Consider the following 977,795-nt stretch of genomic DNA (forward strand, 5'->3'; position numbering starts at 1 on the left):
AGAGTTTAAGGTTATCTCTCTTATTCCCTTAACAATTGCTGTTATCCTGTTCTTTTTTCAAGGTGCCCAGATTTCATGTTGCTCAAACACACATGCTGTACAATTTGTGCAGTTAATGCAATTATCACATGGTCCTGAGGTGACATACATCCTCCTCAGCTGATAGGATTAAGAGATTAAAGTAAAGACAGGCATAGGAAATCACAAGCGTATTGATTGGGGAAGTGATAAGTGTCCATGAAATCTTCACAGTTTATGTTTAGAGATTGCAATAAAGACAGGCATAAGAAATTATAAAAGTATTAATTTGGGGAACTAATAAATGTCCATGAAATCTTCACAATCCATGTTCTTCTGCCATGGCTTCAGCCGGTCCCTCTGTTTGGGGTCTCTGACTTCCCGCAACACTTTCTCTTGCCTGATTGCTCTGGCTGGGACTTCCAGTACTAAGTTGAATAGAAGAGATGAAAGTGGACATCCTTGTCTTGTTCCAGTTCTCAGAAGGAATGCTTTTAACTTTTCCCCAGTCAGTATAATGTTGGCTGTGGGTCTGTCACTAATGGCTTTTATTACCTTGAAGTATGTCCTTTCTATTTCAATTTTGCTGAAGGTTTTAGTCATAAAGTGATGTTGGATTTTGTCAAATGCTTTTTCTGCATCTATTGAGATAACCATATAGTTTTTGTTTTTAATTCTGTTTATGTGTCACATTTATTGACTTGCATATATTAAACTATCCCTGGTTTAACATATGGTGGATTATCTTTTTGATATGCTGTTAGATTTGGTTAGGTATTTTGTTGAGGATTTTTGCATCTATGCTCATCAGGGATATTGGTTTGTGGTTTTCATTTTTTGTTATGTCTTTTCTTGATTTTGGTATTAAGGTGATACTGGCTTCAGCCTCTTTCTCTATCTTTTGCAATAGTTTCAGGAAGATTGGTACCAATTCTTCTGTGAATGTCTGAAATAATTCAGCTGTTAATCCATCTGGTCCTCGACTTCTTTGTTGGCAATTATTAAATTACTGTTTTAACCTTGTTACTTGTTTTTGGTCTGTTCAGAGTTTCTATTTCTTCCTGACTTAATCTAAGAAGGTTGTGTATTTCCAGTAATTTATCCATCTTCTCTAGATTTTCTAGTTTGTGTGAACAAAGGTGTTCATGGTAGCCTTGAATGATCTTTTGTATTTCTGTGGTTTTGGTTGTAATATCTCCCATTTCATTTCTAATTGAGCTTATTTGGGCCTTCTTTCTTCTTTTTTTGGTCTATTAATTTGGTTTATCAATTTGGTTTATCTTTTCAAAGAACCAGCTTTTTGTTTAATTTATCTTTTGTATTTTTTGTTTCAATTTCATTTAGTCCTGCTCTGATCTTTGTTATTTCTTTTCTTCTGCTGGGTTTGGGTTTGGTTTGTTCTTGTTTCTCTAGCTCCTTGAGATGTGACCTTAGATTGTCTATTTGTGCTCTTTCAGACTTTTTGATGTAGGCATTAAATACTATGAACTTTCCTTTTAGCACCACTTTTGCTGTTTCCAAGAGGTTTTGATAAGTTGTGTCACTATTATTGTTCAAATAATTTTTAAATTTCCATCTTGATTTCATTGATGACTCAAAGATCATTCAGGAGAGGATTATTTAATTTCCATGTATTTATATAGTTGTGAGGGTTCCTTTTGGAGTTATTTTCCAATTTTATTCTACTGTGGTCTGAGAGGGTACCTGATATAATTTCAGTTTTCTTAAATTTATTGAGACTTGTTTTGTGGCCTATTATATGTTCTGTCATAGAGAGTGTTCCATGTGCTGATGAGAAGAATGGATATTCTACAGTTGTTGGGTAGAATGTTCTGTATATACCTGTTAAGTTCATTTGTTCTAGGGTATAGTTTAAGTCCATTGTTTCTTTACTGATGTTCTGTCTTGATGACCTGTCTAGTGCTGTCAGCGGAGTATTGAAGTCCCCCACTATTATTGTGTTGCCATCTATCTCATTTGTTATATCTAGTAATAATTGTTTAATAAATTTCAGACCTTCCATGTCAGGTGCATATATATTTAGGATTGTGATATTTTCCTGTTGGACTACTCCTTTTATCATTATGTAATATCTCTCTTTGTCTTTTTTACCTGTTGTTGAATTAAAGTCTGTTTTGTCTGATATAAGAATAGCAACTCCTGCTCACTTTTGGTTTTCATTTGCATGCAATATCTTTTTCCACCCCTTTACCTTATATTTAAATGAGTCCTTATACATTAGATGAGTATCTTGAAGACAATAGATAAGGTACTTGGTTGGTGGATTTTTATCCATTCTGCTAGTCTGTATCTTTCAAGTGGAGCATTTAGGCCATTTACATTCAATGATAGTATTGAGATGTGAGGTATTATTTTATACATCATTCTCGTTGTTGGCTAAATATCTTTTTTTTCATTGTGTTATTGTTTTATAGGTCCTGTGAGATTTATGCTTTAAAGAGGTTCTAGTTTGGTGTATTTCAAGGTTTTGAGTTCAGAATTTTTTGTAGTGCTGACTTGGTAGTGGCAAATTGTCTCAGCATTTGTTTTTCTGAAAAAGACTTTATCTGTCCTTAATTTATGAAGCTTAGTTTTTCTGGATACAAAATTCTTGGCTGGCAATTATTTTGTTTGAGGAAGCTAAGGATAGGGCCCCAATCCCTTGTGGCTTGTAGAGTTTCTGTTGAGGAATCTGCTATTAATCTGATAGGTTTTCCTTTATACGTTACCTGATGCTTTTGCCTCACAGCTCTTAAGATTCTTTCCTTTGTCTTTACTTTAGATAACCTGATGACAATGTGCCTGGGTGATGATCTTTTTGTGATGAATTTCCTAGGTGTTCTTTGAACTTTTTTTATTTGAATGTCTAGCTCTCTAGTGAGGCCAGAGAAGTTTTCCTCAATTATTCCCTCAAATATGTTTTCCAAAGTTTTAGATTTCTCTTCTGCCTCAGGAACACTCATTGTTCTTAGGTTTGTCCATTTAACATAATCCAAAATTTCTTGGAGGCTTTGTTCATTTTTTTAAATTCTTTTTTCTTTGTCTGTGTCTGATTGGGTTAATTCAAAAGCCTTGTCTTAGGGCTCTGAAGTTCTTTCTTCTACTGGTTCGATTCTATTGTTGAAATTTTCCAGTGTATTTTGTATTTCTCAAAATGTGTCTTTCATTTCCAGAAGTTGTGATTGTTTTTTATTTATGATATCTATTTATCTGGAACATCTTTTGTCCATATCCTGTATTGTTTTCTAAGTTTATTTAAGTTGGTTTTCACCTTTCTCTGCTATCTTGAGTAGCTTAATAATCAACCTTCTGAATTCTTTATCTGGCAATTCTGAGATTTCTTCTTGCTTTGGATTCATTGCTGGGGAGCTAATTAGTCTTTTGGGAGTGCTACAGAACCTTGTTATCAGAGTTGCTTTACAGATTTCTCCTCATTTGGGTAGACTAGTTCAGTGGAAAACCTGGAACTCAAGAGCCGCTGTTCAGATTTTTTTTTGTCCCATGGGGTGATCCCTTAATGTGGTGCACTCCCCTTTCCCCTAGGGATGGGGCTTCCTGGGAGCAAGACTGCAGTGATTGTTATTGTTCTTCTGGGTCTAGCCACCCAGTGTGGCTACCAGGCCCTGCCTGGTGCTGGCAAATGTCTGTAAAGAGTCCTGTGCTGCGATCCATCTTCAGGTCTGTCAGCCTGAAGAGGTCTGACAGCCATCTTCAGGTCTGTCAGCAGGTCTGCACCTGCTCTGGTGGAGGTGGCAGGGGAGTGAAGTAGACTCTGTGAAAGTTGTTGGTTGTAGATATGTTTTGTGTGCTGTCTTTCTAAAATGCTGGTTATGCTAGAAGTGAAGTTGCCACGTGGAAAGATGCAGGACCACTGGTTAGCCAAGATGTTGCAGGCAGTGTAATTAGCTGCCATTTTCTCTTTCCTTGGAGGAGGGTTATTCTGTCATGAGTTGCTATAATGTCTTAAGTTGATTGGCCTCCAGCCAGGAGGTGGCACTTCAGAGAGAGCACCAGCTGCAATAGTAGAAGGGAGATATAAGCTTGCTCTAAGTTGGCCAGGATAAGTATTTGGGTTTCTCAGGGTGATGAGTGGGTTCATAAAGCTCCCAAGAGTTTATGTCTTTTGTGATAGGCTACCAGGGGAGGTAGAGAAATACCATCAGACAGGGGCAGGTTTAGGCGGGTCTGAGCTCAGACTCTCTTTGGGTGGGGCTTGCCTTGGCCACTGTTGGGGATGGAGGGGTGGCTCTTAGGCCAATGGGGTTATGTTCTAGAGGGAATTATGGCTGCCTCTGTTGCCAGGGAAGTAGGGGGAAGCCAATACCAATAGGTCTCGCCGAGCTCTCACAGAGTTTATGTGACCAGTCTCACTCCTGCAGTGCCTTGCTAACAGCACCAAGTTTATCTCCAGGCAGCCTGCAGGGAGAGACTCAGACCTAGCCCCAGCCTATATGTTTCCCTGCTGACAGGCCATGCCCATCCCTGTCTGCCCACACTGTTGGCTGCATCTCCTGCTTTCCTTTCTGCCGCTTTTCCTGTTCATTCCCAAATTTTGCTCAAGAGAGTTTGTGCCCAGTCTAAATTATTGCAAAGTTCCATTGGAAGCTTCATTCACCATGTGACTCCCTCCAAAATTCCACCACCTGCCTTCCCTGAGAGCCCCTGTGAGATACAGTCAGGGATAATGTCTTTGGGCTCAAGCTGGAGAATAGGAGTGCCTACAAGTCTCTTCCCACTACTGCTTCTACTTTTGTATTTCATGCCTGATTTGTTCCAACTCTAGGTAAGGTTAAATCCGTCTCCCATAATCTGTACTTTCAGGTTCTGCAGTGGGGTTGTGTGTTCAGAGGCAGGTTTTCCTCCTCTCACACTTTGGGAACTCAATTTTTCACCTGTCTCAGCAGCTTGCTGCTTCTTTCAAAGGATCTGTGATTTCTTTCAGTTTTCCTGGTATGCTCCTGCAGTGGTTCCTGAAGCAAAAGTCTGTGGTGTGAGTCTCCACATATCGTTCTGTTCATCCACGTGAGAGCTGCATGTTAGCCCTGTCTTCTATCTGCCATCTTCCCTCCATTTTGTGTTTTGATGTCACATTTACATCTTTTTATATTGTGTATCACTAACAAATTATTGCAGCTATTATTAGTTTTGTCTTTTAACCTTTTTACCAAAGATGTAAATGATTTACATACCACCATTACGGTATTAGAGTATTCTGAATTTGACTGTGTTCTTACATTTATCAGTGAGTTTTATACTTCCATATATTTTTGTGTTACTAATTAGCATCATTATCTTTCAGCTTGAAGAACTCTCTTTAGCATTTCTTGTAAGATAAGATTGGTGATAATAAACTCCCTCAACCTTTGTCTGAGAAAGTATCTTGCCTTCATTTCTGAGGGATAACTTAGGCAGGTATAGTATTCTTGGTAGGTAATTTTTTTCTTTTAACTCTTTGAATATATTATTCCACTCTCTCCTGACTGTCAGGTTTCTGCTGAGAAATCCACTGCTAGCCTTACTGGAACTTCCTTATGTGTTACTTACTTCTTTTGCTGCTACCAGGTTCCTCTCTTTATCTTTGATTTTTGACAGTTTGATTACATGTCTTAGAGTAGTCTTATTTGAATTGATTCCAGTTGAAGACTTCTGATCTTCCTTTAACTGGATATTTATGTCTTTCCTTATATTTGGAAAGTTTTCTGCAATTATTTTTTAAAATAGGCTTTCTGGACCTTGGACTTTCTCTTCTCCTTAAACACGTATAATTCAAATATTTGTTCTTTTGGTGCTGTCTCATAAATCCCATGAGCTTTATTTCTTTTTTCTCCTCTGACTGTGTACTTTCAAATAACTTTTTTTTGAGTTCACATATTTTTTTCTTTGCTCAATCAATTCTGCTGTTGATGTTTTTCTATTGCATTTTTTATTTCATTCATTGTCTTTTTAAGCTCTGTAATTTGGTTTTTAAATAATTTTATTCTTTCTGTTAAATTTTTCTTTTTGGTCATTTATGATTTTCCTTATTATGTTGGGTTGCTTCTCTGTATTTTCTTGATGTTTGCTGAGCTACCTTAAAAACAATTATTTTGAATTCCTTGTCAGGCAGTTCATAAACCTCCATTTCTTAAGGGTCAGTTACTGGAGTTTTATTTTGTTCCTTTGGTGGTATCATATTTCCCTGATTATTCTTGAACCCTGTGGCTGTATGTTGGTGTCTGTGCATTTGAAGAGTGGTGGCTTATTCCAGTTTTTGCAAACTGGATTTTTCTGGGAAAGACCTTCAGTAGTTAGCCCATCTAGAGATTCTGGGTAGGCCACCTGGCATGGTCTCTGGGCAGGCTTGCTTAGTGTCTGGGTCAGCAGGTGCACAGACCTATCTCTCAGATCCACAAGATTGAGCCTGCAGCCTGTGTCCATGGGGTTGGCCTGTGATATATGCCCCTGTACTGGGGTAGGCCTAGAGCCTGAGTTCATAGGGGTGGGTGTGGGTCCACAGGGGCTGCCCTGGAGTCTGTGTCTGCAGGGGTGGTCCTGGAGCCTGAGTTCATGGAGGTGGGTCTGCCATGGAGTCTATATCTGCAAGGGTGTTCCTGGAGCCACAGTCCATAGGGGCCAGTCTGGCACTGGAATCTATTGGAGTGGGTCCGTATCTTGTGCCTTCTGGAGCCTTGATCGACAAGGACCAGCCTGGAGACTGAAAGTGGTGTAGTGCTAGGTCAGACATGGAGCCTGGGTCCAACAGGGCCATCTTGAACCTAGGATCCCAGGTGCTGGTCTGGAGCATGGGCTTGAGGGGGCCAGCTTGGAGGATGGGAATGCAGGTTCTGGCCTAAAGCTAGTTCTTCAAGACTGGCCTGAGTCCTGGGACCATGGGGGCTTACATGAAACCTGAGTTCAGAGGGGTGGTCCTGGAGCCTTGATCCATGGGCACTGGCTCAGCACTGTGGTCTACTGGGATGGGTCTGCTGGACCCCAGGTCTGTTGGAGTGTGGGGGCACAGGTGCTAGCCTAGAGAGTAGGGCTACAGGGAACAATCTGACACTAGGCAGACCTGGATCTTGAGGCCAGGGGTGCTAAACTGGCAGTGGGGAAGATGAAGTTTAGGGATGCGAGGGCCAGTTCACTGCTGGAGGCTATTGGGAACCAGGGGCCACCAGGGTTAGCCTCTTGTTCGTGTGTGCCTAGAAACTGAGTCTGCCAGGCAAGCCTGGAGCCTGGGGCTAGAGGATCTACCCTGGTGCTGGGCAGGTCTGGAGGCTCAGCTCATGGATACTAGCCTAGAGTCTAAAGTCATGGGGACTCGCCCAACATTGGGTTTTACTGGATCTGTCCCAGGGTTGGGGCCCAAGGCAAAGGCTGATGCTCACATTCCTCTCCTTTCCCCACACAGAGGGTACCTCTCTCCAAGCTGTGATGCCTGGGGTTGGGGGAGGAGTGATGCAGGTGATATAAAACTATCTTTCCTACCTTCTTGGATGCATCTTTTCTTATTTCTGTGCTATTCCCAGGTGCTGTAATCTCTCACCTGGTTTCCTTAGCTCTTGTGAAAATAGTGTTATGCATAGATAGTTGTTTAAATTGATGTTTCTGTGAGGGCACAAGTGTTAGAAAGTCATATTCTGTCACCTTGTTCACATCCAGATGGAGAATGGATCTAAATATTTCTGTATACAATCCTTTCTGCATAGAATACTTTCTGCATAGAAAAAAATCATCTGTCTAGTCTAGTAGGTTACCAGGAGGTTTTTTTGGCTCATAAATTGATACCCTTTATTCAACTGTATCCATTTAGCAGATCCAAGCTATGACATTGAGAAAGGAATCTGTAAAGAGGTCACAGAGCAAAATCTTAGAGTCCAACTAAAGTCTTGTCTGTGAAATTTCCACCCTGACAATGTCATCATGCTGTGTACAGCTCTATATCCTCTCCACCAGATCTTTTCCCAAACACTAATATAATTACCAGAGGAAGAAATGAGCACAGGAGACATCTGGAGAAACTCAGAAACCTGAAGGTGAGAGACTGCTTGTTACACCTCCTCCTACATGATGTATTCTAGACTGAAGTTTTAGAGTGTCTCTTACAGCAAAAGTGTTATTTAATCAAATTACCCCTTCACCAATTCAGTTTCAAAATAACTGAATATTTAATTAATTCTCCAGAGGGATCTAAAATATGCAGTTTCTGAATTGATTAGTGAGTAAAAATTTTATGTTTTTTCTGTAATTCTAACCTCATTGAACTCAAACTAAATGCCCCTAAATGCTATCAATCTAAAGGATATTCGAATGTTAGAGCTGAATATTAAGAACATCTATAGGACCATGGGCTTCTAATAGCACCCACCCTGTTTTCACAATTAAGCTGTACCTGAAGTTAAAGGAGAGGGAACTATTCATAATGTGTAATTTTATAAAAATATTTAATTAAGCATTTGTAAATGCTAGGTCACAGTCAAATTTTTAAAAGCTATTTCGTGGGTATATTTAATGGTTATGCTGTGGTTTGAATGTCCCTTCAAAAGTCATGTTGAAACTTAATCCCCAATGTGACATTATTGAGAGGTGGGGCCTTTAAAAGGTGGTTGAATCATGAGGACAGACCCATTAACCCATGCTCTATTGGTCTGTCCTTGTGATTCAACCACCTTTTAAAGGCCCCACCTCTCTATAATGTCACATTGGGGAATAAGTTTATAATCCCCCTAATTATAAAGCCACCATAATGTCACATTATGGATTAATATGTTAATGAATTAATAAGCTATTGTGGGTGGGGACCAGTGGTTTTATAGAAAGAGAAAGAGAGACCTGAACAAACATGTTCAGTCCTTACCATATGTTTCCCCACACCACTTCGGGACTCTTCAGAGTCTCCACCAGCAAGAAGGCTCTCACCAGATGAAGCCCCTCAACCTGGGGCTCCTCAGCCTCCAGAACTGTAAGAAATAAAAGCATTTTTTAAAATAAATTACCCAGTTTCAGGTATTCTGTTATAAGCAAGAAAAAATGGACTAAGGCAAGGTACTTGCTTAATTCCACATGATAAAAATTCTGCAGCAGAAAAAAAAATAATATGTAGGTTCCACCTAACTGCAACTAAGCAATTAGAAAAACAAATCTCTTGTAGTTCTAAACACCCGAGAGGGGAAAAAAAGAAAGAAAGAAAAGGGAAAAAAACCAAATGTCTTAGTTAAAATACTGTGCAGCTCAAGGCTGATTACTTGTCTAACTAGAATGACAACAAACAAGGCATTTCAGGACAATCTTGAGAACAATTCGTGTATCAAAAAAGCCACCAATCGGGTATAAGGTTCTCCTTATTACGAGAAGTTACAAAACAACCTCTGCTTTGACAGATACCCTTATGGCAATGGAAATGACAATGTGAGTGGCAAAGTCGACATAAGAATATACTCAGTAGCAAAATATGGGAAACAGTCTTTATTTCCTTAATCAAAACAGGAGTGGTTAAAGAGAGTCACAGATTATAACCAGGGCAAGGAGCACTAAAAAATGGGTCATAGGTGAGGTCACCTCGATGGACCTTCAACATCGAAGTGGTCAGACAATTTTTCAACTCATTAAAATTTAAGCACATCACCCATCTACTTAAATAACAACAACAACAACAAACCTTCCTAAAAATTAACATTTTCATACAAACGTTTGAATATGCACGTTCTTATTTGCAATATAGGACTCACCAGCTCTAAAAATAAAATCATGACAGCTCACAGTCTTTCATTGTACAGTGAACATCCTAGATTTACTCACACTCAAAACTCATTCGTCCTAAATTGTCAACCACCAAGAAAATTGTGTTTTGTTTAAAAATTTTCTTGAAAGATAAATAAAACTAATCTGGCCTGGCATTTCTCTGAGTCCTCTAGGTTTAGGGGACTGGGTGGAACCCAGTTGAGGCAGCAGTCAGTAGCATCTATACAAAAAGTAGTTCCAGCCAGTGAGGCAATTAATTACCCAGCACAGATGAAAGCAGCATAAACAAAAGAGAGAGAGACTCTCTTAAATAAGGAATCCAAGTTGTTAGCAAAAGAATAACCAAAGCAGGTATGTCAAATGCAAGGGCCGAAAGGGAGATTTCTTAAAAGGGAAATGAACCAGGAATTATGAGCAGAAGCAGGTGGTAAAGCACAATTTAAAACTAGCCAAGGTGAATTTTCACAACATAGGTGTGGTGCTGAGTGCTGTATACAGGGTAAAGATACAAGGCTGGACTGGGTGATGTAAAAACTCATTAAATAAATTGTCTGACTGGTATTTGTGAGAGAGTTTATATGCTGCAAAAATACCTAGTCATTTTGTTTACTCTCAAAATGCCACTTAGGAATTCAAGGTCAGGTTTAAATTTGCACTTTTCTTCCCTAAAGCAGATGGATGGGCAAGGTCTTCAGCACCAGTCTGGAATGCAGCTTATTCAGAAGCCCTGCTGTCATGCTTAAGGCAGCCCATTTTTTAAGGGGTGGCCAGCTGAGTAGGCATTTGTCAAGCAGAGAGCAGAAACAGAACAAGATGCATGGAGGGAACATTAAGCACAAAATCAGGCCATGTGGCAATAAGCATGCCCTGCTGTGAAGCAATCTCAGCACCTGGGAGAAAGTGAGTCATTGTGAATGCAGGGAGAAAAGACACAGAGCAGCAGATTTTGCAAACAGTGACCACAACCACCAAGCCCAGACTATGTTACAAATGGACTCTGAAAAGGACTGCATCAAACACACACACACACACACACACACACACAGCACACACATGCAGCGTGCACACACACACACACGGGGTTTAACGCTCTTGCTGTAAGCACCTCTAACATATATCACTAACAGAAAAGGAATGAAAGAGAAAAAACACTTTTTAATAATTATGTTTAATAGTCATATTGTCAAAGAAATTATCTCTACTTTAATGCTATTTTCTCTCTTTGGGTGTTCTGGATTTCTCCAAAAGCTGAAAAAAATATTTTTAAGTATAAATCAGCTATTATCAGGAAATTAGAATGATTTTCAGATGACGATTCTTTCTTTTTTCCTTCCTTTCTTTTTTTTTTTTTTTTTTTTTGAGACAGGGTATTGTAATCTTGGAGACAGGGTATTGTAATCTTGCTATGTTGTCCAGGTTGGTCTCCAACTTTTGGGCTCAAGTGATCCTCCCACCTCAGTCTCCCAAGTAGCTGGGATTACAGGCATGTGCCACCATGCCTGGCTTCCATTCCAGATTTCTAAGACTACTAGTTAGACAGGTAGATAATAAACTCTTTCATTAATTCACTCATTTATTTGTTCACTCAACCATTATTTATCAAGCACCCAGCCTAAGACAACACTGTACAGACCTCTGGAGTCACAATGGTGAGCCTTACAGGTACAGTTTCTGCCTTATCGGAGTTGACATTCTGGTAGAAAAGTCAGATATTAATTAAACAGTCTCATGAATTTGGAAGCATAGAGTGGAGGACTTGGCATAGTCCCACAGATACAAGAAAAGTTTTCTTGAGGAAATGACATTTAACCTGAGCTCCAAAGGATGAGGAGAAGTGTTTTAGGACCTGCCAATTTAGGCATGATCCCCTCTCTTAGGCCTTGTTTTGTTTTGTTTCCTTTTGCTTTTTAAATATATAATGTGATTAAAGTATCAAGGCACCAAGAAAGAGACCAGCCAAAAGTGCAGGCATTTGCAGTGACATCCAGCATCTTAAAGGTGTTCTGTCACTCAGGCTGCAGTGCAGTGGTGCCATCTCGGCTCACTGCAACCTCCCCCTCTCAGGTTTAAGCGATTCTCCCACCTCAGCCTCCCGAGTAGCTAGGACTACAGGCACCCGCCACCACACCCGACTAATTTTCGTACTTTTAGTAGAGACGGGGTTTTGCCATGTTGGCTAGGTTGGTCTCAAACTCCTGACCTCAGGTGAACTGCCCGCCTCAGCCTCCCAAAGTGCTGGGATTACAGGCATGAGCTATTGCATCCGGCCAGGTTATGTATTTATATATGATATCAGGAATTGGGTGAGAGAATCACTATTAGACCAGCATAAAGTTCATTAATAAATAAGTGAGGAGTAAAAGGACAGTCATAAAAACTGGAAGGAAGAAAGGCCAAAAGGCACATGCCTCAATGAAGCACAATTTTCAACAAGACTGTGGAAGCTACCCAAAAACAGCATTGAAGAGCAAGGAGAACCCCAACCCTCTCTCTATTCTCAGAGGCATATGTGGTATGCAAAAATGCACAACTATCCCCAAGGCAACCTCAAAATCTATGCTTCCATTTCTCCAGACCATCTGCCCTTGCTCTTCCAAGTCTATCCTTTTTACTCTGTGAAAAGTTTATGGAATGATACCATCATTTCTTTTAAATTATAAACACTATTGGGTATTTGAAAGATCACATTTTTGGTTTAGCTAGCTCAACCCTAAGATAGTTAAAGCTGCTATTATAGGCCTATCAGATAGTCTCAGAAGCACCAAAAAAGTGGAATGTTTGGATAACATTCCACTTTTTTTTTTTTTTGAGATGGAGTTTCACTCTTGTTGCCCATGCTGGAGTGCAATGGCATGATCTCGGCTCACTGCAACCTCTGCCTCCCAGGTTCAAGCGATTCTCCTGTTTCAGCCTCCCAAGTAGCTGGTATTACAGGCACGCACCACCACACCTGGCTAATTTTTTGTATTTTTAGTGGAAACAGGGTTTCACCATGTTAGCCAGACTGGTCTCAAACTCCTGACCTCAGGTCATCTGCCCACCTCGGCCTCCCAAAGTGCTGGGATTACAGGCGGAGTTTAACTTTTAAAGTAAGACCTTCAAGGAATATTAATCAGGGATGCACATTCACAATCTATTCAGTTGGTATATTTGGATTTTATACTCAATATATCTATAATAGCATACTTTCACACTTCTGCATCTCCACAGTTACAAGGTCTTAATCATAGTGACTCATACTGAACTCTTCTTTAGTAAGTGGGATTAACATTCCCACATGAACTCAAGACACTAAATTATTAATAGCCTCCCAAGGCTTTTGGTTTTTACTGTAATGCCTGTAATGCTTTCATAAAAGTTTAACAGCATTTAAGTAAAATATAGGCTCAAAGTATAACAGTTTTTAAAGCTATTTTTCCTACTATGATTTCAACATTCTTCAGGATAGGAAAAAACTAACAAAAAAGGCCACTGTAAGCTTCTCATCAGGTAAATATTAAGTGAGGTGATGATCTTTGTAATTATTTTTAAATGTTATTACATCACACTGAAGAGTTTTGTTTTTACTATGTAGCATTTATGGCTCATCATCATGACTTTCTTGACCATCTGTGTTGGCATGAAACCAGTAGTAGTCAATGAAAAGTGAAAAACTGAGACAACTGTGATATGGCTCCCAAAAGACGTGGTTTTAATGGGTTTTGTCTATTAATTTTCATGACGGTAACTGGGGAAGACAATACTAGAAAACATTCAGGAGAAATGCTAATCACAAAGAGGAAATCCCTTTGCAAAATGCTGAAGAATTTATCATTAAAAAAGCAAGGAGGGCTGGTCGCAGTGGCTCATGCCTGTAATCCCAGCACTTTGGGAGGCCAAGGTAAGATCACTTGAGCCCAGGAGTTTGAGACCAGCCTGGGCAACATAGCAAGACTCTGTCTCTATTAAAAAAATTATTTTTTTAATAGGTAAGGAGGAAGGGAGATGAAGGAAATTAGTCACAGCAATGTTACCTTCAAGGGTGGGAATTAAAATAAAAAGGGTCCAAAAACAAAGGAAAATAGACCCTAAGAAGGGGTTTCCAGAAAAGACGTAGATTACAGTTGACCCTTGAATAATGAAGGAGTTAGGAGCACTGACCTTACTCGCAGTCAAAAGTATATGTATAACTTTTGACTCCTCCCAAATCCTAGCACTCCCAAAGTGCTAGGATTACAGGTGTGAGCCACTGAGTCTGGCCACATTGACAGACTTTTAATGGACTTCAGGTTGTGATAGGGTGAAAGGAAACAATCATCATATTTACCAAAGAAAGTGATCAAGAGTATATTTGTTTCAAAAGGTTTGCCATTGTTAGAAGAATGACACGGAGTGAGAACATTCAGATAAGCTGCAGAGAAAAAAAACAAAGAAAATAAGAATTCTGGATCTGCAGTTCATGGAACTCACCTACAGGAGAAAGGAATAGCAAAGGGTACAAATTATATAATGGAAATTAGAATATGAGATGAAATTGAAAGGAGAACCTGAAGAGTCAAAGTAAGAAAGAAGGGGGAGTTTACAGGGAACCTAGAAGTGGTGACACCATCATACAATCGTGAAGAAAGCAAAACTTTTAGAAGAGAAAAGCAAAATAAATAGCACATACATGTAAACAGGTAGTAAGAGAAGACTACAAAGCTCAAGATACACTTTTCAAACTAATTTTTTCAAAATTATAGACAATGAAAAGACAAAGTGTGAAGCGACTAGCATCAGGGCTCCTCTCAGTGGTAGTATTAGCTTGCTAAGGCTGTCATAATAAAATAACACAAACTCAGTGGCTTAAACATTCTGGAGGGTAGGAGTCTGAAATCAAGGAATCAGCAGGGTTGGTTCCTTCTAGGGCTGTTCAGAGAAGGATCTGTTCCAGGCTTCTGGACTTGGCCATAGACGAAGATCTTCTGTGTCCCTTCACATGACATTCTTCTGTGCATATCTGTGTCCAAACTTCTCAATTTTTTTTATACTTTAAGTTCCGGGATATATGTGCAGAATGTGCAGGTTTGTTACATAGGTATACACATGCCATGGTGGTTTGCTGCACCCATCAACCCATCATCTACATTAGGTATTTCTTCTAATGCTATCACTCCTCTTGCCTCCCACTTCCCGACAGGCCCTGGTGTGTGATGTTCCCCTCCCTGTGCCCATATGTTCTCATTGTTCAACTCCCACTTATGAATGAGAACATGTGGTGTTTAGTTCTCTATTCCTGTGCTGAGAATGATGGTTTCCAGCTTCATCCATGTCCCTGCAAAGGACATGAACTCATCCTTTTTTATGGCTACATAGTATTCCATGGTGTATATGTGCCACATTTTCTTTATCCAGTCTATCATTGATGGGCATTTGGGTTAGTTCCAAGTCCTTTCTATTGTAAATAGCGCTGCAATAAACATATATGTGTGCATGTGTCTTTATAGTAGAATAATTTCTAATCCTTTGAGTATATACCTAGTAATGGGATTGCTGGGTCAAATGGTATTTCTGGTTCTAGATCCTTGAGGAATCGCCACACTGTCTTCCACAATGGTTGAACTAATTTACACTCCCACCAACAGTGTAAAAGTGTTCTGATTTCTCCACATCCTCTCCAGCATCTGTTGTTTCCTGACTTTTTAATGATTGCCATTCTAACTGACGTGAAATGGTATCTCATTGTGGTTATAATTTGCATTTCTCTAATGACCAGTGATGATGAGCTTTTTTTCATATGTTTGTTGGCTGCATAAATGTCTTCTTTTGAGAAGTGTCTTTTCATATCCTTTGCCCACTTTTTGATGGGGTTAGTTTTTTCTTGTAATTTGTTTAAGTTCCTTGTAGATTCTGGATATCAGCCCTTTGTCAGATGGATAGATTGCAAAAATGTTCTCCCATTCTGTAGGTTGCCTGTTTACTCTGATGATAGTTTCTTTTGCTGTGCAGAAGCTCTTTAGTTTAATTAGATCTCATTTGTCAATTCTGGCTTTTGTTGCCATTGCTTTTGGTGTTTGGTCATGAAGTCTTTGCCCATGCCTATGCCCTGAATGGTATTGCTTAGGTTTTCTTCAAAGGTTTTTATGGTTTTAGGTCTTATGTTCACATTTTTAATCCATCTTGAGTTAATTTTTGTATAAGGTGGAAGGAAAGGGTCCAGTTTCAGTTTTTTGCATATGGCTAGCCAGTTTTCCCAACACCATTTATTAAATAGGGAATCGTTTCCCCATTGCTTGTTTTTCTCAAATTTGTCAAAGATCAGATGGTTGTAGATGTGCAATGTTATGTCTGAGGCCTCTATTCTGTTCCATCGGTCTGTATATCTGTTTTGGTACCAGTACCATGCTGTTTTGGTTACTGTAGCCTTGTAGTATGGTTTGAAGTCAGGTAGCATGAGGCCTCCAGCTTTGTTCTTTTTGCCTTAGGACTGTCTTGGCTATACAGGCTCTTTTTTGGTTCCATGTGAAATTTAAAGTAGTTTTTTCTAATTCTGTGAAGAAAGCCAATGGTAGCTTAATGGGTATAGCACTGAATCTATAAAGTACTTTGGGCAGTATGGCCATTTCCATGATACTGATTCTTCCTATCCATGAGCATGGCATGTTTTTCCATTTGTTTGTGTCCTCTCTTCTTTCCTTGAGCAGTGGTTTGTACTTCTCCTTGAAGAGGTCCTTCACATTCCTTTAAGTTATATTCCTAGGTATTTTATTCTCTTTGTAGTAGTTGTGAATGGAAGTTTACTTATGATTTGGCTCTCTGTTTGTCTATTATTGGTGTATAGGAATGCTTGTGATTTTTGCACATTGATTTTGTATCCTGAGACTTTGCTGAAGTTGCTTATCAGCTTAAGGAGTTTTGGGTTGAGACAATGGGGTTTTCTAAATATACAATCATGTCATCTGCAAACAGAGATAATTTGACTTCCTGTCTTCCTATTTAAATACCCTTTATTTCTTTCTCTTGCCTGACTGCCCTGGCCAGAACGTCCAATACTATGTTGAATAGGAGTGGTGAGAGAGGGCATCCTTGTCTTGTGCTGGTTTTCAAAGGGAATGCTTCCAGCTTTTGCCCATTCAGTATGATATTGGTTGTGGGTTTGTCCTAAATAGCTCTTATTATTTTGAGATACATTCCGACAATACCTAGTTTATTGAGTGTTTTTAGCACGAACGTTGTTGAATTTTATCAAAGAGCTTTTCTGCGTCTATTGAGATAATCATGTGGTTTTTGTCATTGGTTCTGTTTATGTGATGGGTTACATTTATTGATTTGCGTTTGTTGACCCAGTCTTGCATTACAGGGATGAAGCCAACTTCATCACAGTGGATAAGCTTTTTAATGTGCTGCTGGATTAGGTTTGCCAGTATTTTATTGAGAATTTTTACATAGATGTTCATCAGGGATATTGGCCTGAAATGTTCTTTTTTTGTTGTGTCTCTACCAGGTTTTGGTATCAGGATGATGCTGGCCTCCTAAAATGAGTTAGGGAGGAGTCCCTCTTTATCTATTGTTTGGATAGTTTCAGAAGGAATGATACCAGCTCCTCTTTGTACCTGTGGTAGAATTCAGCTATGAATCCACCTGGTCCTGGGTTGTTTTTTTTTTTTTTTTTTTTGGCTGGTTGGTAGGCTATTAATCACTGCCTCAATTTCAGAAGCTGTTATTGATTTATTCAGGGATTCAGCTTTTTGGGAGCTGAAGGGGGTTTAGTCTTGGGAGGGTGTATGTGTCCAGGAATTTATCCATTTCTTCTAGATTTTCTTGTTTACTTGCCTAGGGGTGTTTATAGTATTCTCTGATGGTAGTTTGTATTTCTGTGGGATCAGTGGTGATATCCCCTTTATCATTTTTTTATTGTGTCTATTTGATTCTTCTCTCTTTTCTTCTTTATTAGTGTGGCTAGTGGCCTCTCTATTTTGTTAATCTTTTCAAAAAACAGTTCCTGGATTCATTGACTTTTTGATGGGTGTTTCGTGTCTCTATCTCCTTCAGTTCTGCTCTGATCTTAGTTATTTTTTGTCTTCTGCTAGCTTTTGAATTTGTTTGCTCTTGCTTCTCTAGTTCTTTTAATTGTGGTGTTAGGTTGTCAATTTTAGATCTTTCCCACTTTTTCATGTGGGCATTTAGTGCTATAAATTTCCCTCTAAACACTGAGTTAGTTTTGTCCCAGAGATTCTGGTACATTGTGTCTTTGTTCTCATTGGTTTCAAAGAACTTATTTATTTCTGCCTTAATTTCATTATTTACCCTGTAGTCATTCAGGAGAAGGTTGTTCAGTTTCCATGTAGTTGTATGGTTTTGACTGAGTTTCTTAATCCTGAGTTCTAATTTGATTGCACTGTGGCCTGAGAGACTCTTTGTTATGATTTCTTTTCTTTTGCATTTGCTAAGGAGTGTTTTACTTCCAATTATGTAGTCGATTTTAGAATAAGTGTGATGTGGTGCTGAGAAGAATGTATATTCTGTTGATTTGGGGTGGAGAGTTCTGTAGATGTCTATTAGATCTGCTTGGTCCAGAGCTGAGTTCAAGTCCTGTATATCCTTGCTAATTTTCTGTCTCATTGATGTGTCTAACATTGACAGTAGGGTGTGAAAGTCTCCCACTATTATTGTGTGGGGGTTTCAGTCTCTTTGTAGGTCTCTAAGAACTTGCTTTATGAATCTGGGTGCTCCTGTATTGGGTGCATATATATTTAGGATAGTCAGCTCTTCTTGTTGCATTTATCCCTTTACCATTGTGTAAAGCCCTTCTTTGTCTTTTTTGATCTTTGTTGGTTTAAAGTCTATTTTATCAGAGACTAGAATCGTAACCTCTACTCTTTTTTTTGCTTTCCATTTGCTTGGTAAATCTTCCTCCATTCCTTTATTTTGAGCTTATGTGTGTCTTTGCACATGAGATGGGTCTTCTGAATACAGCACACTGATGGGTCTTGACTCTTTATCCAATTTGGCAGTCTGTGTCTTTTAATTGGGGCATTTAGCCTGTTTACATTTAAGGTTAATATTGTTATGTGTGAATTTGATCCTGTCATTATGATGCCAGCTGTTTGTTTTGCCCATTAGTTGATGCAGTTTCTTCATAGTGTCAATGGTCTTTACATTTTGGTGTATTTTTGCAGTGGCTGGTACCAGTTTTTCCTTTCCATATTTAGTGATTCCTTCAGGGCCTCTTGTAAGGCAGGCCTGTTGGTGACAAAATCCCTCAGCATTTGCTTGTCTGTAAAGGATTTTATTTCTCCTTCATTTATGAAGCTTAGTTTGACTGGATATGAAATTCTGGGTTGAAAATTCTTTTCTTTAAGAATGTTGAATACTGGCCCCCACTCACTTCTGGCTTGTAGAATTTCTGCCGAGAGATCCATTGTTGGGCTTCCCTTTGTGCACAACCCGATCTTTCTCTCTGGCTACCCTTAATATTTTTTCCATCATTTCAACCTTGGTGAATCTGAAAATTATGTGTCTTGGGGTTGCTCTTCTCAGTCTGACCCTTATCAGAGCTTTCCTGAATTTGAATGTTGGCTTGTCTTGCTAGGTTAGGGAAGTTCTCCTGGATAATTTCCTGAAGGGTGTTTTCCAACTTGGTTCCATTCTCCCTGTCACTTTCATGTACATCAATCAAACGTAGGTTTGGTCTTTTCACATAGTCCCATATTCCTTGGAAGCTTTGTTCATTCCTTTTCATTCTTTTTTCTCTAATCTTGTCTTCATGCTTTATTTCATTAAGTTGATCTTCAATCTCTGATATCCTTTCTTCTGCTTGATAGATTTGGCTATTGATACTTGTGTATGATTCACGAAGTTCTCATGCTCTGTTTTTCAGCTCCATCAGGTCATTAATGTTCTTCTCTAAACTGGTTATTCTAGTTAGCTGTTCCTGTAACCTTTTATCAAGGTTCTTAGCTTCCTTGCATTGGGTTAGAACATGCTCCTTTAGCTCAGAGGAGTTTTTTATTACCCACCTTCTGAAGCCTACTTCTATCTATTCATCAAACTCATTCTCTATCCAGTTTTGTTCCCTTGCTGGCAAGGAGTTGTGATCCTTTGTAGGAGAAGAGGCATTCTTGTTTTTGGAATTTTCAGCCTTTTTGCACTGGCTTTTCCTCATCTTCGGGGATTTACCTACTTTTCGTCTTTGATGTTGGCAACCTTCAGATGGGGTTTTTGCAGGGTTATCCTTTTTGTTGATGTTGATGCTATCTTTCTGTTCGTTTTCTTTCTAACAGCCAGGCCCCTCTTCTGCAGGTCTGCTGGAGTTTGCTAGGGGTCCACTCCAGAACCTGTTTGCCTGGGTATCACCAGCAGAGGCTGCAGAGCAGCAAAGATTGCTGCCTGCTCCTTCCTCTGGAAGCTTCATTCCAGAGGGGCACTTGCCAGATGCCAGCCGGAGCCCTCCTGTATGAGATGTCTGTCAACCCCTGCTGGGAGGTGTCTCCCCATCAGGAGGCACAGGGATCAGGGACCCACTTGAGGGGGCAGTCTGACCCTTATCAGAGCTTGAATGCTGTGCTTGGAGATCTACTGCTCTCTTCAGGGCTGACAGGCAGGAACGTTTAAGTCTGCTGAAGCTGTGCCTTCCCCCAGGTGCTCTGTCTCAGAGAGATGAGAGTTTTATGTATAAGCCCCTGACTGGGGCTGCTACCTTTCTTTCAGAGATGCCCTGCCCAGAGAGGAGGAATCTAGAGAGGCAGTCTGGCTACAGCGGCTTTGCCACACTGTAGTGGGTTCTGACCAGTTCGAATCTCCCAGCAGCTTTGTTTACACTGTGAGGGAAAACCACCTACTAAGGCCTCAGTAATGGTGGATGCCCCTTCCCCCACCAAGCTCGAGCATCCCACGTTGACTTCAGACTGCTGTGCTGGCAGCAAGAATTTCAAGCCAGTGGATCTTAGCTTGTTGGGCTCCACAGGGGTGGGATCTGCTGCGCAAGACAACTCAGCTCCCTGGCCTCAGCCCCCTTTCCAGGGGAGTGAACAATTCTGCCTTGCTGGCGTTCCAGGAGCCATTCAATTGGAAATGCAGAAATCACCCACCTTCTGCGTTGGTCTTGCTGGGAGCTACAGACCAGAGCTGTTCCTATTCGGCCACCTTGCCTGGGAATCCCCCACTTTTTTTTTTTTTTTTAAGACAGGGTCTTGCTCTGTCACCCAGGCTGGAGTGCAGTGGTGCCATTTTGGCTCACTGCAACCTCTGCCTCCCAGGCTCAAGCAATTCTCATGCCTCAGCCTCCCAAGTAGCTGGAATTACAGGCATGTGCCACCATGTCCAGCTGATTTTTGCATTTTTAGTAGAGACAGGGTTTCGTTATGTTGGCCAGGCTGGTCTTGAACTCCTGGCCTCAAGTGATCCACCCACCTCGGCCTCCCAAAGTGCTAGGATTACACACATTTCCCCTTCTTATAAGAATACTAGTCACAGTGGATTAGAGGACCACCCTATTCCAGGATGACTTCATGCCAACTTAATCAATTTTATCAGCAACAATTCTCAGTCCAAATAAGGTCACATTCTAGGGTACTGGGGTTAGGGTTTAACATACGAATTTTAGGAGGACGTCATTCAATCCATAACAGTAGTCAACAGGGTTGCCAGCAGAATGCCAAGCAGGAGAGGGATTTTTATGTAACCCAGCTATCATCTGAGGTCTCCTGCTCCTTGAAATTTAAATACAATCATACTGAACCCCTATCCACACCCAGTGGATATTCACGCCCTCCCCAATACTTCAGTGGTTTCCCTGGGTATTATCAAGGCAAACTCCCATTTCTGGTTCCTGCTCCCATGTGCTCTCTATCTTGCTGCAATGACCCACGAGAGCAATATGTGTCTTCCTTCCTTGGTATCCACCAAACCAATGAAAAACAAGTTAGGGTCCTACTCATTCTAAGGACTCATGAGGGTAATGCATGTTGCTAAAGATACAAAGGCCATTTGGGAAAATGAGGTGTGGGAGATGAGGTATGTGTGTGTAGGCAGCACACAGTGAGCCACTAAACCTTTCTGTCATGAAGTGTCTTGCAGGCCAGTTTGCCACCAGGCTTCCACGCCAAGGTTGCTCCTTCCTGATGCCTGGCATATCTTCAAGCAAACCTTTGTGCTGCCAAATCAACCCTGTGTTTCCTGTAGTCTTCTGTGAACTGGAGTGAATTCCCTGAAGAAAAGGAGAGAGGCCCTGTCCCATCCCCACTGGGTCACATGTGTCACATTGGCACTGGAGCAGGGCCACTTGTGTGTTGCAGTGGGCCTCTTGCGGTTACAGCCCTCTCAGCTTCCCTTTGAGCCTCTGTCTTGAGACTCATCCGAGGGTGGGATCCTATATGAAAGATACAAACTGTGTGGCCTCCTTCATTCCTTTCCTCCCTTTTCCCAGGGTGTAGGGCAAAATGCCTTTACCTCGCTTCATGCAGATAAACTTCTTATAGCACCATCTATGAATCTAGGCTTGTCTGCATCCCATAATATACTCAAATAGGAACTTTTGTTTCATTTACTCATTAAGCTTTCTGAAATGGGAGCTTTGGCAATGAAACACAAGAAAATTCCCATCACAACTGAAAGAAACTGAAAAATGTAAGAGAAATGATCTAAGGGAGTGGGGATCTGTTCTTTCAATGTGTCAGAAAAGAGGAAACATATTACAATACATAGAAACTCTCAATGGAAAGCACAAACCCAAAGATTTTTAAAGAGCAAAGTAAACATTCCCAACTGCGAGCATATTCATCAAGCACGTGCTAGAAAAAACAAAGGTAAAATACCAGAGTGAGATATCAAAAGACAACATCTGAGAGACAGTTCCGTCAACAGAGTCAAAACTGATAAGGGAAGAAGAGAAATCAAGCAAGATTAAAGACATCTCCTACAGATATTTTAAGTATACAAGGAGAGACTAAAGAACGGTAGTGGGCTTAGGAACTAGAAATAGATTGAAGTTTAGCCAGAGGAAAAGAAAATAAAAAAGATCTTTAAAAGGAGCACTGCACAGAACTGTTTCCAAAACAAAGCGTAGAAGGGACCAATTCTCAGGAAGGTGGGGTGGACACTATGATATGCTGCCCAGACCCCTGCAAGCAGAGAAGGACCCTTTACCTCAACTCCTGGAGGTGCTGGGTACCTTCAGTTGGTAGCCCCTTCAGGGACTGCCTCAGTTGGCAGAAGAGCCCTGCTCAAGGTCATGTCCCTTCTCAGGAAAGCCCACATTCAGTCACTCTTCAATTCAAGGACCTAAAGGTCTGGCCACTTTGACCCAACTCAGGACATCTCTGAAGGGCCATTCTAGCTCCAGAGTTCCCGGTGGGGTTGGTTAACACTGTCGATGGGTCTGCATAACACTTTGTCTTCTCCATCTACCCTCTTCTGCTTCCTCCCCTCCCTTTCTTATGCATTGATATCAAAAGCATTCCTTAATTACTATACTGACGACTAAACTTCATCTCAGAGTTTTCCCTTGCTTTCCTGGGAACCAAGTTTGTGAAGGAAGGTGAACCACCTTACATAAACAAATGAATTTATGCATCCCTACAAGTGAGTGATATGAATAAGATGCTAAGCAGAGGGAAAGCTCCTGTGTTTATAACATCACTGCTTTGTTCTTAAAACTTCGAGGATGGTCTGAGAAAACTTGGTTTTCAATGTCATATGCAGGAAAAGTCAGCATTCACAATTTAAAGAAACAAGTATATTATCAATATAGTGTTAAAGAGAGAGAGGAAAGGCAGTTTTCACTTGATGGTATTACCACCATGCAAACTTCTTTTAGAAAAATTATTACGGATATATAATAGTTGCACATATTTATGGAGTAGATGTGATACTTTGATACAAACATACAATGTGTAATGATCAAATTGGGATAACTGAGGTATCCATCATTTCAAACATTTATCATTTCTTTGTGTTTGGAATGTTCCAATTGCTCTCTTTCGGTTATTTTGAAATATAAGATAAATTATTGTCAATTATAGCCATCCTTTTGTGCAACCAAACATTATATCGTATTCCTTCTATCTAACTGTATGTATGCATTAACCAACCCCTTTTTATCCCCCACCTCCCCACTACCCTTACTGACTCTGGTATCTATCATTCTACTCCCTACATTCAGAAGATCAACTTTTTTTAGCCCCATATATATGAGTGAGAATATGCAATATTTATCTTTCTGTGCCTGGCTTGTTTCACTTAACATAATGTCATCCAGTTCCATCCACGTTGTTGCAAACAACCGGATTTCATTCTTTTTTATGGCTGAACAGATTTCCATTGTGTATATGTACCACACTTTGTTTATCCATTCTTCTGTTGATGAACACTTAGGCTGATTCCATGTCTTGGTTATTGTGAGCAGTGCTGCAATAAACATGGAAGTGAAGATTCCTCTTCAGTATACTGATTTCCTTTCTTTTACATATATACACCACAGTGAGATTGCAAGGTCATATGGGAGTTCTATTTTTAGTTTTTTGAGGAACCTCCATACTGTTCTCCATAGTGGCTATACTAATTTACATTCCCACCCAGTGTGTGAGGGTTCCCCTTTCTGAACATCCTTGCCAGCATCCATTATTGCTTGACTTTTTTACAAAAGCCATTTTAACTGGGATGAGATGATATCTCATTGTAGTTCTATTTGCATTTCTCTGAAGATTAGTGATGTTGGGCATTTTTCTTGTACCTGTTTGCCATTTGTATGTCTGTTTGTTTGTTTGTTTTGAGACAGAGTCTCGCTCTGTCACCCAGGCTGGAGCGCAGTGACATGATTTCAGCTCACTGCAACCTCTGCCTTCCTGGTTAAAACGGTTTTCGAGCCTCAGCCCCCCGAGTAGCTGGGATTACAGGCATGCGCCACCATGCCCGGCTAATTTTTGTATCTTAAGTAGAGATGGGGTTTCATTACATTGGCTAGGCTGGTGTGGAACTCCTGTCCTCAAGTGATCCACCTGCCTTGGCCTCCCAAAGTGCTGGGATTACAGGCGTGAGCCACCACACCCGGCCCATTTTCATGTCTTCTTTTGAGAAATGTCTATTCAGATCTTTTGCTCATTTTTAATTAGATTACTTGTTCTTTTGTTATTGAGTTGCTTGAGCTCCTTATATATTCTCATTATCAATTCCTTGTCAGATGGGTGACAAATTTCTTGTATGAATCTTATTGTAAAGTCACGTATGCACAGTAGAAAGATGATGGACAAGACACAATGTTGTGCCAAAAAGAAGGGAAGTATAGCTGCATAGTGGTTAGGAGAACTAAAGAAGCAAGCTAGGGAAGGGCATATGTTATATTATGTTATATACTAGGAGGAAATCTGAAACAAACGAGCTGTAGGCAGCCATGTTCCAGGATAAGGAGCAAAGATGAGAAGTAAAGGGAAAATCCTGTGGATATTCAGGTCCCGCTTTTAGTTTATTCTTAAACCCTGTGAAGAAAAAGGATCTCTATCCTATGTTAGCCTGAGGGAAATACAAGGCTTTGTAGAAGAGCCTTTGGTTTGAAGATCATCTTCAAGAAAGGGCAAGTAATCTATAAAGAGAAAGCAAGTTAAGCCTAAAGAAGCAAATTCTGGGGCCAACTTTCTCTTCCATTGTAGTTCTTACTACCATTAAAAAGTGTGCCGTTTCAATGGCAAATTAAAACCAGACATTCAAAGCATGCTATAGCTCTATATGAATTCATAGGAAAAGGAGTCAATGACATAGTGTCCAATGAAAGAAGACTTTAAAGCAGTATTTAATGACCTCATTAAGGTAAAATATCTTATTTCTACATATGGATGTATGTACCCAGTTATCTCTGGATAGTGGGATTTTCAAGGTTGTTTTTGTATACTTTTACACTGGTTGAATTTTCTACAATATCATAGAGAACCCATATAAATTTTAATATTGAGTAAATAATGAAATCAGGCCCGGCACAGTGACTCACACCTGTAATCTTACCTCTTTGGGAGGCCGAGATGGGAGGATCACTTGAGGCCAGGAGTTTGAGACCAGCCTGGGCAACATATTGAGAACCCATCTCTACCAAAAAAAAAAAAAGCCAGTCATGGTGGTGCATATCTGTAGTCCTAGCTTCTTGGGAGGCTGAGGGAGGAGGATCACTTGATCCCAGGAGTTTGAGGCTACAGTGAGCTATGATCACGCCACTGCACTCCAGTCTGGATGACAGAGCAAATGCTTATCTCAAAATAATGATAATAACAATAACAAAATCAAATAAGTCTTTGGGTGAAGACTTTTCTATATAATAGAAATATGAAAGCCTACAGTGTGAAAAGAAGACAACAATTTTTCAAAAATCGTAAAACATAAAAGGATAGTAGAAATAAACAAAATTAAAGCCTTTTTGAAAAAAACTAAATTAAATTTTTGAGAAATTGAAGCTGTTGGGGGACAATTCTTCATGGATATCTTTCATTTCTGCATGGCTCAGGCCTTCTGAATGAAGAACACTTTTTAAGAACAGCCTTGGGAGCTAGAGATAGTGTAATCCTCTGCAGAGATTAAGTGATAGAGACATGCCTCGCCAGAGACATTCTATGTTAATAAAGATATGAACCTCTTCTCCACCTAGAATCATTTACTTACATTCCAGGATAATGAGGAATCTCTCTCTCTAGAGGGGAGGAGATGGGAAGATGCTCCAGGAGCCCAATTTAGCTAAGAGTCTCCGAATTGGGGGATTCCTCTCCTGTGATGTACCCTGCTGCATACACAGGTAACATCTGGTCCTCATCACATCACTATGCAGTGATTGGGATGTGGGAACCAGTACATGATGCTCTTTGGCTGCGGTTTTTGCAGGGAGTAATAAATGATCTGTTTTGCAGGCTCAGGGATCTTGTGCTCTTATGTCAGTATATGTAGATAAAGCTGGGGCAGTTTAACTTGTTATCTTTCAATAAGAGTAAAATCTTGGAGCCTTTGCAGTTTTATACTTAGCAGAGACAATGTGTAAATTTTATTGTTTCATTTGGTGTTGGAAAAAGAAACATAAATATTTTGAATTTATCATCTCCATGATAACCAAATATAAGTTATTAGGCCAGGCACGGTGGCTCACGCCTGTAATCCCAGCACTTTGGGAGGCTGAGGCAGGCGGATCACCTGAGGTCAGGAGTTCAAGACCAGCCTGGCCAATATGGTGAAACTCCGTCTCTACTAATAGCACAAAAATTACCTGGGCATGGTGGTGGGCGCCTGTAATCCCAGCTACTCAGGAGGCTGAGGCAGGAGAATTGCTTGAGCCCAGGAGGGGAGGTTGCAGTGAGCTGAGATTGCACCATGGCACTCCAGCCTGGGCGATACAGTGAGACTCCATCTCAAAAGAAAAAAACAAAGTCATTAAAATTCAAAAACCTATGCAAATATAAGGAGACGGGTCCAGTAACTCATAGTGATAATCTTAAACTCAAATAGAATGGACATTGGTGGCACTGTAACCTTCAGATGTGGAACGTGCTTTACTGCATTTCTGTTCGATAAATACTTGTCACATTTGATGTTTACATGCAGAAATACAAGTTGCATATGTATATGTCTATATTCATATTTTTGATCACCTTTTTCTTCAGCCTTCCTGTCTTCTTTCACCAGATCCAATTACTTTATTTTGCCCCCACCCTTTCTGCCCAGTGCCTGCCCACTCTCCATCGCTTCACTGGGCCTGTGACTTTTGCCTTAACAGATTTTGGCACCTTGCCTGCAGCTGTGGGTGTTGGGATGCTCAGTGTGCTTTATTGTTCTATGATGTGTTTTTTTCAGCTCTTGAAGTTTATCAGTTTTGTCCTGTTTCTCAGAAGGGTGAATAACAGCCACCAGCCACCATTGACTGATGAGAGAAGGGATTGTCTGCCCTCTCTATCATCCAGGGACCCCTTGTCAGTCTTCTACAGTGACCTTATTCCAAAGACTATCTGAGCCTTCAGGGTTTCTCCCAAGTAAACCAAGAGACAGACACATGTTGGGGACCTGAATTAAAATTCAAGAATAGCTCCCTTGACAGTGCTCTTAGTGTGTTTCAGATACTCTGGCAGTGAAAGCAAGCCATTGGAATTTTTTTACCTTCTTCATATTTGGTCAAGCTGCTCCCTCTCAATTGCTAGTTTCTTTCAAGTGGCAGTTTTATTATCCATTGTCATAACAAACATTTCTGATTGCTTTATTCAAAAGGTCCACTCAAAATATGCTATAAAGATGTTTCCTGGAAAATTGACTGTTGTTGCTTAAATGCACATTTGTCAGAGAGCTCTAAAGAACTAGCAAGTTTCTACATTTACATAAGATTAATTTGCATCACAACGGTTGCTATTTCAATGCCTTTAGTTTTTCTTCTTTACCATTAGCTTCTTAACCTCTTGTCTTCACTGCGTTGTTTTAACACAGCACTCTCTGCTTGTCAGTGATAACACTGAGGTGGAGTCTTCAATAGATAATATTGCATTGTTTCTAGGACTAGGTTGAGGTGCCCTTGCCTAGCTTAGATCTCTTCTACTACTGGCTCTCATCCTACCCACACCAAATATTCTAAAATAAAATGTCCCTTTCCCTGTATTGCTATTTAGTTTAACTCTCTCTGCTGCTCAGTAGAGTGGGAAAAGAGCTGGAGAATGGAGGTGAGTCACTGACTGAAAAGTACAGGAGGTTTGGAAGAGATATTACCTAGATCAGGGTAACCACAGGAACCTTCTTTGAAATCGCTATTAAATGTGGCTGAGACAGGTTTGTTCTCGGCACAACTTCAGTGACCCAACCACTATAATTCCTTCTGATCTGAAGTATTACATAGAGGAGAAGTGGAGGAAAGCAGATATGTCAGGAGTTGTATTCCAGGGCTGGGAATGGTAAACACTGGACAGGTGAGTGTGAATGTCAGTCCATCAAATCCTAGTCAGAGTTAAATGGGAACTTGAAGCTCAGCTGGATTTGGGTTTAGGGATCAACAAAAGACAGGAAATGGTGGAGGGTAATGACAAAATTCAAAGTGCTTTTGTGAAGCCCACGTTGTGATAAGATCAGTTTGGGTCTTAAGATGAGATGCCTGTAGCATATACAGGTGGGGATAACCAGGGTGGGAATGAAGAAGAGAGACTGGCTAACCAGAAGTCTTTATCCTGCTTTGTTGATGTTGCTATTCCTCTAATTATTTCTTCCCCTCTAGCTTTTCCACTTGTATATATTCCTTCATTAAAGAATTACAAAGCAAGGAGGATGTATGGGACAGTGTACCAGGAGACATGCAAATTAGATAAGACAGTGTTCCTATCTTTGGAATAACCCTATTACAGGAGATGATGGTCTAGGCCTGTATTTTCTAAACTACATGTGAAGAGTCATTACTGTCCCCATAAGCTCTAAAATGTTTTCTGATGTTTTATTTCTATAGTCAAAGAAGTTTGGGAAATGCTGTATAATACATCGCTCTTAGATGATCACTATGTATATTAGCACAGGAAAGGTACTGACATACCCTGCAATGCAGAAATTGTTTAACTCATTATATCATCAATGTATTTGACCATAGAACTCTGTTTTTTCTCATAATAATTTACAATATCCTAAATGAAGGAATTCTTGGAATATGCTTATAATGGAGGGCTTAAAGTGTTTGTCTAGTAACTCCAACATCTGGACTTCCACAAAGACAATTTCTATCGACTGCTTTGTATCCTGTTTGTGAGCTATATTGTCTTGCAAATAGGAATCATCACACAGTCAAAGCTTTGAGTCAGGTCACATAGACCTGACTCTGAGAATAGAACTTTTCCATGAGCTTCCAGACAAGCCAAGTAATGACAGTTCTCTGGGCATGGGACTTTGGTGTAGCTCCAAACTGTTCTGTTCCATCCAGTGGGTGCTAAGCTTCTGGTTTTCACAGCTACCATTGTTATGAATCTGTTGGTTTTCAAGGCTATGACAGAACTTAGGGAGAATTATAGAATTAGGGCAAGTTAAAATGCTACAAGACTTGCTACTTTTTCTGAGATTCTGCAATTTTTCTTGATCATATACTCCATGAACTGTTGTAAGCCTTTAGTTAATTTCTAGAGCTCTGATAAAGTTGATTTTTATTTATTTATTTATTTATTCATTTTTGCCAGTGTTCTCATTGCTTTTATGATAAGCAGATTTGGGGAGTTCCTACTCCATCCTTCCCTCCATGCATTTTTTTTATGTCTCTTTGTCTGCATTTTTGTTATTTCCCATGCTAGGAATGTCCACATTCTCTGTCTATTCTGCTTGGAAAATTACCAGTCATGCATCAAATGTCTCACTTTTCAATGTAGCCTTCACCAATTGCCTTTGGTTCTTTCCTTCCCATGTAGAACTAATTGTGCTTCATATGACTTTGTTTATATATTTTATAGTACTAATCATATTGCTGTGCTTAGTCATTTCAGGGCTCCACATTTGGTATAAATTCGTGTACTGCACACCCCAGAGCATACTGCCCAGAGTAATCTTGAATGTGTCCCCTGTAGTTATGTAAAGAACCATCTGAGTGGTCATACCTGGGTATCCTGTGACTATTCCACCAGTTAACATGAAATACTTCAGAGAGAAACAAGTTCTGATTCAAATGTGCTTGCCCAAGACTTTTTTCCAGACCAGAACTTCTCCACAGCACATATTCAATTATTTTTTAAATGAATAAATGAAATATATTCTTCTTACCTTTGTTAACACACGGCAGGATCTTCCTCAGAAAGACTTACAATGTAGAATGTGAACAAGAAATCAAAATAACTGAACCTATAGAGACCTATAACTGCCATAGATTAAGAATAAAATTCTCATTATTTCCACAGTGAGGGAGAATGATTAGCAAATTCATGAATCAACCTTATGTTTATTGTGGAATTTTTACTTAATTCATACTTTAGGCTTTGATTTACATGTTTCCATATGTCTTACTAAGGAATCAGGTTGCAAAACAACAGAAGTTGCTTAGAGACAGCTGAAGCAAAAAGGAATTTTTGTTAAAAATCAGAGATATTTCATAGAAACCAAGTACAGAACTTGAATGGGGACTCTTAAGAGACTGGAAGTCAGCACTTCAGAGTTCACAGCCAAGGTCCCTCCTCCAGTCTCTCTTAGGCTACTCTCATGGATTAGCATCTCTTCCTCTCTTCACACATTTGCATATCTACTTTATTCTTTTTCTTCTCCCCAAAAATATTCATGCACATGGTTCCACAGCCCAGGCTTCAAATACTTTCTCTTTTAAGGCATCTCACAGAAACTAACTAGAATTTCTAAGTCCCTGCTTTAAATTCCCCCTAGAGTGAATCTGTTGGACAAACTTAGATCAAGTGTGAACAGCTGGGATAAATGGCTGTTCTCAGGTCGCAAGATTACATTGCTTCCTTGCTACTCACTTAGCCAGATCTATGGGAGCTCACTCTCTAGAAGGAAGTAGGCAATGAGGATGGGGCTGTAGGTGATAGGGCGTTTAACTGGATAGCCAACTATATTACTCTGCTCAAACTGCTGTAGCAGAATATCAGAGACTAGGTGGCTTAAACAACAACTTTATTTCTCACAGTTCTGGAGACTCAAAGTCCAAGATCAAGGTGCCAGCATGGTTGGTTTCTGATGATAGGTCTCTTCCTGACTTGCAGATGGCTGCCTTCTTGCTGTATCCTCATAGGGCCTTTCCTCTGTACCCACTCTGAAAGAGAGAGTGATTTCTGATCTCTCTTCCTCTTCTTATAGGGACACCAGTCTTATTGAATTAGGGCCCTACCCTTATGACCTCATTTAACCTTAACTGCCTCTTTAAAGACCCAATCTCCAAATGTGTTCACACTGGGGGTTAGAGCTTCAACATATAAATTTAGGGGAGTGGGAGGCACAATTCAGTCCATAACAGCATCCCCAAAAGTATCCACAATACCATATAAAATGATGCCTGAGTGTAATTTCTGAGCACAATGGACGCTGTTTTTACTTACTTATTAATGGTCACTTATGTTCTGGAATCGTTTAAGATGGGAAAGAATAATTCATGACTTAGTTTTACTTTTTCATGACAGATATTCTTTTTCTCTTTCACACACACAGAGTATATACGGTCATGTATAATCAAATTTTAATGTATAATCTATGCTAGTGAAGCTGTAGAGTGGGTATTCAGATTACCTAGGAATCACAAGTATTGTTGTAACTGTTCTATTCTAGCAATCAAGTGTTCTGCAGGAAGAAGCAGTACAATTCAGATGATACAGGCCAAAACTTTGCCATGCCTTTATATGTAGACATACAAACTTTAAACTTAGTAGGAAAAGGTTGTCTATTAGAGTCATGTAGATATCTTCATCCTATCTCATTTGGTAAGGGAGAGGACTGCAGGGCAAGGAATCATGAAACTGGACCTCAAAGCAACAGAAGCAAGTAGATGTAATAGCAAAGCTAAGGGAACTCTATAATATGCAGAAGTCAAATTAAATACATCATCTTTATCCTACTACGCAGGAGATTGTAACAATTTAATGGGGACTGGAAGAATTCCCCTTTAAACAAATGCTTCTCACTCTGTCACTGAAATTCATTCACTCAAAGCCAATGACTTGCTATTCAAATACTACTTGGGTTCCACTCTGAAAGCAAAAATCCTAATATCTCAGGAGCTTAGGTATATTGTTCTATTGCAAGCAAATACTTCTGAACATTTTGGTTTTCAGAGAGCTAGTAATATGAAAATATTTTCAAACTTTGAGCAAATCAAAGACTGCCCAAAGAATGCTACCCTAACTCTGCCATGCCCAGTATAGCTACCAATGAGAGGAAAGGAAACTGACACTGACTAAGCACCTACTATGTAGTAGTACATACATTATCTTATCTATCCAGAATGTTTTTATTTCTTGTAAAACTACTAATAATCAGACACCTCCTTCAAATATAGAAGAAATAAATGAAAATCTACCATATTTGTCAATAAATTAATATTTGTAATTTTTGTTATATAGCTATAAAGCATATGCAGTGTAACATAGTGTTTAGGGATAAGAACTCTAGAGTCAGAATGTCAAGTTTTAAACTCCACCTCTTATTACCTATGTGACCCTAAGCAAATTACTTAAGCTCTCTGTGCTTCAGTTCCCTCATTATTAAAATGGATATAATAATAATGCTTACTTCATTGGGTTGTTGGAAGGATTAAATGAATTTATAAATGTAAATTCTTAGAGAAATGCCTGGCACAGAATTAGTACTATGTTAGTTTTTGCTATAATTACAACTTCTATTATTTCCATGTTAACTACTGTGGTAGGCTCACTCTAAAATGGTCCCCACTTCCTGGTATTCATACCCTTGTATAATCCCTTCCCTTGAAATATAGGTGAAATTTTTGAGTTGCTTCTAACCAGTAGAATACAGCAGAGGTGATAAGAGGTCACTAAAATGATTAGGCTAAACAAAACTAAGATGTCTGTCTTAGACTCTATTGACTTGCATATTTTGATGAAGCAAGCATCCAGATTAGAAAGATGGCCTGTGTGGGCCAGCTGCAGTGGCTGATGCCTATAATCCCAGCACTTTGGGAAGCCAAGGCAGGTGGATCACCTGAGATCAGGAGTTTGAGACCAGCCTGACTAACACGGAAAAACCCTGTCTCTATTAAAAATACAAAATTAGCCAGGCATGGTGTTGCATGCCTATAATCCTAGCTACTTAGGAAGCTGAGGTAGGAGAATTGCCTGAACCCGGGAGGCGGAGGTTGCGGTGAGCCGAGATCGTGCCATTGCACTACAGCTTGGGAAACAAGAGTGAAACTCCATCTCAAAAAAAAGAAAAAAAGAAAAAAAAGAAAGGTGGCCTGTGTGGAAAAAAATTGAGGGAACTTCCAGCCAAGAACCATCTGGGAACTGAAGTTGCAGTCCAACAACTTTCAAGGGATTGAATTCTTCCAACAACTATGTGAGCTTGAAAGTGAATACTTTCCTAGCTGAGCCTTCAGATGAGGCTGCCTCCCTGGCCTACATCTTGACTGCAGCCTATGAAAGACCCTGAAACAGATGACCCATTTAAGACGTGCCATGACTGCTGATTCATAAAAGTTGTGATATAATAAATGTGTGTTTGGTATGGTTTGAAATGTGTGCCCCAAAAGTTCATGTGTTAGAACTTAATCCCCAGTGCAACAGTGCTGGGAGATAGGGCCTAATAAGAAGTGGTTGGGTCATGAGGGTGGTGCCGTCATGAATGGATTAATATAAGTATCTTGGAAACAGGTTAGTTATTGCAAGTCTGGGTTGTTTTAAAGTGAGTCTGGCCCCTCGTGTCTCTCTCTCTGTCTCATGGTCTCATTTCCATTTTCCACATGGGATGACTTTTGCCAGATGATGGCATTATACTCTTGGACTTCCCAGCCTCCAGAACTGTTTTCTTTTCTTTTCATTTCATTTCTTTTCTTTATAATTTATCCAGTCTGTGGCATTCTCTTACAGCAGTGTTGTTTTAAGATGCTAAGTTTTGTGGTACTTTGGTTGCAGCACTAGATACCTAATATCCCTATATAGTGCTTAACACAAAGTGATTGCTCAGATAAATATTAATTTTCTCTCCATCCTCAGTTATATTTATTTTTTAATGTGATTTTTGCCCAAAGGCAATTCTTTGAAGCATTGTTTATTATAACACACACGGGATTGGCTCACACTTGGCTTATGTCTCCTTTGGTCATCATTATTCTGTTGTTTTGGTTCAGTTTCTTCAACAATACTAAACACTGCTTATGAAGTCCCTACATGCAGCAAGCAGAGTATGTACCAAGCACCTTATCCATATTATCACATCTAATCTTCATAAAATCCCTGAAAGGTGACTGTTATTTCCTTCATTTTAAGGGAGGAGACCACCACTCATATTGTCTTATGCCTAATTTCTGCCTCCAAAGAAAGAAAAAGTAAAAACTAAAAGGCAGAAATGACATCCACAAGCAGACAGCCCAGCACCACACCCTGGGCCAGTAGTTAAAGATCGACCCCTGACCTAATCAGTTATGTTATCTATAGATTACAGACATTGTATAGAAAAGCACTGTGAAGATCCCTATCCTGTTTTGTTCCGATCTAATTACCGGTGCATGCAGCCCCCAGTCATGTACCCCCTGCTTGCTCAATTGATCATGACCCTCTCATGCGCACCCCCTTAGAGTTGTGAGCCCTTAAAACGGACAGGAATTGCTCACTCGGGGAGCTCAGCTCTTGATACAGGAGTCTTGCTGATGTCCCTGGCCGAATAAACCCCTTCCTTCTTTAACTTGGTGTCTGAGGAGTTTTGTTCCTGCTACATTTCTTGGTTCCCTGACCGGGAAGCGAGATGATTGGCGGATGGTCGAGGCAGCTCCTAAGGCGGCTTAAGCCTGCCCTGTGGAACATCCCTGCGGGGCTGGAACATCCCTCGGGGAACAGCCCGAGCGACACAGATCCTGAGAGCGCTCCCGGGTAGGCATTTGCCCTGGTGGGATACCTTGCCAGAGCAGTGTGTGGCCCCTGTGGAGGATCAACGCAGTGGCTGAACACCAGGAAGGAACGGGCACTTGGAGTTCAGACATCTAAAACTTGGTAAGACTAGTCTTTGGAATTTGCCCACTCCATTTGAGTGGAAGCGTGGCCTGATCACCCATGGCATGCCTTTATCAGCACTTTGGTTTTGGTTTTGGTTTTGACTTGGTTTGAATTGCTTGACAGGACTGGTCTTGGGAACTTGCCTACTCCATCTGAGTGGAAGTGTGGCCTGATCACCCACGGTCTGCCTGTACCGGCACTTTGGTTTTTGTTTTTGACTTGACTTGGATTGCTTGATACTTTGGTTTTTGTTTTGACCTGGCTTGGATTTCTGGATACTCTGATTTTGGTTTTGATTTTGGTTTGGTGCAATCTGCAAAAGTGTGTGTGTGCTCTTTTTACCCGTTCTTTGTTTTGCGGTGTGCGTGTGGAGTAAGCATGGTGTTTTGTCTTGAAGAAGCACAGGTCAGGCACAAATAAGCCCACCCTACTAGGAACTATGTTGAAAAATTTCAAAAAAGAATTTAAGGGAGACTATGGAGTACTATGATACCAGGAAAACTTAAAACTTTGTGTAAGATAGACTGGCCAGCATTAGAGGTAGGTTGGCCATTAGAAGGAAGCCTGGACAGGTCCCTTGTTTCAAAGGTATGGCACAAGGTAACCTGTAAGCCAGGGAACCCAGATCAGTTCCCATACATAGACACTTGCGGTCACAGCTGGTTTTAGACCCCCTGCCCCCAACACACAGTGGTTGAGAGAAAAGCAGCATAAGCGGCTGGCAGAGGCAAGGGAAGACCAGCAGAGAGAGAGAAAGGAAAGAGACAGAGAGGAAAAGAGGCAAAGAGAGAGAGGAAGAGATAGAGAGGAAGAGACAGACAAAGAGGGAGTCAAGGAGAGAGAGAGAGAAAGAAAGAGAGAGGCAGAGAGAGAGAGAGGAAGAGACAGAGGCAAAAGGAAAGTCAAAGAGAGAGAGAAAAAGTCAAAGAGAGAAAGAAAGAGAGATATACAAGTAGTTAACAAAAAAAAGCGTACCCTATTCCTTTAAAAGCCAAGGTAAATTTAAAACCTATAATTGATAATTGAAGGTATTCTCTGTAACCCTATAACACTCCAATACCACTTTGTTTTCAGTGTAAACAAGGGCATATCCCGAAAGCACTGAGGCCTTCCTATCAAAAATCCTTAACCCAGTAACCTGCAGATGGCCCAAATGCATTCAATCTGTATGGGAACTGCTTTGCTAACAACAACAACAAAAAAAAGTAAAAAAAATAACTTTTAGAGGAAACCTCATTGTGAGCACACCTCACCAGTTCAGAAGTATCCTAAGGGAAAAAAAAGGAAAAAGGGGGTGGGGGGGCGGAAATTTATACAAAAAGAGTATTATATGGTAAATTCTTGCCCTGAAATAAATTAACTGCTTATTTAAAGAAAGAAATATTTGTAATAAGTCAGAAAGTTGAGGCATGTCGAAGAATTGTCTGCGAAAGTCATGAAAGAGAAAAATGTTATAAAAAATAACTTATGCAAAAAATGTTGTATAACTTAAAAGTAACTAGGCCTTCTGAATGTAAAACTATTAAAAAAAAACAGTTGATATGCAAGGTGTATAAGAAAAGTAAAATATACCTTTGGTAAAACGATTATAAGGAGGCATAAGAATGTACATTTTTACCTATGTTAAAAAGTTAAGAAAATTATTGTTTTGAAAGTTTAAGCAAGTTTTAAAACATTAATTGTAAAGAAAATTCTGTGTGTAAACATATTAGCTAAAGTTAAAGAAGTATCATCCAGTTTTCCGTGAACAGGACATTAAAGTAAAAGCATAACAGGTTTTTCTTAAAGCACCAACCTGCTCTTTAGCAAAAATTATAAAAGGTTAAAAAGAGTCTATAAAATCTTACCTTATGGGTAAACATTAAAAATTAGATAAATATGTCTACAAGGTTTTATTAAAATTAGGTTTAACATTAATAACACACTAATATAAAGATAAAATTTAGTTTATCTGGTATAAAAATCATACGAGAAGCACTGTTAAATGTAAAATGGTATTTGGCTTTCTTTGGTTTAAAAACTAATAAAAATAGGTGCTAAAGGAAATTTCTCAGTAAAAAGGCACTAAGGACAATAAAGTCCACTGCCGAGGTCCCCACATTTAAAACAAAAGGTCAATTTCTTAAAAATTGTATACTTGGTTTATCTTCCACTTTCCTTTCTCTCAAAACTAAAAGTCTTTTAGCACATGTACCACCCCTAGAATTTCCGGTAAACCAGCACCAGCCTGAAGATCGTGTTCCCATCAAAAGGTGGAAAGAAGAAAAACTCGAGCCAGCCTGGGAAGGACCCTACCTTGCGCTGCTAACCACCAAGACTGCTGTTCATACAGCAAAAAAAACAATCAAACAAACAAACAAAAGGATGGACTCATCACACCCGAGTCAAGAAAGCGCCACCCCATCCAGAGTCGTGGGCCATAGTCCCAGGGGAAAACCCTATCAAACTAAAGCTAAGAAAAATTTAATTCTTTTCATCTATTCTATTACTCTTTCTTCTTTACTCGTTCTATTGCTGACCATCTAGTTATTAACATAACCAAGTCAATTTTGCCTCAAACTATTGCATTTCTTGCTTGCCTTGTTAAACCCTGTGAGGACTTGCTAAGTCAAAGACAGCTTTCTACTTCAGAAAATTACTTCTGTCCCTCCTGACTCTCCTCAGACTGGGCATTAGTAAACTAGGACCATTTAATCCGGGGAGATTTCGATAAAGACCCCAGTGCCAACCAGGAGTCTTGCCCCCCGATGTAGAGCTTTCATGCCATAGTTGGTCCAACGTTCTGTGGACCACTAAAGAGCAAGGATGGAAAGCCCCAACCGGTTTTTGTAATTTCCTAAAACCATACGTTCATTTTACTAAAGAATCATAGAAGTTAAAGACTTAAAACAAACTTTAGCAATTAAGACAGGATATCAAGATGCAAATGCCTGGTTAAAATGGATCAAATATTCCATCTGCACATTAAACAAAAGCAATTGTTATGCTTGTGCACATGACAGGCCAGAGGCCCAGATTGTCCCCTTTCCACTAAGGTGGTCCTCCAGTCGACCAGGCATGGGCTGCATGGTAGCTCTTTTCCAGGATTCTACAGCCTGGAGTAATAAGTCATTCCAAGCTCTCTCTGCTATATCCCAAATTCTGGCACCCTGCGGGTCAGCCCCTGAGGGCCATCCAGCCTCCGTCTCCCAACACTAAGTTCACTTCGTGTCTCTCATGACAGGGAGGAAACTTAAAGTTCCTTGGAGACCTGAAAGGATGCAGTGAGCTTAAGAATTTTCAAGAGCTTATCAATCAGTCAGCCCTTGTTCATCCCTGAGCGGATGTGTGGTGGTATTGTGGTGGACCTTTACTGGGCACTCTGCTGAATAACTGGAGTGGCACTTGTACTTTAGTCCAATTGGCTATCCCTTTCACCCTGGCATTTCATCAACCAGAAGGAAAAAAAAAAGACATCATAAAGCGAGAGAAGCCCCTTATGGGTCTTTCAACTCTCATGTCTATTTAGACGCAATTGGAGTCCCACAAGCAATACCAGATCAATTTAAAGCTTGAAATCAAACAGCTGCAGGATTTCAGTCAATATTTTGGTAGGTGACAGTTAATAAAAATGTAGATTAGATAAACTACATCTATTACAACCAACAGCAACGAGATTTCCAAGAGTTAAAAGAAAAACTCATGTCGGCCTCAGCCCTGAGGCTACCTGACCTGACAAAACTCTTTACACTCTATGTGTCAGAGAAAAAATGGCAGTTGGAGTTTTAACCCAGACTGTGGGGCCCTGGCCAAGGCCAGTGGCCTATCTCTCAAAACAATTAGACAGGGTTTCCAAAGCCTGGCCCCCAGGTCTAAGGGCCCTAGCAGCAACGGCCTTGTTAGCACAAGAAGCAGATAAACTAACCCTTAGGCAAAACCTGAATATAAAGGCCCCCCATGCTGTGGTAACTTTAATGACTACCAAAGGACATCATTGGTAAACAAATACTAGCTTAACCAAGTACCAAAGCTTGCTATGTGAAAATCCCCACATAACCATTGAAGTTTGCAACACCCTAAACCCTACCACCTTGCTCCTGGTATCAGAGAGCCCAGTTGAACATAACTGTGTAGAGGTGTTGGACTCAGTTTATTTTAGCAGGCCCAAACTCCGAGACCACCCTTAAACATCAGTAGACTGTCAGTGGTACGTGGACGGGAGCAGCTTTGCCAACCCCTGCAAAGTGACTCTGAAGAAGACGACAAGCCCTGCTCCAGTCACACCCAGAAGCTGACTGGTCCATGCATGGCCAAAGCATGAGAAAACTCATCGTGGGACTCATTTTCCTTAAAATTTGGCCTTTTACAGTAAGGACTTCAACTGACCTTCCTCAGACTGAGGACTGTTCCCAGTGTATACATCAAGTCAGTGAGGTAGGACAAAAGGTTGCTACGGTCCTATTATTTTATGGTTATTATAAGTGTACTGGAACTCTAAAAAGAATTTGTTTGTATAATGTTAATCTATACAAGGTTTGTAGCCCAGGAAATGACCAACCTGATGTGTGTTATGATCTATCTGAGCCTCCCATGACCACAGTTTTAAAAATAAGATTAAGGACTGAGGACTGGTGGGGGCTCATAAACGATATGAGTAAAGTGTTAGCCAAAACAGAAGAAAAAGGGGTGCCCAAACAAGTCACCTTAAAATTTGATGCCTGTACTGTCATTAATAGTAATAAGTTAGGAATAAGGTGTGGTTCTCTTAACTAGAAAAGAGGCTATATGGCAGAAAATAAATACAACTGTCAGAAATTAGCACTGTGTGGAAATAAATGTAAACACTGGTCTTGTGTCATTTAGGCCACTTGGATTAAAAAAAAATGAAAAGGATCCAGTCCACCTTCAGAAAGGAAAAAATGGCCCTTCCTGTACTAAGGGACAATGTAACCCCTTAGATCTAGTAATAACCAATCCCCTTAATCCTCGCTGGAAAAAACAGAAGCGTGTGACCTTAGGAATCGATGGGGCCAGACTGGATCCTCGAGTAAATATCTTAGTTCGAGAAGTTTACAAACGCTCTCCTGAGCCAGTGTTTCAAACTTTCTATGATGAACTAAATGTGCCAGTACCAGAAATTCCAGGAAAAACAAGAAATTTGTTTTTGCAATTAGCCGAGCATGTAGCCCAGTCTCTCAATGTCACTTCATGTTATGCATGTGGAGGAAATGTAATAGGAGATCAATGGCCATGGGAAGCCCGAGAATTAGTACCTACAGACCCAGTTCCTGATGAATTCCTGGCTCAAAAGAATCACCCTGATAATTTCTAAGTCCTAAAAGCCTCAATTATTGGACAATATTGCATAGCTAGAGAAGGAAAAGAATTCACTCACCCCATAGGACAACTTAGTTGTCTGAGACAGAAACTGTATAATGGTACCACAAAAACAGTCACTTGGTGGAGTTCAAATCACACAGAGAATTTAGTAAATTCCCAAAGTTGCAAACCATGTAGACCCACCCGGAGTCCCACTGGGACTGGACAGCCCCCACTGGATTATACTGGATATGTAGGCATAGAGCTTACGCCAAATTACCTGACCAGCAGGCAGGTAGTTGTGTTATTGGCACTATCAAACCATCTTTCTTCCTACTGCCCATAAAAACAGGTGAACTCCTGGGCTTCCCTATCTATGCTTCCTGCGAAAAGAGAAGCATAGCTATAAGAAATTGAAAAAATGATAAATGGCCCCCTGAGAGAATCATACAATATTATAGGCCTGCTACTTAGGCACAAGACGGCTCGTGGGGATACCAGACCCCAATTTACATGATCAACCGAATCATACAGTTACAAGCTGTCTTAAAAATAATCACTAATAAAACCGGCAGAGCCTTGACTATTCTGGCCCGGCAAGAAACTCAGATGAGAAATGCTATCTATCAAAATAGATTAGCTCTCGACTACTTGCTAGCAGCTGAAGGAGAGGTCTGTAGGAAATTTAACCTTACTAATTGCTGCCTACACATAGATAATCAAGGGCAAGTAGTTGAAGATATAGTTAGAGATATGACAAAACTGGCACATGTGCCCATGCAAGTGTGGCATGGATTTGATCCTGGGGCCATGTTTGGAAAATGGTTCCCAGTGCTAGGAGGATTTTAAACTCTTATAATAAGAGTTATAATAGTAATAGGAACCCGCTTACTGCTCCCTCGTTTGCTACCTGTACTTCTTCAAATGATAAAAAGCTTCATCGCTACCTTAGTTCACCAAAAAGTGTACTACATGAATCGCTATCGATCTGTCTTGCAAGAAGACATAGGTAGTAAAAATGAAAGCGAGAACTCCCACTATTGAGTGAGAGTCTCAAAGTGGGGGAATAAGGGAGGAGATGACCCCTCACATTGTTTTATGCCCAATTTCTGCCTCCAAAGAAAAAGTAAAAACTAAAAGGCAGAAATGAAATCCACAAGCAGACAGCCCAGCACCACATCTTGGGCCTGGTAGTTAAAGATCGACCCCTGACCTAATCGGTTATGTTATCTATAGATTACAGACAGTGCATAGAAAAGCACTGTGAAAATCCCTGTCCTGTTTTGTTCCGATCTAATTACCGGTGCATGCAGCCCCCAGTCATATACCCCCTGCTTGCTTAATCGATCACAACCTTCTCACGCTCACTCCCTTAGAATTGTGAGCCCTTAAAAGGGACAGGAATTGCTCACTCGGGAGCTCGGCTCTTGAGACAGGAGTCTTGCCGATGGCCCCTGCCGAATAAACCCCTTCCTTCTTTAAGTCCTTGTCTGAGGAGTTTTGTCTGCGGCTTGTCCTGCTACAATTTCACAGGTGAGGACACTGCTGTTCTGACAGATTGAACCTCTTTTCCAGGGCCACAGCTAGGTGCTCTAAACTCTCAAAATACAACGGAAAGCCACTTCCAATTATGCTCAAAGCTTTTCCCAAGATAAATACTATCTTTATACAAATAGTATATAAAGACTTCCAAGAGGTTATTTCTCTTCTTTCTCCATTTCTTTTCCCTAGAAAATTCTAGAACATCAAATACCATTCAATCTGTCCTTCTCTGTGTATTGATACTGCAATCTAAGCAATGCCCATGCTGAAGGGCAGTGAGATCAAGTTGGCATCCTATATGAGGAGATACCTTCATACCCAGCTGTATCTGAAAAAACCTAGACAGCAACTACAATGGACCAGAGTCAGGCCAAATGCTATTGTTACAATATGCAAATAAGCCTCTAAAACATTTTTCCTCCTAAGTTAAAGGCTTAGGCAGAAACAGGGCTGAGATTTATGCCCACAAACATCAGGTTCAAAATTATGGTTCCCATGACAGTCATAACTTACCCCCAAGCATATAGATAGTATTTTTAGTTGTTAGGTTGTAGCAGGAATGTTGCAGCCTAAAATATATATATGATATGTTCAGATTACAGCTAATACAGGACTGGTTTATTTAGATTTCCTTTACTCTAAGGTTGTTTATATTTATACGTAAGCTGATTCACTTGAGTGTGATTTTTGCACTTAAAGAAATGTGTGCATTTCAAATTCAAGAGGTAATAATTATTTGCAAATTTAAATTAAAGTACTTAGAGCTTAACATAGCCAGTGTTTGAGCTCAGCACTCGATGACAGGTAGTGGGAATAAGGTAATCTCAAAGCACATTCAAATATTTAAGTTTAGGAGACTCAGGAAGAAGAAGGGCTGTCTTGTTTATAAGGTAGGAGAGAAGTCTCATGGTTAAAATAAACTATCTAAGCTAATAAATGTGTTTCTTGTAGTATTTTATGTCCTAATGATCCTATACACGCATATAAGTAATTCCTGTAAATGCATTCATGCATGTAAAGTCATTCTCAAAAACATAGTATAAAGCAGATATGAACATTTAATCTTGAAAACTAGTACATAATCATGTGCCTGGGCCTGAAAATGAATTCTGAAGAAGGAAGGAGAAACAGGATATGAGACTAAAGGAAGCAATATATATTTAGCTTCCCTCATCTGTTTGGATTCCTTAGGTACTAGCGGCTACTTTGGGAAAATCGTGAGTGGATTGGCTTCAGGAGATGATTAAATTATCTGAGTCAGTCTCAGACAACGCTGTAGAAATGTACCTGACACATAGCACTTTTTAAAAACTACTGTAGAAGTATAAGTTTCTGAAATAATGTTTATATATCTAAATTATTCTTTGTCTATAAAGCCACATATTTAAATATATGAAGATACTAAATGTTCTTACACACACTGATTTTTTTTTCTTCATTCAAAATTTGAATTATGTGAAAACATTGAGTTCCAGAAGACAATAGGGGCTATGAGGAGTGAAATATTTGGAATAATTTTAAATGGGTAAGAAACATGGAGAAGGATATTTATAACTTGAAAGTAACATTGTATTTGGTTTTCCTCTGAGCTTTGACTACTCATTATAAAAATCTTGGATTTTTAAAAATAAAATTTGTTAAAATGATTCAAACTTATGAGACTGAATCAATATGGAAAACCAATCACATGTGCAGAGTTGTCTTTCCAAAGGTCCATTAAGTAACAGATATGACTTTTTAAAGTGACACTCAAAGTGTGGTTCCCCAGGCCAGCAGCATCAGCATCATCTGGAAACACAAAAATGTAAATTTCTTCAGCCTCTCCCCACATCTGCTGAAACATTGTGGGTAGGTTTTAACAAGATCTCCAGGTGATCCTGATGCAGGCTAAAGTTTGAGAATACCTAGTTTAAAAAAATAAATCCAAAGAAGCCCAGAAACCTAGAGTACCATCATCAGAAAAAGTTTTTCAAGCCATTTCTGGAAATAGAAAGCAAACCAAATCCAATTCTCCAAGTAACTATACAAGAAAAAACCTACAAATCTTATTATGTGTAAGAGAAAACATCATTAAGGTAGACGCAGTTCATGCAAAGGATTATCTTACCAAGAAAAGTGGTCAGGTGTGTTGGGGAACTTAGTGGCCAGTGGACAGGGTGGGAGGTGTTTAAGAAGCTCTTGGTGATTAATTAGGCAGCTGTGTTGAATGGCTGACTACTCTCCTCATTTTCTGTGCCCCTCTTCTACCCCACTAATGGTTGCAATATAACTGCTAAAGCTCCAGACCACAAAGTAAAAAGTAGAAGACATAAAAATGACAGTATCAACAAACTCGGCTAGAATTATAAATGTGACTATAAATTCCAACACCTAGGACAGAGACAGGCAAAGTTGTGAACCTACAGAGGATCTACCACATAAGCATAATTATTGTATTCAGAGATTTAAGAATATATTGCATTGGTGAAAACTTTTAAATGTAATTGACAAACTAAAAACTCAATTGATGGACTTAATTGCAGAATGGACATAACTGAGGAGTAGATTAGTGAGTTAGGAAATCAAACTAAGCATTGTTAGAAAATTTCCCAGAGCCAATGTCTTCATGAATTTCTAGTAGGATTTGAAATACATTGATGGAGGAATTTCAGAACACCAAAGACAAAATTTAAAAATCCAAAGAGCTTCCAAACACACAAAACAGGTTACCTATTTATATTAGCTGAGAATAAGCCCTGTCTGTGGTCTGTCCCTCCACTCTGCAATCACTGAGCAGGTAATGCTAAACTCTGAATTTAGGATCATTACGGTTGATTAAAGATTTTCGTCTTCAGGCAGAGAGCTGTAATAATGTGTTAGTGGACTATGTCTCAGCATATTAGTCTGCTCTGGCTGCTACAATACACTGTTTTAAAGGCTGGAAGTCCAAGATCAGGGTGCCTTCCATTTACGTTCCCCAGTGAGGACTCTTTCAGCTTGCAGACAGCCACCTTCTTGCTGTGTCCTCACATGGTGAAGAGAAAGAAAGCTCTGGTCTCTCTTCCTCTTCTTCTAAGGATACAGATCCCATCATGGGAGCCCCATCCTCATGACCTCATCTAAATCTAATTACCTCCCAAAGGCCTCGTCCCAAAAGCCATCACTTCAGGTACTGGAGCTCCAACATATGAATTTTGGGAGAACACAATTTAGTCCAGAGAACCTAGATATTATTTGAGCGTTGCATAAAATATAAAATAATGAGTAGGTGGGCTTTTGACTGATCTCTATTATTTCATATTTCTCTTATTGCAATAAGACAAATAAAATTATGATATGAGCCAGGCAGCTATAGTGTAGGCAGACCTTAAAGCAAACAAAATTACAAAAACAGGTGAAAAATAAAGAGATATAAAAAGAATGTAACAGACTAATTTTGGCAAAAAGAAAGGAAGTATTGCAATATAATATTAGGCAAAACAGAATTTAAATAAAAAAGCATTTATTAGTTTTTAAAAGGCATATTTTACATTTATAAAAGATATAAGCCACAAAATAGCGTAACAGTAGTAAACTTTTATGCACCTGTGAGCACAGCTGAGAAACCTATGAAGCAAAAGCTAATAGAAAAACCAATAAGAAATTGAAACTTTTATAATTATGTGAGAATGTGATACATCTCTTGTAGAAATAGGGAGACCAAATAGATCCAAAAAAGGTAGTAAGTTTGTTCTAGTTTATATTAGTTCTCTCTTTCTCTCTCCCCTCACCCTTCTTTCTCTTAATATAAATAAAAGCTAATACTTTGGAAGACCAATAAAATAAAGTTTTGACAAGAAAATAAGAGAAAACACAAACACACACACAACCACAAACAGCATTAAAAATTAGAATGGAGTATGCCTCAGGTAAAAACAAAAATGTTTTTTAATTATAAGAGAAGATAAAAAATAATTTTGCTCCAGTAAATCTAAAAAGCTAGATAATATATATTATTTCCAAGGGAAAAAACTGACTCAAAAACTGGTAAAAACAAAACAAAATAAAACAAAACAGGCTGGGTGCAGTGGCTCACATCTGTAATCCCAGCACTTAGGCCGAGGCAGGCGGATCACCTGAGGTCAGGAGTTCAAGACCAGCCTGGTCAACATGTCGAAACCTGTCTTTACTAAAAATACAAAAATTAGCTGTGCATGGTGGCGGGCACCTGTAATCCCCTACTTGGGAGGCTGAGGCAGGGAGATTTGCTTAAACCCAGGAGGCAGAGGTTGCAGTGAGCCAAGATCACACCACTGCACTCCAGCCTAGGCGACAGAGCAAGACTCTGTCTCAAAAAAATAAAAATGAAAATAAAAGCTTAATGTATCAGTAACTACAAAATAATTTTTACAGACAAAACAAATGACACCCCTAAAAGTACACCCGGATGTTTTAAGGCAAGCCTACCAAATAAAGAACAGATCATTTTGTGCCATATAAATAAATCCAGAACATAAATAATATTTTAAACTTGGCATATAATTTTGATACCAAAGCTGAAAACATAATACAAATAAAAAGGTAGGCCTATATCACTTGTAAACATATATATACATCATAAATATGGTATTAGCATATAAAATCCATCATTCTATGCCTAAGTAGGGCTTATGCAAGGAATACAAAGATTCACTATACAAAAGGAAAATTTGAGAAAAATAATCATTAAACTTGGAAACAGAGGACCTGTATTGTAGTTCTAAATCATGCAGATCACTTACCCTGTCTGAGGGGTGATAGTGTTTATTTTTAAAAATCTCTTCAAACTTTAAAAACAAATTATTAAAAATAATATTTCAGAGAATGGGGAGAACTTTTTCACAATGCTCTTGTCAAGGATTATTAAGTTAAATGTCTTAAACACATATTTCTGTAAACATGAAAGTGTTTCCTGAGTCATAGCTATATGGCCACTCCTAGCCATTTAATGAAACACCAGATCTCTGAAGTGAAAGAAGAATGAGGATTAAATAGTACTTACATTATGCTGATTACTCAAAAAGTAGTTACAGAAGGTAAATAACTAGGGTGGACCTGTAAATTAATAAGAGCCACTCAAGCACATTTAATTGTCAAGAGTGAATCTACAAAAAAGCCAAAAAAACCTGAGAACCATTAAATCAAACAATTTAGGTGAAACATTATATTTTCTAGGCACAGACTGAATTAACTTTAGATTATTCCTCTGCAGTTAACCTACATGAGACATTAATAATGAAGTGTTGTTATGCAACTTTATGAAGCATCATGACATAATGCAATATCCATGGATGGAATATTATGCAACCAATAAAAATAAAGTTTATTAAGGATAAAAATATAACTTTAGAGAGAATATCTCTAAAATAATGGTAATTTTTAAAAGCAGAACATAAAAATTTTGAACATAGTGTGATATTAGTGTATTTCAAATAAACACATTTTATATATACATGAAATGCATAATATATATAAGCTTTAGGTCCTCAATATCTACAGGCATTTGGATTCACTCTTTCCTTCAAAGTCAATGTTATGCCTTCTTCAATTTTTCTAAACTTTCCAGCCTTTCCTTGCTTATCTACCTCTGCACGTAGTTCCATTTCTGGCACCAACTTCTTTAAGGTGGACACTCCCAATCCCATTATTCCTGAGAGGACCACTAACACAAGGCTATTGGTGTGAAGACCTTTACTAAAAATTGGGGATCACAGAGGGAAATTCCTATAACACATACAGGAAACTACCTAAAACAAGCTAGAATAAGGGCAGATTTCCTGACTGAGTGTTAAATCTATTGTAAAGTTACAAAATTTAAGCACTGTGGTACTGCATCCAGAATAAATGGATTGAATAAATGCTATATCCAAAAATTAAATCCAATATATGTATATAAATTTAGAATATAATTTTTTAAGTGTTCCAAAACAGTAGGAAAAGAACAGACCCTTCAGTAGTCAACAAGAAAACTGGAAAACCACTTTTCTAAATTAAGTTAGATTTCCCATCTGATGTTATATTCCACAATGAACTTAAGATGGGTTAAAGATTTATACATACAAAATGAAAACATTCAAATTAGACATTAATAAAAGTGAACATTGATAAAATAATCTTGCAGTAGGGGAAGGAATTTCTGAAACATAAGAGAAAAACCAGAAGTTTTAGAAAGGAACTAGCAAGTATACTTCCAAAAAGTGGTCCAAAGGAAATACCTAGGTAAGAAGACAAAGGTATAATTAAAATGGTGCTTGAGGGAGTGTTGTTTATACAGTCTAAATGTCTGAACTAATTTAAACACCTACCAAGAGAATTGAGTGAAATAAATTATAATACTTCTATGCAGTTAGATATTATATTGCAATTGAAAATAATATATGTTTATATTTATTGACACAAAAAGATGTCCAAAAAACTTAATCAGTGGGATAGAGAAGAAGAAGTTACAAAACAATATGTAGTGTTTGCTTTTTGTTTTAAAACAGCCTGGCTTCCTAGGCTGGAGTGAAGTAGCAATAATCATTGTTTACTACAGCTTTGAAGTGCTGGGCTCAAGCAACCACCCCGAGTAGCCGGGGTGGGACTACAGGAATGAGATGCCACAACCAGCTAATTACTTATTTATTTATTTTTGTTTTATTTATTTATTTTTGAGACAGAGTGTCGCTCTGTCTCAAAACAGAGAGCCTGTTGCCCAGGCTGGAGTGCAGTAGTGTGATCTCAGCTCACTGAAACCTCCATCTCCTCGGTGTGGCCACACTGCTTCTTAAAGTGGGTCCCCAGTCCTGTTCCTCCTCACTGGGCAGGACCTCCCAAATGGGGCCTCCAGCCACCCCCACCGATGTTTTCTGGCTGCTAGAGATTTGAAAATTTCCTGGGACAGACCTCCCAGAGGGAGGGGTGGGCTGCCATCTTTACTGTTTGGGCAACTTAGCCATTCCAGCCTCCAGGCTTTCGAGAGCCCAAGCCAGTCATGGGTGGAAGCAGTACCCCAGCACAGCATGGCTGCTCTATGAAAGTGGCCAGACTGCTTCTTTAAGCAAGTCTCTAATCCTATTCTTCCCAGCTGGGTGATACCTCCCAACTGGGGTCTCCAGTCACCTCCTACAGGTGTGTTTGGGCCAGCAACTGGTCTGTACCGCCCTGGGACAGAGCTCCCAGAGGAAGGGTCAGGCTAGCATCTTTGCTGTTTTGCAGTCTTCACTGGTGATACCTATAGGGTACTAGAAGATCTGAGGTGACTAGGTACTGGAGTGAATCCCCAGCAAACTGCAGCAGCCCTACAGTAAAGTGGCCAGACTGTTAAAAAAAAAAAAAACCCAAATGTCAAAAGGTCAGCAACCTCAAAGATTGAAGGTAGATAAGTCCACAAAATGAGACAGTATCAGCACAAGAACACTGAAAATTCAAAAAGCCAGAGAGCCTTCTTTCCTCCAAATGACTGCAAGGGTTCAGAGCTGGGTTCATAACTGGGCTGAGGTTGAGATGGCTAAAATGACAGAAGTAGAATTCAGAATATGGATTACAAACAAACTTCACTGAGCTAAAGAATCACATTGTAACCCAATGCAAGGAAGCTAAAAATCATGATAAAACATTGCAGGAGCTGACAGATAAAACAGCCAGTACGGAGAAGAATGTAATCAACCTGATAGAGCTGAAAAACATGATATAAGAATTTCATAATGCAATCACGAGTACTAACGGCAGAATAGACCAAGCAGAGGAAAGAATCTCAGAGCTTGAAGACTGCCTTTCTGAAATAAGAAAGGCAGACAAGAATAGAGAAAAAAGAATGCAAAGGAATGAACAAAGCATCCAAGAAATATGGGATTATGTAAAGAAACTAAATCTATGGCTGATTGGTGTACTTGAAAGAGATGGGGAGAATGAAACCAATTTGGAAAGCATATTTCAGGATATTATCCACGAGAACTTAAACTAGCTAGACAGGTCACCATTCAAATTCAGGAAATGCAGAGAAGCTCAGTGACATACTCCACAAGAAGACCACCCCCAAGACACATAATAATCAGGTTCTCCAAGGTCAAAAGAAAGAAAAAATGTTAAGGACAGCTACAGAGAAAGGCCAGGTCATCTATAAAGAAAAGCCCATCAGATTAATAGTGCACCCCTCAACAGAAACTCTACAAGCCAGAAGAAACTGGGGGCCAATATTCAACACTCTTAAAGAAAAGAATTTCCAACCCAGAATTTCATATCCAGCCAAACTAAGCTTCATAAGTGAAGGAGAAATAAAATTCTTTTCAGACAAGCAAATGCTGAGGGAATTCATTACCACCAGATCTGCCTTACAAGAGCTCCTGAAGGAAGGACTAAATATGGAAAGGAAAGACCATTACCAGCCACTACAAAAATACCATGAAGTACACAGACCAGTGACACTAGAAAGCAACCACATAAAAAGTCTGCAAAATAACCAGCTAACTTCATGATGACAAGATCAAATCCACACAAAGCAATACAAACCTTAAATGTAAATGGGCTAAATACCCCAATTAAAAGATACAGAGGGCTGGGCGTGGTGGCTCACGCCTGTAATCCCAACGCTTTGGGAGGCCAAGGCAGGCAGATTACCTGAGGTCAGGAGTTCAAGGCCAGCCTGGTCAACATGGCAAAACCCCATCACTACTAAAAATACAAAAATTAGCTGGGGCAGTGGTACATACCTGTAATCCTAGCTACTTGGGAGGCTGAGGCAGGAGGATTGTTTGAGCCTGGGAGGCAGAGGTTGTGGTGAGCTGAGATCACGCCACTGCACTCAAGCAAGACTTCGTCTTTAAAAAAAAAAAAAGACACAGAGTGGCAAGCTGGATAAAGAACCAAGACCCAATGGCATGCTGTCCTCAAGAGGCCCATCTCACATGCAGTGACACACATAGGCTCAAAATACAGGGATGGAGGAAAATCTACCAAGCAAATGGAAAGACAGAAAAAAGCAGGTGTTACAATCCTAGTTTCTGAGAAAACAGACTTTAAACCAATAAAGATTAAAAACAAAAAGACAAAGAAGAGCATTACATAATGATAAAGGATTCAATTCACCAAGAGGAGCTAACTATTCTAAATACATGTGCCCCAATATAGGATCACCCAGATTCATAAAGCAAGTTCTTAGAGACCTACAAAGAGACTTAGACTCCCACATAATAATAGTGGGAGACTTTAAACCACACTGACAATATTAGACAGATCATCGAGACAGAAAATTAACAAAGATATTCAGGAGCTGAACTCAGCCCTAGATCAAATGGACTTGATAGATATCTACAGATCTCTCTACCCTAAAACAACAGTATATACATTCTTCTCAGTGCCACATGGCACTTAATCTAAAATTGATCACATAATTGGAGGTAAAATATTCCTGCACAATTGCAAAAGAATTGAAATCATAACAGTCTGTTGAACCACAGAACAATCAAATTAGAACTCAAGACTAAGAAATTCTCTCAAAACCATGCAATTAAGTAGAAATTGAATAAGCTGCTCCTGAAGGACTTTTGGGTAAGTAATGAAATTAAGGCAGAAATAAAAAAGTTCTTTGAACTAATGAGAACAAAGATACAACATACCAGAATCTTGGGGACATAGCTATGGCGGTGTTAAGAGGGAAATATATAGCACTAAATGCCCACATAAAAAATTAGAAAGATCTCAAGTTAACAACCTAACATCACAACTAAAAGAACTAGGGAACCAAGAGCAAACAAAGCCTAAGGCTAGCAGAAGACAAGAAATAATGAAAATCAGAGCTAAGCTGAAGGAGATAGAGACACAAAAAACCGTTCAAAAGATCAACAAATCTAGGAGCTGGTTTCTTGAAAAATTAATAAAATAGACTGCTAGCTAGACTAATAAAGAAGAAAAGAGAGAAAATTCAAATAAACACAATCAGAAATTATAAGGGGATATTACCACTCAAACCACAGAAATACAAACAACCATCAGAGAATATTATAAATACCTCCATGCACATAAACTAGAAAATCTAGAAGAAATGGATAAATTCCTGGACACATACACCCTCTCAAGACTGAACCAGGAAGACATTAAATCCCTGAAGTTCTGAAATCGAGGCAGTAATAAATAGCTTACCAACCAAAAAAAAAGCTTGGGACCACATGAATTCACAGCTGAATTCTACCAGCTATACAAAGAAGAACTGTTATCATACCAACTGAACTTATTCCAAAAAATTGAAATAAAACTAACTCATCCTATGAGGCCAGCATCGTCCTGATACCAAAACCTGGCAGAGATACAACAAAAAAAGAAAACTTCAGGCCAATATCCTTGATGAACAGCAAAGCAAAAATCCTCAACAAAATGCTGGCAAACCAAATCCAGCAGCACATCAAAAACCTTATTCACCACAATCAAATAGGTTTCACCCCCGGGATGCAAGGTTGGTTCAACATACACTACTCAATAATCAATAAATGTGATTCATCACATAAACAGACCTAAAGACAAAATCCACATGATTATTTCAATAGATGCAGAAAAGGCTTTAGATAAAATTCAACATCGCTTCATGTTAAAAACTCTCAATAAATTAGGTATTGAAGGAACATACTTCAAAATAATAAGAGCTGTATATGACAAACCCACAGCCAACATCATACTGAATGGCCAAAAGCTGGAAGCATTCCCCTTGAAAACCGGCACGAGACAAGGATGTCCTCTCTCACCACTATTCAGCATTGTATTGAAAGTTCTAGCCAAGTCAATCAGCCAAGAGAACGAAATAAAGGGCATTCAAATAAGGAGAGAGGAAGTCAACCTGTCCCTGTTTGCAGACGACATAATCCTATATATAGAAAACCCCAGTCTCGGCCCAAAAGCTTCTTAAGCTGATAAGCAACTTCAGCAAAGTCTCAAGATATAAAATTAATGTGCAAAAATTGCTAGCAATTCTATACACCAACAGCAGTCAAACTGACAGCCAAATCATAAACAAACTCCCATTCACAATTGCCACAAAAAGAATAAAATACAGCTAACAAGAGAGGTGAAAGATCTCTACAAGGAGAACTACACTCCACTGCTCAAATAAATCAGAAATGACACAAACAAATGGAAAAACGTTCCATGCTCATAGATAGGAAGAATCAATATCATTAAAATGGTCATACTGCTCAAAGCAATTTGTAGATTCAATGCTGATACGGTTTGGCTGTGTCCTCACCTAAATCTCATCTTGAATTGTAGCTCCCATAATTCCCACGTGTCATGGGAAGGACACAGTGGGAGGTAATTGAATCATGGGGGTGGGACTTTCCCATGCTGTTCTTGTGATAGTGAAAAGTTTCACAAGATCTGATGATTTTATTAAGGGGAGTTCCCCTACACAAGCTCTCTTGTCTGCTGCCATGTAACACGTGCCTTTACTTCTCCTTTGCCTTCCACCATGATTGTGGTGCTGAACTCCCCAGCCATGCTGAACTGTGAGTCCATTAAACCTCTTTCCTTTATAAATTACCTAGTCTCAGGTATGTCTTTATTAGCAGTGTGAGAATAGACTAATGCAAATGCTATTCCTATTAAACTACCATTGACATCCTTCACAGAACTAGAAAAAACTATTTTAAAATTCATATGGAACCAAAAAGAGCCTGAAAAACCAAGGCAATCCTAAGGAAAAAAAAAACAAAGTTGGAGGCATTACACTACCTGACTTCAAACTATACTACAGGGCTACAGCAACCAAAACAGGTACAAGAACAGACACATCGACCAGTGGAACAGAATAGAGGATCTAGAAATAAGGCCGCACACCTACAACCATCTGATCTTTGACAAAACCAACAGAAACAAGCAATGGGGAAAGGATTCCCTGTCAATAAATGGTGTGGGGATTACTGGCTAGCCACATGCAGAAGATTAAAACTGGACCCCTCTTCACGCCATATACAAAAATTAATTCAAGATGGATTAAAAACTTAAAAGTAAAACCCAAAATTATGAAAATCCTGGAAGACAACCTAGGCATACCATTCAGGACATAGTCACAGGCAAAGATTTCATGAAGATGCAAAAAGCAATTGCAACAAAAGCAAAAATTGACAAATGGGATCTAATTAAACAAAAGAGCTTCCGCACAGCAAAAGAAACTATCAACAGAGTAGATAGACATCCTACACAATAGAAGAAAATATTTGCAAACTTTGCATCTGACAAAGGTCTAATATCCAGCATCTATAAGAAACTTAAATTTACAAGAAAAAACAACAACCCAATTAACAAGTAGGCAAAGGACATGAACAGACACTTCTCAAAAGAAGACATACATGCAGTCAACAATCATATGGAGAAAAGCTCTGATCATTAGAGAAATGCAAATCAAAACCATGATGAGATACATCTCACACCAGTCAGAATGGCTATTATTAAAAAGTCAAAAACAATAGATGCTGGCAAGGTTGCTGAGGAAAAGGAATGCTTATACACTGTTGTTGGGAGCGTAAATTAGTTCAACCATTGTGGAAGACAGTGTGGCAATTCCTCAAAGACCTAAAGACAGAAATACCATTCAGCCCAGCAATCCCATTACTGGGTATATACCCAAGGGAATATAAATCGTTCTATTATGAAGACACATGCATGTGTATGTTCACTGCAGCACTATTCACAATGCCAAAGACATGGAATCAACCTAAATGCCCATCGATGATAGACTGGATAAAGAAAATGTGATACATATACACCATGGAATACTATGCAGCCATAAAAAAGAATGATATTATGTCCTTTGCAGGGACATGGATGGAGCTGGAGGCCATCATCCTTAGCAAACTAGCACAGGGACAGAAAACCAAATACCACATGTTTTCACTTACAAGTGGGAGATAAAATGATGAGGATACATGGACACATAGAGGGGAACCACACACACAGGCCTATTGGAGAGTGGAGGGTGGGAGGAGGGAGAGGATCAGGAAAAATAACTAATGAGTACCAGGCTTAATACCTGGGCAATGAAATAATCTGCACAACAAACCCCCATGACACTTGTTTACCTATGTAACAAACCTGCACATGGATCCCTGAATTTAAAAGTTAAAAAAAAATACTCAGCAAAGTACTTAATAATTCTATCCCCAAGACAATCTCTATTAAAAATTTAATACATATACTGACATCACGGGGGTGGTTTCTAATGGTTTAGTACCATCCCCCTAGTGCTGCTTGTTTAAAAATGTGTTAGCACCTCCTCCCCCAACCCCACCCCTTGCCATTCACGTGAAGATGTGCCTGCTTCCCCTTCACCTTCTGCCATGATTGTAAGTTTCCTGAGGCCTCCTCAGAAGCAGAAGCCTGTATCGTCCATAGAACCATGAGATGATTAAACCTCTTTTCTTTATAAATTACCCAGTATATCTTTATAGTAGTGTGAGAACGGACTAATACACAATTTGTTTTATGTATATGTGATTTTATGTATATATGATTTTACCCTTACACAATTTGTTTTATGTATATATGATTTTGTTTCAAAAATGGCATCATATCAAAATTTTTTTCAGATTAGCAGATTCCTCTCCTTAACCTTCTGATTAAAAAAATGCAGAGTATCAGTTTTCTTCAAGATTCTTCCTGCTTCTTTCACAGATTAGACCAGGCATTTATTTGCTTTTCATTTCATTCAACTCCACCCATAAATCCTCAATTTTTCAGGTCCTTTTATTATAAGGAGGCAATAATTCATGTTCACTTGGCTTGTCTGTCCAGACTTGCGTGTCTGTCTGACTCATGCCTTTCACCCAGTCTTGGTTGGGCTGACTTTGAGCCTTCTCATTACTGGGCTTATATGGTCCTAATTACACGTTACTGGGGTACACACAGAAATCACCAATTAGTTTTTGACTTTAAACAGATCACTTACCTCTCTGGGGTAAGTGATTCATGCAATTGTTTTCCAATCGACTTTTTAGCATCTTTTGCACACCTAACCAAATGTTGGGAATTCTACAATTAATATGACCCAGCCCTGCCTTCCAGGAATAATAGGGAAAAGCAGAGAGGCAAATAACCACAGATAGGTAAAAGTCCATGTAAATGAAGAGAAAAAGACAGCCTTGAAAGAGTATGACCACAGGTTTGCCAAATCCCTTTTAAACTCTAAAAATATACCACTCCAATGGAAAGAAAGTAATTTTTTCATGATCTGAGGTACTGTATTTAGATTTCCTCCTCAAAAACACTGAAAAATAGGGATGGAACTTGGAAATATGTAATGTGGGTTGACTCGTATATTCCCCAAAATACAAGCCTCCCAAGGTGGTCTGGAATTGCCACCAACATTTGGACAGCAGGGGTGGGGATGTTCCTGTCAGTGTCTGCCACATGGGAGAGTTTCATGAATATTTGGTGAATTAACTAGTAAATAATTAGCAGACATAACAGACCAAAGTAGAGGAAACTGTATAGCTTTTTTTTGTTGGTATGGATTTGGCAAAGGCTAAGACATGGGAAATGTGACTCTGGGGACAACAGTGGAGCATGAATTCCTTGGGACATGAACTTGGGCCGTTATTCATCCTGCTGTGTTTCCAAAGCTGATTTTCCAGCAAAACAATAATAATAATAATAATAATAATAATAATAATAATAATAATAATGACAACAACTTAGCAAGCTTGGAGATAAGTTACCAGAACTCATAGAGTTACAGATTAATGCTTCGGCCTACAACAAAGTGAAACATTTTTCAAACATAGAATATGCATTTACCATTAAGCAGGCCTACCACAATTCTATGTAGACATTTAAATTTTGGCAAATCATTTACGATGTCTGTAAGTTTCAGACATGTGTAAGAAGGAGCAATGACAGACTTCTCTGTGGTATGCATTGCCTGCTTCAGTCAGTCCAGTGACATTCTGGGCTTCCAGGTGTGGCAATCAAGCAGGAAGTGTGCTGGGAGGGTCACAGCATAAGGCAGCTGCCCGGGGAGCAGATTCAAAGCACAGCTGTTTGGCTCAGAGAACAGCAGATAGGAAGAACACTTCTGCCTGCTACAGAAATCAGCTGGGATATCTGCTATTCTTGCAAATTGGTCTATATTAAATACGTAATTCAGAAACTAAAATTAAAACTAAAACGAAGCCACAATTTCTGGAGCAATCTTCAAACATTCCAGTCATAGCAGCACTTCTTTTAATACAGCCAGCTATCTTTTGAGGCTAAAAAGGAATTTCCTCTAAGCAGAAAAGTCTGAAGAGAGTTCTTCAAAGATCCTTGAGGGGAGCTCATCTGATAGCAGGAAAGGAAAGTTCAAGATGCCTCAGAGACTACATGTATGGAAAAATACTTTACACTGTCAAGGGGAGAGGAGGTCATCTTAGATGATACATGAGAATGCAGTATCTAGGTAGAAATCCTGCTCAAAACTAAAAGAAGAGTATGTAAAGCTATAACCTTGTAAAATAAGGACTCAAGAATGTGTGTGTGTGTGTATGTAATACATTATATATATGATTGCACATATATTAAAGGCAGGGGTGATGTCCAAAATATTTAACAACTGCTGTAACAATATACAGTGATCAATGGCCTTAGTTTGTCTGGAACTAAGGGCTTTTCTGGGACATGGGAATCTCAGTGTTAAAACTGGGACACTCCTGGGCAAATTGGGATGGTTGCTCACCCCAGGCACTAATCAACTGCAATACATGCTAGCAATACACAACCAATGTGGCCTTAATAACAACACACCTGATCTCTCATCCTTAATACCTGAGGATGTTTGTACAGGATAAGCCCTGGGAACCATGCAGTCTTGCATTTCTCCAAATTGCTCATGCATTTGCCTGCCTCTGTGCCTTTGCACACACTGTTCCCTCCACCTAGAAAATCCTTTCCTGACTTGGCCAACCCCTGTCACTTCCTGCAAGAAGACTTCCTGGCCCTTCAAAAACTATATTAGGCACCTCCCTGAAGGTCATCCCTAGGACTCTGTATTTACTCCTATATTTAGAATTTTGGAGGAAAAGATAAAGCGGAAACATAAATCCAAAGAAGCAAGACTATGAATCCCAATTCATTTATGAATGAGGATGAGTGGGAGAGCAACTCCCCAAATTCGGAATCAAAGTAATTCAGTGACAGTTGGTAATGTTCTCCAGGAGGCCACTAAAGCTACTACGGTCTTTTGTTCATGCTGCCAGACCCTCCAGGCAGAGTAGAAAAGAATCTGAACCTGATGATTTTAGGCACAATAATGAAGACGAGATTTTCTGCAGGTGTTAACCAGAGTTCTGCTAATTAAAGAATTTCCTCTCCTCAAGTGATCCGCCTGCCTCGGCCTCCCAAAGTGCTGGGATTATAGGCGTGAGCCACCATGCCGGGCTCACAGTCAACTTGAGTTTGGCCATGAGCCAGATGAGGCATGGGTGTGAACTCAGGTGGAACCAGGTCAGGAATGGGGGAACACCCAAGGGACTGCATCAGTTAGGGCTTCGGCAGGAAATAAGTGGCATGCTCGTAACAGGAAAATTGAAGGAAATTTTAATAAAAACGAGAGATCACAAGGGGTTAGTGAAATATCTGGGGCTGGTAGAGCAGGTGTTACCACCCCAAGGCCTGAAGTGGAGTAAGGGAGGGAGTGGTTACCAGAACCCAACAACAGGAAGGGCTGCCTGGGAAGGGCCATATGACAAGAGCTTGACACTATGGGGGCAGGACTCAGCCAGCAGGCCGTGACATGCAGAGGCAGTCTGTGTGTTAGTTAATGGTATACAGTAGGTGCTCAATAAGTGTTTGTATTAATGTTCCTGTTATCATTATTACTGCTTTTTGATACACATTATATATTCCATGACATCTGATGTTTTCCCATTGAAGAGGCTGAAGTGTCAAGGGAATAAGGGAAAAGTAAAGGAAGGAGGCTTCTTCATTACATTCTCTCCAGCACCAAGAGAAGACAGTCCCTGGAGATGTTAAGAAACAGAGGCTACTGTGGCAGCCAAGAAACCCAGAATGCCAGAGACAGCAGAGGGATATCTGCAGGAGAGATGGTAAGGCCAAACTTCTGGATTGCCTCATGTTGTTTAAAACATCCGCCCCTAGGAAAGGGTTGGGAGGCTCACAAATTCCTGTTATACTTAAAAGAGGAAATAGACCAGAAAGGTGAAATTGAGTTTATGTAAAACAATGTATGTATTACACAGAGAAATGAAAACTCTTCAGTAATTCATTGGCGATCTTAGCACATGTCTCAGAAAGCAGAGAAAACTGGTTACCTCCAACAACTGCAAAAAGTCATGGTCTGCATAAACTTTGTCCTGTATAATTGGCCACAACATAAGAGCATTTGCAGAAATTGATGCTGTTCAAGTGTCCCCTATATTTGGGAAGCCAGGATTTTGTCCTCTCTACCCCCAATAAGTATAATCTTTTATAATAAAAATTTATATTTTGACAACCTGACATAGCTATGTTTAAAATCAAAAATTAGTAATGGCAAGTTAATAGAATTCTGTGGATCCATGAGTCACAAAGTTCAGCATCAAATAAGAACACAGAAACAGAGAATGCAGAACACAATTTCTGCCAGGGGAGTAGGAATGAGTTGAGGGCAAACAAGGGACTAACACCAAGAACACGTAAGATAGAATCCCTCGGCTTAACATTTCAGTCTTAGATTACCTTGACTGTTTTGATTCAAGAAACTTGAATAGATATTGATAGGTTGTGGAATCCTTTTTTTCTGTCACTTAGTTTTAGATTTGTTTTTTTTTAAACAGTTTTATTGAAATACAACTCACACATCACATAATTTTCCCATCTAAAGTGTACAATTAAGTGAATATTAGTATATTCACAGATACATGCAACAATAACCACAGTCAACTTTATTATTTTTATTTATTTATGTTTTATTTTTTAGACAGAGTCTTGTTCTGTGGCCCAGGCTGGAGCGCAGTGGCACAATCTGGGCTCACTGCAACCTCCACCTCCCAGATTCATGCAATTGTCCTGCCTCAGCTTCCTGAGTACCTGGGAGTACAGGTGCGCGCCACCATGCCTGGCTAATTTTTTGTATTTTTAGTAGAGACAGTGTTTCACCAAGTTGGCAAGACTGGTCTTGAACTCCTGACCTCAAGTGATCTGCCTGCCTCAGCCTCCCAAAGTGCTGGGATTATAGGCATGAGCCACCATGCCGGACCCACAGTCAACTTTAGAACATTTTTATCACCTCAGAAAGAAACCCTGTGCTCTTTAGATATTGCCTATCTGTCCCCCATCTTCCCCTGCCACCTCCCATTCCAAGCAACTACTAATCTATCTTCTGTCTCCAGGGGTTTATCTATTCAGGCCATTTCATATAAATGAAATGATATAATGTGAGATCTTTTGTGACTATCTCCTTTTACTTAGCATGATGTTTTCAAGGTTAATCTACGTTGTCACCTGTTATCACTGCTTCATTCCTTTTTATGGCAGAATAACATTCCACTGTGTAAATACACCACGTTGTATTACTGCTCATCAGTTGATGACAATTGAGTTGTTTCTATCTATTCTAAGATGCGTTAATGTTGCTATAAACATGCGTGCATGCATTTTTGTATGGATATATGTTTTCATTTCTCTTGGATAGATACCTAGGGGTGGAATTGATGGGTCATGTAGTAACTCCATGCTTAACTATTTCAGGAACTCCCAGACTGTTTTCCAAAGTAGCTGCACCATTCTCCATTCCCATGACTCCATTTTTCTTACTTCCCTTAGGACTGTTAAAAAGTTAGTCAACTTAATATCCAAGTGAAAGCACAAAATACTGGGGTGGTCTATACACAGTCACAACCACGAATAATTCTCAGAATAATTCCGCTTTCACTTTCCTATCCATTCCCAAAAGTATACTGACCTTCTACAGCAAGTCACAGCAAATCTTGAGCAGATTCACGTAAGAACTCTGTAGTCCTTTGTAGTAGCTCTGTGAAATGCAAACACCTTATGTATTTTATCTTCAAAAAGGAAGTGAGATAGATAGGAAGGGCATGACTGTCTCCATGAAGCAGATGGAAAAACAAAAACACAGGCAAATTAACTTCACTTGCCTTAAGACACATCTAAGTGGTGATGTCAGAGAGAGTATCACATATTTCAATCTCTTCCCTCAAGGAAGTTATAATTGAGTAGGAATTATAAGGTCTTACTAAGATCATACATGATAACAGTACAAGCTGCATGTGCTATGAGTCAAATGAATGACAAGCCAAAATGTAATAAGAGCACGGTAAAATGTGAGAGCAGCGGGATAAGCGTGTACTGGGGAGGATGAAGGAAGATATAAGGAAGATCTCCTGAAGGAGAAGAAAAGGTGGCACCAGAACTGAGCTTCAGAGGATGCATAGGAGTTTGAGAGTTTGACTCAGACTAAGTTGAGAGAAGACACTCCTGGCCTACAGAGCAACAAAACCAATGACTTCGAAAATGCAAGCAGAGCCAAGGAACAATGGGTAGTCCAATCTGAGTGGAAAATATTCCCTTAAATTTAGCTGAGTAGTAACAGGTTGTGAGATTGGTTATAGATGACAGATTAAAGAATCTGGTCTTGGCCAGGCATAGTGGCTCATGCCTGTAATTCTAGCACTTTCGGAGGCCAAAGCAGGCAGATCAACTGATGTCAGGGGTTCAAGACCAGCCTGGCCAACATGGTGAAACCCCATCTCTACTAAAAATACAAAGACTAGCTGGGTGTGGTGGCTCATGCCCGTAATCCCAGCTACTCAGAAGGCTGAGGCAGGAGAATCAATTGAACCCAGGAAGCAGAGGTTGCAGTAAGCCAAGATTGCACCACTGTACTCCAGCCTGGGTGAAGGGGTGAGACTCTGAAGGGGTGAGACTGTCTCATTAAAAAAAAAAAAAAAAAAAAAGAATCTGGTCTTTATTCAGTAGGCAGTAGAGAAACACTGGCAGAAATTTTAGCGAAGGATTTTCATAAACAATGTGGTGTTTTAATGATACTATTTTGGCAATGCTGTATAAAAAAAAGGTAAAAGGATAGGTAATGAAAGTGGAAACAGTAGATATAAGACTAGCAAAGTAGGCCAGATGCAGTGGCTCACACCTGTAATCCCAGCACTTTGGGAGGCCGAGATGGGTGAATCACTCGGGGCCAGGAGTTTGAGACCAGCCTGGCCAACATGGCAAAACCCCATCTCTGCTAAAAATAGAGAAATTAGCTGGGCATAGTGGTACATGCCTGTAATCCCCGCTACTCAGGAGGCTGAGACAGGAGAATCACTTGAGCCTGGAAGGAAGAAATTGCAGTAAACCGAGATTGTGCCACTCAAACTCCTATGCATTTTCTAAAGCCCAGCTTTGGTGCCACATTTTCTTTTCCTGTAGTGAACAGACATCCCTTTGAGACAGGGGACTCTGTCTCAAAAATAAAATAAAATAAAATAAAATAATAAAATTTAAAAGACTAGCAAAGTAGTCCAAGTGTAAAATAACAAATGTCTAAATCAGAGATTCTAAACCAGGGGATTATTTTGCCCCCATAAGACATTTCCAATGTCTGGAGACATTTTAGGCTGTCATACCAGGGAGAGTGCTTCTGGCATCCATGAAGTAGAGACATCCTACAAAGCACAGGAGAATACCCTACCAAAAAGAGTCACCTGACCCACAATGTAAATAGTGCCCAGGTTGAGAAAACCTGGTCTAAATCAAGGTGGTGGCAAGGGAAAATAAAAGCAAATGACAGATATGAGAATTACTTTCAAGGAAAAGGTGATAGGATTTGATGACTGATTGGGTTTGGGGGCAAAAATTGGGGAGTAGATAGTTTATAACTTGCGTGGTTGACAAAATTATGACAGCGAAAACAATTTTTTTTGAGACAGGGCCTTGTTCTGTCACTTAGGTTGGAGTGCAGTGGCACCATCACAGCTCACTGCAGCCTTGAATTTCCAGGCTCAAGCAATCCTTCCACCTCAGTGGATCTACAGGCATGCACCACCATGCCCAGCTAATTTTTTTTCCTTCCTTCCTTCCTTCTCTTTCTTTCTTTCCCTTTTTTCTCTTCCTTTCTCTCCCTTTCCCTTTCCCTTTCCCTGGCTGATCTCAAACTCCCGGGCTCAAGTGATCCTCCTACCTTGGCCTCCCAAATTGCTGCGATTATAGGCATGAGCCAGTATGCCTGGCCAAAAACCAAAACTTTTTTAAAGAAATTGGTAGTAGGAGGAAGGAAGAGTGTAGTGAATATATATTTTTTAATCCTCTCAGTATCCCAATTTTTGGAAACAACCTCTTTCCCAAAATGTAATGTGATTTGGGTGAGGAAGGTAACACCCGCAACCCCACCCCAAATGGTACTTTCCTTACCTAGGTCTGGCCAATCAGAATCCACTGTATACTTGGCCTCAGGGAATGGTTCTCTAGGTGGGCATGCGATCCTGCAGGAATTCTACGCATATCACGCATGAAGCTAGCCTGTCTGAGAGCAAAATTAAACAAAGGCAGGCAGAGGAGAGTGAGTGAACAAGAGAGAGAGAATGAATTTAAATAATATCGTTTAAGCTCCTGGATTCTGCTATGCCTGAAATACAAGATTTAGATTTAGATTTCCCAGTTAGATTAAGCCTATATGTTTCCTACTTTGCTTATGCTAGTTTGAGTTGGATTTCTATCACTTTTAAATGAAAAAGTCTCAGCTAATTACAAAAGGATGAGATTAGTTTTAGATATGTTAGTAGATGGAAAATATATTGAATAGGTGTAATTTGGGGAGTGGCTACAATTTAGGAGATTGGATTAAATTAGAAAATACATTTTGGAAATCATTTCTTTATATGTTACATTTGGATGCGAGAATAGTTGCAATCCTTTGAAACAGGCCAAGGATAGACAGAAATACTTTGTATTTTATAATTTATAATAAAATAAAAGGGATTATAAATTATTTAAGAAGTCTAAATTATTAACTTGTGATCATTCAGAAATAGTAATTCCAGGAAAGATGTTGGAAACAAGTTACTTATGAGCTATTGAATTATTTGTAGTTTCCACCACATGTAGAATAGCTTTGAATGTGTTCAATTCTGCTCTATCAACATGTTAATCATTTGCCCATTTACTCTTAGATTTCTTTTTTCTGCTTCCCCTGTTCTGCTCTGTATCACAGAGGGTTGATTTCTGAAAAACACATTACCAGTGCTTCTTTGCTAGCTGGCTTCTGTTTAGTTTGGTTAGTAAGCATCACTGGCAGGAGTCTGGAACGTAGGCGGGGAGAAGCCAGTGAATGCTCCTCCATTCCTCGCTTTGGCCAGTACTTCTGATATTGCTTGTGTCTCCTCCGTGGTCCCAGCTTCCCTGGGGAAGCCTTACCCTTGGTGGTCGCAGCACCCACTGAGCAGCCCCAGCTCCTAAACTGTGGTGAAACCACCTCCTCTAGAAAGGTGATGGTAACTTCCTACTTTTGCAAAGACCTGCCTTCACCATTTGCTGTTTGCCTTTTTAGCACTTCCCACTTCTTAAGTTCCCCATGTTAAATTCTCTCAGTGAAACCACTTGGTCTGGGTTCTTTTTTCCTGACTGTACTCTGACTGATTCATTTCGCTTGTAGTCTCCAATTCAAACCACCAGAAATGGGATGATGAACAGGGGAACCAAAGGAGCACATTGACCATTTCTGCCCCTTCAATTAAATTATATAAGATGTATAAAACTATTGTGTTGCTAGTGGTAGACATAGACATAGAAAATATAGTTCATAAGGATCATATAATGTAAAGCCACATATAAACAAAATAAAAATATAAAATAGTATAGCTGTAAGTTTTAGAGTTCAGAGGAAGGAGAGGTTGGTGTTAATAGTAGGTAATGGAGGAGATAAGACCAGAGCTGAACTCTAAAGGATGAAAAACCAAGTGGTGAAAAAGAACAGCCAGCAAGATGTGGGGGAGAAGGGTGGGGCACAAGGAAGGAACAGGATCGGGCCCGGTGTGTTCACGGATGGAAGATGGACTGAAGTGAAGGCATGGCAGGGAGGGTGTGTAAATTGTTTCAGATAGTCAAGGAAAAGTCACACCACAGAGGTTCTTCAGTAACAGGAAGAAAACCATGAGGTCTCTATTCAGAAAAGCTGAATGGAGAGACTGTCCTTAGACGATGAGGGCTGTAGCCCCTTCTTCATCTGGTTATGAAACACAGAACAAGGAGTCTGAAAGCCAGATTTTCTTCCCATTAACCACTTTGTAATCTTAAAATCCTTAGGGTCTCGGTTGCCTAATTGCAGAGTAGTTTATAATAAGTAAGAGTCACCTAAAAAAAGTTCTTTGTTGCTGTTTTTCAAGTTGCTAAGTATTTTAAAGATATTTACTACACACCTAATCTTATACTCTAAGATTAAGAGGTTAGTTTTATTTTTGCCAATGCCCAATGTACTTTCATAATAAAGATGACTCTAGGTTGCATAAGAGTAACCAGAAAGAAGGGTATTTTTCCTAGTACCTAGTTCTAGAACATGCTGAATTGAGTGTAACTCTAACCTCAAAAAACTAGAGTAGATAAAATGAAGTAATACTTTTCACACAGTATATTAATTGCTATTAAAAAGTGAAAGCATACATAACCCCTAGAAAGGGCACGTCATTTGAAACTTGATGAATTTTTTGATAATGAAAATGAAAAGCAACATTAATGCAAAGGTTAAAAACAACGTTAGAGTTTCTAAGTGAGTTAGTTTGACAAGTGGCTGATGAAATAAAATTCTACATCCCACTTTATATTAAAGTGAATTTGTTTTGTCAGGTGTATTATAATTCACATTAGAAAAGCTAGTAATCATTTTACTGTTACTTCCACCTTTATTGTGGGAAGAACTTGGAGAAGCAATAGCTTAGCTCTTATCCAATGCCAGGAATGAATTGCAGTCGGAACAAACAAAAGACTTAATTTTAACCTTTAAGTGAAAGCAGGAATAGCACACATGTAACTGACATCTTATCCAAGACAGATTTTTTAAAAAGAACAAGAAAGAGAATAAGAGAAGTGATGCTAACCGGAACTTTAGCATCTGGAAGAAGAAATCAAACTTAACTTCTACCATTGTATAAATTAATATTGGTAAAAATTAGGTTTACATTTTGAGTCTTTGAAAGGATTTTCAACTGTCTTTGAGTCTGTTTTAACTTCCACCAAAACTGTCAGAATTTCAGTACTGATAATAAAAAGAATTACAGTAGATATGGTCTATATAATGTTATGAAATGAAGACATATGTGACTCGAGCATAGTTTGCAAAACATGTAATTTCATCTATGGCTTAAGCTGGGGGTAAGGGGCCTTTAATAGAAAGTAGGTAAAAATAAACCTCTTAACAGAAGGCGAATCAAAACTTACCAGGGTCCCATAACCACGTCATTCAATAAAATGAGCAGGCTGGGAAATGAAGAAAAATTAATCCAAAGGGCGTTTTCAGTTCTGAATAACAACATAGCAAAGCAAGAGCTTAATTGTTGCACTTCCACAAGATGATGATGATGCTGAGCAGTCTCCTGAGTTTGACAAGAATTTCAGTGAACCCTTAATTGTTAAGTCATTATAACAACTACTGATGTGTCATCCCTACTATAATTGCTTTAGGCTCTTTCCAGCACCTGTTTTGCATTTAGTGTTAGCATTAAGAGACTTAACACACATGTAAAATAAGACTATTACTCTGTCAGCTGCATGTATACATTTGTTATAAAGCTTTTTTAAAAACACACACACAGCCGGGCGTGGTGGCTCACGCCTGTAATCCCCAGCACTTTGGGAGGCAGAGGCGGGTGGATCACCAGAAGTCAGGAGGTGGAGACCAGCCTGGCCAACATGATGAAACCCCATCTCTACTAAAAATACAAAAATTAGCTAGGCGTGGTGGCGCATGCCTGTAACTCCAGCTACTTCGGTGGCTGAAGCAGGAGAATCACTTGAACCCAGGAGGCGGAGGTTGCATTGAGCTGAGATTGGGCCATTGCACTCCAGCCTGGGCGACAGGGTGAGACTCTGCCTCAAAAACAAAACAAAACAAAAAAACACACACACAACACAATGGAATAACCTGCATCTTTTAGTGTTGTGCAAATGAGATCGCCTCTTTGAGCTCTGAAGGTCAAAAATTATAAAAGGAAACACAACAACAAAATTCATGCAATCAATCCAAGAGCAATTTTACAAAAACCTTGAAAAAAGAGAAAAGCCGTAATTTTCACATAGCCAGTATTCTGAGAAAAGAGGATTTATTTACCTTGGTAGCCACTACATCCTCCACACCTCCTAAAATGCCTGTGCCCCAACATCATTTACGTGGCCAAAGCTGCTTTCAGCTCAACCTCCTGGCCCATGAAAAGGCTGAGAAGTCATAGAAAATGGAGTCACTGGAAACAGAAGTGAGCCATGACCCCACCCAGTCTGCTCTTCTCATAGCACCCTTCTGTAACGAGCGGGCAATTTGTAAAAAGAAAGCCCTTGAAAATCACCTGTTTACGTTCCAGTTCTTTCTCTAAAAACAACCGTGGTCCTTATCTGAATAGATTGACACTGAATTTATGCAGATAATTTACATGAATATTTCAATCTCCATTGATGGAAGTAGAGGTTTATGGGATCTAACCTCAGAGCCTCATTTGTCAAAACAAAAACAGCCATTATTGGGAGCCTCAGAGTAATTTATTCCCATCACAGTATTAAAAATATATGTATCAGGATGCAGCTGTGAGATCAAGGTACCTTCAGGTCCCCTCTCTTGTCAGTCTCTGGAAGGATAAGAAAATGTCCCCACTCTGATCACTGAGTCAGTGTAGAACCACAGTCCCCCGGGTGGGTTCTGTGGGATGGTACTTCTGTGAGAATAACTTAAGTTACACTTTAGCAGGAGCGGCCTGTCCGACCTGCAGCGTTCCGTCAATGGCACACTGGGCAGCAGCTTCATGTTGATGCCCCAGGGTGGGTATATAACTCATCCTCCACAAGGGAGAGGTTTTGAAATACTTCTGATATCAAAACTACCCAGTAGCAGGCTGGCCTCCTCAGCCCCAGAGCTGTTTATCTTGTTTTAGAGATGATGTTTCCATTCTTTCTTTAACATGAAAGCACAGTGGATAGATGGAAGTTTTGAAAACCTGTACCAGAAAGATTTATCAACTAGTCCATTTTATCATCACTTGAGAAGAGTTCAGAAAGTATGCCTTCCAACATGAACAATCTAGAAAAGAAGAGAGTTAAAATAAACTGCTCTCTAGAGGTACTACACTAAAGAAAAACATAAAGACCTATAGTGGCTATTCAGGACCTACTATTTTTGGTTTTGGTGACAAAAAATAATTTGGAATAATATCAGTAGCTAAAATAGTGGATATGCAGAGACTGCAAAATGAAACCACAACACAGATACAATCTGAAAGTAAATGAGCTGTGACTCTTAAAAAATTAAAAATTCTCATACCCAAAAAATGCAATGCTAAGAGAGTTCTCAAATTTTTTTTCTATTCCTACTGTAGTAGATAAAAGGCCGTGTATATTTTACAGAAAGAGAAATCCAACTCACAGGACACCCAGAGAGTAAGAGAGTTGTCAAAGATTACATAGCAAGGTCACTCTTGATTTTCAGACTCTAAACACACTGCTCTGGCCACATTACTGCACTGTTGTTTCAGAGGTCATTTTACATGAAAGCATGTTCTCTTTCATTGCCAAAGAAAAAGAAGTAAAAGATTTCACTAGATATATTGGACCAGGTTTAGGTATTAGAGGAAAAACAAAATCACTGGTTTGTTGTGGTTGACTTAATGCCTTACAGCCTCATTTTCTTAACACTACAAGCCAATAAAATGTTTTACTTTGCACTTTCTTGGAAGCCAGTTGAAAGTCGGCAGATGGTTTCCCAATGGCCTATCAAGGCACTTTTTCTGATCTCCAACTTTGTGATGGATGTGATATAGTTTTAAACCCAAAAATTTTAGGGCAAACTGTGAGGTTAGAAGAAAGAAACAGGTGTTGAGTGATACAGAGATACATAGGATCAAGTTACTTGAAACACCATTTTCATTTTCAATTTTTTTTTTTTTTTACTTGAAAGCCAAGGAAGGGGTTTACTCCCTACAGCGAGGATATTTTGAAGATGAAAATTCAAAGTTGGGGATTTTGGACTAAAGTTGTCTCTCCATCATAGAAAAAGCATGAGTTTTATGGCTTTTGAAGAAGATTAAGCGAGAGATGGGTCTCTGAGAAAGGCCTGTTAGGGATATGAATTGTTAGGATAGAATAGTGCAAGTGTAGCAAATTTCTTTACTCTCTGTGAATGGCATGGAAGGAGATATACAATTGTTTTTGTGGAATTAAAGGCATTCTAAAGATTTATGACTTTTTACATTCATTTTAAGGCATTCTGAAGATTTATGTCTTTTTACATTCATTTTAAGGCATTCTAAAGATTTAGAACTGAAACTGTAAAATATGAGTCAGGCAATGTCTGCTTTTTGCAGCTACTGCAGGGTTTGATTTGCAAATGCATTTGATTTGGAGAAATGGCACTTTGTAATTTATCCACTGGCATAATAGATGATCCAACATTCATTTAGTCCCTTTCCCCATGCTGCTAACAAAATGCATTATGATTTAGTAAAATTACCTGGTATTTGGGGCAGGAAAGGGCCTCGGGAGATTAAAGGTGAGAAGGGGTTATATTGCAGAATGATGTCTTCTAGGAACTAATCTTGCCCTAGGGCAATACAAAATGAGCAACTGGTGAAGGCAGTTACAGAATAGCTCATATTTGCTTTTTTCAGCTGAGTCCAGTAATACTTGATGGTTAGCATTACCAGTACATACACACAACTATATTGCATTTCCCTTGGTTTTGCTTTCATCTTATTTAATATTCCTTCATAACTTTTTACTTAAAACACAGCGTAGAGATGTAGGAAGAAAATCATGTGGGTACATAAATAATTCATGTGCACCTGAAGGCACAAAAATCATGCTAGACAAAAACAAGTAGTAAGAAAGGTGAACAAGAAGTTAAATCTAAATGTTGTTAGACGGGAAAAAACACCCCAGTGTAAATCTAACTGAAGGAGTCTGAAATTTAATAAAAAGTGACATGGCTCTCTCAATGAGAATGTATGTAACCTTAATCTTTGGCCCACATCAGGGCAATTAAACTAATTCATCAGGGATTGTCTTGAGTTTGAATAATTTTAGTGTCTAGAAGATTGTTAATCTTAAGATACAGAACTATCAGCTCAATATAAAGATTTCCAACTCCATTTACAGAGTGTTCTTCTTTGCCTTCTAAGATAATTTTCTGAACTATGCCCACGCTTCTTAGGAGCATGCCAATCCACTTGCAGACTTCAGTGGCAGTAGCAGTATGTCTCCAGACTTTAGAATTAGAGGTTCCAGCACTGACTAAAAGATAGTAACTACTTTTTAAAGATAATATGTGTATTTAAAACGTAAAACATACTTTCAGGGAAAACAATTTTAATAGCCTTAGGTTTGATGAGGCTTTACAAAGCATTTAACCATGTTGTATATACTTTAGAGGGATATTTAATAGATTAATATTCATTAGTTTATTTTCTCAATGTATTGAAGCAAGTACACCAACAGAAAAACAATGCACAGTAACCTAAAATCTCAAAGAAATGTAAGTGCACAGGTATAAAAGGCAGCAAAGCTACCTTTTTACATATTAGTGTTATACTTCCTTAGGTATGTATTTCCTTTAATTCTATATACTGATAAACTAATGATACTAATAATGGTTAACATTTAATACTATGTCAGGCACTATGCTGAGTATTTTACAAGATCTATCCCATTTTCCCATTTAATCCCCCCAACAACCCTATCAGTTACCACCAATGTATAGGTGAGGGAATGTAGTACAGATGAGGGAATCTGGATAAGAAACTTGCACAATAATTAATGCCACTAATGACAGAATTATCTGCAATCCAGATCCACTAAAATTTCTCTCTGACTTCAATCATTCTTCTTTATAATGAAAGATACTTGCAGCCAAGGAAAAGGAGATCATTTGCAAGTGACTGAAAGGCCACATCCCTATCTAGAATTTTCTTCTCTGTAACGGTTAAGATTCTCTCTCTCTCTCTCTCTCTTTCTGTCTCAAGAGATGGTGACTCACTCTGCTGCCCAGGCTGGAGTGCAGTGGTATGATCCTAGCTCACTATAGCCTGGAACTCTTGGGCTCAAGTGATCCTCCCACCTCTGCCTCCCAAGTAGCTGAGACAACAGGCACAGACCACTATGCCTGGCTATTTTTTTTTTTTTTTGGTAGAGATGGGATCTCACTATGTTGTCCAGGCTGGTCTTGATCCTGGACTCAAGCAATCCTCCTGCCTCGACCTCCCAAAGTGCTGGGATTATAGGCGTGAGCCACCATGCCTGGCCTAGGTTTGTCTCATAATTATCCTTGGTTTGGGGAATAAAGAATAAAGGAAACAGTCACTGCAAGTCCAGAATCATTTCAGACTCCTCACAGGACTGGAGGTTGAATGGGGCACCAATTGCTTGGCTGGAAGGAAGTAAAGAGGAGAAAGGGAGAGATGGGGCAAAGGCAGAGAAGACAGTGGTGGAGACAGCAGCAGTGATGTTACCTGGCTCTACGATTTCTCTTTACTGATCAGTAGCCAGCCCTTTATTTAATTTTCCTGTGCTCTGTCCAGGACAAAAGTGTGCTTCCTAGAAAACCCTTGATTTATTAGAGGAGATGTATTCTAAAACAAAAATTGAAAGGGTGTCTATGAAAGAGATTGTGGGAAGATGAAAAGGGCATTTCCTCCCCCAAAATGTAGTAAAACACAGGAGGAAATTTGAAAATAAATATAATATTTATCTTACACACACAACAGAATCACATTAAAATTGCCTTAAACCATTGTCTATAGTAGGGTAATCTAATGATTCTAAGATTTCTTGTTAATTGATGTCCATTCACTTTGAGAAGGATTGAGGAAAGTAATAGAGCCTCTTTATTATACTGCAACCTTGCTGATGATGGAGGTTTGGGATTGTATTTTGATTTTTGAGAATGTATGCATTTCTGACCAGGTCTTGGAAGCTCCAAAATAATAGGGCAGTCTTCAAAGAAAGGCACTTGTAAACTCTTTGGAGAACTATTGAGCCTTTTATCTTGGAAGTCAGCTCTTTATCCACATGCAATTAGTCTAAAATACAAATCCTTCCTGAGAAAGTTCATGTAAAAGAAACAGTATTTCTAACAGATTTGTCTCATGCTTTTTACTTACTATAACATCATACTGGAAGTTGGAAGCAAAGTCAGGGGTCATCCAAATAGGAGTTTCTTCTAAAACTCCCTAAGAAGTAGTCATGTGCTAAACACCATCTGTGGTAGAGAATTCTACCTTCATAAGATAGTCATTTCTTCATTATTCTGAAATAGAGTCTGTCCCCCTTCATTATTCCACTCATAGGTAAGAGATCAACTTCTTGGAGCATCAGAAATTTCTAATCTCTCTGCCACCTAGCAGTCCTTTTACATTTGAAGACAGGTGTACATATAGAAGCCCTTTCTGTCTTGCTATTTTGCAGAGAAAATAACATGGGATTTGGGGTCAGTCCTAGATTCAAAATCCAGCTCACCATAAAGCACTTACACAAACCTAGATACAATATTAAATGTCTCTAAGTCTCTGTTTCCTTAATGAGAAAGCAGAGAAAATAACACCATCCCATTTTATTGATAAATGGATTAATGAGTTCATATATGCAAAGTGCCTTACATTAGAGGTGCTGGATTAATTGTGGCCTGTATAATGACTAATTCTGTGGCTTCTGTTTCCCTCGCCCATCCCAGCTGGTTTTCTACTGACACAATAGACTACAGCTTCTCAAACTGGGTGTTACAAGTGTGCCAACATATTATTTTCTGTGAGTGTCATGGCATTGGGGTGTGCATGAGAGAAAGCATTATAATCATTTTATGTTGTTTCCTGAGTATTACAGATTTTTTAGAATAAAAAAGTCTCTCTCCTTTGTCATAAAAATATTCTCTCATTATCAACATTTAAAGAGCAACTAAGAGAAATTTGTTAGTTCTTGACAGCGTCTTAGTCCCCCAGCCCTGAGATAAGCAAAGCCTTTTTTACCCATTTGTATCTTACAAATATTACCATTTTCTGGGGTCACCAGGATGGAAAAAGAAAGTTAGAAACACTGCACTAAAATGTATTAATATCAGTCTTTCCTGCTGTGTGGTACTATATTTAACTAAGTGTTATACTCCAAAAAACTAAGAGTAGAATGAATTATGTTCTTCATTTATCCTGGATCTGACACCTCCATTATTGCAGCCTAAAATGGCATTTGGGTTTTAGGAGAGCCACATCAGACTGTTAATTCACATTGACCTTGCAGTTAATGAGTACTTTTAGCAGAAATGCAGATTCATTCATTTAAAAAAATATGTATTTTTGAGGTACTTATAATGTGCACTATTCTAAGCAGTAAGGATGTAGTTTCTAACAATATCAACAAGATTTCTTCCTTTATAAAAATAAAAATAAAAATGCAATTTTAAATAAAGTCAAAGGAATCTACAGTATCATTTGAATGTCTTTTTAAAAAGGAATAAAAGGACTCCCAAGTTGCTGCCTTGGCTAATTTCTGATCAGGAGAATAAATACCAGAGCCCAAATGGGATAGGAATAACTGCTTTAAAAAAATAAACTAGGCTAGGCACGGTGGCTCACCCCTATAATCCCAGCACCTTGGAAGGCTGAGGCGGGCGGATCACCTGAGGTCAGGAGTTGAAGACCAGCCTGGCCAGCATGGTGAAACCCCGTCTCTACCAAAAATACAAAAAATTAGCTGGATGTGGTGGCGGGCGCCTGTAATCCCAGCTACTCGAGAGGCTGAGGCAGGAGAATCACTTGAACCCAGGAGGTGGAGGTTGCAGTGAGCCAGGATCGTGCCATTGCACTCCAGCCTGGGCAACAAGAGTGAAACTCCGTCTCTAAATAAATAAATAAATAAATAAACTAATATGTTTCCTGTTCATTTAGTATAAATAAATGCAGAAGGACGCACAATAGGCTGCCTGACATTCTTTCAGCCAGTGTGTATTGTAATATGCAACATCTGTCCTACTTGAGCAGGCACGATTTTGTAGTATTCAAATTAATTGACACAATTTGGGATAGCTTTCTCATAGCAACTACTAGTGGTTCTTTCGATAAAGCAAAGCAGAATTGAGACAGAGAACCTGTCTTTATTTCACTCTTGATTATGACGTCTAAAAATCAGATAGATGCTTGCATACTTTTGCACATGGCATTGTGACAGGACACACTAGGTTGTGACACAGTGACAAACCCCAAAATCTCAGCAGCCCAAAACACAAATTTTAACTATTTCTTGCTATGCTGTATTTCTTTTGCAAGTCGGAAGCAGGACTTTGCCTTTGGTAATTGTTCAGGGATCTTGGCTGGCCAAGCAACTGCCATCTTAAATGTTATTCATCACAAAGCCAGAGGGAAAAACAGATGCAGTGAAGCAGATGCTGTCTCTTAAAGCTTTCACTGTCTCTAGACAGAGAAATTAATTGCCACACCTAATTCCAAGTGCACAGCAAAGTACAATCCTCCCATGTGTTGAGAAAGAGAGACAGTCTGGGATTTGTAAACCACCATATGATGACCAGAGGAGCACAAATTGTATTCTTTCCTCCCAAATTACTATCAGAATTAGAATGCTAATTGGATTCTTCCCTCCCAAAGTAATACTACTTTAGGGTCTTCTGAATCTTACTTTGACAATTATTCTAATATGACTATTGGTGCAATTTTAATAGTGCATTAAATTTAGGAAGTTCTTATATTATCTGTCAGTTGCCATCATAAATCTGGAGTGTATGTATTCTCTAATTAGATATTTCACTTTTTTAATGTCAAAGAAGTAAATCATTTTATCCTTTTGGAATAGAGTAATATTGATGTAAAGTACTGACTTAGGTCTCTGAGAGGTATAAATAAATCTGGAATGATGTGGGGGCATTTATGGTTTTTTAATAAATTAGGATTTAGGAATTTATCAACTGTGGGTGGTTTTGGTTGGCCTGAATGGTGACACTGGCAGAATATTTTTGTGAACTGTTCTGCTTTAGTGTTGGATATGGTACTACTGGAGTCCTTATAAAGTGAAACACTGTCTGGAACTCAGTTTGAAAGAAGTATCTGGCTAATAGTCTGTTTGGGCATGTCTTTATTTTATAAAAATTCTGTTGCAAATAAAATTGTATTTTTTTAATACTGTTCACCTCTAAAGAGTGTGGCTTTGATCTTCCTTTCCTGAATTCCTACAGGCTTTGTGGCTAGTGCCTGTTTTGTTTGTTGATGCTCTATTGCTCACACATTGGATAGAAGTGAATATTTTTCTCTTATTCTTTGTTTAATACAGAAGGCTGCACTGCGCACTCTCATCTGTTACTTGAATGCATCTCAAACAGTCTTTCAGAACTCCCACATGAGGATGACAATGAAAGTAGTCAGTAATTGTTGATGAAAGCTTTGTAACTTCTGCATCATGTAACAATATTGAATTGTTAAGAACAAAAGCTAGTCCCTTGACCTCCTTTGCATTCTGAGACGGTTTACAGGAAATTCAGGTATGGCCAAGGTTTTGTTATTCTTCCAACTTAGCAAATGCAATATAAGACAGAACTTGATAAAAAATTAACAAGATAATCTGACAAACTGAATATGTATATGACCAGTAAATATTCTCTCTTACTGATAGGTTTGGTGTTATGTCCCTGAGATATTCTAGAACTGAACTTGTTGAAGAAGATTTACTCATCTTTGCATTTATTATTGCAGTAAAGTCTCCATAAATTATCCATTGTTTATTATAAAATGTTTATTTTTTGGAAGGCCTGAGTTATAAACACTTATTTCTTGGGAGCATAAACTGAATCTAATGGTTTGTTCAGATTATTTATTACCTAGCCCATCCATTTTGATACAACTCACAAAAATACTACAGTGCAAAAAAAGAGAACAATAATTGAGAAAATTCAGGATATAAGGAAAACATTAATGAGAAAAATGCAGCTATGACAGCCATTAAAACTGAGAATCAAAAATTGATACTGCAGCCACATCTCTGATGCTTTGCATTACTAAGATTGCACCAAAACTTCAAAAATCACGAAGCTTATTAAATCACATTGCTCTTCCTTTAATTTTAACAAGAATTAAAAATTCTTATTAATAATATATTTAAGAGCAAACATGTTTTTGTTCTTGAATAAATAATGTAAAATAATTATTATATCTTTATTATAGTCTTTTAAATATTTTAATTATGAGTAATATGGTATCAAGGTAGTACCTGTGTATAATAAATACCTCTGGAGGCTACTGATAGCAGAGAGCACAACTCTAGGGAAAGCCTGACTATTAACTTTTGTTCTAAATAGTGAGGGTAGGGGCATGAATAGATTTATATTTTGGTGACTGTGAGGAAGATGAATCCAAGGGGTAAGACCAGTTAGACAGTGACAGTAATACCCCAGATTAGAAATAATAAGGACATGGGGCAAAGAACAAATACAAAAGGAAAGTGGGGGCAAGTTCAAGAAATATTTAAGGGGGAAATCAATGATTTAATAGATATAACAATTGTCTTCATTTTGCAAATTGTATCCAGGCCAACTTCCCAACGTGTAGACTCCATACACATTTCTAAAATATTTTGTCATGAGATACATCACACATGCAAAGGGTTTAGAGTATATATATGCACAACTTAAAGAATAACAATAACACGAACAACCTTGCTTTTCTACCTTGCTTCAACTTAAGACAGGGAATATTATGAGAAACTTAGAAGCCCCTGGCGGCCCCTCACCAGTCAGAGCTGCCTTTCTTCTTCTAGAGCTAACCACTATGCTGAAACTTGTATTAAGCATTCTTTTGCTTTCCTTAGGATTTTACCATTTGTATTATATATAAAAAAGGTATCTCTAAACAACATATCGCTTAATTTTGCCTGCTTTTATGTATCTATTAATATACAAAATTGATATACAAATACAACCATGTTTTGATATACCAATTAATGATATACCAGCACAACTATATTTTGTGTATTACTGTGATACATTTCTTTTGTTTTGCCTTAGGTTTGTGAGCCATCTGTGTTGACATATGTGATTGTAGTGGAATAATATTTGTTACTTAATACCTTCCAGTGTATGATTATACAACAGATTATATATCCATCCTCCTGTTGATGAGTGCTTCTAACTTTCTGCTATTAAGCATAACACCCTATCTACCAGTTAAGACTGGTTGTAACAAAATAAAGAAGAATGCTGCCACATGCTGTGGTGCATGCCTGTAGTCCCAGCTACTGGGAGGCTGAGGCAGGAAGATCTCTTAAGCCCAGGAGTTCTGCACTGTAGTGCGCTATGCCAATCAGGTGTTTGCACCAAGTTCAGCATCAGTATGGTGACCTCCAGGGAGTGGAGGACCACCAGGTTGCCTAAGGCGGAGTGAACCAGCCCAGGTCGGAAACAGAGCACGTCAAAACTTCCGTGCTGATCCGTACTGGGATCACGCCTGTGAACAGCCACTGCACTCCAGCCTGGGTGATATGGTTTGGCTGTGTCCCCACCCAAATCTCATTTTAAATTGTGGTTCCCACAATCCCCATGTGTCATGGAGGGACCCCATGGGAGGTAACTGAATCACGGTGGAGGTTACCTTCATGCTGTTCTCATGATAGTGAGTTCTCACCAGATCTGATGGTTTTATAAGAAGCTTTCTCCTTATTTGCTCAGCACTTCTCCTTGCTGCTGCAATGTGAAGAAGGCTGTGTTTGCTTCCCCTTCTGCCATGATTGTAAGTTTCCTGAGGCCTCCCTAACCATGCTGAACTCTGAGTCAATTAAACCTCTTTCCTTTAAAATTACCCAGTCCCACGTATGTCTTTACTAGCAGCGTGAGAACAGACTAATTCACTGGACAATATAGTGAGCCTTGTCTCTAAAAAAAATTCTTGGGAAGCTGAGGCAGGCAGATCACTTGAGGCCAGGGCTTTGAGATCAGCCTGGCCAACATGGCAAAATCCTGTCTCTACTGAAAATACAAAAATTAGCCAGGTGTGTTGGCACGGGTTTGTAATCCCAGCTACTCAGGAGGCTGAGATATGAGAATCACTTGAACCTGGGAGGTATAGGTTGTAGTGAGCTGAGATCATGCCACTGCACTCCAGCCTGGGTGACAGAGCAAGACTCTGTCTTAAAAAAAAAAAAAAAAAAAAAAAAGCCCTATTAACATTCTTCAACATGTCTCCTATTCAATTTGTGCAAGATACAGTACACCTAAATGTGAAATTATTGTGTCACGGGTTATGCATATATACTACTTTACTAGGCAATGCAAAATTTCTCTACAAAGGGAATGTACTAGCTTCCACCTCTGTCAGTAATGACAGTTCCCCTTGCTTAATATCCTCAATAACACTTAGTGTTATAAGAGTTTTCTAGGCTGGGCGCGGTGGCTCACGTCTGTAATCTCAGCACTTTGGGAGGCCAAGATGGGTGGACTGCCTGAGGTTGGGAGTTCAAGACCAGCCTGGCCAACATCGTGAAACCCCGTCTCTACTAAAAATACAAAAATTAGCTGGGCATGGTGGCGGGCGCCTGTAATCCCAATTACTCGGGAGGCTGAGGCAGGAGAATTGCTTGAACCTGGGAGGCAGAGGTTGCAGTAAGCCGAAGTCACGCCACTGCACTCCAGCCTGGGAGACAGAGCGAGAATCTGTCTCAAAAAAAAGACTTTTCCTTGTTTTTTGTTGACATAATTATTATATCATTGTCTTTTATTTGCATCTCGTTGATTACTGTGTGGCTCAGCACTTTTTCCAAGGTTTATGGCCATTTGTATTACTTCTCCGAAATGTCTTTTCATATCTTTTGTCCATTTTTTTTTTTACTGGGTTACATGTATTTGTGAGAATTCTTTCTATTCTAGATAGTAATCCATTGTCAGTTATATGCATTACAAATGTCTATTTCTAGTTTATCTTTTCACATTCATTAAGCTGTATTTTGTTTACTTCATAACGTAATCAAATTTTCTAATATTTTTCTTTTCATCCGTTTCACACAAGAAATAACCCAAATCAACTCCTTCAGTTTTACTTGATGATATTTCTATTTGTTCATTCACATATAAATATTAATGTATGTATAATATGGAAAATAGCCTTTACATGTTAAGAGGGAAAAAAATGACATACTATCTTACCCTTCACAATAACCATGCTATTATACTGACCACTCATTACATAATTTACCAGAAAATTATGCAGAAGTAGCATAAGTCTTTCCAACATTAATGCAAAGACATTATCACTGATTTTGATTTTGAGATGTGGTCTCAGGTAAAGTGATAATTGTATTAAAACTAATCTTTTTTTCAAATGCATTCCAAGATCTCAATTTTCTCCCTCAAATATTACCATAAAAACTGATGTCTTAGCCCACACAATCCTTTCTATCAAATTCCTCACAACCAGGCTTTGGATAGAGGGAATTTCTAAGCCCTGCTGTGGCCGTCTCCACCTGCTCTTCCACGCCATTCCTCCTTCTTCCATGCGCACACTTATATCTCTAAGAACCTATCTCACGAATCAATATTCTACCTCTGTTAGCTCAACTCTCCGAGTCATTCTAGTTGAGGAAAAAAGAGTGGGAAAGTAAAATTACCACTGTGGTCAAGATTAAGACAACTTAAACCAGAAGCTGAATTCCAACCTCTGTGAAGCATGAAGAACACCGAGAAACACAGGCTGCTAGGAATTACTGCCTTGACTCTACCTTGAGATTTCAGCCTTTCCAGTTCCCTTATATCTAGTAAAGCATCATTAATTTGGGGCTTCACTAATTCAAAAATTGTTAAGAGTTCACACAGGTACTCTGTTGAAGTTTAATTTTACACTAAGAATAATGACAGATTGCAAACAATACTAGTAGCATTAGGAGGATATTCACTATAAAAAACCTTATCTTCACAATACATATAAAGAGGATAGTCACAAAAAATGTATCTTCATAATATATAAGGGGGATAGTCACAAAAAAAGATCTTCAAGTACTGCAAAAGAACTTGTTTGTTTACAATATTATGCTTAAAATATATGTTACAGTCCCTCTCAGGAAATTCTAAGCAGTCATTACATTATTACACATTGCTAGAAGGAAATGATAGTTTTCAGACTAATTTGAAGTAGCTTTTCTCCCAAAGATTTCCAAAATATTTTTTAATAAACACAAACACATTGCAATACTGTTTAGTGCATTTAATAAAATGGAAAATAGTACACTAGTACTGTGATTATACTTTAGTTTCAAGAGATAATTGTTAATATACATGTATATATTTTAGATAGGGTCTCACTCTGTTGCTCAGGCTGGATTGAGATGGTATGATTTTGACTCACTGCAGCCTGGCCTCCCAGGCTCAATTGATCCTCCCACCTCAGCTTCCCAAGTAGCTGGGACTACAGGCACACACGACCATGCCTGGCTAATTTTTGTATTTTTTGTAGAGACAGGGTTTTGTCATGTTGCCCAGGTTGGCCTCAAACTCCTGAGTTAAAGCAATCCAACCGCCTTGGCCTCCCAAACTGATTATTAATTTTAAAATGTCCGTTGGTAACCACTCTTAACATATTTTACCCGTAGAGAATTTTTCTGAAGAAAAATAATTAACATAGAAACAGAAATGTCAAAATTTGTCTAATTATCTAATTTACTCATTACTGACCCATACTGGTTTTATTGATTTTATTTATATGCTATGTGTTTTAATTATCTATTGTATAATAAATTACCCCAAAACTTAGCAGCTTAAAACAACAAACATGTATTATCTTACATGGTTTCTGAGAGTTAGTTCTCTGGGGGTGGCTAAGCTGGGTGGCGCTGGCTTGGCTGTCATTGCAGCTGTTGTCTCGACTGAAGGCTGAGGGAGGATCCACTTCCAGGCTTTCTCCATGGTTGTTGGCAGGCCTCAGTTACTTGCCTGAGTTCTCAGGCTGGAGTCCTCAGTTCCTTAGCAAATGAGACTCCAGAGGCTGTTTGAGTGTCCTCTCATATGACAGTTTGCTTCCCCACAGCAAATGATCCAAGAGAGAAAGAGTGTGACTGCCTACGATGGAAGCCATGGTCTTGATGACCTAACAACATACCATATGACATATCATCACTTCTGCTCAGTTCTACTGCTCGCATAGACCAACCCTGGCACAAAGTGGGAAGGGACTTCACAAGCATGTGGATACCAAGACACAGGGTGTGAATACCAGGAGGCGGAGATCACTGGGATCCATTTTGGGGCTTTGCTAACACACTATGATTTTTTAAAAGAAGAATACAAAAAAAAGGGAAGAAAACACAATATGGGGGAAGGAAATGTTCACTCAGAAGGTCCAGAAACACATTCAAATATATATAAAAATACTGTATACTAAAGAATGGTCTCTATATATTTGAGTATGTTTCTGGGCTTTATTTTTATTTTATTTATTTATTTATTTATTTTTGAGACGGAGTCTCACTCTGTCGCCCAGGCTGGAGTGCAATGGCACGATCTCGGCTCACTGCAACCTCCGCCTCTGGGTTCAAGCAATTCCCCTGCCTCAGCCTCCCGAGCAGCTGGGATTACAGGCGAACACAACCACACCTGGCTAATTTTTTGTATTTTAGTAGAGAGGGGTTTCACCGTGTTGCCCAGGCTGGTCTTGAACTCCTGAGCTCAGGCAATCCACCCACCTTGGACTCCCAAAATGCTAGGATTACAGGCGTGAGCCACTGTGCCCAGGCTTTATTTTTATTTTTTGAGATAGGGTCTCACTCTATCACACAGGCTGGAGTGCAATGGTGCAGTCACAGATCACTATAGCCTTGACCTCCCATGCTCAAGTAACCCTCCCACCTCAGCCTCCTGAGTAGCTGGCACTACAGACAATGTGCCACCTCACCTGGTGAATTTTTTGAGACAGTCTCCCTCTGTCACCTAGGCTGGAGTGCAATGGTGCGATCTCGGCTCACTGCAACCTCCACCTCCCTAATTCAAGCAATTCTCTTGCCTCAGCCTCCCAAGTACCTGGGACTACAGGCGTGCACCACCGCGCCCAGCTAATTTTTGTGTTTTTAGTAGAGATGGGATTTCACCATGTTGGCCAGGCTGGTCTCAAACTCCTGACCTTGTGATTCACCCCCTTGGCCTTACAGGCGTGAGCCACTGCACCGGGCCATCTGGTGAATTTTTTAAATCTTTTGTAGAGACAAGGTCTCTCTATGTTGCCCAGGCTGGCCTTGAGCAATCCATGTGCTCAGGTGATCAAGTGATCTCACTATGTTGCCCAACTCCTGGTCTCAAGTGATCTGCCTTGGTCTCAAAGTGCTGGGATTACAGGTATAAGCCACCATGCCCAACTCATTTCTGGGCTATTTCAGTCCATTGATCTGGCTATTACAGCATCACCATTATACTGGTTTTGATTATTATATTATTAAAACGTAGTATCTGGTAGAAGAAAAAGAGAAGAAAATTTTAATTTTTAACAATAACAAAAGTGTAATTTAAAAAAAAAACTTTGCAACAGCTTTTTTTGTTTGTTTGTTTGAGATGGAGTCTTGCTCTGTTGCCCAGGCTGGAGTGCAGTGGTGTGATCTCGGCTCACTGCAACCCCTACCTCCCAGGTTCAAGCGATTCTCCTGCCTCAGCCTCCCAAGTAGCTGGGATACAGGCATGCACCACCATGCCTGGCTAATTTTTGTATTTTTAGTAGAGATGGGGTTTTACCATGTTGCCAGGCTGGTCTCGAACTCCTGACCTCAAGTGATCCGCCTGCCTCGGCCTCCCAAAGTGCTGGGGTTACAGGCATGAGCCACTGCACCCGGCCTTTATAACAGTTTTATGCTCAAATAATCAATTCTGTTCTCCTCTTTTTGCCAAATTCATTAATTTCAAAAAAGTGGTTATCAACAATTTCTGAAAAAAATCATTTATTAAATTTGGAAATGGAATGCAGGATAATAATGCTCAATAATCAAGGGGAAAATGTTGTGAATGGAATAAATGAACTATTGGATCCCAGGGGCCAGTCGAGAAATATGTCAGGGGAAATGTGATACAGATATACAGAATTTGCTTGAAGAAAAAAATGGATGGTAGCGAGGTACTCAACCACGTTGGATCCCTGATATATTGGTTTGGTAACTTTTTGTTTATGTCTGGCACTTCTATCATAGGGTATTACTATTACCATATTCACCTCCACAGGGAGTTATATGGAATTAGTGGCAAACTATAAAGCGAAGATATCTGCTTTCTCATTCTCCTACCCACCATCTTCCTTTACCAACTGTATCATTTATCACGTATTAACTGCAATGATAAAAACTAAAGCATCTGGGTATAATGCAAAATAGGTTAATTTCTTGCTCAAGTCACAGTCCAATGCAAGTTTAGTGGGAGGAAGAGAGGTAAAACTATTCTGCACACGCCCTCAGCATGCCTTTCCCATCCCCCTAGACCTCAGCCTTTCCCTGAATTCTGTGCATAGTATGGGCAGATAAGACAGAACTTGGCTGGGCATGGTGACTCATGCCTGTAATCCCAGCACTTTGGGAGGCCAAGGCGGGTGGATCACCTGAGGTCAGGACCAGCCTGGCCAACATGGTGAGACCCTATCTGTACTAAAAATATAAAAACTAGCTGGGCGTGGTGATGGGCGCCTGTAATCCCAGCTACTTGGGAGGCTGAGGCAGGAGAATTGCTTGAACCCAGGAGATGGAGGTTGCAGTGAGCCGACACGGTGCCACTGCCCGGCAGCCTCGGTGACAGAGTGAGACTCCATCTCAAAAAAAAAAAAAAAAAAAATGACAGAACTTTGTGGACTATGCAAGATGAATTTTAGGGACCAGGCCTGCAAGTGTTGCACATCATTTCCATTAGTTAGAACTCAGTGACGGGACCCCACCAAGGGCATTTGGGAAATGTACTAAAGCTGTGTGTCCAGAAAAAAAAAAAGATGGGAGTTTGGTGAACATGCAGTATCTCTATATATTGCCCCATTAGTCTACCTGGAGGATGAGTGTGGGCTCTGATGAGAATGTTAAATCCCAATAACTAGTCCTTCAATGTATACTTTTCTTGTATTTTATGCTTTGAAACAGTTATCCTTCAAATTTATAGAAATAAGAGACTTCACTGAATCTTAAAGCTACCTAATAAGCTCTGAGCTTGGTGGTAGACAATAGGCTCAGAATGAAGGGAAAGGACTCGTTTGGAGCTTCTGTGAGTTATTGAGAGAGGTTGTGCTATTATTAAAATCACTTGTGCTCACATTCTGAGTGTTCAATAAATGCAAGTTTATGGCAACTCTAAATGGCAAAGTTCCTCTTTTGATGTTCTGATCCAAAAGTATGAGAATGTATATTTAAAATGATGTAGAGTTTTTTTTTAATTGTCTACTTGCCCTAGGCAGGTGTGAATTCTTATTCATAGCACCTTCTCTGTGCAATTGACATTTTTAAAACCTATCAAGTAAATCTTCACTTTAAAATTTACATATGTAATTCTATGAATTCAACAGTCACTTGAGACTATTTGAAGAAAAGAGAAATGTAATGAAAAATTCTGATTTCTAATGCTGAGATTTAAAAATTAAAGAAGCAAAATAAGTCTCAAGCCTCAAAACCAACAGATTAGAACTGCTATTTTCCCTAACCCTTGATTGATTTACTTTGGTTATTAAGCATTAAATGACTTATGAAATCAGACATCACTTATTTCTTTGCAATCATTTATCTAATTGACCTATTTCTAGGCAAGAGACATAATTCTAGTCACTTGGTAGGCTTTATATGGGCAATTGGTGGCTGAAATTTTATTTCTGGCTCAATTAAGGAATTTAAATACACTATTTCCTCTTGATAACGTATCTAATTTAGGATCTTCTCAATCATTAGGTTATGTCATAGGATTTTATTTAGATTGCATTAACTATTAACCTTCTGTTTTCCCAAACTTGGTTAAAAATAATTCTGATTTGTTGTACAATTCTACCTATATTTCACTTTGCCTTATCTCTGTGCTCCCAAATTGCTGCTTCCCAAATTTTCCTTCTTTTATTATACATGTACCATAAAAAGCTTCAGAGGTAGCTATGTTAATCCTTCCTTCCTCCCTTCCTTCCTTCCTTCCTTTCCTTCCTTCCATCTTTTTTTTTTTAAACAGAAAAATTCACCACAGTGAATCATGGCAGTAATCTTCCTTGATAAGTTCATAATGTGAGCCATTGTAGCATCAAATTAAAGATACCTAGAAAAGCAGTGTTTTTAGGCAATTCTAATCAAAGAGAGTATTTGAAAATACTAATAAAGTATGACCTTCAATTTTTTGTTAAAAGTATTAGTGAGAAGAATGGTTAAGAAAAAGAAACACCTTCTGTAACTATTCATTATGCCATCAGATTCTCCAAGCTCTAAGTGCTCTAAGGGCAGGATTCTGTATCCTCACAGTCTGATACAACTAGTCACTCAATACTTACTGAATACATTTATCAATAAAATCTTATGTGAATGGTAACAGTTATGACTCATTTGCATATTTTGAATAAAAGCGGAAACCTTTCCATGTTGATATATGAAAAATTGTGTATAGCATTTAAGAAGCAAGCTATACAAATGCTTTTAATACTATGAATGAAGTCTGTTTTTTGAAAAAAGCAATGGACATTCTTAGAAAGTTTTCTGGGATCTAGTCTATTGGTTGATTTTCTTTAACCTGTGCTGACAGAAAACTGCCTAATCACACTGAAAATGTCTCCTTCTGATTAAAAGTTTCATTTTTGGAATGCAATTTGCTACCTGTTCCTTTTCTGATTACCAAAAGACTAATTCTCCAAACAAGAAATGGTTCATGACTCTTATAACTTTATTAGACAAATAAATGTTCTATTTAGAACATTTCAGAAGAAAACAGAAATGTGTTGGATTTCAAGCATTTTATTTAAAATTGTGTCAATAAAAATGCAGGAAATGGGCTGGGTGCAGTGGCTCACACCTGTAATCCCAGCACTTTGGGAGGCCAAGGCAGGTGGATCACCTGAGGTCAGGAGTTCGAGTCCAGGCTAGCCAACATGGCGAAACCCCGTCTCTACTAAAAATAACAAAAATTAGCTGGGCATGGTGGTGGGCGCCTGTAATCCCAGCGACTCAGGAGGCTGAGGCAGGAGAATCGCTTGAACCCAGGAGGCAGAGGTTGCAGTGAGCCAACATCGCACCATAGCACTCCAGCCTGGGCAACAAGAGCGGAACTCTGTCTCAAAAAAAAAAAAAAAAAAAAAAAAAAAAAAAGCAGGAAATGCATTATTCTCATTTTTGCAGTATGATGGAATGGAATAAATTAAACAGGTTTACAAAGTTGCCCACATTACTTTAACATCTTCTAACATTTTTATAGCACATCCCACCGTAATATATTTATTGTTATAGTTCCCACTTGTTTGCAAGCTTCTCAGAGGCAAGGAACAATGTCCTCAATTTGTATCACTGGTACAACGCCTAGCACATAATATGCACTTATATTTTTGAGCAAAAATTAATTTGGTACCTGTACTATAAAACCGAAATTAGTTCTAAGTCTTTAAAAAATAACATTAAAAACCAAAAATTCTCTTATTGTTGGATATAACCCTGAGATCAACTTGGTTGTTTATTAAAACATTAAGCAGTGTGCATAATACCTGTTTGTAGACAGGCCTAGTTGCTTATTTTGTTGTGTCCTACTTTCAGCGAGATTACTGTAAACGAGGCCCACAACTTCATTTATAATCACCACAACTCTAAGTGTGTAACAGGCAAGCACTCAATAAATATTAACTTGTACGTTGAATGTTCAACAGTGCTTAGCACAATGTGGTACATGCCCTTGAATATACCAGATATTCAGTAAACATACATTAAATAAATCGAAGAATAGCATCCAGTAAGAGAGCACTGGCTTCTCTTTCCCCAGTCTACTTTTAGGAAAACAGATATATGTGCATTCTTAACAGTATCAGATAGGATGAGGCAAGGGACTCTAAACTGAACTCTGTATATTCTGGTGTGTTAAGCTAATCCTGGTGCTCTCTGTAGCTCTCCACACATAGTCACCTGATAGTCTGTTTTTCTCCCCTGCCCACTGTCTTTAGGATTGCCTCGAAAACCCTGGGTTTAGCTACTGCCTACCCTGGAATACTCACTCCAGCCATCCGGATTTCTTCCTATCACTGTAACTCATCTCAGGCATTCTGCACATTCTCCTTTCCACTCTATCCCCTTGCTTGGGTAATATCTGTGCATCTGCCAGTGTCCTCTTGAATGGCTCTTGTTCCAGGAAGCCTTTCTGGATCCACTAGAGTAGATTAGATATCACTAGGTGCCTCCAGCATCCAGTGCTGAATCATAAATATCTCTTATCATAGCATTCATCATATAATTTAATGTCTGCCTTCCCTATGGACCTATAAACTTTGTGGAAAGCAGAGAATTCTTCTATCTTGTCTATCATCATATCTCTAGCACCCATGTTCAATTTATAGTTAATGAAATCCAACAAACTAATCATGTCTTCAACTTGAAATAGGAGGCTCAGTAGAGTAAAGGGAACTCTAGAGTGGGAGTCTGCAGAAATGGGTTTAAATCCTATTACTACTACGGTGTGGCCATTTGCTTTGACTCTAGTCCCTTTCTTCCCCTACAAAGCAAGTTAAATAGCATAATTTAGTTTGCTCATATCACAGTTTGTGAAGCTAAGAAATACAAACACTATTGTAAATTGAAGAGGGACACTTTGGTACCCTAGAGAAAAACTGCTGTCCGCACAATGGGGCTGAAAAGGCCAACAGTTGAACAACAGCCTTTTCCATGGAGCCTGTCCCTGGCTGTGCAGTTGGAACTGCTTGCAGTGTAGTTGGCTGGGTCTGCCTCTTTGCCTCGCTCGGATGCACCAACCTGGTGATTCCTCCAGCCTGCTCACCAAAGGGGGCCGAGGGACACATCGCCTATTGTCTCCCTGGCAGTTTATGCAAGACAGAATCATTTATATAATTTTATTTATGAACTCCAGGCATTATACCTTGGCGTCAAAACAATGGAAATGTACATTTGTAGGTCTCAATGATTCCCATTTAAAGTCCAACGAGCTCAGTCAAAACAGGCTAAATTCACGATCTTTTATTTATAACTTATATCCAACGTCATAAAAGATGAGGCTGTGTAGGGTAATATACACATGAAACCAGCTGTTTAGATAATATATGAAGACACTGTTGGAGAGGGAGAACGGCATGCCAGGACATGTGATCACTGCAGCTCTGTAAGGTAGAGGTTGGGGCTCCGGCATGGGGGCGAACGGAACATTTATTATGGGCCTAAAGACAGAGTGTCTCATTCCTCTATTTTCTTGTTCTTTCTCTTTATCTTGTGGATGTGCAAATATTTGTATTTCATAAAAGGGGAAAAATCAATTCATAGTTCCTCACTAACAGGACAATACAGAAGATGGACATTTTTTCTTAGGTATCCTTTCTAATTATTCATTTTTTTTGTTCAATAATTAAAATACACCCATAAATTGAATCGCATGATGGAATGACTAGGTATAATAGAAAGTCAGTCACACCTCATTCGTAATAGTAATAAATAGCTCAGCCCATGTGTTCATAGCCATCAGTATGTAGGGAAGGGCTTATTCCAAAAGTCTGTGCTCCACAAGAATGCTAATGTTCGTTTATCAGCTGTTGTTTTACAAGATTCTGCATGGACTTTGCAGGTGGGGTTTGTGCTGAAGGTTTTTATTTGTCTTAAAAACACAGGAAAAATAAAATTATATAGATTTTCCACGTTAACCTATCTAGTGTAACTTATTAATTCATTTGGTTTAATAACTACTTGGGTATGAATCACAATTATTAGATTGCTGACTTCACCCAGTCTTGCCTTGCTCCCAATCATTTCTTAATACTTAGCATTAAGAAAATGAGACACTTAATCATAATAACCACAAAGTCAGAAATAACCTAGAAACAACATCCATATTTTCAGACATCCCATAAATCCCAAACAGGTCTCTATTGTAAGGATTTCCCCCGATCAATTCTATAAGTTCCTTTGTATTTTTTAAGTGTCTTAAAACCTAAAGTTTGCCTATTCTTTATCATCTAAAAAAAAAAACCTTCATTCAAAGTGTAAAATTAATGATTAATCTTCTTTTAGTTACTTATCTTCTCTGAGAAGAGGATTATGATCTCAAGAAACGGTAGTTACCTCTCTATTTTACTCACTTGAGCAAGGTACACACCAAAGCAATCTACTTTTAAAATGTTCCCTAATTAACCAACTTATTAAGTTTTGCCATAGAAACATTTTATGTCACATCAGTGAACTTCCACTAAAAATGGGGTGGTGGGAGAGAGATAGAGTATTAATTGTTAAAAAAAAAAAAAAAGCAAACTGGCATGCTTAAGAAAAAATCAGCCCATACAGCACCTGTTAAAGCATTCACTTTTTGGTGAATATGCACATATATATGCGCATATATAAACATGAATGCACATATATAAACATGAATGCGCACATATAAACATATGCGTGTATATATACACTATATATGCACATATATAAACATAAATATGCACATATATAATGCACACATATAAACATAAACGATTAAACTAGATCATAAATCATAAAAACTAGATGCCAGCTGGGCAAAACATATGATGTTCATGGTCCCCAAACACATACAAGTTTGAACCTAAAACATTAAGTAGGGAAGTACAATATATTATAAGTCAGTTAATCCTAAAGTGTGGTAAACCGGGGGTAAAAAGATGATTAAGTAGGCTGGGTGAGGCGGCTCACACCTATAATCCCAGCACTTTGGAGGGCTGAGGGAGGTGGATCACCTGAGGTCAGGAGTTCGAGACCAGCCTGACCAACATGGTGAAACCCCGTCTCTACTAAAAATACAAAACTTAGCTGGGCATGGTGGTGGGCGCATATAGTCCCAGCTACTTGGGAGGCTAAAGCAGGAGTATCGCTTGAACTCAGGAGACGGAGCTTGCAGTGAGCCAAGATCACACCACTCACTCCAGCCTGAGTGACAGAGCGAGACTCCATCTCAAAAAAAAAAAAAAAAAGATGATTAAGTAGATAGAACACAAACATTTAAAATTTTGATAATTACACATTTATATTTTAATATGTGTAGAAAAAATACACTGCTGTGATGTTATTGGTATTGCTGTTTAATACAATGCTAAATTTAGGTTTATAAAAAGTAAGTAATTTTAATGAAAAATATGAAAGCAATAGGATATTGCTAGTTTAGGTAGGACTGAAAATAGTATACATAGTACCAATATGAATAAAGTTCGGGAATCATTAACACAGGTAACTCACTAGTATTAATGCCACACTTATGGTATAATTTAAGTGTTACAAAACTGAAATCAAGGTAATCATATGAAGAAGAAAGTATGATAATTTGGTTCATCGGTTATCACATTTTATATGGTGTCACTAGGGAAATAACTTTCCTAACACTTTGTTCTTAGGCTATTTACACTTAATTACCCTATTCAATGGTACAATGATTCAATCAGTGAATATTTATTAAGCGTCTACTAGGAGGACAAGGTCCTCTAATAGGTAATTTTAGGGAATAGAGAAATATTTTTAAAAACACACCATTGTCTTTAAAAATTTTTTTGGTAATGCTCATTTTGAAAAGTAATAATTTCACTGTTAATAATGTAGGTACAGAAAAACATTAGGAATATTACCAGCAATCCTACTATTCAGATATAGATCAAAATGTTAATGGGTTATTTTTTTAAAGTTGTTTGAAAAATGAAAATATACAGATTTCTTTTATTAACAGAATTAGAACCAGAGTGTGTTTAGCTTTGTATCATGTTTTCTTCTCCACTTAATGGCCTATTGTTTCCTTTACTAAATATTTTTTAAAACATAAAGGAACAGATATACTGTTTAATGATTCATCTACCAATAGGCATGTGGCTGAGTTCTGGCGCATACAATTTGGGCAGAAGGCACATTTCCTGCCTCTAGGACTGACTCTTTAAACACTTCCTAGGCCGGGCGCGGTGGCTCATGCCTGTAATCCCAGCACTTTGGGAGGCCAAGGGGGGCGGATTGCCTGAGCCCAGGAGTTCAAGAACAGCCTGGGCAACATGGTGAAGCCCCGTCTCCACTAAAATACAAAAAATTAGCCGGGCATGGCAGTGGGCGCCTGTAGTCCCAGCTACTTTGGAGGCTGAGGCAGGAGAATTGCTTGAACCCGAGGGGTGGAGGTTGCAGTGAGCTGAGATTGCGCCACTGCACTCCAGCCTGGATGACAGAGCGAAACTCCGTCTCAAAATAATGATAATAATAATAATAATAATAATAATAATAATAATAATAATAACACTTCCTAGTGATCCTGCAAGTGCTCTTTTTCACCTTCCACTGCCAGCTAGTTGCAAAGCATCAGTGAAGGCCTTTGACATCCCAGGAGATAGCAGATCTACCAAATGGAGAGAGTCCCTTCCCCACCCCTCAGCAAACCCACAGAGAGAAATGGGCTGTGCTGTGATGAATTTTTATTGCATTAAGCCCCTGAAATTTTGGAGTCATCACAGCAACTATTCATTTATGTTCTTCTTCCAAGTCTTAAAAACTTCCAATCCTCTGTTCCCTTGTTTTGCAGCACTTTTTCTATGGGCCTGATTTTGATTTTTTTTTTCTTTTAATCTCAAATGAAGACGTCTATCTAGTGGTCTCCCCGCTGAGTGAATATACTTGATTTCACTTACTACCACTTCTCAAATCCAAGGTAGGAGAGTAGGTTGCCATGTACATCACCTAAGACAATTTTTAATGAAACATTTATCTAATATGATCCTACAGAATGTCCTCTTTCTCTGCCATCTATCTAGTTTTCTAACATTTGGTATCAAAAAGTCCATGAAAAGCTATAATCTTCTTGATGTTCTCCAACCAGGACACTGACGCTGTACTTTAGTGCTTTATTTGAGATGATACTTTTCAGGATGCAATGAATGACTACCTCTACGGGTGAACCACTAAAGGCTTTTGCTCCAAGAGTGATATGATTGAACTTATATTTTAGAAAAATAATTCTGGTAGTGCTAGAAATTATGGTTTTAAGAAACAGGATCCTAGAAGGTGGGAAAATGATGAAGGAAACAGCAAGGGACCCTGAATCACAGCAGTGAGAATAGATGCAAAAGTAAATACCAATGATAGAATGGTCTTGACTTGATAACAACTAAATCTGGGAGGGAAAAGTGGAGGAAACTATGGAAGATGTCAGAAATTTCTTGTTCAAGTGTCAATGGCTAAATCAGGAACCTACAAAGAACAGGTGACTCGGTGGGGAAATAAACAAATTCCATTCTGGAAATGCTGACTTCGAAGTGCTAATGGAACATCCACTGAGAAATGTCCTGTAGGTTTAATGCTCAGAAAACAACCCGTGCCAAAAGTTTAGGTGTGGGGATTATTAACATAAGTTGAAGCCTTGTGAATGGGTTAGTCCAGGAAGAGATTAAAAATTGAGGAAAAGAAAAAGAACTAGAACGGACTGAATTCTAAATGATGCCTTGTTTTTAGAGATAGTAGAATTAGGGAAAGAGACAGAAAGAATGGATAGAAAGAGAAAGAACCTGGAGCCCAGAAATCAAGAGATGAGACAATTTCAATGATAATTCCAATATGCAATTTAACCCATTTAGTAATTAAAAATTTTTTTAATTTTATTTTTTATTTCTGGAAATTAGGTCTTTTCTCAATTTTACTCATATTTTCAGGCCTCTTTTTTCACTTCTTGAAATGTATTAAACATACTTATTTTACGTTCTATGTCTGATAACTGCAACTGCTAATTTTTTATGCATCATATTTCACAGTTTATGGATTTTGCTGGCTCTCCCTTATGGCATCTTGAGTGTTCAGTGATTGTCAACCGTGAGTAACTCATTGTTTTAGAGACCACATGAACAAAACATTTTTCAAAGCATGAGGTGAAGGGGTTCTTGCAAAAAGGATTTGTATTTGCTTTTCAGACGCCTGTGCCATTATTGGCCTGGAACCACTTTAAACTTATTGTACGTTTTAAAATAACTAAGAGTATAATTGAAATGTTTATAACACAAAGAAATGATAAATACTTGAGGTGATGGATACCCCATTTACCCTGATATGATTATTACAACACTGTACTCATGTATCAAAATATCTCATGTACCATATATATATGTGTGGTATATATATATGTGGTATATATATATATATGTGGTGTATATATATGTGGTGTATATATATGTGGTGTATACACACACACACGCACACACACACACACACATACCTACTATGTACCTGTATACATAAAAAATTAAAAATAAAAGAATAGGCTGGGTACAGTGGCTCATGCCTGTAATCCCAGCACTTTGGGAGGCCGAGGCAGGGAAACACCTGAGCTCATGAGTTCAAGACCAGCTTGGGCAACATGGCAAAACCTCATCTCTCCAAAATATACAAAAATTAGCCAGGTGTGGTGGTGAATGCCTATAGTCCCAGCTACTTGGGAGGCTGAGGTGGGAGGATCACCTGAGACAGGGAGATCCAGGCTGCAGTGAGCTGTAATCGCACCATCGCACTCCAGGCTGGGTAACAGAGTGAGAACCCATCTCAAAAAAAAAATTAAAAAATAAAATGATAGAAAAAGAAACAAACAACCATCTCCCCCCAAAATTATTGCTTTAAAGTTCTTCTAGCCATCCAGATAGCATGAATTCCTGACATGTGGGCCAATTTATGATTATGAATTTCTTAGATGATGGAGTGAATACGTGTAGAGGGAGATTTCTCTTCAAAAGTTGAGGGAATGAGTTAATTTTAGTTCTCTCTCACCTTGGGGATACAGCCCTTTTGGAATCCTGGTTTTGGCAGACCTATCTGCTTTTCCATTTTGGGGAGGGCCCTCAATTTGTTTTTTGTTCCCAAACTCACAAACTGAGAATATATATGATACTCAGGTTCCTCAGTTCTGGCCAAAGCCCTTAAACTAAAAGCCAGCTTCAGTGCTCAGCTTCCCTGCCTTATCAGTCTTTGACCTTAGCATTCTTTATTTTCTTGTTACCAATGGATGCATTTAATTTTTTTTTTGAGACAGAGTCTCGCTCTGCTCTGCCACCCAGGCTGGAGTGCAGGGGCGTGATCTCGGCTCACTGCCACCTCTGCGTCCTGGATTCAAGCAATTCTCCTGCCTCAGCCTCCCAAGTAGCTGGGATTACAAGTGCACGCCACCGTGCCCAGCTTATGTTTGTATTTTTAGTAGAGATGGGTTTCACCATGTTGGCCAGGCTGGTCTTGAACTCCTGACCTTGTGATCCACCTGCCTCGGCCTCCCAAAGTGTTGGGATTACAGGTGTAAGCCACCGCGCCCAGCCTATATTTTCAAAGGCAACAACCTGTATTTAGAAATTAAATCTCCTATGCAACACTGGCAGTTTAGGGGCCAGGACAACTGATCTCACAAAAACAACTAAAAATGCCAGGTAAAATATTTTTAAATCTTTTTAAGGCCGGGTGCAATGGCTCATGCCTGTAATCCCAGCATTTTGGGAGGCCGAGGTGGGCAGATCATGAGGTCAGGAGTTCGAGACCAGCCTGGCCAAAATGGTGAAACCCCGCCTCTACTAAAAATACAAAATTAGCCGGGCATGATGGAGCATGCCTGTAATCCCAGCTACTTGGGAGGCTGAGGCAGGAGAATCACTTGAACCCGGAAGGCAGAGGTTGCAGTGAGCTGAGATCGCGCCATTGCACTCCAGCCTGGGTGACAATAGTGAAATTCCATCTCAAAAAAAAAAAAAGGAAAAGAAAATATTATATTATTTGATACATGAAAATCTAAACAAAGATGTTTAACAAAATGCCAACTAATCGCTTGCACAGTTTATTTAAATAATGTGTGATGCCAGAGCATTTCGAGTTTGCTTTACATGTTATTAATTTAACTACTTATAGAGAGCCAGGAACCAAAACAACAAGCCTAATTAGTTGGAATCATAATAGCTGAAGAATAATCAAAATATATCCCCATTCTGACATATTCTACCCACCTCTACTGTTACAAACCTACTCTATGCTATCACAATGGCCTCCTAACTGATACTTGCTTTTATCTTTTTCTTTTCCAAACCAAACCCAGAAGCCAGAGGCTGTGATCCTATTTAGATGTAAGTTAGATGACACCACCTCTGCACCAAACTCTCCGATGGCTTCCCCTGTCACTCTAAATAAGTGCCACAGTCTTTACTATGATCTAATGCTCTCCCTTCACTTTCTTAGCTACAGCTGTCCTTATGTCCTTGCTTTTCCTCAAACAAGCAGGAACATTCTTGCCTCAAGGCCTCACATTTGCTGCTCCTTGTGCTTGGAGCCATCTCCCTTCAGATACCCATTTGGCTGTGCCCTCATCTCCAGGTCTTGTTCACATATTATCTTCTCAGACTGTGTAAAATGGAATCCTCCCCTCACCCCTCTCCAGCATTCCACATTCCATTTCCCTGGCTTATTTCTCTCCATTGCATTTATCTTCTAACATGCTATCTAAATGAATGAGTTAATCTTTGTATACTCTTAGAATAAGGCTTGGCACATGGTGATACAGCAGTTTATTCAATAACAGTATGTAATAATATACATATTTGGCTTATTGTCTGACTCTATGGGGACAAGGATTTTGGCTTTTAGTTTACTGCTGTATTTCCAGCATCTAGAACAATGAATAGCACGTGACACAAGCTCAAAAAATGTTGAATAGAAATATCTAAAAATATACAAGAAAAGATTATACAAAAGGATGCCATTTGTTAAAAATAATTTTATATGGTTTGAAAAAAGAAGTTATCCCACAAAACCAAGTCCTCAAAGATCACTCTCCAAAAAAGAAATGTAATTAAAATTCAAATTTCATAACTCTTTGCAGTATGATAAAAGGTACATTTACCTAAATGGCAGTATTTTGAGCTCCCCTGAAGATCAGCACTCTTAGCTCACAACTCTGTTGTGGCTCTCCAAATAGTCATTTAATACAGAGCCACATGTTCAAATAAAAGAGAAAATGTACTTGTCATTGTTCAGTTGTTACAAACTAAAGAAAGGATGAAATTTCTGGACATTAGCAAGATGGCATAGTTGGGAAGTAAAAGGTTTGGAATTAACAGATCTCTAGTCCCTGTCCAGCCTCTTAATTCCTGGATCATTTGGGAGAATCTCTCGCATCATCTCTCTGTAGTCTGAACCTCAGTTCCTTTATTTGTGTGTAACTGTTTATGTCTCAAATGCCTAAAAAGGCTTGAAGACATACTCCATTACTAAAATAACCCAATTTTATACAAATTAATCAAAAAACGTTCAGAAGATAGTCAAGCACAGGAATGTCCCCTCCTCTCCGACTTTTTTCTCCTGTCCACACATCTTCACACACCTCCAGGGATCCTGCTTATCCAGCTATGCCCAATGTGGTTTAGCCAAACCTCTCATTTTACATATGGCAGCATGGGTTATCTGGCCTTTTCACTGACATAGTTTCTTTCTATTCCACCCCTGTTGTGTCTAAGTTATGCTCTAAGAGATAATCAGTATTAACAAGAGAGAGGCTAGTTTGTCTTATAGGTTCCCACAATAAAGAATGTCAGGTTCTAGGCATAGCTAGATAATCAGGATCTCTGGAAGGATGTGATAACAGATTGATAACTGTCTGAAACTAGTCTGCTTGCTGGTGGAGAGGTTTATGTGCACAGACTGTAAGACGACTTACAGTAATACCTTGATAAATACCAGTTTTGAAGACTTTCAGGTCATTTAACTAACCACACTGCTGAGAACCTGAGTCTTTCTTCAGTGCATTTCATACCCTAGTTTTAAGAAATTTGAGCATTTTAAAGGAAATTAGAAATTTGAGTCTAGCCAAATCTCTTAATCTGCATATAGCAGGGCAGGTTCTCTAGCCCTTTCACTGACAGAGTTCCTTTCCATTCCACCCATTATTTAGAAGTTATGCTCTAAGAGATTATCAATAGTAACAGAGAGAGGCCAGTTTGTCTTATAGGTACTGGGTTCCCACATGAAAGATATGAGGTTGTGGGCAATGCATTTTCCCTTCAGTGAGCCAACAGGCAGTTTCAAATAGCTATCAGTTTATTATCTAGGAATTACAGTACTCTTTTTGGTCAGGTAAAATGTAGAATACTGTACCCTTCTTCCCCAACACCCAAATAAAGGCAAAACCATCTACCTATAAAATGCTTCTGCAAATCATTTAGATATTATCATATTTTAAGAGCTATTAAAGAATGCTTCTTAAATAAGAAGACTACCGAATTATAGAAGTCCAAAAACAGTACCAAATTATGAAGAGGTGGTGTTCCACACTGTGAAATCTGAGGGCTTTTAAATTAGTATTTTTACTTATGCAACTCCTTTTTCCCCACGCTTAACAGTGAACACAGGAAATATATTTTCACTTGTTCAGTCTCTTAATACTGAGCATCTCTTCTGTGCCAAGCATGGTCAACATCTAGAGACACAATGCCAAATTCGAACATGGTCCTTGCCCTTAAGGAACTTGGTCTAGGCCAGGCGCGGTGGCTCATGCCTGTAATCCCAGCACTTTGGGAGGCCAAGGCGGGCGGATCATGAGTTCAAGAGATTGAGACCATCCTGGCCAACACGGTGAAACACCATCTCCACTGAAAATACAAAAATTAGATGGGTGGTGGCGCATGCCTATAGTCCCAGCTACTCGGGAGGCTGAGGCAGGAGAATCGCTTGAACCCGGGAGGTAGAGGTTGCAGTGAGCTGAGATGGGGCCACTGCACTCCAGCCTGGCAACAGAGCAAGACTACGTCTAAAAAAAAAAAAGAAAAGAAAAGAAAAGAAAAGAAAAGAAAAGAAACTTGGTCTATATGCTCTGAGGGAGAACTTACAGGGTGCTTTGAGAGCATGAAGGAGGGTCTTCTAACCTAGCAGTGGGATCGGGGACTGAAGACAATTAGAGGTTTCTGAAAGAACTGATGTATAAATTGAAATCTGAAGGATTATCAGGGAGTTCATGGGAGAGGGGTTGGTGTAAGAACCACAGAGTGTTCTAAGCGAGAGAATAACACACACAAGGTCTAGAAGTGAGAGGGAAGTTAGCCTATTTCAGAAATGGAGAGAAAATCAACATGGCTATAGTTTAAGTTGCAAAAGAGGGGATAACTGACCAGCCATGGGGCTGCAGAGGTAAGCAGAGGCAAGCTCACAAAGGCTTTGTAATAAATGGAGGAATTTGGGCTTAAATATAAGAGCAATGGGAAGCTGTTGAAGAGGTTTTAAACAAGAGTGGTAAGAGACAAAATCCGTTTCAATCACCTCTTAAATAAATGGTTAGATCAGAAGAGCACTTCTGAATTATGGGAGTCCAAAAACAGTACCAAATTATGAAGAGGTAGTGTTCTACGATGTGAAATCTGAGGGCTTTTACATAAATATTTTTGCTTTCCAAACACTGTAGGAGACCCTTAACCTCATTAAATGGAAGCCCTTGACAACAGTCCTTTATTCCAGATGAGCACAACTCAGGAATTATCCATCTCAAGCTTATGATAGAAATAGTACCCCATGTCAGAAAAAAAGTACAAAGGCAGGATTTTACCTCATAGTATTCCACATGAAAGCACAAATTAGTCTCAATCACACATCGGCATCATAGGAAAATCTCAGAATTTCAGTATTGGAAAGAATGTTAAAGATCATTTGGTCCAACACCTTCATTTTACAGATGAAGGCAGTATACAGATTATTTCTTATACAAGACTGTGGATTCTGCCTTGGGCTCTCTCTCCCTCAGATCTTTCATGAAGGGGGGAAGTCAGCTTGGCATGTCATGAGTAGCCCTGTGGAGAAGCCCAGGTGACAAGGAACTGAAGCCTCCCACCGCCTGCCAGTGAGGAACTGAGGCCTGCCTGCTGGCCATGTGGGTGAACTTGACAGCAAATTCTCCAGGCCCAGTTGGTTATGATAGTGGTCCCAGCTGATAGTTTGGTAAGAACCTCATGAGAGACCCTGAGCCAGACCACCTTGTTAAGCCACTCTTAGATTCCTGACTTCAGGAACTGTGTGAAGTAAATGTTTGTTGTTTGAAAGTGCTAAACTTTGGAGTCATTTGTTAAGCAGTAAGAGGTAACTAATGAACAGTACACAAAATTAATAAATTCTTAACAAACTTACACTATGCTTCCCTTGATATCTAAATAGTAGTTATTTTCTAAACAATAAAATGTATCTTCCTTTAAAGATACTACCAATTGTGCTCTTCTTCTTTGAAAAGAGGTGATTAAATGGCTTATAGAATAGGTGATAGGATATTTAGTCATTTAGAGGTCACTGACTCTAATTTAACCTGAGTTCTTGGCAACCACACATAGATAATACTGAAATTTGTTTGCAAATAATTCCCTATGGCTACATATTCCCATTTTAATGTAGCTGTTTTTTTTAAATCTCCGTACATACAAAAATATGAACTTAAATTAAAATTACCCTTTCTTCTTAGTTCTAAGCAGCCTTAGTAGGATGCTGAGTAAGGGGGAAACAACAGCCTATCAATTGATGATGATGACCATATGTAAAATAATCACTTTTCTAATTTAATAAAACCTCCAAAGTTTTGTCCTTGGAAGAAAAACCTCCCAGTGAGGAGGAATAGCAATTGAAGTAAACCTGGCCCCTCTTCTAAGTTTTGTCTGCCTTTTATATTTTCAATCCCATTATTCATTCAGCATTCCATCAAGAAATACTCACTGAGCCCTTTCCACATACCAGACACGGATAACAATAACGAACTAGATAGACAAGGCTCCACCTTCATACACATTTTTATCTGGGTATAGGAAAAAGAAATTAAGCAATTACAATATAGTGGTAATCATTAGGGAAGAAAAGTAGAGGGTGCAGTGGAAGTACCTAGCAGGATACCTACCCTAGTACATTGGTGGGAAGAGATATAGGGGTGTGGAGTGGGACATGTGAGAGAGTCTAGAAAAAGCTTTTTTGTAACTGACATCTAAGCGTAATGTTAAGATGTCAGAAGGTATTTCAGGCAAAAAGAACTCCCCGTACAAAGGCCTGAAGGTAAGTGAGTTACATTTAGAAACTTAGAAGTTCAGCTTGGCTGCAGCATAGCATTGGGGTAGTGTAGCCCCAAAATGGATACAATTCCCTCTGCTGGGCTTCCCTGTAACAGAGTTGACATGGTGGAGAAATTAAAAAATAACAAAGCTTTAGGCTCTGACCTCTTGCACATTATGCTGCCTGAAAACATTTATGTTCCAGATGCAGAAGGCTAATCAGTCTGGCAAGAATTCTGAGGTTGGAAAAACCTGCTTTGAATCCCAGCTTGAGACCAGTAATACCCACAACAGGTTGTGTAGAGGTTAGGTGAAATAATAAATGTGAAGCATCTTACACACACTAGGTGCTCAAATAATTCTCTCCCTTCAGTTACCTTGCTTCTGAGCCCCCAGCTGGACTCTGAGCTGAGGACACCATGTCACCATCCACCACACATGACCCCATGACTTGGCAGAGGACGATGCTTTTCTTGGCCATCTCTATGTCCATCTCATTCAGTTCTAGTCTCTACCCTCTTCTTTAGAGGAACTGCAGCATTCATAAAACAAGAATTATAGCCACACGCACCTGAGACTTGTTCCATTACACTAATTGTACTTTATATTTGTATATGTACTTGATCTCAATTATTCCTTTTGAGAACATCATAAGGTTGAGTATTGTAATCACTATTTGGCAGATAAAAGCCCTAGGTTCAGAGAGGTACGTGATTTATCTTGACTGAAGCTTTGAATGTAGCTCCTCATTTTCTAAACGAGTTCTGTCAACCCTACAAAGGCTGCCTCCCAGCAAATACTGCAATGGGCATATGTTTTAAGGTATATTTGCACTTTTTTTAAACTTTTAAGTTCAGGGGTACATGTGCAGGTTTGGTACATAGGTAAACTTGTGTTATGGGGGTTTGTACAGATTATTTCATCACCCAGGTATTAAGCCTAGTACCCACATTAGTTATTTTTCCTGATCCTCTCCCTCCTCCCACCCTCCACCCTCCAATAGGCCCCAGTGTGTGTTGTTCCCCTCTATGTGTCCATGTGTTCTCATCATTTAGCTCCCACTTATAAGTGAGAACATGCAATATTTCGTTTTCTGTTCCTGTGTTAGTTTACTTGCAGTTTCTTTTAAAAGTTATTAAGACTCAGAGAAACATAAACTTTTACAACTATATACCTATTCATCAATATACAACTGTATAACTATATACTCTTTCACACATATTTTAAGTTCTCTGTGTAAAACTAAAGTTGGGGGGTGGTAGTGGTGGCAGGATGTTCTCAGAATACTAGGGCCTTCAAAGGACCATCCTCAATACTTTGATGATAGGTATCACTTTCCATTTGCATACTTGCCCAGCTATGCTCATAACAGTAAAAATAAAGCTTCCTACCTTCTTAAGAATAAAAAACTGTCTCCCCTGTGAAAATAACACAAGTGAAAGACTTAATTATTCAGGTGGACTTCAGCTGCTGATTTCAAATGGAATTATTCTCTTATGATCACAGGATGCCTTGTAAGTTACCTGTTTCAAGCCCAGTCTCTGCCTAGGGAACTGTCTCCTATGAAAAGGAGTCCGGGTGGACCATGGTGGCTCATGCCTGTAATACCAGCATCTTGGGAGGCCAAAAAGGGAGGATCGCTGGAGGCCAGGAGTTTGAGACCAGCCTTGACAACAGGACCAGATAATAGACCCCGTCTCTACAAAAAATAAAAAAAAAATTAGCTGGGCATGATGACTCACACATGTGGTCCTAGCTACTCGGGAGGTTGAGGTGGGAAGATCACTTGAGCCCAGGAGTTCCAGGCTGCAGTGAGCTATGGATGTGCCACTGCACTCCAGCCTGGGTGACAGAGCAAGACCTCAACTCAAAAAAAAAATAAATAAAAAAGAAAAGGAGTCCACCTCACTTCTGAACAGTTCAAGTTGAGTCCATAAATGAGCCTATTTCTGTCTTCCAAAGATATCCATATAAGACTTTTCCCAACCACCCCCCGCAACCTTGCTTCCTTTCAGTGTTTCTCCAAAGGTGGTGCCCAGATTACCTGGATCAAAATCACCAGGGTACTGATTAACAGGAGATTCCTGGGTCCCAACGCTGACCTGAATCATCACCAAGAAATGGTGCATTCGCTTTTCATATCACATTACCCAGCAGATTCATACTTCGTGAATTACACACTCTAGATCTCTGTCACACAAAAAAAATGGTCTTAGGCAAAATCTCTCATCTTCTACTTAAAACAACTGGTTTTAACCTAAGGGGCTGATATAAATGCTAAGTCAAGCAGTGATTTGTGTTTAACACTTGACAGTCCCTCTTCCAGGTACTCTATATAGTGGACTTTTATACAATATGATGTACAGTCCTTCAGCCAACCAATAATACACCTAACTACAATCCATTCTACATTTCCGGAACCATGCTGTTCATGAGGATATCACTTCAGATATTTTGTGGAAATTTTGAAATTATGGCATCTACAGAACTCCCTGATATACTAGCTATTGTAAGCCAAGCCAAAAAGCACATGAAGGTAGTTTGGTATAATTCTTTATCTATCTTGATAATTGAAATTGTTTCACTGTAAAACTTTACATAACTGAGCTTTGTTTTAAAGCAAAAAACTTGCAGATGTGAGACAGTACGAGAAAAAAGAATCAGCTGTTACCATCTTAAAACTTAGGATAGCCTAGGTGTGGTGGCTCACAGCTGTAATCCTAGCACTTTGGGAGTACGAGGCAGATTGCCTGAGCTCAGGAGTTCGAGACCAGCCTGGGCAACACCGTGAAACCTCGTCTCTACTAAAATACAAAAAAAAAAAAAATTAGCTGGGCGTGGCGGTGTGCACTTGTAGTCCCAGCTACGGGGGAGGCTGAGGCAGGAGAATTGCTTGAACCCGAGAGGTGGAGGTTGAGGTGAGCCAAGATCGCACCACTGCACTCTACTCCAGCCTGGGTGACAGAGTGAGAGACTCCGTCTCAAAAAAAAAAAAAAAAAAAAAAAAAAAAAAAAAAAAAAAAGAAAAGAAAAAAAACCCCAAAAAACTTAGGATAAAATCTTAAAACGTTTTGTTCGACTTAAATTTAAATTAGCAGTTTAGGATATAGTACACTGATAATGTAATTACATACATTCTGCTATAAAGGCATAGACATCTTTATTGGGAGATATGGGCAGAAAAATTATTTCCTCAGGGTGGGGCATTTGGCTAAACACTTGCCAATATCCTTTACTGTGTAATTTAGGTAACACAGGCAGAAAAGGCGTTTGAAAAGCAGAAATCAAGTGGCAAATATCAGATCTGAGGGACGCAATGAGGGTGGAGTTGAAATCCGTGGTCCTTGGATTTGAAACTTACCAGCCCGTGAACAAGGTTGGTATTGCTTTTGGCATAAGACGACAGCCTTTCTTTTCATTAGCTCAGGAGGAATACTGGCTTTCCAAGTGAGCTCCTCCAATCCAGTGATATTTGCACATCTCACCTGGGCCTTTCGGTTACAAATTCACCACCTTAAGGAGCCGTGTGAAAAAGCAAGAACAATCAATAAGAAGGAAAAAAAAAAACCCTTCAGCTATAAATCAGCCACGTGGAGCTGCTGCAGCAGCAGCGGTAGTCCCACTTCCTGGTTGGCTTCCTGAAAGCCTCTCGACAAGGGGCTCAGGGAAGTGGGTCTAAGGGAGAGGTGCAGACGAGAGCGACTCCAGGTCCAACGGAGGGGGCGGCGGGCCACGGGATCCCGGAGGGCACAGGCGTTAAGGACGGAGTTATTGTCCATAATTACAATAAAAGTTTGGGGATCTGAAAGCTTTAAGGAGCTGAGCTGCAGGGCAAAGGCTAAGAACCGGACTCGGGAAAAGTGCAAGTTAGTTACAAGGTAGCAGGGACTGTGAAGGGGGCTCGCGTGGAGAGCAGGGGACTGCGGATCTGGAAGGGGGCAGGTAGAGAGGAAGGCAGCCTGGCAGAGCGAGGCACACGGGTCAGTCGGAGCTCTGCGGTGGCCGCCAGAGGGGAGGGGGCCACGGGGAGGAGCGGAGGGAAGAGCCCGGGGAAAGGTGTAGCCGAGGGGAGTTCCGGATCTGGAGCTGGAAAGGGCAGGCAGCGGAGAGGGCGGCAGCCGTAGCGGTAGGGGTGGGGGAAAGAGGGGGAGGAGAGCCGGAGGAGGGGGAAGGAGGGAGGGGAGAGCGGTGGCGGCGGCTGCGCCGGGCTGTGAGTCTCTCGCCGCCGGAGGAAGATGAGGCTGAAGATTGGGTTCATCTTACGCAGTTTGCTGGTGGTGGGAAGCTTCCTGGGGCTAGTGGTCCTCTGGTCTTCCCTGACCCCGCGGCCGGACGACCCAAGCCCGCTGAGCAGGATGAGGGTGAGTGACCCGCCCGGCCCCCTCCGGCGGCAGCGACCGGCAACTTGTTTTGTTTGCCCGCGTGTGGAGGGAGCAGGGGCGGCGGGGTCGCGGCACGGCGTGGGCACCGCAGCTCCGCAGGTGGTGCTGGCGCAGCGCGGGCCGAGGGGGTGCCGAGCCCCGCGCACTCCGACCTCCCTGGCCGCCGCCGGCCCGCCCCCTCGCCGCCCCTTCCTCCGCTCTTCCCCGCCCCGGGCTCCGTCGCCGACACCCGCGCTGCCGCGGCAGCGGCTCGGGCGGCCGCTCTCCGCGCCGGGACTGCGGGCGGAGCGGGCGGAGAGCCGGGTCCGGGGGGCTGCGGCCGCCCGGCGTCCCGCTCTGGGGGGCCGGGACCGCAGCGCTCACGGCCCGGGGACGCGGGGTTGGTCCAGGCTGCGGCCTGTGGCGCGTGCAGGCCTGAAGGAGGCGAGATGCCGATGCCGCCACCGCTGGTCCGGTGGACCAGGCCCCTTGGTCCAGCCTCCCCTCCCGCAGCCGCCCGTCTGGGGGTGTTCGCAGCCCCGGGCTCCCCCGGCCCGCCCGCCGGGGAGTGGGAGGGCGATGGCGCCCCGCCTCCGGCTCTTACGGAGAGCGCGCCTCCCCCTCAACTCCGGCGGCGGGGAGCCGGGGTGCGATGCGCGGCCGAGGCCTCGCCCGGACCGCCGGTCCCCCTCGCGTCCCTGGGCGAGGGAGGGGCGGTTGGCCGGAGATGGCGGAGGGGCGTCCCCGCCCCGCCTGCCCGCCGCCCCCAGCCCTCAGCGCCTGGGGAAGCCCCTGCTGTGGCAGTGCTCGGGCGCTATCCGGGGGAAGAGGAGCAGTTCCTCTTCCTTGGCTGCGGCAGGGCTGCTTGGGCCGGAAAACTAACTTGTGTCGGCGCCCGGCCGCCCCGCGCCGGCTGCCGGCTAGCTCAGGCCGACGCCGAGGGGAGCGGCGGCGCGGAGCTCGCGGCGGCTCCGCTGGGACGCATTTGTCTGCCGCCCAGGGCGCGAGTGTTAGCGCTGACATTCCTTGGATTTGGAGGGTTTAGTCAGGCGCCTCGGAACATTAGTTACCCGGAGCCGCGCCGCGCGGGGAAGGGACCGCGGGCACTGCGGCTTCCCTGACCCGGCAGCGGGCGGCGCGCACCGGCCTCGCCCCCGACCCTGACCTGCTTCCCCCCGGATGAACCGTTGCACCACCTGCTTCCTCCTCCCCGCTGGGACAGCCAACTGGGCCGGCTGCCAGTGGGGGTAGGAGAGGGTATGAGGGGCTCACGACCGCCGAGGCGGCGGGGCTGCAGGAGGAGTCGAGTCGCTCTCTCTGTTGTAAAGTGCTTTTTGCAAGTGTGATGAGCATCGCTTCTATGTCATGTTTATTTAACTTTCCTTCTGGAAAGTTAGCATCAAGAAGTTGGGCAAAAAGGCTTGTGGCGTCCTTTCAAGAGTAAGAATCCTAGGAGGAGATCCCATTATCAGCTCTTCGCCTATATCATGAGATTAGATGTAATCTGGAAGTTTTAGTATTTGAAGTCTCTACAGCAGTGGAATCCCTTTGTAATATCTGGGATAGATTCCCATCTAAGTCATCTAAATTGATGGTAATAAAAAGTATCAGTTTTCCTTTTCAGTACATTTGCGGTTTTAAGCTTCTCAGCTCATGGAGTGATGGTGATCTTTTTATAATTTTGCTCTCAATATGACTTATTGACAAAGGATAACTGAATATTGCAATTGAGGATATTTGTTTTAAGTCATCAAATGGCTTTTTACATGTAGCTAGAAATGTTTAACCCCCTATTTTCTGGTAGAGAAACTGACGAAAAACTGACAAAACTAGCTAGGTTCAGAATGTCCCGCCCTTCTGATGATCTTTTAAAGAGGTGGCGGAACATCAGCATCACTTGCCAACTCGTGGAATATTTTATTAGTGCAAACAAAGGATGGGCCATAATGCCCATTTCAGTACTATATGGTGATGATAAAGAAGGTGATGATATCTTGATTTTTTGTTTGTTTCAGTGTACTTGATAAAGTTTCTCAGTGGATCCAGTGTAATTTCTGTCATTTGTCAAAAACAAAAGGTAGATTTTAAAGACTTAACATAATTAACATTAAGAGGAATGCTTAGGTATCAGAAGAGCAAGAAAGACCCTTTTATTGGCTTCCCAGGTAAATAGTAATACAAGCAATTTAAAGTGTAGCTTATAAATAATAAGAGCATAAATAAGGGATTATTGCCTTCCTTTAATAAAGACTAACCTAGGAGCTTTTAAGGTACAGTGCTAGAAGGACAAATCCTGTAGGGAGGATTCTGACTCCTGAGTTTCTCCTCCCCCTTGTGGTTCTTTTACTTCGATGACTATTGCATATATTCCACCCATGGTGAGATCTCTGCTTCTCTTTAATGCTGATCTACACATGGACTTTTTTGGATCCCTTTAAATAGCCTGAACGATCCAGTTTACCAGGTATGGGTTCTGCCTCTACTCCAGCAAGCTTGTACCTGTGGCTCCATTCACCCTGTGCCACTTTTTGTCTTGAACTATGAATATGTCATACACTAAATTCTGTTACAGCCTTGACAACTTGGGATGGTCCTTTCTCATCTGCACTATTTCCTTGTTTTAGGTCTGTCCACCTGTGGAGTCAAGACAAAAGAAACATGTTTCTTATTTCCTTCCCATCTCTGGGCCTCTTGCCCTTTCTCTGAAGTGAATGATGTGAAAAATGACCTTACATTTCCGATCATATTCTGTTGTGTGATTTTAAATATTGATTTATTTGAACATTTTTGAGTGCCAATTATATACCAGGCATGGTACTAGTTGTTAAGGAAATACTCCTTGTCCTTAATCTCATGGATCTTGTAAAAACCACACAGCAATCAAACCTCGATAAATATATAAATAAAAATTGTGCTACTGCTTTCATAGTGAAAACCATAGGGGGCAAGAAAATGGAGGAATTTGGTCATAAAAGCCTTACTTGAAGAAATGACTATTAGCAGTAGCAAATCCACACAGGTCTGAAGCAACTCGATTCTTACCTCCTGTGGGAAAGAATTTATTGGAGGGGCATAAGGCAGAGTGAGAGACCGAGGCAAATTTTTGAGCAGGAGTGAGAGTATTAAAAAGCTTTAGAGCAGGAACGGAAGGAAGTACACTTTGAAGAAGGCCATGTGGGCTACTTGAGAAATCCAAGTACCTCGTCTGACCCTGGACTTGGGGTTTTATACATTGGCATGATTCCAGGGTTTGCGTTTCTTCTCCCGTGATTCTTCCCTTGGGGTGGGCTGTCTGCATGCGCAGTGGCCTGCCAGCAGCGGGGAGGGGCTGCCTGCAGTGTGTTTACTGAAGTTTTACTCATGCTCACTTGAGGCATTTTTCCCTTACAATTTGAGCCTTCCTAGAGGAAGGGCATATACTAGTTAAAAGCTGCCATTTTGCCTATTAGTGCACATGCTGGAGCCCACTTGCCCAACTCCTGAGATCTTAGTGGGAACCTGCTGATAACCAGCTTTAGGTGTTTTCTATCTAATGGGAGACTGCCTTTCCATGGTGTTGGCGCGACCAATTATTATTTCAGAGAGACAGTTTAACAACGGCCTGACCATCACCTGATGGCCGCCTGACATTCCTGGTGGTGGGGGGCCTTTCCTGCCCTGCTCATGTCTGCCTAGCTGCCTACTCTGACTTTTGAGGCGAAATCTGAACATTTCAAGAAAAGTAGTTAATCTGGAAGTGGGTGGCAGCATTCTTGAGAAGGAGCATTTGGGCAAAGGTCCTGAGGCAGGAGGTAGCATGAGTGAAATAGTGAGAAACTAGGAGATAAATATTGTTGGAACGTGGAGAATGACAAGTAGAATGATGCCACACAGGAAAGCATGGGTCTCGTAGTCCATGCTAAGGAGGAGATCTTAAGTGCGGTGAGAAGCCGTTGAAAGATTTTAAGTAGGGAAGAGTGGATTTGTGTTTTGAAAAGATCACTCTGGCTGCCTACAGAAAGTATGTATTTGTCTATAGAACAGGTAGCAGGAGTCCTGGTGGGGGTCATCATTATTCAGGTGGGACATAATCCTTGCTTAGATTGGCAGGGCGGTGGTAGAGATAGAAAAAAATAAATTGATTCAAGAGCTCCTAAAGATGCAAAGGCATCAGGATTTGGCTATTGGATATGGTAGTGAAGGTGTCAGGAGGCCTAGGATGATAGATTATTTGTTTCATTATGGAAAGTTCTCAAAGCAAAATGTATACCTTCTTGTATTGTATTTTATGATTATGGGAAGCTTTTTTTTTTTTAGTCTTTGCCCTCTGGATATTTTAAGGTCAGCATTTATTAAGATTATCTGCTTGGACTTGCAAAGCACAGAAAGTTCCTTTAATTAAATAAATTATGTCCCAGACTAACACCATTTATCCCAGGTTTTAGCCCTGAGTGACTGTCTACAGTTGACCCATAAGCCTCTGAAAATAAAGGTTTTTAAAGGAAATGTTGACAGATCCATTAAAACAGCAGTCCCCCACCTTTTTAGCACCAGGGACTGGTTTTGTCAAAGACAATTATTCCACAGACTGGGGGAGTTGGGTTGGGTGGGGGATGGTTTGGGGATGAAACTGTTCCGCCTCAGATCATTAGGTATTAGATTCTCATAAGGAGTGTGCAACCCGGATCCCTTGCATGCAGTTCACAATAGGGTTTATGCTCCATGACCCAGGGTTGGGGACCCCTGCATTAAAACATTCAGTACTGGTGAGAAGCTGTGTGTAAACTAATGACTCTCTGGATATGCAAATGCAACTTTAGTCAAGTCATTAATGCCACTTAGGTTCAGGGTGTATATAATAGGACTAATTCAGGAACTAGTAGGCCAAGAGGTTTTATGTGATAGGCAAGCTAACAGGTTTGAAAGGAATATAGCTTAAATGAGGATTAGTGGCTGAACTGATTACCCTGGCAGTCAAGTTCCACCTTACCAAAGCCATTTTATCTCAGTGATGATCAGTTGTAACCTGAAAAATTCTGCCCTTGAACATGAGATTGTACTTCAAATGGAAGCTCTGTTTATACTATTAGGGATGGAGCTATCACTTAGTGAAAGTGTAGTGTCTTAAGTGGTCACTGTTCTCTCAGTTTCCCAGGCTATACACCTTAGGATTGGTTTTTGTTTCCTTTGCTGTTTTCAGTGTCCCATCCCCCTTCTCCCCCCACACATAATAATGATTAAAAATATCACATCACCAAGTCTGAGAAGTCTGGGGTTTATAGACTTCCTGAAATTAATGCAGAACTTTTGCATACATCTACATTTTTTTCTAGGTTGATAATCAGAAGCTTTCATGTTTCCTAAAGTGTCCTCTAAACCAAACAAGGCTTCCAGCCACTGACCATGTGCCCTTTGAAGGCAGGGTTCATGTTTCCTGTTTGTTGAGTATTTCCTCCATCTTTCCTGGTGCTAATTTTATGGAAGGCACATATTAAATATTTTTCAAAGAAACTAAGGTACATCCATTTATGTCTCCCACATAGGTCTGAACATTTCGGAAATGTTTGGCGAATTCCTAAGAATTGTTGTATTTATCACTTCTGTGGAAAAGTTTTCCATCCAGTGGTCTATGTGAGGTCAGGCATCAGCCCTGTTACCACCTGCTTGCCCCTCCCCCATCCCCATCCTCCCCTCCCTAAGACCTCATGAAGAATACTGATAACACCTGAAGTGGGAGTTCCTGCTCTCACAATCTAGTTGGGGGTGGGGAGAGCTATTGCTTAATCCAGTAGCAATGTAAAGAAATAATACAAGAACTGTCACAAGGATATGTTTCATCAGTAGTCAAACCAGTAGGTGGAGAAGGCTTAAAATGGCCTTTGGGGAATGCACAGTTACTAGTAAAGAGAGAATGAAAACTTTTGAACAGCAGTCTATTTTGTGACTTAGGCTGGTTGCATGGGATGGGAGATAACGTGTGAGATACGATTTGGGTTCCTGTATAAACTGTTAGACAATAGTAAATTGGAGAAAGAGGAAGAGAGAAAATAATTCACGAATGAAAAGCAAAATTCTGAGCTTGAGCCATCTGTAAACAGAATATGTGGAAATTCTAACTTGAGTTATTAAAAAAGTTGGTCAGCAAGATTTGAGTAGCTATTGAATGAAGGAAAATGACTGTGATTATTCAGCTCCTAACTAGATAATTGTCTTTGTTCATATTTTGAATTTCGATTCTCATTCCTGAAGAATGAATGTACAATCTGAAAAGTAACTAAATTAAAGATTTCAGTAATAACAGCAACAATAATAGTTTACATATATTGAATCCTTACTTTGGGCCTAATACATATTCTACATGTATTTGGTTGTTTATTTGTAACAACCACCCTCTATTGCAAGTCCGATGGAATCCCAACTTTATAGATGAGACTGTTGTGGTATAGAGAGGTGAACTCTTTGTCCAAGTTTATTCACTTAATTAATTGTAGAGCCAGGATTCAATCTCAGGTGTTCTAACTTCAGAGCTGTGCTCTCTGATCTTGCACTACAGTTTTTAACAACACAGACAAGTACACATGGGCTACATTAAAAGGTGGATATGTAGACGCTAGCTGGGTAATTTCAGATAAACACTGAAGACAATATAGATGGTCCCTGACTTACCATGATTCAGCTTACGATTTTTGACTTTTCAATGGGTTTATCGGTGTGTAACCCTGTCATAAGTCTGAGCACATCTGGACTTAAGATGTCTTATGATTCTTCAAGTTTACAGTGGGTTTGTTGCAGGGTGTAACCCCTTGTAAGTCGAGGAACATCTGTACATGGTAATATGAAAGAGAATGGGAGGCTGGTGCGGTGGTTCATGCTTGTAATCCCAGCGCTTTGGGAGGCCTAGGCAGGCGAATCACTTGAGGTCCGGAGTTTGAGACCAGCCTGGCCAACATGGTGAAACCCTGTCTCTACTAAAAATACAAAAATTAGCCAGGCATGGTAGCACACCCCTGTAATCCCAGCTACTCAGGAGGCTGAGGCAGGATAATTGCTTGAAGCCAGGAGGCGGAGGTTGCAGTAAGTGGAGCTCGCGCCACTACACTCAAGCCTGGGCAACAAAACGAGACTCCATCTCAAAAAAAAAAAATTAAAAACAAAAAGAAAGAGAATGGGTTGGAAGGGACCACTCAGGGAATGTCAGGGAAGGTGATGGCCAGAGCAGAGTCTTCAGGAGTAAGTGTAAGACTATCATGCAAATCTGGCGGAAAAGCATTCCAGGCAGAGGGAACAGAAGTGCAAAATTCCTGAGGTTGGAATGAGGCTGGAGTATTTGAAGCCAGTATGGCCGGAGTTTGTTGAGTTTGGAGGTAGTACAGTACGGGATGAGCTTGAAGATGTAGTCAGGACTCAGATGATGGGGGTGTGTGGCTCTTGTGGTCTGTTATTAGGGTGATTATTTGTTTTAGTTTACATTTGCTGCCCATTAGCCATTATTATCCTTTCACTCTCAGAAGTGTCCTGGGTTGGATGGTAAATTATATGGATGTCTTGCTTAAAGTGTATTTTCCTAGATAAATAAAATGAGTAATAACCCTTTTTGGCCACAGTTTGTGGGCCAGATGCACAAGTAAACAATTGTGCTGGGTAAGACAAAAACTGTATTAGTTAAGTCCACTGAGTCCTGTGGGAGCACAGAGAAAGGAGCATCTAGTGTATGGGACTGGATGCTGTCAGAGAGCTTGTCTTATAAAAAGAGATGCTGGAGAGATGAGGACAGAGGAGACTGTGCAACAGCATAAATAACTGTGACCAATCCTGGGGACTACATGGCTGAAAATTGGGTTGGAGAGGGGTGGAATGGAAGAGAGGACTCTAGAAAGATAAATAGAATCTGAGCCATGAAAGACTTTGAATGGTCAGAGCTGGGCTATAAGGAATAATCTGGAAACAGTGCAAGCTAGATTTTAGTGAGGAGAGAATTATGTCCGAAGGATATAATGAAGCTTAAACTAAGGAGAAGGACCTAGAAACTGAATACAGAGGAAGAGATTATGGAAGTATAATAGAATTGCCCAGTGGGAGGAGGAATCATTCTTGATGGTAAAGGAAAGGATGTTGATGCCTTTAGAAGGAATACAGCTGTCCAAAGCACTGGCTCTCAAACTTCTTTAGGCTTCGGAGTCACCTAGAGGGTGTGAGAAAACGGATTACTTGGCCCCATCCCCCGAATTTCTGATTGAGTAGATTTAGGGTAGAGCAGATAATTTGCATTTCTAACTAGTTCCCCGGGGATGCTGATGCTGCTGGTCCAGGGATCATGCTTTGAGGAGTGCCAGTCTAGAGGTTATATAGATTTGGGGGCTGCAAAATGAAAATGAAAAATTTGGTTTGGTTTGGCATATAGTATTTTATAGAACACAGGTCAGTCAAGTGAAGGTGTCTTAACCAGGTCGATGGAGCTCAGAATGGAATCAGAAGTGGATGCATTTCATTGGCCAGAGGGTGGTGTCTGAAGCACAGGGAGTGGGTTGGTAAGTTAAAGGAGCCTGTGTGGATGGAGGAGAAAAATGTGTGTATTAAGAAGAAACATGGAAAATGCCTTCTTTTAGGCTCTAGGAGGTTGGTGGGGAGAGATGAAAGAAGGCATAGACAGAAGTAAAATGACTTAGACGATATTGCCTAACCGTGAGCAAAAATAATTTCTTTAAGGACAGGGCCATCAACAAATTCAGATGTTAAAATGTTTGAGAACTGATTAGAATGAAAGCTGAAACGAGTGGCTGTGGAAGCATTACCTGCCTGCTAACCTAACCAGTAGTACTTTGGTCTAGAGAGGGACTACAGCAGCATCATCATTAGCATCTCAGTAAATATTGTGGCCCAGAAAAACTGGTTCAGATGATAAAGAAGTTCAGGTCGTGAAGAGTCATCTTCACTATGGGAAAAATACAAATAGAGAAAAAGTTTTATTAGAGAACTGTAACTATCAAAGAGGAACTTAACCCATTTTTGGTTATATCTGGGCTACCATAACTTTATGTGCCTTTCCACCTCTCCCTATCCGCAAGTCTGTGTGTGTGTGTGTGTGTGTGTGTGTGTGTGTGTGTGTGTGTGTGCGCGCACGCGCGTGCGCACAGACACCTATGTATATATATTTTAGTTGTGATCATATATAATACTATATAAGATAGATATTGCAACACATATTAGTCTTTTTTTACTCATGTCTGAAATCTGGTGATTTGAAAAGCTGTGACTAGAAAACCAATTTAATATTTAAAGTTGGAAAATAAATTTTATTCTGAGAACATGAGGCAATTTTTAGTTTTTAGTACATTAATTTGACTGAAGGATATTAAAAAAACAATAGCAAAACTATGCTATTCTCAGCGTAGAGAAAATGTATGCTCAGCATTTCAATACTCTTAGTTTTTAAAAATGAGGTTTATCATTAAATTATAGTTCAGCCCTGTGATCCTGAAAGCAACACTGAGACAACATGAACTGCAGTCACCTAGGGCCTATGTCTTTTTGGAAAGGGAAGAGCTAACTTTCAGTTGCTTAATTTGCTAAGAATCCTGAATATTTCCAAATGAGAAATGTTCTCATTTCTGCACCATTATAAATTCCCTTCTGGGCTTCCCAGCCTTGGAAGCATTTTCAGGCATCACTCCCAAGAAGCATTTAAACATGCCGACAGGGAGACCTGATTCACTTCACTGAATACAAGAACTGGTACACTGAAACTTGAGGAAAAATTTAACTTTACATTATCTAATTAGGTTTATAGAATTGGTGCAGAGCAGCCTGGTTTCCCAAATCTAGAAGGTACGATTAACTATAGTATTATATCAATACCAACTAGTCTGCGAATAGGCTTCTAAGCAATAGGAATCTGTTATTACAAAGAATATTTTAAACTGGATGAGTTAAAATTAAGTCACATACTATCGGAAACCATTTTGTATGAGAATAGAGTAGATGACCTAGTCATTTTTTAATTTTAATTTTTACCAATTCCCTGGGTTTAGGAATACATCTGAGCCTCAAGAGGTATGCTACTGTCTTCAGTAGTAAACTTAACATGCTCAGTGATTATCTGGCTTAAGTGTAATTTTGGCATTTGTAGTTACCTTTATGAAATTATTTTTTATGCATAGCTGTTTACTATGAAAACTATGTATTCACTGGTAAAGCTATGCTTCCTATGAAAACTGTGTATTCGCTGGTATCTTATAAAAAGAAATGGTATTATTTATTATGTAAGTATATCTTAAATAGGCAGTAACTGAGAAATTGCCAAAACTTTTTTGGAGCGAGTTCACTCTTATCAGAAGTTGGGTATGTCAGCATTTTTATTTATTAAACTGTTTGTATTAATAATTCTCCTTTAACTTTTAGTTTTCCTTTTAATAGAAACATCAGCCAGGTGTGGTGGCTCATGCTTATAATTCTAGCATTTTGGGAGCCTGAGCCTGGAGGATTGCTTGAGGCTAGAAGCCTGGGCAATATAGCAAGACCTTGTCGCTTATAAAACAAACAAACCAAACCTGATAAGATATTCTTTAATGTGAGCAAGGTTTGCAAGTAGCTTTTTCAACTGTGCAAATGCCCAACTCCTTCTACAAGTGGAACCCTTGATTTAAAACCAACCCATTGATTCTAGTTATTAAAGTAAAACAATAGTTTCAATTCCTAATGTAGTATGAAGAGACCCCTTTGAACCATTTCACAGAATTTTAAGAATTAATACTTGTAGAGAAGTGATATCATGACAACATCAATGTAGTATCTTTATGCATCTGTGAGAATTTGGTTTTTAAAAAATATATTCCTTAGAAAGCCTAAATAGAAAACAAAACAAAACAAAAGAACAGTAAGGTACAGTTGTACATTGCAAAAAAGAAGTCCTTAAGTCATGATGCGTGAAGTTCTCTAGAAGTTCTTGTCAGTACTTACTGCTGTACTTCAAATTTTTTATTCTGTAGATATGAAGTAAATATTTTATATACTTTTTATTAACATTTATTATCGCAAAAATAGTTCCCTTACAACCCTAGCATAAATTAAAACTATCAGTATACTTAAGTGAGTCATGCAAGTGTCATTTTGCCAGGATATATAAAAGATATCTGAGTAATGATATTTAGAAATGGAAAATGTGAAAATAGCATCATTATAGGAAGATTCCAAATCTGTTTAGATTTATAGGTTATGGTCATTTATATAAACATTTTAAAAATGACAGGAACAGTCTAATTACGTTAAGTCAATTAAGTTTTTTTTTTGCTTGATTGTTTAATGCTCTTATGAAAAACACATATTTGTAAAAGAAATTATTTGCCTAGAAAAATTTACCATGCAATATATTTCATCATATTGGAGTTCCTTTTTTTTTTTTTTTTTTGAGATGGAGTTACACTGTTGTCATGCAGGCCGGAGTGCAATGGCACAATCTCGACTCACTGCAACCTCTGCTTCCCAGGTTCAAGCAATTCTCCTGCCTCAGCCTCCTGAGTAGCTGGGATTACAGGCGCCCACAACCATGCCCAGCTAATTTTTGTATTTTTAGTAGAGATGGGGTTTCACCATGTTGGCCAGACTGGTCTCGAACTTCTGACCTCAGGTGATCCGCCTGCCTTGGTTTCCCAAAGTGCTGGGATTACAGGCGTGAGCCACTGCACCTGCCCAGTTCTTTGTTAATGAAAGCCTGTGTACCTGGAAGTCAAAGGTATACTTTGCATAGCCATTTCAAAACTTGTCTTAGGTATTTTCTAAAATGTTTGTCTCATTGGATATAGGTTTTGATTGTGCTTACTTGAGAAGACTTAAATCTTTACCCTTCTCCTGGTAGTTTTCTTCTGGCAGTTCAGTATTTTGCCATGCAATTTTTATTAGACAATTTGATCATTGTGTTTCTTATTGCCTAATCCAACAGATTTAATCTTTTAATCTCAAATACAGCAAGGTGTGCTGTGCCTTTACAGTCTGTTTGCAGAGTTTTACATCTTCGTTTGAAAGGAAGTGTTTAAACACCCCTGTTCAAAAATCTGCTAGTTCTTGCCAGGATGATTTAAAATGAATTTTAAAAATCCATTAGATTTTTGGCAAATAAGCTCTCAATTATGGTACAGAATAAATGACTACAAAGTGCTTTTTAGAGTAATGGAATAGAAATGACTGAAATTTTATTACTTTACACATGCAGATTTTTCTACTGTGGTAGATGTTCTTAAACTAAAAGATTACTGTCAAGATTGGAAATTTTTATCACTTAAAATATATAATTATATTTGAACATTTAAGCAGAAGATTGCTGGAATGGGGATATACAGGCCTGCAGTTTCGTTAACTGTTGCTCCCTGTGTGATGGCCTCAGAGGAAATTCTAAGTCCAGTGTTCGTCAAAGAGGCTGGAGAATGTTTCCCTTTTAGTGATCAGTGAAAATAAATTTGCTTACAGTCCAGGGAGATCATGGTAGTAGAGAAAAAAATACTTTAGTAAATAATTTTCTAAAATTCTCTATTCTAAAAATATACTAAGAAAGGATGATTTTTAAATACCTTGGTATTTTAAAGAAATACATTTTCTGTATGAAATTAAGATAACTCTATTCCTCTTCTTATAGCTAACATTTAGACTCTAAATCATGGCACATGTAACACTTCTATTTTAAAATAAATGTAGGGTACGTGAAAGCACAGTTGTTAACTTTGAAAATTTTGAAGAGTGGAATCACCTACAGACATAATAAAGCTGAAAATACCATGGCTTTTCCCAGGTCCTGCTGTTTGCTTAGCCTGAGAAAGGAACTGCCGGTATCATCCAAGTATTGGTCAAAATACATATATACTGTATGGTCATTCTCATATTATTTTTCCCAGTGTCCTATTTGAAAATCTGAGGAAGGTTTTAATGAATGCGGCTTCGTCTTACTTTCCATTAATTATGACTGCAAGAAGAGTACAGCCACTCTTGTTTGATCAGCCTATACACTATGACTAAATGGAAAGTGAATCACAGCCAGAGAGTCTAATAGTTTCACAGTGGTAAAATCATGTTTTGTAAGAAGCAGTTATCATCCTTGACCACCGCTCTGTTAACTGGTAACAGTAAGATAAAAGTAAATGTTAAAATCTTTCTTATATGTTGGCAAAAATCACTTCCTAAAGATAAATGAATGGCTTGAAACATTTATTCTTATTTGCAACTACTTCTTTAGCTTAAGTGACAGGTACTTATGTTTAAAAATAACATGTCTTGTGTAATGATTTATGATTCTGCATTTATAAATGCAGAAAGAATAACTAAAAGGAAGTTGTAAGTGTCAGTTAAGGAATAGATGCTTTTTTAAATATAGAAAATTAGAAAACTTAAGGTAAGAGCAAAAGTAATATACATTTGTTCAGTATTTTTGTTTTCTGGTGAATTGAGATACTTTTCCTACTATTCCTTTAATTCTTTTTAAAAATAACTACAATCTATTTTTTTCTCCCTTGGAACAGTGGATTCCTTTCTCTGATTATGAGGCCTGGAATTTGAGTGATTCATTGGTCAGTTTCTTTTGGGTTCCAGTGGGTGCTAAAAGTAAGAATGATTATTTTAAGGATAAAAAATGTCAGTTGTATATTTTATTGACTGCAGGTAGCTAGAAAAAGTAAACTTGCCATGTGGGCACACAGCGTGTTGCCTCTGAATGATGAGGCAAGCAGGTTACTCATAATACACACACACACACACACACACACACACACACACAGCGTGTTGCCCCGAATGATGAGGCTAGCAGGTTACTCTTAATACACACACACACACACACACACACACAGACACAACAGCGTGTTGCCTCTGAATGATGAGGCTAGTAGGTTACTCATAATACACACACACACACACACACACACACAGCTTTTTCTCTATGTACCTGATTCTTTTAAATTAAAGATAACCAAACCTTTGAATGATGAGGCTAGCAGGTTACTCATAATACACACACACACACACACACACTCTGCTTTTTCTCTATGTACCTGATACTTTTAAATTAAAGATAACCAAACCTTTGAATGGTGAGGCTAGCAGGTTACTCATAATCCACACACATAAACACACACACACACACACACACACACACACACACACACACACACACACTGCTTTTTCTCTGTGTACCTGATACTTTTTAATTAAAGGTAAAAGGTAACCGAACCTTTAACTCTTGAGCCAGTGATAATGAGAAAATAAAATTTCATTTCTAAAATTAGAGATAATGGAACTTAAAAAAAATGTGTTCTCTGTGTCATCTCTGTGCACCCCCTCCCACTATTCCTCTCACACGCTGCACTTTTTTTTTTTTTTTAAAGCTGCATTAATAGGCTGTTATATCCTTTGAAATACCACAGGTCTTGAGAGGGATGAATGATGAAATGTAAAGATCAGTGATTGAGCAGGAATGGGAGAAAGATTAGGGATTGGGTTTTCTGGCACAAGGCTCCTTTCTGTCAAAGGACTGCAAATTTTCCTGGGTTGACGTGGGCTTAATTTTTTTTTTTTCCCCAAGGCAGAAGAATTTTTCTTAGTACAGAACAAAATGGAGTCTCCTATGTCTACTTCTTTCTACACAGACACAGTAACAATCTGATCTCTCTTTCTTTTCCCCACATTTCCCCCTTTTCTATTCGACAAAACCGCCATCGTCATCATGGCCCGTTCTCAATGAGCTGTTGGGTACACCTCCCAGACGGGGCGGCCGGGCAGAAGCGCCCCCCCACCTCCCAGACGGGGCGGCGGCCGGGCGGGGTCTGCCCCCCACCTCCCGGACGGGGCGGCTGGCCTGGCAGGGACTGCCCCCCACCTCCCTGACGGCGCGGCTGGCCGGGCGGGGACTGTCCCCCACCTCCCAGACGGGGCGGCTGCCGGGCGGAGACGCTCATCACTTCCCAGACGGGGCGGCTGCCGGGTGGAGGGGCTCCTCACTTCTCAGACGGGGCGGCCAGGCAGAGACGCTCCTCACCTCCCAGACGGGGTCGCGGCCGGGCAGAGGCGCTCTTCACATCTCAGACGGGTCGGTGGGGCAGAGGCGCTCCCCACATTCCAGACGATGGGCGGCCGGGCAGAGACGCTCCTCACTTCCTAGACAGGATGAGGGTCGGGAAGAGGCTCTCCTCACTTCCCAGACTGGGCGGCGGGGCAGAGGGGCTCCTCACATCCCAGACGATGGGCGGCCAGGCAGAGACGCTCCTCACTTCCTAGACGGGGTGGCGGCCGGGCAGAGGCTGCAATCTCGGCACTTTGGGAGGCCAAGGCAGGCGGCTGGGAGGTGGAGGTTGTAGCGAGCCGAGATCACGCCACTGCACTCCAGCCTGGGCAACATTGAGCACTGAGTGAGCGAGACTCCGTCTGCAATCCCTGCACCTAGGGAGGCTGAGGCTGGCAGATCACTCGCGGTCAGGAGCTGGAGACCAGCCCGACCAACACGGCGAAACCCCGTCTCCACCAAGAAATATGAAAACCAGTCAGGCATGGTGGCGCCCGCCTGCAATCCCAGGCACTCGGCAGGCTGAGGCAGGAGAATCAGGCAGGGAGATTGCAGTGGGTCGAGATGGCGGCAGTACAGTCCAGCCTCGGCTCGGCATCAGAGGGAGACCAGGGAGAGGGAGCTCGGCATCAGAGGGAGACCAGGGAGAGGGAGAGGGAGGGGGAGGGGGAGGGGGAGAAGTGGGCTTAATTTAAAATTGCCTTATATATGCAGTGATGAAAATCAAATCAAATTTAAATTACTATATGGAACAACTTCCTGATAATGTAAAAAAAAAACTGATTTAGGAGAGGGTTTTCGGTACTTTGAAATATTAATATTATGAAAGTTGAACACTGATGTTTCAATCTGCTTCACTCCATCCCCATTACTTCTTGTCAGCTGTCTATGAGCATTGGGCCACTTGCCACAGTTTTACATGATAACCATATTTAAGTGGTAAAAAAGATCAGAACATATACAGTGCCTTCTTAAGTCAGGTTCCTGATTTATTTCTGGTACTATCCATTTAGATACATATTAATTTACCTAATTTCTTAAATCCATGGACCAGTACTGATATTCCTGTTTGTCTTTATTTAGGATTTTACATGTGTACGTTAAAAAATACATTGGTAACAGCTGACTGACAACCAAAAAAGTAAAAAAGCAAAACAAAAATCACCGTGCTTTGACAGGTTTGTCATGAAGCAAAATGCATGAGAAATTTGATCTGTTTCAGTTTGCTTGTTATCAGTCAGAAATCACCTTTGCTTTGCCCAGAGAAGACTCAGGTTCACTGAATTCTCTTCACCACTCCGTGAAAGTGTGTAGCAGCATGGACAGCCCATGTTATGTACAGAGTAAATGGTGCACTGGGTGGCATGTGGAATCTTGAAAGGACAGTGTCTCTTAGATGCTTAACTTACTACTGGGAGTGAAGAAGATCAATGAATCTCAAAAAAAAAAAAAAGTGGAAAAATTCCTTTTGGGGAAAAGAAGCTAGTATAATTTAGGGTTTTAATTACTATCATACTTGATTGAGAGAAATCCCTTACTCTTAAAATAATACAGGTACTGCATTTCTTATTTTATAATACTGCTTAAATGCTTCCTGTCCTAGGCAGTATAATGAATTAAAATGTAGTAGATATTTAGCACAAGCAAAAAGGACTTACAGTTTAGGAATACTAAATTCAGAACTCTGTATTGTAACAAGTTACCAGGAAGTAGTGGGGGTTAAATCTGTGCTGCTGGGAAAGTGTGTTTTGTTTTGTTTTTTTAATTTCCTTGTATACATCTTAGAGTCTGCAGTTTGTATGAACCGTGTGCTAGTCAAGAAAGAGATAAATAAGCATTATTTAGGTTCAAGAGATTTAGCAATCTTATGGTTTTGGGATAAGCTGCTATCCTAGTGATGTTTTCTTGTCACTGTCTCACTGAGATTTTGAAAAACTCAAACACATCCTTAATCAATTTGAAAGATTCCTAGGGAAATTACATTCAACTTGATTATGGTATTCCTTATGAGAGCTTGGGCATAGGGCAAGGAGAGTGAACTTTAAGGTGTAGGAAGAAGATAAGTATGTGCCACATAAAAGGAGGAGGGGCCTGCTATATAGTACAAGGTCATGGCTTAAGCCAATCATTTGTCATGGGGTTGGGGAGTCTGAAGGATGAGTGGGTCTATTTTAAAAAAAAATTGCGTTGATAACCATGAACATTAATCCTTATGAATACTAAATGTTCTAGAGAAATTATATTGATGTGTAATTTTCCTTATTGTGAAACATATAGCTCCCCAAGGACAAGGTGGCAGCTGGCGGATTAAAAATAAAAGCTGACATCATTATATAGTAAAAGTACACATGGACTCTGACATGGGTTAAAATGCTGGTGCAATCACTGTTAATAGCGTTAGTGAGTTTCGCTGAGTGATTTACTTTCTGAGAGCTTCCTTTTCCTCATCTGTAAAGTAGACATAAAATCAACTTCATAGCAATGTTCTTGTGCTTCCTTTAGATACGTTTATCAGAGCTTCTATGGCTGGGTTTAACTTGCACTTTTATACATACTGTTTTTCCTTCCTTCTGTTCCTTCTTCTTGGATGAGCACCATAATTTGTACATAGTTTCAAGAGTGCTTTAAAAATGAAAATACTTAAGTTCTGCAAACTTATTATGAATTCATTATTTTGAATTGTAAGTGAAGGAGGGCTGAATATTGTCTTTTCTCCTGGACTTTTAGACTTTTGCCTTAAAAGTTATATCCTTAAATGAACAGTGTTCTCAAATGGGGAAAGAGGAAAATATTATTGTTTACTTACTTTTTTTTTTTTGAGATGGAGTCTTGCTCTGTCACCAGGCTGGAGTGCTGTGGTGCAATCTTGGCTCACTGCAACCTCCAACTCCCTGGGTCTCCTGCCTTACTCTCACGAGTAGCTGGCATTACAGGTGCATACCACCATGCCCAGCTAATTTTTTAATATTTTTAGTAGAGACGGATGTTGGCCAGGATGGTCTCGATCTCCTGACCTCGTGATCCACCCGCCTCGGCCGCCCAAAGTGCTGGAATTACAGGTGTGAGCCACCGCACCCGGCCTACTTACTTTTAAAATACATTTACATTAAGAAAAAAAGAATGTATGTTCATTGTAGAAAATATTACAAAGTTAAAGCAAGTAAGAAACAAAATTATCTACAACCCATCCTATCCAAAGATAATTATCATTAGCTATTGGTGTATTTCTTGCCTAAATATATGTACTATACATAGACATAGTCCACAGTATAAATAAACTCTGTGGATTGCTTTTTTAATTTCACTGTAGAAATATTTTAATTGTTGTTAGGATATGTATAGATTTGTAATTTTTTTTAACCATCTGGTCATTTTAGTATTGAGATGGTTTGAGGAAAGAGGACATTAGAAAAAAAAAAAAAACCTGTGTACTGGGAATTACAGATCTGAAATTGTCATATACACCACATTTGCAAAATTTTTTCACCTGCCCTTGAAAAAAACCAAGGCATGATTTTGAATTTTATAAGATGGTCTATTAAGATTGCTGAAACTTGGAGTGCTTTCTGGCAAAACCAGCAATTAAATGAAGAGAAACAGAAGCCATCACTAGAAGAGCAACTATTTTGTGGCAGTTACTTGTTTCACTATCTCTTCCCTGTTCTTTACCCCAACATAGTTCATAACTTAAAGTTGTGGACTTTAAAGCACTCTAAGGCTTTTAAACTTCTGCCTAGTGAGTTAGTATTAAGAAATTTAAGTCAGTGCCATGGGGTTAAATATGAGGTTTAATAAAAATATTGGTTTCTTAATTTTGTTTATTAGTCTTACTCCTATAGTCTGTGTGTCGTGAAGCATAATTTCTCTTTTCTTTCTCCTGATGCAACTCAGCCACTCCAGGATTTTCTCATTTTCCTTCATATTATGAATATGTAAAAATTAAAACAAATACCTTTTCTTTTAGTCATTGCATAGTTGGACTACACTTATTTCACTCTGAGGTGATAGGGCTCTTCTTTTCTATGTCTTTGCATCTTAAATACATACAGACATTATGCATTTATTTATACTTATATACTAATACAACAGGTCAGCACAGTCACTCCTCACCCATGTGGGGAGCCAAAATTCTAGTCTGAAAATTGAGCATCAAATACTAATAAGTAACTTATACTGAACTCTTAGGTATGTTTACATTCTTAATTTAATCTTCTGACATTTTACAGTTGAGGAAATTTGTGGCTTAGAGAAGTTAAATTACCTTGCCCAAGGTCACTTGGTCTTCTAGGTAACAACTAGAGTTCAAACCTAGGCTGACTGCAGAGCCTACCTTTTCAGGTGGGATTCAGTACCACCAAGTAGCACTTTCTGAACTGTGTTCTATGAACCAAGGTGTATTATCAGGCATTACTTTAAACAGGGGTTTTGGGCCAGTAAGGTTGATAAGTGTTGCATATTGTATCACCCCCTCAGAGATTTCACGGCATACATTGGTACGTTAAAAGCTTTGAAAAGTACTATAGAAAAGAAACTTCAGCATTTTAGCATATCTTTCACAAACTGACCTGGTCACTGATCCAGTTTTTAAAGAACATCCAGTTTTCTTTAAAGAACTTTAGTGTCCTGAGAGAAGAGAAAGCGCTGTGGACAGATGGACCTGTCTTCAGGGGAGGAATCTGGCTGCCTCTGCTCGCTGAATTCTGCCTTGAGGCCTTCCTTTCATGTTCATGTGCAGCATGGTATCATCCAGCTGTGTAAATCTTACCATCCTTCAAGATCAGTTCAGGATCTACCTGTTCTCTGAAGATTTTCCTGACCACTTGAGTCCATACCGATATATCTGACCTCAGCAAAGTTCCTGATTATGATTGATGGTAATGCTCTTTAGCACGTGGCTGTTTCCCCAGTTGGTTCCTAAACTCCTCAAAAGCAGACACACCCTACTTTATATTATTCCCCTGTCCGCTGCTGAGTAGCCCCTGGCCTTACTGCCCTCGAGGGAGAGGTTAAAGTGTTCCAGTGGTTTTTGTTTGGTTTACAAATACTCTTCGTCTCCCTGGTCTTGAACCCCGGTTGAGACCTGCAGTTCATTCTCAATCCTCAAACTTGAGGTGCTCATGTGATCATCTTACACTCATATCAGCACTTATGCTCCCCATATTGTTTTCCATCTGAACACCTCTCACTGATCTTGCGGTTATTTATCAAAAAAGATTTCTGTTTACAGTGTATTTCACAATTAAAAATTCTACTGATAGTTAAAATAGGTTTCCTAGAACAACCCCTGCTTGGCAGTCACCTCCATCTTGCTACATTGCCACAGAGCCTGATGAATCTGCTAAGTATTTATGTTTAGGAATTTCTTTTATGCAGGAAACCCCAACGTTAAGTGGTTCCTTGACTCCAGTTATGAGTCAAATGGTTTTAAGTATAACCCATATTAGATTTCTATTCATACAGAAATAGATGTCCAGTGTATGAATTATGTTTCAGTTATCGGAAACTCATTTCATATCATGGAAATATCAAAATAGTTCCTCCAAATCAAATATACTTCCAAGAACATTTTGCAAGCACTAGAGCCATATTGTGTCTATTAGTTGGATAAATTTTTCTGCATAGGCAAGATTGAATGAAGTGCTTTAAAATTAAATTAGTCTAATAAAAGTATGCACCGAAAACACCACCTTTTCTTTTGGCAACTCCCTGCAGTAGTCATGGATATTCTTCCCTTGCTCCGAGGGAATTCTGTGTACAAAATTAACATTATCTATCTTCAACATTTTTACTCCATATTCAGTGTTCATGAATGGCTCTGGAAGTCTTTGAATGGTACCTGCTGGGAAACATTATTTCTACCACTATCCCAATCTTATGGAAATACATGAAGGCTGAACAATAGATTCAACTCTCAGTTGATTCTGTTGACTCTGTGTGAACTTTAAGGGATAGTAAATATTTGAAGTTTATGTTAATTAAAATATAGATTTGGCTACTATAACAGCAATCCAAAATGTTAGTTTTTTTTTTTTTCTCTTACATAAATACCCAAACTGATAATGGCAAAATAGACTTCATAGTCTTTTATGGTACTGTTAGGGATCCATGCCCCTTCTCTCTTGTTACTCTGTCATTCCTGGAGAGTTGCTTTAGACTTCATAGTCTTTTATGGTACTGTTAGGGATCCATGCCCTTCTCTCTTGTTACTCTGTCATTCCTGGAGAGTTGCTTTCATCTACGTGGTCTGAGATTTTACTACCATGTCCACATTGCAGCAGTAGGAAGGAAGGAAACAGAAGGGATTTGCTTCTTCACCTGTACGTGTCACTTTCAGTATCTTTATTCTAGGTAGCCATGTGCATAGCTAAAAATGGTTTTAGTGAGTGGGTAACTAATGAGATAGAAAGGGAGAAAGGATATTGGGAGGAATCGTAGTCTTTGCTACAAGGTAATACCGTATAATTTTTTAAATGATAAAGTTGTATAAGTAAGGGTCAAAAGTCACTTGTAGCTAACTTTCATTAGTTCCACCTTTTCCTTGCCTAGCACAGTTAGCATGGTCTTGGTATCTAGTGTAAATCTGATCTTATCCAAACATGAATTTGTTACTTTTTATATTACTTGGTTAACTGTTGATTTCAAGTCTCTTTTCAGACTTGTCTCCCAAGTTCACATGAATAGGGCCAGGCTTTAAGTTTTTTTTAATGCGTTCATTATTACCAAGCAGTGCTTTTTAACACTAGTGTTCAGTAAGTTTATTGAACATTGGGTTATGATGATTTATTGAAATTCTACATTTATTGCTTTGCTTGGTTGTTAATAGAGTCAATGTCTCTTGTCTTTTTTCTGCCAACTGGAATAATCCCTACTCCACGTATGTGAGCTATATCCTGTATCAGAAATGTAGAGGAGGCGTGGAATTGGCAAAGATTTGTTACCAAAAATCACTATCAGACCCCATTGCTGTTGGCAGTCAGGGAACCATGGAAAAGATTATGGGTCATGGAAGGTTATAAGCAAAAGTCTGTGGATTTGCATAGCAGCATTGAGAGGTAGGTCTTACAATGGGCAGGTTGTATTGGAGGACTGAAAAAAAAAAAATGGAAATATTAAGGAAACACACAGATAGTGATTCCAAGAAGAACTAGCACCAATAGGGCTAAGGCAATAAAAGGAAGAGGTTGGGATTATCAAAATTTGGAAGCTCACAAAAGCGCCTGGCAAGTTGGGGTTCAGATCTCTGGGGATGGGATGGGGGGGGTACTTGGCTGGCTGGCTGCCTGTTGTGTCTCTAGAAAATAATGGGGCTGGTTTGGGGAGTAGGAGTAGGCTTGAATAAATGCTGAGACCACTCCAATTACTATGGTGAGTTGCCTTTAAGCAGCGAGCAAAAGGATGTAAGTCTCTTCCGCCAGCCCTTCTGCTTCTGTCTAGTGTCCCCTGTTTGGTAAATCCTAATGGGAAGGCTGTTGGCAAGAAATTTTTGCTAAGTTCTAGAGCCAGATTCACAAAGCAAAATATAGAAAGGTGGGTTTGGAACTGAAAGATAATAATCACTGGCACAGTAGTGGATATAAAGTCTTCCTTTGGCAAGTTCAGCTGGAAGATATTGTGCCAAACAGTACTGTGACAGAAATTAGAGATGGATCTGGGCCAGATGGTATGTACAAGATTGAGTAGAAGAGTGGTCTGCTCAGTCTTGAGGAGTGTCTTGCACATATACCAAAGTCACTTTTACGTGAGAAAGCATGCTTTCTATTGCAGTCTAGAGTTTCCTTTCTTTCCTTAGAAATCCGTTGTGAATCTATTATTCATGAGTTTCCATGACCCTTTGTTGAATTTGTTTGTTTTTAGTTTCTGTGACTCATCGAAAAACTACTTAGTGGATTTTTTTAGGTGTCTTTTGTTATACTGGACTTTGAGGAGAGAAAGGTAACTAAGATATAATCTCTGTTCTCAGGTAAGCCACACCCTGGTTTGTGGTAGAAGGTGAATGTGAAGACACTAACATTGTATGTTAAATATTAAAATAAAATGAATCATACCTGGGAAGTGGAAAAGGGCAAGTCTGGAGAATTAACTTCGTGCTTGTCTTTCAAAGTAGGACTTTGTCAGGCTGAGGGAGAAGTGTGTGGAGAAGTGTGTGGTGGGTGAGGACAGCAAGTAGAAAACACATATTTAAAGGGCATGGAGAAATAATTGTTAAGATGACATGTGCTGTATATTTACCAGTTACTATATAAAGAAGCGTTATTCCTTTGCCCTGAAATCTTTCTTTTTTTGGCTTCAAGGGGTCCTCCTTGTTTCAGAATTTTGTATTTGATATATACCCTCCCCCTGTCCATTATGATTTTTCTGTACTTCAGCCATATTGCTGAGATATTCAACTTTATAAGCAACAAGTTCCTTTAAAAAAAAATACCTTTGTCTTCAAACTGAAAGCCGTCTCATCCCTGTTTTTATATAAGTTGCCCTTTGCAGAACAATTTGTAGTTTCTGTATGTGGATCCTCCCTACTTCTGAAAGGTTGTCTGGAGAGGTATCAGAATCACCAAACAATGAAAGATGCCCAAGCTGCCATGCCACCAGAAGGGGGCATGTCTCATTCATATGTACACTCGAGTTCTTGAATTATCATCGTTGCCTTGAAAGGCTGTAGAAGTAAATTATTGGGAAACCATCAGAATGCACCTGCCTGAGCCTTTCTCCCTCAGTCTTCCTGTTTGTGTTCAGTGGTTAATATTATCCTCTCCACGTATAAAATTTGAATTCAGCAGGACCTTGTAAGACACATGCGTTTCATTTTAAGCTACATCCCATTCTCAGTTCTCTGTCCCTATCCATGGGTGGGAAGGTTCAACCCTGTTCCATGGACATAGCTGATGGGACAGGAGTATCCAAGCTAGGTCAACTGTATTCTCTCTCCTGGGATTTTTGAATCATGTGGTGTTGTCCACTAAAGACGGCACAGAGTTGGTTGGTAGGCATAGTACCAGGGTCAGCTCCTTATGCATCAGTCACATACCAGGCAAAGTTATGGGGGAGGAAAACCTAAAAGGTTTGCCAAGGAAGCCAGTCTATAGAGAAAGGAGTGAAGTAGATTTTCACTTTCTTTCCAGAAAAAGAGATAAAAGAAAGATGATATGGACAGGGACAAACAGACAAAAAGGCTCGGCCTCTGCCTCTGCCTAAGGACCTTCTAATATTACCATGAGACGTGCCTGTTCTTCCTGCTGATTAGGTTGTGATATAGGCCTGAATCCTTATAACAAACACTATTTTATTTAAGCTAGCTTAAATTGGTTTTGGTAACTTGTACATAAATCATTCTAGAGTAACATACACTCCTTACAGAAATAATCTCCTGCTTTACCCTAAAGGAATTTACTATTATGGAAAATTCACATGGAAGCCAGGAAGGGAGATTTTTGAGCAGGACCCTCAAATCACATACATGAAGTTTCTGCCTAGCCCTTGTGTCTCATCTGTCTTTTCTCTCCCCTCACCCCAACTTTATTTTTTTTAAAGGCGTTACATTCACAGAAGACAAAGCATGTTTTTGTATAACCGTAAAATTATTTTTCTATAATTTTTTAAAGTGATACTTAGCTTTTTGTTGATCTTTTTTGACAATAAAATAATCATCAACTGTGATATATAGTATGAAATTTGAAGAAATTTCTGTGTAAATAAGTGATAAAGCAGAAGGCAGCAAACAAGAAAAAGGCATTTACCAACCTCCCAAATAATGAGTAGTGTGTTAGCTTTGATTACAATCCCAAAACTAGTTTTTTTGGGTGGTTAAGGTTTTCATTTTTAATATCCTTTCTAAAGAATATGAAATTAATGAATTTGAAATAAATCTGTTATTAGGGAGGCATCCGAGTGGCTTATAAAATAGATGATTTTACCAAAAACTATTGTTTTTTTTAAAAGGAGGCTAAATATATTCGGTTGTTGACAATACTAATTATTGCTTTACTTATGATGTAGTTACTGTAAATTTTATTCATATGCTATGTAGTTATAGTGAAAGCAATTAGACTTTAGTTTTCAATTTTCCTATTTGTAAATGGATTTAAAGTCTTTTTGATAGTCTAGGAACCAATTAAATATTTCTTTAATGGCTCAACTAATTGCTTTATAACTATTACTTATTTTAAAGTGTTTGCTTAGGGTACAGAGAGTTAAAAGCATTAAGAGATAATAGTAGGCTTAGGAGACTAAGGATGTAAACTAATTGGGGTTCTTATTGTCAGATTTAATATAACATGTTAACATACAGCATTTATACAGAGGCATTCTTTGTACATGCCTTAGGTTGTTTAAAAGGGCAATTTAAATTTAAAGAAGGCAATTTACTTATCATCTCGGAAATTCTGTCTTGTTGCCCTAGGGCTAGTATGCACCATATTGCATTTAAAAAAATGTTTGGAAAGCTGTTGGAAACTTTTTGTCAACACGTCCACATTTGCAGTAATATTCTGTGGCTTTGAATGTAAATTTAGGAATTTATCATGTTCACAAATAAAGGAGAGATGAAGTTTACTAATAATAAAATGAAACTGATAATCAGTTTTGAATCTAAGCAGTTGTTTCAGAGGCGGTTTCATGTGAGTCTTTGATTAGGATTTTGCCTTATAGGAGATAAATTTATTTATTTATTAGTTTTTTTTATGTTATATTTTGAGTTCTAGGGTACATGTGCACAACGTGCAGGTTTGTTACATATGTATGCATGTGCCATGTTGGTGTGCTGCACCCATTAACTCGTCATTTACATTAGGTATATCTCCTAATGCTTTCCCTCCCCGCTTCCCCCACCCCACAACAGGCCCCGGTGTGTGATGTTCCCCTTCCTAGGAGATAAATTTAATCTGGTTTTCAGCCATAGTAGCATTCAGACTGAATCCTGAAAATGTCCTCTCCACTTTTTGCTGCTGTTGAAGAGATCAGTGAAGGGTTTTGTAAACCTGAAAACTCTGGCTTAGATTTTCTTAGCTAAATTTCTACTTAGAATCAGTGAGTAAGTGACATATGTTAATTTTCAGTGCTAGTTTAATAATAACTTTTTCATAAGATTTGGTTTCACACACACATAAAGTCTTTATAAAGCCATTTGTTTCCTTTAATTTCAAGACCCAAAATATTAATTTGGAATTAATATTGAGTGTTTTGCTCCTGATGAAGTGTCCTTAAACAAGTCTGTCATATTGTTTGAACTTTTATTTCTACTTCCTCATCTTCAAGTATTTGTGACTATTTCTCATGTTGCTAAATTTAGTTATTTCTGAAAAAGTACCAAATGACCTATAAACGCAGGAAGAACAGTCTTCCAAAGCCTGAAGGGGGCTCTGAGTGACTGACTGGCTCTGGGCCTAGGCTACTTTGAAGTGCAATTCACGTTTGAAACAGTTCTCGGAGTCTAATGCCCTTCCATTCAGAAGACCTGTAAATGCTTGAGTTGTTTCTCCATCTTCTCTAAAGAAAACCTGACTGTGTAATTTCTCTAGGATCTTAGGGTCATGCTGCAAAGGAACAAAGGTGACATTAAAAAACACTGTACTTCCTAGTTGCCAATAATACCTGAGTATAACCCCAAAACATATTTCTTCTCTAGGAACACTAGATCCTGAAGGTAATCTCTCAAAGTAGGAGCAGAGTTGTCCTTACCTGGCTAATCTTCTTGGACAATCTGTGATTACTGTCAAGAACTTCTGTTCCATTCCATGCTTACAGTGAAATCAGATAAGATGATGACTTCCATGAGACAGGTAAAGGAATTTACACTTGGTTTACTCAGATGCATAGTCTCTTAGTTAAGACAGTAGATCTGGCATTTGGGATTTAATAGTGAGGACAAAGAGAGTGCACACACATATCACTATGTGGTTTCTATTAACAATTTAAAACCTAAAACTAAAACATGCCTCTTATTAATGTTGTACAGTCAAAAGAATAGCTGCCTTCAAGTTAACATGGACATGACTAATAACTTCAGCTGCTTACTTTACTTGCTTTCAGATGTGGAAGAGATACTTACTCGCAAATTCCTAATTAATAGGGGAAAAAAATCTAACAGTTGGACAATACAAAATTACATAACAATTTTCTAGTTCATATTTTAATACAGAAGGGAGTTTTAAGTTGGAATTTTTTTTTTTTTTTGAGACAGAGTCTCGCTCTGTCGCCCAGGCTGGAGTGCAATGGCACAATCTTGGCTCACTGCAACCTCCACCTCCTAGGTTCAAGTCATTCTCTTGCCTCAGCCTCCCAAGTAGCTGGGATTACAGGCGCCTGCCACCATGCCTGGCTAATTTTTGTATTTTTAATAGAGACGGGGTTTCGCTATGTTGGCCAGGCTGGTCTCAAACTCCTGACCTCAGGTGATCTACCCGCCTCAGCATCCCAAAGTGCTGGGATTACAGGTGTGAGCCACCAAGCCCGGCCCAGAATGTATTTTAAGCTGTTTAAAATGGAAGCATTTTATATATTCTATAAGACCTTCTAAAAAGAACTTGGAATTTGGAGCAGGGATAAGGCACTGTTATTTGGTAACGTGAAGTTTTTTTTCTTCAACTTTTAAGTTCCGGGTTGCATGTGCAGGATGTACAGGTTTGTTATATAGGTAAACGTGTGCCATGGTGGTTTGCTGCACATATCAACCCATCACCTAGGTATTAAGCCCAGCATTCATTAGCTATTCTTCCTGATGCTTTCCCTGTCCCCACAGACAGGCCCCAGTGTGCGTTGTTACCCACCATGCGTCCATGTGTTCTCATCATTCAGCTCCCACTTATAAATGACAACATGTGATGTTTGGTTTTCTGGGTAACATGAAGATGTTGTTGTCATGAAAACAGGTTTGATGACTATAGTGTAATAGTGTAATAAGGGCCTAACCTCAGAGACACTTTCACATTTGGATTTTTCTTTGCTTCCTAGATGTTATCTTTATTCCTGTTGCTTAAAGAACCAGTTTAATGCATATAGAATTTGGGTTCTTTGCCCAGACACCCAGAGGTACATTTGATAGGTACCTGATTCAGAGAAGGTGAAAATTTTAGATTCTCTATCTCTCTCTCTCCCTTTTTTTTTTTTTTTTTTTTGACAGGTAAACAGAAGTAACTATCATTTGGGGTTGTCAAGATATGGGTAGTAGATACCTAATTCCATGAATGCCTTCTCTGTGCAAGTGCTGGAAAGTAACCTCAGACTTCCAGACTCATCACTGAGATTCTTTTTCTTAAGCAAAATAGTGACGCTCTGCAGGATTTCTATAACTGAAGTTCTCTAAAAGATAAATTTATATTGCATTAAGAGGGTAGAGGGTAGTATTTAGAGCTATGCTCTCTTAAAAAGAGTAAAGAAATTTCATGTATATGAAGGAACAGAAAGCATGGGGATAAGTTTTATACACCCTAGAGTGGACTTTTATGATAAAAAGTAATTTACTTGTTAATCAATTTAATTCAGCAATGGGAAAAGATCTTTCTCTTCTTTCTGAAATCTTACACAGTGAAGGGATGAAAATGGTTATACTATTGGTAATCAGAGATGTTCCTATTTTGTTTTGATGTGTAGATTCCGTAGTACCTAGTGTTGTTGGATATTAAGAAAAATTCTAATCCCTGTTCTTGTGGGAATTGCACAAGGAGCAATGTAAACACAGGTAGTGGAGGTAGAGATGTGCTGTCGTCTACTTCTGCTCTAACTTGAGCAGCCACATCTCACTCAGGGTCATCCCATAGGATGTCCAGGCTGTGGTTGGAGAGAAGTGGGGGGATGAAGACGTGGGGTGCAATAATGGGAGGAGGATGGGCTTTGGGACCAGAAGGTTGTGAATTTGAGTTCTGGTCCATCTTCTTGGCAGCTGGGTCGATTAGGGTGGTGAATTAGCTGGCTGAATTACTTCACACATCAGAGCCTCACTTTCCTGGTTTGTAAAATGCAGATTGTGCCCCTCTCCCAGGGCTGCCATGAGGGTTAGGGAGGCCAGGAATTAAAACATGTAAACCATGCATTACACTGCATTTCAACCCCTGCAAGGGTGATGCAGCTAGCTTTACCTGATTTTACTTGGATTGTTTCTTTTTTTTTTTTGAGACGGAGTCTCGCTCTGTCACCCAGGCTGGAGTGCAGTGGTGTGATCTCGGTTCACTGCAAGCTCCACCTTCCGGGTTCACGCCATTCTCCCGCCTCAGCCTCCCAAGTAGCTGGGACTACAGGTGCCCGCCACCATGCCTGGCTAATTTTTTTTTTTTTTTGTATTTTTAGTAGAGACGGAGTTTCACCGTGTTAGCCAGGATAGTCTCGATCTCCTGACCTCATGATCCGCCTGCCTCGGTCTCCCAAGGTGCTGGGATTACAGGCGTGAGCCACCGCGCCCGGCCTGGATTGTTTCTTTAGTGAAGAAAAGACTGGGGAGAAGGGCACTTCTTAAAGCAATGTCAACAGCCTCTCATATAGTTAATACATCTCTATGTGGCCCTTCCCAGAGTGTCCTTCTGTGAGGAGATCCATTACAAATACAAAAAATTCATGTGGCCAGATAAGTTCTATGACCAGATAAGTCTGGCAAAAGCTGTTTATTATACCTGCCTCTTAAAGATTCACAAGGCTGAAAAGTCCTGAAGGAATGTAACTTTCTCTAACCCAGAATTTCACAAACTTATATGAAAACAAAATCTTTATTTAGTATGATAACCTATTGGCATCAATTCATATATTATTTCAGTAAATGTTGGAGACTTTCTGTGTGCCACAGACACCTTCACAGGCTGCTTCAGCGAGGACTGGGGGAGGGAGAGAGAGATGAGTAAAAAGATTGAAATGATGATTCCAGATCATGAGGGATACGTTGAATATAATAAATCAGTGTGGGTATTCTGGGTGAGAAGTGAGAGCTATTTCAGATCAGATGGTCATAAAAGGCCTCTTGAAGAGGTGATATTTGAGCTGGAATCTGAATAATTCAAGTTAACTGGCCTTGCAAAAATCTTGGAGGGTAGAACCTTCTAGGCAGAGATAAAAGCAAAGGAATTAGTGTTCTTGAGAGCACACTTTGAGGAAAGCTGTTGCAATAAGAGCAAAGAGCATGTATAAGAAGTATTTCAATCAAATTTTTATATACAAAATATGTAGTAAATCTTTTTCGAGCATTATGTGCTAGATACTATGTGCCACAGACACAGAGATGACAGTTACATTTAAAGAGTAGAGTAGTTCGGAGAAGAAAGACTCAACATCTAGGGGATTGAGTGATAAGTTGCATGGTGGAGGTAGCATGTTGTAGTGGCTGAGGTTAGAGCCAGACTGCCCAAGTTCAGGTCCTAGATCCGCCACTTACTTGATAACCTTGGGCAAGCTACTGACATCTGCATGCGAACACTGGGGACATTCCTAGTGCCTCTCAGTGGATTGTTAGTATATGCAAAGTTGTTAGGACAGTGCCTGGAACATAAGGACCACATGCTAAAATTGAAGATGATGATGTTAGAGATATTCCCGTCATAACCATCATCGTTACAGTTGTCATCACTGTAATCTTTTAGTGCCATGGTCCAGCTCAGATGCCTGAGTCTTCATGCCCTCCTAATGGGCCCCAGGTTTGCCCATCAGAGTCTTACACATGATCACCCACACCATGTAGGCACTATTCTTACCCAGCAAAGAGATTAAAACTTGCTTCATCTGTTTTCTACCCAATTTAACTTTGTTAACCACCCTCTTAAAAAGAAGTTTCTTGAGGATTTATCTCTGGTTGTCTTCCAGTTTGGGCGGCGGGTGGTGGGTGGTGATAGTTGGTAATAGGGTTGAGGTAGGATGGAATAAATCAGAATCTGCAATGAACCACTTGCTGGATAATTAGGGTAGATGAGAACCACAGGACTGTAATAAAAATGGATTATCATAACGATGACCCTACGGTGCTAAATGATGCACCATGTTCCTTTTGAATCAACAAAAGTTAAAGTCTTCCTGGAATAGTTTTAGTACATTATTGATCTCTAATTCTTAGAAAATTGGCAATCCATGTATAGAATAAGAAAGTCTCTATTGCTGCAAATATTCATAACCTGAAGAACCCATTCCCTAACCATTTTAGATAAATAAGATTTTTATAAAATTAAAGCAATTATTAAAATTCTATTTGTGCATGGAAGAAGCCATTTAGCTAACCAATTATATATCTAACTTCTGTAACAGCACTTCGGAATTAATCTAATTGCATCCTATTGAAAGTCAGTCACCTTTTGCAACATGACAATTTTATGCCAAGAGAATGAAAATGTCAGGTATTTCCATTACAGAGAGTCACATTTTCCCTTGATTGTTTCAGGCAGAAAGAAAGCGACTCAGATTAATCTGTTTAGAACTATTTTCAGTTATCTGTATATGTCATACATGCTGTCATGTTCTAAGACCACTTTGTTCTTGGATACTGCTTTCCAAAATCTATGGGATTCTACTCTTAAAAAAAAAAAAGAATATCTCGCTTTACATATCATTTTATTCTGGGGAAGCCTAATTAGCACATTAATATCAGAGAGCTGACAACCTCCTACATGTTATTTTAGGATTCCATGTGCAAGACCATATTATTCTAGTTATTTGAATGGCACGTATTCTCCACAGCTTGCTAACAGTAGTTTTGTCTTTTAAAATTTATGTGTTTCCAGTGTTTAGGGTCTGCTAAGGAGTGGGAGGTGAATGTGTCATCATAAAGAATGTTGCAGCAAATATATTTTGCAGGATACAGCCATTTCCATTTTTTGTAGTACAAAGATCCTATCATCCTGAAATCTTACATTGTAGATTGTGTTATGTGCTGCTTTTTATTTCAGTGAGATGAAAGTAATATTCTGAATGAGAAAAGAATTAGAGTAGCATTTCTCAAATGCCAGTTTTGAACCTAAGTTTAAAATAGAGAGATTTATCACTGAAAAGATTAAGAGAAAAGAAAGAACATTTATGGAATAGGGATTACACTAGGTATTTTCATAGAGGTATTTAATTCTTGCAGTCAACCTTCAAGATCTGTGAGATTTATCCATCACAAATAAATGTGTTCAGATTAAGTATGTGGCCTAGCAATTTTGTAAATTACTGTTTTTTACTTTGCATTTAACATTTATGTAATTCCAAGCCAATATTTTGAACCTACTTTTAACAGTTACATAAGACCTTTTAGAATGAATTTTGTATTTATCTTTTTTCTCCTGATTTTCTGGCCTTCATTTTTCTGCCAAATATTTTAAAAAATAGTGTTTTACTGTATGTTTTTAGATAAGCCACCTCATGCCATTCTTGATATAAGTTGTGGTTATTAAATTAATTTAATAAATTAACTAATTATAAACTTGGCCAAAGTCACACAGGTAAGAAATGGTAGGTCCAAATATATAAACCTAAATATGATAAATTTCCAAGTACTTGCTGTTCTCTTTGCACCTTGCTGCCTTATGGAATCAAGGTAAAAATAAAGAAAAAAATGTAAGTGCTTTGAAAGGGTTCACAGCTATTTGTATAACTAGAATATAATCTATTTTGAGCAAAGAGAATTGGGTTATATATCTTATTTCTAGATTGGGCCAAACCAGTAAGTCATTTTCGGTTTACAGGATTCAAATCAACATTGTATTAACATTAATGAAAATGCCAACTCCCATTCAGAGCAGATGAGCAACAGGTGATATCAGAGAGGACCTCTTAGAAAAAGCACCTTTTTTTTCTAGTAACTGCTGATTGTGTCCTACAACCTTCTGTGTTAATTAGCTTGAAGTGCCTCAATAATGCATCGGCCAGGTTGCCCAGAACCCTGCAAACATCTTTTCATCATCCCTCATGTTGTGGGCTTTCCTTAATAGGAAGGCAGATAACTTCAGATCTTTATGTCTCTTAGATTTTATAGTTTTGAAAAAGTGACAAGTCTTTTTGTCAATAGATGCCTGGGTCTTCTTATACTTCTGAAGAGAGGAAAATCAATCCAAAAGAAAACACAATAGATTCTAATTTTATGGACTGTTCATTAGGAAGTCTGGTTTTGCTTAAGACAACTGTGCTGGTCTAGAAGTTCATAGTATTTATTGATTTTTCTTCTTTCTGATGATCATTATTGCTATTTTGTAGCAATATTGATATTGTATAATATAAATTCTTTTTATTTTGCTAAAGGGAAGTGCTTCTGTATTCTTGAAAACTGAGAATCAAACAGTATTTAAAGTACTTTTTCTGGTTTATCCCCAGTGTCTGTCATAGGGCATAGCTCTAAAGAAGTTCACTCAGATATCAAGGGTGAATGAAAATTCTCTGAAAGAGAAGTACAAATTATTGTGGGTCCAACTCTTTACCATACATTATAGAAGGCAGAGAAACCATGACCACCTAAACTTGTAGGACACTGTGGGGAGAAGAGCCTATGAAGTTGATTCCTAATGTAGGTCTGCAGTGGCCATGGAGCTGAGAAATCACCGAAATGGGGAGGAGGAGGAGGGATCTGTCTGCCTAACTTCAGTAATATTATTGCCTTTTCTTAGATAACCCTCTTCACTCTTTTCTGTCTCCTCAATCCTTATCTAGCTGTCAAAGTCTCGTTCAAATCCTGCCTCCTCCAGGAAATCTTATCTGCTCACTACAACTCAAACTGATTTGTTGACCTGGCCATTTACAGCATTTGTTTGACCATACCACCTGGCCCTTAAGGCTGCCTGGCGTTTTCTAATAAAAGCTATCATTTTTCTGAATACAGACTATTTGCTTGCTTTTATTTCTTAGCAGCTCCATGAGATACATACTATCATTGTCCCAAATTTATATTGTCTGTCTCTCCCTTCACATCTATTAATATTTGCTTTATGTATTTAGGTGTGCTAATGTTAAGTGCATATATATTTATAATTATTCTCTTGATGAACTGTATCCTATACTACTATATAATGACCTTCTTTATCTCATTTTACAGTACTTAAAGTATATTTTATCTGATACAAATATAGCTACCCTGAAAGTATAGCTCTCTTTTGATTTCAATTTTCATGGATTTTTTTTTTTTTCATTTCTTTACTTTCCGTCTATGTGTCCTTACAGGTGAAGCGAATCTGTTATGGACAGCAATAGTTAGGTCTTGTTTTTTTTTTGAGACGGAGTCTCGCTCTGTCACCCAAGCTGGAGTGCAGTGGCGCAATCTAGGCTCTGCAAGCTCCGCCTCCTGGGTTGACACCATTCTCCCACCTCAGCCTCCTAAGTAGCTGGGACTACAGGCGCCCGCCACCACGCCCAGCTAATTTTTTGTGTTTTTAGTAGAGACGGAGTTTCACCGTTAGCCAGAATGGTCTCGATCTCCTGACTTTGTGATCCTCCCGCCTCGGCCTCCCAAAGTGCCGGGATTACAGGCGTGAGCCACCGTGCCCAGCCAGGTCTTGTTTTTTTATCCATTCAACCACTGTGTATTTTTTGAGTGGAGAATTTAATCCATTTACATTCAAAGTAATTATTGACAGGTAAGGACTTATTATTGCCATTATGTTCACTACTTCCTGGTTGCTTTATAAATCCTTCATTCTGCTCTTCTCTCTTGCTATCTTTTTTATGATTAGGTGATTTTCTCTGCTGCTATGCCTTGATTCCTTATGATTTAAATTTTGAGTATCCTCCTTAGGTTTTCTTTGTGGTTACCGTTAGGTTTATATACAACATCATCTAGTTATAACAGGCTATTTTAAGTTGATAACAACTCAGATTGCATTAAAAAACTACACTTTTGCTCTACTTCCTCCCACATTTTACGCTTTTGATGCCACAATTTATATTTTTATATTGTGTATCAACAAATTACATTGTAGCTATTATTTAAATAATTTATATTTTAACCTTCATACTAAAGTATAAGTGATGTATACACCACTATCACAGTATTATTCTGAATTTGACTGTGTACTTTTACCAGTAAGTTTTATGCTTTCATATGTTTTCATATTACTAATTAGCATCCTTTTCTTTCAGCTTGAAGAACTCCCTTTACTATTTCTTATAAGACAAGACTAGTGGTGATTAACTCCCTCAGCTTTTGTTTGTCTGGGCAAGTCTTTTATCTCTCCTTAATTCTGAAGCACAGCTTAGCCAGGTACAGTATTCTTGGTTGGTGATTTTTTTCTCTTTCAGCACTCTGAATGTATCATCTCACTCTCTCCTGGCCTGTAAGGTTTCTGCTGAGAAGTCTACTGCCAGTCTTTCTGGAACTCCCTTATATGTTATTTGCTTCTTTTCTCCTGCTTTCATGATCCTCTTTTTGTCTTTGATTTTTGACAGTTTGATTATAGTATGTCTTGGTGTAGTCTTGTTTGGATTGAATCTGAGTGTAGATTGTTGGCCTTCCTGTACCTGGATATTTATATCTTTCCCTAGATTTGGAAAGTTTTCTGCTTTTACTTCTTTAAATAAGCTTACTGAGCCTTTGACTCTCTTCTTCAATTCAGTTCAAATATTTGCTGTTTTGATGCTGTCCCATAAATCCCAGAAACTTCCTTTGTTCCTTTTCTTTTTTCTCCTCTGTATATTTTCAAATAACCTGCCTTTAATGTTACAGATTTTTACTTCTGCTTGAGCAGTTCTGCTGCTGATGCTCTCTATTGCATTTTTCATTTAACTCATTGTATATTTCAGCTTCAGAATATTTGTTTGAATTTTAAAAGATACTTTCATTTTTTCTGTTGTTTCTCATTTTGATCATTTATTGTTTTCTTGACTTTATTGAATTATTTCTCTGCATTTAAGTTTCCTTAAAACAATTATTTTGAATTCTGTGTCAGACAGTTCATATATCTCCATTTTGGCAGGGGGCAGCTCCTAGGAGATCTTTTGTGTTCTTTTGGTGGTATTATGTCTCTTTGTTTTTCATGTTTTTTGTTGCTTTATGTTAATAATCTGTGCATTTGAAGAAGTAAGGACTTATTCCAGACTTTGCATACTGGGATTTTCTGGGGAAGCCTTTCACCAGTCAGCTCATCCAGAGATCCAGAGATTCTGAGCAGGTCATCTGGTGTGGTCCTCTGGCAGACTTACTACTGGAGCCCTTGGACTTTGTGCCTGGATCAGCAGGTGGGTGGGCCTGGTACCTGGGTCTCTGGGTCTGTCGGGTTGGACCTGGAGCCTTGGATCCCCTGTTCATTGGATCTGTAAGGGTAGGTCTGGAGCCCGTATCCTCAGAGGTTGATCTGAAGCCTGGGGGGCTGACCTGGTCCTGGGGTAGGTCTTGAGTGTGACCTTGAGAGGCTGACCACGTACTGGGATGGGCCTGGTACCCAAGTCTGCAGGGTTGGTCCTGGGGTAGGTCTTGAGTGTGAGTCTACAGAGGCTGACCACGTACTGGGATGGGCCTGGTACCTAAGTCTGCAGGGTTGGTCCTGGAGCCTTGGTTCATGGGTCCAGCTTGTCAGCAGGGTCTGCTGGGCTGGGCCTGGACCCTGGGTCTGCTGGAGCATGGGGCTGCAGGGACTTTATTCTGTTCTTCTCTCTTGCTGTCTTTTTTTTATGATTAGGTGGTTTTCTCTAGTGGTATGCTTTGATTTCTTACTGCAGGGACCAGATTGGCACTGGGAAATCTTGAAGCCTATGTCCAGAGTTGCCAGCCTGGTGCCTCAGACCCAGTCCAATGACAGGTTAGCCAGCTGAATGACAGACCCATCCCCTGTCACTGGGCTGGGTCTGAAGTCTGGGGCTGTGGTCTGAAGTCTGGGGCTGTGTAGGGCAATCTGGCCCTGGGATGGTCTGAAACCCGGGGTGGAACCTGGGGTCATAGAGGCTGGCCTGGTGCTGGGTGGCATGGAGCCTATACCTGCAGAGGCTGGCCTCATGACTAGGGCTGCAGGGCCAGCTTGGTAGCTTGGGTGGGCATGAAGTCTGGGGCTAATGGGGCTGTTGGGGTTGGCCTGGTGGTGGGGCAGGTCCAGAGACAGCCTGCCAGGCTAGCCTAGAGCCTGGGGCTGCAGGATCCTGCCTGGTGCTGGGAAAGACTCGGAGGCTCAGTCCACAGATAGTTACCATCCTGGAACCTGGAACCTGGAACCTCAGGGGCTGGCCTGGCACTGGGTGGGCCTGGAGCCTGTATCTGCAGTCAGGAAGCAGGGTCTGCAGGTGCAAGCCTGATGACAGGCTGCAGGGGATAGCCTGGTGCTGGCTTTTATTGAGGCAAGCTTCATTTTGCCGGCAGATCCAAAGCAAAGTCTAGTGCTTATTTCTCTCTCCTTCCCCCATACTGAGGATACCTTGCTTTAAGCTGTGCTGCCTGGGGTTGGGAGTGGGGTGATGCAAGTGATGTCAAACTGTCCTTCCTACCTTCTTCAATGCTACATCCAGGTGCTGTAATCTCTCACTTGGTTTCCTTAGTTCTTGTGAAAGGTGTTTTTCTATGTGGATGGTAGTTCAGATTGATATTTCTCTTGGGTGGGGGTGATGTGTACTGGAAAGTCCTATTCCTCCATTTCTTTATATCTGTCTCAAATTGTCCCAGATTTACAGATGAAGAAACTAAAGTTCAGCAAACTTGAATATCTTGCCAATGACACAAAACTATTTAGTAGAGCCAAGGTTCAAACTTCAGTCTTTGTGAATTCAGAGGTTGCTTGCTTCCACTGTGCAGATGTGGAATATCAAACTAGTCTTTAGATTCTGCGAGATTTTTCTTTCTCTCTTATGTTCTAAGAAATGGGAGGTAGAAAAGAACAGTGATGGGTGAGGGAGAACTGTCCTTGAGTCTGCACCCTCCACAGGAATTTTGTTGCTGGGGAAGGTTGGGGAGGGGCTGTGGAGAGAGGGTCCTTAGTGCCCAGCTGAAAGTATTTTTCCCACTGGAGTGGTTCCAGATTTACCAAACTGCCATGAAACTTGCAACCAAGGTGTGACACTACCCCTGGCTACAATTGTCTACCGTTGCCAGGCCTTTGGAAACTGCTGCTTTTGCCACCAGGGCCTTTGTGCAAAAGGGCACTTTGCTTTCTGTCCCTGTGGCCATCACCAGCTTCCCATTGATAGCTCCTGTCTATAACTGTTGGGGTTTACCATCCAACAAGCGGACTCTATATCAGCTCTCTTCACCTGTGTTGTCTTGTATGTTGCTGTGTGTCTAAGGTGTGATAATTTGCCCTTTCTTCACTTGTTTTTCATAGCTGTCTAATTTATATTGTTTTGAGTACCAGGACTGTGCAGTGGGCTCCAGAACTTTCTCCAAAGGGAATCTGTTGCCATTTAACTGGGGCTGTTCTAGTGTGTGCTACCCAAGAATGCCCCTTTATATGCTTTTTAAAAATCTTAATTCAAAAATACATTTTTTGTGAAAAATACAAAAAAGAATAAAATAATTACCACCCAAAGACAACTTGCTAAATTTAGTATATATTATTCCAACATTTTCTACATTTATGTATATATATTACATAAAGAAAACATACTTTTTAAGTAAAATGGCTTGTTTTGTACCTATAGCTTAGTGTCCTGACTTTCTCTCGAAACCATCTTTCATACCATTAAATATTTTCCATATCGTTTAGTAGTAAAATTGTTCAGCTAATCCTCTATTAAGGTTGTTTCTCACCTCTCTGATGTTGTAAACAGTTCTGTGGTAAGAGTTGATGTAGCTAATTCTTTGTGCACCTTCTTAAATATTGTACTTTTCTCCCCTTTCTGGTTTATTTTTTAAGTAATATGTATAAATGAGGGAAGTAACTAAGTTGCTCTCCCTACTGATCCACAGGGTCATGATTTCTTTAGGGTACATTTCTAGTATTTTAATTGTTGGATCAAAAAGTATGCAAAATTTTAAGTCATTTGCATTTTAGAAAGGTTATGTAAGTTTACTCTTTTACCAATAACTGAACACCTTTGTGGACAATGGATATTTTCATTTCAGATTTTGTCAACTTCATAGGTGAAAAACGAATCTCATTTTTTTAACTTATATTTTTAAATTGCTAGTGAAGTTGAACGTCTTTTTTATTTACAAATTGGTCATTTGGATGTTTCTTATTTTGTAAATTGCCTGTTTGTTTTTTCCTGTTTTTTACCATTGATGTGTTTATGTGTTCCTATTGATTTGTAAGAGTTCTCTAGGGGAGGGGACTTGGATTTAAGAATATTAACAATTTGGGTGTCATAAATATTAGTTACTCCCCCCAGTTGTTTTGTTTTTATTTTATTTGTGATATTTTAAAATATTATTCAAGGTTACAAAAGATGTAATAGTTAAAAATGAAAAGTATAATCATGCTGTTTTCTTATTTTCTACCTAACAGCATTAGAAAATATACAATTCTTTATATTTTTGTTTTAGCAATAGAAAATTTCTATGCACTTCTTGATAGAAAAGATGTGAATTTGACTTACCCTTTCCCATTTGCCTCTTATCCTATTAATATTTGATATTTTAAAAATTCTGGTTATTTATCCTTATGACTTGAAGTAACTCACCTAATTCTATTTTGTACTCCATTATCATTCAGCGGCATCTCTTGACTGTCTACTTTATAAAATGAGAATATTAGCACCTTTATCCCTTCTTACCCCCTCCTCCGCACCCGCAGACTGAGCCCAGAGCATTTCCAGGAGTTTCTTCTTCCTCCATAATCTACACAGGACAGGCTTTCATCTCCACTGCAGCTCTTTCGCTGGTTCATCTCCCAGCTGGCTCTCATCTGCTTCCTGTCGTTCCAGCCCGTCTCTTCCCTGTTACAAGTTATCCTCCTTGTACCTCCGTCTTTTTATTTAAATGGTTCTCTAAAGATGAAAGGCAAATGTGCCTAGCTTGCCATCTTGAGCTGAACATTGCAGTGCTTTGTATATATAGAAATTTTAAAATTTTTATGTGGTGAAACCTGCAAGTGATTCCTTTTGGTTTCCACCTTTGCCGCCATGTTTAGAAAGTCTTTCTCCAATTTAAGATTATGTTTTCTTTAGTACTTTTGTGAATTACTTCTTACTTTGAAATCTTTGTTCATTTCTAGAATTTATTTTGGTGGGTAGAATAGTTTAGAGATTCATCTTTTGTTCAAATGGTTAGCCAACTACTCAGTATCATTTATTAAATAATACAAAGTTTTGAAGTACTGAATTCTTACATATATTTGTGCCCGTTGCTGAGCTTTGCTTCTTTAACCTGTCTCTGATGCACACTGGTGCCAAACTTTTAATTATTGCCATTTCAGAATTTTAATATCTGGAGGGCAGGTCTTCACCACCATCCCCCGACATCATTGTTCTTTATCAAAATGTTTTTAGCTGATGTTGTATTCTCTCTTCCCTGCTGCAAAAGGAGTTTACTGTAGTATACACGTTTGAATGAGGCTGCCTTGGTCAGCCCACGTCTTAGCTCTTCGTCAGTATTTCTTTCTAGCTAGGCAGAAAGAGTAAAACTTCTGTGTAATACTAGTTCCCTGTTCCACCCAGGTTTTGTATTCACTTGCTTTTAGGTCTAGGACTGGAGAATGCAGTACATGCCAATAATTCTAGTCTTCTCTGATCTGTGAACATATACCTTCACTGACATTTGTGTAGTTACTTGGAGCCAAAAGGAAAATTGTCACTTAGCCAGATTTCACTCTCAACATTTCACGTCTCCTTCCACTACCTGACACCTGCTAGTACCTCCCAGTCACCCAATCTGATCTCCTAATCTCTGGCATCTGACCCAGCCTCCATCACTGCCTCCCTCAGGAATGTGTAGATGGCCTTCAGGCCATTTCGTCAGGCTCCCTCTTTCCCACCCTACCTGCCAGTCTATCCTTCGCCTGCCTGCCTTCCTTTCCGGGTGCCAGCACAAAGTTTGTGACCTCAGGTGCCTTTGTGCTCAGGCAGAATTAGGCACCTAGCAATTTACGAAACACTCATGGCTGGGTGCAGTGGCTGACGCCTGTAATTGCAACACTTTGGGAGGCCGAGGCAGGTGGATCACGAGGTCAGGAGTTCCAGACCAGCCTGAGCAACATGGTGAAACCCCGTCTCTACTAAAAATACAAAAATTAGCTGGGGGTAGAGGTGCGTGCCTATACTCCCAGCTACTCAGGAAGCCGAGGCAGGAGAAATCGCTTGAACCCGGGAGGCCGAGGTTGCAGTGACCTGAGATCGTGCCACTGCACTCCAGCCTGGGCAACAGAGCGAGACTCCGTCTCAAAAAAAGAAAAAAAAAAAAAGAAATACTTATTTAATTATGCTTACCTAGAAACATTGCAGCATCAACATAACTGGCTCCAGCCAGAAGAATGAGTACTTGTTTCCTGGCGGGAAGGATGCCAAGAAACCTATGCTTCGGAGTCTCTGTGGGCACAGAGCCTGTGTTTGAGGCAGATGGAATTTCATCCGTCGGAAATTTACCGTCATTGACTCTTTCCTAAACATACTTAGAGCTAACTGAAAAATGGTCACCTTTGCACTTTTGCACAAATCTCTATCAAAAGCCAGGGAGAACAGAAAATCTCTTTTACTACTTTTTTATTTTCCTTTTTTTTTGGAAACAGGGTCTTGCTCTGTCGCCCAGGCTGAAGTGAGATGGCGCCATTTTGGCTCACTGCAGCTGCCGCCTCCCGAGTCCTAGCGATCCACCTGCCTCGGCCTCCCAAGCAGCTGGGACTACAGGCTAAATTTTTTTTTTTGTAGACACGGGGTTTCACCACGTTGCCCAAGCTGGTCTGGAACTCTGGGCTCAAGCGATCCGCCCACCTCGGCCTCGCAGCGTACTAGGATTGCAGGGGTGAGCCACCATGCCTGGCCTACTTTTTCCTTTTACGTTTGCTGATTTTTGTCCCATCCTTCTTTTTGATTCTGCAACAAAAAAATTAAAATGTTAAATATTAAATATCTTTTGTAGAAGATACTTTATTAAAATTCTATTTCAGTGCTATCAAGTGGAAAAATAAATGCAAGTCACATTTATAATTGTAAATTTTCTAGTAGCCATATTAAAAATAGCTTTAAAAACCCAGGTGAAATTAATTTTAACATTTAAGCTAGTGTATTCAAAAGAATGTATCAGCGTGTAATCAATCTTAAAAAATATTGAGATGCCTTACATTCTTTTTTTTTTCCATTTGATATCTGATGTGTATTTTATACTTCCAGTACATCTCAATTTGGGCCAGCCACATCTCAAGTACTCAATAGCTACATATGAAATCACTTTACCTCCAAATTCTGAGTGATTTTACTAGTGACTTTATATTGGAAATAACCACATCTAGAAGTTCTTATCTAGGGATGCATGTTCAGAATCACCTGGAAGCTTTTTCTAAATATGCATTCCTGCCTGTACCCTCACTAGATCTGTTAAGGTAAAAATCTCTGCTCTGTGTGAGCCTGGGCATGTGTGTCTTGAGAAAGGTACATAGGTGATATTGACAAGTACATTTAATTAAAAACCACTAAGATGATCCAGCTTCTTCAGTCTACCTATGACTAAACACGTCCTGTGTGATCAAACAGCTTTCCCACAGAGAGTAATGATACAGACCTCAGTCTTCCATTCACAAATCTGGTGTCCTTTTTGCCTCATCATTTCTAACATATAGGATAAGAATGTAGACTAATATTATACACAGATTTGTTCAATAACAAGAGTCAGCAACAAAAGGGAGTTTCAAGTTACTCTTTAGATTATCAGGAAATTTAATGTAAAATATCCTACCTGCACATGTGTGCACGAGCACGTGTGCACACACACACACATTGTCTAAATAGTCTTGTTAATTGAAGTTTCATTGTGATGGGCATGACCGTGTAGATTTTATATGCATTTCCATGTTCTTGATACCTTTTAGACTCACCTCATAGATTATACTTTTCTGAAACTGCTTTTAAAAATCTATATCAAAATAGATACCAAGGGCTATTATAATTATTTTAGTATATCTCTGGACATCATAACCAAATACAAAAGTTCTTCAGCCTGTCAGTTTTCAAAGTGTCAGCTCTGGATTTTTCAGGTTAAAATTTCATATCTTTAATAACAAGGCTGCCAGATATCAGCAGGCAGTGTGGTTGACTACTCTGTAATTTAATGGGAGTTCTTCATAGGTGAGTCACAGTGGCTTTCTTCTCTTTCTTTCACATGGTGCTGACAAGGACAGCACACGTGCTATACTGAAAGATAGTAAGTCTCAGAAAGGTCATCCAAAGGTAATTTGTGGATTATTTTTGATGAGTTGGAGATATGGAGAAAAATGTTTGCTCTTTAACACTTAATTTTGTATGAAGTGACCAAACTTAGATTATCTAGTTTTATTTCATGCAAGTGAATTTAACAATTAAATATTTTCATAGTTCTTTAATCCGTATGCTTATTAAAAATCAACTTAAGTCTACAAAAGTCACAAGTAATTAACAAGCCTGTTAAATAAAATAATGATATCCATAATAGCCTACAAATAACTACTAGAATTTTTAAAAAGCATTTTAAAGGTCCAAAACGTTTAAACAGGTTATTTAGCAGTAATCAGGATGGTTATATGACACTCACTTGAAAGAGGCTTCAGTTTAGATTATCTAGACTAACTGTCTTTTTACAAATGGAAAATTCAGAGAGATCCAAAGAGATGAAGGGATTAACTCCACTCACATAGAGATTCCCTTCCAGTGCTAGTTTGCCACTGTCTTCTGACTCACTTCAGTTGGCTTTTTTTTTTTTTATCAGCTATGATGACTTTCTTTTGCTAGAATGTAATATCATGTTAAGGTATAGTGATTTGCTTATAATAAAATGATTTAAAATATTTTGACACATGTCTATTGGACATATCAATACAACAGAACAAAGACAATAGCCCCATGACTTCAGTGCTTCAGAGTTCCATGTGTGTTTCCTTCCGTGTGTCTAACATAGGACATTAAAGAGCATGATCATTTCTTCAAAAATAGGTTCCTTCAAGCTGAGTACAAGATCCAAATTTTAAAAATACCTTTTGTGGAAAATACTAAAACTTGGAACCACAACCTTGTTTCTCTCTTTTAACGTAATTGCTCACTTCATGAAAAAAAAATCCCCTTTGGACAAATGGATGTAATTGTATATGTAATGCACTGGGAAGTATGAGTTACTATTGATTAACTTGTATTAAATATCTGAGAAAAAGGTATGTATTTTATTTGTAATTTTAAGTTGACGAGATGATAAATAGAAAACCCCTTATTTGGAGTTCCCTGATGTATTCTTAGTGGTCAAGACCCTTAAAACAAAAAATGTGATTTCTCGTTTTACATTCTCCTCCTTTCTAGTTTTTTTTTCCTTCTTATGCAGAACAGAGATTTTATTGTAGAATTAAAACTGATAAACCTGATCCCTCAGCTCTGTGCTATTTTGTTTACCCCATGAGGAGTTGCTCCCCATAAACCTGAGAGTTTGTTAGAAGGTACCTTGTTCAGAAGATTATCAGGTTTAAGCAATTGCCATTCAAGAGAGTAAAGAAGAACTAGTCTGGAAGCTGGCAAGAAAAAAAAAGTTGTTATTTCTAAGTCAATGTTTGTAGAACAATTGCCTGGTTAGGCAATGAGACAGTAGTGTTTAATACAATTGAGCTGTGGTGTATAATATGAGTAGTCATACACTCTTTTGTAAGAGTCTTGGATTGATATTTTTGTTATACTTTGCAATCAAATAAAGGAGGCTGTTTGCACATATCCTGAAAACGATTTGATAACTATATAGTGATTATTTCTCGGTAATTTTTGAAGGTCTACTAACCAAAAAATTCTAATAAAATTCACTCTTATGAAATTAAAGATTAAGTCACAAAAATACAACTGTTTAGATAAATATTCAAGCACTGACAGGCATATAGCACCTCAGTTCTGTTTGTTTGCTGGCCATTATGTTTTTACCAGCTTTTGTTTTAAAAGTCTCATCTTTCTCCTTGATTAAATTAAATGAACATCCTTTCCTGTTACTCCAAAGGATTCCTTATAATTTTTTTATAGCACCTTTGATTTTAGACTGAGGGCTTTTAGATAGACTTAAATAGATTCTTCTACTGTATGTTTCTGAAATATTGGCCCCTGTACTTTACCAACATACATTTCACTTTATAAAGTTAATGTAAGGGCTTTTCAGTGACTCCAGGCAAACCTCAAACAATCTCTGATTTGCAAAAAGATCAAGATGCCTCTGGAAATAACACACAACCCAGTGTTGTTATTATTATTTTTTTGCAAGACCTAACTAGAGAAGTGATCATTATACTGTATATTCTTTAATCTTGATGTTTTTAAAGAAGTTTAAGTGTTGTATCCTTTAAGCAATTAAGTTCAGTTCAAAAGACAGAATAAATACAAAGCTCTTTAAAAAAAAAAAAAACCCTTAAGAGACCACATTGTGGTAAGTATTTCAGCCTCTGGATTTTGATAAACTAGAAAGCTTTATTTTGAGGAGTCATTAACTTGCAATTTGGCCCAGATCACTCTGTAAGGTCATGGTAGCTTCAGACCCCTTATCTCTAACTAGCCTGCCCGCTGGGACAGAAAGTGTGTTCCAAGAGAAAGAGCAAGATCTCTATGATTAGATTGAGTCTACAGGGGACTGAGAGCCCTAAGAAAACTTCAGATTTTAAGAAATCTTCAAAGAGAAAAGAGACTTAACAGATCCAGATGAGCCATGGGAACAGTGAAGTGCTTGGTGCATGTATATATAAGTTCTCAATAGAGCTGTTTCAACCACTAGTCCAAATTCAACTTCTCAAGCCTGGTAGAGTCAAATTTCTGGCACTTGGCAGCAGAGAGTTTATAGAATGCCTTGATGGAATCAAGTAGTAACCTGTCTTCCTTGTCTTCCTTTTGCTTCCAAACTTATGACTTGGATTTTTTTTTTTTTTTAATGCTCTTTCCAGCCCTAGTAGTGACAGCATTTTCCAAAATGTTACTCAAAACCTCTCAAATAGCAGAGGCAGTACCAACACATCCTGGCATCTAGCCTACGGTCGTGCTTCAGGAATACACTGACTGCCTTGGTGATGGCCAAATGCCAGTTCTTATAGTTAAGTTGTGGCTTGGACATGTGGACCCATTCCTTTCTGTAATCCTATCATGATCCCCTGCTTTCTTTCTTCCCTACCAGAATCTAAGCTCCTGGAAAGCAAATGCTATGACTTTTATCTCTTGTATTCCCACAGCCATGTTGGCTAGAAATATGGTGGATACACAAAGAAAGTTAGTTGAAAGAACAAATCCAACTATCCAAGAGGTTCTGAATACCCACTGGCCCCACCACCAACCTCTGCTCTTCTTCTTCTTTTTTTTTTTTTTTTGATATGGAGTCTTGTTCTGTCGCCCAGGCTGGAGAGCAGTGGTGTGATCTCGGCTCACTGCAATATCCGTCTCCTGGATTCAAGCGATTCTCCTGCCTCTACCTTCCAAGTAGCAGTGATTACAGGCGTGTGCCACCATGCCTGGCTACTTTTTGTATTTTTAGTAGAGACGGGGGTTCACCATGTTGCCCAGGCTGGTCTTGAACTCCTGACCTCAGGTGATCCGCTGCCTCGGCCTTTCGAAGTGCTGGGATTGCAGGTGTCAGCCACCATACCCGGCCTGCTGTTCTCCTTTTAATGCACCCAAGTCCTGGGGAACCCGACTGGGGATCAGAGCTGTGAGCTGGGGGAGGGCCCGTTGTTTTGACCCTAAGACCTAGCCTGACTTGAGAAGTTTCAGGATGTGGAATTTCATCAGGCTCAAGGAATCCTTTCAAGGAGCATTCTGACAATAGAACCATATAAAATCCACTCTTCTTTTTGTCAATTATTTTGAAACTGTTCCAGTAATTAAGATTGAGCTAGAAAATATGAACTACATTTTTACAAATACTCAGACCTTCAAAACAGGCTTTAAAAGGCCGGGTGCAGTGGTTCACGCCCGTAATCCCAGCACTTTGGGAGGCCAAGGCGGCAGATTGCTTGAGCCCAGGAGTTCGAGACCAGCCTGGGCAACATGGTGAAACCCCTTCTCTCTCTAAAAATAAAAAAATAAAAATAAAGAAATCAGCCGGGCATGGCAGCATGGGCCTGTAGTCCCAGCTACTTGGGAGGCTGAGGTGGGAGGATGGCTTGAGCCTGAAAAGCAGATGTTGCAGTGAGCTGCGATCACACACTCCAGCCTGGGTGACAGAGCAAGACTCTGTCTAAAAAAAAGCCCACAAGCTGGCTTTAAAGTGAACTAATAATGATGTCTATGTTATGATTCTATATGATATTTGAATATGTTCACCCTTTTCTCTTTTAATATTGTTTCAACTACTGATTTACTTTAGCAAACACTTTCTTCATTAAAAGTGCAAAGGTAAACTTAAACCATCCAAATAATCAGCCAAATCAGTCGAATCTACATGAAATATACAACAATCTAAATGCTTAAAATAGATAAGTACAATAGTGGAGGGCGTAATGTGTTACTGGGCTTTTGACATCAAGGACGTCTGTGTTCGAATCCTGACTTTGTCAGTTGTTAGTACCAGTTGTATTGACTTAGATAAATCATTTCACCTTTCCAAGTCTCAGTGTTTTCTTTTATAAAAACTATGGTTGTCAGGAGGATTTTGTGAGATAATTATATATGAAAGAACCTACTAGGATGTATTCTTTAGTAAACATTCAGTATTTGGCTCTCTATTTGGCAACTGAGTGGTGGTTGTGTTCCCCAGGTGTGAGGGTTCCTGGGCTGGGCTGGGGCTACTGTCTTGTAGTTTCAGTAATTTGGTTTCTTGTGTACTATTCATATATATATATATATATATATTTTTTTTTTTTTTTTTTTGGAGACGGAGTCTCACTCTTGTCCCCCAGGCTGGAGTGCAATGGCGCAATCTCGGCTCACTGCAACCTCTGCCTCCCAGCTTCAAGTGATTCTCCTGTCTCAGCCTCCCGAGTAGCTGGGACTACAGGTACCTGCCACCACGCCTGGCTAATTTTTGTATTTTTAGTAGAGACGAGGTTTCACCATGTTGGCCAGGCTGATCTTGAACTCCTGACCTCGGGTGATCCGCCTGCCTCGGCCTCCCAAAGTGCTGGGATTACAGGTGTGAGCCACCATGCCTGGCCCTTATTATATATTTTTATATACTTTAGAAAATTTGATCTGCGGAAAATCTGGTTCTTGTTTTTTGGCCACATTATCAGATCAGTCACTCATCTACTGTAAGTACATTAAAAAGAATACATGGTCACTTTGCCCAGTTAACCAGAGAATGGTGCCATTAAGTTAAAAAATGCATATACATGTATAGGCATGATCCTCATATAGATTAGTTTTGTTAGCTGCACAGTCACAGATCAAATCCTGAGTTATTACCCTTCTTACAGAAGGGTGTGTCGCTTGTTCATGGTGGGGACAAGGTTGTCAGTGAGGATAGCTTGATAGTAATAAACTATTACTACCATTGGAAGAACATTTCAAAATACAATATTATGCATCCTACTTAGGTTATTTTCACTTCATATGGTAATAGTCCATTAATTTACCCTAATAATATTTAGTAGATTTTGACATCTACTAGAACATAAGGTTGAAGTGAAAAGCATGTTTTAGTTTGTGCATTTTAAAACAATTTTCTACGAAAGAAAACCAAAATTACCTTCCATAGCTTTCTTATTTAAATTGGACTTAATATTTCTATTGTTTTTAAGATTCAACTCTTGGAATCTTCTACATTTCTTTGCCTAAGTAATAGGGGATGGTTTATGTTTTTTGCCATTCATAATTTTTCTTAAACCTTCATACCCACATTTAGCCATATGCGCTTTAAGACACACAGTGAAGATGAAATTTAATACACATCAAACTTCTGTGCAGACTTGGTGAGAAACAGATATTTTGCAGCCTGCTTTCACTCTGTGAGTCATTAAGGAGTGGGTTGATAAACTTGCATTGCAACCTTGCTTATAGAAGATTGTGCCTATTGTAAGATACTCCCTATAAAGCCAAAAGATAAAAAAATGCTAAGGGTACTGACAATTGTTTATAAAATACAGTCATAAAGACATCCCGCTCCAGAGAGTTCTCTGATTAAACTTCACAATAACTGTAATTTCTCTGCCTGAATCACTTTGTTAAATTTTGTCTTGGCTTCTGGAGACAGGGTAGGGAGACAGATTAAATTTCAATACCTTATGCTATTCATTGGGCTTGGGAGAGTTTCTTCAGCATAAATGATAATAAAGATAGATTAGTGATTCTGGTTTATCCTCTAATCTTAGCATAGACATTTTCTGTAGATTAGAAGTCATTTCATTTATGAACCAAATAAGGCTTCTGATATAAAAAGAAAAATGAATCTTACTCAGTTCCCTAAGGCTTAGAAAAGATTGCTGGAATTTAGGAGTTGGGTAAATGGTTTTACTTTAGCTACTAATCCAATTGAAAAAACGTGAGACGATTTTCTGAAAAGCTAAAAAGCTCTTATAGTAAATTTGAGAGGATTTTTAAATTATGGAGAACAAGATAGTATTGCCCTTACCTAAAATTCTCCCTCAATATTTTGTTTCCTTTGCTTTGGAAACAGCATCCAAGCAGGGCCACTGAGAAGGGTGTGTGGGGGTGGGTGTTTTATTGACAGTTGTTTGAAGGAAATTATGCACAGGTACCTAAAAAGAGCAACTCAGGCAAGTTTCCCAGCCACTTAGATTTCCTGTTTCTTTAAGTTAAGCATTGCTATTCACATTGTGTTGACTGTAGAAGGATTGATAGTGTCCAGTACAAATAATAATAGTAAAATAGAATTTCTGCTTAGAGTTTGTGGTAAATATCAAAATATCTTAGTGATAAGCACATGTATTCTTTTAAATTTTGTCAGTTGCCCAGTGCTTCCATTCATTCATCACTTGTTTATTTTATTCAACCAGCATTTATTGACCCCCTGCTGGTTCTGGGTTTCCTCTCATACTGTGCTAGATGCCTGGTATGCAAAGATAAATGAGTCATGGTCTCTCCCCTCAAGCAGTCACCAACTACTAAATTCTTGGTCATTTTAGTTGTTTTCTTTTTTCTTAAAAAAATTTTTTTTTTCAACAGGTTTTTGGGTACAAGTGGTGTTTGTTTACATGAATAAGTTCTTTAGTGGTGATTTCCAAGATTTTGGTGCACCTATCATCTGAGCAATGTCACTGTAGCCAATGTGTAGTCTTTTATCCCTCTCCTCCCTCCCAGTCTTTCCCGAGTCCCCAAAGTCCATTATATCATTCTTATGCTTTTGTGTCCTCTTAGCTTAGCTCTCACTTATGAGTGAGAGCATATGATGTTTGGCTTTCCATTCCTGAGTTACTTCACTTACTTACCCTCCAGTTGCATCCAGGTTGCTGCAAATGCCATTATTTCATTCCTTTTTATGTCTGAGTAGTGTTCCATGGTGTGTGTGTGTGTGTGTATACATACACATACATACCACGGTTTCTTTATCCACTCGTTGATTGATGGGCATTTGGGCTGGTTCCATGTTTTTGCAATTGCGAATTGTGCTGCTATAAATATGTGTGCAGGTATCTTTTTCTATAATGACTTCTTTTCCTCTGGGTACATACCCAGGTGTGGGATTGCTGGATCAAATGGTAGTTCTACTTTTAGTTCTTTAAGGAATCTCCACACTGTTTTCCACAGTGGTTGTACTAGTTTACATTCCCACCAACAGAGTAAAAGTGTTCCCTTTTCACCACATCCATGCCAATATCTATTATTGTTTGATTTTTTTGATTACGGTAATTCTTGCAGGAATAAGGTGGTATCACATTGTGGTTTTGATTTGCATTTCCCTCATAATTAGTGATATCGAGCATTTTTTCATTTTTTTTGGCCATTTGTGTATCTTCTTTTGAGAATTGTCTGTTCGTTTCCTTAGCCTACTTTTTAATGGGATTGTTTGTTTTTTTCTTGCTGATTTGTGTGAGTTCCTTGTAGATTCTGGATATTAGTCCTTTGTTGGATGTATAGATTGTGAAGATTTTCTCCCACTCTGTGGGTTGTCTGTTTACTCTGCTAATTATTTCTTTTGCTGTGCAGAAGCTTTTTAGTTCAATTAAGTCCTGTGTATTTATCTTTGTTTTTGTTGCATTTGCTTTTGGGTCCTTAGTCATGAAGTCTTTGCCTAACAAAGCTATTGTCTAGAAAGTTTTCCCAGGGTTATCTTCTAGAATTTTTGTGGTTTTGGATCTTAGATTTAAGTCTTTGATCTATCTTGAGTTGATTTTTGTATAAGGTGAGAGATGAGGAACCAGCTTCATTCTTTTACATGTGATTTGCCATTTAGCACCATTTGTTGAATACAGTGTCCTTTCCCCACTTTATGTTTTTGTTTGCTTTGTTGAAGATCAGTTGACTGTAAGTATTTGGCTTTATTTCTGGGTTTTCTATTCTGTTCTGTTGTTCTATATGCCTATTTTTATACCAGTATCATTGCTGTTTTGGTGACTGTGATCTCATGGTATAGTTTGAAGTTGGGAAATGTAATACCTCCAGATTTGTTCTTTTGCTTAGTCTTGCATTGGCTATGCGAGCTCTTTTTTGGTTTTATTTCTTTTTTTAAAAAAATTATTATTATACTTTAAGTTTTAGGGTACATGTGCACAATGTGCAGGTTAGTTACATACGTATACATGTGACATGCTGGTGCGCTGCACCCATTAACTCGTCATCTAGCATTAGGTATATCTTCCAGTGCTATCCCTCCCCCCTCCCCCCACCCCACAACAGTCCCCAGAGTGTGATGTTCCCCTTCCTGTGTCCACGTGTTCTCATTGTTCAGTTCCCACCTATGAGTGAGAATATGCGGTGTTTGGTTTCTTGTTCTTGCGATGGTTTACTGAGAATGATAATTTCCAACTTCATCCATGTCCCTACAAAGGACGTGAACTCATCATTTTTTATGGCTGCATAGTACTCCATGGTGTATATGTGCTACATTTTCTTAATCCAGTCTATCATTGTTGGACATTTGGGTTGGTTCCAAGTCTTTGCTATTGTGGATAGTGCCGCAATAAACATACGTGTGCATGTGTCTTTATAGCAGCATGATTTATAGTCCTTTGGGTATATACCCAGTAATGGGATGGCTGGGTCAAATGGTATTTCTAGTTCTAGATCCCTGAGGAATCGCCACACTGACTTCCACAATGGTTGAACTAGTTTACAGTCCCACCAACAGTGTAAAAGTGTTCCTATTTCTCCACATCCTCTCCAGCACCTGTTGTTTCCTGACTTTTTAATGATCGCCATTCTAACTGGTGTGAGATGATATCTCATTGTGGTTTTGATTTGCATTTCTCTGATGGCCAGTGATGGTGAGCATTTTTTCATTTGTTTCTTGGCTGCATAAATGTCTTCTATTATTTCAGGAGATCTACTAGATGCTGGAGTTACAGCAGAAGAAAGACAGGAAGAGTTTCTTCCCTTATGGAGTTATTCTCTAGCCTAGGAATAAAAGTCAACATGAATAAAATGGAGAAGCAATCAATGCTGAGCTGAATTTTTCAAATAGAGTAGAGCTATTAATCATATTAGGTCAGAGATGTAATTCTTTGGTGAGAGACTAATAAATGAAATAAAATTATAGGTCTTTTTGAGACTAATTGAAATTATGGAACAACCGATAGAATAAAACTACATTCTAAAATTGTAGTTTCCAGATTCAGACTTAGAACATTCCTTAATTAACTTAGCATTTGATTTATAGAGAACTTTAATATTTCAATAGTATTATCTATCAAATAGTTAATGAACTATTTTAACTTTCTTTGAGAAAGTTAAAAGGCAGATATCTCCAGTTTTAACATTCGGCTCTGACTCAAATTTTGGTTAAGTTTTGCTGTCACATCTAGACTTTATTACATAAACAAAGATTTAAATTAATTACAGTTACTTCAATGGGATATATAATTCAGATTTATTCAACTTTCCCCATTCTTTAATTACTACTGGTCAGAGATTGTTCTTGTGAGAGATACACTATTTTAGCATGACTCAGAAACCTTAGTAACAAAGTGAACATTTTAAAAGCATACAAAATACAAGCCCGAATTCGATTCAGAAGGCATAAAATTAAGCTATTGGATGCTGTAGTTTCTCAGTGCTGGTGTGACTCTCTGCCCCTGCCTCATGATAGAACTAGGAACCATAACAGTTCACTGAGTCATGCTAGGCCATGGTATCAGCGCGTGCTTGGCAGACCCTCAGTAAACCTTTGTGTGAGTGGGGGCATTTGTTGCACAGTGATGATCTCAACATTACTTTAATAATCTATACCACATATTTATGCTTGGTATTGGTTTGTTTTAAAATGCAATTTTTAATTTAATTTTATTATTATTATTTTTTGAGATGGAGTCTCGCTCTGACCCCCAGGCTGGAGTGCAATGACGTGATGTCGGCTCACTGCAACCTCTACCTCTTGGGTTCTAGGATTCTCCTGCCTCAGTCTCCTGAGTAGCTAGGATTACAGGTGTCCACCACCATGTCCGACTAATTGTTGTATTTTTAGTAGAGGCAGGGTTTTGCCATGTTGGCCAGGCTGGTCTTGAACTCCAAAATCAGCTATTCTTTAAAAATTATGCATTTGAAACAATGAAGATTTAGCCATTCTAAACACTTCTTTAGAAACTTTATGCCTGCCCTTCCTTAATCGATTACATTTAGATGGAACTTTTGTATAAAGTGTTCTCCTACACATGATCTCATTTGATCTTCTTGACAGTTCTGTGACTGATATTGGACACTTATTATTATCCCCATTTTATCAATGAGTTAATTGCTATTTACCTGCGATTATATAGCTAATTAATGGAAGGCATTGGCTGTACAATGGGATTTGTGACTCCCACTTTACAGCTGAGCTCAATTCTTTCTACCATTGACCTGCAACGATGTTTTAAATAAAATGACTACTAAGGTTAGATGTTTTAAATAAAATGACTATTAAGGTTAGATGTTTTAAATAAAATGACTACTAAGGTTAGACTGCTAAGGTTAGAGGTTAGACTGCTAGTTTCTGCCAATGGATCATTTTTGCCAATAATAGGATAATTTTTTTTCACAATAAGAATCCTAAAAAAAAATTTCATCCTAGCCTCAGCACTTCTCTACATTAATTCTAGGAAACACTTGTACTTAGATGGAGCTTCCTAAGGACCAGCAATCTTTTTAACAAAAGATGAGCCCTTCAAAAGCTGCCTGATAAGTGAGTGCAAGAATTATAACCATTGATACACACTGTAGTCATCAAAAAGTCAGATCACACAGTCTATTCTGCATAGGACTCCATTCATTGCCTTTTAAATGCAATAAACTTCCCCTCCCTTTTTCACACCATATCCTGCCTTTTTCTAACCTATATTAATGATTCAATACATATGGTGAATAAATTAAGTGATAGAGTTTTTTTAATTAGCAAGATTTTTATATAGCAAGATATAACCTGAGTTATACCTGTATTTCACTTTGATCTAAGAGAAGCAAATCATACTAGCTCTTATATAAAAACTCTGTAATGGTAGCATAACTATTCAGTAATGTTACTAAATGAAAAAGAACTGCACAATGCATTTTGTTATGCATATTTTCTTTAGGAATTCCTTCACTCTTGGAATAAACTTAACTCTTTTCCATAAATGAGACCCCCACCCCCCGCAGTCCAAAATTTGTCAAGCTGAATGATCACTAAAATCACCTAAAGAACATTTTTAATGTTATTTTTCTCAAGCTTTTTATAACTAAAATTTTCTTCCCATATACAAAAAGCTGAAAGACTAGTACAATGAACATTCATACAAGTACCTCCTAAATTCAATAGCTGTTAATATTTTAACAAATTTGGTTTCTCTCTCTGCCTTTCTCTCCCTCTGTGTGTATATACATAGACCTATCTGTATAAGTCTTGGCTTGATTTGAGTTTAGGTAAAACATTATTGATAAAAATACTTCTTCATTGATGTGTGTACTTCATATTGCATTACATCAGGTGGCAAATGACGTCAGGTTGTTTCATCGCTGGTAATTGTATTTAATCATTTGTTCATGGTGGTAAGTAGCAGATCTCTTTTTTTTTGTAAATAACAAACGTGTCTGGATGGTAGTTTGGTACTATGTGAATATCCTGTTGCTAACATTTCACCTAAAGGAAACCATCCTTTTGTCCCTACCAGAATCTATTGTTCCATCAGACTCTGTTGTTACATCTACATTGATTAGCTGGCCTTCTTCTGTAAAGGTGAGCATTTCTTTATCAACTGTGGGTCGACTACAGTTTCTTCTAAAAAGTTAGGGTAATTTGTAATCCTTCCCCTTTACCACGTTTCGAGTAGATCTCACCATATCGAATTTTTCCCATTATTTTTTCAGGGCTACTTTTCTTTCTGACACAACTAAATTTGCTCACCTTCCAATTTCCTGCCTCAGACCCCAAATCAACCATTTCTTCAAGGAACCTCAGTTCTTTTTAGTGAAGGATGGTATGTATAAATCAAGCTCTAAGTGTTAGGCATACCTATTGTACTTGTATCTTTGCTTCTTGACCTTTTCAGTGGACAGTGCAAGGAAATATGTGTATTTCTCTTAATCATGAGTTCATGTTAGTATTTGTAATTTAAATTTAACATTAATTTTAAAAATTATATTTGTATATCACACTTAAAACTTGCAATATATTTATTTGATTCATATATACATATATAGTTTTGAATTACAATAAAATTCTGAACGAAGTTTAAGATTTCTTTGCAATTCTTTCTGTCCCTGGGGAGTTTTTAAAAATGCAAATATTGGCCGGGCGCGGTGGCTCACGCCTGTAATCCCAGCACTTTGGGAGGCCGAGGCGGGCGGATCACGAGGTCAGGAGATCCAGACCATCCTGGCTAACACGGTGAAACCCCGTCTCTACTAAAAATTAAAAAAAAAATTAGCCAGGCGTGGTGGCGCGCGCCTGTAGTCCCAGCTACTCGGGAGGCTGAGGCAGGAGAATGGTGTGAACCCGGGAGGCGGAGCTTGCAGTGAGCCGAAATTGTGCCACTGCACTCTAGCCTGGACGACAGAGCGAGACTCTGTCTCAAAAAATAATAATAATAATAATAATAATAATAATAATTATAATTATATCTGTGCCCACTTCCCCAAGATCTTCTGAATTAGAATCCTGGAGATAGAATTTTGTCAGATTGTAGGTTTGTATTTTTAAAATAACCAATCCATGATCTCCTGCCCTAGTCAGCCTCAGGACTGCTGGAATATGTGAAATCTGTTTTACTTTGGGTCATATCTCTCAATCCTCCCTCCCCTCTTTTTTCCTTCTTAGACATTTTTATAATTTTGTTATAATGTAATTACAGAATTACTGGGCACAGGGAGAAATGTTTAAGGAAATGGGAAAAGGGTTGACTGGGAAGTAAAAAGAAAAATCAAGAATTTGCAGGAAGATGGTATAGGGAGCTTAGAAGCTACTGGCATGAACAGTAACTTTTCATAGGCTATCATTATCCTCAATATCTTCCTTACAGTTCTTCAGAAGATTTTAAACAGTAATCCTGTTTTTTAAAACAGGATTTAAAACATTATTTAATAATGGCCTAGCATTTATTGCATATTTAGCATTGCCAGGCACTCAAAGTATTTTATGTAGTGCCTCATTTAATCCTTGCAGGAACCTTATTGTGCTCATATATTAATATTCCAATTTTGTAAATGAGGAAACTGACTTAAATATATGTACTCTGCTTAATGAGCTACTTTCTAAGGAAAACACAAGTTTTATCTTTGCCACAGGTTGGGTTACCCAGGAAGCGCACTCTGAGATTGAGATTTGGATGCCTTATGTTGTTAGAGATACCTGACAGATCTAACAGAATTGATCTCTGGGGATCAATACCTTTGGAAGGGAGGAGATGCAACCACAACCACTCAGTGAAGCTGAGCTATGAAGTGGTTCTCTACCAAGTCCTGAACCAACCCCACAGAGAGCTCTGGAGCTAGGGTAGTTGTTCAAAGTCCTTCCAATTTGGAGCAAGAGGACTGGCCTTTTTACCTCTGCATTGACCCATCGCTGTGTGCAGACTGCCCCTGGAAGGAGGCTTGATCTTGGATGGGGACCCTCTTCTGCTGGCACTCTCTGCAGCCAGGGGAATAAGTTTTTTAATCCTGAAAGGGCTTCTGGGGTAGAACTGATCGCTGATCACAGTGTCCACCACATCTCCAGTAAATTTGCTATAATTTCTTCAAAACAAATTTTCTTGATAAAGACTTTTTCCCTATTGGCTATTCTTTTCTTATTTTTCCCATTGAAGAATATATATATTTAGAGGCATTTGCTCTTATGTCATTCACCATAAACTCAAAGTCTTTTTTAACCCAGTTGTACCAGCTTTTAACTCCGTGCCTTATATTACATCGGATAAACCAAAATATTTTTATGCAGTAACTTGCTGTTTTTTTTAAACATCAGGCGTTTAGCATCTCCAGTCCTCAACATTTTACTCTGCTTGTCTTTACAGCCATTCTTGAGAAGGTTCTCAAAGAGGTCAATGCAAGAGAAAGTCTTCATATTAATCCATGCTTAGGATCTCCTCAATTTCAACCCCTTCTTTGTTAAAGCGTCCTCTTTGACACTCAGCATACATCCTTCATCCCGTGATTTTCTGGTGGAGAAAATTACTCACTCTCAGCTTGCTGGCTGACTGTCCCAACTGTCTGTCTTCTGTGTGAACTTGGAGGCAGAAGGGCTGTGTGTGCTATCACTCCCTGGTGTAGAGAAACACGTCCACCTCCTCCTGCCTCTGGTGTACCTGGTCCCTTGTATATGGGATTATGTGCTCTCAGCATAAGAAATGCCTGATTTTTCCATTTAAATGAGGTGAGGCTATGTTACAAATGCACTATTTGTTCTCTTCTTCCTTTGGGAGTATTTCTGGTCTTCATTTTTATTGGAAGACCTCGAAATACTTTAAATATGTTTGTTCTATAGTTTTTAAAAAATAAATCATTTCTGAGTATGTTGAAACTCAGTACCCAGCAACATAATTTTCTTTGGTTAATAATTTTTCTAAACTGGAAATGAAATGCCTTAAAATTATGCATTTGTCAAATATGCTTTAATATGTGGTTAAAAGCCAATCTAATAAGGAAAAATAACCTAAAAATTAGTCCAACCATTCCTTTTAATTCCTTGCTTCCAATTTACCATGTATATCTACCACTTTGGAGAGAAAAACTGTTAATTTAACCTTAATTTTTAATTTAATTTAAAAATTTTAAAATGTAACTCCATTTAAAGAAGTATCTTGAGGAAGATTGAACCTGGGAGCAGGTAAGTAGGAGAGATCACTAAAGAGCAAAGTGTAAGGTAGAGCATTTGTTTCCTTCTTTTTTGTTTGTTTGTTTTTGTTTTTGTTTTGAGACAGTGTCTCGCTCTGTCGCCCAGGCTGGAGTGCAGTGACTCGATCTTGGCTCACTGCAAGCTCCGCCTCCCAGGTTCACGCCATTCTCCTGCCTCAGCCTCCCCAGTAGCTGGGACTACAGGCACCCACGACCACACCTGGCTAATTTTTTTTATTTTTAGTAGAGACGGGGTTTCACCGTGTTAGCCAAGATGGTCTCGATCTCCTGACCTCATGATCCACCCACTTCGGCCTCCCAAAGTGTTGGGATTACAGGCCTGAGCCAACACTCCTGGCCTCCTTCTTTTTTATAAGGATGTGTGCCTCTTCACATAGAGTGCTGTGTAGGACTTGAACTTCTATCTCATGAATGTCTCATGTTGGCGGAGGTCATGCAGCATGATTCTCATTGCTTTTAAGTGATGGATAATTGAGTGATTAATAATTGATTTCACTGCATTCTGTGTTTTTTGCACCTTTTAAAAAAAATCGCTTAAGCTAGGGTTTTTGTTTCTGTTTTTTAAATGCTACCCCAAGTTTGGTTGTGTTCTCAAGTGAAAAACATTGCTAGCTATGCCGTGTGTGAACTTTCAGCCTAGTCATTTTGTGGCCATAAATATTGTTTCTATGAGCCTCTTTTCAGCTGTGCTAGTCATGTGTTTTCTGTTTGTTCCTTAAATTATGTAAAATGACCCCTTTGGCAGCCAACAAATTTTATAGCTTACTATGATAAAGAGCTTCCTTATGGAAAAAATATTCAAGTTATATAAAATGTTTTCTAGCAGGTCAATTTTTTTCTGAATAAATAGTTTTAAAAACAAATTTAACAGGAAGCTTAACAATTTTTTGAAAATTTGTACAAGCAGTGCTCAATGTAGGGAATAAGGAAAACCAAGAGATGAGAAAAATTAACACCCAAAAGCTCATCACCAGAGAAAACTGCTTTTACTCTCTCTTCTTCTAGTCATTTCTATGCCCCATTATTATTTTTGCATATTTGAGGTGATGTGGTGTAAACAGTATGTATATTCAATGTGTATATTCTACTTCTTCAAACTAATATTATATATAAAGATTTTCTACAAAAATTATTTTTTGAACGTTTTATAATTATATACTATTCAGTTGTGTTAAGTTCAGTTAGCATAATTTTTCTAACTGTTCTCATTAAGGGCATTTTGTTTGTTTCTAGTAGATTGGCTAGTATACAGGCTGCAGTGAGCATTTCTGCATAATGTCTCTTCTGTAATTAGAATTGTGTCCCTAGAATATATTCACAGGTCTGAAATTTTGCAGTCAGGAGGAATGAATGCTTTTAAAGATTTTGATACTCACAGCCAGATGGCTTTACAAAAAAAACTCTACCAACATTAAATTGTTTTTACTTTTTTTCCCCGCCTAGGAGGGTCTAAGATCTTTGTGACCCTAAAAAGGTTAAGAGCCACTGGTATGTTTATGAAAAACAGATTTTATGCTTCTTGAGGTCATCACTGCCTTTTAACTTCCAGGAACCCTACCAGTAAGCATACCCTGAAGTAGATGTGCAAGAAATTTGTTGAAAATAATGATCTTAGTGAGATCTGCATGTGACCAAAATTGAGGATGCCTTTCAGGAATACTAACATGCCTTAGGCAGTGGAAAGGGTGGCCAACTCCTCTTTGGTGTCAATTTGAAAACCTTATTTTATTTACTTCATATTGTCAGTGGCAGACAACAGATTTTTGAAGACCATTTTGTGTTTTTGCAAAATCACAATAGCAAGCACGGTAGCTCAGTTTAATGGTCCTATGTGCCAAAGTGACTAGCTGAAAATAAAGTATTTCATTTTTATCTGTAGCAGTCAAGTCACATGAGATGAGTATATCATTTCCTGCATATTACAATTTATTACATCTTAATATTCACCTACCCTAGTGGGCGTCATAGTAAGTTTTTACTTCTATTACAGTAGCCTTTCCTGAGCTGCTTTATTATGAATTCTAGTTAGTAGTATTTTATTGGTTTGAAAATAAAGGAAATTTTTATTGAAATAAATGTATTGAAATTAACAGTGATTCTAAGGAATATATTTGTTTTAGCATTTAAATAGTCTACAAAGATAACTATCAATTTATTTAGCTAGAAGTTCCCTAGAAATTCTAGTTAAGGATATGAAAAGCATGGATGCCTCCCTCGACCTAGAGAGAGTATAATAGTTAAGAACATGGAATCTGTAGCCAGAGACCTTGGATTTGAATCCTACCTTTACTGCCTCCTTGGAGCACGGCTTTTATCAAGTTACTTAAACTCTGTGCCTCTGATTTCTTAACTGTAAAATGGGGTAATAGTGGTATCTAGCTCAAAGAGTTGTTGCAGGAATTAAAAGAGATACGTATGATGCAGGCAGAATCATGCTTGTTTCATTGTATGGGTTCTTCTACCTTCTCCTCATCGTATTATCGTAGTCTTTGTAGTCGTCTTCATGATGGAAGTCAGTATTCAATGAAATACTTTCTCTGATAAATTGATTTACTACTTTTTTTTTCATTTTTATCTCCATTTTTCTTGGTAAGCCTTTGGAGGTTCTGTTCCAACTTTGACAATGCTTTGACTGACACATTGGCAGGCTGTCTTAAGTGTGTGCTATAGTAACAACATGCTTCCTTTTTCATTTATTTGTAGATACCAGGATAAATGTGCTGCTTACCTTCATTATACCAGGTAAAAGAAGGGAACCTTTTCAATAGAAAACAAAAAACCTGTATGACTTAGGGTCATCAGAAGAGTATGGCAAAATAAAACTGAGATATTCAGTGAGACTTGCCAGTGTAGTCTTCCAATAAATTATTGCATATTATTTGCCAGAGCTTCACCTTTTGTTGCAAACAGATAGCAAATTTCAGTTGCACCACTTCAGCAGCTTATGTTCATCAACTGAGGTTGGTTGGAATGTGTCAGACCAGCTAAATTTAAGCATATGTTATATATTCTTTCAGTTAATGGGTAGAGTTGCTTCCTGTTGCTTAACTACTGCTATGTTTCCTTCTCTCAAAGTGCCAAAAAGTTTTTGAAATAAAATGATTATTTTAATGGTTTGGTATTGTGAACATGGTTATGGTAAAATTAGAATATTGCTTCTTTCATCTAAAAGGTGGTAGGTAGCAAGATGAAGAAATGGAAATAGAAAGTAAGGGAAAGTTAAAGTTAACTATCATATTTTTAATGTTTTAATATGAGTATAATCTGTTTACTATATAAATCAGAAATTAAATTAGGAAAACATTCCATATTATTCTGTATGAAAGTAGTGTTTTGATATGTCACTCCTAATCCTCACTTGGGTTTCATAGTGAACATTTTCATGTGTCCTAGAAAACAGACTGTTGGTTGTATTTCTGGATAAGTACTCTGTGAGGGGTTTTCTCCCTTTCTCTCACTGATACCTCTTACATTATGGGAGGGGAGAAAAATGGAACTCTGGTCTTATATATAATATAGTTAGCATGTCCTGGGAAATATAGTAAATTATTCTGTGATAGTGTAATTATCTTCTGCTGTCTTTATGGAACCAGGCATTTGATAAATTTTTGGTTAGAGTAGAATATCAGCAAAGCTATAGGAATAGGCTCAATTGTGAATAATTTAGTTTTCCTCCATAGCCACAGCACTACTTTTGCTCACAAAAAGGCAAGAGTATTCATGAGCGATAGTTTGAACATCTAAAAATTCACAGTAGTACCTCAGTTGGAACAGTCTGCTTAACATAGGTTGAAAAGCACTTTAGTCCTTACTTATGGGACAGACTGATTTAATTCTTTGTATCAAATTTTTAAAAATGTTTTTCCCTTTATTTCACAAGCTGTCAGGGGAAATCATGACCTAACACATTGAAGGAACAAAACACCTTTGACAGGCAGATCTCATTGTGCAGTGTAAGAATTGGCTTCTTTGGTGTAACTGGTTGCCAAAGATAGCCTTATAACATGATTTTAAAAAGCAGAATAAAGAGACATTAAAGTATATATTAATCGCATGTTTTAAAGGCCCCTCGAGTTAATTGTTTTTGTAAATTTCTGGGTTTCTACAAAGTAGAAGTCATTATCAAGCAGTCTTCTTGAAGTTGTTTAGCATTGTGGCCACCAGCACAGGATCAGGAGTCACAGGCCAGGGTTCAAACCTACATCAGTGGCTTACTGATTGTGTGACTTAATGATGTATGATCTCCTCTCTAATCTTTGGCTTCCTGAACTATAAAATGTGAGAGTAAAATTACAGGTCCTGTCTCACTGGATAGTTGCGAGGATTGGAGTATGTAACATACTTAACGGTGTCTAGTAGTTTTATTTTTTAAAATCAAAAATTGCACTGCTGTTGCCCCAAAAATCCATCTAAAAAACATAAGGCAGGCCCTCCTTTAAATATATGGAGGCCAGGAAACATGTTTCCTGTTGAATAACTGTTATTATTTTTGTATATGGGAGTAGAAATAAGGAAACTAGAAATGGCACAGAATTTAGGAGAAAGGAAGACACATAACAGAAGCTCTTCCTGTGCAAAAGGAGCAAAATACTAAGACTCTCCTCAATTAGAGCTTTTTAGTCTGGTTGGGGAAGAAAAACTAACATATAGGACAGTTAGAGAATTATAAAAATATTGAGTAGAAATTCATAAGAGGAAAAATATCACTGGAACTAGAGCAGATGGTGGGGGCTGAGTCTTTATAAATGGAATTGGAACTGAACTTAGAAGGAAGAGAGGAGGAAAGCAGGGCAGTGCTGTAGGCTAAGGCTGGTAAGTGAGCAAACCCTAGAGGCAGGACTGAAAATAATTTTTTAAAATCATCTCCTGAAGGGACGTGACTGACTAATGAGTACAGGGACACCTTGAGTGAGTACATAGTGGGTAACACTGAAGCCAGGCAAAGAGTTTGAGCCTGGTTAGGGAGACTTTCAGTCTCTTAAAAAAAAAAAATCCCTGACATATACTAGAAAGCAGTGGTTTTTATAAATTTTTGATTGATACATATGAATTGTACATATTTATGGAGGGCATGGTATATTTTGATACATGCATACAGTGTGTAATGATCAAATCAGGGTAATTAGGATATCTGTTACCTTGAACTTTTTTTTTTTTTAGAGACAGCGTCTTGCTCTGTTGCCCGGGCTGGAGGGCAGTGGCACGACCATAGTTCACTGCAGCCTCGAACTCCTGGCCTCAAGCAATCCTCCCACCTCAGCCTTCCAAGTAACTGGGACTACAGACACACACCACCATGCCCTGCTGATTTAAAAAAAATTTTTGTAAAGATGGGGGTCTCTCTATGCTGCCGAGGCATGTCTCAAACTCCTACCCTCAAGAGATCCTCCTGCCTCAGCCTCCCAGAGTGCTGGGATTACAGGTGTGAGCTTGTAACATTCCTTTTCTTTGTGTCGGGAATGCCTCAGATCTTTTCTTCTAGCTATTTTGAAATGTACAATAAATTGTTGTTCCCTATGGTCACCCTACTGTGGTACTGAACACTAGAACTTATTCCTTCTATCTAAGTGTATGTTTGTACCCATTAACCAATCTCTCTTTACCCCTTTCCCCTTCCCAGCCACTGTTAGCCATCATTCTACTCTACCTCGGTGAGATCCACTTTTTTAGCTCTCGCGTATGAGTGAGAACACGTGGTATTTGTCTTTCCGTGCCTGGCTTATTTCACATAGCATGATGACCTTCACTTCCATCCATGTTGCTGCAAATGACAGGATTTCTTTCTGTGGCTGAATAGTACTCCATTGTGTGTATACATACCACATTTTCTTTATCCATTCATCCACTGATGGACACTTAGGTTGATTCTGTATCTTGGCTATTGTGAATAGTGCTTCAGTCAACATGACAGTGCAGGTATCCTTTGATATATTAATTTCCTTTCCTTTGGATAAATACCCAGTAGTGGGATGGGTGGGTTGTATGGTAGTTCTATTTTTAGGTTTCTGAGAAACCTCCATACTGTTTTCCATAATGGCTGTTGTAACTTACATTCTCACCAACAGTGTATAAGAGTTCCCTTACTCTGCATGTTTGCCAGCATTGTTATTTTTTGTCTTTTTGATAAGAACCTTTCTGACTCAGATGAGATGATACTTCATTGCGGTTTTGATTTGGATTTCCCTGATGATTAGTGATGTTGAGTATTTTTTCATATATCTGCAGTATTTAACAGAGCTAAGTCTAAATGCAATATATAGAATAGATTAAATGGGAGACACTGTTGGATTAATTCAGACTGCAGTGGTTGAGGATTTGGATCCCAAAGAAGAGAACAATGCCAGTATCTGCACCAATTCCATCTTTCCTATTACATCAGAGGGGTTGTCCGCCTCCCAGCCAGGCCAGTCCCCATGACTGCTTTGGCTCCCATCCCTTCTTCATTCTCAAGAACTTTGTGCACTTGATTACCCCTTCTCTCACATGCTTTTTAATGTCTCACCCTTGCCTTTGCTTTTAAAAATCTTCAAGCTTTTCCTATTAAAAACAAACTAAATTTTCTCATTCCACTTCATATTTCTTCCAGCTGCCTCTTCATCTCTATTCATCCCTTAACAGGCAAATCAAATTTTTCAAAAAATGTTGTCTATTCTTGTTTGTATCGTTTCCACATCTCCCAACTCCACACTTCCACTCACTCCAGTTGGGCTCTTGACACCATTACCCTGCCAAAACAGCTGTCACTGAAGTTATCAGTCAGCTTCAACTTCACGTTACCAAATGCAATCCTCATCTTGCTTGGCTTCTCGACATAGTTCACCGTGCCCTGTGTCTTGAACACACTGTTTTGGTTTTTGGTTTTCTTTCCACATATTGGGCTAGTCATCTGTCTCTTCTATAGTCTCACCCTCTTCCATCCATCATGTAAGGGGTGAATTCCTCAAGGCGGGATCCAAGATCCTCTCCTTTTCTCACTTTATAATCTCTCCATCACTCGTCTTATTGGCTCTTGAGTCAATTATTATCTGCATAAAGATTTGTGCCAAATTATATTCTCCAGTCCAGACCTCTTCACTGAGCTATAAATTCTGTTTCTGTCTCCTCTTGAATGTTTCAGAAGCACTTGAAATTCAGCATATCTAAAAGGGAACTCATCATCTTCAATTCTGGTCTATTTCAGTGTTTCCTCTCTCAGTGAATAGTATCCAGTTGTATAAGTTACAAATCTTAAAGTCATTCTTCATACCTCCCTCTCCTTCATCACACATATCCAATCCATCATGATTGGATAGCAAAAGAAAACAGTTGCTCATTTTACTTCGTAATTACTATAATTTGAATGTCTGTCCCCTCAAACCTCATGTTGTAATTTGAGTCCCAATTTTGGAGGTGAGGCCTAATGGGAAGTGATTGGGTCATGGAGGCAGATCCCTCATGTATTGTTTCAGTGCCATCTTCACTGTAATAAGTGAGTTCTCATTCTGTTAGTTACCAAAAGCACTGGTTATAAAACAAAACAAAAGAAAACAAAAAAAAACTGGCACCTCCTTCTCTCTGTATCTTGCTCCCTGTCTCGCCATGTGATCTCTGCACACACCTGCTTCCCTTCCCTACTGCCATGCATGGAAGCAGCCTGAGGCCCTATCAGAAGGAGATGCTGGTACCATGCTTCTTATACAGCCTGCAGAACTGTGAGCCAAATAAACCTCTTTTCTTTATAAATTACGCAGCTTCTGGTATTTCTTTATAGCAATACAAATGGGCGAAGACACTAATTAACCCTTGAATCTGTCCACTTTCCACTTTTTTTCTTCCACCACCAAGATTCTTATCCAGACTACTGCTGTCTATTCTGGAATCTATCCTCAGTCACTCTGGCCTGTTTCCAGGTCTGTTCTCTTACTACTCAGCCAGGGGATTGTTTTCAAAATGCTTCTGTCCCTTCCAAGGTACATTAAAGCTATTAACTCACTTTTTACTGCTCTCAGATGAAGTCCAGATGCATTACCATGGACACCAGGCCTGGCTTGATCTAGCTACTACCTAATCTTCAGCCTCACCTTGCCCCAGGCACGCCTCACTCTGTACTCCAGCCATATCTAGTCCTTCTTGCTTGGCATAGGCCTTCCTTCTACAGGCACTTTGCACAACACGTTCTCTACCTGGGATACTCTTCCCTCCTGTCTTCACCTAAGTAACTTCTGTTCTTTCAGATCTTTGCTCAGTGATGTACTCATTCTCAAGAAAGCCTTTTCTTTTCTTTTCTTTTTTTTTTTTTTCTTGAGACAGAGTCTTGCTCTGTTGTCCAGGCTGGAGTGCAGTGGCACAATCTCTGCTCACTGCATGCTCCACCGCCCAGGTTCACACCATTCTCCTGCCTCAGCCTCCCAAGTAGCTGGGACTACAGGCACCCACCACCACGCCCAGCTAATTTTTGTATTTTTAGAAGAGATGGAGTTTCACTGTGTTAGCCAGGATGGTGTCGATCTCCTGACCTCGTGATCTGTCTGCCTTGGCCTCCCAAAGTGCTGGGATTACAGGCGTGAGCCACCACGCCCGGCCACAAGAAAGCCTTTTCTAACTTCCTAAATTGGATCAATTCTCCTTGAAGTTTCTTACAGCACCATGTTTATATGATTATTTGTTTATCTGTCTGCCCCACTGGACAGAAAGAGCCACAAAAGCAGGGATGTATTTGCTTACCTTTGTATCTCTGTAACCTGGTACATAGTAGGTACTCAGTACATATTTGTTAAACCATCAGTTAGGCATTTGAAAGGAATGTCTAGGGCACAGCAACAAGGGGATCACAAAAATGCTTTGTGTGCTCTAGAAGGTAGAAAGCAGTATGACAGATCCATCCTCTAGCTGGGTAGGAGAGAACCGTGAGGAGTCCAGAGGCCTTTCTAGTTCCATGCTCCTGGGGCCTCCACCGTTGTCTATCAGAGAGCTGGCGAGCGAGCCCCACTGCAGCACTGCCATTACCATACTTCCCTGGCCTATACCTTCAGACTTTGTCATTCTTGTTACTTCAACATCATGACTGCAGTTTTTAGCCCTGTTGACCACTCCTGCCTTGAAATTCTCTCCTACTTTGCCTTCTGTAGTATTTTATTTTTAAGTTTTTTCTTATCTCTCTGACAACATCTTGGCTTCTCTTCCCACTCATTTGCTCTATCCGAGTACTCATTCCAAAATTCAGCTTTGATCTCATGGCTCCCATGTAAGAGGATAAAGTCTGAACCTCTCAGCAGTTCTTAAGAGACCCTCTGAGGAACTTGCCAGTATCTCAAGTTTCATCTCCTGCCCTTCTGTTATAGCAAATGATTTGGCATTCTCTAAGCACTCCGTGTTTTTATGATTTTGTGCCTTTTCCTCATGCCCCACCTTACATCCCCACCGCCTATGTACTGGGGAGCCTCTACTATTTTCAAAACGCAGATCAGGTCACTTAGGCCTGCTCAGGCATTCCCTTCCTCCAGGCTGTGACTCCCTTAGAGGCAAGGCCTTTTTCTATAACATGGCACTTTTATATAGAGTACCTGGCATATAGTAGACCTGTAATAAATATTCGGATAACAGAAAGGACAGTTCTTTTATCTTTTAATGATGCATATAAATAGTAACCTGAATGACAAATAACACTCATGATAAACCAGAGTATCACTGAATAAGCATTCCTTCTTGAGAACAGACCTCTTGATAGTTAAAAAGTAAAATGTCAAAAAGTTTATTACATAAATAACCTTGATCTACTCTGACTGTATTTTTCTGTCTCACATAATTCTGTTACATTGTCACACCCTCCTAAAATGGATTTCTAGTCGTGCCATGGTAATAAAATGTTGTTCTAGGCTTTAAAATGATACATCTGCCCTGAAAGCTTTGAGGTATTTTTTTCCCTGGGGTGGTTATTTTTTCAGATTGCCAAGAGAAGGTTATCATATACCAATCATAATGTATGTGTTGTAAAGCCACACATTGCAATACTTTTTTTATGAGCTGTTATGTAAGCCATGCTTCAGGGCAAAGCAGGGATGCAGTGGAGGAAGAGCCGTTTTATGCATTTCCAGCTGCACAAAGTAGTAACATTTCATGTGGCAGTGCTATATTCATTTTCGAGTTTCTCCCCTAGAGGGATAATAGGACATTGCTTTTTTGCCTTTCAAAAGGGTATAACAAACATTCTCTCCCAACACAAATGCCACATTTGACCTCATTCTGCTCTCAGTCAGTAAAATGTTTTTCTTAGTGTCATAAGAATTATTTTCTGTTGGTGACTTTAATTTCCTATAAGGTTTTTAGGAAGGTTTGGAAATCATTATATGGTTTCACTGGGTTTGCCAGATGTGAAGGAGGATTAAGAATTAAACTGTTTGCTTGGCTTTGGCTGGTATTAGATTATAAAATGCACTTTTATTGGAAACAAGAATCAAAGGATAGGCCTAAATAAGTACTTCCCTGGATTAAAAAAAAAAAAAAAGTGTTAACAGTGTGGTCTCCAGGGATTGATATTCGGAATGCTATTTTAAAATATTTTAAAGAGCATCGAGAAAAGAGAGAGTCTTAGCTCTTCTAGGTACTAAAGTAGGGTTGATTGGCACAAGCTGAAAGTTCACTCCAAAACATTATGTGAGTGGGCAGAAGAGGAGCAGATGTGACCTCATTTTCAATCAGTTCAGCTTTTAAGCCATTCCCCTTTCTCCACCTGATGAAATGCTGTGGTTATTCTTTTGAAGGGTCTGTTTAGCAGGGTTAATTTCTTATTATCCTACTAAGCCATTTGGTTTTTAAATGTATATTTCCTCTCTCCATGTGCATACATAATATATATGCATACATAAATTATTCATATGTTTAAAATTTCTCACAGATTTTATTTTACAATCTTTCTTTCATTACTTTGCTTTCATTTTTTTTCTCTTCACTTTCCCAATACCTTTCTTATTTTTAGACAGATCATTTTGTAGGAATAATGTGGTAAGATATTTCTTGTAAAATATTGACTTCTATTAAAATATTTTGTGTAATTTATGATATCTCATCTTTAGAATAAAAATGCTACTTAGGAGCTTTCTTTTTAAAATTCAGGAATTGCTTAGTTCCTAAACATGAAGAGTTAAAATCTACTAGAGCCTTTTATTATTTCTAAAAAGTATAATTATCAGCCTTTTAGTAGCTATGAGAGATGGACTGTTCAGTGGCATTCATATGCCTTGTGTTTATAGGCCTGTCTTGTCATACGTGCTCTTACCACTGAAATGATGGCATAAACTTTGACAAATGCAGTTTTATCACCTTTTGAAATATACTACAAAACGATGTATTAACTGTTTAATATTTATGTGTGATTTTTTTCAAGTTCAGTTCAAATCAGCTAAAGAGTTAATGTTAAATATTCACAATAAAAAATATTTTTTAAAACCTGTAATGCATATTTATGATTCAGTTGATGAGCCAAAGCATGAATTTTTATAAGGTCTCTGAAAGATAGAACTTACATAGATTTTATAAATATTTTCAAATTTCATGTGTTACATAGACTTCTTAATTAGTTGTCTATGATAACTTTGATCTGCTCCAATTAAACAGTCTTAAGAATAAAAGTTTTTTTGTAAAACAATAATCAATTTGTTGTTTATTTTTCTGTTGCAAAAATTAACCTGTATTTTGGTCCTTTAATTACTTGCTTGTTTTTAAAATTTATTCCCACTTGAGTATTAACTCATGTTTTTCTGACCTGATTTAGCAGGGAACTGTTTGCAAGATAAATTGGCCAAGAGAACTAAGACTAACATCAGCAGATTTCCTTTTTCATGTTTAAATAAAGTACTCATTTTCCTTGAAGTGCCAACATGATTTATCCAAATCTGAGGAAGAGAAGAAACTAAAAAAAGGATTATTCAAATTTTAGATTTGTAGGGAAATAATGTTTTCACTTATCTCATTTGGATTCCCAAAATGCTAGCTTAAACCAAGCCAAGCAGTGGCATAAGATAATAGACCCAAAATCAGTTTATATTCCAGCAGGATAATAGATGAGCCACAGCTGGATGTTCTCCATTTACTCATCCATGAACAAACATGCACTGAGTACCTGCTGTCTACTAGGTACTCGGGACACACAGATAAATAATACACAGTATCTGTCCTCAAAGAGCCCTCACTTTGACTGGGGAGAAACATACAGATACTAAGGCAATACAGAAGTGCAATGTTAGAAATATTCACACGTACGAAAGCCGAAAGTGCATCTGTGTAAACAAAACAAAACAAACAAACAAAACAGGACCCAGGACCATGGGAGGAGGGCAGAGTTTCCCAGGAGCTGGTTCCTGAGTTTAAATGTGCTGGTTTGAACTATTGTGTAGTTAATGGTAAGTTCACATTTACAAAATAGAACATTAGACATTACAGTGTTAACACAAAGAAGGGTTTTGTATGAAATCTCCCTTTTTCCAGTAATAATTTTAACTTATATGTTGAGAATCGGAAGTTTTTATTTTGTAATTTACCATGATGCCTTTAAAATATGCCGTGCATTGTTATGGTTCTTTAAAAGTAAATTTAGCATAACTTTAGTAAATTTGATCACCTACTTTAGTTTGGATGAACTAAATTTTGTTCAAAATTGTACTATATACTTCTGAGTAAATATAACGGATTTGTTACCCATATTTACTAATATCACTGCCAAAACCACTTTTAAACTATACCTAATCACTGGAATAATCTAGAGTTCCAAAAGATCAAACTTGTGACTTAGAAGATTTTGTATTTCTGAAGTTTTTCTTCTTAATATAGCCTCTTATCTCTGAAACACTTTAAATAAATGTATATCATCTAAAGAAAGTTATACTTGTCCATTAAGATTGGGTTCTGGTAAAATAAAGGTAATATTTCTTGTCAGTTGAAGAGCAATTTTCCTAAAGCCTGAGTGAAGAGGTGCCTCCCCACCAGAAAGTATATTCACTCACAATGTCCAATGATCTGAGATTAAATGTCAAATACTTACTAATGTATCTACTTGAAATAGAGATGGCAATGGAAAGTGGACACTGGCTAATTTTTTTTTTTTTTTTTTTTTTTTTTTTTGAGACAGAGCTTCGCTTTTGTGCCCAGGCTGGAGTGCAATGGCACAATCTCAGCTCACTGCAACCTCTGCCTCCCGAGTTCAAGAGGTTCTCCTGCCTAGGCCTCCCGAGTAGCTGGGATTACAGGCATGTGTCACCACGCCTGGCTAATTTTTGTATTTTTAGTAGAGGTGGGGTTTCTCCATGTTGGTTAGGCTGGTCTCGAACTCCAGACCTCAGGTGATCTGCCCACCTTGGCCTCCCAAAGTGCTGAGATTATAGGCATGAGCCACCGTGCCCAGCCGAAACTAAGACTGGGGATACCATCAGTGCATAATTATTGTCCAAAGACAGAACATATGGGACTAATATGTCAGTGTTTTTTATATACTAAATTGAAATAAATCTGGTGGGAACAAACCTGTTTAACCCTTGTTTGGCTTCTTCAATGATTTTAAATTCTTAGAATGGTTCAAAGTTTTTCACATTGAGATCCAGCTCCCCATCTTTCACCTGGAGGAAGAAGCTCTGTGGGGGGTTAGAAACAGGGGGATGGCTGTGCATGCTTTGCTTCTGTTTAAAAAGGGAATTCAGTCTCCAGAAGGGAGGGGATTGCACTGGATGCTTGGAGCAGGCATCAGAACATGTAGATGGTTTTGGATAATCTTCATATGAGGTTATCTTCAATAACTCAAAGAGTTGATTGACAAAAAATAGTTGATTAGCCAGGCACAGTAGTTCATCCCCTGTAATCCTAGCATTTTGGGAGGCCGAGGTAGCAAGATTGCTTGATCCCAGTAGTTCAAGACCAGCCTGGGCAACAAAGTGAGACCCCATCTCTATTTAAAAAAAAAAAAAAAAGAAAGAAAGAAAAGAAATAGTTGATATTTTTCTAATGAGCATGTAGTATTTTTGGTACATTTAATTTTCCTGTTAAGTCAGGCAAATCACGAAATTATACTAATGATGTGGGAGAAATTGCATTAAAACTGGGGGAAAAGAGCCCAAGACTTAAAACTTACCTCATCTAGATATTCTGTAGTTGATCATAATTACTGTACAGAATGCAGAGATCTTTAGAAAATTATTGTGTTGATACAGATGGGGACTTCTTTTAAGAATTCCAAATGGTAATGCATAAAAATCCTAAGATTGGTTAACAAGTTGCAAAATTGTGAGATTTATTGAGAGGCTCTTATATAATGGAAATCTTCCTTTTATTCAGATGACTAGGTGATCAAAAATGTGATATAGACAACTTTTTAAGAAGATACCTTTGTTTTTGAAACAGGGTCATGCTCTGGTCCCCAGGCTGGAGTGCAGTGGCACAATCATGGATCCCTGCAGCCTAGGAAGATACTTATTTATTTCAGTATTCTTCATTATAGTACAGGATAGATCTGTATTATATACTGTATTATATATTTTGCTTGTTTGGTTAAAGGGGGGTGGCATTTAATTGGCTCAAAATGCCCCCTTAGAAACCCGATAAAATCTTCCCAGTAGGTGGCTAAAACTGCTTCACAGACTTGCCCACTTGTAACTGCAGTTACCATAGTATATTAGAAGTCTTGAGATAAAAATAAAAGATATAACTATTAGCTATTCCATAATAGGCATCACTCCATTGTCAAGAGTCCCAGTGTTTCAATCTGTAAAGTAACTTTGGGACGAACTGGTTTACTGTGTAGTACTCAGCCTGGTTACCCTGCTTAAGTTTAATATACAGTATTAGAGTTGCTGACCTTGATTTCTTTTAGTGGAGCATTATGATGTCAACTCTACTATTTTCTCTATTTTGTTACCCTTTGGTTTATATCTTGGCCTGATACTTAAAGAAAGGGAAAAAAAAGATAAAGAAGAATAGCAATTCCTCTAAGCGGGTCTATTTCTTTGAGCAGATAATTCTTACCAGAATATCATACTTTAAGCCACACCTAGAGCTTATATAGAATTTTTATATTTCCATAGTTACCTGAAAGCATGCTTCATCCATTTTCAGTTCTGCCCTAGTTGCTAACAGAGGCATTGCCATTGGAAAGTGGCCTTCAATCTCTTTCTAGTTTAGGGATATTAAAATATACTTGGAAATGGGTCCTTTCCTGTATGGATGACATTCTAGATATTTAAGGACTGGTAAGGTCTCTGTTTAATCTTGGGCTTATCCATTTTAAGCCCTGATTAAGCACAAATTCCTTGACCATGCCCAGCAGGGCTGCAGCTCCCAATGCAGTCATCGCTCAGTGCTCTGAAAGGAGCAAGACATGGAGCTCTTCAGTCAGCCGGAAATGTCTAGTCCATCCAGCTGTAACTAAGCAGAGAGAAAGAAGGGTACTGAGGCTGGTGCACTCCACATTCCCACCCACATCCTGCCACATGTTGGTGAGAGTCTGGGGAGCCCCAGCCTACTGGCACGCCTTGTTCCCTCTGAATTTCTGGAGCTTATTTATTTTTACCACCTCCCTCTCTGCTTTCTGTGTCCATTCCTTCTGCTCCTTTTAGGTAACTGCAGCCAGAGAAAGGATGCTGATAGGATTTTTCTGAAGAAAGGTGTTTTTGATCAAGAGAGTTAAAATCACAGAATGAAGTTTGGCTTGTTATACCTTTAAATTCTGTGGCTCATGAAGCATGATAACCAAGTAGTGTGCATGTTGTTCAAGCAGTGGCCCTTTCCTAAAGCTAAGTCATCATTTCTCAAGAGATCATGTGACTGCATAAGCTCATCATTAAAAGCTTAGTTTTCTAGGCTTCACCTGTGATTTCAAATTCAAACAAGCCTATGTTACTGTCATTTGCTCTAAAGACCATTTTTCTAAATCCCTTTGGATTTATATTATCTCTACCAAGGCATGGCCATCTTGGAAAAATATTACATATAAGCAGGATTTGGGGGTAAGAAGGGGCACTTTGTAAGTTGTAAGGTGGATGGTTACTAGCCTGACCTTACTTCTGGTAATCCATATTACCATCCAGTGATAAGTGGTTATATTTTTCAGTCCATTTCCACCTTTATGAACATACTGATCTTGGAAAATTATCTACTCATCCTCTTTTCCATTTCTGTTTAACAGTGATTCATTAGTTTGGGCTGTAGAGTGGATCAGCTGGTGTTTACGAAGGTATCATTGTACCAGTGAGTCACAGAGGCATCTACTGATTCTCATTCACTCTCAGAAAGGAGGAGTATGTAGCTTTCCTCCTCAGGGGAGTAAAGTATTACACCACTTTATAGCCGTTGTTTGAATCATATAATTAAGATTTGATGTGATTATTCTTAGTTGACTTGGGGTTAGACAGACAATTCTTGTATTTGGTTTTGCCTTCCGATTTAATGACATGCAGCCTCTGAGAAGTGAGCAAATTCAATTTTTCTGGTGCTATTATATGGCATTATTAAAAGTACAGTGCCGTGTAGGGAATATAGAGTTATGTTCTTGGTGAATTCATAAGGTATTGCCAGTACGGGTCTATCTGATTTAAGCCCTGCTCTCCCATTTTGTATTTTCCATTCTTTATCTCCCCTTTTCTTTTCGGAGTCTATCTTACCACCAAAGCAGAAATTTTAGGATTCATTCATTTATTCAGTGAGTATTTATTGAGGAATTATGTGCCAGGATAAGCACTGGGCATGCAGTGGTGCGTACGATGGACATAGCCTCTGCACTTTCACAGAACTTACAGTCTAGTGCAGGGACTAGGGAACCAAATCCAGCCCAACACCTGTCTCTGTAAATACATGGTTACTGGAACACAGCCATACCCATTCATTTACATATTGTCTATGGCTGCTCCCACACTGCAGAGGCAGACTTGAATAATTACCACAGGGACCCTGTGGTCTGCAAAGCCAAACATGTTTACTACTTAACCCTTTGAAGAAAAAGTTTGCTGACCCCTCTCTCATGGATAGTGCTGAAGACATTTCATAAATGCAGTCTAGAACTGGAAAAGCCTTGCCAACCCCCTTGAGGAGTGTGTATTCTCCAGAGGGCAGTGGGCTACTGCTGGAATATGGTAAGCAGGGAAAGAAACATGTTGATGTATGAATTTTAGAAAAGTCCCTGTGGCTGCTGTGTAGGAAGTATGTGTCAGGGCGAGAAGCACTAGGTCATAGTAGTTAAGAGTGTAGATCCTGAGCCAGACTATTTGGATTGAAATTTTGACTCTACTACATACTGATTCTAATCTTAGGTAACTTCCCTGTCAGATGTCCCATCTATAAAATAGACATGGCAATCATAGTACCTAACTCATGGGATTGAATAAGTTAATGTATGTGAAGCACTTAGGACACAGTGTTTACCATCATCACTATTATTCCTATTGTAATCTTGTTCAGAGGTGAGGGTGCCTGAATTAAGGCAGTAGCAGTGAGGATGATAGAAAGAAGTGGCCAGATGGAGGCTCTACACAGGTGATAGAATTGACAGGAATTTATGATTAATTGGATGTCAGAAGGGTAGATAAAAGAGAATAAAAAGTTGAGGGTGATTGCAGGTTTTGGATTTCATCAGTTGAGTGAATGGTGGTTTCAGTCCCTGAAGTAAGGAGACAGTCAGTGAAACAGGCTTGTGATGTGAGGTGAATGATAGGTTCAGTTTTTGGTATGTTAAATTTAGGTACTAGAGAGATATGAATAGAAATGTTCAGGAAGAAGTTGCCTGTAAGGTTTTGAGTTCAGAAAGGTGATACGGGCTGGGGAAATGGATGTAGCAGTGATCACTATAAAACTGGTCACTGAGCTTGGAAGAGAATGAAATAACCTAGAATGAGGATGGAATGACAAATAGACTAATAACAGAACCCTGAAGAACACTAACAGTTTAAGATTAGACAAAGAACCATTAAGTCAAAAAAAAAAAAAAAAAACAACTTTTGGAGGAAAATAAACATGAATTTTTAATCCATTAAAATTTCTGTCATTGAAATAGTTGAATTTGAAAAATATTTAAATTTGCAATTTTGGTATTAGCATAGGTCAACCTAAACTATGGCGTGTATTTCACAATTTGATTTCATGTACTATCATATTCTATATTCTTCTAATATTCAATTTCTTCTCTATGGAACATTAGGTAACTTAGTGGATGCTATGGCTATGGATGCTGACATCATATGAGCTGTTCCAACTACTCTTCTATATTTAATAACATTTCCTTACCTCCCTGTTTACCAATTCACTTGAGCCTGTGAAAGGAAAAACTGAAGTGGAGGAGAATGTCTTTCTCCTTTTTGTGTTATACTTGTTTCAGCATCAACAACTGGGAACCAGTTTGTTACAACATTTTATAATGATATCTCTATATTAATTTACTTACAACACTAACATAAGTAAGTATAATTTTGGAAGGAGCCAGGAGATAAATTGGAGAAACGAACACTTTTTCCATCATCAGAATCACCCCTTACCTCTCTCTTACAGTCATGCGTGCCTTACACTTTACTTAGTTAATTCCCAAGAGAATCTTCAGTTCTTCCTGAATATGATTTCCAAAAAAACAGCCTTCTACTCACTTACTCTGACCCTTAGTATGGCTCACAGGTTAGGCTCAAGCTAAGTCTCTGAGGTGGGACAATCAGAAGGCTGATCTAGAGGCTTTCTCAACCCTGTACCACACATGCCTGAAGAAAGGCATCACATTTATACAATCAGGCTGTGTTGCCTTTTCTATTTAGGGGGGAACTTGTGAAAAACTTTGAAATGCTCCCAAAAGATGTCTGTCTAACTCAACTTTCCAGCTTATCTCACCCTTTCCTATTTTACAATCCTGGAAATTACAGAAAACTGAGAGTGATGCAAAGGACTCTTGCCCATTGAAATGGAAATAGTTCTGGTGGAATGCAATTGATTATTGCCCTATGCAGAGTGACCAATTTAACCAGATTTGCATCTATTTGTAAATTCTTTGCAATATTCTTGATGTTTATGTTTGTCCTTTGGATTTATTTTTGAACCAGTTGTAATATCTTACAGGTTCCTTTTTTAATGAGTTAGTTAAAATTTATGTCCCATCTTCAAAAAAAATTATCTTGTTATATATACACATGTATGTTTATACATGCATATCACATCTGTAGAAAAATTCACAAGAAGTTGGTAGCTGTAATTACCCCTGCAGAAGGAAAGGCAGGAAAGCTTGCTTTTCACTACATGCCCTTTTGGATGTTTTGAATTTTGTGTTGTATGCCTATGTTACCTAAACAAATAGAAAATTTTTAAAAATTTCTTTTTGAACTCTTGAAAATCAAGACTTAGCGATCCCTTGACTACTAATTTCACGTCTGAAATAACTGACTTTCTATAAAGGTTTTTGCCTCTAAATAAACTACTAATAGAGAGCAGCCTACACATCAACATCATACTTAGAGACTTACTTTTGTATTTTTTAAGGCAAACTAGTAAACTTTACTTTTCAAGGTAGCTCTAACCCTGTAGAAAGATTTTGGTCGGGTGGTGCTAATTCTATGACTACTCTGTTGGGGAATCACACAGTTTTAGTGTAGAGGGAAGTGGCAGACCCATCAGCCTATTTTGCATTTATTCTGTATGCACCTTGCCTCTTCACCAGCTGTGTCCTCTATAATCCCCTTGTCTAATTATAACGAGCAGCCCTCCCATTAAGCCAGTGATTCTCAGGCTTAGATGTATATTAAATCACCAGGAGTGCTTTTAAAAATCGAAATGCTTAGACCAATTGAATCACAATGTCTGAGGGTAAGACACAGACATTGGCATTTTTTAAAGTGATCAAGGTGATGCCAATGTTGAGAAACAGTGTCTTGTGCGAAGAATGGTACTGGCTTAGGAAAAAACTTAACAAATAATACCTCAGAAGCAAAAGCACTCAGGATATCTGACTGGAAGATCTGCATAGGTGATGAAGACGGCCCAAACAGAAAAGAGAGGCACCCTTTACTGTGAATGAATATCCTTGTACAAAGAATCTGTTTTGACCCATGCTGCTTCTGGAATGGGGCAAACTAGATATGGGGGAGTGGTTTAAAAGCCCGAGCTGACTTAGTTACAGATATTAGCTTTTTTTATACTTCTGATTTCAGATAAACTCTCAGTGAGTAAAAAATACCAAATCGGGACTCTGCATATCCCCGCCTTGTTCCTCTGCCATTTGGGGCACTGAGCCAGCCTGCTGACAGTGACATCCATCTAATACCACTGCCACCATATGGTTGTGCTACCGACAAAAGGTTATATTTATCACACACGGTACAACTGGGAAAACCACATACTGTACAAACATGACCTATTAAGCATCTGTTTTAATCAAAGATTCTAGAACTTCTTTGCTCTAACCCTTAAAAATATGCTTTATTAAGAGGTCTTTGATAGAGAAGTAGATTTGTAAAGGGAGAAGTAAAAATGCATCCTTTCATTAATTTTGAAATAGTAAGGCGAGGAGATAGCCTATTTCTTGGTATTTCTTCTCTACCCTGAAAGATATCTCCTAATGGGAAGTCCTGATTAATGGCCCGCTTGTATTCCAAACTGTTTTATTGTTGCCTCAGCCTTTTTCAAAACCTGAAAATTGGTCTCATGAGCTCTACTGTGGTGGTTTGCCTTCATGTACTCATTGTATATCCCCTCCCTTTTGTATAGGAAGACAGAGATGTCAATGACCCCATGCCCAACCGAGGCGGCAATGGACTAGCTCCTGGGGAGGACAGATTCAAACCTGTGGTACCATGGCCTCATGTTGAAGGAGTAGAAGTGGACTTAGAGTCTATTAGAAGAATAAACAAGGCCAAAAATGAACAAGAGCACCATGCTGGAGGAGATTCCCAGAAAGATATCATGCAGAGGCAGTATCTCACATTTAAGCCTCAGACATTCACCTACCATGATCCTGTGCTTCGCCCAGGGATCCTCGGTAACTTTGAACCCAAAGAACCTGAGCCTCCTGGAGTGGTTGGTGGCCCTGGAGAGAAAGCCAAGCCATTGGTTTTGGGACCAGAATTCAAACAAGCAATTCAAGCCAGCATTAAAGAGTTTGGATTTAACATGGTGGCAAGTGACATGATCTCACTGGACCGCAGCGTCAATGACTTACGCCAAGAAGAGTAAGCACACATCCTCTTCTTTCTAAAAATGGGGCAACTGTTGTTTTCATAGGTTTTTAGGTTTAGTTAGATTGTTAGAATGAAGAAATAATTATTGATGCCTTTATTTCAAGGAAATAAGAGGATCTTTGAACAGCAAAATGGTCAGAAGGAGGCAGTCCCTCCATTTATGCCATTGTATTGAAGGTGGGCTGTATAAAATTCTGGGGCCCTCTACGTCAGTGCTATTCAAAATATGGTCCCCAGACTGGCACTGGTCAATGAATTTTTTGTTACCAGTCCACAGTGAGAAAATGAGCTTGCACCAGGATGTAAGTCAACTACACTATTAAATATTTTGTTTAGTTTAAGTGACAACTTTTTAATAGCAAAACTTCCTTGATTTGTTGATTTTCATTCTGGAGCAAGTGCCTTATCTTGTTGTGGAACAATAGCAAACAGTAACAGTGTTCTGGGTGTCTCACATCATTAACTAGATTTATGTTTCCTTTAATTTTTTTCCCTCAGTACTGAAACTGGAAATTGAAACACTTTACTATATGCAAAAGTAACACTCAGATAGATAAAACTGTGACCTAAGATTTCCAATTCTTTTCATGTAGTATGATTTTTAAATGAAGGATTTTCAGCTCTTAACTTTTGATGGATAGTGATTACTGAATGAACTCAAAGCTTTTCTCTTTCAGTTTATTCAATAACTGGTTCTACTACTATAGGATCTACATAGCTTTCATTAATGTAGTTGGAAATTTAATTCACTGCTACTAGAAAACACTCAAAATGTATTCCTGATGATGTATTGTTAGCATAATCTTCATTTTTAAAAGGTTAATACAGCAGGTGCTCACACTCCCATACCTGTTCACATACACGTATGCATGTACACACACACACTCACACCTATTCACCAGCATTCTTTATGACCGCTAAGTAAAATCCTGTGTCCAATATAATGCCATTTAATAGACTTTGAGCATTCCTGTACATTTACTGGTAAAAGTGAGAAGAGATGAGTGAAATGTGCAAAGAAGGTAGGAGTGGAAGTGCAGCAGTGTGATGGTGAGTGATACAACCTCTTATACAGAGAACAGTCAGAGCATCTCCCAGGGCTGTGAAGGAAGAATCTTAGAGTAATTTATTCCCAGTAGAGACTTGCCTAGTCATAGATAGCATTGCCAGATTTAGCAAATAAAAATACAAGATGCCCAATTAAATTTGAATTTCAGATAAATGGTTAAAAAATTTAGTATATGTTCCAAATATTGCATGGGACATACTTAAAAATTTTTTTAAATTGGATTTCCCTGAAATCCAATTTTAACTCGGTGTTCTGTGTTTTATCTGGCAGTCTTAGTCAGGAGATAAAGATGGTTGTTAAAGAGTTACAGCTGCCATGTGAGGACCCTTTAGGACCCCTAACAGGATCTCGAGTCCCTCGTCTAGAACGTGTCTCAGTTATCCTCAGTGCAGCACTCAGTCAGATCCCTCATCTCTGTTACAGAGGTGCTTTGCGAAATGACTGGTGGCATTTCATCACTGTAATGAGGGAGAAGGGAAGGGACTTTCTGCTGCAGGCTGGGACTTAGTATAAAGTTATTGAATTCTCACAACCAAACTGTGAGAGAGCTCTTACCTGTGTGTGTGAAGTCTGAGGCTCAGACAGAGTTGTGACTTCTTTGCATTTACCTAGAAGAATGGCAAAACTGTGAGTCGCCCCTAGGTGATTTGGTGTGAAAGCCCCTTTGTCTCCATCACTGCACACCTGAGGTATATATCTCTCTCTCTGAGTAGTGTACCTCAGTGCAGATGTTACAATCAGAGGGTGAGCTTAACAGTGTGGAAACAAGAAATTTTAGCACATAAACTGTTTATTTAAAAATATGTCACTTAAAACACCAATATAAATATAGCTAACTTTTCAATATAAGAAATAAGAAAATTAAATGATGTACAAGGCTTAAAGCAGGGCACAGGATTTAGAGACATCCTCTGTGCCTTCCTCCCCTTCACCCCTCACATCCAGTCCATCAGCAAGGCCCCTTGGTTCTGCCACCAAAATGTAGCCCAGATCACTTCTGAGGTCCGCTTCTTTCCTCTCCTCTACCTCCACCTGAGGCCATGCAACCATCATCTCTCCTGGAATCCTGCAGAAGTCTCGTTACTGGTCTTTCCATTTCTACTCTTGCCTCTTACTGTCTTTTTTTTCAGACAGAAATCAGTGTGGTCTTTTAGAAACCCAAATCTAAAACCATTCTGTGCCTTCCCATTGCACTTAAAACCCAAACTCCTAACGTGCAGCAGCCCCCACGCTGTGGCCCTTACCCACCTTGCAGACCTCTTCTTGCTACTATACTTCTTGCCCACATAGTCCAGCTGTGCTGGCCTGTCTCAGGTCTTCTGCATATGCTCTTCCCTCCTCCATGAATGCTTGTTCCTTTCTTCCCATGACGGGCTGGCTCCTTCCCATCCTTTAGGCCTCTCTTGCACTTCTCTAACCATGCTGTCTAATTTGCTAAGGCCCCACTTTATTCTCTATTACTTCTCTTTAGCCATTTTCTTCATGGTATCTATCAAATTTTATAATTAGATATTGGTTTATTAAGTTGTTTATTGGCTGCCTTTCTCATTAGATAAGTTCCTAAGAGCAAGAACTATGCCTATTTGTAAGCCTAGTAACTGACAAGTAGGAACTCAGTAGTAGTACCCAGTTGGTAAATATCTGTCGAGAATGAATGAACGTGTGAATGAAATCAGCCAGGGTTCAAACCTTGATGCCATCACTAGATGTGAGATCTTTGACCAGTTACTTGTCCTCTCTAACCCTCAGTTACCTAAACGTTAAGACAGATCTAACCATACCAATCTCTCAGGATTAGCATTAGAATTAAAATGACATAATTGACTACAAAAAGTCTTTTATTAGCCTGTTGGTTAGAAACCTGAGTATTATTAGCTGTTTTTACTGCTATGGTATTTTCTTCCTTACCTTGTTGTCAACATTCGAATGTTTTCAGTTACTATTTAGCTTTGATAGGCTCTGTTGCTTTTTGGAAAACATAAATGTCACACATTGCCTTGTCTACATCCTCTTGCTTCTACTAGTACCTTCCATGATGCTAAAGCCTTCATTTCCTTTGAAAATTTCAGACACACTGATTTCCATGGGAACCTCGCATCTCTGAGTCCTCCTTGCACCCCGCAGTTTCCTTCCTGTCTCCTTTCTTTCCTTCTTCCATGCCTTGCATAGCCAGTTCTGTCCCGTGTTCTTTCCTCTGGCACAACTGGAGCAGTGCCTAGAAATAGGACATTGCATGTTTTTGTGTATTATTTCTGTAAATATTGTGTCTCCAGTAAAATTAAAAGGCCCAAATCTATTTTAGTAAATGCTCCTAAGCCTCTCTTTGAAATCCTATACTAGTGATAAAAGTCATTTTTTAATATTTCAAAATGCCCAAATATAATAAATCCCAGAAACTTTTTTAAACTGAATCCAAATTATTTTTTAAACTGGATTCTTTCTCCCACTTAAAAAAAATGAGATAGGCTTCATTCCTTTTTGAACACTTACAATTCAGTGTAGAGTATAACATACTTTTCTAAGTAAAATTATTTATACTTTAGAATGTGGACAATCTTTGGAATTTTTCTCTAAAATAATAACCAACCATGAATAAAAATCGCCTAAGTGTTGCATATTACCTAATATGCATATTAGCACTTGTCTGCTTTTACTAGCAACATATTGAAAACATATCGCACATCCATATTGTGCACATGAGGATGCACCCTTCCTCATCCTCATCCCTCATGGGGAATGTGCTTGGAGCCCCTCAGAAGCTGGCTTGCTGTGGCTGGCTTTTTGCCGCTTCAGAACACAGGCCCTAACAGCCTTGTTCTCCTGCCTCTGTCTGTCATAGAAATGAGGCACCTGCATAGCTTAGAGACCAGGCTTGGGCTGTTTGTCCAGCTGTGACATCTGACACTGTGGTTAGCTTGTTCGTTCTTGCGGCTGTTGTGTAGTCTTTGTAGATGAATGTTCTCTTCCCTAGAAGCAGGAGAGAACTGTCCAGCTGCTGGCATGACTCACACTTCTGTATGTGATAGCTTTGAATTACATTCACTGACTGAGTAATTTATTGGCTGTTGATTGCGTGTTAAAAGGGTGAGTAACAGTATTTTGAGTGAACTGGAGGCCTGCTTCTTTTTTAAAGACTTGAGCCAAGAATGACTTCACCTGCCTTCACACTTTTTTCTATAAAATACAAATATGATTTTCTTCACAGTTCAACAGATATTGAGTATCTCTAATATGTAATGCACTGTCCCTGCCTTCAAGGGGCTCACCATCTACCACTAGGGAGAAAGGAAAGAATGCCATAATGTAAGGCAGAATGTAAGAACCATTAGAAAGGTATTTTAATAATGTGGTTCAGAGGAGTGAGAGGTCAAGTTACAGGGGAGTCAGAAAAGGATACTTTGCCAGGCATGGTGGCTCATGCCTGTAATCCCAGCACTTTCAGAGGCTGAGGTGGGCTGATCGCATGAGTCCAGGAGTTCGAGACCAGCCTGGGCAACATGGTAAAACCCCATCTCTACCAAAAATACAAAAAAATCAGCTGGGCGTGTTGGCGCATCCCTCTGGTCTCTTCTACTTGGGAGGCTGAGGTGAGAGGATCCCTTGAGCCTAGGAGGCAGAGGTTGCAGTGAGCCGAGATCACACCACTGCACTCCAGCCTGAGTGATAGAGTGAGAGCCCATCTCAAAGAAAAGTAAAAGATAGTTTTCTTTTCTGAGGGGGATACTAGGGAAGACCCTGAAGGATGAGTAGGGTGCCTTCAGGAAGAGGGCACTTGAACATGTAGTAGAAGACATGAGCATGTAGTGCGGTTTACTTGGATCTGGAGGTATGTGGAGGGAAATACAGCTGGGAAGATAGTAGGGCATTGGAAGACTACATGCCATTCACAGAGTCTACATTGAATCTGGTATTTGGGAAGACCCACTGAAGGTTTATAAAGAGAACTTTGGGGATTTCAAACTAGTAGAGGTGTTAGAGTAGATTAGGGGGTGGAGGCCTGTTAGAGGGTTAGTGGCATTTGAGTGGGAACTCCAGTGGAGGTTATAGAACCAGAAAAAGGAGATTCAGTGTAAGAGAACAAAAGAGTTAGAAGCAGTAGGCCTTGGGAGGTGATGGAGTGGAAGGGGAAATCAAAGATAAATCCAAGGCTTTGAAGCTCAGTAACACAAAGAGGAGTGGTGCCATTAACAGAAAGAGGCTGGTTAGGATAGAACAGTCCACTCTGCCCAAAGCTCGTTTACCTGAACTGGTCTGCTGCCCGGTTTAGATGAATTCATGCAGAGCCAGTCAGGATAAGGAGCCTGTTTATGGGAAGAAGTAGAAAATTCTGTTTGTGGATAGGTTAGATTTTCTTCTGATAAAGTTTGGGATTTTATTTCCTTTTACTGTGAACTGCTGATGCAAACACTTGGAAATATTCTTACCCTTTTTTTCTGCCCAACAAAGCAGACAATCGGAGGTATTCTGATTCAAACAAATGAATTAAATATTTTGACTTATTGAATGAATTCATTTGCTTCTAATATTTAACCTTTTCTCCCACTTACACACCTTTTGCATTTCTGTTTTGTAGAAAAGCTATCTTAGTTGCAATTACAAAGTGAGATGATAGATGTAAAAGTGCTTTGAAAATTCTAAGAGCTATGCACATGTTAGTAAGATCGTTAATATCTTTCTTAAGCTTGTCTATGGGAAATATTTTTTAAAAAGATATTTTACATTTACACTCATGCCTTATATGCCAGATAATTCTCCTCTTACCTGAGTCCAAAATAAATATTAATTCTTATACTGTAATTTTATCTAAGGTGAATTGTGTTTGTGAGGTTTTCTTATTCTCTATCCATATTAAAGGTTCTCTTTGATATCTACCAAGCTATTTAGAATGTATTGCTATAATTTATAAAATGGTTGCTATTTTTAAAACATTGATTTAATTGGAATGCTATAGCTTTCCTTTTAGTTTTGTTTTATGTATCTTGATCCATAGATTTCAGCTAGAGCTAAAACCTTAAACTACTCATAAAACATTAAGACAAATATTTAGAATATATAGAAATCATACATACACATACATATATGAATCATGTATATGCAGAGGTATTTGTACTTTGCCCTAGTTTCTGTTTTTGGAATATGTGGTGGTTCTATGTGACCATCCAAACTAATTGATGACAATTTTTCACACACAATCCCTTTTTTACATAGATTGCCCAAAACATATTTTATTTTTCAGACTACAGTTTGGCAATTTTAGGTCTAATGTTCAGAAAACACATTTGAAAGTGGTTTCACATGACCCAAGATGGACATGTTGCTTACTGACCTGAAAATTTTTACTCTTGGAAACTAGACTACTTTGTGAATTCAGGGGTTTTCCAGATTTACTTTAAAATAAGTCCTTGTGTTCTGATGTCTACTTTTCTTCTTCACACACATATAAACACAAAAACATATACACATTGCATGTTAGAATTTTCTCAAGTTGATTTTTGTTTAAGGTTCTGGCTAACAACAGATGCATTTAGACAAACTGAAATTATTTTAAAAAACAGGAGTTAACTTACGTTACCCCCATTTCTACAGCAGTTTAGGGAGGTACCATATTTATTTCAGTGAGGCTACAAAAACTGGAAATCAAGGTAACTTGTTTCTCTAAACTTCCATTAGCAGAGTAGCAGCAATCTTGAATCCCTCTCTCCCTGAAGTGCCTTCTTACCCTTGATAGGTTCTAGATGGCTCCCTTCCCTTGGTGGAAACGTCCTTCTGCTGCCCAGACCTCATTTGGTTGATGAGAGCCTTCCCACTCTCTGGTTATTGTCCAAGTTGCTCTATTGACAGAGGATTTATCTTCATTTCCCCTCTCTTCATCCCTCTAGCTCTGCCACCAATGTTACAATTCACAAAGTATGCCTGATAAAAAGTTATAAACTCACGTTGCATTTATTGTATTTTCACAGACCTCTACCCCCAACTACGAATTTAGAAAAAGTTTCCTGGAGACTAGTTTGAAAAATATTTACGGTGGCACCACTAGATATCCCATAACAACCCACCCCAGTGACAGACAATTTCAGGAAAACCTTGACTCTTTTTTTCTCTCCGAATAAGTCTTTTGCCCATGGGAAACACCAACACAGAGATTAAGGGATGTTTTTTGTACCCTTTCCTCCTAGAGCATCTCAGTGTTTGAGCTAACAGTCTTTTCAAAGTATTTAGTCATTGTTCTCTGCCAAAAGGTGATCAGTTCCTTCCGAAAGACAGCCTGTGCCAATAGACCCAGACATGCTAGAGTGCAGTGTGCATGGCGGAACACACGCCCCTTTCCCTCAGTGGGTCAGCATGGTCACCTTTGGTAATTTAGCTCAGACTATTCCAGAACCATTAGATACAGGCTGTCTACTACAATATATGTTTCTTTGATGCATATTGGCTCCTGTGTGTTTGGTAAATAGGGAAATTATATCAATTCAGTGTGTAAGTTTTTGTGGTTCATAGATTTCCTCTTGCATATTAATGTTTGGAAGTGATCAGGAATAAGGTTTCTCACAGCTAAAGAGACAGCCATAAAAAATTATTTATGAAGACCTTAAGGGGAAAAAATTCTCTTCTGCAGAAGTGTTTTTATTTAGTGAAAGAAATGGGGAGTTTACCGGCTTTAAGACTCACTCACTGTAGTTGCCGCTATATTTAGCTGTCTGAAGAAGCTGCACGTGCATCCAAAGAAACTGAGAAGGAAACTGATTGATGAAGAAGGCCATCCTTGGATCATACTTTTAATTTTGGTGAAATTGCTCTGTTATTAGAAATGAATGTCTCCAAAGACCTACAAAAAGGAAAACACAAGCCTATGGGTTTTAAGTTTGCAAAGGATGGACTGTCATACGAAATGCAAAAATTAGTTGCAATTTTAACTGTGCTGATTGGTTTTGGTTTCTTTAGGGCTCTGGTCCCAAAGTTCCTAAAGTTTGTGTGGTCTGGTCATTGTCCCTATTTTTTTTTTAAGTCCTATTGCCCTCCCTCTCTCCCTCCCTCCCTCCCTTCCTTCCTTCCCGTATTTTTTTTCTGAAGTCTTTCTTTCTTTCTTTGTTACTTTCTTTGTTTCTTTCTTTCGCATACCCTTGCAAAACAGAGATTGCTAGGACTACATATACGAGGCAGAAATGCCTATAATTGCACCTAAAAGGTAGGCATAGCCAGACTGCTGGGCTTAGGGCTATGCTATGACTGCTTTGCATAATATAGCCATAATATAAAAGGAAGAATGGGAGATATTTTCTATATTTTAGATTAATAATTTACATGACACTGTCTAGCTGGTAAACCAAGCATAAACCAACACTTATATAGAAGGAATATCCCCTACCTCTCCATTTATTGTAGAAGCAGAGCATCTATTCTGAAAAATAGACGACTCTCAATAGACAGCAAGGATTACATATGGCCACAATGGGGAGAAACTTGGCCCAGTTTAGAGCCAGGACTCAATTTTGCCATAGTCGGCTATAAAACTCCAGATGACTTCACTCTTTACATTTACACATGTAGATCTTTACCTCTGGAATATCTGGTAAAAGGACCTGCGTTGGAGAGAAGGCAATCTTTAAAAGTAGTTGAACCAGGCTAGAGGCAGTTAGGGGAGGCTTCCTTCCTCTCATTCTGAGTTTAAAATTGACTTCAACTCCTTGATCTATAGGAATCATTTGTGACAGTTTCCCCATGGTTAAGGCAAGTCATTGGAGAGAGCTGTAAAGCAAGATCATAAGCACCAATTTTTTTTTCTTCAGAAAGGATTGTAGAAGTAGTAATATGAATAATGGTTGAATAATTGTTATATAACTTCTTGAATGCACTTATAAATAAGTTAATTATCTTTGCTCATTTTAAGCTGAATATGTAAAAGGTACACTTGGTATATCATAAATAGATTTAGTCTTTCATCATTTTTGCAAGATACAAGTTGAAAGTGCTAAGAAGGAAAAAGGGCTTAGCACCAAAGCCAAGCTAATTACATGAGTTAAAATTATATAAATAATATAGTTTAATTACATTCAGTAAACTTTTAGTCTGTCCCTGGGAAATGACCTGTAGCTTTGCTTCCCTCTTCACTGAATCCTAGGGGAGATTCCACTCTTCAAAATGTAGCTATTGTATAGGAGGTAAATCACATTTTTAATAGCCTGGTGACTTATTTTAGAATGAACCCTGCCATTTTAATCAAATGGAAAATATTCGTGCATTCTCCAGAGTAGAAAGGCCCAGTGAGCGAACTAAAACCATGATAAGGGCTCTAGAGAAAGATTTGAGAATCTAAACTCCACATTCTTAAGACCCTGGAGATTCACAAGTGTCACTTTAAAGGAAAGTGTTGTAGTCTTCAGTAGAAGGATGTACTTCAACTTTTGTGAGGCAGGAGCTCCCTCCAGAGTCCACACGTGGTAAGCTGCAGGCCTGCTGGAGTGGGTCCCCATCCAAGGAAGATATTTAAGGCTGATTTCTTCTCCCAGTGAGATTGAGTTGGGGAAGGGGTATTAAAGGAGGACAGAGAAACTCTCTTGAAAGCTTCTATTGAAGTCTGTGTAAACACAACTACTTAAGAAAGCAGCCTTGGGTATTCTTATTTAAATCAAATACAAAGAAGAATCTATCTATCTTCTGGGCAGACAATAATGTAACCTAGACTAGAGTTTGGTTGGTTCTTGACCTCATATCTTCTGTCATTGTGGTACTAGTCTCTGGCTCCAGGGTCATATGCCAGATGTTGAGGCTGATGAGTGGAAGGGCTGGAATTAACAGTGTGCTAAGGGTGTGCACCAGTAGACATAGAGTGGCCCAGAAAGGGTTCAGCCCTAGTGTACTTATTTACACTTGTTTATATGGTTTTCAGGAATACTTCTCGATCACTTCAAATGAGGTCTAAGCTGTGTCTTCCACTTCCACATAATTAACTCTGTTGCTGTGACTGCTGCTTTTCTTATCTCTCTGTTGCAGCAGCTGATGGAGATGGGGGGGCCTCAGTCAGTGACAGTAAGGATCAGCAGCATCACTGTCCCTGTGTTACACCTATATGCCTAGCAGTATGCTGGGTTTTTAAATGTACTATCTCCTGTGCTTATAACCATACTGAGATAGTATATTTTCAATTTCACTATATTTTTGGATGATGAAAGTGAGGCTCAGAGAACTAGAAAACTTGCAGGTCACGTAACTCGAAGATGGAGATCCTGGGACTCAAATTCTGGCATATACACCCATTGCCTTGTTAGGGATGCTAACAGCCAAGAGGTTGTGTTCCAGTTTGCTACAGGACATTAACTTCTTTTTACAGGGAAAGTTAGAAAAAGGTAAAAGGCAAAGGTTTAGTGTGTCATTATTGCAGAATTTTTTCTTGCCTCCTAAGACAGGGTTTCACAATCTCGGCACTTGACATTTGGGCCAGATAATTCTTTGTTGACAGTTCTTTGTCCTGTACATTGTAGGATGTTTAGCAGCATCTGTGGCATCTACCCACTAGATGTCAGGAACACACACATCCGCTTCCACCTCCCTAGTTGTGACAACCAGTTCTCCAGATGTTGCCACATGCCCCCTGGGGGGCAAAATCACCCCTGATTAAAAATCACTGCTGTAAGGGGTTAATTGAGGTAATGTTATGGGAGGAGGGTGTGACACAATGAAAATAACAGAGATGGATTTATAGGATTAAGGGGAAGAATTGGAACAGATTGATGAAATGGGACAAATAGATAGGAAGACTTTGTCCTAAGATGAAGATAGTTGTTAGATTAGTGGAGGGGGTTACATGCAGGTTCACAGGCTCCATCATGGCAGATCTGAATATTGTTGGTGGTAGTACAGTAATCATTCATGGATGCATTTATAACTCTTTCTCTCTTCTCCCTCCTCCCGCTTTTTTTTTTTTTAATAACAAATACCGGGAGTGGAGAAAAAAGATCCAATCCTGCTATTTCTCTAGTTCTACCTTTTGGCCAGTTGGTGGCCACTGAGGGCGTTTCAGAATTTGGTGTATATTTGTCCAAACTTTATTCTGAGTTATATTAAACTCATTCTCCTCTTGAATTATCCTCCTTATTTCTTATTTCCATTACTTGGTTTTGTTTTTTGTTTTGTTTTTGAGAGAGAGCGTCTCCCTCTGTCGCCCAGGCTGGAATGCAGTGGCACGATCTCAGCTCACTGCAACCTCTGCCTCCTGGGTTCAAGTGATTTTACCACCTCATCCTCTCCAGTAGCTGGGATCCCAGGTGCCCGCCACCACGCCCAGCTAGTTTTTGTATTTTTAGCAGAGACGGGGTTTTGCCTTGTTGGCCAGGCTGGTCTCGAACTCTTGACCTCAGGTGATCCACCCACCTCAGCCTCCCAAAGTACTGGGATTACAGGCGTGAGCCACCATGCCCGGCCCATTTCTTGTATTTTTAATTAGAAGAATTGCTAATACCTGTGGGGGGAAATTATTTGAAGTAACAAGAAAAATATCAATCATGCTTATTTTATTAACCTTCAAAGACAATTTTACAGTATACTTATCAGGACTATTATAAGAAATTCACTTATAAATATTGTAGTTACATACCATCGAATGCCAGAATGAATTATACAAAGGTAAAGTACGTAACAATACTATGAGTCCTTGCTCAGTGTCTTCAATAGGTTCAGGAAGAAGATGTACAATGAAGCTAATTTTACCATAGGCAAATTGATATTGTTGACTGAAGGAAAAAAATTTAAGCTTTTAAATAATTAAAGTTAGTTCTATTTGGAAGTCTTACTGAGGACTATAGACTGAGGCTTATAACCCAGAAGCAATTCTGTCAGGCTGTTTTAAGGCAGTATTTTAGTTTATGGTTTACATGTAGGTGGTGAAGATTTAATATGTGTAAAATTATATCTAAGTTTCAGTGTAAGAGTATATTTGGTGATAGGTTATAGAAGTATAATCATTAATTTTGTCAAATGTTATTTTATGTATAGGAAAAGACAAGGACTAGGATCATTGATCTTTTAAGAAATGTAGTGACTGAGGCAAGAGTTGTGGTGGGGCCATGTGTTTTATTTTGTTTTGTCTTTAAAGTATTTTTTACAGAGCTGTATGTCATCACTGAATCAAGAGCTTTGTGAAATTATGTTGGCAAGTAGAAATGAGCATGCCTTTTTATGTTTGTTATTGTGCCTTACAACATAAACAAGAGTCAAGTTCCTATGGCATGTTTCTGGTCACAAAAATATCACCAAACTTCTAAGTAAGGACCAAAATACTTCTAATATTAAATATTGAAATAAATGTGAAGTATGCATACATTTAATAAATATTAATAAAAACAAGTAAGATGATGATTTACTCAATTTTTGGTGAACCCATGAGTGATGGTACTCATAGTGGTGGTGAATTTAATCAACGAGTAAACGTTTACGAAGCGAAAATTGTCAGGAGTACCTTCCACCACCATGCAGTTCAAAAACAAGCAATAACAAATGTGGGGAGCTTGCTGAGCGCTTCTGTCCCACATCATTTATTGTCCTGCATCTGTATAATTGTCGTCTACATTACACATTTTTATTTCACAGTAATTTGTATTTATTCATATAATTTGCAATCCACTCATTCCAGTTTAGGGTGGTGTGCAGCCAGAACAAATTCTGGCTGCTGAAAACACAAGATGGGCACCCTCCCTGGCCAGGACGCCATCCTATCACAGGTGTACTCAGACACACCCATACTCATTCACCCTAGGCTATGTAGACACAGCATTTCACCTAATGGGCACAGCTTGGGGATGTATATCCAGAGAAAACCCATGCAGACAAGGGAAGGGTGTGCAAACTCTACCCAGACAGTGGCATCAGTTTTTTTTTGTTTTTTTTTTTCTCATCAGCATTAAAACAAAACAAGGTTGAATGAGGCAATGTTATTCAAGGACCTGCACTACACTTATTTAATAACTTGGCTTGTCAGAGCTTACAGAGCACCCTTTAACGTGCTTAAAAAATAGATAGCTACAGCTGGGCATGGCAGCTCACGCCTGTAATCCCAGCACTTTGGGAGGCCAAGGCGGGTGGATCACCTGAGGCCAGGAGTTCGAGACCAGCCTGGCCAACATGGTGAAACCTCATCTCTACTAAAAATAAAAAAAAATTAGCCAGGTGTGGTGGCACGCACCTGTAATCCCAGCTTCTCAGGAGGCTGAGGCAGCAGAATTGCTTGAACCCGGAAGGTGGAGGCTGCAGTGAACTGAGACTGTGCCACTGTACTTCAGCCTGGGGGACAGAGCCAGACTCAGTCTCAAAAAAAATTTAAAAAATAAAAAATAATAGATAGCTGCAAATAATTAGGCTTTTATTTATGTCAGTTAACTATCAAAATATACAACATTGAAATTAAAATAAAATTTTAATCGTTAATTCATTTAAGAATAATAATTTCATTACATATTACATATTTTATGAAAATAATTTTTTTAAAATTAAAAGAAACGAGTATCATTGTCTTAGATTTTTACCAACTTCTGTAATGTCTGGCTTATAGAAGATAACTGAATTCCAACACCTACCTCTGCATTCAGTCTATGCCCCTGGGTTGTTTTAGTTGAAATATATGAAGAAAATCTGGCCTCACTCAGATATGTAATTGCAAAAGGGGGGAGCATTTTAATAGCTTTTTTCAAGTAATTGTGGATACTCCTTTTTGATACTGTACTAAAAACTAGTGGTAGTTTTTTAAAAAAGTAGCTGCAATATAGAATCTGAAAGCATAAAAAAGAACCTTTAGTACTGTTTCTAGTCTGTCTTGCACTTTAACAGGACATTTTACCATTGTATGATGCTGTAATATCAGGAGTTGGTCATTTGGAAAATATTGGTTTCCCAAGTAATGCAGATCTTTTAAATATTGACAATTTCATTATATAATGATAAGAACAATACATTTGTTAACATCATCATCAGTCTCATTGGAAAGGCCTTAACTCCTGAGAAACTGTCATATTTCCAAATTTCTTAGTTTCGCCTGAGAGCTCAAGTTTTGTCATTGGCAACAAGTGATGTCAGTTGTTTTTGTTGAAGTGACAGGCTCCCTTCATTCATGTTCAAAAAACTTCCAGATAACCAATCTCAGTGACCATAGTTTGTCCTTTGTTTCTTTCAAGTGAAAATGGCATTCTATTAAAAAATAAATCATAAAAACTTATTCAGCATACAGATCAGTCTCAGACGCTTTTCCTTGACACACCCATCATAGTTGAATATCTAATAGAAGTCTTTCATGCATACTTCCCATTTCGTCTCACAGAATATTAAAAAGGCATACACTCAAGGGATTTAATAAAATTAATAAATCTTCATCAAGGAAGACTTACTGCTTCATCAAGGTCATTCAGTGTAAGTGGTATGTGTTTTATATTTAGGGTATATTTATGAAGGTATATTAAGTATATTAGGGTATATTATTATGAAGAATAACTTAAATATGGGTACCATTTGGTGTCATTGCCTTGATTTATGCTAAGGCACCAGCAGTTTTACCCACTTTGCTTTGGTACCATCAGAGTAAATATCCACACAGTGAAAAAGATAGTATCTTCATATGATCAGCAAAATAATTTTGACCTCACCAAACTTCAGAAAGGGCCTTGGGGACCCCACAAATCTGTGGATCATACTTTGAAAAAGCCGCTGCTATAGATTTTAGAATGAAGAAGGTGAATAATAAGTTTCCTCAGAAAAAGTTTGTCATCAGCAGTCTTCCAGTTTGATTATTGACAAATACAGCATTATTTTATAAAGTAAAATTTAATCTCTTATACTTGATTTACTGGTAATTTCAGAGATTCTGTGCTTAGTGATGATTTAGATAATTAAGATGCTCACTTACTCAAAATTGTATTGAGCTCTATTTTAATTAACTGATACAGAAGAAAAACTTGATTTTATATTGCAGAAGTGCAGTCAACATCTGCACAAACATAGATGGCCGGATAGTATGAAATCCTATCTCTACACTAATTACTTAGGATTGATGGATAAAATAATAGCAAATCGGCCAGCTTTAATATTCCTGGGACTAAAATGGTTTTAAATGGTATAGGGCAACCAGCCTCCAAACTGGAAGGAGTAATTTATTTTACCATCATCCTATTAATTAAAATTAAAGGAACTCATGGGAACAAAACCCAAGGGTTCAAGGTTCATCAATTTATTAGTTGGGTATTTTATTATAATATCAGTATTTTGTAATGATTGCTTTTGGAATGCCAAGAATTCATTGAACAGGGTTCCCAAAAGTTGTCCATATTTTTTAAAGTCTAGAGATAGTGCTAAGATAAATATAAACACATCATAAAATAAGATCAATGGTATTTACATGATGAATACCTGTGGTCAGACATTAGTCTGATTACCTAGGTTCTAAACTGCTAGCTCATTGGTTTGGAACATCTGCAAAGCTATTCCACGCAAAGCCTTCCCCCTTTAGCAAGTTACTTTTATCAATAAGTAGTGATATACATAGACAAAATAATTGTTTTAAAGTTAGTCTTAGGACCAAATTTTCAGTAGGAAAATAATATACCAACCTGAGGGCATATTTCGATTTTTCCACCCCCTCCACCCTTCCCTTTTCAAAAGAAAAATATCTGCTATATGATACCTGAGTAAGCAGTAACTTACTGTTTGTATTCTAATGATTGTAAAACGTTAAGCAGATATATAATGGAATCAGAAGAATTCACCCAAAGCCAGAGTAACTAAGATATGAGTGGTTATGATACCAGGCAAAATGTTATAAGACAAAGCCAACCTTGCAAGATGATAAATTGTCTTATTTTTCCCATCAGTGTCCATTATAAGGTATAATGTGTGAGTCTACACACTGTGGTGTTGATTCTTGTATCTCTGTCCCAATACGGTGTGAGTTCTCTGAGCACACAGTAGGGTTAGATGGGTATTGCTCTTCCGTATTATCCTCTGAGTCTCAATTTTCTTATCTGAAAAAGAGGGAGTCGTCAATTTTTCTAACTTGTTTTAACCACAAGAAGCCCCAGAATCCTTTTTCAAGTGACTTCCTAGGCAACTCTATGCTTTTGTTCTTGGCACCTTCTTTAAATCCGTGGGCTCCTCCAACAAGTTTGGAAACCTGAGACCTAGATGTTTTCCCAGGTCTCTCTCATTTTAAAATTAAGTTTTTCTGTGTTTCTACATTCTCCCCTGGGTGTTCCACAATTGTTTCTCTAGATAAAAAAGCTGAATAGAACCAGCCAGCAAGCAGCTGGTGTGCAGCTGTTATCACTCGAGCCTGAACTTTGTGGCATGCTTTCTTTTGTGGTATTGCCTCTTCCTGCATCCTGGAGGGGGGAGTGGCTTCACAGCCCTTGGGCCACTGCCAGGTGCGACAGCTCTTTTTGGAAAATAATGATAGATGTGGCATCTATTTACTTGGCTACCTAGTATTGGTGCAGAAGCAAATGCTGCTTTGATCCCAGCACTTTAGCAACTTGCACTGTTTGGCAAAACTTGCGCTTCATGTACAAGCCACTCAACACTGTGCCCATCCTGGCAAGGAGAGCATCAGACGCAGCCAGGATACCAGGCTTGCCCTTCTTCGGTTTCCCCAGGAGCAGGCAGGGGACCAGATGGATTAGCTGGAGGACAGTCAGCCATTTTATATTGCCAAGCTCAACCATGCTAGCATTTCCAGGATATAATCCTGTTATGAGAATGTCTTCCTCTATTAGCCTTTGTTTGTGCCAGCTCCAGGGGTGGAGGAAACCCATTTTGCCTGACATACTAAGAAGTGACCTTTCCAGAGCCAGCTACTGTTTGGTGAATAGTTGTCATGGTCTTTCCCCATATCTCTGTATATACATTCATGACTTTTAGAACATAGAAAACTTATTTTTTGTTCTAAAAGCTTATCATCCCGTATATTTCCTTATCCTTTACCCTTACCAGCCTTCTCTACATGACCTCAGGTTTGTGACATGTTTAGCTCACCACCTAGCACATGGTAAGCAGCAAGTACATGCTAGCTGTTTTACTAGCAGTGATGGTGGCGTAAGCATCTCTCTCTCTCTCTCTCTCTCTCTCTCTCTCTGTCTCTGTCTCTCCACCCCCAAGACCCCCTCATTCCCCCCAATCTCCCTCCCTCCCCCACCCCCCACCCTGTCTCTCTCCCTTCTTCCTTCTCTGAAGCAATATGGGATTGTCTTGAATTTCTTCCACATGTCTTTTCAGAGTTTTTACCTTTTTCATTTCTTTTTTCTGAGTCTAGCGCTTTGCTTTCATCTCAGTCTTCAAATGGCCCAGATAAACTGCTTATCAGAATGGATGGGAGCCCAGTGCATAAGATTGCACTTTGGGAGTCACATGGTAGCTTTTAAAGGGAATGGCTTGGACGCTTCAAGAACCTTGCTCATAATATATTAAATGTGTCATAGAATTTTAGAACTGGCCAGGCTCAATGGCTCATGCCTGTAATCCCAGCACCTTGGAAGGATGAAGCAAATGGATCACTTGAGGCCAGGATTTCGAGACCAGCCTGGCCAACATGGCGAAACCCTGTCTCTACTACAAATACAAAAAAATTAGCTGGGCCTAGTGGCGTGCGGCCATGATCCCAGCTACTTAGGAGGCTGAGGCACAAGAATTGTTTGAACCCGAGAGGCGGACGTTGCAGTGAGCTGAGATAGCACCACTGTACTCCAGCCTGGGCAACAAAGCAAGACTCTGTCTCAAAAAGGAAAAAGAAAAAGAAAAGAAAAGAATTTTAGAACTGAAGGGGGCCAGAGGGGTTCCTTGGTACTGTGAGAGATCCCTCACTTTGTGGATAAGGAATCCCAAGTATAAACAGTATGTGATCATCCAGGATTAAATTAAGTGGCTGAGAAGAATGAATCCAGGTCTTCTAGGACCGACCTTTCACTATACCAGACAAAAGAGCACGAAAGTGTGTTGATCAGAGCAGTAGTTTTAATTGTAGTATTTTTGATACATTTGTGAAACATTTTATAGTAATAAAAATTTTTACTTAGGAGCAAAAGAAGTATGTTATCAATCCCAAGGTAACTCTTTTTAAATGTGGACATATAAAATTCCAATTATATGTAGAAGGGCCTCTGCTTAAATCTAAGTTGTAAGAAGTTATACTATTAATAAGAGAACAGATATAAAAATAATAAAATCCTGCCATTTTCGGCAACATGGATGAGCATGGGGGACATTATGTTAAAAATAAGCCAGGCACCGAAAGACAAGTATTGCATGTTCTCACTCACGTGGAAGCTAAAAAATTTGATCTCATGGAGGTAGAGAGTATAATGACGGCTACCTGAGGCTGGGAAGGGTGTGTGTGTGTGTGTGTGTGTGTGTGTGTGTGTGTGTGTGTGTGTGTGTGTGTGTGTGGAGGGCTGGGATGTGGGATAAAGAGGGGTTGGCTAATGGCTATAAACATACAGTTAGCTGGAAGGAATAAGTTCTAATGGTCAATAGGACAGCAGGTGACCATAGTTAACAACAATGTATTGTGTATTTCAAAAGGGCTAGAAAAGAATATTTGGGATGTTCCCAACACAAAGAAATGATAAATGTTTGAGGTGGTGCATATCCTAAATACCCTGCTTTGATCATTACCCATTATATGCATGTATCCATATATCACATGTATCCCATAAATAGGTACTATTATCATATATTAATTTTTAAAAGCCACCTTAGTATGGCCTAGAAGTAGAGGATCAGTGTTGAGGGTATGGGCAAAATTTACCATTGTACCATGCCTGTCACTTAGATCACCCTCCAGCCTGGCCCCTGAAACGCGTACCTGAATGCTAGGGAGATACACTGAAAGAGCATTCCATTAAAATGCCTGTCAAACTGAAGGATGGCAAATTTCTGTACTTGAGGGTTTGTGGACACCCATAGGCAGATTACCAGCCAGTGGCTTCTGCAGCGCCAGGAAACCATGCCTGGGCACAGACCAGCAAATGTCATCAGCAATGGCCATTCCTTAGAATAGGCACAGCAGGGGGACCAGCTTCACAGGACCAGGGGCCCCTTTGCAGCAGAGTCTTCACCTCAGCAAGCAGAGCTCACAGAAAATGAGGGGTGCTGCATGGTATCCGAGAGTGCCAAGTTCATAAATACACATGAGGTTCACTTTGGGAATCCCATACAGAGCTGAAAGAGTGATGAGCATGATATTGAGCATTTAGGGAGCTTTGGTTTCCTCTTCTAGCAATTGTGGATAATAATACTTGGCTTGTAAAGTTATTGTGGGTAACAAATGTGCTAAAGGACATAAAAGGCATATCACACATGAGCTCCACCGGTTGGAGGTCACAGTTGTTGGAGGCCACCTTCATCCCTTGTGTGGCATAGAGAAGCTTCAGAAGCTCTTTTTTCTGTATAGGCCTCTCATCATGCCAGGTGTGTGGTATTCAGCCTTATCTTTAAAATATGGTACCCTCTTCATTGTATTTCATCCTGCCGTCTTACTACAAAAGAGGAGGAGTCCTAAAGGAAGTTAGTAAATACAAAGAAGTTCTTAAGGTCAACCTAAGATAAAGAAATGCTTGCTTGTAAGTGCTGGGTGATTGAATCTATAATTTGCGTCAAGAGAAGTGAAGAAAAATGTTAGGGTGGTGCAAAAGTGATCGTGGTTTTTGCAATTTTTTAATGACAAAAACCACAATTACTTTTGCACCAACCTAACCTTGTTTTAGGCATGTATCTATTTAAAGACACTTTATTTTACCTATAACGTTGATGGGTTTACATTGAACTCAGGGCCAATAGCACTGTAACTCGCACCCAAACAAAGCTTGTCTCACGTGGATTTTCTGCACAGGACACAGCACAGCATCTTTGTGCTTAGGATACCAGGTAGCACACTGACATTATTCTCGGGAGGCTGTTTTAAACAGCAAAATTACCAACTAAAAGCACAAAAATGAGAAAATCTGTGGCACCAAACAAACTGCAAATAGGACACTTGTTTTCTCTCTCGTTTTTTTTTTTTTTTTTTTTTTTTTTTGAGATGGAGTCTCGCTCTGTAGCCCAGGCGTGGCGCCATCTTGGCTCACAGCAAGCTCTGCCTCCCAGGTTCACGCCATTCTCCTGCCTCAGCCTCCCGAGTAGCTGGGACTACAGGCGTCCACCACCACGCCCAGCTAATTTTTTTTTTTTTTTGTATTTTTAGTAGAGATGGGGTTTCACCGTGTTAGCCAGGATGGTCTCAATCTCCTGACCTCTTGATCCGCCCTTCTTGGCCTCCCAAAGTGCTGGGATTACAGGCGTGAGCCACCGCACCCGGACACTTGTTTACTCTATGAGCAGAAACAAGAAACAGAACATCCTCGTGTGCATGCCCATCAGGCATCTCCAATTGCAATCCACATTTGTGGACGTAGAATCCACAAATAATAAGGAGCCACTGAATTTTTGTATATTTAGTATGGGGCTCAGGTTAATCACAGAAATATTTACTATATAGTTAGTGGGCAAAATGCCCAGTACCCCATTATAATAAACCCAAATCTCAGTAACAGTGAAGATGTTTCTCAGAGGGGCATGGCTCCTCTGATGTTTGTCAGATAAGCATGTCTTATTATAGGGGCACTCAGACAACAGAGGCACAGAACAAAACAAAATATTTTTTGTCTGTTAATTTATTTCAAAAATGAAATCTGATAATGGCTTTTAGAAATGTGAAGACCAAAAAGCATCAAATTTTGTTTTTCCATTTAAGGAATAGAAATAAAGTGGCCGAGTTATTATTATATGTTCCGCCCATAATTCATCTTTCCTTGCTCCTTCCCACCCCTCCCCACTTTATCTTCCACCTCCTTTTATAGATACCTAACTGCTAAAATGGGCTTGGGAAGGCAGCTGGAATCATGCCAAGGTGTACCCAACAGAAGCTGCTGCAGTTAGTGACATGAGCTATGGAACACAGGAGGTCTTTTGCACTGATTGGAATATTTATTAGATTTAGTGCTGAAATAGTCTCTGCTGATAAGCAGACCTAATCTGAATTTCAAAGGTCCTTATGACCACGTAAATGTGATAGTATCATATCCTCAGGCCCCAAGTGCATCACCTTTCCTAAATGGTTGGATGCTGTATTGAATCTATTTAATATCCTGGTAACTAGCTTTGACTTTTTTCAGGAATACTTAATAATTTTAGATTTAATCTTCCCTCCTCCTCCTCCTCCTCAACAGAAGTAATTTAAATTCTTTCCAAGTAGTCATTGCACCTGTTTCTTACTTCAATCTTGGTCTCAAAGAAATATACAACAAACTCCGATAGACCACGGCCATAAAGTCCAATTTTATAATCATGCAGGAAAAGGAATGCTTCTTGAGGATCAAAAGTTGCAGTCATGATGCTAGGATGTTTCATATCCAGTAAAACTAGAGACACCCCACCTCATCAGCTGATTGTGGGAGAAGTCGTTTACAAAAGTCCTGTGAAGAAAGAACTAGATGATATAAATGTATGCATATTTCTAGAACCTGAAAAATATAAAAAGATAATCAAGTGTACTTGGACCCATAGCCACTGGTTTTAACCATTCTGCAGAAGTATAGCGCAATTATTATTGGCAATATGTGAAGATATGGATGATTTCATGGGGAAATCTTTGAAATTAAAGTGGGATAATTTGGAGGTACAGGGGAAATGTTTTTCCCTTTAAACTGTGGCAATAACCCTTGTAATTGCATGTGCTCTCCAGAATAAAGATATAGCAGATTGACATCAGCTTCAGAAAATGAGACATTAGGTACCTGAGGGATTCAGTCAAATTGCTCCTATGAAATCTTGAGTTTTGAAGATTGAAAAAAAAATGCTTGTTTTTGTGACAAGTGTTTTGGGGAATATTTTAGGGGATAATTGATGTTCTGCATTCCAATACCTTAGGTAATGAGGAAGCTGTGGAAACAGCCTCCTTTCTTTTATGAAGGCTTTCGTATTCAAGATCACCATAGAGGTCAGTGCTGTGAAGCTAATCTTGGACGCCTATCTCAATTGCTTCAGAGTATTTAGGATTTCTAAGGTTTTTGATGGATTTTTTTCATCAAAAGATATAATTTTTCCTCCACATGAAATGCTTTAAAGTGGTGATAATTAAACATATTTACTCAGTAATATTTGGAACATTATACTGGAATTCAGAAGCTCTGGCTTTCCTCTTTGGATTTATAAACCACCAAAAGTTGGCAACTGGCCCTTGTAAAAGATTTCTTCCAGCAGAGCTCTTGTATCTTTGTTTGTGTTTTCCTTTCCCGCTTAAGCACATTTATCTTTGCTTTTAGCTGCTGCAGCCCTCTGAGAAACAGCAGTCTTCTTGGCAGCTGCATTCTGTGCAGGCTCCTGCTCTATCAGTATGACAGCTATCTAGAAGGACTATATATTAGATGGAATAACCAGCTGATATCAGAAGGGAAAAAACTGGCAGCAACGAAGCACAAAGTTCCCCTCAGTATAATTTGCAAATCTTTCAATTAACCTATTGAATCAAAATGAGAATGGGTATAAATAGTAATGATTTTTAAAATATGCCCTTGCTTTTTAGAATAGATGCATTTTCAGCAAAGCCATCTGCAAAGTGAATACGAAAATTTGGTCTAATTCTGTTAGTAAGTTGACATTGTTGTTCTGGGGAAAGCTTTAATGTATTATTTTTTATGAGAATAAAGGTATCAGGCTAGATTTTTTGCCCAGGGGTTTGCTGATTATGAAGCTGCCAGAGTAATGTTCCATTCACTTGTAGTTGTCTTAAGTAGCAACTTTAAATATTTTGAAAAAAGGAAAGAAGTATTTATGTTTAGTAGAATATTTAAAGGAAGAAAGTAAAAACAATCACCTGTAATCCTACCAGCCAAGTAATACATATATTTATGTTAAACTGTTTGTTTGTTTGTTTATTTATTTATTTATTTATTGAGACAGAGTCTTGCTCTGTTGCCCAGGCTGGAGTGCAGTGGTGGGATCTCAGCTCACTGAAACTTCCTCTGCCTCCTGGGTTCAAGTGATTCTCCTGCCTCAGACTCCCGAGTAGGTGGGATTTCAGGTGTGCACCATCAGGCGTGGCTAATTTTTGTATTTTTCGTATAGATGGGGTTTCACCACATTGGCCAGGCTAGTCTCGAACTCCTAACCTCAGGTGATCCACCCACCTCAACCTCCCAAAATGCTAGGATTATAGATGTGAGCCACTGTGCCTGGCCCCAAGTAGTATATTTTAAAAATATGAGGTCATTTTAAAAGATGAGGTTAGATGTTATATATTATTTCTAAAATTTTATTAAAATTGTTTTTACACATTTTTATGTATCTTTAAATATTTTTTGTGCAACACCATTTTGCTAGCTATATGATCTGCTGCATGGATGACCACAATTTATTTCATCCATCCTTTATTTTGGGACATTTGGATTATTTTCAGGTTTTCACTATTGTAAACAATGCTGTGAGGAACCCGCTTATGGCTCAGTCTTTGTGCCCATCATTGATTATTTCAAGAGGACAAATTCCTAGTGGAATCACTAAATCAAAGGATTAATAACTGGTTCCTTTTACTTGGTAGTGTTTTGTCAACTCTGGAGTCTCTCCTCTGCTCTCCATCCCTGTCCCTCACTGCTTCCACTTCATACAGAATATATTTGTTTTGCCCTTTTCCATTTTTCTCTTTTTTTGTCTCCTTTGGTAATGGTCTCCCCCTGTATATGGACTATCTGTAGACCATTAGAAATTGAGGGACTCTCAAGAGAGAATGCAACAAACTGATACTATTTCAAGATGACAGTTGACCATAGCTTACATGCAGTGTTCACATGAGTTAAGTCATTGGGTTCCCTGCCAGATTTTAAGTGAACTAAAATGTTTTCTAAAATTTTGGTTTGAGATTTTCTGGCATCTGCCTCTTTCAGAGTGAGAATTAACATACCATCTCAGTTGTTATAATTCCATCCCATCTTTGAGCCATAAACTATTTGATAACTAACTTCAACTCACTCTTCGTGACTCACTCGCCTCAGAAAGATTTGATTTTCTGGAAAATTACAATGAAGCAGAGATGTAAAAAGATAAGTAAAGATAACTCAATTGATTCCGGAAATGAGGTAGACTACCGCAATAATTTTTTGAAATAGTATTACCAAATTTTCTCCTTTACAACGTTTTTAAACATCTCATATGTATCAATTATATGCTAATGAACTACTTGTTTCCTAATATCTTTAACAAGATAAATTACTAAGTGTAGCCAACATATATTCTTACTAACCCCAGAAAATGTCTGTTCTGTGAGTTAATAAATGTTAACTGTTGTATATTACATACTCTTTTCCATATTTGTTTTACAGTGGAGAGGGTCTTCAAAAAACGATCTAGTACATCTCTTCATTTTGCTATAGGGCCATTACTATCAATGTTTAAGACTTCTGTAAGTAAATATTACAACCTGTCTTGCAACCAATCCTGTAATATCTAACAATTCTCTTTTGAGAAATTATTTACTAACTCCAGCCTAAAGTTATCATGCTGCTACTGTAAGACTGTACCTCTTCAGTCATTAACAGTGTTGAAATTTGCTTTTGGAAATGTAAGTCCTCCATATGGTTGATGTCATTTCCTCATTGTAATTAGAGTACATCGAGAAGGCATATAATCACTCACTGAGTGATGAAACATGGATTGGGAGAGATGACTCAATAAACATTTTAAGGAATGTTTGTAAAGTGTGATTTTCAAATCTGTGTTGAACTTAAATTCCCAACTTGTTCTCTGCACAACTGTTTTTTACTGACTTGCACCTTGGTACAATGCCATTGGTCTCCATTGAAGTCTTTATGGAAAACAGCACAGTGAAACTCTTTACTGTGTTTACCATAAGGAGGCCCCTGTTGTTGTTGTTTAAAAACAACAACAAAAAATCCCATCCGATCTTCACGCCATGAATATTGTACTTCTTCTGAACAACTGGTTTGTTAAACACAGACCTCACCAGGTTTTCTTGCTAGAAAATTCAAGCCAATATTGTGATTTACCCATAAGAAGTATTTGGTATACCCAACCCACCATGCTACTCACTTGGGGTGGTGCGTTCATAGTGTGCTCATTGTCAGTCGTACCCCAGAACTGTGCACACAGGAGCCCTTGACCCTCTGGTATATACTTCTAAAACCTCATTCTTGATTCCTCCTTCTTTTTCCTCTCATTCTTTCTTTATCCATCTTTTTCCCTCCTTCTATTTTTAACTTTTGTAATACTGTTTTATTCTGTGTGTCTTTGTAAGCTGCTCAAAGTCCTTGTGGAATAAGGTGTAGCATAAGTTAATAACTAAGTCAAAAATGCAGACCTTTATTTGCTCAGACTGTTAAGTTATCTATACATCCATGCATGGTGCCCAATGTTGATCCTTACTCCTGTTGTTTCAGCTCAAATATATTGGTGTTTGATAAGCTGGTACTTCTGTAACACAGAATATGGCATGTAAGCTCATATTTGAAATGAGAGTCCAATATAGCTATAAACATATGGCTTACACTGTGAAATGTTCTTTTTTTCCTTTCCCAGGGAGTTTTGAAGAAATATACAAGAACATATGTCCAGTCCTAGGAATCCCTGCCAGATTTTTTTTCTCTAAATTGTGGTTTGAGATTTCAAATCATTAACTGGATACATCTGTCTGAGTATGTTTTCCTTTTCAAAAAAAGAAAATTTGAAAATAGCTACCCAAAAGACATAGTTCAGTATTCTTAATTTTCCATAACATAGTTAGTATCCTCAACCTTTAAAATTAAACTGACATTCTCTGAGCTGTGTGCAGTCATTTTGTTGGTGGCCATGTATTTCCTGGGTATTGGGTGAAAATAAGGAATTTATTTTCCTGTATGTTGTTTAAGCATATATTTGTGTGTAATTCTTAGTAAACTTGTAGGTTTAAGGAAAGAGCCTTCAAATTAGAGTCAAAGGATTCATTTTTAAATCTTGCTGCTGTCACTAACTGTGTGACTTTAAGCAAATCATATAACCTAACAGAGCCTCAGTTTCTTTATATATAAAATGAATAATAATAATAATGCCTGCCCTTTCTATTTCACAGGGTTACTGTGAAACTCACATGAGATAACATGTATTAAAGTGCTTTGAAACTAATAGCAGAGCTATTAGAACTGCATTGCCTCAGTCTGGGATAAAAGGAGATCACAATAACTAATAGCAAAATCACCATTTATTTGGCTTAAATACTATCTACTCTGCTAGAATTTTAACTCCCTCAAATTCACAACTAGTTCTGGGAGTCAGCCGGGGATGTTGAACATATGCTTGGGAATGGATCCTGTTGGATTCCTCATGGATGCTCATGTGCCTTCTCTGTGGCTCACTGCTGTCGTCTCCTCTGCTGCTCTTGCAGCCAGTGCTTAGTGACTCCACGGTCATAGGACCTGACGCCTCTAATGTCCTCACCAAAAGGAAATACAGTCATCCCCATGCAGCCACTCTTAACAACTGTCAGCTGTGAAGTTCTCACCTACATCTTCTCTCATGGTATCTCAACATGGGGAGCATAACTTTCTCATTTTTGGGGGCTCATTAGGACACTAAGTGAGGAGGAGCATCAGGGGATGGCTGAGACTGAGGTGTTCTCTAAAACTGTATTCGAACGTTTCTGTCCCAGAGTTTATACACATTATTTAAGGTTATAGTAGAGACTGCAAGCTGAATGGTCCAATGACGATGTGACCTTTAAGAAGCCTCTGGCTTCCTTCGTGAATTCTAACCGTACCGTTACTGTGTTTGAGGATCACTGGCAGCCGAGCTCTGAGTGGGGAACTGAGATAAGAAAGGTGTTGTCATGATAACACCTGGACAGCTGCATCCCACAGACTATGGGAGTGCCAGGAAACTGGCTACCTCACAGCAGAGTAGAGAAAATGGAAATAAACACAAATATAAGCTTTTCAGTGAGCTGTGGGTCAGAGAAGGCCACAAGTGGTCTGGCAGATCATGGTGCAGCTCTTTGTTTCATGAGCTACGTGCAGCAGTAGTTTTTATGAGCTCTTTTTGTAGCTTTCCAGCCCTAGGATTCAGCCATGGTAAGGTGGAAAGTTTCTGGTACTAGCCCTGCTGTTCTGCTAACAATGGTCCACTTTCCTCCAAACCCATTGATTATTTAGACATGAAATAAATCTATGCATCTCAACTCTCTGCCTCAGAAAATGAAATCTGTCCCAGGAAAAGTTCAGATGCAGTAACCTGCTAGGAACTAGGGATGCTTGTCTTAAAACCCTACACACATGGCAAACACTGTTTTATTTAGATTGAGCTGATTGGGAGGGGTGGACCTGATAGGGATATGGGCATGATGAGCTAAAGCCACCAACTGGCGCTACCTTCAAAAATGGGTCCTACCTTCCAACTATGGCACCATACAGTACACTCCAAAGCAAGGATTGTAGTTAACAGCCATACTTTCTTAATTATCTAGTTTCATCCTGAAAGGCAGACCCATCCATTAATTCCATGAGCATTGATTTTGACTTTCAGCCTTAAATAGAGCAACAAGTAAACATTTTTTATTCCCCTTTTCATTAATATTTAATTCATTAATGAGGACAGTGGGTAATGTTCTGTGATATAGTACTCGTGTGACAAAGGAGTAGTCCCAGGAAAATTTTTGGAATCAAATCAACAAGTATGTATTGAGTTTTGACATAATACATGAAAATGCTGTTTTGGCTAAGAGCAGAACTTCTGATGATTAGTTTTGCTGACATTTTAATCTTGGAGATGATAAGGTAGAATTATAGGCTTAATTTTGACCTTCACAGGGATTGATTGATAATAACATTGGAAAAAGGTAACTAGGTTATCTTAGAGTCTCTATTAGCCAAGGAAAAGAAGAGAAAGTCTTCAAGGAATTGAGGCATTGTTTGAGAAAATGATTAAATAAAAAACTATAACCACAGTTTTATTTTGTCTAGTTAAAATAAAGAATATATAGTATTATCAAGAAAAGAATAGTCTACATGGGGGTTAGAATAAGGGAACCTAAGAAAAGATGTGATTATTGTACCACTAGCTATCCATCAGAGAGGGAGCTTGAGTCAGTCAGTATAAATTTAGTCTGTTCAGCACACCCTATTGTGGAGGAGGAAGCAGGGAGCTTCAAAACTGTAAGGCATCAGCCATTAAAACAGATTCTGTGTTTGCCAAGCAACCTTCTCATTGTGACCAGAGTTTGCAGGCAGAGTTTCCAGTGATGACTAGGTTGCATGAAAATTTTTTTTTTCTCATTTCAAACAGTATTTTATGTATCAGCTTCTTGTTTGGTGAGCATGTGTAATTCTCTTAAGTTTAATTAATTTTGCATATTTATAACAATTTTTAGGACCTTCCAAGTAGTACCATCTCTGTCTCTAGCTTACCTTCCTGTAACTTCAACAATGACCATAGAGGAAGATCTCCAATAATCTCAAATTTAAAGAGACGATAGATAGATTGATTGATAGATTGATTGATTAAAACTTAGTGAAAAGCTCTCAGTTTAACTCTTAGTTCATTAATATATAATAAACTAAAATTTACAAAAATATCAAGTGTAGCGTTTAGACATGGATTATTTGCCCATAAACAAATCTGTTTAACTAGTTTAACCTTAAACAAAAAAATGTGGAGCGGGGTGGTGCGAGCTACTAGTTGAAAGGATATATGAGTATCTCATAGAACCCAAGGTCAGGAAGTACACATGGTGGCTGTGGGAGACTCGGAAGTACAAACTGAAAAGTTGAGAACTAAAGTCACATGCTCTGTCTTTCTCAGAGTTCATGAATTCTCATCTCTACTTCTTTCTCTCTGCTTCTGCATGAAAATAGCTGTCCAGTCCTTGCCTGACAATGCAAGAGCCTAGTAGAAACCAACAAGAGTTCCAGAAGCTCAGAGTTTGCAGAGAAGGACTCTGATTGGCACTTCTCAAACAGGTGTGCACTCTGAGTCCATTTTGATGGCCTAGGGATGACGTCACATGGTTGCTTTTTCTTGGGAACTGCTGTTTAAGGAGATTCTTAGAGAAGGGGACCTCAGTAGGGCCAAGTGATGGAACAGCTTTCAGAAAAACAGGAGACATTCTAGATATGTATTCCAAGTGTTGTCTGCAACGATTAAAAAATTGCTTTAAATTCTGTTCAGAGTAAAATAATGAAAAAGCAAAGAGTAGGCAGATTATTAGGGCAAATTATATGATTTTAACGTATGAGAAGAAAGACAGATGTGCAATACTTTTTTGTTTCCTTCTTAGTTATCTGCAGGAGTGATTTCCATATTGAAAGTATTATAACTGACATCTTAAGAGTGCACTAGATTTGTTAAAGCCTTTAAAGCCTCTTACAGCACCAGCTATTGAGGAACTTGCCAGATGAGTTTGAGAGGAAGTACTGTCAGTAATCCTCAGGTACTGGAGAGAAGAGGAGAAATTTTAGGAAACTGGAGGTGGGAAAATACTACCTTATATTTTTCAAAGGGGAGAGAGAAAACTTGTTCTTGGAAACTTGTCACTGATACACAGTATTTAAGGGAGATCATTTAAACATATTTAAAAAGTAGCCATCACTAGGTACCAGCATGGGGCTATGAAAAAGAGTCAGACCAAAGTCACAGCTACACCTAAAAGAAGACATGTGTTTACCTTAGTAGACCAGGAGACTGTGTGATAGATACCTCCTGCAGTGTGAGTTAGCAAGATATTTGAGTAAAGTGTTCAGATCCCCGTGGAGAAGAGAAATAAATATAGTTTGAATGATAGTGCAATTAGGTGAAATTGATAAATGGAGTGATATCAACCTCTCAGGGAAAACACATAGCTTTAAAACAGTATTTGACCTCATATTCCTCCATATAAACAGTAGATAAAGTGGAATCATATTAGTCCAATTTTCAACATAGAAAACTGGGAGGGATGGTTATACACAACAAATGACAAAAACCAAAGAGGGCAGAACCTGCTGGAACATGCACCTAAACCAACAATATAAAATGCAATAAATGTAAACATGGTATTTTATACTAAGTTCAACTGCTGAAATATAAAATGGGAAACATTGGACTTAACAGTAATTTGGGGAGAAAAATTTTAGGGAATTGTGAGATAGCAATATGATATAGTTGCAAAAATACAGTGCCAATATAATTTTAGATTATACTTTTAAAGGAATTATATCCAGACTAAGAGTTGTAGCGTTGATCTCATATATTGTCCAGTCCACATCTGAATTATTGTAGCAGTCCTTTTTGGGAAAGATGTTGACAAAATGGGGCATTTCCAGAGAGGGATAATGAGGAATTTTAATCTATAAATTTCTTTCGAAGCTTAGATTTTTTATTTTGCTATGTGTAATGCACTGTATGGAATAAAATCTACCATACTGTGTTCCCAAGGAGCATACTTTGTGTCATTCCAACCAGTGTCCATAGAAACTGAACACTTGGGTAAAATTCACTCCCCTCAGTCTATTGATTCTGATAACTGGGTTTAACAGTGACGTATTAGGCCATTCTTGCATTGCTGTAAAGGAATAACAGAGACCGGGTAATTTATGAAGAAAAGAGGTTTAATTGGCTCATGGTTCTGCAGGCTGTACAAGCATGGCACTGACATATGCCTGGCTTTGGGGGAGGCCTCAGGAAGCTTACAATCATGGCAGAAGGCAAAGGGGGAGCAGGTCTCACATGGTGAGACTGAGAGCAAGAGAGAGTGGAGGGTAAGCTACACATTTTTAAACAACCAAATCTCACCAGAACTCACTGTTGTGAGGAGAGCACCAAGAGGATGGTTCTAAACATGAGAAATCCGCCCCCACGATCAAATCACCTCCCACCAGGCCCCACCTCCAACACTGGGGACTACATTTTAACATGAGATTTGTGGGGGGCAAACATCCAAACTATATCAAGTGATAAACTGTCTTTTCACTGAAAATGTATATTGATTTCTGAATGCTAAATTAAACTTTGTATTCTACATTAGTAACATATTCAAGTGTCAGCACTGTTTCTTATAAATTGTAAGCATTTTTCCACTTCCTTTTATGATGAAAATGAGCAAAAGAGGTTTTAGATGAAAGCAGGAAAGGTCCTCAATTTATTATAAAATAAAAATGGAGGCCGGGCATGGTGGCTCACGACTGTAATCCCAGCACTTTGGGAGGCTGAGGCAGATGGATCACCTGAGGTCAGGAGTTCGAGACCAGCCTGACCAACATAGCCAAACCTTGTCTCTACTAAAAATACAAAAAAGTTAGCCAGGTGTGGTGGCGCGTACCTGTAGTCCCAGCTCTTCGGGGGGCTGAGGCACAAGAATCACTTGAACCCGGGTGGCAGAGGTTGCAGTGAGGCAAGACCATGCCACTGCACTCCAGCTGGGTGATAGAGCGAGACTCTGTCTCAATAAAAAGGAAAAAAAAAAGGATAGTTAAAAAAAATCAGTGTTTCTCAAATTGAGGATTTGTTTCCTATGCCTAAAGAATCTTCCTGGTTATATTTACTTCAGAATTAAGGGGAGAGAATCAAAAATGACTCTTTGTCTTGAGACTCCTAGTGAATGGTCTAAAAGTAAGAAACAACCTTTAAGAGGAGCGAGAGATGAGTAACTTCCACACACCAAATACACAAAAGCATGCACACACACATTATTGTAGATTAATGATAGTGTATATTGAGTGCAGGGACTCGCAGCCTCAAAATGTTACGTTTTTCATAGTCTGCTGAATTAGATATTATTTATTGATGAAGTCTAAATATAACAAGGTTTTATATTAAACTACAGATGTTAAAAACATAGCTGATACAGAGAAAATGCAAGTGAGACATTTCATTTTTATTTTTGAAATCTATTTTTTAAGTTATTGGAAAATCACTATGGAAATTCATTATTCTCATATTTTCTGCTAATGCCAAGCACCTGACCCAGATAGCTACCCTGAAAATATTCTGTAAAATTACTCTAAGAATAACTCTAATCATTGCAAGCCTGTAATCTGAATGTGAGTATATGTGATCAGAGCAGTTCTACAATGTAGCTGAACCAGTACTGTCCTTGGTGTTAGAGGATTTTAAAGCTTTCTTGGGAAATGAGATACCAAAGAGGAGAAATTAGTCAAAAATATATATCAGGGCCCATCCATTTAAATGTTGTCCTTCTTATTAGAACTTATTACAAATTCTACACCAGTAAAGTGAGAGGAATGATGCAGAATAGGGGGTTTTACCTCAATACAATGGGCATTTCTTTCTTACTAAATCTTAATAGCAAGGCTTTGTGTATTATAAATACTACTTCTGTGTGCTCTACCCAGTGGCTTCATCTCACAGTGACAAACCAGAAAAGAGCTAAACTTTAAGATCCTGCCTTCAGGTTGACGGTGGCAAATGAAAGCTTGTAATTGAAGGTAGCTCAATTTGTGTTGGGCTGAAGCTTTCATTTGGGATAAGTGTCCAATCCAGTCGGCCCAAAATTCAGACTCCCTCTCTGGGCTGTTTCTGTGCTCCAGAGGGTCTCTTTTCCTCTCTTCCTTTTCTCTCTAGCATCCTGGTGACAGGAGGATTGTGCACCCTTGAGGAACATGTTTTAGATGGTTCTGGCCTGCTTACCTCTGTCTCTGCTGCCTCCTCCTGGTTCTGGGTAGGTGTGCCTGTCTTCCCGGGTATACTGGCACCCTTTCATCTGCTGCTGAAGGAACCCCTGCTGCAGTAACTTCTATTCAGTTCTCTTGCTGCCTTTGGGACCAACGGTCCTTTCCTCACCAGACCCACTATGGGGACTTATCTCCATTTTGGCCCTCACTGGTACTGTGGATCCTCTGAAGCCCGCTTGTCTACAAGAGCCTGTCGTGTCTTAAGCCTTCCATCCCATAGAGTTGCCACATGTCATCCTATTCCTTATTACTGTGACCCCTGGCAGGCCACTGGCTCTCAACTCTTAGCTACCATCCATGTTCCCCACTGGAAGCATGTGGAAACGTCTGGGCTCCCTGGCTGCACCCTACAGCCAAGGGAGACTGCACAGCAGATGTGGAAAGGGAAGTTGTCTCTAGGTCTCCTGCCCAAGTACACTTCAGCATGGTTTCTCTTTCACATGGCAACCACCTTCTATTGGATAGTCTCCTCCAAAGCTGGGAAATGGAGGCTGCGCACAAATCCGTTCCTTCATCTGCTTTTGTTACCTTCTATCCCCTTGTTCCCTCCAGATTTCCTACCTCTCCCTAGTAGAAGAGCTTCTACTTCCCTTTTCTGTGGAAGAGGAACATGTCCTCCTCCACAGAATGTGGAGCCATGTGGACTTAACTTGTTCTGTTGCAGTTTTGCCAGTGCACCTTAAAGTAGCGGTTTCTCGTTGTCTGAACAAGTACCCGGGGTTCTTTGTCCTGCATCCAAAAAAATTAAGGAGCATGGACACAAGGGTGGGGGTGGAGTGAAAGTTTAATAAGCGAAAGAAAGCACTTCGCAGCGGAGAGGGGAGTCCGAGTGGATTGCCGAGTTACAGCTGACTCCAGAAGCTTTTATAAGAAACTCTTCTCATCTCTGTAGCAGTTTGAGTAACTTCTCCTATCAGTAAAGCTGTCTGTGCAACTCCCCTTATCTTATGCAGCTGTGGGTATGTCTCTAGGCAAGCACAAAGCGCCACTTCTCTTTTCTGTATAACTGTGGGTTTGTTTTAGGTAAGCCCCCGTCTTCCCTGTGCAAGTTTCTGTGGAGCCCACCATGTATATGCCTCAAAAGGGGAGGAAACTTTTTCCTGGGAGCTTGCTAATTATACGAAGAACAAACGGCTTCTTTTCTGGACGCTGTCTGCTTCTCTGTGTGCAGGTGCAGCCTGAGTTTTTGTCCCAGATTGTTTTGTTTTTGCCCATTGCTGTGACTTTTCAGGCAGACCGCTTCTACACTGTAAGTTTGCCCCAACTGATTTTTTCTTTTCCCTCACCCTCATTCCCCACTTCAGAAGTGGGAACTCTAACTGCTGTTAGGGAGATTGGGCATTGATCTTTCTGGCTATTTCTTGCTGGAGAGGAGCATTGTGTGAGGAACAGCAGCTAGGATTCCTCCCGAGGCTGGTTTAAGGGTCCTCAGAAAAAAGGTGCGTTTAATGTGTGGTTCCATTTACTTTACCATTTGGAGCTTGATGGCCTCTAGATGAAAAAAACAATTTGGGTTATTAGACAACATGTATTAAAATGAGACAAGGAAGGAGGTAAGGATAGCTTAAAAATCATGAGGCTGCTGACATGCCCTGATAACTGGTGGCTATAGTTAACGTCTGTTAAGATTGGGTGTATGGGGCTTGGCTTTGGTTAGCTTCCTTGGTTTGACCTTCCCCAAAAAGGAAACCTCCAGGTTATGGGGGCACTTTATTTACTCTTATTACCTGGCAGAATTTGTAGGATAATTGCCCAGAACTAGAATATTGTTCCAGATTTTGACATTACCCATCCCTTTCTGTCTCTCTGAGCTGCAGCCAGAGATGGCTGGTTGGTTTACAGGAATAAGCAGGGTTAGTCTAAAATGTAGGCAAGAACTTAAAAATCACTAATGAGACTAGAAATTAATGACCACTGTATGATAAGTTTTGAAACATAATTTCCCTCTCTCCAGTCCTCCTTTTTGTTAAAAACAAATCATGATAGGACTGAGTTGTTTGCAAAATAGACTTTAGTTTTAAACTTGGTCTGATTATTTACATAAGTGCAGCAAGAATCCTTATTTTTACATAGGCCTTTTAGATTGGCTTTGATGGAACTTTGTTCCACAAGGAATCTTAGATAGGACTTTCTAAAGCCGATCTAGACGTGGTCATGCCTCTAATCCCAGCACTTTGGGAGCCCAAGACAGGCAGATCACCTGAGGTCAGGAGTTCAAGACCAGCCAGACCAACATGGCAAAACCCCATCTCTATGGAAAATACAAGAATTAGCTGGGCGTGGTGGCAGGCACCCATAATCCCGGCTACTTGGGAGGCTGAAGCAGGAGAATCCCTTGAGCCTGGGAGGTGGAGGTTGTGAGCCAAGATCATGCCACTGCACTCGGCCTGGGCGACAGAGCGAAACTCTGTCTGAAAAAAAAAAAAAAAAAAGAAAGTGACATTCTTTACTCACCACAGGTTAGGAACCCTGTACAGGGGCTGTGTAGACAAGGTATGAGGCCGGTTTTCCAGGAGGCTTTTACTGGCTCTGCAAGTCGAACTTGACTCTTTAAAGGGAAACACACCCTTTCAGTCAAAGCCTTGGTAAAACAACGAGTTTTTCCAATTGTGTTTTGTTGCAAAATAAAGTAGATTCTTATTGCGCTGATGCAAACAACTATATTGTTATAAGTCAAGAATACTTACAACCAGTTTCTGAATTCTAGAGAAACCAGGCAGAGAGAAACAAACATGTTCCAAATTTTGTTCACAGGAGTATACCTTACTTAGTTGTTAAAAGCTCTAGCTAATTTGAAAGAAAGTTTCCTTGACTCTGAAAAACAAAACAAGAATTAGCAGTGTTCAAAGCAAAAATCAAAAAGATTCGTTTAGTTTTCTATTAGGTTAGTCCATTCCATTAACTCTTGTTCTGCTTAATATTTGTAAACATTTCAGCTTTTCATGAGTCCTTTACATTTTTCTATTATCAGAAACCTGCATTCAAGAGTACCTATTAAAGTTCCACAGTGATTATAAACCATTTTTTGAAGAAGATTAAAATAAGACAACAATTGTCTGTAAATGACAAAATGTCCAGGGTGGTTACAGTCAAGAACATGATTGACAAATTTGGTTATTTCTGTGGCATACAATAACCCAACATAACAACCTTAATTGTGATTGATAGCAAATATTCAGACATTAGAACCTTAGACATCCCATACAATTTTGGACATATGTTAATATTTTTCCCTAAAACATAACCTGAAGAATATTAGACCTCATTTTGGCAATCCCATGTACCTAAACATGTTAAATAATCCTGTTTACCTCTCTTCAGCATGCTCCAGGGACCCTTTGTAGCACCCAAAAGCAAGGGGCCAGGAAAGACAACCTTGAGACTGAAGTTTAATTTTGGGAAGCCTGTGAAATATGTTAGAGGCTTAAAACACTGGATATTATGAAATAAAATTTTACCATAAGTCATTTGTTTTGCCAAAACAATGACTCAAAAATTTGAAAAAAAAAACAACAACAAAAAAAACCTTTTCATTAGCCCTTATTACTACATGAATAGAGAGCCAAATTTACCCTTGCATTAGTCTACTATTAATGTTAACCCCAGTTTTTAATGAAGCCTTATAGACAATCCTATTCAATCTTAACCAGTTTGACCATGAGGTGAGATTTTTACATACATTTTTTTGTATGGTTATTTTATAACCCTTTACAAGTTTTGCTGAAGAGTAGGTCAGCATCGTAAGAAAACCTTGTTGTGCTTTTATTTCAAAGTTTAATTTACAGAAAAAAATATATAATACCCTTTTGAATTTAGTCAATATGTTCACACACATAGTTTCCTTTGCAAGATTAATATTTACAGTCTTTTCACAATTTGCTTAAACCTTCTGCTTTATTTTATCTAATTTAAGACAATCCTTTATCTCTAGGCAAAATGGACATTTCCATGCCTTCTTATAATCTTTTAACTAAAAACACATTTTGCTGTTTTTACACACCTTGCATGCAAATCCATGTTCAGTAGTCTCAATTACATGTCATAATGGTAACTCTTAGCGATTTTTAACTTTAATGTAAAGCCTGGTAAGTTGTTTTAATTATGTGCTAGATGCAGATAAAGTCTGATTCCTTTCAGCGTAGTTAGGAGCATGGTCACTTCTATTTGTTCCCAGACCATACTAATTGTGAAGCAGGCAAGTTGACAGTTTTTAAAAGGCCAAAGAAGCAGTTTGCAACCTTAAAACATTTAGCAAAGCTAGTATCTGACCTGCATAATAAATTAGACCACATTTTTACACCTTGAAGACGTTTGTATTTTACCAATAATTCTTGTCTGTTTTTATTTTAAATATTAAAGTCATATGAACTGAAAGGTACCACAGCTTTTACTTTTACTGCAAAATATTTTATTTCAGTGCTTATTATTCTTAGGCCAATTAATTGGCCTTTTTATAGACTTCACATATATATCACATGTATGACTACACAGACAGACAGAAGAAGATCCAGCAGCTCAGGGTGGAGCCCTTTTACGAACAGGGGTATGAATATAGTTTTCAGGGCTTAATAAACAAGCACAGCCAGAAGACAAAGACAGATGTTGAGAGGGGCTTATCCACCTCTAATTCCAGGGGTTCCATGAGGAAAACAGGGATTTCTCCAAAATGGGATTTGTGGCACCTTAATCTATTTCCCAGGGAGTCCCAGGCCACCAGAAGTCATTCTAGGGTCTTTCACGTATGCATCAAGAATGATAAGACACAGTGGAAAAAAGTAATTCAGTTGACTGAAAAAAAACAACAACAACAAAAAACCTTTTCCAGAAAAACAAGATCTATGAAGAGAAAAACATAAAGGCCTTTTACATATACCCATAGCTCGGATATCCACTTTGAGGTAAGCTGAGCATTCTTTAAGAAAATCCTTTCTCATTAATTAAAATTTTACAGAGAATGTAAACAGTGATCTTCATCATTCCTTTTACTGGTTTGCACCACTACCTTTTCACAATCATGTTCAAGTTCTCCAGTTTCCTTTGGGAGAAAATGGCTCGGCTCTAGCAAGGGCAGGTTTTCCTCTGGACCACAGATCCCTCCAGTAGCAAAGCTTGATAGTTAAGGAGGCGATTGTCTGTTAGCCAGGGACTTTCCTTAGAGGGCAGCACTCCTGCTATATTGTATGGGTTGTAAACAGTTGTTTCCCATGGGTAACCCAGTGGCCTCTGGCACCAACAAAGCTGCCATTGTAACTGCTTAGAGGCAGGCTAACCAGCCTTTAGCCACCAAGTTAAGTTCCTCACTTAGGTAACCCACTGGCTGTTGAGCTGGACCTCAAGCTTCAGCCAGAATTCCCAGGGCCATTTCCTTCTTTTCTGAAGCATAGAGACTGAATGCTTTTCCTTTGGGAAGACTGGGGGTTGATGCTTTAAGTAAGGCTTGCTTTAGTTGGTTAAAGGCAGGTTCCCAAGTTAGTGAGTGAGTTTTAACTGCTTGAGTTTCGTTATGAGGTGGTATAAAGGGCAAGCTATTTCACGGTATCCAGGTACACACAGTCTGCAAAATCCACTAATGCCTAAGAATCCCCTCAACTGTTAAAGGAAATGGGCATCCTTTCTTCACCTGATGCTCTAGTCCCTTCTGATAAGACTAGACCTAGGTACTTTACTGAAGTCTGACAGAGCCAAGCTTTAGATTTTCAGACCCTATATCCCCTTTCAGCTAAGAAACTGAAGAGAGCCTCAGTGCCTCCCTGAGACTTCCTTGGTTGGGGGACAGAGGAGAGTGTTATTTATGTACTGCAAAGTTTCAACTCGAGGGTGAGAAAAATTAGATCTTTGGACAGGGCCTGTTTCAGCAACTTTCTTCCCATATTAAGGGCTGTCTGAGTAATAAACCTGTTCTTTATTGAATAAAAAGGTTTAAAGATTTTTATTTAGCTTTTGGACTATCATGGAAAGCTTGGAAGAGTTAATAGGTTTGGCTCTAATCCCCTGCAAGTTCTCCAATATACACATTTGAAAGAGTTTCCTTCCCCATTTTCTGATGCTATCATCATGGTCCCATTTATGGTCCTCCAAGGGCACTGGTATTTTCCCCACTTGCTTCTCCATCCCTGGAACATCCAGGAGAGTTTAAATACTTGGGTTAAATCTTGGAAGGCCTCTATACGGCAGTGAAGTTGGGGCTTGCCCCGAGTGAACTTTAGGGTCTGAGGACTAAAGGAGATCCAGGCTGCACTCAGGGGTAGTGCAGACTTGAAGATGGGGTGTTATCCATGTAGAAAAGAGGCAAGAGAAGAGGCATCCCTCAGTCTCCTTCTCTTCAGAGTGACCCAAGATGGAGGGAAAGGCTGGAGGGGCATCCCCCTTCACCCCCTTCCTCCCGTCCTTTGGGTCCCAGTGACCATCCTTCATAGGTGCCGCCCCATGTTTGCAAGTATGACCTTCATTTATGGTCCTGGAGAAGCTAGTCAGCATAACTAGTCATGCTCATCTGCTTATGGCCTTGGCCCTTCACCCTTGCTGGTTTCCTAGACCTACTTTGCCCATAAGGTTCCCAGGGTACCCTAAGGGTCCAGGAGAGATTGTATTTGGGCAAGACACCTTAATGGAATGGAGGAAGTCTTTTAATATTATCTCTGGCTTCCCTTGCTATGGCCCTAGTGAAACATTGAAATCCCAGAGAATGGGACCAATTGACTTCCAAATATAAAATCCCCTTTTTGTTTAAATGCCAATGTAGTTGGATGTAGAACAGGTGCCTCAGAAAAGAACATATGAGGCCGGGCGCGGTGGCTCACGCCTGTAATCCCAGCACTTTGGGAGGCCGAGGCGGGCGGATCACGAGGTCAGGAGATCGAGACCATCCTGGCTAACACGGTGAAACCCCGTCTCTACTAAAAATACAAAAAATTAGCCAGGCCTGGTAGCGGGCGCCTGTAGTCCCAGCTACTCGGGAGGCTGAGGCAGGAGAATGGCGTGAACCCGGGAGGCGGAGCTTGCAGTGAGCCGAGATCGCGCCACTGCACTCCAGCCTGGGCGACAGAGCGAGACTCCATCTCAAAAAAAAAAAAAAAAAAAAAAAGAAAAGAACATATGAATTGAATGGCTGTCCTCTTGACTGTTAAAGATGGAGCTTTGATATTTACAGATGGGTCATGGAGCCTGGTCCCTAATAGAGGGACATAGGAGGGAGGGGAATTGAGGAACTAGAGGTTTTCGACAAACAGCCAGCAAGACTCCCCATGGAGAAAAAAATCCCATCCCACTAGGTGGCGCTGTAGGATCTGAGATGTTAGGTAAAAACTCTGACTCCATCTATCCAGGCAGAAGTTAGAGAGGTTTGGGGTTTAATAGGCTGTCCCCAGCGGAATAAAATTAACTTGTCTCATAAAGAAACTGTTTAAATTCATTGGGCAGTGCTGAGCTTTCACGTGGAGGGAAGAAATAACCCAAAAGGAGAAGGAAACAATCCAAATGGAGAGGGAAGAGGATATTCACTTGGGGTGAAATATCCCCTTATATAGTGCCATCAGTGTCTATCATTGAGGACAAAAAGCCCTTACTAGGTGAAAATTTAAACTGATCTTGAATTTACCCTGTCTCCAGGAAATCACAAACACAACAACTCTTTGTCTTAGTAATCAGGAATGTAACTCAAAGAGTTGTTGTGTTTGTCAGTTGGTGTCTTAGTAATCAGGACTGACTCTACCCAGCAAGACTCTGTCTCTAGGATGCAAAAACACCTGTAACATTGCATAGAAAGAAGGGATAAGAGGCATGATAGCCCTGAAAAGAAAGAAGGAAAATGCAGTAGGAAAAGACTGGAGGTCCTTGTGCCAGCACCCTGACGGCTGTCGGGGACTGGAGATAATACTGAGGGGTAGCCCCAGCCAGAAACCTTCAGTTGCCCTAGGACCTCCTTCCAATCCCATGCAATGTCTGGGCCCTTTGTGAAAGGAAACTGGATTGGAATAGACAAGAAACCTCAGAAATGAAAGTAAAAGGGTAGAGGTCCGCTCTTACTCACCCTTCTGATGATCCCTTCTTCCTGCACCTAAATATGTTGTAGTTTTGCCAATGCACCATAATGTAGCAGTTTCTTGTTCTCTGAACTAGTACCTGGCTTCTTTGTCCTGCGTCCAAGAAAATTGAGCATGGACACAAGGGTGGGGGTGGAGCAAAAGTTTAATAAGAGAGAGAAGAAATGCTCCACAGCAGAGAGGGGAGTCCGAGTGGATTGCCGAGTTACAGCTAAATCCAAAAGCTTTTGTAAGAAACTCTTCTCATCTCTGTAGCAGTTTGAGCAACTTCTCTTATCAGTAAAGCTGTCTGTGCAATTCCCCTTATCTTATGCAGCTGTGGGTATGCCTCTAGGCACGCACAAAGTGCTGCTTCTCTTGTTTAACTGTGGGTTTGTTTTAGGTAAGCCCCCATCCTCTCTGTGCCAGTTTCCATGGAGCCCACCATGTATATGCCTGAAAAGGGGAGGAAACTTTTTCCTGAGAGCTCACTAATTATGGAAAGAACAAAGGGCTTCTGTACTGGACCATGTCTGCTTATCTGTGTGTAGGTGTAGCCTGAGTTTTTTTTTTCCCCAGGTTGTTTTAATTTTACCTGTTGCTGTGACTTTTCAGGCAGACCATTTCTGCAGTCTGAGTTTGCCCCAACTGATTTTTCCTTTCCTTCTGCCTCAGTTCTAGAGGGTATCTCAAAGTAGAAAGATTGTGGGGTGAAGAATAGACATTACTGAGAACAAAATATAAGAGGCATTTCAAAAATATTATCCCCAAAGCAATTCAGGAAAGAACTATGGAGCCGCTGTTATGTGTTATATGCTGGGAATATGGTAGTGAGCAAAATAGCTGAGGCTCCTGTCTTTAATGAGCTTACAGTCTTGAAAATTTTGTAGGGAAGATTTCTATGCAAGGGCATAGAGGTATATACAAAAGGATGATTATTGAAACATTATTATGAAATCAACAGAAATGCCCATCAATAAGGAAGTAATTCAGTAGACTATGGAACAGCCATACTATGGAACAGCCATACTATGGAATATTCAATAATGTATTGAAACATTATTATAATGTTTTCATTCTTATTAAAAGAATTATGTAAGTCTTATACATGCTCACATGGGAGAAAAGTCTATACGTACTCATCTGAACATGTATTCTATATACATACCAGACATGTCTACATGAGTAGACAAAATATTAAAAACTATATACAGCCAACTATTAACAATGATTTCCTCTAGGAGATGAGATTTGACATCTATTAGGGGATATCTCTCCTCCTCAGAAAAGGGAAGTAGAAGCTCTTTTAGGGAGAGGTGGAAAATCTGGAGGGAACAAGAGGATTGAATGTGACAAAACCTGCTGAAGAGAGGCAGGGAGGGAACTTTCACCTTTATGTCGTAAACTTCTATGTTGTTTGAATTTTGTACAACAAACTATGCATTACTTTGTAATTCTTAAGACAAAGAATATAAGTAAGAAAAACACATACCAATAGAGTTATTCTGGCACACAACCTGGTTTACATTTTTTGAATTATTATTTCTAAACTATACATTGGTGAAAGGAGATGGAAACATTATACAACACACAACACAAAATTATGCTCTATTCCAGCTCTGTTGTCCCCTGTCCTCTGTAAGAACGCAAGGCCTGCAGATGTTCCCCAAATGGAGGTCCCTAGGACAGCAAAGGTGCCCCTCACCACCTTCTGTCACCTTCACCCCACCCTTTTCCTCCCTCCTTCAGCCCCTTGATGTTTCTAATTCCGTCCTGTCTCCCATTCAAAGTTTCTATCTTGCCCTTTTCCCCAAGTTGCTATCTTCTGCCTTAGAAGCAAGTCCCAAATTTCCTTTCATGTTTTACGTATTTTCACCAATTCTGGTGTCCGTTGTAAATCAAAATTGCTGTCTTTCTCACCCAGTTCTGCTGTTTTAAGCCCAGTAGTTAGGGTCAGAAGAAGAAAAATGTTGCCTGAGTCCCCATCTGGGTTATAGTTTGTTTGGGGGGATTATTATCCTCACCCATCTAAAATTAGGCATACCTTGCTCTGCCTGCTTCAGTTTCTCTCCAGAAACATTACATCTTCCTACAAGATCTGCTTTTCCCTACTACTGTGTTTTTGAACTTATCCTGAAAGAGTGTTTGGTCCCTCCCAACTTTGGGTTACACTGCAAAGTACTCTTTCAGAATCAAAATGAGTCTTTACCAGTCCCTGTTTGGGGTTTCTTCTATTTAGGAAGAGGCTTCTGGAAACTGTACTCCTGCTACAGTTGTTTCAAATAGTTGTGTAGAACAACTAAGCTCTTTAGCTAATTTAAAAGCTCTAAACAATATTATCACTTTGTTCATTCCACAGTAAATTTCTGAATGCTTGCTATATGCCTCAGGTCAACCTGTTTAATATCTTTCTGAATATTTTAGTAAAACATAGCAATATAGTGTGTTTAGCTTTCAAACGCAGTAATATAATGGTTTATTTAGCAAGTGAAATAAATCTCTTGTGCCAAAAGCTCATTTCAAAAAGGAAAATAACTAAGGTCCAGGTCATGAAAAAAAAAAAAAAAAGCCAACCACCTGATAGCTGTAAATACTATCTTAAGTGTCCTCAGCATAAATTCACAAATTAAGTCTTTTTATTACAGAATAAGTATTGGTTATGCAGTAGCTTTACCTAGGAGTAACTTTATCTCATAACAGCTTCTCTCTTTTATCTTGCATTTCTGTTAAATTTTGAAGGCTATATTTCATTCACTTACCGTAGTTAAGTCGATAGTATGTAATCCAATCAGCAAATATAGTCAGCTTGGAGCCAAGCAGTATAGATTACCTGTAAATAAATATGATGAAATTTTCTCTTTACAGATGCAAGTATTGGCATTATGATGAAAACTTGCTCACTTCGAGCGTTGTCATTGTCTTCCATAATGAAGGATGGTCAACCCTCATGAGAACAGTCCACAGTGTAATTAAAAGGACTCCAAGGAAATATTTAGCAGAAATTGTGTTAATTGACGATTTCAGTAATAAAGGTAATGGCTGTGAAACTCACATTTTGTCTATAAAATAAGTTAAGCATGAATAATTGCAAAAAGGTGATTTCAAAATAATTAGCTTTAAAAAATTAATAGCATCTATTGATAGCATCTGTTATCAACAAGTTGACACTGTGCCAAGCATTGTATGTGAGTTATTTTGTTTAATACTAACAGTAATCCTTTCAGTGGATATCATTATGTCCATTTTACACGCTCAGAGATGTACAAGTAGTACACAAAAATTTGGTTGTACACAAAAATTCAGTAAAGTATACCACTGATTATAATGTTAGAAGCGAAGATAAACATAGGTAGCATGAAAATATCGTTCAAAATGGCTTTATAAAAAAGCTTCCTCCAAAATTTAATTGAGAATTCTTGCAGTCTGGATAAACCTTTGCTGGTTTTGCAAGGACATGATTAGAATCTTGAAACTGTACACATATGTTAGCACGAATAAATAGAAATATGGCCTATTTTTCCTTTCATCTCTGTGCAGCTGATCCTTTTATTAACTAATCATTTTTAAGTATCCTAGAGAATGTATAGCTTTAAAATTTTTAGCCATATCAAATGCCTTTAGAGTAGAGGCTTTAAGATACTTTAAAACTTTTCTTCAGTTCTCATGTTAATGTCAAATCTAAAAGCTTTTAGGCACAACATTTTATGTATGTCCATTTTGTTTATGTCCATCTTTGTTGTGAATTTCTATAACAATAATGTTTTCATTAAAATACTATTTCTATCTCAAGACAAATGATACTGTTGGTACAATAATAATTGAGATGAACAAAAATCTAAATGTATAAAATAACTTTTCAAAATCGCCCAATTTTACTAATTTTAAGAACCTCTATATTATTAATACCAGTAAAAGTTTATCATATCCTAAAAAAAGTGAAGATACACCAAAAGGTATTTAGCATCCTAAAATAACTGCTTTGCCAAAGAAAAGAACACAATTTTGGACCTCAGAGTATTCTGTATTTTTTTACTGTTGTCTTTTTTTTTTATCTTTACTTCTTTTACAAATCTCTAATGAAGACAATCATGCAGGTCCCTTGAGTTTAGAGTAGGCAGAGAAGTTTGGGCTACCCTTGAATGAAAGTACAGCTTTAATTAGTTTTTTCAATTTCAAAACAACCTGAAAATCTCAGTCCTATCCTTAGTAAAATTATATACTGTTTGGTTAATCAGACTTGAGTGATAATTTGGTGTGTACTTTCCCTAATATATTCAGAAAGTAAAACTTTAAAGATTTTTCTTTTAAAGACTAAATGCATATAAAAGGAGCTAACTCGTAATAGCACTTGGGTTTCTGGGCATCACAGTATCCTCTATAAAGGTTTGGAGCTTTTAACTGGAACAAATTCCTCACATACGTGTGCATCAGCTAACTGCGACTGAGTTGGGCCGAAGTAAAAGCAAACCCACACTCTCAGTGGCTCGCACAACAAAGGGTTAGCTTTTGCTCAAACTACACGGTCCTTGTGGGTCAGCCTAGCTCTGCACCCCATCCTCACCACAGGACCCAGGCGTGCAGAGCAGCCTCAGCTCAGACACTGCCTGCAGAGGGGCAGTGGGAAAGAAGACACACACAACCAGCCTCTTAATGCTTCTATGCGTGTGACTGATGTCATTTCCACCCACATCTTGTTGACCAAGGCAAGTCACACATGTCCTAGCCTGCAGTCAGTGGGTTAGGGAGGATAATTTTCATCCGAGGAAGGGCAGTGAATATTTTGAGCCCTTAACACAGTGTACCACAGTGTGAAATACAAGGAAGCCAGAAGGTATTGGATGCACCATTTCCCCCTTTGGTCCATGGTAACCAAGAATCAAAACTTGAAACATAGGCCATCAATTCATTTCTGTCCATAAAAACTTAAGATGTGTTTAACTTGTATATGCAAAAAATCCTCCTAATGGAATTCAAAAAGGCTTTAAAAAAATAATTTAGGACTGCACTGGACTTTAAAAAAGAGGATAAAGGCTTTTTTTTTTTTTAAGTTGAAGGGAAAATTACTCAGGTTTTCTGAGGGGAAAAAACATGATTAAGCACGAGAATTTTATTTATAATACTTATTAAAACTGGGTACCAAAATAGAAAGTTTTTTTTCTCAATTCCAGATACCCACGTGTATCTTACTAATAATAAATGCCCTAAAATGAGTAAAATATTAAGTATACAGTCTGATTTGCCCATTTAGCCACTAACTCATCTCTAAATACAGCAATTTTCCTGTGATTGCATATTCATGGGCCAAATTTTTAAACAATTTTAAAACAATTGAGGACAATGCTTGTGTCCTCAAGAAGCATCTTTTAAATGATCTGCAGCTCATTCTGACCGTGGTGAGCTAATTTCATGGGCTCATAGTGATACAAACAAAAGCTGTTCTCTTGTAATGGGAAGCCAAAGATGGAAATTTTGCCAAATGTGTCTGGTTTTTATAACACAAAACTTCCTCTACTAAATTACAAACACATATATACATATATGTATGTATAATTAGAATTATATTTATAATGTATAATTATACACTTGATGCTTAAGATAAAGAGAAAATGAGATTTTTTTCTTATTTGCCAACTTGGTGGGAACCATATTCATCATACCAAGGTTACAGCTTTCAACACTGATTGTGGTTGGGGAAAGATGTCCCAGAAAAAAATGTTAAATAACCTATACCCTGTGTGGATTCCAGTGCAATTGTATAGTATTGTTAGTAGGCAGTGCATCTTCAGAAACCCTAACCATTGCTTCTGTCAACAGCAAACAAAATGTTGTTCCTGAAAGCGTTCAGATTTGACATTAACATGTGAACAGGAACAAAAATTTTAATATGTCTTAAAACCTTAACTGTCAATTCGAATAATCATTGTTTAGAAGGGTGTTTGATAATTCTCAGACTAACCAGTTCTCTGTAGGCATAGTAAACTCAAAATTAACTTAAATAATATACTTCGCCTTCCTTCTTGATAAAACGTGCAATCTGGTCCATGTAAAATTACTGTCTACCCAATGCACCTGTATTCTTGTTTCCTGAGAAAAATAATAACTAATTGGTTTCTATTCGTCTAATTTATAATATCGATTGATTTTTCTTAACAGAACACTTAAAAGAAAAACTGGATGAATATATTAAGCTGTGGAATGGCCTAGTGAAGGTATTTCGAAATGAAAGAAGGGAAGGTTTAATTCAAGCACGAAGTATTGGTGCTCAGAAGGCTAAACTTGGACAGGTAGGAAGCATTTGATATCTACAATGTCAACATTTTGGGTTTGGTAACTAAATCATACACATTTTTAATCATTCTTCAGTTTTTTTAATTGAAATGAGAATGCTGGCTTAAACAGATAACTTATGTGTCAGAATTGACTATAATGCTAATTTTTATTAGCATCTAATTTTAAATTGTGTGTAATATATGATGTAACGTATATGAGGAGTATTCTTTCACCTGCCTCTTTTTTTTAAGGTTTTGATATACCTTGATGCCCACTGTGAGGTGGCAGTTAACTGGTATGCACCACTTGTAGCTCCCATATCTAAGGACAGGTAACATTACCTTGCTTTTTTTCTTTCCTGGTTGAAAGTAAACCTTGTCCTAGAAGGGCAAATAATATTTTCATCCTTTGATTCCAGCTCCATTCAGTGCATCGAGTGTGCTTTAGTGTTATCCCTCATCTATTTGTTTCCTTGGGTGGAGCTAGACTGATACTGTGGACTGATTTAAATGTAGGCAGTCTGGCATTTGGGAGAAACCTAGGGTTCCTCACTCAAGAATCATTTTGTGGTTGGGTTATTAAGACCCCTCTATCTCCAGGCACTTTCTCTAAGAGTTATATGAATTGCTCCCTCTAAACTGGGGTGAGAGTTCTAAACACTTGAGGAACCATGCTTTGATATTATACCTGTTGATTTTTGTGCCTTTTAAATTAGTACTTTCAATAGTAAAGACCAGGTGTTACTTGTGTCAAGGTTTTGGGTTCCTATAGAAACTTTAAAGTTTAGAAATAGACAACTATTCCATGGAATTGTGACAATCACCATTAAATTTCCAGAAATGTCTAAAACAACATAAGGCACCATCAGTTTTCTATCTCCAAAAGCCTTCCTTGCTTCTAGTCCATAATTAGGAAAATAAAACACGTCCATGTGGCAAATGGCAAATGGCATGAATCAAAGGCAGAACTTTGGAGGATTTAATCATGAGAGGATTTAATGTGAAGGCCGAACATGAACATTTTTCACATGCTGTCTGATTTAATCCTCACAGCAACCCTGCAAGATAGAGATTATTAGCCCCATTTGACTGAAGAGGATACTGAGGCTTAGAGAAATTAAGTAATTTTCCCCAAATCAGAGAGCTAATAAACTGTCAGACCAAGGCCTCCCTGGGAAAGTTTACACTGCACCATGTATTTAGGAATGTGAAAATCATAAGTGAGGACAGTTAACTGACCAAGTGTCAGGTAACTTTCTCTAGGTGAATACCAGCAGGCTTCTGGGCAGTGAGGAAGTGGTTTTCCAGATTCCAGTGGCAGATTCCACAAATCTGACAATGACCCTCCAGTTCACACTCTGGAGAGAAGGAAGCATCTTTCTGGACTTTACTTCCTCCATATTAAAGTTCTAAGCACTGTAGGTTTTCCCTTTTCCTTGGTTTTTAAACTTCTGAAAAGCAGCTTGACCTGGATATAAAAAGCTGTCATTTTCATTTTAGGAAAATAGATTTTAAAATCCTTTCTGACGAGATGAACATTGTAACAAGCAGGGTACCAGATAATCTTTGTAATGTCACTTTGACATCTAATTGGTTATAGAGTACTAGCATTTTCGTGAAGCCCAAATATAAGAGATTTTTTGATCCAAATTCTCAGACCACTTCTGAAGTTCTTCAGCAAGTTTTGAGGGATTTTTTTTGCTTTTTTTTTTTAAAGCAACAATACCTTTTTTTTTTGTTTGTTTTGCAATAAAAGCTGTTTTCTGCAGTTAGAGGAGTGAGGAAGATCAAGTAAAAGTACAGAAACACATTTTCATAACTGTTCCCAAGAAATAGCAACAAAGGGTTGAGAGAACCGCTAAGAATGTGGCAAGTACTATCTGTGACCCCACACACACGCACACGCATGCACACGCACACGTGAGCTTTTTCATGGGTGATAGGGAAAATAACAGGCAAGAAAATCTTATAAATAAGGTAAAATTACCAAAAGAAAGTTGCCTTTAGGACCAAAGCGAAAAGGAGAAAACTCTATTAAGCTCAGTGATATAGTTCTTTGTCCCTGACATTTGTCTGTAAGCCTAGGGGGAAGTCTCCTCTCTCCTGCCCTTACGTAAACAGGCTTTTCGGCTTTTATGGGACATTCATTTACTCTATTTCCCATTAGATATTAAAGTCCCCTAGTGCACAAACAAATCAACAACAAAAAGAGATAACGTAGTTAGGCATGCTGAACTAGTCTTGGGTTCTTAAATGCTTTTTCATTTTCTGTAAATGTTTCAGAACTACATGTACTGTGCCTCTAATAGATTACATAGATGGGAATGATTATTCCATTGAACCACAGCAAGGTGGGGATGAAGATGGTTTTGCCAGAGGGGCCTGGGACTGGAGTTTACTATGGAAACGTATTCCTCTAAGCCACAAGGAAAAGGCCAAAAGAAAACATAAAACTGAACCTTATCGGTAAAGACTATTACTTTATTTTCTTATGTTGAATGTTTATCTAAGTTCTTTTTTTTTTCTTCCCCATGAACTCGTATAAATGTGTGGGTCCATACATACGCTTCCATTTGATCTTTGCTGCCATCAACACAATACAGAACCATTTGCACTGTGCCGCTTATAGATGTCATAAATGGCAACACATATGAAATTATACCCCAAGGGGGTGGTGATGAAGATGGGTATGCCCGAGGAGCATGGGATTGGAGTATGCTCTGGAAACGGGTGCCTCTGACCCCTCAAGAGAAGAGACTGAGAAAGACAAAAACTGAACCGTATCGGTAATCACTAAATCACTTACATATTTTTCTTTTCTCCAGTTGCTGCTAACCTATTAACCTCTTGCCAAGCTAAAGATTCGTTATTAAAACTGTAGATGTTGTCTCAGATTCTGAAAGAACATCTTTCCTTACACTGTTTCAGAGCTTTCAATCTGCTCCATTTGCTCCATTGTAATTGCTTTTACCCTAAATGTGATGTCCACTACTGAGACGTACACACTTTCATTGGGGAAAGAAAAATAATGTAACATGGCATTTGTTCCACGTACAAGTGAAAAAAAGATAAAATCTTAGTTATCCTGTCCTACTGGATTAGACATCAAATTTTATTCTTTTGATGACAGTGTCATTCTATAAATTTAAAATACATAAATTACTTTAATCCAACCAAGACTTTTATTTCCACGTTCATGCCGTGGGTATAATGTTAACAATGAAGGGCACTAGCAAGAGATTTCTGGGTTTTTCTCCCCTTTTGCTGTTATGTTAACTCTCAAATACTAATTTTGTACTAGTTAAATCTGATGAATCACAATACATGACTTTAAAAAATGTTACATAGAATCCTTTATTGCTTCATTCTCAGAAAAGTGATTGATTAAAAGAAAACTCTATTCAAAAATCAGCTTTTGTCCCTTCTTGTGGTTCTTTCAGTAGAACAACTTATGCTACTCTCTTCTTTTGATCTTGTAATTAGAACATTTTACTGTCTCTGTAAAAAGTGACCCCAAATGAAATGTTTGCTCAAGTGTTAGTATAGCCTTCTCCTGAATGTGTCTAATCTTATTTTTCTGATCCTATGGTTCTGCTTTTGGTCTCTCTCTCCCTGTTACACTGCTGGTGATGTTAGAACTCTGTTTTGGGAAGGTGCTTCCAATGTTATGGAAACGCTGTGGGATTTGGGCATGTCATGATATCAAGATACTGAATGGCAAACATAAAGAAGTTATAGCACTTAATTAATCATAGTAGCTTAATTGGACATTTACCAAATTTTTTTTGGTAAATTTCTTATTCAGAATAGTCCAGGAATCAACTGCTTACGTGCTTAACTTAACAAATAACTGTGGGAGAAAAAAAATAAAGGGTGCTGAGCAAATTTATATTTCTGTTAATTCCATAGGCCAGTAAAGAAAATTTTTAAAGTGACCTAGAAAAATTAAAGGGAGGTTATCTGTTGATTAACTCACTGGTGACCATGTTAAGATGCATTTTCAAGTATATACTGAGATGAATGGGAACATATTTGAAGAAAAATAAACCCAGCTGCCGGGCAAGGTGGCTCACACCTGTAATCCCAGCACTTTGGGAGGCCGAGGCAGGCGGATCACCAGAGGTCAGGAGTTCGAGATCAACCTTGCTAACATGGTGAAACCCCATTTCTACTAAATATACAAAATTAGCTGGGCGTGGTGGTGTGTGCCTGTAATCCCAGCTACTTGGGAGGCTGAGGCAGGAGAATCGCTTGAACCTGGGAGGTGGAGGTTACAGTGAGTCAGGATCACGCCATTGCACTCCAGCCTGGGCAACAGAGTAAGACTTGGTCTCAAAAACAAAAAAAAAAAGACACAGCTATAACGGAATAATCTTAAATGACAGTTAAATAAAGGTGACATGAAAATATCACCTAAAATGTAATAGTGTTGTTACTGTGTTAGGCAGCATATTTTAAGAAGAAAAAGCATGAGAGAACAACTTTTTTCTGATGCTATTTTCTTCTAGTATTGAAAATATTTCTTGATTCATTATCCACTCAACAAACGTTTATTGAATGCTTACTGTATGCCAAGCACTGTTTTCTGGGGATACATTTTTAAAGATATGTTTCCTCATTGAATTTAAAATACAGTGAATCAGACAGAAATTAAACAGATAACTGCATAAATAACCCTAAAATTAGCCTGGTGTGGTGGCACGTGCCTGTAGTCCCAGCAACTCAGGAGACTGAGGCAGAGGGATTGCTTGAGCCCAGGAGTTCAAGGCTTCAGTGAACAATGATTGTGCCACTGTACTGCAGCCTGGGCAACAGAGTGAGACCCTGTCTCACAAAACAAACAAAACTCTGGAACAGCAGCTGTGATAAGTAGTATGAAGAAAAATCACAGAGTACATGAGTTTATGGAAAGATGAACCTAATCCAGCTTGGGAGATCAGGAAAGGCCCTTCTGACAAAGTGTCATTTAGGCTGAGACCTGAAGGATGAGGGACCAATTCTGTGGAAAAGGAGAAGGAACATTTCAGGATCGTGAATAACATGAATGAAGGCCTTAAGACAGAAAGGAGGCTGGCACGTTCCCGGTGGGAGCAGAGCCGTGAAGGACTCAACGGGAAGAGAGTCCATGGTGAGCCCAGAGAGCCGGGAGAGGCTGGTATCATGCAGGCGCATGTGGAGGAGTCTGCTCTGGCCCCTGTGTGATTAGCCTTGAGCAGGGGGCAGAAGACAATAAAGGACACAAGCTCGGGAGATATTGGAAAGTCCAAGCAGTGTTGGCCTGGTCTAGGCTGGTGGCAGTGAAGTTGGAAATAAGTCAGCAGATTCAAGATGTATTTTCAAGGCTGGGTGCAGTGGCTCATGCCTATAATCCTAGCACTTAGGGAGGCCTAGGCAGGTGGAACTTTTGAGCCCAGGAGTTCTAGACCAGTCTGAGCAACATGGCGAAACCCCATCTCTACAAAATACATAAAAAGGTAGCTGGATGTGTTGGTGTGCGCTTGTAGTCCCAGCTACTCAGGAGGCTGAGGTGGGAGGACTGCTTGAGCCCAGAAGGTCAAGACTGCAGTGAGCCGCAATCATGCCACTGTACTCCAGGCTGGGCCATAGAGTGAGACTATGTCTCAAAAAAAAAAGATTTTTTTTTCAAGGTAGAATCAATGGAACCTTGAAATAGGTTCCATTGAACCTATTTGAGTAGATTGAATATTATGTATGATGATGAAGTTACCCTAATAATACTGAGTACCCTAAAATTTAAGAATCATGATGGATTAGTAATTAATTGTTCAGGGGAGGGGAGCAGGGAGCAAGATAAATTCTGCTGTAATTTCTCCCAATGGTGGGAGTGACTTGTCCCTAAGAAGCTACCAAATCTTTTTTCTCTTGGACCTAAAAAGTGTCCAATTTAAGATCCATTCAAGAAGCCCCACAGATACACAGGTCACCCTTTTGCATTCCTACCTCCTGGCACAGTAAATATCTATATCTAATTCTCCTGTGTCATTTCTGTGCTACATTTGCAAACTCTGAATGAACTGTGGTTGTTCTACAATGATTTACACTGTTATTTGGCGAGCCCCTGAGCTATAAAATTAAAAAATGACAGACTACTTCCATGGTGTATGGTTTTGTTCACCCAAGAATGACTCATAAATCAATGCAGGAGCAGTTAGCAGACCACGGCTGTATGGCTCAGTGTTTTTAAGAGTGAAAGAGAAAATTCTATTTTAACTAAAACTAAGGCTTAATTTTTAAATCCACAGAGGTACCAAGGCGCCCTCTAATGGTGAACTCAAACAATGCTCTATTTTGTAATGAGCTACAGTTTCAGTTAGAAATTGTGGTAAATTCGTTAGGGAATTATGAACAGATTTTTTTCTTTTTTTGTAAAGGCTTTATAATTTCTTAATGTTTGGCCATCAGTTTTGTCTCTTCTATGCATTTTCAGGCTGTATTCTACAAGGCTTCTTGCCTATTGGTGAAGGGTTATTGGGGGTTTGTCTGTAATGGTTATTGCAGTGTTTCTTTTTCTTAGGTCCCCAGCCATGGCTGGGGGATTATTTGCCATTGAACGAGAGTTCTTCTTTGAATTGGGTCTCTATGATCCAGGTCTCCAGATTTGGGGTGGTGAAAACTTTGAGATCTCATACAAGGTAACATTTTATTTCAACAGATGGAATTCTCCAAGTCGTTACTAACTTCTGTGGCTTTCAGATAAAGCTAGTTTTTTGTGGGGGAAAAAAGCCCACAATTATATCATGCATTTCTCCAAATTGTATAGAATGATTTAATGAAAATGGATGCCTTTGAGGAAAAAATAAGGCAAAATGCAAGCTCCAAACTTACCATATATTTACAGGGCTCAGCTCAAAATTGTGGCTAGCAAGCTTTAGAAATGAAAATATCTACCCCCACACCCCAACTTTCTATATATTGGAGCTTTTTATTATAGAAGCCCTTGGAAGAATCTGCATGCGTTAGGGCCACAATTGACCACCCACTGACACAGTCACCCTTTACCACTGTAGGACATGATTCAAGACAGAAGCAGAGCCCCACAATGACTGTATCCTCAGGCTGACTTTGGCGCTGTCTTCCTGCAGCATCCACCCTGTTGTTGAAGCAGTCTGGGAGCAATACTATCTTCCATGCTCCAGCCCCCACCTCAACCCCTATTCCTACCCCCATTTTCCAAAAGAAAGAGAGAGAGAACTATATCAGAGTGTGAGTTAAACAGGTATTCATTACCTCTTGTCTTAAATGTCCTGTGCGTAGCACTGTGAGGGATAGAAGAGGAGTAAACCAGTTGTTGCTCTCAAGGAACTTGATAAGAAGATATTAGAATTATACTTAAATTCATAATACAAGAAGGCAGAATGGCATTCAGTTGGTGTGCTTAAAAAACCGTCGGCCAGGCGCTCATGCCTATAAACCCATCACTTTGGGAGGCCAACATGGGCGGATCATGAGGTCAAGAGATCGAGACCATCCTAGCCAACATGGTGAAACCCCATCTCTACTAAAATACAAAAAATTAGCCGGGTGTGGTGGTACACACCTGTAGTCCCAGATACTCGGGAGGCTGAGGCAGGGGAATTGCTTGAATCTGGGAGGCGGAGATTGTAGTGAGCCGAGATCGCACCACTGCACTCCAGCCTGGGGGACAGAGCGAGACTCCGTCTCAAAAAAAAAAAAAGAAAGAGCGAGCGTTATGCTAGATGCAGAATTTGCGGCAGAAGTAGGAAGATGGGTATGATGTTAGTAAGCACAGATAAGGGATGGGAGGGGGACTTCTAAGCAAGTAGCATGGGGAAAAGTACAAAGAAGAGAACACAAGGAACATTCAGAGAACAGCAAGGAGCAAACTTTGGCAGAATCAAGCAACATGAATAAGGAAGACATCTAAGAAGATAAAATGGGAAGGTGTATTAGGGCCATATTGAAGAGAGCCTTTAAAGCTGAGTTAAGAGATTTTTATTTAATTTGATAAGCAGTGGAGAACGATCAAAGATATTAAGCAAGGGAATAACATGACCCAAAGCTGCCCTTCACCTATAATAATCTCTTGCTATAAATAAGGATAGTTGAGTAGAGAGAAGCCGAAGGTGAAGAAGCCAGTTAGGAGTTTATTATAATAATCACCCAAGTAGGAAATATATTAGCAATGGAAATGATTAATGAGTTAGGAATAAAGAATCCACATGACTTTGCAAGGTTATATTGGGAGAAAGTTGCTAGGGGCTATGAGTACACAGTAAGAGGCCCCTTAGTAGCAGTTTATTATTAATACTGTATTCCCTGTTGCCTTCTTGGTTGTTACATGAGCTTTTAAAAGCAAATTATTTTAGGATTTGTTTAGTTTAAGAATTCTGTGTGGACACTGTATATAATTTAGATTTTAGATTTACACTTACAAGATAAATTTTCAGTTATGGTTTATGTTTGTATTTGAAACAACTTTCACAACGTGTTTTTCCTTCATAGATATGGCAGTGTGGTGGCAAATTATTATTTGTTCCTTGTTCTCGTGTTGGACATATCTACCGTCTTGAGGGCTGGCAAGGAAATCCTCCGCCCATTTATGTTGGGTCTTCTCCAACTCTGAAGGTGAGTTTTTTGGATAAAAGGGGAGGACAGGGAACTAACATTTATGTACCACATGCTATAGTAGTTACTTAACAATTGTCAGCTTATTGAGTGGGCTCTTCAGCAGTCATGTTGATTCTCACCTTTAACTTAGCTAGACTTATTCACGAAATATCTTATTGTTCTTTAAGATTATTCAGCTGAAGCAGGAGGATTCCTTGAGCCCAGGAGTTCAAGGCTGCAGTGAGCTATGATTGCACCACTGCACTCCCCGCTGGATGACAGAACGAGACCCCATCTCTTAAAAAAAAAAAAGATTGCACCCTATTTTTTTAATTGACAAGTAAATATTGTATGTATCTTGTACAATATGATGTTTTGATATATGTATACATTGTGGGGATGGCTAAATCTGGCTATTTGGACATGTATTACGTCACCTACTTGTTTTTGTGCTGAGAACACTTAAAATTTGTTCTCAGCAATTTTCATATATGTAATATATTATAAATTGTAGTCACCATGTTGTATAATAGATCTCTTAAAACTATTGTTCCTAACAGAAGTTTTGTGTCCTTTGACCAAAATCAGCCCACTCCCCCCAATCCTCACCTTCTGGTAACCACCATTTTACTATCTGTTTACTTGTTTACACTCCACATGTAAGTAATATCATGCAGTGTTTGTCTTTCTGTGCCTGGCTTATTTCATTTAACATAATATTCTCCATGTTGTTGCAAGTGACAGGATTTTTTTATTATTTAAGGGTGCATAGTATTAATACCATCATGTATATATACCATATTTTCTTTACCCATTCATCTGTTGATGGACACTTAGCTTGATTCCATATCTTGACTATCGTGAATACTGCTGCAATGAACAGGAGTGTAGATACCTCTTCGATATACAGATTTTATGTCCTTTGGATATATACCTAGTAATGAGATTGCTAGATCAGATGATAGTTCTATTTTTAATATTCTGAGGAACCTCTGTACTGTTTTCCCATAATGGCTGCACCATTTTGCATTCCCACCAACAGGTGGGAAGGGTATCTTGTGGTTTAATTTGCATTTCTCTGATAATTAATGATGTTGAGCATTTCTTCATATAACTGTTGGCTAGTTGTATGTCTTCTTTTGAGAAATATCTATTCAGGTCCTTTGCCCAATTTAATCAGGTTGTTTCCTTACTATTGATTTGTTTGAGTTCCTTCTATGTTACGGATATTAGCCCTTACCAGATGTATGGTTTGCAGATGTAGCCTCCCATTCCATAGATTGTCTACTTTGTTAATTGTTTCCTTTGCTTACAGAAGCTTCTTAGTTTGATATAATTCCATTAGTCTATTTTTATTTTTGTTGCCTGTTCTTTTGGGGTTGTTACATCCAAAACCAATATCATGGAATTTTTTCTTTTAGAAGTGTTACAGTTTTAGGACTTCACGTAAGTTTTTAATCCATTTTGAGTTGATTTTTATATATGGTGTGAGATGAAGGTCTAGTTTCATTCTTTTGCATATGGATATCTAGTTTTCCATTTATTGAAGAGACTGTGTTTTCCCTCATGTGTTCTCAGCATCTACCTTGAAAATCAATTGACCATAAATGCGTGGATTATTTCTGGCCTCTCTGTTCTGTTCTTTTGGTCTATGTGTCTGTTTTTATGTGAGTACCATACTGTTTTGATTACTATAGCTTAGTAGTAGATTTTGAAATCAGGTAGTGTGATGCCTCCAGCTTCGTTCTTTTTGCTCAAGATTGCTTTAGCTATTCAGGGTTTTTTGTGGATCCATATGAATTTTAGGATGGATTTTTTTATTTCTGGGAAAAATGTCCTTGGAATTTAGATAGAGATTATATTGAATCTGTAGTTTGCTTTTATAATATGGATATTTTAATAATATTAGTTCTTTGAATCCATGATCACAGGGTATCTTTCCATTTATTTTGTGTATTCTTCAATTTATTTCATCAGTGTTTTATAGTTTTCAGCATGTAGATTTTTTCACCTCCTAAATATTTTATTGTTTTGCTTAGCTATTGTAAATCGGATTGTTTTCTTAGTTTGTTTTACAGATAGACCACCGTTAGCATATAGAAACACTACTGATTTTTCTATGTTGATTTTCCTGCAACTTTATTAGATTTGTTTATTAGTTCTAACAGCTTTTTAATAGAGTCTCTTTAGGGTTTTGAATATATAAGATTATGTCATCTGCAGAGACAGTTTACTTCTTTTCTGATTTGGATGTCTTTTCTTTCTCTTGTCTAGTTGCTCTGGCTAAAACTTCCAGTAGTATGTTGAATAGAAGTGGGGAGAGTGGGCATCCTTGTCTTGTTCTTAATTGTAGAGGAAGAGCTTTCAACTTTTCATCATTGAGTATAATGTTTGCTGTGGACTTGTCATGTATGGCCTTTATTGTGTTGAGGTACAATCCTCATGTAATTTGTTGAAGCTTTTTACATTGAATTTTGTCAAATGCCTTTTTCACATCTATTGAGATGATTATATGGTTTTTGTCCTTCATTCTGTTAATGTGGAGTATCACATTTACTGATTTGTGTATGTTGAATCATCCTTGCATCCCAGGGATAAAGCCCACTTGGTCATTGTAAATGTTATTTCAATTATTTCTCTGTGTTTGATTGAAGGTAACTGAGCTTCTGTAAAACAATTATTTAGAATTATTTATCCAGGTCTACTACTGGGAGATTATTGTGATCTTCTAGTGGTATTATGTCCTCTTCATTTTTCAGTTTCTTATTGACTTACATTAATGCCTGTGCATTTTGTGGACCAGTCACCTCTTGCGGACTTTACAGGCTGGTTTCAGCTTCCTCTATGGGGGAAGGAAGGTGTGAGGGTACTTGCTTGGTGGGATATAGCAGTTCTGGGACTACTGAGGATACCAGGTATATATTCCCTGTGCAGATCAGCCCACCAAGGTCAGTGTTGGCAAAGATTCTAGTGCTCCTCAGTGGCTAATGCTGTAGATATCTATAGTGGCAGTGAGGCATGTTGGGGTCTTTGGGTATGGCTGCCAAGGTCATCCTGATTTTTCTCTCATTGCAGAAGTTGAATGCCCCTTGGCACTGGTTCTGACTCATAGGCTCACTTGCAGCGGCAGTGGCCCTTGTAGAGTGGCTGGGGAGCTGAGGACTGAAGCACAAGCATGAGTGGAGAGACTATGGCTACAGGATCTTGGACAGTTTAAAAACCCCAGGACTTAGGGCACAGATATTTCGCTACTGTATTGATAACAGAATGCGAGGTACCAGATGTTTGTGAGACAGCTGAAGTAGCCAAGAATGGGAGCACAGATGTGCTCAGAGTTAATCCAGCTCTAGGGACAGAGTGGTGCCTAGGTCTCTATGGCAGCTGAGCTGGTGCTTGGGACATAGGTACCTCTGCTGCCATGTTGGTAGCAGTATGTGAGGCCCAGATGCTTGTGAAGTAGCTTTTAGAGCCAAGGAAAGGAGCAGAAGCATGCGTAGAGTTAGAGCAGCTCCTGAGTTGGGGTGGGTTCTAGCTCTCTGTTGCAGCTGATCCAGGGCCTGGAGATGGGGCATGCACAATAAAGGCGTGGCTCTGAGGCCTGGAGCATGAACGAACTATAGCAATGGTTCTAGTGTCGGGGCAGGCCCAGTGCAGCCACAGAGCCTGGGGCTGCAATGTGGACACTAGCAGAACAACTGTGGCTTCAGGATCAGGGCTCACTGGGCCATGGGAGAATTGGCAGAGCTTTGCCCAAAGTAATTCAAGAGTAGCTGCTGCTTGGATGGTGGTGAATGTTCAGATGCATCTCCCTCTCTGGGGTTCCCCAGCAGAAGGGCTGTCGTTTACCTCAGTGGCAAGTGATGCCAGTGTCCTCTAGGGAGCAGGCCTCTGGAAACTATGGTAGTTCCTGCTGCATGGCCGATACCAATAGCATCTGCCTTTCTTCTTTGTTCCTAGCTATCTCCTTGTGCCTCAGGTATGTAGACCTCACAGGTGATCCTGTCCTATGTAGATATTCTTCGTTTCTTTTCCTCCATTGTGTTGCTGCAGATTCTTCAATGGGCCCTGGAGCTCTCTCTGGGCTATTTGGGTTTGTGAATAGGTGTCTGTATTTGTTTTTTAGTTGTGGGGGAATAAAGGCTGGTGTCTCCTACTTTGCCATCTTGGTGACCTCACCTCCCATTATATCCCATTCTGATTAAGATTCCTATATTGAATGTTCTCCATGAATACATTTCAAATAAACTCAAAAAAGTCTGACACTGTGTAGGGAAATAGTTGAAGGGAAAAATACTAGCTTCTGTTATTCACACATGAGTAAAATATGGTTTGGTTTTTTTTTTAATTTAGATAATCATGTTAGGAGTTTGCATAATAAGCAAAATCGAATTTTTGAACAGTGCTTACAAAAGATTAATATCTCTTGTCCCTCAAAGATTGAAAAGTTAATGTGAATATCCTTTGTCCTGTTGTATTCTGCCTCCATATTCTCTATCTCTGTCACATAAAATAGAGGAAAATTGGCCAGGCACAGTGGCTCACACCTGTAATCCCAGCACTCGGGGAGGCCGAGGTGGGAGGATCACGAGGTCAGGAGTTCGAGACCAGCCTGACCAACATAGTGAAACCCAGTCTGTACTAAAAATACAAAAATTAGCTGGGTGTGGTGGTGGGCACCTGCAATCCCAGCTACTCAAGAGGCTGAGGCAGGAGAATCGCTTGAACCCTGGAGGCAGAGTTTGCAGTGAGCCGAGATCTCGCTGCTGCACTCCAGCCTGGGCAACAGAGGGAGACTTCGTCTCAAAAAAACAAAAAAATAGAGGAAAATCCCACTGACTCTTTTCATTGTGACATCCAAATTGTTCTATTGTAATAAATATTTTGCTGTGATTATTTAATAAAAATCTCATCTCCTATGCCATAAATATAGAACTAGGATTGATAATCTATATTTTACCAAAACTCATGAACCTGCAGAAAAACAAAACATTGGTTTTTAAAACATTTTGGAAATGTTAAAAAATATTTTTTGAATAAATAAAATGTATTTAACTTAAACTGAACGGGACTGTTTTAGTAGGATGAGCATCCTCCCGGGCTTCTTTCCCAGTCACACGTTTATTAGGAAATAAATCACAGTTCTAGTTCCTTCTATTGATTCTCCCCATTCCAGGGAGTGTACGTGCTCTCTCTCAGCTTCCTCAAATGAGATATGTCATAGTCGCCGTCTTCCAAGAGAATGACAGTTTCTAGCTGGGGAGGACAGAATTAGAAGTAGTGTAGTGGTGAATGATGACCTGGTGATTATCCAGCCATGTTGGGGTCTCCCAGTTCTTTGACATTTCATCCCAGACTAGTGACACTTAGGGGTGGCATTTATTTATGAAACAAACCAAGGAAGCTTCATGCAGACATCCAGATGTCCCACTGCTTGGAGGACAAAGACCTCTATCCCTGGCAAAACAACTTTGAGGTTTATTTGGTTGGGCTGCTTTCATAAGTTCTAAGAGGCATGCAACTCTGATGCCCCTCATTTTCTGGAACGCTTAACCAAGTCAAGTTTATTGTTGGCTGTAGACACAACTTGGGACAGTTCATAAAATGGGAATAGGTAATAAGCAGACAGCTAAGCTTTCAGAGCCAGAACATCCTTCTCATTGGCCAAATGAAGCCCCAGCTACAACAGGGGATGAGATTTAAATGTCTGTGATAAAACAAAAATAGCACCAAATTAACACCAGGCATGATTGACATTGCAGGAAATTCCCCTTGGAGTTGGACTCAACAATCACGAAGAATTGATGAAAAGCCAAATTGACTCAAAAAAAGTCTATTCTGAAAGAAAAACTAAAAGAGCTGAGAGGTGGCTATTTATCCTCTCTAAAAATTAGCTATATATACCATACAAACTACCCAGTAAGTGTGAATTTAGCATACACTTAGTGAGTACCCAGCATGTGCCAGGCACTTTCTTTTCTCCAGTTTTGACAGCATCTACTTGAGCCATCAGGGGGCCAGTGGCCAGGTCTGTTTCTCCAGCTCATTTGTCTCCTCTGAGCCTCAAACCTTCTAGAGTTATCCTCTTTGATGTCCTTTAGATCTTCCACTCAACAGAAGTCAAAACTGACCTTTAACTTTTCCTCAAAAGTGATTCCTTCCACTGTGTTCTCTATTTGCCCGTGAATGAAACTTAGGGAGGCATGTAGAGTTGTTCCCTGTCCCTCCCCCTTACCAAGTGCTGGTGATTCTGCCTCACATATAGCTCTTCAATCCATCCCTTTCTATACTTAGTGCAGCCCCTCAAATCTCTCCCATGAATAGTAAATAGCCTCCTACTTGGCTCTTTGCCATCAAGTTCAACCCCCTTCAGTCTACCCTCCACTCACTACCGGTGTCATTGATCTGAAAATTAAATCTGATGTCACTTACCTGCTTAAAACGTTTTTATGGTTGTCATCTCAAGGGTAAAATTCAAAGTTCTTTTAAAAATAATAATATTAATAATAGCTAACATATGGTAAGTACTTACAGTGTACCAGGCATAAATCTAAATCCTTTATATAGATTAACTTCTTAATTTTCACAACACACTATGAGGTAAGGACTATATCCTCATCTAATTTTTTTATGTTGTTGTTGTTGTTGTTGTTTTGAGACGGAGTTTCACTCTTGTTGCCCAGGCTAGAGTGCAATGGTGCAGTCTCAGCTCACTGCAACCTCTGCCTCCCAGATTCAAGAGATTCTCTTGCCTCAGCATTCCAAGTAGCTGGGATTATAGGTGCGCACCACCACACCTGGCTAATTTTTGTATTTTTAGTAGAGACAGGGTTTCACCATGTTGGCCAGGCTGGTCTCGAACTCTGCCTCCCAAAGTGCTGGGATCAGAGGTGTGAGCCACCACGCCCAGCCTATATCCTCATCTTAAAATGAAGAAACTGAAGCAAGTTTTCTCCCAGTGAATACTGCATTCCAGTTTTTGTAAACTACTTGCTATACTGCAATACACCATGATTTGTCATACTGCATTTGCTTTTCTCTTTGCCCTGAATACCATTCCCACCTAATTAACCACTCCTTCGAGATGGGGCAACACAGTGCCACTCTGGCCCTGTCCATCTGAGAAAACTAATTGCTCCTTCTTTTTGTTGCCATAATCTTACATGTGTATACATAACTCTTCAGGTTTGTTCATGTCTAGAGTACATGTACTGTGTCTAATTTCGTATGGATTTGCAAAGATTCAGAATGTTTAGTGGTATATTAGTCTGTTTTCACACTGCTATAAAGATATACTTGAGACTCGGTAATTTATAAAGAAAAGAGGTTTAATTGGCTCACAGTTCTGCAGGCTGTACAGGAAGCTTGGCAGCTTCCGCTTCTAAGAAAGCTCAGGAAGCTTCCAATTATAGTGGAATGCAAAGGGGGAGCAAGGCGTCTCACCTGGTGGGAGCAGGAGCAAGAGAGAGAAGCAGGAAGGTGCTACACACTTTTCACCAACCAGATGTCACAAGAACTCAGAGTCACAAGGACAGTGTGGGCATGGGGGTGGGGGGTGGACTGGTGGTAAATCATTCATGGAGGATCCACCCCATGAACCAGTCACCATCCACCAGGCCCCGCCTCCAACATTGGGGATTATAATTGGTCCTGAAATTTGGGTAGGGACACAGATCCAAACCATATCAAGTGGTAATATCGTATGTTCTTTTATCATGCTGCTTATAACAGCTTTTTTTAAACCCATGGGCTTTTGTGACAACAATGCATCTAGGGGCATGTTCACCCTTTGATAGTTATCTTGTTGCCTAGAAAACATTTAATCTGAACACTAGGTATTTCTTTTTTGAATGTAAAACATGGGTCGGCCACATGGCTGACAGGCCAAATCCAACCCTTTTTAGTAAATCAAGTTGTATTAGAAGATAGCCACACTCATTTGTTTGTGTATTATCTACGGTTACTTTCTCACTACAATAGCAGAGTCAAATAGTTGCCACAGAGACTGTATAGCCCAAAAAGCCCAAGATACTTACTATCTGGCCCTTTATAGAGAATATTTGCTGATGCATGATGTACAAGATTAAGGGATTGAGTATTATTTTAGTTCATTTAGTGTTGCTACAACAGAACACCTGAGGCTGGGTAATTTATCAAGAAAAGAGGTTTATTTATTCACGATTCTGGTGGTTTGAAAATTCAGGCTTGGGCAGCTACATCTGGTGAGGGCCTTATGCTGCTTCAGCTCATGATGGGAAGCAGAAGGGGAATGCACATGTGCAAAGAGATCATCACATGGCGAGAGAGGAAGCAAGAGAGAGACCAAGGAAGCCAGACTCTTTAACAAACTACTCTTGTGGGAACGAATCCACTTCTGTGAGAGCAAGAACTCACCCCCTCACCTCCATAGGAGGCCATTAATGTATTAACAACCCAAACTCCTCCCAGCAGGCCCTGCCTCCCAGCATTGCCACATTGGGCATCACATTTCAACATGAATGTTGGCAGAGACAAATCACATGCAAATTATCACTCAAGTGTGTACCAATTTGGTCACATATATTCATGCAACCATTCATTCATCAATTAAAGCTTTAAAAGCTAGATATTTGTCAGCTATCACAGTGTCAGCATATTTTATTGCTCTATAGCTGCTTTTTCTTAAAGTGAACCAACTGGGGTCGGGGGCAATGGCTCACGCCTATAATATCAACACTTTGGGAAGCCAAGGCAGGCAGATTGCTTGAGGTCAAGAGTTCAAGACCAGTCTGGCCAACATGGTGAAACCCCATCCCTACTAAAAGTACAGAAATTAGCCAGGTGTGGTGGCGGGCACCTGTAATACCAGCTACTCAGGAGGCTGAGGCAGGAGAATCGCTTGAACCTGGGAGGCAGAGGTTGCAGTGAGCCGAGATTGCGTCACTGCACTCCATCCTTGGTGACAGAGTGAGACTCCATCTCAAAAATATATATTTTTTTTAAATTAAAGAAAGGAACCAACTGGGGAAAATACCCAGTCCATTTGGGGTTATAGTAAAATAGTTCTATTATAGTTATAACAGGATCAATAAAATCACCTGCAAAAATGTGTTTTATTAAACAGAGCTTTTGTTTCTCATGATGGTTTCTGAAATGATATTTTTTTCCCTACACTTATCAACAGAACGATTCTAATAGAAAGAGATTGTAGGCCAGGCACAGTGGCTCACACATGTAATTCCAACACTTTGGGAGGCTGAGGTGGGAGGATCTCTTGAGGCCAGGAGTTTGAGACCAGCCTGGGCAACAGAATGAGACTCCATCTACACAAAAAAATAACAAAAATTAGCCAGGTATAGTGGCATGTACCTATAGTCCTAGCTACTCGGGAAGCTGAGGTGAGAGGATCACTTAAACCCAGGAAGTTGAAGCTGCAATGAGCCAAGATTGCACCACTGCACCCTAGCCTGAATGACAGAGCAAGACCCCATCACAAAAAAAAAAAAAAAAGAAAAGAAAAGAAAGAGATTATTATAGGGAAAGAAGTACAGTGTCCAGCCAAGCTCTCATAAACTCTCTCTGAGATTCAATTTATTCTTCTGTTAGCAGAATAGAATACATTATCTCAGCATATATGATCTTCCAGCTCAGGGATATCAGGTTTTGTACAATACTTTTTACTTAAATACACATGATATTTTAATCCTTGGCAGATGACATATTAGAGTCATTAACTTGCATTTGTTGTTTAATTAAATGCCAGGTCCTGTTGAAATGAATTTGTTATGTGTAGGCCATTTTCATGTGTCTAATATAGGCTGTTTATGATATGACATTTGTATTTTTATAACGATATATATATATATATTTTTTTTTTACAGAATTATGTTAGAGTTGTGGAGGTTTGGTGGGATGAATATAAAGACTACTTCTATGCTAGTCGTCCTGAATCGCAGGCATTACCATATGGGGATATATCGGAGCTGAAAAAATTTCGAGAAGATCACAACTGCAAAAGTTTTAAGTGGTTCATGGAAGAAATAGCTTATGATATCACCTCACACTACCCTTTGCCACCCAAAAATGTTGACTGGGGAGAAGTAAGTAGTCACATCTCAAAATGTATGTGTTTGTAGACTGAGTTTGGGAGAAGGCAGAGAGAGGTGGAAATATGTAAGAGGGAAGTATTCTTGGGGAAAAGTTGGGGTAAAAACTGTCTGATAGGATCTACCACCTTTCCACTAAACAGCTATAGCTGCCAGACCAGCTGGCCACCATGCTGTCTCCTGGCAGCCTTTGCTCATTGGCCCCCTAGCCTGCAAGACATCCACTCTTCACTCCAGCTCCTGGCGCCTCCATGCCTCTTACTCCAACTCCCTTCCTTAACTAATTTCAATTTATCTTACTGCTCTCAACTTAGAGATCACCAATACTGAAAAGCCCTTCTTACTATTCCCCACTTCATCAAAAAGATGCAGTTCTATGTTCTTTCCAGGGGTTCTCACAACACCCAAAATCACCTATCTCCCAACCAGTCTGAGTGCTTCAGGACCTTGATCACTTGTGTCCAGGTGGACTGATGCAGGGACCCATATACAGTAGATACTCCAACAATGCTTTTCAAATGAATTAAAAATAATTAAAATCAGACAAAAGCACTTTGACAATCAGACATTGTCATTTCTTTGTTTATTCAAACTTGTCTTCAGACTCACTTCTGATTGCTCCCTGCAGCCCCGCTGTATGCCTCACAGGTACACTAAACCTGCCATGAACGTTCAAGTCTACATCCCTCTGCTTAATTATGTTCAGCAAATATTGGTTGAGGGCCTACTATGTGCCAGTCACTCTTCTAGACAGAAAACCAGAGAAGCAAAGTCGTTTTTCTCAGGGAACTGGCATGCTACCTGGGGAGAGAGACCAAAAAAGTCTGAGAAAACAAAAATGATAATGACAGATGGTGATAAATGATAATGACACATAATACTGTCAAGAGGACTTAAGGGCAGGGTAAGGAAAGCCTCTCTGAGGAGGTGACATTCGCTCTCAGATCTGAATGATAAAGAGTCAGCCAATCAGAGAGTGGAGATGAAGGGAAGCTGACCAACTGCGGAAGCATAGTTCATCTGGGAGTGGATTCCTTATGGGTTGGTGTGTGAAGGGATAAGGGCCAGAATGACATCGAGGTTGTTTTGAGTAGCTGATTAGGTGGCTGCTGAGATTGGGAAGATAGTAGGGGAGTGAATGGAGGGGGCAAGGCTTCTGTTGGTGTTCTGGGCATGTGAAGTACCTGCTAGGCGTCCAGGTAGAGCCATTAAGGCCTACTGATCATAGATTGTAGGTTGTATGATGCCAAAGTCCAGAAGAGAGGCCACTCTGGAGATGTGCATTTGGGGCCATCAGCAGGTAGGTCGTTTCATGGGACTGAATGAGGTCCCCGAGGGAGAAAACACAGATAGAGAAGAGAAGACTAGACCCATCCGTCAGAAACGCCAGCATTTAGAGTTCAGGAATAGAAGGAAAAACCAACAGAGGACACTCATGCTGCTCTCTCTGTACTTCTTGCTTTAATATACTTTTTCCCTATACTCTTATTTTACCTGTCCTATTACAGCAAATTATGTTTAACTCCAACTAGACCATAAGCCTTTCAACACACAGATCTCTCTCTGAGGGCCCAGACAAGTATATCCAACTGTATGCTTAACATCAGGACTTGAATGTGTAACAGGCATTTCAAACTCGACATAGCCTAAATTGAACTTCCTATCTCCTCCCCCCAACCCATCTTTGCTGATTTCTTGGTCAAAAACTTTGGAGTCTTCCATGAATCCTGTCTTTGTCTCGCACTTCATATCTAGTTCCAGAATCTGATCCCTTGTTGCCTGGTCTAAGCCACCATCATCTCTCACTGAGACTAACTTGTTGACTCTCCTACAGCCTATTTCAAATACAGCAGTCAGAGTGACTGTTTTAAAATAAAGGCAAATCATGTCCTTCTTCTGCTAGAAACCCTGCACCTTCACCTATGAGTGAAGACAAAGTCCTTTCTGGTAGTCTCCAAGATCCACAACATCTGTCCCCATTCCTCTCTGGCCTCACCTGCTACTGCTCTCCCCACTCCACTCCAGCCCCATGTCCTTACTGGTCCTCAGACTCCCTCCAGGCATGTGCCTGCCTGTGCTGTTCCCTCTGCCAGGAATGCTTCCTTGCAGATACACGCATGCATGGCCAGCTCTCACACCTCCTTCAAGTCTGCTGACCTACCACTTCTCAGTGAGGTCCACCTTGTTACTTCCCAACGCCCTAGCTCCCACCCTAACTTCCTCTTCTTTTCCTTTTTTTCACCACACTTATCACCTTTTGCCATAACAGACAAATTGTCTACTATGTTTTTTAACTTATATTCTGTCTTTTTTCCCTTACATTCCCAGAGTGAATGGAGGCAGGGGCCCACATTCACTGTGGCATGCCCATTACTGGGGTAGGTGTCTTTATTTTGTTCACTAGTGTTTCAGAGCCTACAACATGCCTGGCACACATCAGGTACTTAATATTTGATGATTGAATAAATACATGAATGAATAAATGGAATTTTCTGTCCTCCTTTTACTGTCTCACTCCCAAGTATATCTTCAGTTTAACCTCTTCCCATTCTGACATCTGCACTTTATACTTCATTTCTCGGCATTTCCTTAACATTCCAGGGTAAACCCCTACCTGTTTTAAAGGTGTCTCTTGGGGCAGTCTTTGGAGCTCCTCCAGGCAGGGTGAGCAGCTCTTCCTCTGTACATTCACACCTCTGTCCTGACTGGTCCACTACCCCTCTGTCTCTCTACAGGCGGTGAGGACCATGACTTGCACCTCTTCATATCCTCAAAACCTGTTATCATTATAGGTGCACAGTCCATATTTGCTGACTGAATGCAAGAATAAAACATTTTATCCAAATAGTATAGCGATTTATAATTCAGAGAAATAAATGGCTTTTCCAAAAATAGTTCTTTTCATACAAAATGTACATTCCAAAGATGGAAACCTGTGTTTGCTTTTCATCTACGTTTATAGAGAAAAGCCTCACTGCCTGGTCATGTGCCATGCATGGCCTATGCACCCTAGACCCCTACAGGCAGCTACCAAAAGTGCTGCATAGCCATTTGGGAGAGGTCCCTTACAAATCCAGTCTGTTCTAGATATCTAGGGCCAGGCCAGTGTTTATTACCACTGTGGTTAGGTTCTCTATTTGCTTCTCATTCACATGAATTACTGTGATTCTGAAATTGCAATTAATGGTAACTTTTTTTTTCTCTGTGGTATTTTACGGAAATGTATAGTCCTTTGCTCTTAGAGAAAGAACCCATTCCAGTGTTGACTTCAAGACCATAAGTTATTTCAAAACTATGTAAAGATTGACAATCCAGTAATAACCTGTCACTACACATACCCAGATTTTCCCTGTAAACTGTAATATTTAACATGAAATGTTAAATTCTGATGCCAGAGTTCATCAAAAACTAAACTGTTGCCTGCTTTTTGCGTCTTTATTCATTTTTTTAGATCAGAGGCTTCGAAACTGCTTACTGCATTGATAGCATGGGAAAAACAAATGGAGGCTTTGTTGAACTAGGACCCTGCCACAGGATGGGAGGGAATCAGGTAAACCACCTTACTTTTGTGTTTAAGTTGTTCCGTATTGAGGGCCATCAGGTTTATTGATCACAGAGTGATCTTTGTACTTTGGTTTTCGATTTGGTAATTTTGTTTGTTTTGATAAAGTAAAACATTCTGTAAAAAAATTGACAGTGTTAAAACATTCACTTAAATGATGGGAATAATAGCAGTATTGGTTTTCACATAAGCAGTCAGAATCTAGAATTAATGTCTAATATAAGGGATTAAAATATATTCCTGTGGGAGTATATATTTGTCACTACCGTAACTATGTAAGCCTAGCTCCCTAACAATTTTTTGCAAGTATTGCTCACTAATCCTCATCTTTTTGCAAATAGAGTGTTACTGCCAGTAATGTATATTTCACTAATATATATTCTCTTACTTATGTGGGTATGTTTTTGCTTTTTCATTTTTTCACATTGTTGGTACTTAATAAATTTGTGTTAGTGACCCATTTGGTATCTTAGAGACTAAAGAACTTAATGATTTCAGTGTTAATAAGGATCTTCACTAACATCAAAATAAATATAATTTGTCTGTGGACTTACAGTTCTAAACAAAATTATGGAAAAATAAGTTAGTCATTCAATTTAATTATAGGAGTTAAGTTTCTTTCTTTTCAAATGCACATCAGCAGGGAAGGTGCCTCTGTTACTTAATTCTCTCTTTTCCTTTTACAGCTTTTCAGAATCAATGAAGCAAATCAACTCATGCAGTATGACCAGTGTTTGACAAAGGGAGCTGATGGATCAAAAGTTATGATTACACACTGTAATCTAAATGAATTTAAGGAATGGCAGTACTTCAAGGTATTCTGCATTTTAACTTCTGAAATATTATATGCTTTTCATTTTCAGTAACATCTAGCATGTGGAATTTAGATAAATAAATCTTAAAACCTGCATTCAAATTCACTTGCATTTTCCTCTCATTTAGTCCCTTGCATAGGTTTTCCTGAGCACTGGATGACTCATTGTTCTATAATGAGGCATCACTTTTGTTCTCTCTTACAATATTGTCATGTAATGAGGCCACGATGATGTCTATAAAGAGCACTGCTAATTTTAGTAATACAAGAAAGTCAGTGTTCTGTGAGGCAGTCATCACCATTGCTCTCATCAAAATCTGATTTTTGAAATGTAAATGAATCATTCATTAAAGTAAAATATATTTAAATATATTTATACTATTAAAAATTTGGTTAATATTTGATATTGTCCAGCAGGTGGAGATAGAGACAAACAAATAAAACTTGAAATCTAGGCTTTCATAACGTCTTTATCATTGTTGTGTGCTAAATACAGTGGGATAAATGTAGCTAGTTGCTTACTTTAATGGTCAAATTTAGTTATTCACGTGACACTGCTGGGGTAGCTTTGTGTTTCAGCTGTGAGTATTTAAAGCTCTGTGGCAAGTTGAGGATTACAACATATTAATAGATTTATGTATAGTTTTCAAATTCTAGATTTGGCTAACATAAATCAATTTATTATTAAACAAAAAGTGGGGAAAGCTGCCTCACACTAAAAAAATCTGTCAACCCTCCATTTTATTTACTCACCCAGTATTTGTTATCATATCCCATCTGTCATGCAAGCAAGGACTTGTTTGCTATGTAATAATGATATGACCTAGCTTAACATTCCCTGTTACTGTCATTTACAGATAATTTCCAGGAAGTGATAAGCACGTATCAATTGATGATTTTGTTTCTTATAACAAGTTAGGAAGGAGAAGAATAGCATAAACCTTAAAGAGTGGAGCATTTATTTTCACAAAAAAAAAGGATATATAATAGCAATAAATAGTAGGGGTCAGTGAGAACAATATTAGCAAAATAGTAAAAGAGGGCTAACACACCAGAAACTACATCAAGAAGTAATTGAACAAAAAATGACACATAACATGTTTTAGGTATTTTAAAGACGCAGCACTGAATATACATTTGTGTGTTAGATATTACTGAACATTCACTTGGGGACCAATAATATGTTAGACTGTAGGGGAGTTCAAAAATATAGCTAAAGCACGCTATTATATAATGGCAGAGAAGAAAGAAATGCAAAAATAGAGATAAGCAAAATGCCATAGGACAGAAAAGAGTGATTCATGGGAGGAATTACTGCTGAGGAGTTTCATAGAGGAAGTGTCATTGCACAAGTCCTGAAGTGTAAAAAGGCTTTCCATGGAAAGTAAATAAGAAAGCCTGGATGAGCAAAGATGTGGCATGAAAACATGTAGAAAATTCAAAGAATTGTATTTCATTTGGTATCCCTCAATTGTGCTTTGGAGGAAAGAGCACCGAACTTCATTTTTTAAGTTTTGGAGAGGGATAGACCTTATTTGAGGAAGGTAGTGATGGAAAACAATGGCTACTTTTAGGAAAATAATTCTGGAAACGTGAGGTATGGACTGATGAAGCAACGAGATCAGCTTGAGCAGCAGTTCTCAAACTTTCTGTCCTCTGGATTCCCTTTACACTCTTAAAAATTTTTGAGCTCCCCCACCCCCAAATTGCTTTTGTTTATATAGGTTATCACTAGCAATATTTCCAGAACTGGAAAGTGTCTGAGAAATTTGTAAAGTTTTTATATATTAATTCATCTAAAAGTAATAATAATATACTTATTAAACATTAATGTAAATGACATTTTTAATGAAAAATAACTATGTTTACCCACAAAAAATAGTGAGAAGAATGGAATTCTGTATTTTTGCAAATCTCTTTAATGTCTGGTTTAATAGAAGAAGACAGCTGGATTCTCATACTCCTGCTTCATTTGGTCTGATCTGAAATGTTGTTTTCGTTCAAGTATATGAGGGAAACCCAGCCCCACACAAGCATACAGTTTGTAAAGGGAGCGAGTACTTTAATAGCCGTTCATATAATTGTGGCTGTTTTTTTATTGTACACCACAACTTAATAATTAAGTGGTAGTTTCTTAAAAGTTATTTCCAGTGTAGACTGATATCCTTGAGCATTGTACCTCATTATATGGAAGTACTTGATACGTACTTCCCACTTCATCTCATAGAATTTTTTTTAAGTATACTGAGGGGTCAAGACTGAATAAAACGAATGTTTTGCTCCTTCATCAGTGACATCCTTAAGTGAAACCGGCATTTACTTTTCAACTGTGTGTGGCCATGAGCAATACAACTATAGGTACTAGCATAGTTTGATTCATGCTAAGGCACCATCAGTTTTACTCACCATTGCTTTTGCACTATCGGTATAAATGTTGCTAAAGTGAAAAGGCAATGGTGTCTTCGTATTATGATGAAAATAGTTTCGGCCTTACAGACCCAATCCTGGATAGTCTGAGGACCAGACTTTGAGAAGCTCTGAGCTATATTGAAGAAACCTACAGCATATGGTGAGGGCCAAACCAGGGCATCTGCAGTGGCGATGGGAAGGAATATAAACCAGAGACATTGCACATATCCATCCTTAGTGACTGGTATGTGAGTGAATGAGGAAAAGTGCAGTATTTCCTAAGGACTAGAGAGCTGGGAATGTCATTAGCCAGGATAGGAACAAGAGACATAGATTTGGAGGGGCAGATAATGAATTTAGGTTTGTATACATTGAGTGTGAGATACCAGCAGTATATTGTGACTTAACAATGAAAGATCTTAGGACTTAGAAAACTGACAATCAAGAGAAATCCAGAAAACTGACAATCAAGAGAAATCCAAAGTCTGAGGTGTGGTTGAGAAGCTTTTCCATTTCCTTAAACTGTCTCCTCATGAAAGTCAAGTGATGATTTCTGATGTCAGTGATATCAAGGGTCCAAATTTGAAACTTTTTTCTTACTGTGTTTTCCAGAACCTGCACAGATTTACTCATATTCCTTCAGGAAAGTGTTTAGATCGCTCAGAGGTCCTGCATCAAGTATTCATCTCCAATTGTGACTCCAGTAAAACGACTCAAAAATGGGAAATGAATAACATCCATAGTGTTTAGAGAGAAAAAAATAAACCAATAACCTACCTACTGACAAGTAAATTTATACAGGACTGAAAACCGCCTGAAACCTGCTGCAACTATTGTTATTAACTCTGTATAGCTCCAAACCTGGAACCTCCTGATCAGTTTGAAGGACATTGATAAACTGTGATTTTACAATAACATTATCATCTGCAGTTACTGTTTACAAGACTGCTTTTACCTTAAACTTTGTAGATGTTTACATCTTTTTGTTGTGTTTTAAGATGATGTTGGTAATTTGTGCCTTTAGCTCTGTTTTATTAGACAGAGTTAAAGCATGTTGTCTTCTTTGGGATTACACTCAGGGGTCTGAAAGGCAGTTTGATTTTTATTTTTAACACACTTGAAAAAAGGTTGGAGTAGCCAGACTTTCATATATAACTTGGTGATTATCAACCTGTTGTGTCTTTATTTAATTTTACATCTTTTTGAAGCACTGCCACAGGTTATTAGCCAAGGTGGCCTTCCTTCACAGTCATGCTGCTTTTTTGAAAGGTGAATTTCAACACATTTAGTGCCTCTTTCATTTCTCAGTATATATTTCAAGAGCTTGTGATGAAATCTATAGGATGGTAATGATGGACTTGTCACCTGTATGGGGAATACTTTTACTACTCAGAAATGAATTTATGTGCTGCCATTTGCTATAAAGTTGAACTTTGTATGGCTTGAAAAAGAAATGACAATATGGAACATCCCAAGGCTGTCCCATAGGGTTGGAAGTTGTGTAGCATTCACTCCCTTACCTACTGGCATTCCCAGTGCCCTCTGTCCATACCTACTTCTAGGATTGCAAAGGAGTCTTCCAACTAGAGAAAAATTGTCCACTGACATTTGGGATTTACTTTTCTCCAATACCTGCCAATACAGAAAACTATTATCAGTTGTTATTGTTATCCCTTGAAAGCGAGGGTGACAAAAACAACAAAACACCGTTATAAACACATCAAAGGTTCATTCTGACTGAGGTAAGACTTTCCAAGCCCTTGTTAGATTAGGCCTTATAAAACTTGTGTGCATTATAACCTAAGCTGTGCAACCTGTGAAGCCAAGAGTGAACTGATGTTTCATTTATATTTTCATCCAAATGACATTATCTGCACGTTTTTAAAATTTAAAAACAAAGGACTATTTAAAAATACAGTTTATTAACAAACGTGAACTACTTTCTGTTACATTAGGTGTTCCCTAGTGTTTCTTAATTTCTTTTTAGAAAGTGTATTTTTATTAGTATTTTTCCGGTGAACAGAAGATTTGTTTGGATTTAAACATTTACTAAGACAGTACCTATTAGGAAAACCAAATATTGCAAATGGTCAATTCGATTTTAATTTCTCAAAAGATACTCTGTTATCCAGAAGATTAAAATGCCTACATTGAGTGCTTAAAAAAAAAAAAACAACTGTGATGATGTGAGCAGAATGGCAAGTAAGTTAAGCATTTTTGATCCTGTAATCATGGTATCATTACAATGAAAGGAATTCACAAACTACTGCCAGAGGAAGTTTGTTTTTTAATTTAAGAGGGAAATATAACCTATAAATTTGTTTCTTCCAAGCTTAGCTCTTAAATTTGGAGACTCAAAGTTAAACATCCTCAACAGAGTTTTATTTATAATTTTGAATTGTCAATTTGTATTTTGCTACTGATCTGTGATCAACCATTTTAACTTTCATCTCTAGGGATGTTTAACATTTATAATTGCAAAATAAACCAACTATAAAAAAAGAAACTAAGAGAGAATTGGTACTTTAATTACTTGTGTGTTTGCAAATAGGCTCCATTTTCCATGTTGAGTAGATTATAACCTTATTAACTATGCATAGGCCTAAGAAAGGTGGCAATGAACTGTGCATGTAAATTTTAAATGGGTACTTTGTGCAATTCGTTAAAAGAAGATACTCTATGAATATGATTCTATATATTGAAATCAGAAAACCTACCAAACAAAAACATCAGAAGCTGCTGCCATAATGACTATTTTCTACTGTAGGCTGCTTTGGAAATAATTCCCATATCCTTGCTTTGTAAGTTGGTAATATCACTATGCATTTCTACACATTTTATAAATTTGATTTATGCAGATTTTGATACACTGTATGTTTCTGTAGAAATTGTATAAATATTCAAAATTTTATTAGGATAAATTTGAGAAACTTACGTATATCTTAATTCTGGGTTGCTTGTTTTTTAGGTGACAAAAATAAAATATTGTATTTTAATTCATGGGTTTTTTTGGTGCTTGTAATCATTTCAAATCTAAACACTGCACATTTGAAAGAATTACTTGATTTTACTATTTACAAGACACACAATACCTAAAATATTATAGACCATAGTTATTAGTTGAGTATGTGCTTGACTGTTGCTTAGCATTCTGTTACACATGCTTAGAATACTCAGAGCTTATGTATCTGTTGGAAGGAAACAAAGGTTTATTTTTACCTGTTTGCCTATGTATACCAATTTTTTAAGTTTATACTTTTTTTAATTATAAAAAATTACCCCAGCAACATATATCCTTCTTGGCTGTATATAGAATTGCCTTCTTGGCTGTACTATAGAATTGCCTATTAGAAGCAAACATGCCTTCAAATCAAATTTGTTTACAACCTGACAGATCAGGTTAAGTGGAGAAAAATGAAGAGAAGGGAAGCCTACCACAATGAAATTAGAAATAGTCCATAGCACCTTGTACAAAACACATCTCAAGAGAAGATACGGTTGCTAACAGATTCAAGTAAGTGGCTGTATTGATTTGGGAAACTTTCTCTCAACTGACCTGTCTATTGTCATATCTCCCAATTCTTAGCTGCTGTAGAAGTAGGCTAAGAAATTTGAAAAAGTGACAGCACCAGACTAGAATAAATGGGAGTTTCTTTATTTCTTAAGTTTCTCATAGGGATCTTGGAATATATTTCATTTCTGGACATAATTGGGAAAAAAATCCATATATAATTCAATGGAAAACATGACAAGTACCTCACCAGAAAGCCAGATACCTAATAGGCCAATAGTTTAGGTACGTGAAAATTATTCCATGTGAAAGCACTTTAAGAAGTGTTGAGCATTATGAAACTGTGATGTGATAAGTGCATCTTGAAGAATATCTAAGATATTGTATCCTTCAAATTACCTTTAAATGAAATTTCTCTTGGGCTTTTGGTTTGAGCAAATAAACCACAGCTGTATTAAGAATTAACTAACCGAAACAAAACTAAATATTTGAATAGAAAATAGGGATGAATAGACTTCCACTTCCGGCTATAATTTTAAGTGGACTTATCTTGCTACCCCAAACAACAGTTAATGCTGGACAAAATATATGAAGCAACTGTTTTCAGGAATTGGATACTAGTCAAAGCAGACTGATATCTAAAAGAAAGGAAATACACAAGGTGAATCCCAGGTTCACCATGTCTGTCTCCATGGGAGGACATTCCCAACCATGGTGCAAGGAATGCGGCTCAGAATGGTGGTATTGCTGAACTGAGGAGGCGGAGTGGAGGTTTCCGGCTGCTGAAACAGCTAGAATCTACAATCCAGGTTATTGGAGGGGAAGTACGCTTGAGTGTCAGGAGAGCTATACAGGAATTTTTATACCACAGCCATTTGCAATAGCGAAAACCCTGGAAGCAACCTAAATGCCCATTGACAGGAGAAAGGATGAATTGTGATATAATCACACAATGGAATATTACAGAGATGAATATGAATAAACTAGTTGTTATAAACAAGTTTTAGGTGTACAGGATTGAATGAAAAAGGCACTTCCCAAAACACTTTATTCAGCACTTTTTATCAATCTCAAAAGTGACTAAAAGTAAACATACAGTATGTTAATACATTTATACATGATAGGTTAAATAACTTGTCCAAGTTCACAAATTTAGTACTGGGGTCAAGGACATAATCAAGTCCAGTACTCAATATCCCTCTAACTCTGTGGGATGAATATTTATTTGGTGCCAGGAAAAACTCTCCTAAAGAATGTATGTTTTCCACATAACTTCTTTAATTTTCCTCTCTACCTAGACTATCAAGAACCTCAGGGCTGGAACAGTGGCTCACACCTGTAATCGCAGCACTTTGGGAGGCCAAGGGGAGAGGACTGCTTGAGTCCAGGAGTTTAAGACCTGCCTGGGCAACATAGCCATGTGTGGTGGCACACATCTGTGGTCCCAGCTGCTTGAGAGGCTGAGGCAGAAGAATCGCTTGAGTCTGGAAGGTGAAGGCTGCAGTGAGCTAGAACTTTATCTAATACTCCATCGTAGTATCTGTATTAACCCATGTATATCGGCATATATACTTTTAGCTAATATTTATCGAGCATTTACTATTTCTTGCCACCAGGATAAGTGTCTTAAATGTATTACTTTACTTAATCCTCAAAAACATTCAAATTTTACAGATGAGGAAACCGAAATGTTACATGAGTTGTCTGATGTTACAAAACCAGTAAGAAAAACAGAGCCCTATTCAAATCCGTGATTCACTACCTTGCTTTTAATTTCTTTCATAACCTTGTTTTTTTCTTTGTATATTTTGTTCTTGTTTTTCTTTGTATAAGCCATTAATATTTTTTGGAAAAAATTTGGAGAATCAAAGAATTACACAAATATGAATGGATTATGGTATTTTACTATCTCTTATCTGCCCGAGGACAATGTCCAAGTTGATTGTCCTGCTTTTCTAATGAAAGACTAGATGATATAAAGGCCATTTCCAGTTCCAAAATTTAGTGCTACATAATGCTGAAAAGTTATTTTTCTTTCCTTTTAATGCGACAGTCTATTGCACTCCTGAGTTACTATTCTATAGATGTGGTAACACCTAGGATGAGGATCACCAGAAGTCTGCACTGTTAACTCTTGAAGAATAAAGGCCCAGGAGCACAATGAAGTTCAATTGAAACATTTTTATTTACCTTTGCTGCAGGGTAAGTTGAGTTTCCAATCAGGGCAAGAAGGGTTTCTGACCTATAAAAACAATGGTTAGCTGTAAGGCATATATAAACTTTTATTAACCTTGGACCTGACTCAAGTAAAAATTATTACACTTATATTTACTATTTAATTTATAGAAGTGGCAAACTGGTGACCTTTGGGCAGAATCTTACCTATAGACATGTTTTGACCCCAAAATTGGAATTCATTGCCAATACTGTATTTAAAATTCAGAATTCACGAGTTCTAGTTCCACTTGAAAATTTGAGAGATCTGGGAATCCTATATTCACATTTCCATCTAGCAACAGGACTGAGCTAAACAGTGGCTATCCCCTTTAACCTGGGTATTTGTATATTTACAAACATGCTTAGAACACTGTTTCTTGCATTAGAGACAAAGCAGTATACAAAAGTGAAAATTTTACTGCCCTCACAGAGCTTACTTTCAAAATGTTCTTCACTTCACCACATCCAGTCCTTTTCCCTGGCTAGTCTCTATAGGTCTTGGCATTTCCTAATGTCAATAAATACTCTGCCTTTCTCTAAAACTGTCAGTCTCCAACAGGAATCTCATGAAGAACTAATCCAAACATGGTGAGGTATGAAATTTCATTTTTAAAGGACTAGATCTTACACAGTGGCATAGCAGCTCCTTTAGCTTTCTTGATTTTATTCCCCAAGAAATAAAATCATTACTGCTTTGTAAAGCATTTTTAGTGATATATTTAGTAATAAAAAGCCAGGTTTAAGATAATGCTATTTTTCTACTATGTAAGACAACCTTATGATTTACAGTAAGTGAAACTGGTAAAAGGTAAAATACAAAAAAAGCATACTTTCCTCTATTGATCAAGTTTGCAGTGAGTGCTTTGTTTGATATATAAGAGAATTTAGGAAATTCTAACCCAGTGCCCTGCTTTTATAGATTAAAAGACCAAAAGTAGTGGCTGACATCGGGAAGGAAACGTGAGCCCCTACCTCAGTCCTTGCACCAAAATTAATTCCAGAAGGATCAAAGATGTAATCAAAAATTTAAAAAAAGAAACCAAAGGATAATTATTTTTATAGTCTTTTATGATCTTTGAGTGGGAAGGACCTCACTAGAAAAGTTTTAGTGAAAGAATTGCTAAATTTGCCTACATAAAGAAATCTCTGCATGAAAAAAGCATCATAAAGTCAAAAGGGTCATTTTCCTTAATATATAGTATTCCCAAAAACTATTAATAAAAAGACCAGTGAGAAAAGACCACAGGAAAGAATACAAATGGCTTTTTTTTTTTTTTTTTTTTTTTTGAGACAGAGTCTTGCTCTTGTCACCCAGGCTGGAGTGTAGTGGCGTGATCTCTACTCACTGCAAACCTCTGCCTCCCGGGTTCAAGCGATTCTCCTGCCTCAGCCTCCCAAGTGGCTGGGATTACAGGTGCCCATCACCACACCCGGCTAATGTTTTTGTATTTTTAGTAGAGACAGGGTTTCACCATGTTGGCCAGGCTGGTTTTGAACTCCTGACCTCAAGTGATCCGCCTGCTTCGGCCTCCTAAAGTGCTGGGATTACAGGCATGAGCCACTGCACTCAGCCCCACAAATGGCTGTTAAACATAAAAAAAAAATGAAACTCATAATAGAAAACATTTTATCTATATCAGAATAACAAAGACTAAGAAGTTTGAGAACTATTATGTTGCTGAGATGAGGAAACAGGCACTCCAAAACATTTCATTGCTATGGAGTGTCCACTCCATAGCGTAGTACAACTTCTATTGTTGAGAAGCAGTTTTGTTTAGCAGGCTCCATTAACAGCACCAGAGCAGTTTCTGGCATATATTAAGCACAGGTTTTAGCTAGTATAGTTAGCACATTTTTAAATGTGCATGTCTTTTGGCCCACCTACTTCACTTGTAGGTCTTTTTTCACATGTGACATCAAATGGTTTCGTTTTTTTCAGACCAAGTCTTGGTCTGTTGCCCAGGCTGGAGTGCGATGGCATGATCACAGCTCATTATAGCCTAGACATCCCAGGCTCAAGTGATCCACCTCAGCCTCCTAAATAGCCAGGACCACAGGCATGCACCACCATGCCCGGCTAATTTTTGTATTTTTGGTAGAAACAAGGTCTATGTTGACTAGACTAGTCTCAAACTCCTGGGCTCAAGTGAGCCTCCCACCTCACACTCCCAAAGTGCTGGGATTATAGGCGTGAGCCACCATACCCAGCAAGTGTTCTCTAACTAAAAATAGAAAAAATTAGCCAGGCTTGGTGGTGGGCGCCTGTAGTCCCAGATACTTGGGAGGCTGTAGCAGGAGAATGGCGTGAACCCGGGAGGCGGAGCTTGCAGTGAGCCGAGATGTGCCACTGCACTCCAGCCTGGGTGACAGAGCGAAACTCCGTCTGAAAAAAAAAAGAAAATATGTATATAAAACAAAAACAAAACAAAACCCATAATTATCCTATTATCCTTAGGGAACTGGTTAAATTATGATCTATTCAATGGGATACCATACAGATAGCTATTTAAAGGAAAATGGCAGCTCTGTTGCTCTGGGGTACTGAAAACAATCTCCAAAATAATGAGATGAATACACTTGTATATAGGAAGCTTCTATGTAACACTGTAACATATACACACATATATATTTTTTACACCTATGTCTTTCTTAAAGGATAGATTATTGCATTGTTGGTGTTGCCTCCTGGGACAGGGTAGCAGAATCAAGAAAGAGTATAAACTATTACATATCCTTTTACATTCTGAACTATTAAGATATGATCTATTTTTAAAAAGAAAACAGGTTTCACAAACACACTTCCAAGTAGTGGCTGGTGTGAGATCTAATTCTTGCCCTCATTTTAGTTCTTTCCAATATGTTCACTCCTTGAAGTCACCTGGTCTTGATTATTGAGAATTTGGGGAATTTTGATCCACACTTACAAGAATATCAAACATGAGCCAGGAAGGATCCATCTCAAATCCTGAGTTCATTCTGGAGGAACTCTTGATTAAAAGAATAGTTCTTAGCTTAGAAACTTAAAAGTATATTTTATGGAAAAGATAATGAAAGAAGTCACAGACTCCCAAAAAGAAAGGTGACAAGGAACCCAACAGGTCTGCCTCTTGGATCTAATTTATTTAGAAATTCTTAAATAAACAAACTTACTTACTCTATTTCAGTTTTAGAAACTCTTATTCGATATCCTTTATGCAGTAGTTACTACTTTAAAATAACACTTCGACCATTAAAACACTGTGAAGTAGGTAAAGTTCATACTGCTAGCATTTGGTAGAGGTAGGGAACTGGGTCTCAGACATAGGTAGTATCTAAAATAGATTACCCCAAATGTTTTAGCATATTAAGTCATCTACCACCAGGAAACACTGAAAATTAGTTTTCATCTTATGATAAGTGAAAGCCCCAAGTCTGAATGTAAGATTTCTTATTTTTATGTAGGCCAATTTATCAATTCTTTCATGGCTTTGGGAGGTCTCTCCCACTCAGAATATAATTAATAGAGGGCAATCATAAAGATGATTGAAGATTTTACTTAAGTCCATTTGTTCTAATACCCCACTATTTAACAGAGAATTATCTTACCGAATATGAGACAACCAAAGCTCCCATGGTTGGGTAACAGAAATCCTGACTTCTATTTTAAAGTTTGGTAGGTAACCAAGATTGTCAAATTTAACTCTAAAATTGTCAACAAATAGCTTACTTCTATAATTCTATAAGCACATAGCCAACCAGATGGCCAACCTTCACTAATAATCTCTAATGAAAGTTATCTTAATTCAAATACAGCAACTGCTTCCTTAAACAAGCATTTTTAAAATAACTGCCTTCCCCGTAAATAATACAATTCCCAGGTAAGTTTAGTCATGGAATATAACCATCTCAAACGGCTTCTTAGTTACCCATAATTCTAAAGCTTAAGACCAAAATGAAGATATACAGTAATCCTCCCTTACCATGGCTTCACTTTCCCACAGTACAGTATTTTCAGACCACATTCACAAAACTTACTAGTTATAAATGTTCTCATTATTGCTGTTAATCTTACTGTGCCTAATTTATAAATTAAACTTTATCACAGTTGCGTATGTATAGGAAAAAACAAGGCTTCAATACTCTTGGCTCTTTCAGGCATCCACTGTAGGTCTTACACCCCACAGATAAGGAGGGACTACTGTAACTCAAAACCTAATCCGGTATTCTATCTTGAAACAGCTCAACTTAATAGCAGAAAACTTAATCTTGTTATTGAATTTTGTTTCAGTTTGTCCTTTTAGATATGAATTCACATTCTAGCCCCTCTTCTTCCCATTAAAGAGAATTTTTCACCCAAAATAAACTTGTTAAACAATATACTGGGACAGGCGTGGTGGCTCACACCTGTTAATCCCAACACTTTGGGAGGCTGAGGTGGGCAGATCATTTGAGGTCAGTTCCAGACCAGCCTCACCAACATGGTGAAACCCTGTCTCTACTAAAAATATAAATTAGCTGGGCTTGGTGGCACATGGCTGTAGCCCCAGCTACCAGGGAGGCTGAGGCAGAAGAATCGCTTGAACCCGGGAGGCGGAGGTTGCAGTGAGCTGGGATCGTGCCACTGCACTCCAGCCTGGGCAACAGAGTGAGACTCCATATACATATATATGTATATATACGTATATATGTGTATATATATACATATATATATATATATATATGTATATATATATACACACACCTGAGGAACAATTTAGCTAATAAACAGAAACGTCAAGTACAAAACTTAACGTTCTGTAAAACTGCATAAATTCTTATAAAGTTCACTGAGTTCAACATGTAACTTTTAAAGAACATTTTGCAAATATGAGCATGTTTGGTTTTAATTCTCAAACATTTTACTAGGTCAACTGTGTCTAAGAACTACTAGGCAGAAATACCGAAAAAAATCAACATAGCTCTGGTCTTCAAATGGCTTTTTTAAAGTGAAAATTAACTTAGCATATTAAGACAAAGACAATAGAAATAATATACATAATTTTATTACAAAATTTTTTTTAAAAAAACGAAATGCAACATCCTAAAAAACCCAAAATTTACTATTGATACTAATTCCTACAAGTTTGCTGTGCTACCATACACAAGAAATTAAAAAAACCATTAAATATTTAGGAACATTCAACATCAGAAGCTGTAAAATCTAACTGTATGAGTAGCCCATCAAAAAGCTACAACCTGCATTTTTTAAAAGTATTTTCTCTACAGAGAATCTTATCAGCTATACAAAAATCTGTACAGTTTTTATACTGAAGCTAGTATTGAGCTGCACTTGAATTCACATTCTTAGCAAAATAATTGCCTGAGCACACACACACATTCCACACGCATCATTAAAGGATAGCCATTTATTCTTCATCTTCATCCTCTTCCTCCTCATCTTCATCTTCTTCTTCCTCCTCCTCCTCCTCATCTTCTGGTTCGTTCTTCTTCTTTGAGCCTGTTGGCCTGCCAGGGCCCTTCTTTCCTGCTTCACTTTTGCCCTTGGCACGATATGCAGCAATATCCTGAAATATTGTCAAAAAAATAAAGCATCCGGTATCATTACTCAACTGTGAAAAACCACTTAGTTGTAAACAATCTAAGATGATTGACCAATAACCCTAATAACTGTCTAAAAAGGTAACCAGTCTAAGTTTTTAGAGCACTTATCCCACTAGGCTTTAACAAGTTAATGACGTAAAATGACAAGGGTTGCGATACAGCAGTATCAGTACTTTCACTACCAATACCCTTTTACATCACACACAGTGCCATAGTCCCTCCTGTACCTTCACATTTTATATATATCTACATAAAACAATTTCTTTGACTCTCTGCTTAAAAAAAAAAATAACAGACTATACAGACTATACAATAACTACAAGTAACTACAAGTCTGTCTGCAGGAATATACTAGTGCTACAAACACTGGTTTCAGTCAAAAGGAAGGTTTCAATTACCTTGTGTTGAAGTGTACAATTTTCATTAGGCCTTTTCAAAACATAGCTGACAACCATTAATACAAGATTAACTAAATTTCCCAGGTTTTCTACAGTTATTACCTATACCTAGTCTTATCCACGGCTTTAAAAAAGATGACACTGTACCTTTTCATATTTCTCCTTTAGCTTAGCTGCTTTCTGTTCATATGGTTGTTTATCTTTGGCTGACTGCTCAGACCACATTTCACCCAATTTCTTTGCAGTATCCCCAATGGATAGGCCAGGGTGTTCACTTTTGATCTTTGGGCGATGTTCAGAGCAAAACAGGAAGAAGGCAGATCTGAAAGGAAGCAACAGAGTTTAATAAACTGAAGGAAAAATCCAAGGAGCAATTTGGGTTATTTTAAACTTACGGTGGCCTTTTAGGAGCATTGGGGTCCTTTTTCTTCCCCTTCTTATCACCTTTGGGAGGAACGTAATTTTTCATCTCCCTGTCATAGCGAGCTTTGTCACTTTTTGCCATATCTTCAAACTTCGACTTCTCCTTTGCAGACATGGTCTGTGGACATAAAATAAGAGCCAAAAATACAGCAAAATTGTTACCTATAAACATCCAAAGACGACAAGATCATCTTTAAGGACCACATTTTCCTTAACAGCATTTTGCTTTCGAAGTCTTATATAAGTAAAAACCTAAAATCGTCTGCCTGGAACTCTTAAGATATTCAGGTGAGTCACTGGGGTGGCAAAGTTGAAGCTCATGAGTTGCCTACTACCTGCCTAAGGCCCTCCTAGCCGAAAACCACACCTGCACCCCCTGAGCTCCGTCCCTCTCCTGCCTCACCTTCCATCTCTCCGAACACTTCTTGGAGAATTCCGCGAAATTGACGGAAGAGTCCGGGTGTTTCTTCTTGTGCTCTTCCCGGCAGGTCTGCACGAAGAAGGCGTACGAGGACATTTTGCCCCGCGGCTTGTTGGGGTCTCCTTTACCCATGTTGACAGATCCGCGTCCACCTGACGGGGCCGAGGGGGGAGAGGGGAAGCCGGAGGGTCGGCGCGGAGCCCGCAGCTGCCAGGGCGGGCGCTGGCGGGGCTCCGCTTCCCGCCCAAATCCGCTCCCGCCCTGCCCGCGCCCCCCTCCTCCCGAGGGCGTCCTCCCAAGGGCGGCCGCCCGCGCCCCCGCCCGCGCCCCGGCGCACACCCTCCTCCTCCTCCTCCTCCCGGCCCGAGCGGCCGCGGCTCAGCCCAGCAAGTGGCTCCCGGGGCCCGAGACGCCGCCGCCCGCCCTTCACCGAGTCCGGTGACTCCGCAAGCGCCCTCAAAACGCCTTTCCTGACAGAAATGTCCCCCAGCTCCCACGTCGCGAGCCTCACTTAACCGCTAAGCACCTCGTGACCGACATTGAAAACTCCCAGAACCGGGCCCGGTCAGGGGCAGTTTCCGCCTCCTCCGACTGCCCGCCGGCCCTCCACAGACCCAGCCCTCGCCGGCCCGCACCCCAAATGCCGCTCGCCGGGTCAGACCCCGAGAGCCACTGCGCCGAGACCGAGTAGAGGCTCTGAGGGAATGGGGAAAGGCAGGTCCACGAACCCGAGGGTATTGGAGGGTATTCTTGCCTGGTGCGAGCTTTTCCTCAGAGTCCCGCAGAGCGGCCGGACCCAACGGAGACGCTTCCCTCACGGGGCTCCGGCGTGAACTGGTTTATCTCTAACGCAATCCTCAGCCTCTTGTTTTGCAGAGTTCTCCGCGCCACGGCAACTTGACGAGCTAGGCCACGGGCCACATCCCCACTAATCTGATTGGTTCTGACGATTATTCAAACCCAGATAGTCCCCGCCCCCTTGCCACGGAGGCTAACGATTGGTCAGTGTCTTACCAGACCCGCCCTCCACGCCCCAGCCTAGCAGGTTCGGTGGGTCGCCCAGGTCGTTAACTCCCAGACCCGTTAGAACCGGTCAGGAGAGGAATGTACTGCTCGATCCTGATTGGCGGCGGGAAGAGGGTTTGAAAAATGGCGGGCCTCACGCTGACTGGTTGGGGCTGTAAACGGTGGGAGTGGTTGGCTCGGGAAGGAAAGCCCCGCCAGATTTAAAAATACTTAGTCGGGAGACTGGGGGTTGGTCTCCTGGCTTGGCGACGGCGGCGGCTCGGTTTGCTGGCGCTAAGGTAACAGAAGAGGTCTGCCTTGCCCTTCCTCCGACCACCATTTAGGTCCTGTCTGTCCCCCGCGTCGGCTCAGCCCTGCAGCGTTGGCTCCTGGGAGCTGTAGTCGCTCTGCTCTGTTGCCCTGCAGGGTCTCCCGTGCGCCGCCCAGAGAATAATAAATGAGGAGAGCCTGGAGTTTGCCCTGCAAAACCGATTGCCCAGCTCCTCCCGCTGTCGCTGAGGTTGTCGTAGAACTCGGGGAAGTCAAGGCAGGGAACCTCGGAAAGGGCGCGGGGGGCCGGGAGGGAACCGTTCCCGCGTCCCGTAGGGTGTTAAAAAACGTTCTGAAAGTAAGATGCTTCCCGCCGAGGGAGTTTCCCTCAGAAGGCTCCTCCTTCCTTCCCTCTTTGTCTCGGGTGACAAATACTGGGAGGTAAACAAGGGCACCCTCCGGGTCCCGAAGGGGCGGAGGCGGCGCCTTCTCCCCCGGCCCCGCCCCCTCCTACCGGGTCCGGAATTCCAAGCCCCGAGTGTCTCGGCCCCCACGCCGCACCCTGCAGCGGTGCGCCGGGAGCTCGGAGCCGGCGGCTGCCCTGTCTTTGGCTGGCCTGGCCTTCGCCTGGGCATTCACTGTCTCGTCCTACTAGTGTGATAGTTTTTAAAAATTGAGAATCGCATAAAAGCAATGCATGCTCCCTATCCCACTCCCAATTGCGTATATTCTCCAAACGGCATACAGCCACGTTACAGGCTCCTCCAAGCTTGGGTTAAGAACCTCCGTGTTAGTATAGGGAGAGCGCGCCAAAGCTACCTTACCTTACTGCTTACCAGCGTCACAAGCTGCTTTTCCCAAGGTAGAGGACTTTAATTGACATCCTGGTGTGCTATTTCTGTGGTATTTAGTTTTGAGGGATTCCCCCCATTATTGGAATATAGGTTGCGTGACTGTTTCAAGAAATTTAAATATTTTGTCTTAATTTTTCAGTAAGTTCGTTGGCACATGTTAAGACTATGCTCTTTGGTTTGTATATGGTTGTCATAATAGTATTTGAAAACCAGCAGTTGTTTATCTAGGTTTACTAATAAAAAAGATCTTAAAAAAAATGTATTTTCCTAGGAAATGGATAATGGTTGTCCAACATTGTGAATGTACTTAATGCCAGTGAATTGTACACTTAGGAATGGGTAAAATGGTAACTTTTATGTTATGTATGTTTTACCACAAAAAAATAAAGTGGCAGTTTTTCAAACAGAAAAAAATGTATTTCCTTTTATTTAAGGGTCCCAGAATTTTGTTAATCAAAAACCTTAGTTTATAACATTCTCTTTTCTGCCTTAAGTTGTAATACCTACAAAATTAGTTACAAGGGTGTTATAAAAGCACCCAAAAATCCAAATTAACCAAGTAATTCATAGTACTTTATTCAAATAGCAATTAGCAGTGAGATCACTAATGCATTACACTTTTAAAACGTATTTTTAAGTTTCTGTTTAGATTTTTTTAAATTATGGCATAAAGTAAGCTGTGCTTATATAAAAACTGGGCCTTTATTCAAGAACTGTGTATTGAATATGCCAAGCATTGAGCTTGGCAGTCGAGATACAAAGATGAAAAGTCATAGCCTGTGACCTCAAAAATTTAGAGGGACAAAAATAGGAAACAGTACAACATTAGTTAAAATTGTTCATTAATGAGAGCATAAGACAGTCACCTAAAGACTGTGTAGGGAAGTAGGAAAACTCTTCTATGAAAGTAGCATTTGAGTAGAGGTGGATTGGAGAACGTCAAGCAGGGGGAAACAAAAAACAGAAAGGCCTTTGAGAGAGCTTTGCTTGTTTGGGGATCAACTAGTAGTAGTTCTGTATTACAGGAACTTAATGATGATGATACTCAACCTGCAGCTTATAGAGGAATTTAGTCTTTATCTCCCCAGTGGAAAACCGGGGAAAATGAAATAATTAGGTTTCCACATTAGATAGCAGTGTTGATGGCGTGGTATAAATGAGGTAAAGTTAGAAATCAATTCACTGTGTTCATTCTTTTCTATGAGTCCGAAACTAGTCAGAGGGGCAATGGTAATAGATGTGAGTCACTTATTTACATTAATAATCTCTCACTACAAGTTAATCAACTTTTTAATGTTCACTAAAGTTTTACTTCACTTGAGGAATTTTGCATTATTTGTATAATTTAATAAGATGGTTTCACAACCTGCTTTTTTTAATGTCACTGTAATGCAAATAGTGAATTTATTCACATCCAAAATCAGAGCCACTAACTGAATTTTACATTCTATTCTAGCACATCTGTTTTCTAAGAATGATTCTTAGATCTCTTTTCTTTCTATTCCATCACTTAAACTAGCAATTGATTGGATTTGGGGTACTATTTTTCATAAAGGTTTTTTTTTTTTTTGGAGTGTAGTGGCTCAACCTCGGCTCACTGCAACCTCTGCCTCCAGGGTTCAAGTGATTCTCCTACCTCAGCCTCCTGAGTAGCTGGGATCACAGGCACGTGCCACCATGCCCAGCTAATTTTTGTATTTTTAGTAGAGATGGGGTTTCACCACGTTGGCCAGGCTGGTCTCAAACTCCTGACCTCAGGTGATCCGCCTGCCTCAGCCTCCCAAAGTGCTGGGATTATAGGTATGAGCCACGGTGCTTGACCCAGAAAGGTGTTTTGATCACTTCCCAGTAGTTGATGCCTAGAAGAGGCAAAGGACCACAGGGTAAGCTAAGAGTAGATGCTTGGCTCACCTAAGGATTATATGTTGAATTGTGTTCCTCCCACCAACTTTCTATGTTGAAGTCCTGACTAACATCCTGTATCTCGGAAGATGATCTTACTTGGGAATATAGTCATTGCAGAAATAACTAGTTAAGATGAGCTCACACTGCAATAGGGTGAGCCCCTAATCCAGTATGACTGATGTCCTTATCAAAAGGTGAAATTTGGACAGAGACAGCCATAGAAGTAAGATGATGTGAAAAAGACATAGGAAGAAGATGGCTATGAACAAGCCAAGGAGAGAGGCGTGGAACTGATCCTTTCCTTACAGCCTCCAAGGAAGCAGGGAAAGAACCACCCCTGCTAATACCAGTTACCATTCTCTTCTCCATGACAGCAGAGAAAAGGAAAACATTTCTATATTTAACCTACTTTTACCATCACTGCCCAGACTTTACTCCTATAACACACTTCCTGCCTTAAAAGTACCATTAAGAGGCACAGTAAAGTAGTAAAAGAAATAAGGCTTAGCTGAGATCGTATTATACAGTTTTTGGTTACAGAACAACCCCATTTTTTGTGTGAAAAATATATACAGACTCTGGTAGCACAAAAAATCTAGTCCTAAATTTAATTCTCAAAAGAGGGATTAAATACACACACTCAAAACATAAGGCCAGTTCACTATACTATGAATTATTTGCCACACTATTATGACTTTATCAGAAAACTAAAATGTCCCTTAAAGAGTTAATACTAAACATCTTTCTCATTGTTTTAATCCTGTTGTGGTCCTAAATGTGAAATAAGATTGTATTTCTAAAACAGTTTTAAAGCCATTTTTTCAAGAACATATCAATTGTATATATTCTAAAAAGTCCACAAATTTATTTCTATTAAAATGATACATATTTCTAAAACATGTATCAAGATGAAACATGTATCAAGATGATATAGAGGAAAATATTTGTGTTTTTCATTTTTTAAAAAATGCATAAATTAGAACCCAGCCAGGGCTTGTGGTTTTGAATGGTTCAATTAGCATTTCTAGGCCTTTTGAAATGGAGTTTCACTCTTATTTCCCAGGCTGGAGTGCAATGGCACGATCTTGGCTCACTGCAACCTCTGCCTCCCAGGTTCAAGCGATTCTCCTGCCTCAGGCTCGAAAGTAGCTGGGATTACAGGCGTGCGCCACCATGTCCGGCGAATTTTGTATTTTTAGTAGAGACAGGTTGGTCAGGTTAGTCTCGAACCCCTGACCTCAGGTGATCCACCTGCCTAGGCTTCCCAAAGTGCTGGGATTATAGGCATGAGCCACCGTGCCTGGTCTTTTCTAGGCCTCAGACTGATAGACTATAAATTGAAGTTTACGGGATAATCTCCAAGGTAGAATTCAGCTCTTAAATCATGTGATTCTATAATTCTGTGAATATGTGATCATAGTGTGGGAAAATATATATTACATTTTAACTTACGCAATTGGGCAGTCAGGAAATTATAATTACATTTTAAAGAATAAATAACTTGGGTCATATGAAATCCCTTGACTATAAGAGTGCCAATTAAGCCAGGCACAGTAGCTCACGACTGTAATACCAGCACTTTGGGAAGCTGAGGCGAATGGACCACCTGAGGTTAGAGTTCGAGACCAGCCTGGCCAACATGGAGAAACCCCGTCTCTACTAAAAATACAGAAATTAGACAGGCATGGTGGCACGCGCCTGTAATCCCAGCTACTTGGGAGGCTGAGGCAGGAGAATTGCTTGAGCCAGGGAGGCGGAGGTTGCAGTGAGCCAAGATCGCACCATGGCACTCCAGCCTGGGTGACAGAGCAAGACTCTGAGCTCAGGAGTTTGAGACCAACCTGGGCAACATGGCGAAACCCCATCTCTACCAAAAATACAAAAATTAGCCAGGCATGGTGGCATGCGCTGGTCGTCCCGGCTACTCAGGAGGCAGAGGTGGGAGGATCGCTGGAGTCCAGGAAGTTGAGACTGTAGTGAACCGTGATCACACCACTGCACTCCAGCCTAGGTGACAGAGCGAGACTGTGTCCCAAATGATAAAAATAAATTTTAAAATCAAAACAGCATTAGGATAGAGTTGATAGCCCAAATATAATAAACTATGTAGACTAAACTTTAGATTACATAATATTGCTCAGTCATCCTATTCTTTCATTAAAATGACCTTACCAGCTTTTTTCCCCGCCAGATGATATCAGTATATTACTTTACCTGCCAAACTTTGTCTGAGTTCAGCATCTCATGAATTGTAAAATATAAACATTAGGCAATAAACTAATTATGAGTTAGTGAAGCTGTTTCCAAAGTAGTCCTCTAACACCTCTAAATAGCTATTCTGTTGATAAACTGGAATTTATCTAAAGCAGTGTAATCTGACAGGAATGATCTGTGTTAATGCCAGTTATTGAAATTCCTAGCACTTATTTAGTTTTCCTAAAAATTGGACTTTTCATAATCTGTGGTCATCAAACCAGACTGGAAAATACTGATGGAAAGAGAATATACACTTTTTTTGTTAAGCCCTTCTTCTGCAAAGCAAGAAAAAGGTCTTGATAATTCTTATTTATTGACTAACTCATAGCCAACATTAAATATACTTTATATAAAGTTAGTTGCATATAAAATAATTGCTTTCTTGAGTTGCACAATGTAAAAAACCGAAAACCATTACTCTGCACACAATTTCTCAAAGATAAATCTTACATTGGAGCTTAATATTTTCAAGTTGTTTTAAAGGCTATGAGAGGGAAAGGATCAGTATACTGAAGTATTATCAAACAGGCACATCCACTAGTGGGTAGATCACCAATTCTGAAGCCTAACTGTATACTCACCCCAAAAACTCAATTTACTGAAATAATTTAACACTCTATCTTTGAAGAAGTGAAGCACAGGTTAGGAAGAAATGAAAACCTCTCATTCTGCTGCTAACATTTTCAATGCGAAACAATTAAATAGTCAAAGATATTTTGTTTTCCTATTTAAACAATATTTTTGTAAGTCATGGTAAACTGGCCAGGTGCAATAGTTCACACCTGTAATCTCAGCATTTTGGGAGGCCAAGACAGGAAGATTGCTTGAGCTAAAGAGTTCCAGACCGGCCTGGGCAACATAGTGAGACTTCCTTTCTACTGAAAAAAAAAAAAAAAATTTAGCCAGGCTTGGTGATGCGTGCCTGCAGTCTGTACTACTGAGGCTGAGGGCAGGAGGATTGCTTGAGCACAGGAGACAGGGGCTGCAGTGAGCTATGACTGAGCCACTGCACTCCAGCCTGGGCTACAGAGTGAGACTCTGTCTCAAAAATAATAATTAGAAGAAGCAGCAGCAAAATGTCCACAAGAAAGTTACTTAGTTCTAAAAGCCTCTACTACAATTAGAAAAAAAAATGACAAGTTGTAAAAATCATGTTTTAAAATACATTGGAGATCTGTTGAAGCAATCAAAAAATAACTCAAATTAAAATTCCAGACCGGAAAGAGACCTTCCTAGGTATGCTGATGAGTTTTGAAAACATTCTGTAGATTTTAGGCATGGAACTGAAGTCAGTCTAACTTGGCTTAGGCTTCTAGAAGGACTTTGACTAAATGAAAGAGACTCCAGCAAGCATTTGTCAGTTGTATTGGTGGGGGTTAGCACAATCAGTTGGAAACTAAAGGACTCTGAAATATCCGTACTGGCCTATTTTCCACAGATTAGCTGAATGCCGAGGTGGTATGGGAGACTAGAGAGTTGTGCCAGAAGCTTCTAAAAGACAAAGCTAAATGTCCCAGGGTTTCACAGTGTTTAGTGGACAAAAGTCTAGCTGGAGGGAGGGGTCTGCCACAAACTCATCATTGTCTTTTCCTGAAGACATTTGACATTTTTTGAAACTGTTTAGGCAGGAATGTAGAGACACAAGTTCAAACCCTCCAAAGAGCAGAAATGAATTTTTCATAGTCTTTCAGGGCTAAGGAGACAGAGACTGTCAATCCCTTAATCAAAAGACTGTGTGATAATGTCTTAATGTATGAGCAAAAGAAATAAGCCACAGATGGAAGGGTCTTACTAAAACTTTGCAGCCTAGCCTGGACACAGCTCAATCTCTAATTGGATTGAGATAATCAATCCTTTAACTTTCTCCCTGTTAGCAATAGGTAGAATATTGCAAAGGTCAAACCATCTCTAATAGAAGATATCATCTGGACCACAGCATAATAAAAAGTATTGAAAACTAACAACAGAAAATCTTAAAAGGAACCAGAGGAAAAAGGAAAAATAAATTCAAAACAGCAACAGTTAAGTCTAAATGCTGATTCTTCAACAGAACTAGGGAAACCAGAATCCTATTGAATGACATCTTTAGATCGCTGAAGGAAAAAAAAAAAATTGCTAACCTCAAGTTCCATATCCAGGGAAAAAGCTTTCAAGAATTACAGCAAAATAAAGATGTTTCTTGACAAACAGAAGTTGAGAGAATTCCCTGCCAGGAATCCTACTTAAGGAAAATAATCTCAAATCCTTAGAAGGAGGAAAAAAGCATAATCAAGGGTAATTATGTAAATTTTAAAAGAGTATTACCTTCTTAAAACAGCAATAATAATGTCTTGTGGATTTTTATAAACTGGACAAGTAGAATCTATGACAACGATGGCAAAAAAGGTAGGAAGAATAAGTAGATTTAAATTGACACCATAAGAGTCTCTGCAGTTCTTTTTTTTTTTTTCTTTGAGACAGAGTCTCATTCTGTCACCCAGGATGTGCAGTGGCGCAATCTTGGCTCACTGTAACCTCTGTCTCCCAGGTTCAAGCAATTCTCCTGCCTCAGCCTCCCAAGTAGCTGGGACTTCAGGCACGTGCCACTGCGCCCTGCTAATTTTTGTATTTTTAGTACAGACGGGGTTTCACCATGTTGGCCAGGATGGTCTCGATCTCTTGACCTCATGATCCACTTGCCTCAGTCTCCCAAAGTGCTGGGATTACAGGTGTGAGCCACCGCGCCCAGCCTGTAGTTCTTGAATTGTAATAGAAATGTTCATTTGGCCCATATTCAGATGAATATCTGTCACTTTCATATTAGGAAATCATCCTTTTGTAAATTTTTGAGACTGACTCTCACTTTGTTGCCCAGGCTGGAGTGCAGTGGCACAATCTCAGCTCACTGCAGCCTCCGCCTCCCAGGTTCAAGTGATTCTCCTTCCTCAGCCTCCCAAGCAGCTGGGATTACAGGCATGCGCCACAATGCCCGGCTGATTTTTGTATTTTTGGTAAAGTGGGGTTTCACCATGTTGGCCAGGCTGACCTCAAGTGATTCACCTGCCTTGGCCTCCCAAAGTGCTAGGATTACGAGTGTGAGCCATCATGCCCTGCTGAAAATAACTTTTTATCTGCTTTTGTGTAGGTGATATATTAATACTATATTGACCTTATATCAACTCAATGATTGATAACGACTTAAAACTGCAAATTCTTGTGTAAATACTCTTATAAATATAAAGGTGGCATATTTACAACTTTGTCCTCTAAATCGTGTTGTTACTGTGCTTAGTATTTTGACTGTATTTAAAAATATATTCACAAACTATGAAATTTTCAGATATACTTTTCAAAATATACATCTAATTTTAAAGCCTGGAATTCTAATTAGACTGAAAAAATGCACTTACGCATAATTGAGGATTATGCATCCTTCACCCTATTCGGGCCACTCCTGGAGTCAGGGTAGTAGAGCACAGCATTGCAGAGGCCGGAGCCAGAAGAAAAGCAAAAATGCCTTCCATCCTCTTGGCCTTGAATCTCCCATTAACAGAACTGAACCGGAAAGAAATTGGCAAGTGAATCTGGGAAATGATATTTAGAATTCCAGTACTCTGTAATATAGAGAGAGTAAAAGAATGAGAATGGAACTGACAGACAACAGAAATATAACCAGCACAGTCAAACAACTGGCAAGTGGCAGAGTTTATATCTCAAGCAGTCTAGCTCCTGAGTCCATGCACTTAACTACTACAGTATGCAGTGACACTATGATATGCTATAGCAACATTATTTCATACATTTTAAAATTAATGGCTGATGATGAATGCAAGTTGGCAGGAAAGAAATTGTAGGAATTGGATTCATTAAATATTCCAGAAAGATTAAGTTTCTACGTTGTGCCGGACACTACTCGAAATAGAATGATGCAAAACCAAAATGAAACAAGGATGAAGGAAGAGAGTTCCTTTCTCAGTATTTCAGACTGGACAAAATTTCCCTGTGAAGGATTCCAACTGGCTTGATTTGAATCGTGTGCCCCCCTCATTAAGCCAGGCACTTTCAGGGCAGGTATTAGGGGAAATAACCTAGTGGAAATGCTCAATAGAAACCTGAGACAAGGATTTTGTTGCAAATAGTTTATCTAAGAGATGCAGGAAACACCAGTAGGAGGTGGGGAAGCGAGACAAAGAAGGGAAAACAGTCAATAAAGGGTGCGGTATCAAGCCAGATACCACTTATAATGACTGGAGCATAATCCCATGAGAAAACTCTGGGAAAACACAGGCCTCAAAGTTATCCCATCTGAAGGCCAAGTGAGCTGGGGTATCTATATAACAAATCTTTCCAGTCACTTGGTGAAGGCTGCTAGAGTGGGAGTTTGTTAATTCCCAGGCATTTCCAAATTGCCCTGATCACATAGGGACAGAGCTGCCTTCCACAGCTTTGGAGAAAGCCCTCAGGTCAAGAAATCAATGTTGAAGTGGTAATGGCCAGAGAGACAAGAGCAGGGTCTGTCTCAACTTCTTCATCAGGTAAAAATTTTATCTGCCTAATGCATGGAGTTATAAATTTCAAAAGAAAGAACGCCTATGAGAGAGTGTTATAAAATATAAAATGTAATACCAAAAATTATTGTTTAGGAGTTTCTTGAAGGCAGGAGGTGCATATCATGTTTTTACATCTCTCCTAAGGCCTAGTACAGTGCTATGCATATGCATAGGCTCAAATATTTATTGGATGAATTTTTCAATGTAATGATTATTAAATATTCATTAAATATTTTCTAGGTTAATAGGTGTTTTTAAACTTATAATTCATATCAATAACTCATTACTGTTAACTTCTAAAAACCTTTATGTTTGAAAACTATAAAGTAGCATGGTCTTGTTCTATACCTTTGTCTAAAATTCTTAAATCTAGGTTGTTGTTCAGAACTCTGTTAATTACCCAAAACCCATTTTCTCCTTTCTTCTTACTTTAAAAAATATCTTGATTATAAAAAAGGTAATGATAAATTATTGCGGGTTCAAACCAATCATGAGAAAGCTATTCTCAGTAGCATAAGAGAAAGGCAAGAAAATTGTAGACATCAACCCGGACATTATTGAACTACTGAACCATTACCAGTAACCATCTTCTCTCAGTCTTCTTATATGTCAGAAAAATAAACTCATAATAATACTGTTAGATAGATATTCTATTATATGCAGCCATTGGCTAATAACTTTTTTAATAGCATTTTTTTCTTCTTTTGCGTAGCAAGCCCAAGACAAGTCATTTATTTCTGGACTAGATTATTTCATTATAGTAACTCATCAGAAAACTGAGATAAGCAGTAAGTATTTGGCCATTCACATTTTAACTATTTTGGATTCCCCTCTAACTAAAGAAAGATCACGGTTTTTTCCTACAGCTCTCTACCTGTGCTGGCTCCATCAATATTCAGTTTGACATTTTGACACATATCTAAAGAAGCTCAAGAGGGCTCTATCACCAAGAAAGCTGTAGTGAGATGATAGTCTTTCAGATACAAGTTAAAGTCGCTTGTCCAGTTATGTATGTGATCTTCTGCAGAGCCACTTTGCTTACTCAAAAAAACACATCTCCTGTTCTCTCACCAGAATATATTTTGAAACCATCCACTTATCTCCATCTCTACTATCATCACACAAGCTCAAGCCACAATAGACTCTGAACTGGTCTACCTGATTCCAGGGACTTTTGACTTTAACATTGGATCCTCCACAGAATAGCCAGAGTGATCTCAAAACATGAAACAGGTTAATCCACTTTCCAGCATAAAATCTTTCAATGGCCTCCAATTCCACATAAAATGTAATACATTATCATTGCATACAATGCCCTGCATAGCCTGCCCTCTTCCTATCTCTTTGACTGCATCCCCTACCACTTTCACTCTCACTCCCTATACTATAGCTATATAGAACTATTTTTTAGTTTGTCAAACACCAAAATATTTTTTGCCTCAAGACTTTGGCACATACTATTGCTTCTGTGTTTAATGCTCTTATCTTCTCTCTCATCGTGGCTGGCTCTTTCACTTCAGGTTTAAGCTTAAATATAAAGTTACTATCCAACTTCCTCTTTTATCACCGGTTATAACATTCATCACTATCTGTAATTATATATATATTTGTTAGCCTATTAGTTTAGTATCTGTAACCTTGCCTAGACCTCCAGAGGGTAGAGACATGCTCCTTTTCTTCTCCCTTAATAAAGCATTTGGTACATAAATCCCTGTAAGTTTGAATCAGAATGAATGAACGAATTAATGAAAGGCAGTGATTTTATTTGAAAGCAGTCTTCAGATTCCAAGCTGGCCTTTTTTCTTTTTTTCTGTCTTTCCATGTAACAGAGTGATGTATGATTGCAGCTTTCATCACTTTGGTGACCTAGATACTCAGATATTTTTATGATCCCCTCAAAATTAGTTCTAAATAGATTTTTACTGCATTCCTAGGATGACAGAAAATGGGAAAAATATCTAAGGAATTTTCCTTGACACCAAAATAAGTCAGAGGGTGGGGGCGGAGGATGAGGATTGGTAGGGATACCAATCATCAGCTAGACTCAGGCATGGTAATTTGAGTGGTAAGTAAACCTGGGAAGCAAATTAGCCATGAAAACAAATGCCCAAAGCAGAAGTTTGAATTGTAATCTTTACCTATAGGCCCACAAAAAGGAAAGGAAACCAAACTGGATACTACATTAAGCTGGGACTCCTTAAAGAAACTAAAATGGTAGCATACTTTGTCTCTTGGCAGAAACAGATGGAAATCCTTACTGAGGGAAAGCATCTTACTTTAGAAATATCACAGATTGATGGAATAAATATAAGTACAAAATTAGAGATGACCAGGCACGTGAAGAAGCAAGCCACCATTGAACACCCAAGGAATTCAGATATTTACAATTGTTAGATTCAGAATACAAACATTTTTAATAAGAAAAAGGATGAAATTAGAAAGATGAGGAAGCAACAGGTATCTATCAGGAATGACAAAAAAGTTCTGAAAACAACCAAATGGATCTTTGAGAAAGAAAAAAACATAGTTGTTGAAATTTTAATGAATGAGCTACACAGATGAGATAAAGCTAAAAATAAAATTAACATATTTTGCTGAAGAAATTAGACTGAATCACAGAAGAATGAGATGAACAATATTTTAAAAATAAAACAGAAACATTGGAAATAGAATAATGTTTATCAATATTGCAATATGTTTAATTAGTCCTAGAAAAAGGAAATAGAGAAAAGCACAAAGTGGCACTATTTTAGTATTTTTGATGCATTTTTTTCACAGTGAATGATATGAATTCAAATTTAGGAAGCATAAAGTAACCCAAGTAGCTTAATAAAAAGAAATCCACAATAACTTCAAGGTGAACTTGCAGATGTCAAATATATATGTGTGTATGTATATATATATATATATATATATATATATATATGTTTTTTTTCTTGAGAAAAAGTCTTGCTCTGTCGCCCAGACGGTAATGCAGTGGCACCATCTTGGCTCACTGCAACCTCTCCCTCCTGAGCTCAAGTGATTTCTTGTGCCTCAGCCTCCAGAGTAGCTGGGGTTACAGGTGTGCACCACCACACCCAACTAATTTTTGTATTTTTAGTAGAGATGGGGTTTCACCATGTTGGCCAGGCTGGTCTCAAACTCCTGACCTCAGGTGATCTGCCCGCTTAGGCCTCCCAAAGTGCTGGGATTGCAGGTGTGAGCCACCATGCCCAGCCCAAAAAATAATTTTAAAAGAGCCACAATGCCCAGCCCAAAAAATAATTTTAAAAGAAGCAAGAGAGAAAAGAAAGCTCACCTACAAAGGAAAACAGTTATACTGATGGCAGACTTCTCAGCAGCAACAGTGGAAGCTGGAAAACAGTGGAAAAATACCTATAATATAAAGTGCTGAGAGAAAATAACTGCCATTCTTGAACTGCAAGACTATGAGCAGGCCAGGTGTGGTGGCTCAGGTCTGTAATCCCAGCAATCTGGGAGGCTGAGGTGGGAGGACTGCTTGAGGCCAGGGGTTCAAGACCAGCCTGGGAAACATAATGGGGCACTCATCTCTACAAAAAATACAAATGTCAGCTGGGCATGATGGAAGGCACCTGTAGTCTCATCTACTCATGACACTGAGGCAGAAGGGTCATTTGAGCCCAGGAGATTGAGGCTGCAGTGAGCTACGATCTCATCCCACTGCACTCCAGCCTGAGCAATAGAGCAAGACCTTGTCTCAGAAAAGCTATGTGGGCAAATAAAAATTTTAAGGAAAATTGAGAGACTATCAACATACTAGCCCTAAAGGGACTACTAAATTATGTACTTCAGGAAGAAGGAAAATAATCCTAGAAAGACAGTATGAATAAAAGGAAGAGTGAGCATTATTTTTTAAAAAGGTAAACAGAGCTGCTGGTATAAGAAAAGGAAGGTAGATAAGTAGAAAACAGAAGCACAGAGAAATGGGAAAGTGCAAACTACAAAAAAGACCATCAGAAATAAATGCAACAGTGTGATTTCTTACATTCATGTAACTCCAGTCATAGAAAGTAAAGAGAGAAAATAGGGGAAAGGTATATTTGAAGATATAATAGCCAAGATTTATCTACAACTGATAAAAGACAGTTATTGTAATAAAGAAGTGTATAAACTAAACCTAAGTCTCACACCTTACACAAAAATTAACTCAAAATAGATAATAGTCTTAAATGTAAAATGTAAAACTACAAGACTTTTAGACAAAACATAGGAGAAAATCTTTGGGATACAAGCATAAAGAAAGAGTTCTTAGACTTAACATACGGCAATAGCATGATCTATGTAAGGAAAAACTGAACTTTATCTAAACTAATACATTTTCCTCTGTGAAAAGCATTAGGAGTAGTAAAAGGCAAATTACAGACTAGAAGAAAATACTTGCAAACCACATATCTGACAAGGAACTAATATCTGTAATATATAAAGAACTCTCAAAACTCAATAAAAGTCCAATTAGAAAATAAAAAAAAGACATGAACAAAAACTTACCATAGATGGTTTACAGATGGCACATAAGCAAATGAGATATTCAACATCATTAGCAATTAGGAAAATGCAAATTAAAACACAATGCCATATCACCATACACCTATCAGATTGGATAAAATAAAAATAGTGACAACACCAAATACTGGCAAGGATGCAGAGAAGCTGGATCACTCATGCATTGCTGCTGGGAATGTAGAATGATACAGCCACTGTGGAAAATAGTTTGCAATTTCTTAAAAACCTAAACATGAAACTGCCCCACAGCCCAGCAATTGTACTCTTGGAAATTTACCTCAGAAAAATGAAGGACTTTCTCCAAAGGTAAGTAGGGAGAAAAAAAGAAAGAAAAATACAGACTTACATTTTCACAAAAACCTATACATTAATGTTTATAGCAGCTTTATTCATAATATCCCCAAACTAGAAACAACCCAGATGTCCTTCACTGGGTGAATGGCTAAACAAACTGTTCTAAATCCATACCATACTACTCAGCAATAAAAAGGAACAAATTACTGATACATGCAACAGCCTGGATGAATCTTCAGGGAGTTACATTGAGTGGGGGAAAAAAAAATTCCAGGCCAGGCACAGTGGCTTATGCCTGTAACCCAACACTTTGGGAGGCTGAGGCGGGCAAATCATGAGGTCAGGAGATCAAGACCATCCTGGCCAACATGGTGAGACCCCATCTCTACTAAAAATACAAAAATTAGCTGGGTGTGGTGGTGCACATCTGTAGTCCCAGCTACTCTGGAGGCTGAGGCAGGATAATTGCTTCAACACGGGAGGTGGAGACTGCAGTGACCTGAGATCGCACCACTGCACTCGAGCCTGGCGACAGAGCGAGACTCCGTCTCAAAAAAGAAAAAAAATTCCAAAGGTTACATACTATATAAGCCCATGCCTTTTTGTATATTTTGTCTTGAAATGACAAAATTATAGAAATAAAGAACAGCTTAGTGGTTGCCAGGTGTTCAGAAGGCAGTGGGGACGGGAGGGAGTGGGTGAGGCAATAAAAGGGCAATTTGAGGGATCCTTGTGGTGATGGAAATGTTCTGTATCTTGACTGTATCAATGTCAATTCCTGGTTATGATACTGTACTACAGTTTTGCAAAATATTGTCATTGGAGAAAATGGGGTAAAGACACAGTGTCTCTCTGTAATGCTTCTTACAACTGTATGACAATATGCAATTAAGAGTAAAAGTTTAATTTTAAAAACTATAATAACAAGCTACTGGAGGGGGGCATTGAAAGATAAAAATAATTTGTTAAAGTGGGAAAGAAGAAAATGAAATAGGACAAATAGAACAAATATAAAATAAATGTAATGTGGTAGTTTTAACTTCGAATATATTGAGTAAGTATACCAAGACCAAGATTGTCAGACTGGTTACAAAATCAAAAACCCAATCATATGCTGTTTAAAGAGATATGCCATAAAAATGGCACAGAGGTGAAAGAAAAAGGATGGAAAAAAGTTTATCATAAAAACACTAACCAGAGACAGCTGATATGACTTCTCTAATAGCAGACAAAGTCAAATTTGTTTCGATAATACTACTAAAAACAAAAAGAATATTTCATAAAAGACTCAACAAATCAAGATAACTAGAAATCCTACCACCTATTGGGAAGCTGAAATGGGAGGATTGGTTGAGTCTAGGAGTTTTTAACCAGCCTGAGCAACATAGTAAGATCCCCTCATCAAAAATGAACAAACAAAAAAAGAGAAATATCATAGTCAATCCAATTGAAAATTCAGATGAAACAGACAAATTTCTTGAAAACACATTCTGTATTAGTTCGTTCTTGCATTGCTATAAAGAAATACCTAAGACTGGGATATTTATAAAGAGAAGAGGTTTAGTTGGCTCATGGTTCTGCAGGCTGTACAGGAAGCGTAGTGGCTTCTACTTCTGGGGAGGCCTCAGGAAGCTTCCAATCATAGTGGAAGGAAAAGCCGGAGCAGTTGTCTTATGTGGCAGGAACAGAAGCGAGAGAGAGAGGGAAAGGGGAAGCGTTACACACTTTTAAACAACCAGATCTTGTGAGAAGTCACTGTCATGAGAACAGCCAGGGGACGGTGCTAAACCATTCATAAGAAACTGCCCTTATGATCCAGTCACCTCCCACCAGGCCCCACCTCCAACAATGGGGATTACAATTCAACATGGGAATTGGGGAGGGACACAGATCCAAACCATATCAACATCTTAATGAAACTGACAGATAAAGAAATAGAAAACCTGAATGTTCCTCTGTCTATTAGCAAATTGAGTTTGTATGTAGCCTTCCCACAAATAAAATTCTCAGCATGTTTTGCTTCACTTACAAGTTCTATCAAATGAGCTGAGCATGTTGGCTCACATCTGTAAATCCCAGCACTTTGGGAGGCCAAGGCGGGTGGATCACTTGAGGTCAGGAGCTCGAGACCAGCCTGGCCAACATGGCAAAACCCCATCTCTACTGTTAATAAAAATACAAAAATTAGCCAGGCGTGCTGGTGTATACCTGTAATCCCGCCTACTCTGGAGGCTGGGGTAGAAGGATTGCTGGAACCAAGAGGTGGAGGTTGCAGTGAGCCAAGATGGTGCCACTGCTCTCCAGCCTGGGAGACAGAGCAAGATTTTGTCTGAAAAAAAAAAATAAATTCTATCACATATTTGGAAAGTTCACAAACTCTTCAATACAAAATAGGAAATACAAAAGAGGAAATATTTGAACTTGTTTTATGAAGTAAGCAAAACCTTGGTAACTAGAGTTGCCCAGTTAAATTCGAACTTCAGATAAATAATGAATAATTGTTAGTATAAAATATTTCACAAGATATAGTAAAAATTATTCATTATTTATCTTTAAATTCAAATTTAACTGGGTTTCCCATATTGTTATTTGCTAAATCTAACAACTGTGTTGGCAACAATACTTGACAAATACTTTACAAGAAAAGTAAATTACAGGCAGGTCTCTGTTACGAATATACATACAACAATCTTGAACAAATTATTGATAAATTAAATCCAGCAAGTTTCAAAAACGATGATATTATGGCCCATTTGGCATTCTTCCAGAAATGCAAGATTAACATTCAAAAATTAATAAAAAGGCCAGGCATGGTGGCTCACACCTGTAATCCCAGCACTTTGAGAGGCCGAGATAGGTGGATCATTTGAGATCAGAAGTTTGAAACCAGCCTGGCCAACATGGTGAAACCACGTCTCTAGTAAAAATAAAAAAATTAGCCTGGCATGGTGGGATGTGCCTGTAGTCCCAGCTACTTGGGAAACTGAGGCAGGAGAATTGCTTTAACCAGGGAGGCAGAGTTTGCAGTGAGCTTAAATCATGCCACTGCACTCCAGCCTGGGTGACAGAGGGAGACTCCATCTCAAAAAAATAATAAAATAAAATAAAATAAAAAATAAATATCAACGTTATTTTCTGTATTAATGGAATGAAAAAAAAAATCATCCAATCATCCCAAGATGCAGAAACATTTGATAAAGTTAAACCCCTATTTATAATTTTTAAAACTTTTAGCAAAGTAGTAAAAGGGACCATCAATAATTTGATAAAAGATATATGCAAAAGCCCTACAGCAAACATTGTATTTAAAGTGAAATGTGGAAGTAAGTTTTCTCCTGAGATTGGGATTAGGACAAGGAGATTCACCATCACATTCCTATTCAAACTTGTATTGATGTATTGATGGTTCCCTCCAGTGTAATAAAGCCCTTCTTTCCCCCCAAAGTATAAAAATCAGAAAGAAAAAAAATGTAATATGTAAAATAATGGCATATGTAAAATATAAAGTAAAATAAAAAACATTGTTTAAAAACTCCAAATTGCTGGGTAGATTGGATGCAATCCTAACATAATTTTCAGCAGGTTTTTAAGGAATGTGGCTGATTCTAAAATTTGTGTATAAATGCACTGGGCCAAGAAAAGCCAATAATCTTGAAGAGCAACTAAGTTGGAAGACCAGACATCAAATGTTGGATATCAAGATTATCATAAAATGGCAACAGTTAAGCTGTGTGATATTGGTGAGACAACAGGCATACAGACCAAGGGAACAGAAAAGACACACATAGAAAGTCACCGGATTTATGACAAAAGTCTTAGTACAGTATAGTTGGGAAAGGATGATATTTTTAAATAAATGGTGCTAGGTTAATTGGAAATCCACACAGAAAAATTTGAATTGAATGGCTACTTCACAACATATACAAATAACAGTTCTAGGTAGATGCTAGTCCTAAATGTAAAAGACAAACACTGAAGTTTCTAGAGGATAACAGAGGAGAATATCTTCAGTATCTTTCCAGGAGATAAAATTTTCTTAAACAGGACACAGAAAGCACTAAGCAAAAGGAAAAATGTTGACGAATTAGACTTTATTAAAACTAAGACCTTCTGTTCATCAAAGGACATGATTATGGATGTGCAGAGGCCAACCCCAGGGTGGGTGAAGATATTTGCAATACATCTATCCAATAAAGATCTCATACCCAGAAAACATGAGGACTTCCTACAAATCAGTAAGAAAAAGACATCGTTTGTATAAAATGGTCAAAAAGACTTGCGCAGGCATTTTACAAAAAGGATATACAAATGGCCAATAAACATAAAAATGTGTTTAATAACAATAATCAAAGAAATATAAATTAAAGCTATAATGAGATACCTTTTCACACCACTAGGATGGATAAAACTTTAAAAACTAATATAAAAGTTTTGGCAAGGATCGAGCGTCTAACTGTCATACACTGCTGGTGAAAGTCTAAATTGTTACAACCACTTTGGAAAATCATTTGCACCTACTGAAGCTGGTCATAGACATATTTGTGTCCCAGCAATTCTACTCCTAGGTCTATACTCACAGAAATGTTTATGTATATAAATATAATTCAGTAAACATACTGGAGTGTTTATAGCAGCAATTTTTGTAACAGCTCACAAGGGAGTTGGAGTGAATGATCAAGTAACGAGTTCGGGAAAATAAATTGGATATATATAGTCCAGCCATTTTTTTTTCCCTTTTCTCTTAGGAGCAAGCTGCCTTCAGGAATCACACATTCTGTTCCCTTCATCCATGCGTTATTTTTCAAAGTTCAGTGTGAGTATGGCCTTTGGTTGAAAGATTAATTTCTCTAATCCTGGGGTTTAGTATTAGGAAGTTCACTTGCCTGCTGAATAAGTCAATTCTCTATTATTTATTTCATCAGTAATAGAGGGGATGTTTATTCTCTATATGTGATGTCTTTGGTCTTATTTCTCAATTGCTTCATATTATTTAATGAGCTTCTGTATGGTCATAACATCTGGTGCATTAGCCAAAATCATCAAGAAATAAGACAACAAAAAGGAGGTGGATGGGAGATCAAACACACAGAGGGACTGAGACTTTTAGAGTCAGCTGTATAAGTAGCTTTAAATTTTTATGGTGCTTTTGTGAGCACAAACCATGTGAATTCTTGACCTTGGTCTTTGAGGCTTCTATTCTGCAACCTGACAGATTTTTTACAGTTACACAGTTTGCTGCTGTGCTGTGCTGTCTGTGAGTGTCTTTAAATCTTAGGTCTTATGAATTCATTCACTTTGGTGGACTACTAAAATTTATAATAATAGACAAATAGCTGTTTTTAAAGGGCCCTGCTAGCCCTAAGCAAACATGCATGAATCTCAGCAAACAGCCTCTAAAAAGCAGATGAGGCTGGGCGTAGTGGCACACACCTGTAGTCCCAGCACTTTGGGAGGCTGAGGTGGGAGGATAACTTGAGCCCAGGAGTTTGAGACCAGCCTGGCAACACAGTAAGACTCCATCACTATAAAACATTTTTTTAAAAAATTAGCCAGGTATGGTGGTTTGCTCCTGTAGTCCCAATTACTTGGGAGGCTGAGGTGGGAGAATCATTTGAGCCTAGGAGGCTGCAGCGAGCTGTGGTCATGCCACTGCACTCTAGCCTGGGCAACAGAGCGAGACCTTGTCTAAAAAAAAAAAATGCTGGAAAATACAGATGGGCCTTACTGACTGGCCTAAGTAAGCAAAACCCCTGCTTCATAGATCAGACTAGGCTCCACAAACCTACAAAGACGTCAGAGACCTTAGTAAATAGAAGGCAAGGAGGACCTTAGCAGACACAATCCTCAGAGAGCAGACAGCAGCACCTTAGCTCACTCGTGTGGAGCCCCTACAAAACCAACAGATTTCTGTAGCATGTGCGAGCCCTAATTTTAAAAAGATACGATCATAGGCAAAAGAGACATGAGAGGCAGATCAATTATTTGCTGCTTATACTACATTTTTCAACTAGGTCTACAGGGCAAGACTCATCCTATACCCAAGTTTCATGTATGTTACAAAGCACTAATATTTTAGCTTTAAATTGTTACTGCTAGGCCTAGTTGGACAGTGTGGATAAGCCAAATCCTATCCATTTGTATACTGTTTTTGTCTACCTATAGGACCAAAGGAGGAAACTATGTAAGTACTGTACAAACCTCTTGGATTCATGTGGATTGCTCACAAGCTCTTGAGGGTCACTCCCTATCAGGTTGATTTTAATTTGTTAATCTCATATGTTCTGACCATGGCTTTATCTGTCATGTTATACTCAAATAGTAGCTTCATTCATAGAAGGGTAATGTATTTTTATTATCAAATAATGGGAATTCTTATTATAAAGGCTACACCCTCTTTTGGGGTTGGAATAGAGAAACAGCTTGATGAAATTACTGCAATTTAAATTTAAAGCAATTTAAAATATTGTGCTCTGAAAATTGGCTTTAGGAATCAAGTGTGTTCAAGAAATCAAGGATGCCATACCCCGGTCACAGCAAGACCCCATTTCCCCCTGACCCCCCCAAAAAAAAAAAAAAAAAAAAAAAAATATATATATATATATATATATATATATATATATGTATGTATTAGCCAGGTGTGTTGGTGCACACCTGTAGTCTCAGCTACTCAGGAAGCTGAAGAGAGAGGATTGCTTGAGCCCAGGAGTTCAAGGCTACAGTGAGCTATTATCACCACTGTACTCCAGCTTAGGTGACAGAGCAAGACCTTGTCTCTAGGCTGGGCACAGTGGCTCACGCCTGTAATCCTAACACTTTGGGAGGCTGAGGTGGGCAGATCACAAGGTCATGAGTTCAAGACCAGCCTGGCCAATATGGTGAAACCCCATCTCTACTAAAAATACAAAAATTAGCCAGGCGTGGTGGTGAGCGCCTGTAGTCCCAGCTACTCGGGAGGCTGAGGCAGGAGAATTGCTTGAACCCGGGAGGCAGAGATGCAGTGAGCTGAGATCGCGCCAGTGCACTCCAGCCTGGGTGACAGAGCGAGAGTCCATCTCAAAAAAAAAAAAAAAAAAAGACCACGTCTCTAAAAAAATAAGATAAAATAAAAAAGAAATAATATAGAAGCTAGGGTGGCTTGAAAAGTGTGCTTCAGTCTTTTTTTCAGAACAGGAATAACAGAATAAAAACAAAATAAAGGTTGGCAGGCTGGTTGCACTTGAGGAAGAAAAAGGTTTTCTTAAGAGAACATCTACCTTTTGGGAAGAGAGCTTTTGGAAGGAAAGACAAGAAAGATGTGAAATGGAAATAAGATCTTAAAGTCCAAGATGGACACATATAAAAGAGAAATGGAGATGCACCTGTGTCTAAATGTCCTCAAAGAACGCACTAGAACATGGGAAAATGTCTTTACGGTTATTACATCAGAAAAATGATTGAGGCCCAAATAAATCTAACAGAAGAAGAGAGACAAGATTTCAAGGGGCAGATTAGAACAGCTCCTCAAAAGGAATCAGGATCTGGGAAACCACTGAGAGTTTCTCAGGGCATAGATTGATTTTGTAAGGGCAGTTAGGGGAGCTGCCTCTTAAAAGATCGGGGCTTGATTGCAGGGGATTTAACTGTTGCACTTTAATTTTTCCTTAGGAATTTGACAATGGGAGGTGGTTTGTATTTAAATGTGATAGATCTGTGTATTGTTAGTATTTTGTCATTGAAATGATTTTATACATTTTATTCTCAGAATATCTTTATGTTTTAATTTGAAGTCATTAAAGACTCTCTGCTTACTATGGTGTACAACATGACTAGATATAACTTGAAGTAGGAAATAGAATAATTTTCAGCCTTGAGCATCAAGTGTCCTTGAAATTGATCCAAGTAATGTCTTGTTTTGATCCATTTCAGAGCCTTCCGGGGAACAGAGCTACACCATATACTTTGTTCACAAAAGAGTGGAGATTAGGATTGAGGAAGGAGCTGACTTCTGAAAGTGGGAGCAAAATTATCTTGGTCAACTGCTGAGCTCCCAAAGAGGATAACCACATTCTGGGAGGACTCTAGGCTTAGTATTTAAGCATAGTGGGCTTATAGAAGAAAATCTTCAGAATGGCAAGTAGAGGTGGGGAAATTCTTCTTTGTCTTACTCAGTTTCCCTACCCACTCCTGCCCTAAAGAAGTAGGATTATTGATTGGTGAATTTGGAAAGAAAACTGGCATTCCTCTTCCAGTCTCCTCCTCTCTCCTTGGGGAGTTAGCCTGCCCTCCCATACTGCACATGTTCTGCTTACTTTTGTGCCACAGCACAAAAGAGAGGTGGCCTGTGGCTTTCCAGCTCTCCCTATGATTTAGTGGTAGTCTGCCTATTTTCAAGGTTCATTATTATTGCATAAAGAGGGGAGCTGCATTCCCCAGCATCAGCTTTATTAGCAATAAAGGAAATGAGATGGTTCTCCACCTGCCATACTCTTTGGTCTTACATAAAAATTGGTTCGAAACTCAGATGAGGAGTGCTAGTACTATTTATATGTTTCCCTCAAATTTCTAAGAGGGTGCTTTCAGAAGAAAAGGTGATCCCAGATTAGGGTTTGAAGGACAAATAGAGTGTGTATGGTGTAAGTGAAAAACATGATTGCGGAAGGAGGAAAGAGCATGTGCAAAAGCAGAGATACTTTAAAGAGTGTTGTGTGATCTGGATGGCTCAGTGATGTATAAGTAAAATGCAAGGTGAGGAGTGGTAGCAAAGAGGCTAGAGACTATAGAGCTAGTACAAGGCCAATTTATAAAGGGCTCAGACTTTATCCTGTAGATGATGGTAAGCAATGCAGGAAGGGAGAGGATGGAAGAAGAGTCTTAAGCGTGGGAAGTAATTCAAGGTAAACAAGTGAAAATAGGTATAGATTAGCCTTCTAAGCAGCTTGACTATTAAGGGAATCCAAGGGCTTATGTAAATATCTAGAGTGCCTCTTAGAGTTAAGGGAGGGTAATGGCTTACACACGGGGTTTGTTTTAATATGGGAGAAACTTGAGCAATGTGTAGCTTGCAGGAAGAGACTGAAAATATAGGAGAATGGGAGAATAATTAATGGAACAAAAAACCTAGAGAGATGAGAGGTAATGAAATCCAGAAAACAAATAAAAGGATTCCTCCCTCTTCCACTGAAGAGGCAAAGATCTGTGAGAATGCAGACCATTTTGTTGGTAGGCATGAGGCCACCAAGGAATTGCGGACTGTTAGCTTCAATTTTCTTTGTTTAATAGCAGGTTGGTCTTTGGTGAAAATGAGGGGATGGTTGGTGGAATGGGAGGTCAGAGAAAGTATTGAGGATTCAAAACTAGCTAGGGATGGGGAGAAGGACCTGCATGAAGCACTGGAGGAGGGGGCAGTCAACTAAGATTGGATTGAACTGGGGTAAGTTTCACCAGGCAGATGGGAAGGAAGGGCAGTGGGGTTTAATGGAAGAGAAGACATCGAGAGTGGCTGAAGTGACTAAACATAAGATAGGAAGAGAAAAATAATTAAAGAAAATTAATTTCTCATTACATCTATATCCTAAAGTCACTGTTGCAGAGCATAAGGGTGACATTTCTTTTAGTCAGACTAAATTGTAAATTTTAGGTACCAATGGCAAAAATGGACATAATTATTTTGTCTTTTTACTTATTAGAACAATGTCTTTAATACACATTCATTCTTAAAAAAAACCACACACAGGGAAAACAGGTCTTTTCATGGATCAAATGTATCTTCCATATTAAAGATAACATGGCATTAAAATAAATGTAGCAAGGATTATTGGTTTTACAAGAAAAATTATCAGAAACACACAAATAGTAGTCCACATATCTACTCAATGGGGTCTGTTGTGTACAAACCCAAAATATACCTTATAAACAAGCAATACTTATAAAATCTGATTACATATTTTGTAGCAAAACTTCAAAAGTTTCCTTCAAAGTTAGGGGAGCAATCCACAAGAGATCACCTTCACTTCTGACCCCAACTTAAGAGTTCAGGGTTCCCAGTGAGAGGTGAATCTGTCTGGGCTTCTGGGTCAGGTGGGGACTTGGAGAACTTTTCTGCCTAGCTAAAGGGTTGTAAATGCACAAATCAGCGCTCTGTGTCTAGCTAAAGGTTTGTAAACGCACCAATCAGCACTTTGTAAAAAACACACCAATCAACGTCTGTGTTTAGCTAAAGGTTTTGTAAGTGCACCAATCAGCACTCTGTAAAAACGCACCAATCAGCGGGACGTGGGCAGGGCCACATAAGGGAATAAAAGCTGGCCACCTGAGCCAGCAGCGGCAACCTGCTTAGGTCCCCTTCCATGGAAGCTTTGTTCTTTCGCTCTTGACAATAAATCTTGCTGCTGCTCACTCTTTGGGTCCACACCACCTTTATGAGCTGTAACACTCACTGCGAGTGTCTGTGGCTTCATTCCTGAAGTCAGTGAGACCACGAACCCACCAGGAGGAACGAACAACTCTGGACGTACCACCTTTAAGAGCTGTAACACTCACTGCAAAGGTCTGTGGCTTCACTCCTTAAGTCAGCGAGACCACAAGCCCACCGGAAGGAAGAAACTCTGGACACATCTGAACATCTGAAGGAACAAACTCCGGACACACCATCTTTAAGAACTGTAACACTCACCACGAGGGTCTGCAGCTTCATTCTTGAAGTCAGTGAGACCAAGAACCCACCAGAAGGAATAAATTCTGGACACACCAGGACTACCCTTAAGTCTGGTAATTTACTTGAAGGACCGAGAGAACTCACTGATAACTATTATATTCACAGTTATGGTTTATTACAACAAAAGCATACTGGCTGGACACAGTGGCTCACATCTGTAATTCCAGCACTTTGGGAGGCCAAGGCAGGAGGATCACTTGAGGCCAGCAGTTCAAGACCAGCCTGGGCAACATGGACTCCATCTTTTTAAAATTTGTGTGTGCGTGTGTGTGTGTGTGTGTGTGTGTGTGTGTGTAAAAGGGGGAAAAAAGGATGCTGATTCCAAGGGAATTGGTGCATAGAGCAGAGTCCAGGAAATTTTAGTCTGCAGCCCCTCTGGAGGTAGACTGGCTATCTCATGGCCCAAAGACCACATCATAAATCACATTCTTACACCATCCAGTGTAGCTAAAGGCTCCCAGGTAAACAAAGCCACTCTTCCTAGAGATCACCTCCTAGGATACAAGGACAAAGGCCAGACTTCTTTTTGGGTAAGGTTAATTCTTTGCTACGCACTTCTAAAATACCAAAATAATCAATTCTCTGAATATATTCCTATAAAAGTAGGTATTAATAACCTATTGTCTGACTCCCTGCTGAGTCAAATATATTACTTTTCATGATTTTACTTCATACCTGTGATTGCTTCCTTAAGTTTTTCAAATTCACGTTGGAATGTTGAGTTATAAATTTCATTTGTTTTATGACAACCATTTTCTGGTAAATTTTCATCTTCTGCAGGAAAATCGTGCTACTCCGTTTCACAGTTTTTTTATTATAATTTTGAATAGATGTTCTGCATATGACTTTCATAATCTTTGAATTTAAATTAGTGAAATTTTCCTGGACTACTAACAGGAGGTGAAAAGAAAGATTAGGATAGCATTATAAAATTCATCTCTCGAGGGCTCCCTCTTCTGTTGCTATAGAAGACGACTCTTTTCTTAAACTCTGTGAACACCTACTCTGCCTCTCAGAACTGAACCTGGTTCCAAAGAGCTTCTACACACAGTCCTGGGCTTCCTGATTTATTCACAGGCTGCAGGGACACAGATATTGCCTTCTAAGATGATGATACTGCTTTTAGAAGTTATTTTACTGGTGCTTTCTAAGGTCTGCAATCTCTGATTGGGCAGCTTCTGTCCTTCTCTCTCTCCCTTCCCAATGTTTGGAGCCTATTCAGTCGCAGCCTTGTTTTTAGGGTACAGCCACCACTAAACTCCTTCCCCACTTCCAGTACTTTCCCATATTGTCTTGATTTCCTATGTGGGCTTGCTGTCCTCAGTTGCCTATTGCAGCATTCACATTTAATTTTGGAGTTTTGGAGTTTTCTTAGCTATTTGCTGAAAGTTCAGTTTCTATGAATTTATTTTCATTTTCTTGGTTGCTCTGGATAGATTTCAGGAGAAGAAATGAAAACTTTCAAAACTAAGCAGACCTCATATTCTTTTAGAATGCTAATATAATTCATTTCTGTTCCATGTTTTCAAAAAATATGAAGAAATTCTAGGGAAGTACTCTGATTATTGGCTTCAGATAATGAAGAAGAATGTTATAGTTGTCAGTAGCCCACTTAGAGTCAGTTATGTAGATGTTCCCATCTGCAATGACACCAAGGCTATAACTATAGAAGGTAATATCCCAAAGCAGTTTTTATATAAAGTCATTTGCAGCATATAGTGTAGATTTTTTTCTTTAATTAAAATGAAAGCACCTCAGTGAGGTGCTTTCAACGTTTTATTCTGGTATACTAAAAAGAAGATTGTTAGTCAAAATGTTTCTCCTGAACCCAAGTAACTGGAACACTGTACAGAAGTGTTTGAGAACGTATTCCAATCTAGGTGGATTATGGGTGAGAGAATGCTATAATAATTCTCATTTTAGTTCTGGAGATTTTAATCTACGTTCAGTTTCTTTTTAAAAATTACTAACATTCTATTTTGCTAGTCAGTCACAAATAATTTTGTACCCAGAGCAAGTTCCAGCATTACCTGGGAACTACATCTCCATCTTTTTTATGCCTCACTCTCTCATGAGAACAAAATCAAGGTAAAAGCCACAGAGATATGCTGAGCAAAATGTTAAGACTATGAATAGTATCAGAATGCAGATGTTATTTTACTATATACTGTACTAGTTATAACCAAGTGACTTAAAATAGGAAGTAAGAGGAAGAGCTGAGCGTGTGGCAGTCACTTTGATGTAGGGTTGGAATCCAGTATACCTTGATGGTGGTAACCCTAGTGAAACACCTCCTACTCTGGGATAGAACCCTGGGAAGCCTAGGCCAAAAGTGGGGAGAGGGACTAGAATGATCTGGTTGGCTCAGAAATCCTCAAGCATTGATTCAGGACTACTGGCACCCTTTAGCACCCAATGGAAGGAAAAGAAGCGCCTCTCTATAGGAACATTACATCATCCAGTGCTTCAAATTGTTTATATTAAATCAGTTTTTCCAATTAAATGAACTGCAAACAATCAAAATTAATGGATGCAGGAAGAGTAAGCATGAGACAGCCACCAGGAGAAACAATAGACAAAAGAAACAGACTTAATAACAAAGTCTAAAAACTACTATGCTTACTATGTTCATGAAAGAAAAAGTCAAGCATATAAATTTTGTCCAGGAACTAGAAATCATAAAAAAGTGACATTCAAGGTTTTAAAAAGAACCAGATAGGAATTATAAAACTAAAAAATGTAATAACTAAAAGTACAAAGACTACGGGTGAATTTTAGAGCAGGTTAGGGACACCTAAAGAGATAATGAGTGACTGGAAGATAAGTTAAAAGAAACCCTCAATAAATTTTAAAGGATTTAAATCATACAGAGTTCTAAAGTGACAATTTATATGTGTTCGAAATCAATAAGAAAAGGATAATCACATTATTTGCATATGTTTGGAAATAAGAAACCTACTTCTAGGCTGGGTGCCATGGTTCACACCTGTAATGCCAACACTTTGGGAGGCTGGCAGATGGCTTGGGTCCAGGAGTTGGAGACCAGCCCGAGCAACATGGAGAAACCTTGTCTCTATAAAAAACACACAAAAAACAAATTAGCTGAGCATGGTAGTCTGCACTTGTAGTCCCAGCTATTTGGGAGGCTGAGGTGGGAGAATCACCTGAGCCTGGGGAGGTTGACGCTGTCATGAGTAGTGATAGAGCCACTGCACTCTTGCCTGGGCAACAGAGTGAGACTCTATTTCAAAAAAAAAAAAAAGAAAAAAGAAAAAAAAAGAAACATACTTCTAAATCTATGCATCAAAAAAATGATAGGAAAATTAGATGATGTTTTAAATTCAATGGTAATAATACATATCAAGACTTGTGTGATGCAGTTAAAACAATATTGATGGAGAAATCTGTAGCTTTTAATGTACATATTTGTAAAGAAGTTAGTAAAAGAACAGCAAAATAGAAAGTAGAAAGAAATAATAAAGAAAATAGAATAATTGAAATAGAAAAAAATACAATAAAAACTATGTACAAAATTCAGGTCCTCTGAAAAGCCTAATAAAATTGATAGAACACTGGTGAGACTGATTAACAAAAGAGAGAAGGCACTAATAATTGATGATGAAGATAGGGACACTGGGTCAGATCTTGCACACCTTAAAAACATGAGGTTGTTATGAACATATAAATGGTATAAAAATTTAGATGAAAAACAAAAAAATCTGTATCAGACATGATACATAATAGCGAAACATGAAAAGCCTTTCTTTTGAAACTGGAAATGAGACATTTTTGCCTGCTAACACCTCTTTTATAATGTTGTTCTAGAGTCCTGAACCTGTAGTAGCACAAGAAAAAAGGGAATAAAAAATGAAGGAAAACTCAACGATTTGAAAATGGTATGATTGAATGCATTGAAACCCAAACACAAATACATTTATATTTTTATTGGATAAGAAATTTTAGCAGGGTTGCTGGATATAAAAATTAGTTTGGAAAATTAGCTTATTTTATATATATTTAAGCAACAAAAAAGGAAAATGAAATATTAAAAAGATACTATTTACAATAGTGTCAGAAATATCAAATATATATAGAGATATAATAAAAGATCAGTGAAACTTCTGCATAGCAACAAATACAATTATATTAAGAAACATTACAGAAGACCTAAATGAATTGAAAATCATGATTGGAAGGCTCAATGTTGAAGAAGTCGCTCGTCTCTCAGGTTAATGTATGGATTTGATGCAATATCATCCAAAATCCCAAAAGGCCTTTTTTGTTGTTGTTGTTGTTGTCTTATTGTTCATTTGGTTGGTTTTTCTTTTTTCTGGAACTTAAGCTGATTCTAAAATGTATAAGGAAATACAAAGGGTCAAGAATAACCAAGTCTGTGTTTTGACGAAAAAAAAATAAGGTAGAAGATCTATACTTCTAGGTTATCAAAATTTTTCTGAACGACTTTTATAATTAAGACTGTGGAATTGGCAAAGTACAATGGAAAGACTAGGCTTCAGAAACAGACCTACATACATACAACTTGATTTATGACAAAGGTGACACTGTAAAAGAATGGAATATGGATAGATTTTCCAGTGAATGGTACTTGGTCAAATGGGTAGCATATACAAAATAAAATTGTACCTCAACCACTGTGCACAAAAATCAATCATAATCTTAAATGAGAAAGGCAATACAATGAAGCTGTTAGAAGATAATGTAGAAAAATATCTTCATGATTTGGGGATAAGGAACTTACTTAAGTCACAAAAATCATCAGTCAGAAAAGAAAAGATAGATATATTTTTTCCTCATTAAAAGACTTTAAACAAAAGTTGCCACTGCAGAGTCAAAAGGCAAATTATGAAGTAGGCAAAGATGTGTGCAATATGTAAAATTGTGAAAAGGCTGTTATTCAGAAAACATGAATAACTACTACAAATCAACAGAAAAAGACACAATCCCAATAGAAAAATAGGCAAAAGACCTAACTAGGAACTTCCAAACGAGAAATCCAAAAGACCAATTAATATATAATCTCATTAGTAACTAAGAATGTTCAAATTAAAATCACAATTAGATACCATACATACCTACTTGATCTTTTTTAGAAAGTACAATATCAAATGGTAGGCAAAGATACAGAACTCTCATATATTGCTTAAGGAAGTGTAAAAGTTTGGAAATATCTAGTAAAGTTGAATCTACGCCTACCTTAAAACTCAGCAATTCTGTTTACATATGTAAGCAAGGAGCTGGAAGTTCTCACTCCAACTTAACAACATATATATCTTACTGACCTGCAGTCACGTATGTATCAGGATACATGTACAAGAATAAGAATGTTCATGGCAACATTCTTTTAATAGCCCTAAACGGGAAACAATCCATATGTCTATCAACAATAGAATGGATATATTGTAGTTTATTCATACCATAATGAAGAGAAAGAATTAAACTACATAAAAGTAGACCTTTGAAAAACAGAGTAAATGAACCCAAAGAAAACAGAATATAAAGTATATGAGTCCACTTATATAAAGTTCAAAAACAGCAAAACTGAAAAAAAAAGTTGAAGAACTATGTGGCAAAACTGTAATGAAAAACGAGGTAACAAATACCATAAAAGTCAAGATAGCTACTCCTGCTAGCTGGGAGATGGGATTTATGATGAAGAAGTGGCAGGTGATGGCTTTCTGGCATGTTGTCAATCAGGGCCATCTACATAATTTGTGGTGTCCAGAACAAACATCTTTTTTCTCTCCCTCCCTCTCTTTCTCCTCACATGGTGTTTTCTTATTTGCTATTTAATGTGGCACTCCCTTGGGCACAGGTGGAAAACTGACCCAAAGGAGCTAGGGGCCTGACTCCTGGTTCAGAGGAAATGGGGAGGATCCTGCACCTCAGCCAGACACTTCCTGCACCGTACCTCCTGCTCAGCCTCTGCCAGAGCAGAGGGTGGGGTGGGGTGGAGTGGAGAGAGTGAGCAGCCAGAACTCATTCTGGGGAGGAAGGGAGGTGGCAGGAGGCCCATGTTGCCTGAATCAATGCATTGTCCCATTGATACTTCACTGATAAAACACAAATTCAAAGATAAAATTATTGAGAATTACATGATGGTGATTGCAGGGCATTAAATGTCAAGCAGGAAGGAGGAGGAGAGTGGAGCATGTTGGCTTCTGAGCTTGGGGTCCTGTGCCACTGCAAGTCCCTGAAGCTGGCCCTTTCAGCAATGTTCTCTTTCCTGACCTGGGTAGCAGTTATACGGATGTGCATTTTACCATAACTGCTTGTCTCCGTTCATTTGTGCCGCCATAACAAAATAGTTGAGACTCAGTAATTTATAAAAACCAGAAATTTATTTTCTCAAGGTTCTGGAGGCTGAGAAGTTCAAGATCAAGATTTGATCTTGGTGTCTGGTGGAGGCTGCTCTGTGCTTCCAAGATGGTGCCTCTTGCTGCATCCTCACATGGTGGAAGAGATGGAAGGGGTAAACTCGCCCCCTCTATCCCTTTCATAAGGCGCTAATCACATTCATGAGGGTGGCCTCACCACCTCCTAAAAGCCCCACCTCTTAGTACTGTTGCATTGGGGATTGAGTTTCACAATGAATTTGGGAGGGGACACACACAAACACTGAAACCACAGCACTGCTTAAACTGGACATTCATGCTTTATACAATTTTCTGTATGATGGCTGAGTTTAAAACTAGATAAAGGAAAGGTGGTGTAAAACGGAATGAACTTTTGCTGTAAAATATAGAATTATTCACATATAGAGATGTATATACTAGTAAATGCATACTTTTTTCTAGAAGGAAACAATAATCTGTTAACACTGGTTGCTTCAAGGGACAGGGATTTGAGGAGATGAGGTAAAACAGGCTTTTGTTTTTCATATGAACCTTTTTGTATTATTTGAATTTTCTACTGTGGTCATGTTGGGATTATTGGCCAATTTATATGTTTTTGTAAATTAAATAAAATTATTTAGTTGCTTATTTTAAAGTAAAGCCAGAAAAATGCAATCATGTTAAAAGCCTATAGGGAAGACAGGCACGGATACATACTTTTTTAAGAATCATATTTTGAACCATTTTAGAAAGCAAAGAGCATTTTTGTTGATATGAACAACCCCCCTATAATTAAGGTTTCATAGATCTATATTTTTTACCTAGTCTACTCTGAGGTAGATTTACTGTGAAGCTAAAGGATTCAAACTTCAGAGTCCCTCACTTGGATAGACCCTTATGAAGTCCTGTACCTAATTTTAATTTTGCATTCATAATTTTACATACTTCTTTAAAAAGACCTTTCAGATTATATAATCTTGAAGCCCCCCTAAAACCTGATTCCAACCTTGACTGTGAGTTACACTCAAATCAAAGAGTTCTTATACCTGCCCTAAATATGAAGATTTGTAGAAATAAGTAACAAAACATGGTTGTAAAAATGTATCTAAACAAATAGATTCACTCAAGATACACTTTAAATCTGGCAGTGAGAATTAACATGTCCCCTACTCCAGCAATCTTTTCAACTTGCCAGAAATGAATCATTTCCTCCTATGTGCTATGCCTGTACTTTCTCTCTATTGTTATTGAGGTTTGTATTATGTGCTTGTTAAGCTACCTGTCTGCCCTACTAGACAAGAAGCTCCCAAATAGCTAGGACCCTCTCAATTATTTTTGTGCCTCCAGGGCCTAGAAAAAGATTCTAGCATGCAACAAGTGACTGTTTAATAGGATCTTTTTACAACCATTGTATTGTGTGTAAAGGAGCCATAGCTACAGTTCTTTACTTGAGTAAGCTTCATATGAAACTGATAACTATACATATACATACATGCACAGCTTAAGGAGATTCACAAAGTACTTATCAGTAAGCATCTTTCTTTTTCCTACTGAATTTACATGATTTGGTCACATTTTGCAGAAGATATAAGCTTTTTTAAGCACAAGAACCAAACAATATGAATTTCATGAACTATTTTAAAAACACATAAATGTACAAAGAAAAATATGAAAATTCAACATCCCACTGTCATGTTTCAGATATTTTTAATAAATAAAAACTTTAAAATTCAGAAGAAACCATCTTTAAGCCATTCCCAGTGTGAAAATTGATCATACAATCTGGATCATTCTTGTCATACCCAACTAAATCAGAATCGAGGGACCAGGGGAGAAAGCAATCAGGGCACACAGCTCTAGCATTAAGAATTAAGTTTTTTACAACCCAGCTGCTGAAACGGCCTGCAGTAACTCTAAGACCAGTTTTACCGAGTAGTTGCTGAAACAATCTCCTATGACTAAGACTGGTTTTATCTACCACTCTCACTCACCAATCAGAGCTTGCCAGCTTCCCAAAACTTTACTATAGTGCCAATGAACCTTCTTTCAAAACAGTAGCAACATTTCTCTTTCTAATAAAACTCTCGACCTTCTCTTTGTTCTTCTGACATACTAAAGACCACTCAGTCTGTGTGTATGTCCTGAACTGCAATTCTTGCTTCCCCAAAAAACCATTAAATTTAGAAATTCATCTCTTTATATTTTATGTTTACTCTGACACCATATACAAATTCCTTGGCCTCCTTCGTTGGAGATGAGCATCACCCTGAAGTTGGGATGTATCATCCCATCCATATATTCTCATTTTTACCACTTAAGAAAATGTATCCATAAATATATAACATGTATCCATAAATATATAATTATTCTGTGTTGTAATTTTTTTTTTTTTTTGAGACAGGGTCTCGCTCTGTTGCTCAGGCTGGAGTGCAGTGGTGCAATCTCAGGTCACTGCAACCTCTGCCTCCTGGGTTCAAGCAATTCTCCTCCCTCAGCCTCCCAAGTAGCTGGAACCCCAGGCTTGTGTCACCATGCCTGCCTAATTTTTGTATTTTTAATAGAGACGGAGTTTCACCATGTTGGCCAGGCTGGTCTCGAACTCCTGACTTCAGATGATCCACCCTCCTCGGCCTCCCAAAGTGCTGGGATTACAGGCGTGAGCCACCACGCCCTACTGTGTTGTAATACTTTAAGCCAGTGTTATCTAATGCAACAGGTACAATTTATTGTAATATTTTGTTTAACCCATTACATCCAAAACATTTAAACATATATAAAAATTTTTAATGTGCACTTCAATATTCTTTTTGAAAATTTCTTGTAGTAAGTCCAGAAATAAAAAAAAAGTCCAGCTGATATATACTTACAGCACATCTCAATTCATATGCTAAAGTTAGAGTTCATAAAATTTAAGTTGGAAAAACAGATTCATATATCTGAGTTGTTGCAAACACACTTAAAAGTATTCCAACAATTGAATCGAGCATCAGGTTTTTGGTTTTTGTTTAATTCAAATTCAATTAACGATTCAGTTTTTCCGTCTCAACCACATTTCAAGTGCTGAGTAGCCACATATGGCTAGAGGACAGCCTACTGGACAGCACAGCTTAAGGAGGTACACAATGTACTTATCAGTCATCATCTTTCTTTTTCCTACTGAATTTACGTAATATTTAAATTGTTTTTCTTTGTCATATCCTAGAACTCAAACGCACAGATACAATGGATACCTTTGATTTTCTGCGTCGATGGCATTTTGCATTTAAAAAGATCATCTGGGTGGGGTGGCGCGCGTCTGTAATCCCAGCTACTCGGGAGGCTGAGGCAGGAGAATCGCTTGAACTCGAGAGGCGGAGGTTGCAGGATCGCGCCACTGCACTGCACTCCATCCTGGGCGACAGAGCAAACTGTCTCAAAAGAAAAAAAAATCATTTATCACTAAATTTACTCACCAAAAGAACTTGCAAAAAAAAAACCCAAAACCCTACTGCCTAAAATATATTTTAAAACGTATTTGTGTTTAAGCAGCATATATCTTTTGATAAATAATGACGCATGGTAGCTAACTAGTAAAGATGCAGCTTTCATATTAGCCACGCCCATCCCTCTCTCCGCCCTCCACAAGCACGTCCCCGCAAGCGCGCAGGAACATACACGCGTACGCGCGCACACACACGTACACACGCGCGCGCCCGCGAACACATACATACAAGCAGGCGCGCCCAAACGCCGGCAGCACACAGGCGCGCACGCGCTTTTCAGGACTCAGGAAATGCGCTTTCTGCTCCCCGCGCCCGGTAGAGCTAATGCAGGGAAGTTTCTGGGAACATTCGACCAGCGTTTGTATTGGTGAGGTTCCAAGTTTCCTTTAAAATGATATGACTCCGCCCTTCTCCAAAACCGTTTGAGGAGAAATGGAAAAGGTTGGGCGTGGAGGTGAAAAGGAGCCCTGTTGTCAACTGGTCCGTACTCCACCTCAGGAGGCGGCCAACTTGGTGCGCCCAAGAATAAAAACATTTCCCTTGTAAGAACATGCAAGTGTTTAGAAACGCCCCCCCACCCCCCCGCAAGGCGTTTGTGAGGGGGACCTGTCACAGTTGAGAAGTCAGGATGGGCGTTTTCCTCCCAGGAGGTGCCCTATTAATTTGCGGCCTCGATAGTTGGTCAAGCCGGGATGTTAGCTGCGGAACCTCCAGGACCGAAGAGCGCCAATTCTCCTGAGTTCTCCTTGGTTTGGGTTTCCCACAAAAGAGTGGTCACACCAAAAACTCTGTCTCCACAAATGCGAAACGGGCTCGAAACTTTTTTTTCCCCACACGATCACTTCCCACACCACTCCCATCCCTTTATGTTTCGCCTCAGGAGTCGAGGAACTTCTCTGAAAACCAATTCTACGATATTCCAGCAGCTAAACACAGCCCGAATTCCCTAGAAACAGAGAGAGCGAGAGAAAACACTGTAAACCCCAATCACACGCTCCTGTTTTCCCGGTACTGAAAAAAAAAAAAAAAAAAAAAAGTGGGTCCGTGGCCGCGCTATGCATGCTAGGATTAGTAGTTCCTCCGTCCCTCATGGCGCGGGGTCAGGGCGGAGCTCAGGTTGACTCTGCAGCAGAGAACTACAATTCCCATGGGGCCGCGCGGCAGAAAGAAAGGGGCGGGACGGGAGGGGGCGCGTCGCGCTTGCGCAGGTCCCGGGGCCGGAGGGAGGCGGAGGCGTAGCGGTCCAACTGCTGAAGTCCCCATGTGACAGTGAGCGGGGTCCCCGCTCCAGGAGACGCTCGAGTCTGCGTCCCGGCCCTCAGCACTGTCCACTGTTTCGGTGCCAGCAGAGACCAGCAGGCCCGGGACAGTTGGTGTTTGGCCGTGCCGCTGTCTAACTTGGTGTGCAGAGTGAATTGCCGCTGCCGGAGCGGAGAGAGGCGGAGCGGCCAGGAGAGAGGGGATTTCTGTCAGCGCCGGCCTCGGGAGCTCGGAGACATGAACGGCTTCACGCCTGACGAGATGAGCCGCGGCGGGGATGCGGCCGCCGCAGTGGCCGCAGTGGTCGCTGCCGCGGCCGCCGCCGCCTCGGCGGGGAACGGGACCGGCGCGGGCACCGGGGCTGAGGTGCCGGGCGCGGGGGCGGTCTCAGCGGCTGGGCCCCCGGGGGCGGCCGGGCCGGGCCCCGGGCAACTGTGCTGCCTGCGGGAGGATGGTGAGCGGTGCGGCCGGGCGGCAGGCAACGCCAGCTTCAGCAAGAGGATCCAGAAGAGCATCTCCCAGAAGAAGGTGAAGATCGAGCTGGATAAGAGCGTAAGTAAACCGCGGGACCGCCCTGCCCTCCCGCCCCTCGGTGGGGCCCCAGGAGCCGGGCAAAGGCACGGGTTGTCGGCGGGGTCCCCCAGACAACCGCACTGGCTGCAGTGCGGTCTCGTGGAGTCTGTGTTTGGAAGCAAATAACAAAGTCGCTGCAACTCCTACCGCCACCCCAACACACACACCACACACAGGCTGTCGTTCCCCTCTTCTTTCCCACCCTGGCCCCCAACCTCCCGCTGCCTGCGTCTCTCCCGCGCAGTCTTCCCTCTTCCTTCTCCTCTGCGACCGGGACACGAAACAAAGGGGACCGGCGCACTGAGGGCCCAGAGTAGTTTTCTTGCAGCCCGGCAGCTCTTCTGGAATGGAGGCGCCTTTGTTTTGCTGCCCAAGCTGGTGTTTGGCCCCAGGCGGTACTAAATCCCGTCGTCTAGGAGAAAGCGGAGGACCTTCACGAACAAGGAAGATCCTGTTCTTTTCTGTGTTCCGTCTCCTCCGGAGCGGAGTGAGAGGGAAGCCGAGCTCACCCGCCGCCTGGCAGTGAGCCGGGGTTGTAAACGGCGTTTGCGCTGTCAGCTCCGAGGGCAGCTACTCCGATGGTGGGGAGCACGTAGCCTCTGCGGTTTTGCCATCCCCTTGGCAGCCATCAGGATTTTTTGCACGTCTTTTCGTTTGACCATCTATGAGGTTTTTAGAAACAGCCGTTGCTACTTTTGGGAGATCTGGCTAGCGGTAAATGAATAACATGGTATCGAGAACCTACCACAAGTCCTGCATATTTTTATCTTGCGCTTGGCTTAGAAGTAAATGTAAAAGCCTGTTAGCTCAGTCCGTGTTTGTTTCAAATGCTAGTCTACAGCTCGCAGGAGTATATGTAATTAAAGTTTTTGAAAAGTTTATTTGTGACACTTTTTGCCCGTTTAAACAGTTTTCAGTGTTATCCATGAGAAACTCTTCAGGTGAACTTGCATAATTTCAGATTGTTTTGGAAAAATGTGTTATAGATAAATACATTGATTTAATATTCAGAAAAATGTATAACTGAAATTTAAATATAGTTTTGAAGTCGATGGCTCATTTGTGAAAACGAATGGTTTTGTATCTGGACTATAATTTGGGTATTCAGTTAGAAAGACTGGAAAGCATACATTATATTACTAAAATATGCTGTTCTTTTAAGTAGAGAAAGTACTGTCAAGTAGCAAAACTGTGAGCAACATCATCTTTCCCCTCATCAGTTAAAAATTCAACATGAACTAATTCAGGTCATCCTTACTGCTATCTGTTTGTTTATTTATTTAAGACAAAGTCTCACTCTGTTGCCCAGGCTGGAGTGCAGTGGCGCGATCTCGGCTCACTGCAACCTCCAACCACCAGGTTCAAGTGATTCTCCTGCCATAGCCTCCTGAGTAGCTGGGATTACAGGCTACTGCCACCATGCCCGCCTAATTTTTTGTATTTTTAGTAGAGACGGGATTTCACTATGTTGGCCAGGCTTGTGTGGAACTCCTGAGCTCAAGTGATCCACCCGCCTTGGCCTCCCAAAGTGCTGGGATTACAGGCGTGAACCACCGCGCCCAGCCCCTCACTGCAATTTGATGACAAAACCCAGAGGGTTGGAATTTCTCATTCTCCTCTCCCTCCCTCCCTTACCCCCTTCCCCAGATGGAACCAACCCCTCCTTCCCCATCCACCATCCTTTTAACAGTATTCCAGACATCTTATGTTTTAGCGTATAGGATTTAAACGTATAAATATTCCATTATCTTAACAATGGCCCATCTTGGCTGTCTTTATTTTTAAGAACTCACTGTGGCATATGTGTTTTACTAATACATAGACACATTTTACTGTAATCATAAGCAGTGTGTAAAACTTTTCTGTTTCAGGCAAGGCATCTTTACATATGTGATTATCATAAAAACTTAATTCAGAGTGTTCGAAACAGAAGAAAGAGAAAAGGGAGTGATGATGATGGAGGTGATTCACCTGTTCAAGATATTGATACCCCAGAGGTAGATGGAAGTTTTTTATGCTTAATGTAAATCCTAAGTAGTGCATTCTGAAGCCTTTATAAAAAGATATGAACAATCTTTTAAGTGTTTAAAACATTTGAGAAATCTGAAAATGAAAGCAAAATTAAATATAGCCAGTTGACATGCATTTACACAGTTTGAATTGTTACATTTTAGATTGACAATTTTTGCAGCTCTGTTGTCACATAACTTACTCTTTTTTTGACCTCAGTTTATATTATTTATCCCCAAAAGATTAAATTCTTTAATAATTTATGTTGGATTATATAAATTTTTTAAATTTTTTTTGATTTTGGAAGTAAATTTTATTGTGCTGAAGTTAAAATGTTTGTTATTATACATATCAATGATAAATTTTCAACAAATTGTATGAACTCATTTATACATGTTAATTTTTTCTAGGTTGATTTATACCAATTACAAGTAAATACACTTAGGAGATACAAAAGACACTTCAAGCTACCAACCAGACCAGGACTTAATAAAGCACAACTTGTTGAGGTATATATGAGTTTTAAACTATTTGAACTATCTGCACAACCGAGAGGTTATTAAGTGCTAATGGAAGTTTTAATGTAGTGTATGTAACAGTACATTTTAATTAGAAAGAACAAAGTTAAAAAATCTGTTGTGGAAGAATCTAGTTGTGTAGAAATGTTTGTCTGCCACTTAGGAAATTCCTTTTTGTAATGACTGCTTAGTAGATTGTGTACAGCACCTTCTGATACTGGCTTTCAAAATGTGTTGATTGTTTTTTGAGACAGAATCTCACTCTGTCACCCAGGCTGGAGTGCAGTGGCATGATCTTGGCTCATTGAAACCTCTACCTACCAGGTTCAAGCAATTCTCCAGCCTCAGCCTCCCAAGTACCTGGGACTTCAGGTGTGCACCACCACACCAGGCTAATTTTTGTATAATATTTTTAGTAGAGATAGGGTTTCACCATGTTGGCCAGACTTGTTTCAAACTCCTGACTTCAAGTGATCTGCCCACCTCAGCCTACCAGAGTGCTGGGATTACCAGTGTGAGCCACCGTGCCTGGCCCTCAAAATGTTGAATGAGAGTTTTTTTAATCCTCACTTTAGAAATCTATTAATTTTAAAACTCCGTTTAACCAGTAAACATTTGAGCACCTAATTGAGGCATAATAAAATTAATTAACAAGCTTTAATGTCCTTATTAGAATTTATATTTTAAAGTGGTGGAATAGGCCTACAAATCAGACCCTAAACAGTATTTTTATAATTTGCTGACTTAACTATTTCAAAATTTGTCCTTGTTGATGTTTGTTTTATTAGAGACATCCATGTTTTTTTCACATCTAGAAGAGGCAAAAGCTTTTCTTTTACCCAAGCTTTTACTTGTAGTTTGCTTTGATAGAGGACTTCTAGTCAGTCACTGAGTTGTGAAAAGTTAACGGAGCATGCATATGTTTTCAGGATATAATAGAACCAAGAAATCTGTGCATCTTATTAAGATGTTTATAGATTTATATATATATATTTTAATCATATTTAAAATAAAAATTTTTACTTGCAGCTACTGAGGAGGATTGATTAAGCCTAGGAGTTTGAGTCACCATGGGCAACATAGCAACACTCCATCTCTAAAAAAAGAAAATTTGGCCTACTAGACAAAATAGAAGTGTAGAAATATAAATCAGTTTTCTCATATTCTTTGCATGGATTTAGTAGTTACCCAACATTTTCTAAAATGTGCCTATTGAATAAAATGAAATATGAATAGAAGTTACATTTATTTGGCAGAATGCTTTTTAACATTGTTAAAATCTAATATATTAACTATTTAGCTAAAATTTTTTATCCTTGGTTGGGCAACACAGATCTAATTAATTTTTCTTTAATTTTGATTTAAAAGATCAAGTTCTTTTGGGGTTGTACAATACATTAATGTAACATAAATATAGTTATTGCCCACCATGATGAAATATTTCAATAGGTACTAATGGAGTGAAGGCACCCCTGTTTTGGGACAAATGAGAACCAAAGAACTGATTATTTTAAATGTTATATTTAGGTATAAATTAAACCTGTAATTTTTGATAAACTGACCTTCTAAGAACAGTTATATTATTTCCAGAGCTATTTTCTTTTTTATACATAAGAGATAGCCATGAGTGTTATATTTTACTTAATCAGAAATGCAGATATTAGCAAGTTAAGGAATGTGCAGATGTAGTACATATATTTTAAGAGAGGGGTCCCCAACCCCAGGGCCATGGACTGGTACTGGTTGGTGGCCTGTTAGGAACGGGTCCGCAGAGCAGGAGGTGAGCACCAGCTAGCAAGCATTACTGCCTGAGCTCCGCCTCCTGTCAGATCAGCCACAGAATTAGATTCTCAGAGGAGTCCAAACCCTCTTGTGAAGTGCACATGTGAGGGATCTAGATTGTATGCTTGTTATAAGAATCTAATGCCTGATGATCTGAGGTGGAACAATTTCATACCAAAACCAACTCCGCCACCCTCAATCTGTGCAAAAATTGCCTTCCGTGAAATCTATCTCTGGTGCCAAAAAGGTTGGGGACCACTGTTTTAAGGGAATCCAGGGTTGTATGACTAAGTCTTAAGTCTCTTAATTATTGTGTGGATGAACTTTTTTCTTAAGAAATTTTATTTTCTGGAATCTAAATATGCATGTCAGCACCCCAGGTAAGTCTATTATTCTTCTATTAGTAATTGTAGTATGCATGTTATGTTAGCACAATGAAAAAGCAAGGAAGCAGGTAAACATCCTTCATTGAACATCCCTCTTTCTCCTCTCATTTCCATTCATAATTTTTATTCAGAAAAATTTTCAAGGAACCTTAACCAAAGAATGCTACCAAGGTGTGAATGAATGAATATAATTTGCAGCAAACAATTTATATGTTATTGTTGGTTTCTCTACTAGCAAAAGTTTTCAACTTCATACTTCTTTTTCTATCAGTAGAGTCTAAACCATTGCAGGTTTAATGATGCATGTGATCTCTTACGTCTGTTTTATCTCATTTAAAGTTTAAAAGTAAAATCATTTATTCCCTATTCTAGATTCTAATTATAAAATTTATTATTTTTATTTTATTTATTTATCTTTTTTTGAGACAGAGTCTTGCTCTGTTGCCCAGGCTGAAGTCCAGTGGCATGATCTCAGCTCACTGCAACCTCCACCTTCTGGGTTCAAGCAATCCTCCTGTCTAAGCCTTCTGAGTAGCTAGGATTACAGGTGTACACCACCAGGCCTATCTAATTTTTGTATTTTTTTTGGTAGAGATGGGGTTTCGTCATGTTGCTCAGGCTGGTCTCAAACTCCTGGGCTCAAGTGATCCACCCACCTCTGCCTCCCAAAGTGCTGGGATTACAGGCATGAGCCACCACGCCTGGCCCAATTATAAAATTTAAAATAAATAAAAGGAAAATATATTTTCTAATCAATGTATATTAAATTGAGTGGGTCAAAGGGTCCTTTGAAATCACACTATCTCTTGTTCGTAACATTTTATTCTTGAATGCTTTCTGTCTTGTTGATATTTTGTTAAATATAATTTTTAAAGGAAATAGCCCTTATCACATAGCACTTTTTCTTTTGATGAAACCGTATTTTTTACGTAGTTTATGAAACCTGTTATATCTAAAATTTAATTTCCTTAATTTTTCTTTTCTTTGTAGATAGTTGGTTGCCACTTTAGGTCTATTCCAGTGAATGAAAAAGACACCTTAACATATTTCATCTACTCAGTGAAGAATGACAAGAACAAATCAGATCTCAAGGTTGATAGTGGTGTTCACTAGGAGACGTGGAATTGAGACTAATAACTTGGATGTTAACACTGTTTACTGTTTTTTCACATGTAGAAATGTTCTTTGTGTATTTTTTCTACAGAGGATTTTCTCTGATTTTATTTTCTTTGTTTCTGACTCTAATAATTAGTTGGAAACTCATATAAAATGAGCTTTCCTAAATTAAATCTATTTTAAATAAAGGTTATTACTATTATAGTTGCTTCAGTGTATTTATTTTGTGAAACTTGATTTTTCTTTTAAACTGACTAAGAGATCAGTATTGAGATTTTAATGTAAAGTCCTTCATTTTGTAATCCTTTTTTTTTTTTTTTTTTAAACTTCCAAGAAATTAACAGGGTAAGGAGAAGTAACAAATGTAGCACATTTGCATTCTCTGGGACAATCTGACTTGGAAGTGAAGATAATCTAAATAGCATTATTTTTTAAAGTGCTTTATAGGGCTAGCAAATTTGAAAAATAAACTTCTCTTGGAATGCAACTTCTTTTTTATTTCCTTTTTTTTGTTATTATTACTTGATGAAGTACTAGGAAGAACAAATGGTTTAATTTATATACCCACCTCCTTCCAAAGAAGACTTAATGTGCCAGCAAAGATAAACACAATGCTGAAAGTTGAAATAAGAGTATAAAATTAAATAGCTGTTTTTCAAAATTTTGTCTTCGAGAAAAGATATTTATGTGGCATGAATATAGAAAGTACCTCTGCTATGCCCCTTAATTTTTAGTGATGTCCTGTACTGTTTACATTGCAAATTGTAACTAATAAGTTGGAGAGGTCTAGATATCTATCCAGATCTTCATTTAAATTTTGGTTATATATGGCTCTGACTTGATTTATATCTCCTTTTTATGTTTCATTCTCTGTCAGTTTTCTATCAAACATTCTAAATCTCTGCTTTTCTTGAGATTATATTGTTTAGCTAAATTCTTATAATTACAAATCAAATTTATAGCTTGTGACATAAAAAAACGAGCTTCAGCAAACTGTTCTGAGATAAAGCTGCAGATTTTAGGCTGGAAATGGATGAGACCATTAATGTAGCTCATGATTTCTCAAAGTTGACATTTGGACTTGTTAATTCTTTTTTTGTGTGAGGCCGTTCAGTCTATTGGAGGATTAGCAACATCCCTAAGTCCACTCAGTAGGTGCCAGTAGCTCCCCCAAGGTGTGACAACCAAAAGTTCCTCTAGACACTGCCAAACATACTTTGAGGGTCAAAAATCACAGCTAGTTGAGAACCACTGATGCAACTAAAGTACTACATCTAAAGTACTAGTTCATTAGTAGGTGACTGTGCATATTTTCAAGTGTTCTTAATGTATTGACAGCTAGAAAATATAATGAAAAATAAAGCAACTGGTCGTTGGTTTTGCTATGACCATTTAAAGATTTACTTGCTACTTTATTGACAAGCAGAGTCTGTGATAATTGCTATTATAGAAACTTCTCATTTCCGACATTCTGGAAATCTGTGAGAAGATTTCTTATAGAAACACATTTTGAGGCCGGGTACAGTGGCTCACACCTGTAATCCCAGCACTTTAGGAGACCAAGGTGGGCAGATCGCTTGAGCCCAGGCATTCAAGGCCACTGTTGGCAGAATGGCGAAACCCTATCTCCACAAAAAAATACAAAAATTAGATAGGCGTGGTGGCATGCATCTATAGTCCCAGCTACTTGGGAGGCTGAGGTGGGAAAATCACTTGAGCCTGGGAGACGGGCTGCAGTGAGCCACGATTGCAGCACCGCACTCCAGCCTGGGCGTTGGAGTGAGACCCTGACTCAAAAAACAAAAGCAAAAACAAAACAGAAAACAAAACAAGACCCATATTCTGTTCTTGTGAAAAAAAAAAACAACTTGAAATTATTTGCTGACATAAAAGTATGAACATAACCTTTGACTGGCAATGTTTATTTCATATAATTATTTGTATAATAAAATGTAGTTTTATAAAATATGAATGAAGAGTTCTGGATGGTAGTTATTAAATGAAATCAAATCCTTGTTAAAACAATTTAAAATATGAAAAATCAGTTCTTGTAAGTTGAGAACTTCCAGAACCTCACCAAAGCTGAGTAACTCAAGAAGCTGCAATGTAAAAGTCAGTTTTATGTGAAAATTTCAGTTACCATTGGATTTTTTAAATGATGGATTCATTAGAAACTATTTTTACTTATCTATATCTGAACAAAAAATGAATGGAAACTCATTTCTGTAAGGGTATAGGTTACTTTTGATGTTAGAGCATTAAGAGAAGAATCTAAATTTAAATGCCACTAGAAGTAGGAGAAAAAGCATACTGAATGGATAGCAGGGGCTCAAAAAATAAGTTAGTTATTTGATTACTAGCTTCAAAAGAATAATTTTGGGAAAGGCCTAAAAATTAATGCCTGAAATACATGTCTTTACAAAAAATAAATTCTATGTTTTTCTACATGAAGTCTTAAAATTAAGAAACATAATAAAATATACAATTAATCATTTTAAAGTATACAATATGGTGGTATTCAATGTATTTGCAATACTGTATAACCAGCAGCTCTAATTTCAAAACTTTCTTGTCACCCAACAAAAACAGCCATACATAGTCACTCCGCCTTCTTCCCTCTCCCTATTCCCTGGTAACCTCCATTCTGCTTTTTATCTCTATGGATTTGCCTATTCTGGATATATTATAAGGGAATCATACAATGAAGTACTGCAAATTGGATGAACCTTGAAAACATGCCAAAAAGCATAATGCTAAAAAAGCATGTTTTCAAGGTTCATCCAAGTTGCAGTACTTCCTTTTTCAGGCTGAATAGTATTCCATTGTATCTATTGAACACAGTTTATTTATCCATTTATTTGTTGATGAACATTGGGTTTCTACCTTTGGCTATTATGAATAATGCTGCTGTAAACATTCATGTACGAGTTTTTCTGTGAACATATGTTTTCATTTCTCTTGGGTGTATACCTAGCAGTAGAACTGCTGGTACGTAAATAATTCTGTACTTAACTTTTTGAGGAACTTCCAATCTTTTCCAAGTTGCTATACTCTTTTACATTTCTACCAGCAATGTATAAAGGCTTCTATTCAATTCACTAACACTTGTATTTCATTAAAAAAAAAATTAAAGCCATCCTACTGGGTGTGAAGTGGTATCTCATTGTGGATTTTATTTATATTTCCTTAATGATCAATTTTGTTGAATATCTTTTCATGTGCTCTTGGCCACTTATATATCTTCTTTGGAGAAGTGTTTATTCAAGTCCTTTTTATTCTTTTTTTTTAGTTGGGTTGTTTTTTGTTGTTGAAATGTAGGACTGTTTATTTATTGTGAGTATTAAACCCTTATAAGATACATGATTTGTAAATATTTTCTCTCATTCTGTAAGTTGCCTTTTCACAGTACTGATAATGTCCTTTGATGCACAAAAGTTTAAATTTTTACATAGTCCAATTTATCTATTTTTTCCTTTGTTGCTCATATTTTTGGTGTCAAAAGAATCCATTGCCAAAACCAACATCATAAACATTAATGTATATGTTTTCTAGGAGTTCTACAGTTTTAACTCCTAAATTTAGATTGTTGAACTGTTGTGAATCAATTTTTATACATGAATGAGGTAGGGGTCCAACTTCATTCTTTTGCATGTGATTAGCCACTTGTCCAGTGTGATTTGTTGAAGAAACTATTTTTTCCCAACTGAATAGTCTTGACCCTCTTGAAATCAGTTGGCCATAGATGTTTATTTCTGCACTCTCAATTCTATTCCATGATCTATGTATTTATTCTTATGCCAATACTATACTCTTGACTACTGTAGACTTGTAATAAGTTTTGAAATCAGGAAGTAGGAGTCCTTCTACTTTGTTTTTCTTTTTCAGTATTGTTTTGGCTGTTCAGAGCCCCTTGCTGTTCCATATGAATTTGAAGATTGGTTTTTTTCATTTTTTGCCCAAAAGGCTATTAGAATTTTGGTGGAGATTGCATTGAATCTATGGACCATTTTCAGATTGCCAGCTTAACAATATTAAGCATTCCAATCCATGATTGTGGGATATCTTTCCATTTTTTTAGGTCTTCTTTAATTTCTGCAGTGTTTTATAGTTTCCAGTGTACAAGTCTTTCACCTCTTGGTTAAATTTATGTTTATGTATTTTCTTCTTTTTGACACTATTATAATTGTTTTCTTAAATTCTTTTTTGAATCATTCATTAGAGGTGTGTGCTGATGCTGCCACTGTGCTGAATTGATCAGCTCTAGTAATTTTTTTTGTGTGTGTGTGGATTCCATGGGATTTTTCTATATATAGAATCATGTTATCTGCAAACAAAAATGGTTTTACTTCTTCCTTCCCAATTTGGATGCCTTTTATTTCTTTTCCTTGCCAAATTGCCCTGGCTACGATTTCCAGTACAATGTTAAACAGTAGTGGTGAAAGCAGGAATTGTTGTCTTGTTCCTTTTCTCAGGAGGAAAACTTTCAGTCTGACCATTCAGTGTGATGTTAGCTGTGGGTTTTCATAAATGTTCTTTGTCATGTTAAGGAAGTCCTCTTCTGTTGCTAATTTGCTAAATGTTTTTTTATCATGAAAGGGTGTTGAATTTAGTCAAATACTTTTAGTATTGAGATGATTTTTTTTTCCTTAGTAGTATTGAGATGACTTTTTTTTTTTTTAGTGTATATTACATTGACCTTCTTATGTTGAACCACCCTCGCATTTCTGGGATAAATCCCACTTGGTCATAGTGCATAATTTTTTTAATGTTCTGTGGGATTTGGCTTGTTAATATTTTGTTGACGGTGTTTGCATCTATACTCATAAGGGATATTGGTCTATATTTTTCTTATGGTATCTTTATCTGACTTTGGTATCAGGATAATGCTGGCCTCATAGAACGTGTTAGGAAGTATTCTTTCCTCTTCTATTTTTGGAGATTTTTGAGTAAGAATGATATTAATTCATCTTTAAATGTTTGACAGAACTTATGGGTGAACCTATATGGTCTAGGCTATTTCTTCGATGGAAGAGTTTTGACGGATTTAATCTTTTTACTTATATAGGTCTTTTTGTTATATATAGGTCTGTTGAGACTTTGTGTTTCTTTTAAGTTATTTTTGGTAAGTCATGGAATTTGTCTATTTCACCTAGATTATCTAACTTGTTGTCATACGAATTGTTCCTATAATTCTCTTATAATACTTTTAATTTCTGTAAGGTCAGCAGTAATATCCCTACCTTTATTTCTGATTCTACTTATTTATGTCTTCTCTCTTTTTTCTTAGTAGTCTAGCTAAGGATTTATCAATTTTGTTGGTATTTTCTTTGATCTCATGGATTATATTTTTTTCTCTATTTCATTTTTCTCTTTTCGGATCTTCATTATCTTCTGCTGGCTTTGGATTTAGTTTGCTCTTCTTTGTCTGTTTTCTTAATGTGTAAATTTAGGTTGATTTGATATTTTTCTTTTTTAATGCAGGCATTTACAGCTGTAAATTTTTCTCTGAATACAGTTTTTCCTGCATTTTGTAAGTTTTGGAATGTTTGTTTTTGTTTTCAGTCATCTTAAATTATTATCTAATTTCTCTAGTGATTTATTCTTTAAACCACTAAAGAAAATTCACAAATACCTGGAACTAAGCAATATACTTGTTGTGAAGCAATATACTTTTTGTGAACAAGTATATTGCTTAGTTCCAGGTGTTTGTGAATTTTCTAGTTTTCCTTCTGTATTGATTACTCATTTTATTGTGGTTCAAAAAGATAGTATGTATCACCTTAGTCTTTTTAAGCTTATAGATAATTGTTTTATGGAAGAACATATAGTCTATCCTGAAGAATGTCCCATGTGTACTTGAGAAGACTGTATTCTGCTATTGTTGAGTGGAATGTTCTGTACGTGTCTCTGGGGTCTAGTTGGTTTTGTAGTATTGTTCAAGCCTCCTACTTCCTTATTGGTTTTCTTTCTACTTGTCTATCAATTGTGGAAAGTGAGGCATTAAGGTCTCCAACTATTATTGTAGAACTGTATATTTCTCCCTTCAGTTTTCTAAAGGTTTGTTTTATATATTTTCTGGCTGTCATATGGTGCATATATGTTTATAATTGTTATATCTTTTTGATAAATTGAAACTTAACAACATAAAATGTCCATCTTTGCTCTTGTAACATGTTTTTACTTAACATCTAATTTGTCTGTTATTAGTATAGCCATCCCAGCTTTTTTTTGTTTATAATTTGCACATATTTACATAACGTTTTAATAGTAAAATGCAGATTATGATATCTAAGCAAGTGATGGTGGTTCAAAATAAATTTTTGTCATGTTATTGTTTATTCATTTAGTGGAGTTATTTTTAAAATGTCAAGCAAGGTTTTTCTTATAAGCTAAAATAATAGATGCAGGAAAGCTAATATTCAGAGGAAAATTTGCTGTTTTTATACTTATATGTATATTTTTAAGGGTTAATATTGCTTACTATAGAATTTATTCCTTTGTGATTATGAATTCCTTGCATTTCTTTCTAGCTAAGAGTTGATGCTTGCTGTACACTTGAGTTTATTGTGTGTATCTTGTCCTAGTTGCATTAATAGTCTACACAGTCAACTATAGTTCTCAAATAATAGTCATATTAATTGCTACCAGATTATTACATATATGAATATATATTTTATATATAGTATATATATGTATTTATGTATATATACTTTAATGATACTAAATGTAGATATCAAGTCAGCTTTTTATACATTATATCCAATGGACTTTTCATTTGACTTCTTAACCTCTGAAAATGTAGATCACATAAACTCTTGAAAATATACTATGGCTTTTAAAGTTCTTAGAATATATCAGGTAAGTATATTCTACACATTTTTCTCTAGATATACCACCATACAAAGATGAGCATTTTATGGTGATACCATTGCATAGAAGTAAATTTAGTATCAATTTACTTTAGTTTTCTAATATCAGTTTCTCTTCAAATTTTTGAGAGAAAAGTTTAGGCTTAGACTGTCAATGCAAGATTGATTTAGAAATACATGAATTTGATTTTTTTCCTTTTGGGAAAATTATTTTGAAGCCTGTAGTGCTTTACTTATAGAGAGTTTTATATTTTAAAAACACCTGCTATAATATTTTACAAAAAATGATTTATTATGGAAATAACTTACATGTACCTTTTGATAATTATAAGGACATTAAAGTCGCAAAGTGATCTGTGAATGTTCCTACCTTGTCTTTTTTTTCCCCCAATAGTTGTTGCTCATTGTTTTGGTTCTCCATCTTCCTTCCAATTCTCTAATAATCCTTTAGGATCAGTACCTAATCCCAGCAAACAAAAATATTCAACAAGTCTCTGCGAATTACGATGAAGAAAAGATGAATTTTAATTAAAAAGAGGTGAGCTATTAATATGTATTACTGTCAACTTTGTGCTCAGTAACGTGGGATTCACAGTAAGAACAATGATATAGAAAGTCAAAGATAACAATACAGAAATACTTGTTCAGTAAGCTTTTAGCATATATGAGCTATCTGAAATGTACAATTGTGTGTCCTATCCATGTAAAAGTTTGCCTTTCTGTAAAGGAAATAATGCATTAGGTAATGCTGTTAAACAACATAGTGGTTAAGACTCTAGATGCTAGTGTAAGACTGGCCATATTCAAAATCTGGCTCAATTGCTCACTGATAATGTAAACTTAGACAAACTACTTAATATCTTTAAACCTTAGCTTTTTTGTCCATAGAACAAGGATAATATCAGTACCTATCTCATTCAGTTGCTGCAAGATGGTGTTTAGAAGAATAATAAAATTTTAATAAAAGCTTAGTTGTCTTATAACTAAAATCTATTGGAAAAACTCATGCCTGTAATCCTAACACTTTGGGAGGCCAAGGCAGGCAGATCATTTGAGGCCAGGAGTTGGAGACCAGCCTGTCCAACATGGCAAAACCTCATTTCTACTAAAAAATACAAAAATTAGCTGAGCATGGTGACAAGTGCCTGTAGTCCCAGCTACTCAGGAGGTTGAAGCACAAGTATCACTTGAACCTGGGAGGCAGAGGTTGCAGTGAGTCAAGATTGTGCCACTGTACTCTGGCCTGGGTGACAGAGTGAGACTCAGTTTCAAAAAAAAAAAAAAATCTATTGTTTTTAAAAATGCATTGACCAAGTTAGAGAAATAGTTATATAAGGTAAGTTGTGTGAATGTATGTTTTTACATTTATTTTGTAATATAAAGAAGGCTGTGTACTTGTATAATGCATTCATTTCTAAAAGAAATAACTGAATTTCATATTTTCAGAAAGACATTATGATGAATAATTTATAAAATTTTATTTATTAAATATTTAGCTTTGTTAGATACAATTTTTCTTACCAGGCTTTGATTGCAGTAGTAAGGGAACGTTTACTAAAAAGCCGTTGTTGTCTCACATATGTCCTTATGCTGATGTGTCATTTGTAAATGGAGACACTGGATCTTTAATGCTTTTTCCCCCTCAAGGAGAGTTCCTACCAAGTAGAAAATAAAACTGGTTTGCTGATAGTTTTTTTAAATTTACCTATTCTATGCATTGTTCCAGAATGGATATGAAACTTTCATTATTGAGTTAGGCTGATTTCATTACCAGTCAATTCAGTGAAGAAAGAAAGGCCAATCAAATCACATGCTATCTTGATAAAACAACTAATATTATCCATCTACCTACCTATCTATATTATTTTACAATTTCACTTCATGTATTTTATAGGAGCTTACACTGTTCGAAAACATGTTCTGACTTGTGTTTATATACACTTTTTTTTTGGGGGGACGGAGTCTCACTCTGTCGCCCAGGCTGGAGTGCAGTGGCACGATCTCAGCTCACTGCAAGCTCCACCTCCTGGGTTCACGCCATTCTCCTGCCTCAGCCTCCCAAATAGCTGGGACTAGAGGCGCCTGCCACCACGCCCAGCTAATTTTTTTTTTTTTTTTTTTTGTATTTTTAGTAGAGACGAGGTTTCACCGTATTAGCCAGGATGGTCTTGATCTCCTGACCTCGTGATAAGCCCGCCTCCGCCTCCCAAAGTGCTGGGATTACAGGCGTGAGCCACCGCACCCAGCCGTGTTTATATACACTTTAAGACACTGAATTGTGACTACCTCAAAATTGTTTGGTCCAGCCCAGTAACACTTATTTACACAGATTAGATACCAGACACTGTTTTGGGTGTGGTCTTTCAGCCCAGTAACACTTACTAAACACAGATTAGATACCAGATACTGTTCTGGGTGTGGTCTCCAGAAACAGATCAGGGACCTCCAAGGATATATTTTAATGAAATAATGTCACTTTTATTCATAAAATGATATCTCCCAGATTGCCTGTGTGGTATGGTGTCTCTCAAACATTTCCCCACAATACTTTGTATGGCACCCTATACTTCTCTGTAGCAGGCTTCACATTTATAAATAATTACTTGTTTATAGCAATCACACCTTTGTTAGAGCACAAGTTCCAAGAAGATAAGTCCATTTTATTCATTACTGTATGCCCAGATCTTAATAATGGCTGGCACTTAGCAGGCTTTGAATACATTTTTATAACATGAAAGACTTTCTGACATTACCTCTGATGGCAATATGAGTCACATACCTCTTAAGTTATGGGGCATAATCCAAAGCTGTCTCCTCTAACAATCAGAAAATACCTTTGAAGTTCCCTGTTTTATTTACTTTTAAAATGTATGATACTTTTAAATTCTCATCCATTATGTTTCTTTTAATGTGTGTTTTGTTATTCTTAAAAATGGATACTTTAGGAAATGTATCATGGTTTTAAGGATACATCTGTGTGTGGCATATGGGCTTTGGAATTGGAACTCTTGAAAATCTGCCTTGATTTTTAGCAAATATCTTAAACTTGAGTTAGCAGCTGAAAAATGGGGCTGAGAATATTTACCTTGAAGGCTTTTGTTGTTGTTTTTTAAGAGAGTAAAATGAAATGTGCTTAAAGTTCTTGGTTTTTGTTTGTTTGTTTGAGACAGAGTCTCACTCTGTGGTTCCATGGTGGAGTTCAGTGGCATCATCTTAGCTCACTGCAGCCTTGAATTTCTGGGCTCGAGTGATCCTCCTACCTCAGCCTCCCAAATAGCTGGGACTACAGGTGCATGCCGCCATGCAGCTAATTTTTAAATTTTTTTTGTAAAGACAGGATCTCACTATGTTGCCCAGGCTGGTCTCAAACTCCTGGACTCAAGTGATCTTCCCGCCTTGGCCTCCCAAAATGCTAGGATTACAGGCATTAGTCACCAGTCCCAGCCTGAAATGTACTTAAAGTTATTAGCATACATAATATACCCTCAAATATTGTTCCCTTTTCCTTTTTTTTTTTTTTTTTTTTTTTTCGAGACAGGGTCTTGCTCTGTCACCCAGGCTAGAGTGCAGTAGTGCAATCATAGCTCACTGCAGACTCGAAATTCTAGATTCAAATGACCCTCTTGAGTAACTAGAACTACAGATGTGGGCACCCACAACCTGCTAATTTTTTAATTTTTTTGTAAAGAGGGGGTCTCACTATGTTGCCCAGGCTGGTCCCTTTTTCCTTCTTACTAGAAAATTTCTAGCTCCCTTCCAAGAATCTCAGCTTATACCTGGTTCTTTCAATATGTGGTTAATAACTGTCAACTAAGGACTGAAAGTATTTTCAATCCTTGAGCCATGCCTATGGCTCTTCATCTGGGGGACAGAACTCTTTAACTGAGTATAATGAACACCTCATAGATTACATTTTCTAGGCAAAATTTTTAACCAATGCCAACAATGTCCACAGAGAAAAATTAGATTGAATTAACTTTTATTACTACTTGTTTAACACAGATTTACTTGTCTTAGACAAGTAAGAATTTATAGAATCTATGCTCTATTGCACTATATAGAAACTAGAAATGCAGTTATACTGATGTAGTGCAGTTTGTGGGAAATCAGGAATGGTGTTCTCCAGAATACATGAAGATTCTCATTGATTGTTGCAAGGAATCACGAAAGAGATCTTTGGTCCAAAGAAAACGTCTCTGAAAGAAAATAGAGCATCAATTAAATTCACCTTAAGGCTAAGATATTAGTTAGTCTATTCTAGGTTAAAAATAGACAGTGATTTCCAGGATTTCAGTTATGATTATTCTTTTTAGGTGACTAAAATGTAAAGAGATGAGTGGGAGGACTTGCCACAGAAGCAACAAAGACCGAGAAGGTAATCGATTTGTCTACTTTCCCCGCATTTGCCATTGATATCATGCTGTCATTTACGAAGAAAAAGAAATATTAGGTAATTTCAAAACTTTATGGTCATGTATACAATTTCATGTCTCTTATATGAGGATAGGCCATGAAGTTTAAATCTGCAGTTAGGAAACAGAAGATTCAACATTTCTTGTTTATTAAATAAATTTCTAGGTTTTATGGGGAAAGGAGAAATGTTACAAAGCTACTTAACTTTCCCTGGTTGAAAAGATCACATAAAGTAATATATAAAAATGCATGGAATAATACAAAATTATATACAAATGCAAGGTGATATTATAATTATGGCTTATTAGAAATATACTTAGCAGTATTTCTCTTTGATTTTCCCAAAATCAAGTATACCCACACTGCTGTTCTCATCCCTTAACAGACATAATCACAAAATTATATCATAATATAAATGTAAGTCCATTTCAGTAAACTGTTTTCAAGTCATACAAAAAAAAAGCAAACATGGCATTTTAATATTAGTTGGCATTTCATTTATGTAGTACAGGAAAAACTGTCACTTCATGAGATTAATTAACTCAAGTTCTTGGCATCATTGTTTAGTACAGTGATTCTTAAACTTTACTATGCATTAGAATCACCTGGCAGGTTTGTTAAAACATAATTGCTGGGTCCCGGCCGGGCGCAGTGGTTCACGCCTGTAATCCCAGCACTTTGGGAGGCCAAGGCGGGCAGATCACGAGGTCAGGATATCGAGACCATCCTGACCAACACGGTGAAACCCCTTCTCTACTAAAAATACAAAAAGAATTAGCCGGGCGAGGTGGCGGGCGCCTGTAGTCCCAGCTACTCGAGAGGCTGAGGGAGGAGAATGGCGTGAACCAGGGAGGAAGAGCTTCCAGTGAGACGAGATCGTGCCACTGCACTCCAGCCTGGGCAACAGAGCAAGATTCCGTCTCAAAACAAACAAACAAACAAACAAACAAACAAACAAACAACCATAATTGCTGGGTCCTACCTCCAGAGTTTCTGATTCAGTAGGTCTGGGGAGGAGTCCAAGGATGGATATGCAATTTTAAAAACTCAGGTGATGCTGAAGCTGCTGTTCTGGGAACCACACTTTGAGAACCAGCTGGCTTGGTAGAAGAAAAATCTGTTCTTAATCAGAACACGTGGGTTCTAATCCCAGTGTTGATATTAGCTAGTTATGTGGGATAGTACTGGTCACTTCAACTCTGCACCTTTCCTTGGTAAGATGGTTATATCTACCTTTTCTATTTCACAGATTTCTTAGAAGGATGAAAATATGATGACATCTGTTGAAAGTAATTTGAAAAAGCTAATTTCAATATGAAATATCCAAGACCATGGGATTTGAAAGATTCCTCAATAACCAGGGGGAAATGATTTTAAAATCAAGAACTAAAAATATTTATGAATTTATCTACCATCATTTTATACCTTTTTTTGTTTGTTTGTTTTTTTGAGATTAAGTCTTGCTTTGTCGCCCAGGCTGGAGTGCAATGGCACGATCTAGGCTCACTGCAACCTCCTCCTCCTGGGTTCAAGTGATTCTCCTGTCTCAGCCTCCCAAGTAGCTGGGATTACAGGCATGTGCCACCATGCCTGGCTAATTTTTTTTGTATTTTTGTAGAGACAGAGTTTCACCACGTATACTTGTATTTTAAGTACAAAACGATAGTAGATAAATCAATAAATATTTAAGCTTAAAATATAAATAGAAAACAATGGTAGATAAATTGTCTTGAACTTCTATCTAGTTCATTTCTGGTTAACTTATACATAGAGCTAGAAATTTATTTTTGACCGTTACTAAACTTTTCTGTTCAGTTAATTACTTGATCCATTCACTGAGTTTTTTGTTGTTGTTGTTCGTTTTTTTTTTTTTTTTTGAGATGGAGTTTCACTCTTGTCACCCAGGCTGGAGTGCAATGGTGCGATCTCGGCTCACTGCAACCTCAGCCTCTCAGGTTCAAGCAATTCTCCTGCCTCAGCTTCCTGAGTAGCTGGGATTACAGGCACATGCCACCACGCCCAGCTAATTTTGTATTTTTTTTGTATTTTGTATTTTGCATAGAACGGGGTTTCACCATGTTGGCCAAGTTGATCTCGAACTCCTGACCTCAGGTGATCTGCCCAACTCAGCCTCCCAAAGTGCTGGGATTACAGGCGTGAGCCACCGGGCCCAGCCTCACTGGGATCTTTTATCTAAAACCTTTTACTGGTTTTCAAGTTGGTTTAAGAGTTCAACCTTGAGATTGACTTCTGCTACTGGTAGATTTTTATTTTTGGGGGGGTAAAAATCAGATGGTGAGTTTAGAATTTAATAGATTGAAGTATTATTTTCTGGATTTAATTTACTTTTATTAAACTCAGCTAAATTCCATTTGAACTTTCATTTAAATGAAAACATTTAGTTCTTTACACAATAGTGATTATTCTAGAAAAGAGCTGGGATTGGAACAGGATTTTACTAAAAGGGTTATTAATTTCAGCAAACCTATTATGAAGATGTAGCTAAAAGTTGTTCTGCATACATTTCCAGGCAATACACTTTGTGATACCATTTCCTTACTTTGGGCAGCAGAGCAATTCGCTGAAGTTGCAGTAACAGATCATCTCACATCCCTTCCCATCCCAGAAATGATCCTGGACATTGACATCAATCTGTGTCAGGTCAGCTACTCCTTCCGGAAGGTTGTGACAGTTGTGATCTTTTAGTATCTTTCTGTAGCAAGAGAGGCGATTTGCAGGCATGGCTTGAACTCCTAGCAGCAAAGTTAGCCCAATGGTGAAAACAAGTACCATCAGTTTCATTTTGGCTTTTGGCCCTGAAATAGAAGAAAGACCAAAATGTGTCAATGTTTGTTTTTTAAAGATAGAATTCATCTGAATGAAGTTCTGTAGCATGCTTATAAACCCTTGGATAGAAAGAATGGGAGTTGGGCTTTTCTACAATCCTGTTTGTGTTTCTCAAAGTGTAGTTTTATGACCATCTATGATAAAAAACCATTTGGAATATTTGTTAAAAATCAAATGCGCAGGCTTCTGGGCCAGGCACAGTGGCTCATGCCTGTAATCTCAGCATGGGAGGCCTATGTACAAGGATTGCTTGAACCCAGAAGTTTGAGACCAGTCTAAGCAACATAGTAAGACCCTGTATCTACAAAAAATTAAAAAATTAGCCAGGCATGCTGGCATGTGCCTGTAGTCCCAGCTACTCAGGACCACTTGAGCCCAGGAGTTTGAGGCTGCAGTGAACCATGATTGTGCCACTGCTCTACTGGGGGTGGCAGAGTGAGACCTTGACACACACACACACACAGTCACGCACAGGCTGTAGGCAGGGAGGAAGTGTTGGTGGGGGCTGCAATCTGCATTTAAGAAGTACCCAAAGCTATATATCTTTTGAACATTCAGTAGAGAACAACTGTTTTTTAAGGTGGTATAAACTCAGGCAAATTTCTAGAACAAATAACATAATTGAATACAGTGGTTCTTTACCTTACATTATCTTACATCCTAACAACATTGTCAAAGTACCTGGGTCCCATCCTGACAGAAACAAAAAACCCATTTATGTTGATAGTGACAGATGATAGTGTATAGATATATTTATAGTTTGATTGTTTTTTAACTTCCAGAAGTAGTTTAGTACACATTATGGTTGCAAATTTTTAGCAATGCTTGGATTTTTATCCCACATAGACTACTTCCTCTTAGCTGCAGTTGAAAATGAAGGCTTGAATTCCTGCGTTATAATCATCTAGCCTTCCATGAACTCCTACCATGATGGGGAACTCATTATTAACTAAGTCAACATATCCCATTGATACAGTTCTAACATTTCCCTTATTGTAAAATACTTTTCTGTGGCTTCCACCCACTAATCCTAGTTTGAACCCTGAAGTCATACCAACAATTCTAATTTCTCTTCCAGGAGATAATTTTTCAAGTACAGGATTTGCATAGAAGTATAGAATATTAAATATCTATCTAATTAGACTTCTCTGGTTTCTACATTAGATGTGAAGAAAATGGAGACTATTGTAGTAAAGGAAGAATAGCAAAATAGTGGAGGAACCAGGATTAGAATCCAGAGCCATTCAGATTTTATCTTGTTAACAGGTGCCAAAGTATCTTTCCTTCCTTGGAAAGAGGGAAAACAGATGGAGGACATTGTACTTGGAAAGAAAACAATATTGTGGAATAGCCAGACGTGGTGGCTCACACCTGTAATCCCAGCACTTTGGGAGGCCAAACCCGGCAGATCACCTGAGGTCAGGAGTTTGAAACCAGCCTGCCCAACATGGCAAAACCCTGTCTCTACTAAAAATACAAAAAGTAGCCAGGCATGGTGGCATGCGCCTGTAATCCCAGCTACTTGGGAGGCTGAGGCATGACAATGGCTTGAACCTGGGAGACAGAGGTTGCAGTGAGCAGAGATCAAGCCACTGCACTCCACCCTGCATGACAGAGCGAGACTCCGTCTCGAAAAAAAAAAAAAAGAAAGCAATATTGTGCAATGGACATTTTTGGTATAAAGTTTTTAGTGATTAGGTATCTTTTAAAGGTAAGTCATTTTAGATAAGATAATGGATTTTTAAATAAATACATTTATTGCTTTTTTCCCTTTAGATTAGAAACAAAGTATTTCTTCATACTCCTAAGAGTTTCAGAGTTTCTTTGTCTCACATTCTAATTTGAGTTAGCCATTTTTGGCTTTGGCTATATATTTCCTTAGAATTATCAATATCCAATTTAATTCCTACCTCCAAACATTAGTGAAAGAAAAGACTAAAATGAGATCTACCTCATTTTATATATTTTCAGATTTAATGGACTAAGACATTGCAGTGTTACAGTGCATCACAATCCAGCATATATAAATGATATCTTCCAATGGGCTTTTTGTAGGTCATGGTTTAAGTGACCTAATATGTGATCTATCATGGAGAATTTTCTGTATGTACTTGAGAAGAATGTATATTCTTCTGCTGTTTAACTGAACATTCTGTATATGTCTGTTAGGTCCATTTGGTCTACACTGGTGTTGAAGTCCACTCTTTCTTTGTTGATTTTCTGTCTGGTTATTCTAACCATTACTAAAAGTGGAGTATTGCAGTTTCCTACTATTATTGTGTTGCTATTTCTCATTTTAGTTCTGTCAATATTTGTTTTATATATATATATGTGCTCTGATATTGAGTGTGTATATATTTATAATTGTTATAGCTTCCTGGTGGGTTGACCCTTTCATCATTATACTTTCTTCTTTGTCTCTTGTGACAGTTTTCTACTTATAGTCTATTTTGTCAGATATGAAATAGTCCACTCTGCTTTCTTTTAGTTACCATATGCATGGAGTATCTTTTTTCATTTCTTTACTTTCAGCTTGTGTGTGTCCTTAAATGTTAAGTAAGTCATTTGTAGAAATCATATAGTTATATATTGTTTTTTTTTCTTTCTGCTACCCTAAGTCTTTTGATTGGAGAGTTTAATCCATTTACATGTAAAGTAATTATTGATAGGGAAGAATTTACTATTGCCGTTTAGCTTATTGTTTCTAGTTGTCTTGTAATTAGTTCTTTGGTGCTTTTCCCCCCTGCCTTGTCTTCCTTTGTGTTTTGTTGGTTGTGTTTTTCTTTTTCTTCTTCTTCTTCTTTTTTTTTCCGATATGCTTTGATTCCTTTCTCTTTTGTGTAAACTGCTATAGGTATTTCCATTGTGGTTACCATGAGGCTTACATAAAATATTTTATAATTGGCCAGGCGCAGTGGCTCACACCTGTAATCCCAGCACTTTGGGAGGCCGAGGCAGGCAGATCACGAGGTCAGGAGATCGAGACCATCCTGGCTAACACGGTGAAACCCTGTCTCTACTAAAAATACAAAAAATTAGCCGGGCGTGGTGGCGAGCGCCTGTAGTCCCAGCTACTTGGGAGGATGAGGCAGGAGAATCACTTGAACCCAGGAGGCAGAGATTGTAGTGAGCCGAGATCTGTGCCACTGCACCTGAGTCTGGGTGACAGAGAGAGACTCCGTCTCAAAAAAAAAATTATAATTATAAGTCTGTTTTGAGGTAATAACAACTTAACTTCAATCACATACAAAAACTCTACACTTTTAATTCTCTCTCACCACACTATGTTATTTGATGTCACAATTTACATCTATTTATATTGTGTATCCATAAACATATTTTAAATTATAGTTATTTTAATACTTTTGTCTTTCAACTTTTATGCTAGAATCAAATGGAATTCAACCACCACCATTTTAGTAATATAGTAGTCAGTATTTGTATATACACTTATCTTTATCAATGAGTTTCATATTTTCTTATGCTATTTTGTTGCATTTAACAATAAAGATGTATAGAGTATTTCCTTATAATTAAAAAGAAATCTTTTTCTTCCATTATGGTCTTTCTATATGTTGCTCTCTCTACCAGGAATGTTCTTTTTTGGGCTAGTTTTTTGAGTTTTAGGTCTCAGTTTAAATGTCATTCCTTCAATGGCCTTTCAGTCTAAGGTAGTTTCAACTTTGTTCTTTCATAGCGCCCTTTCTTTTCCTTAATGATATTTATCACAATTTAAATGATATATTTGTGAATTTACTCATTTTATGTCTGTCATTCTCATTAGACCGAAGGCTCCATGACAACAATTTATTTTGTTCACTACCATACACCAGTGGCTAATACAATGCTTGGCCCATATTTGAAAATGAATGATTTTCCAAAAACACATTTTTTATTCTAGGCAAGAGCCTATAGAGGTCTTATGTTGTCTAAAAGAATATATGGACTTCTTGGGCTAACCTAAGGCCTTCCTTTCACTTTGTCTCCATGCCTATCATTTATTCCTGTTCAGCTAGCCGGGCAGTCAAGCCAGTCATCTCTTTAATCCTATGTATGTGTCTCTGCCTTGTTGTTCCTTCTCACCCCTTCCCTTGATATTAATTTCTGACCAAAGCATCCATGAAGGACAAACCTCACACTCATATCTTCTAAGAATCCTTCCCTGATTTCAGACAATACTACTCTCATAGCTCCCTTGCTCTATGTTCCCAAAGCACTTATATATAATCTGGCCTACAAGAACTGTGAATTTGAGTAAATAATGCCTTGTCATTGTCAGCATTTTTATAAGCTGGTTAACCATTTGGAGAATATGACTACAATTGGATATGGGGAGTGGGAAATTCATAGAGCTGATTAATTATTTAGTGAATTGGTTATTATGTGAATTTACCTACAGCCAAGAAGGAAGATTGGGAACAATCATAAAGGGCCTAGAAGATATGATAAAGAGTTTAGATTTTATTGAGTATATTAAGAAGCCATTGGAAGATTTTGACAGAACAGTAGCATGATCTGATTTATGCCTTTTTAAAAAAATCCCTGGCTGGCCTGTGAAGATGTATTGTGGTGGGACAAGATTGGAAATAGAAGAAAACAGGCTTTTGGTGAGAACTGATGGGATATATGAAGCAAGAGGGAAAGAATCAAGGATGACTCTTGGGCTTTTGGCTTGAATGGTGTTGTCATTTGTTGAACTGAGGAAGAATTGGAAGGAGCCAATTTTGGGGGGAATCCAGAAATGAGTTTTTAGACAAGTTAGGTTTGAGATGCCTGTTAGATATTAAAGTGAAGATGTTGAGTAGGCAGTTGAATGTGAGTCTAAAGATCAGGGGTGAAAATACAAATTTGAGAGTAATCAGGATATTTATTGATAGTATCTATAGCTATGGGTCTGGCAGGGCAGTAAAGGTAGATCCAGAAGAGATGAGGCAAAGGGCTGAGGCCCAGGGCAATTCAATATTCAGAGGACTAGAAGAGGAGATGCCAGCATCAAGGCAGCAAGGACTGTAACTTCTACTTCTTTTGTATTGAAGCAGAGTGCCTGCTTCAATGCTGAGCTCACAGTAAGTGTTGAAAAAATTTCCTTCAGTGAAATGAACAAATAAATTGCTGGTAAAATAAGTAAGTAAATTGCCATACCACATACCTCTTCTGTGTTCATGCCAGAGCATAAGATCATTTTTTTGCCACAGTCTAAGTCGCATACTACAATGGAAAGTTCCACACCTAGCAAGTACCTACTGGTAGTTTTGTGTGTGTGTGTGTGTGTGTGTGTGTGTGTGTGTGTATGCATTATAAATTACATGTTTTGGCCCAGCACAGTGGCTCACACCTGTAATCCCAGCACTCTGGGAGGCCGAGGCGGGCAGATCACGAGGTCAAGAGATTGAGACCATGTTGGCCAACATGGTGAAACCCCATCTCTACTAAAAATACAAAAATTAGCTGAGAGTGGTGTCATGTGACTGTAGTCCCAGCTACTCAGGAGGCTGAGGCAGGAGAATCACTTGAACCGCGGAGGCAGAGGTTGCAGTGAGCCGAGATTGCACCACTGCACTCCAGCCTGCGCGATGGAGCCAGACTCCGTCTCAAAAAAATGAAATAAAATAAAACAAAATAAAATAAAATAAATTACATGTCTTAAATGCAGACTTCTCTTCTTCCTTTACTTAAGTACAGATAAATAGCTTTAACTATTATTTAGCAAATGGAAAAATTTCTGACCCAGTGTGTTCCTGGGATACATTGGTTGTTGTTTCATTAAAGGATACCAAACTTAATCCTTGGCAATCCATCAAAACCATATATGTTCAAGTGCCAACAAGAGTGAAATGATTTTGGCCAATTTGAAGAAAATTGGTCTTTTTTTTTTCTTTTTCAGTTGAGGTACATGTACTTAAAATCCCTCCTGGAATACACCCAAATTACAAAAGAAAACAAAGTTACCTACTAAAAATTAGAAGGAGTGAGCAAGAGAAGCTTAGGTAGTTATCCATTTTTTTAATTCGATTTTATGTAATTAACATTGTTCCAAATGTTGTATGATACCATTTATATCCTAATAGTGTTGTAAGTTTTAATAGATCATTGCAGAGGATACAGGATTATGAGCAAGACATTTCCAACTAAACAATAAATCATTGCTACCATCCTTTGGTAGGGAGTTGCAAATTTTGATTCTGTCTGAGGGCATTTAGCACAAGCAAGCTTTTGAATGGCTGGAGCTAAATGGAGACTTAAAAAGAAAAATTATCCCATTTAATTGCCAAAACTAACAGGACCATGCAGTTTAAGTGTTCAGACATTTATGGTGCAAATGCTCATACAGGCAGCTGATGTCAGTTCTGGGAACTGGTATTAAGAGCAGTGGCATGAAACAGAGTTGATGAATTAGACAGAAAAGACAGTCCATTTTCGGATTGCTTTCAAAAAAGCAGCAAGAGAGAAGCAAAGCTGCAAAAGCAAATGAAAACTCCAGCCCAGAACTTGACATTTGAAATATCAAAATTATAGTTGGGAGAGATTAAAATTGCTGCCCAGTCTGTGATGTTTTCCACTCATCTCTCTTGGAGGATGAAAATCACTGTTTTTTTAAAGTTCTCTTTTTTTCTTATTAGCTGCCTTAGAAGACGTTTTTGTTAGAATGACTGAGTCCTTAGAAAATGTTTTTGTTAGAATGACTGAGTCCCAAAGTGAAATTTCCCAAAGTATGTGTTAAAGAACAGAAGCAGTATTAAAAAGTGAATAAGCTGCTTAAAGATCCTTAAAACAGACATATCATCTTAAATATCTAAGATACCTTCATCCATAGAAAAACAAAATCCACATCCTCCCTAAAAGTGATCAGGCTTTTAGAGCATGCCAGAAGATGATATTAATATTCAGTCTTGCATCATTCTCCTTCTTTTCCTGGACACAGTAAATCATCATCACTGGAGAAAAGGACCAGCATTTGGGAGAGCTTTTCATAGCCTGTGTAATTAAGTTAAGGAATTTTAAAGAGGAATTTTTCTAAGTCTCAGAGGGAAAAAGTGTTCTCTTTATATTAGCAGTACAGACACTGTTGTGTTCCAAGAATGGACACCAAGGATGAATTCAATGAATTCCCTCTTTGTATCACACATTTGTACCAGGTTCTTTTCAGAAATCAGGATTTTTAAAAGCAAAAAACATTTTCTTTCTTAGATGTTGCAGTTAACTTCATGTAGTGTAGGTAATATAGCTGCTGCATTTAAAACAATCCTATATACTTTATCATCCTCACATAGTTCTGAGGACTGGGATAAGTCCTGTTGTGTGGGACAACATTCAGAGTAAATTTGGGCATTAAATAAATGATAGTGAAGAATCTGCCTCTTTTTAAACCTGTAATGAAATGACTTTCCTAGTCAAGAAATATACATTTTCTGTTCTTTTTTAATCTGATTATTTGCCTTTCTACTAGGAAGCATCATATTTTTCAAAGTGCCTGCATCATCTCCTCAGAGGATCTCTGTCTTTCTCTTCTGACTCAACACATACATACATTTCTGCTCTAATCTACAGTAATACTTTGGAGTAGAACAACTGACATAAGATGTTTTTTATAGAGAAAAAATTACATACCTTTTTCTTCTTTCCTTTTGGTCTTGGCAGAGGATGCTTCTTAAATGCTCACACTCACTGGGTGAGTTTGGGCAAAAGGAGAAGAGAGGAGGTGCTGGAAGGAGCTTCTTTACAAATGAACCTTTGTCTGCCTTGTCTCTGGCCTGGGATCGACAGACTCGCTGCTCCAGCCAGGACTGTGGGGAGGAGGGGAGTGGAAGGAGACAAGGCTGCAAGGACTGCCTCCTTTGGAAGTGTTCAGTTTGTTCCAAACCAGGCGAGAACGAATAGAACAGCTTCTTTACAGAGGGAAATAACTAGTCTATACAAGAACCTCAGGGAGGCAGACTCTGGTAGCAATAAAACATAAAACCTGAGGGATTTTAAAAGAACACAGAGTGATTTTTCCCTTAAGAAAAGTGTGTGTGTGTGTGTGTGTGTGTGTTTGTGTGTCTGTGTGTGAGAGAGAGAGAGAGAGAGAAGAGGAAAGTGGGGAATGGCTAGCTGCGCACCTCTTCCCCTTTCACAGTTTTCCTAGCCATCTAGATCTGTTACAAAATCCTGGTAGAAGATACGTTCCAATTCACCTTCCATTTCTCACCCAAAGACTCATTAGTAGTCAATGGAAAGCTAAAATGATGACTAAAAAGAAATGTATTCTGTGCCTTAGAAATAAAAGCACAAAAGAAATTTTATTCTGTTTTCAGCAAACTATACTGGAATTCTAGCATCTGTTAACTGTTGTTTAGGTTTTTAAAAAATTCGATTAGGAGTAGTGTTTTGGGAATTAGAGATATTATATTGTAATGGAGTTGGAATTATCTAGACAGACAATTGAGGCAAGGGCATTCCAGGTTGAATTACAAAGGCATGAAGGTGAAAAAGAGGGTGACAACTTCGGAGATTATAGGTGGTTTCATTTGGCTAAAACCAAAGGTGGTAGGAGATGAAATTTGAGAGACAAGAAGCAGCAAATTGATGAATTACCTCATATGCCATGCTAAAAAAATTGTTTTTATCGTGAAGATGAATGGAAAGATGATGAAAACATATTAAAAAGGATGAAAAGCCTGACTGCAGTGTGAAAGAAGGATGGTTTCCTGGGAGGAAAGGAGACTAAAGACAGAAAATACCGGCTTTTGCTGTAGTCCAGAAGGGAAGATAGGAAGGAAAACTGAAAAGACCTGATGACCACTTAAGTGTTTATGTTTAGCATAGAGATAGGAAATTTTATTAACTTTCAAAGGCTTGGGCCTTTGGACGATGATACTGTTAATCATCTAGAAAAAGGATATAAAAGGAATAACTGTTATTCATCTAGGAAAAAGAATACAAAAGTTTTGGCTGGAGGAGGAGTGGGAAAATAGAAATGAGTTAGTTGGTGAACGTTGAGTTTAAGGAACCCTAAATACAGTTGAGAATGTTTAGTAGGCAGTTGGTTAAATAGACCTAGAGCTTAGGAAAAAGCCTGGTCTAGAGAATTAGTTCATCAACCAATCAACTCAATATCAAATAATCTCAACTAAATAACTAATGCAGGTATTCAACTAAATGATAGCCGAAGTCATGGTTGTACCACTAAGAAGTTACTGTGCTCTTACTGTGTGCCAGGCATTTCATACGTCTGAACTCGTTCACTCTCCTTCCAACCCTATGAAGTAGGTACTATTATTAGTCCCATTTTATAAACGAGGGGAACATCAGAGATGTCAGGTAACCTGCCCCAAATCACACACACAGCCAGAAAATGGCGAGACCCTGGCAGTGTGTTTCTAGTGTCTTTGTTTCCCACCATTATGCTGTACTGCCCCTTAGAATAGATTATAAAGTTCATGATACGACTGAGAGCAGAATTATTCAAGGAATGGGCAGAGAACTGGGAAGGAAACTGAGAAGAGGTAGCCAAAGAAGTAGGGGAAAATTAGGAGAGTGTCATCATGGAAGTTAAAGGAAGAGTATTTCAAGAGAATGGAGGTGAATGGAAGGCTGCTAATGACAGCAGTGCTGGGAGAACAACACGTGCACACCCTGATATGAAGGTAGGCAGAGCAAAGAGAAGGTCAATACAACCAGAAGCAGTTCCAGCCCTGACAGAGATCAAATCTCTGCTTGGTCTCCATTTCGCTGAAACTGGAGCAAGTGGCATGGACCTCAGGAAGGGAGATGAGAGGTGTGTGCGCAATGGACTGCACATTTCCTTTGCATATTTATAAACAAGTCTGCTGTGATTCTTACTAAATAAAGATGATGCCATACACAGATGGAGTTAATTTGTTTGCATGATTTAAATGTATATAAATATGTGAATATGAGGAGGAAAATGGAAACTAGCCTTTATTCCACTTTAAGAGCTATCCGTCCTGTTTACCTCAGGTAGATCTAAACAGAGGTATGGTGCCAAGGCAAATCAACATTCCCTGTAGATGGATCCTCTCTTTACTCTGTTTTACTCTTATTTCCCTGTGTGTCTAATTCTGTCTAAATTTCCCTTATTGTGTTGCTTATTTTGTCTCCTTGTGTCTGAATTCATAGCTGCTCAAAATAGTTGATTCATTTTTATATTCAGCAACACTGAAATCCATACAATATGCTTGGCATTGTGCTTATGAATGCTGCCTGTAAGTGGTACACAGCAGCTCTTGGTAATGATCTAATCATCTCTGGATCATGTTCTGAGCCACTTAGGAAAGTTTTCCCCTAAGAAGCACATTTGGACCCTGGCCTCCAAATCCCTTGTGTTTTCAAACATGTGTTTATTACTAGCTGGACTTCCTATCATTTCTAGGAAGAATCATTAAACAATATCAAACTTATAATTGCTTGTCATTCATCCTGATGTCCATTACATGGGGATGTCCTTTTGAGAAGGAGTTCAATTCCAAACCAAGGCCTGCAATCACAGAGTCTGCCTTTGTGGTTTTTAATTTGTGGCTCAAATCTGAAACCACTCTTTGTTTTCCTGTAAATGGAGCCTTAAGGCCTTTTAGTTTTCTTTCCTGATGGGCTGTTACTCAGACCTCTTATCGAACCCGCTTTATGTTGCTCTGAAGACCACCTGTTTCTTTGAGACGGCCTCAGGAGCCTCCCAAAGTGAATCTTTTATGTGACATAGAGCTTCTATTTTAAGTAAAACCATCCAAATGTAATGTACAGATTTCCAGAAAATATGTCCAGCTATGTATTTTTATGTGATGATGATGACGATGGTGATGATGATGTGTGTGTTTATTTCTATAGGTATATGTTATCACTCTTAGGTGCAGTCAGGTTTGTTAGAAATAGAAAATCCTCACAAATTAGTGATAAGACCAATTCGTGAGTAGAGAAACATTTTATACAGAATTTAAGCAATTACATTCAAAGTACTGAAATTAAATTTGTAAAGAGACCTAATTAGTATTTCTTTTTAAAAAAAAAAAAACCTCCCAAAATTGAAAAATTGAGAAAAACACCAAAAAACAGCAAAATCCTTCCAATCAGGTGAAGTCTGAAGAGATGTCTCAGATATAAATAATTTCAGATATCAGACATCTTAAGCTTGTGAGAGAAAAAAAATGGAACATGCATTAGTTCTTCCTCTGATGTCCACCTGGGAGCTCATGCATTCACCCTAATTTAGAATCTGCTGCTCCTCTGTTCCATGATTGACCCCTTTCTCTCATTTCCCTCAGGCTTGACTCCTTCTGGGCTCACCAAGGCTGGCAGTATGGGGAGAAGCAGCAGCTGGTTTCGGCCTTCACAGCTCACATCTTCCCAGGAGAGAGGTAGGACTTTTTTTATGTGAGTATCCTTGACAAAAGGAGCCTCAAAATAATTGCACTTATTGAAAACTAACTCACAATATGCTTGTTGAAATGGTGATGAACTGCGACAAAATCACCTCTTAAAACTACCTTTAAAATCTTTCATCAGTTAAAAAGAAACAAGCTATTTTACTAACTTATTTTTGAACTCAGTAAAAGAGTTTCCTCTTTGATTACAACTATATAAAGTTTCCCTTAAGATATCCACTGAACCTTGGACATTTATGCTTAGAATTGTTTTTGAAAGTGGGTTGAACAACATAACCTCTATTACCCAAACTTAGCTTTATGTTGCTGAAGTGAGACTCAGGAAAACAGGTTCTACTGAGGAATCGTCAGTAAGGCCCTTGAAGAGACAGCAGAATCACCAAGTAGCTGTTGTGTAAGAGGGTGAACTGATGCCACCTCCCCTGCAGGGAGAGAAATGCTTCCATGAGGTATTCATATTGGAATGCAATTTCGATGGTATGATGTACTTGGGAATGGCTAGGATTCCCAGATGGGCAACCCTGGCTATAATGGGGATAGCCAGGAGAGTCTTCTTGATCAAATGCTTTTAGTCAGAATATCAAACACAAGCTCTCTTTTCCCTGGGCATAGAGAGTAAGGCACCCACCTTCGTCTGCGCCGCCCCGGGAATGCTGGGCTTTTTAACAGAATTGATACATAGAGACTGTAAGGTTACTCATGTAACCATGAGTAACATGATTTTCAATGCTGCAGAAATAAAGTCAGAAAAATGAACATCAGGAGAGACCTGTGTCCAAGAAAACTATCCACTTTTAGGAGCCCATGGAATAGTTAGAATGAATGGTAATGTTAATATGAAAATAAACTTTGGCAAGAAAAGAGGCCAAGAAGGAAAGGAACATGAAAATAACCTTTTTAGTTTCCTGGCAGTCTCTAAGGGGCATTGGACTGGTCCATGGAATCACAGCCCAGAGCCTAGCAATAATTTTATGATTTATTGGAGACAACCTACTCACTTACCAAACCTAGAAAGATGGAAAGATTGACTAAGTGTGTCAACGTGTATTCTTTCGTAGGTCCTGAGTTATTGCCCTAATCTTCTCAAAGCTGTTTCACAGACACAAGCATCTGGTGAGTTGATAATGTTAATGATAATAGCAATGATACTAGTAATAATAATGCTATTAACTGCATTGCCAAGTGTGCTAAACATTTTGCAAATGTTGTCTTATTTAGTACACGCAACTTACTTACATGAGGTAGTTTCCAGATGGGGGAACTGGGGTTCAAAAAAATTAAGCACTTGGCCAAGATCACACAGCTGATAAGTAGTGGAGCACAAACTGGAAACCAAGACAAAACTGTGCTCTTAGCCTGCTGCCACAATAAATAGCAAAAGAAATAGAATGAGAAATTGGAGAACCTAAAACAACAGTACCTTTTTAAAAAATTGTAGCCCATAATTTGAATGTGCATGAATCACACCTGCTCTCTGTGAGCCACAGAGTCGTCTCTCTTTTACTGTGTTTCCTCCGTCCATCTTCTGTTCATATTTGGCTTGAAACAGTTCTTAACTGGACAGTCAGAAACTTAAAGCAGCTGAATGGTGTTTTCTACAAAGTCAGATATGGACAGTTGCCAAAATATCAGTCCTTGGGACAGAGTTTTTAAGTGATTATAATTCTAGGAGTAAAACCAGTCACTCAGTAAATATTTGTTAAATGAATGAATGAGTTAATGAATAAATGAGTGAGGGGATTAGATTCTTGGGTACAGGAGAGGTTCTTGGGAAGTAATCATTCATAATTATTTATTGTGTGTCTGCTGTGTACCATGAATGATATTGCAGTGTCGCTGAAGGCAAAGTTCAGCAACTGATCACTATTTCTTCAAGGTCCTCTCCAAAGCACAAGCTACTTGGCCAGCCTGGCTGCTGAGTCCTAATGTAAACCCTCAGTCTTCTCCCTTGTAAAATAAGGGGTTTAATTGATTGTTTTTATTGCTCTTCTACTTCCCATTTTTCTATGAGTATATGATTCTAAATATCATTTTTAAACAAACATTTTTATTTTAAAATAGTTTTTCATTTACAGAAAAACTGTTAGCTTAGTACAGAGACTTCCTATATACCCTATATCCAGTTTCCTCTATTATTTAACTCTTACATTAGTGTGGTCCATTTTTTATAATTAATAAATCTACATTAATACATTATTATTAACTAAAGTTCATACTTTATTTATTTGTACTTAGTTTTTACCTTTTCTGTTGCGGGATCCCCTGCCCAGAACACCACATTACATTTAGTTGTAGTGTCTCTTCAGGCTCCTCAGTGTCTCCGACTTTGCCTGTTTTTGATGACTTTGACCGTTTTGAGGAATACTGGTCAAGTATTTTGTAGAATGCCTCTCAACTTAGATCTGTCTAATATTGGTCTTATGGTTAAACTTGGGTTATGTGTTTGTAGAAAGAGGACCACAGAGTTAAAGTGCCATTTCCATCATGTCATATCACACATGAACATACAGGTCAGGAACGTGACTTATCACTATTGATTTAACTTCAATCACCTGGCTCAAGTCGTTTTCGTTATGTGGCTCCACTGCACATTTACTCTTTTTCTCCCCCTTTCCATAGTACACTCTGTGGAAGGAAGTCCCTATGCATGGTCCATATGTAAGGAGTGGGAAGTTATGCTCTACCTCTTTGAGGGCGGAGTAACTACATAAATTTTGGAGAATTTTTCTTCACATGAAATTTGTCCATCATTGCTTATTTATTTACTTGTATTAGGATGAACTCATGTATATTTATTCTATACTTTGGATTATTTTATACTTTGGATTAAAATATTCCTTGCTCAAACTGTCCCAGCTTTTGCCTTTAGGGGCTCCTTTAGTTGCCTCTTGTGTCTCTATGGCATGCCCCATCAAGGTCGTGGTTTTTGGTTTTGTTTTGTTTTTGTGCACTTTCTTCCTTTCTGGCACTAAAAGATTGCTCCAAGCTCATCTTGTGTATTTCCTGTCCCAGTACTAGAATCAGCCATTTCTCCAAGGAGCCCTGGTTCCTTTCATTGAAGAATAAATTAGAAACCAAGATCTGGGAGCTAGGTGTGCTCACTAGTACTGGTGTGTCATAGCTTCTCATTCCTCTCAGCTGACAGAGCAAGGAAATATACTGTGTATACCAACCTGTGTAAATACACATATCTATGAATATTGCTATGCATAACTGTCTGTATCTACAACAACCTAAACATGAGTTTATTCTGATGCCTCCAACTCTAATCCATTACTACGTGAATCATTTGAGCTTCCTCCTCTTGCTCATCTGTAACCTCCTGCTCCAGCAGTGGGAACCTAACTCCTACTATCAGCCACTTATTTAATTGTTCATTTCCAGTATACATGTATAGCAGCATCGGAATTGTTGGCACATACCTCATGGTAAACAATTTTATCAGCTGGAGTACAGTGTTTATATACGGTGTCTTTTACCTTTAGTTTGACAGACTCTACTCATTTCCAAAGTTACATAGGTCTGCAACTTCCCCCTCACTACGCCTTTCAGTGAGGTTGTTTCATACATGAGTAATAAAGTTAGATTGTTTTGTCACATTCTGTTTTTATCCTGGGATTGTCCAACCTCCTAAATAATTGTTAGTAATTTGCATGTATTAAGGTTCAGTCTTTGTGCTGAAAAGGTCTGTGGGTTTTGACAAGCACATAGTGTCTTGTACATACCATTACATTATGATACAGAATAGTCTCTCTGCCCTAAAATATCTCCTGTGGTTTACCTATTCAACCCTCCCCTCCCTCCTACCCTGAACTCCTGGCAGCCATTGATCTTTTTACCATCTCTATAGTTTTACCCCTTCTAGAATGTCATATAATTGGAATCATGTAGTATGTAGCCATTACATACTGGCTTTTTTCACTTAGCAATATACATTTAAGATTCATCTATGTATTTTCATGGCTTGATAATTTCTTTTTATCACTGAATAATATTCCATTGTATAGATATACCAGTTTGTTTATACTTTCACTTGTTGGAGGACATCTTGGTTGCGTACAGTTTTGGAAATTAAGAACAGAGGTGCGCGCTGGGCATGGTGGCTCACGCCTGTAATCTCAGCACTTTGGGGGGCCGAGATGGGTGGATCATCTGAGGTCAGGAGTTTGAGACCAGCCTGGCCAACATGGTGAAACCCTGTCTCTACTAAAAATACAAAAAATTAGCCAGGCATGGGGGCACATGCCTGTGATCCTAGCTGCTCAGGAGGCTGAGACAGGAGAATTGTTTGAACCTGGGAGGCAGAAGTTGCAGTGAGCTGAGATCATGCCACTGTATTCCAGCCTGGGCGACAGAGCGAGATCCATCTCAAAAAAAAAAAAAAATAGAGGTGCTGGGGCTGGATGCGGTGGCTCACGCTTGTAATCCCAGCACTTTAGGAGGCCGAGGTGGGCAGGTCACCTGAGGTCAGGAGTTTGAGACCAGCCTGACCAACATGGTGAAACTCCATCTGTACTAAAAATACAAAAATACATTAAAAAAAAAAATTAGCCGCACATGGTGGCCAGCGCCCTGTAGTCCCAGCTACTGGAGAGGCTGAGGCAGAAGAATCACTTGAACTTGGGAGGTGGAAGTTGCAGTGAGCCGAGATAGCGCCACTGTACTCCAGCCTGGGCAACAGAGTGAGACTTCATTTAAAAACGAAAAAAAGAGAGTAGAGGTGCTATAAATATTTGTATGCACGTTTTGTGTGGACATAGTTTTCAATATCTTTTTAACATTTATTTTTCAGGTCAATTAAAATCATTATTTGTAATAATCTAGCCTTTATGCAGCTTCTCAAATATAGCTATTTTAAAAATAATAAACACATTCATATAATAAATCCATTCAGAATCAGACACCATTTTGTATAAAAGTGTAAACAATGAACCTGCAATTATTTTATGGAATAAGATAACTTTAGGGCAGTTTAGCAGTATTTCATTTAACATTCTTTGAAATTTGAGCAGACCTGTGGTCTATGGAAGCTGTTTCTTTTACACTGCAAACAGGGAAATTTATAGGTGTTAAATTTGCTATAAAATTGTTCCTTTATTGCTCCTTTACTAATAAAACATTAAAAATTACATATTTGGAAATCTAAATAAAAGCATTTTCAAACTGAAATAATAAATACAACACAGTATTAGATAACTAAAACTTGCTCCCTTTATGTGTATACATATCAGATAGGACACATGAAATGCCAGGAAATAGGCAATGATGATATTTTCTCTGGATATTTAATCTCTAAACACATGAAATATATTACATACAGTATAATCCTGATGAAATATAACTTGTTATTCCAGAGGATTGGGTATGTGTTAGAGAGTCACCTATGTCCACTGAAAGTTTAAAGCATAGCAACAATTCTACGAAAAAAACCCACACCTTTCTATAACACTGTCTTCTATCAAATGACAATTTGATCAAATTAATCTTTGCCTTTAATACTAATATTCTAAATAAGCCTCCTTCTTTGGGGGTGAATTAACAAAAATTGCCCCTGGATTGTTACTACCTTACAGAATTTTTACTATGCTTCCACACTCTATGTTAGTGACTCGTGTTGATTGGTCCAGTATGGCTCAAGTGTAAATATCTTGACATTAGAAAGATTTAACAATTTTAAGTGATTTATTATGTGTCTTAAGCTATCTTATGTCTATGGTTTATTTTATGTCTTAAGTTACTTTATGTAAAATATTTGAGAAAATAGAGAAGGATAAGTATCTGAGAATGAAGGGTTTAAGAATATCACACAAGTTCAATGTCTTTCCCCTCCCCATAGAAATTTTGACCATTTTAGTGTCAGAAAATTAATGAGTCTGCTAGGCGCCGTGGCTCACGCTTGTAATCCCAGCATTTTGGGAGCCTGAGGCAGGCGGATCATGAAGTCAGGAGATTGAGACCATCCTGGCTAACACGGTGAAACCCCGTCTCTACTAAAAATACAAAAAATTAGCCGGATGTGGTGGCGGGCGCCTGTGGTCCCAGCTACTCCGGAGGCTGAGGCAGGAGAATGGCGTGAACCCGGAGGCAGAGCTTGCAGTGAGCCGAGATGGCGCCGCCGCACTCCGGCCTGGGCGAAAGAGCAAGACTCAGTCTCAAAAAAAAAAAAAAAAAAAAAAAGAAAAGAAAAGAAAAAGAAAATTAATGAGTCTAAAGCTATCTCAGCAAATAATGGGATTTTCTTTCCTGACCTAAAAGGTTCTGAGATTTCTCCATTAGAAGCCTGCCTCACTGAGAGGTGAGGACTTTTTAACCAATAAGCCTGGAGGTTTTAGGGCTTTAGTTTAGCATAAGGAATTCAGGAGAGAATCCCTGGGAATGTGATTCTCCCTGAAGCAAGTCACATGTTATGATACATTAGATGGGAGCTTCTGTGGTAGACCATGTCCCTCTTAACATTATAACAGGGGAAATCTTCCTTCTACCTCTTTTTTCATACCCCTTACCTGTGTGACAGAGGGCCCTTCAGATGCTTAGCTGCCTCTCCTATTCTAGGATCTCTTTCTGTCCTTTGATTTTCATCTTTATCTCTCTTTCTCCATGTCTCTTCCTATCCTTTTGCTCCCATGAAACTATTTGTGCTATGCTCTGTATCCTTCCAGGTTGTGACTCATGTCCCATTTGAAGCTGGAGAAGCAGCAAGATAGACTAAGATATGAATTCCCTGGATCTGCGTTGGTAGTTCCCTGCATACTTTTTTTTTTTTTTTTTTGAGACAGAGTCTCGCTCTGTTGCCCATGCTGGAGTGCAATAGCGCAATCTCAGCTCACTGCAACCTCTGCCTCCCAGGCTCAAGTGATTCTCCTGCCTCAGCCTCCTAAGTACCTGCGATTACAGTCACACACCACTGCACCCAGCTAATTTTTGTATTTTTAGTAGAGACAGGGTTTCACCATGTTGCCCAGGCTGGTCTTAAACTCCTGACCTCAAGTGATCCGTCCGCCTCGGCCTCCCAAAGTTCTGGGATTACAGGTGTGAGCCACTGCATCCAGCCTCCCTGCATACTCTTAAGTATGCCAATATTAGGTGAGTGGATATACATGTCACTGGAAAAAGAACATTTTGTGGCCTTACAATGGATGTTCTTTTCAGTATCCCCCTGACATGGCAAAACAAACTTACCGAGTGCTAAAGATCCTCCAGGAGGAAAGGGATGAAGACCTGGGGAAGGGATCTCCGTCCCATTTGAGATTCAACCTAAGTAAAACTTTCTGAAGGGCTAAGATAGCTCTGACTGAGGTCTCCCAAGAAGAGAGAGTCTGGCTCAGTGACAGGTTCAACACCAGAGCGTAGAGGTTTGTGGGGACAGCTTGTTCTAGATCCTGTGTGTAGCTGTGGTTAGAAGCCCAATTATACCCAGCCACTTTGGCAAAGCTGTCATGTTTAGGGAACAGTGGCTGATTGTGTGAGTGTAAACCCAATAAGCTGTTGTCTTGGGCGTCCATATGCACAGTGCTACCCTGCTGCCTGTGCAGTGTTCCATAGCAGCAAGGCCATTCCTACAGCAAGACAAGGACTCACTGAAGCCTGATGGAATCAGTTTTCAACAGTGACATTGTACAGAAGTTATGTTTAAAACCAGAACCTGTTAATGGACTGGTCACATGGACCACTGAAACAAGACTACTACCTTTGGACTAAGTTAATTCTCAGGTTTCTGTACAACAGAGAGAATGAAGGTTCCTTAAGAAAGAGAAACCAAATTACCTACTATATGGAGGAATGGAGGCTTAAGCAAGCAATTGGAAAAATAAAGAGAGATCCCCAAATTTTTCGTCCTAAACTGATCGAGATCCCTACAGATTATATTTAATATGCTAACTCATTGTGAATCTCTAAGAGCTGAAGGGTTTGCTAAATTTGTTTGACTACTGGACTTTTTAAAAAAAACTATATATCTCAAGAGACTGGACTCTAAGGAACACTTGTTATAATAGAAAATGCTTCTTCGGTGACAGAATTTTAGATATTAGGTCATGACAAAGGAGCAGCACATTGGGAGCAGAGGCCCTTTCCTGGCACCCACCCATATAGTTGTTTGACTGTCTCAGAGTAGACTAGTTCTGGGGTTCTGTGCTGTTAATCATGTTGCTCTAGTGACTCTAACCCAAGAAGGGCAGAGTGTGCAGTGAGACAGTGCTGAGATGGGATTCCAACTTCCTCCTTAGCTCCATCTATCATTATTAGCCTTTGAATAATGCCCACCACCTGCAATTGCTCGTTGGCTACATGAGAGTAGAGATTTCCCGTTTTATTGTTTTATGCATCCTCAGTGTCTAGAACTGTGCCAGGCACCGTTTAAGTACTCAATAACTATTTATCAAATGAATGAACTTCTGATCTAACACTGTCCTGGCAAAGACACTAAAAGCCTAACTTAGCAATTTCTTTTGTACAGTTTGTACCTTGTGGCTACAAAGATTCAGGAAGTATGAGAACAGTGATGACTTGGAACTACTAACTAGGTTTGGTGGGCCCAGTCCTCAGCAGCAAACAGTAAATAATGTTTTATTTGTAAATCAAGTGAAACCTATCTTTTCCCAGGTTGGACCAACCCAGAATGGGGGTCGGGGTTACAACCATCTCAAACCACATCAGCTGAATCACCATCCCCCTAGTTCCACATTGCTCAATCTGAGGATAAATTGCAACATATTTAGCAACCTGTATGGTGGCATATTTTAATAAATAAATGTATTTCTATAAATCAGTATATAAATAAAAATTAAAAATATTTCCTTTCTAGTCTTTAAACTATGTATCATGAAACTGTTTACAGTGTAATGTAGCTTACAAGGCAACATTTTCATCAAATCATTCTAATAATTTCTAAATCATTATTGATTTTTAGAAATTAATGGTATGGTCTTATGTTTGGTAAGCTCTCACTAAACTAAATGCTGCTTGTCTCTAAGCTACAGTTTTATGGAGGAAACTGTACTAAATGCTTCCAATGGCTTCTCCTTGTGTCGATGGTTATTAGGTGTGGTCCCAGGCATGTGCCTCAGCAGGAGAGTGATTGGGTGGGGTGCCCACTGTGTTTAGAATGCTAGCGTTTTTCACCTCATCTGTGTACCCAGAGTACTTTTGCTTCTGCCCCATCTACAACCCTGTCACTAGCCCAGCTTGTTCTGCTACTCCTGCCAACCCTGGACCCCTCCTGAGCAGCAAGTAGGCACTGTGTCTGTCTCAGCTTCCACCTTGGTCTTCTTATATCATGCTGCCCTGTCCAGATGCACCAGTCCCAAGTCCCAAAACCACTCATGCAGTGGCCACTGCATGATGTCATTTGGTGGCATGTGGTCTAACTTAAGCTACTTACCAACCATCAGGGCAGAATTTCCAGTTTCTACCTGCAGTAACATCATGCCTGTGTGTATTGGCTGAATATAAGCCATGGCCCCGTCTCTTCTGAGTAGTTCCGCAAATCTCAAGGCCATCTCTCACATTTATGTTAGAACAAGGCCATGAATGCTGTTTTCTTCTATCTCATGATCCCTACCATTTCTTCTTCTGTTTCTCACCTCAATAAAATGGCTCCCATGTTGATGCCTTGATTCCCGGAAGGAGCTACTGTTTTGCTTTGCCTCTTAACATCGCTCAGGTGATGCTGCCCTTGCTGATACTCTGTCTCTGAGCTGAAGCAGGAGAAAATCCCCTCTGTTGGCCTGAGTGGCCCATGGTCACCAGCCCAAGGCTGCCTCATGCTCTTCGTGACTTACTGCTTGCTATAATCCTGAGTCTGTGGATGATCACATCAGAAAACGCCCTCAGTTTACTGTTGCGTCCCACTGCTTCCCATCTTCTGAATTAAGACTGCACATTCTGGCTCTTTGCCTTGGGTAATCTTTTCCCCCAATAACTTGGGAGCTTTGATTCCAAGTGGCTTAGGAGAGTTGTTCTCCACACAGCTGGGTACCAGAAGCAGCCAGCTGAATGGGACCAAGGCATGAAGACTGAAAACCTCGCAGGTGACTTGGATCTTCATCCCAGGTTGAGAATCTCTAGCTTAGGAGTCTCTTTTGAGTCCTAAAGGAAATACTCAATTTCCCCCATCTGTCAGGTCCCTGCCACATCTACCGACATGTGCAATGGGATTAATTCTTAAGAAATTCATATACAGCTTAGACTGTTGCTCAGAGACTCCTGCCACTCTGTGAACCACCCCTATGGACACTGATGCACAATTTCCTTTGGGTTGATCTCATAAGTTGCATTTCCAAAAAAAAAAAAGAAAGAAAATAATAAGACCTTGACATCATAAGGAAACCACTTTTAGTTGCTCCATTTCCTGGAGCCTACAGCTGGCAAAATGCCTGGGACAAGATGTATTCAATTCAAGGCAAAGCAGAGTTGTTAGGAGAAGCAGATGGCCCACCTAAGGTGAAAAAATTACTTTCTTGTGAGGATAGGCAGGGCAGTTTATTCACCTCTTCCTCTAGGAAGGTGAGAACGTGTGGAGACAAAATAAATAAAACACATTACAAGCTCATTCCACAGATGAACAGAACAATTGGTGCTGAACAAGTCTACAGGAGGCATCTTCCAGCCTCCAGGAAAGCTGTAGGAGCTTGTCATGCATGCATTAAAGTGCCCCCAGAACTCGAAAACCATTCCATCAGAGGAGCTAATAAGAACCAACGAGTCATTGACAACAGCAACCATCAGTAACCCTCTCTGAGAGCTGGTAATGAACAGCAACAAATATTGGGGATAGTTAAGATGAGCCAGGTAAAGGTTCAGGAAAATGACTGAATAGATTACAGGCAGCAGGAACTGTGATCCATCTGAAGAAAAAGGGGAATCATGTGAGTGGATGTGTGGCAGCTAGAAAATCTGCACATATTGAGGTAAGAGGAGGCCAGGCAGTGAGAATTTGTTGTGATTATCTAACTTTCCAGAGGAGAGAGACATGTTTCTTGGTAGCTACTCATGTTCAGATTATCTAGAAAGTACATTTCATTCAGAAGTCTTCTCCAATATCTGGATGCTGCACCCCTTAAGGTTATGCAATGCTTTTGCTCTGAATCCTTGTTCACAAGCAACAACCTGATTATGAATTTGGTCTCCCAGGTACCTTGATAATGGGCAGAATGTGTCCAAGATTGAGGGAACAAGTTTGGAGATCCTTGGAAAGGCTTATTGTGTACCTGTTACAAATAAATAAATGTGGGTTTTGTTTGAGAGTTTGGTTAGCACGGGTCAGTTTCAACCTAATCACCCAGCAACACAGACAAAATCCTCTCTTGGGACCTGCATGGCTGAGGGTCAGACCCCGGAACACTTTGGCCACTCCTCTGTATTGCCATCCTGTGAGGCTCCACTGGAGCAGCCTGGGCCTTCCTCCCTGACATCTGTGCCTGTTTAAATTTAACACAATCAGCCCAGAAAGTCATCTCCTCACCAGTTTCTTTAAAATCAACAGAGGATAATTCCAAGTAATGTTTTCTGTAATGCATTCTGGAGTCTCATAGCCCTGAACCTTAGGAAACAAGTTGCATCTCACACTCTGTGAGCATCTACCCAAGTAGCAAACTCAGCTTCCTGCAGTGGTCCCTGCTGTCTTCTTCACCCTGATGGGGTGAGTCTTGGTGAGGCCACATGGTGACGTACAGGGGATCCTTAAGCAAGGAGTTGGAAAGGAAAGGTTACGCTGCCAAGCACAGCTCCAACCCAGAGCCCTCATGCCCTCTTGATCATGTCGTTTGAATGGGGGATGGCTTAGGTTAAATGAAGAAAGGGGTGGGTGTTCTCATCTACAAGAGCAGAACTAGAAGGGTGCTTCTTGTCAGCTGTGTTCACAGCAGCTGTGGCTGGGTGCACAGCTTTCCCCATTTTTCCACTGTTGAAAAGAGTGTGTGCTTCTGTGGCTGGTGCTGGCATTCTCATCCCTGACTCTTGTAAAGGTGCAACATCATCACTTCAAGCACTCTCTCTTAGTTTTCTCCTCCCTAGGGTGTGAATAGTTGACATCGTGCACTCCTTGGTGGGCACTGCGTGCTTGCTTGCTATAGGACACTTGTTCACTGGTATTTTGGTAACCAGTAGTTTTTGCCTGTCTCCAGAATAAGAGGGAAGCAGCAGTGACCCAACTCTGGAAATTATCTACCAGGCTCACATCCCATATATTGCCCTATATCCCTTGAAAACAGCAAATTTATATGCACAATAAAAGCGTTAATATTGCATGTTAATTTCTTCTTCCCCCAAATTGGAGAGTTGGCAGAAGGACTAATAAAGATGACTAGTGTGAATAGTCTCTCAAAATAGTCATTTCATAAATTAAATAGGAGATGCATTCACTGCAGCTGAGATTTATGAAAGTTCTGTGAGGTGGCAAAACAGGGTTTGCAATTCAGGATTTTATTGCCCTTAGGGGCTGTGGCTAATCTGTTGTGAAGTGAGGTTTCAGTTGGGTAAAGATTGAGTAACTAGAACAGAGATGCATTGTGTAACCCCCGTTTCCTTTTTATTTCTTGCGGACCAGTGAATATCCTAAGTCCCAAACTGTACGCCAGCTTAGTAGATTTAATTTTTGAGTGTTTTGTATCATGACAGCTCAGCATTTCTTGCAAAAAGTGGCCCCAGATAACCATGGCCATTATATCAGTCTCTGTGCTGATGCTGAATTTGTCTGACAGACTCACACAGGGGCCTCCAAATAGCCTTTTCTTTAAAGGGAAAGAGAACTGGCATTTACCAATTACTTAGTCTGTCTCCAAACGACCTTTATTTCTCATGGCAAATCTGTGACATTGGTATTACAGGTATTTCACCTTTGTTCTGGATAGGATTGAGGCTCAGAGAAACCAAATAGCGTGCCCAAGTTACTTAATTAAGAACCTTAGAAGCCTAAAACAAACATGATCTCTTCTGGTCAGTTTTATACAGGAGAAGTGAGGTTTCAGGATTTAAACCAGGCCTATCTGCCTCCAAATCCATTGCTCCTTCCACTGTGCTGTGTGGCTGCATGAACACACCAAGAGCTGGAGAAATGACATAGGGTCTTAAAGCACCACCAATAAAATCATGCGAAAGAAAACATATTTTGAAAAAAAGGCTGATTGTCATATTGAAGCGCCCCACTGGCAAGTCTCTAGGAGGCCCTGGTAAGACCAGCATGTGCGCCTCGGGGTGTTTTGAGTACCTGGGAGGGCAGGGGCCGTGCAGTCTCCTCTCCCGCAGTGTAGATGAGCCAGGGAGGGACAGCAGCAATACTGCCGCCCCAAAGTCATCTGCCCACTTCCAGTCAGAGGCCCTAACGTTTTCCTAGTTATCTGAGTGTCATCTCTTACGATGACTTATCCTGCTCAAAGCCTCTTTATTTAAACATTTGCCAAGTGGGAGGGATTCTGTCCCGACAACGGCCTCCTCATTTCCATGCTCACTCCCAACGCACGGCTCAGACGCCTGTGCGCAGATCCTGTCTGCCATAAGAACCTCCCAAACGATGCTCCCCGCTGCCAGCCACTCCTTGTGCCCATCTTGTGGCTGCTAGATATATCGTCCTACAGCACAGCTCCGATGATCTCATACCTCTGCTCAAAAGGAAGGAAGTTTCCAAATTTCAAACTCCAGTGCCAGGCGCGGTGGCGCGCCTGTGGTCCGGGTGACTGAGGAGACTGAGGTGGGAGGATCGCTTAAGCCCAGGAGTTGCAGGCTGCAGGGAGCTATGATTGCATCACTGCACTCCAGCCTGGGCAACAGAGTGGGACCCCGTCTCTTAAAAATAATAAAAATAAATTATTTTAATTGTAAAAGTTTGAAACCAAATTTCAAAGTCAAACCTAGAAAGCGTCTGGGGCTATCCCCCGGCTCCTGGGGCCCTCTCCCTTCGTGTGACGGCCTCTAGGACTAGCGTGCTTGGTTTGTTTTTGGAAGCCATTTCCTCAGAGTGATGGTTTCTGAGGAACCATCAGCTGCAAGAGTTCTGCTTTATAAGAATATACACATAAGAAGAAAATAGAAATAGCCTAGAACTCTCCGGATTTCATCACATCATCACACACACACCCAAACACACACACACACACACACACACACACACACACACACACACAGTCACATCATCACACACACCACACACACACCCCACACACAATCACATCTTCACACACACCCCACACACAATCACATCTTCACACACACCCCACACACAATCACATCTTCACACACAACACAAACACAATCACATCATCACACACAACACACACACACACAGACACACACAGACAGAGAGACACACACAGACAGACAGACACACACACACAGAGCCTTTGTCTTTTTACATTTAGTTGTTATTTAGCGCCACCTGGTGTTAAAACTAAACAGCACCTCTGGAGAAAAAACAAGCATCTACAGGCATGTTTTACCCCAAATTGAGGATCTTTAGCACTGGAAGGAACCTTAGAGATCATTTAGACAGATGCCTCATTTTATAGATTAGGAATGTATGCAGATTTAGAAACAGAATTGAATCCATAGTTCTTGAATTCTAGACTCCTCAATTTTCCAGCATGCCCCAGTTGCCCCCTAAGCCTCCAAAGGAATTGGGCTAGAGGGATGCCACCTTTGGAAAAAGACAAAAAAAGAATACTAGCATTTACTGATCCTTTATTATAAGCCAGTTATTGTGCTAAATGCATTTACAGACATGACCTCATGATCTCATTTCTTCTTCATAACTAGTCTCCCTCCCTCCCTCCCTCCTTCCTTCCTTCCTTCCTCCCTTCCTTCATTCCTTCTTTTTTTTCAGAGAGGAGGTCTTGCTCTGTCATCCAGGCTGGAGTGCTGTGGTGTGATCAGAGCTCACTGCAGCCTTGAACTCCTGGGCTCAAGCGATCCTCCCACCACCTCAGCCCCACAAGTAGCTGGCACTACAGGTGTGAGCCACTGCAGTAGGGTGATCTTATTCTTGTTCCGCAGATGAACAAAGTAAAATTCAGAGACCTGCAACACACCTTGGACCTGCAAGTAATTTTATGTCTGTGTTTCTATAAGGACCTGTTCATTCCAGTTGTCTCAGTGGTCAGTGTGGATTGCCACATGAATAATTTGGTGGTGGCTTAAAAAACAAATATTTACTTCTTGCTCATGTTTCATGATAAATGCAGGTTGACTGTGGGTCAGCTATAACTCTGATGGGCTCAGCTTGGCTGGATGAATAATTTGGTGGTGGCAATTGGCATAGATCCCAAAAAATAAAAGATAATGAGGAGCTCAGTAAGGTCATATTGTATTATTTGTTCACAATTACTCATTCCTTCCTTGCCTTTTCCATACTTCTGTGCAGGCAGAATACATTGCCCTCCCTGCATTGACCTTGGACTTGGCCACTTTCTTTTGGTTAATAAAATGTGTGTGAACTTGATATTTGCTGCCAGAGCAGAAGCTTTCAGTGGTGTGGTTTGGTGAGACCTGCTTCAGCCTTGACCTCCCCCGTGAGAACAGCACACCTTAGAGAGTTGCTCTTCCTTCAGTCCTGGCTCCTGGAAGGAGATGATAATTGTGGCTGAGCCAAATCCAGCACAGCTGAGCCCATCAGAGTCACAGCTGACCCACAGTCAACCTGCAGCCCTCATGAAACATAAGCAAGAAATAAATAGTTTTTAAAACCATTGAGAATTTGGTGTTGTTTGTTGCTGCACCAAAAGCTGACCAGTACGGAGTTTGAACACGAGTCTGGTTGACTCCAAAACCATTTTAGAAACTCTCTGTGAAAATGGACACTACTTCCAGGATGATGTCTAATATGGTTTGGGTCTGTATACCCACCCAAATCTCATGTCAAATTGTAATTCTCAGTGTTGCAGGAGGGGCCAGGTGGGAAGTGATTGGATCACCGGTGGGGCGGACTTCCCCTTTGCTGTTCTCATGATAGTGAGTTCTCATGAGATCTGTTTGTTTAAAAGTGTGTAACACTTCCCCCTTCACTCTCTTTCTTCTTCTCTGGCCATATAAGACATGCCTGCTTCCCCTTCACCTTCTGCCATGGTTGTAAGTTTCCTGAAGCCTCCCAGTCATGCTTCCTGTATAGCCTGCAGAACTGTGACTCAATCAAACCTCTTTTCTTAATAAATTTCCCAGTCCTAGGTAGTTCCTTGTAGCGATTTGAGAACATACTAATACAATGTCTAATTTAACTAATTTGAGAACCTACTAGTGTTAGTAGTGGCTGAGGCTCTCACCTCCTTCAAGGCTTTGCTGAATTCCACTCTATCACTGACACTTATCCTGAGCACCTAATTTAATTCTGCAGTGTACTTCTCCAGCTCTACCTCTTCCATCTTTTTTTTCTGTTCATAAGTTTATTGTCTTTATCTGAAAAATCCTCATAGAAAATTGTTTGGTTTAGCTCTCGGCAGCCCGCTCCTGAGCTCTGAGGGAGCTTGCCTTCTCTTGAGCTACCCAATCTTTCTTCTGAGCAAGGGATATTTTGGGACAGTTCTACCTCTTCTTTTTAATTTCTTTCTTGGGCTTCTTTTCATAGACTGGATTCTCTCGTACAGCAGCATGAGCTTTCTTATACATCTCCTCCATCAAGTCTGGAGTTACGCTGTTCTTTGTGTATTGAGAGAACTGTTTTTTGGAAGCATTTTCATCTTCTTCTATTAAGTAGCGCAGGTCATCTGCAAACTTCTGGCCCATGATGTGCTTCCGGTGTACTTCTGCATTAAATTCCTTGTTTTCAGAATCATAACCAAGGATTCATTTGGTACTGTGAGGGATAGACAAACCAAGGAATCGTTTGCTACTGTGAGGGTTAGACAAACCTCCATCCACAGCTCCCTTCGGGGCACCAAACACTTTATTGCCAGTGGTAGTTCTGGCAAGGTCTGCGACCAAATAGCAGGTAAAGGCACCTGGCTGACCATCAATGCTTTCCACATTGTATTCATTGCCAGTCACCTCCACTTGGCCTTCATAGATCTTGTCCATGCCTAACCTATTGAGAAGCCTGCGGGCCAGCAGCAGGCCAGTACAATACGCTGCAGCATAATTTGTCAGGCCGGCCTTCACACCATATTTTGTGCAGACTATCATAGCCCCCTCTATACGGGCATAAGCAACCTGACAAATGATATCTCTATCATCCTGTATTTGGGTGTGTTGTATTTATTTTTATACTGTATCACCAAGCATTTCTGAGCATAGTAATCAGTTTTACCCTTTCATCATCTTCTAAATTTCACTTGGTAACTCTTAAAGTAGGCCTTATTCTTAACAATTTTAACAAACCCCATCCTGCAGAACAGAGACCCACATCCGTGGCTCAACAGAGACCTTCAGGCCCGGCCCTAGTGGGGGAAAAGGGCCCTTTTCTGTACTTTTGATTCCCTTTACCTTGATCTACTTTTTTCTCTTTTTGAAAACACCTATTGCCTTCTAAAATACTCTACAATGAACTTACTTATAATGTTTATAGTTTGAATGTCTCCCTTGCTGAATTTAAGAGGGAAAGGGTCTTGTGTGTTTTGTTTACTGCAATCTTTTAAACAATGCTTGGCACATAGTAGGTGCTGAGAAATATATTTTTAATAAATGAAAACACTTCTGAAAGAATGGTAGCTGTTGTATTTTGGTAACATGACCAGTAGAGGTCATAGATGAGTTCTTTAATTATCTTGGAGCTACAACTATTGTGTCTGTTTATACAAGGATCTATTCATTCTAGATGTCTTGGTGATCAGTGTGGATTACCGCACAAACAATTTGGCGGTAGTGATTAGCGTCGATCATGAAAACTGCACATTAATGATGCCTCAGATTGGCTTCCCCTTCATATATGACCTAGTCTTGGGAGCCAAGCTGAAAAAAAAAAAAAGAAAAGCAAATAGAAAACAGGATGCAAGTTAGGGCAGAAAGTGTTGGCTTCAAGGCTATGTCTGTCTCTATAAATTGCTTGTAAATGAAAGTTAAATTTAAATAACCAGAGAAGATAGTAGAATGCTTATTGTCAATTGCAAGCTATTTGTTTAGATTAATAATACCTCCTCCCCAAAGTCTGTGTGAGTGTGTGAGGTGGGGCAGGGGAGGAGTATATACTGATAAAGCCTGTTAATACCAGGACACTTGACTGGCTTTTTCCTCTTCCCTTTTACCACAAAAAACAGCAGACCACAAATCATAAGCCATGATTCTGCCTGAGTGTGGTTTATTCTCTCTGGCTTGATAGCTCGTGCCTAAATATCACGGTATGTAACCACAGATATGGAGGTATAAAGGAATGATGACTTTGGATCAGAAGTGAATACTTTTCTTTTGATTGCATATGGATTTTGATAGATTGATTAGTTCAAGGATAAACATTTGAGAAGGAAGAAAATGTACTTTATTGATTGCCCCCCACACATCAGGCACTGTGATAGCTACTCTTCCATGTTATCTCACTCCTTGAAGTGAACAATGTCAAAGATAGCATCTAGAACTTAGTAGAAGCTCAATAAATTGTCGAATGAGTCAGTGAACAGTAAATGACTCTTAGGAAAAAGCATCTGTTTCTCTGTTTTGGTTTAGTTTGTTGGGGGGGGGTTGATTTGTTGCATTTTTTTATGTTTATGTTCAGTGTTTTATATTCATTACAGGCATCCATCTCCTGGGTCTGAAAAGTAAATAGAATGTGGTCCCTGTCACAAGACACTGAAAGGTGGGCCTGGATGGAGAGCTAGGACGAGGGGATGTTAATTCTGGTCCTGCTCTGAAAATTAGCCATTCCCTTTGATTATATATGATAAATCATTACATAATTCCTACCTTTTCTACTTCACAACATGTCATGAGATAAATGTAAGATGCCATATTTGAAAGGATAAATGCAGGGGTAGATTCTCTTACGGGATGATGTAGAAAGAGAATATGCCAGCTTTTCAAAAATATCTTTAGTATGGGGCAGGTAGGGTGGGAGGATGGGGAAGATCACTGTTGGAAGACTTTCCTCTAAAAGATTATGGAAGTTCATTCTCACACTAACAGAAGTAAAATAGGATTTCTTTCTTCCTCTCCTTTTTGTTTTCTTCCTCGATAGCACTTAGAGCTTTAGTTGGCTGTCAGACACATAATATATAAATTGCAAGCATGATCATCACACAGAATGTAAAGATGCCAAGTGTGCATGAACAAATTAGAGGTTTCTTAGTCAAATCCAAGCAAATATGTACCTGATAATGGCTTTGGCTGAAACATATTTTTATATTTTATAGCATGTTCACATTTGCCAGTGGTTAGCAAAGATTAAGCTTGCCAAACTTTAATGTGGTACAAATGCCATGTTCAAGGCAAAGTAAGTGGACTGTTACAGGATCTGGCAAATCAAAAACATTATCAACAGCTGTGGTTTCCAAAGGTTTTGTGAGACTGGAATAATAAAGTTGTGTGCATTTTAAGTGGTTATTAATTTTCCCATTGTTTTTAAAAATATAACTTATGATCATGAGTAGCTTCACATGGTGTTATAGTTATAATCAACTTTTGATTAGATGTGATAATGGCCAGAAGGCAAAAATTAATTAGGTCCCTAATTATTTAATTAAGGATTTATAGAGTGACTTCTATATTCAGGGTCATGTATTTGTTACTAATTGTAGCCACTCACTTCACATCCCTTCCCATCCTTACTTTTGCCAGAATTGTAATAAGTGTTCATTTGAATTTCACCTATTTCCATTGATCATTACTAGCGGACACATCTTTAGATGTGAAAAAGTCAAAAGGAAGGATAATGAAGAAAAACAGTGATTCTAAATTGTTAAACAAGAGACCTTTGTATAGTGGAATTTAGTATTATGATTCTATCTGATGTTAAAAACCATTTGAAAAGGGACAGGAGATTAACATTTTGTCTAATCTAGCAACTTGAATTGAAAAAGTTTTATCATGACTATGACCATATATGATACCAATCATTATCAGTATCTTGGCTTTTCATTTTATATTTTAATTGCTATAATTATAACGCTGGACAATTAAAAATTACCTTTTCAATAAAGCTGGAAACAAAAGGAAAAAATTGTCTATCAGAGATGATCTAAATTCACATTTTCTCTGTAGAGTCTTGGAATTTACTGTTTTATAAAAAGCAGTCTCCAAGGATTATGTTTTCTCTTTGGATGGGTGTTGGTTTCAGCTAACCTCAAGGAGACTTCGGTGATTCACGATTCACCTGGTTTTCTCCATAAAATAATTGGGAAGAAACTGCTATGAACCTCATGACATTAAATTGGTTAAGAAAAAAATCTTAACTATTAATATACTAAGTGTACATTTTCTTAAAAAAGTGACTTTGTTAGTTTCAAATATTTTTAATAACACACTTAATGCTTATAGAGTTGATTTATCACCAATAGTGTTGCTTAGTAAATGTCTTTTGAAGATGTTTTTAATGCAAAGATAAGGATTCATCTAAGATACACAAATCTAAGTTCATACATGGACTAACTCTTCAAGTCATTATTGTTTTTCTAGAGGCCAAAAAACTTAGTTGGACCTATAGATATTTTTATTGAAATGAAACAGTGTTACCAAGAAAAATTGCTTTACCATTTCAGTACTTTATCCAGTCTTCCCTAATCAGTTTAGCACATTCACTTGCATGGTTGATAAAGACAGCGTTTGCTAAAAAAGTTAAAATGAAGGTAATCTGGAGAAATTATTCTAAATTTGAAATTTATTTTAAACTATTAATAATAAAAAAACCTTTTATTTGTATCCTTATTGTGAATACAATACTTTCATATACTATAATTCTCTTTTTTTGGTCTTTTATCTCTTTTTTTTTAATTTTTTTTTTATTTTTTCCTTATAGCATTTTGTTGTGACTGTAATACCTCTGATGGAACCTGTCTTAGTCCATTTTCTGGTGCTACAACAGAGTATTACAGACTGGGTAGTTTATAAAGAAAAGATGTTTATTTGGCTTATGGTTCTGGAGTCAGGGAAGTCCAAAGGCATAGTACTAGTGTCTGCTCAGCCATTGATGAGGGCCTCCTTGTTGTGTCATCCCATGGCAGAAAGCAGAAAGGCAAGTGACAAATGCAAGAGAAAGAGAAAGAATAGAAAATAACTTACCCTTTCATCAGGAGCACACTCCCATTATAACTAACCCACTCCCCCAACAACAGCATAAATTTATTCATGAAGGCAGAGCCTTCAGGACCTAATTGTCTCTTAAAGGTCCCACTTGTCAATACTCTTATAATGGCAATTAAATTTCAACATGATTTTGGAGGGGACAGTCAAACCATATCAGAACCTTAATATACAGCTCATATTGAGGGAAGTTTTTAGGGAAAAACTTGAGCAGACCACAAAAACTTCAGATACATAAGGACAACATAAATGGCTTATTTAGCCATGCTCTGTGGTGCTTCATACTATTAGCATTTAGCTATTTGGTTTACTCTAATTTCTTAAAAAAATAGAAATTGTATTTATTCTCAAAATGGCAAAACTATGATATAAAAATTTACAAGGCAACAATTCAGCCTGTTACAAATAATTAATACCATTGTGTGTCAACATGTCACTTAGAAATAAAAAATATTATTAGCTGTTTCTTCTAACCCACAGTAGCCTTATTAAAAGCAGATGATATAAACCTTGGATACATGAGGCCAGGATGCATTTGACTGGCACAGATCATTGCTCTAAAGAGCAACTGATGCAGGACTACCTTCTGGACCATACTATATGCAAGGCCATTTTCTACTATACTGTGCTTAAGAAATGTATGAAGCTAGGCTGGGCGCGGTGGCTCACGCTTGTATCCCAGAACTTTGGGAGGCCAAGGTTGGTGGATCTCCTGAGGTCAGGAGTTAGAGATCAGCCTGGCCAACATGGTGAAACTCTGTCTCTACTAAAAATACAAGAATTAGCTGGGCATAGTGGCATGGGCCTGTAATCCCAGCTACTCGGGAGGCTGAGACAGGATAATTACTTGAACCTGGGAGACAGAGGTTGTGGCAAGCCGAGATCGCACCAGCTTGGGTGACAGAGTGAGACTCCATCTTAAAATAAAATAAAATAAAATAAAATAAAACAAAACAAAATAAATGTGTGAAGCCCATATAATGTTGAATGACTTTGTAAACCCAAGCACAATAAGATGCTATGTAGAAATTGTCAGTCATCATTTATTTCTGCCAACTTTCCAAGTTCCTATGCCAATCATTGGGAAGAAGATTACATATACACTTTATGACTTCTTAGCTGACAGGAATATGCTGGTGTGGAAATACTTTCATGGTTCTGTAACATCATTGGAAAAACTTAAGGCTGAGTAATCCATAAGTAAAAGTGCATTTTCACAGGGCAAAAAAGGCAGAGTTACCAGTAAGTTGTCAATTTCATGACCACCGTTTTGCCTTTTTAATTTGGGTTTAGGACATTCTTTTCATTTTCCAAAAGACTTCACATGACTAATTAGGAGGATTTTGCCATAAACTCAGAAGGCAAAGCTGTTCAAAAAGATCACTGTATGCTTTTCTTGACTTTGAGTCAACAGCAAGGAATTTTCTGGTCCTTTTAATTGGTAGCTGGCTTTCCAGTAGTTTTCCAATGCAGTAAACCTAATTCACCCCACTTATTTTAAAAGATATCCACTCTGTGTCTCTCACACATATACTGGATCTCTTCCTGTGTTCCCTAGGGGGCAGGTATGATGGACTACTGTATTTCCAGGCCTATAGTTCTTTGTGCTGTTAGAGCTCTGTATTCTTTTAGTCCACTGGCCCAGGGCCCAATGAGACTCTCTGATCAGCATGAGGGCTGGATTCTGAACATTCGTTCCTGACACCAGAATGCCTCATCAATCTTTTATCCAATAGGAGCCTTGCCAGTGCCAATTCACTCATGGAAAAATATTAGCTCATTTCTTCTATTCTTGTCTACTGCATTCTTCTCCCTCCCCTGCTCCCATATCTCCAGGGACCTAAGAGGGTGTTCCACTGATTGCTATAATGATAGTAATAGGCAATATTTATTGAGCACTTACAATGGGCCAGACAATCCAAGAACTCCACACATTGAGCAAGAATGCTTCCTTAGGCCTAGCTGTCAACACTCCCACTGCCACTTCTGTGCCATCATGCCCATGCCATGGGGGGCTGAGGCCCCAAGCTAACAGTTCTCCTGGGGTAAGTTTGCCAGATTTCACAAATATAAATATAGGAAGCCCAGTTACATTTGAATTTCAGAGAAACAGTGGAAAAAATGTATGTCCCAAATATTGAATGGGACATACTTATAATACAAATCATTTATGTTTACTTGAAATACAAATTTAATTGGGCTTCCTGTTGTTTACCTTGCAGCCCTGTTTGGTACTGTCTGTACTACATCTGTAGAAGTGAGCCACAAACCCCAATGTGCCCAGGTTTCTCCTCATTCATCCGGATGTTTGAGGTTGGGTCCCAGGAAATGAAGCAGAGAAAAAAAACACTGGTGTCTGATTTCCTCTTCTCCTCCCCTCCCCGACTTCTTGTACTTTCAACTCCATCCACCACATATCTGTGTCCCTACTCCAGGTGTAAGTAGATGCCCAGTATACATAAAATCTGTGATCTAGTCAGCCAGTCCTATTTATTTTTATTTTATTGAGACAGGGTCTTTCTCTGTTGCCCAGGCTGGAGTGCAGTGGCACGATCATGGCTCAATGCAGCCTCAACTAGGCTCAAGCGATCCTCCCATCTCAGCCTGTCTAGTAGCTGGAAGTACATGTGTGCTCCTCCACACCCAGCTAACTTTTAAAAAATTAGTACTTGTGGAGACAAGTTCTCACTGTGTTTCCCATGCTGGTCTTGAACTCCTGGGCTCAAGCAGTCCTTCTGCCTTGGCCTCCTAAAGTGCTGGGATTACAGATGTGAGGCACCTTACCTGGCATCAAGAATTATTTTCTTGCTGTTGATTTGGAAAGCTTATTTGGATGCCAGAAACTAAATATTAACTCTTTTGCATTCCTATTGCTTTACTTTGATCTCTCCCTGGTACCCTTGCAGATCAATGGCTCTCTGGCTAATAAGATACCAAGAAATGCAAAAGAGAAATGCATACTGATGTATTTGTGAGGAGGAGGATTTTGCAAATTAAATTATATGCATGTTTTAGCATTGTCTGTCTTCCCCTTTTTTACCACCCTAATCTAGAATTTAATCTTCATGAGCATATAGACCCTAACCTGGGAATGCTAAAACAGGGCCAGGCACTGCCTAGTAAAAATGTGTTGAGTGACTTTTCCAGTGAGGAAAATGAGACTTAGGAGGTTAGTTTGCCCCATTTGCACCCCAGAGCTGGGCTTCACATGTTGATCTGACTAATTCGTGAGCCCTGGCACATCACTGGTATGTATTTCTGCCTATCTGCTGTCTAGCAGTTCATACAGTTTGTGTGTGGTATGTTTTTCCTCTTGAAGTTTGGTTTCAGTGTGGAAAAAGCAAAAACAAGAAATACATTTCTTCTTTAGCTCAACAAAAGGGATTTTTCAACACTAGCAACAAAAGGTAAAGGAAAAACTGAAGAAAAACAAAAAGAATCTCAAAAGCACAGAACCATCATGTTTATAAAATACTGCTTTCTAATTGTACAATGACCAAAGATCTTTTTATTCTGCATCTTGTCTGAGAGTCCAATGCGAATGCCGTGATCTTGAGATAATAATTTCTTGCATAGGGCCACACATAGCCTATGGGAAGAGGCACCTTTTGCTGGTCAGACATGGTGCAGCTCCATGGCACACAGCCTGGTAGGAGGAGCGCAGACTGAATCTTAGCTGCACTTGCTGCTCTGGCCAGGCACCCTCATGGACTGGACAGCCCACACCTCTATAAGTAATGGCCTTTTCTTGGCATATCTGGCCCTCCTTCTCTGAGGTAGTGGGAGTTAGGACTCTAACATATGTTTTTGCTGGGGACACAATTCAACTTATAGCAGGTTGCTAAAAGAGTTAAGTATGGTAACTTATATGAAGCACCAAACAGAAATCCTGGAATATAAGAACTACTTAATACTTAGCAGATATTATAGTTATTAATGATTTGTCCTCTGCTCTTTTGGAATGGTTACTTTGGGATTAAATGGACATATGTATAGACGACCTATGCATATGTATAAATAAAAGTGTGTAAATATCAGAAAATGTTAGACACAAGAATCAATTATTGAAGATCAAAGAGAGACTTTATGCATATGTTTGGGGTGGAGGGGTGGAACAGAGCAGGGATACAGGATAGATGGTGAATACATGTGATAGAATGTGTCCGGATTGACTGATTTTGGGTTAACACTCCATTTAACTTCACTTTGGAAACAGGTCAAAGGGAGACAGAAAGGGAATCACAATTTACCCCTTAACAATATAATTCATGTCAGAAATAGTCAGAACTTTTTTCTTTGATTTTGATGACAGAAAAACTCAAACTATAATTATTCAACAAACAGCATTGCTGGGGAAACGTTTACTGGAGTAACAGTTTGAAGCCTCTGTGGGGTTTAAAATGGTACACTTTCTGTGGCACCTTAGGCTTCCATGTGTTATTTGAAGAGAAATTCTCACTGTTAATGTAACCAGAAAGAAGAAAATTATATTTGTTAGGTTATGAAGAGAGACATATTATTTGATCTTGAACTCTCCCCTTCAGGACATCCTTCATGGAGGCTGTACACCTAAGACAATGAAATGGAATGCATGAAAAAGAGGGGAGCCTTCAATAACAGGAGGGTTGTTTGTAAGAATCTGATCTCCATTAAGAATAGGGCCAGAGGAAATACATTTGAATTGCAGAAGGAAGAATTTAGGCTAGATCCAAATGCTCTCTGACTGCATGGGTAACCAGTGAAATAGGTGCCCACCATCTATTATGTGGTGGATGTAACCAGTACATTAGTTGTAAAATAGAGGCTAAACAATACCTTTTTAAGGGAGATCTGTAAAATTTTGATAGAAATAGCATTGCTAAAATTCAAAAATCATAAGGCCTTCTGAATATTCTAACCAACATGTAAATTTGCATTCCCTTACTCACTTTTCCAAGATCACTCTTAATTTTTTTCTAAATAATCCCTCTAATTATTATTACTCAATTCAGTAATATAGTATACTTTTAAAAAATGTATTGTTGGGTTTGACTAAATTGATCAAATTGAAAGTTAATTTTGGTGTTGTAAAGACATGATCTTGTAATGTTCCCACTCAAAGATGTCTATTAAAGTCATACCAAAGAAAAATAGAAAATGGAAAGAAGAATTCCAAATATTAGAATTAAGATCTAAATCCTGATTTCCCCAGGGACAGCTGGATTTCTTTGAGAATGAGTTGTTCCATTCTTTTTATTTTTGCAAAACTGATTTCAAGGAACCTTTCTAGTAAGAAACCATTCTTGTTTTGTTTTGGAAGGTATGAGAAAAAAAATTTTTTTTTTGAGACAAAGTCTTGTTCTGTCACCCAGGTTGGAGTGCAGTGGTGCCATCATAGCTTACCATAGCTTCAAACTTTCAAACTCTTGGGCTCAAGCAATCCTCTCACTTTAGCCTCCTAAGTAGTTGGGATGATAGGTCCATACCACCATGCCTGGCTAATTTTATTTTATTTTTTATGTAGAGACAGGGTCTTGCTATGTTGCGCAGCCTGGTCTCAAACTCCTGGCATCAAGTGATCTTCCTACCTTAGCTTCCCAAAGCTTGTGATTATAGGAATGAGCCACTGAACCCATCCTGAGAAAATTTTGAACCTTGTTCGTGAGGGGTGAGCAGAAGGAGGAGCTGCTCTCTCCATATGGATTGTATTGTCGATTGAGACAGGCACATAATTGCACAAATTTTCTTTTCACTTTGCCTAAGAAGACATTTTCAATGTAAGTCTATAAGGAATCAAACGTGGTTATCAAACCAGTCCACTTCCAGAAGGGACTCCATATCCAAAGGAATCCTGACATATAATAAGAACAAAAATGTTCAAAGTATAACATTAGCCTTGATTTCTAGCAATGTTGCCAAGTTCATCTGAAAGCTCTGTTACTATAAATCACTTAGATAAGCTAAAATATAATAAGCATGCTTTTAAATGCTACAAAGAAAGTAAGGAAAATACCCTGCAAACTGATCTTTTGATGGCTATGGGTTTTTTTTTTTGTCAGTATAATTAACAATGGGTTTGGATTTTAATGGCCATGAAAGTACAAGAGACAAATCTTTGGGCCCATGAAAGGCAGAAATTTAGGCCTAAGACCCTTAAATAAAGAACTTTTGAATTACTGTAGATCTGTGAAGCGGGGGAACTGAAAATGTTTATCTTCTCCCAGTAGGAGACAAACTTTTGTGCTTGGCCTGATCTACTAGGAAAAGAGGAAGCAAAGGAAAATCCTGAGGATATTAGAAAACCTGAACCCTAGGCTGCTCTCACTCAGGTTTAGGGTTTGAGTTTTTACTATCTGGATGACACCTAGGTTCTCCACAAAATAATGTAAAAAGCATTCTCAGGTTGATAACAATACTGGTGCCCCCTAATATGAGTGACTAAAAGCCTTCTCTAGGAAGACCTATTTTCAACCTAGGTTGCACAGGAGTCCTATAGGTAATGTGCCACCCAACATGAACTCACAATTCTAAATTACAAAATACAGGAAAGGCAGGGCATGCTGGCATATGCCTGTAATCCCAGCACTTTAGGAGGCCCAGGCAGGAGGATCACTTGAGCCCAGGAGTTTGAGACCTGCCTGGGCAACATACTGAAACATGTAGAGACAGCAACATGCTGTCTCCACAAAAAATACAAAAATTAGCCAGGTATGGTGGCATGCACCTGTAGTCCCAGCTACTTGGGAGGCTGAAGTGAGAGAATCACCTAAGCCTGGGAGGTAGATGCTATGGTAAGCCATGATCATGCCACTGTACTCCAGCCTGGGTGACAGAGTGAGACCCTGTCTCAAAAAAAAAAAAAAAAAAAAAAAAAGAGAGAGAGAGAGGAGAGAAAATACAGGGAAAAACAATCTATAGTCATCAGAAAAAACAGCCACTATAATTAGATCCTCATTTAGAAAGAGACTAGAAAATAGTATGTTTACAAAGGTGAAAATAATAGACAGTGGGGACTCCAAAAGGGCAAGATTTGAAAAACTTCCTAAACTACCTAGTGGGTACAATGTTCATGATTTGGATCATGGGTTCAGTAGAAGCCCAAACCCCAGCATGATGCAGTACCACCATGTGACAAACTTGCACGGGTACCACTGGAATCTAAAATAATTTTTAAAAAGAAAAGAAGTATGTTTAAAATTGTTAAAGAGAAAAGGCAAACAGAGTTCTGCTGATGGGCAAAGGGGTACTGCATGTTATTTGGGGGACCACTTCCTGTGGCATAGGCTGGGGTTCAAGCAGGGGAACTGAGCATGGGAGTGGGCAGGGCTCCTGGCCTTTGACTGTGGACCAGCGGGCAAAGGGAAGTTTCAGTCTGTACTCCAGCTGAAAGTGAGTTTGGAAAGCAGACTGATTAATTCCAAAAGGGTAGAAACAGCAAGAACCCAATGAAAGTGAAGCATGACAAACCCAATGAATTTAGAAGGTGGAAGATGTGGTGTGTACTCTAAGGCAAAAATACACAAATATAAGTACCTGTTTATAAGTCACCTTTAGAGAAGTCTGTGATTGGAAGCTTGCTGGGGCAATAGTCAGAGGTATTGCTTTGCCTGTAAAGTGAAGCCAGATCCAATAAAAGAGACTATGCTGGGGCATTAATAGCAAATTTCAATGCCTTGAACCATAGATATTTAACTAGAGTTGGTTTCTCTCATCCCTGCCCCAGGAATGTCTGCCCTTTGTTATGTGAGTATAAGAGGCAAAACTTCCAGGGTCTTCTGTCTGATCATCTTCCCAATGAATGGGACAGAAAGTTTCTTAGCACTAGAATTGGGCCTTGATGTTTTATCATAGTATGAATTAGTGTCATGCCAGGTCTGTAGGTAATACATCACCATGCAAGGAGGTGTGTTGAAGACATGTGATGGTTACTTTCATCTACATTCAACTGTTTGGAACTTTTTGGTACCTGTTTTTTGATAAGGAATGGAATAGTCAATTAAATAAATAAAATCAATTCAAACTGTTTGCTTAAGAAACTTCCAGATTTCCAGATAGGAATCACTTGTCTTCACGGACAAAATCCAACTTAGAGGTAAAAGCCAGATTAGCATAACTTGATGAGGATCCATATAGTGGTTGCACATTGTGATGTTGTCAAATGAAGCATTCTAGTTGAGTAGGAAGAATTTAGAGCCAGTATCATGGGATCTGGAAAATCAGCCAGCAGTAATTTTTCCCTCCCTCCCTCCCTCTTTCTATCTACTTTACAGGTCCTTCTTTCCTTTCTTCCTTCTTTCCTTCCTTCCTTATTCCCTTTCTTTCTTCCTTCCTTCCTTCCTCCCCCCCTCCCTCCCTCCTTCCCTTCCTTCCTTCCTTCCTTCCTCTTTCATGTTTCCTGACATCTATAAAAGGGAGATTCCTCTTCCTCTTCCTCCCCTTACTCCTCCTTCTCCTCCCTCTCCTCCCTTCCTTCTCCTCCTTCTTCCTCCTCTCCTGTCTCTCCCCACTCCCTCCATCCCGGTCATTCCTTTTCTCTCAGTATCTGTCTTTGTGGATAACTCTTTCTACCCACTTTCTACCCATTCGCCGGTATCTGCTGAATGCTGGCCTCAGCCCATGTGTCTACATGACCTTCCAGCCCAGCTCCCCAGAGTTTACCGTGTGCCACACTCTAGGTTTCGGTTCTGTCAGGTGCCTCCTCCTGTCTGAGGCAGGCATGGAGGGAGTGGAAACTAGTCATAGTCCTAAAATGTATAGAAAGGGAGAGAGTAGAGTTTCTTTTTACCTTCTTGAGTAGAAATACAGCCACTCTTTGCTCTGCAGGATAATTTTCAAGCTACCCTATATGTTTAAGGCAGCTGGGCATCTCAGAGTGCTGTGTGATTTATTTGTACAGATTCACGTAACACTACCCTGTTCTCTTAGATTTGGTTGAAGCTGGTGGTCTTTGTTATAGCTTGTGGTTCATGATTTATCTGAGGATTACATGAGGAATTTTTTCTCTAATGGTGTGGTAAAGGGCAGAGGAGGATCTCCCTTTTACAGATATCAGAAAGCATGAAAAAAATAGAATTGGATTTAATGCTTTGCAGATATTCTGTTTTTCTTCCCAATTATTTGATTTCACCTATATACATATTCTTTTCTCTTTTTCCTAGCTTTAGAAGCAAACCAACAAAAGCAGTTTGGACTTTAGTAACTTTTTTTTACAGCAGCATTTAGAACAGTTTGCATGTTCTGAGGAATATTATATGTGTGTTGGGGGGAAAGGAATTCACACTGAATAAATTTTAGAAATAATTAAACAAAATAAAGCAAGTTCCTTTACTGCAAGACTTCTCTGATCCTTTAATATACTAATAGACTTTGTGATACTCCAAATTGTAAAGATAGTTCTCCCAAACTTATTTGACCTTCCAAAAAACATAGTCATGAAAACAGAAGCTTTTAAGCTTGTTGTGTTTACCAATGCAAGTTCTGCTGCTCTTCTGACCCAAGAGATTGTCTGATCCTGTGCTGGATTAATCTCAGTGACATAGCCCGCCCTGTACACTCTGCTGTGTGATGCAGGGGCCAAGACTCTGAAAAGTGCATTTCGCTCTGGTCTGTGAGCTTCCTCTTAGGATGCCCTATAGGGACTCTGGACTGCAGGAGGAGGGATGGGGATTTCCCTTCTTTCTGTTTGCTTGCTGTTTCTAGGTGTCACCCTATCAGTGGCCTTTCTCTGGGCAGCACTAGTCATCTTCTGTCTTCAGCTTCTTTCCTTGCTCTTAGAACCTCACTGCAATCTGTCTGAAGGAGCAGTGGACTCCAGCTAGTGCCTCTGTCGGAGGTCAGAGCCCCAGATCCAGGAAACCTGTCCTACAAGCTCCTGATGTATCAGGAATGACTTGGCAGTGGCCCCACCTCAAGACATGGGTCCCTACTCTATGAGGCTCTCATCTAACTTACAGTTCTGGAAACTCCAACCTCTTCCCTAAGAGTGGTAGTTGCTTCTTACTTATCTCTGTTATCTTAGTGCCTCTTTGCTTTTTAGCCTTTCAACATCTGTAATAAACTTCCCATATCAAATTCCCTCTGTTAAAATACCTAGTGTGGTGTCCATTTTCTCGACCGGACCTCGATGGAAAAGAATGCAGTCCTCCAAGGGAGTGGCTCTGAGATGGGGCCAGGGTGGGAAGGTGGGTAGAGGAGACAGTGGAGGAGAAGCCTTGAATTCTTTCCTTGAATCTAAAGCAGTGTTTTTCAAATGTTAGAAATTTAAGGAACTCAGAGGAATTTCATTTCAAAAATTTTACAATATCCCTTGAGATAATAGGATATGATCTGGGGGGTGGTAAAAAGTAGAATTATTAATTTCTTTTTGATTTAAGGTGTTATGTTATTGCACAAGTTTAGTAAAAAGGGAACTAAAGGAATCCTTTCTCAGGCCTCTATTTGCCACAACTGTAAACCACATATTTGAAGAAAGGGGAAGGAGATCGTGTGACTTGGTAAAGTATTGGAATCAGGAGTGAAGTGCAAGCAATACGTTCTAAATGGAATTTCCAAAGATACATTTTAAAATATTTGGTTTAATAAATAACTAAATTGCCGGGCGTGGTGGCTCACGCCTGTAATCCTAGCACTTTGGGAGGCCTAGGCGGGTGGATTATCTGAGGTCAGGAGTTCGATACCATCCTGGCCAACATGATGAAACCCTGTATCTACTAAAAATACAAACAATTAGCCGGGTGTCGTGGTGACGCCTGTAATTCCAGCTACTTGGGGGGCTGAGGCAGGAGAATTGCTCGAACCTGGGAGGCGGAGGTTGCAGTGAGCCAAGATCGTGCCACGGCACTCTAGCCTGGGCAACAGAGTGAGACTCCGTCTCTAAATAAATAAATAAATATAAAAAATAACTAAATTAAGTCTCAGGTTCGTAAATATTAGTGATCATTAGGATCATCTGGGGAGCACTAAAACTCCACATTGCTGAGTTTGATCCCAGGCCCAGGGGTTCAGGCTGGGGTCTTAGTTGAGATGCTAGGATTGGGATCCTAGGAATTGATATTTTTTGAAAAACCACCTTATGCGATCAAAGAAATCCAATGATTAACAGATTTAGGATTCACTATTATATAGAATAAAAATCTTTTAATTATAAATGCATATATATCTATGTGTGTGTGTGTGTGTGTGTGTGTGTGTGTGTGTGTTTAAAGAACTTAGATTCAACTTCCCCTCCACCACCACTTAAAGTATGAGGAGCTAGGAGCAATACAGTGTTGACAGTCCCTATCCTGGCAGGGGGCAGTTGGGAAAACACTGGATTAGAAAAGATGAAAGACAATGGAGCTTCCCTAGGAGACTGATTTTTGAAGGGCTTTTGATCATCCTCCACCCAGTGTCAAAGCCAGTCATGAATCCTCAGAACCAAGGAGGTCCTGGCAAGTTCTGTTGTGGTTACCCGTCGGACATCCCTGTCTGGTCACCGGGGCTCCGAGGGGTGCCCTGCTCTCAGGATGCTGGGATATGAGTGTCTAAAGTGGGCCTTTCACTCATCAGTGATTTTCCCAGGCTGTTACCTGTGTGTGAGTCTGAGATACAGTGACCAGGCAGGTGACTTCAAAACTGTCCACAGAGACTGCCAGGGGCTTGTCAGGTGAATGGAAAATGAAATAAATATAAGAACATCGCCAAGGTAGGCAGCAAGAAAGAGTAGAATTTAAACTTAGTCAGAGTCCATTTTTTTTGCTTTGTGACTTTGAAATGAAATACAGAGCAAAGGAGAGTCTTGAGGTTTTTTAAACACTCTTGTGAAAGGGGAAAAGGGTGTTTCCCTGGCACTGCTGGTGCAGACCTGTCTTGTCGCCATGCCTCTCAAAATTAAGAAAATCAAGGACTTTCTGCTCACAGACAAAAGGATGCCAAATAACTCAGGATCAAGAAATATAAGAATAATGTGAATTTACAAGTTCAGTGCAACAGATACCTTTATAACTTGGTCATCACAAAGAGAAGGCAGAGAAACTGAAGCAGCCCCTGCCCCCAGTTTTGGCAGTGAAACAGCTGGAATACACTGGCACAATGATTTAACTATATTAAAATTCTTTTTAACTCAAACAACAAAATTAATTATTTCAATTAAAAGGATGAAAAAAACTCCTCGTTTTCTAATTGATTCAGTCAGCCAATCGCCTGGTGGAGTCTGGTTTGGGTTATATCATTGGGTTAGTTCGTGTTACTTAGTGTTCTGGATTTGATCAGGAAATCCACCAGGCGTGTGGCTTTTCAGTAGTGGAATCTTGTTGGCAGGAAAAGTCCTCAGCACACTGGGTGATTCAAGTGCACTTTCATAATTTGCTCTTGCTTTACCCTCTTTGTTATGTCCACATTCCACACGAATCCATCACTTCTCTCTGAGTTATGTGCTGCTCAGGACTGATGCTCTTACCACCCACCCAGTCAGAGCAGCCTCTGCTTCTCAAACTCGCAGAACCTGTTGTTCTGTCCCTCTCTTACCTAGTGCTGTCACTGTAGCCTTTTACCTCCAGCCGGGGGCAGGGAAATGACTCCCCAGAGAGCCATTTCTCATGGTCATAAATGTTCTATTTTACTAAGTTCCATCAACATTCACCAAACACTGAAGCAAAACAATCGTTCTCTATGGGTTCTTTTTTTTTGGTATAAACATATATACTGCCCATTAAAGTGCATAAGCTATTTGTGTATGTGGGATGGGTAAATTGGAAGCCATGTCAGCATCTGTACACAAATCATTTGTGTGTGTTGTAGGGTACGTTTACCTGTTTTTCAGTAAGGGAGTAAGACACCTTCATGCCTGGCTGAACCACCAACTTCGCAGGCTTCGTGTAGACACTACAACTGTTTATGTGTTTGGATTTTCACTAATTACTCCTCTCCAGTTTTTTCCCCTGGTGTCCCAGGTGTGTTGATTTTAATTGCTTCACTCATTTAAGCATCTCCCCAGACTGTAATAGATTAGTTAGCCGTCCAAGCCTGCTGCTGGCTTTCCCCTCTCCCCTTCTCATTTGCTTCCATACCCAAAATAACCAGAAACATTCATTGCTCAGTAATGAGGCTGCAATTCTTCTCTGCGGAATCCAGGAAGACATAAAAGGCAGTCTCTATGTTAACATCAACTCCTGCTTTCCTCGTCTTTGTTCTATTATACGCTCTCTGCTGACTAACTTTAGAGAAGAAGCAAATGTTACCCCACCTTACCAGAGCATGAAGTTGTGTTACTGAGCAATCTTAGGGCAATTTACTATGTAAGACACTCAAAACAAACCAAAATAGACACATACACACACACACACGCACAGAGTAGGTCAAAACAAAACAGTGTGGGCATCCTTTCTAATTTTTCAAACCTCACCTGCTGAATAGCATATTTAATAAAGCACATACCACTTATTTGATCTGGCAGTACTTAACGCAATAACTTACACACAAAGAAAGGCCCAAACATTTAGCCACAGGATGTCATCAAATAAGGGAAGAAGGTTTGTAATAATGGTTTGTAATTAATGTTTAGGTTTTAAGAGATGCCTTAAGAAAAACAAAAGGTCTTATTAACTCATTTGCCCTCCTAAATAACTCTATTTTTCAATTGACTGAGCAAACACCCAATTAGAGTGGTAATTTATTAGGGTCATACATTAGCTGAAAAGAAAACAGAAAAAAAGAAAAGCTGTATCAGAAGCTAGAATTACCAAAGGCTGATCTTGTTTGAGTTCATATATGGTATCTTTTAAGCAGGCTGATGACAATCTTTCCTTTATATATTAAAGATAAACAATTTAGACATAGTCCCCGCCTGGCTACCTTAATCTTAATTGCAGGAAAAGACAGTATAGAAACACGGATTTAAAAACAGCAGCAACAATAAAATGAAAAAACATAGGCAGTGCCAAGATGCACAAAGAGAGAACGGTTTCAAATATCACACTGAACTTAGCTTTCCTTCAGTTGATCCATAAGGCCTGCTATACCACATCATTCCAAGAAACACCAAGACTTTGTAGCTTTGCTATGGACACTATCAGAAAGGTCAGTTGGTTTGATCAAAATTGTGGTTGTGTAGCTTCAGCCATTCTCATAGCAAAAATTGGTAACCTAAGGTTGACAACTAAGTTTTTTATTTTTTAATTAATTAATTTATTTATTTTGGAGACAGGGTCTCACGCGTGTTGCACAGGCTGGAGTGCAGTGGCATGATCTGGGCTCACTGCAGTATTGACTTTCTGGGCTCAGGTGATTCTCCTACTTCAGCTTCCAGAGTAACTGGGACTACAGGCCTCTGCTACCATGCCCAGCTAATTTTTTTTTTTGTATTTTTTTGTAGAGATGGGCTTTCTCCATGTTGCTCAGGCTGGTCTCGAAATCCCGGGCTCAAGCTATCTGCCCACCTCAGCCTCCCAAATTGCTGGGATAACAGGCGTAAGCCACTCTGTCTGACCAACTAAGCTTTTTATAAGGGAGCCTGCAGTTTCAACTAAATCTCAATTAAAATTGCTGTCATCTGTTATATTTATATTATTTTAAATTTTAAACTTTGATTGGAAATGAGATTTTTTGATAAAATAATGAACTCTGAGCAACATATTGATCAATCAATGACTAATATATTAATCATGAGTTTCTTAATAACAAACATTGAGAAGAAAGTTAGAAAAATACCATCGAAATGTTTGATGGGATTCTAAATATTTGCAGGCCCTGTTTTTATCAAAGTTCACATTTTTCAATAAATCTTTTTTTTAATTCAGTTTTTTTTTTCTTTCAACTATTGCTTTTGGGACTTAATAGATTTACCTAATTCTTGCAAAGCTTGATCATGATATTTCACTTCTTTCTATTTAAGACTTCATAAAAAATTGAGATGTTGTAGTGGACAATAATTATCGTAGATAATAAAACAGAGACCGTGTTGGCTGTTCACCAAACTGGGTTCCTCTTCTTCCTGGACACCTACATGGTTTCCAAGGAACGGTTCCAATTAGAAGTGGCCATGAGACTGAGTCCTGGTGCATGGAATGTGTGCAGATGTGATGTATACACTTCTGGGGCTGTCCTCTTATGAGCCTCCCAGGAGTGATTATCCACGTGCTTTCTTTCCTCTTCTTCCAGTTTAATGCAAATAAGTTCAGGCCCCTTGGAAACAGTTGAAAATGGCAGAGTCACAAGATGGAAGGAACCTGGGTCCCAAAACATTACTGCTTGAAAGAACACTTCCAACGAGTCAGGAATACCCATTTAAATGATCCAAGAATAAACTTTTTTGTGTGTTAAAGATTTTTGGGCCTATAATCCCAGCACTTTGGGATGCCGCTGTGGAAGGATCAGTTGAGTCCAGGGGTTTGAGATGAGCCTGGCCATCATAGGCAGACTCTGTCTCTACAAATTTTAAAAAACTAGTCAATTACAGTGGAGGACACCTGTGGTCCCAGCTACTTGGGAGGAGATCACTTGGGCCTGAGAGGTCAAGGCTGCAGTGAGCCTTGATTGTACCACTGCACTCCAGCCTGGGCAACAGAGAGAGACCCTGTTTAAAAAAAAAAAAGATTTTTTAATATACATGCATTATACACATATATGTATCATATACAATACAAATATATAAAAATATACATTATTATATAATTTCAAAAATTATTATAAATATGTAATTGCAAAAATACAGAAAACTATATTTAGATATATAAAAGTTTTCTTATTTGGGGCAAATACATGGAGACATGTCCTCCCCTCTTACCACGATAGGTAAAGGTGGATAGATAATTCTTGTCCCTTCTCTCTGGCAAAAGCACGGGCATGTGGCCTGACTCAACCAATTAGATGTTCCTGCCAGATACTTGAGGGACTTGAGGGAATGATGTGCTTAATGATTCTTCCTTCTTTGTTTTGAACAAGGACACGTCACACTGTCTTCATGGAAATTATTTTCCTCTTAGGTTGTAATAGGGGTATTTCTTTTGCAGCTCTAAATCCAACTAGTCAACTTGTGAACATCTCTAGGTGAAGCTTCAGAGAAGTCTTTCTGACATGTCAGCTGTATTTCTGCAAAAATATGGTGATATTTCTGTCAAAATTAGTTTTATGGTGTATTTAAGCAAACTCAGTTTCTCTCTATTTTCACTGCCTGGCAAATGAGAAGCGCTACAGGTTTCTTTTTGTTTGTTTTTCACACACAACTGCTTAGGGGAGTGGTTAGCAGTATGTTTACCGTAAAGAATTTCATTTCTAACTTTTGCTCTCTACAGAATCTGTGTGGATTGAAAGGTTTTTCATTTACTAAAGGCTTTACAAAGTAGTAATAAATTTGCTTTTCCATATTTTGTTACTTCTCTCCTACTCCTCACCATGGAATATGTAGGCTAATTCTAGGGGAATGGGCACGGCTTTGACATGGGTTAGTGGGAATTTGAAATTTTGGCAGGCATGGCAAATTTGAATTTTGTTGGACATTTGGAATTGCCAGTCCTGGCTTGATTGGTTTACTTTAATAACATTTATTTTGACAGATAGTGTGTTAGGTGCTGAGGACACAGAAATTAGTAAGCTATGCTTTTCTCTCCAAGAAGTCATAATCTGGGAACGGAGACATATACACGAAAAGACATATCCAATATGGTGTGGCAGTGTTGGGCATAGGTGGATGTAAGAGGAGAGGGCTCTCTACTCATTTCCTAGGGCTGCTGTATCACATCACTACAAACCAAGTAGCAGAAATGTATGCTCTCATAGTTCTGGAGACTGGAAGTTCAAAATCAAGGTGTCAACAGGGCCACCTTTCCCCTGAAATCTCTAAGGAAGCATCCTTCCTCCATCTTCTAGCCTCTGGTAGCTGCTGAGAATCTCTGGCATTCTTTGGCCTGTAGATGCATCACTCCAATCTCTACCTTCATCTTCATATGGCTTTCTCTTCTGTGTGTGTCCAAATTTCCCCTTCCTTAGAAGGACACCAGTCGTACTGAATTTGGTACCCACCCTAATCCAGTATGATCTAATCTTAACTTGATTCGGTCTGAAAGTACTCATTTCCAAATAAGGTCACCTCCACAGTTTCCCGGTAGACATTAATTTGGGGGTGGGTGGGGGGACTATTCAAAGCAGTATAGGGCATTGAGTTCAGATGAGGGCAAGTCAGAAAGATGATCAAAGGATGTTTCCTAGAAAAGAAGCTGAGCTGTATCCTGAAGGGTAAATGAAAGTTAAAAGAGAAATAAGATGGTTCATCACCCAAACATGTGTGATACATGTAAAGGAGGCTAAAAACACCTTCTACACACAAAATTTTATTGTGTCACTTATTTTAGTTAACAGTAGGTTCAGTCTCAAACATTTACTTTGTCTTTTTCCTGTGGCAAAGTCTCCGTCACGGCTCTAATCCAGGCGATCCTACTGTAGTCTCAGCTGTGAAATATTTAGAATCCATGTGCTAAATATATATCGCATTAACACTTCCTGGTGCCAAAGTCTCTCTGTAATCCCACCCCCTCTGTCCTGATTCTAACTGTGAACATGGAACACCTGTAGACCTCTTATTTTTCTCTAATTTTGGGTCTGGGACTACTTTTGCTCATAAAAAGTATAAAGGATCACTGTATTAGGATCAGAACTAACTTCATTTATTCAGTCAAGTCATTCATTAATTCCATAAACTTTGTTGAGTATTAACTATGTGTAAACCACTGTGCTAGATGTGAGGCAATTAAGAAGATGAATACAATATAAGTCTTGTCCTCAAAAAGTCTGTAGTCTAGGCTGGGTGCAGTGGCTCACACCTGTGATCCCAATGCTTTGGAAGGCTGAAGCAGGAGGATCACTTGAGCCCAACCAGGAGTTCAAGGCTGCAGTGAGCTATGATCATGCCACTGCACTCCAGCCTGAGCAATACAGCAAGACCCTGTCTCTCAATTTAAAAAATAAAGTCTGCGGTCTAATAAGGGAAAGCAAAACAAGTAATATACATGATAGACCGTAAAATCCATAGCAAAGGAGACGATGTTGACCTTGTTTATGGCTCTATCCCACACAAAGTTCAACTTTTGGCTCACAATAATTACTCAAGAAATAGTTACTGAATTGAATAAAAAGGTTTAAACATTATCGGGCAGGAAGAAATATTTCGGATCTTAAATTCCCTGACAGCTGCACTCTGGGAACTTGCCTGCCTAGATCTCTAAAATGTACTTATTTTTCAGGCCTTTGATTCATTCTCAGCTTTGAAATTTAATATTTAATCTTGTTGGGATCTCTGCTGCCTTGCCTTATTTCTGCTAGAAAGAAGATCCTCATCTATATTTTAGGTTTAGAGTGAAGACGTGCAACTTCCTAGGAGCAACCATGTCTCTGATGTGCCTCTTAGAGCTTCCTGCTAATGGCTTGAGTGAGAGTCACTGCTGGGGCAAATACATTCGGGATCATGTGACGGAACAGATGATGCAGGACCTTTCTCTTTTCTTCAAACGACTTCAGCTGCTCCCTGTCTAGTTCTCATCTCATGGAACTCACGAGATATCTGGAGTCATCACCTAACGTTCAAACTTAGTGTTCTGAGGAGTCCTGTAGAGCAGATGGGATAGGAATTTGAAGAGCATGTCTCCATGTTTTTCTATCCATTTGTCTTAGTCTGTTTTCTGATGCTATAATAGAACACCACAGACTGAGTAATTTGTAAAGAACAGAAGTTTACTTGGCTCGCAGTTCTAGAGGCTGGAAAATCCAATATCAAAGGGCCGCATCTGGTGAGGGCCTTCTTGCTGTGTCATATCATCGTGGAAGGGCAAGTGAGGACGTGGGACAAAGAGAAATGGGGTCTGAACTTTATCCTTTGATCAGGAGCCCACCCCTGAGGTAATTAACACACTGGCATTAATCTACTCATGAGGTCAGGGTCCTCACAACCTAATCACCTCTTAAGGGCCCCATCTCCCAATCCATTACACAGGCAATTAAATTTCAACATGAGTTTTAGAGGGGACATTCAAAGCATAGCCCCATTCAGTACTTATCTTTCAGTGCAATGCTTGGGGGCATAATAGTGCACATTTGAAGTATGAGGTTAGGAAAGTACCTAAAAGTGGTAGTTTTGAGGATAACAAGTAGACACAGATTCCTTTCTAGTTAACTCGAGGATTTTCTATTCTCTTTAATGCATATCCTCCTGACTGGAGTGAGGCTTCTAGTTTTACCTTCTACCATGAATGCTTTTCAGATCTTATGAGATCCATGTAAGACATTCTAATAGGTGGAAAGGAGAGAAAAATATCACAGAATAGAAAGGAAATGATGAGAGACTTGTATCAACAAAGCTGGACAACAAAGATAAAATTTGTACATTTTTATCTAGAATGAGCCCTTGTATTATGCAATGATTAAGGTTAAAGAAGACATAAGAAAGCCTGGGGGAAAACAGGGCCTGTAATACTGTAATAGTGTCCATGAACAGAAAGATGCCAAACAACCCCTTGGCATGTTGCTCACCTGCCTGTCAATAGAAAACACTAAAACACAAGGAAGCTAAGTCAAAACAGACCAGCATTCTGTATAGGTGTCTCATGAAACATTTTGGGGGAGAATTTGTATACTTTGAAAATATTATCGCTTTGCCTTTATTGATCACTTTTCTTTGGAATTTTTTTCTTTAAGAGAAGGGGTCTTGCTATGTTGTCCAGGCTGGTCTTGAACTGAAAATATTTTTGCCTTGCCTTTATTGATCACTTTCTGTTCTGAATTCTTTTCTTTTTAAGAGAAGGGGTCTTGTTATGTTTCTCGGTTGCTCTTGAACTCCTGAGCTCAAACAGTCCTCCACCTCAGCCTTCTGAATACCTGGGACTATAGGCTTGCGTCACTATACTTGGATTCTTCTGCATTTTTATGGCACTTGCAATCTTTGCCACATAGTTTATATGTTCAGGACCGTGTCATATATACTGTTAGCTTTATCTTAACATTTCAAGGGCAAAGAGCTTGTTTTGTGTGTGTGTGTGTGTGTGTGTGTGTGTGTGTGTGTGTGTGTGTTTGAGATGGAGTTTTACTCTCGTCACCCAGGCTGGAGTGCAATGGTGTGATCTCGGCTCACTGCGAACTCTGCCTTCCAGTTTCAAGAGATTCTACTGTCTCAGCCTCTGAAGTAGCTGGGATTACAGGTGCCCGCCACCACGCCTGGCTAATTTTTGTATTTTTAGTAGAGATGAGATTTCACCATGTTGGCCAGGCTGGTCTGAAACTCCTGACCTCGGGTGATTCACCCGCCTCGGCCTCCCAAAGTGCTGGGATTACAGGCATGAGCCTCTGCGCCTGGCCAAGAGCTTGCTTTTTTTAGAACCACTCTATCTTGTAGTAGTCATTGTGGTTGACTTGTCATCATCTATTCTTCCCTGAATGTAATTCTGTACACCAATGGTCAGCAAACATTTTCCATAAAGGACATAGTGCATATTTAGGCTTTGCAGGCACATGATCTCTGTTACAACCATTGTACTGTGCAGTTGCATGAGAAAGCAGCCACAGACAATATATAAATGAATGGGTATGGCTGTGTTACAATAAAACTTTATTTACAACAATAGGCTGTGGGCCGGCTTTGGCCTTTGGTTGTAGTTTTCTGATTTCTGGTTTCTGATTTCTGCTGGTCATACTATTTCCCTCAACAGTGACTTGGTCAAAATGGCACGTGCATGTGACCCAATCTTGGTCAAGGAAACATGAAGGAAATCTAGTGGGGACCTCTAGGAAAGGTTTCCTTAATTCTAAAGAGATGCAGTTAGAGCCTCTCCCTTGTTTTTCTCTGGATCTTGTTGTGGTGGGAGCAGGCATTTTGCCACCTACCTGAGGCAGACAACAGGCTGAGAGAATCTCCGAGAAGAGAGAGACCCTGACCTACATGACCTGGAGCCCACTCTGTCCTGGTCTCCAAGCTATGGAAATTAATAAATGTCCTTCTGTGTAAATCATTTAGTCTTTTTTTTCCTTCCAAGAAAGCGTAATAATTGATACTATTGTATTCCTGAAAGAAGATGTTAAAATGATACCAAAATGATATAAGTTGAGTTTGGCTTCTCTATGGGGCAAAGTAATATGCTTTGAATTACATTTCTGATAAAGAATACAGTGCCCAACTTTTAACAGAAATGATAAAAAAAGCCATGTCAAATCAGCTACATTTATATAAAGTTTTTATAGTACATAGAAATTGATGAATTAGAGCAATATAATTAGCTACTCCAAACTGAAATTAATATGTATATGTATATTATATGAAGTTCTTATCTTACATCTTCATAATTTCTACATTGTTTTACCACAGAAAATATAGAAAATACTCATGCAAGGCCGGGCGCGATGGCTCATGCCTGTAATCCCAGCATTTTGTGAGGCTGAGGCAGGTGGATCACAAGGTCAGGAGTTCAAGACCAGCCTGGCCCAAATGGTGAAACCCCCGCCTCTACTAAATATACAAAAATTAGCTGGGTGTGGTGGCAGGCGCCTGTAATCCCAGCTACTTGGGAGGCTGAGGCAGGAGAATCGCTTGAACCCGGGAGGTGGAGGTTGTGGTGAGCCGATATCGTGCCACTGCACTCCAGCCTGGGTGACAGAGTAAGACTCCGTCTCGGAAAAAAAAAAGAAAAGAAAATACTCATGCAAGTCACTGAATCCATTAGGATTTTAGGGGACATTTTCACAAGACTCTTTAAGGATATTTTTTTTTTTTTTGAGATGGAGTCTTGCTCTGTCTTCTAGGCCGGAGTGCAGTGGCGGGATCTCGGCTCACTGCAACCTCCACTTCCTGGGTTCAAGCGATTCTCCTGTCTCAGCCTCCTGAGTAGCTGGGACTACAGGTGCACGCCACCATGCCTGGTTAATTTTTGTATTTTTAGTAGAGACGAGGTTTCACCATGTTGGCCAGGCTGGTCTCGAACTCCTGACCTTGTGATCCACCCACTTCGGCCTCTCAAAGCGCTGGGATTACAGGCATGAGCCACTGCACCTGGCCTTTAAGGAGACTTTTAAGGAGATTTGGGTTCACACGATAAGTTCTTGAGACATCATTCAGTCCCCCTCCCACTTTTTAATGAAGACACTTCCAGGTATATTTATTTGTTCATTTTTTTAAAACTACAAAAATCATAAAGGATCAAATGATACAGAATTATAAGATAATGGTTTCCCTTTTGTGCCCCTGAGGATGCTAATATTCATTTATTTTCTTTATGATGACCCTGCTTCCAACATAAGCATTAAGTTTCAGAGGGTCTATAAGGTCAAAACCATTTTTGTAATAATATATATTTGCCTTTTTCATTTGGTTGATGTTTGCATTTTGATGGTGCAAAAGCAATGCTGGTTAAAACTGCTGGCACTTTAGCATGAAACAAGGCAATGACACCTAACTCTACTAATAGTCATTGTATTCTTTGATGTCATGCACTCACGGGGGGAAAAGCCAATTTTAATGAAGAATGGTCTTGAAAGAATCAATAAAATTATTACTATTATTAAATCTCAACTTTAAATATATATATGTTTTGGTTTTGGAGGAGGAGTTGGGGGTAGGATTTGAAGCCAGAAGGTTTCTCAGTTAGTCAAGTTACCTCACTCAGTTTCCATACCCATAAACATTAGAAAAGGAAAGCAAAATATAGAACTCTGCACAAATTTGCATATCATCTTTGTGCAGGGGGCCTGCTTGTCTGCGTCATTCCAATTTTAGTATAAGTGCTGCTGAAGCAAGCACAGTGTACATGTTTTTAATATTCTGTGACACAAAATGAGAAGCACATATAAAGTACTTCTGCTATGCACCAAAGCAAGACAGTTGTTAGATGGATAAGAACTTTTGTAATTATTTGTGTTATGAGCTTAACAAGCCTCATTTTTTTCATAGACTGCCATCTTTACTTGAAAGAATGACTGACGGACTATGGTTAATTTGGATTGAATTTTGGCAGATATTTTCTCTAAAATGAACCATGTGAGACAGTCACTTCAAGGAATGTTGCCAGTGATAAAATCTTGAGTTTACAAGTGAAAATATGAATTTTAGAAAATTTTTATCTGCCACTGTGAGCTTCATAGCTTCTGTCTTAGGCAGTTCAGGCTGCCATAACAAATTGCCATAGGTCAGGTGGCTTAACAACAAACATTTATTTCTCACAGTGCTGGAGGCTGGAAGTCCACGATCAGGGTGTTAGCATGGCAGGGTTTTTGATGAGAGTTCTTTTCCTGATTTATAGACAGCCATCTTCTTGCTGTGTCCTCACATGGTGAAAAGAGGGCTAGCTAGCTTTCTGGTCTCTTCCCATAATGCCACTAATCCCATTTATGAGCGTTCCACCTCATATCCTAACTATCTCCCAAAGACCCCACCTCCAAATACCATCACACTGGGATTAGGATTTGAACATGTAAATTTCAGGAAGACACAAACATTCAGTCCATCGCAGCTTCCCAATACTTAGAGACATTTTGGATGAGATCAGTGGTATTGTTATTAATGATTGTGATTGTAATATGTCAACATTTGTGCAAGATGGATCCATGGATTTTAATGAAACAGGAACGCAAAATTCACTGATTAGTTTTCAGATATCACATTGTAAATAAGGCTTAACAAACTACCACATTTCAAATTGTTGTGCATATCAAAGAAGAATAGCTTCAATTATCTGAACAAGACAATCAGGATCTGGCCGGGCATGGTGGCTCACTTTTAGTTTCCAATTTTAGTATAAGTGCTGCTGAAGTAAGCACAGTGTACATGTTTTTAATATTCTGTGACACAAAATGAGAAGCACATATAAAGTACTTCTGCTGTGTACCAAAGCATGACAGTTGTCAGGAGGATAAGAACTTTTGTAGTTATTTGTGTTAATCTCTGTAATCCTAGCACTTTGGGAGGCCGAGGCAGGCGAATCACCTGAGGTCAGGAGTTAGAGACCAGCCTGGACAATATGGTAAAACTCTGTCTCTACTAAAAATACAAAATTAGCTGGGCATGGTGGCATGCATCTGTAATCCCATCTACTTGGGAGACTGAGGCAGGAGAATCACTTGAACCAGGGAGGCAGAGGTTCCTGTGAGCCAAGATCGTGCCACTGCACTCCAGCCTGGGCAACAAGAGGGAAACTCTGTCTCAAAAACCAACCAACCAAACAAACCAAAAAAACCCATCAGGATGGGGGGTCACCTTATCCTACAGTGACCCAACTTATAATAATGCAACTTCTTTTCATTTTATTTTGCTCTGGCTTCTGTAGCCAAGTCTATAAACTCAAGGCCAACTGGAGTTGGAATGAGGCATCTGCTGGCCTGGCCATCTGCCATGCTCTTGAGCATCTTTGTGCTACAGACAAACAAACCAGAACAAAGGGATTCACTGCAGAGAGACAGTGCTCCAACCCTATGACATGGCTATCATTGCCCCACGAAAGCCTTAGGATCCTGGCTTACCCATCCGCTCTTGTTGAAGAAGGATTGCTTTTCAGTTTAAGTCATTACTTCTGTTTTGCTCTAGTACTTACAGAAAGAGAACCGACAAGCCTGAAATGACCCTTCTGTGAACAAGGTTTTACACTGGGATTTGAAATACCGGAAAAGTTGTGTCCCTAGAAAAGTAACTCTAGCCTTAACATCAGCAAAATGAGGATTTATTTTTATTTTTATTTATTTTTGCATTCAGAGAGGAATGATGATGTCATCCATGTCCTTACACACATCTTAATTTGTGGATTTTTTCTTACTTAACTCTCTTAATTGGATGAAAGTATGCAGCTGATGATTTATGGATCGCTAGTTGTGCCAGGCATCTTTTTAAATATGCACAGCTGCTCTGCAGTAGTTTAACTTGGCAGATAGTATTAAACCATTGAGTTGTGTCATTTATTTGTACATGCATACAATAGCCTCCTTGTACAGGTTCTTCCAAAATCTCTACAGGAATGGTTTAGGACCATGCATTTAAAGAGTCTCAGAAAGTATTCTTTTGGAAGATTTTCAGTTTCCAGAATAAAGAATGAGATAGCATTTTGCGATGTTGCTAAGTTCCCAAGGGAATCACAGAGACAGGCTGAAGTGGAGAGGCTAACAGAGTGAGAGGTCTCCAGTGTACATTTGGGAACTCCAATTTCAGTGGTCGTTTAGGCAATGTAGGACGTGTTACTGCTGACAACACTCTCACTTTCACTATAACACATCTCAGGGAAGCAGCTGAAAGAGGTGGGTGATCTAATACAAGTTGTTGCAGGCATAAATAACTTGAGAAGCTCTGTTGACAATAAAAGTCTGGCATTCACAGTAGTGAACAATGTTATCTTCAAATTCAAAGGACCCTGAGATTTGTCACTGTCATCCTTTGTAGTCAAGGATGATACTGTTGACACTCTGGCTATCCCTGTATGTAAGTGTGGCTGAAAATACCCGAATGTGACAGATGATAAGGGCTTTCTGCAGAGCATACATGATAAATCTTTTTTTTTTTTTTTTTTTTGGTTTGTATCTCCTGGTCTCCCAGGGCATAGCTGGCCTTGTCACAAAGTCATCGTGTCTGTCTGCAGCAGAACCTGCTGCTCTGGCACTGGCCTCTTGGCTCTTGCATTCCAAAAACGTGGCTTGAATAGCTAGAATGTCTCTCTCCTGAACTATTATGAAGATTACACCTCCTACCTGATCTGCTTACTATCCCCCATGCCAAAGCAAGCCAGGCACATGCCACAGTTCCTTCCCATGCTGTGACTTCTGTGAGAATTATGTTGAGGTGGGCAGTATTTCTCAATAGCTTCATTCACTGGTGATTTTATTCTGCCATTTGACATTTTTGAGTGTTCTCAACTGGAAACATCTTAGGTGCTGAGATAATTCCTCCTGCACGCCCCTTCTCAGTTTTGCCTGACCCAGGAATAGGAATAGGAAAAGCAGAGGAGCTGAGATATGCCTCTCCTGTAGGTGGAATAGTCTGACATTATACAGTTTGTTGAGGAAAAACAACTGTTTAAACTGATTAAAAAATTGTTTCCATATCAGGCTGGTATTAGACTGTTTTCACACTGGTATAAAGACATACCTAAAACTGGGTGATTTATAAAGGAAAGAGGTTTAATTGACTCACAGTTCTGCATAGCTGGGGAGGCCTCAGGAAACTTACAGTCATGGTGAAAAGTGAAGGGGAAGCAGGCAACTCTTCACCAGGTGGCAGGGAAGAAAGCAAGCACAGGGGAAATTGCCACTTATAAAACCATCAGATCTCATGAGAACTTGCTCACTATCATGAGTAAACCATGAGGGAAACCGCCCCCATGATCCAATCATCTCCCACCAGGTCTTTCCTTTGACATTACAATTCCAGATGAGATTTGGGTGGGGACACAGAGCCAAATCATATCAAGCCTGTACTCCAGATATTTTTTTTAAAGCTGAAAGTCCCCAAAAGCTCATCTCTGGAGCCTGATCCTGGGCGTTCCTGAGCCACTGCAAATATCTTAGAGAGCCTTTCTGTGCTAGTGGCTCAGATGACTCATATTGGGCAGTGATTAGTTGAGAGCATGGGCAGCATTGGGATCTCATGCTGATAGCAAGCACTGCTAGCAGTTGGTTACTTTGCCTCTTTGGCTTTTACCTGTGGGTTCAGGATGGGGATTATGAAGGCTATTAAAAGGGCTCCTTGACGGTCCCTTAGTCTTAAAACCTCCTGCAGGAGGAACTGCAGATTCTCTCAGACTCTCAGATAGGGAAACCCAAAAAGCCTTATTAGCGATTTAACCTTTGAGTAAATTGCCTTATCAGCTCTTCTTTGAGAAGACCCTCAACTAAGAGTAGTTCCACGCATAACAAAGCTGTGATGAGGTTAGCTGAGACATAAGAGGGATGAGAAGCGAGACCCAGTCTGGGTCACTGGGCCTCCCCAGAGGGGAAAGGCCTGACCCAGGGCATCCACGAGCAGCAAAGGGATACTTGGTGTCCAAGAAAGAACACCCAACCAGGAGAGAGAAGGGGGACCTGAAAGTAGGAAGGGGGAGGAGCTAAAGACGTACTTTGTCCACATCACAATTTTGCCTCTCTTTGGTTTGAGGTTATCCAGTATAGTCCTATCTGACATAATTTTTGAAGTCGTTTCTCCAAGGAATGTCTCTGAATCAGCTTTAAGCTCTCTTTGGTCCTCCAAGGACACTAGAAGTCAGGCAGAGATTCCTTAAGATCCAGTGTATATATCAACAGCCTCTGATCTCCTAGTTATCCTGTTTTTTTGAGAAGAGCTAAGAGGAAAAGGAATAAGGGTAAGCCAGCATCTAGTATGAGGAATGCTTTGTTATTCCCATAATATAGATAAGGAAACTGAAGTTTAGTTATTGAACCAGGAGCACCTAAGAGCTAAGAAGCAAAGCTGAAATTGAAACTGAGACCTATCTGCTGAGGTGAGCAGCTCCGCAAGTTAGCTCCATTCAGAAAGCTGCCTGAATTTTATTCCTCCTATTCTGTCACAGAGCTTTAGGGTTATTCTCAAAAGTTCTGACTATACCAAGAAGATAGCACGTTCTCCTCATGAAGTTCAAGAGACCATTAACTAAAGAATGGGCCTCAACTCTATCTCTAATGGCCTACTAAAATAGTAAAGAGTAGTATTGCTACAGTGGTACCATTTTATTTTATTTTATTTTATTTTACTTACTTATTTTATTTATTTATTTATTTATTTATTTATTTATTTATTTATTTATTTATTTTGAGACAGAGTCTCGCTTTGTCACCCAGGCTGGAGTGCAGTGGCACGATCTCAGCTCACTGTAATCTCTGCCTTCCATGTTCAAGAGACTCTTGTGCTTTTAAATACTACCTCTGTCCATTGGCTTTTTTTGAAGGAATCATGCAAAATTTGCTTGTTTGGTTTGTTGAGTCGAAGTAATACCCTTAACCTCCACTATGTGTGTTGAACAAGAGGTCAGAAGGAAATAGTCTCTGAGGTAGCTCTTGCAAGAAGATCTTAATAAGTTTGGGTTGATAGGCATCCAAGAGTTTACTGATTTTAAGGATGCCATCCCTCTAAAATTAATGTATGCCCAATAGGTTATCCCATGTAGTTTCCTTCCTTTTCCATTGAATTTCTAAGTGTTGATTGTCACCATCTTCATGACATGAGACACAATGGGGCCTCAAGACTCAGCTACTCAAGAGGCTGAGGCGGGAGAATTGATTGAACCCAGGAGGCAGCGGTTGCAGTGAACTGAGATTGCACCACTGCACTCCAGCCTGAGTGACAGAGTGAGACTTCATCTCAAAGAAGAAAAAAAAAAAGAAAATCATAAGGAAAATATATTTACTATTCATTGAATGGAGGTGGATCATCAGAGAGGTCTTCATCCTCTTTATTTTCATGTTGAGTGGGCTGAGGAAGAGCAAAAGCAAGAGGAGGATGGGAGGGGTTGGTCTTACTGTTTCAGGGGTGGCAGAGGCAGAAGAAAATCCACATACAAGTGGACCCATGCAGTTCAAACTTGGGTTGTTCAAGGGCCAACTGTATTATTTTAGCTAGCCGCAATGTTCTCAGATTTTAAAAAATCAGCATTCTTTTTACAAACGGAAAAATGCAGAATTAATATTTAGAGGCAATTAGGCATCCTTGTCACAGTTTGGCTCTCAAACCCATTTCCTGGATTTTGTTCCCTGTGCTCCTCATATTCATTCTTTCCTATTCCCTCTTGCACACATGTATTTTTTTTAAAGACCCTGCTGCTCAAAATCCGGGGCCATGCAGAGCAGAAAGGATGAGTATGGACTGAAACTGAGTCAAACTAGAGAGTTTTTTGCTATGATGATTTTGTCTTATTTTCAATATCATTTGTATCATTAACAAAACTTCTTGTGTACTTAGAATATATAGGGAAAAATATCAGAGATGTTAAGAAATACAATACAGATTTCTATCTCTAATCTCTGGCTTTCTCATTTAGAGGAGCTGAAGCTCCCATGGAAAGATAATGTCAAGAACTGTGAAAGGTCTGAGATTTTTACCCTAGAGTGTCATGGATGCTGGCAGAAGACACAGGACTCCTGGGTCACACATAAATGCCTTTATTATAGCCATAGCAATAGTCACAGTACCAGCTTTTTCTTGTGACTTCCCCAGGCCCCAATTCCCACCAGGTGACACAGATGACATTTGACACCAGCACATGACGTAAGTTGCATTATAGGAGAGAAACCTGGCACTTAAGGAACCCATGTCTTAATGGGCAGCAGGCATACCTGCCCTTTTCTCCAGAGACAGACTTCGTTTTCATATTTTAAGGCTATCCCCTGTATAAACATCCTTGTAATCATAGTTCAGAATAAACGCAGTCAGTATCCCTGCTGGCAAGAGATGCAGAGACATGGAAACCTCCGGACAACTGTCTCCAGCAGATATAAGGCAGTAGAATCATGCATCACTTAATAACAGAGATGTTGTGACAAATGCATCATTAGGTGATTGTGTCATTGTGCGAACATCATAGAATGTACTTACACAAACCTAGACGGTAGAGCCTACTACACACCTAGGCTATATGGTATAGCCTATTGCTCCTAGGCTACAAACCTGTACAACATGTCACTGTGCTGAATACTCCAGGCAACTGCAACACAATGGTAAATATTTGTCTATCTGAACATATCTATACATAGAAAAGGTACATTAAAAAATATGGTGTGATAATCTTATGAGACCACTGTCATATATGCGGTCTGTCGTTGACTAAAACATCATTATACGGTGCATAACTATGTATGCCACGTGCTACACAAGTACCAGAAACACTAAATATGACAAACATTCACCTTCTGAGTAAGAAGTGAGCAGCTGGGTGTGGTGGCTCATGCCTGTAAACCCAGCACTTTGGGAAGCTGAGGCGGGTGGATCACTGGATGTCAGGAGTTCGAGACCAGCCTGGCCAACATGATGAAACCCCATCTGTACTAAAAATACAAAAAATTAGCCAGGCATGGTGGCATGTGCTTGTAGTCCCAGCTACTCGGGAGGCTGAGGCAGGAGAATCGCTTGAACCCGGGAGGTGGAGGTTGCACTGAGCCGAGATCGTGCCACTGCACTCTGGCCTGCGTGACAGAACGAGACTCCGTCTAAAAAAAAAAAAAAAAAGAACTGACCACTGGAGGCTGTGCGATCTAGGAAGGCAGCTGGGCCAGGGAAGGGAGAAACTGGGCCAGGGAAGGTGGAGATCGCTTTTACTTATTCAAGTAGGTGTGAAGACAGGCAATGCAGTTGAAAACCTACAAAAGACAAGTTTGGTGGAAGGGAAAGTTCACGTAGGAAAGCTGAGGGAGGTTAGGATTGGTTTCTGGAAGGCCTGGAGAAACTTTCCCACTGTAATGAGGAGGAATAGTAACAGTGCTAACCAGCAACACAGAGGAGGATGGGCCAGAGTCGGGGAGGTTAGGGGCAAGGCAAGGAGACGAAGGGAAGGTATTGCAGGGGTCTGAGCATGAAGTGTGGAATACCTGAATTTTTTCCACATGGGATATATACCTGTATTTACTCAATTTTATTTTCTTCACTAAAGAGTACCAAGGCAAACTTGGTAGATAATTTTGTATGTTTGAGGATTGATTTATAGTATCATTAATAAGTCTATTACCTTATGTGGCACTTCATAACCTTTCTCATCCAAGAGGGTGTCATCCACATGTGTTTAGAGCTGGTTTCTGCCATACATTTTGGGATCAGGCACTTCCCTGAAGGTGTTAGGGGTCAGGTCTAGAGAAGCTCATGGGCATACCCTTCTGGCAGGATAAGGGAGAGATTTGGTGTGGGGCAGACTGATAGACGTGACACCTATTGCACATAGAAGACCAGTTACAGTACCAGGTTCAATGTGAGAAAGTTAGTTTAAAGGACACATCCTCAAGAAGACGTAGGGTACTAACAACCAAATGGCTTAAACAGAGGAGCCCTTGATAAAGTAAGTGCTAAATAGCTATTTCCTTAACCTTAACTGGAGATTGGAATTCTGTGTTCTATAGTGGTTTCTTATGATTCTTATGTAATAATCTTGGCTCCTTGGTTGTAAGAAATGCGGGCAAGTCTCACACCTGCCTCTCCAAAAATGAATGAAGTGACACCTTAAATGTTCCCCAGGCTTGCATCACCCTCTGGGGGCCTCCCACAATCCTGGGTCCTCAGCGATTCTACGGTGAGGCCACTAGATCACAATCGAAGGCTTTGGCAGACCACCATGTAAGCAAACCCCTAAATATTTTTAACAGACCCAAGACTGGCAGGAGTCAAACTTTATATATTAAGGGGGTATTAAAACACAGCTATTTCCAATAATTCATTATGCACATACTCATAAACACATTACACTTGTCACAGAACATATACCTGTAGTGTGCTTTCCAGCGGGGACTAAACAACACTTAATGAGAACGCTGGTGGTGTTTTTTGATGTCAAGAACCCCAAGGTTCCAGCAGTGAAGGGGCATCGCAGTTGGTAGTCTTTTTAATGGGAAGTCCCCTGGCCTTTGGCTGCCTATGGTGTGTCAGCCACAAGTTGGGAACCACAGCACTTGGTGAAGGAGCAATTTCCCCCATGGCCTTACTCAGACCCATCATTAGACACTTCCCTGAAAGTGAGCCTGGAAGTTTGCATAGCAGCCAGTGTAAGCCTTCAGGGAGAAGTGGAGTGAATATCGCAGGCTCATGTCAAGAAAAGGAATCATCTGTCACATGTGAAAAAAGCAGTCAAAGTGCCAGTGTACTAATGGAAAATGACCGCGCCCAAAGCATTGTCTTTCATTGTGGATACCAAGCTTAAAAAGGAATATATATTTTTCAAGTGTACAGAGGAGAGATGCATTCAGAATAGGTTAGTAAGGTGACCCAAGCCACGTCACCTTGGGAGCAGTCGAAGGAATAGGATGCATGTGGAAAGACCTGGGAGGCCATGCTAGTTGCCCTCAAATATTTTGAGGGTTGTCAAGAGGAAGATTTCCCCAGGAGCATGGTAGGCAGAAATCAACAATAAAGGATGGAAACCACGAAAAACAGATTTATAACAGAGAGGGGGTCAAGGGGAACCCGGTCTAATAGCACTTTTCAAGAATGGAACAGGTGGCTTAGGAGATATTGACTTCTCTGTCATTTGAGACATTCAAGCCTTGACATCACAACCACATTGAAAGAATATTGCAATAGGACTCGAGCAGCTGATCATGGAATTAAGTGACTTTAATTTTCAACCCTAGGACTCTGTGATTCTATGTACACAGAATTCGAATCTTAAGTAGAGTGTCCTTGTGAAACCCCTACAACTTTGATTGAAAATATATACTGAATTAAAATCTGTATGGTAATAAGTTTCTTTTTAGTGAACAGGAAACATGCCAAAGTATATCTTAACATTCAGTTGTAGATAATTATGTGAGCTGATTTTGTGTCAATGAATCTGAAGTTCTGATTTGGTATTAGAAAATCATACGACACCCCAAGCTTTCTCCTAGGAAGTTGTCTTTTCCATTTTTAGCATTTCATTTGGTTGTCTGTCATCACCTATAACACACACGTGCATACACATACAAATGCTGCTATAATTAACATTTTGGGTTCCTTTATCATTTTTTAAACCTCAAACTTTTTGTTATGTAATGCACACTTATTTGAAAACATCTCCTGTTGAAAATCACAGAGGTCACAGGTAGAAATGCTGTATATCCAGCACTGGTAAGGCAAATCTATGTATATTGAACTACTGAGAATATGTACAAAAATTAGGTAGAAATTAGAGAAAACAGCTCTAAGGATTGACAAAAAAAAAGTAGAAAGAGTAGGAAAAGTTGCTCTGCTCCAAAGAGATAGGATTGAAAGGTTTTTGCTTGGTGTCCTAGAAGATAACTTCCCTTCTTTCTGCTTCATCAGGGTAGAGGAGATGAGAGGAGCAGGTATCAGGGTCCCTGACTCTTAGGGATTCTCAGCCTAGAGACTGGTTTACTGTACTTGCTTGCTTTATGGTCAACAGTTGACTTTGCATCTCAGAGGAGCTGTGAAAGGGCTCAGAGAGATTCTTTACTCTTTCTCTACATCAGAGGCCAGAAAGAGATAAAAGAGAATTAGGAGCAAATGTATTTGTTTCCTTGCCACCCAAACTAGCATCAAAATATGCTGAAGGCCAGGGTGGCCTGAGCTCCTTCATGACCCATGGCGCTTAACAAAACATCTGCAGAGGAAAGTGTACCAGGGCAGAGGGGACTTTTCCACAAAGCACGGTCATGCCCTGCACAACCACTGAGGAATGAAGTATTTAGGAATCTTGTGGGAAAACTCAACAAATTCTGAAGACAGAAAGGCACACAATAAATGGTGTTCTGTTAGGGTGTTGCTAATGTTGATGACACTCAGAAGTAAGGAAAAAGAGGATATTCTCACATTTCAGAAGATTCTGGAATAGAGCCAATTCCTGGTGTTTCTTTGTTGTTCTAAAAAGAAAAGCTTTTTTTGTCTCTGTTTTCCATATAACATCAAAGAATTGAGTAACCATCTTTATCAATTAAAAACATAATTGATCCCTGCAGCCTGGCTGTTGTGCAGACAATCTCCCACTCTCTTTCCCGAGAGGTGTCTGTCCCCGCAGATGTGGGCTAGCAAGGCTGGCACTTGGTGACTGTGAGATTGCCTTGAAACTGGTGACTAGAAATTCTTTTGTTACGCTACTTTTAACTTAGGTTTTATCTATGGGACCTTGACATTTTTAATACTTTAGGCATTTCTGCATGCTTAAAGAAGGTAGCCCTAATCTTATTGCTAGCTAAGGAGTGTGTGACACTTATACCTATACTACCTGGAGAGCTTGATTCATAGGTGCTGCTCATCCTGTAGTGGTGTCCTGCTGTCCCTTTTCCCCAGTCCCTGCACCCCACCCCAGCATCCTCTCCATTAGCTCCCTGAAGGAGTCATACTGTTTTCTTGTTCCCTGAGAGCTTTCTATTGATAAAAGTTCTGTCTGTCTTCAACTACAGGAAGAACTGTGGGTCTCTCTGGATTCTACAGGCACCTGGCAGGCATGAGAGCACTCTCAGAGACAGGGCTTTGGTGGGCTATGAATGGAATGCCCTCTGAGTTCCCCTGAAAGGAGGATGGGAAACTCTAGATCCCTAACTGCCCTCAGGGTACCCAGGACTGGCTGAAATGATCCAAACTCAGAAGTTGAGTGCTCACGCATAGGGCCATAGGGGCCTGAGGTAAAACAGGGTGAGTCTAGCCATCCTGATAAGGTCTGAGGGGAATTTAAGAGCATAAAAATTAGCCCAGTCAGTGAAAGAAAAAATCAGATTAATAGTGACTAATTGTTTGGTCCTGCACTTGCTCTACAGAAATATAATGCAAGTTACATATGTAATTTTGAATGTTCTAGTAACCACATCAAAAATAATTAAAAAAAAACAGATGAAGTTAATTTTAATATTATATTTTATTTAACCCAACATGTCTAAAATATTATTACTTTCTTCCAAACAAGCAAAAGCTGAAGGAATGTGTCACCACTAGACTGGCCTTACAGGAAATGCTCAAAGGAGTTCTACATCTGGAAGTGAAAAGACAATAATCACCATCATGAAAACACACAAAAGTATTAAACTCGCTGGTAAAGCATATACACAAAGGCGAAAGAGAAAAGAATGAAAACTTATCACTACTGAAAACCATCACATCACGATGATAAATAGTAAGAGAGGAAGAAAGCAACAAAGGATACATAAAATAACCAGAAAACAATTAAAAAATTAAGAGGAGTAACTCATTACCTATCAATAATACCTTGAACATAAACAGCTTAAATTCCCCACTTAAAAGATACAGACTGGCTGAAAGGATTAAGAGAAAAAAAAACATGACCCACCTATGTACTGCCCACAAGAAACTCACTTCACTTATAAAGACATACATAGACCAAAAGTGAACGGATGGAAAAGATTCTGCACAGACAGAAACAAAAAATAAGCAGGAGTAACTGTACTTAACATCACATGAAATAGACTTTAAGTCAAAAACTGTTAAAAGAGACAAAAGTTACTATGTAATGATAAAAGGTTCAAAAGGATCCTTCAGCAAAAGGATATACAACTGTAAATAAATATGCACCCAACACAGGAACACCCAGATACATAAAGCAATTATTGTTAGATCTAAAGGGAGATATAGACTCCAATACAATAATAGTTAGGAACTTCAGCACCTCACTCTCAGAATCGCACTGATCATCTAGAAAGAAAATCAACAAGGCAACATTGTATTTCAGTTGTATTTCAAATGGACCCAACAGGCATTTACAGAACACTTCATCCAACAGCTGCAGAATGCACATTCTTTTCATCAGCACATGAAACATTCTCCAGGATAGACCATATCTTAGGCCACAAAACAAGTCTTAATGTATTTAAAATAATTAAAATCATATCAAGTATCTTTTCTGAGCACAATGGAATAAAACTAAAAATCACTAACAAGAGGAACTCTTGAAACTCTTGAATACATGAAAACTTAACAACATGCTCCTGAGTAAACAATGGGTCAACAAAGAAATTAAGAAGAAAATTTAAAAGTTTCTTGAAACAGAAGAAAATAAAAACGCAACATATCCGAATTTATGAGTTACAGCTACAGCCAATCTAAGAAGGAAGTTTATAGAAATAAACACCTACTTTATAAAAGTAAGGAGATTTCAAATAAACAACCTAATGTAGGAGCTAAGAAAAGTTTATCTCAGGGAGGTAGAAAGTAGGATGATGATTACCAGAGGCTGGGAAGGGGGTTAGGAGGTTGTAAAGAGGTTGGTTAATGGGTACGAAAGTACAGTTAGGTGGAAGAAATAAGTTCTGGTGTTTGACAGCACAACAGGGTAACTATAGTTTACAATAATTTATTGTAATAGCCAGAAGATTTGAAACGTTTCCAACACAAAAAAAAAATACATGTGTGAGGAGACTGATATGCTAATTACTCTGATTTGATCATTACACATTATATTCATGTATCAAAATATCACATATGGAGGTGGGGCAAGATGGCGGAATAGAAGGCTCCACCTGTCGTCCCGTCCCCGCTGCCCCGCCACCGCCCTGCAAGGACACCAAGTTAAGAACTATCTATATAGAAAAAAATACCTTCGTAAGAACCAAAACTCAGGTGAGCACTCATAAGTACCTGGTTTTAACTTCATATCACTGAAAGAGGCACTGAAGAGATACAAAAAACAGTCCTGAATCGCCACTGAATTGCCAAGACGCCACCCCTGCCCCACCCCAGGCAGCAGTGAGTCCTAGTGTCGAACTAAGCTCAGAGATGGTGGACTCATGGGGCATGCGACATACTGAGACACCAGCTGGGGCAGCCAAAGAAGTGCTGGCATCACCCCTCCTCTAGTCCCAGACTGCACAGCTCACAGCTTCAAAAGAGACCTTCTCCTTTCACTTGAGGAGAGGAGAGGGAAGAATGAGGAAGACTTTGTCTTACATCTTGGATACCAGCTAAGCCACAGTAGGATATGGCACTGGTCAGACTCATGAGGCCTCCATTCCAGGCCCTTGCCCCAAGACAGTGTTTCTAGACACACCCTGGTCCAGAAGGGAACCCCGTGCCCTGAAGGAAAGGACCCAGTCCTGGCAACATTTATCACCTGCTAACTGAAGAGCCCTTGGGCCCTAAATAACCAGCAGTGATAGCCAGGTACTACATCGAGGGCCTTGGTGAGCCTCTGAGACGTGCTGGCTTCAGGTATCAACACTGCCACAGTGGGTAAAGTACCAAGTGGGCTCCTAGGGTCCACGATTCCAGGACTTGATTCTTGGATGGCATTTCTGAACCTGCCCTGGGCCAGAGGGGAGCCTGCTGCCCTGAAGTGTGATTACCAGGCTAGGCAGCATTCACCACAAGCTGACTTAAGAGACCTTGGGCCTTAGGAGATCAACTGTGGTAGTCTGGCAGTACTCCTCATGGCCGGGGGTGATGGTGCCTACCAGGGGCAGGGGTGTCCTCTGCTTTTAGAAAGGGGAGAGAAGAGTGGGAAGGACTGTGTCTTATGGTTTGAGTGCCAGCTCAGCCACAATACAATAAAATACCAGGTAGACTTCTAAGGTTTTTCAGTCTAGTTCCTGACTCCTGGATGGCACTTCTGGGCCCACCCGGGGCCTGGAAAATCTTGCTGCCCTGAAGGGAAGAACACAGGCCTGGCTGGCTTTGCCACCTGCAGATTGCAGAGCCCCAGGGCCTTGAGCAAACATAGACAGTAGTCATGGAGTGGTTATAGCAGGCCTTGGGTGAGACCCAGCACTGTGGCCTCATTATGAGTTTAGTCATAATGGTTGTGGTCACAGGGGTACTCGTGTTACTCCACCCCCCAGCTTTAGGTGGCTCAGAACAGAGAGACTCTGTATGTTTGGGAGTAAGTAAGGGGAAAGAACAAGAGTCTCTGCCTGGTAATCCAGATAATTCTCCTGGATCTTGTCCAAGACTATCAAGGCAGTATCTCTACGAGACTGCAAGAACCACAGCATTACTGCGCTTGGGGTGCCCCTTAAAGCAAAAGCAGTTTAGATCACAACACCCAAGTCCTTTCAAATATCTGGAAAGCCTTGCTACGAAAGACAGCTATAAATAAGCTCAGATAGTAAAGACTACAATAAATACCTAACCCTTCAATGCCCAGACACCAAAGAACATCTTCTAGCATCAACACCATCCAAGAAAATGTGACCTCACCAAATGATCTAAATAAGGTACCAGGGACCGATCCTGGAGAAACAGAGATACGTGACCTTTCAGACAGAGAATTCAAATTAGCTGTGTTGAGAAAACACAAAGAAATTCAAGATAACACCAAAGGAATTCAGAATTCTATCAGCTAAATTGAAGAAAGACATTGAAATAATTAAAAAAAAAGAATCAAGCAGAAATTCTGGAGCCAAAAAATGCAATTGGCATACCGAGGAATGTATCAAACCCCTTTAATAGCAGAAGAAAGAATTAGTGGGCTTGAAGACAACATATTTGAAAATACACAGTCAGAGGAGAAAAAAGATCCTGCAGGATCTATATAGAAAATAGCCTCAAAATAGCTTTAAAATAGCCTTAAAAGGGCAAATCTGTAATTGGCCTTAAAGAGGAGGTAGAGAAAGAGATGAGGTAGAAAGTTTATTCAAACGGATAATAGAAAACTTCCCGAACCTATAGAAATATATCAATATCCAAGTACAACAAGGTTATAGAACACCAAGTAGATTTAACCCAAAGAAGACTACCTCAAGGCATTTAATAGTCAAACTCCCAAAGGTCAAGGATAAAGAAAGGATCCTAAAAGCAGCAAAAGAAAAGAAACAAATAACAAACAATGGAGCTCCGATACTTCTGGCAGCAGACTTTTCAGTGGAGACCTTACAAGCCAGGAGAGAGCAGCATGGCATATTTAAAGTGCTGAAGAAAAAAACCCTCTTGCCCTAAAATAGTATATCCAGTGAAAATATCCTTCAAACGTGAAGGAGAAATAAAGACTTTCCCAGACAATAGAAGTTGAGGAATTTCATTAATACCAGACCCATCCCACAAGAAATGCTAAAGGGAGTACCTCAATCAGAAAGAAAAGGATATTAATGAGCCATAAATAATCACCTGAAGGTACAACACTGACTGGTAATAGTAAACAGAAAAACACAGAATATTATAACACTGTAACTGTGGTGTGTAAGCTACTCTTATCTTAAGTAGAAAGACTAAAAGATGAACCAATCAAAAATAATAACTACAACAACTTTTCAAGACATAGTACAATAAGATATAAATAGAAACAACAAAAAGTTAAAAAGTGAGAGATGAAATTAAGGCAAGTTTTTATTAGTTTTCTTTTTGCTTGTTTGTTTATGCAAAGTGTTAAGTTGTTATCAGGGTAAAATAATGGGTTATAATATAGTATTTTCAGGCCTCATGGTAACCTCAAACCAAAAAACATACAACGGACACACAAAAATTAAAAAGCAAGAAACTAAATCATATCACCACAGAAAATCATCTCCACTAGAGGAAGGCAGGAATGAAAGAAAGAAAGAAGGCCACAAAACAACCAGAAAACAACTAACAAAATGGCAGGAGTAAGTCCCTACTTATCAATAATGACATTGAATGTAAATGGACTAATTTGCCCTTTGCCTTGACAGGCTCTACACTGCCCTGTGGAAGAGCTGCCTTGGGTGTAGGAATAAGGTTGAAGACCCTTCCTGGATTCTGAGAATTACCACAAACTTGCATTCCTGGAATACAGGTTTTTGTTTTTATTATTTATTTATTTATTTTTTCGAGAAGAAATCTCACTCTGTTGCCCAGGCTGGAGTGCAGTGCCGTGATCTCGGCTCACTGCAACCTCTGCCCCCCCGGGTTTAAGTGATTCTCCTGCCTCAGTCTCCTGAGTAGCTGGGACCACAGGCACACGCCACCATGCCCAGTTAAATTTTGTATTTTCAGTAGAGGCCCACCTCACTATGTTGGCCAGGCCGGTCTCGAACTCCTGACCTCGAGTGATCTGCCCACCTTGGTTTTTAATAGTTCTGTCTGGTATCTGTAATCAGAATGGGTTCTCTCCAAAGAAAGGCTGTACCATTGAGGGAAGGAACCTGAACTGAGAAGCAGTAGACAGGAATTCTTATTCTTTATCTGGTGGTCATTAGCTCCAAATAAACTCTTTAACCTATCTTGGTCATTTTCCTCTGTGACCCCTAAGTTCTGATATTTTGTGATTTTGTGTTTATACCAGTGAAACCTTTGTGGTTATAGACTGTATGAAATACCAGTGACAATGAACACTGAGAATCCTGGAAGGTTGGGGAGAAGGAGCTGAGTGGGTGGGGCTCATATACTAATGGGTAACATGGGGCTGGCGTTCTATCCAGTGGATCAATCAAAAAGCAAAGGAACTGAGCTGGTGGCATAACAGGCAGCTGAGCCAAGATTCAACGGACAATGGGGGGAGAATGCCAATTCAAGCAGCAGTCAAGCAATATTTATGACTAGATTTTCAAACTGTTAAAAGAGTCTGTGGTCAAGTAAGTTGACCAGTGTTTACAATCTTCTATTTCAGTGGAAGGGTGGGGATTGTTGGAGAATGGGGCTTCTAAAAGATATTATTAGCATCTCACTACTTGACAGCATCTGAACACATGAGTAAAGTAGAATATTGAAATTACCTAAATAATGAAATAAAAATCACTTTTATTTCAACCAGCTCAATATTTTATGAAAAATTTCTAGAGATATCCCAGTTCACTTTTTAACATTACCTCTAAACCCAAAAAATAAAATGAACTTTAATAAACACAGAGTCACAGGTCATGGCTGTCCATAAAACAGGACTAGAACGTGTTTATTCAGGGTTTTCAGGAAGTTTAGTTGATGGATTCAGTTGGAAGCACCACTAATTGTACCTTCTCAATTAACAAAATAACCACCAAATTAACCAAACATTGTGGTTGTAAAGAAACACTATCAGAATAGTACCCTTATATTGTCTTAAGTATCATTTTCAAAATGTTAAAAGTATATAGGTGGGTGTGCACCTCTTAGGATGGTTCTTATAAAACAACAACAACTACCAAAAAATAACAAGTGTTGCTGAGGATATGGAGAAATTGGAAATCTCATGCTTTGCTGGTGGGCCTGTAAAGTGGCACAGCTGCTGTGAAAGACAGTTTGGCAGTTTCTCAAAAAGTTAAACTTGAAACCGCTAAATAACTCAGCAGTTCTATTCCTGGGTATATACACAAAAGAATTTAAAGGAGAGACTTGAACAGAGATTTGTACATCCATGTTCATCGCAGCATCATTCACCATAGCCAAAAGGTAGAAACAACCCAAATGTCCATCATGGATGAATGGATAAACAAAACATGGTATGTACATGCAATGGGACATTGTTTAGCCTTACATAGGAAGGAAATTCTGACACATACTACAATATGGAAAAATCCTGAAGACATTATGTTAAGTGAAATAATCCAGTAATAAAATGAAAACATTGTACAATTCCACTTATATCAAGTACCTAGTATAGTCAAATTCACAGTGACAGAAAGTAGAATGGTGGTTACCAGCTGCTGATAGAAGAGAGGAATGGGAAGTTATTCTGAAATGGGTACAAACTTTCTGTTTGGTAAGGTGAAAACACTGGAAATAGATAGTGGTGATGGTTGTACAACAATATGAGTGGACTTAATGCCACTGAATGACACACTTAAAAATAGTGAAAATGGTAAATGTTATGAATATTAAACCACAATTTATTTGTGTATGTGCGTGTGCATGCATAGACAACACACACAAAATCCTGACCTTCCCTTTTTTCCAGATGTTTTCAGCAGATTTATTCATAATGGCCAAAAAAATGGAAACTGAATGTCCATTAACAGGGCAACTGATAAATAAATTGTAGTATACAATGAATATTAATATGGTAGGCAGAATTTTAAGATGACCTTCAAGGTTCCCAACCATTGATATACATGCCCTGAATAGTCCCCTCACCTTGAGTGTGGGCAGGATGTGAGGAAGTAATGGGATGTCCCTCCTGTGATATCATTCCTATAATTAAGTTGTGTTATTTGGCCTAGGTGAGGGGATTTTTTTTATTGAGGTAATTATATACCTACATATATATATTTTTTGTATATATACATATTATATACATACATATATAGATTTTATATATAGATAAAATTTACCATCTTTACCATTTCTAAGTGTACAGTTCAATGGTAATAAATAAATTTATATTCTTTTTTCTCCTTCCTCCCTCCGCTTCCCCCTTCTTGGCCTCTGGTAACTACCAATCTATTCTCTGTCTTCATGAGATCCACTTTTTTCACTTCCACATATGAATGAGGACATGCAATATTTGTCTTTCTGTGCTTCGACCTTACCTTTGTGCACATCGGGCAAGTGGTTCGTCTTCCCAGGTATGAAGGGAGTGTCATTTCCTTTTCTCCAAAACTTCCTTTCAAACAGAGAGGATAATTACCAGCAATAAAGGATACTTGGCACAAATTTGGAACCAAATCCCCTTCCCCTTGGTTTAAAGACCATTTGTGTACAAAATGGCCAGTCTGAAGTTGGGGATACAGGTTAAAAAGAAGAAGAAGAAAAATCCTGTGCAACTTCAGAGAGCTTACACTCGTGGCCAAATGGAACAAGTTTCTTTTTTATTTGGTACATAAATTTGTCCTAAGCAATGCACTCAAAGGGAAAATTCCCAAACAGCAGTGCTGGGTCTACAGTCATTTGTCAAATTAATCATGATATATTTTCTTGCCTTGAATAGTGTCGGCTGGAATATGTTACATTCCATTCTAGGAAGGGAATCCAAGTGAAGAATTCCTAACCAACAATTTTTCAGTCTACAGAAAGAGTGAGAGTCCAAGTCCTTTCATTACTGTTCACAACACTTTTTCCATGGTCTTTCAGTTGGGAAGATACAGTCAAATGGCAGAATTAGGATTGAAACCTCATACAGAGTTATGAAACCAACACAGTGTTAGTGTTAAGGGAGACCAGGATTCCAATTAGAGGCAATGCTGGGTTTGGTACAAGATAACCACTTAGGGAAAATGGAAAAATAATGTCAGGCCTGATAAATATCTGACAAAAACTTAAAGAAAGAGTCCAAATGCTTAACTCAGTCTTTTTTCTGATACTGCATCTGAAGTATGTGGATCATCTGATAATGACATTTCAGCATTCAGCCATATAATAGTTGACAAAGTAATGTACTTCACACTGAAAGCTGTAAAACTATAGTGAATTATAAAATTAGATATCAATTTGAATACTACACAATTTTTAAAATGTAAAATTTTGTAATACGGAAATGTTATGTTCATTTACTTCATTTGAAGTATGTCAATATTCTATTTGACTCAGCAAACATAATCTAGTCACCTTGCTCATGAGTGTCCACAGGAAAAAAATAAATTTGGCTATCAACTAATTTCTCTAGTTTCTGAATGTTATTAGTTATGAGTTTTTTCTCCTCCTCTTCCAAATTTGGACCTAATATTAGGACAAGGGACATATATATCTCTACATAAAAAGCAGAGGGCTGGAAATTTTCTGATCATCTGGATTTTAAAAAACATTCCCCATGGAATGTACAACCAATTGAAGCAATATTTTTAAAGAAAATACATTTTTCTTAATGTATCATGTTAATTCCCTCTATTCTTGTCTTGTTTGAATGTGAGTAAGCAGTCCATTGGAAAAAAAAAGATATTTTCCTGTTGTAGTAAAGAATCATATCATCTAGCTTTTTGGGATTGGTGTAGAATCCAGACATCCTTTATACTATGTAATATGATGACTAGAATTTAACCTAAGTGATTAGCCAATGCACTAGATTAAAAGTGAATGAATCCACTCAAGAGACAGGCAAGCACACAGGCAAAGCAGTCATCCTTAGCATCTAACTCTTACCTTTTAGGTTCATGTGAGCATGGGGAGAGTAGACAAGACTGAACATGAGGACAAAAATTGCTAGTCACCTGAGGCCAGATTTTTGTCTTGGATTGTTTTGGGAGAACTTTGCCAACAACTTAGAAAAAAATGATTAACTTGGACATTCACCTATAATTCTTAGAACCCCTCCCGCTGGTGCAAAATATTAGCATAGGACACTCTTGTTAAAATGGTCCTTTGAGGTTTAGTATCTCTAGGCTAACTGAATCTGCCTCAATCTCATTTCATCTGAATTATAAAAGCCACATGTGTTCTGATGTCCCAATTATGTTGTCACATAGAGTCATGCAAGCTAGCAAGCTTTGGGATTAGTAGAGGAGAACATTTTGAAATAATCTAAAAAAACAAACAAACCATGCTTTTTAATTACAAGAGGATGGGGAATGAGATTTTCCCCAAGTGGAAATTGCACCCAAATGGAAGGAAGGCTTTACAAAAACAGAATTATTGAAAAATATCAGTAAAATAATGTCTAGGTGTTAAGTCAAATAGTGACTCCGTATATATTTTAGCCCAATTAAGCCCATAAAAGTTGCCAATTTATCCATTCATTGATGAAAACCTTTGCTGAATGTTCACTATATACGAAGCATATACAGTCATGTGCCACATAACAATGTTTCCATCAACGATGGACCACATATACAACGGTGGTCCCATAAGATTATACTGCTGTATTTTTACTGTATCTTTTCTATGTTTAGATATGTTTAGATACACAAATAGTTACCACTGTGTAACAATTGCTACAGTACTCAGTGCAGTAACATGCTGTCCAGGTTTGTAGCCTAGGAGCTACAGGCTATACTATATAGCCTAGGTATATTGTAGCCTAGGCTACACTATATGGCCTTGGTGGTACAGTGAACTATACCACCCTAGGTTTGTGTAAGTACACTCTGTGATCACACAATAACAAAATAGCCTAATGACAGATTTCTTGGAACATATTCCAGTTGTTAAGTGACACATGGCTCTAGATAAGTATTGAATAACACCCATGTGTAAGGGAAATGAAGAAAGAGCACCCTCTGGCCCTTTGAGGAGTGTCATTCTCAGAGATGACCCACATCAGACATGGATGGCTGCCTGTACCAGGCTAGGCTCTCTACCCTATTTTCTCACAAGGAGGAGAGTGATTTAGAATGTCCTGGAAGTATTTCATTGTTCTATCATGTTTGCAATTGATCAGCATTAGAAAGAAATTTTGCACCATGGAGAGTCAAGCATACTAATGACACAATGTGTACTTATAAGTAAACTCATCCCTACTTTGAAACCCATCAATGAAAGCAAACTTTTGGCCCCTGGGAGACACAGTGACATTACAGTTTGAAAACCTATTCCAACAAAGACCATCAAATCAAGGACTGAGTCTTATCCACCTTTGTACTTGCGGCACCGTGCTTTGCTCAGAGTAAGTGCTCAGAAAGTCTTGTTTTATCTAGAGTGAAAGAGGTAGGCTTCTGCACAGCGACATACATAGTATGCTCAAAAGTAGCCTGAGTAGAGGCTCTGAAGTGTCCCCAGTGCAGTGATCCAAGTAACTTAAGGTTAATTTTGCCACCCTGTGTAAACACAGACTGCCTGAGGCCTCTTCATTTCATTTAGTTTGAAAGTCACACAAGACAGGGTTCAGAATTTAAAAATTGGATACTCTCTTGGATATTGGTGATGGGCCATGAAAAATAAATTAGTTCCTTTAAGGAGTATTTTTAAAACTCAGGAATTGCTTAGAGAAAAAAGAGGGGCAAAGCAATTTTTCCCAATAAATTTTTCTGTAATCAATTAAATCTTTTTAGGATTTGGATAATATAACAGACTCAGAATTTTGTCATAAAAAATAAAATTGCCAAGATAATAATATAAAATAAATGTAGAATATTTAATTTTTATGAATTTTCTTTTTAATAAAAAATTGACAAATTATCCCTCAACAATCTTCCAACTGTTTAATGTATTAAAATGATATATGCTATTTAAAAATTATTAGGCATTCATTAAATTGGCAAGATTTTAGATTTCATGTATTCAAGATTTTGCTTTGGTAAGAAGCAAATTCTATAAACTCCCTATTGGAAACACGTATTTTGGGAATTAGATATTTTTCAATGTGAGCTGCTGTTTTCTTCTAACTGCAGGGAAAATGCTGTCTAAAAGAAAATAATAAATTTGTATCTGCTGAGTTCTCTTAGCATAAGGCACCAACAAAACAAGCTTCAGGAAGGGAGAAGAAACCATCCTCCCACTCATCCTTCAGAGGATTTAGATAAAGTGAAGGGAAGAATCGTTCTCCAGCTCCTTCGGAATTTACGCCGGCATCAGGGCAGGCTTGTTACTGCTGGATCCATTGTCTGCTCAAGGTTACTTATTCCACTAAGACGTACATCCTACCACGGACCACGGCTTTGTAGCTAGCCAGGCTCTGAGTGTGTGTGTAGATGAACCATTTCTCTCTCCAGTAAATGAATGACAGTCTTTCTAGGGCTCTTGTCTTCTGCTGGGAGGCAGAGCATCTCTAGCCCAGGAAGAATGCCCAGACAGAGTCAGGGGGAATGGGGACACGAGATAGAGTTCATATTTGTGATCTGTCCCCTTCGTTTCTCTTTTTTCTCTCTCTCCCTCTTTCTTTTTTTTTTTTTTTTTTTTTTGCATGGGTGGTGGTCGGGATGTGTTGTTTTTGTTGTTGTTGTTGTTTAAGATATCATTGGTAAGCATCTCAATATGTGTTTACCAGATAGTATAAACTATTATAAGAACAGAAGATAACAAGACTTTTAATTGGTACAGAAACCTATATTGGGCATCTATTTTGTGCAACCCACCATGCAGGTCATATGAGAGATGCAAGACAATGAGACATAATCCCTCCTTTGTGGAGCTTACAGTCTAAGTGACTGAGACCGGCTCACAGGTAACTGAGTGTTTCAGTCATACTGACGTGTCAGGCAGTCTTTGGTTGCTGAGTACATGGTTATAAAGACTGTGAAGAAACAAATTACCATTCCACCAAAGCAAATCAAATAACGAAGACCCAAATTGGATCACTTCTCATTTTCTATTTTTAAATGTACTTCATAAAGACATTTACTTACTAAAATCAGTTTTTGTCTTATACAACATTAAAGTAACCATATGACCCTTTTAATATAGTTCAAGGAAATTATCTGAATTAAGTAACTTGATTTGTTATTTTTCACCATTGTGGGAATTTTTAGAAGCACCATCATTCTAACTAATAGCCATAAAATACAAGTTTATTTAATAGTTTCTTCAAGTTACATATGTTCGTAGTTTAGTGACAAAAGGTAAATAAAATTAATAAACTTCATAAAAATCAGTGGACTCTGGAAAACATTTTAAAAATTCCTCTGTGAGCAACAGACTTTCAACACATTTTCCCCCAAAGATCAAAGGGCATGAATTAAAATGAAATAAGGAAAGTCTGCTAATTTTTAACCTTTAAAGATTAAGTATTTAGGAAGAGATAGAAACTGAAAATGCCATATGCTTTTTGAAAATTAAAAGAAACATGGAAACCCTGTTCACATGATAAAATTATGACTGTGCACAAAGAATTTTTAGAAGTCATTACTCCTGGATACTAAGATTAGAAATACTTATATACTAAGTAGAGTCATAGTCAGAAAAAAGAAACCATCTGATTGATTTATGAGAATCAATTCAAATAGTCCTTTGAAGTATTAGAATCATTCTGTATAATGGCAAGCACATGGTAGGGTAGTTTCCTAATAAATACTGGGTACAGTTGGGAGAAAACAATGCAGTTTTGGACTAGAGAACCAAAACCTTCTGGAATTTTCTAGGCTTTTTGATTATGGCCAAGCCGCCACTGGGCCTGACCGCTGGCATTATTGGTATCCTAACTTTGGCTTTTTATTAAATAAAAATAAGAAATATTTCTACAAAGGATCACCCCATCCTGGAGGCAGCTCATAGTACAGAAATTGGAATAATCTTGTCTTAAGTTTCTACCAACCTCGTCCATCCTGCTACACACACCATTTTATACTCCAATGAGTATTTAATTCAACAAAAAATAAAAATTAAAAAATGGCCATTTCAGAGTGAAAAAAAAAATGTTCAGGCAAACCAGTTTTTGGATTGACTTGCCTGGTAAGTATTGGCAAATGGTCACTCTGGTAGCCTATGTGCATACCCATCCCAGGAGAGGCTATTAAGTCCTGAAGGGTGGAAGATGGAAAATGAGTTTTGTTTTGCTTTTTTGCTCTTGTTGCCCAGGCTGGAGTGCAATGGCGCGATCTCAGCTCACCGCAACCTCCGCCTCCTGGGTTCAAGCGATTCTCCTGCCTCAACCTCCCGAGTAGCTGGGATTATAGGCATGCCCCACCACGCCCAGCTAATTTTGTATTTTTAGTAGAGATAGAGTTTCTCCATGTTGGTCAGGCTGGTCTCGAGCTCCTGACCTCAGGTGATCTGCCCACCTTGGTCTCCCAAAGTGCTGGGATTACAGGCGTGAGCCACCGTGCCCGGCTGGAAAATGAGTTTTGAAAGCAAGAACCATACTGACTTCTTAACACTTGGGTGCCTTCTTTTTCTTACCATTTCTTCCTTAATTGAGGCACAAATCTTTTAGCTGTTATGCAGTGAATATATCATGGAAGAATTTTTCTTTTAAAAAGGAAAACAAAGAAAAATAAAATTCAATGTCTAAAATATGGCCATGGAGTAAACTAATAATATGCAAGGTGTGTTTACATGTAGTCTACCTTTATCATTTATGATTTTCTTTACCAGTTTTATCTCCAGTATATAACTTTACAAGCATTATTTTTACGTGAAGCTGTGATACTTCGTGGATGAACTTGACAAAATTAGATTTTCTTTTGCCAAGTGTATTAGGGTTCTCCAGAGAGACAGAACTAATAAAGTATAGGAAGGGATTTATCATAAGAAATTTGCTCATGTGATTGTGGAGTCTGAGAAGTCCCCAGATCTGCAGTCAGAAAGCTGGAGACCTGGGAGAGCTGATGGTGTAGTTGTAGTCTGAGTCCAAAGGCCTGGGAACCAGAAGAGCCAATGATACAGTTCCAGTCTAAAAGCTGGCTGACCCAAGGCTCAAGAAGAGCTGATGTTTTAGTGTGAGTCTAAAGGCAGGAAAATCCGATGTCCCAGCTCAAAGGCAGACAGGCAGGAGGAATTACCTCTTACTTGAGGGAGGTTTGGGTCTTTTATTCTAGCCAATTGATTGGATGAAGTGCACCCACATTAGGCAGGGAAATCTTTTTTGCTGAGAATGTTAATCTCACCCAAAAACACACTCACAGACACACCCAGGGTAATGTTTGACCAAATGACTGGGCACCCTGTGGGGCAGTCAAGTTGACACAGAATTACCCAACACAGCAGGTGAGATTCAATCACATGATTCAGTAATTTTAATAATTATATGATTAAATGCTAATAAATTTACATGCAAAGAATTTTGCCTATATTATAAGCTCAAGTATTTGGCCATAGAACATTTAAAGACATGCTTAGCCAATTTAAGGAAAAATTAGTTAGCCATTGCAACATTATCTTCAAAGCTATTGTTGGAATAAAAACTATCCTAAAAAAGTAGCCCCCACTTAATGTGTTGATTAATTCATCTATCTAGCCATGAATGTGTTCCACAAACTTTAGTTGAGTATCTACTATATGCTAGGCACTGTGCCAGGCATATGGCACACAGATACCAAAGAAAATAAACCTGGTTTCTGCCAGCTAGGAACTCTGTCTGGCAAGGTGGGACAGCCAAATAAATAAATTAGGAGGAAAGTGTTAATGGTAGGCTGGCCTGACCACACATCGTATTAGCCTAGAGCAGTCCTCTTTTCTATCTCTTTTCTCAATCTACGAATAGCTCTCTATCATTTGCAAACATACCCTAAGTTGGGCAATAAATTTTGCAGCCACCTGGGTGTAGGCGATGTGAGAGAAGTTTCTCTAAGATACAGTAGGAGTGCCCATGGAGGGAACAGATGATCTAGCTGTTGGAGGGTGGGAGAAGGAGAGCCCTCAATCCTGGGATTAATCCTGAAAAATGAGAGTGGTGTTTAAGATGCAGAGAGAAAAGGAAAGGAGCTTTGTGAAAGAAGGGAACTCTGTGCATAAGGAAAAAGAGGCAGGGCTCAGTCGTAGGTGCAGGACAATTGTAAATATGCAGATCTGGCTAGGGCAGTGGGGTCTGAGGGGCTTGGGAGGCAATAAGGCCGTGGGGGGTTGCAGCCACCACATCCCAGAGGCCTCACTCTGTTGTGCTAAAGAGCTTGAATACATCCCGATGGCGGTTATATGACACAGTGGCAGTCATGGCAGATAATGGTTTGGTTAGATTTGTGATTTAGAACAACAAACACATCTGGTAAAAGTTGACTTCCTGGGCCGGACATGGTGGCTCACGCCTGTAATCCCAGCATTTTGGGAGGCTGAGGTTGGTGGATGACCTGAGGTCAGGAGTTTGAGACCAGGCTGGCCAACATGGTGAAACCCCATCTCTACTAAAAATACAAAACTTAGCCAGGTGTGGTGGTGCTTGTCTGTAATCCCGGCTACTCAGGAGGCTGAGGCAAGGGAATCCAGGAGGCAGAGGTTGCAGTGAGCCAAGATCATGCCACTGCACTCCAGCCTGGGTGACATAGCGAGTTTCCATCTCAAGAAAAAAAAAAGTTTAAAATTCAATTATTACATATTTTATCTTAGACTATTGACTAACTTCACATTCGTGCAATACAGAAATGGGGGAGGTAGCATAATAGCCAATTTTTCCAATTGATGGGAATACATCCTTTGCTTTTGTATATTTTTGTGAGAAAATTATTTCAATTTAAGCATTATGTAATTAGTGACCACTTTTCAGGAATTGAACCACTCTGTAAATCCAGATTTGTGGATGGGGAGACAGAACATCAGAAAGTTATGAAAATAAAACTTGAAAAGGTAATATAAAATTTAAATGAAGTGGGAAAAAGAGTCAGAAATTCTTTACACTTTCAGAAATTTGATTCCTTCAAATTATATGTGAGTTTTTGTGATTATTTACTGATCACTGCCTACAATTACACTGTTTTTAAGGGATGACACTTGGCAACCATTTAACTGAACTTCACTTTCCCATTGGAGGTGTCGGATGTCATGAGAAGTTAAGAGACTAGGCAAGTCATAGTCAGAGACATCCCTAGACCAGTGTAACATTTCCCAGGAAAGACACAAGAGTTGTATTTATCATTACATTCATTTCCTTAATATAGCTCATATCCTTTTTTGAAGGATATGTTGTAAGCCTGAGGTCCTTTTAGAAAATCTCAATTTGTCTGACAAGAAAATAAAGATCACAAAAACCCTTAGTTTCTCAACAAGAAAGTAAATAAGATGAAAAATCCTTGTGTGGTGAGTTAATATTTTGAAATCTCTCTCTCTCTTTTCCTCTGTATTCTCTCTCACCCCCTCATGTCTCCTCCATTCAATTAAACTAGTAAATAAGATGAAAAATCCATGTGTGGTGAGTTAATATTTTGAAATCTCTCTCTCTTTTCCTCTGTATTCTCTCTCTCCCCTTCATGTCTCATCCATTCAATTAAACTATATCATCTTCTGCTTATTGAACCAAGAAAGGAATGTGACAGAAAGAGAAAAAAAAGAGCCTCTACTAGGATTTTGAGTTTACAGAGACAAGGCCTTGGGGAAGCAGCAAGGATTCATGGCATAGACCAGGGGTTCTAACCAGGCAGCTTGTTTCCACCCCTTAGGGGACATTTGGAATTGTGTTGTGTGGGATTGGGGAGATGTTTGTCACAATAACTGGGAAATATCCCATTATCTACAAGTAGTAGATGGGGCCAAGGATGCTAAACATTCTGCAAGGAGTGGACAGTCCTACATACCAAAGAAGGGCTGACCCCAAGTGTCAAGAGCACCCCTGTTAAAACTTACTGGAAGGCAAAGATATAGAAAAATTGGAACCCTTGTACATTGCTGGTGGGAATGTAAATGGTGCAGCACTGTGAAAAAGAGTTTAGCAATTAAACAGAGAATTACCATATGATCCAGCAATTCCCCTTTTGGGTATAATCCTTTTGCATCCAAAAGGATTAAAAGCAGAGATTTAAGCAGATATCTATACACCAATGTTCATGGCAGCATCATTCACAATAGTCAAAAAAGGTGGAAACAAGCCAAGTATCAATCATTGGATGAAAGGATAAAGAAAACATGGTGTATACATACAACAGAATATTATTCAGACTTAAATAGGAAGGAAATCTGACATGTGCTTCAACAAGATAAATTTTGAAGATAGTATGTTAGTGAAATAAGCCAGTAATAAAAAGACAAATATGTAACTCCACTTATAGGAATAGAAAGTATCTAGAATAGTCAAATTCATAGAGACAGAAAGTAGAAGAGTGGTTGCCAGGGCCTGAGGCAGTTAGTGATGAATGGATATAGAGTTTCAGTTTGGAAAGATGAAAAAATTCTGGAAGCAGAAGGTGGTGATGGTTGCATAACAATGTGAATGTACTTAATGCCATGAACTATATACATTTTAAAATGGTTAAAATGGTAAATTTTATATTATATATATTTTATCACAGTTTAAAAATAAAAAATGCCACTCACTCAAGGAGAGGAGCTGACGTTGAAAGCAATTCTGTTTTGCCCTTGGTACCAAAATTGAAGAAGGCTGGGGGAAGAAGCATGGTGGGCAAGCATGAGAGGCAGATAGTGTGGGCTCCTGGGCAAGGGCCTGCACCCTGCTCTTGGGGAATGGGCAGAAACCTTGACAGATTTAAGACAAAGGAAACTTGGACCTCATTTCCTAGGTAAATCTCTGAGGGGGAAAAAAAAAATATATATATATATATAATGAATTGAAGGGTAGGCAGATGGAAATAAAGGCCTCATAAGGATTGAATTTGTGACCACAGACAACCCAGGTTGATTCGCAAGTCAGTGTGCACTGAGTAGAGACAACCTACAGAACCACACGAGCCCACCCAATGCCTTGGTTCTGTGTGAGCCACCCCAGAATTCACAGGTAACAGCATATGGACAGGGAAAGTTCCTGAACTGGCTGCATAAGGGCTTGAAATAGAATTTTAATTGCATCATAAAGTTAAATTTCTTGCATACTGAATCTCCAGCCTGATATAAGAAGCCATCACAGCTGGGCATGGTGGCCTGTAGTCCTAGTTACTCAGGAGGCTGAGATAGGAGGATCACTTGAGCCAATGAGGTTGAGGCTGCAGTGAGCTATGATTGCACCACAGCACTCCAGCCTGGGTGACAGGGCAAGATCCCATCTCTAAAAAAGAAAAAAATAATAAAAAATTAAAAAGAAGCCAGTATTACATTCCTTTCAGCTCTAAGCTACCCTAATGCTTGGAGCCTTCATAGTAACATTCCATGGTAATTTTTTCACATGTATGAGATTTTCCATCATAAGTGACTACAATTAGCATATCTGGGTGATGTGTATGTGTTGGTTCCTTGTTTTACCTGGAACAGAAGGAAGGAATTGGCTGCCAGATATTTGAAAATTTGTTGTTGGAAATGGCAGCACTGCATGTAAGAGGAGCTTTTTCAAATGAATCAGTAGATAAAAGGTGGAAGCTTGGCTCTTCCAGCCAAGCTCCCTTCAACAAGAGGAATGAAAATTGTAGTTCAATGCCTGCTGCTCACTTATCTCGTGTCTCATATCTTACTGCAACTTCCAGAATGAAAAGACCCTGCCACAATGAGGGGCTGAGTAATTAATTGCCTGAAACACATGGGTAGTCTGAAATTTGAGATTCTTATAAAGGTGTGACTCACAGCTTTCTTAGAAAAAGAGAACAAATATCCATTGCACCAGGAACAGGGAAATTTCCCTCCCATCTTCTTCTCTTTCCTATTAGGTAAGTGCTTTTTATTCGGTCATTCCCAAAATGTTTTGGGGTTGGGGGTGCATCGATTTAGCACACACCCTATGGAGAGCTGGGATACTCTCCTCTTCCAAGGCAGCACAGCCCATACCCAAGCAGCTTTCAATTGTAGGTGACTATTTTCTATCTGGGAGTGGAGGAAGGAAAGTGGAAAGTTAGTTGAATAAATATAATTAAGCTACTGGTGTGAGATATTTCAGCACAGGGTCTTGTTTTTGTTTTTCTTTAAAGGAATAATGCTAAACCCAGTTGGTTTTCTTTTTTTTCCCTTCCTTCCTTCCTTCCTTCCTTCCTTCCTTCCTTCCTTCCTTCCTTCCTTCCTTCCTTCCTTCTTTCCTTCCTTCCTTCGAGACAGGATCTCATTCTGTAGCCCAGGATGAAGAGCAGTGGCATAATCATAGCCCACTTCAGCTTTGACCTCTCAGTCTCAAGTGATAGTCCCCCCACAGCCTCCTGAGTAGCTGGGACCACAGGCATGCACCACCATACCCAGGTAATTTTTTAATTTTTTGGTAGAAACAGGATCTCATTATGCTGCCCAGGCTAGCCTTGAACTCCTCGCCTCAAGCAATCCTCCCACCTTGGCCTCTCAAAGAGCTGGGATCCAACTGGATTTTGGAGATAAATCCCTGAGGAAAAAAACTGGGCTTGGCTCCCCAGAACACCTGGATTTTAGTATCTGAAAATTAAAGTTAATTGGAAAAACATAATTCCGACTTAATATAGCTTTAACCTGCTGATCTCAATGTACTATGATTACTCCCAGTGTTAATTTTAAGTTTGAAATATAGTCTCATGTAAGAGGTGACTCACATAGAATCTCATCTCTTCATCTTAATAATTCTACTGCAGATAAATGTTCTCTGGGCTATTAAGGCAAATCCTTGTAATCCTGGGAATGTGGTCCTTAGGCAACTAACCTCTTGATGGAAGAAAAAAACAAAAAACAAAAAACAAAAAAAACCAGTCCTGGTCTTCATCACTTTTCTGTACTTTACTAAGCTTGGGTTTGGGTAGTTTCCAGTTTTCTAGTGTCCAGAGAGAATTCATCTGCCTATAAGACTTCTGAATATTCTTATTTTCCTCGCATTTCTGTGTGGACTGTCTCAGTGTTAGCTTTTCCTCTTGCTTGCTCCTGCTCTCTCTCTTCCCTCACACCCCACACCCCTTCACCCTGGGAATTAAAGGCATGTACTCTGCAGTCTCAGTAACACCAGCTTTTAAGTGAGACCACAGTACAAAATAATAAATGAGATTTTAAACAGTGTTTGAAGTGGGTGCGAGCCATGTTGTACATTTCAAGACCAATATTCTTGCAGAAGCCACTGTGGAAGATGACGAAAGGAAAATGAATCACAGATGAGGAAGAAACAAAAACAAATGAAATAAAGAAAACGAACGGACACAGACTTTAGGAATGATGTTTGATTCCTAATTAGGCTTGATATTACCATGTTTGGTTACTGGTGTGTTTTCATTCATGTCTTTTGACCTGCTTAAAAAAGGAAAGAGGTCACTTCAAGGGATCCACATTTCAATTTCAGTGTGTGGCACAATTACTCTATACTAAGAGTCTACTAGCCGTCATTCCCACAGTAAGGCCTGGCTTGTTCGTACACTGGGTGCATCTCTGATCTAATTTTATTATGGATGACAGCATGACATTCATTTCCACCACATTCTACACCGCTCCAATTCTGAACTTGGCATGTAATAGCCATAAAATAACATGAGTAAAGAAGGGGACTCCTGCACAGAACTCTGGAAACCAATGCCCAATTTACGAGTCCAAGCATGCATGACTACTGTAAACCAGAATGGTACTAAAACCAATAGATATATGAGAAGAAAATGAATAGTTACGTAAAGGTTTATTGTAGACACTGGTTCATTTTCATAATTTTAGGTTGAATATACCCAGCTGATGAAAGCTTTGAAAAACTGAGTATAATTCCTTATTAAAATTAAAAGCACAACCTGTTTTTTTTGTTTGTTTGTTTTTTTGTTTTTTTTTTTTTTTGAGACAGAGTCTTGCTCTGTTGCCTAGGCTGGAGTGCAGTGGCATGATCTAGGATCACTGCAGCCTCTGCCTCCTGGGTTCAAGCGATTCTCCTGCCTCATCCTTCGAAATAGCTGGGATAACAGGCTTGTGTCACCATGCCTGGCTAATTTTTGTATTTTTAGTAGAGACGGGGTTTCACCATGTTACTCAGGCTGGTCTCAAACTCCTGACCTCAGTGATCCACTCGCCTCCGTCTTCGAAATTGCTGGGATTACAGGCGTGAGCCACCATGCCCAGCCGACCTGTTATTTTTGAAAGAAAGCTAACTTTAGGGAACTCAGTATTTGCATGGCACCAAATTATCACCCCAGGATGACTAGCGAATTGACAAAGGGAAAATATATCTTAATAGTAAAGAGAATTGTGGTTGCCATTACCTTAATTTGGGAATCAAACTTGGCATCACTAATAGTGAGAAAACCAGGCTCAATGTGATCCTGATGCCATGCACTATGTTTTTAAAATTTTTATTAAAAATTTTTTTTGTGAGAGAGCCTCTCGGTCTGTCACCCAGGTTGGAGGGCAGTGGCATGATCACAGCTCACTACAGCCTCCAACTCCTGGGCTCAAGCATGATCCTCTCATCTCAGTTTCTTGAGTAGCTGAGACTACAGGTGTGAGCCACCATGCCTGGCTGCTGCCATGCAGTATGAAGGAGATAGCCTCATCTATGAGTATTCTTCAAAATGTGTAACCTGAATCAAGTCAAGACTTTAGGTGTGTAGGCTATACAGAGGATGGAGGAACAAGTTAAGCCACTTTAAAGAAAGAATCAAAAAGTCTAGAACTGGGGCCTTCTATAAGACAGGCTTAGTACAGTACAAAAAAGTGATGAAGACCAGGACTGGTTTTTTTTGTTTGTTTGTTTTGTTTTTTTTTAAGGCCTGGCCTTTTAAAAAAGTCAATAGCATGAGAAAAGGGGAAACAGGGCTGGGCTCTGGATTAAAAAAGATGGACGACATGACAATTGTCACATGTGTTCCTTGATTAGATTCAAAATTGGAAAAAAACTCTACATATACTGAGTTGATCATTATACAATTCTACATGCATTGAAACATCACACTGTACTCCATAAGAATGTGCAATTATTATGTAGCAATTATAAATAAAAATTAATTTTAAAACAGTATGTTCTTAAAAACCCTATAAAACCATGATAATCATTTGAATATGGACTGCGTATTATATGATATTAAGGAATTACTGTGAATTTATTAAGTGGCATATATTGGTATTTGGTTATGTTAAAAAGGTGTCCTCATTTTTTTTTAAATGTATGCTGAAGTACTGGAGGGTGATTGATTTTAAAATGGTCTAGCAACCACAAAAAAACAGATGAAGCAAAGATGGCAAAATAATAACAATTATTAATTAAATGTATTGGGTTATGGGTATGCATTGTATTATTTTTTCTATTTCTCTGCATGTTTGAACATTTTTATGATAAAAAGGTAAGGAAAAAAACCTTAGCTTTTATTAGTTGCTAATGAAAATCAGGTGTTTCAAAACTAATTAGTTTTTCTCTATCCATTTGGACCAGATCACCCTTCCAAATGAGCAAAAAATTTAAAAATAAAATAACATACTGATAATTTTTAAAAATTAAGCACAGGTGCAGCCCTCAAGTGTCAACAACAGCAACAAAATGGCAATAATTTAAACCACATCAATTTCCCTTTAATTATCTTTATCTTATGAGATACAAACAAAAATTTGCAGTGGTAACAGTGTCTGGTGTTTATGTTTAAATCCATATAAATTGGTTACTTGCTGTTCATATCAGTGAATGGTTTAAAGTGAAAACAACCCTGGTAATCACAAATTATCTGTTGTAATCAACTTTTCCACGTGAGTTAATTGAAGCATAGTGAGTACCAATAAGTAAAAAGAAAGCTAGGCTTAGGGAACAGTTCACAATTTATAAATAATTATGCCACTTAGCAAATTAGTAAAGTAATTTACTCCTCACATCTACAAACCCTTGAACAACACAGGTTTGAACTGCGAGGGTCCGCTTATATGTGGATTTTTTTCAGTAAAAGTTACATTAAGTGTGTCTGGCTCTCCTGCCTCCCCCTCCACATCCTCCACCTCTTCCGCCTCTGCCACCCCTGAGACAGCAAGACCAACCCCTCTTCCTGCTCAGCCTACTCAACTTGAAGAGGACACGGATGAAGACCTTTATGATAATCCACTTCCACTTAATGAAAGTTAATATATTTTCTCTTCCTTGTGATTTTCTTATTAAAATTTTCTTTTCTCTAGCTTACTTTACTGTAAGAATACAGTATATAATACATCTAACACAAAATATGTGTTAATCAGCTGTTTATGTTATCAGTAAGGCTTCCAGTCAACAGTAGGCTATTAGTAAAGTGTTTGGGGAGTCGAAAGTTACACTCAGATTTTTGACTGCAAGGGTGTCAGCACCTCTGACCCTTGTGTTGTTCAAGAGTCAACTTTTTTTTTTAATCAGCCTACTTTCCTATCTGGATTTATGTGTAGAGTATATGGATTAAATTAAATATTTATATTTTACTGTATACATTTGACTTACATTATCTTGATTTGGTGGTTGAGTGATCATTATAAAATTGCTGGAATTCATTTCCTGTAAGAATAAAGTAATTAGCAGTTGGGCATAATGGAAATGGCATGGGACTGGGAGTTATAAAACCTGAATGATATAGGCCACACTTATGTGCTTGTGTAACTAAATAAATATCTGTTTGACTTTGGGCAAATCTTTAGTCTTCTTGAGTGTTAATATCCTCATTTAGATATATCCATGGTTAGAATAGGTTAGAGACTCTTAACTTGGGTTGGAAGGATCCACAAATTCCCCTGAAATTAACATATGTCATGTGTACTAGTGTAGAAGCATTTTTCTGAGGGGAAGTGTGGTAAATTAGATACAGTCACAGGTCTTTGCAGTAACTTCCATCTAAACATACTGTCTTTTTTCTTGTCCATTGATCTGGGCTGGCCTTGTGACAGCTACTCTGTCCAAAAGAATGAGGCAAAGGCAGAAGCACAGGGCACAGTGGCTCATGTCTGTAATCCTAGAAGTTTGGGAGACTAAGGCTGGAGGACCACTTGAGGTGAGAAGTTTGAGACCAGCCGTGGCAACAAAGCAAAACCCTGTCTCTACAAAAAATTGAAAACTTAGCCAGGTGTGGTGATGTGTGCCTGTAATCCTAGCTACTTGGGAGGCTGAGGCCAGAGGACCACATGAGCCCAGGAGGTCAAGGCTGCAGTGAGCTATGAATGTGCCACTGGACTCCAGCCTGGGTGACAAAGTGAGACCCTGTCTCACACACACACATGCACACACACATACACACACTATATTATATATTTCATATATATTTTTTATATGTTATATATTATATATAATATATATTAAATATATAATACATATAATATATTATATATGAAATATATAATATATTGTACATATTGTATATATAATATATAATATATTATATATTTCATATGTATAATATATTATATAATTTATATGTAATATATTTCATGTATATTTTATATATAATATATTTCATGTATATTTTATATATATTATATAATTTATCCTATATATTACATATATTTTATATATAATGTATATTTTATATATGAAATATACATATGAAATATATAACATATAACATATAATATATTATATATGATATATATTATATGATATATCATATAATATATATATTATATATAATATATGATATATCATATATGATATATCATATATGATATATAATATATGATATATCATATATGATATATTATATATTACATATCATATATTATATATTATATATTACATATGATATATTATATATTATATGTAATATTATATTATATATTATATATTATATCATGATATATATTATATATTATATCATGATATAGTATATATTATATATTATATCATGATATATATTATATATTATATTCTGATATATAATATATTATATATTATATTCTGATATATAATATATATTATATATTGTATTATGATATATAATATATATTATATATTGTATTGTGATATATAATATATATGATATATTATATTGTGATATATAATATATATGATATATTATATTGTGATATATAATATATATGATATATTATATTGTGATATATAATATATATGATATATTATATTGTGATATATCATATATATGATATATTATATTGTGATATATCATATATATGATATATTATATGTGATATATCATATATATGATATATGATATATCATATATCATATATATGATATATGATATGTAATATATATAATATATATAATATATAATATATAATATATATTTCATATTACATATGTTATATATATTTCATATAATATATGTTATATATATTTCATATAATATATGTTATATATTTCATATATAATATAAATCATATATAATATATTATATATTTTATATAATATATAGTATATTATATATGATATATATTACATATTATATAATATATTATAATATACATATATAATTATAAATATAATATACATAATATATAATATACATGATATAATATATAATATACCATATATAATATATAATATATAATATACAATATATAATATATAATATAGAATATAGAATATTTTCTACATTATATATAATATATAATATATTTTCTATATTATATATTATATATATTTTCTATATTATATATAATATATATTTATATATTATATATTTTCTATATAATATATATTTTATATATCATATATTTTCTATGTAATGTATATTTTATATATTATATATTTTATACATAATATATTTAACATATTATATAATATATAATATATATTATATATTATATATTATGTATATTTTATACATTATATATTATATACATATAATATATATTATATATTATATACATATGATATATAATATATATTATATACATATAATATATAATATATATTATATACATATAATATATATTATATATTATATACATATAATATATATTATATATTATGTATATTTTATATGTTATATATTATGTATATTTTATATATTATACATTATGTATATTTTATGTAGTATATATTATATGCATGTAATATATATTATATGCATATAATATATATTATATATTATATATAACATGATGTATAATATATATTATATATTATATGCATATAATACATATTATATATTATATGCATATAATACATATTATATATTATATACATATAATACATATTATATATTATATACATGTAATACATATTATATATTATATATTATACATATAATATATATTATATGTACAATATATTATATATAATATATATTATGTATATTTTATATATTATATATTATATACATATATAATATACATTATGTATATTTTAGATATTATATATTATATTATATATTATATATAATATTATATATATTATATATAATATTATAAATATAATATATAATATATTATAAATATAATATATAATATATAATATATTATATATTATATATTATATAATATATTATATATTATATATTATATATTATATAATATATTATATATTATATATTATATATTATATAATATATAATATATCATATATATTACATATAATGTAATATATAATATATTATATATATTATATATTACATTATATGTAATATATATGATATATTATATATAGGATAAATTTTTTTTTTAAAAAGGAATGAGGCAAAAATGATGTCATGTGACTTCTCAGCCTTGGTCTCAAGAAGCCTTGCAAGTTTTGCTTTCATTGTCTACCAAGTGAATTAGTCACTACCAAGTAAATCAGACCTAGCTGTCTTGCTGGAAACACATGGCCCAGCTGACAGCCAACAACAAGTACCAAACATGACTGAGGCTATCTGGGCCATTCAGCCTCATGTAAGCCATTAGATGACTGAGGCTGCCTGAGTGATCCCAGACAAACCCAGCAGAAGAACTACCAGCTGGGCCCAGCACAAATTGCAGAATTACGAGCAATTTAATGGTAGTTGTTTTAAGCCATTAAGTTTTGCGATAGTTTGTTATACCATACTATCTAACCACTTCAAGAGGATACATAGATTTTTATCTGATTCTCAAAGATTATGAACTACTACTGAAGTTGAATTAGATTGTTAAAAATTGTGGCTGGGCCCTGTGGCTCATGCCTGCAATCCCAGCACTTTTGGAGGCTGAGACAGGCAGATCACTTGAGGTCGTGAGTTTGAGACCAGCCTGTTCAACATGGTGAAACCCCGCCTCTACTAAAAATACAAAAATTAGCCAGGTGTGGTGGCACACACCTGTAATCCCAGCTACTCGCGAGGCTGAGGCATGAGCATCTCTTGAACTTGGGAGGTGGAGGTTGCAGTGAGCCGAGATTGTGCCACCGCACTCCAGCCTGGGCAACAGAATGAGACTCTGTCTCAAAAACAACAAAAAAAATTGTATGATTCCCTGTCTCTCTACTCTCTTCATAAACTATGTCAAAGGCATGATTTAATTTAGCAAATCTTGCATTCAAACTGCATTTTAAAGTAAATCCTAGAATTATGTAACTGAAGAATCAGCAGGCCCTGGAGTCTGTAGTTCAGAGAATTTCTCTTCTTTCCTCTTGAAAAAGTATGTTGGGCAGTGTTTAGGCATCTCTTTCATTCTCCATATTTTTTAAAGATTAAAGCAATTTCATCTGAAACTTCTATTTACATTTTGGTTTGTTATTTCCAGGCCAGTGTTTAAACTTATTTATGACAGTTAGAATCTGCTCCTAGGTGATTTTAACCTTAAATTCTTTCTTACCAAAGAGTCTGAGAGTGTTCCATTTTGCATCCTTCACCACTGACATAATGCCATCACAGCTGGCCATGTATCGTAGGCTTTCTTGCTTTGGATTCAAACAGCCCTTTTCATCATCTAGAATGTTAACCTCCTTTTAAACTTTCTGACTCTTCTCACATATTCTTGACAGATTTTTTTTTCCATGCTTGTTTTTCTAGATCAGCTTTTGCATTTAACACACACCATTTAAAAATATATCTGATCTCAGCAGACAGCTTCCTACCCAAAGACACTAAATCTTTTTGGCTACCTCCTTCCTTTTTCTTTTCTTCTTCTTCTTCTTTTCCTTCCTGCGTTGGACCATTTACAATAGTAGCATCAGAATTTTATTTTGAGGAATCTCCTCTGCTTCTTTTTGGAATCTCAGACTGGGGTGTCAAAGTCAAGCTTTTATAATTTCCTGAAATATTTTTAGGCTCAGACTAACAGAGTGTGTGTCTGGCAGTGACCACATCCCTCTGGAATTTTCTGATGGCCAGGTGGCCCTCTTCCAGGGTTCCTGTCACTTCTGATTTTCCATTCAGGGCCTCCTTGTTGGCCAGAATTAGAAGCAGGGTGTTAATCCTCCTCCTCACTTCCTCTCCGTCTCCCTTCTGAAAGATGAAATTATCATTTGGGTTACTGATTCTTACCCTGGCTGCACATTCAAATCACTTGGGGAGCTTAAAAAGAAAAAAAGTCTGAGGCCCCACCCTGAGAGAGTCTGCTTTAATTAGTATGGGGTGGAGCCTGCCTGTCAATTTTTTATTTTAAATTCTGGGACTATTCTAATGTGCAGGCAGGGCTGAGAATACTAATTGAGGCAAATCATGGACTTATCAGATGTTCTGAATTTAGGAAATGAGACATCTGGCAGATGGCTGGATAGTTGAAGCTCTCACCATTAAGATTTTGAATGCCTCTTTTCTCCAGTCCATTACACTTCAACACAAGCAATCTAGTTCTAGCATGTCTAAACAGGATAATGACAACCAGAACCATGATATTACTTTCTGATTGTTGATATTAATCTCAACACAGCTCTAACATCAGTAAACAAGATGAAGCTAGACAGCAAAAGTCCTTTGAAAATCTCAGAAGACATGATTTGGGACATTAGCTTTTCTGAAATTCCAAATAAAGATGAACCATGTTGCTCTTGATGGGTTTCCTTATTCATTGAGAGTAATTTGACAAAGGAAGTAAATTTAAAATGAGAAAATAAAATATTATTTTTCACCTTTTTTAGTCAGTGTTCAGGATGTTAATTCTTAGACAAAAGGCAATTGAGATGTGAAATACATTAGAATTTTTTAAAATTCCCTCTCAGCACATATCATATACACCACATATTTGGGCTTTTTTTAAATTTTAAATTTAAGTTGTTAATTATCATCAAGTATGCAAATTCAATTTTCCATAAGCCTATTTTTCTCCTTTCTCCATAGAAATGGCCTATTTTGGCTGGGCATGGTGGCTCATGCATGTAATCCCAGCACTTTGGGAGGCCGAGGTGGGCAGATCACTGAGTTCAGGAGTTCGAGATCATCCTGGGCAACATGGTGAAACCCCATCTCTACTAAAATGAAAAAATTAGCTGGGTGTGGTGGCACGCACCTGTGGTCCCAGCTACTTGGGAGGCTGAGGCATGAGAATCGCTTGAGCCCCAGAGGCAGAGTTGCAGTAAGCCGAGATTACACCATTGCACTCCAGCTTGGGCTATAGAGTGAGACTCTGTCTAAATAAATAAATAAATAAATAAATAAATAAATAAATTTAAAAAATGGTCTTTTTCTTGTTAGTGGCAGAGCTGATTTTGGTGTTATTTTCTGAGCTGAGCTAAGTGTTGGCTAAACTGGGACATTTAGGAATAAGTGGCAAGTCCTCCCTACAGTCACGTGACTCAAAATGAGCATCTCTTCAAGGGACCCTGAACAAGGCACAGCTGCATCATGGAAATCTCAGTCCATTCTGGGATTGGCCAAGCATGATTATTTAACTTGGTAGGTGATGTTGGACACTATGGGCATGCAGGGGGAAATCAGCCTCTTATGAATTACAGGTAACCATGGAAGAACATGAGGATGTGCTTTTCTTGAATGTTCACTCAAAGAACAAAAGGCCTAGAAATAGAGCGTTCTAAAATTCTAGTTCTTATCTGCTCTGAGTTAGCTGTGTAGAAACTGCTATCTGGGGACAGTCAAAGTTCAGAGGTATGGTCTGCAGAATCCACAAACACATAGGCAACAGAGAGGATAAGCAACTTGTTCATGTTGAAACACTACAACTGCTTTCAATCAAGCAGGCCCTTTTGGGATGAAATACATTTTGTCAATAATTCAGTTTTGCAAATGTTTTGCAATATGGTTTCATCTGACAAACCCTCTCAGTGGTGTATTTTTCCACTTTCCAAAGAAAGCACATGTAGAAAAATGATGTCAAATAACATTAATGAGTGTGTTTTGAAACTGTGGACACTAGGGAAGCTAGCCTTGGTCCTTACTCCAACTCTAACTCATGCCATCTTGAGCTAGGATTACTGGAGTTTGAAAACAATGCATGAAAAGATGGCAGAATGAAAAAGAGTGCTTGACAAAACATGACACAGCTAATAGCACAGTGAAGACAGCTGATACAACGTTTCTTAAAGTTGGTGGGTTTAATTCAGACTGAGTGTTATTTTAATGTCTCATTCATTTTACATGGAAGGACATACCTAAATATACACAATTATTTCATCATCCACTGCCAAATATCAACACTGAAAACAATGTATGCTTTTGTTCTGTTTCAGGGCAAAGATAATAGATTCATGCATAAGTGTTTACAGAAGCTTTTTAAAAAATAATCAAGTTATGTTTCTGTTCCTACCAAAACTGTGCAGTCTTTCTAAGCAATTCTGTTGACTTCCTGGAGAAAAGAGAAGATTCCCACTGCTTCAAATTAAGGTCCACATATTAGCAGAGGAATTATTGGTTATGACTAATTGAAAACAGATCTAAGTTTCTTTTAATTAGAAATAAGTACATTCATTTTATAAATGATTTGTCATAAGGAGAGCAATCATGTTCACATCTGAAGTATACTTCATGAGTCCATTTTTCCACTTCTTTCCTCAGTAGTTCAGGAAAAAACATATGCTGCGTTTCTAATTTTTTTTTTTTGTTTGTTTGTTCATTTGTTTTGGTTTTACAAGCAATACAATCAATCTTCTGATTTCATCCTAAAATAGTAGGCATTCCTACTTTGGTACAATTCAACCAGGATTGCACAATTGCTGGGATCAAAAGAAGAAGACATTCTACCTCTTCACTTGAACTGAGTCAGTGTGAATTAATTTTAAATGTCAAACTAGATTTAGATAAAACATACTTGAAAAACCATGCTGTTTGCTTAAGAAAGAGGTTAATGAGGAAAATGTAATCCCCACTTGAATGCCATTGGAATGCAAAACCACATTTATTTGCATGTGTGGTATCTGTAAAAGGTCCAAGGAATTTTGTTTTTGGTGTTTTGAATTGTTTATAATGTATTCTCTTTTTATTCCATCTACTAACAATTCCCAGAAATGATGGAAATAAAAAGACGGAAAAATATAAATGCATTTGGGTTCTAAGAAAATTACCAGCTGCAACATCAGTTCTAGCCACAGTTCATAAAGCAGGTGATTATGGGGACAATAAAGAAAATGTCATTAAATCAGAAAAATCCCTTGAATCTTGCCAATTCCATGACAGTGCCTAGAAGTCTGACGATTCTAAATTGTCCACGCCAAATTTTGCAACAAAATTTCACTAATAATGATGCTCATTTGCAAGGATTTAGTTTAGATATTCCAGGCTGCAGGACATGAAACACACTGGATAATTTTCTTTGACATTATGGCTTATTAAATCACTTCCCAAAGTGTCAAGTAAAACAAAACCTATTCTTTTAAAAGCAACCCTGGAAGGGTCACTGACTTTTCAATAGACCAGTTTCTTTTTCACTTTTAGGTTAATTTCTCACACATTTTTGGTTCAGGAATTGCTTCATTAAGAACACTGGATTTCAAAACAACCCCATTTCCCTCAGAGGCCCAGGAACCAGAAGGCAGCTCAGCACTGGAAGCCACAGGCCACCAATTAACAACAACTAGCCAGGCCCTGCGGGTCATGGACATTTTGGCAGAAAGTTGGTCATATTAATGTTCAGGCCACAAGTTCCCATTTCACGTGGAGTTGCTGCCCGATTGCAGGAAAGTGCTAATGGTTAGGATTACCATTGCTTAAACTTTTATTTCAATGCCTTGATCTGTCACTTGACTGTTTCCCCCTAGGCTTTAAAATATGCAAGAATAAAAATGAAACAAAAATTAACATGTTTATAACCTCTCCTAATATTTCTATTTCTGTCATGTTCTCCAAGATACAAAGAGTAATACAGTTCTACTGTAACTAATTCCCTCTGGAAGCCTCTATTGCCCTGGACTAAAGTTTTCAGGGGCAGGTCTTGCTGTGGAGTTAACTCCACAGGAAAGGAGTCTGCCCAGTCTGGTCCCTCCTGTGGCTCCTTCTGAACCAAGTGTCCCGTCCTCTCCCTGCCCTGGGATGTGGGACCTGCCCTGCAGGAGGAGGCCTGTAGTGTCCCATTATGCCAGGGACTGGGTGGCTAACAGCTGATGGAGTATTCACAGGCATTGCAGCAACTCTCTCAATCTAGCTCTTATCAGTAATACAGCTGACATTTTTAATCTGTCAATCTGATCCCTGTCACCAAACTCTGGCTGGGATGAGAGGCACACTTTATTAGGCCTCTTAAATCCTAACTATTTCACAGAAATAAGTGAACTAATACAGAATTCTCTCTCTCTCTCTCTCTTTTTTTTTTTTTTTAACAGTTTTAGCAACAAGTCCATCCTGGTTTCCTGTGCCCCACTGCATGCACATGATCTTTGCTCCGGGATCTGGGCTGATGAGTCACTTCTCTGTATCGTTGCTGACATGGTGGTAGAGGGACTAAAAACCAAGGGCAGTTGTTTCCACTCACATTTCACTGCTGAGTGCCAGTCATATGGTCACAACCACCTGCCACAGAGTGGGAATGTGTACTCCTCCTGCAGAGATCGGTACCATGTATTTGTGAGCAATGTTAACAGTTACCAAACAATTCCCTCTGGACAAAAATTACTTAAGTGGCATATATTCAGTCTTATCTCTGCTCAGGAACAATTGAAGAGTCAAGGAATCAGCTCCTGAGTAATATCTGCAAGTACAGGGTTCTAAGGTGGGGTTTAGACAGCAAGGTGGGCAGAGGAAATGACTGTAATGTTGCAGAGGAGATGTGCAATGCCCACCCAGCTCTCCGCTTGCACTGAACAAAGCTGACTTTCCCCAGTAACTTGTCATTCAACCCTCAGGCTGAAAAGTGAAAACTCACCATCTTACCTTAAGTAGTTTAGTGCCTACTGGGGAGTGAATGTCCAGATATAAGAGCGTAAACTAGAACAAGGCTGGGTGCGGTGGCTCATACCTGTAATCCCAGCACTTTGAAAGGCTGAGGTGGGAGGATCACTTGAGCCCAGGAGTTTGAGACAAGCCTGGGCAACATAGTGAGACTCCATCTCTACAATTTTTTTTTTTAATTAGCTGGATGTGGCTGCATGTGCCTGTAGTCCCAGCTACTAGGAGGCTGAGGCAGGAGGATCGCTTGAGCCTGTGAGGTTGAGGCTGCAGTGAGCTGTGGTTGTGTGACTGCCCTCCAGCCTGGGTGACAGAGTGAGATCCTGTCTCAAACATTTTTATTTTAAATAAAAAAAAGAGGACAATATAAAATCAAGTATCAAAACAGGCAGAATAGTCAGTCATTGAGCCTTAGCAAAAATTTTTGCCTAAACACTCTAAAAAGTTGCTGTTTTTCCTCCTTTGGTTTGAAAGTCAGAAAAAGAAGCAGTGAGGCCTCATGGTGAAAGAGGCAGCATGAGAGCCATCCAGAATGTTTGTCCCTTCAGCCTCCTGGTTGGGGATTGTTGACGACCTCTCCTGGATTGGACTCATTCCCCCACCCCAAAACTACCCACAGCTGAGGACAGCCATCTAAACACCTGCAGAGTCTACACTACTCCATGCCCACACTAATCCAGACCTCAGGCATGAGGCACCCAAGCAGGCTTGTTTCCTGTGTCAGTCACGGTTCAATACAGGAAACAGAAAACTCTCTAGATCTGCCAAGATCAGAGGGATTTAGTAGGAGGTATGAAGTGGAAAGGCTGGAGGAGTAGAGTCAGCGGCAACCATCAGAGCCCCCTACACCCACGAGGCTGGAGACTAGACAGTGGGCCATGGAGTCTAGTTAGTGGCCTAACTGGCCACTGCCCATACTTATGTCTCCCAGAGCCCTCTCGTACACCTACACAGCTGAAGAGGGAGAGCAGCTTCCTTTGTACTGCCTTTCAAATCCTACGTGACCGCACTTCATGATCAGAACCTAAACTGCATCCTGATCTCTTACAGCAAAGTGACTGGGAATTACAGTTTTTACACTTCTAGGCCTGCAATACAGGGCGGTGGGGAAACCTACCAATGCCATGTGCTATGGACAAGAACAAACACACTCTTCTACAGGGATTGACACTGAGTCACAGGCCTTAGTGGACTAAGAACAGGGTGCCCCAGTACACATGCTCTCCCCAGTGCCTCTCCCTGGGAATCTCACTCAAGATGGGAAGTCTCAGAAGTAACCGAGAGCCGTGTTGTTGTTTGAGTCACTGTTATTACGGTTTGGCTCTGTGTCCCCACCCAAATCTATCTCAAATTGTAATCCCCACATGTCAGGGGAGGGGCTTGGTAGGAGGTAATTGAATCAGGGGGCAGACTTCCCCCTTGTTGTTCTTGTGATAGTGAGTTCTCACCATCTGGCTGAGATCTGGTTGTTTGAAGGTGTGTGGCACTTCCCCCCTCTTGCTCTCTCCCTCTCCTGTTCTACCATGGTAAGACGTGCTTGCTTCCCCTTCTGCCTTGATTGTAAGTTTCCTGAGGACTCCCAATCATGCTTCCTTGAACATTAGGGCATTGAGAAATTAAAGAATTTAGGAGCACTTTCATCTTGCCTGCCAGTCATCTTCCCAGTACACACCCTGGGTGTGGTGGCGCGTGCTTGTAGTCCCAGCTACTTGGGAGGCTGAGGCAGGAGAATCGCTTGAGCCTGGGAGGCAGAGGTTTCAGTGAGCCAAGATCGCGCCACTGTTCTCCAGTCTGGTGACAGAGCAAGACTCAGTCAGAAAAAAAAAAAAAAAAAGCAGCATTAGTGGCACACCGTCATCACTATTAATGTTGCCGAGTGCTCTATGTGTTTGTGTGTCTGTGCTCCTTTCATTTCAGTAAAAATCTTAAAATTGCCCTCTATTCTCTTAGTAGTCTAGTGAATAAAAAATACTTTTATTGAATTCATCTTAATTTCAGATTTGGTGGTATTTGCAGCAGCAGCACATGTGGATGGCCACATTTTTATTACCAAGTCTTTTCCAAGTTTCAACAGCGTTTTTGTTTGATGATTTTGGTTTAAATCCAGTTAATCAATATAATAGTAAAATGAGGTTCTCCCCTGTCCCTGTTAAATAATAGTAGTTCAAAGACAGGAAATATTTAAATAACAAAATTTGAAAACTGAAATGCGTGCCTTCTAGAATAGATTCCTACCCTCAGCTGTGAGAACCTCAAAGCCGCCCTTTTACAACTGGAGAGATTTCTTCTTCTTTATAAGTACGCATATACTTGGTTACTTAGGAACAGGCCACCCACACGACACAGGGAGACATGACCCTGCACCCACAGGTACGTGCACACCCAGGCGCGAGTGCCCACCGGCCCCACAGTTCGTCTGCAACAGTCAGATTCAAGATGCGGTAGATTGGCACCTTAACCTCTTTTGGCTCTTCTTCCCCCGAATCAAAACCCACTGTAAACACCGCGAAGAACCAGGAAACTTCACGGCTTTAATCATTTCCTTTCCCCAAGCTCCATGTGGCACACAGGACATTCCGTTTTCCTTTAGGGTTGCCGTCATCCTGCGACAGGTGCGGAAGAAGAAAAAAGCAAATCTATGTTTCCAAAGAGCGGAGGAAGCAGAGACAATGTGCCAACACGGGGTGCGCTCTTCACCTTTACGCTCCACTCGGAGCAAGCAAGGAAATCCTCCAGCTCTAGCAGGGGTTGAGGGTTAGCGCCACCTGGCTTTCTAAAGAAGAACAAGAGGCAGGAGGTAGATGAGGCTGAAGAGGAGCCCGCGCCCTCCTTTCCTCCTTGGGCACCAGGAGGGCGAGAAGAAGGACCCGGGAGCTCTTCGTTTCAGAGCCCAGGGCAGCCAGGCTGCTGGCCACCGCGCACTGCGAAGAGACGCAATTACCCTTCTGGGAATCAAGAAATCCAGAAACGTCTCTTGGTACTGGTGTTAGACTAGTGGATTCCACATTTAAGGCAACCGTGAATTGCAGAAATAACTGCGGCACTTAAAGTATTATAAACAAGCACCGATCAATTTACGCATTGATTGGTTCTGGCTCGTTTCTATCAACCACCTATTCTGCGTAAACTTCTTATACCGGCTGAGAGGAAAGAAAAAGAAGACAGGAGAAAGGCCATCCTAGGATTCTGATCTGTCTGTGGCAGCGTTGGAAAGGAGTCAGGTTAAATGAATAAAGCCCCGGAGCCCCCGTTTATTCACATGAAAAATAGGGAAAACAGGGCCTTCGGTAACTGCCCCAAGTGATTGGAAAATCAAAGGAAAAACTGGCAGGAGAGTGCCTTAGACATTACCATTTCTACTGTATTATTGTTTTATTATTATACGATATCGTCGTATTAGTCATAGTGAAAATGGTAATCAAGTTATCATTATCCATTCAGTGCCTTATACATTTGCACTGAGTTTGTATTTGCACATATGGATATAATGAATTCACAGAATGACTATTAATTTGAGGGCACTGCCACAAACTGCTTTATCTAGAACTTGGACCAGTTGTCAAAAAGTAATTACCTATTTCGGCATGACTTTTAAACGGTGAAATCTAGAGAAAGTTGTTTGGAAACTGCCTTTCCATGGATTCAGTCAAGAACACAAACACAGATGCACAGATGCATATAATATGTGCACACTATGTGCGCATATGAAAATGTGTACATGCATGGGAAATATGGGTTTGCATTTATTATAAGAATGATTCATGTACATTGCTACTCTGTTTACAAAGACTTTTGCATTCACTTTTCATTTAGTCCTCACAACTTTAGGAGGCATTGCTAATCCCCATTTTACAGATGAGGAAACTGAAGCATGGAACAATAACTTTCCTAAAATCTTGATGAGAAGTTGTAGAACCAAAGCCATGTATTCAATTCTGTGTCATCCTCATATCCAGCAAACATATCATGGACAATTACTGTGTGCCAGGCACTAAAGCCTGGTGGTCACAAAAATCAAAGACATATTCCACTGCCTTCAAGAAACTCACACCTAGTGGAGAAAAAAGAGAAATTACTCTTCCTGAAGGATATATACTCCACAATCAGCCTGGGGCTTAAGTGAAGACTTCCCAAAAGAGTAGATGCCCAGGCTGAATTTTGAAGGACAAGAATCCTTCTGATAAAGATGGAGGGAAGTGTGACCCAGGCAGAAAGACAACATGTGCAAAGATATGAAGGCAAAAGAAACGAGAGTATTCAATATAGCTCAGAATCACGGCTTAATGTATATATAGGGACAGTGGTGAGAAAGATTATAAAGAGCATTATTGAGGTTTTCTTGAAGTCTATGGGGGAATGAATGAAAGATTTTAAGTAGGGAAACAACATGATCCAATGTCATTTGCATTAAAGATCGGTCCAGCTGCTGTGAGGACAGACTGGAGGGTACATTAACAGTAGGAGAAATGATGGAATGATGCAGGCAAAACTCAATATTTGTCATGCTAAGGTAGGGGGTTCTTTGAAAAAAAAAAGAGAGGGTGAATTTGAAAGATATTAAGGAGGAGCTCATTACAGTTGCTAGGTTATTAGCCTGAGCACCAGGTGGGTAGTGGTACCAGTCATGGAGACTAAGAGAAGAGACTATTGGTATGCAACAGAGACTAGAAATAAATTCTGTTTTGAGCATAGTGAGTTTAAAAAACTAAATACATCTATGTGGAAATGTCCTCTATCAGGGAGTTGGATATGCAGATCTACTGCTCCAAGAACAGGTCTGAATTGTAGTGAGATAAAACACTGGTATCAACTGAAGCCACATAATGATTAATAATAGTATTTGCAAACAGGCATCAAGTACTTACTGTGTATCTGGCACTGTGCAAAGCATTTTAGTAGATAATCTTATTTAATCCTCACAACAACCTCACAAGGTAAGTATTCTGATTAAGTATTGCCCAGGGAGAAGGTTTAATATAAGAGGTCCAAAACAGGACCCTGATGATTACATTTATGAAGAATGGCAGCCAGGTGCGGTGGCTCACACCTGTAATGCCAGCACTTTGGGAGGCTGAGGCAGGCGGATCACAAGGTCAGGAGATCGAGTCCATCCTGGCTAACACGGTGAAACCCCGTCTCTACTAAAAATACAAAAAATTAGCCAGGTGTGGTGGTGGGCGCCTGTAGTCCCAGTTACTTGGGAGGCTGAGGCAGGAGAATGGCGTGAACCTGGGAGGCAGAGCGTGCAGTGAGCTGAGATCACACCACTGCACTCCAGCCTGGGCAACAGAGTGAGACTCTGTCTCAAAAAAACAAAAAAACAACAACAACAAAAAAGAAGAATGGCAGAACTTTTCCTACTATATTGCAAAGCTATAGCACAGTCACCTAGACTTAAATGCAGAAAGCTACACATTGACCACCAGTTGGCTGAATGTCAGCTCCATCCTTGCTCTATTCCTCTCTAGGACAACATTCTGGAGTGACTGCCAAGGCTAGCTGGCCCATTCCCACACTGCCTCACTGCCTACCTATGGTCCCTCAGACTTGGTGCGACTTGTGGGTTTTTTTAGCCTCCAAGTTGTTTAGGTCCCCTAGCCTGAAGATGATAAAGGAAAAGACTACTTCCAGGTAGGGAAACCACCTGTTTCACTACACATCCCGGGAAAACATATCATGACTGTTTCTCTGAAATACTTTGGATTCCAGCCAGACAGCATTAATTGGGCTAGTCAAGGTCAACCAAGGCCAGGCAAGCAGGAGGAAGTGCCCTAGACTTAATTTTCAACATGGCAGAGAGTCCTTGAGTCATCTCCTCACATCAAGAGGCAGTCCCTGAAAGCAAGCAAGCAAAAAAAAAAAAAAAACTTACTCTTTTTTTTTTTTTTTGAGACGGAGTCTCACTCTGTCACTGAGGCTGGAGTGCAGTGGCACTGTGTCAGCTCACTGCAACCTCAGTCTTCTGGGTTCAAGCAATTCTCCTGCCTTAGCCTCCTGAGTAGCTGGGATTACAGGCACCCACCACCACGCCCGGCTAGTTTTCTTTTTTTCTTAATTCTTAGTAGAGACAGGGTTTTACCATGTTGGCCAGGCTGGTCTCGAACTCCGGACCTCAGGTGATCCACCCGCCTCGGCCTCCCAAAGTGCGGGGATTACAGGCGTGAACCACTGCACCCAGCCTACCTTACTCTTAATGGTGAGTAATTCCTACTAGCTTCTTCGCCTTCTCCCAATATCCATCATTTGGGAGTTTGTTGTGTGAAGGGAAAGTATCAGTTGAATACTATTCTGAACATTGGATTTACTTACTTACATAATTTGCCTCTCTGTTAAGTTTGCCTAGAGATTTTTGTTTCTCTTACATTGAATTCAAGACTCTTATAAACAAATCAGACTTGCTGCTGTACTTCTCATTAGAGGAACTGAAACCTTGTCCCAATGGCCCTTAAGAGCTCCACCCAAGTGAAATGATACCAAACATTTAAGTTTTGCTTTACATTAATGCTCCTGAACCCAATTTTGGCCCAGATATCCCTGGTCTGAATGAGAAAGCCAGGTAAGGACTGCAGATGTTGGGGATAGGGAGGAGGTAGCCTAAAGACTTGATCCGTGTTCACCTAAACCTGTCACCAAGATTTGTGGGCCACATCTCTGTGACCTGAAGAAATCAGTTCCCTGGGCCCCAGCATACTCATCTGTGAGATGAAGGGGCTGAAACATCTCTAAAGCTCATTCCAAGTTTAACATTCTCTGCGGACTTAATATAAGAATGAGCAGGGTTCCAGTGTTGGCTTTGCTGCTTCCATATGGTCTGGGTAAGGGGCTCATTGAATGTTGATACATTACAGCATCAGAGAACATGAGATTAGAAATCAGATTTACTGACCAAACAGATCACCTAGATTAAAAATTAATAATACATCTGTATATGTATGTATATGTGTGTGTGTGTGTATGTATAGATGCACACATATATACACACGGAGAGACAGATAGAGACAGAAATAAATATAGAGAAACTGACTGGTCAAGATAGCAGTGAGTTGATGGCAAAGCCAGGTCTAAAATCCAGGTTTTCTAACTATTGGTTATGTAATTTGCACACAGGTCTCTGTGTATGTCATGCATGCCACTAGAATGCTGGAAGATTTGGTAAGATTCATGTTTAATTGGCTCCATGTGTGGTGTGCTTCCTTCCCCCACCAGCATCAGGATTGCCTTAGAAAAGGCCGCGGGTTCTGGAGACAGCATGGATCTTCTTTCAAATGGGAGCCCTAAGAATTCACCCCTGCCTTTAATATTAATTCTGCATGTTAATTAGCTGAAGGATAACATCCTCAGACCATTTTTCAGAGGTGATGAAAGGAGTCCATTTAATCGAAGAGGCTAAAAGAGATGAAATTATCTGGACTGTCCTCCCACTGAGGGCAATGTGGGGTAATGAACCCAGCCTGCACTAGGCATGGGAAAGAGGACACCTCCCCAGCTCCATCCTATCCGTGTTCCCTGAGCAAATTTCACCTAGAAAAATTACAGAAGCAAACTGCCTAAACTTTTAGCCACTGTCCTCTGCCTCTCTCTGCTAGGTAATTTTAAAAACTGGGATAGTGGTTTAGATAACAGTAGTAGTAATAGTAGTAATAATAGTAATAGTAATAGCAGTTGATAAGGAAGAGGAGCTTTGCAAATGAATCTTGCTTAGACTGAAATTTAAAAAGTGGTTTGACAGGCTATTGCCTTCACCTAGTTCAGTATATTCTTCAGTAAATATTTAGTAAGGGTCTCCCCCACCCACTACTGAACAATGTGCTAAGGCCTGGGAATACAGGTAGTGTACCGCCTGGTCCCTACTCCCGCCCATCTTCAAAGTCCTTTCCTAGGACAGATTCAGTTCTTGAAAAGCCTCATTGATGGCCTCCATGCAGCAGCCAACTGCCTCACGTGAACGCAAGACGCCCTAGGTAACCCGAGCCAATGGCTCCCTCCCATTTGGGGAGAAAAAAAAGTGGGGGGCAGGGATCGAAAGAAAGGAAAGGAGAAAAATACTGAGAAACATGTTTTGGCAGGCCAGGCCTTCAGAGACTACCATATGTGCTCCATATTGAGCAACACCGGGTCTTTGATGTTTTTCTGAATGTAAAGGCATTATTCTTTCTCAAACTGCGCCTAAGTACTACAGACATTAAAACAATGAGACGTAACGGGTGGACCTGGCTCTAAGTGTTTAATTTGTCCTTCACCCAAGTGCCTGCCACCGGTTAGCTCCCCAGTTTGCACCCAGGCAGCTGGCAGGGTTGCCATCCTCTCTGGCCCCATCCCCCTTTGAGATTCAAGTTTGTGTGTCTCCTAGAACACCTTAGCGCCAAGTTCGGAAGTAAGTACTTTCCCAAAGCCCTGCGAAAACGCCCCAGATGTTTCCTGCGTCACGGAAACAAGCCCAGGTTGGATCTGAAGCATTCTTACGACGGTGGGTCACAGGGCCTGCCCCGCGCCAGCGAGCCCTGCTCCCCCAAGAGCTGCGGGGTGCACCCGGAGGCCTCCGGCGCTCCCCGGGTTCGCGCCCACCCCTGTTCGCCGGGGAGTGGCCAACAGCGCAGGAAATACGGGCGAAGGAGATGCCCATTTTATTTCGTGCAGAATTCTGAATCACCAACGAAGACCCTTAGTAAATTTTGTGTGTGTGTGTGTGTGTGTGTTTGAGACGGTCTCAAGGCGCGTTGCTGAAGCTGGAGTGCAGTGGCGCGATCAAGGCTCGCTGCGCTGTCGACTTCCTGGGCTCAGGTGATTCTCCCACCTCAGCTTTCGGAGTAGCTTGGACTACAGGCCTCCGCTACCACGCCCAGCTAAATTTATTTTGGTATTTTTTGTAGAGATGGGGTTTCCCCATGTTGCCCCAGGTTGGTCTCAAACTCCTGAGCTCAAGGGATCCACCCGCCTCCGTCTCCCAAAGTGCTGGGAGTAAATTTATACTGTAAATTTATAAATTTATACAGGCCCTAGTAAATTTATACTGTAATCTTGGGGAGTTTATTAAATAGTCACTCTCCCCGATTGTTAATTTGTCCTTCCCTTTACGTCCTTCTACCCACCGCCGGAGAAACGGCGATCTTAAAAGCAAGGATCTAAATCCACTCGAGGTCTCTCCAGGGAACTGCGCTCTCCTTCCGGGGAGCAGAAGGCCGGGGCTTGCCCAAAGTGGGGAAACCCAGAGGCGGGAGGCTCCCAGTGGCTGGGCAAGAGCGGGGTGCAAATGCGAAACCTGCTCTCGGACGCCGTGACGCTTTGCAGACTGGGGCCCCTCCAAAGTGGGCGGAGTGAGGAGTGTTGGCCCTGGAGAGCAGGGTGTCCGAGCTCCCGCTGCTTCCGGGTCTCGGCAAGCACTTCCGGGGTGCGAGCCACGCGGCCCGAGCTCCGCGCTTACCGATTATCACAAATGGTGAAGGAGATTGGCGCCAAAAGGGAACAGTAACAACCGTGGCCGATAATGACGTCGGGATTGGCTACACCAGGGCCCCCTCTAGTCACGGTCAAGCCCTAGTTTTCAAGCACTTCTGCGTTTGCTCTCGGCCGCCCCAAAGATGGGGGATTCTTGATGCGGCTTGAGATGCCCTGGGAAGCCGCAAAGCCTGGAATCCAGGAGCAGCAGCCTCAGCCTTCCCAGTGCGCCTGTGGTTGCGGGCAATGGGGCACAGCCCTGGCTCCCCTTGGACTCTCAGTAGGCACACGAAGAACGGCCTTTCTGCGCTCAGGCCTCTGCGGAGGTCTCTTTCAGGGTCGTTTGGGGTGTCTGGATTCAGAAGGGGGGGCCGGGCTCTCCCTGACCCTAGAGGGTCAGGAAAGGATTACTGTCGGGCGGAGGTCACAGTGATGCTCTGCCCTTGTTAAACTGGTCAGCTGGAGCGGGCTCCCTGGATGCAGAGGCATGGGTTATCTAGGAGAATTCAGGTTGTGTTTGGGCGCTAGGTTGAAGGTGCGAGCCGTTCCTCCTGAGGTAATCTCATATGTGAGGCGGAAATGAACTGGATACACACAGGAACCACCGCGCGTCTTTGCATCCAATTATTCTTAAACAATTGCCCCTTCTCCTTCGGAGCATCCCTTCTACCAACCAGGATCTATTGTCTCAGCACCTACTTTGTGCTCAGATCTTTGCCAGGTTCTTTGGGGGATACAAGACCACGGAAAGCCAGGTACCTGCGCGTGAACCTAGTGAGACTGGTGCGTTAATGGAAGGAAGGGAGGGCGCCCATTAAAATTACTTCTCGTGCTGCACTTTTTTGTGGAATGAACCAAAGGCATCCGGAGAAGAATATAGTATTGCACGCCTGGACTTCGGACTCAGCTTCCTTTTTCTGACCCTTCCTCAACCTGGCTTTCCCTCTTCAGGAAGAGATTTGGAATTCCCTTTATGGTGGGGCGGGGAGGGGTGGGGAAACAGCCAGCCCAGGTAAGTATGTGAGCCACATGGTCCGCGAATGGAAGAAAGGAAAATCATCTCCAAATGCAACCAGGCAGGTGGGGGTAGTTTGACTCTGAAAGGGAATGGGAAATCTGAATAACCCCGAAGGCAGCAGACTCCATACCCGGTGTTGAGGTGTGAGAAACAGTCAACATTTGGAGCCCTGGAGTCAGAAGATTTTTGGCAGCTGTTAGATAACTTCCTGATCTGCAATAAAGTTCATGTGACGGAGAGGATGTTTCCGCTCTCCGTTGCCTGGCTCCTTTCCTTTCTAAGCCTGCAAGTTTAAGAGATTTTACCAGGTCCCACTTGAATGGTGGCCTAATGTGGGCCCTGGGAGGAGTCCTGGTGGCCTGAGGCTGCAAAGATTGGATCAAACAGGGGCAGTCACAAGCTCACTGGCCTGTTGCATCCCCAGCTTTCACCTGCCAGGTGACACCAAGGCCTCCCTTTCTCAAAATGGGGAATCCAGGCTGCTCCATTTTCAGACACCAACCTGTCTGTTCCTGATCCTCCCCACAAGGTCCAAACAAAACAGTTTTTAAAGAAATCTGTGTAAAGTTCCAAGCGTCTTCCACAGCCCAGGTGCACTCTGGCTGCAACAGCCTAGTTTCTGGACCATGATCAGGCATAATTAGGGTCTGATCACTATAGAAATATATGCAAGATGTTTACTTCCCTTAGTGGAAAAATAGAAGGGGGGTCTGGTGCACAGTGGGACTCACGAAGAAGGAGTGTGCTCTGAGAGCACCTAGCACCCGTGGACCTCAAACCCTTCTCAGCTCAGGGAGGGGCAGTGGAATTCAAGCTCAGGTGGTTCCCTACCGACCAGGTCCCTGGGTACGTCCCAGGGCTCTGGCACAGCTAGAGCAGGTGTCCACCTCTCGGTTTAGGCCAGCTTGACCCTGTGTCGTTCCCACTCCCAAGCCCCCAGTCATATACATGAGGACTGGCAGCAGGTGGGCAGGAGAAGGTGGTGTTCCAGCTACATCTTGGAGTTTTTGCTTGGGATCCGGCCAGCTTCAGGGACCATCACTTGTGGGGAGGGTTGGACGTGGACTTCCCAGCTGGATGATAATAGAACTGGCTGAAGAGCAGAAGCCAGAACTCAAGGTTCAGACCTTGTCCACCAAAGTCAGAGATTGCAGATCAAAGCTATTCAAAAACTCACTTGTAAGACCAGAGAGAAGGACGTGAAGTTCCCAGAGTCCAGGGTCTTGGGGTGGGGAGGGGAGTGTTGCAAGGGTAAACAGCTGGCCTAGGAAGCTACACCTCGCCATGCATGGTGAGTGTTGAGGGGAGATGGCTTTTCAAGTTTTTAGGAAGAAAATAGAATTTCCGAAGACACAAACACACAGCAATGAGGATATGTGACAAATATCCTTGTTTTGCAAAGGTATAAAGGAGGAAGTCAACATGCTGGAGACCACAAAGTCAGTCCAGAAGCCAAGACCCAACCCAGATGTGCCTGACTCTGAATTGCTTTAAGCACTTGCCACTCAGCCTCTGATAAGCAGCTTAAGTTACATCTTCGCGATGTCCCTAATTCTATGAGTGGTGGATCTGCCCAAACTCCCAACAGCTTTTAGGAGGGTGTCATTTGTAGCAAAGTAGAGACTTACAATAAACCTCCTGCAGGGGAAGAAGCGGGGTGCGTGGGGATAGTAAGTTTTCTTAAATGTGCCAGAAGTGTCTTCTATTTTCTGCCCACCATAAGCACGGTGTAGTCTAATTGTTTCCAGTAATTGCATTCCAGTCCTGCACAACTGCAAACTCTGGAGCACCGAACCCACTCACGAGCACCACTTCCTCCAGCACTCAGTGGATGCCTAAGAGGCGACTGTGACCATGTTCGCTGGTGCAGTCCCCCGCTCTCAGCCTTCACACAAAGTCTGAACTACATTGGTTTTTTTTCATTTGAATCCATTTCTTTTTGGTCTTGGCTTAAGAAATCACTCTGGTCATTAATAACTGTAATAAGATCACTCTGGCCCAAGTCACCAGGGATGGCAAGGAGCCCAGAGGCTTCCCTGCATGCAGCGCAAACGGCGTGCTCCTCCGGTAGCCGTATGGGGGAGGACCTATAAGGTACCTGCCAGCACAGCCTGGGGCCTTTCCTACCCCAACTCGTCACCACCGCTGCCTCCAGCTTTCCCTATCCCAGCCCCAGTGGGTAGAACCAGACAGGAGACTAGACCTCTTTGTCTGCAAATGTGGGACTCCCAGGCAAAAGAAGCTCAGAAATATTGAATAAAGGTATTGGACTCTAGAAACCACGTGGAGAAATCTGGTGTAATGGAGGCAAGCAGTTTTAGCTATGGTTGCTGCAAAATATCAAATGCCCTTCAAATTTTGTGCACAATTATTTTTATTCTCTTTTCTTAATGTTTCTTTTAATTTTTGTCTTGAATTTCTTGATTTTTAGAGTAGTTGCCAGACCACTGGAGTCCCTGCCAGGAGAGGAGATGTCACTGAAAGGTCAACACCATCCTTCTCAGAGGAGGAAAAACTGAGTTCAATTCACATTGGCAGCCTAATTCCAGCCCCATGACCCAGGGGGATCATCCTCTTCCTCTAGGGGTTCCTAAAGTGGAATGTGGTGCCCTAGCCACAGCTAGCAGCAGAAACCATGGCAGAGGATGGTAGAGGAGAGAGAAATGCATGAATGCAGTGCCACTTTCTGAATTTTGTTTTCACTTGTCTGTCAGCCTTGATTGTCACCACTGAATTAGATGATCAATAACTGTAACTGAAGAAGAGAAATCACCATAGTCTCACCTTCTGTCACTGTAATGACTGTAAAATGAATTAGTATAACCTTGTAGGGGTTAAAAACGCCCATTAAATGACCACTCATTTAGCCACCTCCAACTTTAGAATTGCCCCCTTCACCAGAGACAATTAGGGCCTAGATGCCCAAAACCCAGGAAATGCACCTGACACCCCCTAGAACATCATTTCCATGTCCAAAGGGAAAGAGAAGGCTCAACAGGGATGAGTGTGGCTTTCAGGACTCTTTAACAACAATTTATCCTCAATGCCCACCTGGAGTCAGTGCCCTGTAGAGCTGATGGCCCAAAAGGCAGGGATGTGGGGTTCCTCTCCACATCCCTTGCTCGGCCATCAGTATATTGGGACATCAGTACAAGATTCTTGTACTGATTCTTGTACATCAGTACAAGATTCTTCTTGCTCAGCCATCAGTACATTGGGAAAGTGAAGAAAAAGGGAAAGGGGAGAGTAGCTAGACAGCGGAGAAGCTCTGTGCTGGGATTCTGTCTTTGTAGGAGAAAAAATAGGGGGAAATGTCTGCCCAAGCAACTCCCAAACCACAATTGCCTCCTGCCACAGGCCCGAACACTCCTTTCTTGCTTCCTAGGTTTGCCTGTTCTATCTCACTCCTCCTACCTTCTGCAAATTTTTCAAATCCATAATCTAAAGCATTCTCTCTAGAGTGTAAGCAAGCAGTCATCAGACAACCTCTCTAGATGAGAAAGAAGGCGTGAAGCAACGGCTGGGAGGTGGAAGCACAAATAATGATGTTTGGAAGGTGGAGCTCCTGGAGCTTTGCTTTCAAAGGTTAACACGTGGGTTTCCAGAGCTCCACACTTCGTTCTTTCCCAGTTTAAGGGTGGGTGGTCCCTTCTGCTCACGAAATAAACCTCTGACAAGTGGAGAAACGGCTGAGGTGGCACTTGGAAGTTAGGAACCAAGTTAATCCTCTCCTAGGTTTCCCCGTGCTTCTAAGCCTGTGTTGTCCCCGCCCGGGCTGAAGGGGGAGCTCTGGGCTCAATTTAGATGGTGTGAGTAGACACTGAAGCCCAGCGAATTTCAGTTTAAATCTCAAACCCTGGTGTGGTGAGGCAAGAAAGGTGACACTTGAGGGACACATGTATGGTAGGACTCTGGACTCCTCTGGTTGAGTAAGAGAGTCATGGTAACTTTGACTTTCCTGTGGGTATTTTAGAGGAATAGGGACGTAGGCCCTACAGCTTAAAATAGTGCCCAAAGTTTCAATTCCTTAGAAAGGGATTTCCCATCACTTAAATCACCCTCTAGGAGTGTATGCTAGAGGCTCGTGGAGGGCAGTGCAGCCCCGTCTCCCAGGTTACCAGGAGACGGCCCAGGCTGCAGGGCCCCTCAGTGTGCCATCAACTCCTCTCATGCCTGGAACTTGTTTGGGTGCACAGATCTACAGCCAGGTCTGCTCTCTTTGCACCTCAATTTTCTTGTAGGCACAGAGACAGGAAATGCCCTTCTTACAGTTTGTGAAGATTAAACAATAGGCAGCCTGTAAAATGCCTTCGCACTTAATATGCGATCATTAAAATCAGTTCCTTCCCTCCTGTCCTGAGGGTAGGGGCGGGCAGATTTTATTACTTCTCTTTTCCTGATAGCAGAACTGAGGCGGGGTTGTGGAGGAGCGACGGAGGACCACCTCTAACTTCCCTTCACTTCCTGGATTTGAAGCCTCAGGGCCACCGGCCTCAGTCCTGTTACGGTGGCGGACTCGCGAGGTTTTCCAGCAGCTCATTCCGGGACGGCGGTGTCTAGTCCAGTCCAGGGTAACTGGGCTCTCTGAGAGTCCGACCTCCATCGGTCTGGGAGCGAGTGGTTCGAGTTCAGATGCTGGGAACCGTCGCTTCTCCCCGGCCGGGCTCGCTGTTTTCTCCTCCGCTCGCCGTCATCAAGCCCGGCTATGAGCAGGGCTTTAAATCCTCCCTCCCTCACCCGCAGGTTTACCGAGCAGCCCCGGAGCTCTCAGACATGCTGCGCTGCGGCGGCCAGAGGAGGGGTGGGGGCATTGCCCTCTGCAGCCTAGTGCCCAAATTGCCACTCATCCGGTCTGGTGCCATGAAGGGAAGGCCGCGAGATGGTGCTAATTAAGAAGGCCAGACTCTACTCCTTGCACAAGGTCCGGAGCATGGCCCTGTTTTTCTGTTTGTTTGTTTGTTTGTTTGTTTGTTTTAAGACAGAGTCTTGCTCTGTCGCCCAGGCTGGAATGAAGTGTCTCGATGTCGGCTCACTGCAACCTCCGCCTCCCGGGTTCAAGCGATTCTCCTGCTTCAGCCTCCCGAGTAGCTGGGATTACAGGCGCCTGCCACCACGCCCGGCTAATTTTTGTATTTTTAGTAGAGACAGGGTTTCGCCATGTTGGCCAGGCTGGTCTTGAACTCCTGACCTCAGGTGATCCACCTGCCTCGGCCTCCCAAAGTGCCAGGATTACAGGCGTGAGCCTCCCGGCCTGGCCCTGTTCTTTTAAAAATAGCCGATCTAACTTCACACTACTACCAAAAGCCAGATCTGTCCCCAAGCTCTTTCTTCCCACATCTCCCCTACCTGCTTGAAAGGGGGTGTTAAGACCTCCTCCACACCTGAGCGCCCCCACCCTGTGGCCGCCACCACCAGAACCACCATCAACTCTGGAGGCCGATCTGAGGAGAGAAGAGAAGCCAACAACCCCGCAGGATGAGAGAGCAATCTCTTTTGTATCACAGACCCTCCGGAGCAGTTGCGGGAGGGCTGGCTGGGTGCATGGAAGTATTTAGCAGGTTCAGTGCCATTACTGCCTAACAGGGTGTGAAAAGTAATATGAATGTGAAATACTGTGGGAAAACGGAGAGTTTCCAAAGCAGGCAGCGAGGCCCCTCCGCTGGTGGGCCTGGAAGGCCAGAATCCCTGCTGCCCCGAGTGCGGCTCCCGGAGGCGCTGCTACTGGCCGAGGACTGCAGAGGGAATGTCGGGGAGGGGGAGATGGATGGAGGGTGAGATGGGTGGAGGGTGCAGTCCGCCCTGAGAAGAGAGGGAGGGGCAAGCTGGCAGTGCCTGGGAAAAGCCCGAGAAAAGCCCTGTCGGCTCCCTCTTCCTGGCTGCTAAAGTTGACACAAGACGGCTTCTTGGAACTCCCCCTCCTCCCGCCTAAATGTACAGAGCAAGACTTGAAGTCAAAAGATAGATAGCGATCGTGCTGAAAGTCAGGTGGAAAACAAGACTGCTAATTTTATGAAACAACCTATCAACCCACTGGGAAGAGATGACAAGAGGTACATGGGCGCTTCTGCAGGAGGTGGAGGTGGAGGTGAAATGCCGAGGTTCTAGACTGATGTAAATTTCTCCAACTAACTCCAGATCGAGAGCCTACAAATCCGACAAATATGCCCACACTTTGACAGTAACCGCCTCCCAGCACGCCCCACCACCGCCAACACACATGGAGGGGTTTGAACTTTTCCACCTTCCGGACCTCTGCAGTCCGTCGCAGGACGCCCAAACCACAGGCCGGACACAGATGAAGCCAGACCACAGCCCCCGCCCCAGCCACCGCGGTAGGTGGGTGCCCAAGAGACTTCTCAGGTGAGGGCAGGGGCCCCCTGAAAGGCACTAGAGAAGGCCTGCCGCCCGAATCTCCCCAAGTGCAGGGGAGAATTACATTTCCCCACCTCCTACCCAACCTGCCCCGGCCGAGTTATGGACATCGCCGCCTCATTCTAGACTTGAAGGCACTCTGCGGCCACCAAGAGACCACTCCGCATCCTAGGTCGAGCCTGTGGGAGAAGCACTCGGGGCCCGGGAGGCCGAGGTGGGAATGCCTGCTCTTGGGATAAGTGCCGCTACATTTGTTGGGCGGCTTTGTCAGTTTAGAAAGCTTGTCCCTGCACTCTGACAGTTTCTGCTTGCAGGGCCGGGTGCCGAGGCGAGATAGCCAGCTTCCCTGTTTCTTAGAATATTTCCGTAAACCAGACTGCATCCGAGCAGCCGGGTGGTGGTACGGCTGGTAGCAGAAGGTGCAGATGGTGCCAGGTTTGGAAACACACCCCACTGCATATTATTCCACTTCACGAGTACTAAGGAGGAGTCCAGAATTGGTGGCCGTCCTCCCTCTTGTTTTCTCATGCAAATAACTCAACACTCTAATCGTAAATCAAAGCTCCAGGGCCTACTTTTGCGAGGGGCACTGGAGAAAGAAGAGAGGGTTGCGCGCGCGCGTGCGGGAGCTTCGGAAGCTAAATCTCACTCGCGGGGAGGATGGGACGCGTGGGGACTGAAGGCGGCATCTGCCTGAATAAAGCCCTCGCGCGCTCTGAGCCTCCCACTCTGTCCTGGAGGCCTGAACCTCGCGAGTAGAGCCTGGCGCTTTTCCTCCCCGGGAGCACGACGGATAGAATGCGCGGGGTCGAGACGGTGTCGGTAGCGGGGGCCGCAGCGCTTTGCAAAGCCGGCCTCTGCCCCCGGCCTCCTTGGAGGGCGGTAGCGGGACCTGCGCTCGCAGCCTCTCCCCAGGGCTGTGCGCTTCGGCCTGGCGGCTGCCGGGCAAAAACCTCATTTATTTCCTTCCTTCCCGAGTGAGCTCACTTCCTCCCCGCGCCGCTCCCTTCCGTCGGCCGGAACCCGCTCCTGGGCCGCGCGGCTGCAGCCGGGAGCGCGGACTCGGGGTGTCGGGCGGTGTCCGCGCCCCTCCCCACCCCAGGGCCCTTCTCGGGGGAGATATCCAGGAGCTGAAAGAGATTCCTCAGGAGGAAGTGGAAACCTCTGAAAGGAGAGGAAACCGACTCTTTTGCAAGAAAACTGAGCGCCGGCTGGAAGGCAAGGAAGCCGAGGCGGCCGGGGAGATTCACCCACATGCCTGTTGACTCGGGCCCAGTACCTGCGTCTCCTTCCTTCTCTTTCTGGCCCTCATTTCCCCTGCTTCTCACTTTAGTTCACTGCTGTTTTAAAAATTCATATGCGGGCTCATTTAAAAAGCAATTTCACATTTTAAAGACTGCAGCAGCAGAGGGAGAATTACAAATAGGATTGATTTAATTAGCTGGTAATGCTTCTCTCATGCCCTATAATTAAACAGAAATCCTAATGGCGTTTCAGGGCCCAAAAGTGATTATTACTAGCATATTTTACATTTACATTAAAACGCTGTCCCCGGGGTGTAATCCAGGATCTGGCTCCATTTATTCAAATTTCTAACCTGAGTACTGAAGCCAGAATACTGCTCCCCAGCAATGGAAGGATGGCGTGTGGGGGCTGTGGTTTGGTTTGTTTGGCTAATTTTAACTTTTGTTCTGTTCTGTTCCTAAGGCCTAAGGAAAGCAGCCGATGGCTCCCAAGACAACTCTGTCCGGCCAGTACTCCAGGGCAACTTCAACCCCACTAGGACCCAGGCCAAAACCATATATATATATATATATATATAAATTAACGCAAAACAGAGCCACTTTGGTGCCTACCCCTCCACAAGTAGGTAGGCACATCCAGGTAGCTCTGTCAGAAGATGGGACCTGGCGCCTTGCAGGGGTAGCCCTATGGAGATCCAGAAGCCCCGTTTCGAGCTACGAAGTCTCTCTTCTACTGCAGTCTTCTCTCCAACGTGGAGATCTAGCAACTTCCCTCCCCCTGGGATTCCCTGTGAATCCACTCTAGTTGGGATATAGCCTCTCTACAGCTCAGTGACGTAGCGCGCCAAAACCAAGTACCCACCCCGGCAACTGGAAGACCTAGCTGTCCTCCATCCCGCCTCCGCAGTCGATAATCTCCAGGATCCAAGCAAAGTGCCTGTCCACGTTGTCACCAGATCCACAAGCGCTTTTGATGAGAGCTGCTACCCTTTTGGAAACACGATTCCCTCTCCCTAGTAGAGAAGAATCTATTCTTCTGGGCTGGCGTAGACAAAGAATAACCAAGATAAAGTATGTGGTGTGAAAATATCAGCTGCCTCTTCTTTTTTTGTTTTTGAAACGGAGTCTCGCTCTGTCTCCTAGGGTGGAGTGCAGTGGCACTATCTCTGCTCACTGCAACTTCCGCCTCCTGGATTCAAGCGATTCTCCTACCTCAGCCTCTGGAGTAGCTGGGACTATAGGCGCCCGCCACCACGCCCGGCTAATTTTTTGTATATTTAGTAGAGACGGGGTGGGGGGGTGTTTCACCATGTTGGCCAGGCTGGTCACGAACTCCTGACCTCAAATGATCGGCCCACCTCGACCTCCCAAAGTGCTGGGATTACAGGCGTGAGCCACCGCGCGCCGGGTGGAAAACATTAGCTTCTAATAGCAGTCTTGGAGTGGAGTGAAGACGTTCAGGAAGTGGTGGAGATAGGCCTGCTCAATTAACCGGCCCCAGATATCATTTCTCTGGCTACCTCTTTTCTCGCCTGGCCTGGCCCTCTATACCGTTTTTTGTTTGTTTGTTTTGTTTTGTTTTTTTTCTGCAAAACGTTTTCTGCTGCAACTTTCTCTTTATTTATGCCTTTATCTTTCTTAAACAAGAGGTCCCTGGAAATAACTAACTAAGGAGGGGAGAGGAACCCCCTCACCCCCAATTTCATGAATGAGTGCTACATTCATGCTGGCCGGGTACCAAGAGCATCTTTAGATCTTTAGACCTGAGTCTTCTCATCTGTGAAAAAGAGGTTAAAGCAGATGAACCCTAAAGGCCCATTTCCAGTCTTAAATTCAACACTTTCAAGACAAAACTTTTCTTCTGTATTCCTGAGTGTGTATATATATGTTATGTAATATATATTATAATGTATATATATAAACTTGGCTTAGTAATGTTCTGTGCTGAGATGCAGATGAGGAGGACATTTTAAACTTCTAAGGGTGCCCTCCCTCTGGTTGTTTCCTCCCAGACGAGCATTCTTTGTGGAACAGAAAGAGATCCTCAGGGTGGAAAGCACCAGAGGCAGGTCTCCTGAATACGGTGCTGTCCAAGTCTACTCATGGTCACATGATTCATTAGGACTGTAAATCCTCATCAGAACACAAGCATCAGACTCTCTGACCCTGCCAATTCAAGTACTAATGGTAAAATCGTCCAAGAGGCTGGCCAACATATGCACACATTAATTAGAGTTATGTGGGCCTTTGGCTTCCAGTCTGATGAACAGCTCCAGGGATGCAGGGGGCAGAGGGTTTGGGGTCCTTTTCACCCAGCAGATGCCCTTTGGTCCTGAGAGGGCATTAGTCCAATACAGTGGGTGATCTGAAAGCTAACCCCTTTCAGAGGATGGCTTAACCTCAGCAACTAGGCTAAAACCTAGCAGTGGGTCCCTAAGAGGGACAGGGGAAAAAAATCTGTTCAGAGGAAATGAGAATCAGCAGTAAGCTTTTGTTGTTATTACTTCATCTTGTATTATTATGAGACAGGAGTGGGGAGAAGCCCAAGGTGAAAGAAGAGAAATTTTTGGTATGCATGGAAGACGTGGATACTTAGCAACCCTCTCCCCTGGCACTCAAGTGCACACGCAGAGAAAGTAATTGCTATATTCCATCTAGAAGCTGAAAATGCTTTCAACACCATTTACAAGGATAAGGGAAGGAGCAGCTGAGGGGAGCATGGGTTTGATTCAACTTAACTGCAATTCTGGCCAGGTACCACAAGTCACAGAGCATCCCAGAGAGCAGAATCCCAGAGAGTGTCCCCCATCCCTGGCAAGGGACACTATGCATGGCACTTTTCCTACAAGATGTGTCCTTTTCTCCATCCATATCTAACTCCTATGTGGAGGAGAGTCAAGGTCACTCACAGTCTCTATTAGACTTGGGGAGCAAGACCCCTCAGCCTCTCCAAGGGTCACATTGATGTAAATGAAGGTGTCATCCGCTCTTGTAGGGAACAGTCACCTCTGGCTTTACCTTCATGCCTTTTTGAATTGTAAAGGGCAAAATGCCTGGAGTCTATCAAGTCTACACATAGTTATTATACTGCAAAATTTGTCTCAATTGTTTTGTGATAAATGTGTATTTCCCAATCCCCCACCTCCTTCCATTATAACCCATATGAACCATCTATGGACTAGAACATAGCAAAAAACCTCTCTATGGTAGGAGAAAATGTATTTATTACTTATATGATGCAAACAATGTAGACCTTTTCATTTTGAGTTGGAGAGAGGGGACACACAAAAATTGAGAAGCCACATTCCCACAATTCTAGGCAGAATTTGATCTCACTTTTTTACTTCTTTTATTTCTCTTTCTCCCTTTTTTCTTATTCTTTGTCCTCATCCACAGAGAAAAGACAATCCAATCTGGAGTCCTAGGGATTGATTATTCCACATTTGTCCCTATCTTCTCTTTCCCAAGAGAAGATCCCTTTGTTTCTGAGTTTACATCATGAAAGGAGTTTACATCATTACTCCCCCCTTTTTTATTTAAACTTAAAGTACATGAGTAACAAGAACTCTTACACCTAGGTAAAGCCTTGGGAAGGGAGCAAACTGCTCAGGCTGCTAAGGTGTAAGAGGATGTATGTGAAGGGGAGTGCTCTGAGAGGCAACCATTTCTAGGGAAAGGTCTTGTCCTCTTAGTAACAACAACAAAAGAAGTCCATTTTCAAACATCTATTAGACAATGTCAATCTTTCTTTTCAATTGTATGCTTAGCTTAGCAAAGAGAGTCAGGTGGAATCTCACACCTTGCCCAAATTGTATTTGGTGTGAGGCTCTTCAAAGCTTCCAAGACACCATCCTTCTCCTCTCCCCCTATCAGTGGAACAGATAAAACTGGAGCAACCTGCATTATTCTAAAACCATAGAGATGATATTTCTGTTTGCTTTTCTACTCATTAGGAAGCTCTGAGAGGATGCATAAGAAATGAATCACAGTGGGTGAAGAAACTGGACAGACTTCAGTGGGTGAGGAAACTGGGGAGACTTTTCACATGTACATTTTGGGTATTTTTAAACCATGAGAATTACTGCCTATTCATGAAAAATTAACCTGAGTAGAATATATATGAGAGAGTTGCTGCTAAATATATTCCACATAATACCACATATTGAGGAGGAGGATGTTACCTACTGAAGATATGGGATTGAAAAACATGCAATAACTTTCTGTTTTGCTCAATGGGTCATAAGTTGAAAATTAGACTAGAAAATATTTGTTCAGAGAAGTACAAAATCTTAGGTGAGGCAAAATGCACACTAGTCCTCTCCTCCCTTATCTTTCCAAATGGGGAGACTTGTCAGTTTAAAGCCATTTGCTCCTCCAGTTAAGTTCTAGGATCGTAGACTTGGAGGACTGGCTGAGCCATCAGTCCCAAGTGGAAAGGCTAAGCTAAGCATACAACTGAAAAGAAAGATTGACATTGTCTAATAGATGTTTGAAAATTGACTTCTTTTGTTGTTGTTACTAAGAGGACAAGACCTTTCCCTAGAAATGGTTGCCTCTCAGAGCACTCCCCTTCACATACATCCTCTTACACCTTAGCAGCCTGAGCAATTTTCTCCCTTCCCAAGGCTTTACCTAGGTGTAAAAGTTCTTGTTACTCATGAACTTTAAGTTTAAATAAAAAAGGGGGGAGTAATGATGTAAACTCTTTTCATGTTGTAAACTCAGAAACAAAGGGATCAACTAAGCAGGGTGTGGAACAATCGACCCCTTCTACCCATAGGTCATTAAATGGCTGCTGGATGCCAAAAAGATTTTAAGCTAGAACTGTTTTCCTTTTCAAGAAATATGCAAATAAACAAACAAACTCTACCAAAGGATAGAGCTCTTCAGGTCATTCTTTTGTTTATGTCTCCTGCAGCTTTTCCTGTTGCATAGTCCCAGCTAATAAACAACTTAAGCCACTCTTACAGTGAAGTTCAAATTGCAAAATAAGAGACTTAACTGTCTTGTTTAAAGGTATGCTATATATCAAGTCACAAGGCAATAATATCTATTCTATCCTTTTGCGGCAATAAACAGACCCGCCCCAAAACACAAAATCAGATGGCCTTTTCCCACAAAGGCAGGTGGTTAACAATAGGATTTCCAAAGGGCACTCATTTATGTTGGAAGCTGATAGGCATTTCACATAGTGACCAGGAGAAAGAATGGGTCAATGTTTGTAATACCCAAAAAGGTGGCAACTGGGGGAAACGGTGGGGCAGGAAGGAAATGGAAGGGAGTTGAAAGCATCCTTGGTTTCCCCAGCTGTTTGCAGAAGTTGGAACATACGGTGCCAGGATTTTTCCAAGATGGCAAGGGATAGAAAGTAAAATTATTACCCCCTGCCCCCCGCCAAAGAATGCCTTCCAACAAATAAAGATGTATTCGCAGTTTGGAGACTTTTCTCCTTCCACAGGAAATGAGCAGAGGTCACTTAGAACCAATTCTCATCATTTAGTAAAAATAACAGGGTGATAATAGAAGCAACAGAAGGAGTCAAGGTGTTTGTGCTAAAAAAAAAAAACTTTAAGTTCAGGCCTGGCCTGGAGTGGGAATATCCAAATGGGTTCTTCATATTTCAAGTTTTATAGACAGTCTTTTCCCTAAAGGATATACTTTCATTAGGTCATAAATGCACCAACAGATGAGAGAGGGAAAGAGGTGTGTGTGTGTGTCTGTGTGTGTGTGTGTGTTTGCATGTGGCCAGAATGGCAGAGCAGGTATGGAGGTCAGGCTGTGCGGGGAGGTGGTGGGGCTGTGTGTCACCCACCTGTGAGGGCAGCAGCCAGGGACTACGACTTCAGGTGGCCCTCTGTGCCTAGGCTTCTCCTTGGTTATCTTAGTTCTCAGGTTTCCCGTGGGTTCCACTGAGGCTCCTAATTGCTCCAAATCCAGGCATTTACTTGCCTAAAGGCCACAAGAAGTGGGGTGGGGACGTATCTTTTTCAGAGAGTTTGTTAAAAATTTAACTCAGAGAAGTGTATTAGTTGGGGCCTCAATGCCTGAACTTGGGTGGGAGAAAAATGGGTTGTTTGGCGACTTTCATTTCTCGCTGGACCCCAATTCCCCAGATTGGAGAGGTTTACCTCCTCCAAAACCCAAGGGGCCCAACTGGGTGCCCCTCGGGGGCCAATGCTCTTCATCTTCCCACTCCCTGTTCCATGCAAGAGAGGACTTTGCAGACAGAATCGTCCTGACCCGATAGCCACGTAGGCTTCCTTCCGAGCACTTCTCAAAGTGAGTCTGGGTTTTGCTACCAGTATCAATTAGCCGCTTCTGGCGAATCCCAGAGAATGTTTAATTAACTCCACAGCTCTGATTCACACTTACAGGTTGGTAGCAGTTTAAAATTATTGTAAAACACCACCCGGATAATATATTTACTTTTTGTCTAGGCCAGATTAGCAAGACACGCGCACACACTCTACGTTTAAGTCACACCCTGCAATGCAGAGAAAATATTTCAATAGGCATCTGCAGGCGGCCGAGAAGAACTGGAGCAATGATTATTTTCCTCCTTTTTTGATTTTCTGTTTCTAAAGAAAGCACTGGTATCAAGGACGAGTTAGGTAATGCGTATTAAAAGGCAAGCAGGTCGCTCTCGTTTACGCCCAATCATAGTTCATAGTTCAAGGAAAACTGCCTTTAATTGACACCGTGTATATTCCTCTGCTCCTCTCAGGCTGCCCTGGCAGGGACGCCCCAAGAGTATTTATTTCTAGGGTTGGAAACAAAACAACCAACCCCGTCTACTGCGTAAGAGAGCGTTCCAAGATGGACTGCCGGAGAAAGGCTTTTTGACCCCTGTGGAAATTAGTCATATTGACAGACGCCCAGGGAAGGTAAATTACCCCGCGCGCTGACGTTACGCAGAGGCGCACCGGGTTCCGACTCCACCGCGGCGCCGAGGGGGCCAGAGGCTCCCAGTTCTTCCCCGCATAGTTCGACAAAGCCCTACTTTGCTTCCCTGGGTCTGGGATCTCAACGTGAAGGGGGCCGAGAGAGCGGTGATAAGGTGCTAGAAAGGAAACGGCAAGAGGAAACTAAAAAAGTGGAGAGAAATTTTGTGCGCCGTAGTGCTTAGCAAGCTGGGGAAACGAGGAGAAAACGAGCAAAGTCTACAGGGGAGGGAGAGAGGGAGGAGGCAGGGAAGGAGAGGACCACGAGGCTCCCGGCGCCCAGGCCGCCACTTGGGAGGTCCCGGCCCCAAAGCAGGCCGGGCCAACCGTCCCCCCGGGAGGCTCGGGGCTCGGGCGGGGTCACAATTACACCTCGGCTCCAGGCGAGGACTTAAAAACCAAGTGGTGGGGACTGCAGTCTGGAAGCAAGGCCCTGCGGTCATCGGAGGGGGGCCAGGCCCGTGCACAGGAACCTTTTACAAGGCATGTGGGTACAAGAAAAAAAATCAAAATAAACCACTTTCATCCAGCATGGGCAGTGAAAAGAAAAGCTGCCTTCCAGAGGGGGCGAGCGGGAGTTTTGAAATTCATTGTGTGTTTTGCCTTTATATAAGGAGTTTTGCGTTTTTTACCGATAACCAAAGGGGGACACTAGGGGGAAGTAACTGCTATTTTTTTTTTCTGGAGAGGGCTGAAATAAGGGGTTCACCGGTTCTTTCACAATCAGATGGTGTCCCAGGACTGCAAGTAACTGCGTACATCCACACAGCGCATTACACCAACCTGAGAAGAATCCTTGCGTGACCGGATTGTTTCTGGTATAAAATAGGGCCTAACGGTCCCATCTCTTTTCTTTTAAAAAACTGAGTCTGTGGAGGGGGCTTATTGGAAAGCATCAAAAGAGTGGCATCTGATTTTCTGATTTTACCGGAGATTGGACTGGAGGTCTTCTTTACTAAGAGTAACAGGCGTAGCCACAAAAGAGCCTGGTCTGGTCGCAAAGTAAAGGCAAAACTAGTGTGGGCCCTTAGCCTCGCCGGCCCCGGCCCTCGGAATGCAAAAGGCGAAAGCTCCCTCCTGGGCAGGGCCAGAGCGAGAGCGAGTGAGGAGCTCCTCCCGGACCTCGGGCCTAGCTTCGGAGGTATTTTTAGCTCCTCTCTCTGCTCCCCAGAGGCTCTTTTGTAAGCTTAACAGAGGCTCAGCAAGCTGCCCTCACCCCGAAGGGCTGTGGGAGGAGGCTGCCCTAGTATCTTGAAGAAAAAAGAAATTGCCTATCCTTAAGTTTAAAACAATATTCGCTCTCTCTAGGCTCCCCTTCTGTTCTCTCGTTTTTTTCGCCCGCAGGAACACTCCAAGTTCCACAGTTAAAGAGGACCGGGAGGGCAGGAATGGGTGGGGCCTGGAAATCAGCTCCGAAACTGGGTGCGGCACACCTTCCTCTGCCTTTCTGCCTCTCTCCCGGCCACTGCTGCTCCACGGGAGCCAGTCTTGGATACCTAGGGTGGGGGACAGGGGGACGGGAAGAGCCTCGGTTGTCTCCAGGTAGGCAGGGAACCCGGAGCATTTATTTAAAGTTACTTATTTTTTTAAAATAAAGGCTTAAAATAAGTCCAAATGTTTCTGCAACAGAGTTTCCAACACACTGTTCAGGAATGCGAAACTCGGGACCCAGACTAGCAATCCCCAAGTGGGTGAATTCTTATTATGTAGAAACCTGCTCTCTATGCTCCCCCTCTCACCTTGGAGAGGCCTCAGTACAGCCTTCGGGCTTGGGCCGCAGGCTTCCCTGGACTTCCGCAGTCCCCCTTCTCCCCATTCCAGAACCTGCCGAGCCCCTGCTGCATCTGGGACCCGCCTTCACCGTTTCCCAATCCCAGCGGTTAGCCCCTGCGCCCCCTTTTTGGTCTCCACTTTGCCGTTCGAAAATGCCTAGGTTGGTGGATCGACCCTCCGCGGAGCAAAGACGGATGGCTGGCAGGAGCAGGTTCAGGAGCTGGGCCAAGGTATTCTCTGCTTCCGCCTTTGTGTCCGCCCCCCCGCCCCCTGCTCCCCGCTTCCCGCCAGCATCTCTCCTTTTCTGCTCAGGAGTGTTTGGCCCGGCGGTCCACCCCGGCTTCCCGAGATACGCTAGAGTTGCCCCCACGTCCTGTCCGCCGCGCCCCTACCCACCGGGTTGCCTTCGGGGCCCTTCGGTGCTGTGTAGTCGGCGTGGCGCTGTGAGCTAGGCGAACAGGAACCCCCAGGCCCGCCACGTCTACGCTATTAGCAGCCAGGTAGCCCTGCGGGTCGAAGATGCTCAGAGGAGGAGTAAATGCAGAGAAAAAATAGAGGAAGGAATAAAAAAAAAAACAAAACAAAAACACGTAACATACACGCACTCAAAACCAACTTTGGGATTGGACTTTTTCAGTTTCACACGAAGAGACTTGGAGTATCTGGAGAAGGTTTTTGAAGACGTTTAGGAGGGAGGGTGAGTTTTCTGCTGAGAAACTCAATCTGCCATACAGTAGCGGCCCCATCTGGGATCTGTCACTGCTGACAGCACCAGAGGGCACAGCCGTGATCTTCTGCACAGCCTGCACTCCCCGAAATACCCTCCTTAATCAAAGGATGTCTGCGCGCCTGAGCTCAGCTGACCGCGCCGGGAGCACCAGGGCCGTTGGATTCCACCCCAGCCCGCCCCCTCCCCACGCACACAGCCACGGCCCCTCGCGTCTTCGCGGCACGTTAATTAAATGCGGAAAACAGACAGAGGCTGATGTCATTGCTCTCACAAGATCATAAACGTAAAAGAGTCATCCTGTGAGAATCCCTGAAAATGACTTTAATGAATAATTTCAGAGACAGTTATGACTTTGGGTGATTACTGAGCAAGAATATGAAAACCAGATTTGCAAAGCGAAGGCGATGGTCAAAAGGCCTGGCAGTTACTTTCTCTCATTAAAACCGCACCGGCTTTCCTTCTTCGCCAAGTACTAGTTACCAACTGAGGTTGCGTTTTCAGGTTTTCTTCTTCAAAATAACAGTCTTCTTTTCCTGCTTTTCTGCCTTATCCTAAAGACAAAATGTCAGCTCCAGGGAACGACATTAACAACCCACTTTAAATTGAAGGCAACTCTGCACTGGCGTCAGTGGCCATTGGCTTCCATCTTTTTACAAAGGTTGGATTTACTGCCATCTTAGGATCATATCTCTTTTGGCCTCTTCTCTAGGCAATGTATTTAATGAAGGTTGAACATTCTCACTGACCCTGAGTCAGTGCACTGTTTGTTGTAAAGGATCTCAGCTGGTGGGGCAAAAAACAAGTTCCAAACAACCTGCCTTTACAGAAGAGTCTCCCTGACTCTTTAGTTCTAGGTCACCAATGAACTGAAAAATGATTTGGTGCTACATTAAGGAATATTTTCAAACACTCCATCTGGCCATGGAGAAGCATCCAGTTGGTTATATCTGGTTGCTCATGCATTAAAAATACTATTTGAGAAAACAACTAGGGTGTTAGTTGTGGAAGTGGCCTGGTGAGTACCCTCTGATCTTTTGCACGAAGTTTAGCTGCCTGCAAGTCTGTCTTCTTTGCTTGAAAATATAAACTGGGACTCTCTGGGCCTGTGTCCCATGTGGATTTATTCCACTTAATTCAAGTAAAAGTTTGTTTATACTCTGAGCAAGAAAGTATTATAGGCACAAGTGATGTGGAGTTTTCAGTTTGCTTGTTTTTTGCTGTTGTTTGTTTGCTTTTGAGCGATCTGAGTGATTTAGAAAACTAATGTGTCTCAGTCGGCTCCACCATTCAGACAGATCATAGAGAACCCACTTACCAGCACTCTAGAAAACTGTACTTTGTGCAGACATTGCCTGATCCTCCCCTTTCTAGAAGCACAGATAGGCCAGAATCCTTCAGTCACTGAGGACACAATTGTCTAAAAGCCTCATTCCCTATCATTAGCCCCCAAACCGCAGAGCTGTTTCCTTCCCTCTTGGCTCCAGATAGGGGTGGGTGGGAGAGGGGACTAGGCTCTCCATGTGACATTTCCCTGACTTGAGAGGAAATGTTTCTTTCTGATTCTAGATTACATGAAGACACTTTGGAGTTGGTGTATAGGGTTTCCTCAAAGAACTGAGGTAACGTGGACTTTAGGGAATTTTCCTCAATTGGATTCCCTGTTTATTTGTGATACTATTTGTGTCCCCCAAATAGATCTTCTTGTTGCTCCACTCACATCATGAGCAGTTTTCCTTTTCCTCTAGTTACATTCACTCTAGCTTCTGACTGAAGACTCTGCTTGCCCTTTGTAGCCCGTGCAGGAATAAACAGCATCTTCTGGATTTGCTTTGAATCCTTGTGCTGCCCAATGAGTCAGAGGTGTAGGGTTGATCCAATAATATGGCTAATTCTCTCCCTGTAAAGACTTTAAATAATGTAGGCCTCTCTTCACCCATCCCCCATTCTCACCATCCTGGACTTCACGCGGGTCATGGAGAAGGTGTCCAGGGTGGGAGGCACGCTGGGTGGGTGTGGCCTCCTTTGGCACAGTGGTTCGGCATCCTCTGGGGGAGATTTTGAAAACTGCAGGCTCCGCGTCGAGCCCCTGACCTGCTGAATCAGAATTTCTGGTGAAGGTAGGGTGAAAACGGGGCTGAATTTGTCATTGTATCAAGTTGTCCGGGGAGTGGAAAGTCCAGGTGTTGGATTAATCCCAGCACCCCTTACTTCAGAAGAGACCAGGCTATCCCGCAGAACGCTAGGGTCAGAGGTCTGGGGCATCAGTCAGCCCGTCCAGGAATTATGCAAATATATGCAGCCTCTACTCTGAACACTGGGACGTAGTAGGGGACAAAGCTGCCGCCAGCCGTCCTCGTCCTTGCGAGGTGTCAGTGTTTGCGCCAGGGACAACTCCCTGGAGGGCTGGGGGAAGGGAGGGGCAAAAGAGGGTCCAGGGCCTCAGCTCGCTATGTACTTTAGGGTTTAATAACAGGTGCAAAGGCAGCTGCTAAAAGACATCGCATTCTGTAATCAGCTTCTGCCAGGCTGTCCGGCTAAACAGAAACTCCCACAATTTTGGCCCGAGGGCTGTAGGGCGGAGCGGGTGCCAGTGAGATGAGGGCAACCCTAAGAGGTGGCATAAGAGCCTTACCCCTAAGAGCCACCCCAACCCCATCCGGGGCTTGCACCGGCACCGCCTGGGCCGCAGTTGTTGCCTCAGGGAAGCTTCGCCCTGGCGCAGGGATAGAGCAAAGAAGCGACCGCATGTGGAAGGCTTTCCAGGCGGAATGCTCCAGCCGTAGCGAGTTGGAAAATTTAGAGTGGGGAGGGGGCAGTAGAGATGTTAACTGGCCCCTCCTCACCCCAAACAAGGAAAACACAGTCTTCTGGGCTAAAAATACATATTTATGAAGTCCCTATACGCAGGCAGGCGGCGCGTTCCAGCTGCCGGCCTGGCCCAGGGAGGACTTGGCCGCGCGGCCGCCGATTACACCCAACTCGGCTGGGATGGCTCCGAGCCGTCTGCCCTGACGTCAGCGAGGCTCCGGCCCCGCCGCGGCAAGATAGGCGAGCGCGGCCGGGCGCGGGTGCGGCACTAATCACTCCCAGATGTCCCTAATAGCGGAGATAAAGACGGACAGAGCGGCCGGGAATAAATTTGTAATCAGGGCTCTACCATCTGATCATCAAAGCGGCCCAAATGCCGGGAGAATTTGAAGGGAATGCGTGTGAGGGGGGTCGCTTGGGGGAAGAGGTGAGGGTGCACTTCGCGATGGGAACTGGCTTCGGTAGGGTAGAGCAGGGAGAACAGGGCGAGAGATCTGTAAGTTCGGTGCACGTAAGTCGGATACTCGGTGCTCTTTAACCTCCATTAGCCCTCAGACCGAAGCCGTTTAGCGGTTCCAGGCTGATTGGAGCTGCGCAGTTGCTGTGCGGGAAGCACGCGTTGCGCAGCGGCTGGGTGGTAAGGCGGCGCGATGAGAACTGTCCGGCCCCCGGAAACGTGGGATTGGTTTCCTCTCCCGGAGTTCTCCCCTCCCCCTTCTTTCTAAACATTTAAAAAACACGTAGTCCGTCTCCCCCAACCCCCATTCCCGGTAGACTTAATCCCAACAGCAATTCATTGCACCGCGGAGCTTCCTCAGGGAGGGGGCTGTTGGAGCCTCCAACCAGGGTCCTGGGCCCCAGTCTGAGAATGACTCCTGGGTTTTTCTCTCCAAGCGATCCGCAGGCTCTGACAGGCCAGGAGTCGCGCGCGTCCGGGAGACTCCTTAGCGCCCCCTCCTCACGTGGAGATCTGGACTCTCAGGAGCTGGGCCCAATGGAAGGAATGGGTACCCTTGGGTCACCAGGGTCCAGATTCGGCCCTCTACGGCGCCCATGCCACAAGCCTCCCTCAAGACCATCTCTGCTTGGCACCCACTAGCCAGCTCCTTTTCCAAATCTAGGAGCCTGGGTGGGACTCACAGGCAGGGAGAACTCAAGGCGGCTGTGGAAAACAAAATCGCGTGCCGCCCGCGCAATATTTGATTAAAGCTTCAGGGCTAACTGAGCGGTTTCTTGCGCTTTGCAGGCCCGCAGTGTATGTTCAGTCCCAGTTTTCCTGGCACCCTTTGCCCTGCTTATGTCCCCTGCACACACCTCAGGCCCTTGCAACTGGCCCGGGTTCTCTCTGCAAATCTGTAGTCTGGGAAGGAACTCCCGGGTCTCGTACTCCCTGCCGCTTTGCATTTGAGCTCTCACCTTCCTCACCCCTTCCTGCGAATTCCAGGTGCGCTTACCTCTCTTGTTCTCCTGCTACTTCACCAATCCGAGCGGGAGACTAGCTCTGCAATTCACGCCAAGCTGGGGCAGCGGCTAGCAGAGTCTGGTCGAAGGAATTGAACCACCTTCCACTCCCGACACACGCACAAGTGCTAAGAGGCCCCCAGGCTGCGCTCCCTGGCACGGCTGCTACGCTCACCTCATCACGACCAAGCAGCCTGGTGCTCCTACACCTAAGGAGGCAACCCAGACCCAGAGGTCCACCCTTCCTAGATGCCTGGGCCTGCTGGCTAACCCATCCCGAAAGCTGGAGCTTGCTGTCTCGGCCTGGAAAAGCCCTTTAAGTTGCTGTCAGTGCCCAGGCAATTGGGAGCGGGGCCCCCACTCTGCAGTTTTTCAAATTGCTTCCCAAGCTGAGAAGGGGTTTGCGCGCGCGCACACACACACACACACACACACACACACACCGTCTACAACTGGCCAAGCCTTTGCCCCTCCGGTGCTCCAGGGTTATCAGACGCTGGGCCTGCACAGCGGTCTGGGGCAGAGCCCTGACAGCCAGATCTACCATCAATTTACCTTCCGCCGCCGCAGCTTCCCATTTAGCTTTTAACGTCAAATCCTACATTTTTGTCGGCTCCGGCCTGTCTAGAACGCTTGTGATTTCCCTGCAGGAGTGATTGCTCTTAACAAAATGGCAGCAACCACATTATCCGAGCAATTAAAACAGAGGCCTTTTAGCCGGTCCCGCAAGTAGAGGCTTGGAAAATTTTTTTAAACAAAGAAGAAAAAGTTAAAAGAGAAATAAGTGTTGGAAGAGAAAAGCATGGAAGCTCAGAAGAAACGTCTGCCCAGTACGCCTTTCACTTCCTGGGACTTGACAACCTGGGGCGGGGATGTTGGGTGGCTGAGAGCGGCTGGGGTGACAGATAATCTGGGGTGTCCTGCAGGTTGAAGCATCTGGTCAGTTGGGGTGTGCGTCTGGTTAGGGGGTTCAGCCGCCTGCAGTGTCAGGCAGCTGGGCATTCTGCCGTCTGGGGTGTCCGGTCTGCTGGGTGTCTGGCTGGTTAGGGTTTCTGGCGAGTTGAAATGGCAGGGCGGGTGGGGTGACCAGGCCTAGTGTTGCTGGCCCTGAGGAAGAGGAGGCAGGCTGTGCTTGGCCGGGGCCAAAGAGGAGCGCAGGTTTAAAAAGCAAGTGTATTAGCAAGTTTCTCCGTAGCAATGGTGCGCCAGGGTCTTTTGGTTTCCCTCTGTTGTTGTTTAATAAGCCAGAGAAAGTGTTAAATCTGCAGAAGTGCCTTAAGGCCCAGATGGCGGAGACCAGCTACACAAGGTGCAGAGAAGCGTAGGTGCATGGTGAAGATAACTCCTCTCCGTTTCCTGTTTTTAAAACCTCACCTCCTCCGCCACTGTTTACTCCAACACTTTGGTAGGCTCCTTTCTTCCACGTCTAGGACCTGATGGCTTTCTCCTGAGCAGATTAAAATAAAGACGCGGAAGACAACTGGAATCAGGAGAGGGAGGGAACCACTGGATCAAACGCAGGAGGATTGGGAGAGCAACAGAAAATCAGGGCGCGCCTCCCCCACACCTCCTCCCCATGCTATAAACAAAGGCAAGTGTCTGTAAACACAGCCCCGCGCCCACCAGGTCGGCCCAGCGCCGGCTGACCCAAGGGGAGAAAGTTCAGATCGCTTTGGCCGAGTTGTTCTAACCCCTCGCCCTCGCGTTGTCAGCCGCCCGCAGAAGTCCGCAGAGCCTCTAGCTTGTCTCTCCCTGGGCACTTCTGAATTCGCCCACGCCGGGTCTGATTCGGCCTGCTGCAGGCAGAGGGGTCATAGTGGACACCAGCTAGGCGTGGGAACCCTTGGGACATCGCGGGAGGGTCTGTGCCCGAGGCCAAGTTGCGAACATCACCCTGAGGATGGGTTCCAGGATGGAAACCCTCTGGCAAGCCTCTCCAACACCAGATTTATATACGCGGCGTTCCATGAAACAAACCACTTTTTAATACGGTTCACCTTTCTCCTCCTCCCACCCCCTTCCAAAATCCCTCCCAGCCTCCTCCCCCCTTCCCGCAGCCTGCACAGGCACTTTAGTTTCTCCGGTTTCTAGAGCTGAGATTCAAGCTTCCGCCAAGGCTGCAGGCAAAGGAGGCCGCTGGGACTTTCTTCTGGGACGAGCTGGGACTCAGGGAGCCCAAAGACCCAACAGGGAGAGATCCCGGGTCCCGTGCTGCCGGTAGTCCCGGAAGGGTGTCGCTTGTTTCGCTGGGCTGCGGCCGGGAAGACTTCAGACACCGCACAGTTAATATTGAGTTCCCTGTAACTCCTTGTAAATCTAACCCGCCCCTCGCCCCTCTTTAAATCCGTGGTCTTGTTCACGATTTCTTACTTGACGTAAAATTCCTTGTTACCTAATCATGGACTTTTTCGAAACTCCCTCCACCCCCCTTTCCCGCCTGCTCAGATGAGAAGCCCCCGTATAGAATACAAGCAAAATCCTCTCCTCTCTTTTCTTTTTCCTTTTTTTTTTCTTGGATGAAAGCCCCATAGTTTGAATTAAACACCCCAGACTAGTTCCCGTTGCAGCAATAATGCCGGGGTTCTCCTCACAACTCCTCCACCAGAAACACTCTCCAAACAAAAACTGACGGCCTCAAGAAATGGCTTCTGATTGACTTCAGGAAAGCAAGAGCACCTTTACACCTTCTGAGCGAACTGCCGGACTGGGTTCTCCAGCCCAGATCTTCCTTCTAGAGACTACTCAGCGTTCTCCAGCTGGGGGAAGAGGGAAGGAGACACCACACCGACAAACCCCAGACCATTTGCAGGATTTGTAACAAGGACACTTCTCTTTAAGAGCACCTCCTCCTCCTGCGTAGGCCGCAGGTCAGGGTGACTGGTTGGAACCACTGAGTCTTTAAAATAAAGTTAGAGGCAATCATGATAATTTAGTTTACTTCTGAATATTTTAAATATTACGAAAACAAGTATAACAGCTTTGTTTTCAAAACTCTTTTGAGGTATCAGCCATTAAAAGATTAAGGTTTTTGTAAAAAAAAAACACAGTGGTTTATTGAATACTTACAACGTTTACACCTTCAATATTAATTAAATTCCATTTAGTTTTAGAGGACGGAAGTGCACAAAACAAGTGGCTGTTGGAAACATCTTCAAAGAGGGAACGACCACAGATGAATGGATAGCACTAGATACCGACCCCAACGGAAATGTTAGCGGCCCTGTTTTCTGCTTTGAAATAAAACTTTATAATACCCAGGAATATTTATATCCAAAGGCCAAGTATTAAAGATACACTTCACAAACGCACTAGTGCCCACTGTCTTTATCTGGAAGGGGTTGAGTAGGTTGGCGGGGGGCAACGCTGGTGTCTACACAGCCAAGAGGGAACATTCACGCACACAGAATCTATGAGACGACGGGATCCCTTACCACACGGGAGTGTCCTCTTCGTATTAAAATATGGAATGCTTTTCTTCAAATATCCACTTTTTTTTTGGAGGGGGAGACGGGGAGCAGATGCCTCAAAGGGGGTCAAAGAGAGGGGAAGGAAATTGCACATAAATAAACCGGATGATTCCAAATGCAAGGAGTCCTCAGAGCGGAGCGCGGACGGCTTTTCCGGAGTCCTGGGTCTGCATCTGGCGCCTTGGCCCCTGCTCACTCGCGCTCTCCTCCTCCTCCTTCTCCTCCTCCTCACTGCTTGAGCTCCAGGGCCCAGACGTGCTGCGGCCAGCCCGTCCGGCCTTTGGTTTTCTTGTCGTTGCTGCTCACTGTGCTTTTCAAGATTTCGTTCTGGACAGAGGAAAGGCGAGGGCGAGAAAAGTGGAAAGAGAAATTCAGAGAGGATACCTGGTTCCACACCAACCCGGAGCTTCCTGCGCCGGAGGAGACAGTGAACCAGAGAGGAAAGGATACGATGGGGGAGTCCCAGCCCCTGCAGAGAAGCTACCAAGGTTAGCGCTACCCTAGCCGGCGGGGAGGCCTCGGCGCTGCAGCGCTCAACAACCGGATCCACAAGTTTATAAACAACCGCCCGTTTTCGAGTCGTTTATGGAGGAGCGGGGGGCCTTTTCTCTTACTCCAGATGTAGGGGCGGGAGCTGGAGTCGGCGCTAAGTCTGGTTTCTCTGTTTTCATTAGCAATCCTAGATCCACATCTAGGAAAAATAGGGCGAAGGAGCCTCTGTTTCGGCCTGGGCCTCTCGGCCAGAGGCTCTCGGCCTCCAGCTCAGCAGTGCCTCTCCTCCAAGGCTTCTGAAATCTCTGGTTATTCGGGAGGTCACTCGATTATGCAGCCACCAAAGGGCTGCAGGGGCCAAAGAAGAAAAATTCGACAAATGCAATTATTTTCCGGGCCCTTCGTGGACATAGCTCTATCCTGCACCACTGCCCTGTGGGCACTTGGTAGGAATCTGAGAAAATTTTAAGCGGCTCAATTTACTTTCGTGTTATTTTTAATAACAATGACCATAGTAATGCCTTTTCCCCCTTAAAATGTACAGGCTTATTCAAATAAAATTAGAAATGCCAATGGAATATACTCATCTGGGAAATTACATTTTAACGTCATAGCCAAGGAAAAATTGGAGCTGTATTTTGAAGTCAAAAGTACTTATTTTATGTTTACCATTACGTTTTCCGGGCATAGTATGAGAACAACCACAAAACTCAGGGCTCAGTCTCTGGCAGCCTCCTTCTGGGAGTGGGGTAGGGGGTGCGATCAATAGTGAAATAATTGGAATCAAGGGCTTCTTCGAGACTTATTCTGGAAACATCTGAAAGCAAGATTGGATTGGAGGCCAAAAGAAGGGTCTAACAGAGACGGGGTGAGGCATCCAGACCAGTGCGATCGCGATCGATCGCGACCCAGAGTTTTCAAGGTCCGTCCTAAGTACTAGGGGAGCAGCGATAACCCGGAGGTAAGATCACCAGCGCAAAGCATCCCTAACCTTCTCCTCCTCCTGCTGACACCCTCCCCTCAACTCTCTGCTTATGCCGGAAGCCATCCTTACACAACCTGGTGCAAACAACCTTGAAGCGGGACGCAGCCAAAGAACACGAGATGCCATTTCTCAGCCCAATTGGAAAGAGGCCGGGAGCACCAGTTCCCTGACCCCCTCAGCCCCACCGCCTGCCGCCCCCTGGTACTGACCAGCTCCTTCTTCCTCTTCTCCTCTTTCACGTCGGTCTTCTTGATCTCTGCCTTGAAGGCCTCCGCCTCGCCATTCTGGTCGTCCTTGGCCAGCAGGTCCATGAGGTAGGCGATGTAGCTGGTGGCCAGGCGCAGGGTCTTGATTTTGGAGAGTTTGGTGTCGGCGGGTACGTTGGGGATGCACTCGCGCAGTTCGGCGAAGGCGCTGTTGATGCTCTGAGTCCTGCGCCGCTCCTTGCGGTTGGCGGTGCCTCGGCGCTTCACCGGGCGCGGCCCCCCCAGGCCCGGGGGCCCGGCGCCCGGCGGCACCCCCCCGTAATGGGAGTGGTCCAGGCCGGCGGCGCCGCTGGCATACTCGGGGCTGTAGGACAGGGCCATGCTGTAGTCGGGGGGCGACATCTCGGGGTGGCCGATGAGCCAGCCATGGAAGTAGGGGTTCTCCTCATGGCTGCAGCGGCTGGCGGCGGCGGCGGCAGCTGCGGCGGCGGCGGCGGCAAACGGGTAGCCCTCGTGGTGCACCACCGGGTGGTGGGGAAAACCACCTACCAGACTCATTTCGCCCTCCGCGCCCCTCCACGCGCCCCAGCGTGCGCGCAGCCCCGCCGCGCCCTCGGCCCGGGCCCCTGCCTCAGCGCTCGGCGTCCTCCCCCACCCCCCACCCCCCAGCCCCCGGGCGCCCGGGCCCGCCCGGCAGCCGCAGAGGGGGCTGCTGCAGCCCGGGCCCCGTCCCCCCGCCTGGCCAGCCGGGCCCGCCTCAGCAGCGCTGCGGCCGCCGGCTCCCCATGGGGCGCGGCGAGCTGGTCCTGGCACCGTGCGCCCCTGGCCGCCGCCGCCGCCGCCTCCGGTTCCCGCCTTGCTCCACGGCCCGCGCTTCGGCTCCTGCTTCCCGGGCTGCTGCGCGGAGGCAGAATCCTCTCGTGCTCATACAAAGGTGCCGGGGCTCCCGCGAGGCTGGTACGCGGAGTCTCGGGAATCCAAGCCCGGGCCGCGGTCCTGGCACCGAAGCTAACCCGGAATCCAGGGGCGAGTCTGAGCCGCGGCTGGAGGAGCCGGTCCAGCTGTGCCGGGGGGCGGCGGGGTCGACTGCTCACTGCAAAGCTACCTCCGTGCGACCCTCCCCTTCCCGCCTCTTCCCCTCCCCCCACCAGCCCGATCTGGGTTCTTGGGCGCTTATTGTTTTAATGAAATTTTTGGTTGTTGTTGTTTTGGTCCTTAAATGTGATTTTAGCTGCGAGTAACGTGTCCTCGCTCCTCTCGCGCTCTCTCGGAGGGTTTTCAGAGAGGTCTCAGTGCATCCATTTTCTCAGATCCTCTCCTTTCGGGGCAAGGATCTGGGGCCCTGAATGAGCCTTGGAGCTCGAAGACCGCGGCTCGGGCTCTCGGAGGGCTCTGCGCGGTGGCCGAGGAAGCTCCGGGGTGACGGCGGTGGTTCTCCTGGGCTGGACGACGTGAGGGGAGCAAGCGGATTTTCCCAGCAAGATCTCCATGTACAGCTACATCTTTAGGGCCGCTCGGGTTAATATATGTCGTCAGAGGCTCCTCACGCCAATCCCGGGGCGGCAGGGGCGGCGCCTCGAGCTCTCGGCAATAAAACTTTTTGATGTTCACGTTGCTAATTGCCGAGGTCCTCTTCCAGGATTGGCTACCTCCTCATAACCATAAGATAATTAAAACTTGGCGGGGGGGGGGGGCAGGGTTAAAAAAACTTTTTTTATCAGTCAGAGGATAATGCAAGTGTTTAACAGATGCTTCACTATTAAAATATTTTCCCCCCAAGTCTCAAATATTGAAGAATCTCTAACCAGGTACAGTATCACTCTGCTCTCTTTTCTGGTTGAAAAGAAAGAAAGAAAGAAAACGCAGGTATTGCTTTTCGAAGTGCTTTGTAGGTAATCGAGGTAAGAAAATATACGCAGGCAGCCTCTTACAATTTTATGCAGGGGCGCCGGGAGCCTCGTGACGGGCGGTGGGGGCCCCCACAAAGGCGCGGCTGGGAGCTGGCGCTCTTTGCCCCAGCAGGGACGAGGAGCGGCTGGAGAAGGGTGTTTCTTTGACCCGTTTACAGGCTCGAAACGCCGGTCTCAGTGGCTATTGAGTTACCCACCAAGTTACCCCGGTTAGAGCTGTTTGGGGTGGCTCACGTTATTGCGGCAAACTTTGGAGATGACGGCTGAGTCCTCCGGGCGAACATGTCAAGCCGATTGTAAATGCTGTTATTTCCACATCCTTCAGGGACACCAGTCCCTACGAAGACCTTGGGCGATTTTGAAGTGCGGGCACCTCGATTCCCCGAATCTGTAGTGTGGCTGGTATCGGTGTTCCCCTGGTTTAACTAGCCTGTTTGGTAAGTAACTGAATATTTTTTACGGCGTGTTCAGAGCTTATTTTCCAGTTTTTATGAACAAACATATAAATATATCTCTGCATTCCTGCCTCCCTCATAAAAGCGGGCATCTGTGGAAAGCAGGTTTAGTTATCGGAGGGGAACCATTAAACGCCAGTTTAAGAGGCAGGCCGGGAGGACGGCTCGTGGATGTTGAGACTGCTGGCCTTGGTGATCTTGAACGCATTATAACGGAAAATGGATCTCCACTTGTAAGTCACCGGGCCGCGGGGCACCCGGGCCGCAGCGCCCGTGTGGCATGAGCTTCTTGAGAAGGCTCACGTGCGGCGAGGGCGGGTGGTAAATGGCAGGAGCTGAAATCACCCCAGGCTTGGCCCCAAGCCGAGAGGGGAGGCTGATGTGTATATGCAGATTCCACCCGAAGGAGTTCGGTGTGGAAAACGGTGTCAACAGGAGCCCGCGGGCTGTAAATTAGAGGGAGGCGAGGGCCTGCGGCGCCAGCGCGGGACAGGGCGGCCTGGGGCTCGCCGCTGGTCAGGCCAGGTTAGCCCAAGGGAGACCAAAGACTCCACCTTGAGCATCGCCCTTTGGAGGCGGGCAGAGTCCGGCCGCAGGCCACAAAGCGATCCCCACCCGAAGGACTCCACAAGGACAGTCCTTTCCTTGCTCACCGCCGACAAAGTGGTTGGGGCAGGAAGGCGAGGTCAGTGCGAATGGAGGGCGCCCAACTTCGGTGTTGCAGTTGACTCTGTGCTCGGGCTCTGCCCTCCACTAGCCCTAGAGTCTTGGGCAGCAGGATTGAGAAATATATATATTTCAGGTTTGCCGCGGCTGGGCGGTAGGAGACAGGGACTTAAAAGCCCAGGATTAGAGTCGGTGCAGGGCCCATTCTTTTTCTAGGAAAGGGGTTAACATCCTTGAACGTCCCCAGACAAGCGTCTTAAAGCATTGAACCTAGAATAGGGATTAACTGAAACTAGGCTCGTTGGTAAGCGCCAGGGGCTTGCAGTTGAGCTCGGAACAAAATAGTGACCTACTGCTCTAAACCCCCAACTTGCGTGGGTCTGCAATTTTTTAGCACAAGGAGAGCCTTTTAAAGACCTGGTTCTTCAAGGAAAGAATGCAGGTAGTGTGGTTGGGGGTTCTGTTTACATTTTCACCCGGAGGCAAACCCCGAATGTGTAAATACTGGTAGTTCAATTCTCTGACATTTGATACGTTTTTGAAAAGTCTGTTTATAAAAACACATTTAGGCCTTGGGAGCAGGTAGACAAAGTAAGATTGCACTGGGGCTGGGAACATATAAAAATTCAGGGAAATTAGTTGGTTGGCTGCTTTAAGACCCAAAGGGAGTTTTGGGAATTGAAGGGAGGAAGAAGAGTCCAGAGGAGGGCTGAGTTAGGGATTGAGATGCTCTGTCCACCAGAGACCAGCGGTGAGTGGCCTCACTTTTGAAAGCTTCAGAACTTGCCACATTTAGCTTTTCTCATGCTTTTAATTGAAACAAACAAACAAACAAAAATGAATGAATTACCTCGTGGCTCCAGATAGCATTGCAAGTGGTAAAGGAAATGGACAACATGGTACAGAAAAAAGAAATCATAAAAGATGCTAATCTGAACATCAGTTCTCACTCACAGTGTCATTATCAGTTAACTGCTGTGGTCCAAGGGCCTAAGACTTGATGTGGCTCAGAAACCCAAATCCAGAGGTCACTGCCTTAGAAAGCTGGCTTGATGAGAGGGGACAAATGGATGAACCCTAGTGGTGTCCCCAACTGTAGTAACTGACTCAGGGAGGCCAGGCTGGCCCTGACTGGTTGAGCTCTACCCTAAATGCACAAACGCATCCACTTTTCTCTTGCAGTGTCCTTTGGCCTGTTTTGTTCCAGGTTTTCCAGGATACTGGGTTAGCCTGCTCCTTTGGGAAGTTGTGAAGCAAGGATGCCATCTCAAGTTTGCCCTCAATTTAGGTGTCCTGGGCATCCTGGTGGTAGTGATGGAGGTGTTGGCAGTGGTGGCAATGAAGGAGAGGGTGGTGTTGGTGATGAGAGGGAAAGTGGGAGAAGAAAGGGAGAAAGGCACAGTCCCTGACATCGATGTCAGCATGGGGACCCCACTCCTGGGCTGCACTAGTGTAGCTGCTGATGCACATGTTGTAAGTACTCAAAGGCCCAGGGAACTGGCTTGCTGGGGGCTCCTCTGGGTGCCTGTGGAGGAATCTTAGCTAGGAGTGCTTCTCTGCCTCTCCTCAGAGGCTGAGGGCTGAGCCAAAACCGGCCTTACTCGTGTCCAGAAACTGCTTCACAAGGAGGCAGCCCAGGTTTGGGTGAGTGTTTGGGATTCTGTACCTTTGTTGTAGCTGATGGTGTACCTACTGTACTGCACATGTCAACTGCCTTCAGCCAAATAGACAGAATCTGGTTCAAGCATTTATTTTGCTCCTCATGTCTCTTGTCTCTTTGCCGTCACTGCTACTTCTTTCTCTGGAAAAAGACGGAAAGAGCAGCAGAGAGGCTGAACATGGCCATGCAAACATTTTGGTCTTGTGAGATATTATTATACTTGAAAAAATCAATCTGGTTTAAACTAATTTTAAAAAAATCTTTAGTTAGGTTTTAGGGAAAATACAGATTGTCTCAGGGTGTTTATTATTTCAAAGGCAAGGGCAGTTTATATCCTCTGTTTTGCTCATAAGAACCCAAAATAAACTGGACCCAAAAAGAATCAGGCCAGAGGGTCATAAATGCACATTTTATGTTCATGGGAATTATGGCTCAATTCTCATCATCGTCTTTCAAATCTTGTTTCACCTTGTTTTTCTAACCAACATAGTGGAAGTGACTCTGACCGTTCCCTTAAGAATCTTTAATGCTCTTACATGAGATGAGCCTCAGAACAAGCTAAGAACCATCGAAAGAACATCAAGCCTGGAAGGTGACAGAAGGAGCAATGTGTTCTTGAAGATGTCACCTCAGCCCACCTGCTCCAAGGACAGTGCTTCTTGCGACACTCTGATAGCTCTGCATTCTTTTCTGTACCAGGGTAGGGTGGAGTCATTTTACATGCTATCCACTTAGTCCCAGGATGTTTAGGATGCTCAGAACAAGGCATATTGTCTGAGTGGTGGCAAGGGTCTCCCTCTAACTGGGGTTGTGTAGTCCTTCCTGTTTGTGTAGTTCTTCTTGTATAGTCTTTTCTTGTTGGCCTTTGAGAAGTAGTTGTCTACAGACATACCAAGTGAAAGTGGCTCCAGAAGTGTCGTGCTGCTCAAAGTACACATCTGCAAAGCAGAATCAAATTTTGTTGGATTTGAGTGTCTATTTCAAAAAAGGAAGAATAAGAAAAGCTGCCCTTGTGTCTTGTGAGGTTTTTTTTTTTCTTCTTCTTCTTTTAAGCAAGTTTTTTCCTCTTCTTTTAAGCAAGTTTTTGGTTAAGGGGGTGGCATATTTAGGGGTTGGATCCTCTTCCTTTCTCTTCCCTACATGGAGAGATGGAGGGGGAGGGGCTAGTTCAGCTGAATGATGACAGTGGAGGGGCTGATTGCTTATGAATCCTTCAGTCCAGCTCTAATTAGAAAACAGTTAAGTTGGTGGAGAAAATCAGGGCTTGCTTAGTGCCTGCACATTCCCTCCTCCTCTTTCTCCTCTCCCTCTTTCCCTTCTTTCTTCCTTCCACCCCCCTCCCTCCCTCTCTCTCTTCTTCTCTCCAGTTCTCCCTTGTAATTTGCCGTCTAGCAGCATTTGGGATTACAAGGTTTTTTTTCTTTTCTTTTCTTTTTTTCCCTATCACTGAATCTGCAACTGGCATGGAAGAATGAGATACTGATTCATGCTGAAGTCTTTTAAGAAAAATCTTAATATCCACAGTCAGTAGAATTTTCCTTTCTTTCTAAATAATCAATGACTAGATCCTCATGTTAACTGGTAGATATGTTGCTGCACTGGAGGGTTTTCATTGATAAGGAAGAACTAAATATTTTTCCAGGTGTCTAAGTGTGTCTGTAAATCTAAAATCCTCATTCAGACTAAAGGGACCATAAGATAACCCCGTGAAGGCCTCAAAGAAGCAGCATGATGTAGATACATGGGACGTATTATTAACGTTATTATACTAGTCCTAAGAGGTACAGTAAATCTGATCTTTGTTAATCTTTGCTACTTTGTAGTAAAATATAGAGTTTAGAGCAAAACCGGTCTGAGAACCTACATCCCATAGGATTTATGTTAAATACTCATTCAAATTATTGCTTCAAGCAAATTACATACACACTAGCGACATTTTCTTTCAAGCCGGGAGGAAATCACTCAACATTCAGATGAGGAAGTGTGATTTTTCATACGTGTTCTACGGAAATAGTAAATAATGGACTTCACCTAGTCTGCAGTGTATTATGGGGTTCAGAATAAAATATGAGTTCAACTGGCAATTTCAAATGCGGCTTTGGAGAGAAAACATTTATTTGACTGAAAGATTTGCTTCTGACTTGAGGCCCAGGAACATTCCCAGTTTTAACTGTAGTGTTGCATTCCTGGGAAGTTCTGTTCCATAGCTTCCTTTGCAAATTCATGTAGATGGATTTCTTTAGCTCTGACAGTTTCCTCCAAACCTTTCCTACATTCTTCCAGGGCCTTTGCTTATAGACAGGGGAGTTACACCAGGATGGTTAGGTTTCAGGTTAACAAAAAGAAACACTTTTATTGTCAATATTAATGGCAAACCTCGATTTTTACAAGGCTTGGGTTTAGCAGTGTGAGCAGATCAAAAGCAGCTTGGTTTGATTTCTCAATATTCTCTGGAGCTTAGACAATTAACTGCAATTTTGCTCCTAACAAAACAACACAAAAAAGTTAGTTACAGAAATGTTATAGGTAATCTTTTGGCAGAGATTTTTACCTGAGTACAACATATCAGAATCTAGAAAATTTATCTACTGAACTTGAGTTGAGTTTTGCAGGAAAACCCCTTAAGAAAATCTTGTGTGAACTACGTCCTCGGTTGCAATGCCATGAGCCTGTTTCAGTGTGTGCATTCCAGGCTTGCCTTTCTAGCTGGGTAAGGATCCGGCAGACTGAGGTCTCCTTGGTAATTTGGGTACACCAAGTCTCCAGTTAATGATAGATAATCAGCCTTTGGGTCATTCGGTCATTCTCTTATTACAAACCCCTCCTGCTCTCTCTGATCTCCTTTCAAACTAAATTTCACACAAACAAATAAAGCAAGACAGGGACAAGTTCTTAAAAAAAGAGAGAGAAATATTAGAAACGCCTGATACAGAACTCTAAACAAGGAAAGGCAAGCTAAAAGAGGATAGGAAAGAACATCTTATCAAAATGAACATGTTGTGTACAAAACATTAAAAGAAAAGGCTCTGGTTTTTGTTAAAGTGACAGAAAATTAAAATAAAAATAATTGCAGGCACCAAAGTTATAAACAGGGAAGGCAGGATGCTAGCTGGAAATGCGCAGCACTAGGGAGCTAATTTGTTGTTACAGATTATATATCTGCACCCTGCTTGGAGAAGTGCTACTTTGTTCCATTTTCCAGAAGAGAATGGTTTTTCTTCTTAATACTTGTGTGAATGCCCACTTAAGTTAACACAGGCCACAACTTTGAGGAATGAGAAATGGAATTGCATTCTGCTTGCGAAGCATCCAACTTCAAACGAAGAAATTGGTTGTGTACAAAAAAAAAAGTAGAATTTCATTCAGAATACGTTTGGAGACTTCACTAAATTGGTGTGACTGATGCTTTTTTGTTTTGCTGACAGAAGGCACAGATCATTCATGGGGATGTATAACCGAAACCAGTCCTCTCCACCGCCTGGGGATCTTCACTTTCGCAGTCTACGACTGCCTGTGACTCCAGAAAGACAAACTGCAGATTGGCCAAGGTACATCTCAGATCAGATCCCTCTGGGAAAAGCGCGGGAATGCTTGGCTCTAGTAGTTAGGAGCTCTGGTGAGAGCGCCCCTAGTGCCATTTTCCCATCCCTGCCCTTGACAGTCCCCTTTGGTCTAAATTCACGGTTCTAGACAGTCAAAGTCTACCTGCTGGGTGTCCACTCTCAAGCCATAGGTTTTCAATCCTAAAAGGGATTAGGACCTTGGCTCAAAATGTGGTCAACGCAGTGTTCAAATTAGGAGGGCAGCTGGGAGATGGCAGCAGGGGATGAAAGTATGACTCCTACTTCGTCCGCAACTGTGGGTCTGGCACCTCTTGACTTGCCAGTATGCTGGCAAACAACCCATCTCTCTTGGAGAATCCACACTTCGTTTCTTCTAGGTCCAGCCTAAATGTTACCTCCTCCAGGGAGCCTTTCCAGATACTGCTTCTCCTCTCTCCCCCAACTCCCTCCCACAAATGAAGTTTTCTCTTCTGAATTCCTTGCTGGTACTGTCACTTATATTCTTTTGGGTAGATCTCTGGGCATGCATATGTCACCTCCTGTGACTGTGGGTTTCTTGACAACCTAATCAATGCATTGAACAAAGGAGATGTTTAGACAACCCATATAAAATGAATAAGAGAAATAGGGTGAATACCGTCTACCCCAATTGCAATCAGATTAGTTTCCTTTATTTTGAAAACGATTAGAACTAGTAGAGGAGTTAGATGTGGCCCACTAGGGAACAAATTTTCATCTCCAAGCCGTCCTCTGGCTCGATCGGGTCTGCACTGGGTCTGCATCAACTTGCGCTGGCTCAGAGGGAGGCTCAGCCCCAGCCTGGCCTTCCTGGTGCCCACTCCCAACATCCTGAGCAGGGCCGACTCTAGGCACCCCACGATTAGCTGAGTGATCTAGGGCAAGGACCTAGGCGTCTCTAAGTCTTAGTTTCCCCATCTGAACAATGTGGATAATGACACGTACCTGGGGTGGGCAGGCTAGAGTAAATGGGAAAATCAAAGCGCCAGCCAGAGCGGGTCGCACTGTTAGTTCCTGTATTTTCTCCTCCTGCCTCTGGTTTCTTCCGTTCCGTTCTAGCTGCCTGAAGACCCAGCCCGACAGCGATGCCTGTCAGCCCGCGTCGCCCACCAGGGCAGCTGCTCTCCCAACTCGCATGGGGGGCACCACCCCGCCTCGGTGCCCTAGAGCTGAGCGCAGCCGCGGCTCCACGGGGATCGCCAGGGCCTCAGCCCTCGCGGCCGGCGGCGCGGGAGTGTTGCGGGGCAGGGACCAGAGCGCGATCAGAGCGGCCACCCCCGATTTAGGTCGCCAGCTTTCCAGTCACTGCGATGGCCACTGGGGCGCCCCTTCCATCCTGGTTAAATTCTCATTGTGATCCCCAGCCCTCTTCTCGGTTCCCCACACCCAGGAGGCCGGTTCTCCGCCGCTCAGGCTGGGAGAGGTCACCGCTCCGGGCAGGGTGGACCCCCAGCTCCGTCTCGGAGGACCTTTCGCCGGAGGCGAGCAGGAAGGGGTTAACCATGAGCCTCCCACCCTCACCTCCCAGACCCTGGTGCCGGGCTAAGGCCTCCGCTTCCCTCCTGAGGTCTCATTAGGAAACCCTCACCGCTATTTTCAACATTTCCTCAATCAAGTGCCTTTAAATAGAGCTGCACAAACAGATTGGCGGCAAAAGCGTAGATCTTGTCACGATTGAGACCAATCCAGTATTTCAGCCTTGTTTGCTTTGCAATTACGGGTTGGCTTGTGGCTACGGTGCCACCGGGGCAAATCTGCAGCCGCTCGCTTTCTCCTCTGCGCTCCGGGCGGGTGGAGGAAGCGACCCGCGGAGTCACTGCAGGGAGGAGAGGGGGACGCGCGCGGGGGGAGGCGGCGGAGGGCGGAGGAGACTCGCTTGCACCCCAGGGCCGCGGGCACGCAGAGCTGTGTTGAAGGACATACTTTTCAGGTTCCTGACAGTCACTGAGCTATACGCAATAATAAAGTGCGTGATTCGCGTGTGGAAACCAGTGTCGTGTCCTTACCAGCTTCCTTTTCTGTCCACCTTCCCTCTCTCTTCTACCTCCGTTTCGCTTTTCTTCAGTGCATGTTAGCGGTTTGCTGGATTTCCCTTCTCCCTCGCTGTTCAACTGCTAGCATGATTTGTTACATTTTCCACAGCTGTTTATTCTTGTTTGACTTTTTGTACAAAGTCACTTTAAATCTGCTGCAGAAAGAATAAAGCACCTAGCCCTTTGGATGGACTCCTGCAGGCGTGTGGCTGTCCCTGGCCCACTTTTAATTCTTTGGAGATGGCTCTTCTGTGTAAATCAGCTGCTGGGTGCGTTCGGTCACCTCGTAGGCCAGCCTAGTTTGTATCAGCAGAACAGTAGTGGACTCGACTCAGGTCGTAAGCCTTATATTTCACAGACAATTAAATCTTGGCTGCTGTTGAACAAAACTGTAATATTTACTTTGTTCTATACCGAGAAGCACTTTTAAAGTAAAAAAGAAAAAAAAACCAAATACTACACTTCAAAAAGAAAATATGACAATGAATCTCTTTTTATGGATTCTCTCTGCATAAGTGGAAACAATATGATTTAAATCCCCAACACCCCATCCCCCTTTTCAGACACAGCTGAAGTGATACAGATACTGTCTTCTAACACATAATCTCCCTCTCTCGGGAGAGGCACCTGCCTGTGCTACATTCGATTTAGTTTGTAAGGTTTCAGGCCCCTCCCCGACCCATGTAATATGTAACAAGGATTATCAAATAATAAGGTCTTGGATGTGAAGTCTGCTTTACACAAGAATTCAAGAAAGATAGGCAGGACTTGAGTAATTATGTTACAACTTCATATTACTTTCCAAATGAATACCCATTTTCTTCTCATGTCAACTTCTAGAGATGGGATGCTGAGGCAGAGAAATATTTTTATGAGACTCTGGAGTACATACTAAAATGTGCTTCCTTATTATTTAAGAATGTGTAAGGTATGGACCTACATTTGTTTGCTGGTGGTCATAAAATAAATTCATAGCCATTGTGGCCAATAAGCAATCTCCTTCACGCTTTAAAAGTTTTTGGTTTATAATCCCACCTGGATTGTATTTTCACTATTCTGTATCACCCTCCTATTGCAATATTTTGGTTCTCAATCTTATGTAAAGCAAACCTCAGAAATGATCGTTTCCATAAAATTGTGCAATGGCAAAGCCACAGAATAATATTTTGAGTCCATATAGCCGTGCATGCTCATCTATATAGCTCTTATACAGTTTTCTAGCTGATTGCTTTGGTATTTCAAGAAATAGGAAGCAGTAGCTACCTATTTTAATGAAAGGGTACCATTTCATAAGAATTCTATTTTCACTGAAAAAATTGGTCTGGCACATTATTCAATGCAAAAGATTATAATATTACTTTCACGTGTGTTAATCTGTTTAGTATAAAACTGCTAGGGTGTCTTAACCATTAACGCGTTTTGCCACACTACTTTCAAATGGTGATCTGAGATAATTACGAAGATTTTGATGTTAATCCCACGTTAAATGAACAACTATGAAAATAATCTTAAAGCATTATTACTCCCATATACATGCCAGCAAACCCAATTGTGGAGAGAACATGATTACTTTTTATCTGACATTATCCTATAAGGATATGGCTACATTTATTTCTTTTAAAATTGGAGCAGTTTTCAATTACTTTTTAACAGAATTGTTTTCAACACAGCATTTTGCAGTGCCCATAAACCATAGCAACTTTGTCCTGATCGATACATATTTTTCTGCATTATTATTCATTAGCCTCTTTGCAAACTCACTAAAATAGAATAGTATTAAAGTATGAATATATAGAGAACAATTATTAGGTTCTACATATTTATTTAGGTAAACCAATGTTATTAAAATTAAAAACATGTGCCTGGCATATAAGTGCTTCTTCAGGAATTCTTTTTTGGATGCATAGTTATTATTTTTTAAACAAACTCAGATTTTCAAACACTGATTTTCTTCTCTGAACGGGCATTGCATTGTTTTAAACAGTAGCTCCTGGAATAATGCCACCTTTAGTATTTTAGACTTTCAAACAACAATTGGAATTGGATAAATGCTTTCAGCTGGGAGCACTTTCCTAATACCTTTGTAGGTAATGGGATTCTCTATTTGTGCTGGGTGACAAACGGACAGTGCCCTGGACAGACTGCCTACCCTCTGCAGAATCTACCAAAAAGTAGAGTTTTCCCATGAGACTGCTTGTGGTCCATCTAAAAATGAAAAAATAATCAGAGAAAATGCGCAAAGCCTTTTCTAACTACAGTTATGAAATGATGGCTTAAAGAGGTATTTAGAAAATAAGAGTGGAGTAATACAGAAACAAAATCTGAAGAAGAAAGTTTGCTTAGGAGCTGATGCTCTTTGTCTACAAACAAGAGGGTAAGGAGCTGGATCCAATTGAATTGAATTGTTTTTGTTTGCTTGTTTGTTTTCTTCCATTCAGTGCCTTTCAAACTGTTTTTTACTGGATGAAGAAACTCAACCAAGAAAATATATGTCGATTCTTGTATATGGGACAATATTAGCTGCTGTGATTTTTAATACTAGCATAAAATATAAGAATCTTTTTATTACTGTGATATTGTTTTTTCCTAAATGAATGCATAGTGTAACAATTGGTGTCAAAAAGCATTGAATTTTTTTCAGATGGATTAAGCTGGAATAATAAAGTATATCTATGAGATGATTTCTGTAAACTCTGACTTGCTGAGAAAAAAGTGAAAAAGCTTTTTCTGGAAGAAACATGGCAACTTAACCGTTATTAATCTGGACTAAATAAAACAGGAAACTGCTTCTTTACATTTCTAGTAATTTTTTCTGCTTTTCCAAACATTGTTAAGTTCTATGCAACTTGTGCTATTCAAGTAAAGATGATGTCAGTAATAAAATTACAGAATCTAATCAAGTGACTATTTTTGCTTTATTACAAAATTTATGTATTTAATTGGGATGTTTAATTGCTTAGTTTTTAGAACACTGAATTTTTCTTTTTCCAGACAACAGAGTGATATTTAATGAAGTGCTTATAAAGATAAATACGATGGTTCATCAAAGATAAAATAGTCATAATAACAAGATGGCATTTGAGTCAATGTGGAGTGGACTCTGCTTTGTAAATTATACTGCTTTTTAAAAGCATGACCTAGGTATTTACAATGGGGACATCTGAGAAGAGAAACTCAAGAGTCCTCAACTTACACAGCCAAGAATACACAATCATGTAGGAGAACTTGCCCTCAGAAGCATTTCTCTATTGACATTGCCATTTCTTTTCCTCCATCTAGTACTTCCATTTGCTCTATTTCACTAAAAAGTCACAGAATTAAGAGTGGCTGCTGCAACTCACTGGGCTTTCTCTGCTTAAAAAACCTTAATATCACATGGTATTAATACAGCTACATTAATAATTGAAAGATTCACTCAGCTGACCCTATGATTTTTCTAATTATTGTTAACTATCTGAATATTTGGAAATAATTGTATTTTTCCACTGACTTTTTCTCATTGCCTTGGGTACTAGAAGGTTTTTTTTTTTTTTTTTTTTTTTTTTTTAGATGGAGTTTCACTCTTGCTGCCCAGGCTGGAGTGCAATGGCGCGATCTTGGCTCGCTGTAACCTCTGCCTCCCAGTTCAAGTGATTCTCCTGCTTCAGCCTCCCGAGTAGCTGGGATTACAGGTGCATGCCACCATGCCCGGCTAATTTTGTATTTTTAGTAGAGACAGGGTTTCTCCACGTTGGTCAGGCTGGTCTTGAACTCCTGACCTCAGGTGATCCGCCTGCCTCGGCCTCCCAAAGTGCTGGGATTACAGGCATAAGCCACTGTGCCCAGCCGGGTGCTAGAAGTTTTAACATATAACTTCAGACACAACTGAGTAAATAGTTAGCTGTATATATTTTATTGTATTGTTATTTATATTATGTCGGCTTTGTGTCAGAAAGGATTTAAAGCACTTGTTTCAAGAATTGGTATGCTATATTTTTCAAAATCTGTGTATAAAAATAATTCCCATAAGTACCACTGTAATTTACTTTTCATGTGTATTACAAAATCAGTTATGTGTTCTGGTAAACATTTTGATCCCAAGAGGAAGCAGGATTACATTTAGAATGTGACAAATTTTAAAAATTAATTTTGTTGTAAAGAAATCTTTATAATGATATGCCATAAAGTTATTACTATGCATGTAAGGCCGCATACCATAGTGATTAAGAGCAGGTCCTTGGAGTTAGAGGCACAGTCTGAACTTGACTACAAAAGTTATCAGCTGTGTGATCTTGGGAAAGTAACCATTCTCAGCTTTAGTTACCACAGCTGTAAAAGGTGGATAATAATTATAGACTCTGTCCTGTTGTTGTGGTGAACATTTAGTGAGACGACTCACATGAGGGGCTGGCATAGGGTAAGTACTTACTCAATATCAGCTGTTCTCTTTGGCATAGCTCTGTTAGAGTGGCATGCCACAGTTACCTTCTTGAGAGCCACTAAGCGTGGGAACGGTAACAGTCCACAGAATTTTTGGAGATTGGTATGAGGAGGCTGCATTGGCTCCCAGCCCTCAGGGTTGACAGGGTGAAGGTAATGGCTTCTGGCTGTCTTTAGAGCTCCCAAAAGATATGAGAAGATGGTTCTAGTGATGACAACCCACTGTTCTGTCAGTGGAAATCTAGTTTTATGCCATCTTCATCATTCGTGGTGTAGTCTATCGGTGCCTGACACAAACGTCTAGAGTGGGGAAAATAACACCTTAAAGAAATAGAATATCTTAGGTCCATGATTTGCCTGCTGTGTTTATTATGTACCCCAGCAGTAAAATATTTTAAGTATATTTATTTGCAAATCATACATCTGTACATCTTTACTGATATGTACATGATAAACCTGTGCAAAAAATAACCTAAAAAGGGGTAAGATTAAAATGAAGAATTAGACAAAAGGTTTAAATGTTTTAAGGTAAGATTCAGCATCATCAACAGTGGGTATAAATCCATACTTCAAATAGCCTTGGTGGTTTAAAAATCCTCTGGTTGATTTACCTTTGGATTCATATCATCAGTGTTTCCGTCTTGTTTTGTGGCTGAGAAGAGGAGGAGCAGTGTCAGTTCTGCCATTTTCCTGTCAATGGTTTATGTCTGCCTTCTTGGAATCATATTTAATGAAAGGTTCTTTGCAGGAATATTTTTAAACCCCTTGTTCATTTGGTGAAGATTAGTTTAGTTAAAACTGGATTATATAATATATTTCAATCTAACTGAGCCAGACAAATTGTAACACATTTCAGGCCATGTGTGCTTCTAAGAGGGCCACTGTTAACCCCTCTGTGGTCAAGAGCTCCCCCTTCCCTGAGGTTACCTTGTGTGCTCAAGGCAGCTGAGTAACATAAGAAGAAGCAAGGGTGTTGATGCCAATGGTTACCCTATTAGTGAACTCATTTCTGATTGTTTGTATGAAAACAAATATGATTTCTGTTATAATCTTCTGACACCCCATTCCTTGGGGCACCACTGTCCTAGACTCTGAAATCACTGTGGTTCCTGCCATTTCTTGACCTTGACATTCTGTGACAGAATGAAGGAGACCTTAGGTTCAGTGGACTTCATTTTCTATAACTAGCTTTACTCTATTGATCACATAGTGGTATAGCTCTTCAGTGTTTGCAAATCAATGTTCACATATTTCTGTCATTTGAACTCAGCATCTTTATAGGGCAGGTAGAGAAGGTCTGATTCTGTCCATTGTAAAGATGGAAGAGATGAAACCACCAGTGTTGCTGACTGCAGATGGAAGATAATTGCGTAAGTTCACACAGCGGTAGACCTGGGTTTGAATTTGTTTTTGAAAGCAATATCATCCTGATTCTTTTCTATCATGTTAACACAATTTTTAAATGATATTCATATTCATCTGAATGGAGTAGAGACAGACAGTTATATAGTAGTTGCAAGTTTAGCTTTTAAAGAAACTGCCAAACTGTCTTCCAGAGGCTGTACTATTTTACATTCCCATTAGCAGTATAGGAGTGATCCTTTTTCTCCACATACTTGCCAACATTTCTTGTTGTTCTTATTAAAACCAAACAAGTGGTGCTGGGAATGCATTAAGAGAAAACATATATATTATTAATAGAATAAATAATAATCAATAGATAATGTGCAGGAAGGGGATTTGCATTTACGAAACATCTATTGTATCCTATGTTCTTTACACATATTATCCCTTTAATATAGTTCTATACTTGCAGGGACAGGTTTTGCATGTAAAGAAATTGAGGTTCAGAGATGTTAAATAATTTGTCTAAAGTACACAGCATTTAAATTGTAGAGTTTAAACCAAAGGGATCTGGTATTAAAAAATTCCAGGTAATGTTAAAATAAAACAATGCATTAAATTTGAAAGTCTTTCTGTTACTTTTTGTTCCAAATTGGATCTCTGTCTTTGGCTAAAAATCAACCATGACAACAAGAAATGTTGGCAAGTATGTGGAGAAACAGGATCACTCCTATACTGCTAATGGGAATGTAAAATAGTACAGCCTCTGGAAGACAGTTTGGCAGTTTCTTTAAAAGCTAAACTTGCAACTACTATATAACTCAGTTATTGTACTCGTCAGCATTTATCTCAGATAAATGAAGACTTAAGTTCACACAGAAATATGTGCATGAATGCTTACAGCAGCTTTAATAACAGTGAAAAACTGGAAACATCTCAAATATCCTTCAATGGAAAGACAAACTTAACCATTCTGTTAACAGTTAAGCATGTATGGTTAATCGTGGCACATGGAATACTACTTGGCAATAAAAAGGAACACATTGTTGATAAGTGCAACAGCCTGAATGGATCTCCAGGGAATTATGCTGGGTGAAAAAATCCAAACCCAAAAGGTAACACACTGTATGGCTCCATTTATATAGAATTCTTGAAATGACAAAATTATAGAAATGGAGAAAAGAAAAGTGCTTATCAGGGGTTAAGGAGCAGTGGGGTGGAAGAGAGGTGAGTGTGGCCATAAAAAGGCAACAAAATGGATGCTTATGATAATGGAAATTTTCTGTATCAATGTCAGTATCCTTGTTGTGATATTGTACTGTGTTTTTGTAAGATGTTACTATTGGGAGAGACTGGGTAAAGCGTGCATGGGATCTCTATTATTTCTTACAACTGCATGAGGATCTACAATTTTCTCAAAATAAAAAGCTTAATAAAAATGCCTACTGATCTTCAGGAAGTTCAGTTCCCTGTTTTCCATAACTGATCTGAAAATAGGGGAAGGACAATTGAGAATTTAGGAGTTGTAAACTCTGAGGCTGATTTTCAGCGAACTACTCAAATTATTCTGATTTTTCCCCTTGATTCTTATTATGGATTGTAGGACATTCTTCCTACTATTTTGGAGAAGAAAAAATGCCACCTCTCTATCATAGGACTTCTGTTTTACATATGATTTAAAAATCTATTAGCTGACTAATTTACACACTAGAAGATGAAACTTGGTTACATTAGATTCCATTGCCACAATTTATTTTAAAAATCAGAGTTCTCATCTTTCTTGTTTCTTCTTCCTGCCTTACTTTATTTTCTTTTTTCCTTATTCTATTTGAACCCATATTTTCCTATATTGTACTGTTTAGTCTAAAAACTAGTAAGCATGCATATTGTTGATTAAATTAGCAATTGACGCTCTTAAAATGAGAACTATAAAGACTCTTGAGCTTCCACACATTATGCTATGCTTGCCATATGCTTGGGTGTTCTTATTTTCGGAGAGAAGTAATGGAGATTATAAATGTTATTTTTAAAATTTACTGGTGATTTGTTGAGAAGATAAAGTAACAACACTATTACAGAGGGTTGCTCTTGATCTCCCAGGCCACCAGTGCAGTCACCGAGCCCTCTGCAAACACCTGATAATGCTGAAGAGTGTGTTAGTCATTGTAGAGGAGCTGCTGTCATGACAAATAGGGGTTAAATTGTGAGAATTTCAGGATATATTTTGGGGAAGGATTAAATAAATCAGGGGACTTGCTGACAGCAAATAGTATCTTTGATTTGAAACACAGAATCAGAGAATTGAGATGAATCCCAGGTGGTGGTTGGGAGTTTGAAAAAGTCCCAGTGAGTTGGCTGACTAAGTGTAGACTTCATTTCAACATCATTAAATAGTCTTTAAGTGGTGACTTAATAATTGTTGCCCCAAGAAAAGATTTTGCTAAATACAGAGGTGGAATTAAGTATATTAATCCAAGAAACATTTTATTTAAATGATTTTCCTAACAGTAAGGTTGGAAGGCCCTAGAACTGCTTCTAGGAGCTTGAAGTGCATTTAATAGTTAACTGTCAGAATGAAAAATGAAATTTTAAATTTCAACAATGCAATTAAGTTCTTATTTTCTTATGATAGTGAATAATAAATTTCATTCAAGGACGCCATTGGCAGATGTTGAAAAGAACCATTTTCACTCCACTAGCTTGCAGTGGACTAAGAGGTAGCAGGAAGGGAGATTGGTACTACAGATCCTGAAAAAACAAAACAACACAAAACAAAATCCACACCACAAATGGACACTTCCAGATGCTTACCAACAGGAAGTGCCTTGGAGGACAAGGGCTGTGAGACAGGTGAACTCTAGGGAACAAGAATTCCTAGTTCCATGTCTGTTTACAAGAATTTGTCATGACTGGTTCACCTCACTTTATAGTTTCCTCAGACCAAAGAGACAAAGAAAAAGCAAAAAACAAAAACAACAAAAATTCTGAAACGAATGGACAATACAACCAAAACTTTAATATGAACCAAAACAAAAATTGGGCTGATTTTATGAGGTTGACTTAAAGTCAGGAAAAGAATGATAAACTTTTGAGAGGAAGAAAGAAATCATCAAAGCCACGAGGAGCTCAAAGTGGTGTTTAATAGCAGCTATCACATTGCGCCCGAGCCTTGACCACTTCTGACGCAGCTGTTTCGTTTTAAGATGTTCCCATTCCTGTTCCACTCACACAGTCCTCCACAGTGACCTGAGTGCACGCACCCAAGCCGGCAGGCCACTCTAGAAAACCGTAAACCCCTCAGAGAGTCACTGCAGGAATAGGGGAAATGGAAGTGATGAAATTCAATATAGCATTTAGCTGAATCATCATCTGAGGTTAAGCCCAGTGAACAATTAGCAGTATCGGGAGTCTCCTCGTACCTGTCAAAATCGCACCGACGGGATTTTGTGCAAAGTATGTATGTGTGTGGAAGTTGTTTTTTATGTTTAATAGCAATGGACCTGGGGTAGTAATTTAGATACAACTTTTTAAAAAAAATACTAAAGGGCAAGTGTGGTGAGAAGCTTCTTACTCAGGAGGATCTTTTCAAACATTGCAAAACATCAGGCCTTGAAATAATTCATTTTATTAAGTAGCGCACTCTTGTCTTTTCATTCACAAAAGGAGGATGATTTATTATACAGATAAATGCTTGCATAGGATGATGAACACCTGTAGGAATGCATGATATTCTGGAAGTTGATCAAGGTCCACTGTACACCAGTAATTAGAGGTCATGATGATGATAATAATAATAATAATAATTAATAATGGCACATACTATGTGTCAGCTCCTGTTCTAACTTCGTTTCTCATATTAACTTATTTATTTTTCATGATTAGCCACTAAGATACAATTATTATCCCTGTTTTGTAGACAAGGAACTGAGTGAAGCTCAAAGAAGTAACTAGGATCACACTGTCACACAGGCAGGAATGAAACCCATGCAGATTGGCTCCTTAGTGTGCTCTCTGATCTATTATCATTCATCACATATTTACTGAGCATCTAGTATATGAAAGGTATTAGGCTTTATGCAGGCAATACTTTAGCGAAGCCAGGGAGATGTCTCTGCCTTCTTTGAGCTTATAGCTTGGTGGGCAAAAAGCTAATGGTTTAACTGTATAAAAAACTTGATGTTGTGAAATGATATATGCCAATGTTTGCATGGTATGATGATTTTGATTAAGCACCATAATAAAAATAGGGAGCCTGGGTCTCACACAGCCTTGATTGTCTTCTTCCTTCTGCTCCCCAGTGGAGTGCGTAGGAAGGTCACACCCTCAATGTCAGGCTCCTTCACTGTTCTCAGTGAGTGTCTCAGGTTGTAGGCTACATGAGCAGGTTTGCACCTGGATATGATTGTGGCAGTAACAATAGATGTGACTATACACAGTGGCAGTGGCAGTAGGGGTGGGAGTTGGGTGATGGGATGATCTTAGAATGCAGTGTTGGTATTAACTCAGTTTTGTTTTGTTTTGATGTACAGCCAGCCATACGACTCTGGAATATGACTCTGGGTTTACCAACTTGGGGATGGCCCGGGGATTTAGGAGATGGCCCCAATGGCTCTCCTCTTTTTTAGAAAGGACTGTTCAAGTTCCTTTTTTTTTTCTTTTTAAACAGGATCTCGTTTTGTCACCCAGATCGGGGGCAGTGGTGTAATCTCAGCTCACTTGAACCTTTGCCTCCCTGGCTCAAGTGATCCTCCTGCCTCAGGTGTGAGCCACCATGCCAGGCTAATTTTTGTATTTTTTGCAGAGACGGGGTTTCACCATGTTGCCCAGGCTGGTCTTAAGCTCCTGAGCTCAAGTGATCCATGTTTCTGCCTCCCAAAGTGCTGAGATTACGGTTTGAGCCACCACATCTGGTTTAAGCTATTTCTTCTAAAGATATAGTCACATCTATTATCTTTGACCCCTGCCTAAGCAATTCTGTTCAGATCTTAAGACTATTTCTTCCCGGGATTCAAACTCAGAGTTAAGTAGAGTCAACTATATGAGGTATATGTGAGGTTAATTTTTGAAACTTTTATTTTTAATTTCATCTGGGATCTCCTCTAGGGAAGACCACTTTATGATTATGGGTTGCATTCCCAAGTTCAGTTGATTGAATTTATTCATACATTATTTAATAAATGTTTATTGAGACTGAAAATAAACTTGAAATCCTAGAATTCATTGGTTGTCTTAAAAATTCTAAATATGAAATGCTAACTTTAGCTTCATGAGTATTTAGAATAGAAAATAAATAATTCAAAAATTGTTCAGGAAAAAAATCCATGATTTATTCTACTCTGGAGGAGCATATTCAATTTAAAACATACCGATTCGTATAAACTTATTGGTAATGAGGCGATATACTTTTTATGAGAACATATCAAACCATAGACATTGAGATCCAGCATCTCCTGAGTGAGTAAAATGTCAGGGTTTTATTGATACTAATGATAATGGGAGTGACATATGTGCATAGAGTAAGTCCATGGTTGAAAGCCTGGCTGATTAGGCGCTGCGTTCTGTGGTTTTTGCCACTTGTGTGTGATTAAACCCTGCAGAATAGAGTCTGTTGCCATGTATTTGGTTCGTGAAGAAAACTAGTAAAGTGATATTGAATGAATGATTCAGTTTCTCAAAAGGGTAGACTATTGGCCTAACACCTTCCTAACTTGGAGCTGTCAACGTGTTTAGTTTGGTTCTAATGGGAGCTAGGCTGGAGAAGAGAAAAGTTTTGTGAGAAAGGTTATGTGATATTAATAAGAACCACATTCCGTTTGATGTTTTCTCAAATGATTTTTTTTATCTTCCTAAGAAATTGAATGATTCAAAAATAATAAATCTTCCTTTTCTATGGCCCACAAATGATCAACATTTTGGATGATCAAAACAATTTTGTCTTTAAGATATCACAACTTCTAGTGCCTCTTTATTTGCCAGTGCTGATTTACAGCAGAAAGTATCACTTCATATTTTTTCCAAGCATCAAAGTCATGTGTTTTACAAATATTCACAAGTGCTTAAAATCCATGAACCTCTCTCTGTATTCCTATTTTTTTATTCTTCTATAAGTATGTATTTAAATTGGTTAAACAGATGGCTTTCTACTTTTGAAAAAAAAAAACCCACTAAGAATATTCACCTCAAGATGGAGAACTCATAGGTTAAATTTCATTCTGGAATGCACGTTTACAACCAGGTAATTAACCTTTGAAAATGAGGGTACTCGAAGGAAACAAGGAAAATCTTAACAAGATGATCTCACTAACGCTGGTGTGTTAGACTTCTCAGAAGTAGAGATGCCCCAGAAGTTTAACAATGAAAAACTTTAAAATATTTTTAAAAACATAGTTAATCTTTGTAGCTTTCCAGTTTTCGTCCTTTATTACGATAACCTTAGGAGGTAAACGCTTCAAGGGGTGTATCCTTATAATCATAGGAATTGGTACACAGATTTTGGTGGAAAGATGGAGGTGTCAACATTAACCAGTCAACATATATTTGTTGACTGCCTACCACATGCACAAGTCTCTTCCATGCTTGCGAAGAGATACAGTGATGTGCAATGTGTAGAATCTGCCCTTCATGAGCTTTTGATTTAGTTAGTCTGAGAAGGAATAGATCAGTGAAAAGTTAAAAGGAATAATAGATGGAGTGTTGAGGCAGTCCATGATTGTTATCTGAGACATTGAGTTTACAATGCTAAGTTAAAAGAATGAGAGATCACTATGGGATAGAATGGACAGGAAGAGTTCCTCTCCTTGAAGCTTGCATTAAGCCATAAAAGACAAAGCAATTTTGGAAATGCAGAATTTGGAGATATGAAGAAAGAATAATTCCCAGAAAGGGAGAAGAGTTTTGGAGCCAGACAGATCTGGGTTCAAATCTTGGTTCTCTTGTTCTCTAGCTGTGTAATCTTGGGAAGTTACTTAGCTTTTATGGACATCTTCTATAAAAAGGATATGATAGCGACTATTTTGTTAATTTTTTAGGATTAATTGAGATAATATATATAAAGTGTTTTAAGCACTTGATAAAAGGTAATCCTCTCAGTTGGAGAGAACATCCTAAACAAGTCTGGAGGAAGGAGACAGCCAGCCATGTTCATGGGACAAAAAGAAGACTATTATGAGTGGAGGGAAAGATTAAGAGAAGTAGAGTGAGATCACATGGAAAGATAAATTAGGATTAGCTTCAGCCATTCACTTGTTTCTTCATTTAATACTTTATTGCACTCTTTATGTGGGAAGCTCTCTCATGTGGGAAACCCTCTGCTCGGCATGGATATGCAGAGACAAAGAAAACTTAGCCTTGGATTTCTCTTGAATGTCAGGTTAAGGAGTTGGAACTTCATGCTGAGGAGAATTATATCTTTCAAAAGTGGAGGAGCTTGAAAGTAGCATTTTTGGATAGTTAACATGGAATGTGATTCTTGTGACCCAAGATATGCATTAAGTTACCATCTCCTAGTGGTTGATGGTTAATGTTGTGCCTGGAGATGTGACCCAGATTCTCTTGTAGGTCATTCCTGACAGAGGGTCCATTCCAATGAGTGAGGAGGAGGAGCTTCTGGGCTGAACTTAATCTCATCTCCTGAAATAAAGCAATGACATTGAAATTTTTCATATTGCACTTGTGTTTACATTTCTCATCTAATCTGAGATATTCCACGTTTGGTGAGTCTTGCTTTGGGCCTGCAGTCTTGGTGACCCTTATTAGTTGCACTGGAATAGCTGTCTATTCAGGGAGAAGTAGAATCCTGGGAATCTGGTCTTCAGTGACTTTCTCCATGATCATGAATTTCATGAGAGGAGGTCCCCTTCCTGTTAGTAGATCTCTATAGCAAGAGGTTCTGAGGCACACAAGCACACTGGATACTCACCTACAGTTCTAGTTTAACTGATGGAACATAGGTATTTCTTTCATGAAACTTTGCCTGGATAAACAGCTTCTGTATCTTCTAGTGACAAAATTTTGCCTCCTGTTTTCCCCTCTAGCTCTAGTCTTAATCTCTACTTCCTTGTTCAGTCCAAGGCTCAGGAGAACCCAGATCATATAAGATATGGAACCTATTGCTTCCTAGGATGTCCTTGTACACAGTGACTAACTGCTAATTTCAAGGATCAATTTCTTTCTGGAGTTAGAATCATATTATATTATGTTTCAGAACTGAAATAAAATTCTTTTAAGGTGATTATATTTTGGCTCTCAGCTTGGAAGATGCCACTGGGGCATGGCATACAAGACACATAACTTATAGGAGGACCTCCTTTAATGCCCAAGTGCCAGCTTCATGCTTGTTGTTATATATCATTTTATTCCTGGCTTTGATGCCCACACACAGACATATATCCACACAAAGTTCAATCTATATATTTTTTGTAGCTGTTTAGCTCAGGTGATTAGGGCATTGAGCTAATGAGAACAAGGTCACAGTTTCAGTCTTTGTGTGGGCCAGCAAGGTTTGCTTTGTTCAGAGGCCACAGACCTGGTCCAGCCAGCTGTCCAGCACATGTCTGCCCCAAGTCATGAGAGGACGGGGCAGGAGTGTGTGGATGGACAAGAGCAAATCCATCACCACCCTTAGAAAAAGTCAAGTCAAGCACGTGTCCTACTAATGGGGGTCAATAATGTCTCATTTAAATGGGGCTGACATTTTATTACCTCTTGCTGAGAGGGTCTTTTGAGCACCAAATTTAAACATTGTCGCTTTTTTGTGTGAATTTATTTCTAATAAATGGAAGGTTGTACAAGACCTTAGATGATTACAGGTTTCCAAATACAGATTAATGACTTCAATATTTAAGAAGTTGATGTGATATTAAAAAAGAAAGTTCAGTATGGCTATTCAGTTATCTTCCCTTATTAAAATCTGTTTTGGCTAATGAAATAAAAAGTTCATAAGTTCTTCCGAGAGTAAGTGAGAATCATTGCCTTCATTCAAGAATGAAAACATTATTATTAAACTCATTGATAATGAGACCATTAAAAGTTAGCATGAAGCAGGTACAATACAATTCTTTATTATTGAAGTCTTCAGATATTACCCAGCCTACACATCCCACCTTTCATTTTTAGGCAAACAAATTCCCCAAACTATATTTTTTTTAAATTTAGCATTAGGTCTTGTTAGGCTTCAAATGGGATCAAAACCAATCCTTTCCAAAGTGTTCTACCCCAGCTGTTTCCCTCACCTGGGTGGTAGTGAGTATAAAGGCATTTGATACAGAAGGGGGTGGTGGGGCAGAGAACAGAAAGGAAACTTGGTGAGAGAATGATGAAGAATGATATATTAGAGATTCTTTTAAAATTCATTCATTAAACAAATGTAGCATAATGGAAATGTCTATTAAATTTTTTGGCATAGGTAATGCACTTGCAAGGGTAAAAACAGAAATATGAGATGGTATTTTATGAAAAGTTTTGCTCACCCCGCATCCATCATGAACCCAATTCTACTGCCCTTGTATAGCCATTTTTATTAGTTTCTTGTGTACTCTTTCAGAATTTCTTTATGCCAATATATCTTAAACTCTTTCCTTTTTTTCATACAAAAATTAACACCCTATCAATTTTGTTCCTGGCAGGGTGAGGTGGCTCACACCTGTAATCCTAGCACTTTGGGAGGCCCATGCGGGAGAATTACTTGAGCCCAGGAGTTTGAGACCAGCCTGGGCAGCTTAGGGAAACCCTGTCTTTATAAAAAAATAAAAAATTAGCCAAGCATGGTTGGTGTGTGCCTGTAGTCTCAGATAACTCAGGAGGCTGAGGCAGGAGGATCACTTGCACCAGAAGGTTGAGGCTGCAGTGAGCCATGATTGCACCATTGCACTGCAGTCTGGGTGACAGAGAAAAACTCTGTCTCAAAAAAAAGGTCTTGAGCTTGCTTTTTCTACTTAACAATATGTTTTGTAAATCTTTCTGTATACGCAAAGTAGCCTCATTTTTCATAGTTGTATATCATTCTATTGATGTGCCACACTTTATTTATCTACCCCCCTATTGATGGACCTTCATATAGTTTCTAATATTTTCTATTACAGACAACAATGTATTGAATTACTTTGGAATGCATTAGGTAGAAAGCATTCTTCTTTCTTTAAACATTTGCGTAGCATTCCACTGAATGGCTATATCATAACTTATTTCTCTAGCCCCCTATTGATCGTCATTGAGTTTCCAATCTTTTATTTTTAAAGACAATGTCATAATGAATAACTTTATACATGTATTATCTTATATATGTGGAATTAAATTTACCATGTCTAGATAATTTTATTTGAATGCAATTAAGTATGATATCAAAAATTATAAAATCAAAACTGCAGTGAGAATTCATCTTACCCCATGTAAAATGACTCTTATCCAAAAGAGAGGTGATCATGAATGCTGATGAGAATGTGGAGAAAGGGGAACCTTCATACACTGTTGGTGGGAATGTAAATTAGTACAGCACTATGGAGAACAGTAGAGATTCCTCAAAAAACTAAAAATAGAACTACCATACAATCTATCAATCCCACTGCTGGGTATATATCCAAAAGAAAAGAAATCAGTATATTGAAGAGATATCTGCACTCTCATGTTTATTACAACACTATTCACAGTAGCCAAGACATGGAAGCAACCTAACTGTCCATCAACAGATGAGTGGGTAAGGAAAATATGGTACATATACACAGTAGAATATTATTCAGTCATAAAAAAGAATAAAATATTAGTTGGGCATGGTAGCATGCACCTGTAGTCCCAGCAACCAGGGAGGCCTAGGTGGGAGGATTGCTTCAGTCCAGGGAAGTCGAGGCTGCAGTGAGCCCTGATCACACCACTGCACTCCAGCCTGGGCAATATAGCGAGACCCTGTCTCCAAAAGAAAAAAAAAAAGAATACAGAATGAAATTCTGTCATTTGCAACAACATGGATAAAACTGGAGGACATTATGTTAGGTGAAATAAGCCAGGTACCGAACGACATATTTCACATGTTCCCACTCATATGTGGGAGCTAAAAATTAAAACAATTGAACTCATGGGGAGAGTAGCATGATCATTACCAGAGGCTGGGAAGGGTAGTGGGAGGAAGGAATAAAGTAGGGATGGTCAGTGGATACAAAAACACAGTTAGAAGGAATAAGATCTAGTGTTCTGTAGCACAACAGGGTGACTATAGTTAACAATAACTTATTGTATATTTTAAAATAACGAAAAGAGTGGAATTGGAATGTCCCTGGCACAAAGAAATGATAAATGCTTGAGGCAGTGAACACCCTAATTATCCTAATTTGATCGTTACACATTGTATGCCTTCATGAAAACATCACATGTGCCCCATAAATGTATACTGTTATCATGTACCCATCATAATTTTAAAAAATAGAAAAGAATTATCACAATTATTTTAAATGAAGAAGCACTAAGTAGGAAATAAGGTACAATTTAATTCAGAATAGCTTTCCTTAGTAGTGTTCAACCTACTGTACACATCAACAACACGCCCTTGCAGTTAACATTGTTGCTGGATGTTTACTGTTATGTGTGACCAGCTGACATGTCCCTCTAAAGAAAGAGGATTTAAATAAGTCATGTATGAAAGACTGGGTAAAGGTGAGACACTGTAAGACCTAGATTATTTTGGGGCTGTAGCAATCAGATTAGCTATTGAGTATTCATTCATAAATTCATTCACTTCACTGAGTCATCCACTTCTTGTCAGATTCTGTATTTATTCATCTCCTAGTAAGCTACTCATTGTGCTAAAATGCTGGTAAACAGAAGTACAAAGCACCAGTTATAACTCACAGTCTTGTAGAGGAATTAAGAAATGGACAGGAAACAGTAAGGGTGCATTGTAGGTATCTCAAGAATGATATAAAGTGTTATGGCAGATCTAAGGAGGAAGACATGACTTTCCATAGATAATGGATGGTGGCATCTGTTCTGGAGTACCAGAAAATTAGAGTAACAAAAACACAGCAGGATAGATTTTCTTACAATGCAGTGATTCATACAAAGGCTACCTTGACTGTTAGTTTGTGACTGGAAACTCTCAGTCAGGGCTGACGGAGGGAGTCCTGCCCCTGCCAGCTGTTCACCTTTCCCTGGTGCTGGGGTTGACACTTCACATGCTCACATAGTCTGGTTCTGTGCTGTCTACTAGGGTTGAGTGTGCTGCTGGGCAGAGAATTTTGGCATTTCTCCAGATGCACATGAGGGGCAGACCGCCTCAGCAGTTGCTAATGACCCAAAGAAGCCTTCTTTCATGACTTATTTTGTCCCCTCATTTTATTTTTTGATGTATTTTGGTGAGCTGAGCTACTACCTTCTCAGGCAGTCCCAACCTCAGAAAATTAACCATGTAGCTTTCTCATATCTGACATTGCAAATTGAGGCAAGGTCGCATGCTTTCTGACTACCTGACTGCCTGGGCATTTCTTTCATGCAACTTGTTTAAGCCGCCCATCCTGATCCCTGTTGCTAAGCCACCATGGCTGCATTTGGACGCAGTTCTTCCCAGCTTTGCCGCAGCATAACTGTGGAAAGGATCTTGATGAATTTGGACCTGGGGAGGGACGTGGGAGGAAAGAGAAATGGTCTAATGGAAGAAAGTGAACAAACAAAGACATGCTCACAGAAAACTGCCAAGTGTGAGGGGTGGGAAAACAGAGTTCAGCCTGGCTGAACGTAGGAATCTGGATGGGAATGGTAGATCTTAGGCTCCTGTTTTTCAGCTTGCCGCTCTAGTGATGATTCTTGTAGATATATTTTTCCAAGTAAAAGGAGCATTTCCAAGTGACTGTTGTTTAAAATAAAGTACATGTTGCATTTGTAATGTATGAATTATGAGTATTAAAACTGACAATGAAATGAGAGTAATATACTTAATTAAAATTAATTAGATCTGTTGGCACACCACTAGAAGGACAAATATGATATTTAATATATCACTCTACTCCAGACCTGTCCAATTAAACTTTTGGCCATGATAGAAACGTTCCATATCTGTTGTCCAAAAACAGTAACCCCTAGTCACATGTGGCTATTGAGAACTTGAAATGAGGCTAGTGCAACTGAAAACTGAATTTTAACTTTGTTTAATTTCAGTGAAATTTAATTTGAATTTAAATGGCCCCCTGTGAGCTAGTAGCTACCGTATTGGACAGGGAAGCTCTAAACAGGGTTCTAAACATGTGGAATTAACAGCACTTAAGAGCTGGAGTAGACCTTAACCTTTACCAGGTCTCAAACTTTGATTTACAAATGGGGAAATGGCAGCCAAGAAGGTGAAACACCTTGTCCAGAGGCACACTAGTAGGAATTAGCAGAACTGGAACCTGGTGTTTGGATGTCCTGGCTCCCGGCCTGGGGGACTCTTGATTCCAACACGCTCTCTCCCAGTTATGACAGAGGGCTGTGGCTGGACCCAGGTAAGGATGCTGGGTTGGTAGATTGAGAAAATAAGGCCACGCGTAGTCTTTCAAATCAACCAAGCAAGAGATATTTGCTGTACATGGTGGCAGACACTGAGATCAACAGAGAGGTTGTTGTGGTGTGGGGGAGGGCCTGTAAAATGGCATAAGGAGTCTACTGGGAAAAACAGGATAGTGATAGATTATATATCTCTATATTTATCTTTCTATATAATCTACCCTGTTTTCCCAAATGGATTTCCCAAATGTGTGTCACTTGTATATCTGGCTGTCACTGGTACAAGGTAGTCCAAATGGACAGGGTACGCAAACCCCAGACAGGGCTATGGAAATTTAGGGAGATCTGTGTGGGTGAGTGGTCGGGGAGAGCTTCAGGGATAGGACAGGCTTGACTTATATTAGATAGTGTAACACAGAAGGTAAAATACAACTTTAGGATCATTCAAATTTAACAGTGGTTGATATGAAACAAACTTCTTATCCAGAGTTGGTTTTGTATTCTTGCTTTCTGTATTAATTATATGTGTTTACTGATTCACCACAATCAGCTATACTGTCCCTAGAATTTTAAAATGTGAAAAGAATGTGGTTTGTTTCAGGACTATTTTTCTGTAGAATGGTGATTGTATAGAATTAATTAATATTACAGTTGCATTATTAGACCACAGTAAGGTAAATGGTCACAAAAGACCATACATTTAAATCAGGAGAAAAGTAATGGCTATTGTTATCCTGTAGGCATAGCTGGGAAATCATATCCTTACTTGGCTTGCTAAAGTCTTAACCTAGTACTACATGACAGTATCTCCAGAGATTTTTTTTTCCCATTCGTAGGCACAACAAATGAGACCCAAGTGCTCATAGAACATTCCAAAGAGTCAACAGAGAGAAGTGGAAAGTATTAGAAACATGATTGTGTTTGCAAAGGGAGACATAAACGTAAGTTAAAGGGGGAATGAAAAGTCATCTATTACCTACACTTGAAGTGCTTATTGCGGATAGTTCTTAAAACTTTTTGTTTTTCTGATTTTATAAACGTAATATGTGCTTATTGTATTCATCTGGGAAAATAAAGAAAAGATAGGCCGGGCGCGGTGGCTCGCCTGTAATCCCAGCACTTTGGGAGGCCAAGGCAGGCGGATCACGAGGTCAGGAGATTGAGACCATCCTGGCTAACATGGTGAAACTCCGTTTCTACTAAAAATACAGAAACAATTAGCCAGGCGTGGTGTCAGGTGCCTGCAGTCCCAGCTCCTCAGGAGGCTGGGGGAGGAGAATTGCTTGAACCTGGGAGGCAGATGTTGCAGTGAGCCGAGATCACGCTACTGCACTCCAGCCTGGACGACAGAGCGAGACTTCGTCTCAGAAAACAAAAACAACAAAAAAAAAACAGCTAAAAATCATTCTTAATCTCACTCAGATATAACTATTATTAATTTTTCCCTTCTTTGCAAATACCCACTTTTAAATGTTTAGATAGTTAATATTTTATAGAGTGTTGAAAGAAAAATTTACACTTAATCTCAATTGAGTTTTGTATGGAGAAGTTTTTGAGGGAAGAACTTTTGCTAGGGAAGCCTATGCAAGATGGGGAAGCCATGTGGTGTCTTCTGTCTCTGTAGGTCTTTAAGGATGATAGTAAATTATGTCTTGTAATCAGTTGTTAATGAATTCTTAAAGTTTTCTTTGTTGGCGTGCTTTGGTAAGGGAGTAAAATAATCTAGTTCGGTACCTTATTCAATGACTAGCTGTTGGTTTGAACCACCCATCAATCTTCTTCAAATGCTTCATGTACCCACCCTTGAGTCACCAGGGGCTGCCAATTCAGAAAACACGGGTGTCATCAGTTGGCAGGGACCAGAAATCTCCTATTGTCTCCTCCTTTTCTTAGAGAGATTCAATTTGGTCTAAGGGGCTTCTGGAGCAGACTTTGAGGGCCTTCTCTTTTCAATGGAACCAAGTCACATAATCATGTTGTCTGTATTATATGGACTTTTCTCATGCCATGTAAATGGCTAAAAATAACTTCACATATTGTTTTGTTCCATCCCCACAAGGACTCTCTGGTTTGGCAGTTTGGTAATTTTTTAGTGTTTATTTCTGCTGCACATAGGCTATTCAAAATATTGCTAAAAATGTTTGATCCGACTTGAGTAATCTAAAATGATAATCTTGAACTTTATAAATCAGTTTTTCATCCTCAGAGGAATTTTTTTTAGATGTTGTTTCCTGCACTATTATTACTTCCTTTGATCTCATATTACATTTGGTCTTTCAGATAAGGGAGACCAATAATTCCTTAGCTATAACTTCAGCAGCCCAGATAACTATCATACATTGTGTGACATGCAATTCATTATTCAGTTGCGAATAACCACTGCGGTCCAGTCCTATATTAAATGTTTTACAACTCGTGTCTTCCTAGCTCATGGAGTTAATATAATGCTTGTGACTATTTTTCTTTCCAGGCAGGATAAAACTCTTTATATTGCTTAATGACAAGTAATATTAAATTTAAAACATGTTAAGACACCTTAGTAGAAGAAACTAACTACAGTGAAGTAAATTTCCGTATGTAGCTTAATTATTTTATTTTATTCTCTCCTTTAAAGGGGCCTCCTCTCTTTGATGTATCCAGTAATTCTTATTATTGCCTTTTGGGTAAACTGGATGAATTTCCAGAAGCAAGATTCAGTTTCAGAGATCTCATGATCCGCATTTACTGATGTTCCATCATTCCTCCTTTATCCCTTTTATAATGTACCATTGTCTTATTTGCCTGGCATAAAGACTTCTTTGGAATGTAGTAGAAGACAAAAGATTGGTTCAAGATCTAATCACATACTTAAGGACAATCTTCCTACAGTTTTCAGTTCACCAAATAAAGGGTTAGCAGTCTGGAGATGGCTGGAAGAGCAGTTTCCTAATTTTGAGTCTTTGGCAAGCTGAAATTCCACCTGCTAAAATTTAACAGTGTAGAGATTGTTATCCAGTGGGTATTTTTGCAACTTTCTGTTTGGTGCTCAATAAAGCAGACTGTATTACTGTGCTGGAAAAATGTAACTTGCTACTCATTGGAGTATTAATCTATCAAAATATTTCCTGGACTTATTTTACAAATTAACAAAAGAGCTATTATACATTTACGGTCAGAAAGTTCTTAGTTCATATTGATATTTTTAATTCCTTAATTGAATGGTTTTACTTTCTAGCTTAATGTAGACATTATTTTCAGATTATTAGTGAACTAAGAAAAGGTTAATTTGTAAGTTGAATTGGATTTTTGTTACAAACTGAAAAGCCTTTTTTTTTGTAGCCCAAGAACATTTGTTTCCCTGGACTCTGTTTCTCCTACCAACACTTCCCTGGGACCTCATTGCCCTCAAAGGAGACTGCCCTGTTCCTTTACTTCTACTTCTGATCAGTCAAGCAGCTACTCTGTCCCATCAGCTCCCATTTTAGGACCAACTGATTCTCAAACATTTTAGTAAGGATGCAAATGTTTAATATGATTGCAAAAGAGAAAAAAATGACTACAGTGTAACATTTTCTGGTATAGACATCAGAATAAAAGTCTGGTCACTTACGACATACATTTAAACTCCAGTTTAAAAAGATTTTTCTTTTTTTTCTGAAAAATCAGTTGAGATGATAATACACAGTAGGTTATTTTCTAATGTCCATATCTAACATAAAAATCCAGATTAGGCCGGGCGTGGTGGCTCACGCCTGTAATCCCAGCACTTTGGGAGGCTGAGGCAGGCGGGTCATGAGGTCAGGAGTTCGAGACCAGCCCGGCCAACATGGTGAAACCCCGTCTCTACTAAAAATACAAAAAATTAGCTGGGCGTGGTGATGGGCACCTGTAATCCCAGCTACTTGGGAGGCTGAGGCAGGAGAATCATGTGAACCCTGGAGGGGGATGTTGCAGTGAGCCGATAATGCGCCACTGCATTCCAGCCTGGGTGACAGAGTGAGACTTTGTCTCGAAAAAAAAAAAAAAAAAGACCCAGATCAAATGATTTTTTTAAAAATTTGTTTTTTGCCCAATCATTTCTGGGAGGTGTATGTAGTTGTTGTTGTTTTCACTTTTTTTGTGGAAAATTTTTAGTAGTGGGGGTTCAAAGTTTGTTTAAATATGGAAGATAATTTTCCAAAAATAAAGTATGGACTAATTAACCTTAAAGACACAAAAGAAGAGTTGCTTTGAATTCTGCTATCGCTCCTTATTCTTGCTTAAATCCAATTTGTTGGTGTGCGTGTGTGTGTGTGTATGTTTGTGTAGGATTTGTGTGTATGGATGAATATGGAAAACAAGAGACTTTAATGGCAGAAATGACCACAGTGAATAAGATCAAATTATCAGGTAAGTTGAGGCTGTACAGAATTACATGATGGTTGATCTTGATACCAATTCAACAATAATTTAAAAAATGATGATAAATCTTTACTTGGTCTATGTAGCTTCAACTTAAGTGTGTAGGCCCTGGACACTACTGACGTAAGCAACCTAAACTCACCTAGGCAACGTTTTGTAAGAATAAAATCTATAGTTAATAATGACCTTTTCATTAGCCTCTTCTTTGTAACTGCCCATGTGGACTGTTTGCTTTGCTGAACTGTCAAAATGCTGACATGAAAAAAACAGGAGTTATAGAATCAAAGACCTCAGTTCAGAGTTTTATTTCTAGGGGACTTTGGAAAAGTCATGCAGCTTTTCTGAGACACAATCATTTCTTCTATAAAAGGAGTGAATAATATCACCTACCTCACAAGGCTGTTGTGAAGGAAAAAAATTCATTATGTGAAGTGCCCACTAATGCCTGGCACCTAGTAGGCATTAAGGGCATTTTTTTTGTTTGCAGAATATGAAAGATAGTGATTATTGGTTAAACATTTTTTTGTAGTGTGGCTTTTATTTTATTTTATTTATTTTGAGACAGAGTAGCTTATCTCTGTTGCCCAGGCTGGAGTGCAGTGGTGTGATCTCAGCTCACTGCAACCTCCACCTCCTGGGCTCAACCAATTCTCGAGTCTCAGCCTCCTGAGTAGCTGGGATTACAGGAGCCCACCACCACACCCTACTAATGTTTGTATTTTTAGTACAGACAGGGTTTTGCCATGTTGACCAGGCTGGTCTCGAACTCTTGGCCTCAAGTGATCCACCTGCCTTGGCTTCCCAAAGTGCTGGGATTACAGGCATGAGCCACCGCACCCAGCCGGCATCAATCTTACCATATTTTTGCATTAATCTCATTAATTGTCAATATGGCCCCACAACATGTATTTATGTGATTGTTTATTAGTGTCATCTGATCAAACTGAAATGAGGAAAAGAAGAATAGAGAGCACACTTAAAAAAAGGCTTACTGAAAGCCAGGTGTGGTGGCTCACACCTGTAATCCCAGAACTTTGGGAGGCTGAGGTGGGTGGATCATGAGGTCAGGAGTTTGAGACCAGCCTGACCAACATGGTGAAACCCTGTCTGTACTAAAAATACAAAAATTAGCCCGGTATGGCACCTGTAATCCCAGCTATTCAGGAGGCTGAGGCAGGAGAATCGCTTGAACCCAGGAGGCAGAGACTGCAGTGAGCTGAGATCGTGCCATTGCACAACAGCCTGGGCGACAGAGCAAGACAGCCTCAAAAAAAAAAAAAAAAAAAAGCCTTCCTGGAGAGGGGCCTGGCTATCCTGAGTGTTTTCTTTCTGGAGATCTAAATGCATTTCTGATTCCTTACTATGCAGGGGCTATTTTCTCAAATATTTTTATTGTGGACTCTCTGGGAGCCTCCTCACACCACCCACACACTCACACCCCCCAGCACATCATACAGTTCATTTCCTTTCTAACGTTACAGTAAATCTCAAAGGCCTGGACGGTGGAGAAGGCTGGAGGGGAGAAGCAGCTGCTTCTCTTTGCTCCCGTGGGCTGCCATTCCCCTCAGAGCTCAAGACGCTCACAGTAAGGTCTCCATGACCTGCTGTGACATCCCTTGTGCCCTCTTTGTGGTTGGAAAGGCTCTACCTTCTATTCGGAAATCACTTATATGATATGCCCAAAACTCCAAAGAGGAAAGGGCTATGTCAACGATAGACACAGTTCTCATTTGGAGGTTGTTCAACATCTCAAAAGGCACTCCCCTGCCATTTGGGGTGTCCTAATGAAGGCTGAGACCTCAAATGCTGCAGCCCCTTGAACTACATCACCCTATTTCTGTCCATGGTGGGCAGTACTTTAAGGGATGAAGCTCTGGGGCCTTTAGATCTTTTTGCCTCTTCCTTCTCTGCAAGTCACTCCATTTACATAATTATGAAGAGGCTGGTGCTTGAAATCTGGGAATCCTTGCCAAGTGGTGTGACCTTTAGTCTTATCTTTATTATTTATTTTATTTTTTCAGAGATAGGTCTTGCTACATCACCCAGGCTGGAAGTGGCACGATCATGGCTCACTGCAGCCTCCATGTCTTGGGCTCATGAGATTTTCCCACCTCAGCCTGCTGAGACTACAGGCACACACCATCATGCCTGGATAATTTGTTTCTACTTTTATTTTTTGTCAATACAGGAGTCTCGCTATGTAGCCCAGAGTGGTTTCAAACTCCTGGACACAAGCAATCCTCCTGCCTTGACCTCCCAAAGTGCTGGGATTACAGATACAAGCCACCACACCTGGCCATCTTTATTGTTTAAAGTAGGCATAATAATACCTACCTCACATAGCTCTGTGAGCCTTAGTGCAATAAGAGGCTGTGTGTATTGCACTTGGCACATTGTATGTGCTCACATTTTTATTGCTAATAATAACAAAATAACCAATAAAAACAAAAAATAATAAGATTGACCTCAGAAACATGTACCTTTTCCTAGTTGAGCAAAGACAAATGATGATGATGGAGACATGAGATGTCTTTCCCCTCCCTGGTTCTGCTGGCGTCTGCCATTGGCACATTGGTGGAAGAATTGGGTTGCCTGGTCCTATACCTGTTCCATGGCTTAAGCCACTGCTGGTTCTGACAATTGCAGGGAGCCCTGGCTGGGGGAAGGTGGCTGAGAGTGGCAGCAATTTCTTCGTTGGTTCTCAATGAGCCATAACTCTTTCAGATTCACTGCTCACACATGGCCTGCATGCAGATCTGGCAGTTTCCATTCATGATGCAGGCTGGGAAGGTAGAGTCTGGAAAACTCATAAAAGCAGACTGAGTGGTAAAGGAAAATCAATCTTCTTCTGCTTTGGACCAAGTTGACGAGAATCATTCTCCCTGATTCTCCATAAATTGGAGCAAGGCTTAGGACACTAATCCTACTGTAATACCATTTGAAGATGAACACTGACATTTGTGACATTTAAATAACAGTTCAGGTCTGCTATTAAACCAAGGCCTCCAACTGTTTAACCTTTGCCCTTGTGTACTATTACCCTTGGCCCAGTGCATGCAAATGTACTTATTAATGCATTTGAGCTTTCTGATGCCACATGTTTATTTAGTTTTGCTGAATACCTTGCTTCATGGGAACTGCACTGCACCAAACACGAAATTTGTTTTAAAACTTTTAAATGTGACACATTCCAAGCCTCTCTCAGAGATTATTTTTACACAGCTTAAGTTAAATAAAAAGTTGAGGCAATTATCCAAAATCTTCCCGTGGGTGGAGGAGTGTGTATTTCTTGAACTAAAATTATTTAGAGAAATCCAAAGCCATTCATTCATTCAACAAAAGTTTGTAAGGGCTTTTTATGTATCACATACTATGCTAGATCAGAAATACGGAAAACGTACTCCCTGCCCTTAAAATACTGTAGCTGTGTGATTCTATGGCCCTACTAACGTAGGCATGTACCTTAATTTATACATGTCTTACTTTAGTCTTTGCCTAATGGCACATACAAAATCTTTACTGGTTTCAAAAAAGCAGATGCTCGTTTTAGTTAAAGTTATATTAACTAATGAATTAGAGACTGGGGGAGATCTTTTCCACTCAGACATAATTAAAAATATTTTAGTGTTGCTATTAAAGTCAGGAATAACCTTTTTCATCTCTTGGATATTTTTCTAAACAGAAGAAAACACTTTATTATATTCATCATCATATACCATTTCACGAGCATTGATGAATCTGCTCCATGTCTGACAGATAATTAAGTTGTGTCATTTTACTATGAAGGTCACTTCAAGATCTGAGATTCTAGTTGGGCTTATATTAAGTTAAGTGCAGGTTGAGTTGGCACTGATAGATCTAAGTTTGATGACTGCTTCTGCCAGTTTCTAGACGTGTAAAATTCAGCGAGTTGCTTAACTTCTGTAAACCTCAGTTCCCTCATCCATAAGATGGGTTAATAGTAGGTACCTTGCTGAGTTGCTAGGAAGATGAGAGAAAATACTTCTGGGAAGATAGTTAACGTAGAGCCTGGTGCACAGTTATTGCTGTTCTGGTCCCCATGCTTTAGAGAGCTCCCTTCTCCACCCCTTCCCCCCAACCCCAGCCCTCCCGCAGCTCTGCCCCTTCTCACAGCACAAGCTTTTCTTTTATAGGTCAGTGGTTCTAAGTTTGCAGTGATCCTTCCACCACCTAGGAGACATTTGGCAATGTCAGGAGACTGTTTTGATTTATATATATATATATATATATATATATTTTTTTTTTTTTTTTTTTTTTCTGAGATGGAGTCACACTGTGTTGCCCAGGCTGGAATGCAGTGGCATGATCTTGGCTCACTGCAACCTCTGCCTCCTGGGTTCAAACGATTCTCCTGCATCAGCCTCCTGAGTAGCTGGGACTACAGGCATGCACCACCACACCTGGCTAATGTTTTTTTGTATTTTTAGTAGAGATGGGGTTTCACCATGTTGGCCAGGCTAGTCTCAAACTCCTGGCCTCAAGTGATCCGCCCACCTCAGCCTCCCAAAATCCTTGGATTACAGGCATGAGCCACCATGCCCAGCATTGATTTTTATAATTTTGGATGGTGCTATAGCATCTAGTATGTAGAGGCCAGCGATGCTGCTAAACATTCTACAATGCACAGGAAAAGCTCTTTCTTTCCTCTCAACAGGAAAGACTTATTCAGTGTAAAATGCAAATAGTCCAGAGATTGAAAAACCCTGCTCTAGACCATGCTTTGGGTCCCAGCAACTCTGAAATTCTCCCCCATTTAGTCCATTTCCAGGGTCTCTGCCTCTCATCACCTGGGCCCACCGGATGGCTATTTGAGAGGGCCGTGGACAAAGCTTGGAGGTGTTGGACAGGTGCCCACATACTTGTGGGAGGCCCCTTTCAAATGCCAGGGGTGGTGGTGAAGGGGAATGGCTCTTGGTCCAGCCCTCTCATGCCACCATGTTCCAACGTGGAGCTCCGAGGAGTCTGATAATTCTAAATTGGAACCTGGCCTTCCAGGTTGTTATGAAGGTATGCTTGTCAAGGTCAGAGGCTAAAACATTTTATTTAACATGTTAGTAAGCTAGATTTAAAATGTAATTTTTAATTTTAATTTAATTAATTAATTTTTTTTTTGAAACAGAGTCTCGCTCTGTCACCCAGGCTGGAGTGCGGTGGTGCGATCTTGCCTCACTGCAAGCTCCGCCTCCCAGGTTCAAGTGATTTTCCTGCCTCAGCCTTCTGAGTGGCTGGGACTACAGGCGGCCGCCACCATGCCTGGCTAATTTTTGTATTTTTAGTAGAGATGTGGTTTCACTATGTTGGCCAGGCTGGTCTTGAACTCCTGACCTCAGGTGATCTACCTGCCTCGGCCTCCCAAAATGCTGAGATTACAGGCGTGAGCCATGGCGCCCAGCCTAGAATTTTAAATATTTAAATATTGAGCATGTAGGCCTTTGTTTGCATTCTTGCTCTGGATCCCCCAAGAGCTAGGCATGGGCCTGCCAGTTAGAATTTTAAAACTCTGCATCCTTCCCTCTCCATGGCTGGGGTTACCTCATTTCCATCTCTCAGGCTCAGTCCTAAGAGCTCACCTTTACTCGAGGCAGATGATGCGCGGGTAGCTCTGTTGTCACATGTCCACATGCTGAGGCTCAGCACTGTTTTGTTTTGGCTGCTGATTTGTTCCAGTTTCTGATCTTTTTTGTAGTTGAAACATTTAGATTGAGGATCTTCACAATGATTACTTTTTCTGAAGACTTTATCTTCAGCTCAGGCTTGGGACTCTGGCAGACATGTTAGTATCATCTGATCCAAGCAGGGGCCTTCAGAATCTCTTCCAGGCAATTTTGAACTGACGTGCAGAATCAGTGTCTGCGAGTGGCTATAGCTCAGTGCTGTAAACATGAGAATTGCTGTTGGACACCCATCTTTCACCACAGGAAAAGGTGGTGTGGAGAGAAAGGGAGAGAGAGTCAGGTGCAGTGGCTCACGCCTCTAATCTCAGCACTCTAGGAGGCTGAGATGGGAGGATTGCTTGAGCCCATGAATTTGAGATCAGCCTGGGCAACATGGTGAGACCCTGTCTCTGCAAAAACAACGTAAAAATTAGCTGGGCATGGTGGCACATGCCTGTAGTACCAGCTACTTGTGAAGCTGAGGTGGGAGGATCGCTTAAGCCCAGGAGGTCAAGGCTGCAGTGAGCCACGATCATGCTACTACACTCAAGCCTGGGCAACAGAGCAAGACCCTGTTCTCAAAAAAAAAAAAAAAAAAAAGCAGGGTGTGGTGGGGCGGGTAGGTGGAGGAGAATAGGGAGAGAGAGATTGAGAGAACCCGCCTGGGTTCTTTTATTTTTATTTTTGGAGGTGGAGTCTTGCTGTGTTGCCCAGGCTGGAGTGCAGTGGTGTGATCTCGGCTCACTACAATCTTCGCCTCCCGGGTTCAAGCGATTCTCCTGCCTCAGCCTTCTGAGTAGCTGGGATTACAGGTGTGCACCACCACACCTGGCTAATTTTTATATTTTCAGTAGAGACGGGATTTCAGTATGTTGATCAGGCCAGTCTCAAACTCCTGACTTCGTGATCTGCCTGCCTCGACCTCCCAAAGTGCTGAGATTACAGGCGTGACCCACGGCGCCCAGCCACTGCCTGGGTTCTTGATGGCTTTTCAGGTTTGGGAAAGATCTCTGGGTTCTACTAGACACCTCAGTTCCTTCCAAAAAGATCTCTTGTTTGCTTAAACTGAATTGAGTTGGTTTCTGTTGCATGTAACCATAAAGACCTTGACAAAGAGCCCATTTTCCAAGCCCCTCTTTTGGTAAGTTGCCTTGATCTCGGTGCCCTCCTTGAGTGGAGGCCTGGGATTGCTCTTGCCAGGGCACTGGTGGGCAAGGCAGTGCATAGAGCCTACTGCTGGATGCCATACTCTGTCTGCCAGCAGGACCCCCTTCCCATCAGTTTAGTAGAGGCTTGACTCCTAGGAGCTAATGTCAGTGGGTAGGTTTGGTTCTAGACCTCATCCCCTCCTACTTGCAAGAAACAGGACTATTCAGGCCACGTCCTTCAATATGATGTATTCTATTCTGTATAGATTTGCAATTTAAAGATATGTCTATGTATTTCCTAATAACCAGTTAAAACGCCCCCAATAAATGGATAATTGCATTTGTAAAATTTATGAATAATAAAAAGCAATTTAACCTGGATATGTGCAGTTTATTAGAGCAATCTTGAATACATATCATTGCAGAAAATCCAGTAGGAGAATTAAGATGCTGGTACAAGGCCAAGCTTAGAGGATATAAATGGAGTTGTATTATTTCCAATTTTACTGATAGGAAAACTGAAGCTTCTGGTAATAATAAAGGTGGAGCTTGAATTGAGGTCTCTTTGTTTCCAAAGGTATGAAGGTAATAGTAAGGAACCCAAAATTGGGAAATATAGAAACAAGTGATTTCCTGTGGAAAAAGGAATGTTGGGAATGACTTTTCTTTAAAAAAAAATCTGTTTGTGTAGTGAAAAAATAGGTTCTAGAAAATCACTTAGAAAGTTTATGTCACGAGAACAGAAAATCAAACATCGCATGTTCTCCCTCATAAGTGGGAGGTGAACAATGAGAACACATGGACACAGGGAGGGGAACATCACACACTGGGGCCTGTCGGGGGGTGGGGGGCTAGGGGAGGGAGAGCACTAGGACAAATACCTAATGTCCAGGTTGATAGGTGCAGCAAACCATCATGGCACGTGTATATCTATGTAACAAACCTGCATGTTCTGCACACGAACCCCAGAACTTAAAGTATAATAAAAAAAAAAGAAATTTTGTTATGTTACTTAACAACTGTGGCCTGCAGGCTCATCTGAGAGACTTCTTTCTTTTTTTCTCTCTCTTTGCTTACTTGAGGATTTAAGCCAGCATCCACAAGAGTCTGTGGATTCACTAATACAGCCACATTGTTGTTAAGGACAAAAATTCTGGCCTTTAAGTCTAGTGTAGTTAAGACAATGAACTGACTGGGTTGCTCGTTCTCCCTCTGCCCTTGCTGATAATGTTTTAGTTCCCTTCCTCTGGTTTGTCCATCTTTTCCCTCTCATCTGTCTCCAGTCTATTCACTCAGTGTCTACCAGCTTATTTGGATGGGTTTGTCTGAAGTTTTCTCCAGCTAATACAATCATCTATGCTAATGTTACTGTTAAGATGCCTTAAAAAAGTAAACAAATTCCAAAAATCAATTCCTTAACCTCCTAAATATTCTATTTTAGTGTTTCCAGGCTTAGCATGGCCAAAATCTTAAATTCAAACACTGAATCTAATTACAGATCTACATACAAGAAAGATGTTTAGAGTCAGTTTGTCATGATGAGGAGAATTCTATGCCAACAGTTTTATGATTTAATTTTGTTTATTCCTAAAATTCCCAGTCTAATGGGCCTATCCAGGATCATGTCAAACATGGAAATCTTACCATGGTGTGGAGTAATTAGATTTTTTCCCCCAAATTACTTTACCATACGTTTTAATCAATAACTAGCAACATTTAAACTCTTACAATCCTATCAGCTGTAAGAGAAAAGTAAAGGACTAATTAAAAGACCTGTGTCCACAGTAGAAAAAAAATGATGAATCTTTTCATCACTCAGCAGCTTAGGGATGGTCCAAATATATTGTTTTCTTTTTCCCCCTTGGAGTTATTTATTGGTCAGGGGGAGGGTGGACAGAACTGCTTTTGAAGTTAAACATCTTGCTTGGATGAGCAGATATGTTGCATCAAATCAAAGTAATAAAAAGACAAAATGCTTTATTAAATCTTCTTTATCACTATATTGTGCTCCAATAGGATGATCTAATTAAAGACACAGTTGAGCCTCTTTTCATCTGAAGAGGAGTTCACAGGCTTTCATTATTAAAAGGTTTGCACAGAAACAAATACGTGGCTGTATTGCTTCCAAGTTTCTCAGCGGTGCCTCCTTTCTGTTTTGCTGTAATTGTTATGGAAGTCTTGGCTGCCACTTCATGGCTTGATACTAACTAGTCCTTTTCATCTTCAAAGTACCTGTGAGGCATTAACATGACTAATATTTATAATGCCACTCTGAGGTAGGCACTAGACGTCTGGAAGTGTTGTATTCTTTTTGAAGATATGAAAACAAAAGAATTGAAAGTGGTGTCTACTTGAATGCTGATGATGAACATTTGGCTTTCTAGTTCTGAGTTTGCAGATGTCTAAGCTGGCACTTTGTCTTCCTAAGATATTGCTAATTCATTCTGCATAACAGGGGACTCCTTCAAACTCATCACCATAATCCCCATCATCAAAAAAATGTAGAAAAATTAGAGAGAAACGGACTAGTGATTGCCCCTGGGTTGTGATATTCCTAGGTCCTCTCAATTTAATAAGCATTCACTAGGTGTTAAATTGTGTTTTACTTTTTTTTTTTTTTTGAGACTAAGTCTTGCTCTGTCACCCAGGCTGGAGGGCAGTGGCGTGATCTTGGCTCACTGCAACCTCTGCTTCCTGGTTCAAATGATTCTTGTGCCTCAGCCTCCCGAATAGCTAGGACCACAGGTGTGCAACACCATGCCCAGCTAATTTTTGTACTTTTAGTAGAGATGGGGTTTTGCCATGTTGGCCAGGCTAGTCTCAAACTCCTGACCTCAGATGATCCATCCACCTTAGCCTCCCAAAGTGCTGGGATTACAGGCATGAGCCACTGCACACAGCCTTTGTTTTATTTTAATTCCTGAATAATATTAGTCTTGCATAAAATGTCACTCAGATTCTGCTACCTTAGGGGTCAAAAGTAGCTGCTGCATATAGGTCTTAATTGACCAGCCAAAGTGTTTTATAATTTTTTTAAAAATTTGCAATTCTTGTGATGAAGTTTGTGCTCCTTAGTTTACCATAGGCCTTCTATTGTTTTACACAGAATTGATTCTGTGTAATAGATGTTACCTGTATCACTACTGGAAGCATTTGAGTGTACTTACTTAAATAGAGAAGGGAAGGATTATCTTATTTTCTCCAAACCAGGACAAATTCGGTAAGTCAGCAAAATTGATGAATTGTTGAATTTCCTTGACATCATCTCACTCCTGCCCAAAATGATCTCTTCCCTTTTCCCTTTGTCTGTCAAATTTTTATTCTTTCTTTTCCCTTTCTCCATCAAATTCTTATTCTTTTTATTGCAGTTAGCATTCTCAGAGGAGAGTAATCTAATAAGGGAATCCACACTGAGTTGTAAATGACTGCACCAGCTTGACGTTTTACCCCTCCAGAGCTACTGGAAGGAGGATGGTAACCATGGCTTCACCTCTTACATCTGCCAAGCCAGTGGAAATATTTATAGGGACATAACTTTTTTTTTGCATGATTGTAATCTCGCAAATCCAATTATATATTTGTGATTATTGGCTTTTACACTGTGTATATGTAAGGCAAGCCTTACCCTAAAGCCTATTTCTATAAGGTACATTCAGATTTCTACATCAGAATCTAGAAAATTGGAAGAAATCAACAGGAAAATGTTTAAAAAGGTAAGTCTAAAACATTGTTTATTTATTTAGGCTTCTCTCCTTGTGTATGAAAACATATAAGAAGACACCACAAGGGAAGGGAATGTTTTGGGACAGAAAGCAAAGAAAAGCTAGACAGACCCTCTTCCATTCTTACTTCCATTCTGAATTGGATGCTGACCAGCTTGGCCCTGGGAGTTTCAGATGCAGATAGGGTGGAGATTTCCAGCTATGATGAATGATGAATGATCTCAGATGGAGGAGCTGGTCAGGGAACAGCAACTATGCATAAGAAACGTGAAACCTTCCAGTCGTGACCTATTTCAGAACAGAACTGCAGGCTTGAGAGCGGACAGTGCAGCGCAGAGCTGCAGCCTCCCTGTATCTTCTCAGCCATGATCTTGGCAGCTTCTTTGTCTCCTGCCTTTAACTTCCCCTCAGTGGAGTTAAGTCAACCTAAGTCCTCAAGGACTCAGGCAGTCTAAAAGCAAGTCACTTCCTGGGACATGAGCATCTCAGTTAATTCCTTTAGACTTCCATTTAAAATTTTTACAGGTTTTTAGCTTTCATTTAACAATAATTTGTGATCAAGATTAAATTAGAGTTTATTTTACTTTTAGTGACATTTTCACAACTAGTTTGAACTTAGGTCTCTTGCTGGAGAAATATTTACAAAGAATTAACATCAGATTGCATGGTATAAATGCCATGCCATTCAACTATGTAAATAGCAGCTGAGATGTTTAATTGAAAATAAAACACTGGTAAAATGTAAACATCATTTTTGTTCCAGTTGCAATGATGTAGGCTTCATGGTACAAATGAAAGCAGTAACTGATGGCAGAAGTTAGAGTTTGTAACAGGGTCCAATAACTCTCGTGTGTCTGGAAACCCTTTTAGTAACTGCTGTACTCTTGAATGCTGTTCAGTCCACTTCTCAAAACACACTCATTTCTTGTCACAAAGATTGGCTGTTTGAAACCTCCTACACTGGCACTTTAATATACAATCCAATGCACCATCAGGCATTGGGTTCCTGCGCTCATTAAGCTATTTCCTGGGTGTAAATTAGATGTCTCTCTAAATTACTTTATTCTTTCAGGCCACTAAAAGTACACGTGACACCCTATGGCATCAAATTATGCTTATTTATTTATGTATCTGTAACATTGTGTTGTATGGCGCAACCTCTGCAAAACCCTCAGGTCATATCTTGACAAGTATAATATGGGAGTATTAACTGCAACTAGGTTGTGGTATAAGGAATGTATAATTACTTTGGGGACAGTTTTCTAAATATATCTTTTCTTGGAAAGGGGTCCTTTATTCCAGATTTATGGGCTGTAATATGTGGGATGAAATTGTAATACCTTTAGATCCAAACTTTGGTGCAGGTGGAAGATTGTTTCAATGATCCCAATGATTACATAATTTGTCTTTAAATTACATTAATAAAGAGCTTCCATTACCTTTCTTGAAAAACTCTTAGCCACAAAACAATAACTTGCTATGAATAACATAGATCTAAAACCAGACTTCTTACATCAGCTATGAAATCTTTGACAAGTTACTTAACTATTCTACTGTTTGGCTTTCTCATCAATGAAATGGATATGGAAACAATGTCTAGTTCATTGGGCTGTTGTAAATTAAATGAAGTAACATATGTAAAGTGATGAGAACAGTGCTTGGCATGGTTAATGTTATGTATATGTGAATATTATTCATTTAATTAGTTAATATTTATTAAGGATTTAATGTTTTATCATCTACTAAGATGCATCATCTTTCTATATTATTATTATTATCTTTTATGGGAAACAATTCTGTAAGGAAGTAAACCTGATTACAAGCTCTCACTGTTTATTTCCCCTAAGTGAAGAATTAGAATCTCATGAAAATGTGCTCAGATGTAGCAATATTTTTAGTATAAACCCTTTAAAAAAATGTAAAGGGAAGTATCTGGACTTTAGTAAGCACATATGCAATGAAATATTAGTTTGACCTTTTTGAGGTGGAAATGAATATTTATTGGAATAATAATATTTCAAAATATATTATTGTGTTTAAAAATAGATTATAACACAGCAGGCACAGAATAGTTCCACTTTTTAATAAAAACGTAATGCCTATGGATGCATAAATAATCAGCATTTTGACCTTTAAAAAGTTGATTTTATTTTATTCAGATGGTAAAGATATCACCAAGAGTATAATTCTATGTCAAATTGCATTTTTGTCCTCATTTAGTGAAATGTTTATATGCAAATAATACTTTTACATTTTATGTGTTATACAAAGAAAATGAAACTATAAGTTTACGGGGATCACCTAAGGTAAAAAATGAAAAAGATCAAACGTTGGAATTCAATTTAAAATACTATATTCTTTTTTGTTGAGAAATGGTCAAATCTTGTTTTCTGGCATGAGGGTCAAAGATCCCAGGATAGATTATTCTGGTCCCTGTTATAGCCACATCTCTCTCTATGATTGGAGTTAAGTAAAACCCAGGAATTATTTTATGACCTTCCTTATTGCAGCAAAGACATTGGTGTGAGGCAGATCTACTTTGTTTTCCATCCAAGGCATTTCATTTCTGAAGCTCAAAGTGGACTTTGTCAGAAATAGAAAATTATTTCCCCAATTCAAAGGCTTTTTTAAAACAACAAATAAAACTAGCACATTTATAGGCCAGATCCTCCCTCTCCCTTCCCTGGGATGTCCATGTTATTTAGATTTGGAGCACCAGCCACTGTCTTTCGGACTTTGAATCTTGAGGAAGGAATAAGAGCGTAGTGGATGGATGGAGGGCTCGCTGTTGCAGTGGAATTGGGCCGGCCAGCATAGCCTGCCTGGCTCCCAGCTCTGTGGGAACCCTGGGTTCCTAGATATTTTCCCAGCCTGGGCCTCCAGCCTCCCATCATTTCTGCAAGACTCCATATACCCCCATTCAATACTTCTTCCACCTTTTTTTTCCTTATGATAATCAGAGTAGTTTTCTATTTCTTGCAAACAAGAATTTTCATTGATGCAACAAATTTCAAAGCCTGGGTATAAATAAAAGTCAACATTTTACCCTGAATTATCAAGGCGACCAACAGGAACCAGTTGTAGGGTGATGCAACCTTTAAATAATGTTTTATTTGAAGCTATTCTAATAGCTATTGGGAAGCCATATCAACTATACACTTCTGTAGGATCTAACAAATACAATTTGCCCAAATGTATTTGCTTTTGGCAGTCATCTCTAAATCAGCCAGTGATGGCACATACTGTAACTCGATTCTGTATTTTCAGAATTTGTGCTGCCATTTGGGAATCTGAACTTTGACATTATTGGAATGAGCAATTCTAATGTTTTGGGAAGGTGGGGAGAAGTAAATCAACAGGCATGTAATTGGTTTCGATACTGTGCTTTTCAAAACTGAAATGTTTGCAATGCTGTTATTAGCTGAGATACTGTAGATAGTTTTACATGTTGGGAACAATTAACACGTGTCCTGTGGGTCTGATTATTAGCGTTAAGGAAGTTCTGCTCTGTGTAAACCCCAAAGCAAAGCCTCCAGGAAAGTTAAAGGTCCCTGTTCTACCATTAAAATGGGAAAGTAATGTGCCCTTTTTTGATTGACTATAAACTTTGACTTGTGGGACTTTGTTCTCCAAGGTGAAAACAAACATGAGTACAAGACAAGTTGTTTTCCTTAAAAATTCAATCTTTAGCAGAAACCATGTATCAGAAAATTTCTTAAAATAAAACTAAATCAGTATTGCCTTTATGGCTAACACAGGAAAAAAACAAGTTAAAAAGCTAAGGTGGCAATTTTCCTTAAAATACAGCACAGAAAAAATTTTGCATGTTTAGGACATTGCCCAGAAGACTGATAAATTTGATATTTGATATGTGAAACCGTTGGAGGCATTGCATGAAAAGTTGTAATTATAAAAGATTTTAGGAGTAATTAAATGATTGAACGTAAATTTATGAGACATCCTGGTTTTTATGTGTCATAGATCCTTGAAATACAAAAGTAATTAGGTGAGATTCACACAAACACAGTAAATTAAATGTATTACTAGTAATGTAGAGTAATATTCAGATTCTCCATTATATGTGAGTAGAAAGAGAGTCGTAAACCTGGCCTTCTGCTCCCAGCTTCTTTCCTAACACCAAATAACTAACCTGAGGCCCAGTTTCCTCACATGTAAAGTGAAAAACATGGACTACAAGAGTTCAGTCTTCTATAAGTGCTGGAAACCTCGACGATCCTGAAGTTAATCTTTTAATAAGTTTAATCTTATGTGTTTATTTATTTTTATTTTTTTCTCACTCATGGACTCAGGTCACAAATATGTTTAATCTTTTGTGTAGTTGTTTGATTATGTTTTTTTTTTTTTTCTCAAGATGAAGGAGAAAAGGAACAGAAAGAAGTGTGATGTCAAAGTAGACAGTATACTCCAAAGTGCCTCGCCTCTGAGTGGATTTAGGAAGGCAGAACCCCCCTCCTCTATATCCTTCCAGTCCTCAAAAGACAGGTGGGGGGCATTGTTCCTCTAGCAACTATCACCCAAGGCAAAGAGTTAGTCTCTTCAAAACACAGGGAAATCCTGGTGTCAAAATGGAAAGTGCTGGGCTAAAGAAGTGGTTTCTGCCTCTGTCACAAACAGCCTCGTGGCTCTGAACAAATTCCACAGCCTCGGTAGGCCTGTTATCTTCCATAGTGGAAGGACGGCTTTCCAGCTCTTTCTTTTTTTCATCCAAAGAACCTGTGTTTTGGGTATAATGACCTAACTTACCTAGTATTTTGAGGTTAAGTTTCCTTTAATTTGCCAAAAATATTATCATTCCAAGTGAAAATAGAGAGCTCCAAAGTCAAGACCAAGTTTGTCATTTTTAAACCCCCACAGGCCAGAGCTGGACCTTCCCTCCAAGAAAGGAAATAAAAGAGCTAGGCACATGGTCAGGCAAACTGTTAAAGCTGTGGGAAGACAGAGAGATTAGACATTTTTCTACCAAAGGCAAGAAACTTGTAAGAGGAAAGTGAAGAAAATAAAATTAGAGGCAAAGGGAAGAAGTGGGGGAGGAAGAAGGAAATAGAATAAGTGCAGCCCCTCCGGCCCGGCCGTCTTTGAAGTGAGGCCAGAACTACCGCAAAGGATTGTGGGAGACGAGGTCAAGAGAAAAAGTAGATGGAGACCCTTTGCTCAGAGGTTAATAGTTACGTGTCAGAAGTGTTTTATCAGAGTAAAATGCCCTGTGCATTTTTAGATACTTTTTAGAGGAGTAAACCAATTCTGTGGAAGTTTCCCAAGGTCCTTAGGAAAGAGGAGTTCTATGGTTTATAACCTAAAAAAAACAAAAATAACGGTATTTTGGAATTACAGAGTCTGTTTTAATTAGCAATAACAACAAACTATGGAAGAGACCTGGTATTTCATATTTAAAATGGGTTCGAAACAAACTAGTTTTGTTTTTACTTTGGGGTGCAAGGGGTGGGCGAGTGAAGCCTCTGATCGTGATCTGGAGAGCCCATTAATTGCTCACCAGCATCTGCTCTGTTTCTACAAGTTCTGTGCCATGTAGCACTGTAAATTATGAATGAGAAAGATGATCTTTGCTCTTCTTAGGACTTCTGACTCCTAAGCCATGCTAGACAAAGGTCATAGCTGAGGTGAATTTCAGTTAGCTTTGGCAAAACCCATTTTCTTGTTCAGATAGCTGAATAGATGGTTGTGCAAAATTAGCAAAGGTTACTATGGGAGCATTAAGAAAGTTTACCAAAAGGGTAGCAGACAGTAGTTCAAGCAATATTTCCTTGAATGAGTTATCCAAAGGGCTTCAAATCATAAGTTCCAGGGAGATAGTTTTTTGTTTTGTTTTGTTTTTAAAATAAGAATACTAAACATTTTCCTTTATGTTTGGCTTATTTCTTTGTGTGAAAGTGATGCGGTCGAGTTTTTATTTGTGTAGCTCTCCTGGAACATGCTGTCACGCAGCCACTCACATGATTAAGAGGGCTCGCAGGAAACCTCCACCTCTGACTGTTTAATTTACCAGGACTTTTAAAAGCAAGACTGATAAAATTCATAAATTTATCACATCTCTAGCGGCTGATGACACTCATCAAGTCTGTTCCTGAAACTCTTTGGTTCTGTGCTTTTGTAAAGCGGGGTCACTGATGACAAACCTAATGCAGAACGATCAAGTCATAACTAACTTTTAAATGTTTCCTTGAAGGTTAAGACCAGAGGATCTGAATAAAAAAGTAGCAGGATCCTTGCTCTGATCTTTCCTGACATTTCCCAAATCCACAAGGCAGAGGGCATGGTGCAGGGTTGGAGAGTAAACTGTTCCATACTCAGCTCTCAATGAGGAGCACCGGCAAGCTAGTTTTTGCAGGCAGGTAAAGAAATAAACATACACACATTATGGGACTAATATTTGATTTGCCTGTGGGTGTATTTTTAATAAGCTTATCAAAAACACATATCTGCAAAGAATATTTAAGAGCACAGGTGTAATAAATAATCATATAATTGCAAAATGCTGAGATGCAAATTTCTATTGTTTGATGCATTTTTTAAAAAAAATGCTCTCATTCTTCTAGCTTTTCCCAGTACAGCTGTTATACAAAAGGAACTGATTTAATTCCTTTTAGGATTATGAAGATGGTTGGAAGCCTGTTTAAGATTATGTTGCCTCGTCTTTTAATTGTTGGTCAACATTTCAAATAGAATGCAATATATTTTGTGCCCGATGACAAGCAAACTACATGTTTCTTATAGGATGGATGGTTACTTGTCTTTGTAAAACCAAATATCATTCTCTGAAAAGCAGGTCAGGTAATGCTAGCCTTAGTTAATAGCTGGGGGTACCTTGAGTACCTCTCAAATCAATAATGACAGAGGTAGCCTGATAGCAATTTATGAACCACAGTCCTCTTGGGAAACATATTTCAAACCATAACTTCATCTAAACTGTTTATCGGCTAAGCTTGCTCAAATGTATGAAGTGTCAAAAAGTTTCTTTGACATTAGGCTTGTTATTGTCCTTTGATTTATGCACTTAAGCAAAATGCAGTAAATAAAAAGATTGGTGGTTTAGTATTTTAAGGAAATGATTAGAAACATTTGCCAATGCTATTCATTTTATACAGTTTTTCTTTCCAAATTACAAAAATAGTGTTTCAATTCAGTGAATGGCTTCACCATAACAAAATCTTAAATGATCATTATAGTAAGTGGAAATGCTGATGAAGTTACTATGAAATAGTTTAAAAACTGTGAAGTAAATATGTAATGCTCATATATAAAGCATTTGTCTCTCTCCTTTAATTTCATATGCCTGGCAGTTTACAAAATGTCCCATAATAATCTAAGGCACATTTATGGTTGTGAATTTACCTTATTAAAAACATAGTTGGTTTTTGCAGAAACTTTCATATGAAAAATACAGAGGACAATTCTCTTGGAAAGCATCCTTCAAGAAAATTATTGGGCTTAGACGAAACATTTTGATTTGCTAGGAAATGAAAATACTGACTTTTCAGATTTCTTGATGATGGAATATTCTAGAGGTACAAAATGCATCCAAAGTCAAACTCTAAGACAAATCTTTTAAACAAGATTTCATTTCAATATTGTAGTTTATGATTTTACATTTCATTTCAGTTTGAAGCTTTTCATTCTTACAATTGCTTAACCACATTTTCATATTAGGCAACTCTAGGCAGTTATATATATATATATATATATATTATAGTTGGCCAAGGATTCCAAATGATTGCATGAGTTTTTAAAAGCTTATTTAAAAAAACAGATATAAATGCAATTCACTTGCACATTGTAGGCAAACAAGAAACCTAATGGAGACAGACACATTTTAATGCACAGGTTGCTTATATGAGGCTTTATGTGTCCAATATATGTTTTTCTGAGTACTTAACTACTAAGCTGATGGGTACCAGAAAAAAAGTCACAGATATAAAAGAACAAATGAGTTCACAGATATCTATACCAGAATTGTTAACTTAGCGAATGTTTCCTTGAAAACAGGATATAGTGAATCTGCATATATTTAATGGAAAGTGGTTGTATTTACTGGAGAATTAGGAGAAATGACTTCTTAATGGAGCCAGAAGTTCTGATCTGCTATCCTTCAAAGAAAGACTGTTTCCCAGGCTGGCCAAAATTCCTATGGAGCAACCTATGCCTATTGATAAGTTATCGGATTCCTCTCCGGAATCAGCTGGTCAGGAAGGATACAGAGGGGAGGAAGGGGAAGGGAGAGGAGATTCCGATAGTGGCGCTGTCTGATTGCCAAGGTAGGAGTGGGTGGAGAGTTGAGAAAGGAATAGTAAGAGAGGTAAAAGGAAAGAGAACAGGAAAGAAGAGAAAAATCAAAAAGAAACAAAGCAGAGGCCAAGCAGGGTGATAATAGCCATATAGAAAGGGCATCCTTGTAAATGGAACAGCATTCCAGATCTCCAGGCTCATTAGAATGGGGGATTGCTCACCTGGATTGCATGAACTTCTCAAGTCTCTGAACCCACTGAAATTGTATACATATTTTGGGAGTATGTATATGTGCATTTTTTTCTGCCTGGGGAAAGTGTTCTTTTCTTTGATCTGATTCACCAAGGGGTCCAAGACTCAATAAAATTTAAGAACTACTAATTTAGTGGGATTATACACAAATTTTAAAGACAAGTGTCTTTAAAGGAGTCATCGAATGCTTAAGATTGACTGTACATAATCCAAGAATGTTACCATCTAGTATTAAGTTGTATATTCTGGGAAGAGTATCCCAGAATATCCCATGTCTTTCAGACATGTAGAATGATAGCTGTTCATTGAAATGCTATTAAAATAAGTTTTTTTGAGACAAGGTCTCACTCTGTCGCCCAGGCTGGAATGCAGTGGTGTGATCAGGCTTACTGCAGCCTCTACCTCCTGAGCTCAAGTGATCCTCCCACCTCAGCCTCCTGAGTAGCTGGGACTATAGGCACGTGCCACTATGCCTGGCTAATTTTTTTTGTAATTTTGTAGACACAGGGTTTCGCCATGTTGCCTAGGCTGGTCTTGAACTTCTGGGTTCAAGGGATCCACTAACCCAAGTGCTGGGATTACAGGAGTGAACCACTGCCCTGGCCTTCAGCCAAATACTATTGATTGACCATTTGCACTAAGTTAAGTCAGCATTTTTCTCATTGAGTGCCCTGGGAGTGTGGAGAAACAGTGTGGTATGGGGGAAAGGGCATTAATTTGGAGCCAGATATTTCTGGGACTCAGGTACTATATGGAATTCAAACTAGTTTAGTGAAACTAGGAGGCTGATATGGCCTCCTTAACTCTGTATCCTCTTCTGTAAATGAAGAGGATGATCATTACTTCATAGGGCTGTTGTAGAAATGAAAAGAAATGCAATACTAGCCTACATTTATTGGATACTTACTATCTCTCATTCACTATGATATGTTTTCTGTGCTTTATGCAATTTAATCTTCTCAACAATTTGATGAGATTGATGTTATATTTATTTCTATTTTACAGATGGGGAAATTGAGGCAGAGAAGCCAAGACATGTGCTAAAGGTCATGCAGGCTATGAATGGAGCTGGAATGTGAACGCAGGCCATATGACCCCAGAGCCCATGTTCTTGAACCCTTAGAAAGACAGCAGCAACACACCTGGTGCAGCAGCTGCTTAGTTGGAGTGGCTGACAAGGTTGGCAGAGGATCCCGTTCCTCCCGTGGAGTGGCTGCCATGATACTGCCTGCACTGAAGCTGCTCCTATTTCTGAAATATGTATTGTTATTTTTTTCCCTGCATGTTGAACATTATACTCTTCTGTTCTTTCGCATTCTCTTCTTCCCTTCCGGATGACTTCTAGGGTTTTTGTGATTCTGTAATTCTAAAGGAGAAAGGATAATAAGAATTGTGAGGCCGGGCGCGGTGGCTCATGCCTGTAATCACAGCACTTTGGGAGGCCAAGGTGGGCGGATCACTAGGTGAGGAGATGGAGACCATCCTGGCTAACACGGTGAAACCCCGTCTCTACTAAAAATACAAAAAATTAGCGGGGTGTGGTGGCGGGCGCCTGTAGTCCCAGCAACTCGGGAGGCTGAGGCAGGAGAATGGCGTGAACCCGGGAAGCGGAGCTTGCAGTGAGCCGAGATTGCGCCACTGCACTCCAGCCTGGGCGAAGAGGGAGACTCCATCTTAAAAAATTAAAAAAAAAAATTACAGAAAATTAGCTGGGCGCGGTGGCGGGCGCCTATAGTCCCAGCTACTCGGGAGGCTGAGGCAGGAGAATGACGTGAACCCGAGAAGCGGAGCTTGCAGTGAGCCAAAATCGCGCCACTGCACTCCAGCCTGGGCGGCAGAGCGAGACTCCGTCTCAAAAAAAAAAAAAAAAGAATTGTGATGTGAGTGTCCAAAAAAACCCTGATTTCCAATCACCTACACATGGCTGTTTCCTAGATACACCAGAAAAAATTGTGACTTTCCGGATACCTAGTTTCCCTCCCTCCCTCCCTCCCTCCCTTCTTCCCTCCCTCCCTCCCTCCCTCCCTCCCTCCCTTCCTTCCTTCCTTCCTTCCTTCCTTCCTTCCTTCCTTCCTTCCTTCCTTCCTCCCTTCCTCTCTCTTTCCCTTTCCTTTTCCTTTTCCCTTTCCCTTCCATTCCCTTCCCCGCTTTTTATTTCTGGATACCTGGTGTTCTATCAGAATGAGATCTGCACAAGTATTATCCTAGCAACACAGGATCCCACCTACTCAACACACCTTTAAAAAACTCCTCGAATTGGCTGGGCGCGGTTGCTCACACCTGTAATCCCAGCACTTTGGGAGGCCGAGGCGGGCAGATCACGAAGTCAGGAGATCGAGACCATCCTGGCCAACATGGTGAAACCCCGTCTCTGCTAAAATACAAAAAATTAGCGGGGCGTAGTAGTACGCGCCTATAGTCCCAGCTACTCCGGAGGCTGAGGCAGGGGAATTGCTTGAACTTGGGAGGCGGAGGTTGCAGTGAGCCGAGATTGCGCCACTGGACTCCAGCCTGGAAACAGAGCGAGACACCGTCACAAACAAACAAACAAACAAACAAACAAACAAACTAGAACTGTACATTTTTTTTTAAGTTAGCCAACTTTCTGTGGGCAATTACATAATGTGAGCAGGCATTATATGACTTTGTGCTTTACATTCAAAGAAAGTTCAAAGCTTTTCTTCTTTTGGAGTGGTTTCCTTTTCCCCCAAGGGATCTGGGTAATATTGATGTGTTTAGTGTATTCAAATCCTAGAAAAGCACATATATAAAAATGTAAGTTTCTTTTAATTAAACCTCCTTTCTTTTTTTGTTTTTTCTTAGTACTGTTCATCAAAAAAATGGCCAGGTCTGGACTTAAGGGAATCTTATTCAAAGTTTTGGGAGATTTGAAAAGATATGTCCCCGTTGAAATAGAGTCTTGTTTTTTCTTCTAGGAGAGAATGATTTCCAGGAAGAGCGGAACACATATGGAAGGCCTTAGCTTATCTTTAGCGCCTCATACACCCGTTCTGGACTTCAGAAAGGCCAGTGAGTGGGATTAGGCCTCAGAGATAGGATGTCAGTCCCAGTGAGGGATGGCCTAGAGCATTCTTTAATTCTTTCCTTTGGGTCACACATAAGAAACAATTTTCCAGCACTGATGAGTGTTATTAACAATGAGATGGGATAGAATTTAGTTTTCCCTATGGCTGTGCTTCAAAAATAGAAAAGCTGTCTTTTCTCTGGAATGATTGAATGAAGCTCTGGGGAGGAAAAGGTGGATTGGCAGATCTCTTAAAGGAAGCTTCTCCTTCTAGGCACTATTCTAAGGCTTAATATTTTAACTCCCTATATTAACCTAGTTCAACTAAACAGTGATCTGAGTAATTTTATTTTTATTAAAGCTCAGATCAAAATGCCATTAACATTGATTGAGAAAATCAAAGGAATCTTTGATGTGAGTGGTTAAATTGCTGAATTATTTCAGTCCCATACCCTCACAGCATGAGTACCTGATCTGATAGACTTCTTTGGAATTCCTTTTTTGTTTGAGACAGAGTCTTGCTCTGTCGCCCAGGCTGGAGTGCAGCGGTGTGATCTCAACCATTGCAACCTCCACCTCCCAGGTTCAAGTGATTCTCATGCCTCAGCCTCCTGAGTAGCTGGGATTACAGATGTGCACCACCATGCCCGGCTAATTATTTTGTATCTTTAGTAGAGATGAAGTTTTGCCATGTGGGCCAGGCTGTTCTCAAACTACTGGCCTCAAGTGATCTGCCCGCCTCGGCCTCCCAGACTGCTGGGATTACAGGCGTGAGGCACCGTGCCTGGCTGGGATTCCATAATAAATCCCTCTGTGTCTATTTCTTTTTTCAAATATAATTTTCTTCATTTCCAAACATCATCTTTAAGACTCCAAGGATTTTTCCAGGCACAGTGGCTCATACCTGTAATCCCATTGCTTGGAGAGGCCAAGGTGGAAGTTCATTTGAGGCCAGGAGTTCGAGACCAGGTGGGCAACATAGTGAAACCTTGTCTCTACAACATAAAAAAAAAAATAAAACCCTAAGGAAATAATGGTGCCTCACTACCTTTCAAAGCTTTTGACCTTCAAGTCAGAAAATAAATTATTTTTAGGAAAGGCATCTCAACCTTATTTACAAATGAACTATTTGTCAAGAGCAACCTCTATAAGGATAATAGGACTTCCTGGTTTGAAATGCAGCATGAACAATTCTCAGAGGCTCCTGGAAGACTAAGAATGAGGTTTCTTGATCCGCCTTCCCTCGGCATCTTCTCACTCTCTTCCCTCCTTCTCAGAAGCTGTGTGCAGCAATGGGCTATGCAACTGGTTTCACTGGTGCCTGGTAGAACTTTTAATTCCTCCCTGTCAGCACATCCCTAGTCCACTTTCATAGTTTGGATAAGGACTGGATAAGCAGCTGAACTTCTGGGGACTTTTCCAAATGAAATTCAACCTTTAGACCTTTGGAGGTTTACCCAGTCTTCCTCACTACCCGAAGATGAGTTTGGAACAAATTTTCTCTTAATGGATTCTATTTGTGGGTAGGAGAGGTAATGACTGCCTTGCTCAGAGTCATGAGCATAACTTCAAATAAGGAAAAAGAGCCTCGCAGGAATGTGAGAATAGATGCGATCCTGAGGAAGGTGTGTCTGAGGAGGTGCTGGGAGGTTCTGATCGGCTGTTGAAGGCAGATACTGTATCTCACGTGACAGAAGTCACCTCCTGACATCAGAGTTGTGTTTGAGTGGTAATTTAAAAAATAATATAGCTGACAAGGAAATGTGGAAGGCATTACGTTGCAATACAGTGAAATGAACATACAACATTCAAGATCAATTACCGGGTACTGATTAGCTGGGAGAAAGGCAATAAAACTTTAAAAATAGAATTGGTAGAAATAGCACCCTGTCAAGGTGGGACTGACTATGCCTCCTGCTGGTTTGTTGCGAGGAATTCTTTTTTTGGGAAAATCCTGTTGAATTGTGTGGCTTGTGAATCTGGCTCTAGAACTGTTAATGTTATAAGAATTGAAAGAGGACTATTTAAAAATACCAAGACATCTTTTAAAATTCCTATTTTTAGAACAGCTACTTGTCATTAAAATAAATCATTCCATTTCTATTTGTCCAGGTTACTGCTTTCACAGCAGGGCCAGGGCTATGGTGAAGTGTGGGAGGTGCCCAGTCCCCTTCACTGCAGTCATGGCTCTGTTTCATGCCACATGTGTTATTTTATAAGTGGTTAAGCCCCACATAGGCATGCAAACATGGTACATCTCTATGTATTGGTTTTGGTAATGTTGTAAATAATTGGGAGAATACATTAAAATTTGGTAATAGTGCTCCTTTGGACTCAGTCTCTTTTTTTTTTTTTAAGACAGAGTTTCGCTCTTGTTGCCCAGGCTGGAGTGCAATGGCATGATCTTGGCTCATTGCAACCTCTGCCTCCTGGGTTCAAGCAAGTCTCCTGCCTCAGCCTTCCTGAGTAGCTAGGATTACAGGCATGTGCCACTATGCCCGGCTAATTTTGTATTTTTAGTAGAAAAGGGGTTTCTCCATGTTGGTCAGGCTGGTCTTGAATTCCCGACCTCAGGTGATTCCAGTTCTAATTCCCCAACAGAGTTGTCTTGGTTGCAGTGAGATATATATATATATATATATATATATATATATATATATATATATATATATATATTTTGAGATGGGGTCTCGCTCTGTCGCCCAGTCTGGAGAGCAGTGGCGCGATCTTGGCTTGCAGTGAGACATTTTTATCCATCCTGATCACAGCACTTGCCTCCGGGCTCATGAAGCCCAGCATGTTACTGCTGTTCTGAACGTCTCTGCTTTTTGAGAGACATGTTTAATGAATTGGGAGTATCTGTGCACATTGCATTCACTTAAAAAGGGAAAAATACCTTTTAACAGTTATAGCTACAGAAATTCAATTTAGTTTATTTAGGAGGAAATGAGAGACTTGAATTGTAGGTGTGAAATCTTACAATCTTTCAGAATGATTTGGTTTGGGGGATGGTTGGAACTGCATGGAATTCCTTCAGCCAAAATAATTTTTGTGAGCACATTCCCAAGCTCACGATCATGTTTTGATAAGAAAAATCCCTTTCTCCACAAGTTCTCAGGTCCCACTCATTGGCCCCTGCCCTCATTTCTGGAACCTATGTTAGGCAGTTATGTGGCTCAGTTCTTGGTGATATGTTTTCAATTTGAGTCAACTTGATGAGAGAAAAATTACTAAAAAGTGGGAATGAGCTGTGAGGTGAACAGGGTTTTCCTATCAAAGTGGAGGTATTTTTAAAAGCATTTATTATTTCAAACTCAAACATTTATAGAAAGCCATGAGTGTGAAGTGTATGATTACCAGTTGTGGCTTGCTGCATTGAAAAATTCAAGTTCATAGGAAATATTTACTGAGGCTCTGGTTTGCAAGCAGTTTGTTCAAGAGAACAATTTGGTCCAGAAGGCATGTCAGCCAAAAAAGAGTTTACTAATATAGTAGTAACAGGCAATTAGGATTCATAAGCATCGCCATGGCTGAGACATGATTTAAGGTCTTAGATGGAAAGAGTTCTGTTATTAAGATAACAGAATTTAAATGCTGTATCTGTCTAGGTCTTATGCATGTCAGAAGTGAGAAAACTACTTCTTCATTTTCCATTTTTATGAGCTCTGATGTAACACAGTTTTTTTTTTTTTCTGTGTTGAAAATGATGAATATAGTTCTTGGCACATTTGTTCCATAGTAAAGAAGAATTTAACTTGCAAGTGAAAAACCTCTGCCTTTGGCCATGGATTAAAAAGATGTTATATGATGAAGTTTACTTCCTAAGGAAAGGTTAGTTTTGTGTGGCACTTTCTGAAAATTTGTTTGGGACATATACAATTCTTTTGTATAAATTCTGGAGGTCTGAGGAAAATTACTTAATCACATTAGATGAGAACATTTCTTTTTGTGTGAATTGAGTTCTTATCAAGGTTCTGATGTTTTTTCTCATGTATTTGCCCTTGGGTTCATCTCAATACAATGCATTTGTGTACTATTGAATAAAAAGCAGGCTGCAACAGTATTTATGACATATGATCCTATATACACGTAAAATCTTGTGTGTGTGTTTGTGTGTGCACATGCATATAAAAAAAACTACATTGTTAAAGTTGTTAATAGTTAACTCCCGGTGGTGGGTTTTAAGTGATTATTATTTTCTTTGTATAAGAAAAATAGTGCACAGTTTTCTTTTGTTGTTACGAAAGGTGTCATACATTTGAAAGAGGACATATGCACAGTTTAAATAATAATAACATAGTGAATACCCACTGCTTGGCTGAAAAAAATAATTTATTACTCTGTTGCAGAAGGCAAGCCTTCCTTCTGCCCCTGCCTCTGTCATGGAGGTAGCTACTTGCTTGAATTTTGTGCTAATCATGTCTTTGCTTTCTTATATAGTTTAGCCAGCTGTGAATGTCTCCATAAAACATACACAGTTTTATTTTGATTGTTTTTGAACTTTAAATAAATGAAATCATACTGGATATATTCTTCTGTGACTTTTCCTTTTTTTTTGCTTCTTATTTTTTGGTCATTCATCCGTGTCAATGTGTGTATCTGATTTTTTTTCTTTGAATGTGAAAAATATTTCAATCACACAGATCAATCAAGTTACAGTCATTTTGAAAAAGGAAAACCTCATACGTACATTTAAAAATATGTGCTGAAACAGTGCTGAAATAACCAGGCTTTTGTGAGTGAAAATTTTTTTAATCCATTCATATATGTCCACATGTTGATGGTATAACAGCTGCCTTCAGAATATTATTTTTAGGGATCACTGGCTGCACCCATAACACAGAAATGCCTCCTTTTCCTGCCCCTGCCATTAAGCCACTGTGTCTGAAATTCAACCATTAGCTATTTTTCCCTGAGGATTTTAGGAACTGTCTTCCAAAAGAGAAATTGTGTCATGCGGCGATTCAACATGAGCTAGTTTAGCCAGTGATCAGCTTTATTACCTTGACAGAGAAAGAGCAGGTCTTAAGGAGCAGAGGAAGGGGGTGGGGGTAGCTTTAGACCTTGAAATGTTTAGAGGGCGAGCTTCAGTGTGGCACTGAAATGAGGACTCAGAATAAACAAGGTATGGAATCAGTCTTAGGGTTCATCCGCATACACAGTGGAATACTATGCAGCCATACCATGTTGCTGTCATTTGCAGCAACATGGATGAATATGGAGGCCCTTAAGTTAGGTGAAATAAACCAGGCACGGAAAGACACATACTGCGTGATCCCACTGATATGTGAAATCCAAAAAGTTGAAACCACAGAGGCAGAGAGTTGAAATGGTGGTTGCCAGGGGCCTGTGAGGGTGGGGAGAAACAGTGTTGTTGATCAAAAGAGACAATATTTCAGTTAGTCAGAAAGAATAAATTCAAGAGATCTATTTACCGGGCGGTGACCGCAGGTAATAATAATGTATGGTGTATTTGAAAATTGCTGAGAGTTTTTCAGTGTTTTCACCATAGATAAATATGTGAAATAACATGTATATTAATTAGCTTGATTGAGCCATTTCACAACATATACATATTTCAAAACATGGAATTGAACACCATAAATATATAGAACTTTTATTTGTGTATTCAAAAGAGTTTGGGAATCGTAAAGGAAAGCAAAGATGCAGTGAAGAGGCAACATCCAGGTGTATGCGATGCAGAGAAAGGAGTTGGGAATGCAACACTTTAGCCACTTGATGACCGTGCCCATATGCAGTGACAAGCACTTCTTGAGTACCTAGTGTATCAGGTTTTGTGCTAGGCATTCACAATTGAAAATATAAGAAGTAAGGCAGTCCTTTCTTTTAAAGAACTCATGGCCTAGCGGAGGAATAAGATACACCAGCAATCTTTGCTCCAGGTCCCAGATGATTACTGAGTGGGCACAAAAGAAGAATGGACTGGTAGTAGGGGAGACTTCAAAAAGGAGTGATGCTTGAAGGATGCGTCTGGTGGGCATAGAAGGGGAGGTCATTCCCATCAGAGAGAAGGCCATTTACAGAGGTACAGGGGTATGAGATTATGGAGTCCAGTGACTTGCTGACACATGTGACTGGAGTGGTGGGGCCATCCTGCACCGCCAAAGTGATGGCTCTGCAGCCTGACCTTGTCACTCGCCCATTTGAAATCATGCCATACCTCTCCTGCACAGCACATATTATTACACTTGGCCTCGGTCCCACCTCTCCTACTGTGCTTCTCAAATTAGTTTCCTTAAATGGTTCTCTGCATCACAACTTTCTTATTTATAAAAATAGAGAATGACATCAGAGCACCTAAACTCAGCTTTCTGTTTTTTTCCACAGAGATCCTGGCAAATGGGTGTTTCTTCCCAGAAAGGGATTTTTCTCCATGACTGCAGTTGAATTGCAGAGTTGTAGAGACATCCAGGTTCTTGTTAGTGTGGACGAACTATCCATGAAGATCTTAAATGCAGGAGTCTATGAGAACACCAATTAATCAATTGTCAAATATTTGAGTATCTATTGTGAGCAAGGCACTGTATAACCATTATGTCATGTATTAATCTATTGGAAAATAATTTGACCTTGGTTGTATAGTATTTTGTTTATTTTTACCTTAAATTTTGTAACTCTATTATAAGTGTTTACATACCAACTATTTGAGGGCTGTATGCAAGGTATAGTTTTATTGTACTTTGCTTCTTCTGTTACAATAAAGTACAAGTACAGTAAAATAATCATATCTGGCTGGTGGTGGTGGCTCATGCTTGTAATCTCAGCACTTTGGGAGGCCGAGGTGGGTGGATCACCTGAGGTTAGGAGTTCCAGACCAGCCTGGCCAACATGGTGAAACCCGGTCTCTACTAAAAATACAAAAAATTAGCTGGGCATGGTGGTGCGCCCCTGTAATCTCAGCTACTTGGGAGTCTGAGGTGGGAGACTTGCTTGAACCCAGGAGGTGGAGGCTGCAGTGAGCTGAGACCCTGCCACTGCACTCCAGCCTGGGCCACAGAACAATACCCCGTCTCAAAAAAAAAAAAATCACATCTTACCAATATAAGCTAACACATCATCATTTTAAAGAATATTAGAATCATAAATAAGAAAGCTTGAAAATGTTAAGAATCAAATAAGCCCATTATCTAGAAATAAATAGAACTTGCTGTGTAATTCAATTAAATTTGATAGAGCAAATAATTACTGGCACCTGTAGTAGGCACTGTGGAGTACGCCAAGCTTTCCATGAGACGCTCCCTCTACCCTCTGTACTTGTTAGTGTATTGCGAACCTATGTTCTCTGTACTGAAGAAACAGAGAATGGAGAATTTCCCATCCTTCTCTCTAGTCTCAATTTCCAAAGGCAACCTTCCTATAATTTCACTCTCTTGCATAGGAAATTCATACAAAGTCCATCAGCCCTGTAATTAGTCTAGAGCAAGCGGTGAAAAAGTAGGGATGAGAACAGGCAGATTTAGCAACTCATGTTGAAGTATCCACCTTACTCCAGAAACTGGTAGTGACTATAATGGATCTTTTCCTCTGCTACTCTTTTACTTTCATGCCCAGACTTAACGTTATCAGTCTAGAATTTCTGATACTCCAGAGGAAACCCGTATGAGATACTGCATGTGGCTCTCTGACCTCATTCTCCCTGCCCAAACTTCTGAGATCCCACCCCAAGGAAAGGCTGCTGAATTGCAGCAAGATTATACTCAAAACCATGTCCTGTTTCTTTCCAGGTCTTTTGTAGGATGTATTCATTCTGGGGAATAAATAGAAATAGGAAAATCTCCACTACTACCACCTTAGTCCAAGCCATTACACCATTACATGTCTCACCTGGTTATTGCAACACACACACACACACACACACACACACACACACACACACACACATATGTTTAGAGACAGAGTCTTGCTGTGTTGCCAAGGCTGGAGTGCAGTGGTGCAATCACAGCTTACTGTAACCTTGAACTCCCATGCTCAAACTATCCTTCTGCCTCAGCCTCCAAGTAGGTAGAACTACAGGTGTGCCTCACCATGCCTGGTTAATCATTTTTTAGCTTTTTAGATAGAGGTGGGGTCTTGCTATGTTGCCCAGGCTAGTCTTGAACTCCTGGCCTCAAATGATCCTTCCACCTCAGCCCTCCAAAATGCTAGGATTACAGATGTGAGCCCCTGCATCAGGAATGGCTATTGCAATATTCTTCTAACTGGTTAACCTGTTTCTGTTCTAGACATTCCAACACATCAGGCATGCTGTCACCTCAGGCCATTTGTACTTGCTCTTCCCTCTGTCTGGACCACATTTCACTCTATTTTGGGCTCTATCCTGCAGTGTCTCTGTACTGAAATGTCAACATCCTCAGTGAGGATTTATCTGGGCTACTTTATATGAAATTGTAACTCCCAGGCCTTATGTTTCCTAATCCCATTCCAAATTTTATTTTTCACTAAGTTATTTATTGTCATCGAATGTATTGCATATTTAAAATTTTTACTCTGTCTATTCTCTGTCTCTCACTACATGATGTAAGGTTTGTGAAATATTTTTGTCTGTTTTCTCACCATTGTGTTCCCGGTGCCTGAATGGTACTGCCACATAGTGTCACAAGGTATAGTTTTTATTGTACTTTGCTTCTTCTGCTTCAATAAAGTACAAATACAGTGCAAGAATTCTGTCTTACCATTACAAGCTAATGTATCATCATCATATATTTGATGACAAATATATGACAAACTATATATATATATAAATTCATATATTTACTGCTTCAACAAACATACATATACATATATTTGTCGAAAGAATAAATAAATAAATAAATGTATAAAAGAAGGGACTTACTCCTACCTTATACATATTTTTTAGAATACTCTAGTTCCAGTCCAAAACTTGGTTAGAACAACACTTAGTTTTCACTTGAGCAAAGAGAACCAATTCCACATTTGCACCTGGTGTTTTCTTTGTTACAGATCACAACATTCAGTGTTTGAATTTTGTCTTTTCTAGCTTAAGAGAAGAATGTTGAGGGCAAGTTTAGTAATTTCTGACTTTTCTCACATTTTTGAAAGAGGCACTTGCATTAGAAAGTAAAAAATCTTTACGCTTTCCAGAAATAATCCCTTTGAGGAAACATCTCAGAAATAACGTTTAAACGTATCTTTGTGTAATGTGCATATACTAAGAAAAAATACCTCTTTAAGTAGATTAGGGCTGCTTTTAATAATTGAAGTGTGTGATCACATTTCAAACTCAGTTCTTCATCTTGATCTTCAGATATTTAACAGAATATTTGGGTCAGATGGTCAACAACTGCACATATTTCTTTTTTCTTCTTTGACTTAAGTGAAGGGAGTAACAAGAGAGTTTTCTCTGCAGGAGAAAGAGTTGGGGGTGGGGTGGGGAGTCAACAAATATGTCCCACCACCTGTTTCTATAAAGTTTTATTGGAACATATCCATGCCCATTTCGTAACTTGTTGACTGTGCATACAGCCTATGCTCACTTTCATGCTAAAACAGCTGAATTGAGTAGTTGCAACAGAGATATGACTTTCAAAGCCTAACATAATTGCTGCCTGGTCCTGTATAAAAACAATTGTGGATCCCTGACATTTGACTATAACCAATACTAGTTGGGAAGGCCAGTGGAAAGGCATGTGGCCACATGGAGGAGGCTAAAATAAAAGTGTTTGATAAATAATCCAGAGGATGGCTACTTAGTTCTTAATTAATTTGTAGTTACATATTTTCTCGATTTGTACAATTGCTGAGATCTGTTACATTATTTGTAAATAAAACTATCCTCGTTGACATATTATAATTCAGAACTGTTTCATTTTAGTTTCGGATTCATTTCCAAGTAACAGTGACTTCTGCCACTAATTTGCAATTATTTTACAGCTTTTTAGATCAAGTGCTACTCCATAAGCAATACTGCATTTTATAACACAAATTACACACTGATTTACCTGTTTTAAATGTGTATCTTTTAATATATGATTAAAATTTTTTGCAAGTGAGCCCTGTTACAGTGATTAGTTTGGATAAAATCATGTATCTTTAAATACATTTAAAAAAATTTATTTATTTATTTTTTATTTTTATTTTTATTTTTTTTGAGACAGAGTCTCGCTCTGTCGCCCAGGCTGGAGTGCAGTGGCGCGACCTTGGCTCACTGCAAGCTCCGCCTCACGGGTTCACGCCATTCTCCTGCCTCATCCTCCTGTAGCTGGGACTACAGGCGCCCGCCACCATGCCCAGCTAATTTTTTGTATTTTTAGTAGAGACAGGGTTTCACCATGTTAGCCAGGACGGTCTCGATCTCCTGATCTCGTGATCTGCCCGCCTCGGCCTCCCAAAGTGCTGGGATTACAGGCGTGAGCCACCGGGCCCGGCCAAAAATATATATTTAAAAATATAAAAATGTATAAAACTATGTCACAATGAGAAAGTTGGGTAGCAATAATGCTACAGTTTGGCGGTCCCCAACATTTCGGGCACCACGGATGGTGGGGGGCAATGATTTCGGGATGAAACTGCTCCATCTAGTAAGAGTGAGCAACCTGATCCTTTGCATGTGCAGTTCACAATAGGGTTCGTGCTACTATGAAAATCTAAAGCCACTGCTGACCTGACAGGAGGTGGAGCTCAGGCAGTAATGCTCCCTTGACCAGCGCTCACCTCCTGCTGTGCAGCCCAGTTCCTAAAAGGCCATGGACCAGTACCAGATGGAGGCCTGGGGTTTGAGGACCTCTGCTATAGTTAATTTGGTTACTGCATCAGCTTCTATAGAAACAACTTGCTTCTTAGATTTTCTTAAAATACAGAGAGTATCTATAGATTTAATGTTATGTCATATTTTTGGAACATCAAGATAAACTATATTGAAATGCCTATTGAGATGTGTGATAAGTAATCAAAATTAAGTACTATTCAACATCTGAGAAGCTTTCAGAATGTGTTACCTGAATTTGATAATCTCTAGGAAGGCTATACTGAGAATATTTGTCATTTCAGTATAACACAAAGTGTCAAATGAAGGCTTTGGATATATTTATTGGAAGATACAGGGATATGTGACATTTTTTAATATTAAATGCAACTCTACTGATCTGAAAAATTTAGATGTCTCTGTAAACATACTGCAAACAGATCTACTTCAGCACTTTAGAAAACAGAGTAGACCTCTGCCCACAGAACAGGCTTGAATGGAAACCATCAAGTCACAAATAGAGAATGCATCTGGTACTTCATTGTTGCAGTAAAATCTATCATTAAATCAAAATGTAAAATTTGAATTTACAGAATCATATATGTGCCAGCTATTGTTCTATGTGCTATCCTGGTGTTATCTCATTTGTTCTTCATAACAACCTTTCTATCCTGATGAGGAAACTCAGGCTTAGAGAGGCCAAGTAATTTCCGAAGAACACGGAGAAAGGAAGTGATAGAGTCAAGTTTTGATTCATTAGACAATTCGTTTGCTCCTAAAGTCCAGCTCTTAACCTCTGCAGCGTACTGCTACTCTAGATAATAGTAATCTTAGCTTATGGAAAATGGGGTGCGGGGAATACTTAAATGAATCCTTTCTTTTCATCTGTTTTCATGTTTTGCACAATCTTAAAACAGTGCTAAAAACAATGTTGTCTCCTATTCTCATTATGTCTTGCACTTTTCAACCCTGCCTCCCTTACTTTTGCATCTCTCATGTACTTAGTTGCATTTTACAGAAGATCCCTACAAGTAAAAGTAAAAACTATTTTTTCAAGGCATTACAGTAATCCTTTTCTTATTTATCTTTTTCCTTGATTTCTTAAATATAATATAAATCTTACCTATTATTCACGATTTGAAATGTGTTTTCTTATTAAAGAAAAGCCAAACAGGCTGGGCGCGGCAGCGCACGCCTGTAATCCCAGAACTTCGGGAGGCTGAGGCAGGCGGATCACCTGAGGTCAGGAGTTCGAGACCAGCCTGGCCAACATGTGAAACGTCATCTCTACTAAAAATACAAAAATTAGCTGGGCGTGGTTGTGCACGCCTGTAATCCCAGCTATTTGGGAACTTGAGACAGGAGAATCGCTTGAACCCTGGACGCGGAGGTTACAGTGAGCTGAGATGGTGATTGCATTGCCACTGCACTCCAGCCTGGGGGACAGAGCGAGACTCGATTTCAAACAAAAAAAAAAAAAAAGAAAGAAAAACACAGAAATTCCAGTGTTGTTTCAGACAGCTGTATTATGTTGAGATGACTTAGATCTGGAAGGTGTTCATTCTACTGGAAATTTCTGGCAATAAATATTTTATCTTGATTTATGGTGTGGAAATAATTATTGTTATTTTACAGATTTCATATACTTCAATTGGAAGAACAACTTTTGGAAAGCATCTTTCGATTGTCTGATTGTCCAGGCACCGGTCACTGCCCTGAATGATTTCAATTTAATTGAACCATGTGGTACTTGTGTCAATAATTTTACATAATGCTTGTAAAGAGACTTGGGGGTGAAAAGTGCAATGTAGCAGAAACACACGTTGCTGATATAATGCCATCAGCCTAAATATGTCAAGGTGATATACAAGCACATTATTTGTACACTTTTATGTAGAGCCAATCAGTATAGTGTTTAGACACAATCTGGATAGCACCCTTCCCCTCCATGATCACGAGAATCCTTGTGACTCTTTGGAAAAAAACCTAAGTTGTTTTACTCTGACTTCCTTTCTCCATCTCCCAGCTCCTGGACTGTTGCCTGAGCAGAAAGTCATTACGCAGCATGTAGAGGTTGAAGAGTGTAGCCACATTGTCTGCTAAATGCACATCTGGCTGGAATTTTTAGTTCTACCCTTAGGATTGAGAAAACGAGGTGAGATTTTGGGTAAACAGTTGATAGATTCATCAAAACTTAATTATGTAAATGATCAATGATCTACTATTGACTAATTAATACTCTCTTCATTCCAGAAAAGGTATTTTACATATCCATATGTAAAATAAGTTAAAAGGTATGCATGAATAGAAAGTCAGGGCCAGCGCAAATGTAATGTGAGGGTCGAATCTAGGGAGAATTAGAACTATTCAGACCAATGGGAGTAAAGCTGAGTTCAGTTGGCTCTAAACTTCCTGGTGACTGAGGTGGAATGGGAAACATGATTGGTGAAGCCTAAATTTAATTCATTGAAAATAAACTACGCAAAGATTTCAGTGCATTATGTTGATCACTAAGACTCAAAATGGGTGTTACGGATTGAATGTTTGTGTTCTTCCAAATTCATATGTTGAAATCCTAACCCCTAATATGATGGTATTAGAAGGTGGAGACTGTGGCAGTAGTTAGGTCATGAGAGTGGAGCCTTCAGGAATGGGATTAGTGCCCTTAATCAAAGGGACCCCAGAGAGCTCTCGCTCTTTTCGGAAGCTGACTGTGCTGGCACCCTGATCTTCTAGTCTCCAGAACTGTGAGAAATACGTTTCTGTTATGTATTTATTTATTTATTTGAGACAGAGTCTCGCTCTGTCACTCAGGCTGGACTGCAGTGGCATGATCTCGGCTCACTGCAATCTCCTGGGTTCAAGTGAGTCTCATGCCTCAGCCTCCCGAGTGGCTGGGATTACAGACATGTGCCACCATGCCCGGCTAATATTTGTATTTTTGTAGAGACAGAGTTTCACCATGTTGGCCAGGCTGGTCTGGAACTCCTGGTCTCAAGAGATCCACCCACCTTGGCCTCCCAAAGTGCTGGGATTACAGGCTTGAGCCACCTCGCCTGGCCTCCATTGTTTATAAACCACCCAGTTTATGTCACTTTTTGTAGCAGCCTGAACCAGCTAGGACAATGGGTTAGGGCTTTTGTAAGTCCCACCTCGATGTGTCAGTAATTTTTAGGGAAGTGAATGGATTTATTCTGTCCTGCCACAGGTAACATAACTAAATGTATTATTTCTCTACCTTAAAAGGCACTGGAAAGAAAAAAAAATTCTTTTTACAATGTAGGTCATTTAAATATGGAGTATAATTAATTCACTTGGCAAATCTGGCCGGTCATATTCTTAGTTCAATTATAAGGACCAAATCCAGTGATGTTATTTAAAACTACCTGGAGATATAGTATCTTTCTTTGCATTTGCCCCAGTATATTCCTGTTTCTAGGCTTTTATTTAGTCTGTGACCTTTGTCTTAAATATGCCTGTTAGGAACTGTGAAGGGTCTGATATATTACCTTACTTGCTAGCTAACAAGTTAGCCTGCCATGGTTTCATGACCCCAAGCAATAGCAGTAGCTGGTGTATTAGCATTTATGTCACTGCCCCAAGCTCCAGTTCCAACAGTGTGACCACCCAACAGGGTGACATAAAGTGGGCCAGGTGACACCTGTACACCCCGTGGGTTGCATTGCCGGAGAGGAACTCTGAGCTTACGGAAACTAAGTGTTTTATAATGGGCAGTTAGCATGTCTGCTCCATTGCCCCAGAGAGAGATATTCTTTCTACCTTCCAAGGTGGTTAGCTATACAAACATCCCTGAAAAGATAGTTTGGAACAGTGACAGTTCACTCCTCTGCTTGCAAGAAATTTAGAAATGCCCAGTTTGATTGCTCATCAGAAATAAAAAAGAAAGGAAAAAGAAAAAAAAAGTAATGTAAAAATGTAAGACACCTATGGAGAACTGTCTCCTAACAATACCCTCACTACTTTTATCTACTGAAATGCTATTCATTCCGGAAAATCAACACTTTAAGAACCACCTCCTTTCAGCCTTCTTGGTGCCTATGTTTTAGAGAAACCTTCTCTCTCATTGACTTTTCATTGTATTATAGCCTATACCAATATTTTATATTAATCATCTAATTTACACCTCCCTGTGTCTTATGGTTTCACGTATTATATTTTCAAGGAGGATCTAAGATCTGTGAGGGCAGAAACCACTTTTAGAGCTATTTTGCATCCACTACAATACTCAATACTGTAGATGGTATGTAGAGAATATATATGAGGATGTGAGAAAAGGCAACATTTGGAAAAGTTGTCCATGGCAACAAAATGAAAAATTTGTATTTTGTATCCACAGTAATATTCAATACTGTAGATGCTATATAGAGAATATATATGAGGGTATGAGAAAAGGCAACAATTGGAAAGGTTATCCATGGTAACAAAATGAAAACTGGCCATAGTTTCCTATTTGTCATGCTATAGCGACCAAAAAATGGAATTCCCAGACTAAGAATCTGAAGGTCTATGACTTCATAGTTATAGCATGACAGGATTCCACAGCTAACTCCTGGCTTGACTTTACTGGAGTTTAATCTCAGTGTGTTGGTGACTTGTGTTGATTTATCTCTGATTAAATATAGGGGAGGGAAGGGACTCTCATGAGGCAAGGCTGACTCTTTTCTTATCCAGAAGCTTCTTGGACAAATGGGATCATGCAAATGTGTGGAAGAAAAGTCTCAACAAGGTGGAGGATGAAATTCTGGGACACTATCATACATGTAGATATGAATTCATCCAGCAACAAATCCATATTTACAGGAAAAGAACTATCTGCACTGTGCCAGCCATGCAAGTCTGACTCTGACATGAGAGAATGAGACCAGCATGTGGCTTTGAAGTATCTTGGCAATCCTCACAAATATTTTTTTCCTTCCATTTTTCTTAAAAAAGAAAGAGGCCGGGCGCGGTGGCTCACGCCTGTAATCCCAGCACGTTGGGAGGCCGAGGCGGGCGGATCACGAGGTCAGGAGATCGAGACCATCCTGGCTAACACGGTGAAACCCCGTCTGTACTAAAAATACAAAAAATTAGCCGGGCGCAGTGGCGGGCGCCTGTAGTCCCAGCTACTCGGGAGGCTGAGGCAGGAGAATGGCGTGAACCCAGGAGGCGGAGCTTGCAGTGAGCCGAGATCGCGCCACTGCACTCCAGCCTGGGCGACAGAGCGAGACTCCGGCTCAAAAAAAAAAAAAAAAAAAAAAAAAAAAGAATAAAATATGTTTAAAAATGGAAATGGAAGGCTCCTCTATAAAACATTAATTTATAGTTAGATGTGTGAGTGGCATTATGGCCAAGAGGAAAGTATAGGCTTTGGAATGTGTTAAAATCTGGACTGTACCACTTATCCAGTATGTGTGTCAGGTTAAATTGTGTGGGCTTGCTGAGTTATCAGTAAATGTGGAAAATGAAACCCACTTCTTGAGATATTTGAGAATTAAATGGGATAATGTATATCACATACCCATTGCAGGGTCTGGCACCAAAATGATAACATCTATTATTATTAAGCAATTGACTCATAAGGACGATTGATGGCTGGAAGACTGAAGAAGAATTAAAAAGATCTCTTACAGGCATCCCAAGTAGGAAATAGATGTTGATGTAGGTTTTAACTATAAGCAAGGGTACCCACCAGGCTTCAGAAATGGAGGAAAAAAAGATGACTGCTTTCTAGATGGTTGTCCTAGTTAGTGATGGATTAAATCAAACCTTTTAGCCTTCAGAACCAAGGAGAAAAAAAAAAAAGAAACAACTTTGTAAACATCAATCTTTGTATATTTTTCATGCTGAAAGTAGACAATTTACATAATTCCTTCTGATATAAGGCTTTGCCTGAGTTTCAGGTTGGCTTTTCATATTTTTTGCATGCTTTTTAGGTCTCCCCATTTTTAATATAAAATAAAATTATAATGTAGGGAGTGATGATTTCTTTGTCAAACTGAAATAAGTTAATTGGTAATTTTCCAAGATAGTCTAAAGGGGGTAAGTTATATTTATGTGATCTAAATCCATTGGTTAAATGCAGAGGGATTAACATCTGTTAAAAGAGTTGTGCTTGGCATGCAGGTGTTTCAATATTTGCATTTAGTATGTGTTTCAGAAACAGCCTCTGAGAAAAACATTTATATAACAATCTGGTGTTTTATTGTCTAAATCTGTCGGGACAGTCATTTTGTTACTCAGACTTTGTGACCCTCTTGCAAGCCGTAAACTATTTAACGAAGTGAGTATATTGAGAAAGATGACAGACTTCCAAACTTTGGGGAAAGAGTATTATATGAGAAGAATCAGCTTTTCCTCCTGAGACTGTGCCTAATATGTGAACAGCAAAAACAATTACACTGGTGATTTCAGGAAGTCCAATAAATTCCATAGCACAGTCTCACTTTTGAAATATTACATCACTCAGCAAAAGCTTATGTTCGTATATTAAGCTGAAATGGACTAATCATTAATTAATTACCATGAGTTCAGTTTTGTGAATGGAGTGCGGAGGTAGGGCTCTGGTTTCAGTCCACTCAGAGCTGCAGGGTTTAACTACGGCTGCAGTTTAAGTCTCACAGTGCCCATATGTGGAGGGCAAGTTGATCTCCTTATTTCAGCCGTCTTCACGATCACCTCTCATTGTGGTGATTGACTTAACCATTTTGTAATCCACACTGTTAAAATAACTTGTGCTCTGGTCCGTTTGTTTTGTAGGTACAGTGGGGAAAATAAATGTAGTGCATCTCCAGAGATTTGTGGCTTGAAATTAGAAAGAAAATAGACAAATCAAGTGGTTTCACACATTGCCAGATTATACCTCAAGAAAATTAAAACTGGATAAAAGCTGAATTATAAGTGAGCTCTGCTTTATAAATAAACCACACATGGCTATGATAGCGCATGATGGCTCACTTTGGCGTCATTACTTTTAAAATGTTTAAATGTACTCAGGGTGCATGAATTCCAGTCAGAAACACTGTCTTGTGTGTAAATAACAATTAACTTTTAATGTTAATGTCTGCTGTGTGGCTTGTTCTCACACAATTATGTTGTTTTTGACTCTAGATGGTTCCCAAATCAAGTTCAGGACACTTTGGGCATTCACCGAGGAAGTTTCAGTGGATGCAGATTTCAGATATTTTCTGGCTTTAGGGAATTGTCTCCCCAAAACCACTGGGTGGGGCAGGGATGTGTATGTGAGGTCATGTTTAGACTTTTGCCTGATAGCTTCTGGAGTGGTTTGCACTTCTCCAGGGCTAGAACAGCCATCTACAGTTATATTTACTGAATACAAACACTGTCCCAAATTTTGTGGCCAGTCTCATGAACTCTACCTTATCTCTATCTCTCCTTCAGGTGGTTTCCAGAATTTTGATAAAATAAGCAGAAATATCTCCAGGAATTTGTGGGGAGGAGAACCTAGTTGATGGTCAGCTTTCAATTTTGCCAATTATAGACATGAAAGAAACTACTTTTATCACTTAATAAATGGCAGTACCTTTTAATACCAGTATTAAGACAGTTATAATCAATGAACGAAAAACAGCGCTTTAAATGGAGTCAATTTAACTTTTCTTTTATTATTATACTTAAAGTTTTAGGGTACATGTGCACAATGTGCAGGTTAGTTACATATGTACACTTGTGCCATGCTGGTGTGCTGCACCCATTAACTCATCATTTAGCATTAGGTATATCTCCTAATGCTATCCCTCCCCCCTTCCCCCACCCCACAACAGTCTCCAGAGTGTGATGTTCCCCTTCCTGTGTCCATGTGTTCTCATTGTTCAATTCCCATCTATGAGTGAGAACATGCGGTGCTTGGTTTTTTGTCCTTGAGATAGTTTGCAGAGAATGATGATTTCCAATTTCATCCATGTCCCTACGAAGGACATGAACTCATCATTTTTTATGGCTGCATAGTATTCCATGGTGTATATGTGCCACATTTTCTTAATCCAGTCTATCGTTGTTGGACATTTGGGTTGGTTCCAAGTCTTTGCTATTGTGAATAGTGCCGCAATAAACATACATGTGCATGTGTCTTTATAGCAGCATGATTTATAATCCTTTGGGTATACACCCAGTAATGGGATGGCTGGGTCAAATGGTATTTCTAGTTCTAGATCCCTGAGGAATCGCCACACTGACTTCCACAATGGTTGAACTAGTTTACAGTCCCACCAACAGTGTAAAAGTGTTCCTATTTCTCCACATCCTCTCCAGCACTTGTTGTTTCCTGACTTTTTAATGATCGCCATTCTAACTGGTGTGAGATGGTATCTCACTGTGGTTTTGATTTGCATTTCTCTGATGGCCAGTGATGATGAGCATTTTTTCATGTGTCTTTGGCTGCATAAATGTCTTCTTTTGAGAAGTGTCTGTTCATATCCTTTGTCCACTTTTTGATGGGGTTGTTTTTTTCTTGTAAATTTGTTTGAGTTCATTGTAGATTCTGGATATTAGCCCTTTGTCAGATGAGTAGGTTGCGAAAATTATCTCCCATTTTGTAGGTTGCCTGTTCACTCTGATGGTAGTTTCTTTTGCTGTGCAGAAGCTCTTTAGTTTAATTAGATCCCATTTGTCAATTTTGGCTTTTGTTGCCATCGCTTTTGGTGTTTTAGACATGAAGTCCTTGCCCGTGCCTATGTCCTGAATGGTAATGCCTAGGTTTTCTGCTAGGGTGTTTATGGTTTTAGGTCTAACGTTTAAGTCTTTAATCCATCTTGAATTGATTTTTGTATAAGGTGTAAGGAAGGGATCAAGTTTCAGCTTTCTGCATATGGCTAGCCGGTTTTCCCAGCACCATTTATTAAATAGGGAATCCTTTCCCCATTTCTTGTTTTTCTCAGGTTTGTCAAAGATCAGATAGTTGTAGATATGCGGCGTTATTTCTGAGGGCTCTGTTCTGCTCCATTGATCTAGATCTCTGTTTTGGTACCAGTACCATGCTGTTTCGGTTACTGTAGCCTTGTAGTAGAGTTTGAAGTCAGGTATCATGATGCCTCCAGCTTTGTTCTTTTGGCTTAGGATTGACTTGGCGATGTGGGCTCTTTTTTGGTTCCATATGAACTTTAAAGTAGTTTTTTCTAATTCTGTGAAGAAAGTCATTGGTAGCTTGATGGGGATGGCATTGAATCTATAAATTACCTTGGGCAGTATGGCCATTTTCACGATATTGATTCTTCCTACCCATGAGCATGGAATGTTCTTCCATTTGTTTGTATCCTCTTTTATTTCATTGAGCAGTGGTTTGTAGTTCTCCTTGAAGAGTTCCTTCACATCCCTTGTAAGCTGGATTCCTAAGTATTTTATTCTCTTTGAAGCAATTGTGAATGGGAGTTCACTCATGATTTGGCTCTCTGTTTGTCTGTTATTGGTGTATAAGAATGCTTTTGATTTTTGTACATTGATTTTGTATCCTGATACTTTGCTGAAGTTGCTTATCAGCTTAAGGAGATTTTGGGCTGAGACAATGGGGGTTTTCTAGTTATACAATCATGTCGTCTGCAAACAGGGACAATTTGACTTCCTCTTTTCCTAATTGAATACCCTTTATTTCCTTCTCCTGCCTAATTGACCTGGCCAGAACTTCCAACACTATGTTGAATAGGAGTGGTGAGAGAGGGCATCCCTGTCTTGTGCCCGTTTTCAAAGGGAATGCTTCCAGTTTTTGCCCATTCAGTATGATATTGGCTGTGGGTTTGTCATAGATAGCTCTTATTATTTTGAGATACGTCCCATCAATATCTAATTTATTGAGAGTTTTTAGCATGAAGCATTGTTGAATTTTGTCAAAGGCCTTTTCTGCATGTATTGAGATAATCATGTGGTTTTTGTCTTTGGTTCTGTTTATATGCTGGATTACATTTATTGATTTGCGTATATTGAACCGGCCTTGCATCCCAGGGATGAAGCCCACTTGATGATGGTGGATAAGCTTTTTGATGTGCTGCTGGATTCGGTTTGCCAGTATTTTATTGAGGATTTTTGCATCAATGTTCATCAAGGATATTGGTCTAAAATTCTCTTTTTTGGTTGTGTCTCTGCCCGGCTTTGGTATCAGGATGATGCTGGCCTCATAAAATGAGTTAGGGAGGATTCTCTCTTTTTCTATTGATTGGAGTAATTTCAGAAGGAATGGTATCAGTTCCTCCTTGTACCTCTGGCAGAATTCGGCTGTGAATCCATCTGGTCCTGGACTCTTTTTGGTTGGTAAGCTATTGATTATTGCCACAATTTCAGAGCCTGTTATTGGTCTATTCAGAGATTCAACTTCTTCCTGGTTTAGTCTTGGGAGAGTGTATGTGTCGAGGAATTTATCCATTTCTTCTAGATTTTCTAGTTTATTTGCATAGAGGTGTTTGTAGTATTCTCTGATGGTAGTTTGTATTTCTGTGGGATCAGTGGTGATAACCCCTTTATCATCTTTTATTGCGTCTATTTGATTCTTCTTTTTTTCTTTATTAGTCTTGCTAGCGGTCTATCAATTTTGTTGATCCTTTTAAAAAATCAGCTCCTGGATTCATTAATTTTTTGAAGGGTTTTTTGTGTCTCTATTTCCTTCAGTTCTGCTCTGATTTTAGTTATTTCTTGCCTTCTGCTAGCTTTTGAATGTGTTTGCTCTTGCTTTTCTAGTTCTTTTAATTGTGATGTTAGGGTGTCAATTTTGGATCTTTCCTGCTTTCTCTTGTGGGCATTTAGTGCTATAAATTTCCCTCTACACACTGCTTTGAATGCGTCCCAGAGATTCTGGTATGTTGTGTCTCTGTTCTCATTGGTTTCAAAGAATATCTTTATTTCTGCCTTCATTTCGTTATGTACCCAGTAGTCACTCAGGAGCACGTTGTTCAGTTTCCATGTAGTTGAGCAGTTTTGAGTGAGTTTCTTAATCCTGAGTTCTAGTTTGATTGCACTGTGGTCTGAGAGACAGTTTGTTATAATTTCTGTTCTTTTACATTTGCTGAGGATAGCTTTACTTCCAGCTATGTGGTCAATTTTGGAATAGGTGTGGTGCGGTGCTGAAAAAAATGTATATTCTGTTGATTTGGGGTGGAGAGTTCTGTAGATGTCTATTAGGTCTGCTTGGTGCAGAGCTGAGTTCAATTCCTGGGTATCCTTGTTAACTTTCCGTCTCGTTGATCTGTCTAATGTTGACAGTGAGGTGTTAAAGTCTCCCATTATTATTGTGTGGGAGTCTAAGTCTCTTTATAGGTCCCTCAGGACTTGCTTTATGAATCTGGGTGCTCCTGTATTGGGTGCATATATATTTAGGATAGTTAGCTCTTCTTGTTGAATTGATCCCTTTACCATTATGTAATGGCCTTCTTTGTCTCTTTTGATCTTTGTTGGTTTAAAGTCTGTTTTATCAGAGACTAGGATTACAACCCCTGCCTTTTTTTGTTTTCCATTTGCTTGGTAGATCTTCCTCCATCTGTTTATTTTGAGCTTATGTGTGTCTCTGCACGTGAGATGGGTTTCCTGAATCCAGCACACTGATGGGTCTTGACTCTTCATCCAATTTGCCAGTCTGTGTCTTCTAATTGGAGCATTTAGTCCATTTACATTTGGAGTTAATATTGTTATGTGTGAATTTGATCCTGTCATTATGATGTTAGCTGGTTATTTTGCTTGTTAGTTGATGCAGTTTCTTCCTAGCCTCGATGGTCTTTACATTTTGGCATGATTTTGCAGCAGCTGGTACCGGTTGTGCCTTTCCATGTTTAGTGCTTCCTTCAGGAGCTCTTTTAGGGCAGGCCTGGTAGTGACAAAATCTCTCAGCATTTGCTTGTCAGTAAAGTATTTTATTTCTCCTTCACTTATGAAGCTTAGTTTGGCTGGATATGAAATTCTGGGTTGAAAATTCTTTTCTTTAAGAATGTTGAATATTGGCCCCCACTCTCTTCTGGCTTGTAGAGTTTCTGCAGAGAGATCAGTTGTTAGTCTGATGGGCTTCCCTTTGTGGGTAATCCGACCTTTCTCTCTGGCTGCCCTTAACATTTTTTCCCTCATTTCAACTTTGGTGAATCTGACAATTATGTGTCTTGGAGTTGCTCTTCTCGAGGAGTATCTTTGTGGCATTCTCTGTATTTCCTGAATCTGAATGTTGGCTTGCCTTGCTAGATTGGGGAAGTTCTCCTGGATAATATCCTGCAGAGTGTTTTCCAACTTGGTTCCATTCTCCCCGTCACTTTCAGGTACATCAATCAGACACAGATTTGGTCTTTTCACATAGTCCCATATTTCTTGGAGGCTTTGTTCGTTTCTTTTTATTCTTTTTTCTCTAAACTTCCCTTCTCACTTCATTTCATTCATTTGATCTTCCATCACTGATACCCTTTCTTCCAGTTGATTGCATCGGCTCCTGAGGCTTCTGCATTCTTCATGTAGTTCTCGAGCCTTGGCTTTCAGCTCCATCAGCTCCCTTAAGCACTTCTCTGTATTGGTTATTCTAGTTATACATTCGTCTAAATTTTTTTCAAAGTTTTCTACTTCTTTGCCTTTGGTTTGAATTTCCTCCTGTAGCTCGGAGTAGTTTGATCGTCTGAAGCCTTCTTCTCTCAACTCGTCAAAGTCATTCTCCGTCCAGCTTTGTTCCGTTGCTGGTGAGGAGCTCTGTTCCTTTGGAGGAGGAGAGGCGCTCTGCTTTTTAGAGTTTCCAGTTTTTCTGCTCTATTTTTTCCCCATCTTTGTGGTTTTATCTACTTTTGGTCTTTGATGATGGTGATGTACAGATGGGTTTTTGGTGTGGATGTCCTTTCTGTTTGTTAGTTTTCCTTCTAACAGACAGGACCCTCAGCTGCAGGTCTGTTGGAGTTTGCTAGAGGTCCACTCCAGACCCTGTTTTCCTGGGTATCAGCAGGGGTGTCTGTACAACCGCGGATTTTCATGATCCACGAATGCTGCTGTCTGATCTTTCCTCTAGAAGTTTTGTCTCAGAGGAGTACCCGGCCGTGTGAGGTGTCAGTCTGCCCCTACTGGGGGGTGCCTCCCAGTTAGGCTGCTCGGGGTCAGTGGTCAGGGACCCACTTGAGGAGGCAGTCTGCCCGTTCTCAGATCTCCAGCTGCGTGCTGGGAGAACCACTGCTTTCCTCAAAGCTGTCAGACAGGGACGTTTAAGTCTGCAGAGGTTACTGCTGTCTTTTTGTTTGTCTGTGCCCTGCCCCCAGAGGTGGAGCCTACAGAGGCAAGCAGGCTTCCTTGAGCTGTGGTGGGCTCCACCCAGTTCGAGCTTCCCCGCTGCTTTGTTTACCTAAGCGAGCCTGGGCAATGGCGGCCGCCCCTCCCCCAGCCTCATTACTGCCTTGCAGTTTGATCTCAGACTGCTGTGCTAGCAATCAGCGAGACTCCCTGGGCGTAGGACCCTCCGAGCCAGGTGTGGGAAATAATCTCCTGGTGCACCGTTTCCTAAGCCCGTCGGAAAAGCGCAGTATTTGGGTGGGAGTGGCCCGATTTTCCAGGTGCCCTCCTTTCCTTGACCAGGAAAGGGAACTCCCTGACCCCTTACGCTTCCCAAGTGAGGCAATGCCTCGCCCTGCTTCGGCTGGCGCACGGTGCCCTGCACCCACTGTCTGGCACTCCCTAGTGAGATGAACCCGGTACCTCAGATGGAAATGCAGAAATCACCCATCTTCTGCGTGGCTCATGCTGGGAGCTGTAGACCAGAGCTGTTCCTATTCAGCCATCTTGGCTCCCGGATCCAGTTTAACTTTTGCAGAGGTAATTTCGTGGTCTCTTTTTCTTATTTGAATGACAATTTTGCCATGGGTTGACATCTAGCAAGAGAATGTTGAGAATCATTGAAAAACTTCAAGTACCTTTGAATTGGAATCAGGAGACCTGGGTTGGGGGTCAGACACCATTCCATGTTAGCTATGGGATTCTTTCTGAGCTTTCTTTGTAAAATGGAGATGGTAACCCTTGCCTGGATTTTCTCACAAGGCTATTGTGAAATGCATATTGTGGAATGATGTATGCAAAAGTGTTTTTTAAACCAGAAAGCACAAGCAAAATTAGGTAGTTTTCTTGTAAATTTATAGAAGATTATCATGAGGTAATAGAATCCTATGGCTGGGCATAGCCTTAGAAATTCATCTGAAAAACCACCTCACCGTGTTTCTGCTGTTTGACCTTTCCATTTTTCTTTAAGAAAGATTTCTCTTCTATTACCCAGTACCTTCAGCCAAAGGAACTGGACCATTTTTATTCAAATGCCACCCTGAATATTCATGTGTATTTCTGTTGCTGAATTATCTACCTGCTCCTTTCCATCTGAAATGTAAACTCTTGGGATGTTGCTCCCCAGTAAATGTTATCTCAGTTTTGACAGGAGGCTGTATTCCTGGTTCCTGGGGATTGACTGTCATAGTATTCCTGGTCCCTGTCAGTTAGGGAAGGGACTGGTTGTGGAATTCATGAATGAAATTGTTTTCTAAAAAATATATAGTCTGTCATATTCCTGGGCTACATCAGGGAAAACAAAAACCAAAAACTTCCCTTCGGAGTCACTTGTGAGCTATTGGATACTTGCTTGCAAGGTATCATTTGTCCTATACACCCTTAAGTACCCAAGTTAGGAAGTCACTATCTGTGGGCTTTGGACCTCTCCACTTTCAGTGGCAGCATGTGCCACCTTTGGTCTCTGAGGGGTAAAAGATTTTTTAAAAAATCGAGCTAATTTTAAACATTAGACCTTTCCCTGTAAGATCTACCTATTAATACTGGTTCCTTGAAGAAAGAAATGCTATTTTTTTTCTTTGTGATGGCTTTGAGAAAGGCAAAAAATTTAATTCCTGAGATTTTATTTTATTTTGTTGAAGCCAAACATCTATAATCCCTTTAACCATTTCACATATGGAAAAATTCCGAGTCCCCCAAATTCCTAGTCATCCTGTCCTGCTTCTCCCAACTCTCAGTTGGGTGCCTTTGCTTGTGATATGAATTGAAAATATTTTAGCTCAATTTATCTTTTGCCTTTTCACTTTGTTTATAATAGTATGGTGGTTTGCTGCACCAACAACCATCATCTACATTAGGTATTTCTCTTAATGCTATCCCTCCTCTTGCCCCCCACCCCCTGACAGGCCCTGGTGTGTGATGTTCCCCTCCCTGTATCCATGTGTTCTCATTGTTCAACTCCCGCTTATGAGTGAGAACATGCGGTCTTTAGTTTTCTGTTTCTGTGTTAGTTTGCTGAGAATGATGGTTTCCAGCTTCATCCATGTCCCTGCAAAGGACTTGAACTCATCCTTTTTATGGCTGCATAGTATTCCATGGTGTATACGTGCCACATTTTCTTTATCCAGTCCATCATTGATGGACATTTGGGTTGGTTCCAAGTCTTTGCTATTGTGAACAGTGCTGCAATAAACATACATGTGCATGAGTCTTTATAGTAGCATGATTTATAATCCTTTGGGTATATACCCAATAATGTGATTTCTGGGTCAAATGGTATTTGTGGTTCTAGATCCTTGAGGAATCGCCACACTGTCTTCCACTATGGTGGAACTAATTTACAGTCCCACCAACAGTGTAAAAGTGTTCCTATTTCTCTGCATCCTCTCCAGCATCTGTTGTTTCCTGACTTTTTAATGATTGTATTCTAACTGGCATAAGATGGTATCTCATTGTGGTTTTGATTTGCATTTCTCTAATGACCAGTGATGATGAACTTTTTTTCATATATTTGTTGGCCGCATAAATGTCTTCTTTTGAGAAGTGTCTGTTCATATCCTTTGTCCACTTTTTGATGGGGTTGTTTTTTTCCTGTAAATTTGTTTAAGTTCTTTGTAGATTCTGGATATTAGCCCTTTGTCAGATAGAAAGATTGCAAAAATTTTCTCCCATTCTGTAGGTTGTCTGTTCTCTCTGATGATAGTTTCTTTTGCTCTGCAGAAGCTCTTTAGTTTAATGAGCTCTCATTTGTCTATTTTGGCTTTTGTTGTCGTTGCTTTTGGTGTTTTAATCATGAAGTCTTTGCCCATGCCTATGTCCTGAATGGTATAGCCTATGTTTTCTTCTAGGGTTTGTATGGTTTTAGGTCTTATGTTTAAATCTTTAATCCATCTTGAGTTAATTTTTGTATAAGGTGTAAGGAACGGGTCCAGTTTCAGTTTTCTGCATATGGCTAGCCAGTTTTCCCAGCACCATTTATTAAATAGGAAATCCTTTCCCCATTGCTTGTGTGTGTCAGGTTTGTCAAAGATCAGATGGTTGTAGATGTGTGGTATTATGTCTGAGGCCTCTGTTCTGTTCCATTGGTCTATATCTCTGTTTTGGTACCAGTACCATGCTGTTTTGGTTACTGTAGCCTTGTTGTATAGTTTGAAGTCAGTTAGTGTGATTCCTTCAGCTTTATTCTTTTTGCTTAGGATTGTCTTGTCTATATGGGCTCTTTTTTGGTTCCATATGAAATTTAAAGTAGTTTTTTTTTCTAATTCTGTGAAGAAAGTCAGTGGTAGCTTGGATGGAGATTAGCATTAAATCTATAAGTTACTTTGGTCAATATGGCCATTTTCACAATATTGATTCTTCCTATACATGAGCATGGAATGTTTTTCCATTTGTTCATGTCAGCTCTTATTTCCTTGAGAAGTGGTTTGTAATTCTCCTTGAAGAGGTCCTTCACATCCCTTGTAAGTTGTATTCCTAGGTATTTTATTCTCTTTGTAGCAATTGTGAATGGGCGTTCACTCATGATTTGGCTCTCTATTATTGCTGTATAGGAATGCTTGTGATTTTGCACATTGATTTTATATCCTGAGACTTTGCTGAAGTTGCTTATCAGCTTAAGGAGATTTGGGGTTGATACGATGGGGTTTTCTAAATATACAATCATGTCATCTGCAAACAATGACGATTTGACTTTCTCTCTTCCTATTTGAATACCCTTTATTTCTTTCTCTTGTCTGATTGCCCTGGCCAGAACTTCCAATGCTATGTTGAATAGGAGTGGTGAGAGAGGGCATGTTTGTCTTGTGCCAGTTTTCAGAGGGAATGCTTTCAGCTTTTGCCCATTCAGTATGATATTGGCTGTGGGTTTGTCATAAATGGCTCTTACTATTTTGATATATGTTCCATCAATACCTAGTTTACTGAGAGTTATTAGCATGAAGCGGTGTTGAATTTTATCAAAGGACTTTTCTGCATGTATTGAGATAATCATGTGGTTTTTGTCATTGGTTCTGTTTATGTGATGGATTATGTTTATTGATTTGCATATGTTGAACCAGCCTTGCATCCCAGAGATGAAGCAGACTTGATCCTGGTGGGTAAACTTTTTGATGTGCTGCTGGATTCCATTTGCCAGTATTTTATTGAGAATTTTTGCATCGATGTTAATCAGGGATATGAGACTGAAATTTTCTTTTTTTGTTTTGTGTCTGCCAGGTTTTGGTATCAGGATGATGCTGGCCTCATAAGATGAGTTAGAGAGCAGTCCCTCTTTTTCTATTATTTGGAATAGTTTCATAAGGAATGTTACCAGTTTCTCTTTGTATCTGTGGTGGAATATGGCTGTGAATCCATCCGGTCCTGGGCTTTTTTCGGTTGGTAGGCTATTAATTACTGCCTCAATTTGAGAACTTGTTATTGGTCAATTCAGGGATTTGACTTCTTCCTGGTTTAGTCTTGAGATGGTGTATATGTCCAGGATTTTATCCATTTCTTCTAGAATATCTAGTTTATTTGGGCAGAGGTGTTTATAGTATTCTCTGATGGTAGTTTGTATTTCTGTGGGATCAGTGGTGATATCCCCTTTGTCATTTTTTTAAATTATACTTTAAGTTCTAGGGTACATGTGCACAACATGCAGGTTTGATACATAGGTATACATGTGTCATGTTGGTTTGCTGCACCAATCAACTTATCATTTACATTAGGTATTTCTCCTAATGCCATCCCTCTTCCAGCCCCCTCCCCCCTGACAGGCCCTGGTGTGTGATGTTCCCCTCCCTGTTTCCAAGTGTTCTTATTGTTCAGTTCTCACCTATGAGTGAGAATATGTGGTCTTTGGTTTTCGGTCCTTCTGATAGTTTGCTGAGAATGACGGTTTCCAGCTTCATCCATGTCCCTGCAAAGGACATGAACTCATCCCTTTTTTATGGCTGCATAGTATTCCATGGTGTATATGTGCCACATTTTCTTAATCCAGTCTATCATTGATGGACATTTGGGTTGGTTCCAAGTCTTTGCTATTGTGAGTAGTGCCGCAATAAACATATATGTGCATGTGTCTTTATAGTAGCATGATTTATAATCCTTTGGGTATATACCCAGTAATGGGATTTCTGGGTCAAGTGGTATTTCTGGTTCTAGGTCCTTGAGGAATCGCAACACTGTCTTCCACAATGGTTGAACTAATTTACACTCCTATCAACAGTGTAAAAATGTTCCTATTTCTCCACATCCTCTCCAGCATGTGTTGTTTCCTGACTTTTTAATGATCGCCATTCTAACTGGCGTGAAATGCTATCTCATTGTGGTTTTGATTTGCATTTCTCTGGTGACCAGTCATGATGAGCATTTTTTCATGTGTCTGCTGGCTGCATAAATGTCTTCTTTTGAGAAGTGTCTGTTCATATCCTTTGTCCACTTTTTGATGGGGTTGTTTGTTTTTTTCTTGTAAATTTGTTTAAGTTCTTTGTGGATTCTGGATATTAGACCTTTGTCAGATGGGCAGATTGCAAAGTTTCCCAAATTCTGTAGGCTGCCTGTTCACTCTGATGGTAATTTCTTTTGCCATGCAGAAGCTCTTCAGTTTAATTAGATCCCATTTGTCTATTTTGGCTTTTGTTGCCATTGCTTTTGGTGTTTTAGTCACGAAGTCCTTGCCTATGCCTATATCCTGAGTGGTATTGCCTAGGCTTTCTTCTAGGGATTTTATGGTTTTAGGTCTAACATTTACATCTTTAATACATCTTGAATTAATTTTTGTATAAGGTGTAAGGAAGGGATCGAGTTTTAGCTTTCTACATATGGCTAGCCAGTTTTCCCAGCACCATTTATTAAATAGGGGATCATTTCCCCATTGCTTGTTTTTGTCAGGTTTGTCAAAGATCAGATTGTTGTAGATGTGTGGTGTTATTTCTGAGGCCTCTGTTCTGTTCCATTGGTCTCTATATATGTTTTGGTACAGGTACCATGCTGTTTTGGTTACTGTAGGCTTGTAGTATAGTTTGAAATCAGGTAACGTGATGACTCCAGCTTTATACTTTTTGCTTAGTATTGTCTTGGCAATGCAGGCTCTTTTTTGCTTCCATATAAACTTTAAAGTTGTTTTTTCCAGTTCTGTGAAGAAAGTCATTGGTAGCTTGATGGGGATGGCATTGAATCTACAAATTATCTTGGGCAGTATGGCCATTCTCATGATATTGATTATTCCTATCCATGAGCATGGAATGTTTTTCCAGTTTGTTGTGATTTCTGTTCTTTTACATTTGGTGAGGAGTGCATCACTTCCAATTATGTGGTCAATTTTAGAATAAGTGCGATGTGGTGCTGAGAAGAATGTATATTCTGTTGATTTGGGATGGAGAGTTCTGTAGATGTCTATTAGGTCTGCTTGGTGCAGAGCTGATTTCAAGTCCTGGATATCCTTGTTAACCTTCTGTCCCATTGATCTGTGTAATATTGACAGTGGGATGTTAAAGTCTCCCATTATTATTGTGTGGGAGTCTAAGTCTCTTTGTAGGTCTCTAAGGACTTGCTTTATGAATCTGGGTGCTCCTGTATTGGGTGCATATATATTTAGGATAGTTAGCTCTTCTTGTTTTTTTTTTTTTTGAAATTTAAGGAAAAAATTTAATGAAGATCTGAAAAACAATTCCTAAAAGATTGACTTTTCCAGAAAAGTAGCTACACAATGCATTGCATCTATCATGTTAAAACGTGCATTAGACACAAATACAAAAACTGTGAAACAAGCCATTCTTCAACAATTTGAGCCAAGATAAAATGCCTAAGTAACAACATGGATGACTTGCAAAGGATGGGCTCTTTACTTTAAGCACCATTAAAAAAAAAAAGGAGCACAAATGGATGAGTGTATTCAGTTATATACACTGAATTGAACCTTTGGCACTAGGAATCAGAGCATTTTGTCATGTAGCATTAACACGTATTATAAAAATGCATAGTGTTAAAGGAATAGAACCACCAGCATTCAAAAGCAGCTTTGTCAACTAGGCAATAAAACACTCTACAGCATATCCCTGTGTTGTCCATCATTGAAAACACTGGCAGCAACTTTGAAATGAAAAAAAAAAAAAAAAAAGAGAAAAGGAGCTATTACCCCTTTTATTTTCTCTGTTTAAAATCAAACAGAAAACAAACATCAATTGTTATACACTAACATCTTCAAAGCACATCGTTTGTACAAGAGATAGACTAAGAACAAAAATGTGTTTATGGAGATCCAGACATAAGTGAGTGAGAGTGCCTCTCACACAGCTTTCCGATGGTACTCAGGAAGAGCCACTTCATAATCGCTGGCACTAAACAAAGTTGCAGAATTCTTTGCCAGGTACTTTAGGAAATCGTGAAGATAATTGAGTAATAAAGCAAGGCTCTTCTCATTCAGAGGTGTATAGGCCAACATTGCTCCAATTTGTACAGATAATCTCAGGAGATGTGGCACTCCATACACCTGGGACATGGGTGCATCGGGACAATCTGCAAGAATTTCGGCATACTGTGGTCTCTCAAATTTGTTGAGTAGCTGGGTGCCCAACATTAGGTTGAAGTATTCTTTTATCCCTGCCACAACTTCATTAACTGCATACTCCTTATTATCTGTGTTTCCATGAGATTTCTTGTAATTTGCATAGTCCTCAAGAATGGAATCCACATTCTTCTCGGCAGGAAGATAGAAGAGCTGTTTTTGCCTGGTAATTAAGTCCCAGTCATCAACAAGCCATGGTTTTAGCTCTTCAGGAATCTTTACTTTAACTTCAACTCTGTTCATGAATGTTTCCTCATTTTCAACAGTAGGATCTACCTGGGCCCTTTTCTTTCGAGGAGGCTGGGGAGTCTCACTGGTACTGCCACCATCTCCATTTCCAGGTGTTTTCTGTTTGTTCTTTTTTGTTTTCACTTCAATATTTTTCTGTTGCAGACCAGATGTCTTCTTTCCTGGGGCAGCCCATCTCATCTTCCCCTCTGCATACTGCTCCTGATTGGCTTTTTGAAGTTCTCGCTGTTTCTGCAAATTGGTGTCCACATATTTGAGTACTCTGCTCTCCGGAACCCACTCATCCCAATTTTTATTCCAACCACTGTAATGTATAAAGTATTTCACTTTTTGTCCTTTATGGCAACCTTTACACACTTTGCATCATAAAGCAGAGGCCCATGAAACCACAGCACTCGCTCACCCTCCTGGAATTTAGGCTTCGGGTCCTGCTTCAGCACCATTTATAAGTGATTTGCCACCTCCTCCTTCAGCACTTCTTGTTGAATTGATCCCTTTACCATTATGTAATGGCCTTCTTTGTTTCTTTTGATCTTTGTTGGTTTAAAGTCTGTTTTATCAGAGACTAGGATTGCAACCTCTGCTTTTTTTTGTTTTCCATTTGCTTGGTAGATCTTCCTCCATCCCTTTATTTTGAGCCTATGTGTGTCTCTGCACGTGAGATGGGTCTCCTGAATACAGCACACTGATGGTCTTGACTCTTTAACCAATTTGCCAGTCTGTGTCTTTTAACTACGGCATTTAGCCCATTTGATTTAAGGTTAATATGATGTGTGAATTTGATCTTGTCATTAGGATTTTAGCTGGTTATTTTTCCCATTAATTGATGTAGTTTCTTGCTAGCATTGATGGTCTTTACAATTTGGCATGCTTTTTTGCAGTGGCTGGTACTGGTTGTTTCTTTCCAGGTTTAGTGCTTCCTGCAGGAGCTCTTTTAGGGCAGGCCTGGTGGTGACAAAATCTCTCAGCATTTGCTTGTCTGTTAAGGATTTTATTTCTCCTTCACTTATGAAGCTTAGTATGGCTGGATATAAAATTCAGGGTTGAAAATTCTTTTCTTTAAGAATGTTGAATATTGGTCCCCACTCTCTTCTGGCTTGTAGGGTTCCTGCCGAGAGATCCTCTGTTAGTCTAATGGGCTTCCCTTTGTAGGTAACCTGACCTTTCTCTCTGACTTCCCTTAACATTTTTTTCTTAATTTCAACCTTGGTGAATCTGACAATTATGTGTCTTGGGGTTGCTCTTCTTGAGGAGTATCTTTGTGGTGTTCTCTATATTTCCTGAATTTGAATGTTGGCCTGCCTTGCTAGGTTGGGGAAATTCTCCTGGATAATATCCTGAAGAGTTTTTCCAACTTGGTTCCATTCTCCCCATCACTTTTAGGTACACCAATCAAGTGTGGATTTGGTCTTTTCACATAGTCCCGTATTTCTTGGAGGCTTTGTTCATTTCTTTTTACTCTTTTTTCTCTAAACTTGTTTTCTAGCTTTATTTCATTAATTTGATCTTCAATCACTGATACCCTTTCTTCCACTTGATCAAACCAGCTATTGAAGCTTGTGCATGCATCACAAATTCTCGTGCCATGGTTTTCAGCTCCATCAGGTCATTTAAGGTCTTCTCTACACTGTTTATTCTAGTTTGCCATTTGGCTAACCTTTTTTCAAGGTTTTTATCTTCCTCGTGATGGGTTCAAACATGATCCTTTAGCCCGGAGAAGTTTGTTATTACTGACCTTCTGAAGCCTACTTCTGTGAACTTGTCAAAGTCATTCTCCAACCAGCTTTGTTCCTTTGCTGGCAAGGAGCTGTTTTCCTTTGAAGGAGAAGAGGCACTCTGGTTTTTAGAATTTTCAGCTTTTCTTCTCTGGTTTCGCACCATCTTTGTGGTTTTATCCAACTTTGATCTTTGATGTTGGTGACCTACAGATGGGGTTTTGGTGTAGATGTCCTTTTTGTTGATGTTGATGCTATTCCTTTCTGTTTGTTAGTTTTCCTTCTAACCGTCAGGTCCCTCAGCTGCAGGTCCATTGGAGTTTGCTGGAGGTTCACTCCAGACACTGTTTGCCTGGGTATCACCAGCAGAGGCTGCAGAACAGCTAATATTGCAGAACGGCAAATATTGCTGCCTAATCCTTCTGAAGCTTTGTCCCAGAGAGGCACCCTCCTATATTAGGCATTGGTCAGCCCCTACTGGGAGGTGTCTCCCAGTTAGGCTACACAGGAGTCAGGGACCCACTTGAGGAGGCAGTCTGTCTGTTCCAGAGCTCAAACACCATGCTGGGAGAACCACTTCTCTCTTCTGAGATGTCAGACATGGACGTTTAGGCCCGCACAAGTTGTCTGCTGCCTTTTGTTGGCTATGCCCTGCCCACAGAGGTGGAGTCTATAGAGACAGTAAGCCTTGCTGAGCTGTGGTGGGCTCCGCCCAGTTTGAGCTTCCTGGCAGCTTTGTTTACCTACTCAAGCCTCAGCAATGGCGGACACCCCTCCTGCAGCCAGGCTGCTGCTTCACAGTTCAATTTCAAACTGCTGTGCTAGCAGTGAGCAAGGCTCTGTGGGTGTGGGACCTGCCGAGCCAGGCATGGGAGAGAATCTCCTTGCCTGACGGTTGCTAAGACCTTGGGAAAAGTGCAGTATTTGGGTGAGAGTGTCCCGTTTTTCCAGGTACAGTCTGTCATGGCTTCACTTGGCTAGGAAAGTGAAATCCCTTGACCCCTTGCACTTCGTGGGTGAGGCAACACCCTGCCCTGCTTTGGCTCACCCTCCGTGGGCTGCACCCACTGTCCAATGAATCCCAATGAGATGAACCAGGTACCTCAGTTGGAAATGCAGAAATCACCCATCTTCTGCATCAATCACACTGGGAGCTGCAGACTGGAGCTGTTCCTATTCTGCCATCTTGGAATGAAGATCCCCTTGGTAATTTTTTTGTCTGTCTATTTGATTCTTCTCTCTTTTCTTCTTTATTAGTCTGGCTAGTGGTCTATCTATTTTATTTATCCTTTCAAAAAGCCAGCACCTGGATTCATTGACTTTTTGAAGGGTTTTTTGTGTCTCCGTCTCCTTCGGTTCTGCTCTGATCTTAGTTACTTCTTGTCTTCTGCTAGCTTTTGAATTTGTTTGCTCTTTCTTCTCTTTCTTTTGAATTTGTTTGTTCTTCTCTCTTTCTAGAGAAGGACATCACTTCTTTTAGTTGTGATGTTAGGGTGTCGATTTTAGATCTTTCCTGGTTTCTCCTGTGGGCATTTAGTGCTATGAATTTCCCTCTAATCACTGCTTTAGCTGTGTCCCAGAGATCCTGGTATGTTGTGTCTTTGTTCTCATTGGTCTCAAAGAACATCTTTATTTCTGCCTTCATTTCATTATTTACCCAGTAGTCATTCAAGAGAAGGTTGTTCAGTTTCCATGTAGTTGTGCAGTTTTGAGTGAGTTTCTTAATCCTGAGTTCTAGTTTGATTTCACTGTGGTCTAAGAAACTGTTTGTTATAATTTCCATTCTTTTGCACTTGCTGAGAATTGTTTTACTTCCAATTATGTGGCCAATTTTAGAATAAGTGCTACATGGTGCTGAGAAGAATGTATGCTCTGTTGATTTGGGGTGGAGCATTCTGTAGATGTCTGTTAGGTCTTCTTGTTGCAGAGCTGTGTTCAAGTCCTGAATATCCTTGTTAATTTTCTGTCTCGTTGATCTAATATTGACAGTGGGGTGTTAAAGTCTCCCACTATTATTGTGTGAGAGTCTAAGTCTCTTCGTAGGTCTCTAAGAACTTGCTTTATGAATCTGTGTGTTCCTATATTGGGTTCATATATATTTAGGATCATTAGCTTTTCTTGTTGCATTGATCTTTTTACCATTATGTAATGCCCTTCTTTGTCTTTTTTGATCTTGTTGGTTTAAAGTCTGTTTTATCAGAGACTAGGATTGCAACCCCTGCTTTTTTTTTGCTTTCCATTTGCTTGGTAGATCTTCCTCCATCCCCTTATTTTGAGTCTATGTGTCTTTGCACGTGGGATGCATCTCCTGAATACAGCACACCGATGGGTCTTAAATCTTTATCCAATTTCCAGTCTGTGTCTTTTAATTGGAGTCTTTATCCCTTTTACATTTAAAGTTAATACTGTTATGTTTAAATTTGATCCTGTCATTATGATGTTAGCTGGTTATTTTGCCCATTAGTTGATGCAGTTTCTTCATAGTGTTGACGGTCTTTACAATTTGGTATGTCTGCAGTGGCTGGTACCGGTTTTTCCTTTCCATATTTAGTGCTTACTTCAGGAGCTCTTGTAATGCAGGCTGGGTGGCCACAAAAATCTCTCAGCATTTGTTTGTCTCTTAAGGATTTTATTTCTCCTTTGCTTATGAAGCTTAGTTTGGCTGGATAGGAAATTCTGGGTTGAAAATTCTTTTCTTTAAGAATGTTGAATATTGGCCTTCACTCTCTTTGGCTTGTAGGGTTTCTGCAGAGAGATCCGCTGTTAGTCTGATGGGCTTCCCTTTGTGGGTAACCTGACCTTTCTCTCTGGCTTTCGTTAAGATTTTTTCCTTAATTTCAACCTTGGTGAATCTGACGATTATGTGTCTTGGGGTTGATCTTCTTGAGGAGTATCTTTGTGGTGTTCTCTGTATTTCCTGAATTTGAATGTTGGCCTGTCTTGCTAGGTTGGAGATGTTCGCCTGGATAATATCCTGAAGTGTTTTCCATCTTGGTTCCATTCTCCCCATCAGTTTCAGGTACAGGAATCAAATGTAGGTTTGGTCTTTTCACATAGTCCCATATTTCTTGGAGGATTTGTTCATTCCTTTTCATCCCTTTGTCTCTAATCTTGTGTTTGTACTTTGTTTTATTAAGTTGATCTTCAATCTCTGATATCCTTTCTTCTGCTTGATCAATTCAGGTGTTGATACTTGTGTATGCTTCACAAAATTCTTGTGCTGTGTTTTTCAGCTCCATCAGGTCATTTATGTTCTTCCTTAAACTGGTTATCCTAGTTAGCAATTCCTCTAATGTTTTCTCAAGGTTCTTAGCTTCCTTACATTGGGTTAGAACATGCTCCTTTAGCTCAGAGGAGTTTGTTATTTCTCACCTTCTGAAGTCTACTTTTGTGAATTCATCCTACTCATTCTCCATCCAGTTTTGTTCCCTTGCTGGCAAGGAGTTGTTAAACTTTGGAGAGGAGGCATTCTGATTTTTGGAATTTTCAGCCTTTTTGCACTGTTTTTTCCTTATCTTTGTGGATTTATCTACTTTTGTTCTTTGGTGTTGGTGACCTTTGGATGGGTTTCTGTGTGGACATCCTTTTTGTTGATATTGATGCTATTCCTTTCTGTTTGTTACTTTTCTTTCTAGCAGTCAGGCCCCTCTGCTGCAGGTCTGCTGGAGTTTGCTGGAGTTCCACTCCAGACCCTGTTTGCCTGGGTATCACCAGCAGAGGCTGCAGAACAGCAAAGATTGCTGCTTGTTGCTTCCTCTAGAAGCTTTGTCCCAGAGGAGCACCCACCAGATGCCAGCTGGAGCTCTCCTGTGTGAGGTGTCTGTCGACCCCTGCTGGGAGGTGTCTCCCCATCAGGAGGCACGGAGGTCAGGGACCCACTTGAGGGGGCAGCTGTCCCTTGGCAGAGCTCAAGCATTGTGCTGGGAGGTCCACTGCTCTCTTCAGAGCCAGCAGGCAGGAACATTTAAGTCTACTTAATCTGTGCCCATAGCCGCCCCTTCCCCCAGCTGCTCTGTCCCGGGGAGATGGGAGTTTTATTGGGGCTGCTGCCCTTCTTTCAGAGATGTCCTGCTGACAGAGGAGGAATCTAGAGAGGCAGTCTGCCTAAAGTGGCTTTGAGGTGCCGCGGTGGGCTCCACTCTGTCCCAACTTCCTGGTGGCTTTGTTTACACCATGATGGAAAAACTGCCTACTCCAGTCTCAGTAATGGCAAATGTCCCTCCCACCACCAAGCTCGAGCATCCCAGATTGACTTCAGACTGCTGTGCTGGCAGCAAGAATTTCAAGCCAGTGGATCTTAGCTTGCTTGGCTCCATTGGGGCAGGATCCACTGAGCTAGACCACTTGGCTCCCTAGCTTCAGCCCCCTTTCCAGGGGAGTGAACGGTTCTGCCTCCCTGGCATTCCAGGCACCACTGAGGTTTGAAAAAAAAAAAATCTCCTGCAGCTAGCTTGGCATCTGCCCAAATGGCTGCCCAGTTTTGTGCTTGAAATCTAGGTCCCTGGTGGTGTAGGCACCTGAGGGAATCTGCTGGTCTGTGGGTTGTGAAGACCATGGGAAAAGGGTAGTATCTGGGCTGGAATGCACTGTTCCTCATGGCAGAGTCCCTCAGGGCTTCTTTTGGCTAGGGGAGGGAGTTCCCTGACCCCTTGCCCTTCCCAGGGGACATGGCACTCCACCCTGCTTCCACTTGCCCTCTGTGGGCTGCACCCAGTGTCTAACCAGTCCCAATGAGATGAGCTGGTTACCTCAGTTGGAAATGCAGAAGTCATTCACCTTCTGCATTGATCTTGTTGGGAGCTGCAGAGTGGAGCTGTTCCTATTTGGCCATCTTGCTCACAACCTCTATAATATGTTTTAAGGTTGGGTTGTGCGATGCCTCCAGCTTTGTTCTTTTGCTTAGCATTGCTTTGGCTATTCATGCTCTTTTTTGGTTCCATGTGAATTTTAAGATTTTTTTTTCTATTTCAGTGAAAAATGACATTGGTATTTTGATAGGGATTGCATCAAATCTGTAGATCGCTTTGGGTAGTACAGTCATTTCAATGATGTTAATTCTTCCAATCCATGAGCATGAAAGGTTTTTCTATTTGTTTGTGTCATCTTCAATTTATTTCATCAGAGTTTTATAGTTTTCCTTGTAGAAGTGTTTTACCTCCTTGGTTAAATTTACTCCTAGATATTTTAATTAATTAATTAATTAATTAATTTGCAGTTAACATTAATAGGATTACATTATTGATTTTTTCCTTGGCTGGTTCATTATTGATTTATAGAAACACTACTGATTTTTCTATGTTGATTTTGTGTTCTTCAACTTTCGTGAATTCATTGAGCAGATCTAAGAGTTTATTTTTTTGGTGGAGTCTTTAAATTGATTTAGATATAAGATTATGTCATCTGCAAAAAGGAGCACCTTGCCTTGCTCTTTTGCAATTTAGATACCTTTTATTTCTTTCTCTTGCCTGATTTCTCTGGCTAGGACTTCTACTATTATGTTGAACAGGAGTGGTGGAAGTGGAAATCTTTGTCTTGTTCCAGTTCTTAAAGGAAAGGCTGTTAACTTTTCTCCATTCGATATGATGTTAGCTGTGGGCTTATCATATATGGCCTTTATTATGTTGAGGTATGTTCCTTCTAGGCCAGGTTTCTTGAGATTTTATCACTAAGGGATGTTGAATTTTATCAAATGCTTTTTCTTTATATATTGAGATGATCATAATGGTTTTTCTGTTAATGTGATGAGTCACATTTATTGATTTGCACAGGTTGAACCATCCCACTTGATCATGGTATATTATCTTTTTCATAGGCTGTTGGATATGGTTTACTAGCATTTTGTTGAGGATTTTTGTATTTATAGTTACCGAGGATATTGGCCTGTAGTTTTCTTTCTTTCTTTCTTTCTTTCTTTCTTTCTTTCTTTCTTTCTTTCTTTCTTTCTTTCTTTCTTTCTTTCTTTCTTTCTTTTCTGTGTCCTTTTTTTGCTATCAGGTTAATGCTGGCCTCATAGAATGAGTTAGGAAGAATTCCCTTCTCTAATTTTCTGGAATAGTTTAAGGAGAATTGGTGCTAATTCTTTGTATGTTTGGTGGAATTTGGCAGTGAAGACATCCAGTTCTGGACTTTTATTTGTTGGGAGACTTTTTATTATTAATTAAATCTCATTATTTGTTATTGGTCTGTTCAGGTTTTTAAAATTTCTTCCTGATTCAATCTTGGTAGGTTGTATGTGTCTAGGAATTTACCTATTTTCTCTAAGTTTTCCAATGTTGTAGTGTATAGTTGTTCTTAATAATCTCTGACGATCTTTTGTATTGCTGTGGTATCCATTGTAATGTCTCTTTTTTCATTTCTGATTTTACTTGTGTCTTTTTTTCCCTTGGTTAATCTACCTAGTAGTTTATCAATTTTGCTTATCTTTTCAGAAAACCAACTTTTTGTTTCATCGATCCTTCGTAATGTTAAACCTCAATTTTGTTTAGTTCTGCTCTGATCTTTATTATTTCTTTTCTGTTAATTTTGGGCTTGGTTTATTCTTGCCTTTTTAGTTTCTTGAGGTGCACTGGTAGATTATTTATTTGAAATCTTTCTACATTTTTGCTGTAGGCATTTATTGCTATAAACCTCTCTTAGCCCTGCTTTTGTTGTATCCCATAGGTTTTAGTATGTTGTATTTAGATTTTCACTGTTTCAAAAAATTTTTTTATTTTTCCCTTTAATTTCTTCCTTGACCCAGTGGTAGTTCAGGTGCATATTGTTTAATTTTTATGTATTTAAACACTTTCCAAAGTTCTGTTGTTATTGGTTTCTAGGTTTATTCTATTTTGTTCTGAGAAGATACTTGATATAATTTCAATTTTTAAGATTCTTTTGAGACTTGTTTTGTGTCCTAGCATATGGTCTGTTCTGGAGAATATTCCATGTACTTACGAAAAGAATGTATATTCTGTAGCTTTTGGATGAAATGTCTGTTAGGTCCATTTGGTCCAATGTGCAGTTTAAATATAATGTTTCTTTGTTTATTTTCTGTCTAGATAATTTATCTAATGTTGAGAGTGGGGCGTTTATGTCACCAACAATTATTGTATTGGAATCTATCTCTCCCTTATATTTAATATTTGCTTTATATATCTGGATGCTCTGGTGTTGGGTCCATGTTTAGAACTGTTATATCATTTTGCTGAACGGATCCCTGTATCATTATATAATGACCTCTCATCTCTTTTTACTATTTTTGACTTAAAGTATGTTTTATCTGATATAAATATAGCTTCTCTTGCTAATTTTTGGTTTCTACTTGTATGAAATATCTTTTTCTATCCCTCTATTTTCAGTGCATATGTGTCTTTATAGGTGAAGTAAGTTTTTTATAGACAGCATATAGTTGAGTCTTGCTTTTTAAAATCCATTGAACCAGTTTATATCTTTTAAGTGGAAAGTTTAAGGTTTACATTCAAGCTTATTAATATGTAAGTGCTGATTCTTGTAATGTTATTAATTGATTTCTGATTATTTTGAATATCCTTTATTTCTTTCTTCCTCTTTTATTGTTTATCATTGTGGTTTTTTGTAGGGATAGCACTTGAGTCTTCTATTCCTCATTTGTGTGCTTGCTCTACCAGTGGGTTATATAATTTTGGTATTTTCATGATGGTAGATACCATCCTTTCACTACTATGTGTATGATTCCCTTAAGCATTTCTTGTATGGCTGGTCTAGTGGTGATGAATTCCCTCTGCTTTTGCTTTTCTGGGAAAGACTTTATTTCTCCTTTATTTATGAATGAGAACTTCTGGGTGGTGTATCCTTGGCTGGCAGTCTTTTTTCCTTCAGCTCTTTGAATGTATTGTTGCATTCTCTCCTGACCTGTAAGGTTTCTGTTAAGAAATCTAGTGTTCATCTGATGGGGCTTCCTTTATAAGTGACTAGTCACTTTTCCTGTTTTTATAATTTCATTTTTTGTCTTTGACTTTTGACAGTTTGATGATAATGTGCTGTGAATAAGAAGACATTTTGAAATTGTATCTGTTTGGAAATATTTGAGCTTCTTGCATTTGGATGTCTGTATCTCTTGCTAGACTTAGGAAGTTTTCAGCTACTATTTTTTATATAGGTTTCTATTCCCTTCATTTTCTGTTCCCTTTCTGGGACACTGAGAATTTGAATATTTGGTCACTTTGTGGTGCTCCATATGTGATGTAGGCTTTGTTTCTTCTTTAGAATTCTCTTTTCTTTATTTTTTTGTCTGACTGGGTTATTTCAGAAAACCAGTTTTCAAGTTGTGAAGTTTTTTCTTCTGCTTAATCTAGTCTATTGTTGAAGCTTTCAAGTGTATTTTGTATTTCATTCAATGAATTCTTCAGTTCCAGAATTTCTGTTTGATACTTTTTAATGATATTGATCTATTTGCTAAGTTTCTCATTCATACCCTGAATTGTTTTTCTGACTTCGTTTATTGTTTTTCTTAGTTCTTTTGTATCTCACTGAGCTTCAATATTATTTTTAATTCTTTTTCCAGGAATTTCTGGAAGAAATTCATAAATTTCTTAATTGAAATCTGTTGCTGGAGAATTATTGTGTTCTTGTGGAAGTGTTTATATTTTCTTGCTTTTCCATATTTTTTGTGTCCTTATGTTGATATATGCACATCTGGTGTAATAGTCATCTCTTCCAAGTTTTTGACTTCGATTTTGTAGGGAAAGACTATTTTCTAAAGACGTATCTATGGTTCTGTTTATGTAGGGCACTTTCGCTTTGATTCCATGTGTGTATACACTAGTATAGTCCCCATATGGTTTCTTCAGCTATAAACACATCAGTAATGTCTCTGATTTTCTCAGTGGATTAGGTTGCAATTTTTAGTGGAGGCCATGTTTAAAGTTTTGCTGGGGATGGAGACATCACATGGTCCAGTTCTCAGGACCCATTGGTCACGGTGGCAGGCTAAGTGTGCCTATCACTGGGCCCCTCGGCAGTGTCATGGGCACTGATGTTAGCAGGTCCAGGTGCATGAGTTTTGGACCTCTGGGCAGCTTACTCAGGTGTGGAAGCAGTGGCAATGTTAATCAGGCAAGTGGGAAGGTCCTTGAGCCCTTGGGCAGTGGGCATGACATGGACAATGGCAGTAGCAGTGGTGGGAGTACCCTCTGGCTTCCATGTGGTCTGTGCTGGTGTTGGTGGTGGCTGTGACGGCCTGGGCAGGTTAGTTTCTGGGCCTGCAGGTGGCTTTGGTGGATGAATGCCAGCTGTGGTGGTAGTGGCAGGTTGGTTGGGCTCATCCTTAGGCCACTGGGCATGTGCTTGGGCACTGCGAAGGAGTATACAGTTGGGGCAGGTGGGTCTGTTCTCACACTCATTGGTGGTGTCTGTGGTAGCTGGCTGTGGTAGGCAAGGATGGGGTGATTCCCAGGCCCCTGGTGGAATCTTCAGGAGGGGGGTGGCAGTGGCTGTGTTGTGAAGATGGGGTTCAATACATCTTCAGATGAGTGTGGCAGTGGGTCTGTTGTGAAGGTGGCACCTGCTGCTGGTGAAGATGGGGTTGCTTTTAGTGGCAGCAGCCACAAACAGACGGCTGGGGAGCACATGCTTCAGCAATAAATGGTGGCTATATGCAGGGTAACTTTCCTCAGGGCACTTTTAAATGTATGATGGCTCTGCTATTGGCTGTGGTGTGGTCACTGCCAGTGGCTCTGTCTTTGGTCCTGGTGAGAGCAGCCAGCAATGGTACCTGGGTATGATCAGTGGATGTCAATGGGGCTTTGGAGATATGGAGGTGTAGGAGTTACTGGGCTCCTAGGTGGAATGCATTCTGGTAGGGGCTGGGCCTTCAGGATAGCACCTTGTGAGTACCAGATGCCTCTAGTCAGCTGTCTTAAATCCCTTTCAATATTATTATTATTATTATTATTATTATTATTATTTTCTTTTTTTTATTATTATACTTTAAGTTTTAGGGTACATGTGCACAATGTGCAGGTTAGTTACATATGTATACATGTGCCATGCTGGTGTGCTGCACCCACTAACTCGTCATTTAGCATTAGGTATATCTCCTAATGCTATCCCTCCCCCCTCCCCCCACCCCACAACAGTCCCCAGAGTGTGATGTTCCCCTTCCTGTGTCCATGTGTTCTCATTGTTCAATTCCACCTATGAGTGAGAACATGCGGTGTTTGGTTTTTTGTCCTTGTGATAGTTTGCTGAGAACGATGATTTCCAATTTCATCCATGTCCCTACAAAGGACATGAACTCATCATTTTTTATGGCTGCATAGTATTCCATGGTGTATATGTGCCACATTTTCTTAATCCAGTCTATCATTGTTGGATATTTGGGTTGGTTCCAAGTCTTTGCTATTGTGAATAGTGCCACAATAAACATACATGTGCATGTGTCTTTATAGCAGCATGATTTGTAGTCCTTTGGGTATATACCCAGTAATGGGATGGCTGGGTCAAATGGGGTTTCTAGTTCTAGATCCCTGAGGAATTGCCACACTGACTTCCACAATGGTTGAACTAGTTTACAGTCCCACCAACAGTGTAAAAGTGTTCCTATTTCTCCACATCCTCTCCAGCACCTGTTGTTTCCTGACTTTTTAATGATTGCCATTCTAACTGGTGTGAGATGGTATCTCATTGTGGTTTTGATTTTCATTTCTCTGATGGCCAGTGATGGTGAGCATTTTTTCATGTGTTTTTTGGCTGCATAAGTGTCTTCCTGACTTCAAGCTATACTACAAGGCTACAGTAACCAAAACAGCATGGTACTGGTACCAAAACAGAGATATAGATCAATGGAACAGAACAGAGCCCTCAGAATTAATGCCGCATATCTACAACTATCTGATCTTTGACAAACATGACAAAAACAAGCAATGGGGAAAGGATTCCCTATTTAATAAATGGTGCTGGGAAAACTGGCTAGCCATAAGTAGAAAGCTGAAACTGGACCCCTTCCTTACACCTTATACAAAAATTAATTCAAGATGGATTAAAGACTTAAACGTTAGACCTAAGACCATAAAAACCCTAGAAGAAAACCTAGGCGTTACCATTCAGGACATAAGCAAGGGCAAGGACTTCATGTCTAAAACACCAAAAGCAATGGCAACAAAAGCCAAAATTGACAAATGGGATCTAATTAAACTAAAGAGCTTCTGCACAGCAAAAGAAACTACCATCAGAGTGAACAGGCAACCTACAAAATGGGAGAAAATTTTCACAACCTACTCATCTGACAAAGGGCTAATATCCAGAATCTACAATGAACTCAAACAAATTTACAAGAAAAAAACAAACAACCCCATCAAAAAGTGGGCGAAGGATATGAACAGACACTTCTCAATATTATTTTTAAAACTAATTTTCTCCTAGTATTTTCATGGCTTCACTTTTCCTATTTAATTTTTTATGCACTTGAATTTACTTTTTAGTAAATAGTAAGATAGAGATCACTTCTTTTTTTAAAAAAGAAAATGCTACTAGCTTTACAACTTATTTTATAATCCAACTTCTTCCCATTGATATGGAATTTTACCTTTATTTTACCCTAAAACCTCAAATGTATGCAATTCCATTTAGAAAGTTTTAGTTCTAGTCCACAGATCTATCAATCCTGGAACATGTTATGTCAGATAAAAATATTTTTAGCTTTCTGTAATGTCTGGCAACATGTATCTGCTCATCAGTCTCTATCAGAATTTTGCTGATTATTCTTCTTTTTAAAAGCCGTATTGTGGTGTAATTGACATAAAATAGACTGCATATGTTTAACGTGAACAACTTGATTTGTTTTGGCATAGGTATATACCTGTGAAACCATTATTACAATCAAGATAATATATTCTTGACCCCCAAATTTTTGCTGTGACCCTTTGAGGTCACTATCTCTTGCTCCTTCCTGTCTCTCTCATTCCCAAGCAATCACTTACTGATCTTCTTTTTGTAACTATGAGATTAGTTTGCATTTCCTAAGATTCTATACATATGAAATCATATATGTAAAGTCTTTTTTCTGACTTCTTTCATTCAGTGTAATTTTTCTTTCAGATTCATCCTTCTTGTTTTATGTATCAGCAGTTCATACTTTTTACAGCTGACTAACATCCTTTTTTTTTTTTTTTTGAGACAGAGTCTTGCTCTCTCACCCAGGCTGGAGTGCAGTGGTGCAATCTCGGCTCACTGCAAGCTCCGCCTCCTGGGTTCATGCCATTCTCCTGCCTCAGCCTCCAGAGTAGCTGGGACTACAGGCGCCGCCACCATGCCCAGCTAATTTTTTTTTTGTATTTTTAGTAGAGAAGGGGTTTCACTGTGTTAGCCAGGATGATCTTGATCGCCTGACCTTGTGATCCACCCACCTCAGCCTCCCAAAGTGCTGGAAATACAGGCGTGAACCACCGCACCCGACCTCTAACATTCTATTGTATGAATGTATTAGTTGGCTTGGGCTGCCACAACAAAATGCCAATAGACTAGGTGGCTTAACCAACAGAAATTTATTTTTCACAGTTTGGAGGCTGGGAAGTCCAAGATCAAGGTATCAGATGATTCAATTTCTGATGAGGTCTCTCTTCCTGGCTTGCAGTTGCCTTCTCACTGTATCTTCATATGGCCTTTCCTCTGTGCATGCACACAGAGAGTTTCCTCTTTTTATAAGGCCACCCATCACATTATGAGGGCCCCACTCACATGACCTAATCTAACTCTAATTACCTCTCAAAGGTTCCATCTCCAAATACCATCACACTGGGGACTAGAGCTTTAATGTACGAATTTTAGGCAGACACAAACATTCAGTCCATAACAACTTAAAAAATCCATTGAGGTATTGGTGGACATATATGTTGTTTATAATTTCTGACTATTACAAATCAATCTGCTATTAATATTTATATATGAGGTATATACCTGTATTTCTCTTGGGTAAATATTTTTAAGTAGAATGGCTGGATCATGTGTTGAAATAAGTGGATCATATCATAAAAAAGTTTTGTCTTTTAAAAAAATTGCCAGTTTCCCAAAGTGGTTGTACCATTTTCTATACCCACTATAATTGTATGACAGTTCCATGTTATCTTTGATAACACGTGGCCAGTGGTAATAATTTTAGGCATTCTTACAGGTGTGTGGTAGCCTACATAGTGGTATCTCATTGTGCTTTTAATTTGCATTGCCCTAATGACTAATGATTTCGAGAACATTTTCCTATGTTTATTTACCTTCTGTATGTCTTCTTTGGAGAAGTTTCTGGTAAAATCTTTTGCCTCCTCCCTTTTTTTTGTTGGGTTGTTTGGTTTCTCATTATTGAATTTTGAGAGTTCTTTATATAGATATAAGTTCTTTATCATATATACAATTTGCACACATTTTCTTCCAACCTGTAGCTTGTCTTTTCTTTCTCTTAGAAATTTTTTTTGAAGAGTGGAAGCTCTTAATTTTCATGAAGTGTAATTATCAATTTCTTCTTTTATGTATTGTGTTTTTGCTGTCATAACTAAGACATCTTTCCCTAACCCAAGACTATAAAATTTTTTTTTCTAGAAGTTTTATGGTTTTCAGTTTTACAGTTAGGACTGTAATCCATTTTGAGTTAATTTTTGTGTTTTGTATGAGGTATGGATGAAAATTCTTTTTTTTGCATATTGTAAATTGTATTGTTTAAAAAATTTTAATTTCTAATCATTTCTAGAATACCTAAATAAAACTGATTAATCTTGCTAAAGTCACTTATTAGCAACAGTAGTTATTTCTTTGGTAATTTTCAAGCAATTTTTTACGTAGAGGATGATTTTGCCAGGAAACAAAGGCAGTTTCTTTCTTCTTTCTAGTTTAGATGCCTTTTATTTCTTTTTCTTGTCTTATTGAACTAGTCAGAACTTTCCAGTCCAATATTGTATGAACATGGTGAGAAAAGGCATCATTGCCTTTTTCCTGTTCGTAAGGAAAAAGCAATCAGTCATTCTCCATTAAATATGATATTAGCTTTAAGTTTTTTAAATAGATGCTATCTATCAGATTGAGGAAGTTCTCTTCTATCCTTGCTGTGCTAAGAGTTTTTAGCAGAAACGCTGAATTTTGTCAAACGCTCTTCCTGCATTTGTTGAGATGATCATATGATTTTTCTTTTTAGGCTGTTAATATGGTGAATTACATTGATTGATTTTTGAATGTTAAAACAATCTTGCTTTTTGTAAATGAATCCTATTCAGCCATGTTGTGTCATCTTCTTATATGTAATGTCTGTCTGTTTTTCATATTCCCAAGCTTCTGGCCTCATGAAAGAAGGTAGAAAATATTTCATCTTCTTCAATTTTCTGTAAGAGGTTTTGTAGAATTGGCATCATTTGTTCCTTAAATGTTTGGTAGAATTCTCCAGCAAAGTCATATGGGCCTGGAGGTGTTTTTTGTTTTGTTTTGTTTTGTTTTTTGTTTTTTTTTTGTTTGTTTGGGAGGGTGGTTAAATTACAAATTTAATTAATTTAATAGGCTATTTAGATTATCTATTTATACTTGGATGAAATTAGTAGTTTGTGTCTTTCAAGAAATTTACCTATTTCTTCTAAATTGTCAAATTTATTGGCATAATGTTCATTATAATATTTTCTTATTTTAAAAAATATATGTAAAATATGTAGTGTTGTTACCTTTATTATTTCTGACAATGGGTAATTTGTGTCTTCTCTCTTTTTTCCTCTGATTGGCTTGGCTGCAGCTTTACCAATTTTATTGATCTTTTTAAAGAAGTAGCATTGGGTTTCATTAATTTTTCATTGACTTTATATATTTTATTAATATCTACTCTGATTTTTTCATAAGTTATCTTCTTCTACTTTGGTTTTAATTTGTTCTTTGGCTTCTAGTTTCTTTTCTATTTTCTTATTCCCTTTTTTAAAGATATTTTAAATGTAACTTTATTTTGATAAAGGAATGGGAATGACAGTAACAAACAAGATTTCACCACTGAATATTGTGATGTGACTGTAGCAGTCTTTTTTTTTGGACGGGGGGATGGAGTCTCGCTCTGTTGCCAGGCTGGAGTGCTGTGGTGTGATCTCCACTCACTGCAACCTCCGACTCCCTGGTTCAAGCGATTCTCCTGCCTCAGCCTCTTGAGTAGCTGGGATTACAGGCCGGCACCACCACCCCTGGCTAATTTTTGTATTTTTAGTAGAGACAGAGTTTCACTATGTTGACCAGGATGGTCTCGATCTTCTGACCTCGTGATCAGCCTGCCTCAGCCTCCCAAAGTGCTGGGATTACAGGCGTGAGCCACTGCACCCGGCCGAATGTAGCAGTCTTATATTTGAAACTCTAGGAATCAACTGCATTCCAAAACAGCTAAATATGCAGGTCCAAACAATGAAGGTATTTTTTAAACTGCCACATTCACTCCGAAGCCCACTCATCTCCTTCAGCATCCCACAGATGAAGCACATGTTCCGCTTAGCTAGATAACAATGAGGTGGCACGCACGCTGCACCGCTGACATCACAGGACAACTGCCTATAAAACTAAGACTTCTGACACTGGGCTCCAGCTTCATTCTCACAGGTCATTATCCTAATCCGGGAGAGCAGTTGTCTGAGCAACCTCTAAGTCGTGCTCATACTGTGCTGCCAAAGCTGGGTCCATGACAACCTCCGGTGGGGAGAGAGCAGACATGGCAACAAATTCCAAGTCAGGGTCTCCAATGGGCTACCTAGCAAGCCAGTGGAAGGGCTTTTCAAAGTTGTAGTTACTTTTGGCAGAAATGTCATAGTACTGAAGATTGTTCTTTTGGTGGAAGACAATGGATTTTGCCTTCCCTTTCCTCTTCTTAATATCCACTTTGTTGCCACACAACACGATGGAGATGTTTTCACACGCTCTCACCTGATCTCTATGCCAGATAGGCACATGTAAGTAACTCTTGATGTTACATCAAACATTATAATGGCACACTGGGCTTGGATATAATAGCCATCTCTCAGTCTACCGAATTTCTCCCTGCTGGCTGTGTCCCATACATTGAACTTAATAGGTCCTCTGTTGGTGTGGAACACTAGGGGATGAACCTCAACACCTAAGGTGGCTATACACTTCTCAAATTCACCAGTCAAATGATGTTTCACGAAGGTCGTTTTCCCAGTACCACCATCACCAACCAATACAAGTTTGAACTGGACCTGGGGTTCTCCCTGTCTAGTCATCCCGGCGTTCTTTCCAGAAGCATCTCCGCACCCTTCCACCTGAGCTCTTATTCCTTTTTTTTTTTTTTTTTTTAATTGGGTCTCACTGTGTCACCCAGGCTGAAGTGCAGTGGTGTGATATGGCTCACTGCTGCCTTGAACTCCTGGGCTCAAGCAATCTTCCTGCCTTAGCCTCCCAAGTAGCTGATACAGTAGGCACGTGCCACCATGCCTGGCTAAGTTTTTTTTTTTCTTTGTAGAGACAAGATCTCTCTCCATTGCCAACACTGGTCTCAAACTCCTGGCCTCAAGCAATCATCCAACCTCAGCCTTCTGAGTACCGGGATTACAAGTGCGAGCCACTGTGCCCAGCTCCTGTTTCTACTTTCTTAAGGTACAAGTTGAGGTCATTGATTTGAGATCTTTCCACTGTTCTAATATGGATGTTCAGTGTTATGGATTTACCTCCAAATATTGTTTTAATTGCATCTCACAAAATTTAGAATGTGTGTTTTCTTTTTCATTCAGTCCCACATAATTAGAAATTTTCTATTTCGTTTCTTTTACTCATGGATCATTTAAAAGAACATTGTTTAGTTTCAATATACTTGAGGATTTTCTATATTTTTTTCTGTTTTTGATTTATAATATAATTTATTGTGCTCATAGTACATACTTTGCATGGTTTGGATCCTTTTAAATTTATGGAGGCGTATTTTGTGACCCAGAAAATGGTATGTTTTGGAAAATGTTTCATGTGCACTTGGGAAGAATATATATTACAGTTTAGTATTGTGGGATGGATTATTCTATAAATATCAATTAGGTCAAGTTGATTGATGGTGTTCAACTCATATTCTTACTGATTTTCTGTTTACTGGTTTTATTAACAACTGAACAGGGATTTTTGAAATATCTGACTATAATTCTGAATTTGCTTCTTTTTTTGTTGTACTTTGATCAGCTTTTGTTTCATGTGTTTTGATGCTCTGCCTCTTTATCATATGAAATGACCTTTTCATTCTCAATAATAATCTATGTTCTGAAATCTATTTTATCCTATTTTAATATAGCCATTTCATCTTTCTTTTTATAGGGTTAGCATGGTATATCTTTTTCCATTCATTTACTTTTAGTTAATTTGTGTTTTATATTAAAACTTTTTTTTCTTCTGTAGCAGCATATAGAATTGGGTCTTGCCTTTTATTTCTTAAATTCAATCTGAGAATCTCTGCCTTTCACTGTGGTGTTTAGACCATTTACATTTAATGTGATATTTGATATGATGAGTCTAAATTTACTCTCTTGCTATTTTTTTCTCTCTATTCTTTGTCTATTATCTTTTTCTCTTTTTTTCTATTTTCTATTTCTTATCTTTTCCCATTTTTAAATAATTACTTTATACTTCCAGTTTATATTCATTGTTGGCTTATTAGTTATAATGCTTTGCTGTGTAATTTTAGTGATAGCTTTGGTGTTTATAGAAAATATCTTTAACTTTTTACACTCTACCTTCTGGTAATATACTGCTTCATATTTTTATAAAAATATTACCACAGTATACTTCCATTTTCTCCTCCAAGCCTTTGCACCACTGTTGTCATACATTTTATTTCTACATATGTCATAAACCCCCCAAAATATTATTATTTTTGCTTCATATAGTCACGTATCTTTTAAAGATACTTAATTAGTAATAAAAATCATTTTAAAAACATGTAGTTACAATTTTTGGTGCTTTTAATTTGAGCACAGATTATTATTTCCATCTGTTATTTTTCTTCTGGCTGAAGGACTTTTTATGTCATTTCTTGTATTTAAGCTCTGTTAGTGATGAATTATTTCAATTTTTGTATGCTTCAAAGAGTAGTTTGTTTTTGAAAAATATTTTTGCTGTGTAAAAGATGGCACATGTATACATGTGTACCTAACCTGCACATTGTGCACATGTACCCTAAAACTTAAAGTATAATAATAATAAAATAAAATAAAATTATCATTTGATTTTTTTTCAGTACTTTATATTTCTCTACTGTCATCTGCATTACATTGTTTCTGATGAAAATCTAATGCCATCCTAATGTTTGTCCCTCCCTACCCCACTCAGGACAACTGATGTTCCTTTGTATGTAATGTTTTTTTCTTATGGCTACTTTTAAGATGTTTTTCTCTCTATCATCATAATTTTAAGCAGTTTGATCATGTTGTGACTTGGTTTCTTTTTATTTATTTATTTTTGTGTGTGTGTGCTTACAGTTCATTGAGCATCTCGGATCTGTGGACTTTTGTACTTCATTAAATTGAAAATATTTTGGCCATTATCTTTTCAAATATTACCTTGACCTTTTTTTTTCTTTAAGAACTCCAATTACATGCATATTAGACAAGTCGAATTTGTCACTTAGCTCACTGATGACTCTGTTAAATCTTTTTTAGACATTGTGTTTTATTTGGGATAATTTCCATTGTCTTTAAATTAACTAATATTTTCTTCTGCAGTGAATAATCTGGCATTAATCTCATGGCAAAAATCTCATATTTTTCTTCTTGAACATTCTAATTTTTTATTTCTAGATGTTTAGATTTGTGTTATGTTTTTATTTTTCATAATTCTGCTTAACATGTTCAATTTTACTTCTTATTGTTTGAACATATGAAATATAGTTATAATAATTGTATAAACATCCATTTTCATTAATTCTATAATCTATATAATTTCTGTGTCAATTTTGATTGCTTACTTTTTCTCATTATTGTTCATATTTTCCTGCTTTTTTGCATGTCTAATAATTTTTAATTAAATGCCAGTCATTGTGAATTTTGCCTTGTGTTCTGGGTATTCTTGTATTTCAACAAATCTTCTCAAATTTTGTTGTTTGAAGCACTTAAGTTACTTGGAAACAGTTTGATTTTAGCAGGTCTTTTTTTGAATTGGGATCAAAGTAGAATTGAGTCTAAGGGCTAATATTTCCCTAGTACTATATTGATACAAAACCCTTCTATGTACTTTATACAATGCTTTTGGAATGATGAGGTTTTAGACTTTGTTGATGAGAATAGGAGCTATTCTTCTGCGTGAACTCTCAGTGTTCTTCCCCATTATCCTTTTGGGTGGTTATTTTCCTGGTCTCAGTTATTTTTCACACACCCATAAGCTGGTTAGTACTTAGTTGAAGACTTGATGTGGACACTGCAGATCTCTGAAGCCCTCTCCTCTCTGTATCTCTGCTCTACAGAGTCTACTTGCTGTGGTATCCATAGGCTCCCAGCAACATCTTCTCTACTCACGGTGACTACTGGACTCTGCCTATGTTTTTCTTTCTTGTGTCATGGCCTGGAAACTCTTTTTAGATAATATGTAGGCAATCATAGGACTCACTTTGTTCATTATTCCCATTTCTCAGAGATCAATGTTTTTTGTAGCATGAATTTTAATGTTTTGAAAATTATTGTTTGATAAATTTTGTTGATTTAGTTGTTTCAGGAGTATAACCAGTATATATGGTCCTTGTTACTTTGTCTTGGCAAGAAGCATAAATTTCCGAGTATCTATTTTTTTATGCAAGGTTGTAGACCTAACCCTTGCTGCATGTATTAAAATCATGTGGAGAGCTTTTAAATAAGAACTTGTCTCTGAGATTCTGATTTAATTGGTCTGGAATGATGTTTGTGTGAAGTGTTTAAGTGTTATACCCCTTATACCACTATTGTGGTTGCTTTAGTTCTCTGTTGCTTTTTAATTGCCACAGATAACACTATTAAAAGTGTCGCTTACTTTAGCTAACTGATGACCATCAAAGTCCTTTAACAGTTTGCCTGTTTATTTATTCATTTATTTTTAGAGATGGGGTCTTGCTATGTTGCTCAGGCTGAAGTGCATTGGTATAATCATAGCTTAGCTTACTGCAGCCTGAACTTCTGGGCTCAAGTGATCCTTCTGCCTCAGCATCCCAAGTAGCTTGGACTACAGGTATGTGCCATGATGCCCAGTGGTTTGCCCATATTTTGACATGTAAAATTAAGTCATGTCATTTGGTACTCTTAAAAAATAAAGGTAGCTGAATGGATGTTTATCTTACTCCATCAGGAAGATTTTGGTGCTGGATACAATGCAGTTGATGAGTAGTCTCATTTTCTTCTTACTCTTAAATGACAGTTCACAACTTACACACATTTCATGGGTCATACAGGGTCACATAACAAAATTGGAATTAGTGTGCTTTAAATTGGAAAGAAAACAGATCACTTTGATTTAATATTTACATTTTAACTAGAAATTTTGCACCCCTAAAAAAACTACAGTGCCCTACATTTTCAAACTTTATTAATTGAATCTTAACTTCAGGTTCTTTCTAACAGATACAACAATCACTGTAACTTGGTGCTGAAAATCTATCTGCCTAATACCCAACTTCATTCCAAAAGGTATAATACATTTTCCTAGAATATTTCTACAATTACCCAATCTAGTTGGCTGTTTAGGTTGTTAACTTTGTTATGCTGGTGAATTATATATGAGCTTTAGAAATGACCATCTTTAAGAAATTCTTTTTTTTAAATTTTATTATTATTATACTTTAAGTTTTAGGGTACATGTGCACAACGTGCAGGTTTGTTACATATGTATACATGTGCCATGTTGGTGTGCTGCACCCATTAACTCGTCATTTAGCTTTAGGTATATCTCCTAATGCTATCCCTCCCCCCTCCCCCACCCCACAACAGGCCCCGGTGTGTGATGTTCCCCTTCCTGTGTCCATGTGTTCTCATTGTTCAATTCCTACCTATGAGTGAGAACATGCAGTGTTTGGTATTTTGTCCTGTGATAGTTTGCTGAGAACGATGATTTCCAATTTCATCCATGTCCCTACAAAGGACATGAACTCATCATTTTTTATGGTTGCATAGTATTCCATAGTGTATATGTGCCACATTTTCTTAATCCAGTCTATCGTTGTTGGACATTTGGGTTGGTTCAAAGTCTTTGCTATTGTGAATAGTGCCACAATAAACATACGTGTGCATGTGTCTTTATAGCAGCATGATTTATAATCCTTTGGGTATATACCCAGTAATGGGATGGCTGGGTCAAATGGTATTCCTAGTTCTAGATCCCTGAGGAATCGCCGCACTGACTTCCACAATGGTTGAACTAGTTTATAGTCCCACCAACAGTGTAAAACTGTTCCTATTTCTCCACATCCTCTCCAGCACTTGTTGTTTCCTGACTTTTTAATGATCGCCATTCTAACTGGTATGAGATGGTATCTCATTGTGGTTTTGATTTTCATTTCTCTGATGGCCAGTGATGATGAGCATTTTTTCGTGTGTTTTTTGGCTGCATAAATGACTTCTTTTGAGAAGTGTCTGTTCATATCCTTTGCCCACTTTTTGATGGGGTTGTTTGTTTTTTTCTTGTAAATTTGTTTGAGTTCATTGTAGATTCTGGATATTAGCCCTTTGTCAGATGAGTAGGTTGCAAAAATTTTCTCCCATTCTGTAGGTTGCCTGTTCACTCTGATGGTAGTTTCTTTTGCTGTGCAGAAGCTCTTTAGTTTAATTAGATCCCATTTGTCAATTTTGGCTTCTGTTGCCATTGCTTTTGGTGTTTTAGACATGAAGTCCTTGGCCATGCCTATGTCCTGAATGGTATTGCCTGGGTTTTCTTCTAGGCAATGATGAGGAAATGGAGTCATCACAAGTCCTAAATGTAGCAGGATATCAGAGAGAAAGTCTGTATCCTATAAGTTTGCTTTAGTGATGGCATGGGACTTACATATAAAATGTAAAATAAAAACTGCTAACATAGAGAAATCCCACTCCTAAAATCTGCTCATCCTCCCTGATTTTTATATTTCCATTTATAGCATTATTATTTTTATAGTCACCTGACTAGAGTCAAAGCTTTGGAGTAATCTTTTTCTTCTCTTTCTGTACACTTTTAATCAATCGCCTATTACAGCTACCTTTTATCAAGCATGTAGTATCTGCCAGAAATTTTATGTCATCTATGTCTCATAATGTACTGCCAGGTAAGTACTATTATTCCCATTTGCCAGATGAGAAAACAAAAGCTCAAATAAGTGAAATGGGTGATTCTGTGTCACTCAGTTTGTAAGCAAAAGAGTTGTAATTGAAGGCCAGGTTTATTTGTATCCCAAGCCCATTTCTTTCTGCTTTATAAAGTTATTTCCCTCAGGAGATGCTGACATTCTCTATGAAGTTTGTCTCTTGAAGAAACTGTATTATTATTTTTTAAGTCTCAGGAACATAAAACATATTAATCATAATTCTTGGCTCATGACACATTCATCTGTGGTTCATTCATGGTCATCTTTTATTTGTTTGGTTTTCTATTTTGATACTATTGTAACAATAATACTTCAGGAATAATAATAACAAATGGAATAAATAATAAAAGACTATAAATAGCCAAGCTAATCTTGAGAAAGAACAAAGCTGGTGGCATCCTGTTAACCTGCTTTCAAAATATGTTACAAAGTTACAGTAATCAAAACACTATGGCACTGCATAAAGAGAGGCATATCAACCAGAGGAACAGAATACAGAACCAAAAGTACACTTATGCATACACAGTCAACTGATCATTGACAACAGTACTAAAGATACACAAAGAAAAGAGGATAGCCTCTTCCACACACAAAAGGATGATATTGGATGCTTATCTTTTTTTTTTTTTTTTTTTTTTGTGAGATGGAGTCTCACTCTGTCACCCAGGCTGGAGTGCAGTGGCATAATCTCAGCTCACTGCAACCTCTGCCTCCTGGGTTCAAGCGATTCTCCTGCCTCAGCCTCCCGAGTAGCTGGGACTACAGGTGTGTGCCACCACGCCAGGCTAATTTTTTGTATTTTTAGTAGAGATGGGGTTTCACCATGTTAGCCAGGATGGTCTCAATCTCCTGACCTCATGATCTGCCCTCCTTGGCCTCACCATACATCCTAATCAACTCAAAATGGAAAAAAGAATTAAAATTAAGACCTGAAACTATAAAAATCCTAGAAGAAAATTTAAGGGATAGCTTCATAACATTGGTCTTGGCAGTGATTTCATGGATATGACACAGGCAACAAAACCAAAAAACAAGTGACACTACATCAAACCAAAAAGCTTCTGTACAGCAAAGGAAACCATAGAGAAAAAGACAACCAATGGAATGAGAGAAAATATTTCTTTGAGTCTCTTATATATTTTATTTCCCTTAATAGATGGCAAGCTTCTCGGAGATAGGGATTATTTTAAATTTATGTGTGTATTTCTCATCAACATAATCATTTACCCTGGTTTGCCCTTAATTGTGGGAAGGATGGATGTCCACTAACCCCGGGTGTTCTTCAGCACCAATCAATTACTTTTATTTTTCCTTCTCTAAGATTTCTTCTTTTGTTTTCATGACTCACTGTTTCTCCCTACCTGTGCATGGAATATACTGATGGTGGTGGTGGTAGTAGGGGTAGGAGGAGCAGAGATGAAAGAAGGAAGGACGGGAACTTTTCAATGCATAAGGCTATAGTTCCCGGTGGATATACAAGAAAGTGATATAAACACATTGATGGGGAGAAGATGTCAATATCTCTGCTTGTTATTTCAAGGGTAAGAAGTGACTGAGATGTAAATAAGATCAATGAAAAGAAGGTAGGTAGAGACTCCCATTTCATATCACTTCTTATGTGCTATTTATGGTGCATCCTAGATGAGCAGCCGTTCTTACTATATCACATAATATCTTGCCCTTGAATTGAGGATTGGAATGTAGTTCACATTATCTCCATTTTAAAGATGAGGAAAATTATATTGACAAATATGTCTGAAAACTGGAGAATCCATGAAGAGAGCTCTCCCGTTTGATGTGGCACTGTCCTAACCACATACTTTCACAAAGAAACACATTTCCCGAGGCTCTTTAATGTTTATTTTGTACGTTCTCTTCCTTCTTTCATGGCTTCAAAGGTTGCTGCTGCTCTTTTGGAGCTCTTTGATTTCTGAGATCCTGTTTGGGTCCAGGTTCTCCTCTTGCCAAACTCAGTATTTGGAGCATTAAAGCAGTGTCAGACAAATGACACCTTATTGAATCATGTGAATTCTAGTTTTTTAGATCCATTTCAATTAAGTTGCTCAGAAAAAGTAGCTCTTTCTGACATTTATTTCAGAGAAAATGCCACTAATGAAAACACTGTAGATTCATAGCTCAACCTGCTCTCCAATAATTTGTGTATAGTGTGACCTACCACATGCTGCTTTTGCAGATTTACACCTTGCATACTGAAGCCCTTAGGAAAGAGGGAGGGAACAAGGGTGGGGGAAAGAGTGGGAGCAGAGTGTGAGAGCAAGAGAGAGAGTGAGAGTGAGCCAGCGAGTGAGAGAGAGAGACTTTATTTTTAGCTCGACTTCTAAGTCAAGCTTAGGAGGGCAGAGAGAAAACAATCACAAATGTTCATGACATTGATGTCTAAGTGATGAGGTATGTCGTGTTACTTATTAAGTTGTTCAGAGTTTTAGTGACATTCTTCTTAAAATATAACATACAGGTTGAATGCACTTAAGAAAAATTCCAGAGAAAAGTTATTTCCAATGGTTTTTTTTTTTTTTTGGTAGTGGTGGTGAGGGATGTATGTTATTGATCTTATAATAGAAATAATGACTTCAACCAGGTTTTCTGAGAAAATTAATGACTGCCTAAGGTTAATGGTCTTCAATCTCCCAGTCAGCCATTAATCCCCAGGAAATGCCCTGGGCCTTGATCATTATTGTGTAAATAATACAAAAGTGGGTATAGTTCTCTTGTCAGATGGGAAACATAAACCACTCTTGTTCTCTCTCTTTATGACAATAAGAATAACGTATTAGGAGAAAAAACACAACAACTTTGCTCCAGTGCAAATAAATAGTCTTGTTTAAACAAAATTATTAAACAGAATATTGAACAAACTTAAACTCTGTATGTTTGAGTAGGAAATAATGGGTGACAGGAAGCTCAGAATTCTTAGGCAGCTGTAGTTAGAGCTATGAGTGAGGTAAAATGGAGAGCCAAATATTGATTGAAGACAGTGCAATTACTGTCATATTAGAGATTTCAAATTAGAATCAGAGTTAAATAAACACATAAGTGACTGCATTAATGGCCGCAAACAAAAGATAGCGCTGGAAGTTACTTTTAAAAATAGAACCTGATAGTTTAATAAAAATATCTTAAGTAACTACATTTTCTAAAATTTCAAATAAATATTGTGATGAATAGGAATATTTTTCTTACTTTAGAATATCAAAGGATTTTTATAGTCCTTTATGTGGGTTATTTTGCATTCCAGGATTTTCAAGGAGGCAAATAGCAAAATGAAAAGCACGTGCAGGAAATCAGTATAGCAGTAGCCCTTATCTGCCAAACGGGATGCTACTGAGGTGGAGAAGCCTTCAGTAGGATTTTCTTACTTTGAATGGAAATGTGCTTGTGTAGCATTATAACTGTCTCAGATTCAGCTGAAGGTCTTTACATTAAGTAGTTTCTCAGTAAACATTTGCAACGTAAGTACATGCCCTCTTGCCCTGAGAGTTCCTTGTATGTTTGGGAGATTAACTTTTTATCTCGGATACGTGTTGCAAGTGTTTTCTCCCAAATTGGCATTTACCTTTTACCTTATTATTATTATTTTTTACATGTAAAAGCTTATTTTTCTCCAAACTCTTTTTTTCCTCCCCTGGATTTTGAGTTTTATTTGGAAAGGCTTTACTCACACCCAGATTATAAAGGGATTCACTGATATTTTATTCTAGAACTTGTAGGACTTAATTTCTTTTATATTTTAAATTTTTATATTAAGAAATTCCCCCTTTTATCTTTAGTTGACACATAATGTATGCATTTCTGGGATACAGAGTGGTATTTCAATACGTGTACATAATTCATTTTTTCCTTTTTTGGGTTTCTGATTCACACAGGGTTTATCCTGGTGTTTGGTGTGAGGTGTGGGCTGCAATTGTGTCTTCTTCCAAATGAATCTCCAGTTATCACAATACTGTTTATTAAAAAGTCCATCCTGTTCTCACAGATGTGAGACACTATTTCAATTAATTATATTTTACATTTTTATATGTAGCTGGATTTACCTTTAAACTTTCTATTCTGTTTTAATTGTCTAGTTGTTTACTCATATTCAATGTTTTGATGTAGAGAAGACCAAATCACTTCCCTCTTGGCTCCTTTTTATAAGGAACTTATCAGTTAATTTTGTATATTTTTCTATATGAATTTTAGAGCCAACTTGTCTAGCTTTAGAAAAAATCTCATTTATATATATTTTTGGAGAATTACATTACATACATATGAACTAGAAGGATACTTGATATCTTTTTTTTGTTGTGTCATCCAAATGAACATCAAGCATGGTCTTTCCATTTGTTCAGCTCTGCTTTTGTCTTTCAGGAATGTTTGAAATATTCCTCATATAGATTTTTTACATTACTGTTTGATATGCTTTTATTTTTATTTTTGTTGATAGTTTAAACTTCTTTTTCTGTCATTATATCTTCTGAATGGCTATTACTTATATAGAAATAATATCATTGATTTGGTGTTCTAAGTAAAGTCTCATACAATATGCAAATAAAGATAGTTTAACTTTTTCGATTCTTTTCTTTCTAATTCATTTCTCTTGTTTCATTGCATTAGCTAATAAGTTTAACTCTGTGTTGAATAGGAAAGGCAGAATAGCAGACATCCTTGCATCATTCTCAATTTTTACTGGAAATGCCTGAAGTGTTTACCTAGTAAGTAATATGCCAGATTTAGAGTTGCAGAAAATATATTTTTATCAATTTAAAGAAAAATCCTTGGTTTTCTGTTTTACAAAGTATTTTATCAGAAATGGGTTTTTGGATTTTATTAAAGTGCTTTTTCAGTGTTTATGACAATAGTCAAATAATTTTTTCTTTAGATCTTTTAAAATTGTGCTTATACTAAAGGATTTTCTATTATCAAACCACTCTGGCATTCATGTAATAAACTCTACTTAATCATGATATACTAATTTTGTAATGTGCTGTTGGATTCTGTTTCCTACTCTTTGGTTTATGATTTTATTTATTAAAATTTTATTTATTTGCTTTTAAAATTTTATTTTTAAAATTGATAAATAATAATTGTACATGTTTCTGGGGTACATAATCGTGTTTCAATATATATAATATAGAGTGACTCAGATCAGGATAATTAGCACATCTGTCATCTCAAACATTTATCATTTCTATTGGGAACTTTCAATATCCTCCTTCTAGCTATTTGAAACTATATAGTATACTAGTGTTAATTATAGTCATTCTACACTGCCATAGAACACCAAAATTTATTCCTCCCATCTAGCTATAATTTTGTAACCTTTAATAAATCTCTTTTCACCCTTCCCTTTTCCCTAGCCTCCCAGCCTCTAGTCTCCTCTGTTCCATTTTACTTCTATGAAATCAACTTCTTTTAGCTTCCACATAGGAGTGAAAGCATGTGGTTAACTTTCTGTTTCTGGCTTATTTCACTTAACATAATGTCCTCCAGTTCCATCCATGTTGTCACAAATGCCAGGATTTCATTCTTTTTTATGCCTGAGTTGTATTCCACTGGGCATATGTACCATGTTTTCTTTATTCATTCATTTGTTGTTGGACACCTAGGTTGATTCTGTATCTTGGCTATTGTGAATAGTGCTGCAGTAAACTTTCCTCAATATTTTGAAGTGAGATTGTCTATTTTTTTTACTGCCATTTTATTAGGTTTATATATCAATGCTAAATTTTCTTTGTAGTAAAATTTTTTACAGAAGTTAAAAAAAATTTTGGAAATGTCTTCTTTTTCTATGCTTGGAAAAATTTAAGTGGCATTCCATTATCTAATCTTTGAAGCTTTGGCTAAATACCCCCTTAAAATCATCTGCACATAGTAAAATTTGAGGGTTAGTTCTCCTTTTCTCCTGTGAAAATTGATACAAGTTTTTTTTGCTTGGTTTTGCTTTAGGAAATTTGTGTTGGGGTGTGTGGTTGGAGAATAAAGGCCCCCCCAGATACCCATGCCCTAGTCCTCAGAACCTGTATGTTAAGTTACATGGCAAAGGGGACTTTGCAGATGTGACTAAGGGTAGGGACCTTGAGATGAGATTATTCTGAACTATCTAATCATATGAGTACTTAAAAGTAGGCAGCTTTTCCCTTCTGGGTGAGAGGGATGCAACGTGAGAGGGAATTGACCTGCACCCGTTGTTGTTGGCTTTGGAAGTGGAGGAAGGGCCACCAGCCAAGGAATAGGAATGGACTTCAGAGGCTGACATGACTCTCAGCTGACACTCAAGAAGAAAACAGGGACAGCCATAAGGAAATGATTTCTGCCAACAACACAGATGAGCAGGGAATATTCTCCTCCAGAACCTCCAGAAAGGAAAGCAGTTTGCAGACACCTTGATTTTAGTTTAGTCAGATGCATATTAAATGTCTAACCTATAGAACTGAAAAATAATGCATTTGTGGTGTTTTAAGACATTACATTTATGGTAACTTTGTATGGCAGCAATAGAAAACTAATTATTATCTGGAAAGATGGGGTCAATTTTGAAAAACGTACTTTCCTATGAAACTCTCTTTGTGGGATTTTCAATTTATTTTCATAGAATTATGCAATATAGATTCATAATTTTCTTTTCTTTTCCATTTTTTTTTTTTTGAGACAGGGTCTCGCTCTGTCACCCAGGCTGGAGTGCAGTGGCGATCTTGGCTCACTGCATCCTCTGCCTCCTAGGTTCAATTGATTCTTGTGCCTCAGCCTCCCCAGTAGCTGGAACTACAGGTGTGCAATGTGCCTGGCTAATTTTTGTATTTTTAGTAGGGACGAGTTTTTGCCATGTTGGCCAGGCTGGTCTCAAACTTCTGACCTCGAGCAAACCTCCTGCCTTGGCCTCCCAAAATACTGGGATTACAGGTGTGAGCCACTGCACCTGGCCTGGACTCATGATTTTCAAAGTTTCATCTCTTTAAGTGGTTATTTCTCCTTTGTCATTTATGATTTTGTCTATCTATACTTTCTTTTCCTCAATTAAGTTAGCTAATTTTTTGGTTATGGCTATCTTTAGGTCATCTGAAACAGCAGGCTGGGGTGAGAAGGCAAAAGGCCATATTTTTATCTGATCTTTGCCATTAGACCGGCCCCATTGTCTCAGTGATGTTCTTGAGAGGTTTGGGCCAGTCTTATATTCAGCTAAATCTTATAATTCTCTTGAATTAACCTGTCTTGTAGGACTGCTAAACTTGGCAAGGAAAAACCAGCTCTCACTGATATACTGATTTTTTTCCTAATCTGTCTCACCCATAGAATCTATCCACATGTGATTTGTATGGTAAGGTATTATCACCTACAGTTAATCAAATAATGTACCATGGCATAGGAATCACCAACTTTTCAGCCTGCAATATCTGTTTCCTTTCTGATCACCAGCTGCTCACTAAATTAATATCCCATATTTTAAATTTTGTTAAGGTAGCCCCATTTCTAGGTACCAAACTCTGTGTTTGTGGAGTATGTAATCTGCTAACAAAATAATAAAATGACAGTGACTTTAAAAAGGTAAAAGTATATTTGTCTCTCATAATAATCCAGGCATAAACAAACTAGGGGTATGATATGACAGCTCTGTTATCTTCTGTTGCTCTATCACAGTCCCTGGGGGTTGCTCTGGTTTGTGTGGTAGCAGATGGCCTGATACTGTCATACTCCAGGCCTTAAGGCTGCACACATCCCCTCTGCTTGCGGCCAGCATGGCAGAACTTAGGCATATCCTACATCTCTGCATTCCTACCTGTAATGGAAACTGGAAAACGTAGTATTTATTCTCAGTACCCATTTGTTCAGATAAAACTCAGAGATAATCTTATAATGGAGGAGGGGAAGAATGAACGGTGCGGCCAACTGTTGGTGTATGCCACATCCCTTTTCTCGTGATGCTGCCCATTTTTCCTTCTTTTAAAACTAGGATGTTTTCTTGGATTTAAATGCTTCAAAATTTCCACTACAGTGAGAATTTTTATTGAGAAAAATTTAAGCTAGTATAATATTTCCTTTAGGTTTAGGTTTTTTCCCCTTATGAAGGATAGTCCTTTCATTGTATATTTTATACATAATAATTATTGTTTTAAAAAATTAGCCAATAGGCCAGGCGCTGTGGCTCAGGCCTGTAATCCCAGCACTTTGGGAGGCCGAGGCAGGCGGATCACGAGGTCAGGGGATCGAGACCATCCTGGCTAACACGGTGAAACCCCGTCTCTACTAAAAATACAAAAAATTAGCTGGGCATGGTGGCGGGTGCCTGTAGTCCCAGCTACTCGGGAGGCTGAGGCAGGAGAATGGTGTGAACCCAGGAGGCAGAGCTTGCAGTAAGCCAAGGTCGCGCCACTGCACTCCAGCCTGGGCGAAAGAGCGAGACTCCGTCTCAAAACAAACAAACAAACAAACAAACACAAATTAGCTAATAAAAGAGAAAATATCTGAAATTTCTGCACATTCAGAAAAATATCATTGTTTCAATGACTGTATTTCACATACTTTTAAAGAAACATACACAAAAACATTTCCAAAGATTTTATCTAAAGATTACCATATAGTTATCCCGTTTTCATTGAGCAAACTTCGAAAAAATGCAATTTTCTCTTTTTATCTTTTCTCTTGCCAACTGAATAACAGTTTTAATGTTTAATTGAATAAATATACATTGGCCTAGGTGGTCGGATCATTTGAGGTCAATAGTTCAACACCAGCCTGGCCAACATGGTGAAACCCTGTCTCTACTAAAAATACATAAATTAGCTGGGCATGGTGGTGAATGCCTGTAATCCCAGCTACTTGGGAGGCTGAGAAAGGAGAATTGCTTGAATCCAGGATGTGGAGGTTGCAGTGAGGGATCCTGCCACTGCACTCTAGCCTGGGCAACAGAGTGAGACTCCATTTAAAAAAAATACACACACACACACACACACACACACACACACACACACACACACACATATGTATATATATATACATCATCTGTATATACATTTAAACATTTTGGTAGTAGTTGGTTTAGAGAAATGGGATCATATTATATATTTCTCTATCTCTTACCTTTGTTACTTTACAGTATATTGTGAACATTTTTTAAATCATTGATTATAGGTTAAAATTATGTAATTTCTGCATGTTATTGAATGGTATGGTTTTACCGCAACTTATTCAAATTTTTTACCCATTAATGGACATTCACTCTTTCACCCCATTTTTTTCCCTCTGCCCTAAATACTGCATGAACCATTCCTATATACCAGTGCTTTATTTCCCTGGAATCAGTTCCCAGTAATGGGGATGTGATTTGAAGGGTATATGCATTTTAAATCTTAATAGGTATTGCCAGATTGCTTCCCCAAAAGGCTGAAACAATTTCCACCCCCTCCAGCAACGCATGGGTATATACTTTCCCACATCTCCATCAGCAACAGGCGTAATCACTTTTAATTCCTACTAATACCATATGTTTAGTAATAATCTCAATACTACTTTAATTTTTCACTTTATAGTCACTGAGTTTGTATGTATATGTATTTAGTATTTTTAGGCTATTTAAAAGTAGCATAAACATCCATGATGTTGGCCTGGCGCGGTGGCTCACGCCTATAATCCCAGCACGTTGGGAGGCCGAGGCGGGCAAATCACAAGGTCAGGAGTTTGAGACCAGCCTGGCCAACATGGTGAAACCCCATCTCTACTAAAAATCCAAATTTAGCCAGGCTTAGTGGCGGGAGCCTGTAATCCCAGCTACTTGGAAGGCTGAGGCAGGAGAAGCGCTTGAATCCAGGAGGCGGACGTTGCAGTGAGCCGAGATCAAGCCACTGCACTCCAGCCCAGGGGACAGAGTGAGACTCCGTCTCAAAAATGAAAACAAACAACAAACAAAAAACAACAACACTAACAATAACAAAACATCCATGACATTTTTAGTATTTTACTGATACATATTACACTATAAATTTGCTTGTAACAGGACACATGAACTGTTTGAGAAATAAAAATTCTATGTACAACTTTTTTTTATGATATAAAATAACCATCTAACTTACCGTTTTAATTTCAGAAGCAACTTCAAAATTTAAGTAGCTGAATTAACTGGATGTTTTATTATTGTTTAAACCCAGCAGATGACTAAAAAGTTGGTAAACTTCTACCACCAGACAAGAGTTTACCAAGCATTCCATTGTTTCACAGTAAACATATATCTAGTTTTGTAGTGTTTAAAAATACTTGGGTTACTTTTAATCTTAAATTTCTTGGTAGTTAAGTTAGATAAGGGTTGATTGCAAACTCTTCCAGATCTATATGGGTCTATGCAGGGCAAATTGCCTGTTTCAGGAGGCTAAGGTTCTGGTACTGTAAGTTTGAAATGAGTGAATAGAGCTAAAGATTAAGAGAAATAATTTTATTATAAAATTTAGACTAATGGAATCAGTGTAAAGACATCACCTTTGATTAAGTCAAACATTAAAACAATTGATTATGTTAATATAATTGATTCTGTTAAACATTAAAACCAGTGTTCACGAGTGTAAAAGTCTTGGGTTAGGTGCTTGTCAGACCAGATAATTTTCCAGTAGAATTATTAATGTATGTATTACATATTTCTCCTATTTAAAATCTGAAATGTTACAAGACTTCCTTCTACGTCATCATGTTAATTTCAAAATATTACCACTTGGTATAGTTATGCCACTCTCAGCTTTAAAAATCTATTTAAATACCCCACTCATATTTTTATGTAGGTAGTATATGTTAATTTTGTGGTCACAATTGGAAACATTTTATTTAATATTTGAAAAGACACAAACTTGCTTTAAATGCTCTTAGAAATTTGAAGTGTGTGATTACTGTAGCTGTATATAATTGACATACACATTATAGATGCCGAATTCAGATGCATGTATTGGATTATAGTAGATAATTTCTCCCCTAGTGGCATGTTTCTGTTAAATCTTTAGGGGTCTATTGGCTGCTATATATAAAGTGTCTGAGGAGCACTAGGTGAATTTTTTTATGTAAAGATATACAAAATTGTAGCCACTTGTTTTTGTGTGATAGAGACAGAAACTGATATAAATGTGGTTGTCCTTGTGGCATTTTAAACAAGCAAAAAGTTAAACTGTCTATAAAGAAACTGCATTTTATACGTTTTATTATTAAATCCACCACTGCTTTGCTGACTAATAAAATGGAAAATGTGTGCTTTTATGGGTTTATAAAAAGGTAAGCTATAGTTTCATGAAAAATATCTTGCACGGATTGAATACAGGTGGCTACTTGTTTAGACTTTGAAGATGTAAACGCTTAGTATGGATGTCTGAAAAAGGTAATCTGGCACAATAAAAAAAATCTTCCGTTCTTTGCTCATCAATCCTTTGGGTATTCCATGTCAAATAAATGCTACAACAATTTATAGTAAAAGTACACAGTGGAAGTGCCAACGTTAACACTCCTTAGGACTGGATACCTGCCAGGGTTTTCACACCAATATTTAATGTGAACTAAAATGTCTTTTTCATTGGAAGTGTGAGAGGAGCTTGCTTTCCTATATTTGGCAACGTGCTTATGTGAAGTATAAAGTCAAATGCCCGTGATGTTCTCTTTATTTCAACCATGATAAATTGTGTTCATTTGTTTAAGTGCATGTGGCAGCTTTAGTGTTCAAACTATAAATTTTGGTTAACTTCTATTGACATGCTGTATTAAACTTAAGAAAAACAAATTACACTTCACCCGTTTTAATTGACTAAATGTGTCAAAAACACAGTAAGTATAACATGAAAGGTCAGAGCCTTCATCTACACTGTAATGGGTGTCATGGCAGGGATCCAGCTTTTCTTGTACATTTCATTTTTCATGAAGTTTTAGGACAAGGCATACGTTTAACATTCACTTCCACTTCTCATTTGGACTTCAAAGTTTATCACAGGCTGTGTTACTACCAAGAACACTTTTCTCTTGTGCTATTTAAAGTTCCCTTCCAACTGACGTGCATGCCCAGAGAATACTGATGTTCTCCTGTAAACAAGGCCTCGGGAATGGATTTTGGCATTCTGAGGAATGAAATGCTGATTTATAAGCACGCCCATAGATCACTGTAGCACTCCTTGGAAAAGACCTGGTTTACATATCTAGTCCCCCCTTCCATGACTGAACCAGCAACCACGTGGCTAGGAGTTGGATTAAACTTGGCACACTGGATTCCTTTGGGATCTGATTAAAGTTACCAGTTTTAATTCTTGAGCTCTGTGTCCAATGGTTTATATAAATCTTTATGACTTCAGTAATTTATCAGCTTGACACCTGATGATTAATATGATTAATTAAGCTCTCGCTCACCTGTTGCCACACACTTCTCTCTTTTTTCCCCAGTATTATCTTTTGGTATGTTATCTTTTGATCTCCTTTCTCAAAATTAGGTCCTTTTCAAGAGTTCAAACATTAGTTTCCAGTGTGAATTTATGTCTGGAAACACTCAAAAAAAAAAAGCAGGTGTTTGGAAAGTGCTATATTTTGTATTGGAGAAAACAGTGATTCTAACTCTAAAAGTTTATTCCATTTTCATTACTATATATAAGAATCTAATTTCTTAGTACACACTTTGCCAATAAGAAACCATAGTTTTACACCAGCATTGTTGGGGGATTATCAATATTTATTCTGCTCGATGAATTTAGGGGAGGGGAAGAATAACAGAGAGTCCTCCTTATCCAAGAAGTTCAGAGAGCTGCCTGATGGAGCCTAATCAGCAGTTTGGATTCTTCTTAAATAAAGGAAGAGACCATCCTGCCCTCCCCTGTACCACACACTAATATCATGAAGATTCTCTAAGAGTGAACCTGGTTTTAAATTACAGGTTGGCAAACTTTTTGTAAAGAGCCAGAAAATAAAACTTTTAGGTCTTGGAGGCCAGCTGGTCCCTGTCGTGACTACTCAACTCTGCCATTGACAGCACAGTCATCGACATTATGTAAACAGATGAGCATGGCTGAGTTCCAATAAATATTTAGGGACAATGAAATTTGAATATCATATAAATTTCATGTGTCATGAAATAGGCTTCTTTTGATTTTTCCCAGCCATTTAAAAATGTAGACACCAGTCTTAGCTTGGGGGCCGTATGGAAACACCAGGTTGGATTTGGCCAGAGGGCCCCACACTGCCAACTTCTTCTCTGGACTAATACAATATTAATTTCTAGGTTATTTCTTCGTTATTTCTAAATTCTAGTTATTTCTAAAGTCCAAGAAGTTTGGAGTAGGGATGCTTTCTTTCAGAGTAATGCCAGCATTCTCTTAAATACAAGCATAGTTTTTCTCCCTTCACTCATGGTTTGGTCAGATCATAAATGCATTGCCATTTGGAATCTAGTCGTAGGGGAATGAGGTGTAGCAAACACAGTTGCTGTCCTCCCCATACTGGCTTGGCACTCAGGTCCCCATGTGTATCCACTCTACTGCTTCCTGCAGCAGGCATGTGAGAATCTGCCTAAGGTTTCTCTGGCCATGGCATGCTTTTGGCTTGTGGGTAGGGCATGCTGGAAGTGCTGTGGCATTAAGGTCTCTTGGGAGTAGGTTTCAGTCAACAGCTGATAGAGTTGGAAGGTAAATATCCCTTGACTGGGGTATCTCTGAGGCATAGTCCGCATTGTCCCCCAAGTTCCTGAGTGAGAATGGAGCTCCACTTGCCCAAAGCTGTGACCTGCCTTGTTTTCTGCTTCACTTCCCTCCTTCCGCACAGGTGCTTCCCAGGATCACCTCCGAAAGAAACCATTTGCTTCCTAGATTCTCAAAAGATGATGAACTCTTATTCTTATTCTTAGTTCTTATTCTTAAATTCAAAAACAGTCTTTTGTAAATGATGAAGGTGGCTGGCGTGAGTTGTACATTTTTTTTTGTTTTTGTTTTTGTTTTTGAGATGGAGTTTTGCTCTGTTGCCCAGGCTGGAGTGCAGTGGTTAGATCTCGGCTCACTGCAACCTCCACCTCCTGGGTTCAAGTAATTCTCCTGCCTCAGTCTCCTGAGTAGCTGGGATTACAGGCGCATGCCACCACACCCAGCTAATTTTTGTATTTTTAGTAGAGATGGGGTTACGCCATGTTGGCCAGGCTGATCTTGAACTCCTGACCTCAGGTGATCCACCTGTCTTGGCCTCCCAAAGTGCTAGGATTACAGGTGTGAGCCACCACGCCCAGCCTTGACTTGTAAATTTTAAATTCTTGCTTTCTCTCGTATTTAGGCAGGGCTTGCCGACTCTCCTTTGTGGACAGTGGGGATTTTCTCTTTCCCTCTTCTTTTTTTCAACCCAAAGGCAGATTTCACAGATATTGTCAGCCATGGAGCATTCCAAGAGGTGGTGTGACATCTCCATCCTGGTCTCAGTGATTGTTGTGCCCTGCACAGCATGATGCATGGCATAAGAAAGTAGGTACAAGGGGATTTTCTGCATTTCCCACCTCTTTTCTTGTTCATCCTGTGAACAAGCCAAAGGATATCTTCATGACAGTTCACTCTTCCATTGCAAAGTGTAAAATTTGAATGAATTAAACTGATATGGCCTCTTTGAAAACCACATCCTTGATGAATTTTACTCTGCACCTAGTCCACTGTGGATTTCCTTACTGGCCCTTGAACTCTGGCCTATCCATTCACTTTTCTTCCAAAGCACCTGTGTTTTATGGTGCTGGGATGAGTTATGCCAAAAAATAATTCTTTTATTTTTTGATCACCTTTAGAAAGTAGTTAAAAGTTTTTCCTTGATAACACTCTCTCCTCCATCCTCCTTTCATTAGCAGAAAGCATGGATATGCTTTCCGAACATTACCTACTTCTAGGTAGTTTTTGAAAAAATACAGCCCCTTTGCTACTTATAGTGTAAGTGGAGAATAAATAGAAATAGCCAGAAGCTTTTTTAAGGTAAGATTTTCTTAAAGAAAGAGATACAAAGTAGATAGAAGCAAAGGAGTGACACTAGGATTCTTTTTATTGCAGCAAAGGGGTGGTGGTGGTGGTAAGGCATCTGAAAATGATAAACACAAAATTGATCAGATAGAAAAGCTATGACTACCTAAATTCAGACAAATTGAAAAAGAAGCAAATTTGCATATTACCCAAAAGTTTTTTTTTTTTTTTTCTTTTAAAGACCGGGTCTTTCTCTGTCACCCAGGCTGGAGTGCAGTGGTGCTATCATAGCTCACTGCAACCTCGAATTTCTGAGCTCAAGAGATCTTCCAGCCTTAGCCTCCTGAGTAGTTGGAACTACAGGCATGCAGCACCAGGCTTGGCTAATTTTTTATCTGTTGAAAAGAGGATTCTCCTTCTGTTGCCCAGGCTGGTCTTTAGCTCCTGGGCTCAAGTGACCCCCTGCCTCTGCCTCCAAAAGTGCTGGGTTTACAGGAGTGAGCCCCTGAGCCCTGCCAAAAGTTTGTATTTTTAATAGAAGGTCCTACTACTATTACAGTTTGAATTGTTTGATTTCAAGGAATGCATATTTGAATAGATAATTAATGCCACATTAACTCTCACTTCCCATGGATGTTAAATCAATGTTGACTTGGACCAAAGATACCTTAGATAGGCTGGCATGGAGAATGATGTGAAAGGCTAAGGTAAGAAGGAAGATCAAAGGTGGACTAGGAATTATCCCTTTACAGGCTATACTTACTTCAGAATGAAATAGATGTATTCATATAGGTGTAGGACTTGAATTTGAACCTACACTGAGTTAATATGACCAGTTTTGTCCAGCAGTTGATTAAGATATCAAGGAAAGAAAAAAAACAGTTAAAAATCATTGCATGTCAATGAAGAAATATGTATTAGATGAAATCCTCTGATTTAACATTATTACAAATATGAGTTTGGATAGATCACTGGATATTCTTAACTCATTTTATACGTAGGCCCTATCCTGGATGCTAACAGTACCACAGTGACTAGGATGAAGTCTCTGCATCTTAAGCAGCCTGTAGTCTAGTGAAATCATGAGCAGCGCCCAAAATGGAAAACCCATCAAGTGGCTTTTACTTTTCGATTGTTCTGGCCTTCAATTATAATGTGGAGAATTATGGTGTGGTCTTAGCTTTGCCTCTGGTCTTAGATTTTTGTTGACTTCATCTATTTATCCATTTATTCATCCACCCACTCAATATTTTTTGGTAGCCTACCATGTGCTAGATCCTGTACTGAGTGCTTCAGATATCCTCATGGAGCCTGCTATCTTGTCTTTCAAACAAACCAACACAGATTTAGGAACACATTAGTAATCCTTGCAGTCCAGGATTTGTTAAAGTTGAATTATGGGATTATTGAGTGTCAAAACCAACCATATATGGAAGTTAAATTATGGCAGATTACAGTGTTTGAGGACTGCTTGCTGACAACATATCACTACAGTTATATGAAAACAGGAGATAATATGAAGACAGAACATCTATACTATGTTTAAAGATTTAGTTGGCAAGTGTTGCTCTTAATAATACTCATGTATTCAAATTCAGCCCAATGAGTTTTTGTTTCCTCCTGGTCATTTGAATAATCCCTCAGATAAAGTCTTTTACATTATGGAAAGATGTCCGGTTCCACATGACCACTGCCTATCTCACTCTATCATTTCTTGGGATTCTCAGCTGCACTTCATCATATATCATCACCTTTTAGCCTGTTCTGGTCACTCTATCTCACACTTCATCGCTTCTTGCATTCTTTGTGAGCTCTCAACTCTGTCACGGAATCTATCTCTGTTGTACACGAACTCATTATTTCCAAACCAAATATACAGTAATTAGGCCTTATTGGTATCTAGCACAGTTCTTTTTAGTTGATTAAAACATGAACTATTCAGTTCACTATCAAAAAGGAATAATTTCTGTGATAAAATGTGGACAAGAAGGTATTGCTTGCTATTACATAGTTTCTAGGCTTTATTCCTCCTTATGTTGATCTGTAAACTTGAGTAGGCAACTTATTAGTAGGCACCTTTGTTACATTAAACTGAAAGGAATAAAGATAAATGCTGACTGCCCTGTTGAGGTGTCACCATTATGAGTTGGTCATGTAGCTTTTGGTGATGTTAACTTAGGAATGTTATTACATTCAGTACATTTCAAAGTAGTAAATATCATTTTTTTCATTGTCTTTACCCTAAACAGCGAAATCATTTCCTCTATTCTGATTGAAAAATCCAAGCTGAATGTTTGTGAACTAATCTGGATTATCTAAAAGAAAATCTCCATGTGAGATTAAAAGTACTATTTTTATATGATTGGTTATTTTAGTAGATTTTTCTGAGTGAATTATTCTTTCAGGTTTTCTAATGCAAAGTTGTCAAAGTGTATTTTATTAAATAATGGAAATGGTCATAGCAAGTGTAATGTTGTTATTCACAATAATTATACTTTATGCATTTAGATTCTCACATTTTGCTACATGTAATTTCCCACCCTTTGCTAATATAATGATCTCAAATTACCCAGATAGATTTTCCATCACTCCGTGTCCACTAGAATCAGAGGCCAAACATTTAAAAATTCACCATCCCCACAAGGTTACTGCAGTCCTTTTTGCATGCCTTTGAGTTAAAATGTGATTTGACAGAGTTTAGGGGAGTCTGGCCAGGAATGTCAAGATATAATGTTAAAGATATGGTGATTTCTGATTATTTCATTTTACTAATTCTAGAAGTCGTGTTCATAGACATATGGTATATCTCATTGACATGACTAGCTCATTATTTAATTAGTCTTGGTGCAAAATGAATTTATACTATTAAAGGGGGAGAACATGCCTATAGAGGCACTTTTATTATTATTTAGAATAGTATTTATTCCTTAGAACATTATTTTATCTTAAAAAATCTTAAAAAATAAAACTGCCACAAATTTAGGGTTACTAACCTCCTTGGATGCCTCATCACTCTCTAGGTACTAAATCATGATATTAATCACATATGTTACAGCTAAGCAGGCAGGTGTGTGTGGTCAATTTTTAATTTTGTTTTTATTTTACTCTGGTCTGTGGAATTCTAGACTTTGTTTACTCAGAAGATGATAAGAAAACCCTGCTTTTGGAGTACTCCATAAACATTTACAAAAACAATGCTTTTTTTTCTTTAGTCAAAACAATGCATTTTATTTACCTTAATGACTGCCTGAAGTTGTAACTGGTTTGTACTTTGAAACACTTTGGTATTTTTTTTAACTTAGGGTATGTACATCAAAATACAAATAGATTGATGGGTCTTGACTGACTTTAGAAACTGGCCTTTTCAATTTAATTTCAGGAATCCAAGAAAACAAATGTTAAAATTTGCGGAATAAGAGGAAATGGTGTTATAGACCAACGGAACAGAATGTGGAACTCATAAATAAGTCCACACACCTACAACGATCTGATCTTCGACAAACCTGACAAAAACAAGCAATAAGGAAAGGATTCCCTATTCAATAAATGGTGCTGGGAGAACTGGCTAGCCATATGCAGAAGATTGAAACTGGACCCCTTCCTTATGCCACATACAAAAATTAACTTATGGTGGACTAATGACTTAAATGTAAAACCAAAATCTATAAAAACTTTGTAAGTAAGGGGTGGAGGAAGCAAGCTAGAAGGACGTTCTATAATCTCTTACTGCATGCAGACATAAAGCTTACCTTATGATTGGGTTCAGATGGCAAAGGAGGGATTACTAGAATGATGAATTTTAGAAGCCCCACAGCTGGTTTACAAAAGCACCTACCTGCCAAATCATATAGACCATTTTAGGACATGTCAAGTAGTTTAGCTTTTATTCTGAATGCTATTGAAAGCCACTGATTTTAAGCAGCAAAAGGCAAGCCAGGATTTTAGAGAGAAATGTCTGATGATAGTAATGCAGAGTGAAATGGAGGGGGATGAAATTGGAGGCAGGAAGCCATTGCAGAAGTTAAGGTGGGAGAGGATGACTTCTTGGCTTTAGACATGGAAAAGAAGTGAGGGGTGGGCACGATAACAAGTCAAAGATGACATCTGAAGTTCTTGTTGAGGAACTAGTTGGAAGTACCATTTGATGTCATTTTGCAAATGGGAATATAGAAGGAAATGGTATTAGTTTTTAAAAATTGTCTTGAAAAATTATACAAGCTCATTATAAAAATTAGATCAATACAGTAAGGTCATAAATGAAAGTTAAATATTATCTCAAATCTCAGAACTAAGAAATATTCCTTGTTAATTTCTGGTACACTTAATACCAGACATGTTTCTATGAAAAAATATACACATAGAAAGATAGATAAATTGCAGGATTTCCTCAACTTCAGATGAATGGTTTTTTTTTGTGCTGTATGGAATAATAGTGCCTAAAAGCACCCTCTAAAGATAAGGGAAAAGATTATAGAATATTTCCAGAGGCATTTTGGTTTTGTAACTATATATTACATCTCTAATATTATCCTATGAATTTGAGTTGAGTTTTAACATTCAGAATTTGAGGTGCTTATGGGACGTTCATATGAAATTGTCCTTTAGTGAGGTGCATTTGTGGTCTTGGATTTAGAGTGAGATCAGAGCTGTAAATATTGATGCAGGCAATGTTATTGTACAGCTGGAAATTCAAACCCTGAAGAAGTAACACTGGATTCATATGCAGAATCATTGAGGCCTGAGATAGAAGAGCCTGTAGGGGAACTTAAGCATTTAGGGAGTCAGTGAAATAGATGACCCCCTCATCCCCCAAAGTGTCTATTTAGGTAGAAGAAAACAAAGAAAGATTTGATGCTTTAAAATCCAGCATTGAAAAAAAAATGGAGAAAGTTGTCTGTAGTGTCAAATGTCACAGAACAATCAAGTAAGTTAAGGTGGATAATTACCCATTAGCTGTAACAATTTGGGAACAGCCTGAACAGCCATTTGGTCTCATTATGAACAGTTTTGTAGAGCAGCAGAGACAGAAACAAATTATAGTGATTGAAGAATTAGGGGGTAAAGCCCACTCTTAAGAAACTGGGATGTGAGTGTCAGAGAAAGCTAGGGAGATTGTTCTAGAGAGGAATAGAGTAGAGAATGGCTTGTTTTCTCACATGAGATGTTAGTTTTAAAAGATTATCTTGAAAAATTGTACAAGCTCGTTGCACAAGGCTCAATTGTACAAGCTCATTGTACAAGGCTCAAATATATTATACGCAGATTGTAAAATCTGAAACAGTGGAAGAGGCTGAAGTGTAGGAGAAAGAAGAGCTGGTCGGTGAAGCAGAGACCCTATGTAAGTGAGAGATGTGGGTTGCAGGACCACTTTGAGCAGGAGGCTGGATATCCCATTATCTGAGATTAAATGTGTGTAGGCATGCAGATATACTTTCCTATTTACATAAGAAGACAGGCCTTTAAGAATATCCTTCCTAAATAATGTTTAGCTGTTTGTCTCTACCCAAATCTCATCTTGAATTGTAATCCCATCAAGGGAGGGACCTGGAGGGAGGGAGGTGATTGGATCATGGAGGCAGCTTTCCCCATGCTGTTCTAATGATAGTGAGGGAGTTTTCATGAGATTTAATGGTTTTAAAAGTGTTTGGCAGTTCCCTCCTCCAACCCCTTCTGCCACCTTGTGAAGAAGGTGCTAGCTTTCCCTGTGCCTTCTGATTTGAAGTTTCCACAGTTCCCCAGTAATGGGGAACTGTGAGTCAATTAAACCTCTTTTGTTTGTAAATTACACAGTTTCAGGTCATTCTTTATAGCAGTGTAAAAATGGACTAATACAGAGAATTAGTACCAGGAGTGGGGCACTGTCATAAAGATAACCTGAAAATGTGGAAGTGACTTTGGAAATGGGTAACAGGCAGAGGTTGAAATAGTTTGGAGGACTCAGAAGACAAGAAGATGTGGGAAAATTTGGAACTTCCTAGAGACTTGTTGAATGGTTTTACCAAAATGTTGATAGTGATATGGACAATGAAGTCCAGGTGGTCTCAGGTGGAGATAAGGAACATATTGGAAACTGGAGCAAAGGTCACTCTTGCTATGCTTTAGTGAAGAAACTGGTGGCATTTTGCCCATGCCCTAGAAACCTGCAGAACTCTGAACTCGAGAGAGGTAATTTAGGGTATCTGGCAGAAGAAATTTCTAAGCAGCAAAATATTCAAGATGTGACCTAGCTCATTCTGAAGGTTTTCAGTTATATGCATTCACAAAGAGATGATTTGAAATTGGAACTTATGTTTAAAAGGGAAGCAGAGCATAAAGGTTTGGAAAACTTGTAGCTTGATCATGTGGTGGAAAAGAGAAACCCATTTTCTGGGGAGAGATTCAAACCAGCTGCAGAAATTTTCATAAATAACCAAGAGCCAAACGTTAATAGCCAAAACAATGGGAAAAATGTCTCCAGGGCATGTCAGAGATCTTCATGGCAGCCCCTCCCATCAAGGGCCAGAGGCCTAGGAGGGAAACACGGTTTCATGGGCCGGGCCCAGAGCCCCACTGCTCTGTGCAGCCCTGGGACTTGGTGCCCTGCATCCCAGCCACTCTAGCTCCAGACGTGGCTGAAAGGTGCCAAGGTACAGCTCAGGCTGTTGCTTCAGAGGGTGTAAGCCCCAACTCTTGGTGGCTTCCATGTGGTGTTGGGTCTGCAGATGCACAGAAGACAAAACTTTAGCTTTGGGAGCCTCTGTTTAGATTTCAGAGGATGTATGAAAACACCTAGATTTCCAGGCAGAAGTCTGTTGCAGGGGCAGAGCTCTCATGGAGAACATCTACTAAGGCAATGCAGAGGGGAAATTTAGGGTTGGAGCCTCCACACAGAGTTCCCACTGGGGCACTGCCTATTGGAGCTGTGAGTAGAGGGCCACTTCCCTCCAGACCCCAGAAAGATAGATTTGCTGACAGCTTGCCGCATGCTCCTGGAAAATCCATGGGTACTCATGGCAGCCTGTGAAGGAAGCTGCAGAAGCTGGACCCTGCAGAATCACTGGGGCAAAGCTGTCTGAGGCCTCAGGAGCCCTCCCCTTACATCGGCATGTCCTGGATGTGAGACATGGAGTCAAAGGACATTTTGCATCTTTAAAATTTAATGACTCTTCAGCCAGGTTTCGGACTTGCATGGGACCTGTGGCCCCTTTGCTTTGGCCAATTTCTCCCATTTGGATTGGAAACATTTACCTAATGCCTGTACCTTCATTGTGTCTTGGAAGTAACTAACTTGCTTTTGATTTTACAGGCTCGCAGGCAGAAGGGATTTGCCTTGTCTCAGATGAGACTTTGGACTTTGATTTGTGAGTTAATGCTGGAATAAGTTAAAACTTAGAAGGACTGTTGGGAAGGCATGACTGGTTTTGAAATGTGAAAAGGACATGAGATTTGGGAGGCTCCAGGGTAGAATAATATGGTTTGGCTCTGTATCCCTCCCCAAAATCACATCTTGAATTGTAATCCCCACATGTTAAGGGAGGGAACTGTTGGGAGGTGATTGGATCATGGAGTCAGTTTCCCATATGCTGTACTTGTGATAGTGAGGGAGTTTCATGAGATCTGATAGTTTTAAAGGTGTTTAGCAGTTCCCCTTCTCTCTCTCTCTCTCTCTCCTGCTGCCTTGTGAAGAAGGTGTTGCTTCCCCTTTACTTTCCATCATGATTGTAAGTTTCCTGAGGCCTCCCCAGCCATGCAGAACTGTGAGTCAATTAAACTTCTTTTGTTTATAAATTATCCAGTCTCAGGTCGTTCTTTATAGCAGTGTGAAAATGAATGAATACACTAAAAAACCTGTGTTTTATATGTTAAGAAGAGGGTAAGATAATCTGGTGTGAATGAGTAAAATGGGATTTGAAAAAGGAGTCTGAGGAATTGTAAATGTAAATAGTAAATAGTAAAGCTTGTTGTGGTAAAGGCAAAAGTAGCAGCTTAAGGACACACAAAAGGACTGCTGATCAGCCCCAAAGGCTTGACCAAAGCCGAAAGCAATATTTCTTTTTGGTGCCAGATTCCATGGCTATATGATTCTCTTCACAGAATGTAGGTGCAAAAGTGGAGCACAGAAATGGTAAGATTGATCCAGTGTTTTTTTTTCCTTTATTGTCAAGGACAATAGTCCTTGACAAGAGAACATTTCAAGTGATAGACCATGAGACTTGGGCCAGACAGAAGAGAAATGGGAGGAAGAAAATGAGGGTTTCTTTGAGGGTGACTTTAGGTGGCAATGGCAGTAGGGAGTGGGGAATCCATAAAGAGAAAGAGTTGTGACTGGGAGAGTTGGATGTGATATTTTAGATTTAAGAGATGGAACACTTTCAGTTGAAAGGAGACATTTAAAACAGTCAAAAGCAACTTGCAAAACAAAATTGTTTTCATAAAGGGAAACACATATCTGGGCGTTCCATTGCTGAAAACTAGAGATTGGAAACACACCAGCTGTGGTAGGCACACACCCTTCTAGGGTTAGAGAGATTGAGCTCCACGTGGGTGATGGAGCTGGAATGAAGCTCTGTCACTCCAAAACTGCTGACGCTGGTCTTAAACTCGTTTTTACTTTCAAACTCAAGTGATTATATGACTTTTTTTTAACCTCTTATTTTTCATTATCATACTGCCATATAGCTTAGCATATTAAATGGTAAGCACTGTGGTCTCCCTCCCATTAGGCTGTGATCTCATCTGTGGCACAGACTACATCTTATTTATTTTGTACCCCCAGTGCTTAGCAGCGTCTGGTACTTATATCAGTAATGTTTATTACCTCACATGGGAATGGATAATCACAGAAGACTTCCAGAACAAAGTATATTTTGAGCAACTGATTATCCTTTTCTATCACTGTTTTCCATATCTAACTTTCTCCGCAAAGAGCAGCATGATGCATGGTAGGTGCATAATAAATATCTGCAGTTATTTGATTATAAAATAGCCTCCTTCTTTAATTGTATAATTTTGGGCTTTGCTTTGTTGCTATTTATGTGAACCTGCACCAGAGGAACTATATTTACACAGATTTGTCAGTTTTTCTAAGCTCTGACAAAAAGTGTGTTTTATTTCCTGAAAATAAGCCTTTGAAATATTACTATGCACCTTGTTGAAGGTACTTACTGCACAACTCAGATGATGATAGAATGATTTTAATGGAAATCAAGTAGCTCTATACATTGCATGGATCCTGGTAGAGATCTAAAATGCTTCCAGACATTTAGATGTTTACTGAGAATGCTTCTGAAAACATTGTACCTCAAAGGCCGTGTCTACCTAACAAAGGTGGAAGGTTAAACCCCTAGCTTATTTTTATCCTTTTTTCTTTTAAATCTTGACTGATTCTGTATCAATCAAAATCAGTGGATAACTACTCACACAGCTCAATTGTGGTTTGGGTAAATCAAGTCTGAGGGGGTCATTTGACTTACGCAAAATGGAAAAAAAAAGCTGCCATTTTTAAAAACGTGAAGAAGTCATTTTAATTACACAAACACTTTTGTGTACTGGAAATTGGAATGACTAGTTTCTTTCAGGTGCACAAGCAGATGTCAGAGCTTGCTAGAATATTTAGCTAGCACATGCGCCATAATTCTCAAGGTTCTCTGTTCTATTTTCAACAGTGCCCTTCTTGTGTTTGACCAAAGTGGCCCCCTTTACTTTTAATATCTACTGAGAGCTTATAATTTATCAATTTATCATGTCATATCAATCATATATTATATCAATCTATCTATCATCTATCTGTCATCTAAAGAAGTTAAAAGTATCTCATCCCTGAATGTGTCTTATAAATAGTCATAAAATTTCACTTAACACATAAAAAACCATGAAGATGTAAGCACAAACTAATTAAACTGTGAACCCCAGTGAAAGTATTTCTATATTCAATGGCCATCACAAATAGGCACATCCTAGGCAGCTGAAATCTCTATTTTGAACACAGCTTTAAAAATTTTAGTGAGGTCAGAGGCCCAATGTATTACTATTTTATAGTAATTTCAAGATTTCTCACTCAGGTGGTGAGGCGATGTCATGTGTGACAAACCAAGACAAATAGTTTCTTTGAAGTCTGGGTCAGAACGGCATGGTTGGTTTTTTGAAAATTTCATAAAATGCTATTTAGATGACTTTAAACTCATAAGCAGTACCAATAAGAAATATTCTCATGGAAAAAATATATAAATCTAGAACACTTTAATTGGTTTTTTTAACCATTGATTTAAGAATCAACATTTACACAGTTGGGTATATTTTTATAAAATGCCACAAAGTTAAATAATTATATATCAGTTAATGTTCTCAGTTTCTAAAGCAAGTGAATTGTTCCTTTTTTGAAATTGAAGTCTTTTCAAGAAAGATTAAAATAAGTATGCAATCCTAACCGGATGTTACTTTAATCCTCCTGAAATATTAGTCAATAAACATTTTTCATGCCTGATTGCTTGTTTTGGTGATAAGACTTTTTCAAAATCTCCTTGGATCCAAAGGAACAACAAAGGGAACTGGAGGGCGTAAAACCTGTTACTTCTCACTTTAACCTAGACATTTGCTTTTACTTTTTTCAGATTTGGTTTGCAAACATTTTCTTAACATGTCAGGAAAGCTGAAGTCATCTTATAGCCCTGATTTCTTCCTGAGTGAATTATTTTTGGGTCAATTTTCCCCATATCTGCCTCTGGACTCTTATTGAACCGAGCCAAGCTTGGAATTCACTTTGGATGTGGATGACCAGAAGTTTCTAATAATCTGCCTCTTCTTTGAGTCTTCTTTTTTTCCCTACACCCAAAGTATCTATTGATGGGACTCATGAGACAGTATTTTCTGTCCTCTCTTTTGTTAGATGATTGTACCATTTTAAAAGATCTCACTCCCAAAAATAGGCTTTTTTTTTTCTACTTTTCTTCCAATTATAACTCTAATTTTTCTTAATGGATATAGGCTACTGAGACATAAACCAAATATAGTGTCTAGGTGCACAGTTCCTAAAGGAAGCTGCAGAATCGAAAAGGCTTATCATCTTTGACTGCCCCGCTGTCAGGTGACGAACTGCAGAAAGATGGAGGAGACTAGTTGTTCAATTTGTTGGAGAAGTAAGTTAATTAAGTCAAGGTATTTTACCCTCATCACTTCCCTCTGATTAAGTGTATCCTTTTCCTTATACAACAAATGAGAAAATTGAGGTTTGGAGAGAGGAGAGGTTAAACAACCTTACCTGTATTACAAAAGAACTAGCGAAGCAGGGATTTGAACTCAGGTCCATGTCATTTTAAGGCCTGTTTGTACTCTTGACTGTTGTGCTACATCAACCTGACCAGCTATTTAGAAACACTTGCAATAAGTCATAAGAAGTACTTTGTTATGGGAACAAGTCAAAGCTCAAAGGTTGTGTGAATCATGGGTCAGTAGTCCTGGTTGGCACATTACTGTACAATAATGCCCAAAATGACTTCATTGGTCCTAAGAGAAAAGTATTATCTCCATACCCGACCAGGTGAGTTAAGCTCTGGGAAACAAATTCGTTTAATCAAGGCCCACAGAAGTTGACTTATAAAATGGGATTTCAAATTACTTCTGTAAAGAGGATTACAAATATAGATTATTTGTGGAAGGTTTTCCCTTCCACTTGATGGATACACTTTGGAGGTCCATTAATCAATTAGAAAGTTTCTATAATCAGAACAAAGAAACAATGTTCTTAATGGATTTCCTTTTAAACTGCTGCAACTGAATTATGGTTATGGGCTGAATTGTGTCTCCCCCAAAATTCAAAGGTTGAAGTCCTACCCCCTGTATCTCAGAATGTGACTCTATTTGCAGATAGGGCCTTTAAAGAGGTAATTAAGGTAAAATGAGGTCATAAGAGTGAGAACCTAATTCAGTAATACTGGTGTCTTAATAAGACCAGATTAGGAAACAAACATTTGCGCACACAGCGGAAAGACCATGTGAGGACACAGTAAGAAGGAGGCTATCTGCAAACCAAGGAAAGAGGCCTCAAAGAGACAACCCTGCCAACACCTTGATCTTGGGCTTCAAGCCTCCAGAACTGGGAGACAGTAAATTTCTGTTGTTTAAGCTACTTAGTCTGTGGTGTTTTGTTATTGCAGCCCTAGCAAACTAACACAGTGATTAATTTTTCTTTACTGTATAATTATTTCTATTTCAGTAAACAATGTTGGCCATTGAAAGTCAGAGTTTACGCTCTCTAAACAGTACTGAATATGTACTGAATAATTTTTAATCTCCTTCCTAAACTCCATTACTTACTTGCCTCTTACATTTTCTTCACTAAATAATTAGTTTATTTTTTAGTTACCTTGATTAGATTTGGTAAAAACTCTAATGTGAGTCATCATTAAAGCTTCTAGCTAGCCACATTAAAAAATAAAAAGGGACAGGTGGAGTTAATATTAATAATATGTGAATATACATTAATATATGTTATGTAGTGTATCCAAAATATAATTATTTTAACCTGTAGTCAATACAAAATTATTAATGAGAATTTCATATCTTTTTTTATACTAAGTCTTCAAAATCCAGTGTTTATTTTACTCTTAGAGCATATCTCAGTTTGGACTGGCTACACTTCAAATACTCAGTAGTCAATGCAGCTAGTGGCTACTGTGCTGGATGTCACAGCTTTAGACTTACTGTTGAGGATTTAAGAGACACTTTCTCCATCATGCAGGAGACATATTTCTCCTGCAGTGTATTTGCAAATCTTTTTTAAGGTGAGTAGTTCTGCAGATGGTTGTTGTATGTTGGTTATTTTAAGTTTTAATTTCAGAGTGTAATAGGCTCTGACCTAAGAGGATAATCTTCATCTGATTTAGTGCCATCGTAGGTACACATTCCTATTGACAAAGTGCAATAAAAGAAAGTTCTTACTAAAGTTTCAATCAGGTAATATTTTACTATTGAGGCTTACTGATAATGTTCCATTTTCTTTTTCTTTTTTTAATTATTATTATACTTTAAGTTTTAGGGTACATGTGCACAACATGCAGGTTTGTTACATATGTATACCTGTGCCATGTTGGTGTGCTGCACCCATTAACTCGTCATTTAGCTTTAGGTATGTCTCCTAATGCTATCACTCCTCACTCCCCCCACCCCACAACAGTCCCCGGTGTGTGATGTTCCCCTTCCTGTGTCCATGTGTTCTCATTGTTCAATTCCCACCTATGAGTTAGAACATGCGGTGTTTGGTTTTTTGTCCTTGCAATAGTTTTCTGAGAATGATGGTTTCCAGTTTCATTCATGTCCCTACAAAGGACATGAACTCATCATTTTTTATGGCTGCATAGTATTCCATGGTGTATATGTGCCACATTTTCTTAATCCAGTCAATCGTTGTTGGACATTTAGGTTGGTTCCAAGTCTTTGCTATTGTGAATAGTGCCACTATAAACATATGTGTGCATGTGCCTTTATAGCAGCATGATTTATAATCCTTTGGGTATATACCCAGTAATGGGATGGCTGGGTCAAACGGTATTTCTAGTTCTAGATCCCTGAGGAATTGCCACACCAACTTCCACAATGGTTGAACTAGTTTACATTCTCGCCCACAGTGTAAAAGTGTTCCTATTTCTCCACATCCTCTCCAGCACCTGTTGTTTCCTGACTTTTTAATGATTGCCATTCTAACTGGTGTGAGATGGTATCTCATTGTGGTTTTCTTTAATAGATACTTATGAAATTACCTGCCATATGCAAGCTAGTAAGAGGGAGAATATGTGCAAGGCAGTTTCTTTGAAGTTGATTATCTGAAATATTGAAAAGTTTTAAATGATTTAAAGGGAAAAGCACTACCATTTGTTGGGTTCTTATTATATACCTGACATACGTGCTGTCACTTGTCCTTTAATAATCCTGCGAGCCTTACACAAATGAGAAGACTGCAGCTCAACGGGTTTGAGTAAATTTCCCAAGATCACACTGTTCGTAATTGTTGAAGTCTCTCATCCTAATTTGTCTAATTTTAAAGGATTTTGTGATACAGTTAAATGTTATTCCAGTGCATGCTTGATATTTGAAATGTTTCAAATACATACAAGCAACACGAAGTACATAGGAATTTAGCAAAAACTTAAGTGTAACTCTTAAGAGTGTGGGTTTTGGAGGAGGATGGACTCAAGTTCAAGTTCCAGCTTTTCCACTTACTAGTTTTTTGACCTTGGGAAAAATTTGCAAACTCCAGAAGCCTGTTTCCTCATTTAGAAAATGGGCATCATAATAGTCTCTATCTCTTAGGGTTGCATAAGGACTAAGTGAGCTAATTCAGGAAAAGCACCCTGTGCGAGGCAGACACTCTAATGACTTGCCAAACGTTAGCTACTTGTTCTTTTTTTTATCACAGGCAGTGACAGGCCTGGTACATATTAACTATTTCAATTTACAGGAATTTTCTTGACTACCCAATATAGCAGAATAATTTTTTATACATTAAATATGATTAACCAGAGAAGCCAGAAGTACTTTTCTGTAATTAACTATACAAACTGTATTAGAGAATCAGAACGGTTTTCAGAAGTAGATCTGATATTCACCAACAGCTAGAGGAGAGGACAGCACTGATGTCTTTTCTACCTACAAACTAATAGCTTTATCCTTTAAAGGTGGTGACCTTGATTTCTTTCTGAAAGATATCTGACTTCTAGGCAACACTGCTTTAGGATCTGACCTACCACCTGACCCATTTAAAATGAGATAGAAGAATAAGTTGTTCAGAAGTCACACCTAAGCCATTCAAAGTTCTTTTCGTGCTTTTGCTATGGCTAAAGATTGTATTAAGATACTGGCAACAAAAACAACGAAATGAAAATGAAACAATGAACAGAATAAAAATCGAGAAAGAAAGTTCTAAAAAAGAGCTTCCGCCCAGGGATCAAGTGCTTCCATTGGTCAGTTAGTCTTAACCTTTCTGATAATTATATTACGTGCAACAACAAAGACACAAAAGGGGATAAATGTCTTAAGAGTTATATTGATAAACTATGTGTGGTGCCCAAAAATGGCATGGAATATCTTGTTTAAGCTGTAAAAATATATTAGCATGTCATGTTATCTTCATAAATTCTTCTCACACATAGGGTGGGTGGAGTTCCCAAATCCCAAGACACATTACCAATTCGGCTGGTCACGGCAATTCATCAATTTTTTTGTCACATATTCGCAGACTCACAGTTGGGACTGAGGTATTATGATTCTGGAGGGTTTGATAATAGGTGAATTATTAGCTGTTGGGGACAGATTTGTTTCTGAGCCTTTCTGTGGCAGTCTCTTATATAGGAAGGTAATCATTCTCATGGAATTTGCTTCCTCAGACTTAAAGAGATTTCGAATATAACTTGTAATGTTTTTCCCAGTAAAATTTCATTAGTGGTTAATTATGACTGGTAGAGCTTTCCGGAAGTTCACCAAGAGTGTTGAGTTTAAACATGTCAAATTTTAAATGGGAGAGCCCTCTGTATTCTTTGTCACCATGCTTACATACATTCTGCTATTTCTTTTTAGAAAGCAAAAATACCTGTAAAATTTATTTTTTCTTAGGCTGGACACAATTTTACCTTTTGTTTTCTGAGCATTTATTTGGCACTCTCTGATTTTGGGTAAGAAAAAATTTATTCCAAGGGATATATATAAAAAATATATAAATTTATACAAATATAAATATTTGTATATATTATACATTTATATATTAAATATTATACATTTATATATTAAATATTATACATTTATATATTAAAATTTTCTTTGTGATTTCTTATTTGACTTGGGTTTCTTAGAAGTATGTTGCTTAACTTGCACGCATTTGAAGATTTTATACCTATCTTAAATTTTTTTTTAAATTATTTATTTATTTTAGAGAAGTCTTGGTGTGTTGCCTGGGCTGAACTCAAACTTGTGGGCTGAAGCGATCCTCCCACCCCAGGCTCTCAAGTAGCTGGGGCTACTGGCAAGAGCTACCACACCTGGCCAGCCAAGGAATATTTAAACAGCATCTAACTTTGATAAATATGCAAGAAGTTAAATGCTTTTTATGGCTGTTACAAATCAGGCCAGGCAAAACCAAAGGTGTGCTCAAGTCTGGTCATCTTATCTAGAAGCTTCTGAAAGAAGCCAGGTCATATCAAAGGCAGATAAAACAATAAATTTCTCTTCCAAAAGTGCACATTTATGGGAAACAGAAAGAAGAGGAAACACAAAAGAACGCAATAAACTCAATATATTTTTTCTCAGTATGTTTCAAGTGTCTATTTTAGAAAGTTATCTTCCTATTTAGATACCAACTTTATTTCACACATTGTCATCAACTTCAAAATTATCTTGATAATTAACATTTTATAAATTGCTTGTATATTTTTCAGTGAGGTGGGGGAGGATATGCAAATAAAAGAGGTTTTCCAAAAAGTCAATACAATATATAGTTACGTTGGAATAATTGAACCTACCTGGGAATATAATGTTGTCAGACTTCTGTGCTGCTTTACTGCAGACTAGGTTTATCTGAAAACTGCAGCTAAAATTTCCTGACTGGAGGATAAAAAAGGAGAAAGGACAAAATTTAAAGTTGGAGAAATGGTCACCTTGGCCATGGAACTCTGGCAGTTACATCTACTGCAAACGGTCCAAAATACTAGAGTCAACTTCAAACCTTGTTAAAGAGTTTTACATGGGTGAGAGGTATCTCTGTTTCGATAAAGAATTACATGGCTGAATGATCTGGAATAAGGTAATGGCCTAAATGGTATTTGGTTATATGCAGTCAAGGATTTGTAATTGAAATGAGGTATGAGTAAGAGATGATTTCTGTTAAGTTATTTCAAGCTCTTCTGTCAGCCCTATCCCATGCCATCTTAGAGAACCCTTGGTTTAGGACAGACTCAGTCCTGGATTTTCTTATTTAAAGTGCACTGCGGAGGATACAAAGGAAATCTAAGTCATAGGCTCTATATTCTAGAAATGTATACGCTATTTTGGGAAAGCAGCACTCACTCATAGGAGAAGATGGAGGGGAACAGCAATGAGGGCTTGAGCTGCTATGAAATAATAGAACTTGGATAGGCACTGAACAGGGAGGATGACAATCTAGGCATATGCTGGGGTGACCAAGCTGAACAGGAGCTAGCTGAGGAATTAGACATTCTCCCTCTTACCTATTTGTTTAACTCAGCCATTCACTCAACACATGTTTATTGGGTATCCACCATGGATCAGGTGCCTTGCTACGGATGGTAGTGCAGAAGGCAATGAACATTGTTGCCCTCATGAAGTTTAAGATCTAGCAGGCAGCAGGCACCAAATGTGAAAACAAACGTATGTATTTAACAAGAAGCTGCAATAAGTAGTAGAAAAGAAAAACAAGACGCCATGAGAAACACTACAGGTCGAGGAAAACAGGTCTGAAGAAAAGACATTTAAGCAGAGACTCAAAGGATACACAGATTGAGCATCTCTTATCTGAAATGCTTGGGACCAGAGTGTTTCAGACTTTGGATTTTTTTTTTTGAATTTTGGAATATTTGCATATACATAATAAAATATCTTGGGAATGGGAACCAAGTCTAAACATGAAATTCACTTATGTTTCATTTTATACACATAACCTGAAAGTAATTTTATATAATGTTTGTATTCTTTTGTACATGAAACAAAGTTTTGATTGTATTTTGATTGCAACCCATCATACGAGGTCAGGTGTGAAATTTTCTTTTTTTTTCGTTTTATTTTTATTATGATACTTTAAGTTTTAGGATACATGTGCACAATGGGCAGGTTTGTTACATATGTATACATGTGCCATGTTGGTGTGCTGCACCCATTAACTCGTCATTTAGCATTAGGTATATCTCCTAATGCTATCCCTCCCCCCTCCCTCCACCCCACAACAGTCCCCGGTGTGTGATGTTCCCCTTCCTGTGTCCATGTGTTCTCATTGTTCAATTCCCACCTATGAGTGAGAACATGCGGTGTTTGGTTTTTTGTCCTTGTGATAGTTTGCTGAGAATGATGGTTTCCAGCTTCATCCATGTCCCTACAAAGGACATGAACTCATCATTTTTTATGGCTGCATAGTATTCCATGGTGTATATGTGCCACATTTTCTTAATCCAGTCTATCATTGTTGGACATTTGGGTTGGTTCCAAGTCTTTGCTATTGTGAATAGTGCCGCAATACACATATGTGTGCATGTGTCTTTATAGCAGCATGATTTATAATCCTTTGGGTATAGTCAGGTGTGAAATTTTCTACTTGAGGTGGACCTCATGGATCTCACTTTGCTTCCTTCTGCTCTCCTGCTGGGCTTCTACTGGCTGAAGCCAACTAGAAGTCAAAAGGTGATGTATTCCACGCATGTTGGCCTCTCAGTGTGGAGATTAGGGTCTGCAAGGTGGAGCGGTGATCTTGGGGAAAAGGGAAGATGTCCCCCACAAAAAGTCTACACAAAACACCTATTATGGGTGAAGCTTAGTTGTAGGGTATGCAAGAGAATTGTTAGCCTTGTGAAAAGATTTATGAAGCTTTCTTCAGTTTTAAATCCCTCTGTGGTGTGGTGTGAGCTATTAGAATAAAAATTACTGCTGCCTGGATACTATTAAATAGACTTTTCTCCTGAGATTTCTCCGGCTTAGGAATTCAGACTTTTCTTCATGGGCTTCATTTTCTCCTCTCTGTCTACTATGATGCTATTGAAATCATGCATGTATGGCAGTGTCCTGGAGAGTGCAACTGGCCAGAAACTTCTCATACCTGAGCAAAGTGCTGTCAGAGTCACTCAGGCACCTATGCACATTCTTATAGTGACACGTTTCCTCCTGACAATTGCTCTGCTCTTTCTTAGGGTGGCTTTGTAATTTTTTTTCTCAGCAAGGCCATGGGTGTTGAAATAAAGGAAGGCAGAAATTGAAATGTGTCGATAATACAGTCATCCCTTGGTACCCAGGGGAGATTGATTCCAAGAATCCCTCAGATACCAAACTCTGTGGATGCTCAAGTCCCTTCCCTTTTATAAGATGGCACAGTATTTGCATAGAACCTGTGCAATAAATAGGATTTGCATAGAACCTGTGCAAATACTAGGCCATCTTATTTATGAGTTTGGTATCTGAGGGGTTCCTGGAATCAATCAGATTGATTGATTATTCATTCTCCCATGTACTTTAGATCATCTCTAGATTACTTGCAATACCTAATACAACGGAAATGGTATGTAAATAGTTGTTATATTGTATTGTTTAGGGAATAAAGACAAGAAAAAAAATCTGTGCACGTTCAGTACAAACACAATAATCAGTATCTCCCCGCCCCCAACCCCCCAGAATCTTTGAACTGTGGTTGGTTGAATCTGTAGTTGGCTGAATCCACAGATGCAGAACCCATGCACATGGAGGGCCAATTGTACTAGCTGACATTTGAGCAGTGGGATTCCTGTGTCAGACAAAGGAATAACGGTATTTAACAAATAGCCCCAATTCCCCTTTCCATCTTAGTTTCAGATTCTGCAGGAAAAAGACAGCTCTGAAAATTTATGAGCCATAACTTGCTCTCCATTACTTTGTCACCCGGTAAGCAATGAGCACCCAAGCCTAGGGGTCACCTGCAGGACTAGAAACCTTTGTAATTTCACAGGGGGAAGTTCATTGGCTGTGGGAGGAGTGATGAGGTGCTGAGAGGCCACTCAGTCAACAGCAAGCCTGCTGAATAGTTTTATTAATAATAAGAGTATACATGTGTACAGAGCTCTGTAGTTATAAAATTTTCCCCAAATGTGAGAATCTCAGTTAATTCTTATGGTAGCGCTGTGAGTCAGGCAGGGCAAGAAGGACTAACTCCCATCTCAGATGAGAAATTGAGCCTCAGAGGCAAACTGACCTGCCAGCCTCCTATGGCTGGGAAATGACAGAGCTATAGGAAACCAATTCCTTTTTTTTTCTTCCTTCCTTCCTTCCTTCCTTCCTTCCTCCCTCCTTTTCTTTTCTTTTCCTTTTTTTCTTTCTTTTCTTTTCAATCATAAAAATTTCCAATGAAAGATTTCAAAGCAGAGAACATCTAGGCCTCTTATTGTTCTCAGATAATTTGAGGATGTAGGGGTAACACTTTCTTTCACTGAGTTTTGTTTATAAGATTGTCGAATGAGAGAAGAACTGTAGCATTGGAAATAAGGTAATGCTCTGTTTGAATTGTTGTTTAGATGCCCCTTCTCTTGTTTTCCCCTTTTCAGAATACTGGTAGCAGAACTGGAAGCTATTCAAGGACAGCACAAATGCTTACTCATCTTTTTATTTGTATAGATTTAGGGGTACACGTGCAGTTTTGTTACATGGATATATTGCATAGTGATAATATTTGTACTTTTATTGAGAGAGGAGTTATATAATCTGACTTGCAGTCTTCAAAAGGCTCCTTTAGGCTGGGCACAGTGGCTCACGCCTGTAATCCCAACATTTTGGGAGGCTGAGACAAAAGTATCTCTTGAGACCAGGGTTTTGAGACCAGTGTGGGCAACAAAGCAAGATGCTGTCTCTAAAAAAAATTAAAAAATTAGCCAGGCATGGGGCAGCATGCCTGTGCCCAGCTACTTGGAAAGCTGAGGTAGGAGGATGACGTGAGCCCAGGAATTCAAGGTTACAGTGAGCTACAACTGCATCCCTGCACTTGTAGGACTGAGCGAGGCCCTGTCTGTAAAAAATTTTTTAAAAAGGATCCTTTGGTCATTATGTTAAGCACAGATACTGAACTCGGATGGAAGCAGAAAAGTGCAACTAAAAGGCTCTTGCAACAATCTAAGTGAGAGATGATGATGTTGGCTGGATGGCTTGGACAGAAATGGTAGCAGAGGAGGGGATAAGGAGTATTAAGACTTGGATATAGTTTGAAAGCACAGCCAATGGAATTTCCTGACAGTTTCAATGTGAGTTGTAAGAACAAGAGAGGAGGCAAGGATGAATATAAGTGTTTTGGCCCAAGCCACTGCAAGGGAGGAGGCTTGATCAATGATTATGGGGGGAGGATGGAGGTGAAACAAATTTAAAGGAAAGACAGAGTTCAATTTTGGAAATGTTGAGCTTAAGGTGCTGCACATTTGTATCAGTTGATTTTTTCTTCTGTACAACAAATTAACAGAAATGTAGTGGCTTAAAACAACATTCACTTATGAACTCAGTTTTTTAGGTCAGAAGCCAGGCAGTGCACAGCTGGATTCTCTGCTCAGGGTTTCATAAAGCTGAAATCAAGATGCTGCAGGCTGAGTTCTTGTCTGGAGGCCTTAGGGAATGATCCATTTCTGGGCTCATCCAAGTTGTTGGGAGAATAGAGTTTCTTTTGGTTGTAGGACTGAGGTCTCTGTTTTCTTGCTGGCTGTCAGGGTGGGAGCTGCTCTCAGCAATGGAGGTCACTTTGGGTTCTTGCTCCATGACGCCCTCCATCTTCACCAGTGGAAAATTTCCCTCCTGTTGAATTCCTCTCCTGCTTTAACTCTCTGATTTTCTTTTCCGAGGTCAGTGGAAGAAAACTCAATTTTTAAAGGGCTCATGTGATTAGACTAGGCCCACATGAATATCTTCATTTCTTAAATACAATGAAACATAACAACTACGGGAGTGAGACCCATCATATTTACAATCTTAGGGATTTCCCAGAGCCAGAAACCTTGCGGGACCATCTTGGAATGCTGACTACCACAGCATCCAAGTAAGGATGTCGAATAGACAATTGGATATTCACATTTAGAGTTCAGGAGAGAGAGAAAGCTTGAGAGTATTGGGGTATAGATGGATTTAAAACAGTAAGACTGAGCTCACTAAGAATCAATGTAGATGGAAAAAAGAAGTTCAGGGACTGAACTTCAGGGAGTGTCAGCATTAAGAGATCAGGGAAAAGAGGAAGCCAAGTTTCACACACAGACACACACACACATGCACACACACACACACGAATATCAAATGTTATCAGTTTGATCAATTGTGTCAAACTGATTAATTCAACCCATTAATTCTGCTGATGGATCAAGTAACATAAGGACAAAAATTTGATTTTTAGATTTAGCAACATGGAGGACTTTGATGACCTTTATGAGAATGGTTTTTTATGGAGAGGAGAGAGTTAGTTGTCAGAGTGCCATGAGGGAGAATGCAAGGAAGCTAATTGGAACCAGTGACTTTAGCCTATTGCTTTAGAGGGTTTGCCGTGAAGGGCACAGGGTGATGATAATAGCTTGGGGAAGGGGAAGTGGGGTCAAAGATGGGATGAAAGGTGGGGTTAAAGATGGGATAACTAACATGTTTGTATGTTGAAGGGCGTGGTTAGTTAGAGAGGAAAAAATGGTGATGAAGCAGAGAGAGGTGAGAATTGCCACTGTGGCATATAGAAGGTGAATGAGCAAGGATCAAGTGAACAAATGGATGGATCAGCTCTGGATAGAAAGAAGGATGTAGTGCCCATTTACAGCAATGGGTGGGAAGACATAGTATTTGGGTACAGATTGGGTCACGGCCTACAGATATGTAGTTTGTGTTCTGCTCAGGGTTTTCTGCCTGAGGGAAGAGTGGAAGCTGAAATTCAGTAAAGCTGTGTGTTCTTCGTGTGGGGCTGAATCTACCCAGTGGAAGGGACATAGATGTATCCTTTGGGGTTACAGATGCTCCTAGGCGGTGTTGTGGGCTGAATCGTGTTCCCCTCCTTCAAATTCCTATTTTAAAGTCTTCACTCCTAATATCTCAGAACTGTATTTGGAGGACTTTAAAGAAGCAATTAAGGTAAAATGAGGTCATAAGTGTGAGGCCCTTATTCAATGTGACGGATATCCTTATAAGACGAGGAGAAAACAGACACCAGAGATGCAGGCATACAGTGACAAGATGTCCATCTGTATGCCAGGGAGACAGGCCTCAGAAGAAACAGCCCTTCCAACACCTTGATCTCGGACTTGTAACCTGTAGAACTGTGAAAGAATAAATTTCTGTTGTTTAAGCCACCCAGTCTGTGGTGCTTTGCTATGGCAGCCCGAGCAAACTAATATAGGAGGGTAGATGTGATAATGGAAGTCCATGAGAGTTCTTTCGGATTATTTCCACTTTCTCAGATATAATCTTTAAAATGCAACCATGGAGATGTTGTTGCTACAACATCTCTGCTCAGAACTTGACTCACTCCCTTGGCAAAAGTGCTGTGATCTGCCAATATTGTGTTGATTCTTACTTGGTAAATAATGTCAAATAGCATCAAAAGCTCAATATGAAGATATGGCATATAAGGTATGAATGCTTTGTAATTGTATTCTGTCCTGAATCCCACTAAAGCATAGCCTATTGAACTGTGAGTACTATATTAATTCTTCAGCTTTACTATGTTGAAGTCTAAGTAAATGAGAATACCATTTAAACCACTTAATATTCAAGTACACATTAAATCTGAGACAGTGAGTGTGTCTAAAAGTATCTTCAATGACTTATCTTAGTCATAAAAATCATGTGTTTTATTGATATGGTTACACTATTAAGATATTCTAGCACCTTTCCTGTATCTGTAATACATTAAAGGCTTTTCTTCTGAAAGTCTTTAAGTTTTCTAAATAGGTATAATTTACAAATATTTATACTCACTTTTGATTAAATTACTTTAAGCAAAAATAAAGCATGTTAACACATGAGTAGAGGTGAGAGTTATAACAATTAACTTCTAATTTTTATTTAATAATTCTAAATTTCTGATTATAAGAACCTCAACATTGCCAGGAATATTATATATTTAAATTGGAAAAACATCACTAGAACAAATACATTTTTAAGAAAATTCAATGCCGTCACAGGCTGGCTCCTTCCTTCCCACTTGTGATGTTCTCCTCTGTAACTTCTCCCCTTTAACTGTATTAGACAGGATTCTCCGGAGAAACAGAAGCAATAGGATATATGCAGACATATAGAAAAATATTTATTATGACACGTTGGCTCACACAATTATAGATGCCAAGAAGTCTCAGAGTAGCTGTCAGCAAGCCCAACAAAGCCAGTGGTGTAGTTCTAGCCCAAGCCTGAAGACCTGAAAACCAGCAGTTCCAATGTCTGAGGGTAGGAGAAGACAGTTGTTCCAGCTCAAGCAGACACAGTGAATTCATCCTTCCTCTGCCTTTCTGTTCTATCTGGGCCCTCAATGGATTGGACGTTGCCGCCCGTATTGATGAGGGCAGATCTTCTTTACTCAGTCAACAGATTCAAACACGACATTTTTCAAGAAACACTCTCACAAACACACCCAGAAATAATGTTTCACCAGGTATCTGTATCATCTTAAGTGTGCTTAAGTTGATACAGAATTAGCTATCATATCACCTATCCCAAACTCCCAAGTTCTTTAAGATCCTTCTCAAATCCCACTGCTCAATAAAGCTGACCCGAGAACTCCAGCCTGCATCAAACTCTGCTTCCTAAGCAGACACACACCTATTAGCTGTATCATTAATTTACACACAATTGTTTAGAACTGATTACATGCAGCTTCACACAGTACTACATATAGTTATTTAATTTTTAGCGCATGCAATTATCTCTCCCATTAGTTTCTGAGATGTCTAAAGGCAGGCAGGTCACACTTTCTGTTCTGAGGGCACATTAGCTATATATTTTGTTGAACAAATTATTATTTTTTCATTTATTCAACCACCACTTACTTGGTACTCACTATAAGCCAGGGACTGTGCTAAGTTCTTGGCATGCAAGGATTCTTCTGTTATTTATTAATTCAATCCATTTGTATGTACCAGGTGCCTGAGATACAGGCATAAAGTAAATCAAATCTCTGGTTTCATGGGCCTTACATTTTAGTAGGGGGACAGATAATAAAGAAATGCAGACATATATTTTATCAAGTAATGATAAGGGCTGTGAAGAAAATGAAACAAAGTGATAGAGGGTGGAAAAATGGGAGGGTGAGGATGTTTTAAAGAAGATGGTCAGGAAAGGTCTCTGAGGAGATGGCATTGGAGTGGAGACCCAAGTGAAGTGAGAGAGAGAGAGACAAGCAAATCCCTGAGGGGACAAAGTTTCTGGCAGAGGGAACGGCAAGTGCCTGAGACGAGAGTGCCCTCGGCATGTCCCAGGCGTAGCAGGTTGGCGAACTGCAGCTAGAAGGCCTTGAGTGACAGGGAGAGCTCCCTGGAATCAAGGTCAGAGAGAGAGGCAGAACCAGTCCACAGCAGACTTTAAAGGGTTTAACTTTATGCGTGATGGGAAGACATTGGGGGGTTCAGAGTAGGGGACTGATGTGGTATAATGTGTGATACGTGAGACCAGTGAAAAAGACCCTGTAGCTGCACAAAAGAGACTTCAAATTTATTATCGAAAGTTCTACTACACAAACATTCATAGACATTTATATAAAACTATGAAATTGTAAAAAAGGAATCTACCAGAAATAAAAATAATCTGCTCTGTGTATGGTCTGTACAGAGTGCATATATAGGTGGGTAATTGTAGGAAATGGAAAATAGCAAATTAAAATGGAAGATTATAGCCTCAAAAGTTACAAAGATAAGAAATATAGCATTTAGGAACTGAACACTCAAATCAAAGAAATGCAATTTATTTATCTGAGAAATAAAAGGTGTGGCTAAATTGAGATTTTGCTTTTATATTTTAATGTCTCAAGGTATAAAGATATGATTTAAACACTCTCTTTAGGAATATAAATTACTGTTAATTGAATTGTAGGTCCCGAACAATGTTTAGTGAATATTTACAGTGAACATTTTCCTCACACTGGGGCATAGTGACTATCTGGTAAGTTGGCTTGAAGAGCTGTGAGGTAGACACAATATGGTCTTAAGGTATTAACTAATCCAAGCTCCTTTTTCTGTTCACAGATGACCTCTTAATGCTGTACATAAGAGATTTGGGTTGTAATATTAATTTTGTTGTTAGTGTGATAGGTGACTTGTAGCAAGACAAAATAAGGAAGGTCATCGCTAATGTCTATTGAGTGCTTACCCTGTGCCAGCGACTATGTGAGCTCTGTGCCTTACATTGCTGTTTTAAGGGCTTCACTAATGGCTTTCTTTACCAGAATTCTTTTTGTTATTTATTTTTATTGTCAAATTATAATTATACATATTCTTATGAGGTACAAAGTGATGTAATGATATATGTATACAGTGTGGAATGACGGAATCAAACAATTAACATACCCAGCACCTGAAATACTTATCATTTGTTTCTCCTGTCTAAATGCAATTTTGTACCCTTTGACCCACATCTCCCCATTCTTCCCAGGCTCCCAGGCTCTAGTAACTTCCATTCTACTCTTTGCTTCTATAAATTTGATTGTCTCATGTAAGTGAAAACATGGGCTATTTGTCTTTCTGTGCCTGGCTTATGTCACTTAGCATAACGTCCTCCAGGTTCGTCCATGTTGTTGCAAATGACAGGATTTCCTTCTTTCTTAAGGCTGAATAGCATCCTATTGTGTAGATATACCACATTTTCTTTATCCATTCTTCCATTGATGGGCACTTAGATGGATAGCATAACTTGTTGTTGCCAGAGTTCTGAACCAAATGAGAGGGATTCTCGGTCAGATGGGGAATCAACATGTCACTTTTATGATGAATGAAGCTAATATCAGACAATGTGGCAACAACAGGCTTCCAAATGCTGAATCCTGGTATTACACAGATTTCTGCATGTAGTCTCAGGCCATGCTGGTCAAAAGTGGGATTTTCCATATGAAGGATGATCTAAGAGGAGCAGGAAAGGGCAGATTCTGTGGGCAGCCGCTCTTAGGAGAGAGGGAGAGAATGGAGCTGGGCTATAGGACCCTGCTTCATCTTTCAGAGTCACTAGTCAGGGATATTTAAGGCCACTGAATGGGGAAAAACCCTTTTCCATGGTAATGGTTATATATGCTCATTTATTAGTAATTCTCACAGCAACTCTATAAAGTTGGTCTTATACAATTTTACAGACACAGAAACAGAGGCACAGAGAAGTGCCACAGACAACTTGCCCAAGTCCCCCAGTGAGGATGTGGTGGAAACAGCCTTTGCATCCAGTCAGTCTGGTCTGGCCCCTAAGTTCACATTCGCACCCACTGTACCCTCCTGCTTCTCCAGTCTTTTAAAGCTGAGATTTGTTATCTGAGAAAATGAAGGGGTTAGATTAGAAAAATCTCTAAAGTTCCTTTCAACTTTAAAATACTTTAATATGCTATTAGGTTTCTTGTAAAAATATTTGGGTGTGTGAAGTATTTTAAAGTCCTCAGGGAAAGGATAATGTGGAACAATATTATATACAACTTAAAATGCTATTTTGATGAGAAGTCATAGTAGGTAATTGTAACCCAATTCTGTTTTCAATGTGGAAAACTTAACAGCTTAAAAAGGAACAGACAGATGGAATTTTGCTAATGTGTCCAAGAAGGAAATATGATTTCACATGCATATTATATGCAAGTTTATGAATGCAGTTATAGTGTCTGGAACCTGGCTAGGAAACTATGATGAAAATCAGTGAAGTAAAATATCAAAATAAAACATTGCATGACAACTTCTAACGGGGAGCAATGGTGGGACTTTTAATAAAACCACTTGGGGATATTAATGTGATACGTAAGTGGCTGAAGGGTTCTGAGTTTCCCTGGTGATATTCATATATCACAGAGTGAATGTTAACGGGCAATAACTCAAGAAATGGCATGTTTAGCATACCAGTGGAGAGATGCTGGAGTTGTGATCACCAATGGTACATTATAACATTTTACTTTGAGTCAGAAGTGAGTAGACCCTAGCTTATAATTTCCTAACAACTTGTTTGGAGCAAAGTTTTGGGATTATAATCTCAATTAAGGATGGAATGTATGTCTTAGGTAACAAATTCACCTTTGTCTATGTGAAAGGGTAGGGACATTACCAACATATTTCCAATGAAACAGCTTTTGGTGCATTCATGGTAGCAGAGAATTTACTCCACATTTAAATACACTCTGGGTAATTAGGAATTGTACTTTTAGCAGGAGATTAAAAAAAACTCTTAACATTTTAAAAATGGCTTTAATAGTAGTTCTGATTATGCAATTAATTGTTCAAATAACTTCAATTTTTATGTTAAAATCATTTGGTAGTTGGTAAGTGTAAAAGACCTTTATTCCATGCAATACATTTAAATTCTAGAAAATGAGCTTTCCTCTCATCTTCCACCAAAACGACTCAAAAGAATGGCACTGCCTTTACTAATTAAAACATATATTTGATAAGTATGACTTTTTTCTTTCTAATATTTCCTTTATTCAGGGGTTAAATATAAATTCTTGGCTTGTATCCGCCATCCTCTTGAGTAGCACTATTTTCCAGAATTATTCTGCTGGCATCTGAGGGGTTCATTCTGAAGTAGTTTTTTTTTTTTTTTACCTGTAGTTAAACAAAGATTTTATTTGCCTACTGGAACATTATGTATACTTGCTCATCCCAAAAGGAGTGTGTGAATGTGTTTAAAACTATAAGCTGAAATTATTTCTTAAAAAATTATGGTATGAAGGGGATACTATGATTCTTGATTTCTATAAAAAGAATTATTTCTTAGATATACAATTAATCTCTATATACTATAATTTGCTTCTAATGATAGGTTTATTTTATTGATTACTATCTCAGGATAGAGGAGATGAAGTCTTAAGGAGCAGAGTTGGTGTATTCAAAAGGTAAATGACACTTGCCAACTTGCCAACCTGGAGCAAAGTGACTTAATAAAATAAACAGAAAAGCACCAGGATTCTTTCTTTATTGCAGTATTACAAGTGTAATAATGTCTCTAAACATGTAGAATAAAGTAAACTGATGCTACCTTATTTGACTCCTAATAAATTATGTTGATAACTTGTTAAAAACAAATGATTAGCAAGTAGTATGAATGTATAAATGAGCTGAGATGTATTAAAAAACTACTAACATCCAGGGTGTAATGACTACAGAGAAGACAAGAAAGGGGATGGCTGAGCAGTGAAACTTCATTTGCTACTTATTTTGAGAACAGTGACCTGGACCTCTTGTGAAATATTCTCTTGTGATTTCTCCACCTATAAATAACTTGCTTTGGGTCTGATGGCTTCTAATCAGTGAATAATGATTGTCAACCGGGCCTCAGTTATCAACAGCAACCACGGAAGCATTTATGGGGCATTTAATCCTCATAACAACCCAGTGAAGTCAGGAATATAATTATCTTCATTTTACCCACGAACAAACTAATACACAATTTAGGCCATTTGCAAAAAGATCATCAAATAATGCAAATGTAACAAAATATTTATTTTACCCCTGCTATGTTTTAGGCATTGTGCTGGTCCTGAGGATGAAACAGAAGACAGTCTGTACTCTCAATTCCTGTATAGTCAGCCTTCTGAGAGAAACAGATGACTTCCCGGTCATTACAATATAGAGGCAAAGAGCTAATGCTTGCAGTTCTGCCTTGGTTTGCTGCAAGATATAGAACACATTTATAGGGTCTGAGGGAAGAATTCAGCTGACAGTAGCAGAGGAGGCTAAAAGTGTTCTCTTTCTTGTGTGTGCTTGCTAGTGAAAATAGTCCAAGTTTATCTTTTTTGTGTTGTTGTTTTTTGAGACAGAGTCTCGCTGTGTCACCTAGGCTGGAGTGCAGTGGTGCGATCTCATGCTCACTGCAACCTCCGCCTCCCAGGTTCAATCAATTCCCCTGCCTCAACCTCCTGATTAGCTGGGATTACAAGTGCACGCCACCACACCCAGCTAATTTCTGTATTTTTAGTAGAGATGAGGTTTCACCGTGTTGGTCAGGCTGGTCTCGAACTCCTGACCTCAAGTGATCCACCCACTTCAGCCTCCGAAAGTGCTGGGATTACAGGCTTGAGCCACCGCACCCGGGCTGTTCATCTTTATTCTGCTAGATCCACAAGGCTTTAGTTCTTTGTAACCATATCATAGCTTACCACTGTACCACATGAGAAGCTACTCCTCTCTTTTGCACATGTAATGCCAGAACCTAGATCTTACGTTTATTTCCAGGGCTGTGTTTAGGAGGGTACTTATCTATTGGGCCAAAGAAAATATACACTTGAGAAAAACACTGAATAATTTTCGAGATACATGGAATTTAAAGCTGGCTGTTTATAAGATCAAGTTACTATTTATAAACTCTCAATTTTAATATCAGATGTTTTAGCTGCTGAAGAATGTTTTATTTGTCATTTTGAATGTTTTAACATTTAGAAGCTCACCATTACATGTATTTTCCAGACACAGGGAACAATTACATAGATTTATAGCATCAGCAGAGCCAGTTGTAGATCTGACTAGATTTAGAAATGAAATGTATAACACACTCGGTCCGTCATTGAAACTCTAAATAGTGGGAGTAGAGCACCAGGATATCGTCTGCTCTGCTTCTGTTTTCTAGGAACTGCCTCTCCCCTCTAAATTCACACAGTTGTCATAGGTGCCACCATGTTTCTAAATGTGACAGTTGATTGGTTCAGGGTGGGAGGAAGATCCAAGCTAGGCTAATTGCATTATCTCACTATTTTTTTCTCATTGAGTAGGCTTGGTTAGTCAGAGTTTATTCTATTTCAGTCCCAGTTGGGTGAAGTGCAATTCAATTCTGGCATTAATTACCTGAAATTAGCAAGCATCAGACTCCCCATCCTTTGCAAAATAGCTGTCACTTCAGGCAACAGTTGCAAGTGGGATTCCCAGGCCACTCACATTTCTGACTCACCAGCTACATACTTGGAGGCTTTTATAAGTTCAATAATTTGCTAGAACAACTCATAGAACTCAAAGTGTGATGCTTACAATCACAGTCTTCTTATAAAGGATACCACCCAGGAATAGCCAAATGAAAGGTCACACAGGGCAAGGTCTGGAGGGTTCCAGGAGTGGATCTTCCATGCTCTCTCCTTACAGAGTCAGGGTGCCCCACCTTCCCAGCACATCAATATGTCCATCCACCAGGACATTCCTCTGAGCCTCAGTGTCCAGTCTTTGTTGGGATCTTATTACATAGGCATGATTGATGAACTCATTGGCCATGTCATTGCAGTCAATCTGTAGCACCCATCCCTTCCCTACAGGTTCAGCGATGGAAAATTCCACCCCTCTTGTCATATCCTTGGTCCTTCTGGTGAGCAGCCTCCATCCTGAAGCTAGCTAGGGACCTATAATGACTCACTTCATGAGCATAATGAAGACTCATATTATTCAGGAAATTCCAAGGGTTTTTGAAGCTCTGTACCAGGACCTGGGGGCAAAGATCCAATATATTCCTTGAAAGTAGAGTCTATCGTCGGAAATTCTGGTATTAGAACTGAGTGAAAAAAAATCAGTTTCTTTAGCTTCCAACTTTAGACTCCTATATGGTGAAAGGTAAGACTTAGGGCTGTTGGCTGCTATTTTTCACCAGAAAAATAGAATCCAATGTGTAAGGAGAAAAAGAGAAATGAAGCAGATGAAGACAGGAGAAGTTATGAATGAAGGAGAGAGTAAGCGCTTAGAGATTTGAGTCCCTTTTCCAACTTCTTCCTGTCCTCGGCTTCTTTGAGATTCCACATTATCCTTACTAAATATCCTTTGCTTCTCATTTCGTCCAACTCCAGCTGAATTTCTTAAAACTCCTAACTGGGCTTTCTACTTGATAGAGTGAGCAAGTTAATGCTTGTATGGGAATTGAAGTGTTATGTATACTTAAATAACTTTAAACTCCAGGCAGGACTTATTCCCATTTATTACAAATAAGATCGAAGGTCATTGGCTGCTTTGTACACATGATAATCTTGTTAACTCTTCAAAGTGAGCTTCTTTGGGAATCATTCTCCACCTATTGTCATGTTTTTACTTCTGCACTCTGACTATGGTCTCTGGCAGTAAAAATATCTTTTTGTTTATAATGTTCTACCGTAGCAGCTGCAACAGAGAACCAGCAATGCAACTCAAGATTTTGCTCTTGCTGACCCAAGATCTGTTTTGTGTGCAGCTGCAAAATTTGTGTTGATGGCTAGAGATCTGCTTCCTTCTGTCAGCCCTTAGTTGCTTTGAATGTTATATGTTCCTTTGGGGACCGACTATGTTTTGAATGTTTTTGTCCCTTCCAAAATTCATATAGAAACTTAATTCTCAGTACAACAGTATTGGGAAATGTGACTTTGGGGAGGTGATTGAGTCCTGAGGGCTCTATCCTCATGAATGGAATTAGGTGTCCTAATCAAAGGGCTTGAGGGAATTCATCCCTTTTTCTCTTTTTCCTTATGTCATCAGACAGAAGCATTCTGTCATTAACACAGCATTCCAACGGGTGCCATCATGGAAGCAGGGACTGACCTCATCAGACGGTCAACCTACCAGCACCTTCATCTGGAACTTCCCAGTCTCCAGAACTGTGAAAAATACATTTCTGTTCTTTGTAAACTTCCCAGTCTATGACGGTTGTTATAGCAGCAAACATGGACTAAGACAGAGACTCATAATTGTGGTTTGGGAACCTCAATTTTGGAAAAAGATTCAAGGTCTTGGTAATGCTAGGTAATAGCTGACTCTGAGCTTTGCATATTTTTGTAAAAGGTCATTGAGTGTATTTATTATCAGTGTATGGAACATATTTGCCCTACATCGTAACTTTCCGTGAGCTGGTCTTTCTGCCTGCAATGCTATTCCCTGAGATAGCGGCATGGCTTGTTTCCTTACTATTAATACTTTCAGGCTTCTTCTCAAGTGTAATCATCTTAGTAATCCTCGCTGACTACCCTGTCTAATCAGCCCCCTCCACTTATTCTCTGTCCCTTTATCCTGATTTATTTTTTAGCATTTAACATCTGACATATTGAACATTTATTTGTTCACTTTTTAATTGTTTCTCTGCTCTATTAGAATGTAAATTGTATGAAAGAGGGACACTGTCGATTTTGTAAATTGTTTCATCCCAGCGTCTAGAAAAGTAACGGATACTTTGTAGGAACTAGCAAAAATTTCTTGAATAAAAAGAGAAATGGAGAAACGCCTCTGCTGCTCAGCACTTTCTTAATACTCCTGCATGTGGGGGAACTTCTTGCCTTGTGAAACTTATTTCTCCAAGAAGGCAAGTCAGATATTTGATTTCCAATCTGCCCTTACAGCCTGGGCACCGATCAGATGCACCCACACGATACTCTGATTCAGAAGCTGCAATCTCTACAAAGCATAGGTCAGGAGGAATCCGTGTGTGTGTGTGTGTGTGTGTGTGTGTGTGTGTGACAGTAATAGTGGTAGATGTTCTAGTAGCCACTGCCTAGTGTCAGTGGTGTGAGCTGCAGTGTCTGTGTCTGGTGGTATAAGCAGTGGCTTTTCTATGGCATCATTCTACATGGCTTTGAGAGTTGTGCTTAGCTGTATAGCCTCCAGATTTTACTCTCTTCCCTTCTCAGTGAGTTTATGAGTTATGTAAGTCACTTAAAAAAAATAAATTCTGGCTGGGGGTGGTGGCTCATGCCTGTAATCCTAGCACTTTGAGAGACCAAGATTGGAGGATTGCTTGAGGCCAGGGGTTTGAGACCAGTCTGGGCAACAAAGCGAGACCCCCATCTTTACCAAAAAATAAAAATAAAAATAAACATTAGCTGGGTGTGGTAGCGTGTCTCTGTAGTTCCAACTGCTCAGGAGGCTGAGGAGGGAGGACATCTTGAGCCCAGGAGGTTGAGGCTGCAGTGAGCTATGATTGCACCACTGCACTCCAGCCTAGGTGACAGAATGAGACTCTGTCTCTAAAAAATAAAAATAAAAATGAATGAAAATAAGCTCCTTTTCTACTTAAACTAGCTTAAATGAGTTCTGCTGTCAGCAACTGAGAATCTTACTGACTCATAGCTGATTTGAATCTGGACAGCATATCCAGAAGTCTATACTTTTACAAATCAACTTAGTAGTTTATAAGCTAGAACATTGTTTTGGGGGATTTTAGTGTTCATCTAGTCAAGTAACTTTCTATCATTATTTTTATATTAGTTATTTCTTCCAATAACATTTTACAAGAAAGAGGGCACCCAATATTTAAAATTGAAGTTGGTCTGATTGAAGGGTGGTAGGTGTCAGAATCCTCAAACTCTCTTCCCTCACAGTACCTCAGGCCCCTCATTAGAGTCCTTAAAGAATATAGAACATGTGAATTCATTGACAATTTAACCACCTAATTTTCCAGCAGAGAAAATGGATACATAGAAAAGTATAAAAGGCACATAATTAGCGAGAGATCAGTAGCTAGAATGCAGGTATCTCTACATTAGTCCAGAGTTTTTGCAGTACTCTTCACTCTAGCCTGAAAATAAAAAAAAAGTAATAATCTTTTAAAGTTTTCTTCTGGGCATAGTTTGAGTAGCAAAAGCAAGAGCGTATTCAAATTTAGGCTTTAAAAGTTTTAACAAATTCAATTAGAAACGTATTTCCCTACTGTACTTGGGAGTACTTAAAAATTGACTTTATGTGACTTTTAATTTAAAAAGACATAATCCAAGAAACATTTTTCTTGGGATAAAATCTTATTTAAATATTTCTCACCAGCACATGGTAATCTAAGTACTATAAATTATACTTTTAAAATTCAAATACATTTAAAAAACAAATCAAATTAAATTATGAGATAGCACTACACACCTATCGGAATGGCTAAAATCCAGAACACTGGCAACACCAAGTGCTTACGAAGATGACGATCCACAGGAACTCTCGTTCATGGCTGTTAGGAATGCAAAATGGTACAGCCTCTTTGGAAGACAGGTAGGCAGTTTCTTATAAAACTAAACACGCTTACTAAACTAAGAGTCATGAATGTGCTCATTGCTATTTACCCAAATTAATTAAAAATGTATGTCCACACAGAAACCTGTACATGGATGTGTGTAGTAGCTTTATTTATAATTGCCCAAACTTGGAAGCAATCAAGATGCCTTCAGTAGGTGAATGGTGAGGGACATTGCTAATAGGGAAGTCTGTGCATGTGTTGGGTTAGGGGTTATATGGGAAATCTCTGTACCTTCCTCTCAGTTTTGCTCTGAATCAAAAACTACTTTAAAAAAGTCTTAAAACTAATAACAGTGAAAAACACCCAAACTCTGCCAAAATAATATTAACCCTTATGTTAAGTTCATGTGATATATTTATCCTTTTGAAAGTCTCATCAAATCAAATCAATGAAACAGATATTTTCTATGGCAATGAGGACGTAATAAAATAATCTATTCAATTAGTGAAATGAGTCCCTTCATTTATAAGGCAAATTCAATTACGTAATATGTAGAGGATCCATTTGAATTTGACCTAAATTTTCTAAACCTAAAAGAATAAACTATGGCATGGGAAATATGATTAACTTCCAAATTGTCTCAATCACAATTTGAGACAATTTGCAATTTTTGTGCTGTGATTGATGACCTGTCTCAGGGTGAACTATTGAGAAACCAAGAGTCACCAAGAGGCAACATCTTTGATTCTCTCTTTTGTTTCTCTTTGGCAAATGATGATAATTTGTTCCTGGTGATTTGGAAGCCTCTTTTTAAATGCCTTAGCACCCAAAAAGCTGTAATTTCCTATTACATTGCTGTCTAGGCTAGTACCACAAAGCAACTCTTTTCTAATATTTTTTTCTTATGATTCTTCTCATAAGCATTTAATTTTTTTAAAGCCATGTCTTATTTGAGATTCCTTTTTTTTTAACTTTTATTTTAAGTTCAGGGGTACTTGTGGAGATTTGTTATATAGGTAAACTCGTGTCATGGGGGTTTGTTGTACAGATTATTTCATCGTCTAGATTACTTGAGAATCTTTAAACTATTTTTTGTTATTGCTAAGTGAGTAGAAGAATTTACCTTCAAATGAATTTATATTTTTATATTTTTCTTAGTTCCAAAAAAGAAGTGAGGAATTCCTCAGTGATATAGGACAATTTTATAACTGATGCATCATCGACTTTCTTGTTAGTGATAAGAGAGTCATGTAAGTGAAAAAATAGTCTCAGTGCATGTCGTTCAAACTGTGTCTGGTGCTCATGGTTCAATACACCACCCATGACACCTCTACTATCCTCACAGCCCCCTCCATAGGCACTAGCGCTGCTACCATTGGCACCACTGTGGCGGTCGGCACTGGATATGTAGAATCCTCAATGCATCAAAGCTTGGATATGCTCCACAACTTCAAGCTGTATTCAGGATTCTCCTTCTCCTCTGAAGACGGGGGTTTTTTATTAGACCTGAAACGGAATTACTGACAGGAAGAAATCTTTCCTGGAAGTTTTTAAATCCCTCATATAAAAAGACTAATAATTCTTGGATTAATAATTTTGACATCTAAGACCAAATGACCAAATACCATGTAAACCAAAAAGTGTCTTAGGCAGATCTCAATGGATTTAGAGTTTTATTTCCAAGGTCGAAGGCATGCCCAGGAAAAAGAAACACAAGTTAAAGTAGGATCTTTCCCAACAGTGCTGAATGTCTGTCTTTTAGATTTTCCTCATTGCTATGAACTGAATTATGTCCCTCCAAATTCATATGTTGAACCCCTGATCCTCAAGTGACTGTACTTGGAGATAGGGACAGTAAGAATGCAATTAAGCTTAAATGAGGTCATTAGGTGTATTAGTCTGTTTTCACACTGCTATAAAAAAAAACCTGAGATTCAGTAATTTATAAAGGAAAGAGGTTTAATTAACTCACAGTTCTGCATGGCTGGGGAGGCCTCAGGAAAGCTAAAATCATGGCGAAAGGTGAAAGAGAAGCAAGTACCTACTTCACAAGGCAGCAGAAAAGAGAGAGCGCGAAGGGGACAGAACCCCTTATAAAACCATCAGATCTCATGAGAACTCACTCACTATCATGAGAATAGCGTGAAGGTAACCACCCCCCATTATCAAATCACCTCCCGCCAGATCCCTCCCTCAACACCTGGGGATTACAATTTGAGATGAGATTTGGGTGGGGACACAAAGCGAAACCATATCATAAGGATGGGACCCTGATCCAATAGGAATTGTGTCTCTATAAAAAGAGACACCTGAACACGCTCTTTCTTGCCCCTCTCTCTCACCCTCTTTCTCTGACACTCAGAGTAAAGGCCGCATGAGAAGATGGCAGTCTGCAGGGTGGAAGAAAACCCTCACCAGAAACCAAACTCTCAGAGACCTTGACTTCAGACTTCCATCCTCTAGAACTGTGAGAAATAGATTTCTGTTATTTAAGCCACCCAGCTGTGGTATTTTGTTATGGCAGCCTAAGCGGACTAATACATTTGCGTTCCAATTCTTGGACCTGGAGGCAGTCATAAATTAGTGAGGAATGACCAAGAATTGTACACAATATCTGAATAACATTTTGCAATGTTACATTATTCATATTACTTTAAAATTTATGTATATGCATGTCTAGACAAAACGTGAAACATGACATTGATTCTTTACATTGGCAGCTAGATGGAAATGTAACATTTGATTGTGAATGGTTTTATTTTCATAAAAATATTTCATATGATGTAGTTATATTTTCAAACATAAAATTAAACTTTATATATTTGGATTTTAATTTTGATATTGATTATAATTTTTATCTTTTAACTTTAATATATATTTTTGAATATTTTAGAGGAAAATTAACAAATGAAAAATATTTTCAAGTTGGTTACAGTTAGAATTTTTTTACACTTGACAAACAATTGTTTTTAATGCATTAGATCAGAGATCAGCAAACTGTTGCCTGTGGGTCAAATCAGGTCTATTGTTCATTTTTATAAAGTTTTATCAGAATGCCTCCACGCTCAAATTTTTATATGTTGTCTATGGCTATTTTCACTCCACAACATCAGAGTTGAGTAATTGCTATCGACACTATATAACCCACAAATCTAAAGATAATTACTGGCCTTTTACAGATAAAGTTTGTGGACCCCTGATTTATATAACAGAGAACGTGTTCACTTGGAAATCATGATATAAATATAAAATACCAAAGTGGATCTTAAAAGCAAAAAAGCAAAAACATTTAAAACTAATGCTTCAAATTTAAATACCTGGAAGCTGAAAAGTGAGCAGACTTTTGTAGAGCGTGACCTATATAAAATTTGCAAGCAGGACATTACAAACTCTTTATTTAAAGAAGATTTAATGAAAATGAGCAAAAATATTATTCTTATGAAATTCACAACTAGAACTGGCTTAGATGCAACCCTGCAATGTCAAATTCTTCATTAAATGAAGGTGTAACCACTGGCCAAAACAATGAGAATGCAAGAGATAGTTAATCCTAACAAAGTCATACTTCAGAGATGGTAAATATACCTTTGGCCAGCTCATTAGAAATTGAAGAAAACTACATTCATAAAATCTGAAAACTGGATAAGAAAGTCAGAACCCCTGGAACTTTACTCTGTTTATTGGATGATGATTCTGGAAAAACGGCTGTCATATCCTGACATGAGTGAGACTGTTTCTAGCAAAGCAAAATCTGATTCAAATCAATGAATAAATTTTTCCATTAGATAAACATGGCAGCACATTTATATTTCATTTTCAACCCAAATTCTTTCAAATTGGGAAAGAAGTTATTCTATTCTAAGTTCAAAGGCAAAGTATCTTGTCACTACTGTTATGCATTTCTCAACCAATGTTCATGATTGGTTTTGGCGAATGAAGATACTTGTCACTGGAAACACATTGTTAATTAAAAGAATGTGAAATGTTACATGCATATAACATTAGCAAATATTAGAACTGAAAATTAAAAGACTGAGTAAATGACAAACAATTGATTTTTTTGGCAAAGAAGTAAATATAGAACAAAATACAAAATACTGTTATAATGTTCTTAAAATAATATTGAAAGATAATATGTGTATAATATTTGGAAAAACACACAATGAGGCTTATTGTAGCATTAATATTTATTTTAAAAAATAAAAGCTTTTTAGATTCAGTAGAGATAATTTCCAATTTGTTAATAGAATGGCTGAAAATGTAGTTATGAATTAAAAATAATGAAAAATACGACTTCTATCTGGGATGGAGAATTCAAATTAGATCATTAACTTATTGGATAAGAAAGTGGGGGAAAAACATATAAAAAGTAAATATTTCAAAAGTCACACTGAGACATTCTTCAAATAAAAAGCAAATTGTGGTTTTTATTAGAAAATGAATTATGAATTTAATTATGAATATGTACTATCCATGTTGCTTGCTCATAATAATATTAACAAAAGATAATGACCATCTCCACTCCAAATGTGTGTGGCTACTTCATTTTCAAAAGGATTAAAATAAATAACTAAATAACTAAATAAATACCTTTAGAAAAAATGCTTTTTCTAAATTGCAAGAAACTGCACGTGATATATGCAACATTCCATTGAAATACATGGAAATTACAAGGAGAAATGAAAATGTTTCATTGGCTCTACAGGAAAAGATTCATGTACAAATAGTCTCCAAACTAAATTTAATAGACTATTTTTTTTGGCCATTAGAACGCAGGTTATCATTTCAACTGAAGAGAGATTAGGACAAATTGAACAATACTGCTGTTTTCAGTTCTCTTTATAAACACCCAGATATACACAATAAAAGTTAAATTCAGTTTTCTTTGCTATTTTGTCAACTTTCAGTTATCTATAAACTGTAGCTTTACATATATTTTTCAATTTTGAAAAAAAGTTAATTATTTTGAGGACATAATAAGTGTTTATATTCATTAGGTACATGTGATGTTCTGATACAGGCATGCAATTATAATAATCACATCAGGTTAATTAGGTCTCCATCACCTCAAGGATTTATCATTTCTTTGTCTTAGAAACATTTCAATTAGAACATATTAAATATCTTTTATTATTATTATTATTATTACTATTTTGAGAAAAAGTCTCACTTTCACTCAGGCTGGAGTGCAGTGGCTCAATCTCAGCTCATGCAACCTCTGCCTCCTGAGTTCAAGTGATTCTTTTGCCTCAGCCTCATGAGTAGCTGGGATTGCAGGCATGCGCCACCGCCACGCCCGGCTAATTTTTGTATTTTTAGTAGAGATGGGGTTTCACTATGTTGGCCAGGCTGCTCTCAAACTCCTGACCTCAGGTGAGCCTCACATCTCAGCCTCCCAAAGTGCTGGGATTACAGGCGTGAGCCACTGAGCCCAGCCAAATATTTTTAAAAACAGGTTGTTAGCTTGTGTAAAATATAAATATCTAGACACCTGTGCTTCCATTTGGAGTCTTGCTCCCAGCCTCTCGGTGTCGGGGCTGGCCTCACCTTCCTCATGGGTTATCATGAGGGACATCAGATGGGAGAAAATGTGAAAGCACATTGACTATAGATGAGGTGACTTTCTGTTAGCCTTCTCTCTACTACTGCTACATTTTAAAGAGGTCTTTGGTTGCTGTTTTTAGGAAGTGGGGCTATTGCTTCACACTCCAACTGTTTAGTATTTTCTTTTTAATTTGATGCCTTCAGTTTTCCAATCTGAAAAAGATGCTTTGGTTTGAATAAACCAATGTAAGTAGGCTTCTCCTGTTGAAAATTCAAAGAAATTTGCTTTTGGGTTTTTTTATTCTGCATTCTTCCCGGGAGAAATGTCTTCCCATCTAGAAGAATCAGCAGTCTTTTACTATCCAGACCTATTAAATTGAACGATTGATTGTAACAAAGCCTACGCTGTTATATTCAAGCAGTTGTTACATATCTCATATGCCAAAATTGTTAAAAATAACAAAGGCCTATTATCTCGAATGTGGGAAACCAAATCATTTTTTTAAAGGCGTGATTAATTGTGTGAGTTTGAACCCCTTAAGTAGGTGTGGTAAGCTGTATTCCGTGGGAACTTGCTCAGTATGTGTGCAACTATGTAAACAAAAAGTTAAAATGCAGCTAACACTTTCCCTGGCATTTATTAGCATAGCAAAGAAAGCAGAAACCAACCAATTTTTACATAAAAAGACAGTAGAAAGCTGTGTCTGCCTGCATTACTGTTCAATCTGTGGGTGCCAACTATACTCATAGAAACAATTTTTATTTATAGGCCTATCACCAAAATGTGTTCTTCATTAATTCATATTTTTCTCAGCCTCACATTACTTCTTGAACCCATCCAGGTGGTTTTTAAATGATAAGGGTAATTTAAAACTGAGCAAATTCATGTGTACCCCATTTTCCGTGTTTAAGAATAATTGAACGGAAACATCTTTACCATTCATTCAATATTTTGTTAATTTGTTTACCTTTAGTGAACCTGAGGAATACCACAAATGTGAGCATGGCTGGATCTTTTGAATTAAAATCCACACTGGGAAAGAAATAGACCTTGAACATCTTGCCAAAGGTATTTAGAAATCTATTTCTCACAAGATTAAAGCTGAAAGTCCAAAGTAACTGCAGTTTATACCAACAATACAGTTCAGTGAAATGCTGTTATATCAAACATTTCCTCATATATGACACTCATTAAAATAGAAAAGGCCTCATCTGAAGGCTTGTAAAGTGACATTTCTTCCATATAATATTTTCCTGCATGTAATGTTCAAAAATTGTGGTGCCTTGGAAAACATTACAAAGGCTTTTCCTTGTAGATCTGTACTTGTTGTTAAATTTCTTTTGGGTTGTCCTTCTGGTGGGTGTTTCATAGCCTTTTATAGATTCAGTCTATATATAATAGGAAAAAAGCCCCCTTCATTTGATTTTAAATAGTATCCATAGGAAGCAGCAGGAGAAAGTTTGCATTCCTGGGTGAAGGTCCTTGAACACATTTTTTTTTTTTTTTTTTTGAGATGGAGTTTCACTCCTGTTGCCCAGGCTGGAGTGAAGTGGCACGATCTTGGCTCACCGCAACCTCCGCCTCCCGAGTTCAAGCGTTTCTCCTGCCTCAGCCTCCGGAGTAGCTGGATTACAGGCATGTGCCAACATGCCCAGCTAATTTTGTATTTTTAGTAGAGATGGGGCTTTGTCATGTTGGTCAGGCTGGTCTCAAACTCTTGACCTCAGGTGATCCACCTGACTGGGCCTCCCAAACTGTTGGGATTACAGGCATGAGCCACCGCAGCTGGCTGAGCCCATATTTTGTTCCAATAAAGGTTCAGTCATGCCCTTCCATTTTTTGTCCAGTGAAGTGTGTCACCCATGCTGTTCTCTGCAACTAATGGAAGGAGAAATTGTTGTTTGTAGATTAAAGTGACCCGCTCAATCTAGAGAGTAACTTTACCTATTTTTTTTAATACTGCATTATACAGGCAAAGCCTCCATTTAAAGAAAGGTAACTGATTTGTATTGCAATAGTGTAACTTACCAATACCCATTATTCAACAGCCTAGCAAATGATGATTAGATGATTAAGGCAGTTTTCTACTTCACCACAAGGCTGTTAAGTTCCTAGTAACAGTTTTCTAGCGTGCAGTGTATAGGTTATATACAATGAAGTTCATGCAGACATAATCTACCTTCTACTTCTGCATATTATGTATGTTTTAAGCAAATGTTAATCCAAAAGTGCCTTCTTATTCACTCAATCATTTATTGAAAAAATTTTTGGAGCACCTACTATGTGCCACCAGGTGTAAGAGTTGACACCATCCTCATCTTTCCAAATTTGCAGACATGGTACAAGGGCTTACGATAGATTGTGTTGAAAGTTGACATCAGTGAAGGCACAAGATGTTACGGGGAAAAAGAGCAAAGTGATCTGACCTACTTTATGGAGCCAGGAAAGGCATTAGAGGGTAGACGTGGTGGGTGGCGTTTAATCTGAAACCTGAAGGATGAGAGGGACAAGTTAAGGGAATGTGTATGTTGCAAATTGAGAAGATTCTCAGACAGAGGGAAGAGCACTTGCAAAGTCTCAGAGGTCAGAGAGAATGTGGTGTGTTCAAGGAACCAGCAATTTGAGGCCAAATTTGAGGTGGAGAAAAAGAGAGAGCATGATGACAGGCTGCATGTTTCAGGCTAAGCAAATTATTTTTATTGTTAGCTAAGGTAAACCATAATAAAAAGTTCTGCTAAGTAAATTATGGAATAAATTTCAAATTTTCTCTCACACTACACATTCAGGGTTCATTGCACAGGCAACCTTGCCAGGCCTGAAATTCAAATCTGCCCCTGGCAAGGAGAGATTTCTTTTCACGGTTTTTAATTGATCATCTGGGTGCCAAGAGGATTTTGCCCCAGCTGAAGGGTTGTACAATTGAGTCTAAGTTGGGGTTTGGGGCATGGACACGCATTTGGAAATGGAAAACTTTCCCATAGGATAACAGCTCTAAGTCTGCGGCCGTGTGCTTGTGCTCCCCTCCAGGCAGGGAGGACATGCACTGCTCAGGGTTCCGAGCTGACCCAAGCCTCTTACCTCAACCCCCTCCTCCTGGTGAGAGAGCCCCACTGGGTTCCGCAGAGAAGAGGAAGAGGATGTGACTCAAAGATTCTGGGCTTCCTTGGTTCCCTGGGCTGGAAGTCAGAGAGATAATGGAATCCAGGTGTGTGATCTGCATGCATGCAGGTTTATTTTTTTTCTCTTTTTCTTTCCAAAGCAGAGAAGGTGAGGGGTCATTTCTACTCTGGGAGAGAGCCCCCGAGGTGTCAGCTGTGGCGGAGTGCTGGCGGCATCTACAGTGGGGGTGTCACTCAGGGTGGTGGTATTAGAGATAGTGGCAGAAAAATCTGGCAAGGCTCCCTGGGGATGGCTGCTGTGGACGCCAGCCCAGTGCGGAGAGGCCAGTGTGATCTCACCCATCATGACCTCAAGGTCCTTCTTTGAGGGATCTTGCCAGGAAGTTCAGTTGGCAGGATGGCAGCAGCAGACACACAGGGTGGTTAAGAACAACAAACACAGGTAACATCTGCTGAAGGCTTCTACAAGCTGAGCACTAACAGGTACTAACTTAATCCTTGCACTCACTCTAGGAGGTAGGTACTGTTATCATCATCACGTCACAGATTTGGAAACTGAGGCACAGAGCTGCTAAGAAACTCATTCAAATAAGCAACCGAGCTGGGACTTGAACACATAAGCACCCAGCAGGGTTTACCTAGAAAGTCATTTTGGGCACAGGATCTTCCTCCATATGCTTCCTAAAGAGATGCAAGGTTGCGTTTTGATTGCATTGTCTAGTCTAGCCATTGGAAATACATTTACCTCATGAGGTTCAGACTTTTATAGTTTAAAGAAAGGAAAGGAAAGGAAAGGAATGGAATGTTCTCCCTTTGCAAAACCTCATGCTGTCCTTTAATCATGTCCATTGTGCTGTGTGGTCTCGATGTCTTCCAAGCAGTTTGGGACTTAGGTTTCATTTTATCAGTAGGAATCATTTACATAGACTGCTGTGAAGGTCCTCTTGCCTGCGAAGTTCTCTACCACTGCCTGACAGTGCCTGAAATTCCAGTATTAAATAATCATTCCTTTGAATATTCAAGTTTGATTTTACAGAATTCTCTCTTAAAATATAAAGATCCCTTTAAAGGATAAATTTAAATCCCTCAAAAGGATGGCAAATATGTAACACCATATTATGGAAAAGTTTCCATAGTATGTAGAAGGTTAAAGGGAGCAGGAAATGGATGATAAATAGGGAGATGGGTTTCCCAGAGAAGGCGCCAGTGAAAAATTGCTTCTTGAAATCCCTGAATTTATGTGTTGCAGCCTAATGACATATTTTCACAAAATTGTGAGCAGCAGTAAAGTTTTACTGGATGGATTCTTTTATTTCAATGATTTTCCTCAGTGTTGACTGCTTAGTTATTTCAAGAAAAGCTAATTATTTAGAAACATTGCTACCCATTACTGATGTGTTCATACATTAAAAAACTATTGTGTCTCAGATAATAATGAAAAGAGAGCCTGTTTTGAAATTTGCCGGAATAGCTCTATTAGATAACCACAAAGGAAATAGTATAACATCACACAATAAACTATCTGTCTTTGAAGCAATCAAATGTCCCTTTTGGCTATGGTGGTGGTTGTGACTGTATGCCTATAGTGGAGGCTGGTAGATGTCTGAGGTTGATGTTGCATTTTCAACAACATTAAGTGGCCCTACTGAATTTATTATTCCTTCTTTTGTTGCATCTACTACTCTGATTGTCAAGTTATTGTTAGGAAAAAAATCACAACGAAGATTCTAAAGCATAGGTTAAGTACAAGCAAATCAGATCCACTGTGCGAGGAGCTATATTCTAGGAGAACTGACTAAAATGTGCAAACAAAACAATAATGAAAGGATCATAGCCTTGTTGAAAATAATGTATAATAAAAAAGTAAGACCCAGAGTAATTCTGCTCTAATGCAAAAAATGTCTGTTTTTGTATTGGCTTTACGGGTTTTACAAGAAGTGATGAAAAAGCAGGGTAATGTTAGCAGTGACCTTGAGTTTCTTCTCCTATAAAAAAATGTAGGCTGATGAAACCTTTTGTACACCCCTCAGGGCTGTGTGAGAATCAAGAGAGTCTGTGTATGTGAAAGTCCTTCTGGCCTATCATGTGTGAGATATCATAATTACAAACTTTGTTCAGAAACATTTGGTGTGGGAGACAAAGGTTTGGGCCCTATCATCTCTACTCATGTTATCAGGAGATAGCGTTGCTAAGTGGACAGACGTGACTATCTGTGAAGTCCACAAGGTCCTTGAAATTTCATTAGAATACTCTTCTTTCCAATCTTTATTCAGATTCTCGGTCCACCCTAACCTCGAAGTGTTAAGAACCACTGTTTGGGAAGAGGTGTTTTCTGTATATTTTTCTAAATGATCTGATAGTAAAAGAAACAGCTTCACAGACCATTTTGCCTTATCAAAATTTCATCGATTCTTAGAATTTATGAAGCCCAGATTAAAGATACAAGAGGATTTAACTCTACTGGGGACACAGTCCCTTTGACAGAGTCTCACCCATCAGGGCTGCATACCGTCAGGCAATTGATGCACCTTAGGTTTGAGTCAATACTTCAAAGAATGTGCTGATTCCATGGCATGGCATGAAGTGTCACAAAAATAATATTTGCATCATATTCTGGGGACATGCTGCATGGACTTTGGGTGCAACTATATGGATTTTGGTGAAAAATTTATTTCATTAACTTTGCATAATTATAAGAAAAATAAAACACAAAGAAAGGGCAGATATTAAAGACTGAATTTGTAAAGCTCTCCCAAATAAAATATTTGCAGATGCTTTAATGAGAAATTTGTGCTTGCTTTAGTTTATCGGGTTTAACACTTGAAATGACTGCATGAAAGATTTGCTCAAGACTTGTAGATGAAAAAATTTTTTTAATGTTTCTTGTTGATGAGAAACTTAATTCAAAATAATTTGTCATCTAATCAAAAAATATATGAACTGAAATAATATTTTAATGTCTCTAATAAACTTCGTTTCCTTTCTTTGAACATTTCTTATGAATTCCAAATCAAATGGAACCTTTTTATATGAAGTATTTCAAACTCATGAAACTCTAACTTTGGGAATGTGTATGTGTTGTTGAAGGAGTCCTCATGAAACTAGCGTGGACAACACTAGATTGACCACTGGCTACCAACCGGCGTAGGAATTCAACCTACATGAAGACTCAGAGTCAGGACCCACCCTGCACCCCCAAACTGTTGCGCTTTCCCAGAGCCCCTGCCGTGCCGTCCTTCCCTGACTTTCTAGTTCCCACCCCTGACCAGCTCTTGGGCTCTCTGCACTGAGCTCTCTGCCCTGCAACTTTAGTACATGGGATACAAGCTTCATCAGCTCCCTGGCCCTTGTTCAGAACAGCTGCTCGCCGTGAAGTGGACATGCATGTGCTAGAACATCTTTCCTTGTACTGAGGAATGATAAAGCGCTGGATGATGCCCATCCTGCTTACTGTCTCTGGGGACAAATTGGGAACATACAAGGTGCCAATCCCAGATGAAATGGCATGATGCTAGCGTCTGTGTCTTGGGGGCTCTGAATACTCCAGGTCTGGTTCTGCCCCTGAGGACTGAGGAGATCAATATCTCCACTCAGAATGTCCTAGTAGTAAAACTAGTAGTAAAGCTCTGGGCCAGGGTTTCTCAAACTTCAGTGTGTGTCAGGATCCCTGTTAAGGCTTGTTGAAATAGATTGCTGGGCCCCATCCCCACTTTCTAATGGGTAGGCCTGGGGTGCTGCTTAAGAATCTGCATTTGTGAGAAGTGTCCAGGAGATGTTGATGCCACTGGTGGGGAAGAATACTTTGACAGCGACTGCTACAGAATATAGCATTTCTAATAGGATTCAATGAAAATTTCCACTTTCCTTTGATACATTTCTAAAATCAATCTTTTCGAACCTGTATCCCAAGAAAATGTGGTGCATATACACCATGGGATACTACATAGTCATAAAAAAAAAAAAAACAAAATGATGTCCTCTGCGGCAGCATGGATGCAGCTGGAGGCCATTATTCTAAGTGAATCAATATAGAAACAAGAAACCAAATACCACATGTTTTCACTTATAAGTGGAAGCCAAATACTGGGTATATATGGGCCTACAGATAGGAACAATAAACACTGAGGACTCCAAAAAAGAAGAGGGAGATGGGCAAGGGTGGAAAAACCACCTATTGGGTACGATGTTCACTATTTGGGTGAGGGGCTCAACTGAAGCCCAAACCTCAGCATCATGCAATATGTCCATGTAACAAACTTGCACATGTACCCCTTGAATCTAAAATAAAATGAAAAAATCCCTACATCCATCTGTCTTCCTGAAATTTTTATAGCACACAGAAGATTCTTGCCATTCACAGATTTAAGACGTGCAGTTTAGAAATATGAAAGCAACCCAAATAAAATAACGTTGAATTTCACTAAAACACGAATTTGAATTGTGTGTTATGCAGCCACCATGTGGATATGGATTTGCAGTCAGAAGCTGGTGAGTGAATCTACTTAAATGCCAGTGTCAACAACTCAAACCAGCTTTGTTTGCTACTCATGATGACTGTACATTTTAAGTGAATAACTATATATTCTCATGCCAGGGTTACAAACTCAAATGTCTAACGGGTCCAGGAAGCAACTGCAAATGAGTGGAGTGGTGTAGGTAGAGAATGGGTTGAACTGGTGGGCCTGTAACCATTTAGGAGCAGAAGCCTTACAGAGCTCCAGCTCATGGACGCCAGGTAGGAATGTGGGCTACTTTGCCATGTCTTCCAATTTTGAAAGAATCCAGAAATCCAGATTTTTACACGAAACCCCCTTCCCCTTTTAAGGTCAGTCTTCTGAACACCCAACAAAACACATTTACAAGCCAATTCTAAATTTGCTTTTATCATCAAATAACACCCCACAATTTGAGCATTAGTGAGGATTTTGGAAACGGAGCTTTTGAGAATGTCAAGTGTGCACTGTTCGATATTTTAATAGTTTAGTTTGGTTTAAATATGTGACTGCCCTTTCGCAGAAACTTTACTTTAATGAAGGAAAAGAAGCGTACTACGGAATTTCATTCTTGGGGCAGGCGATGGAGTAGGAGATTCTTCACAGAATAACTAAAACAAACTTTAAAAATTATGTATTCAATGCCACGAGTACAGAGCCCTGGGCCAAGCAGAGACTGTGTACTCTCTGCTGTGCCTTATCATTATTCACATTCCTTTACCACCCTGAAAATCATTTTGAGAAACTAACCTCCAGTTGTTGAAAGCAGATATAATTTTCCTAAAATGAAACAATTTGCCAATAAAATATTTTTATCCAAGGACCAAAGTTGCTGTGTGACAGCCGAGGTGTTTATGGTCAACTCCCAATTATCCAGAACCAGGCTGTTGGATTTTCGTATTAATCCTTCTTTTCTTTGCATACCCTCTCATGATTTTATTGCTTGTACTGCTGCCATCATAAGCCTGGCAAATCGAATGATAGGATGTGGTTTTGCTAGCAATTCTTTTAAGAGTCAGGTTGAGAGGCTCTTGGAACCTACAACTTAATTTGAAGTTAGCGTTTTGGCATTTTTCATTTATACATTTTCCTGCCAATCCTGCTTTCATTTAAGTAGCTGAGGATGACTGGGAGTTACGTTTCTTCTCTTTCCAAAACACCCAGGATTTCTGGTGTTTTGCCTTGAATGGGAAAAAAGCCCAGTCTTTTTATAGGAGAAGTGAGAGGATAAACGCTGGATATCAGGGAGGGCTGAGCGTCGGGCCAGCGTGTGGTAGGGCCAGGAATATCTTGAGAAGTCACTTCGCAGCACTGTGCCTTAGTTTCCTCATGTGGAATATGCACTCGGTGGGCAAAATTATAGATTGTCCCAAATGGGTCTGCAGAGCCCCAGCATTTCTGTCCAGGTGCGTCAGAGGACTTGGGGAGCTGGGGCAATTATCTTCGCCTCATCTACATTGTTTTTGTCTGCTTAAAAGTGTATACTATTAAATAGTTTGAAAACTCCAATTCTTAATGATCTTAGAAAAATTTAAGAAATCTGCATTTTGAGGGGAATGTTTGTGCTCCACTGCAATTCATATGTATTTTTCAATTCAACTTCTATTATAGATTGAAGGGTACACATGCAGATTTGTTACATGGTTAGATTGCATGATGCTGAGGCTTGGGGTCCCAGTGATCTCACCACCCAGACCATAAGCATAGAACCCACCAGGTGATTCTTCAGCCCATGCTCCCCTCCCTCCCTCCCGTCTAGTGATCCCCAGTGTCTGTTGTTCCCATCTGTACAATTATGTGTATTCAATGTTTAGCTCCCACTTATAAGTGACAATATGAAGTATTTGGTTTTCCTTTCTTACTTTAGTTTGCTTAGGATAACAGCCTCCAGGTGCACTCATGTTGCTGTATAGGGCAGGATTTCATTCTTTTTATGGTTGCATAGTATTCCGTGGTGGATATGTACCACCTTTTCTTTATCAAATCCCCAGTTGATGTGCACCTAGATTGATTCCACATCTTTGCTATTGTTAATAGTGCTGCAATGAACATATGAGTCTTTATGACAGAATAGAAATTCATATGTCGAAATCTAATCCCCAATGAGATGGACTTAAGAGGAGAGGTGATGGGGAGGTGATGAGTCATGAGAGTGGAGCCCTCATGAATGGGATTAGTGCCCTTATGAAAGGGGCCTGAGGGAGCTTGTTTCCTGCTCCCTTCACACGAGGATGCAGCAAGAAGGCACTGTCTAGGAGGAGCAGATACCGAATCTGCTGGTGTCTTGATCGTGAACTTCCCAGCCTCCAGAATGGTAAGAAATAATTTTCTGTTATTTGTAAATGATCCAGTCTAAGGCATTTGGTTATTATAGTAGCCTGAACAGACTAAGACAAAGTCTTATTCACTCACTGTGGAACTGCCATGCTCACATCTTCTGTGCACTGTTCTTACGCCACATGTCTGATAGGAATGCCCCACACCCCCTGTTGATTAGCTAATTTCTATCCATTTTTAAACTCTTGGTATATATGCCAGGTGTCTTCAATATGTGATGAGGGCTGGGTGTGGTGGCTCATGCCTGTAATCCCAGAACTTTGAGAGGCCAAGGTGGGTGGATCACCTGAGGTCAGGAGTTTGAGACGTCTGACCAATATGGTGAAACCTCGTCTCTACTACAAATACAAAAATTAGCCAAGTGGGGTGGCATGTGCCTATAGTCCTAGGTACTCGGGAGGCTGAGACAGGAGAATTGCTTGAACCCAGAGGCGGAGCTTGCAGTGAGCTGAGATCGTGCCACTGCACTCCAGCCTGGGCAACAGAGTGAGACTCCATCTTAAAAAAAGAAAAAAAATATGCTATGAGTTATTTGAGAGCAGGAATTCTGTTCACATTGTCCCTGGCTGTATACCACCTGGTCCTAAGCATATAGTAGAAAAAACTTCTTTAATGTCGTAAGGTATATTTTTATAGTTTAATCAGTGAACATATCGGTAGTAATAACAGTCTTCACATCGAGGTAGTCAAAGACTATAACTTTATTTTCCTCTAATTTTGATCACTACTTGCTACCTTCTCCCCCTTTTCCCATCAGGGTGAGGGAAATTTAATCCGATTAAATGTAGGTGCCTCTGTTCTCTATGGCTGCATATGAGTTCTGGGAGCTTAGGGCAGAGGCATGAGGAGGTAGGGACATTCTAGCCCCTAACACAGGTTCCAGGTTGCTGCTGAGACAATCGGTTCTCGTCCCATGACCACCTCTCTGCTGTCTCAGAGACTATATCTCTTTTTCCATTAGGCTAGACTGTAAAAAACAAACAAACAGCAAAAAAAAAAAACCTTATTTCAGGAAGAAATACTACTCCCTTAAACTGAAATTTCTGCCATGGAAATTCTCTCCCAATATTCATCTATGCCCTGAGTTCCTTTTGTTCTCCCAGGACTTCAACTCTTACACACCAAATCCATTGAGAAGCCTGTGCTTCTGATTTCAGCCCTGTGATACCTCACACCTCTGGTGCTGAGCATAGAGTGCCCTAGATACTTGAGTAGAAGCTGGAGATGGTGTGGGAGGAGGAGAGAAAAAGAAAAATCCACCCAGAGAAAAAATTAATTAGACTGTAGGTCTTGAGCTTGAAACAATTGTAATGTTCTTGGAGGCTGGTGTTTTATTTTAAATATTCAAATGAATTCTGTACTCTGTTCATTAAACATTCATTTTGTTGCAATGTAAAATCATGTCAAGTTATTTTCCATAGAAAATTACATATTTTATTGCAATGATATGAAAAACAAATCTTGAGAAGAAAATTGCACCTTCTCCTTAATTTTAGTATAAATTTAGAATTTGATAATATCAGAGAAAAAACGTAAAAGTATTTCTGATTTCAGAACTCCCAGAGACCAATATTCTCTTGTTCGTAACAATCTCAGTGAAAGGGAAAAACAAAGTAGAAGAATAAAAAACTTAAAAAATAACTATTACTTACTTTTACTTAATTGCCTTTATCTTAGAAGTAAGTTATTTTCTAACAGGAAAGTCAGACCAGCAGCTAAAAATAATGTGAAGAGTCCACATTCCAGTGAGTTTGCCTAAGATGAGGAAGCTCAATAGCTTCTTAGACTTGTAGGCAGATGTAAACCCAAGAAAGGGGGATTTTCATAATAAATAGGAACCAGCCAGTGGTTGTGTGTGGATGAGAAAACCGTAGTTCATTAGTTAGGCTGGTGGGTAGCCTCTGTATTCAGAGGGTGCACAAAGAAAACAATGACAGCACCCACTGCCTTCACCACTGAACTGGCGAGGAACTACCAGATATAGTGATTGATTGCTTAAGTGTGTCACCACTCATTAGCGAGTAGGTGGCTTTCTGAAAAAACCAAGTTTGCTTCATAAGACTTCAGTGCTCAGATAGAATAGGAACATGGCCTCCTAGGGTGGGTGCTTGCAGAGAGAAGGTGAATGTCTGCCATCTTTGGAGGGCTGCGATGCTCAGCAGGAGCCAGGCAAGTATGCAGGACAAACTTTCCCACTCACATATCCAGGAAGAATATGAACATTAAGGAACCAAAGAATAGAGTGAGGTCTCTAAGTTTCAAAATAAAAATGCTGAGTCTTCAAAAGACTAGAATTTTCTTTTCTGTGTGAAGACAGACATTTATGTCACAGCCAGGACTAAATCCTACTTACGGTTTCTTTTAAAAAATTTATTTATTTTTTTAAATGGGCAAAATTATATATATTTATGGTGTATAACATGATGTTTCAAAATATGTTTACATTATGGAATGGCTAAATTGAGCTGATGAACATATGCATAACCTCATATACTTTTTTGTGTTGAGAACACTTAAAACCTACTCTCAGTATTTTTCAAGTATATAATACATTGTTTCTAACTGTAGTCACCATGTTGTGCAATAAATCTCTTGAATTACTCCTGTCTAACTGAAACTTTGTGTCCTTTCACCAACATCTCCCAATCCCCATTTTTTCCTCACAACCCCTGGTAACCTCCATTCTACTCTCTGCTTCTATGAGTTTGCCTTTGTTAGATTCCACTATAAGTGAGATAACACAGTATTTATCTTTCTGTGCCTGGTTTATTTCACTTACCATAATATCCTCCACATTCATCCATGTTGTTGCAAATGACAGAATTTCCTGCAGTTTTGAGGCTGAATAGTATTCCATTGTGTATATGTACCACATTTTCTTTCTTCATTCATCTGTTGATGGACACTTAGGTTGATTCCATATCTTGGCTATTGTGAATAATGTCACAGTGAACATCAGGGTGCAGATATGGCTTCTTGAATTATGTATGTGTTAAAAACCAGCTCCAGTGATTCCTGTGCTCAGCGTGTTTGTTAGTTTTACCAGTAGTGAATGGATTTAGGTGTATGTCTCTGTCAGTGAGCATTAGCTCTGTCCCTGACTCTCCCTTGGTGTGCCATTAGTAGAGTCTTCTACAGAATGTGGGAGAGGGAGTGCTGCCTCTGCCAGTCAAATCTTGTCTGAATAGAAACTGCCTATTTCAAACAACTCTCAGAGTTCAGGGTTCTGGTATGAGCTTTATGTAGATATTAGTCACACATGGGGAAAAGAATTAAGAAAAGTATAAAAGAAAAAAATAACTTTGTAGAGTTTGTACATTTTCCTTTTTCAATTAGCTATAGCTAATGGAGTAACCAAGTCAGTATTTTCCCCCTCAATAGTTTGAAATAAGCCTAGATCTTTTTTTTTTTGAGACGGAGTCTCGCTCTGTGGGCCAGGCTGGAGTGCAGTGGCGTGATCTCGGCTCACTGCAAGCTCCACCTCCCGGGTTCACGCCATTCTCCTTCCTCGGCCTCCCGAGTAACTGGGACTACAGGCGCCCACCACCACACCCGGCTAATTTTTTGTATTTTTAGTAGAGACGGGGTTTCACCGTGTTAGCCAGGACGGTTCTGATCTCCTGACCTTGTGATCCGCCCGCCTCGGCCTCCCAAAGTGCTGGGATTACAGGCGTGAGCCACCTCACCCAGCCAAGCCTACATCTTTACAAATATTATATTAGTGTCTTAAAGTAAAATAGTATAATATTATACACTAGTTAAAAATCAACAACAAATAGGCTTGCCCAATTCTCCTTATCACTGAGTAATCATCATTTGTGAACTCAAATACAACTGAAAATTAGCCACAAGGTTTTGGGATTCCTCTGACTGTTCTGTGAAAGGAGCTTAATAACATATTATCTAGCTAAACCAGGGAAATGGACTGTATGATGAGTTGTGCTCCCTTTTTGTACCAATGACCAGCACTTATTTTGTCAAATAGTGTGAGTAAGTCTTTTTGGAAGAAACTGAGGAAAACATATAGAATGTAATAGAAAATAATACAGCCCTCTTTCTATGGATCAGCTTGATTCTAGCATAGGTTTTAGGGTCAATGGAAGTGGAGGGAAGAACACATTTTTATTGAATATGCACTATTATTCTAAGAGCTGAAGATATGGGTAAACAAAACAAAGAAAGCCAAGCCCTCATGGAGTCTACATTACACACACACACACACACACACACACACACACACATACACACACATGGTATCAGGTGGTAATAAATGCTTCAAATATATGTGAATCAGAATAAAGGGGCTGAGAGTCATGGCAGGAATGATATTTCAGAGAGTTGTCAGGGGATGCATCTCTGAGGAGGCATCATTAGAGCAAAGACTTACATGAAGTGGAGGAAGAACCCATGCCAAGTTCTAGGCCATAGAACAGAAATGTACAAAATCCTGAGAAGGGGATTGAGCATGGTGTTTTCAAGGAGTAGCCAGGTGACCTGTGTGCCTGGAATGAGCAAGGAGAAAGTGCTAGGAGATAGAGTTGGAGAGGAAACAAATTATCTGGGGCCCATTTGGGGTCTGCCCATTTGGCATTCTTCATCACAAAAGTGTCTCCCTCTGTTGCCCAGGGTGGAGTGCAGTGGCACAGACATGGCTCTCTGCAGCCTCAACCTCCCAGGCTCAAGCGGTCCTCCCACCTCAGCCTGCTGAGGAGCTAGGACCACAGGCATGTGCTACCCTGCCCTTGCTTACTTTTACTTTTGTTTTTTTTTGTGCAGGGTCTCGTCATGTTGCTCAGGCTGGTCTCAAACTCCTGGGCTCAAGCTATCCTTCCATCTTGGCTTCCCAAAGTGCTAGGATTACAGGCATGAGCCAAGGCAGTCGGCCATATTTTCACACTTAACACAAAATGAAGCTGCCAATGAGAACTGTGTGAGAAAGCAGAGCAAAATTCACTCAAATAATAACTAATACTAATCACTCATCCTGAGAGTGTTGGGAAAACTTTGGAAGGTTGAGTAAAGGACAGTGATAATGATTTGATTTATGTCTAAAGAGGCCACCTTGCCATTATGGGAAGAGTAGAATTTTAGGAGGGCAAGATTAGAAACAAGGAAAGCAGGAGTCGAGCTGATGGTGGATTTAACTAAGACAGCTGTGGAAGGGGTAGGAGGTGGTCAGATTTGTGATGTTTTGAAGTTTGAGCCAAAAGGATTTGCTGATAAGTGGGGGATGAGATGGGAGGGAAAGGGTTATATTAAGATGACTCCTCTTCTTGGGCCTGATCAACTCAGTGAAAGGAACGGTTTACTGAGACTGGAAGAGGAGTATGCCAGGGCAGGGGTGAGGAATCAGGGGTTCTGTTTGTACATTTTAAGTTTGAGATTCCTATTAAACATTCAAGTGGAGATGTGGAATACAAAGTATACAGAGTTGCAGAATAACAACAAGATCTAGCTTGATGATTATTTAAAAACATTGTTTCTGTGAAATATTCCAATACCCTAGACTTGTAATTACCTTAGTTTTGTAATATTGCAAGTAATAAAGCTGGGATCCACTATTTCCCTTTTGAGTCAGAAGAGGTAAGATCTCTTGAATTGTGCTTTCGTCTCATATTTTAGGAGGTATTAAGAAGAAATTTAGGTTGGACGTGGCAGCTCATGCCTGTAATCCTAGCACTTTGGGAGGCTGAGGTTGGAGGTCCTCATGAGGCCAAGTATTTAAGAGCAGCCTGAGCAATACAGCAAGACTTTGTCTCTACAAAACATAAAAAATTAGCTGGGTGTGGTGATGCATGCCTGTAGTACCAGATACTCAGGAGGCTGAGGCAGGAGGATCACTTGAGTCCAGGGGGTGGAGGCTACAGTGAGCTGTGATTGCACCACTGCCCTCCAGCTTGGGCAACAGAGTGAGACCCTGTCTCAAAAATAAATAGGTAAATAAATAAATAAATAAATGGAATTTACTTAACATTTTTTTTTTTACCCCAGCGGAAACATGACAAAAGATATAAAAAGGCCAGTCACCAAGGAAGTTCATTCGGAACACACGCTGAACTTTAGTAGCAGTAATCAAGTAAATACTAACTAAAATGAAATACCAATTTTAATATTTTAGAGTGGCAATAATTTTAAAAGATTAGTATATGTGCACCCTCAAAAATATTGGTGGGAATGTAAATTAGAACAACTTTTCTAGACTGAATTTTGGCAGTCTATCAAAAGCCTTAAAGTATGCATATGCTTTTTAAGAGTAATTCTGCATCTAGGAGTGTATCCTAAGGAAATATTCTGAGCCAGATACTAAAATATTTATTGCAGCAGTATTTGTAAAGGTAGAAAAATTAGAAACAGCTTACAAATACAGTGGTAGGGAATTGGTTAAATAAGTTATGGTATATTTATGTGATGTGATTACTTGTTTTTGAAGACTATTTCACAACAAAGATAAATGCTCATTGTATACTAAGAAGAAAAAGTAGGTTATAGAATAAATCACACATTATATGAATTATGCATAACACACATAGCCCACCTACATACATAGAAAAAAACTGAAAAGACTTCCACCAAAATATTTACAGTGGTTTTCTCTGAGTAGTGAAATAGCGCTGATTTTTACATCCTCCAAATATCTTTTATACTTTCTAAAATTTTCATAATATTCACATATTGCTTTTATATTTAGTGTTTAACATTTATGAATATTTATTAGGTTGGTGCAAAAGTGATCATGTTTTTTACCATTAAAAGTAACAGCAAAAATTGGATTCACTTTTGCACCGACCTAATAGTAGAGAGATGACATCCTTGGACACTTTTGTTTTTCTTATAACACCATATTGTAAAATTTGTTCTCCTATTTATTATTGTTGGACATTTGTGGTTTAGAACCAAGTAACTTTTATAAGTGAAATAATTTTGTGACTCATATACAAAAGGTTTTCTTTTCTTCTCTCAACTTGATATTGTGCCAGTGGTCCTGCTGCTACTTAATGACAGCTATCATTATACTACATTATACTACAGTGATACAATATACTAGAAGAAGAAAGTACAATATGGAACTAACAACCAGTTAGCAGAGCTGAATTAAATGATTCTGAGTCCGTGGCATTGCATAAATCCTAAATAGTAAAGAAGTGAGCAAATATGTTGAATCAACTAATTTTTTTTGCTATGTAAATTCTAATCAGACTGAGCATTATAATGCCAGAATATTCCTTAAACCAGAAATTTCTATTCTGTAAACTCTCAACTTTAATTTGGGAATTGTTGTGGTAGGAGAAGCCATCAGTTCCTAGCTGGAAATTTAGATGGAGTGAAAGTTCCTTCCTTTAATTACTGACTAGAAACCATCTGAGGAAACAATATGCAAAACACTACAATTCATTATAAATAATTATGAGGGTGAATAGAAATCTATAGAGAAAAGCTCAAACTTCTATGGGAAATATACGTATCTGCGTATGCATGTGTGTTTAAAGTGTTTAACTGGCTAAGTTTTTTAAGTTTATAAATGGCATGTATGTAAAAGGACATAAGAATGATTTTCAATATGATATTTTTGGCCTTAGACTAACTGTACAATGACTCCAAAGCAAATAATATGCCAAAGTGCTAAAGTAATTTAAGCAATCCTGTACGTAATTCAAGCAAAAAGAAAACGTTTCCCAAATCACCTCTAACACGCTGTTTTCCCCTGAATGACCTGGATAATTGCTATAATACTTCATTTTATTTGGACTGTGGAGACCTGATTTTACATCTTTTTAAAAATGTAGAACACAGAGAGAAAGAGAGAGAGAGAGAAGCATAATGCCCTTTTCTAACAGAATTTCCCAATGAAATTGAAAAAGAAGCATCTTACCCCAAAGTAGTAGGATAAACCAAACACCTTAACTTCTGTTAGAGGGCCTCTGGAAGAGGAATTTAAATACAATGGAGGCAGGTTTTACTTTTTCTCTAGTGACAAGTTATTTCTATTAATTTTGGTAAAAATAATCTGCTGAAAGCATTATTTATAATTAAATGAAAAGAAATATATCTTTACAAGCTTATAAATTAGTTTTAATATCTTTCTATTTTTAGAAGTTACATTGCTGGGTCAACCTGATATTCCAGAATTCACTTGTCAAATGTAAAAAAGAGAATTTGAGCCACACCATTGGTATGCTTTCTGAATGTTTTAGTGCCTGAGTGTAAGGAAGAGTCATAAACCCTATAAACAGTGTGTGTGTATTGGTAGTCTGAGCCCTTTGAGGTGGGCTTGGGGGACTGCACCCAATAGGGTTTCTTAATAATGTTGAGTCTTTCAGGACTCACATGACTATGTGTTGGTTGTTGTCAGAGTGAAATACTTGAATTACCTCTATCTAGTCTCTGTTTACAATCTCCTCTTGAGGTTTCTGTATGCCAAATTGTACTTAAAAAACATAAATTTCCCTTCAAAGGTAGCTTGGGAGCCTGAAGTGTGGCTAGGGACTCCTAAATGCAAAGGATAATCAAGGTCCTCTCAAATGTAGGTACTGCAATTTGTTTAAAACATAGCACGGTCTAGACTAAAGAATGAGACCTCTACAGATGATTTAACTAAAGGAAAAGGTACAGGCACTGCTGAAAATAAACACTTCTGTAATTACCAAAGGCCTTTATTTAGTTAGGACTATCTTGAGGATGTAGCTGAGGGAGCAGTGATTTGCAATGCCACCCCAGACCCCAGAAACAAACAAACAAACCAAACCAAATCACAGAGTGACACTTTATTTCTTAATCACATTGGCTAACTGGAATTTCTTAAGTGGCTCCAACTTGGAGAAAAGCAAAATGTGTGAAGTTAGTGAAAGATTACTGCCTTGATTCACCCTTTAAATGCTTGGATTCTAACAATTTCAATTATTTGTTCATGTTCTCCTTATTTCCCTAATGTATCATTTACGTCACAAAACTGCCCATTTGGCATTCTTTATCACAAATTATAATTTTTCACTAAAGCTTGCAATAAGCCAAACTGAGTCACGTTCCACATACCTTTTGTTTGGCAGAAACCACTCTAGTGCTGAATGAAGACTGTTTTGGCCGATCCATTGCGCCTTAATTTGTTTGGCCATATGACTGCTTTCTGTCTTCTGCAGAAAAAGGCTCTGTAGCCAGTGGTTTTTATTTATGTTGCTTCAAAGCCATGGCAGCCTTCATTTTACTTGGAAGCTTATTTTATTTTGGCTTTCCCCACCAGCAGATCATGTCCGATTTTCTGCCTTTATTCTCTTTATTATAACTATTTTGGGAAGTATGTATCAGCACACCATGATTAAAACACTGCTGTTGATGTTTGGATTAATGCTAAGGCTTATAATAGATACCTGAAAATGAATATATACTTGAAAGAGGCTTTCACCTAATTGATAGAATTGTTACCTTTCCTAGGAACTGGGGGATACAGCTTCATTCATTAACAGTTGCACATTCATATAAAAAAAAAAAAAAAACCTCTTTCACTCACTGATGTCTTGACCTTTCATTCGCCATTTCCTGGGAATCATTGAAACCTCTGTACCTAAGCCAGGGTTGTAACAATACATTTTTGTTATGATTGGCAAACTAGCATAATTATCAGCTTGCTGGTTTACGTATTTGGCCAAAAATGTTACCAGCGGTGAATCCATATGGGTCTGCAGCAACCTCAATTCTTGCTTCCTCAGGAGAAAGAACTCAATGAGGAGCATAAGGCAGAGTGAGAGAACAAGGCAAGTTTTGGAAAGCAGGAGTGAAGGTTCATTAAAAAGCTTTAGTGGGGAGGGGCCAATATGGTTGATAAGTAGCAGCTCTGGTCTGCAGCCTTAACCTAGAAGAACGAAAACAGCAAGTAAATCCTGCACCTTCAGCTGAGGTATCCAGGTTCTCTCAATGGGACTGACTAGGCAGTTGCTGTGAGCCAAGGAGAGTGAGGAAAAGCAGGGTGGAGCGATGGCCCAATTAGGAGCTTCACAGGGAAACGGGAGCTCCCACCCACCCCCAGCCAAGGGAGGTGGTGAGTGATTGTGCTACCTTGCCAGGGAAACCATGCTTTTGCATGGATCTGTGAAACCCGTGGATCAGGAGATCCCCTCCTGAGCCCACACCACCAGGGCCTTCGGTCCCAAGCACAGAACTGTGCAGACTCTTCATGACCACTTTCCTTGTGGCCAGCCACAGCAGGCTGGAGACAGCCTAAGATGACCGAGTTACTAGTGGGGAGGGGCGGCTGCCATCACTGCAGCTCCAGTCAGCCATTTTCCCCTCCTGGTTGGGGGGAGGCTGGGCGGTTTTTAGTGGGAGGAATTCCCCAAAGTGCAGCACAGCAGCTGTGGTAGATTGTGGCCAGACTGCCTCTTTAGGTGGGACCTGGATCCATCCTTCCTCACCAAGTGGGGCCGCCCCATGGGAATTTCAGCAACTCCAGCCAGGGGTTTATGGAGAGAATTCTGATCTCCCTGGGATGGAGTCCCTGATGGGCTGGGTGGCTGTGGTCTCCAGTTCAGCAGACTTAATCTTTCCCACCTTCTGGCTCTGAGGAGGCGGGGTAGTCTAGATGAGTGGTATTTCCCCAAGCACAGTGCACCCACTCTGTCAAGGGGCAGAAAGAGTGCTTTGTTAAGCAGGTCTCTGATCCTGTGCTTCCTGACTGGGTGAGACCCCCAACAGGGGTAACCAGACACCTCATGCAGGAGAGTTCCAGCAGGCATCAGGTCAGTGCCCCTCTGGGATGGAGCTTCCAGAAGAAGGAGCACGCAGCTATCTTTGCTGTTCTGCAACCTCTACTGGTGATACTTCCAGGTGCAGGAGGGACCCAGGCAAATAGGGTCTGGAGTGGATCCCCAGCAAACTGCAGCAGCCCTGCAACCCTGCAGAAGAGAGACCTGACTGTTAAAAGAAAAACAAACAGAGGGCCACAACAGCAACAACATCAACAAAAAAGACCTCACAAAAACCCCATTCAAAGGTCAGGAGCCTCAAAGATCGAAGGTAAGTAAACCTTCAATGAGAAAAAATGAGAAAAAAATCAACACAAAAACACTGAAAATTCAAAAAGCCAGAGTGCCTCTTCTCCAAATGATCACACCTTTTCAGCAAGGGCACTGAACTGGGCTGAGGCTGAGATGAGTAAGTTGACAGAAGTAGGCTTCAGAAGATGGATAATAATGAACTTTGCTGAGCTAGAGGAGTATGTTCTAACCCAATGCAAAGAAGCTAAGAACCATGGTAAAACATTACAGGAGCTGTTAATCAGAATAACCAGTTTAGAGAGAAACATAAATGACCTGATGAAACTGAAAAACAAGTATCAATAGCTGAATAGATCATGCAGAGGAGACAATCTCAGAGCTGAAGTCTGTCTTGCTGAAATAAGACAGGCAGGCAAGATTAGAAAAAGATAAATGAAAAAGAATTAACAAAACCTCTGAGAACTATGAAATTATGTACAAATGTGTCCAGAATTGGTGGGTTCTTGGTCTCGCTGACTTCAAGAATGAAGCCGCGGACACTCGTGGTGAGTGTTACAGTTCTTAAAGATGGTGTGTCTGGAGTTTTTTCCTTTAGATGTCCAGATGCATCTGGAATTTCTTCCTTCTGGTGGGTTCGTGGTCTCGCTGACTTCAGGAGTGAAGCTGCAGACCTTCATGGTGAGTGTTACAGCTCATAAAGGCAGCGCAGACCCAAAGAATGAACAGCAACAAGGTTTATTGCAAAGAGTGAAAGAACAAAGCTTCTACAGTCTGGAAGGTGACCAGAGTGGGTTGCTGCTGCTGGCTCAGGTGGCCTGCTTTTATTCCCTTATCTGGCCCCACCCACATCCTGTTGATTGGTCCATTTTACAGAGAGTTGATTGGTCCATTTTACAGAGAGCTGATTGGTCCATTTTACAGAGAGCTGATTGGTCTGTTTTGACAGAGTGCTGATTGGTGCCTTTACAATCCTTTAGCTAGACACAGAGTGGTGATTGGTGCATTTACAATCCTTTAGCTAGACACAGAAGTTCTCCAAGTTCCCACCCGACCCAGAAGCCCAGCTGGCTTCACCTCTCACTGGCACTTGCTGCAGGACTCTGCAGCACCCAGCCTGCGCACTCTGGCAGCCCAGAGGGAGCCTGTCCCCCATCAAGTCCAGCAGGCGCCAGCTGGCTGCACCCGTGCCCACCCAGAACCTGCGCTGGCTCGTGAATGTCACGCGCAGCCCTGGATCCCGCTGGCACCTTCCCCTCCACACCTCCCTGCAAGCAGAGGGATCTGGCTCTGGCCTCGGCCAGCACCAGAGAGGGGCCCCCACAGTGAAGCAGTGGTGGGCTGAGGGCTCCTTGAGCATGGCCAGAATGGATGCCAAGGCCAAGGAGGTGCTGAGAGCAAGTGAGGGCTGCTAGCACGTAGTCACCTCTCACAAAGACTGAACCTACTACTGATTGGGATAGCTGAAAGAGATGGGGAGAATGGAACCAAGTTGGAAAACATACTTCAGGGTGTCATCCAGGGGAACTTCCCTAAACTAGCAAGACAGGCCAACATTAAAATTCAGGAAATACAGAGACCCCCAGTAAGATACTCCATGAGAAGATTAACCCCAAGACACATAATCATCAAATTTCCAAGGTTGAAATGAAGGAAAAAATGCTAAGGGCAGCCAGAGAGAAAGGCCAGATAACCTACAAAGGGAAGTCCAACAGAATAACTGTGGACCTCTCAGTGGAAACACTACAAACCAGAAGAGACTGGGGAGCAATATTCAACATTCTTAAAGAAAATAATTTCCAACCCAGAATTTAATATCCAGTCAAACTAAGCTCCATAAGTGAAGTTGAAATAAAATCCTTCTCAGACAAGAAAATACTGAGGGAATTTGTCACCACCAGGCCTGCCTTGTAAGAGCTCCTGAAGAAGGCTCTGAATATGGAATGGAAAAACCATTGCCAGCCACTACAAAAACACACTGAAGTACACAGACCAATGATGCTGTGAAGCAACTACATTAACAAGTCTGCAAAGTAGCCAGCCAGCATCATGATGACGGGATCAAATTGACACATAACAATATTAACCTTAAATGTAAATGGGCTACATGCCCCAATTAAAGGACAAAGAATGGAAAGCAGGATAAAGAGTCAAGACCCATTGGTGTGCTGTATTCAAGAGACCCATCTCACATTTAGGCTCAAAATAAAGAGTTGGAGGAAAATTTAACAAGCAAATGGAAAGCAGAAAAAAGCAAGGGTTGCAATCCTAGTTTCTGATAAAACAGACTTTAAATCAGCAAAGATCCAAAAAGACAAAGAAGGGCATTACATAATGATAAAGGGTTCAAATCAACAAGAAGAGCTAACTGTCCTAAATATATGCACCCAATACAGGAGCCCCCAGATTCATAAAACAAGTTCTTAGAGACCTACAAAGAGACTTAGACTCACACACAATTATAGTGGGAAATTTTAACACCCCACTGTCAATATTAGACAGATGATCAAAACAAAAAATTAACAGAAATATTCAGGACTTGAACTCAGCTCTGGATCAAATGGAACTGATAGTTATCTACAGAACTCTCCACCCCAAAACAACAGAATATACATTATTCTTGGCACCACATGGCACATTTACTGTAAAACTGATCACATAATTGGAAGTAAAACACTCCTCAAAAAATGCAAAAGAACTGAAATCATAACCAACAGTCTCTCAGACCACAGAGCAATCAAATTGGGATTCAAGATTAACAAACTCCCTCAAAACCACAAAACTACATGGAAATTGAACAACCTGCTCCTGAATGACTCCTGAGGAAATAATAAAATTAAGGCAGAAATCAAGAAGTTCTTTGAACTAATTGAAACTAATGAAAACAAAGAGACAATATACTAGAATCACTGGGACACAGCTAAAGCTGTGTTAAGAGGGAAATTTATAGCACTAAATGCCCACATCAAAAAGCTAGAAAGATCTCAAATCAACGTCCTAACATCACAACTAAAATAACTACAGAACCAAGAGCAAACAAACCCCAAAGCTAGCCAAAGACAAGAAATAACCAAAATCAGAGAGGAACTGAAGGAGATAGATACAAAAAACCCTTAAAAAATAAATGAATCCAGGAGCTGTTATTTTGAACAAATTAATAAAATAGACCACTAGCTAGATTAATAAAGGAGAAAGGAGAGAAAAATCAAATAGACACAATAAAAATGATAAAGGGGATAGCACTACTGACCCCACAAAAATACAAACAACCATCAGAGAATACTGTAAACACCTCTATGAAAATAAAATAGAAAATCTAGAAGAAATGGATAAAGTCCTGGACACATACACTCTCCCAAGACAGAACCAGGAAGAAGTTGAATCCCTGAATAGACCAATAACTAGTTATGAAATTGAGGCAGTAATAAATAGCATACCAACCAAAAAAAAAAGTTCAGGACCAGATGGATTTACAGCGGAATTCTACCAGAGGTACAAAGAGGAACTGGTACCATTTATTCTGAAACTATTCCAAACAATTGAAAAGGAGGGACTCCTCCCTAACACATTTTATGAGGCCAGCATCATCCTGATACCAAAACCTGGCAGAGATACAACAACAACAACAACACTCCAGGCCAATATCTCTAATGAATATTGATGCAAAAATTCTCAATAAAATACTGGCAAATTGAAACCAGCAGCACATCAAAAAGCTTATCCACTATGATCAAGTCAACTTCATCCCCAGGATGTAAGGCTGGTTCAACATATGCAAATTAATAAATGTAACTCATCAAATAAACAGAACTAAAGGCAAAAACCACATGATTATCTTAATAGATGTAGAAAAGGCCTTCAATAAAGTTCATTAAAAACTCTCAATAAACTCGGTATTGAAGGAAACTACCTCAAAATAATAAGAGCCATTCATGACAAACCCACAGCCAATATCATACTGAATGGACAAAAGTTGGAGGTATTCCATTTGAAAACCAGCACAAGACAAGGATGCCCTCTCTCACCACTCCTATTCAACATAGTATTGGAAATTCTGGCCAGGGCAATCAGGCAGGAGAAAGAAATAAAGCGTATTCAAATAGGAAGAGAGGAAGTCAAATTGTCATTGTTTGCAGACGACATGATTCTAAATCTAGAAAACCCTATCATCTTAGCCCAAAAGCTTCTTAATCTAAGTAACTTCAGCAAAGTCTCAGGATACAAAATCAATGTGCAAGAATCACAAACATTCCTATACACCAACAACAGACAAGCGGAAAGCCAAATAATGAATAAACCTGCATTCACAATTGCTACAAAGAGGATCAAATACCTAGGAATATAGCTAACAAGGGAAGTGAATGACCTCTTCAAGGAGAACTACAAGCCACCACTTTTCAAGGAAATCCAAGAGGACACAAACAAATGAAAAAACATTTTATGCTCACGGATAGGAATAATCAATATCACGAAAATGACCATACTGCCCCAAGTAATTTATAGATTCAATGCAATTCCCATCAAACTATCACTGACATTCTCCATATAATTAGAAAAACACTGTCTTAAAATTCATATGGAACCAAAAAAGAGCCTGTATAGTCAAGACAATCCTAAGCAAAAAGAACAAAGCTGGAGGCATCATGCCACCAGACTGCCTTTTCCTGGCGCCGGCTGCGACCAATTATTATTTAGAGAGACAGCTTTACGACTGCCTGATCATCACCTCATGGTTGCCTGACATTCCTGGTGGTAGTGGGGCCTTCTCCTGCCCTGCTCCTGTCTGCCTGCCTACCTGCTGGAACAAAGGTAGTTGTCCCTTCAAGAGATATATGGAAGGATATTAGCTGGCTGTTGAACTTGAGCACACACTGTAAGGCAAAAACAGATGGCTAGTATACTATCTTCCTGTTTTCCTAACTTTAAAAAGTTTACCTGATGTATTTAGGATATAATTTTGGGATGAAAAGCTGTAAGGATTAATAGAAAAGTAGGAGAACATATGTAAGAAGAATGTGGTTGGGAAGGACAGGGAAATTAGGTAAAAATTTGTAAAGCAAACAGGCTTCTGGGAGGGGATGTGTGTTTTCCTCATCCTGAGGTTTCTTCCATGTGAAGGACACTCTATTAGAATAATCCTCTTGGCTACTCTCAGTCTCTCTGCCCTTGGGGGAGATGGAGTGACCTGTTTTATTGGTGAGGTGGGAAGGAAAAGAACAGCATTTTCCCTTTTCCCTTCCTCTAGGGAGAGAGCTTCCCACAGAGAACCTTGTCCTCTGTATTCCATGTCCTAAAACTAACAGAGGCAGGTAGGTCCCCAGGCAGTGCCTGTGTCAGGAATGGAGAATTATTTCTAATTTTGGAGTTCAGCATTATGAAGGTCACTTGTCTGCTTTTTCTTAATAAAACTTTATAAAGGATAAAGGTAATATTTTGGCATCTATGTGACAATGCCTTGGTCTTATTTCACAGTTGAGTAAGCATCTGTGAAGATGCCCTCTAAAGTCCCAAATAAGATTACTCAAAAGTAAATCAAAACACCCTAAGTTGGCTGTTCTGGCCATGAGGGAGTTGTTGCAGCTAGACTTGCTCTTCTCTATAAACAGCAAAAAAAAAAAAAAAAAAAAAAAAACTGGACAAAATATGTGGAACAATTTTCAGACACTGGACAATATGAAATACAGGGCTGTGATTCCTGAGGGAAAGAAGCAAATATGATGAGTCATATAATTGACCTGGCTATCTGTGTGGAGGCATTTTCTGGACCTCAGTACAGGGAGTGGGGACACAGACAGAGCGCAGTGATCTTGCTAAAGTGAGAAGATGGATACCAACAGTTGGGAGACTGAGGTTCTTGTAATTTGTGGGGCAGAGATGAGGGAGTTGTGCTGAGGAAAACCAACTAACCAATCAAGCAACAAACAAACTAACAAACATCTCTAGAGGTCTTCCCTTTAGTTTTTGCCCAAATGGTAAACTGCACTTTCACAATTTGAAGATCCACAGGGTCAGAGAATACATGCTAGGATCTTTAAGTGAAACAGTTCTTAGGGCTCACATACAACTGAGGAAGTTTGATTTTCAACCAACTGGAATGCATTGACCTCGTTGAACACCCAGGCGTTCCATTGAGATCCCAGAAAAATTAGCATATCTAAATCTAAAGGAAAAGTACTCTAGGTTCACCCCAACAAATCTTAAAAATTGCCCTCAACAAGGTCAAATTGATTATTTTTCTCCTTTTATAAAATTATACTTAAATTCTGGGATACATGTGCAGAACGTGCAGGTTTGTTACACAGGTATACATGTGCCGTGGTGGTTTGCTGCACTCATAAACCCATCATTTACATTAGGCATTTCTCCCAATGCTATCCCTCCCCTTTCCCCCAACCCCCTGACAGGCTCCGGTGTGTGATGTTCCCCTCTCTGTCCCCATATGTTCTCATTGTTCAAATCCCACTTATAAGTGAGAACGTGTGGTGTTTGGTTTTCTGCTCCTGTGTTAGTTTGCTGAGAATGATGGTTTCCAGCTTCATCCATGTCTCTGCAAAGGGCATGAACTCATCCTTTTTTACGGCTGCATAGTATTCCATGGTGTATATGTGCCACATTTTCTTTATCAGGTCTATCATTGATGGACATTTGGGTTAGTTCCAAGTCTTTGCTATTGTAAATAGTGCTGCAATAAACATACGTGTGCATGAATCTTCATAGTAGAATGATTTATAATCCTTTGGATATATACTCAGTAATGGGATTGCTTGGTCAAATGGTATTTCTAGTCCTAGATCCTTGAGGAATTGCCACACTGTCTTCTACAATGATTGAACTAATTTACTCTCCCACCAAAAGTGTAAAAGTGTTTCTATTTCTCCACATCCTCTCCAGGATCTGTTGTTTCCTGACTTTTTAATGATCACCATTCTAAATGGCATGAAGTGGTATCTCATTGTGGTTTTGATTTGCATTTCTCTAATAACCAGTGATGATGAGTTTTTAAAAATATGTTTGCTGGCCACATAAACATCTTCTTTTGACAGTTGTCTGTTCATATACTTTGCCCACTTTTTGATGGGGTTGTTTGTTTTTTTCTTGTAAATTTGTTTAAGTTCCTTGTAGATTCTGGATATTAGCTCTTTGTCAGATGGCTAGATTGCAAAAATTGTCTCCCATTCTGTAGGCTGCCTGTTCACTCTGATGATAGTTTATTTTGCTGTGCAGAAGCTCTTTAGTTTAATTAGATCCCATTTGTCAATTTTGGTTTTTGTTGTCATGGCACTTGATGTTTTAGTCATGAAGTATTTGCCCATGCCTATGTCCTGAATGGTATTGCCTAGGGTTTCTTCTAGGATTTTTATGGTATTAGGTCTTATATTCAAATATTTAATTCATCTTGAGTTAATTTTTGTATAAGGTGTAAGGAAGGGGTCCAGTTTCAGTTTTCTGTATATGGCTAGCCAGTTTTCCCAGCACCATTTATTAAATAGGGAATCCTTTCCCCGTTGCTTGTTTTGTCAGGTTCATCAAAGATCAAATGGTTGTAGATGGGTGGTGTTATTTCTGAGGCTTCTGTTCTGTTTCCTTGTTCTATATATCTGTTTTCATACCGGTACTAAGCTATTTTGGTTACTGTAGACTTGTAGTATAGTTTGAAGTCAGGTAGTGTGATGCCTCCAGCATTGTTCTTTTTGCTTAAGATTGTCTTGGCTATACAGGCTCTTTTTCGGTTGATCGTAGTGGATAAGCTTTTTAATGTGTTGCTGGATTCGATTTGCCAGCATTTTATTGAAAATTTTCACACTGATGTTTACCAGGGATATTGGCCTGAAATTTTCTTTTTTTGTTGTGTCTCTGCCAGATTTTGGTATCAGAATGATGCTGGCCTCATAAAAAGAGTTAGGGAGGAGTCCCTCTTTTTCTATTGCTTGGAATAATTTTAGAATAAATGGTATCAGCTCCTCTTCATACTTCTGGTAGAATCTGGCTGTGAATCCATTCGGTCTTGGGCTCTTTTTCATTGGTATGCTATTAATTACTGCTTCAATATCAGAACTTGTTATTGGTCTATTCAGGGATTCGACTTCTTCCTGGTTTAGTCATGGGTGGGTGTGTGTGTCCAGGAATTTATTCATTTATTCTAGATTTTCTAGTTTATTTGTGTAGAAGTGCTTATAGTATTCTCTGATGGTAGTTTGTGTTTCTGTGGGATCAGTGGTGATATCCCCTTTATCAATTTTTACTGTGTCTATTTGATTCTCTTTTTTCTTCTTTACTAGTCTGGATAGTAATCTATCTATTGTGTTAATCTTTTCAAAAAGCCAGCTCCTGGATTCACTGATTTTTTTGAAGGGTTTTTTTGTGTCTCTATCTCCTTCAGTTCTGCTCTGATCTTAGTTATTTCTTGTTGTATGCTAGTTTTTGAATTTGTTTCCTTTTGCTTCTCTAGTTCTTTTAATTGTGATGTTAGGGTGTCAATTTTAGATCTTTCCTGCTTTATCCTGTGGGCATTTAATGCTTTAAATTTACCTCTAAATATTGCTTTAGCTGTGTCCCAGAGATTCTGGTATGTTGTGTCTCTGTTCCCATTGCTTTCAAATAACTTATTTATTTCTGCCTTAATTTCATTATTTATCCAGCCATCATTCAGGAGCAGATTGCTCAATTTCCATGTAGTTGTGCAGTTTTGAGTGAGTTTCTTAATCCTGAGTACTAATTTGATTACACTGTGGTCTGTGAGACTGTTTGTTATAATTTCTGTTCTTTTGCATTTGCTGAGGAGTGTTTTACTTCCAATTATGTGGTCAATTTTAGAATAAGTGTAATGTGGTGCTGAGAAGAATGTATATTCTGTTGATTTGGGGTGGAGAGTTAGTAGATGTCTATTAGGTCCGCTTAGTCCAGAGCTGAGTTCAAGTCCTGAATATCCTTGTTAATTTTGTGTCTCATTGATCTGTCTAATATTGACAGTGGGGTGTTTAAGTCTCTTAGTGTTATTGTGTGGGAGTCTAAGTCTCTTTGTAGGTCTCTAAGACCTACTTTGTGAATCTGGTGCTCCTGTATTGGGTGCATATATATTTAGGATAGTTAGCTCTTCTTGTTGCGTTGATCTTTTTACCATTATGTAATGCCCTTCTTTGTCTTTTTGGATCTTTGTTGGTTTAAAGTCTGTTTTCTCAGAGACTAGGATTGCAACCCCTGCTTTTCTTTGCTTTCCATTTGCTTGGTAAATATTCCTCCATCCCTTTATTTTGAGCCTATGTGTGTCTTTGCATGTGAGATGGGTCTCCTGAATAGAGCACACTGATGTGTCTTGACTCTTTATCCAATTTGCCAGTATGTGTCTTTTAATTGGGGCATTTAGCACATTTACATTTAAGGTTAATATCATTATGTATGAATTTGATCTTGTCATTATGATGCTAGCTGGTTATTTTGCCCATTAGTTGATGCAGTTTCTTCACAGTGTTGATAGTCTTTACATTTTTGTTTGTTTGTGGAGTGGCTGGTACCAGTTTTTCCTTTGCATATTTAGTACTTCCTTCAGGAGCTATTGTAAGGTAGGCCTGGTGGTGACAAAATCTCTAGGCATTTTCTTGTCTGTAAAGTATTTTATTTCTCCTTCACTTATGAAGCTTAATTTGGCTGGATATGAAATTCTGGGTTGAAAATTGTTTTCTTTAAGAATGTTGAATATTGGCCCCACTCTCTTCTGGCTTGTAGGGTTTCTGCAGAGAGATCTGCTGTTAGTCTGATGGGCTTTCCTTTGTGGGTAACCTGATCTTTCTCTCTGGCTGCCCTTAACATTTTTCCCTTCATTTCAACCTTGGTCAGTCTGACGATTATGTGTGTTGGGGTTGCTCTTCTTGAGGAGTATCTTAGTTGTGTTGTCTGTATTTCCTGAATTTGAATGTTGGCCTGTCTTGCTAGGTTGGGGAAGTTCTCCTGGATAATATCCTGAAATGTATTTTCCAACTTGGTTCCATTCTCCCCGTCACTTTCAGGTACACCAATCAAACATAGGTTTGGTCTTTTCACATAGTCCCATATTTCTTAGAGGCTTTGTTCGTTCCTTTTCATTCTTTTTTTTCCTAATCTTGTCTTCATGCTTTATTTCATTAAGTTGATCTTCAATCTCTGATATCTTTTCTTCTGCTTGATCGATTTGTCTGTTGACACTTGTTTATGCTTCATGAAGTTCTTGTACTGTGTTTTTCAGCTCCATCAGGTCATTTATGTTCTTCTCTAAACTATTTATTCTAGTTAGCAGTTTTTGTAACATTTTTTCAAGGTTCTTAGCTTCCTTGTATTGGGTTAGAACATGCTCCTTTAGCTCGGAGAAATTTGTTATTACCCACCTTCTCAAGCCTACTTCTTTCAATTCATCAACTCATTCTCTGTCCAGTTTTGTTCCCTTGCTGGTGAGGAGTTGTGACCCTCTGGAGGAGAAGAAGCATTCTGGTTTTTGGAATTTTCAGCCTTTTTGCACTTGTTTTTCCTCATCTTCATGGATTTGTCTACCTTTGGTCTTTCATGTTGGTGACTTTCGGGTGGGGTTTTTGAGTGGTCATCCTTTTTGTTGATGTTGATACTATTGCTTCCTGTTTTTTACTTTTCCTTCTAACAGTCAGTCCCCTCTTCTGCAGGTCTGCTGGCATTTGCTGGAGGTCCACTCCAGAACCTGTTTGCCTGGGTATCACCAGCGGAGGCTGCAGAACAGCAAAGATAGCTGCCTGCTTCTTCCTCTGGAAGCTTCATCCCAGAGGGGCACCTGCCAGATGCCAGCTGGAGCTCTCCTCTATGAGGTTTCTGTCAACCCCTGCTGGGAGGTCTGTCCCCAGCAGGAGGCACAGGGGTCAGGGACCTACTTGAGGAGGCAGTCTGTCCCTTAGCAGAGCTTGAGCACTGTGCTGGGAGATCTGCTGCTGTCTTCAGAGCTGGCAGGCAGGAAAATTTAAGTATGCTGAAGCTGTGCCCACAGCTGCCCCTTCGCCAAGGTGCTCTGTCCCAGGGAGATGGGAGTTTTATCTATTAGCCCGTGACTGGGGCTGCTGCCTTTCTTTCAGAGATGCCCTATCCTGAGAGGAGGAATCTGGAGAGGCAGTCTGGCTACAGTGGCTTTGAGGCGCAGAGATGGGCTCCACTCAGTCCGAACTTCCCGGTGGCTTTTTTTACACTGTGAGGGGAAAACCGCCTACTCAAGCCTCAGTAATGGTGGATGCCCATCACCCCACCAAGCTCGAACATACCAGGTTGACTTCAGACTGCTGTGCTGGCAGCGAGAATTTCAAGCCAGTGGATCTTACCTTGTTGGGCTCCCTGGAGGTGGGATACACTGAGCAAGACAACTCGGCTCTCTGGCTTCAGCCCCCTTTCCAGGGGAGTGAATGGTTCTGTCTTGCTGGCATTCCAGGTGCCACTGGGGTACAAAAAAACAAAACAAAACAAAACAAAAAAACAAAACTGCAGCTAGGTAGGTGTCTTCCCAAATGGCCACCCAGTTTTGTGCTTAAAACCCAGGGCCCTGGTGGTGTAGGCACCCAAGGGAATCTCCTGGTCTGTAGGTTGTGAAGACTGTGGGAAAAGCATAGTACCTGGCCCAGAATGCACTGTTCCTCACGGCACAGTCCCTCATGGCTTCCCTTGGCTATGGGAGGGAGTTTCCTGACCCCTGGCACTTCTCAGGTGAGGCAACACCCCACCCTCCTTTGTCTTGCCCTCTGTTGGTTGCACCCACTGTCTAACCAGTCCCAATGAGATGAGCTAGATACCTCAGTTGGAAATGCAGAAATCACCTGCCTTCTGCATTGGTCTCGCTGGGAGCTGCAGACTGGAGCTGTTCCTATTCAGCCATCTTGCCCGGGAATTTGTCAAACTGATTCTTAAGGAACTTAACTACCTCCAAAACAACACTCTTTAAAGGAAGACAACAAGATCCAAATACAATATATTAGTGTTCTTCAAAGAAGCAGAGCTGATTTGTGTGTGTGTGTGTGTGTAATGTGTGTTTGTGTGTATGGAGAGAGAAACAGAGAGAGACTTATTATGCCTAGAAGTGTGAAATATGCAGAACCCTTGGTCCCGTTCGAGTCCAAAGGCCGCATACTGCTATAGAACCAGAAAGAGCTTATGTCCCAGTTCAAAGGCTGTCAGGCAGGAATATTTTCTCTTACTTGGGAGAGGGTTGGGCTTTTTTTCTGTTCAGACCTTTAAGTGATTGAATGAGACCTACTCACATTATGGAGGGCAATCTGCTTTACTCAGTTTACTGATTTAAATCTTAATCTCATCCAAAAACACTCTCATAGAAACACCCAGACTAATGTTTGGCCAAATATCTGGGCACCCAGTGGCCCAGTCAAGTAGACACAAAAAAATTAGCAACCACATTTAACAATGTAACATTTATAATTTTCACCTCTAATAAAATATTACTAGACATACAAAGAAAAAGAAAAATATGACCCATAACCAGTGAAATAAGTCAATAGAAGCAGAAGCAGAAATAAAAATAATATTAGAAATAGAAGACAAAAACCTTAATATAGCTATTATAAACGTGCTTGGGCTTTAAAGTAAAACATAAATTTAATAAAGAAATGGAAACTATAAAAAAGAACCAAATGGAACTTCTGGAGTTGAAAAATACAAGATCTGAAATTAAAAATGCGATAGATAGTCTTAACAGTAGATTAAAGATGCAGAAGATGTGATAAGTGGACTTGAAGTAAGAATAATAGAAACCATAAAAAAAAAATAGTACAAAGAAAGAGAGAAAAAAAGGCTGAGAAAAAAAGCCTAGAGCTTCTATGACCCGTGGATAATACAAAATGTTCTAATATAGTGAGACTGAAGCCCAAGTAAAAGAGGAACGGGACAAATATTTAAAGAATGATGCCTGAAACTCATCCAAATTTGATGAATACTATAAATCTACAAATTCAAGAAGAATAAACACAGAGTAAACCATACCAAGGTACAACATAATCAATTGCTGAAAACAAAATTAATGAGAAAATCTTAAGTGCAAGGAGACATGGGGGAAGACATATTAAATAAAAAGGAATATGGATAAGAGTTATCACTGACTCCTTAATAGAAACAATACAAGCCATCTTTGAAATGCCAAAGGGGGAAAAAAACCCCTGTTCACATAGCATCTATATTAAGTGACAATCTCTTTCACAAATGAAGCAAAATAAAGATATTTTCTGCCTAACAAAAGCAAAAAATATTGTTACAAGGAGACCTGCATATCAGAAAGTTTAAAAAATATTCTTCATTTTGAAGGAAAATGATATCAGATGGAAACGAATCTATTCAAAGAAATGAAAAGCACTGAAAGTGGTAGATCTGTAGGCAAATATGATATTTGTTCTCATTAAAATTTTTTACATGATAATTAAAAAATTAAGAACAATATATGGCATTATAACAAATGTATCAGTGAAATGAATGAAAATGATAGCACAGTGATGGAAGGGACGAATGGAATTTATAGTGTTTAAAGTTTTCATACTACACTTAATGATATATTATTTGAAGATTGGCTGTGATTAGTTGATGCATATTTTAAACACTAGCAAAGTCGCTTTAAAAAGGAGGTATGTTGTTTAGTAGAGGAGACAAAATAGAACATTAACAAATACTTAATCAAACGAAAAAGAAGAAAAAAGGATAAAGAATGGATTAGAAGGACGGGCATGGTGGCTCACGCCTGTAATCCCAGCACTTTGGGAGGCCAAGGTGGGCGGATCACAAGGTCAGGAGTTCGAAACCAGCCTGACCAACATAGTGAAACCCCATCTCTACTAAAAATACAAAAAAATTAGCCAGGTGTGGTGGCGCATGCCTGTAATCCCAGCTACTCAGGAGGCTGAGGCAGGATAATCACTTGAACCTGGGAGACAGAGGTTGCTGTGAGCCAAGATCATGCCATTGCACTCCAGCCTGGGCAATAAGAGTGAAACTCCATCCCCACCCCCCCTAAAAAAAGAATGGATTAGAAAACAACAAATAGCAAGGTGATAGATTCAAACCTAGCCATATTGATAATAAAATTAAATGTAAATTATCTAAATACTCCAATTAAAAGGCAGAGATTATCAAAATGGATTTAAGAAAAATAAGACCCAAATACATGTTACCTAGAAGAAAAGCACTATAAATATGAGAATAAATACTTTGGAAGTAAAAGACATACCCTGCAAACACTAAGCAAGGGACAGCTCGGCCGGGTGTGGTAGCTCACGCGGGTAATCCTGACACTTTGAGAGTCCAAGGCAGGTGGATTGCCTGTTCGAGACCAACCTGGGCAACACAGTGAAACACCATCTCTACTAAAACACAAAAAGTTAGCCTGGTGTGGTGGCGGGCTCCTGTAATCCCAGCTATTCGGGAGGCTGAGACAGGAGAATCACTTGATCCCAGGAGGCAGAGGTTGCAGAGAGCCAACATTGTGCCATTGCACTCCAGCCTGGGTGACAGAGCAAGACTCCGTCTCAAAAAAAAAAAAAAAAAAAAAAAAAAAAGGAAACAGTTGAATTGCCTATATTAGTATTACACAAAGCAGCCTTCAGGACAAGGAATATTACCAGAGATGAAGACAACCTTTCCTTAATTATAAGAGTCAATTCATCTAGAAGGCAAAACAAACCTAATGTGTGTGCACCTAAACACAGAGATTTAAGACATATTAAGCAAAAACTGGCAGAACTGAAAAAAAGATGATTCAACAATTATATCTGGAGATTTCAACACTTCTCAGTAACTGATAGAACAAGAGAGAAAATCAGAAAGGATTTAGAAGACTTGAACGTCACCACAACCAATTTGACCTATTTCACATTTAGAGAAGACTACACCCAACAATGATATGACACACATCCCTTTCAAGTGCATAAGGAACTTTCCTGTGGTTAGGTATATACTGGGTCATAAAACAAGTCTTGATAAGCTTTAAAAGACTGAAATTACATATAGTATATGAGCATAACAGAATTAAATTAGAAATCAATTAAAAATATGTGGAAAATATCTGAATATTCAAAAATAGAACAAGATATTTCTAAATAATCCACAGATCAAAGAAGAAATCTCAGAGGAAATCTCAAAGGAAATCAGAATTTTTTTGAATTGAATGACAACGAAAACATAAAATACCAAAATTTGTAGGCTGTAGTTAAAACAGTGCTTACAGGGAAATTGATAACATTAAATACTCACATTAGAAAATAACATAGAGTTTTGATCATTACACCCTCCATTCATATAACAAAATGTTACATATAACTCATAAATATGTAAAATATTGTATATCAGAAAAAAATAGAGCTTTAAATTAATATGTTGCACCTTAACAAACTAGGCAAAGAAGGGAAAATATGCACAACATTTTGCATGTAATTTCTTGTGATCCTGGAACCCTCTGAAACCTATCATGAACTGCCGGTTAAGAATCCCTGATCCCAGGCCTGGCACGGTGGCTCACACCTGTAATCCCAGCAGTTTGGGAGGCCTAGGTGGGAGGATCACGAGGTCAGGAGATCAAGACCATCTTGGCCAACATGGTGAAATCCTGTCTCTGCTAAAATATGAAAAATCATCCAGGTGTAGTGGCCCATGCCTGTAATCCCAGCTACTTGGGAGGCTGACACAGGTGAATTGTTTGAACCCGGGAGGCAGAGGTTGCAGTGAGCTGAGATCACGCCACTGCACTCCAGCCTGATGACAGAGCAAGAGTCTGTCAAAAAAAAAAAAAAAAAAAAAAATCCCTGATCCCTAATGATTAATCCCAAATTTGTATCCCCATCCCAGACCTCAGTCCTGAGCTCCAGAATTTTAGGTTGAAATGCTTTCAGGACATCTACAGTTAAACAGTTCACAGACACCTAAAAATTAAAACTTCCAAAACATAGTGAACTAACTCCTCCTCCTGTTTCCTTTCTTCCCATATCTCTTCTTCCTTGTCTCAACCTATACCAAGGAACTATGTGACCACCCGCTTAGCTGCCCATATTGAAATCCTGGGCATCTTCTCTTTCCCTCACTCACGCATATAGTCAATCCCTAAATCCTGCTTTTTTTTTTTTTTTTTCAACACCTAAAACCTCTCACAGCCACCTGTTTTTCTCCATCCTGTTGCTGTTGTCATCAAGTAGGTCATGAACATTTCCTGGGTAGATCTGTGAACAGCTTCCTAACTCATCCCTCCTCTCCCTCACCTCTGGTTGCTCTTTCTGTATATCCACTTTCACAAGGCAGTGAGGATGACATTTCAAAATGGGCTAATATGATCTTGACATGTCTTCATTGATGACCTTTATCTAGCTTTGCTGTGTCCTTGGGATTGATTCCAGTGTCTCTAACATGGCTTATAAGACCCTTCATGATTGGGACCCTATTCATCCCGAGTCTTCTCCTCATGTTCTGCTCTTAACTTTATGTTCACTGATAATGAATTATTTCTGTTTCTCTCCGTTTCATGCTTTGCTCTTTCTTTTAGGCCTTCACAGATGCTGTTCCTTTTGTCTGGAATATTTTTCCTGACCCCTTTCCCTTTATACCCTCATCCCCACTCCCCCCCACCCCACCCTCACTTTATCGAATCATTCCTATTCAGCCTGTAGACCTAATTTAGCTGTGATTTCTCTGTCAGGACTTCCCAGATCTTCCTTCTGCGGCTTCCCTGTCTCCTCCTCCAGTGAGTTAGTGTCCCTGCTGAGAATCTCATTGCATTTTATCATTCTGAATTGGAATTTCTGAATTGTGTGTCTTCCCCACTCAACTCTAAATATAATGTTTATCCTTGCAGATATTGTGGTGCCTTATATTTTGACAACCTTTGGCCATATAAGGATTCTGGAATTACTAATTACCTGGGAAAATACATGAAAACTATAATGTAAATAAAGCAAAACCGGTAGACATTCAATAAATATGTAATTTATGTGCTTGTGATTAAATAGTGTATTTCACTGTCATAACCTATTCTCCTATAAATTTTTTGTCTATTCTGTTGACAAGGAAAGTATAATTATTTGTTTTGTTAATAAGCATTGGGCTGTATTGGACAGATTATGAGAAATATTAAATGTTATAGTTTTCTCTTATTTTTCTATATATTTGATTATCTTTTCCTTTCCTTGAGAGGAATTCTGAGCATAGAATTATAGATATTTGCTTGAGAATCTGTGATGTATTCAGTTTAGCATCCCAAATGAATGCAAAATTGATGAGCTTTTGAATGTGCTAAGTCATTTTGCCTGCTTTTTATTTTTGCATTATTAAGTTGTCATTGCCTGTTCTCTTTTGTCCTTTTACTCTGCACATCCAAATGTTCAGTCCTAAAATTATACCATGCCATCACCAAATGTCCAGCACCAGATCCTTATTAGGAGAATAACAGATCCGCTAGAGATTAGAAGGGGTCAGTATGCCCTTTTGGCGTGACTCTCATACACTGTACTCTACTTCGGTAGAAAAACAAAATCATTAAAATAACGTCACACATGAATACTCATTAAACCATGTTATAAACTTTCAGTTCATTTCACCAGGTCTGAGATTCAGTTTATCTGTTCATCAGGTGATGCAGATAAAAGTGGCAAAGAATTTTGGGGGTATTTAAAGAAATAACCTATAGTTATGTGCTCCTAATTTTAGCTACCTGTATAATATAGTAGGAGAAAAATCAATAGAAAAGTAAATGTGGTCAAGTGTAACTGAACAATATTGGTGTCAGCCCTGACCATAAATATAGCACATTTAGAAGTGTTCTAAGCATAACCAAGCCAATTATTGTGTCAGCCCTAACTCTGGAGCTACAAGGAGAAAAAGAAGTATCATTCATATGGAAAAAGAATTGGATCCAGGCATACGGATATCTTATAGGTATTTGATGTTCCACAGAAAAAATAACCTAAGAGACTATTATCAAGAGATTAAAGCTTTAAATTTAATAGATCTGTTGGCTTCCCCCCCCCCCCCATTTGAGTCAGTGGTTAGGTTATTGATGTCATTCATTCATTTATTCACTCATCAAACTCTTATTCACCCAGTGCATGGCATGCACAGTGCTGCTGGGGCTCCAGACATACATAGCACACAATCCGTGACATCAAGCAGGAAGAACTAAAGGCAGAGACTGTGGGTGCTCTATGTGCATATATGCTTCTCTCTGAGGAAATTTAGGTCATGCTCTCCGGCCTCCACTTGAAGTGAACCTCTACCCTGTCCCTCTCCCTGGATTCCTGTGGAAATGTTAGAGGAATACTCAAGGCAACTGTAGCTGCCCCAATTTGGATGCTTCCTGTTAAAATATTCAGAGGATTCCATGTTATTTTCCCCAAATAAATATTCTAAGTAAATGTAGGTTTCATTTACTTAGGGTTATTTTCCCCAAATAAATATTCTAAGTAAATGTAGGTTTCATTTACTCAGGGTTATTTTCCCCAAATAAATATTCTAAGTAAATGTAGGTTTACATTGATCTTTTACTTAATTTAGAAAGAACCTTCAACGGTGCATTACATTTGTTGCTATGTAATGTCAAGGATTACTATCATTGTGATTGGTGCCATCTGCAATAAATGCAGAGGAAGAAGCACATAGCAGGGCTGAAGATTTAGAGCCTCTCTCCCAGTGGACACGAGCTTATGTTAGGACATGCCTCTAAATTGGTATGACTCACATGGCAAGAGGATAGATTTCTCTGTGCCTTTTATATTTTGTTTTGTTCCTTAAAAGTTTTTTTTCTTTTTCTTCCCCTGGGGATAGAAATATGTTTTTTCCATTTTTACAGGCAAACCACTTCAATAGAACATGGCTGGCGGCCATATGGACATATTTGAATCCAACAATTAATTCAGCAAAGAAAGCTGCTTGTGGCAAGTTTTGAATGTGCCATTCCAGGTAGTGCTTTGATGATAAATGAGGAGAAGATTGCAAAGAAAATGACAGCAACATTTATAAAAGGGTATGTTTCCTTTATTCATTTAATGATATTCAAATTATTAGTTGTTGTCTATTTAATGTGAAGTCTATGGCACTTGAAGGAGGTACTTAACACTTTCTATGTATAATTTTACGGCAAAAAATATGGTGTTAATTTTCAAGGCACTTACAATCTAGCAAACTTTGGAATGAGTAAATGTATTACCCTTATCTGAAACTCCTAAGTCTAGACTTTTGGCTGGCATGGCTTCCAGAACTGGCTTTATGATGGTATTTCAGAACCAGCACTTCCAGCCAAAACCAATAAGTGTGGAGTGGCTCAAAGACGGAAATTACCAAACCAAACCAAAACAGAAACCCCTCAAAACAGAAAAACAAGCTCACGTTAACGAAACACATTAGAATCTCATAAAGGACTATTAGGAATATCTAGGAAACCACTCATTGTTTTTGTTTTATTTCACTAGGTTTTGTCTCAAGGTTGTCCTATCCCTGGATGATCCCTTCAGCTCTAACATTTGCAGAATCAAAGCTTTAGCTTCCAGTCATCACTCTTCACATGCAGGGAGCACACATGGTGTGTGGCTAGGATCCTTTCCCTTTAGAATTCCTTGGCATCAAGAGTAGATAAAAGGGGAAATAAAAGTATCAGGATATTATGTGGGTTTCATGTACATTTTACTGAAAGATAACTGTTTAACCTCCATCCAGGGAAATGAAATACTCCATGGCCATCCAAAGACCTGAGAAGTATACATTAACAATTCTGTGAACACTGGATTAAATATTTCCTCTGAAAAAATCTATAGCAGCTTATTTTTGTCTAATTTTATCAGCTACTTTTAATAATGTTACCACTTAAACACTTAGATATTTATTGCGTGTACCATAAAAATATCAATTAGTTGAGTTTCTGAACTGAAACATGTGGTCAGATACCCAAATTATAATTTAATTCAAATTAATAAGACATTGCAAATATGGTGATAGTTGCAACTATCCACAATATCCCAAAGGGTCTGACTTCTGGAGGGAGATATAAACTCCCTCCAGAGCATTTTATAGAGGTAATGTTTATATTTCCCTTCAGAAGTTGAACCTATTGGGATATTGTGTTTATATTTTCAGTTTCAGCCACTATTATCCCAATATGCACACTGCACTTCACTTAGATGAAGCATAAAGGATATCTTCCCCATTCTTTTCATTGAATGAGAATAGAATTATTGGATATGACTTTTAAAAATTACTAAAACGTATAAAATAATGGCACTACATATTTCCATATTTAAAGTGTGACAGAGAACTGCAGGCAGTAGTGTTGTGCAATTATGAGAATAGACAGCAAAGAACTGAAATGTTGCCCGGCATTGTTTATTTTTGAAAGCTTTATGTATACACCAGGAATGCAAAGAAGTACAAATCCTGGGAAAGGGTTAAGTGATGGGACCATCAGCTCTGCAAGGCTGTGGTGCATGAATCTCTTGACTTTCAAACAGTTTGGTAGGGTATGGCTCTTTCAATGTGTAGAAGTCATGACACAATGCAGGAAGTTTATTGAAACCTTTGTACTGCTATATTTAGCCTGACATCCAGTGTTCTAGGCTAGTTACAAGACAGTGTGATCTCCTTACAGAATACCAAAATGAACTATTTACACTAAAGGAAAGTAGTTTAGGAATGTTTCAGAGAAGAATTAAATATGGGGTAAATATTATCTTCATTCCTTTGCAAAAACCTGTTTTATACTAGTTATTTCATTTTACTTTGAATTTGGATTCATGCTTAGGGGAAAATAGTTAGATTTTATGTTCCAAACATAATTAATTGTTATGGTTACAGTAAAATGAAAATCATAATGGGAAGAATTTGCAATATGGAAGAAAATCACCCACCATTATGTAGCCTTAATCAGATTTAAAAATTTAGGCTCACTTTTTGATTTGTTGCTTAGAGCATAACCCCTTAATCCCTTTATGGGTACTTTTTGTCACATATAAAATGGAGAAAGTAATAATTACAACCTGCTTTTGAGGCTCCTTGGAAGATGAATACAATGAAAAGTAGAAAAATCAATCTTTATTATTATTATGTTTGAGACGCTGGCAGAACAGTGTGATTCCAACATGATATCTAATTACAGCCAAAATTTTTCAGGAGGCAGTAGCTAATTTTGCACATCTTCTTTAATTGCCACATTTTCATGGGAACTTACATGGCAATTGATTAGAAGTCAAGGTTTTAAAGGTATGAAGAAACATTATCTTTCACATGCCATCAGCATGATCTGTCAAAAATACAGTTTGCCATTTTACTTCAGTGTTAAAAATTCCTCAGTGATTTCTCCATTGAATTCAAGATGAGCATAATATGCACAGTATTGCATAATGCAGATCTGATCAACTTTTTTCAGTTTCAGTCGCCATCATCCCAATATACACACTGCACTTTACTTTCACCAAACTTCATAGAGCGCCCTGACCGCACCAAGCTCTCCTGAACTTTCTTGCCTTCACTTGTATTTTTCCCTCTGCCGGATGTGCCATATCCTCATTACTGCCCCCACCAACATAGTGTAATCTTCTCAGTTTGAAAATTAAGCTTATATCACCTCCTCTACATACCTGTTTCTGACCTTGCCGTTGCCTGAAGACAATGCTGTATTTGTTTAATATGACTCTCTCCCAAACACACTGTGGGCTCCTTAAGTGTAGTCTCTCTGTTCTTTCTACCTTTATATCCCCAGAGCCTAGCTCAGTGTTTGCTGACTGAATAAGTGAATAAAAGAATGAAACTCTGATATGAACTGTATAATGTCTCTCTAGAAGCATCTGGAATTTGTCATTAATAATAAATTAAGTTGCTTTAATCTTCCAGAGTTTGGAACTAATTGAGAGATGGGACCAAGAAACAGGCATGTCAAAATCAAAATGACAGCTTTGTTACAGTTAATAAAGGCTTGGTTGGGGGACATGACTTATGTGGTTATAAGACATTTCCTAGTGGAACCCAAGAATTGGGCACAAGACCTTCTCAGTCAAGGCAGTTCTGAACAACCACAGGCCACCTTCCTATTTAGGTATAGAGTCTTGACCACTAAGTCTGTGACATGAGCAAGAGTAGATCAGAACATCTGCATGTGGTCAGATCCTAAAGAGAATGAGGAAAAATGCTGATCCAGGCCTGTTTACTTTCTACTCCAAACCCATCAGTTAGTTAATTCTATCCTTTTCCCTTAGGAAACAATTGGCATAGGGGCAGATAAGCTAGAAGTGTTCTTTGAATGAATCTCTTACTGTAGGGGAACAGTAAATTAGGGGAATGTAAGCTCCCCTGGTTGCCTTCCTATAGCACTTCCAACAGTTCTCTTTTCATATGTCCTTTCCCTGGCAATAGTACTGTGCTTTCCCCAGCTAGCAGAGCATAATTACAGAGCCAGTGTTACAGTTGATAGTTCATCCTCTCTGGTGAGCAACTGGCAGAGATCATCCACCTGTAGTCTCAGACTTATAATGAATTGTTGGTATCTTATATTTCAATTTTTAAATATAAAACTAATACCTGATAACCTTAAAAATTACAAGTGATTCAGATACATAAAAGTAAGCTTCCCTAAAACTTTTTCTCTCTTCCAACCTTCTCCCCTGGGTGGTGATAACTATTGTTTATGTATGTATCTCCAGACTTTAAAAATAGCCATTTATGAATGTTTAGGCATAAACATTTTTGAAATCACAAGTACTTGATAACTGATAGACACTTTCCCACCTCAATTTATATGCTTAACTCATTCTTTTTGGCATACCATAGTATGAATGTTTCATATTCCCCCCTATTCTCTGGATACTTAGGTTGTTTCCAATTTTTCACTACACAAAGAATAAAGATTCTGTACAACCATCTCTCTTACTATTTCTGTAGGAGAAATTCTTATAAGTAAAAGCTGAGTCAAGTAATTTGTACATCATAATTCTGATGGATATTGCTGCATTGTGCTTTCAAAGTCTATACTAACAATATATCAAGTTCCCATTTCCTGAAACTTATGGATCCTGGATATCATAAAGCTTTCAAGTTTTTGCCAATCTAGTGGTGGAAACATATCTTATTGTTTAAATTTCCATTTCCTTTTTTACTTATGATATTAAACATGATTCTGTATCGTTAGCAGTCTTTGGTACTTCCTCTTCTGCCAGTTCATAACTTTTGCCCAATTTCCTTTGGTAATTTAAGTTTTTATATATTATAAATTTTAAATCTGTATCTGCTATGTGGCAAATAATTTTTTTTCCATCATTCTAATCCATTTATTTATTTTTATTTTATTTTATTATTATTACACTTTAAATTTTAGGGTACATGTGCACAATGTGCAGGTTAGTTACATATGTATACATGTGCCATGCTGGTGTGCTGCACCCACTAACTCGTCATTTAGCATTAGGTATATCTCCTAATGCTATCCCTCCCCCCTCCCCCCATCCCACAACAGTCCCCAGAGTGTGATGTTCCCCTTCCTGTGTCCATGTGTTCTCATTGTTCAATTCCCACCTATGAGTGAGAACATGCGGTGTTTGGTTTTTTGTCCTTGTGATAGTTTACTGAGAATGATGATTTCCAATTTCATCCATGTCCCTACAAAGGACATGAATTCATCATTTTTTATGGCTGCTTAGTATTCCATGGTGTATATGTGCCACATTTTCTTAATCCAGTCTATCATTGTTGGACATTTGGGTTGGTTCCAAGTCTTTGCTATTGTGAATAGTGCCACAATAAACATACGTGTGTATGTGTCTTTATAGCGGCATGATTTATAGTCCTTTGGGTATATACCCAGTAATGGGATGGCTGGGTCAAATGGTATTTCTAGTTCCAGATCCCTGAGGAATCACCACACGGACTTCCACAATGGTTGAACTAGTTTACAGTCCCACCAACAGTGTAAAAGTGTTCCTATTTCTCCACATCCTCTCCAGCACCTGTTGTTTCCTGACTTTTTAATGATTGCCATTCTAACTGGTGTGAGATGGTATCTCATAGTGGTTTTGATTTGCATTTCTCTGATGGCCAGTGATGGTGAGCATTTTTTCATGTGGTTTTTGGCTGCATAAATGTCTTCTTTTGAGAAGTGTCTGTTCATATCCTTTGCCCACTTTTTGATGGGGTTGTTTTTTTCTTGTAAATTTGTTTGAGTTCTTTGTAGATTCTGGATATTAGCCCTTTGTCAGATGAGTAGGTGGCAAAAATTTTCTCCCATTTTGTAGGTTGCCTGTTCACTCTGATGGTAGTTTCTTTTGCTGTGCAGAAGCTCTTTAGTTTAATTAGATCCCATTTGTCAATTTTGGCTTCTGTTGCCATTGCTTTTGGTGTTTTAGATATGAAGTCCTTGCCCATGCCTATGTCCTGAATGGTAATTCCTAGGTTTTCTTCTAGGGTTTTTATGGTTTTAGATCTAACGTTTAAGTCTTTAATCCATCTTGAATTAATTTTTGTATAAGGTGTAAGGAAGGGATCCAGTTTCAGCTTTCTACATATGGCTAGCCAGTTTTCCCAGCACCATTTATTAAATAGGGAATCCTTTCCCCATTGCTTGTTTTTGCCAGGTTTGTCAAAGATCAGATAGTTGTAGATATGCGGCGTTATTTCTGAGGGCTCTGTGGATACAAAATCAATGTACAAAAATCACAAGCATTCTTATACACCAATAGCAGACAAACAGAGAGCCAAATCATGAGTGAACTCCCATTCACAATTGCTTCAAAGAGAATAAAATACCTAGGAATCCAACTTACAAGGGATGTGAAGGACCTCTTCAAGGAGAACTACAAACCACTGCTCAATGAAGTAAAAGAGGATACAAACAAATGGAAGAACATTCCATGCTCATGGGTAGGAAGAATCAATATCGTGGCCATACTGCCCAAGGTAATTTATAGATTCAATGCCATCCCCATCAAGCTACCAATGACTTTCTTCACAGAATTGGAAAAAACTACTTTAAAGTTCATATGGAACCAAAAAAAGAGCCCACATCGCCAAGTCAATCTTAAGCCAAAAGAACAAAGCTGGAGGCATCACGCTACCTGACTTCAAACTATAATACAAGGCTACAGTAACCAAAACAGCATGGTACTGGCAAATAATTTTTTACAGAAGTGGCTTTCTTTTCACTTTGTTTAATAGTTCATCTTTTTGCTTACAGATTTTAGTGTCAACATTTTCATAGCCTAAATTCCTATGCCAACATCACTGTATTTTGTGTGTTTTTATTTTGTTCCCTTGACCTATTTGTGTATTCTTTGTATTAGTTTAACTGTGTAATAGCCACCTTTAATAAAAATCTCTAATATTTATTGAGTCTCTAATATGTATTAAACACTATTCTTTTTTTCACAACTACTTATGCAGTAATTAATACTATTATCACCATTTTACATATCAGGAAACTGAGACCCAAAGAGGTTAAGTAACTTGCTCAGGTTACTGGGCTAAGCAAGCAGCTGAGCTGAGATGGAGCCCCAGCATTACTGAACCAAGGTCAGTGCTGGTAAGCACTATACCACAATTGCTTTCCACAGGTTTATAGAATAACTTGAAATTTGAGGTGGCTCATGGCTGTAATCCCAGCATTTTGGGATGCCGAGGCAGGCTGATCACCTGAGGTCAGGAGTTCGAGACCAACCTGGCCAACATGGTGAAACCCTGTCTCTACTAAAAATACAAAAATTAACTGGGCGTGGGGGCACGCACCTGTGGTCCCAGGTACTCAGGCGGCTGAGGCAGGAGAATCACTTGAAACTGGGAGGCAGAGGTTGCAGTGAGCTGAGATCATGCCACTGCACTCTAGCCTGGGCAACAGAGTGAGACTCTGTCTCAAAAAAAGTAAAATAAAGTAAAAATAAATAAATAAATAAATAAATAAGAATGCTTTGAAATTCTGTGAGCAAGTTGAGCCTCAGTGTTCTTCTATCTCATACTTTTTTTATGCATTTACTTTTATGAGTAAGTTTTATAATTATCTTAGATTTCAAGATAGTTCTGTTGCGATTTCACTAATTGCTTCAACATTTTATATTATTTTGAGAAAGAAATGTCATTGTTATGAACTGCATCGTTTTCCACAATATCCCAAATTTTTATGTTGAAGTCCTAACTCCCAGTACCTCAGAATGTGACTGTATTTGAAGACAGGGCTTTTAAAGGAGTAATTAAAATGAGGTAATTAGGGTGAGCCCTAATCCAATGGGACATTAGTCCTTCTAAGAAGATAAAATTTAGACATAAGTAGGTACAGAGGAAAGACCAAGTGAAGACACAGAGAGATGATGGCCATCTACAAACCAAGGAGAGAGCCTCAGAAGAAACTCCCCTTGCTGATACCTTGATCTTAGACTTCTGCCTCCAGAACTGTGAGAAAATAAATTTGTATTGTTTAATCCTCCCCATTCTGTGGTACTTTGTTATGGCAACCCTAGCAAATGAATATAGCCATCGTCACATTTTAGTGTTTTCCCATGTAGGAAAGTGTTGGCTTTTTACTTACTCAGGCCTTTCCTAGGTTCTTTAGTTTAAGTGTTTTCTTCAAGTACACGTTAATATTTCTTGTTAACCTTGTCTTTATTCATTGCTTTTTGTTTTTCTTGTGATTTAGATGTTTTTTCTTACATATATATGAATATATGTACACACACATAGGTACACACACACACACACATATTTTTAGAGAAGTGTCTGACTCTATCATCTAGGCGACAGTGCAGTGGCATTATCATAGCTTCTCATAACCTTGAACTCCTGGGCTCAAGCGATCCTCCCACCTCAGCCTCTCAAGTAGTAGTAGTAGGCATTTATCACTACACCTAGCTAATTTTTGTTTTCCCTTATGTTTATAATTGATCATTGATTTTGTATATTTATATTTTATCTGGCTACCTTACTGTACCTTCTTATTAGTTTTAGCAGTTTTTCAAGTGATTGTCTTGGAGATTTTAGGCAGGCAAATATATATAATATGCAGATAAAGGCAGTTTTGCTTTGTTTCTTTCCTTCCAGTACATACATTTCACTTTTATTTTAATGCATTGACAGGAATGCTCCAGGATTAGCTTGAAAAACAATAAAGATAGTGAGCATACTTGCCTAGCTCATGATCTTATTTGCTGATGCTTAACTATGGTATTTGTAACAGGTTTTGACATAATTTTCAAGTTTTTAGAACTTTTCCAGGGCTCTTTATTCTCTTCTTATCAGCAATAGGAATTGTAGGAACTGCTTTACCAGCAGCTTATAAAATAATTTTATGGGTTTTTCTCTTTTTATATATTAATAGAGTGAATTACATGGCTAGATTTCTAAATTTAAATCATCTTTAGTTTCCAAAAATAAACCTGTTTGTTCATTGTGTGTTCTTCTTAAAATTTGCTACTGGGTTGGAATTATTAACATTTTATTCATGAATTTTTTTTTAGAAAGTGTGTGCCTGTGGGTTCAATTTTTCAAGTCATTGTATGACTGAAGGTGATTTTTTCCTGTTAATTTGAATTATAATTTAGCTGGGTATAGAATTGTAAGTTTAAAATAACTCATTATATTCTGATATCCACTGCTGTAGATGAGGAATCAGAGGCCAGTCTAATCCTCTCAGCTAAAAAATACTTAAGAAAAACCTCATTTGATATGTATCACAGCAAAAATGGATTAGATGTTTTTGAGATTCCATATAAACTATTTTGTTGTGTCTTATTTATTTATATATTTATTTATTTAATTAATTTAGTTTTTGAGACAGAATTTCTCTCTCGTGCCCAGGCTGGAGTGTATTGGGGCAATCTTGGCTTATTGCAACCTCTGCCTCCCAGGTTCAAGCGATTCTCTTGCCTCAGCCTCCCAAGTACCTGGGACTACAGGCTTGTGCCACCACGTGCGACTAATTTTTGTATTTTTAGTAGAGACAGAGTTTCACCATGTTGCCCAGGCTGGTCCCGAACTCCTGAGCTCAACTGATCCATCCACCTTGGCCTCCGAAAGTGCTGGGATTACAGGCATGAGCCACTGTGCCCGGTCTTGTTTTTGTGTTTTTATGTTCTATTATTTTCATTGTAATATGTTCTTACTAGATATGGTAAAGTGAGAAAACTAAATTTCATCTTTTTATTCCATCAGTATAATTTAATAAGTGAGCACTAAAGTCAGACATAAATTATAAATAAGAAATTCTTACTACTAAATGGGAAGCAGGTTAAGGAATAAACCACTTTGTCAATAGCAGAAGTAAGAACATAAGCCAGGTGTCTGAATTATAAGATGTTTGGAATTCTTCTTTGGAAAGGGTTTGCTATTACAAGAAAAACTTGGACCTTTTGCTCAAATGATAAAGGGACCTTGGCAGTTGTTTAAATCTCTAGGGGCAAAGCCACCCTAAAATGCACAGTTACTCTGAGATTTGTTTGTTCTCTCTATTGATCTGCTAGGCTTGGGATTTTCAACTATTAAAAATATTAAGCTCTCTTAAAAATCATTATCTACCTATATTTGAGTGGTATGTATGTAGTATATATGAACACACACACACACACACACACACACACACACACACAAACTCTGGAGTCTCTATTCCTTCCCAGTGATACTTAACTTATTTACACTACAAACTCAATTTTTCTGTTTATTTTCCATATTTTTGCTACCAATCTCTTTGGGAGTTATCTGTTGGCTGTGAATTTACTGAATTTGAAACTGAGATTATACCCAATAAGGATTTTTATTTATGAATTAATTGGTTTCTGGAGTTTTCAAATAAAGCACGAATCTGATGGTCATATTGCAAGTTGCCCTGCAGGTCTTCCTGCAAAAGAAATGTGATGATTTAAAGGGATGATGCCTGTTGGATGAAATTGGCCATTTCAAAATTCTTCCCCTCATGTGTCATCTTATTTCAGTTGTTATTATATTCAGAGCCTTGCATGTCCACTTAATAGCACTGTGCAGAAAAACATTTCCAAGTAAACACAGTAATGTTCATCATTTGTTTCTTAGGAGAGTCAAAGTGACTAATTTAAGTAATAGAAATACATAATTATAGGGAGAGAAAAGTTTTCTTTTGCTACTTTAGTATAATTAATAACAGAATGAGTAGCATCACATAAAAAATTAAAGATAAAAATGGCACATAGGTTTTATTACTTTTAAAATATATTTATTGAATGATCTAGACCTATTCTTCATTTAACTGACACTGAATAGGGTCATTTAGGTATAAGATGAACTGTCATCTTTTTGGATTTGTAAAATCAGTATCCATTGGGGGAAGATCTTTTTAGAATGTATGTAAGTATATTACAGTTCTGCTATTACTGGGCCATCAGATGCAATTTGGCACAGCATGATGTTTCCACAGTTGCTCCAAGTTAACAGTGATTGTAGAACCCTTAGTGATTGGCTAAGGTTATTTTTAAACCTAATTCTAGATAACTCAGAGAAGTGCTGTTCTATATTCCACATGGTAATCTCAGCAACATTTGGCATCGAGGATTTATTGCATACCATAACTCTGGCTTCACTGTGAATCTCTTTTACCATCAAAACACTGAAAATAGAACCTCGAAGCAAAGGGACGGCCATGCTATTTTTCATTAGAAAGATCACACCTTATGCATTCAGGAGTTCTCTGTTGCATGATATAATTTGTTTGCTTACTTGTTTATTGAGGAAAACGTCTTTGCATCCGTGAAGCTTTGATGTAATTGACCACCTCCATCTCAGATGTTAGGTTCTGTCGTTGTTGAAACCACCCTATGTGTAAGTTTCTGGGAAATTCTTGGGAGAACTCTGTATTCGTTTAACTTGATGACAAAACAGCAACATGCTAAATAATGTGATTAAAGTTGTTAAAAGCCAAAATAAACACTTATAATTATCTCAAGAAAAACGGTGTCAGGCAAGTGCAGGCTCTATAAAGCGGGACTCCGTGTGCGTCTTTCAGGTCCTGCTGCACAATAGATCATAGTTAAAGGTCTGTTAACAGACCTCTGACGGCTGAGCTGGGTAGCTTGTGGTTTCCTTCGAAACCTATTGGCATAATGTGAATTTATGTGTGAGGTGCAAATTGGAAGTTACCTTCTACTGGTGCCCTTGGCAGAACAGAAATCATACTGTAGGGCTAGCAGCAGGAAGTACATGGCTTTGAAATTACCCAGCAGGGTTTCTGCTCGCTGCCCTTGTTGCTTCTGAGACAGGGGCCTTATATTGTCTGGTCATGATTAAAATCAAAGTGTAGGCTTCTTTGCTGGGTGCCAGTAAACTTAGGTGAAAAGCAGAAACAATCTGGGATTTTAATTATTTTAAAATGCAATGTGGGCAACAAAAGAAGATGAAAGCATTTTTGACTAATCTATGCCAATTATTCCACATAAACGGATTTGCCAAAAAAGAGGCCCGTAGAGAGAGAGTAAGCTTGCCTTTACAAGAGACTTCATAACATATCTCACAGCTATAAAATAGATCTGTGGCACGTATGCTGTTCTTCTGAAATTCATTGAGAAAAGTGCCTGAACATTATGATACTTCTGGGTGAGTAGAGAAAGACAGATGTGCTTTTTACCTTATTCCAAATACAAGATGCTACATATTTATGAAATAAGCCTTTAAAGCATGGAAGATAATTTCCTGGTTAATAACTTACTGACTTAAAGTAGTCCATCTAAAAGGCGATATCTTGGTGTTATGCTTAAGATTTGCCTCATTCCACAGTCAGGTTGGACGGATACTTCCCATTGTGCTATAATTCCCAGAGGTGGCAGAGTTGGATCTTCTCTCTTCAACTTCTTTTTCCATGAAGAGTATAAAGAGATGAGTCATAGGGTCAGAGTTCTCTGTCTCTAATAATTTGGGAGGAAGTCAATAATAAATAAGATATAGGGAGTGCAAACTTAGCATCATATTGTACCAACCAGTAATTAAATAAACAGTAGTCACAACCAGAAGTTAATATGTAGGTTTGTTTGTTTTTTAAAAAAGCACCCAGTGTATAAGTGGTGGGAGTTTATGCATTAAGTTAACGAATATTTATTAAGTGCTTGATATGTGGTAGGCACTGTGATAAAGACTGGGGATATAAAGGTAGACCAGATTTTCAAGGAAGATAGAGAAATAAACAATTATTTACACCTGTTACTCTGGAGACTGACAAGGGCCAAGCTAAGGAAGTACATGTGCTGAGGTGGTAACCTGTGGTTATTACCTACCCCACAGCTGGTGCTCAGCCACAAAGAGAGATGTGAATATTACATTTCTATCACAATTGGCATATATGGATTTTTTTAAAGACATAAGAAGAGGAAAAATCTATTGCTTTGATTGAAAGATTGGATGTGTTTTTAGGAAAATTGAGTAGGGAGGTCCATTTCTTTCCTTTGAAAATTTATTTGCGGTCAATTTATTATGATACTTCAAACCATTTAGCCATAGCAAAGAGCAGGTGTGTAGAAACTCTACAAAACCTCGACGAATCCTGTGGTCCCCTGAAAAAGGCCTGTGTCTTATCTGATGAACACTGCTCAGGCTCAAGTCTCTTGAGCGTCAAAACTGCTCAAGCAAGGGGGAAATCCAGATTTTATATCTCCTTCCACTTGAATTTCTGGATAAGAATGAGAGAAATCCGCAAAATCCAGTTACGTTAAATAGCTTTTACGAGTATCTTTTTGGAATGCTGTCAGTTGTAACTTCGTTTTGTCTGCCAGGTATAAGCATGGAAGATTCAAGCTGCTCCTGGCTGTAAGAAGTTAATGTGGAATTTTGCTGCTTGAAATTTAAATTGGGCTACAAAAATTAGCTCCCACTGGTGGAAACAACTTTCTTTTTAGTATGAGAAGTTGTTTGAAGCTTTTTTCTCCCCCAAAGTCTCATCGTGATCAGGCTTTAATATTGCTCTCAAACCAACCTTTAATTTAATAAGCAGAGTAATTTTGTTCAGGAAAATTTTCCATGACATTTGTTGAATTAAATGTACATACTCAGTATTCCATCCCAGCAGCACCACCTATTGTTGTCTTGTAGCTTTTCTACTAAACTTCACAAGAATCTAATTCACTCATTTCTCTGAGTATCTCTGTGAGATATTCAACATACATTTTACAGGTTATAAGGGTTAAGCATTCCAGTTGTGTTGTGGTGATGTTTCTAAAGTCATAAATCTGTAAATAAAATGAATGCAGGATGGTAGACTTTTAATTGGTGAAAGGACACTGAATAGAGAGGCAAAATGCTTTAAAATATTTATGGATATTAAACAATGTTTGGAAAATAAGATTCAAGTTATACCTGTATGTTTTAAAAGTTCTACTCACTACACACTATGATTCTACAATTAACAGCAGAATTGTATTGGAATAAGATAAGAAAGACTAAATGATATTATTTTGTGCCAATTGTTATTGTAATTAGAATATTATGTATTGATTTATTAAATATAAGTGGCTTTTTTTCCAGCGAGGTTTTAAAATCCACTTATAATAAAAACATAGGATTTGCATTTACAGGTAGAAAATGAAAATCGGTAAGTGTCAAGATGGGGTCCACTATGTAATTTTTTCAGCATTATTTCCAGAAGAGAGGTAGGATTGGGAATTTTAGTCTTTATTTGATATTTACATATACTTATATGAACGTGAGTCATTGCCTGTGTTTTCTGTAAGCCATCTTTACTTCAACCATGTAAACCATACGAAGCATTTTAGGAAGAATGTAATAAGCACCATATGGAGATGGAGTATTTTCACACCTGTTATGTCATTTGATCTTCCCTGCAATTCTCTAAGGTAGGTAAGGTGGCTTTGGGTCCTTGGCCTCTTCTTTTCTCACTATGCACATTCTTGAAATTTCATCCACTTCTATAGATTCAATTACCATCTCTACACAGATCATTTCAAAATTTGTACCTATGTTCCTTACATCTCTCCCAACCTCTAGAAAAAAATGTATACATTTGGAACTTCCACAAGCATCTAAAACTCAGCACAAACTTGTTTCCTGCCAAAACGACGCATCTTCCTATACTCCTTATCTTAATGAATGCCCTACCGTCTGCCTAGTTGCCCAAGCCAGGGACCTAGAAGTTATCTTAGACTCTCGCCTTTTGCTTGTCCTCTTCACTCACTCAGTTAAGACTATTACATTTCCTCAGTATCTCTGAATTCCACCCTATTTTGTTCAGGCCCTATCATTTCTCACCTGGCTCATTATAATACCTCTTACAACTACTAATTTGACATTCTCTGCTGCTAGAGAGACCTTTCTAAAATTTAAGACTCTTAGTAAAATACTTCATGGGTGGTTTCTCATTACTTTTATGATGAAGTACAAATTTTTACACAAATAATATGATGCCATTTAAAATATATGACCCATGACAAATTTCCCAGTTTCCTATCTTACCTCTCCCTGATCATACTCGTTGTTCTTACCAAATAGATGTTTCATTCTCCCAACGTGGCAGTCCTAAGGGTGATTCCTTATTTGAAAATCTATTAATAAAAGTCATCTTATGATTAGAAATCAGGAGCCAAATCCTATAATCATCTACATAGATGCTGAATGACATTTAAAAAAAATTAATACCCATTCATGTTAAAAACAACAAATTAGGAATTGATAGAGAATTTAATATGATAGTACACATAACCATCAGACCAAAATGAACATCTTAACTGATGAGGAACATAAAGTCAAGACCAAGAAAGGACAGTGGGTATCTCAATTGTTATTTAGCTTTGAATTGGAAGTATTAGCCAATGTCATTAGATAAGAGAAATTGGAGGCATGAGCATTGGAAATGAAGAGATTAAACTACCTCTGTTGCAGATGTTATGATTATATATCTTGAAAACAAAAAAAAACTGTGAAAAACTACAAATAGGAGAATTTAATAAAATAGCAAGATATGTAACTAACATAAAATCAATAGTTTTTGTGGGAAATCAATAGTCTTACTATTTGTATATAATGGAGAAGCAGACTCCATACATGATAACAAATAAAATAGAATAAAAGGAAAAAAGCAAAATAAAATTCCTAGGCATAAAACTAATACAAATGTTTAAAACCTATATGAGGAAAACTATAGACATGCCTGAAAGACATAAATATGTCCTTAAATAGAAAGATATAAAATTAGTCACGGCAAGCTGACTCAGCCTCAGAAACATGTTAATTCTTCCTAAATTAGTTATTCATTTAATTCAATTCCAATAAAAATAGCAGAAGTTTTTCCCCTCTGGAGCTACACAAATTGGTTATAAAGTTCATATGGAAGAATAAACACGCAATACCAATCAGGAAATTTTGTAAGAAGAGAAGCAATGTATTTCTTTTTCTAAAATATATTAAAAAGCCTCTATAATTAAAAGGTTGTGGTATGGGCACATGAGTAGACAGAAAGACCAATGGAACCACACAGAAAATCTGGTAAAGCAGCTAACATACAATATTGATAAAGATAACCTCTGATAATAGAGGGAAAGTATGTTCTTAATCAGTAAATGGCTTTGGAACACCTGGATAACCATATGAAAAAAAGATAAAATTACATCCATTTATCACACCATATGGTAGATATCCAAATGGATCAGAGATCTAAATGCATGAAATATTTCAGGAGCAATAAGGAAAAAAGTGATAAATTTGACACAGAGTAATATTCTGAACACATAAAATGCTTCAAAGAATTGAGAAAAAAGGCAAAACCTTAGAGAAAATGGGGAAAAAATACAGATAGTTCTCAGAAAAAGAAATAAAAATGACCCTCACACATAGAAAAATATACTGAATATATGAGAAATGCAAATTAAAACTACACTGAGATAACACTTCTCACCCACCTGACTGGCAGAGATCCCAAAATTTGTAAACTATACTCTGTTGTAGAGGTTTTGATGAAATAAGTATGCAAAGTGGTATCAGCTTCAATGGGTTTGGGGGTGGGAGGATTTAGCATTATTGAGCAAAACTGCATATACATTTACCCTTCAATCCTGCAACATGAATTCTAGGAATCTGTTCCAAAAATGCAAAGTGACATATGGTCAAGACTGTTCCTCATAGAATTACTTATAATACTAAAAGATGAAATAGCTTAAATATCGATAAGAGACTGGTTCAATAAACTAGAGAACATTGACACATGGAACACAGGCCCTTTTTTGCTTAACAAAGGTGTCTGAAATGCTTGTTATTTTCATTATATTAAAAGGAGTCATTAGAATGGTTATCTATCAACCTAAAGCCTCAACCAATTTCCTAAAACACAGTGAATAACATATATGTAATAAATGATCATGTAAAGATGTAAAATGCCTAAAAAATCCACCTCTTAATAACCAATTACTGTGGTTGTTAACAGTCACCTTATATGGCGACTTCCGGGGAAAGTGCCTTTTCTTACCTTCAGCAGCAGCCTTCCTGAAGCATATGCCCTTTTGAAAGTCCATGTAGGCTTTGCCATTTTGACAACTGTGTATGGAGACTCAAGACTTTATCTGACATCATTTTGTTTAAAAAGTTGTATTGAGGTTTGAGGACACGAATATGTATTCTACCTGTATTAACTGGCCAAAAAATAAAGTTGTATTGGAGAGGTGTCTGTGGGTTTGAATGCTAAAACTTACAGTTTGGGATACTAAAAATCGAAAGGTAGAAAATATTAATGGGGGATGTTCTGCAGGGCATATGGTATGATTCATCATAGAATAGAATCAGAGAGATTTCTGCATGCTCCTTTTGAATGACATTCAGAATTCATCTTTAATGGAAAAAAGTAAGGTACAGAACAGAGTGTAGAAGCGTGTAGAGTGAGCTACTTTTTGTGTAACAGAGGGTCAAGGAGTGATAAAAGTGTATAGCATTTTCTTACGTTTTCAAAAGAATTAGCATGAGGTTACCTATAAGGCAGGGATGACTTTGGAGCTATGTAATGTTTTACATAACTGTTTTACATAACTGACAATCAAAATGAAAATCAAATTAAATCAAAAGACAAAAGAATCTAAAGTCATACAGAAGGGGTGCCGTAAGGTTGGAGACTCTTCTGAGGAGCGGGCACTGCCTGGCAGGGACTGCACCTCTGAAGGTACAACGAAGCTGGTTTTGGGGCTCTTGCAAAATGGGCTGGAGACTGGAATCACGTTCCAGGGTGAAGGGTGGTTACTGAGGCAAGAAAGGGGAGACCGCCTGCAAATGAGAACAAGTCCTTTCTCCCTCCTTCTGCCGTTCAGTCTCTCTAGCGCCCCCTCTTGGCAGATCCTAAAGAAAGCTGATTGCAATGCGGAAACTGGAGCTGCAAGGCCCCAAAAGCAGGAAGAAAGGGTTTGGGGCTGGGGGGCAATAGCTTAGTAACTAACATGATTGGTAAAATTGAAGGCCAAGAGTTTACTTGTGACAGGGAGAATTTACAAGGAGGCTCTAGGAACCAAATGACACTGTAACACAAGGTTTTTCAGTACCATTGAAGGCTGACACAGGCAAAATGACTTTCAAATGAGATAATGCAAGTGAAATGGCCTCAGATTTATAAAGTACCATGCAAGTAGGAAAATAATAGTTTTAATGTTGATGCTTTAACTTCACTTTTAACTATGATGGGGATATTTGATAAAAGAAAATTTGTGAAGCCAAAGATAATCATGAGATAAATTATGAAAAGATGTTTATTAGTTTTAGAAACAGAAATAATAGTTTGCCTTACTTTCTCTAATTGAGGCAATTTTATTTTAATTTGGAGGTTTTCAAAAGGACACACACTTTTATTAGTTTTTCTGTCATAACTTGCAGAGTTTTGTGGATCTTTGCAAAAACTTGAGTTAAATTTTCTTTAATGATGTGTCTATATATTATACATTGGCTACATAAAAGCACTGAATTACTGTGCTATATCATTACATTACTGATTATATTAATGTGTGTCTCTGTAGTGTAATAATTTTTGCATTTATTCATTCATTAAAGATAATCATAACTAATACAATTACAATTTCATTTTAAAGTCATTATTCATAGTCATCAATTTAGAGATAAGAATGAAATTATGTTGATAAGTTCATAAACTGATGGCTGGAGGCCAATCAGATTGCTTCGTGTTCCCAAATTATTTTATAATTATGTTACTTATGGTTAACATGTGGATGTGAAACAAAGATTCTGGAATTCAAGTCATGCTAAAAGAGCTGTGAGTCACTGTTCATTTTTAAATCTCTCACATAGTTAAAGAAAAGGTGTGTAGAAACTATTTCATAAGTTTAATTAACATGATTATAGATATTGCATACACTTGTAAATAGAGAAAAGCAATCTGCAAAAAGAACAAAATAATTCTGATACTTTATAAAAATAGCATAACTAAATTTAGCAAAAAGTAAGGGATCATTGATAAGCTAGAATATTAGAATAGGATTTTCAGAAACGGTCATTTGTTTGGGGAACGAAAATAATTGTAACCAGGCCAGATGACATATTTATAGGTTTCCAGGGGAAACAGAAACTTACCTCAAATAAAAAGTTGCAAGTGGTCAATGTAATTAAAAAAGAAAAGTAGTGAAATTATCCAAGAACAAGGTGGGGCTTGGTGTAGGAAAATAGCCTTTAATTCACACATAAGAGTAACATACAAAGGGAATACACCATTTTTAATTGAAAACTGAAATCAACTGAAAGCATTTTAGTTGAAAACACATCAAGTATCTGTATCATTATTATTCCATCTGCAGAATGTAGTTGTAACTCACAATGTTTTCAACTATTTTTTTCAGTAAATATTTACTATCTATCTGTCTGTCTGTCTGTCTGTCTGTCTGTCTGTCTGTCTATCTATCTATCTATCTATAGAGACAAGGTCTTGCCATGTTGCCCAGGTTGGTCTCGAACTCCTGGGCTCAAGAGATCCTCCTGTCTTGGCCTCCCAAAGCGCTGGGATTACAGGTGTGAATCACTGTGCTGGGCCTTGAGTATGTATTTAATGTGTAAGACTCTGTGGTAGGCACCAACAGCAGAGGCAAAGGTTAGCAAGGAATTGTCAAGGAGTTTATAATCTGACAATGTGGATAAAAGAAATATACACACATTTTGAAAGTAAAATATAAAGTGTCAAGTGCTATAAAAACAATACAAACACAACATTTTGGAAGATCGTTGGAAAAAAAGAGCATATTCAATCGGAAAGATCAGGAAAAGCTTCATGAAGGAGAGAACATGGGAGAATAAGCATTTTCACAGGATGGGTAATAGAGATAAATAAAAATAGTACAAGTGACATTTGTTTTGTGCTAGGCACCGTCTTAAGAATTTATGCATATGATGTCATTTAATCCTCAAAACAACCACAGAACATAGTACTCATATTATCACTATTCCACAAATGAGGCTTAGAGAGGTTAATTTTCCCCAGTTCTCACAGTTAGTGGCAAATCCATAATTTAGAACCATATCTGCCTAACTCCAGAGCCTAAACCTTGCTTACTGTATTATACTCCTTTGTAAAGAAGAATCGTTTACGAAAGCGAAAACTGAAAATCCTACATCTATAGTTTATTTATTTGCTTATTCATTATTATTTTTATTATTTTTAACTCTTTTAGAGATAGAGTCTCACTATGTTGCCCACGCTCACTTCAAATTTCTGAGCTCAAGCAGTCCTGCTGCCTCAGTCTCCTGAGTAGCTGGGACTACATGGGTGCACCAACATACATCTCTATATTATAACAGTTATATTTAACGTGACACTTATATTTTGGTAAAATGGTGATTTAAAAGTTAATATTGGTAGGAATATGATAAAAATGTATATTCTCTCATTCAGTTGTAAAGCAAATACAAAATTGCACATGCGTTTGTTATAGCAGAATCAGCATATAGTAGATTCTCAGTAAATGTTGAATAAATGAATAAATAAGGTAGAAAATCTGTATGCATATGGACAGAGATTGGGAGACTGATATGTGAAAATGATTAGTTGCAATAGGATTGTGGGACTTTGAGGCCTAGCTAGTCCTCTTTCAGTTATCTTTAATTTTGTATATGGTCGGATCATCCGGCTTTGAGTAGAAACCAGTTGTTTATTTCCTTTTCATTAACAAAGGACTAATGAGTTCAACCTAAAAGGACAGATGAATCAGCCTGTGATATCAATAATCAATAGAGAATTCTTCTGCAGAATATTCACTAACATGCACAGTTTTTGAATAGTTAAAAAAATTTTATTTTTTCAGTAATGAAGAATATGAATCAGAGAAAATGATGCATATATATCATAACTTCGGCATGCACGAATGAGACCAGATGAGGCAACAATAGTTTACATTTTGACTTATTTCTTTAATTTCAAAAAATTGAAGTCTTATTAATCATTTGCTAGTTCTATGCAATGGTACATTCTTCAAATCATACCTAATGATAATAACAGGAGAAATGATAAATGAAAATGGTCAAAGCATTCAATAACATGTTGCTGTTATAGTAAGATTTTGAAATAGAATGTAGCATGTTATGGGATTTTGCCTTTAACTAGACTAAAATATACTTTATTGATTCAGGTAGAAGGAACTATTAAATATTATATACAAATTACTTTATACTTATTTCATTAGGAAACAACATTAATATACATATATGTGCACATACACATATGTTTACCAGTGAAGTTGATTAACTTTTAGTTCTGGAGCACCGTTTTTCTTTTCACTAAAAAAGTGGTTTCTGGTGGCAACATTAACCACATTTGTATGTGTTGGGTCGACCTGTTTATTGATTCACCAAGAAGCTGTCAAGATTTTTTTTTTAAGCAGCATCTCGCTCTGTTCCCCAGGCTGGAGTGCAGTGGCTCCAATCATGACTTATTGCAGCCTCAACCTCTCAGGCTCAAGTGATCCTCTCACTTCAGCCTCCAGAATAGCTGAGACTATAGGCACGCACCTCAAGGCACGCACCTCCATGCCTGGCTAATTTTTTAAGAAAAATTTTGCAGAGATGGGGTCTCACTATGTTGCCTAGGCTGAACTCGAACTTCAGGGCTCAAGCAGTCCTCTCACCTCAGCCTCCCAAAGTGCTGAGATTAGAGGAGTAAGCCACCGTGCCCTGAAGCTGTCAGTTTTAAATGGGACCTAGAGCAAGAGAAGGCTCTGCAGCAGGTCTAGGCTGAAGCACAAGGTACTGTGCTACTTGGGCTTTATGATTAGGCAGATCCAATGGCACCCAAAATGTCTCTGGCAAATAGAATGTTGTATGCAGCCCCTGACAAACTCTAACAGAAGACCACTAGCATTTTGGAAACAAATCAATTTTCTCTTTGAGAAACAGCTCCTGTCCCTGACTTGCTGCTAGTCCTTGTTGACATTGAATACCTGGCTAAGATGCTGCAAGTGAACATTTGACCTGAACTGTCCATCTGATCCAAAATATCATAGGGTTGGGTTTGTTCAGAAGCACCCCATTATCAAGTGGTGGTGGTATACAAGATATAGGGCTCAAGAAGTTACTGAAGGCACAATAGGTTGTCTGAGCAGGTGGCTCTAATTATCTTGGTGTCTACTTCTGCTGCTCTAATCTCATACCCCCTACCCATACCTGGTCTCATGGGAAGTTTTCTTTCATTGGTTGACTAAGAATACAGAAATTCAAGTGAAGTTTGTAGGTGGTTTTGTACAGCATGTTGGCACTAGCTAGAGGTGGACTGAGGAAACATTACAGTGCCTCTCAGAGGTGGCCCAGAAGGACACTGAGAAATAGGAAAAACCCTCCCAGTAGGAAAAGTAGCAAGCAGTGCATTTGAGTATTTACTTTGCTTGGAAGGAGAGAGGGCCAGAGGTAAGGATCTACAGGAATTAATAAATAGCACCTTACAGGTTGGCTGGGTGTTCAGGATAAATGCTGGAAGATTGATGGGATGTAGATCTGGGAAAAGATTTATGAATTGGCTTCTAGAATAGTGGCGTATGTGAAGATACTCTCTTATGGAAGATAATTTAAATAACTTGGTGGACAGGATGATCCAATGAGCCTTTTTCCCAACAACTCTAGAGCGGACTCTTGGGCTCATGAAAAAAACAGTAGCAATAGAAGTCCCATGATTTCAATACCATGGGCTTCCCCTCACCAAGTGTGAACTGATTTCTGCCAATCTGAGGTCTTCAATCTGGTTATCCTGTTGAAGCCATCCTAAAATAGATACAGCTATTGATGGAATTCTAGAAAGGCAATGAGGCCTACACTAAGCCCTCAGTGTGGCCCCATTCCCCAGGGGGACAGATAGCTACCCATGGGAAGTTGGACTGTGGACTCCTTCCATCCTGAAAAGCGTGGTGATTTATTATCACTAGAATAGAGTCTTCCTCTGTATGTGGGTTTGCCTTTCTTGCTCATATTTCTTTTGTAAGCATTACCATCTTTAGACTTTCTATCTCAATCACCATCATGTGTCCCGTACAACATTCTTTATGATTAAGGAACTCATTTTATGACAAATGGTATGTAGTAATGTGCTTAGGTCTGTACTACTCACTGATATTCCCCTGCACTCTCTCACCCTTGACCTATTGAATGCCCCCTAAAATAAGCAAAGTGGGGATTTCCAGGGACTGTTACATTATTAGACTTGCAGACTTGTTATCCAAAGGAGTAATAGTATAGGTATAAACTCGTTAATTTGACCTTTATTATTTAGTGGTATGACTGGTTAGTAAGTTTTTATTTCCATTTCCATTTGCATTATTATTTTTGTCTTATAGTTATGCTCTTAAAATGAGACATAAAAATCCAATATTAACTGAATCAGCATTTACTATTAAAGATTGTTTTAATATGGTGTTCAACATGAGAATGTTTTATAAACTAGCATCAAGTGGCTTTCACTGACATTTATGAATGAGCTTAGTACTTTAATCAAATAAGGATATTAAGAGCTGGACTTGAATCCCATTTAGATTCTAATTTTGTTTTGTATAATTTTTCAGGCCAAATAACTTCATGTATTTTTAAGGATTCTAAATCAACACCAGATATTAAAGTCGGAAACTATTTCAAATGCCTTGTCAAAAGTCTTTAAGATTATTTAGGGAAGTATTTAGTGATGTAATTTTAGGACTTTGGTAAATATTGTATTGCTTTGATTATATTTTAAAAAGGCTGTTACTGTCAAAACATAAGTAGCTAAAAATTTAAGCTAAAAAATACTTTGAGTAGGAGAGAGAACATACATTATAATAACTGGAAATTGTTTTTATGAGCTATCTTCTGTAAAAAAACATTGGAGGAAAATGTCAACAAGATAAAGACATACTACTAATATAAACAGTTAAATGTTCTGATCTAAATATGGCACACTCAAGATGAAATTAGGCCAAAAATTAAACACAATATACCAAGCAGCCTAAAAATTGTGTAACCTAGAGGTTAACATAAGCTATTCTGAAATGAACATATGAAGTTTACAGAATGTATAAAGCTGAAGGTGAGTTTTACAGGCATTTGAAAAATTTACTTTGCTTCTCTCAAAGGAAAAAAAAAACGTAGTTCAGTATAATCTTTTCCATAATAGGAAATAAAGACTTAAGGGCAAAAGTGTAGTGGTTCTGATGCAGAAAACTTACAACTGCTGTCTTTTCATCATCTATGCTAACAACATATAGCCCAGCAAAATGCAGCCTGAGCTTTGTCATTGACCAAATCAGGACAATGTTTCTTACATGAAAAGTGTTGCAATGAATGCAAAATAATCTCAGGCATTCTCAGAACTGGGAGACAGGAGAATTTAATTCAAGTCCTAGTTCTGCCTTTGAGTAAGCAGTTCACCTTCCTGAGCCTTAGTTTCCATGTATGTGAAATGGGCATGACAACTTGTACTCTCTGACACTCTGAGTTACTGTGAGAGTCAAATGAAAACCCAGGCCCACATTTGTGAAATGAATATATGTATGAAGATATATAAAGACATATTGTAAGTTCTAAAGCTGTAAATGAAAATAAATTATTAATTCTTTTATCCCAAGTTTACAGTCTGATGGAGGAAAAAAGTTGTTTTAATTTCAAGAAGTATGGCTAGTTAAAATATTTTGCTATGTTTGGTTGCAGGTGGTTTTATATATAAATGAATGCAACAGCAGTTGCATTTAATATATAAAAGAATGCAACAGCAGTGTGTTAGTCTGGCTGTCACCTACCAGATGTCATTGGATGAGCCTATCACACTTTCTTTTTCCTTCATCCTGCAACCAGGATGGTATTCATAGAGCTTGGGGTGGTGGCCATTACCAATGATGTGTTAATGATCAACTCTCACCAACCACTTTTGTCATCCTGGTATGTACTGCCTCTGGGTCAGCCGTGGGAGTAACAAACTCAAAAGCTATAGGAGTGAAGACCCCAAGGTACCTGAGAAGTAAACATGGTGAATTTTGTGGCAGACTGGAGACACGTGAAGAGAAAGCCCTTCATCTTCAACCAGTTGTCAGAAGGAAATGCAAGTGTGCGTTTCCAACATCGAACATCACAAGATATTGGAAACCTGGATTTTAATAGGAAATCTCTTGAATTTGAAATGTTGGCAACACATTCCAAAGTTTTATTTTAAAAATCCTATACAGGTCAAACAAAACATGACTGTGCGGTTAATTTGACCTGCTAGCCCTCTTTGTCCACTCTGCTTGATGTATAGCTGATATACATTTAAATTGTAGTGTAGTCCTCTACATGAAGGGCTACAAAAAGAAGCAAATGGTTCTACAGGGGAGGTGGGGACCCAGAGACAAAATTTCCCAATTGGTAATTTTTTTTTTTTTTTTTTTTTTGAGACAGAGTCTTGTTCTGTCGCCCAGGCTGGAGTGCAGTGGCGCAATCTCGGCTCACTGCAAGCTCCGCTTCCTGGGTTCACACCATTCTCCTGCCTCAGCCTCCTGAGTAGCTGGGATTACAGGCACCCGCCACCACACCCGGCTAATTTTTTTGTATTTTTTAGTAGAGATGGGGTTTCACCGTGTTAGCCAGGATGGTCTCGATCTCCTGACCTGGTGATCCTCCCACCTCGGCCTCCCAAAGTGCTGGGCCCAATTGGTAATTTTGCCTCAGGGTGGCCCCTGTACAAGCAGGGTAAAAGAAGAAAAGATCAGGAAGGTGATTTGAAATGGTGACAGTTACCTCCATTAACAGAGTTGGGATTTAGAGACCAAAACTATAGTTGAGCATCATGCCGTAACAGGTGTTGAGTCGCATCAAGCAGGGTGCTCTCCAGGCTGTAGTGGTGATTGTCAGGGAATTAATTTCTACAGTCATGCCTTGCAGAAAAAAGGTTTCTCTGAAAATTCTGTTAACAAACACGTAAGGATATTTTTTCACACATTCATCTTGTGCCATGCATTATAAATATTTTTAAGGAAGAATGCCATAAAATCATTAGAAAATCTCTAAAGGGGGGAAAAACGTGTGGAATCCAAAGAAACAACATAAAATGTTTTTGTATGGCTTCAGATGATTTAAGAACTTACCTTTGGTTTATTGTAGGAAATTTATATTACTTTATACTAATATGATTAGAAACTGTTTAGAATTTGGTGGGTGCATGTCTAATGGAATTAAAAATCACTCCATTACAGAATATAACTAAATTTCACTACGATTCGACTTAAATACATTTAGTGGAGGACTAGTTTACTAATCCATCTCAGAGAGAGAAATGAGTGTCATTCTTCAATGTAAGGATGTCCTGTAGAAATCCACGGGTCTTTGGGGGGAAAAAACAAAAAGAAGGAAAAAAAATATCTCCCACACCAAGCACTGGTGCATGTAAGCATGACTGGAAAATCTGTCTGAATGGAGGAGCAACTGGGATTGACCCTGGAAAAACCTCTGAGAACTTGTCTGTATTGTGCGGTACGCCAGCTCTGACTTGGTTTTGGCCAGCTCTGTGCAAATCGTCACTCTTTGGTTCTCCCCTTGGCCCAATTTTCATGTGCGCTTGGCACATTAACAGTGTTAATAATATTGCAAGATAAAATTAGCTGGGCTTTAGAACATAAATAATGTGGAATTCAATTACTTGTATTTATAAATTAATATTATGCCTTTTATATGCAGATACTTGAGAAAAACCCTTATTTTATGATATATATTTGAAAGTAATAAAACTGAATTTATTTTAAGAACAGTCTTTGGGTGTCGTAAGATCCAGACCTCACTCAGCCTAAAGTACTAGAGTGATCAAGTGGGATCTATGGATCCCAACTACTAGGATGGCTCTTCCGCTGACTAAATATGTGGCCTTGGACAAGTCACTTCAACATTCTGGATTTTATTTCCCTTCTTGGTAAAATTAGGAGATAGGAGTACCTGTCCTTTCTATTGTGAAGCTGTCTCAGAGAGGGATTTTGAGGAAAGAGGGAAAGGATCACACATGGTTTTGGAGAGCGTGGAGGTAGACTCTGCATGAGCTCCAGAGTCTGGCAACCTGAGGAGCTTAAGATAATTCAAGAGCAAGCGTGGTGGGTGCGAGATGATTTGGGGGTCACCAGGGTGTAAGTTGTAAAGAGCATGGCAGTTAACGGCTAACAGGAACACTGAAGTGATGGATTGAAGGGGAGGGCCAAGAGCAGAACTCTGGGAGGATATGAGCATCTATATTTAGCTCCTATGTCCAGTGGGCAGCACGAAAGTTACTTTTAGTTATCTCTTGCTTAATTATTATGCTGAAGTACATCAGCCTCTTCCCTGAGAAAGAAGGATTTTAGGAGTACAGTAAAATTAGATGGAGGCCAGGAAGAGTTAAAGTGTACCCTTGCTGTCTTTCTCTCCTTCCCTCCCTCCAATCCAGAGAAATCCCCCAAATCTGAGAGGTGGGGAGAGGAAGTCAGAGTTTCCCTGGATGGGATGCCCAACAGGAGATGACTGGGGGCTGGGTAACAGGGAGGGATTTCATAAGGATTTCACTTATATCCTGAAGGTGGGGGGGTTTGTAGTCAATATCAGAAATGATTCCAATTGTGCAAAGTTGGGGTGTATATCTAATGCTTCCCCCTTAATACTAAAAGGGAAGGGGACGTAAACCAACTATCAGACAAGATTCCTATCAGCCTGGCCATCATATGCTTGGAGTCTGGAGTTACTAAATCAAACACAGCAGATCTTTGGGTCTAGCTGAGCCTTCCAACCCACACAGATCCCATGGGTATGGGTATTTGGGCTTAGCTCCTATTTTACTGGATTTCGACTCCTCAACAGGTTTGGGACCTCTCAGCTCCACGCAGTGGCCTCTGATGTGCCCTGTGAGGAGACCTAGTCACTTTGGACCCTCTGTCTCTTCATTTTTATCTTTACTAAATAGCTTTAGTTTTCTTAAATCTTTTTGTTCCCTGACCTACCCCTTTTGGATCCTATGACTTCTGCTTGGCTTCAGGTTTTTGTTTAGGCCAATAGAGTCTATTTGGTGTCACTACTAGAAGAGACAGGGTGAGGCAGGTGACCAGCCATCTCAGTGTGCCCAGGACTGAAGGGTTCCTGGGATGTGAGATTTTCAGTTTTAAAACTGGGAAAGTCCCAGAAAAACCAGGACTCACTGGTCACCCTAAAAGGAGAAGAAAGAGGAAATGCAGTATTCCAAACGCCGCATGGAATATTTACACAAAAAACAACCTTTTTACACTAAAAAGATTAACCTTCTCTTAGCATATTTCCTATGACCTTAAAGAAACTCCGTTTCTTTGTTTGCCTTGAAAAACATACATCTTAAAACCCTGTAATAAATCCCTTTCTGCTTAAACTAGCTAGAGCAGATTTTCTTCTCTGCAACTGAACTCTACCTGACTCAGTACCATATGTTATATTTACACTGAAGAGATTTCTCTAATGAGCTAAAAATCATTTTGAGAGAACTTGTGTCTGGGAGTTCTGTGGACTTTTTTTCTGACCACCAATTTTCCTCCTTTCTTTTGGTAGCCATATCCTTTGAAGAAGCACCCCATCCCTTGTCTCAGTCTGGGTAAGGCTGATGCCACACTCAGGCCTGGACGACAAAGGACCTTCTCTTTCTGGGCACAGCGATGATTCACAAATTGGCATGTGACACAACAGGGGCGGATGAGGATTATCTTTTGGGAATTTTACTTGAGCTGCTGGGAAAGCTGTTTATTTGTTTTTGTTATGTATCACTGTTGTAGGGACAATTTAAATGAGGACTTGCCAGTGAACACCAAGCTTGCTTGAGAATGAAACTAGCCAAGAAGAAAGCCGGGTTGCAAGGGAGAGAAAGAGACTGCAGGCTTAGCACCTTTTTGGAACTAGATCTGGTCATGCCTGAAGTGGCTTTGTAGTTACAGGAGTCAATAATACTCTCTATTTTGCTTCAATGAAATTGAATGCCATTTCTGTCACTAGACAACCAAAGAGTACTGAATAATTCAACATAATAAAATAAAATGCATATTTATAAACGGATAAATTTGGGACATTATTATCATAAAACCAATTGCTTGTTTAAATACTTAGTTTGCACTTAATGTGCCATTCCACTTTAAACATTCGATTGGCATATACGCTTTCAGAAACACCCATAGTAGTTAAAATAAGGGAAATTTGGTAGAACCCCTTCTCTTAGCTTGGCACTATTGCTTATTTTGCATGATGCCTGGAACAAGTTACTTAACCTCTTCTGCCTCATCTGATAAATGTACACGATAATAGTAATTACCATATAGATATTGGGTATAGAAGGCTCATGCTGCTAGAACAGTGGTTTGCACATAATGAGCATTAGCTCTTAGTAACGAATTGTTGTTAATTCGTTAACTTTTCGATCACATTTAAAGTTATTTTAACGTAATAGTTTTTGGCCGGTTTAGATAAAAACATGTAGCATCACAAATATGTAAGTAAATATATTGAGCCCTTAAGTATAACGAATGTTAGAAGCAGTTATGTAAATAAGCACATATGAGAGAAAGGCTCAAAAGTTATAATATACAAAAGACGAAACATTATTTTTATATGCTGTCCAGGTTATGATTCATTTTTGCTCATTAAAAATTTATTATATTGTTTTTCCATAAGGAAAATTAATATGACTATATTAATATATTTGCAAATAGTTATTGTAATCACTTATGTGTTAGTAATTTATTATATAAATAAAATTATTATATTATATAATATATAAATAAATTACTAATACATAACTGATGATAACACAGAAGTATGTTTCAGAGAGTTGATTTTTTAAAAAACTCCATATTAGACTAAATATTGTCACTTAATAAGAATACACAATCTCACAAACAGCAAAATACTTCACTGCCTTTGCTTTTTAAAAGGAAACAAAAGATTAGAATTGGGTCATATATCCAATGTGAAATGTAGAGTATTTCAATTAAGATTCAAGTTGACTTTTTAAAGTGTTGTTCAAGTCAAATGCTACCCTGTGTCAATTGCTTCCAGCTGCTGAATGAGTTTGTAAAGTTATAGGGCATTATAACAACATTGACTGCAACACTTCTTAATTTCACTTTTAGAACATAGGAGATAAATCACATTGTGTGTAAAAGTGTATCAAAATAATAAGCAATAAATAAAGAATAACAACGATAAATAATAAGTAATCCCCTCTCTGGTCTTGGAGAAATATGTGTGAAACAAAGGCTGAAACATGTATGTAAAGTTTTAAAGGTGAATCACCAATTGCTTTCAGTGTTAGTTTATCTTACATCTTTCCATTCTTCAGTAGAAAATTTTGCATTTATTTAAGTAAGTGTTTTTGCTTTTTTTCTTAATTTTACTATAGGTCATTTTCTTGGGAAAATAACGGTGACATTGTTGCATATGAAAACCAAGAAACATTGTGAAAGATTTAATTCATGCTATGGCCATTTCAGCAGAATCTCACTGAATTTTATGTATATGAAATGATTTTTAAAAAATAGTAGAACCTTTCCATGGCCAAGCACTACCTACATTGCCCCACTCTGTAAACTCTTTATGTCAAAATGAAAACTAAATGATATTTTGAAACAAGTGTGCACATATAAAAATTTCTTCTAGAATCCAGTGGTCTCAGAATGGATTGAAGAGAAAAAGGTTCACTGCTGACCAGGGGCTTATTTCCCATTTTTCATTTCTGTTTGTAATTCCTGTCATCTTTGTTTCTTGTGCTTTTGCTAAAAAGGGCGACTCATATTTATTGGACCTGGGTTTCAATAAACAGTATGCATTATGGTGAACCAAAGAGTGATTTATTGATAATTTGTCACTTATATTTATGAAATTGTAGACCCCAGAGCTCCAGAGCAGGTAAATCATATTCCACAGCCTCAATGTGTTGGTCCCCGTCCGCCCGCACCCCCACTCCACTCCATAAGCCAACCGCTGGCTCCATTTACTGCCAAAAGCTCACATCATGTAAGCTGACAGCCCCATACTTCTCAGGTCCTGGTCATCATGCACTTACAAATACAAGAAAAATAGAACAACTGTTGGAGACTTACTTGTTTTTTCAATGTGTTTTCAATTTATTTCTCAAGTCCAGAAATAATAAATTAATAAAACATAATTAGATGTAAAATTACAAGTTAATGAGGCTAGAGAAGGAGCAAGAATGTAAAAGGAACAGTAGATTGTGAGATTTTTTTTTTAGTTTGTTTATTATGATACAGCTGTATAGAACTTTCACACAGTTTCCAGATGCAGACAGCTGTTAGTCCGTTGCTATTAAGGAAACAAAGGTTCAGAGTTCATTTTGATCCACTTGTTCTAGACTAGTGGTGTTTAACATGGCACTTCACTCAGTCATATACAAGACTGTCAAGATGGGCATCATGTCTTCACTTGCCTTTTGCTGCTCACTTATCTCTTCTGGCAACCTCTCCAACAGCAAGCTGCCCCACTCTTCCTAACATGTTTATCTCCCATGGTGATGTCAGCAGAACTCAGCAAATCTAATATTCATGCTCAAACAGATTTGTTGGTGCTCTTTGTTTATAAGAATCAGCCCTGTATCACTCTTGCAGCTGCTTCCTCTAGATAATGCATACAGGGCTTTGTGTTTTGCATTCTCTTTAGACAGGACTTGGGCGACGAACAAAGCACCTACCTATATCTGACTACAACCTATTTTTTTTTTTTTTTTTTTTTTTACAAAAATCTAATTCCGATTTTTTTTTCCACGGATGTGACTATAACCTTGTCTTTTTCCGCTTGGCCACTTCTTTTGGACATAAAATATTTACAGCAATGAAACAATGCATATGTTTTCTTTTCTGGAGGAATAATCAAGAGAAATAAGATTTTAAAAATATAATTTAGGCAGAAGATATTTCTTAAATGTAATGCTCTAGGGCTAAAGAATGAAACTCATAAAAAATGTATGTATGTTCCACATGGAAGTCTACAAAAATCATGTCGTATGTACTATTTTATAATATCCCAAGTTTTTGTAGTAATTAACTATTGCTTTTCAAGTTTCAGTTACTTTTAATGATTTAGGGACAAATATATAATGCAGATATGGGAAACAGACATCATTAGCTGTGGTTGCAGGTCTCTTTTACACAATTCCTGGTACAAATCTTTATCTCTTTAATGGAAAAACACATGCTGATTTAAAAATCTGCAACTACTTGAGTCAAGATAGTTGGAAGCTTACTAACTGGTGGATGTGGGACTTGTTTTGCATGATGACTTTAAGGTAGTCGACTTCCACACTTTCTCATTTATATATGAGCCTGTACATGTAAAAATGGTTTCTAAATAAGTCTCAACTGTATTTATTTTAAAGCACTATGGTGTTGTAGCACCTTTAGGAGCCATTTTGATTAAGAACTAAATTATACATATCTTTATACAACTTTCTAATTTTAAATAATGAAACACCACACATTTGTGTTACATCACTGGATTGTTGATCTTTACACCTTTTGGGGAACACAGTACTAAATGTCAACCTATAACAAAGTGCCAATTCTGCACCCAAAAGCGTTATATAGTAGGTGCTCACTTAACGTAATTGATAAGTTATTTGAAAGTGAGATTTTAAGTGAAACAACATATTAATGAAATCAATCTTCCCCTAGGCTAATTGATATAAACAAGAGTTAACATCCTATGTCATATTTCTGGTCACAAAATCATTACCAAGCTTCTAAATAAAGACCAGAATAGTTCTAATATTAAACAGTGAAATAAATGTGATAAATACATTTAAGAAAGATTAATCGAAACCATTAAGATAACTATTTAGTGACTTAGGGGTCCAGGTAGCCAGAGCCCATCCTGACTCAGGGTGGCAGGCGGGAATCTACCCTGGCCAAGCCACCCCCCCATTGCAGGGTGCCTCACACTCACCCTCACTCACCCACACCGGGACCATGGAGATGGGCCACTTCATCTCACATGCAAAACTGTGAGTTGTGGGAGGAAACTGGAGTACCTGGAGAAAACCCACACAGACGTGAGGAGAATGTGCCAACTCCACGCAGTGTCCTTGGCAGGAAGTGATTTTTTTTTCCTTATCAATGCTATAAGGAAACGATGTTAGCCAGATGACGTTATTAGAGGACCTGCAGTATCCTTTCCAAGGCCATCATCAACTAGGCTTCATTTGCTGGATCTGCAGTCAAAGTACGGTCTCAGATTGTCTCCTCATTTTTAAAGATTTTAAAAGACCAGTCCCTTTTAGTTTGTATCTAGGATTAGTTAAAAACCTAGTCTAGATATTATAAGCATTGGTTTTCTTTTTATTTATTTATTTTTTTTTTTGGTGTGCTGCACCCAGTAATTTGTCATTTAACATTAGGTATATCTCCAAATGCTATCCCTCCTCCCTCCCCCCAACCCACAACAGGCCCTGGTGTGTGATGTTCCCCTTCCTGTGTCCATGTGTTCTCATTGTTCAATTCCCACCTATGAGTGAGAACATGTGGTGTTTGTTTTTTTGTCCTTGCCATAGTTTGCTGAGAATGATGGTTTCCAGCTTCATCCATGTCCCTACAAAGGACATGAACTCATCATTTTTTATGGCTGCATAGTATTCCATGGTGTATATGTGCCACATTTTCTTAATCCAGTCTATCGTTGTTGGACATTTGGGTTGGTTCCAAGTCTTTGCTATCGTGAATAGTGCCGCAATAAACATACGTGTGCATGTGTCTTTATAGCAGCATGATTTATAGTCCTTTGGGTATATACCAAGTAATGGGATGGCTGGGTCAAATGGTATTTCTACTTCTAGATCCCTGAGGAATCGCCACACTGACTTCCACAATGGTTGAACTAGTTTACAGTACCACCAACAGTGTAAAAGTGTTCCTATTTCTCCACATCCTCTCCAGCACCTGTTGTTTCCTGACTTTTTAATGATCACCATTCTAACTGGTGTGAGATGGTATCTCATTGTGGTTTTGATTTGCATTTCTCTGATGGCCAGTGATGATGAGTGTTTTTTCACGTGTCTTTTGGCTGCAAAAATGTCTTCTTTTGAGAAGTGTCGGTTCATATCCTTTGCCCACTTTTTGATGGGGTTGTTTTTTTCTTGTAAATTTGTTGGAGTTCATTGTAGATAAGCATTTATTTTCTAGTAGTTAGTGAGAGCTTAACTGTATGTTGAACTTACATGCAAAGATCTTAGAGTGTAAGCTTTCACGTAATTTGACACTGGCCCTATAAAATTCTCAGTGTCTTCATTTTATAAATTTATAAATTGAAATTTGGAGATTTAATGCAAACTGACCCAGGTCACATTGCAAGCCACAGATGGGGTAGTTTTATACCAATTTTTTAATAAAAATTTTAAATATAAATTTATATGATACAAATAAAAATGTTAAATTTTAAAGACATGTTTTAAAAGACTATTTGTTGTGTTTTGAGTTTCTGGAAGCAGTGTAAGGAAGTAAGAGCAGAAATCAATACTTAGTTGGACCAGGATGATGTGAGGAAGGGCCAGTTGGAGAATTTGTGGACACCCTCATACCCAGCGTCAACTGTGTGATGCCAATATCAGTGCGAACATCTTATATTTAGGTCACTACTACAGTGATAGAATTATGTGCAAACCACAGCCGATGTGAGCATCATCTTTGGTTTGTCATCAGGCAACACATTGGTGTATTAATGGATGTGTGCTTTTCTGATAATTTTGTCTCCCTGTGTTTCTTTGTAAACTATGTGATGAATCAGACCTAATTTTATCCCCTTTGAGACCAAAAAAGTGTCCATAAAAGAGAAAAAAGAGAGAATGGAATGTATACAAGAAAGCTGAGGTTATTAAGTTCCCTACCAGGACTCACTTGTGTGGGGTCATGGAATAAAATCTGGTATGAGTTTAAGGGCTCTGAGGGCAGAGAGGAACTGTGCTTTGCCTAGCTGTTTGTAGCAAGATGAATCTTCTGGCCAATATGGCACAGGGGCAGCAGAGCAGGCATCACTGCATCAAGGTGTCTAGACAGAGGAGCTGGAGTCAGATGCAGGTTTTTATGTGCCCCAGTGAGATGGGCACATACCCGAGAGAAGCACTTGAGACAGATCTTGACTGATACTTGGAGAATGGTCTGTGATCTGTATGAATCAGGAACCAGAAACCAGATGAAAGTGACGTGTAATAGCAGGGCAGATGAGGTACAAGCACGTGACACTCTGTGTCCCCTCCCGTACAAACAACATACTCTCTGGCCCTGGGGCTTAGATATTATTACAGGAATTGGGTGATAGGGAGAGACCCTAAGATAGTTATATTTTAGAGTTTTGTATAACTGTATATTTTTCTTCACCTAGTGGGATGGGAAATCAAAACAGAGATGTTTCGTGGAACAACAATAAAGAAAGTTATGCTTACTGAAATGCTAGGTTTAGGATCTATATATGTGTAACTGTTCAATTTCATTAATAGAAATGAATTGGTATTGTCATTGTCATATCAGCCATGCATCTTTGAAACTGGGACTCATAGAGATTGTAACCTGTTCTATGTCATTTAATAAGATAGTGGCTCGCTAGACTCTAGTCTTTTACTTGGTCTTTGTTTAGTTTGTGTTAGAATAATATTTACCTCTAATACCAGAAAACAAAACAAAAGGCTCAGCTTTGCTTTTGCTTTTTTTTTCTTTTCTCTCTCTCTCTCCCTCCCTCCTTTCCTCCCTCCTTCTTCCTTCCTTCCTTCCTTCTTTCTTTCTCTTTCTTTCTCTCTTTCTTTCTTTCTCTCTCTCTTTCTTTCTTTCTTTTCTTTCTTTCTCTCTCTCTCTTCCTTTCTTTCTTTTCTCTCTTTCTTTCTCTCTTCTTTCTTTCTTCTTCTTTCTCCCCTCCCTCCCACCCTCCCTTCCTTCCTTCCTTCCTTCCTTCCTTCCTTCCTTCCTTCCTTCCTTCCTTCCTTCCTTCCTTCCTTGTCTTTCTTTGTTGTGAAAGATCAGGGAAGGGAGATATCAGTGCAGGCTGGGTGCTTATTGAAACAAGGCATGCATAAAACTGGTCAGAACCTAATAAATGAGTTGACTCAGAAAAATAAGGAAGAGAAGAAGGAATAGTATGTATTCTGGGATGAGTGGACAGAGAAGTGCTACATGGTGGGACTTTGGAAGGGTCGGCATAATGGAAGGGAGGCTTTATGTCCAGGAATAGGTTGAAGAGGGAGTTGGAAGACTGTAAGGGAGAATCAGGCAATATGAGCCACTGCAGGGCTTAAAAGGGAAAGTGATGGGATCAGGCAGTCGTTTAGGAACTTTAGTCTAATGGCAGAAACAGAGATGAATTAGAGATGGTGTGAGTGTAGAGAACAGAACACAATCTTGTTGAAGTGGAGTGAGCAGGAGGACTAGGAAATGGCACCTAATTTATTTTCTTTCATAAAACGAATCGCAGTCTGACATTCTATTTACTTGTTTATTTTGTTTCTTTCCAACTAGAAAGTAAGTTGCATGAGTCAAAGACCTTATTTGTACTAATTCACTTCTGCCTTCCCATGACCCTGTACATGGTAGATGCTTAAGACATGTTTGTTGAATGAGTATAAATAAATGCAAATATCTATAAATAATACATTAGAGAGAAATTTTAAAGAAGGAATTGATTTTTAAAATTATTGCAAAAACACAAAATTTTAATCTAATCTGATAAACTTAATAAGGTGCAAACATTTAAAAAATCAGGTAGCCCAGTTCCTGCTTGGATGAGTCATATAAAATACTCAAACTTTCAGAAATCTGTCCCTTCCTTTCCTGGGATAAGTGTGTGTGGAGTTCCTTCTTCCTCTTCCTGTCTGATTTTACCCTTCTTTATGTGCAATGCTATCATCAAAACTACCAGGACTGCCTCTTGATATATTAAACAGGAAGATGAAAGAATATAGAAAATTCATTTTTCTTAACAAGGCCTGCCTTTGAAAAGGCTTAGCTTCATTTTAATGCAATTTTGCATAATGTTATCCTTGATTCATGCAAGTATACCTAATTTTACTGCACTACACTATTTCACTTTACAGACACTCCATTGGTGTTGGATTACATGGATAGATTCTTTAGTGGTGAGTTCTGAGATTTTGGTGCACCCATCACCTGAATAGTATACACTGTACCCAGTGTGTAATCTTTTATCCCTTACTCCCTTCCAACCCCATGCCCCTTAGTCCCCAAAGTTCACTGTATCATTCTTATGCCTTTGCTTCCTTCTAGCTTAGCTCCCACTTATAAGTGAGAACATAGCAATATCTGGTTTTCCATTCCTGAGTTACTTCAGTTAGAATAATGGCCTCCAACTCCATCCAGGTTGCTGTGAATGCCATTATTTTGCTCCTTTCTATAGCTGAGTAGTATTCCATGGTATATACATATACCACATATCCTTTATCCACTTGTTGATCGATGGGCACTTGGGCTGGTTCCATATTTTTGCAATTGCAAATCGTGCTGCTATAAACGCGCGTGTGCAAGTGTCGTTTTCATTAATGACTTCTTTTCCTCTGGGTAGATACTCACCAGTGGGACTGCTGGATCAAACGGTAGATCTACTTTTAGTTCTTTAAGGAATTACACACTGTTTCCATAGTGGTTGTACTAGTTTACATTCCTACCAGCAGTGTAAAAGTGTTTCCTTCATACCACATCTATGCCAACATCTATTATTTTTTGACTTTTTAATTGTGGCCATTCTTGCAGGAGTAAGGTGGTATCACGTTGTGGTTTTGATTTGCATTTCACTGATAATTAGTGATGTTGAGCATTTTTTCATGTTTCCTGGCCATTTGTATAACTTCTTTTGAGAATTATCTATTCATGTCCTTAGCCCACTTTTTGATGGAATTATTATTTTTTTTCTTGCTGATTTGTTTGAGTTCCTTGTAGTTTCTGGATATTAGTTCTTTGTCAGATGCATAGTTTGTGAAAGTTTTCTCCCACTCTGTGGGTTCTCTATTTATTTTGCTGATTATTTGTTTGGCTGTGCAGGAGCTTTTTAGTTAAGTCCCATCTATTTATCTTTGTTTTTGTTGCATTTGCTTTTGGGTTCTTGATCATGAAGTCTTTGCCTAAGCAATGACTAGAAGTGTTTTCTTAAACATTATCTTCTGGAATTTTTATGGTTTCAGGTTTTATTTAAGTCTTTGATCCATCTTGAGTTAATTTTTTTTTTTTTTTTGAGATGGAGTCTCGCTCTGTCACTCAGACTGGAGTGCAGTGGTGCAATCTCGACTCACGGCAAGCTCCGCCTCCTGGGTTCACGCCATTCTCCTGCCTCAGCCTCCCGGGTAGTTGGGACTACAGGCGCCTGCCACCATGCCTGGCTAATTTCTTTTTGTATTTTTAGTAGAGACGGGGTTTCACCGTGTTAGCCAGGATGGTCTCTATCTCCTGACCTTGTGATCCACCCGCCTTGGCCTCCCAAAGTGCTGGGATTACAGGCATGAGCCACCGCGCCTGGCCGAGTTAATTTTTGTATAAGGTGGGAGATCAGGATCCAGTTTTATTTTTCTACATGTGGCTTGCCAATTATCCCAGCACCACTTGTTGAATAGGGTGTCCTTTCCCCACTTGATGTTTTTGTTTGCTTTGTCAAAGATCAGCTGGCTGTATTTGGCTTTATTTCTGGGTTACCTATTCTGTTCGTTGGTCTATGTCCTATTTTTATACCAGTACCGTGCTGTTTTGGTGACTATAACCTTACAGTATAGTTTGAAGTCTGGTGATGTGATGCCTCCAGATTTATTCTTTTTGCTTAATCTTGCTTTGGCTATGCAAACTCTTTTTTGGTTCCATATGAATTTTAGGATTGTTTTTTCTAGTTCTTTGAAGAATGATGATGGTATTTTGATGGGAATTGCACTGAATTTGTAAATTGCTTTTGGCAGTATGGTCATTTTCACAATATTGATTCTACTTATCCATGAGTGTGGGATGTGTTTTTATTTGTTTGTGTCATCTATGATTTCTTTCAGTAGTGTTTTGTAGTTTTTCTTGTAGAGGTCTTTCACCTCCTTGATTAGGTATAGACCTATGTGTTTTATTTTATGTTTTTGCTATTGTAAAAGGGGTTGAGTTCTTGACTTGATTCTCAGCTTGGTCATTGTTGGTATACAGCAGTGCTACTGATTTGTGTACATTGATTTTATATCCTGAAACTTTACTGAATTCATTTATCAGATCTAGGAGCTTTTTGTATGACTCTTTAGGGTTTTCTAGGTACAAGGTCCTTTCATTGGCAAACAGTGACAGTTTGACTTCCTCTTTACCTATTTGGATGCCTTTTATTATTTCTTTCTCTTGTCTGATTGCTCTGGCTAGGACTTCCAGTATTACATTGAACAAAAGTGGTAAAAGTGGGCATCCTTGTCTTGTTCCAGTTCTCGGCGGGAATGCTTTCAACTTTTCCCCATTCAGTATAATATTGGCTGTGGGTTTGTCATAGATGGCTTTTATTACCTTAAGGTTGTCCATTCTATGCTGATTTTGCTGAGGGTTTTAATCACAAAGGGATGCTGGATTTTGTCAGATGATTTTTCTCCGTCTATTGAGATATCATGTGATTTTTCTTTTTAATTCTGTTTATGTGGTGTATCACATTTATTGACCTGCATATGTTAAATCATCCCTGCATCCCTGGTATGCACCCCTTTTGATCATGGTGGATTATCTTTTTGGTATGCTGTTGGATTTGTTTAACTGGTATTTTGTTGAGGATTTTTGCATTTATGTTCATCAGGGATACTGGTCTGTAGTTTTCTTTTTTTTTTTTTTTGTTATGCCCTTTCCTGGTTTGGGTATTAGGGTGATAATGGATTTATAGAATGATTTAGGGAGGATTCATTCTTTCTCTATTTTTTGGAATGGTTTCAATAGGATTGGTACCACTTCTTTGAATGTCTTATAGAATTCAGCTGTAAATATGTCTGGTCCTGGACTTCTTTTTTTCTTGGCAATTTTTAAAATTACCATTTCAATCTCACTGCTTTTTACTGGTCTGTTCAGAGTTTCTATTTGTTCCTGGTTTACTCTAGAAGGGTTGTATATTACCTCCTGTATAATCTAAGAGGGTTTTTGTCATCAGGAGTATATTAATCTCCTCTAGGTTTTCTAGTTTGTGGATAAAGGTGTTTATAGTATCCTTGAATGATCTTTTGTATTTCTGTGGTGTTGGTTGTAACATCTCCAATTTCATTTCCAATTGAGCTTATCTGGATCTTCTGTTTTGTTTTCTTGGTAAATCTCGCTGATAGTCTATCAATTTTGTTTATCTTTTCCAAGAACCAGTTTTTTGTTTCATTTACCTTTTGTATTTTTTTTTTTGTTTCACTTTCATTTAGTTCTGCTCTGATCTTTGTTACTTAGTTTCTCCTGCTGGGTTTGGGTTTGGTTTGTTCTTGTTTCTCTAATTTCTTGAGGTATGACCTTAGACTGTCTATTTCTGCTTTTTAGACTTTTTGATGTAGACATCTAATGCTGTGAACTTTCTTCTTAACACCACTTTTGTTGTATCCCAGAGGCTTTGATAGGTTGTGTCACTATTATTGTTCAGTTCAAATAATTTTCTAATTTCCAGATTAATTTCATTGTTAACCCAGTGATCATTCATGAGCAGATTATTTAATTTCCATGTATTTTTATGGTGTTCAGGGCTCCTTTTGGAGTTAATTTTTAATTTTATTCCACTGTGGTCTGAGAGGGTATTTGATTTTGATATAATTTCAATTTTCTTAAATTTATTGAGACTTGTTTTGTGTCATATCATGTGGTCTATCTTGGAGAATGTCCCATGTGCTGATGAACAGAATGTATATTCTACATTTGTTGGGTAGAATGTTCTGTAAATATCTGTTAGGTCCCCTTTTCTAGAGTATAGTTTAAGTTCATTGTTTCTTTGTTGACTTTCTGTCTTGATGACCTGTCTATTGCCATCAGTGGAGTATTGAAGTCCCCCACTATTATTGTGTTGCTGTCTATCTCATTTCTTAGGTCTATTAGTAATTGTTTTTTTATAAATTTGGGATCTCCAATGTTAGGTTCATATATATTTAGGACTGTGATTTTTTCCTGTTGGACTAGTCTTTTTTATCATTATATAATGTCCCTCTTTGTCTTTTTTAACTGTTGTTGCTTTAAAGTCTGTTTTGTCTGATATAAGAATAGCTACTCCTGCTCATTTTTGATGTCCTTTTGCATGGAATATCTTTTTCCACCTCTTTACCTTAAGTTTCTGTGAGTCCTTATGTGTTAGGCAAGTCTCTTGAAGAGAGTAGATACTTGGTTGGTGAATTCTTATCCATTCTGCTATTCTGTATCTTTTAAGTGGAGCATTTAGGCCATTTAAATTTAATGTTAGTATTGAGAAGTGAGGTACTACTCTGTGCATCATGCTAGTTGTTTCCTGAATACTTTTTTTGTGTGTTATTGTTTTATAGACCTTGTGAGATGTACGCTTTAAGGGGGTTCTATTTTGGTGCATTTCAAGGTTTTGTTTCAAGTTTAGGATTCTGCTTAGCAGTTCTTGTAGTGCTGGCTTGGTAGTGATGAATTCTCTCAGCAATTTTTTGTCTGAAAAAGGCTTTATCTTTCCTTCACTTAGGAAGCTTAGTTTAGCTGGATACAAAATTCCTGGTTGATAATTGTTTTGTTTAAGGAGGCTAAAGCTAGGACCTTAATCCCTTCTAGTTTGGACGGTTTCTACTGAGAAAACTGCTTTTAATCTGATAGGTTTTCATTTACAGGTTACCTGATGCTTTTGCTTCACAGCTCTTAATATTCTTTGCTTCATCTTGATTAGATAGCCTGATGACTGTGTGCCTGGGTGATGATCTTTTTGCAATGAATTTCCTGGCTGTTCTTTGAGCTTCTTGTATTTGGGTGTCTAGATCTCTAGCAAGGCCAGGGAACTTTTCCTCAATAATTCCCTCAAATAAGTTTTCCAAACTTTTTGATTTCTCTTCTTCTTGGGAACATCAATTATTCTTATGTTTGTTCGTTTAACATAATCCCAAACTTCTTGGAGGCTTTGTTCATTTCTTTAATTATGTTTTCTTTGTCTTTGTCAGATGGGATTAATTTGAAGCCTTGTCCTTGAGCTCTGAAGTTCTTTCTTCTACTTCTTTGATTCTGTTTTTGGACTTTCCAGTGTATTTTCCAGGGTATTTTGCAAATAAAAGACACATCTAAGTGTGTCTTTCATTTCAGGAAGTTGTGATTATTTTTTACTTATGCTCTCCATTTATCTGGAGATTTTTTTCATCCATATTCTGTATTTTTTTTTCAATTTCTTTAAGTTGGTTTTCACCTTTCTCTGGGCCCTTCTTGAGTAGCTTAATAATCAACCTTCTGAGTTCTTTTCCTGGCAATTCAGAAATGTCTTCTTGGTTTTAATCCACTACTGGTGAGGTAGTGTGATCTGTTGGAGAAGTCAAAGTACCCTGTTTTGTCATATTACCAGAATTGTTTTCCTTCTCATCAGGGTAGACTATGTCAGAGGCAAGATCTGGGACTCAAGGGTTGTTGTTCAGATTCTTTTGTCCCACAGGGTGCTCCCTTGATGTGGTGCTGTCCCCCTTCCCCTAGGGATGGAGCTTACTGAGAGCTGAACTGCAGCGATTGTTATTCCCCTTCTCCGTGCAGCCACCCAGTGGAGCTACTGGGCTCCAGGCCGGTACTGGGGAATGTCTGCAAAGAGTCCTGTGATGTGATTCATCTTTAGCTCTCTCAGCTGTGGATACCAGCACCTGATCTAGTGAAGGCAGCAGGGGAATGAGGTGGACTCTGTGAGAGTCCTTGGTTATAGTTTTCTTTAGTTTGCCGGTTTTGGTTTTCTCAAATGCTGGTTGTGCTAGAAGTGAAGTTGTCATGTGGACAGACTCAGGACCTCTGGTTAGCCAGGATGTTACAGGTGGTGGAATTAGCTGTTGTTTTCTCCTTTCTTGGAGTAAGGTTGTTCTTTTATGAGTTGCTCTGATGGTTTGAGTTGGTTGGTCTCCAGCCAGGATGTGGTGCTTTCAAGAGAGCATTGGCTGTGGTGGTATAGGGGAGATACGAGCTTGCCCTAGGGTTGCCTGTATAAGTACTTGGGTTTCTCAGGAGGTGGGTGGGGCCGTAGAGTTCCCAGGGGATTATGTCCTTTGTCTTTGACTACCAGGGCAGATAAAGAAAAACCATCAGGTGGGGGCAGGGTTAGGTGGGTCTGAGCACAGAATGCCCTTGAGTGGGACTTGCTATGGCCACTGTGGTGGATGGGGGTGTGGTTGTCTGGTTAATGGAGTTATGTTCCCAGGGAGATTATGGTTGCCTCTCCTGTGTCAGGCAGTCATCAGGCAAGTGGGAGAAAAATAGCAGTGACAGGCCTCACTCAGCTCCCACATAGCCAGCAAGGACAATCTCACTCCTGCTGTGCTCCACCAACAGCCAACGGAGACAAGTTTATATCCAGGCCTCTGCTGTGCAGGGCTGAGATCCTGTCCGTTGCTATAAGCCTCCCCATTAAGAAAGCAAGCAGGGCTCTCAAGCCTCACCCTCCCCTGCCTGCCGTGGTGTCTGTGCTCATATCTGCACTTCCATTGCACCTCCTGACCCCCATCCCAAATTCTGCCCAGGAAAATTTGCACTCTGTCAAAATTATTACTAAGTTCAGCTGGACGTTTCTTTCTCTCTGTGACCTCTCCCTAATTCCACTAGCAACCCTCCTCAAGTACCCCTGTGAGATAAACTCAGAAATGGCTTCCCTGGGCCGCTTTGGGGACTGAGAGTGCCTACAGGGCTCTTCCCACTGCTTCTTCTACTTTTATATTTCACTCAGCTCTCTAAATTCATTTCAGCTCTAGGTAAGGTTAAATCCTTCTTCTGTGATCTGGATTTTCAGACTCCTAGGTGAGGATGTGTGTTTGGGGGCAGACTTCCTCCTCTTACACTTTGGGTACTCACAGTGTTTTGGCTGTCTCACAGAGTTTGCAGTGGCAAACTCCTTCTTTCAAAGTGTCTGCAAATTCTCTCAATTTTCCTGGTATGTTCCTGAGGTAGTTCTTGGAGCAAATGTTCACAGTGTGGTTCTCCACATGCCGTTCTGTCCATCTAAGTGGGAGTTGCAAGTTAGTCCTGCCTCCTGTCTGCTATTTTCCCCTCTAATCCAGAAACTGATTTTTTTTTAAACAAATTGAAGATCTATGACAGCTCTGCATCAAGCAAGCCTTTTGGTATCATTTTTCCAACAGTATCTCTGTGTCACATTTTGGTAACTTTTGCAATATTTAGAACTTTTTCATTGTTATTATATCTGCTATGGTGATCTGTGGTCAGTGATCCTTGATGTTACTATTATAATTGTTTTGGGGCTCCACAAACCATACCCATAGTAGACCACAAACTTAATAAATGTTGTATGTGATCTGACTGCTCTACTGACTAGCTGTCCCCCCATGTCTCTCCCTCTTCTCAGGCCTCCCTATTCCCTGATACACAGCAATATTAAAATTAGGCTAATTAATAACTCTATAAGGCCTGTGAGTGTTCAAGTGGAAGGAAACATTGCACATCTCTCACTTTAAATCAAAAGCCAGAAATGATTAAGCTAAGTGAGGAAGGCATGTCAAAAGCCAAGAATGGCTAAAAATTAGGCCTCTTGCACCAAATAACCAAGCTGCAAATGCAAAGGGAAACTTCTTGAAGGAAATTAGAAGTGCTAGTCCAGTGAACACATGAATGATAAGAACGTGGAACAACAACCTTATTGCTGATACAGAGAAAGTTTGAGTACAAAGCCTAATTCAGAGCAAAGCCTTAACTCTCTTCAGTTCTATGAAGACTGCAAGATGTGAGGAAGCTGCAGAAGAAAGATTTGAAGCTATTAGGGTTAGTTAATTAGGTTTAAGGAAAGACACCATCTCCATAACATAAAAGTGCAATGCGAAGCAGCAAGTGCTGATGGCGAATTTGTAGCAAGTTATCCAGATGTAGTTAAGATTGTTCATGAAGGTGGCTACACCAGAAAAATGGATTTTGATAGAAGCAAACTTCTGTTTAGAGAAGATGCCATTTAGGACTTTCACAGCTAAAGAGCAGTCAATGCCTTATGCCAAAGCTTCAAAGGACAGGCGAATTCTCTCGTGAGGGGCTAATGCAGATGGTGAATTTAAGTCAAAGCCAATGTTCATTTATTATTGCAAAAATCCTAGGATCCTTAAGAATTATGCTAAATTTACCCTGCCTGTGCTCTAGAAATGGAACAACAAGCCTGGATGATGGAACATCTGTTTACAGCTTGACTCACTAAATATTTTAAGCCCACTGTTGAGAACTACTGCTTAGAAAAAAGTATTCCTTTCCAAGTATTACTGCTTATTAACAATGCACCTGGTCACCCGGGAGCTCTGACGGAAATGTATAAGGAGATTAATGTTGTTTTTATGCCTTCTAACACAACATCCGTCCTGTAGCCCATGGATCAAGGAGTAATTGTGATTTTGAAGTCTTATTATTTAAGAAATACAGTTTATATTTGCTGTAGATAGTGATTCCTCTGATGGAACTGGGCAAAATAATTTGCAAACCTTCTGGAAAGGATTCACCATTCTAGATGTCATTAAAAATATTCCTGATTCATAGGAGGAGGTCAAAATATCAATATTAACAGGAGTTTGGAAGTTGATGCCAACTGTCATGATGACTTTGAGGGGTTCAAGACTTCAGTTGAGGAATTAACTATAGAAGTGGTGGAAATAGCAAGAGATCTAGAATTAGAAGTGGAGCCTGAAGATGTGACTGAATTGCTGCAATCTCCTGATAAAACTTGAATGGATGAGTAGTTGCTTCTCATGTATAAGGAAAAGAAATATGGATGAAGCTGGAAACCATCATTCTCAGCAAACTATCACAAGGACAAAAAACCAAACACCTCATGTTCTCACTCATAGGTGGGAATTGAACAATGAGAACACATGGACACAGGAAGGGGAACATCACACATCAGGGACTGTTGTGGGGTGGGGGGAGGGGGGAGGGATAGCATTAGGAGATATACCTAATGCTAAATGACGAGTTAATGGGTGCAGCATACCAACATGGCACATGTATACATATGTAACAAACCTGCACGTTGTGCGCATGTACCCTAAAACTTAAAGTATAACATTAATAAAATAAAAAAACTAAAAAAAAAGAAATAGTTTCTTACAATGAAATCTACTCCTAGTAAAGATGTTGTGAACATTGTTGAAATGACAACAAAGGATTTAGAATATTTCATAAATTTAGTTGATAAAGCAGTGACATGGTTTCAGAAGATTGATTTCAATTGTGAAAGAAATTCAAAGGGTAAAATGCTGTCAAGCAGCATTCCTTGCTACAGAGAAATCTTTCGTGAAAGAAGCATCAACTGATGTAACAAACTTCATTGTCTTGTCTTAAGAAATTGCCACAACCAACCCAACCTTCAGCAACCATTACCCTGAGCAGTCAGCAGCCATCAACATGGAGAAAGACCTTCAACCAGCGGAAAAATTATGACTTGCTCAAATGATTGTTAGCATTTTTTAGCAATAAAAGATTTTTTAAATGTTATGTACATTTTTTAGACGTAATGCTTTAGCAAACTTAATGGACTACAGTATGGTGTAAACCTAACTTTTACATTCACTGGGAAACCCAAAAATTCATGGGACTAATTTTATTGCAATATGTGCTTTATTTCAGCAGTCTGGAACCAAATGAACCCACAAAATCTGTATTCTGATGCCACTTGGCCTAGGGAATGCAACTGCTCAAGAGTAATGGATGAACAACTGGAATTGCAAAGGCTTCAACAGTAGTGTTTTGATAAATGCCTCAGACCTTAATGCTTATAAAAATTGGTGAACCCACAGTAGTCTCTGGAAGTGTCTTGAAGAAAAATGGTCGAAATATGTTTAGTCAGAAAGCCAATCTGTGAAAATATAATAGTTTCTGAAGTCTTAAGCAATTCATGACTGGCTAGGAGCAGACGTTCCAACATACCTCTTTCAGAGCCTGGGATGTTAAAATACCATTTAGATCCTTGAAGTAAGCTGATATTTTCACCTCATAAAAGTACTTCTGCATGTTCACCTGAGAAGAAGAAAAAAGTGACATTTTCTAGTGGCTTTCATGAAGTATCCCAGTACTCTCAAAAGGAAGAAACAGAAAACTCTTCATTGCCAGATGCTTGGAGATGGGAGGGAGGTAGTACATCAGTATCTGTAATTCTTATAGCAGTATTGTTTCAAAACATGCTATGTACATACTTACATACCTATGAACAGACATGTCAACATTCTTTAGCAATCAATCTAAAGTCTTTTCCTCCTAGACTCCTGTTCTCTCTGCAGTATATTAGAATGCAAAGATTTCAGCAGGAGTTGGATTCATTCTTGGATACCACTTAACTATTCTGAATTTCCTGTATGTCAGCTTTCTCTGAGTTTTTAATCCTATGAGAGATGCCAGCTTTTAGGAACATGGATAGGACATCCCCATTTTGTCACTGCTGGGGCACAAAATCCCTGCCATGTAATTTAATGGTCTCTTTCCTCTATTGAAATTAATATTTGAAAATTGAAAGCCCAACATTAGCACCAAATATTTTAAACATTTTATAGCCCTTCAGCTGTTCTGTAGTGCCAGTTTGCTTTCCATTCCCCTTGACATCTCACAATGCTAAGTACCCAGGGACAGCCTGTAGAGGTTTCCCCATAATCCACCTTTATCCATTAACAGACACTCAATCACTAAAGTGCTTACTAGACTAAACATATTTATCCAACCAAATCACACTTTACAATGCAAATCTGCCAATCAGACCTTGGATATTAACGAGGAACTGCTTTAAGGGGATTTTGGTGTTTGTGCTGTGAAGAGCCTGCTTACCTCCAACGAACCACTAAACCAAATTAACATAGCTGTATCCTCATAAAAGAAACCAGATATCCTGTTGTGAAAATAGAGAGCTTGGTGGGACAGGCCTCCTTTGATGGCTAACAGTGTGGCAGACAAGGGTTCAGACTTCAAATCTGGCTACCACAAAGTCATTATGAACCTCCAGCATCAGGCTTTTGATAACTTTAAAAGCAAAATAAAAATGTAGCATTGGGGTAACTCAGTAAGTTGTCAACTTACCCAGTTACTATTATAATTGCAATAAGTGCTGTAATTGTTGGATAAGGCTCCTTAATTCTAATTGCTCCTTCAACCAAGATCATGTTGTAAAAGTGCTTGCATTAGCCAAAAATAAAATCCAAGAGACACAAATGTGGTAGTAATAATAATTCTTTTTATTGGCCTGAAAGAGAGGAAGAGAACAAAGCTTTAAAAACTTCAAAGTTCTGACCAGAAAAAAAAAATCAGAATTGGAGAAACTCATACACTCTTTGCCCCTTTATTAGACCAATGCTCACTAAGTGCCATCACCATGAGTTGAGGGGTTGACAGCACTTTTTTTTCAGGTCTGCGAGTAAGTTACACCATCTATGTTGCCGTCTTAATTTAAGATTTCTGTCACAAACTACATAACACAGCCCTGTATGTCCTCACTCAGACCTCTTAATCACTTCAGACTTATTGGTATTATACCTCCTTTAAATACCAATATTTTAAGGCCGCTTTGACACTTGGTAGGGTTTGAGGTAATTTTTTTCTCCCCACTTAGCTAGCAAGAGAAGAAAGGCAGAATTTACTCAGAGTTAAAGTACAGACACAGTGTAAATAGTAATTCGTAAAATAATAGGCAATTATGCTGCACAGAAAAAGAACGCTACTGTATCTCAACTCTACACTTCGGGTCCTAAAATGAAATATGAATTTCCAGTCTTTACTGTTTATCAAAAATAATGAGCACTTTCTTATTTTGGTAGACTTTATAGGCACTTCTGGGGAAAATATTATGTGTGGCTAGAACAAGCTTCATTTTGGAGGCCACTTTTCACTCTGGAATAATTTCCAAAGTGAATAAACCACAACATGTGCATTTTTCCAAAGATCAGCCGAGTAGAAACTTCAAGCCAAAGTAGAAATTAAATTGTCATGCAGCAAAATGTCAGTAGTTTGCTAGAAATAGTTTAGGAGCATGCGTACATGCCTGAAGTAGAAATAATAAATATAAGTTTTTGCTCGTATATATATTTAATTTTTGTCTAATACTCTCATCTCTCATAATACAGGAATGAGTTAAGAAAGAGTTGCTAGATGAAGCATGACATATATTTGGGCTAGATTTTTGCTGTAAAATGTGTGTAAAACCATCTGGATGGCTTACTTATTTAGAAAATGAAACAAGTAGCAATGGTTTTGTATATGTGTGAAGATGTATAATTTTTTCAACATTTGAATTAATAATGTGAACATTCTATAGATAAGCCAGCATCCCATTTATGTTAACTGCACCAACTCATGTTCTTATAAAAGTACTTACATTAGGTTTATGAAAAAAAAGAGATTTAAATCTGAAAGTGACAAATATAATTTATGGACAACCAAGGAATAGTGAAAATATTCAGTAAAATCATAATGAATAACAATATTGGAAAGTTTAACCTTTTGCTTTAAAAACCTTTGTTATAATTAAGCTACCATAGTGAACAGCATTTATAAACAAAATTATAATGTTGCTATATTTTTCTTGCACAATGGCTTTTATTTATTTATTTGTTATTTTACTTTAAGTTCTGGGATACATGTGCTGAACATGCAGGTTTGTTACATAGGTAAGCATGTGTCATGGTGGTTTGCTGCACCTATCAACCTGTCATCTAGGTTTTAAGCCCTGCATGCATTAGTTATTTGTCCTAATGTCCCTTTGCCCCTGCCCTCAGATAGGACCCGGCTTATGATATTTCCCTCCCTGCATCCATGTCTTCTCAGCACAATGGCTTTTAAATTTCATTTTTGGATAGGAATATTAAGCATTCACTATTTTCATGTTGGATTTTGAAACTGCATTTTTCTTGCAACAATGTGTTTCTTCTAGTAAGGATAATGCAGTTGGTAAATCACATTTAATGATATAGACAAATGTTTTGAGAGGTAGAAGGAGCAGAAAACATTATTCATCTTAGAGGTGTTCATAGTATAAAATTACAAAGAGATCATAAAATATTGACAAGAAATGTAAAAATATAGTATGTAGAGGAGTAAATGAAAGAGATAGGAGATAGAGAAGGTTCCAGCATTGGATTGTAAATTCTTCCTGAGAAGGATGGTCATTTTTGTTTCCTAATATCATTAGTGTCTGGTATTGTACAAAGAAGAGATTGATAAATGTTTTTTGAGTAAATGAATAAAAGAATTCCTAGAGAAAAGTTTGACAACAGTACTCGAGGAAAGGAGACTCATGAAACAAGGAGGAAGATTTTTCCCCCAGGCCCCTGAAAGGTAAAGGCCACAGAAACCTGAGGGGAGAAACGGCACATGAATGAAGGGTGCAATTGGAATACTAGGTGTCGCCCCAAGCCTTGCTCCAAGGGAAGGCAGATAAAAAGCACATTTTTTAGAAAGCCAAATTTAGAATCAGTCAGTGTTTTGAAAATATCTAAGACGAGTTTTTCTTTGTATTTTTGAAAGCAGGACCACCACTTACAATAGGGCTTGGAAGTGACATAGCTCTCATTTAGTTCACTCCCCATCTGGTTAGTGTAGGAGTTTCTTCTGTGGCATCCCTACCACAGATCTTAAGAGAGAATTTTTAGTTATAGTAGAAGAATGTTCAAATGTAAGTCCTTGTTTTATTATCCCATGTTGCAGGAAAATGGGTACCTAGGAAGATGCTCAGGGTGTGAGATGGAAATCTATTGGAGAAATTATCAACACTGCGACCATTTGTATTTGGCCTCATCAGTTGTAGGTGTCTAAGTATGATATTATCAATTCTCATTGTCTTCCTTCTCCTGCAGATGGAATTATCTGTAGTAGAATTTTTTAAACTTGGGGGTGGAGCTAAGATGGCCGAATAGGAACAGCTCCAGTCTACAGCTCCCAGCGTGAGCGACACAGAATACGGGTGATTTCTGTGTTTCCAACTGAGGTACCGGGTTCATCTCACTGGGAAGTGCCAGATAGTTGGTGCAGGACAGTGGTTGCTGTGCACCATGCATAAGCTGAAGCAGGGCGAGGCATCTCCTCACCCGGGAAGTGCAAGGGGTCAGGGAATTCCCTTTCCTAGTCAAAGAAAGGGGTGACAGACGGCACCTGGAAAATCGTGTCACTCCCACCCTAACACTGCGCTCTTCCAACGGGCTTAACAAATGGCACACCAGGAGATTATATCCTGCACATGGCTCAGAGGGCCCTATGCCTATGGAGCCTCGCTCATTGCTAGCACAGCAATCTGAGATCAAACTGCAAGGCAGCAGTGAGGCTGGGGGAGGGGCGCCCGCCATTGCCCAGGCTTGAGCAGGTAAACAAAGCGGCCGGGAAGCTCGAACTGGGTGGAGCCCACCACAGCTCAAGTAGGTCTGCCTGCCTCTGTAGGCTCCACCTCTAGGGGCAGGGCACAGACAAACAAAAGACAGCAATAACCTCTGCAGACTTAAATGTCCCTGTGTGACAGCTTTGAAGAGAGTAGTGGTTCTCCCAGCATGCAGCTTGAGATCTGAGAATGGGCAGACTGCCTCCTAAAGTGGGTCCCTAACCCCCGAGTAGTCTAACTGGGAGGCACCCCCCAGTAGGGGCGGACTGACACCTCACACGGCCAGGTACTCCTCTAGGACAAAACTTCCAGAGGAACAATCAGGCAGCAGCATTTGCGGTTCACCAATATCCGCTGTTCTGCAGCCACCGCTGCTGATACCCAGGCGAACAGGGTCTGGAGTGGACCTCCAGTAAACTCCAACAGACCTGCAGCTGAGGGTCCTGACTGTTAGAAGGAAAACTAACAAACAGAAAGGACATCCACACCAAAAACCCATCTGTACGTCACCATCATCAAAGACCAAAGGTAGATAAAACTACAAAGATGGGGAAAAAACAGAGCAGAAAAACCGGAAACTCTAAAAATCAGAGCACCTCTCCTCCTCCAAAGGAATGCAGCTCCTCACCAGCAACTGAACAAAGCTGAACGGAGAATGACTTTGACGAGTTGAGAGAAGAAGTCATCAGAAGATCAAACTACTCCCAGCTAAAGGAGGAAGTTCGAACCAATAGCAAAGAAGTTAAAAACTTTGAAAAAAAATTAGACGAATGGATAGCTAGAATAACCAATGCAGAGAAGTCCTTAAAGGACCTGATGGAGCTGAAAACCATGGCATGAGAACTACGTGACGAATGCACAAGCCTCAGTAACCGATGCAATCAACTGGAAGAAAGAGTATCAGCGATAGAAGACGAAATGAATGAAATGAAGCGTGAAGAGAAGTTTAGAGAAAAAAGAATTAAAAGAAATGAACAAAGCCTCCAAGAAATATGGGACTATGTGAAAAGACCAAATCTACGTCTGATTGGTGTACCTGAAAGTGACGGGGAGAATGGAACCAAGTTGGAAAACACTCTGCAGGATATTATCCAGGAGAACTTCCCCAATCTAGCAATGCAGGCCAACATTCAAATTCAGGAAATACAGAGAACACCACAAAGATACTCCTCATAAAGAGCAGCTCCAAGACACATAATTGTCAGATTCAACAAAGTTGAAATGAAGGAAAAAATATTAAGGGCAGCCAGAGAGAAAGGTCGGGTTACCCACAAAGGGAAGCCCATCAGACTAACAGCGGATCTCTTGGCAGAAACTCTACAAGCCAGAAGAGAGTGGGGGCCAATATTCAACATTCTTAAAGAAAAGAATTTTCAACCCAGAATTTCATATCCAGCCAAATTAAGCTTCATAAGTGAAGGAGAAATAAAATACTTTACAGATAAGCAAATGCTGAGAGATTTTGTTGCCACCAAGCCTGCCCTAAAAGAGCTCCTGAAGGAAGCACTAAACATGGAAAGGAACAACCGGTACCAGCCACTGCAAAAACATGCCAAATTGTAAAGACCTTCAAGGCTAGGAAGAAACTGCATCAACTAACGAGCAAGATAACCAGCTAACATCATAATGACAGGATCAAATTCACACATAACAATACTAACCTTAAATGTAAATGGGCTAAATGCTCCAATTAAAAGGCACAGACTGGCAAATTGGATAACGAGTAAAGCCCCATCAGTGTGCTGTATTCAGGAAACCCATCTCACGTGCAGAGACACACATAGGCTCAAAATAAAGGGAGAGAGGAAGATCTACCGAGCAAATGGAAAACAAAAAAAGGCAGTGGTTGCAATCCTAGTCTCTGATACAACAGACTTTAAACCAACAAAGATCAAAAGAGACAAAGAGGGCTATTACATAATGGTAAAGGGATCAATTCAACAAGAAGAACTAACTATCGTAAATATGTATGCACCCAATACAGGAGCACCCAGATTCATAAAGCAAGTCCTTAGAGATCTACAAGGAGATTTAGACTCCCACACAATAATAATGGGAGACTTTAACACCCCACTGTCAACATTAGACAGATCAACAAGACAGAAAGTTCACAAGGATATCCAGGAATTGAACACAGGTATCCAGGAATTGAACACAGGTATCCAGGAATCTCCACCCCAAATCAACAGAATATGCATTCTTTTCGGCACCACACCACACCTATTCCAAAATTGACCACATAGTTGGAAGTAAAGCACTCCTCAGCAAATGTGAAAGAACAGAAATTATAACAAACTGTCTCTCAGACCACAGTGCAATCAAACTAGAACTCAGGATTAAGAAACTCACTCAAAACCGCTCAACTACATGGAAACTGAACAACCCGCTCCTGAATGACTACTGGGTACATAACGAAATGAAGGCAGAAATAAAGATGTTCTTTGAAACCAATGAGAACAAAGACACAACATACCAGAATCTCTGGGACACATTCAAAGCAGTGTGTACAGGGAAATTTATGGCACTAAATGCCCACAAGAGAAAGCAGGAAAGATATAAAATTGACACCCTAACATCACAATTAAAAGAACTAGAGAAGCAAGAGCAAACACATTCAAAAGCTAGCAGAAGGCAAGAAATAACTAAGATCAGAGCAGAACTGAAGGAAATAGAGACACGAAAAACCCTTCAAAAAAATCAATGAATCCAGGAGCTGGTTTTTTGAAAAGATCAACAAAATTGATAGACCACTAGCAAGACTAATAAAGAAAAAAAGAGAGAATAATTAAATAGATGCAATAAAAAATGACAAAGGGGATATCACCACCGATCCCAAAGAAATGCAAACTACCATCAGAGAATACTGTAAACAACTCGACGCAAATAAACTAGAAAATCTAGAAGAAATGGATAAATTCCTCGACACATACACTCTCCCAAGACTAAACCAGGAAGAAGTTGAAGCTCTGAATAGACCAATAACAGGCTCTGAAATTGAGGCAATAATTAATAGCTTACTAACCAAATAAAGTCCAAGACCAGATGGATTCACAGCCAAATTCTACCAGAGGTACAAGGAGGAGCTGATACCATTCCTTGTGAAACTATTGCAATCAATAGAAAAAGAGGGAATCCTCCCTAACTCATTTTATGAGGCCAGCATCATCCTGATACCAAAGCCGGGCAGAGACACAACCAAAAAAGAGAATTTTAGACCAATATCCTTGATGAACATTGATGCAAAAAACCCCAATAAAATACTGGCAAACCGAATCCAGCAGCACATCAAAAAGCTTATCCACCATGGTCAAGTGGGCTTCATCCCTGGGATGCAAGGCTGGTTCACCATATGAAAATCAATAAACGTAATCCGGCATATAAACAGAACCAAAGACAAAAACCACATGATTATCTCAATACATGCAGAAAAGGCCTTTGACAAAATTCAACAACCCTTCATGCTAAAAACTCTCAGTAAGTTAGGTATTGATGGGACGTACCGCAAAATAATAAGAGCTATCTATGACAAACCCACAGCCAATATCATAATGAATGGGCAAAAACTGGAAGCATTCCCTTTGAAAACTGGCACGAGACAGGGATGCCCTCACTCACCACTCCTATTCAACATAGTGTTGGAAGTTCTGGCCAGGGCAATCAGGCAGGAGAAGGAAATAAAGGGTATTCAATTAGGAATAGAGGAAGTCCAATTGTCCCTGTTTGCAGATGACATGATTGTATATTTAGAAAACCCCATTGTCTCAGTCCAAAATCTCCTTGAGCTGATAAGCAACTTCAGCAAAGTCTCAGGATACAAAATCAATGTGTGAAAATCACAAGCATTTTTATACACCAATAACAGACAAACAGAGAGCCAAATCATGAGTGAACTCCCATTCACAATTGCTTCAAAGAGAATAAAATACCTAGGAATCCAACTTACAAGGGATGTGAAGGACCTCTTCAAGGAGAACTACAAACCACTGCTCAATGAAACAAAAGAGGATACAAACAAATGGAAGAACATTCCATGCTCCATGGGTAGGAAGAATCAATATCATGAAAATGGCCATACTGCCCAAGGTAATTTATAGATTCAATGCCATCCCCATCAAGCTACCAACGACTTTCTTCACAGAATTGGAAAGAACTACTTTAAAGTTCATATGGAACCAAAAAAGAGCCCACATTGCCAAGTCAATCCTAAGTCAAAAGAACAAAGCTGGAGGCATCACACTACCTGACTTCAAACTATACTACAAGGCTACAGTAACCAAAACAGCATGGTACTGGTACCAAAACAGAGATATAGACCAATGGAATAGAACAGAGCCCGCAGAAATAATGCTGCATGTCTACAACTATCTGATCTTTGACAAACCTGACAAAAACAAGCAGTGGGGAAAGGATTCCCTATTTAATAAATGGTGCTGGGAAAACTGGCTAGCCATATGTAGAAAGCTGAAACTGGATCCCTTCCTTACACTTTATACAAAAATTAATTCAAGATGGATTAAAGACTTACATGTTAGACCTAAAACCATAAAAACCCTAGAAGAAAACCTAGGCAATACCATTCAGGACATAGGCATGGGCAAGGACTTCATGTCTAAAACACCAAAAGCAATGGCAACAAAAGCCAAAATTGACAAATGGGATCTAATTAAACTAAAGAGCTTCTGCACAGCAAAAGAAACCACCATCAGAGTGAACAGGCAACCTACAAAATGGGAGAAAATTTTTGCAACCTACTCATCTGTCAAAGGGCTAATATCCAGAATCTACAATGAACTCAAACAGGTTTACAAGAAAAAAACAACCCCATCAAAAAGTGGGCGAAGGATATGAACTGACACTTCTCAAAAGAAGACATTTATGCAACCAAAAAATACATGAAAGAATGCTCATCATCACTGGCCATCAGAGAAATGCAAATCAAAACCACAATGAGATACCATCTCACACCAGTTAGAATGGCAATCATTAAAAAGTCAGGAAACAACAGGTGCTGGAGAGGATGTGGAGAAATAGGAACATTTTTACACTGTTGGTGGGACTGTAAACTAGTCTAACCATTGTGGAAGTCGGTGTGGCGATTCCTCAGGGATCTAGAACTAGAAATACCATTTGACGCAGCCATCCCATTACTGGGTATATACCCAAAGGATTATAAATCATGCTGCTATAAAGACACATGCACATGTATGTTTATTGGGGCACTATTCACAACAGCAAAGACTTGGAACCAACCCAAATGTCCAACAATTACAGACTGAATTAAGAAAATGTGGCACATATACACCATGGAATACTATGCAGCCATAAAAAAGGATGAGTTCATGTCCTTTGTAGGGACATGGATGAAGCTGGAAACTATCATTCTCAGCAAACTATCACAAGGACAAAACACCAAACACCGCATGTTCTGTCATAAGTGGGAATTGAACAATGAGAACACATGGACACAGGAAGGGGAACATCACACACTGGGGACTGTTGTGGGATGGGGGGAGGTGGGAGGGATAGCATTAGGAGATATACCTAATGCTAAATGACGAGTTAATCGGTGCAGCACACCAACATGGCACATGTATACCTATGTAACAAACCTGCACGTTGTGCACATGTACCCTGAAACTTAAAGTATAATAATAATAATAATAAAGAATTTTTTAAACTTATTTCGTTAACCATTTGGTTTTTGTTTTGTCTCCTGGTAGCTTAGAATATTCTTTCCATTTATCTGGTATTGCCTCAGACCCAAATTTGAATAGTTAAATCATTTATTTAGTGCTCGTGGTCTCAGAGATATGACAAAGCAAAGATCTCTTTCGACCTCAGTTTCTTAAAGCCTAGGGGAACAGAAAAGATTTGAGGGACAGTCAAAAACTTTAAAGACTTGAGGAATTAGGGGTTTTGCTCAAACCAGAAAGCATTTCTCTTGACTGTAGAATGGGAGGGGAGAAGAAAGGGGTGTATTTTGAAAAGAGACCTCGGTGGGTTCTGGGGAGAGGAGCTCGGTACCTCAAGCCTAGTTAGATCCATAGGATTTGGAAAAACCACAGATGGATCTGTGGGCTTTGAGGGCAGAGGGGATTCACAGATCCCTAGGAAGTGGTAGGACCCCAGAGGACACAGGCAGAACACAGGACAGAGTGGGTTCAGTAGAGGCATATAGGATCACAGATAGCCTTGCAGAATTCCCAAGCAAGAGGCCAGCCAGCACGGCAGCACACGGCCAAGGGATCCCAGGGCTAGAGAGGACATGTGAACAGTGTCCGAGTGGAGTGATGGATGAGGACCCCCTGGAACAGTGAACATTACAGAACATGTCTCAGTAGATAACTGATATCAGAGATCAGATGGCACCCACTTCCCAGGCTTTGGTGCTGTGTACTCTCCTAGGCCTTAGTTCTGGAAAACGATGGGTGGTTACCTCAATTGAATGAGATTTGGTTAGTGCCATCCAGATAGAATGGGGAAGAAAAATATAAATTTTGCTGAGCAACAAAATGAGAAATATTTAGAATATTGTACTACTTGTCAACTTGTGAATTTGTGGACCATAATTGATACCATCTATATATCATTAGTGTTTCTGAAACTATGAAACTAGTTTATGCATCTGGCACAACAAAGAAAACATATTTTGCTCATTTCTACTCCCCCAAAAAAACCAAATAAACAAACCTAGAAATGTAAAAGAGTATCATGCATAAAGTGAATATTCTCGGTCCCTTCTTACCTCATAACTTATACGTGTACACTGGTTCTGCTCCATAGATGTAAGACCTGTGGATGAATATTTTTCACCCTTTTAGGGGCCATTATAGTATCTTCATTTGAGGTTGGAAAACAGAAGAAAATACAATTCTACTTGTACCAGTTTAATTTTCATATTAAGATTTTATACTTATTTTAAACAAACTATGAAACTTACCAAGTTCCCCCATCATGACCTGCCTCAGCAATATGAAAATATTTTTGCAGAACTCTGACCAGAAATATATGGATTTTTTTGTTTTAATGTCACTCATGCAGCTTCAATGATGCATGAAGTTATGAAAATCTCGGGAGGGGGAGAAATCTACTAATGCACAAGTGATGTTAATTCAACAAGGGGCCATTTAATGTTGTTTAATGACTGGAAATTATGTTAAGGTCAAATAAACTGAGGGCCCTGGTTCAAAAGACAGTCGCAAGCAAACTGGAATTATAGTAAGCAAGATAGTTCCTCCCAGCTGCTTAGATTTTCTTTTCCTGGAAGAACTTAATATATCCTTCAATCCCTGAATTGCGGTGGAGTTTGAAAACGAGGAAAGAATAACAGGAGACTATAAATTGATTTGATTTACAGTAATGCAAGTAAAAGATCTTTCATTTCATTTTCCCTTGGAGAAACAATACTTCTATCAGTATAGACATCTATTTTGAAGCAATTCTGCAACTACATGGCCCATAAATTCCTCATAATATATTTCACAATTATTAATAATGATAACTTTAGTCTATGAAATGGAACTTTTGGAAACGGTTGAATCACTGAAGGTGGAGAGATTTCTGCTTTCATTATGGGCTTTATCTTCTGTTATCACTCAAGGCATTAAAATGAAATAAAATTTAAAATTCAGTTTCTTAGTTGCACTAGCCACATTTCAGGAGCTCAGAAGCCACACATGGCCAGAGGTTTTTGTCTGGATAATGCAGAAGTAGAAAATTTCTGTCATCAAAGAAAGTCCTATTGGACAGTACTGCTCCACATCTATGGCAATATATCAGGAGGGGTGAAAATCTGAAATGTTACTGCCACAGTTTTATTCTTTACTGACTACGTAAAACAAAACTTTTCTGTTAAGAGCATGTTTATAGTAACACCATGACTAACATACTACTGATTTTCCAGTTCTGACGAGCTGACTGGCCGACTGAATGAATTTTTACTGATCTTAATGTAGTATGAAAGGAACAACTAAAATAAAATATGGTTTATTCTGCTGATTTGAAGTTAATGAGGGTTTTTTATATGAAAATGTAAATGTTGATTACATATTATTCTTGTCTTAGCATGCAGATACAAACCACAGTTATAAAGAAGAGAACCCAATTCTTCACCAAAATTTTAGTTTCTTTTCTTTTTTTTAGCATTTATTCTGTCTGTACTAAAAAAGAATTTGTGAAGATGCTAGCACAAATATTTATATATACTCAGTGTATTTAAAGTGTCTTCTTATACATTTTGTAATCAAATAATCTGCAATGTTCTGTGTACTCACATAAGGAATTTTGGGGTCCAACGTATTTGAAGTTTTCATATTGAGTCAGTTGAGAGGCCAGTTCATTTTAGAGACTAATCTTTATGTCTGTAATCTCTACTTTTTCCTGTGTTTATAGTTGAAATCCAGTTCTACTGAAAGTTTGTGGAATAATGACTTACACTAAGGAAGTGAGTCAGTGTCTCCAAGAAATAAAAGGATTAAATTCTGAGTATAGTAATGCCCATTGGTTTCTAAGTGTAGAACTGTGTGGTGAGAGAGAGAAAGTCGTTATGGAGGGAGAGAAGAGGGAGAGTTGTTATGGAGGAAGAGAAAGTTGTTATGGAGGAAGCTGTATGAATCCTGGAAGTCCAAATACACTCCTAAATGTATGATGACTTTGAAGATGGGTTAAAAAATAAGATGTACTTTTTTAGTGACATAAGTATCCATACTTAAAATGAGAATAATGTAGATTCTCTACTTATGTAAGTAGAGGCATTCTTATTTATTTGGAAGATTTGTTAAGTCTAGTATCTATTTCTAAATCAGGTTTTTTTTTTTTTTTTGGTATTGGTATTTCTCCTAATGCTATCCCTACCTCCCCTAGCCCCTGACCCCAGATATTTTTAAGAGGAACTCTTTTGTTGTTCATTTGAGTAAGCAGTGAATGCTATTTTCTCTTTACTTTTTAAATTAAATGCATTTTCATCATTTTGAGTTTTTAAAAAAATGTTCAAAATATAGTTAACAGCATATAAATTGGTACCACTCTTTCAGCAATTGCTCTACACATGTGAAAAAGTCAAGCCACGTTTTCCTAAGGTACCCATTCTCTTTCAAAACATTTTTTAATGCCTGCGATTCTCTTTTTCCTAGGGCTGATGGGGTAAAATGAAGATTTGGTGAAAGTGAAATATGGTCAAAGTTTCCTCTCAAACATAGAATTTTATGGCAGTAAAAGAAAAGCAGGAGTCACTATATTTATGCATTTGGCTTCCTGATTTTAAGGGTGAGATGATGTTTCTTAACCTTCAGTAGCAGTTCTCTTTTGCATTGCAGCTGTAATATATGTATTGTAGTTAGCGATTGTTACATTCAAATTCATTTTTAAAAAATTTTCTAGATTGATTATTCAAAAGCCCTGTGAGAAAATTACTCGCCTTATGTTTTCTTTTGAAACATACTTAAAAATCTAGGTTAAAAATATAAACCTCTTAAGAAGAATGAATATGTGGTTATGTAGGATACTTCCTGGAAATTCTTAATGGCCTTTACTAACAAAAAAAAATGCAATACTGAAGCCTCTGCTCCCAGGCTCAGGTGATCTTCCCACCTCAGTCTCCCAAGTAGCTGGGGCTATAGGCGCATGCCACTATGCTGAGCTAATTTTTTTTTTTTTTTGTAGAGGCGGGGGTTTTGCCATGTTGCCTAAATTTGTGAGCTCAAGAGATCTGCCTACCTGGGCTGCCCAAAGTGCTGGGATTATAGACATGAGCCACTGTGCCTAGCCAGTAATCTTAATAAACAGATATTTCATTAATAACTTTTTTCTAAAACAATTTTTATGTGTATTTATTTTAATGATTAAAATGCTATGCCTTAAGCAATACATTTATATAAGATATAGCAGTAAAATTATGCATTTGGAACACTAATCTTAGAAATTGGTGTATTGGTTTAATTACTTTGATTTATTAATGTCTATTTCTGTGCCTGATACTTGAGAATGAAAGGAAGTATATATTCATTGAACATGGTACATAGTACATATTCTGTGTATCAGATACTCTTCCAAGTCGCTTTATGTATGTTATTGCATTTAATTCTCACATAAACTTTACAGTTATTAATCCATTTTACAGACAAAGAAACCAAGAGTTAAAGAGGTTATGATTTGCCCAAGAGTATTCAGTTAAAATATACCAATGGTAAGAGACAAACCCTGAGTTTGTTATTCTAGAGCCTTCACTCCTAACCACTGTATTACCGAGGTCAGTAGTGTCCTCATTATACAAGGAAGAAAAAAGAGACTCACAAAAAACAAGTAACTTGTCCAAAATAGAGTAAATGGTGGAAAAAGTTTTCAACTGAGTCTCTCTAACTTCAAATTTTAGCCCATTTTACTATGCCACACAGGGGTTGACAAATCAGATTGGGGAAAGAAGAGGTTATAGACCATCAGAAGTGCATAAGAAGGGTTCATAGGATAGGCAAAGACCTGCCTGGAGAACCCATGTCTGTTTAACCTTTCAGTGCATAGAAACTTGCCATATGGGCTTAGAAGTCAGCTTGTGTCTATGGGCCCTTTTTCTATAGTGATACTGAGAACACTCTAGAAGCAATGATCATGAATGCTCTTGCATAAGGCGTGTATTTTCACTTCAGTAAGAAAACAGTGAGGCCCAGAAGATTGTTTGCAGGTCAGTAATTGTTGCTTGTGGTGCTTGTTTGGAGTCAATACGGGGCCTGGTCTTCTACTTGCACATGCAGGAGTTTTCAGCAGCCAGATTGGCCTGGTGGAGTCCTTAGAGAATTTGAGATGTCACTTACGATGCCAGATACCATTCTGAGGCAGGAGTCTGGATCTGCTGCAAGAAATACAGCTTTAAAAAACTGTGTGACAACAAGAAGAGGCACATACACTTGAAAAGAAGACCATTCTTTTTATTGAAAAAATTTGTACCTGTGATTTTCTGATCTGCTGGACATTGACAGAATGTTACACTAACTCCAGGCTAATTGTTCAATAGTTAAAGATGAAAAGTGAGGAGTAACATAGGCAGACTTTTATAACACATGATGATGAACAATACTTTGCTGATGATCTCTGATTGGTAGGTTTTACGACAATTTGGATAGATGTCCTCTTGTTTTTAATTCTTTGGTGAGTGGGAAGAGCAAAGGAATGCAGAAGAGAGGCAGAGAAGTTTCTGGGAAGGGTGAAAGTATGAACTAGTAGTAGAAAGAGAAAAAGACTGAGTTTTACAGGGAATAAGAGATATTGACTTAATTCCAGAAAACATGAAAAGAAAGTTTGGATATCCCAGGTGGAATATGCATCTGTTGGCTTTGTTGATTTTTATTATCCTTCAATAATAGAAACTGAGACACAGGAGAACAGTTTTGGAACATTAAATGTGGAGCTATTTCTATTTAAAAATAAATGTAATACGGTAGCCTCCCCTTTTCCTCAGGGTATACATTGCAAAACCCTCAGTGTATGCATGAAACTGTGGATAGATTAGAACCCTATAGAGACTATGTCTTTTCCTAATACAATTACATCATATGGGGCAAGCAGTATATACAGCATAGATATGCTGAACAAACGGTTGATTCAAATCATGCCAGGTGGGATAGTATGGGACAATGTGAGATTTCACCATGCTGCTCAGAACAGCATGCAACTTAAAACTTAAGAATTTGAATAGAGGTTTATCCAAACTTTTATTTCTGGAATTTTCCATTTAATATTTTGGACCGTTGTGGATGAGGTTAACTTAAACTGTGAAAGGGAAACTTACTATTGTATTTTATGAATTTGTTAAAGAGAAATCTAAACATGCTTCTTTTTTATTTTTTATTTTTATTGATGCATAATAATTGTACCTATTTATGGGGTACATGTGGTATTTTGATACAAGCATACAATGTGCAATGATCAAATTGGGGTACTTAGGATATCCATCACCTAAACATTTATCCTTTCTTTGTGTTAGGAATCAGAATGTTTCTAACACAAAGAAATGATAAATGTTTGAGGTGGTGGATATTCTCTGCAGTTATTTTGAAAGATACAGTAGGTTATTGTTAACTATAGTCTCCCTATTGTGCTACCAGATATTAGATCTAATTCCTTCTATTTGACTGTATTTTTGTACCCATTAACCAACCCATCTTTATCCTTTCGTTGTCCCTTTCATTCCTAGCCTCTGGTATCTGTCATTCTACTCTCTACCTCCACAGGATCAACTTTTTTTTTTTGGAGACGGAGTCTCCCTCTGTCGCCCAGGCTGGAGTGCAGTGGCGCGATCTCGGCTCACTGCAAGCTCCGCCTCCTGGGTTCACGCCATTCTCCTGCCTCAGCCTCCGGAGTAGCTGGGACTACAGGCCCACCACCACGCCCGGCTAATTTTTTTGGTATTTGTAGTAGAGACAGGGTTTCACCGTGTTAGCCAGGATGGAGGATCAGCTTTTTAAACCCTCGCATGCAAGTGAGAAACATGTAATATTTGTCTTTCTGTGCCTGGCTTATTTCACTAAATATAATGCCCTCTACATCCATCCATGCTGTTGCCAATTTTATTATTTTTTTATTGCTGAATAATATTCCATTGTGTATATATACCATATCTTTATTGCTGAATAATATTCCATTGTGTATGTATACCATATCTTTTTTCTTTCTCTCTCTCCTTTCTTTCCTTCCCCCCTTCCTTCCTTCCTTCCTTCCTTCCTTCCTTCCTTCCCTTCCCTTCCCTTCCCTTCCCTTCCCTTCCTTCCTTCCTTCCTTCCTTCCTTCCTTCCTTCCTTCCTTCCTTCCTTCCTTCCTTCTCTCTCTCTCTCTCTCTCTCTCTCTCTCTCTCTCTCTCTTTCTTTCTTTCTTTCTTTCTTTCTTTCTTTCTTTCTTTCTTTCTTTCTTTCTTTCTTTCTTTCCTTTTGATGAGGAGTCTTGCTCTGTCATCCAGACTGGAGTGCACTGGCGCTATCTCAGCTCACTGCAACCTCTGCCTCCCAGGTTCAAGCGATTCTCCTGCCTCAGCCTCCCGAATAGCTGGGATTACAGGCACATGCCACCCTTCCCAGCTATTTTTTTTGTATTTTTAGTAGAGATGGAATTTCACCATGTTGGCCAGGCTGGTCTTGAACTCCTGACCTCAGATGATCCACCTGCCTCAGCCTCCCAAAGTTCCATTTATCTAGTGATGGATGCTTAGGTTGATTTCATATCTTGGCTACTGTGAATTATGTTGCAATAAATATGGGAGTGCAGATATGTCTTCAGTACACCGATTTCCTTTCTTTTGGGTATTTACCTAGCAGTGGGATTGCTGAATCACATGGTAGTTCTATTTTAGTTTTTTGAGGAATCTTTATACTGTTTTCTATAGTGGCTGTACTAATTTACATTCCCACCAACAGTATGAAAGTTTCCCTTTCTCTTCATCCTTGCTAGCGTTTGAATTTTAAAAATCTTTTTGATAAAAGCCATTTTAACTGGTGTGAGATGTTACCATTTTAATTGAAACTTTGATTTGCATTTCCCTAATGATTAGTGATATTGAGCATTTCCTCATATATCTATTGCCCTTTTGTATATCTTCTTTTGAGAAATATCTTTACAGGTCTTTTGCCTATTTTAAAAATTGGATTATTATTATTTTTTTCCTGTTGTTTGAGTTCCTTATATATTCTGGTTATTAATTCCTTGTCAGTTGAATAGCTTACAAATATTTTCTCCCATTCTATAAGTTGTCTCTTTACTTTGTTGATTGTTTATTTTACTGTGCAGAAGTGTTTTAGTATGATGTGATCTCACTTATCCATTTTTGCCTTGGTTGCCTGTGGTTTTGAAGCTTTACTCATAAAACCTTTGCCCAGACCAAGGTCCTGAAGCTTTTTTGCAATGTTTTCTTCTAGTAGTTTTATGGTATCAGGTCTCACAATTACACCTTTAATCCATTTTGATTTTATTTTTGTATATGGTGAGGGATAGGGGTCCACTTTTGTTCTTCTGCATATGGATATCCAGGGTTCCCAGCACCATTTATTGAAGAGGCTGTCCTATTCCCAATGTATGTACTTGGTGCCTTTGTCAAAAATAAGTTGACTGGATATGCATGGATTTATTTTTGAATGTCCTTTATCCAAACTTTATGTCTAGAATTTTCCATTTCATATTTTTAGAATGATGTTGACCAAGCATAACTGAAGCCATGGAAAGAGAAACTGTGGATAAGGGGAACACTATTATATTTTATAAATGCTTAAAAATTTTTCAATGTTTGGAAGCTTTCTTAGGAGGTTCTCACTGCAGAGATCAGGAAATATTTATTAACCACCCACTTTGTGAACAGCAGTGTGTTGGTTATGATATGGTTTGGTTCTGTGTCCCTACCCAAATCTCATCTTGAATTGCAATCATATATGTTGAGAGAGGAACCTGTAATATCCATGTGTTAAGGGAGGGAGGTAATTTGGCCATAAGGGTGATTTCCCCCATGCTGTTCTCGTGATAGTGAGTTCTCACAAGATCTGATGGTTTTATAAATATTTGACAGCTCCTCCTTCACACACATTTCTCTTTACTGCCACCTTGTGAAGAAGGTGCCTGCTTCCCCTTCGCCTTCCACCATGATTGTAAGTTCCTGAGACCTCCCCAGTCGTGTGGAACTGTGAGTCAGTTAAACCTCTTTTCTTTATGAATTACGCAGTCTTGAGTAGTATCTTTCTAGCGGTGTGAAAATGGACTAATACAGGTTCTTTGAAGGCATATTGAAAAAACAGGATATAAGGGGGTCTGCAAATCAATAGTGAGGTAAAATCGTCAAACATGAAGCAAATGGAGGCATGAATATTCAAGATAGAATGTTTTAATGATATATACATTAAACATTATGAAGTTCAGAGGTAAGGGCAGCTTCCCTGGAGGAAATGGAATTGAAGCTAGATCTTGATGGATAGATAAGTTTTGGGGAGGAAGATTCACATCATGTTTGAATGGGGATGTTTGGCAAAGAAGAGATTGCTTTTAGGCAGAAGAATGATACTGGGGTCTTGAAGAACTGAAGATGTCTGAGATGCTCATAGGGCAGTAGCCAGCTGGTTCTTAGTGCATTTTGGGGAAAATCGTGGAGAGGGGAAGGCCTGAGATTGCATAGTGAGAGTGAGGCCCACCTGGTGATCTCTATTATGGTCAAGGATTAGGATCCCCTGAGGAACCACAGAAGCTACCAGTTATTCAGAGAGTGGTTAAAGAACAAAAGGAGGATTTCTTTTCACTTGAGGGCACTCATCTAAATTAACTTTTTGTTGACAAAGAAATGAGTACTCAGTCCTTTCATGCTTCCTTTACTGAAAGGTGATAGAATCTCCTTCATTAGTTCATAATCCAAGTGTAAGGGAAACATATTATTTTAAAATTGTTACTTATAGTTAAAAGTTTCTCAGTGGGTTGGAAATTTAGGCTAGATTCAGATTTCTTTCAGATTTTTTTTCTTGTAGCTTTTGTAAATATTGATTCACCCTAGAAATGAGTTATGGGTAGGAGGGATCTTTAAGAAAATTTTTTTACTATGGAACATAGCATTCCAGAAAAACCTCATTTCTATTGATGAATGGCTGTTGGCATACAGAAACCTGGCATGTGGTCGAGGAGAAGGGATACAGCTGACATGAGAAAAGCTTGAGAAGGAAACTATAATCCCCCTTCAAATTCACTGCTCATTAGAGGAGCTAAAATGATTAAGCAGCTGGAGGTTTTGATGTATGAGGAAAGATTAAAAGAATTACATGTGTGTAGGTTGGCTAAAGAGCTAAGGAGTGTGTGTGCCTGTGTGTGAGGTGGGGATCTGATAGCCATTTGCAGATAATTGAAGGCATAAGCCCCCCAAAAGGAGAGGGATTGTGAAGGTGGTCCTTAGGGGATTATCTAAGGGTAATGAATGAACGGAAGAAGAGAAAGAAAATGGTTTCATCAGGAAGACTTTCATAATGGGTGAGATTTAAGAGGCCATAAAATAATCTCCCAGAAGAGGTGGTGAAATTCCCATCTCTTGAGTCATTTGGAGGAGGCCTAAAAAGTTTTGGAAGTGTATAATGCTACCCTGGTGGGGGAACAGATTTAGTAACCAAGACCATCCTGGGTCCTGATGTTTTACAGCTCCATTTTTAAGATGAATCAATTGATAAACAATAAATTTGGAAGCTTCCCAGGAACTGAGTCTGTCTCATCTCACTGATAATTTTCTTCAAGTAATAAAGACACATTCCATACCTCTTCCTCGCTTGATTTCTACCCATTGTCCTTGACATTGTATTATTTCTTAAGGGACATAAAGGCCCAATGATGGAGGAATTGCAGGATTGAAAGGGTTAGCAGCAAGTCATTCAGCAAATGGCAATATTAATACAGCATCCCTGCACTGCAGTCTCCTTTCCAAACAGGACTGCTCTCTGATACATTGTCAGAACTCCTTGCATTGTGTTCTTCAGGGTTCCTCAGCATTAATCAGCATCTGGACTGTGCCACTCTTGCAAATGAAATTGGTCAAGAATAGCCTTTCCCCAGTATCATGATGAAGCAGAATTTTTTTCTGGTGTCTTTTGATAATGAGAATGACAGTATTCTATCTTTATATTAATAGTTCACAGCAACTAAAAGAGGTGGGATCTCAGAACACTTCATTTAATGCCAATAGAATTGTAACAGAAACCTTATGACCTTGTATGGTCCTTTTCTGTGATCTCACAGTTTCTTTAGTTTTTCCTCTATGTGAGTAATAATAAATGATTCTTACACAAAGATTTATGTACACATATTTCTTCACAGTGTTACTTACACAATTAATGCTAAGAAACACCCTAAATATTCAATATTTGGTAAAAAGTCTTTCTTTATGTCCTTATAGTAGATTGTTACAGCTGTGAAACTCATGGTTTTGAAGAATATACAATGACATCTAAAAATGTGCATGATAATGTTGGAAGAAGCAAGCAGGACCTACAAATACAATATAATTCTAAATGTACTTAGATAAAAAGATAGATAAATAGACATGTATCTTGCCTTTCTATCCTTGAATGATGAAATTAAGAGTAATGTTTTCTTCTTCGTACTGTTTTACATGTTCTGCAATTAATATATATTATTTACCAAATCTGTTATTTAAACAGATTTTTCTTTTAAATTAAAAAAATGAGTGTTTGGATGCAAGTGTTTTGCAAGAAGCAATAGATAACGTGCACAGAGCTCAAAGTGAACTTTTCCACATTAAAAAATAAATTAAATAAAAACACATGTGGAGCATCTGTACAATTTAAAAAGTGAGAAATCAATTTTTGGATTTTTTTCATCCAAAATATTTTTATGAACTGAAACTAGAAGAAAATTAAGATGAGTTTGAGTCAGCATTTCACAAGCTGCTCCAAAGTACTCCAGTGTACCAAAATATTTTATAATATTTAAATATTAGACATTTTAAGCATTAACAAAGATGGATTTCTATTTTTCTTGACCTATTAGAGACTTTAACATGGCAATGAGTATTTCTTTTTTTAAATTTAATTTTATTTTATTTTAAGTTCCAAGATACATGTGCAGGATGTGCAGGTTTGTTACGTAGGTAAATGTGTGCCATAGTGGTTTGTTGCACCTATCAACCCATCACCTAGGTGTTAAGCCCAGCATCCGTTAGCTATTTATCCTGATGCTCTCCTCCTTCCACCTTCCCTGCATCTCCAACCAACAGGCCCCAGTGTGTGTTGTTCCCCTGCCTGGGTCCATGTGTTCTCATTGTTCAGCTCCCACTTATAAGGAAGAACATGCAGTATTTGGTTTTCAGTTCCTGTGTTAGTTTGCTATGGATAATGGCTTCTAGCTCCACCCACGACCCAGCAAAGGACATGATCTCCTTTCTTTTTATGGCTGGATAGTGTTCTATGGTGTATATGTACCACATTTTCTTTATCCAGTCTATCATTGATGGGCTTTCGGGTTGATTCCATGTGTTTGGGATTGTGAATAGTGTTGCAATGAACATAAGCATGCATGTATCTTTATAATATTATAGGATGATTTATATTCCTTTGGGTATATACTCAGTAATGGGATTGCTGAGTCAAATGGTATTTCTGTTCTAGGTCTTTAAGGAAACACTGTATTGCCTTCCACCATGATTGAGCTAATTTACACTCCCACCAACAGTGTGAAAGAGTTCCTATCTCTCAGCAGCCCTGCCAGCATCTTCTGTTTCTTGACTTTTTAATAATCGCCCTTCTGACTGGTGTGAGATAATATCTCATTGTGGTTTTGATTTGCATTTCTGTAATGATCAGTGATGGTGAGCTTGTTTTTTCATGTTTGTTGGCCACATGAATGTCTTCTTTTGAGAAGTTTGTGTTCATTATGTTCATGTCCTTTGCCCGCTTTTTAATTTTTATTTTTTGTAAATTTAAGTTCCTTGTAGATTCTGGATATTAGCCCTTTGTCAGATGGATAGATTGGAAAAACTTTTTTCCCATTCTGTAGGTTGTCTGTTCCCTCTGATGATTGTTTCTTTTGCTGTGCAGAAGCTCTTTAGTTTAATTAGATCCCATTTGTCAGTTTTTGCTTTTTTTGCAGTTGCTTTCGACGTTTTTGTCATGAAATCTTCACCTGTGCCTATGACTTGAATGGTGTGTATTTCTAATTCTTCAAGAGAAGGATATTGCATTATGTTTAACAGTAAATCAATAGAGGGATTACTGTGAAAATCAGGAAAAAAACAAAGTTTTCTATTATTAGTTTTGTTATTAAATTTTTTCTTATTATGTTTGTTATTTAACATTATTGTGGAAGATCAGAATTTTGAAAAAATAAAAATTATAATAATTAGAAAGGAAAAAATTATCAAATGAAACAAAATTATACTTACAAAGTAAACTCATGAGATTATCACAAATTTTAAAATGTGAAAGTTTATTCATTCATTTAATAAATATTTACGGTGTGCTTGTGGTGACCCTGGTACTCTTTTCATCAATAAACAAAAAAGATGAAAATCTTTGTCACTGAGGAGCTTTCATTATGTTAAACTTTAAATCTTCTACAATATAATAAGTTTCCGTATGTGCACACCAAATAATGCAAAAATAATCTTTACACAGAGTTTTGCATTTGTTTGTTTTTTACTAGAATAGAAATAATGACCTACAAAAAGATAAAGATTTCTTATACATATTGTTAAAATAATTTAAATTGATTTGATATTTTTCTCTAATAATATAAATCATTGTTAGCATCTTTTACTAATTTTTCTTTCATTTCTTAGTCTGAGATGCTTCATTCAAGGCATAGAAAAGTATATTAGATATACACATATGCATACATATTCTATTTTATTAATCTGCCTCTTTTACTTTACATATGCAGAAGAAAAGGGACAGATCATTTCCAAGTCATCCCAAATGAATAAACTAATAAACTGGATAGCCATGATGAAGACCAAGTGGTCTAGTTTTTGAGTACCCACCTCTTACCCAGTATGCTGTGTTAAATGTCAGCACCTGGGGTATCATTAGCCATTAAGGAATTTCATGTCCTTCTTCCTAGGGACCTAGCTCACCATCTTTCTTGTCTTGTTCTTTTTTTTTTTCTCCTTTGGCCTGCCTGGAGACCATGAAAATTGTTCCCTCTGTAGTGAGGATATTGAGCAGGCATTCAGTTCTTTTGATCTCACTCCAGCCCACACTGGCCATGCATGCACTGAGGGCTGTCATCCTACAGCCAGAAAGGCTGAGCAAGGTGCCTGTTCCAGCGGAGGGCATTTTCTTTCCTAAAATGGGTTCTGATGTCAGCTTTTGTATCACCCTGTCTTTTTCTTCCCCTCATGGCATAATTTCTGCTCTATAATTGAGGTTTTGATGGATCACTATCAATTTTCAGAAAATTTCTTTTTCTCTTTGGCTTTTTAGCTCACACCTGTTAAGGGATCCTGCCATTATTTAAAATTTGATACTTTGTCCATCATAGGTGCTTGCATTCACTTTGATTTTCAAAAAAATTATTGCATCAAAAGATTATCTTATTTCCCCAATTTTTTGTCACTCCTTTGAATTTTGTGGACAAGGCAAACGCTTCACTTGCCTAATCTTAGTCCCAGCCTGGCTCATTTAACAGAACTAGTTTACTGGGCAACCTCAAAAGAAAGCAAAATCATAGCACAGGGTTTAGTAAGTCTTTTCTAGTAACTATAACTTAAATAAAGTTTTTTTTTCCTATTTTCCTCTCATGGAGGTAAAATAGCCTGTCTGTATTTTATTTCCTTCAGATCACTTTTAAATGATCTTAGCTGGATAACAATTGGAGTGCAGTCCATTTTTTGGTTTATTTTGCTATTTGTTAGGAAATATTATGGCACTTGTTAACCAACAAAATGAGTTTCTGCTCATTTTTTGTCTTCATCTGTTGCAGTATGTTCAAGAAAGTTTCTGGAATGTGGAAGGACCACATAGTTCTGAAAAAAAATCTAAATAATTTAGTGAAGAATCTATTTGTAAATCTCCCACATAACAAAAAACAAAACTCTTAGACATTTTTATGTTTTCAGAAATTATCCTTCCCAGAAACATGTTCTCTTATTTTATGTAAATGTGGAGATAATAGCTCTTGAGGGCTGATTACAGAAGATGTTCGGGTGTCTGAAGACATTGGGTTATTTAGTGCAGAGGGAGGCAATGGAGGACAGCCATTGTAAATGGCTTTTTGGGCGGATGGAAGTCCATTGCATCTGCCATTTAAAAATCATAAATATTTACATATATTCCTTTGGATTTTAAAGGACAATTTTTATGAAACTATTGTAATTAATCTTTTCGCGGCATTAGGTCTCCAGATTAAGTAAAATAAAAGCAGAATAAGAAAAATCTAGGCAAAGCTGAAGGCCAAAGTTGGGAGATTTGGGGTCTCTCTGTTCTCTATTTGAGTCATGTATTCAGAAGAAGGAAAAGAAGGCTTTTTGCACAAACAGGCTGAGACAAAATATTTTTGTTGACTCTCTACACCCAATAATTGTAGTTTATGAGATGACCAGTATGGCAGGCAGCCCAGCTTCACTCCCAAAGTCCTTGGTTCAACTCCAAGTGACCATTGGTGAACAAGGTCTTCTCACTGTGTTATTAATTAACCCTGGCAGATCTGCAATGTTTTCATTCCATTGGCAGAAAGTGGGCTTTTCCCTTTGTGTTCTGTTCTAGTCTTGGAGACTGTGCATAGCTCCACGCCAGCACTCGACTGAAGTCATTAAAATCATTGCATTGGACCCTGCTGCTGACTGCTGATGTTGCAACAGTCTTGGAAACAGTGAAGCTTCATCCAGGTGGCATTTGTTTTCTTAAAAAAAGTCACAGAAGGTCCAGTGTCCCCCCTTCTGTTCTAAAATAATGGTTAGAGTTTTTTGTTTTGGTTTATTAAATTTATTTGGGAATAGAAAAATTAGAGAATAATGTACCATGATATCTGCCTTGTTAATCACCAGAAGAAATTAGATTTGTGGCATATAATTAACACAGGGCCAAAAAGTTAGAATCACAACACTTTGGAATTGTATGTTTCAATCTCCATATACACACATCATCTTCTTTATATTATCCCCAGAATCTCCACTTGAATCCTTTTATTAACAAAGATCTTAATTACTCTCTGATACAGCCAGTTTCACATTTAGGGAAGCAGTGTGTTCAAAGACAAAACAGAACCTTTTGAGTCAATAACACAATCTGAAACCTGGAGTTGATATTCAGGAGCCATATTGCATTTGGGCAAGAAATGTAGTCAAATCTCAGTTTCCTGTCTATGAAACAAAATTTAAATATCTACTTCAAAGTGTTGAAAAATAGCTTATGTTATGTTTAATTCCAGTCTAGCAGAAGTTACTAAACTGCAGTCGCTTTTTTTTTTTTTTTTTTTTTTTTTGAGACGGAGTCTGGCTCTGTCGCCCAGGCTGGAGTGCAGTGGCGCGATCTCGGCTCACTGCAAGCTCTGACTCCCGGGTTCACGCCATTCTCCTGCCTCAGCCTCCTAAGTAGCTGGGACTACAGGCATCCGCCACCACGCCTAGCTAATTTTTTTGTATTTTTAGTAGAGACGGGGTTTCACCGTTCTAGTCAGGATGGTCTCGATCCCCTGACCTCGTGATCCTCCCGCCTCAGCCTCCCAAAGTGCTGGGATTACAGGCGTGAGCCACCATGCCCGGCCACATTTCTTTTTTAATACAAATTGCAGTAGTTCGAGTTTTGCCTTTCACTTGACAATAGTTGTTTGGCCTTTAACCATGTTATCCCATGTTCTTACTAGGAAGAGTTTGAGCAATACAGTAGGTCTGATGCTCCGCAGACCCATTCTAAGTGTCATTTTCTGGGTTTCTGTCTGCTGTGCTCCAGCCTTGTGCCATTACTACCTTTTGAAGGGGTCACACTGACTTCCCTCGGGAGGCTGTTGCCTTCCCAAATATAATGTCACCACAAGCATGGTACACAGAGCCTTCTCTGTGTTCTCCATGACAAAAGCAGAATGAAGCTTACAAGTTTTAATGAGACATCACTGGAGACTTGGGGAAACGGATGGAAATCCTAGCAATAAAAAATTTGAAACTAACGTCTAAAAATGCTTGTTTTGAAATACACAAGACTGAGTCACATGACAGAGCTCTCCTATTGGAGGCCTTTCTACCAAGATTCTGGCTTGCCTCTCAAAGGCAGACCCCAAACTCCCACCTTTGCTCCTGGCCTGTTGTCCTGTCTCAGGGCCACCCTACCACTCCCAGCAGGGCAGGCCTTACTCTCACCTATTTCCAGTTTAGTGCCTTAACTGCTTGTGACTTTGAGGTGAGAAGATGTTTATTTTCTCCTGAGTCTCAAAGTCCTCAATTCTGCTCCAGAGTTTAACTGTACCTAGGATGATGAACTGTGGAAACTTCTATGGTATCTGGGGGAAATTTAACATTCCTCTGTTCCCTCAGTAATGTGGACCATAGATTTCTTATAGAATATAATATTCTAATGCTAATATTTTCCCTGAAGTCAGTCTTTCCTCTATATCAAGGCGAACACCAGGCCTACATTTTTTTCCTGCTAATTTTATTTTAATTTTACAGATATACCCATACTCACTCCTTGACACACTTATATGAGTATAGAAAATTCAAAATTGATACTTATGAAATAAACATTTCTTTAAAATAATGTCAGTAATCACCACTTTAAGGTGAAGACTGTACTCTGATCATTGTTTTTCCTTCTGCTTTCAGAGGAATGATCAATCACTAAGAAAATGGCCAATTTTCCTGCATTACACAGAGTGGTTTAACTGCTTAGGTAACATGTCACAATTTTTCTTCTAGAAGATGGTTTTTACTTAGTTTTTAACATATAAAAAATTTATTAGGGTGGTTTATCTAGGAAAAAATGAGTAATTTTATCTTAATATTTAAATTAAAGTCTGTTTCTCACAACAAAAATGCTGCTGGAAATGTGTAATTGAGTCTCTTCTCTTTTCATCATCTATTTAGTAACACAAGACTCAATTGGTTCTACATTTAAACTTATTGGCACAAACCAGGTGTTCAATAATTTCTATTTCCCTTTCAAATATTTAAAAACTCTTCCTTCAGTTGTGTCAAACTTATTTTTCTAAAATTTTTGTTCGTGGATCCTATTTCTGTGCTTTGGGAAGCTATGCTATTTCATAACTTTCAAATTACAGCTTTGCCCAAAGGTTGGGTTTTTGCAGCTGGAAAAGGGCAGCACAGATTTAACCTTATGCTTTAGTGAGTTTTGAGGCACAAAAGGTGCCAGAGGAAAATAGACACTCACACACACCTACATTCTGGGAATGAAATAAAGAACTGGGCTTTTTACAGTCCTGTTTTACTTGAACAGGAGGGAGAGACAAGAAAGTTTGATGGTAAAGTCCTGCTGACTACTTTGGAAGGGAAGATCTGTAGTTCTTGGTCAAAAACTTTATTCGGTGCATGAAATGTTACACATTTCATCATCCAGAAATTTGGACCAATCCGAGGCACAACGATTTGCACAATTTCTGTAACTTTTCTCTTTGTAGCTTCTTTCTCTACCAATATTTGCCAGAGAGAAGAGGGCCTTACACGGAGGGTCTTCCTCAGATGCCACATTGACGCTAAGGATGGGCTACTGTCTTTGCATCTCATCACTTTACTTAACAAAGTGTCACTCCCTCGAAGTCCTATTAGCCATCTATCTCTCATCCATCCATCCATCCATCCATCCATTCATCCATACAGCCATTGATTATTCATGATCTGGTCAACTCTTTGAATGTCTTGGTAGCTTACACTATTACTCTTCTTAAAATGATCATGTCTTAAGCTATGGAATTGATCTCTATAAGGATTCCCTTTTATTTTATTCTATTATATAAGCTGCCCTGTTCACTTTCAAGCATTTCTTTCAATATAGACACAGATGGCCCATTGTTAAATTGTAGAATAACTGCAAGCTATGAGGGATAGCAAAAACAGTAGATACTATTTTCATTATTTAAATAATTTCCACAAGTTAGATTTAATAGATCAATAGGGACAAATATAAAATTTAATAGAAGTTTACTTGAAAAAATATAGACCTATATTTTTGCTTAAAGGATTAATTATAGATACAAGTTGGGGTAATAAGACTAAGCGGCAGAATCTATAAAAGAGATTTCAGAATTTTTGTTGACTATATTTAATTCTATAATAAGGCTTTTAAAATTATGCCATTTTAGTCTACATTGTAAGAGGCAGTAACATCTGGAGAAAAGGAGGTTTTCATATGCCTCTCTGTTTGCCTAGACAAGACTTGGAACATTGCACTTACTTCTGGGTAGTTTGCTTTATGGAGATATTGACAAACAATGTATGCAGAGCAGAGTGAATAAAATAGTACAATCACGGAAGGACTAACATAGGAGGCATAATGGAAGGAACTGGGTACAGTTAGTGGGAAAAAGAGTAGACTTATACAGATATGACCCCTACTTTAAATATGTAAAAGGCTGTTATTTGATATAGCAATATGACAAAAACCTTAACATTTTCAAATCTGGGTTTGAAACACAGCTTTGCTATTTATGTGCTCTCAGGCAAGTTATTTAATCTCTATCAGCCCTTTTTATTATCAAGAAAACATAGGGATAATAGAAGCTAACAACAGCTCGGGTTAGTCATGAAGATTAAGTGAAGAAACCTAGGTGGAACGCCTGTTGTCATGCCCGGCTCATATGGAGTCCTCAGCAAGTGGTAGTGAGAGTTCCTGTGGTTGTTTTTGTTAATATTCTAGATAGCAGAAACAATATCAAAGAGAGTAAATTACAAGGAGATTGCCCTTAATATGTATGAGAATACAGTAATAAATTTATTAATAAGAAATTAATATAAGAAAAATGTTTCTAAAATTATCAATTGATAATAAATAGTAAGCTCTCCATTGCCACAAGTGTGGGAACCAAGATTGGATAACTGCTTCTCCAGTGTTAAGTGGTAACTGGACTGTATGAACTCTCTGGTGCTTTTCAACTCTGAGCTTCTACAAACTTCTTTGAACAGGATGTTTAGAAGCAAAATAAATTATGATTTGTGCACAATTATAAGAATTAATTTTCTGGATGATATTATTTGGCAAAGTTATAACTTAAAATTGCTTCTTCTGCTCTAAGCCCAGTTTGGCTTGGACTTCCAGAGCACATTTGCTATTTATTAATATGCTATCAGACAAGTTACTATCAGGCTTCAGCAAAGTCTTACTTAATTGGGTATACTTTTTTTGTTGTTCTTTGCAATAATATTCAGAAAATATTTAGGATGCTTCAAAATGAGGCTTTAGGTTGAAGAAAATCTAAATTTGGAAAAGTAACACACTTTCAAAATAAGCCTTATTTTAGTAGAAATGAAATAAAATATTAAATATTTTAATAGAAATGAAATACAGCCTGACCAGGCTTCTCCTGGCATAAACATTAACACTCTAAAAACACACAGATATTGGCAATAAAAACCAATGCTTATTATTATTAATATATTTATTACTTTTATTTTCTCTAATATTTTCTAATGATATAAACAAATGCCATTGTTGATAATTACAGAGAAGGTTATAATAAAATACATGGCAACAACAATGATGATGTGTCTTATCATCTCATACTTGGTTAGATGAAACATTATTGGATTTAAGAATAAATGTTTTAACAAAATTTGTTATCTATGTAATAGGCAATTAATAAAAAAAAATTGTGTATCTCAAAGTCTATTCATTTACCCCTCTTAAGAACAGAACTACTATTAAGACTTGTTGATCGTGAACTGCATTTTTATATCATGTCCTCATAAAGACTCTGTGCCATGGCTGAGAGAAGAAGGTTTTAGAAAGCTACCCTTGCTGGTCTGCCTTTAGGTAAATTTAAAATTTCTGTCTTCCCTGGGTTGCTTTCTTTTTTTCATTTATTCTACATTTTTTTTTCCAGAAAATACATTTATAGTAGAAAACCCAATGAAATTAGTGAAGACTGGAATACAATTTATTCAGTCGTAATTACCAAATAATGAGCTGCAATCCAGGGCAAATTTCAAAAGTCTTTTTAAGGGAAACACTAAAATTATTAACAAATGCAAAGTAAAACATTAAGTATATTACTTCTTAATGAATGTGTGAGACGTGTCTTCAAAATAATCCTAAAGGAAACAAGAGAGTGTAAGAATATGAAGGTAGCCTGAAAAGACTTATTTTTCTCTACTAAGTGATCTGCTTCCTAGGAACACTTTGGTTATTTTCCCACACACACTCCTGGTCACGAAGAAAAGAGTACAAGAAAAGAGACCATTTGGATTTTGTGATTAGATAGAGACTTTTCCTGAAGGGTTGCTTCTGAAAAAAAGTTGCAATCATTAAGATAACTTAGGGGTAGCCTTAATTGTATGCTTCCTTCTATCAGCTCTCATCTCTAGAGATCTGCTTACTTTGTAGTGGAACCTAAATGAACTTTCAGATACACTGAAACTTGAAACTTTCACTCACATTCATATTATTTTCAACAGGAAAACATAGGAAACTAGAACTTTTCTTGCTCCCAACTCATTACATTTAAAGTGCACCTTGGTCTTCAGGGCAAAGTGAGTGTTAAATTCATATTTTCACATATATGCTTTCTATAAGTATGTTTGAAGATATATCTTTGATATATTGCTGTTGCTTTTATGTAAACATAAGATCCAATTACCTCATATATCAAACTTGTTATGTTTATTGATATTGCACTCTTGTTCTAATATTTTTTACTACTCTGAATATTTATCCCATAAGTCTATTAATATTTTATCATGTCAGATGGACAATGATTAAAAATAAAACCAGCATCTATCTGTTAACCCAAGCTCCTTTCTTCACTTTCTTTCAATCTAGCATCAAACTTAAAAGCATGTATTGCACTGCTCACTTTTAAGTTTATAAAGTTAATTTGACTATTTAAAATAGTTGAACATAATGAAAAAATGAAAACTCTAAGAATAAAGACCCACCCAAAACTCTCACAAGAGCAGACCAATTACACATACATATAAAAACTTAATTGCATTATGCCCCCAAAATATTAAGCAAGTAAAGTAGAAGCATTTAGATAAAACCTTCCAACTACTTTATGTACAGCAACTCGTATGACTTCTTTTTTACTTAGAATTCAATCTATTGAGTTCCACAATAGGAATCATAGACTCATGACATTGCATTAGAACTAAGCTTAACTTGAGTATTTTCACTCTGAAAAATATATCCAAGACAAATGGCTTTGTTTGTACACCAAAACACATGGGAATTTTACTTAAAAGAGAAAAATTGAAAAAAAAAACCAGTGCCTTCAACAGTAAAATGGATAATTGCAATATACTCATTAAACAATATGAAATACCTATAAAAATAATAAACTGTTGTTATAAGCAGCAACTTATATAAATCTCACCAGACATAGTGATGAACAAAGCAACCAGAAACAAAAGAGTGCATATTAAAGAAGAAATCACAAGAGGAATTAGCAAATTAAAAACAATTCATTTGAGATAAATGAAAACAAAAAACACAATACAGTTGATCCTTAAACAATACGCGTTTAAACTGCATGGGTCCACTTAGACACAGAGTTTCCTGTGCTGCCGTCACCCCTGAGACAGCAAGACCAACCCCTTCTCTTCCTCCTTCTCTTCAACCTACTCAATGTGCAAGCGACAAGGATGAAGACCTTTATGATGATCCACTGACACTTAATGAATAGTGAATATATTTTCTCTTTCTTACAATTTAATAATATTTTCTTTTCTCTAGCTTACTTTATTGTAAGAATACAGTACATAATACACATAACATAAAATATGTGTTAATGAATGGTTTATGTTATCGGTAAGGCTTCTGGTCAACAGTAGGCCATTAGTAGTTAAGTTTTCAGGTAGTCAAACTTACACATGAATTTTTACTGCGCAGGGGGTTGGCACCCCTAACACTTGTGTTGTTTCAGGGCTCACTGTATACTAAACTTTATAGAATGCAACTGAATCAGTGCTTACAGGAAAACTTAGAGCTGTAAACGTCTGGATTAAAAAAGAAAGATCTTAAATCAATAACCAAAACTTTCATTTTGAGAAAGTAAAAAAAGAAGAGAGAACTAAACTCAAAGCAAGCAAAAGAGAGGATATGTTAAAGATTAGGGTCGAAACAAATGAAATAGAGAGTTAAAAAATAGAGAAAATTAATGAAACCAATAACTGGTTCTCAAAGTCCTCAATAAAATAATAGCAAACCGAGTCCAGAAACATTGAAAAAAGAATACATATCATGAGCATGTGAGATTTATCTCAACAATGCAAAGTTGGTTGAACATGTGAAGATCAATCAATGTAATAACACTACATTAACAGAATAAAGAACACGAACACATGATAATTTTAATATGTAAAAAATCATTTCACAAAATCTGGTATCATTTCATGATTAACAAAAAAACACTTAACAAACTCAGAGTAGTAGAAGGGAACTTGACTTGATAAAAATTATGTACAAAAATCCCTCAGCTAACACTATATTTAGTGGTTAAAGACTGGTTGCTTTCCCCCAAAAGCAGAACTCAAAACAAGAATGACTACTATTATTACTTCTATTCAATATTTTACTGGCAGTTCTAGCCAGGAAATTAGTCAAGGAAAAGAAATACATCTTATCAGATGCAAAGAAAACGTTAAACCATCTCTCTTTGTAGATGACATGATCTTGTATACAGAAAATCCCAAGAAATTGACTATAAAAACCTATTATAACTAATAAACCAGTTTAGCAAAGTTGCTATATTGATCTTAGTAAATAAGATCAATATACAGAAGTCAATATTTCTATATACCAGCAATAAACTATCCAAAAATAAAATTGAGAAAACAATTTCATTTATAATAGCATAAAAAGCAATAAAATTTTTAGAAATAACTTTAACAAAATAAATGAAAGACTTCCATGCTGAAACATAAATCATCATTAAAAGAAATTAAAGAAGACATAAACAAATAGAAAGCATCTATATTTAAGGACTAGAAGATAATATTGTTAAGATGGCAATGCTCCCCGAATTAATCTACAGATTCAACCTAAACGCTATCAAAATATTGGCTGACAACTTTATACAGAAATGCAAGGGACCCCAAATTGGCAAAAACAATCTTGTAAAAGAGAAACAAATTTGGGGAATTTACACTTCCTGATTTCAAAATTTACTACAAAGTTACAGTGATTAAGAGTATGATGCTAACATAAGAATAGACATATAGATCAACAAAGGGGAGGGAAGAATAGAAAAATAAACAAATTGTTGTGGAACAACTAGATCTATGTACGCAAAAGAATAAAATTAAACCCCTGCCTTGCACTGTATATAAGAATTCACTCAGAATGAGTGATAGATAGGAATGTAACCGCTAAAAACCCTGACACTTCTAGAGGAAAGCATAGGAGTGACTCTTGATGACCTTGGGTTAGACAAATAAAAATGGCAACAAATTTAAATAGATATATCTCTGAAGAAGATATACAAATGGCTAATAGGCACATTAAAAAGGTGCTCAAAATTGTTAGTTATTAGGGAAATAAAAACCAAAAACCACAATGAGTTATCACTTCACACTCACTCAATGGCTATAATAAAAAAGACAGACAATAACGTATTGATGAGAATGGGAAGAAATTGAAACCCTCTATTATTGCTGGTAGGAATATAAAATGGAACAGTAATTTCAGGAAACAATTTGGCATTCCTCAAAAAGTAAACACAGACTTACCATAAGACTCAAGAATTCTACTCCTAGGTAGAATTCTACCCAAGAAAAAATTGAAAACATACGTCTTCGTAAAAACTTGTACCACAAATGTTCATAGCAGCATTATTCATAATAGCCAAAAAGTGTAAACAACCCAAATGCTTATCAACAAAGGAATGGATAAACAAAATATATTTTCTTCATGCAATGAAATACCATTCAGTCATAAAAAGGAATGAAATACTGATACATGCTACAGCGTGGATGAACCTTGAATACATTATGCAAAATTAAAGAAGCCAGGCACAAGAGGCTACATATTGTATGATAACATTTACACGAATTGTCTAGAATGGGCAAATCTATAGAGACAAAATAGATTAGGGGTTGTTAGGTGCTGGGGGAAGGAGATAATGAGAATTAACTACTAAAAGGTACCGGGATCTTTTTGGGTAATAAAAATATTCTGGTATTAGGTAGTGGTTCATGCCTGCACACATTTATGAATATATTAGAGACTACTAAATTATGGTTATATATTTTTTTAAAAATAAAAAATAAACTAAAATCAAAAGAATACCTACTTTATGATTCCTTTTATATAAACTATGATAGTAAGCATAAAAACAATCGGTGATGATAGAAATCAGAAAAATGGCTCCCGCTGGGGGTTACTGACCTTGGGAAGCATGAGGTACCTTCTGGGGTGTTGGAAATGATCTCTTCCTTTTTCTGAATACTGGTAAAGATATATACCTGTGTATGTCACTATTTATATCTGAGATATATATGTAAAACTATTTTATATATGTCATTGTGTTACACACTTAAGATGTACATACTTTACTATATGTATAACAAAATATTTTAAACAATTTAAAGCTTTCATGTTAACGATAAATATTACATTTATTTGTAAGAGTCACATTTGTAGGTCTTAGAAAAAGTAAAAGTACAAAAAGTACAAGTGGATACAAAAGTCAAATTTTATTATGTGATTCATAATTTATTTTGCAAAGAGACAGTTTCATCTCTGACACACAGTGGATGCTTAATTCAAGGCAATCTCCTTCTCTCCTTCTTCCCTTTTCTCCTTTTATATTTATTTATTCTTATGCTGAGAATGCTTTGATAATGCAGGCCTGTTTGCATTACAAATGATTTCCCTTTCCATCTCTAAATTCTCCTTACAAATGGCAAAAAAAATCATCGAATTGATAATATCACTACCCGTTTATTATTTAAAGAAATGAAAAGTGAATAGAAAAGATAGTACTGGTAACAGCACAAAAAATAACCTCATAAATAATGAAATATACTGGTCTCTGCATATTGAACATCTGGAGAGTACAAACTGTTTCTGCTTATCACAATAATTACTTATTAAATATTACATTTATAAAATGAACAATATGCTTGCCAATTACTACAAATATAACTAATCTTTGCAGGACTAAAATAGCCTTTGTTTATAATGACAAAATTTCTATGCTTAATTAGGTTTTAATTATCATTAGGCATTTTTTAAATTAACATTTGGCTTCAGTTTCTCAATGACTCAGCTCTGAGACTATTAATATTGATTAATTTTGATTGAAATGTTCCAAGAAACCTCTTCTTAATAGATGTGATCACAGAGAGGAGCTCTTTTGTTTTTTCTATTTTTTAAGTTTTGGCATGACTGAAAAGATCATTATATGTCTGTATTTTGCTTAAGGATAATTTCAACACATATCACAAAGAAAAATAAAAATCAAACCCCCAAAATATATAAAATTTCTATATAGTCTTTGTAATTTAAAACAATATGATTCTAGAAATTGTGTTCTATGATAATTTATTTGTAGACAACAAACATAAGTATTCTACTGACAAAAAATTGTCACACTATGATATTGCAGATACACATATGTACTAATTTAATTCACAGTCAGTGGTAGTTTTAATGTGTCCGCTTGACTGGGCTGGACAATACTCAGACAGCTGCCGATACATTATTTCTGGGCATGTCTGTGAAGGTGTTTCCAGAGAGATTAGCATTTGAATTGGTGAACTGAGTAAAGCAAATGGCTCTCCCCAGTGTGACTGGACATCACCTAATCCATTGAGGACCCAAACAGAACAAAAAGACTGAGGAAGGGCCAGCTCTCTGTGTTTTAGCTGGACTATCCACCTTCTCCTGACCTCAAACCCAGGTGCTCTTTGTCCATGGACCTTTGGGCTTAGAATGGAACTGGGCCTCCAGTTTGCAGATGACAGATCCTGGGACTTCTCAGCCTCTATACTTTCATGAGTCAAGTCCTCATAATAAATCTCTTTCTATATATCTGTACACAACCCGCCCTCCCATCCATGGGTTCTGTATCTGCAGATTCAGCCAACTGAAGATCAAAAATTTTCAAAAAAATAAAAAATAACAATATATCAATACAAAATAACACAAAACAATAAAGTATAACATTGTTACACAGCAGGTACATTGTATTAGTTATTATAAGTAATCTAGAGATGATTTAAAGAATATAGGAGGATATGTGTAGGTTATATGCAAATACCACATCATTTTATATAAAGGACTTAAGCATCCCAGGATTTGGGGATCCACAGGGCAGTCCTGGAACCAATCCCTTGCAGATACCAAGAAACAAGTATATATCCTACTGGTTCCGTTTCTCTGGAGACCCAATACACACTTTTTTGTTTAAATGTATCAAATATGAGAATTTTTAGTAGCAAAAAAATTTTCCTTTTTTTTTCTTTATTTCTTCTACAAAAAAATAAAAAACAGAATCCACCTGCAGAGAGTGCAGGTTTGTTACATAGGTACACGTGTGCCATGTGGTTTGCTGCACCTATTGACCTGTCCTCTGAGTTCCCTCCCCTAACCTCCCCGCCCCCCCCACAGGCCCTGGTGTGTGATGTTCCCCTCTCTGTGTCCATGTGTTCTCAATGTTCAAAACTCCCACTTATGAGTGAGAACATGCAGTGTTTGATTTTCTGTTCCTGTCTTAGTTTGTGAGGATGATGGCTTCCAGCTTCATCCTCAGCAAAAAGTGTTTTCTAGTCAAATCTTTAACAAGACTTCAGAAAGCACTTACGTTTATACAATTGAATAGCCAAACTTAGAATTGACTTATAGCAATTTTTAAAAAATAGAATTATACTGTTATGGTTTAAAATAGCAGATAACCAAAATAAAAAAAATCTTTTCAAATTTTACTTTGAGGAATGTTGGGTTTTATATACATATTACCTTTTCCTTGCCCACCTGTATAAATGTTAGAGGAAAGAAAGGATGCTGAATTTATGTATATTAATGTAATGATATCATTATAGATGTTATAGAGTATATTTTTAACGTATAATTAAATAATAGGCAAAGGTGGGAAATTGTAACTAGTCATACCTAAATGTAGGAAACTATAAGCTTCTTGCCTTTCTGAGACAATGTCTACTGGGAGCCTATAATTTCAGAATCAATTTCCTCCTTCTTTCCCTCCCTCCCTCCGTCCCTCCGTCCCTCCCTCCCTCCCTCCAACCCTCTCTCTCTCCTTCCTGCCCTTCCTTCCATCCTGCCTTTTGTCCATTCTTTCCTTTTTTCTTCATTTATTTTCTTTCTCTCATCACCTTCACCTCCTCCATTACATTTTGTAATTGTTGATATGTTTGGTCATGTGCTGGATCTAAGTTATAGGTTTAGATAATCCCAAACACTCATTAAATTATTCCCAACTTGATTTTTTTAATAGATAAAAACAAAGTCATTTTACTACGCATAAAACAGACATTAAACCTGCAATTATGGCCGGGTGTGGTGGCTCAGAGCTGTAATCCCAGCACTTTGGGAGGCCAAGGCGGGTGAATCAGGAGGTCAGGGGTTTGAGACCAGCCTGGCCAACGTGGTGAAACCATATCTCTACTGAAAATACAAAAATTAGCGGGGTGTGGTGGTGTGCACCTGTAATCCCAGCTACTTGGGAGGCTGAGCCAGGAGAATCGCTTGAACCTGGAGGCGGAGTTTACAGTGAGCCTATACTACTCCATTGCACTCCAGCCTGGGTGACAGAGCAAGACTCCATCTCCGAACGAACAAACAAACCCTGCAAATATTTCTTGAGTACTCACTCTATTTTCTTATTCCAGTGGCCAGTAGAAAAATCAGTTAATGCTAGTGAAAGTCTTTTGAGATTCATGTGTGAAATATGTAATCTTAAATTGTTGGCCATAATTTCATAATTTGCCAATTATGAAAATATTCTGAACTGTAGTCTTTTTTTTTGAGTGAAAATACAAAATTAAAAAGAGATTAGGTAGTTAGGTTTAGGTAATATTATCAATGTAGACCAATGAATTAAATTCTACAGGAAGAAAAAAAAGAACTCATTTGGCTACTTTATAGTTACCAGGAGCCATTTCCCATCCTGCTCCCAAACTGAGGGCACATAGATTTAAACAAATTTCTGCTTTCTCAGGAATTACAACACTTTAGAACCACAAGTTTATTTACTTATTTAAGGACATATCTGAGTCAGGACTTAGTCACATTACTAAAATTGATTTATTAACTTTTTTCCCCAATGATTGAAATAATTTTAAATCAAAGTGATCTGTGTTAAAAGTAGGGAGCTTTTTCTGCATGAAGAAATAACAAGACCTTGTAGGTCTTATTAAGCCCATATTAAGCCATTGTAAGCGTTTTCCTTGGCTTTGCATGTAAAATGCTATGTGGTCTACAAAAAAAGTAGCAAGGGATTCCTTAAGTTTTCTACTTGTTAAGTGGTCCAGTTCATAGTTACTATGGATCCAGTTCAAAGCAGTGCTCTGAATACTAATAACAAAACTAGTTTTGCTCAAGTATTTTTTCTAATTCTGAGGTTAAAATTGAAAACAAGAGCTATATTCAATATTAAATTTTCTCGTTTACAAAACAATGTATTTATCCTGGAGTATTTTTCTTGTTTCTACAACTTCAGGGAAATGACAAGCTGGGATTTCAGAAGTTCTGAGGATATATTTTGATATTTTAATAGGACTATTGCCAGCTATGATTAGACACTCAATAAATAATTGAATTGAATTGTTTGGGTACTTTCATCAAAGAGAACATAATGTAGATTTCTTTTTGTTTTTACTTTAGAATACTCCTGGAAAGTCTTCATTAAGTAGAAAACAAAACAAACCATAAGACCCACAAGGAATAACAAAATCGACTTAGGGGCTATGGAGTTTGACTTAGCAACTTGTACTCGATCCTTTATAACAAAACCTCTCTGCTAATGTGAAGCAGCTGTGGCAATTTCACAAAATGGCCTAAACTGTTGAAAAGCCATTAAGGGTCTGATGTATGTAGAATAAAAAGGTTCATTCAGCTTTTTAAAAGGTTTCCCAATATGGAGTGTTATTTTATTTTATAACCAAGTCTTAGTCATATTAAGTTTAAATGCCACAGAAAATTTTAATGACCATGTGGCTGGCTTTTTCGGTGAAATAGCAGGAATTCTTCAACATACCTAAAATTCTTTTAGAAAAAAATTGGTACAAATCTATAAGACACACCATGCAAGTTCCCACTATTAAATGCAGAATTAGAAAATTTAGCAACACATACAGGGTGACTTACCATTTATGCTTGTCGGGGCACCTAACTGAATTGGAATCAATTTCTTTAATCCTAAAGCACATAGAGTCTGCTGGAAATAATGAAAGCCACTTGCTTTCCCAGCTTTTTCATAGATCTGAGCCTCAATTATTAACTGTATATTTTTGAAGTTAGTTTTTATAGATCGTATGATTTAAAAAAACATGACTGTGTCTTTTCCTAAGGATGTGTGAAGGATTACACCTCCAATTCTCATTCCCTTTTTTCCTCTGAAGGTGGTAGCTATATGATGCTTTTTATGCATTCACCTGCTTTACTTGTTATTTTGAGGTTTAGAAGGTCTATCTTTGTGCCCTTCAAATTATTTCTAAGACAGCAGAAGTGTTAGCTTATTAACGTAGTCTGTATTCTACCTGCAATGAGGTAGATATATGATTTCCAGCAGACTTCTAATTGTACAGCCACAAGAGCTGTAAATATGTTCCTTAGAAATGTCTTGTGAATTTTCTTGTACTTTTCCTGATATGTGCATCAATCTATGTGCTATTCAGATGTACTCAGCTAGACTGGAGGGATCATGTCCAGAGGACTCCTGTGAGTGTTGAGGCCCACACACCAGAGAAAGGCCAGTTTCAACCTGCTGTACGTCATCACTCTGCCATGTTAACCTGAAAAGCAGTGTGATATTGTGATTTGTCATAGGAAATATGTATTCGGTCTTCATCCCCATTCCTAGCACAGAGTTCCTAGAACTCTTATAATTTCATGAGTAATGGGAGTGGTGGGGGTATTTTTTTGTTATAAAATTTGGCCTTTTGCCTTCAACTCCTGCAAAGCTCTAGAGCAATAAAAGTGAAAGGAGTGCGTTTTGTTATTCATAACAAGTCCATTTCAACCACAACTGAGATTATGTGAATAAGGTGATTTCAGAAACCCCCATCACTTGATGGGGAGATGATTGACAAGGGGACCAACCCTGTGGTTAGAACTTGGGGAAAAGAGAGGGGCTGCAGACTGAGCTAGTTACTACTGGCCAGTAATTTCATCAGCCATGCCTAGATAATGAAGCCTATGTCAAACCCCCCAGAAACGGGGTTTGGAGAGCTTCTGGGTTGCTAAACATGCAGAGGCTCTGGGAGGACGGCGCATCTGGAGAGATCATGGAAGCTCCACATCCTCTTTCATGTACCTTACTCTACACATCTTTCTAGCTGGCTGTTTCCAAGTTGTATCCTTTTTTTAACAAACCAGTAATTTAGTAAACAAACTCTTTTCCTGGTTCTGTGGGCCATTCAAGCAAATGATCAAACCCTAGGAAGAGGCCGTGGGAGCGTCTGATGTATCGCCACTCAGTCAGAAGCACAGGTGTTAACCTGCACTTGCGATTGGCATCTGAAGTTGGGCAGTCTTGTGGGGCTAGCCTGTAACCTGTGGGATCAGATGCTAACCTTAAGTATATAGGGTCAGAATTGAATTTAATTATGGGATAGCCAATTGGTGTCTGCCAGAGAACCGAGCTGAATTATTGTGGAAACCCTCCTCACACATCCAGAGATCTGAAATGTTGTGTGAGAGTAGAGTGAGTAAAGAAAAACAGTTTGTTTTTCCTAATCAACAGGTCGCAATAGAAACTTTGATGCATAGGGAATAGGACTGGCCATCTTCTGTGAAAATAAGTAAGTCCAAGAAATGGGAGCCTAGGATTTGGTCAAGTGGGAAGGAACATTTGGAGATGTTGATTCTCTGAGGATTCAATCAGCATGTATTTGTGCAAGGCATTTTGCTAAATGTTTTGAGACAGAGAGCTGACACAAGATGGTCCCTGACTTCACATGGCTTAGGTCTTGTTGGAAAGATCAGATGTATGCATTTTTTATGTTAATAGTAAGGCAGTGCTGCTCTATGCAGAGTGGTGTTCTCCTGGCACATGACACTGGTATCGGTGTGTGAGATCAGGGAAAGTGCCTGTGGACAGTGATGATTCTCAGCACACCTTGCTGGACAGATTGGCTTTGTGTAAGACTTTGAATCAAAGACTGAGACAGGGCAAGGGGCTCAAACAGGTGCCCCCAGCCCGTACCTGGTGCACCGAACTTTCCCCAAGTACATAATAGCATCCCACTGAAAGAGGACAGGGCAGTAGGATGGAGATCAACCCCACGCCGTTTGGAAAGCTAAGGATTGAGCCATAGGGCACAGAGAGGTCTCAGTGTCTCACTGGTACTTAGATGCCAATTCCTGTTGAAGAGATGGCACAGTGAGGGGGAATGGATGGGAAATATTTTAAGACTGAATAGTGGATAAGGATGACAAGGGCTAGGAAGTTCCAGAGAGGGAACAGTGAATGGAAGACTTGGAGAAGTCAGTGGAAGTCCGATTTTACCTGCAACATTCCAGCCTCTTAATAAATAGCCATTGACTAACAATAAGAACAAACCAGATGTGCTACAAAACCATAGTTTTTCAAAACTTACCAGAGTGCTGAAGATAAAATGAAACAGAAATAAACTAAATTCTAGAAAGTCATAGACCTTTCCAAGAGAGATGCGACCCAGTTGTTTTTATCCCTGGGGGCATTATAAATACAGAGCCGATATGCCACAGATTGGGGTAAGTGGAAACCAGCTCCATTTTTAATGAACTCTTAATAGCCACCCGTGGGCTGGTGTGGTAGATGAGATCGCCAAGGAGCATCCTCCTACAGTGAGTCTACACCCACCTGCCATCTCTTTCCCCCAGGACTTTTACTGAGAGCACACAACTAAAGAGCCAAAGACTGACACAGGGCAAAAGGCTCAAACAGGTGCCCCCAGACCACACCTGGTGCACCATACTTTCCCTGAGTACATAATAGCATCCCAATGAAAGAGGACAGGGCGGCAGGATGCAACCTCATGCCATTTGGAAAGCTAAGGATTGGGCTATAAGACACAGAGAGGTCTTAATGTGTCACTGGTGCTTAGATCTCAAGTCCTATGGAAAAGATGAAACCAGTGGTAAACTGGAGCTAACTAAAGCTGCAACAAAGCCCAGAACCATCTCAACTATGGATTGGATTGACTGTCACTTCCCACCCTACACCCTGCACCATCCCAGAGTAGAGGACTGACAGAGAAAGGGATGCTCCCTTTCCTGGAGGTAAAGATCATTTATTTACTTGTCTCCTTTTTTTATTTTATGCATAATGTCCAGCAAACAATAAAATATTACAAGACACCTGAAGAGTCAGGAAAATATGATGCGTAATCAAAAGAACAAATAGCCAACAAAACTAATCCATAGATAGCCAGATGTTGGTATCAGCAGACAAGGACTTTAAAACAGCTGTAATAGCAGCTGAAATGAAACAATCTGATGAAAAAGGTATACAATATGACACAATATAATGATCTACAGTTAGTATCTAAGAGAAGCAGAAAAGGTCCATCTATCCCTCTCCAGTGATCTGCTTTGAATTTATGATTTATTTGCTAGGAAGTAAGAAATAATTAAAATTACTTTGGTGAAAAAATGGAGACTTGGAGAATTTGAAATAAACTTGCGTATGGCTATTAAGGTTGAGACAAGATGCTGGGACTGTTTAATTCTAATGTCTGACTTTGCCATATTTTTAACTATTTTGAAAATTTTCATTCTATCATATTCTCCTTCTTTATGTATTTTATTATTATTATTTTAAAAGTCAAGCAATATTAAGAAGAAATCCAAATTAGGCTTACAAAGTGAAGTAGATGCCAGTCACGAGTTTTGTCCCCATGTGCAATCTTGTGATCTGAGATTAGCAATATCATCTGTATCTATTAATCATAATTTTATACATAATTTTAATTATTTGACTTGATATAATACTTTCAAAGTCATCTATGGTTCATGTTGTTTTCAACAAACATTTCTATTCAGTAATTATTTGGTTCTATCTTTGCTTACTGATATAGTATTAAAAGTTATATTTTATCAGACCTAAAAATTATATTTTTAAAAATACAAAATGATCACTGAATAAAGAGGGTTTGTACCACAGTGTTTTTGCTTGCTACAGTGCTATAAGTTTCATTTATTCCAGATTATTTTACACAAAATCACACAATAAAAAAGGAATATTTTATAATTCTATGTATTCCACAGTATCCAATATTAACTGGGTAGAGGATAAGCAGCACAATTACAGTAATAAATTTAACCATTCAGTTATTCACATTCTTATTTCTTGCTGCTGCTGAAAATTACAAATATGAATAAGACCACACTGCCCTTAAGTTGTTCATGGTCTACTAATTGATTGACATTAGTGACAGGTAGAATATAGAGACAGAACCATTTTTGATAGTGTTGTGGCATTTGTCTTCTTAAGGTAAAGTATAACTTAAAAAAAAATAGATTGAATAAAGCAATACATGCGAAGTAGTTTCAAATAGTGATTGGCACATAGTAAGTCTGCAATAATTGTTAGTTATCTTATTATTTTTATTAATATCATTATTATAAAAACAAAGTAAGGTAAAGCATAACTTTAAAAAATTAGATTGAATAAAGTAATACATGTGAAGTAGTTTAGCATAGCGATTGGCATGTAGTAATCCTATGATAATTGTTAGTTATCTTATTTTTATTAATATCATTATTATAAAAGCAAAGTATAGAGATGATCTGAAGGTTTTCCTCTTGTATGTATAGGTACACTACCATTTGCTTCACTCCCTAAAATGTTACATTTGAAAAGTATAGGGAAAACATTTGAAGTAATTTGAATTTTTTTTTTTTCAGAATTAACTTGCAAAGCCTGAAACAACTAATATGGATAAGTTAAGCAATAGCTTCACAGCAGGAAATTTTATTTTGGTAGCCACAGACTAGTTTTCACTATATTTCAAAAGCATTAGAACTTACTTTGCGTTTTTGTACTAGAGTGTTCATATCTAGTTTGGTCAGCTTTGCCATTTCCATAATCAGTTATACATGTAAAACAGATATACATGTCTGGGTAATAGAGCTTACACAATTTTGAAGTGTCTCCTTAAGAAAAAGGGCTTGGAAAGAACCTATTCAAGTGAGGGGCTCTGAAGCTTAAGCTTCATTAGATTCATGATAAATTGTATTCTGCTTTGTTGGTATTTAAAACTGTTCTCCAAGATGAGATCAATCTAAATTTGGTTTGCTGTACAAGAATGTACGCTCTTTTCCGTGCCACTCTCTTGCTTTCTCTTTAATCACTTCTTCTTATTAGGCATTAGAAATACAGCCTCTATTGGTTATAAATATGTTAAGTCCTTTGGGAACAAAAGTACAATGAAATAAATAGAAAATAACATACATTAAATTTCTTTGGGCATAGTTGTAATTTCTGTGGGTCTACATTTAGGTCTACCAGATTTCCTTTCAGCTTACCTTCTTTTAAAAAATTCTGTTAATAGAGTCATTTGCCTGTTTTCTTAGCTGCCTCTTAAGAAAGCCTTAAGAAAATTTTGTGATTTTTTTAAATTCCACAAAAATACATTGAACAACTACTAAATACCATGCACCATATCTTCCCAAGTCAGTAATTTACCTACACTCCCTTCTGTTCTGCCTTCACAGTACCTTATATTGTGTTTCCCATCTTTCATTCTCTTTCCTGCCCCCTTCTGTTTGTTTTTAATATGATCCTCTATGGACTCCTGGTCGTGTCAGCTTTCCTACTATGATACACTAGTTTCTAGGTGATAATTTGACCACTGTATTCTTAAACATCGAAGGATAGCTTTAATTGATTTAACCACTTGACTTTAAGCTGCAGTTCAATGTTCAACTGATATGATGGCACCATTCATAAGGGAAGAACGTATGAGACACATAAGTCAAATGGGAGATAGGATAAGTGCTCCTATCTGACATCTTGATTAATATGAATTATGTCAAGCTTATTTAGTAGTTCATAAGTTCACATCAGCAATGATAACAGTAGCCATTAGTGATGACCCTGAAAACGTTGAGCCTTTAAGAGCTAGGATTTTCTTTGAAGTTCAGGACATTTAGCCACCAAAGTTCAACTCTAAGACAGGATGCAAAGTAGAAAGTGGAATCTGTTGAAAACATCAATGGACCTAATTTCCTTTTTCACCATCATGCTTCATAAAGTTCTCAGGTCATTTTCATTAGTTATGGAATTATGATACAATAAGGATATTAATAAAATCACCAATTTTATTTTCAAAGAAGAGATCTTAGTCCATTTTGAGAAAATAGATCTCTGTAGGGCAGAGGGAAAGGGGATCATTCATTTTTCCTAGAACAGGGTATACGACAATTTCCACACAGCTGCCTTGCTCAGTTTTCCAATGATCATGGAAGGACCCTATAGAGGAATAGTAGACTATAGTCATCAGGCTGTAACATGTCCAAGACATAGCTGTCTTTTCATTAGTCGGTAGTGTTTCTCATGGAGCACTCTTGGATCATCTGTATCAGGATCACCTGGGATAATTATTAAAAATGGACATTCTTGGACCCTACCCCAGATCTACTGTACCAGAATCTCTGGAGATGGGGCTTGGAATTCTGCATTTAACACTGTCTCTCCAGCTACTTGTTATATACACTGAAGTCTGATAATCAGTGCCTTCTGAGTGCATAGTTTTTAAATCCTGAAGGATTTATGAAATTTACTTTCTTATTCATATGTACTTAGTGAAAAACTAGAATTTTTATTTTTGAACAAAGGAGATATTAATGAAGGTAAACCTTGGTGGACCCATCCCTTCCAATGAAATGCTTAGCATGCCTATGGTGAAATTAAATCACAAGGAAAAAGAGTTATATAATTACTCCTTTTCCCCAAAAAAATTCAGTTAATTATGAGATCTCGAGGATGGCTTGTAGCATAACATAATTGAGGTCACTTGAAATGGCATTCTCAACTCTGATACTCCACAATGGTCACCAAGAGCAGATTTGGTGGCAAATTGCACACCCAGAAGTATACCTGGAATATCATAAACTTCTTGGATAGATGGTAGTGGTTACATGTGTCCTGGTGTACTAATTATTTGACTATGCCAATCCAGTGTAAAATGTGTCCAGACAGAAATGTAACTGGATGCCTGGTGATATGGTTTGGCTGTGTCCCCACCCAAATATCATCTTGAATTGTGGCACCCATAATTCTCACGTGTTGTGGGAGGGACTCAGTAGGAGATAATTAAGTCATGAGGGTGGTTCCCCCATACTGTTCATGTTGTAGTGAATAAGTCTCAAGAGATCTGATGGTATTATAAACAGGAGTTCCTTTGCACAAGCTCTCTCTTTGCCGGCTGCCATGTAAGATGTCTCTTTGCATTTCCTTCGTCTTCTGCCATGATTGTGAGGCCTACTCAGCGATGTGGAACTATGAGTCAGTTAAACCTCTTTCCTTTGTAAATTACACAGTCTCAGGTATGTCTTTATTAGCAGCATTAGAACAGACTAACACACCTGGGCATAACTTAGTCAAGAGATGCTCTACATTATTGACACAGTTGCAAAGTGGCTGAATACGGAGTTTAGTAATTTCAGCTTGAGGGAATGCCCCATTTTTGTAATCTCCATTGAAACTCCTCATGATTGCACTTAGGCATTCCATGTGTTTGCAGATCTATTTTTGTCTCTTGTAATCTTCATGTTAACTCTCTTGTGCTACTCTCACCTCAGGGACTGGAGTTTGATTCCAGCCTCAGACTGTTCATTAATCCAGTTGCTTTCTTACAGTTCTTGTCGCATTGTTCCTGCAGAGGCAGGAAAGATCCCCACGGTGTGGTGTTTACAGCGTATGTGATTCCTGTTCCTGTCTCAGAACCTGTTGTCTGGCTTGGGGTCTTTCCTTTGTTGAGGCCTGAGGCGCAGGCTCAGATTAGGTGTTACTCCTATCTCTTTATCTCCGGAAATATTGGAGATGGTGAATATTCATATTGAAATCTGGAAAGTGTTTTAAGTTCTTTACAAAAGAACTTAAAAGTCAATGTTAATACAAAAAGTAGAAAATCTCAAAAACAAAGAAACCCTATCTGATATCATTTGGCTCTGTGTCCCTACCCAAATCTCACCTCGAATTGTAATAATCCCCACATGTCAGAAGTGGAACCAGGTTGAGGAAATTGAATCATGGGGACAGTTTTCCCCATGCTGTTATTATGATAGTGAGTGAGTTCTCATGAGATCTGATGGTTTTATAAGCGTCTGGTATTTCCCCTGCTGGCACTCATTTTCTCACCTGCCACCATTGAAAAGGTGACCTCTGCCATGATTGTAAGTTTCCTGAGGCCCCGCAGCCATGCAGAACTGTGAGTCAATAAACCTCTTTTCTTTATAAATCACTCAGTCTCTGGCATTTCTTTTAGCAGCATGAAAATGTACTAATACACTATTGTTAATATTTAAAAATGATAAGAGAAAATGCATTTATGAAATCATAATGAGAAAAAGGATACATTTATATTACAAGAACAGAGCTCTTGAAAATTAAAAATTATGATAAATGAAAGAAAAATTCAATAAAAAATAAGAATGTACAGTTGAAGCAATATTCTAGAAATTTGTATAGAAAGATAAGGAAATAAAATATAGAAAAGATAGAAAGGTAGGAAAGAATCCAGAAGGTGAAAAATTTGGACAAAAGAAATTCTAGAAAGACAGAACAGAATAAGGAAGGGAGAAAATTATTAAAGAAATAATTTAAAAATGTTCCAGCACTGAAGGGTACTAGCATTGAATTAAAGGAGCCCAACAATTGCCTAGAACACTGTATGAAGAAAGATCTGTGCTACAGCGTGTAAAATTTCAGACCATCTGAGGAAGGAGAAACTTCTAAATGCTGATTAGAGGAGGTCAGGAGAGGGGCGGGGAGAGAGAGAGAAACAGGAATCATGTATCAAAATGACAGATGACTTCTCAACAGCCACCCTGGAAGAAGGGGAACAGTGAGGCAAAGGCTTCAAAATTCTCAAATGTTATTTCAACCTAGAATCTGTGCGTATTAGAAATATTCTCCCAAACTAGGAGTCAAGTATGAGAGAACAGAAAAGAGTTTCAGACATGAAAGCTTCAAAATGAACCTATTATATAACCTTGCTTAGAGAGCCTCTGAAAAATCTAACAAAACCCAGAAACAGGATGCCTTGGTATCCAGAAAATAGGGAAATCAACATAGAAATATAGAAGAAAAGCCACAGAATGAATGAGGAAATGTGGCTCTACAACAATAGCTGTGCGGATGATCTAGAAGGCAAGTAGTCTAGATTCAAGCAGGCTAGATAGCTTCAGGTAGGCTGTCTTCAAGAGGACAAAATACATAAATACCCAATGTGTTTTAACCTCTTGAAGCAATATGTAGTGTTTTAGGCTCTTCTTGTGTTGCTATAAAGAAGTACCGAAGGCTGAGTAATTTATAAACAAAGAGGGTTAATTGGTTCATGGTTCTGCAAGCTGCACAAGCATAACGCCTGCATCTGCTCAGCTTCTGGGGAGGCCTCAAGGAGCTTTTACTCATGGCAGAAGGTGAAGCAGGAGCACGCAGGTCACAGAGCAAGAGCAGGGCAAGAAAGAGCAAGGGGGAAGATGCCACACATGTTTAAAGAGAACTCATTCACTATTGTGAAGACAGCACCTAAGGGCATGGTGCTTAACCATTCATGAGAAATCTGCCCCCATGATTCAGTTACCTCCCTCTAGGCCCCACCTCCAACACTGGGAATTACATCTTGACATGAGATTTGGAGGGGACACCCAAACTGTATCATTTATGATTATGGGAAACTAAGAGGAGCAAAATTAAGGTGATTATTAACTGAAGGAAATAATGAAAGTTGTACAAGAAAAACAATCATGTTAAACTACATGGCTCAGCTCATGAATAACATTCATACATAAAAAGTAACATGAAGAGTGGATACAGATGTAACTGAGAATGAAGACATAGCTAAGGCAGAAAGATGAGACACTGAAGGCAGGTGTGCACATATAAGTGGGGAAGCTGGGAGGGCTATCAATCAGATGAAACTTTCTTTATTTCCACAATAGGAAGTTAGTAGGTATCTAAGATTCAAAAATCAAGAAATGAATTATAAGCATGCTAGTTAGGAATATGAAATGAAGATCAAAATAAAAGGATGGGCAGGTTGAAGTTTTTTGTCTCTGGGGAGCAGAAATGGGATTGTGGTAGGGAAGTGGTAGGGCAAGGCTAGTTTTCATGTAGACTTAAGGAAACTTTTGACCTTCTATACTATAAATATGTACAACTTGAATAAAAATAAAAATTCTATACATGTTACATAGAACTCCTTCTTCAACATAGCCCCTTCTCTCACCCTTCCTACTGATGAGCAGGTTTAGATTGGGGATAATGCACTTCTCTTTCTAACCAGTTACTCTGTTAACCTGAAAATCTAGCAAAAGGCACCAGTTTTTTACTGATGTCAGTTTCTTTCAAATCAGTGTTTTTTAAAACAGTGTTAAAACATTTTCATTTAAACTTTTCATGGCTAAGAACAACATATTATACCTCTACTTTCTTTGGACACTATACATTGAAATATTTTATAGTTTTTATTAATACCTTATTTTCCCTTTTTATTTGTGAAACTCTTCAAAGGCTACAAATGGAATGGGACTTACTGTTAATATGACTTATCATGGTCATTAAATTGAGTTAATTTAACACTGTTCCAAAGCAAAGTAATGTGTTTTAGTTTTAAAGATGACTTATAAACATATTTTGCTAATTTAAGAGAGGAAGATTTCCAACAAACAAATACAAGAATATGAAAATGTCAGCTAGCAGGTGTTTTGCAGGAATTGCTGGGTGGTCTGGAAACAGTGGTCCCATTAGATTGGGATGGCCAATTAATACGCTTTAAGGAGGTTACTTTTAGGCTGAACCAAAAGGAAAAGGAAGAGACAGTCAGCTGAGGTTTAGAGAAAGAAGTTCCAGACAGAGGGGTCTGTGAATGCAAATATCCTACAGGAGGAACAAACTTGCCTCCAATTTGGGGACAGCAGAAGGTCAGTGCAATTGGAGTCAAACCAACAAGGGGAATGAGGCATGAGATAAAGTTAGTGGTGTAGGCAGGAGCCAGATCATGAGGTGCTGGGTAAATCATCTGCATTTACTTTTTAAAGACGATGGGAAAGCCATCAAAGAGTTTAACAATTTAGGTGATGCAGTTTTGGCAGGAGTACCTTATACCTTGGTATAAGAAGTTTTTTTTTCCTCTTCCCTTCTCATTTTCTTTTCTCTAACTTTTTCTTCGTATGTTAATACTATAGAAGTCTTATAGAAATAAAGTCAAAATACTAATAATATAGCCACTATCTGCTTTAATGACAACTTTCTCTCGTCATCACCCTTTAAACTATTCTTGGTTTTACTCCCCAGGCACCCTCTTATCTATTAAGTGAATTCCTTTTGATCCTTGGAAACTCATCTTGGTGTCACTTTGGTTAAGCTTTCCCTGGTCTTTTTAAACATAATTAAGGCATTTTATACATGGACTCGTCATAGCAGTTACGACATTGTATTATTAATGCAGTTCTATTCACTTTTTCTTAACTGATCATGAGATCCTCCTATCCTAAATAACATGAGTTTGACTTGATAAGGATATATGCTTTTTCCTTAGGTCTCATGAATATAACACGATGCCCAGCACATAGAAAGCATACAATAAGTGTTTGTTGGATAACTGTGGACAGTTCAGTCGACCAGCAAGTGAGTAGCAATGTGGGGAGTAGAATCGAAGTCTTGATCTACAGATAGACCAGAAGTACTGGGTCCCCTTGGTTATTGAAAAACTGTCATCTCTATCTATGGACATCACACATGTGCCGCTTTATGAGGATCAATATCATAGCTTCATAACTGATGAACAAATAGATTACAGGTGGGGAAAGGGAGAGATCTCTGCTAGCTCCCAGGTTGTCCCTGGTAGCCTGAGGTAGCCTGGTCTTTACCCCAGTGTGTCATACATATATTGTCATTTTCCATGTAAGCCATAGGATGGAAAACAGTTGACAACACTGTATATAACCTGAAGGGGGCATACTGAACGATGATCAAAATAGTGGGTTGATTGCAAGAATGAGTTGACAAAATTTTACAATCTCCACTTAGCTAAAAAGAATAGTGCATGTATGAGTAATAGATATTTCTGCTTGTTAGGGCCTATATACAGGATCATAATTTTCCCTTGGGAAAATTTCTAGAACAGCTTTGTCTTAAAGTAAAAGTTGATTTAGAGTCATTGAAAATTATTCAAAATGTTAATTCCAGTTTTTTTAAAAAAGTTGTTACAGTTATTTCTGATTTATGATGAACAGGCTAAGGAAGAAATCTGTTAAGCTTTGAGAATTTTGCTCTGATTACACGAAAGCAGGAAAAACAGCAAAATTAACTTTTCCTTGCTCAGGGGTGAGTTCATTTTGTCAAAGTTAATATTCATGATAGTTCAGATTGGCCTCAACTCAAGCAGGGCCAGCAGGGTTATTTTCCATTTGGCAGACTTATCTGTAAATGGGCAAATTCCACATGTAGACAATTATTTCTGGAAATATAAGTGTGTGTGCATGTGTATATGTGTGTGTGCATATGTGTGTGTGTGTACTTATTGAGAATTCTCATTAATTCATGCCAAATCTGTGAAAAGGAGTCTACATTAATTTAAAAAAATCACAAAGTACTTTGTTACTAAAGGAACATGTAATAATTAATGACTACACGTGGCTGCGGTATACCCTTTTTTTGTAAGGTTTCTTCCTGAGACTTTTGTTTCTCTAACCAAGTGACAAGATCTACCAAGGTTTACCTTGGTAGACCTTTTCTTTGGTAAAGTAAGGGTAAACTTTACCAAAGTGCCTGTTGAAATTTTTCTACAGATATTAATATACTAAAAATATATTTTTAGGTGAGGTATTTTCTTTCTTGGGTCAATTCTGGAATAATCCAGAATTTAATCAATTAGCTCAAGGATACGAAATGAGTGCAACATGATAGGAACATTGTTTTTAATTTCAAGCATATAATTTTATGGGTGAAAAACTGAAAACATTTAACAAAGTCTTTTTTTTAATCCAAAGATGCCTTTCTCAGTCACTCAATACTTCTGATATGACATTAATCTTGCTTTTCCTAAATTACATTTTCAGAATCACATTTTCTTTTAATATAATTCAAAATATTTAATATTGTTATGGATGTAGTTTCTCTATAACTCCTAATTCAAAATGAGAAAATAAATTTGTGAGTTATGATCTTGATGTATTTTATATTTTTTAAAAAGACAACTCAATTAGATGAATAAGGCTTATTAAGTTTATATCTCATGATATTTATTCTTAAGAGAAGAGTTCTAAACAAGGACGATAACATGATTCTTTTCATGAAGAGTTTTCTTTAAAGGGGACTTTTGTGGGGAAAAAATCACACACTTCCTTGTGTTACACAGCAAGCATCCTGTGTGTTATTTAGAGATCCTTTATCATGGAGGGTGGTCCAGTGGTAATTTACCAGGGAAAAAAAGGAGTGTACAAAAATTTAATTATTATTTGACCTCAAATAATTATATGCCACTAAACTAATTAAAGAGCAAATTAACAATGTGCCACTGATGGGCAGTCTGCTGTTTGCATGACTCACTCATCTTTTGCAAAGAATAAGTGATTTGTATTAGAAATGAGTTGTTAAGGATGTTTTGGGGGATAACTATCGCTGTCATTTCTATGTTAAATCACAGGCCCAACCTCTGGATAAAAAGAGACAGGCTTATCATGAGCCAGGGAAACGGCAGCCCTAGCCTGATAGCTCTGACTCGAGGCCTTGTTTAAAAGCTATGACTCAGTGCAGGGCAGCCAGGGAGCTCTGGTCCTCTCAATTCCTTCCAAACCAGCCATTCAGCCTCTAATGTTCAGGTTGCGTGCCTCATGCTGATTATTTCTGTGAAGTCCATCAGAGTCAGCCTTATTCTCCCAAGCATTCATCTTCATTTCCAAGTGAATGAAGGGGGATTTCAGTGGTACTACTGTTCACAGAGCAGAGCTAATAGTTCAATCAAACAAAACAAAACAAAACAAAAACAAAAAAATCAGCTAAAGAAACTGGTAGAAGAATGTTAGTTCTAACATAGAGGCTTTAAATACATCAATGTGGAGTGAAAGGGTGTTTGTAGTGAGTGTGCTCCTGTAGCTTGTGCAGTTTATTTTTATGAGGATTAAAATATCCGTAAGTATGAACAGCGATCCCCTATTTACATGTATTATTATTGAGCGGATTTTTTATTTTCATTCTGTCTCTTTTTATAACTTCACATATGACTTCTTTTATTCATTTCATCCCTTCCCGTAAATAAACTACAAAGACTTATTTTTTATTACTTCTTTATTCAACAACCTATAGTTTAAGATAATTGGTTGATCAAGAGGCAACAACCTAGAGCCCCAGTATAAGTCACATTATATTTCCATCAGCAACAGCACAAATGTGATAATAAATTGCTGTTGCTGGTGCACAGACACAACAGGTATTGTGGCTTGCTGGAAAAACTATATCCCTGGTGGCAATCTTGGAATGTAAACCCAGGGACAGTCTATTACTACCATGCTTAGAAGGAAGCTAAGTTGGAAATCCAGATTTTTATGTGAATTCAATCAACTTTTAAAGGTTGGCAACTAATTTAAAATTTTCAACACTGTGCAGACCAGCAACCAATTTGCAAACTATCTCTGGCCCATGGGCTGCCAAAATCTGAACCCTCTGATTTAAATTCTGAAGTTTTAATGACATTTCACTTTAATTTACTGAGAAATGATCCTCATTTTCTATTACTTCCCCTCAATAGAAACGTTGCAATAAACAATAGAAAGGTTGGGCCAAATATAACAACCACAAGTTTTTACAAATAATTTGATATAAATCAATTATAGTTACCATTTTATAAATTGGAAAAGAGATGCTTAGAGTAATTACATGATTTGCCCATTAGCATGAAGCTGGTAGTGTGCATCCCCTCTAAATATTAATATCAGTCTTGTTTTCTTTTCAGTCAACCTACTCTGTGGACTGAATTGTGTCTCCCCGTCTCCGAATTCATATGTTGAAGCCCTAACCCTCAATGTGATAGTATTTAGAGACAGGACCTTTAAAGAGGGAATTAAGGTTAAATGAAGTCTTAAGTGTGGGGCTCTAATTTGGTAGGACTGGTATCCATAAGAAGAAAAAGAGACACCAGGGGACTTTGCACATAGAAGAGGCCACAGAGCTCTCTCTGTGGCCATTTGCAAACCAAGGAATGGGGCCTCAGGAATTACTAGCCCTGCTCACAACTTGATCTTGGACTTTCAGCTTCCCCAACTGTGAGAAAATAAAAGTTTGTCGTTTAAGCCAAAATGGGGCAAACAACCACAGCCTCCTCCACTCAAAAGATCAGATACTGATTACGTCATGTTTCCCATAAGCCAGTAACATTCCAATCATCCATAATATCAAGTTCAAAATATTTCGATGTAAAGAAACCAATTATATGGACATTTAAATGTCTGCTCTTATATAGCATATGCTAGGACATAAATACATTTATTGAATGAATGGTTGGTACTAAATACTGTAATGTTTGAAAATCTCAGTGTGATTAAAATATTTCCTTTTACTGTTTAATGACAAACATTGAATGGATGTAGACATAAATGTTAAAATTTTTCAAAAAGATATAACAAAAATGCAATCTTTTTCTTAAAAATGATAATTTAACACAAACTTTTATTTAAAATATGAGAAGAAATGTTGCTATTTAGACTTTGTACTATATTTAATTTCACCCAAAGATTATACTTTTTCCATACCTGTTTTCTAATTATATAATTTAAACTTAGTTGTGAAAATGGCATTTTAAAAGAGCTAAAACAAAATCTAGAACATTGCATTATAAGAATAAAAAGATAATTAAATATAGACACCAAAAAAGTCCTATCAGCATGACTATACAGTATTAAAAGTAATCAAAATATTACTTTATTATAAATTATATGAAAAAGTAAGTAGCTAACATGCTCTTGAGCATGCAATGCAGAAAACACAATATGTTATTTGGAATAAATCACAAGAAGACGTTGTTATTTTGATTAGAAATTGAATTTTAATAATGAAAATTTTCAATTTCTTTCAGAGTAAGAAAAGTGAGTAATACAAATGAAAAATTGTCCCATTTGGAAAAACTTTTAAGGTACAGACCTGGATGAAGGGATTATATTACTATCTAATGTCAGAAAAAAATGAAGATTAAGAAATGAAAATGTGTCCTAACGAAGTAGTATTTAAGAGAAATGAACTATTTGCAAATATATAAATAATCAGTTATTTAGAACAGTAAAGATGTTTTTGTTACCCCCAAATTAAAATTCCTATGAAATTAAATTTTATAATAATAAAAAGAGACATTTATTCTCATGATATACAAATATAGGCTATGCTTACTCTATGTATATAAGTGACAGGGAAACTGGAAAGAGTTAGAGGGGAGAAAGGAGGAAAATGCCTCAATTTATAACAGATGTTTAAAATGCACCTTGGGATACATTCATTACGGACATACACAATTAATCCTTCAGAACCTGCTGCTCACATCATGCTTTCCTTACCTGTTCAATGGTTTACACCTGCACATTAGGAGTGCACCTGGTTGAAATGTGAGCGACTCCCAACACCAGCTTGTTAAATCTTTTCCTATAAATTCTCCTCTTTAAAATGTAGCAAAATAAATTCAGAAACAAAGAAACGCACCTACATAAACAAGTAGATCCCTGAAAAGCATAAGCAGCCACTGAACTCAACCAAAAAGCACAGGTGGAAGGAGAGTTTAAAGGACCTTAGAGCACTGTGAATGTTTTTCACAGCGTCACAATTACAGAAACACCTGGTTCTGCAAACGGGCTGATCCACTGGGAAAATTTTCCAGTGTTCAATGGGCCTCAGAGTGGCTTTAAGACATCGAATGGGGGCTCCATGGTGACATTGAATTAAAAATATCTGGGATCCCAGGCTAAAGACCTTCTTGGTAACTGTTGTTCTATCCACCAAGTAAGTCTTTACTATGCATTTTTAGTGCACTTATTAGTAGCAAAACTCAAAACATTATGAAACTTGCCTGAACTTTGGAGAACATATTGAAATTAATATCAACCATTTATTATATGATGTGAGATCTAAGAAATCATTAGGCAAAATAATTAGCCAAACTGCTGTCTGGATAGAGAGTTGTTATTTCTCTCTCTGTGTGAGCTACAAGGCTTAGAGTAACGACTATAAAGTTGTGAGAAAGCAGTGTGGTGGAAATCAGATGTCACAGATTACCCTGGTGACATGTCAGTTGGTTCCTGATCATCTTTATTTCAGTATATAACTTTAAATGCATAACATAAATATTTGTTATGCTTTATTACATCTTGCATAATTATAATAATTAAGTCATAACTATAATCACTAAAAATGTATCTTTCTGCTTATTGTTAATTCTATATGCAGTGTTTCATTTGGTAGTAGAGTGAGAAGATGAGAAATTACTAAAACCTAAACAATGTTTCCATGCATGGCATGTATATAATAAAGACATATAATTGATATTTTTAAAGTTTCACTCTTAGTTCCATGCTTTGCATCAGTTGAGACGTGATGTAATCTTATCCTAGCAAGTACAGAAATTCTATTTAATGCTCTACCTTCTGACTAAAGTCTTCACGGTATGGATGCAATATTCAGTTTTGAATATTGCTACTTCTCAGACTGACCTCCAGGCATTTGTTCATATGTTAATACAAAACCACAAGTACAACTCTCAATATAAAAATAAATAATTCTGGATTGCTCTCTGCAGCTGTCCTCTTTGTTGATATGAAAAATAAGGAATTGAGTAAATATCTTCCCACTGCTATTTTAAGAAAACGAGAGAAAACAGGTACCTACTCACAGAGTAATATGGCCTCACACATAGCAAGTTATATATTTGAAGTGGAGTGGGGTTTTCTCTGGAAAGTCTTCAAAGTGCTGGATTGCAACTGGCAGGTTTTTGGATATAATATAAAAGGAGTAATAGGGGATACAGTTAGGGTCTTCCAAGTTCTTCAGCTCTTACTCTGCTTGAGATGGGGAGACACTGGATATTGTGGCAGTGGAAGGACATGAGTGGTTTTAGGTTTTAGCAGTACTGATCACTGATCACTGTACCAGTTCCTGATTACAGTTTAGAGAAAAGGGAGAAAGAGCAGAAGCAGGGAGACCAGCTAGGAGGCTACTGCCCTAATCCAGGAGGGATCAAAGTGGCTTGGATTAGGGTGGTAGCAGAGGAAATGGTAAGAAGTGGTCAGACCCACTCTGTTTTGAAGGAATATCAGATTTGGGATAACAGATAAGATGTGGAATCAGAAAGAAAAAGAGGAGTCAAGGATGAATCCAAATTTCGTAGCCTGTAAAACTGAAAGGGTAAAATTGATTTAAACTGATATGAGTCTAGGCCATAAAATAATATTTGGGAACATTATTTTTATTAATTGTGTCCTAATTTTACAATGGCTTGACTCTGGAGCTTTAGGATGATGTCTGTCTCTCTGCTATCACGAATAAAGCTGTGGCTAATATCCTTGGATACAAATACTTGAGAACATTTCTGTTATTTCTCTATGATATATTCCTTTGATCAGGTCAAAGGGCATGAATTTTAAGGCCCTTGATGTGTATTGCCAAACAGCTTTTCAGAAACTTTGCAAATACAGTCGGTATGCTAAAGTAAAGATATACAACATATTTTTTTACTTAACTTTTTATGATAAAAATACATAATTAATTTAACATTTAGTAATACAGTTATGATGCTAAGCATTTTTCATACATCATATTTCATCGTCACGGTATCATATGGTGTAGATATTCTTATCGTATTTTACACATGAGGAAACAATGTCAGAGAAAGCAAACTGTCCAAAATCATATAGTTGGTAGTGTCAATTCAAATAACTGTCTAACTGCAAAGGCTTGGACTGTGAATTACTTTGACACATTGCTTCCTTATCTTAAAACTTCTGTGTGCTTGTCTTTTGGTGTATTTCTTATTAGATATCTTTAGCTGGCTTTTTGAAACTCTAGTTGAAGTCTATATTTTAAGTGGGATGTTTAGCCCATTAATATTTACTATAATAGATATTTAATTTTACCTTTGTTCCTTAAATTATTGTACATGTAGTTTTTTTGGTCTTATATGCCTCCTTGGATCCATTTTATTTGCATTTGTTTATTCCAAAGCTTTGAGTAGTATATATTCTACTTTGAATTTTGTTAATGAATGACAATTTTTAAAGACATATTTCAATTTATATTAATATTTTCCTAATCCTTAATTCCGTAACTTTCACTCATTTAACTCTTGAAATACGTTTATGAAACTTAAGAAATTAATGTAGATTGTATCTTTCAAAAATGGCCGTAACAATATCTCCTGTCCCACTTATTCTTTTAGAACAGGAGTCAGCAGACGTTTTCTGTAAAACAAAACAAAAAAAACAACGCTAGTAAATATTTAAGCTTTGTGGGCCACGTGGTGCCTATGGCAACTACTCAACTTTGCTGCTGCAATACAAAAGTGGCTATAGACAATACATAAATGTATGAGTGAAGACTGTTTGTATTCCAATAACTCTTCATTACAATACCAGCTAGCAGGCTAAGTTTGGCCCATAGGCTCTAGTTTCCTGACCCCTATTTGAGAATGTTTACACTCCTCCATCAAGAGGTGGAAGCTGATTCTCTTCTTCCCATATCTGGGAGGATCTCTGTCTCATTTGTAACCAATGGAATGTGGAAGATGTGGTGTTGCATGACCTAAAAGCTACGTCAGAAAAGACAATGAAACTTTTGCCTTGCTTCTAGACTGTTAGAATCCTGAGCCACCAATGTAAGCAGTTCCAATGCCCTGAGGCTACAATGACATGAAGAAGCTCAAACTAGCACCCCCACCACCAAAACAATAGACCAAAGAAGAAGCCCTGAGATTACATAAAGAGATGCACAAGCTCCGTCCAAACTTGTCTCTCTAATGAAAAAATCTGATTGGGAACCACACAGATAAGCCCTTGCCAAATCTTGACCCACAGAACCCATGAGAGAGAATACACTGAATGTTGCTGTTTTAGATCACAGAGTTTTGGAGTGGTTTGTTATGTAACAACAGTAACTGGGTGATATGGTTTTTCTGTGTCCCCACCCAAATCTTGTCTTGAATTCCCACATGTTGTGAGAGGGGCCCTTTGGGAGGTAATTGAATCATGGTGGCAGGTCTTTCCTGTACTGTTCTAGTGATAGTGAATAAGTGTTAGAGAGCTGATGGTTTTAAAATAGGAATTTTCTTGCACAAGCTCTCTCTTTTTGCCTGCTGCCATCTATCTAAAATGTGACTTGCTCCTCCTTGCCTTCTGCCATGATTGTGAGGCTTCCCCAGCCATGTGGAACTGTAAGTTCATTAAATCGCTTTCTTTTATAAATTGCTCAGTCTTGGGTATGTCTTTATCAGCAGCATGAGAACAGACTAATACAGTAAATTGGTACAGGGAGTGGGGCGCTACTAGAAAGATACCTGAAAATGTGGAAGCAACTTTGGAACTGGGTAACAGGCAAAGGTTGGAACAGTTTGGAAGGCTCATAAGAAGGCAGGAAAGTGTGGGAAAGTTTGGAACTTCCTAGAGACTTATTGACTGGCTTTGCCCAAAATGTTGATAGTGGTATGAACAATAAAGTCCAGACTGAGGTGGTCTCAGATGGAAATGAGGAATTCATTGGGAACTGGAGGAAACATGACTCTTGTTATGTTTTAGCAAAGAGACTGGTGGCATTTTGCCCCTGCTCTAGAAATTTGTGGAACTTTGAACTTGAGAGATGATTTAAGATACCTGGCAGAAGAAATTTCTAAGCAGCAAAACATTCAAAAGCTGACTTGGGTGTTGTTAAAAGCATTCAGTTTTAAAAGAGAAACAGAGCATAAAAGTTCAGAAAATTTGCAGCCTGACAATGCAATAGAAAAGAAAAGCCCATTTTCTGAGGAGAAATTCAAGCCGGTTGCAGAAATTTGTTTAAGTAACAAGGAGCCAAATGCTAATTGCCAGGACAATGGGGGAAATGTCTCCAGGGCATTTCAGAGATCTTTGTGGCAGCCCCTCCCACCACAGGACTGGAGGCCTATGAGGAAAAAAATGGTTTCATGGGTCAGACCTAGGGCCCCTTGCTCTGTGCAGCCTAAGGACTTGGTACCCTGTGTCCTAACCCCTCAAGCCATGGCTAAAAGGGGCCAAGGTACAGCTTGGGCTGTGGCTTCAGAGGTTGAAAGCCCCAAGCCTTGGCAGCTTCCACGTGGCGTAGAGCCTGCAGGTGTACAGAAGTCAAGAACTGAGGTTAGGGAACCTCTGTCTAGATTTCAGAGGATGTTTGGAAATGCCTGGTTGTCTAGGCAGAATTTTGCTGCAAGGATGGGGACACTCATGGAGTACCTCTACTAGGGCAGTACAGAAGGGAAATGTGGGGTTGGAGCTCCCACACAGAGTCCCCACTGGGGCACCACATAGTGGAGCTGTGAGAAAAGGCTCAGTGTCCTCCAGACCCCAGGATGGTAAGTCCACTGACAGCTTGCACAATGCACCTGGAAAAGCCGCAGACACTCAATGCCAGCCTGTGAAAGCAGCTGGGAGGGAGGCTGTACCCTGCAAAGCCACAGGGGTGGAGCTGCCCAAAACCATGGAAATCCAGGTCTTGCATTAGCGTGACCTGGGTGTGAGACATGGAGTCAAAGGAGATCATTTTGGAGCTTTAAGATTTGACTGCCCCCACTGGATTTTGGACTTGCCTGGAGCATGGATCCCCTTTGTTTTGGCCAATTTCTCCCATTTGGAATGTTGTATTTACCCAATGTCTGTGCCTCCATTGTATCTAGGAAGTAACTAACTTGCTTTTGATTTTACAGGCTCATGGGCAGAAGGGACTTGTCTCAGATAAGACTTTGGACTCTTGACTTTGAGTTAATGTTGAAATGAGTTAAGGCTTTAGGGGACTATTGGGCAGGCATGATTGGTTTTGAAATGTGAGGACATGAAATTTGGGAGGGGCCAAGGGTGGAATGATATGGTTTGGCTGTGGGGACACAAATCTCATTTTGAATTCCCACATATTGTGGGAGGGACCTGGTGGGAAGTAATTGAATCATGGGGGCAGGTCTTTCTTGTGAAGTTCTCATGACAGTGAATAAGTCTCATGAGATCTGATAGTTTTAAAAACAGCAGTTTCCCTACACAAGCTCTCTCTTTTTGTCTGCTGCCATCCGCATAAGACATGGCCAGCTATTCCTTGCCTTCTGCCATAATTGTGAGGCCTCTCCAGCCATATGGAACTGTAAGTTCATTAAACCTCTTTCTTTCGTAAATTGCCCAGTCTCAGGTATGTCTTTATCAGCAGCATGAGAACAGACTAATACACTGGGACAGAATTGGACACCTGGATGTGAGGTGCTGCTGTAACAAAAATCTAAAGCATGTTGCATTGGTTTTGGTACTGGGTGGAAGACAGGAGCTTGATCTCGAAGAGCATTTTAGTAAAAATTGGAAGGGTCTCCAGAAAAGTGTTAGAATCCTAACGGCCTTAGGAGCTGTCAGTAAAGGCATAGAAGAAAGTGAAGGAAATATTATTGGAAGCTGGGGGAAGTGAGAGTCCTGTTATTGCGTGGGAAGTTTAGCAGGACTGTTCTTTGCAGTAACATGGAAAAGAGGAAATCAACCTAATCATCTCAGTGACAGCTAAGATTTCCAGGCAGAATGTTGAGGGTGCCTGAGGAGAAGCGAGAGATGAACTAAAGGGCATATTGTTCAGCTTTCGAGTAGAATTTAGAGGACATATAATGTAAAGGGTGAAGAACAGTCTTTTTTTTTCCCAGCGAAATGTTCTCAAAGAAAGGGCCTCAGAACAAAGAATAGGTAAAATTTGGAGTTTTTGTTAAGATCTTTAAAAGATCTAAAGTGGTACTTTATAAAACCTTACAGACAGACAAAAGTACCTCTAAGGATCCTAAGGCATGCCTTTCAAATACCATACCTTCCACAAATAATACAGCTGCTAAGAGTCTTAAAGTCTTAGCTCAAAGAGATTGTGCTTATATGTAATAGAGTGACCCCCAATATGATTTATTTTAAAAAACCCTATAAATATTTTAAAATAATTATTCTAAAGGAAACACCAGAAGCTTGACCTAAAGGAGGCATTTAGACTCCACCTATGAAGGACAGGAAGAAGAAATCTCAGGTACACATCAGCCCACTTTGTATAGAAAAGAAAGAATAATTCACAAGGAAGAGCCAGGAACCATGGAGAACAATTCCCAGAGATTAGAACTGAGGCCCCGTCAAAGAACTGGCAAGATATGTCCTGTTGGATTGCAGATTGCCTCATGCACAGTACATTCTCCCCCACTTTTAGAATGGGCCTGTTTATTAATAGTTATACCCATCTCACCATTGTATGCTGAGTGTGTAGAGGAGGGCAGATGACTTGTCTTTTTAGTTCACTGGCCTTTAGATTGAGAATAATAATATGCAACTTGCTGTACCTGAGGAACTTCACCTGAACAGCCTGGAGTGTACAATCTGATTAGATGACAAGGTCTCCTACAAGCTTGAGTATAGTGGGATGAGAATTCGTGGGTTTTGGGTGGGGTTGAGTGAATTTTGTATGTGAGAGGGATGTGATTTTTTGTGGCTAGAAAACAGACTGTGTCAGATTGTATATTCCAAAGCTGACTGCAAAAGTATCTCCTGCCTCATGTGCCCTTCTAGAACATTGCAACAATCTTCCTAAGATATAGAGTCTAATTTTCCTTCCCCTGAATCCAGGCAAATTATTGACTCCCTTATAACCAATATATTATGCTGGAGGTGACACTTCATGTCTTATGAGGGGGTAGATCAGAAAAGAAAAAACAACTTCCCTGGAAAATTCATGTTGGAGTCCTTACCAAGTCTGTAAGCATTTTCAGTGTCCTGGGGCTGCTATGCTGCTAGTCCCTATGGAGAGACAACATGATTTCATGTGGAGGGTGGGGGTAGAAGGAGAGAGACAGAAAGAGAGAAAAAGAGAGTGCCTGTTCAGTTCCCAGCTTCTCCAGCTCTATCCACCATCTGACAGCAAACTAATAAAAGAGATCTTGTGCCAGAATTACCCAGAGGACCCTTTTCTGAATTTCTAACAGGAACCATGAAAGAGAGTAAAAAATAAAATAAAATAAAATGATTATTGCGTTTTAAGCCACAATATTTTGGAGATAGTTTTAAAATCAGTGATATAAAGCAGAATAGTCGTCAAAGGAGGGAAACTAGAATACTGAAGCTTCTATAAATTGTGTCTTATGAATAATGTTTGAAGGAATTTGGAGTTTAAATATGAAGAAATAAAGTATTGGGGTATGTATTTGGCCACATTGTAAATTTCCTCAGTCTTCAATCTTCATTTATTAATTGATTTGTTTATCTTCAACCATGTGTTGAAAGCCAAGCACTTCTTTAAACACTGGGAAATAAGGCATTATTTTCTCTGATTGCCACCATGGGAGATATGACAACCATGAAAACAAATCATTATAATACAGTTTTCTGGACAGGATATTTAAAGTATTTATAAGATAAAATGGTGGCATAGAGAGTAGGTAACTATTTGAAAAGTTCAGAGAAACTTACGAACTTTGACTTTTCTTTCTTTCTTTCTTTCTCGTTCTCTCTCTTTCTTTCTTTTTTTTTTTTTTTTTTTGTGAGACAGTATCTCACTCCGTCGCACAGGCTGGAGTGCAGTGGCACCATCTCAGCTCACTGCAACCTCTGCCTCCCAGGTTCAAGCGATTCTCCTGCCTCAGCCTCCCAAGTAGCTGGGATTACAGGCATATGCCACCACGCCCGGCTAATTTTGTATTTTTTTTGGTAGAGACAGGGTTTCACCATGTTGGCCAGGCTGGTCTTGAACTCCTGACCTCAGATGATCCACCTGCCTCGGCCTCCCAAAATGCTGGGATTACAGGCGTGAGCCACCTTGCCCAGCCCTAACTTTGATTTCTTAAGGCAGACATTAACAGATAGATATGGATGTGTGATGGAACATTCCAGAAAGAGTGTAAGACCTTACTATTTCCATATCTTCTTCCCCCGACCTTTTTCTGCTTTCTCTTATTTTATTTCAAAACTTGAAAGGCAATTTTCTTCACAAATATGAGAACTTGCCCGTGAAGCATGTGTTGGCTGCTTTGTCTTCTGTATCATGAATTTCTGTTTATATTATTACTTCATTGGTTCTTCATTTATCTTTATTTACCTTATTGACTTGAACACTAAACTTATATGCATCTTTCTCTAAGTAATGCTTTAGTTGCTTACTACAAAGTGTGATTTGTAATTATTTCATTATTATTACATTTAAATATATTTTAATGTTCAAAGTGATATATTTTCTGAAACCCAAAAATCTAAGTGCATGTCTTTTAATAATGTTTTAAATTTAAATTTTTAAATTTTAAATATATTTTTTCTTTCTCACTGTATTACAAAATTATTATAAATTCTATTTTGGTCAGAAAAAATCTATTATTATTATTATTTATTTCTATTATTTCTATTTGAAAATTTGCATTTTAGCCTAATACCTGGTTAATTGTTATAAATTATTCATTGTATTTGCTAGAAATGCCATGATACAAAATACCACAGGCTAGTGGCTTAAACAACTGAAATCTGTTGTTTAATAATAATGGATGCCAGAAGTCTGAGATAAAGGTATTAGCCAGGTTGCTTCTTCTGAGTCCTCTCTCCTTGGCCTGTGGATTGCAGTCTTCTCTCTCTGTCTTCACATGGTCTTAACCTCATCTTGTCTGTGTCTTGATCTCCTCTTCCTACGAAGATACCAGTCATATTAGACTAGGGTCCACCCTAATGATCTCATTTAACCACAGTTACCTCTTTAAAGACTCTGTCTCCAAATACAGTCACATTGTAAGGTACTAGAGGTTAGGAGTTCAACATATGAATTTTGGAGGGGACATAAATTCAACCCATAACATCCACAGATTTTGAAAAAAAGTTTGCAACTAAATTTCCTATGTGGAGAGATCTATTTATGAGTATTATTATTATTATTATTATTATTATTATTATTATTAGAGACAAGGTCTTGCTCTGTTGCCCAGGCTGGAGTGCAGTGGTGGAATCACAGCTCACTGCAGCATTGACCTCCCATGCTCCAGTGATCCTTTCACCTAAGCCTCCCAAGCAGCTGCCACCATGCCGAACTAATTTATTTACTTTTTGTTTTAAAATTTTAATAGAGACAGAATCTCTCTATGTTGCCCAGCTTGGTCTTGAACTTCGGGGCTCAAGCAATCCTCCCACCTCAGCCTCCAGAAGTGCTGGGATTACAGGCACGAGCCACCGTGCCTGGCTTATTTATATTATATCAATCAATCTTGCTAATTGTGTTAAAATATTTTTGTCCTTATTAATTTTTTACCTTATAAAGACATTCACATAAAGGTTGCATTGAAATCTCTAGCCATATGAATTTGTGAATATTTCTATATAATTCTCTCATTTTTTGTTTATATACTTCGAGGCTATGTTATTACCTGCATACAATAATTTTTATAATACCATGGTAAATATTTCCTTTTTTTTTTTTTCTTTTTTGAGATGGAGTCTCCTCTGTCGCCCAGGCTGGAGTGCAGTGGTGTGATCTTGGCTCACTGCAAGCTCTGCCTCCTGGGTTCATGCCATTCTCCTGCCCCAGCCTCCCAAGTAGCTGGGACTACAGGTGCCCGCCACCACGCCCAGCTAATTTTTTGTGTGTTTTTTTTTTAGTAGAGATGGGGTTTTGCCGTGTTAGCCAGGATGGTCTTGATTTCCTGACCTCGTGATCTGCCTGCCTCAGCCTCCCAAAGTGTTGGGATTACAGGCGTGAGCCACCGCGCCCTGCTAATATTTCCTTTTGAAAAACGTTAGTAGATGTATTAGTCAGGGTTCTCTAAAGGGACAGGACTAATAGGATAGATGAATATATGGAGGGATGTTTATTAAGGAGTATTGACTCACACAATCACATGATGAAGTCCCACAATAGACCGTCTGCAAGCTGAGGAGCGAGGGAACCAGGCCGAGTTCCAAAACCTCAAAAGTAGGGAAGCCGACAGTGCAGCCTTCTGTATGTGGTGAAGGCCCAAGAGCCCCCCGCAAATCACTGGTGTAGGTCCAAGAGTCCAAAAGCTGAAGAACTTGGAATCTGATGTTCGAGGGCAGGAAGCATCCAGCACAGAAGAAAGATAAAGGCCAGAAGGCTCAGCAAGTCACTTCATTCCACTTTGTTCTGCCTGCTTTATTCTAGCTGTGCTGATAGCTGATTACATGGTGCCCACCCAGATTGAGGATGGGTCTGCTTCTCCCAGTCGACTGACTCAAATGTTGATCTCCTTTGGCAACACCCTCACAGACACCCCTGGGAACAATACTTTGCACCCTTGAATCCAATCAAGTTGACACTCAATATTAACCATCACGGCAGGGTTTACCTTTTCCTTTCGCTATATATATTTTTATTAAAGTTTATTTTTTTGGATAGGGGCGTTGCTATTCCAAATTGCCTTTGTTAGCATTCTTTTGATTTATCTTTTTCATTTCTTTAGTTTCAGCTATTTTGTTTCTTTATGTTTTGTCCCTTCTGAACATCACATTAGCTAGATATTTTCAATTAAAATCTTTTAACTAGTGTATAGTCTGATTACTTATTTAATTGCTAAAATATTTATGTTTGAGTCGTGAAATTTTTACTTTATTATTATTTACCTTGTTTTGTATTTGCTTTATTTTTTTCCTTTACTCACATTTCTTTATTTTACTTTCCTCTCTTTACCAGGTTGAAGCTTATGTATTTTATTTTTATTCTTTCAGTGGTTACACCTTACATGTTTGATGTGAATGTTTGGCTTATTAAAGTCTAATGTTAATTACTACTTGTATCTTCTTTAAAAATATGCAAGGTTCTTATAGTGCTTGAATTCTGATCACCACCCTCTCATTTTATGTATGGTAGTCCCCCCTTATTTACAGGGAATACTCCAAGACTCCCAAGCGATGCCTGAAGCCTCCCTGGATAGTATCAAATACTATATATACTATGTTTTTTCCTATACATACTATGATAAAGTTTAATTTATAAATGAGGCACAGCAAGATATTAACAACAACAATAGTAAATTAGAACAATTATAACAATGTGCCAGTATCACTACTCTTGCAGTTTGAGACCATTATTAATTAAAATAAGGGTCATTTGAACACAAGCACGGTGATACTGAGAGAGTTGAGGTGATAATCAAGACTGTTACGAAGTGACTAAAGGGCAGTGTGGATATCTGAACAGAGGGATGATTCCTGTCCTGGGTGGGATGGAGCAGGACAGCACGAGACTTCATCAGAATGACATGCAACTTAAACCTATGAATTGTCTATTTCTGAAATTTCCCACTTAATATTTTCTGACCTCAATTGGCCATAGGTAGAATCTGCAGAAAGCAAAACTGACTACTGTATTGCTGATTTACAGCATTTTAATTTAACATTATTTTAACATTATATGAATCATTATACTCATTATTTTATAAAGTTCATGAGCTATAGACAGAATGTTTGTGTCTCCAAAAATTCATATGTTGAAATTCTAATTCCCAGTGTGATGGTGTCAGGAGGAGAGGTCTTTGGGATATTATTAGCTCAGGAGGGTGGAGCCCTCAGGTATGGGATTTGTGCCCTTACAAAAGAGACCCAAGAGAGTTCCCTTGCCCCCTCCTGCCATGTGTGGATGCAGTGGGAAGATGCTGTCTATGAATCTGAAGCAAATCCTCACCAGATATCTAATCTGCCATCACCCTGACCTTGCACTTTCCAGCTTTTGGAACAATGAGAAATAAGTTTCTGTTGCTTACAATCCACCCTGTTTATGGTATTCTGTTAAAAACAGCCTGAACAGGTTGACACCATACTTATATTTACCCATACGTTTAATAACTTCTGCCTACACTTCTTTGGAATTCAATTTCCTTCTTCGGGATTCAATTTCCTTCTTCAACAGGTATGACCTTTCTTTCAGAGAAGGTTTGTAAGAAATAAGTTGAGTTTGCATTGGGTAGAGAATAAGGTTATTTTATCCTTACTTTTGAGAATATTCTCAGATATCAGTTATTTTATCAGGACTTTGAAAATTGCTCCATTGTTTTATTGCCTTATTTTCACTGTTGAAAGTCTGCTATTGACTGGGCATGGTGACTCCTTGCCTATAATCCCAGCACTTTGGGAGGCCGAGGCAGGTGGATCCCTTGAGTCCAGGAGTTCGAGACCAGCCTGGGCAACATGGCGAAATCCAACCTCTACAAAAAAATATAAAAATTAGCTGGGCGTGGTGGCACATGCCTGTAGTCCTAGCTACTCGGGAGCCCAAGGCTGGAGAATCTCTTGAACCTGGTAAGTGGAGGCTGTAGTGAGCCATGATCATACCACTACACTCCAGCATGGGTGAAAGAGTGAGACCCTGTCTCAAAAAAAAAAAAAAAAAAAAAAAAAAAGAAGAGAGAGAGAGAGAAAAGAAAGTCTGCTATTATAAGCTATATGTCTTTTCTAACACTTAATTTCTCCTTATCTTTGGTGTTGGGAAGTTTTTATCTCATATATTGAGGTTTGATGTTTTGTTTTGTTTTAATTCTGCCTAAAACTCATTGTGCTTTCTAACTTTCTATGCTGAAAAATTCTCAGCCATTATTCCTCAAATATTGCTATTCCCTATCTCATCTGTTCTCTTTTTCTGGTACTCCATTTACACACCTAAGGAAAGGACAATCATTTCCAAGAGATTCCTTTTATTTCAGTCTCTCCGTGTTTTGGACATAGGGTATTTTTACAAAGTTACATAACCCCTTAAAAGAATGCTTATTTTATTTTACTCAGTCACTTTTAGGTATTGGTAGCGGAAGAGTTTTAGTTTTACTATCTGGAACCAGGGATTGGGAACTAATCTTCAAACCTTCTTTTTTTATGGTAGGAGAATCTTCTAAAACATAAAATACTATTCAAAAGAACACTATATAAAACAGGGAAACAGAGGAAATGCTTAGGTTAAAGTGAATATACAGTGGCACGTCTTCCTTTTTGCCTGTGATCCCTGACATCACTCCAAGGAGCGGTAGAGCTCCAAGGAACACACTTTGCAAACTTCTTTAATGGGATGAATTTATTTTCATAACCTTTTGACATAAGCCTGATGCCACCAAATGTGCAATGGAATTTTAGTTGGGTGACCTCGATGATAGTCTCAACTTTGCTATTAATTAGCTATGTTAAAATAAAAAAAAAATCTTTAGACAAATTACATTTCATAGAGTTTAATTGAGCAAAGAATGATTCACAAATCGGGATGCCCCAGAACCAGGATAGATGTGACTCAGGAACTGCCACATGATCAGATAACATTTATGGACAGAAAAAGGAAAGTGACATATGGAAAATGAAAGCGAGGTAAGAAGGAGCTGGGTTAGTTACAGCGCAGTGTCTGCCGTATTTGAACATGGTTTAAGCAGTTGGCTGCCTGTGATTGGCCAAAATCACATTGGCTGCTATGATTGGCTGAGACTCTGCTACTTGTCATAAGATCAGGTGCGGTCTGTTCACCCTTCCAGTTAGGTGATACTTCACTATGTATGGAGAAGCTTTTAGGCCTAACTTAAAATACGTAAGGAGGAATCTTTAGGCTACACTTAATTTAACAGCCATATGACCTTATGCAGTGCACTCAAAATCTCTGGAAGTCAGTTTTCTCATTTTTAAAAACAGACTGTTGGACTAAATGATTTCTAATTGCCCCTTTTTGAAATATTCTAGAATTGTTAGTGTTCAACCAGAAACTCTTCTAGCATAATATTCTGGAGATACCAGGAATAAGAATGCCATTCTAGTACTAAGTTAAACACAGTTCTCTCTACTATTTATACTCTCAGGATTATTCAGCAATTTATTTTATGTAGCTTGACCACAAGATATATTTAAAATATGGATTTAAATTTAGACTTTGGCTGAACATTCAGAAATTAAATTCAACCTATAGCTATATATGAAGCTTTATGATTAAAATTAGCTTAAGTGATAAACTTGTGCACACAGCCAATTTTAAGTTTAATATAAGTGGAAGGGAAATAATAGCAAGGATGGGTTTTGAAAAGATGTTTGTAAAAGAAATTCCTCACGAATCTTATTCTTCTTTCAGCCATCACCACAATTGGTCACAGTATTCAACATCTAAGAAGAAGTCTTCAGAATATAAATTTCTCTTTAGTAACTATGCCAACATTCAAAACAAAAAGATTTTTAAGAGGGCTTCATTTTTCTCCTTTTTTACTTTTTAGAAGTAATCATTTCTGCTTCTGAAACAAGTTCATCTAAGTTTATTGTACTACTCTGGATAGAGATTAGGACATAACATAAGTTAGCTGTGTTGTAGCTTATTTAGGATACAGCTAATAGCAGTAGAAAAAGAACTGAAAATGTTGGTATGATACAGTGTTAAATTATATTTTGCAAGCTTTAGCTTAAAGTGTCCCTTATGTTATCATGTAGTTTTCTTTCAATTACTCTTTGAAGCTTCATTTTAATGATCAAATACAGGATAAAACATATTATTTGTAAAATGGGTCAGACTTGACCTGAAGTTGATGCTGTAAATGTACAAAAATTGAATTTGAAACACTTTTAATATGTTGGGTTATACTAGGGAGGTCCATACTGAGAAAATACACATTTTTCCAAATTTTGGATGTAATTTCTTACCTTTTTCTGTGATTTCATATTCAAATTGGTTATATTAGATTTGCACACCTATAATTATCATATTTTATCCCATACTGGACTTCTACTTAGAAGCTATTCATTTAAGATGGTGTTTAGAATTCAGTTAGCTAATGATTAAGCATTCATATTTTAATATTTTATTAAATTAGAAGTAAATGACCCTAAATTCACATGTGAAAACTTAAGATGATGAATTAGGCCTATTTTATGTCAGGAAATAATGTTTGTTATGCAGTCCACTGGATTCTCAGGGAAATTAGAGTAAAGAGACCTCTCTCTAGGAGTTAACACCTACCTCCCAGGCAGAAAGGTTGAACAATCTATCAGGAAGGTCAGATTTTTAATCCCAGAGAATATTCAGTCAGGAAGCAATAGATATTTGTTCACTGTGCCCACTCCACTCGCACCCATTGATGTGAACAACCATAGGCTAGAAACCACTGCAACTGTCATAAAGCACTTGGTGGTTTTGCTCAGATTTGTTATAAAAATAAAGGAAATTGAATTAAAATTCTTATAACAGTTCTTACATACATATAGAAATGAGCAAATGTCAGCTGCTTTGTAAAATTCTTTATATAAAAAGAATTTTGTATACTCTAATTTGTAAATAGTTTTTTGAAAGAAAAATAACAGGCAGACTCATACGGTAATCTTTTTAACAGGTTCTGGGCCACTTTAAGAATAAGTTGGGTTTTTTCCTGTAAAGTTTTCCAGTTTTTATTGGCAGATGTTTCTTATCATCAGATGCTATTAAGTAGATACATTAAGATACACATCATGCTTTGGTATTCAATGAACATTAGAATCTTTCAAAATATTAGATACTAGAAAAATACTTAATGGTAAAGCCAATTAAGTCCATTCCAAATCAGAAATACTTTATGAGTTTCTTTAAAAGTTATTCTTTCAGCCTATACCAGCTTAATAGAAATGCTTGAGTGATTAAATGAAACCCTGTCAGTTGTTGCGATGGCATAAATCTGCAGAGATTTCTTCAGTCAGCTTATCTTATATGCATTCTTTGCTATTGTTACAGAACATAACTTTCCTTTTAGGGACAGAATTTTGTAAGAGATTCTTAATGGTATTACTCTGAATAAATAGATGTCATGTGGGTGAATAATGTTTAGAGTCTGTCAAACACTACCAAGAAATTTTTCTTAACCTCAATTTCCCGTAAGGGCAAAGAGAGGTGATTGCATAAAAATGCAGGTTAAATTCTAAATTCACGGTTTATAAAATCAATTATTTTCAAATATCTTTGTAATAGAAGGTAGAATGAAGACGTAAATGACTTTATTAAAACGTAGCATTATGCACGCCCGTGCCAGGTTTTCTGTTGTCTCTGGTTCATCGGGAAGTATCTGACATAGTGACTGACTACACAGATCAGGCCCAGCTTGGACAGGCTCTGCCACTCACCAGGGTTTGACCAGGTGAAACCGCCATGTGTGTTCGTTAAAAAATTGTGGAATGTCGGCCATTTCATATTGCTCAAGCTAATAAGAGTGTGATCGTGGGCAAATTGTTTAATTTCTTTAGGGCTGAATATCCTCACTTATAACTTGGAGAAAATAAAGTTTATTTCATAACATTATTACAAGAACTAAATGTAATATGCATATAAAATAATTTGCACCTTGTTGAGCAGATAATAGCTGTTTCAGTAGAAGGTAACTATTGTTATACTAACCCTACTGTTACCATAGCAGTAGTGTAGGGAGGTGAGGAACACTGTTATCATGGATAAAATCAGTGTTAGAGAGAGTTCCCTTAGGAAACAACCTGAAGTACCCACATTTCCTTCTTCAGTTCAAGATACCTGAGTTTCTGGGTCTTCCAGAGAAGAGTATGGCTAAGTTCTCATTTGCTGACCCAGAAGAATTCTTTCCCAGCTTTATGCGTGGGCGTCTATTGAGGTTGCATTTATGGCTTTTATTTCAGTTTGAGGGGATTCAAGACATTGACAAGAAGGGATTTAACCTCAGAATCTTATTTTTGGTGAGTTAAAAAAATTGTGTCTTATCTCACATTCACTAGTTCTTTTATTTTCTAGATTCCTCTTAGGACTCTAGATGCACGGAGAGTGGCCAGATTAATACAGACTGGCAAAAGAAGAACTTGGCAAAGTGATTTGATCACACACTTCTCACCCTCACATCTCCTGACAGTTCCCCTAATCCCTGCCCCACTTCCCCGCCATGGGCTTCCATCAGGAAACTCCTTGATATCATCTTCGGTATGTACCTCATAAAGTTAAGAAATGGAATATTAATAACAACTTTTAACATAATCTTCGCATACCAGAAGGAAACAAATGTGCCCAGCACATAATACAAATTTTAGCTGCTTTAAAAATCGTTTTTATTATAGACCTCTCCTACCCCCTTAAGGAAATCAAAGTTGGGGGATTTATGTAATTTTCCCAAAATGTTGGTTAGGAAATGAGGAATTGGCTTTAGAACCCAAGTCTCTTCTACCAAAGCCTTGTTTGGATGACATTCCCTCCTATATTTGCCCATAAAGCCTAGCATTTATTACTCTATATAATATTCACCTATGTACTTGTCTACTTTTTCCAAACTGAGGGCAACTTGAAGGTATGGGATGCTTTTTGTTCATCCTTTTAACTCCAATCCAAACATGTATTTTGTGAATAACTGAAAGAGTTTACTTCCCCCATATTCTTTTCAATTGATACTTTGAGGGAACTTAGCAATGTTTCTGATTTTTGCTTTATCCCTGGATATGGCTTTTGGCAACCCTTAGTTAAAATCTCAGCACCTCCCAGAGACCTTGTACTATGAAATCCTCATCCCTAGCCAGTGCTGTTGTCTCTCAGGTCATAGCTAAAACCAACCCCTTGACTGAGGAGCCCCAGATAACTATTTGCTTGGTCTGAATTGTGGCCAGGAGTGAAAGGAGAAAAAATGGAAAGAAAACATGAACAATCCACTCTAGCAGAGAAATATCAATAGGCACAGAGAAATATTGTAGTAACTGGCATAAGAGGTCATGCCTAAAAAGAACGAGTATAATGCTTGTTGCTTCATTGGAGCCATGAATGTCTTCTCAGAGGCTCTGCAGCATTTTACTCGAGAGGTGAGACAAGCATCAGCTTGGTTCAGGTTTGCACTGATGTTTGAAATTTGTAGTAGGAGATAGATTTATTATTTAATTTATTTATTTAGATTTATTTCAGGTTTGAATCAATTCACCAAGTTTTGAAATAATCATATTCCTTTAGGCTTAAAATTTATTAAGTTAGTGTAGCTCATTTTGGTTTTTGTTTTATGCTTCCACAGAGGTCCTTGGTTACTGTTGAGTGATCAGCCATGGTTATTATGTTGAAGATGCTACGTTCGCATCTTGCTGTCTCTCTTACTACTGCTCTGTAGGAAATCCAGGGACCAAACAGGTCTTTATTATGATTATCAGCACTGTTTACTCAAAAAAAAGTTTACTGAATGCCTTCTGTGGGCCAGGTATTGGAGGAGACATACAATAAGCAAATAAATATGTCATAAGTCAAGGGGGTGATAATTGCTATAAAGGGAAAATAAAGCAGGGCAAGGTGAGAGGGTGCAAGGTAGTAGGCAGCTGTAACTGCCTTATATGGGTGGGGCGGTGAGATTTGACTTCTTCTGTTGAGTTAGCATTTGGGAAGAAACCAGAAGGAAGAGAGGAATTAAGCCATGTGGTCAACTGGAGGAAGAACATTCCAGGCTGAGAGAATAGCATGTGCAAAGGCCCTGGGGAAGAACACTTGATGTGATTGAGGAACAGCCATGAGAGTGGAGGGGAATGAGTCAGAGAGCAAGTGGTAGAAGTCAGTGAGCAGCTGGAGACCTGGTGAAAGACTTTTGCCCTTGGAATGGTGGAGGAGTGACATGACTTGCTCAATAGGGGAATGGAGAGAAAAGAAGTGAAAGCAGGAAGACCAAATTGGAGAATGCTGAGAAGAATCCAGTGTGTCACAGAGAGTGGTGGCATAGGTTGAGGTAGGACCAGCAGAGGTCATGAGAAATCATCAGGCTGTGGACACATTCTGAAAGTAATGCCATCAGGGTTGACTTCTGCACTGGAGAGGGACGTCAATGATGATTCCATAGCCTTGGGGCTATTTGGTACATTAGAATTGCTATTAACTGAGATGGAGGAACACTGTGTGAGGAGAAGCTTTCATGCTGAGTGGGGGCAGCAAGGAAAAAGAGGCAATGCGTTTTTCATTTTAAAGTTTAAACAAATCTAGCTGGCTTTAATTTTGGCATGGAAGGTCTTACATTAATCTGCTGAGATTTTCTTTTGGAAGACAAATCTTCTCTTTAAGGCAACGAGTATGACTTTTATTCATCATAACTTAGAGGGACAATAAATTGAAATTGGTCATGATAAAATACAAAATCTCTACAGTCAGTCTGTGTATACAACTGCCTCCCGTCCTTAAATAACAAGGGTGATTTTGTGGTGTAAAGTCAGGGAGCATATGGTTAATGTAAATACTGAATGAGCTATCTGGGATTTTAAAATTCTGGGCTTAGATTAGATTAATGGAAAGTATTTACTGAGGACCCAAGTACTACCTTTTGGATAATTTAGATCAGGGATTGAAGAGTGGCTTAGAAGTGTACTGAGAGAGGTCCTGGCTGCTGTGGTGGCTCGGAATGTTTTGATGGTTTTCCTGTGACACATAGAGAAGAGATCATGCATGGATGACCAAGAAACCCCTGCTTCCCCTGCACAGAGATACTCACTAAGCATCAATGCTTATCTTTTCCTCTGTATGTGAGTAACTGAAAATTATTGAATTTGGATTTACTTTTTAATCTATTGGCTTGAAGTCCACTTTCTTTAACAATGAAATTGTCCTCCTTATTCAATCAAAGCCACCAGAAACTTGAATCTGTCATAATGTTTAGTCAGAGTAGTTGGGAGGCAATAAAGCCCCCACGATTAATGTTCCCATAGGAAGTAGCCACAGTGACCTCCTCCAGCACTCATGCTAATAAGGCTTCCTGTGTCCTTGTCTGTGTGGAACAAATGCCTCTTCATCAACCAAGCACCACCAAGGCTGAAATTAGGAAATAGAGCCCTAGGAATAACAGACTTCTATAAGGAGGTGAGACTCTCTGACCAGCAGCCTCAACAGAGTAATCTTGTTTCTAAACATAGAAGCAATTTTAGGGCCTCTTTCAGGGCAGGGAGACAATTATTGCCAAAACAAATAAGGCAGTGTCTCTCTACCTCCGGCACTGAGTGAATTCCGTCTGAGTAAGGGCTGTAGCCGGAACAGCAGCACATCAGTTTGGCTGGACCGTCCTAGGCTAAGGACTTCTCTGGATTGTCTTTGAACAGTTTAAGTGTGTCCTCTTAATTGATGGATGAGCTAACTAAAGCAGAATGGGAGACACAGGAGGAGTGCCGTGAGCTTCACACCCATTTGCCTAACAACAAAAATGTACTGTATTCACTAGAGATGGAAGACTTTCGTCAAGAATGTTAATAACATTTGAAACTTCAGGATATAATTTCTAAGATGTCTAAAAATTCTGATTATGCCCTGAAATGATCACTTCAAATGTATCTGAGTGTCACAGAAAGATGGATTATGTTCTTCTCGCCAATTAAGTTAGAACTCTATAAATTGAATAAATGCAGTTTCCACAAATAGCTTTGGTGAGCTTCCAGACTGTTGCTCATTAATGATCACTTAAGGGCATTCTTTTGGACTCCATAGCATCTACCTGCATCGAAGTGTTTTTTTTTTCAGGATTCTACCCTCCACTCCCATCCTATAATTTAACTCCAGGATCTTCTCTTTTATCTCCACCCATCCATAGTAACTTCCACATTGGAGTTTTAAGAAAATGAAAGGTCAATCTGGCTTCAAAATTCATTTATCTTCTTGACCCTTGCCTTTTCATCTTGACACTCTTCGACTCTGGACAGCCTCTGTTTTCTTTCCTCTCTACTTTTGCTTCTGGGCTTCAAAGCAAACCACAGTGATCTTTTCCACTTTTGTGTACATACTCAAGGTCCTAGACTCACCTCCACCCTCACATTTACCCACTGACTTCACTTTCTATTTTAATGAGAATGAGATCACTTCATGGGAATTCTCTCTACTTCATTGCTCATTGCTTCTGTCTTCTTAATTATCCTGTCTTCTTTTGTTCATTCTCTTTTTTTCGCTTCCTTGTAACAAAGTAGAAATTCAGTAAGCATTTGTTGAATGAATAAATTATTGCTTCTTGATCCCAGTCCCTCAAATGGTAGCACTTTGCCCTGCTTCTTCCTGCCCTGCATGAAAACATAATTAATTTTATCTGTCTTAACAGTTTTCTTTTTATAAAAGACAATTTTTTTGATTATGCTTATTGTAGAAGGGAAAATACAAATTTTTTAATAAAATAAAAACTACTCCATAGAGAGAAAAACATTGATAACATTTGGTGTATTTACCTTTTAAAATGTTTTCATGTATTTTTTCAAATTAAATCACTCCTTTGTTTATTTAAAAACATTTCTTTAAGACTCTAATTTCTCTTACTTGTTGCAGTGCTTCTTCACTGAGTCATTTAAAGCAAGTCACTTAATTTTTTAAAGCTTAAATTCATGCATCTGTGAAACTTGTAAGACCCATTGTGTTAATCCATTTTCATGCTGCTGGTAAAGTCATACCCAAGACTGCGCGATTTACAAAGGAAAGAGATGTTTAATGGACTACAGTTCTATGTGGCTGGGGAAGCCTCACAATCATGGCAGAAGGCAAGGAGGAGCAAGTCATGTCTTAAGTGGATGGCAGCAGGCAAAGAGAGAGAGCTCGTGCATGGGAACTCCTCTTTTAAAAACCATCAGATGTTGTGAGACTTATTCACTATCATGAGAATAGCGAGGGGAAGACCCGCCCCCATAATTCAATCACCTCCCACTGTGTTCCTCCCATGACACGTGGGAATTGTGGGAGTTACAATTCAAGATGAGATTTAGGTGGGGACACAGACAAACCATGTCACCCACTTATATAATTATAGTGTGGAGATCAAAGGTAAGAATTTAGTACACAGCCTGGCACATAGTAAATGATGAACAAACATTAACCTTTGTGATTTAGTTTCTCTTTTCACTTTTAAACTTCTTTAAAAGTTTGTCTTCTTTCATTACCTCATCGTTATCAACTATTCATTCCTTTTTCTTGAATAACCAAAAAAAAGGAAGAAAATACAAATTGTCAATATTACGAATGAAAGGAATATAGCCACAGATCCTATAAGCGTAAAAAATAATAAAATATCATAAACAACCTCATGACAACAAATTTGAGAGTGTAAATTAAATAGACAAATTCCTTTAAAATTTCAACTAACCGAAACTTACTGAAGAAGAAATAGAAAATGTGAGTAGTTCTGCATTTATTGGGGACATTTAATTTATAATAAAAAAACTTTTCACAAAAAAAACTTTGTATCCAGATTGTTTCAACACTGAATTCTATACAAAATTTAAGGATAAATTAATACCAATTGTATACAAACTCTTTCAGAAGACAGAATAGTAAGTCACTTCCAACTCATGCTATAAAATCAAAACAACCCTAGTGACATACCTCACAAATACTTTTTTTTTTTTGAGACAAAGTTTCGCTCTGTCACTGAGGCTGGAGTGCAGTGGCACCATCTCAGCTCACTGCATCCTCCGCCTCCCGGGTTCAAATGATTCTCCTGCCCCAGCCTCCCGAGTAGCTGGGATTACAGGTGCATGCCACCATGCCAGGCTATTTTATTTTGTTTGTATTCTTAGTAGAGATGGGGTTTCACCATGTTGGTCAGGCTGGTCTTGAACTCCTGACCTCATGATCCGCCCGCCTTGGCCTCCCAAAGTGCTGGGATTACAGGCATGAGCCACCACACCCGGCCACAAATACATTTTTTAAAAAGGACATTACAGACCAATATAGCCCATAAATATAGACCAAAAATACTCCCAAATATTATCAATTTAACCTAGCCAATGAAGTTTATCCTAGGAATGCAAGGTTGAGTCAATATTTGAAAATATATCTGTGTAATTGGCCACATTGATAGAGTACAAAGCAAAAGCAAAAGATCACCTTAAAAATGCAGAAAATTCATTTGAGAAAACTCAATAACCATTCATAATAAACATTCTAGAAAAGCTAGGAAAAGAAGACAACTTCTGCAATCTGATTTTTTAAAAAAAGCATCTATGAAAATCTATAGCTAACATCTTTCTCAATGGTAGAGGATTGAATACTTTCTCCCTAACATTAGGAATGAGCTTAGTATATCCATTCACAGAACTGCTATTTAATATTATATTGGAGGATCAGGAGTTCAGAGAAGATTGGTGTTACTAGGTGTTATTAGTGATACTTGAGGATGGCTAAGGTATTTTGAAACTATGAAGTATGCATAGGCAGAAGGAATACAGGAACAGTTTGACTAAAGGTTTAAAGGCAGAATTAAATATAGTTTAGTGATAATAAATTGGAAAAATATGTTAGGTATAGGTAAAAAGTAACTTCCTATTCTTATTATAATTTACGTCAAATTTTATTTATGGGCCTTGTATTAGTTTTCTTCTATGTTATATCACAAACCACAAATTTAGCAGCTTGAAAATACATGCATTTATTATTGCACAATTTCTGTGGGTCAGGAGTCTATGTTATATCACAAATCACAAATTTAGCAGCTTGAAACCACACACATTTATTATTGCACAATTTCTGTGGGAGCAGGTTTCTGGGTCTTCTATGGGGTTCAATCAAGGTGTAGCCCATGACTGGTTTCTCATCTGCAGGCTCGATTGGTGAAGAGCTCACTTCTAAGGTCAGTCAGGCTATTGGCAGAATTCAATTCCTTGTCGCTATGGGATTCATGGCATCTTGGTTCTTCAAAGCCAGGAATGGAGGGAAAGAGATACTCTAAAATATCTGTTAGCAAGTTAGTAATATAATGTAACATAACCATAAGTGTGACACTCCCTCATCTTTGCTGTATTCTCTTGGATATAAGCAAGTCACAAGTCACCCACCCTTGAGAGGAGAGGATCATACAGGCATGAACACCAGGAGGCAGGCATCATGAGGGTAACTTAAAAACTGTCTAGCACAAGCCTTCATTTCTGCTCATCAGTAGAAGTCATAGAGATGATCTGAAGTATTTTAATCTCTTCTGATTTAAACAATATTCTTTGGGTGAACTATTCAGTCCAATTAGACTAATTTCCATCTATTCAGTCCAAGTAGAAAAATATCTGTCTGTTCACAGTTCCTTATCTGAGCTTTGTCTTGTTGTCAGAGTCTGTCTTAACCTTTCATCTTTGTCTTACCACTAATTTAACAGGGTCCATGTGGGAATAATCCCAAAGTGACCAGAAAGGGAGAGAAGACAGGGATGAAGGTGAGGTGGGCAAAACATGTGCCTACAAGACCAGGTGCAGGCCAGAGAAAAGAGCAGAAAACTCTTGATACTCAATTGGCTCCTTCACTGTAGATGATGTGCGATTTGAGTTCATTTAATTTGCCACATGAGATATTCCTAGAGCTTCTAGATGGCCACCACCTCACCATCTCACCTCTGTGGATTCTGTGGTGGATGATCCTATAGGGGCACAGTGGTGTACTGTCCAGTGGGAGGATCCATTCTACACCCCACAGACTATGCTGGTGAGGTAACTTTACTCTACAGTATTGCATTTTTGGGGAGTTGGGTGCTGTCAGGCCAGTTTATTCCTTCTACTACTTTCTATAGCCTTCTCTAGGCCCACAAGAGACCTAGGAATTACCACCATACCAAACAAGGCACCTCAGGAAACCAAGGGTGAGCTGTACTCTCTCCCATCTTGCTATGCCACATGCTACCTCTATGAAGTCTGGCAGTGCTGGGTAAGGTTGGCTTAGCAAAAGAAACAAGAAGCAGAGACTAGTTTCTTATATACAGTGTCAGTCCTCAATATCCAGTGAGATTCTCTTGGCGATCCCCTTTCCACGAGGAACCTATTGAAGAGATGGGAGAGGCCGTGCATATAATCATTTTGTCTTAGTCTGTTTTGTGTTGTTACAGCAGAATCTAACAGACTGGGTAATTTATAAACAATAGAAGCATATTTGCTTCATGGTTCTGGATGTTGGGAAATCCAAGACTGAGGAGCTGGTATCTTGTGAGGGCCTTCTTGCTACATCATAACGTGGTAAAAGGCATCACATGAAGAGAGAGCAAGACAGGGCTGAACGTCCTTTTATAAAAAACCTACAATAACAAAACCACTCTCAAAAGAACAAACCCACTCCTGTGATAACTATATTAATCCATTCATAAGGGCAGAGCTCTCATGACCTAATCACCTCTTAAAAGTTCCACCTCTCAACACCATTGCACTGGGGATTAAGTTTTCAGCACATGAACTTTGGAGGATACATTCAAACCATAGCACCTTTCTTTCCTTTTCAATCACTGTCATTCCTAAACTCTCTTCTATTTTAAATTCCTTGAGTCTACCCTAATAACTTTCCTGGGTAGGGGAAAAATTGGGTCTTTAGGTTTGTGTTTCCTCAGCAACAGCTTTCATCTTCTACCTGCTGTTTCTTCATTAAATTTAGTAGTTTGCAAATTTGTGATGTCTTAGATCTATGTCTCAGGTGTGAAGGCTGAAGAGTTAGAAGGGGGTTGAAGTTATCTTGGGAACACTGGAGAAAGAGAAGCAGAACATGTGTATTGAGTTATTGCCATAACAAACATTCACATTACTTGGCATTTGAAAAAATAGACTTTTGGGGGACAATGAAGGAGTGTGCCTAAGGGAGGAAGTTGGCGCCATAGATTGGACATGACAAAGGTGCCAGGCTGGGGTTTGCCTTGGAAGTCTGGCAGAAGAATGGATGATGTGAATTACTTGGACTCTGCTGTTAGTGACAGTCCTGTCCATCACTGTTTCTGATATTCTGAAATTTGTGATGGCTTAGAAATGAAACTAAAAGCATTTAAAAATTTTGAGTAGAAAGTGAAATTTTCAGACTTAAGGGACTTTGAAGTGAAAAAAAAGTTGAGGCATAGAGCTTTAAGAGTCAATTTCCATCTTCGTTAGCTTTTTTTTCTTTACTTAAAAATATCATCTTAAAAAAAAAAACACTGAGCCCTTTATCACAATTTTTCTCCATACTTTCCTCTTCTGGTTTATGGACTTCTGCATAGGAATTAGTAAAATTTGTAGGCAAAACTTTAGTTTCATATGGGACCCATTTAATTGTGTACCTTAAATCCATTGGAAAGCTAGAATAAGCTTTCATCTTAAGAAAGTTCTTTCTGAAGATAATGGGAGGCTTCTGTTTATGGACCAACAATTTGAGGAATGTAGTGATCACATGTATACAAATAAATGGCTCAAAAAAGGTCCTCAATAAATCATAATTATCACTTATTATTGAGTCTAGAATGATAAAAGAATTAACAAAATATGTTTTATAGGCATTTATTTAATTTAAATAATGCTTTATCTAAAAGTCTGAAATTTTGAATGATATAAGGGAAATTAAAATAATTGCCTTCTATTTTCAATTAACTACCACTATAACCAAACCATAAAAATGTTTATTTTTTTGAAATACGAATTTTGGTAACATCCTGTATGTCTCAATGTAGCCTATTGATTAAATAAATTATATAGGTATTTATATCATATAAAGTATGTTGTCATTAAAAATAAATCTGAAAAGTAAGTGATATGTGAAAATGCTCTTATGATGTCTTTAAAAAGTTTATAAATTAGTATGCATAGTATAATTTAATAGTTCAGAAAATTTTGAGAAATCTCTAGAAATATAAGGCAATATGTTAACAACTTTTTTTGTGGTATTATGAATCATTTTTATTTTAATTTTGCTTTTATATATCTTTAAATATTTCTTACATAAATATGTACTTTAAAAATCAGTTTTGTTTTTTTTTTTTAAGAGACAGGGTCTTGTTATGTTGTCCAGGCTAGATTTGAACTCTTGGGTTCGAGTGTTCCTCTTGAGTCAGCCTATTGATTAGTTGTGACTAAAGACATGCACCACTGTGCCCAGCAAAAATTGAGATTTTTAAAAAATCAAGTTTAAAAACATGTTTTTCACCCAAGGAAAAATGGTACAGTTGCTTCTGAATCCATGGTACCGACAATAAAATCATTCAAAACATGTTTTTCCTTCGTAAGATTTTGCAACAATAAGCTCTTGTCTTTATATAAGGTTGAGTAATTTTTATCAGGTTTTCAAGCCAGCATTCATTCAGGAACATTCAGATTTATGTAAAACCATTTTTTTTCTCTTGACAAAGATTAGTCTGTCTTGAATGACATTAAATGTCATCACTCCGGGTTCAAATTATTGTGCATTTGTTTTCTGTGGGCTGGATTTTGCCTAATCTTCAATCTGTAAATACACTTTAAAGGTTTGTTAGAACCTGGTAACAAATTATTTCATTACCTTGTTGAAGATACTGACAGTGGCTTTTATTTAATTTCAAGAACAGAGCATTTGCTCCTCTTTTTAAATGGGAGAATGTGTTTATGATATTTAGAACTGTATGCTGACTGCATAGGCCTAGGCTTAGCAAGCTTTTTACATAGGCAATTTCAGCATGTTTCATATGGAGATTTAAAAAAATCTAAATTTTATGTGAAAAACAAAACATTCTAGGGTACTGGTTTGAAGCAATAAAGAGATTTGAGTGTCACTAAACTGGTGCAGTAATGCATTCCTGTAGCCAGTACCACTTGTGATTAAGGAGGATATTGAATATGAAGTAAAAAAATTACATAAAATTATGGATTAGCTATATCTTTAATATTTATATAGCATTAAGTCACTTAATATCAAAAGAAGGCCCAATGATGAAAACATAAACTAATAGGCTTGGAGTTGGTCTGTATGGGGAGAGATACTAAAATATGGAAAAGTAAAAAATAGATGGAAATACAGTTATAATATAAAAGTAATTTAAATATATATGTACACATACGTATATAATGAATATATATGTACACATACGTATATAATGATATATATGTACACATACGTATATAATGAATATATATGTACACATACGTATATAATGAATATATGTACACATACGTATATAATGAATATATATGTACACATACGTATATAATGAATATATATGTACACATACGTATATAATGAATATATATGTACACATACGTATATAATGAATATATATGTACACATACGTATATAATGAATATATATGTACACATACGTATATAATGAATATATATGTACACATACGTATATAATGAATATATATGTACACATACGTATATAATGAATATATATGTACACATACGTATATAATGAATATATATGTACACATACGTATATAATGAATATATATGTACACATACGTATATAATGAATATATATGTACACATACGTATATAATGAATATATATGTACACATACGTATATAATGAATATATATGTACACATACGTATATAATGAATATATATGTACACATACGTGTATAATGAATATATATGTACACATACGTGTATAATGAATATATATGTACACATACGTGTATAATGAATATATATGTACACATACGTGTATAATGAATATATATGTACACATACGTGTATAATGAATATATATGTACACATACGTATATAATGAATATATATGTACACATACGTATATAATGAATATATATGTACACATACGTATATAATATATATATGTACACATACATATATAATAAATATATAATATAGTATGTATTTTACGTTTCTTATATACTTAGTATATATTTTATTCTATTTTCAACTACTTTCTTTAATAAATAGTTTTCCATGATTATCTCATAGCTTTAAAACCCATAATTTTTAATGTTTGTATATATAATACCTCATCAGAAATAGAAGTTTAGCTCCCTGTTGCTGGATATCCATAGTGCTTCAATTTGTAGGTAATTATAAATAATGACATAATAAACATTTTCATATAAACAGATTTGTATATATTTTCTATTATTTATAATAGAATCGAATTATTGTGGGAGTTTGTATCAATTTATATCACCAAAAAATATGCACTTATTTTAGTGCGCCTTTATTGTTATCATTTTTTAATTTAACTTTTGGTCTTTTAGCACCTACAGATGCCTCATTCTTTAAGGTTTGTGTGAGTTCTTCATTTTATTGTAAATTCTCTTTTTCATTCAGCTATAAATGTCTTGTGAAGTGTAACACGATTCTTACTGCATGTTGTAGGTATGCTATTTCAGACCACAAACTCACGTATAACTTTCTTTTTTTTTTTTTTTTTTTTTTTTGAGACGGAGTCTCACTCTGTTGCCAGGCTGGAATGCAATGGTGTGATCTCGGCTCGCTGCTACCTCTGCCTCCCGGGTTTAAGCGATTCTCCCAAGTAGCTGGGACTACATGCATGCACCATCATGCCCAGCTAATTTTTGTATTTTTAGTAGAGACGGGGTTTCACCATGTTGGCCAGGATGGTCTCGATCTCTTGACCTTGTGATCCACCCACCTCGGTCTCCCAAAGTGCTGGGATTACAGGTGTGAGCCACTGCGCCAGGCCTATTTTTCTATAACATAACTTCACACTGCACTTATTTCACTTCATGGAAGAAATTAAATCATCATCAACTCAAAGTAAACTTTACTCCCCTCACTGGCACGTCCCTCAGTAAATTCAGAGTCTTGAGTTCAGTCTACCCTGGTCTCCAAGTTTATATCCATAGAGCAATATGAAGTCTTCTTGTCCAAATCACATCATGCCACCATTTTAATCCACTGCTTTTACCCTATAATAGGCAAGAATTCAAAAATCCTGACAACATGAGTCATGCCCTCTCTCTTGGCTTCTCCTATAAAGTTAAGCACAGGTATCCTCTAGTTTCAGATCTCTCAAACCTTATTTAAGATCATTCATCAGCATCTTATGATATTATTTCTAACTAAACATCTCATTATTTCATCCAGGGATTTTACCTCTCCCAAGGCAAGGGAGAAACATCCAGCTTAGTAAACAATCTTCTAAATCTCCAAGGTACCCATAAGGACTAGAAACCTGGGCAACTCATGAATAATATTATCAAAGACATTTTCAATTTGTAAATATATCGTTAGTATTACCTTTGTTTCCAGACATGTGGGTATGCATGACAAGACTTCAGCTTTTGAAGTTCAAAAGTCAAGAATCAACCTTCTTTTATATACTGGGGTCTGTCAAGCTACCAAAGTGAAATAATCTAGCCTTCTGGGTTGAGGTGAGGTGGGTGGGGGGGCATGGGAGAACACATAGGTTAATACTTCTCACTATTATTCTAGTATCCACAATAAATATTTATCTGTGTTCTTGAGAAATGGCCAGCAAACCACTTTCAAAATATTACTTTTTTATTGAACACATAGGACAGAAGAAGTGAATTAAGTCTAGATGTTGACAAGAAATCTATAGATATTTAATTTTAGTTCTTGCTCTAATTCTATAGTTAGTCTGTTTTAAATATGACATGGGTGCTTTTGTTTCTTTGGTGGCTAGAACAGCGCCTGCCACCTAATACATGTTCAATAAATATTTGATAAAGAAATAAATAGTAGGACTGCCATTGTTGGGCCCTGTTAGACAGGCAGGGTCCCCTTGGCAGAGACAAATCTAAAGGCTATTTGCAGACATGATCTAGGTAAGCATAGCTGTAGAGCTGCCCAGATTTATATTCCAAAGAGCCAAGATCATGGCTAAGAAAACGATGGCAGTAGTTAGAAGAGTGAGATGGCAATAAAAATTTGAGACTGACCACAAGGCAAAACACAACACAATTTGGTTCAAAACTAGGACTGTAAGTGTTAAGTACAAGTATCTCATTTTTTTGCATGTTGAGGGCAGCTTAAAGGATCCATGTCAGACCTGACCTGTTCTGTGTTTTCTGGAACTCTGTGTGCTATTTTTTTATTCTCTACTAATCTATGATTCTCTCAGATTTACCACATCCTTTCTGCTATGTCCCTGTAGCTCATCTGTCATTGAAGAATAATGAAGGAACATTTGAATGAATCTCCTATAATTTCTCATAAATGCAGTAGTATCTGGAGCAAATGGAAAGAAATTAGTTAAGAAATGAAAAGTATGGCATTTTTGAATTCTTTGACTCTTCAATTCTCAGTCAAGTGATAGCATATTCAATCTTTTTTTTCTTTCTCCTGTAGTTAAGTGGTAAAAGCCATCTTCCTTCCATATGTCAATTGTTATATGTGAAAATACTACTGGGAAAGGTGATCTTTGAAGTTAGAAAAGTTTGTTTGCTTTTTATGCTAATATTGGTTAAATATACCCTTCTCTGTTTTGTTTATTATTTTATTAAGAATTGACTTAGAGAACTTCACTTTCATTGACGTTTCACAAGCCTTGTCTCAGTCTATGAGTTGCATTCAATAACTTAAAATCATTCTGGTCTTTTTACTAAGGCTCACAAAATTTATAATATAGGTCCCTACTCTCATTTCCTTGTCAACTCCTCTGTATTTAAATATGAAGATATTTTGACTTTAATACAGCAAGACCAACGTGGTCTGATCTAATATATACTATCTCTATTATGAAATACTCAGGAATTTATTTTGTGAAACAATCTTTTTTTCTTAAACTTGCATTTGTATTAAATACATTTCTTTCTTTTGTTTCATGCAAACTGAATGATTCTCTGCTAAAATATACGTTAAAATCCTATTCAAAATACATGAGTTTTTAGAAGTTTTAGTTACAGTTACTATAAATCAGAACATGTATAGATTTAACCTATTCCAAATCTGCCTCTCTTTTCAGAAAATACATGAAATATAATGGGAAGGGTTTTCTACTCAAGTAAGAAGGTAGTCAACTTCAAGGAAAAGTGGGAAAGATAATCTCTAAATTTGCCAAGGGAATAACTTTTAAAAGTGCAAAAAAAAGATATGTTTAGTGGTATTCTTGGAGAATTATCAGGCACATTTTTATTGTGATTTAAGAAGTGACCTTTTTATAACTTGAAATTAGTTTATCAAGTAAACTTTCAAGTGAATATATTTAAATTAAAAACTAAACACACACATACACACTCACAGACAGAGACACACACATGCACAAATCAAAAATGAGTTCATTCTTCATCTCCTGTAGGTGTTGATGTAGACTGTGGTTGCAAAATCCAGTTATAAGAAGACTGCTGAACTTTATCGATATAGACACTATTCTAATGCTACCAGTACTCACAGAAACATTCTGTTGTATTAGCTGTTATGATTCTAATCAAATTCTATACTTCTGTGTAATTCCATGTGGTCAAAAATTTGCGTATTTATGCTAGAATACAGTAATAAATTTCTTTCTAGAGCTTTGTTTCTGCCTATGGTACTTTATTTTTGTTTTATTCTCTTTGTATTATAGAGAAATGTTTGGATTTGAATGAGGGAATGATTTGCATTTTAGCTTCTGAATTCTTCATTACTGTGTTTGTTATGATCCTGATTTTCATACTTTCCATGTCTGTTTTCTGGTTTAAAAAACTCACATCTGTTTTTGGCTCTGGCTTTTTGTCCTTCTTGATTAATTTAATTTTAACAATATCTGTGATTTCTCTTCTATCAGTAAATGGGCCTTGTCATTTTTCAGAGAGCCTCTTGTTTGATTCTGACCTTTGGTACTTGATATAGTTGAAGTATTTTTCATAATATTTTCTATGGGCTATTTACTCATTATTCAGCTTTTGCTTTTTTCATGATCTTTATGTCAACTTCATTCTAATTAATGAATATTAATCTAATCTAATATTTTTCATTTTACTTTGTACTAGATTTTTTCATATGTCCTCACTTGTTTATTTTATTTAAAAATAAATGTAAAAAATACTATTTTTGAATATAGTAACAAATGCAAGTAGCAAAATATGCATACACATGAGAAATGTGTTTTTTGCTCAGCTTATCTGTCTATTATAAAAAGAACACAAAAATATTAGAGATAGCAATGGAAGGGTAGGGTATGGCCATGAGTTGGGGATAGAGCAAGAAGCAGTATTTGTTTTTAATATTTTATTGTAAGTCTAGAGATTTTCTTTGATATTCCTTTTTCATCTTTATTCAGATTGGTTTCATTTTTATCAAAAGTAAAAGTGGAACAGATAATGACTAAGAGTTGAAGATTCTAAAAGAACACAAATCTGGAGAATGTGTGTCCCTTCTGAAGTAGAGAGCTGATTGCCGGGATTCCTGGGTGACAGACCCCTAAGCCAGGGCAGGCATAGTGCCGTGGCTGGAATAAAGGGACAAATAAAGGGTCAAGACAGACAGAAAGGGTTCATGTCTCCATGGAGCCTGGCTGTGTGCAAGACAATCAGAGAAGAGATCTTCATCTGATTTTTCATGGAGTCCCTTGTGCTACCTCATAGTAGGAGGCAAAAAAAATTTTTTTTCTTTAAATCCCTAAACAGAGAAGAAAAATTCACTGAGAGATAAAACTCCTTTAATGATAAATGAATTGACAATATTTCCGGAATTAATCTTCTTAATATTCTTAAAGTTAGGTTCCAGCATTATTTTTGGAAACTGCCAATGTGTTTTTCAACAAAATATTTTATTGATCTGTTGTGTATCAGACATTGTGATAGGAGTTTGCGAGGGTCTGCCATACTGTAATAAACCGTACAGGTAGATCCATGCTAAGAATTAAGAGAAAGAGAGGTAAGGCAGTGTTGCTATGCTCCTTGAAACCACAGTTTCTCCTGAAACATCAACAGAGTGCCTAAGACATAAAAGGTGACAAACAACTAATTATTAAATTAGTAAATTGCTGCAGTTAAAATGGGTTTTATCCAAAAGACAGGGAATAACAAATGCTGGCAAGGAGGTGGACAAAAGGAAACCCTTGTACACTGTTGGTGGGAATGTAAATTAGTACAACCACTTCGGAGAACAGTTTGGAGGTTCCTCAAAAAATTAAAACTAGAGCTACTATATGATCCAGCAATGCCACTGTTAAGTATATATCCAAAAGGAAGAAAATCAGTATATAGAAGAGATATCTGCAGTCTCATGTTTATTGCAACACTGTTCACAATAGTTAAGATATAGAATCACTCTAAGTGTCCATCAGCAGATCAATGACTAAAATGTGTTATATATAAATATATATATTCAAAATATATTGATGATGTGATAAATTATGTGTGTATACACACATACAAACACACACACACAATGGAGTACTATTCAGCCATAAAATGAATGAAATTCTGTCATTTGCAACAACATGGAGGGCAGTAAAGGACATTATATTAAATGAAATAAGTCAGGTACAGAAAGACAAATTTTGCAGGTTCTCCCTCCTAAGTGGGAGCTTAAAAATAATTGAACTCTTAGAGATAGAAAGTAGAACAATAGTCACCAGAGGCTAGGAAGGATAGTGGGGAAGAGGGGATAAAGAGGGGACGGTTAATGAGTATAAAAATACAGTTAGATAGAAGGAACAAGATCTAGTAGTCAATAGCACAATAGGGTAATTATAGTTAACAATAATTTATTGTATATTTCCAAATAACTAAAACAGTGGAATTGGAATGTCCCTAATACAAAAAAAAAAAAAATGCTTGAGGTGATGAATATCCCAATTACCTTGATTTGATCATTACACATTGTATGTTTGCATCAAAGTTTGACATGTACCCCATAAATACACACAATTATATTGCAACCATAAAAATTAAAAATAAAAGAATTTAAAAATACATAAATTAATCATTGCATATTTTATCAGAAAACATTATTTAGAGGATCTGTCTCTTTCTGTCTGTTTCCTAACTTATTTTTGGGAAGTTTAACAGTGTTTCCTAGTGCCCTTAAGGCCTCAGAATTTTTCCCTCTGGCTTCTGTTGAGTAAGAGTTTACCGTGTGCCTGATTGGGATACTTGTAAGGTCTAGATATGGAAGAGCCTCCTCAGGTGAGTGTACAGCCCTCTTTGCCTTAGGTTTGAAGGCTTTCTGGATTTGTAGTTTTATACTCCCTTAAATCATTTTTTTAGAGTATGTAGTTTAACTTTACATTTTATTCTTATTTATTCATTTTAAGTTTATTGAATAAATATTTATTTGGTACTACCTACGAGCCAGACTCTGCAAGATTCTGGGGAAACAACAATGAGAATAACACCAACATTGTCCCTTGCTGCATGCCAGGGAACTTACAAGCTAGTCAAGGAGAAGATGTGATTCAAATGAATGAAGGAGACCTTGAATCAGGAGTGTTCTTATTTTCCTCACGTTATATTCTCAGTGCATAGGAGGGTATTGAGCAGCCAAATAATTGCTATAAGTCCATGTTTACCGAATGAAAAAAGGAATAGGATAGAATTTTGTTAGAACACGTTAAAAAAGAAAGAAGAGGAAGAACAGGAGGAAGAAAAAGAAAGAAGAGGAACGGAAGAAGGAAGGAGAAGAAAACCACTTGACCTAGGAGGTTTTTGTTGTGTTTTGTTTGTTTTTCCTGATGATTTGCAAAAGACTTTCTTGAGCAAGTGACACTTGAGCTGAGATCTGAAAGACTGACAGGAGATGGTACAGGTAGAGAAAAAGAGTACTCCAAACAGAGGGAGTAGTATGTTCAAGGGCCCTGTGGCTGGAAAGGGCCTCCAACTGAATGGTGGTTGCTATGGTGAGGCTGCAGGGGGTTGGGTGAAAAGGTGCTTAATGTGGCTATAGAGATTGCCAGGGCCAGGTCATGTCAGACCTTACTGGCTGTACATTGGAATTTTGTTTGTATCCTGAAAGCAATGAGAACAATAAAAGACTCTATTTCCTTTAACAATTTAACAATCTGGTTGCCAGTTATTGGGTCTGGTATATTACTTACTTCATATTTACTAATTTAGTCATATTTACCAAAGAATGTGAGGACTATTATACAATTGTGAACCCTTCAAGCTAGAAAATTTTCTCAATTGTTAAATATTTGAAAACAGAGATTGTAATAAAAGTAAAAGACATTGTCATAAAGGCAAGTAAAAGATTGTCATAAAAGACAGTGAAATCTAAATCCTTTTACTATTAACATAATTTGCCTTTCAGATTACTTTAAACAGTATTTATGTAGCACCAAGCAGAAAAGCATAAGAAGCCTGATTATCTCTTTTCACATATATTTTTAAATTACCATATATATTACACATAAAAGAACTTATCTACAATGATAGGTGTATGTGTTTCAAATGCTACAAATTTTAGAAGAGAATTGCATTTTTCAGGTCCCATCTCTTGCTTCAGCAACATTCCAATGGCCCCAGAGAAAACATGGTCAGTACTGCAGGTGACTGCTGCCTTCAGTTACAGTTCCCAAATCTGCAGTGACTTGGCCCGTCATGCACCAGCTGTGCTAGTGCCCTTGTCTGGCAAATATACCCAACTCCTGCTCTTCCCTCCAGGCAGTCCCTGTTGAATCAAAAGCCCCTCTATTACTTCATTCTTCAGCACGCTGGAAAGCCCCTATGTCCCACTCCTAAAGCAGTTAGAGCTGTGCATTCCTCTCTCTCTTCCTTGCTTTTCCTGCTAATCTATAGGCTCCTGGAGGGCAGAGATGCCCGGACCTCTGTCCTGTCATTTAACTCTGTGATTTGGAGCAAGTTTTAAAGCCTCTTTTAGCCTCTGTCTCATGGTCTGTAAAATAATAACAAAAAATACTTCTATAGAACATCTGTATGCCCGCAATTGTATCTGTTCCTCACAACATCCCTCTGAGGGAAGCACGGATATCACTTCCATTTCAGAGATGGAAAAATCTGACATACTGAGAGGTTATTTAATCTGCCCAAGGCTAGATAGCTAATAAGTGGTAGTTGAAAGCGTGGTAGTTGAAAGCATGGTAGCTGGCACCAAGTCTACACTATTAACTTCTCCGCTGTGCAGGTATTACCTATCATATGGTCATAAGAACCCTTCCTTTTACTGGATTTTTTTTTTTTTTTTTGGAGATGGAGTCTCACCCTGTCATCCAGGCTGGAGTGCAATGGCGCACTCTCAGCTCACTGCAACCTCCACCTTCCAGGTTTAAGCGATTCTCTTGCCTCAGCCTCCCGAGTAGCTGGCATTACAGGCATGTGCCAGCAGGCCAGCTAATTTTGTGTTTTTAGTAGAGATAGGGTTTCACCATGTTGGCCAGGCTGGTCTCAAACTCCTGATCTCTTGATCCGCCCACCTCGGTCTCCAAAAGTGTTGGGATTACAGGCATGAGCCACTGCGCCCAGCCTTTACTGGATTTTTATGACATTATTTTTGTGAAAAGTTTCACACGATGCCAGGCACAAAAATCAACTCTCAATAACAATTATTTATATTTAATTTTCAATTAAATTTAATTTTTCCTATTTTCAGAAGAGACTAGTGAATTTATAAAAAGTTTTCTTCTGATCTGTGCCTTTTATTCCTTTTTTAGTATTTTAACCTTAATACAATTAAATAAATGAAAAGCTATATGCAGAATTATTGTGTTGTATTTTGTTTTGTTTTTCTTTAGAGCCTCACACTATTTCTATGACTGAAAACTACATTCTGTGTAAATGTAAGTTTCCTTTTGAATGCATTACAAGTGGAACTGACTTTTCCAATTACCTACTCAATTGACCTGGTACAAAGAAGGTTAAAGTTCCAACCTAATATATGATCATTAAACCTTTTCATGTAGCTTTTCAGACAAGGCAGTCTGGGAAAATTCAGAGACAACATCATTTTTGGTGCCAGACTGATAAAGCATTTAGCATTTGTCAGTTTTAGGAGAAAGAGACATGTTGATATATTAATTAGACATAATCCCTCTCTTTGGACAAAATGGATTGGTTCTGTTTTTTTTTAAAGTCTGATAATTAAAGGTACATGTAAGCTCAGATAATCTAAAAAATCTTCTAAATAATACTAGAGCTTGGAAATATGTATCATATGTATACACACACACACACACACACACACATATATATTTGGGAAACACGCACTGACAATATTTTGCACCATCATATTGTTAATTTCATGACTGATAATTTCACCAAGGATGATTTCCAATGCCTAGTACCAGTAAAGGTAAATTAAGAAAAGAAGTTTTTGAAAAAAAACATCACTTACCTAGGAAACAACTTCTTAGCTGCCACATGCCTCTTCGACTTTGTAAACTTTTTTTTTTTTTTTTGCCGATTTCCGAAATGTTGCAAAAACAAACAGTGGTAAATCCAATAATTGTTCTCCAAGATTTGGGTCTTAGTTGAAATCAATCATGTAGGCCATTTATCTCCTCTTTTTCCTTCTCTCCCCCACCACCAGACTGGTGTGGGCTGGTGATATGAATGGCGTTTAGCCACATGTGTTTCAGTTTGGGGATCCTTAACCATAATTGATGAAAGACTGTTTTCTTTTCCTTTAAGACAGATAAACAGCATGCTTTAGGAACTGTGGATCACATCAGTTTATGTGAAAATAACTTTAAATTCCATATTTTAAATATTTTACAAGTTTTAAAACATTGAGTTTTATGCATAAGTATTCAGAGACAGCAAATGTCAGTATTTCATAGTTCAGAAAAAGACTGATCCATTTTTGTCAGTTTAGAGAATTAGCCATTGTAAACATAACGTAAATGCTTTATAGTATATTATATTATTATGTAGGACTAAAATGCTTAGGAAACTTGCATTTCTGTTAACTTACACTTTGGTGTAAACCAAACTAGATTTGGTTTCTTAATGTATTTCCTGTGATACAAGTAAAAAAGAAATTTTTGTTTGTTTGTTTGTGTCCCTGGATTTTGCTACATAGTATCTGATTTCAGAATATATAGATGGTGGAAATTTAGGTTTAATTCCAGCAATTCAAAGTAGCTATTGTTAATACCTCTATCTCTCTGTTTGTCCCTCCTTCTCTCTTCATCTATCTGTCAGAGAAGAAAACTGAGGCATAGAACATTTGGGAATGAATCTAAGACTACACATCTAGAATAGCAGAGGTACGTTAAAACCCAAATTTCCTATCTTTGATTAACACTCTGTTTTAATTGTAAAATAATTACATATTTATTTAATTATAATTAACTTAATAATTTCAACTCGTGAACAAGATACAGATTATAGCATTTCCTTGTATGTAAAGTCTTCATTTGAAACATATATTGGTGCCTTTGTCGGTTACATTAGGTAGCGACATTCACGTGGTAATTAGATGTAGTATTTAATTATATCACAGAATATATAATTATTTCTCTTCATTTTGAAGGGCAAAATCTCTCTTTCTGACTTTAGAAATAGGACTTGGAAACGAGGGGCAAAATACCTTGGGCTATTATCTTTGACTTTCATTAAATTTTGCAGACCTCAGGATATTGTGTGCCAAGGTGCTATGAAATATTTTATTAAAAATAGTCACAGCATATGTTCGTGTTCATGTTAGCTTTGTATTCATTGATTGGAATTATACAGTGCAAATACTTGGAGAAGCTGCATATGTGCTAAACTAGCTGTGAGTCATGAATCCTCCTAACTCTTGATCTCATCAGGACTTGTCTTATCAAAGTCAGTGGGAGTAGAGATTGTGAATCCCCTCCCACGTGCATTCAGACACGCAGGGCTAGCTTTCTTGGCGCTGCTGATGCCCAAGATAAGAGGTGATGGTGAAAGCTTGTGGCTATCATGTGCTTTCTGTGGAAAAACACTGTAATGTGTTACACCCAACATCCACTTCTAATGACGTCAAGATACACAGCTTTCTGTTAGAAGCAGGCTGTTACCAGTGCAGTTCAGATTTGGTCTAAAGACTTGATCACATTACATTCTTATTCTAATAAGAATATTTCAATTTTAATATTCTAATTCTTAGACTACTTAAAAAGAATCCTGAGACAACTCAAATGACTCAAGACTATCTCTAATGTCCCAATGTTCCACATTTTCAGCTGGTTCAGTATTAGGAATTGACACCCAGCCAGAAATGTTCAATGATTAGCTCTTTGTAAACTACACTGAAAGAGATCTTTAGCTTTACTGTACATGTTTACAATGTTTTCTTTTGCCAATTGGAGGAGACACTGGAGCTTAGGATAGACTCATGCACAGGGTTTATAGGATGTCAGACAAAATGATTTTTATTGAGGAAGGGTCAAGTTGTGTTTTTCGTTGTGTCACACTATACAATATGAGGGCCATGTTATAAAAATTCAGAGCTCCCACAAGAAGGCAAAGGCTAAAAATGGTGATTTAAGACTACATTATCCTGTTTCTAATTCCTTTTCTTTCTTCCTGCGGAAATGTAATTGCAGAAGCTGGGAGAAGGGATTGGAGTGTGGGCTTCTATATCTGTCTTGAAGAGAGTCGTAAAGCCTGTTTTACGAGTCTCTCTCTAGCCTCGTTCTAGTTTTCCAAATTAAAGGAGACAATATGACAATCTCACCAAGCTCTGATCTTACATCTTAATTTGCAAACTCAGCAGCAATATCAGTACCTGGTTTAAGTGGCTCAGACAAAACAGTGTTGAAATGGACTTATCCTTAGAAATTCAGTAAAAGGTCCTCTGTACTAATGCGGAGCCATTTTTTTTTTTTTAAAAAAAGAAACTTACAAACATTACAAAATTTATTTTTATTTTTTATTTATTATTTCCTAAAATTAACATGCTTAAAGTCAATTTCTTAGTTTTACAAATGTACTGTAGTAATGTAAGATGGTAACGATGGGAGGAACTTTGTGAAAGGAACTCTATGTACTCTATTTACAACATTTCTGTAAATCTACAACTAGTCTGAAACAAATTGATGTACTATCAATAACTACATTGTTCTTGTCCAGATAAAATTATAATGGGATAGCCTAAAGACTGGGGTAAAATTTGAAGGTTTTTTTTTTGTTTTCTGCTTATGAATTAACAGAGTTTTCAGGGTGTTGTTGTTTTATCCGTTTTGGTGATTTCAAGAACTAAGGGCATTTTTGTTTCTTAGCATATGTCAGGCAAAAGGACTTTATGAACTTGTCTGAAGCATTTTCACCAACTGTTTGTTTATAGTCAAGCCAAATAACCCTTCACGTACTATGTGAAGTCCCCTTCACCTGCACCAACTTTGTCAGAGAACTGAGACTAAACCTTCACCAACAGTGTACCTTGAGTATAGCTTCAAAGGACCACCCACTTCTAGGGGTGAGAGGCTAAATCCGCCTCTCTGTCCGGCCCATTTTAAGCCTTAGGAAAACAAGGATTTCATTTAAACCTTCCCAAACCAGAGAGCATTTATTAACAGCTATGGTTCTAATATTTGGAACAAAGTCAAGATCAAACCTTAGTACTATCTCAGCAGAAGAAAGATTAGAATTAGTAGTTAATCTCACTGAAAATCCTTTCAGTGAGAAAAAAAATATGTGTGAGCTTTAACTACAATGATTCTCTGGCTAATGAGATGCCATTGATCATGTGGAGAGGAAAGTAATATCCTTTGACATATAAAACTGTATACAGTGGTTATGGAATCTAAATCTATTCCTTTGCTAGAGTGAAACATTACTAATGAAAACAAAAAAATGCATTAACCTGTAAAAAGAAACTAAATTTATTGACAAGAGTTTGCAAATCACAGTTAATTGAGTCTCAGATGAAACTTCAAATAAAGGAAATAATGTGGTAATTGGGCCCCTCATCTTATATAATATACTTGTTGGCATACATTATGGGTTTGCTATCTTTTAAGAGTATTAAATCATTGTACAAAAACATTGCCAAAAAGACTCTTCATTTCCTTTTAGTGACTTCTTACTGCCCTCAGTGGAAGTTTAATAGAAAAGGAAGGACATGATGTAGTTTTAATGACAGGAAACCCATGGCCTTCCAAATGAATAAATTCCATCACTAGCTGCCACAAAGTGTGCTAATTATTTCCTTTGATAAATTAAAAGCTGTAAAAGTCCGAAGTATATAAGCATGTGGTTTACAGTTATAATCAACCTGTCTGCATTATTGAAAGTTCATATTATCTTCACTATTTAATAAAGCATTAATTTTTTATTCCAACAAATTGTATAGAAAGCATGTACATAAAGCATTAAACTTTTGCTGATTTGACAGATGATTAAATAACTAAACTTTGTGTTTCTGACCTTTAAGATGCTAAAATCAAGTATTGATTTATTCCCCTAACACTAAACCTTGAAGATGAAGATGAAGATCATTATGAAATGATGAAACAAACCAAATCAAAAGCCAATCATGTCCAAAGTGTGTAGAGGAATTAGAATATTATACTTGATTTTTATTATTTTATTTTTAATATCAGCTAAATCACTTGGGAGTGAAATACAGCAATTCAATCATTCAACAAAATTTATGTGCCCCATGTGCTCTGTGTGAATTAATTTGTTAATTCCACAATCATTTATTTAACCTTTGCCATGTGTTCTGGGGGTACAATAGCAGTAAAAAATGGACTCCATCCTTGTCTTCATAGAGCTTGCAATATAGTGAGAGAGCCGTACATCTAGTGATTGTACAATCATCAACCTGGAAATGTGACAGGGAGGTTTATGGCTTGATGAAAGCTTACTAACCATAGGAGCACTGTCCTACTCAGTCATAGACGTTCGGCTTCCCTGATAAAAGGCGGCTCAAATTGAAATATGAACGATGAGCTAAAGAGAACAAGGAGAATTCCAGGCAGGGGTACAGGCATATGTGAAAGGCTTTGTGGTGAGCCTGAGAGAAGGTCCATGTGGCATCAGTACAGGAGGTGAAGTGAGTCAGAGCCCAGCTTGCCTACTCAGTGTCTCTGTGCACCTTTTTGTCAAAGTGGGTGCAGACTGCACCAGGGCACATGGATTGTTGAACAGCATGTGGGCTGTATTTCGGCCCCATCACCTCCTTGGCTGAGTGCTCAAATGCATGACCTTCGCATTGTACATAGCAGCCGTGGGGAAAGTGGAGCAAGCTAATGTAACAGTAAAGAGGTTGGTAGAGCTCAAGTAATGTGAGACCTCGCAATTTGGTAGCAAATAAAAAAGAGTGGCTTCTACTAAGTTTAATCCTGTCAAAATAATCCATCTTTAATTTTGTACAATTTCTAATATTTCTCCAGTTTCAACTCTAAGCTTTTCAACTAAGGAGAATAAAACATCTCACTGTAGTCATCCTATTTTGTGCTTTGTCTTGTTTTTGCATTCAAGAATGATACCTGTTGTGTTCTCAGCCATTTGTTCTAACTCCATTTAGACTGGTGAAATGAAAAAAAACATTTAATGTGACTTATTGGATATACGCAGTTAAATCATGGCTTCATACCTTACATGAAGGGACTATGGTTCTGCTAGAATTTAAATTATTTGGTAACGTTTTACAAAAGAACTGATGATGGTTTCATTCTTTCATTCCTTCCATTTTTAGAAATTCTTAAAAATCCATCCAGCATCCACTTTACCAGGTACTCTGAGAGGGGCTTAGGAGACCCAAGAAATGCATCCAAGTCCCTGTCCTCAAGGTACTCACTCACTATGTGAGATGGTCACACTAACAGGTGATTAAGAGACAGCGACCCATGGGCAGTAGAACCCCGACAGAGTATCTTAATTCAGGGGGCCAGAGAAAACGTTCCAGGCAGAGACTGTAAGGATCCCTAAGAGCAAGCCGAGCAAAGAATAGAAGAAGAGGCTTTCAGGCTGAGGGGACTACAGGAACAAAAGTAGGGGATGGGAAAAACATGTTGCTGGAGTGTAAGTGTAAGAAAAAGAGAAGCAAGAGCTGGGAGCAGAGTGTTGGGAAGGGCCAGATCAAGGGGCTTGAACATCAAGAATCTTGGATTTAATTTTGTTGGTGAAAGGGAGCTATTGAAGACTCTTGCTTCTTTTGGAATCCACCTAGAAAGGCCTTATCTGGGGTCTAGGCCTCAAATTAGAGGTTTTTTTTTTTTTCTTTTTACACCTGTGCCAAGCATCCAGTTGTTTCATAAATGTTTCTCAGAATAACACAATCTGAACATGGTGGGAAGACTGTTTAATAACTCAGTTTAGTAGAGATTTACAGTTTCAATATATCACTGGGATGTGTAGATGGAAGAAAAGTTTGGGAGGGCCAGAACTCCAGGCACGCATACCAATTAGGAAGTAATTGCAATGGTTTAGGTAAGAGTCAATAAGAACAATTAAGATTCTCTCAGTGCTGGAGAGAAGACAAAAGCTTTTAAGAGGAATTTAGGAGGTAACCAAAAATAAGCTTCATGCTTAATTGAACATTTGGAGGAAAGTGGGAGGAAGAAATCAAGGATGTCTCCTCGGCCTCTGGCTTGGATAATGTAATAGAATATGGAAAAATCAGAAGAGATAAAGATACTGACAGCACTAAGGCATTCATAAATTGAGTTAGGAAAAAAATTTGGGTGCAACAAAAAATTTCAATAAATGTAAACTTCATTTCTGTCGACGTGAAACGGCACTTACCGAACATGTAATTGTCCAGGATGCTGGTAACAAGAAGCCTCTCTTTGGCAAAGTGGTGCAACTCTCACAATGCTCAGGCAGGCAGCTTCTTGGCGTTGCCCAAGACAAACTCTTCCTGGACAGATGCACGCATTTTCTCTTATTCTATCTATATGTTCTTTCTTGTAATTTTAGATACTTACTAATCTCGCCCAACCTCCACATCCCTGCTTTCCCTTGCTCCACTCTAAATAAACCTAATCCTTTTAACTTTTACTCAGAGACCTTAGTTTGCAAACTATGAATCATTTTGCTTCTTCTCTTGGGATCCCATCCAGGGAGCCCATACTTCATTTTTAAGGCCTCAGATCAGACACATTTCTCTATGACTGTGCCTTGAATGCAGTAGGTATTTGATAAGTTTTTTTTTTTTTTCAAAACGATAAAATCCTAAGGATGGTGGGAAGATGGTCTAGTAACTCCCACTTGCTAAAATCCTAGTTATTTCACTTTATTATCAACACATTTTTAAACATTAACATGGCATTGGTGACTCATGTATGATCCTCTGTAATTCTTTTTTTTATGCTGTATTTGTCTGTAACCACGTCTTCAACATCATTTCTGTATGGTTTGCTTTTCCTTTTTTCACTTGTTCTGATTAAATTTTTATTTCCATTAATTCTGTTTATTTTTCAAGGTCATTTAAAAGTATAATTATCTTCTCTAAGTTGCTAAGCTTGGAAAAGATAATTTAGCTTGGTGCCACTAGTAACTTAATGAGCTCCTCCCAAAATTCATCTGTGTCATTAAAGATGTTACTAAATACTTCTGACCCAGGATGATTCCTTTGAAAAGCATTCATGTCCTTTAAGCTGAAATTGTATTGTTGATAATTGACTCTTCTTGAATATTTTCTAACAAGTTTGTATTCTCATCTAGTAGCAAAAGAGTTTAAATAATAGCTAATAATAGAATAACATATGCCGGTATACTATTATGCTTACAAAACTTTCTCTCACCCCATATTACTTAATTTGCTCATTTAGACATCCTTGTGAGACAGGAAGAAGCGAAGCTATCTTTAGAGCTATTTCAAAGGTATGGAAGCTGAGTCTCAGGGTAAGTGACTTAACGAGGTCACTCAGCCAGCAGTTAGTAGAACATAACTCTTAAGTGTATATCTTCTGACTTCAAAGCCAATGTCCTTGCAGCTCTACCATGCCTAACTGTTCCATTTGTATATTAATATGTGGCTTCAGCTAAATTGAAACCTTTATTAAAAATTGCTGACAAATCTCTTCCAAAGTTGATTTCACCGCTCTTTTTAAAAAATACTTAAAATTTTAAAAATTTTTATATTTTATTTATTTATTTTTTAACTTTAAGTTCCAGGATACATGTGCAGAATGTGCAGGTTTGTTACATAGGTGTATGTTGTGCCATGGTGGTTTGCTGGACCTATCAACTCACCACCTAGGTTTTAAGCCCCTCATGCATTAGCTATTTGTCCTGATTCTCTCCCTCCCCTCACCCTCCCTCCATTAGGCTCCAGTGTATGTTGTTCCCCTCCCTGTGTCCATGTGTTCTCATTGTTCAACTTCCACTTATGAGTTAGAACATGTGGTGTTTGGTTTTCTGTTCCTGTGTTAGTTTGCTGAGGATGATGACTTCCAACTTCATCCATGTCCCTGCAAAGAACATGATATCATTCCTTTTTGTGGCTGCATAGTATTCTAAGGTGTATATGTTTCAAATTTTCTTTATCCAGTCTATGATTGATGGGCATTTGGGTTGGTTCCATGTCTTTGCTATTGTGAATAGTGCTGCAGTAAACATACGTGTGCATGTATCTTTATAATAGAATGATTTACATTCTTTTGGCCATATACCCAGTTATGGGATTGCTGGGTCAAATGGTATTTCTGGTTCTAAATCCTTGAGGAATTGCCACACTGTCTTCCACAATGGTTGAACTAGTTTACATTCCCACCAAATAATGCAAAAGTCTTCCTATTTCTCCAGAGCTTTGCCAGCATCTGTTGTTTCTTGACTTTTTAATAATTGCCATTCTGACTGGTGTGAGATGGTATATCATTGTGGTTTTGACTTGCATTTCTCTAATAATCAGTGCTGTTGAGCTTTTTTCATATGTTTGTTGGCTGCATAAATGTCTTCTTTTGAGAAGTGTCTGTTCATATCTTTTGCCCACTTTTTGATGAGGTTGTTTTTTTTCTTGTAAATTTGTTTAAGTTCCTTGTAAATTCTGAATATTAGACCTTTGATGAGTAAACTGCAAAAATTTTCTCTCATTCTGTAGGTTGTCTGTTCGCTCTGTAGGTAGTTTCTTTTGCTGTGCAGAAGTTCCTTAGTTTAATTAGATCCCATTTATCAATTTTAGCTTTTGTTGCAATTGCTTTTGGTGATTTCATCATAAAATCTTTGCCCATGCATATGTCCTGAGTGGTATTGCCAAGGTTTTCTTCTAGGGTTTTTATGGTTTTGGGTTTTACATTTAAGTCTTTATCCATCTTGAGTGAATTTTTTTACAAGGTATAAGGAAGGGGTCCAGTTTCAGTTTTCTGCATAAGGCTAGCCAGTTTTCCCAGCACGATTTATTAAATAGGGAATCCTTTCCCCATTTGCTTGTTTTTGTCAGGTTTGTTGAAGATCAGATCATTGTAGATATGCGGTCTTATTTCTGAGGTCTCTATTTTGTTTCACTGGTCTACATGTCAGTTTTGGTACCAGTATCATGCTGTTTTGGTTACTGTAGCCTTGTAGTATAGTTTGAAGTCAGGTAGCATGATGCCTCCAGCTTTGTTCCTTTTGCTTACGACTGTCTTGGCTATACGGGATTTTTTTGTTGCTGTTGTTGTCCCATATGAATTTTAAAGAAATTTTTTCTAATTCCGTGAAGAATGTCAATGGTAGTTTGATGGAACAGCATTGAATCTATAAATTACTTTGGGCAGTATGGTCATTTTCACGATATTGATTCTTCCTATCCATAAGGATGGAATGTTTTTCTATTTGTTTGTGTCGTCTCTGATTTCCTTGAGAAGTGGTTTGTAGTTCTCCTTAAAGAGGTCCTTCACATCCCTTGTTAGCTTTATTCCTAGATATTTTATTCTTTTTGTAGCAATTGTGAATGGGAGTTCATTCATAATTTGGCTACCTGCTTGTCTATTGGTGTATAAGAATGCTTGTGATTTTTGAACATTGGCTTTGTATCCTGAGACTTTGCTGAAGTTTCTTATCAGCTTAAGGAGTTTTGGGGCTGAGATGATGGAGTTTTCTAAATATAGGACTATGTCAATCTGCAGAGAAAATTTGACTTCCTCTCTTCCTATACGAATACCTTTTATTTCTTTCTCTTGCCTGATTGCCCTGGCCAGAACTTCCAATACTACACTGAATAGGAGTGGTGAGAGAGGGCATCCTTGTCTTGTGTCAGTTTTCAAAGGGAATGCTTCCAGCTTTTGCCCATTCAGTATGATAATGGCTGTGGGTTTGTCATACATAGCTCTTACTATTTTGAGATATGTTCCATGAATACCTAGTTTATTGAGAGTTTTTAGCATAAAGGGATGTTGAATTTTATCAAAGACTTTTTCTGCATGTATTGAGATAATCATGTGGTTTTTGTCATTGGTTCTGTTTATGTGATGGATTACGTTTATTGATTTGTGAATGTTGAACCAGCCTTGCATCCCAGTGATGAAGCCAACTTGATCATGGTGGATAACTTTTTTGATGTGCTGCTGGATTTGGTTTGCCAGTATTTTCCTGAGGATTTTTGCATCAGTGTTCATCAGGAATATTGACCTGAAGTTTTCTTTTTTTGTTGTGTCTCTGCCAGATTTGGGTATCAGGATGATGCTGGCTTCATAAAATTAGTTAGGGAGGAGTCCCTCCTTTTCAATTGTTTGCAATAGTTTCTGAAAGAATGGTACCAGCTCCTCTTTGTACCTCTGATATAATTAGGCTGTGCCTCCATCTGGCCCTGGGCTTTTTTTGGTGGGTCGGCTATTAATTACTGCCTCATTTTCATAATTTGTTATTGGTCTCTTCAGGGATTCAACTTCTTCCTGGTTTAGTCATGGATGGGAGTATGTGTCCAGGAATTTATCTATTTATTCTAGGTTTTCTAGTTCAGTTGCATAGAGGTGTTCATAGTATTCTCTGATGGTAGTTTGTATTTTTGTGGGGTGAGTGGTGATATCCCCTTGATCATTTTTACTGTGCCTATTTGATTCTTGTCTCTTCTTTAATAATTTTTTTTTCAAAAAACCAGCTCCTGGATTCATTGATTTTTCTGAAGGGTTTTTCATGTCTCTATCTCCTTCAGTTCCGCTCTGATCTTGGTTAATTCTTGTCTTCTGCTAGCTTTTTGATTTGTTAGCTCTTGATTCTCTAGTTCTTTAATTGTGATGTTAGGATGTCAATTTGAGATATTTCTAGCTTTCTGATTTGGGCATGTAGTGCTATAAATTTCCCTCTTAATACTGCTTTAGCTGTCTCCCAGAGATTCTGGTATGTTGTCTCTTTGTTCTCATTGGTTTCAAAGAACTTCCTGATTTCTGCCTTAATTTCATTATTTACCCAGGAGTCATTCAGGAACAGGTTGTTCAATTCCCATGTAGTTGTGTGGTTTTGAGTGTTTCTTAATCCTGAGTTCTAATTTGATTGCACTGTGGTCTGAGAGACTGTTACAATTTCAGTTCTTTTGCATTTGCTGAGGAGTGTTTTACTTTCAATTACGTGGTTGATTTTAGAGCAAGTGCCATGTGGCACTGAAAAGAATGTATATTCTGTTGTTTTGTGGTGGAGAGTTCTGTAGATATCTATTAGGTCCACTTGATCCAGAGCTGCGTTCAAGTCCTGAATATCCTTGTTAATTTTCTGTCTCATTGATCTGTCTAATATTAACAGTGGGGTGTTAAAGTCTCCCACTATTATTGTGTGGGAGTTTAAGTCTCTTTGTAGGTCTCTGCTGAGAAATATGCTGTTAGTTTGATTGGCTTCTCTTTTTAAGTGACCTGGCTTTTCTCTCTAACATTTTTTCCTTCATTTTGACCTTGGAGAATCTGATGATTATGATTTTTGGGTTGATCTTCTCGTGGAGTATCTTAGTGGTGTTCTCTGTTTTTCTTGAATTTGAATGTTGGCTTCTGTTGCTATGTTGGGGAAGTTCTCTTGAAAAATATCCTGAAGTGTTTTTTTCCAACTTGGTTCTATTCTTCCAATCTCTTTCAGGTACTCCAATCCATCATAGGTTCGTTCTTTTTACATAGTCCCATATTTCTCAGAGGTTTTGTTCATTCCTTTTTCTTCTTTTTTCTCTAATTTTGTCCATCTGTCTTATTTCAGAAAGATAATCTTCCATCTCTGTATTCTTTCTTCTGCTTGATTGATTTGGCTATTAATACTTGTGTATGCTTCTAGAAGTCCTTGTGCTGCATTTTCCAGCTCCATCAGGTCATCTATATTCCTTTCTAAATGGGTTATTCTAGTTAGCCACTCCTCTAAACTTTATCAAGTTCTTAGCTTCTTTGCAGTGGGTTAGAACATGCTCCTTTACCTCAGTGAAGTTTGTTATTTCTCACCTTCTGAAGCCTACTTCTGTCCATTCGTCCATCTCATCCTCCCTCCAGTTTTGTGCCCTTACTGAAAAGTTGTTGAGATCATTTGGAGGAGAAGAGTCACTCTGGCCTTTTGGGTTTTCAGCGTTTTTTTCATTGACTCTTTCTCATCTTCATGAGTTCGTTTAGTTTTGATCTTGGAGGCTGCTGACACTTGGATGAGGTTTTTGTGGGGACTTTTTTTTGTTGATGCTATTGTTGCTTTCTCTTTGTTTTTCTTTCAATAGTCAGTTCCCTCTTCTGCAGGGTGGCTGTGGTTGGCTGGGGGTTCACTTCAGACCCTATTCATCTGGTTCACTCCCATGCCTGGAGATGTCACTCGAGGAGGCTGAATGACAGCAAAGATGGGTGCCTGTTTTTCACTCTGGGATATCTGACCTCGAGGGGCACTGAGCTGATGCCAGCAGGAACGCTTCTGTATAGAATGTCTGACAATCCCTGCTGGGGGTCTCACCCAGTTGGGTGGCATGGCAAGCAGGGCCTGTTTAACGAGGCACTTTGGCTGTCCCTTGCTGGAGGGCATGTGCTGCGCTGGGGGGAATCCCATTTCTCTGGGCTGTCCTGATTCCTCAGAGCTAGCAAGAGAAAGGATGAAGTCTGCTGGTCCATGGAGACTATGGCCAGCCATCCCCCTAGGGGCTCAGGCCCAGCGAGATCAGAGTTCTGTCCCTGAGCCCTCAGCTGGAACTGGAGTTCCTGCAGGGATGCCCTGCAGCCTCAGTGTTGGCTGCCGCCCCCTCCCACAAAGAGCTCAGATGGCTTAGACCACAGGCAGCTGCAGCAGTAATTATGGCTGCCCCTCCTCCAGGGAACTTGGTAGGCTTAGGCCAATTTTAGCTGAGTGGGTGTTGAGAATCTACGTGGCTGTATGGTTGGGGCCCAAGACCCTGGTGGCACTGGCTCCGGAGTGGGATCTTTCGATCTGTAGGTTGCACAGTTCTGTGGAAAAAGCACTGTTTCCCAGGCTGGGTAGCACGCTCACTCACCACCTCCCTTGGCTGGTGTTGGGGGCTCCCCTGCCCCATGTGGCTCTCAGGTGGGCTGCCACACCACACTGCTCTTCCTTCCTCTCTGTGGGTCACGCTAGCTGCCCAGTCAGTCCTAATGACAGAACCTGGATACTTTGGTTGCCAGTGCAGATTTCGCACACTGTTTTGGATCTTTTCAATGGGAACCTCTGATGGCTGCTGCTTCTAGTCGGCCATCTTGGCCCCGCCCCCACTTCACCTCTCTTTAAATTCCTAATGCATAATTGGTCTGTGCAACATAATTCAATTATGTGTGTAAGGTACTGGACCTAAATACTGATGGATACATAAAATAATTGTGACACTATTCCTGAAGAAGGAATAATCTTCTGATATGAAGCCAAGGACCACAAAAATTGCAAAAACATTGTATGATGATATCTAGCACTTTTTATGTGTTGTTTTGCATTTTACTGTTCATTGCTTTAAGACAAATAACTCACTTCTTGAGGACAGATTCTATGTAGTCTACATTTGAATCCTCAACCACACCTAGCAAGTTCTCAACAAATAGTACAGATTTTTGAGTACTTGTAGGCCAACTTATTTTGCTGGCTGAACTTCAATTATTTGTTTAATTCTTGCTATGTGTCCAGTGCTGTACTAGGCATAAGATGGAATGCATACCTTTGTCTTTTGCAAAGGGAACACTAACGAACAAGGCAGTTTTGTCAGACACTAAGTATACTCCTTGACTAGGCTGGAGTACCAGGCATTCAGGTGAGTAGGAAAGGGGAATACGTTTGGAAACATCATGTTGGTCCATGTTATAGAAGACCTTGAAAGTCAAGCAAAATAGGCTAGACTTGATGTGGTAAACAGGAAGTCTGATTTCAATATCAAATAGAGTCATTATTAAGGATGAAAAGAAATGTTAAGATTACGTCATCAATTGTTATTTTATCAATTGTTTTTATTGTGTAATAATTTAATTATTGCACTTCATATTACTTGAGAAATAATAAAATGAAGAAAGAAGCCCTTCTTACCTATTTGAAGTGAAATATTTGTATTTGTTTTCCTTAATGTTATTTCTGTCCACCTGCCTAGAAATCCTTAATCTAGCACATTCGTGGTATTACTTTTTTTTTTTTTTTTTTTTTTTTGCTTCTCTTCCACACATGTATGTCTTCTGGATCTAATAGACTGTTTCAGTCATTACTTGTGTTTGTAAACAGCTGTTAAATTCATCATGTCTTAAGTTTAAATTATTTGAGTTCCATTTTGTCCTCTGATCAATTGACTCATCCATTCATTTGACAAGAATGTAGAGGGAAAATTACATGCCAGGAATCTGGGTTCTGTAGGCAATATTAACAACAAAAAAAGACAGTTGAGGACCCTGAGAAGCACCTGCACTGATAATGCATTAGAGGGTGATGTATGTCAAGTCTTCTATAGTCTCAAATTTAAGAATACCATCATAGCATATTTTTTACTCCATTAAATAAAGAAACATATAATTAAAAATATTTAATCATCTCATTCCTGTATTCATGATTCTAGGTAGAGTTAGAGTTACTTTTTTCATGATATTAAACAAAGCCATTCACATGGATGTTGGGCAGTCGGCTAGGTTCACTCAGTGGCAAGACTTTTGTTCTCAAATGGCCCCTCTGTTTTAAAGATTCTGCCGCAATAACTTTCAAATGACCACATGTCATGGAACATTGTTATCACTGAATATAGTAAAACCCATAAAGGTGAAAGCTGAGAATTTTTAGGCCTACTGAAGTGAGGAATAAGGTTGTACTTGCACAGAGTGACCCATTATAAAGGGCTCTAAAATGCACTGCAGGAAATTTGAATATAACGGGACAAGTAATGGGGAGCTACTGCTTGAGCTGAAGTAGAACATAATCAATACATTTGGCAATTGCAGGCTAAATATTATTGAAGTAACAGAGTCAAGAAGAGCAGGAAGAAGACTAACACTGTGGTTCTGGCATGATGTGGTTAGATAGCTACCAGAATATTAGCAGTGAAAACAGTAATGCAAACATAAAACAGTTGCAGTGCTGACCCTCCAGGGGCTTGCAGTCCAGTGGGAGGGACAGGCACATAAATAACCTAGCACAATAGAAGAAATGATCAATGAGAGATATAAACTGGAGCCCCTGGGAGCATAGAGTATGGCTGAATATGGAGTAAAGAGCTCACAAGTCATCAAAGCAGTGCATGGTACAGATAGGGGATGGGGAGCATTCTGAGTAGAAGCTGCCAGTGGAATGCTGGTAGATAAGTCTAGGTGCAAGTCCTGATGGGACTGGTGTTTTTGCTAAGTAGCTTGTCCTATAAATTGAGCCATATCACAAATTAGAATCATGTGATTCCATTTGCATTTTAGAATCATACTGAAAGTAGTATGGAGGGAGCACTGCCAAGACCAGCTCGGTTGGGATACCCTAACCCAGCGGCGCTAGAGGAATTAAAGATGCACACACAGAAATATAGAGGTGTGGAGTGGGAAATCAGGGGTCTCACAGCCTTCAGAGCTGAGAGCTGAGATCATCGAACAGAGATTTACCCACATATTTATTAATAGCAAGCCAGTAATAAGCATTGTTTCTGTAGATTATAGATTAAAAGTATTCCTTATGGGAAACAAAGGGATGGGCTGAAATAAAGGGATGGGTTTGGCTAGTTATCTGCAGCAGGAGCATGTTCTTAAGGCACAGATCGCTCATGCTATTGTTTGTGATTTAAGAACACCTTGAAGTGGTTTTCTGCCCTGGGTGGGCCAGGTGTTCCTTGCCCTCATTCCGGTAAACCCACAACCTTCCAGTGTGGGCATCATGGCCATCATGAACATGTCACAGTGCTGCAGAGATTTTGTTTATGGCCAGTTTTGGGGCCAGTTTATGGTGAGATTTGGGGGGGCTTGTTCCCAACAAGCACAGATGGAGGAAAGAATCAGCATGTCTAGAGGCAAGAGGACCCCCATGGAGAGAATAGCCTAGGTTGTTGTTTGGATTCAATAAAGTGTTGCTACATGAAGAGCTCCAAGAACAACCTCTGGTATGTAGTAGGCTCTTAATGAATGTAGGTTCTAGATTTACTATTATTAGTGTTCGATTAGTCCTATTTGTACTATTGCAATAGTCTTGGTGAGAAATGAGAAATTATTAGAACATGTGCTAATGTTCCAGAAGTGGTGATGGGGAGGAAACCTAGATTCTGGAACTATCAGGGTGTGGGGTGGGAGAGACTTGAATTAGGAAGATTCTGCTTAGATGATGGGGCAAGGCAGGAGGGGTCTGGGATGTGCTTTGAGACTTTGAATCATGGCCCATTAGTGGGTTGTGAAATCAATCTAGAGGGTTATGACTGGAAATTTTAAAAAAAGGAATAGAATTTTTAAAAATTTCACAGAGTCTCACACTTTTTTTTTAAAACTTTTATTTGGGTGGTATATGCAAAAATATTTTTGGTGTGTCTAGAGTGTATCCAGGCACAACCAATAGGCCCAGGTCTGCATCTGCCTGGATGACTACTGTCCTCTGCAAGGCAGATGGCTCGGAGCAGACCAGAGCTCATGATCCCAGCAGTCATGCTGATTTCAAATCAGAGAATGAGGCTCAGAAGCTGAGACAAAGCATCTTATCCCTTTCTTTCAAACCTGCATATTAGACAAGGCAATCTTCTTCATGGATTATAGGTAACAAAGAGAGGACAGAGTTTTTTGTGGGAAAGTTCATATGATACCAAGAAGAACTAGGAATATGCATTTTTCTCTAATAGATAATTTATCTTTCCCTAATTTTTGATGATTAAAAGACGCTAGGGCAAATTCATTGTTAAAATTTTTATTTTTGTGTAGATTGGCACTAAAATGGACTTATAATGGCAGTTTTGTGAGTTCAGAAATTCAACCCAACATCACTATTCTAAAACGTTGGGACGAAATTTGCTTCCACGGTGTTATGATTTGAATGTGTGTGTCCCTCCAAAATTCATATGTTGGAACTTAGATCTCAAGATGATGGTGTTAAGAGGTGGGGACTTTTAAGAAGGATTAAGTCACAAGTGCTCTGCCCTCAGGAATGGATTAGTGATTTTATAAAAGAGGTTGAAGGAAATACCCTCATGTCTTAGCCTTCTGCCTTCTGCCTTCTGCCATGTGAGACACCTCACATGGCACCTCTTGGAAGCAGACATCAGCCCTCACAAGACTTTGAATCTGGCCAGAAGCAGTGGCTCATGCCTATAATCCCAGCACTTTGGGAGATCAAGGCGAGTGAATCACTTGAGGTCCAGGGTTCGGGACCAGCCTGGCCAACATGGTGAAACCTCATCTCTACTAAAAAAATACAACAATAACAAAAAATTAGCTGGGTGTGGTGGCACATGCATGTAATCCTAGCTACTTGGGAAGCCAAGGCAGGAGAATCACTTGAACCCAGGAAGCAGAGGTTACAGTGAGCCAAGATCGTGCCACTGCACTCCAGCCTGGGGGACAGAGTGAGACTCTGTCTCAAAAAAAAAAAAAACCCAAAAAAACATTGAATCTGTTGGCACCTTGGTCTTGGATTTCCCAGCCTCTAGAACTGTGAGAAGTAAATTTCTGTTCTTTATAAAATACCCAGTCTTCAGTATTTTGTTATAGCAGCAAAAACATACTGAGATTCATAAGGAAGTAGTATTTTGTTTAAGAGTAAGCAATCTACAGCTTGTACAACTGTTGGCTTTCCTGTTGCTAAAGATATTGGTCCAATCACCATTTTACTGTTCTGAGATCAAACACCATAATAAGACTCAAAGAATAAAAACTGAACTTAGCTATTTTAAAAATAACTTATGGCCAGGTGCTGTGGCTCATGCCTATAATACCAGCAATTTGGGAGGCTGAGATAGGAGGATCACTTGAGCCCAGGAAATTTGAGACCAGCCTGTGCAAGATAGAGAGACCCCATCTCTACAAAAACAAAAACAACAAACTTATAATTGTATACTGTGACAGCATTTCCATGTCAATAGTACCAATTTACAACATAAACCCAGGTTCTAACTGAGGAAAGTCCAAAACTCTAACCTCACAGAGCCAGTAGGGTACTGGAGTGGGGGAAAGGAATGAAAGGACGTGAGAACTGATTGACTCTAGCAAATGATTTCCAATTTTATAACCTGTACATAGCTCCAGGATTCTTTTTTGACTCTTTCTTCTTCTTAACCCCAAATGCAACTGGTTTCCTATTGATTCTTTCTTTGAAACATCTCTTAATTTAGTCTCATTCTCCCTCTTCATGACATCACGGAGCCTAGGCATGAATTCTCCTGCGCTTGGATCATGCCTCCACTTTCTGCCTTTTCCAAGTAGTCCTTCGTCAGACCCACAGGCCTTCTTTTCAAGGGGCTACTTCAATGAGATTCTTTGCCTTGATCAAAATTTCTCAATGAATTTCCTTTGCCCACATCTCAAACTCCTAATTCCACCTTCAAGATCCTTCACAAGCTTTCTCCTTTCAAGACTCACTTCCAACGTCTTTTCCTGAGATCTCCATTACAGTCAAACTTAGCATCTCTCAAGCAAACCTTGTCTTTTCCTTCCTCCAAGCTTTTAAAAGCTGATATATATGCTGCAGCTCCTGGAATACCTCCCTGGTTGCAACCACGGATACACCATAAATCCTGTCTGGTACAAGGGAGGACATGCATTCATTCATTTGTTTTAAAGTGCCTCCTGTTCCTTGTATTCTTTCTCCTCTACCTCATGCTTTCTCTGTTCATCATCTCTCTCTCAACCAGGCTTTTAAACTCTTTGAGGTCAGACAGCATGTGTTCCTTCTTTTTAATTCTGCGCATTTTTTTTCTAGGATGTACTTTATATAGATAATTTTGATGGATGATAGTGCAAAAAGAAAGTCTTTTCTGGATATTTTCTTGGTGTAAATGAGGTCACCCTAATAGCATCTGTAATCACTCTGAAGTCCTTCAGCCCATTTAGTCTGAAAAATGTTTTCCTAAAATAAAAGTTCTTTCTTTTTTTTTTTTTTTTAGTGCATATCATCGTCATTCATCTCACTTTTCCTTCTAACATCAAGGATCTATACAAGGCCGTTGATCCCCACTGCTGCATATTTCTTGGATCTATCTGAGGTCCCAGATCCCATTGCCTCTTCATCCTCACAGCCACTGCTGGGTCTGGGTCCTCATAAGTTCTATCTGGAAGTTTCAGTACAGTCTTTCTCGATGTGCTCCACACTGTTATGGGAATGAATTTTCAAACACCCCTGCTTTGAAGATAGGGTGCTTCCAGGGTAAGGCATAAAGTTCTCCAGGGAGGCAACAGTGCAGTGGTATACAGACAGCACAGCCTTTCATTCCTGCGAGGCCACTTACACCTGAGTGAGGATGGGAAGAAGAGAAGACAAGGACGAATGTAGGAAACTGTCAGTTAAATGACAATGTATGGATGGCAAGAGAGAAAGAATAGTCAGTGATGGAAAAATAATCAATAACAGCTTTGGGCTTTTGAGTTTGAAAATGGTGTGTAGGGTGAGACAACAATAGGAAACTTCTAATAAAGAATGAACAAGTACTTCTACTTGTTCAATGAATGTGAATCTGGTACATACATTTGATCCTTAAAATATTCTCACTAAACTGGTATCATTTAATGGAACTGTTTAATGTTATCCTGGGCAAGTTACTTACTCAATTTGCCTTAGCATCTCATCTGCAAAATGTGGATGAGTACCTACCCCCCAGGGTTATGTCAAAAATTAGATAAGATGAAAAGTAAGTTATAGTATTAGAATGGCACCCAATACATAGTTTGGAATTTTTTAAAATGTCAGCTATTATGATGATAACAATGGTGGCTTACAAGACCTTTGACCATCTGGCTTCCCTCTCCAAGCATGCCAAATTAATCACACTTCTTAAACACATCTCTTGACCGGGGTGTTCTCACCATGCCCTTTCTACAAACAAAAAGTAAGTACTCTTCTCATTCTTTAGAACCAATTCTAAATTCTCCCTCATATGAGAATTTCCTTATTATTCCACCTGGTATGAATGATTTCCACTTCCAGGGTCCCCAAGACTTTAATATCATTTCTGGAGCATATGTGATGATAATGTAATAATTATAATGATACTATTATGCTATTGCATATTATGGTATTCAGTACAAACAATTTCTTGATGAGAAGAAAAATGCCCATTAGAAAATTAGGCTTATTGTTTTGTTTTCTCACTATAAAATATGCTCATTGTAAAAAAAAGTTAAAAGAAATAAAATCAACTATAATGTGATGTTCTAAAGATAATCAACCTGATCATGGATGCATTTACCTAGGGTATTACGCGTTTTAAAACACATTAGTATTGTGTTCCATGCACAGTTTTCATTTTAGGCTTTTTTTTTTTTTAGGCTTTTTTGGTACAGTTTTGATTCTAGGCTTTTTTGTTTGTTTGTTTTTTGGGGGATTTTTTTTTATTGCCTTAAGATGATATCATTTAAGGGTATATATAGTAATCATTTTGTGTTAGCCACACTATCAAAGCCCTTCTCAGTCATGAAATCTCAAATACTCTCCTCTTATCCTCATTCCTTCCTTCCTTCATTTAAAGAGGAACTTGAGGATGTTTTCTTTCGTGAATTAAAATTTATTTAACCATTAAGGTGTCAAATGTTACATTTTCTTTTCTGAAATGGAACAATTCATTGTGCTCACCTAATTGGCATTTCAAATTTTACCTTGATGTCATTTATAAAAGTTCTGCTTCATAGGTTTGACAATATTTAAAATCTGAAAAATTAGGTGGCTCTGGTGTTGCCTACACATGCCACCTTCCAATCATCATTCTTTATTGGTAAGAATAATTAGAGTAATACAGAGATTGAAAAAAAAATGTAGCACATTTGTTCTTGGACATAGGACAAATATGCCTGGTAACTAGCTGTTAAAATGGCTACATTTAATGTCAACTGTGTCTTCAGCAGAGTTGAACTCAAATGGAATCACACATTTTTTGTTTCCTTTAATTATTAACTTCACTTGGGAGTTTAGCCATACCTCTGAGGTGTCCTTTGTTAAGTGTATTCTCATTCTTTATTCTGGATGGGAAAAGAATAGTATCAATATATATATTTTTTAATTTCATAGAAGGGCATTATTCTTGCCCACATCTAACTAGTTTGTTTTTGGGCTTCTGGTTCATCAAAGAAAGATGTGGGGTCATAAGAGAAATCATGAAGGTTAGTTTTATGAAGAATCCTTCAGAGAAAGAGAAAAAATACTAATATTATTAATAACAAATTATGAATGGTACTCTTGTTTGTTGTTGTTTATGTGTTTTAGCAACCCACAGGCCTCAGTTGCACTTTTAATTATCTGGGAATATTTTCCTCTTGGCTAGCTGAATGGTAGGAATGATTGATGCAACACTTTCTAATTTCCTAGTGTACAGCTGAGGCAAATGTAAGAGCTGATGAAAGAATATCCCCTCTGTAGGATCTGCTGGATTAGAAAGGCCTTCCTGGGACAAAATAATTATGCACACTTATCTTAAAGTTGCCACTATCATAAGTGGAAGGCATAATAATATTATGTTAAGATATATTTCCTTTTTCAGTCAATATGGGGACAAAGGAACAGAACAGAGATGAAAGTTTCCCTGTGGCTTTTGCAGTTAACTAAAAGCCCTTAAATGACTGTTTATGGCAGTGATGTTGTTCATGCTGCTTGGTTAAGGATCTGAACTTTTTTTTTTTTTCAAATGCTTATAACATTTTTAGAAAAATTAACTCCTGTCTGGAAATTGGCAAATTATACCTTGGTGTGAGAATAGATAAGTTCTGAGGAAAAGGAAAGAACCAGATATATATGGGCTTTCAGAAGAGTGAATTCTTTTTAAAGAACTTTCTTCGTGCAAGGAGAATTTCTCCATTAAAACAAAATAGGACTAAGCGTTAGAATTTCAGACTTGCTTTTACTAATCATGAGATAATATGAACAGTAAAAGTTAACCAGTGTTTGGATGTTAGGGGCCAAATTGCATTAGTTTATTTGAGGAAAATACTTTTACAGTGATTTTACTAACTGACCTTTAATTATTTGCAAAAAGGAAGCATCTAGAGATATTTTAAAAGACTAGAGGAAATAGAAATGATTAATTCAGGGCATGACCTTTGCTCTGGATAACTTGTTTTGTTGTGGTTGTCTTCCTTTCTCCCTTTCTCTCTCTCTTTCTTTCTTTCCTTTTCTCCTTCCTTCCTTCTTTCCTTCCTTCTCTCTTTCTTTCTTTCCTTCCTTCCTTCCTTTCTTCCCTCTCTTTCTTTCTTCCCTTCCTTCCTTCCTTCCTTCCTTCCTTCCTTCCTTCCTTCCTTCCTTCCTTCTTTCCTCATTTTGAAGAAAAGAGTGCTTGGCTGCTCGTTAGTGGGTTATACTCCCCCTCTTTTTCAGGGAGGACCAGGGCAAAGGAATTATGATGTGTGCCATATTGTAAAAGGAACATTTGCTTAGAAATCTGTAGCTGACATTTTTATGCAGGATCCTGTGCTTCCAAGGCAATGAAAAACTGAACAATGTTTTCCTTTAGAGTGTAAGGAAAATTTCAGATTAAAATGGACCATACTTACTAGTTTCCAATAATTTTAATTTTATTTATTTATTTATTTATTTATTTATTTATTTATTTATTTATTTTGGAGACAGGGGTCTTGCTCTGCTGCCCAGGCTGGAGTGCACTGGCGCACTCATGGCTCACTGCAGCCTCAACCTCCCAGGCTCAAGCAATCTTCCTGCCTCAGCCTCCACAGTAGCTGGAACTACAGGTGCACGCCACCACACCCAACTCTGGTTTCTGATTTAAAATGACATTTTGGGTTTCTTTCTCCCATGAGGTATTAGTTGGCTACAGTTGTATGATTTACATTGCTATAGACCTGGAGTTCACACTAAACACACTCTAGGGTTTAGAATACAGGCTTTCTCCTTTTTCTATAATTTTTGTAAAACATTTCTGGCATTGTTTTAGTAAAATATGAATAAGTGGTAAGTTTTTTGAGAATTCTGCTAACTTAGTTCCATTAGCTCATGACTCACCTGAAATTGACATGCTCATCTTTAATCTAGATGTTTTTAAATTGTCTTGTTTTCTTTCTTGTTCACGAAAGAATAATATTTTTCTTGATAAATCCGACTCTTCATGGACGGATCTTGTGGAACTGCCCTCATGTGTTCCACTATCAATTTTTGCTTCTGCCAACAAAGGGTTCTGTGGGTAAATGCTGCTGTCTTTGCTTCTCCTCATCCTGGCTTGTTGATGGGTGGACAAGCAAAGGGCATGGAAGGATGAGGCCTTCAGCTAGGGCTCAATCCTGCACATTTGAAGAATATCTCTTGAGGTTACGAACAATCATCCAACTGGAGTAGTTGGGGATAAAATTAAAATCTCTTCTAAATAGTTTCTAAACACAAATTATTTAGAAATTTCTATTCATTTACAAGTTTTAAAATAATCAAAATGGTACAGATGCTGACATGATCAGTAATTACCACATTATAAAGAACAAATGAATGTTATAAAATGTGTTTTCATGTTGTTCAAGTTTTTTTGTGTGTGTGTAATAAAAATTTCCATTTTCAGCTGGGTGCAGTGGCTCATGCCTGTAATCCCAGCACTTTGGGAGGATGAGGCAGGCGGATCACCTGAGGTCAGGAGTTCAAGACCAGCCTGGCTAACATGGTGAAACTAAACTATTTCTACTAAAAATACAAAAATACAAAAAATGAGCTGAGCATGGTGGCGCATGCCTGTAATCCCAGCTACCCGGGAGGTTGAGGCAGGAGAATCGCTTGAACCCAGGAGGCGGAGGCTGCAGGGAGCAGAGATTGTGCCATTGAACTCCAGCTTGGGCAACAAGAGCAAAATTCTGTCTCAAACAAAACAAAACAAAACAAAAAATCCCTTCCATTTTCTTTGTCACAAACATATTAATACCCCAGGTAATAATAGCTCCCTCATTGAATGTTAACTCCCTATAAGCAGGGATTATTATTATTTTTTGTTCCCTTAAGTGTCTTTAATACCTAACAATCACTTATTTATTCAAAAAGCATTTACTGAGAACTTAGTATGCACCAAACCTACCAAACACTGGTAGGTAAGTCTTTAGTACAATACGAATGAATCCTGATTTCAAGGGTATATAGTTTAGCGGGATAAACAGTCATTAAACACATTACCAAAAGAACAAACAACAAACATACAAGCATTAAGAAGGAAAAAAAGGTACAAGAGATTCTGAGAGACATGGTAATTTAGTTTGAGGGAATGGTGGTCAGGGAAGGCTTCTCTATGGCATTGACATTTAAGTGAGACTAAGACTAGACGATTATTAACGATTGGTTGGAGAGAAACAGCCCAGAGTGTGGTGAGTAGAAGTGTAGCACAGGCTGTGGCTGGAGAGGTAAATGAGGTAATTCATCCAACATGGGATAAGAACTGGAATGTATCCTAAGTACTGAGAAACTTCATTAAAGATTCTTAAGCAAGGAATGATCCAAGTTGCATTTTAAGAAGATCATCTGGCTGCTGCGTGGAGAATGAGTAGGAAAGCAGCAAGAGTAAAATGGGGGAGAAAAATCAAGGGGCTATCACAGTACTTCAGGCAAGAAAACTGTTGACTTATTTCCAAGGGCAGCGGCAGTGAAAATGTGAAAGATGAGAGTGGATGGGTGCCATATGTTTCGGACGTCTGGTTCACAGATCTTGGTGATGGTTTAAACGGAGGAGTTAAGCATGAAAGAGGTGTCAATGATTGCTATAAGGTTTTTAGGTAACCAGGTGGATTCTAGTGTCATTTGTAGAGAAAAGAAAGACTGAAATGGAGTAAATATGGGGCAGATAATCCTCAGATAAGTTTTAGACATGTTAAATTTAGGATGCATATAAGACATCCAAGCAATGTTGTCAAATAGACATACAAGAGCTGTCTGGATAGGATCTGTAAATTTAGACATCCCCAGAATGTAGATGATTTCTAAAACCAGAGGGATGAGTAAGATGGCCTCGTGCAGTGCTTTCAAACTTGTTGGATCGTAGGGATCCCTGGGCAATTATTTAAAATATACATTCCTAAGCTCTACCTGAGACCTACTGAGTAAAAGTTTCCAGGGTTGAGAAGTGGCAATCTGTATTGTTTCGTTTTGTTTAGTGACCGGTATCTCGTTACGTTGCTTAGGCTGGAGTACAGTGGTTATTCACAGGCACGATCATAATGTGCTACAGTCTCAAACTTCTGGGCTCAAGTGACCTTTCTGCCTCAACTTCCCAAATATCTGGGACTACAGGTGCCCATTACCATGCCCATCTCAATCTGTTTTTAATAAGCACTCTAGTTGCTTTGTATGATCAGATACATTTGAGAAAGATTAGAATATGGACCGAATTTGAAAGAATGCCAGCATTTAAAGGTGTGGGGAGAGGAATGGTGGGGGTGTGGAGACCAAGAAGGAGGATAAGAGCAGAAAGGGAATAACAGAAATTGTAGGGTCTGAATCAAAACTGATGCACTCTGCAAGATGTCTGTTTGCATGAAACAAACAAACAAAGAAACTGACGCTCTGAAACCCTCTGATACAGACTTAACAGACAGCCTCACTAAACAGCTTTATATTCCCACATTTCATATTACTTTTGGAGACATTAGTATCTTTATTCCATATAAATTTATACACATGAGACTTTGCCATACATTTTACCAAACTAAAAGGCATTCAACAGTTAGAATTACTTTTGCTATTTCTGTATTTAAAATATTGTCTCCCTTAAGTAAAACAGTGCCCTGTGAGCCAAATAAATACATTTTAACCAATTTGAGAGGCTAGAGATAAAAAAATTCTAGCCTCATAAATGGAAGCAGCCCCAGAACTCTTGCACTGACATGGCACTTGACCATTAGAAAGGGATAATTTCAAATCATAAGCAGCAAGTAAGACAAAGCTATGAAGATTGCACGTAGGTTGAGACATTATTTTCTGCGAAGTTTAGTATTGTTTTTCAATTTTTGTTGTGGTTTACCTTATTTGCAGCAGTCTTATTAGGAAAACCTAAAAGAGTCTGATTTAAATCTCTTGTTCCCAGCCAAGCCCAGGTCTGAAAGGGAAGAGAAAACACATTTACATTCAGTGTCACAGCCTTAGACCCCAAGTGCAAGTTAGACTAGATTTGTTGAGATCAAAAGCAATTTCTGTAGTTATTTGTTTGCAGATTTACAGTTTAAAGGAAAGAATTAAATAGTATGAACATATACACTGCACTTCCCATGTCCACATGTTTGTTTGAAATTGCCTGAGTTTATTCTATAACGTTTGATGGTTCTATTTTCTGCCTTCACTATCTAGTGTTTGTTAAGTGAAGGTGGGTTTAGCTGATCTGTGTTATGTCTGTGTGACATGTATCCTCCTTCTTTTTTGGCTTTAGTCTCCCTTTTGGGTCTTGACTTCTATCACTATTTTGGAAAGCCAGGAAGTCAGCCAGAATAAAATGAAGTCCAGGAGACTTTTTTTTTATAGCATTTATTTAGGACAGTAATTCCAGTGGCAGCAAGTCCACCATTAGCAAGAATATATTGGCTACTTTTATTATGTAGGTCTGAATTCCTTGTCTGTCATACCACACGTAAACCCAGAAGAAAATAGTTAGCAGATTTATGGTTTGCACTGTCTCTGAGATGTTACTTTGAATATCTGATTCATAATTCTCTGGAGGGAAATCTTACCTCCTGGAAGATCAAGAGGCTGTGATGGCATTAGAAGTGGAGTTGAGCTTCTGTGCCTTGTGAAGCTCATTTCTCCAACCATGGAAGGAGTTTGAACTCTCAAAAACATAGCCAAGTATCCTGCCTTTGTCATTTTGCCTACTTAAAATCACCAATAAAGGCAATGAGTAAAAAAAAATTGAAATTTGAACTTAACATTGTATCGAAAAATCTACCTTTGGGCCATTCGTGATATAGACATGGACTACTTGATTCAGAGACAGGCCAATGAGGTTTGCACTGACAAAATCTGAATATAACGACATATAGGGTTATGTCACCATAAGCTTTAGGGAGGAGCTAGTTATCCAAAGGCATCTGGATTTCATGGCAGCAGCTGACCCTATTTAACCTTCAGCATTAATGACTAACACTTCTCATAAGGGCTGTTGTACCTCCATGCATTTCATTTACATTGTTCACCTCGAGAAGAACATATGTTATTCCTAGAACTCAAATGGCATTTGTTTGATGAGTGGGGTAGCAAAAGAGGTAAAGGAAAATACTGGAGAACAGAAAGAAAAGTCTTGCATTCTAATATTGACCTTGTTTGGCTTCCTTTGAATTCCTCAGGAAGTGATGGAATGGATGGATGATGAAGCGGTGATGGAAACAGGGCTAAATTAAATTACAAAAATTTGGGGTCTAGTCCTGCCACTGATCACCTCTAAAACTTAGTTTCCATGTCTATAAAACTGAGATAGTAACCCCTCTCCTACTTATTCTACAGGGATTGTGTAAAGATCAAGTGAGATATTTTAGAAAAGAACTATAAAACTCAAAGATTTTATACAAATTTTAAAGTATTTTTACCGAGATAGCCAAGTGAACAACACTTCAAATAAATTAAGAAATTCAAATATAAATAGTAGCAGTAGTAGTGTTGTAGTAGAAATTGTAGTAGAAGAATTACGGCAGTAGTTGCCATCGTTTCTTGAACATCTAATATACAGTAAAACCTATTCTAAGCGTCAGAATCCTTATATACGTTTCTTTAATAGTTATAATAACTTTGTAAAGTAGATTTTTTAAAAAATCCAATATTATAAATGAAAAAACTAGGTTTCAGAGAAAAGTGAAATAATATGCCCATGGCCCCTCAGCAAGTAAGTACAGAATAGTGTCAAATCCCAGTAGATGCATTTTACATTTATCTGAGAAGAAAAAAGGGATGCGGTTTTTAACCACTTTTCAGTACTTTGTTTTTCTTCCTACTTGGGGTTGTTATTATTACATTCCTAATTTCATACTTCCACCTTTTGCATTAGGATCCAAGAGAATACACACACAGACTGGACCCCCACTTCTCTCTAATTTTTTTGACATTAGCATGACTGGGAAAGACTCTTTGAAACTGCCAAGATCTTTACGAACAGCTGAGCCTATAAAGTATACAGAATACTAGTAATAAGCCTATTATATATGTTGTGTGCTTCTGTAAGTTTCCAAAATAGCCTTATTGAAAATGCTTCTACCTATGTTAAATGCATTAGTGAGGCCAATGTCAGAGGAAAATAATAAGATGACTTTATAAAATGTTACCAACTGGAAAACATCAGTGAATTTGTAAGATCTTCCTTCTCTCCCAGTGAATGGAACTGAAATAAATCCTAAAATGACTAAAACTTTGAAAGATCAAGCTCGTTATTACAAATATAAAAAAAGTAATAAGCATACTTAAATAAGGATGCAGCCTCTTTCAGAACATTAAAACCATGTTCTTAAAAAACTATGAATATATATAATGGAAAAATACCCTGTATAATCAATTATGATATCTATTGTAAGATATTACTAAGAGAAAAAAATTATTAAAACATCAATTCAACAAAGAGTAAATTTAAAGAAATTACTCATTTCAATAAAAATAAAGATCACTATCAAGGCAATTCATAGAAAAACTTCAAACAGCCCATAAACAAATAAAAAAAAAGAACTTACAATCTGCTATCTAAACATTCAAATTAAAAAGATGAAATATTTTACCTGCCACAATGACAAAAGCTTAAACAATTTAAATTTGATAAGGCTTTCTTTCTGTTACTGGCAGTCATACAGGCTGCTGTTCGGAGGACAGGCGATGTAATCTTTATGAAAAGATACTTGAAAATATTATCAAGTAACTTCAAAACTTTCAGATTTTTCAGCCAGTAATTCTATTTCTAAGCAAATAGTCAGAGTTGAAGCATAGATTAAGTATAAATACATTTTATTGTTATTTTCATTGTCAAAAGTTAGAAAAACACAGTTCAAAAATAGAGAAATATTTTAGGAGTATACTTTCACATGGCATTAAATAACATATTTTTAATATCATATAATATAATGGCTTATATTTGGGTAGGAAAAACAAATCTAAATGTACATACAAAGTATACACATAATTTCGTTTGAAATCATACAGCAGAGGAAAAAATACTAGAAAAATTTACCCCAAATTTGAGTGGAGACATAAAATTTAGTTTTTCTTTATAAGCTTTTGCATGTCACAGTTTTATACAATGAGCATGTAGTAAAAAGTTCACATAAAATTGTTCATAGGAATATTAAATAAAGTTCGAACGAATCGAGTGACGCTGAACAATAAACCTATTTTGACTGCTAATTGCTAAAGTAAGTAATTAACTCAATAGGACATCATTTCATTTATAAGAATAAATTATAATCTGTAAAAGGAATTTTGCATGACATTTGATTTGGTTTTAAACGGACCCTGAGATTGTTAAACGTCAAATTCTTCCATTGTTTAAAATGAATATTATATTACAACTGCTTTTGCTTCCTGGAAGTGGAATTTACACTTTTTCTTAACGCTATTGTTATATTTTCTCAGTTGCCTAAATAATCTATGCTCAGAGACATAATATTTTGGGAATTCATATTGCTTGTTTCTTTCTTTGTAGTTGCTTTAAAAGTAAATCCTTTAGGAGAACATTTCTTTAGCTTACTTTTTCATTATTTCCAGAGGCAAAAACTGGCAGGGCAATTTATAATTCAATTTTTGCTAAATCCATGACACCCAATATATATGTCAGGCATTTCAACGGCAGGGTACTTTGGGGAAAGGTGATAAATTGTACTGATTATAAGCTCAAGCTGTTCTTCTAAAACATCATATCAAAAAGAAGGTAAGTATTATTAGGAAAATGTAATGTATCTTTAGATTGTCCAGAACTATCAGAGATAATCACTTCATGTGAATATATTTCCCTTAGTGCTATACAGCAATATAATAAGGTTCTTACTGTGTTTTTGATAGCACTCATCTGGAGAAAGGTAAAAAAAGACCCTATCAGTTCACAAACCTATCACAGGCTGGTAGTCTTTCAGCAGCCACAGAGCTCTTAGTGCTGCAATAACTCACTCCTGCCAGAAATGCCTCACTCTGAAACCCAAAACATGGCCCTAATCATTTTAGGACTATGTTGGTATATGTGAGTAGTATAAATATTATTTTATAATATAATCTCCTCTGATCTTTTTAAACATCCTTTCAGTGTTCCAGGTATTTCCCTGTGTGATATGTGTGGCTTAAGCAAAGCCACAAATTCCCTAGGTTATCTCCAAAAATTGCTGAGAAAGTGGACAATTGAAATATAAAACTCTGCTCTGGTGGGATACAGGCATCTGTGTGTGCATGTGCGTGTGTGTGTGTTTCACACACACATGCTGCAGTTTAGTGTGGCATTCCATTAATGAGTGAAGTAATTAAGCAAAGCACATGGGTAGGTTACTCAGATCTAAGAATAGGGAACGGGGGATTGGAGCCTTTCACCTCCAGGTCAATGGTTTCTGTTTAATCGGGCTGTTAATGACCAAAAGTCATTGTTTCCATCTGAGAGCTGTTTGGTCTCAATATGAAGTAAGTTGGTGGTCTGCTCTCAGTTTCTCATGTGCAATTGTATGGATCGTGAAATCTATGGCGGCTTTTTGCCACCCTGTTGGACAACTCAGTAAAAAACATGCTGTTTGAAGGTAATGGCAAAACAACTCTGTCTCAGACAAAGTGTACCTCCAAAAGAAATGTATTTCTAAATAGCAAAAATACATTGAAATTGTTGACATGAAATAATAGAAGATTCATGAATTTGCTTTTACTGTGTATAGTAGGCTTTATATTTACATAGTTACTTTTACATACAATAATTTGTTTGAACCTCAGAGTTAATGAGTGTGATGTAGGCCATGCTGATAATAATATTTAAAGTTTCAGAAATCAAAGATCAACGAGGTCAGGGCTTGCCTAAGATTATGGAAGTAGTAAGTTCCTACAGCAGTGCTAGGGCACTATGGCAAGCCTTTTGGAAGAGTGATTTGAGCAGGGCTTCTAAGTACCAGAAGAACTTGGATAGAGCAGAAAAGTAAATGATATTCCATGAAGGACATCAGCATGAGGAAAGTACAAAGGTAGAAATGAGCAGTGTGTGTTCATAATAAAATATATTACATACATTTTGCAGTATGTCTTCACACAAGAATACACAAGAAAAATCTTAAAAAGATTTTACCTTATACACACAGTTACATTTATGAACACCTGTATGTTCACACAGATTAAGGTTACATTAAAAATAATGAATTGGTATTGGTGTTCTTTCAACAGGAACAGTAGCATTAAAGATGTATTAAGAGCAAAACATGTAAATATTTATGAGGAAGCAGATGTGAAAGTGCTGCTGGAAACAGGCAAGAAGTATCAAAACTTTTTTGTGAGATATGAGCAGTGGCTGAAAGATAAAGGCTCTCAGTAATCTAACAGTAAACTAATAATACGTCTTGATTAGGAAAGAAAGGCTTCTGATAACCTCCACCTCTAAAAAACTTTTCAGTCAAGAAAATTCCAAAACTCTCTGCGGCATCCTGCTACTGTTGTCACAGCAAACCCAGGTATTAGCTTTTCTCAACTAGGAGCTGGACTCTCCCATGTGCAGACTTTAGAAAATGGGGATAATTTTTGGCTTTCACAATGACAAGGGCCACTAATGGACAAGGTCAGAGATGCTCGGCACCAGTCCCTCACTCTGAACCCTGTCCTGTCCCCAAGGCCAGTAGCATTCCCCCAACAAGAGATACTGTTAACATTTTTCTCACCACTGTGTCTCCATATACCCAAGACTATAATTCTAAGACCGACAAATCCTAGATGAAAAAAAATCACAATTCACTATTTCAACATTTTTATCTTTATTTCTCAACTACTTAAATTTTGTCTCCACCTTTAAAAATAATATTCCTGCTAAGATTATAACTAAACTGAATGTCTACACTAATGAATACTTTTCAGTTATCTTTATTAGACACTTCCTCTTTCTGGAAACTCTATTCTGTCTTGACTTCCTCAATATCATTCTCTCCAACTTTTCAGAGCACTCCTAAGTCATCTCTCTAAGTTTCTCTGACTTCTCTAATCCTTTTATACTAATGTTCTTTAGCGTCCAATTCTTAGCTCCCTTTTCTTAAATTTTTTCCCCACACTCATGGCCTCGGCTATCACCGCTAATGATTCTTAAATCTCTATCTCCAGCATTAATCAATCTCTTGAAAACAAACCTCGGTGATGTGCTGCGTATCTCACCTTCATATCATATAGGCATCTCGAACTCAGATGTGGGCTTGTAAAAGGCTCAAAATTATACCACTGCACTCTTGCCCTTTCTGTCTTCATTCAAATGACAAGTTTCTATTAAGTGGAGCTAAAAAGAAAAGTAGAGCATGGAATCTGCCTTTTAGCTTACATTTGAAGAGATGAACTTAATTACAAAAAGAGGCGTTTATAATTCTATAGGAGATAGAAGAGGAAGGACTGAATTCTAGAAGGGGAAATGGAGAGAGGGCACGTAGTAGAGTCCAGGAAACATCTAAGGGTAAAGGACATTTAAGCTAGGAGTTTCCCAGATGATTAGAGCCATTCTGAACAAAAGAAGTAATGTGTGCATGTAGTTGAGAAAGATTAGGGTAAATTCTTGTACCTCTTGATAATTTGGTGTGACTTTGCAGTGCACAGGAAGAAGGAAAGTGCAATGAGAGAGAGGCAGCCACCAGATCGTAAAGGTGTTTTATTTCCATCCAAAATAATCTGGACCTTATACTTTGGACAACTTGACAATTAACTAAGTTTAATTAGAGGGTGCAGGACAACATCAGTTTTGTTTTTCAGATTATTCTCAGTATGGTAAAGAGGATGATCGGGGAGATGGAGCATTACACAATGAAGACAAGGACAGCGTAGGAGAATGTGTTAGCAGCCAGTTTAGCGATCATGAAACTCTGATTTAGGATGCTAGAATTGGAACACAGAGGAAGAACTGAAGTACATATATACTATTTTTTGAAAGTGAAATCAACAGATTCGGTAACCACTGAACCTGGAAGGTGATGGAAAGGGTAGAGTGTTGAGGGTGACCACCAAATGTCCAGGTTAGATGGTGTAAGGCAGAAGCCATTGAAAATTATGGAGAATATAGGAGGATAGAAATGTTTTGGGGAAATAAAATGAGCAAATATCATGGACTTAAAAAAAGTCACCTTGGAAATCAAAGCTGAACTAGGGCCTCTTTTTTTCTAGAATCTGAACTATACCAACCCTTTTCCTTCTTAGGACAATAAGTTTTGGGTTTATCCTTATTGGTAGAACAGGTACATTAAAGACAGAGAAAGGGCATTGGAAAATATTTCAAAATTATCATTCTTATTGACTTCAAATGTAATATGTAATATTAGGTATGTTACTTAACCTTTCAGTTTCATTGTCTTATTTGCTAAAAGAGCAAAAAGATACCTACCTCACAGTGATTCTGAGAAGGTAAAATAAAATGGTGCATTTTAAAGCACAGAGGCAATATTTTTTCACTTAGAAGTCTCTTTAAAAATTATGTTCCTCTTTTCCTTCTCACACTGTGGTTTTCAAATAGCTTACGAAATACGCCAAGTGACTGGTCACAGTGGCTCATACCAGTAATCCCAGCACTTTGGGAGGCCGAGGCAGAAGGATCGCTTGAGCCCAGAAGTTTGAGGTTGCAGTGAGTTACAATTGCACCACTGCATTCCAGCCTGGGCAACAGAGTGAGTTCCTGTCTCAATGAGAGACCATCCCCTTATAATTATATATGTATATATAAAAAACACCACTATATATATATGTATATATATATAACCATATATATGTATGTATGTGTGTATATATATTGAGAGAGACAGAGATCCACATATGTATGTACACACACACACACACACATATATGCATATATATATATATGGTGTGGTGGGGTCTTGCACTGAGATCTCTGTCTATGTATATATATGTGTGTGTGTATGTGCCAAATGTTCCCCAGACATGTCTCCTATCTTTAAAATAAAATCATGCTCCTTATAACTCCTATATTTTAGCAACTCTCACAGAGAATAAATAATTTACTGGCATTGTTTTTCTGAGCTTGCTTGGTATATTCAGAGATTCAGCAATCAAGACTTACCTTACTGGGATGATTTGTGTCAACTAGATTTTTTTTAAAAGATAGTACTTACAGAAAACTAAACACCCTTTAAAGAACAAGCATTAAGAGTCTAAACCATTTTAATGAAAGCTCACATACATAAGAGGTGAATAACTGTAGCAGTTGGAATTTGAAAATGAGGTTTTCCTTACTTTGAGGATAGAGTCGTGAGAGGTGGAATGGCAAGAGCAGAGATGGCCAAATCCTGACTTGATATTTGGTAGGTCCAACTGATGAAATACTTTAAAATTGATGCCTAGCAGTAGAATTTGATGCAACAGAGTCCCAGGAAACCTGACAACAAAGAAATGATCATTTATAAAAAGCAAGATTGAGGAAAATTTTGGTATAAGATAAACAGCTCTAATGAGTTAAATTGCTCTAGAATTATTCCAGCCATTGGGCCCCTTATATGATTTACACAAAATTTGGTTTAGTTGATGTGGTTGTTTGAGTGATTTATGCTACTGATAATGAAAGCTTATAAATTTCTCTAAGGGAAGTATAGATCTTTGTAGTAGACTGTTTTAGTTCACTTACAGAGTTCACTTCCACTAGCAGCAACTTAAGCCTTTTATATAAATTGGAAGAGCCTGCCCTTTCCAAACTCTTTCATGTACCCTTGATCAGCCATTGCAAACATGCCAGGATGAAACACAACTGGCAGAACTTTGGATCTAAACCACTGTCCCCATCTAATGTTATCTAATGTGCTCAAAGGGCCTCCAAGAAAATGGAATTTTTCAGCAGTTGCTTTCAACTAAATGTTTATAGCAACATGAAAAATAGAGGAGAAAAAGATCATGTTCCTGCATAAAATGAAATACATTAGAGACATAAATATTGATGAGATTTTATACAGGCATAAAAGCAGGTGAAATGATTGACAGAGGAAAGACATAATGAGACAAGAAGGGGCCTGAATGGCCCGAATTCAGGACCCTGTGTGAATTCACAATTCAAAAACAGAATAGAGGATGATGAGTTATCAATGTTAACTGAAGCCAAGAAAGAAGAATGTTTGGTTTTGAAGAGGAGATGACAAGCTGTGTTGAGGAGAAGTGGGATGAGGAGTATTTTAGAACTTGAACATATTTAAATGCTGATGGGAAGGATGTGGTAGACATGACATGGAAAAGGAAAGAAGGAAAGTGGAATCCCAAAGCGGTCTGCTTTATTTGGGTTATATACATATATATCAATACTTACCATATGAGAATTCATAATTCAGCAATTATTAAAATAAGTATTTATTATTTTAAAATTAGCCATAATAAATTTGTTACACATAAATAACATATTTTTATTTTAAAAACTGTATTTTCCAAAGTAAAAATAAATGAGTGATAAGAATGGCACTGTTGTACATATTTTCAAATCTCCTTAATGTTATGCTTAATAAAAGAGAGCTGGATTCTCATACCTGCCTCTTCATTCAGTCTGTTGCCATATGTTGCTTTGGTTAATGTATATGAAGAAAATCTGGCCTTACACAGATACATAGTAGGACAATGGAGAAGGTGTCAGTATGCTTCTTGGATACTACATTAAAATTCACCACGTGGTAGTTTAATGAAGATTAGCTGCAATGTGGAATCTGTAATGATATCAATGAATATTTTGTATTCTAAAATCAATTTGTCTGTCTTGTGCTTTGAATCAAGTTATGTAGCTCTTCTAAATGCTAACATTTTATCATACAATGTCAAAAAATTACACTTAATAATATCACTGATCTCATCAGAAACTTTTTTTTTTTTGAGATAGAGTCTCACTCTGTTGCTCAGGCTGGAGTGCAGTGGCATGATCTCAGCTCACTGCAACCTCCGCCTCCCAGGTTCAAGTGATTCTCCTGCCTCAGCCTCCCAAGCAGCTGGGACTACAGGCGCACGCCACCACGTCTGGCTAATTTTTGTATTTTTAGTAGAAACGGGGTTTTACTATGTTGGCCAGACTGGTCTCCAACTCCTAAGCTTGTGATCCACCTACGTCAGACTCCCAAAGTGAGAAACATCCTTAAGTACCGGGAAGCTGTCAAGTTTATGTCAAGTTTGGGCAAGAAGCAACTTGCCCAAAATTCCAGTATTCACTTGAAAGCCTCTATATCATTGGCAAAAAATAGTTTCAATTGTTTTCCTTGAAGTGATAATTTCACTCCATTCATTTTCAACAAAATGTCTGCCAGATACCTAAGCCTGAATAAGTCAATTTTTCAAGTAAAATAATATTTAATAAAAAAGCTCTCAATTCAAACAATCACATTTTTTCTCAAGAAGACTATAATTCTCCACCATGCAGTAGAAGTGTTTTATGTGTGCTTCCTATTGTGTCACACAGCATATCAAAAAGATGTGTACTCAAGGTTCGAGGTTTAATACAATTAATAATTTCTACTGCCTTACTTAAGTCATTCATAGGTGAAACTACCTTTATATTTAAAAGTGCAAGTGTGTGGAAATGAACAACATAATGACCATTAGCTCAGATGGTCAGACCTCCTTGATTTGTGCTAAGGCATCCACAGTTTGACACCCATCAGTGCAAATGTCAAGACAGTGAAAAGGTCAAACAATACTTTAGTATTATCATAAAAATAATTTTGACCTTGCGGAACCCATGAAAATTTCTAAGGAACCCCCAGGGTCCATGGAATACACTTTGAGAACTGCTACTCTAAGAATTTACTATGCAATAAAGGTGGAATTTAAATCAGTCTGAAAACATTTTCTGAATAAATATTTCTAGGATTACTGGAAAGCTATTTGGAAGAAAAAAATTTTATTTGTACCGAATTTTATGCAAATACATTTTAATAGATTAAATAGTACATGTTTATGGTCTTATTATGTAATACTCTTAGCAAATATAGGTAGATATATATTTAATTTAGGGATGAGTAAGATTTTTCTCTGCATTATCTCAAAAGAACAATCCATAGAAGGAAATATGGATAGATTTTTCTACAACAAATTGGAACTTTTAAAAAATATCAAACAACTTCAGTGTCTAGAGAAATAGAAACAAAATGGAAAACTGAGAAAACACTAACTGCAACATGCAAAAAAGATAAAGAATTGTGTCCTTCATACATAAGGAGCTCTTGTGAATTAATAAGAGGAAATGAAAATATGATGACAGATAATTCTCAGCAAAAGAACTACAGGTGACCATTGAACAAATGAAAACCACATTCAACCTTTGTATTAGGTAAAAGGCATTCAAATGAAAATTAGTGAGGATGGGAAAAATGGTTGTTTCTTATCTATTTCTGTTTAACAGCTCACCCTAATTCTTAGCAGCTTACAACAAACTCTTTCTGACAGTGATGGGTATGAGGAATCTGGGGACGGCTTAGTTGGGTGGTTCTGGCTCAAGGCTTCTCGTGAAGTTGCGGTCATCTCAAGGTTGGACTGGAGTTGCAAGTTTGTCTTCAAGCTCATGTACACGGTTGTTGGCAAGTCTGAGTTCCTCTGGGTTGTTAGGCTGGGGACTTCAGCTCCTGGCGATGAGTTGTCCACCTTTTCAGTGGGCTGCCAACAACGCAGCACTGTGCTTCCCCCAGCTCAAGTGATTTGAGAAAGAGACAAGCAGCACATAAGACAGAAGCAGTCTTTTTATTACTGAAATCTGATGCCATAGCCCATCATTTCTGCCATATTCTGTTCACTAGAAGCAAATCACTATGTGCAGCCCACCCTGGAGAGGAGAGAATCATTGCGGACCATCTTAAAGGCTGCCTAACAATAAGAACCTCCAACATGGCAGACAGCAATGAAACAGGGGGGAGAAGGTATTGTTTCTAGTTGTCTGGAGGGCAATTTGGCAACATATGCAAAACGTTTAACATCTCCTTGGTCCTTGCGGCATAGCAATGTTACCTCTAAGAAATAATGAAGGCCGGGCGCAGTGGCTCACGCCTGTAATCCCAGCACTTTGGGAGGCCGAGGCGGGCGGATCACGAGGTCAGGAGATTGGGACTATCCTGGCTAACACGGTGAAACCCCGTCTCTACTAAAAAATACAAAATATTAGCTGGGCGTGGTGGTGGGCACCCGTAGTCCCAGCTACTCGGGAGGCTGAGGCAGGAGAAAGGCGTGAACCCAGGAGGTGGAGCTTGCAGTGAGCCGAGATCACACTACCGCACTCCAGCCTGGGCGACAGAGCGAGACTCTGTCTCAAAAAAAAAAAAAAGAAAGAAAGAAATAATGAATATAAGGCATGTGTAAAAGATATTACCAGCAGCATAAACTGTAATAGTGAAAATTTAGGGGAAACCTAAACGCCTAGTATGTAAGATAATTAAATAAATTATTGCACATTCCAGGAATACAAAATTTGTAACTGTCAAACATATTTTTGAACAACTTTTAATAACAAGGGCAATTAATTGTAATTGATAGTTTTTGAGGGGATGTATATGTTATATGATGATACATTTTGTAAAACTTAATGCATGCACATATGCATTGAAACCAATTTTGGAAGGATAGAATCCTAAATGTTGACAGTGATTTCTTATGCATGGCAGTGTTGTGGGAACTTTTTGTTTTCATTTCAATCTTTTTCTTTATTTTCTAATTTTCCTATGCTGAGCCTATATTACACAAACAGAAACTATACCCAAGAAAAGAACTATAAAAATACATAAATAATGAATCAATTTTTTAAGAAATCAACAGAAAATGAACTTTGATAGAAATGATGTTGAGACTATCTGCCAAAATATTATATAAAATATAATAATTTTAAAACTGTTATGATTCTTTTTCTATACTCAGTCTGAGAAAGCATGAGCTGAATGGCATTATTGTCCTAAGTATGCAATTATAAATGAAATTTGGGCTAAGGGGAGTGGGAGGTGGTTGCAAGAAAGGATGTCAATAGTCTAACTTTTGTTATTAAAAAATAAATCATTATTTCTTCTTGGATTCCTAAAAAGCAGACAAATCATAGGTTCCTTGGTAGAGGATTACCCTTTTCAGCAGAACATGAATTAAGTGATTTAAGGGGTTGCTTCTGGTCTAAATATAGTGGCTTTGACCAATTTAATTGGAATTCTATGCAGTACTTTTATTTGTAAGAAAGGACGTTAGTTCAGGATATGTGGAGGTTGTTTAAATTCAATCTCTCAAGCCACTCTGAGTGTCTCTCCTTCTGTCAATGGCAGTGCTACACGGGGCCCAAGTGCAGCATGCCTCTTGGTGACTCTCACAGTACTTTCTAAAAGCTCTTTATAATATTTTATTGCTGAGTACCTCCATTTATAAAGGAGGAATTTTGAAATAGAAGATATTTTTAAGACCATCTAATATCATATAAGAATAAGTTGATTCAGATTTGAATTTATTAGCTTCAAGGAACCAAAAACTGAAAAAGGAATAGAAGCAGACGAATACATTCTTTAGCAGGGACTGTGAAAAGCCCCTTAAGAAGTTCCATTATAGCATGCTCTTGTATGATACAAAGTTTAGGTTTCATCTGGCATTCCACAATTGCCCTGTTATGATGGCTTTTAGTAGCTGCCCTACTGTAATGTATCTTTGGAGAGTGTTTATTATATTTTAAAATTTGGATCTGAATCCATCTCCAAACTAAATGCTGACATTCACAAGGGCCTGATTGGCTCTCTCTCAGTCTGGAGAAAGCTCTTATTGTGGTCAACTCAACTGAGCCAACTATTAGCAATGTCAGAACCGTTCTGCAAAGCAGGGCAATACTTAGTTAAAGTGATTCATATTAGCTGAGCATGAGCAAAGAAATCTGAACAGGCTGTTTCAGAGTCCTGGACTGCCAATGAATCCATTGCTTTTGTGAACACAGTGGGAAAAAAAATCAGGGTTCATGCTCCTAAGGCTGTTCAGACTTCTTAGTAAACGTTTCACTGTGTCCCAAGGAGAAGACAGAGTGTTTTAATGTGGGGAATGGAACCTTTTGTGCTGTCTGTTCTGGAGAAAAGAATGTGGTTTCTAAAATATTACTTTTTGAACTTCCTGTACTGTATTTATACAATTCTGTCTCTTTAAAAGGCTAAATTGTGTTATGACTAAACTAGTCACTGATAGACCCAACTTGCTCTGTGAGAGAAGCGTTCTTTAACATATCAGAGCCGTTTCCTTTGTGTGGTGCATTCCTTCCCGAGTCTGTCACTCAGCAAGAGCCGTAGGAGCCATTTGTCCACTGACCAGGCAACACAATTTTTGTTCCACCTGCGAACGTGTTTATGGGTTAGTGGTGAAAAGCTTGGGCATGGAGTGAGACAAAACTGGAATCTAGCCCTGGCTTTGAGTTCACTTCCCTGAGACTCAGTTTCCTCATTGTAACATAAAGAGAATAAGCAATACCTCTTGAGGCAGTTGTGAAGAATAGAGTGTGTGGATAGCATAATGTCTCATAATTGGTAATGGCTCAAAAAATTATAATATGAGATCAGACAGTCAGAATATTTTCTTTCATTTGGAAAATATGCTCAGTTGATTAAAATGCTTCAGTGAATTTTTGAACATTGGCGTATGTTTAAGGCCATCTCCATATATGTTTTGTGAACTCAGAAAAAGATATCAGTGAGAATAGAAAGAACAGATAATGCAATATTTCCCTTTAAAAAACAAAACAAAACAGTAACCCCTAGAACGAAATACATTTTACATTGTGACCTAGTCTGCAATACATATATAGGCCATATGTATAACTGAAATGAAAATTGAAAGAAACCTTTCTTCTATGTGTGAGATACTCTGATACTTTATCTTCTCTTCCCTTCCCTTCTGGTCAGAATCAGCTACGCTGATTTTACACCCACTAATAGTGTATAAAGAACAACTTGAAAAAGATATTGACTCAAATGAGAGTAAATGAATTTATTACACAAATTTGTTTCACATCAGCTATTAAGTCTTATTTTACTTTGATATTTCATAATTTTTAATTCCATTAATGAATGCCTCAGGGAAAGGTGAAAGAAACTAACAATTCATAAGTATACACTGTGTGTCAGATATTACCTATGCTGTTCTACATATATCTCCTCTTTTAACAGTCACAATAATCCTACTGTTACCCCATTTTACAGATAAAGAAATGAAAGTTGAAAGACATAAAGTATCTTACCCAAGAATTCAATCCCATCTATTTTTTATTGTCCCTGAGTACAAGAGGCTAAATAAGCATAAACATCGATAACACTGACATGTCTGTTAGCTTTTACCTCTGGGCTGTTGTACCAAATAGTCATCCCTTTAAACTAAATTATGCATTTTTGACCACTTCAGAATAGAATTTGAGTTTAAATTACAACTCAAAAATAGGTTGGGGAAGATCACATATTAATTCTACAGAATTAATGAAACAGAACTCCCTGTTATGTGACTATTTTATTCTGTGAGTCTAATAGTTTTTTTTAATTTACCCTTAAAATACTTTTAAAAAATACAGTACAGGAACCTATATTCTCTTTTAGTTAAAAATAAACCAAACTTTGATAGTACAGTTATAAACCTAGAAGAATTTTAGTTTGATTCCAGTGTTTGAAAGCATGATCAAACTCCAAGTTTATTTTTTCATAGTTTTTTTTTCTCCTACAGATTCTTCTCCACAATGGATTAACCACAGACATTTGAAGTCATACTGTTTAAATATCTTTGAATTATTTTTGTTTAAAAATGTCAATGGGTACGATAGGAAAAGTACATTTTTTTCCCTGTAACTTCAAAACAACTGAACAGAACCTTTGGACTTAAACCAAGAATTGAATGTTTTAGCTTTAAGAAGATTTTCTTCTCTGAAAAGTAATGAATGAGTCTCTTTGCAAGTTTAACTATTTCAAGTATCAACTCTCTGACTTTCAGCATTCTTTGGTATTAAAAAAATGTTTCATGTATAAATAAACGTAAGTTTTTTTTCTCAGCTATCTCTCAAATCTCAAGTTACATAAACTTCAAATACACATAAAACGTTGATACAGATGAATTGCATAATGTTTTTAAATGTTTAAAATGTAGTGTTCCATTTTGTTAATGGCTTCTTTCAAGTTTGCATTAGTGAATGACAACCCTTAAGAATAGCCTGCAATGACCAGAGGAATGGGAAGGATGTCATTTTCTACTTGCTCTCCATGGAAACTGAGAAGAGATCCATTACTGTGATACCCTTGGGGGAGCAGAGACGTGTCCAGGAACTTTAAGTGTAGTAGATTACCAAAAAATCACGTACAGGCTGTGGGAAACACTGGAGGTTGACTGAGATCCAGAGTTTCTCAACTTAGTGTTGGGGCAGTTGACACCTGGGGTCTCCATTCAGATCCTGAGAGGAATATGAGGCAGACAGATCCATGTGTGCTCTCCGTTTTGGGTGTCAGATCTCACAGGGGTTTCCCAGGGGCTGTGCTGTGGCTCCCAGGACACAAGGCTTCCCAAACTATAGAGGCTGTCACTGAGAGCAGCACAAGTCACTAAGGTACACACAACTCCTTGGGCCACAGTGCCTGGGAGGAAGACTTCTCAAATTTCATTTGTGAAAAACATGAACTAGGGGAGGATGTAAAATTTGTAAATGCAGATTTTAAATGGAAATGACTTTATAAAATCATTCTTAAAATTTGTAAGTATATACTGGCTCACTTTTTTTTTCGAACTGTCTCTTTTTTGATATAGTCAATATCTGTAGTTGTTATGTAAGAACACAATACATTTCTTTTGTATTTCCATTCAAAACTAGTTATATCTACAAGACAAATGGACTCCTTTTTTGTGAAGGAAATTTGTAGAGATAAGATGAAGGGTAACTATCACTAAGAGTTAAATGGTGACTAAGTTGATAGGTGAAGGTTATCAGAAGGAAAATATAGAATGATGGAAGGAATCACTTTGTTTTCTTATTTTCTGAAGCACTCTTTGAACTCTCTGATAAAACCAAATTTGTGACAAAGTGCCAAAATCTAAAAAAAAATAATAATATCAACTTGGTGGGGAAGGAAATATATTTTACTTATGTATTTTATTATCTCCTAAGTGATTTAGTCAGTATGTGTAATAAAGTGAGATGAAAATAACATATTCTTTCAATATAAAAGCTTTTTATTTTTATTGCTCAAAATTGACTATTGTATGATTACATAGAAATAAAGAAGCAGCCTGCAGAGGATTGTACTTTAGGAGTGCTAATCTGGCATCACCTGTGCTAAGAAAGGAGAGGGACTGGGAGTGGAAAAAGGCATTTTATTTTTAGTGATAAACATTGTGTTTCTAAAAATTAGATATTCAGCCTTAAATGTATTATAAGAAGATAGTTATATGGTAGAGTGAAAAGACAATAGGAGATAAGGAAAGACATCAGAGTTCTAGCTTGAATTTTTACTCTCTAATTAGAATGTTGCAGTCACTATCCCATGCTGAAATTTAGCTTTATGATCTATAAAATAAAAATTATGCCAGCTTTGTCTTTTTATGCTCTAAAACAATTTGGGGAACAAAATCACTATTTCATCAAAAACAAAGAACTTTAGGACTTAGATAAAGTTGCCTTTTGTGCTACCCAGCGTCAGGGCTCCCTTCTACAGTGGAGGAGTGTGAAGCAGCAGCTGGTAAGCAGGCCCCGTGCATAGTATGAGCCCACCCAGCTCATCGACTTTCCCTTTCTTCTTCCTCTCTCTGAACTCTGCTTCAGCCATTCTCTGCTGGTGACTGTGCCATGAAAATACCACGCTCTCTTCCTTCTCTGGGTTGTTTTTCTCTTTCCCCACTAATCTCTATATTCCTGCTCTAACTACTGTCCCCATTCTTGGCGTAATTTTTTATTCTTCAGCTCTCAGTTTAATCTTGCGAAGGTACATAAAACATCTAGAGTCAGAGCACCTAGGTTCAAATTCTATCAATCACTTTAAATAACAGGTAGCTTGGGGCAAGCTATTAAGTCTGTTTTTTCATTGGTAAAGTGGGAACGAGGACCTACTCCTTAGGGATTGCTAAGAGGTTTAAATGAGATGTTACATGTACAATGCTGGCTCTGTGCCTGCCATATAGCAAACACTTTTTTTTTTTTAAAGAGATAGGGTCTCGCTCTGTTGCCCAGGCTAGAGTGGTGGGGGTATTCACAGGAGTGACCATGGCTCACTACAACCTCCAACTCTTAGGCTCAAGAGATCCTCCCTCTTCAGCTTCCCAAGTAGCTGGGACTACAAGCGCACACCACAGTGCCTGGCAGCAAACACTCTTAAAGTGCTGAACAGTATTATAAATCGCAGAGCTGTCTGTGTCTCCCTGAATGATAGCATCTATCTCCTTGTTTTGGAAGTGCGTATTTAGGCCGTTGTCTTCTTACATACACCCACTGTTGTCCCCACATCCCAATTACACCACACAGTTCCCGAGAGTAGAAACTGAGTCTCCTTTACTGCTATATCCTCAATGCCTAAAAATTAGCCTGTTTCATGGTTGAGGCCCAATGAATATAGAATGAATACATAGTTATTCCACTTCACAATCTAATAAGGGAAAGAATCAGACAGCAATTCTAATCCAGAGATAAAATCTATAGTCAACAAAAATGATTTAGGGATTTGCTTTTTAGCACCCTGGAACTGTTGGCACATTTTAAAGTATTTATTTTAATATTTTGGTCATTTGAGGCATATGACTAAGCAGGTTTGAATTCCCTCACCAGGGAACTATGCTCTTTGATGATTTGTTCTTTGGAGACCTAATTCTGTGCAACTGTATATTGATAAAATAAGCTAACAATATGGCCAGGTATTCTTTATTTTGGATCTCATTGATGAAGGTAACATAAGTTGATAATCAGATTTTCCTTTTGCTAAAATAGCCAAGAAAATATTTTGTTAGGCTGGGCACAGTGGCTCACGCCTGTAATCCCAGCACTTTGGGAGGCTAAGGCGGGCCGAGGTCAGGAGATAGAGACCACAGTGAAACCCCGTCTCTACTAAAAATGCAAAAAATTAGCCGGGCGTGGTGGCGGGCGCCTGTAGTCCCAGCTACTCGGGAGGCTGAGGCAGGAGAATGGCGTGAACCCGGGAGGCGGAGCTTGCAGTGAGCCGAGATCGCGCCACTGCACTCCAGCCTGGGTGACAAAGCGAGACTCCATCTCAAAAAAAAAAAAAAAAAAAAAAAAAAAAAAAGAAAATATTCTATTATTTGCTTTCTAAAGTCTCACAAACAATTTAGGAGCAAGAAAGCAACATGTGGGAAATTCCATAATAAAACATAAATATTTTTTCTTTACAAAAATGACAGATGCTTATAGCGATTCATATCTGGGGCACCAAGGTTTTCAACTGAATGTAACTATTCTCATTTTATGAAGAACCAAAAGGAAAAAAGAGTGATTTGTTTGCTCACTGGGACTTTAATCCCAGGTTTCTTGTCTCCCATTATCTTCTTTATACTGTACACTTTTGCCCAAGCCTGCTGTCCTCCTGTACTGCCCACGGGCTAATCTCATCATATCCCCTAGGTCCTACAAGAGTTGGAGCCATCCTCTCCTCATCTTCTACTTTCTGCCTTCTTCTGGGACACGCTATTGATCACGAAGTATCTTATCCTTGAAAAATCTCCTCTCTTCAACTCGAGTACTACTGCAGAAAGCAGCAACTTGGCGGCCTTTTATGGATGGGTGTTACTGAAGTTAGGACAAATCTATAATAAGTTCATTTCCTCTAAGATGTCTACCCAGAAGGACAATACTTAATTGGGCACATATACTCTATTGGATCTATATGCTCATGACTTTATAAGTAGGCATTCTGCATGTATGTGCAAAACAAAATAGAACTTAGGAGGATAAAGCATCCTGTAAAATGTGGGACTTAAGACTGTATCAGGGAAAGGAGAAGAAAAGAAAAATATAAAATCTGATTTTTAAAATTATGACTACTGGAGTGTGCAGAGGTTTTCAAATGACTTGTTGGTGAATTGTAAACCTATAAAATGTGTGAAGCCATTTTATAAAGAAAAGCAATGTTTATAATTTTTTACCCATATAATGATTTAAAAATAGAAGAGATCACCACCTACCCTGATTCTTTAAACAAGCATTTGCTTGCTTCAGTGATTGTGGGTTAGCTAGATGATCTTGGAGTTCTTTCTGTGATTTAGTCAGTGATATTGAACAGGCTCTACAGCAAGGAAAGAAGGGGAACTGTATAAAGTAAATAAACTTAACAAAGCAGAAGATACATGTACCCAGAGAGTTCAACAATTTAGAATATTTGCCTGATTTTTTTAAAGTCCAAAAGTAATCTGTATTGATTATAACAGGAAGCTACTTTTCCAAGTTAGAAAATGTACGTGTGTGGTCAAAGCCGTCTTTAAAACAAATGCATTGAAAAATTTAAAAGGTCCTTTGTGTAAATCACAAGTCCCTATATTGTATCTTCATTAAGTCTCTGAAAATATTTTAGTCAATTTATACAGTCCTTTAAAGAAGGTAGTATGTGCAAAAATATGCACTGATACCTAACTACAAAATTATTTTGCACATCACAAATTGTATACATGATTGTCATGGATGAAACATGCTAACAATCTTTATTTTATTTATTTTTATTAGTTATTAATTTATTAACAATTTTTAATTTGTTTGTTTTTATTATTTTATGCCTTCATTCATGAAGATAACATACATTAGTAACCAGTTTTTCATTTGGCTAGGCTGTTCAAGAAAATACCCTGTTCTCCGTTTTCTAAATGCTATGAAAGTCACAAAGTAATTAATTAAAAGACCTCAGTATCATGACAACACCATCATCCTTCTGGTCAACACATTTCAGTGATGCAGAGTGTATTGTGACAGCCTGCAGATGACACAAAACAATCTACATTATCATCAAATTTCATGTCTATACTAATAATAATTTTTCACTGAATGTAGCAACACCTTTTCTGGCTGGGGTTGGGCTGAGGACAGAAGTGCTGTTGAGAGAGAAAAAAAGGGAGAAAAAAGAATGCAAGCTGGCAACTAGTTAATGAAAATCATAATGATATCAGTCTTTTTGCACTGGAAATATGCACTCCATCGTGCTCAAATGGTGGGGAGTGCAGATCTCTGATAAGACTAGGGGACTGTGGTCGGGGTTAGGTCGAAGGCATAAAATGCCTTCGCACACATGAATGCTTACCATGTGTGACCAAGTGGGAGGAAACTGTGGTGAGACAGGGAAGGAGAGAAATAACTCACTTAGTGTCTGGCATGATGATGTTGAATCTCTTCAGTAATGATTTCTGTGTTGTGTGTGGGTTATGGGAGTTTGATGTTGCTTTATGCCTGATGCAAAGAAATGCCTTTTGGCTCAGATTAGGTTGTGATCACTTCAGTTTGGCACCTAGTTACCAGTGTCAGCATTTACAGTTCATTCCCAGCCATGGGTGCAGTAAGTCTCTGAGATCTCAAAAGCTGTAGGATGCAACCCACATTGCCTTCTGGCCTTCGAGGACCATGCCAAATTCCTTAAAGCAATGACAGCTAAGGGTCATAAGGCGGCACTGATTCTACCTATGACCCAGTTTATTACACTATGTCAGTAGCAGCTCTTGCAAATTAATTTTGCTCATTACAGCAGAAAATGAATCAGGAAGACAGAATAGGACAAAATGCTTCCACCAAAATTTTATAAGGTATTTAAATCAGAGGAAGGGAAAAATCCCTGGCTTTTTCCCAGACACGAAAGAGAAAGAAAGGAGGCAGCTGAGGTAGAAATTCTCATACATTATGCAGATTATTATGATTAAAACCTCCTAAGTAAACTGTGCTGCTGAATATCCTTTAGATTTTGTTTTTGCAAAATCCCCAATGCTTTGGAAATATGAAAATTCCAACTACTAGCCTATGAAACCCTAGAGAACCTGCAGACCAGAAAAGGAAACCTGGCATAATAAGAATAAACAATGATTCTGCTTAAGTTGGATGTGAATTGTCAAAAGAAAAGTCCAAGGCAGACAAATTTCAGTCTCTCCAGACCCTTTTCAAACCTTTTCTTCTGACAGCCCCATAGAGATTTCTGAGGTCTTTCTTGAGCAGGTCTGGCAGCTGAGCCCTCTTCGTCAGGAGTTCTCAATGGCCCCCAAGGTGCCTTTGTTTCCTCAAGGGGTTTTCATAGCATCCTCAGCTGTGGTAAGAATAATTAGAATTTCTCTTTAAAACCTATAAAAGTCCAAATTACATGTCTTTTAAACATTTTTCTGTTGCTTTCCTTTATTTTATGCTTCTGTTCTTGTTTTTAAGGAAGGCAATGTATCGCATCCTGTATTACCTTCCCCTGACCTCATAGCTTCCCAAAACAGGAACAATCATGGGCTTTGAAGGTAGGCCACGTTGGTGTCACCAGTTTCTATGGCCCTCAGCAAGTCATTTAATCTTTCCAGGCTTCCATTTTCTCCTTTGCAAGATATGGATTTTCTTACTGTGTGGTTATGTAATGAATGAATTATGTAATGCCTAATAGATATTAATTATTAATTTTTTTAAAACAATCTTGTTCTCGTAAAGAAGTTAGGAACTGGGAGAAGCAATTTTTAAAAAATCTACAGAATTGTTTGCCACAAGCCATATTTGTCACCAATATAACAATTTTAAGATTAGATGAAAGAGATACTTTGAATCTGAGTCTTCTCATCGGTCTACCCCAATTAAAACAGACTTTCTCAGCTTTGGACATTTCCCAAGATGCACTTGCAATTCACATTTCAATTCTGTATTTATAGGTGAAAGATATTAATCACATAAAAAAAATAATCTCTTTATTATCCTGCCTTCTTGCCCTCTATTAACACGCGTGCTGTTTTTGTTTCCCAAAAGGAAGTATCTCTCCAAGCCAAAACGTTACTGGCCTTGGTTAATATTCTTTTTAAATGATACCTTTCATTCAGTAACTCCAAATTAACTCTTCATTCACAACCCACAGTTTGTGATTATTTGCACTACTGGATTATTTAATCTTTTATATTTTTCTCTAGTCACTTTATGTTTTTAATCTGACCTGTGAGTTCTAGGACTTGAACCAAGGGTTCCGATGAAAACTCTTTCTGAAACCAATGTTTTGCTGCTGTGGTCATTGTTTCTTGGCCTAAAGTAGAGTGCTTATTACAGTGAAAATTGGGAAGGGCAGTGGGGAGGAGGGATAAAAAGGCATAGTTAATGAGTACAAAAATACAGTTAGATAGAAGGAATAAGAGGTAGTGTTCAATAGCACCACAGGGTGACTATAATTAGGAAAAACTTACAGATTTTTAAATTATTTTTATTTATTTATTTATTTATTTATTACAGAGTCTCACTCTGTTGCCCAGGCTGGAGTGTGGTGGCACAATCTCGGCTCACTGCTACCTCTGCCTCCCGGGTTCAAGCAATTCTGCTACCTCTGCCTCCCGGGTTCAAGAAATTCTCCTGCCTCAGCCTCCCAAGTAGCTAGGATTGCAGGCATGCACCACCATGCCCGACTAATTTTTGTATTTTTAATAGAGACAGGGTTTCACCATGTTGGCCAGGGTGGTCTTGAACTCCTGACCTTAAGTGATCTGCCCGCCTCAACCTCCCAAAGTGCTGGGATTACAGGCGTGAGCCACCGCGACCTGCCTGAATTTTTCAAAATAACTAAAAGTGTAGAATTGGATTCTTCCTAACACAAATAAATGATAAATGCTTGAGGTGATGGATATCCCAATTACCCTTACACATTGTATGCTTGTTTCAAAATATCACATACACAACTATTATGTATCCATAGCAATTAAAAATTAAAAAAAAAACTTCACCACCATGATTCCTTGGTTCCTTGAAATAAACATGACTCAAGTTTCTTTGAATAGTTATTTTAATCCCAGTTCTCTACTACTGTGGTCTCCAAAGTGCAATGCACAAAACAATCCATTGGAGGACAATAATATTTGAACTTCTTTCTGTACTTATTTTTTAATCTAAAAAAGGAAAGCCAGTTGCAGTGGCTCACACCTGTAATCTCAGAACTTTGTGAGGCTGAGGCAGAAGGATTGTTTGAGGCCAGGAGTTTGAGGCCAGCCTGGGCAATATAGCAAGACCCCATCTCTAAAATATCAAAATAAAAAAAATTAGCCAGGCATGGTGGCACATGCCTATAATCCTAGTACTTTGTGAGACAGAGGCAGAAGGATCGCTTGAGCCCAGAAGTTCAAGACCAGCCTGGGCAACAATAGTGAGACCTCTATCTCTGAAAAAAAAAAAAAAGGGGGTGTGTACCTGTAGTTCAAGCTACTCAGGAGGCTGAGGTGAAAGGATTGATTGAGGCTGGGAGATCGAGGCTGCAGTGAGCCAAGGTCATGCCATTGCACTCCAGACTGGGTGACAGAATGCGATCCTATCACTAAAAAAAAGAAAGAAAAAGAAATGACTTAACTTATAAAAAGACAACGTTCTTAGTTTGTTTTTAAAATTATCTCTACATCTATGGTTACTTCTAGACTTGTATACTTTACCTATTTTCTTTGGCTCATAGTTATTCATTGATTAATCACACTATATGAACAGTTCACATGTGGTAATTTATGACCACAAATCCATGACATTGAAATTATGTGCTCCATTAAATTCAATCCACATTTATTCAATTCTACCTACTTTGAGTTCTATATCAGAATACTTATGAGAGGTGCAAACAAGTCCTTGTATTTAAGGAATTTGTACTTACTATAATTTTGTAAGCTTTAAGTTATATACGTATATATGTATTTTATTTTTGACATGAGGTTTCTTTTTGGAAATAGATATAAAATAATATAATTAGAATCCAGTTTGAAAGTCTAGAAACATCCTTCCAAAACCATAGACAATTTTTTCTAATGAAAATATTATATCGATACAAGTAAAGAATGAAGATGTGGAGACCTGGAGACAGGTGGCACCTCGTGCTTCCTCCGAAGGGAGAGCCCATTTCCTAACAGCTGGATCAAAGGCATGAAATGAACATGGAGTCCCTGAAGATGAAGAGAAGGCATGGCTTCCAGGGAGAAATTGTACAGTTAGTGTCACTCCAGGGTCCCAAATAGTAGAAACTATTTCCTGTATTCTAGTTGAGAAATTGTTTCCCTGATTAAGAAGACATCATACTTCCTAAGAGAAGCTGCTATTACCATGACATCCAAGTCTTTATCTAGCAGTTCAGTCTTTCACCTTTCTCTTCACCCTCCACCTCCAAACACACACACACACACACACACACACACACACACACACAGAGCTCCCTCCACTGAGGCATCTGGCACAACTAATCATCTTCAATTTCTTTGATTCACAAAAGGAACTGAGAGGTTACTGATGACCATATTAGATTGTATTTGGATGGAATGTAGAAACATTGTTAATTGTTCACTTAATTATTCATTCATTATTTCAGCAATGAACATTGATTAAGCACCTACTATATCAGAAGCTGCTTAATTATCCCACATATGCAATTTCTCCTTCTTATTAGTAATAGAACTCTTTGAACTTTCTATGGGACACTATCCCCCCAGCTAGATGCTTGCTGCTGGGTTATGTGTGCAACATTTCCTTAGAAGGAAAACTTCTTACCTTCCACCTTCTTTCTCCTTATGCAGTTACAGGAATGCAGATGTGATTCCTATGGATGAGGGTAACCTAGAGGCTAGAAGAACAATAGGACAGAAGAAGCCTGGGTCCCTGAACAACCTTGTGGAGCATAGACACCTACGTGGCCTGGACTGCCAGCTCACAATGGGCCTCTCTGTGAGAGAAGGAAACTTCCCTCTTGTTTAAGCAACTGTGCTTTTGAGAATCTCTTGGTCTATACCCTAATGAATAAGGCCATCATAAATGGATATCAAAGTAAGGAAATTTGTGTAAATGATTTAATAAAACATTACCTCAGGTATGAAATAATTCTACCTTGTGCCTTGACAACATCAGGTATTATTCATGCCCTTTTCTCTCCCTGTAATGTCTCTTATCCACGGGTAGAAATTATATTTTCCATCTAAGGTTTGCTCAAATATTATCTACTTAAGTAGCTCTTACCAATTTTGCCTCTCCTCCTGAGCTGACCCTATGCCTTCTATGCTGTTCCAGGTAATATTAATCTCTTCCTTTGTACTTCTTTCACAGAACATACTTTTTTGTCTAACATAATAACTATAGGCATAAGTGTATAGATTCCACTAGGGGCTTCAGAACAGAAACTATCATCTTATTAATTTTTTTCTCCCTGATATCTAGGGAAATATGTTATATATAATAGGCCCTTAGTAATCCCATAAATGTTTGTGAGATATTCACTGACTATAAGCCATACTCTGTATTTATTTAGCTAAAACAGACGTCTTTCATATTTAGTTAGCAGAAAATGCTCACATTTACTCCTTTCCTGTTTACCAAATGAAAGGGTAATTGTTTTTTCACAGATTGCACTAGAAAAGTGTCTTCTCTCTCTTTTTCAAATAGATTGTCTTTAAAACATATGACAGGAAAAGTGACTATTGTTAGGATAAGATAATTACGATTGTAACAGCTAGTTTAAAAGAAGTGTCAGTTGCTCCTGTTTTATTTTTCACAGGATAGAGCTGCGGCCTGTCTCAGTATGATGTTTTCAGGATCTGGTATATATTTTTATTTTCCTACATGAATCTTTCATCCTTTTACTGACATTTATTCATTTTATCTAATTATCCTAAAAGGAAAGCTCTGGCCAGGCAAATTGGTTGTTGTCTGCCTCTGAAGAGACATTCATATCGCGTCGCTTAGCTTTCAAGTTTTGTGATCAGGAACCCTCAGGCCCATTTTTAAGGAGGTTTCAGGCTAGCTGAGCTTCACTGTCTCCCAAAATGTACAAAATGAGATTACATGAGGGACAAGATCAATTTACTGGAAGGTACTTAAGCAGTAAATCTGGAGCTTTTTGTCCAGTCACTATTGCTTTCAAGCTTTGTAGCAGAAAATTAAGCCACAAGAGCTTTGACAAATTAGATATTACTACCTCTAATTGTGTATGTTTAAGCTTATCACACTGAATTGCAGCATTGTAACTGACTATTATGCCAACAAGGCCTTCGTTTAATCAGCGCAGTGCCATTTAATCGCAATTAATCACTCAACTAAAATGTCATATTAAGGTCACAGAAACTTGAAGGGCTAAAAGAAAAGAGAACATTAAAGTCAGCTGATGGAGGAAAAGAGCATGGTGTGCCAAGGGAAGTTCTGAGCACTCTTTTTCATTAGAAGCTGGTAGAACATTTAATGAGAATTCAGTCTTAACTTTCAGCTGAGATCAGAACAACGTGCCTCACTTGGTTAAGCAGGAGACTATTCTGCCCATTCTTAGCGGGCTTCTGTCTGTAAATAGGATACTCCTGCCCACAGAATACCTGAAATTTTACAGATTCATGATTTTTATTTCTATTATTCTTTGGCTTTCTGGCATTTTCCCCTTTCCTATTACTTTTAAGAAGGAAAGAAATCAGATATGATATGGTACTGAAGACAAGATGAAATAAATAGCATCATTTTGCACAGTCACTTACAAGGTATTTATAAAAAGGAACAATTGGATTCACTTGTTTGCCAGGAAGATTTTATTTCCCAGAAAACTTGTCAAATCGAATGTTATAGTGCAAAAAGAAAATGACTGAAGCTTTTGTTTTTTAAATTTTAATACTCAAGAAGTACTATGCCAGTCTGAAAGATCTCTGTTAGCCCCTCACAGGACAAAACTTGTGAGAAGTAATTTCACCCGGAGGACCGGGACTCTGCCACCCATGGCTCATTCCTTATGCTTTAACCCTGCCTAGCCCTAAGAAATATTGTTCCACTAACTGATTGACTCTGAAAACAGAGCCATGGTAAAGGGTATATAGACAAAGGGCACACTTAAGGTCTCTCTTTGTTAAGGAGTAGTAGGTAATTTTATTTTATTTTGTTTTATTTTATTTTATTTTATTTATTTATTTATTTATTATACTTTAAGTTCTAGGGTACATGTGCATAACGTGCAGTTCTGTTACATATGTATACATGTGCCATGTTGGTGTGCTGCATCCATTGACTTTTTCAGCAACGTGGATGGAACTGGAGGCCATTATGTTAAGTGAAATAAGCCAAGCCCAGAGGGACAAATATTGCATGTTCCCACTCATATGTGGGAGCAAAAACAGTGGATCTTAGAAGACAAAAACTAGAATGGTAGTTACCAGAGGCCAGGAAGTGTAGGGGGAAAGAAGACGAAGGAGAAAAAAGAATATAAATGTATTTATTACCATGAACTGTACACTTAAAATGGTAAAGATGGTAAATTGTATACATGCATCTCCTCAGTAATAAATAGTTTTTTAAAAAACTGACTCTAATGACCACTCTTCAAACTTGCAATAAATAGCACAGACACTGGAAACAATGACCACCTCCAACAGGAAAAATGAATTTCAGTTTTCATACCCACTGAGCCTATGAAGCTTGGTGAGCAAGATGTCTGTGTTTGAGCAAGGCTCGCTCAAACCGTCTCCTGCAGACCTGTGTGGAACGGTGCAGTCCACTAGCCACACGAGGCTACTGAGCACTTGAAATGTGACTAGTATAAATTGACATGCACTGCAAAGATGAAATACACACTAAATTTCAAAGACTGACTTTAAAAAAAGAATGTAAACTCATTAATAATTTTTTGTTGATTACATGGTGAAATACCAATTTTGGAGTATACTGAGTTAAATGAAATATGTTATTAAAATTAATTTCATCTGTTTCTTTTCACTCTTTTCAATGTGGCTACTAGGACGTTTAAAATTATGTGTATAGCTCATATCATATTTCTATTGGACAGTGTTTGTATAGACCAATGAGAAGAGTCACTTACATCGGTATCACCACTGACCTGGACCAGATGTGATCCAGTAACCCAGAGGAGAAACATTTCTGACCTATTCTAATCCTCTAAGCCAAACAGGCTCTTAATCAAAGAGCTAGTGTTTTTACAATATCAAATGGAAAATAAATATAATAACCTCAATAGTACACTTGAAAAAATGAAGGATTAATTTTAGAAAGACAGGAACTGGCATTATTCAGATTGAAGGAAAAAACAACAAGGCGAAATTTAATAAATATCTCCTGGGGACATATGAGACAGGTTAAGATTGCAGCATGAAGGCTGGAGGTTAACTTAAATGATTTCTTAAGAGTCAGGGTTGTTTAACACTTGATACAGGTTGTGACTCTTCTTTTCCTGGAGGGCAATGATAATAAGGCAAGGCCTCCTCTGAAGTCCTAGATAAGCATAAGATTGGAGAAGCCAATTTAAGATAGCTATGCCATATCAGCACTTATTCAGATACTTTGAGTGCCTCTGAAAGTTGGTGATGAGACGGGACTAGATTACCAGCCCTTTCAAACACACTGAGCCTCAGTCAGAGCCATCTTTAATTTCTCTCCTTAGGTGTTAATAAAATTCATCTTAAAATTTATTACTTTATGATATCTCAACATTCTCTTACAAAATTTGCACTTAAAAGCTTATCAAAATCTTATACCTGGAAATTGAATGGAAGCACCTTACAAGCTGAAACAGTGTCTTTATTTATAACAGTAAAAATTACCTTTTTATTATAACACACCCTTGTACGCATGTAACTATATCATACATGTTATATAACTAAATGTGTATGTGCACTATAGGATATAGTAGCCATTCAAAAACATTTGATGAGTGAATATATGTTCACTCACAATTGAAAAAAAAACCAAATGTCCGCATTTCCACAGCTGAGGTAGAGAAGGCAGCTGAAGTGTGGCAGAAAGCCCAGCCTCTCCAGTTCTGGTCCAGTGCATTTATATTGCAAAACGTTGATAAGCAAATGCTGCACATGGGTATAATAAAGTTTGGAAATTTTACCAATGAGATGTAGTGTTAGAACAATTTTATGCCTTGGTAAATTATCAATAACTTCTCTAAAAATATCGATGTTTTAAAATCTCTTGCAAGGTAACTTCCTCAGAGAGCATGGCTTTATATTAGTAAGTAAAGGAATAGTCACTACATAGGTCAGTATGAGAAAACCAAATGGAACCACAAATCTCTTTCTAAAAATTCTACCTAAATAAAAGTTCCTGATCAAGTTAAAAGCCTAGTTTATAGCACATGATGCTTTGTCTGATCTACATCCAAGGTAACTTCTTGAGTGGAAGACTTTGGGCTTTTTTAGACAAAGGTTTCTGGCCTCCATTTTTATAAAGCCTAGTTAATTTATATGCTGAGGTCTTCGGTGGATCACAGGTGTATTTTCTCTATATTTATAACCACACATCAATTTTTAAATGGAAACATCTGAGCTTTCAGTGGCTATGAGCCAGTCTTGAGTGAGGAAGCCATACTCACACAAAACTTGGTATAATAACCAGGTGTAGCCAAAATAAGGCACATCCATATGCATGTTGAGTTTCTGCCACATAAGGAATTTATAATAGAGTTTATCACTTATCAGAATGTATTTGGGCTTACACTGACTCCATTACCAAGGAAAAGCAATTTTAACGAGGCTTTCCTGTAAGGAATCTATTGTTTCTTCTTCCTAAACTATCAACTTCACCTGAAAATACTTCTAAAAATGAGAAAAATAGTTAATTTTCAGCCATTGAGTCTACCTTTGGCTGGATGTATTCCTTTAATTTCAGTGCCAACGCATAACTATTTGGCCTTTTATAAAGGTTGCGTATTTTTCTTCTGAGTAGAGTTGCCCTCACTATGTCAGAAAACATGCATATGTACTCTTCCAAATGAGGGGAGGGCCTTATAGCCTCACTGATGATGAGCCCAGAGTGAGTCACTCAGGATCTTGATATTGTTTTTTGAAAACAACAACAACAAAAATACTGGTGTCTGTATAGAAAATGCCTAATTCTTTCCAGGTATCAATAAATTACTTTGCTAGTCAGAGTATCAATGTTGGATGGTGTTGTGAGGTTTACATCCATGTCTAGAAAACCACATTTATGCTGCAAGCAAGCTATTATAAAAAGACGAAAAATAATATATTTTTAAAGGACTTTCCAACAAGTTATTGGAACTGTTCCTTTAAATATTAGGAAAGCACTCCAACTAGTATACCTAGTATACTACCTGGTAAAAATTAAAATAACTACTACACGCTTTTTTTGGAAGATCTGAGTGATATTTCCAAGTGTCCTAAAAAACAATTCTTCTTCCCCATCTCAATCCCTAACCTCTTTTGAAGGAACAGCCATTGTTTGAGCCAGGCAATTTAATTCTTAGGACTTTTATCAACATGACAGGTCTCAGCCTAAACCAGGGAACTTTTTTTTTTCCTTTTATTTGTTTTCTTTTCAAGATATAGATGATATGCCCCTATCCAATGTACAGTTTAGTGAGATGGATGACACTTCACTCACTGGCAGTTCAAGGAAGTCTTAGCCTAGCTTGTTTACATGAACACGTTTTAGAACAGCCATATAGCTTCCAGCCAGCTCTACCCTGCTGCCCAGCACTAAGGGGGAAAGCAGGCAGTGAGCCCATAGGTCGCTGATAAACTAACTCCCCATTTGGCAAGCAGGGAAGGGAATGATAAGGGCTCTGATTTATGTTTTATCTGTCGCTAAGTTTTCAGCCAGCCTGAAATGACTTGGTTCTGTTATCACCTCAGATGCCACAGGTTTCTTAAGTGAGGCAGATTCTTTGGCGACTTTTAAAAAGAACTTTATTTCACCTCTTGCAGAAGGTTAGCTTAGCGATGGATGCTGCTTTAAAACACTCCCATCTGGCTTCATAAACTGTGAGGCTATAAACCAGCTTGTGGGCTCTATTCCATGGTTAGTTCTTGACATCACCTGCATGTAACTATGCTACCCTTTTGGAAACACAAAGCTGGGTGTGATGCATATAATGACAGGGATGCTTGAATCTTTTAAAAAAATTACATACCTAAAAATGTGTTAATATGAAAATTGCATACATCATCCTACCCAAACTTATCTAAAAAGAAAACTTTCTACAAATTAATTTTCTGTCAACATACGTTGACTTCAGATAGTAAAAAGAAATGAAGAAGAAAAATCTGTCTTGAGGGAGAAAAAGAGTGTCAGTGGATACAATTAGAAAGCAAAAAAAAAAAAAAAGCCCCTGTTTTCTGTGATGGATGCTGCAGGGCAGCTCTGGGGGTCAGTGGGAGATTAGCTGACATAAAAGCAAGGGAGTGTATCCTTATCTAGTAAACTAACACAAGTCAGTAAATGAAAGCCCTCGGTCCCCAACCTATTTCAAGTTGTTTCCCCCTAAGTTTAAATTGGCTTGTCGTTTTACAAGGATGGATGGGTATTATTTTTAAGCCTTTATTTTACAATGGAAGAATGTGAGTGTTTCACAAGTGAAATGTTCCCATGGAGAAGGGAATAGCAATGAATCATAAACAGTGTAAACACTCCCAAGCTTCTTATATATGTAAGGTTATGTGCTAATATCTTCTCTCCCAGTAGTGTTTTCTTTCCAAACACCGTAAGAAGAGAAGTAGGGGCCAGGGAGAGGCCTTTGGAGCTATCTTTTGAAAACAATGGGAGTCTATCTCCTCTATTCTCAACTGTGTAATCTTTTTGTTATCTGACGTGAACTCATAGAAACTGACTATGTATTTCCCCTCAGTAATATCCTTCTGTGACCTCCTCTCCACCCACCTTCCTTCAGGATAAAATCTAAACTTCCTAGCAAGCTGGGACCTTCCTAAACTAGACCTTTAGGATTGGCCACTGTTTACCCATCTGGCCTCCTCCATTGTCACTTTCCCACAGGCACTTTTTACAGAAGGCACACTAAAGCACCTGAAATTCTTTGATTATTTGGTGCCTTTATACTTTATTGATTTTACCCTTGTCCAGAAAAGCAACGAGATTTAAAATATCAGTTTTGATCACTACTATATTTCCAAAGCCTAAAACTGTTCCTAGAACTTGCTAAGCATCAAATAATGTTTGTTAACCAAATAATGTACACATGCTCCTTCCTGGATTTGTAAAACCCTTCTCCTTTCTTCCCCTGCCCGAATTTTTACTTCGATTTCAAAATTGTGTCACTTTGTGGAAATCTTCTACCTCCCATATGCAGAACTGGAAAAAACATCATCCTCACAGGGTCTTATAGCACCCACTGCACTCCTTCAACATTTTCTACATTGCATTTTAGTTGTTTGTATCCACTAGCAGAGAACTTCTTACAGGTGGGTATTATTTTCCAGTTCTGTGTGCTCTGTGTCTAGGTGAGCATATAATGAATTCAACTAATGCCCAAGTTCCCTCTAGGCCCAAAGGCCCAGACAATCTGTTCCCTAATTAACCTTTCAGATCACTTCTCCTACTTCTCCCCACTCTCCCTCCCCCTAATCTAGTCACACAGATTTCCTTGCCTTTCCTCCACATGCAATGCAAATCTTCATCCCCTCCCACTGTGGTCCTTCTGTCTGCATCACTCCTCCTCCTGAAAGCATTCTGCCCATAACTCTTTCATCATTTTTGTGCAAATTGTCACCTGCTTAATGAGGTCTGCCTTGCACACCCTCCCTGAACTGCAATCGTATCCACCCTCATTCCTACCCCTTTTTCCCTTCTTACCTCCTGACACACAATATGGTGATTTGTAGGTGCGTTGTTTTTGTGTGTCCTCCATTTGATCTCAAGTTTCAGGAAAGCAAAGGTCTTTGTTTTATTCATTGAAGTATCTTGTATCTTAAAGCCTGGAATACAGTCAGCAATCAATAAATATTTGCTGAATAAAATACTGAATACATATTTACTGTTTTTAAAAAAAATATATATATATATATAATCAATTACATAGTTGAATAAGGTCATTATCTACCTTAACACATGTCCTTTCTTTGCCTCAATAAAAGCTATAGAGTTTTTCACTGCTTCTTTTGAAAGTCCAATATACAGCCTAATTGAATTCACAGTTCAGTTCCTAATGCCTCATTTAAATTTTCCTTTTAAATCGAATTACTTGTCTTCATAAAGAATACTTTCTTTGGCTCAAACTTTTCACAAACTTGCAATCTTGCCTCGTAAGCCACAGTTTTCAGCCCCTGTTTAAAATCATGGTTGATTTTTAAATCAGCCTTCTCCACTCTTGATGACTTCCATAAAAATCAGTTTGTAAGCTCTTAAATTCCTTAGTGTATTCACTCTACACATTGGGCAGCTGAGAAAAATAGGTCAGGAGCTGGACTGGGGCTCCTGGAACCTCAGCTTCTGAAGCTTCCTGTTGCTGTACAATTGACTATAAAAGAGTTCATTTTCCCTATAAAAATATTTTCACTTTATTTATGTTCCCACTTTTTTTTTACCACAATTTAAAAAAACCACTAAAAGCACAACATAAAAATATTTATACTTGTTTTCTCATCACCACACTGGCATGCGATCCCTGGCACTAAGCATGGAAAAGAGACATCACTGGAAGTCCTGTGTACAAAATATTATTCTCTGCATAGTGCTATCATTAGAGGATAGGGACATCCAACCTTTACTGAAATGTAGCAATCAGATATGTTTCTTGAGCTTATATATGGGTGGTTGAACAATGGTTTTAAGAAATAAGATCATCATTTTGTTTTTGTTGTTGTTTTTTGATTTCCCTTTTCTTTAAATCTTGCTGTGCCTTTTCTAATGTATTTCTTCCTTTTTACTTTTTTGTGTTTTTTCGCAGTTATGTAAGTAGGTTATCTCAGATTAGCATCCTCATTTTAAATTTATTTTATATCTACTTACATTTGTATTAGTATAATTAGATAATCGTGTTACACAGTTCCTTTTTCCTCATTCAAGGATATGTCTTACCCATGGCATTATCTTAGGTATAAATGTTGTCTTCTGGATTCACGTCTACTTAATAACACATAAGTAATTTGGCATGGACTAACTTTATGTTAGTTATAACATGAATAACAATACAAACAGTACATATAATGAATCAATATCTTAAATCACTGTATGATTTATAATTTTTGCATGTACTCTGTTAAGAGGCTTTATCAGAAAGGGCCTTAATTATTTTGAAATTGTTTTCCATGTCTTAAAAATATTGTGCTGAGAAACAAGATATATGGGCCTTATGTACAATAAGACAATAGTTCATTTGTGTGGAACATGGCCAAACACAGGCTCAACCAAATGGTATCATTTTTTTTTAAACATTTACTGAGTATCTTCTGCCCATATTAGGCAAAGACTTGGTGCTGACTTTATATTTGAGCAACACTTATGATGTTCCATGCATTAAATTTAACCTCCATAGCCCTCTGAGGTTAGGTGTCTTAAAAAAAAAAAAAACCTGTAAAAGTAACTTTATTCAAAGTCACTGATTTTGTTTAGTGGCTCTACATTACTACATTCACATTCATGAAATTAATAATGTACTGCATTTCACCAGCTGTTCATAAGACTTTCCTGGAGGCAAGATTGGTACATTCTTAGAGAACTGGGGGAAAGGTTATTGAAAACCTCATGGGTTAGGATATATCCAGGATGGCCAAGCCCAATAGATTGCCAAGATTGAAGACAGGGGTTGAGTTGGGATGGCTGGAGGACCTGAGGACCAGATATTTACTTCACAAGGTGCAGTTATGACAACAAAAACTTTAGAGTGGGAAGTATTCTATTTTTATAAAATGTATGGTAGGATAAAATGTTAAGGTAATAATTACAACAATTGTTTCACTGTCCCCCAAGCTTTGCCTTCAATGTACATAGATAGTGAGGTTCTCATCTCCACTTGGCTTGGCTTGACTGTCACTCAGTACTTCAATATAGAATACCAGGAGACTGAGCCTCGGTCCGCATGAAAGAGAACAAGGGTTTGAGGGTTAGGGTTTTTCATACTATCAGACTCCTGGGCTTGGGAAGGGAGTCGGGCGAGTGTCAGGTAAATGGGAGCTGGATTGAACCTCAGAGATCAGCCTGAGCAGGAAATCAGGAACTGTTTGTCACCAGCAGCCAAAAGCCCCATGGGAGTCCAGAGATTATCCAAGCTCTGTTCATGTACCCAGTGGACATCCCCTGACTCTCTTGGGGTTCATAGGGGTGATAGCTGTCCTTCCCTCTATTTGTTACCCCTCTTTGAACTTTGAACAGGTGGTTCAGCTCATACATTACAAAGAAAAAGTGACCCATCACAGACACAGAGACTTTCTCTACTCTTAAAAAACGCACACTGTCTGACAGTGTATGCCCAAATTAAAGGCTATCAAAGGCACAGGGTGAACTGGAGGTTAAAAATTACCCTATATATTTTTAAGAGAGTTAGCTAGCCCAGCATAAAGTGAAAGATGCATTTGTTTCCACTTATTCTTGAATAGCTTTGGTGCTTCACAACAAAGCAGGATTTGTGTTTTAGCTGTTTGGATAAACTAAAGCTGGATAATGATAGTATAATTCCTGAATTCAAATAATCAAGATTCTAAATGGAGTCTATGACTTTATAGAAAATAATGTTAAATGGACTATATGATATTACCTCTCTCTTTGTGTTTGTGTGAGATAGAGATATATTTAGTTTGTCTCAGGTGTATACTACTAAGCTCCAGGAAATTGCAGTGAAACATTTGTTCACTTTTAGGATTTGAGTTATAAATCAGCCAAGTAAAGATATATCCTAATACAAGTGTCAAAATGATGAATGATATCAGTATTGTACCACGTGCCGACACCAGACGTCACTGCTGTTGACAAGCTTGTGACTGTTTCACTAACAGACTGTGTCTTTCCGAGAATGGGTTTAGTACTTGGAGATAGCCCTTCCTTGGATAAAAGCTTGTGCAGCTGTCATCCAGGAGAACCTCAGTGCTTCTAGAAGCTGCCGTTTTAGTAGAAAATGTAACAAACAATTCTTCCTCCCATAGCTGTGAATCTGAAGTGAGAGGTTGTGTTCTTACTGCCTCACTCCTGAGTTTTGTCTAAGGATGTCACTGCTTCTGACCCCAAAGTTTGGAGAGAGATTTTGAAATTTGTTATTATGGATTTATATGCTGCTCCAGAATGCCTCACCAAGAGCTTAATGCTCTTTCCATCAACTTTATTTTTAAAGGAAACTGTTCAGAATATGTGTTCATTTGTTGCCAAAGATATTAGTGATAAAATACCTAAAATATGTATAGCTTAAGTCATACAATTGCCTAATAAATTAGTACCAAAAAAGCATAAAACCTCAAGAATAGTTAATAATGACCCAATATTGTGTTACACTGTGGCTGTAAAAAAATAACCTGAAAATCTTTCTAGAAAACTCATGGGTCCATTTTGTATGCTTTTTAATATTATGGGTATCCAGATGTGTGAAATGTATTCTGAGACGCAGAATGAAGACATTCGAGGTCATCACTGTGACCCTGTCTACCAATTTTTTAAAAATTCAAGTGTAAACAATGATACAGACAATCCTACAATGTACTTCTCTACCCCTTACTGAGTTTCAGTGGTGATCCCATTTTATCCTTAGACACCTCCCAACAACATTTTTTCAGGAATATTAAAAAAATTCCAGACGTGTCATTTCACCTGTAAATATTTTCAGCATACACTCTAAATGCTGCGAACTTTTTTCTATTAACCACCATGCTCCCATGCCAACAAAACCAACAGTTGCTAAGTATAATCTATATTCATATTTCCAATCTATATTCAAACTACCCTGATTGTCTTAAAAGTGTCTTTCTACAGCTAGTTTGTTCCAATAAGGACTCATATAAGATCAATACACTTTGTTGTTAGTCAATTAAGTTTATTTTATTTTGTAATAGTCCTTTTTCACCCTACTGGCTTTGCATCATTGTTTTGATAAAGAGATTAGAATTCCCTGTGTTCTGGGTATGGCCAGTTGCTTCCTATTGGTTTTGGTTTTGGGGTTTTTCTTATAAACTGGTACTTAGATCAAGAAGCTTGATTACATTCAGCTTCACTTATTCAAACATGGTGTTGAGTACTTGGTGTTCTTAGTATTGCTAAGATTGATCAGTGGGGTCAGATGAGGTCAGCCCAATTCTCTATTATAATGATCCCCATCACACTTTCACTTAATTATTTTTTTAGCATATATTGACTATGGCTACACATAGCCATTATTTTACTGGAGTTCACAAAATAATGATTCCCTAATTCTGTCATTTCCGAAATTTTCTATAATAAGAATTGTACCTTATGAATTATTTAGTTACTCTGAAATACAGATCATCTGAGACAGTCACAACTGTTTTTCTTTATTTATTGATGCTCAAGATAATGTGTTATGGTACTAGTAACCCCAATCCCAAAGATGCTGAAAGTGTCTTTTGTTTTGAGTTTTAAAATTATCCTAATGAATGCATAGAGTTTTATATATGTGATGTGTTTTAATCGATTGCAGTTTTGTTTTTATACTAAAACTCTCCCATCTTAGGCTGGTGGAATCCTCTTCAAGTTGTCTCCCATGTCCCTTTGACATGATTGAATTTCTTTTTAATACATTTCTAGTTTCTTCCAGCCTCATCTTATATATTTCCTTGACCTACTATCAGCCATTTCTCTAAGAAACCCCGGTTCTTATTAGTGGGAAATCTGACCACCAAAATTTGATTTTTCTAAGAAATATTGCCCTTGAGTCATGGGCATAAACATGGCACGTAGTATCATTCTCTCTTTTTTTTTTTTTTTTCAAATTTCCCAAAGTGTTTGAAAATGCTGGACATTGTAGAACCTTCAAATAGAACTTTCAAAGTTTAGCAAGCCAATCTGTTACCTCTGTAATAACTTGAAATTTTTACATAATGTGTGGATAGCATGCACAAGTGTTTTCATCTTATGTTTTTACAAATTTTATTTAAAAAATAATACTTCAGTTTTCTGAAACAGGAACCATGTACACCAGTGTTCATCCATCAATCTCAAAATGTAAGTGCAATATAGCTTAAGGAATGATGTTTTTAATTATATAATTATTTTTTCTCACTTTTAATTATAAAAATCATTTGTGAATATGCTCTTCTTACACTAGTGTTTCTATAATGGCATATTCAGTGCTCAGCTCCCAGGTGTAAGTTTGAAGTATCTTTTTAGCTAAAATTTGGATAAATCAAATCCATTTGTATAAAAACAATTTGAAATCCAGATTTATTGCCTACAATCTGAAATGCAACATATGGGGCACAGCTCCCATTCCTTTGTTGCTACGTGTGTGTTCTTCATTCTCTTGGAAAAGGCCCCAAGGGTGCAGAAAGCAGAGGGACACAGAGAAAAGACTCCATTTCACCTACTGCCTGAACTTCTTTGTGGTTCTATGCTATGGTTAGGATCAGAGAGATAAGGCTTTTGTACCAAAGAAGGAATTTCTCAGCTCAGTTGTCTTCAGAAAATCCCTGGGCCTAGCAGGCAAAGATTTCTGTTCTTTCTAGATGTCTTTCAAAACAGTGCAATCCCCTAATCAAAAGCTCTGGAAACTTCTCTACAATTAGAATCTTCTGAAATTCCTAAGTTCTATTCACTGTCCAAGGTGCATACATCTCCACATAACTGTCTTTTTGTTGTTGTTGTTGCTGCCTTACTTATTTTGATGAATTGAGCCTCAATAGGTACATTTCTAGAATTTGTGCTATTTGAGCCCTTGGGAATTTGTGAACTATTATTTTAGAATAAAAATGAGCACACTCAGCATTAGAAGATATCAAAGGGTGAGACCTCATTTAGAAAGGAGAAGAGGCAGTGGTCTATTGTCTTCTCTACATTTAATTTTGGCTTTAGGGTACTGTCAGGTCCATGAAAGCCAGTAGTCCTGAAATTGGCCTAACTGTGCATGCTCCCACCTCATTGTCCTTTGAAAAAGATTCATATAAGTCTTTCCTTTTTACATTTTATGTGCTGAACTTTTCATTATCAAATAGAGTGTCTTGTGGCCTTCTGAAAATACTTTTCAAATTAGAGGAAGTTTGTTGTTACTTTTCTCTTATGAAATAGTAACAAACCCTTATCACACACAACACTTATTCTGTGTGACAGACACAGTCCTAAGCACTTTGCATAGATTGCTCCACAATAGCCCTGTGACAAGGATACTGTTATCAGTCTCATTTTATAGATAAGAAAATTGCGATGCCTAGAGGTGAAGTAACAGGCTTGGCATCACACAAACAATTAGGGGCAGGGATGTGATTTCAACCCAAGCAATGTGGCTCCCACTAGTCTCAGAGCCACTCAAAGTGAGTTAGACATATAATTAGCTTCTGTGATCTGGTACCCTGAGGGGTCAGAAAGACCTGGGGCTTTGTATTCCAATTGTCTGGAGTTTAATTTTGGAACTGTGGTAATACTATAAAGCCATTCTCAGTTACTATAATGGAAAGAACTCCTTTCTAAAGTAAACCAAGCAACATATATCTAGGTCTGTGATAAATAAAATTGATATTGTATGTTTCCTTGAAGGTAAATAGAGTGGAAAAATATATATCGTAGTATCACTATAGCAACTGTATTTTGTATCAGTTCAAGTTTCTGAGCTTTAATTTGAAAGAATGACAAAATAAGGATTTGGAAGCCTGAATCAAAGGAATGACATTCGTATTAGAAAGTATGAATTAGAATCTGGACTAATTGCAATGAAGTATGAATTAGAATCTGGATGAATTAATTTTAATATATAAAAATATTCTAAATGAAAACCATGCATCCAAGAGTACCATGGCCCATACAGAAAAGTTGATCTGCTATCCCCACCAGCACCTGGTCCTCTACAAATTATTATCTACAAAAGTGGATGTCACTGAAGTCAAAATAGAAAGTCAACAGATCTGAAACCATGGTGATGCAGGAAAATGATGAGTCGTTCCCCATAATCCTGTGCCTTCTTGAGGTCAAGGTAATATTGCTCCCAAATGTCATTCAGTTCTGTGGCATCAAAAGGTACCTGCTATGCACTAGGCAGAGACCACCAACCTCTGGATGGGCTTGGAACCCAAGTCTCTAAAGGTGAAAGGTCACAGCCTCACCTCACAACACTGCCTTGGGCCTGTTTCTTATTACCAAATAATTTCCAGAAGGAGATCAGGCTTGAGCCTGATTTTCCAGTAGCTGTGCAGGGGAGAAAAAGAGTTTGGAAAGGAGGACTGCTGTTCTCAGTGACTGATTGTGAGAACAAGAGTAGTGTCAGGAAAAAAGGCCACTCTCCCCCGGCCCTAGTCACAGGATAAATTGCAGTGCTCCTGGCTGCTCCTCAGAGGAAAGAGGCTTATTGGCAGGAGATAGGAGGCAATGAGGATCCACCAACTGACGGACCAGCAAATTCCCAGGACCCCGTTCAATAAAGCCACTGACAGGCACAGTCCCCAAAGAAGAGAGGTGAAAACCACATTCGTGTACCTGAGGTGAAAGACCACCATTAAAAATAAGTAAGAAACTCCAAATGTGTAAATCCTATATAAGCCAAACCATATGGTATAAAATGAATACATTTTCTCCCTCTACCTTTGGCAAAATGGTTTCTTACTGGATTTTATATACAGGAAAGTATTAACCCACCTTTTGCCATGTAGTTTCTCCCTGATATATGGCATTGATAATATAAGTAGTTCAATGATACTTCCACTGTTTGTGTAGCTCTGCGTATAAAAAGAATGCTGTGCACATAGTAGAAGTGCTAAAATCCTGGGGTAACACCTCATACATTAGTGGCCTTCCATGGTGAACAAAGTCATTTTTCAAGCAAGTCATAAAGTAGCCTAAAACACAAGTGTTTCAGTGTTTGCTCCAAATGAGGCAGTGGTCCGGGGACTGCCGTTCATCTGACATCATTTCTGACACAGCCAGCGCTGGTTTGGTATCTGATTAGGACTCCCCGCCACAGTGGTGCCAGACTTACTACTTTAAGTGAGGTGGCTGAGGGAAATTAATGTGTCAGAGTTACCAGGAGGCGAGAGTGTTTGCTTCAAGTTTCCTTTGGAAAGCTTCAGCTGGAATTGCCTTTGATTCTTTCCAAGAGAATCTTTTGAAGCTATTTATGGAGCTTGGTAATAGGTGAAGATGAGCTACCAACAGGAAACTCAGCTAGCATCAAAAGTCAAGCGTGCAGATGTGCAACGATATTTCTAGACAAAAGTGGTCAAATTACTGACTTGTTTAGAGGATGCCTTGGGGTCTCCTGGCAAGTGAAGTAGCCATTTTCCTCAAGGCTGAATTTTCATGATGCACCCTGCACCCGCTGCTTTGTTCTGGAGAATCGTATATGCCCTCTTGATGTCAATGTATTTCCCTTAAAATATAAGTGAAATGCTGCGTACTTCACTGATGCATGAGAATATTGGATAGAAATACCCATAATGTGCTTTGAAACTTTTTGATGAAAAGATGAGGTATACTTAAAAGTATTAACTCTGTAATGTGTTCCTTTCCATCCCTTCTCACCCTCTTGGCCTAGGTATACACATAAAACTTATCCCAATTCCCAGCCCTCTTCACTTCCACTTTCTGGGAAAACTATGGGAACTGTGGATGGAAGATTCTGTGGTGCATATTTTCTTTCTTCAACTGAAGCAATGTACACAAAAGAAATCTATAAATCTTAAAGTCAGCCAGAAATATCAGTTGCTATTATCTTTTTTTGTTTTAGAAAATATAGCATAAGAATACATGCTTTGGATCAGACAGATCTGGTCTCAAATCCTGGCTCTGCCATTTACTCACACATATGTACAGCTCAAGCATGCATGTATGCATTCACATACACAGACATTGACACATGCATGCATGAGTACAGTCACACACTCCTCATGCATATGTTCAAATAGATGCTCACTCATACATGCTCACACACATGTATATTCATGGACACTCATTATATACCTGAAGCTTAAACACACAATTCACTTATTCTTTGCAGTTACGTATGACCAGCAGTTCTGCAGCTATACTTGAGCATGATTCTGTGCTCTCCAGAAGGACACTTTATTTTAAATCTTTTATATAGCACAGGAAGCTTTTTCTCTTAGTTTAAAGGCCAACAACATCAATTTGCAGCTAGAAGATTGAGTTTAAATCCCACCTCCACTACACAGTAGCTGTGTGACCTTGGATAAATTACTAAGCTTGTGTATCTCTCTCTCCTCATTTGTAAATCGGGAATTTATCTCACAAGATTGAGATAGATACTATTATTATTCCCGACTTACAAATCAGGAATAAGCCATTCAGAAAAGTGCTTGGCACATAGTAAGTGCATGTATTTATTTGCTATTAATATTAAGGAATGAAACTCAGCACAGCTAGAAGGAAGATTTCTGTTCCAACACAGCCTTGAATGCAATTTCTATGTGTAAATGAAATGTATTTCATGTGAAATAACAAACATTCAGATCAGGTCATCTTAATACTACACATGACAAAGATGTATAGTTTAATAAATTTTGGGCTTTGCTGGTTTATCCACAGAGAGGGTCAGGTCTGTGCTCAAGTGTCTTTCAGAAGACATGAGCATCTTAGGCTCAAACTCTTCAGGAGATGAGAGTCTGCAGCCCTATTAACAGCCTCTAATTGCCTCAAGGTTCATTTTAAGCTCTAATTCTAAAAGTACAATGATAGGCAAGTATCTGCCCTCTCAGAAATCTTAGAGACTGGGTGGGGCACTAAACCTGAAAGGATATAGAGTCCATGTTTAATATCTATTCTCTTGAGTGATATACATACTCATCATACTTGTTAGTACTCTATTTCCCTCCTACCAAAAACTCTTACATAGCTATATCATTTTGTTTTATAATTAGAGTTGCTTTGAGTTAATAAAAACTATACTAAAATGTTTATTTTCTTGCACGTTCTTTTTATACAATTATGATGCACTTTAGAGAGATAAATAGTGCCTGAATTTGGAATTCTGGGACTGAACAATCAGCCTTATGGGATGTGAAAAGAAGAGAAAGGCATGAGTTGAGTAACATAAGTAAGCAAGATTTAAAGAAATACTAACTCCCAAATTAACATTTTTGGTTATTAATTCTGAATTACTCAGCATTACAGCCTACTGTAACCTTGATTTCCAGCAGGCTTGAAAAGAGATCTTTCATCAACTCGAGTGAAACTTTCTTTTGTAAAAAATACCCTTTGACCTAGGTTACTTCAGGTCTACATGACAGTTGAATAAGTACATCCTTGCAGCTTTACATCTTAGATAGAAAACTATATCTGTGTCTTCGCTCTTCTAAAACCTGCTATTGAAGCAGTTTCATAAGAGTTCATACCCCTTCACTCTTCCTAGGGAGCCATGGAGAGCCTGCAGCTGAGGTACTGGCTTTCCCGCAGCTAGAAGTCTCTAGTCACTTTAGCAACTCATCACCTGCTTCCCATTTTTTTAAAAGAGTGTGAACTGCTTGAAGTTTTCAGATAAATATAATAATGCCTATATTTACCCAATTAACCATTTCTTTCTTTGAGATACCCTGCCTCCAAAAATATTTGATATAAATTATTTTTGGAAAAGGTTTAGAGTTTTGAATAAATTACAATTAAACAGTTATATTTAAACAAAACTTAACAAAGTATATAAATAGGAATAAATGATAAGAATGGAAATAATTTTTTAAATAATCTACTACTTATCAGGTATTATTCTTTATTTAGATTATTTTACTTAATCCCTACAACAAGCCTGTAAGTGAGTTACAAGTTGTTAAGGATAAGGAAACAAAGGAATTATCTAAGGTCATTCATTATATGTGTAAGAGATGAGATTTTTTTCTAGATTGAAGCAACTAAATATTCTGCTTTTCTAATATAGAAATACTTTATGAATATTTTAAGCATGCTACTTATTTTTAGTATCATTATTTTTTAAATCTAGATTTATTAAGGGCTTAGTATGTACTGTGCATAATGAAAAATAGGATTCTCATTTTTAAAGATTTTATAATTTGGTTGGAGAGAGAAGGCACACAACTCATACTCTCAATAATCATGTCACTCTGTAAACCAGAATGTGGTTGTTTGTCCAAATAAGTGGGGCAAATAGGAGTAAAGAAAACTAGGTCAGTATGCATCTGTGGAAAACCTCTTGGAGGAAAGGCAATCAAACCAGGTCCCAAGGATGGGCAGCAATGTATGAGAAGAAGGCAGAAGCTATCACCAACCTGGGGTTGGAGCTCTGTACTGTGCATTCAGGTGACGACAGGGAAGCTCCCCAGCACTAACAATGTGCTCTGATAGAAGAGTAGTGACAAGTAGAGGGATGACCAGATTGACTAGGCTTGAAATTCCAGTTGGAGAGTCTGGACTTAATGACATAAGCAAAGAAGATAATATCAGAATTTTATGAACACTAAAGAGTCATAATGATGGCAGTATTTAAAAATATTTATGGGACCAAAAAGGACTGTAATTGACTATACAGTTTGGAGGATAATTAGGACAATTTAGGCTTGAGGTGATGAAGTCTGGCCCAAGGTGATAGTACACATATAAAGGGGGAAAACAGAACCTGAGGACTCATTAGATGTATGAGATCTAGGGGAAATGTTCAGTGATAATTGTTTGATTTGAAGAAATAGTTTTACAATGTATTTGATTACACAGGAGAAGCTATCTTATCTGATAAAATTGATACTGGTATTTGGTTGTATAAGTGAGTAAGTTAAAAAAGGAAATTACTAGAAAAAATAATATATAAATGTAGATTAAGCATTTTTAGTTATTTTGAAAATAATAAATGCTCATGCCTTTACCAATATTTAATCCAATTCCAAGATTTCCTTTCATGAATATGTTTATTGGGGGTCTAAATCATCCTTTTTTGTGTGTGTAAATCACACACTTACAGCACGATTTACAATTCCAAGTGCTTCTTTAAGTGAATTCAAAACTTAAAAACAATTCCAAAACAATATGATTTTAAAAATTTATCTACATTTTGTTTTTTCCAACCTCTCAAGTTATATCACCTGTATCACATTCTACAGCAGTCAATTCAGTGACTTGCTTTACTAACTCTTTCCAAAGCACTCCTTTTATTTTTCATAGAAAAAATATCTTTTTGCACTATTTCATTGATTTATATAATTTCTAATTATATATGTATAATAACAAGTACAACTGGCATAAATAAGTTTAGAAAAATGCAATTGACTCTCGATTTGAAGATGATTCAAGCAGTGACCACGGGAGTGCATGGGATCCTAGAGCAAAAGCTTGTAGGTGGGGTGGGAACCCTCAATGGCCGCCAAGCAGCAGTCACTGTGTTGTATTCATAGAATGGAAGCACTAGTTCATGCAGCAATCCAGCAAAACAGAGACTGGTGAAGAGCTTATATTGCTCCACAGAAAACACATTCCTAAAAGTTAAAGGTAATTGATATTTATGGTAGTTATTGTGTGCATTAAAATGGAACTTGACATGAAGTGTTTCTCATTTCATTATAAGAGAACAGCTTGACTTTAAAAATATAAACGCTTCATATTTTCTCTGGGGGAATTGTTAGTTTAAAACACAACAAAGAACAAACCTAACAATTCCTAAACTTACAGCAAAACCAGGGCTGTAAGCAGATAAGAAATAATTAGAATGTGCTATTATAAGGTAATAAGTTTAAAAAGTATATTTAAGTCATAGTTGCACTCATTTCCCATATTCTTATTTTGTTTTTGTTTTTGTTTTTGTTTTTGAGACGGAGTCTCGCTCCATCGCCCAGGTTCATCGCAGGCGCGATCTCGGCTCACTGCAAGCTCCGCCTCCCAGGTTCACGCCATTCTCCTGCCTCAGCCCCAGAGTAGCTGGGACTACAGGCACCCGCCACCACGCCCAGCTAATTTTTTGTATTTTTAGTAGAGACGGGGTTTTACCGTGTTATCCAGGATGGTCTCGATCTCCTGACCTCGTGATCCGCCCGCCTCGGCCTCCCAAAGTGCTGGGAATATAGGCGTGAGCCACCACGCCCGGCCTCATTTCCCATATTCTTTACAGATTACCCCAAAGGAACATCTACTTGTTTTTTAAAAAGTATGTTTTCTCAGTTCTTATAAAATTATAAAATATTAATTTGTGAAACCTACTTTAGGAATTTTTTACAACTATCAAAAACACAAATGTGCTGGGTATTCTAGTTTCCTAAAGAAGTGAAGTGGAGCCAAAAAGTTACCATGCACTGTATTTCCTCGAAGTCACCCTAAAGGTCCACAAAAGCAAAGGCTATCATAAAGCATAATATCCCAAAGTTTCGTCTTTGACTTGATGCTTCTATATCTACTATGTCATCTCACTCTCTTTTAAATCTAAGTCTTCCATGGATATATCTGAATGACTGAGCCTTGGTCATGTGCTGGCTCTCTAGCTACAATGACAGGCTGGTTAAGCTAATTTCTTGCTCTACATGGGCATTTCAGACCTCAAATATTTAAAAGTTCCCAAGCATAGGGTCTTAAAATTATAGTTTATAATAATTGTACACAACAGCCAGTAATCAGCTCATGCTATCACATATCAAAATGAATCATTTTTTAAGGGTTAAGGATATAAGTGTGAATATCTTAGCTCCCGATTTTAAAATATAATCAAATTTAACAAAGATCAAATTATCTAAATATCAAAAACAACATAAGAAAACTCAAGTGCATTAATCATTAAAGATTATTCTCTACGATTTTATCTTTTAAGCCCCTATATGTGATATCCATGTCACATTTAGTCTTTTGAGAGATTTTCAAAAATCCACTTTATTGGGTATGTTTCATTTTACAAGCATTGGGATGACCATTAAACAACTCTTTGGTTGCTCAGAAATTTTTAATTATGGCAGGATGGATAGGCATGCAATGTAACACCAAAAAATAGCAATTCATTACTTTGATGACACTGTACTTAAGAAGCAAGGGAGTTTGTTGCTGAGTACTTTAGCCGATAAAGCATTCATTTTTCACCTCCTCTCAGATCTCAGTTTTGGCTGCCTCTGATTCCTTAAGTAAAATTAATTTTGTTATGTCGACTATGCTACCATTAGTTGATAATCCAGGAGGCAAGAGATGCCATGCATATTTCATCATTCCTTCGCATCACAGTGGTTCTGAACATGGGCTGAATATAGACATCGCAGGTGTGCTTCGAGATGACTAACTTAAACTTTAGCTCAGAATTTTTAAAAGCTGGATAAATTGTTGACAGTTTGAGTAGAACCAGTGAGACGTTTGGGTTAATAATTCCAATTTCTATAAGGGAAAATATTGTCAGATTTAACAAGATTAACATAAGGATGTTCTATGGTCACTGGATTAAGAATTCATGTATGTTTCTTACATTAACTTTGTGGGAATATAAATTACTTTGGGAGTTTTAGTGTTCTGTGTTTGCCCCCCATTAGGACCTATGAAGTCCTTCAGGTTAGAGATGAAATCCTAAATGTCTAGTATGATGCTTAGCACAGAGCACGTGCTCAAAACATGTGGGCAGAAACAGGAGTCTAACTTGCATGAGGGCTAAATGATCCCACTAGGAACAGGATCAAAGAGGGTTTTGGAAGGAATGATCAGGCCCTGGAATGCAGGAATTAAGATTGAAAAGATGACAGAAGGAGCTTTCCAGGAGTATCTCAGATAGACAGGAAGCTCATTTAGAAATAAGAAATAATGAGATGTCTGAGTTTTATCCTAGGCTGCTGATTGAGTTGAAGGCAGAGTGCACTACCCTGTTAGGTGAGTGCTTTTTTGGTACCACTCAAATGTCCTCTGACTCAGCCTTGGGAAAGGTTGTGACAAGTTCCTTGAGTGAGGGGCATTAGAAAACCGAAAGAAAGAGATAGCTTTTTCCAACAGACTTGAAAATCTGGGGGGAAAAAGTCAACTGGAAAGCACTTTGGGACTTTGACAACAAGTTGTAAGGGCAGAGGAGAGCCTGGAGATCCACCCTAGCTACACATCTTTGCGATAGGACTGGCCCTGAGGGTTGGGCATGACATTCCTAATCACAGTCCCTATACCTGGGATTGAGATGAAGATAGTGTCACTCACCAAGGGGATCTAGACGGGATGATGAGTAACATTAGCTCCCCATCAGGGCTGACAAGTGGTTGAGTGAAGATAAGTGCCATGGGCAGCAGCATAAAGAGGTAAACTGCCACCAAGGAGGATGTGTGAGCCACATGGAATCTATCTGGGAATGAGGATGGCCTTTACGGGAAAACTCCAATGTGTTTCTGCACTCAGACCCAAAGACCAATTATATTACTATTGCAGTAAATTTACTCACACTACGATTACACAAATTTATTGACACTACAACTTAGATATAAAGAAAAAATGTAGTTAACTTATTTTGTCTCCCAACTGGTCTCTCAAGAGCACTTACGGGTATTAAGACACAGAGAAAAGGTACTTTTTCCTGTTTCCCATTCAAACTCTTGGAGAAAGATTGCCTTTTAGACTGCCCTGTGCCACTCTGAAACATGACCACCTCAAATTTGGTGGCTCCATGCAATCAGGCAGAAGAAAACCTTGATGCAACGCTTTCTTGGGCTGCTTTAGATTGCACCTAATAAATAATCTGGATGACACCAAGAAGTTCCCACAGGTCCCTGGGTGGGGCTGGGAAGGTGGATGAGTTGCCAACGAATGGACCTGTCATTGGACCTGCCTCAGGTAAAGGTGAGGTGATTCCACAGAAGGAGTCAGGAGTGAAACGCCTAGCAGGGAGCTAGATGGAGAATGAGGAATGGATGAGGCTTTTTTATGTGCTGCCCTAGATTTTCTTGGCCTCTCCCATCTCCTTTCTCTTTTGCTCCTTGCTCACAAAAGAGACTAGCTGCTGTGTCTTATATCTCATTAGAAAGGTGATTGAATCATCCTTCAGAGTGACTTAATAACATTTAAACAATAATATTATGATAACATATAATGAACATAATAAACGTTATTTCTGAGTAGCCCCCAAAGCAAGATATCTCTTTAATAATTAAAATTTCGAGATAAGAAAATGATGCTTGCATTGGGACCATAACATAATGTTTTTTCTTTGTCGTCTCTGCATATAAAAGTAATTTCAGTCTACCTGTAAGAGCAGCATTTGCATTATGGAAGTTTTTGTTTGTTTGTTTGTTTTTGTTTGAGATGGAGTTTCACCCTTGTTGTCCAGACTGGAGTGCAATGGCGCGATCTCGGCTCCCGGCAACCTCCGTCTCCCAGGTTCAAGCAATTCTCCTGCCTCAGCCTCCCAAGTAGCTAGGATTACAGGCATGTGCCACCACGCCCGGCTAATTTTGGATTTTGTAGTAGAGACGGGGTTTCTCCCTGTTGGTGAAGCTGGCCTCAAACTCGCGACCTCAGGTAAACCACCCGCTTCGGCCTCCCAAAGTGCTGGGATTACAGGCATCAGCCACCACGCTCGTCCAGAAATTGTTCTTTAAACATGATTCAAAGAGTAAGAACTATGTTAAGAATCCAGTGTGAGCTCTCATCTAGGCTAAGTTCCATTAAAGTTTTGGGTAACAAGCTTACTAAAATGTTAAATTAGACTTTTTTCACCTTATTAAAAGGGAGGAGGCATCATTTGGGACAACATAATGATAAAATTGTGTTTTCAAATTTAAAAATCTACTATCAGTAATTCTCATCACACTTTGTTTTTTAAAATCTGTGCGGTTTTTACTGCCTGGGGACATAATTAGCATCTGGTTATGAGCAAGGCGGGGAATAAGGTGGAGTGAGACATCCTGGTCCTGGCCCTGGTTATCAAGAAATTAGACAGGTTAGGAACAGCCTTCTCTCTCCTAAACTTTTACACTTGATCTTAGACAAAAGGCCGAGAAGTGATCTCTCCCAAACTTTTAAGGCAATTATTGCAAAATCTAGCCAGCTGAAATATACAAAGACAAAGATATAGGTTTTAGAGAGAAGAATGATGTGATCAAAATAAAGAACATTATGTTTCAAAGTGACTGTAAGAGGTAACTTATAGGAAGTCAGAGAGAATAAATAAAAAAGAATGTGTAATTCTTGAAAACTTTTCTCTGCCATACTTGAGATCATGAATATTTTTTCCATCAAACAAGAAAACAAGGAAAACCATTTTGCTAAAGACTATAATTCCCCTAAATCACAGCACCTATATTTTGCACTTTTTAACACATTGTTCACAAAATAATTAATACCTAGAAACTGACAGATTGTGGACTCTGAAAACAGAAAAGCCCTATGATCAATTCTTGATCATTTCCCTGTATATTGTTTACATTATCTTTTCCTATCTCTCCAGGCCCCTATTGATTTGAATTAGGTGGCAAAAGGATATTTGATTACGTTAGATTTCTGCCCTAAGGTTAACGAGTAATGTTTGTGATCTGAAACAGGGATATTACATTGACAGTGTCAGGAACGACCCCAGCTGTGCAAAAAAGGTGTCAAAATGCCAATAACCAAGTGTGTGGTGAAGGTCGTAGAGACTATATCTGGCCGCTTGGTGGGCAGATCATAAACTCTTAATCAGTGGTACTTGGGCTGGGAAAGCCTCATAATTTATCCACACATGTCTTTTCTTCTGAATACCACACCCCATCAATTCACAGCGTAAGGCTTTGAACATTTTCACAAGCAAATCTCAAGGTATTTCTTTCTAACTTCCATTTAAATAGGTGGCAAAGAGAGGCATCTCCTTTGCTTTCAAAAGTCTAATTATTCTAGACCTCCAATGCAGCTCATCCTTTTTCATCTTTTTAAAAATAAACTACAGTCTACTCGAGGGTGGAGGGTGGTAGGAGGGAGAGGATCAGAAAAAAATACCTATTGGGTACTCTGCTTACTATCAGAGTGACAAAATAATCTGTACACTGAACCCCCATGAGACACAGTTCTCCTATATAACAAACGTGCACATGTACCCCTGAACCTAAAGTAAAAGTTAAAATAAATAAATAAATAACATATGAACTGAGCGTCTTAAAAATGATACATCCTTCCAATGATCTGAATCATGAGGTCAATTTAAACTCCCAAGTGTCGCAGAATGAGGCTCTGCACTGCAATGAACGTCAGAACCAGTTTACAGAGTTTCTAATTCAGTTTTTTGTGGCAGTTACAAAGACTGCCCAAGTCCCCCACTTGTCTGGTTTTAAAGTGGCTTTAAAAATTTTTCATCTGTTTTATCCAACTTAATTTTGATGATTATTTACAAGGATATTCTTTCTTTCCATCATTCAACATTTATTGCGTGCCTATACTACGTGCCCAAGCAGAAGTCTGGGATTTGGGATATTAGTGAAGACAACACACAGATGTGTGAACTTTGTTTTTACATAATTCTTTATTGCATTTTGGCTAGTTTTATATGTGGAATCTGTATCACAGGTATTCGATGAGATCAGGAGCATGCCCAGCTCTCCACTGCGGGCTTCATGTAAGAGGAGAGCCATGATAATGTATTGCATTATTCTTGTACAGTAATCAGGTATGTTGTTTCTCTACACATAAGTTGAATAGAACAGCTCTTTTTCATTTTCAAGTTTATTGAGTCTGACTCTATCACCTACCAGTCAAATAATCTGCCTACCATGTGTTCAATAACTATGATTCAAATCCTCCATGAATCACCTCTGGGTCAATGTTGGGGCGAAAAGAAATTCATAAAAATGGTAAATTCCTGTAGCCTTCCAGTGGTTCGCTCTTTCTGTCTCTGACTTCCTTTTTCACTTCATCGACCCTGTCATTAGCTCTACTTTCAATTCATTGAGGAGAAAAATAAAAGGGATGGAAAAATTACACACATGTGTTGTGGCATGTAGTAATCAATGTTTTAGGTAGATACTTTTTACGATTGCCCTGTTGAATTCATGCTACAACTGGCTCCTGCTGGTGGTAAGAATATAGCTGTGGGACGTGCTAGGTCTGCATGTTGGGGGCCTTGCAGTCCGATCAATATTCCGCATTGTTGGAATTATGTTTTTATTATCAGACATGACAAATTTGGGTCAGAGGTTAGAAGGCATTCATATGTGAATCCTTCCTAGCCATGACTGAATAATTTTTCTTATTTTCAGATTCATAACTTTTAACAAATAATAATGTTCTCTCTCCAGAAATAGGATGTTATATCTTAAGTTTAAATTATCACACATACTGTCCAAAAGAATTTGAATCCTATTCCTACCGTCCCCTTCAGAGCCTTTCTCTGCTATTGGTTATGCATGTTATACAAGGAGTTGTTAATGTTTTTTTTGTTTTGTTTTTGGCGGAGCAGGGGATGGAGTCTCACTCTGTTGCCAGGCTGGAGTGCAGTGGCACAATCTTGGCTCACTGCAACCTCTGCTTCCCGGGTTCAAGCGATTCTCCTGCCTCAGCCTCCCGAGTAGCTGGGACTACAGGCATGTGCCACCACGCCCAGCTAATTTTTGTATTTTTAGTAGAGACGGGGTTTCACCATGTTGGCCAGGATGGTCTCGATCTCTTGAACTCGTGATCCGCCCGCCTTGGCCTCCCAAAGTGCTGAGATTACAGGAGTGAGCCACGGCGCCCCGCTGGAGTTGTTAATCTTTTAAGCTGTGAGCCGTGACTGTGCTACTGCACTCCAGCCTGGGCAAGAGGGCAAGACTCTCTCTCTATACGCATACACACACACACAAACACACATACATATACAGAAACACACATATGTATACCTCTCTCTCTCTCTCTCTCTCTATATATATATATATAATTTGTAGTCTAGGTGAAATTTTAATCAAGGGGAAATCTGAAGAGTGATAATAGGAAATAGGTATCAAGACATAATCATGGCGGTTACGTCTATAAACATCAGCATCATTTGAGATGTTTTATATATGTTTAATTTTAGGTTTATATACATATGCAAAAAAGCTAATAAAGCTACTAATTATCTTCGATAAGCTCCATAAATCCTAAAATGAAATATTCATTCATTAAAGATACCTTTCTGATTATGTGGCTTCGTTAATTAATGTTATCAGATGCTACTTTGCATTCATGTTACTGTGTTTGAAATTTTTATTTCTAGTATTTTTTATCAAAACTGTCAAAAAGATGGTAATGCTGTCAAAAGTTATTTGCTCAGAGTATATTTCTCTAATAATGCTTTTGCTTATATTATGCATGCTCTTTTTTGAAGAAGTTAAACATTTTTGTACATTTTATACAAAGACGAATATTATTTAGAAATGCAACTATTTAAATTTCATTTCAAAAAAGCAAAACTACGCTTCTCGCAATTTGGTTGCTTTTACAGAAACCCCATTACAGAGAAACACACACACATACATACATATATATACACACACATACATATATATACATACATATATGTATATACATTTATACGTATGTATATATATCTGTCTGAGAAACGTAGTTTTGCTTTTTTTAAATGAAATTTAGATAGCTGCATTTCTAAATAATACTTATCTTTCTACAAAATGCACAAAAATATTTAACTTTTCTTCAAAAAAGACCAGCATAATACAAGCAAAAGCATTATTAGTTAGAGAAATATACTCTGAGTGAATAATTTTTGACAGCATTACCGTCTTTTTGTATAGTTTTGATAAAAATACTAGAAATAAAACATTTTCAAGCACAATAACATGAATGCAAAGTAGCATCTGATAACATTAGTTAATGAAGCCACATAATCAGGGAGGTATCTTTAATGAATGAATATTTCATTTTAGGGTTTATGGAGCTTATCAAAGAGAATTATTAGCTTTACTAGCTTTTTCACACATATATGTAAACCTAGAATTAAACATACGTAAAACATTATCTCAAATGATGCTGATGTTTATAGACGTAACCACCATGATTATGTCTTGATACCTATTTCTGCTTCTTACTCTTCAGATTTCACATTGAGTACAATTTTAAACTACCTATCTCAGCAAAAATAAAATCTCATCTCAATTACAATTTGTGTACTCACAGCATAGGAAGCAAAGCTACAATCCTGATATGTTAAAAAATGAATTACATCATTTTATAAAAATTGTGGCACATCATTTATTTCCTCATTACACTTTCTGTTTCTCAGAGGAATGATGATTCAGAGTTGTGGTTTACTTAACTAAAATAGATTACTAAGTTAGCATAAACTCAATCAGTGGGAAACCTGACAGTCGGCACAGTTATTTATGATGTGCCAAATGCAAAATCATGCTCCTACTTTGAGGTTTTGCTAACAAGGCACATTGCTAATTCCAAGGAGGAAAAAAAATCTATTCTAAGATATTTGGACATAAACATAACTTTACAATAGTATTTATGAAATGGTTTCATGGCTTATATAAGATATGTTGATATAGGATTATCTGGCAAAAGGTTTGTAAAATTAAATAAGTTTATATTGTAACTGAAAAACAAAGCAACTGAGAAAGAACAATCAGTAAAGAAACAGATTTTAAAATATTATTTTTAAAGACATTTTACAACGAACAGATTCCTGTCTAACTTTTCAGTTTATCTTAAAATTGCCTCCTTTTCTTTTTTACACTTTGTAGTTTTTCCAACTTAATCACTGAATTCTGGAAATATTTCTATAACACTACCAAATTAATGAGACCAATGGGCTCCTGTGTAACGGTAGATTGTGAAAGTCAATTTGTTAATTTAATAAATTAACAAAAGGAAAATGGAAACTATGAATCCATATTGCCTTTGATGCATTTAAAGTAGGAGAGAAACTTTGAAAACATGTCTATATAGTCATAAAAATATTTTACCATAAAGGATCTGTTCAGATGGCATCTATGCCTGTTTTGTTATTGTATCAATAACATTAATTTCCAACAAAAACACAGACTGATTTTAAGAGTTATAATTTGGAATTTTTAATTTAGAAATTAGAAACACTATAAATGTTTTTATGAATATCATTTCCATATTAAAATATGTTAGGCATATTTTCATGAATATAGAAAAAATAACAAAAAGGAAGTATACATTCAATTCAGCAAATATTTAGTAAGTTTCTACCATGTAGCAATAACTATTCTAAATGTAGAATACAAAAATAAGTATAAGTGGCTCATGTTATCAAGGACCTTATAATTTAGTAAAATAGAAGTTATGCTCTTGTGAATAATGTTTATTTATAATAGTACAAGGTTGAGTGCAGTTGTTGAGAGATTGGTATATCGAAACTTTGGAAGAGAAAACTATAATGTAGCCTCCAGTGTTTAGGTTGTCATGGACAATGCAGGCTTTAATCTGGAAAAGTATGGACATTTTAGTTTGTGGAATGAGAAAAGATGCCAAGACCAGACTGAAAAGAAGTTGCTTAAAAAGTTAAAATGAAGAGCTAATTTGCTTGAATAAGAAGGAATTAGTGGGAAATAAGCATGGAAAGAAAAATCTAGTATCAGATTTGGAGGACTTTAAATACTTTCATAATAGAATAATTTTTATATTCCAGACTTAGCTAGTAAAATTGGTTTCTATCCTGTAAACCCTGAAGATTCTAAAAGACCTGAGGAATGCAGTGTTTTGGAAAGGTTAATATCTGCGGTGTATTGGTGGGAAAGACAATAGAGGCAAGAAAACTAAAATAGTGAAAACATGTAGTTACAATTAGGACATATATGGAAAGCAGTAGAAATGTTGAAAAGGGGCGAGTGTTAAAGATATATTCAAGGAATATTTATCCTCCACTCAGCAAGACAATTTCCTTCAAGTCCTCATCTAAAATTTTTTCTTTTATGTTCTGCGGTTGTGATAGATTAAAGATGCCTGCAAAGTCTTTGCTGCATCTGCCATTGAGAAGTACAGTTTAGTTCCCCTCTCCCTGAGTGTTGGCTGAGTTTTGTAAGCCTTGCTTGAACAACAGAATGCAGTACAAGTGATATTTTGAGACTTCTGATATTATAGATCATAGGTCAAAAAGGACACACGGTTTCTGGCCTGTCTGCTTGGAACACTTGCTCTAGACACCTGGCTGCCATAGGAGAGGCCAACGTGAAAAGGAACCAACGCCCCAGACGATAGCCCCAGCAGGGCTCTTACCCAGCAGCCTGCACCGTGGAAGTGAGCCACCTTGGAAGTGAATTCTCCAGACCTGTAGAGCTACACCAGCTCATTCCATGAGAAGCAGAAATGAGCTGCCCAGCTGAGTCCTTCCCAAATTCTGGCACACAAGATTGTAAACAAGACTATTTTAAATTCTCAAATTTTGAATGCAGTTTGTTATGCAGTAATAGATAATCAGAGAAGGAGTAGAGAATAGTATATAAAGTCAACACAGAACCAAAAAAGAAGATCAAATTTTAGGTGACATGTTTTGTTTCCAATTATTATTATTGAAACATTAAATCCTTCCTGAGTGTAAGTGATCCAGATGAAATGAAAGTAATTGGAAAAGTCTTGACTGTGTTATGAGGCCTTAGAGAAAATAAAATCCCTTTAACACATGATTCCCAAAGCACAAAATAAAATATATTCAAAATGTTATGGCATTGAAATCCATGAGTGTCCTTTCTTTCCTTTCTCACTGAAATTTATTAGAAGATAATAATCTGTGCATTACCTATTGATGGTTTTTCAGAGCTATTTTCTCCTCCTTTGATATGTAGTATGAATTTATTTATTTATTTATTTTTAAGATCTACTCTTCTACTAAATTTCAAGTATACAATGTATTATTATTAAACTGTAGTTACTATGATGTAAATTAGATCTCTAGAACTTATTCATCTTGCAACTGAAAGCTTTTACACTTTGACCAACACCTCCCCATTTCCACCACCCCCAGCCTCCGGCTACCACTATTCTATTCTGTTTCTCTAAGTTCAACTATTTTTAGATCCCACTTAATTTATACCATACAATATTTGTCTCTCCATGTCTGGCTTATTTCCCTTAGCATAACCTCCTCCGAGTTCATCTGCCTTGTAGCAAATGGCAGGATTTTCTTATTTTTAAAGGCTAAATTGTACTCTATTGTATAGATATACATGACATATTCTTTATCCATTCATCTGTCAATAGACATTTTGGTTGTTTCCGTATCTTGGCGACTATGAATAATGCAGCAATGAACATAGGAATGCACATACCTCTTTAACATATGGATTTTATTTTCTTTGAACATATACATAAGTGAGACTGCTAGATCGTATAGTAGTTCTAGTTCTAATTTTTGAGGAACTTCAAAATGCCATTTTTCATAATGGCTATACCAATTTACATTTGCATCAATAGTGTGCAAAAGTTCTCTTATATCCACCCCTCACCAACACATTATCTCTTCTCTTTTTGACAAAGACCAAACTAACAGGTGTAAGAAAATATATCTTTGTAGTTTTGATTTGTATTTCTTGTATGATTAGCGATGTCCAGCACCCTTTCATACACCTCATGGCCATTTGGTCAGGCGAACGTGGTAACAACTACACTATGGAAACCAACTGTTGGCCATTTTATATGTCTTCTTTGGAAAATGTCTGTTCAGGCCTTTTGCCGATTTTTAAATCAAGTTATTGTTTATTTTTTGCTATTAAGTTGTATGAGTTCCTTATATATTTTGGCTATAACTCCTTATCAGATATATAGTTTCCAAATATTTTTCCCAATCCATTGATCTTTTATCTTGTTGACTGTATTATTTGCTGTGCAGGAAGCTTAATTGCTATATTTTTGTCTTGCATTTACAGTTTCATGTCCTACATTTAAGCCTTTAGTGCATTTTGAGTTGTTTTCTGTGTATGGCTTAAGATAAGATTCTAATTTAATTCTTTTGTATATGAATAGCCAATTTTCCCAATATCGTTTATTGAAGAGACTATCCTTTTTCCATTGTATATTTTTGGCATCCTTGTTGAAGACTAGCTGACTGGATATAGGTGAGTTTATTTCTGGGCTCTCTGCTCTGTTCCATTGGTCTATATGTCTGTTTTTATGCCAGCATCATACTGTTTTGATTACTATAACTCTGTAATGTGCTGTTGACTCTTGAAGAACACATGTTTGAGTTGCACAAGTCCACTTATACGTGAGTTTTTTTCAATAAAATTTACACCAAGCATGAATGCCTCTTCTGTCTCCCCTTCCACCTCCTCCACCTCTTCTGCCTCTTGCCACCCCAAGACATCAAGAACAACCTTTCCTCCTCCTTAGCCTACTGAACATGAAGACAACAAAGATGAGGGTCTTTCTGAAGATCCACTTTTACTTAATGAATAGAAAATATATTCTCTCTTCCTTATGATTTTTTAAAGATAACTTTCTTTTCTCTTGTTTACTTATTATAAGAATACAGTATATAAATACATATATAAAACATGCATTAAGCAACTCTTTTTATGAGTAAGGCTTCTGGTCAACAGTGGGCTATTAGTAGTTAAATTTTTTTGTTATTATTATTATACTTGAAGTTCTAGGGTACATGTGCACAACGTGCAGGTTTGTTACATATGTATAGATGTGCCATGTTGGTGTGCTGCACCCATTAACTCGTCATTTACATTAGGTATATCTCCTAATGTTTTCCCTCCCCCCTTTCCCCACCCCACGACAGGCCCTGGTGTGTGATGTTCCCCTTCCTGTGTCCAAGTATTCTCATTGTTCAATTCCCACCTATGAGTGAGAACATGCGGTGTTTGGTTTTTGTTCTTGCGATAGTTTGCTGAGAATGACGGTTTCCAGCTTTATCCATGTCCCTACAAAGGACATGAACTCATCCTTTTTATGGCTGCATAGTATTCCATGGTGTATATGTACCACATTTTCTTAATCCAGTCTACTGTTGATGGACATTTGGGTTGGTTCCAAGTCTTTGCTGTTGTGAATAGTGCTGCAATAAACATACGTGTGCATGTGCCTTTATAGCAGCATGATTTATAATCCTTTGGGTATATACCCAGTAATGGGATGGCTGGGTCAAATGGTATTTCTAGTTCTAGATCCTTGAGGAATCACCACACTGTCTTCCACAATGGTTGAACTAGTTTACAGTCCCACCAACAGTGTAAAAGTGTTCGTATTTCTCCACATCCTCTCCAGCACCTGTTGTTTCCTGACTTTTTAATGATCGCCATTCTAACTGGTGTGAGATGGTATCTCATTGTGGTTTTGATTTGCATTTCTCTGATGGCCAGTGATGATGAGCATTCTTTCATGTGTCTGTTGGTTGCATAAACGTCTTCGTTTGAGAAGTGTCTGTTCATATCCTTTGCCCACTTGTTGATGGGGTTGTTTTTTTCTTGTAAATTTGTTGGAGTTCATTGTAGATTCTGGATATTAGCCCTTTGTCAGATGAGTAGACTGCAAAACTTTTCTCCCATTCTGTAGGTTGCCTGTTCACTCTGATGGCAGTTTCTTTTGCTGTGCAGAAGCTCTTTAGTTTAATTAGATCCCATTTGTCAGTTTTGGCTTTTGTTGCCATTGCTTTTGGTGTTTTAGACATGAAGTCCTTGCCCATGCCTATGTCCTGAATGGTACTGCCTAGGTTTTCTTCTAGGGTTTTTATGGTTTTAGGTCTAACATTTAAGTCTTTAATCCATCTTGAATTAATACTTGTATAAGGTGTAAGGAAGGGATCCAGTTTCAGCTTTCTACATATGGCTAGTCAGTTTTCCCAGCATCATTTATTAAATAGGGAATCCTTTCCCCATTTCTTGTTTTTGTTGGGTTTGTCAAAGATAAGATGGTTGTAGATATGTGGTATTATTTCTGAGGGCTCTGTTCTATTCCATTGGTCTATATCTCTGTTTTGGTACCAGTACCATGCTGTTTTGGTTACTGTAGCCTTGTAGTATAGTTTGAAGTCAGGTAGTGTGATGCCTCCAGCTTTGTTCTTTTGACTTAGGATTGACTTGGCAATGTGGGCTCTTTTTTGGTTCCATATGAACTTTAAAGTAGTTCTTTCCAATTCTGTGAAGAAAGTCGTTGGTAGCTTGATGGGGATGGCATTGAATCTATAAATTACCTTGGGCAGTATGGCCATTTTCATGATATTGATTCTTCCTACCCATGAGCATGGAATGTTCTTCCATTTGTTTGTATCCTCATTGAGCAGTGGTTTGTAGTTCTCCTTGAAGAGGTCCTTCACATCCCTTGTAAGTTGGATTCCTAGATATTTTATTCTCTTTGAAGCAATTGTGAATGGGAGTTCACTCATGATTTGGCTCTCTGTTTGTCTGTTATTGGTGTATAAGAAAGCTTGTGATTTTTGCACGTTGATTTTGTATCCTGAGACTTTGCTGAAGTTGCTTATCAGCTTAAGGAGATTTGGGGCTGAGATGATGGGGTTTTCTAAATATACAATCATTTTGTCTGCAGACAGGGACAATTTGACTTCCTCTTTTCCTAATTGAATACCCTTTATTTCTTTCTCCTGCCTGATGTCCTGGCCAGAACTTCCAACACTATGTTGAATAGGAGTGGTGAGTGAGGGCATCCCTGTCTTGTACCAGTTTTCAAAGGGAATGCTTCCAGTATTTGCCCATTCAGTATGATACTGGCTGTGGGTTTGTCATAAATAGCTCTTATTATTTTGAGATACATCCCATCAATATCTAATTTATTGAGAGTTTTTAGCATGAAGGGTTGTTGAATTTTGTCAAAGGCCTTTTCTGCATGTATTGAGATAATCATGTGGTTTTTGTCTTTGGTTCTGTTTGTATGCTAGATTACGTTTATTGATTTTCGTATGTTGAACCAGCCTTGCATCACAGGGATGAAGCCCACTTGATCATGGTGGATAAGCTTTCTGATGTGCTGCTGGATTCAGTTTGCCAGTATTTTATTGAGGATTTTTGCATGGATGTCCATCAGGTATACTAGTCTAAAATTCTCTTTTTTTGTTGTGTCTCTGCCAGGCTTTGGTATCAGGATGATGCTGGCCCATAAAATGAGTTAGGGAGGATTCCCTCTTTTTGAATTGGTTGGAATAGTTTCAGAAGGAATGGTACCAGCTTCTCCTTGTACCTCTGGTAGAATTTGGCTGTGAATCCATCTGGTCCTGGACTTTTTTTGGTTGGTAGGCTATTAATTATTGCCTCAACTTCAGAGTCTGCTATTGGTCTATTCAGGGATTCAATTTCTTCCTGGTTTAGTCTTGGGAGGGTGTATGTGTCCAGGAATTTATCCATTTCTTCTATGTTTTCTAGTTTATTTTTATAGAGGTGTTTATAGTATTCTCTGATGGCAGTTTGTATTTCTGTGGGATCAGTGGTGATATCCCCTTTATCATTTTTTATTGCGTCTGTTTAATACTTCTCTCTTTTCTTCTTTATTAGTCTTGCTAGAGGTCTATCAATTTTGCTGATCTTTTCAAAAAACCAGCTCCTGGATTCATTGATTTTTTGAAAGGTTTTTTGTGTCTCTATCTCCTTCAGTTCTTCTCTGATCTTAGCTATTTCTTGCCTTCTGCTAGCTTTTGAATGTGTTTGCTCTTGCTTCTTTAGCTCTTTTAATTGTGATGTCAGGGTGTCAATTTTAGATCTTTCCTGCTTTCTCTTGTGGGCATTTAGTGCTATAAATTTCCCTCTACACACTGCTTTAAATGTGTCCCAGAGATTCTAGTATGTTGTGTCTTTGTTCTCATTGGTTTCAAAGAACATCTTTATTTCTGCCTTCATTTCGTTATGTACCCAGTAGTCATTCCGGAGCAGGTTCTTCAGTTTCCATGTAGTTGAGCAGTTTTGAGTGAGTTTCTTAATCCTGAGTTCTAGTTTGATTGCACTGTGGTCTGAGAGACAGTTTGTTATAATTTCTGTTCTTTTACATTTGCTGAGGAGTGCTTTACTTCCAAGTATGTGGTCAGTTTTGGAATAGGTGTGATGTGGTGCTGAGAAGAATGTATATTCTGTTGATTTGGGATGGAGAGTTCTGTAGATGTCTATTAGGTCGGCTTGGTGCAAAGCTGAGTTCAATTCCTGGATATCTTTGTTAACTTTCTGTCTTGTTGATCTGTCTAATGTTGACAGTGGGGTGTTAAAGTCTCCCATTATTATTGTGTGGGAGTCTAAGTCTCTTAGTAGATCTCTAAGGACTTGCTTTATGAATCTGGGTGCTCCTGTATTGGGTGCATATATATTTAAGATAGTTAGCTCTTCTTGTTGAATTGATCCCTTTACCATTATGTAATGGCCTTCTTTGTCTCTTTTGATCTTTGTTGGTTTAAAGTCTATTTTATCAGAGACTAGGATTGCAACCCCTGCCTTTTTTTGTTTTCCATTTGCTTGGTAGATCTTACTCCATCCCTTTATTTTAAGCCTATGTGTTTCTCTGCACGTGAGATGGGTCTCCTGAATATAGCACACTGATGGGTCTTGACTCTATCCAATTTGACAGTCTGTGTAGGTTCATATTGTTATGTGTGAATTTCATCCTGTCATTATGATGTTAGCTGGTTATTTTGCTCATTAGTTGATGCAGTTTCTTGCATCAATGGTCTTTACAATTTGGCATGTTTTTGCAGTGGCTGGTACTGGTTTTTCCTTTCCATGTTTAGTGTTTCCTTGAGGAGCTCTTGTAATGCAGGCCTGGTGGTGACAAAATCTCTCAGCATTTGCTTATCTGTAAAGTATTTTATTTCTCCTTCACTTATGAAGCTTAGTTTAGCTGGATATGAAATTCTGGGTTGAAAATTCTTTTCTTTAAGAATGTTGGATATTGTCCCCCAGTCTCTTCTGGCTTGTAGAGTTTCTGCCGAGAGATCCGCTGTTAGTCTGATGGGTTTCTCTTTATGGGTAACCCGACTTTTGTCTCTGGCTGCCCTTAATATTTTTTCCTTCATTTCAACTTTGGTGAATCTGACAATTATGTGTTTTGGAGTTGCTCTTCTTGAGGAGTATCTTTATGGCATTCTCTGTATTTCCTGAATTTGAATGTTGGCCTGCATTGCTAGGTTGGGGAAGTTCTCCTGGATCATACCCTGAAGAGTGTTTTCCAAATTGGTTCCATTCTCCCTGTCACTTTCAGGTACACCAATCAGATGTAGATTTGGTCTTTTCACGTAGTCCCATATTTCTTGGAGGCTTTGTTCGTTTCTTTTTACTCTTTTTTCTCTAAACTTCTCTTCTTGCTTCATTTCATTCATTTCATCTCCAATTACTGATACCCTTTCTTCCAGTTGATCGAATCACCTACTGAAGCTTGTGCATTTGTCACCTAGTTCTCGTGCCATAGTTTTCAGCTCCATCAGGTCATTTAAGGACTTCTCTACACTGGTTATTCTAGTTAGCCATTCATCTAATATTTTTTCAAGCTTTTTAGCTTCTTTGCGTTGGGTTCGAACTTCCTCCTTTAGTTCAGAGAAGTTTGATCATCTGAAGCTTTCTTCTCTCAACTCATCAAAGTCATTCTCCTTCCAGCTTTGTTCCATTGCTGGTGAGGAGCTGCATTCCTTTGGAGGGGCAGAGGTGCTCTGATTTTTAGAATTTTCAGCTTTTCTTCTCTATTTTTTCCCCATCTTTGTGGTTTTATCTACCTTTGGTCTTTGATGATGGTGACATACAGATGGGGTTTTGGTGTGGATGTCCTTTCTGCTTGTAAGTTTTCCTTCTAACAGTCAGGACCCTCAGCTGCAGGTCTGTTGGAGTTTGTTGGAGGTCCACTCCAGACCCTGTTTGCCTGGGTATCAGCAGCAGAGGCTGCAGAACTGCGAATATTGCTGAACAGCAAATGTTCCTGCCTGATCGTTCTTCTGGAAGCTTTGTCTCAGAGGGGTACCCAGCTGTGTGAGGTGTCAGTCTGCCTCTATTCGGGGGGGCGGTGCCTCCCAGTTAGGCTACTTGGGGGTCAGGGACCCACTTGAGGAGGCAGTCTGTCCATTCTTAGATCTCAAGCTTCATGCTGGGAGAACCACTACCCTCTTCAAAGCTGTCAGACAGGGACATTTAAGTTTGCAGAGGTTTTTACTGCCTTTTGTTGGGCTATGCCCTGCCCCCAGAGGTGGAGTCCACAGAGGCAGGCAGGCCTCCTTGAGCTATGGTGGGCTCCACCCAGTTCGAGCTTCCTGGCTGCTTTGTTTACCTACTCAATCCTCAGCAATGGCGGGCACCCCTCCCCCAGCCTCGCTGCCACCTTGCAGTTCAATCTCTGACTGCTATGCTAGCAATGAGCAAGGCTCTGTGGGCATGGGACCCTCTGAGCCAGGCACGGGATATAATCTCCTGGTGTGCCGTTTGCAAAGACCCTTGGAAAAGCGCAGTATTAGGGTGGGAGTGACCCGATTTTCCAGGTGCCATCTGTCACCCCTTCCCTTGGGTAGGAAAGGGAATTCCCTGACCCCTTGCATTTCCCGGGTGAGGCGATGCCTTGCCCTGCTTCAGCTCACACTGGTGGGCTGCACCCACAGTCCAGCCCCCACTGTCTGATGAGCCCCAGGGAGATGAACCTCAGTTGGAAATGCAGAAATCACCTGTCTTCTGCATCACTCACGCTGGGAGCTGTAGACTGGAGCTGTTTATATTCAGCCACCTTGGAACCCCCTAGTAGTTAAATTTTTGAGGAGTCAAAAGTTATATATGGATTTTCAACTGTGCAGGGGAGTCAGCACCCCAATCTTTGTGTTGTTTAGGTGTCAACTGCAGTTTAAAATCAAGAAGTGTGATGCCTCTAGCTTTGTTCTTCCGTCTCAAGATTACTTTAGCTACTTTAATTCTTTTGTGGCTTCACATACATTTTAAGATTGTTTTCTCTATTTCTGTGAAAAATGTCATTGGTATTTTGACAGTGATTACATCGAGTCTGTAAAGCAGTTTGTGCAGTATCAACATTTCGACAACGTTAATTCTTTCAATCCATGGACATGGAATATCTTTATTTGTGTTTACTTCAATGTTTTTCATCAATGTTTTAGTTTTCAGTGTACAGGTCTTTTAACTCCTTGGTTAAACTTCCGCCTATTTTATTCTTTTCGATTCTATTGTAAATGGGATTGTTTTCTTAATTTCATTTTTAGTCAGTTTGTTGTTAGTGCATAATAAATGCAACTGATTTCTGTATTCTGTCCCTTTACTGAATTTGTTCAGTAGTTCTAAAAGTTTGGTAGAACTTTTGGGTTTTATGTGTATAAGATATTGCCATCTGCAAATAGAGACAATGTTACTTTTACTTTTCAAATTTGGCTGCTTTTTATTTCTTCTTTTTCTTGACTAATTGCTCTGGCTGGACTTTTTCAGCATGATGCTAAATAGAAATGGTAAGAGTCACATCTTTGTCTTGTTCCTGATCTTAGAAGAAAAGCTTTCAGCTTTTACTATTGAAGATGGTATTAGCTGTAGGCTTGCCATAGATGGCCTTTATTGAGTTGGGGTACATTCCTTCTATCCCTAATTTGCTGAGAGTTTTTATTCATGAAGTAATATTGAATTTTGCCAAATGTTTTAAAGTTTTTTCTACATCTATTGGGATGATTACATGATTTTATCCTTTATTCTGTTAACAACATGCATAACCTTTACTGATTTGCATATGTTAAATCATCTTTTCATCCTGGGGTAAATTCCACTTGACTTTTGTTAATATTTTCTTGAGGATTTTGCGTCTATGTTCATCTGACATATTGGCCTTTAATTTTTTTTTTCTTGTAGTGCTCTTATTTGGCTTTTGTATCAGAATAATGTTGGCCTCATAAAATGAGTTTGAATATGGTCCTTTCTCTTCAATTTTTAAAAAGTTTTAGGTGGTGTTAATTTTTTAAATGTTTGGTAGAATTTCCCAGTGAAACCATTTTGTCCTGGGTTTTTCATTTTTGGGAGGTATTTGATTACTGATTCAGTCTCTTTGTTATAGGGCTGTTCAGATTTTCCATCTTTTCATGATTCAGTCTTGGTAAGTTGTATGTTTCCAGAAGTTTATCGATTTTTTGGTTAAACAATTTTTTGGCATAAAAATTCTCATAGTAGTCTCTTATAATCCCTTGTATTTCTGTGTTATCATTGTAATGTCTCCTTTTATTTATAAATTTACAGTTGGGCACATTGGCTCACACCTGTAATCCCAGCACTTTGGGAGGCTGAGGTGGGCAGGTCACTTGAGGTCAGGAGTTCTAGACCACCCTGGTCAACATGGTGAAACCCCGTCTCTACTGAAAAAATGCAAAAAATTAGCCAGACGTGGTGGCACATGTCTTTAGTCCCAGCTACTTTGGAAGCTGAGGCAGGGGAATTGCCCGAACCCAGGAGGTGGAGGTTGCAGTAAGCCAAGATCACACCACTGCATTCCAGCCTGGGTGACAGAATGAGATTCCATCTCAAAAAATAATAATAAAATAAATAAATAAATAATTTTATTTCTTTCTTTTTTGAGTCATATCTCTTTTATTCTTGGTTAGTCTAGCTAAAATTTTGTCAATTTTTAAAATCTGGTCGATCAATTTTCATTCATATTTTCTATCTTTTTAAATTTCAATTTCATTTACTTCTGCTCTAATCTTTATTATTTACTTCTTTCTGTTAACTTTGGGCTTAGTATGATCTTCTTCTTCTGGTTCCTTGAGGTGTAAAGTATAATTGTTTATTTAAGATATTTCTTTTTCTTACTGTAAACATTTATCACTATAGACTTCCCTCTTGGACTGCTTATGCTGTTTCTTATACTTTTTGGCATGTTGTATTTCCATTTTTGTCTTAACATATTTTTTGATTTACCTTTTTCTGCCTTCCTTGACACATTAGTTGTTCAAGAGGTTGTTGTTTAATTTCCACATATTTCTCCATATTTCAATTGTCTTCCTATTCTTGATTTCTAGTGGCATACCACTGTGATTATAAAAGATACTTGATACGATTTCAATCTTCTTAAATTTGTTGAGACTTGTTTTGTGACTTAACTTATTTATCCTAATGTTCCATGTTCACTTGAGATGTTTGTTCAGCTGCTGTTGGATATTTACATATGTTTTGTATATGTCTGTTAGGTCCATCTGGTCTAAAGTGTAGTTCAAGCTCAATGTTTCATTTTTCTTTTTTTGGTTTTCTGTCTGAGTAATCTATCCATTGTTCAAAGTGGTGTGTTGAAGTTTCCTATTATACTTGCATTGCTTTCTATTTCTCTCTTCATTTCTATTATTATTTGTTTTATATATTTAGGTGCTCCATGGTGGGTACATACTGATTTACAATTGTTTTATCTTCTTGATGGATTGACCTCTTTATAATTATATAATAAGCTTTTTTGTGTCTTGTGACAGTTTTTGACTTACAGTCTATTTGGGCTGTCATAAGCATAGCTAGCTCTGCTCTGTTTGGGTTTCCATTTACATGGAATATCTTTTTCCATTCCTTCATTTTTAACCTGTCAGTATTCTTAAAGCTAAAATGATTGTAAGCAGCATATAGTTGAGTCTCATTTATTTAATCCACTCGGCCGCTCTTGTATTTTGATTAATTTATTCCATATACATTTTAAGTAATTATTCATAGGTAAGAACTTATTTCTGCAATTTTGTTAATTATTTTCTAATTATTTTGTAGTTCCTTTGTCCCTTTCTTCATCTCTTGCTGTCTTCTTTCGTGAATTGATTATTTTTTTGTAGTGGTATACTTTGATTCCTTTCTCTGTATCTTTTGTGCATCTGCTATATAATTTTTTTCCCTGAGTTTATTGAGTTGTCTGTGTTCTCTTTTATCTTGCTGAGCTTGGTTATAATAATTGTTTTGAGTTATTTTCAGTTAATAACAAAGGAATAACATTTCATATATCCCCATTTCTTTGGAGTCAGTTACTGAAAAATTATTGTGTTCCTTTGATAATGTCATGTTTTCATTTTTTTCTATGCTTCTAGTGGCTTTGCATTGATATCTTCACATTTGAAGCAGCAGTCACCTCTTCCTTTTGGGTTGGCTTCAGTGGAAAAAGACTGTCATCTTTGGATGGCCACAAGGGTGCCAACTAAATGAGGTGCACCACTTCCATTTCTGGGTTGGGGACAGCAGTGCAGCCGCCTCGCAATTCCATCAATGTCAATGTGAGCAAAGGCTGTGAAGGTCCTTGGCAACCAAGGTTGCAGATGTCGGTGGTGGTTGCAGCTGCAAGAGTTGTTGGGGTCCTTGGCAAAGTCTGCTGGGATTTTTCTGTTCTCCTCTCCCTTATGGGAAATAATTCTAGCTGAGGGAGTCTCTCTTGGTGTTGGATCTGTCGTGCTGATATGCATGCAGCTGTGGTGTTGCTAGAATCCAGGGCATAGACATACTGTGGCAACAATAGTGCCTGTGTGTGTAGGGTGCAGACATCATAACCAAGGTCCTAGGCGCAGGGGCACTCATGGTGGTAATGGCACCTGGGTTTAGGGTATAGATGCTCAGAGTGGCAACAGAGCTGGACATGAGGAACTATTGTGTCACCTAGGGCCTGGGGTGCAGATGCACTTGCTGCATTGGTGATGCTGGTGTCTGAGGCAGAGTTTTATGCAGATTATTCATGAAGCTGGGGTTTGGGGTCTTGAGCTACAGGGTGACTTGGCTCCAGGGGTCAGGACTCAGCAGCAGCACAAACCCAGTTATGATAGGACACAGCCTGGGCCTCAGGGGCACGATACAGTGGCAACACAGCTAAGGAGATGGTAGGTTGCCACCACAAGACAGGCCCAAGGGTTTGGGACACAGAGCAGTGGCAGTGCAGCCCTAGTGATGGTGAGCCAAAGCCACAAATTAGAACTCAGGTTGGCAGGGCAACCTCAGTAATGGTTTGTCACAGCCAAGACTCAGACCCCATAGAATGAGGCACAGAACAGCAGAAACACAGTCCCTGTTTCAGCAAGTCAAAGTAGTGACTTAGAACCCAAGGGGCAGAGAACAGAATGGTGGCAGCTCCAACTCTGTAGATGTCAAGGAGTTATGGTATCTTGATCCCAAAGGGCAAAGCATATCAGCTAGTGACTCAGGCCCCGAGTTAATGCTCAGTGCAGCAGCAGGGGATGCAGCAGTGGCTCCTTCTCTGGGACAGCAATGCAGTATGGACTCTGGGAAGCTCTGTGAGCTGGGCTCAGCCTAAGTGAAGACTGGGGGAATCCTCAGTAGCAAAGGTTGCAGGTTTCTATGGTATTGATGTAGATTGCTGAGGTCCTTCTGCTCCGCTTTTTTTCACAAGGTGCAAATCCTCTGAGGGGGGTCCCTCTTGGTGTTGATCTGCTCCACTAAGCTAGGGGATGGAGTGAGGCAGGTAAAATGCTTCCTGGACTCTAATATGCAGCTGGCCCCAGTTTTTTTGCACCCGTGGGTTTCTACTGCTCCTTCCTTATAGTCTAGAACTTTCTTAAAGAAATTTTCGTTGGTGCGCAGTTGTTTTTATTTATTTCTTTATTTATTTTTGAGGCGGAGTCTCGCTCAGTCGCCCAGGCTGGAGTGCAGTGGCGCTATCTCGGCTCACTGCAAGCTCTGCCTCCCGGGTTCACGCCATTCTCCTGCTTCAGCCTCCCGAGTAGCTGGGAATACAGGCGCCCGCCACTACGCCCGGCTAATTTTTTTGTATTTTTTTAGTAGAGACGGGGTTTCACCGTGTTAGCCAGGATGGTCTCGATATCCTGACCTCGTGATCCGCCCCTCCCAAAGTGCTAGGATTACAAGCGTGAGCCACCGCTCCCGGCCAGTTGTTTGTATATTTATTTATTTATTTATTTTGTGGGAGGGAGACAGGCATCATGGCCTCCTAGTCTACCATTTTGCTGATATCACTCAGTATGAGATTATTTAAAATTTGAATTTGTTCAATTTACTTGATATCAAATAAATTTGATATGCTCATTTAATAGCTTATTTATGAGTTCCTGCCTTGTTAGAAACATAGTTAATCACTACGTTTTTTGTGGATAATCAGTTTATAGCAAGTGAAAATAGTTTATTTCCTATTCTTATCATATGCCTGAGAATAGGGAAGATGATTTAACTTCTCTTACCATGAATAATGAGAGAAGAGGTAATACTCTTGAGAGAAATAAACTATAATTTTAGTGATTGTTTTCCTGAGGAATTTGTAAACATTTAACAGCATTGTTTTTTCTTATGTATTTTCTAACTATTTATTGATTATTTTGCTTTGTTTCATAAAAAATAAAAATGAGAAAAATATTTCTGCAGGCAGATGTTAGAAAGGCAAATTAACACTTGCTTTTTTACACGGTTTAAATACTAATTGGAAGACAATAGAGTCAAAGAAGTAAGAATTTATGGGTTAGGTGCCAAGAAATGCTTCAAAACGTAAATGCAAACATGTTTTTCAGCATGAAAGTAGGGAAGAGAGAAGTAAACTCGTTTATTTCTTCATTTATCTCTTTAAGTCATCAGAAAAGAAGAAAACAAATATGAGCTTTCATAATTAATAAGAAATCACATTTAAACAAATTACACTTTCTATTAAAATTATTCTCTGGTAATCTATTCATCAACATCTCACAATTTATATATGTAGCTGTTTAGATGATTCAGAAAATACGGTAGAAGAGAGGGATGCTACTCTCACAAAATCCTAGAGCAGGATTGCCCTTGGGGCAAAGTAGCAGATGGAAGCCAAAGGACATCACAGGGACTGTTATTGAAGCTCAGAGTCTTCGAGGAGAGCATTTGGGCTTTGAGCAGACTGTTGGGGAAAGTGTTCAGGAAAGTAAGAAAAATGTCACTGGATGCTGGAGGAAAGGAGACCTTAGTTATGTACGTAGTGCCAGAATGTTTGGCAGCACTATCACCCGCAGTAACTTGGACAATAGAAAATGTACTCAATGAATTTTTAGATCTATCTAGGGAGATTTCCAGGTAGTGTGGTGAAGGTACCTTCTGGCCTCTCTATGATAAAATGTGAGAGGAGAATGGTAAGTAACACAAAAGACTGCCGCTAAAATATCAGAGTAGGAAACAATGGCTCAGAATGGAAGTAATACTCCATTTGAAATGGTTTTGAATTGAGCTATACCCTTGTAAACATTATTTTGAACGTATTTATCCAGGAACCTAAATACCACAAGCATCCAACAAGAGAATCGTTCTAAAAGATTGTAAAATATTAACCCATTTTTCTCAGTACACCATTATAATGAATGATGGTGTATGTTTGTAATGAAGGTCTGAAAGTTGGAAAATAATCAGAGGAGCCGCTGAGCCCAGGCAAGATGTAGATAAAACAGAATGGCTGACTGGTGTGGCATTAGGAGCTCTGACTGATAACGTGCAAGTTGAGACAGTTCTCGGTTCTTTATATATCATAGGCTACAACTACTTTAAACAATAAGGTAAAAAAAGGTATATATGTAATAATCCTAATATGCCTTTTTTTCAATATTTGGAATCTTTAGAGGTAAAACATTTAAACTCCAGGTATATCACTAATCATGACAGGACTACTTCAGGTAATCAATATTATATTAAATTTACCATAAACATTTGTTAACACTATTTTGCATTCTGATGACATGTTTGATTGCTAAATCAAACAAGAAGGAAAAGATAGCCCACATGCACTGAGCAAGAAATGGTTAAGCAGCCAGCTTATGCATACTACAACAGCTAGGGAAAATCCTTGCTATGACTTAGGAATGAAGGCAAAAACGCGGAGTCTTTTAAAACCTGGATGTTATTACTTTGTTCCCAAATCCAAGATGACCATAAAGACACCTCCCCACTACTCCCTCCCCCTCTACAGGAGCTCAGTCTGGGAAGAAGGAAGCCAACCTGAAGGCATTACACAACTGCAGGTTTAAACGGAAATGTTCAAGATCCAGAAGCCAGTAACATCGAATGTGCAAATTGATTCTTCAGCCTGAAATTATTTTATATAATAATGAATGGAGTAACAAAATTTGGCCCAAATTTATTTCTGATTCTATAGTTAGTCAGAACCTACTAAGTGGTAGACAGTGAGGAAAACAAAAATTTGAAAAAGTCTGTTTCTGCCCTCAAGATGCTTACAGGTAGACTTTGTACAACTCCAATACAAGTCAGCCTATGATAGTATAATATTAAAACATAAATATATAACATGAAAGTATAAACATGGCACAAGAACATTGAAAAGTCATTCTACTTGGAGGCATGGGCGTTTGGAGTTTCAGAGAAAGCTGAAATGAGAAGGTGGCATTTGAGTGGTTTTAAAAAGCACATAGTAATTTGGGAAGAAAGATAATGTGGGAGCAACGTAAGCAAAAAATAAAATAAAATAAAGGTGTGAAAATACATGATAGATTCAAGGAATTATGAGCAGTCTCACATTTTGATATGGCTACATAAACGATGGTCATAACCTTTGAAAGCAATTGATAAATATCCTAAACACCATGTTCATAATGAGTTTGGAGTTTGGACTTTTATCTGGTGGGCAATGGAAAGTAATAGAAGTATTTTAGGCAAAGTCATGGCATAATCAGATCTGTGTTTGGGGAAAAATCAACTGCACTCTCCAATATGGTAGTGATGAGCTGCTTGTGGCTATTTAAACCTAAATTTAAGTTAATTAAATTTAAATAAAATCAAAAACTCAGTTCCTAAGTTGTAGTAGCCACAATTTAAGTGCTCAGGGCAGATATAGAGCATTTTTGTCATTGTAGAAAGTTCTATTAAACAGTGCATATGTAGAGAATGGACCAGCGACATCAGGCATTAGAGGGAATAAAACTAATTAAGGGGCGAGTATTTTCACAGTCACCCCAAAAGATAATGAAGCCCTGCTATAGGAGGAGTGGTAATGGGAATAGAAACTGAGTAGACAGAGGCAAAATCAATTTATAACTTAAAGGTGATTGGGGGCTAATAGTGAAATTTAATTCATATGCCTATCCTCTTTAAGAGTACTTATTTAAGAAACAGATATAAGATTCAGAACAAAATATTTTCTAAATTACTAAAATAGGGGAATTGGGAAATGTGGCTTTAATCTGGTGTCACAATCATATTTTTAATGCCTGTATTCTAATTCTATATTTTGGAAGCTGCAAGAAAAAAAATTGCAAATCTAGGGGAGTGTGGTAGGTAACCTCCGTGGTGGTCCCCAGTGATTCTTCCTTCATGGTATCCACACTTGCTTAGCCCTCTTCCTCTTTGAATAGAGCTGACCTGTGTAACCAGTAAAATGTCATGGAAATAATTGTGTTAATTCTAATCTGGCAAAGTCAGAATGGACGTTAAAGCTTCCATTTTTCTCCTGCTTGGATCAATCACTCTTGTGGAAGCCAGCCATATAGCAAGGCCACTCAGCCCTAAGGAGAAACTGACATGGCAAGAAGGCCCCCACCAGCAACAACTATGAACTTAACCAGCATGTGTAAACTCCAAGGAGTTGGAAACAGATTCCCCAGCCCCAGCCAAGCCTTCAGATGACTGCAGCCCTGGCTGACATCTTGACTGTAATCTTATGATAAACACTGAAACAGAATATGAGCCAAGATACCTAGTTAAGCTATCCCTATAATTCTGACCCCATATAAACCGTGTAATATTATAAATGTTTATTGTTTTAAACTGCTAAGTTGTGGAGTAAATTTTTTGCACCAATAGATGTAGGGAGTTGTTTCTTAGACAGCTGATCCTTCATCCAAAGATGTAAGGAAACAAGACAGACATCTACATGACTTTTGACCGTATTCATTCCATACAGTCAAGATATGTGGACCAGTGAACTTTAAAATTTCACTATTCACATTGCTGCAATAAGTCAGCCCTCTCATGAAGACCTTAGGTATGAAGTTTGCTAGTATATTCTAAGAGAAATCTCTTATAGAAGCATGAGAACAACTTCCTAAACATCAGTGACCGGTTATAGAACATAAGACAGAGCAATGAGTCTAAGATGACTTTGGATAAAGCCTACACTGAGACAGAGATGGGCTTTGCAATGGAGCTTCTGTTGAGTTTCCTTTTTCATATTCAAGCAAAGAATGTGGAAGAAGTGTAGTGCACATTTCAGGAACTTTGGATTATAAGCTTATTATCATTTTGACTTCTGCTCATGTATTTGCTTTAATCATATTTTATATTTCTAACCAGAGTATCAGTTACAGACATATTATTTTCATTAATTTACTCAAAACATTTAATTTAATGTTAGAAATGCTTGAGAAACATTGTCACAATTTTGCTTCCTCTTACTATAACAGATATTTGCTTTAATTAGTTTTTACTTTGATTGTACAAACTTAGTGCCAAAAGCACATAGCAGTTGATATGTCATTGGAATAGAATATAAATTCTAGTAATAAAAATAATAAAAGAATTTAAAAATCACATCATAGACATTTCAAGTGAAGTTATTATAAACCAAGGACTTCAATAGCAACCATTCCTGGAGCCCCTGTGTTAAATTTTTTCCTTTAAACTAGCATCATTTAATTCTCTGAAAGAAAATTTAATTTTGGGTTTCTGTTACAATGATAATCTAGAAAATTAAGACATGCATACATTGAATCATATAGCTGACCATGTTAACCTGAGTGTGGCCACTCAAGTTCAATTCCCATGTTTGTACGTGTCTACAGTCCCATTGACACTAACTGAAGGCCAAATAATGTTGCAGTTTGCCATATAAATTTTTAAAAATAACAATATTTTGAACGTAGAAAAGTGATGAGAGGATTAGATAATTGTAGGATAATTATTATTACTTATAGCATTATTATTATTAAATAATTGTAATTGTAGAGAGAAAAATTGACAAGTCAAATTTTAAAAAATAAACAATAACCCTATATTGTGGCTTTAGGTGCCATATTTGAGCTCTAAACTGGCATATGGGGAAGACCCTGTTTGCTGAATTTGCAAACATTCATTTGCAGTAAGGATAGTGGTAAATGAAGTGTGAAAAACGTTTCCATTTAGGTTACAGAAATAATTGATTTAGATATCCATTTAATGTTGATTTCAGTAACACTCAATTTCACCCCAACCTCAAGTAAACAATATAGTTGAACAGAGCTATCAAGAACTACCTTGTTAAAATGACATGTAGAATAATATTGAGTCTTTACATTTCCCTTTATGACTGTTCTTTTCATTTATAAATGACTAATAGAATAACCATCATTTTATACAGGAAATAATGTGCCTATAGAACTAGGTTTTTTAGAGGATTGAGTAGTGGTATGCCAAACACAGTAGAAAATGTTATGAAATATACTTTTTTATTTGTTAAGTCATGTAAGTTATTTGCCATATGTAAACTTTCAGATTAATAAATTTTTTAACTTAGTCATTCTAATTTTTTCCTTGTATCTTAAGCCTTCCTCTTTTTTGCCTCAAAATCACAGTGTACTGGTGTAAATTCTCTAGGCATAGACTTAATAATCACAGAAAAGGTACATACATAATGTAATATGTTTGTTTAGGGCTCAATATGTCATTTCAGTTTTTGTGTTTCTCCTCACACCTATACTGGTACTGAAAGGATGCAACAGAGTCATCAGCAAATATACAACTTCATATCAACTAAAGGTACTTTACACAAGAGAAGAGACTCCAAGGCAACAGATTTCCTATAGCAGTCTTTTCCTAAGAGTACTAAGGTAATTAGCCTCAACAGGAGATAATTTCGGTTCACAGGGGTTGCTGTTGTTTTAAGTGTTTCTGGGAAAATTGGATTTTCCATTGATAGCAGTTTTAACATGTCACACTGGAGCCAGAGTGAATTAAACTGAAGAGCTACACAGTCTAAACAAACATTCCTTCCCATTATCAGAAGCCTGACAACATAATAGCATAAACTATAGTCATGTGGTCACATTCACAAGTAATGCAGAAACAATTAAAAATCAAAGAAATGCTACATTTTGTAAAGCAGACTTAGTTGAGGTAAGCATGTTTAAAATTATTACTTTTCCTTCCTCCCCTACAAGTTTTATATTGTGCTTTAAAGTTGAAAAAAAAATAGCAATGTTTGTTTGAATCACGATTAGTGATTAGAAAATCCAAATCTCTCTAGCCTGTGTTTTGTAATACCAAAGTAGACCGTGGTACCATTGCAACATAATTCAAGTATTTAAACTTTGAAAACACTGCTGATTTGACATGCTTATTTTTTAATATTTTTCTGTTTTACAAAAATTGCACAAATTACTGAAATAAATTTGGAGCTGTAATTCCACTATGTGTTACCTTTCCTCAAAGACGTTAATCAAATTTGGTTATATTTACACATGTAATGGATGATATAGTTTACATGTCAAAAGTAGGGTGCATTTATAGATAATTTTTCTTAATTTCATAACTAAGAGATTTTTAAAAACTCATAAAAATTGATAGAATTACACTTCAGTAGGCTCTGAAATGAAAACATTTTGTCAATAATTTTGAAATTATAATATTACTTTCCTACATTTAGATGACTTGTGAAGATAATAAAAAATTATCAAAATGCTTTTGGCTACAGAATGTTTGTGTCATAAAATAGTAACAGATTTTTAACTGTTATTCAAGGAAGGTTGTACTAATTATATTTCAGAAAATCGTTGAGACTTAGACTTTCTCTCTGCATGCGTGTGTACATGAGAGAAAGAACTTGCCTTCATGTGATTTGAGCTTGGTAACCGCATATCTAACACTTTCCAAGACCCACATTGTCAAGTACTCCATTCGCATAGGTAGATTCAAATTTACTGAACCTTGTTGTTTTTATTCAGAAAAGGAAATAAATCAACTATCATGATATTAAAACATCTTCAAGTGAGGCTTTGTTATTTCTTCTGTATCAGTTCTCTAAGTAGTGGTGTGGAGAACTCACTTTACTCTTAACTTCATCTTGATTTGATGTCTCTTTTCAACAACTGAACATTCTTCTGAATTCAGGGATCGAGATCGAGTGGTAAGTGAGCAGGGAATACCAAGATGCACCAAAATTAATAGTGGTAGGAATTCAATTCCACTTAATTTAAAAATACCTATTGTAAAAATTGCTAGGCACTCTAAAGGATATAATAATTGCAAATAGTCACTCAATCCTTAGGGAACATACAAGAAGTGAGGAGATAAACTATAGAAATAATCTACACAAGGTACAGTGTGAAAATACTTTTTAAAAAAGTGCTGGGAGAACAATAAAAAAGATAAGTTCTGAAAGTATCCTCAGACCAGTGATTCCCAGGCCAGGCCACACATGAGAAATAGCTAGGAAAATCTTTATAAAAATTGAAATTAGTACTTTCCTGGACCCACCGGTTAAGCACTTTTGGGGGGTAAAAACTGAGCATATATATTTTTTAAAACCTCTCCTGATAATTCTGAAGTACAATCAGATTTGAAAACACTAGTCCACACTATCTAAGCATAAGCTAGTTACAAAATCTTATGTAAATATATCCGTAGCTCTCTTAATTATTTTCTAAATGGGGCTCCCTCATATGGAACTGACCCTTCCAAACTTAACTTCCACTTGCAAAATTCAAAACATCCTCCAAGTAGTTCCACCCAGCTTCAATACTTTGTTTCCTCAGACCACATTCAGAATTTAATACAAACATCAAATATTTGTTGACATATATTTCCTTTTTTGCATACATTCTTAGTGATCTATTCACATGACTTATCTTGACTACACCATGATTTCAGGTAGTGGATTGTATAAATTTTTTCTTGTAGTTAGAAAATGTATATATATGCATCCATGCATGCAAACACATCCATGTATGCTGTATATACATTTTGCACATCTTCCCACATCAGCCTAGTCTTGTGTTTGGTCTGTTGTAGTGTTGAGTATCTTATTGACAAAAAAACATTAAGAAACTGCTCTTCCTGAGCGTGTTCCCAAACATTTTAGTAATAATACTGTTGACCCTTGAACACAAGGGGGTTAGGGGAGCCAAGGCCCCACACAATGCAAGGAAACCTTGCATATAACTTTTGACTCTCTGCTATAGTTTGGACATTTGACCCATCTAAATCTCATGCTAAAATTTGACTTCCAATGTTAGAGGTGGGGCCTAATTTGGGTCATGGGGATGGATGCCTTATTAATAGATTAACGCAGTGGGGTGGAGGTGAGTGTTCTCACTCTTCAGTTCCTGCAGGAGCTGGTTGTTACAAAGAGCCTGGCACTTCTCCTCACCTACTTGTTTCCTCTCTTGCCAAGCGATCTCTGCACATGCTGACTCTGCTTCATAGCAGCCTGAGGCCTCACCAGAAGCAGGTGCTGGTACCATGCTTCTTGTACAACCTGCAAAACCATGAGCCAGATAAACTTCTTTTCTGTATAAATCACCCAGTCTCACATATTCATAGCAACACAAATGGACTCTACTGTTGACTGGAAGCCTCAATGATAATATAAACAGTTGATTAACACATATTTTGTATGTTGCATGCATTATATGCTGTATTCTTACCGTAAAATAAGCTAGAAAAGAAAATGTTATTAAGAAAATCATAAGGAAGAGAAAATATATTTACTATTCATTAAGTGAAAGTGAATCATCAGAAAGGTCTTCATCCTTGTCATCTTCACATTGAGAAGGCTGAGGTGGAGGAGGAAGAGAAGGGACTAGTCTTGCTTTCTTCAGTGTGGCAGAGGCAAAAGAAAATCCACATATAAATGGACATAGACAGCTCAGATTCACATTGTTCAAGGGTTAACTATAACTCCCCACCACCCAAAGCAATTCTGAATGTGAATGATTTACTTTACTTATATTATACTTGTCAAACGTTTGGGCTATTTAAACCAAATTCCCTGAAATGTTAATGGTGAAGAGGAGTGAGACCAATTCCCAACATTTAGCAAATCATTTTTGGGCATAAGACGGGTGTGGAACCCAGGGATTGGAGAGAAGATAGCAAACAGAAGGGGAGAGAAGCAGGGGATGTGAGGATTCAGCAGAAAAGGATCATGGCTGCTTTCATGGATTCCACATCTTTCTCCCCCACTCAACAGTCTATAGACCTCACTTTTGAATTCTGGTTTCTCATTTTATTATAATAGTTTTACAATCTGTTATTTTACACCAAGATTTTTCCTTCTAGTATAATATCTGCTAAAATGTGAAGCTTATTTTTTAAAATTTGCTCAGATTTGGTATTTCCTGCTCTCTCAGAATACACTATTTCTGCTAACCTGTGTAAACTGTATAGTAATAATAAAGAAAGAGGCTGGGTGTGGTGGCTCAAGAGACAAACTCCATCAAAGGAAGAAAGAAAGGAAAGAAAGAAAGAAGGAAAGAAAGAAAGAAAGAAAGAAAGAAAGAAAGAGAGAAAGAGAGAGAGAAAGAAAGAGAAGGAAAGAGAAAGAGAAAGAAGGAAGGAAGGAAGGAAGGAAGGAAGGAAGGAAGGAAGGAAGGAAGGAAGGAAGAGCTTCCAGAGAATTGTTAAGTATAATATACTTTTTCATTAATGCATATGTATGGCCAAATGGCAATGCCAGTTCACAGAAAATAGCAACATTTTATATCTTTAAGGTCGTTAGACAAATGGATATAAAATGTTTCTGACAGTGTCACTGAGTTCAACAAGCTAGATTGGAGAAAGAGAAACATACCAAGAGCTCCCCGTGGGAAATAAATTTATCTCCTTGTGTTAACAACAACAACAACAAATCCTATGAGGCAGCTGAATGGGCTATGGAAAGAACAGAGTGGAATGCTGGCACTGTGTTCTTTTCATTGAAAACCATTATGCAGAGCCCATTAAATTCTTCCTAAGGAGAACCTTCTGCCTGGCTAAACTTGAGTTTAATCGTACCATGCTTCCAGACCATGCAGATTTCTGATCCAAAACAATTTTGTTCCCAGCCCATAACACAATTAAACACCCCTCTGCATCAAGGCACAGGAAAAAAGTACCCACGATGCAATGGAGATTACATTCTGTAAAAATTCACTAGCCAAGGAAGAATAGTGCCAATGGAAAGTTGAACATTAAAATAGTTCAAAAGGTGAATTGGGTGTTGCTGGAATATACTGTAGGGCTCTCAGTTTCCAATAGTCACCCTGGGTAAATAACATTAACTGGGTTGACCATAGTCTCAAGCTCATTTAATTTTATTTTAGCAGTTATTTTAGGTTTTCCCCTAAATGCTGTGTACATAGGAAAAAAATATGTTACTTTGTGTATTGACTGATTTCATAAAGTATTTCTTTTTTTCCCATTCAGCTCATTAGGAGAAATTTTTTAAAAAAACGGAAGTTAAGCATCAGCTCAGGAAAAGTATTTACAGATTTAATAGTCATTTGACAAATATTCAGCCAACATATATTTACCAAGAATTGGCTATGTCTAATCCCGCTTTAAAGATTACAAAATAATGCAAAGCTAGATTATGTGGTCCTTGTCCCTAAAAAGTTTTCAATCCCACCAAGGAAATACATAACCTGAAAAAATTCATGTGATAAAAGATTGCTTGAAGGATAAGATGAATTGGCTTCTATCTGCTAACTGTGTTTTGGGGGACACCATAGGATAACATCCCTCTACCAGTTGGCGTTGATGAAATGGGATGAACTTGAACTCCATTTAGCTTAAATCTCCATTTAACACTGGTTTCTTCATGCAAATCATTCAACATTCTCTTGATGTCCATTTCCTTAGCAGCTAAATGGAAATGATATCTTCTCTCATACATAAAATTTATGGTGAGATTAAAAGGTGAAATAACACATGTAAAAATGATTTTTATTTTTAATCATATAGCTTAATTTGGAGCCTAGTTTTGTTTGCTACGTACAAGGCGGTGTGCTAAGTGATTAGCAGATGTTGTGCCATCCATATTCAAGAAAATCTTTTGAATCTTACATATTGTGCATAAACCTCAGTATTTTTCCTGTCTAAAAGATGAGGAAACCGAAGCTTAAGGAAGTTAAGTGAAACATGCCAATATCCCACTGTAGTAAGGGGAAGTGTTCAAAACCTAGGTTTTTCTGAGTCCAGAGAACCCTCTTAACCAGTATGCTATATTGTCATCTTTTTTGTGCAAAAGTAGCAATTGATTTCTAAAGTATGTGTTATTAACTTCTTCTCTGAAATTCCTACACTCACTGCTAATGATCCATATTGTGAAGTCTGTACAATGTCACTATTAAAATGTCCAGACTAAGTGCAGGAGGAGACTAGGGTTGGTATTCTAGCCTTCTTCTGTTTGGAGAATAGTTTCTCAAATTGTATAATGTTGGAAGTAACAGAAAAGATGGTATTGAGGTGATGGAGCATGTGACCTAAGTGATCTGAGAAAGTGATAGAAAAAGAAGTTGGCATTCACAGGTCCCCGAGACAGGCCCCAAACAAGATCTGTCGGACGAATGTATAGGCCTTGGGTGTCAGTCTTGGACTTTAAGAGAACTCTGTGCAGAGATGGAATGCAAAGAATGTACATGAAGAAGATAGATAAATGCATAAAGTAAGTGATCCTCTAGTGATCAGAAACATTTTCCTTCACTGTCCCTATATTGCCTCTTAATTTCTGGCCTTGACCTTGTTATTAATTGGGCAGAGTGGATTATAGAGAAGACAACAATGGGAAAAGTAGCTAAGAGCAACATCACTCCTTTGGACTAGATTGAAGCTATGCAAAATGATTTTCAATAAAACCCTCTCTGCTCAGTTTTAAAAGGTACAATCGTACGTTCACATAAAATTGGCTTGTGCATAAAGAAGAGATGGGTTATAATATTTGTATATAGTAAATAACTATATTTTGAGATCTTTACAATTATAAAGGTATTCTAGCAGAATAATTTGTATAAAGTAGCTTAAGTAATAATGGCATTTCAATTAAACCTTGAATGGGTTCCTCTACAGAAATTTCTAAATATGGGGTATAATTTTGATCTGACATTCAGCCCATTGTAGGATTTACATTAAATTGTGAACCACTAGAAAATAGGAGAGTATCTCCTTTTAGTTTTGTGCAATGCTTAGTGCACCTAGAGATCTTAGTGGGTTTTTTTTTAAAGCAAGTACTAGTTTGGCTAATGAAAAATTATTTTTAAAAGATATGTCAACTAGACATCTCCAGTGTGCCATGCCCAAGATTGTATTCTTGATCTTCTTGCCAAATATGTTCTTCCCATAGTCTTCTACATCTTAGTAAATGACACATTTTGCTCAGGCCAAAAGCCTTAGAACCATCCTTAACTCTTCTTTTTGTCTCCCATCCACATCTGATCCATCAGCAAATCTTATGAATGTCTATTTGTTAGGGTATAGGCTCAGTTGCTCTAATAAGGAGATCACAAAATAGAGGCTAACAACCTTAGAGGTTTGTTCTTCCTCACGTAAGAGTTCAGGGAAGATGGTAGTCAGTGCTCCATGACGGGGACAGATCTGCCTCCCTCAAAACATTCCAAGTGCCCTGGTTTCTAGAAAGAAAGAAGGAAAAAGGAGAAGCAAATGCAGGGCAATTATCATTAGGAAGATAGCTTGGAGTCTGCACACATCTCTTCTACTTACATCTCACTGGTGAGAACCTAGTCATATGGACAATCTTTGCTACAAAGGACGCTTGGAAATGTAGTCTCTAGCTGGGCACCCATATGACCAAGAGGAAGGGGTGAACAGATTATGGAAGACAGCCTATGATCTCTGTCACAGGTTTGTATTTCCAAAATATATCTAGTCTCTAATTACTTATCACCTCATCACCCCCATCATCACACTACTAGAAGCCCCAATTGTTCACCATTGCAATATCCTCCTAACTGGCGTTTCTGCTTCTGTTCTTGCTTCCCTAAATGTATTCACAACTGCCTGTGATGATGTTAAAACACATCTGACCAAGACATTTTTTCTGCCCTTAGTCCTGCAATAACTTCTCATCTCATTATGAGTAAGAGCTCATGGTCTAGCCTCTGCTACTTCTTGACCTGAACTTCTACTCATACCAGGGGCTGCTTGTTGGTTCCAACATGTCCTGTTATGCTTCTTCCTCCCGGAACTCACAGCCATGCAATCTAACATCCTCTTCTTCCAGCTCTCCCCCAGGCTCACTCCTCAGCTTCAGGTCCTGATTCAAATGGCTCCTTCCTGGCAAGGCCTTGCCTGGACACCCTATTTAAAACTGCAGCTCTTCCATCACTTGAGACTCTAGCTCCTTTGCCTGTTTTATTTTTCTCCTTGGCTCCTTCTGTCATACTGTATATTTTACTTATTTGTCTTGTTTCTTCTCCCCTGCCACCGCCAGTTTACTCCCCAACCCCAGAAGGTTCACTCCAAGATAGCAGATGTTTTTGCCTGTTTTGTTCTTAGCATCTTATATAGCATCTGACCCCATAGTAGTTGCTCAATAAATACATTTAAGGAAATTATAGAGAGAATAAATGTGTCAGTAAACCTCAGCCATCTGATTTTCCATTTAAAGCACAACCTTGGTATAGATATCTGGAAATTAAGGAAACAATCTGATAATAATAATTAATGTGAAGCTATAAGACCAGGAACTATGAATGAGCTATGGAAGAAATCTCAGACTTGAAATTGGAAGATTTAAATTTAATTGCCATTTTGAGACTAACCTATTTATGAAATTTAACGATTAGCTTCCTCTCTTTCGGCCTCAGTTTTCTCAGCTAAGTAAAGCATAAATATGCACTTCAGAGGTATTTGGAAGCTGAAAGATGTGAAAAAGACAATGCCATATCTGAAAGTGGTCGCATATATTTATTCTTAAGTTTACAACATTTATTAAAATAGGAATATCATGGGATTTACTAATTTCAAGAAGTTCATCTGGGTCCTTTGGATAAAACAGTCTTTTTCTGTTTTATGTTTCAGATTCTAACCCTAAGGTTGTGTTGAACCTCAAAGATGCCTTGAATATATTTAGTAAAATAACTACAGTAATAGTAACTAGAAACTTTCTGTATGTAGTTAAGTATTTTCATATAAGTTATTGCATTAAATCTTCATAAAAGCCCTATAAGTACCTACAGAAACATATGATTGTTGCAGGCTTTATTAATTACAATTATAATAAAATGAAATTTAAAAATACTTCAATGTTGGCACTAAGGTACAATTAAAAAAAATTGTTTAAACATAAAATCAGTATTTTTTTCCTGAAATGGGTGGTTACTTACATGGTAACTTTTCTCCATTAATCTATTATTTCCTCAAGTTCAACCAACAAAGAATGTCATAAATTTTAAAAGTAAAAAGCAATTTCTTTCAAAATAATTCCCTCTCTTACACTATGATAAAAGTGCATGGGAAACATTACTAAATCAAAATTAACTGCTCCAGTGTCCTGCCTAAATTAGAAAAAAAAAGAACATGTATTTCTGTGCATGTTAACTACACATAGCCCCATTAATAATTTTTTGTATAGAATTTATAAGCGCAGCGAACTTAGAAAAATTAAGCAAATCATAGAGAAAATGACAGAGTTTGGAAATATCAAGGAACCAGCCCAGATTCTCTGCTAATTTAGTTTCGGGACATGAGAATAGTGCTTTTTTATCTCAGACTTGGCTCAAGCTTGGGGAAAAACATTTCCCCAGGAAATTTTAGCCCAGCTGAAGCAATTGATTTTTACTGCTTGTACCCAGCATCCTCATTTTTCAGCGCTACTCAATGCACAACCACTCAGCCATACACATTCGGATGGTTATTCAGAATTGAATCAACAACTTTGACAGAGTCAATATCTCTGCTGGCCTGTAACAAAATGGCCTTGTTATTCCAGAAGATGGACAAGAACCAGATTAGACATCCCAGTTTCCTAGCTACAGAAATTTAGACAATCAAAAACAGTGTTGGAATATCCAGTGTTTCTTAAGATACCATGGAGGGAGCACATGCTTCAAAAAGGGCATGGTGCAATTCTTCAAGAGGATAAAATGTATCATATTCTAAAAAATACCTTTAAAAATGGACAACTCAAACTTCCTGTTATTTTATGGATGAGTCTGGACACACTCACAAAACCTTTTTCTACAAAATTTTCAGTTTATCGGCCACAGTGGTGGCCATAATAAAATTCTTGACAGTATTACTTTTAACGCAAACAACAGATAACTTCAACTGATTGAAATAAAAATGTAAAAGCTCCCTGGATGTTAAAAGAATAACTGAATGGCTCCTTGCAAATCTTCTACCTAGATAAATTTTGTTCTGAATATGGAAGTTTTAGTATCACCATTACTTTCATTAAGTTTTATAATGGTAGCTAAGATAAGTCTAGCTCAGAAAATGCCAGAGTGTTTTAGGTTTAAAGGGTCACTTCCTTAATAGATTGGGGTTGTGTCAGATCTACTTTAAAATGAGATAGTACATATAAAAATACTTTGAAAAGTTAAAAGCATCACATAAAAGCAGGACCTTTCTTAGATGGAAACCCTGTTTTGGAAGCACTTAACTATAATTGCAAATGCTGATAAATGAAAAAATAGGTCACCAAAAATGCTTTCATAGGCGTTTTCTTCCCCAGTGCAAGTGCATTCACTGATGAGAAGAATCTATGCCATGCGGTAACACAGCAAGACCATTTAAATACCTATCATGTAATAAGTAATCAAATCCGAGGGCTCCCTTGGGCTTTTAGCTCCAGGATGAATTTTTCCCCACCCTTTTTGGCCCTGTGTAAATGTAATTTTGTTTTAATAATGTTTTTAAATTATGGTTGTCTAATAAACATAATTTTAAAAATTGTCCTTCAAAAAGGACTCACTTTTCAAGACTACTTTGTAAACCAGTAAGCTTCTCCTGACTTGTTCTCCTCGAAGGGTCTGGATGGTTTCATTTACTTCTTCACTTTTATAGGAAAAACAATGTAAAAAATTTTTATTATCGATAGAGCATTAAGAAACAACTTCATGCAAAACAATTAGTCTGGCCTTAGGTTGTGCCCTGTAAAGCTGTTAGATAGCTCTATCTCCCTCTACTGGCAAAGTCAGCATCCCAGATTCTGAGTTCCTTGACCCAAAGAATGTCACCCCCAGAAACAAACAAGAAAACAAACGAGAGCTGCTTCCACAATTAGCCCTAAGCCAGACAAGACTGGGAATTTTCTTCCCATCTTACAAAGAAAAAGGATTACCATGAATAAGCAGTGTTCAGAGGAAAAATGGGAACTATTTTCCTTAAACATTAAAAAAAGTACCAAGAAGATTCTTGGAGGTTAAAATGCAAGTGCACAATGATCCGTGTGCAGAGAATGTGACTTTTTTTCCAGGATAAATAAAAAAGAACTAAACAATTTGTAGAATGCAGTCACATCAAATCTGATGGTGGAGAATGTGTGTACATTTTTTAAAAAATCAAATACCTTACCTTCTTGATAAATGGCTCATAAGGGCACTACTACCAGGAGTCGCTGAAGGCAGAACCCGAGCTTAGGTATTTTAAGTGGCATTACATGTTCTCTTCAAGTTCATAGGGTTAAACAGGTAAGTGGTTTCACATGTGGTTCCTTCCTAAAAAATGAGGACAATAATGATGAGCTAGCCACTTTTTTAGAGGTGGAAAAAAACTAGTTAGAATCCACGCTCTCTGGAGACAGAGTTCTGCAGTAAGTGGAACCTTCTGACGATGGAGCCTGGAGCCAGCAGCTGGGTTCTGTCACCCTGACTGGGGCGGCCCTGTTAGTGTAGCGTGACCCCTGGCGCATTCGCACAGATAATACCGGCACCTCTTTTCACTCTAATCTCCTACCCGTCTGAGCAATTCAGCAGGAGATAGGGGCATTAAGGCCGTATTATTCCAAACAACATTTAGCTGAATGGTAGCTGAAGATTGTGACAGCAAAAGACAAATTCTCCTGGTCAAATACTTTCCTTCCCAGAAAACCTTCCTGTTTCAGTACTTTTGAGACACAAAAATGTCATTAAAATGGAACCAAAGCGGGAATCCCACACCATCCTTAGCTGAACCTAGGAAAACTTTGAAATTCCAAACAGAATTTCTTGGAGTTTCTCATGCTACAATGGCCTGTGATAAATAACACCAAATAGCCAGATAAAGAAGGAATCATTTATTCATGTATTTGCATATTTTGTTGACATTATGCCATATCTCCAGATATGGCTGTTGTTCACAAGTGAGCAGAGTTCCAGGGAGAGATGTACAGATAGCCTGTTTTTGTAATATGTATCTAAATACTTGGTGGCATGTAGCCAATCTTCCTGGAAGGAGATGGTGTTATAAGCCCATAACCTAGGTCAGAACTCTAAATGCCAATGGCAGAGTGTTGCTTTTTATGTTGGTGATACAACATCGTCTGCATTTAGATAGCTGATAATGTGTTTTCTCAAAGCTGAAGGGGCAAAAGTAAAAACTTTCTTAAATGTTTACAGATAATTTTAGTGCTATAACTGTAGGCTAACATTACTTTGTTTTTCAAAGTGGGAATCTAAGTAAATTAATATTTAATATATATTCAGGAAATTAACAGCACTCTTCCTGGTTGCTTTTTCTATTTCTGTTGTTTTTCCTTTCAAAATATACAACAACAGGATTTTGCTGTGATGTTCTAATAATTTAATTTGGGTTTTAAAATTCTAGCAATGGGACTTATGGGAAAAAATAAACTATCTCTCCGGTAATCTGCAATGCCTGGTGCTCTGAAATAAGATCAGACAGTGATCAGAGATGATTCTTTCCTGTGACAGGGCACTGTGTTTTGGCAAAAGCTGATTATTCTCTTAGTTTTGTCTGTGCAGAACATGAGGTTGCTTATGTGCGAAAAGTTGCTGGGTTGCTACAGCCAAGACGTCTCACACTTTGAGGTCCACAATGGTTATTAATTAAGAATAATAAAAATAATGTTTAAAATCTCCTTCTGGAAAAATATGCGTATTTCATACTTAACAGGAAGTGAATACAGCAATGAAGAGCTGTTTTACATATCTTTTAAACAATAATGAAAGACTTGTTTAATAATAAAGATTGGAATTCCTACTTTGAATAGCATATTATATAGCACTATAATTCATACTTCATCTGAGAAAAATATATTTCCTGCGTGTCAGCCAAAATAGGTTCATTTGATGTTGTTCTGTTGATCAAAGGAAGTAGGCTCACTTTGTGGGCATGTACGAACATCATGTCATGGTTAAAACATAGCCAAATAGGGTTGTGGGAAGAGCTAGATTAAAAAATAGGCAAATGAAGCAATCTGTCCAGGTCACTGAGCTACATAAATCACTAGAATAAATAATAAATATGATGCCAGGAAACTAGGTTTTCTGCAGAACACTTTGTACATAACTGATAAACTGTAACTTGGTCCCTCTCATAATGAAAATAAAAAACATTTCTTGCCTTTGTCCACAACAGTCTATTTCTTGATGAGTATTTAATTTTGGCTGTGATTCGCAAGACAGCGTAGAGTTCCAGGGAGAGTTCACTAAAATTCAGAAACAATACAAGACTTTACTGGAAAAGTGATTTATTACATTATTGAAATAATTATTTAAAATTTCAATTGTTTAATATACTCCTTAAAAAATTGTTTATCCCAAAGCATTGCAAATGCAAATTGAAAAATAAAGAAATGCAGATAAATGAGATGATTTAACGGGCATGAAAGCCGGGAGAAAACAAGCATTTACATTATTTTGAACTAAACTTTCTAATTACACCTATGCAAGCTGTAGCAAATGATGGAAAAGTGTAAATAAAAGACAACTTCCCAACTCTTAAAATATCTTTTTAATGGAGTAACAAAAACCAATTACAGCAGCAACGGCAAAAAGCAATCATAGGAATATATTTAACAATAAATATTCACAGAAGAAAACTATACTATTGGAAGTAAAAGTATTCATGACAACAGGAAAGACATTCCCTATTCTAGCATTGGATGTCTCAATAGGATGATGCCAGTTCTCCATTAATTAATTTATACATTTACTGTAATCCCAATAAAAATACCAGTGACTTTCTTTTTAACAGAGCTAGGCAATTTGGTACTTAAATTCATGTGAAACAATAAACACAGATGACTAGCTAGAAAAACACTGAGAAGAAAGGCAATTAATTAGCAGGGGCTAGGCCTACAAAATAAGAGAACATACTACAAAGCATTTTAATCAAAACAGTGTGATGCTTGTGTGTGAACGGCTAAAAGACCAACACAACAGAATAATAATCCAGAGATAGTCCCGCTATATATGGAGATCTAGTGTATGGTAACGGTGCTTTTCAAGTGACTGAGGTAAAAAATTTTTTGTCTCATTTTTAATAAATTTATTGGGACAACTAGATGGCCACTTGGGAAAAAATAAAATTAGATTCAGCTTTTGCATCAAATAAATCAGAGATGTGGAAGTAAACATGAATTATACAGGCACTACAAGAGAGCATCAGTAAATTCTTCTCTGGGTGAAGAAAAACTTTCTAAGTATAATTGAAAATCCAGATTCACCAAAGGAAACTACGATAAGTTGTACTATATAAATTTATAAATTTCATGGCAAAAAATAAGAAAGCTAAATATTATAAACAAATTCAAAAGACAAATAACAAACTAGGAAAAAATACCTACAGTATATATGACAGAGAAGGCCAATTTCTGTAATATTCAAAGAACTTACAAAATTTGAAGAAAAGAACAACAAAAATCCTATAGGGGAAAAAAAGATCAAATTGTCATGAACATAGAAGTCACAGAAAGAGATATAAAAATAGCCCTTAAATATATGAAAAGATGTTCAACTTTACTCATGTTAGAAAAATTCATATTAAACTTCAGTGAAACACTATTTCTCACCTGTTAGTTTGGCAAAAAGTCAAAACCTGACTGTATACTTTTTTGATGATGACATTGGGAAACTGAAGTTCTCATACATTGCCAGTGGGAACTCAAAATGGCTCAATCTTTATAAAGTGGAATTTGCAAAATTACTCATTCATTTAACATTCTAGGAATTTACCATAAAGACAAACCTCTAATTATATGAAATATGTGTATGCATATGTATATGCATATATATATGGTTATCTATTGTAGCAATTGTAATTGTGAAACACTGGAAATTACATAGATGTCCTCCAAGCCTAGGAGTTGGTTTAATTAACCATATTACAAACACTCAAAGGAGTACTATGCAGTTGTGAAAAGCAAAAAAGATCTTCATGAACTTATATGTAGTGATTACTAGAAGACATTGTGAAGTGCAAAGTGAAAAGTGCAAACAAGCGTATGTAGTATGCTACCTTTTGTAGAAGAAACAAGAGAAAGTAAGATACATATATCATTTATCTTTAAAAACAACACACACACACACACACACGAAGTGTAAACCAACAAACAAAAGCTTTTATTATCTATAGGGTCAGGGAAGAAATGAGATTAAGGGGCTACAGAAAGGAAAGGTGTGATAATTCTTTGGGTATACATTTTTAAAATAATTTTGAATTTTTTGGAGCATGCTAATGTTTTTGGAAATCAAAAAGTAAAATTAAGTCAGCAAGGGTGAGAAGAAAATTCCTAGTATCAAAGCAAATAGAAACAAATGGACTAGAATGTATTTCAAATGAATGACATACTCACTTTATGGGGGGGTGTGAAAAACTAATCTAAGTAATTAATGGTATTTGACTATATACCCTCAGTCTTGGGCAGAGTCAAGGTAGGAGAGACAACTACAAACAGATTCTGAGTTCCTTTTAGTAGAAATTTTTGGTTATTTGTAGTGATATAAGAGAAGCAATTCTGAAACTATTGGATATGTTAAAGAATTAAGCAAATAAGCAAATGTGTTTATGTTGGGAGCCAGAGATCTCAAATGGAAGAAGGGACATACAAACAAGAAACAGGGGATGGCAAGAACCTTGTGAGGATTCATGATTTCTAAAACATTTACATATGCATATAGCTATTATGTGTATGTGCATATATATATGTACACACATATACACATACACATATACACACATATACACACATATACACACATAATGCACACATATCTATGCCTACGTGTGTAAACATATGTGTGTAAATACATATGAATAGGTATGCCTGTATATGTATATGTGTAAATAAATGCAAATCTCTTAATTTTCCTAGAAGGAATGAGCAAACTTTGTCTCTAATGCCTCTTGAGAAATGTTTGATTCCAGAACTGAGGCAGGGTGAGAAAATTATTATTGTAAAGACTAGGTCGGGCAAAAATCACCAATGGGAGCTAAATCAAAGGGGCAAATTTGATAAAGAGCAGGATATTTGCATGGACTTGAAAGTGTGACTTATAAATTTCTACTTCTTGAAAGGAGAAAAAGTAATAGCTATACAATGGAGAGGGCAGGCAACACCCTGATCGGATGATAAAAGTTAACAGTATCAATGGGAGGCAGATGGACATGATGCCCTGAGAGGAATATGGCTTCTACGCAGTATTCTGACTGAGGCTTCTCTAACTTCAGTTAAATAATGAAGAAACATTAGACAGGTACAAAATGAGGAGTTCTCAATCTTTCTTTTCTTTCTTTCTTTCTTTCTTTTGAGACAGTCTCACTCTCAATCTTTCTTTTCTTCTCTTTCTTTCTTTCTTTTGAGACAGTCTCACTCTCAATCTTTCTTTTTTCTTTTCTTTTCTTTCTTTCTTTCTTTCTCTCTCCCTTCCTTCCTTCCTTCCTTCCTTCCTTCCTTCCTTCCTTCCTTCCTTCCTTCTTTCTCTCTCTCTCTCTTTCTTTCTTTCTTTTTCTTTCTTTCTTTCTTTTGAAACAGTCTCACTCTCGCCCAGGCTGGAGTGCAGTGCCGCAATCTCGGTTCACTGTAGCTTCGACCTCACAGGTTCCAGCAATTCTCCCATTTAGCCTCCCTAGTGGCAGGGACCACAGATGGCTGCCAGCATGCCTACCTAATTTTTGTATTTTTTTTTTTTTTTATAAAGACAGGGTCTTGCCACGCTGCCCTGGCTGGTCTCAAACTGCTGAGCTCCAGCTATCTGCCCACTTCAGCCTCCCAAATTGCTGGGATTACAGGTGTGAGCCACCACACCTGGCCAGAGAGCTCCATTAAAAACAAACAAACAAACAAATAAAACTGAGGGACTAGTTTTCAAAACTGTCGATGTCATAAAGGACAAAAAAACAATGTGGAAATGTTCCAATTTAAAGATGTTAAAGGAATATGACAACTACATGCCATCCAGATCCTAGAGTGGATCCCAAACTAGAACAAAGATAACGTTATATAGAACATAATTAGATCAATTGATGGAATTGGAATATAGATGAGAGATTAAAGTTAAATGTATTGAAGTTGATAAATATACATGGTTATGTAAATAAATATCCCTATTCTTAAAAGGATATTTTTATTCTTAAAAAATATGCTCTGAAGTATTAGGGGTAAAGGGTCATAATGTATGAAATTTACTCTCAAATAGTTCAGAAAAAATATGTAAATAGAAAGATGGATGGATTAGATAGGTAGATTAGATAGATTAGATAGGTGGGTAGGTATTTAGGTAGGTAGGTAGTAAGCAAATGATAAAGTAAAAGCAAATAAGGCTAAGTGTTAAGAATGAGTAAATGTGGGTAAAGACTAAATAAGCATTCTGTATATGATTCTTTCTCTTGCAACTTTTCTTGAAGTTTGAATTATTTCCAAATTAAAAGTTTTTAGAAAACAAAGCATCTATAGACCGTATGTGTAATAAATATAAATACATTATTTTGAATATAAACATCTGAAAATTTTAATTAACAAAACTTGGTTTATTTCCCCTTCCACTAAACAAATATTGGACAAATATTCAGCAAATGTTAGTCTGAGGGATACCCAAATATTGGCCTACCTGGAGTCCACATCCAGTGTAGCCTTGGATATAGGCAGATGTGTGAACTAGGCTAAGTTTCTCTTGATATCAATTATATATCTGGGAAATTAGAACACAAAACCAACAGAAATAAAATTTTGGACTTATTCTTACCAACAACAAAACTTGCCTGGTTATCAAAAAGGAAATGTTAAAATCTCTGAAAAATAAAAACAATAAGGTTATCTTAGAGTGTTTGATAGCCAGTAAGTGAAAATGTGAAGGTAGTTAAACTTGGTGTCTGCTATGGTCTGAATGTTTGAGTTCCCCTAAAATTCATACATTAAAATCCTGACACTCAAGATGATGGTATTGAGAGGTAGGGCCTTTGAGAGATGATTAGGTCATGAGAGCAGAGCCTCATGGCTGAGATTAGTGCCCATATACAAGAGACCCCAGAGAGCTAGCTCTCCCATTCCATCATTTGCGAACTCAGCTAGAAGGCATATCTAGGAAAAAGAAACAGGCCTTCTTCAGATGCCAAGATCCATTAATGTTGTAAGTCCCAACCTCCAGAACTGTAAGAAATAAATTTCTAACCTTTAAGCCACTTAGTCATGATATTTTGTTGCGACAGCCAGAACAGACTCATACGGTATCCAAAGTTTTAGGAAAGCAGAGTTCCAAAAGAATTCAGAGAAGAAAATAGACTTGATATCAAAACATGAATTTCTGGAAGAGAGTCTAAAACATTTTAGAAGCCATGAAGATCTCATCAGTGCAATTCTAGGTGACGCAGAATAAAAAGGGAAGTACACATAAGGTAGGATTACAATGTGTGATCATTTATGACCTCAAAATTTTTAAATATAAGCATAAAAGTTAAACAATGAGACATGTAGCAAAGGATAGATGGAATAGAGTGGTGAGGACATGTAAAAATAATATCATCAAGACCATGGCCCCAATGAAATGAGGCTTGCCCATCCACCCTAAAACACTACTAAAGAAAACATATTTCTTCTGCTGTTATTTTTGTTGTTGTTGTTATAACAAAAAATTAAAGCAACAGAGGACACTTTCCTTAGCCTTGGAAGTGAAAGATAACACATTTCCTGGGCTGAATTTTATTTTAAAAGTTTTAAAACATAAGAGGGTCAAGACGGCTTTCTACCAACTGTCTGTTGCCTACAAGAGGCACACTTCACCTATAAAGACATAGACTAAAAACACACGTAGACACACATAAAGGGATGAATAAAGATATTCCATGCAAATGGAAAACAAAAAAGAGCCAGAATAGCTATACTTATATCAGATAAACAGATTTCAAGACAAAAACTATAGTATAGTATAGTACTGAAAGTATCATTTTTTATAAGGAATCAATCTTGGTAAATAACTTCATTTCGGGGTATGTCAGAGCCCGATTCACTACATGCTTGTTTATGAATAGCAAGCAAATGAATAGTCCCTTTAATAACTAAAGAAGCAACTGACATCATCATATTTCATTCAACAAATACTAATTGAGAGACTGACGAGTAACAGGCAGGCTTTGACCTAAGGCTGGGAACATATTAGACTGTCTCTCTAGCTTCAGAGAGGACTTAGTCTAAAGGGAGAAATGACAATAAAGAAATATGCTAATAGACATAGCTTTGGCAGGAAGTGGTAAGTGTGCTAAAAAAAAAAAATAACGCAGGAGAGATTAAACAACTGGTACATATGTGGGAGTATTCAAGTAATTCCACTCCAAGGAAGTCACATTTGAGCTGCGACTTGAGTGAAGGAAAAGGGGAAGTCCTGTACCCCATAACAGCAGATGTCAAGATGGAGAAGTGCTTTGGTGTTCAAGAATTGCAAGGAAGCCAGTGTGCTGGAATTCAGAAAGATGAGGCCCAAGAGATAGCCAGGGCCAGGTCATGGTGGTTCTCGTGGGCCACAGTAAGGAATTTGGATTTTATTCTAAGTGTGACAGCTAGTTGTTGGAGCAGAGAAGTGACTTACGTTTAAAAAGACCACAAAGTGTCCTTTTGAATCCTACAACCCTTCTTGATCAATTCCTTTGTGGGAGAAAATTTACTGTGATTCTTTTGCATTTCTATACACCTTACAAGCAGAAGGACATGCTGCTTGTGTTGCAGTTATCTGTTCTAAGGATGTTTGTATAGTGAACAACTTGGGTGACAGACAGAGGAAGAGATACTGTCCTCTTCTAGAGCAAGTGTTCCTCTCCTGTAACAAAACACCCTGCATGTTATAGTCATTACCTGACACTCTTCAAGTAACACTGTGGGACTCAGAGCTCAGGAAACCAGAGCATTTTCTGACTACTGCTATAGCTCTAATGAAGTCTTTGGTTTCCAACACCACAAAATTTTGTATTTTTCCAGCTTCCATGAAACTGTGGTAGGCAAACTTGTTAGCTTACAAGTCAAGTCAAGTCTCATATCCTTCACAGTTCTTGATAGCTTTGGCAACAGGAATGACCTGACAGACATGACTTTCTAGAAAAATGAAGACGAAGGTTTCTCAGGCTTATTAGTAGGAATTGAAGGATGTCCGTGGGAATCCGTAGTGAACATGTTGACCAAATTGTATGGTTAACTTGGCAATAAATGGTATCTTCCTCGTCATTGCTTGTTAATGAGGAGGAATTGGGGAGGTGGCTATGGATTGAGTACTGGGAAGTAGGTTTAAAGATGGTATCCGTGTGGTGCCATAGTTGTTGTTAACTCCCCTTCATGGAGAAGGCTGAAACTCACCACCAAGCTATCTGTGTGCCACGGATTTGCCCTATTGCAAAGACTAGAACTAGTCATCTTAGGTGGGCAGAAGTGTCCACCTGCCAACAGACAACAGTTACATAGATAAGCACTTACAATCATTGTAAAATGAGGAAAGTTCATAACCACTAAGGGCAGAAGCCAGGCAGGTCTTAGAACTTTGGTGGTGCATGTGGAGTATGAGGGAGGCGATATATAACATTCAAGGAAGACTGGCAACAGCTGGGTCATCTTATGGCTCAACTCCTTTTGGAGTCTAACAGGCCAGCCTCACATCTTTTCAGAAAGTAAAGTGAAAGATCTCAGTTGTTCTTTGTTTGTTTTTGCAGTGAGTCTTAGCTGTTATAAGGGAGCTTTGGCCTCCTGAGGAAAGCAACCAAACTCCAGTGGCAAGCCATAGATGAGGTATTAATGAACATTTGGGCTCACTGTGACTATAAAGATTTTTTTTCCATAAGACCCATAAACCACCTATTGAAATATAACTTTCCATTAAATCCTTCAAAATAAATTGGTTGTAAAATGTATTGCTAGATAACAGAACCTCCAAATTCCAGATCCCCATTCTACAGTCCAGGAGAACATCTTCCTTTTCCTGAAAACAGCGTCTCGGTCACCTTGCATTTGCCTTGCCAACATCATCAAGACTGTGTGCTAAATAGTTTCTTAGAGATGCTAGCAATAGGCCAGTTAAATGTTAGGGGCCATTGAAGAAAAATTATGACTCTGGTTTTGAAAGAGTTGATCCAGAAGTTTTCTTTCATAAAGAAATATGCTAGCAGGGCCAGTTATCTTTTGAGGCTAGTCTTAGTTTATTATAAAGCAACCATATCATCCTTATAGTTCTTCATTGTCTTATGATGTGGGATGGGAGGAACAGGAATACACAGTGCTCTTGATGTCTACTGAGGTAATGCACCCATCTGTCTGATGGTTAATGTGAAGGACAAAGCTTGACCTAATACTGCAGTCTGCAGGTTGTGGTTTCTGTGATGTGGAACAGGCAGGGAAGGGTTCATCAGACTCACCTGCTGCACACCACAGTTTGTAGAGAGGTCCAAAGTGAGGTCGCAGTCTGCCTTTTTGGTAAAGCCTGTTGGGGAAAACAACTAAACCAATGGACTCTTGAAGCTATGTTGAGCAATCCAATATATATTATGGTCAATAAATAATAATATTTATTATAATCAATAATTATTTCTCCTGGTGTCCTGCTCACTTGCCAGGCTAAACGAAGGGAGAAACTTTCTCATGCTGCTGATGCTGACTGCTTTTGGATAACTCTTTCATACTGAACTGGACTGCTGCGTTCTTGAAAAACCAGGAAGAAGAAAATCACCCTCTAAAACTGAAATTTCCAGAGACTTGCCTCAACCCATTGGCTCTCTACATGCTGCCCTCCTATTAGGAAATAGATTTGTTACTTACATTCCCCCCTCCACTCACCCTCCACTACCAGACAAAGCTAAATGGGCTCAGGGGAAATAAGTAACTGTGATGTTCCTCAGAGATCTGTTATGTACCAATGATAAATGGAAAATGAAAATTACTAACATTTATGATTGATCTATATGTTTGTTTTTGTTTTGTTTTGTTTTGTTTTTGTTTTGTTTTGTTTTGTTTTTGAGACAGAGTCTCACTCTGTTTTCCAGGCTGGAGTGCAGTGACACTACCTTGGCTCACTGCAACCTCTGCCTCCCTGGTTCAAACCATTCACCCACCTCAGCCTCCTGAGTAGCTGGGATTACAGGCTCATGCCACCACACCCAGCTAATTTTTGTATTTTTAGTAGAAACAGGTTTCCACCATGTTGGCCAGGCTGGTCTTGAACTCCTAACCGCAGGTGATCTGCTGCCTCAGCCTCTCAAAGTGCTCGGCTTGTAGGCAGGATACAGAGCACCCCACCAAGATGGATCTGTAGTTTTGGCCAGGTGCAGTGGCTCACGCCTGTAATCCCAGCACTTTGGGAGGCAGAGTTGGGCGGATCACTTGAGCCCAGGAGTTTGAGATCAGCCTGGACAACATGGCCAAACCCCACCTCTATAAAAACTACAAAAATCAGCCGAGCATGGTAGTGCGTGCCTGTAAACCCAGATGCATGGAAGGCTGAGACTGGAGAATCGCTTGAACCCAGGTGGCGGAGGTTGCAGTGAGCTGAGATTGTGCCACTGCACTCCAGCCTGGAGGACAGAGTGAAACTCTATCTCAAAAAAAAAAAAAAAATCCATAGTTTTAAGGATGGAGATGAAGTTGAAGTCATCAGAAAAGATCCCATTGAAATGGAAAAAAATTGTGAAATGTAGTGATAGCAACAGAAAAGAACTAAAATAATTCAGTGAGAGAACTAAAATAATTCAGTGAGATCTAAGGGGAAAATCCTACAAAAACAGAGAAGTCATCTTGGGATAATAAAGCATTCTTGCTAGTAAGAATTATAATGTGTTTAATTCTTTTTAATAATTTCAACTCTTATTTTAGATTCAGAGGATACACGTGCAGGTTTGTTATATGGGTATATTGCATGATGCTGAGATTTAGGATACAAATGATCCCATCACCCAGGTAGTGAGCATAGTACCCAATAGTTTTTCAACCCTTACCCTCTTCCCTCCCTGCTCAGTAGTCACCAGTGTCTATTGTTGTCATCTTCGTGTCCACAACTACACAATGTTTAGTTCTCACTTATAACTGAAAACATGCAGCATTTGGTTTTCTGTTCCTGCATCAGTTCACGCCGGATAATGGCCTCCAGCTGCACCTGTGCTGCTGCAAAGAACATGATTTCATTCTTTTTTATGGCTGTGTAGTATTCCATGGTGTGTATGTACCATGATGTGTTTAATTTTAACATTCAATAAAGGTAGTAAAAATAGACTAGATGCTGATAAAAACCTCATCAATCATGTAGGAAATGAACTGGAAATTATCCTAAAATTGTAAAAATAACAGAGCAGTAGTTAGGAGGAAAACAAAGGATAATAGAATATAGAGCCAGGAGATCAAATATTCCAGTAATAAGAGTTTCAGAAACAGATAAACATATGAAGAAGAGAAACAAAGAATAAGAGAATATTTCTGAGTTGAGTTTTCAGATTAAACGCTCTTAATTGCCAGGTCTCCAAAAGACATACTATATAACCTGGAAAATTTGCTGCCCTCCAAAATAAAAGAGCAAACCTTGAAAGCTTCCAAATAGAGAGGAAAGCTTACCAATAACAGACCAGAATAGGGAGAAATTTTCTCTCTGCAACTCATGAAGCTGGAACAGAGTAAAACAACATTTATAGTTTTCTAAGAGGAAAAGATCCAAGGATCTTACAGGCAGCCAAGATATAATTCAGGGATGAGGGAGAGAACTTAAAACTTACCTCACAGAAATTGAGTAATTAAGTAGAAAAAAATACAAAAACATAGACTATAAATAACATAAATTGATATAGGAACTGTGAACAGAGTAAAAACTGAGAATAGTCATTTTTCCTTATGTCCAGGAATACGTTTTTAAAATTATATACATTTGATCACAGAGAAAATGTAACTAGGTTCCAAGAATGCATATTTTGTGGCCACATCCTAGGACTAAAATAAAATAAAACTGAAAATTTCTAAGCTATTTAAAGATCAATAAGAATAAGAATATTCTATATCAAAGCCTATAGGATACGGCTTAATGAAAATTCACAGCTTTAAAGTATTTCACTATTAAATAAGAAAGATTTAAAACAAATGGAATATCCATTCTATTTAATAAACAAGAAAAATGCAGGAGCTGGAAATTAATAAAGATAAAAGCAGAAATTACTGATTTAGGAAACAATAGTAATAGTTAACATTTATAGTACATTTACCATATGCCAATTACTGAATAAGTGCTTTGCAAGTATTGTCTTATTTAATCTTCATAATAACTCTGAGATAATATTCACCATGAAAAATAACAGTCATGAACCTCTATGAGCCAAATAACTGCATTAGGTTCTATAGAGAAAAATAGAATTAGAATTATTACAGATATGTTTCAAAGAACTTTTCAGCCTTTGATGAGTTTAGCAAATAAAGGCCAACACTTTCTGTAAACCTAAGCAAATTAAAAATAAAGCTCAGAGAATTTAAATAATAAGACAAGGTAAAATATGTCTATGTTTTTCTCATACAAACATGGCATATGCTTGGAATTAATATGTATAGTTCATATATTAAGACTAATGAATATTAAATTTCAAAAGTAGGATCTTGTACAAGTCACTGTCTTTGTCTAGAATTTAATATACAAAGAAGCTAATAAGTATTTTCAAATAGAAGTTTTGAAATTTGAAATGTGTCCTCATCTGAAATTACATATTATCAGGAAAAAAAACAAATGAGAATATTGCTTATCAAAATTTATGGTATGAGGTTAAATCTATAAGTATAAGCAAATTAACAGCCTGAAATATTTTGAATATTAAACAGGAAAGAATGAAATAAATCAGCTAATTATTTAACTCAAGGAGTTCTAATACATACAGCTAAGGGAAACTAGCAAGGAAGAACTCAGGAAAACAAAAGTATGTGTAACTTAACTATCTTAAAGTGGGTGCAAATTGTTAAAGCGTTTTGCTCTTACATTTTATTTCTTTTTCTCTATTCTAATTCACTCGGAGTAAATTCACATCTATATCATAACTATTTTTTTCTAAGTATTGATTCTGTCCTGAACTGTTTCTAAAATTGATTTCAGTGCTGCAATTTCTTTAATATTCTTTCCCGATACCCTTCCATCTTTTCAACCAAGTCTGCCTCCCACTTCAGTGCCCTTTCCTAGGACCTACAGTGGACACTACTGTACCGTGGGACCAGCACTCTTTTCCATGAATTGCCTACTCCTTCGTGGGATTGCGTTATGGGTTGTTGGTTGGGTTGTGCCAGATCCAAGGTGGAAGAAAAACAGTCCCCTTTAACCTTGAAAGTAAGAGAAAGAGTCAGCAGTCAGGCTCTCCCTGGGTATGTGGACTTGTAAAATGTTAAGCCTGAATCTTCTGGTAGCCCTTTTAATGCCATATGGACCAGTCTGTAATGAGAATGTGGAGTGGAACAGGTGCACCCAGAGGAGCAGATAGCAGAGGGAAGGGAGAGCCTCCATTGTTTTCAGCCAGGTCATCCTGGCTGCTCAGAGCCATCACAGACCTTATGTCAACGAGCTATCCAACATTCTTTCTGCCTGTCAACCCTGTTTTTGGCTACTTGGAACAAAAAGAATTGTTACTCAACACGTTGTCTTATATTTCCAATAATTATTTTTCGCTGACTGTTGAGAACACAACACAGATTCTTTAAATATTTAGTTCTGATTCCTTTAGTCAATCTTTCCTATAAGTGTGTCCTATTCCTCTCTGCCTTGAGTACTGTATTTTCCACTGTTCTACTAGAGAAATGTTTAATAATCTCCAGGGAGGTTTTTTTTCTATTTTGCTGTAATGCATTCTTGAAGAAAAATAAATCTCTCCAGTTGTGGGTGGATTCTCTTTGATTCCTTTTACTTCAGTGCTGTTTGATGTATGCATCCCGTAATCAATTATCTGAAGGCTTATAGCCCTCTTACCATGTGACTCAGCTGGCTTGTGTAGGAATCTCCTGGTCATCTTACTGTGAGTGGTAGAGCTCACTCTGGTTACTCTGAAACAGCGTCACATCTTCTCTTGCCAGAATCAGCAAATCACAAAATCCATAATCCCCACATGAGCCGCTCTCAGCTCTCCCAGGCTCAGCTGTTCCTGCAACTGAGTTCCTATCTTGGAATGTCAAGTGCCACTCCCTGTCCAGTCTACCTCCTGCATCACTGGAGATTATAGTTCTAAGGATAAAGTTCATGTCAGGGTGTGCTTGTTTGTAACACATTGCTACAGCTTATAAAAAGCACGGGTCCCTTGTATCAGAGACCACAGCTATTAAAACAAGCAGTGGCAAATATAAAGATATTTGGACAGTACAGGAGATACATAGTGTTAGGAAAGTATAGAACTTACATAAAGAAAATAAGTTGCCTCTAGAGCATTAACCTCTGGGCCCCTGAGTATTCCAAGGTTAGTTTTTTTAGAGAAATAATTTTTAAAGTGGCTGTAGATTGATCGAGGAGATTGGATAGAAGGTTATAGAGAGAACCAAGGAAAAGGTCCTTCAACCTCCTGTTCGTGATGTGGGCTTTCTCTACTGCTGTCATCCTCTCTTATCAAACTGTGTTGCCAGAACGGGCAAGGGCCACAGCCATGGAAGAGGGGCTACCAAATGGAACTCCAACCTAAGGTAAAGAAACCACATGGTCAGACAGAGAGGGACATCTCCTTGACCTCTTTCACTGCCCACTTCAATTTCCTTCCAATGCCTCTTGGGGCACAAAATGGGGCAGAAAACATCAGAGAATGAATTTGGAGAGGCAAACAGAGAAAAATCAACCGGAAGAAAAGGGAGTTTAAGTCGAGAAAATGAAAACAAAAATAAAAACATTAAGGTATTGAGGGAGGTGACAGAAAATGTTAATACATTTAAAATATTCAATAGACACTTAAAAAGTGCAGTATAATAGATTATAGATTAAGAACAAGAATTAGGGGACCAAACTTCTAACTAAACATGAAAAACATTCATCAGGTAAGATCCTGAACAAAATAACTTATTTTAGAAAGTGAAAGCAAGGAAGTCCAAACGTTAAAAATACATGATAAATTTAAAATGCAACAATAAAAATAAAAGCATTGTAAGTCAAGGCAATAATACGCAGAAAAAGTAACAAAATTATGAATATTAGAATTAATTTTATCATTTTTATGCTTTATGTGTTTTCAGATTTTTAAAATAAATATGCCTTATTTTCATGACCTAAAAGCAAAATTTTAAAGGAACACACATAAACACAGCCCAGTTAGCCAGTTAATAATCAGAGACACACACTAACTAAAATGTAAATTATTCTTTCCTCAAGATTTTCTAGGCTTTCCTGCTATTATATATTATTAATAGAAAACAATGTATTCAAACACTTTTAATTCAACTCCTTGCTAGGCTGATTTTCAAAATATTCTTATAAAGTTAATTTTTATATATGTTTTGAAAAGCTGTTATTTTCAATACTATTTATTATGTAGATTATTATATTTTTTCAAAAGATCTGTACAATAAATTCTTCTTAAAGTTCAGTACTAATTAAAAGTACATATTTTTATTTGTCTGCCATGCTATAATTGGAAAAAAAATGAGGTAACAGCCTAGTCTCATTTTTTGCCTTGGCTCCAAAGAAATTAGATCTAATAAAAATAATAATCATAAAGCTGGAATGCTTGTTATATGCAGTTATTAAACAAAGCATTTTCTATAAATTATTTTACTTTATATTCATGACAATTCTGTAAAGTAGGGTCTTGGCGTTGTATTAAGTAATTTGCCTAAAACCACATCAATAGTTAATGAGAAAATCAAATTTTTCTTCTGTGCTGTGCTTACTCTTTCTTGGCTACATTGAAAACTCAACCACAATAGTTTCTCTTTCTCAAGCTTTCTGCCATATTTTTAAAAATATATTATTCTCCTCTCGAGTAGAGAAGAATCAAGTAGCCTCTTTGTTGTTGTTGTTGTTCTTGTTGTCTTTCCTATCTTGTATCATATCCATTTCAAATCATATGGTGAAGGAAACAGTACGTTTGATATTCAGACCTCTAATGGGGATATTCCAACATTCCAAAACATATAAGAACGTTATTGTATTACGTTCCGAAGGCAACCAATTGTGTGACACAAGCATAAAAAAGAAAAGGAGGGATATGATAGAGATCGAGCATGACCTCGCTTCAGCACGGGTGAGGAAATTGAGGCAGCAGTACCTGCAACAGTGTTTCCCAGCCTCACACTTGCCCTGCCTCCCACTGCCCAGGGATTCTTATGTTTCTCTCACAACCCCCTCATCTCTACTCTCCCACTCTGCCATGGGAGACATGTCTATATTGAGAACCACTGCATTTTGTATATTTACACCCAAAACAATTTTTTCAAGTTTTACTTTCTATAGTTTACATTATGGGAAAAAAGATTTTTCTTCCTTCTGATATAATCAGCATTGATTCAATATTTTTAGAAAAAGCGCCAGCCCCAAAGGGTACTCCTAAGGTACAGAAAAGTTCTCTCAGATGCCTGTATTTTCTCTTCCCAGCCCTTCCCTGGATCATCACAGCCACCATCACTAAGCTGACAATCATGGTCCTAGAAAATATCATAAAGACCATGTAGACCACAAAGTGGTTTGTCTCTTTAAGACAGGGGGAAGAGATTGCTTCTTGACTCTTACATTTTCTCCTTTGTTTAATAAGGTTATGTAACCTCCAAATGTATGTCTTAATCGCATGTTCCAAATTTTCTTTTTTTAAGGGAAAGAAACTCAATTCTTTTTTTTAACTTTTAATTCAGGGGTACATGTGAAGGTTTGTTACATAGGTAAACTTGTGTCACGGGGGTTTGTTATAGAGACTATTTCATCATCCAGGTTTTAAGCCTAGTACTCAGTTGTTATTTTTTCTAATCCTCTCTCTTGTCCCACCTGCCACCCTCCAGTAGGCCCCAGTGTGTGTTGTTACCTTGTATACGTCAATGTGTTCTCATCCTTTAGCTCCCGCTCATAAGTGAAAACATGTGGTATTTGGGGTTTTGTTAATGCATTAGTTTTCTAAGCATAATGGCCTCCAGCTCCTTCCATATCCCTGCAAAAGACATGATCTCATTCTTTTTTTAATGACTGCATAATATTCCATGTGTATATGTCCCACATTTCCTTTATCCAGTCTCTCACCATTGGGAATTTAGATTGATTCCATGTCTTTGGTATTGTGAATAGTGTTGCAGTGAACATACACATGTATGTGTCTTTATAATAGAATGATTTCTATTTCTTTGGGTATACACTCTGCAACAGGACTGCTGGGTCGAATTGTATTTTTTTCTTTAGGTCTCTGAGAAAAAGCCACACTGTCTTCTAGAATAGTTGAACTAATTTACACTCCCACCAATAGTGTATAAGCATTCCTTTTTCCTTACAACCTCACCAGCATCTGTTATTTTTTGACCTTTTCATAATAGCCATTCTGACCAGTGTGAGGCAGTATCTCATTGTCGTTTTGATTTGCATTTCTCTAATAATCAGTGATGTTAAGTTCTTTTTCATATCATTGTTGGACAACATGCTCTGAATTTTCAAGGATTAAATTACCACGTGGAAACTCCACCTGGTCATCTTACCTTTGGTTAGGTCATCCCAGGTTCAAGAAAATCCACTCTCTGGTTAAGATGGACATTGCAAAGAGAGAAGGAAAACTCTGCCTGTACCAGACTTCCTGGTCATTGCCATCTTCACCACAGCACCCAGGAGAATTCAAAGTCAGTAACTTTTTGAGTATGGAGGCAAAGGCTACTTTCACTGCCCTTTGCTTCTGCTCATGACATTTTACATTAGGATAAAATCCAGAATCAAACAGAATATAATAGGGAGCTGAAAACTGAATATGGATAAATAAAGTAAGCCCTGAAAAAATAGGAGTTGTTAATGGTCCATAATTGGTCTTTGTAACTTTATAGAACAGATGTAATTCCAAAAAAGATCTTAAGAAATCATAGCCAGAGGGTGGCATATAATATATAACTGTCATATTCTGATCTGAAGGAGAGTTCTGGGGAGAAATAACTAAATTAGCAGCATGTAAAACAAATGTGTTTATTGTTATCTATTATTTATGGCCCTCTGGATAGCTGATAGTTCATTTGACTATACTTCTGCCTAAACCAATTTAAATTAATTTAGCTGGTAAATTGAATAATGCTATATCAACTGCTTTTCTGCAATCAAGATATATTGCATATACTCAACTCTCTTAATCAACTAAGCATATTTTCCAATGTTGATGGATAATTGCCTTTAAGTGCATCTTGCCCTTCTGCTTTTAGGTCTGGTTGATAGGACCATTACTGGAAGTGATAGGTTCCCAGAACCATTTTGAGAATGCAATTTGGCTTAACTCTCCCATCAGTGGTTATCAGTATAATCTGAGGGCTGTGAAGGCTATTAGCTTTCTCTAATGGTCTTTGCATCCCTTAAATAATGACAAAAAGGGCTCATCAGACAAGACGAAAACAAACCTCAACTTTCAACTCCCTAATATTTTGTTCACTTCACTATAAATGTTCACTATAGTTCATAAAGCACATAATCCCAAAGGGAAAGAACTCATCTGTAAAGATTTGTGTGCCAAATCAATGAATGCAGAGACTGCAGCATAATATGATCTGTAATTTCCAAAAATAAGTTTGTAACTGGAGTAACTGTGTCTGTTTCCACTTATAATTTGCTTGAACATTTGTATTACGGCATATCAGGAAGCTATAAAGAAACAGTGTTGGTAAAAGTCTGGCCTTATAGACCTGTGTCAACAACTAAGCTGAAAAACGTTTTTATAATGCATGAAATTCCAGGTCTCCTTCACCAATGTGACAGATTCAGAATTAGGAATTGTTTGCACTTCCTGTTTCTTTTTAAGCAGTTTACTATATATCGTGCCTGACTTTAAAATCTTAGTTTGTATATACCCCTATCCAGGTCAGGAAATCTTTTCTTTAATTTTTTATTACTGATTGCTTATGCCTTTAATGTTTGATGTTAGAGCTTGAATGTTTCAAATTATGGTGTAATTTTGTGAACTTAGCTTAGAGGTCTGCTGCACCTTTTCTCAGAAGGTTTCTGAAAACTAAGCTGATCATGATTATTGATGACTATAGTGATAGATATGCAGATGATTATCCCCCATGGGAGGACGTCCTCTAGAAGGGTTTTCCAGATGTGATTGCGGGTAACCGGGGATCCACCTTTTTTTGCTGGGTCCCATTGTGATTAGCAAACCCAAATGTTGATGTGGCATTTAGTACAGGCAGTGTCATTCTAGATAAGAGAGGAAGGCTGCCTTTTTTAGACCACAGAGAAAACCAAATATTTCTTTAAAAATTATAATTCTTTTCTGTTGAAAAATAAAGGAGACTCACTAAACCTCAGGGACTGATTAAGCCTTATGATACCTCAAACCTCTAATGCCAAGTGAAAAACAATTTTAAAATACTATGCTTCTGTTTGTTATATCTTACCAGATGAGACTGTTGATATATGAATATATTGCTTTATCTTGAGTTGATATACATTTCTAGTATATTTATAAGAGAAATACATTCATAATAGAAATATATTTCTGTGCATTGGGGCCAAAATCAAAATGAGATCATATATGGGAAAGCAGTTTATGCTTTGCAATAAATTTAAAAATATAGGATTTATTACATATAGATTTAGGTAAGCCTAAGAAGCAAGATGTTCCTTCAGCACTATCACATTGAATTATCCAATTGAAAGTGTGTTATCTGATTCTTCACCGATGTTTCAAAGCAATCGTTTGCTCATCGTATAATTTCCCAGCCCAAATCCTTCCATACATGAAAAACTGTAAATCAGAAAAAATATTTACCAAAGGAACCAAAATGACTGCCTCAAATCTTCTCTGGTTTTCAGGTACATGTGTTAAGCAATATTTCAAAAGACATAAATATGTATAACTGCTTTATGAAAATTCATGTGGGTTATTTTCAGATATTAGATAATTCTATATCATTACATATAGACCGAAAGACCGACAGACACACACACACACACATATACGCATATATATACATACATAAAAGATAAAATCAGGCACAGGAACAGTGGCCAGCTTTTTGTATTTTGTTTAAGAAACAAAGATGTTTTGCATTAACTTTTCAAAAAGTGTTTTGACTCAAAACCATACTTTAAAAAACATAAAATATAAATAAATTCAACTTTATGGTCTTTCAGAGGGAGAGTATGCTATTATTCCTTGCATCATTTTACCACAGATTTTTCGACACTGCTACATTCAAAGTGAATATTTAATAAATGTTTCCATTGAATGGTTGGCTGAAAAATATTTTAAATACATTTCAAAAAGAGAGTTCTATGCATGCCTTGGAGGTGTTCAGTTACTGCTAATGATAATAAAGAATACATATTTACAGCATACATAACACTGGTCCAGAAGGAGTTTAACAAAAGGTTAAGTCAAGCTGTAAAACCCCCCAGTAAACATCCAACTATCTATAACCTGATCAGATTGGAACAATGGAGAATCACCTTCTCTTTTCCCAGAAAGACTTAGCTTATAAAGTGATGTTTGCTTATCTAGGTCACCCTTGTTTATTTCAAACCAGTGTTCAGAGTCATTTACTCTTCTCTGCTACTTCCAGGCTGTGCACAGTGTGTGATAATGACAAATCAGTTACAGCAGGGTTTGAAGTAACAAGGCACTTTTGTCAAGTAGAGCTTATGAGTTTGGAATGTTCCAAATACTGAGCCATGATATTAATCCAGTAAATGCTCGAGTTAGACTCAAGTCAGCAGATTTTTATAAAGTGACTCCTATGTACTTAGCATTTTGATAAGGATTCCTGAGGAGTTTTTATCTCTGGGGATTTACTCTCATTAGGGAGGACAGATTTATGTATTTTTTAAAACACAACAACTAGAAAACAAAACAATTATATGACCCAGTAATAAAATGTATGCTGCAGATTATAAATGTTTGAGGAATAAGGAAATTAGTGTGAGTAGACATGTTCATATTTGGGTTTATGAAGAGAGTAGGTCTTAGAAAATGAGCAGGACATGGTTGGTAGGAAGGACGGCAGAGACTTGAGAGGGATATGGCTCACACACATGCATAAATATTGGAGCACACATATCTGAGTCACTCCTGCAGAGTAATAAAAATGAGGACTCTGGCGTCAGCTTTCCTGGGTTCAAACCCTGCCCCCGCATCACAGAAACTGGCTTTATCTAAATTTTCTCAAGTGCATAATGGGAGAAATAGTAGTACCTAGTGCTGCTGTGAGGTTTTAATAAATTAATGTGTGTAAAGCATATATGCTAATATATGTAAAGTTGTTACATGTAAAACACTCAAAATTGTGTCTGGGACAAGTAAGTGCTATATAAGTACTTACTCAACTGTTAACTAGAAAAGGTATTTGGGAGTCAATATGGATGTGGCCTAACTGGGTCAAGAATATGTGCATGTAATGGGAATATAAGGCAGATTAGTATCTTGTATTCCATATTTGCACTTTAAATAAATGGCAAAGCCTGTGTAGAACACTAGGTTCCTGCCTCCCAGGACATTACTCTTTCTATGATATCATACTGTTTTCCTATGTTTCCAATTTTCTCATCTTTAAATTGAGGATACTATAAACCTCATAAATTTTTTGTTAGGATTAAATGAGTTAAGACATGTCAGTTGCTTAAAACAGTGCCTAACATATTGTTAACATGCAGTAAATGTTAAGAAAAAGAAGATAGCAATTATGAGTTGTATTTCTTAGCTTTTGCTGCGTAATAAACCACCCCCTATTCATGATTCTACAAACTGGAAGTATGTGCTTGGCTCAGTTCTCATCTGGGCCAGCAAAGCTGAATTCATTTGAGCTCACTCATGGTCTACAGTCAAGTGGTGGGTTGGGTGAGTAGGGATTGATGCTTTATGAAATGGTCTCCAATGGAGAGAGCTGTGATGACTGGAACCAACTAGCCCAGACTTATTCACAAAGTAGAGCGTTCCAAGAAGTCTCAAATCTCTGTCTCCTGTTTACAATTGCTCCACTGGACAAACAAGTCACACCGTCATGCCGAGAGTCAGTGTAGAGGTGAATGACACAAAGACTTGAATATAAGAAGGAGAGAACAAATTTGAGATCTTTACTGCAGCACTCTATAATTACATATAATAGTATATTAAATTCAAGAAGCAAACCTTCCAGTTAAAGGTGGTGATTTAACTAAATGTGTAAACCTGCTTCTTCCTCCTGAAATCCCACTAAAATGTCAATAAAAAATAAATAAGTAACCCTACAGGGATAAAGAGATGGGGAAAAGAAAATATCTGAAGAAATATTTCAACAATGTTTTTGTTAATTGATTTGACAAATCAGAGGAAGTTATTCATCAAAATACTTTATCAATGAGAAGTAATGTAAATTAAGCCACTCGACCTCCCTGAGAAGCCCTAGATTTGGAGGTTTCAAGTACTGAGAAGGTTGAGGGGTAAAAGGAAGTCCTGAGAACTGGGAGATTGGTTTGATGCACATGCAGAGAGCAATCAGACCTCAGCTTACCTCCTCCACCCATGCAGATAAGAACTACCTGCTCTGAGGCAGGAAATAGGAGATCTTTTGTCTGGAAAAATGAAGTGGAAGATTTTAGGATTTGGAAACAACAGGTAGTATGGGTTGGAGGTAAAGCCTGGGATTAGATGAAAGTCTACTTATTGAAAAGGAAGGAGATAGTTGGGTTATTTAAAGATGCTGCTTGGCTCCAGAAGGAAAATGTATTGACATTTAAGGATGCAGGGGTTTTTAGTTGTTCTTCAGCCAAACAGAATTCCCCATCAGTTCTTCATTGATGAATTTTAAGAACCCAGAATAATGCCTGAGTGGTAGGCATTCAGTATGTTTCGAATATTGCTTAAATGAGTTTTAATACTTCATTTTTAGACATAGGTCAGGATTAGCAGATATTTGAGGAAAGTCTCTAACATGAAAGAGAAAGACTGAAAGAAATAAACATCAAACATGAAAAAAATCCAAAGGAAATGGAGCTCTAATGGGAGGGGGAGAAGAAAGCATTGTAAATGTATACCAAAACCCTCAGAGAGTTTAAGAAAAAAGATAGATGGCTCATAAATTAGACCTGAATGCTATTATTTTAAAAGAACAAAAATTAAAAATTTTGCTATTAAAAAGTCAAAGTTAAAATTCAATGGAAGTTTAAACAATAATCTTAAGAAAATCTCCTCAAAAGAAGAACAAAATATAAAGAGAAGAAAATAGAAGATAAAAGATGAGAGATTTAGAGTGTCAAAACTAGTAGTCCAACATATAACAAACAAGAGAGTTCCAGAAAGAGAAAATGGAGGTTCAAATACAATCATAAGAACATCTCCCAAAACTGGAAAAAACCCAGTCTCCACGTTGAAAGACCTACCTAGTGTTTTGTTCAAGGAGTAAAGACTCACAGTAAGACACATTATTGTGAAATTTAGCAATATTGAGGAAAAAGAGAAAAATAACAGCTTTCACAGAAAAAAATCAGGTATTTATAAAGAAATGAAAAGCAAATTAACATTAGACCTTTTTATTTTTAACCAGAAATACTATCTGCTGTTAGTCAGTTGAGAAATTCCTTTAATAATTCTGAAGAAAATCTATTTTCAAAGTAATAACAATCAAATTGTCAATCAGTTTGGAAGATCAAAAATCTCACCTCCTATGCATTTTTTCTAAGATTCTTCTCCAACTAAATGAAAGAGTAATGAAGAAAAAGGAAGACTTGATGTTCAAACAGAAGAGAATTCAGTTTGGGAGGGCAGCTGTTCAGCAGCCTAGAAAGCTGCAAGTGACTCCAGAAGAACCCTTTCCAGGAAAAGTAGGGAAGTGGTAGATTCACTGATGTGATAGGGCTTTGGGGAAAATAAAACTTGTAGCTATGTGGAGAATTAATGGAGCATTTGGGAGCAAAAACTAAGGAAAAGAACATAAGAAACAATACAAATGGAAAATTGGGTTTTATTGATTCAAGAAAAAACAAAAAGTTATACTTAAAAAAGGAAATATAATACACTGCCACTCCGAGGAACAATATTTAATGATCACACTAGTGGAAATGCTGATTACTGATTCAACAACAACAAAAATGTGATCTCTTAAATTAGGAGAAAGGATGGGACAAGAAAGTGGGAAGTGGAAAACAGTTAAATCTTCATCTACCATAGCAGAATGTCAAATGATGATATTGAAAATATGTTTTTTTAAAAAACAGAAACATATTATTTAGAAATGGAAAGATAAGTGCCAGAAAAATCAGCTTAAAGCAATGTTTAAGTAGTTACCTTTGGAGGATAGGACTACAGGTAAGGAGGAAAGTAGAGGAGATATCAGTTTTTCAATGTAAAATTTATTTTTTAAACTATGTGCTTGCATGACTTTGATAAATATGAAATAAAATAGGAGGAGACTTGAACATAGATTTGTCTTATTGTTAATCATATTTCAAAAAATAGGGCTGGGACCAGGATCTACCCATCCCCATCAAGCGAGGATTGATACTAACTACAGCCACTCCTGCGGGGGCCCAGGGTTGGTTTGCAGTTGTTATTGTTGTTTTGTGAATGCCTGTCTGTGTGTATGCAACTACCCTTAGTCACTAGCCAAGGCTTTACCCACACTGGCTGCTGATCACTCGCCTTGGCATTGATTGGCCTAGAGCATGCATGGACCCTAGAACCTCTCTTTCCCACTAGCCCAGGCTTTTCATCGGCTTCATTTTTGTCTCCCTCTTGGCCTTCTTAGTAGGCACCTAGCACAGCACTCTCCTGGCTCTGTTTTTCAGTCACAGCATGAGCAGAAAAAAGAGAAGAAGGTAATGAAAGTGAGAGAAAATACTCTCATTTAGCATTATTTCTAATCTCTACTTCTATTTTTCTATTTAAAGCAAGTCATGGCTGCCCAACTGATATTTCTAAAAGTCCACTTTGTGTTTGACTCCAATCAGGCCTCATTATCCTAGGGGAAGAGGAGATGGAGGTGAGAGGAAGAGGATGGATGAATGTGGAAGGCCTTCTGCAGCTTAGCATGCAATGGTCATTTCCTGTATGCAAGGTCTTCTGCTATGTTCTGTGCAGGAAATCAAGAATGAGAAACAATTTTGGCCCTAGAGGCCTTACAAATATATCTTCCTAATTACAAGGTTATAGTCCTTTGGGAATTGCAAGTTCCCTTGAAAATTCACACAATCCTAACATGTGTTGTGCCTAGTTTGATGTGTTCTTAAACTATTACTAGCTAACACTTCTTACTGCAGAATTTCTGTGGAAATGAGACATAGGTATTTCTACAGGATAAATGAGACGAGTGAAAAGAGGTGTTGAAAAGGAAAACGAAAGGATGAAACAGATACAATTCCTACTTCGCTGTTTTTCAAAGTGCTTATAGTGAGTGCTCTCCGTTTCTCACCCGAAGGGGAGAAACTTCCTTGGCCTTTTTCTTCAAGTAAATAGATTAAATCTCTCTTATTGCTATTGCTATTTGACCTTTTTCATGAAGCATAGCAAAGAGTTTTTCATAATCCTAATATATACTTATGGTTTGTGACTAATGAAAAGAATTATTTCCATCCTCTAAATTAATAGGCTTGCCTCCCTGCCCAGTAAGTTGTTCCTTCCTATACAGCATTCAGTAAAATATTTGCTGAGTAACTAAAATGTCCAAGACACCTATTTCAGCAATATATGAACTAGAAACAAAACAATAACTACAAACATGACTTATCTCTTCAAGGAAAGGAGTCAATATTCTTGTACGGAAAAAGGATCGTAGAAAAATACCTAATAGCATAGTGTGACAGAAATTGCGTGGAAATTACTACAAGGCAGCAAGTGAGATAGACCCTAAGCTGAGCAGACAATAAGGGTATGGCAATCCTAAATCTACATGGTGTGGTGATTAAGTCCTGCGTCCATGGAGTCAGAAAGAGCTGGGTCCTGACTCTACTTATTAACTGTGCAACCTTGAATAAGTCACTTATACCATGAGCTCCAAGTATCTCATCCTTAAAATAGATACATTTCAGCACCTTATTGAATTTCTTCAGGCTAGGCTCTAGGGATACAACGGTGATCATGACAGTTATGGTCTCAGGCCTTATTCAATAAACAGCAAAGAATCCAAATTGGGATAAGTATTCTGAAAGGGAGATATGGGAATGAAAACGAAAAGTAAACCAAAAAGTAAAACCTTTCTGAGACCAGTGATTTTGACAGACACTGGATTATAGAGGACCTGATAAACGACAATAAGGATTTTAAACTTTAACCTAAGCAGGAGAAGAATTGATTGAAGGGGTTTAAATACACTTCCTTTACAGAAGTCTTGCGACTGTTACATGAGAAATTGGTATGTAACATTTTTAGTGCCTTCCTGATAAAGCCTTTGCACTTCTAACTACTGCGTGAGTTACTCTACAGGGAATATAGCTAAACCCGGGTTATTTGGACACCACAAATTCCTTTCTTAACATTTTTGTTTAACATCTTTGTTCAATATTAATTTAGGGAGAAAGTAAAGAAACTAATTTTATATTACTAAAATCATATACTTCTTTAAATTGCAAAGAAGGGCTGTATCCCTTACATTGATCATAACATTCTAATTTACTTGGAATAGTCTGTTCATTATTTTCTTTATTCATAATTGGATATTGTCAGAGCTAAAACTATACCTAGAGGTAAATCATGTAACTATGACACAAAACATTGTTTTTTGTTTGTTTTGGAGACAGTCTCACTCTGTTACCCAGGCTTGAGTGCAGTGGCGCAATCGTGGCTCACTGGAAACTTCGCCTTCTGAGTTCAAGCGCCTTCTGCCTCAGCCTCCTGAGTAGCTGAGATTGCAAGGATGCACCATGATGCCCGGATAACTTTTTGTATTTTTAGTAGAGACGAGGTTTCATCATGTTGGCCAGGCTGCTCTCGAACTCTTGACCTCAAGTGATCCACCTGCCTTGGCCTTCCAAAGTACTGGGATTATAGGCATGAGCCACCATGCCCCGCTGCAAAGCATTGTTTTAAATAAGATGTTTTTCTCACTTTGTATTAGCAAAACGTTTTCTACCTTTTTATGATTTTTTTCACTTTCATTTGTGATCTCCTACACTAACTTTCTTGAGTGGTATATAGTTGGGAGATATTAAATATAGATTTTTAAAATTACCTTTTTTTTCAGGTAAAAAAGCGCTATTCTATGTGTTACGTATTTTCCTAATTTCAACGTCCTGTGACTGCCCACTTCAGGCAGTTGTCAGATCTCAGGGTTGATGAGAGCCCTGCAGTTGCGTTGGGGAAATTGTGTATCAGAAAATGCTCCTTGCTAGAGATTGGGGCCAGTGAAAATAGCCCATCTTTCTTTCTTCCTTCCTTCTCTCCTTTGTTCCTCTGTCATTTCTTTTTTTTTTTTCTTTTCTTTTTTGAATCAAGGGCCCATTCTTCAGGAGAAGTGGTACTAATTCACATCTCACTCATAGAAGGAGTTACATGTGAAAACCTGAGGTATCTAGTAGTATATTTCTGATTCCCTCTATGGATGCTTAAAATGCCTTATAGCTGTGTTTCCCAGACAGGTGCCTGAACGACCCACCCCTGGATTTAACTCTGATGGGAATACATGTGAAACATTACTTTAAAACATATATGCAATTTTTAAGAAACATGTAAGACACCTCCTCACTCCTACTCACCCTTGAAATAGTACCCATTCTTCTCTGATAAAAGGGACACCTTAGTAGAAAAGTTTTACAAGTTCTGATGATACCAGTACTTAATAAATGGCCATATTATTATTATTATTATAAGGAAAGACAAAGAGGAGATTGAGAGGCTTTGAAGCTTCAGAAGGAGATTGAACTACACTTTGTAGGCGGGTAGGACAGATGAATGGAGAAGAGAGACAGAGTTCTAGACAGAGGACATGGTGAGAAAATGTATGGCATCAGTCTGCTCATAGTGAGTTGAAGGGATCTGGATAGGACAGGTGGGGTAGAGCAGGTAGAAAATAGCTTTGTGATTCAGAGAGAAAAAATTATGCTACAGTGTGACAATGTAAACTCTAGGGTTAAAAAAGAGAGAGAACATCTTTGATTCAACAACTTTCTTCACTTTCCGAGGCACAAAATAAGTTTCAACGATTATGAGTATGAAAAAGTAGCCTCAGAGATATAATCAAATCCAATAAATAATATATAAATGAATATAATAAATACATTTTCCCTCACAGACTCTGATAAAGAAAGCAGTTAATAAATACAGATGTGTGCTGCTACTGCGTACTGAGAAAGCTTCCATCCAACCAGAGAAAACAAATCTGAAGTTAGGTCCCCTTCAGTGAAAATGCATGACTGTGAACTTCTTCATAATCCAGGAAGGGAGAAAGTACATACATTAGTCAAGGCAGTGCACTGTACTGCATTGTGTAGTCTATTAAATAATAACATATATGAAATGAATGGATCGGCTATTCAATGATATGTTCACTTACGGAGTATCAGGTCAACCTGAAAGAAACTAATATAACCCCAAAGTTAAAAGGAAGATACTATTGTAGTAAAAACTTGAAGCCTCTTAACATATCTGTTAAAAGAAAACAATAAGCATTAAGTTTAATAAGCTTAATAGACTTAACCGAAACTAGCACAAAGGCAGTTCAGTGTTAAGAGTAGGAACTGCCAAATCACTGCCATTTGCCCACTTTTCTTCTGGCTTCAAATATGAAATCAATTATGTTAATTTTTTGAATACGTTGGAACATTCCAAAATTTTATTATAATTATATAGAATATTAGATAAAACATTTCCTGTATTTCCTCCAAAATGCTAGAAAAGGAGTTGTATGGTAGATAATTCTTAACTGACTTTGCTCTTATCCATTCCTACTTAGAGATTTTTCCCGTATTTGTGATAAATGTGCAGGATTTTTGTATGTGAAGTTTCAGTAGAAAACATTTGTCTTATATGTTCTTAGTTTATACATCTTTGGGAAAGCCAGTCAAAAGAAACATGAGAGCTATTTTTAGGTGCTTTCCCTACATTTTTATTGCCTTTTAATGAAAGAGATCTTTGGGTTTTTGGGGAGGAGATGATAAATAGTAGGGAGTGTGAAGTTTAAAAGAACATATATCTTGGCTATAAATTCCATAATGTGAATACAACCTCTTTTGTTTAGATCTCTTAATTTTTTCTCCCAGCAATGTACAGTCTGTTTGGGAATCATTCACATACTTAAGCTGTATTTACATATAAGAATCATGCTTTGGTGAAGTAGGTGATAAAGGCATGGGAATCTTCCAGAATGTAAAGAGAAAAAAAAATCAAATAATTAGGAGTAAAAAAAAACACTCCAAACTTAAAAAACATTCACTCATATTTAGATTGAGAGAAAACTCAAAATGCTGAGCACATTCATCCTGATGAAATTTCGTAATTAAAAAAAGGAAAAAATTAGACAAGCCTCCAAAAAGAGAGAATGGAAAGGGAAAAGAGAGAGGGAGAGATGGAGAATGAGAAAAAGAATTGCCTACTAAGAAATAAGAATCAAGAATCAGACTGCATTAGACTTTTACCAACCAGATTTTAGAAGAGAATAGAGGAATTTATTCATAAATGTATTCAGAGTTCCAGAAAGACATTCTGAATCTAGAATTTTAAAATTATGTATACTTTGTATATACATATACACATGTATGTTATTTTTGAAGAGGTGTGCTCACATGGCTCAAAAATCAGAACAACATAAATACATACAGAGAGAAGACCTCTACATCTGTCCCCATCCACTCCCTTGTATATAAGCAGATTTACTAGTTTTTTTGTGTATTCTTTTAATACTTTATAAATATATAAGCAAATGTATATATATAATCTTCTCCTTTCTTATACAAAAGATAGCTTACTATAAATATTGTACTATTGCTTTCTTTAATTACTTAATAAAAAATGTTAGAGACCTGACTATTTTAGTACCAAAAGATCCTTTTTTTTTTTTATTGCTGCCTAAGCCTGTGTAGTGTGGATACACCAGAATCTCTGGGACCAGTGCCTATTGTTGGATACTTAAGCAGTTTCCAACTTCTTAGTGCTGTAAACAATCGTGCAATTAATAATATTTAATATACGTTACTTCTTAAATACCCATGTGCATCTGTAGGATGATGTTCCAGTGGTGGAATTACTAAGAAAAGTTAAATGCATTTAGGTAAATAGTATCAAATTTCCTTCCTTTGGAGTTGTTCCATTTTGGAATCCTAAAAACAATGCATGAGGATACTAGTTTCCCCACAGTTTTGCCAGAAGAATATGTCAACCTCTGGGTTTTTGCTAATAAAATATGTAAAATATCATACCTCTGTTTAAGTAACATTTGCATTTCTCACATTACTGTTAAGGTGTTGCTTCTTTTGCTATGTTTGTGGGTTGTTTATGTAGTTATCTGTGGATGATCTTAACTGTTTTGGGGGAGGTTGTTAGTTTATCTCAATTACTAAAAGTTATTTATATATTTGGGAATTAGCCTTTGTTGGTGACATGAATTACAATCAACCCTCTACCACCACCACCGATTTTGTGTTTATCTTTTGAGTTTGCTTGTAGTATTTTTTCCATGCAGAATTTCTTGATTTTTATGTAGTTAAAATTATCCTTTTCATCTTTAGTGACTTCTAGATTTTGTATTTTATTAAGAAAGGTCTTCCTCATTCCAAGGACATAAAAGAATTCAATGATATTTTCTTGTACTTACATGGTCTTATTTTTTAAATTCAACCTTTAATCAATTTGGGATTTATTCTGGTGTAAGATGTGCAATGCTAACTTACTCCAGATGCTAGCTAATTGTTCTAACACCAGTAATAAATTTATTTTTTTTTAATGAACATGAGACAGAAACCCTGGACTAGTTTTTTTATAACTTCAGATTGGGAAAGACTTTTCTAACTGTCATACAAAATCCGGTAGTCATGAAAAAATTAACACTGATCATTTTAACCATATAAAAATTAAAAGCTTCATTTTTCTCACTTACTTGTGATGACATCCTTATTGTATGCTAGATTCCTGTATATATTTTTCTTTATGGACTTTCTATTATGTTTTATATTTTCATGCAGAAGTACCACAGTTTTACCTTTTGAGGTTTATGAATATTGGGAATCCCTACTAGCAACTGCCTATTTGCCTATTTGTTTCATGAAGAAACAGCATGCGCTCCTGGTGTTCCATTCTGTTTATTATTGACAAAGAAATCCTGTATCTCATGGCTTGTGCTGACATTTGTATCTGGTCTCTTGCACCTAGATCCTAGAGTTAAACTCAAATGAGAGTCTTGAGTGCAATTCTGCTGGCCTAACAAGACAGAAAATAGCACAAACAAACATTGGGAAGTGGCTCTTTTGACTCAACCTAGAGCTTCCGACCCTTAGCCATCTATCTGATCTATAAAAAGAGAGCACCAGGCCGGGTGTGTTGGCTCATACCTGTAATCCCAACACTTTGGGAGGCCGAGATGGGTGGATCACCTGAGGTCAGGAGTTCGAGACCAGCCCAGCCAACACGATGAAACCCTGTCTAAAAATTCAAAAAATTAGCCTGGGGGGTGGTGGTGGGCACGTATAATCTCAGCTACTCGAGAGGCTGAGGCACGAGAACCACTTGAACCCGGGAGGTGGAGGTTTCAGTGAGCAGAGATTGCACCATTGCACTCCAGCCTGGGCGAGAGATCAAGACTCCATCTCAAAAAAAGGGAGAGAGAGAGAGAGAGAGAGAACCATGTGTCAAAGACAGCACTTTTTCCTTTTTTGTATATTTTCCCTGGGAATGAAACTTGCCCTTCAACTCTGGGCTAGGAGCCCTAAAGCCGGATCATACATACTCTATCCTATAATTAAATGCCACTACTGTTTCTCCACATAACCATCCCTAAAGTTGGCATTGACCACAGGGTGCTTGAGGAAGAGTGTCAATGTTGTAAGCTTCCCAGAAGGGAAGTCAGGTGAGAGAGAGGGCTTTGAGACAATCACTCTGGTCTTCGCTAGAGTAGGAGAAGAGAATTGCATAGGTGAGAGCCTGGCTGAAGTTGGCAGCACCAGAAAAGGATTGCACTGGGGGGTAATGGCGTTCAAACTGCAGTGGACCATGGATATTTATGGACTAGGTGTGGATCCTGTAGCAATAAACTAATGTGACATGCATTAAGAGTTATGCTACCCAATAAAATCACTTTGGAAGACCAATATGATCTAATAAGTGGATGAGTCACAGGAAACCAAGAGGCAGAATGGAGTCTCTTAAATAGCTGGCCAGAGAAGAGATGTTAAGCATAAGGAGAGCCACAGTCAGATTCCCAGAGGGAATACCAGTTCTGGATATTCTCTACCAGCACAGGGCACCCATGCCTGTTCACACCTGCACAAAGCAGCTAGCGAGTGGATGAAAAAGAAGAGAAATCAATCACGTCTTCTTTCACTGAAGTCTTCCCAGCTGAGTCAAACCTAGGTGCAGGAAAGGAGAAATTTAAATTGGGTAAGAATTTGGGATTTTGATATTTCCCTTAACTGGGCCAGTGTTTTTATTTTCAGAAAGTATCTAGAAGTTAAGGAATCAAGCCTGAGTGTCATCTCAGGTATGGGGAAAATAAGTTGTGGAACTGATTTGAATGAGCAGTGGAAGAAAAAAAATAAAATTGGTTTCTGGTTGTTTCTCACAAAACCAATATGTTCAATGAATCAGTAACAAATACACAGTCCTTTTTCAGGACGTTTGTACATCTATATCCCGGCAACATTGGATCAAGCCCCCTCAGTATTTAATGAAGATTCTATTAGCATTTCGTTCCAAATAATTCATCATTTGTGTGATTGGCCCATGTATTACAGGACTTTTAGTATCCTACATTCTTATCCTTTAAATGTCAGTCAAGCTCCTAGTAATTCTAAGGAATGTTTCCTAAGGGCGGTACCTCCACAAATTGAGAAACACTAACTCACGGTAAATGAGTTGATGCTGACAACCTGAGTATCTTCAAATGACATGATAATCCCCAGTAACATATTGCAAAAGGTGAACTTGGAATGGAAGACTCTAGATGCGCTCTCCAATTGATGTCCTATACATTTAGTAACTTTAAAAGTAGGAATAAAAGAATAATCAATTGAACCTAATCAATTTCCTTGGGATATATATAGTAGCCCTTAAAATGGCTAAACCTAAAATTCAACTAAGAACCTAGAATAAATGTTCTGTTGGAAAAATAATGGCTCTCTCTCAAGTCCTACCCAAACATAATATACTATATGACTTTATGATCCCAAAGTGTCATCTGCAATAATATGGTGAGAATGAACTCCAAGACAGTTACAAACTGAAGTATTTAGCAAGTAATGATTTATCAGAGAACATATTTGCTGAAAATATTACTACTTTTAAATCTATAAAAAAGAGATGGTGTCTAAAACATAGCTCTCTATGACATTAATAATATATAATCAGATCTTTTGCAAGTGGCACCTGGAAAGATAGCATGGCCAAAAAGTAGGATTAAAATATAAGAATTAAATAAGAAAGTAAAAATAAAATATGCTGCATTGTGTTAGGAACATAGATGTTTAAACAAACCACAAATAAAAACAAAGATACAGTTACAAAAAAAATAAGGGGCAGAGGAGGAGGAAGATGGTGAAAAAGGAAGAGAAAGGGAAAGATTAAGTTAAATTAAAGGTGGGAAGGAGGAGATGGAGTGCCAGTAATTATACATTAAAGAATTAGATTTATCTCTCTCCAAGGGACTTAAGTGATGACCTGCCATTAGTTATCATGGAATGTGAATCCGAAAATAAAGTGGTAAGATCAGCAGTGGCTTTATTAAAAATTTAAGTGGATGCACCTGAAAAAAATAAAACTGTAGGCAAAGTATCCTTTGCAAGAGGCTCTTGAACCAAATCACTCAAAGATAAATCACCAAAGGTAGACATTACAAAGGACACATTGGCTTCCAATGTTCCATCAAAATGGCTGGTGTGTGACAGTCACTGGAATCTATGAATGGATGCAATGGAAACTGTGAGGTAAATGGTCCAAGGGGCATAGTCCTGCAAACTGGAGCTTTGTCTATAATAAACACTGTATGGTTGAAAGTATGAAGATTCATCTTACAATGCAGAGAGATAGACACAATATTTAAACTACTATTACACAAATAATTTAGATAAAAGAAAATTTAATAAAATATGCCTTAGAAGTTTCCATGCTTTATTACCTGTAGAAGAACATAATGAAACATCCCTCACTATATTTAGCTTACTGCTCTCCCAACTCTGGAAAAATAGCCTCACTCTGGAAAAATAACTATCAAACCATGGTTTTATACTAAAATTTTAAATTATGAAATGAGCGTCAATTTTCATTCCAAAACAGAGTATGAGATTTAGCAGATTTGTTGACTCAAAAATAAAGAAAAGATGTAAATCTTGGCTGATCGTTAATGTTTTTTTCTTGTTCCCCATTTACTTCTTAAGTGTGGACCCTTGGATTCTTATTTGGCCTGTGAAGATGATTACAACAAAGGGCTACATCTCACCAAGATATCTTTCATCAAGCTAATCATTTTTAAGAATTGCTAAAGCTAATTAAGCCCTTGTCAAACACTCAGCAGAATTCTAATCACCTTACATGTATTCATTTACTTAATTCTCATGACAATTTTACTATTCACCACTTATGACAAATGAGAGCAAGAAAGCTGAGCTACCAAGAGATTAAATAACTTGCCCAAGGACATGCAGCTAAAAGAAATAAATATTTTTAAGTCTATAGTCCCTCTCCACTCCCAGGCAAAACGACTAACTGGTGATGCGCACACATGACTCAGAAAATGAGACAGTCGTGATCTCTCTATTAAATAAAATTAAACTGAAATGTTCGGCTTGAGAAAGTCCTCAGGGGACAAAGACCCTCAGAGGGGAAATAGGCTTGCCTAGAGATGAGAGATGTCATGTACAGAATAAGTGGAAGGCTCCTTGTTGTGTGGAGTTTGTCGTAGTGTCACTTCTAATCAGTTGGGTAAGGTCCAACACATCCTGCTTTTGGCCAGGTGCTGCAACAGAGGGAGGAGTATTGAAAGTGGAAAATAGGTTTTTAGAAGATAGATGATCCATTTTGGGACATAATATTTATGGATTAAAACAAATTAGGTTCAGCTGAGAAAATGTAAAAAATATTCTAACGTGAATTAGAAATAAAATTTTTAAACACACAAAGCCCATCCTAAAATATATACATTCATACTGCACTTTTATGCAGTAGTGGCACACACAGTTTCTTTGATCATCTCTATATTTTTTAGTGATGATGACTTTGGAATTGACTAAAGGATGTAGCAACCATTTTCTTTCTCATTTTACAAATTTGTAACTTGTTCCCTGGCTTATTGCGATAGTCTTGAGTGTTTGGGTTCCCTCAAAATTCATATATTGAAATCCCAACCCCCAACGTGATGGTATTAGAAAGTAGAGCCTTTGGGAGGTAATTAGATCACCTGAAATGATATTAGTGCCCTTATAAAAGGGACCCTAGAGAGAGCCCTCACCCTTTCCACTATGTGAGAACACAGCAAGAAGACACTCTCTATGAACCATAAAGTGGGCCCTCAGCAGACACTGAATCTGCAACCCTCTTCATTTTGGACTTCCCAGCCTCCAGAACTAAATATCTTTGTTATTTATTTGAAAAATGAATTTTTGTTGTTTGTAAACCAGCCAGTTTATGGCATTTTGTTATAGCAGCCACAACAGACTAAGACATTTATAAAATTGTAGTGATAACACAATAATAATTCTATCTTCAACTTTATTAAATTAAAAACTTTGAACTCTTTTTCTATTGACACCTCAATTTTTAAATTTGCCAAGTATAGTATTTGTTTATATTGCATACTTTAAATATAGATATGAATTTGCTTGTTAATATTTTAAAGATACACTAAAAACAGAATGTATAAGACCTGAAATTGTTTATTCCCAGAAGAAATAAACAGATAAAACAATAGGCCAATCAATCAACATTTTGTGGATCATTTGTTACATGTAATATTTTTATAAATATTTATGGAATATATTCTACATGCTAAATATAAGGTGTTATATAAGATTTTAGAAGGCATAGTGGCTCGTGCTCTCTGGGAAAGGTCTACGATAAACACGCTGTCATTATGGAAGGAGGCATGTAACATATACCTCAGGAATGTTATACATCAGGTCAGAGAATGAGGGAAGAGGTCATCTGTGTTGGTGGCAGCAATAAATGAAGGTAGTCTGGTGCAAAGGAAGTAGAACTAAGGAATCAGGAGACGGAGAATAAACCTTTCAGATCTGCTGAGCTATACGATTATTATTGGGAGTACAAAGAAACGTGTAAGCTGGGTGAAGGTGGCAAAGAGCCTTGAAGGCCAGTCTAGAGCTGTTTGTTATTACATAGATAAAACATTTGGATGGCTGATCTCTTCACCCAGGTATTTGGCGTTATCCCAGGATTTGACTTGGAATTTTAAATTTTTTAAAAAAATCAAAAAAACATAATTCTTGTGTAAAGGTCAAGGAATATCTTAATTTGATTTTGGAATTTTGTTCCAAGGGGAGTAGTCTTACCACTATCCCTTGAGACAGACAAAAAGAGACCAAAGTTAAGAAAATAAATTCTAACAAAATGTCAAAAAGATCGGAAGACCAATAGCATAAAATGTGCCTACTCTTGTATAATTTTATAAACATTAACACTTTAAATGGTATCTAAAGTGGTATAGTCTCCTCACCCACACACAGTCAAGACACAATTATCGCATTGGCTATTCCTAGATCACTATTTTAAGTACTAACTGCACATTGATTTTCCCTGAACTTACTTCGAGGTTCAAGAATCTTTATTTATTCGTGCATGCACTTAAATCTGTAAGCTGGAAAGTCGTGAGTTCAATCGTAAATTTGGGAGTCATGAAGTTGTAGGCAGTCTAGAGTTCAATCATAAATTTTGGAGTCATGAATTTGGCATTGGTTTTAGTCCTACCAAAATGTATCTTCCTAACTCTAATCCAGTGACATCACTATGGCCTTCAGACCTTAATCCCCCAGCAGGCACAACTCCAACTATAAACAGAGATTTTCACATTTAAACTATAAACTCCATATAACCAAGGGTTTTGTAGTGAGTTTAGAATTTATATAAAACTCAGATTTTAATCCCTATAAGCATAAAATAAAAATAAAAACTCTTCAGGCACAGGCTTTAACAAAAACAAACAAAACAAAATGTATTTTTCTCTTTCTTGAGTGAGGAATGAATTAAGGACCATCTGTCACCATAACTTTGAACCACTTGATCTTGGTATGCTTTTTTGGTCAGTTTTAATGTTTCTTAAACCCAATTTCTCTTGTCTTCTTTAAAATGGACTAATCTCCAATCATCATGGAAATAAGTCAAGTAAATGAAAAATCATAAATTACATGGGGACTCACTAATTCAGTTAGTTTATTTGGAAACAAAATGCCTGGGGCTTCAAAGAGAAGAAACTGCCTTCGCTTCAATTCCTTGTATGCATTGGCCAAATTAACTTGCCAAGGAAATGACAGATGATTTAACAAAGTGAGTGACCAATGCGACTTTCTGTTCCATCCAGAGACGTGTTGGGGGTAGGGGTGAGGTAGGGCTTGGGGAAGGATAGAAAAAGTCTGGAGCATGAATTCCAAACCATGGCTTTTATGAAATACTCAGATTAGTCACATTTCCCAACTAAGAAGGTATTGTAAAACATCCAAAACATTTTCAAACTTAAAGGCTTTCAATTCAATTATTTTAAATTATGTATAATACAAAGCACTTTAAGAAAGGTACAAAGCCCAAAAGGCCATGAAATACAAAATTCGATATCTGCCAATCAGAAACTAACTGAAACTCTCTTATGTGATTAAGTTACATTGGTCATCAATACAAGAATTCAGGAATTCTACAAAGTGTACATTGAAAATTAAAAATATATCAAGAACAAAACAACAACAAAATTAACTCAAGGGTAAGTGACATTTATCTTATAGCCATATTGTGGTTTCCAGGTATAAATTGCTTTCATCGTATCTATATTATGACACAATCTTGTGAGATGTGAGAGGTAAGTATTACTATTATGAGAAAAAGAAAACTGAAAACCAGAAAGAGTAAGTGATATATTCAAGGCCATACAGGTAATAAATAGCAGTGACAGAAGAAATCAGATATCCTTAATTATTCCAATTTTCCAATATAATTTGCTAATTATAAGATAGAGGTGAGTAAAGTATAGATGAGAAAAAATATTTTGCAGAATACGATGTAATATTCACTCATTTATTCATTCATTTGAAACATAATTTCATATATTTATTTGTCTCATTTTGTTATGAACTGGTAACTATGTTAAGTTGAAAAATAAAATATAGTTTTAAAAAACAGGTAGTCAATTATAGAATTTTTATAGTGGTAACTAGTGAGATAAAATTGATATTATCTCATGACTTTTGCCTCTCTGTCTTTTAGAGAGTTGTTGAATTCCTCCTTGCTTTTCCCTATTTAAAATTTTCTGAAGATTTTTGGGATGAGAACTACAAAACAGAATTACATCTTGAATTTCAAAGCTCCCTTATATAGGATTTTTCTGCCAATTCTAACCTCAATATCAAATGGCTTATTTGAAATAAAATAATATGCTATTGGGCCAAAATAGTTTTGAGAAAAGTAATAACTGCATTACGATTAATTATCTTTGCTGTGGAATCAAGTAGGAATTTTAACTCTGCTTTTTTAACCCTTGCAATTTTGGATAGAGAGAGTATGGATTGGTAAGTGTAGACCTAGCCTAAGGGGTAACTCGGAAAAAGATTCCTGAATTCTTGTATTGATGTACAGGAAGTAGAAAGCAAATGTCAAATACAAATGTAAAACAGGACAGAGTAAACTATTACAGCAGACCACGCAAGTGGCTCAGTTCAAACGGGCTTGTCTGGGAATTTTGTGCTATCCAGATGGGTCAATTTGATACATGCACTTATATACATCCTATGAGAGTCAACTAAAGTCTCTTATAACTGGAATGTTTCATGAGCTGACAGCTTATGAAATACCAAAGTATGGAAACACAAGCACAGTGTGAGGAAAATTATAATAACATACAAAAATCAACTTTAATTACTTGTGCATTAATTGGATCCAAATTAGTTGTATACTCACAAGTAGAAGCATTTGGATGGATGATATGGACATCTGCTAGATGTGTAGGCAAAGGCAGGAAGATAATTTTATTTTCAGCTGCTTTAGGAAGGAAACAAAGAAAATATAGCCAGTATGACAGGCTAATTACATAAATTATATAATTTCAATTGCTGTACAGTGAATTATCATGTTAATCAAAGAATCACCAGGTTAGTTTGGGCAAAGTCATTTGAAAAGAAAACAACAGTTTTAAAAAATGAAATAAAATAATTGTGAAAGCAGTGTGTTTTCTAAGTAAATACATATATTAGAACCTTGGGAATGAGGTTTAAAAAATAAAGTGAAAGAAAGATAAAATAATAAAAGATTAAGATATGTAAAAGGTTCTATTTAAACATTTAGAAAATAAAACCTTATCTGTTGGTAACATGTTACTTCACACAAAACCAGAAACATTGCTGAGAGGAATAACCGCTTCTAGCCATGTTGTAAAAAATTAGGTAAATTACCAGAAAACCTGCTGCTTCTCTGTCTCCAAGCTCCCTTCTTTCCTATCATGTTCAGAAAAAAATATGTTGAATTATTATATAACACGCCACAGAATTTTGTTCTATTGATACTACTTTTGTGTTCTATTTCTGGTCATTGTACATTGAATTTACACCCCGACCCGCAAAGTTGGATAAAATCCATTTTTTTAAGTCCCTTCATGTTTAAGAATCCTACATAAACTACCTTCAACAGACTATTCCAGTGCCTGTGTCGAGATTTAAAGCCATGTAACACCTGGACTTTGTAAGCTTAACCTGCTGTGACAAATAAAAATAAATAAGAAAGTTTCCCGTAGTTGACAACCCAGGTGGAAGTTTTACTACAATTTCCATCAGTCACTGGGACAGGCTTCAAGCGAAATAAACTGTATTTACACACAAGTTTGCTCAGAAAGGTGGCTGTATTACAGCTTTATACAGCCTCTGAAACTCGCAAAGAGATCTATAGATATAAAAAACTGTGAAAATAAATCCCCTTGTCCACTTGAAATTTTGCTATATCTGTTTACATGCATCTTTTCTGTATCTACACAACTTGGACCAAGTGAATTTTGTTCTAATGCGAGTTGGGGGTGGAGGGTGGGTCTGGGAACTCTATGTTGAATGTCATAAATGCTATGGGTGGGGGCAAGGGAAGGAAGATGTTATGCATATTCTCTCAGGTCTCTATCTCACATTGATTCTGATTTTAGTCTTCCTTTTACTCTGACTTACTGACCCGATGGGGCAAAGGAAGTGTGAGAATTTGAAAATACTGTATAAGGATACAAATTTTAAAAACTTCAGGCAAGTACAGTCTAAGATAGAATGACGGATAAAGAAACCAAAGTCTAGGATTTGAATCAAAATCTCAAAAGTATGTTTTTAACTAAATTTTTCTTGTGTATAATGTCAAAGTTCAAGATAAGTAGGAAAAAAAAGAGTTGTAGGAGGAGACTTTCAATAAGATCTGAAAATGTGTTCTAAAGCCACCACAGTTAATAAAGAATGGTGATATTGACACAAAAATAAAACCACCTGGAGTTCCAAGAAACAGAAAACACTACAAAAAAATAAGAATATAGCATATAAAAAGGATGGCACATAAAGGCATTTGGAAAAGAATGTAGCCATTAAATAATATATTTAACCTTTGGGGGGAAAATGAAGTTATCCCCTTACTTCTAACAAGCAACAGCATGGTTTAGCCATCTAAACAATTAAATAGTTGAACAATCTTAATATTTAAGAAAGAAAAAAGAAACCATAACAGACCAAGAAGAAAGTATAGATGAATATGACTTGATCTCAAGATGAAGAACTTAGGCATCAAAGGGAAGGCAGACCATTAAGGCAAAAGCAGAATATTTTAACAACATACAAATGAAACATTTGAAACAAAAAGAACATTAAAAGAAAATTACAAATTAGAAAAGCATTATAACACTCATTGCAGATTAGTGGACAAAATCCTAACTAACAAAAAACTCCTACAAAGATATACAAACACATCGCTAAGATTACATATAAAGACAGGAAGGGACAATGCACAAAAAATATATAAATAGTCATTCAATATATCCAATAAGGTTGAATTTCACTTTCAATCTAAGAAATTAAAACGAAATATTATTTCCCCTTTTAAAAATATTAGAAACAAATGATAGTAATATCTAGTGTTGTTTGGGTAAAGCAGATGCTCTCAAATGCTGCAGACAAGAATGTAAATTAGAGCATTTTGAAAGGATACATTGCCAGTATGAATCAAGATCCTTAAAAATGTCTACGTACCTTGGTCTAGTAGTTCCATGTCTGGAGAGTAATCATATGGAACGAATTTGGAGATACACACTAAGATTTATGTATAAGAATAGTCATCACAGCTTTATTTATAATAGAAAAAATAACAAAACTCAATAATAAAAGATGAACTGAATAAATTACAACACATACAGTAAATGCAATGCCCTGTAACCATTATAAATTACATCTTCAAAGAATATTTAGTGACCATGCAAAATATTTATAAGAAAATCAGGATATAAAATGCTATACACACTTGATTCAAATCTTCCTTCCTCTTTTTGTCTTCATTTACAAAAACACCCAATAACTCAGCTATACTTTTCAGAGCTAGATATGTAATGTGTTTAACTGTTTCAGAAAATACATAAATAAAGGTTTACCCAAATTTAAATTTGTTTTAATTGCTTTATAAAAATAAGAGGGCATATATTATTAATCTCCAATGTCTTCTTGAAAATTAGAAAAAATATATTAAAAATGGTTCAAATTTTATATTCAATAGAATTTTCTTGGAAGGTATATTTAATTGCATTTTCATACTACAGTTGCTGATGGCAAAATATTTACATCCACCATCAATTAATAGACTAAAACCAAACTGAAAAAAAATTTAAGGTGTCACTGTGAAAGCAAAAACATCTTTTTGTAATGTTCTTGATTTCTTTCTAACTATGAAATATGAGGAAAAATGTATCAGAAAAAAGTGAAAATAGATTTCTGCCCACTGCTCATATTAATGCATTATTTCTGAAACATTGGATTGTGATTGTTTCTGTTTCTCAGTCAGGAATCAGAATACACCAAAGGTGGTTGTGATAGGTTTTGATATGTGGTAGTCCCTCATTGCTGTTTGCCAATTTCCAGCCATTATGAAGGCTAAAATTGTTATGTTGGTGATAAGAAAAGAGTAAGACAGATGACTGGGTGAATTGGATAAATGTGATATATGGAAATAGAGCAAGGTACCATCACTGTGCATCAGAAGATCCACGGCTGCACTTCACCGGAAAAATAATATCAGTAACAATAACAATAAGCAACGTTATTGTACACTACTGAATTTCAGTCACCTTGACAATATGGAGTCATGCTGAAAATTATAAAAGATATCCCTTTGTTAATCTGTTTCAATGTGTTTTTTAATATCTGAAGAAAACTATTAATATCAGTAGTTATGTTTTTAATCTACCAAGAATCCTCTTACACTTGAGGTCAAAGGGTCTACTAATGGATATAAAAAAAATCAAAGACAAAGAAATTACTGATATTTACATTTTTAGGTATGGCAATATAGAAACTAAGCTTCTGGACTGTTAAAGATTCACCAAGCTTAGATGTTACAGAGGGTTCAGGAATGCTTAAAACCTACCTCTTTGTTGAACTTCTTGTCATATTCTATTTATAATAAAAATTACCTGAAATATTTTCCATGTTAGAACAAAAAATAAGCCATTTCATCTTTATAATCCTTTATGGTAGTCTGTTATCCAGCCAGAAACTTAGAACAGCAGTACTTTTTAATGGCAGTAACTTACCGTGGTAGTTATAACCTTAATTCTACTTTGGTACTTTGGTGTAAGTTGGTCATCTTTGTTTTTAGAAATATTAAGAAAGCTAGGACTTATTATTATAACATTTATCTCAAAGTATATTTCTTTGATAAAGAAATTTGCAGGAACAGGAATAAATGTCACACTCTGTGGTTCCATATAATAACCTTCTGCCCTTTAAATCAATATGTTTTTTCATGTTTCTTTGAAAACTAAGAAAAAGCTCCCCTAGGAAGTGACCGAAGTGATCAGAGTACCAACATATTTTCACAACGAAACAACAGAAGGATAATCATACAGCTCCTCCTATTCAGAAGGTCTTCTCTCAACTGCCTTCTCCCTCTCTTTTAGTAAAGGAAAACAAATTTTCCTCTCAGGGTTTACCCATAGGCTGCTAAAGATACTTATTCTGCATATCTATGCCTTTTGTTATCTGTAATGGTGGTAGAGACTTGTGTGTCCATCATTTATATCTGGAAACACCTGAAGAGATTTGGTATTGCAGGTTTAGAGCTACTTATTTGTTGAGCGCTTAATTGGCAACTTCAATGATAATGAAAGTAGCTTTTTTCACTTATTAAGAGTTTGGCAGTTGAGAGGTGATCAGTAATGTTGGAAATAGCAAGGAGCTTGGAACTAAATATCACCTTAATTTCATCTCAGCTCTAATTTACAGGCACTGTGATCCTCAGTGTCTTTATCAGTAAATAGCTACTTTTAAAAAATGGGGGCAGATATTAAATGTGATAAAGTATGATTGAGTGACACATATATAATGTATGTTCAGTAAGTAGGAGTGGTTTGTTTTATTTTGTTTTGAGACAAGGTCTCAAGCAAAACTCTGTCTCCCAGGCTGGAGTGCAGTGGCATGATCCCACCTCATTGCAGCCTCCACCTTCTGGACTCAAGCAATCCTCACATCTCTGCCTCCCTAGTAGCTGGGACTACAGTCATGCACCCCCACGCCTAGCTAATTTTTGTATGTTTTGTAGAAACAGGCTCTCACTATGTTGCCCAGGCTGGTCTCGAGCAATCCTCCCACGTTAGCCTTCCAAAGTGCTGGGATTACAGCATAAGCCACTGCACCTGGCAGGAAATAGGTTTTTAAATACACAGTTAAAATACAATAGAAATTATTTAACAGGATATACTTCTTATACATTGAAAATTTGTACCCTTCTTATCAAAAACATCCAGAACATGAGACAATTTTTAATAAAACTTGTCTGAATGTTCAAGATGGAAGTAACAATTTAAATATGTAACTAGTACTTTGTTTCCTCATTTTTCTTATTTGTAGGCTGAAATTCAATGATTTTTTTTTTACTTCTTTAACATCTCTCTTTATGCACAGACTATAAGCTTCATGAGATTAGAGACCAGTTCTGTTTTTCTCCCTGTAGCTTTCCCAGTGCCTAAAACACAAGCAGGCATTCAATAAATATTTGTTGATTCAATGAATAAAAACAAATGAACCTGCTTTTAGGGAAAGTGAGTGATGCACGTGATGAATGTACACGACCAATGCCACTGGTCTTAATGACTCACTAACAGCTCAGTGGGAGGGAATGGGAGCTATGAGGGCTATGCAGTCTTCCATGTCATTTGGTCTCCCATTAGCCCACTGAATCCTTATTATCATTATTCATATAAATAATGTATTAAATCCATTCATTTTTCATTTATAAATGGCTTTGGTACAGAGTTGAGAAAATAATAAGAAAATGTTCTTATCTATAAAAGATAAGAAAAATCATGGAAAATGCCCAGCCAGTATCTACCCTGTTATCATTTGGCTTCTCATGAGACCTCCACAATGAGTTCTGTTGGGGTATCAGTGGCGTCGTGTGGAAGGACAAGTTAGATCTCCCTTCTATACGAAGAAGTTAGGTGGCCAGCGAGTTGGAAACCTGAGAAAGGGGTAGTTTAGCTTTATATTTTACTATCTGCCACTTCTTTTGAACAGCATGGGTGGTGCTTGGGGCCTCTGGCACTGTTCCCAGAAGCACTGCCCCTGCCAAGCAGAATTTGCACCTTCACAAGTGCTGATTGACTGTGAGGGAAAGATATAGACCCCTTCTGGAAGCAGCTTTCTGGGAAAGATATTATACCTCCAGCCTGGTTGTGGGGAGGGCCCAAGAAAATAGGACTGTGTGTCTGGTACTAGTAGGTAGTGGATAATTTAATTCCTTTCTCATTACATCCATTCAATCTAACATTTATTTTGAAGAGTTAAGTTTCCTAGACACAGATCCTAAAAAAATAAAATAAAATATGAAAGCAATGAAGTTCCTCCTCTTTTATTTTCTCTCTCTCTCTCTTTTTTTTTTTTTTAAAGAGCATCATAAAAAAGTTTGTTTTGCTGGCTAACAGCAGCGAAGGTACAAAGCTTTCTTCGTTAGGGTTTGCTATTTAAACCATCAGCTCATTCTGCAAGAACATCAAACATGTGTCTACCAGATGCTGGGCAACAGCGCGATACTAAGGACTTGACTCAAGTGAACAATAATCTGTGGACAGCGGGTGTGAACCCGAGCTGGGCCAACACCTCATCAGACCGAATGGCTAATTGATTTCAAAATTAGACTCGGTATTTCTGAACAATAATCTTGAAAGGCAGCAATAAAATACATCAGGATCCTTTGAGCTGGCCAAGCTTTCATCCAAATGGCTTATTACAAAGAGCTGGCACACCTGAACTTTGGCACAGTCAAATAAATCCAAAAACAGCAAATGGAAACCACATTTGGCACTGGAGGTTTGTCAAGAAAAATTTGTATTCATGAGGAAACATGATTTTTGATTTTGAAATTATTTGGGGGTTATCGGTGGGAAGTAATTCATTGAATATGTATTTGACTCTGACAGCTATGATTTATGCAACAAAATATGCACAATAGGTATGTGAAGGCTTTTGAGAATCACATAATCTTTGGAACACCAGGATCAGCCAGGGCACAGCAAGGGTTAGTGTAGCTCCATTGGTGATAACTTAATCGCATGTGTAGGCCTACCCCTTTGAACTCTGAATAACTGCTTTGTGGCATCAGGGTCCACAAGGGTTTAAATCTGACTGCACTGCAATGACAATAAATTATACCAACTATTTAAGAAATGCTTGGAATCTTATCTTGCCTTCAGAGTGAGCAAACTAAGATTACAATTCCTGGCTTAAAACATGGCATAAATTCTGAGAACAAACACGGAAAATTTACACAATGGCAAGAGTGTATTTCACTACTCTTCTCTCGCAGCATTTTTTTAGGACCTCTAAAGATACATGTTGAAAGGTCCGTTAAAAAAGAAAGAAAGAAAGAGAGAAAGAAAGAAAGAAAGAAAGAAAGAAAGAAAGAAAGAAAGAGGCAAACAACAGAGTATGTCTGGGTGGGTAAAATGAATTAAACCACTGACTGGTTTTCTGCACAATGCTTCTTAGTTTAATTTTCTGGCTACTTTAGGAGAAAAAATTTTGCTATTTTCTTTGCATTTCTTATCCTAATAATTGCCTATATTTTTAAATTTTAATTTTATATAAAGGAAGTCTGCTTAACTGGATGTATTTGCTAAGCCTTTTAACTGCTTTGATAGATTCTATCCAAAGATGACAAAATATCTCATAGAGCGAAGAAGAAGAAATAACATTAAGGAAAGGACACGGAATCACTAGTATTGATCTAACCCAGAACTCAAAAATTACAAAAAATACAGCAAAGAATTATCACGAGAACAAAGGTGGAAGGGAGTGACCTTGGAAAATTTATCTCCAAATGAAAACATTTCTCCCTTCATGGTTCTCTCCCTTTTCTAGGGCAATCCCTCTCCATTAAAAAAGCTGACAACCTTTTTTGCGATTCTGACTTTTTAAACTAAGAAGTGACTTGGCCCACAGCCTGTGCTGAGCCAGTTAGCGGGTGACTGCCACTTGGGAATTAGCGTTTAGATATCTGAAGGAAGGAAATCAGAAATTAGTTCTAGCCCCTGATCTGTTAATTCACTGGATGATCTTGGACACATTTTCCTTTCCGGACTGCAGTTTCCTCATTTTTAAATGATGAGAATGGTACTAAATGATCTCTAAGGACTCTTTCAGTTCTAAAATATTATAAAGCTATGCAATAGTTCCTTCAGTTGATGAAAACAAGGCTGGTGCATGCATTGCTTGAAAGAAAACAGAAGAAAAGAAGTGTTTAGGGTGTGATATTTAATAAATGGAATTAGGACACATCCAATGGTTTTAGGAAGTTGATTTATTACAGTTTTCAGCAAAATGATATAGAAAACTAATCAACAAAAATGTTAACAATAAAGTACTTCAATGAATTGGAAATAATTTTTTAGCTAAAATTAAATAGAAAAATACCCTGTTAACGCTACTGGTACAGGGTATTAGCAAAATTCTCCAAAATAAAATTAGTTTCTGGGAACGCATCCCCCAAATCACATTCTCCATTTATCTAGTTAGCCAATATATTCTGAGTGTTCCTTTTGTAAAGACAAATGAATATTCAAGTACCCCATTTTTTAGAGAATGACTAATAAGGGGGTGTTGAATTCTGGAGAGTTTTAGATATGATGATGACTACTTGGTATTCTGTTTATGTATTGTGTTAGTATAAAATAAAAAAATTAAAGCATGTAGTTAGTTTCAAACTTGTATTAACTCTCAAACATTGGAATCCAAAATCGTGCTTAAGTTACTAAAACACTTTCATGTTCTGTTTTCAAATCCACATACCTATTCAGAAGTTAGAATGTATCCATTTCAATACCTATTCAAGAAATGAAATTTCACTTTGGGAGGCCGAGGCGGGCGGATCACGAGGTCAGGAGATCGAGACCATCCCGGCTAAAACGGTGAAAACCCGTCTCTACTAAAAATACAAAAAATTAGCCGGGCGTAGTGGCGGGCGCCTGTAGTCCCAGCTACTTGGGAGGCTGAGGCAGGAGAATGGCGTGAACCCGGGAGGCGGAGCTTGCAGTGAGCCGAGATCCCGCCACTGCACTCCAGCCTGGGCGACAGAGCGAGACTCCGTCTCAAAAAAAAAAAAAAAAAAAAAAAAAAAAAAAGAAATGAAATTTATATTAACATGGCGGTCATATATATGATATGCGTATATATATATCTTTAAATAATTTTATCTGAAATCTTAGATCACAAATTTGAGAGGATATCTATTTTCATTTCTTGATTATGTCTTTTGTATCATTTAAGTAATTTTAAAATATTTTCCAAAAGGACAATAATAACAACAATAATATTTAACAAATGTATTAGATTACATTTATGCCACCTGTATGCCATGTGTCTTAAATGCACTGATTTAAATTTCACAATAAATTTACACGGAGGGTAAGCTGTACTAATGAGGAAAATGAGCCAAAAGAGAAGTAACTTCACTGGTTTACACAGTGGCTTTAAACTGACCATTATTTACCAATTCCAATTTTCCACAATACTCTGCATTATTACTGCAATGAATTTAATGAGTTCCTTTATTTATTCATTCAACAAATATTCACTGAAGGCCTGCTATATGCCAATGACTATTCTGGACATAGAGGAAACAATGAAGTTACATTCTAGGTTGGGGGGTAAGAAAATAAGTAAATATATAAATACATAAGATTATTTCAGTTAGAAGGTAAGTGGTATGAGGGTTGCCATGTCTAGCTTTGCAACCAGTGACTGTGAGTGTTATGAAGGCAATATAGCAGAATGATGCAATAGAGAGGAAATGCAGATTGATTTTAGATTAATAGTCAGAGAAGGCTCCTAGGAGGAGGTGCATTTGAGTTGAGATTTAAATGACAAAAATCATCTAGCTATGGGAAGGCCTTGGGCAGGTACACCAGATAGAGCAAATAACTAGCAGCAAAACTTTGAGGCAGAGATGAGTTGGCTGAGCATAAGAAACATAAAGAAGGCCAGTGGGGATAAAGCCAATGAAGGGGAACGGGAATGAGAGGCAAAAGGAGTGTAGACGGGAGGGGGTTGGGCTCTGTGTGGCTTCTTAGCTATGGGAAAGAGCATGCAATGTGTTACTAAAATATTAATGTCAAACGACCTTTCAGACTATTGCCATTAACCTCTGTTTTAATGACATAAAACACAAGTTTGTGAACTTTTCTGATTCTCAGAATGCTTGGACATTTGTTGGGGGAGGCCATGAACCCATCTTCCTTGGAAAAATTCACATTTATACAGAAATGTGCACACGATTTCAGGAGTTAATTGGGATCACGTTCCCCCTGGAGCCTACCCATGGGCCCATGGATTTCAGGTGAAAAAAAAATCACAGAAACTATTTTACAGTGAGCTAAATGAATTGTGGTCCTTAAATCATAATTATAATACTCACCTAAGTAAACAATTTCTACCCCCAAAATTATATAGTCCAGGCCATAAGGCAATCTGCCCTATAAGGTTAAATTTCTAGTTTCAACCACAGAGTTGTACTGTTTTTCAACAGTTTGACAATCTCCTTTCTACAATTTTGACATTCAAGAGCCAAATTCTTAATGCTAAAAATATATTTTAATACTCATTTACCAACAAAATTTGACCTGCACTAATGTGAGATTATTTACAATGTTTATTTGTGCTGCTTATGTTTTATAGCAGAAATAACGATGTGTTGGATTACAAGGTGATGCTTCAGTATCACCTTGTGAGGTTACATAATGTACTGTGTGTGTGTGTGTGTGTGTGTGTGTGTGTGTGTGTGTAGATACATATGTAGGTGTATATATACATATGCACACCTTCTACTTCCAAAAGAAACCAAAATTCTGAAAACCATGGGTCCTGAATATTTTTGAGTAAAGAGCCATCGACCTGTATAGTTTCCCATCCTTCTGAAATATTTCTTGAGTATTTTACGTCTTCTCTGTGTATTCAGGATACCAAAAATAAGTCAGCACACAGGGCTCTAAGCACTTAACATCCATCTGGTGTGTTGACAGGTTTTAGATGACATCCTAGTGTTTCCTCAGCGCAGACCACCTCAGGAGTAGGAAGGCTACAGGACATTGTGAATGTTCTCCCTCAGCATATAAAAGAAACACCTGTACCAAATTAATTTGTGCTTATCCAGTGAGAAGTTCACAGGGTCCCTCCGCC

At 38.6% G+C, this 977,795-nt stretch overlaps 5 protein-coding genes, 14 long non-coding RNA genes, 1 other non-coding gene and 6 pseudogenes across 63 annotated transcripts, besides 44 other annotated features; 13 read left to right on the forward strand and 13 right to left on the reverse strand.

Annotated features, from left to right (window-relative positions):
* Positions 6,391 to 7,040: an enhancer, noted in NCBI's record as "H3K27ac hESC enhancer chr4:173991635-173992284 (GRCh37/hg19 assembly coordinates)". NCBI's record gives its function as "activates a minimal SCP1, AML or CMV promoter by ChIP-STARR-seq in naive H9 embryonic stem cells {active_cell/tissue: H9 hESC(naive)}" and the evidence as "EXISTENCE:reporter gene assay evidence [ECO:0000049][PMID:30033119]".
* Positions 9,682 to 10,480: an enhancer, noted in NCBI's record as "OCT4-NANOG-H3K27ac hESC enhancer chr4:173994926-173995724 (GRCh37/hg19 assembly coordinates)". NCBI's record gives its function as "activates a minimal SCP1, AML or CMV promoter by ChIP-STARR-seq in naive H9 embryonic stem cells {active_cell/tissue: H9 hESC(naive)}" and the evidence as "EXISTENCE:reporter gene assay evidence [ECO:0000049][PMID:30033119]".
* Positions 10,481 to 11,279: an enhancer, noted in NCBI's record as "OCT4-NANOG-H3K27ac hESC enhancer chr4:173995725-173996523 (GRCh37/hg19 assembly coordinates)". NCBI's record gives its function as "activates a minimal SCP1, AML or CMV promoter by ChIP-STARR-seq in naive H9 embryonic stem cells {active_cell/tissue: H9 hESC(naive)}" and the evidence as "EXISTENCE:reporter gene assay evidence [ECO:0000049][PMID:30033119]".
* Positions 19,699 to 20,432: an enhancer, noted in NCBI's record as "H3K27ac-H3K4me1 hESC enhancer chr4:174004943-174005676 (GRCh37/hg19 assembly coordinates)". NCBI's record gives its function as "activates a minimal SCP1, AML or CMV promoter by ChIP-STARR-seq in naive H9 embryonic stem cells {active_cell/tissue: H9 hESC(naive)}" and the evidence as "EXISTENCE:reporter gene assay evidence [ECO:0000049][PMID:30033119]".
* GALNT7-DT (GALNT7 divergent transcript) lies at positions 67,840 to 105,559 on the reverse strand. 2 transcript variants are annotated; one of them, NR_134242.1, is made up of 7 exons: positions 104,771 to 105,559; positions 103,869 to 104,020; positions 102,552 to 102,697; positions 102,031 to 102,206; positions 100,885 to 101,039; positions 100,200 to 100,260; positions 67,840 to 68,391 (listed from the first exon to the last, which is right to left on the reverse strand). It is a non-coding gene; the product is annotated as a GALNT7 divergent transcript (long non-coding RNA). The 2 variants fall into 2 exon arrangements; NR_134241.1 differs by lacking the exons at positions 67,840 to 68,391; positions 100,200 to 100,260; positions 100,885 to 101,039; positions 102,031 to 102,206 and adding an exon at positions 80,143 to 81,418.
* Positions 77,550 to 77,845, forward strand: RN7SL253P (RNA, 7SL, cytoplasmic 253, pseudogene; annotated as a pseudogene).
* Positions 101,829 to 101,908: an enhancer, noted in NCBI's record as "active region_22154". NCBI's record gives its function as "activates an Ori minimal core promoter by ATAC-STARR-seq in GM12878 lymphoblastoid cells {active_cell/tissue: GM12878}" and the evidence as "EXISTENCE:reporter gene assay evidence [ECO:0000049][PMID:35858748]".
* Positions 103,987 to 104,086: an enhancer, noted in NCBI's record as "active region_22155". NCBI's record gives its function as "activates an Ori minimal core promoter by ATAC-STARR-seq in GM12878 lymphoblastoid cells {active_cell/tissue: GM12878}" and the evidence as "EXISTENCE:reporter gene assay evidence [ECO:0000049][PMID:35858748]".
* Positions 104,397 to 104,446: a silencer, noted in NCBI's record as "silent region_15803". NCBI's record gives its function as "represses an Ori minimal core promoter by ATAC-STARR-seq in GM12878 lymphoblastoid cells {active_cell/tissue: GM12878}" and the evidence as "EXISTENCE:reporter gene assay evidence [ECO:0000049][PMID:35858748]".
* Positions 104,517 to 104,636: a silencer, noted in NCBI's record as "silent region_15804". NCBI's record gives its function as "represses an Ori minimal core promoter by ATAC-STARR-seq in GM12878 lymphoblastoid cells {active_cell/tissue: GM12878}" and the evidence as "EXISTENCE:reporter gene assay evidence [ECO:0000049][PMID:35858748]".
* Positions 104,718 to 259,874, forward strand: GALNT7 (polypeptide N-acetylgalactosaminyltransferase 7). Of its 11 annotated transcripts, none has more exons than XM_047415779.1 (15): positions 132,992 to 140,006; positions 160,021 to 160,326; positions 165,902 to 165,940; positions 168,359 to 168,620; positions 183,887 to 184,347; positions 228,015 to 228,181; positions 231,303 to 231,433; positions 231,671 to 231,750; positions 233,702 to 233,884; positions 237,954 to 238,071; positions 239,903 to 240,025; positions 249,865 to 250,083; positions 253,541 to 253,639; positions 254,338 to 254,466; positions 257,487 to 259,874. In XM_047415779.1, the coding sequence occupies exons 4-15, from the start codon at positions 168,543 to 168,545 to the stop codon at positions 257,622 to 257,624; spliced, it is 1,926 nt and encodes a 641-aa protein (XP_047271735.1). In that variant the 5' UTR covers positions 132,992 to 140,006; positions 160,021 to 160,326; positions 165,902 to 165,940; positions 168,359 to 168,542; the 3' UTR covers positions 257,625 to 259,874. The 11 variants fall into 11 exon arrangements, with proteins under 11 accessions (XP_047271736.1, NP_001362528.1, NP_059119.2 ...); XM_047415778.1 differs by lacking the exon at positions 233,702 to 233,884 and adding an exon at positions 234,022 to 234,204; XM_017008292.3 differs by lacking the exons at positions 132,992 to 140,006; positions 233,702 to 233,884 and adding an exon at positions 234,022 to 234,204 and having other exon boundaries at positions 155,928 to 160,085; positions 160,217 to 160,326.
* Positions 104,867 to 106,096: a silencer, noted in NCBI's record as "silent region_15805". NCBI's record gives its function as "represses an Ori minimal core promoter by ATAC-STARR-seq in GM12878 lymphoblastoid cells {active_cell/tissue: GM12878}" and the evidence as "EXISTENCE:reporter gene assay evidence [ECO:0000049][PMID:35858748]".
* Positions 162,061 to 162,577: an enhancer, noted in NCBI's record as "H3K27ac-H3K4me1 hESC enhancer chr4:174147305-174147821 (GRCh37/hg19 assembly coordinates)". NCBI's record gives its function as "activates a minimal SCP1, AML or CMV promoter by ChIP-STARR-seq in naive H9 embryonic stem cells {active_cell/tissue: H9 hESC(naive)}" and the evidence as "EXISTENCE:reporter gene assay evidence [ECO:0000049][PMID:30033119]".
* Positions 162,578 to 163,093: an enhancer, noted in NCBI's record as "H3K27ac-H3K4me1 hESC enhancer chr4:174147822-174148337 (GRCh37/hg19 assembly coordinates)". NCBI's record gives its function as "activates a minimal SCP1, AML or CMV promoter by ChIP-STARR-seq in naive H9 embryonic stem cells {active_cell/tissue: H9 hESC(naive)}" and the evidence as "EXISTENCE:reporter gene assay evidence [ECO:0000049][PMID:30033119]".
* Positions 182,783 to 182,832: a silencer, noted in NCBI's record as "silent region_15806". NCBI's record gives its function as "represses an Ori minimal core promoter by ATAC-STARR-seq in GM12878 lymphoblastoid cells {active_cell/tissue: GM12878}" and the evidence as "EXISTENCE:reporter gene assay evidence [ECO:0000049][PMID:35858748]".
* Positions 182,853 to 182,922: a silencer, noted in NCBI's record as "silent region_15807". NCBI's record gives its function as "represses an Ori minimal core promoter by ATAC-STARR-seq in GM12878 lymphoblastoid cells {active_cell/tissue: GM12878}" and the evidence as "EXISTENCE:reporter gene assay evidence [ECO:0000049][PMID:35858748]".
* Positions 190,674 to 190,723: an enhancer, noted in NCBI's record as "active region_22156". NCBI's record gives its function as "activates an Ori minimal core promoter by ATAC-STARR-seq in GM12878 lymphoblastoid cells {active_cell/tissue: GM12878}" and the evidence as "EXISTENCE:reporter gene assay evidence [ECO:0000049][PMID:35858748]".
* LOC124900812 (uncharacterized) lies at positions 192,425 to 225,389 on the reverse strand. Of its 2 annotated transcripts, none has more exons than XR_007058367.1 (3): positions 219,583 to 225,389; positions 200,235 to 218,619; positions 192,425 to 198,598 (listed from the first exon to the last, which is right to left on the reverse strand). It is a non-coding gene; the product is annotated as an uncharacterized LOC124900812 (long non-coding RNA). The 2 variants fall into 2 exon arrangements; XR_007058366.1 differs by lacking the exon at positions 192,425 to 198,598 and having other exon boundaries at positions 217,895 to 218,619; positions 219,583 to 219,676; positions 219,816 to 225,389.
* Positions 204,067 to 204,140, forward strand: MIR548T (microRNA 548t). Its single transcript, NR_036093.1, has one exon. It is a non-coding gene; the product is annotated as a microRNA 548t (primary transcript).
* Positions 211,221 to 211,423: a silencer, noted in NCBI's record as "fragment chr4:174196465-174196667 (GRCh37/hg19 assembly coordinates)". NCBI's record gives its function as "represses an EF-1alpha promoter that drives an FKBP-Casp9 reporter gene in an ReSE screen in phorbol 12-myristate 13-acetate-treated (for megakaryocytic differentiation) K562 erythroleukemia cells {active_cell/tissue: K562(+PMA)}" and the evidence as "EXISTENCE:reporter gene assay evidence [ECO:0000049][PMID:32094911]".
* Positions 242,587 to 243,369: an enhancer, noted in NCBI's record as "H3K27ac hESC enhancer chr4:174227831-174228613 (GRCh37/hg19 assembly coordinates)". NCBI's record gives its function as "activates a minimal SCP1, AML or CMV promoter by ChIP-STARR-seq in primed H9 embryonic stem cells {active_cell/tissue: H9 hESC(primed)}" and the evidence as "EXISTENCE:reporter gene assay evidence [ECO:0000049][PMID:30033119]".
* Positions 243,370 to 244,151: an enhancer, noted in NCBI's record as "H3K27ac hESC enhancer chr4:174228614-174229395 (GRCh37/hg19 assembly coordinates)". NCBI's record gives its function as "activates a minimal SCP1, AML or CMV promoter by ChIP-STARR-seq in primed H9 embryonic stem cells {active_cell/tissue: H9 hESC(primed)}" and the evidence as "EXISTENCE:reporter gene assay evidence [ECO:0000049][PMID:30033119]".
* Positions 259,875 to 267,282: 7,408 nt separating the features above from the next.
* HMGB2 (high mobility group box 2) lies at positions 267,283 to 270,265 on the reverse strand. Of its 3 annotated transcripts, none has more exons than NM_002129.4 (5): positions 270,179 to 270,265; positions 269,407 to 269,576; positions 268,976 to 269,121; positions 268,728 to 268,902; positions 267,283 to 268,145 (listed from the first exon to the last, which is right to left on the reverse strand). In NM_002129.4, the coding sequence occupies exons 2-5, from the start codon at positions 269,554 to 269,556 to the stop codon at positions 267,987 to 267,989; spliced, it is 630 nt and encodes a 209-aa protein (NP_002120.1). In that variant the 5' UTR covers positions 269,557 to 269,576; positions 270,179 to 270,265; the 3' UTR covers positions 267,283 to 267,986. The 3 variants fall into 3 exon arrangements, with proteins under 3 accessions (NP_002120.1, NP_001124160.1, NP_001124161.1); NM_001130688.1 differs by having other exon boundaries at positions 270,153 to 270,265; NM_001130689.1 differs by lacking the exon at positions 270,179 to 270,265 and having other exon boundaries at positions 269,407 to 269,676.
* Positions 269,512 to 269,631: a silencer, noted in NCBI's record as "silent region_15808". NCBI's record gives its function as "represses an Ori minimal core promoter by ATAC-STARR-seq in GM12878 lymphoblastoid cells {active_cell/tissue: GM12878}" and the evidence as "EXISTENCE:reporter gene assay evidence [ECO:0000049][PMID:35858748]".
* Positions 269,712 to 269,761: a silencer, noted in NCBI's record as "silent region_15809". NCBI's record gives its function as "represses an Ori minimal core promoter by ATAC-STARR-seq in GM12878 lymphoblastoid cells {active_cell/tissue: GM12878}" and the evidence as "EXISTENCE:reporter gene assay evidence [ECO:0000049][PMID:35858748]".
* Positions 270,382 to 270,631: a silencer, noted in NCBI's record as "silent region_15810". NCBI's record gives its function as "represses an Ori minimal core promoter by ATAC-STARR-seq in GM12878 lymphoblastoid cells {active_cell/tissue: GM12878}" and the evidence as "EXISTENCE:reporter gene assay evidence [ECO:0000049][PMID:35858748]".
* Positions 270,382 to 271,251: a biological region, named in NCBI's record as "NANOG-H3K27ac-H3K4me1 hESC enhancer GRCh37_chr4:174255709-174256444".
* Positions 270,465 to 271,200: an enhancer, noted in NCBI's record as "NANOG-H3K27ac-H3K4me1 hESC enhancer chr4:174255709-174256444 (GRCh37/hg19 assembly coordinates)". NCBI's record gives its function as "activates a minimal SCP1, AML or CMV promoter by ChIP-STARR-seq in primed H9 embryonic stem cells {active_cell/tissue: H9 hESC(primed)}" and the evidence as "EXISTENCE:reporter gene assay evidence [ECO:0000049][PMID:30033119]".
* Positions 271,122 to 271,251: a silencer, noted in NCBI's record as "silent region_15811". NCBI's record gives its function as "represses an Ori minimal core promoter by ATAC-STARR-seq in GM12878 lymphoblastoid cells {active_cell/tissue: GM12878}" and the evidence as "EXISTENCE:reporter gene assay evidence [ECO:0000049][PMID:35858748]".
* On the reverse strand, positions 285,138 to 306,605 carry SAP30-DT (SAP30 divergent transcript). Of its 7 annotated transcripts, NR_183973.1 has the most exons (4): positions 306,199 to 306,605; positions 305,341 to 305,517; positions 287,273 to 287,393; positions 285,138 to 286,734 (listed from the first exon to the last, which is right to left on the reverse strand). It is a non-coding gene; the product is annotated as an SAP30 divergent transcript (long non-coding RNA). The 7 variants fall into 7 exon arrangements; NR_183974.1 differs by lacking the exon at positions 306,199 to 306,605 and having other exon boundaries at positions 305,341 to 305,701; NR_183968.1 differs by lacking the exons at positions 285,138 to 286,734; positions 287,273 to 287,393 and adding an exon at positions 299,687 to 300,105.
* Positions 303,547 to 303,616: an enhancer, noted in NCBI's record as "active region_22157". NCBI's record gives its function as "activates an Ori minimal core promoter by ATAC-STARR-seq in GM12878 lymphoblastoid cells {active_cell/tissue: GM12878}" and the evidence as "EXISTENCE:reporter gene assay evidence [ECO:0000049][PMID:35858748]".
* Positions 306,082 to 306,321: an enhancer, noted in NCBI's record as "active region_22158". NCBI's record gives its function as "activates an Ori minimal core promoter by ATAC-STARR-seq in GM12878 lymphoblastoid cells {active_cell/tissue: GM12878}" and the evidence as "EXISTENCE:reporter gene assay evidence [ECO:0000049][PMID:35858748]".
* Positions 306,722 to 306,891: a silencer, noted in NCBI's record as "silent region_15812". NCBI's record gives its function as "represses an Ori minimal core promoter by ATAC-STARR-seq in GM12878 lymphoblastoid cells {active_cell/tissue: GM12878}" and the evidence as "EXISTENCE:reporter gene assay evidence [ECO:0000049][PMID:35858748]".
* On the forward strand, positions 306,861 to 313,439 carry SAP30 (Sin3A associated protein 30). Its single transcript, NM_003864.4, has 4 exons — positions 306,861 to 307,404; positions 309,297 to 309,422; positions 309,846 to 309,944; positions 313,112 to 313,439. The coding sequence occupies exons 1-4, from the start codon at positions 307,090 to 307,092 to the stop codon at positions 313,232 to 313,234; spliced, it is 663 nt and encodes a 220-aa protein (NP_003855.1). The 5' UTR covers positions 306,861 to 307,089; the 3' UTR covers positions 313,235 to 313,439.
* Positions 307,172 to 307,551: a silencer, noted in NCBI's record as "silent region_15813". NCBI's record gives its function as "represses an Ori minimal core promoter by ATAC-STARR-seq in GM12878 lymphoblastoid cells {active_cell/tissue: GM12878}" and the evidence as "EXISTENCE:reporter gene assay evidence [ECO:0000049][PMID:35858748]".
* Positions 307,172 to 307,971: a biological region, named in NCBI's record as "H3K27ac hESC enhancer GRCh37_chr4:174292649-174293212".
* Positions 307,405 to 307,968: an enhancer, noted in NCBI's record as "H3K27ac hESC enhancer chr4:174292649-174293212 (GRCh37/hg19 assembly coordinates)". NCBI's record gives its function as "activates a minimal SCP1, AML or CMV promoter by ChIP-STARR-seq in primed H9 embryonic stem cells {active_cell/tissue: H9 hESC(primed)}" and the evidence as "EXISTENCE:reporter gene assay evidence [ECO:0000049][PMID:30033119]".
* Positions 307,672 to 307,971: an enhancer, noted in NCBI's record as "active region_22159". NCBI's record gives its function as "activates an Ori minimal core promoter by ATAC-STARR-seq in GM12878 lymphoblastoid cells {active_cell/tissue: GM12878}" and the evidence as "EXISTENCE:reporter gene assay evidence [ECO:0000049][PMID:35858748]".
* Positions 313,440 to 320,607: 7,168 nt separating the features above from the next.
* SCRG1 (stimulator of chondrogenesis 1) lies at positions 320,608 to 455,051 on the reverse strand. 3 transcript variants are annotated; one of them, XM_047449563.1, is made up of 4 exons: positions 454,886 to 455,051; positions 401,811 to 401,880; positions 327,080 to 327,335; positions 320,608 to 324,302 (listed from the first exon to the last, which is right to left on the reverse strand). In XM_047449563.1, exons 3-4 carry the CDS (start codon positions 327,319 to 327,321, stop codon positions 324,248 to 324,250), a joined length of 297 nt encoding a protein of 98 aa, XP_047305519.1. In that variant the 5' UTR covers positions 327,322 to 327,335; positions 401,811 to 401,880; positions 454,886 to 455,051; the 3' UTR covers positions 320,608 to 324,247. The 3 variants fall into 3 exon arrangements, with proteins under 3 accessions (XP_047305519.1, NP_001316526.1, NP_009212.1); NM_001329597.2 differs by having other exon boundaries at positions 401,811 to 401,884; NM_007281.4 differs by lacking the exons at positions 401,811 to 401,880; positions 454,886 to 455,051 and adding an exon at positions 334,975 to 335,023.
* LOC112268474 (uncharacterized) lies at positions 328,964 to 349,987 on the forward strand. Of its 2 annotated transcripts, XR_002959832.2 has the most exons (3): positions 328,964 to 329,077; positions 338,625 to 338,717; positions 339,803 to 349,987. It is a non-coding gene; the product is annotated as an uncharacterized LOC112268474 (long non-coding RNA). The 2 variants fall into 2 exon arrangements; XR_007058369.1 differs by lacking the exon at positions 328,964 to 329,077 and having other exon boundaries at positions 333,249 to 338,717.
* Positions 355,094 to 356,114, reverse strand: RPL5P11 (ribosomal protein L5 pseudogene 11; annotated as a pseudogene).
* LOC124900814 (60S ribosomal protein L38-like) lies at positions 356,337 to 374,064 on the forward strand (annotated as a pseudogene).
* Positions 370,960 to 371,462: an enhancer, noted in NCBI's record as "NANOG hESC enhancer chr4:174356204-174356706 (GRCh37/hg19 assembly coordinates)". NCBI's record gives its function as "activates a minimal SCP1, AML or CMV promoter by ChIP-STARR-seq in naive H9 embryonic stem cells {active_cell/tissue: H9 hESC(naive)}" and the evidence as "EXISTENCE:reporter gene assay evidence [ECO:0000049][PMID:30033119]".
* Positions 382,228 to 387,324: an enhancer, noted in NCBI's record as "VISTA enhancer hs2501". NCBI's record gives its function as "enhancer in: heart[6/6]" and the evidence as "EXISTENCE:transgenic organism evidence [ECO:0001131][PMID:17130149]".
* On the reverse strand, positions 382,510 to 382,611 carry RNU6-1096P (RNA, U6 small nuclear 1096, pseudogene; annotated as a pseudogene).
* On the forward strand, positions 401,969 to 418,154 carry LOC112267917 (uncharacterized). Its single transcript, XR_002959833.2, has 3 exons — positions 401,969 to 413,318; positions 413,701 to 413,838; positions 414,665 to 418,154. It is a non-coding gene; the product is annotated as an uncharacterized LOC112267917 (long non-coding RNA).
* Positions 425,363 to 425,937: an enhancer, noted in NCBI's record as "NANOG hESC enhancer chr4:174410607-174411181 (GRCh37/hg19 assembly coordinates)". NCBI's record gives its function as "activates a minimal SCP1, AML or CMV promoter by ChIP-STARR-seq in primed H9 embryonic stem cells {active_cell/tissue: H9 hESC(primed)}" and the evidence as "EXISTENCE:reporter gene assay evidence [ECO:0000049][PMID:30033119]".
* Positions 436,865 to 436,924: an enhancer, noted in NCBI's record as "active region_22160". NCBI's record gives its function as "activates an Ori minimal core promoter by ATAC-STARR-seq in GM12878 lymphoblastoid cells {active_cell/tissue: GM12878}" and the evidence as "EXISTENCE:reporter gene assay evidence [ECO:0000049][PMID:35858748]".
* LOC101928409 (uncharacterized) lies at positions 444,024 to 450,649 on the forward strand. 3 transcript variants are annotated; one of them, XR_939466.3, is made up of 2 exons: positions 444,024 to 444,745; positions 446,239 to 450,649. It is a non-coding gene; the product is annotated as an uncharacterized LOC101928409 (long non-coding RNA). The 3 variants fall into 3 exon arrangements; XR_939467.3 differs by having other exon boundaries at positions 444,024 to 444,519; XR_001741459.2 differs by having other exon boundaries at positions 444,024 to 444,491.
* Positions 452,503 to 456,206, forward strand: LOC124900815 (uncharacterized). 5 transcript variants are annotated; one of them, XR_007058371.1, is made up of 4 exons: positions 452,503 to 452,659; positions 453,444 to 453,534; positions 454,538 to 454,719; positions 454,802 to 456,206. It is a non-coding gene; the product is annotated as an uncharacterized LOC124900815 (long non-coding RNA). The 5 variants fall into 5 exon arrangements; XR_007058370.1 differs by lacking the exon at positions 452,503 to 452,659 and having other exon boundaries at positions 453,084 to 453,534; XR_007058372.1 differs by lacking the exon at positions 452,503 to 452,659 and having other exon boundaries at positions 453,084 to 453,534; positions 455,127 to 456,206.
* Positions 454,067 to 455,266: an enhancer, noted in NCBI's record as "MED14-independent group 3 enhancer chr4:174439311-174440510 (GRCh37/hg19 assembly coordinates)". NCBI's record gives its function as "activates an origin of replication core promoter dependent on BRD2, BRD4, P300/CBP and CDK7 cofactors, and independent of MED14, by STARR-seq in HCT116 cells {active_cell/tissue: HCT116}" and the evidence as "EXISTENCE:reporter gene assay evidence [ECO:0000049][PMID:35650434]".
* Positions 454,067 to 455,429: a biological region, named in NCBI's record as "MED14-independent group 3 enhancer GRCh37_chr4:174439311-174440510".
* Positions 454,843 to 455,429: an enhancer, noted in NCBI's record as "H3K4me1 hESC enhancer chr4:174440087-174440673 (GRCh37/hg19 assembly coordinates)". NCBI's record gives its function as "activates a minimal SCP1, AML or CMV promoter by ChIP-STARR-seq in naive H9 embryonic stem cells {active_cell/tissue: H9 hESC(naive)}" and the evidence as "EXISTENCE:reporter gene assay evidence [ECO:0000049][PMID:30033119]".
* Positions 460,651 to 461,192: an enhancer, noted in NCBI's record as "H3K4me1 hESC enhancer chr4:174445895-174446436 (GRCh37/hg19 assembly coordinates)". NCBI's record gives its function as "activates a minimal SCP1, AML or CMV promoter by ChIP-STARR-seq in primed H9 embryonic stem cells {active_cell/tissue: H9 hESC(primed)}" and the evidence as "EXISTENCE:reporter gene assay evidence [ECO:0000049][PMID:30033119]".
* On the reverse strand, positions 461,998 to 466,136 carry HAND2 (heart and neural crest derivatives expressed 2). The gene is made up of 2 exons (NM_021973.3): positions 464,642 to 466,136; positions 461,998 to 463,282 (listed from the first exon to the last, which is right to left on the reverse strand). Exons 1-2 carry the CDS (start codon positions 465,194 to 465,196, stop codon positions 463,184 to 463,186), a joined length of 654 nt encoding a protein of 217 aa, NP_068808.1. The 5' UTR covers positions 465,197 to 466,136; the 3' UTR covers positions 461,998 to 463,183.
* On the forward strand, positions 464,507 to 527,162 carry HAND2-AS1 (HAND2 antisense RNA 1). Of its 11 annotated transcripts, none has more exons than NR_136196.1 (5): positions 466,278 to 466,446; positions 466,874 to 466,985; positions 495,004 to 495,108; positions 518,612 to 518,785; positions 526,980 to 527,162. It is a non-coding gene; the product is annotated as an HAND2 antisense RNA 1 (long non-coding RNA). The 11 variants fall into 11 exon arrangements; NR_136195.1 differs by lacking the exons at positions 495,004 to 495,108; positions 526,980 to 527,162 and adding exons at positions 472,755 to 472,877; positions 520,543 to 521,635; NR_136199.1 differs by lacking the exons at positions 495,004 to 495,108; positions 518,612 to 518,785; positions 526,980 to 527,162 and adding exons at positions 469,820 to 470,029; positions 472,755 to 472,877; positions 473,970 to 477,839.
* Positions 471,656 to 473,970, reverse strand: LOC124900816 (uncharacterized). Its single transcript, XR_007058375.1, has 2 exons — positions 473,856 to 473,970; positions 471,656 to 473,456 (listed from the first exon to the last, which is right to left on the reverse strand). It is a non-coding gene; the product is annotated as an uncharacterized LOC124900816 (long non-coding RNA).
* Positions 472,641 to 473,142: an enhancer, noted in NCBI's record as "NANOG hESC enhancer chr4:174457885-174458386 (GRCh37/hg19 assembly coordinates)". NCBI's record gives its function as "activates a minimal SCP1, AML or CMV promoter by ChIP-STARR-seq in primed H9 embryonic stem cells {active_cell/tissue: H9 hESC(primed)}" and the evidence as "EXISTENCE:reporter gene assay evidence [ECO:0000049][PMID:30033119]".
* Positions 544,223 to 544,800: an enhancer, noted in NCBI's record as "OCT4-NANOG-H3K27ac-H3K4me1 hESC enhancer chr4:174529467-174530044 (GRCh37/hg19 assembly coordinates)". NCBI's record gives its function as "activates a minimal SCP1, AML or CMV promoter by ChIP-STARR-seq in naive H9 embryonic stem cells {active_cell/tissue: H9 hESC(naive)}" and the evidence as "EXISTENCE:reporter gene assay evidence [ECO:0000049][PMID:30033119]".
* Positions 544,554 to 544,743: a silencer, noted in NCBI's record as "fragment chr4:174529798-174529987 (GRCh37/hg19 assembly coordinates)". NCBI's record gives its function as "represses an EF-1alpha promoter that drives an FKBP-Casp9 reporter gene in an ReSE screen in K562 erythroleukemia cells {active_cell/tissue: K562}" and the evidence as "EXISTENCE:reporter gene assay evidence [ECO:0000049][PMID:32094911]".
* Positions 551,643 to 552,749, reverse strand: MORF4 (mortality factor 4 (pseudogene); annotated as a pseudogene).
* Positions 552,750 to 569,437: 16,688 nt separating this feature from the next.
* Positions 569,438 to 570,322, reverse strand: RANP6 (RAN pseudogene 6; annotated as a pseudogene).
* Positions 632,300 to 633,499: an enhancer, noted in NCBI's record as "MED14-independent group 3 enhancer chr4:174617544-174618743 (GRCh37/hg19 assembly coordinates)". NCBI's record gives its function as "activates an origin of replication core promoter dependent on BRD2, BRD4, P300/CBP and CDK7 cofactors, and independent of MED14, by STARR-seq in HCT116 cells {active_cell/tissue: HCT116}" and the evidence as "EXISTENCE:reporter gene assay evidence [ECO:0000049][PMID:35650434]".
* On the reverse strand, positions 633,266 to 634,890 carry LOC107986203 (uncharacterized). The gene is made up of 3 exons (XR_001741464.1): positions 634,622 to 634,890; positions 633,824 to 634,033; positions 633,266 to 633,421 (listed from the first exon to the last, which is right to left on the reverse strand). It is a non-coding gene; the product is annotated as an uncharacterized LOC107986203 (long non-coding RNA).
* Positions 667,935 to 668,126: a silencer, noted in NCBI's record as "fragment chr4:174653179-174653370 (GRCh37/hg19 assembly coordinates)". NCBI's record gives its function as "represses an EF-1alpha promoter that drives an FKBP-Casp9 reporter gene in an ReSE screen in K562 erythroleukemia cells {active_cell/tissue: K562}" and the evidence as "EXISTENCE:reporter gene assay evidence [ECO:0000049][PMID:32094911]".
* Positions 737,243 to 737,812: an enhancer, noted in NCBI's record as "OCT4-NANOG hESC enhancer chr4:174722487-174723056 (GRCh37/hg19 assembly coordinates)". NCBI's record gives its function as "activates a minimal SCP1, AML or CMV promoter by ChIP-STARR-seq in naive and primed H9 embryonic stem cells {active_cell/tissue: H9 hESC(naive and primed)}" and the evidence as "EXISTENCE:reporter gene assay evidence [ECO:0000049][PMID:30033119]".
* On the forward strand, positions 833,180 to 865,432 carry LINC02269 (long intergenic non-protein coding RNA 2269). The gene is made up of 3 exons (NR_146487.1): positions 833,180 to 833,227; positions 864,402 to 864,551; positions 865,132 to 865,432. It is a non-coding gene; the product is annotated as a long intergenic non-protein coding RNA 2269 (long non-coding RNA).
* On the reverse strand, positions 860,091 to 926,873 carry LOC105377543 (uncharacterized). Of its 4 annotated transcripts, none has more exons than NR_188468.1 (4): positions 926,614 to 926,873; positions 873,149 to 873,270; positions 865,106 to 865,178; positions 860,091 to 861,668 (listed from the first exon to the last, which is right to left on the reverse strand). It is a non-coding gene; the product is annotated as an uncharacterized LOC105377543 (long non-coding RNA). The 4 variants fall into 4 exon arrangements; NR_188466.1 differs by lacking the exon at positions 865,106 to 865,178 and adding an exon at positions 918,811 to 918,914; NR_188467.1 differs by lacking the exon at positions 865,106 to 865,178.
* On the forward strand, positions 889,650 to 916,092 carry LOC105377544 (uncharacterized). 2 transcript variants are annotated; one of them, XR_939482.3, is made up of 3 exons: positions 889,650 to 889,840; positions 891,857 to 891,956; positions 915,815 to 916,092. It is a non-coding gene; the product is annotated as an uncharacterized LOC105377544 (long non-coding RNA). The 2 variants fall into 2 exon arrangements; XR_939483.3 differs by lacking the exon at positions 915,815 to 916,092 and adding an exon at positions 896,378 to 896,956 and having other exon boundaries at positions 889,718 to 889,840.
* Positions 926,874 to 941,755: 14,882 nt separating the features above from the next.
* LOC105377546 (uncharacterized) lies at positions 941,756 to 952,917 on the forward strand. The gene is made up of 3 exons (XR_939486.3): positions 941,756 to 942,121; positions 952,021 to 952,096; positions 952,512 to 952,917. It is a non-coding gene; the product is annotated as an uncharacterized LOC105377546 (long non-coding RNA).
* Positions 952,918 to 977,795: the final 24,878 nt, after the last annotated feature.

The sequence above is a fragment of the Homo sapiens genome, chromosome 4, assembly GCF_000001405.40.
Source record: "Homo sapiens chromosome 4, GRCh38.p14 Primary Assembly".
Taxonomy (NCBI): domain Eukaryota; kingdom Metazoa; phylum Chordata; class Mammalia; order Primates; family Hominidae; genus Homo; species Homo sapiens.

Excerpts from the sequence above, each read along its gene's own strand:
- SAP30 (NM_003864.4), top strand. The coding sequence starts at position 307,090 with ATGAACGGCTTCACGCCTGACGAGATGAGCCGCGGCGGGGATGCGGCC. Across the intron at positions 309,423-309,845 it reads AAGATATTGATACCCCAGAG|GTTGATTTATACCAATTACA; the intron begins GTAGATGGAAGT and ends AATTTTTTCTAG. Across the intron at positions 309,945-313,111 it reads ATAAAGCACAACTTGTTGAG|ATAGTTGGTTGCCACTTTAG; the intron begins GTATATATGAGT and ends TTTTCTTTGTAG.
- SCRG1 (XM_047449563.1), bottom strand. The coding sequence starts at position 327,321 with ATGAAACTGATGGTACTTGTTTTCACCATTGGGCTAACTTTGCTGCTA. Across the intron at positions 324,303-327,079 it reads GAATTGCTCTGCTGCCCAAA|AGACGTTTTCTTTGGACCAA; the intron begins GTAAGGAAATGG and ends ATTTTCTTTCAG.
- GALNT7 (NM_001375599.1), top strand. The coding sequence starts at position 104,743 with ATGAGGCTGAAGATTGGGTTCATCTTACGCAGTTTGCTGGTGGTGGGA. Across the intron at positions 104,869-183,886 it reads GCCCGCTGAGCAGGATGAGG|GAAGACAGAGATGTCAATGA; the intron begins GTGAGTGACCCG and ends CCTTTTGTATAG. Across the intron at positions 253,640-254,337 it reads ACAGGATGGGAGGGAATCAG|CTTTTCAGAATCAATGAAGC; the intron begins GTAAACCACCTT and ends TTCCTTTTACAG.
- HMGB2 (NM_002129.4), bottom strand. The coding sequence starts at position 269,556 with ATGGGTAAAGGAGACCCCAACAAGCCGCGGGGCAAAATGTCCTCGTAC. Across the intron at positions 269,122-269,406 it reads AGTGTTCGGAGAGATGGAAG|ACCATGTCTGCAAAGGAGAA; the intron begins GTGAGGCAGGAG and ends TTATGTCCACAG. Across the intron at positions 268,903-268,975 it reads AATGCTCCTAAAAGGCCACC|ATCTGCCTTCTTCCTGTTTT; the intron begins GTAAGTTTAAAA and ends GCTTCCTTTCAG.
- HAND2 (NM_021973.3), bottom strand. The coding sequence starts at position 465,196 with ATGAGTCTGGTAGGTGGTTTTCCCCACCACCCGGTGGTGCACCACGAG. Across the intron at positions 463,283-464,641 it reads AGAAGAGGAAGAAGGAGCTG|AACGAAATCTTGAAAAGCAC; the intron begins GTCAGTACCAGG and ends TCCTCTGTCCAG.